The 1153433-nt window shown below is 44.2% G+C and overlaps 2 protein-coding genes across 8 annotated transcripts; both read right to left on the bottom strand.

Moving 5' to 3' along the window:
* Positions 1-438368: 438368 nt before the first annotated feature.
* itga9 (integrin, alpha 9) lies at positions 438369-932019 on the bottom strand. Of its 2 annotated transcripts, none has more exons than XM_078216646.1 (28): positions 931670-931973; positions 931088-931215; positions 919585-919691; positions 876603-876726; positions 872467-872534; positions 849627-849756; positions 848325-848410; positions 844060-844122; positions 832346-832483; positions 817337-817442; positions 811961-812055; positions 805392-805482; positions 783847-783892; positions 757691-757845; positions 747214-747371; positions 654055-654207; positions 624041-624117; positions 602513-602663; positions 583422-583508; positions 574533-574612; positions 549564-549653; positions 547369-547477; positions 537024-537131; positions 493211-493336; positions 489711-489830; positions 488848-488949; positions 461619-461738; positions 438369-438423 (listed from the first exon to the last, which is right to left on the bottom strand). In XM_078216646.1, the coding sequence occupies exons 1-28, from the start codon at positions 931843-931845 to the stop codon at positions 438382-438384; spliced, it is 3036 nt and encodes a 1011-aa protein (XP_078072772.1). In that variant the 5' UTR covers positions 931846-931973; the 3' UTR covers positions 438369-438381. The 2 variants fall into 2 exon arrangements, with proteins under 2 accessions (XP_078072772.1, XP_078072771.1); XM_078216645.1 differs by lacking the exon at positions 438369-438423 and adding an exon at positions 447641-449073 and having other exon boundaries at positions 931670-932019.
* Positions 932020-964359: 32340 nt separating this feature from the next.
* On the bottom strand, positions 964360-1152662 carry golga4 (golgin A4). 6 transcript variants are annotated; one of them, XM_078216641.1, is made up of 27 exons: positions 1152469-1152601; positions 1143443-1143544; positions 1133641-1133739; positions 1122085-1122168; positions 1119021-1119332; positions 1116772-1116819; positions 1104862-1104918; positions 1098861-1098959; positions 1092815-1092968; positions 1090862-1091046; positions 1087308-1087391; positions 1079222-1079369; positions 1062963-1063141; positions 1046816-1046944; positions 1044260-1044415; positions 1029353-1033623; positions 1024172-1024293; positions 1012837-1012967; positions 1006340-1006450; positions 993521-993550; positions 992142-992210; positions 991976-992051; positions 987409-987509; positions 981233-981319; positions 968048-968111; positions 965708-965887; positions 964360-964892 (listed from the first exon to the last, which is right to left on the bottom strand). In XM_078216641.1, exons 1-25 carry the CDS (start codon positions 1152532-1152534, stop codon positions 968082-968084), a joined length of 6930 nt encoding a protein of 2309 aa, XP_078072767.1. In that variant the 5' UTR covers positions 1152535-1152601; the 3' UTR covers positions 964360-964892; positions 965708-965887; positions 968048-968081. The 6 variants fall into 6 exon arrangements, with proteins under 6 accessions (XP_078072767.1, XP_078072766.1, XP_078072765.1 ...); XM_078216640.1 differs by lacking the exon at positions 965708-965887; XM_078216639.1 differs by lacking the exon at positions 968048-968111.
* Positions 1152663-1153433: the final 771 nt, after the last annotated feature.

Here is a 1153433-nt window from a genome sequence, read left to right as displayed (position 1 = left end):
ATGGAATTGGAGCTGTTTTGTCACATAAAATGGAGGACAGGTTAGAACAGCCCATTGGCTATGACTGAACCCCCCAACAAATGCAGAAGAGGCATAGTCACAGATTGAGAAACAAGGGTTGGCCATCATCTTTGAGATAAAGAAATTCTACTGATATGTTTATGGATGGAATTTCACCATAATTACTGATCATAAATGCCTGCTAGGCTTATTTAGAAAAGACAAAGCCATCCCTCCAATAACGTTTGTGAGGATACAACATCGGACTTTGTTGATGGCCAGCTACTAATGTACCTTCCAACATAGACCGGAGACACGTACAGATGCTTTGAGCCGACTCCCACTGCTGGAACTCCACCAGCCACCGCCAATGCCACAAGAAATTGTGCTTGCCTTGAATTTCCTCAACACATTATTTGTGTCGTTGCAACAGATCAAACACTGCCGAGTTGCGTAGCGTATTCAAACCAGGTTGGACCTGGTGTTTTCTCATTTGGTGGGGAGAGTGTGCAAAAGAAATATCATGATTCAACAAAGCCTGAGAGAACATTCAAAGTGGATGACCTAGTTTATGCTAAACATTTTGGGACAGATCAGAGTTGGACCCTAGGTGTTGTTGTGACCAGAATGGGCCCTGTATCATATGAAGTCGAAGTTCAATGTAAAAGATTGAAGAAGCATCCAGATCACTTGAGAAGAAGGAAATTGCATAGAAAACCAGTGGGCCAGTCTACTCCAAGTATGTCCACTAGTGATGTTGTTATAGTTAAAAGCAGTATGGAAACAAGTCAGCCTGAGGAAGGGTTGAGTAGTGCTCCAGTGGGTAGTGACTTTTAAGGGGCGTCTTGACAAGTACATGTCAAGTGTCAAGTACATGTCAAGTACATGACAGTCCAAAGATGTGCGGGTTAGGTTGATTGGCCATGCTAAAAAATTGCCCTTAGTGTCCTGGGATGCGTAGGTTAGAGGGATTAGTGGGTAAATATGTAAGGATATGGGGATAGGTGGGATTGTGGTCAGTGCAGACTCGATGGGCCGAATGGCCTCTTTCTGTGCTGTAGGGTTTCTAAGTTTCTAAGTTTCTAAGATGAATGAGATGAGAATAGAGGGATATGGTCCCCGGAAGCGTAGGGGATTTTAGTTAAGTCAGGCAGCATGGTCGGTGCAGGCTTGGAGGGCCGAAGGGCCTGTTCCTGTGCTGTAATTTTCTTTGTTCTTTGTTCTTTGGGAATTGGAGAAGTGATCTGCATTGATGCACCTTTACAAGCTGGAAATCCAATTTCTGGAAGTGAAACTGGATCTGTCCTACTGATGAGACTCCTCCTGTTGAGTTGTGTTTCTCCCAGAGGGAGAGGAAATCCCCTGACAAATTGACTTTATAATAGACTGTGCTGAAGAATTAATTTATGGTGTTATCTTGCAAATGTTTTAACTTTTAATGGTATGTTCATAAGGGATGTAGTAGTGGACGGTCATGTGACCCATTCAACCAATTGGGCCAAAGTGTGCAAATCCTGGGGCTGAGCGTGGACCCTCCTAGGCAATCTGGAAACTGAAGTGGAAGTAATCAATAGCATCATTCTCACTTTGTGTTCATGTTATTATTGTTAATAAATAGTTTTGTTTTTACTTCACTTGATGGTGGCTACTCCTTCCAAGATATTACAGTTTTGATAGATGGGATACACGGAGAGCATCTGTATAAGAAATCCAATAAGGAATTCAGAAGTAATTTCATTATCCAAAGAGTAGTGACAATGTGGAACTCATTACTGCAGGGAATGGTTGAAGTGAATAGTATATTTACTAATTACATTGCTGGACAAACCTATGGGGGAGATGGGAATAAAGACCTATACTGTAGGTTTAGATGAGGACATGGAAGGATGCACCAGTAGAATATAAACATCAGCATGGACTGGTTGAGCCCAATGGCCTGTTTCTGTGCCATCTATATGCACTGTTGTTCAACGTTGTAAAAGTGCTGCATGTAAAGAGTTTTAGTAATGCTTTGCAGAAAGCATTACTAAATTCTTTATCAGTGAAAGGGGTCTTCTTGCTTCCCACTGTAGAGTCTGTCTGTCCTTGGTGACACAATGACACCTGTCAATTAATGAATGATGGCTATTTTATTCAATCAAATCTCTCCAACAGTTGGTGTTGCAATCATTTTTGGTGTTTTAGAAAATGTATTAGTGATTTACTTATATGTGTAAGTTTTTATATTACAACATTTAGAAGTTAATCATAGATAGGTACACAACAAAGAGAGAGAAAGAGATAGAGACATGCTGTGGTTGCGTGGGTTTCCTCCCACACTCCAAAGATGTGTAGTTTAGATGGAGTAGCCATGGTAATTGTGCAGGCTTACGGTGATCTGCTTTGATTTGATTTATTATTGTCACATGTATTAGTGTATAGTGAAAAGTATTGTTTCTTATGCGCTATACAGACAAAGCATACTATTCACAGAGAAGGAAACGAGAGAGTGCAGAATGTAGTGTTACAGTCATAGCGAGGGTGTAGAGAAAGATCAACTTAGTGCGAGGTATGCCCATTTAAAAGTCTGATGGCAGCAGGGAAGAAGCTGTTCTTGAGTTAGTTGGTATGTGTCCTCTGACCTTTGTATCTTTTTCCTGACGGAAGAAGGTGGGAGAGAGTATGTCCGGGGTGCATGGGGCCCTTAATTATGCTGGCTGTTTTTTCAAGGCAGTGGGAAGTGTAGACAGTGTCAATGGTTGGGAGGCTGTTTTGAATGATGGACTGGGCTTTGGTCATGACCCTTTGTAGTTTCTTGCAGACTTGGACAGAGCAGGAGCCATACCAAACTGTGATGCAGCCAGAAAGAATGCTTTCTACAGTACATCTGTAAAAGTTGGTGAGAGTCATAACGGACATGCCAAATATCCTCAGTCTTCTTAGAAAGTAGAGGCATTGGTGAGCTTTCTTAACTATGGTGTCAGCATGGAGGGGCCAAAACAGGTTGTTGGTGATCTGGACGCCTAAAAACTTGAAGCACTCGACCATTTCTACTTTGTCCCCATTGATGTAGGCAGGGCCATGACCTCCACTAGACCTCCTGAAGTCGATGACTATCTTCTTCATTTTGTTGACATTGAGGGAGAGATTATTGTCGTTGCACCAGTTCACCAGATTCTCTATCTCATTCTTGTACTCAGTCTCGTCATTGTTTGCGATCTGACCCACTACCGTGATCTCATCAGCAAACTTGAAAATCAAGTTGGAGGGGAATTTGGCCACACAGTCATACGTGTGTGTATAAGGAACATAGTAAGGGGCTGAGGACATACCTTGTGGGGCACCGGTCTTGAGGGTGATTATGGAGGAGGTGTTGTTGCCTATCCTTACTGATTGCGGTCTGTGGGTTAGGAAGTTCAGGATCCAGTTGCAGAGGGGGGAGCCAAGCCCCAGGCCATGGAGTTTGAAGATGAGTTTCATAGGAATAATGGTGTTGAAGGCTGAGCTTGGTAGTTGAGAAATAGGAATCTGACATAGGTGTTTTTATTGTCTAGGTGTTCCAGAGTTGAGTGTAGGGCCATGGAGATGGTGTCTGCTGTGGACCTGTTGCGGCTGTAGGTGAACTGTAATGGATCCAGGCAATCTGGGAGGCTGGAATTGATTTGTGCTATGACTAATCTTTAAAGCACTTCATAATGATGGATGTCAGAGCCACCGGACAATAGTCATTAAGGCACACTGCCTGGCTTTTCTTTGGTATTGGGATGATAGTCGTCTTCTTGAAGCAGATAGGGACCTCAGATTATTGTAAAGGCATGTTGAAGGTATCTGCGAATACCCCCATCAGCTGGTCCATGCAGGATCTGTGTGCTCATCCCGTACCCCTTTCCGTGGGGTGACCTTCGAGAAGGTTGCTCTGACATCTGCAGGCTTCCAGGGTGAGGGGCATGCTCTCGCTGACCTCTTGCTCAAAATAGGCGTGGAATGCACTTAGTTCATCGGGGAGGTGTGCATTGGTGCCAGCAATTTTATATGATCATTTAGAACAAGAAAACATAGAATCCTCACAGTGCTAAAAGAGGCCACCCGGCCCATTGAGTCTGCACCAACTTTCCGAAAGAGAGAGGCCCTTCCCAGCACTCCACAATATTCCTACAGGACTGCTTAGAGTCAGTAGACGGGTCAGTATTTAAAAACTCTGCAATCAGCCTGAACAAGTAGCCGCTACTGTAACTGACTTCATTAGAAGTGTGTGGAAGACAGTGCCAAAGAAGCAAATCTGAGCGTTTCCCAACCAGAAACCATGAATGAACTGGGATCTCCACTGCTTGTTGAAGTCCAGGTCTGAGGCGTTCAAGTCAGGTGACCCTGACCTATACAAGAAAGTCAGATATGATCTAAGGAGAGCCATCAAAGATGCCAAAAGACAGTACTGGACCAAGCTAAAGTCCCAGACTAGCCACACGGACTCCCACCGACTATGGCAAGGTCTATGCAAAATGGCAAGCAATTTTGACCTTCGAGAAGGCTGCTCTGACATCTGCAGGCTTCCAGGATGAGGGGCATGCTCTCGCTGACCTCTTGCTCAAAATAGGCATGGAATGCACTTAGCTCATCGGGGAGGTGTGCATTGGTGCCAGCAATTTTATATGCCTTCATCTTGTAGCCTGTTATGTCTTGCAGACCTTGCCATAGTTGGTGGGAGTCCGTGTGGCTAGTCTGGGACTTTAGCTTGGTCCAGTACTGTCTTTTGGCATCTTTGATGGCTCTCCTTAGATCATATCTGACTTTCTTGTATAGGTCAGGGTCACCTGACTTGAACGCCTCAGACCTGGACTTCAACAAGCAGTGGAGATCCCAGTTCATTCATGGTTTCTGGTTGGGAAAGGCTCAGATTTGCTTCTTTGGCACAGTCTTCCACACACTTACTAATGAAGCCAGTTACAGTAGCGGCTACTTGTTCAGGCTGATTACAGAGTTTTTAAATACTGACCCGTCTACTGACTCTAAGCAGTCCTGTAGGAATATTGTGGAGTGCTGGGAAGGGCCTCTCTCTTTCGGAAAGTTGGTGCAGACTCAATGGGCCGGGTGGCCTCTTTTAGCACTGTGAGGATTCTATGTTTTCTTGTTCTAAATGATCATTGCCTGGCACATGAGCAATGAATGTTACTTGCCACTTAATAGCCAAAGCCTGAATGTTGTTGAATAAATGTTGAAAGTATCCTTGTTTGTTTTGACAAAGTGCAATCTGGTGGCAGCAGCAGATGAGCTGGATGGGTACAGAGAAAGTGACGAGGCAGTTCAAATATGAAGGCCTTGAGTGGCTGTAAGGTTAAGGGAAGTTGTTTGAACTTCCATTGCAGCACTCTGTCATTTAATCCAAGTGGTTTGACCATTCCTGGGAGCAACAATGCCTGTAGTGGAAACCTCAACCTCAGTCATCAGCTGCTGCATAACCTCTCCACTCAAACTCGAGTATCAAGACATAAGCCAAGCTGGAGGTGAACTCTTCCTTTCCCCATGTCATGAAGCTTAAGATTTTAGGCAGGCTTTATTTTGTTAGACACAATAGTCTTCTTCCCAATCTCAGCCCTGTAAGACATTCATCTGACTCCTCTGCAGCAGAGCCAGTATCTGACAGTGCCCCTACCCCACCTGGCAAGGTGGCACCTGTTGTGTTACTTCTATTTACACCCTACACTTGTGTTACTTCCATTCTACATTCTACACCCTAGCTATGACTGTAACACTACATTCTGTGCTCTCTTGTTTCCTTCTCTATGAACGGTATGTTTTGTCTGTATAGCACGCAAGAAACAATACTTCTCACTGTATGCTAATACATGTGACAATAAATCAAATCAAATCAAATTCTGCGCAGCCACTGCCCACCAGTGCCTAATGTGTGATACAGTGAGGGTTGATGTTTATACACCGGCCTCTATGTTACACATGGTCCTGGTCTCTGAGATGGTACCTAGGTTAATGATAGCTTTGGATCCTGGGAGCCTGCGATTTTAAATCTGGAAGGATTAGGCTTCAGAACGTGTGGCCATTATTGAAGATAAAAGATTAAATGGAACTTGTGAGCGAGGTTAGGTTTGGGTGATTACAGGTTGGGAATAGTTGTGAATTGGCAAATGAACTCAAGTGGCCACAAACCACTAGATGCTCCATCTGCTGCTCTGCCTGTTGCCTTGACATCTGTCACTTCCCTCCTGATCACCACCAGTACGGCCACCATGAGTGAAATTATGTTATGCTATCATGTTTCCCCTTCCTGGTCAATTTTTGTTGGGGCCTAATATACTCAAACTTGGAGAATGGGTATATAGTCAGGTTTGTGTGTGATGTTGCACATAGTTGAAGAGCTGTGGAATGTGGCTGAGTGCCTATCAAGAATGAAATGTTGTGCATTGTGTGAATCTCAGTGTATAATTAGCTGGTGGATGAAATGTGTTAAGTTTGTGACACTGGCGTTGGTGCAGTATTGAGAAGCGTGTTTGAAAGATGGGATCTTACCTTGAACTGACATACTAAATTTCTTGCAGCATTTGCACTGCAACCTTGGTGTTAGGTCTCCAGGCTATAAATTTCTGGACAATCTCCTCACTCACTGGCCCACTTAAGGCACAGGACATCTCTCACCCTCTGGATTTCCTCCATCAGGACCTCTAGTGTTGTGTGTTCAAAACCAGTGCACCCATTCCCTCAATCCCTGAGATATCCTCAAGCATTCTGTTGTGTTCCAGCTAGCACATTCCATACCTATATGAAAGTAAGAGCGTGGAGACTACATGTAATGTTTCACAAAATCAGAGCTTGTTTTAAAGCCTCCAGGGATGTTTGATCCAGGCAATCATGACCCAAAAACTATGGGCTAAAATCAAACTTTCAGACAGCATGTCTAATTAGCACAGCACCCACTTGGCAACTGTTTTCATTCTTTCATCACAATAACCCCATTTCTCTCTCTCCAATCAAACAAATCTTTTAACACTTCAATTTGATCATTATTGAAATGTGAACACCCTTTAAAGCTCAAGGAAAACCCATTTCTGCAACCCATCCTCATAATCCCAGTGTCATTCTAGTGAATCTACATTGCACCCTTTTGAAAGCCAATAATTTCTTTCCTGATATAGAGTGTCCAAAGCTGAACACTGGGTCTCACCAGAATTCTGACCAGCTGTAAACAACTTCAAACTCTCTTGAATCAAAGGCTGACTCTTCATTAACTTTTGTAAGCTGCCCAAAATATTTCAGTGATTTTTGTACTTATGCTCCTAAATCCCTCTGTTCAGCTCCTAGAGTCTCTACATTTGGAAACACTCAGATCTATTTGCCTTATCTAAAGCGATTGGTTTCACCCACATTGAACTCCACAGTTTTGCCCTTTCGTGTAATCTATACATTCCAGAGATCTTCATTTTCAATTAATCGCTTGCAAGTGTCATCACTGTTGTTTTTATAAGAGGGGCACATGTTAAGAATTTATTTGCAGATTGCAGCCCATCAAATGTGCAGCCCAATTTTCATTTTATTTACTTTAAGGTGGCACCCATGGATTCATGTTCACTCTTACTTCTGAGTCAGGACTTCAAATCCCAATCCAGAGACCTCAGCACAAAATCTAGGCTGACACTTCTTTGCAGTTGTGAGGGAGTGCAACATTGCTAGAGGTGCTATTTTCAATATTGAAATATCTAACTTCTCATTTGCATTCCCCATGACATTGTTTGCTGAAGAGCCGTTGAGTTGCCCTGGTGTCTTGGTTAATATTTATCCTCAAGTGACATCACGAAAACAGATCATCTGATCATTACTGTTTTTGGGATTTTACTGCAGACAAATTGGCTACTGTGTTCCCTACATCAAAACAATGACTGCACTTTGAAAGTATTTAACTGATTACTATTCACTTTGGAACATCCTGAGATTGTGAAAGGTGCTATATAAATGCAATGCAAATCTCTTTAATAGAGAAACAAAGATAAAGCTCAACATGAATGAACTCTACTAACCTCTGTATGACCTCTGCCTTGTGACACTCTGTATTTGGAAGTTTAAATTGTAAAATTTGCTCCACAAGCAAAAAGCGGATTCGTTATCTGATGGTATTTAATTTGTAAGTTCAGAGATGCTGGATGTCAATCACAATTCCTGTGTACACAGCACATATTTTGTTAATGTGTTCCAGATATTCAGTGAAGGATCAGGCAAGTGTGATGTGAATTCCATTCTGGTGTATTGGCAGAGTGAAATGTAATGTCTGATTCTTGTCTGGTGTTGAAATAAACTGGCTGATATATGTGAAACCACAGCTGAGCGATGCTGATGATATGAGGAGACCAATAATATGATGACAGGTACCCAGTGTGACACACAAACACTACAGTGTGACACATGCCTGCTTGCTTTAAATTTTGGTCCTTTTTCAATTTACATTTAAAAATGAACAGTGCAAATTTTATAATTTATATAGCAGTTGTCAATTAATTCCTGTTCCCCAAAATCAGAACCCCATTCCTTCTTAAATTGCTAATGCTAATTCCTCCAACATCATAAATTATTGTCTTGTCTTCTATCTGAAATTCTCTTAAAGATGCTTGGACTAGTTATTGCCACCCAATAACATGTTCACATCTCCCCACACTCACTGTACTAATCCCACCATCATAAATGCTTTAATCACAAATAATGGTTCGCCTTTAAGGATTAAGAACATTCGAGAAGAATTTGAGTTTTTTAAAAGAGACTGTTCTTCAAATAGTTAATGCAAGGACTCTGGTTGAGGTTGTTCCTGGTAAAGACAGCATTTTACAAGAAAATGTACTTAAGCAGTTTTAAAGGAACTGGAAACCTTTTAACCCTAGTGGACTGTTTACAAATGGCTTTGATAAAAACCATGCCTGGAAAACTATGTAAAAAGCTGGTTAGTTGATTTTGTTTTAGCATGAAATCAATAAGAATTAATTGCTAGGGTAAAGAAGACTAACAGCTTTTGAAGCTCCAGACCTTGAAAACAGTAAAAATATGAATGGAAGTTCCTCCAAAGTCACTCTATATTCTGAAATCGGCAGACTGCAAATTTTCTGTGAAGTCCACCTGAAAAGTAATGCAAGAGCCATTGATTGTTTTGTAGACTGGTGCTGAGAAAGGAACCATACAATCTATTTCAAGAACTTCTGTATCTACCCTTCTCCCTTGAACTGTTGACTATTAACTTTTTGGCAGAATTCCTCTATTTTATTATTCATCTTGGTTTTGGTTTTTGTGTATGCATGTATTTCAAAAGGGTCATTATATACTTCTATATTTCATACTGTATATTAATAAACTTTGTCTTCTACCTGACAAGGATGGTTTTATAATAAATGAATAATTTTATTGTTTATTGAAGACACCTTGGCATTGCTTGGTCATGGTGCAGAGGAGATTCATCAGGCTGTTGCCTGGGCTAGAGTGTTTCAGCTATGAAGAGAGGCTGGTTAGACTGGGGTTGCTTTCCTTAGATCAGGGAAGGCTGCGGGGGGACCTGATTGAGGTTTACAAAATTATGAGGGACATAGATGAGGTAGATAGGAAGGAAATTTTCCTCTTCGTAGAGGGGTCAATAACATTAGTAGAGGTAAGAATCCTCACAACATTTAAGAAGCATTTGGATGAACACTTGAAATGCCATAGCAAACAAGGCTACAGACCTAGTGCTGGAAAATGGGAATAGGATAGATAGCTGCTTGGTGATAGCACAGACATGATGGGCTGAAGGCTTCTTTCTGTGATGTAAAGCTCTGTAACACTATTTTAAGATTCATACATAAAGCGCATATTTGACCATATAGCTAGCTGAAGAAATCATTTAAATATATGTTGTGACCCAAGGAGCAGTGGAACTAAAGACAGACAGTTCATTCTTCCCCTCCTGGTTATAATATCACTATTCCAGTTCCTGACCAGCCCAGTGCTCACCCTAAATGCCCACAGATTTTGTAGAGATGTTCCAGGGGTGAAGGTGGCCTGGTGATGTCATTGGACTAGTAATACATAGGCCCATGCCAATCCTCTGGAAAACACAGATTCAAATACCACCATAGCAGCTAGTGGAATTTAAATTCACTTCACAAATGTGGAATTCAAATTTCGTAATAGTGACCAAGAAGCTATGTCTGATTGTTATAAAATGCCATCCAATGCCTTTGAGGGAAGCTAATTTCCTAGTGTAGCAGGGTGGGAGAATCCCATGGCTGGACATGCACGGGTTTCACACATGCGTTCCCACTGCGAGCGCATCTCCCAGTGCCAATTTCTGGCGTCATCAGACCTGCACTGGAAACCAGCGGGAAGAACCAGGTAAATTATATTAATCTGTTTTTAACATAATTTAAATGGAATTAGTGGGCCCGGGAATGAATTCTCTGGGCTCGCTCGCCTCTCCCACCCCACCAGAGTGTTTCACCTTAGCGGGGTTTACAGTAGGTCCCCACTTTCGTGAAGGGGGCAATTGAGGCCCCCAAAGGGTCGGGCAGTGAGGGGATGGTGCTCACTGGGCATGGGCACCCTGGAAGTGCCAGCCTGTGTCCCTTGGCACTGCCCAAGGAGCAAAGTCCCCATGTCCAGGGTGAACCTTGGCACTGCCCTCTGGACATGGGGCAATGTCAGGGGGGCAGGGCCTACTGGGGGCAGAGCCTCGGGGCCTAAGGGGCGATCGATGGGGGTGGGGTGTCCCGCTGCCACTCTGCATAGGGATCAGTCAGGAGGAGGGAGGCCAGCAATCGAGGCAGGCTGAGGGGGTGTCTGCCGGGGATGGGGGGGAGGTGAGCCAGCTGGGATGTCTGCACTATGTTGGGGGGGAGGGAGGGGCTGGGGGTTGGAGTTGGCTCAGGAATGGCTGGGGGGAGGGGGCCGGGGCGCGATTGGGTCATGGGGGGGATTGGAGGGAGAGCAGTGCAGGGGTCCCGGGCTGGCCAGCGATTGAGCTGGCCAGCAAATGGGAGGCTGACAGTGCAGGGCCACTGTGCATGTGTAGAGGCCCAATGATTTCAGTCTCTCCAGTGGGACTAGGCCGTGCCCCCCTGAAATTTAATGATATTCATGATCATGGCCTTTGCCAGAGTATGGGAGATTCTGGGGTGAACTCCCACTGAAAGAAAAACAGCACTAATTACTCTAGTTTTCCACAAGTTTAACACTTTTTTGGGAGAATTCTGACCCATATCTAGAGTACTGTGAGCAGTTTTGGTCCCCATATTTAAGGAAGAATGTTATTTCATTGGAGGCAGTTCAGAGAAGGTTCACTAGGATGATCTCCAGTATGGAGGGATTGTTTTATGAGGAAAGGTTAAACAGGTTAGGACTGTACTCATTGGAATTTAGGAGAATGAGAGGTAATCTCATTGAAACATACAGGATTCTTAAGGGGCTTGACAGGGTAAATGCTGAGAGGATGTTTCCCCTCATGGGAGAGCCTAGGACCAGAGAGCAGAGTCTCAGAATAAAGGGTGCCAATTTAAGACTGAGATGAGGAGGAATTTCTTCTCTCCATTGTGAGTCTTTGGAATTCCTTGCCAGAGAGAGCTGTGAGTCCTTGTGTATATTTAATGCTGAGATGGATAGATTTTTGATCAGTAAGGAAATCAATGGTTGTGAAAAGTGCTATAGAAATGCAAGTTCTTTAAATTTCTTTCTTTCATTCTGATATTAGAATTCACAAAAGTCCAAATTTGTGTGAAATGAATGTTGGCAAGCTAAGTAGTTTAATGTTAGATCCTTTCCTCAACCAACATTCCTAGCATCAAGGCACTGATCACCCAAAACCAGCTTCACTGGTTGGATCATCTTGTTTGCATGTCTAATGCTAGATTCCTGAAATCACTGTCCTACTTCCAACTTCATGATAAGAGACAATGGCGTCATGATAATGTCACTGGACTAGTAATCCAGAGCCCCAGGATGGGTTCAGGCACCATATCCTGGTTCAAATCCCACCATAACAGCTGATGGAATTTAAATTCAGTAAAGAAAGTTTCAAATTATAAAGCTGGTCTCAGTAATGGTGGTCACAAAACTATCATTGATTGTTGTTAAAAACCTATCTGGTTCACTAATGTCCCTTAGGGAAGGAACAGTAAGAAGTCTCACAACACCAGGTTAAAGTCCAACAGGTTTATTTGGTATCATGAGCTTTCAGAGTGCTGTTCCTTCATCAGGTGAGTGGGTCTGCCTATGTGACTCCAGACCCACAGTAATGTGGTTAACTCTTACCTGCCCTCTGAAATGGCCTAGCAGTTCATCCAACCAATTAGGAATGGGAAACAAATGGGATGTGGCCACCGGGGCGGCATGGTGGCACAGTGGTTAGCACTGCTGCCTCACAGCGCCTGGGACCTGGGTTCGATTCCCGGCTTGGATCACTGTCTGTGTGGAGTTTGCACGTTCTCCCCGTGTCTGCGTGGGTTTCCTCCGGGTGCTCCGGTTTCCTCCCACACTCTAAAGATATGTGGGTTAGGTGGATTGGCCATGCTAAATTGCCTCTTAACGTCAGGGAGACTAGCTAGGTAAATGCATGGAGTTATGGGGATAGGGCCTGGGTGGGATTGTGGTCGGTGCAGACTCTATGGGCTGAATGGCTTCCTTCTGCACTGTAGAATTCTATGATTCTATGAATAATAAAGAAGAAAATACTCCCAGGAATGCAAAGGAAATGCTTTAAGGATGTCCTCAAAGCATCCCTGAAGAGATCTAAGATCCCCATTTATTCATGGGAATCCCTTGCCCATGTTCACCCAATATGGAGGAGAAGCATTCAAGAAGGCACTGAGCATCCTGAGAGGTTTCAAAGGAAGCATGCGGAACCCACTTAAAGCAAGTAAGTTAATTACCTGCTCCTTCAAACATCACATACTCTATGTGTGGTAGAGTCTGTGGATCATGCATTGGATTAATTAACCATGTGCAAAAAAAACAGCTGGTTCAAGTGAAGGACTGTCTAAGAAATAAAAGAGACAATTGTGATACGAGTAGCTATATAAGACCCTCGTCAGACCCCACTTGGGGTACTGTGCTCAGTTCTGGTCGCCTCACTATAGGAAGGATGTGGAAAAGATTGAAAGGGTGCAGAGGAGATTTACAAGGATGTTGCCTGGATTGAGTGGCATGCCTTATGAGGATAGGCTGAGGGAACTTGGTCTTTTCTCCTTGGAGAGACGTAGGATGAGAGGAGACCTAATAGAGGTATATAAGATGTTGAGAGGCATAGATCGGGTGGACTCTCAGAGGCTTTTTCCCAGGGTGGAAATGGCTGCTACGAGAGGACACAGGTTTAAGGTGCTGGGGGGTAGGTACAGGGGGAATGTTAGGGGGAAGTTTTTCACACAGAGGGTGGTGGGCGAGTGGAATCGGCTGCTGTCAGTGGTGGTGGAGGCAAACTCAATAGGGTCTTTTAAGAGACTCCTGGATGAGTACATGGGACTTAATAGGATGTAGGGTTATAGGTAGGCCTAAAAGGTAGGGATATGTTCGGCACAACTTAAGGGCCTGTTTTTGTGCTGTAGTTTTCTATGTTTCTAAGTAGTAAAAACATTTTCTTAACTATGTTATAAGTCAGAGAACAATTTAAGACTGGAACAGGCCATTAAAAGACTTGCAGGGACAGGTTCAAATGGACTCCCAGGAAGTACAGTAAGAAGTCTCACAACACCAGGTTAAAGTCCAACAGGTTTATTTGGTAGCAAATACTATAAGCTTTCGGAGCAATGCTCCTTCATCAGATGGAGTGGTCTCTGTTCTCAAACAGGGCACAGACACAGAAATCAAATTACAGAATACTGATTAGAATGCAAATCTCTACAGCCAGCCAGGTCTTAAGTGTACAGACAATGTGGGTGGAGGGAGCATTCAACACAGGTTAAAGAGATGTGTATTGTCTCCAGACAGTACAGCTTGTGAAATTGTGCAAGTCCAGGCAAGCTGTGGGGGTTACTGATAATGTGACATAAATCCAACATCCCGGTTTAGACCGTCCTCATGTGTGCGGAACTTGGCTATCAGTTTCTGCTCAGTGACTCTGCGCTGTCGTGTGTCATGAAGGCCGCCTTGGAGAACGCTTACCTGAAGATCCAAGGCTGAATGCCCGTGACTGCTGAAGTGCTCCCCCACAGGAAGAGAACAGTCTTGCCTGGTGATTGTCGAGCGGTGTTCATTCATCCGTTGTCGTAGCGTCTGCATGGTTTCCCCAATGTACCATGCCTCGGGACATCCTTTCTTGCAGCGTATCAGGTAGACAACGTTGGCCGAGTTGCAAGAGTAGGTACCGTGTACCTGGTAGATGGTGTTCTCACGTGAGATGATGGCATCCGTGTTGATGATCCAGCACGTCTTTCAGAGGTTGCTGTGGCAGGGTTGTGTGGTGTCGTGGTCACTGTTCTCCTGAAGGCTGGGTAGTTTGCTGCGGACAATGGTCTGTTTGAGGTTGCGTGGTTGTTTGAAGGCAAGAAGTGGGGGTGTGGGGATGGCCTTGGCGAGATGTTCGTCTTCATCAATGACATGTTGAAGGCTCCGGAGGAGATGCCGTAGCTTCTCCGCTCCGGGGAAGTACTGGACGACGAAGGGTACTCTGTCCACCGTGTCCCGTGTTTGTCAATCGCTCGACAATCACCAGGCAAGACTGTTCTCTTCCTGTGGGGGAGCACTTCAGCAGTCACGGGCATTCAGCCTTGGATCTTCAGGGAAGCGTTCTCCAAGGCGGCCTTCACGACACACGACAGCGCAGAGTCACTGAGGAGAAACTGATAGCCAAGTTCTGCACACATGAGGACGGTCTAAACCGGGATGTTGGATTTATGTCACATTATCAGTAACCCCCACAGCTTGCCTGGACTTGCACAATTTCACAAGCTGTACTGTCTGGAGACAATACACATCTCTTTAACCTGTGTTGAATGCTCCCTCCACCCACATTGTCTGTACATTTAAGACCTGGCTGGCTGTAGAGATTTGCATTCTAATCAGTATTCTGTAATTTGATTTCTGTGTCTGTGCCCTGTTTGAGAACAGAGACCACTCCATCTGACGAAGGAGCATTGCTCCGAAAGCTTATGGTATTTGCTACCAAATAAACCTGTTGGACTTTAACCTGGTGTTGTGAGACTTCTTACTGTGCTTACCCCAGTCCAACGCCGGCATCTCCACACCATGACTCCCAGGAAGTTGCAGAGGTTTTAACTTTGCATAAATTTTTAATCCTGAAGTCAATGCCAGACTACCAACAGGAAGTAACACTGTTTAGCAGAAAAAAATGTTAAAGTAGATGAGGATAGAATTAGAAATCCTACTATAAACTGAGCTGCCAAACTTGATGACAACCACACAAAGACATGACAATTCTTAGTATATGGGCTATACAATCTCCTTGTCTGTAAAATCACTCAGGGATTCAGGGACCCTTCCTGTGGATTAGAAAGATGCTCGTGCAGTTCCAATTTTCCAAAAGGGGGCAAGGCCGGATCAAGAAACTGTTAATTTGACTTCAGTTATAGTTAAGAATCTCAAAAGGATAATCAGAAATGCTTTTTATGATTATCTGAATCGTGAGGAACAATTCAGGACACCAGGAATGACTTCTGGAGAAGAATATAATCTTCTACTAATTTGTTAGAATTTTGTGAAGTATGGGGGAAATCCCAATCGACATTGTCTACCTGGATTTTTCTGAAGATCTTTGCTAAGGTACCTCAAAAGGAACATTACAGAATATTTGTATAATCCTTGTTATGACCATTGGATGTTTTAAGTGATTTACAGCCAATGAAATTATTTTGAAGTATAGTCACAGTTATAATGTAGGAAACATAGCAGTCAATTTCCACAGACAACCTCTCACAAACAGCAATGTGATAATGTCCAGAGAAATTTATTTTATGATGTTGATTGAGGGATAAACATTGGTCAGGATCCTGGGGATAGCTCCCCTCATCTTCAAAATAGTGCCATTGGGATCTTTTACCCAAGAAGGCAGCTGGGGACTCGACTTATCATTTCATCTGAAAGACGGTGCCTCTGACAGCACAGCGCTCAGTACTGCACTGGAATGTGAACTTTGATTTTTATGCTAAAACCCTGAGTGGGGCTTGAAATTAGAGGTGAGAGTGCTACCCACTGAGCCATGGCTGACACTATTATGATATGGGAACAGTACACCATTTAGCACATTGAGCCTGAGTTCATGACTGATCCATGACTTATCTATATATGGGTTTTTGTCCCATATCTCTTCATAAACTTAGTTAGCTAAAAACTATCAATCTCTATTTAAATTTAGCAATTGACCTTGCATCAAGAGCCATTTGCAGAACAGGAGTCCAAACTTCTACCAGTTTTTGAGTGTAGGTGTATTTCTAACTTGGCTGCTGAAAAGCCTGGTTCTAACTTTCTGACTCTGTTCTCTATTCCTAGATTCACCAGCCAAGAGAAATAGTTTCTCTTCATCAACCCTATCAGCTTCCCTTAATATCATGAAAACTTCAATTACTCTTTAATCTCTTAAATTCCAAGATATACAACCTAGTTTGTATAATCTCTCCTTGGAGTCCAGGTATCATTCTCGTAAATTTGCACTTTGTTCCCTTCAAGACCAATATTTCCTTCCTAAGGTGTAATTCCCAGAACTGCTCACACTATTCCAGCTGTGGTCTAACAATAGCGATAGCAGAACTTCTTCCACCTTGTATTCTAATACTCTAGATATAAAGGCCAGCTTGCCAGTCAAGCCTTGATTATTTTCTGGACCTAACCATGACATTTTAACAACCTATGCACCTGGTCCCAAACATCTCTTTGGGCCTTCACTGTTTCTAACTTTTCACTGTTTTTAAAATATTCTAATCTATCCCGTTTAGGTCCAAAATGGATGATCTCAGATTTGTCTACAATAAAATCCATTTGCCACAACTTTGCCCACTTTTAAAATCTATCAACAGCACTTTTTGATGCTTCTGTCCATACTGCTTACAATGCCAACTATTTTTCTGACATGGGAAAATTTGGATATGTTATTAATAAATACTACTAATGGTTGAGACCCCAAACAGCTTCCAGGCGGATTACACTAGTCACATTCGAACCAGCTTTTGCAATGAGAGCTGATACACCTTATCCCTTGAAGGGGAAACAAGATAAGTTGCTGGTTGGAATGGAAATATTATTATACTAGAGTTAGGTGTTAAATAATATAAGTTATGGCCAAAGTGCTCTCCTGCATTAGCTCTGATGATTTGGAGAATTCAGGGAAGAATTTGACTTTTTTTTCCTAATTGTTATGATGGCCACAGGAAATCATCAATAGATCTCTCTGTGGGCTTCGTGGAGTATGAACTTCCATATTGAGCAAGCAGATGCTCACCCAATAGGAGGTGAGCAGTGGAGGGTTATAACCCATTGCTTCAACCCATTGCTTCTGTAGGGCCCCGGGTATTGACTTACAAGCTATAGGCCACAATTCTTTCTTGTGTTATCATTAAAGGGTTTATAGTGATGATAGATTGGCCTTATTGGATTTACTACATTGGTGACAAGGAATAAAAACAATTTTACTTTTAAAAACAATATATTTTTCCTCCATCGTCAAGAACAAACAATTCTTCTCCAGTAAGAAAAAGCAATTATGTCTCTTTTTGGAAAACTTGAACCCTATGATAACAGTGGGGAAGATACAGAATACATGCATTACTTTTTTCATGCTGAGAATATCGAAGGAGATGAAAAACAAGAAGTAATTTGGTTGACAGCATATGGGGCCCTGACATTCAGCGTGATAAAAATCTAACCTATCCAGATACCCTTGACGCGAAAACTTTGAATGCGGTAGTAGACTTGGTGAAAAACCACTGTGACTCGAATCCCTCTGTTATCTCCAGAGATACTACTTTAGCATAGCAGAGAGAACCCTGGAAAACTTGTCACCGAATTTCTGACCAGGTTACGATAATTAGCAGAGCATTGTGAATTCAGCCCGTCTCTAAATGAAATGTTTTGAGGCAGATTGGTATGTGGCATAAATAACCTGACTAGCCAAAAAAAGCTATTGGCAGAACCCAAGCTGCATTTATAAAAAGCCATTGAAATAGCCCAATCACTGGAAAATGCAGAAAAAAAGGGCTTAGGAACTATAGAGGGTATCAGGCAGCAATGTCCTCCAGTTACAGGCAGGGGCCTCATGTAATCAGTCTTTAATGGAGAGGGCTTGGTAAACACGATGTTACAACATTGGAGCTCTAGTAACACCACCATGTAGTCAAGGAAAGACAGTGAAGGCCCCAAGAGTATTAGGGAATATATTCCAAAGGAGTGTGGATGTAAGACAATGAAATATTGCAAGTACTGCCAAAGGGCACAGCATGGTGGCGCAGTGGTTAGCACTGCTGCCTCACAGTGCCAGGGAGCCGGGTTCGACTCCTGGCTTCGGTCACTATCTGTGTGCAGTCTGCACATTCTCCCCGTATTCTGTGTGGGTTTCCTCTGGATGCTCCAGTTTCCTCCTACAGTCTGAAAGACGTGCTGGTTAGATGCATTGGCCATGCTAAATTCTCCCTCGGTGTATCCGAGCAGGTGGCAGAGTGTGGCGACTAGGGGATTTTCACAATAACTTCATGGCAGTGTTAATGTAAGCCTATTTGTGACATTAATAAATAAACTTTAACTTTAAACTTTATTTTATGAATAGGCAAAACACATGCCATTCAGTGATGAAATCAAGGCTATACCATACAAGTATACCCACTTCCAGAAACAGGAACGTTACAACAGATTTGCATCATCATGACTAAAGATCTCCCCTATCGTGGTAGAACTAATGGTGAATGGTAATCACTTGAAAATGGAAGTGGACATGGGGCCTGCAGTCACTGTCATCTGGGAATGAATATACAAACACCTCTAAACTGGCATCAAACTCCTGAGCTTAGAAGACACAGACTAGCCACCTACAAGGGGGAACCTTTACAAATAAAAGGCACCACAATGGCCCCAGTGACTTACAGGCAGCATCAGTTCATCTCCCTTTCATTGTTGTATGGACCAAGTCTTATGGGGAGAGATTGGTCCCAGCAGGTCCGACTGGACTGGTTGGAGATCTTCAGGCTAGGCATGGGGGGGATTGTACAAAGTTATCAGTAGATACCCTGGAGTTTTCCAAGAAGGACTGGGAAAATAAAAGGGGCCAAAGTCAAGATCTACATCCACCCCAATGTTACACCGAGGTATTTCAGAGCAAGACCGTTCTATATTTCCTGTTGAAGAAGTTGGAAACTGAACTAGGGCACCTTGAAGCTTATACATAATAAGGCCTTTGCAATTTGCAACCTGCAGTTCCTGTTTCTAAGCCAGTCAAGTTGGTCTAAGGATACTATAAACTAACAGTCAATTGGGTTTCCAAACTTGATAGGTACCCCTGCCCCAAATTGAAGACCTGTACAATAAGTTAACAGGTGACCAGATGTTCTCCAAGTTGGACATGAACAATGCCTATCTGCAACTTGAATTGGGCGAGTCTTCCCGAAAAGATGTGACAATCAACATGCACAAGGAACGATATGAGTATACTCGTTTGCCCTTTGGGTCTTGTCAGTGTATGCCATTTTCCAACAAGTTATGGAGAACATACTTTAAGGGCTACCCAGAGTGACGGTGTACTTAGATGCTGTTCTGGTTACAGTGGCTTCAGAATAAGAGCAGCTGGCAAACTTAAAAGAGGTCTTGCAAAGATTCTCAAGAGCCAGAGTGCTCTTGAAGAGAGAAAAGGATGTCTTTCAAGTGACTGAAGTGACCTGTTTAGGCTTTTGGGTAGATGGTAAAGGTTACACCCTGTAGAGGATAAGGAAGATTCCATCCAAATGGTGATTCCATCAAGGGAGCACCAGCTCCAAGGAACACCATGAAGTTAAAAGTCATAGAATAGAAATCATAAATTCCCTACCATGCACAAGGAGGGCATTCAGCCCATTGTGTCTGCACCAGCTCTCCAACAGAGCATCTTGTCCAGGCCCTATCCCCATAACCCTACATAATTCACCTCGCTAATTCCCCTAACCTAAGCACTAAGGGGTAATTTAGCCATTCCATGGCAATTCCACCTATTCTGTACGTCTTTGGATGTCATTCATAGAATTAGTAAATTATTATGGAAAATGTATCCCAAATTTGGTTTCCATGCCCCTTTACATGCCTCGTATGAAAATGCCAAAGTTGGCCCTGGAAGGTGCCACAGTTGGAGGTTTTTGACAAAGTTAGACAACAGCTACTGCCATCTAACCTATTGGCCTATTTTGACCCCAAGAAAGAACTTGTTCTGACATGCGACGCTTCTCCATGCAGAGTTGGTGCGGTATTTTCACATCGCTGGAAAGGCGAGATGGAAAAGCCCATTGCATACACATGCAGGACCTTTTCAGATGCAGAGCAGAGGTACTCTCAGATTGAGAACGAGTATTTAGCAATCATATTTGGTGTGAAAAAGTTCCATCATTACATTTACAGCTGACGTTTCATAATAGTTACTGACCACAGACCCTTATCGGAACTTTTTAAAGAAGACGAGACAATCCCCCCATTGCCTCCACCCGGGTACAGTGTCGGGCCTTGTTATTTGAGGCCTATGAATACCTTCTAGAGCACTGTCCTGGTACCTGGATAGCAAACATTGACTCACTGAGACACCTCCCATTGCCCACAGCCCATGCCCCTTTACCAGCATTAGAAGAGGTTGTGATTATCTTAAATTTTTTGGAGACTCTGTAGGTGTCCGCAAGGCAAATTAAGGCCTGAACAAAAAGGATCCAATCTTGTCTAAAATAAGGCATATGATCCTACATGGCGGGTTCTGAGGACAACCCTCGGAAGAACTGAAGCCCTATCTGGCTAAGAAAGATGAGCTCAGTGTTGAGGATGGGATCATTCTGTGGGGGTTCCGAGTAGTTGCCCTCACTCAGAGTGGGGCCAGATATTAACTAAACTACATAATGTCCATTTGGGAATGTCAAAGATGAAATGCCAGGAGCTACATCTGGTGGCTTTGCCATGACTCAGACATCTCGGACTTGTTGAAGTGGTGTGACCTGTGCCAAGAAAATCAAAAACTCCCTCCTCAACCTCCCTACCTCCATGGGAGTGGCCTGGCGGGACATGGCTATGTGTGCACATGAACTTTGCTGGTCCCTTTATGGGTTCAATGTTTTTAAATAGATGCACACCCCAAGTGGTTGGAGGTGCATCACCTGGGTGCATGACCTCTCATGCTACGATTGAGAAATTACGACAGAGTTTCTGGAAGCACAGAACACCAAAAGTCCTGGTTTCCGCTAATGGCACAGCCTTTACTAGCAGTGATTTTCAGAACATCATGCTCTCTAAAGGCCATGGATATTGTCAATAGATCTCCACGTGGGCTTCATGGAGTAAAAGCTGCCTTAGACTCATGAGTCATAGAGGTTTATAACGTGGAAACAGGCCCTTCGGCCCAGCTTGTCCATGCTGCCCAGTTTTTACCATTAAGCCCCCAATTGCCCGCATTTGGCCCGTATCCCTGACTACCATGTAACTGTCTTTGGATGTCATTCATAGAATGACACTGCCTTTTGAGCATCATTTGAAACTGATGCTCAAATCAATTAGAGCTGTCTTAGCAAATAAAATGTAGAACGGATTAGAAAGGACCCTAACTGAAGCAGAAAAGGCATACTCACAGATCATGAAAGAAGGATTGGCCATCATCTTTGGAATAAAGAAATTGCACCAAGATGTTTACAGATGGCATTTCACCGTAATTGTTGATCATAAACCCCTGCTCGTCTTATTTTGAGAAGATAAAGCCATCCCTCCAATAATGTCTGCAAGAATACAGCGTTGGGTCTATGATGGCACTTATGAATATACCTTCCAACACAGACCAGGAACATATATATCAAATGAAGGTGCTTTGAGCCATCTCCCACTACCGGAAAATATGCTGCCCCCACCAATGCCACAAAAAATTGTCTTTGCCTTGAATTTCCCTGACACACTGTCTGTGTCATCACAACAGATCAAATACTAGGCTCAAAAGAATCCAATATTGTCCAGAGTTATGCGTATGCTTCTTCATGGCTGGTGTTACGATAGAATGTCAGAACAACTAAAACTACCCGGCACGGTAGCACAGTGGTTAGCACTGCTGCTTCCCAGCTCCAGGGACCTGGGTTCGATTCCCGGCTTGGGTCACTGTCTGTGTGGAGTTTGCACATTCTCCTCGTGTCTGCGTGGGTTTCCTCCAGGTGCTCCAGTTTCCTCCCACAGTCCAAAGATGTGTGGGTTAGGTTGATTGGCCATGCTAAAATTGCCCCTTAGTGTCCTGAGATGTGTAGGTTAGAGGAATTAGCGGGTGAATGTGTATGGATATGGGGGTAGGGCCTGGGTGGGATTGTGGTCGGTGCAGACTCGATGGGCCAGATGGCCTCTTTCTGCACTGTAGGGTTTCTATGATTCTATGATTCTATAAGGAAGGTTGAATTGAGGTGCGAAGACAGGGTACCCTTCTGTGGTGTGCAAGGATGGTCGTCCCCATGCAAGGCAGAAAGTTATTACTGGAGGAAGTATATAGTGCCCACATAGGTATGTCCAAGATGAAAATGCTGGCTCATAGCTATGTGTGGTGGCCCAGGTTAGGCACAAACATAGAAAGCATGGTTAAACAGTTGGATCAATGCTAGGTACAACAAAACTTGCCATCGGCATCCCCGATGCACCTTTGGCAATGGCCAGGTCAGCTGTGGTCGCGACTCCACATTGATTTAGTTGGCCCATGCATGGGCACCGTGTTCCTACTTATGCTGATACACATACAATGGCTAGCCATCTATGAAATGAAGTCCATGACTTATTTGACAGCAATGGAAAGTTAAGGCAAATCTTTGCCACCCATGGTTTGTCAGAGGTGTTGGTTTTGGACAATGGGACAGCATTTACCAGTGACCAGCATTTCATGTTGTCAAATAGCATTAAGCACATACATACCGCACCATACCACCCCTCTTCAAATGGTTTGGCTGAGAGTGCTGTGCAAACTTTAAAAGCAGTAATGAAAAGGTTGGATCCCAGGCGTTGTCATGGCCAGTACATGCTCAGTATTGTATGAAGTAGAAGTTCAATGTAAAAAATTGAAGAAGCATCTTGATCACTTGAGAAGAAGCATAGAGAGCCAGTAGAGCAGTCTATTCCGAGTATGCTCGACAGTGATGCCATTGTGGTTGAAAGCCACATGGAAAGAAATCAGCCTGAGGAAGGGTCAAGTTGTGATCCTCTGGGAACTGGAGACATGATCTGCACCGATTCATCTTTACAAAGAACAGTATAGCACAGGAAACAGGCCGTTCGGCCCTCCAAGCCTGTGCCGCTCCTTGGTCCAACTAGACCATTCGTTTGTATCCCTCCATTCCCAGATGTTCATGTGACTATCCAGGTAAGTCTTAAACGATGCCAGCGTGTCTACCTCCACCACCCTACTTGGCAGCGCATTCCAGGCCCCCACCACTCTCTGTGTAAAAAACGTCCCTCTGATATCTGAGTTATACCTCGCCCCTCTCACCTTGAGCCGTGACCCCTCGTGATCATCACCTCCGACCTGGGAAAAAGCTTCCCACTGTTCACCCTATCTATACCCTTCATAATTTTGTACACCTCTATTAGGTCTCCCCTCATTCTCCGTCTTTCCAGGGAGAACAAGCCCAGTTTACCCAATCTCTCCTCATAGCTAAGACCCTCCATACCAGGCAACATCCTGGTAAACCTTCTCTGCACTCTCTCTAAAGCCTCCACGTCCTTCTGGTAGTGCGGCGACCAGAACTTCAAATGTGGCCTAACCAGCGTTCTATACAGCTGCACATCATACTCCAGCTTTTATACTCTATACCCTGTCCTATAAAGGCAAGCATACCATATGCCTTCTTCACCACCTTCTCCACCTATGCTGCCACCTTCAATGATTTGTGGACTTGTACACCTAGGTCCCTCTGTGTTTCTATACTCTTGATGGCTCTGCCATTTATTGTATAACTCCCCCCTACATTAGTTCTTCCAAAATGCATCACTTCGCATTTATCCGGATTAAATTCCATCTGCCATTTCTCTGCCCAATTTTCCAGCCTGTCTATATCCTGCTGTATTGTCCGACAATGTTCATCACTATCCGCAAGTCCAGCCATCTTCGTGTCATCCGCAAACTTGCTGATAACACCAGTTACACCTTCTTCCAAATCATTTATATATATCACAAATAGCAGAGGTCCCAGTACAGAGCCCTGCGGAACACCACCGGACCTCCAGCCGGAAAAAGACCCTTCGACTTCTACCCTCTGTCTCCTGTGGCCAAGCCAGTTCTAGCCACCTCTCCTTGTATCCCATGAGCCTTAACCTTCTTAACCAACCTGCCATGTGGGACTTTGTCAAATGCCTTACTGAAATCCATATAGACGACATCCACGGCCCTTCTTTCATCAACTGTTTTTGTCACTTCCTCAAAAAACTCCACCAAATTTGTAAGGCACGACCTCCCAAATGGAAAGTTCGATTTATGGAAGTGAAACTGAATCTGCCCTGCTGATGAGGCACCTCCTGTTAAACTCCATCACTCCAAAAAGGAGAGGAAATCCACTGACAGAGACTTTCATATTACCACCATTCCATCTGTCATGTTGCTCACACTCCATCCAATGGCCCTTCTCGGGAGGATGCGTGCATCTTACCCAACCTCTGCTCGATCCCTTCTCATCACATGCCTTTCTTTAGTCTTCATACAGGACAAGCTGGCATACAACAGAAGGCGAGGATCACAGACCAAGGGAGAGACAGTCAACATCATTGCCCTCACTGAGTTTGAGGAGGCTGCTGCCAAGCAAGCAAGGTAGGGGGGAGAGGGATCGTTCCTCTGGGGCAGGGGATATCGACTTTTCCCAGCAATTTGTATGGATTACAGCTCCATCACTTCATCAAATGCTGACAATCACAGTGAGTCACATACGGTCTTACATTGCTCATATTCATCAACTGAAAGTCTATTCTCTATTGTCTAGGCACCAGCACTTTGAGCCCTACAATGCAGCTGTGTAGCAGTCCGAGTCCCCAGATCACGTCTGAAGATGTAACTCTTAAAGAACCATCACAGCACTCACTAGTGCCCTCCAAAGTGCTGAAACAGCTCATTAGGGGGCAGCTCTTGATTCAACTTGAGCCACTTTCTGGAGAACTTCTCACTGCAGTGGTTGAAGGTAGGGCAGCTGTTATTGAAACCAGTGGTGAGTCACGCTGGCATGACTTCAGCAAGGCGTTCAATAAGGTCCCCCATGCAAGACTTCTCGAGAAAGTGAGAGGGCATGGGATCCAAGGGGCTGTTGCCTTGTGGATCCAGAACTGGCTTGCCTGCAGAAGGCAGAGAGTGGTTGTAAACGGGTCTTTTTCTGAATGGAGGTTGGTCACCAGTGGAGTGCCCCAGGGATCTGTTCTGGGACCCTTGGTGTTTGTCATTTTCATAAATGACCTGGATGAGGAAGTGGAGGGATGGGTTGGTAAGTTTGCCAACGACATGAAGGTTGGTGGTGTTGTGGATAGTTTGGAGGGATGTCAGAAGCTGCAGCGTGACATAGATAGGATGCAAGACTGGGCGGAGAAGTGGCAGATAGACTTCAACCCGGATAAATGTGTAGTGGTACATTTTGGCAGGCCAAATGGCATGAAGGAGTATAATATCAAGGGTAAGACTCTTAGCAGTGTAGAGGATCAGAAGGGCCTTGAACTCCATAGGACTCTTAAATCGGCCTCGCAGGTAGAGGAGGTGGTTAAGAAAGCGTATGATGTGCTGGTCTTCATCAATCGAGGGATTGAGTTTAGGAGTCGGGAGATAATGATGCAGCTTTATAAGATCCTCGTCAGACCCCACTTAGAGTACTGTGTTCAGTTCTGGTCGTCTCATTACAGGAAGGATGTAGAAATTATTGAAAGGGTGCAGAGAAGATTTACAAGGATGTTGCTTGGATTGAGTGGCATGCCTTATGAGGATAGGTTGAGGGAGCTCGGTCTTTTCTCCTTGGAGAGACGAAGGATGAGAGGTGACCTGATGGAGTTGTACAAGATGTTGAGAGGTATAGATCAGGCGGATTCTCAGAAGTTTTTCCCAGGGCTGAAACAGCTGCTACGAGAGGACACAGGTTGAAGGTGCTGGGGAGTAGGTACAGAGGAGATGTCAGGGATAAGTTTTTCACTCAGAGGGTGGTGGGTGAGTGGAATCGGCTGCCGTCAATGGTGGCGGAGGAAAACTCGATAGGGTCTTTTAAGAGACTTCTGGATGAGTACATGGGACTTAATAGGATTGAGGGATATAGGTAAGCCTATATATAAGCCTAGGTAGGTAGGGACATGACCGGTGCAACTTGTGGGCCGAAGGTCCTACTTGTGCTGTAGTTTTTCTATGTTCTATGTTCTACGACATCACATTGGTTGGCTGGGATTATGCGAAGAGGATGGAAGTAGCAGTGATAAGCATTATAATTACATGCAAATTCATCATGAAATATGCTAATCAGGTTAACACCCTTCCTGAGCATGAAACTGATCATGTCATCGGAGGAGGGTGGGGAAGATTACAAACCAAAATCTTGCTGGTGCAGATCCTCTACATTGGGCTTCTCAGGTTTAGCAGTCATTATGGGATTTATGCCCCCGGCCAGCGTATTTCAGTCAGTACCCCTTATCCCCAAGCAGCCATCCCTGCAGACATAGTGGCCTCTTGAAAATCTCAGGCACCTGGAAGTGACTCAGGGGTGCATTTTTCCCAAAATTACAGTGTTGGATCAGGTGAGAAAAGCTGTGTGAAACTCCTCGGCTTCACAAAAGCCTTTTCTCGTCTGATTTAACATCACTCTGCAATTACAGAATGTTGACGAGGATCACAGAACCAGTTGGAGAGGCAGAGCCTGAACATGCCGGCAAAGCCAGGATTCTGAGATTGGTGCCCGATCGTAAAGTTAAATTTAAGGCCCCATCTTCCCCCCACAGAGATTGGAACCCCCAATGGAGATCGGGACCCCGCCCAATCATCAGGGCACCCTCTGCTGTGCACACCCCCCCCCACCTCCACCACACTGCCAACATCAGGGCATCCTCTTTCCCCCTCTCTAGCATCAGGGATCTCCCTTCTCCCCCCACCCGCCATGCAGCCATTGGGATCTCCCTGTGCTAAACCTTAAGCTGGTAACCAATTTATGATTGTCAGTCAGGCTCACACTGTGGCACAGTTGCGTGTACTGGAAGCTATGTATATTATTGCACAAGGCCCTGCTCTTTGCAGATAGAAAGAACATGTACAAACATTGTGCCTGTTTCAGCTAACCGAACTAAATGATAGCCATTCACTAGTTCATTCCTCAGGGCAATGTCTTGACCAGAGTCGAGCTCCTGGTTTAGATTTTCAAAGCTTGACAGCTAACTGTCAGCCACCATTAACTGGTGCATTCTCCATGGCAGTGTTTCTACCAATCAGAATCCACTTGCCAACCAATCCGTGCTCTTTTCTCAAATAGTATAAATTTATTGTTTCTTTTGGCATTGGTATCCTTGCTGATGAGTGCAAGATGAAACATTTTGACAAAATGTCTTTTTTTGAGCAGTATCTCTATTTATAGGCCTCAAGATTCCATATGCTTTCTTAATTACTCTCTCAATATCTCTTGCTGTCTTCAAAGATTTATTTACATAAACCCCCAGGATCCTTTGTCCCTGCATACACTTTAGAACTGTGCCAATTAAGTCTACTTTGCCTCTCCCAATACCTTCTGTCAAAATTCCTGACCTCAGACTTCTCTGCCTAACATTCCATCTGCTACTTTTCTGGCCACTCTGCCAGCCTATCTCTGCCCTTTTGCAGTTGATTAGTTTCAATTTCAGCAAATTTTGAAATTTTATTCTATATTCCAATTTCCATGTCATTTACACACGTGTGAAAAAAAAAACAGTGGTCCCGGCACTGATCCCTGGAGAATATCACTAACTACCATCTTCCAGTCTGAAAACAACCATTTATCATTAATTGCTGTGTTCTGTCCTTAAGCTAGTTTTTTTAAATCCAACTTCCGATTCCATGATACTCAATTTTCTTCAACAGTATGATTATGGTATACATAAATGATACAGCACAGATGGGAGGAAATCACCTTGCAGGCTGCAACCAGAACCCATGCTCCCAGGACATGGCTCTAGTGTTGCATGCAATTTAATAACTGGACAAAAGGGCTCAAGGTAAGGTCCCATCTCAGTAACACACCACCAGAATTCAAAACTCAACACACTGCATCTACTGCCTTACTACACATTGACACAGCCTTCGCAAACATGCCCATTGCAGCCTTCATGGGAACTACTCACACCTCAAACATGTCCCATAACTCTTCAGATATGTGAGGCATCACATATGCGCAAATACACCTGTCAAACACTCATTCACAATCACTGCTCATTCTCTTCTAGGCTATGCAATTAATCAGGGGCATAACAGCCATGTCTGCTTGACATCAGCCCCTAAAGGAGCCTGGCCAGTTGTGATTGAGAGAGGAGTAGGAGCCACTGTGGCCAGAGGCAAACACAATAAGAAGTCTAACAACACCAGGTTAAAGTCTAACAGGTTTATTTGGTAGCAAAAGCCACTATATATAGTGGCTTTTGCTACCAAATAAACCTGTTGGACTTTAACCTGGTGTTGTTAGACTTCTTACTGTGTTTACCCCAGTCCAACGCCGGCATCTCCACATCAGAGGCAAACAACAGTGATGGAAAGTGAGGCAGCTGCCATGGTGGCTTTGGGTGACTCAGGTGAAAGGGGCTTGTATAATATTTCCAATTCCCAGAGATCTGTGCTCCTCCCAGTCATCAGACAGGCTGAAGTGATACCTTTAGGTGATGGTGTAGAAATAATCACAATGTTCTAATTGCAAAAGACCAAATATTCCAAGGAGCTTTAAAGTGACAGTGAAACTCAGGACTGGATATTAGGTCAACGGTGTAGATTTTAAGGGACATCTTTGAAGCGCGTTATCACACACGAGGCTTGAGATGCTCAGGAAATAAAGGCTTTTATTTGCTGTAACAGCGAAGCTACTAATTATATACACGATCCCAGACTGAGGGGTCCCAGACAGAGCAGAGACCTTTATACCTCTCCCAGGAGGCGGAGCCCGACTGGGATGTACCACAATAACTATAATACAAGGTGTAACAGCCCAACCCTAACCCCAACAGCAACAAGTAGAACAACCCATCCCTAACCCCAACAGCAACATATATACATACTTGTAGTACTGGCCAGACCCTGGCTCAGTACTATCTAGTGGGAACCAACACTGGTTCACCACATTCACCCCTCCTTTGAAGACAAAGGCCGGCGGGGTACAAAAAAACAGAATAATTTGTCATCAGTCTATAAGTTCAGACGGTCAGGGGGACCGCACCGTCGTTGTGACCTCCTCAATATCGGCGATGACACCGGAGTAGGCACTCGCGATGGCGTTCTCCCCAAGGCGATGTCCAACTGCTCCTCCACAGTCTCACGGGCCGGCTGACCCTGAGGTGATGGTAATCCATGGAGTTCCGACTCGCCCTGAAGTGGCGACCATCCTCTGGACTCAGGCAAGCTGTACACGGGAGTAAAAGGGTTAAGTAATGGTCCCGATGCTCCCCGCGCCGTGTCCGGAGGGGAAACAAGAGTTATGGGGTTTGTAACAGGGGGTATGGGAGTGACAGGGGTTTCTACGTCCCCTGCTGGAGCCAGGTCTCGGATCGAGACCGTGTCCTCTCGCTCGTCAGGGGATGCCACATAGGCATACTGAGGGTTGGCGTGGAGGAGATGGGCCTGTTCGACCAACGGGTCGGACTTGCGGGCCCTTACATGTCGCCGCAGGAGGACGGGTCCTGAGTACGTCAACCAAGACGGTAATGAGGTCCCAGAGGAAGACTTCCGAAGGAATGAAAACATCCTCTCATGGGGAGTAGCGTTGGTTGCCGTACGCAGGAGTGAGCGTATGGAATGGAGCGCATCAGGGAGCACCTCTTGCCAACGGGAGACTGGAAGGCTTTTTGACTTCAACGCCAGTAAGACAGCCTTCCAGACTGTAGCATTCTCACGTTCCACCTGTCCGTTACCCCTAGAGTTGTAGCTCGTGGTTCTACTAGAGGCAATCCCGTATGAGAGCAGGTATTGCCTCAAGTCATCGCTCATGAACGACGAGCCCCTGTCGCTGTGAATGTAGCTGGGGTACCCGAACAGGGTAAAAAGATCACGGAATGCCTTGATAACCGTGGCAGCGGATGTATCAGAGCAAGGAATAACAAAAGGGAATCTCAAGTACTCATCAATGATGTTGAGGAAGTACACATTCCGATCTGTTGAGGGAAGGGGGCCCTTAAAGTCGACACTCAGTCTTTCGAAGGGACGAGTGGCCTTGACTAATTGTGCCCGGTCAGGTCGGTAAAAGTGCGGTTTGCATTCCGCGCATACCCGACAGCTTCTTGTTATGGACTTGACATCCTCCACCGAGTAGGGCAGATTGCGGGCTTTTATAAAGTGGTAGAGTCGAGTGACCCCAGGATGGCATAGGTCATTATGGAGAGCCTGCAAACGGTCCTCCTGTATACTGGCGCATGTTCCACGCGAGAGGGCATCCGAGGGCTCATTGAGTTTCCCTGGACGATACATGATGTCATAGTTATAGGTGGAGAGTTCAATTCTCCACCGCAAGATCTTGTCGTTCTTGATCTTGCCCCTCAGCGTGTTATTAAACATGAACGCCACGGACCGCTGGTCCGTGATCAGGGTGAACCGTTTTCCCACCAAGTAATGGCGCCAGTGCCTGACGGCCTCCACAATGGCCTGGGCCTCCTTTTCCACCGCTGAATGCCGAATTTCAGGGCCTTGGAGGGTGCGGGAAAAAAAGGTGATGGCCTGCCCGCCTGGTTAAGTGTGGCGGCCAGGGCGAAATCAGATGCATCGCTCTCCACCTGAAAGGGGATGGACTCATCAACAGCATGCATCGTAGCTTTCGCGATGTCGGCTTTTAATTTATCAAAGGCCAATCGGGCCTCTGATGTTAGGGGAAAAGAAGTGGCCTCGATGAGCGGATGGGCTTTGTCCGCGTAATTGGGAATCCACTGTGCATAATAAGAGAAGAAGCCTAAGCATCTCCTCAGTGCTTTTGCACTAGTGGGCAGGGAAAGTTCAAAGAGGGGACGCATACGGTCTGGATCAGGGCCAATGACCCCGTTTTCCACCACGTATCCGAGGATGGCTAAACGGCACGTACGAAACACACACTTCTCCCTGTTGTAGGTCAGGTTCAGGCGAGATGCAGTGCGTAGGAAATTCAGGAGATTTGTGTCGTGGTCCTGCTGGTCATGGCCGCAGATGGTGACGTTATCCAGGTATGGGAAGGTAGCCCGCAGCCCGTTCTGGTCCAACATTCGGTCCATAGCACGCTGGAAGACCGAGACCCCATTGGTGACACCAAAGGGAACCCTGAGAAAGTGATACAAGCGACCATCCACCTCAAAAGCCATGTATTGTCGGTCCTCTGGGCGAATGGGGAGTTGGTGGTAGGCAGACTTGAGGTCTATGGTGGAGAACACCCGGTACTGCGCAATCTGATTGACCATGTCAGATATGCGCGGGAGGGGATACGCATCCAGCTGCGTGTATCTATTAATGGTCTGACTATAGTCAATGACCATCCGGGGTTTGTTCCCACTCTTGACCACCATGACCTGCGCTCTCCACGGACTAGCGCTAGGTTGTATGATCCTTTCCTTGAGGAGCCGCTGAACTTCAGATCGAATGAAGATCCGATCCTCAGCGCTGTAACGCCTACTCTTAGTCGCAATGGGCTTGCAGCCTGGCACAAGATTCTGGAACAGGGAGGGTGTGGTAATCTTCAGCATCGAGAGGCTACAGGCGGGGTGCGTTGGGCAATTTGGAGGCTGCAGTTCTCCCACTGAAAGCGAAGGGAGTGGCCCACCGTACTGTAGGGTTACACTCCTCAAGTGGACCATGAAGTTTAGTCCGAGAAGTATTGGCGCGCAAAGGTGCGGCAACACCAGGAGCTTGAAACGCTCGTAAACTGTGCTTTGCACCGTTAAAGTTACCACGCAACTCCCTAGCACGGTGGCAGACCGGGACCGTGATGCCATAGAAATTGTCTGTTTGACAGGTTGAATCCGGAGTCCACACCGCTTCACAGCGTCTGGGTGGATAAAACTCTCAGTGCTCCCGCTGTCAAACAGACAATAAATCAAGTGGTCATTTACCTGAATGTCCATCATAGACTTGTCAAGTCTATGAGGCTTGGCCTGGTCCAGGATGATCGACGCCACCGTTGGTTCATGAGCGCCACTTCAGGTGGCTAAGATTGACGAGGATGACCCCTGCTGGTCGTTCGCGGTCGGTGCCGACCAACATGGCCGCTCCCATAGGGCGCACGTGGGTGATGGCGCCAAACTCAGCGACCCCTGGTGGTCACACATCTCCGACTCCGTCGACCGTAATGGCATCGTCCTGGCCTCGCACGTGGATGAAACCCTCGATGATGCCGACGACAAAGAACCGGGCTCCGAGGAATCGCAGGCCGCACTGTTGTTCCGAGAAGCAGATTTAGATCGGCACACTTTCAAATAGTGCCCCTTCTTACCGCAAGCGGAGCACAACACAGCTTTAGCGGGACACCGTTGCCGAGTATGCTTCGCTCCCCCACAGAAGTAACACCGCAGGCCGCCCGGAGCTGCTGCCGTCGTCTGGCCCGAGTGTGAGCACGCCATCACGCAGCTTTTCGAACCCGAGGGACGAGGAGGGATCAGCGACTGCTCCTGCCACGTTGTCTCCACGTGGTCTTCAGGATACAATTCTAGGCTTTTGGAGGCCGTCTCCAACATATCCGCTAGTTCTATTGCCTGGGTGAGGTCAAGATTACCTTTCTCCAGTAGCCTGAGTCGGATGTAAGATGATCCGACTCCCGCCACAAACGCATCTCGAGCAAGGTCGTTCATATTCTGGTCTGCCGACACTGCTTTGCAGTTACAGCCCCTGGCTAGCTGTAGGAGCTCGTTCGCGTATTCTTCCGTCGTTTCACCGGACTGCCGTCGTCGAGTGGCTAAGAGGTATCGAGCATGCATTTGTTGGGCGGTTTAATATAACGCTTCTTAAGAAGCTCGAGGGCCTTTGTGTAGTCGGTGGCTGCACGGATCGCGAGGTAGACGGTGTCGCTTACCCTCGCATGGAGGACCCGGAGTCTGTCATCATCTGTGGTGACCGCTGCGGAGGCTGCCAGGTAGTCCTCAAAACATTTCAACCAGTGGTCGAAGGTGTTCGAGGCGCCCGCCGCACGTGGATCCAGTGTAAGGCGTTCAGGCTTCAGTATCTGCTCCATACTCTCTATATCGTTTTTTTTTCTTCGACGAGAGTTTACTTACAGCAAATAAAATTGATGCGCGTTATCACACACGAGACTTGAGATGCTCAGGAAATAAAGGCTTTTATTTGCTGTAACAACGAAGCTACTAATTATATACACGATCCCAGACTGAGGGGTCCCAGACAGAGCAGAGACCTTTATACCTCTCCCAGGAGGCGGAGCCCGACTGGGATGTACCACAATAACTATAATACAAGGTGTAACAGCCCAACCCTAACCCCAACAGCAACAAGTAGAACAACCCATCCCTAACCCCAACAGCAACATATATACATACTTGTAGTACTGGCCAGACCCTGGCTCAGTACTATCTAGTGGGAACCAATGATGGTTCACCACAATCTTCAAAGAAAAAAGAGAAGTGAAGAGGCAAAGAGGGAATTTCAGAGCTTAGAGACTAAACAGCTGAAGGTGCATCTGATCAGGATAGAACAATTAAAATCAGGGGTGCTGAAAGGGTCAGAATTAGACGAGCATGGATATCTCGAGCATCGTAGGGCTGGAGGTCTCCAGTATGCCAAATCCTCACAGTAGTGACAATATATGGATTCAGTCAGACATCACACAGCCGATTGACCTCAGAAATCGATAGATGAACTGATTTAATTCAGCATGTCCACAAACACAAGGCAATTTGACCTCACTGGGATGAGCTAGACATCTCCCAAGGAGTCACTTTCAAAGGCAAGCAGATCATCATATCGGAACTTTTATGATGTTCTTTAACAACTTCATCACTCACACATGGACATAGATTGGACAAGAACACTCACAAGAGAGACAGTCTATTCACTGGGTATGAACAATGACATTGAAGTTGTCATGAAGAATGAAAGGCATGTCAAGATCATATGCCAAGTTGGCACAAAGAACCATTGATTCCACATGAAACTCCTACCCATCCTTCTTCTAAAATGGCATCCGACCTCTTTCATATCCATTGGCATCATCATCATCACCTTCTTTACCAAGTACCCCACTATTTGACAATTGCACATTATATCAGGGGTAAATGTTGCACACACGCTAAGTGCAATTTTCAGTTTTAATTTGACTTGATTTAGAGTCATAGTCATAATGGTTTACAGCATGGAAACAGGCCCTTCGGCCCAACTTGTCCATGCCGCCCTTTTTTTTTAAACCCTGAAGCTAGTCCCAATTGCCTGCATTTGGCCAATATCCCTCTATATCCATCTTACCCATGTAACTGTCTAAATGTTTTTTAAAAGACAAAATAGTACCCGCCTCTACTACTACCTCTGGCAACTTGTTCCAGACACTCACCACCCTTTGTGTGAAAAAATTGCCCCTCTGGACATTTTTGCATCTCTCCCCTCTCACCTTAAACCTATGCCGTCTAGTTTTAGACTCCCCTACTTTGGGAAAAGATATTGACTATCTAGCTGATCTATGATTTGATTTATATTGTTATATGTATTGGGATACAGTGAAAAGTATTGTTTCTTGTGCGCGACAAAGACAAAGCATACCGTTCACAGAGTACATAGGGGAGAAGGAAAAGAAAGGGTGCAGAATAAAGTGTTGCAGTTACAGATAGGGTGAAGCTTGATATATGATAGGTCTATTCAAAAGTCTAATGGCAGCACGGAAGAAACTGTTCTTGAATCGGTAGGTAAGTGTTCTCAGACTTTTGTATCTTATTCCCAATAGAAGAAGGTGGAAGAGGGGACATCCTGGGTGCGTGGGATCCTTGATTGTGCTGGCTGCTTTTTCAAGGCAGCTAGAAGTGTAGATGGAGTCATTAGATGGGAGGCTGGTTTGAGTAATGGACTGGGCTATGTTTACAACCCTTTGTAGTTTCTTGCGGTCTCGGTCAGAGCAGAAGCCATACCAAGCTGTGATACATCTGGAGAGGATGCTTTCTATGGTGTATCTGTAAAAATTGGTGAGAGTCGTAGCAGACATGCTAAATTTCCTTAGTCTCCTGAGATAGAGATATTGATGGGCTTTCTTTACTATAGCGTTGGTGTGGAGGGACCAGGACAGATTGTTGGTGATCCGAACAACTAGAAACCTGAAGCTCTTAACCATTTCCGCTTCATCATTGTTGATGTAGACAGGGGCATGTCCTCCACCATGCTTCCTGAAGTCGATGACTATCTCTTTCGTTTTACTGACATCGAGGGAGAGATTGTCATCACACCATTTCACCAGGTTTTCTGTCTCTTTCCTATACTCTATCTCATCATTGTTTGCGATCTGACCCACAAAGTAGTGTCAACAGCAAATTTGAATGGAATTATAAGTGTATACAGAGTATAGTAAAGGGCTAAGGACACAGCCTTGAGGGGCACCGATGTTGAGGATAATTGTGGAGGAGGTGTCGTTGCCTATCCTTACTGATTGCGGTCTGTGGGTTAGGAAGTCTAGGATCCAGTCACAAAAGGAGGAGCAGAGTCCCAGTCTGGAGATGAGTTTTGTTGGCATAATGGTGTTGAAGGCTGAGCTGTAGTCAATAACTAGGAGTCTGATATAAGTGTTCTTATTATCCAGGTGTTCCGGAGTTGAGTGCAGGGCCAGGGAGATGGCTTCTGCTGTGGACCTGTTGCTGTGATAGGCAAACTGTAATGGATCCAGGCAATCTGAGAGACGAGAGTTGATGCGTGCCATGACTAACCTTTCGAAGCACTTGATGGATGTCAGAGCCACCGGGCAATAGTCATTAAGGCACGCTGCCTGGCTTTTCTTTGGTATATGGATGCTGGTCATCGTCTTGAAGCAGGATTGAGACCTCAGATCGGAGTAAGGAGAGGTTTACTTGGTGCACCTTGAGAAATCTTTTTGGATAACAGTCTGCAATTTATTGATAAATCATTTCAGGATATGTATGGGAAGTAGAATATCAATCACACTATTTCTGCTGCCCATTACCTGAGATCTAACAACCTAGCTGAACAAATGAGTCACACAATGAAATCCCTAATTATAAAATTTAAGCAGATCAAACAAGACCTACACATTGCAATGTTACAGCTGAGAAGACACCTTTAAGTTGAATTATCCCATTATTGGCAGAACTCATGTTTAACATACCAGTGCATACCAATTTCAATATTCTTACCCATTCTACCCTCTTAGAAATCAGATAGCAGCTTTAAAACTGCAAGAGAAGTTGACTAACTTGCATGATAAAAATGCAGGTACAGATTTGCCAAGTTTACAGTTGGGACAGCAAGTTCACATCCAGGACCTCATAGAAGGAGTGTGGCAACTGCCTGAAGTGACACGGATTTGTTCAAAACCAAGATCTTATGAAGTTATTACACGCAAAGGCAGAATCGAGGACAAATCAGATCAATTCCAGCTAGCTCCTCAACCACTGGACAGTCCATTTCAAACAAGATCTCAAATGAAAACAGGAGCAACATCCAAGAATGACAACCTCACAGATCACTGTAAGCAACTAAATACGCAGCCAGACAAGGTTGCCATTACCAAATCTGGATGTACAAGTAGATTACCTCTACATTTCAGAGACTCATAGATTCACCACTCCTCTCCACTTTAACATGAACATGCATTGCAAATAGTTATACTTCTTTGGAAAGTGGGGGAGTGGTGCCAAGTATTTTTAAAAAGAAAGGAGGGTTGTAAAATGCCCTTAAGGCATAGCAATATCCCATCACTAGAAGAGAAGTGTGTCATGTAATCCAATCTCAGTTTCACTTTGTGAGCAAATAACAGTGCACCCAGTTCCACTGCTGATGTCTTCAAATGTTCCAGCTTTGTATAAATGTTCTTCTGCGCTTAGTCCAAATAAGTGAATCCGCAATGTGTTTACTCAATTCCTTATGAGTGATTAGTGCATTTACATCGTTATCAAAACCTGAGGCTCCTGCTTTTCAAGGCAGTAGCTATGGAAATCATAGAAACCCTACAGAGCAGAAGGAGGCCATTCGGCCCATCGAGTCTGCACCGACCACAATCCCACCCAGGCCCTACCCCCACATATTTACCCACTAATCCCTCTAACCTACGCATCCCAGGACTCTAAGGGGCAATTTTTTTTAACCTGGCCAATCAACCTAACCCGCACATCTTTGGACTATGGGAGGAAACCGGAGGAAACCCACGCAGACACGAGGAGAATGTGCAAACTCCACACAGACAGTGACCCGAGCCGGGAATCGAACTCGGGACCTTGGAGCTGTGAAGCAGCAGTGCTAACCACTGTGCTACCGTGCCGCCCTGCCGCCACTATCATGGAGTTGTAAAGCAATGGTGAAGGAACCTTTGGAAGTTGATTAACTGTACCTTGTAGATGATATACATTGATGTCAGTCTGCCACAGGTGGAGGGAACAAATGTTTAAAGGTGGTGGATGTGATAGCAATTTGTCCTGAATGGTTTTGAGCTTCTTGAGTGTTGTTGGAGTTGCACTCATCCAAGCAAGTGGCGAGTATTCTATCACTCGCCTGATTTGGGCCTTGTAGATGGTGGAAAGACTTTGGAGAGTCAGAAGCTGAGTTACTTGCCACAGAATTCTCAGCCTCTGACCTGCTCAGTTTTTAGATGGTAAGTCCAGTCAACTTCTGACCACTGGTAACCCCCATGATTTCATTGGAGTGGGTATTCAACACTGAAAATGCCCTTGAAAATGTAAGGGTTTTTTAAAATTCTTGCTTTTTGGAACTGGTCACTGCTTGGTACTTATGTGTCACAATGTTGCATGCCACTTGTTGATCCAAGCTTGAATGTTGTCCACATCTTATTGCATGCAGTACTGCTTCAGAATCAAAGATTTACAATCTTTAGTGAGCATCACTACTTCCAGTCTATGATAGAAGGAAGGTCATCGATGAAGCAACTGAAAGTGGTTGGCCATAGGAAACTATCCTGAGGAACTCTTGTAGAAATTCCCTGGGGCTAAGAGATTGACCTCAACCAACTACAACCTTGGGACAGAAATGACCCCATCCAGTAGAATTTTCCCCCTGGTTTCTATTGACTTCAATAATGCAAGTCTCCTGGATGTCACATTTGGTCAAATACTTTCACCTCATTTCTGCAATTGAGCTCTTTTCTCCATGTTTGGACCAAGGCTACAATGAAGTCTGGAATTGAGTAGCCCTGGGTGAACTCAAAGCATCGATGAGCATGTAAGTGTAATGAGTAAGTGTCATTTGATAACACTGTCGATGATATATTCATTACTTTGCTGAAGATTGAGAGTATACTTATGGGGCAATTATTGACCGGATTGAATTTGGTCCCTTTTTTTGTAGACGGGACTTACTGGGCAATTTTACGATGTTCTGTGTTGTAGCTGTATTGTAACAAACTAGCTGAGAGCATGGTTAGTTCTTGAGTACAAATTTTCAGTGGTACAGCTGGGACATTTTCTGTATCCAGTGCCATCAGCCATTTCTTTAAATCACATGGAATGAATAGAATTGTATGAAGACTGACATCTGTGATGGTGCAGATATAAGAAGGAAGCTCAAGGAGGCCTTTACATCTTTGCTAGCATGAGCCAAGAACTGGATGTAATACTCCAGTTGAGGCTGAATCAGTGTTCTAAATAAATTTAACATAATTTCCTTACTTTTATAATTTTTGCCTCTACTAATAAAGCTTAAAATGCTTTATTAACTGTTCACTCAACCAGTCCTGCCAAATTCAATGATTTATGCACTTGTACACCAAGGTCCCTCTGCTCCTACATCCTCTTTAGAATTAGATTTTGTATTGTCTCTCCACATTCTTTCGCACTGTTCAGCATTAAATTTCATCTGCCGCTTGTCCGCCCAACTCACAAATATGTCTCTGTCCTTTTGAAGTTCCACACTATCCTCCTCAGAGTTCACAATACTTCCAACTTTAATGTCATCTGCAAATTTTGAAATTGAACTCTTTACACCAAGATCAATATATTTCAGAAATAGCAAGGTTTCCAACACCAAGCCTTGAGGAACTCCACTGCAAACTTTTCTTCAGTCTGAAAAACATCCGTTCGCCACTCTCAGCCAATGTTGTATCCATGTTGCTGCTGTCCCTTTATCCATAAGCTATAACTTTGCCCACAGTCTGTTGTGTGGCACTGTATCAAATGCATAATGGAAGTCCATCGAGAGCATTGTCCTCTTCACCTTTTGTTACCTCATCAAAAACTCTAGCAAGTTAGTTGAACATGTTTTGCCCTTAGTAAATCTGTGCTGGCTGTCTTTAATTAACCTAAACTTGACCAAGTGACTATTAGCTGTTTCCAGAAGATTCCACACCACTGAGATTAAACTGACTGGCCTGTGATTGCTGGTCTTACCTTGAGACCTTTTTTTGAACAAGCTTGTAACATTTGCGAATCTCTAATTTAGAACATCAAGTTAGTTGTCTTTAATTTATGCAAATTATTTTGTTGAAACTATGCAAATTTGATTTTAAAACATGAAATCACTCAATACCATTGTTTGTGTACAAATATTTTACTAAGTTCCCTGGACACCCACCCACTCACTCTTTCCCCTCTCATAAGTAATCTTCAGTTTTGAAACTGAATTTGTCATTTATATTAATGATTTGGATGAGAATATAGGAGGCATGGTTAGTAAGTTTGCAGATGACACTAAGATTGGTGGCATAGTGGACAGTGAAGAAAGTTATCTCCAATTGCAATGGGATCTTGATCAATTGGGCCAGTGGGCTGACGAATGGCAGATGGAGTTTAATTTAGACAAATGCGAGGTGATGCATTTTGGTAGATTGAACCAGGGCAGGAATTACTCAGTTAATGGTAAGGCGTTGGGGAGAGTTACAGAACAAAGTGATCTTGGGGTAATTGTTCATAGCTCCTTGAAAGTGGAGTCACAGGTGGACAGACTGGTGAAGAAGGCATTCAGCATGCTTGGTTTCATCAGTCAGAACATTGAATACAGGAGTTGGAATGTCTTGTTAAAGTTGTACAAGACATTGGTAAGGCCACACTTGGAATACTGTGTACAATTCTGGTCACCCTATTATAGAAAGGATATTATTAAACTAGAAAGGGTGCAGAAAAGATTTACTAGGATGCTACCGGGACTTGATGGATTGAGTTATAAGGAGAGGCTGGATAGCGTAGGAGGCTGAGGGGTGATCTTATAGAGGTCTATAAAATAATGAGGGGCACAGATCAGCGAGATAGTCAATATCTTTTCCCAAAGGTAGAGGAGTCTAAAACTAGAGGGCATAGGTTTAAGGTGAGAGGGGAGAGCTACAAAAGTGTCCAGAGGGGCAATTTTTTTACACAGGATGGTGAGTGTCTGGAACAAGCTGCCAGAGGTAATAGTAGAGGCGGGTACAATTTTGTCTTTTAAAAAGCATTTAGATAGTTACAGGGGTACGATGGGTATAGAGGGATATGGGCCAAATGTGGGCAATTGGGATTAGTTTAGGGGTTTTAAAAAAAAACGGCGGCATAGACACGTTGGGCCGAAGGGCCTGTTTCCATGCTGTAAACCTCTATGACTCTATGAAACAGAAACATTCATGACTTGGCCGGTTTCTGCCTCACTCAGTTGTAAGGGCAAGCAAGATGGACATGGTCCTAGCTATGCCTTTCGAGATAATGCTAACAGGTTGCAGGTCTGGCAGAGGTAAGCTTAAGGTAGTGTATTTATAAAAAGAGCAAACTGTGAATCCTGAATCGGTTCTGTTTGATTTCCCACACTAACCACAAAACGCCCTGAGCAATTATACATGTCACAGTATCCTAACTGTGCCATAAAGAAGGTGTTCTTGTCAAAACTAGGATTTGTGCCAGACTGACACAAATCAGAAATGGTAATTGGGATATAGTTCTGATATGGTGTCACTCTTTAGAGTGGGATCACCTGCACCTAGCTCTCTGAGGAGGGAATTTCAAATAGTCTTAGCTCCTTAAATCTACTAATTAAAAAGAGAAGTCCCCAAGCTTCCATGAATCATCCTCAAAAAAGATTATTAGGAATTTAATGGGGAAAATCTCATCCCAGACCATCTGTGACCTGAGGCACTGTGAGCATTTCTGGAATGGGAAAGAAAGGGGTCTTCGAATCACATGTACATAGATGATATAGAAATAGAGTTTTGCAGTAATCCACAATGCCTGCCCCTGTAGCAGAAACATGAATGCTGTTTGACACAAACATGCTCTGCACAACAAAGGATATACTGGAAGTGGTTTTGTTTCTGACAGCTTGCAAAGACAATGGAAGGCTTCTTGACTAAGTTTACAAATCATATGATAAATTGCTAATTCAGTCAGTTGCCATGTTTTGCAATGGTACCTCAGAGTAATCCAGGTGATGATAAAATTGGACGTTTATTTTTTTTATAATGTACAATAAATTATTCAGATTGATGGTAAAACACAGGACTTAAAATACAAATTTTTCACGAAAGAAGAAAATACCACATTTTAATTTTGTAATTAGTGAATGAAATCTTTGTGATGTCAGTGTCATCCTGCATTTTATGTTCCTTGCAGATCTGAACAAACACATTTTTGACGATTGATTGATTTATATTCTGTTTGAGGGTAAGGGTCACATGAATCACGTACATCAATTGTATTCGTTTTTTGTCATTCATACATCACCCGCGGCAATGCTCATGACACATCAGATGGCTCCATTTTATACTGACTGGAGCATGTAATGCGCAATTTTGTGTCCCACCATATGGCAAAAACTGTTTCATCCGCCTCGTGACGTTTAAGCTGAAAAGGGAGAAAATTTTGCAAATTTGCAGGTGCTTATAGATTTTGGCTATCAGTAAGATGAAATCAGCATAAGTGAACTCTGGCCGTGATTCTCCTGAATGGGGACTTAGTGCCCATGCCAGCGATAACTCCACCAGTGTCTATCAGGTGAGATTGCCCCTCCAGATGTGAATTTATTCATAGCAGACAACTGCCGGCCAATCCCACTGTTCCGAGACCGGGCTGCCAGTTTTAAATGGTGAACCAATCTCCATGTTCAGAGATAGGCCCGCCTCCCACAAAAACACAAGAAATAGCAGCAGGAGTAGGAATCCCAGCCCTTCAAGCCTGCCCTGCCATTCAATACGATCATTGCTCATCAGTCTCAACTCCTTTTCTGTGCCATTTCCCCATAACCTTCTATTCCTTGATCGATCAAATATTTATCCACCTCCACTTTAAATACTTCTAATGATTCAGCCTCCACCAACTTTTGGGGAAGAGAATTCTAGAGATTCACTACCCTCTGCAAGAAGATACTTCTACGCACCTCAGTATTAAATGACAGCTGCTTTATCTTGTAGCTATGTTCCCTTGTTCGGGACTCTCCCACTAGTGGTGATCACTCATCATCTACCCAGTCAAGCCCTCTCAGGATCTTAGAAGTTTGAATAAGGTCACCCCTCACTCTTCTAAACTCCAAGGAATACAGATCCAGACTATTTAGTCTCCCTTGATAGCATTGATAGGACAACCCTATTATCCCAGGAGTTAGCCTGGTGAATCTCTTTTGGACTGCCTCCAATGTTACTTTATCCTTTTTTTAAGGTAAGGGGACCAAAACTGAACACAGTATTCCAGGTGAGAACTCACCAACATGCTGTACAATTGCAACAAACCTCTCTATATTTAAACTCCAACCCCTTTGCAATAAAAGCCGAAATGCCATTTGCCTCCTTAAATACTTGGGCCTGCCTGCTAGCTTTTTGTGCTTCAACAACCAGAATACTGACACCCCACAGTACCTCACTCACCTGCAGTCTCTTTCCATTTGGATAGTAATCTTCCTTTTGATTCCTCCTACCAAAGTGCATGACCTCACACTTCCCCTTATTAAACTTGATTTGTCAGGTTTTCACCCAGTCACCTAATATATCTATATCCCATTGCAGAATCACAATATCCTCCTCACAACATGTTCTTCCACCTATCTTCACAAAATTGGCAGGACTTGCAGATAGTGAGGAGCTTGTCAGAAGCTACAGAAGGATATAGATAGGCTGGAAATTTGGGCAAAGAAATGGCAGATGGAGTTCAATCCTGATAAATGCGAAGTGATGCATTATGGTAGAAATAATGTAGGGAGGAGCTATATGATAAATGGCAGAACCATAAAGGGTGTAGATACGCAGAGGGACCTGGGTGTGCAAGTCCACAGATCCTTGAAAGTGACGTCACAGGTGGAGAAGGTGGTGAAGAAGGCATATGGCATGCTTGCCTTTATAGGACGGGGCATAGAGTATAAAAGTTGGGGTCTGATGTTGCAGATGTATAGAACGTTGGTTCGGCCGCATCTGGAATACTGCGTCCAGTTCTGGTCGCCACATTACCAGAAGGACGTGGAGGCTTTGGAGAGAGTACAGAGGAGGTTTACCAGGATGTTACCTGGTATGGAGGGGCTTAGTTATGAGGAGAGATTGGGTAAACTGGGGTTGTTCTCCCTGGAAAGACGGAGGATGAGGGGAGACTTAATAGAGGTGTATAAAATTATGAAAGGCATAGATAGGGTGAACGGTGGGAAGCTTTTCCCCAGGTCGGTGGTGACGTTCACGAGGGGTCATAGGTTCAAGGTGAAGGGGGGGAGGTTTAACACAGATATCAGACGGACATATTTTACACAGAGGGTGGTGGGGGCCTGGAATGCGCTGCCAGGCAAGGTGGTGGAGGCAGACACACTGGGAACGTTTAAGACTTATCTAGACAGCCATATGAACGGAGTGGGAATGGAGGGATACAAAAGAATGGTCTAGTTTGGACCAGGGAGCGGCGCGGGCTTGGAGGGCCGAAGGGCCTGTTCCTGTGCTGTATTGTTCTTTGTTCTTTGTTCATATCACCTGCAAATTTGGAAAATTTACATTCTGTTCCTTTCTCCAGGTCATTAATGCAAATAGTGAACAATTGCAGGCCAAGAACTGATTCCTGTAGTACTCCACTAATTACATCTTTCCACTCTGAAAATGACCCATTTATTCCAACTCTTTGTTTTCTATGTGACCGCCAGTATTTAATCCATACCAATACACTTCCTCCAATTCCATGGGCTTTTACTCCATACACCAGCCTCTTCTGCGAAACTTTGTCAAATGTCTTTGGAAATCTAAATACACTACATCTATAGATCCCCCTCTATCTACTCTCCCTGTTACATCCTCAAAGAATTCGAGCAAATTTGTCAAACATGATTTACCTTTCATAAAACCATGTTTACTACGTTTGATTATTTTCAGCTTTCCTGAACGATTAGCTATTTCTTCTTTGATTATTGACTCTAGTGCATTGCCAATAATAGATGTTAAACTAACTGGGTCATAGTTCCCTTCCTTCTGCCTTTCTCCTTTTTTTTAATCTTTTGATGCCCTCGCCGAATTTAGCGATTTATGAAAAATTTCAACCAATGGGTCCACTATCTTTGAAGTGACATCCATTAAAACCCCAGAGTGCAGTTCTTTGTGTCCTGTCAATTGTCCATCTTTAGCCCCTTAGGTTTTTCTGATACTCTATCCCTTGTGACTGGGATTTTTGTAAGTTCTACCATGTTATTTTAAATCAGCCCGTCTGATGATTTAGGGATATTTCTACAGTGAAGACTGAGACAAAAAACATTATTGAGCATATCAGCCATTTCTTTGTTTGCTGTTATTAAATCACCACTTTGCAACTGTGCTGCCCCAACACTCTACCATCCGTGTCATTTATATATCCATAAAAAATCTTATTGTTTGCTTTAGTGCTAAATGCAAGTTTTCTCTCAAAACTTATTTTCGCCCTTCTTATGAGCTTCTTAGTCTTTTACTGCTGGATCCTAAAATCTTCCCAGTCCTCTGGTCTTTTGTCACTTTGTATATCCTGCTTTTCACTTTAACATTATCCTTGACCTCCTTTGTTAAAGATTTTGCGTCTTTCTCGTGGAATCTCTCTTTTTGATTGGGATAAACGCTTGCTGAGCATTTTGGACCAGCTGTTTGAATATCTGCCACTGCTCATCTACTAACTTGTACCTTAGCTTGTTTACCCAGTTCACCCTAGACAACTCCTCCCTCAAACCATTATAATTGCCCTCATCTAAGTTGAAGACACTTGTGATGGACCTATGGCATTCACCCTCAAACTGTATCTGGAATTCTATCATATTGTGGTCACGAATCCCCAGGGCATCTTTAACCACAGGATCCCTTATTAATTCATTTTCATTACACAAAACCAAATCTAAAATAGCCCATTCCCAGTTAGGTTCCATATCATACTGCTCTAAAAAGCAATTCCTGATGCACTCCAAAAACTCTTCTTCTACATTACCCTTGCTGGTTTGGTTTGTACGATCAATATGTAGATTAAAATCTCCCACAATAATTGCAGTTCCCCATTTATGCTCTGACCCCTTGAGAGGTCACATTTTGGGGTCCACATATTGACCCCACCCTGGTCCTCCTTCCCCTGCTATTCATGATTTTAACCCAAACTGATCCACCACCATCCACCACTGCCTTTATATCACAACTCAGCACAGCTCTGAAACCTTATTTGATTAACAACGCTACCCCACCTCCTTTCCCCTTTGGCCTGTTCTTTTGAAATATTGTGTACCCTGGAATGTTGAACACCCAGTCCTGGTCACCCTGCAACCATGTTTCTCCCATAGCTAATACATCATACTCATATGTTGCAATCTTTGCTATCAACACACCTATCTTGTTTCAAAAGCTTCATGCATTCAGATAAAGAACATTTGCTTTGATTTTTTACAGTTGTTTACAAGTCTGGATTTGCTCTGTGTTGTATATATTTGTTTATGTTTCCTGGGCCAACCAGTCACACTACGACAGTCAAGTTCCCCCTCACTATCCTGTGCCACTGCTCCCTCATGTACCCCTGATTTTTTTAAACCTTCCATTCTTGGAACCCTCCAGGAATGATTGGAGTTGCCCAATTGCTTATCATCAAGGACTCGATCACTCCACTTTAATTAATCTTTGAAGTTCCATTTTAACACTTGGTTTAATAATGTATGGCTTAGTTCTTGCTTTTAAGCATTTTGGGTTGTTATCAGGTTTTATCTTAAGTTGTGACTGGACTCTGATCATTTCCCCTAAGTAAGAAGTCTCACAACACCAGGTTAAAGTCCAACAGGTTTATTTGGTAGCAAAAGCCACAAGCTTTTGGAGCGCTGCTCCTTCGTCAGAGGAGTGGGAATTCAGTTCACAAACAGGGCATTGTGTCTTTATATGCTCTGTTTGTGAACAGAACTCCCACTCACCTGACGAAGGAGCAGTGCTCCGAAAGCTTGTGGCTTTTGCTACTAAATAAACCTGTTGGACTTTAACCTGGTGTTGTGAGACTTCTCACTGTGTTTACCCCAGTCCAACGCCGGCATCTCCACATCATTTCCCCTAAAGCATTTTCAAATACTTTCTTGTATTTTTCTAAGTATTTCTGTGATGTGTTCTTTCCATCCACTGCTTGCCAATTTAGTTTGCTTTTGTTTAACCACTCTTCTGAAAAGTGCAGGAAAATTTCCTTTCACAATATGTAATGGCAATTTTTCAGATTGATCATTTCCTTTAACTTGCACAATAAGAACATAAGAACTAGGAGCAGGAGCAGGCCCTAGCCCATCGAGCCTGCTCCGCCATTCAATAAGATCATAGCTGATCTTTTTGTGGACTCAGCTTCACTTACCCGCCCGCTCACCATAATCTTTAATCCCTTTACTGTTCAAAAATTTATCTATCCTTGCCTTAAAAACATTCAATGAGGTAGCCTCAGCTACTTCACTGGGCAGGGAATTCCACAGATTCCCTTTGTGTGAACAAGTTCGTCCTGAACTCAGTCCTAAATCTGCTTCCCCTTATTTTGAGGCTATGCCCCCTAGTTCTAGTTTCACCCGCCAGTGGAAGCAACTTTCCTGCTTCTGTCTTATCTATTCCCCTCATAATCTTATATGTTTCTATAAGATCTCCCCTCATTCTTCTGAATTCCAATGAGTATAGCCCCAGTGTACTCAGTCTCTCCTCATAAGCCAACCCTCTCAACTCCAGAATCAACCCAGTGAATCTCCTCTGCACCCCCTCCAGTGCCAGTATATCCTTTCTCAAGTAAGGAGACCAAAACTGTACACAGTACTCCAGGTGTGGCCTCACCAGCACCTTATACAGCTGCAACATAACCTCACTGTTTTTAAACTCCATCCTTCGAGCAATAAAAGACAAAATTCCATTTGCCTTCTTAATTACCTGCTGTACCTGCAAACCAACTCCTTAAGATTCCTGCACAAGGACACTCAAGTCCCTCTGCATAGCAGCATGCTGCAATTTTTTACCATTTAAATAATAGTCCATTTTGTTGTTATTCCTACCAAAATGGATGACCTCACATTTACCAACATTGTACTCCATCTGCTAGACCCTCGCCCACTCACTTAGACTATCTATATCCCTTTGCAGACTTTCAGCGTCCTCTGCACACTTTGCTCTGCCACCCATCTTAGTGTCATCTGTGAATCTTGACACACTACACTTGGTTCCCAACTCCAAATCATCTATGTAAATCGTAAACAATTGCGGTCCCAACACTGATCCCTGAGGCACACCACTAGTCACTGAATGGTATAACCCTTCACTGGGTTATACTATTCAATGGTATAACCCTTCACTGGAACCACCTCTTCTGTGTAAATTCTCAGGATTATTTTAATGTACATTCTTGAGCTTCTGTTGATATAAAGTTTCAGAGATAAGAGATACAGTGACTCCTGTATCTATTCCCAATTTAATTTCATTCCCATTCAGTTTAAGATAGACCCAAAATCTCTGTGTATCGTCATGCATCGATTTGGATGTGTTCTTGCTTTTCCCTTTCTTCGAGGTTTGAGGATTCTGTTTGACCTTGGTTATGTGACCTTCTTGCCACAACTGCAACATTTATTTTCTCGACACCAACATTCCTGTGGAGAATGCTCCACCTGGATACGCCTATGGCATTCTTGTGTGTTGAGAGATTTTCTGAATATTCATCTTGTATATTTGTTGCTGATTTGGGAAGCTTCTTTAGCGGCCAATTGCATGGACACTGCAATCTCAACAGCAAGTTTTAGTGTTAAAAAACTTGGTGAGCAATCTTCTTTGAATTGCTTCATTTTGAAGTCCACAAACTAACATTACAATATATAACAGAAATGCATATGCTACTGTTTTCCATTCACTATTAATATTATATTGTAATTTTATGCTTCCGTTTACATTACTTACATTACCACCTACCTTCATATCGCCAGTAAATGTGGATATGTGGCTTTCTATCCCATCATCTAAGTTATTCATTATTTTTGTGAATAATTGAGGCCTCAATGCAAATGCTTATGGGTTATTACCATTTACACCTTGCCAGGTCGAATATATGCCCATTATCCCTACTTGTTGTCTCCTGCCACATGGCCAATTTGTGAACCAATTCTTTATTTTTCCTTCAATCAATGAGCTTCATTTTAGCTATCAGTCTCTCATCAGGAGCTTTAACAAATATCTTTCACAGGCCCATATAAATAGCATTTAGAGTAATTCCCCTGTTCACTACTTTGGTCGTCTCTTCAAAAGAGTTCATCAAGCATGACTTCCCCTTTACAAACCCATGCTAGTTCTCTCTGATAAACTGAACATTTTCAAGGTGTTCTGTTGCCCTATCCTTGATTACATTTTTTCACAGCAGATGTTAGGCTAATTGTGTTATAATTCCCTCTCTCACCTTCTTTCTTATATAACAATAAAATACACTATTTCCAATCTGAATGATTGAAGAATTCCCATTTCTTTTTGAAGATTGCAGGACAGCTAGCAATAATGTTCTCAGTTACTTCTTTTAAAATCCTCGATGGGAAGCATCTTCTCCTGGCAATTGATTGCTCATAGAATTCCTACAGTGCAGAAATGGGCCATTCAGCCCATAAAGTCCGCACTGACTCTCTGGCAGAGTATTTTACCCAGATTCTCTCCCCCGCCCTATCCTCATAACCCCATTCATTTCCCATGGTTAATCCATCTAACCTACACATCTTGGGAAAGTCAGGGGAAATTTTACCATGGCCAATTCAAATAACCTACACACCTTTGGACTGGGTGAGGAAACCAGAGCTCCCAGAGGAAATCCATGCAGACATGGGGAAAATGTACAAATTCCACACAGACAGTCACCCAAGGCTGGAATTGAACTTGGGTCCTTGACATTGTGAGGCAGCAGGGCTAACTATTGTGGCACTGCGTACCCGAACAGGAGCCTGAGTATGGTGACTAGGGTATTTTCACAGTAACTTCATTGCACTGTTAATGTAAGCCTGTCGGTGACTAATAAGTAAACTTTTTACTTTAATCTTTAGTGCCATTATTTTCTTCATTAGCCTTGTTTTGCTTACAATAATTTTGTTGAGTATCCCTCCCTGATTCAATATTAACTTCCTTGGGATTTCCAGCAAGTTGACCTCTGCTCAACTGTAAATGCTGACTCACAATAATTATTTAACATGACTGCCATTTCCTTAGTTTCATTGACAATATAACTATCATCAGTTTCAAAGGATCCACATTGCTCCTCAATATCATTTTTGTCTTAATATGATTAAGTTTTTGATGTTGATTTCAAATCCCTTGAAAATTTCTTTTCATATTCACTTTTTGTAACTATTCTGTTTCATCAACCCTTACAAATCCAACATTATGTTGGATACAGAGCACAGAAACATATAGGGTGGAATTCTCCCAAAAAATTCTCAATGTTGAATTCACAGGAAAACTGGAGTAATTCATGTTTTTTTTCAGTGGGAGTTCTCACTGGAATCTTCCTCACTCTGTGCAATGCAGAGGCTACCAGTGTGAATATCATTAGATTTCAGACTATTCCCACCCAGGAGGCTGAAACCAGCAGGCCTCTGCACATGCACAGTGGCCCTGAATTGTCAGCCTCCCGTTTGCTGGTCAGCTTTATCGCTGTCCAGCCCAGGACCCCTGCTGTGCTGCTCCTCACAACTGCCCCAGGGCTTGATGGATGTCTGTGTGATTGCGGGTACAGGATGTCATTCCAGACCGCCCCGATTTCTAGCCTCTCCCACAGTGCCAATCACCCCCCCCCCCCCACCCCCCCCCCCCCCCCCCCCCCCCCACCCCACACGATTCTCCCAGCCTGCTGCACTACAAAATAGGGCCAGGCTGATCAACTGATTGACTTGCAAGGGAAGGAAGATGACATTACTGCATGACAGGGGATGAATGATGGGAGAAAGTTAACTCACGTGAGCCTTGCACCATGCTGCATGTGTTGCTGAGTCTCACTTTTGTCTGCTGCCCTACCTCAGCCTCTGCACGGGTGCGGTCCTGCTCCTTGCTGGCCAGCTCAAAGGCTCTCCCCTCAAAGGGTATTATGCTTCTCAGCTCAGGCATGATTCCAGCAGGCTGTACCCGCTTAAGACTGTCCTGCAAGGTTGTCCTGCAATGAGAAAGATGGGGAGATGGGAAGAGTGTAAACAGAAGTCCTGCCTGGTCAGATGGTGATGAAGTCTGGCATGCGTGGAACATGAGTGGGAGTGGGATTGTGAGAAGCAGGTTATGTACTGGGAGGACCAAGGGGAATGGGAGCATAAGAGGATGGCTCTATGACAAGTGTTGGGAATTAATGAGGTGGCCGGGTGAGAGATCACTGTGGAGGTGTGAGGGATGTGTGAGGAAGTGTAGTGGGAGACATTAGGAGACAGGTTTACCTGTCTGCTCAAAGAAGGTCATTCATCTTCCTCTAACACTATTGCCCTGTCCTCTTATGGAGTGAGCTGCCACTCACTATTGCAGCCACTGCCTTCAGGTGTGGATGGTGACATTGCTTGATGGATGTCTGTGTGATTGCGGGTACAGGATGCCATACCTTTGCTTCACATCCACCAGGGGTTTGGTGAGTGTTGTTTCCGTGAATCTTGATGTTGGGAGAGTCACTCGGGAGGGTTTAAACTAGTATGGCAAGGAGGTGGGAACCAGGACAGTAGGTCAGCAGGAGAAATAACTGAAGGAGAGCTACAGACTAAGGCAGTAAGATTAAGAGGAGGAGCAGGCAGGGAATAGTTGATGAACACAGCGGGACTGGTGGTCTGAAGTATATTTGTTTCAACGCGAGGAGTATAACAGGTAACTATGATGTGGAGATGCCAGCATTGGACTGGGTGGGCACAGGAAGAGTCTCACAACACCAGGTTAAAGTCCAATATGTTTATTTGGTATAACGAACTTTCGGAGTGCTGCCTCTTCATCTGGTGAAGGGGCAGTGCTCCGAAAGCTTGCGATTACAAATAAACCTGTTGGACTTTAACCTGGTGTTGTGAGACTTCTGATTATAACAGGTAAGACAGATGAACTTAGAGCTTGGATTAGCACTTGGAACTATGAATTTGTTGCTATTACAGAGACTTGGGTTGAAAGAGGGACAGGATTGGCAGCTAAACATTCCAGGATTTAGATGCTTCAGGCAGAATAGAGGGGAATGTAAAAGAAGTGGGGGAGTTGCAGGAGAATATCACAGCTGTACTGAGGGAAGACACCTCAGAGGATTCAGGCAGTGAGGCAATACGGGTACAGCTTAGGAATAGCAAGGGTGCAGTCACAATGTTGGGGCTATATTACAGGCCTCCTATCAGCCAACGGGAGATAGAGGAGTAGATGTGCAGACAGATTTTGGAAAGATGCAAAAACAACAGGGTTCCCTATATTGACTGGGTCTGACTTACTGCTAGAAGTTTGGATGGGGCAGAATTTGTAAGGAGCATCCAGGAGGGTTTCTTAAAACTGGATATAAATAGCCCAACTCAGGAAGGAGCCATAATAGATCTGGTATTGGTTAATGAGCCCGGCCAGGTGATCGAAGTTTCAGTAGGAGAGTATTTCAGGAACAGTGATCATAATTCCATTCGTTTTAAGGTGCTTGTGGAGAAGGGCAAGAGTGGTCCACGGGTGAAGGTGTTAAATTGGAGGAAGACTAACTACAACAACATTAGACAGGATCTGAAGAGTGTAGATTGGGGGTGGCTGTTTGAGAGTAAATCAACATCCGACATGTGGGAGTCTTTCAAATGTCAGTTGATTGGAATTCAGGACCAGCAGGTACCTATGAGGATGAAGGATATGTGTGGCAAGTATCGGGAACCCTGGAGAACAAGGGATATTATGAGCCTTGTCAAAAAGAAAAAGGAAACATTCGCAAGGTCTAAAAGGCTTAGGACAGATAAAGTCCTTGAAGAATATAAAGAAAGTAGGAAGGAACTTGAAGCAGTTAGAAGGGCTAAAAAAGGCCATGAAAAGTCCTTGGCAAACGGGACTAAGAAAAATCCTAAGGCATTTTATACGTATGTAAAGAGCAAGAGGAAGAAGGTGGAAGACAGAATGTCCGGCGTGCGTGGGGTCCTTAATTATGCTGGCTGCTTTGCTGAGGCAGCAGGAAGTGTAGACAGAATCAATGGATGGAAAGCTGGTTTGTGTGATGAATTGGGCTACATTCATGACCTTTTGTAGTTCCTTGTGGTCTTGGGCAGAACAGGAGCCATACCAAGCTGTGATACAACCAGAAAGAGTGCTTTCTATGGTGCATCGGCAAAAGTTGGTGAGAGTCATAGTTGACATGCCAAATTTCCTTAGTCTTCTGAGAAGGTAGAGGCATTGGTGGGCTTTCTTAACTATAGTATTGGCATGGGGGGACAAGGACAGGTTGTTGGTGATCCAGACACCAAAAAACTTGAATCTCTCGACCCTTTCTACTTCGTCCCCATTGATGTAGATGGGCATGTTCTCCTTTATGCTTCCAGAAGTCAATGACAATCTGCTTCATTTTGTTGACATTGAAGGAGAGATTATTGTTGCCGTACCAGTTCACCAGATTCTCTGTCTCATTCCTGTACTCTGTCTCATCATTGTTTGAGATCCACCCACTATAGTGGTGTTGTCGGCAAACTTGAAAATCGAATTGGAGGGGAATTTGGCCATGCAGTCATAGGTGTATAAGGAGTACAGTAGGGGGCTAGGAATACAGCCTTGTGGGGCACCGGTGTTGAAAATGATCGTGGAGGAGGTGTTGTTGCCTATCCTTACTGATTGTGGTCTGTGAGTTAGGAAGTTCAGGATCCAGGCACAGAGGGAGGTGCCAAGGCCCAGGCCATGGAGTTTGGAGATGAGTTTCATGGGAATAATGGTGTTGAAGGCTGAGTTGTAGTCAATAAATAGGAGTCTGACATAGGTGTCTTTGTTATCTAGGTGTTTCACGGTTGAGTGCAGGGCCAGGGAGATGGTGTCTGCCGTGGACCTGTTGTGGCAGTAGGCAAACTGTAGTGGATCCAGGTAGTCCGGGAGGCTAGAACTGATTCGTGCCATGACTAGTCTTTCGAAGCACTTCATAATGATGGATATCAGAGCCACCGTATCCTCATTATATCCTCATTGGCTACAGGTGAAGTTCCAGAGAACTGGAGAATACCCAATGTTGTTCCATTGTTCAAGAAGGGCAGCAGAGATAATCCAGGAAATTATAGGTCGGTGAGCCTTACGTCAGTGGTAGGGAAATTATTGGAAAAGATTCTTAGAGACATGATTTGCTCATATTTGGAAACAAATTGACTTATTAGTGATAGACAGCATGGTTTTGTGAAGGGGAGATCGTGCCTCACTAACTTGATCGAGTTTTTTGAGAAAGTGACAAAGATGATAGATGTGGGAAAGGCAGTGGATGTTGTATACATGGACTTCAGTAAAGCCTTTGACAAGGTACCTCATGGTAGACTGGTACAAAAGATGAAGTCACACGGGATCAGAGAAGAGCTGGCAAGATGAATACAGAACTAGCTTGACCAAAGAAGACAGAGGGTAGCAGTAGAGGGGTGCTTTTCTGAATGGAAGGCTGTGACTAGCGGTGTTCATGATGTGGAGATGCCGGCATTGGACTGGGGTAAACACAGTAAGAAGTTTAACAACACCAGGTTAAAGTCCAATGGGTTTGTTTGGTAGCAAAAGCCACACTAGCGCTAGCTAGCTAGCACACTAGCGCTGTGGAACACACTAGCGGTGTTCCACAGGGAGCAATTCTGGGACCTTTGTTGTTTGTAGTATATATAAATGGTTTGGAAGAAAATGTAGCTGGTCTGATTAGAAAGTTTGCAGACGACACAAAAATTGGTGAAGGTGCGGATAGTGAAGAGGATTTGTCAGAGGTTACAGCAAGATGTAGATCGGTTGGAGACTTGGGCAAAGAAATGGCAGATGGAGTTTAATCCAATGCATTTAGGGATTATATAGTAAATGGTAGAACTCTTAGAAGTATTGACAGGCAGTGAGATATGGACATACATGTCCACCGATCACTGAAAGTGGCAACGCAGGTGGATAAGGTAGTCAAGAAGGCATACGGCATGCTTGCATTCATTGGTCGGGGCATTGAGTATAAAAATTGGCAGGTCATGCTGCAGCTGTACAGAACCTTAGTTAGGTCTCATTTGGAATATTGTGTACAATTCTAGTCACCACTCTACCAGAAGGATCTGGATGCTTTGGAGAGGGTTCAGAAGAGGTTTACCAGGATGTTCTCTGGTCTGGAAGGTATTAGCTATGAGGAGAGGTTGGATAAACTCGGTTTGTTCTCGGGAATGACGGAGGTTGAGGGGCAACCTGATAGAGGTTTACAAGATTACGAGTGGCATGGACAGAGTGGATAGTCAGATGCTCTTTCCTAGGGTAGAAAAGTCAGGTACTCGGGGACATAGGTTTAAAGTGCATGGGGAAAAGTTTAGAGGAGATGTGCGAGGCAAGTTTTTTACACAGAGAGTGATGAATGTCTGGAACACGCTGCCCGTGGAGGTGGTGGAAGCAGATACAATAGCGGCATTTAAGGGACAACTAGATGAATATATGAATAGGATGGGAATGGAAGGATACGGACTCCATAAGTGCATATGGTTTTAGTTTAGGCAGCCATCACGATCAGCACAGGCTTGGAGGGCCAAAGTGCCACTTCCTGTGCTGTACTGTTCTTTGTTTTCTTATCTTCCTGGCAGCCATCCCCTCGACTGGGCTTGAAACAAGTGCTTGGGAAGCCCTACTGATTACAAAGATTAAGTTTTCCTGGGGCGAGTGAATCAAAGATAAACCACCACGAGCACAGCATGAATCATGTCTGGAAACAAATGTTGTTAAAGAAACGCACACGTGCGCTCACATACCACACACACACACAAAAAAATACAGTTCAAATGAAGAGTTCAATTTTACATTTCAGAAACCAAGTGATAGTTCAGGGTATTTAGGACAGAGATGAGGAGATATTTCTTCAACCAAAGAGTGGCGAGCCTGTGGAATTCATTACCACAGGAAGTAATTGATGCCAAAACATTGAATGTATTCAAGAAGCAGCCAGATATAGCACCTGGGGCGAATGGAATCAAAAGTTATGGGGAGAAATAGTATTAGGATACTGAGTTGGATGATCAGCCATGATCATGATGAATGGTGGAGCAGGCTCAAAGTGCCAAATTGCTTCCTCCTGCTCCTATCTTCTATGTTTCTATGTAACTCACCTGTTTGCCACATCATTAGAACATGCCTTGCATGTCCCATGAAGGATGATGAAGTCTTGAAGGCTTGTCTGGGTGGATTCAATAGCTGGACTCAGAAAATCAGTTGCAGGATTTCCTCAAACTGATGGATTTGCAACAGGTCGCAGAGTTAGTTACCTGTGGTCTTCTCATCAGGAGAATATTTTATTGTACTAATGGAGTTGAAAAGGAACAGGCTTAGATAATCTAAGACGTTGAAGTCCCTAGTTTTTAAAGGCGCAGATGCTGCTGACTGTACAGCTGTTCGTCACAGACTGACTGGTTCTTGGGGTCATAAAGTTTGTTATCTGTAGCCAGTATCAGTAGCATGATCAATACTTCTATTCTCGGATTATTTGAAGTTTGAATCCATTGCTACACAGTGGAGAATATATAGAGGATTATTAGGTTTATCAGGATGTTGCCTGGTCTGGAGGATTTTAGGTATGGGAAGAGGTTGAATAAACTCGGATAGCTTTCACTGGAAAGACGAGGCCGAGGGGCAACCTGATAGAGGTCTACAAGATTATGAGAGACATAGATAGGGTGGGGTCAGAGGCCTTTTCCCAGGGTAGAAGGGTCAACTACAAGAGGGCACAGGTTTAAGGTGAGAAGTGGTAAGTTTAGGGAGACCTGCGGGGAAAGTCTTTCACACAGAGGGTGGTGGGTGCCTAGAATGCACTGCCAGTGGAGGAGGTGGAAGCAGACACATTAGCAACATTCAAGGTATATCTTTATAGACACATGAGGGATAGAAACCATGTATCAGCGCAGGCTTGGTGGGCTGAAGGGCCTGTTCCTGTGCTGTATTGTTCTTTGTTCTCTTTGTTCTATTATAAATAACAAAGAACAACACAGTACAGGAACAGGCCCTTCGGCCCACCAAGCCTATCTATTATGAGGAACTGATTTCTCTACAGCTCCCTTTGCTAAACTTCGAGTTTGGAGAGATGGAGAGTCTGGAAATCCAGTTATTTTGAGTTTTGTATAGTCCACAATAGTAGAAGGCATGAATTATACACATGGTTTTCATCTTAGAATGTCCATTCAAGGGGGCACCATTCCCATGGCGATTCAATTAGAATTCGGACTGTTCCAGCTTTCTCACTGGATAGTTGCCCAGGAAATGTTAGTCAGAAAAATCCTAGTCTAACCCTCGGGTAACCAAACACCCGACTCCCCAAATCCCCCCCGATGATTCCCACTTAGCGCTTGACTCTGTCTTGAATCCCCAAATCTCCCTGAACCAACCTGCCTTTCTCATACGACCTGACTTTCCGCCACTCTCACCTCAACTCCCTGATTCCCCAGCATAATTTAAAAGCTCTACTATCCAACTTCCCCTCCCTTACTCCCCTGACTCCCTCCCCACCGACTCCCTCCAGCTCCCTCCGACAAGACCTGACAGCTCTGAAATTACTTCAATCAGGCTATTGATTGAATAGCCTGATTGAAGGGGTGGCACAGTAGCACAGTGGTTAGCACTGCTGCTTCACAGCTCCAGAGACCTGGGTTCGGTTCCCGGCTTGGGTCACTGTCTGTGTGGAGTTTGCACATTCTCCTTGTGTCTGCGTGGGTTTCCTCCAGTTGCTCCGGTTTCCTCCCACAGTCCAAAGATGTGCGGGTTAGGTTGATTGGCCTGTGCTAAGATTGCCCCTAGTGTCCTGAGATAGGTAGGAAATTAGGGATTAGCAGGTAAATGTGTAGGGATGTGAGGGTAGAGCCTGGGTGGGATTGTGGTTGGTTCAGACTTGATGGGCCAAATGGCCTCTTTTTGCACTGTAGGGTTTCTATGATGATTCTATGATATTGAGGTTGGCCTATTGGAATTTGAACTCCCTGATTAAGGAGTCAATTGATAGGCCAATCATGGAGTCCTTTCCTTGTATTTAACTGGGAGCGTGAGTTCCTCTGGCACTCCCAAAGGGAGACTCCGAACTGATAACACTCTGTGTACTGCTATTGGAATTGTAAATAAAGGGATTTTGGTGAAGGGACTTCTGCCTCCGAAGACTTATTACAAGCTCCTAATCCATCTACCAATTTACCCACCCTATGTTCCTCACCCATTTACTATCTTGCTACCTAGCTGCTATCCTACCCACCTGCCACACTAGCTAGCTTCTATGTTACTTAACTACCACTCCATCCAGCTGCCACCCTACCCATATACCCACTTCACACCTACACACTCAACCATTCGCTCACACTCAGTCACTCACGCATTGAGAATCTTTGAGCGCTTACTAGAATACAGCTGCTAGTGCCGTAGAAAGGGGTTGGCTTCTGCACAGATTTTCTTCTCTGTTCTCTGTGAGGATTCCTCCATTGGACGTCAGAGTCTTTTTTACTTGGGAGGGTAAGTAGCTCCTTTTCTGTAGCTCAGATTTGGATTCCGATTGAAAGTCTTAGGCCCTCATTCCACCACCCTCCCTCTAAGGAGAGAAAAAAATGTCCTACCCCATGAGCCACTCTACGTGAAATATATTGGAATTTCATATGCACCTAGCAGCAAAATGTGTGAAAGTTTGGAGTGAGTGATGAGTTGGCCAAAAGTTAGAACAGTGGGACTGGTACAGTGAGTGCAGTGAACATCTCACTGTGTGACAGTCAATCGTCTACACATCTGGAGAGAAATTGCAGATTGATGATTAGGTGGTAACTTGATGTTGGCAGAATCAGCATTCGCAATTTTAGAAAGGATGTTTAATTGATTGGCCGCTGCTATATAAATTATAAAATTTGCACTGTTTCATTTTTAAATGCAGATAGAAAAAGGACCAAAATTTCAAGCAAGCAGGCATGTGTCACACTGTAGTGTTTGTGTGTCACACTGGGTACCTGTCATCATATTATTGGTCTCCTCATGTCATCAGCATCGCTCAGCTGTGGTTTCACATATATCAGCCAGTTTATTTCAACACCAGACAAGAATCAGACATTACATTTCACTCTGCCAATACACCAGAATGGAATTCACATCACACTTGCCTGATCCTTCACTGAATAACTGGAACACATTTACAAAATATGTGCTGTGTACACAGGAATTGTGATTGACATCCAGCATCTCTGAACTTACAAATTAAATACCATCAAGTAACAAATCTCTTTAAAAGTGAAAGAAAAAAGTGCAAATCAGACCTTTTTTTTATTCATGAGCCAAATTTTACAATTTAAACATCATAGTAGAGAGGATATATACATAGGTCAGCAGACTTAGAACATATAGAACATAGAACATTACAGCGCAGTACAGGCCCTTCGGCCCTCGATGTTGCGCCGACCAGTGAAACCAATCTAAAGCCCATCTAACCTACACTATTCCAATATCATCCATATGTTTATCCAATGACCATTTAAATGCCCTTAATGTTGGCAAGTCCACTACGCCCTTACTACTCTCTGAGTAAAGAACCTACCTCTGACATCTGTCCTATATCTATCACCACTCAATTTAAAGCTATGTCCCCTCGTGCTCGCCATCACCATCCGAGGAAAAAGGCTCTCACTGTCCACCCTATCTAATCCTCTGATCATCTTGTAAGCCTCTATTAAGTTACCTCTTAACCTTCCCTCTAACGAAAACAGCCTCAAGCCCCTCAGCCTTTCCTCATAAGACATTCCCTCCATACCAGGCAACATCCTGCTAAATCTCCTCTGCACCCTTTCCAATGCTTCCACATCCTTCCTATAATGCGGCAACCAGCACTGTATGCAATACTCCAAGTGCGGCCGCACCAGAGTTTTGTATAGCTGCAACATGACCTCATGGCTCCGAAACTCAATCCCTCTACCAATAAAAGCTAACACACCGTACGCCTTCTTAACAACCCTATCAACCTGGGTGCCAACTTTCAGGGATCTATGCACATGGACACCAAGATCTCTCTGCTCATCCACACTACCAAGTATCTTGCCATTAGTCCAGTACTTTTGTATTCCTGTTACTCCTTCCAAAGTGAATCACCTCACACTTTTCCGCATTAAACTCCATTTGCCACCTCTCAGCCCAGCTCTGCAGCTTCTCTATGTCCCTTTGTAACCTGCAACATCCTTCCGCACTGTCCACAACTCCACCGACTTTAGTGTCATCTGCAAATTTACTAACCCATCCTTCTACACCCTCATCCAGGTCATTCATAAAAATGACAAACAGCAGTGGCCCCAAAACAGATCCTTGCGGTTCACCACTAGTAACTGAACTCCAGGATGAACATTTCCCATCAACCACAACCCTCTGTCTTCTTACAGCTAGCCAATTTCTGATCCAAACCGCTAAATCACCCTCAATCCCATGCCTCTGTATCTTCTGCAATAGCTTACCGTGGGGAACCTTATCAAACGCTTTACTGAAATCCATATACACCACATCAACTACTTTACTCTTATCCACCTCTTTGGTCACCTTCTCAAAGAACTCAATAAGGTTTGTGAGGCACGACCTACCTTTCACAAAACTTCATTCACATTCAACTTGAGTTTTGTTTCTCCATTAAAGAGAGACTTGCATTGCATTTATATAGCACCTTATACAATCTCAGGATGTCCCAACGTGATTTGTAACCAATTAATCCCTAACTATCATTATCTTGGGGGTTACCATTGACCAGTAGCTTAACTGGACTAGATACTATGGCTATGTAGTCCACGTAGGTATGTAGGGGGAGCATAACTCCAAAAATAATTCCACTTAAGGCAGCTTTGCTGTTGGTGATCAAGAGGGAAGTGACAGCAGTCATTGCTATAGGAAGAGCACAGACAAATCACTTAGATGTATGTGACCACTCCAGCTTCCTTACAGACCCACAACTATTCCTGATTGATAATTGCCCAAATTTAGCCTCACGCACAAGCTCCATATGATGTGTGATGATCTATGTACTTTGGGCAAAACGTGTGTTTTCTTTTGAGCAATGTCCCAAAACGAACAAAGTGGGCTGGTGAGTATCTGAAAGAGGATTAATGGATTTCCTGATTATGACATCATTATGGTCCAAGAAATTCCCATGTGACATAAGGCTGCCTTAGGATGAACAGCCAAGGAGAAAAGAGTAAATAGAAAGCCAACTGCAGCGGGCTTAGGTCAGCCGTGTTTCTGTTTAGCATTTCAGAGCACACTGACAATTTCTCTAAAGAGAAAACAAGCAAGGTTCCCTCTAAATGGAAGTTTTCCGTTTGTCCAGATTTGAACAGATCCTGGTGTTGAAGCAGTTCTCTGAGAATAGAGCAGAGTCTATATTATTGTGCTTTATAATGGCAAAGAGCTGAAGACTGGGAGGGAAACAAACAATGGGCCCATTGTTGTTGTTTCAGTGTTGCCAGAGCTCACTAGACCCTCACTAGATTAATGGGAATGGAGGTGGGATTACGTGCCATTGGAACTTTCATGACCTAAGTGAGAGAGGGTTCATAGATATGCACCTTGTCAGTGCTGACCATGTCTAGGGATGAAATACAGCTGCTGGCAAATGTGACTCAATTGAATGAGAAGTGAGAGACCCTACATCATGAAGGCTAAGTTAGAAAGACTGAGATTGCATGTGCTCCTACATCTGTGCAAGAACACAAGAAATGGAAACAGGAGTAGGCCACCAGGCCCTTCAAGCCTGCCCTGACATTCAATATGACCACAGCTGATCTATGCCAGCCTCAGCTCTATTCCTTGATCTATCAACTATCCATCTCCTCTTTAAATACTTCTAACGATCAAGCCTCCATTGCCATTTTGGGAAGAGAATTCCAGAGATTCAAAACCCCCTGTGAGAAGAAATTTCTACACACCTCAGTTTTAAATGACTGGCTTTTTTTCTTGTAGGTATCAAGACTACCTGGTTCAAGACTCCCACTGGTGAAAACACCTCACCATCTACCCTGTCAAGCCCTCTCAGGATCTTTTATGTTTGAATAAGGTCACCCCTCACTCTTCTGAACTCCAAGAAATACAGACCAAGATTATCTAGTTAGTTTTATTTGTTTATTTATTAATGTCACAAGTAGGCTTACATTAACATTGCAATGAAGTTACTGTGAAAATCCCCTAGTCGCCACACTCCGGTGCCTGTTCGGGTACATTGAGGGAGAATTTAGCATGGCCAATGCACATGACCAGCATGTCTTTTGAACTGTGGGAGGAAACCGGACCACCCAGAGGAAACCCATGCAGACATGGGAGAAAGTACAGTCTCTGCACAGAGAGTGACCCAAGCCAGGAATCAAACCCAGGTCCCCGGTGCTTTGAGGCAGCAGCACTAATCACTGCGCCACCATGCCGCTCCCAATCCTCAGGTCTATTGTTTTTTTCTGGCCAATTTCTATACCTCTGCCTTGGATCTAATATTATCTCAAGGGAAATATTATAAGGGAAATCCCTTGTAAGCCATGGTTTGGCCACCTTTCCCATTTTTGTGCCAGACAGGAATGAACTATTCTTGTGTGCAGTCTGAATATTTGCTATTGCCTATCCACCATCATCCCATTTACCAATCTATCACAGCCAAATCATGCCTCATACCATCGTAGTTTCCTTTATTTTGATACTGGACACTAGTCTCAGAATCAACTACACCACTCTCCATCTTGATGAAGAATTCTATCATATTATGGTCACTCATCCCCAAGAGGCCTCACACAATTAGATTACCTATTATTTATTTCTTATTACACAATACCCAGTTTAGGAATGCCTGTTCTCTAGTTGTTCCTCAACATATTGGTCCAGAAAACCATCCCTTACACGTTCCATGGATTCCTCCTCTATGGTATTGTTAATAATTTGATTTGCCCAATCTGTATGTAGATTAAAGTCACCCATAATTACAAATGTTCTTTTATCGCATGCGGTTCTAATTTCCTGTTTAATGTCATTGCCAACATCACCATTACAGTTTGGGGCTGTATATACAACCCCATGAATGTTTTTTGCCCTTTGGTGCTTCTCAGGTGGCCAAATCCAGATGGATTCCACATCATTTGAGCTAATATCCTTCCTCACTATTGTGTTAATTTCATCTTTAACTAGCTACCCCACATCTTTCCTTTTTGTTTGTCCTTCCTAAATACTGAATACTCCTGGATGTTCAGTTCCCATTCCTGGTCACCCTGCAGCCATGTCTCCATAATCCCAACTATACCATACCTGTTTACATCTATTTGCACAATGAATTCATCTACTTTATTGCAAATGCTCTGTGCATTAAGGCACAAAGTCTTAAGGCTTGGCTTTTAAATAGTACTTGTCCCATTCCCATTGTTTCTAACCATGGCCCTGTTTGATTCTGGCCCTTGATTCCTCTGCCTACCACTTTTCTTATTTCCCTTTCTATTTTTTGTGCTTGGCCATGTCTCCCTCTCTTTCTTCTGACTCTTTCCATAGGTCCCATACATCTTCCTATAGTAACTATAAGTACTGAAGCCTTACCTTTCTTATAATTGTAGGCTCCCAGAAGCAAGAGCTACCAATAACATAGGCACTATCTCAGGGACCAGTACTGCATGTATCTTAGAAGCTAGTGTATATCCAAGATCCATATACCAGCAAACACCTTTCACTAGTGAGCATGGCCATGCAGGATGGAAGTAACACCACAGCTGCCATTTTGCCAGGGTGGAGTAGAGGAATCAGATGAACACATCACAGAGCCAAGATTCAGGAGAAGGCCGTAACAAACCAAAGCCTGCCTGAAAGCTTAAGCATCATGTTTCAGGAGATGAAGGAATCTATGTCCAGCATGTCTCATGCCTTGATACAGAGTCTGGAATGCATCTGCTCCAATGTGGAGAGGTAATGCAGCATCTGATGACTGAGGTTGCATTTTCCACTACAATTTTTGTCAGTCTCATGGATATTATCATCATCGAGGAAGAAATAGCGAGACATCTGGATATAAATTGTCCCATTGGGAAGATGGAGCATGGGTTCATGAAGCGAAGGTCATGTTTGACTAATTTGGTGGAATTCTTTGACAACATTACGTGCGCAGTGGACAATGGGGAACCTGTGGATGTGGTATATCTGGATTTCCAGAACACATTTGACATGGTGCTGCACCAAAGGCTGCTGCATAAGATAAAGGTGCACGGTGTTGTGGATAATGTATTAGCATAGATAGAGGATTGGTTAACTAACAGAAAGCAAAGATTGGGGTTAAATGGGTGTTTGCTAGGTTGGCGATCAGTGACTAGTGATGTGTCTCAGGAATCAATGTTGGGATAGCAATTGTTTACAATTTACGTAGATGATTTGGAGTTGGGGACCAAGTGTAGTTCATCAAAATTTGCGGATGACACTAAGATGAGTGATAGAGCAAAGTGTGCAGAGGATATTGAAAGTCTGCAAAGAGATATAGATAGTCTAAGTGAGTGGGCAAAGGTCTGGCAGATGAAGTAAAATGTTGGTAAATGTGAGGTCATCCATTTTGGTAGGAATAACAGCAAAATGGACCATTATTTAAATGGTAAAAAAATTGAAGCATGTTGCTATGCAGAGGGACCTGGGTGTCCTTGTGCATGAATCGCAAAAAGTTGGTCTGCAGATGCAGCAGGTAATTAATAAGGCAAATGGAATTTTGTCCTTCATTGCGAGAGGGATGGAGTTTAAAAACAGCAAGGTTATGTTGCAGTTGTTTAAGGTGCTGGTGAGGCCACACCTGGCGTACTGTGTATAGTTCTGGTCTCCTTACTTGAGAAAGGATTTACTGGCACTGGAGGGGATGCAAAGAAGATTCACAAAGTTGATTCCAGAGTTGAAAGAGTTGGTTTATGAGGAGAGACTGAGTGCACTGGGACTATACTTATTGGAATTTAGAAGAATGAGGGGGTATCTTAGAGAAACATATAAGATTATGAAGGGAATAGATAATATAGAAGCAGGGAAGTTGTTTCCACTGGCGGGTGAAACTAGAATTAGGGGGCATAGCCTCAAAATAAGCGGGAGCAGATTTGGGACTGAATTCAGGAGGAACTTCTTCACACAAAGGGTTGTGAATCTGTGGAATTCCCTGCCCAGTGAAGCAGTTGACGCTACCTCATTGAATGTTTTTAAGGCAAAGATAGATTTTTGAACAGTAAAGGAATTAAAGATTAATTCCTTTACTGTGAACGGGCGTGTAAGTGGAGCTCAGTCCACGAAAAGATCAGTCATGATCTTATTGAATGGCGGAGCAGACTCGAGGGGCCAGATGGCCTACTCCTGCTCCTAGTTCTTATGTTCTTATGGTCAAGTTTTTTGGTTGATGACAGGGATTCAAGCAACTTCCCTTCCTGCATCTTCCATGTAATGGCAAAGTGCTGCAGCAGATGTACAGGCGGCTCTCATAATGGAGCTGACGTCTTCAGCTGAAAGATACTTGTATGTTGAGACGGTTCTGTCTGTGACAGATCCAGAGCACCACAAGGGCATTGCTCAAAGACATGTAAAACACCTCTTCAGATGCTCTGCCACCATCGTTTCACCAATACATCAGAGCAAGCAAGCTCATCAACATTCATTCAACAACAGTCAGGATGAGAGTCATAGACCGGTATTTTATGACCTCACCCACCTGAGGCCCGTAAGATCCTGCCCCAGGCCAACGGAGAATGCCGTTCTGCGAGCCTCGCCCACCCTGATTCTGGGGCAGGTGAGGCGGTAACATTCCCGCCTTAGAGTCAGAGAGGTTTACAGCATGGAAACAGGCCCTTCAGCCCAACTTGTCCATGCTGCCCAGTTTTTACCATTAAGCTAGTCCCAATTGCTCGCGTTTGGCCTATATCCCTCTGTACCAATCTTACCCATGTAACTGTATAAATGTTTTTTATAAATTGTACCTGCCTCTACTACTGCCTCTGCGTCTGCCTCTACTACTGCCTCTGGCAGTTTGTTCCAGACAGTCACCACCCTCTGCATGAAAAAATTGCCCCTCGGGACCCTTCTCTCCCCTCTCACCTTAAACCTATGCCCTCTAGTTTTTGACTTCCCTACCTTTGGGAAAAGATGTTGACTATCTATCTTATTTACGCCCCTCATTTGGGGCAGAATGGTGGCACAGTGGTTAGCACTGCTGCCTTAGGGATTCTGGCCTAGGTCACTGTCTGTGTGGAGTTTGTACGTTCTCCCTGTGTCTGCATGGGTTTCCTTCGGGTGTTCCGGTTTCCTCCCATACTCCAAAGATATGCGGGTTAGGTTGATTGGCCATGCTAAATTGAACCTGGTGTCAGGGGGATTAACAGGGTAAATGTATGAGGTTACGGGAATAGGGCTTGGATAGGATTGTAGTCGGTACAGACTCGATGGGCTGAATGGCCTCTTTCTATACTGTAGGAATTCTATCAATTCTATGAATTATTTTATAACCTCTTTAAGCCTCCTATGCTCCAAGGAGAAAAGTCCAAATCTATCCAGCCTCTCTCCAACCTGTACCCCTGGAACATAGAACATAGAACATTACAGCGCAGTACAGGCCCTTCGGCCCTCGATGTTGCGCCGTCCAGTGAAACCAATCTAAAGCCCCTCTAATCTACACTATTCCAATATCATCCATATGTTTATCCAATAACCATTTGAATGCTCTTAATGTTGACGAGTCCACTACTGCTGGAAAAACACCCTTCATCATGTAGTAAGGGCATTCCACGCCCTTACTACTCTCTGAGTAAAGAACCTACCTCTGGCATCTGTCCTATATCTCTCACCCCTCAATTTAAAGCTATGTCCCCTCGTGTTAGCCATCATGAAAAGAGAATATAGGGAGTTAGGTAGACAGCTGAGAAAGAGGAATGCAAAGGTAGTAATCTCGGGATTGCTGCCTGTGCCGCGGGAGAGTGAGAACAGGAATCGGTGGAGAATGAATGCGTGGCTGAGGGACTGGAGCAAGGGACAAGGATTTGGGTACTTGGATCATTGGGACGTCTTTTGGGGCAGGTGTGACCTGTTTAAAAAAGACGGGTGGCACTTGAATCCCAGGGGGACCAATATCCTGGCGGGAAGGTTGGCTAAGGCTACTGGAGAGACTTTAAACTAGAAAGGTTGGGGGGAGGGAATCGAAATGAGGGGACTGAGAGCGAGGAGGTTAGCTCGCAAATAGATAAGGAATGTAAACAGGGTAAGAGGGAGGTTAGACGAGTGATGGAGAAGGGAAGTGCTCAGGCTGAAGGTCTGAGATGTGTCTATTTTAATGCCAGGAGTGTAGTGAATAAAGTGGATGAGCTTAGAGCGTGGATTGCTGCTTCGAATTGTGATGTGGTGGCCATTACGGAGACTTGGATGTCTCAGGGACAGGACTGGGTGCTTCAGGTGCCGGGTTTTAGATGTTTCAGGAAGGACAGGGAGGGAGGCAAGAGAGGGGGGGGAGTGGCACTGTTGATCAGGGATAGTGTCACGGCTGTAGAGAAGGTGGACGCCGTGGAGGGATTGACGACGGAGTCTCTGTGGGTGGAGGTTAGGAACAGGAAGGGGTCGGTAACGTTGCTGGGTGTTTTCTATAGGCCGCCCAATAGTAACAGAGATGTTGAGGAGCAGATGGGGAAACAGATCCTGGAGAGATGTAGGAATAACAGAGTTGTCGTGATGGGAGATTTTAATTTCCCAAACATAGATTGGAATATCCACGGGCGGCACGGTAGCACAGTGGTTAGCACTGTTGCTTCACAGCTCCAGGGTCCCGGGTTCGATTCCCGGCTCGGGTCACTGTCTGTGTGGAGTTTGCACATTCTCCTCGTGTCTGCGTGGGTTTCCTCCGGGTGCTCCGGTTTCCTCCCACAGTCCAAAGATGTGCGGGTTAGGTTGATTGGCCAGGTTAGAAAATTGCCCCTTAGAGTCCTGGGATGTGTAGGTTAAAGGGATTAGCGGGTAAAATATGTGGGGGTAGGGCCTGGGTGGGATTGTGGTCGGTGCAGACTCGATGGGCCGAATGGCCTCCTTCTGCACTGTAGGGTTTCTATGATTTCTATGATTTCTATCCCTAGGGCTAGGGGTTTGGATGGAGAGGAGTTTGTTAGGTGTGTCCAGGAGAGTTTCCTGACACAGTATGTGGATAAGCCTACTGGAGGAGAGGCTGTACTTGATCTGGTGCTGGCTAATGAACCTGGACAGGTGGAGGATCTCTCGGTGGGTGAGCATCTTGGGGATAGCGATCATAATTCTATCTCCTTCATGATAGCATTGGAAAGAGATAGGATCAGGCAGGCTAGGAAAGTGTTTCTCTGGAGTAAAGGGAAATACAGTGTCATCAGGGAGGAAATTAGACGGGTAAATTGGAAGGAGGCATTCTTGGGGAAAAGTACCGAAGGAAAGTGGAGGATTTTCAAGGAATGTTTGTCTGAAGCTCTGCATGACAACGTTCCGATGAGACAGGGGGGTGTTGGTAGGGTACGGGAACCGTGGTGCACGAAGGTTGTGATGAACCTGGTGAATAAGAAAAGAGAGGCGTACAGAAGGTTCAGAGAGCTAGGAGGTGTTAAGGATTTAGAGGAGTATACGGGATGTAGGAAGGAGCTTAAGAAGGAAATTAGGAGAGCGAGAAGGGGTCATGAGAAGGCCTTGGCGGGTAAGATTAAGGAGAACCCCAAGGCTTTCTACAAATATGTCAAGAGTAAAAGGATGAGATGTGAAGGCATAGGACCCTTAAAAGGTGAAGGGGGAAAAGTTTGTGCGGAACCGTTAGAAATGGCGGAGCTGCTTAATGAATACTTTACCTCGGTATTCACGGTGGAAAGGGATCTGGGTGGTTGTACTGCTGGTTTGCGGTGGACAGAAAGGATCGAGCATGTGGACATAAAGAAAGAGGATGGGTTGGAACTATTGAATGGCATCAAGGTTGGTAAGTCGCCGGGACCGGATGGGATGTACCCCAGGTTACTGTGGGAGGCGAGGGAGGAGATTGCGGAGCCTTTGGCGATGATCTTTGCATCGTCGATGGAGACGGGAGAGGTTCCGGAGGATTGGAGGATTGCAGATGTGGTCCCTATATTCAAGAAAGGGAACAGGGACAGCCCGGGAAATTACCGACCGGTGAGTCTAACCTCAGTGGTTGGTAAGTTGATGGAGAGGATCCTGAGAGACAGGATTTATGATCATCTAGAGAAGTTTAGTATGATCAAAAGTAGTCAGCACGGCTTTGTCAAGGGCAGGTCGTGCCTTACGAGCCTGGTTGAGTTCTTTGAAAATGTGACCAAACACATTGACGAAGGAAGAGCGGTGGATGTGGTCTATATGGACTTCAGCAAGGCATTCGATAAGGTCCCCCATGCAAGACTTCTTGAGAAAGTGAGAGGGCATGGGATCCAAGGGGCTGTTGCCTTGTGGATCCAGAACTGGCTTGCCTGCAGAAGGCAGAGAGTGGCTGTGGAGGGGTCTTTCTCTGCATGGCGGTCAGTGACCAGTGGAGTGCCCCAGGGATCTGTTCTGGGACCCTTGCTGTTTGTCATTTTCATAAATGACCTGGATGAGGAAGTGGAGGGATGGGTTGGTAAGTTTGCTGACGACACCAAGGTAGGTGGTGTTGTGGATAGTTTGGAGGGATGTCAGAAGTTGCAGCGAGACATAGATAGAATGCAAGACTGGGCGGAGAAGTGGCAGATGGACTTCAACCCGGATAAGTGTGTGGTGATCCATTTTGGCAGATCCAATGGGATGAAGCAGCAATATAATATGAAGGGTACCATTCTTAGCAGTGTAGAGGATCAGAAGGACCTTGGGGTCCGGGTCCATAGGACTCTTAACTCGGCCTCGCAGGTGGAGGATGCGGTCAAGAAGGCGTACGGCGTACTGGCCTTCATTAATCGAGGGATTGAGTTTAGGAGTCGGGAGATAATGCTGCAGCTTTATAGGACCCTGGTTAGACCCCACTTGGAGTACTGCGCGCAGTTCTGGTCACCTCATTACAGGAAAGATGTTGAAGCCATTGAAAGGGTGCAGAGGAGATTTACAAGGATGTTGCCTGGATTGGGGGGCATGCCTTATGAGGATAGGTTGAGGGAGCTTGGTCTCTTCTCCCTGGAGAGACGAAGGATGAGAGGTGACCTGATAGAGGTTTACAAGATGTTGAGAGGTCTGGATAGGGTAGACTCTCAGAGGCTATTTCCAAGGGCTGAAATGGTTGCTACGAGAGGACACAGGTTTAAGGTGCTGGGGGGTAGGTACAGAGGAGATGTCAGGGGTAAGTTTTTCACTCAGAGGGTGGTGGGTGAGTGGAATCGGCTGACGTCGGTGGTGGTGGAGGCAAACTCGTTGGGGTCTTTTAAGAGACTTCTGGATGAGTACATGGGATTTAATGGGATTGAGGGCTATAGATAGGCCTAGAGGTGGGGATGTGATCGGCGCAACCTGTGGGCCGAAGGGCCTGTTTGTGCTGTGGCTTTCTATGTTCTATGTTCTATCACCATCTGAGGAAAAAGGCTCTCACTATCCATCCTATCTAATCCTCTGATCATCTTGTATGCCTCTATTAAGTCACCTCTTAACCTTCTTCTCTCTAACGAAAACAACCTCAAGTCCCTCAGCCTTTCCTCATACGATCTTCCCACCATACCAGGCAACATCCTGCTAAATCTCCTCTGCACCCTTTCCAACACTTCCACATCTTTCCTATAATGCGGTGACCAGAACTGTACGCAATACTCCAAGTGCAGCCGCACCAGAGTTTTGTACAATTGCAGCATGACCTCCTGGCTCCGAAACTCAATCCCTCTACCAATAAAAGCTAACACACCGTACGCCTTCTTAACAATCCTATCAACCTGGGTGCCAACTTTCAGGGATCCATGCACATGGACACCCAGATCTCTCTGTTCTCTTTGTTCTATAACTCTCCCCAACGCCCTACCATTAGCTGAGTAAGTCTGGCCCTGGTTCGATCTACCAAAATGCATCACCTTGCATTTATCTAAATTAAACTCCACCTGCCATTCGTCAGCCCACTGGCCCAACTGATCAAGATTCCGTTGTAATCCTAGATAAAATTCTTCACAGTCCACTGTGTCACCAATCTTGGTGTTATCTGCAAACTTACTAAGCATGTCTCCTAAATTCTCATCCAAATGTTTAAGATAAATGACAAATAACAGTGGACCCAGTACCAATCCCTGGGGCACACTGCTGGTCACAGTTCTCCAGTTTGAAAAACCACCCTCTACAACCACTCTCTGTCTTCTGTCATCAAGCTAGTTTTGTATCCAATTGGCTACCTCACCCTGGATTCTGCGAGATTTAACCTTATGCAACAACCTACCATGCAGTTCTCTGTCAAAGGCCTTGCTAAAATCCATGTAGACAACATCAATTGCACTGCACTCATCTACCTTCTTGGTTACCCCTTCAAAAAACTCAATCAAATTTGTGAGACATGATTTTCCACTCACAAAGCCATGCTGACTGTCCTTAATCAGTCCTTGCCTCTCTAAATGCCTGTAGATCCTGTCTCTCAGAATAACTTCCAACAACTTACCCACTACAGAGGTTAGGCTCACCATCCTGTAGTTCCCAGACTTTTCCCTGCAGCCTTTCGTAAACAAAGCCACAACATTTGCCACTCTCCAATCTTCAGGCATCTCACCTGTAGCTGTTGATGATTCAAATACTACTGCTAGGGGACCCGCAATTTCCTCCCTTGCCTCCCATAACGTCCTGGGATAAACTTCATAAGGTCCTGGGGATTTATTTACCTTGATGCACTTTAAAACTTCCAGCACTTCTTCTCTGTAATATGTACACTCCTCAAAACATGACTATTTATTTCCCCAAGTTCCCTAATGTCCATGCCTTTCTCAACAGTAAATACTGATGAGAAATATTAATTTAGGATCTCACCCATCTCTTGTGAATCTGCTTATAGATGACTTTGTTGATCCTTAAGAGGACCTATTCTCTCCTGAGTTACTCTTTTGCCCTTCATGATTTTGTAGAATCTTTTTGGATTTTCCTTTGCCTTATCTGTTAAAGCAATCTCAGTTTTGCCTTCCTGACTTCTCTCTTAACTCTACTCCGACACCCTCTATATTATTCAAGGGATCCACTTGATCCCAGCTGCCGATGCATGTCATGTGCTTCCTTCTTCTTTTTGACAAGGGCCTCAATATCCCGAGTCATCCAGGGTTCCCTACTTCTACCAGCCTTGCCCTTCAATCTAAAAGGAATGAGCTTACCCTGAACCCTGGTTAACACATTTTTGAAAGCCTCCCAATTACCAGATGCCCCTATGCCTGCCAAGAGGCTCCCCCAATCAACTTTTGGGTTGTTAAGTAGCAAGTAATATTTGCCAGGCAATGAATATCTCCAACAAGGGGAGGTGATGGCCTAGCGGTATTATCACTCGACTATTAATCCAGAAACTCAGCTAATGTTCTGGGGACCCAGGTTCAAATCACACGATGGCAGTGTGGTGAACCATCGTTGGTTACCACTGTGGGGTTATTCCAATGTTACTGTTGGGTTAGGGTGTTGCCACTGTGGGGTTGTTATAATGTTGTTGTTGGGTTAGGGTGTTTACACTGTGGGATTAATATACCTGTGGTGGATGCTGTTATGGCACATCCCGGTCGGGCCCCGCCTCCTGGGGAGAGGTATAAGACCCTCTGCTCAGGCGGGACCCCTCCAGTCTGGATTGGTGTACTCGTGTTAGATAGTTCCATTGTTTGTCAATAAAAGCCTTCAATCGCTGAAGCCTTGTACCTCGTGCTTGATTGTCGCGCATCAGGCAGCTAGTGGAATTTGAATTCAATAAAAAAAATCTGGAATTAAGAATCTACTGATGACCACGAAACCATTGTCGATTGCCAGAAAAACCCATCTGGTTCACTGATGTCCTTTAGGGAAGAAAATCTGCCGATCTTACCTGGTCTGGTGTACATGTGACTCCAGAGCCACAGCAATGTGGTTGACTCTCAACTGCCCTCCAAGGGAAACTAGGGATGGGTAATAAATGCCAGCCAGCGACGCCCATGTCCCACGCATGAATAAAAAAAAAACAAGAGAGACTCTAACCATCTCCGCTGCACCGTAGCGGCACGGTAGCACAGTGGTTAGCACTGCTGCTTCACAGCTCCAGGGTCCCGGGTTCGATTCCCGGCTCGGGTCACTGTCTGTGTGGAGTTTGCACATTCTCCTCGTGTCTGCGTGGGTTTCCTCCGGGTGCTCCGGTTTCCTCCCACAGTCCAAAGATGTGCGGGTTAGGTTGATTGGTCAGGTTAAAAATTGCCCCTTAGAGTCCTGAGATGCGTAGGTTAAGAGGGATTAGCAGGTAAATATGTGGGGGTAGGGCCTGGGTGGGATTATGGTCGGTGCAGACACGATGGGCCGAATGGCCTCCTTCTGCACTGTAGGGTTTCTATGATTCTATGATTCACCTGCATCATCATCCCATAATCAACAGCACTCGAGAAGCTCAAACCATTCAGGACCAAGCATCCCAAATGATCCCAATCCATTACTTTCAAATTTAAGTCCCTCCACCATTGATGTACAGTGGAAGCAGTGCATCCCATCAGTAGCAACCCACGGAACTCCTCAACATCACCTTTCAAACAGATGGGCCAGAATCCTCCAATGTTATACTCCTGCCACCATTACCAATGAGAATGGAGAATTTGGCACTCAACCAAATCTCCATTCACTCCAGCGGGACTGGAGAATCCCAGCCATTGGTGAGGTCAGAGAATTCTAGCTATGGGAAGAGATTCACCAGCCCTGTTAGCAGCTGGCAGGACTATCACTGAATGGGGCGTCAGGACTAAAACGGGATTCCTGACATGTGTCAATCCCGTCGCCATTCGCTGGCCCATCCTGCTGGCCCCAATCAGTTTCCAGACTGGGTGAGAACAGCTCATTTGACTGTGATTCGCGGGTTTGAAGCCCAATTAAAAGCCTTCCCACCATTCATCCAGTTCTTCAACTGGAATTGCACCGGTTGGGCTTTGGTGCTGGTCTTGACCAACATGGACCTTGCACATTAGAACCCTTGGGGGTCAAGGAAATATGTGCAGTGCTTGTGCCTCTCTGCTACTGCCAGGCTGCAGAGAGAGCGACCCCGAGGGTCTTGGGGTTCGATGGGCTCAGAAAAGGGACAAGAGGTTGACTTCGGCCCTGGCCCTTGGCATCGGCATCTTGTGGCTCACCTGCCCCTTCTAGCACTGGAAAACCTGCAGATCATTCCTGGCATGGTGGTTTCAGGCATCTCTCTGATCAAAATCTTCATTCTGATCTGTGGACTGTGAAAAACTAGAAGTGGTCAGGTCACTTTAACCTCTATGTACCCTGGACACCTGGCAGACTTCCAAATCACAAAATCACAGCAGCACTCCATTCTGCAGAAGAGATTTCCTTTTCTCTCTCTAAGAAGCTCCCAGCATAAGAAGACCTCTTTTAAGTCTTCTGATTGACAGGAGAAGTCACTTTCATGGAGGGAGGAGTGGTTTCTTCACAGCTGCTAATTCAGTCCCATTTGTTTAACACAGCATTTATTTCAATTCTCTGAGCCTTCATAAAAAGCTTTGCAATCCCTTCAAACCCTTCGAAAGGCCTGGTTTCCATTCAATTTCTGTCAGGTCCTTTTAACTCTCCTTTGATTAACAGCTTAATGGATTTTAGACAGCATGCAGTCAGCTTCGTTTGTTGATATTCCCATCACGGTTGAGTGCAGCTCAAGTACATCACCCCCCACCCTCTATTGTTCCTAACCGTAATGTTTATGCAAAGTCGGGTCTGAGAGTACTTAGCTGCTTTGAAGTTGCCTTCAACTGCCTGTGGTTACATCCTTCCAGCATCTACCCTGCCTAGTCCTGTTAGAATTTTGTAGGTTTCTGTGAGATCCCCGCCCCCCATGATTCTTCTGAACTCCAATGAATAAAATCCTAAATGACTCAATTTCCCCTCATATGTTAGTCCTGCCATCCCTGGAATCAGTCTGATAAACCTTTGCTGCACCCCCTCTATAGCAAGAAGTGATTAGCTCTTATATTAACTTGTTTATGTAGACTCAGTTGAAAGTCTTTAAGTATAAATAGCCAACTTCCTAATGGATCCTTCACTGTTGAAAATAAGACATATGGCAACAGCGCTCCAAAGTATGATGGTGCGGGATGAGGCTGAAAAGCGGTTTTCAATTAAATACCGATGAGCTTGTGGCACTCTCCCCACCCCTACTGATCCCTCCCCATGGACACACCCATCTACCAACTGACCTCCTGAATGGAAGGCTGTGACTAGTGATGTCCCACAGGGATCAGTTCTGGGCCCTTTGTTGTTTGTAGTATATAAATGTAACTTGTCTGATTGCGGATAGTGAAGAGGATTGTCAGAGGAAAGAGCAAGATATAGATTGGTTGGAGACTTGGGTGGAGAAATGGCAGAAGGAGTTTAATCCGGACAAATGTGAGGTAATGCATTTTGGAAAGTCCAAGGCATGTAGGAATTAAAAAGTAAATGGTAGAACCCTTAGGAGTATTGACAGGCAGAGAGATCTGGGCATACATGTCTGCCAATCACTGCAAATGCAACACAGGTAGTCAACATAAGGTAGTCAAGAAAGCATACTGCATGCTTGCTTTCATCAGTCGGGGCATTGAGTATAAAAATGGGAAGGTCATGCTGCAGATCATGCTACAGAATCTTAGTTAGGCCTCATTTGGAATATTGTGTACAATTCTGGTCACACTATCAGAAGGATGTGGATGCTTTGGAGAGGGTACAGAAAAGGTTTATCAGGATGATGCCTGGTCTGGTACTAGCTATGAGAAGAGGTTGGATAAACTCGGTTTGTTCTCACTGGAACGACAGAGGTTGAGGGGCAATCAGACAGAGGTTTACGAGATTATGAGTGGCAATGGACAGAGTAGATAGTCAGGTGCTCTTTCTAGGGTAGAAAAGTCAAGTACCTAGGGGACCTAGGTTTAAGGTGCGTGGGGAAAAGTTTACAGGAGAGGTGTGAGGCAAGACTTTTATACAGAGGATGGTAAATGCCTGGAACGTGCTGCCCAGGGAGGTGGTGGGAGCAGGTATGATAGCGGCATTTAAGGGACATCTAGACGAATAGATGAATAGGATGGGAATGGAAGGGTACAGACTCCGTAAGTGCATACGGTTTTAGTTTAGGCATGCATCATGATCAGCGCAGGCTTAGAGGGTCGAAGGGCATGTTCCTGTGCTGTACTGTTCTTTGTTCTATGTTAGTATGTGGAATTCACTTCCCCACAGATTAGTGGAGGTTGGGTCATTGAATTTATTCAAGGTTGAGTAAGATAGATTTTTGGTAGACTAGGAAGTCAAGGATTATGAGAGGGAGACAGGAAAGGTGAATTGAGATCACAATCAAGTTGAATGGCTCACTCCTGTTCCCAATTCCTATGTTACTATGTAATTCTTGGGCACATTAGATTAAAGATGAGGGTGTAAAATTGATTTCCATAGCGATTCCCAAACTTGTCTCTGTAATGTCATTGAAATTTTTATGGAGAGCCTGGATAAGCAGTGTAAATACTGGCAGTTTTTAATGGGCATTTTTCCACTTTCTAAAGCGTTTCCACCAAACTAACAGTCAACTGGTGGGACATCCCTGTGACAATTCACTCCTGAGGTGTAACTTGAATATACTGTATGAATAAAAGTGCCTTCACTCATGAGGATGTCCATAATCCTTTGTAGAGTTATCTATCCTATTTCATTGTTAGCTGTGTCATATTCTCTATTTACCTTCTACTGTTGGACTCTGCAGCAAAATTATTAATGAATGCACAATGCCAAGTTTTTGTTTTGATATCGATGACATATGTGCCTACATGTAATTTGATTCTGTGATTATACACATATCTCTATTTATAATGCTTGTAGGTTAAGGTTGACAGATGGCCCTGCTGCACTGCTCTGCTAAACAAACTAATGTATTTTCTTTCTTTAAATGATTCCATTACCATGTTAGGAAGACTGTGTGTGTTACACAACTGTGCCACACAATGCTGTCATGTAGATTCCCATTTGCAAATCAGAGGTTTTCTTCAGTTTAATATAAACCATTTTCATAAACTTCAATGTTGGAATGACATTATTTCTCCTCATTTTGCAAGCCAAAGTCAAATCAATGATTTGTTTCAGGGAAATAGCTTTCTAGCTGTGGCAGAAACAAGTATCCTTACAAATTTATCTGCATTCTAAACTGTAAAGGATAAATGTGACTTTTGCCTTTTATATAGCCATTTTCAGGACATAAAGATGTCTAAAAATGCTTTACCACGATTGAAATGTGTTTAAATTGTAGTCATTGCTATAATGTAGGAAACAGATTTTACAAATAGAAAGAAAAGAATAATAGAAAAATAGTAATGTTTACCAGTAGCTCTCTCTATTCTCAGGACATACAAAATCACATTGCAGATAATAATTTAAAGAGTACTGCTGTTTTTTTAGACAAATGTAGCTGCCAAATGGTGTACAGTAATGTTTCCAAAACAGCAATGAGGTGAGTGACAAGTTCATCTATTTTTGGTGGTGTTAATTGATGGTAAAAAAGATGCTGGATTGAGATTTTTGGGAATTTGACCAGAATTTTAGGGTCAATAGAAACTTTTTTAACTAGTGGGGGAGTCAAGGACAAAGGGAGTCTCGGACGAATACCTTAAAATCAGACCACAGCATTCAGGAGAATTTTGTCACGCATGGTAGAAGTATGAAACCCTCACACCGTCTTTCATATTTTGCAGCAGCAGTGCAGATGCTGGAATCATAGAATCATAGAATACCTACAGTGCGGAAGGAGACCATTTGGCCCATCGAGTCTGCACCAACTCTCTGACAGCGCATCTTACCCATGCCCAATCCCCGTAGCCCCACATCTTTTCAGAATGTTCAAGTGAGTCCAGAAGGGGTCATAGTTTAAGGATTTTTTAGGGCTGAGATGAGGAGAAATTTCTTCACCCAGAGAGTGGCGAACGTGTGGAATTCACGACCAAAGTAGTTGAGACCAAAACATTGTGTGATTTCAAGAAACAATTAAATATGGTTCTTGGGGCTAAAGGGATTAAGGAATATAGAGGAATGTGGGATCAGGATATTCAATTTGATGATCAGCCATGATCATAATGAATGGCAGAGCACACTCGAAGGACTGAATGGCCTACTCTATTTTTTATGTTTCTATATTCTCAGATCCTCAGATGAACATAAGTTAGAAGAACAGGAGTAGGTGGTACAGCTCCTCGAGCATGCTTCACCATTCAACCTGAACTAATCTTAGCCTCAACTCCCCTTTCCTGCATGTCCCTAAATACATTGGGGCTGAGTGTGGAACTGTACAGAAAGGAACCCCCTCCCATCAGAGATAAAGTTGGCATCTCCTGTCTGTCAGGCGATTTCAAAGGAGTCTGCTCACATCAGCAGCTTCTGACAGGGTGAAAGAGAAGTCCCTGCTGCAGAATGGACAGTGCACTTATATTAAAGGCTGACAGCTGTCCCGGAGGCATGGAAATTAAAGTAACCTTGCCACTTCAAAATTTTCACCGCTGGCAGGCACAATAAGCAGATCTTGATCGCAGGGCTGCCTGAAATCATCAGGGGTGATCTTCAGGTCTGCCAGGGCTAGAAGGGGCAGTCCAGCTACAAGACTCCCATCATGGCGGAGAGTGGCAAGGTCAACATCTTGCCCCCAACCTGAACTCACCCAACACACTGGACCCTTGAGGAACCCTTCCTTTGAAGCCTGCCAGCAGCAGAGGGGCAAATGGCCACTGGGCCTACTTCCTTGAGACCCACCCTTGGGACCAAAGGCACCAGGCCAGAGTGCTGGGGACAGTGCCATGTTGGCACTGCTAGGGTGCATGACCTGAATGGGGGGAGCCTGAGGGGGGGGTCTGAGTGGGGGGGCCTGAGGGGGTGAAGGCCTGAGTGGGGGGGTCCAAGGGGGAAGGGGGAGGGGGCCTGAGTGGGGGTCTGAGGGGGTGAGGGCCTGAGTGGAGGGTCTGTGGGAGAGGTCCTAGGTGAAGGGTCTGGGGGCAAGAGGGTCAGCGGATTGGGGTCGGGTCACCTTTATGCCTGCATGGTGAGGGTGGAAGGGGGCTGGAGTGCTCCATGATTTGAGTGGGGGAGGATGCCACTCTTTTCTGAAGGGTTGGTAATGCTCCCCTGGATCCTTGAGGTCCAGCATGCCATGTCCCTGCTTGTGATTAGCAACGCCAAAGCCTGTCCGGTGCCATTCCCATGGCGGGGGGGATTGAATGGCGGGGGCTGGTGAATGGGCTGTCAAACTCACTAATTACATTACAATTAGCGGGTTCGCGTAATTATCAGCTTGCCACTTGCTCTGGGTGGGAACCTAATCAGGATCGGTGGAGCCGGTTGTGTAAATCCTGATTGCTTTGACGCCCATCAAGAATTCTGATTTTTGGCTGATGCTCCATTCTGCCGTCTATCTCACAAGGGTGGAGAATCCAACCCATATGCAAGGACACTCAGATTGCTCCATAAGCCGATGATGGAGTTTGCTGGAGTTGACTGAGACCCAGGAGACTATGAGTCTTCAGGAAAGATGGCCACAAACATCTGTGGCCTCAAGGCCAAAAATCTTGCACCTTGCAGCACTGCACATCATGCTGTTCTAATGGCCATCAGAGGCATTATGGCTTTGATCTTCTTCACCTCTGGCTCCTGGTTCTGCTGAAGACTTTTGTGGCATCTAGCAGGTCATTGATGTCCTCTAGAGCTGGATAGTACATTCACTTTATGAGAGAGGTGACCTTGCAGAGGCAGCAAATGTTGGGTTTTGCCATCATTACTGGATTCCCCCAAGTGCAGGTCATCATCAATTGCATCCATGCAGCTGACAAGACAGCCAGTAAGCAATCGTGAGGTTAGTCAACAGGGAAGGTTTCCAATTAACATTTAATATCCTGGTAGCTGCCAGGACTCCTTCATCCTCCATCAGTACATGCTGCTTCAGATCTGCATTCCAAACCACAAGTTCCAAGGGGATTAGGGATATCCCTTGAAGACTTAGCTACTATCTCCTTCACGGGAGCCCCAGACAGAGGCACAGAGGCAATACAAACACCAGCTCAATTAGGCAACCAGTGAGCCCCTGTGGCATAATTGCAGGGGATGAATCTGTCATTTATCTATGCAGCATAGTCAGAGGAGCCAAGGGGGCTGATGTTCATAAGACCACCCAGTGAGAACATCCCTCACAGCCTCCAGCATGACATTGAGATCTATAACAGTGAAGAAAGATGCAACATGCTCTGGGCGCTAGTCCTCTGGTTCTCCTGCGTCATCTCACTTCTCCTTGGTTGAAAGGCTTTGGCATGATGCACAGTTCTCATCTTTAAGGCAGCCGGCAGCTTTAGTAATGGCTGCAGTGAGGAGTCTAAAGGATCTGGCTCATTTCTGTTCCCATCCATACCACCTCTCATTGGACAGGAAGTCTGTCTCCATGCCATTGAAAACTGGGACTTTGATTTGGTTTCCTTCTAGAAGGTAGGGATTCCTAACCCAAAAGCAGACACGGCTCCCGCTTTTCACTTCCATGGTGAAAACTCAACCCAATATCTTTGTTGAGAATTATGAAATGTTTTCTTGACTGTCTGCCACTGTTTATCTGTGTTCACTTTAGTTAGTTTCGGCACCGATGTTTGCCATGATGGACATGCTCTCCAACATGGCGAAAATCCTAAAAATGGCTGAAATTTCTAAATCCTGCCCTGAACCTTTGCAGGGACAGTACTGGCGTTAGACCAGGGTCTGCACATGAGTGATCTGCGGAGGCAGCTGACAATTTAAATCACCAGCTGCCTCCATTGAAGTGAGATTTTGGAAGAACAGGAGTGTGGAATCTGGAATGTGCAGATTAGAACAGATAAGGGGAGATCTGAACTTGGTGGATTTGTATGGATAGCTAGGGTACTCCTATGGAGAGGTAAGGTACCACTTTGTGTAGGATTTCGGGATACCTTTGGGAGAGATAGAAACATAGAAAAACTACAGCACAAACAGGCCCTTCAGCCCACAAGTTGTGCCGAACACATCCCTACCTTCTAGACCTACCTATAACCCTCCATCCTATTAAGCTCCATGTACTCATCCAGGAGTCTCTTAAAAGACCCTATTGAGTTTGCCTCCACCACCACTGACGGCAGCCGATTCCACTCGCCCACCACCCTCGATGTGAAAAACTTACCCCTAACATCTCCCCAGTACCTACCCCCCAGCACCTTAAACCTGTGTCCTCTCGTAGCAGACATTTCCACCCTGGGAAAAAACCTCTGAGAGTCCACCTGATCTATGCCTCTCAACATCTTATACACCTCTATTAGGTCTCCTCTCATCCTTCGTCTCTCCAAGGAGAAAAGACCGAGCTCCCTCAGCCTATCCTCATAAGGCATGCCACTCAATCCAGGCAACATCCTTGTAAATCTCCTCAGCACCCTTTCAATCTTTTCCACATCCTTCCTATAGTGAGGCGACCAGAACTGAGCACAGTATTCCAAGTGGGGTCTGACGAGGGTCTTATATAGCTGCATCATTATCCCCGGACTCCTAAACTCTATCCCTCGATTGATAAAGGCCAGCACACCATATGCCTTCTTAACCAACTCCTCCACCTGCGGGGTCGATTTCAGAGTCCTATGGACCCGGACCCCAAGGTCCTTCTGATCCTCTACAGTACTAAGAGTCTTTCCCTTTATATTGTACTTCTTCATCCCATTTGACCTACCAAAATGGACCACGACGCATTTATCTGTGTTGAAGTCCATCTGCCACTTGTCCGCCCAGTCTTGCATCCTATCTATGTCCCTCTGTAACTTCTGACATCCCTCCAGACTATCCACAACCCCACCAACCTTTGTGTCGTCGGCAAACTTACCAACCCATCCCTCCACTTCCTCATCCAGGTCATTTATGAAAATGACAAACAGCAAGGGTCCCAGAACAGATCCCTGGGGCACACCACTGGTGACCGACCTCCATTTAGAAAAATACCCATCTATACCCACTCTCTGCCTCCTTTGGGCAAGCCAGTTCTGGATCTACCGGGCAGCAGCCTCTTGGATCCCATGCCCTCTCACTTTTTCTGGAAGCCTTGCATGGGGGACCTTATCGAACACCTTGCTAAAATCCATATAAACCACATCTACCGCTTTCCCTTCGTCAATGTGTTTAGTCACATTTTCGAAGAACTCCACCAGGCTCGTAAGGCACGATCTGCCCTTGACAAAGCCATTGACAAAGATAGAGCAACCTTAAAAGTAACATCATTTTATGCTTTTAATGCAAAAACTTTTTGGAAATGTCAAGCTGTAAAGGTGGTGCCCAACTGTCCAGGCAATGTCCATCTGTTCAGTAAATGTTCAGCTGTCAAGGAAATGTTAAGGAGACATCCAGTTGTCAAATCTGTCAAAGCTATCCAGGAAGTGTCAAAGCTATAAAGGAACTGTCCAAGGGAACTTGGTCAGTTGGCATGGAGGGGATAGGAGCAAAGGGTGGTGGAGGGACATGGATTGGCATGAGTTGGCACAAGGTACAGTGGCAATGGTGTGCAAAGAGGTGCATTATGTTGCCATGGGGTTGATAAAGGGCAATTAAGTTAGCCTAGATTGACATGGGGCATAGGGAATAGTCATGGGGTGATGGGTAGGGGTGAGACCTGGAGGGATTTTTTTCAATTTATTTAAACAGTGTTGGGGCACAGAGGCAAATCTTGAGCCCAGCCCACCTCCACGAGCGGCAGCCTACGGATTTATTCCAGGGTTGCCCATCCCAATTCTTGTTCAAAATTGCCCCTCCCCACCACTTACCTGACCAAAAATCCCACCTACAGGAAACCCTTTTAAAAGTTGAGTTTGCCAAGCCAGGGAATCACCCAACTCTCCCCTCCCAACCCATGGACAAAGATTTGGCCCTTTGTCTCCATACCATTGGAATTGCCTTAATTTACATTTTAAGACATTGGTTTCAGACCTTCAAACTGATTCTGAAATTCATTGTGTTATGATCATACTTCCCCAAAATATTATTTACTATGAAATGATTAATTAATCTTGTCACATTACATTTTACCAGATGTGAAATAATCTATCCCAAGTTGCTTTCTAAACCTATTGTTCTAAGAAACTATCGGAAATAGACTTCATGCACACATCTTCAAGACTACCTTTTCCAATTTGATTTGTCTAATTTATATAAAGAATATAGTCCCCGCAATTATTGCAATACCTTTATTTCTTGATTTATCCTTTGTTGGGGCCCATTTGAGGGCCTATAAACTATTACTACTAGGGATATTTTACACTTGCTATATTTCATCTCCACCCAAACTGATTTTATATCTCAATCTTCTGAACCAAAGTAATTTCTTAATGCAATGAATAGAATATGGTAAAATTGAATGGGGAATTATATCAGCAATGATATAGATAATTAATGGGAAACATTTAAAACATTGTTCAACAGAACAAAGAACAAAGAAAATTACAGCACAGAAACAGGCCCTTCGACCCGCCAAGCCTGCACCGACCATGCTGCCTGACTGAACTAAAACCCCCCACCCTTCCAGGGACCATATCCCTCTATTCCCATCCTATTCATGTATTTGTCAAGACAGGTAGATGGAAAAATATATTCTGCTAGAAGGAAAGAACAAAAGCATCACCAATGGGACTCCATGAATGAATAAAGACAGAAGGGAGCAATTGAAGGTTAGAAAAGAGACTTAAGTCAAATACCTTGATAGCAGAGGACCACAGGATAGGAGAGAATATGAAGAGATTAAGACAGAGTTTCAAAAAATGACAAAGAGGAACTATTGAATTAAACTTCAGGAGACAGAAAGAAAATAGTAAAATATTTTACAGGCACAGCAGCAAAAAAAGAGAATCTATAGTGTAAAATAATAAAATAGGACCACAAGGGGATAGGCAGTATAATACCACAGATAATGATGGAGAGTTGACAAGAGTATTAAATTACTATTTTATTTGGTATTTACCAATGAGGTCAACAGAGCAGGTCAACATGATATTGAACAATGAGTTGAGTAATGAGTTCATTGCATTTAAAATAAAAGGATGGATTGAATAAACAAAACAAATTCAAAGAGAATAAAGTCCCTCATCCAGATGGATTACATTCATGTATTTTAAAATAATAAAGGGTGGCACGGTGGTACAGTGGTTAGCACTGCTGTCTCACGGGGCCAGGGACTCAGGTTTGATTCTGGCCTCGGTTGACTGTCTGTGGAGTTTGCACATTTTCCCCATGTCTGCATGGGTTTCCTCCCACAGTACAAAGATGTGCAGGTTAGGTGGATTGGCAATGCTAAATTCTCCCTTAGTGTCAGGGGTATTAGAAGGTTAATGTGTAGGGTTACAGGGATAGGGCCTGGGTGGAATTGCTCTTGGTGCAGGCTTGATGGGCCAAAAGACCTCATTCTGCACTGTAGGGATTCTATGATTCTGTGAATTTACGAAAGAGCTAGCAGAGGCATTACTAGTCATATTTAATAGTTCAATAGAAAAAGGTGCGGTATCAGAGGATTGGCAAATAGCTAATCTAATTCCTATACTTGAAAAACTGAACAGAATATACAAAGAACAAAAAACAATACAGCACAGGAACAGGCCCTTCGGCCCTCCAAGCCCGCGCCGCTCCCTGGTCCAAACTAGACCATTCTTTTGTATCCCTCCATTCCCACTCCGTTCATGTGGCTATCTAGATAAGTCTTAAACGTTCCCAGTGTGTCCGCCTCCACCACCTTGCCCAGCAGCGCATTCCAGGCCCCCAGCACCCTCTGTGTAAAATATGTCCTTCTGATATCCGTGCTAAACCTCCCCCCTCTCACTTTGAACCTATGACCCCTCGTGAACGTCACCACCGATCTGGGAAAAAGCTTCCCACCGTTTACCCTATCTATGCCTTTCATAATTTTATACACCTCTATTAGGTCACCCCTCATCCTCCGTCTTTCCAGTGAGAACAACCCCAGTTTACCCAATCTCTCCTCATAACTAAGCCCTTCCATACCAGGCAACATCCTGGTAAACCTCCTCTGCACTCTCTCTAAAGCCTCCACGTCCTTCCGGTAGTGTGGCGACCAGAACTGGGCGCGGTATTCCAAATGCGGCCGAACCAACGTTCGATACAACCGCATCATCAGACCCCAACTTTTATACTCTATGCCCCATCCTATAAAGGCAAGCATGCCATATGCCTTATTCACTACCTTCTCCACCTGTGACGTCACCTTCAAGGATCTGTGCACTTGCACACCCAGGTCCCTCTGCGTATCTACACCCTTTATGGTTCTGCCATTTATCGTATAGCTCCCTCCTACGTTAGTTCTACCAAAATGCATCACTTCACATTTATCAGGATTGAACTCCATCTGCCATTTCTTTGCCCAAATTTCCAGCCTATCTATATCCTTCTGTAGCCTCTGACAATGTTTCTCACTATCTGCAAGTCCAGCCATTTTCATGTCGTTCGCAAACTTACTGATCACCCCAGTTACACCTTCTTCCAGATCGTTTATATAAATCACGAACAGCAGAGGTCCCAATACAGAGCCCTGCGGAACACCACTAGTCACAGGCATCCAGCCGGAAAAAGACCCTTCCACTACCACCCTCTGTCTTCTGTGACCAAGCCAGTTCTCCACCCATCTAGCCACCTCCCCCTTTATCCCATGAGATCCAACCTTTTTCACCAGCCTACCATGAGGGACTTTGTCAAACGCTTTACTAAAGTCCATATAGACGACATCCACGGCCCTTCCCTCGTCAACCATTCTAGTCACTTCTTCAAAAACCTCCACCAGGTTAGTGATATGTCTTAACATCAATGGTAGGAAAAATAATGAAATTCTTACTAAAGGAGACAACTGAAGAACACCTAAAGATTAAGAATATTAAGGTGCAATTCAATGTCCTACTAATTCCAGCTGGTGGCCAAGATCCTCGTCACCTCTACAAGATTCCTCTTAACAATGAATAGTTAGCACGGATTTCAAATGGAAAAATCTGGCTTGTCCGACTATATAGAGTTTTTTGAGGAGGTAACAAAGAGAGTAGACATTGGTAATACAGTAGTTGGAAATTATCTTAATTTTCAAATGGTCTTTGGTAAAGTGCTCCACAGTGATGAATTAAGTCAGAAAATGTTGAAGTCAAGGGCAGGAGCCAGAATTGATTGTTAGCTGGCTTCCAGACAGAGAGCAGAGAAAGGGTAGTTATTCAGAGTGACAAAAGGTGGGAAGTGGTGTTCTACAAGGTTCAGTGCTGGGGACCCCTGCTTTGTTGTGCCATCACACTTTAATTTACCTCACACACTTGCTTTGAATGCTGTCTATTCATTCCTGTTGCTACCACCAACTAACTAATTGGGCAGGATCTGAGCTTACTCTCTCTGTGTGCGGGAATGGCAACACGGGGCTCAAAATGCGGAGAGTTTGAAAAAAACATGAATCTCTCTGGCAAGATCGCATTTTCCGATTTTGAACTAACTTCACGGGTGGAGTGATGTGGAATGTGATGGGGAAGGATGCAAACTTAATCTGAATGCATCAGCATATCATTAGCGAGCACTCACTCAGTACTGAGTGCACTAAGTTGAGCTGGCACTATATATTCAGCAGGCACTGGTATGACATCACAACGGTGCTATTTATAACAAGTCTACATAAGCGTGAAACTGGAGCCATCACCTAGAGGGGGATACTGGAGTAAGCACACAGGTAGCCATTACTTCTTGAGCACCAGGGAGAATGCTGTGGACACACACAAGTGCAGCTCGGGGCCGGGGATGAGGGTCATTGTCGCCATCTGGGTGGAGGGAGAGGGGTGTGTGCCACTCATAAGCCTTACCTTCCCTTCATATCGGGGCACCCCTTGCTCCAAGATGATGTGCTGGCTGCCAAGCAGGCATCACTTCCTGGTTCCTCCATGCTGGGTTTGTGCTCAAACAGTAGCTGAGTGGGTGCCCTTCCTTGTTGCGAACGGGTTGGGAGCTGGCCATGACAGAGGGGCAATACTGGGGGGAGTGGGGGGGGACGACAGGGTCCTGAGGTCCTACTTTTGGAGAGGCCAGGCTGCAAGGACAGTGTGGGGGTATCTAGATGAGCACTTGGCACGTCATAACATTCAGGGCTAAGGGCCAAGTGCAGGCAGATGGGATTAGGTGGGAGGTCAGGTGTTTCTAATGTGTCAGTGCAGACTCGATGGATTGAAGGGTCTCTTCTGCACTGTATAGTTCTATGAATGAAGCTGTCCTCCAGGGAATTGTTTCAAAAGCTAATTTCATACCTCTCATACGGAGGATGAGGGGTGACCTAATAGAGGTGTATAAAATTATGAAAGGCATAGATAGGGTGAACGGTGGGAAGCTTTTTCCCAGATCGGTGGTGACGTTCACGAGGGGTCATAGGTTCAAAGTGAGGGGGGGGAGGTTTAACACGGATATCAGAAGGACGTATTTTACACAGAGGGTGGTGGGGGCCTGGAATGCACTGGGGTATCAGTGTTGGGGAGCTACCTTGCCTCATGGGGTATAAAGACACTTGGGAGAGGGCGAATGCAGTGAAACCTACAATCCTCACTCTGTCAAAGGTATGAGATCAGGGGGGCTTACTGGACGGGAAATTCAAATCCACTTCTCCACGAATTCTGACTCTCAGGTCCAGCAGTGAGAGTGCATTGATTGCTCTCAAGGCCGCTTAACTGCACAGCATTGAAGACCCTGAAAAATTTGGGGGGGGGGGGGCGTATCCAGAGGAGATTAATCAGGATGCTACCTGGGATGAAACATTTAAATTATGAAGAGAGGTTGGATAGGCTTGGGTTGTTTACATTGGAGCAGAGAAGACTGAGGAGGCGGCCTGACCGAATCGAGATGTACAAGATGAGAGACATGGACAGAGCGGATAAAGGACAGCTGTTCCCCTTAGTTGAAGGGTCGGTCACAAGTGGATATAGGTTCAAGGTGAGGGCACGAGCTTTAGGGAGAATGTGAGGGAAAACGTTTTTACCCAGAGGGTGGTGACAGTCTGGAATGCGCTGCCTGGGAGGGTGGCGGAAGCGGGTTGTCTCACATCCTTTAAAAAGTATCTAGATGAGCACTTGGCACGTCATAACATTCAGGGCTATGGGCCAAGTGCAGGCAGATGGGATTAGGTGGGAGGTCAGGTGTTTCTAATGTGTCAGTGCAGACTCGATGGATTGAAGGGTCTCTTCTGCACTATATAGTTCTATGAATGAAGCTGTCCTCCAGGGAATTGTTTCAAAAGCTAATTTCATACCTCTCAGGATTCAGCTGTGTCTGTGTGGAAAGCTTCAACTTGGGGACTGGGGTAAGCGCAGTGCTTACCCCAGTCCAACGCCAGCAGCTCCACATCATGGTAAACTCCACACAGATAGTCTGGAGACTTGCACTGTGAGGCAGCAGTGCTAACCATCATGTCACCATGCTGCAGACACCACTCACCCTGTTCAATAGGCACCATCTTTGAGATGCCCAGTCAGGATGCAGACCTTGCATTCTCTCTGACGCACTTTAGCGCTATGCAAGGTCGGGGTTTATGTTAATTTGTGGTTGGGGGTGGGGTGGAGTGTGGGTCTGATGCCAAGAGACAATAGAGGTTCAACACTATTCATCCTGCTGGAGTACAGAGGAAGCTGTGTGGGGATGAGGCTGTATTGTCAAGGGGGATGGTGTGAGAGAGAGCAGAAATTCACACAGGTAATGGGAAGCACTGGGGTGAAAGTCACTGACGCAGGGAGCGATGAGGGTCAGGGCTCTGTAATGACTCCTCAGCGTTCACAGTGGTGTTCTCACTCTTTCAGTGCATGATTCAGGAGAATCATGGAGCCTGTTGAGTTGGCCTTTCTATTGATTGGGATTGACTAGCAGCAGAGACAACAATTGCCACTGTATATGGCCAGGACTAGCGTCCTGCAGCTGCTCCGGGAGCAAGACCACATAGGGAGGAAGAACATCGGAGACAGTACTGGCCAAGAATCCTCAATGTTCCTATCTTCAGATGTCCGAGCTGCAATGCTGGAGAAGACTGGGTCTGTGCCGTGGGACAGTGGACCACCCCTGCCATACACTGCACGAGCTGGGACCCGATGGGAGTCACCGAGTGCCTGTGGGCCTTCAAGTTATAGCTGCTCTAAACTTTTATGCTCGCGATTCATCCCAGAGCAGCACAGGGGACATCCGTGGCATCTCCCAGTCTGCCACTCACTAATGTATTATGGCGGTTACAAATGCCTTTTATGCCAGGGCTAATAGGACCCACGCAAGCCGGGATATCACAGCCATGGGCTTCACCCACCTAGCAGGGATGCCCCAGGTGCAAGTTCTAATAGACTGTGACCATGTGCCTCTTACTGCCTCGTGGCAGTATGTGGCACCATCCAGAGACCAGAAGGGATTCCACTCCCTCAATGTTCAACTTGTCTGCGACTACACAATGCATATCATGCAGGTATGTGCCCATTTCCCAGGGAGCACCCATGACAGTTATACCTTGGGGCACTCACAAATCTCAGCTGTCTTTGAGGGAGAGTAGCGGCTTGAGGGAACAAAGGGTACCCATTCTGAAGGTGGCTGATGATGTCAGCGTGGAGGCCACAAACACCTGGGAGACTCGATACAATAAGCCTCACTCTTCAACATGCGTGTTGGTGGAGCAGGCAATTGGGATGCCTGGACCAGTTGTGAGGTGCCTTAGAATACAGCCCCCAGAGGGTCTCCCTCATTATTGTGGTCTGCTGCGCTCTCCACAACCTAGTGCTGCAGACAGGACACAACCTTGACCTGGAAGAAATGGGCAAACACCAGGTTTCCTTGGATGAGGGGGATGTTGAGGAGGGCGATAGGCCTGACAAGGCCAAGGAGGAGGAGGAAGAATGCTGGCCAGTGGACAGGGCCAGAATTGGCTGTCGAGCAAGGGATGCCCTTTTCGCCTCTCGTTTTGGGGATGAGCGGCAGTAGCAGGTGGTGAGATCTTCCACAATGGGTGTAAGGTCAAACCAGTGATGTGCCAGCATTATCTAACTATTGGATCCAAAGATGTGCAGGTTAGGTGGATTGGCCTGCTAAATTGTCCCATAGTATCCGAGGATGTGTAGGTTAGGGGGATTAGTGGGATAAATGTGTGGGGTTACAGGGATAGGGAAGGGGGGGCATGGATAAGATGCTGTGCCGGAGAGTCAGTGCAGACTTGATGGGCCAAATGGCCCGCTTCTGCACTACGGGGAGTCTATGATACTATGATCATAGCTGCGGGGGTTCCGCACACATGAGGACGGCCTAAACCGGGATGTTGGGTTTATGTCACACGATCAGTAACCCCCACAGCTTGCCTCCTGGACTTGCAGAATCTCACTGGCTGTCCTGTCTGGAGACAATACACATCTCTTTAACCTGTGCTTAATGCTCCCTCTACTCACATTGTCTGTATCTTTAAGACCTGGTTGGCTGTAGGGATTCGCATTCTAATCAGTATTCTGTAACTTGATTTTGTGTCTCTGTGCACTGTTTGAGAGCAGATTTCCACTCCATCTGACGAAGGAGCAGCGCTCCAAAAGCTAATGGCATTTGCTACCAAATCAATGGACTTTAACCTGGTGTTGTTAAAACTCTTACTCTGCTTTCAGGTCGCATGGCCATTGCAGTGCCTCCTCCTGTCTCAGTTGACTCCCAGTTTCTTGGTCTGGGCCTCCTCCTCCTCACTCTTTATTTCCTGCTCCAGTTTCACTCAGCTCCCTCTCCTCCTGTTCTAAGCTGCTTCTTCACCTGCAGATACCCAGAATGGAGTGGACAACCAAACAATACTCAGGATTTCTGAACTCACTTACTTGGGGGAATTTTGAGCCCACACTCTCTGTGCATCGGATCGCCGGCACATGCGTAAATTCTGGAGAGACTCAACAAATGCAATACCTACCTTGAGTTTCCAATTTCCAATTTTCCAGATCCCTTGCTGACAGAGTAACGTGAAACGCACCGCGGGATTACAGGAACCTCATTTTAATGCATTACCATGTCATTTGTGAGCACCCTCTCCGGAACTTCTCGCCTCACTGGATATTACAACAGGATGTGGAGATGCCGGTGTTGGACTGGGGTGAACACAGTAAGAGTTTTACTGGCTGTGGCTCCAAGTGGAGAGGATCTCCAAGAAGATCGCGCATATCGACCACATTTCCACTCTATCTGACGAAGGAGCAGCGCTCCGAAAGCTAATGGTGTTTGCTACCAAATAAACCTGTTGGACTTTAACCTGGTGTTGTAAACTCTTACTGTATAACAACAGGTCCAGAGAATCATGAACCTGGTGACTTTACCTCCAAGGGGGATTTTGGAGGTGAACACTCAGGCAGCCAGCACCTTCCAGACTGTTTACTGCTCAGAGGGCACTGGAGAGGATACGGGAGACACAGATAAACTCAACTCAAGGTCAAAGGTCCTAGAATCGCCATATCGAGGAGAGGGGTGGTGAGGGGTCACCTGTAGGCCTTACCTTCCGTTCATGTTGCGGTGCCCCTTGCTTTAAAGGGCTGTGAAAGCTGTGCAGGCAACACTTCCTGTGTCCTCCTTCCTGGGTTCCTGTCCATATTGCAACTGAGGGAGTGCCCTTCCTTAGTGGGGGCTGGCCAGAGAGTGGGAGGGGTTGAAAACAAGAGGTTCATCACTGGGGGAAACTGTGAGTGACCCGGGTAGGGTCCCATGAGAGGCTGGGCTGTCAGGGCACAGTGGGGAAATCAGGAATGGATTGCGTCTCCCTGATGTGGCCCAAAGGGCCTCGCACTTGGGGGAGGATGACTGCAGTGAGATTGGAACCCACACTCAGGCAGCGGTGTGAGGACAAAGGGGAGAAGCTGCCAGGAAATCCAAACCCAATTGTCCGGAGTGCTTGTGTGTAACAGTGGATCTCAATGGGTTATTGAGGCTGCTCAGCTCTGCACCTCTTGTGACCTGGGAGAAACAGGGTGCATTCTGGGAATGCGCTGGACATGCTAATTGCTGGCCTCACAATTCAGCTGTGCCTCGTCTGCCACAAGAGGAAGACACTCGGCTGAACAGCCACCCCGGCCTCCCCTCACTAATGATTGCAGCATTAAATGGTGTGTAGCTAAAAAGCACTGCCATGTAGTGGAGGCCAACTGTTAACCCTTTGTAAGCCGATGTCCCAGGAATTGAGCTGACATTCCCAGTATGGCTGCAACATCATACAGATAACACTGATGTGCCCCCCATGCAAGGGGTGATTGTAATGTCTATCGTCACGCATCCCAATCGAGGTCATGACGAGGAGCATCGGCGAAGCCCCCTTCAGATGCCCACTAACGTGATGCCAGGTTTCTTTGGGGGGGGGGGGGAGCTTGGGGGCTGGGGGAATGCAGGCGTTTGGTGCTACTGAGACCCCGGGTGGGCCCACACGCTGCATCATGCTGGAGTTGATAGGGAGCAATCTGGAGATGTGGCTATAGTGTCCGAATGGAGGGTGTGAGGGATGGCATTGAGGCACTGGGTGTGCTGCCATTGGGTGGTAATCCCAGAGGAATAAGGAAGGAGAATCAGGACTCTCTTATGATCCTTTATAACTCACTGTGGTTTTGTCTTCTTTACCGTACATGGTCTGGGAGATCATGGAGCCTGTCGGGTTGGCTATCCTACTTATTCGCATACAGCAGTGGCAGAGACACTGACATACCATGGCACCTAGCCAGGACCAGCGCCCTGCAGAGGAGGGTAAGGCTGGGCCTCTCGCTGTTCTGGGTGCAGCACCACGGATGCGTAAGCCTCATAGGAACCAGCTGAGGGTATTCTGATGTCGGCCGTTGTACCTGCAAATGTCAGAGGTTCAGTGCAGTAGAAGGTAATGTCTGACCCGGGGTACAGTGGACCACCTCTGCCAGACCCTGCAAGAACTGGCACCACATGGAATGGGAGGACACCCACAGCCTGTGGCCCTTAAACTCACAGCCGCTCTGAATTTCTACACAAGTCGCTTATTTCAGGGCAGCGCGGGTGATCTGTGTAGCATCCCGTTGTCAGCCACACATGAATGCATCTGTAAGGTCACAAATGCCCTTTATGTGAGGGCTCACATTTATATCAACTTGGATCGGGCCAGGTGAGCCAAGATGCCAGGACCATGGGCATCGCCACCTTAGCGGGCTTGCCCCAGATGCACGGTTTGATTGACAGCACCCACATGGCCCTGCGCACTTCAGGGTGCCACATGGTACCAGTCATGACCCGCAAGGGATTCCACTCCCTCAATGTGCAGCTCATCTCTGACCACATGATGCACTTCATGCAGGTGTGCGCCTGTTTCTCGGGGAGTGTCCATGACAGCTGCATCTTGGGGTGCTCTCAGATCCCAGACGTCTTCAAGGAAGAGCGGTGGCTGCAGGGATAACTCCTCGGGGACAGGGTGTACCACAGTGGAGTTTGCTGTTGTCACCAGTGTGTAGGCCACAAACACCTGCTGTTATAACAAGACTCACGCTTCAATGCACATGTTGGCCAAGCTGGCGATTGGGCTGTATAATGCCCAATTCTTCCAATCTCTTTAATTCAGTATCCACCTTTCCTCATAGGCATTCAATACTAGTCTTGCCCTAAAAAATCGAAGAATCACCTTTGGATTCAAAGAGATCTTGCCCTGCAGTTCCCTGACACTGCCTCTTGGTAGAGGTTAACATGTTTCTCAGGCAATGACACCTGTGCCAGGGAGCTGTGCAGGGCTGGACCCTAGTGGGGCCCCCATGAGAGAGTGTGGTATGGGGGTGAGTAGTTACTGAGCAGGAGATGTGGGCAGCCGGGGGCGGGGCGGGGGGGGGGGGGGGGGGTGGTGATGAGAAAACTACTGGCAATAATTGTGGAATTCGGTGGGGAGAGGGGAACTGCCAGCGATAACTGTGGACATCGCATGGGGGGGTAGTAACTGCTGGCAATGATTGTTGGGGGTTCACGGAAAATGCTAGCAACAATTGTTGGAGCGGGTGGAGAGCCCCCACACCTGTTGTGGGGAATTGGGGGGGGAGTTTATTTTTATTTCTGATTGGGTTGTCCTTTAAAGATGGTGCCCTGAGCTCTGTGGAGTCTGTTGCTGGCTCTAAGAGACCCTGACCCACTAGAGTGATGACATAAATCATACCCAATCATTTGCTTTGTTTAAAGAGGCTCAAAATCTTGAGAGAAAACAAGTGTGTACAACTGGAGAGTTACACACCAGTTTTCTGACTGAGCCTGACATTTTGACAAATTCTGGTAGGTCACCCCCATTGTCATCAAATGACACAAGTTGTTTCACTGTTTTATTATTAACCTCTCCGCTTCTATCCGATTGTGGAATGATTTCACTCACTCAACACCTCAGTCCTCCTGACATACATTGGTTCCTGGTTTCACAACACCTTGAACTTGTTTTTGGGCTCCACACATTCCTCCAGCGGTCCGAGGAAACAGCCTGCCACCCCTTCCTCCCCCAAATCCCTAAATTATAGGGCATTTTTGGAGAAGCTTAGAGAGTCAGGGGAAAAAACCTGTAAAAATGTTCCATGGTGAGGATCGGGTCATTGCCCAAAATGGCAGGTGTGGGGTTTCAACAGCATTGAGCTGGCAACAGCTCCACATATACCCTCTGGCCCCCATTTGATCCCCATATCAATGAGAGTCCATTCCACTGATCCCTCGGAATCTGGCAGGAACAATGCTGGAAGATAGCTAGATAGAAGATATTGATGGAAGATATTGTGACCTGAGGAAGGTTGGGCTAGTTAATTCAATCTGTTCCCTTTTCCCTTAACCATGTTTTTCTTTTATTTTATCTTTCCATGAAGAAATTGAAATTAATAAGGTTAAATTACCTGATGGGGGCAATTTACATTTTGATGCAGTCAGCAGGAGGTCTGATCAATTTTTGTGGTCTCGCCTCATTTGAGTTAAATCGACAAGCTGCCAAAGCTAATCATACTGCCTTCTCATCAGCTTGCCAACTGGGAGTGTGAGAAATATAATAAGATAACTGTTACTTCGAGGCAGCTTGCAACCCTTAAATGAGAGGTGCGCCTCCCAGGATCAGTCAGCGAAGCAGCAAGCAGCACAATGTTGTCCAGTGTCACCTGATCCAGTTGTGGAGAGCAAGTGAGAATAGGGAAGAAATTCCCTTCCCTTTGGATGGGCAACAAATGCTTGGACAAATTAGCAACAATTTGAGAGTTTGATGATCAGGCCAGTGTCAGCAACTTCCCAAGGACATGGCTGCAACACCAGAACTATTTAGCAACCTCACCAGAACTAGCAACTAAATCCTCTTCGTATTTCACTTACTTTCCTGTGAACCACCTGACTTCAGCCCCAGCACGATCAGACTTTCCCTTCCACATCTTCACATGCCTCTCTTTCAATCACAATGACACACTGGCCTTTCTTGCATTCAAGTTTTTAACATCCTCACAACTACTTTGCATTCTTAGCTGCTTCTTCCTTACATCATGCACACTAAGGTAAACTGCCAAGATCTTCTCCTTCCCCCTGTTCTTGCTCTTCCTCCTTGTCCTGCAGAAAGAGTGACATTTCCAGAAGAACCTCAATGAATATATGTGTTTTTCAAGAAACCCTTTCAAATTTTAGAATTTCATGCAGTCACCAAGTTAGAATGACACAGAAAGCAACCAATCAGTTCATCAAGAAATTAAGGTCATGAATAGTAGGAAGGGACAGAGAGAGACAATCAGGACATTGGTCTTTATTCCAAGGTGGTTGGATTGTAAAAGAAGGGAAAGTCTTGCTACAGCTATGCTGGGCATTGGTGAGACCACATCTAGAGTAGCGTGAGCAGTTTTGGTCACCTTACTAAGGAGGAACATACCTGCATTAGAGGTATTTTAAAGAAGATTCACTGGGTGATCCCTGGAATGAAGTTCTACTTTCTCAGTTTTATTACTGGCATCTGTTAAGAGTTCTGAGCATGTGCCAGTATTGGAGGAATTTCCAGTCTGCAAGCAAAACCTGTTGTACTAGTTCTCCTGTTTTCATAGTTATTACTGTTATTACTTGTAAGCTGAGTTACTGTTAAAGTTAAACATTGTTATTTATTTATATAAAGAAGTTCCTTCATTTAAACACTGCATTCGACTCCCTTATTTGTAGTATCAAGTTACCGCATGGAGTAGTAAGGCCATGTTAGATGAGCCGTGATCTGGTAAAGTAGGCTCAAGGAGCCTAGTCTTCTCCTAGTCTAGGCTTCTGCTTCCAGTCTAGACTAGTCAACTCCTGCTTCTTTTTCTTATATTCTTATGAGACCACAGAATCCCTGCAGTGCAGAAGGAGGCCATTCGCCCATCAAGTCTATACTGACAACAAGGGGCAATCCCAACCAAACCTGTTCCCTGCAACCCCAAGTATTTACCCCACTAATCCCCCTAACCTACACATCTTGAGACACAAAAGGGCAATTTAGCATGGCCAATCACCTAACCTGTACATTTTTAAACTTGTGGGAGGAAATCGAGCACCTGGAGGAAACACATGGAGAATGTGCAAACTCCACACAGACAGTGACCCAAGGCCGGGTGCCGGGTGCCTGGTGCTGTGAAGCAGCAGTGCTAACCACTGTGCTGCCCAATTTGGCTCACTGTAAAGTAATCCAATCATAAGAACATAAGAACATAAGAAATAGGAGCAGGAGTAGGCCATCTAGCCCCTCGAGCCTGCCCCGCCATTCAATAAGATCATGGCTGATCTGACGTGGATCAGTACCACTTACCCGCCTGATCCCCATAACCCTTAATTCCCTTACCGATCAGGAATCCATCCATCCGCGCTTTAAACATATTCAGCGAGGTAGCCTCCACCACCTCAGTGGGCAGAGAATTCCAGAGATTCACCACCCTCTGGGAGAAGAAGTTCCTCCTCAACTCTGTCTTAAACCGACCCCCCTTTATTTTGAGGCTGTGTCCTCTAGTTTTAACTTCCTTACTAAGTGGAAAGAATCTCTCCGCTTCCACCCTATCCAGCCCCCGCATTATCTTATAAGTCTCCATAAGATCCCCCCTCATCCTTCTAAACTCCAACGAGTACAAACCCAATCTCCTCAGCCTCTCCTCATAATCCAAACCCCTCATCTCCGGTATCAACCTGGTGAACCTTCTCTGCACTCCCTCCAATGCCAATATAGCCTTCCTCATATAAGGGGACCAATACTGCACACAGTATTCCAGCTGCGGCCTCACCAATGCCCTGTACAGGTGCATCAAGACATCCCTGCTTTTATATTCTATCCCCTTCGCAATATAGGCCAACATCCCATTTGCCTTCTTGATCACCTGTTGTACCTGCAGACTGGGCTTTTGCGTCTCATGCACAAGGACCCCCAGGTCCCTTTGCACGGTAGCATGTTTTAATTTGTTTCCATTGAGATAGTAATCCCATTTGTTATTATTTCCTCCAAAGTGTATAACCTCGCATTTCTCAACGTTATACTCCATTTGCCATATCCTCGCCCACTCACTCAGCCTGTCCAAATCTCTCTGCAGATCTTCTCCGTCCTCCACACGATTCACTTTTCCACTTATCTTTGTGTCGTCTGCAAACTTCGTTACCCTACACTCCGTCCCCTCCTCCAGATCATCTATATAAATGGTAAACAGTTGCGGCCCGAGTACCGATCGGTGTCAAAAGAATCAATTTCATTCTTTTGACATTCTTTCTTTAAAACCAAATTATTAACATCTATTGCTTTCCCTTCATCTACTTTCTCTGTTATGTCATCAAAATATCATTTCGGTTGATCAACCATGATCTACCTTTAACAAATTGGTGCAGCCTCCCCTTAATTAACTCAAACTTCTTCAATTGCTTATTGACCTTTTCCCCTCATTATTGCATTATTATTGCACAACCTCTACAATCACTTCAACACAGTCAAAATCTGTGCAGTTTTGGCCTGACCCTACTGAAGTGAAGGGGACCATGGCGGCCCCCCCATTGACCCCCAAGTTGGTCAGAGGTAAGGAGGGTTGTCCCCTGGGCATGACAAGCTTGGCAATGCCAGCTTGGCCCCCGGCACTGTCCAAGAGGCAAAGGGGCAATGCCCACGGCATCAGGCACCGCCAAGGGGGCGGGGCTGTGAGACAGAGGGGCCCAGTGGGGGAAGGTGCGTCTGTGGGGAGATGGGTGGGGGTGTCCCATTGCCACTCTGCACTCGGGCTTAGTGACAGGGAGGGAGGCCAGCAATTGGGCTGGACATCGGGGTGGGGGGGTCGGGGGGGGAGGGGGGGGGGTTGTGGGGTTCGGCCTGCTAGGGGACTGGGGCTGCAGGGAAGGAGTTGGGATTGCAGAGGGGTTGGGGCTATCGGTGGGGGGAGGAATCAGGAGATCGGGACTCCTGGGTGGGAAGTGGTGGCGGTGTGGCGTGTGCAGACATTGAGGCTGACCCAGACATGTCCGGGGGGCCAGCGATTGGGCCATGGGGGGTTTGCACAGCTGGCAATGCAAGGTCATGGGGCTAGCAATCGAGCTGGCCAGCGATTATGAGGCTAGCAGTGTGGGGTTACCGTGCATGCACCGATCTCCGTTATGACAGATCAGCGAATGCGTAGGGCCTGTTCAGTACTATGCTGCCAACCTCTCCACCGGAAATAGGCCCTGCCCATAGCTTTTTAATGAGATTCATGCGATTCACGTGAATTTGGCACCTAGAATTTTTTTTGGAGAGTCCCACCCAAGGTATTTGGGAAGAGTCAGTGTGGTTTTGTGAAAGGGAAATTATGTTTAACAAATTTATTGGAGTTCTTTGATGGAGTAACATGCGCTGTGGATAAAGGAGAGCCTGTAGACATACTGTATTTAGGTTTCCAGAAGGCACCTGGTATGGTGCCACATGTATGATTCTTGTGGAAAATAAAGACTCATGGTGTTGGGGCTAATATATTAAAATGGATAGAAGATTGGTTGGTTGGCAGAAAACAGAGAGTATGCATAAATGGGTCTTTATCTAATTGGCAGGATATGACGAGTAGAGTCCCACAGGGTCTGTGCTAGGGCTTCAACCTTTTACAATTTATATCAATGACTTGATAAAGGGAGTGAAGGTATGGTAACTAAATTTACAGATGGCACAGAGATCGGGAGGAAAGTATGTTGTAAAGAGAGGTTGTAGATGGTTATAGATAAGTTGATTGAGTAGGCAACAATCTGGCAGATGGAGTATAATGTGGGAAAATATGAAGTTGTTCACTTTGGCAGAAAGAATAAACATGCAGGGTATCACTTATATGGAAAACAGCTGCAAAATTCTGAGTGCTGAGGGATCTAGGTGTTCTTGTGCATGAATCAAAAAAGTCAGTATGCAGGTACAATAAGAAATTAAGAAGATTCATGGAATGCTATTGTTCATTCAGAATGGAATACAAACATAAAAACAAGGATGTTCTGCCTCCGTTGTACAGGGTGTTTGTGAGACTATATCTTTAATACTATGTGCAGTTTTTGTCTCCTTGTTTATTTTATTTATTTTACATCACAAGTAGGCTTACATTAGCACTGTAATGCAGTTACTGTGAAAATCCCCTAGTCACCATGCTCCGGCGCCTGTTCGGGTACATTGAGGGAGAAGTTAGCATGGTCGATCCACCTAACCTGCACATCTTTGGACAGCGGGAGGAAACCGGAGCACACGGAGGAAACGCATGCAGACACGGGGAGAACATGCAGACTCTGCACAGACAGTGACCCAAGCCGGGAATCGAACCCGGGTCCCTGGCGCTGTGAGACAGCAGTGCTAACCATTTTGCTACCATGCTGCCCACATGCTGCCCACTTAACGAAGGATGTAAATGTATTGAAGATTGTTCAGAGGAGGTTTACTAGATTGATACCTTGAATTATTGGGTTGTCTTATGAGGAAAGGTTGAACAGATTGGTTTTTTTTCCACTGGAGTTCAGAAGAGTCAGGAGTGACTTGTTTGCAGTATGTAAGATCCTGAACCTTCTTGACAAGGTGGACATGGAAAGGATAATTCCTCTTTTTGGTGAGTCCACAACTAAGGGGCTGTGGTAATTGTCCCTCTAAGGATCACTCTGCAGAGTAAGGGTCACAAGACCCAAGGAACCAATCAGGGAGCAGGGTGGGGGATCACCATGATCAGCAGGGCTTACTGATCCAGAACCTTCTCGGGAGCTGGCTGTAGCCATTCGCTGCGTTGTTTTTTCCCTAAACTGGTGAACGAGCATCTTTACATTCGTGATGAGGATAAAAGTGAGCCTCAAACTGTGAGTATACAGTTTCTGTTGAAGTTCAGTGAAGACAAAGAAGTGAGACAAAGAAGAGTAATCACAAAAATGCCCCTATTTAGATGGATAGATCCTTTTGATGTCTCAGTGGAGAACTGGACACAATACATAGAGCGGCCAGTCATCATCGTGTCAGGCGAAGGACAAAGCCTTCTGGGCCACAATTGATTTAAGGAAATCAAGTTAAATTGGACTGAGATTTTCCAAGTGTGGGAAGGAGGACTGTTTGAATAATAAGAATATTATTAAACTAGAAAGAGTGCAGAAAAGATTTACTGGGATGCTACCGGGACTTGATGGATTGAGTTATAAGGAGAGGCTGGACAGACTGGGACTTTTTTCTCTGGAGCGTAGGAGGCTGAGGGGTGATCTTATAGAGATCTATAAAATAATGAGGGGCACAGATCAGCTAGATAGTCAATATATTTTCCCAAAGGTAGGGGAGTCTAAAACTAGAGGGCATAGGTTTAAGGTGAGAGGGGATACAAAAGTGTCCAGAGGGGCAATTTTTTCACACAGAGGGTGGTGAGTGTCTGGAACAAGCTGCCAGAGGTAGTAGTAGAGGCGGGTACAATTTTGTCTTTTAAAAAGCATTTAGATAGTTACATGGGTACGATGGGTATAGAGGGATATGGGCCAAATGTGGGCAATTGGGATTAGCTTAGGGGTTTTTTAAAAAAAAGGGCGGCATGGGCAAGTTGAGCCGAAGGGCCTGTTCCCATGTTGCAAACCTCAATGACTCTGTCTGATGAAGAAATATGAGAACATTTTCAATGATGGGTTAGACAAGATAAAAGGCCTGCAGGGGAAGATATATGTGAATCTAAAGGCAACCTCTCGATTTTTTTAGGGCTAGACCAGCACTGTATGCTTATGAGAAAAGGTGGACACTGAATGAAAGAGATTGGAAGAACTGGATCCAGCCAGTTCAGTTCGTGGAATGGGCAGCACCCATAGTCCCCACGTTGAAGCCAGACAAGACCATTCACATTTGTGGGAATTATAAATTAACAATTAATCAGGCTCCAAGTTGGATAAATATCCAATCCTGATGATTATAGACCTGTATGGAAACCTGGCAGAAGGTCAGTCTTATACAAAACCTGATGTTAGTCAAGGACATCAGCAACTTTAGTCATTAAGGTTAGTCATTGTACAGATCAATTCCGGCTTCCCAGATTGCCTGGGTCCACTACAATTCACCTATGACTGCAAAAGGTCCATAGCAGATGCCATCTCTCTGTCATACACTCAACCCTGGAATACCTGGATAACAAAGACACTTATGTCAGACTCCTATTTATTGACTACAGCTCAGCCTTCAACACCATTGTTCCTACAAAATGCATCTCCAAACTCAGTGGCCTAGGGATCAGCTCCTCCCTTTGTGACTGGATCCTAGACTTCTTAACCCACAGACCACAATCAATAAGGATATGTAACAACGCTAGTTTCTATGTTTCTATCAAAACGTTGCCTGATTTCAAGAACAGCTTGTGAACGAAGCCCAGTCCATCACACAAACTAGCCTCCCATCTGTCTACACTTCCCACTGCCTCGAAAAAGCAGCCAGCATAATTAAGGACTCCACGCACCCCAGACTTATTCTCTTTCACCTTCTTCCATCAGAGAAAAGATATAAAAGTCTGAGATCATGTACCAACCGACTCAAGTACAGCTTCTTTCCTGCTCCATCAGACATTTGACTGGACTTACCTCATATTAAATTGATCTTTCTTTACACCATAGCTATGTCTGTAACACCACATTCTGCACCCTCTCATTTCCATCTCTATGAACAGTATGCTTGGTCTGTCTGGCGCACAATAAACAATACTTTTCACTGTATACTAATACATGTAACAATAATGAATCAAATCAACTTGAATTGGACGGCACTTTCCGAGGTTATGTCATGATAAACACAGACAAAAGTTTGTTGCAGCATATGCGCCTGCCCTGTGGTGTGTCATCAGCATGTGCTTTTTTCCAGAGGATATTGGAAAGTCTGTTGCAAGGGGCGCAGTGAATTATAGTATATCGTGATGATGTTCTTATAACTGGATCGAAAGAAGCTGAGCACCTGGTGACTTAGAGGTTGTGCTAAAGAGATTTCAAGAGGCTGGAGTTCGTCTCAAGGAGAAGTCTACTTTTCACATCACTGAGGTAGCGTACATGGGGTGCCATGTAGATGCACAAGGATTACACCTCATTGAAGACAAAGAGCCATTAAGGAGGCACTGGCCCCCAAAAGCGCATCTGAGCTCAAGTCATTTTTAGGAATGGTGAATTACTATGGGCGTTTTCTACCAAATTTGTCAATGTTATTGGCCCCCTAGCACATGCTCCTAAAGAAGCACCAACATTGCTTTTGGAAGACGTGCCAAAGGAAGCTATTAACAGAGTAAAGCAATTGCTGCATTCTTCAAACTTCTCAATCCACCTAAGAAATTGGTGTTAACCTGCGTTGCCACTCCATATGGCGTTGGCATGGTGCTGTCCTAGAAGATCTGAACGGCCAAAAGACCATGTCACGGGAACCCTCGCAGAAGCCAAAAAAGGCTACTCACAAATTGGGAAAGATGGATTATCAATAGTTTTTGGTGCCAAGAAATTCTATCAGTATTTGTATAGTAGGCACTTTACCACTCTGATCACAAACTGTTTTTGGGTCTTTTTAAAGAAGACAAGTCTATTCCACAAATTGCATCGGCAAAATGGGCCTTATTCCTTTCCACCTATGAATATACACTTACACATTGGCCTGGAACACACATAGTGAATGCGGATGCACTTCGTCGCCAACCTTTGCAAGAGTGCTGCACCTTCCACAGGAAATTATCATGGCATTGAATTTTTTGGACATGTTTCCTGTCTCGGTGAAACAGATCAAGTACTGGACCAGTCGAGATCAACTGCTGTTCAAAGTGAGGCACAGGATACCAATGGGCTGGGCTAATGAGCCAGTTTCTGAAGAGATGAAACCATATTTTATATGAAAAGATTAATTGAATTGCCAAGATAGCATCATGCTTTGGAGATCAAGAGTAGTCGTCCCTTTACAAGGAAGGGAGTTGCTCCTGGTTAACAAAAAACAAAACAAAGAACAATACAGCACAGGAACAGGCCCTTCGGCCCTCCAAGCCTGCGCCGCTCATGTGCCCAACTAGACCATTCATTTGTATCCCTCTATTCCCAGTCTGTTCATGTGGTTATCTAGATGAGTCTTAAACGATCCCAGCGTGTCCGCCTCAATCACCATGCTTGGCAGTGCATTCCAGGCCCCCACCACCCTCTGTGTAAAATACGTCCCCCTGACATCTGTGTTGAACCTTGCCCCCCTCACCTTGAACCCATGACCCCTTGTGTTCGTCACCTCCGACCTGGGAAAAAGCTTCCCACTGTTCACTCTATCTATGCCCTTCATAATTTTATACACCTCTATTAGGTCACCCCTCATCCCCTGTCTTTCTGGGGAGTACAACCCCAGTTTACCCAATCTCTCCTCATAGCTAAGACCCTCCATACCAGGCAACATCCTGGTAAACCTTCTCTGTACTCTCTCCAAAGCCTCCATGTCCTTCTGGTAGTGTGGCGACCAGAACTGGATGCAATATTCCAAATGTGGCCTAACCATCGTTCTATACAGCTGCAACATCATATGCCAACTTTTATATTCTATGCCCCGTCCAATAAAGGCAAGCATGCCATATGCCTTCTTGACCACCCTCTCCACATGTGCTGCCACCTTTAAGGATCTGTGGACTTGTACACCCAGGTCCCTCTGTGTGTCAATACTCCTGATGGTTCTGCCATTTATTGTATAGCTCCCCCTTAGATTAGATCTACCAAAATGCATCACTTCGCATTTATCTGGATTAAATTCCATCTGCCATTTCTCCGCCCAATGTTCCAGCCTATCTATATTTTGCTGTATTCTCTGACAATGTTCATCACTATCCGCAACTCCAGCAATCTTCGTGTCGTCCCCAAACTTACTGATCCCTCCAAATCATTTATATATATCAGAAAGTACAGAGCCCTGCGGAACACCACTAGTCATGATATGGAGATGCCGGCGTTGGACTGGGGTAAACACAGTAAGAAGTTTAACAACACCAGGTTAAAGTCCAACAGGTTTATTTGGTAGCAAAAGCCACACAAGCTTTCGGAGCTCCAAGCCCCTTCACCTGAAGAAGGGGCTTGGAGCTCCGAAAGCTTGTGTGGCTTTTGCTACCAAATAAACCTGTTGGACTTTAACCTGGTGTTGTTAAACTTCTTACTGTGAACTCCACTAGTCACAGACCTCCAACTGGAAAAAGACCCCTCCACTGCTACCCTCTGTCTTCTATGGCTAAGCCAGTTCTCCACCCATCTAGCTTGCTCACCTTTTATCCCATGAGATTTAACCTTTTGCACCAGCCTGCCATGAGGGACCTTGTCAAACGCTTTACTAAAATCCATATAGACGACATCAACGGCCCTTCCCTCGTCAATCGTTTTTGTCACCTCCTCAAAAAACTCAACCAAATTTGTGAGGCATGACCTCCCTCGTACAAAACCATGCTGTCTATCGCTGATGAGATTATTCAGTTCTAAATGCGCATATATCCTATCTCTAAGATCTTCTCCAACAACTTCCCTACCACGGACTTCAAGCTCACCGACCTATAATTACCCCGGTTATCCTTGCTACCCTTCTTAAATAACGGGACCACATTTGCTATCCACCAATCCTCTGGGACCTCACCTGTGTCCAGTGAAGAGACAAAGATTTCTGTTAGAGGCCCAGCAATTTCATCTCTTGCCTCCCTGAGGAGTCTAGGATAGATGCCATCTGGCCCTGGGGATTTGTCTGTCTTAATGTTTCCTAAAAAACCTATTTAAATTACATAGTGCCTATTCGGGTGTATTTAAGATGAAGATGCCCGCCAGGTGTTATGTCTGGTGGCTTGACATTGAGTTGGAGAGAGGGGAGGCAAAGGCCTAGTGGCATTATCACTAGACTATTATTCCAGAAACTCAGTTAATGTTCTGGGGAACCGGCTTCGAATCCCGCCACAGCAGATGGTGGAATTTGAATTCAATAAAAAATATCTGAAATTAAGAATCTACTGATGACCATGAAACCATAGTGTATTGTTGGAAAAATCCATCTGGGGTTCACTCATGTCCTTTAGGGAAGGAAATCTGCCGTCCTTACTTGGCCTGGCCTACATGTGGCTCCAGAGCCATAGCAATGTGGTTTACTCTCAACTGTCCTCGGGCAACTAGGGATGAGCAGTAAATGCTGGCCAACCAGCAGCATCCATGTCCCACAAATGAATAAAAAAGAGTTGTGAGACTTTGGAACTTTCTGCCTCAGAAAATGGTGGATGAGGAGTCATTGAATATTTTTAAGGTGGAGGTAGATAGATTCTTGAGAAGCAAGGAAATCAATGGTTATCAGGGGTTTATGAGAATGTGGAATTCGAAACACAAACAGGTCAGTTATGATCTTATTGAATGGAGGAGCAGGCACAAAGGGCCGAATGGCCTAATTTTGCTCCTATTTCCTATATCCGTATAGCTAAACTGACTTTGGCTTGAACTTTTGAATGGGTAGAGCTCCAATCATCCCTATTCTGAGGAAAACAATCCCAGCTCTTTAGCCTCTCCAATTAAATGTAACCCCTTCTCGCTGGCACCATTTTATCAAATTTTCTCTGCTTTTTCACCAAGGCCTTAGAGTATTTCTAAAAATGCGGTGCCCAGAATTGGGCACAATACTGAGGTGTAACCAATGATTTATAAAGATTTAGCAGAACATACTTAGACTGAGGATTTTTTCGGGAGTGTTGTCACTGTTGTTGACAGAGGTACTTACTTGCCACAATTACTACTCTGTACAGAAAATTAGAAGCTAGAAAACCTGTTTATGGATATCTGCTTCTGTAATTGTTGATGTAATTAACATTTTATGAGAATTTGAATATTCTCTGTGGATGTCAATGCAATTAACAGTAAGTTTTAATCTGTAAAATGAGTAGACAGTAATATCTGTCTGTTTTTGTGACTGCTATTGTAGTCCTTGTTGCATCCGAGTGGAAAGGGTCATCACTGTTTATGGAACCTGTCTCAGTTTCGTTCCATTAATTTAAATGACAATTGTAATGTGTTCCATAGCAGCCCTGGTGTGAAGTTGAAAGCTACTTGGTTACGGACTGCTATACCAGTTTTGTACCCAATGCTGCAACTACCTTCAGTTCATGAGCATGGTAGAAAACCCAAGCTCACTACCCGGTCCCATTTTGCTAAGCCGACGCTGTTTCCCTATGAAAGTTGAACTGATTGTCGGATACTTGCAAGCAAAAAGAATGTCAAATGTTCATAGCAATATCAGAAGAGGAAGATTGACTCTTAAAAGCAGTGGAGGGTGGGAGGGAGCCAAGTTCACACCCTAAGAACTGATCTTTATCCCCTACATCTGCCAGAAATGGGATCGAATGGGAATAAGTATTTAAGCAGTGCACCTGCCAATCCATTGACAGCTCATTTTTGGAGGCAGGAAGCAGAGGCCCCCCCACTGTAGTGTTCAATTGTTCTGTGTTTTAGTATAGGAGTTTATTTACTAATCTATGCTCACTGTGCTTGATTGGTTAAGCCTGGATGTGAATGCAACAAAGGTAAACAGACTGCAGAAAGAGCTGGAAGCTAGACTTGAAGCATGGAATAGACGTCTTAAAGCATAATAATTAAAATCTGTGATACAAATAGAAACTAGCGGTATCTCTGCTTTGATCTGAGATATAAAATATTTAACAAACTGAAAGGAGGATGGTGGAGAAAATGTTAAAGTTACTGACTCCTGCATCTTTCCTTTCTTTGCCAGGATATAGAGTCATAGAGGTTTACAGCATGGAAACAGGCATGGAATAAAATAAAATTGTACCCGCCTCTATGACTACCTCTAGCAGCTTGTTCCAGACACTAACCACTCTCTGTGTGAAAAATTTGCCCCTCTGGACACTTTTGTATCTCTCCTCTCTCACTTAAACCTATGTCCTCTAGTTTTAGACTCCCCTACCTTTGGGAAAAGATATTGACTATCTACCTTGTCTATGCCCCTCATTATTTTATAGACCTCTATAAGGTCACCCCTCAGCCTCCTAAGCTCCAGAGAAAAAAGTCTCAGTCTATTCAGCTTCTCCTTATAACTCAATCCATCAAGTCCCAGTAGCATCCTAGTAAGTCTTTTCTGCACTCTTTCTAGTTTAATAATATCCTTTCTATAATAGGGTGACCAGAATTGCACACAGTATTCCAAGTGTGGCCTTACCAATGTCTTGTACAACTTCAACAAGACGTCCCAACTCCTGTATCCAATGTTCTGACCTATGAAACCAAGCATGCCGAATGCCTTCTTCACCATTCTGTCCACCTGTGACTCCACTTTCAAGGAGCTATGAACATGTACCCCTAGATCTCTTTGTTCTGTAACTCTCCCCAATGCCCTACCATTAACTGAGTAAGTCCTGCCCTGGTTCAATCTACCAAAATGCATCACCTCGCATTTCTCTAAATTAAACTCCATCTGTCATTCGTCAGCCCACTGGCCCAATTGATCAAGATCCCGCTGCAATTGGAGATAACCTTCCTCACGTTCCATCATGCCACCAATCTTGGTGTCATCTGCAAACTTACTAACCATGCCCCCTATATTCTCATCCAAATCATTAATATAAATGACAAATAACAGTGGGCCCAGCACTGATCCCTGAGGCACACCGCTGGTCACAGGCTTCCAGTTTGAAAAACAACTCTCTCCGACCACCCTCTGCCCATTCCATGCAATTAATGGATTTCGAGGTTCAAAACTTATTTGCTCACTATGGAGGTGTACAGTCCATTTCCAGCACTGGTCTGCAAGAAGATGATATTTCAACATTGTGCTCGAGCAGATGGCCAGATAATATTCAAGCAGCTCACAGAAGACACATCTACATTTGATATAGTGGTAAGAAATCTCAAAAAATACTTCAGGCCAAAGAAAAGTATGATGATCAAATTATATACATTCTGCCAGAGGTACTAGGGAAATAGTGTGCCCATTAAAGATTGTGTGACAGTGTTATGGCAATTGGATTCAACACATCAATTTGGCACACCAGGCAATGAATGAATTTGTCAGCAATTAATTGAAAAGACCTTAATTACATGAATTAGGAAACATTTTCTCATGGTGGATGATGATTTAGCCTTGGAAAGAACCACAACATTGCCCGTCCAAATTAAAAATGCCATGTATGATTCAAAGAGATTAAGCAGCAATGCACCCTCAGACTCAGGGTCACAGATACAGCTTGCCAAACCAGTTCAAGTGCAAGAGTTAAATACAAAGAGATCTGAACAGTCTCATCAACACATGCCCCACCTTCATCAGATACTTTCAAAACCTCATCTAAATTGCGGGAGTGCTCATCATTTCACACACCATGTCCAGCTTGAGGGAAAATTTATAACTCATGCTTAAAGTGGAATCAACTTGCAAGGATGTGCACTTCATTGAAGAAGAGGACTTCATAGAAATATAGAAAATGAGAGCAGAAGTAGGCTGTTCGGCCCTTCGAGCCTGCTCCAACATTCAACATGATCATGGCTGATCCCCTATCTCAATGCCACACTCCAGCGCTTTCTCCATACCCCTTGACACATTGAGAGTCTGGGGTCCAATTCTCCCAAAAAAATTATAAATGTGGTCTCTGGCAGGAAATGTGGTGTGATTCCCACCAGGAGGGTTGGCACGATCTCGATCACAATCCACCCGCACTTAAACTTGGGGGTGATTTGTGCCGTGAACGAGATGTACGGGATCGAAAGATACCAGCAAGGCTGGCTCCTATGAGAACTAGGCACCATTTTTAAAGAGTGCCCCGATCCAGAATGATACTGCAGACATTCCTCCACTTCTTGCTGGCAAAGACACTCTTCCCCTCACCCCAGCCCTGCAATTAGAGACCTCCCCGGTATGGGGTCGCCAAAGGCTCAGGCTCCCCTCTTCAGGACCCTTCATGCCCCACCCCTCGGCAGACCCCTGATCTGAACCCCAGCCCTCCCAATACTCAGCTGCCTTGAAGGACCTGCCTCTGCACCCTGGCACTGATGCTTTGTCCACAGGCACCCTGCAGTTGTCTGCTGAAGATACTTACCCTCCTGCTCCCCCTTGGAGTCCATGGAACCTGGTCCCCGCTTTTAGGGACCTCTCGTGATTGGTGCCCAGGTGAGGGGTGCAGGAGCATATTGAGAGGCTAATGCATTCAACTTTAACCTCACCAATGAGATTAAAATCACTGCAAATGAGTTTGGATCAGGTTCTTGCCCTTTCTAGCAAAGATCCTGACCACACCAGGTGGCAAGGTAAAGTCGCCATAGTCCCAGATGACCAGAGGCTGCTCTCCTGTTTAAGGGAGAGAGCTGACTGGTGGTGATTTAACCTGAGGATCGCCACACTTCAGGTGAGGGGCAAGGTTGAGAAAATGGGTCCCAGCACAAATCCCATTTCAGGCCTCTCACCAAATTCACCAGCCCAACAGGATTTCTGCCAGGGGCTAACAGGACAGGAGAATTGCCCCAACTGTACCCGCCCCCCCCCCAAATAAATCTATTTCCTTCTTAAATATATTCAATGCTTTGACCTCCATAGCCTTCTATGGTAGCTTTAAATTGAGGGGTGATAAATATAAGGACAGATGTCAGAGGTAGGTTCTTCACTCAGAGAGTAGTAAGGGCATGGAATGCCCTGCCTGCAGCAGTAGTGGACTCACCAACATTAAGGGCATTTAAATAGTCATTGGATAAACATATGGATGATATTGGAATCGTGTTGGTTAGATGGGCTTTAGATTGGTTTCACTGGTCGGCGCAACATCGGGGGCCGAAGGGCCTGTACTGCGCTGTAATGTTCTGTGTTCTATGTTCTAAAACTGCACACAATACTCCAGGTGTGATCTCACCAAGGCATCCTTGCTATACCCTTTGCCTGCTTAACTACTTGCTATAGCTGCATGCTCACTTTCAGTATTTAGGACACCCAGGTAAGTCCCTTTGTATGTCAACATTTCCTAATCTATCACCATTTAAATAACACTCTGCTATTCTGTTTCTCAATCCCAAGTAGACAACTTCATATTCATCCACGTTATGCTGCATCTGCCTCATATTTGCCTGCTCACTTAACTTGTTTAAATTACCTTTAAACCTCTTAACATCCTCCCACCACTCACATACCGACCAAATTTCATGTAATCAGCAAACTTGGAAGTATTATTTTGGTTCCCTCGTCCAAATCATTGATGTATATTGTGAATAACTGGGGCCCAAGAATTGATCTCTAAGGGGCCCCACTATATTGGGGGTATGGGGTGTCAGGGAGGGGTAGTACCTCTGGTGGGGGAACTTGTCGCGTCCTTTTCAGGGCGGTTTGTCCATCTTTGGTCCCCACCTGGCACTCAGCTCTCACCTGTGGCTTCCTGTAGCTGTTTGCATGCGACAGCGGCCACACCCTGGGCAATGGCTTCGACAAGCCGGCTAAACCAGGTGAGGGTAGCCGACGGGTCTCAACCCTCGGTGAGTCAGGGAGATGTCTATCCCAGCATGTGAAGACTGACTCCGGCGGATTGAGCGGACGAGACCAATGGAAGGTCCAACGGTCATGAAGGCGGTCTCTGCAAGCGTTGTGGAACGCGAAGAGCAGGACAAGACACAGAAGACGTCCTGGTCATCCACTGCGCCTAGTCCCATCTCCAGCTGTCTCGATTCTGTCTCGCCATTGGATCCAGATGGGAATTGGGAAGAGAGAGTGAGGCTGACGCTGCGCAACTCTCCCTCACTTTAATCCAAATCAACGCGGTAGTCTCGACACCATCATCACCTGTTCTGTTCAACCTTTGAAGTCCTGTGGCGATGGGCGAGCGACGAAGCAGCAGGTGTGGATACACTGGGAGCTGTAGTCATGGACCTGCACAGAGGCGGCTCAGGTCTAATGGTCGTTTTCCGCTGACCGAAGCAGCAGTGAAACTCGGCGTCTACCTGGGCGACTGAGCAGCCCTCTTCAGGCTAATAGTGTCGAGGTCCTCATCGACGACGATGGACAAACAACAACAAGGATTCTATGGATACAGTCACGCAGACACAAACATGTGAAAAGGTCTGAATATAATCATAGAATCCATACAGTGCAGAAGGAGGCAACTTGGCCCTTCCCATCTGCATTGACAACAATCCCATCCAGGCATTTGCCCTGATAGTGCCCCTGACACCAAGAGGCAATTTAGCATGGCCAATCTACCTAACCTGCACATCTTTGGAATGTGGGAGGAAACCGGAGCACCTGGAGGAAGCCCACACAGACATGGGGAGAACATGCAACTCCACACAGACAGTGACCCAAGGCCGGAATTGAACCCAGGTCCCTGGTGCTGTGAGGCAGCAGTGCTAACCACTGTGCCACCATGTCGCCAAAATTAGGAAAGAGATAGCATACATTTTGGCTTTAAAATTCCCAGCCACCCTTGCAGATCTCGAGATGAAGTCTTGGAAAGTTGCTGGCTTGTGATTCCCTTTTGGTCCACTGAAGAAATAGAGGTTGGAGATTTATGAAGATGCATTCACTGTGGCTTATTGCTTATAGTGGAAAGTTTCTCTGGCTTCATTCCAGTTGCTTTGCACTCGATCTCCTGGTCTGCTTCTTCAAATAGGTGTAAAATATTAGCCCAATTTCTCTGTTTCCTCTGTTTCTGATCCCGGATCCTGTTTCTTTGCTGGTCTGTTTCACTCCCCATTGCTCCCAAAAATATGCCTTATTCAATGTACCCTATTGGGAACTTGGTTTCTGTCATGTGACTATAGTATCTGTTTTTTCATCGTCCTCACAAATGGTCTCTAATGATTTGGGCATTGACACACAATGGTGTTCGTGTTTCATTCACTCACATCCACTTGTGATATAATGGATTCTTTTTCATACTCATTCTTTAGATTTTCATTCTAAAGTTGAGAAATCTGCAAGTTCATTGTGAACTACTTTATGCAATTTGAATAAGGGCAGCCAATAAACCAACAAAAATGTTGTTGCATTTTAATAACTTCTTAATGAAATGTCTTGAAAGGTCATTTGCACTTTAATATTTTGTCCAGCTATGCAGGCTAACTTATAGGGCCTTGTGTACTACAGTGTATATTGACAGGAAAAGAACAACGTCACCTGACCTCTCAACTCCATTTTGATTCAAAAGTAATGTGTCCATTCTCCATTTTTATTTCATGTAAAAGATTCATTTCAATAAATCTGCGAGTCTATATTGCGTGAGTGTGACAGGGGGTAAACTTTTCGATAGGATTAGATTATAACTTGAAGAACCCACTGGAGCACAAATTAACATCAGCAGTGATACAGGCTATAAATAATAGTGTCCTTCCTTAGTTACTGGATTTGCATAGATTTAAGAGTACTGTCATGCTCCTCGCAACAAAACACCAAAATTTATGCAAAATTTGAGATGGTTGCTGTTTGCAATCCGTGCCAAAGTGTCACATTAGCCAGAATGACTAGAAGCAGATGGTATCATTGAGCAAATCAACCCATCGCCATGGATATCGAATCTAGTCAAAGTGCTGAACTTAGACTATGCAATGACCTAAGAAGGTCAACAAAGCTATTGTCAGCCAGAAATGCTGGGTGGATGATCCACCTTGACCTCCTCCAGTGGTCCCCTGCATCACAGATGCCAGTCTCCAGACAAATCTATTCACTCCACATGATATCAAGAAACGGTTGGAGGCACTGGATACTGCAGAGGCAATGGGCCCTTATAACATTCCGGCAATAGTACTGAAGACTTGTGCTCCAGAACTTGCTGCTCCCCTAGCCAAGCTCTTCCAGTACACTTACAACACTGACATCTACCCGACAATGTAGAAAATTGCCCAGACAAAAAGCAGGACAAATTCAACCCGGACAATTACTGCCTGATCAGTCTACGCTCGATCATCAGTAAAGTGATGGACGGAGGCACTGACAGTGCTATCAAGCAGCACCTGCTCAGCCATTAGCCTGCTCAGTGATACCTAGTTTGGGTTTTGCCAGGGTCACTTAGCTCCTGACCTCATTACAACCTTCGTTCAAACATGGACAAAAGAGCTGAATCCCAGAGGTGAGGTGAGAGTGACAGCCCTTGACGCCAAGGTCACATTCAACTGAGAATGGCATCAAGGAATTCTAGCAAAATTGGGACCACTGGGTATCAGGGGGCAAACAGTCAAATGGTTGGAGTCATATCTGGTACATAGGAAGATAGTTGTGGTTGTGGGGCATCAGTCATCTCAGCTCTAGGACATCTCTGCAGGAGTCCCTCAGGGTAGTGTCCTAGGCCCAACAATCTTCAGCTGCTTCATCAATGACCTTCCTTCTGTCATAAAGTCAGAAGTGGGGATGTTCGCCGATGATTGCACAATGGTCAGCACTACTTGTGACTCCTCCGATACTGACGCAATCCATGTTCAACCGCAACAAGATCTGGACAATATCCAAGCTTAAGCTGACAAGTGGCAAGTAACACACGAATGCCAGGTAATGACCATCACCAATAAGAGACAATCTAACTAACGCCCTTGATATTCAATGGTGTTACCATCATTGAATTCTCCACTGTCAACATCCTCGGGGTTACCATTGAGCTGAAACTCAACTGGACTCGCCACATAAACACAAAGTAGGTCAGCGGCTTGGAATACTGTGACAAGTAACTCATCTCCTGACACCCAAAACCTGTCCACCATCTACAAGGCACAAATCAGGAATGTAATAGAGTACTCTCCATTTGCCTGGATGGGTGCAGCTCCAGCAAAACTGAAGAAGCTTGATACCATCCAGGAAAAAGCAGCCTGCCTGATTGGCATTGCATCCACTCCCTCCACCCAGAAGCTCAGTAACAGCAGTGTCTACTATCTACAAGATGTACTGCAGAAATTCACCAAAAATCCTTAGACAGCACCTTCCAAACCCACAACCACTTCCATCTAGAAGGACAAGGGCAGCAGATTCATTGGAAAACCACTAGAACTTAAAAGATTTTGAGAGCTACTTCACCTAACTGTTGCCGAAATGGTTAAAGTCTCAAATGAACATAATCGGAATTTAAATTCAAATAAAACATGTAGTTACACTGACTCGATGGACAAGAGCTGATGCAAAGAGGGATAGCAGCAAGCACACTCCAAGCCACTCACCTCCTAACTTGGAAATATGTCGCCATTCCTGTGCAGTTGTTGGGTCAAAATCCTGGAATTCCCTCCCTAACGGCAGTATGAATCAGCCCACAGCACATGGATTGCAGCATTTCAAGAAGGCAACTCATCGCCACCTTCTCAAGGGCAACTAGGGATGGGCAATAAATGCTGGCTAGTCAGTGACACCCATGTCCCACGAATGAATAAAATGAAATCTAGACAAGTATCTAATTCTTACATTCCAAGAACTATCAGGATCTACAGGCACTTCGAGAAGTAATGACAGTTAGCTTGCCTTGTGAGTGGAAAGTCATGTCTCACAAATTTGATTGAATTTTTTGCAGGGGTAACCAAGAAGGTAGATGAGGGCAGTGCAGTTGATGTTATCTACATGGACTTTAGCAAGTCTTTTGACAAGGTATCACATGGTAGTTCTTGCATAAGGTTAAATCTTGCAGGATCCAGGGTGAGGTAGCCAAATGGATACAAAATTGGCTGGATGATAGAAGACAGAGGATTGTTTTTAAAACTGGAGGCCTGTGACCGGCGGTGTGCCTCAGGGATTGGTGCTGGGTCCACTGTTATTTGTCAATTATATTAATAATTTGATGAGAAATTATGAGGCATGATTAGTACGTTTGCAGATGTCACCAAGATTGGTGACATAGTGGACAGCGAAGAAGGTTATCTAGGATTGCAATGGGATCTTAATCAATTGGGCCAGTGGGTTGATGAATGGTAGATGGAGTTTAATTTAGATAAATGTGAGGTGATGCATTTTGGTAGATTGAACAAGGGCAGGACTTGCCCAGTTAATGGTAGGGTGCTGGGGAGAGTTATAGAACAAAGAGATCTCGGAGTACAGGTTCATAGCTCCTTGAAAGTGGAGTCATAGGTGGACAGAGTGGTGAAGAAGGCATTTGACATGCTTGGTTTCATTGGTCAGAACATTGAATACAGGAGTTGGGATATTATTAAACTAGAAAGAGGGTGCAGAAAAGATTTACTAGGATGCCACCGGGACTTGAATTATAAGGAGAGGCTGGATAGACTGGGACTTTTTTCTCTGGAGCGTAGGACGCTTGGGGGTGATCCTATAGAGGTCTATAAAAGAATGAGGGGCATAGAAAAGGTCAACATCTTTTCCCGAAGGTTGGGGAGTCTAAAACTAGAGGGCATAGTTTAAGGTGAAAGGGAAGAGATGCAAAAGGGTCCAGAGGGGCATTTTTTTCAACAGAGGGTGGTGAGTGTCTGGAACGAGCTGCCAGAGGTGGTAGTAGAGGTGGGAACAATTTTGTCTTTTAAAAAGCATTTAGACAGTCACATGGGTAAGATTGGTATCGTGGGATATGGGCCAAACGCGAGCAATTGGGACTAACTTAATGGTCAAAGCTGGGAACATGGAAAAGTTGTGCCGAAGGGCCTGTTTCCATGCTGTAAACCTCTATGACTCTATCAGAATAATTTCATGAGTCCACAATCTTCATTAAACTCATGTTGGAGCTAACTTCAGATACCACGAGAAGAGCAAATCCGTTATGTTCCAGCTTTTGTTACTCATGAATGTGTGCTTCAGTACTGCAGAAAAGCTGATGGACTAGGTTCCACGCTTGATGCATTCCAGAAGTTTGTTTCTTCAGCCTCTTTAGACTATGAGGAGATGTTCAAACTACCCGGTGGGATCATCCATGGAAGGACAAAGCACAACACCATCAACAGTGATCATTTGAATCACACAACACAATTTGGTGCTTAACCAGGACATATGCAGATTCATGGCATATCCAAAACAAACTTTCTAGAGTGAAACCAGCTCGGGTAAAACCTACATATAACAATGTCAAAGCCATTCATGCACTTCTAACCCCATTTAGCAGGAAGGAGTTGGTATTGTTCCTCGGTACTACCAACTTTTGTTCCAAATTTGTTCATAAGTATGCAGAGACCATAGTGCCTCTCAGAAACTACCATGCAATGACAATTGTCGGTCTTCGCACATTTCAGTCCAAAACAATACACAAGACATGCATCAGGAAATGCAAATAGAGCTGTAATCTCACAGTATATTAATGGAAGTGAACAACCAATCACTTATGTGTCACAGTTGGTTGTTGGAAAGTGAACATGAATCTGGAGGCTGGGAAGCATGAGCCTGAATCTACTCTCGTGAACACTGACACATATATCTTGATGATAGAAAGTTCATTCTCTGCACTGATCACATTATTAGCCCTGACAGGATCTTGGTCATTGACCTCTACACAGGTTGTCAGATCATCATCATCAGTGTAACAAGGTTGAGCACCTTCCAGATTCATACAATCGAGTTGATCATGCAGGACCACAACTTCACAAATTCATAGGTCTCACCATAGTGATCAGAGATCTTTGTATCTCAAAGACATTTCTGTACTGACAAGCTGAATTCAAAGAAATGACTTGGTGTTTTATATATATTTGTTGTATAGGATGGTTTAATATAAAATAAGGTCTATAGTTTCTGTGGGGGAAAATATGTAATGTTCTGTGTTTATTTGAGTCTTTTACCATTGATGCTCACTGGGCTTGATTGGTTAAGCCTTGATATGGACTCAGGGAAAAGTAAACAAGCTGTAGAAAGAGCTGGAATTCAAAGCTGGAGCATGGATTGGAAATTTTAAAACACTAAACAAAACCTGTTACACAGAAACTAATTCCACCTCTGTGTAACTTTGAAACATAAAATATACAACACTCACCTGATGAAAACCTTGTGTATTTATGCAAATTAGATAGCACCTAAAGCCATATAACAGCTTATGGATCATCAGCCCAAAGCCAGCAAGCAATCATTCGATGCCTGTTCAGGAAGCTCACCTTACAATGACCAAAAAAGCTGTGAAGTGCTCCCCTTGAGTTTCAGGTTTTGGGTTCAGAGTTAAATGTACCAGAAACTGGAGGTTTAGAGAAGCAAAGGTTCTCTATACATCTTTGCAAAATAATATGAATCCCTTGGGAAATAAATAAAATTTTCTTCACCTCTTGATATTTTTAATTGAACAGATGTGATAGACTTATTCAATAAGACTGCAATGGAATTATATTTCAGAAATTGGTATGTGCGTGTGTTGGTTTATGGTATATTGATATTTGAATTGAACCATCTGGCATTCCTTTGTCAGTAAAGGAAAGGGAGGAGTATATCTACTTTTTTCTTCCTTTATGAATTCAATTGTGGACCTGATGTTATTAATGACTTTGTGGAAATGGCTTAAAACATCATAAGGTACGATCACAAACCTGCCAGTCTTTTGTTTAAAATATTTTGAGGATTGTTTTCCTGATGATACTTACAGATGGCTAAAGATGAACTGTTGTAAAGGCAGATGTTGTCAAGTCCACTGCTAAGAAATAAATTATTCATAAACTTTCTGTCCAATTAAAAATAATAAAAAGCAAGGCATATGCTAAAAGTCTGAAATGTTTCAGTTTATTCTGAAGCTGTTTTCTATTTCAGGAAGTTCTTCAATTCAGTTCTCTGGGTGAGTGTATTGGGGAATGTCACAGGCAAGCAGTCCATGATTTTGCAGTTGTTAGTACCACCAACAGTAATCAGTAAGCTGCTGTAAGAGCTGACAAAGACCTTTGGACTTTGTCTGCACAAGAAGCCTGGCAAACCGAGGCTGAACAAAATGAACATATCATTTTGTCGTGATACCTCTCACATACAAGGAGATAAAATTCCTGATGGTGATTGAAGGCTGGATTTTCTGTTTGAGTTAAATTAGTCTGCCACCAACCCTCCACTTGCCTCATCATTTCCAGTATTTTTGCACCGAAATGTGTGATCTATTTAAAACTACTTGAATTTGCATTAATAAATGTACTTCCTGTTATTTATGCCTTGGGTCGCTTGTTAGAAAATATGTTGCCGTGCTCCAGATATCAAGTGTATGTATAACATTGGAATAGGTTAAACACCAGAAAACCAAGGGCTACAGACTTGTTGTGCCTCACCACACCAAGGCCTCTGAATATAAGGTAATTCACGTGTTCCTCATAATCTAGACAACTTGAAGTTATGAAAAACAATGGATGAGATCTTATTGGCTCACTGTGCTGGTCGATCCGTGTGGTGAGCCAGGAAGATATTGTGCAAGGCCAAAAATCCAATTTGCGCCATCATTCCGCCCCCCCCCCCCCCCGCCACTGGCGAGATGTCACGCCGGCAAGAATCACTGCTGCTCTGCAGTAACGGGGTCGCATCCGGTCTCCAGGTTTGCTGTCAGATCGGGGCACCCTGCGCAATGGTGCCCAAGCACTCTGGAACCTGCTTCCCCGGCATACTTAGGCTCCACCCATCCCCCAACCTTTGCCAGTGCAAAGCGCCTTGCTGCCAGAAAAGCTGATAGTGTGGGAAGATTGCAGTGTGATGCACTATCAATCAAGCAAAGACTAGTTTGTATGTAAGAACAAATAGGCTTTTATTAGCAAAAGACTTGGAGCACACCCATGCCGATGAACTGGTCCAGAGACAGCAGGGGGTGGGGAGCAGTCACCTTTATACCTGGACCAGGGGGGGAGGAGTCCCAGGCAGGGCCGGCAGGGACATGTACAGGCATGTCACACACACACAGGCAATAAGCTAACAGTGGTTTACCACTCAGTGCCAAACTCACCAAAAAGACTGGCGTGGAGGACTCCCATATTCCGCCCAATAGATGACAAATGCTCAAATACTCTATTCCCTGTGACTGGACTCTTCCCTTCCTCCAACACCGCTGCCTCTTCACAACTTTATAGACTTGGCTCCACTTTCCAATGCTGACTAAAGGGCTTGCTCCTCAGCATCTGTCAGGATGAGAAGATTGGGCATCCCACCACCCATTCATCTGCATTCCTGTGCATTATGGTTTCTTTTCTTCTACAAAGAGGTAAGTGCATTCATTACTCCCTGCTCTACATGCCATTCTATACCAACCTCTCCAACCCATGAGACACAAGTTCAGGTGCCCATCAAATTTTCGTAACTCACCCTCACCCATCAAAGGTAACTGGGCATATTTTTCAGCCTTTCATGGCATAAGGATGCCATTTTGCACTCTGTATTGTACATCTGTGTGCACCAGGAAATCATGCCACCTACCCAGCCATCTATACACACTTCCATAGGAACTCAGTGCTCACCTTGGCAGAGCACAGAATGTCATTGAACCTATTGTAGCACTGGACCAAAGGGAGGTGATCCGCATCATGACCGCTAACCTGGACAACCACCTCAGTCCATGCCCTCTTTTTCTGATGACATGGTTTCCTCTTAATGTCCCACTAGGCAGTCACTCTCTCCAGAAGAACCGGTAGGCATCCATCCAAGAAAAATGAGGCAGATAGTCCTCGGGCATTGTCTTCCCACCTGACATGGGCAGTGGGTCCTGAGGCCATACCAGTTACAGGGATTCCTTCCACTCACTGTCAGACAGATCCCCAAGGCTCCTGGCCACCACTTTTCAGCCTTCAGAGAGATCACTGAACATTTTAATGCACTGCCCCCTCGAAAACCATTATAACCACCGCCTGACTGGCTCTCACCTCCACCAGCAACGCTGAGCGAGTCTCAGTGCATGTTTAGCCAGTAATTGGCCAAACAGGGTGGGGTCAAGAACTGTTAGCGGGTGGAGGAGAATATCATAAAGAACAAAGAACAAAGAAAATTACAGCACAGGAACAGGCCCTTCGGCCCTCCAAGCCTGCACCGACCATGCTGCCCGACTCAACTAAAACGGTACGGTAGCACAGTGGTTAGCACTGCTGCTTCACAGCTCCAGGGACCTGGGTTCGATTCCCGGCTTGGGTCACTCTCTGTGTGGAGTTTGCACATTCTCCTCGTGTCTGCGTGGGTTTCCTCCGGGTGCTCCGGTTTCCTCCCACAGTCCAAAGATGTGCGGGTTAGGTTGATTGGCTATGCTAAAATTGCCCCTTAGTGTCCTGAGATGCATAGGTTAGGGGGATTAGTGGGTAAAATATGTAGGGATATGGGGGGAGGGCCTGGGTGGGATTGTGGTCAGTGCAGACTCGATGGGCCGAATGGCCTCTTTCTGTACTGTAGGGTTTCTATGATTTCTATGAACTCCCTACCCTTCCGGGGACCATATCCCTCTATTCCCATCCTATTCATGTACTTGTCAAGACGCCCCTTAAAAGTCACTACCGTATCCGCTTCCACTATCTCCCCCGGCAACGAGTTCCAGGCACCCACTACTCTCTGTGTAAAAAATCTGCCTCGTACATCTCTTTTAAAACTTGCCCCTCACACCTTAAACCTATGCCCCCTAATAATTGACTCTTTCACTCTGGGAAAAAGCTTCTGACTATCCACTCTGTCTATGCCTCTCATAATCTTGTAGACTTCTATCAGGTCTCCCCTCAACCTCCGTCACTCCAGTGAGAACAAACCAAGTTTCTCCAACCTCTCCTCATAGCTAATGCCCTCCATACCAGGCAACATCCTGGTAAATCTTTTCTGTACCCTCTCCAAAGCCTCCACATCCTTCTGGTAGTGTGGCGACCAGAATTGAACACTATATTCCAAGTGCAGCCTAACTAAGGTTCTATAAAGCTGCAACATGACTTGCCAATTTTTAAACTCAATGCCCCAGCCGATGAAGGCAAGCATGCTGTATGCCTTCTTGACTACCTTCTCCACCTGCATTGCCACTTTCAGTGACCTGTGTACCTGTACACCAGATCCCTTTGCCTATCAATGCTCTTAAGGGTTCTGCCATTTACTGTATATTTCCTATCTCCATTAGACCTTCCTCACATTGGTCCGGATTAAACTCCATCTGCCATCTCTCCACCCAAGTCTCCAACTGATCTATATCCTGCTGTATCCTCTGATGTTCCTCATCACTATCCGCAAATCCACCAACCTTTGTGTCGTCCGCAAACTTACTAATCAATCCAGTTGCATCTTCCTCCAAATCATTTATATATATACACATATTACAAACAGCAAAGGTCCCAGCACTGATCCCTGAGGAATACCACTTGTCACAGCCCTCCATTCAGAAACGCACCCTTCCACTGCTACCCTCTGTCTTCTTTGACCGAGTTAGTTCTGTATCCACTTTGCCAGCTCACCTCTGATCCCATGCGACTTCACCTTCTGCACCACGCTCCCATGAGGGACCTTGTCAAAGGCCTTACTGAAGTCATCAACTGCCCTATCCTCATCAATCATCTTCGTCACTTCCTTGAAAAACTCGATCAAGTTCGTGAGACACGACCTCCCCTTCACAAAACCATGTTGCCTCTCACTAATATGTCCACTTTTTTCCAAGTGAGAATAAATCACATCTGCTTCTGGGCCCGAAAATCCTGCATGCATGCCGTTGGTAAAATTCAGGCCTTTGCAACTTTCTTTGACATATTCTACTGCTCTAACTGTGGAGTTCTGCAGTATAATCAATCACTGGTTAGACTTCAGCCAGCGTACTGTGCCCTATTCTGGGCACCACACTTTATAAAGGATGTCAAAGTCTTGGAGATATTGCAGAGGAGATTTGCAACAATAGTAACTGATACAAAGAAATTCAGGGGATGATTTTTTTTTAAAAAATTTAAGTTCCCAACGGGAGGGAAAACGGGAGATTTTCCTGCCCGTTGTTTGGAGGTATTTAGTGGGATGGATTTCCGGCACTCTGTGCATCACAGAGAGAGGCCGAGAGACGGGCATCAGTGCACTGAGCAGGCCACTGTGCATCTGTTGATCTGTCAGTGGGGAGATCGGCATACGCGCACTAGCCCGCCCATCACCAGCCTCCCAATCACCGGCTTCCCTGACCCCCCCACCTCCCCCCTCCCCCCTACTGCCAGCTTCAGTGGGTAGTGCCTGGGTGTCCAGCTGGCACTGCCAGTCTGGCACTGCCCAAGGGGCACTCGCCCTGCCCCGACTTCCCAGGGGGCCTCAATGGCCTCTGTCCCCAGCAGCAGGATGATCACGCCTGGTTCCCATTGATGAAGACCAGCTTTAATCCCTGCTGGTGGGAACCTCTCCCGGTGCAGTGGAAACATTAGCAAGCCCAGAGAACACCATTCTGGCTCGCTAATGATATGGAAATGTGAATTTCCTTTTTGTAGCCAGCCCCATGCTGATTTCAGGTGTGAGGCTCATTGGGTTGAAATATAGGGCCTGGGAAAGTTGCGATCGGCTGGCGCCGGTTGTGACTCCTGTTACAGGCCCCCGCTGGCATTTCCTGTCCCGCTGCGCTACTTGAGTAGTGTAGCGAGCCTGATAGTGGAGAGACTGAAGAAGTTGTGATTATTCTCCTTAACCTTGTTTACCATAAGGGGAGATTTAACAGAGGTATTCAAAGGATGAGGGATTTGGAAACCGTAGACAGGGAGAAATTGTTTCCACCAGCAGGAGGGTCAATAATGAGAGGATGCAGGTTTAAGATAATAGCAAAAAAGTCAGAAGAGAAGTTAAAGAAAATTTTTACTCAGCAAGTTGTTATGAGACAGAATGCATTGCCTGAAAGAGTGGTGGAAATGGGTTCAATGATAAGCTTTTGAAAGGGATTCAGATGCACACTTAAAAAAGAAAACATGTCAGGGCAATGAAAAACAAGTTAGGTTGGAAGGATGGTGTTAGAGGGTAGGACTAACTAATGGCTTTTTCACAGAGACTGGGCCAATCGAACAAATGACCTCCTTCTGTGCTCTATAATTCAATAAATTGGATCATCTTTGCAATAGGACATGGGAATCACTGTATATGATGAACAAGCTCCCATTCTTTAAAATGTTGCATTCTTGTCTCCTGCTGCTTTAAATGATTATTATGAGCCTCCAGCACTACTTGTGCTCTTCATTTGTTGCATGAATTAGCAGAAGTCATAAATCAAAAGTGTTAGTGCTACTTAAAGGCAGACTGCTAGTCTTAAAGGTGAGGTGCGCTGTAGCTACAAGAAATGGTGGGAGGTTTTCTAAAAGTCAACTTGGCTTAGGGTACCTGAGGCAATGGCTGACCACACAGGAGATCAAGCACTAAGGTTTTCAGGCAATCGATCTTGGTAGAAGAGTTTTTAAAGTTTATTTATTAGTCACAAGTAGGATTACATTAACACTGCAATGAAGTTACTGTGAAAATCTCCTAGTCGCCACACTCCGGCACCTATTCGGGTAGACTGAGGGAGAATTTAGCATTGTCAATGTACCTAACCAGCACGTCTTTCAGACTGTGGGAGGTAACTGGAGCACCCAGAGGAATCCCATGTAGACATGGGGAGAACATGCAAACTCCACACAGACAGTGACCCAAGCCGGGAATAGTACCTGGGTCTCTGGCCCTGTGAGGCAGCAGTGCTAACCACTGTGCCACCGTGAAGCCCGTGAGACATTCATAAGCCTAATAGGGCAAATGCTTAGGAAACAGTCAGAACAAGTAGAGGCCAAGGTCAATGCCAGATGTGTTGCTCCAAGAGCATGGATACGTACAGGAAGAAGTTTAATGATCTAACGTGATTGGTCAAAGTGAGTCATTTCATCTTCCTACAAACTGCACCACTCCTCTCTATTCATAGAATCTCATAGAATCCCTACAGTGCAGAAGGAGGCCATTTGGCCCATCAAGTCTGCACCGACTCTTTGAAAGAGCATCTTACCCAATCTCTATCCTCTAACCTCAAATATGTACCCCACTAATCCCCTTAACTTAAACATCTTGAGGCACTAAGGGGCAATTTAGCATGGCCAATTCACTTAACTGGCACACCTTTGGACTGTGGGAGTAAACCGGAGCACCCGAAGGAAACCCACGCAGACACAGAGCGAACGTGCAAACTCCACACAGTCACCTAAGGCCAGAATTGAACCCAGGTCCCTGGCGCTGTGAGGCAGCAGTACTACCCACTGTGTCACCATACCACTCTATTCAACTCTCATCTCCATCAGCCACCTACTAAATCTTTATTAATCATGGGAACACCACCACCTCTTGGAAGTTCCCTTCCAAGTCACTCACTATCCTGACTTGAACTCTATCTCCATTCCTTCACTGTCATTAGGTCAAAATCCTAACAACATCGTGGGTGTGCCTACTCCACATAGATTGCAGAGGTTCAAGATGGCAACTTACCACTACCTTCTCCATGGCAGTTAAGGATAGGCAAGAAATACTTACCTAACATGGAAGAATAAAAAAATGTACTCAACTATTCAATTCATAATCTTTATCTAACCTCATATACTTAGCATTGTTGGAAACCTTGGACCCACATCTTGTAACACTGGCATCTATTCAACCATGACCCAAACATATTATAGGACACTCATTGACACACTTCCCTCCTTCTTGCAGGAGGTGATGCCTTGTAACTGGAGGCAGCAGGAAAGTGCTGGAGGAAACTCAGCATCCCCATGGAGTGCTGGCCATCAGTGAAAAGTGACTGTGGCTGTGACCTGACTGGAGGGATTGTGAGTAAGGTTTCTGCATGACTACTCCTCCTCCTGTCTGTGCTTCCTGACATTCCAAGTATTATAGAACATAGAACATTACAGCGCAGTACAGGCCCTTCGGCCCTCGATGTTGCGCCGACCAGTGGTACCAATCTAAAGCCCCTCTAATCTACACTATTCCAATATCATCCATATGTTTATCCAATAACCACTTGAACGCTCTCAATGTTGACGAGTCCACCACTGCTGCAAATGGTCTTCCAAATGGTGTCTGACATGGTTTAACAGCTGAGGGAGAGTAATGGGTGCAATAATCAATCGGAGATTTCCTTTCTCATGTTTGACCTGATGCCATGAAACTTCATGTGGTTCAAGGTCATTGCTGAGGACTCCAAGGGTTACTTCCTCCCAACTGTATGCCATTGTGCTGCCACTGATGCTGAGTCTGCCATGCCTGTGAGACAGGACTATCCAGGGATGGTGATGGTGGAGTCTGGAACATTAGCTATTTGGCATAATTCTGCAAGCATGACTCTGTCAGGCTCTTACTTGACCAGTCTGTGGACAGCTCCCCAAGTTTTGGCACAAATCCTTAATGTTATTGAACAACTTTACAGTGTTGACTGATCAGGGTGTTCTTTTGTTGTTTCCAGTGCCCAGATCATTGTTAGGTGGTCTGTCCAGTTTTATCTTTATTCCACTTTTTAGCAGCAGTTTGATACAATTGAGTGGTTTGCTCAAGCCATTATCAGAGGACAGTTAAGAGTCAACCATTTTGCTGTAGATCTGGAGTCACATGTAGACCAGATTGGGTAAGGATGGCTTTGGTTTGTTGGGAAGGGTTTAACCAACTGTGATGGACCTCAGTTGTGCCTTTGTCCTATATGGACCACCGTTGTGTGTGCTTGTCATACCTGGACACATCCCCTTCCAGTTTGGTTCCTCCCCTCGGCACCTAGTATAAAGGTGGCTGTCTCCTCCCCCTTGTTCAGTCCAGGTCGGTTACTTGTTGGGATCTGCTCCTGATTCTGTTGTGAATAAAAACCGACACTTGTATTGGCACACTGGTAGTCTTTCGCCTTATTGATAGCGCATCAATTTTATTCACAACAGTTGACCAGCATGGAGCAGTTTCTAAAACCCGACAAGTTAGCATTAGACCCTCAAGAGGTTGGAGCCTCTGATAAATTCGATCATTGGCTGGATTGCTTCGAAGCATTCGTCGACACCGCTACGGCCATCGACACCGACGACGCTAAACTCCACGTGCTCTGCGCCCGGGTAAGCGAAGCTGTCTATGGAATCTTCCGGGACGCTGCTACATACGCGGACGCTATCGAACTCCTAAAAGGGCAGTTCCGAAAGAGCCCTAACGTGGTTTACGCCAAACATCTCCTAACTACCCGCAAGCAGCAGCCAGGGGAATCGTGCGCCCAATTTCTGCGCGCCCTGCGGGTCCTAGCTCGAGCTTGTGACTGTAAGGCTGTTACAGCAGCTCAGAACACAGAGGACCTGATCCGCGACGCCTACGTTGCGGGCATTGAGTCTACATACATCCGGCAGCGCCTGCTGGAACAAGATGACCTAGATCTCCGAAGAACACTTCTTCACGCAGAGAGTGGTGGGAGTGTGGAATAAGCTGCCGGATAAAGTGGTAAATGCGGGGTCACTTTTAACATTTAAGAAAAACTTGGACGGGTTCATGGATGAGAGGGGTGTGGAGGGATATGGTCCAAGTGCAGGTCAGTGGGACGAGGCATAAAATGGTTCGGCACAGACAAGAAGGGCCAAAAGGCCTGTTTCTGAGCTGTAATTTTCCATGGTTCTATAGTTCTATGGTTAACAGCCACGATGGCTGAAACGTTAGAAGCGGCCTCTCACAATCTCGGGTCTTACCTTGCATCCCGTTCTACCGATGGCTCCACCGCGACGGCTGTTCCGGCGGGGCCCACATGTTACTTTTGCGACCTACCCAAGCACCCTCGGCATCACTGCCCGGCGAAGGACGCGATTTGCCCCGGATGCGGTAAGCTAGAAATCATAGAATCATAGAAATCATAGAAACCCTACAGTGCAGAAGGAGGCCATTCGGCCCATCGAGTCTGCACTGACCACAATCCCACCCAGGCCCTACCCCCACATATTTTTACTCGCTAATCCCTCTAACCTACTAACCTACTAACCTAGGCCACTTTGCTAAAGTCTGCAGGGCAAAGCCGCTTCCGAAGCCTCGTGGCGCCACGTGTGTTCCGCGGGCGCAGCCATCTTTAATGCAGGCGACGGCTGCGCGTGAATCGCCATCTTTAATGTGGTCACCGGAAGTGCGGGAATCGCCATCTTTGATGCGGTCACCGGAAGCGTGGGAATCGCCATCTTTGATGCGGTCACCGGAAGCGCAGGAATCGCCAAGTTTGAGACTGGCATCAAGACGCGCTGAGCAGGAAGCTTTATCCGTGACGTCATCAGACGGCGACGAAGACGGATTCTTCTTTGATTCGACGGTGGCATCCATTTGCCTGGACCAGTCGCAGCCTCATCAACTCTCCAAGTCAATAATGGAGATCAAGGTAAATGGTCATGCAGAAAACTGCCTGTTTGACTGTGGGAGCACAGAAAGTTTTATACACCCTCGCACAGTGCGTCAATATGCCCTTCCCATGCGACCCTGGAGCCAGACCATCTCCATGGCCTCGAATTCCCACTCCGTGGAGGTCCTCGGGTGCTGCTTGGTGACGCTGACGGTACAGGGCGCAGTCTACGAGCGTTTTCGGCTCCTCGTGCTGCCGCGACTCTGCGCAGCTGTACTGCTGGGGTTAGATTTCCTCAGCCATCATAGGAGCGTCACCCTGCAGTATGATGGCCCTTATCCCCCGCTCTCCGTCTGCAAGGCGCCGTCACTGCAGCGCCCCTCGCGCACCACCTGCAGTCTCTCGACCCTCAAGATCACCCCCCCCCCCCCCCCCCCCGTTATTTGATAACTTCACCCCGGATTGTAGGCCTATAGCCACCAAGAGTAGGCGCTATAGTGCGGATGACCGGGCCTTCATTCAGTCCGAGGTACAACGTTTGCTCCGGGAAGGGATTATCCAGGCCAGCACCAGCCCCTGGCGCAAGTGATCGTAGTTAAATCGGGGGAGAAACACCGCATGGTGATTGACTACAGCCAGACCATAAACAGGTATACCCAACTAGATGCATATCCTCTTCCCCGTATCGCGGACATAGTCAACCACATCGTGCACTATAGGGTTTTCTCAACGATCGATTTGAAATCGGCTTACCACCAGCTCCCTATCCGCTCGGAGGATCGCCCATATACTGCCTTTGAGGCGGATGGCCGCCTCTACCAGTTCCTCCGAGTCCCCTTTGGTGTCACCAATGGGGTCTCAGTCTTCCAGCGGGCCATGGATCAAATGGTAGACCAGCACGGGCTACGGGCCACTTTCCCGTATCTGGATAACGTCACCATCTGCGGCCATGACCTGCAGGATTATGATGCCAACCTACAAAAATTCCTTCGTACGGCCACTCTCCTGAACCTCACATATAATGAGGCGAAGTGTGTTTTCCGGACACGCCGCCTCGCCATCCTTGGGTACGTGATAGAAAATGGTGTCCTTGGCCCCGACCCAGCCCGTATGCATCCCCTTATTCCCCTTCCTACTACCCTCAAAGCACTGAGGAGATGCCTGGGCTTCTTCTCCTACTATGCCCAGTGGGTTCCCCGTTATGCGGATAAAGCCCGTCCGCTCCTAAAATCGACCTCTTTTCCCCTGGCGGAGGAGGCCCGTCAGGCCTTCGACGACATCAAAGCGGACATCGCGAAGGCCGCGATGCATGCTGTGGACGAATCCATCCCATTCCAAGTGGAAAGTGATGCGTCTGACTTTGCCCTAGCCGCCACCCTTAACCAGAGGGGCCGTCCGGTGGCCTTCTTTTCCCGGACCTTACAAGGCCCTGAGATTTGACACTCCTCGGTCGAGAAGGAGGCCCAGGCCATCGTGGAAGCCATCCGGCACTGGCGCCATTATCTTGCGGGCCAACGATTCACCTTAATTACGGACCAGCGGTCAGTTGCCTTCCTGTTTAACACCAGGCAAAAGGGCAAGATTAAGAATGACAAGATCTTGCGGTGGAGGATTGAGCTCTCCACCTACAGATATGACATCATGTACCGGCCCGGGAAGCTCAATGAGCCCCCAGATGCCCTGTCCCATGGATCATGTGCCAGCGCCCAACTAGACCAGCTACAGTCCCTCCATAACGACCTCTGTCACCCGGGTGTCACCAGATTTTTCCACTTTGTCAAGTCCCGTAACCTGCCCTACTCCCTTGAGGAAGTTCGGACGATTACCAGGCAATGCATGGTCTGCGCTGAGTGCAAACCGCAGTTCTACCGGCCAGGTAGGGCGCACCTTGTAAAGGCCACTTGCGCGTTTGAGCACCTTAGCATCGACTTTAAAGGCCCCCTCCCCTCCTCTAACCGCAATGTTTATTTCCTGAATATCATTGACGAATACTCACGTTTCCCTTTTGCCTTCCCCTGCTCAGACATGACCACGGCTACGGTGATTCGGACCCTGAACACGCTCTTCACCCTGTTCGGCTTCCCAGCCTATGTCCATAGCGATCGTGGGACCTCTTTCATGAGTGACGAGCTGCGACAGTACCTACTCGCCAAAGGCGTTGCCTCCAGCCGCACCACTAGCTATAACCCCAGGGGAAATGGTCAAGTAGAGCGGGAGAACGCAACCGTCTGGAAGGCCGTTCTATTAGCGCTACGGTCTAGGGCCTTCCAGTCAGCCGTTGGCAAGACATCCTTCCGGACGCATTACATTCCATTAGGTCACTCTTGTGCACAGCGACCAATACGACCCCTCACGAGCAGATGTTTTCGTTTCCCAGGAAGTCCTCCTCGGGTACTTCGCTCCCGGATTGGCTGATGTCCCCGGGGCCCGTCCTGCTTCGGAAGCATGTCCGGACCCATAGGGCAGATCCCTTGGTCGAGGAGGTCCAATTGCTCCATGCTAATCCTCAATACGCTTATGTAGCGTACCCTGATGGGCGGGAGGACACGGTTTCTGTCCGTGACTTGGCACCCGCGGGTGCCCCTGAGGTCACCACGTCTTTCCGCCCCACGGTCCCTGGTGTTGTCCACTCGGAGATTGCTACGCCTCTTCCTCCCTCAGTCCCTGTCCCCAATGTAGTGCGCTCAGAGCCTGTTGCGGCCCCCCACCCCCGAGCTCTGGTTCCCACTGTTTCCCATACGCCACCAGGGCCACTGCTCACTCCTCTCGCCCCTGTGTACAGCTCGCTTGAGTCGCCGGAGCCGTCGCCACGCAGTACCCGACGACTGGACAAGATGACGGATCGGTCCGCTTCACACCATCTGGCGCCTTCTCTCGACGCTCACTGTACGGAGCCTGGGCCGACATCGCTCCCTGCTCGGACGACTCTGCGACCTCCACTACGACGATCGCGACGGCGGATCAAGCCACCGGTTCGTCTGGACTTGTAATATTGTTTCCGCTTCACCCCCGTGTTGTTTTTTTAAAGGAAGGGGTGAATGTGGTGGACCTCAGTTGTGCCTTTGTCCTATATGGACCACCGTTGTGTGTGCTTGTCATACCTGGACACATCCCCTTCCAGTTTGGTTCCTCCCCTCGGCACCGAGTATAAAGGTGGCTGTCTCCTCCCCCTTGTTCAGTCCAGGTCGGTTATTTGTTGGGATCTGCTCCTGATTCTGTTGTGAATAAAAGCCTACACTTGTATTGGCACACCGGTAGTCTTTCGCCTTATTGATAGCGCATCACCAACTTAACAGGAAATGTGAACCTGACTATAGGAAGAGTAGCAAAGACAAAAATAGAAGGCAGATAATTAGTAAGCAAGGACAGAAATGGCTTAGGTGCAGATAGTGACAGAGTGGGAATGCCACTGGATGTGTAATCCAGAGGCCCAAGCTAATGCTCTTGGGTCATGGTTCAAATCCCACCATGGCAACTGGTGAAATTTAAATTCAATTAATAAATCGGGAACATAAATCTAGTTTCAGTCATAGTGACCATGAAACAATCATCGATTGTTATTAAAAAAAGACATCTTCTTCTCCAATCTCCTTTAGGGAGAGAAATCTGCCATTCTCATCCAGTCCGGGCTACACGTCACTTCAGATCCATAGTAAAATACATAACTGCCCTCTGAAAGGGCCTCACAAGTCACTCAATTCGAGGGCAGTTAGGGATGGGTAACAAATGCTGGCCTTGCTAGCAATACTCACATCCTGTGAAAGATATTTAATCAATGGAAACCAAGGTTAGAAAATAGACAACAAAAGAGTTGTTCAGTGATTAGTGATATATATTAAAATATGGAGTCCAGTGAATAAAACAGGTGAGCTAAGAGCACAAATAAATACTTGGAAGTACGATACTGATGCGTGATATAACACACGAGAGGCTGGATGTACTCGGGAAATAAAGGCTTTTATTGCCAACAATAACGGAGCTACTATATACAAAGAACAAAGAACAAACAAAGAACAAAGAACAATACAGCACAGGAACAGGCCCTTCGGCCCTCCAAGCCCGCGCCGCTCCCTGGTCCAAACTAGACCATTCTTTTGTATCCCTCCATTCCCACTCCGTTCAGATGGCTGTCTAGATAAGTCTTAAACGTTCCCAGTGTGTCTGCCTCCACCACCTTGCCTGGCAGCGCATTCCAGGCCCCCACCACCCTCTATGTAAAATATGTCCGTCTGATATCTGTGTTAAACCTCCCCCCCTTCACCTTGAACCTATGACCCCTCGTGAACGTCACCACCGACCTGGGGAAAAGCTTCCCACCGTTCACCCTATCTATGCCTTTCACAATTTTATACACCTCTATTAAGTCTCCCCTCATCCTCCGTCTTTCCAGGGAGAACAACCCCAGTTTACCCAATCTCTCCTCATAACTAAGCCCCTCCATACCAGGCAACATCCTGGTAAACCTCCTCTGTACTCTCTCCAAAGCCTCCACGTCCTTCCGGTAGTGTGGCGACCAGAACTGGACGCAGTATTCCAGATGCGGCCGAACCAATGTTCTATACATCTGCAACATCAGACCCCAACTTTTATACTCTATGCCCCGTCCTATAAAGGCAAGCATGCCATATGCCTTCTTCACCACCTTCTCCACCTGTGACGTCACTTTCAAGGATCTGTGGACTTGCACACCCAGGTCCCTCTGCGTATCTACACCCTTTATGGTTCTGCCATTTATCATATAGCTCCTCCCTACATTATTTCTACCAAAATGCATCACTTCGCATTTATCAGGATTGAACTCCATCTGCCATTTCTTTGCCCAAATTTCCAGCCTATCTATATCCTTCTGTAGCTTCTGACAATGCTCCTCACTATCTGCAAGTCCTGCCAATTTTGTGTCATCCGCAAACTTACTGATCACCCCAGTTACACCTTCTTCCAGATCATTTATATAAATCACAAACAGCAGAGATCCCAATACAGAGCCCTGCGGAACACCACTAGTCACAGGCCTCCAGCCGGAAAAAGACCCTTCCACTACCACCCTCTGTCTTCTGTGACCAAGATGTGGAGATGCCGGCGTTGGACTGGGGTAAACACAGTAAGAACTTTAACAACACCAGGTTAAAGTCCAACAGGTTTATTTGGTAGCAAAAGCCACACAAGCTTTCGGAGCTCTTAGCCCCTTCTTCAGGTGAGTGGGAATTCTGTTCACAAACAGAGCTTATAAAGACACAGACTCAAATTACATGAATAATGGTTGGAATGCGAATACTTACAACTAATCAAGTCTTTAAGAAACGAAACAATGTGAGTGGAGAGAGCATCAAGACAGGCTAAAAAGATGTGTATTGTCTCCAATTTCTTTCTTGATTAGTTGTAAGTATTCGCATTCCAACCATTATTCATGTAATTTGAGTCTGTGTCTTTATAAGCTCTGTTTGTGAACAGAATTCCCACTCACCTGAAGAAGGGGCTAAGAGCTCCGAAGGCTTGTGTGGCTTTTGCTACCAAATAAACCTGTTGGACTTTAACCTGGTGTTGTTAAACTTCTTTCTGTGACCAAGCCAGTTCTCCACCCATCTAGCCACCTCCCCCTTTATCCCATGAGATCCAACCTTTTTCACCAGCCTACCATGAGGGACTTTGTCAAACGCTTTACTAAAGTCCATATAGACGACATCCACGGCCCTTCCCTCGTCAACCATTCTGGTCACTTCTTCAAAAAACTCCACCAGGTTAGTGAGGCATGACCTCCCTCTCACAAAACCATGCTGACTATCGTTAATTAGTTTATTCCTTTCTAAATGCGCATACATCCTATCTCTAAGAATCTTCTCCAACAACTTCCCCACCACGGACGTCAAGCTCACCAGCCTATAATTACCCGGGTTATCCTTCCTACCCTTCTTAAATAACGGGACCACATTAGCTATCCTCCAATCCTCTGGGACCTCACCTGCGTCCAGTGACGAGACAAAGATTTGCGTCAGAGGCCCAGCGATTTTATCTCTCGTCTCCTTGAGCAGCCTTGGATAGATTCCATCAGGCCCTGGGGATTTGTCAGTCTTTAAATTCTCCAACAAACCTAACACTTCCTCCTTTGTAATGGAGATTTTCTCCAACGGTTCAACACTCTCCTCCGAGACATTCCCAGTCAACACATCCCTCTCCTTTGTGAATACCGACGCAAAGTATTCATTTATGATCTCCCCTACTTCTTTGGGCTCCAAGCATAATTCCCCACTTTTGTCCCTGAGAGGTCCGATTTTTTCCCTGACAACCCTTTTGTTCCTAACGTATGAATAAAATGCCTTGGGATTCTCCTTAATCCTGTCTGCCAAGAACATTTCGTGACCCCTTTTTGCTCTTCTAATTCCCCGTTTAAGTTCTTTCCTACTTTCTTTGTACTCCCCCAGAGCTCCCTCCGTTTTTAGCTGCCTGGACCTACCATACGCCTCTCTTTTCTTTTTGGCCAGTCCCTCAATTTCCCTGGTTATCCACGGTCCTCGAATCCTACCCTTCCTATCCTTCTTTTTAACAGGCACATGCCTGTCCTGTAGCCCTAACAACTGTTCCTTAAAAGACTCCCACATGCCAGATGTGGATTTACCCTCAAACAGCCTCTCCCAATCAAGAGCTGCCAATTTCTGCCTAATCCCACTAAAGTTAGCCTTCCCCCAATCCAACACCTTACCCTTGGGACACCACTCATCCTTTTCCATCACTATCCTAAAGTTAACAGAATTGTGGTCACTATTTGCCACATGTTCCCCTACCGAAACTTTGAAGACCTGACCGGGCTCATTTTCCAGTACGAGGTCCAGTATAGCCCCCTCTCTAGTCGGGCTATCTACATATTGTTCCAAAGAACCCTCCTATACGCATTTTACAAATTGCTCCCCATTCAGAGTCCCTGCTCTCAGCGATTTCCAGTCTATACCAGGGAAATTGAAGTCTCCCACTACAACAACCCTATTTTTCCTGCACCTATCCAGTATTTCCTGACATATCCGTTCTTCCACTTCCCTTGGGCTGTTGGGGGGCCTGTAGTACACCCCCAACATAGTGACTGCGCCCTTCCTGTTTCTAAGCTCCACCCAGAGTGACTCGTTACACGACCCCTCTGAATTGTCCTCCCTCTGCACCGCTGTAATGTGCTCTCCAACTAATATTGCTACTCCCCCACCTCTTTTGGCCCCTCCTCTGTCTCGCCTAAAACACTTGTACCCCGGAATAGTCAGCTGCCAGTCCTGTCCCTCTTTCAACCAAGTCTCTGTCACCGCAACCACATCCAAATTCCTCGTGAGCATTAAGGCCCTAAGTTCATCTGTCTTACCTGCTACGCTCCTTGCATTGAAGTATAAGCACTCCAGACCTCCAGGCCCAGTGAGGTCATCCTCCCCCAGAGTGCTCTTCTTCTTTGCCAGCCTTGTCCCAGCCCCAAGCTCGTCCCCAGTCTCTACACTTGTAGACCTAATATTTTGATCCCCTCCCCCCCTGCCATACTAGTTTAAACCCCCCCGTATACAGTATACGATCCCAGACTAAAGGGTCACCAGGCAGAGCAGTGACCTTTATACCTCTCCCAGGAGGCGGAGTGCACTGGACTATACTAACAGGAAGAACAGCCCAACCCTAACCCCAACAGTAACATATCTACAGACTCATAGTACTGGCCAGACCATGGCTCAGCACTACCTGGTGGGAACCAACAATGGTTGACCACATTCACCCCTCCTTTGAAAACAAAGGCCGGTGGGGTTCAAAACACAGAACAATTGTTCATCTGTCTATAAGTTCAAACGGTCTGGGGGACCGCACCGTCGCTGTGACCTCCTCAACACCGGCGATGACACCGGTTCAGGCAATCGCGGTGACTTTCTCTCCAAGGCGGTGTCCAGCGACTCCTCCAGTGCCTCACGGGCCGGTAGACCCCGAGGTGGTGACAATCCGCTGAACTCGGGCACGCCTTGAAGTGGCGACCATCTCCTGGACTCAGGTAAACTGTACACGAGAGTAGGAGGGTTAAGTGGTGGTCCCGATATTGCCCGCGCCATGTCAGGAGGGGAAATAATGGTTGGGGGGTCCCTAACAGGAGGTGTGGGAGCGACAGGGGTTTCCAAGCCCCCTGCTGGCGCCAGATCTCGAATCGAGACCGTGTCCTCTCGCCCGTCAGGATATGCCACATAGGCATACTGAGGGTTGGCGTGGAGGAGATGGACCTGTTCAACCAAAGGGTCGGACTTGCGGGTCCTAACAAGCCGCCGCAAGAGGACAGGTCCTGAGTACGTCAACCAAGACGGTAATGAGGTCCCAGAGGAAGACTTCCAAGGGAATGAAAACATTCTCTCATGAGGAGTAGCGTTGGTTGCCGTACACAGGAGTGAGCGTATGGAGTGGAGCGCATCAGGGAGTACCTCTTGCCAACGGGAGACTGGAAGACCTTTAGACCTCAACGCCAGTAAGACAGCCTTCCAGACTGTAGCATTCTCTCGTTCGACCTGTCCGTTACCCCTTGGGTTGTAGCTCGTGGTTCTACTAGAGGCAATCCCATATGAGAGCAGGTATTGCCTCAAGTCATCGCTCATGAACGACGAGCCCCTATCGCTGTGGATATAACAGGGGTAACCGAACAGGGTGAAAAGATCACGAAATGCCTTGATAACCATGGCAGCGGTCATATCAGAACAGGGAATGACAAAAGGGAATCGTGAGTACTCATCAACCACATTGAGGAAGTCCACGTTCCGATCTGTCGAGGGGAGGGGGACCTTAAAGTCCACACTCAGTCTTTCGAAGGGATGAGTGGCCTTAACGAGGTGTGCCCTGTCAGGTCGGTAGAAGTGCGGTTTGCATTCCGCGCATACCCGGCAGCTTCTGGTTATGGACCTGACATCCTCCACCGAGTAGGGTAGATTCCAGGCCTTTATGAAGTGGAAGAGCCGAGTGACCCCCGGATGGCAGAGGTCATTGTGGAGAGTCTGCAATCCGTTCTCCTGCATATTAGCGCATGTTCCACGCGACAGGGCATCCGAGGGCTTGTTGAGCTTCCCTGGACGGTACATGATATCATAATTGTAGGTGGAGAGTTCGATTCTCCACCTCAAGATTTTATCATTCTTGATCTTACCCCGTAATGTGTTGTTGAACATGAACGCCACGGACCGCTGGTCCGTGAGTAGAGTGAACCGTTTTCCCGCCAAGTAATGGCGCCAATGCCGAACGGCCTCCACAATGGCCTGGGCCTCCTTTTCCACCGCCGAATGTCGAATTTCAGGGCCTTGGAGGGTGCGAGAGAAAAAGGCAACGGGCCTGCCCGCCTGGTTAAGTGTGGCGGCCAGGGCAAAATCAGATGCATCACTCTCCAACTGGAAGGGGATGGACTCATCGATAGCGTGCATCGTGGCTTTCGCGATCATAGAAATCATAGAAACCCTACAGTGCAGAAGGAGGCCATTCGGCCCATTGAGTCTGCACCGACCACAGATCCACCCAGGCCCTACCCCCACATATTTTACCCGCTAATCCCTCTAACCTACACATCCCAGGACTCTAAGGGGCAATTTTGTAACCTGGCCAATCAACCTAACCCGCACATCTTTGGCCGATGTCGGCTTTTATTCTTGCAAAGGCTAAGCGAGCCTCTGTTGCTAGGGGAAAAGAGGTAGACTTGATGAGCGGACAGGCTTTGTCCGCGTAATTGGGAACCCACTGTGCATAGTATGAGAAGAAGCCTAAACATCTTCTCAGTGCTTTGACGCTAGTGGGCAGGGGAAGTTCGAGGAGAGGACGCATACGGTCTGGATCAGGGCCAAGGACCCCGTTTTCCACCACGTATCGGAGGATAGCTAGGCGGCGCGTGCGAAATACACACTTCTCCCTGTTGTAGGTCAGATTCAGGCGAGATGCAGTGCGTAAGAATCTAAGAAAGTTGGCATCGTGGTCCTGCTGGTCATGGCCGCAGATGGTGACGTTTTCCAGGTACGGGAAGGTCGCCCGCAGCCCGTTCTGGTCCACCATTCGGTCCATAGCACGCTGGAAGACTGAGACCCCATTCGTGACACCAAAAGGAACCCTTAAAAAATGGTACAGGCGACCATCCGCCTCAAAGGCCGTGTATTGTCGGTCCTCTGGGCGAATGGGGAGCTGGTGATAAGCAGATTTTAAGTCGGAGAACACCCGGTACTGCGCAATCTGATTGACCATGTCAGATATGCGCGGGAGGGGATACGCATCCAGCTGCGTGTATCTATTAATGGTCTGACTATAGTCTATGATCATCCGGGGTTTGCTCCCATTCTTAACCACCACGACTTGCTCTCTCCAAGGACTAGCACTAGGTTGGATGATCCCTTCCTTGAGGAGCCGCTGAACTTCAGATCGAATGAAGATCTGATCCTCAGCGCTGTAACGCCTGCTCTTTGTTGCGATGGGCTTGCAGCCTGGCACGAGATTCTGGAATAGGGAGGGTGTGGTAATCCTAAGCATTGAGAGACTACATGTGGAGCGCGTTGGGCAATTTAGAGGCTGCGGGTCTCCCACTGAAAGCGGAGGGAGTGGCCCATCGTACTGCAGGGTTACACTCTTCAAGTGGACCATAAAATCTAGTCCTTGGAGTATTGGCGCGCAAAGGTGCGGTAACACAAGGAGCCTGAAGTTCTCGTAAACCGTGCTCTGCACCATCAGATTGACCACGCAGCTCCCTAGCACAGTGACAGACCGGGACCTTGACGCCATCGAAATTGTCTGCTTGACAGTCCGAATCTGGAGACCACACCGCTTCACGGTGTCCGGGTGAATGAAGCTCTCCGTGCTCCCGCTGTCAAACAAACAATAAATCGGGCGTCTGTTTACCTGTATGTCCATCATGGACTTGTCGAGTCTGTGAGGCTTGGCCTGGTCCAGGATGATCGACGCCACCGTTGGTTCATGGGTGCAACTGCAGGCAGCTGAGATGGTTGATGATGACCCCTGCTGGTCATTCGCGGTCGGTGCCGACCAAAATGGCTGCCCCCATAGGTCGCACGTGGACGATGGCGCCAAAAGCTGCTGCCCCTGCAGGTCGTACGTGTCTTGCGACTCCGTCGTTCAGAATGGCGACGTCCTGGAATCGCACGTGGTAGAAGACCTTGAAGACGCAGAAGACAAGGAGGCCGGCTCCGGGGAGTCACACGCCGCACTGCTGTTCTTGGATGGAAGTTTGGACCAGCATACTTTGGAATAATGCCCCTTCTTGCCGCAGGCGGAGCACAACATCGCTTTAGCTGGACATCGCTGCCGAGGGTGTTTCACCCCCCCAACAGAAGTAACACCGAGGGCCACCTGGAGCTGCTGCCGTCGTCAGGTCCGAGGCTGGGAACGCAATCGCGCAGTTTTTCGGTCCCGCTGAATGAAGTGGAGTCTGCGACTGCCCCTGCCACACTGTCTCCACGTGGTCGTCGGGGTACATCGCCAGACTTTTGGAGGCCGTTTCTAGAGCGTCAGCTAACTCTATGGTTTTAGTGAGATCGAGGTTACCTTGCTCCAACAGCTGAAGGCGGATGTACGACGAGCCGATTCCCGCCACGAACGCATCTCGAGCTAGGTCGCTCATGTACTGGTCTGCCGACACTGACTTGCAGTTGCAGGATCTGGCTAGCTGCTGAAGCTCGCACACGTACTGTTCCGTCGTTTCGCCGGGCTGCCGCCGTCGAGTGGCTAGAAGGTATCGAGCATGGATCTCATTCGGCGGTTTGTTGTATCGCTTCTTGAGAAGCTCGAGGGCCCCTTTGTAGTCGGTGGCCCCACGGATCGCTAGGTATACAGCGTCGCTTACCCTCGCGTGGAGGACCCGGAGTCTGTCGGCGTCGTCGGTGACCGCTGTGGAGGCGTCGAGGTAATCTTGGAAACACTTCAACCAGTGGTCAGGTCTTCAAAGTTTCGGTAGGGGAACATGTGGCAAATAGTGACCACAATTCTGTTAGCTTTAGGATAGTGATGGAAAAGGATGAGTGGTGTCCCAAGGGTAAGGTGTTGGATTGGGGGAAGGCTAACTTTAGTGGGATTAGGCAGAAATTGGCAGCTCTTGATTGGGAGAGGCTGTTTGAGGGTAAATCCACATCTGGCATGTGGGGGTCTTTTAAGGAACAGTTGTTAGGGCTACAGGACAGGCATGTGCCTGTTAAAAAGAAGGATAGGAAGGGTAGGATTCGAGAACCGTGGATAACCAGGGAAGTTGAGGGACTGGTCAAAAAGAAAAGAGAGGCGTATGGTAGGTCCAGGCAGCTAAAAACGGAGGGAGCTCTGGAGGAGTACAAAGAAAGTAGGAAAGAACTTAAACAGGGAATTAGAAGAGCAAAAAGGGGTCACGAAATGTTCTTGGCAGACAGGATTAAGGAGAATCCCAAGGCATTTTATTCATACGTTAGGAACAAAAGGGTTGTCAGGGAAAAAATCGGACCTCTCAGGGACAAAAGTGGGGAATTATGCTTGGAGCCCAAAGAAGTAGGGGAGATCATAAATGAATACTTTGCGTCGGTATTCACAAAGGAGAGGGATGTGTTGACTGGGAGTGTCTCGGAGGGGAGTGTTGAACCGTTGGAGAAAATCTCCATTACAAAGGAGAAGTGTTAGGTTTGTTAGAGAATTTAAAGACTGACAAATCCCCAGGGCCTGATGGAATCTATCCAAGGCTGCTCAGGGAGACGAGAGATGAAATCGCTGGGCCTCTGACGCAAATCTTTGTCTCGTCACTGGACGCAGGTGAGGTCCCAGAGGATTGGAGGATAGCTAATGTGGTCCCGTTATTTAAGAAGGGTAGGAAGGATAACCTGGGTAATTATAGGCTGGTGAGCTTGACGTCCGTGGTGGGGAAGTTGTTGGAGAAGATTCTTAGAGATAGGATGTATGCGCATTTAGAAAGGAATAAACTCATTAACGATAGGCAGCATGGTTTTGTGAGAGGGAGATCATGCCTCACTAACCTGGTGGAGTTTTTTGAAGAAGTGACCAGAATGGTTGACGAGGGAAGGGCCATGGATGTCGTCTATATGGACTTTAGTAAAGCGTTTGACAAAGTCCCTCATGGTAGGCTGGTGAAAAAGGTTGGATCTCATGGGATAAAGGGAGAGGTGGCTAGATGGGTGGAGAACTGGCTTGGTCACAGAAGACAGAGGGTGGTAGTGGAAGGGTCTTTTTCTGGCTGGAGGCCTGTGACTAGTGGTGTTCCGCAGGGCTCTGTATTGGGACCTCTGCTGTTTGTGATTTATATAAATGATCTGGAAGAAGGTGTAACTGGGGTGATCAGTAAGTTTGCGGATGACACAAAATTGGCAGGACTTGCAGACAGTGAGGAGCATTGTCAGAAGCTACAGAAGGATATAGATAGGCTGGAAATTTGGGCAAAGAAATGGCAGATGGAGTTCAATCCTGGGAGGGAAATTTGCTACGGCTCTTCAGGGGGATTTAAACTAATTTGTCAGGGGAGTGGGAAAAGGAGTTGTAGTCCAGAAGTCAGTGTTGAGGGTGGTGAGGTATTGGGGAAGGTATCAAGGTCAAGGGTGGGTACCGGAAGACAGGAAGATGGGTTGAAGTGTGTCTACTTCAATGCAAGGAGCATCCGGAACAAGGTGGATGAACTTGGGGCGTGGATTGCTACTTGGGACTACGATGTTGTGGCCATTACGGAGACGTGGGTAGAACAAGGACAGGAATGGTTGTTGGACGTTCCGGGGTATAGATGTTTCAGTAAGTGTAGGGAAGCTGGTAAAAGAGGTGGAGGAGTAGCATTGTTAATCAAGGATAGTTTAACGGCTGCGGAAAAGCACTTTGAGGGGGATATGCACACTGAGGTAATATGGGCTGCAGTTAGAAACAGGAAAGGAGCGGTCACGTTGCTAGGAGTTTACTATAGGCCCCCAAATAGTAATAGAGATGTGGAGGAAGAAATTGCAAAGCAGATTATGGATACGTGTGGGGGTCACAGGGTAGTTGTCATGGGGGTCTTTAACTTTCCAAATATTGATTGGAACCTTTGTAGGTCAAATAGTTTGGATGGGGCACTTTTTGTGCAGTGTGTGCAGGAGGGTTTCCTGACACAATATGTGGATAGGCCGACAAGGGGTGAGGCCACATTGGATTTGGTACTGGGAAATGAACCGGGCCAAGTGTTAGATTTGGTTGTGGGAGAGAACTTTGGAGATAGTGACCACAATTCGGTGTCTTTTGTTATTGCAATGGAGAGGGATAGGGCCGGACGGCAGGGCAAGGCTTACAATTGGGGGAGAGGTAATTATGATGCGATTAGGCAAGAATTAGGGGGCATAAGATGGGAACAGAAACTGTCAGGGAAAGGCACTGATGAAAAGTGGAACTTTTTCAAGGAACAAATACTGGGTGTCCTTGATAGGTATGTCCCTGTCAGGCAGGGAGGAAATGGCCGAGTGAGGGAACCGTGGTTCACAAAAGAGGTGGAATGTCTTGTGAAAAGGAAGAGGGAAGCTTATGTAGGGATGAGGAAACAAGGTTCAGATGGCTCGACAGAAGGTTACAAGTTAGCAAGGAACGAGCTGAAAAAGGGGCTGAGGAGAGCTAGGAGGGGACATGAGAAGTACTTGGCGGGTCGGATCAAGGAAAATCCCAAGGCTTTTTACTCTTATGTGAGGAATAAAAGAATGACCAGGGTGAGGTTAGGGCCGGTCAAGGACAGTGGTGGGAACTTGTGTATGGAATCAGTAGAGATAGGCGAGGTGATGAATGAATACTTTTCTTCAGTGTTCACCAAGGAGAGGGGCCATGTTTTTCAGGAAGAGAAGGTGTTACAGGCTAATAGGCTGGAGGAAATAGATGTTCGGAGGGAGGATGTATTGGCAGTTTTGAATAAACTGAAGGTCGATAAGTCCCCTGGGCCTGATGAAATGTATCCTAGGATTCTTTGGGAGGCGAGGGATGAGATTGCAGAGCCTTTGGCTTTGATCTTTGGGTCCTCGCTGTCCACGGGGATGGTGCCAGAGGACTGGAGAGTGGCAAATGTTGTTCCTCTGTTTAAGAAAGGGAATAGAAATGACCCTGGTAATTATAGACCGGTTAGTCTGACTTCGGTGGTTGGTAAATTGATGGAAAAGGTCCTTAGGGATGGGATTTACGACCATTTAGAAAGATGCGGATTAATCCGGGATAGTCAGCACGGATTTGTGAAGGGCAAATCGTGCCTCACAAATTTGATAGAATTTTTTGAGGAGGTAACTAGGTGTGTTGATGAAGGTAGGGCGGTTGATGTCATATACATGGATTTTAGTAAGGCGTTTGATAAGGTCCCCCATGGTCGGCTTATGATGAAAGTAAGGAGGTGTGGGATAGAGGGAAAGTTGGCCGATTGGATAGGTAACTGGCTGTCTGATCGAAGACAGAGGTGGTGGATGGAAAATTTTCGGACTGGAGGCAGGTTGCTAGCGGAGTGCCGCAGGGATCGGTGCTTGGTCCTCTGCTCTTTGTGATTTTTATTAATGACTTAGAGGAGGGGGCTGAAGGGTGGATCAGTAAATTTGCTGATGACACCAAGATTGGTGGAGTAGTGGATGAGGTGGAGGGGTGTTGTAGGCTGCAAAGAGACATAGATAGGATGCAAAGCTGGGCTGAAAAATGGCAAATGGAGTTTAACCCTGATAAATGTGAGGTGATTCATTTTGGTAGGACAAATTTAAATGTGGATTACAGGGTCAAAGGTAGGGTTCTGAAGACTGTGGAGGAACAGAGAGATCTTGGGGTCCATATCCACAGATCTCTAAAGGTTGCCACTCAAGTGGATAGAGCTGTGAAGAAGGCATATAGTGTGTTAGCTTTTATTAACAGGGGGTTGGAGTTTAAGAGCCGTGGGGTTATGCTGCAACTGTACAGGACCTTGGTGAGACCGCATTTGGAATATTGCGTGCAGTTCTGGTCACCTCACTATAAGAAGGATGTGGAAGCGCTGGAAAGAGTGCAGAGGAGATTTACCAGGATGCTGCCTGGTTTGGAGTGTCGGTCTTATGAGGAAAGGTTGAGGGAGCTGGGGCTGTTCTCTCTGGAGCGGAGGAGATTGAGGGGAGACTTAATAGAGGTTTATAAAATGATGAAGGGGATAGATCGAGTGAACGTTCAAAGACTATTTCCTCGGGTGGATGGAGCTATTACGAGGGGGCATAACTATAGGGTTCATGGGGGGAGATATAGGAAGGATATCAGAGGTAGGTTCTTCACGCAGAGAGTGGTTGGGGTGTGGAATGGACTGCCTGCAGTGATAGTGGAGTCAGACACTTTAGGAACATTTAAGCGGTTATTGGATAGGCACATGGAGCACACCAGGATGGTAGGGAGTGGGATAGCTTGATCTTGGTTTCAGATGAAGGTCGGCACAACATCGTGGGCCGAAGGGCCTGTTCTGTGCTGTACTGTTCTATGTTCTATGTTCTAATCCTGATAAATGCGAAGTGATGCAATTTGGTAGAAATAATGTAGGGAGGAGCTATATGATAAATGGCAGAACCATAAAGGGTGTAGATACGCAGAGGGACCTGGGTGTGCAAGTCCACAGACCCTTGAAAGTGACGTCACAGGTGGAGAAGGTGGTGAAGAAGGTATATGGCATGCTTGCCTTTATAGGACGGGGCATAGAGTATAAAAGTTGGGGTCTGATGTTGCAGATGTATAGAACATTGGTTCGGCCGCATCTGGAATACTGCGTCCAGTTCTGGTCGCCACACTACCGGAAGGACGTGGAGGCTTTGGAGAGAGTACAGAGGAGGTTTACCAGGATGTTACCTGGTATGGAGGGGCTTAGTTATGAGGAGAGATTGGGTAAACTGGGGTTGTTCTCCCTGGAAAGACAGAGGATGAGGGGAGACTTAATAGAGGTGTATAAAATTATGAAAGGCATAGATAGGGTGAACGGTGGGAAGCTTTTCCCCAGGTCGGTGGTGACGTTCACGAGGGGTCATAGGTTCAAGGTGAAGGGGGGGAGGTTTAACACAGATATCAGACGGACATATTTTACATAGAGGGTGGTGGGGGCCTGGAATGCGCTGCCAGGCAAGGTGGTGGAGGCGGACACACTGGGAACGTTTAAGACTTATCTAGACAGCCATATGAACGGAGTGGGAATGGAGGGATACAAAAGAATGGTCTAGTTTGGACCAGGGAGCGGCGGGGGCTTGGAGGGCCGAAGGGCCTGTTCCTGTGCTGTATTGTTCTTTGTTCTTTGTTGTTGTTCTTTGGTCGAAAGTGTTCGATGCTCCCGCCGCACGTGGGTCCAACGTACGCCGTTCGGGTTTAAGCATTTGCTCCATGTTTTCTTTTGTCGTTTTTTTCTTTTCAAAAAAAAAGAATTTACTTGTTGGCAATAAAATTGGTGCGCGATATAACACACGAGAGGCTGGATGTACTCGGGAAATAAAGGCTTTTATTGCCAACAATAACAGAGCTACTATATACAGTATACGACCCCAGACTAAAGGGTCACCAGGCAGAGCAGTGACCTTTATACCTCTCCCAGGAGGCGGAGCCAACTGGGGTGTACCATAGGACTATACTAACAGGTAGAACAGCCCAACCCTAACCCCAACAGTAACATATCTACAGACTCATAGTACTGGCCAGACCATGGCTCAGCACTACCTGGTGGGAACCAACAATGGTTCACCACAGATACCATAACTCTTACTGAAACATGGGAGAATGGCAGCTCATCATTCTAGGATACAGGGTTTATGGACAGGATAGGGCGGCACGGTAGCACAGTGGTTAGCACTGCTACTTCACAGCTCCAGGGTCCCGGGTTCGATTCCCGGCTCGGGTCACTGTCTGTGTGGAGTTTGCGCATTCTCCTCGTGTCTGCGTGGGTTTCCTCCGGGTGCTCCGGTTTCCTCCCACAGTCCAAAGATGTGCAGGTTAGGTTGATTGGCCAGGTTAAAAATTGCCCCTTAGAGTCCTGGGATGCGTAGGTTAGAGGGATTAGCGGGTAAATTAGCGGGTAAAAAAAAAAGTGATTAGCGGGTAGGGCCTGGGTGGGATTGTGGTCGGTGCAGACTCGATGGGCCGAATGGCCTATTTCTGCACTGTAGGGTTTCTATGATTCTATGATTGGCTCAGGGATTAAAAAAAGACTCAAAGCACTTGACAGCCAATAAAACACTACTGAAAATTAGATGCTATCATGAGAGGGATGTCTGAACATTGTACAGCATGAATATAGTACATTCTATACTGTCGGAGAGTTAGTGTAGCGGGAATATAGTACACTCTCTACTGGTACACTTTCTGAAAGTTAGTACAATGTGAATATATTACACTCTGTACTGGTACACTGAGAGTACAATGTGATTGTAGAACACTCTGTACTTGGTACACTGTTGGAGAGTTAGTACAGTGTGAATATAGTACACCCTGTACTGATATATTGAGTGTTAGTACAATTGTGATTGTAGTACACTCTGTACTTGGTACACTGTTGGAGGGTTAGTACAGTGTGAATATAGTACACCCTGTACTGGTACACAGTCTGAGGGGGGGCGATCTTACCGGCTCAGCACGGCGATTGACTGGAGCCCGTTTTCGCATCTGGTCTCTTGCCTCTTGCGATGTTACTGGCTCTGAATTGCCAGCAAAATCAGCTTCATGCCCATAAATGGTGCAAAGCTGATTTCAATATTTATGACCCTATTTAAATCTAATTAGTGACTCCCGGATACTCACTTGTCCTCACCAGTGAGGGTCATGTATGGTCCCACCAATGAGGACATGACATGGTGGCTTTGTTGGTGGGACCAGACAGTACTGGTACTGTTGGAGGGTTAATGCATTGTATTGTGAAGTTGCATATGTAAGGTTAAAAATGTGTTGTTGGACAAATGTAAATAGTGAAAAGAAATGCTAAGGGGAAAGAAGAAATCAGATAGCATTGTCTCTTTAAAATGCTGGTGTCTCTATGCGTGGATTTTAAATTGCAGAGTGCAGGCTTCAGAAGCTGATTTTTATAACATTTGTATCAAAGTCTAGTAGTCAGTGTTCTAACATAACAAAACAGGCTTTTGAATTGGACCAATGAGTTTGAAGCAAGCACGCAGAGACACAGAACCAATGGAATTCACATGTGAGAGTTGTTGACAGTCTCAAACCACTCAGATTGCAGGAATACTGAGAGGTAATTCCAGGATACAAACCCAGACAAGGGGGGTAACTGTCAGAGTATGCTTGCCACCTCTTGAGTCAGAAGGAGGGAAGGCGAGGCTCTCATGTAAATCCTGCAGTTTCATGTATATCGTCATAAGATCACCATCTAATTAGAGAGAGAGAGACCAACTCAAAATTGTTCCAAACGAGAGCATCACCAGAGAAAGTTCATACTTCCAAGAGACACCTGTTTGTATATAAGTTGAGAGTGACTGAATTCTGTAATGATTTATTTCATTATTCCTGAAGGAGTCTTGTAATATTTGAACAGCATTCTATTGGGATTTTATTCAGTTTGTTACTTGTTTTAATAAGGTTGTCACCAGTTTAAGAATAAAACCTGTTAATTGTTCATGTTAGAGAGTATCAGATCCTGCTTTAATTTACCAAAACCAGTAACTTCCTACTACCTCACACATACTCGTACAAGATTACGAGGCAAGGTATATCCCTTTCAGTGGTTCCAAAATCGAGCAAAGGGAAAAATCACCTCCATGGCTTGTTAAAAAATCAATTGACCTGAATAATATGCTGCCATAACACAGTTAGTGTAGGCAGTTGGGCAGGACTGGGCAGGCTGTTTTTTTAAAATGCCTACATGAGCAAAGGCAGGATGGAAGAGGTACCTCATTCAGTTGGAGGTCGGGGGGAGGCTACCCTTCGTGCATTGGGGTCATTCCCCAAGATGTCTCTTAAACTTCCTTCCCCATCACCTGCCCAACAAAACCCAGACCGCTCTTTCCTCCTCCCTGGGTCTGGGATTCCTCCCTGCCCTAAATTTCCAGGACCTACCTTCTCAGGGCAGCCATGTTCATCTTTGGCGTCCTTCCTGCAATTCTAGCAGTGCCTACTACTGAACTCAAGCTGCCGTGGGCACGGTACAGCTGCTGGCCAATCAGCAGCTCTCACAGATTACACCCCCTGATGAGTGATGGGCAGAAGTCCCCACTCTGCACCAATTTAGCGCTCCCGCAGAGTGCAAGGGCAGGCACAGAGAATTCAGCTTCCACACCACTTTACTTTTGGAAGCGTGAACACTCTGTCCCCCCATTCCTGTAAAATGCAGCCCTTTATAATTATTTAACAATATGGTGAAAACTGTTACTTTCCTTATTTTTTTGCAACATATTCATTTGCATCTACAATTCCTCATGATAACATGATCTGAATTTTTCTGTCTTATTTCTAGAGCGAATGGTTTATCTATTGTGATAGTGTGCCCTTTAAGGAGCAAGCTCTCCATGGGTCATGTGATTCTGTTGGCCAATCGTGCCAGAGCGTGTGGTTCCAAACACAGAGCACAGTGTTTCCCTGGTTGTTAGGAGTCTGGAGTCATGGAGTATGGTAGGCTTTTCGTCAATCTCTGTAAATAATCATTTATCACAAATCATTTATTTGTTAATCTATCTGGTGGTCATCCATCTTTGAAGATGCTACATTTGGCGACATGGTCAATCAGTATGACTTCATACTATCACAGAAATCAGGAGAGCAGACCAGCTGTGGAAGCCTTTTGAAGCAAATTTATTCAGCAGTCTGTGAGTGCCAAAATGCCCCTTTGTGGTAAACTGGAACCATTTGACTCCAACATGGAGCAGTGGGGGCTGTATGTAGAATACAGATGTTATTTCTTTAAGGCCAATGAAAGTGGAGGTAGAAAATCAGAAAGTTATCCTAATAACACCCTGTGGGGCTCCAACATATAACCTAATGAGGAGTCTGACTTTCCCAGACTCCAAAACTTGCTAGGAGCTCGTGGAATTAGTTAAGGGAGATTATCACCTGAAACCCACATTGATAATGCAGCGATACAAGGTTAATTCAATGACAAGAGACAATAGTGGCACTCATAGTGCACCTGAGACAAACAGCTGAACAATGCAAATTCAGGCCTGCACTTGGAGGCTCGGACCGAAAGGGAGTGCAGAGATATAGGAAATATGGTCCACAGAGCAGGAGCCAGGAAGACGGCTACAGTGTGGGGGAGATCACCCCCAGGAGAGCTGTAAACTCAGGGACTCCGTGTGCTTTACCTGCAATAGGAAGTGGCACATTAGGAGCAAATGAAAGCCTAAGCAAAGTCTACTGTGGTCAATAAAAAAAACTCTGACTCTGCAACACAATGTTGAGAATAGCCCCGAATATGGATCTGAAGTATACAGATTGAACCACATTAAGGTGGATGTGGAAGTTGGAGTCAGCGTTAGCACGTGAAAGGTGTGGGTCTGCTTGATCAGCATAAGTGAGTATTCAGACCCACTTTTGGGTGCGGTTTATGGTTACGGAAGATAAAGATGTTTACTGAACATTGTGTGCTAAAATCTCAAGGACTCTGTACATCTGCATGTATAGTGATAAATAGGATTGAAAAGATGCTGAATTGTTTTGGTTGAGTGTGCACACCAAACTGTAATGCCATTGGTGTTTTAACTGGCGTGTATTCGCTGCAAAATACGCTATGCCTTACATGAAAAGGTTGAGTCTAAACTCAAACAGTTGAAAGATTTAGGCATCATGAAGCCTGTGCAATTTTTGGAGTGGGCTGCTCCTATCGTGCCAGTGCTCAAGCCTGATAGAACCATTGATATGAGGAAATATTTTCACCTGGAGGGTGGTTAGTCTGAAACAAACATCCTGAGAGGGGAATGCTGGCAGGTTCAATCAAGGTGTTCAAAAGGATTGCTTTCTGCAAAAAAAAATGTGCAAAGTTACGAGGATAAGATACTAGGTGGAATGCCCATTAAGGGAACCAGTGCAGATTCACTGGGCTGAAAGGCCTCATTTTCCACTGTAAAGATTCTGAGATAGCACTATAAAAGGTCTCTTTGTCCGTCATACTGCACGGGATTAAAAGTTCACAATGTATATTTTTATAAAATATATATAGCTATGCTCATTGCTATTTTTAAAATAGTTGTTTGGTAGTACAAAATTTAAATATTGCTGAAAAAGGAGCTATTTTTTATCAAAGCTTTCATCTTGCACTCCTCAGGACAATGTGCAAGATTACCAATGTCAGAGGAAATAACAGATTTATACAGTGTGAGAAGCGATTGTAAATGGCTATCACTTATTTTGTTTAGCTGAAACTGTATTGAGTTTGCGAGGGGAAAATTGGATTGTACCAAATTTGAGGAGTTTCAAAATCGGGCAGATTCTCCCAAACAGCCTCCCCTGACCCCCCACCATTCAAATAACAGGTCACCACTGCACCCCCTACACCACACAAGCATAAGGGTGATCCAATTACCCCCCTGAGAGCCCCACTCAGGTCCCCCTTCAGGCCCCACACCTTGGCAATGCCTATGATGTGCTGGCACCCTGGCCTGGCACCTTGGACAGTGAGGGGGGTTGAAGAGGCAAGTCCAGTGCCCATGCGCCCCTTGCCACTGCCAGGCTGGTGATGGAGGATCCCCAATGGGCTTGGGGGTTGGGTGAACTCAGGCTGAGGGGCAAGGATTGGCCTCACCACTCTTCCCCAGGATGGGGGGGGGGGGGGTCTCGTGGTTGCATTGCCCCCTCTAGCCCTGGGAAGGGTGTTCAGTGTCAGGATGGTTTCAGTTTCAGACACCATCCTGGGGTTAGATATGTATTATTGTCTCTGTCCTCTAAAACCTTTGAAGCTCCCTTATCATTTTAATCTGCATGCCCTCTGGACAGTTGGAAGGCTTCCAAATAACCACAGCACTCTATTCAGCAGAGGGGATTCTCCTTTCTCTCACTAGGAAGCTGCAGATGTGAGAAGATCCTTTTGAAGTCCTCTGACTGACAGAAGTCATCCATTTTCATGAGGGGGTATTCCCATCTCCACAGCTGTTCACTCAGCCTCATTGTTTCAATACTGCATTTATTTCAAGTCTCTGAGCCTTCATAGAAAGCTCAGAGTCTTTGAAATGCCTTCCAACGCTTTGAAAACCTTTGTTTCCATTCAATTTCAATTCAGTCCTTTGAACTCTCATTTGATTGACAACTTAATGGTTTTTACTTAGCCTCCAATCAGATTTGTTTATTTACCTTTCCCTTCACACTTGAATGCAATTCAAACACCCCCTTTGTTCCCAACCACAATGCTTACACAAAAGAGGAAGTGAAAAGCATTTTGCTGGTTTGAAATGGCCTGCAGCTGCTTCAGTTGCAGGCAACTTCAAAAGACCTAAGTGCTTTTCAGTTCCTCTTTTGTGTAAACATTGCAGTTAGAAACAATTGGAGGTATTGAGATAGATTCAATCGTGAAAGAGCGGATAAATAAACAAAGCTCACTGGAGTAAAAACCATGAAGCTGCCAATCAAATGAGGGTTCAAAGGACTGGACTGAAATTGAATGGAAACAAAAGATTTTGAAGTGTTGGAAAGTATTTCAAGGACTCTGAACTTTCTAGGAAACCTCAGAGACTTCAAATAAAAGCTGTGTGAATCGAATGGGGCTGAGTGAACAGCTGTGGAGAAGAAACCACCCCTCCCCCCAGTGAAAATGATATCTCCTCTCTGTTAGAGAACTTCAGTGGAGTCTGTTCACACCTGTAGCTTTTGACAGAGAGAAAGCGAAATCTCTGCAGCAGAATGGGGTGTTGCTGTGATTTAAAAGCCTGCCAAGTGATCAAGTGCACGGAGGTTAAAATGACCTGACCACTTCAGAGTTCACACAGATGAGAGGCAGAAATTAAGATGTTGAGCAGAGAGCTGCCTAAAATCACCATGATGTGGAGATGCCGGCGTTGGACTGGGGTAAACACAGTAAGAAGTTTAACAACACCAGGTTAAAGTCCAACAGGTTTATTTGGTAGCAAAAGCCACACAAGCTTTCGGAGCTCTAAGCTCCGAAAGCTTGTGTGGCTTTTGCTACCAAATAAACCTGTTGGACTTTAACCTGGTGTTGTTAAACTTCTTACTAAAATCACCATGCCAGGAGTGATCTTCAGGTCTGTCACGGCAATAAGGGGGAGTCCAGCTATGGGACAATGCCGAGATCAACCTCTTGCCCCAGCTCAAGCCCACCCAACCCCAGGACGCTTGGGGTACCCTCCCTCTGCAGCTTGGCAGCAGAAGAGGGGCAAACCTCCTTTACACCCTCAGGATCCAACATGCCAGGTCCATTATCAGCACCAAAGTCCACCCGGTGCATTTCCCACTGGGGAGATGGGAGCATGGCCGGAGGCCACTGAATGGACCATCCAACCCACTAGTTGTATTACCCCGGTCCAGCCAGGAAGGTGATGGCCTGGTGGTATTATCACTGGACTACTAATCCAGAAACTCAGCTAATATTCTGGGGACCCAGGTACAAATCCCACCATGGCAGATGGTGAAATTTGAATTCAGTAAAAAATGTCTGAAATTAAAAGTCTAATGATGACCATAAAACAATTGTCGATTGTCAAAAAATCCCATCCGTTTCACTAACATCCTTCAGGGAACGAAATAAAGTCATAGAGCCATAGAGGTTTACAACATGGAAACAGGCCCTTCAGCCCAACTTGTCCATGCTGCCCTTTTTTTTAAAACCCCTAAGCTAGTCCCAATTGCCTGCATTTGGCCCATATCCCTCTATACCCATCTTACCCATGTAATTGTCTAAATGCTTTTTAAAAGACAAAATTGTACCCACCTCTACTACTACCTCTGGCAGCTTGTTCCAGGTAGTCGCCACCCTCTGTGTGAAAAAATTGCCCCTCTGGACCCTTTTGCATCTCTCCCCTCTCACCCTAAACCTATTCCCTCTAGTTTTAGACTCCCCTACCTATGAAAAAAGATGTTGATTATCTAGCTGATCTATGCCCCTCATTATTTTATAGACCCCTAGAAGATCACTCCTATGTCTCCTACGCTGCAGGGAAAAAGTCCCAGCCTATCCAGCCTCTCCTTATAACTCAAACAATCAAGTCCCGGTAGCATCCTAGTAAATCTTTTCTGCACTCTTTCTAGTTTAATAGTATCCTTTCTATAATAGGGTGACCAGAACTGTGCACAGTATTCCAAGTGTGGCCTTACCAATGTCTTCTATAACTTCAACAAGATGTCCTAACTCCTGTTTTCAATGTTCTGACCAATGAAACCAAGCATGCCGAAAGCTTTCTTCACCACTCTGTCCACCTGTGACTCCACTTTCAAGGAACTATGAAACTGTACCCCTAGATCTCTTTGTTCTGCAACTCTCCCCAATGCCCTACCATTAACTGAGTAAACCCTGCCCTGGTTCGATCTACCAAAATGCATCACCTCGCATTTATCTAAATTAAACTCCATCTGCCATTCATCAGCCCACTGGCCCAATTGATCAAGATCCTATTGCAATCCTAGATAACCTTCTTCACTGTCCACTATGCCATCAATCTTGGTGTCATCAGCGAACTCACTAATCATGCTCCTAAATTCTCATCCAAATCATTAATATAAATGACAAGTAATAGTGGACCCAGCACCGATCCTTGAGGCACACCGCTAGTCACAGGCCTCCAGTTTCAAAAACAACCCTCTACAACTACCTGTCTTCTGTCATCAAGACAATTTTATATCCATTTGGCTATCTCACCCTGGATCCCGTGAAATTTAGCCTTATGCAACAACCTACCATGCGGCACCTTGTCAAAGGCTTTGATAAAGTCCACGTAGACAACATCAACTGCACTGCCCTCATCTACCTTCTTGGTTACCCCTTCAAAAAACTCAATCAAATTTGTGAGACATGATTTTCCACTCACAAAGCCATGCTGACTGTCCCTAATCAGTCCATGCCTCTCTAGATGCCTGTAGATCCTGTCTCTCAGAATACCTTCTAACAACTTGCCTACTACAGATGTTAGGCTCACCATCCTGTAGTTCCCAGGCTTTTCCCTGCAGCCCTTCTTAAACAAAGGCACAACATTTGCCACCTTCCAATCTTCAGGCACCTCCCTGTGGCTGTCAATGATTGAAATCTGCCATCCTTACCCTGGTCTGGCCTGCATGTGATTCCAGAGCAACAGCAATGTGGTTGACTCTAAACTGCCATCGGGCAACTAGAGATGGCAATAAATGCTGGTCAGCCAGCGACGTCCATTTCCCACAAATGAATTTTTAAAAATCCAATCAGGGTAGTTGGGATGAGTTGGGTGAATCCCAATTTTCTTCATGCCCAGCAAGAATCCCAATGTTTTTTTTGCCGACGCCCATTCAGCGGGGCATCAGGATTCCCTTGGACCATCTGATGGGGCTGGAGAATTCTCCCCAATGCTTATACAGAGAGAAACAAATCAGGACACCTTTTTGTTTACATATGGCTGGTGAGAGGAGAAGTTCATGCTGTTTAAATTAACACCCCCGTGTCCATAACAGCAGTCAACTAATGTTTACTCTTCAACTGGAACTGTCAGAATTGGACATTTTCAAGCTGTCTGCTATAATAGTACACATTCTTCTGTGTCAGTGGTCAAAATTACAGTCAGAGTCAATGTTATTGGTTTCTGCCTCAGTTCTTCCACCTATTGAAATTTCTGTCCCATTTGTAGCTGAGTCCATAATAAACCTGGCTATAAATAAATTGGTGTTTTGCAACTGAGCAGTGATGGTTGTGTAATGGTAATGTGTCTGGACTGATAACCTTGAGGCCCAGGCTCTGGGGACACAAATTCAAATCCCATTATGGCAGCTGGTAGAATTTAAATTCAGTTAATAAACCTGGAATTGAAAAACTAGTCTCAGTAATGGTGAACATGAAACTATTATTGATTGTTATAAAAACCCATCTAGTTCGTTAATGTCCTTTAGGGAAGGAAATCTGTCATCCTTACCTGGTTTAGCTTACTTCAGATTCCAGACCCACAGCAATGTGCTTGATTCTTAAATGCCCTCTGAAATGGCCTAGTAACCTATTTAGTTCAATGGGAAATTAGGGATGGCCAACAAATGCTCACGAGGCCTACATCCCATGAAACAATAAACTAACTACAGAAATAACGAATAAAGAACATTTTGCCTTTGCAACATTGGGTACTGGGGTACCCATATGTCCCTGGAATCCACATCACTAGGAAACAGAGGCACTTATGTTTGTAAAGGCCAGATATTCCCGAATGCAACTGATCATGCAAATTGATCCAAAGAAAATGCCAGCTTTCTTCAATTTCTACTAAAGTTAGGCTTCATGTTAAAATTAAGCTTTTGCATGCATGCAAATTTTCTTTGCTTCAGAAAGCTAATGGTGATGGTATAATTATAAATGGGCAGATACTCCAAACACCACAGAACCACCCCTATTATTCATCCATAGGGAGGGTCACCTCCATGTCCTTCAGTCTTCATTTCCTTACCCTTTCCCCACATCCCTTTGCAGTCTTTTCAAAATGCCTACCAATTCAATTTTAAATCATTACCATTTATGTCGAAGCTTTGCATGTTCTGTGTGAAAACATTCTTTCTAAAACATTCACTGTTACTGGATTGACAGTGTATACAAAATTATACTATACCATATCAATACTGCTGGAGATTCCTAAGTGATCCCACGGAGCTGGAATAGTTTTTCTGATATATTAAGGTGCAATATAGAAGTTAGGTCATTGTCCAATGAGCGAGGGCACTGAGGACTTTTGGCAGATATTATTGATCATTGAATAATGACATACAATACATATATTGCATTAGCCAATAAAAATAGCATGGAACTTATATTATGCGCTCCATAGAATTTCTTCTCAATGTTGATTTAACACCTCTGCTATACTAGTGACTAAAGACATTATAGACCTGTATGTGCAGTATGCATCCATATATCGATGACTACACTGTAATGTTAAGGAAAATTTTGATGAATAATTAACCTGCCTTTCAATAACTCTCAGAATTCTTCAATGAACAACAGGAAAATGTGTGAAATTATATATTAATTATATAAATATATTGTGTATTATTTGTACACATATATCTAATAGAGCAAGCTGAAAGACATGACAGGTCCGATGTATTGGATTACACGCAGTGAGTTTTTCTTCCTTCGTGTCAATCATTGGATTGTTTGAGGCATTAATAGCGAGATTTTGTTCTGCCATTTGGGAAGCGAATAAAGCAAGGAGATGCTTGTAGTTTCAATGTGATTCTGTGTTCGAAATGGCTTGTTTCAAAGCTTGTTTATGTGGACTCTTTATGATGATGAAGAACATTTTCCATATGCTATATAATTGGTATGCATTCTGATATGAATCTTTACTAAGATTCTATGTAGACTGAGAATCCCTGCTGTTTTTTGCACAGCTGTGTGTAGTGACCTTTTTGACCTCCTGGGAATTCAATACCAAATTTGAACATTGGGTATCAGCCAAAAACTGTAATGTAGCACCCTTCCCCCACTACCCAACACAATGCCCCCCCCCTCCCCCGTCCCCCCCACCTTTGAGTTTCATTAAATATTTTGGCTACTACCAAAATTTGATAGCAAACAAAGTGATTACATTTGCAATTTTATTTTCAACCAGCATATATAGAATGGTGCTGGCTTCTTTCTCCTCTCTTTTGACCTCAAATAAAGGCTCAATGCGGGCACCAGCAATTATGTTTTAGAAAACATGCCACACTGCCAGTTTCTTATTGCTTGATGATTTGGACAATCCTGTTCAGGTGGACTGCTTACTGCCACTATATTAAATCAAATAGCAAGCTTCACTTTGTAACTAAAGGGCACAAGGACTGAATTATGCATGAAAACATTTACTTTCAGTCATGTTCCTAATGGTTTTATTAAACGTAAGATGTAGTGCTCGTTGAATTAAAAATAACAGGCTTGACAGGCTGAACGTGTACTCCATATAGTTCTTAAATCTTGGCAAAAGAAATATGGGAATAAATTCTTAAACATTTGTGACAGTTAATGACTCTAAATTCCAGTGCAGCAAACCAATTTTTATTCAGTTCTCTTGTATGAATCCATAAATGATGTTACTGTTAGGAAGAAAAGTTAAGAACATAGGAACAGGGATACAACATTCAGCCTTTTGAGCCCATTCTACCATTCAGTTAGATCATGGCTGATCTATATTCCAACTCCATTTACTTGCTTTAGGTTCATAATTTCTTAATACTCTTGCCTAACAAAGATATATCAATCTCAATTTTGAAATTTTCAATTGACCTCGTCTCAAATGCATTTTGAGGGAGAAAGTTCCAGATTTCCACTGCTCTTTGTGTGAAGAAGAAGGGGAGGTAGTGGTATAATGGTATTGTCGCTGGACTAATAATCCAGAGATCCAGGGAAATACTCTGGAGACCAGGGTACGAATCCCACAATGGCAGATGGTAAAATTTGAAGTTAAAAGTCTAATGATGACCATGAAACTATTTCCAATTGTGATGAAAACCTATCTGGTTCACTAATGTCCTTTAGGGAAAAAAATCTGCCATTCTTATCTGGTCTGGCCTACAATGTGATTTCAGATCTACAGCAATGCCTGCTAGGATAAGCTATAAATGCTGATCCAGCCAGTGACACCCATATCCCATAAATAAATAAAAAATGCTTTCTGACAACACCCAAAATAAGTTCGGTTAGACTGCTTTGGTATAGACTACTCCACCAGAGAAAATAGTTTCTCTTTATCTACCCAATCAAACTATCCAACCTTTCTTCATATGAAAACCCCTTCATTCCAGGAATCAGTCATGTGAACCTTCTCTGAACTGTTTCTAATGCACTTTTCAAATAAGGATATCAAAACTGTCTCAATACTCTAGATGTTATCTCATGAAGACCCTGAATGGCTGCAATAAAATTTCCATATTCCATTCCCCTTGCAGTTAACATTAACATTCAATTTGCCTTCCTAATCCCTTGCTGTACCTGCACACTACACACACATACCAGTACCACTATCTGTCCAGACAGATATCTAGTGGGACTTCAACATTTGATTATATTTCTAAATGATTTCGGATAGGGAAAGATAGGGATCTAGATGAGTATACGGCTTGTAGGAAGGGACTAAAGAAGGAAATTAGGAGAGCCAGAAGGGGTCACGAGAAGGCCTTGGCAGGTAGGATTAAGGAAAACCCTAAGGCGTTCTATAAATATGTGAAGAGTAAAAGGATGAGACGTGAAGGAATAGGGCCCATAAAAGGTGAAGGCGGGAAAATCTGTACGGAACCAGTAGAAATGGCAGAGGTGCTTAATGAGTATTTTGCCTCGGTTTTCACAGAGGAGAAGGACCTGGGTGGATGTACTGCGGGCTTGCAGTGGATGAAAAGATTGACTATGTGGAATTTAACAAAGAGGTTGTGCTGGAATCTTTGAATGGCATCAAGATAGATAAGTCGCCGGGTCCGGATGGGATGTACCCCAGGTTACTGTGGGAGGCGAGGGAAGAGATTGCAGAGCCTCTGGCAATGAGCTTTGTGTCGTCGATGGAGATGGGAGAGGTGCCGGAGGATTGGAGGATTGCTGATGTGGTTCCTACTTTCAAGAAGGGGAATAGGGATAGCCCAGGAAATTACCGACCGGTGAGTCTAACCTCAGTGGTTGGTAAGCTGATGGAGAAGATCCTGAGGGACAGGATTTATGAGCATTTAGAGAGGTTTAGTATGCTCAAGAATACTCAGCATGGCTTTGTCAAAGGCAGATCGTGCCTTACGAGCCTGGTGGAGTTCTTCAAAAATGTGACTAAACACATTGACGAAGGGAAAGCGGTAAATGTGGTTTATATGGATTTTAGCAAGGCGTTCGATAAGGTCCCTCATGCAAGGCTTCTAGAAAAAGTGAGAGGGCATGGGATCCAAGGGGCTGCTGCCCTGTGGATCCAGAACTGGCATGCCCAAAGGAGGCAGAGAGTGGGTATAGATGGGTCTTATTCTAAATGGAGGTCGGCCACCAGTGGTGTGCCCCAGGGATCTGTTCTGGGACCCTTGCTGTTCGTCATTTTCATAAATGACCTGGATAAGGAACTGGAGGGATGGATTGGTAAGTTTGCCGACGACACGAAGGTTGGTGGGGTTGTGGATAGTTTGGAGGGATGTCAGAAGTTACAGAGGGACATAGATAGGATGCAAGACTGGGCGGAGAAGTGGCAGATGGACCTCAACCCAGATAAATGCGTAGTGGTCCATTTTGCAGATCAAATGGGATGAAGGAGTACAATATAAAGGGAAAGACTCTTAGTACTGTAGAGGATCAGAAGGACCTTGGGGTCCGGGTCCATAGGACTCTAAAATCGGCCCCGCAGGTGGAGGAGGTGGTTAGGAAGGCATATGGTGTGCTGGCCTTTATCAATCGAGGGATTGAGTTTAGGAGTCCGGGGATAATGATGCAGCTATATAAGACCCTCGTCAGACCCCACTTGGAATACTGTGCTCAGTTCTGGTCGCCTCATTACAGGAAGGATGTGCAGAGGAGATTTACAAGGATGTTGCCTGGATTGAGTGGCATGCCTTATGGGGATAGGCTGAGGGAGCTCGGTCTTTTCTCCTTGGAGAGACGTAGGATGAGAGGAGACCTAATAGAGGTATACAAGATGTTGAGAGGCATAGATCAGGTGGACTCTCAGAGGCTTTTTCCCAGGGTGGAAATGGCTGCTACGAGAGGACACAGGTTTAAGGTGCTGGGGGGTAGGTACAGGGGAAATGTTAGGGGGAAGTTTTTCACAGAGGGTGGTGGGCGAGTGAAATCGGCTGCCGTCAGTGGTGGTGGAGGCAAACTCAATAGGGTCTTTTAAGAGACTCCTGGATGAGTACATGGGACTTAATAGGATGGAGGGTTATAGGTAGGTCTAGAAGGTAGGGATATGTTCGGCACAACTTGTGGGGCCGAAGGGCCTGTTTTGTCCTGTAGTTTTTCTATGTTTCTATGTTTCTGTATGGACTAGTAAAGAAAAAAATTGCCTTTGCATAGCACTGTTCACTACCACTGGACACCTCAAAGCGCTTCAAAAGTATTTAATTATTTGTGAACTGTTACCATTGTTGTAACGTCGGAAACGTAGCAGCCAATTTTCACATAGAAAGCTCCCACAAACAATGTGACAATGACCAGATATTTTATTGTAATTTTGATTGAAGGATAAATGTTGGCCAGGACATGAGAGATGTCTAAATAATGCCATGGAATTTTTTACATTCACCTGAGAGGACAGATGGGGGTCTCAGTTAAACATCTCATCCAGAATACAACAATCCTGATAGTGCAGCATTCTCCCAGTCCTGCACTGAATTGTCAGATTTAATCTTTGTGTTCAAGGCCTGGAATGAGACTGGGACCAGAGATTCAGAAGTGAGAGTACTACCAACTGAGCCACAGCTGACACTGAGCAAGCTGTATATTTATGTTTGCTGACAACATTAAGTGGCACAGTAAATATTGAAGATGTGAACCCAAGGTTGCAGAGGTACACTGAATGGGCTTAACTGTAGCAGGAAATGTGAGATCAACAGCTTAGAACCTAAGAAATATAGAAAAGAGTATTTCCTAAAATCGAGGAACTAAGATTTAGGGGTTCAGGTTCAGACATCGCCAGAAGTTACTGGTCAGGTACTAAAGATAATTTAAAAGGTTAATGGAATATTGACCTTTATTTCAAGAGTTCTGGAATACAAGGGGGAAGAACATATACTCTACTTGTACAGAACTCTGGTTAAACCCTAACTGGAGTACTGCATTCAGTTCTGAGCAATAATTCTTGATGCAGAGCATTGGAATTCTCTGCCACAAGCCATGATTGAAGCTCAGTTCATGAATTAGATACTGTTATAAATGAAGAATATTACAGGACTGTGGAGAGGAAAGTGGGGCTCAATTGGGTCATATATGGAGATCAAATGAGGACTTGATGGGCCAAATGGTCTTTCTTTACTGCCCTTAATTTCTGGGTTGGGAAGTAGCCGCCCAATTGTCCACTCTAGTTTCAGAAGATTACTCATGGAAACCCCTGATAATTGGTTTCTGCCAATCTTCCAATGTAGTTACAATTGGGAGAATCTCCACAGAAATTCCATTTTGTTGTTCCAAACACAAAATAGTTTTTGGATACCTATGGATGCACTGAATTCCACTTCAAATTCAGATCAGATTTTCAACTCCTGCCCTTTAAGCACTGCTGCTTATCTTTCTCCATGACTGAAAACTACAAGCAGCATCTTACAACCTGAGCAGATCTCCGCTTCACATACTTAAGCAGCTGCCTGAAACAGATGGTCATGCTGCTCATCCATTTGCAGACCCACCTGAAAATTGCTCCAGACATGCTCTGGGCGTCAGAAGGGTGGGAGAGATGCCCCCCACCCACCACCCACCCTTAAAACTATTTCACTGGTAAGGAATGTCAGTTGAAAAATTTTAATGTTTTCTGCCATGATTTTGAATAATCATTGGCATTGAAGCTTGTGAATTGTGGTGATTTTAATGTTACAGCAAACAAAATCCTGTCACAATTCTAAATCAGACAAATTGTTTATGCAGTCATCATGATTCAGCTGTAGCCTTGCCTTTTCAGGTGACCTTGCTTTTCAAGTTGAACTGCAGCACATCACTTGCAGCATGTTAATCCTAAGGGATGTTGTATGGTTATAAATACCATTTTTGTTTCTTCTGCACAATCTTGGGAATTCCTGATGACCCATATCCGATCAGGTGTTTATAATAGATTCCCAATTTCCTTATCAATTCCCTTGTGTATAATTTGATGGTTACATATTTATGGCACCTAGGAATGTAATAAACCCTTTTGAAGTGAATAAGGAAGGACAGGGTGAATGAACTCAGACTTACAGAAATGTGTGTTTTAAAACAAAGGGTCTAGCTTCAGTTGGATTGTAAATTTTAAAAACGAGGTCCAAACCCTCCAAGAACACAGTCAGGAATCAGATGCATTAATGCAATAGAGTGTTTCAGCTATCTGAAACAGAGCAAGAAAAAGGAGGTTTCAAAAATGTTGGTGGCACAGTGGTTAGCACTGCTGCCTCACCGCCCCAGAGACCTAAGTTCAATTCTGGCCTCGGGTGACTGCGTGTTTCCTCCTGGTGCTCCAGTTTCCTCCCACAGTCCAAAGATGTGTGGGTTATATTGATTGGCCATGCTAAATTGTCCCTAACTGTCAGGGGGATTAGTGGGGTAAATACATGGGGTTACGGAGATAGGACCTGGATGGGATTGTTGTCGGTGCAGGCTCGATGAGTTGAATGGACTCCTTCTGCACTGTAGAGGTTCTATGATTCTGTTCTATGATTCAGAAAAAAAACCAAAATGCTTAGGCACTGGAAATTTGAAATACAAATAGAATTTGCTGGACGATACTCAGCAGATCAGACAGCATCTTTTGAGAGACAAACAGTGTTAACTTTTAAGATCAATGACCTGAATGGGCCATCTGATGAAAGGTCATGTCATTGAACAGAAATGTTCATGTTGTTTTTCTCCATGGGTGCAGTTCTTGTTACTGCAGTATTCAATCATTATTTCATTCCTAACCAGTCAGTAACGACCCTTATCTGCTCAAAAGAATTTGATGAAAAGCTTGATAGTTAGTGACAGTCTCAAACACATGTTGTATATTTTATTGGCAGCTGTCAGCTAGAACTCAGGGGCAGAAAGGAAAAGTTTTTCTAAAGGTAGAGGTGGCATTTTTTCTGACAGTTCATATGGAAGTGAATCCCCAAATTTGGAGTTGTACCTTGTAAAGATTATTCATTATGTCCAAAGATGTGCGGGTTAGGTTGATTGGCCATGTTAAATTGCCCCTTAGTGTCCTGGGATGCGTAGGTTAGAGGGATTAGCGGGTAAAATATGTAGGGGTAGGGCCTGGGTGGGATTGTGGTCGGTGCAGACTCGATGGGCCGAATGGCCTCCTTCTGCACTGTAGGGCTTCTATGATTCTATGATTGGGGGTGCACTAATTATACTGTCTCCTAATATCTTGCATCATCTTGAATCATTGACAAGGAGGATCAAGAATTCCACCTCCAAGTTGGCGGAAGACATGGCAGAGGGACTTAAGACTCTAAACATCCTGGGTGAGGATCTCAGCATCATCTTGCCCTTTCCAGGGTTTTATCTTGTTGTGAGGCAAGTGGCGAACCCCCATCTCGCTGTTTTGAAACTAAATAAGATATGCAAACAGTGGGTTCCATGATGTGTTAGCATCTCACCAGGGTGCAGGCAGTGACTGTACAGCGGGAAGTGATTGTTGACAGAAATTCATGGGAGGCAACATTGTAATCAGCTAACATGTGGCTAGCCACAGCGAAAAGGCTTGTGTTGACAGGATTACTTCAGTCTGATGGAAATTATTCATTCCAGTGGCAACTTTGTGGGCTTACTTTCAGCTGAATCTTCGAGGACAAATAGTAATACCAATATAAATAAATGATAGCAATTACACATGATTTCAAAGTGACCAAGACTGGGACCTGAATGTTCAATGCTATTTGACATTTTGGGAGGACAAGAGGAAAGGAACAAGAGGTATAGTAGCTCTGTTAATAAAGGATAAGATCAGTGCAATGGTGAGAAATGATCTTGGTTCAGAAGATTAAGATGAGAATCAATTTGGGTGGAGATAGGAAATAGCAAAGGAAAGAAGTCACTTCCAGGAGATGTTTATAGCCCCCCCCCACTAACAGTATCTACACAGTAGGACAGTGTATACATTGTGATATCACCAGGGGCCAGGTGCTGAAGTATTTCTAATACTTGTTCTTCCATTTTCCAGATCACAACCATCCCTCATTCAATATGGCTGCTGAGTACAGCCAGGCCTCATATAAAGCGTTTGCTGGCAATCCCAGAAGGAACTGGTGACCATCAACCCAAAAGTGCTTCCACCTCAATCTTGGAGATGAGGTTCAACTGCAAAGCCTCAGCTAGACTATGTAAGTAGATCATCACTGTAGTAACGAGCTTCTTTTAGAGGCAAGGTTTTGAGGGAATCATATGGTCTGATCAGCCAATTGGGCCAAAGCACGTGAATCCTGGGGCTGAACGGAGGCTTCCCCAGTCAGTCTGAGACTAGAGTTTAAGTAGTCAGTCGCACATTACTTGCATTCTGTACATAGTTAATTCATTACAATAAATAGTTATTCATTACAAGAAACAATAGTTCTGATGAAGGGTCACCCTGACTCAAAACATTAGCTCTAGTCTCTCTCCATAGATGCTGTCTGTTGTTTCAGATTCCAGCATCCGCAATAATTTGCTTTTATTTTATATTACAATAAATAGTTTAGTTACTAAACTTGGTGGCTGCCAATCCTTTGAAGATATCACATTGGCAACAAGGATCAATAGGAGTGCCTTCGAATTGCCGTGAAGAAACACAGAGCAGCCCTCGGGTACAAGTCATTCAAGTCAGGTCTACTCAAGTGTCAGCAAGTTACCAACAATGCCTCTATTCAGGAAATTAGAGCCCTTTAACCATGCTTTGTAAGAGTGGGTTCAATACGTCGAATACTTGCAATATTTTTTCAAAACAAATTAAATGATGGCGAAGGAGAAGAAGAGGGTAATACTGCTAGCAGCCTGCTGTACCCAAACCTATAATTTACAAAGGAAGCTGACTTCCCCGGACGTCCCTGAGTCTCAAACCTTGAAAGAACTAGTCGAAATAGTAAAAGTGCATTACCATCCAAAGCCCTCTGTAATCATGCAGAGATATAAGTTCATCTCAAAAGCAAGAGCCCCTGGAGAAGAAATAGCAGCTTTGATGGCAAGATTGAGGCACAGTAAGAAGTTTAACAACACCAGGTTAAAGTCCAACAGGTTTATTTGGTAGCAAAAGCCACACAAGCTTGTGTGGCTTTTGCTACCAAATAAACCTGTTGGACTTTAACCTGGTGTTGTTAAACTTCTTACTGTGTTTACCCCAGTCCAACGCCGGCATCTCCACATCAAGATTGAGGCAAACAGTTGAACAGTATGAAATTGGTTCTGCTTTTAATGATATGCTGAGAGACAGAAATAACTCTAAAGTAGGTACTAAAAATTGCCCTTACCATGGTAAGTGCAGAAAAGAGCATGATGTTGCTCCAAGGCATACAAGATGGTGAGTTCACCAAGTTTAAGTGGGGAGGGCAGTTGGGGGTGCGGGGGAAGCTGTTAGTGGCAGCAGTGCCAAGGGTGAGGGTGCAGGATTTAATGAGCAAAGAAATCAGAGCCTGAGAAAGTACAGAGATATAAGAGATTCAGTCAACAAACCAAGATTTGTGAGGAGTGCTATCAGTGTAGGTGAAACCACCCCCAGGAGAAGTGTAGGTTCATGGAAGCTATGCATTATGTCAGTAGCAGAAAGGGGCATATAAGAAATAAATGCAGGGTTAATCAGGGCCAGCCCAATGTTCGCAGGGTCAAGATTTTGGCTCGAGTGCACAGTATGGAGAATACTTCTGAAAGAGCATTGGGACACTGATACCAACCACCCCCACCCCTCCCCCCTCCCGGTGCAGTTCCCACCGAGGAGTCCGGTGCATGGCGGGGAGCCAGTAGATGGACTGTCAAACCCACTAATGGTAGTATATTTAATGTGTTTGCATGATTCCCTCATCACCCTATCTCAATAATACTGATGGTCATGGTCATCCACTCAAAATGGAGGTTCACACAGGAGCCTCTGTCATAGTAGTGGGACAGCAAACTTATTGATACCTACAGAGAGGAGTCCAACCCCTAAGAAAAAAAAACTGCAGTCAAGCTGGCTACGTACATGGATGAGGCTAAATGGATCATGGGTACAAAAACAGCCCCTGTAAGTTCCAGATAACAATCTGCTGATTGTAATTGAGGGTCAAGGATGAAGTGTCAAAGTGGCAAATGGCCACTGGACCGACCTACTTGACCCGCTCTGGCTCCAACATATCAGTTCCATGCTGGTCATTACCAGCATCAAAGTCAACCCAATATATTTTCCACAAGGAGCCCAAGGTGCCAGGCCAGGGCATTAGTGCCAGGATGTGAGGCAGCAATGCACTATTGGCACTGACAAGGCATCTGTCCTGACGAAGGGCCTGAGCGGGGGTCTGAGGGAGAAAGGGGGCTGAGTGGGGGCTTTGGGGGAAGGGGGGCTGAGTAGGGATTCAGAGGGGAAAGGGGGAGCTGTGGGGTCTGAGGATAAGGGGGCCTGAGGCAGGGGTTGAGTGGGTCACACTCATGCCTGCATAGTGTGGAGGAGGGGTGATCCCTTATTTGAGTGTTGGGGAGGATGCCGCTCTTTTATGAATGGTAGGTGTGGTGCACTCCTAGACCCTTGGGGGTCCAACACACCAGGTCCATGTTGATGACCACCAATACCAACCACCCCCACCCCTCCCCACTCCCGGGGCAGTTCCCGCCGAGGAGTCCGGTGCATGGCGGGGAGCCAGTAGATGGACTGTCAAACCCACTAATGGTAGTATATTTAATGTGTTTGCATGTTCACATATTTATCAGGTTGCCGCCCATTCTGAACAAGAACCCAATTATTTGGGTTCACCAGACTGATCCCTGGGATGATGGAATTGCTCTATGAGGAGAGACTGAAGAGACTGAGTTTATGTTCTCCAGAGTTTAGAAGAATGAGTGTGATGTCATTGGAGCATATATAATTCTTACAGAGTTTGACAGGATAGGTAGAAGAAGGATGTTTGCCGCTGGCTGTGGGGTTTAGAATCAAGGGGCATAGTCACAGAATAAGTTGCAGGCCATTTAGGACTGAGATGAGGAGGGATTTCTTCATCAAGACGGGAGTGAACCTTTGGAAGTTTCTACCCAGAGGGCATATTCAAAACAGAAACGGATAGATTTCTGGATATTAAAGGATATGGTAATCATGCGGCAAAGTGGCATTGAGAGAGATCGATCATGATCTTATTGAATGGTGGAGCAGGCTTGAGAGGATGAGTGGCCTACTCCTGTTCTTATTTTCTATGCTTCTATATTCCTAACCAATCCAGGCTACCATGTTAACCCTACAACAGAAGCTTCTATTTTGTTTATTAACTTTTTATGTGCCACCTTATCAAATACCTTTTGAAAATCTGAGCACACCACATCTACAGATTCCCCTGTGTTCACATTGCTTTTTACTTCCTCAAAAAAACACTTCACAAATTAATTAAACTTAATTTCTCTTTCACAAAACCATGTTGACTCTGCCTGGGCACAGCATTGAGAACCCTGCTCACATCTTCTGAACCAACCCATCAGTTACCATGGGCATCATTGATACGCCCTACCTTTTATTCTCTTGCTCTTCGTGCGGCACAGTAGCACAGGGCGGCATGGTAGCACAGTGGTTAGCACTGCTGTTTCACAGCTCCAAGGTCCCGGGTTCGATTCCCGGCTCGGGTCACTGTCTGTGTGGAGTTTGCACATTCTCCTCGTGTCTGCGTGGGTTTGCTCCGGTTTCCTCCCACAGTCCAAAGATGTGCGCGTTAGGTTGATTGGCCAGGTTAAAAAAATTGCCCCTTAGAGTCCTGGGATGCGTAGGTTAGAGGGATTAGTGGGTAAAATATGTGGGGGTAGGGCCTGGGTGGTATTCTGGTCGGTGCAGACTCGATGGGCCGAATGGCCTCCTTCTGCACTGTAGGGTTTCTATGATTTCTATGATTCGTGTGTTGGTAAAACATATTTGGTTTTACCTGCTATTCATATTATTTTACACATCAATATCAAATCTCTACTCAACATTCTCTTCTCTGGAGAATAGTCTCAGGTTCACCAACCTATCAATATAACCAAAGTCTTTGATTCCCTGAACCATTCTCGACAATCTTTTCTGCACCTTTGAACCATAGAACCATAGAAAATTACAGCTCAGAAACAGCCTGCGGCACACCACTAGTCACAGGCCTCCACTCAGAGAAGCAATCCTCCACAACCACTCTCTGGCTTCTTCCATTGAGCCAGTGTCTTATCCAATTTACTACCTCCCCATGCATCCCTAGCGACTGAACCTTCCTAACTAACCTCCCATGAGGGACCTTGTCAAAGGCCTTGCTGAAATCCAGGTAGACAACATCCACCGCCTTCCCTTCATCCACTTTCCTGGTAACCTCCTCGAAAAACTCTAATAGATTGGTCAAACATGACCTACCACGCACAAAGCCATGTTGACTCTCCCTAATGAGTCCCTGTCTATCCAAATATTTGTAGATCCTATCCCGTATCACACCTTCCAATAACTTGCCCACCACCGACGTCAAACTTACTGGCCGATAATTTCCCGGATTTCTTTTGGCCCTTCTTGTCTGTGCCGAACCATTTTATGCCTAGTCCCACTGACCTGCACTTGGACCATATCCCTCCACACCCCTCTCATCCATGAACCCGTCCAAGTTTTTCTTAAATGTTAAAAGTGACCCCGCATTTACCACTTTATCCGGCAGCTCATTCCACACTCCCACCACTCTCTGCGTGAAGAAGCCCCCCCTAATATTCCCTTTAAACCTTTCTCCTTTCACCCTTAACCCATGCCCTCTGGTTTTTTTCTCCCCTAGCCTCAGCGGAAAAAGCCTGCTTGCATTCACTCTATCTATACCCATCAAAATCTTATACACCTCTATCAAATCTCCACTCAATCTTCTACGCTCCAGGGAATAAAGTCCCAACCTATTCAATCTCTCTCTGTAACTCAGCTTCTCAAGTCCCGGCAACATCCTTGTGAACCTTCTCTGCACTCTTTCAATCTTATTTACATCCTTCCTGTAACTAGGTGACCAAAACTGTACACAATACTCCAAAGTCGGCCTCACCAATGCCTTATATAACCTTGATGTGGAGATGCCGGCGTTGGACTGGGGTAAACACAGTAAGAAGTTTAACAACACCAGGTTAAAGTCCAACAGGTTTATTTGGTAGCAAAAGCCACAAAAGCTTTCGGAGCTCTAAGCCCCTTCTTCAGGTGAAGAAGGGGCTTAGAGCTCCGAAAGCTTATGTGGCTTTTGCTACCAAATAAACCTGTTGGACTTTAACCTGGTGTTGTTAACTTCTTATTATATAACCTTACCATAACACTCCAACTTTTATACTCGATACTCCGATTTATAAAGGCCAATGTACCAAAGGCACTCTTTACGACCCTATCCACCTGTGACATCACTTTTAGGGAATTCTGTACCTGTATTCCCAGATCTCTCTGTTCAACTGCACTCTTCAGAGTCCTACCATTTACCCTGTACGTTCTACTTTGATTTGTCCTTCCAAAGTGCAATATCTCACACTTGTCTGCGTTAAATTCCATTTGCCATTTTTCAGCCCATTTTTCTAGTTGGTCCAAGTCCCTCTGCAAGCTTTGAAAACCTTCCTCACTGTCCACTACACCTCCAATCTTTGTATCATCAGCAAACTTGCTGATCCAATTGACCACATTATCATCCAGATCATTGATATAGATGACAAACAACAATGGACCCAACACCGATCCCTGCGGCACACCACTAGTCACAGGCCTCCACTCAGAGAAACAATCCTCCACAACCACTCTCTGGCTACTTCCATTGAGCCAGTGTCTTATCCAATTTACTACCTCCCCATGTATACCTAGCGACTGAACCTTCCTAACTAACCTCCCATGAGGGACCTTGTCAAAGGCCTTGCTGAAATCCAGGTAGACAACATCCACCGCCTTCCCTTCATCCACTTTCCTGGTAACCTCCTCGAAAAACTCCAATAGATTGGTCAAACATGACCTACCACGCACAAAGCCATGTTGACTCTCCCTAATAAGTCCCTGTCTATCCAAATATTTGTAGATCCTATCCCTTATCACACCTTCCAATAACTTGCCCACCACTGACGTCAAACTTACTGGCCGATAATTTCCCGGATTTCTTTTGGAACCTTTTTTAAACAACGGAACAACATGAGCCACCCTCCAATCATCCGGCACCTCCCCCGTGAATACTGACATTTTAAATATGTCTGCCAGGGCCCCTGCAAGTTCAACACTAGCTTCCCTCAAGGTCCGTGGGAATACCCTGTCCGGTCCTGGGGATTTATCCACTCTGATTTGCCTCAAGACAGCGAGCACCTCCTCCCCTTTTATCTGTAAAGGATAATGCCTTCACATGCTAATGCCTTCACATGCTTCCTAAAGTGTGGTGTGCAGAATTGGGCAAAATCTCTTGTGCCTAAACGAGTGTTGATAAAGGTTCATTGCTTTTGTTCTCTATGTCTCTATTCACTAAACCCGGGACCTCTTCTGCTTTATGAACCACTTTCTCAATCTGCCTTGTCATCTTCAAGGCACATAAATCCCAGGTCCCTCTGCTCCTGAATTCCCTTTGGAATTGTACTTTTTATTTTATATTGTCTCTCCTCATTCTTCCAAAATGCATCACTTCACACTTCTCTGCATTTAAATTCACTTGCCACTTGTCCACCCATTCCATCAATCTGTCTATGTTCTCTTGAGATCTAACACTATCCTGTTAACAGTTCAGAATACTTCAGTTTTGTGCCACCTGCAAATGTTGAAATTGTGTGCTGCTTACCGAAGTCTAGGTTATTACCATGGATCAAGAAAAGCAGTAGTCCTAATACAGACTCGTGTGGAATATTTAATATCCTCCAGCCCGAAAGACAACTCTTCACCACACCACTAATCTCTGTTTCCTGTTGCTCACCCAACTTCTTATCCATGTGACACTGTCCCTTTCATTCCATGGGTTTCATATTTGTTGATGAGTCTGTTATACGGCATTTTATCAAACAGCTTTTGTTGTCCAGGTGATACCCATCGACATCATTACCCAAATCCCCCTCCATGTTACCACATCGAAAAGTTCAATCAATTTTGTTAAACAAGATTTGGCAGCAACAAATCCATGCTGACTTTCCTTAATTAATCAACATTTGCCCAAGTGATTGTTAATTTTGTTCTGGATTATCATTTCTAAAGGTGTTCCCATCACCGACTTTAAACTGAATGGCCTGTAATTGCTGGCTTGTCTACATCTTTGAACAAAGATTTTACATCATAATTCTCTTATGCTCTGGCACCAATCCTTTTTCTAAAGAGGATTAGAATCATACAATCCCTACAGTGCAGAAGGAGACCATTCGGCCTATCAAGCCTGCACCAACAACAATCTCACCCAGGCCCTATCCCTGTAACCCTACATATTTAATCCACAAATCCCCCTGACACTATGAAGCAATTTTGCATGGCCTTTCCACCTATCCTGAACATCTTTGGACTGTGGGAAAAAACCAGAGCACCTGGTGGAAACCCACGCAGAGACAGGGAGAATGTGCAACCTGCACACAGCCATTCACCCAAGGCTGGAATTGAACCTGAATCTCTGGCACTGTGAGGCAGCAGTGCTAACCACTGTGCTGCCAAATTGGAAGTTTATGATCAGTGATTTCACAAGTTTTAGCCTTACTCCCCTCAGACTTCCCTTGGATATGTCTGATTCAATCCTGATGATTAATCAACTATAAAGTACAGATTGCTTATCTAATAATTCCTCGTCATCAATTTTTAACCAGTGTCTCAATTATCTCTCCTTTCACTCTTTAATTTATTGAAAATTCTGGAATCTATTATCTGGGATATTGCAGCAGGGCCTCAGAAAATTGTAATACAATTAGGCAGAGTGAACATGGTTTTGTGAAAGGAAAATCACTTTTGACAAATCTATTTTATGAGGGTTTCACAGAGTGTCGTTAGGGGAAAGTGTGGATATTGTATATTTGGATTTTGAGGAGGTATTTTAAATGCCCCCTACAAGAAATGTCCTAGGAAGCTATTCAGTTTAAGGGCAATTAGGGATGGGCAATGAATACTAGTCCAGCCAGTGGTACCCACATCCCATGAATGAATAAGATGAAAAGAGGCTGTTATGCAACAGAAGGCTCATGCGGTTGGAGGGCAATATATTAGCATGGATTGATGATTGGTTAATAAACAGAAAGCTGAGAGTAGGAATAAAAGGAGCATTTTTCTTTTGGCAGTTCAGAGCTAGTGGTGGAGCAGAGGGGTTCTCAGTTACTTACAATCTATCTTAAGGACTTGGTAATGCTATTAAGACAGGGTTCCCCAAATATTTTCAACCATGGAACCTTTTGACCTCCCAAGTGTACTGAATGAACACCTAAGAAACATTCTTATTATGTTGAAGAGTTAAACCACAAAAACTACTGGGAATCATAGTGGGCAGGACACGGACCATGCAAAGGTCCATTGACCTCGGGTGGGATTTTCCAGCCTTGGGCCAAGTACAGCCAGAAAATCCCTCCACTTGCCTTTCACAAGGAACTGTTGTATCCCGATGTGACATACTGGTAGGTGCTGCCGGTGGCCTTAAATGTGACTGGCATTTTGAACTTCTTCACCTCCAGCTAATTCCACCCTTCCTGTGAAGATCTCAATGGGACCCAGCCCACACAGCACATCACTGTATAAAGCTCTTCATTCATAACATATATTGATATGCACATCAATATATTTAATGCACAACAGACAACGACGGTCAAATAGAAAAGATCAGAGGTTTTGCAGCAGTGACTAGTTTCCCATGGGTACAAGGAGACATTGTAGCCATTAAAGTACCTGCAGGGCAGTCAGGGGCTTTCATCAACTGCAATGGATACCACTCCATAAATATGGTTATGTGGGACCACAATCAAAGAATCATACAAGGTACCCAGGAAGCAGCCATGATGCATACATCTTACAGTCAGAAACAGGGGTATTTATAATGCGGAAGAAAGAAATGGCTGACCAACAAAGTACATACTTCGGTTCTGTCTTCACAAAAGAGGGCACAATTAACATACCAGAAATGTTGGGGAACACAGGGTTCAGCGAGAGGGAGGAAATGAAGAAAATCAGCAGAGAAATATTGTTCGGGAAATTGATGGGATTAAAGGCTGATAAATCCGCTGGGCCTGAACAAAGAACAAAAAAATTACAGCACAGGAACAGGCCCTTCGGCCCTCCAAGCCTGCACCAACCATGCTGCTCGACTAAACTAAAACCCCCTACCCTTCCGGGGACCATATCCCTCTATTCCCATCCTATTCATGCATTTGTCAAGACGTCCCTTAAAAGTCACTACCGTATCTGCTTCCACTACCTCCCCCGGCAACGAGTTCCAGGCACCCACTACTCTCTGTGTAAAAAATCTGCCTCGTATATCTCCTTTAAACCTTGCCCCTTGCATCTTAAACCTGTGCCCCCTAGTAATTGACTCTTCCACCCTGGGAAAAAGCTTCTGACTATCCACTCTGTCCATGCCTCCCATAATCTTGTAGACTTCTATCAGGTCGCCCCTCAACCTCTGTCGCTCCAGAGAGAACAAACCAAGTTTCTCCAACCTCTTCTCATAGCTAATGCCCTCCTTACCAGGTAACATCCTGGTAAATCTTTTCTGTACCCATGATAATCTACATGCCAGAGTACTTAAGGAAGTGGCCTAAAAAAAGTGGATGCATTGGTGGTCATATGGCAAGATTCTATAGACTCTGGAACAGTTCCTACAGATGTAACCCCACGATTTAGAAAGGGAGGTAGAGAGGAAACAGTCAGCCTGATGTCAGTCGTGGAAAAAATTCTAGAGTCCATTACCAAAGATTTTATAGCAGAGAACTGGTAGAACTGGTAGAATCGGATCTCGTCATCATGGATTTATGAAAGGGAAATCATCCTTAACAAATCTGCTGGAATTCTTCAAGGATGTATCTGGACAAGTTGATGAGGGGGAGCCAGTGGATGTGTTATATTTGGACTTGTAGAAAACTTTTGACAAAGTCCCACATAAAAGATTATGCGTAAAATTAAAGCGCATGGGATTGGGGGTAATGTATTGAGATGGAGAGAAAGCTTGTTGGTAGACAGGAAACAAATAAGAATAAACGGGCCTTTTTCTGAATGGCAGGCAGTGACTAATGGAGTACTGTAGGAATGAGTGCTAGGACCCCAACTATTCACAACATATATTAATGATTTAGATGAGAGAACTAAATAGCATTCATGTCGAGACGGCTAGAATACAAGAGCAGGGATGTACTTCTGAGGCTGTATAAGGCTCTGGTCAGACCCAATTTGGAGTATTGTGAGCAGTTTTGGGCCCCGTATCTAAGGAAGGATGTGCTGGCCTTGGAAAGGGTCCAGAGGAGGTTCACAAGAATGATCCCTGGAGTGAAGAACTTGTCGTATGAAGAACGGTTGAGGACTCTGGGTCTGTACTCATTGGAGTTTAGAAAGATGAGGAGCGGTCTTATTGAAACTTACAGGATACTGCGAGGCCTGGATAGAGTGGACGCGGAGAGGATGTTTCCACTAGTAGGAAAAACTAGAATCAGATGGCACAACCTCAGACTAAAGGGATGATCCTTTAAAACAGAGCTGAGAAGGAATTTCTTCAGCCAGAGAATGGTGAATCTGTGGAACTCTTTGCCACAGAAGGCTATGGAGGCCAGGTCATTGAGTGTCTTTAAGACAGAGATAGATAGGTTCTTGATTAATAAGGGGATCAGGGATCAAGGGGAAAAGGCGGGAGAATGGTGATGGGAAAAATATCAGCTATGATTGAATGGCAGAGCAGACTCGATTGGCCAAGTGCCCACATCTTATGGTCTTATGTAAAATCTCCAATTTTACAGATGACACAAAGCTGGCTGGGTTTCGTCCTACAGTCCAAAGATGAGCAAGTTAGTTAGATTGGCTATGATAAATTATCCCTTAGAATCCAAAGATGTATAAATTAGGTGGATTAGCCATGGTAAATGCATGCGATCATGGAGAGAGGGTGAAGGGAGGGACTGGATGGGTTCTTTTGGAGAGTTGATGCAGACTCTATGCGTTGAATGGCCTCTTTCTGCACTGTAGGGATTCTATAATTTTCTGAAGCAGTTTGATATAGATCTTGGAGTGAAGAAGATCAAATGATATGGGAAGATAGTCAGGATCAGGCTATTAAATTGGATGATCAGTCATGATCATAATGAATGGTGGAGCAGGTTTGAAGTGCTGATTAACCTACTGCTGCTCCTATTTTCTATGTTTCTATATTTCTATCCTCAGATACTCCCAGGTACTAGGCATATTTATTGGCAGGACACTTTGGATGGCTGATTGGAGACAAAGGATATCACAGGAAGAAATGATGACTCCAGAATGAAGTCCAAGGATGTAGTGTGGGTATTGTTGCAATAACAGTATGGCACGGTAGCAGAGTGATTAGCACTGTCACAATGTCAGGGACCCAATTTCGATTCCAGCCTTGGGTGACTCTCTGTGGAGTTTGCACATTCTCTCTGAGCTGCGTGGGTTTCCTCCCACAGTCTAAAGATGTTCAGGTTTGCCATGGTAAATTGCCCCTTATTGTCAGGGGGATTTGTGGGTTAAATACGTGGGGTTACGGGGATAGGGCCTGGGTGGATTGCAGTTGGTGCAGGCTCGAAAGGCCAAATGGCCTGCTTCTGCACTCTAGGGATTGTATGATTCTAATCCTCTTTAGAAAAAGGATTGGTGCCAGAGCATAAGAGAATTATGATGTAAAATTTTTGTTCAAAGATGTGCAAAAATGTAGACAGGCCATTCAGTTTAAAGTCGGTGATGGGAACACCTTTAGAAATGATAATCCAGAACAAAATTAACAATCACTTGTGCAAATGTTGATTAATTAAGGAAAGTCAGCATGGATTTGTTGCTGCCAAATCTTGTTTAACAAAATTGATTGAGCTTTTCGATGTGGTAACATGGAGGGGGATGTGAGTAATGCGGTCGATGGGTATCACCTGGACAACCAAAAGCTGTTTGATAAAGTGCCGTATAACAGACTCATCAACAAATATGAAACCCATGGAATGAAAGGGACAGTGTCACAATGTTAAGAAGTTGGGTGAGCAACAGGAAACAGAGATTAGTGGTGAAGAGTTGGCTTTCGGGCAGGAGGATGTTATATATTCTCTCTTTTTTTCAGCATTCTTTCTGGTTGTATCACAGCTTAGTATGGCTCCTGCTCTGCCCAAGACCGCAAGGAACTACTAAAGGTCGTGAATGCAGCCCAATCTGTCATGCAAACCAGCCTCCCATCCACTGACTCTGTCTACACTTCCTGCTGCCTCAGCAAAGTAGCCAGCATAATTAAGGACCCCACGCACCCCAGACATTCTCTCTTCCACCTTCTTCCACCGGGAAAAAGATACAAAGCCTAAGGACACAGTACCAACCAACTCTAGAACATCTTCTTCCCTGCTGCCATCAGACTTCTGAACGGACCTACCTCACACTAAGTTGATCTTTGTCTACACCCTCGCTATGACTGTAACACTACATTCTGCACTCTCTCATTTCCTTCTCTATGAATGGTATATTTTGTCTGTATAGCGCACAAGAAACAATACTTTTCACTGTATACTGATACATGTGACAAAAATCAAACAAATCAAATATTCCACATGAGTCTGTATTAGGACTACTGCTTTTCTTGATCCATGGTAATAACCTGGACTTCAGTAAGGGACACACAATTTCAACATTTGCAGGTGGCACAAACAGAAGTATTCTGAACTGTTAACAGGATAGTGTTAGATCTCAAGAGGGCATAGACAGATTGGTGGGATGCGTGGACAAGTGGCAAGTGAATTTAAATGCAGAGAAGTGTGAAGTGATGCATTTTGGAAGAATGAGGAGAGACAATATAAAATAAAAAGTACAATTCCAAAGGGAATTCAGGAGCAGAGGGACCTGGGATTTATGTGCCTTGAAGATGGCAAGGCAGATTGAGAAAGTGGTTCATAAAGCAGAAGAGATCCCGGGCTTAGTGAATAGAGGCATAGAGAACAAAAGCAATGAATCTTTATCAACATTGGTTCAGGCTCAACAAGAGATTTTGCCCATTTCTGCACACCACACTTTAGGAAGTAAGTGAAGGCATTAGCAAAGGTGGAGAAAAGATTGTCGAGAATGGTTCTGGGAATCAAAGACTTTGGTTACATTGATAGGTTGGTGAATCTGAGACTATTCTCCAGAGAAGAGAACGTTGAGTAGAGATTTTTTTATTTATGTGCAAAATTAATAGGAGTAGCAGGTAAAATGTTTTACCAATACATGAAGAGCAAGAGAATAACTAAGTAAAAAGTAGGACCTATCAATGATGCACTTGGTAACTGGTGGGTTGGTTCATAGGATGTGGGCAGGGTTCTCAATGCTGTGACCAGGCAGAGTCAACATGGTTTTGTGAAAGGGAAATTAAGTTTAATTAATTTCTTAAGAATTTAGTAAAAAAACAATGTGAATACAGGGGACTTTGTAGATGTGGTATCCTTAGGTTTTCAGGTGGCACATAAAAAGTTAATAAACAAAATAGAAGCTTCTGTTGTAGGGATTAATATGATAGCATGGAATGGTTAGGAATATAGGAGCATAGGAAATAGGAGCAGGAGTGGGCCACCCGGCCCCTCGAGCCTACTCCACCATTTAACTAGATCATAATCGATAAACCTCAATGCCATTTTCCCGCATGATTCCCATATCCCTAAATATCTGTAATGTCCAGAAAGCTATCCATCTCTGTCTTGCCCTCTGGGGTAGAAAATTCCAAAGGTTCACCCCCATCTTAGTGAAGAAATTCCTCCTCATCTCAGTCCTAAATGGCCTGCAACTTATTCTGTGACTATGCCCCTTGATTCTAAACCCCAGCCAGGGGAAACATCCTTCTTCTATCTATCCTGTCAAACCCTGTAAGAATTATGTATGCTCCAATGACATCATCACTCATTCCTCTAAACTCTGGAGAACATAAACTCAGTCTCTTCAGTCTCTCCTCATCGGGCAATCTCATCATCCCAGGGATCAATCTGGTGAACCTTTGTTCCACTCCCTCTATGGAAAGCATATCCTCCCTTAGGTAAGGAGTCCAAAGCCTGCACATAAATAATCCAGGTACAGTCTCATCATGGCTCTACATAATTGCAGCAAAGCATGTTTACTCCTGAACAAAAATCTCCTTGTAATGAAAGCCAATATATCATTTGGCTTTTTAATTGCTTGTTGCATCTATATGTTAGCAGTCAGTGACTTATGAACAAGGACACCCAGGTATCTTTGAACATCAACACTTCCCAATCTCTCACCATTTAAGAAATACTCTTCCTTCATGTTTTTCCTTCCAAAGTGGATAACTTCACATTTTTCCACATTATATGCTTCTGCCATGTTTTTGCCCACTCCACTTAGCCTCTCCAAATCCTCTTGAAGCCTCCTTACATCCTTCTCACAGCTCATGTTCCTGCATAGTTTTTTGTCATCAACAAACTTGCAAATATTGCATTTAGTCCCCATATCCAAATCATTTATACAGAATAGCTGGTATCCCAAGCATTGATCCTCGTGGTACCTCACTAGTCACAGTCTGCCAATCTGAGAATAATCAGTTTATTCCTACATTCTGGTTTCTGTCCATTAACCAATTCTCAATCCATGCCAGCATATTTTTTCCAATTCCCTGTGTTGTTATTTTGTTTACTATCATCCTGTGTGGGATCTTATCAGTGGCCGAGGAACACTGTAGGGGGCACCTTATTGAGTTGGACCTGGTTTAGGGCCTATGACTCAGGTTCCTCATTAGACTCTTCATCCAGTTTTTTTTTGCATGTTCTGTCCTGACTGCTTCATTCTGCACTATGCTTGTGTGTGACCCTTCCTTTTACAATGGAAACATATGTCATTTCTGTACCAGCAAGTTTCTTGGGAGTGCTGTCCCCAACATCGAAAACAAGCCTCCACCCCTCGTGCTGCACTCCCCTTCTCAGGCTCTGCTGTGCCCTCACTCAGGCTGTTCCTCACAACAGTTTCCCGCCACAAACGGTTCACCTCATTGGCCACACCTTGTACTTCACTTATGCCCCGCTCAGTGCATTCAGTCACCTGGGCTACCTCTACAGGTTTTTCTAAAGAGATTTTAGTCCCAGCCAGAAGTATAAACTTTAATTTTTCCTCTGCTATGATCTCATTAGCTACAAAGAAATAACGCAGTCTTTCAATTTGTTGCCTTCAGTTTTGCACATCTGGGTCATATGGCTCAATCTTTCCAATGTATTTTATGTGGCATATGTACCTTGCTTCTTCATAATTTCGACATTTACTCTCTTCCCCCTATAACTGCTCACTGCAATCTTCCGACGACCAACGAAAGATATTCCTCATCATCAGTGTAATAACTTTGAAGATCATTCATTGTGGCTTCAAGTTATCCCAGGATGCATATTCTTGCATCTGATTGTCGCGGCTTCCCACACTGCCTGTCCATAGGGTCCGGCTCGATCACGTGGCCCTCAGGGATCACCCACTTAAAGGGGCCACACTACCACAAGTACTTTCGGTGTGGCCTGACAAATACCCTATATAGTTGTAACAAGACTTGCCCACTTTTATACTCTATCCCTCTCACCTGATGAAGGAGCAGCGCTCTGAAAGCTCGTGCTACCAAATAACTTTACAAATGACTTTAACCTGTTGTTGTGAGACTTCTTACTGTGCCCACCCTGTCCAACGCCAGCATCTCCACATCATACTCTATCCCCTTTGCAATAAAAGCCAACATTCCATTTGCCTTCTTATTACTTGCTGCACTGGCATATTAACCTTTTTGTGATACATGGACACCCAGATTACTCTACACCGTGGCATTCTGCAGTCCCACTCCATTTAAATAACAGTCTACTTTCCTGTTCTTCCCAAAAATGTGAACAACTTCATATTTTTCCAAATTATACTCCATCTGCCAGTTTTTTTTGCCCACTCAATTTACTTTATCAAAACTTGTGTTCCTACCTTTCTTTGTATCATCAGCAAATTTGACTACAAGATTCGGTCCCTTCATCCAAGTTATTTCTATGCATTGTAAATAGTTGAGCTCTTAGCACTTATTCTTGCAGCACTCCACTAGCTACAATTTGTGAACCTAAAAATTATTATTTTATCCCAACACAAAGTCTTGGAAGTTATCTCCAAAGTAGTTAACGCATATCCTCACAGATCCTGGGAGAAAGCCTTTCATTTAGGCAAAGAAACAACTGTCTTTAACATTTCCAGCCTGTCATTTTCCCAGTTCTGTCAATCCCAGTCGTGTTCACACCTTGTAGTAAATTTCAAACAACTGGGCAAACTTGTGCATTGGAAATTCAAGTCCGAATGCAGGGTTAAATCTTCAAGCAATTGCCACTTTGCATCTTATAATTGACAGCCTGCCTATCCCAGGAAACAGCCTGAATATGTCACAATACACACAGCTTAAATTCGGCGGTAGTGGGTTTCCGGCAAGCTGGGAATTTTCCATTTTTGACTCCCCTGCACACACCAACACCCAACAACTCTTCCAGGTCAATTAAAATTATGACCCCCTCGTTTAAATCTACTTTATTGGCAATAAAGCCCTTTGGAATGTTCTGAGGTCATGCAAGGCACTATATAAATGCAATTTGTTTCTTTCTCTTATATTTTTACTATGATTTTTGTATCAAGTTGGGAATTCAATACTTGCCTTGGTTGGTTATTGCTTATTGTCTCTGTTAGTTTGAACTTAATTTGGGTCAGACTGACTAAAGCTCACAGATTCCCTGTTCACATTAATCCAGATCCACCCCTATTCACTAAATACCAGGTTAGCAACTCAGCCAACCTCCACTCTTGCTGTTGGCAAACAAGCTTCCTGACCGTCTGTGTTTGCTCTACTCACTGCATACCTTGACCCGTCCTTACCCCAGCTGCTCACTAGACCAAAAGTTTTGCTATCATTGTTGGTGAAAACTTCCCAAAATAATGAAATCCATGTAGCATGTGCAATTATCATTGTAGGGTGCGGGAGGGTGGGGTTGTGGTGAACCATCGTTGGTTACCACTGTGGGTTATTCCTATGTTACTGTTGGGTTAGGGGGTTGCCACTGTGGGGGTTGTATAATGTTGTTGGGTTAGGGTGTTTACCTGTGGTAGATGTTGTTATGGCACATCCCGGTCGGGCCCCGCCTCCTGGGGAGAGGTATAAGACCCTCTGCTCCGGTGGGACCCCTCCAGTCTGAACTGGTGTACTCGTGTTAGTTAGTTCCATTGTTTGCTAATAAAAGCCTTCAATAGCTGAAGCCTTGTTCCACGTGCTTGATTGTCGCGCATCAGGGGTGTACTTCAGTTTAATAACAGTGCCATGCACAAATGTTGCTTCAGATAAGAAGTACATTTTATTCATATAGAACCAAAGCACTGTGATTTTAATTATGTTTCCATTTCTCTGACAACTGTTGAGAGAATGAAACTAAAGGATATATGTATAGTTGAATGCCATGCTTACAAAGATAAAGTGAGGCCTCAAACCTCACAATTCCAATGTCCCTGCCCATCTGTTGTGTTGTATGTGTGCCATTAAGTCTGTAACTAAGACTGATAAGTCAGAATATCTCACCCAGGTATACAGAAATTGATGAATTGTTAGATCAATCTAAATGAGACAAAAATAGCTAATGATAGTCCAGTCACATAATATTATCTTTTGATATGTTATTCAACAAGGTTGGTATTGACCAGTGCTCAAGAGTGGCAAACTTTTAAAATGATCAAACACTGAAAGGTATTACAACATATCACAACTCTTAATATAAAGGACATGAATTTCTATGTTACAGGATAGATATTAATTCATCCTTGTATAAGCCAGCTGACAACAATTGGCTTTTCCGATTTTCTGTATTCCTGTTTCTATGCAACCACTTTATTCCTTTCAAAAGGATCTGTTGCATTGAAAATATAATGGCCCAGAATTTGTGTTCAATAGTGAAGGAATAATGCTCACCATGCATTACACTTACTGCTGCCCGCAAACATTTTGTGGGCATTTCAGGGGTTAGAATGTCATCTCGGTGCAGATCAGGCCATATCGGATCAACTTCATTATCTGATATTCGGCCACGATTGTTTTTGTACCACTGCCAGAAATAGATTTCTCACCCTTAGTTCTTGGAAATCATTTTCAGTATGGTGACTTCTCCAGGGAATATAAAGCATGGTTGAGCAGGGCAACCAATAGCATGGTTGAGATTTCCAATCCCAATAACAGCAATAATAAAAGCCAATTACTGTAGATGCTGGAATCGGAAACCAAAAGAGAAAATGCTAGAAAATCTTAGCAGGTCTGGCAGCATCTCTAAGGAGAGAAAAGAGCTGACGTTTCAAGTCCTGATGACCATCATCTGAACTCGAAACGTCAGCTCTTTTCTCTCCTTACAGATGCTGCCAGATCCGATAACAGCAGGTTTAGTGATGGGAAGAGGGCGGGTCTGCGGCGGGAGCTGAAAAATCAGTTTCCTATCGGTGTAAAATGACAGTGAAAAGATGTGCTCCCACCCATCATGGCAGGTCTCCATTCCAACTGAAGCCGGCGTGAAGCCATTTTGTATCCTGTTAATGTAATGCAGATGAAGGTCTGACTAGAATTGGGCCCCAGTGTCCAATCATCCATGCTTCCAGCGGGATATCACGCCAGCTTGGAACACTTCTGGACTAACATAGCATGGATTTGTCGGGATTCACTTGGAAGAAGGCCGAGGGCAGCTTGTGGAGATCAGAAGATGGAGGCCTCTAGCAACCTCAGTCCCTGGAACACCATATGCAGCAGTAGGTGGTGGGTGGAGCATCAACAGCTTAGACTATAGCACTGCAGGAGCTTCCAGGACATGCATCCTCTCGCTGCAGGTGGGCAGCTGCATGAGGTACTGTTGGGCAGTGATGTTCTATGCTGGGAGGAAAGAATTAAAGAGGTAGAGTTGGGTGTGGAGGCCCATAGTGGGATGGGGGTGGTTGGCGGTGCGAGGGGAAAGAGAGAAATGCTGCAGGAGTGATGGAATGGTTGAGGTGGTATGGAACAGGAGGGTGGGAAGGGTGGGGGTGCAAGTATATAGGTTTGAATAGGCATGGGGTCCAGAAGGAGGGGTTGGTGTTGCCAACTGATGAGTCCTGGAGGGCATATTTAGGGAATGGTTGATAGGAAGGAATGGTGAGGGGTAAAAGTAGCAGTGGGAGCTAGTAAGGTGGGAGGATAAGGGCCTACGATGGCAAATGAAGAGATGCTGAGAGTTGCTGGAGGAGACATGGAAGAAAAAGCGGATTCTGGGGGGAGGTAGGATGAAGGGCATGTCTATTGTCAAGCGGTAGGTGCTCCTTGAGAAGGTAGAGGATGTGGACATTTAACTGCATGGGACAGAGGGTGATGGGCAAGGTTATAGGATCACTGTGGGGTTGTCTTAAGTTCACACAGGATCAATGGGTAAACAGCTTAGGGGAAAGTGCTGTGGATGTACTGTGTGATTTATATTTTTACAGGATGCCCCCACTCAACTTTCAATGTGATTGACATGTTTGACTCCCTGTCAGGCCAGGAGATCTCCAGAGTGTTGCATCATGAAGGGAACAGGTAAGTGACCCACTGCTGCATTAGTGGGCGCACTAGGTTGGGACCCCAAGCCCTGATCCCATAAGGTGGAGTTGTGAGAAGGTGAAAAGGTGTTAAAGCTGAGTCCAGGAATTGGGGATTCCAGTCATTGACCCTAGTGAGGTCTGATCCAGATTTGATCTTGATCACTGATCAAATGTAATCAAAGAACAAAGAACAAATCCTGGGAGTTCTTTAGTTGGGCGGTGTCTATGAGAGGGAACAGGATAAGCTTGAGGTGGGGGGATAAAAAGAAGCACCCCTGCTCCTCCTGGTCCAAAAACAATGTTGTGAAATCATTTAACTTTTCTCAAGCTGACAGATAAGATTTGAATCCATTCAGTCACACCCAGTTGCAAAGATGCCACGTCTGTTTCCTGTGACCAACCAGAATCACAGCTGTGTTCGGTTAAACATAAGGTTGCCAGTCTCATTATAATATTTAAATAGCCAACGCACTTCCTGTGTTGGTTGTCTGCCTCCTGCCCCATGAAGTGGGTGGATTGGCAACAGGTTTGAGGTTCTTTCCAAAGTATTGTTTTCACCTTAGACTAACTACCTATTTTGGGGGGGTTATGGTTATCCCACAAAATCTAAACAAGCGAGCATATATTTGAATATCTAATTCAATGTAAAATCATGCACAGACACTGAAATAGAGTAAGGTGAAATAAAGGTAGGATTAGGAGAGGGATAAAAAAACAGAAAAAAATAAAGTTTTTTTCCATCTCCAACAATATTTAAAATCAAAATGAGTGACAATTCACAATTGTAAAGGTATATTTTCGGTGCCAGAGAGGTATTGACTGGGTAAATACAGGAACTTCTTAGCCTTCATATATTTAAATATTGTAACTCTTAGCAAGATACTGTTCTGTATATTGAACAAAGAACAAAGAACAATAAGCACAGGAACAGGCCCTTCGGCCCTCCAAGCCCGCGCCGCTCCCTGGTCCAAAATAGACCATTCTTTTGTATCCCTCCATTCCCACTCCGTTCATATGGCTGTCTAGATAAGTCTTAAACGTTCCCAGTGTGTCCGCCTCCACTTGCCCGGCAGCGCATTCCAGACTCCCACCACCCTCTATGTAAAATACGTCCCTCTGATATCCATGTTAAACCTCCCCTTGAACCTATGACCCCTCGTGAACGTCACCACCGATCTGGGAAAAAGCTTCCCACCGTTCACCCTATCTATGCCTTTCATAATTTTATACACCTCTATTAGGTCACCCCTCATCCTCCGTCTTTCCAGTGAGAACAACCCCAGTTTACCCACTCTCTCCCCATAACTAAGCCCTTCCATACCAGGCAACATCCTGGTAAACCTCCTCTGTACTCTCTCTAAAGCCTCCACCTCCTTCCGGTAGTGTGGCGACCAGAACTGGGCGCAGTATTCCAAATGCGGCCGAACCAACGTTCTATACAACTGCAACATCAGACCCCAACTTTTATACTCTATGCCCCGTCCTATAAAGGCAAGCATGCCATATGCCTTATTCGCTACCTTCTCCACCTGTGACGTCACCTTCAAGGATCTGTGGATTTACACACCCAGGTCCCTCTGCGTATCTACACCCTTTATGGTTCTGCCATTTATCGTATAGCCCCCCCCTACATTGAGGCATGCCCCTTTAAGAGAATGGGTCAGGTGACCCAGGACTCAAGCTCCACCCTGGCTGGAGCTTGACTACACAATCTTGTGCTGACTAATGTGTCAATAAACCATTCCAGTTAGTTTACTACCACTGACCTCGTGGTCTTCTTAGTCTCAATATCAGACCTCAAACATTATGATACCTATGTAATGAAGCTTGTGGAGAGGCAGAGTAAATTGGACAACATCTATTGCAACTCCAGGTTTAGCAGCACATTTGAGGATGCCAAAAGTAGGCTTCCAATTTACTTTATAATTATTTGTTACAAATAGTGCTGATAGCCTTGCCATTGTTCTGAATGCGAAATCTAGACCAAGAAGTGATGAAAAATTCTGATCAATAATCCGCATCAATTTTGATCTTTCACGCACCCAAATCTTTGGTGCTAAACAAAGGCCCAATCTTAAGATGGTAAACAGCACCAAGTTATTCTTTCACTCTTCATATTTTTGAAGGCAATAAATTAGTCCAAATGTGAATAATGGGAAAAGTCTTTCTGAAATCTTATTTCAGCAATGTTAACTAACACATTCTAACATTATTAGCTTTTCCAAACTTAAAAGTCTCAATGTAAATCTCTAGTAAGTTGTTTTAAAATGCCTCCTACAGTTTCCTCAACACCTTTGGTTGACTGTGAATGTATGCAGTACATTTGCTAAGGGATGACTCAGAATAAAATTTTAATTTGGAGAAACTTGTCTTCAATTTCCTTTTCTGAGTAAACAGGAAATCTGTTGCTAAAATGTCTCTGGACAAGTGACGGTAATCAAGTCAGTGGGTATTTAGATGTCACTCAACATGAATCTGTCATTGGTCTTTGTTTTTGCTGATGGTTGTACAGTCATACCTTTCACAATCCTGTTTATGGAAGATTTTTCAACGTATTCTGGCAATATTTGAGGACAATGGGTGACAAGTTTATGTCAGGTATGAGATGAAATACTTTGCCACATAAAACATTTCATAACAGAGAAGACTTGATGAAAACATTTCTGGAGGGCTCCTCCTCGGGGCTGCGCAGTGAGGTACCTTGTTACTCAAATTTTGTAAAGATGGCGGCAAGGCATAGAATAGTTACAGCATGGAAAGCCATTTGGCCCATCATATTCTTGCCGGCTCTCTGCAAGCTCACCTGGTCCCACTCTCCCAGCCTTTTACCCATGGCACTGCAAATGGTTTTTTCTTCAGATAGTTATCCACTTTTCTTCTGAAGACCTCGATTGAATCTGCCTCCACCACACTCTCAAGCAATGCATTCCACATTCTAAATCTGCATCAATGGCCTCCAGTTGCAAATATGCATGTTTATGCCTATAATAGTTGCTCTATGGGTCTAGGAAGGTGCCATGAAAAAGAGGGTTCTGCTTCATAGGGAAGAGGGGTTAATTGAAATAAACCGTATGAGGGGTTGCCTCAGAACAGATCACCTAGCTGACCTCTTTATTAGGAAATGGTGTATTGTTAAGAAGAAGCTAGGAAGACAAAATGATTCCAAAATGAAGGAAAGGGAGTAAATATGATGGTAAAAAAGTAATTGCTGGCTTTACCAACATCTTCAGTGAAGAAAACTCGACAAAATCAATTGTCTACAAAAGAAAATGAAAGTGGACTGGAAAACAAGAAGATATAACTGTGAATTGCAAGACAGTTTGGTATTGCAGGGGTTAATTTGAGGACTGTAATAAAACACTGATTAATGACCAGGGACTCCCAAAGCTATTTTATCTACATCAGCAATACATGGCTTGAGCAGCAGTGTAATATATAATAACTAATTACTGACACACGAATTAAGTCATTTTGCCATGAACAGATCATTATGGGCCATATTTAATTATAAGCAATGCAAATTCTATTGAGACATTCAGGGGACAATAAATTGATTCATTTTAACAATAACATTTTTGTATTTTATTAAATTGATGTAAATTCTGTGAAAAAGAAGGCAGTATATAAACAGGGCAGGTGTTGATGATGCAAATGAAATAGATGACAGATGGTTACCAGTGAGATCACTGGCTGTGTCTATAATGGATTGAGGTAATCAAAATCCTCTGTGAATATGTGACTTTGTTTAGATGTACAACTTTCAAAAACAATGCAGGAAGGCTCAAAATGCATTATTGAGAGCAAAACTATGCATTGATTTTAATATTTCTAACATCACAACCCAGGCACGATACATTTCCACATAATGGGGAAACCTCTTCATTCTAGGGCAAGGAAATATATGTCTTTATATCTCAATTATTCCATAATTCTGTACTTGTGTGTATTTTATTTTTTTAACTCTATACAACAAATCAATTGAGTTGACAACATAAATGTTCTTTTGTATCAAAAGCCTCACTAATCTGTTCAAATAGAGGCTTCCGCAAAGGGAATTATGCAGCATTTCTATGGAGGGGTCCAACTATTTTATGGAATGTGTGCAGAAAAATATATTTCAGAAGTTGGTTTAAATCTTTATTAATTGGGACACATGGTTGATAGTCAACAATGTTCAAGAAGACAAGTACTGGTTTCATATACTGCTACACATGTAGACCAAGCAAATGAGGATTCGATCACAGAACAAGCACCATGGCTTGATAATGAAAACGTGCTGGACTGCTGCCAGTCCAGATTATAAATGATGTCTGCGCATCTCACATGTGCCTTTTCTTTTTATCTTTTCATAGGCATCAGTGCTTATTCTCAATTCCTTTCAAAAACTATACAGTCTACCTTACACGTGGTTCACATGTATTAACATTTGGATTAACAGATAAAAGTGCATGAGCTCAGTTGCCATAAATAATACTTCATGAATCAGCAGCTGTGATTGTGACCACTGTAACCGTAGTACTACTTGACAGACAGTTCAAAATACATAGTGGCTGGCAAAATCAAAATCATACTTTTGGAGCTGTGAACCTCACTAAACCTTCAATGCCCCATGGCACCAAATGGTTTAGAGGTGAACATTGGAACGGGAGTAGACCATTCAGACCCACACGTCTGGCTATTCAATTAAACAATGGCTGATTAGTATTTTGGCTCTGCCTACCTATCTTGGTTTTGTAACTTTTAATATCCTTACTTGACAAAGATCTATCAATGTCAGTTTTGATATTTACAATTGATCTAGCCTCAACAGCTTTATGGAAGAGTGAGTTCTAGATTTCTACCATCTTTGTGCTGGAGGCATTTTCTGACATTGCCCCTGAACAACCAAGCTTTAATTTCACTGTTATTTTGGGAACTTCCCCATTAGGGGAAGTGGTTTTTCTCTGTTTCTTCTTCAGTCTCTGCCTGAAGATAGTTCCTTGGCAATTATTTGCTGAACCTTGGCTAAGTGTTGTGATTTTTTTACCATGAGTGAAGAAAGGAGGCACAGCCCCCTCAACCTGAACAGGATCGATCCCCCTGCTGTTGGCATTAATCTGATTTATGCACTAATCACCCTAACCACTAACTAACCCCAGATTCTCTCTACCTTCTTATCGCCTTTAATATCTAAAACAAGTTGATTAGGTCAACTCATTGGGGTGGTGATCTTGAGCCCGCATTTGCTGTTTGTGAGGTCGCTGGTGGGGCCTCAAGATCTGAAAGTCGCAGTTCTCGCTGGCAAGAGCACAATTTTGGACGTTCCCCACCCCCTTGCCGGGAAAATCATCAGGTTCACGTCCGTAATGGGCATGAACCTGGTTTGCATCCATTTGAATATATTTAAATGTTATTAACCCACCCCCTTGCCAAATATTGACCCCCCCGCCGTATATTGACACCGCACCGAGGTGATATCACGTCAGCACATTTTACAACAGTTTCACACACATGTGAACCTGTCGTGAGAGTCTCCCCAGAGGCATAAAGGTAAGTATAGCCCCCAGGGGAGAGGGGCATGGCCAGGCAGCGGACCGAAGAGCTGGGGATGCCGACGATGGCTGTTGGGGAGACGGAAGGGGGAACTTTGGTTCCAGATCAGACTTTGGAGGGTGAAGTGGCGGAATGGGTCTGATGATCAGCGGGGGGGCAGGGAAGAAGGGGCCGATGATTTATGTGAGGGGAGAAGGGGCAGACTCTAATTGGAGATGGGGAGGGGAGCTAGAAGGCTGAGGTTTATACAGATTTTGATCGGGGCACCCTTTAAAGATGGTGCCTGATCTGTGTGTTGCTGGGTTTTGCAGGGTATATAGGCCCCACCCCTCTGTATGACTTGATTTATTTGGCAGAGCGTTGTAAGATCTGGAGAGAAAACTGATCAATTTTTCTGGAGTGAAGCACGTCAGTTTTCTCACTGGAAACAGCACACTGCCATTTTTTGGTAAGATTTAGCCCATTGCCGTCTATGTTCAAAGAAATACAAGCTTAGCCTATGCAACCTATTCTCTAATTCAATTCTTTTAAAACAAAGAAAAAAGAATAAAGAAAAGTACAGCACAGGAACAGGCCCTTCGGCCCTCCAAGCCCATGTCGATCAGGATGCAGCAAAAAAAAACATAAAAAAGACGAAAAAAACCTTCTGCCCTTACTTGGGCCATATCCCTCTATTCCCTCCCCATTCATGTACCCATCCAGATGCCTCTTAAATGTTGCTAATGTGCCTGCTTCAACCACCTCCTCTGGCAGCGCATTCCTCGCTGCATGAAAAACTTCCCGGCACATCTCCCTTAAACTTTCCCCCTCTCACTTTGAACCTGTGCCCCCTTGTAATTGACACTCCAACCCTGGGAAAAAGCCTCTGACTGTCCACCCTGTCTATGTCTCTCATAATTTTGTAGGCTTCTATCAGGTCTCCCCTCAGCCTCCGTCTTTCCAGTGAAAACAATTCTAGTTTATTCAACCTCTCCTCATAGTCAATGCCCTCAAGACCAGGCAACATCCTGGTGAATCTTCTTTGCACTCTCTCCAAAACTTCCACATTCTTCTGGTAGTGTGGCAACCAGCGCTGCACGCAATACTCCAAATACTCCAGCCTTACTAAGGTTTTATATAGCTGCAACATGATTTCCCAACTATTGTATTCAATGCCTTGGTTGATGAAGGCAAACGTGCCATATGCCTTCTTAATCACCTTGGCCACCTGTGTTGCCACTTTTAGGGAACTGTGGACCTACATGCCGAGATCCCTCTGTTAATGTTCCTAAGGGTGATGCTTGAAGTTCCTAAGTCTGTGTCATTCTGTTTGTACCTATAAAATCCTCACATGTTGGGGGTGATTCTACCACCCCGCTGCGCTAATGTTTTAGCACAGCACGCTGGGAGATTCCAGCGCCCGATTCATGGGATCTGCGCTGGGCGTCCCAGCCCGCTAGCATCTCCCAGTGTTCGATTTACAGTGGTGTCAACTCCGTGCTGAAAATCAGAGGGGAGATGCATAAATAAGGTAATATTCATTACCATGTATTTTAAATCCTATTAGCAGGTCGGAGACTTCACTCCAGCGGGGTTTACAATAACTCCTCACTTTCAAGGAGCTAGCAGCTCAACCCCGCTGAGGTCAAGGGGGAGCAATCAGTGCGCCCCCCAGAAGGTTGGGCGTGCAGGTGTGGGGTGCCCCCTGGGCATTGGCACCCTGGCAGTGCCAACCTGGGCCCCTGGGGTCACCTTGGCACTGCCCATTGGGCATGGGGCAGTGCCAAGGGCATATGGGAAGCGGGGCATAGGGGCAGGGCCTCATGGGGCAGGGCCTAGGGGGTGATTGGTGGGGGTGGGATCCCACTGCCACTCTGCAAAGGGATTGGTTGGCGAAGGAGGAAGGCCAGCGATCAGGGCAGGTTGGGGGGGCAGGGGGGTCAGCCGGGAGTGGGGGTCAGGACTGCATGGAGGGTTGGGACTCCTTAGGGGGTCAGCATTGCAAGTGGGGGGGTCGGGACTGTGGGGGGTCAGGCTTGGAGATCGGTGCGGGCCAGCGGGGCATCAGAGGTGGGCTCAGGAATGGTGGGGACTAGCAATCGGGCCATGGGCGGGGGAGGGCTGGTGATGTGGGGGTCACGCGGCTGACCAGTGATTGAGCTGGCCAATGATTGAGCTGGCCAGCAATCAGGAGGCTGTCAGTGCGGGGCCACTGCGCATGCCCCGATATTGGCACTGACAGATCGGCGTATGCGCAGTGACCCGCTCAACCTCAGCCTCTCCAGCAGACTAGACCCCGCTCCCTAATTTTTAATGATATTCACGCTGATGGCCTCTGCAGTTCCCAGAGTGTGGGAGATTCTTCTCTGAACGCCCACTGAAAAAACCAACATTAATTACTTTGGTTTTCACGTGGATTCAACACAGAATTTTTTTGAGAGAATTTTGGCCGTTATATTTCTATTCTCAGTTACATCTTGAGGACATGCTGACAATCAAACAACTTAAAAAATGCAACATTCAGTTTGAGATTAATTATGCAATAACGTACTGGAAGACCCTGTAACTAGTCAATCCATTAGTTACCTGTGCTACCCCACCAATAATTAAATAAATTCACTAACATTTGCCAATATTCACTTTGATGTTTTGCTTTTTACAGAGATTGTATCATTTCCTATTTAACCTGAAGCTTCATGTGTGCCTGGAAATCGTGCTATTAATTACGGAATGAATTCCAAGGTGGAATTTAAATTTAAAATTCTATTCTATAAATCAGGAAACCTGATTTTGGCCGGGTAAAGTGGCATTTGAACCGTCAACGCCATTGGTGTTTTTTCTGCTGTATTGTGCGACAGTGTAAAAATGCAGAGCCGGGGGTTCTCGTTGTATCACTGGCAGGCAGTCTCTGATTCACCTGCCCCACAGCGAGCTCAGGGCTTCAATAACCCAGGCGCCCTATTTAAAGGTGACCCCTGTGAAGAGCTAGCACTCCTCAAGAAGTAGGAAGCTGCTGGAAACTGATGGCTGTCAAAGCCAAGAAACATGTTGCCACTAAATTTAGCAATGTCTCCCTCAGTCACATACTAGACACAGTGGAAGTCCGCTGTGATGTCCTCGACACCCTCTGTGGGCAAAGATTACCAAGCAAGGTGACAAATCCAGCATGGGAGGCAATGACAGTCTTGGTCAATGCCAACACTCTCCAAAGGTAACAGCCACTAAGTGTCGAAAGAGGATGAATGATCTCCTCTGTTCCACCAGAGTAAGTCATTCTTTTCATCACTTTCAACTCACACAATCACAGGACCATCACACATCCACAGGGATCTCACTCAATGCCAGCTCAAAGAGTACCAGCACCCACTCTTGCGCACACACCTTTCAATCCCTGCGGGTCATGTCTTCATCCCATCCATGGCCCCACTCAGCTCCCACACATTCCAGGAATCCTTAACATCTGGCCTGGCAGGCATTGTGCTTATACTCTCTCCATCTGACTTCAATCAAGACAAGCTGACATACAACAAAAGGAAGAGACCCCTGACTGATGGAGGAATAGCTGAGCTCAAGGTCCTCACAGACTTTGAAGGTAAAGCGATTCAGTTGGCCAGTGAGAATGTGGACTTGTGCTGATGGCGAGGTCAGTGACACTTAGCCAAGTAAGGATCCTGCACTGCAACATCCATCGAACAGCAAACTGGGACTGAAGTCTTGTTTCACAAGCCCCTGCCATGCATTAATGATCTTTTCTTGCTTTCAGAGGCACATCAGGGAAGCAGCCAAGGGGTCCACAAACCCCAGCCCCAAGAGCAGCACAAACAAGGAATCTATGGATCCCAGATGGAGAAAAATTGTGGAAATCAATGAACGTCAATACATCTATGTGTGGCAGCATGGGATATGACACACCACAAAAAGAACTGATGAGTGATTCAGCGCTTCAGTTACCTTGAGGAATTTGTAAAATGCGTACAGGAGGGTTCTTTGGAACAATATGTAGATAGCCCGACTAGAGAGGGGGCTATACTGGACCTGGTACTGGGGAATGAGCCCGGTCAGGTCTTCAAAGTTTCGGTAGGGGAACATGTGGCAAATAGTGACCACAATTCTGTTAGCTTTAGGATAGTGATGGAAAAGGATGAGTGGTGTCCCAAGGGTAAGGTGTTGGATTGGGGGAAGGCTAACTTTAGTGGAATTAGGCAGAAATTGGCAGCTCTTGATTGGGAGAGGCTGTTTGAGGGTAAATCCACATCTGGCATGTGGGAGTCTTTTAAGGAACAGTTGTTAGGGCTACAGGACAGGCATGTGCCTGTAAAAAAGAAAGATAGGAAGGGTAGGATTTGAGAACCGTGGATAACCAGGGAAATTGAGGGACTGGTCAAAAAGAAAAGAGAGGCGTATGGTAGGTCCAGGCAGCTAAAAACGGAGGGAGCTCTGGAGGAGTACAAAGAAAGTAGGAAAGAACTCAAACGGGGAATTAGAAGGGCAAAAAGGGGTCACGAAATGTTCTTGGCAGACAGGATTAAGGAGAATCCCAAGGCGTTTTATTCATACGTTAGGAACAAAAGGGTTGTCAGGGAAAAAATCGGACCTCTCAGGGACAAAAGTGGGGAATTATGCTTGGAGCCCAAAGAAGTAGGGGAGATCCTAAATGAATATTTTGCGTCGGTATTCACAAAGGAGAGGGATGTGTTGACTGGGAGTGTCTCGGAGGGGAGTGTTGAACTGTTGGAGAAAGTCTCCATTACAAGGGAGGAAGTGTTAGGTTTGTGAGAGAATATAAAGACTGACAAATCCCCAGGGCCTGATGGAATCTATCCAAGGCTGCTCAGGGAGATGAGAGATGAAATCGCTGGGCCTCTGACGCAAATCTTTGTCTCGCCACTGGACGCAGGTGAGGTCCCAGAGGATTGGAGGATAGCTAATGTGGTCCCGTTATTTAAGAAGGGTAGGAAGGATAACCTGGGTAATTATAGGCCGGTGAGCTTGACGTCCGTGGTGGGGAAGTTGTTGGAGAAGATTCTTAGAGATAGGATGTATGCGCATTTAGAAAGGAATAAACTCATTAACGATAGGCAGCATGGTTTTGTGAGAGGGAGGTCATGCCTCACTAACCTGGTGGAGTTTTTTGAAGAAGTGACCAGAATGGTTGACGAGGGAAGGGTCGTGGATGTCGTCTATATGGACTTTAGTAAAGCGTTTGACAAAGTCCCTCGTGGTAGGCTGGTGAAAAATGTTGGATCTCATGGGATAAAGGGGGAGGTGGCTAGATGGGTGGAGAACTGGCTTGGTCACAGAAGACAGAGGGTGGTAGTGGAAGGGTCTTTTTCCGGCTGGAGGCCTGTGACTAGTGGTGTTCCACAGAGCTCTGTATTGGGACCTCTGCTGTTTGTGATTTATATAAACGATCTGGAAGAAGGTGTAACTGGGATGATCAGTAAGTTTGCGGACGACACAAAATTGGCAGGACTTGCAGATAGTGAGGAGCATTGTCAGAGGCTACAGAAGGATATAGATAGGCTGGAAATTTGGGCAAAGAAATGGCAGATGGAGTTCAATCCTGATAAATGCGAAGTGATGCATTTTGGTAGAAATAATGTAAGGAGGAGCTATGCGATAAATGGCAGAACCATAAAGGGTGTAGATATGCAGAGGGACCTGGGTGTGTAAGTCCACAGATCCTTGAAGGTGACGTCACAGGTGGAGAAGGTGGTGAAGAAGGCATATGGCATGCTTGCCTTTATAGGACGGGGCATAGAGTATAAAAGTAGGGGTCTGATGTTGCAGATGTATAGAACGTTGGTTCGGCCGCATTTGGAATACTGCGTCCAGTTCTGGTCGCCACACTACCAGAAGGACGTGGAGGCTTTGGAGAGAGTACAGAGGAGCTTTACCAGGATGTTGCCTGGTATGGAGGGGCTTAGTTATGAGGAGAGATTGGGTAAACTGGGGTTGTTCTCCCTGGAAAGACGGAGGATGAGGGGAGACTTAATAGAGGTGTATAAAATTATGAAAGGCATAGATAGGGTGAACGGTGGGAAGCTTTTCCCCAGGTCGGTGGTGACGTTCACGAGGGATCATAGGTTCAAGGTGAAGGGGGGGAGGTTTAACACAAATATCAGAAGGACATATTTTACACAGAGGGTGGTGGGGGCCTGGAATGCGCTGCCAGGCAAGGTGGTGGAGGCAGACACACTGGGAACGTTTAAGACTTATCTAGACAGCCATATGAACGGAGTGGAAATGGAGGGATACAAAAGAATGGTCTAGTTTGGACCAGGGAGCGGCACGGGCTTGGAGGGCCGAAGGGCCTGTTCCTGTGCTGTATTGTTCTTTGTTCTTTGAGGGGAACTGACAGAGGGTATTCCCTCAAATCCATGTGGATGCAGGTCTTGTTAAAGAAAAAGACACAGATCAATGACAGCTTCCTAGGGTGGCCTCAGCTATTTCTGAAATTGCCTCTCGGAGAGTTGGAGGTAATTGGTACACATTCAGAGCATGTGCCAATGCTCATTGGTGACTAAGCCTGCCCTGGTTGCCTTCCCTCTAATTAGCCTCACCCTCTGATACTGCTTGTCGATGGCCTTGTGGCTTCTGCTGTTGTTTGGCCACAGTCTTCCTTTTGTCTTCCTCCTGAAGAAAAGGAATGTGACATATGACAAATCCACAAAATGGGCTGTGGGAGGAGGGCAGGTAAAGATACGAGCACTTCTGTCTACATGGCCTTCATCCTAGGGGCAGTTGCAGCTGACCAATGGGAATTTCTGAACCTCTCATGTACCACTATGCCCCCAATACCCCTCCCACCGCATAGTGGCATCCCCCCCCCTTCAATTTGAACTTGGACTTCTGCCAGTTGCACCTGTGTTTGCAACAATGTTGTCAGACAAGCTCAGAGTAACGATTCAGTTATCAGACACCACCTTCCAACTTCCGTAATCCTCAAGATTTTGCCCATTGCCCTTGACTTTCCCAACATCACACTGCATTTTCCCTCCATCACCCTCACACCTGTTACCACCACCTTTGACCTCATGACAGTAACACTCAAACTTACACTTCACACCCTTGACTGGAACTCCTCACCAACAAGCTGCCATCTGTGATCCTGGAGCTTCCCTCCACCAGACTTGATCTGCCCTCTGGAACCCTTAACTCGCCCTCAGACACCATTAATCTTCTCTCCTTCAAGCTGAACTTACCCTTCCATCAGTTTCAACTCCAGTCTCTGACTGTTGACTTTCCCTCTGTGGCACCACTGCCGCCCTTATACCCCCAGATCTAACATCTGACTGGACAAAACCTTCCTTATGAACCAAACAATTGCTCCATTGAATCTGTTTGCCCTCACAGCTTGACTCCCCAACACACCAGTGCCTTCCTGCTGTTCACTTTCACGCACCAATCCCACCCTCTGTCCTTGCAAACCCCACCATTGTACACTTTCATGCCCTGATCCCACCTGCGAGAACCACACTCCAATTCATCCTTGCCACAATAAACAGTCCAAATGTTCTATGTTCTATGTTCTATTCTCTGTCGGCCCGACCCTTTGCATCAGAGTTCACAAAGCCAGCTGCCTACCTCTGATCCAAATGGACCACCTTGCCTGATGCACGCCACCTTTAAGTCGTCGGAAAATCAGTGGCATGTGTTACCCATTCGCTGCTGATTTAATTTTGAAGATCAAACTTAATTTGGAAACATTGTAATTTAATGACTATTCAAGGATGCTAATCCCATGAGGATGAATACTATGAAAAAAGATGTCCCCGCCACCAGATGGCTCAAGTCCCGATCCACGACTGAAACATCTGAGTTAATCTGTTAAACTCAATCTGTTATTGGGAAGCCAAGATTTTGGTTCTCCGCTGATTGAATCAATCTGTCCGCCATGTTTCCTGCTCCTGGTAGCCCCATTAAATTCCTCTCCATGAGGAAATAGTGCTATACAAAGGAAGGTGATCAGACATTACAAAAAGGGTGGGTCTACAGTAGATATATGTGGATTTGTAGGGTTGAATTTAGTGTAGGTGAAACAGGTTCAGCTCACTGGTGGAAGTACCAATGAGAAACCTACCCTTTATAAATGCAATCAGGCATTTAACTGGACAGAGTTGGGCCGCACACAGAACAAATTTCACTCGAGAGCTTCTGGCCTTTATATTTACACAGTAAGAAGTCTCACAACACCAGGTTAAAGCCCAACAGGTTTATTTGGTAGCAAACACCATAAGCTTTCGGAGCGCTGCTCCTTCGTCAGATGGAATGGTCTCTGTTCTCCAACAGTGCACAGACACAGACACTGCAAAAGCTTGTGTGGCTTTTGCTACCAAATAAACCTGTTGGACTTTAACCTGGTGTTGTTAAACTTCTTACTTTATATTTACAGGCAGAGATACTGGGACTGGCAGAGATTTTGTAAATGCCTTCATGGGATGTGGGCATCACTGGCTAGGCCAGCATTTACTGCCCATTCTGAATTTCCCTTGAGAGATGCTGGTGAGATGCCTTCTTGAACTGTTGCAGTCCATGTGGTGTAGACACACCCAGAGTGTTAGGGAGGGAGTGCCATGATTTTGACCCAGCGACAATGAAGGAATGACAATATATTTCCAAGTTAGGATGGCTTGGAAAGGAAATTCCAGGTGATGGTGTTCTCATGTGTCTGCTACCCTTGTCTTACTAGATTATAGGAGTTGTGGGTTTGGGGGATGCTGTATAAGGAGCCTGGATGAGTTCCTGAAGTGCATCTTGTAGATAGTATGTACTGCTGTCACTGTTTGCGGGTGGTGGAGGGAGTGAATTATTGTGTGTGGGGTGCCAGTCAAACGGACTGTCTTGGATGGTGTTGAGCTTCGAAAGTTGTTGGAGCTACACTCATCCAGGCAAGTGGAGAGTATTCCATTATACACCTGACTTGTTTCTTGTGGATGGAGGACAGACTTTGGAGAGTTAGGAGTCATAGGGTCATAGAGGTTTACAGCATGGAAACAGGCTCTTTGGTCCAACTTGCCCATGCCGCCCTTTTTTTTAAAAACCCCTAAGCTAATTCCAATTGCCCGCATTTGGCCCATATCGCTCTATACTCATTGTACCCATGTAACTATCTAAATGCTTTTTAAAAGATAAAATTATACCCGCCTCTGGCAGCGTGTTCCAAACACTCACCACCCTCTGTGAAATAATTGCCCTTCTGGACACTTTTGTATCGCTCCCCTCTCACCTTAAACCTATGCCCTCTAGTTTTAGACTCCCCTACCTTTGGGAAAAGATATTGACTATCTAGCTGATCTATGCCCCTCATTATTTTATAGACCTCTATAAGGTCACCCCTCAGCCTCCTATGCTCCAGAGAAAAAAGTCCCAGTCTATTCAGCCTCTCCTTATAACTCAATCCATCAAGTCCCGGTAGCATCCTAGTAAATCTTTTCTGCACTCTTTCTAGTTTAATAATATTCTTTCTATAATAGGGTGACCAGAATTGCGCACAGTATTCCAATTGTGGCCTTACCAATGTCTTGTACAACTTCAACAAGACATCCCAACTCCTGTATTCAATGTTCTGACCGATGAAACCAAGCATGCCGCATGCCTTCTTCACCACTCTGTCCACCTGTGACTCCACTTTCAAGGAGCTATGAACATGTACCCCATGATCTATTTGTTCTGTAACTCTCCCCAATGCCCTACCATTAACTGAGTAATTCCTGCCCTGGTTCAATCTACCAAAATGCATCATCTCGCATATATCTAAATTAAACTCCATCTGCCATTCATCAGCCCACTGGCCCAATTGATTAAGATCCCGCTGCAATTGGAGATAACTTTCTTCACTGTCCACTATGCCACCAATCTTGGTGTCATCTGCAAACGTACTAACCATGCCTCCTATATTCTCATCCAAATCATTCATATAAATGACAAATAACAGTGGACCCAGCACTGATCCGCTGGTCACAGGCCTCCAGTTTGAAAAACAACTCTCTACAACCACCCTCTGGCTTCTGTCAAGAAGCCAATTTTGTATCCATTTAGATACCTCACCCTGGATCCCGTGAGATTTAACCTTATGCAACACCTACCATGCGGTACCTTGTCAAAGGCCTTGCTAAAGTCCATGGAGACAACATCAACTGCACTGCCCTCATCTACCTTCTTGGTTACCCCTTCAAAAAACTCAATTAAATTTGAGAGACATGATTTTCCACTCACAAAGCCTTGCTGACTGTCCCTAATAAGTCCTTGTATCTCTAAATGCCTGTAGATCCTGTCTCTCAAAATACCTTCCAACAATTTACCCACCACAGATGTGAGGCTCACTGGCCTGTAGTTCCCAGGCTATTCCCTGCAGCCCTTTTTAAACAAAGGCACAACATTTGCCACTCTCCAATCTTCAGGCACCTCACCCGTGACTATCGATGATTCAAATATCTCGGCTAGGGGACCCGCAAGTCCTCCCTAGCCTCCCACAACGTCCTGGGATATACTTCATCAGGTCCCGGGGATTTATCTACCTTGATGCCCTTTAAGACTTCCAGCACCTCCTTCTCTGTAATATGTACACTCCTCAAGACATCACTATTTATTTCCCCAAGTTCCCTAACATCCATGCTTTTCTCAACAGTAAATACTGATGAAAAATATTCATTTAGGATCTCACCCTAATTGAATGAGGTGAGTTATACACAACAGAATTCCAAGCCTCTGACCTGCTCTTGTAGCCACAGTATTTATATAGAGTCACAGAGGTTTACAGTATGGAAACAGGCCCTTCAGCCCAACTTGTCTATGCCACCCAGTTTTTACATTAAGCTAGTCCCAATTGTCCAGGTTTGGCCCATATCCCTCTATACCAATCTTACCCGTTTAACTGTCTAAATGCTTTATAAAAGACAAAATTGTACCCGCCTCTATTACTACCTCTGGCAGCTCGTTCCGTGGTAGTGAGAAAAAATTGCCCCTTGGACCCTTTTGTGTCTCTCCCCTCTCACCTTAAACATATGCCCTCTAGTTTTAGACTCCCCTATCTTTGGGAAAAGATGTTGATTGACTACGCCGCTCGTTATTTTATGGACCTCTATAAGATCACCCCTAAGTCTCCTACGCTCCAGGGAAAAAGGTCCCAGTCTATCCAGCCTCTACTTATAACTTAAACCATCAAATTCCAGTAGCATCCTAGTAAATCTTCTTTGCACTCTTTCTAGTTTAATAATATCCTTCCTATAATAGGGTGACCAGAACTGTACACAGTGTCCCAAGTGTGGCCTTACCAATGTCTTGTACAACTTCAACAAGACATCCCAATTCCTGTATTCAATGTTCTGACCAATGAAACCAAGCATGCTGAATACCTTCTTTATCACCCTGTCCACCTGTGACTCCACTTTCAAGGAGCTATGAACCTGTACCCCGAGATCTCTTTGTTCTATAACTCTCCCCAACACCCTACCATTAACTGAGTAAACCCTGACCTGGTTCGATCTACCAAAATGCCTCGCATTCATCTAAATTAAACTCCATCTGCCATTCATCAGTCCACTGGCCCAATTGATCAAGGTCCCATTGCAATCCTAGATAACCTTCTTCACTGTCCACTATGCCACCAATCTTGATGTCATCTGCAAACTTACTAACTATGCCTCATCAATTTTCATCCAAATCATTATTAATGACAAATAACAGTGGACCCAGCACTGATCCTTGAGGCACACCACTGGTGACAGGCCTCCAGTTTCAAAAACAACCCTTTCCAACCACCCTCTATCTTCTGTCGTCAAGCCAATTTTGTATCCAATTGGCTACCTCACCCTGGAAATCGTGAGATTTAACCTCATGCAACAGTGGTACCATGTGGTACCTTGTCAAAGGCCTTGCTAAAGTCCATGTCAACAATGTCGACTGCACTGCTCTCATCTACCTTCTTGGTTATCCCTTCAAAAAACTCAATCTATTTCATGAGCATGATTTTCCACTCACATAGCCATGCTGACTGTCCCTAATCAGTCCTTGCCTCTCTAAATGCCTGTAGATCCTGTCTCTCAGAATACCTTCTAACAACTTACCCACTACAGGCTGCACTGGTCTAATTCAGTTTCTGGTCAATGATAATTTCCAAGATGTTTCTAGTGGGAGATTCAGTGATGATAATGCCAGCGAATGTCAAAGGGTGATTGTTGGAGACAATCCAACAATCTTGTTGGAGATAGTCAATGTCTAGCACTGTGTGGTCTGAATGTTATTTTCCACTTCTCAGCCAAAACCTGGATATTATACAGATCCTGCTGAATGTGAGCATGGATTGCTTCAGTATCTAAGGAACCGTGAATGGTGATGAACATTGTGCAATCATCATGAATATGCCCACTTCTGAGCTTATGATGGAAGGAAGGTCATTGATGAAACAGCTGAAGATGGTTGGGCCTAGGACACACTACCCTGGGCAACTCTTGCTGTGATGTTCTGGAACTCAGATGATTGATTTCCAACAACCACAATCATCATCCTTTGTGCCAGATATGACTCCAACCAGTAGTAGTTTTGCCCTGATTCCCATTGACTCCAGCTTTGCTGGGGCTTCCTGATGCCACACTCAGTCAAATGCTGCCTTGATGTCAAAGCAGTCACTTTCACCTCTTCAGCTCTTTTATTCATGTTTGAACCAATGCTGTAATGAGGTCAGCAGGTGAATGATGCTGGTGGAACCCAAACTGAGCATCAGTGAGCAGGTTCTTGCTAAGCAAATGCTGTTGGATAGCATTATTGATGACCCCTTCCATCACTTTACTGATGATCAAGAGTTGTGTTACAATCCCAGTTGATGTTACTACTGGACAGAAATGTCTTAGAATAGAAACCTGGCTCAAAAGATTGTTACTTTTATTCTTTTTAGAAAATGTGGATGAACAGAGTCACAGGACGGCCAATTAGCTTTTAACAAGAAAAGAACATTTATTAAACATGAAAAGTTTAACTATGGTGCAATACCCCTTCACTTCCACTTATCTTTGCAAATGTACATAGATTTTAAGGATAATTCAGGTTACAAAATATATCTTGTGCTGTAATGTTCTTAGTAAATACACAGTTCCTTTAAACCAATAGGTTAACAATGGTCAGACACAACCCATTCTGAAACCATGTGGCAGATGCTACCCAATTGAACTTCTGTGGATTTCTCCTTAAAACCCCTCAGATGATTATCACACAAGATTTTGCAAACTCTACTCTTGAAAAGACACACCTGAGAATCTTGTTCCAAACAATACTTTTCCTCAGCTGTTTTCAGTAAGGATCCACTTCCAAGATTTCCAACTCTCCTTTTGGTATTTCTCTGCCCTGAATTGCCACATGCATTCAAGCTTCCACACAATCTCTCAGATACTCAGCCATGCCAATAAACAGTTTCACAGGCTGTCGTAGGATGTCACCAAATTTTTGATTTACCTCTGCTGTCTGGATCCTCACTTTAAATCTAGTTACTGCAGCTGTCTCTAAATCAGAACCCCTTCTCTGTCTTTTACTTGTATTCCAATGAACAGCACCTTGTTCAACTCTGCAGTTCTTTTTGCCCCTCTAACTTCCATCTTCCTGGGGTTTCTATTTTCATTCCCCTGTTTCTATGACTAGCCTCCTTTAATTTTTGTGACTTGCTTTAGTTCCATTATTCCATTGTCTTGTTTTTCTGCTTCTGGCAAAGCTGTGAGAGTTGCCTTCTCTCTCATTACCTAGCTCCAACTGTCTTGTGTCCAGTTGAAACTAAACACAAAAAGGTCTTTCCAACTTAAAGATGCCCCTTGGTTGCTAAGCAACAGCTTAGCAACCCTCTTCTTCTACACTTGTTTACTTTTCACTCCATACATTCTCAACTGATAATGCTGGCATTATTTGAAATGAAACCAAAAGCTCTCTTTTGTTTAACCTGAATCGAACTAGAGTTTTAACTCTTTCTTACACAGAAATGCTAAATTAAACTAAATCTATACCCCACTTCCAATACTCAATGATACAAACATAGATCAGTTAAACAGTAGACAGATGGGGTAGAAATTAGCCAGGTTGGGTTTGTCCTGCTTTTTGTGAATTGTTTAATTGTCCACCTGCATTCTGGGGCAGAGGGACCTGGGTGTATATATGCATAGATCATTGAAGGTGCCTGGACAGGTACAAAGAACAAAGAACAGTACAGCACAGGAAACAGGCCCTTCGGCCCTCCAAGCCTGTGCTGCTCCTTGGTCCAACTAGACCAATCGTTTGTATCCCTCCATTCCCGGACTGCTCATGTGACTATCCAGGTAAGTCTTAACATAGAACCATAGAACCATAGAAAATTACAGCTCAGAAACAGGCCTTTTGGCCCTTCTTGTCTGTGCCGAACCATTTTATGCCTAGTCCCACTGACCTGCACTTGGACCATATCCCTCCACACCCCTCTCATCCATGAACCCGTCCAAGTTTTTCTTAAATGTTAAAAGTGACCCCGCATTTACCACTTTATCCGGCAGCTCATTCCACACTCCCACCACTCTCTGCGTGAAGAAGCCCCCCCTAATATTCCCTTTAAACTTTTCTCCTTTCACCCTTAACCCATGCCCTCTGGTTTTTTTCTCCCCTAGCCTCAGCGGAAAAAGCCTGCTTGCATTCACTCTATCTATACCCATCAAAATCTTATACACCTCTATCAAATCTCCCCTCAATCTTCTACGCTCCAGGGAATAAAGTCCCAACCTATTCAATCTCTCTCTGTAACTCAGCTTCTCAAGTCCCGGCAACATCCTTGTGAACCTTCTCTGCACTCTTTCAATCTTATTTACATCCTTCCTGTAACTAGGTGACCAAAACTGTACACAATACTCCAAATTAGGCCTCACCAATGCTTTATATAACCTTACCATAACACTCCAACCTTTATACTCGATACTCCGATTTATAAAGGCCAATGTACCAAAGGCACTCTTTACGACCCTATCCACCTGTGACGTCACTTTTAGGGAATTCTGTACCTGTATTCCCAGATCCCTCTGTTCAACTGCACTCTTCAGAGTCCTACCATTTACTGAGTATGTTCTTCTTTGGTTTGTCCTTCCAAAGTGCAATATCTCACACTTGTCTGCGTTAAATTCCATTTGCCATTTTTCAGCCCATTTTTCTAGTTGGTCCAAATCCCTCTGCAAGCTTTGAAAACCTTCCTCACTGTCCACTACACCTCCAATCTTTGTATCATCAGCAAACTTGCTGATCCAATTGACCACATTAACATCCAGATCATTGATATAGATGACAAACAACAATGGACCCAACACCGATCCCTGCGGCACACCACTAGTCACAGGCCTCCACTCAGAGAAGCAATCCTCCACAACCACTCTCTGGCTTCTTCCATTGAGCCAGTGTCTTATCCCATTTACTACCTCCCCATGTATACCTAGCGACTGAACCTTCCTAACTAACCTCCCATGAGGGACCTTGTCAAAGGCCTTGCTGAAATCCAGGTAGACAATATCCACCGCCTTCCCTTCATCCACTTTCCTGGTAACCTCCTCGAAAAACTCTAATAGATTGGTCAAACATGACCTACCACGCACAAAGCCATTTTGAATCTCCCTAATAAGTCCCTGTCTATCCAAATATTTGTAGATCCTATCCCTTATCACACCTTCCAATAACTTGCCCACCACCGACGTCAAACTTACTGGCCGATAATTTCCCGGATTTCTTTTGGAACCTTTTTTAAACAACGGAACAACATGAGCCACCCTCCAATCATCCAGCACCTCCCCCGTGAATACTGGCATTTTAAATATGTCTGCCAGTGCCCCTGCAAGTTCAACACTAGCTTCCCTCAAGGTCCGTGGGAATACCCTGTCCGGTCCTGGGGATTTATCCACTCTGATTTGCCTCAAGACAGCGAGCACCTCCTCCCCGTTAATCTGTAAAGGTTCCATGGCCTCCCTACCAGTTTGCCCTATTTCCGTAGACTCCATGCCCGTTTCCTCAGTAAATACGGATGAAAAAAAACCATTTAGTATCTCCCCCATCTCTTTTGGTTCCATACACAGTCTACCACTCTGGTCTTCAAGAGGACCAATTTTATCCCTCACTATCCTTTTGCTCCTAACGTACCTATAGAAGCTCTTTGGATTTTCCTTCACTCTGTCTGCCAAAGCAACCTCATGTCTTCTTTTAGCCCTCCTGATTTCCCTCTTAAGTAGCTTCTTGCACTTTTTATACTCCTCGAGCATCTGATGTGTTCCTTGCTGCCTGACTATCTTAAACGATGTCAGCGTGTCTGCCTCCACCACCCTACTTGGCAGCGCATTCCAGGCCCCCACCACCCTCTGTGTAAAAAACATCCCTCTAATATCTGAGTTATACTTCGCCCCTCTCACCTTGAGTCCGTGACCCCTCGTGAACGTCACTTCTGATCTGGGAAAAAGCTTCCCACCGTTCACCCTATCTATCCCCTTCATAATCTTGTACACCTCTATTAGATCTCCCCTCATTCTCCGTCTGGTAGACAGTGTAGTTAATAAAGCATACAGTATTTTGGGCTTTATTAATAGGGACATATAGTACAAGAACAAGGATGTTATGATGAATTGATGTAATGAACTAATTAGACTTCAGCTGGAATATTGTGTACTATTCTGGGTGTCACACTATAGGAAGGATGTGTACACATTGCAAAATTACAGACTGCAAAGCACTTGGCTGTATTAAATTCCATCTGCCATGTGTCTGACCATCCTTCCAGCCTATCTACATCTTGTTGCAGTCAATTATTTGTATTCTTTCATGAGATGTGAACGTCACTGGCAAGGCTAATATTTGTTGCTCATTGGTATCATCCTCCACATCTGCCACACTTCAAAGTTTGGTAATATTGGCCAATTCTGAAATTTACTCTGTATTTCAGTATTCAAGGCCTATGCATATATCAAAAAAGCAGTGGTTCCAGCACTTACCATTCACGGCATCACTGTTTACCATGCTTCAGTCTGAAAAAACAATAATTTACTTTGATTTACTGTTTTCTGTTCTTTAGTCATTTTTAAAAATCTAATTTGGCATTTACCCTCCTATTCCACGAGACACAATTTTGTTAAACAGCCTTTTGTGCGGTACTTTGTCAAACTCTTTCTTAAAATCCATACTGACAGCATCCATTGCATTCCCTTCACATCAACCTTCTCTATAAACCATTCGATTAGATTTTTTCCTGATTATTGTTTGTAAAACTATACCATGACTGGGCTGTAATTGCTGGAATATCCTTAGACACTTTCTTGAACAAGGATGTCCTATTTTCTACTCTTCAATCACCTAGCTCCTCCACCAAATCTCGGGAAAATTGGAAGATTATGACAAAAACTACCATTATCTCCTTACCCATTTCCTTGAGCAGCCTGGGATGCAAGCCATCTAGACCAGGTGATTTATCCACACTCAACATCACAACCCTTTTCAGTACATCGTTCCTATCATTTTTAACCTTGTCCATTACCTCTCCCATCGCTGCCTCTGCCTATATTTTGTCAGTATCCTCTCTTTTGGCAAATACCCATACAAAGCAATCATGGAGTATTCTAGCCTTGCACAGCCTCGTTGTAATATGCCTTTATGGAATTGCAGCATGACATCACTAGGAGGCAAGTGTGTCATGCAATCCAATTTTAGGTTCACTTTTGCTTTCAGCAAAGCACAGCACTATCTGGAAGCTTTACATCTATAAGTAATATGTTCCATGTGATTAGTCTCAATAAATAAACTCACAACATGTTTATACAATCCATTATGAGTCGTTGGTGCCTTTATTTCATTATAATAAACACATTTCTTAGCATGTACCATAGAATTATAGAATCTACAGCACGGAGACAGGCCCTTCAGCCCAAACTGGTCCATGCCAACCAAAGTGCCCATCTAAGCTAACCCCATTTGCCAGCATTTGCCCATATCCTTCTAAACCTTTCCTATCCATGTAGCTGATAGAAACATAGAATGGATCACCTTCATTGTCTTTAATAAGCCCCACTACTTACTATTTAGATGCCAGGAGAAGATTTTTGGGCTGCATTTGATGTTAAATGCCATTCTATTCTCATATTCTCTCTTTGTCAGTCTAATATTCCTCTTCACATTTGCTCTCACTTTATTGTATTTAGCCTGATTGTTACTTGAAGAATTTACCTGACATACATCATATATCATTTTACTTTTATTATATTCTTCATCTCTCTCATTATTCAGAGTCCTGACTTTGTTTCCCCTACTTTTTGACTTTATTGTCCTGAAACATATTACCCTTAAAGATTACCTATTTTCCATTACAGTTTTTTCAGTCAGTCTTTGATTCTATTTTACCCTGACTAGATCCCTTCTCATCCCATTGAAATCAACCCTCTTCCAATTTAGAAGTTCTACTTTAGATTGTTTCTTGCTGTTCCCCCATTATGAATTTAAACCTTATGATACAACAATTACTCTTACCCAAATATTTTCCAACGGACAAGTGGCTCATTCAGACCACATCATTCCATAGAATGCCTCATTCCTAGTTGGATTAAAACATGTATATTATTTCTTACCCCCTTACCCTTTACTCTAAGATTACCCCAATTGATAGTTGGCTAATTAAAAAGTCTCCCAATAACATCTAGAATTCTTGCACCTCTTTGTGATTTCCCTACACATTTGCTCCTCTCACTCTCATGGGCTGGAGGGTCTGGAAAACCCCCAGTCATGTGATCATATTCTTTTTACTTCTCAACTTTAACCAAATGAATTTTGTCCTTGCACCCTCAAGGACATGTTCTCTTTCCAACACTGCAATGTCATTTCTAATTCATTCTGCTATCCCACCTCCCTTTCTTCCTTCCCCACCTTTTCAGAACACTTTATTACCTTGAATATTAAACATCCAGTCCTCACCAGTTGTAAGCCATGTTTCCATTATTGCCTGTAAATCATATTCTTACAAGGCTATTTGTGTATATCTCTTATTTTCTCTTATCTGAACTACATTTCAATTGGAGTAGTTATAACATTGATAGAAATAATAAATATAAGCATAAGCAGGAAGATTGGCAGTAATCAAAATTTAAAAAAATAATTAAGTAGTTAATTAAAACACAATAAGAATGAGAGGGCAAGTGATGCATTGCAGCTGTAGTATATAGGACATTATGGACATCTGTGTGACTCATGGCAACCAATTTGCAGTAAGTGTCTGCAGCTTGAGGAACTCTGATTCAAAGTCAATGAGCTCGAGGCCAAGCTTCAGACACTGCAATGCATCAGGGAAAGTTATCCGGACACTTTATTCCAGAAGGCAGTCACACCCCTTAGGCTAGGGTCTTCTGATTTGGTCCATACAGCTACAGGGAGGTGTAACTGCAAGTGAGATGGGTATGGGGATGGATAAGGCGGAAGTGGACAAGTCTCAGCTCTTGCAATTGTCCAACAGGCTGTGATGCCTGCAGCTTGTATGGATGATAGCAAGGGCTGCAAGTTGGATGAGGGAACTGGCCATACCACCATGGTAGAGGGAGCCATTCAAGTGGTGAGGTGTAATAGAAATGTAGTTGCAGGAAGGGACAGTATAATCGGGGTATCGATAGCATGAGTCCAGAAGACTGTTGCCTGCCCGGTGCCAAGGTTCAGGACATTTGCTCAGGGCTAGAGGGGAACTTGCAGTAGGAGAGATGGAATCCAGTTGTCATGGTCCATGTGAATATCAACAACATAGATAGGCCTTGGAGGGAGGCTCTGCTTAGGAAGTATGAACATCTAGGGGCTAAATCAAAAAGCAGAATGACAAAGATAATAATCTTTCAAGTACTATCTGAACCACACGTACATTGGAGTAGGCTACATAAGATTAGAAACACTGCAGATCTCTATTTAAATAATATACTGTCTTTCTCTTCTTCCTGACCATATTATATTCCATTACCTAATTTTTAGCAGCTTACTTAATGTATTTTTGTACACTCTTTATGCCCTCTTGACAACTCTGCAATCTGGATGTCCTAGTACATGAATCACAAAAAGTTGGTATACTAGTGCAGCAAGTGATTAGGAGCGCAAATGTTCGCATTTATTGCAAGTGGAATCAAGTATAAAAGTAAGGAAATGTTGCTGCAACTGTACAGAGTTAGTTAAAACTGCATCTGAAGTGTGTACAGTTTTGGTCTCCTTACTTTAAAAAATGATAACATTGCACCAGAGGCAGTTAAGAGAAAGTGCATTCAACTGATTCTGGGGACGAATGAACTATTTTATGAGGAAAGCATGAGGAGGTTGGGGTTAAATCCAGTGAAAGTTAGAAGAATGAGAAGATGAAACAAATAAGATCCCGAGGGGACTTGACAGAGTGCTCAGGTTTGGGATATCTCATCTGGGCTGAAGAGGAACTTGGAGTGGGAGGGTAAAGATCCAATTGTCGTGGTCCACGTAGGTACCAATGACATAGGTAGAACAGGGACAAAGGTTCTGCTAAGGGAATATGAACAGCTAGGAGTTAAATTAAAATGCAGAACCAAAAATGTAATAATCTCTGGATCACTACCTGAGCCACGACCTAATTGGCACAGGGTCAATAAGATTAAGGTGGTAAATGTGTGGCTCAAAGATTGGTGGGGGAGGAATGGGTTTGAATTCATGGGACATTGGCACCAGTATTGGGGAAGAGGGGACCTGTTCTGATGGGACGGTCTTCATCTGAATTATGCTGGGACCAAAGTCCTGGCAAATCATATAACTAGGACTGTCGATAAGGCTTTAAACTAAATAGTGGAGGGGAGGGTTCAGTTGATTGGAGCATTGTACGGGCGGCACGGTAGCACAGTGGTTAGCACTGCTGCTTCACAGCTCCAGGGACCTGGGTTCGATTCCCAGCTTGGGTCACTGTCTGTGTGGAGTTTGCATATTCTCCTTGTGTCTGCGTGGGTTTCCTCCGGGTGCTCCGGTTTCCTCCCACAGTCCAAAGATGTGCGGGTTAGGTTGATTGGCCATGCTAAAATTGCCCCTTAGTGTCTTGTGATGTGTAGATTAGAGGGATTAGCGGGTAAAATATGTCGGGGTATGGGGGTAGGGCCTGGGTGGGATTGTGGTCGGTGCAGACTCGATGGGCCGAATGGCCTCTTTCTGTACTGTCGGGTTTCTATGATTTCTATGATTAGAAAATCAAGGTTAAAGGAGAGGGTAGAAGTGTAGGTTAATGATGAGGACTTTGAACTAGTTAAAGGAACCGAGGGCTCAGGAGAGGTTAGTAAAGTTTCAAGACCACGTAATAGAACAGAGAGTATAGAAGGTGGCAGGAATCTAACCTCAGGCGGAGCAAAAATGGTGACAAATATGAGAAGGGAGGTGGTCAATGCAGGACTGAGGGTGTTGTACCTAAATGCGTGCAGTATACGGAACAAGGTAAATGAACTTGTTGCGCACATTGAAATTTGCCGGTACGATGTTGTGGGCATCACAGAGATGTGGCTGTAAAGGGATCAGGGCTGGGATCCAAATATCCAAGAATATGTGTCCTATCGAAAGGACAGGCAGAGGGGCAGAGGGGGCGGGGTTGCATTGTTAGTAAGGAATGAAGCTAAATCGAGAGCAAGAAGCGATATAGGATCAGAAGGCATAGAATCTGAGTGGGTAGAGTTGAGGAATCACAAAGGTAAAAAGAGTCTGCACCGACCACAATCCCACCCAGGCCCTACCCCCATATCCCTACATATTTTACCCACTAATCCCTCTAATCTACGCATCCCAGGACACTCAGGGGCAATTTTAGCATGGCCAATCAACCTAACCCACACATCTTTGGACTGTGGGAGGAAACCGGAGCACCCGGAGGAAACACACGCAGACACGTGGAGACACCCCTAGCAGTAGTCAGGATGTGGGGCAGAAAATACATCAGGAAATAGAAAAGGCATATAAAAAAGGCATATAAATAATCATGGGGGAGTTCAATATGCAGGTGGACTGGGAAAATCAGGGAGGTAGTGGATCCCAAGAAAAGGAATTTGTAGAATGTCTAAGAGATGGTTTTTTGGAGCAGCTTGTGACAGAGCCTACTAGGGAACAGGGAATTCTGGATTTGGTGATGTGTAATGAGGCAGACTTGATGAGGGAACTTAAGGTGAAGGAACCCTTCGAGAGCAGTGATAACAATATGATAGAATTTACCCTGCAGTTTGAGAGGGAGAAGCTGGAATCAGATGTAACGGTACATCTGGAGGAGCTGGCCAGATTTGATTGGAAAGGGAGCCTAGCAGGGAAGACAGTGGAACAACAGTGGCAGAGGTTTTTGGGGGTTATTTGGGAGACACAATAGAAATTCATCACAAGGAGGAGGAAACATGCTAAGGGGAGGACGAGACATCCATGGCTGACGAGGGAAGTCAAGGACAGCATAAAAGCAAAAGAAAAAGCAGAAAAATGGCGACGATTAGTGGGAAGCCTTTAAAAGCGAGCAGAGGACAACTAAAAAAGCAATAAGGGGGGAGAAGATGAAATATGATTGTAAGCTAGCTAGTAATATCAAAGAAGATAGGAAAAGTTTTTTTCAATATATAAAAGGTAAGAGAGAGGCAAAAATAGACATTGGACCACTGGAAAATGAGGCTGGAGAAGTAATACTAGGAAACAAAGAAATGGCAGAGGAACTGAATAGTCACTTTGCATCTGTCTTCACAGTGGAAGACACCAGTGGGATGCCAGAGCTCCAGGAGAATCAGAGGGCACAGGTGAGTGTAGTGGCCATCACTAAGGAGAAGGTTCTGGGGAAACTGAAAGGTCTGAAGGTGGATAAATCACCTGGACCGGATGGACTACACCCCAGGGTTCTAAAAGAGATAGCTGAGGTAATTGTGGAGGCATTGGTGGTGATCTTTCAGGAATAACTGGAGGCAGGGAGGGTTCCAGAGGGCTGGAAAGTAGCTAATGTAACCCTGCTGTTTAAGAAAGGAGGGAGGCAGCAGATGGGAAATTATAGGCCAGTTAGCCTGACTTCGGTCATTGGCAAGATTTTAGAGTCCATTATTAAAGATGAGATCACGGAATACTTGGAAGTGCATGCTAAAAAAGGACTGAGTCAGCACGGCTGAGTCAAGGGGAGTTCTTTGAGGAGGTAACAAGGGAGTTAGATAAAGGAGAATCAGTGGATGTGATTTATTTAGATTTCCAAAAGGCCTTTGACAAGGTGCCGCATAGGAGACTGTTAAATAAGTTAAGAGCCCATGATGTTAATGTAAGATCCTGGCATGGATAGAGGATTGGCTGACTGGCAGAAGGCAGAGAGTGGGGATAGAGGGGTCTTTTTCAGATGGCAGCTGGTGACTAGTGGTGTGCCTCAGGGGTTGGTGCTGGGACCACAGCTTTTCACAATATACATTAATGATTTGGAAGAAGAAATTGAAGGCACTGTTGCTTAGTTTGCAGATGATACAAAGATATGTAGAGGGACAGGTAGTATTGAGGAAACGAGGGGCTGCAGAAGGACTTGGGCAGGTTAGGAAACTGGGCAAAGAAGTGGCAGATGGAATACAATGTAGAAAAGTGTGAGGTTACGCACTTTGGAAGGAGGAATGGAGGCATAGACTATTTTCTAAATGGGGAAATGCTTAGGAAATCAGAAACACAAAGGGACTTGGGAGTCCTTGTTCAAGATTCTCTTAAGGTTAACGTGCAGGTTCAGTTGGTAGTTAGGAAGGCAAATGCAATGTTAGCATTCATGTCGAGAGGGCTAGAATACAAGAGCTGGAATATATTTCGTTCATGGACGAAAAGAAATTGGTTTAGGTTGGAGGGTCACAGTTTTTTTTTTTTTTTTAACTGGTCGGTGCAACATCGTGGGCCGAAGGGCCTGTTCTGCGCTGTAATGTTCTATGTTCTATGTTCTATACTTCTAAGGCTGTATAAGGCTCTGGTCAGACCCATTTGGAGTATTGTGAGCAGTTTTGGGCCATATATCTAAGGAAGGATGTGCTGGCCTTGGAAAGAGTCCAGAGGAGGTTCACAAGAGTGATCTCTGGAATGAAGAGATTGTCATTTGAGGAATGGTTGAGGACTCTGGGTCTGTACTTGTTGGAGTTTAGAAGGATGAGGGGGGATCTTATTGAAACTTACAGGATACTGCGAGGCCTGGATAGAGTGGATCTGGAGAGGATGTTTCCACGGGTAAGAAAAACTAGAACCAGAGGGCACAACCTCAGCCTAAAGGAACGAGCCTTTAAAAGAGAGATGATGAGGAATTTCTTCAGCCAGATAGTGGTGAATCAGTGGAACTCTTTGCCACAGAATGCCGAAGGCCAGGTCATTGAGTGTCTTGAAAACAGAGATAGATAGGTTCTTGATTAATAAGGGGATCAGGGGTTGAGGGGAAAAGGCAGGAGAATGGGGATGAGAAAAATATCAGCCATGATTGAATGGCAGAGCAGACTCGATGGGCCGAGTGGCCTAATTCTGCTCCTATGTCTTATGGTCTTATGGGTGGAGTAAAAGGGACAGTAGTAACATGGATACAAAATTGGCTGAATAATAGGAAGCAGAGAGTAAAGGTCAATGACTATTTTTCAGGCTGGAGGAAGGTTTGAAGTGGTGTTCTCCGGGGATTGGTATTGGGACCCTTGCTTTTCCTGATTATATATTAATAATCTAGATCGTGGTATGCAAGGGGCAGTTTCAAAGTTTGCAGATGAAGAAGACAGGATGGACCTTCAAAGGGGTATAGTTGGTGGAGTGGGCAGATAGGTGGCAGATGAAGTTTAATGCGGCGAAGTATGAGGTGATGCATTTTGGTAAGAAGAACATGGAGAGACAATATAAAATAAGGGGTAAAATTCTAAAAGGGGTGCAGGAGTGGAGGGTCCTGGTTGTATATGTGTATAAATCTTTGAAGGTGGCACGACAGGTGGAGAGAGCAGTTAATAAAGCATATAGTATTCTGGGCTTTATTAATAGGAGCATAGAGTAAAAGAGCAAGGAGGTTATGCTATACTTATACAAGACACTAGTAGACCTCAGTTGGAATATTATGCACATTTCTAGGTATCACACTATAGGAAGGATGTAAACATACTGGAGAGAGTGCAGGAGAGATTTATAAGAATGGTTCCAGGGATGAAACACTTGAGTTATGAGGATAGATTGGAGAGGTTGGGACTGTTCTGGTTGGAGTGAAGGGTTACAGGAGATTTAATGGAGATGTTCAAAATCATGACTGGGCTGGACAGAGTAGATAGAAACTGTCCCCCCTTGTAAAAGGATCAAAAGCGAAAGGCCACAATTTACAAAAGAAGCAAATGTGATATGAGAAAACACTTTTTCACACAATGAGTGGTTCAGTTCTGGAATGCTCTGCCTGGATGCATGTTGGAGGTAGGTTCTACTGAGGCATTCAAGAGGGCATTAGATAATTACTTGAATAAAAACAATGTGCAGGGGTACGGGAAAAAGGCAGGGGAATGGCACTAAGCCAACTGCTCTTTTGGACAGCCAGTGCAGATGCGATAGGCCAAGTAGCCCATCTGCACTGTTAAAATCCCGAGATTCTATGAATGCTGAGATGACCATTCCCCTCACTTTTTGAAAATTAGCCCCCACTTCCCCGCCCCCTCCGAAGACTGAGATTAGAATTTCTTTCTCTCAGAACATTATTAGTCTTTGGAATTCTCTTCCCCAGAGAACAGTAAAGGCTGGGCCATTGAACATATTCAAAGCTGTGTTACATAGAAACTAGAAGCAAGAGTAGGCCATTCGGCTTTTCAAGCCTGCTCAGCCATTCATTTTGATCATGGCTGATCATTGAATTCAATATCCTGATTCCTCCTTCTCCCCATATTCATTGATCCCTTTAGCCCAAGGGATCTTCTTGAAATCAGGCAACATTTTGGCCTCAACTGCATTCTGTGATAGTAAATTCCACACATTCACCACCCTCCGGGTGAAGAAATTTCTCCTCACCTCAGTTCTAAAAGGTTTACTCCTTATCCTCAAACAATGACCCCTAGTTCTGGACTCCCCCATCATTGGGAACAGTCATTCTGATTCTACCCTGTCTAACCCTGTTAGAATTTTATGAGTTTCTGTGAGATTCTCCTCTCTCTCTTCTAAACTCCAGTGAATATAATTCTATCTGATTTAGTCTCTCATGTGTCAAACCTGTCATCTCAGGAATCAGCCTGGTAACCTTTGTTGTACTCCCTCTATAGTAAGGACATCCTTCCTCAGATAAGGACACCAAATTTTACACAATACTCCAGATGTGGCCTCACCAACACCTGATACCATTGCAGCAAAACAGATTTTTGATCAGCAAGGGTTGCAGGATGGACAGGGAAGCCATGACTTTATCAAACGTCAGGGCAATCCCAAGGGGCTAAACGCCCTTCTCCTGCTCCTAATTCTTGTGGTCTTGTAATTCACAAGTCTTATTCACCACACTTCACAGATACATTCTAAACCTGTTCTGTAAACCCATCCTTCTTAATCTGCTCCTATCTAATGTGGTACTACTTCAGTCTCTAGTACTATCCAACTCTCACTCCTTAATGCATCTTATTCCTCATTTCTAATTCTATGTTCTTGTAATCTTCTCCCTTCTAATTTTCTTCAACCCCTCCTCAGCCATACTTGTGAACCTCCCATAGGATCATGTGTAGGCTGTTTGACCTCTCGAGCCTTTTCCACCATTTAACTAGATTATAGCTGATCTTCTGCCTCAATGCCATCTTCCCACACTATTCCCATATTCTTAAGTATCATTGTATCTAGAAATCTATCACCTCTGCTTTGAACATGTTCAGAGACTGAGTCTCCAGAGTTGTCTGGTGTAGACAATGCCAAAGGTTTACTACTCTCTGACTGAAGAAATTCCTCCTCATCTTGGTCCTAAATGGCCGGAGTGTGGCGACTAGGGGATTTTCACAGTAATTTCATTGCAGTGTTAATGTAAGCCTACTTGTCACACTAATAAATAAACTTAAACTTAAACTCTTTTTATGAGACTGTGTCCCCTGGTTCAAAACCCCCAAAAAGGGGAAACATTCCTCCTGCATCTACCCTGTTGAGCCCAGAAAGAACTTTGTACACTTTGATGAGATCACCAATTTGAATTTACTTTTTAAGCTGATAATTTAATTGATGCTTCTAGGCCTCTGTGCTAAACGCTTAATATTAAGCTCACCATTATACACACTTAAATTGAAATCTTTAATTTCCCAAATCTTATTTTTAAAAATGCCTGGTTTCAATAGAAAGGGGAAAAAGAGAAATACTCACTAACTAATCACCTATTTGCTTCCATTGAGGTGATCCTTTGACCTCCCAGGCCCTTTATCCCTCTATGGGTTTCACTTAGCTCTTACTCTCGCTGCTGGCCTCAGGCTGATAGCATATCAGCTGTCCCCAAAAATAAGAGGCCAGGAGAAAGTGAACAGAATTCTGAAGACTGAAGAAGTGAAGATTTTTGGCCAAAGAAGTAGACTTGAGGTGAAGGCAAAGAAAGATCTCAGCATCATGTCAAGCTTGAAATTCACCGAGTTCAGGCTCATGGGAATGAAGATGAGGTCTTTGCTGAAGACTGGTTGGTCAGAGAAGTGAAGAGCAGACAGCACCATGAAAGTGAAGTGAAGTGTAAGATTGGAATGAGAGATGGAAGCAGAGGAGATGTCTGGGAAGGAGGATACAGAGGGGCATTGGTATCTAGGAGTTCTTGATGAACTCTCTGCATGGTGACATTGTGAAGAAACTTGTGAAAAGATATACTGCGACTACCAAATTTGTAAACCTCATTGGGAGTTCCAAGTTCTCTTTGGTTCATTGATGATTTTCAAATTTCCATTGATTTGTTAAAGACTATCATCAGACTTGTCCTGTCGTCCAATCTGATACACTTTATATGCCATTCAACACTGGCATTATGGTTGTCCATATAAATGACTTTAAGTGTTTGGTCTGAATTGTAAATTTTGTCATGTCACACCAGTATAATGAGGAAAATAACACAAATCCTGTGAGTGCAATCTGCCTTTGATTTCTCCAGTGAGTATGAGGTGGATAACATGCAGCTGCAGGGCTTGTTATACAGGCTTCCTCACTTGTGAAATAACAGATTTTACTGCTAACTGTGAATTGTCCTTTCTGTTATATGCATGCGATGTTTTACGATCAGTAGTTTATGCCTCTCATGGGACTCTGCGAGAAGTATTTTAAAATGATTACCTGGCCAGCGTAAATTGTATTTGATGCAAAGTCTTAATGAACCAAAAGTAGTGATCACATTAGTGAACTACAATTTACCAGAAAAAGGATCAAAGTAGAGCCTTTACTCATTCAGTGCTTCACCTCTACCAGGCAGACATGGTCTAAAATTTCAGTAACACGCACATTAATTTTCTTAACGCCAAAAATGAATGAGAACTAGAAATACTGTATAAAGAGCAAACATAGCAGACAACGTATCCTGATATGATCTTAAGACTTGCATACAAAGGGGGCACTTCTGAATCTTGCAGCCTGATGTCCTCATTCATAAATATCTGAGGGAATAAATTCATTTGTGTAGTGCCAATTGAGACAATGTTGATTCCCAGGGGCAGACAGCAGCTTGACTGGTGCTTGTTTGGCCTGTGGTGCTATCCACATCCGGGAACCAACATAAGTCTATGTAAAGCCACGTGAAGCAGTGCCACACAAATAATTTCCCCCTTGATCTTTTCCCTTTATTTTCAAGCACCTGTGTGTTAGGACACTGTCTGGGAATGTAAACATCTAACAAAGTCCCAACTGAGTTAGAATGATCAGCTGCACAAGTTAAATTAAGACAGTTTCAATCTCTAGAGCAAAATGTGGTTCTGTTTATACAGGGCACTTTTGGTATTATTTAAGAACATGATTCCTATGCAAATTTGTAATGTCATATCTGTATTCATAGATCTGTCACTGTAATGGAGGGTTGAATAGTGTGTGGCAGATCACTATTACACTGACTAATTCATGGAACATGAGCTAAATGGCAGATCGTACAGTAAGAGAAGTAGTGATGGGAAGTGAGTGACAGGGATTTAGCAGTAAGAATCAAAGCACAGAATGGAAAATTCACTGGCCTAGAAACCAGGTCATGAAGTGTATAGTTTCAGGCATTATTCTGCTACTGAAGAGCCTAAATGATGGGATCAGTGAACTTTGTGGAATTAAAAGTGCTCCATCTACCATTTTAAAGTTTATTTTATTAGTGTCGCAAGTAGGCTTACATTAACACGGCAATGAAGTTACTGTGAAAATCCCCTAGTTGCCACACTCCAGCGCCCGTTCAGGTACACTGAGGGAGAATTTAGCAATGGCCAATCCACCTAACCAGCACGTCTTTTGGACTGTGGGAGGAAACCCATGAGACAGGGGGAGAACGCACAGACTCCGCACAGACAGTGACCCACACAGGAATTGAACCCTGGTCCCTGGCGTTGTGAGGCAGCAGTGCTAACCACTGTGCCACCATGCCGCCCCTGACACAGGGTACAGGAGGTAGCACCTGTGGCAAGGCTGTGCATCCATCCCATTTAAAGCGATAAATCATTTATTTAATTGAGGGTTTCTGCTGGATTACGCCAGCTGATTGAACTCTATAAGCATAGGGATACCAACAGGTATGAAGATCCATTTGTCAGTTTTATTTAGAATTATCACATAGTTGCTGGCTTACTATTTCTAAATAGTGTTTCACTTTGCCACCATTGTGGCTGTGTTGTGCTGCAGTTCTCCTCAAACTTTACTTTCTCTACCTAGAAAGAGGTTTGGCTACTTTTGCATTAATCGTGCATTTAGTCTCACAGATTTAGTCACCCAGATAATCTGCCTGCGAACATGGATGGTGTGGTCAGTTTGCCTCTGGGTGCAGAGTATGATTAGGAGCACCAAGGAAGATACCACAGAGCAGGAAAAGGTGCCAGAAATGATAACTTGGGGAACAACAGTGTGGATATAATATTGGGCCCGTACCCTCGGTCCGCAGGAACACGGCATGTGCTTAAAATCCGGAGAGGCTCCGAAAACGCAGCTCACGCTGGCGAGTTTCTGAGTTCCGTTCTTCCATGCCGTGGGACTCCAGGAAGTTCATTTTGATACATTAGCATGTTATTAGTGAGCAATCGCTCTGGCACTTCCCCCACTCTCACCGGATATTCAGCTGGCGTGATGTCATGCCAGCACCATTTACAATAGCTCTACATAATCGTGAACTTGGTAATTTCTCCTCCAAGATGAGTGCTCAGGCAGCTAACACCTTCCAGGGTGTTCACCGCATCAGGGGCACCAGAGAGGATGCAGGGGATATAGATACAAGTTCAACTCAGGGGTTTGGGTGGGGGTTCCAGAATCTCCATTTCATGGAGAGGGGTCATGAGAGGTTACTTGCAGGCCTTCGCTACCCTTCACGTTGAGCATGCTGGCAGTGCTTCTTGAATCCTCCTTCCTGAGTTCTTGTCCATATCACAAGTGCCCTTCCTTAATGGGAGCTGGCCAGAAAGTAGGTGGGCTCAGCATTGGGGGTGACTATGAGTGACCAGGTGGGATCCCATAAGAGGCCAGGCTGTCAGGGCAGAGTGGGGGAATCAGCAATGGGCTGCATCTTCCTCTTGCGGCCTGGATGAAGTGCCTCACATGCGGGGGAGGATGACTGCAGTGAGATTGGAACCCACACTCAGGCAGCGGTGTGAGGACAAAGGGGAGAAGCTGCCAGGAAATCCAAACCCAATTGTCCGGAGTGCTTGTGTGTAACAATGGATCTCAATGGGTTATTGAGGCTGCTCAGCTCTGCACCTCTTGTGACCTGGGAGAAACAGGATGCATTCTGGGAATGCGCTGGACATGCTAATTGCTGACCTCACGATTCAGCTGTGCCTCGTCTGCCACAAGAGGAAGACACTCGGCTGAACAGCCACCCCGGCCTCCCCTCACTAATGATTGCAGCATTAAATGGTGTGTAGCTAAAAAGCACTGCCATGTAGTGAAGGCCAACTGTTAACCCTTTGCAAGCCGATGTCCCAGGAATTGAGCTAACACTCCCAGTAAGGCTGCAACATCATACAGATAACACTGATGTCCCCCCCGATGCAAGGTGTGATGGTGATGGCTATCGTCACGCACCCCAATCGAGGACATGACGGGGAGCATCGGCGAGGCCCCCCTTTGGAATGTGACACTAGTCACATGCACCCACTCAACTGCCCGCTAACATGATGCCAGGTTTCTTTGGGGAGGGCTTGGGGGCTGGGGGAATGCAGGCATTTGGCAGGGGGAATGCAGGCCACTGAGACCCCGGTGGATCCACGCGTTGCATCCTGCTGGAGTTGACAGGGAGCAATGTGGAGATGTGGCTATAGTGTCCAACTGGAGGGTGTGAGGGATGGCATAGACCTTGACGGGTTGGTTATCCTACTTATTGGCATAGACACTTGATGTGCCTTGGCACCCAGCCAGGACCAGCACCCTGCAGAGGAGAGAGAGGCTGGGCCTGTCGCTGTTCCGGGCGCAGCACCGGCCAAGGGTATTCCAACGTCGGTCATTGTACCTGCTAATGTCAGAGATTCAGTGCTGTAGAAGGCTGCGTCTGTCCTGGGGGATGGTGGACCACCTCTGCCAGACCCTGCAAGAGCTGGCACCACATGGAATGGGAGGGCAGCCACTGTCTGTGGCCCTTAAACTCACAGCCACTCTGGTCTCTATTCGAGTGGCTCATTCCAGGGCAGCGCGGGTGACCTATGTTATCAGTCACAAAGGAACCTACTCTCACAGTGTACAAGTAGCTTACAAACACAGATAGCCCAGCATCCAATGTGAAAAGGAAAAGATTACTCAAAAAATATGGATCCATTACAAGCAGAGACAAGAGAATTGATAATGAAAATGGCAGAGATACTGAAAAATCTTTCTGTGTCTGTCTTCACGGAAGAAGACACAAATAATCACCCAGAAATACAAAGGAACCAAGAGACTTGTGAAATTGAGGAAATGAAAGAAATTAGTGTCAGTAAAAAGGTCATGCCTTAAGGTTTACTGGGATTGAGTGTTGCTATATAACCCTTGGACTAGATGAGCTACATCCCAGAGTGCTAAAGGAGGTGGTTATAGAAATAACGGATGCATTGTGGATTCAGAATTCTATAGATTCTGGAAAGATTCCTGCAAACTAGAAAGTAACAAGTACAACCCCCACTATTTACGAACGGAGGAAGAGAGAAAATAGAGAACTACGGACCACAGTTTGATTTTAATAGTTGGGATAACTGTTGAGAATCTATTATAAAGGATTGTGATAACTGGACATATAAAAAATAATGGTATGATTGGGTGGAGTCAACATGGATTATATCCAGATCTGCATCTTTGCCAAAGGCAAATCAGTTCCTTCTTGGGTCATACCCAATGTACTAGGTTTTGTTGAAATCAATCCAGTTTTTGATAAATTTGGTTTACAAACAGACTAATAGGGACAAAAACATTATCTCCAGCCTCAGTGATGGAGGTAAAATTGTTGAGGACTGGGTTAACATTCAAGGGTACAAAATGTTCAGACAAAATAGTAAAGGGAAAACAAGGGGGTGGAGTAGCAGTACTGATTAAGGAAGTGTGGAAAAGAGAGGATCTCCTCGAGGGGACAAAGATAGAATCCATTTGGTTGGAGTTGAGTAGCACAAAGGGTACTGTCACACTACTGGGGAATTCTATAGGCTTCTAAATAGTGAGAGATAGAAAAGAACATCACAGAGATCTGCAAGAACTAGAGTGCTGATATTAGGGGACTTTAATTGCCCGAATATAATGTTATTGTAAAGAATAAGGAGAGGGAGGAATTACTGAAGTGTGTGCAGGAGAACTTCCAGAAGTAGTAGGTTCACAGTTCAACTAGACATGAGGCCATTGCTGGATCTGGTGTTGGGAAATGAGATGGGCCAAGTGGACCAAATGTCTGTGGCAGAGGTGGACTTGCAATGAAGCACATCGTGCCTAGGCACAGGGCCCTGATCAATGAGAGGGCCGCATGCTGGAGGATGGTGTAGCCTGTCGGGTTGGCTTTGGGGCACCAGAGCCTGAGAGCTCTGAATTTGCTAATGCAGAGCAACATCGGGCTCTGATTGCTGGAGACCACTATGGGTCTAAGGAAGCCAGAGCAGCTTGAGCCAACAGCGAACTTGCCTCGGGTGCAAGGGCTGAGGAAGCAGCGCCAGTGGTCGTCAAGGGGAGTAGCAGGGTGACTCAACCACCCTAGTAGCAGGCTGAAGAGGGTTGTTGGGTAATCAACAAGTACCTTGTATCAGTGTTTATTCAGGAAGATGCTAACAAAATATTGGTTGAAATTGTAGATGTAATTAACAGGGTGAAAATTGATCAGAATGAAGTACTGAAAAGGCTGGATATGCAAAGAGCAGAAGGGGTGTTATTTTATGCCCTCCACGGTGGCATGTTGGACAGTGGGAAGAGCATTTAATCAGACAAGATGGTGGACGGTCCAACTTTCCATTTCATAGTTCATCATGTCCAAGGCAGGAAGGCTCATCGACAGCCTTCCCATTCTGCCATTAGTTATTAAACCAGCATCAGCTAGACTTGTCACCATGCGGAGAGCACAGCAAGTAAACTGGTGCAGGGGGGTCCCTCATTCAAAAATCTAGATTGTCTGATCAAGAGACCCAGCAGCAGGAAGGAGGGACAATTGAGAACCACCCCCTGCTCTTACTGCCAAGATCCCTTACAATGACCCTCCCCACCCTCCACCCCAACCCCATGAAACCTCTCTTGCCTTTACTGACCTCTAGCCTGGATTATTCTGTGATCCTGTGTCTTGCGTGATGTGGTGAACCATAGATGGTTACCACTATGGGTACTTGTACATATGTTACTGTTGTCACTGTTGGGGTTAGGGTTGGGGTGTTCTACCTGTTGGTATTGTTCTGTGGTACACTCCGGTTGGCTCCGCCTACCCGTAGGAGTATAAAGGTCACTGCACTGCCTGGTGACCCTTTAGTCTGGGATTGTATTGTTATATAGTATGCCCCATTCTTGTTACTAATAAAAGCCTTTATTTCCCAGGTACGATCCAGCCTCCCGAGTGATTTAATCGCGCATCAATTTTATTAGTAACAATTTTGGTTAAAAAAAAACCATGGAGCAAATGTTAAAACCCGATCGGCTTACCTTAGATCCACGTGCAGCTGGAACCTCGAACATTTTCGACCATTGGTTGAAGTGTTTTCAAGACTATATCGATGCCTCAACAGCCATTCAAAACGACGCCGATAGACTGCGGGTCCTCCACGCAAGGGTAAGCGACACTGTATATTCAACAATCCGCGATGCCCAAGACTACAAAGGGGCCATCGAACTACTTAAGAAACTGTACAACAAACCGCCAAACGAGATTCATGCTTGACACCTTCTAGCCACTCGACGGCGGCAGCCCGGCGAAACGACAGGACAGTACCTGCGCGAACTTCAGCAGCTAGCCAGAGCCTGCAATTGCAAGCCAGTGTCAGCGGCCCAGTATACTAACAATTTGATCCGAGATGCGTTCGTGGCGGGAATCGGCTCATTCTATATTCGCCTGCGGCTGCTAGAGCAAGGTAACTTAGACCTAGCTAAGACGGTGGAATTGGCTGACACGATGGAAACGGCCTCTAGAAGTCTAGAAACTTACCCCACCGACCACGTGGGAACATCGTGGCAAGTACAGCCACCGACTCAACTCTACCCAGCGGCTCCGAGAAACTGCGCGATTGTGCTTTCAACCTCGGACCTGACGACGGCGGCAGCTCCAGGAGGCCCGCGGTGCTATTTCTATGGATTGGCGAAACACCCTCGGCAGCGATGTCCGGCCAGAACGGTATTTTGCTCCGCGTGTGGGAAGAAAGGGCACTATGCCAAAGTGTGCAGAGCTAAACCACCCTCAAAGCCTAGCAGTGCGGCGTGTGATTCTCCAGAATCTGTCTCCTTATCTCCGGCTTCATCGAGGTCTTCCACTACGTGCGATTCACGAGCGCCGCCATTCCTGATGACGACGACGCAAGACACGTGCGACCTGCGGGTGCCGCCACTTTCAGCGCCACCGACCACGTGCGATCCATGGGCGCAGCCATTTTGGTCGGCACCGACCGCAGACGACCAGAAGGGGTCATCATCATCAATCATCTCAGCTGTCTGCAGTTGCACTCAAGACTCAACGGTGGCGTCAATCATCCTGGACCAGGCCAAGCCTCACAGACTCGACAAGTCCATGATGGGCATAGAGGTAAATGGACGCCTAATACATTGTCTGTTTGACAGTGGGAGCACGGAGAGTTTCATTCATCCAGACACCATGAAGCGGTGCGGTCTCCGAGTACAGACTGTCAGACAGGCAATTTCTATGGCGTCGAGGTCCCGATCTGTTACCATTCTTGGGAGCTGTGGGTCAACCTAACGGGGTGGGGCACAGTTTATGAGAACTTCAGGCTCCTCGTGTTACCGCACCTTTGTGCTCCGATACTCCTGGGACTAGACTTTATGGTCCACCTGAGGAGTGTGACCCTGGAGTATGATGGGCCACTCCCTCCACTTTCAGTGGGAGAATAACAGCCTCCAAATTGCCCAGCGCGTTCCACGTGCAGTCTCTCGACACTCAGAATCACCCCGCCATCTTTATTCGAGAATCTCGTGCCAGGCTGCAAGCCCATCGCAACAAAGAGCAGGCGTTACAGCGCTGAGGATCGGACCTTTATTCGATCTGAGGTTCAGCGGCTCCTCAGGGAAGGGATCATTCAACCTAGCACTAGCCCATGGAGAGCACAAGTCGTGGTGGTTAAAACTGGAGACAAACCCCGGATGGTCATAGACTATAGTCAGACCATTAATAGATACACGCAGCTGGACGCGTATCCTCTCCCGCGCATATCTGACATGGTCAACCAGATTGCGCAGTACCGGGTGTTCTCCACCATTGACTTGAAGTCAGCTTACAACCAGCTCCCCATTCGCCCAGAGGACCGAAAATATACGGCCTTTGAGGCGGATGGTCGTCTCTACCACTTCTTAAGGGTCCCCTTTGGCTTCACGAATGGGGTCTCAGTCTTCCAGCATGCAATGGACCGAATGGTGGACCAAAACGGGCTACGGGCTACCTTCCCGTACCTGGACAACGTCACTATCTGCGGCCATGACCAGCAGGACCACGATGCCAATCTCCTAAAGTTTTTACGCACTGCATCTCGCCTGAATCTGACCTATAACAGGGAGAAGTGTGTATTTAGCAAGCGCCGCCTAGCAATTCTCGGATACGTGGTGGGAAACGGGGTCCTTGGCCCTGATCCAGACCGTATGCGTCCCCTCCTTGAACTTCCCCTACCCACTAGCATCAAAGCACTGAGAAGATGCTTAGGCTTCTTCTCGTACTATACACAGTGGGTCCCCAATTACGCGGACAAAGCCCGTCCGCTCATAAAGTCTACCTCTTTTCCCCTGGCAGCAGAGGCTCACTTAGCCTTTGAAGGGATAAAAGCTGACATCGCGAAAGCCACGATGCACGCTGTTGATGAGTCCATCCCCTTTCAGGTGGAGAGTGATGCATCTGATTTCGCCCTGGCCGCCACACTTAACCAGGCGGGCAGGCCCGTCGCCTTTTTCTCTCGCACCCTCCAAGGCCCTGAAATTCGGCACTCCGCGGTGGAAAAAGGGGCCCAGGCCATTGTGGAGGCCGTCCGGCATTGTCGCCATTACTTGGCTGGAAAACGATTCACCCTGCTCACGGACCAGCGGTCCGTGGCGTTCATGTTCAACAACACGTTACGGGGTAAGATCAAAAATGATAAAATCTTGAGGTGGAGAATCAAACTCTCCACCTACAACTATGATATCATGTACCGTCCAGGGAAGCTCAATGAGCCCTCAGATGCCCTGTCGCGTGGAACATGTGCCAGTGTGCAGGAGGATCGGTTACAGGCCCTCCACAATGATCTCTGCCATCCGGGGATCACTCGGCTCTTCCATTTCGTAAAGGCCCGGAATCTACCCTACTCAGTAGAGGATGTCAGGTCCATAACCCGAAGCTGCCAGGTATGTGCTGAATGCAAACCGCACTTCTACCGACCTGACAGGGCACACCTCATTTAGACCACTCGCCCTTTTGAAAGACTGAGTGTGGATTTCAAGGGCCCCCTTCCTTCGACAGATCGGAATGTGTACTTCCTCAACGTGATTGACGAGTACTCCCGATTCCCTTTTGCCATTCCCTGTTCAGACATGACCGCTGCCACGGTTATCAAAGCATTGCGGGATCTTTTCACCCTGTTTGGTTACCCCAGCTATATCCACAGTGATAGGGGTTCGTCGTTTATGAGTGACGACTTGAGGCAATACCTACTCTCAAAAGGGATTGCCTCAAGTAGAACTACGAGTTACAGCCCCAGGGGTAACGGGCAGGTTGAAAGAGAAAATGCTACAGTCTGGAAGGCTGTCTTACTGGCGTTGAGATCTAAGGGTCTTCCAGTCTCCCGTTGGCAGGAGGTACTTTCTGATGCGCTCCATTCAATCCGGTCCCTCCTGTGTACGGCAACCAACGCTACCCCACATGAGCGGATGTTTACCTTCCCTAGGAAGTCTTCCTCTGGGACCTCACTGCCGTCTTGGTTGATGTACTCAGGACCTGTCCTTCTGCGGCGGCATGTTAGGACCTGCAAGTCCGACCCTTTGGTTGAACAGGTCCATCTCCTCCATGCCAACCCTCAATATGCCTATGTGGCATATCCTGACGGGCGAGAGGACACGGTCTCTATTAGAGATCTGGCGCCTGCAGGGGACTTGGAAACCCCTGTCGCTCCCGCACCCCTGGTTAGGGACCCCTTGCCCTTTATCTCCCCTCCTGACACGGCGCGGGCAGTATCGGGACCACCACTTAATCCTCTTACTCCCGTGTACAGCTTGCCTGAGTCCAGGAGATTGTCGCCACCTCGGGGCGTGCTCGAGTCCAGTAGATTGTCGCCACCTTGTGGTCCACCTGTCCGTGAGGAACTGGAGGAGTCACTGGACACCGCCTTGGAGAGAGGGTCATCACGGTCACCAGAACCAGCGTTACCGCCAGTGTTGAGGAGGTCGCAGAGACGGTGCGGCCCTCCGATACGACTGAACTTGTGAATATATGGACAGTTCGTACTGTTTTTTTTGCCCCACTGGCCTTTGTTTTAAAGGAGGGGTGAATGTGGTGAACCATAGATGGTTACCACTATGGGTACTGAACCATAGATGGTTAGCACTATGGGTACTTGTACATATGTTACTGTTGTCACTGTTGGGGTTAGGGTTGGGGTGTTCTACCTGTTGGTATTGTTCTGTGGTACACTCCGGTTGGCTCCGCCTACCCGTAGGAGTATAAAGGTCACTGCACTGCCTGGTGACCCTTTAGTCTGGGATTGGATTGTTATATAGCATGCTCCATTCTTGTTACTAATAAAAGCCTTTATTTCCCGGGTATGATCCAGCCTCCCGAGTGATTTAATCGCGCATCAGGTGAGTGTATTTTTCACAACACCCACTGACTCCCAATGGTTCTGCTGAGAAATAAATCTGCCAACCTCTGATTGGCCAGCTCTCGGCAGGTGAGCATTCCCACCCTCAAGGTTCTAACCCTGAGGAAGGCGCACTGCTGATCAGTTGGTTGCCTTCTAATTTTGCTGACATTTCCAAAGGAGGTAATGTTGGTTTCTTGACAGCTTTCTACCAGTAACTGAGTCCCCTGTCATCACCATAAAACTCCTCCCGAGATGTTGTCTGGCCCAGAGGGCTTGCATCCCAAGTTGCTAAAGGAAGTGTGACTGGAGATAGCAGAAGCATTTGGCATAATCTTTCAATTTTTCTCGAGTGCTGGGGAAGTGCCAGAGGATTGGAAAGTGGCAAATGTCTTTATGAGAAATGTGACAACAATTCTGTTGTTAAAGAAAGGATGCAAGGAGATTCCGAGTAACTGCAGGCTGATCAATTTAACATCAGATTTTAGAAAAAGGAATCAAGGACAAATTAACAGGCACAGATTAGAATTAACGAAGGAGAGCTGGAACAGATTTGTAAAAAACAGATCGTGCTTGACCAATCTTTCTGAATTTTTAAATGAAGTAACAGAGAAAGTTCTTAACAGGAAAACACTTGATGCTTTCTGTATGGGTTTTAAGAAAGCCTTTGACAAAAGGCTGGTTAACAATATTGGAGCTTATGGAATAGGAAGGTCAGTATTAACTTGGATTAAAAAATGGCTTAAGAACAGAAAACAGTGCGTCATCATAAGTCATTGTTTTTCAGACTGGAAAATAGTAGTCTTTTTTGACATACGTGAATGATTTGGACATTGGATCACAGAGTAAAATTTCAAAATTTGCCAATGATTTGCCTGGAAGTGTGGCAAACAGTGAGAATGATGCCAATCAACAGAACATAGATAGGCAAGCAGATTGGCAGACAAGTGGAATATAGAATTTAAAACAGAGAAGTGTGAGATGATGCATTTTGGCAGAAGGGATATGGAAAGCAGTATAGACAATGGTACAATTCTAAGGAGTGTAGGCAGAGAGGGACCTGGAGGTTCAAGTGTACGAATCCTTTGAAGGTCACAGGACATATTGAGTAGGGAATTCAAAAATCATATGAGATCTTGGACTTCATAAATAGAGGTATTGAGTACCAAAGCAGGGAAGAGAACTTTCCCTAAACCTTTATAAAGCTCTAGTTAAGTCACAACTGGAGTATGGTGTCCAATTCTGGTTGCTAGACTTTAGGAAGGATGTCAGGGTCCTTTAGAGGGTGCAGGGGAGATTTACCAGAATGGTTCCAGGGATGGGGGACTTTAGCTACAAGCTGGGCTTGTTCATCTCGGAGCAAAAGAGTTTAAAGTGAGATCTGATAGAAGTGTACATGATTAAGACAGTTTAGATAACCATAGAATCCCTACAGTGCAGAAGGAGACCATTTGGCCCATCAAATCTACACTGATTCTCCAAAAGAACATTTTATCCAGGTCTACCCCACTGCCCTAACCCTGTAATCCTGCGCATTTAGCATGGCCAATCCATCTTTGGAGTGTGGGAGGAAACCGGAGCACCTGAAGGAAACCCACGCAGACATGGAGAGAATGTGCAAACTCCACACAGTCACTCAAGGCCAGAATTGAACCTGGGTCCCTGGTGCTGTGTGGCAACAGTACTATCAATTGTGCCACCATGCCACCCACAGTAGGATAGACAAAGAAATACTGTTCCTTTTAGTTGATGACAGAATGGCTAGCAGACACATATTTAAGATTTTGTGAAAGTGATACAGGGGGATGTGAGGAAGAACATTTTTACACAGCAAGTGGTAATGATCTGGAATCTGTAACCCATGAGAGTTTGAGGGAAGTGGAAACAGAGACAATGCATGATTTCAAAAGGAAATTGGATAGGCCCTTGAGGGAATTAATTTATCTGACTGAGGGAATAGAGCAGGTGAATGGGACTAGTTACAGAGAACCAGCATACAATCACTGGGCTGAATTACCTCCTTTATAGCCATAATAACTCTGCACATTAACACTGGAAGGAGGAGCATGAAGAGAAGGAGGAGGAGGTGAAAATAGAAGCTGCAGGTAGACAGGGGAATCAGCCCAAGAGATTACCTATCTGGCCAAGTTATCAGAGACAAGCTCATCAAGAAGCACTTGAAGTGAACCATTCCTTATTCACCAGGGACGGCACGGTGGTTAGCACTGCTGCCTCACAGCTCTAGGGACCTGGGTTCGATTCCCAGCTTGGGTCACTGTCTGTGTGGAGTTTGTATATTCTCCCCATGTTTGCGTGGGTTTCCTCTGGGTGCTCCGGTTTCCTCCCACAGTCCAAAAGACATACTTGATAGGTGCATTGGACATGCTAAGTTCTTCCTCAGTGTACCCAAACAGATGCCGTTGTGTGGCCACTAGGGGATTTTCACAGTAACTTCATTGCAGTGTTAATGGAAGTCTACTTGTGATTAATAAATAAACTTTTACTTTAGCAGTCACACTAACATTACCTTATTTTACAAACTCCATCTCACTGCTTTCCTACACTGCACACTCACTGGCTGTCCCTCACTTTAGTTCAAACATGAAGTCTAATGTTGAAATCCTGAACCAAATAAAGAATGTCACCATCAATAGAAAATATGTCTATTCACTTGTCTTCTTTTCCCTACCTTAATATTAATGGAATATATTCACATAATGTTAATACAATAAGATATTTGAACATGCACAGCATACAATGGTACAATGAACTTAAGTCTTACGCATTAGCTGTACCTCTTATTCAACTTCTTCTTTTGTGCCATGCATTATGCCACAAAATTGAAAACGAAGATGGATGGGCTGAAGGCATTGTGTCCAGCGTCAACCCAACAATCTGGTAAGTTTGCACAGGCACAGCTAAGTGTTTGCACAGGTCCATGAAATGAGGTGCTCATCATGGTTGTAGTAAATGCAATAATTGGTGACCACCAGTTAGCTAACAAACATCAACAGGTTTATTGGGCATGATCTTCCCTGCCCGCAATGCTGGTCAAGTAGCGTAGCAGTTAGGCCTCAATCCATTTGAGTTTAGAAGAATGCAAGGTGCTCTCGTTAAAACCTGTAAGATCCTGGGGGAACCTGACAGGATGGATGTTTGAAGGCTATTTCCCTTTGTGGGAGAGACTAGAACGAGGGGACATTGTTTAACAATAAGGAGTCACTCACTTCAGATGGAGATGAGAAGAATTTCTTTCTCTCTGGAGAGTTTGTGGAGCTTACTTCCTCAGAGAGCAGTGGTGGCAGTGTCAGTCCAAATATGTGCGGGTTAGGTTGATTGGCCATGATAAATCACCCCTTAATGTCAGGGGGATTAGGAAGCTAAATTTGTGGGGTTATGGGGATAGGACAGGGCCTGGATGGAATTGTTGTCGGTGCAGGCTCGATGGGCCAAATGGCCTCCTTCTGCATCGTCGATTCTAAGGTGTAAGCAGGACATTGGTATTGAGGCCACATTCAAATGTGCCATTATTGAATGGCAGAGCAGGCTTGAGGGGCCAAATGACCCATTTTTAACTAGTATATTCATATGTTTCAATGAGTTGCACATGTGCTTACAGCAGCTAAAAGTATAATTCTCAGATCTGAAACTGTCTCCTCGGTAGAATGGTTAAAGGGTCATCTTCAACAATCAACTGGATGGTTTTGGACAGCTACAACAAAGTATTTACCGAATCACTGTTGAATTTGCAAATACAACAATATGGCTGCACCCACAGGATACATTGGAAGGCAAGAAACAAATGAACCATTCAGTTTGTATATTAAAATAATGGGTATGTTTTCCAGAGCTGGTAACATTTTGGAACTTGAAGCTGAAAGCAAAATGGTCAAGGTGGAAGCCATCGTTGAGCGCAAGAAAGCAAATTTACTCACAGAGATGTCCCAGAAAGTGTATGGCACAAGGTAAATGAGGTGCCATTCAAAACAAACAAAACTAAGTTCGAGGAATATTTCAACACCAGTGGAAAGTTACTGATGGGGCTGTGCTACGCCAGGAGTGCTGCTGATCTCGGGGGTAGAGCCTGACCTTCCCCTCTGCCGGCGCCCGATCCTCGATCATGAAGTCGGGGAAAATCTCCCCATGCAAAATGGCCGTTGCTTCCTCCCGATTTCAGCCCTGTGGCCCATGTAACGTGCTCCCAACCACCAATCAGGGACAACCTCAGCCCCAGTTCCAGTGAAGACCAATCAGGGACTGGCAGTGCAATTTAAATGTACCAATGAGATTAAGACCAGTGACACAACAGATATATGAACTAAGTGCACGAACCGCTCTCACTCTCTTGCCTTGGGAACAGCTAAACAAGTGTAACTGTGCCACACCTTTGGGTGCTGAGTAAAGCCATTGAAATTTAATAACCGGGCTCTGATCCTCTGTGGAAACGAAGAAATCTTACAATTACATATTTGGGACCTGAAATCAGAAAAGTACTTACCTGACAGGGCTGTTAAGACAGAGATAGATAGGTTCCTGATTGGCAAGGGGATCAAAGGTTACGGGGAAAAGGCAGGAGAATGCGATTGAGAAACTTATCAGCCATGATTGAATGGCAGAGCAGACTTGATGGGCTGAATGGCCTAATTCCGCTCCTATATCTTATGGATGAAACCACGATCAAGCAGATGATGAGGCTAGCCCTTTGCACTTGGCATGTGCTGATGCCTGTGATGGTGGTTCGGCCAGGCTAGGGTAGAGTAAAAGATCAGGGTAGCCAATGGGTTAAACTGAAGCTTTACCTGATGCAATTTTTCAAATCCATCTCGGCCTTTTGGCTAAGATGAAGCATTAGATCAAGCCCGGGAGGGGGTGCAATGTCTCATCCTGTCAGCTTGGAATTTATTTGTCCCACATGTGGGGACCATGGTGGGGACCATGGATTCAATTCGAATTTGGTTTTTTGGATGGAATAAACATTTTTAAAAAAAATCAGATATGTAATAGAACAGTTGGTGAGGATATTGGAACTAAAGAATTTGTCACTGTGTTGCAACTTTGCCATATTCTTCGACCATACATTACACAACAGAATTGAATGTGTACTGGTGAATGAAATAATCCAATCAGTTACTAAACACAAAAATCTTGCATTTGAGCGGGTGTATAAGGCTGCTCTTTACTTAGATATAGCATCAAAGAACGCTTGGAAATTTGGTCCTACGCAAACAACAAGTACAACTTCTATCCACTGTTCAGAAAGCTTCCACTAATGCTAAAGTAGGGAGAACTAGTCAGTTGAATGCTGGTGATAGAAGTTTAGAGATTTGTTATTCCTGTTATGGCAACCACAAGCAGTAAAGAAATGGCAAAAGCTTGAATTGCCAAAGGGACGACTGCACCGTAACTGCTTACTGCGTGAAGGCCAAGGCATGAAAGAGAACTTTTTCCAGTAGTAATGCAATGGGACATAGAACATAGAACAGTACAGCACAGAACAGGCCCTTCAGCCCACGTTGTTGTGCCGAGCTTTGTCTGAAACCAGATCAAGCTATTTCCTCCCTATCATCCCGAAGTACTCCATGTGCCTATCCAATAGCTTCTTAAATGTTCCTAAAGTTTCTGACTCCACTATCACTGCAGGCAGTCCATTCCACACCCCAACCACTCTCTGAGTTAAAAACCTACCTCGGACATCCTTCCTATATCTCCCACCATGAACCCTATAGCTATGCCCCCTAGTTACCACTCCATTCACCCAAGGAAATAGTCTTTGAACGTTCACTCTATCTATCCCCCTCATCATCTTATAAACCTCTATCAAGTCTCCTCACAACCTCCTCCGCTCCAAAGAGAAAAGCCCAATTTCCCTCAACATTTCCTCATAAGACCTACCCTCCAAACCAGGCAGCATCCTGGTAAATCTCCTTTGCACTCTTTCCAGTGTCTCCACATCCTTCTTATAGTGAGGTGACCAGAACTGCACACAATATTCCAAATGTGGTCTCACCAAGGTCCTGTACAGTTGCAGCAGAACCCCACGGTTCTTAAACTCAAACCCCCTGTTAATGAACGCCAACACACTATAGGCCTTCTTCACGGCTCTATCCACTTGAGTGGCAACCTTCAGAGATCTATGGATATGAACCCCAAGATCTCTCTGTTCCTCCACATTCTTCAGAACCCTACTTTGACCCTGTAATCCACATTTAAATTTGTCCTACCAAAATGAATCACCTCGCATTTGTCAGGGTTAAACTCCATTTGCCATTTTTCAGCCCAGCTCTGCATCCTATCAATGGAGTTCACAATCTTGAAGTGAATTCAGAATGGCTAAGCAAATAGGAGCTAGACCAGCATCTATGCCACTAGCTATCTCTCAAATGATAGAGATATTTGTACAAAGATATTGAGAAAGCAACAGGACATTAACATGTGCATTTAAACTGCTACAGTTTCCCCTTTATTACTCGAGAATCGTACAGAGCAAACTCAGCCATGGACCTCAAACAGAACACAGTTCCATTGAAAACTTACTCTGGCAAAGTGTTTAAAACTTATGGGAAAATGGAGTGTGATGTCCAAGTAAAAGGCAAGTCCCTCAAGTTGCCCATTGTCATGGCACAATATGTCAACAAATGAATGTTAATAATTAAAGACTGAAAGGTTGAAATTAGACTGGAAGTTTCTTCAGCTACTGAATAGTGATTGCAACATTTTCAAGTAGAGGTATAGTTGGTGTGGAAGGATACATCCAAACCAAGTCTGATGCAAAGGCTCGGCCTTATTCCTTATTCTCTTAAAACCCAGATTGAAGAGGAGGAATGAGCTACTGAAAATGGATCACAATTGGGCAACTCCAACTGTAATAGTTACCAAGTTAGAAAAAAGGTTACACAGGACTATAAAGTCTCAATCAACCAAGAAGTGGATGATGAGCAGGATCCATTACCAATCACCCAAGACTTGAATGCGGAGTTAGCAAAGTCAAAATGTTTCATCAGGGGCGGCATGGTGGTACAGTGCTGCCTCATAGTGCCAGGGACTCGGGTTCAATTCCCGACTTGGGTCACTGTCTGTGTGGAGTTTGCACATTCTACCCATGTCTGCGTGGATTTCCTCCGGGTGCTCCAGTTTTCTCCCACATTCCAAAAGACGTGCAGGCTAGGTTCATTAGCTGTGCTAAATTCCCCCTCAGTGTACCTGGACAGGCGCTGGAGTGTGACGGGTAAGGGATTTTCACAGTAACTTAATTGCGGTGTTAGTGTAAGCCTACTTGTGACACTACTAAATAAACTTTAAACTTTGGTTGGGTAGAAATGTCATGCCAGTAACAAATCACAAATCTCTGTTAGCTATTCCAGGACCAAAGTCTCCACCACCAATGATGGTAGCATCAAAGATGCAGCCATATTTACTTCTGTACTTTTCTCTACAGCACTAAATATTGCAGTTCAAAAGAGTGTTGTTGCTGACACACTGTCGCATTTGCCACATGAGGACTCAAAAGTAAGCTGTGAAGTGCAATCTTCACAACTGCAGCAGCAGATAATGATTTTCCAATCGTTGAAACTTAAACTGGAGTTGAAACTTAGAAGGCTCAAGAAAAGAGCATAAAAACAGACATTGATGGACAGAATTTGACCAGGAGGATCTGAAACCATTTCACAACTGTTGCAATGAGTTGTCTTGTGAGAAGAATTTCACCAAGTGGGGTCACAGAGTAGTTGTACCTAGTTCTTTGACAGTTAGAGTTTTGGCAATCCATACTGAACACACAGGAATAGTCAGTATTAAATTCACATCAAGGCTTTGCTTATGGCTCTGGTCTGGAGAGTGACATAGAAACATAGAGGCACAGAAAATAGTAGCAGGAGTAGGTCATTTGGTCCTTTAAGCCTGCTCTACAATTCAATATGATCACAACTGATCCTCTATCCCCAAAAAAAAGGTCACTGTGAGAGGTAAAAGTGAAGGTAAGTGTTTAATAAAGCTTCTTAAATAATTTAATTAGTGCTAGAAATGGTCAGTGGGGTTAAGTGCTGCGCTTGTGAGATGTGGGAGATCCGTGACACTTCCAGCATTTCGGACGACTACATCCGCAGGAAGTGCACCTAATTGCAGCTCCTTACAGACCGCATGGATAGGTTGGAACAGCAGTTGGATGCACTTAGGAGCATGAAGGTGGCAGAAAGCATTATAGAGACATGGCCACACCCAAGATACAGGAAAATAGATAGGTGATCGCTAGAAGGGGCAGGCAGTCGCTGCAGGAATCCCCTGTGGTCATCCCGCTCTCTAACAAATATACCATTTTGGATACTGGGGGGGATTGGCCTATCAGGGCATAACAGCAGCAGCCAGAGCAGTGGCACCACGGCTGGCTCTGTTGTTAAGCAGGGAGGGACAAAGAGCGCTAAAGCAATAGTTACTGGGGACTCTATAGTTAGGGGTGCAGATAGACGCTTCTGTGAACGTGAAAGAGACTCCAGGATGGCATGTTGCCTCCCTGGTGCCAGGGTCCAGGATGTGTCTGAATGGGCAGAAAGCATTCGGAAGTGGGAGGGTGAACAGCCAGTGGTTGTGGTACATATTGGTAATAACAACATAGGCAGGAAGAGTGATGAGGTCCTGCAGCAGCAGTTTAGGGAGTTAGGTAGAAAGTTAAAAAGTAGGACCTCTAGGGTTGTAATATCAGGATTGCTCCCTCTGCTACGTGCCAGTGAGGCTAGAAATAGGAAGATAGTACAGCTCAATGCATAGCTTAACAGCTGGTGTAGGAGGGAGGTTTCAGATATCTGGGCCATTGGGATCTCTTCTGGGACAGGTGGGACCTGTACAAGGACAGGCTGCATCTAAACTGGAAGGGCATAAATATCCTGGCTGGGAGGTTTGCTAGTGTCACACGGGAGGATTTAAATTAGTTTGGCAGGGGGGTGGGAACCAAAGCAAAGGTCAATTGATGGAAGGGGTACGAGAGAGTAGGGCCAGTAAGACTCAGAGAAAGAGCAGGCAGGGCGTGGTTGCTAATCAAAGAGGGTCTGGTGGACTGAAGTACATTTGTTTCAATGCGAGAAGTGTAACAGGTAAGGCAGATGAACTTAGAGCTTGGATTAGTATTTGGAACTATGATGTTGTCGCTATTACAGAGACTTGGTTAAGGGAAAGACAGCTTTGGCAGCTTAACGTTCCAGGATACAGATGTTTCAGGCGGGATAGAGGGGGATGTAAAAGGGGTGGGGGAGTTGCACTACTGGTTAAGAAGAATATCACAGCTGTACTGCCGGAGGACAACTCTGAGGGCTCATACATCGAGGCAATATGGGTAGAGCTCAGGAATAGGAAGGGTGTCGTCACAATGTTGGAGGTTTACTATAGGCCACCCAATAGCCAGTGGGAGATAGAGGAACAGATATGTCGGCATATTTTGGTAAGGTGTAAAAGTAACAGGGTTGTTGTGGTGGGAGATTTTAATTTCCCCTATATTGACTGGGACTCACTTAGTGCTAGGGGCATGAATGGGGCAGAGTTTGTAAGGAGCATCCAGGAGTGTTTCTTGAAAAAGAACATAGATAATCCAACTAGGGAAGGGGCCATACTGGACCTGGTATTGGGAAATGAGCCCGGCCAGGTGGTCAATGTTTCAGTAGGGCAGCAGTTCAGGAACAGTGACCACAATTCAGTAAGCTTTAAGGTACTGATGGATAAAGATAAGTGTAGTCCTCAAGTTAAGGTGCTAAATTGGGGGAAGGCTAATTACAACAATATTAGGCAGGAACTGAAGAATGTAGATTGGGGGCAGATGTTTGAGGGCAAATCAACATCTGGCATGTGGGAAGCTTTCAAGTGTAAGTTGATAGGAATTCAGGACCAGCACATTCCTGTAAGGATGAAGGATAAGTATGGCAACTTTTGGGAACCTTGAATAACGAGAAATATTGTGAGCCTAGTCATAGAAACCCTACAGTACAGAAAGAGGCCATTCGGCCCATCGGGTCTGCACCGACCACAATCCCACTCAGGCCCTACCCCCATATCCCTACATATTTTACCCACTAATCCCTCCAACCTACGCATCTCAGGAGACTAAGGGGCAATTTTAGCATGGCCAATCAACCTAACCCACACATCTTTGGAGAAGATGTCATAGAGAAAAAGGAAGCATTTGGCAAGGCTAGGTGGCTGGGAACACACGAAGCAAGTGTGGAATACAAGGAAAGTAAAAAGAAACTTAAGCAAGAAGTCAGGAAGGCTAAAAGGGGTCACGACAAATCATTGGCCAGCAGGATTAAGGAAAATCCCAAGGCTGTTATATACATATATGAAGAGAAAGAGGGTAGCCAGGGAGAGGGTTGGCCTACTCAAGGACAGGGGAGGAAATCTATGCGTGGAGCCAAAGGAAATGGGCGAGGTATTAAATGAGTATTTTGCGTCAGTATTCACCAAAGAGAAGGACTTGGTGGGTGATGAGTCTGGGGAAGGGTGTGTAGATAGTTTGAGTCATGTTGAGATCAAAAAGGAAATATTGAGGATCTTGAGAAACATTAAGGTAGACAAGTCCCCTGGGCCTGATAGGATATACCCCAGAGAGAAGCAATGGAGGAAATTGCTGAGGCCATGGGAGAAATCTTTGTATCCTCACTGGCTACAGGAGGTTCCAGAGGATTGGAGAATAGACAATGTTGTTTCTTTGTTTAAGATGGGTAGCAAGGGTAATCCAGGTAATTACAGGCCAGTGAACCTTACGTCACTGGTAGGAAAATTATTGGAGAGGATTCTTCGAGCCAGGATTTACTCCCACTTGGAAGTAAGTGAATGTATTAGCGAGAGGCAACATGGTTTTGTGAAGTGGAGTTCATGTCTCACTAACTTGATCGAGTTTTTCGAGGAAGTGACGAAGATGATTGATGAGGGTAGGGCAGTGGATGTTGTCTACATGGACTTCAATAAGGCCTTTGACAAGGTCCCTCATGGCAGACTGGTGCAGAAGGTGAAATCGCACAGAATCAGAGGTGAGCTGGCAAGGTGGATACAGAACTGGCTCGGTCATAGAAGACAGAGGGTAGCAGTGGAAGGGTGCGTTTCTGAATGGAGGGATGTGACAAGTGGCGTTCCTCAGGAGTCAGTGCTGGGACCTTTGCTGTTTGTAATCACATATAAATGATTTGGAGGAAAATGTAACTGGTTTGATTAGTAAGTTTGCAACGACACAAAGGTTGGTGGATTTGCGGATAGTGATGAGGATCGTCAGAGGATACAGCAGGAAATAGATCAGTTGGAGACTTGGGCAGAGAGATGGCAGATGGAGTTTGATCCGGACAAATGTGAGGTAATGCATTTTGGAAGGTCTATTACAGATAAGAAATATACAGTAAATGGCAGAACCCTTAAGAGTATTGATAGGCACTGAAAGTGGCAATGCAGGTGGAGAAGGTAGTCAGGAAGGCATGCGGCATGCTTGCCTTCATCAGCCAGGGCATTGAGTTTAAAAATTGGCAAGTCATGTTGCAGCTTTATAGAACCTCGGAATATAGTGTTCAATTCTGGTCACCACACTACCAAAAGGATGTGGAGGCTTTGGAGAGGGTACAGAAAAGATTTACCAGGATGTTGCCTAGTATGGAGGGCATTAGCTTTGAGGAGAGATTGGAGAAACTTGGTTTGTTCTCACTGGAACGACGGAAGTTGAGGGGTCCACCTGATAGAAGTCTACAAGATTATGAGGGGCATGGACAGAGTGGATAGTCAGAAGCTTTTTCCCCAGGGTGGAAGAGTCAATTACTAGGGGGCATAGGTTTTAAGATGTGAGGGGCAAGGTTTAAAGGAGATGTACGAAGCAAGTTATTTTACACAGAGGGTGGTGGGTGCCTGGAACTCGCTGCCAGGGGAGGTAATGGAAGCAGATACGTGATGCACTATCAATTAGGCAAAAGACTACTTGTGTGCCAATACAACTGTAGACTTTTATTCATAACAGAATCAGGAGCACATCCCAACAGGTAACCGACCCGGACTGAACAAGGGGGAGGAGACAGCCACCTTTATACTAGGTGACAAGGGGAGGAGCCGAGCCGGCAGGGGATGTGCCCAGGCATAACAAACACACAACGGTGGTCCAATAGGACAAAGGCACAACTGAAGTCCACCACATTCACCCCTCCTTTAAAAAAAACAACACGGGGGTGAAGCGGAAACAATATCACAAGTCCAGACGAACCGGTGGCTTGATCCGCCGTCGTGATCGTCGTAGTGCAGGTCGCAGAGTCGTCCGAGCAGGGAGCGGTGTCAGCCCAGGCTTCGTACAGTGAGCGTCGAGAGGAGGCGCCAGGTGGTGTGAGGCGGACCCATCCATCGTCCCATCCAGTAGTCGGGTACTGCGTGGCGATGGCACTGGCGACTCAAGCGAGCTGTACATAGGGGTGAGAGGAGTGGGCTGTGGCCCTGGTGGCATATGGAGAACAGTTGGAACTGGCGCTGGGGAGCGGAGGGCCGTAGCGGGCTCTTTCGAAACTGCCCTTTTAAGAGTTCTATAGCGTCCGCGTATGTAGTAGCGTCCCGGAAGATATTGTAGACTGCATCGCTTACCCGGGCGCGGAGCACGTGGAGCTTAGCGCCGTCGGAGTCGACAGCCGCAGCGGCGTCGATGAATGCTTCAAAGCAGTCCAGCCAATGGTCAAATTTATCAGAGACTCCGACCTCTTGAGGGTCTAATGTTAACTTGTCGGGTTTTAAAAGCTGCTCCCTGTCGGTCAAATGTTCTGAATAAAATTGATGCACTATCAATTAGGCAAAAGACTACTTGTATGCCAATACAACTGTAGGCTTTTATTCATAACAGAATCAGGAGCACATCCCAACAGGTAACCGACCCGGACTGAACAAGGGGGAGGAGACAGCCACCTTTATACTAGGTGACAAGGGGAGGAACCGGCAGGGGATGTGCCCAGGCATAACAAACACACAACGGTGGTCCAATAGGACAAAGGCACAACTGAAGTCCACCACAATACAATAGTGACTTTTAAGGGGCGTCTGGACAAATACATGAATAGGATGGGAATAGAAGGATATGGTCCCCAGGAGGGTAGGGGGTTTTAGTTCAGTCAGGCAGCATGGTTGGTGCAGGCTTGGAGGGCCGAAGGGCTTGTTCCTGTACTGTAATTTTCTTTGTTCTCATCATAATACTCCTGCATTCTCCAAATACCCCTTGATGCCTTTAAAGACTAGAAATCTATCTATTTCCTTCTTAAATATATTCAGTGACTTGGCCTCCATGGCCTTCCATGGTAATGAATTCACCACCCTCTGAGTGACAAACTTTTCCCTCAGCTCAATCCTAAATGACCTACCCTGAATCCTGAGACTGTGACCCTTTGTTCTAGATCACACTACCAGCGAACAATGTGTCGCCTCCCATCGCTGAGAAAAGTGCTGGGAGAAAGATAGAGAATCTCACCCAATTGTCTTAATCACCTTGAAGCCTCTTACCATCTTCTTCACCATTCACATCAAGTTTTGTGTTGTCCGCAAACTTGGAAATATTATATTTGGTCTCCTTATCCAAATCATTGCTGTATATTGTGAATAGCTGGGGTTCAACTACTGATCCCTGCAGGACTCCACTAGTCACTGCCTGCTATTCTGTAAAACATTAATTTTTCCTACCCTCTGTTTCTTGACTGCTAATCAATTCTCAATGCCAATATATTGCCCCCAATTCCACATGCTTTAATTTTGCACATTAACCTCTTATATGGGACTTTATCAAAAGCTTTCTGAAAATTCAAATACACCTTATACACTGGTTCTCCCTTATCTATTCTGCTAGCTACATCCTCAAAAACTCCAGTAGATTTGTGAAACAGGATTACCCTTTTATAGATCCATGTTGACTTTGTCAATTCGCATCAATATTTTCTAAGTATCCTGTTATCACATCCTTCACAATGGATTCCAACATTTTCTGTACTACTGATGTTAGGCTAACCAGTCTGTAGTTCCCTATTTTCTCCCTTACTCCATTTTTAAATAGCAGGATCACATTTGCCACCTTCCAATCTGCCAGGACTGTTCCAGAATCAACAGAGTTGGAAGATGACAACCGACTAGGGATACTGTCATCATGAGAAGGTTCCTCTCCCATGCAGAAAAAGCCACTCTCCTGGGGCACTCCACTCATCACTCCAGTGCACTGTTGGAGAAGAAACTGCTGGGGTGATTTGGCCTACTGGGAGTACCTTTTAACAATTTCACACAGAGCCAAGATGGCAATCATCTGAGCTTCCATGGTAACAATTTGTGGAATCTGTCAAGTTCATCTTCAGGTGCTTCAACATGGTGGGCATTAGATGCGCCAACATGGTGGGCATTAGGTGCGCCAACATGGTGGGACAGTGTTGTGGATTTGAAAGCCCACATTGGAAAGAATGGATTCCTTGGGCTGAATTGGTGCTGCCATTCTGTGAGTCAGCGGGGACCACACCCCTCTCAACTCTGAAAGGTCCTCTGCCACTTTATGCTCAATTGAACATTGATTGACAGCCGGCAGGATGACCAATACTGTGCACTGTATAGCTGAAGCTGGGATTGGCGACACCTCTTTAGCCCCTCCAGACACAGCACTGCAGTGGCCATAAGAGGTACTGCAGCATCTTGTCTGACACTGACGTCCTGGGACTGCACTTCAGGTAAGTACCATGAACTTCAGGTAAGTACCATGAGCTCCAGGAAGAAGGTGGTAGGGGATGAACCTGGAGTTTTGGGAGGGGGGCAATCTCAGAGTCAGCGGGTAGATCGGGAGGCCCAGAGCTCCCAGGTCCCTGAGAGGAGGGTGCCGCAGTCTGAAGGGGCCTTCAGGTTGAGACACCCCCTTCCACCTTTCTGCCTGAGATCAAGGGTGAAAATATTTTCAGTTTCCCACCCTCAGCCATCGGGCACTTTCCAGCCTGAAAATTGAGGCTGGATGGTTGAAGGCCCTTAAGTGGCCACTTAAGGGTTTAATAGGGGCATGGACATGCTTTCCATCCAAGGCCATGCCCACCTCATCATAAAATCGCATCTGAGTTGGGCTGGTGGGATACCATGGGGAATCCTGTGCATGAAATTTTACACTCCCCCGCCTCAGAATTCACCAAGGAGGGAGCAGAAAATTGTGGCCCATGTTCTGTACAAAGCTTTGCAGCATGTTTTAGGTGCACTTAACCATTCAAAGCAACATTGTGTGTAAACTCCATGGCAATCTGCCCACTACCACAAACATTTCCCAATGTGAACCTACTACCATCTTTTGCTAATCTGAGAGAGTACAGAAAAAATTACCAGGATGTTGCTTGGTATGGAGGGCATTAACTATGAGGAGAGGTTAGAGAAACTTGGTTTATTCTCACTGGAACGACAGAGGTTGAGGGGCGACTTGATAGAAGTCTACAAGATTATGAGAGGCATGAACAGAGTGGATAGTAAGAAACTTTTTCCCAGGGAGGAAGAGTCAATTACTAGGGGACATAGGTTTAAGGTGCGAGGGGCAACGTTTAAAGGAGATGTACGAGGCAGGTTTTTTTTACACAGAGGGTGGTGGGTGCCTGGAACTTGCTGCCGGGGGAGGTAGTGGAAGCAGATACGATAGTTACTTTTAAGGGGTGTCTTGACAAATACATGAATAGGATGGGAATGGAGAGATCTGGTCCCCGGAAGGGTCGGGGGTTTTAGTTAAGTTGGGCAGCATGGTCAGTGCAGGCTTGGAGGGCCGAAGGGCCTGTTCCTGTGCTGTAATTTTCTTTGTTCTTTGACCCATCAGCAACTGTATCTGACTCCTATGCACCATAACTAGTATGAAGCCAAACCTGCATCAGTTGTTTGTTGTGTATCACCATCCAGGCCCTGACTGTTGGGTGACATCCTACTACCCAGTAATATTTACTACTCCTGCTGCAAGAAAGAGGTGTGTTAATAAGAGTCTTTCAAGGTGATTTGGTGACTGCCTTGGTTCAATATCTGTCATTTTGTGTGTGTGTGTGAGAAGTAAGTTTCGGGAGTGAAGGTTGTAAATTGCTGAAAGATGAAGAGGAGATCAATGTGACGTGTTAATTGAAGCAAGTGAATGATGTTGGAGGAGGGATTGGTGTCATCGTTTTAATCAATGTGGCTATGAATGGCGAGGGAATTCCCTTCTTACCTTGATAGTCAAATCATTTCATTCCTACAGCACTGCATCCACAACTTGAGATCAATATTCCTGGGATCATCTGTGGTGACTTCCTCCTTTACTCTGGGGAATAAACGATCTACAAACTCCTCTACATTTCCTGCACCAGGTCCTTCAGTGCATACCCGAGAGGGTTTATTTCAGTTCTAACCCAGCTTCAGCCACTACTATCTTTCACAAAAGATTTATGTACAGTATTTTTGTAGCCTTAATCCATCACCTTTAGAAAGTACTGACTACCTTTAAATAGCATGGATTCTCCATAATACTACCTACCCCACACCCAACAGACTTGCAACCAAGCAATGGGGAGATGTTGATTGCAGACACAGATTAGAAAGCAGCATGGTTTTCACATGTGTGCTACACTGCTAGCCAGCTGAGTTATTAGCTAGCTTGCTATCAAAATGTGTATTTTAAATTCCTAGGCCATGGCTGCGATTCTCCCAAATGAAATCTAAGTGCTGCCATGGGAAAATTGGTGCATTTCCCACTGGAGCTGGGATTCAATTATTTTAAAACTTCCTGCATTTCCCTCTTTCAGAATAACTGAAGGAAGAATTACATTAATGCAGGAAGCATTTCATCTTCGATCCTTTATGAGACCAACCTTTTGGAGTTGTAACTGAGGATTTACCTCTGACAGTCTCTACTGCAGCAAGAACCCCCCAAAAAATCATTGAAGCCTGTAACTGAACTACTCCCCAAAAATGTATTTCACTACAAGACTAAGTAGATGTTATACACAATGTCCCTTTAAAATATGTGACATAACTGAATTCAACCTGTAGTTTTCCCCAAGACAACTGCATCTCAATTGTTTTATCTTTCAAATATACACATGATAGAATGAGGTTTATGTTTTGAAATCGTACCTGGTGCAGGAGCATCAGGGTCGCACAGTACACTGGGGTTTTGAGCTTGTGTATAATAAAGCAGAGAGATATAGATTAGCACATATAGAGCCTCATGAGTTTCCAACCTCATTTAATCATTGGAAGGCAAACGTTCCCCACACAGGGAGGGAGAGTTACCCCAATACCAGCCCTTGCAGACCTCCTAGTGACCAGCTGCCCACAATCTCACTTGTAGATGCTGAAAATGATGAGAAAACCTTCATTAAAAGACTTGTATTCTTGTATAGCATCTCATCATGTCCCAGAATGCCACTGAATTACATTGAAATATTATGAACAGTTCTTAAGAAGGTGAACATTGATGAGGAAAAAGTGAAATTATGTAGAAAGTCTGGCGCTTTAATTAACGGTCTTCACATGTAGGATCTGGTACGTTTGTTAAGTGTGGTACTGTCATAACTCTAAGGTCAATTTCAAATCCAAGGTAGCCACAACAAAAGTCTGACTTCATAGAAATCCTACAGTGCAGAAACAGGCCATTCGGCCCATCGAGTCTGCACCGACCACAATCCCACCCAGGCCCTGCCCCCATATCCCTACACATTTACCCGCTAATCCCTCTAACCTACACATCTCAGGACACTAAGGGGCAATTTTTTTAGCATGGCCAATCAACCTAACCCGCACATCTTTGGACTGTGGGAGGAAACCGGAGCACCCGGAGGAAACCCACGCAGACACGAGGAGAATGTGCAAACTCCACACAGACAGTGACCCAAGCCGGGAATCGAACCCAGGTCCCTGGAGCTGTGAAGCAGTAGTGCTAACCACTGTGCTACCGTGCCGCCCTAAACTTGTGAAACTTCTATGAGCCAATGAAACACCAAATGAGCCAATGTTCAAATGAACAAAGTTCTGCATCCTCATCTAATCTGTCACTGGCAAAATTATTTGAATGTCTTCTTTGACCAAAATGAGTGGTCCTTCTGAGTGTCTCATTGGATGAAATGAGGAGATTAACTATAGATTTATAGAAAATAATAGCAGAGGAGGCAGTCGTCCAGCCCATTAGATGTCTGCTGGCTGAAAGAGATTCCCTTTTACAGCCCTTGACAGTAGCCCTGTAGATCATGGTACCACTAAGGGATAACCACGTGCTGCATGTTTTAGAAGCTTTCTGCCTCTATGCATCTCCCCCACCCCCCACCCACTATCTGGATAAAATAATTTCCCCTCAGCTCCCCTTTAATCCTTCAGCATATCAATTTAAATCTATGTTCCCTGGTGTCTCTCCTGCTTTTAGAAATATGTCTTAATATGTCAAGGCCCCTCATTATTTTATGTAGTTCAATTAAATTTTCCCTCAGCCTCCTGTATCTCAAAGATAAAAACCCCAGCCTATCCAATATTGAAGCTTGGCAGAATTAAAGAAGAAACAGTAACAGAAAAAAGTGGTTAATATGAAGCGTATGGATTCAGTGAGAAGCTTTGCAAACAAAAAAAACAATGGTGAAATAAAAAGCAGTATTGGAAAGCATTCTGCTTTCTAGGAGGGTCAGAGATTTGGGAAAAAAAAGTGTTAAAAAATGGGGCCAGACAGAACAGGTGTGGCAAAAAGAGGAAGCACTTCAGGCTTCATGGAGCATGAACTGTTGGGGCTTATGAGAGAAAGCAAGGGGATCTTCCCAGAGAAATTGAATGTTCCATCAATGTATTTCAAAGAGGTCGCATAATCACTGGGTGATCCTGATTGTGGAAAGGAGTGTTGTTTTGATTTTGAAGGCTCCCAGTTGTTCATGGAGCATGGATTTTAATGAGACCAGGGCACTTTTACAGAACAGGGGCAATAATAAAGAATTTTATTAGAAAAGTGCCTGAAATCACCATCCTAATAGTGATTTTCACATTTTCCAGGGCAACAAGGAGAAGTCCAGCCATGAGAGCCCCATTCTGAGGGAGAGACACCTGACGCCAATCCTATTCCCCGAGCTCGAGCCACCCCCACCTCCAGGCCTTCAAGCCCATACATTTTTCAGACCATATATTAATTGAGTAAAGATAAAGGGCGGCACAGTGGTTAGCACTGCTGCCTCACGGTGCCAGGGACCCGGGTTCGATTCCCAGCTTGAGTCACTATCTGTGTGGAGTTTGCACAGTCTTTTTGTGTCTGTGTGGGTTTCCTTCGGGTGCCCCGGCTTCCTCCCACAATCCAAAGATGTGCAGGTTAGGTGGATAGGCCATGCTAAATTGTCTGTTAGGGTCAGGGGGACTAGCTAGGGTAGATGCATGGGGATAGGGCCTGGGTGGGATTGTGGTCGGTGCAGACTCGATGGGACGAATAGCCTTCTTCTGCACTGTAGGATTCTATGATTCTATAGAACCCACCTTACCCTTCAATATACCAAGGGAAAATTCTCCAAAATATGTACATGAATCCAAAAGCAATCAAAAACTAAGAACTGGAACAGTCAAAGGTTTCCAATATCCTGTTTTAGCCAGCTGCTTTCCATAAATGAGATTTCTGGCACAGAATTTATGTAATTGGATTAAATCTTTCTGTACTTTTCATATTGTGAGTGCCAGTATGGGGGATTGGAGCCGGGATATCTGGCAAGGGCTGTTGGAATGCAGGGGGTGAGAGGCCAGGTGTGGTAGCAGTGGGGATGGGGAAATGTTTTGACATTCCTGCTAATTTAAAGGGCTGATACAGAGTTCGAAGGGAAAATAAGTTGCAAGGAGGATGCAAAGAGAGGTTTAGACAGATTGAGTGAGTGTGTCAGACTGTGACAGCTGGTGTATAAAATGGTGAATTGTAAAATTATCCACTTTGGTTGGAAAAGTATCCTGAGCACCTGCTAGGAGCAACCCTTAATAAATCAGAGTATCCCTGTACACATCCAGGACTATCATCGCAGATTTGCATGCTGATAGATCCCTTCAAGCACCATCAGTGTGGGTTCTCCCAAAGTCCATTCAGATGCACCATAACTTCCAGTAAGTGGACTGACCAAACATTTTGGTGCCTTATCTGTGGCTCTCAGTAGCAGCAAACCTCTCGATATTCACCGCTATTGGGACTGCAAGATCTAAGCCTGTATGTTACAATGAGGTGGAGATGCCGGCGTTGGACTGGGGTAAACACAGTAAGAAGTTTAACAACACCAGGTTAAAGTCCAACAGGTTTATTTGGTAGCAAAAGCTTTTTGTAGCTTTTGTAGCTTTTGCTACCAAAGAAACCTGTTGGACTTTAACCTGGTGTTGTTAAACTTCTTACTGTGTTACAATGAGATCTTGTAAACTCTAGGGGCATGATCTTACCAGCCGTTCACGCCACGCTCCCACTGCAGTGAGGTCGATGAATTTGGTGTTCAGCCAAATCTCCGTTCACTGTAGCAGGATGGGAAAATCCCACCAGTGTGAGCAGTGGCAACATTCTGGCCTAGGAAATACAGACCTCGTCTATTCAATCTTTCCACTTAGGATAATCTTATCACAGAATCCAGTGCACCTTTGGCAAGCATATCCTTAGCTCTGAAATCTAAACTGTACATAGTGCGGTCTCAAAGCCCGACATAATTACAGTAAGATTACCTTATTGTTATACAACCAGTAATAAATCAAGGGCAATTCGACGAGGTTAAAGAACAAAGGGCTTTATTGCCGATGAACAAACAACTACATTTACAACAGGGTCAGAAGAATGACTATGCAACTGTACACTACTCCTTCTTGGCTCCGACTGCGGATCCTCCCCTGGTCTGGGATACATGCACCATGTGGACTGCAGTAGTTCTAGAAGGCAACTCACCATCACCTTCTCAAGCGTAATTAGGGATGGGCAATAAATGATGGCCTAACCAGTGTTACCCACATCCCATGAATGAATATAAAAATATTCATTCCCCCCGCCCCCCCAATTTCTGTAGTCATCTCTTTTACAACCATATATAGGTTATCAGGTCAACGGGATCCGTCAGCATTTTATATCAGCAAATGGTGCATGGAAATGAGCTAACAACCCAATTCTGATTTTACGATGCAGCAAAGGTCATTGATGAAGCAGCCAACCATCATGAGCTGCTCCATCAATGAAATTCCCTTTATCAGTTTCTTTGTCATCCTTTGCTGAACGTTAAAATCCTCCCAATCCTCAGGTTTACTAATCTTTTGGCAAAACTATAAGACTCTTGCTTCAATAGGCACAGTAAGAAGTCTCACAACACCAGGTTAAAGTCTAACAGCTTTATTTAGTAGCACAAGCTTTCGGAGCGCCGCTCCTTCATCAGGTGAGTGAAGAGTTGGGTTCACAAACAGGGCCTGTATAGACACAGACTCAATTACAAGATAATGGTTGGAATGCGAGTCTTAACAGGTAATCAGGTCTTTACAGGTGCAGACAAAACTAGTGAAGAGAGGGTTAAGGAGGTGTAAATTGTCTCAAGCCAGGACAGTTAGTGAGATTTTGCAAGCCCAGGCAAGTCGTGGGGGTTACAGATAGTGTGACATGGACCCAAGATCCCAGTTGAGGCCATCCTTATGTGTGCGGAACTTGGCTATCAGTGTTTGCTCAGCGATTCTGCGTTGTCGTGTGTCATGAAGGCCGCCTTGGAGAACGCTTACCCGAAGATCAGAGGTTGAATGCCCTTGACTGCTGAAGTGTTCCCCGACAGGAAGGGAACACTCCTGCCTGGTGATTGTTCAGCGGTGTTCATTTAATGCTATTTTCAAATCTTGTTAGCCATGGTGTGATCACTTTTCCTGTAGGGTTTTTAATTTCTTAAGGACATGCATAATTGTTACAAATTATGAATTAATCTTTTAAAAGTTTGCCATTTTCTGTCAGTGAATTAAACACAGACCGACAAATAATTTACAGAACAGACAGGAAATTATTCAACCTACACTGCCTTCAATCCAAAACCAAAATCTCTCCAACTTCAGCCATTGAGCTCCATTCGACAGATGATGCTTGTGTGCATACTCACTCAGGAACGGAGTGTCAGGTTCGGGAAGGCGGTGGCAGAGTCACTGGACTGTAACCAAAAGATCCAGGGTAATCCTCTGGGGACTTGGGTTTGAATCCCATCATGGCAGATGGTGGAATTTAAACTCAATAAAACATCTGGAATTAAAAGTCTAATGGTGACCGTGAAACCATTGTCAATTGTCGTAATCCTGACCATCTGGTTCACTAATGCTCTTTAGAGAAGGAAACTTGCCATCCTTACTTGGTCTGGCCCACATGTAACTTCAGACCCACAGAAATTAGTTGATCCTTAACTGCCCTCTGAAATGACCGAGCAAACCATTCAATTGTAATCAACCATTACAAAGAAAACAAAAAGGAATGAAACCAGACACATCAACCAGCATTGACCAAATCCAGCCTTGTCGACCCTGCAAAGTCCTGACTACCATTCCTCTGTATGTCCTGTCCCACCAGCAGATCCAGGAGAGGTGGTGGCACCAGTGCCGGATTTAGTCATAAGCTAAACAAGCTACAGCTTAGGGCCTCACAATCCACAGGGGCCTCACAAAATTTCAGAACGTTTACAATGAAGAGAACATTTAAGAGCGGATACCAGAAAAGAAAAAGAAAGCAACAGCTTGAAGAGCAACTCAAAAAATTACCAAAATTACCAAAATCTATGAGAGAGATCATGCCAGGCAAATGATAAATATGTAATCAGTAAATGCATTCATTTAAAAATAATTTGTATTTTTCACTTTAAATACCTTGCTATTAAATAATTAAAAGGCATAATTATGTTTCCAATTTTTTTGTGGCGACCCAAGGTCCTGTTTTGGTACCTTTTGGTGTAACTTTTGTGAGACCTTTTGGTGTAACTTTTTAACAAGGGGCCTCCAAGCTTTATATGGCTTAGGACCTCACCAAGTCTAAATCTGGCACTGAGTGGCGCAGTGTATAGTCAGGAGGGAGTTGCTGAGGGAGTCCTAAATTCAACTTGGGGGGGAGTGATGGCCAAGTGGTATTATCGCTCGACTATTAATCCAGAAACCCAGATAATATTCTGGGGACCTGTGTTTCAATCCTGCCATGGCAGATGGTGGAATTTGAATTCAATAGAAAATATGTGGAATTAAGAGTCTACTGATGATTGTCAGAAAAACCCATCTGGTTCACTAATGCCCTTTAGGGAAGGAAATCTGCCATCTTTACCTGACCTGGCCTACATGTGACTCCAGAACAACAGCAATGTGGTTGACTCTTAACTGCCCTCTGAAATGGCCTAGCAAGCCACTCAGTTGTAACAATCGCTACAATGGGCCTGACTTTACCAAACCTTGGGCGCGAAATCGCGGTAAAATTGGGCGTCGGGCCTTTAACGCGATCTGCACCCGAATCCGAGCAGATTGCGCCTTTACTGACACCCAATTCGGGCGCGGTTCCGGCGCGCACCCAAATCGGGCAGCCCGACAATTTAACTGCATTTGCATGCATTTAAATCGACTTAATGAACCGCGCGCCCAACTCTACCGCCAAATCCCACTTTACCGTCTTCTGGCCCGATCCGCGTCTGCGCTGTAATCAGCCTGCAAAATAAAAGTCTGAAGTTGCCGCTGCAGCCTCCAAAGAGCGGGGTCAGAGACTGCAACGGCTCTCTGACCCAGGTCATCCTCTGGTCGGGGCGGGAGGGGGGTGGGAGGAAGGGAGGGGGCGTGACGTCTCATCCCCTGGCCAGGGGGGGCGGGGGGGGAGGGGAGGGTGGGAGGGGGTGTGACGTCCCATCCTCTGGTTGGAGGGGGCTGTCGGCTGCAGGTCTGCGGCTGATGCCTCCTGCAGGAGTGGACGTGCAGCCATGCCATCCCACGAAACCTTCAGGATGAAGCAATTCCTCGCTAAGAAGATGAAGTAGAACCGGCCGATTCCACAGTGGCCGATTCCACAGTGTAAAGGGATACACTGGTACACTACCAGCCACAGCCATCTCTCCCGGGCAGGGTGGAAAACTGGCAGCCGACCCTCCCCCCTCCTAGGGGATGATACGTCACACCTCCCCCCCCTCCCCCCCCCCTCCCCCCCTCCCCAGGGATTATCGGTCACACCCCCTCCCCTCCCACATCCCCCCTGCCACCCTCCCCCCGACCGGAGGATGATCGTCAGAGAGCCGCTCTCTCCACTTTCTGCTTCTTTTTTCGTGCCCGGGCGCAGTGTCAGATTTTTTTCAAACTGCGCATGCGCAGTTCAGAGCTCCGATCGGTCCGCCAGCGCTAAGCCCCGTCCACAGCGCGGATCGGGCTGAAGCCAGCAAAATGCGTATGGGTGCGCTGCAAAGAGGATTCCAGGCGCGGATCTATTTGACGCCCAGATCCGGCACTTAGACTCAAAATGGTAAAATTCCCTCCAATGTCTCAACAAAGAGATGAAACCGGACAGACCACCTGGCATCGACCTAGGCACCAGAAAAGACAACGGCAAAACAAACAGCCCTGTCGACCCTGCAAAGTGCTCCTTACCAACCTCTGGAGGCTAGTGCCAAAATTGGGAGAGCTGTCTCACCGACTAGTCAAGCAACAGCCTGAAATTGTCATTCTCACGGAATCATACCTTACAGATAACATCCAGACACCACCATTACCATCCCTGGATATGTTCTGTCCCACCAGCAGGACAGACCCAGCAGAGGTGACGGCACAGTGGTATATAATTGGGAGGGAGTTGCCCTGGGAGTCCTTAACATTGGCTCGGGACCCCATGAAGTCTCATGGCTTCAGGTTAAACATGGGCGAGGAAACCACGTACCATCCTCCTTTGGCTGATGAATCAGTGTTCCTCCATGTTGAACAACACTTGGAAGAAGCACTGAGGGTGGCAAGGGTGCAAAATGTACTCTGGATGAGGGATTTCAATGTCCACCACCAAGAGTGGCTCGGCAGCAGCACTACTGGTCAAGCTGGTTGGATTCTAAAGGATATAACTGCTAGATTGGGACTGCAGCAGGTGGTGAAGGAACCAACAAGAGGAAATAACATACTAATCTGCCGGCTGCAGATACCAATACTGTCATGGATAGATGTAAGAGTGACCACCGCACAGTCCTTGTGGAGACGAAGTCCCGCCTTCACATTGAGAATAACCTCCATCGCGTTGTGTGGCATTATCATCGTGCCAAATGGTGCTGACGTCAAAGCGATCTAGCAACTCAAGACTGGGCATCCATGAGGCGCTGTGGGCCATCAACAGCAGCGGAATTGTACTCCAGCACAATCTGCAACCTCATGGCCCAACATATCCCCCACTCACCCATTACCATCAAACCAGGGGATCAACCCTGGTTCAATGGAGAGTGCAGAAGGGCGAGCCAGGAGCAGCACCAGGCATACCTAAAACTGAGGTGTCAACCTGGTGAAGCTACCAAACAGGACTACTTGCACACCAAATGGCAAAAACAGCAAGTGATAGACAGAGCTAAGCGATCCCACAACCAACGGATCAGATCTAAGCTCTGTAGTCCTTCCACATCCAGTCGAGAATGGTAGTGGACAATTAAACAACTCACTGGAGGAGGAGGCTCCACAAATATCCCCATCCTCAATGATGAAGGAGCCCAGCACATCAGTGCAAAAGATAAGGCTAAAGTATTCGCAGCAATCTTCAGCCTGAAGTGCCGAGTCAATGATCCATCTCGGCCTGCTCCAATGGCCCCCTCCATCTCAGATGCCAGTCTCCAGCCAATTCGATTCACTCCACATGATATCAAGAAACGGTTGGAGGCACTCGATACTGCAGAGGCAATGGGCCCTTATAACATTCTGGCAATAGTACTGAAGACTTGTGCTCCAGAACTTGCCGCTCCTCTAGCCAAGCTCTTCCAGTACAGTTAGAACACTGGCATCTGCCCAACAATTGCCCAGGAACGTCCTGTACACAAAAAGCAGGACAAATCCAACCTGGCCAATTACTGCCCAATCAGTCTACTCTCGATCATCAGTAAAAAGTGATGGAAGGGGTCATCAACAGTGCTATCAAGCAGCACCTGCTCAGCAATAACCTGCTCAGTGACGCCCAGTTTGTGCCAGGGTCACTCAGCTCCTGACCTCATTACAACCTTCGTTCAAACATGGACAAAAGAGCTGAAGTGAGAGTGACTGCCCTTGACATCAAGGCCGCATTTGACCGAGTGTGGCATCAAGGAGCCCGAGTGAAACTGGAATTAATGGGTATCAGAGGACAAACTCTCCGCTTGTTGAAGTCATACCTGGTACATAGGAAGATGGTTGTGGTTGTGAAGGATCAGTCATCTCAGCTCCAGGACATCTCTGCAGGAGTCCCTCAGAGTAGTGTCCTAGGCGCAACAGTCTTCAGTTGCTTCATTAATGACCTTCCCTCCATCATAAGGTCAGAAGTGGGGATGTTCGCCGATGATTGCACAATGGTCAGCACCATTTGCGACCCCTCAGATACTGACGCAGTCCATGTTCAAATACAATAAGATCAACAATATCCAAGCTGGGCTGACAAGTGGCAAGTAACATTCACACCACACAAATGCCAGGCAATGACCATCACCAATAAGAGACACTCTAACCACCGCCCCTTGACATTCAATGGTGTAACCATCATGGAATCCCCCACTGAATCCCTCATCCTTGGGGTTACCATTGATCAGAAACTCAACTGGACTCACCACATAAACATAAAGGCAACAAGAACAGGTCAGAAGCTAGGAATACTGCAGCATATAATTCACCTCTTGACTCCCCAGAGCCTATGCACCATCTACAAGGCACAAGTCAGGAGTGTGATGGAATACTCCCCACTTGTCTGAATGGGCGAGCTCCAACAACACTCAAGAAGCTTGACACCCTCCAGGACAAAGCACCCGCTTGATTGGCACCACATCTACAAACATTCAATCCCTCCACCACCAACGATCAGTAGCAGCAGTAAGTACTATCTACAAGATGCACTGCAGCAATTTACCAAAGATTCTTAGATAACACCTTCCAAACCCACGACCACTTCCATCTAAAAGGACAAAGACAGCAGATAAATGGGAACATCACCATCTGCAAGTTCCCCTCCAAACCACTCACCATCCTGACTTGGAAATATATCGCCGTTCCTTCGCAGTCGCTGGGTCAAAATCCTGGAATTCCCTCCCTAATGGCATTGTGGGTCAACCCACAGAACATGGACTGCAGCGATTCAAGAAGGCAGCTCACCACCACCTTCTCAAGGGCAACTAGGGATGGGTAATAAATGCTGGCAGGCCAGCGACGCCCATGTCCCACGAATACATTTTAAAAAAACTCTGGACCACAAAAATTCAAGCATGGGCAAGGAAACCGCCTGCTGATTACCGCATACTGTCCCCCTCAGCTGTTGAGTCAGTATTCCTCCATGTTGAACAGCACATGGAGGAAGCACTGAGATTGGCAAGGGTGCAGAATGTACTCTGGATGGGGGACCTCAATGTAAATGAAGTTATTAAAAATGTCATTGTTGACTCTTTCTCTGGGCCTTTCATGAAACACCTAGAAAACACCAGCTCCCATAGCAAAACACCTCCTCCCATCGATTAAAATGACAGCGAGATCCCAGAAAATGTGGACCATTTTCCATATCTTAGGCTTGTCCTCTCGACAAAGACACACATAGATGATAACATTCATAATTGTCTCCAATGTGGCAGTCAGATTTTGGCTGACCGAAGAAAAGAGCATTTGAGGACCAGGCTGTCAAACCAGACACTAAAGTCACAGTTTACTGACCAGCTGTGATTGTATAAGCTTTGAGGCTTGGACAACCCAAAGCGAGCATCTCAAAACACTGGAGAAGTACCACCAGCTGTGTTCACAAGATCCTCCAAATCCGGTGACATGGAAAGCAGTTCAATAGCAGCATCCTCTCCCAAGCCAATTATACCCAGCATTGAGGTGCTAATCACTCTAAACCAGCTCTTCTGTCAGGATATGTCATTCATATGCCTGACACGAGACTCCCGAAGCATCCTATCAACTAAACAGAAAATTACAAGGTTATTAATTAAAAGCAAATTACTGCGGATGCTGGAACCTGAAACAAAAACAGAAAACGCTGGAAAATCTCAAAAGGTCTGACAGCATCTGCGGAGAGGAAATGGAGCTAACGTTTCAAGTCTGGATGACCCTTCATCAGAGCTGAAGGTTATTCATTAACCCACTTTCCCTGCACAGTATCAATGTAAAATAGTCTGTTTCCTTTTTGCTTTCTTGAAACATTGATCTAGAAAACTAATTTAAATGCATTAAAGGAACTCATGCAGCACAGTAATAATGCAAATCTGGTTTGCCTAGTCTCTCTGAACATTAAAGTCCTCATGATTATGTTTTTACCCTAGTTACACGCAGCTCTAAATTCCTGATTTATACTTTGTCCCAATGCTGCAGCTACTATTAGGAGACCTATAAACTACTCCCACTGTTGACTTCTGTCCTTTACTGTGTCATAGCTCCACTGAAACCATGGCTGGGATTTTCTGTTCCCAATCGCAGTAGGCGTCATAGTGGGTGGGAGAGTTAAATCTTGCAAAAAGGCCCAAAACCAATTTTATGACCAAGTAAAACAAGGAAATGATTGTGCGTTTCAGCCATCAATGGTGGGCCACGTTTCTTGTCAGTGGACGTTGTGAATGTCACTAGCATAAATCAGCATCTCATTATGACAGCCGCTCACTGGAACCATCCCTCCACGCTGGATTAAGAGGTCAGTGTACAATTAGAACAATGTGGTTCACAACAGAATTGAAATGATGTGCAGCTGGCAACCTGCACTTCACTCACCCTGAGGTGAGTTCACATACCTTGCATCGGGGGTCAATGCCAGTTTCAGGGGGGGTCTCACAGGCAAATCTCTACCTTTTAGCTAAGATCAAGCATCAGATCAAGCCCAAGATGGGGTACAATACCTTATCTTGTCAGCTTGGATACTGTTTATCTCCATTGTGGGGAGCATCAATTGGATAAAATTGAAATGTGAATTTGGTTTTTGGAGCGAGCAAGAAATGGATTTGCGTTTGCTCAGTCCATATTTTGTTTTAAAATCTCTACAAGTATTACAGTGGGGTTAAGGTGAGAATGGCTCTTATTCTGCTACAGGGCAAGGCTCCACAGCAGAAGGGGATGGACAGGACTGAGGGAAGGGAAGGGACTGCAAGGCAAGAGCTCCACTGGGAATAACAAGTAGGGAAGGTTACACTGAGATACATGGCTGGGGAGGGACTCGTCAACTGAATTGATAGTTCCTAAATGAGGACAGAGGCACAACGGGGAAAGATTAGCAGCTGTTCAAGTGACATGCAGGGAATTCGTAAGATGAAGCAATAATGCCCATTCATGCAACACTGATCCCTCAAAATGGCAATGATCATTCCCTTAGTTTTAGCCCCTCATTAGTAGTCTTCAATTTCACCAGAGTATTATAGAACTGCAGGACTATTGCGTGACTGGACATGTTTGAAAACACTCTTAGAAATATGGCCATGCACGGCTCACAGAAGAGAAGTGTTCCGAACTCCCAAAATTAATCTCGAGCATTCACCCTCTTGTTTAATCCAAACAGCACAGTCTTGGAGTGCAGGTAATGACAATCCCAATGCCTGGGCTGAAAGGAGAACATCTAATCGCCTGGTCAAAGCTGTCGGCAGTCGGTCGCGTGAGTGAGGGGTGTGGGGTTGTGGTAAATTTTCATGCGTACCTCACACTGGGCATCAATTCAGGGCCAGCACTCTCTGGCATGCATAAAAATGCCTTGGAGCTCACAATATCAGACAGAAGTAGACCTTTGGCAACAAATGTTGACTCTTGTGTTTCTCATTGACACTGCTGAAGATGGAGCTGGTGTTACTGCTGCCTGCATTACTTCTTATAGGCAGGAGAGAAAAATCAGAGTGCGAAGGAGCAGTCTAGCTCCAAAGGGAGGTATAGAACCTCAAAAGACCAAGGGGCAGCAGGCCCTCCTCTGGATGCAGAGGATGGTCCTCAGAGAACTGTCATTTCTTTCTCCATTACTTTTCTCACTTATATTAAATCTAGTATGTTCTTCCCTTGACCAATTTTTGTTTCCTCTTCTCTGGTATTTATCCTCATCATCAATTATGAAGATCTACAAGGCAAGTTTGTCATTTCCTGATCTTCAATTACAAAATCTGGAGAAGCTGTGAATGAAACCATTGGTGTAGAATCTGTGACAGAGGGAATCCGTAATGGATAATCCCTGACAAGGGTTGAGAAATTGTGGAGGAGTTTATTTTTTATAATTCAGTTAAAGTATGTGGGTTTACTGGTTAAGCCAGCCCATTTATTGCCCACCCCGAATTGGCTTTGAGAAGGTGGTACCAAAAGAGAAAATGCTGGAAAATCTCAGCAGGTCTGGCAGCATCTGCTGAGATTTTCCAGCATTTTCTCTTTTGGTTTCAGATTCCAGCATCCTCAGTAATTTGCTTTTATTTTGAGAAGGTGGTGGTGAGCTGCCTTCTTGCACTGCTCTGTTGTAGGTACACCCACAGTGCTGTGAGGGAGGCCATTCCAGGATTTTGATTCAGTGACAGTGAAGGAACGGCAATATATTTCCAAGGCAGGATGGTGTGTGGTTTGGAGAGGAATACCTAGGTGGTGGTTTTTCAGTGTGTCTGCTGCCCTTGTCCTCCTAGGTGGTAGTGGTCTTGACTTGTGGTCAAGAGTCTGTGATGGAAAGTCTGCAATGTTTAATTTGTGAAGTTGAATCTATATATGAAATTTAATCATCGGTGGCTAAGCAGAAGTGGAGCATCGGAGATGCAGAATCCATCACAGGGAAAACCATTATTGAGAATCTGCGATCCGCAGACTATGATGGAGGATCCATCATAGTCTGGAAACTAGGAACAGGAAACAATAGGAGTAGATGACATGAAGTAGCTGCAATTTAAGCCTGCCAGGGGTTTAAAGTTGCTAGTATATTTATCGAGATGTTTCACAGAGGCTAGGGGTTAATACTTACAGCTGCTGTATGTTACCATTTTCCTTGAATTGGAATGAACGGTTTCAATTATCTGAGTTCAGACTGCAGATACTGGCTTTAGTAACTCGTCTGCAAATTATAATTTGCTGAAATGCTAGAACATTGACAACAGAAAATATTTTAACAGATTAGCCAATGCCTTGAAGTGGAGTTTCAGCATCTGAGAATGCTGTGAAGGCAAACAACTTATATCTGTGTCTAAAATCACAACCTTGTAGTGTAACCTGATCTGCGGTTGTGCATTTGACACATTGTGAAAAAATTTTAAAAATCTATAAGCCTGATATAAAATCTCCTCCAATGACTGCCCATCCAGGCAGCTTGCGTCTTCAGTTTCCTGAGTGCTGGTATCCGGAGGCTGTGCTGCCAAGCTGCCAGTCTGCAGCGTCACACCTTACTGCCTTTAAAGATTGCCCTGCAGAGACAGAGGAAAATGGCAATTTTTACATGATGCAGTCTGGCAGCCCATGAGATTTAAAGACAGAACTGGTGCCAAGGATTACCCTAGAGAATGAAAGATGGAAAGCAGAGACCTGCATATCAGAAGAAAATGTGCATTAGCCCCTAATCCACTTCTAGAATTATAGGTGGAGTGACAGAAACCTAAAGTATTTAATTTCGCTTTTAATCTTTATTTAATGTTTGTGCAAAAAAAAGTAGAGCAAAAATTTGTGTTTTTTTGTCAGAAATTGCAGTAGATTGTGAAATGTAAATGAGATGGTTATTACACCAATGTTCATCAAGCTGAGCTGGAAAGACTTCAATAGCCTGATGAATATGCATGTGAATTTGTTAATTAAGTTAATTATTCTGCTGAAAATTCATTTGTCTTCCAAGGACATTTTCCCAATGATTTTAACATGCTTGTGCCATTAGTCATGCCCTATGCTGTTTAAAATCACTTTTGTCCACCCATGTAACTGCAACTTCATAAACATGGTAACAAGTCAAATCCTTTTATTTTTCTAAGATTTTAGAATCCAGAAATATCTTTAAGTCCTTTTGTTCTCCCTTGAATCTACCGATTAATTTTGCCTTTGAATCTTTAACGATTGCAGGTTCTCGAGGGTTATTGGTTTTAACAATAAAAAAGGCCTTTGATGCATGAGAATAACTAAGCATTGGCTTCAAAATGCAGCATATAAACTTTTGAGAGTGCCAGAGGGAATCTGTGTATGCAATGACAAGCAATACAATGCCAACATTCTGCCCTGAGACATGAAAAATTCAACTATGAGCCAACGCTGCAAAACTTATTCAAATAGGGATCTGTTTTGTACATCAGATACTTCCTCCTGCAACATTTGTGTCTGAAATCTTTAGAATGAAGCAGTATACTGCAGATTCAAGTAATAAAACGGAAGCTTGCAAATTTCCTATCTAGCCTTACTTAAGTGATGACCTTGTGCAGCACAGCAGGTGATTTTTCAGTATATTTTAGGAACATTTTTGTAAAATTATCATAACTTTGGAAAGCAGTATTAAGGATCAGTAAAATATCTTGATTTTATATTGAGCATCTGTGTGACTGAATGAGGAGTCGAGGACTCAGATGGTATTCAGTCACAAATGAGTGACACCGTCGGCAAGGAAATATGATGTATGATTTTCTGTCAACTTCACAGTCAATGCAGGATTGCAGCACATTAGGTATCCAGCCCACCCTTTCTTCAATGGATGTTCCCTTTCTCCCCCTCCCCACCCCCTCCCAATCCTTTACTGGAATATCTCTCCTGTTCCAAATCATTTTCTCCTACATTTTCTCTTTCCTATTTTGGCGTATTTCAGTGTTGCTCACAAAGTAGGTGCTAGGCCAATTTATCCCTCAGTGGGCACTTTCCCAGTATATCTCATTTACCACATAAACTTCAAAACAGCCAAGATCTTACCAGTGACAGCCAGGGCATGGCAAGGGAATTCATTTTGGCTGCTTTTACTTATTTACAACTGGGATCTTGTTTGTTCCCCATCCCCCAAATAATTTGAATCCACATAAACATGTTTATATGGTTTGCCAAGAAACGTTATGCTTGGGTAAGGCTTACATTTGGATTAGAATTTCTGTGGAACGCATATGAAAAAAAACCAATTTATAATAATTTTACCCTATCCCATTTACTGCTTAATTCAGTAAATTGGTGTAAATTAAAACAACGAAAACTCTGCAGTGTTATAAATATGTTAAAGAAGCGACGTTCATTATTTCAAAAATGTGAATTCAAATAAATTATTTGCAGTCGCAACATTCTGCCAGCTGTTTCAAAAGAGTGCCACTGCAATCCAGATTTGTAAAATTCTTCTGTGTCACATTGGCATCAATTCTTGGAAGGTGTTCTCAGCAATGTTATTTCACGATGGGCTGCATGTGTTCTGTACATGCAGTGGTACTTTATTGCATTTTCAAGAATACAAATATATGTGTATATATTATGTATATGTACACATACTTTGTGAAGAGAAATCTGTGGCACTGTTCATGGCAAATCAGATGAAGAAGAAGAATCAGAAAGTCAGATTGATATTAAGTAAGAATGTCTTTAAGTTGCAGAGTTAAATATTTATATCCTTCAAGTAGCAATATGTGACGTCTGGTATTGGACAATATGGGATTAATGATGTGACTCGTGTGCAACCTCTGGGACGCACATTTTTCATGTTTTGGATGTGGTTGGTTGTAAGAGATTGACCGTGCTGGATAACCAATGTATAATACCATAGATCTTGGCTTTAAATTGACTCAACATATAAGACAACCCCATTATTTCAGTGTCAAAAATCAGGCTCTTGCATATACTTGGCATATAAATCAAACCCCCCTTTGTCAGCTACAAAATGCTATACTTGCAGTAGTAGTCAGCCTCGATTTTTCACCCCAGCAATGCATGTGTTGCTTACCTCTAAGTCGGCACAGGAAATCAAACAGGCAATACGGGCTGCGTTGTGAAGAAGATGCACTAGAGTTTAAGACACACAGATAGCAGATCATGCATGACGAATGAACAGGAATGGGTCTTCCAGAAAAAAGAAGCTGCTTTCAAGCTAAAAGTTGTACTATTTGCTAACTTGTCAAATAACTGAGTGGCAGCAAGGGGAATTTGGTGTCAGTGAGAAACGGTTGCATTCATGGAAGAAGAAGGAATCCATCTTGATGAAGAAGCCCATTACCAAATGCACCAGGAGAACAGGGACCAGCCACTGGCCTGATCTTGAGATGTGGAGATCTTGAGAAGCATGTATCAGAATGCGCCATCGAAAATTGTCAGAATAATTCACCAGAAATGCCATGCACATGTAGGCACTTAAATGGGCCAAATCAAACACTGAGGCCAGTAAGGATTTCAGACCGATGGCTAGTTGGTGTAGCTGCTTTACAGAATAAAGCAGTCTCCTGTTGCTACCAAAGACAAAGATTGCTCAGAGGCCACCAAGGGACTTTGATAACAAAATTACTAGTTTCCAGCATCACCAGATAGTAGTAAAAACTTGAGTGTCCATTTAGTCACATCAATAAGACTGATGAAATACCAAGAATTTCAAAATGCCCAGCAGCCAAACTGTAGAGTGGAAAGGTTCATAAATAATTCTGGTAAATGACAGGCCACGAGAATACAATATTCACAGTAGTTAGTACTAGCTTGCATGGCCGACAGCGTGAAATTAAAGCCTATGCTCATTTTCAAATGTAAGACCATGACAAATATAGGTTTTGTGGATGTCCTTGACAATAGATGACTGGATGAGGATGGAATGAAACTGTAGATTAATAAACTGTGGAGTAGGCATCTTTGTGGCCTACGTAAAAAGCGCAACTCTTTAGTGTTGGACATGTTCAGATTCCATACAATTGATGAGATTTAGAGGTGCCTGTGAATAAATAACTCCTATAACTATAATTACATTGTAGCTATACCAGGGAGTCTAACATCCTGAGTTCAACCTTTGGATGTGTGCCCCACTTAAGGACCATGTTCATGTGAATGGAGTATTTCAATGGTCGATAGGGGAAAAAACCTTCACAAGAAGTGGAAATATTTCCACTGATCTGCTTAATGTGGTTTCATTCTCAAATGGAGGGATGCTATTTTATTTCTAAATTTTACTCCATTCTTAAATTTACTAAGCCAATGCACTGGATGGACCTTAATCCAGCTCCTTGCTTGCTCCAAAACCCAATTCAAATTAAAATTGAATCCAAATCAAGGTTTCCACAAGAGAGACATACAAGATCCAAGCAGCATGGGGCGGCATGGTAGCACAGTGGTTAGCACTGCTGCTTCATAGCGCCAGGGTCCTGGGTTCAATTCCTGCTTGGGTCACGGTCTCTGTGGAGTTTGCACATTCTCCCCGTGTCTGCGTGGGTTTCCTCCAGGTGGTCCGGTTTCCTCCCACATTCTGAAAGACCTGCTGGTTAGGTTCATTGACCTGAACAGGCGCCGGACTGTGGCGACTAGAGGAATTTCACAGTAACTTCATTGCAGTCACAAGTAAGCCTTACTTGTGACTAATAAATAAACTTTACTTTCAAGCTGACAAGAAAAGGCTTTGCACCTGATCTTGGGATTTGATAGAATAGAATAGAATAGAATCCCTACAGTGCAGAAGGAGGCCATTCGGCCCATCGAGTCTGCACCGACCACAATCCCACCCAGGCCCTACCCCCACATATTTTACCCGCTAATCCCTCTAACCTACGCATCTCAGGACTCTAAAGGGCAATTTTTAACCTGGCCAATCAACCTAACCCGCACATCTTTGGACTGTGGGAGGAAACCGGAGCACCCGGAGGAAACCCACGCAGACACGAGGAGAATGTGCAAACTCCACACAGACAGTGACCCGAGCCGGGAATCGAACCCGGGACCCTGGAGCTGTGAAGCAGCAGTGCTAACCACTGTGCTATCTTACACTTGATCCTAGCCAAAAGGCCGAGTCCTGAGTGAACCACCTTCCTGATCATGATTTCACCCCTGTTAGGTAAGTTTAAGTGCACAAAGTGTCATCAGCTCATTTAAAAGACGCAGAATATCCAATTCAATGGATGGAGAGGAAGTTGATTCATTGAGTAGGGATGATTCTGCAAGTGAAAGTGCGAAAGCAGATCCTTCTGATGATGCCATAGCCAAAGAAACACTGAATAAATTCAATGAGCTCTTTGGGCAGGATTCTTTGTATCCTCCCTCCCCCTCCCCCCATGGCTTGTTTCTCGTGGAGGGAGACAGCACATCATTGGCCATCGGTGTGATCTCCTGGTTCCACCACTCTCAATGAGATTTTCCATTGAATCCATCCCACCACACCCGGGAAACAGGTGGCGGGATTGTGCCGTTGGCGGGACCTGAAGATCCCACCGGCATGAAAAGCCAGAAAATGTCTCTCTTTATTTTGGATGCTGAAGGCAATGAAATTGATCATTTTAAAATGATTTTGGTTGTTGTTTAAGATATCTTTGTACAATTCATTCATTCATTAAAATGTGCTACATTAATTTAGAGTGAATTATCAATGTTTTTTTTTCATATTTCAAAACGACAACCACATATACCCACACTGACAGTTCACATTTTATAGTTGATGTATAAATCGATTCCAGTTTTTGAAAGGATTTTTTGGAGGTTTTGAAAGTGTATTTATACACCACAATCTATGATAATAGTATTTAGCCTATTCTACACATTAAAAACAAATTTAAGAACATAATTTGTTAGAAAAGGACAGAAGTGTAATGCTATGTATTGCATAAATTGAATAGAATCCCTACAGTGCAGAAGGAGGCCATTCGGCCCATCGAGTCTGCACCGACCACAATCCCACCCAGGCCCTATACCTCCACTTAACTTCAAGTATTTACCCTGCTAGTCCCCCTGATGCTATGGGGCAATTTACCATGGCCAATCAACCTAACCCGCACATCTTTGGAGTGTGGGAGGAAACCGGAGCACCTGGAGGAAACCCACGCAGACACAGGGAGAACGTGCAAACTCCACACAGCCACTCACCCGAGACCAGGGTCCCTGGTGCTGTAAGGCAGCAGTACTAACCACTGTGCCACCTAATAAATTTTTCTGTGAAAATTTCTTACAATATGAAGTTATAATAAACAAGATGTTGTCTAGAAATAATATACCACATCCATGGTGCATAAGCCATTTACTGTGTTACAATACTCCTGTGCATTTACTGAATGCAGGTGAACAGACAGACCGACAGATAGTCCTGCTGGTAGGCAGGTAGGTAGATTGAATGATTGATTTACTAGTGATCTTTTGACATTCAACTATTGAAATAGAACAGATAGAATAAAGAAAAACACAGGAGTATTCAAAAATGTGCCAGCATAATAGGACAAAATTCAAGCTGGAACCTTTATACATAATATTGCTAAATAATTAAGACAGCTCCATCACATATATATCTTGATACAGGCAGGGCAGATGGTCGTCTACCTAGAGGATGGGTGTGAAAAGGATATGATTTTGTACATTGGAATTCCAACTTTGGCTCAGTCGCACATTTATCTCAAGTCAACTGCAGTAAAATTCTGAACTTCAGTGAAAACACTCCTTGGGAGCCAGATGCTCTTTTCTGTTCAGCGTGTACAATGCACAGCTCCTTGTCTCTCATTCTCTCATGAAGTAACTGAATGCTAGCTTCTCTTTGTGTTTTCCCTCACTTTAATAACCTATCTACATGTTTTAGCAAAGAATGTCATCAGTTTGAAAGGTCTAAACCCAGTGAGCACAATACTACTGATCCAGAAAAAAAATCAAGAACCATAAATTGTTACCTTCATACTCCAGAGCTTGGTTCTACAAGCATGCCTTGTTCACTAAGTAGTTTCAATTTCTCAGCTTTTTATTGAGTGTTAGGGCTTCAGAGTGGCTAAGGGGTAAAAAAAAATGTTTTATCCTCAAAGGATCCTTAATTTTAAGACTTTTTTTAAAAGTACATTATGTTGAATACTTTTCCCAACAGCTCATATGCTGGGATAGCTAAGGATTAATAAACTATTTCTCCATTGATGCAATAACAGCATTGCTCCAGTCTGCTTAAAGACTTTTGGTCCTGATTTTGGCCTAACCTGACCAACAACAACACATTGGGTTCAGGTCACACACTTGTTTACATCTCATATGATTTCACACGCCATTGACTTCACTGAAGCATGAACTAGGGCGGGGTATAAAATAGGCATCTGACCCAAACCTGCCCGTTCTTACTGAGCAGGTTAGTTCATCTCCAGAAAATGTCTTTGTCCTTGATCTAGGTAGATAGGAGATGCTTGCATCTTCAACATTTACATTACCTTTTCATAAAAGCTGAATACATTCTCATTGAAAACATTCTGATTTATTCAAGTTTCTATAAAATATATCAACATTTGCTTGGCCATACAAGCCAATATTTGCTCCCTAATGCTCATGGGTCAAATTCTACAGATTTGATCCTAAAGTATGGGTACAGCAAATGCAAAGTGAAAACTTTAAGATATCCTCAAGCTGATTAATATGGATGGAAAAGAATACAAAATACTTTCATCCAGAGCACATCCAGAGCACATGTTGACAGGTCTTTCCAAAACATCCCAAAGTGAAGCCACCGTTGCTTTGTAGACAAATGAGGCAATGATTTGCTGCACAATAAGGAAATTGGAGTTGAGGCCACAATCAGATCAGACATGACCCCATGATAGAACAAAGAAGAACAAAGAACAAAAAAAATTACAGCACAGGAACAGACCCTTCAGCCCTCCAAGCCTGCACCGACCATGCTGCCCGACTGAACTAAAACTCCGTACCCTTCCGGGGACCATATCCCTCTATTCCCATCCTATTCATGGATTTGTCAAGATGCCCCTTAAAAGTCAATATCGTATCTGCTTCCACTACCTCCCCTGGCAGCAAGTTCCAGGCACCCACCACCCTCTGTGTAAAAAACTTGCCTCGTACATCTCTTTTAACCTTGCTCCTCGCACCTTAAACCTATGCCCCTTAGTAATTGACTCTTCCACCCTGGGGAAAAGCTTCTGACTATCCACTCTGTCCATGCCCCTCGTAATCTTGGAGACTTCTATCAGGTCGCCCCTCAACCTCCGTCATTCCAATGAGAACAAACCAAGTTTCTACAACCTCTCCTCATGGCTAATGTCCTCCATACCAGGCAATATCCTGGTAAATCTTTTCTGTACCCTCTCCAAAGCCTCCACATCCTTCTGGTAGTGTGTTAACCAGAATTGAACGCTATATTCCAAGTGCGGCCTAACTAAGGTTCTATAAAGCTGCAACATGACTTGCCAACTTTTAAACTCGATGTCCCGGCTGATGAAGGCAACCATGCTGTATGCCTTTTTAACTACCTTCTCCAACTGCATTGCCACTTTCAGTGACCTGTGTACCTGTACACCCAGATCCCTTTGCCTATCAATACTCATAAGGGTTCTGCCATTTACTGTATATTTCCTATCTGTATTAGACCTTCCAAAATGCATTACCTCACATTTGTCTGGATTAAACCCCATCTGTCATCTCTCCACCCAAGTCTCCAACTGATCTATATCCTGCTGTATCCTCTGACGGTCCTCATTGCTATCCGCAAATCCACCAAATTTTGTGTCATCCGCAAACTTACTAATCTATATCTTGGTGAATAACCGAGCAGGCACAAGGGACTAAATGACCTACTCCTTAGGTAAATGTGTAATATTTGCTTTCTTGACTATTTTAATAGGCAGTTGCATTTTAGATAGTTTCTAGCTCTGTTAAATTAGGTTAAAGTTTAAATTTGATGTTTATTTATTAACGTCAGAAGTAGGCTTAACTTAACACTGCAGTGAAGTTACTGTGAAAATCCCCTAGTCACCACACTCCGGTGCCTGTTCGGGTACACTGGGGGAGAATTCAGCATGGCCAATACGCCTGACCAGCACATCTTTCGGACTGAGAGTGGAAACCGGAGTTCCCGGAAGAAACCCACGCAGACATGGGGAGAATGTGCAGACTCCACACAGGCAGTGACCCAAGCTGGGAATCGAACCCAAGTCCCTGGTGCTGTGAGGCAGCAGTGCTAACCACTGTGCCACCCCTGCAAAGTGGTTTCACATGAATGCATTCAATACTGCAGTCATTTTCACACCAGGTAATTTTAAAGGCCCTATATTTTTGTCGGTGTCTGGGGAAAAGAAAATTAAGGGTATCTTCAAGTGGAGGATGTTATTGAATTAACAATATCTACCTTAATCTCTGCTTCTTGGTTCCTGATCTTGCTTTGACACACTCGCATCATTCTCCTGCCAAATAGAGAAAGGTGCGAGCAAGTAGAAACAAACTCTTGCCTCTCCAGTGATTCAGAGGGAAAGATGAGGAAGAAGTGTGCTCCAGTTCGCAGTAAGAGAGAACATGCAGAGTGTTTAAAGGAGGAGCAGGCTGAGCTTCTGGGGAGATGTACAGACGGCATGTTTCAGATATGCAGAATTTGATTCTTGGCATTCATCAAAGCACACAGCAAGAGTACCAGATTGTGACTGTGTCTACCTCTCTATGTCTGTTACAGTTTCAAGTAATTGGGCAAAATAAAATTGTGTTGCACTTTGTTAATGGTCTAAATCTTCTATTACTGGTCCAGTAATTTCTAGTAAGTATTTTGCCAGCACTTCTCCACAATTGGTTAATCTTAGGTATTCAGATTTCCTCTGATGAAATTCAGTGGGGATTTGAGGCTTCGGGTTAGTACAAGGAAATAATTATGTGTATAGTAATTGTCAAAGTTGCAGTGTATTTCAAGGAACTATAGAATACTTAAAACCAGCCTCACCTACTTTGGCACTCCAATTACTCCAAAAGCATGATGAGTTTCTTTAACACATCCAGACAAAGTGCCATTGCCAGAAATGCAAGTATGTCAGTAGGATTCATTGTTGTTAATGAAACCTCCATTGACTCTAAATTTTATAAAAATTACAATGAGATTATTTCTTAATTAGTGACTACAACCTGTATACTTGGATTATTGTTAAGACAATATGACCAAATGACCAAAAAATGTCCTTAGCTCCTTTTCTGCTGCCTGAGCATTGTGTTTCTGGATTAACCACTTCAAATTATAGGGAGGAATTTTATGACCCTTCCCGCCAGCAGGATTTCTAATCCCGCAAAAGTCAATGGACCTTTGAACTGCTAGTTGCATTTTTCAATCCCACCCCTGCCACAATGGTGCTGGAAAATGCCACCCATATTTTCTAGACTGAATTAAACACAGCCATAATACATTACAACCAAAGTGCCAATTAAATATTAAACAAAATTGAATCTGACTAAAATAATCAAGCTACCATTCTGCATCTTTTCAGGTATAAGGATATACAATGTGAATTATTTTGAAACATGGTTCAGCATCACAAATCTCATATGCTGCACAATATAATCGGTGAATAATATTTGGATTTCAAGGTAATTTGTGAAATTTAAACAAGCATCTATAGTGTTTGCTCTGGAGGGACCATTTTGCAAGCCTTTGCTCTTGCTAGGTGAGAGTGGGTATTGGAGATAGGACTTTAACACTGCAGAGCCAATTCTCTGGCCCCTGTTCCCATCTGGCAAGGCTCCTTGCCAGAAGAACAGCCTCATAAAATTACCCCCAGCATTATAACAGGAAAAATGGCAATCTGCCCATTTTTGCTTTAATTTATTTTAATGAATTACCTGAAACAAAGCAAGACATCTTCTACATGCTTACAGTAAAGGAATGAGAACCCAGAGGCATTTAAGATATGTCAGAATACCTCGGAAACAGAAAATGGAGCACATATGGTTTTCCCACAGCTTACAATTCTCATTTTTAATTTTAATTCATGCTCATAACTAGATTTCCAGCACCACATTAAAAGGCACCGGATTAAGAAATACAGGATCAATTTTGCTTAAAAAGGCTTTGACATAAAAGCAATATGTTATATCGATGTTTTTACTTCGTGTGGATAAAATAAAGACAAGTTTTCGCCACTGATGGTTATAATTATTTTAAGGCTCTCAAACTAGCTGAAAGGAAGAATCATGACACAAACGATCCACAGGGACAGTCTCTGTGGGAAGCAACACATCAACCACAATAGCTCTCAAGTCTGCCCCAAGAATCCTGCCAGGCTGTCAGAGGACTCCAAGGAAAAGGCCTGACTGGCATCATCCTTGAGCTGCATGAAGGAAAGTGCCTGGCTTCAGACCAGTGTAGTTACTAGATTGACAACAGAGCCAACCTGCTCAACAAACAGTACCCAGCCAACTAGATTAGTGTGATTCACTGTAAAACAGACTGTACGCCATCCAAGAATTGTCAGAGCCCTGAGCCTTTTGAGTATTCACTATCAGGCTGTCGTTAAAGTGTGGAATGGGAGAGCATTAAAGGCATGGTTCTGGGAGCTTTCACTGCTTTATCTTTTCATGTGTTTTTAAAACACACACTCTCATGGAAAGAAGTGTTTGGGCCAATGCATTTCAGAAAGAAGAAGAAACCGAAAAGCTATGCATAATTTTTATCTCAAAACATAGCAGAAACATATTTCAGCATTTGTGGACAGATAACTTTTGCATACAATGATTCCTCTTTAAAAACTGCTACATTAGCTAATGGTGCACAATCAAACATTCTGAAAAGCAGCTTTACACTGCAGTCATATTACATTAGCTGTGATTGGTATTATCTACTAAATGATACAACTTAAGTCTCAAGAGTTCTTGTTTCCACAGGCAACATCGTATCATAGATCTATTCTTTCCTGCACTAAAACATCAACTGCACAGTTTTAATCAACGGGTGAGAATCAGAAAGCTTTGCAATTAATCTGGAGTCAGGCAGGGCTACCTCTCTCTCCTGTCTGGTTTGTGTGCTGTATACAACGCTTTTCTGAGTTCATCAGGAAGGATTCAGGCATAAAAGGAGTGATGATCCCTGGCAGTGGAGGCACTCAGGTCCAAGCCTTTCTGTACATGGACGACATCACCGTCTTTTGCTCGGATCCGCTGTCTGTGCACAGGCTGATCAACTTCTGCGACCAGTTCGAACTGGCTTCGAGTGCCAAGGTAAATCATGGCAAAAGAATGTTCTTTGGGAACTGGGCTGATCAATCCCTTGTCCCCTTCACCGTCAAGTCAAAACGTCCTGAAGGTGCTGGGGATATGGTTTGGAAGGACTTGGGCACACATTAGAAATGAGAAGGAGCAAGCAGGTATAACAAAATAACAACTGGGTGTGTGGGAGTGCCACATCTTTTCCATTGCAGGTAAGAACCTAGTCATCAGGTTTGACACACTCTCGGTGTTGCTGCACGCAGTGCAGGCCATAGAGTCATAGAGGTTTACAGCATGGAAACAGGCCCTTTGGCCCAATTTGTCCATGTCACCCTTCTTTTTAAAACCCCCTAAGCTAGTCCCAATTGCCGCATTTGGCCGATATCCCCCTACACCCATCTTACTTATGTAACTGTGGAAATGCTTTTTAAAAGGAAAATTGTACCCGCCTCTACTACCACCTCTGGCAGCTTGTTCCAGACACTCACCACCCTCTGTGAAAATATTGCCCCTCTGGGCCCTTTTGTATCTCTCCCCTCTCACCTTAAACCTATGCCCTTGAGTTTTAGACTCCCCTACCTTTGGGAAAAGTTATTGACTAACTAACTGATCTATGCCCCTCATTATTTTATAGACCTCTATAAGATCACCCCTCAGCCTTCTACGCTCCAGAGAAAAAAGTCCCAGTTTATCCAGCCTCTCCTTATAACTCAAACCATCAAGCCCCGGTTGCATCCTAGTAAATCGTTTCTGCACTCTTAGTTTAATAATGTCCTTTTATAATAGGGTGATCAGAACTGCACACAATATTCCAAGTGTGGCCTTAGCAATGTCTTGTACAACTTCAACAAGACGTCCCAACTCCTGTATTCAATGTTCTGACCAATGAAACCAAGCATGCCGAATGCCTTCTTCACCACTCCGTCCACCTGTGACTCCATTTTCAAGGAGCTATGAACCTGTACCCCTAGATCTTTGTTCTGCAACTCTCCCCAATGCCCTACCATTAACTGAGTAAGTCCTGCCCTGATTCAATATACCAAAATGCATCACCTCTTATTTATCTAAATTAAACTCCATCTGGTCATTCCCCACTCCTGCACTGTGGCAATCACCCAAGCCATTTTCCGCTTCATCAGAAGATCACGTTTGCAAAGACATGATGTACAAATATCCAGATAAAAGGGGGAAAAACATGCCCAACACCACCCTAATCCTGATGGCCATTTTTGTGTTTGGTTGCATCAATCTGTTCGTAGATCCACGGTATGCAAACGTCGAATGTCACTACCTGCTGAGGTTCTACCTGTCCCCAGTGTTGTGAAGGATGGGTCTGGCCACAATTGAGTGAAATGCTCCAAGTAGTTGGACTGTGTTGTAACACATGTCCCTCATGGCCAATTTTATGCCGAGAAACCCCTTTGACCACAAGTCCACCAGGCAGTGGTCTGCACATAATATCTTAGAGGCCTTACAGGAAAAGGAGATGGTATATCCTGTCGGAGGGTTGTCTGAGCAGACTGTCAATGAAAGTCATTTGGCAGAATGCCTCATCACTAGAACTTTCAAACACGCACCAAGATCTAGCTTGGCTGGTGGTGAGAAAGGTTCTCAATGTCAGAACCTTCTTGGAAGCCCAGACTCTTACTCCATCTGCATGTTGCCCTCAAGGTGACCGTGGTGGGGGAGAGACAGTTGTCCACCTTCTTGTGGAATGTGCCTTTGCAAAGATGGTCCATTGAGAAATGAAGGGTATTTTTCAAGGTTCATCCCGAGCAGCTCTGTGACACAGCGTTCTATGCACTTTGGGCTGTTTCCAGGGATGCACAACAAGTCAAACATCAGCTGTTGCTGGAGGATCATCAACTCAGTGAAAGGCGCTCTTTGGTCTGCATGAAACCTGTTGGTCTTCCAGTACAAGGTGTTGTCCCTGACCGAGTGTTGTAGACTGGCACATTCCAAAGGCCAGGACTACATGCTGAGGGATGCACTAAAACTTGGAGCATCCACCACAGAGGCGCGATGGGGTAAGATCGCTGTTTAAGACCTTTCAGTGAACTGAAGCAAGTGAAATTATATAGAACCTCCTAGGCAATATGACTCATGTTGAATGTATACAGTGAACATATTACCCCAGTCCCACGCCGGCATCTCCACATTAGATAGAATCATAGAATCCCTATAGTGCAGAACGAGGCTATTCAGCCCTTCGTGCCTACACTGACAATAATCCCACCCAGGCCCTATCCCCATAATCCCATGTATTTAACCCGCTAATCCCTCTGACACCAAGGGACAATTAATTTAGCATGGCCAATCCACCTAAACTAACATTTATCACAATTGTATGGAAACACTTCAGAGTGCAACTTGATCTATATAGACAACTTAAATAGCTTTGCAGTATTTGTAATGACCATTTTGAATTGTCTGAATGTTTCTTTGACTCTACTGACGACACCTCAGAATGCAACATGATGTGTGTGGAAAACCTGAATAATATTGCACTGTGTTTTTGAAATGTTTGTAATGGTCTTTTAGATATTTTACAACTAAAGCATATTTTTGAAAAAAAGTCTATTCCTTTTTGTAGCCAATAGTTATATTCAAAGATATATGTCCACACTTGTCTATTCTTCATATGTCTTTATTATGGCCTAACTACAAGCATTTCAATTGTTTAATATTATTGAGGTTTTTTTTAGAACATTTGGAATGATTGTTTATATTTTATTCTTAGTTTCTCAATCCTACTAAGGTTGAGAGCTCTGACCTTGTAAGCTATGCATTGCCCAGTCCAATTAATGCTACGTATATGGACCTGTTTTGAACTGATGAAAAAATCCTGTATTTTTGATGAAAATGAACATGGCAAAAGCTTCAAGGCTCTGCTCCCTCTGTTGGATGTAGATATAACTACATAATATGGTTTTAAATACAACCCCAAAATGGCTAACAAAGTGACTATATGGTTGAAACCATTGAAACTAGTCATTAATTTTTCACACAAAATGGCAAATGCCAGCAAGGCTACATTTTTGCCCATCCTTTGCTGCTGTATCATTTATTCATCTCCTGTTCTTCATTGGAAGCTTCACAATTGTGTTTTAATCCTCCTTGCTCTAGTTCTGTTCCTTTTGAAAAGCTATTTATCTATAATATCTTCCAGTTCTGATGGGGGAGAGCATTCGAAACTGCTCTCTTCAAGTGCTGAATGTTTCCATAATTTTCAATTTTTGTTTCAGATTTCCAGCATCAAAATATCAGAGTGTTTGTCTGAACATTTTAGTGCCTTCTAGACCAATATGGACAAAACATACATTTTCAGTGTTGGTTATTCAGTTGCCGCCGACACGTGTGGCAATGGAAATAAAATAGGGCCACTGTAATTTTAATTGAAGGCGAAGAAAGAAGAACTCTCACTGACATATATCGTTAGATAGAATGACAGAGATTTGCTCACTGCAAGAGATAAATGATCAAATTTATGATTTATGATTATAATGAGGGCGGCACGGTAGCACAGTGGTTAGCACTGCTGCTTCACAGCTCCAGGGTCCCGGGTTCGATTCCCGGCTCGGGTCACTGTCTGTGTGGAGTTTGCACATTCTCCTCGTGTCTGCGTGGGTTTCCTCCGGGTGCTCCGGTTTCCTCCCACAGTCCAAAGATGTGCGGGTTAGGTTGATTGGCCAGGTTAAAAAATTGCCCCTTAGAGTCCTGGGATGTGTAGGTTAGAGGGATTAGCGGGTAAATATGTGGGGGTAGGGCCTGGGTGGGATTGTGGTCGGTGCAGACTCGATGGGCCGAATGACCTCCTTCTGCACTGTAGGGTTTCTATGATTTCTATGATCCTTTTAAGACATTGATTATAGGATAAGTATTGGTCAGAGCATTGGGAAAGCTCCCCTGCTTTTTTTCAAATTTTGCAGAATCCTGATTTAATATTTCATCCAAATTACAGCGTCTCTGATAATGCAGAAGTCCCTCTATTACACTGAAGTGTATCAGCCTGGATTATGTATCCAAATAACTGGAGCGGGACATGACCCCATAACTTTCTGGTTTAGAATTTCAATTTGGATACGATAAATATCAAATATTTCAGTCTTTCAGCCTTTGAGTGTGAAAAATTTGACACAGGAGAGTGGACAATTGGTAAAATCTATTATACAGGCTGGGATTTGATCTCCTAACTGACAATATGCAATGCAATCATTGCACCCATGTAGCCATCAGGACATCGACAGAGGTGTCAGCCAAATTCTTCAACAGAAAAGGTTACCACTCATTGAATGCACAGTTGGTCTGTAACCACATGAAGCACCTCTTGCGGTTCAAGATTACTTTCATCCTGTGAGCGTCCCAGGTGCTACCCCTCTTCAGATCAATATCCAGACTCTGTGGGTGGCAGCTGGAGGATAAGAGTTATCCCTGAGGAGGCAGCCCATTTGGTACCCAGAATTGGAATCAGAGAAGCAGTACAACCAGAGCCACCTACTAACATGAGGCTGTATTGAGCAGATCATTAGTATGTTGATGATGCTCTTCCATTCCCTTGACCAGTAGGAGCCGATATGACTGTCCCATATTATGGTCATCTGCTGCAGGTTCCACAACATGTCTAGTCAAAGAAGCCTGGAGCTAGATAAGGAGGATAAAGTGAGACACTACTCTTCCTCAGAGAGTGTTGGAGAGAAAGAAAAAATGGAGAAAGAGGAGAACACAGTGACCACGACACCACACAACCCTGCCACAGCAACCTCTGCAATACATGCCGGATCATCGACACGGATGCCATCATCTCACGTGGGAACACCATCCACCAGGTACACAGTACATACTCTTGCAACTCGGCCACCATTGTCTACCTGATACGCTGCAGGAAAGGATGTCCCGAGGCATGGTACATTGGGGAAACCATGCAGACGCTGCGACAACGGATGAATGAACACCGCTCGACAATCACCAGGCAAGACTGTTCTCTTCCTGTTGGGGAGCACTTCAGCGGTCATGGGCATTCGGCCTCTGATATTCGGGTAAGCATTCTCCAAGGCGGCCTTCATGACACACGACGGCATAGAGTCGCTGAGCAGAAACTGATAGCCAAGTTCCGCACACATGAGGACGGCTTCAACCGGGATATTGGGTTCACATCACACTATCTGTAATCCCCACAGCTTGCCAGGACCTGCAGAGTCTCACTGGCTGTCCTGTCTGGAGACAATGCACATCTCTTTAGCCTGTCTTGATGCTCTCTCCACTCACATTGGTTGTATCTTAAAGACTTGATTAGCTGTAAGTATTCACATTCCAACCATTATTCTGTAAATTGAGTTTGTGTCTTTATATGCCCTGTTTGTGAACAGAATTCCCACTCACCTGAGGAAGGGGCTTAAGGCTCCGAAAGCTTGTGGTTTTTGCTACCAAATAAACCCGTTGGACTTTAACCTGGTGTTGTTAAACTTCTTACTGTGTTTACCCCAGTCCAACGCCGGCATCTCCACATCATGACTGCCAACATCTATCCAGACCTCAGTGATCAATAGATCTGTAAGGGCTATGCTAATTTATAATTATACCTACAGTGCAGAAGGAGGCCATTCAAACCTCCGACAACAATCTCACCCATGCACTATCCCTGTAACCCCACGTATTTACCCTGCTAGTTTCCCAGCAATTTAGCATGACCAATCAACCTAACTTGCACATCTTGTATCTCAATGACCCTTCATCAGAGCTGAGAGAAAAGAGAATAAGCAGAGATTTATACTGTGGTGGGGAGCGGGAAGGTGCGGGGGGGTGGGGGGGAGCGGGGGGGGGGGGGGGCGAGGGTGGTGGTGTGGGACGTATGGAATGTAAATGAGGATACGTTGTGGTTCGCATTGCAAAAGGCCAGGAGAACAAGTGGTGTAGAATCATAGAATAGAATCATAGATTCTACATTTCTACAGTGCAGAAAGAGGCCATTCGGCCCATCGAGTCTGCACCAACCACAATCCCACCCAGGCCCTACCCCCATTTCCCTACATATTTTACCCGCTAATCCCTCTAACCTCTAACCTGGTGTGTTGAAGTGATAGGGAAGTCCGAGTCCTGCTTGCAAGTGTACTGAAGATGTTCAGCAAAGCGGTTACCCAGTCTGCGTTTGGTCTCTCTGATGTAGAGTAGACTGCATTGGAAGCAGGAGACCAGATTGAAGGAGGTGCATGTGAAGTGCTGCTTCATCTGAAAGGAGTGTTTAGGACCTGTCCATATGTCCGTCCCGGCAACTCCCAGAATAGCACAGGGTTATAGTGTCAACTCTCCGTCCTGAGAGAGGGTAGGGGTTTTGTGAGTGTCCTTATGGGGATCCTTATGTGCTGGGTCACAGTGTAGCTGCCCTGCTCTTTGGAGTCTGGCTACTTGCCTGGAAGAAGGTAGCATGATGTTTACTCAGAGTTCCACCAGGCATCCTTCACTCACCTCAGAGAGCAACTGTGCCTCTCACGTTTGTGCTAATCCTCATCCTCCTATCACCTTTATATCATCCTCAATAATTCAGTGATCCCCCCAGGCACTAAATCTCATTAAGGCTCAGGGGAAGAGGCAGTCACTGGAATGGTGAGGCTGTAGGGCCTATGGGAAGATCATTGGCCTCAATGTGGAGATAGAATGCACACCCACCCCATCTCCCCACCCCAACTGCTGAGGGGAAGCAGAGAGAGTGAGAGACAACTCAGTCTGGATGTGAAATGTGGTTTAATTGTGATATTTTACATTTTGTGCCCCCCACCTTCCCTCTAACTAACGCAGTGCGACTGCACCCATGCCAAATAATCAGTCCTCCAGATTAACATCAGAAGTGGAGGCGGCCTGCTGCACTCCATGTCCTGTGATGCCCTTGGCAGGCATCCTCTGGAGGACCTCAGCCAACTTTCGGGTGTCACAGGTGATGCCGTGTCACTATATGATGCCCGCTTCCCCGGAGTTGCGCTGGTGTCAGGAGCAAGGAGGTGTCAGAAGGGCTTCAGACTTCAATCTTCCTGGTGGAAGGCCCTCGGATGGGCTCCAGTGCTTCCTCCTCCCTCGAATTGCTCGTTGGTCCCCAGGTCACTCATGGAACGGAGGGGAAGCTGGAATGAGCTTCAGAAACCTCAATGTCATCAGGTGATACCAGTCCAGGTGGCCCACCATTTTCTGAGCCGTATTGCCAATGCCCTGATCCATAGTCCTCAGTGACTGGGACATGTCCCTCATCGAGTCAGCCATGCTCTCAAAGCCATCAGCCATCCTCTGTGACTGGGCAAAGCTCTGGAGCATAACAGCAATGTCCACCTGTGTCTGCAACATGTCCGTGGTGACTGGGCCCTGGTGTCATGAGCCTTAGCCATAGACATCACAGAGTGTGACGTTAGCGTATCTTTAAGTTTTGTTTTATTGGGAGGAGAAGAAAAACTGTGGCACGTCAGGTAACAGCAATTGATTTTCAGTTTCAGTTCGGAGCTGCAGGTTTTTTTTAAGTTTTAGAAGGGGCAGCAAGCTAAAAAGAAGTGTTTTCCCTCTCTTCCTGGAAAATTCTGTTGGTTAGCTGAAAACCAGATCTTGTTTTCCTGAAGGGTAGAAATCTGCTGTTGTTGGGGGCTGGACCAGAGTCTCTCTGGTTTTTGGGAAGCTGTCTTGTCTTCAAATTGTTTTGAGTCTCAAGAGCATTTGACTGCAGAATTCAACTAACTGCCTTGATCCCAGTATCACAGAAGCATTAGTCTGTGCTGTGTTAATCCTGTGAAAAGGGTCTATTGTCTATGGGATTGGTTTGATAGGAACATTGTAGATTTATTTGCTAAGGGTTATACATTATCATGATTGTTTGTTTCTTGTTTGTAATTGATAAAAGTTCTTGCTAATTTTCTTACTATACATGTTAACTATATTCTTAAATAAACATTGTTTGGTGAAAGTTCCCTAGTGGGTCACTTGAATCATACCTGAAGTGAAACATTTCATACTTATCCTAGCCAAATTTAAAATGCAAAACCTATGATTCAAGCAGGTTTCATAAAACACTTTGGAGTTTCTCCAAACCATAACACAGAGTGAGCCAGGCCTGGAGGTGTTGTCAATCAAGGTTCGGACATCTTGCTCCATGCTTTCCACTGCGATGCCACCCTTGCAGTGTTGGCCTGGGTACCATGCATTGCCAGCACCATCTCCTTGGAAAGAAAGGTTCTGGACTCCAGAAGATGGCCTTGCAGTTGCTAGAATATAGCTGGCATCCCCTCCTATAAATTCTGGCTATGCTTTTGCATCTGCATCCATGCTGGATGACCTTTTCCAGAGGTCTGGAATCTGGCTTGAAGGCAGCTGTTTCCTGAAAGCCAGCAGACCTCCGAATGCTGGCTCGCTTGGAAGTTCATACCTCCACCTGATGTGTAACAGCAGCTGTGTGGTGCTCACCAGAGAGTGCCCCAGAAGTCTGACTGCTAACATGTCCCGCCGAGGTGAATGTCTCTGTACTGGTGGATGATGCTGGTGAAAGCAGTGCCGAGAATTTGGTGTCCTCCCCGCAGCTGCGGTCCAGTTCCCTCCAAGGACTTGGGCAGGGGTCTGCGGCCCTGGATAGCTGACATCATATGATGGAGATCCTGGAAGAGAGGGGACTTGGGTCAGCTTTTAGGAATATCAAGGGTGTGAGAAATGATAGTCATTTGAGATTGGCCACATGGATAAAGGTGCACTGGACTCTCAGTTCCTCACGGCATTCTGACCTCACATTCTGCCACAGCTCACTCCGAAGCAGCCCCCATGATTTTCAGTGACCTCTCCTCTAAGGGGGTGAAGACGCATAGCTCAATAATGCCCTTTCCTGTCTTCTGCCGCTCACTCCTATTGTGGGCTATCTTGTCCAAGGGAGACACAATGAGGGCATTGTGAGACAGTGGCATGGTGGGAATGAAGTGGTTGACAGCTGGTGACGTGTGAGCACTGCATCCAACCCATGAGGGTTTGTGATGGGAACCACAGGAGGGTAGTTCGGGTGTTTGCAAATTGTAAGAGTTTAAAGTGAGATGCCAAAAAATCAGATTCCCGTGCGGGGAATGAGCTAACCCATTAGAATAGACTGAACGGGGCCTGTTGAGTGCTGCTAAGCCAGTGGGAAACATTTTGGCTTTCATGAAGTGCATGGGCACTTCAGTCGATTCAAGAGAATCGGGGCCACCATAAAATCATGGAATAGTATAGAACCCAGGGGACTCCAGGTTTGGATGCCCTTCCCTTTCTCTCTTGTGGGAAATGCCTCCACACTGTCTCCAAGTCATCTCCCCTTTGGAAACCTCTCAATGTTAAATTATTGTTTTGCCATCCAATTTTTGATTCCAATCTAGGGCCAGGTCCCTTTCAACTCCTTGAAGTTATTCACTTTTAGCTAAGTATTTTAATGCTATATTTTTCTTTGTCTTTTCTATAACTATCTTAAACCTGATGATGTTATCATTCTTCCCCAAATGCTCTCCTCATAAAACATGCTCTATTTTTCTCAGTTCACTGCCCAGAACTAGATCCAGCATTGTTTCCTGCCACTTTGGGTAGAAAATGCACTGATCAAAAAAATGCAGTTGTATCAATTTCAGGAATTCCTTCCCCACCTTGTCCATTGCACTAAGTCTGTATTATAAAAACAAAGAACAAAGAAAATTACAGCACAGGCCCTTTGGCCCTCCAAGCCTGCATCGACCATGCTGCCCGACTGAACTAAAAACCCCTACCCTTCTGGGGACCATATCCCTCTATTCACATCCTATTCATGCATTTGTCAAGATGCCCCTTAAATGTCAATATCGTTTCTGCTTCCACTACCTCCCCCGGCAACGAGTTCCAGGCACCCACCATCCTCTGTGTAAAAAACCTGCCTTGTACATCTCCTTTAAACCTTGCCCCTCGCACCTTAAACCTATGCCTCCTAGTAATTGACTCTTCCACCCTGGGAAAAAGCTTCTGACTATCCACTCTGTCCATGCCTCTCATAATCTTGTAGACTTCCATCAGGTCACCCCTCAACCTCCGTTGTTCCAGTGAGAAGAAACCAAGTTTCTTCAACCTCTCCTCATAGCTAATGCCCTCCATACTAGGCAACATCCTGGTAAATCTTTTCTGCACCCTCTCCAAAGCCTCCATATCCTTCTGGTAGTGTGGCGATCAGAATTGAACACTATATTCCAAGTGTGGCCTAACTAAGGTTCTATAAACTCAATGCCCTGGCCGATGAAGGCAAGCATGCCGTATGCTTTCTTGACTACCTTCTCCACCTGGATGGTAAGGATGGTGCCAATCCTTAGTCACATCATTCGTTAACTTTCCCACAAATATATGGGACCTGTTTAAGGGACAACCCATCTTTCCTGCCCAAACTTACTGCTGCCTACATTCATGACTCTGAAGACTTCCTTCCATATATCTATGATGTGGAGATGCCAGCGTTGGACTGGGGTGGGCACAGTAAGAAGTCTCACAACACCAGGTTAAAGTCCAACAGGTTTATTTGTAATCATGAGCTTTCAGAGCGCTGCACCTTCAACACGCATGTGGAACTTGGCTATCAGTTTCTGCTCAGTTTCCCACAGTGAAAAACTGCACCGACCTCCTCAGAAGACAAAAACAGGACATGACCGACAGAGCACCCTTCGGTGTTCAGTACTTCCCTCAAGCAGAGAAACTACGACAACTTCTTCAGAGCCTTCAGCATGTCATTGATGAAGACATTCTGCATGCACGAGGACAGCCTCAACCAGGATCTTGGGTTCATGTCAAACAACGTGTAACCCCCGCATCTGGCCTGGACTTGCAAAATCTTTCTAACTGTTCTGGCTTGAGACAATTCATACCTCTTTAACCTGTGATTATCCCTCTCTCCACTCGCACTGTCCGTACCTGTAAAGACTCGCATTCCAACCATTATCTTGCAATTGTGCCTTTGTCCTATATATGCCGTGTTTGTGAAACTTACCTCTCCACTCACCTGATGAAGGAGCAGCGCTCCAAAAGCTCGTGATTCCAAATAAACCTGTTGGACTTTAACCTGGTGTTGTGAGGTCTCTTACTGTGCCCATTTATCTAGGTGCATGGAAACCTGTCACATTCACCTCTTCCTGTATTTACAAGCTCATGGCACTGGAACTAATCCAGGGAGTACTTCTTTACTTTCCTCCTGAGCTGCTGTAACTCTGCCATCATGACACCAATTCTTTTCCTTCCTGTGTCATTACCTGTTTCCTTCTTCCTTAAAATGGGCAGCACGGTGGCAGAGTGGCTAGCACTGCTGCCGCACAGTGCCAGGAACCTGGGTTCAATCCCAGCCTCAGGTCACTGTGGAGTTTGCACGTTCTCCCTTGTCTGTATGGGTTTCCTCCAGGTGCTCTGGTTTCCTCCCACAGTCCAAAGATGTGCGGATTAGATTGATTGGCCATGTTAAATTGCCACTTAGTGTCAAGGGATTAGAAGAGTAAATACATGGGGTTATGGGGATAGGGCCTTGGTGAGATTGTTGTTGGTGCAGGCTCAATGGGCCAAATGACCTCAAAGAACAAAGAACAAAGAACAATACAGCACAGGAACAGGCCCTTCGGCCCTCCAAGCCCGTGCCGCTCCCTGGTCCAAACTAGACCATTCTTTTGTATCCCTCCATTCCCACTCCGTTCATATGGCTTTCCAGATAAGTTTTAAACATTCCCAGTGTGTCCGCCTCCACCACCTTGCCTGGCAGCGCATTCCAGGCCCCCACCACCCTCTGTGTAAAATATGTCCTTCTGATGTCTGTGTTAAACCCCCCCCCCTTCACCTTGAACCTATGACCCCTCGTGAACGTCACCACCGACCTGGGGAAAAGCTTCCCACCGTTCACCCTATCTATGCCTTTCATAATTTTATACACCTCTATCAAGTCTCCCCTCATCCTCCGTCTTTCCAGGGAGAACAACCCCAGTTTACCCAATCTCTCCTCATAACTAAGCCCCTCCATACCAGGCAACATCCTGGTAAACCTCCTCTGTACTCTCTCCAAAGCCTCCACGTCCTTCTGGTAGTGTGGCGACCAGAACTGGACGCAGTATTCCAGATGCGGCCGAACCAACGTTCTATACATCTGCAACATCAGACCCCAACCTTTATACTCTATGCTCCGTCCTATAAAGGCAAGCATGCCATATGCCTTCTTCACCACCTTCTCCACCTGTGACGTCACCTTCAAGGATCTGTGGACTTGCACACCCAGGTCCCTCTGCGTATCTACACCCTTTATGGTTCTGCCATTTATCGTATGTTCCCTAGTATGCACTGTTCCCTACAGGCAACAGGTTTTAACTTTTCTGTCCTTTAGCATTAAAGTCTATTGTTTTGTATATATATGTTTTTAGTTTGGTCTCCCTTACCCCTATCCGTCATTATCTACGTACAACAGATTTTAATTGACTGCAAATTTGGACACATTTGTGTTGGTATTCTCTTCATTTTTAATTTTAATCCATTTGAATTGACCGTATTAAACACTCTGATTTATATTTACTTATTTACTGTTGCTTCTTCGTTTAAGCAGCATCTTCTCTCTGCTGAAGTAAGTTCCCAACCTCACAAATTTCCCGTGGCCATTGTGTTTAGCAAGTTAATCCATTCGACAGATTCTCCTAGTTCTGTGTGTACAGCACCCCCGTTGGGAGTTAAATAATTTCAAAATCATTGGGTTTACATTCCGGTAATTCACCACCCAAAATTCCAGGTCGAAGATGCCAACCCTCAATTTTGTTAAGTGACATCCCCGACTGTCATATAATGAAAGTGTGGCATTATTTCCCGACAGATTCAGCATTTATATAGATTTAACTACACAAGTAACAGAGAGCATTTTTAAAATGCACAATATAATTTAAATTGAAATTACTGAAAATCTCTCTAAAATAATAGATTGTTATTAAGAGGCCATTTCTGGGTCCATTTTCCAATTAAGAATGCTGGGAGAAACTGGTCCTCAGCTGGCCCAATACTCACTTAAGAATAGGAATTGAGGGCCGATATTGATGACCTGCCAGCAACCCAGCCGGGAGAGGTAGACAGTCAGGAGAGCTTGACTCAAGGTGGAACTGCCCTCAGAGGATGTGTGAAATGATTAAAATTTGTTTGAGGCCGCAGCTACCAGGTTGTCATTTAGAAAAGGGGGCACCATCCCACAGGATGGCCTGTGGAGGGCATAGCTATGGCCCTTTGGCGGATACAGCTTCAGGGGATGGATAATAAAGAAACTTTCATTGGCCATCTCCAGTGGGTTCATCAGTTGCCGTTACAATCTGAGTGGTGTCTCCAATCTGGACCCAAGTGAGTGGAGAATTGCCATTAATTGGACCCAACACTGCTGGGAGGGTGGCTGCTTCTTTTGCTCACCCACCTCCAGCAAGTTCACCTGGAATTGATAACATGTTGTCCTGCCGATCACTCAGTGACCTTTCGGATTTCCCCCCCAGTCCTGCCTCTAGTTTCATCCCTGTGGGTCCCATAAAATTCCACCCGATGTGAGTAAGAAACAGCCACTCAAAAAAATTGACTCTGACACAGGCAAATTGTGAAATATGGCCTCAATAATCTGTAGATGAAATCCTGGAACTAGTCAGCACATTTACTCTTCCATAACGGAATGATTTAGCAATGATAGGCCTATATCAGTGAGACCTCCTCCAGCACAATAAAGCATGCAACATTCATGAAATGATAAAGAATCTTTCTATATGACAGACAGTGGCTTACCTATAATATGCCTCTTGACCTATGAAAACATCTGAAGAATTTGTACAATTTTGCTGGTAGAACGTGTCTTATTGTCTTTTTTGTTGGGAACATGTTGATGCAATAAGTCATTTGCGATCGATGCAGTAGGTAGCGTTGATCTCCCAGGAACCATCTTTCTATTCTTTCTGACCTAGTGAATAAGGAGGACATAGTTGATTAGTGTAAAATAAAAGCAGCCTGGGTGCTTCTGGAGAGCGAGGTATTCACCTGCTGATTCAATGCTGGTGGTCACAAAGCCTCTGCAGATTGAGAGTGTAAAATCCTTTTTGATTGACATAGGCTATAGCATAATGGATAGGAGCCCAAATAGCCACATGGTCAGATCCAAAAGCCTGTTATATTCTTAGAAAGCTAGCAGGTTACTCGGACTGTATAGTCTTTGCACACAGCTGCTGCTGTCAGTTCTGAATATGATGAAGATGAAAATAATTTAAAAAATCTGCAGATGAGGGGAAACTCAAACAAAAAGTGAAAATGCTGCAAACATTCAGTAAGTCACATAGCATCCACGGAGTAAGCAGGAAACTTCTCAATATTCTCATCATTTACTCAGAGGAGGGAAGGGTGTGGGGGAAGATTTACAGATGAGAAGCCAGGTATCGGTTTTTCACATTTGCTGTCAACTCTATGGTCCATTGGCCAAGATTCTCAATCCTGTATCAACAAAAAGTGGCTGCACTCCATTAACACTGACTAGTGCTTAACCTCAGGCATAATGTTATTCCTATCATTGAGATATACAGGACAGAAACAGGCCCTCTGTCCCAACTTGTCCACGCCAATCAGGTTTCATAAACTGAAATAGTCTCATTTGCTTGTATTTGGTCCATATCCCTCTAAACCTTTCTTGTCTATGTACCTGTCCAAATATCTTCTAAATGTTGTAATTGTACCCACTCCACTGTGTCCTCTGGCAGCTCATTCCATATACGCAAGGCCATGTGTGAAAAAGTTGCAGGTCTCTCAGGTCCCTTTTAAATCATTACCCTCTCACCTTTAACCTATGCCCTCTAGTTTTGGACTCCTCTATCCTGGGGAAAAGACCTTGGCTGCTCATCTTATCCATGCCCCTCATGATTGCATAAACCTCTACGGGGTCACCCTTCATCCTCCTATGCTCCAGGGAAAAAAGTCCCAGCCTATCCAACCTCTCCTTGCAACTCAAACTTTCCAGTCCCAGTAACATCCTTGTATATCTTTTGTGCACCCATTTCCAATTTGACATCCTTCCTATATCAGTGCATTCAGAATTGTATGCAGTACTCCAAATGTAGCCTTACCAATGCTTTGTAGTTGTAACATAATGTCCCAACTCCTGTACTCAATCCTCTCACCAATAAAGGTAAGTGTGCCAAATGCCTTCTTTATCACCCTGTCTACCTGTGATGCCACTTTCAAGGAACTATGTACCTGCACTCCTAGGTCTCTTTGTTTGACAACACTCCTGCCCAATGGCTGCCATCCTAATAACCACCACAACTGTTTCATTTTATCACACACTGTGATACCATCAGTATTTGAGGGAATAAAAGACTGGATGAACCACTCCTCAGGGGTAGCATGGTGGCACAGTGGTTAGCACTGCTGCCTCACAGTGCCAGGGACCCGGGTTCAATTCCAGCCTTGGGTCACTGTCTGTGTGGAGTTTGCACGTTCTCCCCATATCTGCATGGGTTTCCTCCCACACTCCAAAGATTTGCGGGTTAAGTTAATTGGCCACGCTAAAATTGTCCCTTAGTGTCAGGGAGATTAGCAAGGTAAAATATGTGGGGTTACGGGATAGGGTCAGGGTGGAATTGTGGCCAGTGCAGACACATTGGGCCAAATGGCCTCCTTCTGCACTGTAGGGATTCTATGATTCTATGACTAAGAATATTCTCTTGAGTTAGCTATAAATGGATGCAGAAACATAAACCCAAGGTTTATCAGGTTGATGGCTGCCTGTTGGAAATGGAAGCAGCTTGGAAGTGGTCTCTGCCATCACAGATGAAGGTGGGAGGGTGAACATTGCAGAGGAAATGTGGACATCATCGGAGACTTAGACATAGGGAGTCCCTACAGTGCAGAAGGAGGCTATTCGACCCATCCAGCCTGCACCAACAACAATCATAGAATCAGACCCTATCCCCACAACCCCATGCATTTACCCAAGCTAGACCCCCTGACACTAAGGGTCAATTTAGCATGGCCAATCAACCTAAACCACACATCTTTTGGAATCACAGTGGATTTGAATATTGGATATTGAATATTGAATATTTGAATATTGGAGGGACTCCAAAGAGTCACGGGGAATTGAAAATTGCATAGGGTATGGATATTCCAAGGGCTTTGCATATTATGGGGTATTTGGATATTCAGGGAATTTGTCATCACAGGGGAGAGAGAGGGGGAATTCAGATATTGTAAGGGATTTGGATTTTTTAAATTCATTCATGAGATGGGGGTGTTAACTGCCCTTGAACTGAGTGGCTTGCTAGGCCATTTAAGAGTCAACCACATTGCTGTAGATCTCCTGTAAAACCAGGTGAGGATGGCAGATTTCCTTCTCTAAAGGACGTTTAGTGAACCGCATTGGTTTCTACAACAATGGTTTCATGGTCATCATTAGACTTTTAATTCCAGATTTTTCCTGAATTCAAATTTCATCATCTGCCATGGTGGGATTTGAACCCAGGTCCCAAGAGCATTACCCTGGGTCTCTGGATTAGTGACAATACCACTATGCCACCACCTCCCCCAAGAAATTTGGGATATTGTGTGGGATTTGGATATAGAATCAGAGGTTTAAAGCATAGAAACAGGTCCTTCGGCCCACTTGTCCATGCTGCTCTTTTTTTAAAACTCCTCAGCTAATCCCAATTGCCCGCATTTGGCCCATATCCCTCTATACCCATCTTACCCATGGAACTATCCAAATGCTTTTTAAAAGATAAAATTGTACCCGCCTCTACTACTACCTCTGGCAGCTTGTTCCAGACACTCACCACCCTCTGTGTGAAAATATTGCCCCATGGGCCCTTTTCTATCTCTCCCCTCTCAGCTTAAACCTATGCCCTCTAGTTTTAGACTCCTCTACCTTTGGGAAAAGATATTGACTATCTAGCTGATCTATGCCCCTCGTTATTTTATAGACCTCTATAAGATCACCCCACAGCCTTCTATGCTCCAGAGAAAAAAGTCCCAGTCTCTCCAGCCTCTCCTTATAACTCAAATCATCAAGTCCGGGTAACATCCGAGTAAATCTTTTCTGCACTCTTTCTAGTTTAATAATATCCTTTCTATAATAGGGTGACCAGAACTGTACACAGTATTCCAAGTGTGGCCTTACCAATGTCTTGTACAACAAAGGGCGGCACAGTAGCACAGTGGTTAGCACTGCTGCTTCACAGCTCCAGGGACCCGGGTTCGATTCCCGGCTTGGGTCACTGTCCGTGTGGAGTTTGCACATTCTCCTCGTGTCTGCGTGGGTTTCCTCCGGGTGCTCCGGTTTCCTCCCACAGTCCAAAGATGTGCGGGTTAGGTTGATTGGCCATGCTAAAAATTGCCCTTAGTGTCCTGAGATGTGTAGGTTAGAGGGATTAGTGGGTAAATATATAGGGATATGGGGGTAGGGCCTGGGTGGGATTGTGGTCGGTGCAGACCCAATGGGCCGAATGGCCTCTTTCTGTACTGTAGGGTTTCCATGATTTCTATGATTTCTATGAACTTCAACAAGACGTCCCAACTCCTGTATTCAATGTTCTGACTAATGAAACCAAGCATGCCGAATGCCCTATATGGCACAGAATTTAGAGATTGCCTGTGATTTGGATATCGTAGGGGATTTGGATATCCTGGGGGATTTTGGTCTGATATGGAGATTTATCTGTTGACGTTTCTGAGGTGCCTCAACATGGACTGCCTGTGCCAGATGCTGCTCCCCTTCATCCGAGGATGGTAGTGCTCATGCCTGTCACCAATCTCCAGTTCATCTCCTCACTGCATCACTTTGTTGTGCAAGGCACAGGACATGACTGATACATAAGAAACTTAATAGGTGCACACTGAAGGACTTCCCCAGAGTGATCAAGAAATACATAATGAGTAGTCTGTTTCGAATAGAGTCATGTTTGATACTTCCACTGATGGAGCAATGGTGTTGATTATACAGTAGATGGGTTCTGGACATGTGTCATAAGCCATGCCTTCAACAGATATCCCTTGTTAGCCGGAAGCCACCCTAAAGGCCACATGGTGGACTGAACAGCTGAGACACCTAAGATTACCTGAGAATAAGAGAGTCATCCCAGTTTCCCAGGAACCTTGAGTAAACTGCCTTGAATATATACTTAGAAACAATTCAATAGATGCTGGAGAGGTTTGAGTTAATTAAGGATAGCCAGCATATGGTAAAAATTAAAATGTTGTTAAACAGAGGCACACAGCCTTCTTAAAAGATTTTAGTGACCATTTGACCTCCAAATCACAAGTTGGTTGCCCACAACTAACTTACCCTCAGTCAAACCTGACGTGGGTTGGAGTCTCTTCTCACTTGTCTCCAATAAACCTGTCCTTGGGGATTAAAATTCCCCCTAATGTTTCAGCTGTAATCTCTTCATTAAAACTAAAGGTGTAATAGCCGAACATTTAAAGAGGAGCAAGACAAAGTGAATGGGGAGGAAGACAAACATGCAAAGTTTCTCCCCTGTGTGTACATTTTCCTCCCTATTTTCCCTTTGTTCTTTTCCTTTTTCAGTGCTGCTCATTTTTAGTATTTTCCAGTTCTGATGACAATCCATAAACAAAGGATCAATCTGTCTGCTTTTATTTTGATAGATGCTGTGTCTTCTATTGAGGGTTTTCAGCACTTTAGGTTTTGGAATATGTTGAAGGTCCAACTAATAATGCATCTGTCACCTCTTTCATACATCTGTGGACAGCAAAGTGGCCAATCACTGCCAGTCTGATGGATGCATACATAAACATTGACATTTGTGCTCATTTTAACAGCTACTAAAGTTAGAGAGTGTCTGGGAGGTTTTCCTTGAAGAAATTGCACAGCTAAGTCAAAGCCTCTGTGCTAAACACCAACTTTCTACTCTGGAACACTCGAGCTAAAGAGGGATACAGTAGCAGGATTGGCTGTACATCTTCCCTACCACCGAACCTTCCCGACAATATTTTCCAGTTTAACTGATCTCCCTCAGCCAAGTCAATTATGAGGGAGGCATTAAACACGTTACCCATTTCAGACAGATTTCAGTGACTTGGAGCCAAATGATGCAATATCTATTCTGTCACTGCAGATGTGCCGGATACTGCAATGCAATGCATAAAGCATCTACCTTGAAATGTGCAAAGTTAAGTAGGTGTAACACTTCCAGAAAAGGCAATATAAATCCAATCAACCAATTACCACCACACCAGTCTTCTCCCAAACATTAACAATGTGATAGAAGCTGTCATCAACACTTGTATCAAGCAATGATTTTCTCCAGTAACCTGCTCACCAATGCTTTTTTCGGGTCCGAGCAGAACCACTGGCTACAGATCTCATTAAATTATTGGTCCAAAAATAGATACAAGAGCTAAAATCTGGAGGTGCGTGTAACTGCCTTTGGCAAAGGAAACGTTTGACTTGGTATACCATTGAAGTTCCTTCATAGACAAGGATGCCCTGATACATACAGGGCATCCTCCGAAGGACATACCCTCCCTTTCCTTTCTGCCTTTTAACCAGTCTGGGTGAAAAAGCGGCCGAACCAATCCCATCCACACCAATCATTTTATTGCATGCGCAGTGTAATATTAGCAACCTCAATTGCCTGTTAATTATCTTTATTTAAAAAATGGGATGAGCTGCTAATTTTGGTGCCTGTCTGATTACCGCATTACCTGACCAGGGTGAGTAGGAAGCAATGGGCTAACCACATGGTATATTTTATGTGCTCCATGCTGCTGGTAACATGCCCAGTGGAGCTGTAAACTCCAGCCCAAAGAGAATCAGGGAGAACACACTCCACTGGTTGGAATCATTCCAGATACAAGAAAGATTGTGGTTGTATAGTTCATCTCAAATCGAGGACATCACTGTAAGAGTTACACAGGGTGGTGTCCTTAGCCCAACCATCTTCAGCTGCTTCACTAGTGACCTTCCCTCAGCATAAAGTCAGAAACTGGGGTGTTTGTGAATGATTACACAATGTTCAGGTCCATTGCAATTCTTCAGATAATGAAACAGTGCATTCTCTAGCAAGAGTCTCACCTTCTGGCTCACCAAATGCTTACCACCACCTACAAGGTACAAGACAGGAGTTTAATGAAATACTTTCGACATCTCTTGGCAGGTACGTTATACCATCACAAGAAATTTGATGCCATCCAAAAAAAAAGCATTATTGGCATTTCATCCACAACATTAAACATCCATTATGTCCACAATTGTTGAGAGAAATGTAACCTACTTATGGAGATCCAATAGAGCAACTCCTAAAGCCTTCTTCGGCTGCACTTCCCAAGATTACAACCTCCACCATTACCCCTAAGCCACACACCATCCTGACTTGATAATGTACCAACATTCTTTCATCATTGTTGAGTCAAATCTTTGAACTTAGAGTAATGTTGGAGTACCCTTGTCACATGGACTGCAGCAATTTAAGAAGGCATACGCCAACCCCACAAGGGTGGCTAAATGATAAGCAGAAGTGCCTTGACTTTCACGTACTGGTGTCTGCTAACATTAGGTGGAATTTAATGCCCATTCCTGGTGGCAAGCAGTGCCAGAGGGTATTTAAACAAGCCTCAGGGTGGAAGATGGGGACCCTGCCACCTATTCACTTGCATCCTGATTATTCATGGGCAATCTTCCTGCCCTGCTGTCAATCAAGACTCTTGAGGGGCAATTAATGCCCACTCAAGGGCCTCATCCCACTGCTGCTGGTGTTAACACAGTGGATGGTAGAGAGCTCATCAGCCAGGAAGCACAGCAACCAAACCTGTGTGAGGGATGGTGGGCGGCTACCTCATTCAAACGCAAACAGAGTCTTTTTGAAGGATTCAGTATCAGGAATAGGGAGGCTGGGGGCACTGAGAGCCAACACTTACCTTTGCTGCCGACTCCAGCCCACAAATCCCCCTCCCACCTTTGGTGTGGGATCCAGCGACCAAGCTGGGCCTCAGATGGATGTTGTACCAGCAGGAGAATATAAACTCCTCCAACCAGGTTGTCATCTACAGCTCATTTAGAAAAGCACCCAAACCCTCCTCACATCTTGATACTCTGAAAACATGTTTCTTTTAAAAAGCTCCACAAGAACTGGTCTCATTATCAGAGATGCAACACAGGTTGCCCAATTAAATAGTATATGCTGTCCAGTTAATTGCCCGAATGCCACCTAATATGGCAAGCCTTCCCTAAAAGAGGTAGCACAAAGCCCTCACTGGCTCACCAGCCAGTAGGTGACACCCCTGTCACCTCTATCAGCATGAGCACAGTGGTTAGCACCGCTGCCTTACAGCGTCAGGGACCCAGGTTTGATTCCAGCCTTAGGTAACTGTATGGAGTTTGCACATTCTCCCCTTGTCAGGTGCTCTGGTATCTTCTCACAATCCAATGATGTGTAAATTAGGTGGATTAGCCATGGTAGATGCATGGGGATAAGATAGGCCCGAGTAAGATGCTCTTTAGAAGAGTCAGTACAAGCTCGATGGGCTGAATGGCCTCCTTCTGCACTGTAGGGATTCTATGCCCATTGCTCTTTGCTTGAAACCCTACAAAAACAAGCTCAACTGTCAATTTTTCAGCAGTGAAGTGAATGAAAACTGAATCCCCTCTGCAGCAATTTCACAGCATATATTAAAGAGCCAGCAAAAATGAGTGGCTCTACATTCCTGACATTACTACTGCACAAGTAACAGATAAGTTAGAGCAAACACCAATCATCATTTTTAGGTTCCCATCAGTGCTTTCATATGGCTTTATGAATTTTTTAAAAACTTACTTTTGAATGCAGCCAAGAAAAAAGCTGCTGATGCTTGACTTGGTTTAGACTCCCAGTGGATAATTGGGTCATCGTGGTTAAAATGTAAGAAACCTTTGTGCCACTATAAACTAAACCTGTCAAGTTTCTCCCTGTACATCTTTTTATTCTCAGCTATGGAGCTGTGACCATCTCTGAAGCAATAATGAGTAAAATGTATTTGAAAATGCAAAAAATCTGGTCAGTGCCAAACCATAAATCCACACATTGGACTGGAGTGGAGGTAGGATGGTAAGCACCTCTGATGTTCAGAAAACAATGTGTGGATGCAAATGTTTTCACATGATTTGCCTGGAAATACTGGGCTGATTTTCAGAGAAGTAATAAGAATGGGGAAAAGCTTCAGGCAGACAGAACAGAAAGGCCACATTGCAAAGTATGCATTATTGAGGCCAGTTAAGTGATGAGGTTCTGCAATAGTTTCCACCCAATCTGTAAAGTGCTTTATCGGTTGTTGTGATCACATGGTTTTAAAGCCTATTTTCCTGGAACCTCTCCCAGCAGAAGTGAGGCTGAGCTTTAGTTTACTGGGAAGGGGGCTTTAGCCTTGGATGAGAAATCAGCTTCTGGCTTGGTTCCTTAGGAAAAGAAAGGCAACAATAAACAGGGGATTCTATTTTAACCCGTGTTCACAACAAGCAAGGCTAAAAAGAGCAGAGGACAGTTCAGACAGGCTGGAACTGGGTGTGAGACAGTGATTGCTTTTTCCTATTTGAAGCTGGGAGGATTCTGAAAGGTCTGCCTTTTGGTGGACATTGTACCATGGAACACAGAGGTAGTAAAGCTGCTATGGGAGGAGACTCAATTACTGAAATCTATGAGAATAAGGGAACCGGAACTCTACCTGGGAAGAAAGGCTTTGTGGTTGATATTAATATCATATATAGCAAAGGGATGACTGAGGAAATTAGTGAGATGTACCTTTATTATGTTGGCTATTTAAAGTGTAATTCTATAATTTCTACATAATACCATTTATCTGTTAATTCATGTTTAATTTATATTGATTTTAATTCAATCGGTACAATGAAGGTTTTAAGAAGAGAAATCTTGTCCATCTGATTTTTCCATCGAGATCGTTTGGAAAGTTCAGTCCTTTCACCTTAGATGTCTCCATGGGGATTGTAACACAGTTAATGAGAAAAGTGATTGCACTTTTTCTATATTACCCTCATTAAGACTGTTCAGTGTCAAAATATGCTGAAGCTGTTGACCACACATCAGCTACCTTGGATATTGTATTAGTCAGTGTCATCAAGAGCTGAGCAACTTGGTTTTCATGCAGTATTTGTTCATTCACTGTTTTGAATCATTTTACATTTGGTTTCATTTGTATTTTAGTTCAATCTTTTGTGGCTACTTTTAATCTGTGGCTTGCTAGCAACCTCAATATTTCACAATTATAATTCTTAAGAATGATGTTCCATTGGGTAAACCTCTGCATTTGTTTGTTTTGGAGAAGGAACAGGAGGATCCAGTGGGGCCTGAGACAAATGTGTGTGGATAAAACTTGCTCCTCTTACCTAACCACACATATCACAGAGCAAGGCAGAACTTCTCCAGGAAGCTCTCCCTTCAACGCTAAAGGCAATCCAGATTTCTCACATCTGACTGGTGAGAAGTCCAGATAATTTCAATTACAGCTCTGCCAGTATCTGTCAAAGTGGCCACAACCTTAAACTTCAATGCAACTGGATCCTTCCGAACAATAACTTGAATATTGACAAAGTTTCCCAAACATCGGAGCTCCAATTCATAAGCCTTAACCTTTACAATACATCCTACATGAAAAGCAACCAGTACCAAGAAGGAGCAGTTCTTCAGTCCAGGCCTTTAAATAATTGAAAAGGTTTGGAGTCTTAAAAAAATGATTGCTTGCTATTTCACTCCATCTGTTGACTTAACCTGGAGGGCTTTCATTATCATGGTACAGTATCTTCCATATAACAGTGTAGTTTATAGCTACCAGTGGCTATAGAAATTTTGATGTGGGATTGAATGTTATAACGGATTGTGCACTTGAATGAACTGTTTGGTGTTATAAGGCATTATGTAGTTGAAGGAATGTAAATATAGTAAATGGGTTTTTATGAGTGTGGTGAACCATCGTTGGTTCCCACTGGATAGTACTGAGCCAGGGCTGGCCAGTACTACAGGAATGTATATAGGTTACTGTGGGATTGTACTAATGTTGCTGTTGGGTTAGGGTGGGATTGTTACACCTGTGTTTGTTACTGTTGTGGCACATCCCAGTCGGGCTCCGCCTCCTGGGAGAGGTATAAGAGTCCCTGCTCGGACGGGACCCCCTTCAGTCTGGGATAGTGTGTTAAAGTCCTGATAGCTTCATTGTTAGTTAATAAAAGCCTTCTTTTACTGAAGCTTCGAGCCTCGTGTCCAATTGATGTGCATCAATTTTATTAACTAAAATTAAACTCTCAACGGAAGAAAAAAAGAAAGGAGAGTATGGAGCAAATCCTCAAGCCAGAACGTCTGACGCTAGATCCACGTGCGGTGGGCGCTTCTAACACCTTCGACCACTGGCTGAAGTGTTTCGAAGACTACCTAGCAGCCTCCGCAGCGGTCACCACAGATGATGACAGACTCCGGGTCCTCCATGCGAGGGTAAGCGACACAGTCTACCTCGCGATCCGTGCGGCCACCACTTACCCTAGGGCCCTCGAGCTTTTAAAGAAGCGCTATACAAAACCTCCTAACGAGATCCACGCTCGTTACCTCCTCGCTACACGACGTCGGCAGTCGGGCGAAACCATGGAGGACTACGCCAATGAGCTCTTACAGCTAGCCAGGGGCTGTGACTGCAAAGCTGTGTCGGCTGAGCAGAGCATGTACGACCTCGCCCGAGATGCGTTTGTGGCCGGGGTCGGGTCTTCATACATCCGTCTCAAACTGCTAGAAAAGGGGAATCTCAACCTTACCCAGGCCATCGAATTAGCTGAAATGCTCGAGTCGGCTTCGAAGAGCTTAGTCTTATATCCAGAGGACCACGTGGAGACAACGTGGCAGGAGCAGTCGCAAATCCCTCCTCGCCCCTCGGGCTCGAAGTGCTGTGTTATGGCGTGCTCCCATGTGGGCCAGACGGCGGCTGCAGCCCCATGCGGCCCGCGGTGCTATTTCTGCGGAGGAGCAAAACATACCCGACAAAAGTGTCCCGCTAAAGCGGTAATCTGCACCGCATGCGGTAAAAAAGGGCATTATGCGAAGGTGTGCAGATCGAAGCCCAGGAACGGCAGTGCGGCCTGCGACTCTTTGGAGCTGGGATCATCACCATCGTCGTCGAAGTCCTCGCGGGGTTCGTCCACGTGCGAGTCCAGGACGACGCCATTGCGGTCGACGGAGTCGGAGGAGTATGACCACCAGGGGTCGCTGAGTTTGGCGCCCTCACCCATGTGCGATTCATGGGGGCGGCCATGTTGGTCGACGATGACCACGAGCGACCAGCAGGGGTCCTCAGCATCGACTTCAGCTGCCTGCAGTGGCGTTCATGGACCAACGGTGGCGTCGATCATTCTGGACCAGGCTAAGCCTCACAGGCTTGATCGTTCAATGATGGATATCCAGGTAAACAATCATGTGCTTTATTGTCTGTTTGACAGCGGGAGCACTGAGAGCTTTATCCACCCTGACACTGTGAAGAGGTGAGGACTCCAGATTCAACCTGTCAAACAGACAATATCTATGGCATCAAGGTCCCGGTCTGTCGCCGTGCTAGGGAGTTGTGTGGTAACCTTTAAAGTACAAGGCACAATTTACGAGCGTTTCAAGCTCCTTGTGTTGCCGTATCTTTGCGCACCAATTCTTCTCGGACTAAACTTCATGGTCCACTTGAGGAGTGTGATCCTACAGTACGGTGGGCCACTCCCTTCGCTGGCAGTGGGAGAACAGCTGCAGTCTCCAAATTGCCCAACGCGCCCCGCCTGCAATCTTTCTACGTTAAAGATCACCACACCCTCCTTATTTCAGAACCTGGTACCAGGCTGCAAGCCCATCGTTACTAAAAGTAGGCATTACAGCACTGAGGATCGGATCTTCATCAGATCTGAGGTTCAGCGACTCCTCAAAGAAGGGATCATACAGCCCAGTGTTAGTCCGTGGAGAGCACAGGTTGTGGTGGTCAAGAGCGGGAACAAACCCCGGATGGTCATTGATTACAGTCAGACCATTAACCGATATACGCAGCTGGATGCGTATCCTCTCCCGCGCATATCTGATATGGTCAATCAGATTGCGCAGTACCGGGTATTCTCCACCATAGACCTCAAGTCTGCCTACCACCAACTCCCCATTCGCCCAGAGGACCGACAATACACGGCCTTTGAGGTGGATGGTCGCTTGTATCATTTTCTCAGGGTTCCATTTGGTGTCACCAATGGGGTCTCGGTCTTCCAGCGTGCTATGGACCGAATGGTGGACCAGAACAGGCTGCGGGCTACCTTCCCATACCTAGATAATGTCACCATCTGCGGCCATGATCAGCAGGACCATGACACAAACCTCCATAACTTCTTACGCACTGCATCTCGCCTGAACTTGACCTACAACAGGGAGAAGTGTGTATTCCGTACGCGCCGGTTAGCCATCCTGGGATACGTGGTGGAAAACGGGGTCATTGGCCCTGATCCAGACCGTATGCGGCCCCTTGCTGAACTTCCCTTGCCCGCTAGCGCAAAAGCACGGAGAAGAAGCCTAGCCTATTATGCGCAGTGGGTCCCCAACTACACGTACAAAGCCCATCCGCTTATTAAGTCCACGACTTTTCCACTCACGCCAGAGGCCCAATTGGCCTTCAAGAAATTGAAAGACGACATCGCGAAAGCCACGATGCACGCGGTAGACGAATCCATCCCTTTTCAGGTGGAAAGCGATGTATCTGATTTCGCCCTGGCCGCCACACTTAACCAGGCGGGCAGGCCCGTCGCGTTTTTTTCCCGCACCCTCCAAGGCCCCGAAATTCGGCATTCAGCGGTGGAGAAGGAGGCCCAGGCCATTGTGGAGGCCGTCAGACACTGGCGCTATTACCTGGCGGGAAAGCGGTTCACCCTGATCACGGACCAGCGGTCCATGGCGTTCATGTTCAACAACACGCAAAGGGGCAAGATCAAGAATGACAAGATCTTGCGGTGGAGAATTGAACTCTCCACCTATAACTACGATATCATGTATCGTCCAGGGAAACTCAATGAGCCCTCGGATGCCTTCTCGCGTGGAACATGCGCTAGTATTCAGGAGGATCGCTTGAACGCCCTCCATAATGATCTGTGCCATCCTGGGGTCACTCGGCTCTACCACTTTGTCAAAGCCCGCAACCTGCCTTACTCGGCGGAGGACGTCAGGTCGGTAACAAGGAGCTGTCGGATTTGCGCGGAATGCAAACCGCACTTTTACCGACCTGACCGGGCACATTTGGTCAAGGCCACTCGCCCCTTCAAGAGGCTGAGTGTTGATTTTAAGGGCCCCCTTCCCTCAACAGATCGGAACGTGTACTTTCTGAACATAATCGATGAGTACTCCCGGTTCCCATTTGTTGTCCCCTGCTCGGACACATCAGCTGCCACGGTGATCAAGGCATTCCGTGATCTTTTTACCCTGTTCGGGTACCCCAGCTATATCCATAGCGACAGGGGCTCGTCGTTCATGAGCGATGACTTGAGGCAATTCCTGCTCTCATACGGGATTGCCTCTAGTAGAACCACGAGTTACAACCCTAGGGGTAATGGACAGGTGGAACGAGAGAATGCTACAGTCTGGAAGGCTGTCCTATTGGCGTTGAAATCCAAAGGTCTTCCAGTCTCCCGTTGGCAGGAGGTCCTCCCTGATGCGCTTCACTCTATTTGCTCCCTCCTGTGTACGGCAACCAATGCTACTCCCCACGAGAGGATGTTCTCATTCCCTCGGAAGTCGTCCTCGGGGATATCTTTACCAGCCTGGTTGACATACCCAGGACCCGTTCTCCTGCGGCGACATGTAAGGGCCCGCAAGTCCGACCCCTTGGTCGAACAGATCCACCTCCTCCACGCCAACCCTCAGTATGCCTATGTGGCATATCCTGACGGGCGAGAGGACACAGTCTCGATCCGAGACCTGGCGTCTGCAGGGGACGTAGCAACTCCTGTCGCTCCCATACCCCCAGTGACGAATCCATTATCTCTCATTTCTTCCCCGGACATGGCGCGGGCAGCATCGGAACCATTGCTTAACAGTTTTACTCCAATGCACAGCTTACCTGAGCACCGAAGATGGTCGCCACCGCAGGACGTGTCAGGATCCCCTGCACTACCGTCTCATCAGGGTCAACCGGCCTGTGAGTCCGTGGAAGAACAGCTGGACGCCGTTTTGGGGAGAACGCCACCGCAAGTGCCTACTCCGGTGTCACCGCCGGTATTGAGGAGGTCACAACGATGGTGCGGTCCTCCAGACCGTCTGAACTTATAATCTGCTGACATTTTATTCTGTTTTCGTACCCCGCCGGCCTTTGTTCTCAAAGGAGGGGTGAATGTGGTGAACCATTGTTGGTTCCCACTGGATAGTACTGAGCCAGGGCTGGCCAGTACTACAGGAATGTATATAGGTTACTGTGGGATTGTACTAATGTTGCTGTTGGGTTAGGGTGGGATTGTTACACCTGTGTTTGTTACTGTTGTGGCACATCCCAGTTGGGCTCTGCCTCCTGGGAGAGGTATAAGAGTCCCTGCTCGGACGGGACCCCTTCAGTCTGGGATAGTGTGTTAAAGTTCTGATAGCTTCATTGTTAGTTAATAAAAGCCTTCTTTTACTGAAGCTTCGAGCCTCGTGTCCAATTGATGTGCATCAATGAGTAAGAATGTTATTTCCAATATTGTGAATCTTAGAATCCCTACAGCACAGAAAGAGGCCATTCGGCCCATCGAGTCTGCATCGACCACAATCCCAACCAGGCCCTACCCCCATATCCCTACATATTTACCCACTAATCCCTCTAACCTACGATTCCCAGGACACTAAGGGCAATTTTAGCACGGCCAATCAACCTAACCCACACATCTTTGGACTGTGGGAGGAAACCGGAGCACCCGGAGGAAACCCACGCAGACACGAGGAGAATGTGCAAACTCCACACAGACAGTGACCCAAGCCAGGAATCAAACCCAGGACCCTGGAGCTGAGAAGCAGCAGTGCTAACCACTGTGCTACCGTGCCGCCCTGAAGTTTGCAATAGACACTTAGATTGGAATTTTCTCATTTTTTTTGCAGAATGGTGCAGTGTGCAGGAAAAATAGAAGCGGTCGGCCCCAGGGTGACTTCCTTGTCTGTATTTTTAGAGTCGCAGAAAAAAAGAAATTTGGGGTGGGTCCCAAGTCATCACGCTGGAGGGGCAGGCTTAAGTAGAAACAGAACTACCCCCTACGGAACCCTCACCCACCTCAGTACTGCCCGAGTCGGGGACAGTGCCCAGGCAGTACCGGGGCTGTGCTGGGGAAGTGGCAGGGTATTGCCTCGGCTTAACCATCTCTCCCTTGGGAGATGTACTCACCTGTGCACCTCCTGCAGGTTCTGCTCGCCAGGTGCACATAATGATTGGCCTGCCGTAATTCATGTCAGCATGAATAGACAATCCAATGGGGGAGACCATCAGGCATAAAAGTCTGATAATTATATGTAAATGTATTCAAATGACGATCCTGAGGATTGAACGCCATGATTCCTATTACATCATTGGCAGGGGGCAGGAACAATCTGAACAGGAAATCCCATCAGCGTAATCCATGTTTAGGGATTCCTGCCAGACTTTCTTCTCCTGCCGCAGAGGTCTGCCCAGTCACATAACTTCTTTTGTCGATCAATCTAATCAAGTCCTACTCTGAAAAACCCGAGGAGAAAATACTAAAATATCAGAAACACATCAGCCCAGTTTAAAACAAACATTTTAGTGATTAAGATCAATTATGTTTTTGCAGTATCAACTGGGCCTGCCAGTTACAGATAAAGTGGCACTGGTTACTAGAACTGACTGCTAAAACAACTCCTGCACAAGAAGCATGATGCAAATACATTTCTTAAAGTCACAGTACCATCACAATGTATTGTATGATAAAGGACTTAAAGAGGGAGGGATGTAGCATCTGGCCCCTTTAAGAGCTCTACATCAGGAGGGCCATATGAGCCGATCACCCAATAGGGGACGAGCATGGGGATCTCAGTGTAGAGTGTGGGCTTTTTCAGGGCGGCACGGTAGCACAGTGGTTAGCACTGCTGCTTCACAGCTCCAGGGACCTGGGTTCGATTCCCGGCTTGGGTCACTGTCTGTGTGGAGTTTGCACATTCGCCTCATGTCTGCGTGGGTTTGCTCCGGTTTCCTCCCACAGTCCAAAGATGTGCAGGTTAGGTTGATTGGCCATGCTAAAATTGCCCTTAGTATCCTGGGATGCGTAGGTTAGAGGGATTAGTGGGTAAATATGTAGGGATATGGGGGTAGGGCCTGGGTGGGATTGTGGTCGGTGCAGACTCGATGGGCCGAATGGCCTCTTTCTGTACTGTAGCGTTTCTATGATTCTATGAATAGATCCTAGAACTTGAAGTGCTCTGTATATTTATTTGCTTGTAAATAAACAGTTATAATTTGTTATACCAATCCCTGCAATTACTACACCTTCAGATATAGAATTATTACAAACAAAACCACATCCTCTTGTCAATAGCACTTCATACCATAATATCAGAAAATAAAGGTTTTGTTCTGGTATAAATGTCCTGTCCTACAAACAGAGTTAATCAATTAAAACAATGCATACATTTTGTTTAAAGATAATGGGTGGAATGTTCCAGCCGTTCACGCCAGTGGGAGTTTCTAATTGACGAATTCTCCATTCTCACTTGCAGCAGCCGTAGGGCATGAATGGCCAGTAACATTGCGCCCAAGATGTCACTTTAAGGACAAACTACTTTTAGTCATTTCTTCAAACAGAGCTACTCCTAGGTCACTTAAGTTGTAAAATAATGAAGGCCGGAATCTTACCACCGTTCATGCCGGCGGGATTTTCCATCCCGCCTCAGTGAATGGAGATTTGGCTGGCCGCCAAATTCTCCAACTTCGCTGCAGCAGGAGCGTGGCGTGAACAGCTGGTAAGTTCGTGCCCAAAATGTGTCTCTCACAATTAACAGCCTTCCTGTAAAGAATTCCAACTGTTTTGATTATCCATTGTCTTAGTAACAGAAATTGGTTAAGAACATTTATGGATTTTATGAAGAAAATTAAGAACATTTATGAATTTTATTTCTTAACCATTTTGGCTAAGGAATAAAATCCATAAATGTTACAGACCCTAACAAATTATCAAAATGTTACAATGCCAAACTTTTGTGATTCATGAACAAATATCTGTATGTCAACATTCTGGAGTTTCTCTCCATTCAACCATTTATTTTGCTTCACAATTCTTCCCACCAAAGCAGATAAGGTGACATTTTCCCATATTAAACTCAATCTGCCAAATTTTGTCAAGTCACTGAACCTATCTACATCCCTATTTTTGTCCTTGTCATAACTTGCTTTCCCAAGGATATTTGCGATATTGGCAAATATGACTACAATATACTTGATTTCTTCAACCAAGTCATTAATATAGATTGTAAATAGTTGAGGCCCAGCACTGATCCCTGTAGCAACCCAATAATTACAGTTTGTCAACATAAATGAAATACCATTTATCCCAGCTCTCTGTTTGTTAGCCAATTCTCTATCCATATTACCCCCAATATAATGAGCTCTTATGTGGTGTAGCATCCATTTATTGAAAACCTTTTAGAAACTCACAAATACTTTATCAACTGGGTCCCCTTTATCCACTTCTTGTTACTCAAATAAACTCTGAAAAATTTGTCAAACAAAATTTCCCTTACCTAAAATCAGGTTGACTCTGTGCTTGATTATATTATGATGTGGAGATGCCAGCATTTGACTGGGGTGGGCACAGTAAGGAGTTTCACAACACCAGATTAAAGTCCAACAGGTTTAACTGTAATCACAAGCTTTCGGAGCGCTGCTCCTTCTTCAGATGAGTCAAGAGCAGCACTCCGAAAGCTCATGATCACAAATAAACCTGTTGGACTTTAACTGGTGTTGTGAGACTTCTTACTGATAATATTATGATTTTCTAAATGTCCAACTGAGGCTTGCTTAATAATGGATTCTAGCAGTTTCTCAATGACAGATGTTAGGCCTACAGACAAGTTTCTTACTTTCTGACTCCTTTCATTCTTGACATAAGAACATAAGAACTAGGAGCAGGAGCAGGCCATCTGGCCCCTTGAACCTGTTCCATCATTCAATAAGATCATGGCTAATCTTTTTGTAGACCCAGTTCCATTTACCTGCCCGCTCACCATAACCCTTAATTCCTTTACTGTTCAAAAATCTATCTTTGCCTTAAGAACATTCAACAAGGTAGCCTCAACTGCTTCACTGGGCAGGGAATTCCATAGATTCACAACCCTTTGGGTGAAGAAGTTCCTCCTCAACTCAGTCCTAAATCTGCTCCCTTTTAGTTTGAGGTTTTGCCCCCTAGTTCTAGTTTCACCTGCCAGTGGAAACAACCTCCCTACTTCTATCTTATCTATTCCCTTCATCATTTTATATGTTTCTACAAGGTCCCCTCTCATTCTTCTAAATTCCAATGAGTTTAGTCCCAGTCTACTCAGTGTCAGTTCATAAGCCAACACTCTCAACTCCGGAATCAACCGAGTGAACCTCCTGAGGTGTTACGTTTGCTGTTTCCAAAATCCAAGGAGTTTTGGAAGATTACAACCAATGCATCCAATATTTCAGCAGTCGGTTCTTTCCAAGGTTGCAGCTCATCAGGTCAGGAGATTTGTCAACCTTTAATCCCAATTTTTCACTAGTGATAATGATTGTTTGAAGTTCCTCCTGCCTTTTGTCCCATTTTGCTAGGTATGGAGATGCTTTTAGTGTCTTCTACCATCAATACAGATACATAATATTTGTTCAAAGTCTTTGCTATTTTCTTATTTTCCATTATCAATTCCCTAGTCTCATCCTCTAAGGAACCAACATTTACTTTAGTGACTCTCTTAATTTTTATATACCTGTAGAGATTCTAATTTTCTGTTTTTATATTTCTTGCAAGTTTACTCTTAACCTATTTTATCTGTCTTTACTTTTAGCCATCCTTTATTGGTTTCTAAAATTTTCCAACTCTTCTGGCCCACCACAAATATTAGCTTTATTGTCATCTTTTTTTTCCAATTTGATACCATCCTTCTCTGCCTAATTGGCTGAAAAGGACTTTGTCAAATCTTTGATTCGATTTATTCTTGTCACATGTATTGGTATGCAGTGAAAAATATTGTTTCTTGCGTGCCATACAGACATAGCATACTGTTCATAGAAAAGGAAAGGAGAGAGAGTGCAGAATGTAGTGTTACAATCATAGCTCAGGTGAAGAGAAAGATCAACTTAATGCGAGGTAGGTCCATTCAAAAGTCTGATTGCAGCAGGGAAGAAGCTGTTCTTGAGTCAGTTGACATGTATCTTCAGACTTTTGTATCTTTTTCCTGACAGAAGAAGGTGGATGAGTGCGTGGGGTCCTTAATTATGCTGGCTGCTTTTCCGAGGCAGCGGGAAGTGCAGACAGTGTCAATGGGTGGGAGGCTGGTTTGAGTGATGGACTGGGCTTCGTTCACAACTCTTTGTAGTTTCTTGCGGTCTTGGTCAGACCAGGAGCCATACCAAGCTGTGATATAACCACAAAGAATGCTTTCTATGGTGCATCTGTAAAATTTGGTGATCGTCGTATTGGACATGCCAAATTTCTTTAGTCTTCTGAGAAAGCAGAGGCGTTGGTGGGCTTTCTTTATATAGTGTCAGCATGGATGGACCAGAACAGGTTGTTGGTGATCTGGACACCTAAAAACTTGAAGCTCTCGACTACTTCATCCCCATTGATTTAGACAGGGGCATGCCCAAATCTACGCTTCCTGAAATTGATGACTATCTTCTTTGTTTTGTTGACAATGAGGGAGAGGTTATTATCATCATACCAGTTCACCAGATTCTCTATCCCTTTCCTGTACTCCATCTCATCATTGTTTGAGATCTGACCCACTATGGTGATGTCATCAGCAAACTTGAAAGTCAAGTTGAAGGGGAATTTGGCCACACAGTCATAGGTGTATAAGGATTATAGTAAGGAGCTGAGGACACAGCCTTATGGGGCACTGCTGTTGAGGATGATCTTGGAGGAAGTGTTGTTGCCTATCCTTGCTGATAGCAGTCTGTGGGTTAGGAAGTTCAGGATCCAGTCACAGGGGGAGGAGCCAAGCCCCAGGCCACAAAGTTTGGCAAACAAGGAGGTTGTTAGAATATTGGAAGAGATGATAATAAAGAGGAAGTAAAGAAAGGCTGGCAGTAATTAAAGTGGATAAGTTGCCAAGTCCAGGTAATATGCATCATAGATTGCTGAGCGTAATATAAGGGTAAGTGCAAGAGTAAAAATTGCAAATGTGATGGCCATCTCCTTAGATATAGAGCTGGTGACAAACCATTGGGGGATTGCAAATTGGGCGGAGAGGTGGCAGATGGAATTTAATCCGGATAAATGCGAAGTGATGCATTTTGGAAGAAATAATGTAGGGAGGAGTTATGCAATAAATGGCAGAGTCATCAGGGGTATAGAAACACAGAGGGACCTCGGTGTGCAAGTCCACAAATCCTTGAAGGTGGCAACACAGGTGGAGAAGGTGGTGAAGAAGGCATATGGTATGCTTGCCTTTATAGGACGGGGTATAGAGTATAAAAGCTGGAGTCTGATGATGCAGCTGTATAGAACGCTGGTTAGGCCGCATTTGGAGTACTGCATCCAGTTCTGGTCGCCGCACTACCAGAAGGACGTGGAGGCATTGGAGAGAGTACAGAGAAGGTTTACCAGGATGTTGCCTGGTATGGAGGGTCTTAGCTATGAGGAGAGATTGGGTAGACTGGGGTTGTTCTCCTTGGAAAGACGGAGAATGAGGGGAGATCTAATAGAGGTATACAAGATTATGAAGGGTATAGATAGGGTGAACAGTGGGAAGCTTTTTCCCAGGTCGGAGGTGACGATCACGAGGGGTCACGGGCTCAAGCTGAGAGGGGCGAAGTATAACTCAGACATCAGAGGGACGTTTTTTACACAGAGGGTGGTGGGGGCCTGGAATGCGCTGCCAAGTAGGGTGGTGGAGGCAGGCACGCTGACATCGTTTAAGACTTACCTGGATAGTCACATGAGCAGCCTGGGAATGGAGGGATACAAACGATTGGTCTAGTTGGACCAAGGAGCGGCACAGGCTTGGAGGGCCGAAGGGCCTGTTTCCTGTGCTGTACTGTTCTTTGTTCTTTGTTCTTTATATGTTACCTTCTGTTCACAAAAGAGAAGGATAAAGCTAGCATTTACAGGCCGGTCTGAATTGTGGTGGGGCAGCTTGAAAAACAAGGTCCCTCATGACAGACTGGTACAGAAGGTGAAGTCGCATGGGATCAGAGGTGACCTGGCAAGATGGATGCAGAACTGGCTTGGTCATCAAAGACAGAGGGTTGCAGTGGAAGGGTGCGTTTCTGAATGAGGTGACCAGAACTGAGCACAGTACTCCAAGTGGGGTCTGATGAGGGTCTTATAAACCACATCTACCGCTTTTCCTTCGTCAATGTGTTTAGTCACATTTTCAAAGAACTCCACCAGGCTTGTAAGGCACAATTTGCCTTTGACAAAGCCATGCTGACTACTTTTGAGCATACTGAACTTCTCTAAATGTTCATAACTCCTGTCCCTCAGGATCTTCTCCATCAACTTACCAACCACTGAGGTTAGACTCACCGGTCGGTAATTTCCTGGGCTATCCCTATTCCCTTTCTTGAATATAGGAACCACATCCACAATCCTCCAATCATCCAGAACCTCTCCCGTCTCCATCGACGACACAAAGATCATCGCCAGAGGCTCTGCAATCTCTTCCCTCGCCTCCCACAGTAACCTGGGGTACATCCCATCCGGTCCCGACGACTTATCTATCTTGATGCTATTCAACATTTCCAACACATCCTCTTTCTTAATGTCCACATACTCAATCTTTTCAGTCTGCCTCAATCCTGTAGTACAACCACCCAGGTCTTTTTCCACCATAAATAACAAGGTAAAATATTAATTATGCACCTCTGCTATTTCTTCCGGTTCTGTACAGACTTTCTCACCTTCACCTTTTGTAGGTCCTATTCCTTCACATCTCATCCTTTTTCTCTTCACATATTTATAGAGCGCCTTAGGGTTCTCCTTAATCTTACCTGCCAAGGCCTTCTTGTGACCCCTTCTGGCTCTCCTAATTTCTTTCTTAAGTCCCTTCCTACAAGCCGTATACTCATCTAGATCCCTATCATCGCCTAGCTCTCTCAACCTTTTGTACGCTTTCCTTTTCTTTCTCACTAGGTTCAGCGCAGCTTTCGTGCACCACGGTTCCTGTAACCTACCAACACCTCCCTGTCTCATCGAAACGTTGTCATGCAGAACTCCAGACAAACATTCCTTGTAAATCTGCCACCTTACTTCAGTACTTTTCCTCGAGAATGCCTCCTTCCAATTTATGCCTCTAATCTCCTGCCTGATGGCTTCATATTATCTTCTCCTTGGAAGGCAAACACATTGGTGGAGTGGGTTAGCTGATTGCTGATTCCTGAGCTGCAACTCTTACAGTTACTTGATTGTACAAGTAGTTTATCTCCAGATTGTAAACTAGAACAAAGAACATTACAGCACAGGAACAGGCCCTTCGGCCCTCCAAGCCTGCACCGACCATGCTGCCTGACTTAACTAAAACCCCCTACCCCCTACGTCCCTCTATTCCCATCCTATTCATGTATTTGTCAAGATGCCCCTTAAAAGTCACTTTCGTATCTGCTTCCACTACCTCCCCCAGCAGCGAGTTCCAGGAACCCACCACCCTCTGTGTAAAAACTTGCCGCTCACATCTCCTTTAACATTGCCCCTCGCACCTTAAACCTATGCCCCCTAGCAATTCACTCTTCCACCCTGGGAAAAAGCTTCTGACTATCCACTTTGTCCATGCCCCTCATAATCTTGTAAACTATCACGTTGCCCCTCAACCTCTGTTGTTCCAGTGAGAAGAAACCAAGTTTCTCCAACCTCTCCTCATAGCTAATGCCCTCCATACCAGGCAATGTCCTGGTAAATCTTTTCTGTACCCTCTCCAAAGCCTCCACATCTTTCTGGTAGTGTGGCAACCAGAATTGAACACTATATTCCAAGTGCGGCCTAAATAAGGATCTATAAAGCTGCAACATGACTTGCCAATTTTTAAACTCAATGCCCCGGCCAATGAAGGCAAGCATGCTGTATGCCTTCTTGACTACCTTCTCCACCTGCATTGCCACTTTCAGTGACCTGTGTACCTGTACACCCAGATCCCTTTGCCTATCAATACTCCTAAGGGTTCTGCCATTTACTGTATATTTCCTATCTGTATTAGACCTTCCAAAATGCATTACCTCACATTTGTCCGGATTAAACTCCCTCTGCCATCTCTCCGCCCAAGTCTCCAACTGATCTATATCCTGCTGTATCCTCTGACGGTCCTCATCGCTATCCTCAAATCCACCAGCCTTTGTGTTGTCTGCAAACTTACTAATCAAACCAGTTACATATTCCTCCAAATCATTTGTATATATATATCACAAACAGCAAAGGTCCCAGCACTGATCCCTGAGGAAAGCCACTTGGTCACAGCCCTCCATTCAGAAACATACCCTTCCACTCCTACAGTCTATTGGGTATTTTTTCCACAGCTTGATTGTGAGGCTAGAGGCAATGGGGTCATGGTGTCAGCATTGAAAAGGCAGGGCTGCACCATCTTCAACAATGGAATTAAACCTCCTGACCCGGATCCTGTGTAGCATTCTTCAGTTGTAGATACTCGATAGTTTGGGTCTCTACTTTTTCATTGAAAGGAGATTTGAGTGTATCCATGATTTGGAAGTGAGAGCTGTAACCTCCATTTGTACAAATTAATAAGCTCTGGACCTACTCTATTGGTATGATCCCACTTGGAATCAAGCATTTCTTTTTCCCTAATAGCAAACTGCTGTCAACCCTCAATTGTTGATGCACGTCATTGGTGGGTTCAGTGGAATAAGTAGACACATTCTCTTCTTTAGTACAAAAACAGAAAAATGCTGCAAAATCTCAGCAGGTCTGACAGCATCTGTGGAGAGAGAGAAGAGCCAATGTTTCGAGTCTCGATGACTCTTCCTCAGAGCTGAGAGGAAAGAGAGTCAGCAGAGATTTATGCAATGAGGGTAGGGAGGGGGTGGTGGAATTGGGCAAAGGGAATGTAAATGAGCATGCAGAAGGCTGAGAAGGTGTGAAGAGTGTCCATTAAGTGATCAGAATGTGTGAATGGCAAAACAAAGGTACAGCTTAGTTAAGGACTGTCTGAGGAATGCGGCAGTTGGCCTGAAGAAGGGGGAAGGGGGTGGGGACTCGAAACGTCAGCTCTTTTCTCTCCTTACAGATGCTGCCAGACCTGCTGAGATTTTCCAGTATTTTCTCTTTTGGAGGCAGAGTACAGGTTGAGTGATCTTATGGGAGATAGAAAGAGGCATTCTTAATGGCGATGCCGTTATGTAGTTGGGAGTTCATCTTGGAGCCAAATATAACACAAAGGTTGTGGACAGATTGGTTCAATCTCAGACAGTTGACAGGTAGAAAAATAAAGAAAGACTTGCATTTATAGGATGCTTTTTGCACTCTCAGAGTATCCCAAACTGCTTGCAGCCATTGAGGAAATACAGTAACCAATTTGCACACAGCAAACTCCCAGAAACAGCACTATGATAATGTCCAGATAATCTGTTTTTGTGTTGTTGATGGAGAGATAGATGTTGGCCAGGATACTGGAGATAATTCCCACGCTCGTCTTTAAAATTGTGCTTCAGGGTCTTTTACCTTCACCCAAGTAGATGAGGTCCTGGTTTAACAGCTCGCCCAAAAATGTAACACACCCTCAATATTGTATTGGACTGTTGGTCTCGATTTTGTGGTCAAGGCTCTAGTGGGACTTGCAGCTACAACTTTGTGTCTGAGAGGCAAAAGTACTACCAATTGAGCCACAGATGCTAACTAGGGAATGAGGTTTGGAGCAGGGACTGAAGACAATCAATTTGATTTCCCCAATAATTAATTGGAGGAATGTTTTAACTCATCCAGTACTGGATGTCAGCCAAGTTGTCTGATCATTTCCAAACAAAAGAAAAAATAGAGCTGGGTGTTGTAAGTGTACATGTGGAAAGTAACACTCTGTTTTTGGAGATGAGAAATAGGAGGGGGCCAAAGGATGTCAAAGATAACAGAAACAGGGAGAGAAACCATTGCAGGGGATTCTCTAGATACAATTACATGGGTAAAAATGGAACCAGGCAAGTGCAGTTCCAACGATGGAGAACCATTGGAGGAGCTCTAATCAACCATGTCAAAGGATACAGACAGGTTGAGAAGGATGAGGAGGAATAGTTTACCTTTCTCACAATTACATAGAATATCATTTGTGACATTGCCAACTGCTGTTTCAATACTGTGGCATGGGTATATAGGATTCAAAAATGGAGCTCCGGCCATGGGTTTGAGAGGCACGTTTAAGGACTTTGGGAAGGAAAAGGAGGTTGGAAATACAGTGTTATTTTGCAAAGACAATGAGGTCAAAGATTGGGGTTTTTGAAGAGGGTTAATAGCTACAGATTTGAATGAGAGGGGTACAAGTCTGAAGAAATTGAATTGTTAACAATATAACAAAGATGGGAACCAGGAAGGAAGCTAAACACTGGATAAAAGCAAATTAATGTGGTTGCTGGAATCTGAAACCAAAGAGAAAGAGCTGGAAAATTATCTGATTTATTATTATCAGCTTTGACAAAGCATCATCTGGACTCAAAACATCAGCTCTTTTCTCTCCTTACAGATACTGCCAGACCTGCTGAAATTTTCCAGCATTTTCTCTTTTCGAACCAGGAAGGAAGTCTGGAGATCAGTTTAATGGAAGTAGTGTTGAGCCAGCAGGAGTCTAACAGTTAATAATTAGAACACAAGAAATAAAGACTGTTTGCACTGAATATTCTGAATTATTAAGTCATTTTATGTGTTAAGTTACTTTGACAACTAAACGTGTCAAACGTATTCTCACAAACTTGAGATCTGGATTTGGAAATGTTAGAGTTGTTCGCCACCTATTGGAAATTTGAAGAAAGTGCAAATGAATTTTCAGTGAGGAATTAATAGCCAAACTATACTGAGAATGAAAAGGAAGGAAAACAACCTTGTTCTAATGTTTCTTCTTTGTTACTTTATCCCACTCTTCAAATTTTCTATTATGACAAGCCCTTGAAAAAGGCCCTCATGCTGTCGTCCTCGGTGTACACCAGAACCTGTGATGGAGTGCTATCATGATGGCACTCTGCCTAGCCAGCTGCTGCAATGCCAGATTACCTGACTTGAAACATGAAGGTTCAGGCAATGATTTTGCAAATCACTCTGTAAACAATAAGCGCTCAGCAGCAGGAAGGGCCCTGTTCTAGTATTATTTAAAGAGTCAGGTATCCAAATTGCAGGAGTGGGCATTTTTAAGAAATTTGAAATTGCAAAGTTGCTGCAAATATACTGAAGTGTTTTTGGAGGTTATGTGGTGAGTTGTTGGATTTGCCAAAGAGTGTTGCTGCATTCTTACAGGGAGGGAAGAGGAGAGATCAGGGGATCTGACCACACAAAGTCTACCACAGGTATGAGGGCAGAAGGGGCAGTTCCTCGTGGCACTGGAGGGAGATGGAACGGAAGGTGTGGAGGGAGCAATCTCTGCACGATATTCTCTGCTTTCTCTCAAATGGTCACTCATTTGTATCAAAGTCACTCATTTGTATCAAACACAAAAGGTCAAATAAGAATATAAACAGATAGATCACCCAGTACTGAAAGGAAAGGTCAAAAGCGTGTGCTACTCGTTGACCTTTCAAAGTCCTCTTTAATAGCATGTGGGTTGTCCCACAAACCAGTTAAACAACAGCCTGACATACTCACAGAATGATATCTTGCAGTCAATATTTCAGGTTCTACCATCACCACCAATGCCCCACCAACAGACAAACCCACCATAGGTGACAGAAGTGGGATACAGACAGGAGCAGCAGCACAGGAATATTCAACATTCATTCCAGACGCCTTGAAGTCTCATGCCATCAAACATGGGCAAGCATATCTTCTGCTGATAATCACCAAGGTGTTGTGCCGACAGGTATTAGATTTTATTTTTCGGTTCTCCTGATTTGCTCCAATACAAACCCAGCCTTCCCCCACTTGGCCACTTGTCCCTTGTTTTTTAGTTTTGTTTCCATTCAGCACTAACCTTTGTTCTTCCATTAACACATTCTGTTATCTTACCTTTAGGCCACTGTTAGCACTCTTCAGTTCTGATTGGCATCATTAACATTCCCTTTGCTTTGTGTCCATGACACCTTTGTCAAGTTCATCTTTGCTCTAACCTATTCTTGTCTTATTCTTCCCCATCTCCTCTACCCACCTCTCCAACTATAAAATTTATTACATTTCTATCTCTCTTCAGTTCTGTAGAATGTCATTTGGACTCAAAAGGTTAACTTTGCGTCTCTCTCCACAAATGTTGCCAGACCTGCTGAGTTCACCTAGAACTTGCTGTTTTTATTTCAGAGTTTTAGCATCTGCAGTTTTTATTTTAGTGTTTAACTCTCAGCCATTTCTCTTCCAGGAATGCCTTCCTTAAAGTAGTACTGCTCTTCTCTCCATTTTTCTCTTTTACCATGTTCACCTTTATTGCTTTCCATCTCGCTTTTGGTGTTTGACATGGTGCTACCAAATCTCGCTTCCATGACCACATCTCTTTCCACAGCGACTGTCTCCATCTCTGACTCACCCCATGTGGATTCCAACTGAAGTTCCACCCTTCACGTTTTGAATCCAGCCAGGATTACAGATATCTCCGAGACATAGTGTCCATCAGACTGCTGTTTACTCCTCAGATCCACACTTGGTCCTACGTGTTGCTGTATGTACACATTTGACCTCACACTCCAGCAACACCCTCTCTCAAAGCTGTCCTTTTCTGCATTACCATTTCATTCTTCGTGTCATCCGATGCCTTAACAAAATATTTGTTCTCTTCCTTTCAGGTGTTAAGGGACACAAGCTTCAGCAATTTATGGATACCAAAGGTCAGCTGGGAGCCTCCGCATCTTCCCATCGCTCTGATCCCATTCCTTCTTCTAATCCCAGCCCTGGCCGTGTATTCACCATGCTCTCAGATCTTTCCCTCTCGGATGCTATATATTCTGTACTCAGCAAAGAACTCAGTTTCATTCCCTTACATCCTCACCTCAATGAATTTCAGGCTTGGCACTATGCTGAACTCTTCTTCCGTCGCCTTCGTCTCCATGCTCACTTCTTTGAGCAGGAGTCTTTCTCCTGTACAATGGATCCTTTCACCCACTTTCAGTATTCTCTCTCTACCTGGATCCCTCTCTCTGGCCTCTTACCTGCTCTTGATCTTTTCATTGAGATCTGTGGGTGCACTATTGGCCATCTCAATTTCTCTGATCCTCTTAACACTCCTTTGTCTTATGTCCATGACCCCTTTCTCAATCTCTTCTTTGCTTTGACCCATCACTGACTTTCCATTCTGCCCGACCTTCCCCCAACCCCCTATCGAGCTATATAAATCATTACATTTCTATCCCTCTTCAGTTCTGCAGAAGGGTCATAAAGACTCAAAATATTAACTCTGTTTCTCTCTCCACAGATGCTGCCAGACCTGTTCAGTTTATCCAGAATTTTCTGTTTTTATTTAAGTAATGGATCAATCTACATGAAAAAGAACAAACTGCTAAAGGCAGTGCTGACCTTTGCACTTTGTATGTTGGTATGAAAAGAGCATTCGGTTCTACCCTGACCAAAGTTACACTTTTGAAATCCATGGATGGGGAAGTACTCATTGACAGAAACAAGTAAATGGTTTGCTGGATAGAGCAGAACTGTGAGTTATACTCATGAGAGAGAGATCTCTCACTGCCTATGCTTGATCTTCTGCAGTTACTTGTCACATATACGTTTGATGTTATTATTTGAGCTTGAAAAGACAACCTAGAAACAAGGAAAGCACCTGGAAAGGTGGAATACCAGCTTAAGAATGGTAAGCCCCACCTACTGCCATACCCCACAACCTCTTCCTCTGCTGCAGAGGTTTTGTTTCACATAATATCTGTGACACAAACGTCATCACATTATACAAGAGCAAAGATGAATAGAAGAATTGCAACAACTACTGGAGCATCTCACACTTCAGTGTCATTGGGAAAGCCTTTTCCAAAGTCTTCCAACCAACAGGACATACCTGTAGGCATAATGTGGCTTCAGAGCCAACAGGTATATTCTCCCTATGTCAACTTCAAGAGCAGTGCAGAAACACCACTCTACCTTGCTTTTCTGGGTCTCGCAAAAGAATTTGACTCCATGAGCAGGGCAGGCCTCTGCTGGACACTAGAGAATATCAGCTGTACTCCCAAGCTTCACAGTCTCATGTGGTTCTTCTATCATAACATGCACGGCACCATTCAGTTCAACATCTCCACCTCTGACAATTCAGAGATCAAGAATAGGATGAAACAGGGCTGTGCCTTCGCCACTACTTTGTTTGCTATCTTTATCTCTGTCCTCCTGACCAATGTTTTCCCTGCTGACAAGAAAAAGTATACCTCTACACATAGTCAGATGGGGAACTCCTCAATCTATCAAGAGAGAAAGCCCAGATAAAAGACTCATGGGACGTCTGTCCCACACAAGTATCATGTTTGCCTTCACCATCAGGGTGTAGAAAACTGTAGTTATGGGACAGGCTGTTGTGCCTCCATCAGTAATCAGACTCAACAACACAACAATGGCAGAGTGCAAACTTCGCCACCTTGGATCTACAATGACAAATAACTGTCTCTTGATGAAGGGCTCAGCAACACATTGGAAAGGCAGTCGCCAACTTTGGTCAAGTACAAAAACAAGCATGGGAAAACAACAAACTGGTGCGCAGGACCAAGATGCTTTTCTGTAATGCCTATCCTCTCAGGATTTCTGTGTGGCAGTGAAGCCTAGACAACCTACAAAGAACAAAAGCTCAATAACTTCCATTTCCAGTGTATATGATGCATTCTTGGCATCACATGGAAAAACAAATTCACCAGTGGAGCAGTTCTTTCTAGGACAAATATCCCAAGCATGCACGCGCTCATCAAGCAAAGGAAGCTTCGCTGGCCTGGGTGTGTGCACAGGGTTGAAGCTGGTCCCTTCCCTAAGGATATGCTATACAGGAAGGTAGCCTATTCCAAGAGATCAGCAGGATGCCCAAAGCTCCCATTCAAGGATGCTTTAAGAAACATGAGAGCCTTCAACATTCATTAGGATAAGTAGGAAACTTTAGAATCAAAGAATCATAGAATCCTACAGTGCAGAAGGAGGCCATTTGGCCCATTGAGTCTGCACCGACCACAATCCCACCCAGGCCCTATTCCCATAACCCCACGCATTTACCCTAGCTAGTCCCCCTGACACTAGGGGACAATTTAGCATGGCCAATCCACCTAACCAGCACATCTTTGGACTGTGGGAGGAAACCGGAGCACCTGGATGAAACCCACGCAGACACGGGGAGAATGTGCAAACTCCACACAGACAGTGACCCAAGCTGGGAATTGAACCCGGGTCCCTGGCACTGTGAGGCAGCGGTGCTAACCACTGTGCCACCGTGCTGCCCTGAGGGTTGTTGCAAATACTGGCACCAGCTGTGGGTAGGAGTTTGCCACCACAATGACATGTGGTTTCAGAAGCTCCAACGGTGCGACAACGTCAACGGTGCGACAACGGATGAATGAACACCACTCGACAATCACCAGGCAAGACTGTTCTCTTCCTGTTGGGGAGCACTTCAGCGGTCACGGGCATTCGGCCTCTGATATTCGGGTAAGCGTTCTCCAAGGCGGCCTTCATGACACATGACGGCGCAGAGTCGCTGAGCAGAAACTGATAGCCAAGTTCCGCACACATGAGGACGGCTTCAACCGGGATATTGGGTTCATGTCACACTATCTGTAACCCCCACAACCTGCCTGGACTTGCAGAGTCTCACTGGCTGTCCTGTCTGGAGACAATACACATCTCTTTATCCTGTCTTAATGCTCTCCCCACTCACATTGTTTGTACCTTTAAGACTTGATTAGCTATAAGTATTCGCATTCCAACCATTATTCTGTAAATTGAGTTTGTGTCTTTATATGCCCTGTTTGTGAACAGAATTCCCACTCACCTGAAGAAGGAGCTTAAGGCTCCGAAAGCTTTTGTCTTTTGCTACCAAATAAACCTGTTGGACTTTAACCTGGTGTTGTTAAACTTCTTACCACAAAAAGTAGGACAAACTCAATCCAGGAAAATACCGCTATGTCAATCCACCCTCAAATCATCAGCAAAATGATGGAAGATTTCACTAATGCTATTATCAAGCGGCATATACCTACTAATAACTGTCCAAGATAGCAATTGATGTCAGTGGTGTGGGCCTGGAAACTGTGTTGTTCCAAGATGGTGATACAAATATCGAGCTTCCAGGTAGTTATTTTTTGTGAAAATGTAATCCTTGTCAATGAAAGTACTCCACAGTTGAAAAGAAAGCATTAAATCTTGTTTTGGCTCTGTAATAGTTTGAAATGTACATTTCCGGAAATACCAGAGACTGTGATCTACACGGACCATAATCCATCTGTGTTTATGAAGAAATTCTCAACTAACCATTTAGGTTTAAATTTGTTCATGTTGCAGAAAGGAACAGTGTAATTGCAGACACTTAGTACAGAGTTTGACTATTAATTTAAATAACTCATAACTACATAAATGAATCTTATAAATGTTATTTATATGTCAAATGGGTTGGACATAATAGGCTCGATTTTCATCTTTTGAGGTGAGTAGCAGCCGTAGGCATGTTTCCTGGCTCAGCTGGACCAGCCAAGGGAAAAAGGTGCCTGCAAAGGTAACATTTTCATCTTGGGGAGTGGGAGTAATTGGAATCGGGCCCGCCACCCCCACAGGGGCTGCAGGGAGCCAAGGCAGGCTGGCTAAAATACATGTTAAGAAGTCTCACAACACCAGGTTAAAGTCCAACAGGTTTATTTGGTAGCAAATACCATAAGCTTTCGGAGCGCTGCCCCTTCGTCAGATGGAGTGAAAATCTGTTCTCCAACAGTGCACAGAGACACAACATCAAGTTACAGAATACTAATTAGAATGCAAATCTCTACAGCCAGCCAGGTCTTAAAGCTAAAGTGGGTGGAGGGAACATTAAACACAGGTTAAAGAGATGTGTATTGTCTCCAGACAGAACGGCTAGTAAGATTCTGCAAGATCAGGAGGCAAGCTGTGGGGGTTACTGATAATGTGACATAAATCCAACATCCCGGTTTAGGCCGTCCTCATGTGTGCGGAACTTGGCTATCAGTTTCTGAGTCGCTGAGCAGAAACTGATAGCCAAGTTCCGCACACATGAGGACGGCCTAAACCGGGATGTTGGATTTATGTCACATTATCAGTAACCCCCACAGCTTGCCTCCTGATCTTGCAGAATCTTACTAGCCGTTCTGTCTGGAGACAATACACATCTCTTTAACCTGTGTTTAATGTTCCCTCCACCCACTTTATCTTTAAGACCTGGCTGGCTGTAGAGATTTGCATTCTAATTAGTATTCTGTAACTTGATGTTGTGTCTCTGTGCACTGTTGGAGAACAGATTTTCACTCCATCTGACGAAGGGGCAGCGCTCCGAAAGCTTATGGTATTTGCTACCAAATAAACCTGTTGGACTTTAACCTGGTGTTGTGAGACTTCTTACTGTGCTTACCCCAGTCCAACTCCGGAATCTCCACATCATAAAATACATGCCTCAGTGCTCCAAGATTTTGTTTCAGTTAAAATAAAATCAATAAAATAAAAAAATTCGCATTCACCCCTCACCATCACAAACCCTGCTCCATCCATACCAACTCATGTCACCTTATGCCCTCAACCCACCCACCCCATGGCTGCTCATAAGCCCCGTGCCAATCTATTGCACTTCCATGCCCATTCACCCTGTATGCTCGCCATACAGAACTATTGAGTTCTATAGTAAGAACAATATGTTTGAAAAACTGTTAAAACACAGCCATTTATTTATAAAACTTTCTCTTACTACAACCCTATAAAAATGTCAATCATTCAGCCCATTAAAGTATAAGTTGCAGAAACCATAAGCACTTAACCAATTTATCATATCTAAATAAACATTATACAATTGATAGCTTGTTCTCTTTGATCTATACTATCAATCAAGCAATGATTTCCCTTGGCCACAAGCTGTTCCAAGAGAGTAAGACATGCCTGGGTCCTCAGCCACTTGATGCTGACCAATTTTCAAGGAAGCAGGTTTTTTTTTAAGATTGTCGAGGGGCTTCTTAACTAATTCCCTGGGAACCCCATAATGAGCAGGCAGGAAATATCTTTAACAATGTTTGGGTACCTCTGACAGTGACATGTATCTGCCAAACTTTGGAACTGATCCAAATTAATACCAAAGAGTTTCCACAGTGGTTCTGCTGACCTTCTCTTACTACAACCTTCTGCAAACTTTTCACAGAAATTCGACTTCACATTTTTTTCCTCTTTACGCTCAATGGCTAATTTATGATGTATGATTAATTACCGTCTGATTGATTATATTGATTGATGCAGTCCTTTAACACTGGCATTATGGATGTCCAGCATTTCAAATACCCACTGTTCCTCAGGCACAATTGGTGGGAAAGACATCAAAGTCTTTTTTCCATTATTGCACCCCTTTGCCAGATATGCATCCATATCTGGACAACTAATCTGGTATATCACCGATTGTTTCCACCAGGAGATTCTAAAAGACATCAATGAGCTGATAGAGTGACTCCTGTGGAGTTCATACCACATTCTTCTGGAGTAACATGAAACACAAAATCCTCCCCTTTCCTCCTCAATGGCTGGATCAGATTCAAATGAAATTCTTACATCTGTGTATCACGTTGGAAAACTGTTCTTTTCTGATGTGGCTTTGTCATTAGCTAAGAGAACAACCAGTTGGTTATAAATTATTTTTATCGGCATCTTTTAACTTCAGATATCTTGACACACTGATCTCTGGACAAAAATGAAACTTCAGTGAGATAGGAGAACTGATAGGAAATCAAAAACATTTAAAAAGCTGACCAATTGGGATCTTTGTAACCGTCATTTTGTAGTGATTGCAGCTACACTGTAGCTGGTGTGAAATCAGTGGTGTAAGTTTATTTTATGTTAACCTTAATGCAGAATATGATTACATCCAAAATGGGGTCAGACCCTTTGTGCATTTCCAAACTTTTCATTTTTTGTTCCCAATTTCCCGCAATTCTTTTATCTTGGCTATTTTGTACTTTGTTTAAAATTGAATATGTTGCCACCTTAGTAACTGATCTGGATACATATTTTGCATGGATACAAAACTAAAAAAATAAAATTTGCATTGACTTAAAGGTGTGATAACTTATCATCTGAAGACCTGTTTTTGCAGCTGCTGTGAGTAATATAACGTTTTAGCTGTCTCCTCTAGGGGGAGTTAAATAACTAGAAACTTTCTCTGTAACATAAGCTGTGCGCATTGTTTAACATTTCATTTTCATAGAATATTTAGACATTTGGGAAAGTAACCATGTCTCTGTTTCTCCTCAGGTGTCTAACCAGAGGAGAAGCATTTATTCTGGATTTGTGTGCCTAAACCTTCTTGAGATTCTCATTCATCATATACAACAATTTGTATACAATGATTCCACAAGTGCAGCTGCCTGAGTAATGCTTTAAATAGATCCTTAACACAAAATCAACATCTGAATGACTGACCAATATACTTCAGAACACAGCTTCAAGTTTGGTTACTTGGATGTTCTGCTGGGATTCAAGCGTGCTGTAGCATTAGGATGTTATCACTGAAATTGGCCATGTGATCACAACGCAGAGTGGGTGGAGACAGAGCATTTGCTGACAGGAAGGTGGAGAAATGGGAAGAGAGTCACCATACTACACCACTTGCACCCTCTGGTGTCTAAACACAGTAAGAGGTTTAACAACACCAGGTTAAAGTCCAACAGGTTTATTTGGTAGTAAAAGACACAAGCTTTTGGAGCCTTAAGTCCCTTCTTCAGCTGAGTGGGAATTCTGTTCACAAACAGGGCATATAAAGACACAAACTCGATTTACAGAATAATGGTTGGAATGCGAATACTTACAGCTAATCAAGTCTTTAAGATACAAACAATGTGAGTGGAGAGAGCATTAAGACAGGTTAAAGAGGTCTCTTTAAATAAGAGATGTCCTTTGGCACGGGGAACCCCTTTCTAATTCCGAGCTGGCAATAGACAGTTGGATAGTCACTTTGGAAGTGAGTCCCAGGCTTTTTCAACTCTGAGACCTCATTGCAACCTGTGATAGTGTGGCCCCTTTAAGTGGCGATGGCTTTTGGATTACATGGCCCTCCTGGGACTTATTGGAACAGAGTGCACAAACCCCAGCCTATCGAGTGTTAGAGCGCGGGTCGGGGCAGGTGGAACCTGCAGTAAGAGCCCGGGATTGGTGGGAATAGACCTGTATCTGTTCTGAGTTTGTCTGTATATATATATATATATATAATTGATGTTTAATAAATCTAGGTTGTGATTTGAAGATTCCTCATCTTACTACCTCACATTACAAAATTGGCTACAAGAATAAATGGTCCTACAATCACAAAAAAGTCAACATTTGGAGGGGAAAGGTTGAATCCCTGCAGAGAGGGTAAGAAGTCATTTGTACCGACCATAGGCAAATAGCTATGCCATTATATGAGGGAAAATAATCGGTCCGTTTGATGTGGAGGTTGAAAATTGGGGCCAGTACATTGAAAGGCTTCGATTTTTTTTTGCCGACAACTAAATAACTTCCAACGAAAAGCAGTTTGCAGCCCAAAACATATAACCTCATAAGAAGCCTCACATCTCCAGCAGCACCAGGTCTGAAATACTTTAACCTGTCAGCTGCATTAGTGAGGGGCCACTACAATCCCCAATCTTCCATTATTATGCAGTGATGTAAATTCCACTCAGCCGTTAGGGGTCCAGGGGAGGTGGTTTCTGCTTTTGTCACCAGGTCAAACACTGTGATGGCACCCTGGCAGTGCCCACAGGGCACCCTGGCACTGCCCACCAGGCACCACCAAGAGGTAGAACCTAAGGGGAGTGGGTAGAGCCTGAAGGGGAGGCAGCACATGGAGGCTGTGCACTCTGCATCGGGGATCGCTGGGCTGCTGATCAAACAGGGGTGGCAATTGACCAGGTGGGGCCGTGATCAGGAGGTGGGGGGGGAATGATAATCTCCCTGTGCACTGTATACTCTTGAAATAGAGCATTGGGAGATCAGGGCACATGTGCAATAATGCCCTCTAGCAGTTTGCAGCCAGTTTCCTGGTGTGGATAGACTCCATCCATTCCCAATCACACTTTGCCTCATTTTCTTTTCTGAAGTGTCATGAAATTTGATTTTTTTCTCTCGCCAAAAAACAAGTCCAAAATTCCCCTGTTTTTATGCTCATTTGGCACTTAGAACCTTTTTTGGTAAGGTCGCCTCTTGTGTGTTTGGTCCATCTCTAAGTGATACGTCGCATGATTGTTTAAATTATTAATACCACAGTATATATACAGACAAGCTCAGAACAGATACAGGTCTATTCCCACCAATCTAGAAGTGGGCAGCAAAGGAGTCTGGGAAGGGTTTTTATTTTAACTTTAAAAGTCAGTTACCTGGGAGGTTCCCCCTCATTGATCCACTGGAGCAAGCTGAGAGGGGTGATTGAAAAGCAGCAGTGCTGGTAAGAGATTAATTGGATTAATTGAATTGTTTATTTATTTAATTAGTCAGCTAGTGTGTGTATTTTTTTGGCCTTTACTTTAACAGCAGTTTTTCAAGTTTAAAGTGAAAACTAGAAGTGGGCAGCAAAGGAGTCTGGGAAGGGTTTTTATTTTAACTTTAAAAGTCAGTTACCTGGGAGGTTCCCCCTCAGTAGTAGTTTTTTTTTTTCTCTCGGGCCCCTAGCCCTATAAATTGGTGCAGAGGAGATACCCGATCCTCTACACTGGTAGAGGATCCCACCCTTCCATCCTCCTCTAACCTAATTATAAGTGTGGGGAAGTTTTTTGTTTTCTTTTTTTCTTGCTGGTAATGGCTTCAGGGATGGCAGTTCAGGCAGTATGCTGCATCTCCTGTGGGATGTATGTGGTGAGGAAATCCAGTAGTGTTTCAGGAGATTTTAGTTGTAAGAAGTGCATTAGATTGCAGCTTCTGGAGGAGCGTGTAAAGGAGCTGGAGGGGGAGGTAGAGGAACTCCGCATAATTCGGGAGGCGGAGGTGGAAGTTGATAGGAGTTATAGAGAAATAGTAACTCCTAGAAATGAGGCTTGGGTCAATGCCAGGAGGAGGGGTAAGAAGCAATCGGGAAGACAATCCCCTGGGGCGGTTCCCCTCCATAATAGGTTTTCGGTGCTGGAGGCTACAGTTGAGGAGGAATCAACTGAGCATAGAGAGCAGATCTCTGGGGGTGAGCCGAGTGAGAAAGCTCAGGTGGTTAGGGGCTGTAAAAGACTGGGCCTTGTGATTGGGGACTCCACAATTAAGGGGACAGATAGGAGGGTCGGAACTAAAGGTAGGGACTCAGGGTTGGTGTGTTGCCTACCAGGGGCTGGGGTCCGGGATGTGTCTGACAGGGTATTCAGGACTCTTAGGGGGGAGGGAGATAAACCACAAGTTATTGTACATGTGGGGACACACGACATAGGGAGGATAGGGGAAGGGGATATTAGGCAGGGATTTATGGAGTTGGGGTGGAAACTAAAGGCCAAGACTGACAGAGTGGTTATCTCTGGACTCTTGCCTGTACCACGGGATAGTTTAGAGAGGAATAGGGAGAGGGAAGGTTTGAATTCATGGCTGAGGGGATGGTGCAGGAGGGAGGGGTTCAGGTACTTAAGCAATTGGGGCTCGTACTGGGGAAGGTGTGACCTCTATGAGAAGGATGGTCTACACCTTAATCAGAAGGGGACCAATATCCTGGGGGGTAAATTTGCTAAGGCCATGCAGGGAGGTTTAAACTGATTCGGGGGGGGGAGGGATCCTGAGTAGTGGGGCTGAAAGTGAGGGATGCATGGATGGGGACTGCAATGCACGGCATTGCAGAGGTGGGGTGGAGCAGGGTTTGAAATGTGTATACTTCAATGCCAGGAGTATTCGCAATAAAGTGGGTGAACTTGCAGCGTGGATCAGTACCTGGGACTTCGATGTTGTGGCTATTTCAGAGACATGGATAGAGCAGGGGCAGGAATGGATGCTGCAGGTCCCGGGGTTCAAATGTTTTAGTCGAAGTAGGGAAGGAGGTAGAAGAGGGGGAGGGGTAGCATTATTGGTCAGAGATTGTATCACAGTGTCAGAGAGGAGGTTTGATGAGGACTTATCTGTTGAGGTAGTATGGGCGGAGATTAGAAATAGGAGAGGAGAGGTCACCCTGTTGGGAGTCTTTTATAGACCTCCTAAAAGTTCTAGAGAGGTTGAGGAAAGGATTGCGGAGTCAATCCTGCTTAGGAGTGAAAGTAATAGGGCAATTGTTATGGGGGATTTTAACTTGACTAATATTGACTGGAATTGTTATAGCTCTAGCTCGTTAGAGGGGTCAGTTTTTGTTCAAAGCGTGCAGGAAGGTTTTTTGACTCAGTATGTAGACAGGCCAACTAGAGGTGAGGCTATATTGGATCTGGTGCTGGGAAATGAGCCAGACCAGGTGCTAGACTTGGAAGTTGGTGTGCATTTTGGTGATAGTGACCACAATTCGGTTACGTTCACCTTAGTGATGGAAAGGGATAGGCATGAACCTCGGGCCAGTGGTTTTAGCTGGGGGAAGGGTAATTATGAGGCTATTAGGAGAGAATTAGGAAACATAGGTTGGACTAGGAGATTACAGGGACTGGGAACGTCCGACATGTGGAGTTTTTTCAAGGAGCAGCTACTGCGAGTCTGTGATAGGTATGTCCCTGTCAGGCAAGGAGGAATTGGTAGGGCTAGGGAACCGTGGTGCACCAAAAAAGTTTCTTTGTTGGTTAAAAAGAAAAAGGAGGCTTATGTTCGGATGAGACGTGAGCACTCGGGTAGTGCACTAGAAAGCTTTAGATTGGCTAAGAGGGAGTTGAAGAGCGAGCTTAGAAGGGCTAAAAGGGGACATGAGAAGACTTTGGCGGATAGGGTTAAAGAGAATCCTAAGGCGTTCTATAGGTATGTCAAGAACAGAAGGTTGGTTAGGGCAAGTTTAGGGCCAGTTATAGATGGCAGAGGGAAGTTATGTGTGGAACCGGAGGAGATTGGTGAAGCATTGAACCAATATTTCTCCTCGGTGTTCACGCAAGGGGACATGAATATAGCTGAGGAGGACACTGGGTTGCAAGGGAGTAGAATAGACAGTATTACAGTTGATAAGGAGGATGTGCAGGATATTCTGGAGGGTCTGAAAATAGATAAATCCCCTGGTCCGGATGGGATTTATCCAAGGATTCTCTGGGAGGCAAGAGAAGTGATTGCAGAGCCTCTGGCTCTGATCTTCAGGTCGTCGTTGGCCTCTGGTATAGTACCAGAAGATTGGAGGTTAGCGAATGTTGTCCCATTGTTTAAGAAGGGGAACAGAGACTTCCCTGGGAATTATAGACCGGTGAGTCTCACTTCTGTTGTCGGCAAGATGTTGGAAAAAATTATAAGGGATAGGATTTATAGTTATTTGGAGAGTAATGAATTGATAGGTGATAGTCAGCATGGTTTTGTGGCAGGTAGGTCGTGCCTTACTAACCTTATTGAGTTTTTTGAGAAAGTGACCAAGGAGGTGGATGGGGGCAAGGCAGTGGACGTGGTATATATGGATTTTAGTAAGGCGTTTGATAAGGTTCACCATGGTAGGCTTCTGCAGAAAATGCAGATGTATGGGATTGGGGGTGATCTAGGAAATTGGATCAGGAATTGGCTAGCGGATAGGAAACAGAGGGTGGTGGTTGATAGTAAATATTCATCATGGAGTGCGGTTACAAGTGGTGTACCTCAGGGATCTGTTTTGGGGCCACTGCTGTTTGTAATATTTATTAATGATCTGGATGAGGGTATAGTTGGGTGGATTAGCAAATTTGCTGATGACACCAAAGTCGGTGGTGTGGTAGACAGTGAGGAAGGGTGTCGTAGTTTGCAGGAAGACTTAGACAGGTTGCAAAGTTGGGCCGAGAGGTGGCGGATGGAGTTTAATGCGGAGAAGTGTGAGGTAATTCACTTTGGTAGGAATAACAGATGTGTTGAGTATAGGGCTAACGGGAGGACTTTGAATAGTGTGGAGGGGCAGAGGGATCTAGGTGTATGTGTGCATAGATCCCTGAAAGTTGGGAATCAAGTAGATAAGGTTGTTAAGAAGGCATATGGTGTCTTGGCGTTTATTGGTAGGGGGATTGAATTTAGGAGTCGTAGCGTTATGTTGCAACTGTACACAACTCTGGTGCGGCCGCACTTGGAGTACTGTGTGCAGTTCTGGTCCCCACATAACAGGAAGGATGTGGAGGCTTTGGAGAGGGTGCAGAGGAGGTTTACCAGGATGTTGCCTGGTATGGAGGGGAGATCCTATGAGGAGAGGCTGAGGGATTTGGGATTGTTTTCGCTGGAAAGGCGGCGGCTAAGAGGGGATCTTATTGAAACATATAAGATGATTAGAGGTTTAGATAGGGTGGATAGTGATAGCCTTTTTCCTCTGATGGAGAAATCCAGCACGAGGGGGCATGGCTTTAAATTGAGGGGGGGTAGTTATAGAACCGATGTCAGGGGTAGGTTCTTTACCCAGAGGGTGGTGAGGGATTGGAATGCCCTGCCAGCATCAGTAGTAAATGCGCCTAGTTTGGGGGCGTTTAAGAGATCCGTAGATAGGTTCATGGACGAAAAGAAATTGGTTTAGGTTGGAGGGTCACAGTTTTTTTTTAACTGGTCGGTGCAACATCGTGGGCCGAAGGGCCTGTTCTGCGCTGTAATGTTCTATGTTCTATGTTCTAATCCCGGGCTCTTACTGCAGGTTCCGCCTACCCCGACCCGCGCTCTAACACTCGATAGGCTGGGGTTTGTGCACTCTGTTCAGAAGAAGTTGTTGGCAGAAACTAAAATATCCCTGGACAAGGGCGGCATGGTAGCACAGTGGTTAGCAGTGCTGCTTCACAGCTCCAGAGACCTGGGTTCGATTCCCGGCTCGGGTCACTGTCTGTGTGGAGTTTGCACATTCTCCTCGTGTCTGCGTGGGTTTCCTCCGGGTGCTCCGGTTTCCTCCCACAGTCCAAAGATGTGCGGGTTAGGTTGATTGGCCATGCTAAAATTGCCCCTTAGTGTCCTGGGATGCATAGACTAGAGGGATTAGCGGGTAAAATATGTAGGGATATGCGGGTAGGGCCTGGGTGGGATTGTGGTCGGTGCAGACTCGATGGGCCGAATGGCCTCTTTCTGTACTGTAGGGTTTCTATGATGATTTCTATGAAGGCAGTGAATTGGCTCAAGCAACCGAAGGCACTGAACAAAGCACTTTTGAATGACAAGGTACTCTAAATACCAGTAGTGAGGGCCCAGCGGAACCCGAGTAAAGAAAGAGAAGTTGTCAACCACATGGGTTTGAGTCATGTTATCACAGTGAAGGAGCCCATCCCCAAGATAGATGCAAATATATAAAGCTCATTTGTTTCAGGAGCAATAGGAATGGCCACATACAAGTCAGACGCAGAGCTCAACAGACTGCATCTAGCTTCTAAAACAAATGTCTCCATCAAACAAGATTGAGGAAGGTTTGGAAGTCCGAAGTTTATAAGCTCAACATTGTAAAGTTAAATATTACCCCCCAAATCGAAATCATCCTTATCATTAACGGGCATCCATTAACTGCGGAGGTCGATTCAGGTGCTTCAGTCATGGTAATAGGAGAGCAAACATACAAATATTTACAGGGAGGTTTAGTAGTACAATGGCCAAGTTGGCAACTTATATGGGGGGGGAGGCACTTTAGATAATGGACATGACGTCAACACTGGGATCATATTAGCATCAGTCTGCCCAGCTACTCCTGATGATAGTAAAAAGGACAAAGCCTAGCCTTATGGGACGAGATTGGCTGAAGCAAATGAAGTTGAATTTTCGGAAACCGGAGCACCTGGAGGAAACCCACGCAGACACGGGGAGAATGTACAGACTCCCCACAGACAGTGACTCAAGCTGGGAATTGAATCTGGGTCCCTGGCACTGTGAGGTAGCAGTGCTAACCACTGTGCCATCCCGAAGAGGGCATTGGCCCTGGTTCAACACCGGAGTCTGTCAATCCACCTACCACTGTCATAGATTCTGATACTTCCAGCTTGGAGAACCCAGTCACAGAGTTACGATGCTCCTCGAGTTCAAAAGTCCCAGATCGATTAACTTTGCCACATTGCTCCCTTTCTGGAAATTCTGTTTTGACTGTACATAGTTTTATATAAGAGATTTATTTGTATGATTGTAAGGGAACTCAAGGAGGGAGCAATGTGACAGAATGGCCCCTTTAAGGGGTGATGGCTTGTGGGTCTCATGGCCCTCCCAGGACCTATCGGAATAAAACACATGAACCACAGCCTATCGAGTGTTAGGGCATGGGTCCGCGTAGGTGGAACCTGCAGTGTGAGCCCGGGAGTTGGTGGAACTTGATCTGTATCTGTTCTGATCTAGTTTGTATAAATGTATAACTTGTTCATTTGTTCAATAAATCACCAATGTGATTTAAGGCTTATTACCTCACACATATTTCAATTATGAAACTAGGGAGAAGCTTGGTGACACCAGGCAGATGGCAGGATGAGCTACCAGTGTCTTCTATAGGGGTCAGTGTGATCATGATGAGGGAATGGGTCCACAGCAGAAGAAGTCTGAGCCTTCACCGCCTGGCAGGGAGAATCATTCTTGTCTTTCTTGCTCCACGAGCAAGGTAAAAAATCTTTTGCATCTCTTCTGGCCTGATCCTCTTCTCCATGATCTTCGACTGGCAGGAAAGCCACTGCAGTACAAGCAGTGGGCAGCATGGTGGCAGAGTGGTTAGCACTGCTGCCTCACAGCGCCAGGGACCCGAGTTTGATTCCTGGCTTGAGTCACGTCTGAGTGGAGTCTCCATGTTCTCCCCGTGTCTGCGTGGGTTTCCTCCCACATTCTGAAAGACGTGCTGGTTAGGTGCATTGGCCATACTAAATTTTCCCTCAGTGGAACCGAACAGGCACCAGAGTGTGGCAACTAGTGGATTTTCACAGTAACTTCATTGCAGTGTTAATGTAAGCCTACTTGTGACTAATAAATAAATAAACTATAATAAAACTAAATAAACCTGGGTGATTTTATTTGTGATCTCACCTGGTTTCTGTCAAACAAAAGAAATAAAATAATTTCCAGGGAGGTCAAGCTGGAGAAGGGATTGAAATTAGAAGCGTAGTGGAGGATATGTCCCTGTCTGCATCAATGGTGATGATTTGCTTTATTATTGTCACATGTATTAGTATACAGTGAAAAGTATTGTTTCTTATGTACTATACAGTCAAAGCATACCATTCATAGAGAAGGAAAGGAGTGAGTGCAGAGTGTAGTGTTACAGCTAGGGTGTAGAGAAAAATACAAGGTAGGTCTATTCAAAGGTGCGATGGCAACAGGGAAGAAGCTGTTCTTGAGTGGATTGGTATGTGTCCTCAGACCTTTGTATCTTTTCCCCTCACTGAAGAAGATGGAAAAGTCTATGTCCGAGGTGCGTGGGGTCCTTAATTATGCTGGTTGTTTTTCTGAGACAGCGGGAAGTGCAGATAGCGGCAATCAGTAATTTGAGTGATGGACTGGGCTACATTCACGATCCTCTGTAGTTTCTTGCGGTCTCAGGCAGAGCAGGAACCATACCAAGCAGTGATATAACCAGAAGGAATGCTTACAATGGTGCATCTGTAAAAGTTGGTGAGAGGCATAGCGGGCATGCCAAATTTCCTTAATCTTCTGAGAAAGTGGAGGCATTGGTGGGCTTTCTTAATGATAGCGTCAGCATGGAGGGACCAGGACAGGTTGTTGGTGATCTGGACACCTAAAAACTTGAAGCTCTCGACCATTTCTACTGACAGAGTGAAAGTGGTCAAGAGCTACAAGTTTCTAGGTGTCCAGATCATCAACAACTGTCCTGGTCCCACAACACTGACGCTATACTTAAGAAAGCCCCCAACGCCTATACTTTCTCAGGAGGCCAAGGAAATTTGGCATGTCCGCTACGACTCTCACCAACTTTTACAGATGCACCATAGAAAGCATCTTTTCTGGATGTATCACAGCTTGGTGTGGCTCCTGCTCTGACCAAGACCGCAAGAAACTACAAAGGGTTGTGAACGTAGCCTCGTCCATCACGCAAAACAGCCTTCCATCCATTGACACTGTCTACACTTCCCGTGCCTCGGAAAAGCAGCCAGCATAATCAAGAACCCCATGCACCCCGGACATACTCCCTTCTGCCTTCTTCCATCAGGAAAAATATACAAAAGTCTGAGGGTGGTTGTAGAAGGTTGTTTTTCAAACTGGAGACTTGTGACCAGCGGTATGCCTCAGGGATCGGTGCTGGGTCCACTGTTATTTGTCATTTATATTAATGATTTGGATGAGAATATAGGAGGCATGGTTAGTAAGTTTGCAGATGACACAACGATTGGTGGCATAGTGGACAGTGAAGAAAGTTATCTCGGATTGCAACGGGATCTTGATCAATTGGGCCAGTGGGCTGACAAATGGCAGATGGAGTTTAATTTAGATAAATGTGAGGTGATGCATTTTGGTAGGTAGAACCAGGGCAGGACTTACTCAGTTAATGGTAGGGCGTTGGGGAGAGTTACAGAATAAAGAGATCTAGGGGTACATGTTCATAGCTCCTTGAAAGTGGAGTCACAGGTGAACAGTGTGGTGAAAAAGGCATTCGGCATGCTTGGTTTCATTTGGTCAGAACATTGAATACAGGAGTTGGGACATCCTGTTGAAGTTGTACAAGACATTGGTAAGGCCACACTTGGAATACTGTGTACCATTCTGGTCACCCTATTATAGAAAGATTATTGTTAAACTAGAAAGAATGCAGAAAAGATTTACTAGGATGCTACCGGGACTTGATGGTTTGAGTTATAAGGAGAGACTTGAGAGACTGGGATTTTTTTCTCTGGAGCATAGAAGGCCGAGGGATGATCTTATAGAGGTCTATAAAATAATGAGGGTCATAGATCAGCTAGAAAGTCAATATCTTTTCCCAAAGGTAGGGGAGTCTAAAACTAGAGGGCATAGGTTTAAGGTGTGAGGGGAGAGAAACAAAAGTGTCCAGAGGGGCAATTGTTTCACACAGAGGGTGGTGAATATCTGGTACAAGCTGCCAGAGGTAGTAGTAGAGGTGGGTACAATTTTGTCTTTTAAAAAGCACTTAGACAGTTACATGGGTAAGATGGGTATAGAGGGATATGGGCCAAATGCGGGCAATTGGGACTAGCTTAGGGGTTAAAAAAAAAGAGTGGCAGGGACAAGTTGGGCCAAAGGGCCTGTTTCCATGCTGTAAACCTCTATGACCCTGAGGTCACATACCAACCTATTCAAGAACAGCTTCTTCCCTGCTGTCATCAGACTTGAATGGAACTGTCTTATATTAAGTTGATCTTTCTCTACACCCTAAGCTATGACTAACACTATATTCTGCACCCGCTCTTTTCTTTCTCCCTTATGTACTGTATGAATGATATGTTTCGTCTGCATAGCGGGCAAGAAACAATACTTTTCACTGTATCCCAATCCTCCGACCTGGCAGTGACCCAGCTGACCCCAACAACGGACCCGAACACCGGCTCATCAGCAACTCCCGATGCCATCCATTTACCAGCCTTCGACCCATTCACGCCAGAGTGTGGTCCAACGCCGGCATCTCCACATCCCAATACATGCCCAGAGACCAGGAAAATGCTGCTGAAGCCGGGACCTTCGCTCTGCAATGACCAGTCCTGCATCCCTGGAGCTGGAACCCTCTCTCCCCTAATCCCCGACCCCTCTGACCCGGAGGGCTGCGACCTCCTGCAGGCCCCAAGGACTCGCTCCACTCCCCTTCCTACAATCACCCCATACTCCTAAAAATCAACTCCGTGCCTAACAATCACTGACACTGCTCTTTTAAATTTACTTGCAGGCCAAGAGAACCTCCGACCTCCGAAGGAAGATCCCGACCTGGCAGTGACCCAGCTGACCCCAACAACGGACCCGAACACCGGCTCATCAGCAACTCCCGATGCCATCCATTTACCAGCCTTCGACCCATTCACGCCAGAATGTGGTCTAGACATCCACCGACTAGCGAAGCCAAACCACAGCCCGACAGCAACCCGGAACACCCAACTGCGCAGACCCATCAACCGATGCAGGAACCGCAAGCAAGGCAACAAATCCTCCATCCACACACCGACCAGAGCGAAGAACCTCATTGGACACAACAATATCCCGAATACCGCCAACTATTCTCACCGTCTCTCGGACTCATAGAACATAGAACAGTACAGCACAGAACAGGCCCTTCGGCCCACGATGTTGTGCCGAGCTTTATCTGAAACCAAGATCAAGCTATCCCACTCCCTATCATCCTGGTGTGCTCCATGTGCCTATCCAATAACCGCTTAAATGTTCCTAAAGTGTCTGACTCCACTATCACTGCAGGCAGTCCATTCCACACCCCAACCACTCTCTGCGTAAAGAACCTACCTCTGATATCCTTCCTGTATCTCCCACCACGAACCCTATAGTTATGCCCCCTTGTAATAGCTCCATCCACCCGAGGAAATAGTCTTTGAACGTTCACTCTATCTATCCCCTTCATCATTTTATAAACCTCTATTAAGTCTCCTCTCAGCCTCCTCCGCTCCAGAGAGAACAGCCCTAGCTCCCTCAACCTTTCCTCATAAGACCTACCCTCCAAACCAGGCAGCATCCTGGTAAATCTCCTCTGCACTCTTTCCAGCACTTCCACATCCTTCTTATAGTGAAGTGACCAGAACTGCACACAATATTCCAAATGTGGTCTCACCAAAGTCCTGTACAGTTGCAGCATAACCCCACGGCTCTTAAACTCCAACCCCCTGTTAATAAAAGCTAACACACTATAGGCCTTCTTCACAGCTCTATCCACTTGAGTGGCAACCTTTAGAGATCTGTGGATATGAACCCCAAGATCTCTCTGTTCATCCACAGTCTTCAGAACCCTACCTTTGACCCTGTAATCCACATTTAAATTAGTCCTACCAAAATGAATCACCTCACATTTATCAGGGTTAAACTCCATTTGCCATTTTTCAGCCCAGCTTTGCATCCTATCTATGTCTCTTTGCAGCCTACAACAGCCCTCCACCTCATCCACTACTCCACCAATCTTGGTGTCATCAGCAAATTTACTGATCCACCCTTCAGCCCCCTCCTCTAAGTCATTAATAAAAATCACAAAAATCACAAAATCACAAAAATCACAAAGACTCGAAAAGAAGCAGTCACTCCAAGAAGCGTGGAAAACGTGCAGGCCTGCAGGTGCGAGTGAAACAACGCGGTCCCAAGGCCTCCCTCCCCAACTTACTCCTATCAAATGTCCAATCTCTGGAAAACAAGCTCGACGAAACATCCCGAGGCCTTGTTCATTGTGGCCGGGGACTTCAATCAGGCCAAGCTCGAGTGTACTGCCAAGTTACCACCAACACGTCTCCTGTTCCATCAGAGGCCCAAACATCCTAGACCACTGCTACACAAATATCAAACATGCCTACCGCTCTATCGCCCGCCCACACTTTGACAAATCAGACCACAAGGCTGTGCTCCTGCTCCCAGTTTACAAGCAAAAACTGAAGCGGGAGAATCCATCAAAGAAAGTTGTGCAATGTTGGTCTGAGGAATCGGATGAATTCTTACAAAACTGCTTGGAGTCAGTGGACTGGTCGATGGGGCAAATGGCCTCTTTCTGCACTGTAGGGATTTTATGAAGATGAAGGCATGTAAAATCATCGGCTCCAACATACCCCTCCCTGATGAACTCAATGCATTCTACGCCTGTTTTGAGCAAGAGGTTAGTGAGAGATGCCCACCAACTCTGCGATCAGCCTGAACAGGTACGCCACTACAGTAACTGACTCTATTTGTAAGTGTGCAGAAGATTGTGTGCCAAAAAAGCAAATCTGCGTGTTTCCCAACCAGGAAACATGGATGAACAGGGATATCCACTGCTTGCAGAAGTCAAGCGACCGTGACCTGTAACAGTAAGCCAGATACAATCTAAGGAGATCCAAAGATGCTGAAAGAAAGTATGTGTGCAAGCTTGATTCCCAGGCTAACCACAAGAACCCCGCAGACTATGGCAAGGTCTGGAAGACTTAACAGGCTACAAGATTGGGTGGCACGGTAGCACAGTGGTTAGCATTGCTGCTTCACAGCTCCAGGGACCTGGGTTCGATTCCCGGCTCGGGTCACTGTCTGTGTGGAGTTTGCACATTCTCCTCGTGTCTGCGTGGGTTTCCTCCGGGTGCTCCGGTTTCCTCCCACAGTCCAAAGATGTGCGGGTTAGGTTGATTGGCCATGCTAAAATTGCCCCTTAGTGTCCTGAGATGCATAGGTTAGAGGGATTAGCAGATAAATCTGTAGGGATATGGGAGTAGGGCCTGGGTGGGATTGTGGTCGGTGCAGACTCGATGGGGCAAATGTGATCCGCTATTCAGACACGAGGCTTGAAGCTCAGTAAATGAAAGGCTTTTATTTACTGTTAATGAAGCTACCAGAACTTATATACACTATCCCAGACTGAAGGGGTCCCGGCCAGAGCAGGGACTCTTATACCTCTCCCAGGAGGCGGAGCCCGACTGGGATGTGCCACAACACTACAGTACAAAGGTGTAACAACCCCACCCTAACCCAACAGCAACAATAGCACAACCCAACAGTAACATATGTACATCCTTGTAGTCCTGGCCAGCCCCTGGCTCAGCACTATCCAGTGGGAACCAACGATGGTTCACCACATTCACCCCTCCTTTGAAAACAAATGCCGGCGGGGTACAAAAAACAGAATAAAGTGTCAGCAGTCTATAAGTTCAGACGGTCAGGGGGACCGCACCATCGTTGTGACCTCCTCAATACTGGCGGTGACACCGGAGTAGGCACTTGCGGTGGCGTTCTCCCCAAAGCGGCGTCCAGCTGTTCTTCCACGGACTTACAGGCCAGTTGACCCTGAGGTGACGGTAGTCCAGGGGATCCTGATACGCCCTGCGGTGGCGACCATCTTCTGGGCTCAGGCAAGCTGTACATGGGAGTAAAATGGTTAAGCAATGGTCCCGATGCTGCCCGCGCCGTGTCCGGGGAAGAAACAAGAGATAAAGGGTTTGTTACAGGGGGTATGGGAGCGACAGGGGTTGCTACGTCCCCTGCTGGCGCCAGGTCTCGGATCGAGACCGTGTCCTCTCGCCCGTCAGGGTATGCCACATAGGCATACTGAGGGTTGGCGTGGAGGAGATGGACCTGTTCGACCAACGGGTCGGACTTGCGGGCCCTTACATGTCGCCGCAGGAGGACGGGTCCTGAGTACGTCAACCAAGACGGTAATGAGGTCCCCGAGGAAGACTTCCGAGGGAATGAGAACATCCTCTCGTGGGGAGTAGCATTGGTTGCCGTACACAGGAGGGAGCGAATAGAATGGAGCGCATCAGGGAGCACCTCTTGCCAACGGGAGACTGGAAGACCTTTTGACTTCAACGCCAGTAAGACAGCCTTCCAGACTGTAGCATTCTCGCGTTCCATCTGTCCATTACCCCTAGGGTTGTAGCTCGTGGTCCTACTAGAGGCAATCCCGTATGAGAGCAGGAATTGCCTCAAGTCATCGCTCATGAACGACGAGCCCCTGTCACTATGGATGTAGCTGGGGTATCCGAACAGGGTAAAGAGATCACGGAATGCCTTGATAACCGTGGCAGCGGATGTATCAGAGCAGGGAACAACAAAAGGGAACCGAGAGTACTCATCAATGATATTGAGGAAGTACACATTCCGATCCGTTGAGGGAAGGGGGCCCTTAAAATCAACACTCAGTCTCTCGAAGGGACGAGTGGCCTTGACTAAACGTGCCCGGTCAGGTCGGTAAAAGTGCGGTTTACATTCCGCGCAAACCCGACAGCTCCTTGTTACCGACCTGACGTCCTCCACCGAGTAAGGCAGGTTGCGGGCTTTTACAAAGTGGTAGAGCCGAGTGACCCCAGGATGGCACAGGTCATTATGGAGGGCGTGCAAACGGTCCTCCTGTATACTAGCGCATGTTCCACGCGAGATGGCATCTGAGGGCTCATTGAGTTTCCCTGGACGATACATGATATCGTAGTTATCGGTGGAGAGTTCAATTCTCCACCGCAAGATCTTGTCATTCTTGATCTTGCCCCTCTGCGTGTTGTTAAACATGAACGCCACGGACCGCTGGTCCGTGATCAGGGTGAACCGTTTTCCCGCCAAGTAATGGCGCCAGTGCCTGACGGCCTCCACAATGGCCTGGGCCTCCTTTTCCACTGCTGAATGCCGAATTTCGGGGCCTTGGAGGGTGCGGGAAAAAAATGCGACGGGCCTGCCCGCCTGGTTAAGTGTGGCGGCAGGGCGAAATCAGATGCATCGCTCTCCACCTGAAAGGGGATGGACTCGTCTACAGCGTGCATCGTAGCTTTCGCGATGTCGGCTTTCAATTTATCGAAGGCCAATCGGGCCTCTGGCGTTAAGGGAAAAGTCGTGGACTTATTGAGCGGACGGGCTTTGTCCGCGTAGTTGGGAACGCACTGCGCATAATAAGAGAAGAAGCCTAAGCATCTTCTCAGTGCTTTTGCACTAGCAGGTAAGGGAAGTTCAGCAAGGGGGCGCATACGGTCTGGATCAGGGCCAATGACCCCGTTTTCCACCACGTATCCTAGGATGGCTAAACGGCGCGTACGAAACACACACTTCTCCCTGTTGTAGGTCAAGTTCAGGCGAGATGCAGTGCGTCAGAAGTTCAGGAGGTTTGTGTCGTGGTCCTGCTGGTCATGGCCGCAGATGGTGACATTATCCAGGTACGGGAAGGTAGCCCGCAGTCCGTTCTGGTCCACCATTCGGTCCATTGCACGCTGGAAGACCGAGACCCCATTGGTGACACCAAAGGGAACCCTGAGAAAGTGATACAAGCGACCATCCGCCTCAAAAGCCGTGTATTGTCGGTCCTCTGGGCGAATAGGGAGTTGGTGGTAGGCAGACTTGAGGTCTATGGTGGAGAACACCCGGTACTGCGCAATCTGATTGACCATATCAGATATGCGTGGGAGGGGATACGCATCCAGCTGCGTATATCGGTTAATGGTCTGACTGTAGTCAATGACCATCCGGGGTTTGTTCCCGCTCTTGACCACCACGACCTGCGCTCTCCACGGGTTGTATGATCCTTTCTTTGAGGAGCCGCTGAACCTCAGATCTAATGAAGATCCGATCCTCAGTGCTGTAATGCCTACTTTTAGTCGCGATGGGCTTGCAGCCTGGCACAAGATTCTGGAACAAGGAGGGTGTGGTGATCTTCAGCGTCGAGAGGCTACAGGTGGGGCGCGTTGGGCAATTTGGAGGCTGCTGCTGCTTTCCCACTGCCAGTGAAGGGAGTGGCCCACCGTACTGTAGGATTACACTCCTCAAGTGGACCATGAAGTTTAGCCCGAAAAGTATTGGCGCGCATAGATACAGCAACACAAGGAGCTTGAAACGCTCGTAAACTGTGCCTTGCACCTTCAAGGTTACCACTCAACTCCCTAGCACGGCAACAGACCGGGACCTTGATGCCATAGAGATTGTCTGTTTGGCAGGTTGAATCTGGAGTCCACACCGCTTCACAGTGTCTGGGTGGATAAAGCTCTCAGTGCTCCCGCTGTCAAACAGACAATAAAGCACATGATTGTTTACCTGGATATCCATCATTGAACGATCAAGCCTGTGAGGCTTAGCCTGGTCCAGAATGATCGACGCCACCGTTGGTTCATGAGCGCCACTGCTGGCAGCTGAAGTCGATGAGGAGGACCCCTGCTGGTCATTCATGGTCAGTGTCGACCAACATGGCTGCCCCCATGAATCGCACGTGGGTGAGGGCGCCAAACTCAGCGACTCCTGGTGGTCATACTCCTCCGACTCCGTCGACCATAATGGCGTCGTCCTGGTCTCGCACGTGGACAAACCCCGCGACGACTTCGACAATGAAGACCCGAGCTCTGAAGAATCGCAGGCCGCACTGCCGTTCCTGGGTTTAGATCGGCACACTTTTGAATAATGCCCTTTTTAACCGCATGCGGTGCACAACACAGCTTTAGCAGGACACTTTTGCCGAGTATGCTTCGCTCCTCCACAGAAATAGCAACGCGGGCCGCTCGGGGCTGCAGCCGTCGTCTGGCCCGAATGGGAGCATGCCATTACACAGCATTTCGAACCCGAGGGACGAGGAGGGATTTGCGATTGCTCCTGCCACGTTGTCTCCACATGGTCCTCCGGATATAAAACTAAGCTCTTGGAGGCCGACTCAAGCATCTCTGCTAACTCGATGGCCTGGGTAAGATTAAGGTTACCCTTCTCCAACAGTTTAAGTCGAATGTACGACGATCCGACCCTGGCCACAAACGCATCTCGGGCGAGGTCGTACATGCTCTGCTCAGCCGACACAGCTTTGCAGTCACAGCCCCTGGCTAGCTGTAGGTGCTCATTGGCATAGTCCTCCATCGTTTCGCCAGACTGCCGTCGTCGAGTGGCTAGGAGGTAACGAGCGTGTATCTCGTTAGGTGGTTTGGTATAGGGCTTCTTTAGAAGCTTGAGGGCCTTAGGATAATTAGTGGCCGCACGGATCGCGAGGTAGACTGTGTCGCTTACCCTCGCATGGAGGACCCGGAGTCTGTCATCATCTGTGGTGACCGCTGCGGAGGCTGCCAGGTAGTCTTCGAAACATTTCAGCCAGTGGTCGAAGGTGTTAGAAGCGCCCACCGCATGTGGATCTAGCGTAAGGCGTTCCGGCTTCAGAATTTGCTCCATACTCTCTCTCTCTTTTTTTTCCGACGAGAGTTTAACGACAGTAAATAAAATTGATGCGCTATTCAGACACGAGGCTTGAAGCTCAGTAAATGAAAGGCTCTTATTTACTGTAATGAAGCTACCAGAACTTATATACACTATCCCAGACTGAAGGGGTCCCGACTGTGATGTGCCACAACACTACAGTACAAAGGTGTAACAACCCCACCCTAACCCAACAGCACCAATAGCACAACCCAACAGTAACATATGTACATCCTTGTAGTCCTGGCCAGCCCCTGGCTCAGCACTATCCAGTGGGAACCAACGATGGTTCACCACAAAATGGCCTCGTTCTGCACTGTAGGGATTCTATGAAGATGAAGGCATGTAAAATTGTCGGCTCCAACGTACCCCTCCCTGATGAACTCAATGCATTCTACGCCTGTTTTGAGCAAGAGGTTAGTGAGAGATGCCCACCATTCTGGAAGCCTCAGATGAACGTGTATCTGAAGTCACCATTGCAGATGTCAGAGGAGCTTTCTCGTAGGCCAACCCACAGAAAGTGACTGGCCCGGACGGGGTAACTGGATGTGCACTCAGATACTGCGTGGATCAGCTGGCGGGGATATTCACAGACATCTTCAACCTCTCTTTACAACAATCTGAGGTCCCTATCTGCTTCAAGAAGATGACCATCATCCCGGTACCAAAGAAAAGCCAAGCAGCGTGCCTTAATGACTATTGTGCAGTGGCTCTGACATCCATCATTATGAAATCCTTCGAAAGGCTAATCATGACACAAATCAAATCCAGCCTCCCTTTCTGCCTGGATCCACTACAGTACATCTACAGGTCCACAGCTGACGCCATCTCCCTGGCCCTGCACTCAACCCTGGAAAACCTAGATAACAAAGACACCTATGTCAGAGTCCCACAGCTACACCTCAGCCTTCAACACCATAATCCCTACGAAACTAATCTCCAAACTCCATGGCCTGGGCCTCAGCTCCTCCATCTGCGACTGGATCCTGAACTTCCTAACCCACAGACCACAAAAGTAAGGATAGGCAACAACACCACCTCCACGATCATCCTCAACACCGGTGCCCCAAAAGGCTGTGTTCTCAGCCCCGCCCTATACTCTTTATACACCTATGACTGTGTGGCCAAATTCCCCTCCAACTCGATTTTCAAGTTTGCTGACAACTCCACCCTAGTGGCTCGGATCTCAAACAATGATGAGACAGGGTACAGGAATGAGATAGAGAATCTGGTGAACTGGTGCAGGGACAATAATCTCTCCCTCAATGTCAACAAAATGAAGGCGATACTTATCAACTTCAAGTAACATAGTGGAGGTCATACCCCTGTCTATATCAGTGGGGATGAAGTAGAAATGGTCAGGAACTTCAGGCTTTTAGGTATCCAGATCACCAACAACCTGTCCTGGTCCCCCCATGCCAACACTATAGTTAAGAGAGCCCACCAACGTCTCTACTTTCTCAGAAGACTAAAGAAATTTGGCATGTCAGCTGCGACTCTCACCAGCTTTTACAGATGTGCCATAGAAAGCATTCTTTCTGGTACTGTCACAGCTTGGTTTGGCTCCTGCTCTGCCCAAGACCGCAAGAAACTCCAAAAGGTCATGAACGTAGCCCAATCCATCATGCAAACCAGCCTCCCATCCATTGACTGTCGACACTCCCCGCAGCCTCGGCAAAACAGCCAGCATAGTTAAGGACCTCATACAAAGAACAAAGAAAATTACAGCACAGGAACAGGCCCTTCGGTCCTCCAAACCTGCACCAACCATGCTGCCCGACTGAACTAAAACTCCCTAACCTTCCAGAGACCATATCCCTCCATTCCCATCCTATTCATGTCTTTGTCAAGCCACCCCTTAAAAGTTACTATCGTATCTGCTTCCACTACCTCCCCTAGCAGCGAGTTCCAGGCACCCACCACCCTCTGTGATAAAAACCCTGCCTTGTTCTTCTCCTTTAAACCTTGCCCCTTAAACCTGTGACCCCTAGTAATTGACTCTTAAACCCTGGGAAAAAGCTTCTGACTATCCACTCTGTCCATGCCCCTCAATCTTGTAGACTTCTATCAGGTCGTCCCTCAACCTCCGTCGTAACAGTGAGAACAAACCAGATTTCTCCAACCTCTCCTCATAGCTAATGCCCTCCATACCAGGCAACATCCCGGTAAATCTTTTCTGTACACCCTCCAAAGCCTCCACATCCTTCTGGTAGTGTGACCAGAATTGAACACTATATTCCAAGTGCAGCCTAACAAAGGTTCTATAAAGCTGCAACATGACTTGCCAATTTTTAAACTCAATGCCCCGGCCGATGAAGGCAAGCACACCGTATGCCTTCTTGACTACCTTCACCACCTGTGTTGCCACTTTGAGTGACCTGTGTACCTGTACACCCAGATCCCTCTGCCTATCAATACTCTTAAGGGTTCTGCCATTTACTGAATATTTCCTATCTGTATTAAACCTTCCAAAATGCATTACCTCACATTTCTCGGATTAAACTCCATCTGCCATCTCTCCACCCAAGACTCCAACCGATCTATTTCCTGCTGTATCCTCTGATGGTCCTCATCGCTATCCACAAATCCAACTTTTGTGTCATCCGCAAACTTACTAATCAAACCAGTTACATTTTCCTCCAAATAATTTATATTTATTACAAAGAGCAAAGGTCCCAGCACTGATCCCTGAGGAACACCACTTGTCACAGCCCTCCATTCAGAAACGCACCCTTCCACTGCAATCCTGTTTTCTTTGACCGAGCCAGTTCTGTATCCACCTTGCCAGCTCACCTCTGACACCACGCAACTTCACCTTCTGCACCAGTCTGCCATGCGGGGCCTTGTCAAAGGCCTTGCTGAAGTCCATGTGGACAACATCCACTGCCCTACCCTCAATCATTTTCGTCACTTCCTCGAAAAACTCGATCAAGTTAGTGAGACATGACCTCCCCTTCACAAAATCATGTTGCCTCTCTCTAATACACCCACATATTTCCAAGTGGGAGTAAATCCTGTCTCAAAGAATCCTCTCCAATAACTTCTCTACCACGGACGTAAGGCTCACCAGCCTGTAATTACTTGGATTATTCTTGCTACCCCTCTTAAACAAAGGAACAACATTGGCTATTCTCCAATCCTCTGGTACCTCCCCTGAAGCCAGTGAGGATACAAAGATTTCTCGCAAGGTCCCAGCAATTTCCTCCCTTGCCTCTCTCAGTATTCTAGGGTATATCCCATCAGGCCCTGGGGACTGATCTACCTTAATGTTTCTCAAGCACCCCAATACCTCCTCCTTTTTGATCTCAACATGACTCAAACTATCCACACATCCTTTCCCAGACTCATCATCCACCAGTCCTTCGGTGAATATGACGCAAAGTACTTATTTATACTTCGCCCATAGATTCCCTCCCCTGTCCTTGAGTGGGCCAACCCTCTCCCTGGGTACCCTCTTGCTCTTCATATATGTATAAAAAGCCTTGGGATTTTCTTTAATCCTGCTGGCCAATGACTTTTCGTGACCCCTTTTAGCCCTCCTTACTCCTTGCTTAAGTTTCTTTCTACTGTCCGCACCCTGGACATTCTCTCTTCCACCGGGAAAAAGAACAAAAGTCTGAAGTCACATACCAACCGACTCAAGAACAGCTTCTTCCCTGCTGCCATCAGACTTTTGAATGGACCAACCTCGCATTAAGTTGATCTTTCTCTACACCCTAGCTATGACTGTAACATTACATTTTGCACTCTCGTTTCCTTCTCTATGAACAGTATGCTTTGTCTGTAAAGGCCGCAAGAAACTATATTTTTCACTGTATATTAATACATGTGACAATAATAAATTCAAATCAAATCCATGTGACAATAATAAATCAAATTTATTCTAATCAGATGGTTAACATGAAAGATTAACGGATAAGAACGCAGACTTTATTTGGAAGTCTTGAATATATATTGCTGTAACAGCCAGAGGGATGTTTATAGCAGTGGGGGTGGGGGGGGAAATGACACTCACGGTGTCGTTTACATGTCAATGCCCTGCATTCTGTAAGCAATTTGTTTCTTGTTGTGACAGCAAAGTGCTGGTGACTCATCAGTATGCAAATGAGGTTTTAATTAAGTGGAATGTTGACGCTTTGCCCTGCACAAATCGGACTTTTGAATATACCACGGTGGGTTGAAAGGTCAGAATTCATCACCATGGATATAGATTTCTCATGACCTGGACAATCTCTCAAAGTAAGAATTTCTCTTTGCTAGCAGTTGTAGTGCAACCACAGCTCAGATCAGAGGTTGAAGATGATTTGATGACTATGTAAGGGTTTCTGGAGCCTCAGTGGATTTGGAAGGAGGAGGAAATGCTCTGTATTTGCCACTGGAATAACATCACTGATAACCACCACACAGCTTGATTGTTGGGTGACCACATCAAACCACAACCCAAAACACTGCAATTTAGAAATGAACTGATGCTTTTTCTGCACAGAATAACACAGAACAAATGTTGCAAATCAGCTGCAGCAGTTTCCCTTTCCTTCCAACTGAACTGCACGACAATAATGAAGCACTCCCCCTGAGAACTCCCTGTCTGTGGAAGGAAGTTTTGCTGACATTGAATCCTGGCTTTTAAACCTATCTCCAGCTGCTCGGGAATAAATTCCCACAACAATCCTATGTGGAAGAAACTGTAGTATCATGTTAATTTAGAATGTCTTCATGTTCATCTCTTTACTTAGGATATCTAAAGGTTATTGAAAAGAGAATTCAATGCCAAAATCCTTCCAAAATCAAATGGGAATGAAGTGTTATAATAAATTTTACCTTCGGTTTCCTTCTTATTTTGAATATTTTTGTTTTATATCAAGGTGTAATTGGGGGAGCTGTTGAGTAGGAATTGCATGCACATGCACACACATGTATATGCATGTGTGCAAAAATACCAACGTACACAAAAACACTCCTGTGTGCACACACTGTACCACATACTCTAGTGTACACGTACATATTTAGACACACATTAAATTATTCACAAATACATATATTCAAAAACACTCAAGTACTTGTGGGTATACACATATGCATGCACAAAATGCTTAAGCTAGTGCACATACACATAAAAACACAGGCACACATACATTATATCATCACCATCTCCTATTCTTTTGGTTAATGTACCAACAAAATTGTCGAACATAGTCGTATTAAAAGTTTATTCTGGTTCTTAAACAGGTGACAATTATGTCAATAATCCATTGTGATATACATTTTGCTTTGAATAAAATTGACAATCCAGGCACAAAATGTGCAAGTTTTCCACACTGAACTTTTTCTCAGGCTTCTGCCCAAACTCTCTCATTTATCAGCGAAAATATAAACTCTCCCACGGACCAGTGTTGTGGATAGCATTTTAGAGCATAGTTCATTTCTGAGAAGATATTCCTTGATTTATTTAAGAGTGAGAACCCAGTGCAGTTTCATTCATACAACAGAAAGTGGGTTTTATCACCAAAAAACGTTTTTCATCAGAGTATCGGAACCACCCACTGAGTAACGAGGTTAAAATAACTAAAAATGACAAAAGTAACTATGCAGAAACACTTTGTAGTTTTGTTGGTTTACATGAACCAGTTTCTTAGTAAATTAAATTATTTTTACTATGTCAAATTTTAAAAGGTGCCCTCACACATAAAAAAGTTTAATTTAAGCACCTAAAATTGCCACAAGACGCAGAAACTCACCATGATGATTAAATCAATCTGGGATGTGACCAGTTTTAGGGGTGGGATCAGTGTGTTTTTAAATCAGCACCGTGCATCACAAACTCAATTTGCACTGGACGTGATTTACACTTGAAATTCCACAATCTTTTGTGCTGACCTTGCCAATTCTGAGTGAATTGTACCGGAAACGCAAGTAAAGGGTAACTCTACCGCCGGGTAAATTATGTTGTCTGTATAAATTCTGAGCTAATGAAAGTAATACTTTCAACATTACTGGTTAGTCAATCTTCCAACCCAATTTCTAGAGTTCAGAATTCCAGTTGACAGAAAATAAATGATTGTTCGTCCCAAACATTAACAACTGAGTCAGTGGTGCTGCAGGAGCCAGGAACCCCAATGTTAAATAGGTAGATGCCTTGTTGGTTGTTACTCGCATTAGGCTGCCTAGGGCTGGGTTGTCATGGAGCCTGCAAGAATGGGAAATGCAGCATGGTTGAATTAGGCAGGAGCCGAAATTTCGAATTCCCGACTGCGGGTTGAGATTCAGAAGCATGTTCCTACATTTGCATGCCATGAATACTCAACGTAAACGTAAAGCATCTACCTTCAAAATAAAGTCAGCAAAGCAAGTAAATCTTGTGGTAGCCGGTTCCCAGTTGTTTAAAGATGGCGTGCAACAGTGTGTCTCTGGTCTTGTTGAATTCTGCAGCAAAGGGGAGAGGAGCAGGAGAATGGCAGCTTGTATGGAATCTCAGGATAGGCAAGGGTGAGTCAGTGGTGAGGGGATTGGGGCTTGGAGGAGCAGAAGAGGGATCAAGGGAGGACAGAAATTTAGGTCAGGGGCATGAAGAAGTGGAAGAGAGAAGGCCCTGGTGTGGTGAGACTAGTGAGAATATTCAATCAAGGTAAGAAAATGAGTATCAGAACTGCGTTCATCTCAGGCTGAGAGAGTCCTTAAAGGGCTTTGAGATTATAAACAACATTTCAATTATTCCCACTGAGAGTGACCTCGGAAATATATTTTACAAAGCGTAGAAGGAGGGCCAGCTGAGCCTGGGAGTTCAGCCATGTCCCACAGAGTGGAACAACACTGGACACTAACATGAACATTCCATATACAATCTCTACAGTGCAGGTCATTTAGCCCATTGGGTCTACACCGATTCTCCAACACAGCATTTTACCCAGGCCCGATTCCTGTAACCCCATGTATTTACCCTGCTAATCCCCCCCAGCCTACACATTTCTGTACACTATGGGAGAATTTTCCTGTCCCATCCACCACGGGAATCTAGTGGGCAGGGGGAGCAGTCCATGCAAAGGTCCATTGACCTCGGGTGGGATTTTCTGGTTTTGGGGTGAGCATAGCCTGAAACACCCACCCGAAGGCAAAATTTAATATGGCCAATGTACCTAACTTGAACACCTTTGGAGTGTGGGCGGAAACTGGAGCACCCAGAGGAAACCCATACAGACACGGGGAGAATGTGCAAACTTCACACAAGGCCGGAACTGAACACGGGTCCCTGGTGCTCTGAGGCAGCTGTGCTAACCGCTGTGCTATGAACAAAAAGTACATCATTGTTTCTTCCACAATAAAGAAATGTCCTGTAACCATCAATGTGTGCCAACCATGAGGTGTGCTGGTATATTTAGCTTTCTGACTAAACTAGACTCAACCAATAACAATAATGCACACATCAATAAAGTGAAACCAATATGAAACATTTACAAGTGAAATTTAAATTTGAGAGATTGAAAGCGACCCTCACTTCAGAATCTACCATCAGGAGTCGAGTGCAAGGGTTAAAATTCCACCTAATTTGTTTTCAGACGAAGTTGCTGAGAGACAAAATGTAAATGAGAAATAGAAGGGAGTCGAGGAGTGATCTTTTGAGTTTCCAGAGGTTGCGCAACATGATTGGAGAGAGAAGCCATTACGGGTGATTCTCTGAATATGATTCAAACATTACAAATCGAACCAGGTCAGGGCAGCTCCTCCCAGCTGGATGATGGAGCAGAGATATTGGAGGAGGAATGGTAATGGCTGCAGACAGGGAGAACTGGAGGAAGAGCAATAGTTGACCACAATTACAATAATGTTGCATTGGGAACACAAACCTGAGGTTTTCAAGCATGCAAATGTGGAGAAGATGAGCAAGGATTTGGGGTGGTAAAAACACATTCAAGATCCTTGGGATGGAAAGGGAACTTGGAGATGGGGTGGCAAATAGCAAGGAAAGAGGAGTCAAGGATGACTTTTTGAGTAATGTAGTGATGTTGGCACAGAGTGGAGAATATTACTAACTGAGTCAAATCATACGGTGGAATAAGTTGGGAAATAAAAGTATGGCAGCGAACTGGTGGAAGGCATCATAGCCAATCTAGTTCAAGAGCATTCAAGTATTTTAAGCAATTGAAAGAACTATTTTATAATAAACATACAAATATATAAAAAGAAGGGTTGGGATAGATCACCTACTCATCAGGGTCTCCCCATCCAGATACAACGTAAACTCAGCAACCCTGTCCTCTTAGGAAAAGCAAATATACTGCTGCCAATTTAGAAAAAACTCACCTCTAGCCCCAAAAACAAGCAGCCTGGTGATCACAACTGACCACTGCTAATTATCATCCAAGTTAGTTAACAATAGGTTGTAGCAATCTCATCCTAGGAGTCGTAAAAATTAGGACTTAGTCCGGGAGTTGTGCATATAGTACAGACTACAACATCAGTGCTGCACCCCTGCATTGCCTGCCTGTTTCCACTTGACTGACCGGTGGTCAGTCACCCATTCCCTCCCTCCCCATATACACTTAAACTGTGGGTGACCACATCTATAAGTGTGCTATCCATGAAGCACTCTACCGCATGGCTGTGTTGCTGTGACGCCTCATGGATATGCTGCTGTGACGCCAGGGGTGACATGATGGCACAGTGGTTAGCAGTGCTGCCTCACAGTGCCAGGGACCCGGGTTCGATTCCCGGATCAGGTCACTGTCTGTGTAGAGTTTTCTCGTTCTCCCTGTGTCTGCGTGGGTTTCCTCCGGGTGCTCCGGTTTCCTCCCACAGCCTGAAAGACGTGGTTAGGTGCATTGACCCGAACAGGCACCAGAGTGAGGCGACTAGGGGAATTTCACAGTAACTTCATTGTAGTGTTAATGTAAACCTTACTTGTGACTAATAAATAAACTTTAAGAAAGATTCTGCTCAAGTTCTGAAACCCAGAGTTCAAGATGTTGAAACTGACAACATTTCCTGCAGAAATTATCCAAGACACATGGAGCAAGGATGCTAAGTCAAGACTTTATCTACATGTTTGGCTGGAGGTAAAATAAACCATTGAACTATTCAAAGAGCAGGAAACACTCCTGAGGTCCTGGACTATATCCTCCAACTAACATCACCAGAGAAACACATTAACATATTAGTAATCTTGTTGCTTTGTTTGCCTACATGACATCATGAATTGGGATGAGCTCAGCCAGCAAGGAGATATACAAATGCAGGTTCTTTCCCTGTTCTCCAATTGGAAATGTCTTCTTCCCTCAGAAACCAGGCTAACACGGCACGGCACGGCTCGGTAGCACAGTGGTTAGCACTGCTGCTTCACAGCTCCAGGGACCTGGGTTCGATTCCCGACTTGGGTCACTGTCTGTGTGGAGTTTGCACATTCTCCTCGTGTCTGCGTGGGTTTCCTCCGGGTGTTCCGGTTTCCTCCCACAGTCCAAAGATGTGCGGGTTAGGTTGATTGGCCATGCTAAAAATTGCCCTTAGTGTCCTGAGATGTGTAGGTTAGAGGGATTAGTGGGTAAATATGTAGGGATATGGGGGTAGGGCCTAGGTGGGATTGTGGTCGGTGCAGACTCGATGGGCCGAATGGCCTCTTTCTGTACTGTAGGGTTTCTATGATTTCTATGAACACTGCAATGAACACATTCCTGTTGGCTAATTTAGTAATCTATTCCAGAATGTGACAACTATTACAAACAGTATCATTTCCTGGCACCGGGCCCCTTTGCCTAATGATTTTTCATTTGCTTCAAGAGGAACATTTTTCTTTTTGGTTTCGAGGAGCTGCACAAATTTTGCCTTAACAAATAGCCGAGTTAAACATAATTTCCTTTGCAGTAAAATGACAGAAGGCAACTCCTACATTATAGGTGTAACTTATTGAGTGTATATTCCCAGAATGGAGCTTCACCCATCAGGACCATCTATCATCAATTCAAATGTGGAAGTTCGCAGACTCCGCTTTTCCAACAGTGGGCTAGAAAATCCCATGGGACTCTCACTGCCCCCGAGCTCAATTTACCAATAAGCTCCCCTGGCAAGTAACACTCCTGTCACTAGAGCAAAATAAAATCTTCCATTTGCATCTCTTCAATTACTGAAACAGCACACCTTCAGGCCAAAAGAGAAACTTGCTGACAGCACAGTGTGTCTCTCCAAGAATCGCCATGGGCAGTTGTATTGCGCAATTTAATTCTTCTGATAATATACTTTAAAAAACTACAGTGAGTTGTCCTTTCCCTCTGAAAAATAACCAAAAAACAATAATGTCCAACACAGCCATAATCCTGTATCAAATTTAATTTGCTGCAGACCCAGTCACTCAGAGGATGAGAGAAAAGCTTTCTCCTTCACCTCCCACTCACCATCCATTGAAAGTTTAAAGTCTATTTATTAGTGTTACAAGTAGGCTTACATTAACATTAGCAATGAAGTTCCTGTGAAAATCCCCTAGTCGCCACACTCCGGCACCCGTTCAGGTACACTGAGGGAGAATTTAGCACGACCAATACACCTAACCAGCACGTCTTTCGGACTGTGGGAGGAAACTGGAACACTCAGAGGAAACCCACGCAGACATGGGGAGAACGTGCAGACTCCGCACAGATAGTGACCCAAGCCGGGAATCAAACTCAGGTCTCTGGCGCTGTGAGGCAACAACACTAACCACTGTGCCACCTGGATACCCAACAAAGGGAAAATATGAGACGGGGGGGACCCATTCTTACTGAAAGATGCAGTACTGGCAGTATTTTTATAGTGATTCAAACAGAACGCTTGTCTTCAGAGTTTGACTGCGTTTGTTATGAAATTATTTAATGCACAGCACTATGTTGGGCACTCAGACACATTCCGAGAGTACTACTCACTGGTTGCTATTGCCAACACGTTTTTTCCTTATTTGCTGAGAAATGTGGTTCAGCCACTCCGATGAAGATCAGTATTATCATAGAATCATAGAAACCCTACAGTGCAGAAGGAGGCCATTCGGCCCATCGAGTCTGCACCGACCACAATCCCACCCAGGCCCTACCCCCACATATTTTACCCACTAATCCCTCTAACCTACGCATCCCAGGACTCTAAGGGGCAATTTTTTTTATTTTTTTTAACCTGGCCAATCAACCTAACCCGCACATCTTTGGACTGTAATCAGGAGTAATTCTTTCAGCAACACTAGGACAGCGAAACTGGATTGAAGAATAAAGAGTAATCAGGAGTAATTCTTTCAGCAACACTAGGACAGCAAAACTGGATTGAAGAATAAAGAGTATGACTCAGATATTGCAGTAAAAATAGTGTTGAGGCCAACACACAGTGTTAGCGACTTCCAGCGATCACATGTGCAGAAATATTCAGGTAGCCCTACTCTTCCAGAACCCTGACAATTGAAATACATGGAAGGATATGAAGTTACTGTACTTATGTGATTTGTACCCATTGAATTCTCCCCGAGTGGTTGGAGACAGGGTTGGCAATGCCCCTTGGGCAGTGCCTGTGTGCCGCTGCCAACTTGGCACCCTGGCACTGCCCATGGAGCACAGGGCAGTGCCAAAGGGACAGGGTCTGCGGGGAAGGGTGGGGCCATGATGGGGAGCAGGGCCATGGTGGAGAGGCAGGGAGCAGGGAGCTCCGTAGGGGTGGGTAGGAAGGGGAGGTACTCTGCATGAGGGTGGAGATTGGCCTGGGCAATGTATGAGGCAGTGATCATCTGGGGCAACAATTGTGGGGGGGTGGGGGCTGGAGAAAGGCAATTGGCCAGGGCAGCGATCAGGTGGGGGTAGCGATGTCCTCGGGAGGGGGGGGGGAGATCGGGGGTGGGGATGATGTTCGGAGATGGCAATTGGTGGGGGGGGGGTGCAGGTGGAATGTCTGAGGATGTGTTGGGTTGCAATCACCTACTTCTAATAGTATGATGACCAGAATTGCACACAATATTCCATCTGTGGCCTCACCAATGTTTCATAAAGACCTCCATGTTCCTATATATTTATCATTATTCATTCGTCGGGCATGGGCATCGCTGGCTGGCCAGCATTTATTGCCTATCCCTAGTTGCCTTTGTAGGACAGTTAAGAATAAACCACTCTGGAGTGATCCTGGAGTCAGATGTAGGTAGGCCAGACTAGGTAAGGATGGCAGATTTCCTTCCCTAAAGGATATTAGTGAACTAGATTGTTTTTTCCGACAATCGACAATGGTTTCATGGTCATCAGTAGATTCTTAATTTCAGATATTTTTCATTGAAATCAAATTTCACCACCAGACTGTGGTGTGATTTGAACCTGGGTCCCCAGAACATTAGCTGAGTTTTTGGATTTATAGTCCAGCGATAATACCATAAGGCCATCCCTTCCTCTCTATATTCTAATGAAGGCAAGCATTCCATATGCATTCTTCATCACCCTGTATACCTATGTTACCACCTTCAGGGATTTATGGACTTGTACACCAAGGTCCTTTTGTTTCTCAACACTCCCAAGGTACCTACCATCATTGTAGGGGCATGGCCACACAGAACCCAGTGGACAGTTCCCTGCCCACAGGACACCCTGACAGTAGCCACCAGGCACCCCAGCAGTGCCAGTTGGACACTATCAGTGTGCCAGGGCAGTGCCAAGAGGGTGGCACCGGAGTGAGGGCTATCCAGAGGGGGGGATGGTTGTGTAGGGGTGGATCATGAAGGGGGTCATGATAAAGGCATGTCAGGAGTCATGATTGCCGGGGGGGGGGGGGAGAGCATGTCGGGAGTCAGGCATGAGGACCCATCAGGAGAGCCCTGATGGCAGCGACCCGTGTCGGCGAATGGGTGGGGGAACATGTTGATGTCCATGGTGTGAGGGAGGGGGTCTCCCAGTGCACTGCGAGATCAGGATGCCCTTGCGGACCCACGCCCAAGTGCTCTGAAGCCAGGTTCACCAATGTGTTTAGGCCCCACCCTCCCCAGTGCAGCGGGGAACTCACCACTCTCCAAAAAAGTGACTGAGTGAGGGGCGATTGTAGTGTGGAGCATGCCTGAGAGGCCGATGTGGATCACTCTGTTATTCTCCGCATTCTGACACCTGGACCGCGATTTTACGACCACACCCGTTGATCGGCGTGGCAAGGTGGTAAGATTGTGTGCAGAGCGTAAATTTGGGTTCACGCCATTTTTGTGCTGCACACAGTGCAATCGGTACTGTTTTGCCGGCAGGATCAGCATTGCGCCCTATTTGGTCATGCATGGCATTAACACATTCAGCACAGCCGTTTACAACCTCAGCAACATTTACCGCCTCGCCAGATGGATCGCACAGTGGCAATAATCACTCATGGTCCCCATATTTGGGCCCCATATCTAAGGAAGGATGTGCTGGCCATGGAAAGGGTCCAGAGGAGGTTCACAAGAATGATTCCTGGAATGAAGAGCTTGTCGTACGAGGAACGGTTGAGGACTCTGGGTCTGTACTCGTTGGAGTTCAGAAGGATGAGGGCGGATATTATTGAAACTTACAGGATACTGCGAGGCCTGAATGGAGTGGATGTGGAGAGGATGTTTCCACTAGTAGGAAAAACTAGAACCAGAGGGCACAACCTCAGGCTAAAGGGACGATCCTTTAAAACAGAGATGAGAAGGGATTTCTTCAGCCAGAGAGTGGTGAATCTGTGGAACTCTTTACCGCAGAAGCCTGTGGAGGCCGGTCATTGAGTGTCTTTAAGACAGAGATAGATAGGTTCTTGATTAATAAGAGGATCAGGGGTTATGGAGAAAAGGCAGGAGAATGGGGATGAGAAAAATATCAACCATGATTGAATGGCAGAGCAGACTTGATGGGCCCAGTGGCTTAACTCTGCTCCTATGTCTTATGGTCCCCAGCAACAGGGGTCAGATGATGGCCACACCGGGGCGATTGGATGCCATTGAAGTCCCCGGGTGGTATGGCTAGGCAGTGCCCATTGGGCAGTGTTAGCCTGATAGTGCCCACCTGGCATCCTGGCACTGCCCACTGGGCACCATAACTGTGCCAGGGGCAGTGTCAAGAGAGTGGGGCCTGAGTAGGGGGGTGGGGCTATGACAGGGAGAGGCAAAGGGAGTGCTCTGCAGGGGGGGAACTCTACAGGGCGGGGGGGCAGGGGGGAGTCCTGCAGACAGGGGTAATTGGCAGAGGGAATGATCAGTGGGGGGGTGGGGGGGTGATCAACAGGCAGGGGGTGCATGTGTGGGAGGGTTATCAGCACACTGGCGGTGCATGCGGGGGAGGGGTGATCGGCAGATGGAAGTGTGTGCAGGGGGGGCTCATCGGTAAGATGGTGGGGCTGCTGCGGCGTTGGTGGGCTGCAGAGGGGGTCATGATGGGGGACTCATGGGGAGGGTCCCCATGCCCTGATGCTGGTGTTGCCGATGGGGAAGTTACACTGCCACCGATGATAGTGGGCGGGGCAAGAGGGAAGTGATGTTCATGAGTGGGGTGGGCGTGGTAGGAGGTCTTCACTGGGAGATCAGGGCACTGCACAATAGTGCCCCGAGCAGTCTGCCGCTGCTTCATCAACAAGCTTAGGCTCCAACGCCTGCTGTCCAAAAAAGTGACAAGTGTATCATAAGATTCCATTGTCAAACTCTGCCAAAACAGATCTGAAACATACCCGTTTTCTCATCCATTCGACACTTTGGTAAGATTGCATCCTTAATTTGTTTTGGGGAAAATTCTGGCCAAGAGTTTGTAAGGGGAATAGGCTGGATAACTCATTCTACAGCCAGCATAGGAAAGATGGGCCAAATGGTCTCCTCCTGTGCTGCAAATATTCATCTTTCCATGTTAGGATTATATTCACTGGCGTTTAGAAGAGTGAGAGGGGATCTCATAGAAACTTCTAAAATTCTAACAGGGTTAGACAGAGTAGATTCAGAAAGAATGTTCCCAATCGTGGGGGAGTTCAAAACTAGGGGTCATAGTTTGAGGATAAGGGGTAAACCTTCTTGAACTGAAGTGAGGAGAAATTTCTTCACCCAGAGAGTGGTGAATGTGTGGAATTCACTGCCACAGAATGTAGTTGAGGCCAAAATGTTGTCTGATTTCAAGAAGAAATTAAATATAGCCCTTGGGGTTAAAGGGATCAAGGGGTATGGGAGGAAAGGGGGAATCAGGATATTGAATTTGATGATCAGCCATGATCAAAACGAATGGCAGAGCAGGCGTGAAGGGCCGAATGGCCTCCTCCTGTTTCTAGTTTCTATGTTTTCATTTCCAGAATTCAAGTGAAAAGAAGCAAAATATCATTGGGCAATTTAAAGCAGCCCTGACATCAGGAAAATATGCAGTGAAAGTGTAAAGCTGTTTTGGAAGATTAATTTGAACTTTAATTTTTCACATAAAATCATGTGTTTGTAATTAACTCTGTTCCCAGGCTGTTGCTAAGTAAAGACATGTTTTTATATTTGGTAAGGTGATCTCACTCGCATGTTATTAATGCAGCAATTTGGAGGTTTAACATTGCTCTTAGGCAACACTTCCACAGACAGGATGTGCCTTATTTTCATTCAACTCAACAGCTGTTCTCCATCAAACTCTCCCCCTCTCTCCCAATTCCAAAAGATGTTAAAGACTCTATAAATGGCTAAAAAGGCTACGATTGTCATCACAAATGGACAGTCAGCTTGTCCATTTCAAGGGGTCCTCTCAGTAGTGGTGGGAAATATGACCTCCCTCAGGTCTCACAGAGTGTGCAATGTCAATTCAAGATCATGACCATGGGGAAGGTCACTCACTCAAACCAGTATAATGTGTTTTTTTCCTCAACAGTCATTCATCAATGTCTGTTTCTTCAATCTTCACCCCGTTTTGGATGTTTTGAAAGCTTTCTAAGAAAGTGAGGATGCGGTAGGGGGATGCAATCTCCAAAGATGAGGCTGAGGTGGGTTTTATACAATTACTTGGGGCCTTAGCTCAATGTTAATGAACCCATTTTCTGTCAGAGAATATCATGCTTTCCTTTTGAAATTTTTTGCTGTCGATCCTGATTTCATACATAATCACAGTTATTCCTCACTCACTAATGTAATAAAAGCTATTACGAAGTGCTGGAGAGAGTATAAGAACATAAGAAATAGGAGCAGGAGTAGGCCATCTGGCCCTTCGAGCCTGCCCCGCCATTCAACAAGATCATGGCTGATCTGAAGCGAATCAGTTCCACTTACCCGCCTGCTCCCCATATCCCCTAATTCCCTTATCGATCAGAAAACTATCTACCCGTGATTTAAACATATTCAACGAGGAAGCCTCCACCACTTCAATGGGCAGAGAATTCCAGAGATTCACTACCTTCTGAGAGAAGAAGTTCCCCCTCAACTCTGTTCTGAACCGGCCCCCCCTTATTTTGAGGCTGTGCCCTCTAGTTCTGGTTTCCCTTCTAAGTGGAAAGAATCTCTCCACCTCTACCCTATCCAGCCCCTTCATTATCTTATATGTCTCTATAAGATCACCCCTCATCCTTCTAAACTCCAACGAGTACAGACCCAATCTGTTTAATCTCTCCTCATAAGCTACACCCCTCATCTCCGGTATCAACCTGGTGAACCTTCTCTGCACTCCCTCCAAGGCCAATATATCCTTTCGCAAATAAGGGGACCAAAACTGCACACAGTACTCCAGTTGCGGCCTCACCAGTGCCTTGTACAGTTGCAGCAAGACCTCCCTGCTTTTATATTCTATCCCCCTCGCGATAAAGGCCAACATTCCATTCGCCTTCTTGATCACCTGCTGCACCTGCAGACTGAGTTTTTGCGATTCGTGCACAAGGACCCCCAGGTCCCTCTGCACAGTCGCACAATGTAATTTTTCTCCATTTAAATAATATTCCAATTTACTATTATTTCTTCCAAAGTGGATAACCTCACATTTGCTGACGTTATATTCCATCTGCCAGATCCTCGCCCACTCGCTCAGCCTATCCAAATCTCTCTGCAGACTTTCCGCGTCCTCCACGCAATTCGCTTTCCCACTCACCTTCGTGTCATCAGCAAACTTGAATTCCCTACATTCAGTCCCCTCCTCCAGATCATCTATGTAAATGGTAAACAATTGTGGCCCCAGCACCGATCCCTGCGGCACCCCACTGGTCACCAACTGCCAACCAGAAAAGCACCCATTTATCCCAACTCTCTGCTTCCTGTTAGATAGCCAATCCCCAATCCATGCCAACACCTTACCCCTAACTCCGTGTACGCCAATCTTCTGCAGCAACCTTTTGTGAGGCACCTTATCGAACGCCTTCTGGAAATCTAAAAACACCACATCCACCGGTTCCCCTCTGTCAACCGCACTAGTGGCATCTTCATAAAAGTCCAGTAGATTTGTCAAACACGACTTTCCCTTCATGAATCCATGCTGCGTCTGCTTGATCGAACCATTCTTATTTCCTCTTTAATAATGGACTCTAGCATCTTCCCAACTACGGACGTTAAGCTAACCGGCCTGTAGTTACCCGCCTTTTGTCTACTTCCTTTTTTAAACAGCGGCGTAACAGTATCATCAGATGCAACTCGTGACAGAGCTGTGGTTTAAAGCGAGCAAATGGGTTCAATGTCACTTGGTTGGTATAAAGGAATGAGAACATTCCCTGACATTCCTGGTCCCACTAAAAATACCAAAACCTCAAATATCCCACTTGGCTGTGGGGGAACATCAGAAAAAATATTGCATTTATTTTGATATAAAGTGATGGTGTTTAGCCATTAGTAAGGCACCAGGAATTTCTTTAGGGTCCAGATGGCAGGTGGGAATTTTATGCCCATGACCTCCTCAGGAGTGGCCTAGCAGACAGCTGGGTCATAAAGTCACGTGGCATGCGTGTTGGGAGTGGGTGCTGTGCCACTGCCATTTATGGAGTCTTTAACATCTTTTGGAATTGGGAGAGAGGGAGAGAATTTGATGGAGAACAGCTGTTGAGTTGAATGAAAATCCTCCACGGTTTACTTCTACCAGCTATGGTGTGGGTGTTGGGTGGCACCTGCTTTGGGCCAATTGAGATCCGCAAGTGGCCAATTGACCTATCCCCCAGTGAAAAGGGCCACCTCTACTTGAAGTCCTTGCCCCACTAGCACCCTGACTGCAGCATACCCCATCCCATCTTTGCCAGGGCCTGGTGAGGCCACCCCACTTACCTTCCAGTCTGCCTTCCTCCATGGCTCCCCTCATTAGGAACTTGCCTTTGGTGGTACTGCTGGGATGGACAATTGCTGGCCATCAGATTGGTTGGTAGCTCTTGAAGGCTGGGCATCCTCATGGGGGTGGAAGCCACAACCTCTGGCAATTAACTGCCTGGTAACCATAATATCTAGTCATGGGCTCCTGACTGACAGAGAGGGACTTGTCCCTAATTTTTTGGCTGGTGGGAAGGGCCACAACCTGCACATAAAATCCAGCCTGTGGTGTGTGAATCCGACTCGGTGGTCTACAGAACACAGCTAAACTTCCAATTCAACTACAACATTCTCCTTTTCTTCAATTTATTTTTGGGATGTGAGTGCCACTGGCAAGGCCGACTTGTACATATAAAGTTGTACAATAATTACAACTCAAGAAAATGGTGGTGAGCCTTGAACCATAACAATCCACCTGTGTCAGTACATATAAGCAAACTCCAGACTTTTAATCCAGTGAAACTGAAGGAACACTGAAGCTCAAAATCAGGATGGTATATGGAGGAAGCTTGCAGGTGGTGGTGTTCCCATGTGCCTATTTCAAAGAATGAGGTGTACCAACAGACAGGAAGGTGGGTTGAAGTGTGTCTACTTCAATGCAAGGAGCATCCGGAATAAGGGAGGTGAACTTGGAGCGTGGATTGGTACTTTGGGACTACAATGTTGTGGCCATTACAGAGACATGGTTAGAACAGGGACAGGAATGGTTGTTGGAAGTTCCTCACAAATTTGGTTGAGTTTTTTGAGGAGGTGACAAAAACGATTGACGAGGGAAGGGCCGTGGATGTCGTCTATATGGATTTTAGTAAAGCGTTTGACAAGGTCCCTCATGGCAGGCTGGTGCAAAAGGTTAAATCTCATGGGATAAAAGGTGAGCAAGCTAGATGGGTGGAGAACTGGCTTAGCCATAGAAGACAGAGGGTAGCAGTGGAGGGGTCTTTTTCCAGTTGGAGGTCTATGACTAGTGGAGTTCCGCAGGGCTCTGTATGGGACCTCTGCTGTTTGTGATATATATAAATGATTTGGAGGAAGATGTAGCTGGTGTGATCAGTAAGTTTGCAGACGACACGAAGATTGCTGGAGTTGCGGATAGTGATGAACATTGTCAGAGAATACAGCAGGATATAGATAGGCTGGAACATTGGGTGGAGAAATGGCAAATGGAATTTAATCCAGATAAATGCGAAGTGATGCATTTTGGTAGATCTAATGTAAGGGGGAGCTATACACTAAATGGCTGAACCATCAGGAGTATAGACACACAGAGGGACCTGGGTGTACAAGTCCACAGATCCTTAAAGGTGGCAGCACAGGTGGAGAGGGTGGTGAAGAAGGCATATGGCATGCTTGCCTTTATTGGACGGGGCATAGAATATAAAAGTTGGCATATGATGTTGCAGCTGTATAGAACGATGGTTAGGCCACATTTGGAATATTGCGTCCAGTTCTGGTCGCCACACTACCAGAAGGACGTGGAGGCTTTGGAGGGAGTACAGAGAAGGTTTACCAGGATGTTGCCTGGTATGGAGGGTCTTAGCTATGAGGAGAGATTGGGTAAACTGGGGTTGTTCTCCCTGGAAAGACGGAGGTTGAAGGGCGACCTAATAGAGTTGTATAAAATTATGAAGGGCATAGATAGAGTGAACAGTGGGAAGCTTTTTCCCAGGTCAGAGGTGACGAACACAAGGGGTCACGGGTTCAAGGTGAGGGGGGCAAGGTTCAACACAGATGTCAGGGGGAAGTATTTTACACAGAGGGTGGTGGGGGCCTGGAATGCACTGCCAAGCAAGGTGATTGAGGCAGACACGCTGGGATCGTTTAAGACTTATCGAGATAGCCACACGAACAGACTGGGAATAGAGGGATACAAAAGAATGGTCTAGTGGGCACATGAGCGGCGCAGGCTTGGAGGGCCAAAGGGCCTGTTCCTGTGCTGTATTGTTCTTTGTTCTTTTGTTCCGGGGCATAGATGTTTCAGTAAGAGTAGGGAAGGTGGTAAAAGAGGTGGAGGAGTAGCATTGTTAATCAAGGATAGTTTAAGGGCTGCAGAAAGGCAGTTCGAGGGGGATCTGCCTCCTGAGGTAATATGGGCTGAAGTTAGAAATAGGAAAGGAGCGGTCACGTTGTTAGGAGTTTTCTATACGCCCCCAAATAGTAATAGAGATGTGGAGGAAGAAATTGCAAAGCAGATTATGGATAGGTGTGGAGGTCACAGGGTAGTTGTCATGGGCGACTTTAATTTTCCAAATATTGATTGGAACCTTTATAGGTCGAATAGTTCGGATGGGGCAGTTTTTGTACAGTGTGTGCAGGAGGGTTTCCTGACACACTATGTGGATAGGCCGACAAGAGGTGGGGCCACATTGGATTTGGTACTGGGAAATGAACCGGGCCAAGTGTTAGATTTGGTTGTGGGAGAGCACTTTGGAGATAGTGATGACAATTCGGTGTCTTTCATTATTGCAATGGAGAGGGATAGGGCCATACGGTAGGGCAAGGTTTATAATTGGGGAGGGGTAATTATAATGCAATTAGGCAAGAATTAGGGAGCATAAGATGGGAACAGAAACTGTCAGGGAAAGGCACCAATGAAAAGTGGAGCTTGTTCAAGGAACAAATACTGCGTGTCCTTGATAGGTATGTCCCTGTCAGGCAGGGAAGAATTGGCCGAGTGAGGGAACCATGGTTCACAAAAGAGGTTGAATGTCTTCTCAAGAGGAAAAAGGAAGCGTATGTAAGGATGAGAAAACAAAGTTCGGTTGGGTCGATTGAGGGTTACAAGGTAGCAAGGGATGAGCTAAAAAAAGGGCTTAGGAGAGCAAGGAGGGGACATGAGAAGTCCTTGGCGTGTCAGATCAAGGAAAACCCCAAGGCTTTTTACTCTTATGTGAGAAATAAAAGAATGACCAGGGTGAGGTTAGGGCCGGTCAAGGACAGTAGTGGGAACTTGTGAATGGAATCAGAAGAGATAGGAGAGGCGATGAATGAATACTTTTCTTCAGTGTTCACCAAGGAGAGGGGCCATGTTTTTGAGGATGATAGGCTGGAGGAAGTAGATGTTCTGAGGGAGGATGTATTAGCAATTTTGAAAAACCTGAGGGTCAATAAGTCCCTGGGCCAGATGAGATTTATCTTAGGATTCTTCGGGAGGCAAGGGAGGAGATTGGCTTTGATCTTTGGGTCCTCACTGTCCACGGGGATTGTACCAGAGGACTGGAGAGTGGTGAATGTTGTTCCTCTGTTCAAGAAAGGAAATAGGAATGACCCTGGTAATTATAGGCCTGTTAGTCTTACTTTAGTGGTCAGTAAGTTAATGGAAAAGGTCCTGAGTGATAGGATTTATGACCATTTAGAAAGATGCAGCTTAATCCAGGATAGTCAACACCGCTTCGTGAAGGGTAAGTCTTGCCTCACAAATTTGATTGAATTCTTTGAGGAGGTAACTAAGTGTGTCGATGAAGGTAAAGCAGTTGATGTCATATACATGGATTTTAGTAAGGCGTTTGATAAGGCCCCCCATGGTCAGCTCATGAAGAAAGTAAGGAAGTGTGGGATAGAGGGAAATTTGACCAATTGGATAAGTAACTGGCTATCTCATAGAAAGAGTAAGAAGTCTCACAACACCAGGTTAAAGTCCAACAGGTTTATTTGGTAGCAAATACCATAAGCTTTTGGAGCGCTGCTCCTTCGTCAGATGGAGTGGAAATGTGCTCTCAAACAGTGCACAGAGACACAGAAATCAAGTTACAGAATATTAATTAGAATGCGAATCCCTACAACCAGCCAGGTCTTAAAGGTACAGACAATGTGGGTGGAGGGAGCATTAAACACAGGTTAAAGAGATGTGTATTGTCTCCAGACAGAACAGCTGTCTGGAGACAATACACATCTCTTTAACCTGTGTTTAATGCTCCCTCCACCCACATTGTCTGTACCTTTAAGACCTGGCTGGTTGTAGGGATTCGCATTCTAATTAGTATTCTGTAACTTGATTTCTGTGTCTCTGTGCACTGTTTGAGAGCACATTTCCACTCCATCTGACAAAGGAGCAGCGCTCCGAAAGCTTATGGTATTTGCTACCAAATAAACCTGTTGGACTTTAAGCTGGTGTTGTGACACTTCTTACTGTGTTCACCCCAGTCCAACGCCGGCATCTCCACATCATATCTCATAGAAGACAGAGGGTGTTGGTGGATGGAACATTTTCAGACTGGAGACCAGTTACCAGCGGTGTACCACAGGGATCAGTGCTGGGTCCTCTGCTATTTGTGATTTTTATTAATGACTTGGAGGAGGGGGGTGAAGGGTGGGTCAGTAAATTTGCTGATGACACCAAGATTGGTGGATTAGTGGATGAGGTGGAGGGTTGTTGTAGGCTGCAAAGGGACATTGAGAGGATGCAGAGCTGGGCTGAAAAATGGCAGATGGAGTTTAACCCTGATAAGTGCGAGGTGATTCATTTCGGTAGGACAAATTTGAATGCGGATTACAGGGTCAACGGTAGGGTTCTGAGGAATGTGGAGGAACAGAGCGATCTTGGGGTTCATATCCACAGATCTCTGAAGGTTGCCACTCAAGGGGATGGAGCCGTGAAGAAGGCCTATAGTGTGTTAGCGTTTATTAACAGGGGGTTTGAGTTTAAGAGCCGTGGGGTTATGCTGCAACTGTACAGGACCTTGGTGAGACCACATTTGGAATATTGTGTGCAGTTCTGGTCACCTCACTATCAGAAGGATGTGGAAGCACTGGAGAGAGTGCAAAGGAGATTTACCAGGATGCTGCCTGGTTTGGAGGGTAGGTCTTATGAGGAAAGGTTGAGGGAGCTAGGGCTGTTCTCTTTAGAGCAGAGGAGGATGAGAGGCGACTTAATAGAGGTTTATAAGATGATGAGGGGGATAGATAGAGTGATGTTCAGAGACTATTTCCTCGGGTGGATGTAGCTGTTACTAGGGAGTATAACTATAAGGTTCATGGTGGGAGATATAGGAGGGATGTTCGAGGTAGGTTCTTTATTCAGAGAGTGGTTGGGGTGTAGAATGGACTGCCTGCTGTGATCATGGAGTCGGACACTTTAGGAACTTTCAAGCGGTTATTGGATAGGCACATGGAGCACACTAGAATGATAGGGAGTGGGATAGCTTGATCTTGGTTTCGGTCAAAGCTCGACACAACATCAAGGGCCAAAGGGCCTGTACTGTGCTGTACTGTTCTATGTTCTATGTTCTATGTTTAATGAGATGTTGGCCGGCATTCTCTGGCCATTCGCGTCCTGTCACCGCTGCCAGCGAGGCAGAGCATTTGGTGCTCAGTCAAATATCTGTTCGCCACAGTGTCATAAAAACAGAAAATACTGGAAATGCTCGGCAAGCCTGCCAGCATGTTTGCTGATAGAAATCGAGTTATCAGGCTGAATTTTCCAGTGGGTGTCAGGACCTCCACATCAGGCACACATGGGGCTCCTAACCCAACAGTGGAATCTGCTGGGGTGCAGCCTCCTCAGTGTTGTTGTACCTGCTAATTCTCAGATACTTTCAACCAGTTTACTTACTCCAAGGTTTTACCCCGGTGTCCTTATTTGCAAAATGGACAAAGGACAAACACAAGTAAAGTTTCAACAAGTTTATTAATAACAGCACTATTAACCTTTAAATTACCCAGTGGGTTTCTTGATGTCTGCCTGACAGGACACCAGGGTCCGCCCCCAGGTGTCCATCTCCATGTTGTTGAACTTGTTATCAGATAAAGTATCTACAGGAACTCTTGGTGACAGAAAGTCTGGCCTGATCTAGGTAATTTAAAGGTTAATAGTGCTGTTATTAATAAAACAAGAGGATACCCCAGATTCAAGTATACTACCCTTAAAGATGGTTTGGTTGAACTGCAGGTCTGATTCTCTGAGTCCCTCTGGTCCGTCGTCACGAAGGTGAGTCTCGATGGCAGCTTCTTCCTTCCTTCCTTCTTCGGTCAGTCTTCTGAATGGGCAAGGCCGCCTCCTTCATCGAGTCTTCGCTGCTGGTCTCTCAAAGTGTGTCCCTTTATCCCCCAGCCTGCTTGCCTTTCCAGAAACTTCTCTGGCTTCCGGCCAATGAGGTCTCAGGAGGGAGTTCCAATACCCAGTGGGTTTCTTGATGTCTGCCTGACAGGACACCAGGGTCCGCCCCCCCCCAGGTGTCCATCTCCATGTTGTTGAACTTGTTATCAGATAAGGTATCTACAGGAACTCTTGGTGACAGAAAGTCTGGCCTGATCTAGGCTTCTAACAATAGGCCAATGCATTTCAATGAGGTTCCATGATTTCCTGCTAAGTCTCAGTAGAGTGCAAACGACCTTTGATGGGTGGTTGATAGGTCAGGCACAGACACGTCTGTGTATTTGTATAATTGGCCTGCCTGAGGTTTGACTGTGTTTGATTTCAATATGCCCAATTCTTTAATTTAGGATATCCAATTTTATCAGCCTTAAAACTAGGCCCTGTTTATATCACCACATTCCCTCCTCTTGATCCAATGAGCGTCAGCGAACCGGATCACACAATTCTCACCAAACAATCTCAACAAGCAAGTACCCCAAATCTGGGGTTGACAGTATCATCCCTAACCCACAACAGTACCAACAAATTTAAATGAAGTAAAATAATAAAAAAAAAAGAAACAATAAATCAATCGGGTATATACAAAACAAAGCAATAAACAGAACAAAATGACAAGTGATTATACCTATTAATTATAGATGGGAGAGTATCAAGGCTCTTGATCGTAGAGCCTCTCCCAATGTCGGATGGCCCTTGCCGAGTCCAAGTTATTGCAGAAATTCCTTAGGACGATCTGGAAGCCAGAGCAGTCTGATTGTTGTTGGAAGAAAATGTGGTTGGAAAACTTCCAAGTTGCTTCTGTAAATCAACCATATACTGGTAACACTGAGCATAGTAGGTCAACTGGGCATCAACATAGTCATGCAGGCAACGAAGGTGATGAGCATGTGTACTGCTAATTCTTTCAAACAAAAGTCTTGTGATCTCTGCCTGGCGATCAAATTCACTTTGTGTAATTCGCATTTCCTGTTCTGCTGCTGAATGGGCCTCTGAGACCTTCGCCTTCTCCAGTCTTGCTTTTGCTGCATCTAAATCAAGTCTTCTTTCTGCAAGAGTTTACGTTCTTTAGATATTGTTCTGTAGTCCCCTTCCAGAAAGTTTCTAAGGGGTGCCAAAAGGTTGACCTCTGACGAGTGTACTTCCATCGGGCGTGGGGTGAACCACATAAGTCCGGGGTATCGTAGGCTGATCTTCTGGTCTTTGGTTGATGTGGTGTCTGTGGTTCGGTCTGAGATGAGGAGTCCCAGGTAACAGGGAAGTATGTAGTTCATTCTGGGGAAGATCAAGGTAGCACCTGTTAATTCTTATTAATATCTGATTCTCTTTTTCTTACTAGAATGTCGTATAACTCCTCTCTTTTAAAAAAAACAAAGAAATAAGTAAAGGAATAATAAAGGCCCAATAGTGTCATACGAAGGGTTGGTCGGCAATCAGTGTTGATGGGGTTGAGTTTGCAGAGCGTGAAAATAAAATGTTGGGTATGTGGCATGTGTCGTTGTTGTTGGAGGACGATGGCACAGTATAACAATAGATTCTTCATCCCACAACCAAACTGTGGTGTATCGGAAAATTATGACACAGCATAACGTGGGCAGATAAGAAACCCTTTTCAATTGGGTGATGCATGGAGTGGACGGATAAAGCTATTTACAATCTGGACTGTGATGTCCTGATTCTTTCTTAGTGGAGGGAACCTATGTGGGCGGGCTTTGGCTGCCAGGTACCCACTGCATTACCACCTCTGGTAGTGAGCGCCGGGTCAAATGGTTCTGGGAGTCCCGGTACCAGGGGCGCCACAGGGGGTAAGGTTTGCGGGTTCCCCATCCTTTCCGTCGGGGTCCCCTGGGCCGGGGTTTTATTCCTGAAGCCCTGTAAATTGGGGCGGGGACCGAGGTTGCGTGTGCTGTTCCTGGGGATACTGGGTGAGGGTCGATAACCTGGGGTACAGGTTGTGGACCGTGGTTTAGGTCCGGTGCTGTGGGGTGAGGGTTGGGGCTTCCTTGTGACTCAAAGACTCCTTCCAGGGTGACATGGTATTGGTGAAAATTTTGCTGGGAGCCGAATGCCTTCATTTGGTTCACATGATACACCCGGCTTTCTTGTGGTCTACCATGACCTTGTATACCGAAGGGCTGGCCTTGTCTACCACTGGATAGGGGCCGGCATATTTGGGGGACAAGAATGTTCTAGGCTGGAAGACTCTGAGCATTATCTGTTGCCCAACCTCATATTTGATGGGTTTTACCTTCCCATCAAAATAGGCCTTACTTTGCTGCTTCCGTTTGCCTATCTTAACGGCTGCAGCCTGTTGCGCGGCCTGTATGTTTTCTAGGATGGCTCTCACGGCATTTTCGTGGGTGAGGGCCGTGACTTCGAGCCCGGACAGATCCAGCCCGAGTAAAGGTTCAATTCCTCACATAGGTCACCCAGTCATGAGGACGTGGGGGGTGAATCCGGTGGAACTAGATACGGAAGATACTAGATGCATTTTGGAAGAAATAATGTAGGGAGGAGTTATACAATAAATGGCAGAGTCATCAGGAGTATAGAAACACGGAGGGACCGAGGTGTGCAAGTCCACAAATCCTTGAAGGTGGCAACACAGGTGGAGAAGGTGGTGAAGAAGGCATATGGTATGCTTGCCTTTATAGGACGGGGTATAGAGTATAAAAGCTGGAGTCTGATGATGCAGCTGTATAGAACGCTGGTTAGGCCACATTTGGAGTACTGCGTCCAGTTCTGGTCGCCGCACTACCAGAAGGACGTGGAGGCGTTACAGAGTGCAGAGAAGGTTTACCAGGATGTTGCCTGGTATGGAGGGTCTTAGCTATGAGGAGAGATTGGGTAAACTGGGGTTGTTCTCCCTGGAAAGATGGAGAATGAGGGGAGATCTAATAGAGGTGTACAAGATTATGAAGGGTATAGATAGGGTGAACGGTGGGAAGCTTTTTCCCAGATCAGAAGTGACGTTCACGAGGGGTCACGGGCTCAAGGTGAGAGGGGCGAAGTATAACTCAGATATTAGAGGGATGTTTTTTACACAGAGGGTGGTGGGGGCCTGGAATGCGCTGCCAAGTAGGGTGGTGGAGGCAGGCACGCTGACATCGTTTAAGACTTACCTGGATAGTCACATGAGCAGCCTGGGAATGGAGGGATACAAACGATTGGTCTCATTGGACCAAGGAGCGGCACAGGCTTGGAGGGCCGAAGGGCCTGTTTCCTGTGCTGTACTGTTTTTTGTTGTTCTTTGGAATTGCGCACTATCATTAATATGAAGGGGAGGACTTTGTTCCAGGAGTGATTGTTCTGCTGAAAGGTCTTACGAATCGTATCTTTGAGGGTACGGTTCATCCTCTCTACTACACCGCTAGATTGGGGGTGGTAAGCAATGTGGAATTGTTGCTTTATCCCGAACAATTCCATTACGCGTTGCATTACCTGAGCAGTGAAGTGAGTGCCCTGGTCCGAGTCGATGCTGCGGGGAAGGCCCCCCCTAGTGAATATACGCTGCACTAGGATGTCGGCCGTGACCTTGGCCGTGTTAGTGCGGGTTGGAAAAGCTTCCACCCATTTACTAAAAGTGTCTACCATGACCAGGATGTATTTGTAACCTCCCACTCCGGGCGGTAGGGGACCAATATAGTCAATCTGGAGATTTGTCCAGGGACCTTCCACAGGGCGAGTATGCCTCAGGTCCCCTTTGTGGGCATATTTATCAGGATTGTTCTGTGCACAGATGATACAATTATCGACATAATGCCGCACATCCTGTTCTAGGTTTGGCCACCAACACAATCCTTTGATTCACTCACTAGTGGTTCCTGCTCCTTGATGGCCCTGGACATTGTGGGTTTGGAAAATGATTTGGTTACGGTCCCTGGTTGGGACCACATATCGGCCGTCCTTAAGGACAAGCCCATCCTGTACCGATATTGTGTCTCGCCATTTTTCAAAGGAGACGGGGTTTGCCCCTTCCTGAATTTGTTTCAGGTCCTGGTCACTGCTCTGGGCTTGTTTTAGGTCTTCACCCTCGGTCTGGCAACAGTCACAGCTTCAATTTGCTCTGTAACTATTGGTTGCCAAAATTTCCCCTCTCTAGCACCCTGTCTGGCTAATTCATCTGCCCTTATGTTCCCAAGTGGGGAGGTGCGGTGGTGGGCCTTTACTTTAATTATGCCATACTCCCGGTCTTGGTCAGCCTGGAAAATAAATCTTAACAGTGGGTCTGATGGTAGAGGTTTCCCATCTGCAGATATGAATCCCCTTGCTTCCCATAGGGGCATGAAGTCTGTTAAACTGTTGGAGAGATACATACTATCGGAGTGTATGTCCGCGGGTGTGGGGAACAGGTCAGGATGGCTGACTATGTATGCTATCGCTACCAGTTCTGCAGCTTGTGCACTCGTGTGCTGGAAGTTTTAAGGCTATCTCCCTCAGGGGCTTGCCTTCTTGTTTCCACGTATATCCTACATCCTGTCCTCCTGTTTCCCTCTTCCACCATGGATGACCCATCTACAAAAATTTTTTAACTGACCTGAGCCTGGGTTTGGCTCCTCCTCCCTTTTGTTCTGGCAAAAATGGCCCCTTGGGGTCTTTTATTGCCGGAACCTGGCATTCATGGGGTTCCCCACCGTAGGTTAGGTTGTCTGCCAGGAATGTGTGGACCCAGGTGTGTTTGACCGCAATGTCTTGACCCTGTAACATGAGTGTCCACCGTGCAGTATGGTTTTGACTAACCGTCCCATCTTTAATTCGGCCGTTCAGCAGTAGTTGTATAGGGGTGTGTTCTGTAAGTATAGTGTGAGGGTTCAAGCCAACTATGTAGTTAAAGCGGTGCACTGGGGTACAGGGTGTGGGTTATAGTGGGGTGGTCCTTTGAGGGGCATGGATCGGGGTCCATCATCAGGGATCCGCTGAGATGGTCATGCGGGGTAGTTGCGTGGTGCCCTACAGTCCTGGGCGAAATGGTTGAGATGCCCGCAGGTATAATACTGCGCTTGTGGGCGTGGGCCTCTGGGCTCAGCTCTATATCGTTCTTGGTGTCGGGGGTTGGGCCGATGTCCTGTGCGGCCTTGTGGTTCCCTGTGTCGGCGATCAGCAATAGTGTATGGGTGTGTGGGGTTTGCTGGTCCCCTGAAATTTGGTGGTGCCCTACAGTCCCGGGCAAAATGGCCGATCTGGCCACAGTTGTAACACTGCTCTTGTGGGGGTGGATATCTGGAAGTGGCTTTGTCTTGTTCCCTGTATCTGGGGTTGGGGATATATCAGGGTTCTGCGCGGGGCTGCGGTTTTCTGTATCGATGATTGGCAGCGGTATATGGGGGTGGGTGCTCTGAGTTTCCCTGTCCCCTTTTTCCACCTTCCCCTTCGTTACGCCAAACTGGGGCTGGGGCTGTGTGGATTGGGTTCATCTTTCCGTGTTTTGTGGGCTTGGGGGTGTCTGTTTGTCTGACTTCCCGTTCCCACACACGAGTCATTTTGCGGATGGCCCAGGCTTCTGTGTGTGTATTATCATCGGGATCAAAATTCTCACAGGCTTTCCAACTCCCCTCGGTGGCATGTGCTATCAGGGTCCGGATCCATGTGGGCCGGTGGTGTGCATTTAGTTGGACTCGATTTAATTGGCCGAAAACCGCAATAAATTGGTTCAATAGTCGGCCAGCATAGACTGTCGGGTGCTCCCCTCTCTTTTGTTGGCAGTTGTACCGGGTCATCCCTATTGTAGCCTATGGCAGCCAGAACGGCTGCCTTCATTTCTGGTAGGGTTCCCCCAGCCACGTTCTGGGGTTCGGGTAGGGCGGAACGGATGGCAGGACTTAAACATAACAGAATAAGTTTAACCTCTTCTGCCTCGTCTAGACCGTTTAAAACACGATATTGAGTGACCTGGTCAAAGAGAGCATGTGGATCCCCGGAGGGTTCAAATACTCCAATCACTTTAGCTATGTCAGTGAGCTGTGTCATGGTGTATGGTGTTACATAAGTCACATTGTGGTTCTGTCCGTCCTGTCGTTGGGTGGTGACCGGATTCATCGGTACAGGAACCAGATTAGTGACTGAGCTTATTGGGATGGTTAAAGGACTCGGAGCTGAGACTGAGTTTCCCCAGATGGGGGCCGGATTAGGTGGTGCCGTTGGTTCCACTACCGGGGAGGTGGGGGTCCCCAGTCGGCAGTGACGCTCGCTGTTGCATAATGGCAGGCATCCTCTTCTAAATCCCCCCACTCTACCCCTGGGTCACTATCCCCTGTTTCAGTCGTGTATGCACACATTACACCCCTTTTTATGGCTAGTTGTGCTTTTAAATCTTCAATCTCGCGCAGGCATTTGAAGTGGTCTGTTGCGCGGGCTGTTTTTACTTTTCCTGCTTGGTGCAAAACTTTTACTGCAGCCTGTAGGTCGCTGCATTTATGTTTAATTTCCTCTACCTGTCGGGTGAACTTAAATGTGAGGATGGTTAGGTACACTGCCATAAGTTGGATTCCTATTACGGCCAGTTGTGACAGAATGCGGACCATGGGTGGATTTGGACATCTGAACCCCAATCCCCGAAGTCCTTCCATTCAGCATGACTGGCCATAATTACTTCCTTTTAGGATTCGTCACTTGAGTATAGGTAAGGGATCGGGGTAGGGGTCCGGTTTTCATTAAATTCCCTCCCGTACATTTTTCCCAAATTCCCTAGACTGTTCTAGTTCTAACTACACAGTTTGTCCACCTTGTGTTACAGACACCGGGTTTATGGCCCAATTTACTGGTTGAATCTGTATTAGTCCTTCACTCACTTAAGACTGGCCGTCACGTGGGGCAGCTGCCCTCTTAATTCAGGCTCAGACGGAGTGTCGGAGAATACCGGGTTGAAGGTTCGACTTTGGAGCAACGCATCACTTCTTATCGAAGTCCCATCTGGGTCGCCACTGTTGTACCTGTTAATTCTCAGATACTTTCAACCAGTTTACTTACTCCAAGGTTTTACCCCGGTGTCCTTATTTGCAAGATGGACAAAGGACAAACACAAGTAAAGGTTCAACAAGTTTATTAATTACCCACATAAAACAAGAGGATACCCCAGCAGATTCAAGTATACTACCCGTAAAGATGGTTTAGTTGAACTGCAGGTCCGATTCTCTGAGTCCCTCTGGTCCGTTGTCACGAAGGTGAGTCTCGATGGCAGCTTCTTCCTTCCTTCCTTCTTCGGTCAGTCTTCTGAATGGGCAAGGCCGCCTCCTTCGTCGAGTCTTCGCTGCTGGTCTCTCAAAGTGTGTCCCTTTATCCCCCAGCCTGCTTGCCTTTCCAGAAATTTCTCTGGCTTCCGGCCAATGAGGTCCCAGGAGGGCGTTACAATACCCAGTGGGTTTCTTGATGTCTGCCTGACAGGACACCAGGGTCCGCCCCCCCCCAGGTGTCCATCTCCATGTTGTTGAACTTGTTATCAGATAAGGTATCTACAGGAACTCTTGGTGACAGAAAGTCTGGCACGATCTGGGCTTCTAACAATAAGCCGATGCATTTTAATGAGGTGCCATGATCTCCTGCTAAGTCTCAGTAGAGTGCAAACGACCTTTGATGGGTGGTTGATGGGTCAGGCACAGACACGTCTGTGTATTTGTATAATTGGCCTGCCTGAGGTTTGACTGTGTTTGATTTTAATATGCCCAATTCTTTAATTTAGGATATCCAATTTTATCAGCCTTAAAACTAGGCCCTGTTTATATCACCACAGTGTTCACTATCATATTCAAGATGGTGGATGAGTTGATAGGGATTCAGGACTGGCACATTCGGATAAGGATGAAGGATAAGTATGTCAGGTTTTGGGAACCTTGGATAATGAGAGATATTGTGAGCCTAGTCAAAGAGAAAAAGGAAGCGTTTGTCATAGCTAGGACGCTGGGATCACACGAAGCAAGTGTGGAATACAAGAAGAAAGAAATTTAAGCAAGGAGCGAGGAGGGCTATAAGGGGTCATGAAAAGTCATTGGCCAGCATGATTAAGGAAATCCCAAGGCTTTTTATCCATATATAAAGAGCAAGAGGGTAGCCAGGGAGAGGGTTGGCCCACTCAAGGACAGGGGAGGGAATCTATGCGTAGAGCCAGAGGAAATGGGCGAGGTATTAAATGAGTACTTTGGGTCAGTATTCACCATAGAGAAGGACTTGGTGGATGATGAGTCTTGGGAGGGGTGTGTAGATAGTTTGAGTCATACTGAGATCAAAAAGGAGGAGGTATTGGGGTTCTTAAGAAACGTTAAGGTAGACCAGTCCCCAGGGCCTGATGGGGTGTACCCCAGAATACTGAGAGAGGCAAGGGAGGAAATTGCTGGGGCCTTGAGAAATCTTTGTATCCTCACTGACTTCAGGGGAGGTCCCAGAGGATTGGAAAATAGCCAATGTTGTTTCTTTATTTAAGAAGAGTAGTAAGAATAATCCAGGTAATCACAGGCCAGTGAGCCTTACGTCAGTGGTAGGGAAATTATTGGAGAGGATTCTTCGAGACAGGATTTAAACCCATTTGGAAATAAGTGGATGTATTAGCGAAAGGCAACATGGTTTTGTGAAGGGGAGGTCGTGCCTCACTAACTTGATTGAGTTTTGCGAGGAAGTGACGAAGATGAGTGAGTGCGAGGTGATTCATTTTGGTAGGACAAATTTGAATGCGGATTACAGGGTCAACGGCAAGGTTCTGAGGAATGTGGAGGAACAGAGAGATCTTGGGGTTCATATCCACAGATCTCTGAAGGTTGCCACTCAAGTGGATGGAGCCGTGAAGAAGGCCTATAGTGTGTTGGCGTTTATTAACAGGGGGCTTGAGTTTAAGAGCCGTGGGGTTATGCTGCAACTGTACAGGACCTTGGTGAGACCACATTTGGAATATTGTGTGCAGTTCTGGTCACCTCACTATAAGAAGGATGTGGAAGCATTGGAGAGAGTGCAGAGGAGATTTACCAGGATGCTGCCTGGTTTGGAGGGTAGGTCTTATGAGGAAAGGTTGAGGGAGCTAGGGCTGTTCTCTTTAGAGCAGAGGAGGATGAGAGGCGACTTAATAGAGATTTATAAGATGATGAGGGGGATAGATAGAGTGGACGTTCAGAGACTATTTCCTCGGGTGGATGTAGCTGTTACTAGGGGGCATAACTATAAGGTTCATGGTGGGAGATATAGGAGGGATGTCCGAGGTAGGTTCTTTACTTAGAGAGTGGTTGGGGTGTGGAATGGGTTGCCTGCTGCGATAGTGGAGTCGGACACTTTAGGAACTTTCAAGCGGTTATTGGATAGGCACATGGAGCACACCAGAATGATAGGGAGTGGGATAGCTTGATCTTGGTTTTGGACAAAGCTCGGCACAACATTGAGGGCCGAAGGGCCTGTACTATGCTGTAATGTTCTATATGTTCTATGATTGATGAGGGTAGGGCAGTGGATGTTATCTACATGGACTTCATTAAGGCCTTTGACAAGGTCCCGCATGGCAGACTGGTGCAGAAGGTGAAGTCACATGGGATCAGAGGTGATCTGGCAAGGTGGATACAGAACTGGCTCCGTCATAGAAGTGGAGATGCCGGCGTTGGAACGGCTACGACATCTCCTCTGGAGCCTTCAACATGTCATTGATGAAGACAAACATCTCGCCAAGGCCATCCCCACACCCCTTCAAACAACCGCACAACCTCAAACAGACCATTGCCCGCAGCAAACTACCCAGCCTTCAGGAGAACAGTGACCACGGCACCACACAACCCTGCCACAGCAACCTCTGCAAGACGTGCCGGATCATCGACACGGATGCCATCATCTCACGTGAGAACACCATCTACCAGGTACACGGTACCTAGTATTGCAACTCGGCCAATGTTGTCTACCTGATACACTGCAGGAAAGGATGTCCCGAGGCATGGTACATTGGGGAAACCATGCAGACGCTACAACAATGGATGAATGAACACCGCTCGACAATCACCAGGCAAGACTGTTCTCTTCCAGTTGGGGAGCACTTCAGCGGTCACGGGCATTCAGCCTCTGATCTCCAGGTAAGCGTTCTCCAAGGTGGCCTTCACGACACACGACAGCGCAGAGTCGCTGAGCAGAAACCGATAGCCAGGTTCTGCACACATGAGGATGGCCTCAACCGGGATATTGGGTTCATGTCACACTATCTGTAACCCCCACAACCTTCCTGGATGTGCAAATTCTCACTAGCTGTCCTGTCTGGAGACAATCCACATCTCTTTAACCTGTGCTTAATGCTCCCTCCACTCACATTGTCTGTACCTTTAAGACTTGATTAACTGTAAAGACTCACATTCCAATCATTATTCATATAAATTGAGTTTGTGTCTTTGTGCCCTGTTTGTGATCAGAACTCCCACCCACCTGACGAAGGAACAGCCTGTTCTGAAAGCTAGTGGCTTTTGCTACCAAATAAACCTGTTGGACTTTAACCTGGTGTTGTTCGACTTCTTACTCAGTCATAGAAGACAGACTGTGGCAGTGGAAAAGTGCATTTTTGAATGGAGTGCTGTGACAACTGGCGTTCTTCAGGGATCAGTGCTGGGATCTTTGCTGTTTGTAATATATATAAATAATTTGGAGGAAAATGTAACTGGTTTGATGAGTAAGTTTGCGGACAACACAAAGGTTGGTGGATTTGCGGATAGCGATGCGGACCATCAGAGGATACCGCAGGATATAGATCAGTTGGAGACTTGGGCGGAGAGATGGCAGATGAAGTTTAATCTGGACAAATGTGAGGTAATTCATTTTGGAAGGTCAAATACGAATAGGAAATATACAGTAAATGGAAGAACCCTGAAGTGTATTAATAGGCAGAGGGATCTGGTGACTGAAAGTGGCAACATAGGTGGAGAAGGTAGTCAAGAAGGTATACGGCGTGCTTGCCATCATCGGCCGGGGCATTGAGGTTAAAAATTGGTAAGTCATGTTGCAGTTTTATAGAACCTTAGTTAGGCCGCACTTGGAATATAGTGTTCAATTCTGGTCGCCACACTACCAGAAGGATGTGGAGGCTTTGGAGAGGGTACAGAAAAGATTTACCAGGATGTTGCCTGGTATAGAGGTGTTGGAGTAAAATCAAAATTAAAGGATACAAGATGGTTACCTGGCACAAAATGGTGCTGACTTGGGCACAGACATTGCACAGCAAGTTAAAACTTGTTAGTGTCTAAATTGCTGCAGGAAACAGATCAGACCTTGAGGCACCTTAGCTTGAGATAAAGCAGAACCAAAACAATGAGTTTTTGTCACGAGATCAGTTTTTGATGGGGGAAATAAATGCATAAATGTATCTACTCTATGTATAACGATGTGCTAACTGCCGAAGTCCGTTCTTGTCTACTCTATGTATAACGATTAACAGTGGGAGACATTGTAATCACTGTAATAAAAATGGACACACGGAAGCAATATGTTGGGACAAACATGGGAGACCCTCGCCCCGATCCATGTCCACAGCAGAACCAGAGGAACTAAGGAACCTCTGAGGTCAGCAAGACTGGCGGCCTGCAGCCCCCATTCATAAGGGTAAGAAGGATGGAAGGATTTATGTGTCTGCACTGGTAGGGGGCAGGCAATGTGAGATGCTGGTGGACACAGGAGCATCCATATCTGTCACCGACCTACCCTTACCCACTACAAGTAGGATGATTTATCTAACAGGGATAGGAGGGAACAAAACACCCGCTTACCTGAGCGAGACCATGTTAGTAGAAATAAATGATCTGTATATACCTATGAGATTCTATGTATGTAAAAATAACGAGAGTACAATAATGGGAAATGATTTAATGAAGGAGTATGAGATTTTGATTGACTGTGGGAAGGGAGAATTAATCTGGACTAGAAACAGAAGGGTTTGGAGCCATCTGTGCCTCCATCCCCGGAGTATGGGCCGAAATGAAATTAGACACTGGCCTAATCAAAACTGACCTGATAAAGGTGCCCGGACCGGAGCACAAGCCCCACCAACAATACCTGATAAAACCGGAAGCAAAGGCAGCTGTAGTAGAAATAGTTAAAGGGTTAGTGGAGAAAGGAATCCTGAGGGAAACTACGAGTCCCACTAACTCCCCAACCTGGCCAGTGAGCAAACCCAACGGAAGTTACAGGCTCACCATAGACTACACCGGCCTCAATAAAGTCACGCCCAAATTGCACCCCATTGTAGCAAGCCCCTCGACAATCCTGAGTGGATTGTCACCGGAGCATAAAATCTTTACCGTATTGGATATAGCCAATGGATTCTGGTCCCTACCCTTGGATCCCGAATCCCAAGACAAATTCGCCTTTACAGCGGGAGACAAACAGTACACTTGGACTCGCCTACCGCAGGGATTCCGCAATAGCCCCGCTATCTTCCATCGAGTAATGAGTGACATCCTGAACAGGGTAGAACTACCAGGGGGTAGCACGATTCTACAATATGTGGATGATATATTAATAGCCTCAGAATCTAAGTCAGGACACCAGGGAGCACTATACCTAGTGTTGAATGAACTGAACTGTGCTGTAATTTTCTTTGTTCTTTGAGTTCCCAAGTCCAAACAGAGGGCCACAGCGATGCCAATCAAGCAGCCCCACTGGGAAAAATGACCCTTTTAGGGCAAAGAAAAGAATGTATGGGGACACCCTCAGTCATCTGCATGATTTAATTAAATAAAGAGATCCAAAGCTGGCATGGACATCGTGTGGTGGGGAAATTTCTCCATTAGATCTGTCATGGATAAGCTTGTGGTTTGTCATTCATGAGGCCCCATCATTGGAGCTCTGGCTCTGATGGTCACCTGCCTGATGCCAGGAGGTATCTTCCATTGTGCTGGCCTCAGGGTTTGCACTGATGACAGTAAACACACTGGTGCCTTATTATCCAAATTAGTTGCCTACTTTCATTCCCAGCCCATTGCTGGGAAAGCCACCCTGAGGCTGGAATGCATCAGGGAACCATCCTGATGCAAATCCCTGCTATTTTCTCTTCCCAACCCCATCTCCCTTGGACCTGAAAAATATAGCCCAACCTTTTAGATTGATTACCTTTACGCAGAAATCTAGGCTTCTGAATACATTTTGTTCCAATAGTCAAAACAGCATAATTTGCAAATCGTTGTAACTCCCTCACCCATACCTGTGGACACAGAGCCATAAGACAAAGGACAAAGAACAAAGAACAAAGAACAGTACAGCACAGGAAACAGGTCCTTCGGCCCTCCAAGCCTGTGCCGCTCCTTGGTCCAATGAGACCAATCGTTTGTATCCCTCCATTCCCAGGCTGCTCATGTGACTATCCAGGTAAGTCTTAAACGATGTCAGCTTGCCTGCCTCCACCACCTTACTTGGCAGCGCATTCCAGGCCCCCACCACCCTCTGTGTAAAAAACATCCCTCTAATATCTGAGTTATACTTCGCCCCTCTCACCTTGAGCCCGTGACCCCTCGTGAACGTCACTTCTGATCTGGGAAAAAGCTTCCCACCGTTCACTCTATCTATCCCCTTCATAATCTTGTACACCTCTATTAGATCTCCCCTCATTCTCCGTCTTTCCAGGGAGAACAACCCCAGTTTACCCAATCTCTCCTCATAGCTAAGACCCTCCATACCAGGCAACATCCTGGTAAACCTTCTCTGCACTCTCTCTAACGCCTCCATGTCCTTCTGGTAGTGCGGCGACCAGAACTGGACGCAGTACTCCAAATGTGGCCTAACCAGCGTTCTATACAGCTGCATCATCAGACTCCAGCTTTTATACTCTATACCCCGTCCTTTAAAGGCAAGCATACCATATGCCTTCTTCACCACCTTCTCCACCTGTGTTGCCACCTTCAAGGATTTGTGAACTTGCACACCTAAAGAACAAAGAACAAAGAACAGTACAGCACAGGAAACAGGCCCTTCGGCCCTCCAAGCCTGTGCCGCTCCTTGGTCCAACTAGACCAATCGTTTGTATCCCTCCATTCCCAGGCTGCTCATGTGACTATCCAGGTAAGTCTTAAACGATGTCAGCGTGCCTGCCTCCACCACCCTACTTGGCAGCGCATTCCAGGCCCCCACCACCCTCTGTGTAAAAAACGTCCCTCTGATGTCTGAGTTATACTTCGCCCCTCTCAGCTTGAGCCCGTGACCCCTCGTGATCGTCACCTCCGACCTGGGAAAAAGCTTCCCACTGTTCACCCTATCTATACCCTTCATAATCTTGTATACCTCTATTAGATCTCCCCTCATTCTCCGTCTTTCCAAGGAGAACAACCCCAGTCTACCCAATCTCTCCTCATAGCTAAGACCCTCCATACCAGGCAACATCCTGGTAAACCTTCTCTGCACTCTCTCCAATGCCTCCACGTCCTTCTGGTAGTGCGGCGACCAGAACTGGACGCAGTACTCCAAATGCGGCTAACCTGCGTTCTATACAGCTGCATCATCAGACTCCAGCTTTTATACTCTATACCCCGTCCTATAAAGGCAAGCATACCATATGCCTTCTTCACCACCTTCTCCACCTGTGTTGCCACCTTCAAGGATTTGTGGACTTGCACACCTAGGTCCCTCTGTGTTTCTATACTCCTGATGACTCTGCCATTTATTGCATAACTCCTCCCTACATTATTTCTTCCAAAATGCATCACTTCGCATTTATCCGGATTAAATTCCATCTGCCACCTCTCCGCCCAATTTTCCAGCCTATCTATATCCTGCTGTATTGCCCGACAATGCTCTTCGCTATCCGCAATTCCAGCCATCTTTGTGTCATCCGCAAACTTGCTGATTACACCAGTTACACCTTCTTCCAAATCATTTATATATATCACAAATAGCAGAGGTCCCAGTACAGAGCCCTGCGGAACACCACTGGTCACAGACCTCCAGCCGGAAAAAGACCCTTCGACCACTACCCTCTGTCTCCTATGGCCAAGCCAGTTCTCCACCCATCTAGCCACTTCTCCTTGTATCCCATGAGCCTTAACCTTCTTAACCAACCTGCCATGTGGGACTTTGTCAAATGCCTTACTGAAATCCATATAGACGACATCCACGGCCCTTCCTTCATCAACCGTTTTTGTCACTTCCTCAAAAAACTCCACCAAATTTGTAAGGCACGACCTCCCTCTTACAAAACCATGCTGTCTGTCACTAATGAGATTGTTCCGTTCTAAATGCACATACATCCTGTCTCTAAGAATCCTCTCCAACAACTTCCCTACCACGGACGTCAAGCTCACCGGCCTATAATTTCCTGGGTTATCCCTGCTACCCTTCTTAAACAACGGGACCACATTCGCTATCCTCCAATCCTCAGGGACCTCACCCGTGTCCAAAGAAGCGACAAAGATTTCCGTCAGAGGCCCAGCAATTTCCTCTCTCGTCTCCCTGAGCAGTCGAGGATAGATGCCATCAGGCCCTGGGGCTTTGTCAGTTTTAATGTTCCCTAAAAAACCTAACACTTCCTCTCTCGTAATGGAGATTTTCTCTAACGGGTCAACACCTCCCTCCGAGACACTCCCGGTTAACACGCCCCTCTCCTTCGTGAATACCGATGCAAAGTATTCATTTAGGATCTCCCCTATTCCCTTGGGTTCTAAGCATAATTCCCCTCCTTTGTCCCTGAGAGGTCCGATTTTCTCCCTGACAACTCTTTTGTTCCTAACGTATGAATAGAATGCCTTAGGATTCTCCTTAATCCTGCCTGCCAAGAACATCTCGTGCCCTCTTTTTGCCCTTCTAACTCCCCGTTTGAGATCTTTCCTACTCTCTCTGTATTCCTCCAGAGCTCCATCTGTTTTCAGTTGCCTGGACTTAACGTACGCCTCCCTTTTCATTTTAATCAGATCCTCAATTTCCCTGGTTATCCACGGCTCTCGAATCCTACCTTTCCTATCTTTCCTTTTTACAGGCACATGCCTATCCTGCAGCCTTATCAATAGTTCCTTAAAAGACTCCCACATGCCAGACGCGGACTTACCCTCGAACATCCTCTCCCAATCAACATCCACCAATTCCTGCCTAATCCGGCTATAGTCAGCCTTCCCCCAATTTAGCACCCTGCCCGTAGGACAGCACTCATCCTTGTCCATTACTATCCTAAAGTTAACAGAGTTGTGGTCACTATTTGCCACATGTTCCCCTACCGAAACTTTGACGACCTGACCGGGCTCATTTCCCAGAACTAGGTCCAGTATAGCCCCCTCTCTAGTCGGGCTATCTACATACTGTTCCAAAGAACCTTCCAGTACGCATTTTACAAATTCCTCCCCGTCCGGTCCCCCAGCTCTAAGCACTTTCCAGTCTGTGCCAGGGAAATTAAAGTCCCCCACTACAACAACCCTATTTTTTCTGCACCTATCCAGAATCTCCTGACATATCCTATCCAGAATCTCCTGACATATCCACAGAGGGACCTAGGTCCCTCTGTGTTTCTATACTCCTGATGACTCTGCCATTTATTGTATAACTCCTCCCTACATTATTTCTCCCAAAATGCATCACTTCGCATTTATCCGGATTAAACTCCATCTGCCACCTCTCCGCCCAAGGACCCAGACTTTCGTCCCCAGGTTGGGTTTGCAAAGCTGGGAGATTTCCTGGTTCCACAAATCTGATCTTTAAAAACGTCCACCCATAGGTCAGATTTTCAGTCAGGGAATGGGGACTGAAATGGAGTGTTGGCAGATGACCCCGGAACAAGTGCTGCCAGGTATGAAAGATACAAGGCCTGCTCCTGTACTCTGGCACTGCTTGAAAATAATTTATTTAAAATAATCAAACACATTCCTTCAGTCCTCAACCTTCCACATTTACCTTATGCCCTACCCACACCAACCTATACCAACCCACCTCTGCATGGCCTCCATACCCCCTGTCAATTCAGTGCCCCTCTACCACCCCCATGCCAATTTAGTGCCAACTAATGCAAAACCATATCCCTCATATCCCTTTGCCCTGACCCACTCAGACAACTCACCTTGTATCCTTGGACAGTTCCTTGATCTTTTTGATGCTTCCTGGAAGCTTTAACAAATTTGATATCGGACAATTCCTTGATAGCTTGACAGTTTTTTGACTGCTGGACAGCTCTTTTATAACTTAACAGCTCCAACAAGCTTCTGGAAAAGATGCATAATGATATTCATTTTAACAATCCCAAAGGATGCATTACCCCTTTAAAAATGAAGTCTTACCTCTCCTAGAGGGTGTTTCACCCCTCCTAGTGGGGTGAACTTATTCAGAGGAGTACTTTACCCCTTCAAAGGAGTATCCTGGCTATCCACAAAAATCCATCAAGCTCAGATCTCCTCTCACCTGTTCTAATCTGCACATTCCAGATTCTACAATTCTGTTTATTCAAAATCCCACTTCAATGGAAGCAGCTGATGGTTTAAGTGACCATCTGCCTCTGCGAATCATGTAAGCACAAAGCCTGGCCTGACTCCACTCCCACCCTGTGAAGATGGGAATTACTGGGCTCAGGGAAAGAAGTTAGAATTTTAAGCCATTTCTGGGATTTTCACCATGGAACATGCTTCTTCATTTTGGTAAAGATCAGGACTGAAGTCTTCCCAGATCCAAAGTCACAGTCATTTGTACTGCCTTCTTGTGTCACTAGTTGCCCCTCTCCAGCCTTTCAAACATCATCCTCTTCTGTTGAAAAGTTACCACTTACCTTTCACTCTGGCATTATCTTTTCTCCCAACTCTCTTTCTTCACCCACCTTGATGTCAGCTCCTCTGTTGACCAACTCAACAACTTCTTTGCATTCATAGAATCATAGAAACACTACAGTGCAGAAGAGGCCATTCAGCCCATCAAGCCTGCACCGATACAATCCCACTCAGGCCCTATCCCTGTAACCCCATGTATTTACCCTGCTAATCCCCCTGGTATTAAGGGGCAATTTATCCCCAATGATCAATCAACTAACCTGGACTGTGGGAGGAAACCGGAGCACCAGGAAGAAACCCACACAGACACAGGGAGAACGTGCAAACTCCACACAGTCACCCGAGGCCAAAATTAAACCCGGGTCCCTGGCGCTGAGAGGCACCATTGCTAACCACAGTGCTGCTTTCATGCTTATTAGATTACGAGACATCTCCCAACTTCACAGTTCAGTGTTGCACAACAAAACCATTACGATGACAAATTCAATTGTAGCTGGTCTGTGTGTTCATGGCTGATGATAAATGCCTGTTTGTCCTTTGTCTACATGCTATGTCTATGTCAGCTATGTCTACATAGCTGAACTACCTCAACAACAACAACTTGCATTTGTGTAGCATCTTTAACATAGTAAAAATATCCTACTGTGCTTGACAACATTTGAAATCAAGCCAAATAACGATTTGGGCTAAATACAACTTTAAACATAGAAAACTGAACTAAGTTTTTTTCACAAGAGTCCTGTAAATCAAAATTTGACACCAAGTCACATCAGGACAGATGGTAAAAATGTACAAGGATAGGTGATCAAAGCTTGATAAGAAAAGTATTTTTTAAGAAGTGATTTTAGGGAGGGGAGGGAGAGAGGTAAAGATGGATGACTGGTTTTTCAACACAGAGAGGGCTAACATGAGCTGGGTTTGTTTTCAGGTCAGAAACCACCTTTAATGAGAATTGATTTAAATTTGGATTTCCACAACTCTTAATTATGGAGATAGTTTCCTCTCCACTTACAGCCAGTGGGGGTGGAAATAAAGGTGGATTAGATAAATTGTGGAATTGATTTGCACTCTTCAGCACAGTCATAATTGAGGCTTGTAGTTGCCCTAAGGGAAAAATCTGCTAATTATGCAAAATCTTCCAAAGCACCAACGAGAATCGAGATATCACAGGGGAGCTGGAGACCTAACACCATATTAGGGCAATCCCTCACTTCATCAAAGTTTACCTGGATCTAATGTTGGAAACACAGTAAGAAGTCTAACAACACCAGGTTAAAGTCCAACAGGTTTATTTAGCAAAAGCCACTGGCTTTCGGAACAGGCTGTTCCTTCGTCAGGTGGGTGGGAGTTCTGATCACAAACAGGGCACAAAGACACAAACTCAATTTACATGAGTAATGATTGGAATGTGAGTCTTCACAGCTAATCAAGTCTTAAAGGTACAGACAATGTGAGTGGAGGGAGCATTAAGCACAGGTGAAAGAGATGTGTATTGTCTCCAGGCAGGACGGCTAGTGAGATTTTGCACATCCAGGCAAGTTGCGGGGGTTACAGATAGTGTGACATGAACCCAATATCCCGGTTGAGGCCATCCTCATGTGTGCGGAACCTGGCTATCAGTCTCTGCTCAGCGACTCTGCGGTGTCGTGTGTCGTGAAGGCCACCTTGGCGAACGCTTACCCGGAAATCAGAGACTGAATGCCCATGACTGCTGAAGTGCTCCCCAACAGGAAAAGAACAGTCTAATGCTGGAGACAGTGAGGAAGAGTAGGAAATTCCTCTTCCTGAAGATTGACAGAGAGGGTCACCCACACGTGTAGCATTCAGCATCTTCCCTCTCTGTCTCCAAATCCTCCTCCTTGCTAATTTCTTGCTCCCTCTCTGATGATCAGACTCCTTCAAGGGCCTCTGTGTCCTCAAGTTCAGGCAGACAGCACGGCAGACCAGCACAATGACCAAAACCCTAGCAGAAGGGTATTGGAGGGTACCACCTGACCGGACCAGGCACTGAAATCACATCTTCAGAAGCCCAATACTTTCCTCAATAGTTGTCCTGCTGGGCAGGTGACATTCGTGTATCACCTCGGTGCCTTTGTCTGGGCTCCTGTAGAGGCTTGAGTAGCCATCTCTTTGAAAGATTTCTTTTGTCCCCTGTTTTCCATCCACACCTTGGGGGTTGGAGTGAAGATCTGAGGCAGCCTGGACTTCTGGTGGATGAACAAGTGCCATCAGCAACACAGAAAGTAAGCGCACAAATGGAGGAAAGCCTCGTCATGGCTGCAGGTAGGTTAGATGTTGAAGGCATGGAAGACGCTCCTGTATACAAATCTGAGTGAGCAGTCATTGGGTGCATTGTTGGTCACAACAGTAGGTGCAATCAATGATGCCCAGCCAGCAATAGCAGTGAAAACCCAATGCCCTCTCCCCCTGCAAGGTTGCATTGTGAAATGTATTGTCCAACTCTGGTAAAGAGATCATCAGTGACCTGTGAGATGCTGCTGTTTTAGACTTGCTGCTTGAGTCCATTGCTAATCCTTGACGGCCATTGATAGGGGATAGTGATAAGTGAAGTGGAGTTTGAGCTCCTCTGTGATGAGGACAAATATCTGTGACCATCTGCCCACAGTCGCAATTTCCTATGGCACTGATACTTGGTCATTTCCAGCTAGCTCAATTTTCAGTGGTAGATCCTGTGCTGAGGAAATGGAGTTGCCTTTCTGCTCCTCTTTCATAGAGTCATAGAGGTTTACAGCATGGAAACAGGCCCTTCGGCCCAACTTGTCCATGCCGCCTTTTTTTTTAAAAACCCCTAAGCTAATCCCAATTGCCTGCATTTGGCCCATATCCCTCTATACCCATCATACCTATGTAACTATCTAAATGCTTTTTAAAAGATAAAATTGTACCCGCCTCTACTACTACCTCTGGCAGCTTGTTCCAGACACTCACCACCCTCTGTGTGAAAAAATTGCCCCTCTGGACACTTTTGTATCTCTCCCCTCTCACCTTAAACCTATGCCCTCTAGTTTTAGACTCCCCTACCTTTGGGAAAAGATATTGACGATCTACCTTGTCTATGCCCCTCATTATGTTATAGACCTCTATAAGGTCACCCCTCAGCTTCCTACGCTCCAGAGAAAAAAGTCCCAGTCTACTCAGCCTCTCCTTATAACTCAATCCATCAAGTCCCGGTAGCATCCTAGTAAATTTTTTCTGCACTCTTTCTAGTTTAATAATATCCTTTCTAAAATAGGGTGACCAGAATTGCACACAGTATTCCAAGTGTGGCCTTACCAAGGTCTTGTACAACTTCAACAAGACGTCCCAACTCATGTTTTCAATGTTTTGACCGATGAAACCAAGCATGCCGAATGCCTTGTTCACCACTCTGTCCACCTGTGACTCCACTTTCAAGGAGCTATGAACATGTACCCCGAGATCTCTTTGTTCTGTAACTCTCCCCAATGCCCTACCATTAACTGAGTAAGTCCTGCCCTGGTTCAATCTACCAAAATGCATCACCTCGCATTTGTCTAAATTAAACTCCATCTGTCATTCATCAGCCCACTGGCCCAATTGATTAAGATCCCGTTGCAATTGGAGATAACTTCCTTCACTGTCCACTATGCTGCCAATCTTGGTGTCATCTGCAAACTTACTAACCATGCCTCCTATATTCTCATCCAAATCATTAATATAATTTCACCACTGGCCTGGGGTTCCCAGGCTTTTCCCTGCAGCCCTTTTTAAACAAAGGCTTTTTCAACTTAAACTTCATCTCCTGTGTCCTCCTATTTCTCAGGATTCTGTCCACCCCACAGAGGCTGTTTTCCCTCATCACTACCAGGCCAAAATCTGACAGTCAGGCATCCATTGCCAGCTGGAGCATCCCTTTTTGACAGTTGGTCACCCATCTGTTCTTGGCAGCCTTGATCCTCTGGTCTTCTGCCCCCATTATGCCAGGGGAGGTGACCACCCTATTCAATAGCTGAATTCTGAGTGCCTTCTCTCCCCATCATCTGTTCAATGCCAAGGACACCTCCTTACAAAATTCTGATTCCCCCATCCCGTTGACCTTCTTTCGGGGCTAGGGTGATTTGTTGTGGCAGCCATGATTGGGTCCCCACTCTGAATCCACTTTCCTTCAAACAATGATAGTTCCTGGGCTATGAATTTTAAAATTGATTTGGTGTCAGACTGAGGGCCAATATAGGTCAATATGTGTAAGTATGATGGTGAACAGGACCTGGTGGAAGTTAGGGTACAGTGGGTTGAGCTCAGGCTTACAATGGGTGGAACGTGAGAGGCTGACCAGTTTAGTCTACAGATACTTAAATCTGGAAGTAACAAAAACATGGCTGAGTGTTTCAGCAGCAGATGAGCTGAGCCAGGGTTGAGATAGATGATGTAAAAAGGTGTGGACTTGTTAGAAAAAATAAAGGGTCAGAAGCTCAGAAAAGGCAAAATAAGATACAATAGTTGCCATCGGTCTGGTTCGGCCTAAGGTAGTGACTAAGGGAATACAGTTGGTGGGTAGGGATCAAAGACAACAGCTTTATTCTGCTCATCCACTAATGAATGTCAGGCAAACGACATGACTAATCAGTGGCAAGGGTTGAGAGAAGTTGTGCTAAGGTGGAGCAGTATCACCCCAATAACCTGAAGCCAAAGTATCTCTATCTCTTTTCAATAATATTGAAACCCGAAAAATTTCTTCTCTACCTCGTGATTTAACTCTAAACCGAGGGTCGGGTTGAACTGTCATTCGACATGAAGAGTTCATGAGCTTCTTCATTTTCCTTTCAAGATTTTTAATCCCAGTGATGTCCATTGAATGTCAGTAAAAAATTTTTAAGTAGTTTTCTTTGAGGGATAAATGTTGGCCAGGATTGTGAGAACTCTGTGCATTTCTTCAAATAGTGCCATGAGATCTTTTACATCCGAGATGTGGATGCGTTTAGTATTTCATAAAACATACATCACTTTCAACACCACACAGCACCTCTGTGCTAAAAAAATGAAGTGTCAGTCTAAATTATGAGTCTAAATTTGTAGGGGGCTCAAAGTTGACCTTTTAACTCAGACAAGGGTGCAATCAACTGAGCTTTGTGAGGTTTGGTTCCCCATCCCCCAGCATATTGATTTCAAAACTCTTACGAACCTATTAATCCCTTTTATGGCATTTTTCCAGCCCAGTTGTGCCTCTTCAAATCATATATTTCAATTCACACCATCTATGTTTCTGGTTTTCTGTCATTCGCCTCCATCCCCTGCATTATCATCAGTATTAGATCCCCCAGCCAGCACATCCCAGCAATTTGGGATTCTCCTGTTATTGTTCTTCACCCTCAAACGTCCCCATTAAAACTGGCATCTTTAAATGTATCACGTAAAACATAGAACAGTACAGCACAGAACAGGCCCTTCGGTCCACGATGTTGTGCCAAACCTTTTCCGAAACCAAGATCAAGCTATCCCACTCCCTATCATTCTAGTGTGCTCCATGTGCCTATCCAATAACCACTTGAAAGTTCCTAAAGTGTCCGACTCCACTATGACAGCAGGCAGTCCATTCCACACCCCAACCACTCTCTGAGTAAAGAACCTACCTCGTACATCCCTCCTATATCTCCCACCACGAACCTTATAGTTATGCCCCCTAGTAACAGCTACATCCACCCGAGGAAATAGTCTCTGAACGTCCACTCTATCTATCCCCCTCATCATCTTATAAACCTCTATTAAGTCGCCTCTCAACCTCCTCCTCTCTAAAGAGAAAAGCCCTAGCTCCCTCAACCTTTCCTCATAAGACCAACCCTCCAAACCAGGCAGCATCCTGGTAGATCTCCTTTGCACTCTTTCCAGTGCTTCCACATCCTTCTTATAGTGAGGTGACCAGAACTGCGCACAATATTCCAAATGTGGTCTCACCAAGGTCCTGTACAGTTGCAGCATAACCCCACAGCTCTTAAACTCAAACCCCCTGTTAATAAAAGCTAACACACTATAGGCCTTCTTCACGGCTCTATCCACTTGAGTGGCAACCTTCAGAGATCTGTGGATATGAACCCCAAGATCTCTCTGTTCCTCCACATTCCTCAGAACCCTACCTTTGACTCTGTAATCCGCATTCAAATGTATCCTACCAAAATGAATCACCTCACACTTATCAGGGTTAAACTCCATCTGCCATTTTTCGGCCCAGCTCTGCATCCTATCAATGTCTCTTTGCAGCCTACAACAGCCCTCCACCTCATCTACTACTCCATCAATCTTGGTGTCATCCGCAAATTTACTGATCCACCCTTCAACCCCCTCCTCCAAGTCATTAATAAAAATCACAAATAGCAGAGGACCCAGCACTGATCCTTGTGGTACACCGCTGGTAACTGGTCTCCAGTCTGAAAATTTTCCATCCACCACCACCCTTTGTCTTCTATGAGATAGCCAGTTACTTAGCCAATTGGCCAAGTTTCCCTCTATCCCACACCTCCTTACTTTCTTCATGAGCCGAGCATGGGGGACCTTATCAAACGCCTTACTAAAATCCATGTATATGACATCAACTGCTCTACCTTCATCAACACACTTAGTTACCTCCTCAAAGAATTCAATCAAATTTGTGAGGCAAGACTTACCCTTCACGAATCCATGTTGACTATCCCGGATTAAGCTGCATCTTTCTAAATGGTCGTAAACCCTATCCCTCAGGACCTTTTCCATTAACTTACCGACCACCGAAGTAAGACTAACCGGCCTATAATTATCAGGGTCATTCCTATTTCCTTTCTTGAACAGAGGAACAACATTCGCCACTCTCCAGTCCTCTGGCACTATCCCCGTGGACAGTGAGGACCCAAAGATCAAAGCCAAAGGCTCTGCAATCTCCTCCTTTGCCTCCCAAAGAATCCTAGGATATATCTCATCTGGCCCAGGGGACATATCGACCTTCAGGTTTTTCAAAATTGCTAATACATCTTCCCTCAGAACATCTGCCTCCTCCAGCCTATCAGCCTGTATCACACTCTCATCCTCAAAAACATGGCCCCTCTCCTTGGTGAACACTGAAGAAAAGTATTCATTCATCGCCTCTCCTATCTTCTGACTCCATGCACAAGTTCCCACTACTATCCTTGACCGGCCCTAACCTCACCCTGGTCATTCTTTTATTCCTCACGTGAGAGTAAAAAGCCTTGGGGTTTTCCTTGATCCGACCCGCCAAGGACTTCTCATGCCCCCTCCTAGCTCTCCTAAGCCCTTTTTTCAGCTCATTCCTTGCTAACTTGTAACCCTCAATGGACGCAACTGAACCTTGTTTTCTCATCTTTACATACACTTCCTTCTTCCTCTTGACAAGACATTCAACCTCTTTTGTGAACCATGGTTCCCTCACTCGGCCATTTCCTCCCTGCCTGACAGGGACATACCTATCAAGGACACGCAGTATTTGTTCCTTGAACAAGCTCCACTTTTCATTTGTGCCTTTCCCTGACAGTTTCTGTTCCCATCTTATGCTCCCTAATTCTTGCCTAATCGCATCATAATTACCCCTCACCCAATTATAAACCGTGCCCTGCCGTATGGCCCTATCCCTCTCCATTGCAATAATGAAAGACACTGAATTGTGGTCACTATCTCCAAAGTGCTCTCCCACAACCAAATCTAACACTTGGCCTGGTTCATTTCCCAGTACCAAATCCAATTTGGCCCACCTCTTGTCAGCCTATCCACATATTGTGTCAGGAAACCCTCCTGCACACACTGTACAAAAACTGCCCCATCCGAACTATTCGACCTATAAAGGTTCCAATCAATATTTGGAAAGTTAAAGTCACCCATGACAACTACCCTGTGACCTCCACACCTATCCATAATCTGCTTTGCAATTTCTTCCTCCACATCTCTATTACTATTTGGGGGCCTATAGACAACTACGAGCCTTGGGGTGACCACTCCTTTCCTATTTCTAACTTCAGCCCATATTACCTCAGGAGGCAGATCCCCCTCGAACTGCCTTTCTGCAGCCATTAAACTATCCTTGATTAACAATGCTACTCCACCACTTCTTTTACCATCTTCCCTACTCTTACTGAAACATCTATACTCTGGAACTTCCAACAACCATTCCTGTCCCTGTTCTAACCATGTCTCCGTAACATCCTCAGCTTCTCTTTAAGTTCCTGATCAGTGCCCACCCACCTTCCAAGAAATGCTTCAGATCATTTAATTAATAAAAAGGTAATGTATAAATGTCAAGTGTCATTTTGGTATTTTATATAAATAGCATAAAATAGAATTAAACAATATGGTAAAGACGGTTATAGGTTAATTATAAAACTGTTCAGATGCAACTGAAGCTATAATCTAAAAGGTATTTCACATACAGCTTAAGATTCTAATATATAGTAAAGGCCCATCATTGCAGAACAGAAGAATCTATAGCCAAAGCAGCAGATCAGTTAGAAACAATCCAATGATAAGAAAGAGCCCAGGTTGCCAGTACACAGATGATGAAAGCATGAGACTTATTACTGTTGGCTCATGGCCAAGCTGGAACTTAAATATTGTTCTGGTGGTTACCTAATTGGGGCTCCCTCTGTCTGACATTAGGATGACATATCCTGACTAACTTGTACCAATATACGTATATATAAAATGAGGTAACTCCTGACATGTCTGACATTTACTTGAACATAACTGTTCTCCATTCCACTTGTTGCTAGCAGTTATGTGTGGTAGAAATGTACCTTCCACTCAGGGACAGAGCTGATATAATAGATATATGAGTGCTCAGGGCTGGTGATGATCAAAATTAAATGAATGGGAGTTACAACTAAGTAGATTTCTCTCTGGTATTGATAGTATGGGAATTGTGAAGAAAAGGACTCCAGTCAAGATGGAAAAGGGATAAATTTGTTTTAACAACCTGATACAGTAAATAAAACAGGGTGGTATTTTGGGTTACCGCACACTTCCACCACCTCTCTCAGACCTCCATTGAAATCCAACCCAGACTGCGAGGTTGAAGGTTGTTTCTAACTGGTGACTATAAGAGTCCAATGGCAAACAAATCTGGACAGTCTCAAGCCAGTTTTACGTAAGAATAAAATAAAAGACAAACACAAGCAGGCCTTTATAGCATCCATCCTAATTTACAAGTATGGTTACCCAGTGGTCATGGTATTTAAATATTAGCCTGGGGATTAGGAGTTCAAATATCAGCATACACTGCTGTGAAATTGAACTCAATGAATCAGGTAATTTGGGCTGACAGCTGAAAAATAACTATGAAAGTTGTTAGTATTGGCTAATTGTATGTAAATTTCTTATCGCAGATTAGTTAAATCTCGTAATTCTGATTAGAGATAAATTAAATGGGAGAGTGTAGGACCAGAAAGCATACTCACAGAATGAGGGGGTGCTCGTTTAAGATGGAGTTGAGAAAGAACCTCTTCTCACAAAGAGTAGTTAAACTTTGGAATTCTTTATCCCAGGAAGCTGTGGAGACTGAGCCCTTGAACATTTTCAAGCTGAGATCGGTCGGTTTTTAATCAGTGGGGGAATTAAGGGTTATGGAGATAAGGCAGGAAAGTGGATGCAGTGTGTGTTAGATCAACCATGATCTTATTGAATGATGGAGCAGACTCGGAGGGCTGGATGACTGACTCCTGTTCCTATGGCCTTATGGCTTTGTGACAATTTGGACAATTCTTTTTTCAATTACCCTCCAAACCTTCAATATTAAGTCTGATTCTCAATTGTATTATCCATCTGATATTCGTCAGAAGCACCCTTTTTCTATTTCATCTTGTTCTCTATCTCTTTTTCCGGGAGCTCTGGATTTGTTTGCCCTATTTTTACCTCTTGTGAGTATGTACCTTAAATATACCAAACCACCTTTTCTTTAAAGATACCCCATCATTCAGTTATAGTTTAGTTTGCCAATCTTTGATTCCATTTCATCTGCACCAGATCTGATCTCCTCCCATTGAAGTTGCAACCCTCGCCCATGCCAACCCTGTCCTGCCACCCCACCACCCTCACCTCACTTCCAACCAATTAATTATTACTCTGGATTGCTCCTTGTCCTTACTTCAGAATAATAGAAGTTAAATATCTGTAAAATAATTCTGTCTTTGATTACCTTTATTGTTTACAGAACTCAGAAAAATCACAGCGGTTGGCATTGATATTCATCATAGAACTATGACCCTGCCAACTAAAGAAGATCAGTAACTGTCAGATGACAGGCCCAGAGCTTCTTCTTGGGCACAACCAAAAAATATACCCATTTAGTCAATGTCAAGTTACACCCAAGTATCTGCCCTACATCCTCAGAATACATCTAAACTTAAAATGGATGTAATTGGGTATAAATAAGAGTAAATGGCCAAGATCCAACAAAAAGTCCAACCTGCAATAGAGTATTCTTCTTTGAGTCTTAAATTTTAAGGGTCCGCTCATTTAACCATCATTGAAGCACATCCTGTACAGATTTTAAAGCATTTGCTTATTGGTTTGTGTTTATGCCACAAACATTCATTATAAGAAACAAAAAAATACAAAGCAGGTCTTAGTGAGAATTTCTTTTCAAGTGCTTAAAATTGCAATTCCTACACACCAGTATAGTTGCAATGTTAAAAGACAATTGGAGTGCAATTGGAGGAACCTTGAATTTGGAAGATGAGGTGTAACCTGTTGTTTGGTTGGAGATTTGTTTGGATGAAGGGCATAATAGAGAGACCTTAAAGATCCAAAAAATCTGTGCATATTGCAGTTACACTGCCTCAACCCATTCACGCCAATAATTCTGTGTTCTTTTAAATATAATGATTTGCCCCAGATGATAGGTGTATCTGAGTGAAATGTGAAGGAAACTCAAGGCCAAGCAGTCTAAGCAGTCTAAGCAAGGCCAAGCAGTGTGTGGTCTAACAGGTTACTCCTCATGTATCAGTACTACTCATTATCATAACAGTCTATAGCAATGATTACCGGCTTAATCTTAACCCCTAAAATCACATGAGTTAGAGTTGGTTAAAAAATTCCAAAAATCTGGAACAGGAACCCACATCTGGTTTTAATGGATGAGGGACAAGGCACAGGTGACCAATCCATTCACAGGAGGTGAGTTGGGCATTTAAGTATTATAATGAGGTAACATGACTTCATTTTAACAGTCATTCTATTTTTAGCGTAATTCAACTGGGGTTTCCAGACCTCAGGAAATCCATTATGTGCAAAGAGATGAGAGTAACTGAATCCATGAGCTATGTGCCTTCACAGCACTGCCTTTGGACCAAGAGTCTTTCGCCTGACACAACAAACTACTCAGAAAATTCCATTCTCTCCCCGAATATCAATGCACCCCCCCCCACCCTCCCCTCCCCCACCCCCCATCCTCTGTCAGACCATCACCTCTCACTCTTTGATCAGACCCCCACCACGAGCAGAACCACCATCATCCACCGCTCCCTGCAATCAAGGTCGCTCCAACACTCAATAGCTCCCAGCGCAGCTTTAGTTGCGACTTACGTGTAAGCTTCCTTGCCAAAAGGCCTCCAGCCTATCAATCAGGATGGCTGTGAGTGGGAAACTAATAGGAAGAAAATTAAAACCATCAACTTTCAGAACCAATTCTTCCAGGTTTCACAAACTCAAAACAGCTCACCTCATGAGTTTTGTTTATTTTCCAGAAACCTTGGAAACAAGTCATGGACTTTAGAACTTGTTTTGATATCAAGGTTTTCCAGAGAATCCAGCTATTATCACCTGTCAACACATTTAACACCCTTTTCTTTCTGTAATTTATATCTACAACTTCCTCCGTGAAATTCAATAATTGAGAATCCTTTCAAATACTCAAGAATTTGCCTATTTTCTTTCCAAACCCTCTTAGAGTTTGAGAGCAGAGCAGTTGAGTGGAAACCCAGCTGGCCATGGACATACCCACAGTTTAAGTTTAGATGAAGACCAAGAGGATTCAGAATACATTCCACTAAAATGAACTCAGGGTTCAGGCCTTGGGGCTGATTAAAACAAGATGTAGTTAATTATTGCACTCCTCTGAGGCAATCTGTTTCTGATTGGGTTTAAATGCAATACGGAGAGCCTTCATGAGTTTCCATTGTACTCATGCCCCAATTGTCTTCCACGCCACACACACAGCATTCCTAGGAAAATCAGCAGCCACACAAGTCATCAGGCAAACGGAGCTCAACAGGTGGAATGTAAAAGTCAAAAAATGGTTAATTTATTTCAGACTTTATGCAGCTCTAATCTCAAATATGGAAATGATTTATTTTTCCTTAATTAAAAACACAAATAAAGGAGAACCTGAAGAAAACAAACCAACGCTCACTGGTCCGAGCATCTTGAACTTTACTGTGGCCCAGATTGTCGCTCCCAAGTCAAGTATTCAGAAATGGGAGAATTTCTGGCTCCGAGAACCCAGCCTAATTTTGGATTTTTAGTCTGGAGGTGGCAGGCTAGAATAGGAGTCGGAGTAGACAGCCCCAGAAGTAGTGAAGGGTCAGAGGTGGGCCAGTGTGTTTCAGCAACTCGGGCAAAGATAAAAAGCAAAAAGGCCAATGTGAGTGGTAGGTTGTCAATGGTGAGTGTCAAAGTTATAAATGTTGTCCAATTGTTGGCTAACTCTGAAACAGATGGCCCATCATACACTTTCCTTATGTAAAAATTGTTACCTAGAATTCATAGAATCACAGAGTCCCTATAGTGCAAAAGGAGGTCGTTTTGCCTATCGACTCTGCATTGACCCTCCAAAAGAGTACTCCCCCGCCCCGCCCTCTCCCCATAACCCCACACATTGATCATGGCTAATCCATCGAACTCACACATTTTTGGACACTAAGGGGCAATTCTAAACTACACATTTTTGGACTGTGGAAGGAAACCACTCGGAGCACTCGGAGGAAACCCACACAGACATGGGGAGAACATAGGTCATTGACTACAAGAGTCAGGATGTCATGTTGCAGCTTTATAAAACTTTGGTTAGGCCGCACTTAGAGTATCACATTCAATTCTGGAAGGATGTGGAGGCTTTGGAGAGGGTGCAGAAGAGATTTACCAGGATGCTGCCTGGATTAGAGGATATGAGCTATAAGGAGAGGTTGGACAAGCTAGGGTTGTTTTCTCAGGAGCAGCTGGAAACTGAGGGGAGGCATGGTAGAAGTCTATAAAATCATAAGAGGCATAGATAGGGTTGACAGTCAGAATCTTTTTCCCTGAGTTGAATGTCTATGATGTGGAGTTGCCGGCGTTGGACTGGGGTAGGCACAGTAAGTAGTCTCACAACACCAGGTTAAAGTCCAACAGATTTATTTGGTAGCACGAGCTTTCGGAGCATTGCCCTTTAATCAGGTGAGTGAAGAGCTTGGTTCACAAACTCAATTACAAGATAATGGTTGGAATGCGAGTCTTAACAGATAATCAAGTCTTTACAGGTGCAGACAATGTGAGTGGAGAAAGGATTAAGCACAGGTTAAAGAAGTGCGAATTGTCTCAGGACAGTTAGTGAGATTTTGCAAGGCCAGGCAAGTCATAAGAACATAAGAACATAAGAAATAGGAGCAGGAGTAGGCCATCTAGCCCCTTGAGCCTGCCCCTCCATTCAATAAGATCATGGCTGATCTGATAGTGGTTTAGTTCCACTTACCCGCCCGCTCCCCATAACCCTTAATTCCCTTATTGATCAGAAATCTATCTACCTGTGACTTAAACATATTTAACGAGGTAGCCTCCACTGCTTCAATGGGCAGAGAATTCCAGAGATTCACTACCCTCTGAGAGAAGAAGTTCCTCCTCAACTCTGTCCTAAACTGACTCCCCCTTATTTTGAGGCTGTGTCCTCTAGTTCTTGTTTCCTTTCTAAGTGGAAAGAATCTCTCTGCCTCTACCCTGTCTAGCCCCTTCATTATCTTATATGTCTCTATAAGATCCCACATCAGCCTTCTAAACACCAATGAGTACAGGCCCAATCTACTCAATCTCTCCTCATAAGCTAACCCCCTCATCTCCGGTATCAACCTGGTGAACCTTCTCTGCACTCCCTCGAAAGCCAATACATCCTTCCGCAAATAAAGGGACCAAAATTTCACACAGTACTCCAGTTGCAGCCTCACCAGTACCTTGTACAATTGCAGCAAGACCTCCCTGCTTTTATACTCCATCCCCTTCGCGATAAAGGCTAACATTCCATTTGCCTTCTTGATTACCTGCTGCACCTGCAAACTGAGTTTTTGCAATTCATGCACAAGGACCCCCAGGTCCCTCTGCACAGTAGCATGTTGTAATTTTTCACCATTTAAATAATAGTCCATTTTACTATTATTCCTTCCAAAGTGGATAACCTCACACTTGTCAACGTTATACTCCATCTGCCAGATCCTCGCCCACTCACTTAGCCTATCCAAATCTCTCTGCAGACTTTCCGCATCCTCCACGCAATTCGCTTTCCCACTCATCTTTGTATCATCCGCAAACTTTGTTACCCTACACTCGGTCCCCTCCTCCAGATCGTCTATGTATATGGTAAACAGTTGAGGCCCCAGCACCGATCCCTGCGGCATGCCACTAGTCACCAACTGCCAACTAGAAAAGCACCCATTTATTCCAACTCTCTGCTTCCTGTTAGATAGCCAATCCCCAATCCACGCTAACACTTTACCCCCAACAGCAACCTTTTGTGAGGCACCGTATCGAATGCCTTCTAGAAATCCAAAAACACCACATCCACCGGTTCCCCTCTGTCAACTGCACTCGTTACATCTTCATAAAAATCCAGTAAATTTGTCAAACACGACTTTCCCTTCATGAATCCATGCTGCGTCTGCTTGATCGAACCATTTTTTTCCAGGTGTCCTGCTATTTCTTCTTTAATGATGGATTCCAGCAATTTCCCAACTACGGACGTTAAGCTAACCGGCCTGTAGTTACCTGCCTTTTGTCTGCCTCCTTTTTTAAACAGTGGCGTCACATGAGCTGTTTTCCAATCAACCGGCACTTCCCCAGAGTCCAGTGAATTTTGATAAATTACAACCAACGCATCCGCTATTACTTCTGCCATTTCTTTCAGCACCCGGGGATGCATTCCATCCGGGCCCGGGGACTTGTCTACCTTTAGTCCCATTAGCCTACCAAGCACTACCTCTTTAGTAATAGTAATCATTTTAAGGACCTCACCCCCTACAGTCCCACGACCATCAATTTTCGGTAAGCTATTTGTGTCCTCTACCGTGAAGACCGACACAAAACACTTGTTTAAGGCCTCAGCCATTTCCTCATTTCCCATTATTAAATCCCCCTTCTCGTCTTCTAAGGGTCCAACATTTACTTTAGCTACTCTTTTCCTTTTTATATATTTGTAAAAACCTTTACTATCAGTTTTTATATTTTGTGCTAGTTTAGTTTCATAATCTATCTCTCCTTTCTTTACCGCTTTCTTAGTAGTTCTTTGTTGCTTTTTAAAGCTTTCCCAATCTTCTAGTTCCCCACTAGTTTTGGCCACTCTGGACGCATCGGTTTTTAATTTAATACTCTCCTTTATTTCCTTAGTTATCCACGGCTGGTTATCCCTTTTCTTACATTCCTTCTTTATCCCAGGAATATATTTTTGCTGAGTACTGAGAAAAATCTCCTTAAAAATTCGCCACTGTTGCTCAGCTGTCCTACCAACTAGTCTGCGCTCCCAGTCTACATTAGCCAATTCTGCCCTCATCCTATTGTACTCCCCTCTGTTCAAGCAGAGGACACTGGTTTGGGACCCTACTTTCTCTCCCTCCATTTGTATTAGAAATTCAACCATATTGTGATCACTCATTCCAAGAGGATCCCTCACAAGAAGATCATTAATTTTACCTGTCTCATTACACAGGACCAGATCCAAGATAGCTCGCTCCCTCGTAGGTTCTGTAACATACTGTTCGAGGAAACTATCCCGACAGCATTCTGAGAACTCTTCCTCAAGTCCACCGCGTCCGACTTGAGTCAACCAATCAATATGCAGGTTAAAATCCCCCATGATTATTGCTGTTCCGTTTTTGCACGCATCCATTATTTGCTTGTTTATAGCCCGACCCACCTCAAAGTTATTATTTGGGGGCCTATAGACCACGCCCACCAGTGACTTTCTCCCCTTACTATTCCTTATCTCCACCCACAACGATTCCACATTCTGCTCTTTAGAGCCTATATCGTCTCTCACTACCGCCCTGATGTTATCTTTAATTAACAGAGCTACCTGTGGGGGTAGCAGATAGTGTGGGGGTTACAGAAGTCGTGGGGGTTACAAATAGTGTGACATGAACCCAAGATCCTGGTTGAGGCCGTCCTCATGTGTGCGGAACTTGGCTATCAGTTTCTGCTCAGCGATTCTGCGTTGTCGTGTGTTGTGAAGGCCACCTTGGAGAATGCTTACCCGAAGATCAGAGGCTGAATGCCCTTGACTGCTGACAGGAAAGGAACAGCCCTGCTTGGTGATTGTCGAGCGGTGTCCACTCATCTATTGTCGTACTGTCTGCATGGTTCTGCAGCGTATTAGGTAAACAATGTTGGCCGAGTCACAAGAGTATGTACCGTGTACCTGGTGGATGGTGTTCTCATGTGAGATGATGACATCTGTGTCGATGATCCAGCACGTCTTGCAGAGGTTGCTGTGACAGGGTTGTGTAGTGTTGTGGTGAAGGCTGGGTACTTTGCTGCGTACAAAGATCTATTTGAGGTTGCGCGGTTGTTTGAAGGCAAGAAGTGGAGGTGTGGGGGATGGCCTTGGCGAGATGTTCATTTTCATTGACGACATGTTGAAGGCTCCGGAGAAGATGTCATCGTTTCTTCGCTCCAGGGAAGTACTGGAAAACGAAGGGTACTCTGTCCGCCGTGTCCCGTGTTTGTCTTCTGAGGAGGTCTATGCGGTTTTTCACTGTGGTACATCGGAACTGTTGATCGATGAATTGAGCGCCAAATCCTGTTCTTACAAGGGCGTATTTCAAAGTCTGTAGATGTCTGTTGCGATCCTCCTCATCTGAGCAGATCCCGTGTATACGGAGGGCTTGTCCATAGGGATTGGCTTCTTTAACGTGTTTAGGGTGGAAACTGGAGAAGTGGAGCAACGTGAGGTTATCCATGGGCTTGCGGTACAGTGAGCCAGATCATCGACACGGATGCCATCATCTCACGTGAGAACATCATCCACCAGGTACACCAGGTATGTACTCTTGTGACTCGGCCAACATTGTCTACCTGATACGCTGCAGGAAAGGATGTCCCGAGGCATGGTACATTGGCGAGACCATGCAGACACTACGACAACGGATGAATGAACACCATGTGGTGAACCATTGTTGGTTCCCACCAGGTAGTGCTGAGCCAGGGTCTGGCCAGTACTATGAGTCTGTATATATGTTACTGTTGGGGTTAGGGTTGGGCTGTTCTACATGTTACTGTTGGGGTTCGGGTTGGGCTGTTCTACCTGTAATATAGTTCTTATGGTACATCCCAGTCGGGCTCCGCCTCCTGGGAGAGGTATAAAGGTCACTGCTCTGTCTGGGACCCTTTAGTCTGGGATCGTGTATTATATATGGTAGCTCTATTGTTGTAGTCAATAAAAGCCTTTATTTCCCCGAGTACCTCTAGCCTCGTGAGTTATATCGCGCATCAATTTTATTGACTACAATTGAACTCTCTTCGTTGAAAAAAAAACGACACAGAGAACATGGAGCAAATGCTTAAACCCGAACGGCTTACGTTGGACCCATGTGCGGCGGGCGCCTCCAACACCTTCGACCACTGGTTGAAATGCTTTAAGGATTACCTCGAAGCCTCCGCAGCGGTCACCACCGACGCCGACAGACTCCGGGTCCTCCACGCGAGGGTAAGCGACGCTGTATATTTAGCGATCCATGGGGCCACCGACTACAAAGGGGCCCTCGAGCTTCTTAAGAAGCGCTACATTAAACCGCCGAACGAGATGCATGCTCGATATCTCTTAGCCACTCGACGGCGGCAGCCCGGCGAAACGACGGAACAGTACGCGTGCGAGCTCCTATAGCTAGCCAGGGGCTGTAACTGCAAAGCAGTGTCGGCAGACCAGAACATGAACGACCTCGCTCGAGATGTGTTTGTGGCGGGAATCGGCTCGTCTGACATCCGCCTTCGGCTGTTGGAGCAAGGTAATCTCGATCTCACTAAGTCCATAGAGCTAGCGGATGCGCTAGAAACGGCCTCCAAAAGTCTGGCGATGTACCCTGACACCACGTGGGGACATTGTGGCAGGGGCAGTCACAGACCCCACTTCATTCAGCGGGACCGAAAAACTGCGTGATTGCGTTCCCACCCTCGGGCCTGACGACGGCAGCAGCTCCAGGCAGCCCGCGGTGTTAATTCTGTGGGGGAGTGAAGCACCCTCGGCAGCGATGTCCTGCTAAAGCGGTGTTGTGCTCCGCCTGCGGCAAGAAGGGGCATTATTCAAAGGTATGCCGATCCAAACTTCCATCCAGGAACAGCAGTGCGGCGTGTGACTCCCCGGAGCCGGTTTCCTCGTCGTCGGCATCGTCAAGGGCTTCTTCCACGTGCGAGGCCAGAACGTCGCCATTCCAGACGACGGAGGCGCAAGAGACACGCGACCACCAGGGGCCGCTGGTTTTGGCGCCATCGCCCACGTGCGACCTATGGGGGCAGCCATTTTGGTCGGCACCGACCGCGAATGACCAGCAGGGGTCATCATCATCCATCTCAGCTGCCTGCAGTGGTGCCCACGAACCAACGGTGGCGTCAATCATCCTGGACCAGGCAAAGCCTCACAGACTCGACAAGTCCATGATGGACATACAGGTAAACAAACGCACGATTTATTGTCTGTTTGACAGCGGGAGCACGGAGAGCTTCATTCACCCAGACGCCGTGAAGCGGTGTGGCCTCCGGATTCAGCCTGTCAAGCAGACAATTTCGATGGCGTCAAGGTCCTGGTCTGTCACCGTGCTAGGGAGTTGCGTGGTAGATCTGACGGTGCAGGGCACGGTTTACGAGAGCTTCAAGCTCCTGGTGTTACCGCACCTTTGCGCGCCAATACTCCTAGGACTAAATTTCATGGTCCACTTGAAGAGTGTAACCCTACAGTACGGTGGGCCACTCCCTCCGCTTTCAGTGGGAGACTCGCAGCCTCTAAATTGCCCAACATGCTCCATCTGTAGCCTCTCGACGCTTAAGATTACCACACCCTCTTTATTCCAGAATCTCGTGCCAGGCTGCAAGCCCATCGCGACTAAGAGCTGGCGTTACAGTGCTGAGGATCGGATCTTCATTCGATCTGAGGTTCAGCGGCTCCTCAAGGAAGGGATCATACAACCTAGCGCTAGTCCTTGGAGAGCGCAGGTCGTGGTGGTCAAGAGTGGGAACAAACCCCGGATGGTCATAGACTATAGTCAGACCATTAACAGATACACGCAGCTGGATGCGTATCCCCTCCCGCGCATATCTGACATGGTCAACCAGATTGCGCAGTACCGGGTGTTCTCCACCATCGACCTAAAGTCTGCCTACCACCAGCTCCCCATTCGCCCAGAGGACCGACAATACACGGCTGTTGAGGCGGATGGTCGCTTGTACCATTTTCTAAAGGTTCCTTTTGGTGTCACGAATGGGGTCTCGGTCTTCCAACGTGCTATGGACCGAATGGTGGACCATAACGGACTGCGGGCTACCTTCCCGTACCTGGATAACGTCACCATCTGCGACCATGACCAGCAGGACCACGGTGCCAACCTTCTTAGATTCCTACGCACTGCATCTCGCCTGAATCTGACCTACAACAGGGAGAAGCGTGTATTTCGCACGTGCCGCCTAGCTATCCTCGGATACGTGGTGGAAAACGGGGTCATTGGCCCTGATCCAGACCGTATGCGTCCCCTCCTCGAACTTCCCCTGCCCACTAGCGTAAAAGCACTGAGAAGATGCTTAGGCTTCTTCTCTTACTACGCACAGTGGGTTCCCAATTACGCGGACAAAGCCCGTCCGCTCATCAAGTCTACCTCTTTTCCCCTAGCACCAGAGGCTCGTTTGGCCTTTGAAAAACTAAAAGCCGACATCGCGAAAGCCACGATGCACGCTATCGATGAGTCCATCCCCTTCCAGGCGGAGAGCGATGCATCGGATTTCGCCCTGGCCGCCACACTTAACCAGGCGGGCAGGCCCGTCGCCTTTTTCTCTCGCACCCTCCAAGGCCCGAAATTCGGCATTCGGCGGTGGAAAAGGAGGACCAGGCCATTGTGGAAGCCGTCCGGCATTGGCGCCATTACTTAGCAGGAAAACGGTTCACCCTGCTCACCGACCAGCGGTCCGTGGCGTTCATGTTCAATAACACGTTACGGGGCAAGATCAAGAACGATAAGATCTTGAGATGGAGAATCGAACTCTCCACCTATAATTACGACATCATGTATCGTCCAGGGAAACTCAACAAGCCCTCGGATGCCCTGTCGCGTGGAACATGCGCTAGTATGCAGGAGAATCGGTTGCAGACTCTCCACAATGACCTCTGCCATCCGGGGGTCACTCGGCTCTTCCACTTCATAAAAGCCCGGAATCTACCCTACTCGGTGGAGGATGTCAGGTCTATAACCAGAAGCTGCCGGGTATGCGCGGAATGCAAACCGCACTTCTACCGACCTGACAGGGCACAGCTCGTTAAGGCCACTCGTCCATTCGAAAGACTGAGTGTAGATTTTAAGGGCCCCCTTCCCTCGACAGATCGGAACGTGTACTTCCTCTATGTGGTTGATGAGTACTCACGATTCCCCTTTGTCATTCCTTGTTCCGATATGACCGCTGCCACGGTTATCAAGGCATTTCGTGATCTTTTCACCCTGTTCGGGTACCCCTGTTACATCCATAGCGATAGGGGCTCGTCGTTCATGAGCGATGACTTGAGGCAATACCTGCTTTCATACGGGATTGCCTCTAGTAGAACCACGAGCTACAACCCTAGGGGTAACGGACAGGTTGAACGTGAGAATGCTACAGTCTGGAAGGCTGTCTTACTGGCGTTGAAGTCTAAAGGCCTTCCAGTCTCCCGTTGGCAAGAGGTGCTCCCTGATGCGCTCCACTCCATACGCTCACTCCTGTGTACGGCAACCAACGCTACTCCCCATGAGAGACTGTTTTCATTCCCTCGGAAGTCTTCCTCTGGGACCTCATTACCGTCTTGGTTGACGTACTCAGGACCTGTCCTCCTGCGGCGACATGTTAGGACCCGCAAGTTCCACCCTTTGGTTGAACAGGTCCATCTCCTCCACGCCAACCCTCAGTATGCCTATGTGGCATACCCTGACGGGTGAGAGGACACGGTCTCGATTCGAGACCTGGCTCCAGCAGGGGGCTTGGAAACCCCTGTCGCTCCCATACCTCCTGTTAGAGACCCCCCAACTATTGTTTCCCCTCCTGACACGGCGCGGGCAGCATCGGGACCATCACTTAACCCTTTTACTCCCGTGTACAGCTTGCCTGAGTCCAGGAGATGGTCGCCACTTCAAGGCGTGCCCGAGTTCAGCGGATTGTCACCACCTCGGGGTCTACCGGCCCGTGAGACATTGGAGGAGCCATTGGACACCGCCTTGGGGAGAACGCCACCGGGAGTGCCTACACCGGTGTCATCGCCAGTGTTGAGGAGGTCACAATGACAGTGCGGTCCCCCAGACCGTCTGAACTTATAGACTGATGAACAATTGTTCTGTGTTTTGTACCCCGCAGGCCTTTGTTTTCAAAGGAGGGTGTGCAAGTCCACAGATCTTTGAAGGTGACGTCACAGGTGGAGAAGGTGGTGAAGAAGGCATATGGCATGCTTGCCTTTATAGGACGGGGCATAGAGTATAAGAGTTGGGGTCTGATGTTGCAGATGTATAGAACGTTGGTTCGGCCGCATTTGGAATACTGCATCCAGTTCTGGTCGCCACACTACCAGAAGGACGTGGAGGCTTTGGAGAGAGTACAGAGGAGGTTTACCAGGATGTTGCCTGGTATGGAGGGGCTTGGTTATGAGGAGAGATTGGGGAAACTGAGGTTGTTCTCCTTGGAAAGACGGAGGATGAGGGGAGACTTAATAGAGGTGTATAAAATTATGAAAGGCATAGATAGGGTGAACGGTGGGAAGCTTTTCCCCGGGTCGGTGGTGACGTTCACGAGGGGTCATAGGTTCAAGGTGAAGGGGGGGAGGTTTAACACAGATATCAGAAGGACATATTTTACACAGAGGGTCGTGGGGGCCTGGAATGTGTTGCCGGGCAAGGTGGTGGAGGCGGACACACTGGGAACGTTTAAGACTTATCTGGACAGCTATATGAACGGAGTGGGAATGAAGGGATACAAAAGAGTGGTCTAGTTTGGACCAGGGAGCGGCGCGGGCTAATTGTTCCTTGTTTCTCGTTTCAAGGCTTCATTCTATGATCATCTTGCTGGTGCCAGTACAGAGCGAGACTGCGGATAGTTGGGAACCTGTCTCGGGGGCAGGGAATTCATATGGTGTTCGTGGAAGTGGAAATGACTAGGGTTGGGAAGCATTTTCCGATCAGGGCCAGTGTGATCTCCTGGACTCGTTTCGATCGCCTCAGGGGGTCGGAGAGGAATTTCTCAGATTTTTTTTTTCCCCATATTGGCCCTGGGGTTTTCACTCTGGGTTTTCGCCTCTCCCTGGAGATCACATGGTCTGGAATGGGGGGGTGGGGGTGAGTTAATAGGTTGTGATGAACAAAGCATCGTAGCTGTGAGGGACAGCTCGGTGGATAGGATATTGGTATGTAGATAGGCTGGAAAATTGGGCGGGGATCCTGGATTCAGGATTCAATCCTGGACCGGGGAGCGGCGCGGGCTTGGAGGGCCGAAGGGCCTGTTCCTGTGCTGTATTGTTCTTTGTTCTTTGTTCTTGTTTGAGGGGTGAATGTGGTGAACCATTGTTGGTTCCCACCAGGTAGTGCTGAGCCAGGGTCTGGCCAGTACTATGAGTCTGTATATATGTTACTGTTGGGGTTAGGGTTGGAAACCCCTGTCGCTCCCACACCTCCTGTTAGAGACCCCTCAACTATTGTTTCCCCTCCTGACACGGCGCGGGCATGTTCTACATGTTACTGTTGGGGTTAGGGTTGGGCTGTTCTACCTGTAATATAGTTCTTATGGTACATCCCAGTCGGGCTCCGCCTCCTGGGAGAGGTATAAAGGTCACTGCTCTGTCTGGGACCCTTTAGTCTGGGATCGTGTATTATATATGGTAGCTCTATTGTTGTAGTCAATAAAAGCCTTTATTTCCCCGAGTACCTCCTAGCCTCGTGAGTTATATCGCGCATCACATCGCTCGACAATCACCAGGCAGGAGTGTTCCCTTCCTGTCGGGGAACATTTCAGCAGTCAACAGCATTCAGCCTCTGATCTTCGGGTAAGCGTTCTCCAAGACGGCCTTCACGACCCACGACAATGCAGAATCGCTGAGCAGAAACTGATAGCCAAGTTCCGCACACATGAGGACGGCCTCAACCAGGATCTTGGGTTCATGTCACACTATCTGTAACCCCCACAACTTGCCTGGCCTTGCAAAATCTCACTAACTGTCCTGGCTGGAGACAATTCACACCTCTTTAACCTGTGCTTAACCCTCTCTCCACTCACATTGTCTGCACCTGTAAAGACTTGATTACCTCTTAAGACTCGCATTCCAACTATTATCTTGTAATTGAGTTTGTGTCTACATATGCCCTGTTTGTGAACCGAACTCTTCACTCACCTGATGAAGGGGTAACGCTCCAAAAGCTCGTGCTACCAAATAAACCTGTTGGACTTTAACCTGCTGTTGTGAGACTACTTGAAATGTCTAATACTAGCGGGCCTGCACTTCACGTGAGAGGGGGAAAATGCAAAGAAGATATGAGGGGCAAGTCTTTTTGCACAGACTGTGGTAGGTGTCTGGAACGCACCGCCAGGAGTGGTGGTGCAGGCAGATAGAATAGGGGCGTGTAAGGGGCTTTTAGATAAGCACATGAATATGCAAGGAATAGGGGAATATGGACCAAGGGTAGGCAGAAGGGATTAGTTTAATGTGGTGCCATTTTCGGCACAACATCGTGGGCTGAAGGGCCTGTTCCTGTGCTGCACTGTTCTATGTTCTATGTTCAAACAGACAAACTCCACACAGACAGCCAGCCAAGGCTGGAATTGAACCTGGGTCCCTGGAGCTGAGAGGCAGCAGTGTGAACCACTGTGTCACCATAGTGCCCTAATCAAAATGTAGTCTACTGAATCACTGGACACATGGAGTGGATTCTCAAGACACAATTAAGGAGATGGCATCACCTTGCCACCACTACCTGGTACAAATATTTGTTCAGTTGTGTAGTTGGCTGCCAAGACTCAGTGGGTGGATGAATAAAGAACAGTGCCATGCTCATTAACCCATCCACTTGCCCTCTTGTCACCCATTAGCAGGATGCACCCACACTGTTTGACCAGATCCCTCACAGCAGCACACTGTCACAGCAGAGCAGTGCGACTAAGGTGGAGGAAACCAGCAGGGCTGTCAGTGGTCGAGGAGTACACCATGCTGTCAGTTCACTAAGCACAGTGGGATGTTAGCATGAGTGGGAGTGCAAGGATGAAGTTGCATCATAAGGACAGCTCAAACATGGTTAAACAATGCCATGATCACAAAGTGTTTTCACAATGATAAGGGCTATACCTAAATACGTAAATAACACCTTTTGTGTCTGATACAGATCCCAGCTCAGCTCCCTCAACCCCGCCCCCCCCCCCCCACCCCGCCCCACCACCTCGCTTAGCCTCCCCAAACTCCCACAGGGCCAGATCACCGCTCAAGCATTGAGAGGAGGAAGACATATCTGAGTTGGTAGAGTCGCATTTGACTAACACACACTCTGCCAGCTCAGATACAAGCACTTCAAAGGGATGTAGTGCGAGTAATAGAGTCAATGCCAAAGGATGAAAGTCACCACACCTGAGAGCAGGAAGAGGAGTTAGAGAGATAGCTGTGCACAGTCCCCCCCCCCGGAGATGTGGCACAGGGTGACACGTGGCTAGCACTGCTGCCTCACAGCACTAGAGACCCGGGTTCGATTCCCGGCTTGGGTCACTGCCTGTGTGGAGTTTGCATATTCTCCCCGTGGGTGGGTTGCGTGGGTTACCTCCGAGTGCTCCAGTTTCCTGCCACAGTCCAAAGGTGTTTGGGTTAAGTGGATTGGCCATGCTAAATTGCCCCTTAGTGTCAGGGGGACTAGCAGGGTAAATGCATGGGGTTATGGGGATAGGGCCTGGGTGGGACTGTGGTGAGTGCAGGCTCAATAGGTCGAATGGCCTTCTTCTGCACTGTAGGATTGTATGATTCTATGAGGAGGAGAGATGAACATCACTATGATGCTCCAGTGGGCAGGAATGTGGTGCCTCAGGAGTCATATCTGGTAGAATTCCCTGAGGCGTGGGAGCTGTAGCACTGTGAATGGAGACGTCCACCACTGTAATGAGCCTCACATTATGCTTATCCTAATTGATGTTGGGAAAGTTGAAATCAACTGGAGTGGATTTCATTAAATGTGCACAAGAGAACTTTTTAGGTCAACAAGTAAAGGTCTTACATTTAAGATGGAGATTAGAAGTTTTTTTTTCTCTCAAGAGGGTCATGAACCTTTGTCACTCTTTCCCAGATAGTGGTGGAGACATGCTGAATGAATATTTTTAAGGCAAAAGTAGATAAATTCTTAACTAACAAGGGAGTCAAAAGTTATCAGGGGGAAGTGGAATGTGGAGTTGAGGCCCTAATCGGATCTGCCATCATCTCGTTGAATGGCAAAACATGCTCAAGGGACCGAATGGCCTACAGCTGCTCCTAATTTGCCAATCCTGCCCTTCCTTCAACCATGTCTCTGTGATGGCTACTATATTACAATTCCACATGTCAATCCTCACCATGAACTCATCCATTTTATCTATAATACTCCTGACATTACAGTAGAGGCCCATTGCCTCACTCCCTTGAAACTTAATACAACTTACTTGCTCTGACTTGATTGTTTTACTGTATTATGCTGTGTCCCTATTCTACTAACAGCCTGTGTGCAAACCCGAGTCTTGGGGTGGCACGATGGCACAGTGGTTAGCACTGCTGCCTCACAGTGCCAAGGGCCTGGGTTCCATTCCTGGCTTGGGTCACTGTCTGTGTGGAGCCTGCACGTTCTCCCCATGTCTGCATGGGTTTCCTCCGGGTGCTCCAGTTTCCTCCCACTGTCCAAAAGATGTACTGGCGAAGTGCATTGGCCATGCTAAATTCTCCATCAGTGCACCCGAACAGGTGCCGGAGTGTGGCAACTCGGGAATTTTCACAGTAACTCCAATGCAGTATTAATGTAAGCCTACTTGTGACTAATAAAATGAACTTTAACTTTAAACTTCTTTTTCTGATAAAACCCACAACCCCAAACATTATTAGGGAATTACAGAAAGAAAAGTGGCAATAAGTCAAGATTTTGTTTCATCGAAAACATCAAAGAAACATCCTAAGAAAAAATTGTGGGTCCTCACACTTCAAATATTATAAGACTGGCGAAAAGCAACAATGGATTAAAGCGCAAGTGCAGGAAGACCAAGTAAGAATAAGCTCTCTGCATTGTTTCAAAAGAGAAGGATTTTCCAATCAGGGATGGGTGAAATTCCAGGCAGTATCTGGCATATTTGAAAAGATTGAATGCTTTGCTGTACGGATAAGGCCATTTAAAAAAATACATCAAGTCAACGGTCTCCAGATTAAAAAGGGGAATACTGGGAAGATAGTATATTAAAAAATATATATTGAGCAATCTCGAGTCGCCAGTGTATGCAAGGGAAATGGTGGGGCAATTAGGATCCATGGACACTTTCAATTAAGAAAATGAATCATGGAGTTCCTATACAGAGCGTCTTCAGTACTTTGTAGAAACAAACAAAACTGCAAATGTGTTGCTAGTACAAGCTTTTCTTGGTAAAACTACTGATTTACTCCGGAACTTGGTTCATCCAGCAAAGGAGGAACCAAAACTTACAATGACTTGACAAAAGTCCTTGAAGAGCAATACCCTCCAAAGCCATTGATCATCACGGAATGCTTCAGGTTCCACCGAAGGAATCAAGTGGAAGGCAAAAGTATTGCTTAGTTTGTGGCAACTTTAAAAGGCTGGGCCAACATTGCAAGTTTGGCAGATCATTAGAAGATTCTCTTCACAATTGTCTAGTTTGTGGTCTCCAAAATGAAGCTAGTGAATGGTGAAGCAAGGGTAGTCAATGCAAGAATTGTGGCAAAATGAGTCACATTGCAAACATTTGTTGGGCTAGACCAGCTTCTGCTGAGAAGAATATTCAGAAGAAGAATCTGGGTACCATCAAGAAGAAATTGCATTCTACAAAACAAACTTACAACATGGTGGCACAATAGATAGCACGGCTGCCTCACAATGCCAGGGACCCAGGTTCGATTCATGCCTCGAGTCACTGTCTGTGTGGAGTTTGCACATTCTCCCCATGGGTTTCCTCTGGGTGCTCCGGTTTCCTCCCAAACTCCAGAGATGTGCGGATTAGGTTGATTGGCCATCCTAAATTGTCCCTTACTTTTAGGGGGACAATCAGGGTAAATATGTGGGGTAACGGGGATATGGCCTGGGTGGGATTGTTGTCAGCGCAGGCTCGATGGGCGGCACGGTAGCACAGTGGTTAGCACTGCTGCTTCACAGCTCCAGGGTCCTGGGTTCGATTCCCGGCTCGGGTCACTGTCTGTGTGGAGTTTGCACATTCTCCTCGTGTCTGCGTGGGTTTCCTCCGGGTGCTCCGGTTTCCTCCCACAGTCCAAAGATGTGCGGGTTAGGTTGATTGGCCAGGTTAAAAATTGCCCCTTAGAGTCCTGAGATGCGTAGGTTAGTGGGATTAGCGGGTAAATATGTGGGGGTAGGGCCTGGGTGGGATTGTGGTCGGTGCAGACTCGATGGGCCGAATGGCCTCCTTCTGCACTGTAGGGTTTCTATGATTTCTATGATTCTATGAAATGGCCGCCTTCTGCATTGTAGGGATTCTATGAAAAGAATTACAATTGTGAAGAAAAGAATGTCCACAAATATGATGAGGAGCTCCAACTAACAGCTTTTCCGCACTTGAATCACATAAATTCTGGGTGATTCCAAAGTTAAATGCACAACATGTTAGGATGGAGGATGATAGTGGTGCTGCTGTATCGTTAATTCTTAAGGCTACATACCACAGAGTCATAGAGGTTTACAGCATGGAAACAGGGCCTTTGGGCCAACTTGTCCACGCTCTCCAGTTTTTACCATTAAGCTAGTCCCAATTGCTCGCATTGGACCCATATCCCTCTGTACCAATCTTACCCATGTAACTGTCTAAATGCTTTTTAAAAGACAAAATTGTACTCGCCTCTACTAGTACCTCTGGCAGCTCGTTCCAGACACTCACCACCCTCTATGTGAAAAAATTGCCCCTTTGGACCCTTTTGTATCTCTCCCCTCTTACCTTAAACCTACTCCCTCTAGTTTTAAACTTCCCTACCTTTGGGCAATGATGTTGACTCTCCACCTTATCTAAGCCCCTCATTAGAAACATAGAAACATAGAAAACTACAGCACAAAACAGGCCCTTTGGCCCCACAAGTTGTGCCGAACATATCCCTACCTTTTAGGCCTACCTATAACCCTCCATCCTATTAAGTCCCATGTACTCATCCAGGAGTCTCTTAAAAGACCCTATTGAGTTTGCCTCCACCACCACTGACGGCAGCCGATTCCACTCGCCCACCACCTTCTGTGTGAAAAGCTTCCCCCTAACATTTCCCCTGTACCTACACCCCAGCACCTTAAACCTGTGTCCTCTCGTAGCAGCCATTTCCACCCTGGGAAAAAGCCTCTGAGAGTCCACCCGATCTATGCCTCTCAACATCTTATATACCTCTATTAGGTCTCCTCTCATCCTTCGTCTCTCCAAGGAGAAAAGACCGAGCTCCCTCAGCCTATCCTCATAAGGCATGCCACTCAATCCAGGCAACATCCTTGTAAATCTCCTCTGCACCCTTTCAATCTTTTCCACATCCTTCCTGTAATGAGGCGACCAGAACTGAGCACAGTACTCCAAGTGGGGTCTGACGAGGGTCTTATATAGCTGCATCATTATCCCCGGACTCCTAAACTCAATCCCTCGATTGATAAAGGCCAGCACACCATACGCCTTCTTAACCACCTCCTCCACCTGCGGGGCCGATTTTAGAGTCCTATGGACCCGGACCCCAAGGTCCTTCTGATCCTCTACCGTACTAAGAGTCTTTCCCTTTATATTGTACTCCTTCATCCCATTTGACCTGCCAAAATGGACCACTACGCATTTATCTGGGTTGAGGTCCATCTGCCACTTCTCCGCCCAGTCTTGCATCCTATCTATGTCCCTCTGTAACTTCTGACATCCCTCCATACTATCCACAACCCCACCAACCTTCGTGTCGTCGGCAAACTTACCAACCCATCCCTCCACTTCCTCATCCAGGTCATTTATGAAAATGACAAACAGCAAGGGTCCCAGAACAGATCCCTGGGGCACACCACTGGTGACCGACCTCCATTTAGAAAAAGACCCATCTATACCCACTCTCTGCCTCCTTTGGGCAAACACAGTAAGAGTTTTAACAACACCAGGTTAAAGTCCAACAGGTTTATTTGGTAGCAAATACCATAAGCTTTCGGAGCGCTGCTCCTTCATCAGATGGAGTGGAAATGTGCTCTCAAACAGTGCACAGAGACACAAAATCAAGTTACAGAATACTGATTAGAATGCAAATCCCTACAGCCAGCCAGGTCTTAAAGATACAGACAATGTGGGTGGAGGGAGCATTAAACACAGGTTAAAGAGATGTGTATTGTCTCCAGACAGGACAGCCTGCAAGTCCAGGAGGCAAGCTGTGGGGGTTACTGATAATGTGACATAAATCCAACATCCCGGTTTAGGCCGTCCTCATGTGTGCGGAACTTGGCTATCAGTTTCTGCTCAGCGACTCTGCGCTGTCGTGTGTCGTGAAGGCCGCCTTGGAGAACGCTTACCTGAAGATCCGAGGCTGAATGCCCGTGACTGCTGAAGTGCTCCCCCACAGGAAGAGAACAGTCTTGCCTGGTGATTGTCGAGCGCTGTTCATTCATCCGTTGTCGTAGCGTCTGCATGGTTTCCCCAATGTACCATGCCTCGGGACATCCTTTGGGCAAGCCATAGACATCTATAAGATCACCCCAAAGCCTCCTACACTCCAGGGAGAAATGTCCCAGTCTATCCAGCCTCTCATTGTAACTCAGGCCATCAAGTCCCGGTAGCATCCTAGTAAATCTTTTCTGCACTCTTTCTATAATAGGGTGACCAGAACAGTACACAGTATTCCAAGTGTGGCCCTACAACTTCAACAAGACATCCCAACTCCCGTATTCAATGTTCTGACTGATGAAACCAAGCACGCTGAATGCCTTCTTCATCACCTTGTCCACCTGTGACTCCACTTTCAAGGAGCTATGAACCTGTACCCCTAGATCTCTTTGTTCTGTAACTCTTCCCAATGCCCTACCATTAACTGAGTAAGTCCTGCCCTGGTTCAATCTACCAAAATGCATCACCTCTCATTTATCTAAATTAAACTCCATCTGCCATTCATTAGCCCACTGGCCCAATTGATCAAGATCCTATTGCAATCCTAGATGGCCTTCTTCACTGTCCACTAAGCCACCAATCTTGGTGTCATCTGCAAACTTACTAACCTTGCCTCCTATATTCTCACCCAAATCATTAATATAAACGACAAATAACAGTGGACCCAGCACCGATCCCTGAGGAACACCACTGGTCACAGGTCTCCAGAAAAAACTGTTCTTAAACTTGTCCCCTAGAAGCCAATCATGGATCTGCATTGATGACTAAAATAACTGAGGGAGATGGGATTTCCTCAATATGAAGGAGTCATGGCAGCTGGCAGGAAACCTTGCACACACATGAAGGAACACGCTGTGGTGATCACAAACCACCTGGACATTGACTGAATGGAAGGACTTCAGTATCCTCATGCTGAGTTAGGGCCTTTCTGGCAACGTGGGTACAAATACCTGAGGTAAGCCTCTGAATTGGGCAAAGGGCATGACTCTGTGTTTGTGTCGAATCAGTTGGGGCATTGTGATCCCTCATAGAAACAAGCAGGACATTAGTTTACAGCCTAAATGTAGCTGTGAGCTGCTGGCTGGTCTTCTGATGATCCCTGAAAAGATCCTGAGGCTTAGAAGTTGAGAATGACAGTTGCCTCCACAGCCATTGGCTGTGCATGGGGGTTGATGGAGTGTGGCTCAAATTGCTGCAAGACTATGTGACATATGCTTATCGCCACTGCATCGCTTAGCCTCAGTCACCTTCAACACTGGCTGTCCATCACAGTGAAGTATGATATCTGAGGTCTGTACATACTTCCCACAGGATAGTACCTGATTGTCCTGCCTCTTCTACTCCTCCTTCCTGGTACGCATGCAGCAGCCTCTCCTTCCTGGTCTTCTGTTCTCCCTCAAGCTCTGGTTGCTCATGGTGATTGACTTCTGTAGCCTTTATGTATGAGGATGCCTTACCCATCTTCTATGTTCCTTCACATGGAGCGCTATACACCCTTCTCCAGCACAAAATTCTTCCTGGCATCTGGATGCCTGAGTCTGTAGGGGCAAAAATAGTTGCTCTGCAACATTGAGAGCCGTACCTCCATTATCCTGAAGTTAAAGGAAGACAGTTGGAATTTGATTTGAGAATTTGTGGGATTGTGAATAAATTTCTCAAATAAATTCATCAGAGGTACCCTACTCTCCAAAGGAGTTGCCTGGCTATCCAAAGAAATTGGCTAAGTTCGGATCTCCTTTACACACTTCAGGATCCACATTTATCGGCAACAAAGCTCCAACTAGAGTAGAGGAAACTGATAATCGCAATGGCCAGTTGCCATGGTAAAATGCGTATGTGTTAAACAGCCCTGTGGAAATGGGAAGTGCAGTGTCTGTGGGGAGGACTGAGGTTTCTCAGACAGTTCTGCTATTTTCGCCATGAAGAAGACGCTCTCCGTTGTAGCGAAAATCTGAGCAACCGAGTTTTTGCCAGAACTTTGAAATTTAGCAGGAGTTTCTTGTCTTTTGTTCATCCCTTTGATTTTTTTAGGTGAAGTGACAACAACCACTGTGTTAATAATTAAATATAAATATACAAAAAGGATGGAAATTCTATCTGCTAATCAAGCCCTCCCAATGCAATATGGTGCAGCCACAGCACTATCAACTCATGACTTAATCTCCTGAAGGAAACAAAAAGTCAGGAATATACTTGAGGCTGAATTGGGAAAACTGAGAAATTCCTCTCTCGCTCCTTAAACCAAGAATGCCAGCTCCCACAAACCACAATAAGTTACGAATCTCAGTTATTCCCACACCTTCCCTATTTTTAGTTAACATACAGTCTTCTCAGTCAATTCAAATAGCTTGTGTTCATAAATGTCAGCCTTGGCTCAGTGGAAGGCTCTTGTCTCAAAGTCAGAATGTCATGGGTAAAATCACACTTCAACTTTATTTATTAGTGTCACAAGTAGGCTTACATTAACACTGCAATGAAGTTACTGTGAAAATACCCTAGTCGCCACACTCCGGCACCTGTTCAGGTACACTGAGGGAGAATTTAGCATGACCAATGCACCTAACCAGCACGGTGCCACCGTGCCACTTCAGATATTCGAGCACCTATTTCAAGTGGCACTTCAGCGCAGAGCTAAGAGAGTGATGTTTTATTGGAGAAGTAACTCTTTGAAGAACAGTGCAGTTTTATCCTGCAGTGAACAATATCAGATTATCTGGTCAATTATGCCATTTTTCTTTGTGTGGAGCTGTATGTGAATTAACTGATGTGTTTTCCTACATTGCAACAGTGATTTCAATGGTGCTTCATTGCAGTTCCACGGGAAGAATTTCCATGTCCAATTGGCACATCGGTCACCACGTTAAGAGGTTATTTGATCTTTCTCCTCACCCTTAGTCTGACAACCTGCAATTTGTTCTCAATATTCGTCTTGTTTTATATTGAAGAAATGTATCAATGTGACACAGGGAACCCACTCTCCATACCTTTGGATCATGATCACCTTCAAATGCTTAATTTTGCTTGAAACTTTGTTCCATCTCCTGAAGGAACTTGGCTCTAGCTGGAGACTGAGGTCTGCACCCAAAAAGGAGCAGGCAATTTTTTAAAAATACTTAAAAGTGCCTCCCATAAAACCAGGTCCAGATATATATGTGTACACATGAAGATCCCTCCTGGTCCCGCAGCCTACTTTACATTAACCCCTTTTGACATGGGCAGTGGTAGCGACTGCTGATAGGCACATGTAAGAACTATGCTGGGAAGTAATTCTTGCTCCCTGCAGATTGTCCCCACCTCTATCTACATCGTCTTAATCTACCATTCAAAAGACATGGATCATGACCTTCGTAAACTCTTTCCTTTCAAGTTCAAAACTGGTATCTTTCCCTTCTTAACTTCGAACCACAGTCTCAACGTTTTCAGCTTTTCTCTGAAATGTCTCCAAGTACATGTTGCCATTTTGATGCATTGTTTTTCAACTGAGCCAAGGAGTTCCACACTGCTGTTGTGGCACTGATATGTAGAGGAGGGGAACTGCCAATTTCTGGACCGACATCAATCCAGATCTGGGACTGGAAGGAATTTGCACTAGCCGATCTGTAAACATGCAGTGCATTTCCCCACTGACCTTCTCCCTTGCTGCTATGTATTATTAATCCCTGTCCAGCTTGCTGAGGTACATCTTTATCTTTATTGCAGGGAGTGGATGGTCTAATGGTTATATAACCTATAAACTGTTATAGTGGGCAGCACGGTGGCACAGTGCTGAGCACTGCTGCCTCACAGCACCGGGGACCTGGCCTCGGGTCACTGTCTGTGTAGTTTGCACTTTCTCCCCATGTCTGTGTGAGTTTCCTCCAGGTGTTCCTCCCACACTCCAAAAATGTGCAGGTTAGGTTGATTGGCCATGCTAAATTGCCCCTTAGTGTCAGGGGAATAAGCAAGGTAAATACGTGAGTTACAGGGAGAGGGCCTGAGTGGGATTGATGTTGGTGCAGGCTCAACGAGCTGAATGGACTCCTTCTGCACTTTTGGGATTCTATGAACCTGTACAGTTTTCAGCTTGGGTAGATAGACACTAAATCACAGTGATGTCAGGCTCTGGTCATTTAACTGAAGAGAAACATTAAGTTTCCTCCTACCCTCACTCCTTCTGCCCTCACTCCATGTCAGTCCTGCTCCTCCTCCTCTTGCCCTCATTACTCCCTCCGCCCTCACTCCTCACCATCTGTGAACACAGGCCTTGCCACCAGGTAAACAGAGGGCAGCTGGAGAGGAGGAATATGCAAGGTTATTGACACAGTCCTGTTTTGCCAGGATATTCATGATCAATTCAGCTGCCTGTAGTATCAGTAAAAACAATCCAAATCCCCAATTCACCAACAACCCCACACCTTACTATCCTAGAATGGAAAACAGTTCTGACTAGTCTTCTTATTTCCCTGTTTTACTGTTTTTTCCTCCTCGGTGGCCATCACTGTGTCCTCTTGGCCACATGTAAAAGCCACCACAAAACTGGCATTCTAAACCAAATTTATCAATCCAACCATTCAATATTTCACACAAAAGTCAATTAACCACCTCTGCTCATTTCCCAATGCTGATCTTCCAATGCTTTTGCCTGACCTAGTGCTATATCTGTGGTTGCAGCATAACTGTTAGTAGACTGCTGCATTTCACTAGAGGAACTGACCAATAGAAACATGGAAAATAGAAGCAGGAGTAGGCCATTCAGCCCTTCAAGATAATCATCAAATTAATATCCTGATCCTCCCTCTCCCCCCCCCCCCCCCCAATCTTCCCCAATATCCCGTGATCTCTTTAGCCTCAAGAACTCTATCCAAAGATGGCCTCAATTATTTTTTGTGGCAGTGAATTCCACAGATTCACCACTCTCTGGGTGAAGGAATTTCTCCTCACCTCAGCTCTAAAAGATTTACCCCATATCCTCAAACTACGAGCCCTATTTCTGGACTCCCCCACCATCGAGAACATTCTTTCAGAATCTACCCTGTCTAATCCTATTAGAATTTTATAAGTTTCTACGAGATCCCCTCTTCTAAACTCCAATGGATATAATCCTAACCGACTTAGTCTTTCCTCTTATGACAGACCTACCTACCATCCCAGGAATCAGACTGGTAAACCTTCGCTGCACTCCCTCTATGGCAAGGACATCTTTCCTTGGATAAGGACACCAAAACTGCACACAATAATCCAGGTGTAGCCTCACCAATGTCCAATGTAATTGCAATAATACATTCCTATACTCCAATCCTCTCACTGTGAAGGTCAACATACCATTTGCCTTCATTATTGCTTGCTCTAACTATGCACTTACTTTCAGTGAATGATACATGAGGATAACAAAGTCTCGCTGAGTATCCACGTCACTAAATTTTTTTAAATTCATTTGTGGGACATGGGCGTCGCTGGCTGGCCAGCATTTATTGCCCATCCCTAGTTGCCCTTGAGAAGGTGCTGGTGAGCTGCCTTCTTGAATCGCTGCAGTCCACGTTCTGTGGGTTGACACATTCAAATAATAATCTGCCTTCCTATTATTGCTACTGAAGTGGATAACCTCACATTTATTCACATTATACTGCATCTGTCATGCATATGTTCACTCACTCAGCCTGTCCAAATCACACTGAAGCATCTCTGCATCCCCCTCACAGCTCACTCGCCCACCCAACTTTGTATCATCTGCAAATTTGGAAATAATACATTTAGTTCTTTCTTCCAAATCTATTATATTCACTATAATGTGAATAGTTGGGGTCCTAGCACAGAACCCTGCAGTACCGCACAAGTCATTGCCTGCCAATCAGAAAAAGATCCATTTATTCCAGCTCTTTGCTTCCTATCTGCTATAAGCTTTCTATCCATCTCAAGACACTATCTGCAATCCCATGCGTTTTAACTTCATATAGTAGTCTGCTATGAGAGAACTTGTTGAAAGTCTTCTGAAAGTCTAAATAAACCACTAGTACTATCTCTAATTTCCTTTGCAAGTCATGATTTGGCAACAGTTCCCTTTCCACTCTTATGCCAAATAGGAATAAACAATTCTTGGAGTTCACCTACTTGTCCCTTGAATGCCCTCCATTGCCTGTCCACTGTCCTTCCTTTCAGTAATGTTTCCCAGTCCATCATAGCCAACTCATGCTTCATACCATTATAGCTACCTTTATTGAGATTCAGGATCCTGGTCTCAGAATCAACTATGTCACTATCCACCTTGACAAAGAACTCTATCATATAATGGTCATTCATCCCCAAGGGTTCTCTCACAACTAGATTGCCAACTAATCCTTTCCCATTGCACAATATCCAGTCCAAGATGGCCTGTTCCCTTGTTGGTTCGTCAACGCATTGGTTCAGAAAACCATCCCTTATACACCCCAGAAACACCTCCTCTATTGTACTGTGACTAGTCTAACTCTCCCAGTCTGTACAAATTAAAGTCACCCATAGTCACAGATGTTCGTTTAACACATGCATCTCTGATTTCCTGTCTAATGCTATTCCCAACATTACCATTCCAGTTTGGTGGTCTGTATACCACCCCATGGTGTTTATTAACTCGACCCATATAGATTCCACGTCGTCTGACCTAATATCTTTCCTCAATATTGTATCATTACCTTCTTTAATCAACAATGCAACTCCATCACCTTTTCCTTTCTGTCTGTTCTTCCTAAACACTGAATGGTCCTCAATGCTTAGTTCCCATCCTTGGTCAACTTGGAACCATCTCTCCCTAACTATATCATACCTCTTTACATCTATCTGCGCAACTAATTCATAGAATCCCACAGTGCAGGAGGAGGCACGAATACATTAATTAAATACATGAATAGGATGGGAATAGAGGGATATGGTCCCTGGAAGGGTAGGAGGCTTTAGTTCAGTCGGGCAGCATGGTTGGTGTAGGCTTCGAGGGCCAAAGGGCCTGTAATTTTCTTTGTTCTTTGTTGCCATTTGGCCCATCAAGTCCGCATTGACCACAACCCCACCCAGGCCGTATCCCCATAACCCAATGCACTTACCCTAGCTAGTCCCCTGACACTAAGGGGCAATTTAGATGGCCAATCCACCTAACTCACACATCTTTTGAACTGCGGGAGGAAATCGGAACACTCGGAGGAAATCCACGCAGACATGGGAAGAATGTGCAAACTCCACACAGTCAGTGACCCAAGCTGGGTATTGAACCCAGGTCCCTGACACCGTGAGGCAGCAGTGCTAACCACTGTGCAACCCTGCTGCCCCAATTCATCCATTTTATTCCAAATACTCCCAGCGTTCAGGTGTGACATCTTAAGGCTAGTCCTTTTAACATTCCTTGTCCCATTCCTACTATTTTTTACTGTGTCGCTATCTGATCCTGGCCTTTGATTTCCCTGCCTATCACTTTTCATATTCTCATTGCTGTCCTTTCCCCTTGTTCTTGATTCCCCCCTGCTCTAAATTCTTGCATTGATTCCCATTCACCTGCTTTATTAATTTAAACCCTCCCAACCACTCTAGCAAGTATTCCCTAAGGACAGCAGTCCCTGTCCTGTCCAGGTGTAATCCGTCCAGTTTATACAGGTTCCATATCCCCCATAACTGGTCCCAATGTCCCAGGAATCTGAAACCCTCCCCCTCACACCATCTTTTCAGCTATGTATTCATCCTATATATCCTGCTGTTTCTATTGTGACTAGCACATGGCACTGATAGTAATCCTCAATTAACAACCCTTGAGGTCCTACTTTTCAACCTGCTTCCTAGCTCCCTATATTCTGCTTATAGGACCTCATCCCTTTTGCTACGTTGTTTGCACCAATGTGTAACACGACTATTGGCTGTTCATCCTCACCCTTCAGTGTATCCTGCAACCACTCTGAGACTCTCTTGAACGTAGCACCAGGGATACAACATACCATCCTGGAGTCTTGTTTGTGGCCACAGAAATGCCTATCTATCCACCTTACAATTGAATTCCCTATAACTATTGCATTTCTATGCCTACTGCTCCTACCCTGTGCAGCAGAGGCAACCGTGGTGCTACGAATTTGGCTGCTCTTGTAATTCCCCGAGAGGACATTACCTTCAACAGTATCCAAAACGGTATATCTGTTTGCAGGATGACCCTGAGCAGTCCTAGAAGGCCCAGGTTCAAACTACACCGTCTCAACATGAGCAGCACCAGTCTGGGATAACTCGTTGACAGGCAACACAGGGCACTGGCAGAGTGGTAGTGATGGGATGACAAATGTTATCATTCTGAGGGAGAACTGCAGGCTTGCACTCAACAGAACCTTTGTCAGGTGTCTCTGTTACGTCACCTCAGCAATCTTAGCAATGTGCTGAAGGATAGATCAGAGTATGAGATTAATGGCTCACTTTGTAAAATATGGCTTTTATATTTGCATTCAACTAGAATGCACCTCTTTATTAAGGGGTGTAGGCTGGTTTTTAGTATAGACTAGCTTTAAGTAGTGCCAGGCTCACATGAACTTGGGTCCCTCGCTGAGGCATGTAGCTACTCAGTAGCTCCTTGAGCACTAGGCTGCATGCTACATAGAAATTAGCAAGCAGCACAAAGTATGGGGTGCTGCCTGCATCAGAAGCAACAGGGGCAGATCAATTGCCCATGGTGATCCCCACACTCATTTTCTGGGGCTAATGAGTTTTCCCTCATAGTATTAACCAGAACCTGAGACATCACAACACCCAGTCCTGCCAACATGGTGGAATGAAGCAAGCAGCAGGTTCATGGACCACACGATCGAGTTTAACTGCAAGATTGCTCTGACCTCACCAGTCCTCCTTGCTGGCCGTCCCCAATATCCAAATTGTCTTTTGGGAATACCAGGAGTTTGGTGATAGGTCCTTTTCAAATCCACCAATCTTGCAAAGCTCCTGAGACACTTTTTCCCAGGACTCTTACCGTGTGGGCTTCAGTCAGGTGGAAACTCAACAAACCACTTGGGAGATATACTGAACATCAGGCTAATCGTAGCCAGTTCAGCCTTTACCATCATGACCGACCCACAGCAGCAGAATCAGAGCAAGCTCTTAAAGCAGGTTGGTATTACCAGCGCCAAATTAGAAGTGAAGAATAAACCTATTTTAACAGCTGAAGTTCAACACTGGCCAAAATCCAGAAAAGAAATTCCAAGCATCATGACCAGAGCAAATTAAAACGAAAAAAAGCTTATTTGGTCACAAATGTCACTTTCAGTTGTCTACTGATGTAAGCAACCTGCCCATCCTAACTTACTCTGAGATACAGTACTGGGTCTGTTGTTGAACAAGAGAGAATTGTTACTTTGATCACTGAACCACAATTTAAAAGTTAAGTTTTGTTCAAAAATGAATATAATGCTATGTTCCAATGCCATATAGAGGATGTTTTTAGCCATGTGTTTTCAGAAATAAACTCTCCTGAACTTACTGATAGGCTAACAGTGGATACAGGGGATTGGTCACCCTCTAGTTAAACTTGGCCAAGAGCAGTGAAGTTATGAACTTTAATGTTCTTACTAATTTCCATTAGCAATACATGTTGACAATATTATGTTAATGTCCTTTGGGTTTTTAACTTATTTCCTGATACAGAGGGGAGTTAATACATTTAACAGTGTTCACCATTCAGCAGATACTTTGTGACCTGATAGATTTACTGTAACATTAATTTCACCTCTAGAGGGCAGGATTTGCTGAGTGTTGACTATTCCATTACGACCTTTAGGGATAAAAAATAGCAGCTCAGGTTTGCCATTGGTGCAGTTCTGATTCTCTCCAGATGGCCAAGGATACCTAAATTTTAAATCACATAATTTTTTGCATGTCAATAATTCAAGTACAGAAATAGGAAACAAAATGCTGCATCAAAATTTAGTAATAAAATTTAAAATCATAAGGGGTCCAGACAAAGTAGAAACTGTTCCCACTCGTGAAAAAATAGTTTAAAAAAAGCAAAAGCAATATGAGAAAAAACTTTTTTCACACAGTGAATAGTTAGGGTCTGGAGCGCACTGCCTGAGGGTGTGGTAGAGACAGGTTTGATCAAGGTATTCAGAGAGGAATTAGACTGTTATCTGAAAAGGAAGAATACACAGAGTTATGAGGGTTAGTCAGGGAAGTAGCTATTTGGAGAGCTGGTGCAGACATGATGGGCTGAATGGCCTCTATGTTGTAACATTTCTCCTAAGGTACTGTAAAATATTAATGATGCTACATATTGAAAAGATTTGCATTTACTGAGTGAACCAGGACAACTAATGGTGTTGGAGGATAATATAGGACAGGATGTTAGGAGATTTCCCCTGTTTTTCTTCAAATATTGCCCTGGGATATTTTATGTGCACTTGAATAAACAGATGAAGTTTAATACCTCCTCTACAAAACAGCATCTCAGACAGTGAAGTGCTCCCTGAAGTGTCAACCTAAATTATGTGCTCAAGTCCCTGGAGTAGGGCTTGAATCCATTGCATTTTTGGCACTGGGGAGAACAATATTGTGTCTGTCTACATTAAAAATGATGCATATTGTTAAATTCTTATAAAAGCCATTAATGTTGATGAGGTTAAGTATCAAAATCATATTGTCAGCAATCGAGGCTTGATGCTGGGAACCAGAGTCAGTATTGCAACAGTTTTCCAGCCTGCATGATATGTTCTGCCATAATGTACTTGTGCGGGTGAGAATTGGGCTGGAAATTCTTTCGGTTCGATCCCACTGGACTAACACAGTATTCAATCTTCCACCAGCCTTTCAAGACACCTGAACGTTTTCTGACATAAAAATGCAATGTAATGTAGAGAACTGTGATGTGATGCATTTTGCTCGGAAGAATGAGCAGAGGCAATATAAATCAAATAGTCCTATTTTAAAAGGAACGTAGGAACAGAGTGACCTGCACATCCACAAATCATGAAGGTGGCAGGATATGTTGAAAAGGTTGTTGAACAAGCATACAGGAGCTTTGTTTGTATACACAGAGGCTTACAGTACAAAAGCAGGGAAGTTATATTAAAGCTTTATAAATCACTGCTTTGGTCTCAGCTGGCATATTGTGTTCAGTTCTGTGCACCAAGTTTAGGAAAGATGTCAAGGCCTCAGGGAGGTTGCAGAAGAGTGCTACCATCACACTAATGTGACTACTGGCCGGGAAGGTCCAGAATGGAACCCCGGCTCAAAAGACCATAACTTTTGCTGTTCTTTTTAGAAAATATGGATGAATAGAGTCAAAGGACTGCCAATTAGCTTTTAACAACAAAAATATATTAATTAAACATGAAAAGTTTGATTGTAACACCATATACCTTCACTACCACTTCGCAAATGTACACAGATTTTAAGGGTAACACAGATTACAAAATATATCTTACGCAATAAGATTTTGAATGCACAGTTCCTGTAAACCAACAGGCTAACTGTGGTCAGATACACCCCACTCTGAAACCAAGTGATAGATGCCACCCAATTGAACTTCTGTGGATTTCTCAACAGATCCCCGCAGCTAGTTATTATACTGTGAGCCAACTGGCCTCACTGGAATTTGACTTCCACACGAGTGTTTCCAAACTCCACTCTCAAAAAACATGCCTTAGAATCTCCTTTCAATTTCTCTCAGTTGTTTCCAGCAAGGATCCACCTCTAGGATTTCCAACTCTCCTTTCAGTATTCTTTTGTCTTGAATTGTTATATGTATCTACGCTTCCGCACAAACTCTCAGGCACTCAGTCCCCAGCAGAATACTATTGTTTCAAAGACTGGAAATAAGGGCACCAAACCTTATGATGGCTTTAGATATCTGGCTTCTCCACAGGCAACTTCATTAGCTCTGCTCTTCCCATTTCTCTCTTCAATTTCAATGAACAGTACCTTGTCAAATTCCAGTTGCTGTGTTCCTTTTTACTTCAATCTTTCTAGGAACTTCTCTTCATTCCCTAGTTTCTAGAACTAACTGTCCCTTAGTTCCTCTTGACTTGCTTTCTTGCTCATTATTCCATTGTATGGCTTTACTACTTCGAACAGGGCTGTGAGAGCTACCTTCTCTCTCACTGCTAAGCTCCAACTGCTATGAATTCAGTTGGAGCTTAGCAGTGAGAGATATGTTCAAAATTTCAAAATATTGTGACAAATAAATGGGGAGAAACTGATTTCAGTGGCAGAAGGCTCTGTTACTAATGGACACAGGTTTAAGAGCCTGCTCAATTTTCACCCTAACTTCCCTTAGTGAATTAAGGGGCAGAATTTTCTTCGAAGAATTCAAAGTGTAATACGGGCTAGAAAATGGGAAGTTTCATAGAACATAGAACATAGAACAGTACAGCACAGAACAGGCCCTTCGGCCCACGATGTTGTGCCGAGCTTTATCTGAAACCAAGATCAAGCTATCCCACTCCCTATCATCCTGGTGTGCTCCATGTGCCTATACAATAACCGCTTAAGTTTTCCTAAAGTGTCTGACTCCACTATCACTGCAGGCAGTCCATTCCACACCCCAACCACTCTCTGCGTAAAGAACCTACCTCTGATATCCTTCCTGTATCTCCCACCATTAACCCTATAGTTATCCCCCCTTGTAATAGCTCCATCCACCCGAGGAAATAGTCTTTGAACATTCACTCTATCTATCCCCTTCATCATTTTATAAACCTCTATTAAGTCTCCCCTCAGCCTACTCCGCTCCAGAGAGAACAGCCCTAGCTCCCTCAACCTTTACTCATAAGGCCTACCCTCCAAACCAGGCAGCATGCTGGTAAATCTCCTCTGCACTCTTTCCAGCGCTTCCACATCCTTCTGATAATGAAGTGACCAGAACTGCACACAATATTCCAAATGTGGTCTCACCAAGGTCCTGTACAGTTGCAGCATAACCCCACGGCTCTTAAACTCAAACCCCCTGTTAATAAAAGGTAATACACTATAGGCCTTCTTCTCAGCTCTATCCACTTGAGTGGCAACCTTTAGAGATCTGTGGATATGGACCCCAAGATCTCTGTGTTCCTCCACAGTCTTCAGAACCCTACCTTTGACCCTGTAATCCACATTTAAATTTGTCCTACCAAAATGAATCACCTCACATTTATCAGGGTTAAACTCCATTTGCCATTTTTCAGCCCAGCTTTGCATCCTATCTATGTCTCTTTGCAGCCTACAACACCCCTCCACCTCATCCACTACTCCACCAATCTTGGTGTCATCAGCAAATTTACTGATCCACCCTTCAGCCCCCTCCTCTAAGTCATTAATAAAAATCACAAAGGGCAGATGACCAAGCACTGATCCCTGTGGCACTTCGCTAGCAACCTGCCTCCAGTCCGAAAATTTTCCATCCACCACCACCCTCTGTCTTCGATCAGATAGTAAGAAGTCTCACAACACCAGGTTAAAGTCCAACAGGTTTATTTGGTAGCAAATACCATAAGCTTTCGATCAGATAGCCAGTTACCTATCCAATCGGCCAACTTTCCCTCTATCCCACACCTCCTTACTTTCATCATAAGCCGACCATGGGGGGCCTTATGAAACGCCTTACTAAAATCCATGTATATGACATCAACTGCCCTACCTTCATCAACACACTTAGTTACCTCCTCAAAAAATTCTATCAAATTTGTGAGGCACGACTTGCCCTTCACGAATCCGTGCTGACTATCCCGGATTAATCCGCATCCTAAATGGTCGTAAATCCCATCCCTAAGGACCTTTTCCATCAATTTACCAACCACCGAAGTAAGACTAACCGGTCTATAATTACCAGGGTCATTCCTATTCCCTTTCTTAAACAGAGGAACAACATTCGCCACTCTCCAGTCCTCTGGCACCATCCCCGGGGACAGTGAGGACCAAAAGATCAAAGCCAAAGGCTCTGCAATCTCATCCCTTGCCTCCCAAAGAATCCTAGGATATATTTCATCAGGCCCACGGGACTTATCATAGAAATCATAGAAACCCTACAGTGCAGAAGGAGGCCATTCGGCCCATCGAGTCTGCACCAACCACAATCCCACCCAGGCCCCACCCCCACATACCTTACCCGCTAATCCCTCTAACCTACACATCCCAGGACTCTAAGGGGCAATTTTCTTTTTAACATGGCCAATCAACCTAACCCGCACATCTTTGGACTGTGGGAGGAAACCGGAGCACCCGGAGGAAACCCACGCAGACACGAGGGGAATGTGCAAACTCCACACAGACAGTGACCCGAGCCGGGAATCGAACCCGGGACCCTGGAGCTGTGAAGCAGCAGTGCTAACCACTGTGCTACCGTGCCGCCCCGACCTTCAGTTTATTCAAAACTGCCAGTACATCCTCCCTCCGAACATCTATTTCCTCTAGCCTAATAGCCTGTAACACCTTCTCTTCCTCAAAAACATGGCCCCTCTCCTTGGTGAACACTGAAGAAAAGTATTCATTCATCACCTCGCCTATCTCTACTGACTCCATACACAAGTTCCCACTATTGTCCTTGACCGGCCCTAACCTCACCCTGGTCATTCTTTTATTCCTCACATAAGAGTAAAAAGCCTTGTGGTTTTCCTTGATCCGACCTGCCAAGGACTTCTCATGTCCCCTTCTAGCTCCCCTAAGCTCCTTTTTCAGCTCATTCCTTGCTAACTTGTAACCCTCAATCGAGCCACCTGAACCTTGTTTCCTCATCCCTATATAAGCTTCCCTATTCCTTTTCACAAGACATTCCACCTCTTTGGTGAATCATGGTTCCCTCACTTGGCCATTTCCTCCCTGCCTGACAGGGACATACCTATCAAAGAACAAAGAACAAAGAACAGTACAGCACAGGAAACAGGCCCTTCGGCCCTCCAAGCCTGTGCCGCTCCTTGGTCCAACTAGACCAATCGTTTGTATCCCTCCATTCCCAGGCTGCTCATGTGACTATCCAGGTAAGTCTTAAACGATGTCAGCGTGCCTGCCTCCACCACCCTACTTGGCAGCGCATTCCAGGCCCCCACCACCCTCTGTGTAAAAAACGTCCCTCTGATATCCGAGTTATACTTCGCCCCTCTCAGCTTGAGCCCGTGACCCCTCGTGATCGTCACCTCCGACCTGGGAAAAAGCTTCCCACTGTTCACCCTATCTATACCCTTCATAATCTTGTACACCTCTATTAGATCTCCCCTCATTCTCCGTCTTTCCAAGGAGAACAACCCCAGTTTACCCAATCTCTCCTCATAGCTAAGACCCTCCATACCAGGCAACATCCTGGTAAACCTTCTCTGCACTCTCTCTAACGCCTCCACGTCCTTCTGGTAGTGCGGCGACCAGAACTGGACGCAGTACTCCAAATGTGGCCTAACCAGCGTTCTATACAGCTGCATCATCAGACTCCAGCTTTTATACTCTATACCCCGTCCTATAAAGGCAAACATACCATATGCCTTCTTCACCACCTTCTCCACCTGTGTTGCCATCTTCAAGGATTTGTGGACTTGCACACCTAGGTCCCTCTGTGTTTCTATACTCCTGATGACTCTGCCATTTATTGTATAACTCCTCCCTACATTATTTCTTCCAAAATGCATCACTTCGCATTTATCCGGATTAAACTCCATCTGCCACCTCTCCGCCCAATTTTCCAGCCTATCTATATCCTGCTGTATTGCCCGACAATGCTCTTCGCTATCCGCAAGTCCAGCCATCTTCGTGTCATCCGCAAACTTGCTGATTACACCAGTTACACCTTCTTCCAAATCATTTATATATATCACAAATAGCAGAGGCCCCAGTACAGAGCCCTGCGGAACACCACTGGTCACAGACCTCCAGCCGGAAAAAGACCCTTCGACCACTATCCTCTGTCTCCTATGGCCAAGCCAGTTCTCCACCCATCTAGCCACTTCTCCTTGTATCCCATGAGCCTTAACCTTCTTAACCAACCTGCCATGTGGGACTTTGTCAAATGCCTTACTGAAATCCATATAGACGACATCCACGGCCCTTCCTTCATCAACCGTTTGTGTCACTTCCTCAAAAAACTCCACCAAATTTGTAAGGCACGACCTCCCTCTTACAAAACCATGCTGTCTGTCACTAATGAGATTGTTCCGTTCTAAATGCACATACATCCTGTCTCTAAGAATCCTCTCCAACAACTTCCCTACCACGGACGTCAAGCTCACCGGCCTATAATTTCCTGGGTTATCCCTGCTACCCTTCTTAAACAACGGGACCACATTCGCTATCCTCCAATCCTCAGGGACACCCAGTATTTGCTCCTTGAAAAAGTTCCACTTTTCAAGAGCGCCTCACCTGTTTTTCCAATGAGGAAAGTGATGGTAATTTATGGCAATACAGAGGCCATATTGTGGGTGGCGGAGGAGTAGCGTGGAGTCTCAGCTTGCTGGGAAGCCATTTGCAGAGCACTCGGGGCACCAGTGCGCAGGTGCTCTGATCTGCCAGTATACTGTGTATACTGTGTACACAGTATGCTGGAAGATCTGTCACCCCTGCCCCCCCCCCCCCCACCCCGCCGCCCATGGATATCGCTTCCCACCCCCAAACGGACATCCCCGATCACCGCCCATCCCCCCTGATCGCTGGTTTATCACCATCATGATAGATCAGCCCCCACCCACCAATGGCTGCCCACCTCCCCCCCAAATTGTCACAACTGATCAGCCCCCACTCCCCGATGCAGAGTTCCCTCTTCCCTCCTCTCCTACAGGCCTCCTCCGGCCTTGCCCCATCAGACTTCACCTCATCAGAACCCACCCCCCATCAAGCCCTGCTCCATCAGGCCCCACCCACTTGGCACTGCCTGGGTGCCCAATGGCAGTGCCAGGGTCCCAGGCCCCCAACCACCCAGGGTCTTCAACGGCCTCCGGTCCCACCAGCGAGGCCATCACAATTGGTCCTCATTGGTGGGCACAGTCTGCGATCTTCACTGGTGGGGACATCTACCGGTAAGATGGGAAAGGTAATTGAGCTGGGAAAGGTGAGTGTGTCCCGGGACTATTTCATCCTGGGCTTGTTAATGACATGCTAAGCAACTTATCTTTGTGATTTTATTTGAGGAGTAAACACACTAAATCAAAAATAAAATCACAAAGATAAGTTGTCTGGTCATATCCAATTCCTGGAAGAGCTACTCATAAGTGCAGCAGGGCAGAAAAATCCCATCCAATGTGTATGCCATTTGAATTGATTGACTTTTCTACTTTGAGGACATCAAATCCTTTAGTACTTTGCTGACATCAGCTGTGGCTCAGTTAGAAGAACACTCACCACTGAGTCAGGAGGTTGTGGGTTCAAGTCTCATTCCAGAACTTGAGCACAAAACCAAAACTGAGACAAAGGGGAGAACTTACCAAAAAATGGCAGTATGTTGTTTCTGGCAAGAAAACTGGCGTGTTTTTCTCCCGAGAAACAGGTTGGTTTTCTCTCCAATCTTGAGACACTCTGCCTAAAAAAAGCACACCAAAAATTACACACTGTCTTGCAGGGGAGTGAGGCCTCAACACGCTGACAAGGCCCAGCTGTACTAGGTTCGGAGCACCATCTTTAAAGGGCGTGCTGAGCATAACAGGAATAAACTTCATCCCCACCATGGACATTTCAGGGGCTTCCCTCCCTACCTCTGATCAGAGTCTGTAGTTCTCATTCCTCACCAACCCTTCTCCCCAATCATCGGCCACTTACCCTGATCATCAGCCTCTTTGCCTCTCCCCTCCCCCAATAACTGTCCCCTTTCCCCCTGATCATCGGCCCCTTTCCCCTTCTCCCAATCATTGGCCCGTTAACAATGAATTCCCCCCTCTTCCCCCTGGGGTCTGTCCCTGGGCACAGCTTGGCACTGCCAAGTTGGCACTTCCAGGTTGGCATGAGCATGATGCCATTTGGCTGTGCTAACCTGTGCCAAGGAGCAGTGCCGGGGGCATTGTCTGGCCACGACTCTCTCCCTCCAAGGTTATACTTTATGCCTCCGTGCAGACCTCATGGACAGATTCACATCCAGGTGAACGTGTGGTAAACTGTGCCAACATGATGTCACATCAATATATGGCAGGGGTCAATATCTGGTGAGTGAGTGGGTTAATGACATAAAAATTTATTGAAATGCATGTAAAGCAGGTATGAACGTGATGACGGTGTCGGCGAAGATGGTCCAAAATCGTGTAGTTGCCAGCAAGATCTGTGACATCTGGATCTTGAGCCCTTGTCGGCATTCTCACAACGGCGAGCATGGGCTCAAGGTCACCCCCCCAAGAGTCCTTCACTGTTGGAACTGCGATCATTTAGACAAGACGTTGAACAAAGACCCCATCTACCAACTTAGGTGGCTGTATAAGACTCCACAACATTATAGTGAAGACAAGCTTGGGAGTTATCCTTTGTGTCTTGACAATTTTTACTCCTCAAATAAAATCACAAAGATAAGTTGTCTGGTCATATCCAATTCCTGTTTGGAAGAGCTATCAATGCACAAATTAGCTGCCTAATTTCAGGCATCACAACAGTTCAAAAGTCTTTCATTCGCTGGAAAGTGCTTTGGGACATTCGATGATCATGGCAGACACAATATAAATGCAAGTCTTCCTTTTTTCGTATTTTTTTTATTTACTTTATCCAGTCCAATATATCCACTGCTGCTTCCTATATTAATATATTTGCAGCAGTTCCTCTTCCCCTGATGGCAGAGGCAAAGTGTTCATTTATGACCTCAGCCATTCTTTGTGCCTTTCCAAGAAGATTTCTGATTTCATCCCTAATCAGTTGCACTCTTCATCTGAGTATCCTTTTTACTTTTTCCATGTTTATAAAATACCTTTTCTATTAGCTTTTCTGTTAGCCGCAGTCATAGTTTTAAAGTTTCGCTTTGCCCTTCCTTTCTCTTTCATGGAACTCCAACCATTCCTCTCTGACAACCTCTCATTGTTCAATTACTATTTTGCCTACAAATTTTTGATTTTAATCCACTTGAGCCAAATCTTTTTTTCAACTCACTGTAGTTGTTTTGCTTCTTTTAAGTATTTTTCTTGCTTGAGTGTTCCTTGTCCCTTTCCATATTTTAAACACAATGGTATTATAACAGCATGGTAGCACAGTGGTTAGCACTGCTGCTTCACAGCTCCAGGGACCTGGGTTCGATTCCCGGCTTGGGTCACTGTCTGTGTGGAGTTTGCACATTCTCCTCGTGTCTGCGTGGGTTTCCTCCAGGTGCTCTGGTTTCCTCCCACAGTCCAAAGATGTGCAGGTTAGGTTGATTGGCCATGCTAAAAATTGCCCCTTAGTGTCCTGAGATGTGTAGGTTAGAGAATTAGCGGGTAAATATGTGGGGATAAGGGGGTAGGGCCTGGATGGGATTGTGGTCGGTGCAGACTCGATGGGCCAAATGGCCTCTTTCTGCACTGTAGGGATTCTATGATTCTATGATTAACACACTGCTTCCTCGCTGAAACATGAAACCCGTCTAGATCCAGGACTGTTTCGGTAATGCATTGGACTGGAAGAACATTATCAAGTTATCTTGTTCACGTCACATTTGTAGGGTTTCTATGATTCTATGATTTCAGGAATGTCTCCCACTTACATTGTTACTATCCTAAATTATAGGGTCATGTTGGCTGGAGGATCAGGCGTTGGCAAAACAGGCTTTGCACACCACCCCCACCCCCCGGGCCTATCCCCTGGGGCAGGAGTGGCCTGGCTGAACATCCTCATACTGTGAGAAGAGTTCAGAGTAATCACTAAGATGCCAGTCTCAAGCAACTGAGCTGTCATTTTGTAACTTAGTTCAGCTGCATGTCTCACATGTGATATCTTCTTCTCCAATGATAATGTCATGCGCCCTACTTATCTGGAAGTCTGCATTACTGTCTAAGGAATTCACCGGTACACTGGGCTTGCCTGTGGTTCAGTTGGCACCCTTCCAGGAACTTCTACTCACTGGGGTCATCAGGCGCAGTGGGATTTTGCCCTTTTAAGACTGACTATGGCCCATACACAAATCTTCTCAATGCTTCTCAGTCACAACTGCAGACCTGGTTAAGGAGGAGAGTTAAGTGAACGATCACATCAACCAGTATCAGCTAAATTAGTGTTCTGCCAGTCAGTCCATGTGACATAGAGGAATGCCTTGCTGAGTCTATCACTCATGGCTCCATTAAGAGTCTCATTCATTTATCTCAACTCTGCAGTTGCTTAATCTGGCCACATCTGCATGCCAGTGGATAGGATTTCTAAACCCCCATCTGCCCACCCCCTTTGAGATCTGAAGCGCTGTATAACTCCACAGCAATGGCTTCACTTCCCCAGGACACATTCCTGACACTGCTCGGATCCCTCCATGAATCACCCTCCACTGCACTCCCTGGGCAATGCAGGGAGTGGAGCATCACCTGTGGAGCCCATCGTGGGGATCTGGCTGTTGTGGGCATGGGTTCTCCACATGGATGGGAGTGTTAGTGATGTCTGAGGGTTCAAGCCCCAAGGGATAGCTGCCAGGTCACTTGAGGGAATGGGGTTGTGAAGTGAGGTGAAAGCTTTGGAAGGATCTGTGTTTGGTGGGTGGGTTAGGGGGTGGGGGGGGGGGGAGCACATATGGGTCAAGCATGAGTGGGAAAGCTGGCCACACTGATAACACCCCATCAAAAAGGTGGCCTTGTCCTCATGCCTGCTCCTATCGATCATAAATCATTGCCTGCGTGAGCCACAGACCCCTTTCAGCTATCTGCGAGACCAAAGCCTCCCACCAACTGACCATCGTGCAAGAGAACTCAGAAAGCCCCCTAGCTTAGCATCCAACTCAGGCTTGGGGGATGAAGCAGTTATAATAAGCCTCACAGCGCCAGGGACCTGGGTTCAATTCTGGCGTACAGTGACTATGTGTGTGTGGAGGTTGCTCATTCTCCCCGTGTCTGCGTGGGCTTCCTCCAGGTGCTCTGGTTTCCTCCCACAGTAAAAAGATGTGCAGGTTAGGTTGATTGGCTATGCTAAATTGACCATTAGTTTCAGGGGGATTAGCAGGGTAAACACGTGGGATTACGGGAATAGGCTCTGGTTGTTGGTGCAGGCTTGATGGGCCGAATGGCCTCCTTCTGCACTGTAGGGGTTCTATGATTCTATGAATCCTGGAGTCATAGGTCACCTGACCATAGTGAGAAGGCTCAAAGGTGAGATCTTGGGGTAATGGACTGGTGATGCTGTCAAAGGCGGGTGTCTAACACTGTTGCTCTCAAAGGCCCCCAATTAGGAATGATTGTGGAGGCTCTGTGAGAAGATCAGAGATCCAGGCAGTTGACAAAGCCCCCCTCCCCAATTTCCTTCCCCTTAGGGACAGACATAATATTAATAGGTCACTTGGTATGGAGGCGACAGGTATGGAGGTGACATGTGTTTATTAGAGACAATGTACAATTGGTGTCCCCTTCCTCGTAACCACAACTGTGTGAGCGTAGGAGGCTGAGGGGTGACCTTATAGAGGTCTGTAAAATAATGAGGGGCATAGACAAGGTAGATAGTCAATATCTTTTCCCAAAGGTAGGGGAGTCTAAAACTAGAGGGCATAGGTTTAAGGTGAGAGGGGAGAGATACAAAAGTGTCCAGAGGGGCAATTTTTTCACACAGAGGGTGGTGAGTGTCTGGAACAAGCTGCCAGAGGTAGTAGTAGAGGCGGGTACAATTTTATCTTTTAAAAAGCATTTAGATAGCTACATGGGTACGATGGGTATAGACGGATATGGGCCAAATGCGGGCAATTGGAATTAGTTTAGGGGTTTAAAAAAAAAGGGCGGCATGGACAAGTTGGGCCAAAGGGCCTATTTCCATGCTGTAAACCTCTATGACTCTATGAATGCCTACTTCGTGGTCCTCTATCTTCCTCTCCTTTGGTTCCCTCCCATTCCTTCTATCTGTATCCCCAGATTGCACATGGGAGATGGAGGCAGGCTTCTAATGACCGCACTTTCCAAAGATGTGCAGGTTAGGGTGGGATTGGCCATGGTAAATTGCCCGTTAGTGTCAGGATGACTAGCTAGGATAAATGCATGGAGTTATGGGAATAGGGCCTGTGTGGGATTGTGGTCAGTGCAGACTCGATGGGCCGAATGGCCTCCTTCTCCACTGTAAGATTCTATGATTCTTCTGGCCTCTGATGCTCTTGGCGGGCATCCTCTGGAGGGTCTGGATCTGATGGGACCCGGCCCACTTTTGGGTGTCACAGGTGAAATTGTGCCACCCTGTTCTGCCCACTCCCATTACCAGGAGTAATGCCAGTGTCAGGAAGTGGGTATTCAGAAGGACTGATGATGACCTAAGTCTCCGTGGTTGAAGGCCCTGGGCTGGGCTCCTGCGTGTCCTCCACCCTCTGGGTGCTCATTGACCCTCGGGTCACTTCTTGGATGGATGGGTAGCTGGAAAGAATTCCAGAAGCCTCACTGTAATCCAGCATTGCCAGTCCTGGAGGCCCACCATGGTTCCGATGCCCTCAGCCATGGCCATCAGCGAGTGGCACATGTACCTCTGTGATCTGACAATGCTATTGAAGTCCTCAGCCATGGTCCTGTGTGACTTGGCCAAGCTCTGATGCGCATCAGCAAGATCCCTCAATGCCAGTGGCATGTCCATGTGTCACTGGGCCCTGGTGCCTGTGGCCGCAATCATGGACGTCACTGAGTGGGGAACACCTTGGACATCATCAGACATGGCTTGGATGTCTTAGTCCAGGCTTTCCACTGCGGATGCCACCCTTGTAGTGTTGGCCTGGGTACCACACAATGCCAGCACCATCTCCTGTGAGACAAGGCTGCCGTTCTCCTCTAGTTGTGCCTGCATTTGCTGGAAGGTCGCTGACACCCCCGCCTATAAAACCTGCCTCTGCTTTTGCATATTGACCATTGCTGGAATGAACGTTTCTCAGAGGCCCGACACCTGCCTTGGGGAGCTATCAGGCCTCTGACTGGCCGTTCCCCTGGATGTTCCAGTCTCCACACAATGTGCAATACCGCAGCGTGGTGCCCACCAGAGAGTGCCCCAGAAGCCTGTCCACTAACGTTTCCCAGCGAGGTGAGTGTCACTGTGCAGGGTTTGTGCTGGTGAGTGCAGTGATGAGAGTTCAGTGTCATAGAGTCAGAGAGCAATACAGCACGGAAACAGGCCCTTTGGCCCAACTAGTCCATGCCGACCATGTCATGCCAGAGTCAGTGAACACCAGGAGCTTCACAAAGAGTGCGGGCATGCTATGCCACAAGAAGATGAACAACGACCTCTGATGTACAAGGGTGAATGTCCACTTCCCTGCCCCTCACATCACTCAAGTCCCTAACCTCTGCCATCTCACCTCAAACCCCCTCTATCCCACCGCGCCATCTTCTAACATGGTCACACAGAATCCCCATCAGAACCGTCTCTTGGCAGTCCACATCACACCTCCTAATTGGCCGGGCTTCTTGCCCACAAATGCCACCAAATATCAACCCCCCAACCTAGTCAGGCCACCTTTTCACTCTGTCATCTTTGTGTCCCCATAGGCGAAGATTGCCATCAACAAGAGAGAGTGGGAGAAGACGGGTGGGGAGACTCTGAAATACGAGTCCTCCCGTGAGGAGAGGGCCCTGAAAAGAGCAGGTGAGACTCAGGGACGAGCTGTTGTTGACTGCGAGGACAGCAGATCCAAACAAGTAAAATCCCAAAGCACAATGATCCAGTTGACCGTTCTCGAGTGAGTCTATCATCCCCCGAATATGCACCCTTGACATCTCCATCAGCTGAGACCATGTCCTTTGTCTTGCAGAATCTCCATCAGCTGAGGTTGGGCCATCCAGAGTTGCACCCTGAATATGCACCCTTGACATCTCCATCAGCTGAGACCATGTCCTTTGTCATGGAGCTTTGACTCCAGCTAGTCCCAACTGCCCATGTTTGGCCCATATCCCTCTAATCCCTTCCCATGCATGTACTCATCCAAATGCTTTTTAAATGTTGCTATTGAACCTGCCTCAACTACTTTCTCTGGCGGTTCATTCCATTTACGCACCACCCTCTGCATGAAGAAGTTGCTCCTCAGGTTCCTTTTAAATCTTCCCCTCTCACCTTAAGCCAATGCTCTCTAGTTTTCAATTCCCCTACTCTGGGAAAAGACCGTGTTCATCCTATCTATGCCCCTCATGATTTTATGCACTTCAATAAGATCACCCCTCACACTCCTACATTCCAAGGAATAAAGCCCTTGCCTGGCCAACCACTCCCTATAACTCAGGCCCACTAGTCCTTGCAACATCCTCGTAAATCTTCTTTGCACTCTTCCCAATTTATAAATGTCTTTCCTGTAACAGGGTGACGAAAGCCGTACACAATACTCCAAGTGCGGCCTCGCCAACGACTTATACAACTGGAACATAATGTCCCAACTCCTATACTCAGTGCCCTGACAGATGAAGATCAGTTTGCTGAACGCCTTTTTCAACACCTTGTTTACCAGTGACGTCGCTTTCAACGAACTATGTACTTGTACTCCAAGGTCCCTCTGTTCCTCAACACTCCCCAGGGCCCTACCATTTACTGTATAAATCTTTCCCTGGTTTGACTTTCCAAAATGCAATGCCTCACACGTATCTGTATTGAAATTCATTTGCCAATCCTCAGCTCATTTCTCTAACTGATCAAGATCCCCTTGTAATTTTTGATAACCTTCTTCACTATCAACAATACCTCCTAATTTAGTATCATCCGCAAACTTAGTAACCATGCCTTGTCCTCCCTGGAGCTGTGGCCCGGGGTGTTCAGAGGGGTGGCATGGTGAGATGCAACTCTGGATGGCCCAACCTCAGCTGATGGAGATTCTGCAAGACAAAGGACATGGTCTCAGCTGATGGAGATGTCAAGGGTGCATATTCGGGGGATGATAGACTCACTCGAGAACGGTCAACTGGATCATTGTGCTTTGGGATTTTACTTGTTTGGATCTGCTGTCCTCGCAGTCAACAACAGCTCGTCCCTGAGTCTCACCTGCTCTTTTCAGGGCCCTCTCCTCACGGGAGGACTCGTATTTCAGAGTCTCCCCACCCGTCTTCTCCCACTCTCTCTTGTTGATGGCAATCTTCGCCTATGGGGACACAAAGATGACAGAGTGAAAAGGTGGCCTGACTAGGTTGGGGGGTTGATATTTGGTGGCATTTGTGGGCAAGAAGCCCGGCCAATTAGGAGGTGTGATGTGGACTGCCAAGAGACGGTTCTGATGGGGATTCTGTGTGACCATGTTAGAAGATCGAGCGGTGGGATAGAGGGGGTTTGAGGTGAGATGGCAGAGGTTAGGGACTTGAGTGATGTGAGGGGCAGGGAAGTGGACATTCACCCTTGTACATCAGAGGACGTTGTTCATCTTCTTGTGGCATAGCATGACCGCACTCTTTGTGAAGCTCCTGGCGTTCACTGACTCTGGCATGAAAAATGGAATGTTCCATAACAACTGCAGAGGCTGGCAGGCAAGAGGTCTGCACCTCACTAAGATGCTGGATGAAGTGGAGCAAGAAGTGGGGCACATTCTACCCCTGCTCCAGGAGATGGTCTTCCAGCAGGGTCACCACCCCCATCTGGGACACAGTGGCAGCCATGGGGAGTACTAGCTCACTCCAGAAGAGGACAGGCAGCAGTGTCAGAATAAGATGAATGATCTTTGCTCAACTAGGGTAAGAGAACCACACCCAGTCTCCCATTGGACCCACTCGCACACCCCCTCGTACCACCAACCCTTTCTCTCATTCAGCACCTTGTTCTTTGCCAACACCGGGCACCAGGTACCCCACCTCCCTCCCACAATCACCATGTTCCCCCAGTAGCGGTATGGTGAGGCGGTAAGATTGCGCATTGTCTCTGAAATGAACAAAGGTTAACATTTTGATTGTAAATGATTTGTGAGTTTGGTTTCTGGTTTGTAGAGTTTTGTTTTCATCTTTGTTTCAATAAAATACTTTTTAATAATCCAAACGCTTTCTGAATATTACTACAGGATCACTCACACAAAGGAGAATCTGTAGATTCTGGAGATTGAGGTGGCTTCATTTGTTTTCACTTGAGCACCAGCTGACTCAGGCAGCTACTTGATGAAAAAAAAGTAACATAAAAGTACAATTGTACGCTCTACATGAGCAAGAATCCAACGATTGTTAAAAGAGCAACTGTGTCAGAACGTTTCAAGCTACACTCTGTAGTTACACAGGGAGGTTCAAGGCTGTTCACCACTGATGTAGTTTAAATGTTCCTTTCAAAAGGTGAAGATAATTTAGGATTTCTTTGTTTTACATCTGCTAAATGTAATTCAACATATGTTCAGAGTCTATTTAATCAAAATTTGCAATCAAAGAATAGGATTAATGAGCAATTATCAGCATGAGAATCACATACACAGGGCAAAAAAGTAAGAAATAGACGATATGACAAATTTGGGTTAAGATTGTTTTTCATTTGACCATCCAACTTCAAACCTCCAGTGAAGTGAAGCAAATAGGCACACATTGCCAGTGAGAGTAAAAGTTATCACCCCTCTTAATTCCTTTGTTCCTCACTCCTTCCATGGTTCTCCAGGTTTTTAGTGAATTTCCCAATTTGCTGCATCTGATAGCTGACTGATACCATGTTTGTTTGAACCAGAAATTATATGCAGCCCATGAGCCCAGTCGAAATGAATGAGCAGGCGGCACGGTAGCACAGTGGTTAGCACAGCTGCTTCACAGCTCCAGGGACCTGGGTTCGATTCCCGGCTTGGGTCACTGTCTGTGTGGAGTTTGCACATTCTCCTCGTGTCTGCGTGGGTTTCCTCCGGGCGCTCCGGTTTCCTCCCACAGTCCAAAGATGTGCGGGTTAGGTTGATTGGCCATACTAAAAACTGCCCCTTAGAGTCCTGAGATGCGTAGGTTAGAGGGATTAGTGAGTAAATATGTAGGGATAAGGGGGTAGGGCCTGGGTGGGATTGTGGTCGGTGCAGACTCGATGGGCCAAATGGCCTCTTCCTGCACTGTAGGGTTTCTATGATTCTATGAATGCAGCTCCGGCATGGTTTCCCACAGATCCAGGGCATTATCAACTGCACACATGGCAATCAGGATGCTCCTAGATCATCCAAGGGTCTTTATTAATTGAAAAGGCTTCCAATCCATTAACACATAACTCACCTGTCACAAAGAAGTCGTATGCTTAGTAAGATTCTCAGGAAAATGTTGTGCTACTCTCACGCTGCACCAGTCAAACCTCCCAGAACTCTTTGCACCTTGAAGTAGAGTTAGTAGTTGGCTCCTTGGAGACATGGCCTCCTCACTGGAGATCTGAATAATAACATCCATTATGTAAGAAATCGCTGTTGAATAGCATTGTAAAATCTTAAGAAATTGAACATTCTCAAAATGTTCTGAGGAAAGCTTTCATTCAGCTTGCTGACTGAAAAACAGAGGAAAGACCTGTTAACTCTGCCAAGGCATTGTCTATAGTGCGGACATTCCTATTGAGGTTGGATCTCATGACCTATACATAAAACCAATATCTCAGTAAAAGTTAAAACATGTTCTTGAGAGAAAAAAATCATTTGGACAGAAAATAGTTTCCAAAGTGATCCTGACTAGCTTTGAAGCTGTCATCAGATAATGGAAGGCAAGGGAAGAGCTTCCTGACACATCAGTTAGAAAATAGAAAGTGCTGCAACCATCAATTAAGAAGATCACCACTCACTTTGTATTATCAGTCAGTTTGTCCTGTGCATCGGTAACTATTTTCGGTTGTCAAGGGTTAACTGATTTTTCTGTCTTTTTAGCCTACATGCACATATTTAAATTGCTGCTTCTTAATAAAAAATTTTAAAATTGCCAGAACATTTAAGATTTTTGCCTCAATGACAATCAAAGGACATTTAATTCTTTTATCATTTTACTGGATTCTAACTCCCCTTATTTCTGATACATGTGCATGCTTGTGCCTGTACGTTGGCCTGAATGACTGCATGAGAGCCGAATGCTTAACATCACATCTTTATTATTTTCTCAAGTTTAGTGGTTAATAAATTTGCTCTTTCTTTGACTCCAGCAAACCTTGTTTGATTGGCTCCTTATTGCTCACAGTTTAAATAGTTAAATATATTCTGGAAAAGGCATATTTACATGAAAAATGAACTTAAATCTTTTGTGACCAACCATGGAGGGGAGTCAGTTCATCCCTTCTCTCCTGGTCATAACAATTCAACCCCTGTGGCTTCAGCAGAAGTAGAGATCAGATGTCCATTTACCCCCTCCAACTGCTGAGACACTCTTGGCTGACTTCTTAGATGACTGTTTGGAGTTTCAACATTCATCCCTTGTCTGCGTGGGTTTCCTCCAGATACTCTGATTTCCTCCCACAGTGCAAAAATGTGCAGGTTAGATGAGTTAGCCATGGTAAATGCGCAGGGTTACAGGGATAGTGTGGGCTCTAGCCTTGATAAAGTGCATTACACAGGAAAGATGACCCTTACAAAACTGGGTATCAGAAGCCAGAAACATTGGTTCCAGCATGGAGTCCCATTCATTGGGCTGTGGACCAGGTGTGGTCAGTTCTCCAAATATGCAATGCACTCCCATTTTCTGGCTAGTTCTAGTCCGGCTGGTTTTTCGCTCCATGCACCCAAAAACAGTGAGCCATTCATTGGAGTGAAGAGTCTCAGAATTTCAGGGGGCTCAAGTAACAAAAGTATCACAAAATATACATTTCAGTCATAATGCAACAAATTCTAAAAGGTATACCCACCATGTCTTTATGGAACACATCGCAAGTGCATTTACCAGCATGCCCTCTCTATGAAGCCACTGTTATCTTTCACCAACACCTTTCCTCAAGGTAAGAAGTAGAATCTAATAACATTCCCAAACATTGTTAAAGTTAATAGCCATTGCAATCTACAGCAGGCCAAGAGTATTAACAATACAGAAAACCCAACACAATATTAGAGTAAATCCATTTTTATTATAAAACTGATGGAAATAATTATAAGTATACTTTGGAATGAGCTTGCTCTTACACATGTAACAACACAGAAAATCAAATCCCAAGTATAATACAAACAGTAGTCGCATTTTCTAATCAGAAATTAAATGTGAAATACTTGATGGGTAATTTGTATGTGGTGCTGTGTGCCTATATAGTATCTCAACATGGTCAGCAATATGTAAACATTCTAAAAGCTCCTTGATGGGCTAGTGGTGAAGCCAATATCTAGTGTCATTCAGGCTAGGAAGTTCCAGATTCAATTCCCGATCTATGCTGAGTAAGTCAATCTTACGTGGGTGGGAATTCAAGGATGACAACTAACCATGCACATCCTAAACCAGCGAGAGAAAATAAATCAGCCAAGGTTTCTGAACCTAAATGTTATTCAGTGACGTCTGTTTGACATTGCATGTCATAGTCATGGTTGAAAATTCTCCCCAGTGCAAAAATTAAAAGCATTCTGACATCCAGGAGGAGTGTTAGAAGCCAATTAGCACCCGGGGAACTGCTCTACATGACTTAGCATCTTCCAGAGAGAGAAAGGAAAATTCTGAAAATTATTCCCTTAACTTAACCAAGTAGGCAGATGAGTAGATATTTAATATACCCAACTATACAATATTATCTATCCCAAATACAATGAGAACCAACTGAAAATAATATGTTCAAGCTATGCTACAAGCATCAGATGATCCTAGACTATTACCTACGATTAGAATCATTTAAGCTCTAGAGTTTCAAACCTCTTTATTAATTTGGATGCCTTTTTATAAGTTCAACCTGATCTCTTGAAGTAACCTGTGCAGAGATGTTTTGGGCGATATTGTGAAATATAACTCACTAACCACTGCCATATGATAAAAGTTGCACTATTTCCCTGAGCTAATGTCCACAGGGCAGTAGTTTGCCACATACGTTGATACATTCTTTCTAATCACACTCATAAATAACAATTACTATACAAACGTCTCTGCTGATTTTAGTTAACATTTCCCTTGTTCAATATGGCACAGTCCACTCAGAAAAAACATACTATAATCTATTAGAGACGAGGCAGCTGTATGCTATTAAAATGTGATTAATAACTGCAACTAAGAAATGTTTCTTTATTGATTGTAAAATGTTTTCATGGTTTTCTGTGACGGGACAACAGTTTTACTTCTCTCCAGAACACATTGGGAATTATATTGTTTTATATCAGTCCTTTTGTTGAGTATTGTTTTATACCACACCCAATTTTCATCGATGTCGATGGAAAAGGAAGTCAGGTGCAATAGAGTGAGTGCCCATTTACCATGAACATATTTTACACTACCAGCAATAATAAAATACATCCCCAATCTGCTTGAGATTTCCTTGCCCATGCAACCCCCTCCCGCCGCCCCCCCCCCCCCCCCCCCCACCCCAACCCCACCCCCACCTCCAGATAGGCAATGCAATTTCCCAGTCAAAAGTGCCTTGACTTTCAGCCGGACTGGATAATCCCAGTGGCAGATAGGGCTGGAAAATCCTGCCCTCTGTCTCATCAAAGGGTAAATTCCCTAATCACACTTCTCCAGAGAGAAGCCACATGTGAAGGCAGCACAGTTCAATTAAGGTTACAAAGCTGTAAATTCTTTTTCCAATATATACTGCCATCAATATAGTTGCTGTTGCTGGTTTTACTTGTGTTCTGAGTTCACAAAGACCATGACAACAATCACCTTTGCATAACTTTCGTGATCTGAAACATATTAACCTTCTGTTTTCCTTTCTAAGGCTTAAGGGGGCAGAGATTGTCATTATTTTATACATTATATGTCATCTCAGCACTGGCAGAATGTTATGTGCACAACATTAATTTTTAAAACTGCAAGTAACTTCACTAGGTCTTCCTAGAGCCCTAGGTTTTAGAACCTATCGTTAATCAAACATTACCTGAACACTAGCTGGGGAAGAGACAGTTACTTTAAGTTAAGGTCTTTCTGAGAATTTGTGAAAACATTGCTGAAACCATGTTTAGTCTCTTCAATGGAAGAAAACCTTTCATAGTATAGATAACAAAATCAAAGCACGAGTACAAAGGCAGGCTGGGAATTTGGTGGTGAGTAACCCATCTCTCAAAGCTTATCTACACGGCACAAGGAATACTCTCCACTTGCCTGAACGAGTGCAGCTCCAAGAACATTCAAAAGGAGGTCATCCAGGACAAAGCAGCCCACGTGATTGGCACGCCATCCACATACATTTACTTCTTTCTTCATTGACACACAGTGATAGCAGTGTATACCATCTACAAGATGTACTGCAGCAACTCACCATGGCTCATTCGATAGCACCTTCCAAACCTGCAACCTCTACCACCTAGACTGACAAGGACAGCAGATGCATGGGAACACTGTGCCCTACAAGGTCCCCTCCAAGTCACACACCTTCCTGATTTGGAACTACATTGCCATTCCTTCACTGTTGCTGGGTTAAAATTATAGAACTCACTCCCTAACAGCACTGAGAGTGTACCAACACTTCACAGAATGCAGCTATTCAAGAATTTCTTCTTGAGGGCAATTAGGCATGGCAAACAAATGCAAGACTTGCCAACAACCTTTACATCAGTGGTTCCCAAACTTTTTTCACTGGGCCGCACTTTCGGAATAAAAATTTGCTCGCGCCACACCGCATTTTGTATTGATAAGAAATACATTCAAAAACAAAAAAAACTCCTAGCAGTACTTGATTCATAACATAGAACACAACTACTTTATAATATGATCATGGGACATCCAGAAAGTATAAAACAATGCTTGTTTAAACCATGTTTAAATGTTTCTTCGATTGTCCTTGAATCTTCCCACCACACTTGCCATCCTCTCTCACCGCACCAGTGTGGCGCGCCGCACCCTTTGGGAACCACTGCTTTACATACAATGAAATAATAAAGTTGGCTAGCTATGAAAGTAAGAAATAGACATTGTTGGCCACCTGTGTTAACTCTGCTGAATATTAGATACATTCATTGTTACATATTAGCCAAGAAGGGACCGATAATCACTTCTTCGACTGAAAAGGTTACGTTTTATAAATATATACTCTAAGTTTTATTACCTCAAGTAATATACAACAATATTTCATCTTCATAAACTGGACTGCTGGTTAATACATTATAACTGAATATTATATAGAACTTTCCTTGTCGCTTGTGGCGGTATATTTTTCAAAACAACAAACCAATTCCATATACATGAAGAATCGATAATTACGGAATGAGCTGCCAAGCTGATGCAGTAGCTGAGTGAGATGTCTCCTCTCATTAACAAGAAATTGTCACACGATTTACATTCAGTGGGTGTCCAACCAGTGACCCCTGAGCCGTGACAATCAGCCATTAAAGCTCAGGCATCTAAATCATATTTGTATATATATTTATTTGGTGTTTTAAAATTTTGCAGTTTGACTCTGGTGGATTAGTTCTTTAAAGTTTATTTATTAGCGTCACCAATAGGCTTACATTAACACTGAAGCTACTAGTCGCTACACTCTGGCACTTGTTCGGATATACTGAGGGAGAATTTAGCATGGCCAATGCACCTAACCAGCACATGTTTTGGACTGAGAGGAAACCAGAGCACCCGGAGGAAACCCACACAGACACGCGGAGAATGTGCAGACCCCGCAGACAGTGACCCAAGCCGGGATTGAACCCAGGTTCCTGAGCTATAAGACAGCAGTGCTAACCACTGTGACAACGTGCCACCCTAAATCAGAACACTGAGACCTGTTAGTATCAACAACATGAGATTTATACAAATCTATAGCAATGTGGATTTAAACAATACCCCCAAGACTTCATGGTGCATAACAACAAACAGTAAAACCTGAACACCCTGACACAAAAACTGTATTACGTTCAACTTGCTCCCGCACCCGACCCTGGACTTATCAGCAGATCAGTCATTGTTCAAGGGAATTTTACACTGAGGGTCAGTGTTGCAGAAACTACATGTACTGATCCTTGCACAATACAGTAAGAAATGTGATATAATAGGGACTCAATCTAACCTTGCCAGTCATAACACCGCAAATGTAACGTAAACTTATATCCATGCAGGTCGGGATCTCACTAAATAAAATTATGATCAGGTTTCATGACCTATGTTAAGTGCAGCATGCTTGAGAGGAACAGGTGACTTTGGACCTATGATTCTCAAAGCTTTTCACCACTGGCTGTTTTCCTCATCTCGTGTCTGTGTTTGTTTAAGATTAAGGCCTGAATTTTCACTCCAGAATCGGGAGCGCAGAGTCGGGAGGAAGTGATTCAGATTGTCAGATATTCATTCTGGGAGGATGGGTGTTAACTGGAGTCAGGTCCAACACCCAGGAAGAATTTGACAGCAGCCGCCGAGGCTACGAGGTGTGGAGGTCAGCTGTGTGAAAGGCTGCCTCACTGATCTTGAACTTTGCTGCAGCTGTAAAAAGAACACACATCCCTCCAGATTCCCATGCCACCTCATATACACCTACCTCCCCGTGGCCCCTAATATCCTCCATGTCAGCCTTTGCCCCTCCACTGACCCCCCTCTCTGATGGCCTACCACTCTTTGCCAACTCACTCAATATCCACCATGGGCAGGCCTCAGGACCCATGCTCAGATGAAATAAGGTAGTTCTTAAGTAAAGTTCTTGAGACTTCAATTGACGAAGTCACTTTTAAAAAAACAAAAACACATTCACCACATTTAACTTCTTTCAAATACTTAATTCCTTATAAAAACAAACATTTATCAAAGAACCTGTGAGCACTTGGGAGTGCCAGTGAAACTGTGAACTGACAGGTGGTGATGATAGGTTGTGGAATCTGTCATACAGCACAAATCTATAAGGGTGGCCCGCAAGATTATGTCAATAGACAGAATGAAACAGCAAATATTGTTTTATTTAAACAATTCAGACAGTTTTTCAAAAATATTATAGGCAGAGCTAAGTGCCTTAACAGCTTGATAGTTCTAATGAGTTTGAAAGTTCCAATGAATTTATCCACTTTTTATGCACATTCACATCTCCTTCCAACAGTCCCAAAGACTACCAGACCTCTCCTATTGGTATGCCTGGACCTACACAGAATGGTACACCACCTCTCCCTCTCGTAGTTATGGATCTCTTTCTGAAAGGGTTAAAGCCCACAAGTTGTGTTTTGGACATTCCATGAGCTAAAATTGGACCTGACTGAAGGCAACTTGTGCAGCTGCCTCCATGGTCCACCCATCCCACGCTGCAAAAATGGTGGGTGCGGGATTGGGGGTGGGACTTTTGGAATCTGGCTTCTGGCGCTATTTTGGCTGAGCTGGAGACCCGTTCTGTCTTTGTGAAAATTCAGGCCGAAGTGTTTAGTTGTCTGTTATCATTGTATCATTAAACTAGCAGGATGGTCGAAGACATGGACTTCTACCATTTAGCAATTCTCATGGTCCTATCCATTCTTACAAAGGAGAATGAAAGGCGTTTTATATAACAAAAATGAGGAAAGATAGATCCTTCATTGATTCCAAGAAGAATCTTCAGCTCACAATGATTGCTGTTGCAATTGGATTTTATTTCCTATACAGCACAGTAGGTTACTGACTTCACAAACTGCAACATTCTTAATCAAGCTGGCACTGCATTTAATCCTCTTTCTCAATATTCCTTATTGTAGGACATGATTTGGTGTTGACTAGAGGATGTTTAATGTTACTGGAGTCAGGTTATGCCAGATCTGTGCCAAACTGCTAGGTTTATCTATCACATTCTCATGCAGGGTATTGTCTACAGAAATACATCTCAATTGACATTCGGTTATTTTATTGCCTTTCAACCTGGACTGGTGGGAGCTAAAGAAGAAAGAACGTCTCCACATGGCCTCAGGTCAGGGAAAAGCACTTTATAGTCAGTGATGTACTTTTGAAATGCAGAGACTGTTGCAATGTGGGAAAACGTGGCAACACTTTTCACCAGCAAGGACCCACAAACAGCAATGAGATAAATGGCCAAGCAATGCATTTCTCTTTGTGCTGTTGGCAGAATCTGGGAGAACTTTGTGCTCTTGTTTGATACATGTCATGGAATTTTTTGCTGCCACCTGAGGAGGCAAAAGGTGTCTCAATTCAATGTCTCATCTCAAAAACAGGACCTCCAACTGTCCTGCACCCCCTCAGTATTGCACTAAAATGTCAGCCTCGATTACATGCTCATGTAATTGGACTGGGACTTGACCTCACAACCATCTGATCCATGGGGGGGAAGGGGGGATTTTCTGTTCCCCTGTGGTGTTTTGCAGTGGCAGAGGTAGCCTACCATTGGCCGACAGTGAGATTTTCGGGTCCTGCTGCAGTCAACAGGTTTTCCCATTGTTCGCACCTTCCGCTGTTGGGAAAACCACGGTGAGGGGTCGCCATCCACAGGACCAGAAGATCACTCTGGCAGGAATGGCCAGAAAATGTCTCACCAATTTCTACTGACGCACCATAGAAAGCATCCTATCCGGATGTATTACAACTTGGTATGGCTCCTGCTCTGACCAAGACTGCAAGAAACTACAAAGGGTTGTGAACGTAGCCTAGTCCATCTCGCAAACCTGCCTCCCATCCATTGACTCTGTCTACACGTACTGCTGCCTTGGAAAAGCAGCCAGCATAATCAAAGACTCCACACACCCCGGGCATACTCTTTTCCACCTTCTTCCGCATGAAAAAGATACAGAAGCCTGAAAACATTTACCAACCGAATCAACAACAGCTTCTTCCCTGCTGCCATCAGACTTTTGAATGGTCCTATCACACATTAAGCTGATCTTTCACTTCACCCTATCGGTAACTTCAACATTATCTTCTGAACCCTCTCCATTCCTTCTCCCCCTTTGTATTCCATGAATGGTATGTTTTGTTTGTTAAAACACGCAGGAAACAATACTTTTCACTGTATCCCGATATATGTGACAATAATAAATCAATTCAATTCAATTTTGGCCAAAGGTGCAAGTGTCATCATTGAGCCAAGACTGACACCTAAAGTACACTATAATCAAAATAACAGGCACACGATTTTTAAAAACTAACCACTGGGTTGCAGTCAAAATCTGGGATACATCCTGTGAGAAATTTAAGGGGAAACTTTTTATTTAAGTACTTCCAGTATATAACCATGTACATGTATTAAGAGAGTGGACATCATAGAATCCCAACAAGTGCAGAAAGTGGCTATTCGGCCCATCTGACAGAGTATCTTACTCAGGTCCTCTCCGTAACCCCATACATTTACCATGGTTAATCCACCTAATCTACACACCTTGGGACACCAAGGGGCAATTTAGCATGGTCAATCCACCTTACCTGCACATCTTTTGACTGTGGGAGGAAACTGGAGCACCCAGAGGAAACCCATAAAGGCGCAGGGAGAATGTGCAAACACCACACACTCACCCATTTGAACCTGGGTCCCTGGCGCTGTAAGGGAGCAATGCTAACCACTGTGCCACCATGCCGCCCTGTGTACAAATTGTTCTTCGCCATTTTGAAACATCCTCTATCAAAACTACTTTGCCTTCTTCTTTAGCACCACATGATGGCATGGTGGCACAGTGGTTAGGACTAATGTCTCACAGTGCCAGCGACCTGGGTTCAATTCTGGCCTTGGGTGACTGTCGGATGCAGCTCTAGTCTCAGGATAGTGAGGCAACCGAGCAAGTCTCCTACATTGAACTGTGTAGGTGGTCTTTCTGAAGCCTCCAGTGTTGTATATATGCTGATCCACAGTGCCTTTTTGCCTAATGTATGGTGTGGTGACATCATGATGTTATGTTCAGACAGTTATGTTATTGAGTAGTAAATTGGCAGTTAATTCTGACTCCACTGAAGAAAAATCACATTACACCTCTTGCTGCACCTCAACTGCTGTCTTCCACTTTTAATTTCCCATTTTATCTTCAGTGCTTCACTGTCATTAAAGATGTCAGCACTAAACAGAGATGAGGGAGCAGTGCTATTTGAGTTAGCATTCATGGATCCTTTTTCAGTGGCATCACAAGCAAATGGTGATACAGCATCTGTCCCCCCACATTGCTGATGTAACTGCTTCTCTTTGTTTGGCTTGGTGTAATATTAACAGTGGCATATGAACAGGCGAAAAAGTTACCTCTGCAGTTATAAATTCACTCAGCTTATCGTCATTGATTTTGCTTCAGAATTAACCTGATGTATCCAATGACCAGAGATTCTCACAATGTAAGTATTTTGAAACGTACAACATGATCAATTTAATTATTTTAAATATTCATGGGAAATTAACTCCCCTAAGTATCCAGCATTCAATAAGTTTAGATAGAATATTTGGTCTCAATACTTTCCTGAGTAAATTCGGGGATGCTATGCTCCTAGCACACCGCCTCATTCAACAGGAGTGTGGATTGCAGGTTTAATGTTTTATGACCACTTTTGTGGCCTAAGCTCTCTATAACTGTGAATCTGGAAACATCATTGAAATTACAGTCCTGCATACTGCAATGTAGCAAAAATATAATTAATAGCCCACTGAAATTACTGAACCTTATGTTGTCTGCAGTTGGGGTTCTTCGGTCCTACTGCAGTGAATGGAGATTTGCCGAGTACCAAATTCTCCATTTTTGCTGGCAGTGGTGGCAGGGTGTGATCGGCCTGACAATTCCAGCCTATGTAACATGACAACATTGGAAACTTCCAAACACTGAAGTCACAATATTTGAGTTTGGTTCTCAATGCTGTCACCCTTTCTGTAGAAGACAGACCCAAGGCAAAATATTCTGAATGTTGGAAATTTGAAATCAAAACAGAAAATATTGGAAAAAACTCAGCAGGTCTGGCAGCATCTTTGGAGAAAGAAACACAGTTAACATTTTGAGTCAGAGTTAAAGAGCGAGAGAAATGTAATGGATTATATAATGTATAAGAAGGGGTGGAACAGAGTAAAAGGTCAGTGATTGGTGGGAACTAGGAGAGTTTGCAACAAAAATGTGTAGGGCACAAGACAGAAGAATCGTGAATGGCAGTGTGGAGGACTGTAGAAGGTGCTGACAATGGCATAAAGGTAAGAAAACAGAATGATAGTTTTTTTTTAATACTGTTAGATCATCAGAAATGTCAAGATTCAATAAATCAAATTGAAGACCATCTTGAACTACGATATATGGAAGGATTAATGGACAATAAAAATCCTGTAGTCAGGTAACATGCACGAACATAGAAGTGCCCCTCTTGATTATCTATCACTTTCCCTGTTGCTTTCTAAATCCTTCAACTCTGCCTGTGGCAGGCACTCCATTTCTTTCCTAAATTCTCCTATCATGCTTTCTCTTCCCTCCTCCTCTGCTCCCAAAAGCATTTTGAAAGTCATCCTCTTTGGCTGTGCTTTCAGCTTTCAGTCCCTAACTCCTTTGTGTTTTCCAGACTTTCTCTCCTCACTCTGTAAAGAATTCTACAATGCCTTTTTATGTGCAAGTAGTATTTTACATTTCCATGGACACTACTTGTCCTCCGGCACCCTCAGACAAGTTATTCTTATCTGAGCCTTGACAGTTGAGTGTCAATAAGTTACTCAACTTCTGGAGAAAATTACTGCCAAGCTTAATCTTATCTCCATCCAACGTGAGCAAACAGTAAACTTTCATCAGGGGTTCACTAGATGGTGACCTGGTACAGAAACCCTGGCCTATATTCTCTGACCTATCCCAGGAGCACTAAGTTAAACACTCCCCACCAGTTTGAATATTTTGCTTGTATAGTATAGGACATTGCATTATCATTATTTCAGACAGTAGATGATGGAAAATAGCTTGCTGCAAAGTGCAAAGGATATACAGTACTGAAAGGGTTAGACAACTCTGCATGTGGTCGTGAATTTTCATAATCAAGATTGACCTTACTGCAAAGACCTTTGGATAAAATAGCTTCTTCATCGACTTGTCATCACTCAGGATCTGAGCAAGACATCAGTGCAGTGAGTTATTATAGAAATGGATAAGAGTAATTTACATTTGGATAAAAATATAAAGGAATAAACATTTTGGACAAACATGTTCTCTTATAAAAAATATCTGTTTCTCTTTACTGAACGCACAAAGAGAATTCAATCCCCTGAGGGTCGTATTGTTGTAAATCCCATTCTCCTCCATCTTCAATCTGTGTTCTTCACAGCACTTTGCTTTCTGAAGTTCATTGATGCATGTTAAAGGAAGTCTAAACACCACAGAACAGATCTTCTATCTGCAACGCCTGCCTCAGGAATGCTTCCAGCTGTTTAATTACGTGAATACACAATCATCATATCTTCGAAAAATCTGGAGAAGGATTCCCTCTTCCACATATGGAAGACTCTGGAGCAGGGTCAATAAGCAGTCTGATGCGTGTCACGTGACTGAATTATCTGGCAGCTCATTGGTCTTTCTGCACCCAGTCCCAACTCTCTTCACTGTCCTTCCTGTTTTTCTCGGCTTCAATGATTTCCTTGTACCTCCGACGAAAGAAGCCCATCTAGGCAAAAAAGAAAAGTGGAATGGATAAAGGCTTGAGATGATTACACACAGTATTGGAATGATTTGTGACGAATCTCAATAAATAAATAAATAGTCCATCAATAAATCTTGAAATCTGTTGTTTTTTTTGTGGTTACTCATTCTTGGAGGTATATTGTAACTCATCAGCATAAGCCCAATCGTGTTGATGTTGGCACATGACCCTCCAACATCATGTGACCATTTGAGATGGCACTAGAAGGAAGTTATTTCTTATACAAGGCAAATTGAGAAGATAACTCTGAAATTAAGAAAGTGAATGTGTTTGAAAGGCCTATAAAGAGAACTGCGTTTTTGCATTCTCTTCTGCCGAACAAATTAAAATTTAGATCGGATTAGTAAGATCTGGCAGTTGGAATGGTTTCACATGTCATGAGTTACAACTCTGGACCTGAACATAATGGTAACCAAAGTATAAAACTGCTAACAATTTAGTAGAAGTTCTCAATAATACTCAGAGGGGTAAAAACAAAGGCTGATATAACAAGTGGAAACATTAACTTGATAGCAATGGGTATCTGAGGCTCAAACCTGACTTGGGGAGAATACACAAATTACTCAAATTGGAAAATTCTTCAATGCTGACATCAATCATTTTGATCAGCATCGTAAAGTATAAATGAAGAAAAAAAATTAATGATTGTCACTGAACTCAATTAAACCCTGTAGGGTCCTCACAACAGTCCTTGAACAGCCACCTTCCTTTTATGGTTTTGTGGTAAATTAGTTAAATTTAATCTACAGGCTGAACTGAATGATCCCACGTTCCCAACAGGGAGTTTTCTTGACAGAAACATGCGTCAGGGAAACTGTTCCCTGATCTACTCTCTTTTCAAAGCAGTCCACCGTTGCAAGTGTACAATTTTCCCTATTTTTCTTTGTCTGTCCTTGCGCACTGAAGATCATTTATAGTTCAATAGCATTGATTAACAGTGATCCTTCAGTGTTGAAAAGTAAGGGGCATGAGGAACTTCCCGCACGCATGAAGTGTCTCCATTTCCATCATTTTTGCTTTATGGGTCTGATGTTACACTACTTTGATCTTTTTAGCAAACCTTCGAGGCTTTGGAGTCATTCATGGGAACAGAGGACAGGAGACAACCTCTGCAGTCCCTTTGCCCAGAAGCTGAAATTGGACCCCAGTAGTTAAGCCTCTCCAACATCTGGCCTTAGTCTCAACGTATATATGGAGAAATGTGATCTTAGCTTAAAGAGAAGTCTCGAAATCCAACAATTTTCATGGTCTAAACAATTTTTGTCATTTCCACCAATACCTGTTTGATCATAAATAATTTCTCCCATAAATATTATTACAACCATAAAAATTAATCAAAGTGCAGCTCTACAGATATCGTTGGCAGGAGCTGCCATTAACTGTTTATTGATTAGACAATGTGTGTGACAGGGTTCTCTTCATTTGTGGAGAACTGAAGCTTTCTTCTTGATTTTGAAAGACTTTAAGCTTCCATGTTATTTTCTGATAACTTTTCCTTGCTTTGAGTTATTTATAGGGGTAAATCTCTGCTTTGTTCTTAAGTTATAAAATTAAACTTTATGGCAAAAGGAAATGCTGGAAAATGCACAGCACGGGAGTCAATGTTTAAAACGGAAAGAATAAAGCTGCACATCCTCAGGATATCCCGAAGTATTTTACAGCCAATGAACTACATTGGAAAATGCTGCAGGAAATTTGTGCATAGTAAGATCTCATGAATAGCAATTTGCTAGGACACTGAATATCTTGCTTTTGGTCCTGTTGGCTGAGAAATAAACATTGGTCTGGACAGAAGTTTACTAAAGACAGATTACTGTCCAGTTAATGTAAGTTTACAATTCAAATCCTGAACTGTCCTTCATTTCGGATGTTGACTAACTTTCTGTGCATATCCAGCAGTTCCAGTTTTTTTAAGGACACTTTCACAGATAAAGAGACAGGCTGTGCAATCAAATCAACATCCGGTATAAATTTCTTGTACAAACAAGTATTTATTCTGGGTTGACTCAGTGTCCCTTAGGAAGGTGCAGTGCAGTTTCCATGACAAGAGAATGTGAATTTTGCAATGTGTTACCAAATGATTAACACATAATGAATTTGATTTTCAATTAAAGTGTAGCAGTCGTAACTTTTAGATTAAAAAAGGATAAATTTGGAGAGTGGCACTCAAACTATGAACGTATAGTACCCGATGAGGAGGAAAGACAGAAAATCTTGTTTTAATATTCTGTCCTTCATGACCACAAGAAAAAAGCTAAGCTCTGTAGCCGTTAAAGTACTTTTGAAATGGAGTCACTGTTGTGAGGTAGGAAATGCGGCAGCCAATTTTCACACAGGTCCCCACAAACAGCAATGTGATAGTGACCAGATATTCTCATTTTGTGATGCTGAATGAGGGATAAATATTGGCCAAGACACAAGAGATAACTTCCCTGCTCTTCTTCAATATGGTGCCATGGGAACATTCTACATCCACCTACAAAGGTAGACAGGACCTCAGTCTAACAGCTCATTTGAAAGATGGCAGCCCAAATTTTCTGGCCATTCATGCCAGCGGGATTTCTCTGGTCCCACTGCAGTGAACGGAGATTTGGCTGAGTGCCAAATTCTCCATCCACGCTTGCAGCATCAGCAGGGCGTAAATGCCCTGTGTGGCCAAATTCCCCTCCAATGCGATTTTCAAGTTTGCTGACGACACCACCGTAGTGGGTCAGATCTCAAACAACGATGAGACAGAGTACAGGAATGAGGTAGAGAATCTGGTGAACTGGTGTGGCAACAATAATCTCTCACTCAATGTCAACAAAATGAAGGAGATTGTCATCGACTTCAGGAAGCGTAAAGGAGAACATGACCCTGTCTACAGGGGATGAAGTAGAAAGGGTCGAGAGCTTCAAGTTTTTAGGTGTCCAGATCACCAACAACCTGTCCTGGTTCCCCATGCCGGTATTATAGTTAAGAAAGCTCACCAACGCCTCTACTTTCTCAGAAGACTAAGGCAATTTGGCATGTCAGCTACGACTCTCACCAACTTTTACAGATACACCATAGAAAGCATTCTTTCTGGTTGTATCACAGCTTGGTATGGCTCCTGCTCTGCCCAACACCGCAAGGAACTACAAAAGGTTGTGAATGTAGCCGAATCCATCACACAAACCAGCCTCCCATCCATTGACTCTGTCTACACTTCCCGCTGCCTCGGCAAAGCAGCCAGCATAATTAAGGACCCCATGCACCCCGGACGTTCTCTCTTCCACCTTCTTTCTTCGGGAAAAAGATACAAAAGTCTAAAGTCATGTACCAACCGACTCAAGAATAGCTTTTTCCCTGCTGCTATCAGACTTTTGAACGGACTTACCTTGCATTAAGTTGATCTTTCTCTACACCCTAGCTATGACAGTAACACTACATTCTGCACTGTCTTCTTTCCTTCTCTATGAATGGTATCCTTTGTCTGTATAGTGCGCAAGAAACAATATTTTTCACTGTATGTTAATACATGTGACAGTAATAATCAAATCAAATCAAAACGGCCGGAAATTTCTGGCCAACATCTCTGAAGCACAACATTCACTCAGCACCAGGGTGCCAACCTTCGATTTTGTGCTCATGTCTTAGAACGGAACGCATAACTTCCCAACTCAGAGGTGAAAGTATTTACCAAGTGAGCCATGGCTGACACCGAATGAATTGAGGCCAGTCCCATTGAACTGGGTAATGAAGGAGAGATGGTGAACCATTCAAACACTGTGTGGAGGAAAAGAAAGGACACGGCCCATGATTACAGTCACAGATGATGCAACCTATGGTTAGTATAGGGCCATTTTGGTGCTTTAGCAACGATGGAAACCTGACTGGAGAATTTCAAGAGAAAGCAGTGGGAAACACAGGGATAAATGTGGGGAGGGGAGGGGGGGGTGGTGACAATAGCTTTAAGTACTTTGTAGAGGAAAGGGGAAGTGTGTTGGAGATGGGCTGGCAATTTATAAGGATGGTGGAGTGGAAAGTTTTTTGAGGGGGATATGATTATGCCAATTCTTAAAGGAAAGAGGGTAGTACATAAACAGAGGAAAGTTGGAATGGTCAGCTGTTTAGTGGGAATATGATCAAGGCAACAGAAGGTGGGTAGCACAGAAACATTGACATGATGGAAGATTGAAGAAAACTTAGAGAAAGGTGATACTTCAGGACTACGGCAGAGGAAGAACTGGAAGCAGCTCTGGATTCTTGGGAATGAAAGTGGGCAGCAGCAGAGATGATCTCAATCTTACTGACAAAGCCCTTGCACTTGATGTCAAGAAGTTTGGTCAAAGAGGTAGTTTTTAATAAGCATCTTAAAGGCGAAAAGAGGCACAGAGGTGTAGGGAAGGCAGTCCAGAGCTTAGGGCCTTGGCAGCTGAAGGCACGGCCTCCATGGTGGAGTGACTACAATCAGGGATGCTTTAGAGGCCAGCAATAGATAAGTGAAGAGGATTGTTTAGCTGAAGGAGATTACAGAGATAGGGAGTGGTGAGGCCATGGAGGAATTTGAAAACAAGGACAAAAATTGAGACATTGTTTAACACAGAGCCAGTGGAGATCAGCAAGCACAGAGCAGAGTAGGCCATGTTAGATGGCAAAGTCAAGGGTGGAGCCAATGATCTCTTCCATTCATTTTAAAAACAAAATGCTGGAAGCATAAAGGCAAAATGCTGTGGATGTTAGAATCAGAAACAAAAACAGAAAAAGAGAAAAATGCTGGAAAATCTCAGCAGGTCCGACAGCATCAGTGGAGAGAGAATAGAGCCAACGGTTCGAGTCTGGATGACCCTTTGTCAGAGCTGCTTCATCAGAACTGGAAGAATTCCCACCTATACAACTAGCCACGCTCCCTGTAAAAACCCCCCACACTGACACCCAGCACTCCGCACTGCACCACACCCCCTCACCCCACCATGCACCTCCCTCCCCACAGCACCACGCCTCTCACTCTACCGCATCCCCCCCCTTTTGATGGTTTACTATCAAACTGATTCATATACTCCAATTTAAGTAGTTTAATATATTTTTTAAAAATGAAGTTCAGTCATTTGAAATTGGATTACTCAGAGTTGATGGATTAAAATTGCTTTAAAAAAGGGAAGTTTACATTATAAAATATAGCCAGATTGTATTGGGTCAGGGGTGATTCTGCATTCAACATTCTGTAAATGAGCTTGAGTGGAAACTCGAGGAAAACAAGCTTTTTAAAATGTGTGTAAGTTTGTGTTTGCACTGGAATTGGCAACTGCATCCAAATGCAGAAATCTGCCCCTTCATCTTAACATGGAGAAACCTTTGAAAGGCTGAGTGGCTATCATTGTTATATTTTCCAGTTGGTAATTTCGAGAGACATTAATTCATGAGATCCATGTCCACAGAATCTCACTGAATCATTATTTTTAAAGCTTTTGTGCTGGAGAGGAGAAATCAGCAGGAATATTTCTTTGTATCTTTATAGGGTCACTCACCACCCATAAGAGCAGTCACTCAAATAGCAGCAAGAACAGATTGTCGTGGTTGCCACTCTATGTACACAATACTGTTGGATCCATTACATGCCATTCACCTCCTATACTAGATGGGAGCATTAACTATTCTGTGAATTGAGGAATTATAGGATTTCCTATGTTTGCAACATACACCTTCACCAGAGTTGCTGTTGAGTTTTCCTCTACAATTCTCAGCATTTCTTCATAGATGAAGATTTTAGGAAGGTTTATGCTCAACAATTACAGATCCACTGGTGGCTAGTCAGGTGTAACCACGACCAGCAGACTGCCCCATAGCAGGGGCAAGTGAAGGTGCAGTCACCGCTGGGGGAAATTTAATCTTTCCTTCACCACCTTTTGCATGCTGGTTTCTCACTTGGTCTCAAAGGTGTCTGTAGCACACCCCATGTAATATCTCCAGGCATCATGATCCAGGACCTGTGCTTCCCACTCGATGTGGCACACAGAGAGCGACTCCTTGAAACCTTTGCATGGATCCCCTCTGTTTCATTAGCCAGTGAGAAGTTTAACAACACCAGGTTAAAGTCCAACAGGTTTATTTGGTAGCAAAAGCCACACAAGCTTTCGAGGCTCTGAGCCCCTTCTTCAGGTGAGTGGGAATTCTGTTCACAAACAGAACTTATAAGACACAGACTCAATTTACATGAATAATGGTTGGAATGCGAATACTTACAACTAATCCAGTCTTTAAGAAACAAAACAATGGGAGTGGAGAGAGCATCAAGACAGGCTAAAAAGATGTGTATTGTCTCCAGACAAGACAGCCAGTGAAACTCTGCAGGTCCACGCAACTGTGGGAGTTACAAATAGTGTGACATAAATTCTGATTCTAGGATCGCATGATAAAGACTCAGGAGGAAAAAAGCAGAAATATTTATGTGAAATAGTGTGACATAAACCCAATATCCCGGTTGAGGCCGTCCTTGTGTGTGCGGAACCTGGCTATCAGTTTCTGCTCCGCGACTCTGCGCTGTCGTGTGTCGCGAAGGCCGCCTTGGAGAACGCTTACCCGAATATCAGAGGCCGAATGCCCGTGACCGCTGAAGTGCTCCCCAACAGGAAGAGAACAGTCTTGCCTGGTGATTGTCGAGCGGTGTTCATTCATCCGTTGTCGCAGCGTCTGCATAGTTTCCCCAATGTACCATGCCTCGGGACATCCTTTCTTGCAGCGTATCAGGTAGACAACGTTGGCCGAGTTGCAAGAGTATGTACCGTGTACCTGGTGGATGGTGTTCTCACGTGAGATGATGGCATCTGTGTCGATGATCCGGCACGTCTTGCAGAGGTTGCTGTGGCAGGGTTGTGTGGTGTCTTGGTCACTGTTCTCCTGAAGGCTGGGTAGTTTGCTGCGGACAATGGTCTGTTTGAGGTTGTGCGGTTGTTTGAAGGCAAGAAGTGGGGGTGTGGGGATGGCCTTGGCGAGATGTTCGTCTTCATCAATGACATGTTGAAGGCTCCGGAGGAGATGCCGTAGCTTCTCCGCTCCGGGGAAGTACTGGACAACGAAGGGTACTCTGTCCACTGTGTCCCGTGTTTGTCTTCTGAGGAGGTCGGTGCGGTTTTTCGCTGTGGCGCGTTGGAACTGTTGATCAATGAGTCTAGCGCCATATCCTGTTCTTATGAGGGCATCTTTCAGCGTCTGGAGGTGTCTGTTGCGATCCTCCTCATCCGAGCAGATCCTGTGTATACGGAGGGCTTGTCCGTAGGGGATGGCTTCTTTAACGTGTTTAGGGTGGAAGCTGGAGAAGTGGAGCATCGTGAGGTTATCCGTGGGCTTGCGGTACAGTGAGGTGCTGAGGTGACCGTCCTTAATGGAGATGCGCGTGTCCAAGAATGCAACCGATTCCGGAGAGTAGTCTATGGTGAGCCTGATGGTGGGATGGAACTTGTTGATGTCATCATAGAGTTGTTTCAGTGATTGTTCACCATGAGTCCAAAGGAAGAAAATGTCATCGATGTATCTAGTGTATAGCACCGGTTGAAGGTCCCGTGCGGTGAAGAAGTCTTGTTCGAACCTGTGCATGAAGATGTTGGCATATTGAGGTGCAAATTTGGTCCCCATGGCTGTTCCGTGTGTCTGGATGAAGAACTGGTTGTTGAAGGTGAAGATATTGTGGTCCAGGATGAAGCGGATGAGATGTAAAATTGCATCTGGAAACTGGCAGTTGTTGGCGCTGAGCACTGAGGCCGTTGCAGCAATGCCATCGTCATGGGGGATGCTGGTGTAGAGTGCTGAGACATCCATTGTGACGAGGAGCGCTCCTGGTTCAACTGCTCCATGTGTGCCGAGTTTCTGTAGGAAGTCCGTCGTGTCGCGACAAAAGCTGGGGGTTCTTTGTACAATGGGTTTCAGGATGCCCTCGACATAGCCGGAGAGGTTCTCGCACAGGGTCCCATTGCCCGATACGATGGGACGGCCGGGTGTGTTTGCCTTGTGTATCTTCGGGAGGCAGTAGAGATCTCCAACGCGGGGAGTACGTGGGATGAGAGCACGGAGGGTGTTCTGAAGGTCCGGATCAAAGGTCTTGATCAGAGTGTTGAGTTGACGGGTGTGTTCTTTGGTCGGATCTGCAGGTAACTGTCTGTAGTGTTCCTCGTTGTTGAGTTGTCGGTACACTTCTTTGCAGTAATCCGTTCTGTTCAGTATGACGATGGCCCCTCCTTTGTCTGCTGGACCTGCAGAGTTTCACTGGCTGTCTTGTCTGGAGACAATACACATCTTTTTAGCCTGTCTTGATGCTCTCTCCACTCCCATTGTTTTGTTTCTTAAAGACTGGATTAGTTGTAAGTATTCGCATTCCAACCATTATTCATGTAAATTGAGTCTGTGTCTTATAAGTTCTGTTTGTGAACAGAATTCCCACTCACCTGAAGAAGGGGCTCAGAGCCTCGAAAGCTTGTGTGGCTTTTGCTACCAAATAAACCTGTTGGACTTTAACCTGGTGTTGTTAAACTTCTTACTGTGTTTACCCCAGTCCAACGCCGGCATCTCCACATCATTAGCCAGTGGCCAGCTCTCCATACAACACGATCTTGGGCTGTTGTCCATCAAGTCAATGTGGCCTGCCCAATAAATTTGACTTCACAGAAGGATGGCCTCGATGCTGGAGATATTAGCAGTTTCCAGTACTTCAGTGTTCTTTAAACTGACTTTTAGTCCAAAGTGTTGTGCTGCCTTGGAGAAACACGTTGCTATATGTTACAGGACATATTGACTGTGGACCAAGATAGAGCAGTCATCAGTGAAAGGAAGTTCACGGATGAGTTTTCTTGTGTCTTTGTGTGAGCCTGGAATTTCAAAAGACCTCCCTGAGCCTGGAAGTGTATGTAAACTCCCTCCTCAAGGGCTTCCCTTGCCTGCTGCAGCATTATGCTGAAGAAGATGGGGAATAAGCTCAGGACCTGCACACTTCCCTGCTACACACCACTGGAGATACCAAAGGGACTCAAGAGCCTCTCTGTTGTGCTTGGCAGATCTCCAGTTCCAGGGCTATAAAAATGAATGATTCAGTGAGGTTCTTGTCCCCATCATGTGAACATGGATCTTATGAATCTAAGCTTCTCAGAATTACCAGTACATATGAAGATCTCTCATACTGATGAACAGTCTTTGATGTTTTCACTTTGTGTAAAACACCAGATGCAATAATCAATGTCAAATGCTAGATCACCGCATTGTTATCAGATATCACACTACTCTATTATTTAGCTGAAAGTCTAATTATATAGTTTCTGTTGAGGACAGTCATCTTTATATCAGCTGAGGGGATCTATCTGGGATTAGAGGCTTTGTTTTCTGAACCTATACGCAGTGAGTTGACTGACTGAGTTATCTGATGTTATATAGTGGGGTGGCACAGTGGCACTGTTGTTAGCACTGCTATCTCACAGTGCCTGGGCCCCGGGTTCGATTCCCGGCTTGGGTCATTGTCTGTGCGGAGTTTGCACGCTCTCCCTGGGTCTCTGGGTGCTCCGGTTTCCACCCACAGTCCGAAAAATGTGCTGGTTAGGTGCATTGACGCGAACAGGCGCCAGAGTGTAGTGACTAGCGGAATTTCACAGTAACTTCACTGCAGCATTAAATAAGCCTACTTGTGACTAATAAATACATTTTAAACTTCAATCATTTATCATCACAGTCCTATCGTGGAAGCATGTGTCGGTTTCAAGCTGCTAAATCACTTTTTAAAGCAACATCACTTTAAGTAATAACCTACTAGAATACATTTTGAAACAAAGCTTCCAAATGGCATTATCAGAGCTCACTGCCAACAGTGCAGCTTTTTAAAATACCTCCCTTTGGCTGCCCATCAGTTTGCATTCCCTAATGGACAGGCGCTGTACCCTGCAATTTCCCGATTCTGGCAATCATCACACAAGTTTCCACATTTGTTAAGTTAACCTAAATAAATTAGGTTTAAACAGTTCACAGTGATAAACAAGCAGCTATTGCTTATCCGGTCTACCTCAAGCAATCCCTTCAAACCTCAGTGACAATCTGTCACTAGTTGGTTAAAAGTTCAGATGATGTTCTGGGTGGCACAGTGGTTAGCACTGCTGCCTCATAGTGACAGGGATCCGGGTTCGATTCCCGGCTTGGGTCACTGTCTGTGTGGAGTTTGCACACTCTCCCCGTGTCTGCGTGGGTTTCCTCTGGGTGGTCCGGTTTCCTCCCACAGTCCAAAGGTGTGCGGGTTAGGTGGATTTGCCATGCTAAATTATCCCTTAGTGTCAGTGGAACTAGCTAGGGTAAATGCATGAGGTTATGGGGATAGGGCCTGGGTGGGATTGTGGTCGCTGCAGACTCGATGGGCCAAACGGCCTCCTTCTGCACTGTAAGAATTCTATGATTCTGTGTTTTAAACAAGATGAGTCAGAACAAGTCCAGGTGGACGGCTGGTAAACTGAACGGAGTTTACAGCAACTGGATTATTCCTGAAGGAGCCATCATTGTGTAAACACTTACTAAAATGGCAAGAAATTTCAATGTGAACTAAACATTTATTCCAGTTCAAAGATGTTGTTCTTAGCCATTGTAATGTGAACAAACCTTTTTATGTTAGTTGTTATATGATGGCCATGATTGTGCCAAACCCCCTCCTTAGCCTGCACATTTTTACTGTTCAATCAATTATGATAAACAAAACTCTGATTGAAGATTACTGTACAATGTATATAGGGAGAACAGGAAAATAAATCAATGGTGAGCGTTTTAAACATATATATATATAAAATGTTTACATTACGTATGTGTATGTAGGTATAAGGTATTTTTCAGCACTACTGAGAGCCATCAGGCATTGCACAAAGACTCTTTTTCCAGACACGTTTTAATTTCCCTTTGTTTTTTATACTTTTCCAATTCAATCAAATCAAATCCAATTCAGAGTCTCAACAAGTTGAGACATTTCCGATCCAGGCTGACAAGACAGGGCAAGCGACCAAACCACCCTGTCCTGGGCCCGATCTACATGAGTCAAGTTGATTGGAGAAGGGGGAGGATCCTCCTCCAAGACTTGAGCTCATTTGCATCTTAGCCAAAAGGCCGAGATGCCGCTTTAAAAAATTGCTTCATATGAAACATATGAAGCCTCAGCGTAACCTCATGACCTCAACCAAGTGCAGATCCGATACTACACTTGATCTTAGCCAAAAGGCCGCAGCACAAACATTCCAGCCGCTTTCTTTGGAATTGTAATCGATGAGCAATTATACATTTATTTTCCCATCAGCTGTTGATCAGCAGTATCGAAAGTAAACTTTTGACGATTACTGAATGATTACAGCTGAAAACTTCCCTTTGATACAATCCAGGATTGTACCAATGCCACAGTCATCAGAACTGAGGAAATGCAGCACAGGGTGGTAATCATGATTTACATTGATACTCATCACCTGAGGACACTGGTTTCAGCTCTGCATCGCTGAGCATTCCTTAAGCAGGCACAAACCATTAGAGATTAAAAGCATAATCAATAAATCAAAGATGGGATACTGATGAGTTTGCAACTGTTGACTCCAGTTCCCCTTCCCCTGAAAAGTGCAGGCAATTTCTGCACAAGAATGATCAAGGAAAACTCCTGCATTAATCTTTACGTTCATCTCCTGACTGAGGAAAAGTAACTAACTGACAAATAGGCAGCAAGTCATTCGAGCTCATCAGTCCAGTTAACACATTCTCTGGTGTTGCAAAGTTTCGATGTTGGCATGAGCTGAGCTGTTTAACATTATATGGATATGTCTTAAGAGCAGCATGACAACAATGGCAAATATTTCAGAATAGGTAACATGTTCACCCCTCCAGGCTTCTACCAGGGTATAATTCAAATTGGTCAAAGCAGCACAACAATTGAGGAATTCCGCACAATGCTTTTTAAACCGGTTCAAAAGAAACTCATTCAGTCCTAATGTAATCACACGCAAACCATGGACCTGGAATCATCTTACTGTGATCATATTTAGGCAACTGGTCAGTTGATAAGAGAGGATTATGTGATGAGTTAACTAATTCATTTTGTTTAAGAAACTATTTTTCTCCAAGCCAGAGAACAAAAGAAGCAGGTTTCTGAGTCGGCACTACCTCTCTCTCTCCATCCAGCATGCTCAAGCCCTGCCTATTGTTTGACCATCCACAACATCACAGGTAATGTTTATTTATGTTAGCTCAGTTGGCTGGATGCTTGGTTAGTGATGCAGACCGGTGCCAACAGTGCGGGTTCAATTCCCGTACTGGCTGAGGTTATTCATGAAAGGCCGACTTCTCAACTTTGCTCCTTGCCTGAGGTGTGGTGATCCTCAGATTAAATCACCACCAATCAGCTCTCCCCCTCAAAGGAGAGAGCAGCCCATGGTCATCTGGGACTATGCTGATTTTATCTTTTAAATATGGTTTATCCACATTGGAAGGAAAAGCAAAGGAAAATTTCTGCTTCCATGGAAAAATCTAAGACTGCTCTGAAAGATCACAAGCCAATTTACCTTCCAAAGCAAGACAGCGAGTAACAGGAAAATGAGGATTCCCACAAAAAGGCTGATGGCGATGATCCATCCCACAACGTAACCACGAGGCTCCATATTGTGCAAGGCTTCAAACACCATCTAGACAAAAAGGAAAGCTGTATTACACAATGGGATTCAGAGACACCAACTGGCAAAACATTAAGATAACATCACACATTGTGCCAACAAATTCTCAAAATACTTCAATTTGACAGTGCTGCTGACAGAAGTACTTCTTGCGTGACAATCAGATGTAAAGTTTCCAAAACTGTCAATCATAAAACCAATGTGTGATCTCCTCAGATTTTCTAAGCAGCTCAAATCATTTCTCCTGTGTGTGTCAACCATGTCACATGATGGAGCTTATTGCTGAGTCAAATGGTTGCGGCTGCAAGTCCTACTTGAGTACACAAATCAAGGCAAGAGTGCGTGCTGCACTGTTAGAGGTGTTGATTTTTGCATGAGATCTAAAACCGAGGGTGGATGTAAAAGATTCCGTGGTACTATGTGGAAGAAGAGCAGTGGAGTTATCCCATGTGCTGGCCAATATTTATCCCTCAACCAATATTACATAAATAAATCAGATTATTATCACGTTTACATTACCAGCAGTTGATTATGCATCAAAAAGGTTGTGGACAAAGCCCAGTCCAGCAAGCAAAGCAAACCAGCCTCCCATTCATTGACTCTATCTACACTTCCCGCTGCCTCAGAAAAGCTGCCAACATAATCAAGGACCAGACACACCCTGGACATACTCTCTTCCACCTTCTTCCATCAGGAAAAAGATACAAAAGTCTGAGGTCACATACCAACCGACTCAAGAACAGCTTCTTCCCTGCTGCCATCAGACTTTTGGATGGACCTACCATATATTAAGCTGATCTTTCTCTATACCGTTGCTATGACTGTAACACTGGGGGAGGCAATGACCTAGTGGTATTATTAGTTTATTAATCCAGAAACTGAGCTAATGTTCTGGGGACCCGGGTTCGAATCCTTCCACATCAGATGGTAGAATTTAAATTCAACAAAAAATATCTGGAATTAAGAATCTACTGATGACCATGAAACCATTGGCGATTGTCGAGAAAACCCATCTAGTTCACTAATATCTTTTAGGGAAGGAAATCTGCCGTCCTCACCTGGTCTGGCCTACATGTGACTCCAAAGCCACAGCAATGTGGTTAATTCTCAACTGACCTCTGAAATGTCCCAGCAAGCCACTCAGTTCAAGGCAACTAGGGATGGGCAATAAATGGTGGCCAGCCAGCGACACCCATGTCCCACGAATGAATTAAAAAAAATACTCTGCACCCTCACTTTTCCTTCTTCTTTATATGCTCAATGAATGGTATACTTTGTACAGCGCGCATGAAATATTACTTTTCACTGTATGTCAATACATGTGACAATAATAAATCCAATCAAATCAAATCAAGTAGATCACTGGCTGTAAAGCTGATTTGGGTCACAAGTGGTCATGAAAGGCACTTTATCAATGCAAGTCCTAATTTTTCCATTTTAGTAATAAAAATTATAAATTCTCTAGTAAAGCAAATAATTGGGTTAATAAAAGGTTCAGCTACATTACTGGCATAACTTCGATTACTATTTCTACCCTGGCTAGACCCCCTTTCATCCGACTGAAGTTGGCCCTTTCCCAATTTTCTATTTCAGATGTGGGCTGCAATCAGGCCAGCTGACAAAGAGAATGTCTGGAGGCAGCAATGGGGATCACTCAATGCCGTGGAGGGCTGTTTAAGAGGCCCGCCTCAGTGTTGTGGAACTAATAATAAAAACACACAGGCCCTCCAGCCCTCACTCCTCACATCCTATCAGCCCAACACACTCTTCATGCCTCCTCCATGCCAGACCATGCACCTCTCACCATAACCCATGGCCCCTCATGTTCCCCATGCCAAGGTATGACCACAAACAATCTCTATGGCCCTTCATGCCGTGTTATGCCCTGAATCCCTCTACGGCCCCTTATGTACTCCATGCCAAGGTATATCCCAACTAACAACGCCTATGGTTCTACATATCCTCATGCCTAGCTATGGCACTTCTGTATCCATTCATCCACTATGTATTATATTCTACCAATGATCCTTATAGTGACAGCAGAATCTTTTCACTGGGCTCAGTTTTTTTTAACAGACTAATGGATTTCTGATTTCTGAGACTCCTCAGTCAAGAAATCCATTAGTCTGTTGAAATTCCTGAGCCCCAGGGGAAACATTGCTTGATTAACAGCTCTAGCTCTCTGATCTATGTAACTGTCAGAATGGTGGCACAGTGGTTAGCACTGCTGCCTCACAGCGCCAGGCCCAGGGTTCACTTTCAGCCTTGGGTGAAGCCCTGTGTGAAGTTTGCACATTCTCTCCGTGTCTGTGTGGGTTTCCTCCAGGTGCTCCAGTTTCCTTCAAAGATATGCAGGTTAGGTATGTTGATTGGCCCGGATAAACTATCCTTCACTGTCCTGCAGACCTGATGGGTCAAATGCCTCCTTCTGTACTGCAGAGATTCTATGATCTATGCGGACAATTTCACAATGTTTATTTACACAAGACAAAAAGGTTTCAGGTGTTTCCAGTTTCTACCACTGATATTACAAATTGTCTGAATGTTTGACACTTTTATTGGGCTGTAGTAAAAAGGAATTTTTTTTTAGAAAAGTGGAAAGCTATCAATGAATAAATGTTTTTAAAGTGTTTGTTTACACATCTTAATGACACTGTAGGATTTACTAGTTCTATACAGTGTCCAATGGGTAAATGAGCATGGAAGTGCCATAACCTAGCATAGGGACATGAAGGACAAAGAGCTTGTTTGGTGTGGAGGGCAGAGTGGGAGGAGGGATACCTTGGCATAGTGGGGCAAGAGGCCAAGAGGTATGGTAGGGGAGCCTAAGTTGGCATGGGGGCATAAGGAGGACATTTTGAACCTACCTTTCAAAAGTTATCTTCATGCAGCCTATGGTTCATGAAGCTCAATTCTTTGAAAAGCTGATCCAGCTCCATGAAGATTGCTGATGACTAGGAGATGTATCTACCCACAATGAAAATGGCCAGGTCAGGGCGAAGCATGTGGGCTTGCGACTCGAACCTGCCTGTAGCCTTAAAAGGCACTCCTGAAAATTGGAAATCTAGTGAATGGGATCAGGAATGCTGGAATCGGGACCGGCCTGCCATTTTTAAAGTCATCATAGAAACCCTACAGTGCAGAAGGAGGCCATTCGGCCCATCGAGTCTGCACCGACCACAATCCCACCCAGGCCCTACCCCCACATATTTTACCTGCTAATTCCTCTAACCTACGCATCCCAGGACTCTAAGGGGCAATTTTTTTAACCTGGCCAATCAACCTAACCCGCACATCTTTGGACTGTGGGAGGAAACCGGAGCACCCGGAGGAAACCCACGCAGACACGAGAAGAATGTGCAAACTCCACACAGACAGTGGCCCGAGCCGGGAATCGAACCCGGGACCCTGGAGCTGTGAAGCAGCAGTGCTAACCACTGTGCTACCGTGCCGCCCCCCACTGTGCTACCGTGCCGCCCCGTGTTCCAGCAAAAATCCAGCCCTTTGTATCCCTGAATAGTAAGCACCCAGTCCTCACCATTTTGCAGCCACGTTCCTGTCATTCTCCAACATGGCTATTTGTGCTCGTCACTCACCAGCCTAACTTACCACACATTCTGTGTTTACATACATGCAATCCTCATTGTTCTTCTTAGTCTGCTTGACTCAATATGATACTACTTCCTTGTCTCGCGCTATTCAACATTTCATCCTAAATGCATCTTATTCCTATTTTCTTCTTCTATATGCTGATATTATGGATTCTGCTTCTCATGATTCCAGTTGCACAACTACTAAAAACATCATTCCAGAGATAAGGTTGAAAGAGTGCAGAGAAGGTTTACAAGGATGTTGCCGGGACTTGAGAAACTGAGTTACAGAGAAAGGTTGAATAGGTTAGGACTTTATTCCCTGGAGCGTAGAAGAATGAGGGGAGATTTGATAGAGGTGCATAAAATTATGATGGGTGTAGATAGAGTGAATGCAAGCAGGCTTTTTCCACTGAGGCTAGGGGAGAAAAAAACTAGAGGACATGGGTTAAGGGTGAAGGGGGAAAAGTTTAAAGGGAATATTAGGGGGGGGCTTCTTCACACAGAGAGTGGTGAGAGTGTGGAATGAGCTGCCAGATGAGGTGGTGAATGCGGGCTCACTTTTAACATTTAAGAAAAACTTGGACAGGTACATGGATGAGAGGGGTGTGGAGGGATATGGTCCAGGTGCAGGTCAGTGGGACTCGGCAGAAAAATGGTTCGGTACAGCCAAGATGGGCCAAAAGGCCTGTTTCTGTGCTGTAATGTTCTATGGTTCTATGTGGGTGCCACAGGCATTTATTACTGGATTTCCCTAATTGCTCTGGTTGAAAAGCTTGTTTGGCCATTTTAAAGGGCAGTTAAGAGTCAATCATCAATGAAGGACTGGACTTACAAAAAGGATGGAAAATGTTGTTCCCTAAAGGAATTTCATGAACCAATTGGGCCCCTATATCAATGCCCTATATAAATACAATTCTCTGAGCATCACCTTTCATTCTTTGGTGATGATCTTAAATGTAAGATCTCTCATTACCTTTCAGAATTTCAAATTCTGAACATCTCTATTTCTTCTCCTCTCATACTTTGCTGTAATAAAGGAGTCCCAATTTCTCCACTCTCCTCAGAACTAAATCTGGCATCACCTTGGTGACTCAACCTCTGGATAATCAACTTTCTAAATCGAGATGTAAATAGCCAGAGGAACATACAAATAACCACCACTATCTCAGAAGAAAAATCTATACAATTATCTTTCTTTATTTAATGTTGTTTAACAACATACTTCAATATTCCATTCTGCATGCTCTGTCTCCAGTGAATGGATATGTGCTGGTAACAGTTAACCTTTGACTTCTAATTTCTACAGAGGATTTAGGAGCTTCTTGCACAAACAAAGGTCACTGCTTACTTATTTCAGAGCTCTCAACATTGGGGATCTGTTAGGAGTCAACAGTTATCACCATCAAGCATGACACAGATTGTAATCTCATTTGAACATAAATACTTAAACTCGCATGACTCAACACATTTGTATTTGTGAAGAGAGTGAGCAAACCATGTTCACTCTCACACTTTCCCATTCCCACCCTGAGAATGCTGAACTTAACAACAGCAACTTTTATTATACACCACCTCGAATATAGTAAAAACATCCCAAGGCATTTCACAGGCACATTATCATACAAACCCTGATACTGTGCCACATATCGATATAAGGGCAGGTGACCTAAAGCTTGGTCAAAGTGGTAGCTTATAAGCAGCAACTTAAAGGAAGAGAATGACGCAGAGAGTCAGAAAGGTTTAGGGAGGGAATTTTAGAGATGAAAAAAGCACAACCGCCAATGGTGGAGCAATAAATATCAGGGACATACAAGAAGTCAGAGTTGCAGGAATGCAGAGATCTTCCAAGGTTGTGGGGCTAGAGGGGACAACAACAGAGGAAATTAAGCACAGAATAAGAATTTTAAAAATGGAGTGCTGCTATAAGAAGCATGGTTTAAGTCCCTCAGATGCATTATTCAATGTCATAAAGAGACACATTGGTCTTCTGGTCTGTATCTGATTGTTAATTATTAAATTGACTTTCACTTTTGCTCAATTATAGTACACATACCTCTGAATAAAATGGTTGTGGGTTTATGCTCCACTCCAAAGCTATAAGCAAATAATCTAGGCTGACAGAGATTTGTTATCTTTTATACAAGAAATTAAACGGGTGTCTTGCATTTTCTCTTAGTTAAATGTAAAAGACCCCCTGGACACTATTCAAAGAAGGTCAGAGGAGTTCTCCTGGTGTCGTGGGCAACAACTAACCCTCAACCCATTTAACTAAAATGGATTATCAAGGCAATCATCTCATGCTGGTATTGTGAGCTATTTCTATGTGCAGAGTCCGACACTTTTTTCTACATGAACAGACACTCCAAAAAACAGTTTTTCAAATGTGTTCCCAGGAGGTGGGTGGCATTGGCTAGGCTGCATTTATTGCCCATCACTAGTTGCCTTGAAAGGTTGGTGGTAAGCTCCCACCTTAACCGTGATTGCTTTCATCATGAGTACCTTGTTGTGCAACTCCAAATGTTATTTAGAATCGAGCTATTAAGTGTGGGAATAGAGTTACGTGTGGGTCAGACCTGAATGAGATTGGTTAACCAGTGGGTTTTCACAATGACCTGATAATTGTTTCTGGTGTTAACCTAAAATTTACTATATTTATTGAAATCAATTTCACAACTTGCCAGAGTGCGGTGTTACATGCGACACCTCTGGGTTGCTAGTACAGTATAACCACTCTGTTACTGTAACCCTACTTCATACTTCTGCAACACACTTGAAGATTTACAGTATGGCACAAATTAAGGACAATATCTGATGGAGCTCCGATGGGAAATTCTAGAATTCCCCAAGTAATATTTGTGGTAATACCATCACCACAAGATCTGTACTAGCTCAAATAGAAAGGGCAGCCACCGCCATTGCAGGGCAAAAGGGGATGGGTAACAAATGCCAGCTTTGCCAGTGCCATTGAAAATAATACAATAAACTCTACTAAGGGATGCACAGCTAGGAATACCAGCAGGAAATTAAAACCACTTGGCTACCAATTTCCATGATGCACTCCCTGGAAGTGCAGCTCTCCACTGGAAGTATCAGACTGTGTCACTGTCCCATCTCTCAAAAGTGATGTATGCGCAGCACAAAGACACAGACTTGATTCCTAGTCTGGTGTGTTGGGCAACTTGGAGGGTGGGGGAGAGATACAATTAGCCACAATAAACCTAAATGTCGGAGGAGGAGGAAAGAATGTACTGTGGTGTCAAGAATGTATGCAGAGGACAGCTGGAACTGAGGGTGCTCTCTCTGGTGTGACACTTGAAAAATGGCAAATTAGACAAGGGACAGCAAGGGTGATTGTACCTGCGGAACCTTAGGCCACTATGAGTCAATGACAAGGAAGCAGAGGGGGGAAAAAAAGGAAATAAAAGCTATTGCCTTTACTAGTTAATTTGTGTTTCCCCTAAAGAGTCATCAGTGTTGCATGGACTATGCTCTAGGCCAAAATGTTTCCAAGATGGCTGAAGTCTCACTGCTAGTCTCGAAAAAGAGGTGACCCCACTTCAGCCAGTAGCAGAACACAGAGAGGCATCTTCCCAGCAATAGGCAATTAAGTAGCCAAGGTTGGGGCAGCCCTCCCTCAGAGTTGCCATCTCAATCACCAGACTCAGTGTCATGGGGAGCTGTGACCATTGCTGATGCTACAGGTTCAAGAAGGGGTTACAGATGAAATGGGCATGTGAGTTTGGGGATTTCGGGTCTAGGCAAGTAGGTCCTCATTATTGGGGTGTGGGTTGTCATGAGACACTTGTTGCTGTGGGGGCAGCCACTGCCACCAGGGGAATTCTTCCCTGGGCTATGCAGTTCTCAAAAAGGAGGGCCACCACCTGGAGGTTTCACCCAGTGATCTCCCCACAAGATGGCAGGAGCATGATGGAATACTCTCCATTTGCGTGGATGAGTGCAGTTCCAACAACACTAAAGAAGCTCGACACCATCCAGGACAAAGCAGCCCGTTAGATTGCCACCCTCCACTACCAATGTACAGTGGCAGCTGGCTGTACCACCTATAAAGAAACACTGCAGGAACTTTCGGAGCGCTGCCCCTTCGTCAGGTGAAACACTGCAGGAACTTTCGGAGCGCTGCCCCTTCGTCAGGTGAGTGGCTCACCTGACGAAGGGGCAGCGCTCCGAAAGCTAGTGGATTTTGCTACCAAATAAACCTGTTGGACTTTAACCTGGTGTTGTGAGACTTCTTACGGTGCAGAAAGTGATTGGCCTCTGAAGTGTTCGATTTGGTTGCTAAACTGCCAAGCTTCCTGCCACTTGCAAAATGGCATGGTGACAAGAGAACACCAGGCATGCCCCCTGCTCCATTTTGGCAGCCCGTCCATCTCCCAAGCATTGCTGATGACTTGGTAAAATTCCAGTCATGGAATGTAATAGATGTGCCTTCACATCAATCATTCCAAACACAGCAGAATCCACCTGAATAATCAGATTTCCAAATTGAGATGGAGTGAAAACGGGATGATGGATTAACCTGGCCAACTGCAATATTAAGATATGAAAAGAAAGATTTGGATTTCTACAATGCCTTTCACAACCACCAACATTACAAAGTATTTTGCAGTCAATGAGGTACATTTAAAGTGTAGTCACCATTGTAATTAAGGAAATATGGCAGCCAGTTTGCACACAGCAAGCTCCCACAAACAGCAATGTGTGTTAATACCTGGAACAGCAAGTGTTAATACCTGGAACAGCAAGTGTGTTAATACCTGGAACAAAAGCAGCTAAGTCCTTTAGCCTGGAACACTGATCCAGCTCATATGCTGATTCAGATACATATAAAACATCAAAGGGATCAGTGTTTGCCAGCTTGGCTGCTGACAAACTTTGTTAGCTCAGCAAAAGCCACTAGAAAGAGATTATATAACCAATAGCTCTGAAACAAACCAAACTTTTACATCAGATCCACCTCAACTAAATTAGCGTAGTAGCAGTGTTGAGAAAATAATAAAAATGCTAAATCAAGAAAAGCACATTTACATGCATCCATTGAGAGGGCCCCAATGTTAACGATCTGTGTTGGAGGGAGGGGAGGGGGGGTGAACTCATTCATTCAAAACATTGCTTCCCATTACCTATTCTATACCAAGCCCCATTTAAATAATATTGGCTCTGAAGCCTGCTCGGAGAGATTCAAACATTGAGCTGGGATAAAGATAGGAAAGTAGGACGTGACAGGAAAGGGTTGTAAGAGTAGGGACAGCGGTTTCGTTTCCAAGGATAGGAGAATGTAAATGTTTTGTGGAGGGGCTGATGATGATTTGGAAAGAGAAAAGGACATTACTTGAGGTTACAATATCAGCTAGCATGGGAGCCAAGAAATAAAGTTAGGTCGTCAGCTAGAAATACTGAGAATGGGACCAAGTAGAATGAAGATATGTCTGTTAGACAAGTTGAGCTCAGAGAGGGCAGGAGGGACAGAAATGAGACAAAGACCCAGGTCTAGGGTGAGGGTTAGGGGAGAAATTTGGGATTCCTGACCAAGGGGAAATGGGGTTACAACAGATGCAGCTGCTCAAACTTAGTAGCCCATTTGTCATCTGTCGTCTTTGTCATTTGTCATCTTTCCCATCTGTCCCTGTTGCTCAGAAGGGAAAGGGGGGAGAGGAGTAGAGCATTAGTTATTGGGGACTCCATAGTTAGGGGGATAGATAGGAGATTCTGCGGGAACGAGAGGGACTCGCGGTTGGTGTGTTGCCTCCCAGGTGCCAGGGTCCGTGATGTCTCGGATCACGTTTTCGGGACCCTAAAGGGGGAGGGGGGACCAGCCCCAAGTCGTGGTTCACATAGGCACCCAAGACATAGATAGGAAAAGGGATGGGGATGTAAGGCAGAAATTCAGGGAGTTAGGGTGGAAGCTTAGGGCTAGAACAAACAGAGTTGTTATCTCTGGTTTGTTACCCGTGCCACGTGCTAGCGAGGAGAGGAATAGGGAGAGAGAACAGTTGAACACGTGGCTACAGGAATGGTGCAGGAGGGAAGGATTCAGATACCTGGACAATTGGGGCTCATTCTGGGGTAGGTGGGACCTCTACAAACAGGATGGTCTTCACCTGGACCAGAGGGGTACCAATATTCTGGGGCGGAAATTTGCGAATGCTCTTCGGGAGCGTTTAAACTAATTCGGCAGGGGGATGGGAACCTGAATTGTTGCTCCAGTGTACACGAGGTTGAGAGTAGTGAGGTCATGAAGAAGGTTTCAAGGTTGCAGCAGTGTACTGGCAGGCAGGAAGGTGTTTTGAAGTGTGTCTACTTCAACGCCAGAAGCATCCGGAATAAGGTGGGTGAACTTGCAGCATGGGTTGGTACCTGGGACTTCGATGTTGTGGCCATTTCGGAGACATGGATAGAGCAGGGACAGGAATGGTTGTTGCAGGTTCCGGGGTTTAGATGTTTCAGTAAAATCAGGGAAGGTGGTAAAAGAGGGGGAGGTGTGGCATTGTTAGTCAAGGACAGTATTACGGTGGCAGAAAGGACGTTTGATGAGGACTCGTCGACTGAGGTAGTATGGGCTGAGGTTAGAAACAGGAAAGGAGAGGTCACCCTGTTGGGAGTTTTCTATAGAAACATAGAGAAACATAGAAAATCTACAGCACAAACAGGCCCTTCGGCCCACAAGTTGTGCCGAACACATCCCTACCTTCTAGACCTACCTATAACCCTCCATCCTATTAAGCTCCATGTACTCATCCAGGAGTCTCTTAAAAGACCCTATTGAGTTTGTCTCCACCACCACTGACGGCAGCCGATTCCACTCGGAGACTATAGGTCTCTGAAAAGTTCCAGAGATGTAGAGGAAAGGATTGCAAAGATGATTCTGGATAGGAGTGAAAGTAACAGGGTAGTTGTTATGGAGGACTTTAACTTTACAAATATTGACTGGAAACGCTATAGTTCGAGTACTTTAGATGGGTCAGTTTTTGTCCAATGTGTGCAGGAGGGTTTCCTGACACAGTATGTAGATAGGCCAACAAGAGGCGAGGCCACATCGGATTTGGCACTGGGTAATGAACCAGGCCAGGTGTTAGATTTGGTGGTAGGGGAGCACTTTGGTGATAGTGACCACAATTCGGTTACGTTTACTTTAGCGATGGAAAGGGATAGCTATATACCGCAGGGCAAGTGTTATAGCTGGGGGAAAGGAAATTATGATGCGATTAGGCGAGATTTAGGATGCATAGGATGGGGAAGAAATCTGCAGGGGATGGGCACAATTGAAATGTGGAGCTTGTTCAGGGAACAGCTACTGCGTGTCCTTGATAAGTATGTACCTGTCAGGCAGGGAGGAAGTGGTCAAGCGAGGGAACTGTGGTTTACTAAAGAAGTTGAATCTCTTGTGAAGAGGAAGAAGGAGACTTATGTAAAGATGAGACATGAAGCCTCAGTTAGGGCGTTTGAGACTTATAAGTTAGCCAGGAAGGACCTGAAGAGAGAGTTAAGATGAGCCAGGAGGGGACATGAGAAGTCTTTGGCGAGGTATTCTTGGGAAAATGTACTGAAGAGAGGTGGCAGGTTTTCAAGGAATGTCTGTCTAGAGTTCTACAGGACAATGTTCCGAGCAGACAGGGAGGTGTTGGTCGGTTAAAGGAACCGTGGTGCACGAAAGCTGTGCGGGACCTAGTCAAGAAGAAAAGGAAAACGTACAAAAGGCTCAGAGAGCTTGGCGAAGATAGGGATTTAGAAGAGTATACGGCTTGTAGGAAGGGACTAAAGAAGGAAATTAGGAGAGCCAGAAGGGGTCACGAGAAGGCCCTGGCAGGTAGGACTAAGGCGTTCTATAAATATGTGAAGAGTAAAAGGATCAGACGTGACGAAATAGGGCCTATAAAAGGTGAAGGCGGGAAAGTCTGTACGGAACCAGGAGAAATGGCAGAGGTGCTCAACGAGTATTTTGCCTCGGTTTTCACAGAGGAGAAGGACATGGGTGGATGTACTGCGGGCATGCGGTGGACTGAAAGGATTGAGTATGTGGACTTTAAGAAAGAGGTTGTGCTGGAATCTTTGAATGGCATCAAGATAGATAAGTCGCCGGGTCCGGATGGGATGTACCCCAGGTTACTGTGGGAGGCGAGGGAAGAGATTGCAGAGCCTCTGGCCATGATCTTTGCGTCGTCGATGGAGACGGGAGAGCTGCCGGAGGATTGGAGGATTGCGGATGTGGTTCCTATTTTCAAGAAGGGGAATAGGGATAGCTCAGGTAATTACCGACCGGTGAGTCTAACCTCAGTGGTTGGTAAACTGATGGAGAAGATCCTGAGGGACAGGATATATGAGCATTTAGAGAGGTTTAGTATGCTCAAGAACACTCAGCATGGCTTTGTCAAGGGCAGATCATGCCTTACGAGCCTGGTGGAGTTCTTCGAAAATGTGACTAAACACATTGACGAAGGGAAGGCGGTAGATGTGGTTTATATGGATTTTAGCAAGGCGTTCGATAAGGTCCCCCATGCAAGGCTTCTAGAAAATGTGAGAGGGCATGGGATCCAAGGGGCTGCTGCCCGGTGGATCCAGAACTGGCTTGCCCAAAGGAGGCAGAGAGTGGGAATAGATGGGTCTTTTTCTAAATGGAGGTCGGTCACCAGTGGTGTGCCCCAGGGATCTGTTCTGGGACCTTTGCTTTTTGTCACTTTCATAAATGACCTGGATGAGGAAGTGGAGGGATGGGTTGGTAAGTTTGCTGACGACACGAAGGTTGGTGGGGTTGTGGATAGTCTGGAGGGATGTCAGAAGTTACAGAGGGACATAGATCGGATGCAAGACTGGGCGGAGAAGTGGCAGATGGACCTCAACCCAGATAAATGCGTAGTGGTCCATTTTGGTAGGTCAAATGGGATGAAGGAGTACAATATAAAGGGAAAGACTCTTAGTACGGTAGAGGATCAGAAGGACCTTGGGGTCCGGGTCCATAGGACTCTAAAATCGGCCCCGCAGGTGGAGGAGGTGGTTAAGAAGGCGTATGGTGTGCTGGCCTTTATCAATCGAGGGATTGAGTTTAGGAGTCCGGGGATAATGATGCAGCTATATACGACCCTCGTCAGACCCCACTTGGAGTACTGTGCTCAGTTCTGGTCGCCTCACTATAGAAAGGATGTGGAAAAGATTGAAAGGGTGCAGAGGAGATTTACAAGGATGTTGCCTGGATTGAGTGGCATGCCTTATGAGGATAGGCTGAGGGAGCTCAGTCTTTTCTCCTTGGAGAGACGTAGGATGAGAGGAGACCTAATAGAGGTATATAAGATGTTGAGAGGCATAGATCGGGTGGACTCTCAGAGGCTTTTTCCCAGGGTGGAAATGTCTGCTACGAGAGGACACAGGTTTAAGGTGCTGGGGGGTAGGTACAGGGGAAATGTTAGGGGTAAGTTTTTCACACAGAGGGTGATGGGCGAGTGGAATCGGCTGCCGTCAGTGGTGGTGGAGGCGAACTCAATAGGGTCTTTTAAGAGACTCCTGGATGAGTACATGGAGTTTAATAGGATGGAGGGTTATAGGTAGGTCCAGAAGGTAGTGATGTGTTCGGCACAACTTGTGGGCCGAAGGGCCTGTTTGTGCTGTAGTTCTTCTATGTTTCTAGGATCAAGGAAAACCCTAAAGCTTTCGATAGGTATGTCAGGATTGAAAGAATGACGAGGGTAAGATTAGGGCCAGTCAAGGACAGTAGTGGGAAGTTGTGCGTGGAGTCCAAAGAGATAGGAGAGGCGCTAAATGAATATTTTTCATCAGTATTCACACAGGAAAAAGACAATGTTGTCGAAGAGAATACTGAGATACAGGCTATTAGACTAGACGGGATTGAGGCTCATAAGGAGGAGGCGTTAGCAATTCTGGAAAGTGTGAAAATAGATAAGTCCCCTGGGCCGGATGGGATTTATCCTAGGATTCTCTGGGAAATGAGGGAGGAGATTGCAGAGCCTTTGGCTTTGATCTTTATGTCGTCATTGTCTACAGGGATAGTGCCAGAAGACTGGAGGATAGCAAATGTCGTCAACTTGTTCAAGAAGGGGAGTAGAGACAACCCTGGTAATTATAGACCAGTGAGCCTTACTTCTGTTGTGGGCAAAGTTTTGGAAAGGATTATAAGAGATAGGATTTATAATCATCTAGAAAGGAACAATTTAATTAGGGATAGTCAATACGGTTTTGTGAAAGGTAGGTCGTGCCTCACAAACCTTATTGAGTTCTTTGAGAAGATGACCAAAGAGGTGGATGAGGGTAAAGCAGTTGATGTGGTGTATATGGATGTCAGTAAAGCGTTTGATAAGGTTCCCCATGGTAGGCTATTGCAGAAAATACGGAGGCATGGGATTGACGGTGATTTTGCGGTTTGGATCAGAAATTGGCTCGCTGTAAGAAGACAGAGGGTGGTGGTTGATGGGAAATGTTCATTCTGGAGTTCAGTTACTAGTGGTGTACCGCAAGGATCTGTTTTGGGGCCACTGCTGTTTGTCATTTTTATAAATGACCTGTAGAAGGCTGGGTTAGTAAATTTGCGGATGACACTAAAGTCGGTGGAGTTATGGACAGTGCGGAAGAATGTTGCAGGTTACAGAGGGACATAGATAAGCTGCAGAGCTGGGCTGATAGGTGGCAAATGGAGTTTAATGCGGAAAAGTGTGAGGTGATTCACTTTGGAAGGAGTAACAAGAATACAGAGTACTGGGCTAATGGTAGGATACTTGGTAGTGTGGATGAGCAGAGAGATCTCGGTGTCTGTGTGCATAGATCCCTGAAAGTTGGCACCCAGGTTGATAGGGTTGTTAAGAAGGGGTACAGTGTGTTAGCTTTTATTGGTAGAGGGATTGAGTTTCGGAGCCATGATGTCATGTTGCAGCTGTACAAAACTCTGGTGCGGCCGCACTTGGAGTATTGCGTACAGTTCTGGTCGCCGCATTATAAGAAGGATGTGGAAGCATTGGAAAGGGTGCAGAGGAGATTTACCATGATGTTGCCTGGTATGGTGGAAAGGTCTTATGAGGAAAGGCTGAGTGACGTGAGGCTGTTTTCGTTAGAGAGAAGAAGGCTAAGAGGTGACTTAATAGAGGCATACAAGATGATCAGAGGATTAGATAGGGTGGACAGTGAGAGCCTTTTTCCTCGGATGGTGATGGCTAGCACGAGGAGACATAGCTTTAAATTGAGGGTTGATAGATATAGGACAGATGTCAGAGGTAGGTTCTTTACTCAGAGTAGTAAGGGCGTGAAATGACCTGCCTACAACAGTAGTGGACTCGTCAACATTAAGGGCATTTTAAGGGTCATTGGATAAACATATGGATGATATTGGAATAGTGTAGGTTAGATGGGCTTTAGATTGGTTTCACAGGTCAGTGCAACATTGAGGGCCGAAGAGCCTGAACTGCGCTGTAATGTTCTATGTTCTATTTCCCTATTTGTTAAACACGCTGACTGAAATGTTTATGTGACCTCAGAGCAACAAAGATAACATAAATATTTTCACTCTTGGCGACACAGACTGCTTCTGAAATGTTAGCTTAGTTTAGTGGTACCACCCCTCCCTGTGACATAGAGGATTGGTGAAAGAACAGGCTCCCTGAACTCCACTCTTAGAATAGCTTCCTTTCCACTACTATGACCCAAGATCAGCACACTATTAATCTCTACTCGAATAACTGTGACCAACAGCAAGCAGACCACTTGCTTTTACTCCATCACCGTACTGTGGTAAATGTCAGACATACAAGCAAGCATAACTAGAATCATAAATGATACTACACAGGAAGAGTCCATTCAGCCCATTGCATTTGTGCTAGTTCTTTGGTCGAGGTTTCAGATTAATCCTATTCCTCTGCTCTTTCTCCACAGTCCTATCACGTTTTTTCCCCCTTGTAAGTATCTGTCCTAGATTACTGAGAGAGACAAGAGATGAAATTGCTGGGCCTCTAACAGAAATCTTTGTTTCTTCATTGGACACAGGTGAGGTCCCAGAGGATTGGAGGATAGCAAATGTGGTCCCGTTATTTAAGAAGGGTAGCAAGGATAACCCGGGTAATTATAGGCCAGAAGGCTTGACGTCCGTGGTAGGGAAATTGTTGGAGAAGATTCTTAGAGATAGGACCTATACACATTTAGAACTGAATAGTCTCTTTAGCGATAGACAACATGGTTTTGTACGAGGGAGGTCATGCCTCACAAATTTGGTTGAGTTTTTTGAGGAGGTGCCAAAAATGATTGATGAGAGAAGGGCCGTGGATGTCGTCTACATGGATTTCAGTAAAGCATTTGACAAGGTCCCTCATGGCAGGCTGGTGCAAAAGGTTAAATCTCACGGGATCAAAGGTGAACTAGCTAGATGGGTACAGAATTGGCTTGGCCATAGAAGACAGAGGGTAGCAGTGGAGGGGTCTTTTTCTGATTGGAGGTCTGTGACTAGTGGTGTTCCGCAGGGCTCTGTACTGGGACCTCTGCTGTTTGTGATATATATAAATGATTTGGAAGAAGATGTAGCTGGTCTGATTAGTAAGTTTGCGGACAACACAAAGATTGCTGGAGTTGCGGATAGTGATGAACATTGTCAGAGAATACAGCAGGATATAGGTAGGCTGGAAAATTGGGTGGAGAAATGGCAGATGGAATTTAATCCAGATAAATGCGAAGTGATGCATTTTGGTAGATCTAATGCAGGGGGGAGCTATTCAATAAATGGCAGAACCATCAGGAGTATAGACACACAGAGGGATCTGGGTGTGCAAGTCCACAGATTCTTAAAGGTGGCAGCACAGCTGGAAAAGGTGGTGAAGAAGGCATATGGCATGCTTGCCTTTATTGGACGGGGCATAGCGTATAAAAGTTGACATATGATGTTGCAGTTATATAGACAGTTATATACCAAAAAAAAAAAGGATTAGCGGGTAGGGCCTGGGTGGGATTGTGGTCGGTGCAGACTCGATGGGCCGAATGGCCTCCTTCTGCACTGTAGGGTTTCTATGATTTCTATGATTTCTATGAGAACGTTGGTTAGGCCACATTTGGAGTACTGCGTCCAGTTCTGGTCACCACACTACCAGAAGGACGTGGAGGCTTTGGAAAGAGTGCAGAAAAGGTTTACCAGGATGTTGCCTGGTATGGAGAGCATTAGCTATGAGGTGAGATTGAGTAAACTAGGGTTGTTCTCCTTGGAAAGACGGAGGTTGAGGGGCGACCTAATAGAAGTTTATAAAATTATGAAGGGCATAGATAGGGTGAACAGTTGGAAGCTTTTTCCCAGGTCAGAAATGACAAACACAAGGGGTCACAAGTTCAAGGTAAGGGGGGCAAGGTTCAATACGGATATGCGGGGGACGTTTTTTACACAGAGGGTGGTGGGGGCCTGGAATGCACTACCAAGCAAGGTGGTTGAGGCAGACACGCTAGGATCATTTAAGATTTATCTAGATAGCCACATGAACAGGGAATAGAGGGATACAAACGGATGGTCTAGTTAGGAACACATGATCGGTGCAGGCTTGGAGGGCCGAAGGGCCTGTTCCTGTGCTGTTTTGTTCTTTATATGTGCATAGATCATTGAAGATGGCAGGACAGGTGGAGTGAGCAGTTAATAAGGCATCCTGTGTTTTAGTAATAATGCCATAGAGTACAAGGGAGGTCTTATGACATAGTGGGTAGCGTCCTTACCTCTGAATCAGAAGCTCCGGGTTTGAGTCCAACCCCAGGACTTGGTGGCCAAGACAGGTGTGTTTATATCGTGGCACTTAAAGAATGTTTCCAGGAATGAGAAAGTTCAGTTATGAGGATAGATTGGGACTTTTTACCTTGGAGAGAAGGCGGCTAAGAGGAGATTTAATAGAGATGTTGAAAATCATGAGGGGGCTGGACAGAGTACATCGGGAGAGACTGTTCCTGCTCGTAAAAGGATCAAGAACAAGAGGGCAGAGATTTAAAATTGTTTGCAAAAGAAGCAAATGTAATGTGAGAACAAACTTTTTTACACATCGAGTGGTTCAGATTTGGAATGCGCTGCCTGGAAGTGTAGTGGAGGCAGGTTCAATCGAGGCATTCAAGAAGGCATTAGATGATTAGCTCAATAGAAACAACGTGCAGGGTACTGGGAAAAGGAGGGGAATAACACTAAGTCACGATGCTCATTTTCAGAGCCAGTGCAGACATGATGGGTCAAATGGCCTCCTTTTCCATTGTAACAATTCTGTGAAGTATTTATCCAATTCCCATTAGAAATGTAATATTGAATCAGATTTCACTGGTTAGACATTCCTGAACTTAACTTGCTGCATAAAATAATGGGTGGAATTTAATGCCCTGCCCCAACAGTGGGTGGGCATTAATTGGGTGGGAAGGTGATGAGGAAGTCCCTGTTGATTAATGTCTCTTAACAGCCCTGCTAGGGTGAGGCAGGTACCAGCGGGAAGCCTACAGAGTAAGCGCTGTTTGTTTGCGTGTGAGCTTCCCAGGGTCGCTCAATGGCTGATTAAGGGATCTGACATTGGGAAGGGGTTGGGGAGGGAGGCAGTAGCCCACCTGCCTTTTCTTCCAATACCGCCCCCCCGCCCCACACACACACACACACACACACACACACACACACACACACACACACACACACACACACACACACACACACCACCTTGTCTGTGACTTCCTCCCGTTCTCACTCTTGCTGATCCGGTGCATCTGGTGGTTGCACTGTCGGCAGCTACCACTGCTCCTCTGGGATATGATTGTAATGACGAGCTGCTGACCTCTGATTGACTGGCAGCTATTATGTGGAGAGGGTGGGGTGAAGGATTTCTTCCCCTAGGACCCAGCACTGGCCACTTAAGTGGCTGGCTGGCAGTGAATACAATGGACCCATCCCAAAGGAGGCAATGCAGGACTCTTGCTGGCTCTCCAACCGGATGGTGAAACCCCCATCACCTGGAATAAATTTTGCCCATTGTTCCTTTAAGTGGCATGTGATTCTTTTGCCACTCACCCCTCTGTGAAACCTCCCCCAAACGTCCTCTGCTCTAAGCCAAACAATCCTAGCATCGCGAGTCTCTCCACACAACTGAGGTCCTTCATCTCTGGCATCATTCTAGTAAAACTCTTCTGCACCCTCTACAAAGCCTTAACATCCTTCCTAAAACCTGGTGCAGAGAGTTAAATGTAATACCCCAGCTGAGATTTGTCAAGTCTTTTATAAAGGGTTAGCATGATTTGTTTAGTTTTGAATTTGATGCCTCTGTTAATGAAGTCATTTCATTAGGGATACTTCTGCAATGTTTCATTCCCACGATTTGACAGCACTTCCTGTAGTTCGGCTTCTGACCTGTGCTCCCTCTTAGTGTGGCGCCAAGTTATGGGTTTGCTGTATCATTCCTGTGAAATAATTCTCAAAGGTCTTTAGTTGTGTTGAGCAATTGTAGTAAGGGTTTGCTTTAAAGTCTGCAACTAGCAGCTAAGGGCCATTGAAGCATCTGGAGTCAGTTCTGAGCTAGTTTTCATACTATATATGCGGTTTGGAAATCCTGCAAATATTTTTCATAGTTGCACATATCTGTGGTTGAAGTTATTTTGCGGTGGGGATCTGGCTCCTTTTCTACTATTCCCTCAGTCCCCACAACACGAGCACATTCCCACCCTCTCTTTTCTTGCTCCTATCATCTCCAGATTGCTGCCAGTTACAACAGGTTTGACTCTCAGCATATCTGATTGTTTTAAAAGTCAAATATTTATTAACTCTCCCTGAGCAAAAGGGGCCAGACATAATTTTAATCATGATAATCATTTGTGCAAGTGGTGACGTAACATGATGTCAAGTTTGATGCCAATTCACTGCTATGGATAAACAAATGCAACAAAACTACCTCCAAAAATACTGTTTTCTACAGGGTTCCTTTTAATCCAGTGGCTCAACATTAACAGGTAACAGAATACTTAGAGAAAGGCTCCGAGAGCGCCTATATAAAAATACAATCTGTATTACTTGCCATAAATGCATGCATTGGGTCATGACGTTATTGCGGCTGTTGTGAAGTGTAGACATGATGTGGAGATGCCGGCGTTGGACTGGGGTAAGCACAGTAAGAAGTCTCACAACACCAGGTTAAAGTCCAACAGGTTTATTTGGTAGCAAATACCATAAGCTTTCGGAGCAATGCTCCTTCGTCAGATGGAGTGGATATCTGTTCTCAAACAGGGCACAGACACAGAAATCAAATTACAGAATACTGTAATTAACCCCCACAGCTTGCCTCCTGGACTTGCACAATTTCACAAGCTGTACTGTCTGGAGACAATACACATCTCTTTAACCTGTGTTGAATGCTCCCTCCACCCACATTGTCTGTACATTTAAGACCTGGCTGGCTGTAGAGATTTGCATTCTAATCAGTATTCTGTAATTTGATTTCTGTGTCTGTGCCCTGTTTGAGAACAGATATCCACTCCATCTGACGAAGGAGCATTGCTCCGAAAGCTTATGGTATTTGCTACCAAATAAACCTGTTGGACTTTAACCTGGTGTTGTGAGACTTCCTACTGTGAAGTGTAGAAACAACCATTGCTGATATTAATATGTGAATTCTTAATGCTTTACATACCATAATGCAAACATTTATTCACTAGTAAGCTTGAATTCACATAGAGCTTTTGATGTAGTACCAAAGGAGACATTAGGGCAGGTGATCAAATGCTTGGTCAAAAGGATAGGTTTCAAGCATTGGCTTAAAGGAGAGGTAATGGGGAGAGAATTTCAGTCTTAGATAGCTGAGGTCACAGCCACCAAAGGTGCGGCAAAGGAATGGAGGATGTGCAAACCCAAAGTTAGAGGAGTGCAGAGGTCTCAGCAGTTTGTCAGGCTGGAAACGTTCACAGAGATATGGAGGGGCCAAGTCATGGAGGGATTTAAACATGAGGATGTCAATTTTAAAATTGAGGCATTGGTGACTGGGAGCCAAATTAGGTTAACGAACACATGGATGAGAGAAAAATGGGGCATGATGCAAAATAGGATCCACTGTATCTCTTAGCACTGGAACAGCAAGTCAGTGCTGTTGATTTTATCATTGCGTGTCGAGAATAGGAAGTCAGCATCCACTCCATCAATAGGCACATACACAGTCATCATTGTGCACCAGCTGTCCATTGAACTCTCGCCAACCACTTGCTTTCCTGCTCACTATCTCCCTCATCACTTCACTTGCCACCCTGCTCCAACAGTCAATATGAAAGGGCGGCACGGTAGCACAGTGGTTAGCACTGCTGCTTCACAGCTCCAGGGTCCCGGGTTCGATTCCCGGCTCAGGTCACTGTCTGTGTGGAGTTTGCACATTCTCCTCGTGTCTGCGTGGGTTTCCTCCGGGTGCTCCGGTTTCCTCCCACAGTCCAAAGATGTGCGGGTTAGGTTGATTGGCCAGGTTAAAAAATTGCCCCTTAGAGTCCTGGGATGTGTAGGTTAGAGGGATTAGCGGGTAAAATATGTGGGGGTAGGGCCTGGGTGGGATTGTGGTCGGTGCAGACTCGATGGGCCGAATGGCCTCCTTCTGCACTGTAGGGTTTCTATGATTCTATGAGTGGTTAGCACTGCTGCCTCACAGCGCCAGGGACCCAGGTTTGATTCCAGCCTTGGGTCACTGTCTGTGCGGAGTTTGCACGTTCTCTCCGTATCTGCGTGGGTTTCCTCCAGGTGCTCCAGTTTCCTCTCACAGTCCAAAGATGTGCAGGTTAGGTGAACTAGCCGTGCTAATTTGCTCCCTAGTATCTCGAGATGTGTAGGTTAGGTGGATTAGCAGGGTAAATATATAGGGTTAAGGGATAGAGCAGAGGGGTGGGCCTGGGTAAGATGCTCTGTCAGAGAGTCGGTGCAGACTCAATGAGCTGAATGGCCTCCTTCTGCACTGTAGGAATTCTGAGATCTTCTATGAGCTGAAGGCGTGGAGAGACACATGGAAATATGACATTATAGCCATTAGTGAAACTTGGCTACAGGAGGGGCAGGACTGGCAGCTCAATGTTCCAGGGTTCCAATGTTTCAGGCGGGATAGAGGCAGAGGGATAAAAGGTGGGGGGGTGGCATTGTTGGTCAGGGAAAATGTTACAGCGGTACTCAGGCAGGATAGATTAGGGAGCTTGTCTACAGAGGCCCGCCCTTTGGGTGGAGCTGAGAAACAGGAAAGGTATGACCACATTAATGGACTTGTATTATAGACCACCCAATAGTCAGCGAGAATTGGAGGAGCAAATCAGCGGAGAGATAGCTGACAACTGCAAGAAACACAAAGTTGTGAGGGTAGGGGATTTTAACTTTCCACATATAGATTGGGACTCGCATACTGTTAAAGGTTTAGACGGGGTCGAGTTTGTAAAATGTGTTCAGGAGAATTTTCTACATCAGTATATAGAGGTGCCAACTAGAGAGGATGCGATATTGGATCTCCTATTGGGAAATGAGTTAGGGCAGGTGATGGATGTGAGTGTGAGGGAACACTTTGGATCCAGTGATCATAATGCCATTAGTTTCAACCTGATCATGGATAAGGATAGATCTGGTCCTCGGGTTGAAGTTCTGAACTGGAAAAAGGCCAAATTTGATGAAATGAGGAGGGATCTGGGAAGTGTGGATTGGCACAGGCTGTTCTCTGGTAAGGATGTAAATGGAAAGTGGGAGGCCTTCAAAGGAGAAATTTTGAGAGTGCAGAGTTTGTATGTTCCTGTCAGGATTAAAGGCAAAGTAAATAGGAATAAGGAACTTTGGTTCTCGAGGGAGATTGTAACACTGATTAAGAGGAAGAGAGAGTTGTATGAAATGTACAGGCAGCAAGGAACACATCAGATGCTCGAGGAGTATAAAAAGTGCAAGAAGCTACTTAAGAGGGAAATCAGGAGGGCTAAAAGAAGACATGAGGTTGCTTTGGCAGACAGAGTGAAGGAAAATCCAAAGAGCTTCTATAGGTATGTTAGGAGCAAAAGGATAGTGAGGGATAAAATTGGTCCTCTTGAAGACCAGAGTGGTAGACTGTGTATGGAACCAAAAGAGATGGGGGAGATACTAAATGGTTTTTTTGCATCCGCATTTACTGAGGAAACGGGCATGGAGTCTACGGAAATAGGGCAAACTGGTAGGGAGGCCATGGAACTGTTACAGATTAAAGGGGAGGAGGTGCTCGCTGTCTTGAGGCAAATCAGAGTGGATAAATCCCCAGGACCGGACAGGGTATTCCCACGGACCTTGAGGGAAACTAGTGTTGAACTTGCAGGGGCCCTGGCAGACATATTTAAAATGTCAGTATTCACGGGGGAGGTGCCGGATGATTGGAGGGTGGCTCATGTTGTTCCGTTGTTTAAAAAAGGTTCCAAAAGAAATCCGGGAAATTATCGGCCAGTAAGTTTGACGTCAGTGGTGGGCAAGTTATTGGAAGGTGTGATAAGGGATAGGATCTACAAATATTTGGATAGACAGGGACTTATTAGGGAGAGTCAACATGGCTTTGTGCGTGGTAGGTCATGTTTGACCAATCTATTGGAGTTTTTCGAGGAGGTTACCAGGAAAGTGGATGAAGGGAAGGCGGTGGATGTTGTCTACCTGGATTTCAGCAAGGCCTTTGACAAGGTCCCTCATGGGAGGTTAGTTAGGAAGGTTCAGTCGCTAGGTATACATGGGGAGGTAGTAAATTGGATAAGACACTGGCTCAATGGAAGAAGCCAGAGAGTGGTTGTGGAGGATTGCTTCTCTGAGTGGAGGCCTGTGACTAGTGGTGTGCCGCAGGGATCGGTGTTGGGTCCATTGTTGTTTGTCATCTATATCAATGATCTGGATGATAATGTGGTAAATTGGATCAGCAAGTTTGCTGATGATACAAAGATTGGAGGTGTAGTGGACAGTGAGGAAGGTTTTCAAAGCTTGCAGAGGGATTTGGACCAACTAGAAAAATGGGCTGAAAAATGGCAAATGGAATTTAACGCAGACAAGTGTGAGATATTGCACTTTGGAAGGACAAACCAAAGAAGAACGTACAGGGTAAATGGTAGGACTCTGAAGAGTGCAGTTGAACAGAGGGATCTGGGAATACAGGTACAGAATTCCCTAAAAGTGACGTCACAGGTGGATAGGGTCGTAAAGAGTGCCTTTGGTACATTGGCCTTTATAAATCGGAGTATCGAGTATAAAAGTTGGAGTGTTATGGTAAGGTTATATAAGGCATTGGTGAGGCCGAATTTGGAGTATTGTGTACAGTTTTGGTCACCTAGTTACAGGAAGGATGCAAATAAGATTGAAAGAGTGCAGAGAAGGTTCACAAGGATGTTGCCGGGACTTGAGAAGCTGAGTTACAGAGAGAGATTGAATAGGTTGGGACTTTATTCCCTGAAGCGTAGAAGATTGAGGGGAGATTTGATAGAGGTGTATAAGATTTTGATGGGTATAGATAGAGTGAATGCGAGCAGGCTTTTTCCGCTGAGGCTAGGGGAGAAAAAAACCAGAGGGCATGGGTTAAGGGTGAAAGGAGAAAAGTTTAAAGGGAATATTAGGGGGGGCTTCTTCACGCAGAGAGTGGTGGGAGTGTGGAATGAGCTGCCGGATAAAGTGGTAAATGCGGGGTCACTTTTAACATTTAAGAAAAACTTGGACGGGTTCATGGATGAGAGGGGTGTGGAGGGATATGGTCCAAGTGCAGGTCAGTGGGACTAGGCATAAAATGGTTCAGCACAGACAAGAAGGGCCAAAAGGCCTGTTTCTGAGCTGTAATTTTCTATGGTTCTATGAAAACCACCCCTTTGACCATAATCTTTTGTTTACTGCCACTGAGACAATTTTGGATCCAACTTGCCAATTTTCCTGGGATCCCATGAGCTTTTATTTTTCTGACCAGTCGGCTCTGTAAGACCTCAGCAAAAGTCTTGCAAAATCAATGCAGACTATATCAATTGCACTACCTGCACTATCAAAAGATTCAATCAAGTTAGTCAAACATGATTTCCCCTTAACAAACCCATTCTGACTATACTTGATTAATCATTGCCTCTCTGAATGTTTCTCAGAATTTTTTTAATGATTTGCTCACTGTCCAAGATCAGGCTGAGTAGCCAGTATTAACTCTGGCTAGTTCTTCCTCCTTTTTTAGCAATGCTGCAAGGTTAGCAGTCATACAGTTCTCCGACACTACGCAGAGGATTAGAAAATGACGGCCAGACCATTGTAGCCTGGGATGCACTTCTTCCAGGCCTGGCGATTTATTCATAGAAATCCATAGAATCCCTACAGTGAAGAAGGAGGCCATTCGGCCCTATCACGAGTCTGTACCAGTCACAAGCCCACCCAGGCCCTATTCCCGTAACCCCACACATTTACCCTGCTAATCCCACTGACACTAGATCAATTTAGCATGCCCAATCAACCTAACCCGCACATCTTAGGACTATGGAAGGAAACCGGAGCACCCGGAGGAAACCCACACAGACACGGGGAGAATGTGCAAACTCCACACAGACAGTGACCCGAAGCCGGAATTGAAACCGGGTCCCTGGCGCTGTGAGGCAGCAGTGCTAACCACTGCGCCACCCCAAATCTACTTTCAAGGATGCGAAGCACCTTAATATATCCTTCCTCACTATGCTTAACCTGTTGTTAGGAAGATGAGCTATGTAGAATATTAATTTGTTAATGTCTTCAGCTGGATATGTTGAACCTTTTGAAAAAAACACTTTTGTGCTAAACAAAAGACACTGATTTACAGCAGAAACATATGTTGCATTTGTGAAGGTCACAAACCACTTTATAGAGACACAAGGCGGCATTTTCCAGCCACGTTCACCCTGAAACTGGAAAATCCCGCTCTAGGTCAACGGAACTTTCCATGGTCTGCCCCTCGTCCGCTACAATTCCCGTGGCAGGAGGCACGGGAAAATTCAGCCCAAAGAGTCTATGGAGCTCTCAAAGACAATGGGTAGGATCTTACTGCCTCACTTGACCCGAAACCATAAAACCCGCCCGAAGTCAACGGAATTTCCCATTGTCCACCCCATGCCCGCTCCGATTCCCATGGCGGGCGGGGCGGTAAAATTTCAACCACTGGCTCAGATAACCCTAGATTGAAACTATAGAGTGATCATGTGACCCAGCTCCTGAGTGTAACATATGGATTTTTCAACTAACAGTCAGAGACTGCCACAGGACAATAGGGACCTTACCCACCCTTTCTCCAACACAACACCACAGTCTTCAAGGGAAAGAGAATCAACCAGCCACAACTGCAGAGTGACTGCTTCAATGTGAAACCAAAATACCAGAGGAAAATGACTCTCTCGCTATGAACAAGATTTTGGACAATCCGTGAGTGATTGTCTAACTTTAGCTTTTTAAATTTGGCCAAGCTGTAACATCTGATACTCTGTGAAGTTTTATTTCTTTTGTGCATGCCTGGGGAAGTTGTTTCGGTGTCTTTTTTTGCATCAGTGGCAAGTTGAACATATTTATACATTTTAAACCTTTTAATAATTTCTGTATATTTACCCGAGTGAGTTTTAGTAATAAAACAAACTCCTCACTTGTTAACTCAAGGAATATGGCTGGCTTAACTCTTACACTGACGTACAGTTAAGTAGAACAGTGTAAGAGTGAATTGGAAATATCACATTTAAAAAAAATTCAAATTCACACTAACCCAGGAGTGGGACAAAGAGAGGAGTCAGCTCACCCCTCCTAAACTGGTTGTAACACCATTCAATATTTTATACTCTTCCTAAATACAATATCTGTCTCGTCCCCCTCTTTTGTGAAAACAGATACAAACTATTCCTTAAGAACATAATTCACCTCCACACATAGTTTATTTCATTGACCTCTAATTATTCAACACTTTCTTTAGTTATCCTCTTGCCCTGTTCAGAAAATATCTGTGTGCTTTTAATTGTCAATAATATTGCATATCCTCTTTTTGTTCTCCTAATTTTCTTTTAATTTCACCCCTGCACTTTCTATTTTCCTCTCGGCTTTCTATAGTATTGAGCCCTTGGCATGTGACATAAGCTTCACTTTCTTTGCTTTATCCTACTCTGTATCGTCTTGAGATGGAGTTGGGGGCAGCAAGATTTGGGACATATTCATTCTAAACTCCCTTTAGCTCCTCCTTGTGTCTCCCATTTCTCTGACATTAATTTACCTTCAAGTAGCTTTTTCCAATCCACTTTTGCCAAATCACAAGTCAGCTTACTATAATTGACCTTTCCCCAATTGAAAACTTTTACTCTTGCTTTATCTCTTTTCCATATAACCACTCTAAATCTAATTGAATTATGATCTACCACTAAAATGATCTCCCACTCAAGCACTTCCACCTGTCTAGATTCATTCCTTTACTTCCAATCCAGAAATAAGTCTAGATTTCGGCCTTAGAAATGCCAATCATTTTCAGCCTCAGTGCTACTTCAAAGCACACTTATAGCTTCTTTTCTATTTCTATCTTGCTGACTTAAGTTTAGCCCAAATAACATCGGTAATGTGAAACAATACTCACTGTTGCATCTTCAGGAAGTCCACCTGGCACCTCCACAATCCTCATCTCTGATGTTACTGTGCCTTTTGCCCTTGTAACAAACTGGATAACTGAAGCGCTGTCCTGCAGAGCACAAAGAGAAGCGGTGAATGGTGACAAGTTGCTACCCTCACCGTTGGTGCACATGTTAGCACCAGACTGTTCCAGATAATTTAGCAGCCCATGCAAGAGGCAAATTATGTGAGTCTGTTCCAATAATGCTAATTACAGATGGATAAAGTCAATGATCCAGCTGACGTGTGTTGGTCCCTTATTAATCAGAAAGATGCTGTGTGTTTTCCAGGCGGGAACAGGATTGCACTATGCATTACTGCTCTATCCTTGGGCTTCAAGGCTGAAGTTTGAATCCAGTCCAGTTCAATTAGATGAAAATCTTCAAAAAAAAGCCCAAAGTGATATGGATTTTGACATGTTTTACCTTAAATTGTTCCATAATTTAGAACAATGTGACACGAGATCAGTCTGACTCCAAATAGACAGCAACGACAATGTGGGGTGGGAAGTGGAAATGTTAAAGTGATATATTGGGATGCATGTCTGAGGAGCTGGGGGGGAGGGGGGGGGGGATGATGTTAAGCCATATTATTGGGGCAGAACAGGGGGCACCTTCCTCAGCACAAAGCTCATGTTGTAATTAAATAAGGTGACACTCAATGGTGGTGTTTAGTGTTGAAATGGAAATGTGTTGTATTCAGGGCAGGACTATTCACTTTTAACAGATGTAAGATAAAGTACAGTAGATTAAAAGTCCTGGTTCCAAAAAGGATTTTGTGATTTCCTATTCCACATATGTGGAAAGATCAGCAGGTTTGGCTTGCTCTCACCTTTTTCAATATTTCAGTATTGAGCAGCAAGCGTACATCGATGTTCCTGGTTTCTTCCTTCGCAATGGAGTTTAGTTTACAGTTGATGATCGAACAGGGTCGTCCAGGCCTATCACAATCCTAAATGAATCAGCAAACCAAACAAAAGTAAACTTAACATTATTCAGTTAAATTATTGTTTTAACTAATTACCTGACACATCATTGTCCAGAAACTGTGTAAAAGCCTTGTTCACATGCTTGTAAAATTACGACTAGAAAACTGAAAGAACTGCAAATCACGGACGTCATCACCCTTCACATCTAATTCTCCATCCATGCTATAGGACACACTGTGGAATCCGGCAACTTCCAGGCCGAGATATAATAAAATCAACAACTGCAAGTGGGCAATAGCATTCCAGCCTTATATTTTACACATGTTACACATGGGATGGCATAGCGGCTGTGGTTAGCATTGCTGCCTCACAGCGCCAGGGCCCCGGGTTCGATTCCCGGCTTGGATCACTGGCTGTGCGGAGTTCGCACGTTCTCTCTGTGTCTGCGTGGGGTTTCCTCCGGGTGCTCCGGTTTCTTCCCACAGTCTGAAAGATGTGCTGGTTAGGTGCATTGACCCAAATGGGTGCTGGAATGTGGCGACCTAGGGGAATTTCACAGTAACTCTATTGCAGTGTTAATGTAAGTCTTACTTGTGACTAATAAATAAAATAAACTTTACACATAAGCACTTGGCTTGAACCTTTTGAAAATTAAACTTAAGAAATCATACCCATAATTTAAGTAACAATGTAGCTATAAAATTCAATTCTAGCATAATACATACAAGATGCAAGATTTTGCAATAAAATGGAAAGTCAGATAATAAGCTGCAAACCTACATTTTTTGGGATGTGCTCTGCTGGGAGCATCAGCCCTTGAAACCACCTCTGTAATGTTATAAAAACTCTCTATCATGGAGATTAAAATCATTATAAATCATTGGTTATAGTAATGCATACAATTCTGAGCACCACATTTTAGAATGGATGTCAAGGCCTTGTGGAAACTGCACAGAAAATTTATTACAGTGATACCAGGGATGAGGGATTTCAGTTCCCTGAAAGGCCTAGAGGATCTGGGATTTTTCTCTTTAGAGCAAGGATGATTCAGGGACAATTTGATACAGACATTTAAAGTTGTGAGGAATTTTGCTAAGAGTCGACGGGGACAAACATTTCATGAGAGGGGAGGTCAAGAACTTATACTTGCACTTGGAGGCAGACAGCGAATGTTCACCAAATTGGTTCCTAGGATGAGGGGGTTGTCATATGGTGAGATGCAAAGTAAATTAGACCTACATTCTCTGGCGTTTAAAAGAGGTGATCTAATTGAAAGATACAGGATTCTGAAAGGGCTTGACAGGCTAGACACTGAGATGTTGTTTCCCCTGGCTGGGGAATCCAGAACACAGAGACACTGACTTAGGGCAAGAGGGTGGTCATTTTGGACTGTCAGGAGAAATTTCTTCACTCAGTGTTGTGAATCTTTTGAATTCTCTCTCAGAGGGTTGTGGATGTTACGTTATTGAATGCGACAGTTTTTTGATCTCTCAGGGAATCAAAGGGTATGGGGAGTGGGTGGAAGGTGGAGTTGAAGCTGAAGATCAGCAATGAACATTTTGAATGGTGGAGCAGGATCAGACAGCCGTATGTTCCTATTTCTTATGCAACAGAGAATGTAAATTTTAAATAACTGCCAAAATAGTCATGAGGGAGATGATACCATACATCTTTTATTCAGCAAGATGTCATAACCTGAAATGTATTGTCTGATAGGGTGGTTGAAGCAGATGCAACAGGAAGGAAATTGAATCACAACTTAAAAAGGACAATGGGACGAAGCAGGTGACTAGATTTAATTACTGGCTCTTTCTAAGAACTGGCATAGGCATAATAGGCTGAGTGATCTACTTCTGTGCTGTGTATATCAAGGATATCAATGCACAAACCCTTTCTTTCAGGAATGCATTTGTTAATACCCGTTTCTTCTTCAGAAGCAGTGCATTCACCTTTCTGTATTATGTAGAATACTATGCATGACACAATACTATCTTAGATACAAATGTTGATGGGCTTTTTGTTTTCAGTCCTAAGATATGCAGGTTTGGTAGATCAGCCATGTGAAGGGTTATGAGGATAGGGCAGGGGTGGGCCTGGCTCAATGGGCCGAATGGCATCCTTCTGCACTTAGAGATTCTGTGATTCTAACATGGTCACTTCTCAGTTGGTCACAACAAATGCTGAGGGGCAGCACAAAGGTAGTTTGCAGTTCAGTACTCATTAGCTGCTTGCTAAAGTTGCTAACAGAGGTAATGTTCATAGTCAGCGTGGAGTTTTTCCCTTCTCCCTCTCCTGCAGTTTCTCATGCTGAGGTGCAGTTCTGTGGAATTGGGAGCCCTGTGTTACCACATGTAGGTGGGTATTCTTCACATGAAAGACAAAATAACGATGGGTGGAATTTTCCCTTTTGGAGACTTCTCCAAGGACACTGTTGTATACAAGATATTTCGCATTGCACCTTGTGCTTTTTTATCCCTTAAACAATGCAAATAATACCTGAAAAGTTAAGTTACACCTTTTACTTCCACTCTTTCCATGTATCTTTTAGCCTTGTGACCATAAGGCGTTCAGCCTTGTTTTCTACAGTAAGAAGTTTCACATCACCAGGTTAAAATCCAACAGGTTTAAGAACAAAGAACAAAGGTTTATTTGGAATCATGAGCTTTCAGGGCGCTGCTCCTTCATCGGGTGAGTGATTCCAAATAAACCTGTTGGACTTTAACCTGGTGTTGTGAGAGTTCTTACTGTGCCCACCCCAGTTCAATGCTGGCATCTCCACCTCTTGTTTTCTACATATAGGGCTCTAACAAGGAGCAGGCTGCAACTTGGCTTGCAACTGGACTTTCAACATTATATTATGTATCAACTTAAGGTATGATCAGTGGTGTAGTCAGAGGGGAAGAGGAAAAGGAAAATAAAGTACAGAATTCTCCAGCCCTTCCCACTGGTGGGATCTTCTGGTCCCACCGAAGTTGACCCCCGCCGTGGGTTCCCCGACAGTGGCACAGGTAAGGAATGTAAATTCCCATCGACTTTGGCAGGATCAGAACACCCCACCAGGGGCCGATGGCAAACCATCTCTGCCACAGGAAAACCCACTACGGGGGTGGCTGGTGAATTCTGCCTCAAGCTACTAATTCCTCTGACAGCTCATGTATCTTCCATCACAGTTCATGTCACATTGCACATGCCCTTCTTTGAGCCCCAACACCTCATGTTCAACTCTCAGTTCATCCATTTGAATAATTCATGCAGAAACTTTCCTTCTTAATTTATTACTCACCATGTGGTCCAAATTCCTATAATGTCACTTTGATTGACAAATTGATGCATTCTACCTCATTCCCTTAACCAGCAAAACTATGTTGCACATTAGTAATTAACGCTGAAAGATCAAACTCACCAAAACTTTCCTTCCAGACTTGGTGAAGAAAGCGAAGATTGTGTGGAAAATGTTCTCCTTATCCTGAGGTATGAAGCAGGGTTCCAGGTTCCTGTGGTAGGTACAGTTACCTCCCTCATGTCCAACCTAACAAAGAACAGTGACAGGATTAGTGGAACAGTGACAGGATTAGTGGAACAGAGACAGGATTAGTGAGCATTAGAATACATTCAAGCACAAATTGACTCAAGGAAGAGTTATTAAATGGCTGCATGACACAGCATGTTTCTACATTGTACTCTGATGACACCCAGCTTTATCTCACCATTGCCTCCCTTGATGCTTCCACTGTCTATAAATTGTTTCACTGCTTGTCCAACATCCAGAACTGGGTGAGCAGAACTTTTTTCCAAATAAATATTGGAAATACCAATATTTTTGGTTCTCGCCGTTCCATTGTCAGAAAATCCATAGGGCTGTCTAACAATTAATGAGGCTGACCCAAGACCAATCACTTCCTTGGTGTCACACATGACCAAAAGATCAGTCTCTGCTGCCATATGTTTGACAGGAGCAGCATCGGCATACCTAATAATGAGGTGTTAAATTGGTGAAGCTAGAGCAAAGGACAACAAACATGCTAAACTGCAAAAGAAGATTGCAACAGACAAAACAAAGCAATCATAGAATCCTTACAGTGCAGAAGGAGGCCATTCAGCCCATCAAGCCTGCGCTGACAACAATCCCACCCACTTCCTATCCCCATATCACCACATATTTACCCTGATAATCCCCCTGACACTAGGGTTAATTTAGCATGGCTAATCAACCTAACCTGCACATCTTTGAACTGTGGGAAGGAACCGGAGCACCTGAAGGAAACCCATGCAGACACTGGGAGAATGTGCAAACTCCACACAGACAGTGACCAGAGGCCGGAATTTAACCTGATCCCTGGCACTGTGAGGCAGCAGTGCTAACCACTGTGAGGCAGCAGTGCTAACCACTGTGCCACCGTGCCGCCCACAACTAATGGTTAAAAGCTGGGCAGCATGGACAAGTTGGGCCAAAGGGCTTGTTTCCATGCTATAAACCTCTATGACTCGAATGGATCAAATTAAAACCGTTGTCCTGCTACATCCATTTGTGAATGGGAAAGTTAAATTTTATTTATTAGTCACAAGTAATGCTTACATTAGCACTGCAATGAAGTTACTGTGAAATTCACCCAGTTGCCACACTCTGGCGCCTGTTCGGGTCAATCACCTAACCAGCATGTCTTTCAGACTGTGGGAGGAAACTGCAATACCCGGAGGAAACCCACGCAGACATGGGGACAAAGTGCAAACTCCACACAGACGATGACCCAAGCCGGGGTTTGAACCCAGGTCCCTGGCGCTGTGAGGCAGCAGTGCTAACCACTGTGCCACCGTGCCGCTGTGGTCATTGATAATTCAACAACTAACAGGTGGAGGATGCCAGTCTTCAGCTAATTCAATTCACACTGTATGATATCGAGAAATGGTTTAAGGCACTGGATACTACAAAGGCTATGGGCCCTGACACATCCTAACATTATACTGAAGACTTGTGCTTCAGAATTTAAGCTAAGGTTTTCCAGTACAGTTACAACACTGGCATCTACCCAGCAATGTGGAAAATTGCTCGAGAATGTCTTGTACACAAAAAGCAAGACAAATCCAACCTGGCTAATTACCGCCCGATCAGTTAACTCAAAGAAGGTGTTGTGACAGTGCTATCAAGCAGCACTTACTCAGCAATAACCTGCTCACTGATGCTCAGTCTGTGTTCTGCCAGGGCCCCTCAGCTCATTACAGTCTTAGTGCAAATATGGACAAAAAAATTGAACACAAGAGGTGAGGTGAGAGTGACTGCCCTTGATATCAAGGCAGCATTTGATTGAGAGCGGCATCGGGAGCCCGAACAAAACTGGAATCAATGGGAATCAGGGGGAAAACTCTCCGCTGGTTGGAGTCATGCCTGGCACTAAGGAATATAGTTATGGTTGTTGGAGATTAATCAGCTCCGTTCCAGGACATTACTGCAGGATTTCCTTAGGGTAGTGACCATCTTCAGATACTTCATCAATAACCTCCTCTCCGTCATAAGATCAGAAATGGGGATTTTCACTGATGTCTGCACAATGTTCAGCACCATTTGTGACTCCTCAGATACTGAAGCAGTGCATGTCCAAATGAAGCAAGACTTGGACAATATCCAAGCTTGGGCAAGTAACATTCACACGACATAAGCGCCAGGCAATGACCATCTCCAACAAGAGAGGATCTAACTGCTGCCTCTTGACATTCAAAAGCATTACCATCGTTGAATCCCCCATATCAAGACCCTCAGCTACAATTGTCCAGACCTAACTAGACTAGTGATATTAATACTGTGGCTATAGGTAACTCACCTCCTGGCTTCCAAAGTTTTCCACCATCTACAAGGCTCAAGTCAAGATTGTGGTGGAATACTTGTCTGAATGAGTGCAGTCCCTAACACACAAGAATATTGGCACCATCTAGGACAAGACAATTAACAAATTTTATGTATCCTATCCACCACCTTGAACATTCATTCACCCCATTCCTAACACTCAGTAGCAGCTGCATGTACCATCTATAAGATGGACTGCAGCAACTCACCAAGGTTCCTTCGATAGCACCTCTTAAATCTCCAATTTCTACCACCTAGGACAAGGAAAGCAGATGCGTGTGAACGCCATCATCTGCAAGCACTTCTCCAAGCCCTACACTATCCTAACTTGGAAATATATCAGTATTCCTTCACCGTCGCTGCGTCAAAATCCTGGAACTCTCTTCCTAACAGCATCGTGGATGTGCCTACTCCACATGGACTACAGCAGTTCAGGAAGGCAGCTCAGAATCACCTTTTCCAGTTCAATCAGTGGGGATAAGTAACAAATGCTGTCCTTCCTTTGCGATGTTCAAATCCTACCAGAGAATATTTTTTAAAAATCCATGCTGTAACTAAGACCACCTATTATTATGTCTGTAACATCACCAGCTTCATGCCTTCCTCAGCTCATCACTGTGGATACCCTCATCCCCAACTACTCCATCACAGTCCTGGCCCGCCTCCCACCTTCTACTCACCGTAAACTTGAGGTAATCCGCACAATGGTTAGCAGTGCTGTCTCACAACACCAGGGAACTGGGTTCGATTCCCGGCTTGGGTCATTGTCTGTGTGGAGTTTGCATGTTTTCCCTGTGTTTGTGTGGGTTTTCTCCGGGTGCTCCGGTTTCCTCCCACAGTCTGAAAGACATGCTGGTTAGGTGCATTGACCCAAACAGTCGCCAGAGTGTGGCGACTAGGGGAACTTTACAGTAACTTCATTGCAGTGTCAATGTAAGCCTTACATATGACTAATAAATAAACTTTAAAGTTTAAATAAACTTTAAATGATACCAAGTTCTGTTCACCCATTAACCCTATGCTTGCTGACCTATGTAAAATTCCTCCATGGTCTCCCTCTATAATCTCTTCCAGCGATCGCCCCACAAGATATCTGATTTGAATTACTCATTATTTGGTAGCGGCGCCTTCAGTTGCCAAGACCCTAAAAAATGCTCTGGAATTCCATCTCTAAACTTCCCCATCTCTCAATCCCTGCTTCCTCCTTTAAGAGTCTCCTTAAAACCTACGTCTTTGTCCAAGCTTTTGGTCATTTGCCCTAATATCACCTTACATCACTCAGTATCAAATCTTTGCTTAATAACACTCTTGTGAAACACCTTGGAACATTTAATTGTGTTGAAGGTGCTATATAAATATAAGTTGTTGCTTTTGCTGTTAGATACTGCATTTTCAGATTTCATAGAACACCAGCTCGATAGAACCTAATAATAATATTAGCTTAGCGGTAAAAACTGGGTGGCATGGACAAGTTGGGCCAAAAGGCCTGTTTCCATGCTGTAAACCTATATGACTCTATTACCAAACATCTTCAAAAGGTGCTCCAAATGTGTCCAAATATTAGTTATGAAACCTTGGCTTGCGCATTATGTAGTTTTCTGGTTTCCACAGTCCTTGTGGTAGAAAGTCAAACCTTGGCCTTCAATGCTTACAGATTGTGGTTAAACCATCAGCCAATTCTCAGAAGTATTTATTTTATTACTATAAAAAAGCAGACTAATATCGACAACAGAGTTCAACATAGCTCAGCCACTTTTAAGCCAAAATTCCACCTTGAACATATTTCAATAGGCCTGATTTTAATTTGGAGCGCGAATCAGATTGGAGGTGGGTTTAGGGCTGAACAGAAAAGCCCCCACAAAGTGAGGCCCATGCAATTTTAACTTTCGGGCCTCACTTCAATACGATTCAAAGAACAAAGAACAATACAGTACAGGAACAGGCCCTTCGGCCCTCCAAGCCCGTGCTGCTCCTTGGTCCAAACTAGACCATTCTTTTGTATCCCTCCATTCCCACTCCGTTCATGTGGCTATCCAGATAAGTCTTAAACGTTCCCAGTGTGTCTGCCTCCACCACCTTGCCCGGCAGTGCATTCCAGGCCCCCACCACCCTCTGTGTAAAATACGTCCTTCTGATATCCGTGTTGAACCTCCGCCCCCCCCTCACCCTGAACCTATGACCCCTCGTGAACGTCACCACCGACCTGGGAAAAAGTGTTCACCCTATCTATGCCTTTCATAATTTTATACGCCTCTATTAGGTCACCCCTCATCCTCCGTCTTTCCAGTGAGAACAACCCCAGTTTACCCAATCTCTCCTCATAACTAAGCCCTTCTATACCAGGCAACATCCTGGTAAACCTCCTCTGCACTCTCTCTAAATCCTCCACATCCTTCTGGTAGTGTGGCGACCAGAACTGGGCGCAGTATTCCAAATGCAGCCGAACCAACGTTCTATGCAACTGCAATATCAGACCCCAACTTTTATACTCTATGCCCCGTCCTATAAAGGCAAGCACGCCATATGCCTTATTCACTACCTTCTCCACCTGTGACGTCACCTTCAAAGATCTGTGGACTTGCACACCCAGGTCCCTCTGCATATCTACACCCTTTATGGTTCTGCCATTTATTGTATAGCTCCCCCCTACGTTAGTTCTACCAAAATGCATCACTTCGCATTTATCTGGATTGAACTCCATCTGCCATTTCTTTGCCCAAATTTCCAGCCTATCTATATCCTTCTGTAGCCTCTGACAATGTCCCTCACTATCTGCAAGTCCAGCCATTTTCGTGTGGTCCGCAAACTTACTGATCACCCCAGTTACACCTTCTTCCAGATCGTTTATATAAATCACAAACAGCAGAGGTCCCAATACAGAGCCCTGCGGAACACCACTAGTCACAGGCATCCAGCTGGAAAAAGACCCTTCCACTACCACCCTTTGTCTTCTGTGACCAAGCCAGTTCTCCACCCATCTAGCCACCTCTCCCTTTATCCCATGAGATCCAATCTTTTGCACCAACCTACCATGAGGGACTTTGTCAAACGCTTTACTAAAGTCCATATAGACGACATCCACGGCCCTTCCCCCGTCAACCATTCTAGTCACTTCTTCAAAAAACTCTACCAGGTTAGTGAGGCATGACCTCCCTCTCACAAAACCATGCTGACTATCGTTAATGAGTTTATTCCTTTCTAAATGTGCATACATCCTATCTCTAAGAATCCTCTTCAACAACTTCCCTACCACGGACGTCAAGCTCACTGGCCTATAATTTCCCGGGTTATCCTTCCGACCCTTCTTAAATAACGGGACCACATTAGCTATCCTCCAATCCTCTGGGACCTCACCTGCATCCAGTGACGAGACAAAGATTTGCGTCAGCGGCCCTGCGATTTCATCTCTCGTCTCCCTGAGCAGCCGTGGATAGATTCCATCAGGCCCTGGGGATTTGTCAGTCTTTATATTCCCTAAAAAACCTAACACTTCCTCCCTTGTAATGGAGATTTTCTCTAACGGGTCAACACTCCCCTCCGAGACACTCCCAGTCAACACATCCCTCTCCTTTGTGAATACCGACGCAAAGTATTCATTTAGGATCTCCCCTCCTTCTTTGGGCTCTAAGCATAATTCCCCACTTTTGTCCCTGAGAGGTCCAATTTTTTCCCTGACAACCCTTTTGTTCCTAACGTATGAATAAAATGCCTTGGGATTCTCCTTAATCCTGTCTGGCAAGGACATTTCGTGACCCCTTTTTGCCCTTCTAATTCCTCGTTTGAGTTCTTTCCTACTTTCTTTGTATTCCTCCAGAGCTCCCTCCGTTTTTAGCTGCCTGGACCTACCATACGCCTCTCTTTTCTTTTTCACCAATCCCTCAATTTCCCTGGTTATCCACAGTTCTCAAATCCTACCCTTCCTGTCCTCCTTTTTTACAGGCACATGCCTATCCTGCAGCCCTAACAACTGTTCCTTAAAAGACTCCCACATGCCAGATGTGGATTTACCCTCAAACAGCCTCTCCCAATCAAGAGCTGCCAATTTCTGCCTAATCCCACTAAAATTAGCCTTCCCCCAATCCAACACCTTACCCTTGGGACACCACTCATCCTTTTCCATCACTATCCTAAAGCTAACAGAATTGTGGTCACTATTTGCCACATGTTCCCCTACCGAAAAGGGCGGCATGGTAGCACAGTGGTTAGCACTGCTGCTTCACAGCTCCAGGGACCTGGGTTCGATTCCCGGCTTGGGTCACTGTCTGTGTGGAGTTTGCACATTCTCCTCGTGTCTGCGTGGGTTTCCTCCGGGTGCTCCGGTTTCCTCCCACAGTCCAAAGATGTGCGGGTTAGGTTGATTGGCCATGCTAAAATTGCCCCTTAGTGTCCTGTGATGTGTAGGTTAGAGGGATTAGCGTGTAAATATGTAGGGATATGGGGGTAGGGCCTGGGTGGGATTGTGGTCGATGCAGACTCGATGGGCTAAATGGCCTCTTTCTGCACTGTTGGGTTTCTTTCTTTCTTTCTATGAAACTTTGAAGACCTGACCGGGCTCATTCCCCAGTACTAGGTCCAGTATAGCCCCCTCTCTAGTCGGGCTATCTACATACTGTTCCAAAGAACCTTCCTGTACGCATTTTACAAATGCCTCCCCATTCAGACTCTCAGCCCTACGCGATTTTCAGTCTATACCAGGGAAATTGAAGTCTCCCACTACAACAACCCTATTTTTCCTGCACCTATCCATTATCTCCTGACATATCCGTTCTTCCACTTCCTTTGGGCTGTTGGGGGGCCTGTAGTACACCCCCAACATAGTGACTGCGCCCTTCCTGTTTCTGAGCTCCACCCACAGTGACTTGCTACATGACCTCTCTGAAATGTCCTCCCTCTGCACCGCTGTAATATGCTCTCTAACTAATACTGCTACTCCCCCACCTCTTTTAGCCCCTCCGTTAGCATCGCCCGCCCACCCCACAATTGAGTGGAAGCCCACTTTACAATTAGTGACAAACGCACCTCTTGTAACCTATTTAAATTAGATGCCCTACACAGCATGAACAAGGTTACCTTTCCTGAAGATAGATTGCCATCCCTGAATGTCCACAGAATTGAGTGGACATTCGAACAAATGAGAGGCTGTCTCAGACTCACTATTGCCTTCCTAGAGGTTGTAGTGCAGGAGGTCAGGGCAAAGGGAAAAGGATTGACCTCTACTACCTACAGAAGTATCCCCAGGGACAAAATTCAGCTGCCCTGTATTGATGAAGGCTAAGTCATGCTTGACAAACTTGTTTAGAAACATAGAAAAACTACAGCACAAACAGGCACATCGGGCCACAAGTTGTGGGAAACACATCCCTACCTTCTGGACCTACCTATAACCCTCCATCCTATTAAGTCCCATGTACTCATCCAGGAGTCTCTTAAAAGACCCTATTGAGTTTTCCTCCACCACCACTGACGGCAGCCGATTCCACTCGCCCACCACCCTCTGTGTGAAAAACTTACCCCTAACATCTCCCCTGTACCTACCCCCCAGCACCTTAAACCTGTGTCCTCTCGTAGCAGACATTTCCACCCTGGGAAAAAGCCTCTGAGAGTCCACCCGATCTATGCCTCTCAACATCTTATACACCTCTATTAGGTCTCCTCTCATCCTTCGTCTCGCCAAGGAGAAAAGACCGAGCTCCCTCAGCCTATCCTCATAAGGCATGCCACTCAATCCAGGCAACATCCTTGTAAATCTCCTCTGCACCCTTTCAACTTTTCCACATCCTTCCTATCGTGAGGCGACCAGAACTGAGCACAGTATTCCAAGTGGGGTCTGACGAGGGTCTTATATAGCTGCATCATTATCCCTGGACTCCTAAACTCAATCCCTCGATTGACAAAGGCCAGCACACCATGCGAGTTCTTTGAAGACATGACCAGCAAGGTGGATAGTGATGGACCTATGGATGTGGTATATCTAGACTTCCAGATGGTGTTTGACAAGGTGCCGCATAAAAGACTGATCCAGAAGATGAGATCGCAGGGCATTCAGGTAGATTGAGAATTGGCTGACTGACATAGAGCAAAGGGTTGGGATAAATGGATGTATGGCGGGGAAGCCCTTTAAATCCATTTAAACTCATCCCTTCATCTTTCCACCTCTCTCCAACATCTCCTAAAAATTCCAGCACTCTTTCACCTCTTCCCAAATGTTCTCAGAAATACTCTCCCCACCAGCACATCTTTCAAATTATAATCACAAGAATACATCTTTCTTTCTCATTCCAAACATGGTCAACATTTCCTTTGTTTTCTTTACATCCCACACCCTAGTTTCCACTGGGAGGGCAAGCTATAAAGTCATCCTACTCTCTCTGCAAATAAACTCAAATTACTCACCTCAGGCTTCCTGACGCAGATAGAAACATTAATTTTAGCTTGTGAACCAGGTCCAGAAGCATGGGCAGGAGCAGAGGTAAACAGGAGATGCCCATGATAGCACAACATGAGGCACATGTTATTTTAACTCCTAATTCTCCTGACCATCTTGGAGGATGGTCTCATGCTGGAAGTCAGAGAGATTTACAGCATGGAAACAGGCCCTTCGGCCCAACTTGTCCATGCCACCCCTTTTTTTAACCCCTAAGCTAGTCCCAATTGCCCACGTTTGGCCCATATCCCTCTATACCCATCTTACCGATTAACTGTCTAAACACTTTTTAAAAGACAGAATTGTACCCACCTCTACTACTACCTCTGGCAGCTTGTTCCAGACACTCACCATCCTGTGTGTGAAAAAATTGCCCCTATGAACCCTTTTGTATCTCTCCCCTCTCACCTTAAACCTATGCCCTCTAGTTTTAGACTCCCCTACCTTTGGGAAAAGATATTGACCATCTAGCTGATCTATGCTTCTCATTATTTTATAGACCTCTATAAGATCACCCCTCAGCCTTCTACACTCCAGAGAAAAAAGTCCCAGTCTGTCCAGCCTCTCCTTATAACTCAAACCATCAAGTCCCGGTAGCATCCTGGTAAATTTTTTCTGCACTCTCCACCTCATAGAATCCTACAGTGCAGAAGGAGGCTGTCCGGCCCAGTCAGCACTGACCACAATCCCACCCAGGCCCTATCCCCATGAATTTACCCTAGCCAGTCCCTCCTGACACTAAGGGGCAATTTATCATGGCCAATCCATCTAACCTGCACATCTTTGAACTGTGGGATGAAACCGGAGCACCCGGAAGAAACCCACTCAGACAGGGGGAATCGTGCAAACTCCACACAGACACTGACCCAAGCCGAGAATCGAACCCGGGTCCCTGGCGCTGTGAGGCAGCAATGATAACCACTGCGTCACCGTGCTGCCCCAGTCAGTGGATATCATTAAGTAACTGGTGGGCCAGAGTGGGATTTAGCATACCTGGAGGCCACCACTGAGACCCAAAGAAATGCACAATCCATGATAAATGGTGGGCTGGGAGGCAGAAGATGGAAGCCAGGGCATTTCTGCTTCTTCTGACTCAGAAGGAATCAATTAAAAAATTAAAAACTGCAACTTCTTCTGGACACAATCTTGTTTGCCTCCAGGTTTCACTAGTGGTTCTCGCACTATACATGACCTGTGTGACAAAGGGTTAAAATAATGTCACAGTCTAAATGATGTAGTGGATTACCTTTTTTTAAAACTATTTATAAGATTCGCAGCTGCCTGTGACAATAATTTCTGAAGCTTCCCAAACCCACAGTTTGAGGTAGAGGCAGGCAGGTGCACAATGTGAATGTCCTTGAGCAGATGTTGTCCCCAGTCTTAAATATCTATCCAGTCTGTCCTCATAAGAGTATAGGGGTTCACATTGGAGCTTCGATATTGTTCTTTCAACTGTTTGTGCTTCGCTGATACTAAACAACAACAAGAAATGCCTCTATGTCATTCTGGGAACTGATCATGCCATTCTCACCTTTAAAGACAACTCTCATACACTACTAGTATAGTTGACTAGGGTCTTATTTATTACCTAATTATCATACAGCTGCAATTAAATGTTACAGTTACTGGACCCAGCAGGACACTCAATGTCATTGAAATTAGAAAATTAATTTTTAAAACAGTGAGTGAACCCCAGGGGCATATTTTTCTATTAAATTCTATCTGACCAATGGCCACAGCCGAACATCTTGTTACTTCCACTCTATGATATCACTTTAAGATTCACAATAAGTTTAAGATACGCAAACTTAAAAGTTCTACACACCATGATCACTTTTCTGTTGGCCAGTGTCTATGCTGCCATACTGATACTTAAAGATCAATGAATTGCAAATAGACACTAGCTGACGTATCTGCTTGAATATTAATAAGCATGGAGCAGTTGAATTATAAAGTAACTACATTTGCGGAAAAGTTATTTTTGTACACGCATAAATAGTTCGTCACACTCAGATGAGACGGCTACGTGAGTAAGTACACTATATGATATTTTACCAAGCTAGAGACTGTGAAAATGTCAAAAAGAACATTCTGAAATTGTGCTTCAGGCAATACAGGTAAAATAAATACTCAAAGATGTAAACTGATTAAACCAGTAGTAAGAAGTAAGTGAGTAAAACAATAGAGGAGATGGCTGGGTTAGAGTGCATGGCACAAATAAATGTTCTTTGTACAAATGCATGGCCTATAAGGAACAAACTTAATGAATTGCAGCCACAAATTCAACTTGGAGGGTGTGACATGGTAGCCATTACTGAGACATGACTGTTCATATTCCAGGCTATAAGATCTACGGTGAAAATGGGAGAAGAAAAGGAGGCTTTATTGATTAAGGATGAAATCATTTCACTAATAAGAAAAGGTACAATGAGGTAAGCAAGCAGTGGAGAGTATATAGGTAAAATTTAGAAATAGGAAACTAATTAAAGCTGTGCAGCAACTGTGATGTGGTAAATTATATAAATGCTATGATTAGACCAGCAAGTAGCAACGGTGGAATGGTTTAATAGGGGATTGAAACTCTCATATTGATTGGGAGAAGCAGACTAGCGTATGTCAGAAAGGTAAATTTCTTACCTGTCTCTATTTTCTGCAAAAATATGTCCCAAGACCAACAAGGGGGCAGACCATATTGGATTTAGCAATGAACCAAAGTTAGATAACAGTGTCACAGCATGGGAATATTTATCTCATAGCGATGAAAAAACAATTGCATTCAAAGCAGTGTTTGAAAGGAAGAAATACTGAAACAGCTCCTGAGATTCCACGGGTGGCAACTCTCCGACCCTGTTAGCTCCAGGTGCAAATCCCGCTGGGCCGGTGAATTTTGCGAGAAGCCTAAAACGGGATTTGCACCATGAGTAAATCAGTTTCCGATGCTCCCAGTCTGCTACAGCTGGCGAGATCCAGATCTTGTCCAAAAAGGGCGAGAACCTGATCTGACTTCATCTGCATACACTGTAATCTCATAAATGAGATTAAAGTTAAATGCAGAGGGCTCCCAGTATTATCCCATATCCAACATCCCCCCCCCCCACACCAACCCTCCAGTGGGAGATAATGTGGGTGCCAAACACGAGAGGTCCAGAAAAATGGGGACAAGGCAGCATGGACTCAGACGAGGAGCAGGGAGGTGAGTACCACTCAGCACTTACCTCCAGAGTGCCCAAGGGCAGAGCATCCACTGCCAAGGTGCAGAGAGAGGGTCCTTGAAGGGAATTGGGATTTGGGGCCTTGCTGCTGATATTTTCAAGCTTTCTATCGATGTATATATGTTCCAATATGCCTCGTCTAAATCAATGTGTTTACACAGTCACTTATTGGTGCCTCTATATCATTATAAAAGCATGACAAATAGTAGATCAAGTGCAAAGTTTGAATTTGAAATTGAACATTATTCAAAGAAAGGTGGGAAAAAGAAATCCTTTTTCATGCAGCAAGTAGATAGGATTTGGGATCTTTCCAGTGTATAGTGGAGGCAAATCGATTTGTGGCTTTAAAAGGATACTGGATTTAAATCTGAAGAGAAAACAATTGCCGAGATACAGGGAAAAGGTGGGCGGGTTGGACTAGCTCAGCTGTTCTTACAGGGAGAGGGGGCACCCGCTTCATTTGCAGAGAGTCCAGCCACTAAGCACCAGCCAGAGGCTCCGACTAGATACTAGACAAGTCAAAACCAATTAACAGGCAGAAGAGTTATGAAGATAAGCTTATTTCTTTAGATCAGAGGGGAGTTTATGGTGAAGATTTTGAGATAGAAACTAACAAATTTAATCCGAGCTGAATGTTGACTACAAGAGAAGGGTTTGAATCTCAAAAGGTCATAAGTTTAGAAAAAAGGAAATTAAAAGTAAGAAGCGAACTCAATCAGGACTTTTCCATCCAAAGAACATTAAAACTACAAAATAAATTATTCGGGAAGAACTGAAACACACAATAAAAATGGGGACAAGGGACAGTTGCATGCCTTTCTGAAGAGAGGAACAATTGACAGAGAAGTTGATTCAGTGACACTGATCTATGAAAAAGGGAAAATTTTATTTGGGCTACTTGCCTTTTCCTGAGCCTACTTGTATTTTTATGGTGTTAAATACGGGTATGACAGGCTTCAGCTTAGGCAAGATAATCCCAGAGCCCATACCAACTAGATTTGCTAACTGAAACAAAACATATTCCTGGAGCCTTCCTCACATGACTTTCCCCCACACACCCCCCCCCCCCCCCACACACACCTCTTCTCGTTTTTGTGGCGGCAGAGGTGGCCCGCCACTGGCTGGCAGCAGGATCTTCCTGTCACTGCAATGTCAATGCCTTTTTGCACCACATGCCGTGGGGGTTTGCTACTGGTGGGACCAGGAGATCCTGTTGGCAGGAAAGGCCTAAACATTTCAACTTACATTTTTCACTGTTGCAATGCTTCTTCTCTGGGATTGATTGATCTTCAACTCGTGGAGACTCCGAGCCAATCATGGAGAGTTGGCAAGCCTAATAGAAACTCACTGTTAAGCCTCAGCCCCAAATAAAGGCATTTCGATTAAAGCCGCTCATTGCATCTTGCCACTAGTATGCGCGAGGGTGTGCAAAATAAAATTTAGCAGAAAAAGAGAGAAGTTTGCCAGCTTAATGTTATGCCACAAATTGCTGTGTAAGATGTTGGCGCAATGTGTTCAATGCTGTGTCAATGTGCACCCACATTCTGAAATGTATTAAATGTATCAGTGATTCCTGGCAATGTCTAAGAACACCAAAAAGCCAAATGAATTTTTCTGAGAATTGAAGGAACTGAATAAGAGAAGTTGCGAACAGTAAGAGCAATAAGAGCCAATTTTACAATATCACCACGTTGGCTGGGGAACCCCATCCCCTGGAGAAGTAGACTAGAAAATCACAAGTGCATTCTCTAGAAATTCCTAGCTGTTCACAACATCAGGAAATTCTAATACAGTGCAGCACACATGATTATTCAGTGAATCAGGTCTATGCCATCTCTTTCACAGAGAGCTCCATCTAGACACACTACCCTGTTCTTTTCCCAAATCCCTGCAATTTTTTGTTCTGACTACCATGCCCTTTTGAAGGCTATAATTGAATATTCTATCAGACAGTGCATTCTAAATTCTAACTACTAGAGGAGTATAAAAAGTTCTCATGTTGTCGCTGCTTCTTTTTAATGAATGGAAAATGGGGGTAGTTCACTTATGTTTTGTTAATAACAGTTCCCAATGAGATGGGCTCTGTGCCAGCATTCGGAAGACTGACCACACCAAGTGAGACAAGAATGGTCTGAGAGAAATTAAATGGATTTAAGAAGAGAGTACAGCTTGAAGGATTTCCTGCAATGTTCCACACTTTGCTGGCTTCAGATTTACTATTTATGAAGAAGTAAACCTTAAGCGATAACTCATGTCTATTCTCTGGGCAAATTGCCATATGTAAAGTACGAAGTTATCAAATTTTGGAGGAAGAGCAGAAAATTTACTCTGATGACTAGCTTTGCTCAAATTTCCATACAAGACGAGAGAAGTCAGCACAATGCTTATGGTTGATTTTTACTGCGCCATTTAAATTAAGCATTCACCCTGTGTTTGTAAAACAGGAGCAGTTGGGGTTGTTCAACACGCACAGCACCAAGTTAAGTGGGTTCATGGCTCAGTGAATTGGTAGCCCTTTCCTTGTTGATTGACACTCCAGGTAAATTTCCTCTGCTGTGCTTTAATGAATGTTAGCACTGATGTTTTGACAGGGAATGTGACAAGAAGGACGATTTTGGGCATCATAGCATCAGCAGGGAACTACAGCCAATTGAAGCACATGGGCCAACATGATTTTCTGTTTGCTTGAATTAATGGTCAGAAAATCACAAACAATAGGGGCGGCACGGTAGCACAGTGGTTAGCACTGCTGCTTCACAGCTCCAGGGACCTGGGTTCGATTCCCGGCTTGGGTCACTGTCTGTGTGGAGTTTGCACATTCTCCTCGTGTCTGCGTGGGTTTCCTCCCACAGTCCAAAGATGTGCGGGTTAGGTTGATTGGCCATGCTAAAAAAATTGCCCCTTAGTGTCCTGGGATGTGTAGATTAGAGGGATTAGCGGGTAAAATATGTAGGGATATGGGGGTAGGGCCTGGGTGGGATTGTGGTCGGTGCAGACTCGATGGGCCGAATGGCCTCTTTCTGTACTGTAGGGTTTCTATGATTCTATGATATGTGGCTGAGGTGGTGGTACACATTTGCTGTGGTGAATGAGATTACCTGACAGCGAAGTAAGGTCAGAAAATGATTCCTGTGCCTGGGACTATTTAATCTTGTTCTGGGCACTCGGCTGCCTCATGTCTATTGGAGGAGAGTCATGGGCTGCATACGCACAATTTACCAAGATACATTTCCAAAAGATGCAATAGCTCACATCATCATCCCTTCAATTTACTTTAAAGTCACGGGGATGAGATTACTTCAGTTTAAAACTCAGGAGGGGTTACTTTGTGGAAAGGGTGAAAGCAGGCATTAAGTGAGTGCTGTGATAGGATCTGCATGTTTAAAAAATTCTGGTTTTAGCCTGGGGTTTTAGGGCTAATTGATGCTCATGGAGCTACCAACATGGAGAAGTGCATACTCAATACTCATGCAGCAATCAAGCATGTGTAATGAACGCCATGTGCAAGCACTAACTGATGGACTGACATCATTTCAAAGGAAAACATCAAGATGTGCCAACCCAGGACATGAAGGTCCAGAAGTGTCTCAGTATATCAAGGCTCAAATAGATATTCATGACGGAATCTCTGTCAGAGAAGCTTGAGAGTTGCCTGTGTACAGCGATAATGGACACTCGCTGTACTGAGGACGAGCAGGTGACCTTCAAGGTCCACTGCTCCAGAGACCTTTGGCTATAGCCCCCATCTGTTGTCGGCAAGATGTTGGAAAAAATTATAAGGGATAGGATTTATAGTTATTTGGAGAGTAATGAATGGATAGGTGATAGTCAGCATGGTTTTGTGGCAGGTAGGTCGTGCCTTACTAACCTTATTGAGTTTTTTGAGAAAGTGACCAAGGAGGTGGATGGGGGCAAGGCAGTGGACGTGGTATATATGGATTTTAGTAAGGCGTTTGATAAGGTTCACCATGGTAGGCTTCTGCAGAAAATGCAGATGTATGGGATTTGGGGTGATCTAGGAAATTGGATCAGGAATTGGCTAGCGGATAGGAAACAGAGGGTGGTGGTTGATAGTAAATATTCATCATGGAGTGCGGTTACAAGTGGTGTACCTCAGGGATCTGTTTTGGGGCCACTGCTGTTTGTAATATTTATTAATGATCTGGATGAGGGTATAGTTGGGTGGATTAGCAAATTTGCTGATGACACCAAAGTCGGTGGTGTGGTAGACAGTGAGGAAGGGTGTCGTAGTTTGCAGGAAGACTTAGACAGGTTGCAAAGTTGGGCCGAGAGGTGGCGGATGGAGTTTAATGCGGAGAAGTGTGAGGTAATTCACTTTGGTAGGAATAACAGATGTGTTGAGTATAGGGCTAACGGGAGGACTTTGAATAGTGTGGAGGAGCAGAGGGATCTAGGTGTATGTGTGCATAGATCCCTGAAAGTTGGGAATCATGTAGATAAGGTTGTTAAGAAGGCATATGGTGTCTTGGCGTTTATTGGTAGGGGGATTGAATTTAGGAGTCGTAGCGTTATGTTGCAACTGTACACAACTCTGGTGCGGCCGCACTTGGAGTACTGTGTGCAGTTCTGGTCCCCACATTACAGGAAGGATGTGGAGGCTTTGGAGAGGGTGCAGAGGAGGTTTACCAGGATGTTGCCTGGTATGGAGGGGAGATCCTATGAGGAGAGGCTGAGGGATTTGGGATTGTTTTCGCTGGAAAGGCGGCGGCTAAGAGGGGATCTTATTGAAACATATAAGATGATTAGAGGTTTAGATAGGGTGGATAGTGATAGCCTTTTTCCTCTGATGGAGAAATCCAGCACGAGGGGGCATGGCTTTAAATTGAGGGGGGGTAGTTATAGAACCGATGTCAGGGGTAGGTTCTTTACCCAGAGGGTGGTGAGGGATTGGAATGCCCTGCCAGCATCAGTAGTAAATGCGCCTAGTTTGGGGGCGTTTAAGAGATCCGTAGATAGGTTCATGGACGAAAAGAAATTGGTTTAGGTTGGAGGGTCACAGTTTTTTTTTAACTGGTCGGTGCAACATCGTGGGCCGAAGGGCCTGTTCTGCGCTGTAATGTTCTATGTTCTATGTTCTATAAGCATCAGGATTGGGTCAATGAAAACAAAGCGGCAATCCACAAATTACTGGAGGAGAAGCATCCCCTCCAAGTTTTACATCAATAACAAATCACTATCCAAGCACAATGTCGACTGAAACATCCAAAGGACTGTCTAGTGCAAGCTCAGAGAGATGCAAGACACTTAGCTGGGTCAGAAAGCAGACGAACCTCAGTCACATGACACAAAGATTCGCCGATACTCTGAAATCCATCTACTGGCTCATCACCAATCCTGATGGATCAACATTACTCACAGAAAAAAGTTTAAGTTCTAGAAACTTAGAAATTGCCCTTCATCTATCAATGAAGGAACAATCAAAAGGCTTCCACAGGTCACAATCTACTACTCCCCTGATGACCTTCCCACATTGTTTGAAACAACAAATGCCATCAAATATCTGTCTTGCGACAAAGCTGCAGGAGCTCAGAGCTGAGGTCTACAAGGCTGGAGGTTAATGCCTGATCAAGAAGTTCACTCAACTATTTCAATCTATGTGGGAATTAGGAGGCAGCCTGTAAGAATATAAAGATGCCTCTACCTGTATAAGCAGGAAGGGAGAAAGTGCCTCAGACGTAAGGATTTTCATTGAGGAACAGCAGAGTTCTCTGGGGGTCAGACTGGGCTGTTCTGGATCAAGTGAGGAAGCTCTGGGAGGCTGGGAGCTTAAGGCCTGCATCAGTGCTGTGTTGGAGTTAAAAACCCAATAAAACATGACACAGCCCTCGCTCCTCCTAACAACCCCACACATTCCCCATCCCTGCAACCTCATGTCCCTCACCAATCCCTCATTCTACCATGTCAACCCATGTCTTTCTGTCCACCCCCATTGTTCTTCATATATTCCATGCAAAACTATGCCCCCATTCCCACCTCCATGGCCCTTTCTAGCCCCTATGCCAACTGAGTGCCAACTTGGGCCAACCCATGTCCCCACCCACCACCCTTTGTGAAGACACCTAGAATTGGGTTTTTGACAAGTTGCTAGCTCAGGAGTTTCTTTCCTTGTGTTTTCTCTCTGCCTCTAGTGGGTGCTATTTTTGGCGGTCACACCATTTTTTATTTGATGCGTCAGGGAGGCAGCAATCCTGGGTGAGCTTCTTCCATGCCAACGTATCTAGTATCCACCACGGGTGTCGCAGAATGCCTGACACTCACTTCCCAAAGCAAATCTTCAATGGAGAGCTTGATTCTGGGTGTGTTTTCAAGGTGGTCAAAGACAGCACCAGACTGAAATGTTTTGTTGTTGACTTTAAGTCCTGGAAGGGCACTCTGATCTCAGTGGAGCCGGTTCCCAACTCTAAGAGTCTTTGTCGCGCCAGAGTGACGGCACAAATCATGCCCACTCTATTTTTGGCAGTTAAAAGGACAAGGTCTGGAGAGAAAACTGGCCAGTGAAGCTAGAGAGTCCACACCAGTTTTCTCACCAGAATTGACACTTTGCCGAATTCTTATCGGATTTAACCCTATATCTTGTACTGTAATGTTCTTAGTAAGTACGCAGTCCCTATAAACCAACAGGCAAACTGTGGTCAGACACACCCTATCCTGAAACAAAGTGGCAGATACCACCCAATCCAACTTCTGTGTATTTCTCATCAAATCCCCCAGATCATTATTATACTGTGAGTCAACAGGTCTCACTGGATTCTGGCTTCCATATGAGTGTCTCCAAACTCTACTCTCAAAAAGACATGTCTTAGAATCTTCTCTTAAACAATGCTTTCTCACAAATGCTTTCAGCAAGGATCTACCTCCAGGATTTTAACACGGGCGGCACAGTAGCACAGTGGTTAACATTGCTGCTTCACAGCTCCAGGGACCTGGGTTCGATTCCCGGCTTGGGTCACTGTCTGTGTGGAGTTTGCACATTCTCCTCGTGTCTGCGTGGGTTTCCTCCGGGTGCTCCGGTTTCCTCCCACAGTCCAAAGATGTGTAGGTTAGGTTGATTGGCCATGCTAAAATTGCCCCTTAGTGTCCTGAGATGCGTAGGTTAGAGGGATTAGTGGGTAAATATGTAGGGATACGGGGGTAGGGCCTGGGTGGGATTGTGGTCGGTGCAGACTCGATGGGCCGAATGGCCTCTTTCTGTACTGTAGGGTTTCTATGATTTCTATAATTTTAACACTCATTTCAGTTTCCCCTGCCATGGCTTGCCAGGTGCTTTCAAGCTTCCACACAATCTCTCAGGTACCCAACCACGTCAATAGAGCACCACTGCTTCAGTTGTTGTACTCGGGTCACCAACCTTAGGTTTGCTTCAGAGCTCCACTTTAAAATTGATTAACGCCGTTGTTTCTTTAACTCGGAGCTCTTTCTCTGCCTTTTACTTGAATTCTTCTAAACAGGAACTTGTCCACTTTTTACTTGTTTCTTTGACTTAAGTCTTCCTGCAACATTCTTTTTTTAATTCTCTCATTTCTAGAACTATCTGTTCTTTAACTTCTGGGACTTGCTTTTTGCTCTTTCTCTCTCTCTCTGCTTCTATCTCTCCAGCTATTTAGCTCCAACTACCTTGGGTTCAGCTTACAATTAAACTCCAAAAGTCTTTCGAACCTAAAGGTGGTGGTCCCTCGTTGCTAAGCAACGGTCTAATCTTTTCTCAAGCTCTGTTTGGTTTTCACATCATAATCTTACTAAGCACACTGCAGTCACAGGCTGAAATTAAACCAAAACCTCCATTCGTGCAAACACCTGCGTTTAACATTAATCTAACGTTTTAACCCTTTCTTACACGGAAACACACAAATAAACTCACCTCAATCTGTAGAGGGGTATATGGACTCAAAATGTTAACCCTATTTCTTGCTCCACAGATTCTGCCAGACCTGCTGAGTTTATCCAGCTTTTTCTTTTTTTGTTTCAGATTTCCAGCACCCAGGGTATTTTGCTTTCACCTAAATCTATACCTTGCTTCTAATATTCAAAGTACAAATATAGATTATTTGACATCACCTCTGTTTCCTGGCATCTTTCTTCAATCAAATCAGTAGCTGAATAGACATCGAGGTAGTGGCAAGAGACTCTGATTATGAACCTCCTGGTCTCTCTGGATGGCAGCATTCCTATGCCCTCCCCTACCACTCCACCAGTGCCTGTGCAGTTGCCCATCAGTGCGGTGGCCAAGATTGATCAAGTCCATGGTGAGATGGTTGAGTCTGAGGTATACAGCGGTCACTGTGAATCTGAATATCTGCTCCCACATCTCTCCTTCGTCTCCATCTCTCCAGCACTGGTGCCACTCTTCCTGGTCTTATCTCCTTCAGATCAAGGAGGGCTTCTTGTAAAAGCAACAGGGCCAAGCACTCCCTTTCTCCCGGTAACTCCCATAAGATCACCAATCAGATCCAGTAGCACAACACTGACTTTCTGCTCATGAAGTCCTCAGAATATTTCTGGAATAAATGTTGAGAGAGTGTGGGTGAAGTCTGAACCAGTGTCCCAGGAAGCCTCCCAATATGTATCAAAAATCTCCTTCAAATACAGTGGAGTCAGTCAAACCCAATCAACAATTGAGCAGTGAAAGTTGAACATGGCTTTAAATAGTGCTGGCAATCCTCACCAAAAACCTCTTTATTCCTGTCGCAATTAGTATAGGTTGGTAATTATAGAGCCAACCACCAAAATGTCATGCAGCCTCATGAACTGCAGGAGCCAATTGAATTGGCAATCCAAGGCTTCATCACCTTCAGGGTGGCCATTCCTAGCATGATGTGGAGATGCCGGCGTTGGACTGGGGTAAACACAGTAAGAAGTTTAACAACACCAGGTTAAAGTCCAACAGGTTTATTTGGTAGCAAAAGCCACACAAACTTTCGGAGCTCCAAGCTCCTTCTTCAGGTGAGTGGGAATTCTGTTCACAAACAGGGCATATAAAGACACAAACTCAATTTACATGAATAATGGTTGGAATGCGAATACTTACAACTAATCAAGTCTTTAAGAAACAAAACAATGTGAGTGGAGAGAGCATCAAGACAGGCTAAAAAGATGTGTATTGTCTCCAGACAAGACAGCCAGTGAAACTCTGCAGGTCCAGGCAACTGTGGGGGTTACAAATAGTGTGACATGAACCCAATATCCCAGTTTTTAGCCTGTCTTGATGCTCTCTCCACTCACGTTGTTTTGTTTCTTAAAGACTTGATTAGTTGTAAGTATTCGCATTCCAATCATTATTCATGTAAATTGAGTTTGTGTCTTTATATGCCCTGTTTGTGAACAGAATTCCCATTCACCTGAAGAAGGGGCTTGGAGCTCCGAAAGCTTGTGTGGCTTTTGCTACCAAATAAACCTGTTGGACTTTAACCTGGTGTTGTTAAACTTCTTACTGCATTCCTAGCATGCCAGCAAACCCTTTCACTCAGATGGCGTTTTGTATAAAACCTATGCCAATTCGGCATTGCAGCTCAAAACCACATCTTGGCCACCTGAGAGACTCTTTAGTGTCTAAACCACCAATTCTACAGCAGCGAAAATAACCTCCAGGATGTCTTGGGTAAAATTAACAAGATGATTTTCATCATTCATGATTACAACAATGATACAATCTTGGCATTAATTATCTTCTGATGGAAATATGTTAGAACAATTATGGATGAACATTATGATGGATTTGATGGATTCAGTATAATTCCATTCCATTAAAGGGAAAAAGTGTTTGGCAGATGGCAAATGCACAAGGTAATCACACTAATCACTTTGAAAGATACTGCTGATACTTATTTATGATGTCATCACAAAAATGGCAGTAAAGTGTTCAGATCCTCTCCCTTAAAAGATTTTCAACACCAAGATAATGTAGCCAAGCTAAATTGATTGTTTTCATTCCTTAAATATCAAATTGGTCTGCTTGTGAGGAGTCAACCTTGGAAAACCTTGTACACACAGTCCGTAATTTTCTTCTAACAGATACGTGGCAGTGTAACTCCCAGAGCCAGATATAAATCATCAATGTGCTATGCAGGAATAATTTTCCAGCTTTGTGCTTCTGGATGGTAACCAGAATCAACTACAAACATGTATAAGAATGTTTACCACGGGCATGATTTTCTGATCATTAATTCAAATGCATGGAAATCTGGCACAGAAATGCTTACGTTGTGACAAATACTTCCAGTGGTTTTCCGGTTGTCAGCTGTCAATCCGTGTCAAGGAGAGTGAAAAATGTTTGAAAACTATATTTGGATGTTAGAGTGGAATTTGGAGGTTAAAAGCTGGAGCTTGTAGCAAGATGAGAGTTCAACCAAAATTCTAATGCTCAAGACAAATACAGGAGTTTTTTCCAACCTGAGTGGTATGTTAAGATGCATAAATGCAAATACAGAAGACGAGAAATTCAGTTATGCAGAGAAATGAGAGAAACCAGATTGTTTTTAATTCTGCAACTGCCAAATTCAACTGCTGGATGGCAGTGGTCCTGCTTCCCAGACCCAGGTAAGTCCCAGGGTGAGGAGGCAATTGGAATCTTGGGGGAGAGGGGAGCTCCAGAGGCCACTGGACTTTAATTGGGAGCTGACCAAATTCAGAAGAGGGCTTTTGCACTCATTCACTTACCTGGATGAGTGCAGCACCAAAAATACTCAAGAAACTCACCACCATCCAGGACAAAGCAGCCCGCTAGTTTGGCACCCCTTCCACAAACATTCACTATCTCCTGCACCAACTAACAATGGCAGCAGTGTGCCCTATCTATAAGATGCACTGCATGAGCTCACCAAGGGTCCTTAGACAGCACTTTCTAAACCCACAACCACAACCATCTAGAAGGACATGGGTAGCAGACACATGTGAACACCACATCCCAGATGTTCCCATCCAGGTCACTCACCATCCTGACTTGTAAATATATCATTGTTTCTTCTTGGTCACTGGGTCAAAATTCTTCCTCTCTACTCCCTAACAGCACTGTGGATGTACCTATGTCACAGAGCCTGGTAGCTCAGCACCACCTTCTCAAGGGCAATTAGGGACGGGCAATGAATGTTGGTCTAGCCAGCAACACCCACATTCTGTAAATGAATCAAGGAAGGTCCAACCCAGCCTGAGTTGGAAGATCAGAAGATGTTGGAAAAACAGAGGAAAAGGAGGCAGCAGAGTGAACAACTTTATCTGTAATATATTTTATGCATTTTCATATCTCAAGATTTCAAATGTCACTGGTACATTCAGCCTTAGCCACCGCCAGAACATGTTACACTATAAATATAGTCTTTTACCCTTCTGAGAGTTCTTTGGAAAGGCTTCCTTCAGGCGCAGCTTCCGAATTGCAGACCCTCATGGGGGTCAGTGTTACTGGCCTTCACAGCCAACATCTGGCACACTTACCATTTTTCGCTGTGGCTTACTCAACAGATTTACAAGACATCCTCGATGTGCCAAATGATTTATAATGAGTAGGTTATCATGCTGCACACTCCTCTGACAGGCAGATGTGTGTGCCTGTATTGTGTTTCACCTTCTATTGCTGTACTGTGAAATGGGCCTCTTGGGAGATGGCCCAGAATGTTGGGCTCAGCCAATTCCTGTCTAGGTTCCATGTTTAATTTATTTATTCAGATACATTTTATTTATCAGCTTTTTCCATCACCTTTAACTTCAGATTCCAATTGCCTCCTCACCCTGGGACTTACCTGGGTCTGGGAAGCAGGACCACTGCCATCCAGCAGTTGAATTTGGCAGTTGCAAAATTATGTAGATTGATTGGAACCAACTGCAAATAATATGTTTGCATTCATTTCACTTCCACACAAACCTCTTGGCTGATTAATCAGTAAACAGAATTTTGCATGAAACAGACTGGATGAACTCACCGACTCCATAGCACCCAAAGGATATGCTCTACTTTTAGCCAGCCAAACAGAACAACACAAAACAAAGTCACTGTGCTATAAGAATTATTTTTTTGTTTGCTATTCTACGTTAAATTTTCTCCTTGGGTCCTCGACTGCTCCACTGTCATTCTGCTGACTGAGGTTCCAGTTCTTTTTTAATGTTGTTTAACAGCCAGGCAGCAGGAGGTCTTCAACAGTGGGCCAGTGGACCAACCACAATGACTCACCTCCCTCCCTCGAAGCTGGAAAGCATTTGGCCTCCAAATGACATCAGAACTTGATGTCCTGGCTATAGCATTGTGTGTTTGATTATGTGAGTCTGTTTACTATTGATGTTGACTATATTTGATTGATTTTAAAGCCATACTTAACCAGAGAAAAGTAAATAAATGGTAGAAAGAGCTGGAAGTCAGAGATGAAGCATGGAGTGCACAATTTAAAGCATCATATATAAAAATATAAACCAGTGTCATCTCGGCCAAGATTTAGAGTGGCACGGTAGCACAGTGGTTAGCATTGCTGCTTCACAGCGTCAGGGACCCGGGTTCGATTCCCGGCTTGGGTCACTGTGTGGAGTCTGCTCATTCTCCCCGTGTCTGCGTGGGTTTCCTCCGGGTGCTCCGGTTTTCTCCCACATTCTGAAAGATGTGCTGGTTAGGTGCATTGACCCGAACAGGCGCTGGACTGTGACGACTAGGGGAATTTCACAGAAACTTCATTGCAGTGTTAATGTAACCCTTACTTGTGACTAATAAATAAACTTTCATTTGCGATATAAAATTTACAACACTGGCTCTGACTGGAAACTTGTGGGGAATGGTGGGAGTGTATCAATGGCCCATCACCCTGTGCGGCAGAATATGTTGATATGTCAACTGCATCTCTTCAACTTAAATAAAACATTAGGAACCACATTTGTTACAGGTTTTACTCTGATAATTGCAGAGGACTTCGGTTTGTTCAACTAAGTGTAAGTTAACTGGCTAATGAAGTCGAGAGCTCAAGTCAACCGGAAGCTCGGAGTTTTATCCTTTCGTAAGTGCTAAGAAACAAACCGGAATAAAGGGTCTCGGATAATTAGAGTTGATTTCATTAAGGAACAAAGCCGAATCACAGCTAATTCTCTGAGATGGGAATGGCCAATATGTGGGTCGTTAAAAATACTTTTTTTCTTTTTTAGCTTAAAGTGAGGTTTGTTCATCAAAATTACTTTCCACAATGGATGGCACAGTGGCAAAGTGGTTAACACGGCTGCCTCACAACACCAGGGACCCTGGGTTCAATTCTGGCCTCGGGTCACCGTCTGTGTGGAGTTTGCACATTCTCACCATATCTGCATGGGTTTCCTCCGGGTGCTCCAGTTTCCTCCCACAGTCCAAAGATGTGCAGGTTAGGTTGATTGGTCATGCTAAATTGCCCAGTAGTGTCAGGGGGATTAGCTGGATAAATACATGGGGTTACGGGGATTGGGCCTGGGTAGGATTGTTGTCCTGCAGGCTCAATGGTATATGGTGGCTTTAATCCATGGTGAGCTTGATTTTTCCCTGTTATACAATACTACATAATACTGCTGTTACAGCCACCATACACAGTTGTGGATTGAGGTACTCCTTGCAGCATTTCTTGTCCATCAATAATTGACTTCATGGAAGGAGCAATGATTAGACTCAAAGATCAGATGGAGTTTATCAGGTGCACTTCAAACAGTGCTGTGTCAAAAGCAGTCATTCACATATTACAGTCGCCCAAGTGAAAGCTCCACATGTCAAGATGCTATGCACGCTCCAAGAAAGCAGGCTTGTGTGGTGCAAGGGAAATCTTGGTCTCCCAGATGATAGAGATTGTAGTTTCTAATGGAGCTGAGGTTTCTGATAGCCTTACATGTTGCAGTTGTCCTGCAGTCAGAATGCAGATACTGGCGGAGGATGGATAATGTGGAAGGTAATTAAAGGAGTTGTTCTAACAAAACTGTGGCCTCACCCTGCACAATTTGCATTAGCTGCAGTGTTGTTAGTACATACAATCATATATATAAGGGTTTGAATAGGCACAGGGTGGAATCTTTGCTGGCTCATTGGCAGCTGCTAACAGATATGTGAAGGAAAACGGTTGTGAGGAACTTCTCAATGTGTCAGTGTGGGTGACCATGAGATTCCCCAGAGATCTCCTGCTAGGTCCTGTAAAGAGTCGGCTGTATAAAAGTTCAGAGCTACCGTGACATTGAGAGTCACTGGCAGACCATGAAAATTGGCAGACTGTGGTTTGAGATGCTTTGGATCTTGGCACACATGTTGATGATCAATTCCCAGTTTAGCCCAATCCACCTTCATTGGTTCCCAGACACATCAAGATACAACCTCTGCAGTCAGTAGATCCTCACCTCAGGGTAAAATCTGATTTTCCACCTCTTTCTCCCTTGTGCGTGCTGCATTGCACGAATGTCTTCTCTCTGGCCTCATGTCAGTCATGCTCACGTGCCTCTACGGCACAAATGTGATTAAGGTGCCATCTCCATTTTGAGGCTTCTTTGTCATGATGCACACAATTCCCTTCTTTGGCAGACTCCTTTCTGCTACCTCAATCATGAGGGGCAAATATATCTGCACTTCCAAGGCCACAGGCCCTACCTTCCAATCATACACTTGTGATTGAATCCGTTGAAGTTCTGTGACACTTGGAACTTTTTAAAGCTCTCCAAAAGGGTACCAGACCTTTCAAAAGAACTCGGGTAAGTTTAGGCCTTCTCCTGAAAAGTATAAAACCCCAGAAGTCATATCCCAGAAACCTGGGTGACAAAAATTCTATCCATCTGAAGGTAGCTGCACCTTTAAATGTGAACTGCCCATGTCTGAAGTATGACCTGCCCTCGTTCCAACCCCGCCTCAGTAGAAAATGCTTGGGTACTGGGATTGGGATTGCTGAAATTGTGACTCCAGCGTCATTTTGCTAAGGCATGGAGCCCTTGCAGCATTACAAAAATTCAGAGCTAAAGGTCAAGAAACTGTTAAATGAACTGAAATACTCTTAACTCTGCTGGATTATTTGGAATGACATAAAACATTTCTGCAACATGTACACCAAACAGTTCCATTTAATATTCTCAAGACAGCATAAATGTTTAATTTTTTTCCACAAAAGCAAGTTGGGAATCTTAACACCCATCTGCTATTGCTGAACACAAAGTATCCTTCCTAGTGGTAAACCACATCACTGGTGCTAGCCACCTGGAACATCTGTGCCTTATCTTACTGCAGATTTGCTGCAGAGGAAGAGGAGGAAAGACAGAATAAATAAACATGATAGATATCAGAGGAAAGTAGATATCTTTGGGGCGTAATGGTCAGTCCTGCTGCCCATAGAATGTAAACTGATTTCTTCATTCATCAATGCCTTTCTGATGTCCTGCTAAAGAAATAATTCTTCAAAGCAATAATGTTGGAGACAAGAGCTTAAACTGTTTTTGCACAGTAATAATTTTGCTTAGAGAATTAAGAAGCATGTCTGCAAATATCTTTTATAACTCAAGCAATTGTCCATTAATTATTGCACTCTTAATGTTCATTTCTGTATATATATATTCAGATACTCCTCCAATCATGATCAGATTGTATGTACCATCTTCTAAAAGGGTTTCACACGCGTCGTTCACACAACTAATTTGATACAAATTTGCACGAATGGTTAAGAGAAGGTTTGTTAATTCAAAGTAATAGGGATTACAGAGTAACAGGGATATCCACTGCTTGCTGAAGTCCAGGTCTGAGATGTTCAAGTCAGGCAACCTTGACCTATACAAGAAATCCAGATATGATCTAAGGAGATCCATCAGAGATGCCAAAAGACAGTACTGGACCAAGCTAGAGTCCCAGGCTAGCCATACGGACTCTCACTGACTATGGCAAGGTCTGCAAGAGATACAAGACGAAAGTATGTAAAATCGCCGGCACCAATTCACTCCTCCCCAATGAGCCCAATGCATTCCATGCCCATTTTGAGCCAAAGGTCAGCGAGAGCATGCCCACCACCCCAGAAGCCTCAGAAGATCCTGCATCCTCAGTCACTATTGCAGACATCAGAGCAGCCTTCTCGAAAGTCAACCCATGGAAAGCGACTGGCCTGGATGGGCTACTTGGACAAGCACTTAGATCCTGTGCAGACCGGCTGGTGGGGGTATTTGCAGGCATCTTTAACCTCTCTTTACAGCAACCTGAGGTCCCTATCTGCTTCAAGAAGATGACCATCATCCCGGTACCAAGGAAAAGCCAGGCAGCATGCCTTAATGACTAGCTCTATCATCCATCATTATGAAGTGCCTCAAAAGGTTAGTCATGGCACGAATCTGTTCCGACCTCCCAGATTGCCTGGATCCACTACAGTTCACCTGCCCCGCAACAGATCCAAGCAGACACCTCCCTAGCCCTACACTCAACCCTGGAACACCTAGACAACAAAGACACCTATGTCAGACTCCTACTTATTGACTACAGCTCAGCATCAACACCATTACTCCTACAAAACTCATCTCCAAACTCCATGGCCTAGGGCTTGGCTCCTCCCCCAGCGACTGGATCCTAGACCTTGTAACCCACGGACTGCAATCAGTCAGGATGGGCAACAACACCTCCTCCACGATCACTCTCAGCACCAGTGCCCCACAAGGCTGTGTCCTCAGCCCCTTACTATACTGCTTATACACCTATGACTATGTGACCAAATTCCCCTATAACTCGATTTTCAAGTTTGCTGCTGACACCACCGTAGTGGGTCAGATCTCAAACAATGATGAGACAGAGTACAGGAAAGGGATAGAGAATCTGGTGAACTGGTGCGGCGACAATAATCTCTCTCTCAATGTCAACAAAACGAAAGAGATAGTCATCAACTTCAAGAAGCATAGTGGAGGACATGCCCCTGTCTACATCAAGGGGGACGAAGTGGAAATGTTCGAGAGATTCAAGTTTCTAGCTGCCCAGATCACCAACAAACTATCCTGGTCCCTCGATGCCAACGCTATAGTTAAGAAAGCCCACCAATGCCTCTACTTTCTTAGGAGGCAAAGGAAATTTGGCATGTCCAATACAACTCTCACCAACATTTCCAGATGTACCATTGAAAGCATTCTTTCTGGTTATATCGCAGCATGGTATGGCTCCTGCTCTGACCAGGACAACAAAAAATTACAAAGGGTCGTGAATGAAGCCCAGTCCATCATGCAGACCAGCCTCCCATCCATTGACACTCTCTATCTCCTCCACAATCATCCTCAACACTGGTGCCCCACAAGGCTGTGTTCTCAGCCCCCTACTATACTCCTTATACACCTATGACTGTGTAGCCAAATTCCCCTCCAATTCGATTTTCAAGTTTGCTGACGACACCACCGTAGTGGGACAGATCTCGAACAATGATGAGACAGAGTACAGGAATGAGATAGAGAATCTGGTGAACTGGTGCGGTGACAATAATCTCTCCCTCAATATCAACAAAACAAAGGAGATTGTCATCGACTTCAGGAAGCATAAAGGAGAACATGCCCCTGTCTACATCAATGGGGACGAAGTAGAAAGGGTCGAGTGCTTCAGATTTATAGTTGTCCAGATCACCAACAAACTGTCCTGGTCCCCCCAGGCCAACACTATAGTCAAGAAAGCTCACCAACACCTCTACTTTCTCAGAAGACTAAGGAAATTTGGCATGTCAGCTACGACTCTCATCACCTTTTGCAGATGCACCATAGAAAGCATAGTTGTATCACAGTTTGATATAGCTCGTACTGTGCCCAAGACCACAAGAAGCTACAAAAGGTCGTGAATGTAGCCCAATCCATCACGCAAACTAGTCTCCCATCCATTGACTCTGTCTACACTTCCCACTGCCTCAGCAAAGCCGCCAGCATAATTAAGGACCCCACCACCTCGGACATTCTCTCTTCCACCTTCTTCCATCAGGAAAAGGATACAAAAATCTGAGGTCACGTACCAACCGACTCAAGAACAGCTTCTTCCCTGCTGCCGTCAAGACTTTTGAATGGACCTACCTTGCATTAAGTTAATCTTTCTCTACATCCGAGCTATGACTGTAACACTATATTCTGCACTCTCTCATTTCCTTCTCTATGAATGGTATGCTTTTCTATATAACACAAGAAACAATACTTTTCACTGTATGCTAATACATGTGACAATAATAAATCAAATCACATCAAATTAAATCCTGCTGCCTCGGAAAAGCAGCCAGCAAAATCAAGGACGCCACGCACCCCGGACATACTCTCTTCCACCTCCTTCTCTTGGGAAAAAGATACAAAAGTCTTAGGACACGTACCAACCGACCCAAGAACAGCTTCTTCCCTGCTGCCATCAGACTTTTGAATGGACCGAGCTCATATTAAGTTGATCTTTCTCTATACCCTAGCTATGACTGTAACACTACATTCTGCCCTCTCTTTGTTCCTTCCCTATCTATGGTATGCTTTGTCTGTAGAGCACGAAAGAAACAACACTTTTCACTGTATACTAATACATGTGACAATAATAAATCAAATCAAAGATAGGAGAGGAGTTGATTTTCACCTCGGTTCTCCCACTCACCATCACGACTTTGGCAGATGAGCCCCACAAAACCCCAGTTAAGCACCGCTTTTGATGTTTACAGTGCTTTTTCTGGGGATTCAGTGGTAAGGAAATTCAGATGAAATTCACCACTGAGTACTTTACAATCATAGACTTTTCACTAAATCACTTTGGTGTGCATCAGATAGAGTTGATATCAGAGGACACAAAGCAATGAAGCATAAACAATGGCTAGCCTACATTCAATGTTAACTTTCAGCATTGCGGAAAGTACGGAAAACAGCACCAAGCATTGATCTTGAACTTAAGTTCTAAGTTATGAGAAGTCCAACAGAAACCTGCTTAATTTTTAATTAATTGTCATACTTTCCTCCATAACATCAGCTCAAAAGTGATTAATCAGCTACAAAATGAGAGAGACACTACATAAATGAGAGTTATTTTCTTGTATACATTGGGCAAAAGACTGAGGTAAGCTTTGATTTTGTTTTCCAAATTGTTGGAGGGCATGGGTAACACTAATACTGATGTGGAGATGCCGGCGTTGGACTGGGGTAAACACAGTAAGAAGTTTAACAACACCAGGTTAAAGTCCAACAGGTTTATTTGGTAGCAAAAGCCACACAAGCTTTCGGAGCTGCAAGCCCCTTCTTCAGGTGAGTGGGAATTCTGTTCACAAACAGAGCATATAAAGACACAAACTCAATTTACATGAATAATGATTGGAATGCGAATACTTACAACTAATCAAGTCTTTAAGAAACAAAACAACGTGAGTGGAGAGAGCATCAAGACAGGCTAAAAAGATGTGTATTGTCTCCAGACAAGACAGCCAGTGAAACTCTATGGGGGTTACAAATAGTGGGACATGAACCCAATATCCCGGTTGAGGCCATCCTCGTGTGTGCGGAACTTGGCTATCAGTTTCTGCTCAGCGACTCTGCGCCGTCGTGTGTCGCGAAGGCCGCCTTGGAGAACGCTTACCCGAATGTCAGAGGCCGAATGCCCGTGACCGCTGAAGTGCTCCCCAACAGGAAGAGAACAGTCCTGCCTGGTGATTGTCGAGCGGTGTTCATTCATCCGTTGTCGCAGCGTCTGCATAGTTTCCCCAATGTACCATGCCACGGGACATCCTTTCTTGCAGCGTATCAGGTAGACAACGTTGGCCGAGTTGCAAGAGTAGGTACCGTGTACCTGGTGGATGGTGTTCTCACGTGAGATGATGGCATCTGTGTCGATGATCCGGCACGTCTTGCAGAGGTTGCTGTGGCAGGGTTGTGTGGTGTCATGGTCAGTGTTCTCCTGAAGGCTGGGTAGTTTGCTGCGGACAATGGTCTGTTTGAGGTTGTGCGGTTGTTTGAAGGCAAGAAGTGGGGGTGTGGGGATGGCCTTGGCGAGATGTTCGTCTTCATCAATGACATGTTGAAGGCTCCGGAGGAGATGCCGTAGCTTCTCCGCTCCGGGGAAGTACTGGACAACGAAGGGTACTCTGTCCACTGTGTCCCGTGTTTGTCTTCTGAGGAGGTCGGTGCGGTTTTTCGCTGTGGCGCGTTGAAACTGTTGATCAATGAGTCGAGCGCCATATCCTGTTCTTATGAGGGCATCTTTCAGCGTCTGGAGGTGTCTGTTGCAATCCTCCTCATCCGAGCAGATCCTGTGTATACGGAGGACTTGTCCGTATGGGATGGCTTCTTTAACGTGTTTAGGGTGGAAGCTGGAGAAGTGGAGCATCGTGAGGTTATCCGTGGGCTTGCGGTACAGTGAGGTGCTGACGTGACCGTCCTTAATGGAGATGCGTGTGTCCAAGAATGCAACCGATTCCGGAGAGTAGTCTATGGTGAGTCTGATGGTGGGATGGAACTTGTTGATGTCATCATAGAGTTGTTTCAGTGATTGTTCACCATGAGTCCAAAGGAAGAAAATGTCATCGATGTATCTAGTGTATAGCATCGGTTGAAGGTCCCGTGCTGTGAAGAAGTCTTGTTTGAACCTGTGCATGAAGATGTTGGCATATTGAGGTGCGAATTTGGTCCCCATGGCTGTTCCGTGTGTCTGGATGAAGAACTGGTTGTTGAAGGTGAAGATATTGTGGTCCAGGATGAAGCGGATGAGATGTAAAATTGCATCTGGAAACTGGCAGTTGTTGGCGCTGAGCACTGAGGCCGTTGCAGCAATGCCATCGTCATGGGGGATGCTGGTGTAGAGTGCCGAGACATCCATTGTGACGAGGAGCGCTCCTGGTTCAACTGCTCCATGTGTGCCGAGTTTCTGTAGGAAGTCCGTCGTGTCGCGACAAAAGCCGGGGGTTCTTTGTACAATGGGTTTTAGCATGCCCTCGACATAGCCGGAGAGGTTCTCGCACAGGGTCCCATTGCCCGATACATAGAACATAGAACATAGAACAGTACAGCACAGAACAGGCCCTTCGGCCCACGATGTTGTGCCGACCTTCATCTGAAACCAAGATCAAGCTATCCCACTCCCTACCATCCTGGTGTGCTCCATGTGCCTATCCAATAACCGCTTAAATGTTCCTAAAGTGTCTGACTCCACTATCACTGCAGGCAGTCCATTCCACACCCCAACCACTCTCTGCGTGAAGAACCTACCTCTGATATCCTTCCTATATCTCCCACCATGAACCCTATAGTTATGCCCCCTCGTAATAGCTCCATCCACCCGAGGAAATAGTCTTTGAACGTTCACTCGATCTATCCCCTTCATCATTTTATAAACCTCTATTAAGTCTCCCCTCAATCTCCTCCGCTCCAGAGAGAACAGCCCCAGCTCCCTCAACCTTTCCTCATAAGACCGACACTCCAAACCAGGCAGCATCCTGGTAAATCTCCTCTGCACTCTTTCCAGCGCTTCCACATCCTTCTTATAGTGAGGTGACCAGAACTGCACGCAATATTCCAAATACGGTCTCACCAAGGTCCTGTACAGTTGCAGCATAACCCCACGGCTCTTAAACTCCAACCCCCTGTTAATAAAAGCTAACACACTATATGCCTTCTTCACAGCTCTATCCACTTGAGTGGCAACCTTTAGAGATCTGTGGATATGGACCCCAAGATCTCTCTGTTCCTCCACAGTCTTCAGAACCCTACCTTTGACCCTGTAATCCACATTTAAATTAGTCCTACCAAAATGAATCACCTCACATTTATCAGGGTTAAACTCCATTTGCCATTTTTCAGCCCAGCTTTGCATCCTATCTATGTCTCTTTGCAGCCTACAACACCCCTCCACCTCATCCACTACTCCACCAATCTTGGTGTCATCAGCAAATTTACTGATCCACCCTTCAGCCCCCTCCTCTAAGTCATTAATAAAAATCACAAAGAGCAGAGGACCAAGCACCGATCCCTGCGGCACTCCGCTAGCAACCTGCCTCCAGTCCGAAAATTTTCCATCCACCACCACCCTCTGTCTTCGATCAGACAGCCAGTTACCTATCCAATCGGCCAACTTTCCCTCTATCCCACACCTCCTTACTTTCATCATAAGCCGACCATGGGGGACCTTATCAAACGCCTTACTAAAATCCATGTATATGACATCAACCGCCCTACCTTCATCAACACACCTAGTTACCTCCTCAAAAAATTCTATCAAATTTGTGAGGCACGATTTGCCCTTCACAAATCCGTGCTGACTATCCCGGATTAATCCGCATCTTTCTAAATGGTCGTAAATCCCATCCCTAAGGACCTTTTCCATCAATTTACCAACCACCAAAGTCAGACTAACCGGTCTATAATTACCAGGGTCATTTCTATTCCCTTTCTTAAACAGAGGAACAACATTTGCCACTCTCCAGTCCTCTGGCACCATCCCCGTGGACAGCGAGGACCCAAAGATCAAAGCCAAAGGCTCTGCAATCTCATCCCTCGCCTCCCAAAGAATCCTAGGATACATTTCATCAGGCCCAGGGGACTTATCGACCTTCAGTTTATTCAAAACTGCCAAGACATCCTCCCTCCGAACATCTATTTCCTCCAGCCTATTAGCCTGTAACACCTTCTCTTCCTGAAAAACATGGCCCCTCTCCTTGGTGAACACTGAAGAAAAGTATTCATTCATCACCTCGCCTATCTCTACTGATTCCATACACAAGTTCCCACCACTGTCCTTGACCGGCCCTAACCTCACCCTGGTCATTCTTTTATTCCTCACATAAGAGTAAAAAGCCTTGGGGTTTTCCTTGATCCGACCCGCCAAGGACTTCTCATGTCCCCTCCTAGCTCTCCTCAGCCCCTTTTTCAGCTCGTTCCTTGCTAACTTGTAACCCTCAGTCGAGCCATCTGAACCTTGTTTCCTCATCCCTACATAAGCTTCCCTCTTCCTTTTCACAAGACATTCCACCTCTTTTGTGAACCACGGTTCCCTCACTCGGCCATTTCCTCCCTGCCTGACAGGGACATACCTACCAAGGACACCCAGTATTTGTTCCTTGAAAAAGTTCCACTTTTCATCAGTGCCTTTCCCTGACAGTTTCTGTTCCCATCTTATGCCCCCTAATTCTTGCCTAATCGCATCATAATTACCTCTCCCCCAATTGTAAGCCTTGCCCTGCCGTCCGGCCCTATCCCTCTCCATTGCAATAACAAAAGACACCGAATTGTGGTCACTATCTCCAAAGTTCTCTCCCACAACCAAATCTAACACTTGGCCCGGTTCATTTCCCAGTACCAAATCCAATGTGGCCTCACCCCTTGTCGGCCTATCCACATATTGCGTCAGGAAACCCTCCTGCACACACTGCACAAAAAGTGCCCCATCCAAACTATTTGACCTACAAAGGTTCCAATCAATATTTGGAAAGTTAAAGTCCCCCATGACAACTACCCTGTGACCCCCACACGTATCCATAATCTGCTTAGCAATTTCTTCCTCCACATCTCTATTACTATTTGGGGGCCTATAGTAAACTCCTAGCAACGTGACCGCTCCTTTCCTGTTTCTAACTGCAGCCCATATTACCTCAGTGTGCATATCCCCCTCAAAGTGCTTTTCCGCAGCCGTTAAACTATCCTTGATTAACAATGCTACTCCTCCACCTCTTTTACCAGCTTCCCTACACTTACTGAAACATCTATACCCCGGAACGTCCAACAACCATTCCTGTCCTTGTTCTACCCACGTCTCCGTAATGGCCACAACATCGTAGTCCCAAGTAGCAGTCCACGCCCCAAGTTCATCCACCTTGTTCCGGATGCTCCTTGCATTGAAGTAGACACACTTCAACCCATCTTCCTGTCTACCGGTACCCACCCTTGACCTTGATACCTTCCCCAATACCTCACCACCCTCAACACTGACTTCTGGACTACAACTCCTTTTCCCACTCCCCTGACAAATTAGTTTAAATCCCCCTGAAGAGCCGTAGCAAATTTCCCTCCCAGGATATTGGTGCCCCTCTGGTTCAGGTGCACCCCGTCCTGTTTGTAGAGGTCCCACCTTCCCCAGAACGTGTTCCAATTATCCACGTATCTGAAACCCTCCCTCCTGCACCATCCCTGCAACCACATGTTTAAGTGCACTCTCTCCCTGTTCCTCAACTCGCTATCACGTGGCACCGGTAGCGTACCAGAGATGACCACATGTTTTGTCTTTGCTCTCAGCTTCCAGCCCAGCTCCCGAAATTCCTGTTTTAAATCCCCGTCCCTTCTCTTACCTATGTCGTTGGTACCAATGTGTACCACGACTTGTGACTGTTTCCCCTCCCCCTTAAGAATCCGGAAAACACGGTCCGAGACGTCACGGACCCTGGCATCCGGTAGGCAACAAACCATCCTCGAGTCTCTTTTGCTGCCACAGAACCTCCTATCTATCCCTCTAACTAATGAGTCCCCAATAACTATTGCCCTCCCGCTCTCCTCCTTACCCTCCTGAGCCACAGGGACGGACTCAGTGCCGGAGATCCTCTCACTGCGGCTCACCACTGGTATGTCGTCCCCCTCAACCGTATCCAAAGCGGAATACTTATTGCTACGGATACGATGGGATGGCCGGGTGTGTTTGCCTTGTGTATCTTCGGGAGGCAGTAGAGATCTCCAACGCGGGGAGTACGTGGGATGAGAGCATGGAGGGTGTTCTGAAGGTCCGGATCAAAGGTCTTGATCAGAGTGTTGAGTTGACGGGTGTGTTCTTTGGTCAGATCTGCAGGTAACTATCTGTAGTGTTCCTCGTTGTTTAGTTGTCGGTACACTTCTTTGCAGTAATCCGTTCTGTTCAGTATGACGATGGCCCCTCCTTTGTCTGCTGGTTTGATGACAATGTTGCGGTTGGTCTTGAGAGCGTGGATGGCATTACGTTGTGCTTGGGTGATGTTCGGCGCTGTCTTGTGAGTGCGGCTGATGAATTTGGTGTTGACGCACCTTCGCAACACACGACGGTGCAGAGTCGCTGAGCAGAAACTGATAGCCAAGTTCCGCACACACGAGGACGGCCTCAACCGGGATATTGGGTTCATGTCCCACTATTTGTAACCCCCACAGAGTTTCACTGGCTGTCTTGTCTGGAGACAATACACATCTTTTTAGCCTGTCTTGATGCTCTCTCCACTCATGTTGTTTTGTTTCTTAAAGACTTGATTAGTTGTAAGTATTCGCATTCCAACCATTATTCATGTAAATTGAGTTTGTGTCTTTATATGCTCTGTTTGTGAACAGAATTCCCACTCACCTGAAGAAGGGGCTTGCAGCTCCGAAAGCTTGTGTGGCTTTTGCTACCAAATAAACCTGTTGGACTTTAACCTGGTGTTGTTAAACTTCTTACTAACATTAATACTAACAGAGAACTTCACCAGGTCCATTTGCTGAGGATCAGAGGACACAAGTAAGGAAGGAGAAGGTGAAAGTGAGTCGCCTGATGCCTCCTCTGGGTAAAACTGTAATGAGTAGGCACCTCAAATGTAGCTGCTGGCATGTCAGCAGTTTCATGACACCCCCACCTGCTCTCCCGCTCCCAGCGGGAAGGCTATGTAAAGAACATGCCCAGGAAATTCTGACATATATCTGATTTGTGAACCCCATGAACTAATACAATATTGTACAATACAATACCACACAATATTGTATCCAATTAGCTAGTTCTCCCTGGATCTCGTGATATAACCTTATGACCAGTCTACCATGTGGCGCCATGTACAGTCTACCACGTGGTCCCTGTACTAAGCATTATTCTGAGTTATTTTCAGAAAACTGGTTACAGAGAACAAATGTAACTCACTGTGCTAGTGCTATATGAAACAATTCCTCAAAAGGAAACAGATGCCTGGTGGTTTTAAAGATAACCACAGATTGAGATGAATAAATCTTTATTGTTCAATTAGAGCCCAGATGGGAGCATCGTCTGTGGAATGCAATCTGTCAGCTTAGAGTCATAGAGATATATAGCATGGAAACAGGCCTTTCGGCCCAACACATCCATGCTCACTAGGTTTCCTAAACTGAATTAGTCCCATTTGCCTGCATTTGGATCATATCCCTCTAAACCTTTGTTATCCATGTACTTGTCCAAATGTATTTTAAAGTTGTAATTGTACCCGCCTCTACCACCTCCTCTGGCAGCTCATTCCATATACACACCATGCACTGTATGAAATCTTTTCCCCCCTTAAACCTATGCCCTCTAGTTTTGGACTCTCTATCCTGGGGAAAAGATCTTGGCTATTCACCTATGTCCCTCATGATTTTATAAACCTCTATACGCTCCAGGGAAAAAAGTCCCAGCTTATCCAGCCTCTCTTTATAATTAAAATCTTCCTGTTCCGGTAACATCCTTTTTGCACCCTTTCCAGTTTAATAATATCCTTCATATAGCAGGGCGACCAGAATTGTATGCAGTACTCCAAATGTGGCTTTACCGATGTCTTGTACAGTTGTAACATAATGTCCCAACCCCTGTACTCAACTCTCTGACTGATGAAGGCAAATGTGCCAAACGCCTTCTTCACCACCCTGTCTACCTGTGATGCCACTTTCAAGGAACTATGTACCTGCACCCCTAGGTCTCCGGTCGACAACACTCCCCAGGGCCCGACCATTAATTGTTTAAACCCTGCGCTGGTCTGTCTTCCGAAATGCAATGGCGTGCACTTATTTGAATGAAATTACATCTGTCATTCCTCGGTTCACTGGCCCAGTTGATCACGATCACATTGTAGTCTTAGATAACCCTCTTCACTTTCCACTGCATCACCAATTTTGGTGTCATCTGCAACCTTACTAACCATGCCTCCTATATTCTCATCCAAATCGCTTATGTAAATGACAAACAACAGTGGACCCAGCACTGATCCCTACACACACCGCTGGTCACAGGCCTCCAGTCTGAAAAACAAGCCTCTACCCACTACCCTCTGTCTCCTACTGGCAAGCCAATATTGTATCCAATTAGCTAGTTCTCCCTGGATCTCGTGATATAACCTTATGACCAGTCTACCATGTGGTGCCATGTCGAAGGGCTTGCTAAAGTCCACGTACATAACATCTACCACACAGTCCTCATCTATATTATTAGTCACCCCTTCAAAAAAACTCTATCAAATTTCTAAGACACAATTTCCCACACATAAAGCCATGCTGACTATCCCTAATCAGTCCTTGCCTTTCCATCTGCATGTGGATCCTTTTATTTGATTTATTGTCACATATATTAGTATACAGTGAAAAGCATTGTTTCTTGTGCTATACAGACAAAGCATACTGCACATAGAGAAGGAAAGAAGGAGGTACAGGATGTAGTGTTAAGAGTCATAGATATGGTGTAGAGAAAGATCAACATAATATGAGGTTGGTCCATTCAAACGTCTGATGGCAGCAGGGAGGAAGCTGTTCTTGAGTCGGTTGGTGTGTGACCTCAGACTTTTGTATCTTTTTCCGACAGAAGATGATGGAAAAAAGTATGCCTGGGGTGTGTAGGGTCCTTAATTATGCTTGCTGCTTTTCCAGGGCAGCAGGAAGTGCAGACAGAGTCAATGGATGGGAGGCTGGTTCGTATGATGGACTGGGCTTCGTTCACGACCCTTTGTAGTTTTTTGTGGTCGTGGACAGAGCAGGAGCCATACCAAGCTGTGGTACAACCAGAAAGAATGTTTTCTATGGTGCATCTGTAAAAGTTGGTGAGAGTTGTAACGGACATGTCAAATTTCCTTAGCCTCCTGAGAAAGTAGAGGCATTTGTGGGCTTTCTTATCTATAGCATCAGCATGGAGGGACCAGGACAGGTTGTTGGTGATCTGGGCACCTAGAAACTTGAAGCTCTTGACCATTTCCACTTCATCTCCATTGATGTAGACAGGGGCATGTCCTCCACTGCACTTCTTGAAGTCAATGACTATCTCCTTCATTTTTATAACATTGAGGGAAAGATTATTGTTGGACACCAGTTCACCAGATTCTCTATCTCTTTTCTGAACTTTGTCTCAATGTTGTTTGAGATCCGACCCACTACGGTGGTGTCATCAGCAAACTTGAAAATCGAGTTGGAGGGGAATTTGGCCACACAGTCACAGCTGTATAAGCAGTTTGGTAAGGAGCTGAGGACACAACCTTGTGGGGCACCGATGTTGAGGAGGATCGTGGAGGAGGTGTTGTTGCCTATCCTGACTGATTGCGGTCTGTGGATTAGGATGTCTAGGATCCAGTCACAGAGGGAGGAGCCAAGCCTTAAGCCACGGAGTTTGGAGGTGAGTTTTGTAGGAATAATGGTGCTGATGGCTGAGCTGTAGTCCATAAATAAGAGTCTGACATAAAAGTCTTTGTTATCCAGGTGTTGAGTGTAAAGTCAGGGAGATGGTGTCTGCTGTGGACCTGTTGTAACGAAAGGCAAACTAGTGGATCCAGGCAATCTGGGAGGTCAGAATTGATTCGTGCTGTGACTAACCTTTCGAAGCACTTCATAATGATGGATGTCAGAGTCACCGGATGATGGTCATTAACGCACGCTGCCTAGCTTTTCTTTGGTACAGGGATGATGGTCATCTTCTTGAAGCAGATAAGAGCCTCAGATTGGTGTAAAGAGAGGTTGAACGTCTCTGCGAATACCCTCACCAGCTGGTCTGTGCAGGATCTGAGTGTTCGTCCACGTACCCCATCCAGGCCAGACGCTTTCCGTGCGTTGACTTTTGAGAAGTCTGCAATGGTGACCTTGAATACCAGTTCGGCTGAGGCTTCTGGGGTGGAAGGCGTGCTCCCACTGACCTCTTGCTCAAGACAAGGACAGAATGTGTTAAGCTTATCGGGAAGGGGTGCATTGGTGCCAGTGATTTCACCTGCCTTCATCCTATAGCCTGTTATGTCTGGTAGACCTTGCCATAGTCAGCAGGGGTTTGTGTGGATAACCTGGGACTCTAGCTTGGTCCGGTACTGTCTTTTGGCATCTTTGACGAGTCTCCGTAGATCATATCTGGCTTTTTTGTATAGGTCAGGATCGCCTGACTTGAACACCTCAGACCAGGACTTCAGCAAGCAGTGGATATCCCTGTTCATCCATGGTTTCGGGTTGGGAAACACTCGGATTTGCTGCTTGGGCACACAGTCTTCTACACACTTACTAATGACTAGTTAGTTACTGTTGTAGCATACTTATTCAGGTTGGTCACTGAGTTTTTAAATATTGACCAGTCCACTGACTCGAAGCAGTCCCATAGGAGATCATCCGACCAAAATCAGACCAAAATTGCACGATTTTCTTAATCAAAATCTCCCGTTTCAGTTTTTGTTTCTAAGCCGGGAGCAGGAGCACAGCCTTGGGATCTGATTTGCCAAAGTTTGGGCGGGCGATAGAGCGGTGGGTATGTTTGATATTTGTGTAGCAGTGGTCTAGAATGTTTGGGCCTCTGGTGGAACAAGAGACATGCTGGTAGTATCTTAGTAGAATGCTCTTGAGCTTGGCCTGATTGAAGTCCCCGGCCATGATGAACAAGGCCTCAGGATGTTTCGTCTCAAGGCTATTTGTGGTGGTATACATTTCACCCAGCGCAGTCTTCACGTCTGCATGGGGTGGGATGTGAAATGTTGTCAGGATAACTGAGGTGAACTCTCACTGAAGGTAGTAGGAATGGCATTTTAGCGTCCTGTATTCAAAGCCAGGAGCAGAAAATTGCCAATGTTGCTACGTCAAGACACCAAGAGGTGTTAATTAGAAGGCAGACCCCATCTCCCTAGCCTTGCCTGAGGCTGTTGTATGGTCCATTTGGTGGATTGAGAAGCCCTTTGGTTGTAGGGCAGTCTTTCAGAATCTCCTCCAACAACTTACCCACCACTGACATTAAGCTCACTGGTCTGTAGTTCCCTGGCTTTTCCTGCCTCCTTAAATAATGGCACAATATTTACCTCCCTCCAGTCTTTCGGCACTTCACTGTGACTGTTGATGATACAAATATCACCGCTCGGGTCCCCACAATTTCTTTCCCAGCTTCCCACAATGTCTGGGGGTACACTTGATCAGGTCCCGGGAATTTATCTACCATTATGCGTTTTAAGACCTCCAGCACCTCCTCTTCCATAATGTGGACGCTTTTCAAGACATCACTATTTACTTCCCCAAGTTCTCTAGCTTCCATGTCTTTCTCCACAGTAAATACTGACGTGAAATATTCATTTAGGATCTCACTCACCTTCAGTGGCTCTGCATGTAGACAACCTCGTTGATCTTTAAGTGGCTCTCTTCTCTCCCTAGTTACTCTTTTTCCCTTAACATACTTATAGAATCTCTTTGGATTCTCCTTTATCTTATCTGCCAAAGCTATCCCAAGTCCCCTTTTTGCCCTCCTGATTTTCCTTTTAAGTGTACTCCTTCACCCCCACATACACCTCCAGGGATCCATTTGACCCTAGCTCACCCCAAATGCTTACCTGACTGCCTTCGGTGGGAGGCAGAACCGTCATAGATCACCTCCCTCAATCTCTTAGACCTGGTTATTTACCAGTGTCATCTGATCAGAAAACATGTGGTAAATTGTTGCCTTTATTTCTTTTGCCACAGGACTTCACACACCAGGGGCTGAATTGTATGCTGTGGGCAAAAACTCCATCTGAGCCTGCCTCAACATGGTGGACCCGCCCTGCAGCAATTTATTTGATGACTGTTGAGCTGTTGATTGGATTAAGATGGGCAGGCCTCGCATCACCATCGAGGAGGACACCCCACCTCCAAAGCTGCTAGCCACTCAAAAGACTGGCAGTTCTCTGTTCCAGCATTGCCACTGGGAGTGCACTGTGATAGAGCTCGGGCTAGGGGAGGTAAGTCTCTCTGGGGCCAGGCCAGCGCAGGGGGACTGGGGATGGAGGGAGTCGATGTAGGGTGTACATTGTATGTTGTAGGGGCCCTCCAATTTTCACAGGCAGCCCGAAGAGAATGTACACAACTCCTGCCATACCTGCCCACCTCATGGGTTGGACACTTGGCACCATCTTCCCCTGCCATGTGTAAAATCCCATTGGCAGTGGGGTTAATTGGCCACTTAAGGGCCTGAATTGGACAAGTCACCCAACATTTCCTTTGCCACTAGTAAAATTGCAACAAGGGTGGGTGGGCACCTGAAATGGTGCTGCTGGCATGTCACCTGATTTGTGTTACCCAGTGCCAGCCATCCTGTCTTTGAGGGAGCCATAAAGTTCTGGTCCAAGAATATGTTATATCTGACTCGCAACCCCATCAGTTGTGGTTCCCTGTACTGTGCATGTTTCTGAACTCTCAGAGTGTGTTCCCGGGTACTAGAAGTATTGAAGACAAATTGAATCCCATTAATAGTATGAATAATGCAGGGCTTGTTGAAAGTTGCAGATTTTAACAGGCAAATCAGCGTCTTCATACTTGAATATGTTGTTAAAGGGACGCTGTACACTTTTCAGGAAACTTGGACAGAATCAAACAGCATACTAAAATAATCTGAGAAATAGTTCTTTGGCAAAAAAAAAGAGTCCTCGGTGTCGACATAATGTCTCACTACATTCAATGCCAATCATTTGCAAATGCACGTGGACAGAAAAGAAAATTTAACACAATCTAAGTCTGGAAAGTGAACATATAAAGGAAAAGTTATCTTCATCCCAGCAATTTACAAAGTGTTAGAGTAACTCTGCGATTGCTTTATATTTATTAAATGGTGCTATCTACACCTGACAACCAAGTTGTGAAACTGATATGAACAATTTATTCAAAGGCAGAGGAGACGACAGTAGAATTGACAGCACTGTGTACTCACCACAGCTTCCTGGATAAGAAATATGTCAGCTCCATTCGTATGAAGTCTGCTAGGAATCATAATTTGCACAGCGAGTTCTGGAGCACTGCTTGGGCCCATGTTTATAACCTTTAATTCAATAATAAAGGGGAAAAAAGGCTGTTATTAGCCCTGTTTGATTCAAACTGTTCTGTTAAAAGCCTCAGCAAATGCCCCACTCATACCATAACATTCTCTGTTCTAATAACACAATGGCTCTCTTTTTAATACAAAACTCTATAAAAGAACGTAGGATGATCCTGCAATTCAGAGGTCCTTCTTGATGAATGAAAGGCTCATGCTCTGCAGCCCTAATTTTCAGAGCTATAGCCATGAACATTGCTCATTGCTGGAAACACCAGCCCGATTGTATGTCCCTATTTGTTTCATTGTGGCATTCTTCTACAAGGCTCACAGTGGGAACCTTTACAGAGATGGTTTAAATGTTACGCATTTCCTTGTTTACCCTTCATATAATCATCACAAGTTGAAAACTCTATATGAGGAATAAAGGCGGTGCAAAGAAGTGGTGAAGTCGGACTTGATGGCAACTTCCCTTCAATTCTAATTATGGAAAAGCTAAGTAAATATTTAAACATGATTTGATTTATTTATTGCTGTGTAATGTCACTGGCTGTCGCACAAGTCCATTTTAATCTCACTTCAGAAAGAGTCCTGAAGGAGTTCATTCTGACCAGTATTAGCTCAATTATTTTAGCATAATATCAATTGCTGGAAAATGACACATATTGTCAAGGCTTTTCATCTTGCACTCATCGGGATAATTCGCAAACATATTAAATGTAAACATTTTGCAGACAAAAGGAACATGAACACATATTGTAACTGTTTCAACTAAACAAAATAGGCAATGGTCAGGAGAGGCATAATGATTTCTCTGGGTTTCCCCAGAGCAATGCATTGACCAATCAGAGTCAACCTGCTTAGTTTGAATTTAAACAAAGTTAACTGTCACTCATTAGTTAAATAGTTGCATTCTCCGCAGCAATGCCGCTACCAATCAGAGTTCACCTGCCAACCAATCAGCATTCTCTTCTCACGAAGTATAAATTGTTGTTTCCTTTTACATTTGCTATTCTAGCAAATTGTCCTGTTGAGTGCAAGACAAAAAGCTTCAGCAATATATATAATGCAAACTGGAAAATCCCGACTGTAAGTTGATCGAAATACCTTTAAACTGCTGGTTATTGCAGCAGGGTTCTTTATGGTCACTTTAGGACAAACACATTGGAAATGATTTGTTAGGTTCTTTTCCCTCCTATATTGTTCACACCACATCAATCTAATAGGATGGAACTCTGAACACCATTGCAAAATCAAAAATGGGTGCAGAGGAAAAGAGGTGAAATCCATTAACATTTTGTTACCTCAATATAAGTTCAGAATATGCTTCAGTTCAGAAGGGAAAACCTGCCAACTTTATAATGTTACCATTAAACAACAAAGTGCACAAGTGTACAGCCTGTTCAAGTGTTTTATAAGTGCCAAATTTCAAAAATAGCATCAGTGTAAAATAAAACCACAGTAAAATGTTCTCTTGCCATTTCTAGGGATATAACTATTTGTACAAGTTCCAGGTCCAGGAAGATACTAGACTATAACTCCTCCCCTGTTGTCATACCTTCCCCATTATGGGAAGGAGCATGATCAAAATGAGATGAATAAAAGCTGCCAATGGGGCCAAACAGGCAGAAAGTTGGGTTGGAATGTGTTTTTGAGCACTAGCTGCATTTTCCCAAAGGGGTTGTTTATGCTGAAAGGAATGCTTGAAGAAAAAAGCTGTATGTCCCCAGCCAAGAATTTACACTATTCCAGAGGTACAAAGAGGGACTGAGTCTAATTAAAATAATGCTGAATACTCTGAATGTTCAGGGCTTGGCAGGGGAGAGAGAAAATTATAGAGTCCTATTTAGTCAGTCAATCAGGACAAACGGCAGTGAATGTACCTACAAGGCAGGTCCACAAAAGCACGTGTTTTTTTAAGGATCAAAGATACTCTTTTACGCATGCATGCGGTAATTGAAATAAACATATATTCCTTCAAAGCAGGATCCCTTTAGCCTTCAGAGGACTGAACATCTTGATTTCAGGATTGGAAACTGTTCTATAAATAGGTGCACCAGATTACTACAGAGCAGACCTCGGTGCACATCACATAGATCCTTGCTTTAGAACTACCATTTTCTGAACCTTGTAAGTTTGAACTGAAAAGGTTTATAGCAGAGAAGGCTACCATTTGGTCTGTCATGCCAGTGCCAGTTCTTGTCATTCAAGTGATTCCACTGCTCAACTCTCTCTGCTTCCACTGGGAATCTAAAAGAAGCAAATAATCTTCACATCGACCACTCCCTGTGACAAAACTTTCTGTGCTCATAACAATTCTCCACATAAAGAAATTTATCCAATCTTCGTGCAGGTAGGAAAAAACTTATCTTGATTCCATCTGTTCACTGACATTCTAACCAGAAAAAATAGTGCTCCCTATTTTAAAGGAGGAGTGGGAGGGGAAGAGTGGATATGGTGATTTTCAACTCAAGCATGTGGAAAACCCAGGAAAATCAAAGGAGTGGAGCATTTCATAGAATCATAGAAACCCTACAGTGCGGAAGGAGGCCATTCGGCCCATCGAGTCTGCACCGACCACAATCCCACCCAGGCCCTACCCCCACATATTTTACCCACTAATCCCTCTAACCTACGCATCCCAGGACTCTAAGGGGCAATTTTTTTAACATGGCCAATCAACCTAACCCGCACATCTTTGGACTGTGGGAGGAAACCGAAGCACCCGGAGGAAACCCACGCAGACACGAGGAGAATGTGCAAACTCCACACAGACAGTGACCCGAGCCGGGAATCAAACCCGGGACCCTGGAGCTGTGAAGCAGCAGTGCTAGCCACTGTGCTACCGTGCCGCCCCTTTGCACAACTTTTCTTGGAGACTTGCCCAAATTCAGGCAGGTCCAGTACCTCAATGGGAGGCAGAAGCAAGACATCAGTGGTGGGACATCACTGCCAACTGTGGGGTCAAGCCTGGCAGTCATTATGAGGTGAGGAAGGACAGACGGAAGACTATGGCAATGGAGGCACAAGATTTCCTCGAAAAGCCTAGAGAAATCCTGCTGACCCACGAGGCAAGCTAATACAAAATTTTAAAGGTTGCTGTGCCACTTCTGATTTACGATCCACCTCTCGGCAGGCTTGGCCTATTGGGAAAGATACCATTATCTCTCCACTTAGATGTCTGACTAAAATATCACATCAGGTCCCCAGTGACATAGATGGATCTGATTTGTGTAGATGAAGGAGGATCCCACATCTTCCTTTGAGGGATATGCTTGCCATCTCAAAAGAGTAGGTCAACCTTGGGGCACAACTAGAAGGCGAATGGATCGAAAGGGTACATTTACTTGAGGTTCCCTCAACTCCTTCCCTCACTGGCTTAGTTTCCACTGAGGGGAAAGGGGGTGGGGAGAGTAAATTCATGATCAGTATTCCCCTATTCAAAACTCCTGAAAATTTTAACTTTTCTAACAAATTTCCTCTTAGTCTTCTCTGCTCTAATGGACACACTCCTGGCATCTCTAGTCTTGCGTCATTCTAATGGGTTTGCAATGTTCATACGTCTCCTCTGTAAACCTATGTGAAGTTGTACGAACTAAGTAAGGGCATGATGGGAAAATTGGTCAACTATTTGTTACAATATAAAGAACGGCTGACCAAAGCTATTTCAAAATGCCAGACCCCTGTAAGAGTTAATAAGGCTGTATGAGTAAATAAAACAAGATAAGGTCAGGGAGGAAGGAGTCACCGACCTTCTTCTGTTTCATCAAAGGACAAGATAAGGGTATGAATAACGAGACAAAGAGTTCTAGGAGGTCAGCAAGTTAAAACATAATTAATGATATTGCTTATGATTCTATTACTAATCGAATTCCTGAATATGCTCTGGTCACGAAAACTGATAATGATTATGTATAAATACTGAACTGTTTCTCTGTGTAATTGCGGACTTGTGGAAGAATCAGCTGCTCTCTGACCCCAAGTTTCAGCCATATACTGCATGCAGTTATTCGTAAATAAATGCTTGTTATATTGTTGGAACGAATTTTGTTTGAGTCTTTATATCACAGTCAAGAAGCAGGAAAGTTTCCACTTCAACACCTAGAGTACAATTTACGATTGAAGGCTGCTAAGCACAGCCCTTTGTTGCCCAGCTTCATAGAAAGGTACTCATCCAATCAGAGTCCAACACAATCCAATGAATCAGGAGCACTCTAAATTGGATGCAGTGAGCTCTACACTTGATTCTGCGCTCCAGTCTCCTGGAGTAAAAACTCAAATATTAACAATTGCCCAAAATAGATGATATTCTGAGAGTTGCAAATTGAAACACAAAATAAAACAGCATGCACTTGACCACCCTCAGTACATTAGAACACACAAATCAGGAACAGGAGTTGGCCTTTCAGCCCCTTGAGCCTTCACTAACATTCAATAAGATCACGGCTGATGGATTGTGGCCTCAATTCCACATTCCACCTACCACAGTAACCTTTGACTCTCGTTAGCCACGAATCTGTCTACCACTACTTTGAAAATATTTATTGGCCCCGCTTCCACCACTCTCTGAGGAAGACAATTTAAAAGGTTCATGACCCATGAGGGGTATTCGCAGACATCTTCAACCTCTCTTTACAACAATCTGAGGTCCTGATCTGCTTCAAGAAGACGATCATCATCCCGGTACCTAAGGAAAACCAAGCAGCGTGCCTTAATGATTATCGGCCGGTAGCTCTAACATCCATCATTATGAAGTGCTTCGAAAGGCTAGTCATGGCACGAATCCATTTCAGCCTCCTGGACTACCTGGATCCAGTACAGTGTGCCTCCCACCACAACAGGTCCACAGCAGACGCCATTTCTCATTCAGTATATGGATGGCCCGACTAGAGAGGGGGCAAAGCTTGACGACCTCTTGGGAAATAAGGAAGGACAGGTGACAGAAGTGTTCGTTCGGGATCACTTTGGGACCAGTGACCCAAAGTGATCAAGTGAATCCCTTGAAGAGTACAGGGGGTGTAGGAGTAGAGTTAAGAGAGAAATCAAGAGGGGAAAAAGGGGACCACGAGATTGTTTTGGCAGATAAGGCAAAGGAGAATCCAAAGAGCTTCTACAAATACATAAAGGCCAAAAGGATAACTAGGGAGAGAGTAGGGCCTCTTAAGGATCAACAAGGTCATCTATGTGCGAATCCACAAGAGATGGGTGAGATCCGAAATGAATATTTCTCATCAGTATTTACTGTTGAGAAAAGCATGGATGTTAGGGAACTTGAGGAAATAAATAGTGATGTCTTGAGGAGTGTACATATTACAGAGAAGGAGGTTCTGGAAGTTCTAAAGCGCATCAAGGTAGATAAATCCCTGGGACCTGATGAAGTGTATCCCAGGACATTGTGGGAGATTAGGGAGGAAATTGCGGGTCCCCTAGCAGAGATATTCTAATCATCGATAGTCACAGGTGAGGTGCCTGAAGATTGGAGGGTGGCAAATGTTGTGCCTTTGTTTAAAAAGGGCTGCAAGTAAAAGCCTGGGAACTACAGGCTGGTGAGCCTCCCATCTGCGGTGGGTAAGTTATTGGAAGGTATTTTGAGAGACAGGATCTACAGGCATTTAGAGACGCAAGGACTGATTAGAACAGTCAGCATGGCTTTGTGAGTGAAAAATCATGTCTCACAAATTTGATTGAGTTTTTTGAAGGGGTAACCAAGAAGGTAGATGAGGGCAGTGCAGTTGATGTTGTCTACCTGGGCTTTAGCAAGGCCTTTGACAAGGTACCACATGGTAGATTGTTGCATTAGGTTAAATCTCACAAGATCCAGGGTGAGGTAGCTAAATGGATACAAAATTGGCTTGATGACAGAAGCCAGAGGGTGGTTGTAGAGGGTTGTTTTTCAGACTGGAGACCTGTGACCAGCGGTGTGTCTCAGGGATCGGTGCTGGGTCCACTGTTATTTGTCATTTATATTAATGATTTGGATGAGAATATAGGAGGCATGGTTAGTAAGTTTGCAGATGACACCAAGATTGGTGGCATAGTGGACAGTGAAGAAGGTTATCTTGGATTGCAATGAGACCTTGATCAATTGGGCCAGTGGGCTGACGAATGGCAGATGGAGTTTAATTTCGATAAATGCGAGGTGATGCATTTTGGTAGATTATTCCAGGGCAGCACTTACTCAGTTAATGGTAAGGCGTTGGGGAGAGTTACAGAACAAAGAGATCTAGGGGTACAGGTTCATTGCTCCTTGAAAGTGGAGTCACAGGTGGACAGAGTGGTGAAGAAGGCATTCAGCATGCTTGGTTTCATTGGTCAGAATACTGAATACAGGAGTCGGGACGTCTTGTTGAAGTTGTACAAGACATTGGTAAAGCCACATTTGGAATACTGTGTACAGTTCTGGTCACTATTATGGAAAGGATATTATTAAACTAGAAATAGTGCAGAAAAGATTTACTAGGATGCTACCGGGACTTGATGGTTTGACTTATAAGGAGAGGCTGGATAAATTGGAACCTTTTTCTCTCGAGCGTAGAAATCTGAGGGGTGACCTTCTACATGTCTATAAAACAATGAGGGGCACAGATCAGCCTGATAGTCAATATCTTTTCCCAAAGGTAGGGGAGTCTAAAACTAGAGGGCATAGGTTTAAGGTGAGAGGGGAGAGATACAAAAGGGTCCAAGGGGCAATTTCGTCACACAAAGGGTGGTGAGTGTCTGGAACAAGCTGCCAGAGGTAGTAGTAGAGGCGGGTACAATTTTGTCTTTTAAAAAGCGTTTAGACAGTTACATGGGTAAGATGGGTATAGAGGGATATGGGCAAAATGTGGGCAATTGGGACAAGCTTAGGGATTTTAAAAAAAGGGCGGCAGGGACAAGTTGGGCCTAAGGGCCTGTTTCCATGCTGTAAACCTTTATGACTATCTCCCTGGCCCTGCAGTCAACCCTGGAACACCTAGATAACAAAGAAACCTATGTCAGACTCCTATTTATTGACTACAGCTCAGCCTTCAAGCGCATTATTCGCACAAAACGCATCTCCAAACGCCGTGGCCTGGCCCTCAGCACCTCCCTCCGCGACTAGACCCTGAACTTCCTATCTCACAGACCACAATTAGTAAGAATAGACAACAATACGTCCCCCACGATCGTCCTCAACACCGGTGCCCCACAAGGCTGTGTTCTCAGCACCCGACTATACTCCTAATACACCTATGACTGTGTGGCCAAATTCCCCTCGAACTCGATTTTTAAGTTTGCTGATGACACAACTTTAGTGGGTCGGATTTCAAAAACTTACGAGACGGAGTACAGGAATGAGACAGAGAATCTGGTGAACTGGTGCAGAAACAATAATCTCTCCCTCAATGTCAACAAAATGAAGCAGATTGTCATCGGCTTCAGGAAGCGTAAAGGAGAACATGCCCCTGTCTACATCAACGGAACAAAGTAGAAAGAGTCAAGAGCTTCAAGGTTTTATGTGTCCAGATCACCAACAACTTGTCCTGGTTCCCCCCATGCTGACACTATAGTTAAGAAAGCCCACCAACGCCTCTATTTTCTCAGAAAACTAAGGAAATTTGGCATGTCAGCTACGACTCTCACCAACCTTTACAGATGCACCATAGAAAGCATTCTTTCTGGTTGTATCACAGCTTGGTATGGCTCCTACTCTGCCCAAGACCGCAAGGAACTACAAAAGGTCGTGAATGTAGCCCAATCCATAACGCAAACCAGCCTCCCATCCATTGACTCTGTCTACACTTCCCGCTGCCTCAACAAAGCAGCCAACATAATTAAGGACCCCATCACCCCGCACATTCTCTCTTCCACCTTCTTCCATCGGGAAAAAGATACAGAAGTCTGAGGTCACGTACCAACCATAGAAGAGAAATCATAGAAACCCTACAGTGCAGAAGGAGGCCATTCGGCCCATCGAGTCTGCACCGACCACAATCCCACCCAGGCCCTACCCCCACATATTTACCTGCTAATCCCTCTAACCTACACATCCCAGGACTCTAAGGGGCAATTTTTAACCTGGCCAATCAACCTAACCCGCACATCTTTGGACTGTGGGAGGAAACCGGAGCACCTGGAGGAAACCCACACAGACACGAGGAGAATGTGCAAACTCCACACAGACAGTGACCCTGGAGTTTGCACATTCATTGAGTCAACCGACTCAAGAACAGCTTCTTCTCTGCTGCCATCAGACTTCTGGATGGACCTACCTCACATTAAATTGATCTTTTTCTATACCCTAGCTATGACTGTAACACTACATTCTGCACTCTCTCGCTTCCTTCTCTATGAATGGTATGCTTTGTATACGCGCAAGAAACAATACTTTTCACTGTATGCTAATACATGTGACAATAATAAATCAAATCCGATGAAGTCAAATCAACCCTCTGAGAGAAATATTTTTTTCCTGTCTTAATTGGGAGACCCCTTATTTTTAAACTGTGTCCCCTAGTCTCTCCCACAATGAGAAACATTCTTTCAGCATCCACTCTGCCAAAACCCCTCAGGATTTTGCATGGTTCAATACGATCACCTCTCAATCTTCTAAATTCTAATACATACAAGTCCAACCTGCCCAACCTTTCCTCATAAGATAACACCTCCACCCCATCTCAGGTATCTGTCGAGTAACAAAAACAGTGAAGTGTACATAGAACATAGAACATTACAGCGCAGTACAGGCCCTTCGGCCCTCGATGTTGCGCCAAACAGTGAAACCAATCTAAAGCCCATCTAACCTACACTGTTCCAATATCATCCATATGTTTATCCAATGGCCTTTTAAATGCCCTTAATGTTGGCGAGTCCACTACTGCTGCAGGCAGGGCATTCCACGCCCTTACTACTCTCTGAGTAAAGAACCTACCTCTGACATCTGTCCTATTATCTATCACCCCTCAATTTAAAGCTATGTCCCCTTGTGCTAGCTATCACCACCCGAGGAAAAAGGCTCTCACTATCCACCCTATCTAATCCTTTGACCATCTTGTATGCCTCTATTAAGTCACCTCTTAACCTTCTTCTCTCTAACGAAAACAACCTCAAGTCCCTCAGCCTTTCCTCATAAGACCTTCCCACCATACCAGGCAACATCCTAGTAAATCTCCTCTGCACCCTTTCCAATGCTTCCACATCCTTCCTATAATGCAGCGACCAGAACTGTACGCAATACTCCAAGTGCGGCCGCACCAGAGTTTTGTACAGCTGCAACATGACCTCCTGGCTCCAAAACTCAATCCCTCTACCAATAAAAGCTAACACTCTGTACACCTTCTTAACAACTCTATCAACCTGGGTGCCAACATTCAGGGATCTATGCACATGGACACCGAGATCTCTCTGTTCATCCACACTACCAAGTATCTTAGCCCAGTACTCTGTAATCCTGTTACTCCTTCCAAAGTGAATCACTTTCTCTGTCTCGATGCTGGAAGGCTTCCTGTGCATGTTGACTTCCACAATCAACTGGCCTGGCAGCAATTATCTAACTTAGCATAGGCCAGAGGACAAACCTGTGACTTTTGATATAAGTATTTCAGAACTGCTCATTCATGTAACCATCTGACCCTCTCCAGCAGCTGTTACAAGGTACCAAAGGCTGGGGAATAAATTGCAATGAATTTGTCAAGTAATGCACTGTTTGGGAGTATGCATCTCAGGAAGGACTCCAATCCATGCTCACTGAAAATCTCCATCAGAAACTCAAGATCATAGAACTGTCCCAGATGGGGTAGATTTTACTATTTCACACTCCTTTTGGAATGGTACCAAAGACTTGGAATTCAAGTGTATGTGTCAGTGTGCCCCACACAATTTTAATACTTGGTTTTATAGTTGATAACATCGACTTAAAGGGTATTTTGATGGAACAGGTGCACAGCTGAGGGACAGATAAAAGCAAAGTACTGCGGATGCTGGAATCTGAAACCAAAAGAGAAAATGCTGGAAAATCTCAGCAGGTCTGGCAGCATCTGTAAGGAGAGAAAAGAGCTGACGTTCTGAGTCCAGATGACCCTTTGTCAAAGCTAAAAGGCATAGAAAGTGGGAGATATTTATCAAAGGGGTCATCTGGACTCAAAACGTCAGCTCTTTTCTCTCCTTACAGATGCTGCCAGACCTGCTGAGATTTTCCAGCATTTTCACTTTCAGCTGAGAGACAGACTTGTTTTAACAAATTGCTATGCATAAGGAATGAATGCTGGCTTGGCAGGCTCACCTGAAATGTCAAGTTGAAAGGTTGAAAGAGGCAGGACATGTCTTCCAGTTGAATAAACTTTGATGCGTCCACTGAATCACCGTAAATAAAGGAAGCTGGGGAAATAGACCTATTTTAAAAATAGAAATGAAGAATTATCAGCTTGCACAAGGAAAAAACACAGCAACATCAATAATAAACGTATCGGCATCTAACCTGTTTTATTAGCAGGCAGGATTAGTCATAAATACCTTTATGTAGAGCTAAACAGATACTAGTTTTCAGTCTCAAAACAATGGGAACTAAATTGCAACCTCTCCGGTGCAATATTTGGGATTGCCCAACAAAAGAGCACCTGTAATTTTTAACTGAGTTTATCAATAACAAACTATAAATCATCAGATTTTCATTTTTATGTTTATCCAATACATTGATAATAGAAAAACTGCAAAAGTGTGCATACTTGACATACAAATGTTATATATGACAAATTACTGTGTAACAACAATTTACATTTTATGTATTAAGTTTATGTACAAAATGTTTCAAAGAACTTTGTATAGTAGTTAGCTGTATGTGGACCAAAACACTGAGCTAGGGGGAAAAGCCTTCAAAGATGCAATTAAATGCTGAGGAGGGAGTTCCAGAGAATGGGGCTAGGTTTAACCACTCAGAGTGAAACAGCGAGAAGGTGGGTGGACAGGAGCTGGAGACAAAGGGGGTCAATTCTGTTTTCACATCTGAGTCACTAACAGGTAAGGTTAATCGTCAGCTTGTCATAGAAACCACCTTGTTTTAATTTCCAAGAGAACATTTTCTGTATCATTCATGAAAAACAAATCACCACCACCCAGGAAAACAGGTTAGGGTTATGGTGGGGTCAAAGGGACAAGTGGATGTCCTGCCCTGTTATCAGTCCATTAAGTGTGGTAAGCCATACACAAACAACCATCTTTGTCACATATCTTCAAAGCAGCACAGCGCTTGCAGTGTCCAAAGGGTTAATTACTCAACTGCATGTTCCTTTTCCAGAGGGCTACAAAAAGATCAAAGCTGCAAATTTCTAAACTGGCACTTGAAGAATGACTCAGGAGTCAGTGAACCCATTACTATTAAATCACTAACTTTGACACTGCAGTGGATGTTTCTCTGCACAAGCAATAAGAGGAAGTCATCTGACAATACTGAAGGCCTGCAACGTCTTTGGAAACTGCATACTGAGATAAAGTTTAATGCCTCCTTCTAGTCCTTCCTGTATCGAGTATTATCATGAGATCTGCATTTCTCATTACTCTGTAAATCAAGCACCTTTCTACTTCTCCTATCTCTCTGTGCCCTAAATGATCAGATCTCCCTCCACTCTGATTAATCTATTAGTCAATGCTTAATTTTCCCACCTCTCGGAATATTCTATAACCCGGTTGTATCAGATCTCCTTCAACTCTTTTTCCTGTGTAACTTATTTCAATTAGATTCCCCTCTATTCTTTCCCTAATTGTATAACTGCAAGTTTCTTGTTGTCAGTGCAGACTTGATGGGCCAAATGGACTCCTTATGCGCTGTAGGGTTTCTATGATTTTTGAACTCAACTAACTGTCAGCCTCACTTTCTTTCCTCTGTTCCTCTTTTGCATGGCAAACAGGGAATACATGCACACTGGAAGTGCCGTGTTAGGAGAGGAAAACAAATTGCTGTGCAATGCCTTATCCATCACCTCTGACCTCCTGACTGTGACCTCCATTCCACTCAAACCACCTTTCCCCTACTTCCTGTTTCTGCTTCCACCACTCCCCCCCGCCGCCGCCCAACATCCTACTCCCATGCCTCATAATCCCCCACTCTCAGTAGTGGCCTAATATTGATTTATTCTGCTGGCTGGCTGCTTGCACTGCTCCAGTTTGATGTTAAACGGACTCAAGGCCCATATCAGGCCCCTTAGGCCTCACTATTCAGGTGCAAGGATTCAGCCTCACACTTCCACACCATTCCCACACCCCTCACATCAGAATATACATGCACCTGAATTTCTACCCCTTAAGCAACGATCTTCCAGCTCCAATACCAGTGGACACCATTTGGTTCTACAAATTTTTCCCTCCCACCTGCGACAGTGCCTGCGGGTGTCGAGGTCAGAAAACCTCGCCCATAATCTTGTTTGTGGCAAATTATATTCCAGCAATATTCTGAAATCTTGCCAATATTTTGATCAAACTTACCCTGTGATAGTTGTGTCCACTTCATGTTTCAGAGGCATGGTGAGGATGAGTGTGTTGTCAAACAGAGACTCATTACGCTCCACATTACCACTGCGGAAAAGAAACAAAATCCATTTCAGAGACTGCATCAACAACATAAAAATACAAGTAAATCAGACATTTCAAACTACCACATCGGAAACAATGTAAAGTAAAATAATTAAAACACTGTGGTTCAATGACAAATAATGGTGCTCTAGGGGATATTTTCTGAGCTAGCACTGTCGGCACAATATCTGAAAGATATAAACTATCTTTTCAGACTGCTCATGTTTGAGTGGTAGAAGTCACAATCATATAACAGCTGCAGCATTCAACATTTCTGTAAAGTGCCTTTAAACATTGCGATGATTTGATAGTTTTATAGACAGGTAACGATGTCCCCTAGGATTTGGAAGGACATTTAAGGCAATGGGAGAATACCAGATTTAAATACAATGTTAACAGAATTTTATCATGAACAGATTGGAAACCCTCTGTTGGTTCAAAGCCCTCAAGGTCATGTTGAATAGACCAAAAGTCAAAGTGCTGCTTAGCCCAAGAGACTTGCATCCAAGTGGATAGGAAGCAAAATTAATCTCTGCTTCATATATCACAGCTAATGTTCAAGATAAGAGGGACAAAACCAACTAAATTTTAGCTTAGGGACTAGTACGTGTCAGGACATTTTAATAAAAAATACCGTAAATTTGAAATAAAAGTAAAAATGTTACAACAGTTCAGTTAGCATGTCTAAATAAAACGCAGGTTACTGTCTTAGATACAGAAGAACTGTAAACTGGGAGATGAGCAAGATATTTAGTCGAGCTGAAGAAAACTAATTGGAGGGGAAGAAAGAGAAGTACTGGGTTTTATTAAAAATCTGAAAAGAATGAAACTGATGGAGAATAAATAAATCAACAGTAGTGAAGAGCTTATCATTCAAGCTGGAACGTTGAGAGCCATATTTTGATGCACAAGTTCAGGAAGGGGTCAGAATGCCCTCTGATTTGTGTTTGCCTCTCTAGCCCTCTCCAAAGAAGTCAGTTTAGCAACATCTGAGCCTAAGGTCGGAAAGGGTTCATTTTCCACAGTCAGACAGAGACCGTATGTTCAAACTATATCTAAAATGGAGCTGTTTGTTAATGCTCATTGAGATCCAGTACATTATCAAAGTCCATTCAAATGAGGCATAACCGTGAAATGGTCCGATATTTGGGGTAATTGGGCAAGTGTAGCAAATGGGTTAGGTCCAGGTTGGGTTTTAAAAATGGAGGCAGGACCCAAATGCAGAAATCCCACCCCTATTTCTGACAGATCTCATTTTTGTTAGAGGAGGAAGGGATGTGACTTACACAGAATGGAAACCTGCACTCAGGGGGGCTGTTTAAACTTAGTACTGAGTTCAAACATAACCTTTTTGGCTATGTCAGCGGCCTTTGCCCACAGTGTGGGAGTCAAGTAAATGCTCTTCAAGGACAGATAAGATTTGTTTACGTGTCATTATCTGGGTTTTGTTTAAATCTCCTGATCTTTAAACTTGGGAAATAACAGACTTAAGCTGTCAGTGAGAGTTAAAAATATACTCACCATTGGACTGCTTTAATTGACAGGCCATATGGTGTAGATTAGAAAAAAAAATCTGGTCATGCAGTTTCAATAGGATCCAAAGATGTACAGGTTAGGTGGATTGACCATGCTAAATTACCTCTGAGTGTCCAAAGATGTGAAGGTTAGCTCGATTAGCAATGGTAAATAGGTGGGGTTACATGGATAGGGTGGAGGTTTGGGCCTGGCTAAGAAGCTCTTTCAGAGAGTTGATGCAGACTCAATGGACCAAATGGTCTCCTTGTGCACCGTAGGGATTTTATGATTTGTTGACACTTCCCCAAGAACTATTATTACATTATTATGAATGATTGGCTGAGGTTCAAAAGCTGCAATTAAATCACCTGGGGATTCTGAGTTCATAGTTTGAATGGTAGTTTTAAGAGGCTTTTATAGGATCAGGTGTCTTTGATGTTGGGTCTGAATAGAAGTGTCTTTTGAAAGAAATTAATGACTTGAGATTTAAAAGCTTTAAATCAGATTCTTGTGTCAGAGGTTTCTTCACTATCAAGTGCTTATGAGTGTAAGTTATATTAGATTGTTAGAACTGCAACCCTTTCATTTCCACTTGGCTCTTGAGCTCTGTGCATGCTGGATATTGGGTAAATGGGTATGGAGGTGCATGGAGGAATGACTATGGCAAGAGGTATGAGTGGCCATTAGGGATGGACACAAGAGTATGTGAAGAGTGTGGTCTACCGGGTTGGCCTCCTAAACAGCCTGCCTCAGCACTTCCCTGTGTCTCCCGGCAATCTTCATTCAGGGTCAACAGGCCTGACTCAAACCCATCCTTTCTCCCTGGAGTATAAATTGGGTCAAATAGGATCCTGTAAGCCAATGCAGGTCTGTCAAGTCAGGAAATTTCCTGGCTAAAGCCATCCACCTTGGTAGTGAAAGTCTGGCCACCATAGGCAACAATTGCCCCTAGGCTGGCCTCTTGTCCGAGCCAACAACACATTTTGGTCACACAGATGATGACAACACTTCCTGGACATATACATGTTGTCAACGTGTTTTGAGCACACACAAGATGACAATGTGTTCTAGGCACGTGTTGATGTGTTCTGACCACACACAAGATAACATATTTTGACATGTTCTGGGCACACAGAGTGACAGTGTTTTCTGGGCACTCCTGAAACACCAATGCATTTGGGACATGGAGAAGATGGAAATATGCTTTGAATGCAGAGGCTGCAATGTCTTCACAATACACAGAGAATAGCAATATGTTTTTAATACACAGAAGTTGGCAAGTTACTCGGAACATACACAGGTTAGCAATGTTCTGGGCATACAGAGGCTGACAACATGTTATGGGCACAGAAGATACCAATGTTTATTGGGTAGGTGATAAGAACATTTTTTTTGAGTAAACATGGGAAAAAGCATGTTCTGCATTTATAAATTATGCAAATGTATTTTGGGTAGAAAAAGCCTGCCAATAATTTTTGGGTACGTCAAAACTGATAATATTCCACTCAAAATGCTAGCATTGTCAGGATAAATACATTGTAATGTCTTAATTTCCAGAAGGCTTTTGACAAGGTGCCGCACCAAAGACTGCTACATAAGATAAAGGTGCACAGTGTTACAGGTAATGTATTAGCATGGATAGAGGGTTGGTTAACTAACAGAAAGCAAAGAGCGGGGGTAAATGGATGTTTTTCTGGTTGGTGATCAGTGACTAGTGGTGTGTCTCAAGGATCAGTGTTGGGACCGCAATTGTTTACGATTTACATAGATGATTTGGAGTTGGGGATCAAGTGTAGTGTGTCAAAATTCACAGATGACACTAAGGTGGGTGGCAGAGTGAAGTGTGCAGAGGACGCTGAAAGTCTGCAAAGGGACATAGATAGTTTAAGTGAGTGGGCAAGGGTCTGGCAGATGGAGTACAATGTTGGTAAATGCGAGGTCATCCATTTTGGTAGGAGTAACAGCAAAATGGACTATTATTTAAATGGTAAAAAATTGCAGCATGCTGCTGTGCAGAGGGACCTGGGTGTCCTTGTGCAGGAATCTCGAGTTGATTTGCAGGCGCAGCAGGTAATTAAGAAGGCAAATGGAATTTTGTCCTTCATTGCTAGAGAGATGGAGTTTAAAAACAGCGAGGTTATGTTGCAGCTGTATAAGGTGCTGGTGAGGCCATACCTGGAGCACTGTGTACAGTTTTGGTCTCCTTACTTGAGAAAGGATATACTGGCACTGGAGGGGATGCAGAAGAGATTCACTAGGTTGATTCCGGAGTTGAGAGGGTTGGCTTATGAGGAGAGACTGAGTACACTGGGGCTGTACTCATTGGAATTCAGAAGAATGAAGGGAGATCTTATAGAAACATATAAGATTATGAAGAGAATAGATAAGATAGAAGCAGGGAAGTTGTTTCCACTGGTGGGTGAAACTAGAACTAGGGGGCATAGCCTCAAAATAAGGGGAAGCAGATTTAGGACTGAGTTGAGGAGGAACTTCTTCACACAAAGGGTTGTGAATCTGTGGAATTCCCTGCCCAGTGAAGCAGTTGAGGCTACCTCATTGAATGTTTTTAAGGCAAGGATAAATAAATTTTTCAACAGTAAAGGAATTAAGAGTTACGGTGAGCGGGCGGGTAAGTGGAGCTGAGTCCATGAAAAGATCAGCCATGATCTTATTGAATGGCGGAGCAGGCTCGAGGGGCCAGATAGCCTACTCCTGCTCCTAGTTCTTATGTTCTTATTAAAATTAATTCCCATTGGGGATACCAGCAAAACGGTCTAAGGAACAGCACCACAGCTTACTGGCTTAAACAGACCTTTCACTCACCCCAGCTTCCCATATACAATAAAAGAGCCTACACTCACAATATGCAGACCAACTCCTGACCTTTTTTGAATTCAAATCAAACAGTGCAAGATAATGGAAAAGAGAATCACTGTGGTTGGATTTATTTTGACCAAGTGCCAAAAGCAGCTGACATGCATCTTTGACTTGCAATTCATTGCCTCAGTAAGTTCTCATAATCCCAAAAACAAACTCTTCAAAGAACTAGAGTTCCAATGCAACGAGGTGCCTAATGAGTATCAGTGAGGAGAAAAGCTCCAGGGAATGTTTGGGCAATGATAGCTCATGTAGCTGAAATGGCTGTTGAATTAAGGAATGTTTTTATGTCAGTTTAAATTGGAAAATCTGGTAAACACTATAAACTGGCCCTGTTCCAATAAAAGTCCAGCATTGTATTTATATAGTGTTTTTCATGACCTCAGGATACTCAAAACGTTTTACAACCAATGAGGTACATTTGAAGTTTAGTCATTGTTGTAATGTAGGAATAGCCATGAAAGGTATATTGGCTGAAAATAGTTCTTTAAATGTTGGCAAGGGAGCCCAGATATTAGAGCATATAAAATTATTAGAAACAAAATTGCAGGGAAAACACTTGGGGGATGAATATTATCTCACTGCTCAGGTTCTTCTCAAAATTGAATCTCTTTTACCTACACATCGAGTAGTGTTAATTTGACTATTGTATTTTATTTATTTGGAAAAGCTGAATATAGCTAATTAACATGTGATTGAATCAGGAGAGAGCCAATTTTAGAATTGTTCCATGAGATTGTTTCTTTTCCCAATGATCCAGACAGGACCCACTCCAGTAAAATAACATTTGGCCTCTTTTGGCAGTGCCCAGTTCATTGTGGGAAGGCTTTCTTGTATCACTAGCAGACATGGGCCTGATTCCACAAAAAGCATGGAGCTTGGCTATTAAGTTCATCAGGAAATAGCTTTGGATTATTTACAGTGTAAATATTCTGAACGTACCTGGTTTGTGTTAGACCCAGAAATGTCAGTGGGTTTAAATGTTTGCTGAGAGTTTGTATGTGTTAAAATGTAATTACATCTTAAACTATTAACTGTCAGTGCAAGTTGATGGTTTGCTAATAACTGTTTGCATTTCTGCCATATATGGAATCAATCTCAGAATTCTTATGAACCTCCAGCCAGACTCCTAAAACCGCTCATTTTCTGACTGTTGTTTTTCATCCAAGAAACTCAACTCATACTTGAACTCTTGTACTTTGTGCAATTACTATCAAATCCACAGGACTATCATTGAGCATTCTTTGCTATTTTTAGAAGGACAACACTTGTATCGTTCTACTAGCTACAGAGTAGCTAGACTAACCACTACATTGTAACAATGATGAATTGTGCAATGGATAGCTAATCCCAATAGACCAAGGAATGGATTACAAAGTGAACAAATTAAAGAGTGCAAGCTGCATCTTGCCTTGAAGCGCCAAGCCAAAGGGGTTATTGTGGCTTATGCTATGGGTTTCTATATTTCTAACATGCACATCCCATGGAACCAGGGGCTTAAACTAGATTTAACACAAAGACCAGCTTTCCTTTAATAGAACTAATGCTAATAATTCTGACCAGAAGGCATTAATCTTGAGAATTTGCATTGCTTCTCTTTCCAAGAACCCAGTTCTCAACTCATCCAGATCATTTAAAACTGTGCAGATGAAAAAATGTCCTTTCATTTAGACTAATATTTCCTAATGTCCAAAATATTCATAGTTCCTACTAACAAAATGTCAGACTAAATCTGAAGCTGATTTTGCAATGCAGCCCAACTCTCAGGAGAGTGAGCGAGCAAGCAAGTCTCCTGCATTGTACTGTGCAGATGGACTTTCTGAAGCCTCCAGGGTTGTATATGCTGATTCGTCATGCCATTTTGCCCTGTGTGTGGTAGAGTGACATCATAATGTTATGTTAAGGCAACATTATTGAGCGGTAAATTGGGAGTGATGTCGTGACGTCAATACCAAAGGGGAGGCACAGTGGTGAGCTCTGCTGGCTCACAGCGCCAGGGACCCAGGTTCGATTCTGGCCTTGGGTGACTGTGCGGAGTTTGCACACTCCCCGTGTCTACATGGGTTTCCTCCAGGTGTTCCAGTTTCCTCCCACAGCCCATAGATGTGCAGGTTAGGTGGATTGGGCTTGCTAAATTGTCCCTCAAGTGTCCCGAGATGCATAGGTTAGGGGGATTAGTGGGGTTAATACATAGGGTTCCGGGGATAGGGTCTGGGTAAAATGCTCTGCTGGAGAGTCAGTGCAGATTTGATGGGCTGAATGGCCTCCTTCTGCACTTTAGGGATTCTATGATTTCTGACACCACTGGACCAGAGGATTTAACAGTCAGTCCCAAGAAGACCAGCAGTGGTGAGTAAGAACAAGTTCCTTAACTCAAGGTTGCTTTACTTTGATGTGACCACTGCTACACAAAAAAGGCCACACAGAAAAACCAATAGAACAACAGCTTGAATGTAAGCATTTGAGGGGGGATTAGTATTTTCCATTTGCACAGAGTATTGACTGAGGTGGGAAAACTGGGCATTCAGCTCACAGGCTACAGAGCCAGCTATTCTCACCAGATAATCCAGCATTCTGTGCAGAACAAATCTGCAGGCATAGCTCACATTGTTACGCTGGCATGTCGGTGCCAGAGAAAGCCGGCAGCCAGGAATCCCAAGATCAGAAAGGGTGCCCCAATCTCCAGTAGAAAACACTGGAATACCCCCACATCACACACACATGGAAACCACCTCCCCTTCCCCATGGACATGATGGACACACCCCCCATGAATCAAGGAGCCCGCTCCTCACACCCACAAGGGAACCCTCCCCCCCCCCCCCCCCCCCAACTGATAAAGGCCTCCACTGACATTGCTCCCCACCCCCCCCGTGCTAGACTGCTGGGGACAGTACCAGGGTGCATTGCCTAGGGTCAGTGCCAGGGTACTGCCCAGTTATGTCCGTCTCAGCCCGGGGGGGGGGGGGGTTATACATATCCAATGTTTCAAAACCAGTTGTAAAGCCCACCAAATTCTGGATTGGGGGGGGGGGGGGGTGGGGGGGGCAGTGGAATCGATACGGCGGGGAAGCCTGCTAATTATATGTAAATGTATCGAAATGAGGTTCCTGACCTTCCTGGAACATCATTATGTCACCAGTGAGAGGGGTGCAGGGAGGAGGTTGGAAGGAGAATCAGTAAATGAGATCTCACCAGCGAGAATCTTGTTTTATGAGTCTTGCGGTATTTTACGCCCACATCACCATTTACGCTTGTGGCATTGGGTTTAGAAAGGATGCTTTTATAGAAAACTGCTGCCTTTCATGTTCTCAGAACACCCTAAAGCACATCACAGCCAATAAAGTGTGGGCCCTGTTGTAATGTAGGAATATATGGTTATCAATTAAGGTAAGGATGAGATTATATCTGAAGTCACATTGCACAAATTAATTCGCAATTGTCACCACTGTTGGTGTGCAGGAAAACATAGTAGTTGATTTATGCATAGCAGGATCTCAGAAAACAGCACTGAGATGACTGATTTGATGTTGGTTAAGAGGAATGTTGGTCAGGCTCTTGCTCATATTTGAATGCTGCCATGAGGTTACTGATAGGTGTCCCTATAACTGAGAATGTCATACCTAATGTTGCTGGAGAAAAAAAAGTAAAATTCTGGAGCAAAATTATTCTTTTCAATCTTTCTCTCCATTTTCTGCTTCTTTCTTGCTCCCCCCATTGCCTGTTTAGCTCCATGGAGGATGGGCATCTGTAGAAAAAAATCTGCTGGAGGAAATCAGAGAACTGATGGAGACAGACAAGGGCTGCAATCAAAGTGTTGCTGAAACAGCCCAAAAGCAAGCAGGAGATCATGAGACAGACAAAGCCACTGCCACAACTCTGAAATAATGAAATGGTTTAGTTAACAGTTTACACTTACATTAGGAAGATAGTTTTAGAAAAGTGCCCAGATCTTAATCTAACTTTTGCATGTTGATTGCAATTCATTCAGTTAGTTTGCCACAATAAAGAAAAAAGTTGAACAAAAACCCTACATTGACCCCAATCAGCAAAGTTGTGCACTCTTTATTGGATAGGAACAGACAAGTATTTAGTAAGTACCTTACGTCTTTCAGGATACTGACTCAAAACAATCAAATCCTTCCCCTTCCCTCCACCCCCACCATTCCACTCCAACAGCAGCTGCTTCCAATTAAGATTATCACAGGAACTACAAGAATGCGGCTGCATCTGAGTGTATTATGCAATTTATTTGTTAACCAGACTCCATCTGAGCTAGAATGTCGAATAATGTCCATGCCAAAATTGAGTTATAATTCACCCTGTTCAATCTACGTATCTTGTAAACTATTCTGAGTAAACACTTTGTTCTAAAGTTTCACTGCAGCTTATCTCTTTTTGCAAATATCTTTGCAATATGAAATTCCAACAAACTGTGTGTCTCTTATTGCAGTGACTGCATTGCTTGTTACACAGCATGATGTGCCCTGAGAGGTGATGATATGCTTCTAGCTGTAAAGGTCTATTTAATTGGAGCAGGCAACTTCCAGTGTGAACAAGGCAATGATTAGGGATGTACTTTCAAGCTGGTAAACATTTATCAAGATCTGAAACCCCGTGCAGAATGTCTCTGGACAATGTATCCCATAAAACTGTGGGACTGTTCCTCAAATGCAAGTGGCATAAAATCAAACAATGAAATGAGTTACTGAAAAGTTTGATTGTGTGTTTGTGTTGTCATTTACAATTGCCTGTTGGTACTTCAGCACAGGGGTGGGTTTACAATGAACCACACCATGCCCAAGCACAGGGCCCCGAATGTAGGCAACACCAAAATGTAATTATTTTGATTCATGCTGCTCACAGACATATATTCCAAACCCACCCACAACTGAAAAGTTAATCACCATTCTCAACCAAACACTTATGAGGGGTTATTTGATCCATTGCAGTTATGGAGGCAGTCACACATTCAGTAATACATTACCCATGCACAATGAGGAGCTTCAGCATGGAATCAGGGGACACAGTCCACAGTGCCTGATGGGAGCACAGCAGCGTTTGCAGTCCAGCATTTAGCAGTTCGAATCAGAGTGCATGTGAGCAAGACAGCTGTCATGTGGATGGGGCTGGAATTTGAGGTGCGCACCTGTAAATCCCAGCCATGGCAGTGGAAGCCAGGATCACAGGCATTTAATCCCCTGTACCTCATCCTCCCCTCCTTCACTACCCCATTTTCCCCCTCCTTTACTCCATTCGCCCTTCATCTATTTCCCTGCCTTCACCCACCCATGCCTCACCTTCACCCACCCATGCCCCTCTTTCACACCTCCACCCCCTCCTTTACCCACCCATTCCCTCTCCTTCCCCCTCCTTCATCACCCTCTCCCCATTTCCTGGCAGGAAAACACTAATTGTGTGGGAATGAGAGAGTGAGTGTTTGTATATGTGTGGGTGACCCGTTTGTATCCAGGCTCTTCTAACAGTCAATTGAACCTGATAGCAGCCTCCACTTAGGAAGCTGCCCCCTGGCATTGTGATGTAGTTGGCTACTGTAGGTTTTCAAGGGATGACCACTATCACAGCAGGATGTGGCATATAGGAGTACACCCACAGTTCACTGGGAGGGAGAAGCACATTCTGCAGGTAAATCCCTCACTCAGCACTGAGGCGAGGCCAAGTCAGTCCATTTTAGGCCTGCATTCCCTTAGAAAGAACAACATATTCTGCTGTTTGATTAATGTCCTTTCTTCCTTTGTGTTATCACAAGCAGGAGTGAATCAGGGCAATGGCCCCTATTACAGAATCTCAGCACTAGGACTGCAACCTCTTTAAGTTTTCCAAACTAATAATCATTTTATAAGGATCAAGATGTAGCTCCTGTTCTCTAAAAAATCTCTAAGAATAGAGAGGTTTCTGTAGACTCCAGATGTTTTGTCAATCATTTAATTTATCTTATTTGAAGCATAACCACAATATCTAAATTTAGCTATATTTATTATGAAATGCTGATAATTGGTCAAAAATTAAGGTGAGTTATCTTATTCAATAGCTAGTATGGCAATGGAAAAGATAGTTGAGGATGCAGGCAAGAATTCCTTCCTTACAATGTAAGGAAGAAATGGATGTAATCAGTAGCAGTACTCCAGAGATGATATCCGATTCCCCTGTAGAAATTCACAGCATAGAAGGAAACTACTTGCCCTATCATTGTAACCGCATAGCTCAGAAAGAACTGGCCATGTCATTATATTTCCCATACTTCTCAATTTAAAAAAAATCAGATCTATAGATTATTTGCATGAATAGTCAGAAAGCAAACTCAAAAGTAAATATTTCACTAAGTATAAAACATTGGCAAGATGGCATGTATAGGTATCAGATACAATTGAAGATGACTAAAGCCATAACTGAATGCCAAAAATGCATGATAAACAAAGAACTGACTAGGTAGCATTGCCATGGTACCACTTTATAAGTTATGTGAGTGGACAGAAAAGCTACACATATCCTTTGAAAGATATAGCATGATGGTGAGGATTGAGGAATAGGATATGGCTGAAATGTAAATATATGTATAGTGGTAGATACGAATGCTTTAGATAGTGATTTCTACAATGATTCTACAAATAGACATAATGGCTGTTATGTCTATTTATGTCTATTGATATGTCTATACCCAATTTTTGTTCCACACCTCTAAGTAAAGCTCTGTAATTCATGTTTTTAATGGGCTTGAATTAGATAATTAAATTGTTGAATAGATTTCTAGCTATGCTAAAGGCTAATGATTTATGATTTAAAATAAAATGTCTATCGGCACGAATATTTTTAACTTACAAAGTATAGTTTTACCGACCTTAGGGGACTCAAATGATTAATACATAGAAAAACAATAGAAGATTGAGAAATTATATGGTCAACTCATTTTATTAGCGCTACTGTGCTACAAAGCTTCCAACTATGCTGTGGTGGTGGAAAGGATAGAGAGCAAGTGTGAGGGTTATGGGGGGGAAGAGAGGGTGGGTGCATGAGGGGTTGGGGAAATAAAGAGTGTGTGTGAGGGGTGGTCTATAGCCTTCAAATCCCGGGGTGGAGCGAAAATGAAACTGATCACAAAAGCACAAAATGCAAATCCGCATCTGCCTTAGCAACATTTGAGCTGTGGAACAGCTCATTGGAGGCTGGTTCCCTGATATGTTCTGAACCTCAACCACAATGTTGATCAACCCATGTGCCGCCCAATGGCTGATTAAGGCTAATGTTCATACAGGAGAATTGGCACAAAGGTTACAGGGGTGAACGTGGAGGAAACTGGCAGCACTGTGGATTGCAAGAAAAAAACTGATGGCATTGCTATAATTTTGTAATCTTTTGTAATTTGTAATTCATTGGCTAAGATCTCTACCTGCAAGGGTGGTATCGTGCAATATGTGATGATACTGTGCCTTTAAGAAATGTATTTGTATCATGTTTCTTGTGAAGGAGATGTTAAGATTCAACTCGGTTTAAACGGAGACAATTTGTCTGCAACAGGCAGCCCACATGCTGAGCATGCGAAGAATAATTGTTCCTAATTATTGAGGTGTTTGTTCTAAACAGAGTTAATGCAGCTTTGTTTTTTTTTGGATTGTCCTCTGGGGTTTCAGAGTAGGGTTTAATTAGGTTGATTGACATGTTCGTGCCATGTGCTAATGGGAGGAGCTAGGCTTAGAGAAACACCAAGCCTGCACCGACAATAATCCCACTCAGGCACTATCCCAGTAACCCCATTTATTTACCCTGTTAATCCCCTGACACTAAGGAGCAATTTAGCATGACCAACCAATCTAACCCACACATCCTTGAAGTGTGGGAGGAAACTGGAGCACCCGGAGGAAGCTCATGCAGATATGAGAAGAACATGCAAACTCCACACAGTCACCTGAGGCCAGAACTGAACCCAGGTCCCCGGCGCTGTGAGGCAGCAGTGCTAACCACTGTGCCACCCACAAAGTAGTGAGTTGTAGTTAGTTATAGGAGGGATCAAAGATCCTCCATCCTCTAGTTCCTCTCTGAAAACTGCACCCCCTCCTTTAGTTCCCTTCTTTCCCGCCTTCAGGTTTCCTTCTTCCCTTGTACCTGTGGCCACCTGGTTAACGAGCTGCTTACTAAATAGCAGTTAGCACAAAAGCCTGAGTAAAAGTGTTGAACATCACATGCCCAACCTTTGTAAGTGCAGGTGTCATATGACCAGATGCCACATGACCAGATGTCATGCGGTCAAAGTGTCACATGCTCCAACCAGCAATACAAGCCCTAACATAAGTTTAAGATTCAAATTTTATTGCTGGACTGGATTAATCGTAGGATGCTAACACAGAACGACAGAAGTGAAAGAAACCAGTTTCCGATCATAGGGGCGCAACCTACTTATAGAAACATTTAGTCCAAACGGTGTTTGAATAAGAACATAAGAACTAGGAGCAGGAGTAGGCCATCTAGCCCGCTCCGCCATTCAATAAGATCATGGCTGATCTTTTCGTGGACTCAGCTCCACTTACCCGCCCGCTCACCATAACCCTTAATTCCTTTACTGTTGAAAAATTTATCTATCCTTGCCTTAAAAACATTCAATGAGGTAGCCTCAACTGCTTCACTGGGCAGGGAATTCCACAGATTCACAACCCTTTGTGTGAAGAAGTTCCTCCTCAACTCAATCCTAAATCTGCTTCCCCTTATTTTGAGGCTATGCCCCCTAGTTCTAGTTTCACCCACCAGTGGAAACAACTTCCCTGCTTCTATCTTATCTATTCTCTTCATAATCTTATATGTTTCTATAAGATCTCCCCTCATTCTTCTGAGTTCCAATGAGTATAGCCCCAGTCTACTCAGTCTCTCCTAAGCCAACCCTCTCAACTCCGGAATCAACCTAGTGAATCTCCTCTGCACCCCCTCCAGTGCCAGTATATCCTTTCTTAAGTAAGGATACCAAAACTGTACACAGTGCTCCAAAAAACCCCAAAACAAAACACAAATTATTAACACAACGTCAGTTTTAACTATATCTAATTCCTGACCTAGATTCCTAGATGACACCAGCTTGAACTTCCCCTCAACACAGTCACATGCTCTATGAAGATGATGTAGTGCTACTGAATCTTCTTTCTTTTTAGGTTAGTTCTCCACATTATGAAAACTTGCTTCACATAATATATTTAAAGAGGACTAACAGAAATGTCACTAATTAGTTGGTGAGTTGGGGTATTTTTCTTACTGTGCCTATGTTTACATGTTTATTCAGTATCTATGGAATCCGTCTTCCTGAACTGAAACTGCAAATTGTTCCCAATTCTGCTTTTAATCAGCAGGGAGTAACCTCTTGACTCTACTTGTACTGAAAAGGTCAACCAAACCCAACTGAAATGCCTGTGATGACCCAAAATGACCTGAACAGAGCAATTTTTGGTTGAAATACAAATACCCCAATTTAGTCCATCCTGATCCCTTTAATAAAACATGGCAGCATACATACTTATGGAGAGAAGAATGTGCAAAGCCATTAATGAGAATAGACTATTTAGTCCACTGAACCTAATTTTTGCACTAAATCATTTTGGTCATCACATTTGGTACAATCCCAATGTAACAGCTTCTATTATTTTGCTTGATAAATTATTATAAACACTTATCATTCTAAATTAGAGTTGTCAACTCTCCAGGATTGATCTGGAGTCTCCAGGAATTGAAAGATTCATCTTCAGGACACAACTGCAAATCAGCCCTACAAAAATCAAAGGAGCATCAAAAAGTAAACTGCATTTTGTTCATTTTCTTTGAACAAATCTTCTCCTTAGCTATAAAAGTGTCGAGATGGGACAAAAAGGCTGTTTGACTCGGGCAAGAATCATTCAATTGAGCAATGTGAGTTGTTTTTTTTTCTGATTGCTGTAGAAAGCTAGAGGATATTTTGGGGAAGCAATGGCAGGAGTGTGGGGGCAGGACAGTTGGAGGCAGGAGGCCACGTGATGAAACCTTCAGGAATATGTTCAACCAGAGTTGGCAAACTGACACTGACCCGAGATTTTAAATCCACCACGGCCAAGGCGTCTTGCTTTGTTAGCAATGGTACTATTAGGGCAGCGGCACAGGGCTACCACCCAGCCAAGTGATCTGTGATTAATACTAATTGGTACCTCTAGGGTAAATATTACTGCCATTTCTACAGTAGGATTTCCACATGCATGGAGGAAATGGCCACTTATGTGACATCACCAATACATGGAAGTCATAAAGCGCATCAAGGTAGATAAATCCCCGGGACCTGATGAAGTGTATCCCAGGACATTGTGGGAGGTTAGGGAGGAAATTGCAGGTCCCTAGCAGAGATATTTGAATCATCGATAGTCACAGGTGAGGTGCCTGAAGATTGGAGGGTGGCAAATGTTGTGCCTTTGTTTAAAAAGGGCTGCAGGGAAAAGCCTGGGAACTACAGGCCAGTGAGCCTCACATCTGTGGTGGGTAAGTTGTTGGAAGATATTTTGAGAGACAGGATCTACAGGCATTTAGAGATGCAAGGACTGATTAGGGACAGTCAACATGGCTTTGTGAGTGGAAAATCATGTCTCACAAATTTGACTGAGTTCTTTTGAAGGTGTAACCAAGAAGATAGATGAGGGCAGTGCAGTTGATGTTGTCTACATGGACTTTAGCAAGGCCTTTGACAAGGTACCGCATGGTAGATTGTGCATAAGGTTAAATCTCACAGGATCCAGGGCAAGGTAGCCAAATGGATATAAAATTGGCTTGATGACAGAAGCCAGAGGGTGGTTGTAGAGGGTTGTTTTGCAGACTGGAGACCTGTGACCAGCGGTGTGCCTCCCAGATCAGTGCTGGGTCCACTGTTATTTGTCATTTATATTAATGATTTGGATGAGAATATAGGAGGCATGGTTAATAAGTTTGCAGATGACACCAGGATTGGTGGCAGAGTGGAAGTGAAGAAGGTTATCTCGGATTGCAATGGGTTCTTGATCAATTGGGCCAGTGGGCTGACGAAAGGCAGATGGAGTTTAATTTAGATAAATGCGAGGTGAAGCATTTTGGTAGATTGAACGAGGGCAGGACTTATTCAGTTAATGGTAGAGCATTGGGGAAAGTTACAGAACAAAGAGATCTGGCGGTACATGTTCATAGCTCCTTGAAAGTGGAGTCACAGGTGGACAGAGTGGTGAAGAAGGCATTCAGCATGCTTGGTTTCATTGGTCAGAACATTGAATACAGGAGTTGGGACGTCTTGTTGAAGTTGTACAAGACATTGGTAAGGCCATTCTTGGAATACTGTGTACAGTTCTGGTCACCCTATTATAGAAAGGATATTATTAAACTAGAAAGAGTGCAGAAGAGATTTACTAGGATGCTACCGGGACTTGATGGTTTGAGTTATAAGGAGATAGACTGGGACTTTTTTCTCTGGAGCGTAGAAGGCTGAGGGGTGATCTTATAGAGGTCTATAAAATAATGAGGGGCACAGATCAGCTAGATAGTCAATATCTTTTCCCAAAGGTAGGGGAGTCAAAAACTAGAGGGCATAGATTTAAGGTGAGAGGGGAGAGATACAAAAGGATCCACTTGGGCAATTTTTTCACACAGAGGGTGGTGTGTCTGGAACAAGCTGCCAAAGGTAGTAGTGGAGGCAGGTACAATTTTGTCTTTTAAAAAGCGTTTAGACAGTTACATGGGTACGATGGGTATAAAGGGCCAAATGCGGGCAATTTGGAACTAGGTTAGGGGTTTAAAAAAAAAGGGCGGCATGGACAAGTTGGGCCAAAGGGCCTGTTTCCATGCTGTAAACCTCTATGACTCTATCTGACATCTGCAACAACTTAAAGGGATAGACAACTAAGATGATACCAAAAAAATGTTTTTTTTATTCATTCATGGGATATGGACATCACTGGCTGTCCAGCATTTATTGCCCGTCCATAGTTGCCTTTGGAAGGCAGTTGAGAGTTAACCACGTTGTGGCTCTGGAGTCACATGTAGGCCAGACTGGGTAAGAGCAGCAGATTTCCTTCCCTAAAGGACATTAGTGAACCAGATGGATTTTTCTGACAATTGACAATGGTTTCATGGTAATCAGTAGATTCTTAATTCCAGAAATTTTTTATTGAATTCAAATTCCACCATCTGCTGTGATGGGATTCGAACCTGGGTCCCTAAAACGTTGGGTGAGCTTCTGAATAGACCAGCACTAGGCCATCGCCTCCTCTATATTGCAAATAAAATGCTAAAATTGGCACATTTCTATTGTTCCCACTCCAAGTTAAAAGATTGTGCATTCAAGTTGCACTCCAGTTCATGAACAGATAATCTGGACATGCCACCTAAGTGTAGTACTGAGTGACACTACACTATTGCACCAACTCTCTTCTCCATTCTCCTCAAAGTAATACTGCACCTACCCTCCAGCAAATTATCCATGGGTGTGGTAGAGATAATCTACAGAACAGACAGGAAACTGTTCAAGCTTCACCACACCAAAATCACTCCAAAACCTCAGTAATATAGGTCCTATATTCAGATGACACTTGTGTGTGTGCTCACTCAGGAACTCATCCCGATTTCTTCTTTGAAGCAAATCAGAAAATGGATCTTTCACGAAACACCCAGTAAACTAAGGTCCTCTTCCAACCATTTCCCATAACAAATCACCTTCCCCATTGATTAAGATCAACGCTTGATTCCTGGAAAATGTGGACTATGTTCTGTATCTTGGCAGGCTCTCAGCAAAAGCAGGCCCAGACAACTAAATTCATCATCGCCTCCAATGTGCCAGCTCAGTCTTCAGCTCAAGGAGCAGGATTTCAAATCTCACATTAAGGTTACAGTTACCGAGCAGCTGTGATCCCCACACTCCTAGCTGCATCAGAGACTTGGACAACCTTAAGCAGGAGAAGATAGTAATGTAGTGGTAATGTCACTGGAATATTAATGCAGACTAATAGTAATTAGCCTTGGTGGTTGTTGCTCTGAAGATATGGGTTTAAATCTCACCACGACAGCTGGTGGAATTTAAATTCAAAATAATAAATCTGAAATGTAAAGATGGTGACCATGAAAGTATCATTGATTGTGGTAAAAATCCGTCTGATTTACTAATGCCATTTATAGTAGGAAATCTACGATCCTGAGCTGGTCTGGCCTACATGTGACTCCAGATCCACAACAATGTGGTTGAGACTTTACTCACTTAACAAGCCACTTAGTTCAAGAGCAATTAGGGATAGACAACAAATGGTAGTCCTACTAGTGATGTCCACATATCATTAAAGAATAAAGCCAATAAAAAGGAGACATTTCAAGGCACTGCAGAGGTACCACCGATGATGTCTTTGCAAGATTTTCCAAATCCCTTGGCAAGAAAGGCAATCGAACAGCCGCAAACTCTTCCAAGTCAACCTGCCCATCATTGAGGTGCTAATCATTTAAAAACAACTATTGCTGACTCGTATGCCTGACACAAAATTCCTGAAGCATTTGCTCTACTTGGAATCTGGTCATGGCAGCGGAGGACAGTGGAAATGCTTTAGGGATGTGTTCAAAAATCCCTGAAGAAGTCAAACAGGCTGACGGGAGACACTGGTTTGTGACCGACGAAATTCGTGAAGGCAAGAAACACATCGAGAAACTTCATCAGGAATGTGCAGAGGTGAAGTTAAGGTATTCCAAGGGAGTGCCCAAACTTCTGAACAACCCATCTATCCAGCCCTTCAAGCACCATCTGCCCCACATATGGTAGTCCGCAGATCGCATGTTGAACTTATCAGCCATTTCATAACCCATCAGACTGGTCATATACTCAATCCCAAGGGGTTGCCTAGAAGGAAACTTGTGGTGAGATGATGGTGCAATGGTATTGTCATTGGGCTAGTAATCCAGAGACCCAGGGTAATAGAACATAGAACATTACAGCGCAGTACAGGCCCTTCGGCCCTCGATGTTGCACCGACCAGTGAAACCAATCTAAAGCCCATCTAACCTACACTATTCCAATATCATCCATATGTTTATCCAATAACCATTTGAATGCTCTTAATGTTGACGAGTTCACTACTGCTGCAGGCAGGGCATTCCATGCCCGTACTACTCTCTGAGTAAAGAACCTACCTCTAACATCTGTCCTATATCTCTTACCCCTCAATTTAAAGCTATGTCCCCTCGTGTTAGCCATCACCATCCGAGGAAAAAGGCTCTCACTATCCACCCAATCTAATCGTCTGATCATCTTGTATGCCTCTATTAAGTCACCTCTTAACCTTCTTCTAACGAAAACAACCTCAAGCCCCTCAGCCTTTCCTCATACGATTTTCCCACCATACCAGGCAACATCCTGGTAAATCTCCTCTGCATCCTTTCCAACACTTCCACATCCTTCCTATAATGCGGCGACCAGAACTGTACGCAATACTCCAAGTGCGGCCGCACCAGAGTTTTGTACAGTTGCAACATGACCTCCTGGCTCCGAAACCCAATCCCTCTACCAATAAAAGCTATCACACCGTACGCCTTCTTAACAACCCTATCAACCTGGGTGCCAACTTTCAGGGATCTATGCATATGGACACCCAGATCCCTCTGTTCATCCACACTACCAAGTATCTTACCATTAGCCCAGTACTCTGTATTCCTGTTACTCCTTCCAAAGTGAATCACTTCGCACTTTTCCGCATTAAACTCCATTTGTCACCTCTCAGCACAGCTCTGCAGCTTATCTATGTCCCTCTGTAACCTGCAACATCCTTCCACACTGTCCACAACTCCACCGACTTTAGTGTCATCCACAAATTTACTAACCCATCCTTCTATGCTCTCATCCAGGTCATTAATAAAAATGACAAACAGCAGTGGCCCTAAAACAGATCCTTGCGGTACACCACTAGTAACTGAACTCCAGGATGAATATTTCCCATCAACCGCCACCCTCTGTTTTCTTCCAGCTAGCCAATTCCTGATCCAAACCACTAAATCACCCTCAATCCCATGTGTCCTCAATCCCATGTAATGATCTTGGAACTCACGTTCGAATCCCACCACGACAGATGGTGAAATTTAAATTAAAGATCTAATGATGACCATGAAACCACTATCGATTATCATAAAACCCATCTGGTTCACTAATGTCCATTAGTGAAGGAAATCTGCTGTCCTTACCTAGTCGGGCCTACATGTGACTCCAGATCCACAGCAATATGGTTGAATCTTAAATGCCCTCTGAAATGGCCTAGCAAGTCACTCAGTTCAAGGGCCATTAGGGATGTGCCATAAATGTTGACCCAGCCAGTGACGCCCACATTCTATGAATGAATAAAACAAAACTGAGGGAGTGCTGTATTTTAGATGAACTGTAAAACCAAGGCCATCTGCCCTGTTGGAAGAAATAAATAATTCCATGGCACTATTCAGGGTGGAACACAGGAGATTGTATGAGATGCTGGCCAATATTTATTTCTCAGCAAAACAGCAAAAAAAGGATTGAAGGCAGATAGACTGAAAGCCATTCATCATTTAAGTCATTGGTAAATCACACAGATGATAGCACAGAGCAATTTAAAAAAAAAAAGTTTTAAAAAGTTACTGTGAAATTCCCCTAGTCGCCACACTCCGGCGCCTGTTCAGGTCAATGTATCTAACCAACACGTCTTTCAGACTGTGGGAAGAAACCAGAGCACCCGGAGGAAACCCACGCAGACACAGGGAAAACGTGCAAACTCCACTCAGTCATCCAAGCAGGGAATCGAATCCGGGTCCCTGGCGCTGTGAAGCAGCAGTGCTAACTACTGTGACAAATTTCCACATATTCATGGAATCACACAACACAGAAGCGGTCATTTGTCCCATCATGCATATCTCATCATGGAAGAGCTATCTAATTAGTCCCACTCCCCTGCTCTTTCCCCAATTAAAAACAGAAAGTGCTGAAGATCCTCAGCAGGACTGACAGCATCGGTGGAAAGAAAGAGAGTTATCAGGTGGAATTCTCTGTTTTTGAGACCAGGTGTGGTGGCAGGAGGCTCCACCACTGTCTTTCCTGCTGGCCACAATGGCAGAATCCTGTGCTTGGAACATCATTAATTATGCACAGGCGAGTTCCCCTCCAAATCTCCTGGTGAGCCAGAAGCTGATTCGTCTGCCCACCCTCAGCTGGTGGATTCCTGACACCAGTCCAGCATACTCATATCACCCTTTCTAGCCTAGACTGTGCATGATGTCAGCAGCCCAGAGGAAAAAGGCTAGCAGCCCCAAGAGGCAGCTTATTTCTCAATTCAGCCATTCCCCGAGCCCATCACCTGTGAGGTGCCCATGCCCCATCTACCCACTGCATCTGGAGTCTTCATGTATATCCTCCTAATGTGGTATCCCTTTAACCCCCTTCTTTGTGAGTTTTTCATGCAGCGTTGTTGGGGGTCCAGCTTCACTTCCCTCTGTCTTCCATTGCTTATCTTCTTCACCCACCTCCTTGCCCCTCTGCCTGCCATCATCAGCCCTCTCCCTTGCCCCCTCTCCTTGTGCAGCCCTCCTTCCACATTGCCCTGATTGTCTTCATCAGGCCACCACTAGTAGAATTGCATAAATGTAAACAGATGAAATACAGTAAATAAGTTGTTGAAATTAAGGCACAAATAGCCAAGACATTTTGGAAATATGATCTTATGGTGTTAATGAGGAACTGGCTCAAAAAACGGCCCAACTGGTTACTAAATTCTACTGGATAAAAGTCGTTAAGGGAAGATAGGGAAGGAATAAAAGGAGAAAAGGTGGAGGTGTTGAATAAGAAGAATATTACAGTGCTGGAGAAAGAGGGTGTCTACTTGGTTAGAGCTAAAAGAAATAGAGATAACAATTGGGTTAATTATATTGAGGAGGAAAGTTGAAGGGATATTAGAGAGAGGTACAAAACTATAAATTATTACAAAGGGATGGCTTTAATTACCCTAATATTTGGGTGGCACGGTGGCTAGCACTGCTGCCTCACAGTGCCAGGGACCCGGGTTCAATTCTGGCCTTGGGTGACTGTCTTTGTGGAGTTTGCACATTCTTCTCATGTCTGGATGGGTTTCCCCCAGGTGCTCCAGTTTCCTCCCACTGACCAAAGATGTGCAGATTAGATTGATTAGCCATGCTAAATTGCCCCTTAGTGTCAGGGGGGTTAGCAGGATAAATATGTGGGGTTACAGGAATAGGGCCTGGTTGGGATTGTTGTCAATGCAGGCTTGATGAATCGAATGGCCCCCTTCTACACAGTAGAGGTACTATGATTCTAATAATTGTGTAAATAAAGGGCAAAGATCAGTGAGAGCCTCTGAAGTGTTTCTAGGCAAATTTTCTTCATCGGTGTATTTTTGGCTCAATGAAGGTGGAAGCAATTCTGGATCGGATCTGGCTCTGGGGAACGAAGGGAGCCAAGTACAGGTTTAAGGTGCTGGGGGGTAGGTACAGGGGAAATGTTAGGGGCAAGTTTTTCACACAGAGGGTGGTGGGCGAGTAGAATCGGCTGCCGTCAGTGGTGGTGGGGGCAACTCAATAGGGTCTTTTAAGAGACTCCTGGATGAGTACATGGGACTTAATAGGATGGAGGGTTATAGGTAGGCCTAAAAGGTAGGGATATGTTTGGCACAACTTGTGGGGCCGAAGGGCCTGTTTTGTGCTGTAGTTTTTCTATGTTTCTAAGTGCATCAGGTGTCTTTGGGGGAACATTTAGGAAACAGTGAGCATTGTATCATTACGTTTAGGTTAGCCAGGGAAAGAAACAGGTAGAAATCAGAGTAAATTCTTCATTGGAGGTGAGCCAATTTCACTGGGGTAAGAATGGATCAGGCCCAGGTAAACTGCAAACAGCTTGTCAGGCAAAACTTTAACAGAACAACAGGCTGCTTTTAAAGAGGAGATGGTTCAGATACAATCGACGTACATTCACATGAGGAGGATAACCAAAGCCAAAGCTGTCTGGATGATGAAAGAGGTAGAGATTACAATGAAGCATAAGAAGAGTGCTTATAACAGAATGTCAGATTGATAAAGGGCTGGATTTTCATAACTTAGGTTGGTAGCTCAAATTGGAAATTTCCCGACTTGGAAGACTCACCTGGGTATAAAGTGCTCCTTTATGTGCTATGTTTGCTCCAGAGAGTGGGTGCAGGATAGGGTTGGGCCCACTACCTCCAAAAGTGATTGGAAGCGGCCACAGGGGTAGCTCAGTGCTGAGGCGGGCTAGTTAAAAGGTCCACCTCTGCTCTTTGGGACTTCATTCCAGTTGTTTGTTTACATCTTAGGCCCTCTATCCCTCACCCCCATTTCCATGCCACATCAATGCTCCCATGCCAACTCAATGCTCCTCCCCACATACATGGTCTCTTATAACGCTAAAGCCAACTCATGCCCCCCATCCCCAATACTCCACATACTCTGCATGCCACTTCATGACCCTTCCATGCCTATTAGCCTTGTATACACTAGGTGCAGAAACAACCAATCCTGCAGTAGCAACAGCATATGTAAAACTGCAGAGAAAAAAACCCATTCATACTTTATTGAAAATAAAACTGGTATTCCCACAACCCTATAAAAGTGTCAGACAAACCATTAAAGTATCAATAACAGAATTTTCAAGCATTTGATACCTCTTAAACCCATGCAAATAAACATTGAGACATTGACAGAAGAGATCATGGCAAAAATAAGTTAGGAAATAATTAATAGAGATAGGAATCAAGCAAAATCTGCACTTTAGAAATAAAATTATTCCCATAGTCCTTTTATAAGCATCTGGGCTTTCAGTCAAGTCTCATTATGTATGTTTGGTAGTATAATCTATGTGTAGAACAAACAAGTCCTATCATAACAATGGCATTGGAGGAACTGCTTAAAAAAAACACCCACTCATAATTTTCTTAAAAAACTGTTTTTTTACAAGTGTTAATTAAACAGACCTCTAAAGTATCAATAACTGGAGCTATAAGCACGCAACACCTCAATTTTGTGCAAATAACTTTGTCCTAAGATGTGTGGGTTAGGTTGATTGCCCATGGTAAATTGCCCCATAGTGTCAGGGGAACAGCAGGGTAAATAGGTGGGGTTAAGAGGATAGGGCCTGGGTGGGATTGTGATTGATGCAGACATGATGCGCCGAATTACCTCCTTCTGCACTGTCGGGATTCTATGAAATAAACATTGAGCCATTGACACAATAGATCACGGACAAAATAGCATATCACAATATCATTGCTCACCTGATTGCCCTTTTAATTAAACCTGAGTAAATTCTAACTTGTCCAAATCTTAATTGCCTTCTTCCTATGCTCGAATAAATTTTCGCTTCCATATCACTGGTGATCGGGAAGCTTCCAGAATCGATAATTCTTGATAAAATGCACAGTCATGTGGGGTAAATGCAGCTTAAATAAGGAAAGTCAGCAGGGATTTGTGAAGTACAAATCAAGTTTAACTAACTTGTTTGAGTTTTTGATGAAGTAACAGAGAGAGCTGATGAGGGTAATACTGTTGATGTGATATATATGGACTTCCAAAAACCACCACACAACAGACTTTTGAACAAAGTTAAAACCCATGGAATAAAAAGGACACAAACAACATGGATATGAAATTGACCAGGTGACAGCAAATAGAAAGTTGTGGCTATGGATCTTTGATAGTCTGGAGGAAGGTTTATATTGGCGTTTCCAGGGGTCAGTGTTGGGACTCTTGCTCCAGCTAATATTTATTGATGACCTAGTGGATGATATGAAACTTGGAAGCATTATGAACAGTAAGGAGGATAGTGTAAAACTTCCAAAGGACATAAACAAGTTTGTGGAATGGGGCAGAACAGTGGCAGAGGAAATTTATTAGGTAGAAATGTGAAGTGATTCACTTTGTAGGGAGAACCTGGAGAGACAACACAAAATAAAGGTTACAACTCTAAAGTTGGTTCACGAGCAGAGCGTTCGGGTGTATGTGTATATAAGGCAGTGCGAGTGGAAGGACAGGTGCTCGACATGTAATTTCATCTGTCTGCCCAATCTTCCTATTTCCTCCTGCAGTCCCTTACTTTCCATATCATTGTTCACTATAACTCTAAATTTCACATAACTGAAATGTAGAAATTAAACCAAGGTCATTTTAACATACTTCAAATCACACCATGCTGTTAATGCAGAGACAACACTATACAATTTCCTCCAATCTGAAAAACAATTGTTCACCAATATAAAGAATGTAGCAGTTACTAACTGCTAAAGGTAAAACATGGTAACTTTATAACAGAGACATTGTAATATTGGAGTTTGGTCATGGAGAATACATTTTTATCCTATAATTAAAACCAACTTTACATTTAACAGTATTTCAGATGAAACTTCTATTTTGCGTTGCTCAGTAACCAATTTTAAATGCGGAGTGTACAGACAAATAAAGCCCAGGTCACAGTGATTTTTACATTCTGCATTGTACCTTACCTTTGTGTTGTGACTGTGAACTCCAAACTTTCCTGCTCTCCAGACAGGTGGCTTGTATCAAAAATCACACTGAATTCATACTACAGGGATAAAAAGAAAGTATTTGGAGGTGAACAAATGAACCAATGAAATCTTATCTATCTTCCAGTGTATTATGATGAAGAAAGGTGCTGAGCACTACACTCACTCATCTCTGCTGATGTTTTGCAATACAAGATAGGCACTGAGTTACATCCACTATCCTGTTACCCCAGGAATTTTAATGAGCTATTACTGTTAACCTTTATCCTAGGAGCAAGGCAGCTCTGTCAAACAATCTAGAGCTTTATCTAATCCAATATAATCTAATTGATTCCAGGGCCCCAAATTCAACAGAAAGCATAAACAACACGTGAAAATGCCTTCAGTGGGACACATCCCATAATAGTGGCTCATACGATGGAGACCTGTGCATTCAAAGCATAATGGTAAACAGAAAGCTTTTTAAAAAAAAATCAGTGGTATACAAAGAAAATAAATCTGGATAAAAGAAAAAGAGGAAAAATATCAATGCCCTCAATTATTCAAAAATCTCTGATAAACACACATTGAACTTCACATATATGCTATGTACATTCCTCCAACTCACCAATGAATCTAATCTGATCAAAGAACAGTCATGCTGTTTGAGTGCAGAGCCTGTCATTTGGAAAGTTGGATGGCAAAAGATTTGAAAATATCATACAGTTAAGTGTATTGATAAGGAAGAATAGTCGTGATAGAAGTGAGGTTGTAGGATAACCCTCAATGTAATTGTTTTCTAGTTCCTGTTGCTGCATTTGAACTTCCAGGTCGCCACAGCTGGAGAGGAAAGGAGATGTACAACAGGGTTGAGGAAAGTTAATAGGCAGCAGAGGGGGAGAGGAAAGGGGTAGAAAAACAGATTCTTAAAAAAACTATCTGAGGTAATGGAGAGCATTGGAGAAAACGAGAATCATGATATGACATGCTGACCCCTGCAGCTGATCCTCTGATATGGAGGGACAGTCCACATTGGGAGCCAACTTTCTCAACTTCAGAAATATTGGGGGTGATTTTCTGGCCATCGCAGGCGCAAATCCTGTTATGACCAGAAACTTTCATAAGAGGGCCAGAACGGGACTTGCACTGGGGAGATCTCAGAATGACAACTTCCCCGCCCCCTGCTAGCAATGTCACATGTGAGGGTGTGAACCTGATTACCATTAATTTAAACATATTTAAATATTCAAAAACGCCTCATCTTCTGGGAACGCCATCTGTTGCCACCCATCAGCATGATGCAACACCGGTGGGAATCACTACTGTTCCCAAAAACAGAGACCAGACATGATGACCACATTAGGGACTCAGGGTCAGGGGCTACATTGGCCTCTATGGCAGAGGTTCACTTCATTTGTGGGAGGGGTGTAATATCAGAAAATGGAGGGCTGGGTAGTGACACACAATGCCAGCAAATGGGGGGGTGCCCAAAGACAACAATGGAGGGCGGGGGGGTCTCTCTAATGTTGATATGTTGATTTGAGATCAGGGCACCCTTTTCGATCTCTGTGGGACTGGGCTTGCCAGCATCATAATAACAGTGCGTAACTTGCCCCTCTGCCGTGAACTGGCAAAGTTTGGGAAGATCTGGATGGGAAACCTGCCTGTTTCTCTGGTTTTCAGTTTGAACCTGACACGTGACTATTTTTTGGGAGCCATTATCTAAAATGTTGCTGGTTTTCTGATTCCATTCTCTGCTTGTTCATTTGTGTGGGAAGCTGTAAATTGACCATGACAAGAGCTTTAAGTCATAAAGTCTCAGCCAATTCACACCGCATGTAAACAATGCAAAGCTCTAAGCCAAATTTCTAATCGAACCTGGCCCTTCTTCCTTACCAAATCTGATATAAAAATAGTTCAATGCTTTCTTTATTTAAAACTGTAAACAAAAATTGCACTTGCGTTCCCCTCATCACTTTGCAGCAACAGTTTCCAAAGGGGAAATGTAATCATAACACCATTAATCATCGGAGCAGCTGCACAAACCTTGACCCTTCATGAATGTGATTTACATGAAATTTAATTACCAACATAAATGTGATTCAGGATATATGCTTAATATAGAAATTGCTATATGTGGAATACTCAAGTCCTGAAGAATATATCTGCAAGACTAAGCAGTCAGCAGGTCGTGGAGGAAACAATGAAACTTGACCTCATCCTCATAGAATCATAGAATCCCTACAGTGCAGAAGGAGGCCATTTGGACCATTGAGTCTGCACCAACCACAATCCCATCCAGACCCTATTGCCGTAACCCCACATATTTACCCTGCTAATCCCCTGACACTAGAGTCAATTTAGCATATCCAATCTACCTAATCCGCACATCCTTGGACTGTGGGAGGAAACCAGAGCACCCAGAGGAAACCCACGCAGACACGGGGAGAATGTGCAAACTCCATACAGACACAAATTCCGCACAAACTCCCCATCAATCTACCTGTCACTGATGCATCTGTCCATGACAGTATTGGCAGGAAATACTACCAACACAATCCTTGTGGAGCCTAAGTTCCATCTATATAAAACATTGGTGAGGCCCCAGGTGGAGTATTGTGTGCAGTTCTGGTCACTACACCATAGGAAGGAAGTGATTGCACTAGAAAAGGTACAGAGGAGATTCACCAGGATGTTGCATGGGCTGCAGCATTTCAGCTATCAAGAGATACTAAATAGGCTGTGGTTTTGGCACGTCATGCTGCAGCTGTACAGAAGCTTAGTTAGGCCTTATTTGGAATACTGTGTACAATTCTGGTCGCCACCCTACCAGGACGTGGATGCTTTGGAAAGGGTACAGAAGAGGTTTACCAGGATGTTGCCTAGTCTGGAGGGTATTAGCTATGAGGAGAGGTTGGATCAACTCAGTTTGTTCTCACTGGAACGACAGAGGTTGTGGGGCGACCTGATAGAGGTTTACGGAATTATGAGTGGCATGGAGAGAGTGGATAGTCAGATGCTCTGTCCTAGGGTAGAAAGGTCACGTACTAGGGAACATAGGTTTAAGATGCGTGGGGAAAAGTTTGGAGGAAATGAGCAAGGCCAGTTTTTTTACACAGAGGGTGGTGAATGTCTGGAACGCGCTGCCCGGGGAGGTGGTGGGAGCAGGTACGATAGCGGCATTTAAGGGGCATCTAACGCATGAATAGGATGGGAATGGAAGGATACGGACTCCGTAAGTGCATACGGTTTTACTTCAGGCAGGCATCATGATCGACGCAGGCTTGGAGGGCTGAAGGGCCTGTTTCTGTGCTGTATTGTTCTTTGTTTTTTGTTTTCCTTAGAGCAGAGAAGGCTGAAGGGGGATCAGATTGAGATGCATAAAATTATGAGGGGAATAATTCATGTGGATAGGAAGGAACATTCCCCTTAGCAGCGGGGTCTATAACAGGACGCATAGATTTAAGTTAAGGGGCAGGAGGTTTTTGAGTGATGTGAGGAAAATCTTTTTCACCCAGAGGGTGTTGGGAATCTGGAACCCACTGCTTGAAATGTCATAGATACAAGGCTATGGGCCAAATGCTGGAAAATGGGATTAAAATAATGGGATTAAAATAGATACCAGCTTGATGGCTGGTATGGACACGTTGGGCCAAAAGGCCTCTGTTCATGCTGTAAAATTCTATAACTCTATGACACTGTGCACACTCTCCATCATTTTGTGTAACACTATCACTGTGGTAAATGAGATGGCAGCTCAAAGCTGGACATCCAAGAGGTGCTGTGGGCCATCTGATGCACAATTGATTCTATCAAATCTGTAATTTTGTGTCCCAGAATATCCCTCACTCTACCATTGCTGTCTAGCCAGAGGACCAACCTTAGTTCTATGAGGATGGATAAAAACTGGCAAGTATAAAAATGAGTTGCCAACTTGGTGAAGCTACAATGCAGGATTATATGCATGCTAAACACTGGAAGAAGCATGACATACACAAGCACTTGGTAAGTTTTGGAAAGTCATCTATTGTACCTAATTGCAATGTGTGAAATTATCCAACCATTAATTCAGCTTGTGGTCACAGCTGCAGGCAACTTCAAAAAAGCTACGTGTTTTTCAGTTCGTCTTTTGTGTAAACATTGCAGTTAGGCACAATGGTTGTACTTGAGATGCATGCAAGTGTGAAGGGAAAGGTAAATAAACACAGCTAACTACATGCTGAGTAAAAACCATTAAGCTGTCAATCAAATGAGAGTTAAAAGCACTGGCCTGAAATTGATTGGAAACAAAGGTTTTCAAAGGGTTGGAAAGTATTTCAAAGACTCTGAGCTTTCAATGAAGGCTCAGAGGCTTGAAGTAAATGCTGCATTAAATCAACGCGGCTAAGTGAACAGCTGTGGAGATGGGAACGACCTCCCCCTCCCCCTCGCCCCCCCCTCCCCCCCCACCACAGTGTCCAACACACCAGGTCCATGATTGTCAGGACCAATAGCAAAGCCCTGCCCAGTGGGGAGGTGGGTGAATAGCAGGAGGGAATTGAATTGGGCTTCCAGCCTGCTGATCACACTTAAAAGAGACAATTTGAATAATTATCGCGTTGCCGGCCACTCCACTCTGGCCAGAAACTTGATTGGGTCCAATGTGTCGGGCCGGGAGCATTGAGATGGGTTTGGCGCCTGGCACAAAACCCAGATTGACGTGAATCACATCTGATTCTCCGGGCCGGTAGGAGCTAGCGGGCACAGAGAATCCCCCCCCCCACCTTCCCCAAACACATAAATCAGAGAAATAATCAAACAGCACATGGAACTGATCAAAGTTGTAACTGAGTACTGTAATCTTGTATAGATATCCTGAAGTTTAATAGGATTCAGATGGAAATGTGCTCAATAGTTCACATATGATGACTTTTGGGGGCATTGTTTGTCTCCTTTGAGAGGTTGAATGGGTAGAATGGAGTCCATGCTATCCATGTGGAGAAATAGGAATTGATGTGCTAATCTGCCTTCTTTCATTCTACACTTTATGTTTCTTTATACTTATTTATTCATAAGTGTGCATCTACAAACACTTCCTGTCAACATTTCCATTCTAAATTCCTGTGTTCACACTTACACTGGAAACTGCCTATGTAAACATGTCATGCTCTCAGTAGACCCTTCTACCAGCATTGGTATGGCAGTGCCTCATTTCTGGCCCCTGCATCAATCAAATATACTTTTCTGCTTCCCAAATTTATGCAAATTGTACTATTTCATGCAAAATAAGAATAAAGCATTGTATATGAAAATAAGAGGACAGAATCTTTACAGCATCTCCTGCTGTTAGGATCCTTCTCTTCCTGCCAAAGTCAATGGCGTTTTGGACAGCTTTGATTTGATTTGATTTATTATTGTCACATGTATTAGTACATAGGGTAAAGTATTGTTTCTTGCGTGCTATACAGACAGCACACTGTATTTTACAGACTCACCCCAGCCACAATGAAACCATAAAATTCCACCAGGATGTTTGATTTTAAAATGGCAACTGAATCATGTCTCCATGCTCTGATCAAATTCTATTCTGTTCTCTAACCTTATTTCACCTCAGTGCCATTCTTGGGATTCACTCTGTTTGTCCCACATCAAAGAAGATCAGGGATATCTAGGAGTCTTATGCATAGTATGTGTTTCTTGAGAATCACTCTTACTTCCTGAGACACATTCTTCTCTGACCATCACATTCAGGTCCATTATCGCTGCTACCCTAAGTTGTATGATATCTTCCATCTGATGGTCTCAAAGAGTGGCAGTCAAGAGGGGAGGTAAATGTTGTCGGAGCAGAGATGCAACAGATAATCTTACTGCTGGATTTTGCCTAATTTTTCAGCATATCCTAACAAATTTTGGGAGGGAGCGCTGAGAAAAGTTCAACAAAAAGGTTTGTATTTTCCCTGTTTTCTCTCCAGTAGACTGCCACAAGGAAAGTCACATAACTATATTATGTTGGCGTTGCTCCTTGATGAACCTTGATTGCTCAATATGAGGGATATTGGTGCTAGGAAAAATTAACACTTTCTACTTCAGTCACCCATTATTATAGTGAAGCAGTCCCAGGTCAGGCACAGCAGGGTCAGGTGAAGAGTAAAACTCCCTCTATTCACATCTTAGATTGATAAGGTAACATGAATGAGGAGGAAGGGTTCATGTGGCGCACACATAGACCTATTGGGCTAAATGGCCTGCTCCTGTGTAGTGAAGGAAGTACTGAGGACATGATAAGCTGCTATATAAATGCAAGATCTTTGTTTCTTAATTCACGCCAAAGTGAGAGTTTGTGCTGTAGGTCCAAATCCACTAAGAACTGAGTTGAAACTGCCCAAACCAGTTTCATAAAGACTTTCATCCCATCAGTGTAGCTAGAGTTCAAGCAGGGTCCTCAGAGGAAAATCCAATTCGCACTATCTCCCAATTTCCATTCCAACATCATTATAAATAAAATATACTAATCAGTAGAACAAAGGGGTAGTTTTATCATCCAAAAATGAGTGGGTTTGGGTTAGGTGGAGTTTAAAATGTTAATTATCTGAAACTGGAAAGCAACCTGCCTCAAAATCCAAACATTCTACTTTTAATGGTGACAGGACAAGAAGGATGCAATTGATTCACTCTCAAGAGGCAGGTCAGTTGATGAAATCTTTTGAGGAGGCTGCAGACTTCTATTTTTACAGGCCTTAATTTGAACCTCTAAAGGCCATGTTTCCCCAAGTTCAGGAAACCCAGTAGGTGAAAGAAGGCAACAAGGGCTGGATCCATCAGCTGAGTGCCTTTGCAGTATTGCTGAGGGGCCAGGAGAACAAAGAACATAGAAAATTACAGCACAGGAACAGGCCCTTCGGCCCTCCAAGCCTGCACCGACCATGCTGCCTAACTTAACTAAAACCCCCTACCCTTCTGGCGACCATATCCCTCTATTCCCATCCTATTCATGTATTTGTCAAGATCCTTAAAAGTCACTACCGTATCCGCCTCCCGCGGCAAGAAGTTCCAGGCACCCACTACTGTGTAAAAAATCTGCCTCGTACATCTCCTTTAAACCTTGCCCCTCGCACCTTAAACCTGTGCCCCCTAGTAATTGACTCTTCCACCCTGGGAAAAAGCTTTTGACTATCCACTCTGTCCATGCCTCTCATAATCTTGTAGACTTGTATCAGGAAGCAGGAGTATTTCTCTCTGACCCAACACGATAACCCTGCACTCACACCATACTCCCATGACCTCACTGCCCTCAACATAGCCCTCACCAACCCCCATCTCTTCCCCTGATCTTTGATTCCCCTCCAACCATACCATAAACTTCCCCAACACCTCTCTTTCAACCACACTCTACCCATATCCACCACACCCCAATCTATATCGTCAAAGACATTGTAACTAATGTGCTACTGCCCTCTTCCAGAGTGTTACCCACCAGACAGCCAGCCAGACCAGTCAATCAGGCAGGCTTCCAGCAGGGATCTGTTCAAAAAACATGCATGCAGTGAAGTTAAAATTTCATAGCATTTGTTGATTTCTGGTTTTCTGGCCTTAGCTCTTCCCGACCACTCAGAAACCCTATTCCAGGGCCAAGTGTTTTGGAATACAGTAAAAGATTTCTTGCTGAGTTTTTTTTAAAAAAACGTTCACTTTTGACCCAGATTTTCACCCAGAAATGCTTCCATCATTTAATTCATTTCTGTAGATTTCATCTGAATTTAACTTCTTTCAAAGAAATTTAATGCATGCAAAAATAAGTAATAACAGATGGCAGCCTTATGGCTCAAATATAATGTTTACCTACTTAATAAGTAATAATCAACAAACAGCCTAATGAATCAAACAACACATTTTGATGTTTCACTAAATTGCTGCATTTTGATGAAAGCTGGGCTGACTTGTATTATAAGTACCACTGTTATTAAATGCAGGCTCCTGATAAAGCATTGAATTCTAATATATTAATTAAAAGGACCCAATATCACATTTAGATTTAAAAATTAAGTCAAAGCATCATGATCATGCCTAGAAAGTACTGGATTTTTATGTCCGAGACAGGAATTCAAATCCTTGTCTTGATTGGCACCCAGAGTTACCTACCCTAATAGAAGGCAAAAGCCACCGAGTCCAGGAAAATATTATTCGTGGAAAGCAAGAATGAGGGAAAAGTGTAGACAAATAATGTGGAATTTTGAAAGAATTAAGGAAATGTTTTGCAGAGCATTCCCACAGAGTATTAATAAATCTGTAGTTTTCATGGATCAAATGAGCTATACACTCATTCCATGCTCACGTATGTTTTTAATGAATATGGTTCTGTCATATCTCAGGGAAGCCAATGCTTAAGGAACATCAGGTGGGGATGGAGAAATGGGCCAGCAGGAAATTCACAACAAGCACTGGACCTCTTCTACCCAACAAAGCAAAAGCAAATATTTGATGTATCAAGGAATAGAGAGAGGACTATGTGGAAATGGCACAGCAAAGGGGCTGAGGCAATGATCGTATTGAATGGCGGGGGAGGCTGGATGGGCCCTGTGGCCAATTCCTGGACCTGTTTCTTGTGTTCTTGTGTGTTCATGCAGAAGGACACACCATGATATTGGTGTCTTCTGTTATGATGTTCAAGAGGATCCTAGAGGGCAAATGAAACTGAGTCAGAGATGCTAATGTGATTGAAAAGAAAGGACACAAAAAAAAGTCCAGCACAGGGTTAACCTATTTAAAGTGGAGCTGGGCTGTCAGCATTGTGAAGGCAGAGGAAATCCACACACAAGGACAATGACTAACCAGTCAAAGCTTCAGAGAAATTAATCAAAACAGGCTGTTACTGTACCATCTGGTGTAAATATAATAGAGTCAGCACTCTACCTTGGACTGCGACCTCATGAAAGGAAATCCCACGCTGCATTTCAGGAAGTCCGACTCCATCAGTTCGCAGTAAGTGCCCTTTTCTTCCTGAAATGATGGGCAGGGTAAGAAATTACCAATCATAACTGGAAAATCAGTTTGGAACAATACTCAGTAAAAGCGATGGGACATTAAATCTCTCCTCAGCAGTTATTTTATTCCAGGATAAATTCAATGGTAATTAAAGGACTAAAAGGAAATATATGAACTCATTACAGTCCAATTTTAAAAACAAATCTCTGCAATTAAGGCCTGTAAAAACATGCTTCAGTCCAGTTCTCAGGAAATCTGTTAATCCTGCAGTCTCATCAGTGAATGTTTTAATATATACATTCCCATAGAAGCGAGATCACTGAGAAAGTGAACTCTTTTCTGCTTTACACCTAATCAGATAGCTCTGTTTATTTCAGCAATGATTGCAATTTCTGGTAAATGGAATTGGTACTAATGCTGACAGCAAGGTCACTGGCATCACCAAGACAGCCAGCCAAAAAGTAAACTGAAATACAAAACTAATCACACAGGAGAGTAGCAATTCAATCGCGTGGAGCAGAGCTAGGCGTTGATGTGTGAAATTAAAATAACAGTAAATGCTGGAAATGTCAGCAGCTGAGACTGAAACAGTTAATATTTCAGGCCAATGCCTTTATTTCCTCACATGGGGAGAAGAATCGGTAGCGCCAGTACCATTGTATCTCTCAGTCAGAGGTTTGTGGGCTCAAAACACACTCCAGGATTTGAGCATCTAGACCGACAATCCAGTGAAATAGTACAGGTGTACTGCATTGTCAAGTTGCTAAGCCAAGCTCCTATGTCCCTGCTCAGGCAATTGTAAAAGATCCCATGATACCATTAAAGGAAGAACAACAGTTTTCTGCTCTGACTGTGCCCTGATGAAGGGTCATCCAGACTCGAAACGTTGGCACTATTCTCTCTCAGTAAGAAGTTTAACAACACCCAGGTTAAAGAATATAACCAAGATAGAGTCCATATTCTCAACTTGCGCTCAGGATGCAGACCAGCTGCGAAACTCTGCCAAGCAGACGAGACAAAGGAACTACACCATCTACATGCACACCAAGAACAGGAAACTTGAGAAACTCGGCATCACCACCAGCAGCAACCAAGCTTTAACCTGGTGTTGTTAAACTTCTTACTGTGTTTACCCCAGTCCAACGCCGGCATCTCCACATCATGACTATTCTCTCTCCACAGGTGCTGTCAGACCTGCTGAGACCTGCAGACCTGCTGAAATGCTGGAAAGCATTTTCAGTTTTTGTTTCAGATTCCAACATCTGCAGTATTTTGCTTTTAGCACAGTTTTCTTGGTGTCCTGACCAACGTTCATGCCTCAACTCACAACGGGGGGGGATTAACTGGTTGTTCACCTTGTTTGTGGTTGTGAAATTTTGCCATGCTCAAATTTTTTGCTGCATTTGCCTACCTAATAACAATGTCAACTTTTCAAAAAGGAATTCGGTGACTGTAAACCATCTTGTGGCATTCATTTTAATGTCAGATGTGCTATCTTATTTCAAGTTAATACTTTCTTTGGTAGTTTACGATGTTAACGAGTGGTGATACCATCCTTGCAAACTCAACCAAATGTTTTATGCCTTAGATATGGCTGAGAGAGGATTTAGTTGGTCTGAAATGTAAACAGCTTACAAACAGATTGATGACAGTGACCAGCTGCTGCCTGCCAGTATGACCCCTTCTGCCTGGGAAATTTTAAACAGCATCAAAAGTGGAACTAACCCTTAGACGCACAAGCTTCTACGCTCAAAGCAAGACATTTTTGCAGATACTTTGCAATGCTATTTTGGAGCAAAAGGAAAGGCAGTTTTCCTGTAGCTGGTTTGGGTAAATGTTGGCTTGATAAAATAGCTAGCCAGCTGGTTTGTGCCGTAACATTGATCTCAGGAGAGTAACGTGCTGACACTGCCGTGGGAGCCGAGAATATCCAGGCAATTTGATGGCTGAGTTTAACTTTCAGCTGCTGTGGCCAATGGGTGATTGTGGATCAGCTGATCATTTTACAGCCTCCTGATTTCATTTCCATTTCCAAACAAGTGGAAAATCAGGCAGGGTAATTAATGGAGGGTGGATTCGCATTCGCCTGCTTTCTGCTCCCGTAGTCTCACTGAGCCACTCCATATGGTTCGGAGAAGATTACATTTATCAGAGTTTATTAAAGGGCAGTGACATTTTCTGGAAGGAAAGCAGGGGCACGTGGTCCATGTCAAGAAAACTTGAGGCTTGCTTTGAACCGAATGTAGTACTCCCATCCCTCCTGGCTCACAAAGAAACTGAAAATAAAGCAACAAGACTTAAAGTTCCTATGATTCACGTCCAAACAAGTCTGGCCTGTGAAGCAAGCTATCATTACTCCTCTGTTCAGACATCCAACTACAATTGCCTGATGACATTAACCAGATCAACATGTTTAAAGAAGGACCCTACTTTCATCATACAGGATCCAGCAGTCTGCTCAAAAGATTCACCAAGTTTCCAAACTTAGTTGCCCACCTGTTTTCTTTCTACAGGGCATATGAAATTCAGATAGGAAAGCATTTGCCAATTTGTTGTTGGGATGCAATTTTAACCATACAATTGCCTTGAATGGCGTCAAAAGTCAACAGCAGAGTGTGGGAGTGGCGTTCTGTCTAAGCCAGAGCAGAGAATGGTGGCAAATGCCATTGGCTAGAGGGCATTAGCCAACCAGCCAGCTCTTTACAGTGATGCAGCAGTCTTTAGAGACATTTTCCCCCAGCAGTAACCCATAAAGTGAACTCTCAGTTTCTGGACAGCTATGTCTAGTGTCACAACCATCAAGCCACCATGGTCATGTTTCCAATCTCTGGAGGAAGGCAGGAGAAAGTTTGGGAAAAAACAAACCAGGATAATATTTGACAGGATGGCCCCAGTCCACACCCAAATGGGGAAGATATTTATTTACTGGACCAGGCAAAAATGCTGCACTCACTCTCCAAAAACCCAGGAAAAGCTAACTACCCCATTTCTATGTCCAATATGACTCATGTCACTCTGAAAGGGGCCTACTGCTCAGAGGCCAGAGCAGCTGCCTGCTTAATATGCAAATTAGGCTCTGATAATAAGAACATAAGAAATAGGAGCAGGAGTAGGCCATCTAGCCCCTCGAGCCTGCCCCGCCATTCAATAAGATCATGGCTGATCTGACGTGGATCAGTACCACTTACCCGCCTGATCCCCATAACCCTTAATTCCCTTACCGATCAGGAATCCATCCATCCGCGCTTTAAACATATTCAGCGAGGTAGCCTCCACCACCTCAGTGGGCAGAGAATTCCAGAGATTCACCACCCTCTGGGAGAAGAAGTTCCTCCTCAACTCTGTCTTAAACCGACCCCCCTTTATTTTGAGGCTGTGTCCTCTAGTTTTAACTTCCTTACTAAGTGGAAAGAATCTCTCCGCCTCCACCCTATCCAGCCCCCGCATTATCTTATAAGTCTCCATAAGATCCCCTCTCATCCTTCTAAACTCCAAAGAGTACAAACCCAATCTCCTCAGCCTCTCCTCATAATCCAAACCCCTCATCTCCGGTATCAACCTGGTGAACCTTCTCTGCACTCCCTCCAATGCCAATATATCCTTCCTCATATAAGGGGACCAATACTGCACACAGTATTCCAGCTGCGGCCTCACCAATGCCCTGTACAGGTGCATCAAGACATCCCTGCTTTTATATTCTATCCCCCTCGCAATATAGGCCAACATCCCATTTGCCTTCTTGATCACCTGTTGTACCTGCAGACTGGGCTTTTGCGTCTCATGCACAAGGACCCCCAGGTCCCTTTGCACGGTAGCATGTTTTAATTTGGTTCCATTGAGATAGTTATCCCATTTGTTATTATTTCCTCCAAAGTGTATAACCTCGCATTTATCAACGTTATACTCCATTTGCCATATCCTCGCCCACTCACTCAGCCTGTCCAAATCTCTCTGCAGATCTTCTCCGTCCTCCACACGATTCACTTTTCCACTTATCTTTGTGTCGTCTGCAAACTTCGTTACCCTACACTCCGTCCTCTCCTCCAGATCATCTATATAAATGGTAAATAGTTGCGGCCCGAGTACCGATCCCTGCGGCACGCCACTAGTTACCTTTCTCCAACCGGAAAAACACCCATTTATTCCGACTCTCTGCTTCCTGTCGGATAGCCAGTCCCCAATCCACTTTAACACACTACCCCCAACTCCGTGTGCCCTAATCTTCTTCAGCAGCCTTTTATGGGGCACCTTATCAAACGCCTTTTGGAAATCCAAAAACACCGCATCCACCGGTTCTCCTCCATCAACCACCCTAGTCACATCTTCATAAAAATCCAACATGTTCGTCAAGCACGACTTTCCCCTCATGAATCCATGCTGCGTCTGATTGATCGAACCATTTCTATCCAGATGCCCTGCTATCTCCTCTTTAATAATGGATTCCTGCATTTTCCCTACTACAGACGTTAAACTGACCGGCCTATAATTACCCGCCTTTTGTCTCCTTCCTTTTTTAATGTATGACTCAGAAGTAAAACTTGGCGAAATATGTATGATGGACAGTTTTACTAAGCTGGTAAACAAAAACAGTAAATTTAAAGTTATTTGATCGAGAAAACCAATCATTAAAATTTATCTTTAAGACTGCCTGTCATTTGCAGCAGAGTTTTCTTGTTGGTAATTCAAAGCAGAAATCTGTACTTTTCTCATTTTATCCAAAGGCAGCTGAGGCCAAATGTAGTCCCTTCCCTCCCCCAATATGGGACCAGCTGAGATCTATTTATTCCCACACCCATTGGGGTTTGAACTTTGAACTTTTCTTATCTGTAGATATTCATATCTCACTTCACAGTTTGTTTATTAAGATCTCTTGGGAGATAATCCCTCTTCCCCTCCCCCTCCCTTTCCATTTTTATGGCTGAAAAACACAAACAGACCCAACGAAATGTCACTGAGCCCAGTGGCCAGATTTTCACTACTCGTGCAAATGGCCCACATTGGGAAATTTTGACTCGACAGACTCCTCTCAGTTTATAGGGCCCATTATGCTCAATGTTTGCTCTGGGCAAGCTGGGGCAGGATTGAGTCAGGCTTATCATCCTCAGAGACAGATTATAGGTGGCCATGAGGGCAGGCAAGTACCAAGGTGGGGTTGGCGAGAAGATCTGCCTCAATTCTCCAGGACTTTGTTCTAGTTGTTTGAAATGTTATTAAACCCTCTAGCCCTCACACGCTCACTTGTCCCCATGGCCTTTTCTAGCCCCAAGCCAGTGCCCCTTCATATACCCATACCACCTCTAGCCCAACTCATGCCACCTCCACAGTGAGTCACCCAGTATCCACCATATGCAGTCATCAGGAGCCTTCTACCAATCTAATACAGCTCTCACTCAAACACACTTGACAGTAAAAAAAACATACCATACAAGAAACCCATTCAAAGTTTCTAAACCTCAAGTGGTTAATCTCTCATTAAAAACAAACTTCTATTCAGGCAACATATCAATAACCACTAATCCTTTCATCGCCCCTTTATAATGTCAATTAAACAGGGAATTCAGAACCCCCTGCTGAAATAACTGTCGCTTTTGAAGCACTGTCAAGCATTCATAATGACATAATAATAGCCCTTGGGAAAATATCAACAAGACCTCTATTGAAACTGCTTGGCCAGTAATGTTTTTTTCCAACCTACACCAGATGGCTTATCAATCAAAGGAGTCCAGCAGAAGGTAATTTCTTAACATTCACTGACAGCTTCAGCCTCTTTTTTCAAGTTTAAAGAGCAGGTGATTTAAAGAAAACTTAATATCATAATAGTTAAACAGGCCTATCCACCCTTCAAGAGCATTTACATCTACTCCATCAATTCATGACTCCCACATTGCAGTTTAAGGCTCCTGAAGCAGTTGAAATAGAGTCTGTTTGAACTCAACATGATGTTCAAATGGCCCTGCTGAGTTTGCCACCCCCTTCCCCTGGCAGCAAAAATGGGCCAGAGTCTTCCTGACTTGTTAAAATCTGGCTCCTGATGTTTTATTGATGCCTGTTATTAACTCACAGAAAATGTTGATCAGTGAGCACCAGTAATGTGGCAGTGGCTGCTTCATCATGGAATTCTTGACTTAGCACCCGCATGTGGAAAACATGCCACAAATAAAAGAGGCTTCATAAAATTCAATGCGTCAACTTGGTTAGCTGAAACAACAGCAATAAGGCTCAATAAGAACACATCTCGAAGAGTAAAACTTCCAAAATGTTCTCCCCTCTTCACTGTTTTCACCACAATCCATTTAAATTCAGCTTGCAACAGCCTTTAAGACATGACCTCTGCCTTTGGCAGCGGCTGTGCATTTTCTTGCATATTCCATGATCTCAGTAGTAAATGCTGTTTGACTCCCCTCTCTTCTCATTATGCAAAAAGCACTTTCATCAAAGGTTTATGAATGGTCAGTCCTAAAGATTGCCTTTTTTATTTTATCTATTTTCAATGTAACAAGTAAAGATTAAACTCAAAACATTATATAGAACTGCTGTGTGTGTGGTTTTTTTCACCAGTTAAAAATATGTTTTACTGGCTGTTCCTGCACAGGAAATGTCAGAGCTCCAATCCCTTTCCTTTACTCGGAACAAAAGCTTTGGGTGTTCGGGGAAGAAACGTCATTGCTCGTACAGTAGAGAGTTAACCACATTGAGGTTGTTTTAACAATATGAATTACAGATCCATAAGGAATCTGGTATGTTGTATAATATTAGTATAACTAAATATAAGGCAACATTAAAAGACATTTCTCCTTGGCTCCTTCCAAATGTTTTTCTAAAATGAGGATACTGTTACTGGAAGTTCTTCCAAACAGGCGTTACCCAATGATTTGAAAAGACAAAGCTGTGCCCATTGCTTGCTTTGGAACTACACTGATCAGCAATGTGGTCAGAAAGCCATTGAAATGTTCCTCTCACCTTTCTTACCCTCATTTTCTGCGCAGATGAAAGATCCCAGATAAAAGTGTTCACATCTAATGCTGAATGGTGAACATAACCATAATGAACAGATTTATGCACTGATAGAGCATCAGTCTTTATCATTCATGCTAGATAGTATGTATCTATTCCAGTCTTTTCTATCAGAAAGTAATTTAGTATCAGAAAGGGGTATTGTGCAGACTATCTTCATATTCTGCATAGTCTCATTCTCTGTTGTGAGAGTAGATATTCCTTTGTGGTAGCCGCTGGAAGAAGCATTGCCTTTGTTTTCCCGACAGGACTGATTGGCAGGTAAGGCTCACTATCAGCAGTAACTGCACCAAAGCAGTTTTTGATTCTCCAGGAGGAAGCTTCAAAAGTTTTTTTTTTAAGTGTCAGCATCGGCTTAGTAGTAGCACTCTTCTTTTTGAGTCAGAAGATTGCGTGGTCAAGCCACATTCAAGAGGTTTCACTGCATAATTTAAACTGATACAATGCAGTACTGAGAGAGTGTTGCCATGTCAGAGGTGCAGTGTGCTGGATGAAACATTAAACTGAGATTCATACTAGTAGATCTTAAAGATTCCACGGGATTATTTGATAAAGAACAATGGAGCTCTTCTAGTGGTCTGTAACTTATTGGCCCATTAACCAATATCATTGAAACAAATTATCTGGTCATTTATCTCATTGTTTTGTGCACAAAATGGCTTCCATGCTTCCTATGTAACAAAAGTGGATAGAGATTTTTAAAAATTAACCCTTGGATAGGGTTGTGAATCTGTGGAATTCTCTGCCCAGTAAAGCAGTTGAGGCTACCTCATTGAATGTTTTTAAGGCAAGGATAGATTAATTTTTGAACAGTAAAGGAATTAAGGGTTATGGTGAATGGGCGGGTAAGTGGAGCTGAGTCCACAAAAAGATCAGCCATGATCTGATTGAATGGCAGAGCAGGCTCGAGGGGTCAGATGGCCTACTGCTGCTCCTAGTTCTTATGTGCTGGTATTGCAAAGGTATAAATGCAAATTCTTTCTTTTTTTATTTTACTTTTGCTTTCTTATAAATCTGTTAAACCTGTCAGACAGGTGCGTGGGATTTCTGTGGGTGTTCCAATCTCCTGCTGTAACTTCAGTGAAGATCATTGAAAACTCTGGAAGAATAAGCCTTTTTGCTCCATTTGCTTGGGGTTTGCATCCAGATGCAACAGAAAAATTCTCCAGCAATTCCACCTGAGAACGTACTGACAGTAGGTTCAATGATTTGCAATGATCAGGCTGAACAGCATTTCACAATGTTTCAGTCAGAATCTTCACAAGGGGAAATTCAGCTCGCATTCTGACAGTGTCTGACCTTATTTTGTGTACTCCAAGGATACTGTTGGATAACATCCACAGGGTTTTCTCGATCCCCCGCCACAACCAGTGGCTGCTTTTAGCCCTTCATGCTGTTTCTGGGAGATTCCACCAAAGTTGCAGCAATAGTGTTGATGAAACTCCAGGGAAGTGATTATCAGGTGAACACTAATGTTACTTTGATAAGCCAATTATAAAGCATTATTAAATTGCCATAGCACTGTTTGATTCCCAATGTAGGAGATCATGCATAACCTACCACAGGCAGCGTCATTAAGATCAGTATCCCAAAAGAGCTTCTCACAAATGCCCTGGAAGCCAATCATTCAAAGGCCTTGGCCTTTGGCTAGCTGTGCATGGCCCATCCTTTTAGGACCTGGCCCCACCAGAATCTAACTGCCTGCATGAGATTCTTCTCAAGCTTCATTGAGGCATCGGCGACAGTGCCACACAAGAATCACGGTTTGGGAGTTCTGTTGAGCACTATTTGAGCTTCTTCCAGGTTGAAACACCGTAACTGATGAAAAATCAAGATTCATCAAGTTCCATTAAATGGTATTGGGACTTATTCATATTGGTTTAATGTCATCCACTTCTCACTGCCTCCCTCTAAAAAGCTTACACAACTCCATATGTTTAAATAGCTTGGGATCAGACCTTTTCTCATCATAAATCATATTCCTAACATTTCTCTGACAGTGACAGCTTGAGGGAAGAGCAAACTGAAGTTTGCAAAAACCCAGGTGGTTTGCTGGATCATCCTTGGTGTTAGGAATTTGCTGATTATTCCTGTGACTCACTCATAGAAATCCTACAGGACAGAAAGAGGCCATTCGGCCCATCGAGTCTGCACCGACCACAATCCCACCCAGGCCCTACCCCCATATCCCTACATATTTACCCACTAATCCCTCCAACCTACGCATCTCAGGCCACTAAGGGCAATTTTTAGCATGGCCAATCAACCTAACCCGCACATCTTTGGACTGTGGGAGGAAACCGGAGTACCCGGAGGAAACCCACGCAGACACGAGGAGAATGTGCAAACTCCACACAGACAGTGACCCAAGCCGGGAATCGAACCCAGGTCCCTGGAGCTGTGAAGCAGCTGTGCTAACCACTGTGCTACCGGCTCGTCAGATGAGCGGTGCCTCCAGTCACTGAGCAGAGCTCTGCCCTTCCCTGATTGCAAGTGAGGCAGTGCGAAAGTTTCTGCACTTCTCTGAAAACACCTGTAGTAGGAATGGAGTACAATACCATACTTATACAGAATAAAGGCAGCAGTTTAAACTCGTGTTCATGAACAGTTTCTTCGATATCAGTCTTGCATTGTGACTCATTTGTCAAAAACAAAAATAAGATGATGGATTTAGTTAGGTGGAGCTTCCTTGTCATTACCATCGCGGATTCTCCCATTATCAATATCCTCATGGTTACCGCTGACTAGCAACTGAACTGGACTAGCCAGATAAATACAGTGGCCACAAGAGTTGGTCAGAGACTGGGAATTCTGAAGTAAATAACACATTTTCCATCCACCATTTACAAGGCACAAGTCAGGACCGTGATGGAATACTCTTCACCTGCCTGAATGAGTGTGGATCCAACAACACTCAAGAGGCTCGACATCATCCAGGACAAAGCAGCCCACTTGATCAGCACTCCATCAACAACTTCAACATTCACTCCCTCCACTACAGATGCAAAGTGACAGCAGTGTGCATCATATACAAGATGCACTGCAGCAACTCGTTGCAAAGAAAAGCCTTCAAAAAGTTCAGGGAGCTAGGTAATGTTAGAAATCTAGAAGAGTATACGACTAGTAGGAAGGAACCTAAGAGGGAAATTAGAAGAGCAAGAAGGGGTCATGAGAAGGCCTTGGCAGACAGGATAAAGGAAAACCCCAAGGCATTCTACAAGTATGTTAAGAGCAAGAAGATAAGATCTCAAGGAGTAGGACCTATCAAATGTGACGGTGGGAAAGTCTGTATAGAACCGGTAGAAATAGCAGAGGTACTCAATGAATACTTTGCTTCAGTATTCACAGTGGAAAAGAATCTTGGTAGTTGCAGTACAGACTTGCAGTGGACTGAGAAGATTGAGCATGTGGACATTAGGGCAGAGGATGTATTAGAGCTTTTGAAAAGCATCAAGTTAGATAAATCGCCGGGACCGGATGGGATGTACCCCAGGTTACTGTGGGAGGCGAGGGAAGAGATTGCTGAGCCTCTGGCGATGATCTTTGCGTCATCAATGGAGACGGGAGAGGTTCCGGAGGATTGGAGGATTGCGGATGTGGTTCCGTTATTCAAGAAAAGGAGAAGAGATAGCCCGGGAAATTGTAGACCAGTGAGTCTAACCTCAGTGGTTGGTAAGTTGATGGAGAAGATCCTGAGAGGCAGGATTTATGAACATCTGGAGAGGAATAAGTATGATCAGAAATAGCCAGCACGGCTTTGTCCAAGGCAGATCATGCCTTACGAGCCTAGTTGAATTTTTTGAAGATGTAACTAGGCACATAGACGAGGGAAGAGCGGTAGATGTAGTTTATATGGATTTCAGCAAGGCGTTTGATAAGGTGCCCCATGCAAGGATTATTGAGAAAGTGAAGGGGCATGGGATACAAGGGGATATTGCTTTGTGGATTCAGAACTGGCTTGCCCACAGAAGGCAAAGAGTGTTGTAGATGGGTCTTTTTCAGCATGCAGGTCGGTCACCAGTGGAGTGCCCCAGGGATCTGTTCTGGGACCCTTGCTCTTTGTGATTTTTATAAATGACCTGGATGAGGAAGTGGAAGGATGGGTTGGCAGGTTTGCTGATGACACAAAGGTTGGTGGTGTTGTGGATAGTGTAGAGGGATGTCAGCAGTTGCAACGAGACATAGATAAGATGCAAGACTGGGCGGAGAAGTGGCAGATGGACTTCAACCCAGATAAGTGTGTGGTGGTTCATTTTGGCAGGTCGAATAGGATGAAAGAATATAATATTAAGGGTAAGATGCTTGGCAGTGTGGAGGATCAGAAGGATCTTGGGGTCCGGGTTCATAGGACACTCAAAGCAACATCGCAGGTAGAGGCTGTCATTAAGAGGGCGTATGGAATACTGGCCTTCATCAATAGAGGAATTGAGTTTAGAAATTGGGAGATAATGCTGCAGCTGTATAGGACCCTGGTCAGACCCCACATGGAGTACTGTGCCCAGTTCTGGTCGCCTCATTACAGAAAGGATGTGGAAGCCATAGAAAGGGTGCAGAGGAGATTTACAAGGATGTTGCCTGGATTAGATGGCATGCCTTATGAGGATAGGTTGAGAGAGCTAGGTCTTTTCTCCTTGGAGAGGCGAAGGGTGAGAGGTGACCTGGTAGAGGTGTATAAGATGTTGAGGGGTATTGATAGAGTGGATTCTCAGAGGCTTTTACCCAGGGCTGGAATGGTTGCCACAAGAGGTCACAGGTTTAGGGTGCTGGGGAGTAGGTACAGAGGAGATGTTAGGGGTAAGTTTTTCACTCAGAGGGTGGTGGGTGTGTGGAATCGGCTGCCAGTAGAGGTGGTGGAGGCAGATTCGATAGGGTCTTTTAAGAGACTTTTGGATAAGTTCATGGAAGTTAGTAAGATAGAGGGTTATAGGTAAGCCTAGTAGGTAGGGACATGTTCGGCGCAACTTGTGGGCCGAAGGGCCTGTTTGTGCTGTAGCTTTTCTATGTTCTATGTTCTAACTCACCAAAGCACTTTCCAAATCTGTGACCTCTGCCACCTAGAAGGACAGCAGATGTACGGAAACACCACCACCTGCAAGTTCCCCTCAAAGCCGTACACTTCTGAATTAGAACTATGTCATCTTCATTTTACAATTTAACATTCAGTTGCAGAGTGAGAAACTTGGGTCGGAAACAACTTAAATAAAGGAAATTATAATGAAATGAGGATACAGTTAGCTAATGTGGACTGGACAGATAGATTAACAGGAAAGACAGTAAGCAAAACAGTGGCAGACATTTAAGGAAGCAATGCATGACACTCAGCTAAAATATACCCCAGTAAGGAGGAAAGATTCTAAATGAGGGATAAACCAACCATGGCTAATCAAGGAAGTTAAGAGTGTTAAGTTGAAAGCATATACGGAGACAAAAGTCAATGATGGCCCCAAAGTCTGGGATAAATTCAGAAGCCAACAAAGGAGGACTAAAAAGATACTAAGAGAGAGAAAATAAACTACAGGGGCAAACTAGCAAGGAATATAAAAACTGAAAATAAGAACTTCTTTAAATATATAAAAAGGAAGAGAGAGGTCAAAGAGAACATAGGCCTCTTAGAAAATGAATCTGGAGAGATAGTTATGGGGAACAAGGAAATAGCAGTTAAACGGGTATCTTACAGTGGAAGATACTTCGAACATCCCAAATTACAACGAATACGGGAAGGAATTAAGTACCATTACCATCATTGGTGAGGTAGTATTAGACAAACTAATGGGGCTAAACGCAGATATGGCCCCTGGCTCTGAAGGCTTGCATCGTAGGATCATAAAGGAAGTAGCTACAAAGTTAGTGGATGCCTTGGTTGTAATTTTCCAAAAATCCTTGGATTCTGGAGAAGTACTGGAGGATTGGAAAACTGTCAATGTGACACCCTATTTAAAAGGGAGGGAGGCAAAAAAGTAGCTAATTATAGCCTAACATCTATTGTTGGAAAAATGTTGAAATCAATTATTAAGGAAGTAATAGCAGCAAATTTGGAAAATCATAATCTAATCAAGCAGAGTCAGCATGGCTTCATGAAAGAGAAATCGTGTCTGACTAATTTATTAGAGTTTTTTGAGGAAGTCTCACCCAGAGTGGATGGAGCGGAACCAGTAGATGTGTTGTATTTCAATTTCAGAAGGCATTTGAAAAGGTTAAGCCATAAGATAAGAGCCCATGGAGTTGGAGGTAGTCTATTGGCATGGATAGAGAATTGGCTGAGGGATGGAAAACAGCAAGTGGAGATAAGGGGTTCTTTTTCAGTTTGGCAGCTGGTCGCCTCATTACAGGAAGGATGTGGAAATGATTGAAAGGGTGCAGAGGAGATTTACAAGGATGTTGCCTGGATTGAGTGGCATGCCTTATGAGGATAGGCTGAGGGAGCTCGGTCTTTTCTCCTTGGAGAGACGTAGGATGAGAGGAGATCTAATAGAGGTATATAAGATGTTGAGAGGCATAGATCGGGTGGACTCTCAGAGGCTTTTTCCCAGGGTGGAAATGGCTGCTATGAGAGGACACAGGTTTAAGGTGCTGGGGGGTAGGTACAGGGGAAATGTTCGGGGGAAGATTTTCACACAGAGGGTGGTGGGCGAGTGGAATCGGCTGCTGTCAGTGGTGGTGGAGGCAAACTCAATAGGGACTTTTAAGAGACTCCTGGATGTGTACATGGGACTTAATAGGATGGAGGGTTATAGGTAGGACTAGAAGGTAGGGATATGTTCGGCACAACTTGTGGGGCCGAACGGCCTGTTTGTGCTGTAGTTTTTCTATGTTTCTATGTAACCAGTGGGGTTCCACGGGGATCAGTGCTGGGACCACAACGGTTTACATTATATACTGCTTGGAGGAAGGAAGCAAATATACTGCATTTGTGAATGACACAAAAATGGGTGGATAGGCAAATTGTGAGAGGGATACAAACAGGTTAAAAAGAGATATTGAAAGGTTAAGTAAGTGTGCAAAAATTCGGTAAATGGAGTATAATGTGGGAAAATGTGAAGTTGTTCATTTTGTAAGGGAAAACAAGAGAACGGAGTATTATTTAAGTGGAGAAAAACTGCAGAAAACTGCAATACAAAGGGACTTGGGCGTACTTATGCATGAAACACAGAAAGCTAACACACGGCTGCAGCAGGTAATCAAGAAGGCTAATGGAATGTTGGTCCTTATTTCAAGGAGGTTGGAGCATAAGAATAGGGAAAACTCAGCATGTTCGGCAGCATCTGTGGAGAGAAACAGAGTTAACATTCCAGATCTAAATGATCCATTTACAGATGGGCCATCTATTTCCAGATCAACAACCAGTTGGACAACATTTCACGATTTTTCAGCTGACGGCTAAGTGATGTCTGCTCCAAGGCACAAAAACAGCACCATCAACTTCTGTACTCTCAAATCGACCTGCCATATACCTGCCCGAGCTGCCCAGCCCACACTGGGCTCATCTCTGCCTCCACACTGGGATCAGCAGCCAAGATTCCCATTACATCTCCCCTCCTCTCCCACCCCCCGACCCAAAATCTGAATATCTGGGCAGTTTTGCCAGAGTCAGGTTTGCAGAGCCGGGGATTCTCCCGATTCTGTGTGCCTGACTGGAGGGCAAAAATTCAGGCCACAGTTCGGCTAATTCTCAAGTCTTCAAGTGGGGCTTGAATTTGCAACCTCCAGAGATGAGACTGCCAACAACTGAGCAAAGCCGACAAAATGACAAACTCACCCTTTCCACTACAGCTGCAATCAACATTGTTCCTGGTTGTTCTGTTACTGCTGAGTACTAAGTTACTGCTCTTTCACCCAGTGCTATTCATTTTGTAAATTATATGCTTCTGTTTTCAATGCCAACAGACAACAGGAAATGATCGGTGACAACCAAATCTCAGCAGTCTCCTCTTTCAGGCAATCACATAATTCCTCTACAAAGGCCCAGTAAATTAAATTAAGATTGAAGATTAAGATTTAAGACCCACTCTCAGTGACTAACACAAACCCTATTGTGCGCTTTAAGAATAATTCAAATCAATTATGCTTTGGCATTAATTGGGCAGCCCAAGTAATTATCATTTACTCTCTACAAAGATTAGCTGATGTCCAGGGATCATGCTTGGTTCATAAAACAGGATAAACACTGGATTAGCAGCTCTTAAAGGGATGGTGTTTAGAATTAAAGCATTTTTTGTGGAAAAATGCAATGTTTTCTAATGAGCAGTTGAGATGAGAGGCAAGGATAAACCAGGGCAGAGTGTCCCTTTGTGGATTTAAACTGACGGCTCCTACTTCAAGTGTTGCAAAGCAGAGTTGATACATTTGAAGCAAGACTCATTGAGTGTGAAGAATATATTTCTAACTGCTATGAACAATGGATAGAAGATTGTGTTCACTTGCCCAGCCAGTTCAAGTATGATTACCAATGCAATCTCATGTTTATTGGTCATTTGAGTGACTATAATAGAATCTGCTGGATTCAGGAAGATTACCAAGGACGAGTAGCCACACTTTGCTGACTTTTCATATATGGACTCCTTCTGAATGCTAAAAATGCAGTCTGACCTCGCTGTAGGAAGCATACCAAGCACTCTGGCAATTCAGGATGTACACATCAATGCCTCTGTTGCAGGGCAGAATATGTTGCTGGCTCAGAAAGTAGTATAACATCACTTACAAATCTGACAAAATTCCCATCACTAAACATGCTGCCAACATGTTGGCATGCATATTGGGGACTTGGACACCACTAACTCTGCTCTTCAAAATTCTAACATATTCATGTTTTGCATTTAATGACAGAAGATGATTGTATTCAGAAACAGCCGGCAGAACAGGGTCCTTTCAGTAATGGACTAACTGTAGTAAAGAAAATAACCACACTAAAGAATGGCAGATCCTCAAGAATGAGATGGTTTTGACCCCAAGAAGTTAAAGGAAGTGGTTGAGAACATTGTAAATACCATAACTATCACTTTCTGAAGTTCTTTTGATTCTGGAACCATTCTTTAGATTGGAAAATTACACATGTAACTATCTAAGGTGAGAGAGTTAAACCAGAGGATTGTAGATCAGTTAGAATGACATGTATTTCAGAAAATTGCTGGAGTCTGTAATTAATGATAGGATGACTGAATACCTTGAAATTTTCCAACTGATCAGAGGGAAACAGCTTGTGTTTTTAAAAAGGGGGATCATACCTGAGGAACTTGATTGACATTTACGAAGAGGTGACTATACAGTGGACAGCGCAATAACCTGACGAAGGGGCAGCGCTCCGAAAGCTAGTAGCTTTTGCTACCAAATAAACCTGTTGGACTTTAAGCTGGTGTTGTGAGACTTCTTACATTGTAGCACAACGCATGGAAGCTTAAAATTACAAAGAGATATTAACAGATTAAGTGAATTTGCAAAACTGTGGCAATTGGGTTGCATTATTGACAAATGTGAGGTCATCTACTTGAACCTCAAAATGATAAAACAGGGTACCTTTTAAAGTTGAAAAGCTCAAAATAGTGGAGGTCCAAAGAGACTTAAGGCTCCAGGTACCTAGATCATTAAAATGTCATGAACAGGTAGAGAAAATAATCAAAACTGGCATGTTGGCCTTTCTAACTAAAGGAATAGAACGAAAAGGGGGTAGAAATCATGCATCAGATATGCAAAATCCTTGTTAGGCACAACTGAATACTGTGAATAGTTCTAGACACCACGCTTTACAACAAATACATTAATCTGGACAGAGACCTCAAGAAATTACAAAGGGCTGTGAACGTAGCCCAGTACATCATGTAAACCAACCTCCCATCTATTAACTCTGCCTACACTTCCTGCTGCCTCGGAAAAGCAGCCAGAATAATCAAAGACCCCACGCACCCCGGACATACTCTCTTCCCCCCTTCTTCCGTCGAGAAAAAGATACAAAAGTCTGAGATCATGTACCAACCGACTCAAGGGCAGCTTCTTCTCTGCTGCGATCAGATTTTTAAATGGACCTACCATATTAAGCTGATTTTTCTCCACACCCCAGCTATGGATGTAACACAATATTCTGCACTCTCCCTGGGCAGCACTGTGGCACAGTGGTTAGCAATGCTGCCTCACAGCGCCAGGGACCCAGGTTTGATTGCCGGCTTGGGTCACTGTCTGTGCGGAGTCTGCACATTCTCCCCGTGTCTGCGTGGGGTTCCTCTGGGTGCTCCGGTTTCCTCCCACAGTTTGAAAGACCTGCTGGTTAGGTGCATTAACCATGCTAAATCCTCCCTCAGTGTACCCAAACAGGCACCAGAGTGTGGCGTATGGGGCATCTTCGCAGTAACTTCATTGCAGTGTTAATATAAGCCTACTTGTGACTAGGGGAGAAAAAAACCAGAGGGCATGGGTTAAGGGTGAAAGGAGAAAAGTTTAAAGGGAATATTAGGGGGGGCTTCTTCACGCAGAGAGTGGTGGGAGTGTGGAATGAGCTGCCGGATAAAGTGGTAAATGCGGGGTCACTTTTAACATTTAAGAAAAACTTGGACGGGTTCATGGATGAGAGGGGTGTGGAGGGATATGGTCCAAGTGCAGGTCAGTGGGACTAGGCATAAAATGGTTCGGTACAGACAAGAAGGGCCAAAAGGCCTGTTTCTGAGCTGTAATTTTCTATGGTTCTATGGTTCTAATAAATAAACTTTAACTTGAACGGTATGTTTTGTCTGTTTAGCACGCAAGAAACAATGTTTTTTACTGTATCCCAATACATGTGACAATAATAAATCATATCAAAGTATTGCACAGATTTGCCAGTGTTCGTGGGGAACCATTTATTCAGACTAAGGTGAAGAAGGTCATTCGGTCCATCTCAGCTCATCCACCAAGAATGCCCCCAATGATCCATCACCGGAGCATCCAATCGGTTGTCAAAGATTCCAAACATTTTGCCTTCATTACTCTATCTGACAGTCCACTTTCTGTACAGAGAAACATTCCGACATCCATACTAAATTTATCTTTTACTAGTTTGTACCTGTGTTCTACAGTTGCAATTTACTGCAGTGTAACCTTTTCAGATGTACTTTTTTCATACTATTTACAATCTGATAATTTCTGTAAGGTAATCTTTCAGATGCCTTCTTTCAGAGATGAAAAAGCTGAGACACTGTAGTCTTTCCTGTTCCCAAAGAAACTAGCAAGTAACCATGCACAACTCACTAATACCAGAACAAGAATATTGTGGGTACGTGCCTCTTAGAGAGGAAATGGAATACAACCTGGATGATAGCAATCATTAAGATTCTAATTTATGAAAAGAAGCTTCGGGTCCTGAACTTGCTCTTATTAAAGACATGTAATTTGCTTTTACTTTAAATGAGAGATATTCGTATAACTGATGTGAGCAAACCATTTAACCAAAACCATAACAACAAGAAGAAAATACATCTAAAATTAACTTGCTACAAAGTAAAGCCAAAGATTGGAAATGGAAATATTCAAGAAGAACATGGGATCATGGTATCAGCTTCAGGAGATCTGACAAAATATTTGACTCAGCCATACTACTGAAACATAGTTCACACCAGTAAGCTCGCAGTTAATTCAATTAAATACTTTTTCTTTATCACTATATCCCAGTCAGAGATACAGACTTCCTCATTAGATAAGGCTTCAACTCAACAGACAGAAGGCTTTGTTGCTGTCGTTAGTGCAATTTCCCTTCTGATTTGTTGAAATGGAGGGAGACACCAAGGAAAATCAATCTCAAACTGCTGTTATGGATCCTTTTTTTTCCCCCACAGACTTTAAGCTTTAGGTTACAACCAAAATAAAACCCAGAGCCACAGGAGTTCCCATTAGATCCTTCCATGAATGCTAAGCTTCAAAAACCTGCTACAACAGCCTGAGTTTTAATGACTCACAAGTCAGGCCTAGTCTGGATTTCAGTTCCAAAAAGACAGATCAAAGATTTCTAGCCTTATGAGTTCAAGATGCATCCACTGTTTACCAACCTTCTGCCACATTTTGATGAAGAAGAGCTCTTGAGTAAAGTTAAAGTAAACATTGGTGTCGTATGCATCGTCTCCTGCATTTCGAACCGTCACATTCACGGAGATGTTCTTCACTGCCCCTAATGCTAAGAAAAGCTTGCTCTCATCAATACTGAAAAAAAAAATCAGAAAACAGAAAGAAATTAGCATTCTGTGCCACTCAGGATTAACGGGGAGTCCTGCTGCAGTTGGGATAAAGTGTGGCTATCAGATATATCAATCATTTATATTTGAGCAGCAAGTGTTGAATGCACAGACATATCTTGTTGGCAACCTCTGAGCCTTTGTTAAAGTTTACAGTTTTATAGTCTATGACTCATGCCCATTGAATATTAACATAATTCATTATGAATTAGAAATAGCTTTTTAAAACCCCTTTTTAAGAAGAATAACGTGGGAAAGACCAATCTAGTTGGTCAGCGCTAAACACAGAGCACAATTAAGCAAGACATGAGAAAGCACTGATCATAGTCTGAGAACTGGATGGAGAAGGGAGGGTATTATTGGCAGGAAATGTGAAATAGTTTAGAGGCAGCATTAATTCCCTAAAGATCAAGGTAAGAGCTTTTCATGCATTTGGACAAAGAGCAGAGACAGAATGTAAAGGCACACTTTCAAAAATATTTTCCTGTCCTAACCTGAAGATGTAGTTTACACTGTTTAAAACCAGGTTGTGTCGCTCAGTATAATAATCAGAGAAACACATCTTATATCTAATACAATGTTTCTCAAACTAGGGTCCGCACATAACTGATGGAAAATGTATGTGGTCACTCCAAGGGGCACAGTGGTCCCCCACTCTCCCCCCGCTGCTCCCCTTGGTGCTCCTGCACTAAACCCCTCCCCCGCCAACCCCGGTGCTTCTGCTATCCACCCTGCAGTGCTCCTGCTCTCCCCGCCCCCCCTCTTCCCCAGTGCTCCTGCTCTCCCTGCCCCCTGTCCCTCAGTGCCCAGGTGTTCCTGCTCTCCCCGCCCCCTAGTGCCCCTGCTCTCCCCCCCCCGCTCCCCCCCTGCTCCACCCCCCCCCCCCCCCCCCCCACCCCCAGTGTCCCTGCTCTCTCCCCACCCCCCGGTGCTCCTGCTCGTCTCACCCCCGGTGCTCTTGCTCTCCTCCCTCTCCCAGTGCTCCTGCTCTTCCCATCAAGCTCCTCCTCTCCTCATCAAGCTTCTCCTCTCCTCCTGCTCCCGTGTTGTGCTTCCCCATTGCTTCTGCTCTCCCTGCTTCTCTAATGTTTCCACCATATCTGCTCTGCTTCCCCCTTCTCTCTCTCTGTGTTACACAATAAGAATCAGGCACACCAATTTCACTGGTATCAGGGGAAAATACCTGATCTACTGTGAATTATTAAAACACTCTTTACATGTAATACTATCACACTATTAGTATTACTTGCATTATAATTTGGATGGGGCTGTGTGATTAAAAAATTTGAAAGGAGGTCCTGAGAACCACTGACCTAATACATTTATCTCTCAATCTTTCTGTGATGTCGTATACATGGAACACAGAATTTATTGCAGATTATTTCTGAATATACATTGTGAATGAATTGAGTTAGTTATCATTTCTGGTGCAGAGTGCTGCTGTACAATCAGAGCTGCAGCTCCCATTTTCCATTGACTGCCATCCAGCCTTCCCTCTTGCACACACATCCTTTCCCTTATTCACAGTACCTAGCTGAAGAGGGAAGTGAGACGATGATCTGAATTTTTGTCCAGGCAGAGGGGGGTCCCATCTTAAGCAACATGATGCTGGAAGTCCGAGTCCACAAGTCTTACCTTCCCCCCCAACCCCCAATCACGTCCGTCACAATTTCTGCAGGAGTAGGTTGCACTTAGTATATGTTAAAATGCAGTTGTCTTCAATCAGATCCAACTGTCGTTAGTGAGGTGTCTGAAATATGATTTTTATATTTTGGACCTACCAGAAGAAGGTCTAAAGTTAACAGAATTCTTTGGATAAGTATGGTGCCCTTTGGGGGAGATAAGGTGACCTTTAGGAAAAGTCAAATGCCCTTTCAAAATGAAGGGTACTCTGCTGTGTCCCGTGTTGAAAATACTCATGAACGTGTGCAAATGGAACTGTCAACAGGGTTCTCCAGGTGTCAAGGAATGCAAATCCCCTGCCTTTTAAATATTTGGAGAAAAAAAATGGGTAATGATGTATGTTAATTAGAAAATTAGAAAGGGTAAGAATCAAATGCACTGGACAACAAGGGGGGCAACATACTGGGAGATTTCACTTGGAAAATTATTGCCATGTTTGTTCATGTATGAATGAACATTATGTGGGTAATGAGCAAAACATCTATTGTGTCCAACCAATGAACTATTCATTTCAAGGCTGTCTAAACACGGAATAAACATCAGATAAAGTAAAAACAGCACAAACTGTGACATGAAGGTATTTAAAATCTGTTGTCCAATAGTCCAATGGTCAAAGTCAGCCAATCCGAAACCGTTCAGAATTTACTCTTACAATTTTTGATATAATTTAAATGCAGACAATTTGATGTTAGGATGCTACCAGGACTTGATGGTTTGAGTTTAAGGAGAGGCTGGATAGACTGGGACTTTTTTTCTCTGGAGCGTAGAAGGCTGAGGGGTGAACTTATAGAGGGCTATAAAATAATGAGGGGCATAGATCAGCGAGATAGTCAATGCCTTTTCCCAAAGGTCTAAAACTAGAGGGCATAGGTTTAAGGTGAGAGATATAAATGTGTCCAGAGGGGCAATTTTTTCACACAGAGGGTGGTGAGTGTCTGGAACAAGCTGCCAGAGTAGTAGTAGAGGCGGGTACAATTTTGTCTTTTAAAAAGCATTTAGACAGTTACATGGGTAAGATGGGTATAGAGGGATATGGGCCAAATGCGAGCAATTGGGATTAGTTTAGGGATTTCTTTTTTAAAAAGGGCGGCATGGATAAGTTGGGCCAAAGGGCCTATTTCCATGCTGTAAACCTCTATAACTCGATAACCACATCATAATAAATATCCTCTGCCAAGTCATAGTCATAGAGTCATAGAGTTGTACATCACAGAAAAGGCCCTTTGGCCCATTGAGTCTGTCCCAACAATAACTACCACTAAAGTCGCGCTAATCCCATTTTCCAGCAGCTGTTCCCATATCCTTGCATGTTATGATGTTTCAAGTGCTCATCCAAATACTTTTTAAAGGTTGTTAAGGTGTCCGGCCTCCACTACCTTCCCAGGCAGTGCATTCCAGATTCTCACCATCCTCTGTGGGAAAATTATTTCTCTCAAATCCCCACCGAATTTCCTGCCCCTTACCCTAAAGTGATGTCCCTTCATGATTGACCACTCAACCAAGGGAAACAGTTGCTTCCTAATTGCTCTGTCCATACTCCTCATAATCATATACACCTCAGTCATGTCCCCCCTCAGCCTTCTCTGCTCTAAAGAAAACAATCCAAGCCTATTAAACATTCTATCCTAGGCAATATCTTGGTGAATTTCCTCTATACCCCTCTAGTGCTATCACATCCTCCCTATAGTGAGGTGAACAGGACTGGACACAGTACTCCAGCTGTGGCCGAACCAACATTCTGTACAGCTCCAAAATTATTTCCTTGCTCTTATACTCTAGATAATGGTTGGAATGCGAGTCTTTACAGGTAATCAAGTCTTAAAGGTACATGTTAAACACGTTAAAGAAGCCATCCCCTATGGACAAGCCCTCCGTATACACAGGATCTGCTCAGATGAGGAGAATCGCAACAGACACCTACAGACACTGCCCTCATAAGAACAGGATATGGCGCTCGACTCATTGATCGACAGTTCTGACGTGCCACAGCGAAAAACCGCATCGACCTCCTCAGAAGACAAACACGGGACACAGCAGAGTACCCTTCATCGTCCAGTACTTCCCCGGGGCGGAGAAGCTATGACATCTTCTCCGGAGGCTTCAACATGTCATCGATGAAGACAAACATCTTGCCAAGGCCATCCCCACTTCTTGCTTTCAAACAACCGCACAACCTCAAACAGACCATTGTCCGCAGCAAACTACCCAGCCTTCAGGAGAACAGTGACCACGACACCACACAACCCTGCCACAGCAACCTCTGCAAGATGTGCCGGATCATCGACATGGATGCCATCATCTCACGTGAGAACACCATCCACCAGGTACACGGTACATACTCTTGCGACTCGGCCAACGTTGTCTACCTGATACGCAGCAGGAAAGGATGTCCCAAGGCACGGTACATTGGGGAGACCATGCAGATGCTACGACAATGAATGAAGGAACACCGCTCGACAATCACCAGCAGGAGTGTTCCCGTCCAGTCGGGGAACACTTCAGCAGTCACGGGCATTCAGGTAAGCGTTCTCCAAGGCAGCCTTCACGACACATGACAACACAGAATCGCTGAGCAGAAACTGATAGCCAAGTTCCGCACACATGAGGACGGCCTCAACCGGGACCTTGGGTTCGTGTCACACTATCTGTAACCCCCACGACTTGCCTGGGCTTGCAAAATTTCACTGTCGTGGCTGGAGACAATACACATCTCTTTAACCTGTGCTTGGCCCTCTCTCCACTCACATTGTCTGTACCTTTAAGACTTGATTACCTGTAAAGACTCGCATTCCAACCATTATCTTGTAAATTGAGTTTGTGTCTTTATATGCCCTGTTTGTGAACACAACTCCCACTCACCTGATGAAGGAGCTTGAGACTCCGAAAGCTAGTGCTGCCAAATGAACCTATTGGACTTTTAACCTGGTGCTGGGTGACTTCTTACTGTGCTTTCCCCAGTCCAACGCCGTCATCTCCACATCATATACTCTATGCCATGACTGCTAAAAGCAAGTGTCCCATATGCCTTCTTAACAATCCAATTTACCTGCTTTACCACTTTCAGGGATCTGTGAATAAGTACCCCAAAATCCCTCTGTTGCTCCGAGCTACTCAATATCCTGCCATTCATTAAATACTCCCTTGTCTTGTTACTTCTTCCAAAGTGCATCACCGTCCATTTATCAGGGTTAAATACCATCTGCCATTCCTCTACCCATCTGACCAACCCATCTATATCTTCCTATAACCTATGATCTTCTTCATCACTATTAACCACCCTACCAATCTTGATGTCATCTGCAAACTTACTTTTCATTCCCCCCACATTATCATCTATATTATTTATGAATATAACAAACAATAAGGAACCCAACACTAAACCTTGTGGTATGGCACAGGACACCGGCCTCCAAACAGCCTTCTATCACCACCTTTTGTGTCCTATTACTAAATCAGTTTTGGATCCATCTCACCAGGTTTCCCTGAATTCCATGAGCTTCACCTTCTCAATTGGTCTCCCATGTGGGACCTTGTCAAAAGCCTCATTAAAATCCACATAAACTACACCAACTGCACTTTCCTCATCCACAGAGTCAATTCATTTTTGGAAAAATTTGATAGGCATGACTGCCCTCTGACAAAGCTATGCTGATTATCCCTAATTAGTCCATGGCTTTCCAAGTGGATATTAATGCTCTCCTTCAGACTTTTCTCCAATAATTTCCCTAACACTGACGTGAGGTTTGTAATTTCCTCGTCATCTCTATCACCCTTCTTGAAAAGTGGAACCACATTAGCCGTCCTCTAGCACTTCCTCCGTACTAAGAGAGGAACTAAAAATTTGTGTCGGAGCCCCTGCAATTTCCTACCTCACCCCCACAGCAGCCTTGGATGCAATTCTCTCAGACCTGGGGTTTTGTCCATTTTTAAGCCCATCAAAGCCTCCAATACAATATAAGTAAATATAATTCTCCAGGTTATTCATAAATTGTTTGGTAAGTTTTACCATTTGAGATTCCTGCCAATAGAAACCTCATGTAAATAGACAAAGTGGTGAAAAGTGCTGAACAGAGCAAAATAAGAGAGATTCAGTTAGCTTTCTTTATCCTGGAGCTTTTACAGAGGCACAAGAGAGTTTGGTGTTCAGAACAGGCAAAGTGGCAGAAAAACAGCAACTGCTTCTCACCCTCGATTCAAGAAACAGTGGGTCAGATTTTAGCCCTATGCATCACCCTCACAACAGCACACTTATCACATGCAAGAACAGTATGACATCCTGCAACAGCTCGATGACTCATACAGTAGCCTGCAGCAGGATGTTCAAGGTATGAGGACTGATCTCCACGGAGTACCCAAGGGGCTGAGTATCCACAACAGGATGTCCACACTGGTGACACAGCAGTGTTGGGAAGAAATTCCCACTGCGTCCAATAGATCAAAGTCATCTAATCCACCTTTATGCCAACCCAGGGCTGTGAAGATGGGTAAGGAGGTTGATGGTTCAATCAACATTTCAGCATCCCCATCTTCCACTGTTTCCCCAACCTCTCTGCAACCAGGACCCACCTAGCATTTTTAAGGGTCTCCAGAGTCAACTTAACTCCAAGAAAATCGAGTTCGGTATCACACTGGTTTAATTGTTCATACCTCACTACAGTCAGAGAGTCATTCTGGAGAAAAAGTTGAAGGAAGCATTGTATTTATATTTTACACCATAAAAATACACAAGTACAAAATTGTGTTACTCTGAGGAATGGCGTGTGTTAGAGGCAATAAAGATGGTCTGGTACTAAAAGACTAATAAATCAGGGTAGACTAATTTAAAAATGAATATAGTACAGAAAAAGTATGACGTACCTGGAATTACAAAGGTGCAGTTGTATATAAACACATATAACCACTGTTAGAGATTTTAAATATGCAATTTTTAAAATGTTCTGTACACCTAGGCCAAATACAGACTGCCCCAAGGCATAATGGGATGAAAGCTAAGTGAGATGAACCACATTCTTTAAGAACAATATAGTCACAGAGCACAGTTTTTAATCAGTATGGATCCCAGTCACAAACATGAATGGGGCAATTCAATTTCTGCTGATAAAAAATACTGAGCAGACAGTGGGAACGGGAACTTTTGAACTCTACAACCTACGTAATTGAGAAACAGTGGGAAAGGTACCTTTGAACTCTATTACGTACATAATTGAAGTTGCTAAGAGACAAGTGAGTGGAAGCTTCCGGATTCTACAGACCAATGAATTCTCATGCTGCCAGAAAGAAGGATGTAATTGGCCAAGGTAAATAATCCATATTAACATGATTGGTCCATCCTAATAAGATGGACAGATTTTTGAAAAAATGTAATTGCAAATCTTGATAATATAATTAGAGTAATTTGAGCTGTCTCAAAGTGCTCTCCCTCCATGGTGGAACCAGGCCTGGGCAATAAAGTATATCTTCAAACCAGAATTACTATCTCTGGAGAGTTCTTTGTATTTGCTGAGCTGTATTAATAAAGAGAAATCTCCTGCATGAAGCCAGCAAAATACATAGGTCTCTGAAAAACTCTTACAGCGTGCAATATTCCTAACTTTTAAGATTTGAATAGTAAAATTCCTACAGTGCAGAGGAGGCTATTTGGCCCATTGAGACTGCACTGATTCTCTAACAGTGTCTTACCCACCCTAACCCATAACCCTACACATTCACCATGGCTAATCCATCTAACCTACATATCTTGGGACACTAAGGGGCAATTTGCCATGGCCAATCCTCCTACCTTGCACATCTTTGGAATGTCGGAGGAAACCGGAGCACCCAGAGGCAACCCACGCAGACACAGAGAGAATGTTCAGACTCCACACAGTCACTCAAGGCCGGAATCAAACTGAGTTCCCTGCCCCAGTGAGGCAGCAGTGCTAACCACTGTTTTATTCAATATCAACTCTTTGAAATTGGCTTTTCTTTTAACAGGTAGACTATGTCATACAAATATGGCCACCAAAGCTCAGATGTCCTGCAATGTGTATTCAAAAACTGCCTCACTGACAAACTGAGACAACAGGGTATATTCAAGATGAAAAAGTATTAATGATACATATCCTGAGACCATCAAATGCCATTCCCAAATTGAATGGTTCATTTTTGAAACAAAGAAGGTGCTTGTCTTAATCCTTCAGAATGAATGTCTTAAAACAATAATGCAAGAAATGTCCAGGCAACTCATGATCACCACTATATTTGGAAAAGGTACTGCCATTATGAGGAGTCAAATAGTAAGAGATCTACATTTGTCCCTTTGTGATCTTTAAAATGCTGACTGTATAAGTTAAAATAGTAGAAGCATTAAAGTCAGTAATACCCATGCCTTGAAAGAACCAGAGGCTGTACCATCCCATGGTCTCCAGGCCTGTTCCTTTTCAAGTCCACCAATACAGCAAACTGACTTCCTGGCAACAAGACTACGAGCAACTAACTTTGTCCATCCCTTTGAGGGAATCCTGAAATGACTTTCTCTATTGAATTCACCTAAACTCCTCTAAGGACTGAGAATGTGTTCTTTATCTAGCTGGCAATGCGTGTTTTCCAGAACAAGAGAAAATGTGAATTATGAACTGCCCTTTTGTGTGTTACCTGTATGTGATAACCCCCAGGATTTGCAGGGGAATCACTGATTGACGTCCCTGTACAGCTCGTTGAATACGAGCTCCACCTGGTGAGGTAATTACCAATCACAAGGGAGCTTGTATGCTGAATAAAAGCACCACGGCATGATGGGCAGCATGGTGGTACAGTGGCTAGCACTGCTGCTTCACAGCGCCAGGGACCCAGATTCAATTCCAGTCTTGGGTGACTATGTGGAGTTTGCACGTTCTCCCGGTGTCTGCGTGGGTTTCCTCCGGGTGTCCCGTTTCCTCCCACAGTCCAAAGATGTGTGGGTTAGGTTGATTGGCTATGGTCAATTGCCCCTTGTCAGGGGACTAGCAGGGTAAATAAATGAGGTTATGGGGTTAAGGCCTGGGTGGGATTGTGGTCGGTGCAGACTCGATGGGCCGAATGGCCTCCTTCTGGACTGGAGGAATTCGATAATTTTAAGAAAAACCAACCAGTTTTGGGGTTCGATTTTAGACTCCCCCAGGGTTGTGATTGTGGCTCCTAGGCCATTTTCACAGGTTTGGGCAGTGGTTGTGAGCGACAGGAATTTCCCAATTGCCATTCAGGTTCCTGTAAGCAAAATATTGCAGAGGAGGCATCAGCATTTTGAACTGCCAGCTCCCTTTTCAAATCTGCCAATGCAGTCTACTGCTCCATTCAAGCTGCAAGGCCTCTGTTAGGCTTTCCAGTTTCAAGAGTCTGCTCACTATCTGTGATTGGATGGCAAGTTCGCCCTCTGGCCATTAATTGGTCGCTCTGGGAAAATCACATTGAGTGACTGTTTCCCACCCAGTGCAGTTTTTGACCTCTTTGTCACCCTGACATCAGGAGTCAGAAGCCCACGGGAAAAGGCTTGCCCTTTGTGTCAGTTTACAAAAGAATATTTGAATCATACTTTCCATGGGGTAGCAATTTGTGACTGCAAACACATGGATATTTGAGAAAAAACAATTCACATTAAAGCCAAAACCACAATGGCAACAAAATGAAAAGACAAACAGTTAGTGTTCAAGCAAACCCTGAGACTGAATGGGTTTTATTGAAGGAAATTGGCTGCACAGCTGACTGGAAAATATGAAAATTCAATAATTTAATGGCTGAACAGTTGAGATGGGCAACATTTAATAACTTTTGTCACTGTTTTATGCCACTGGATCTGATTTAAGCGCAGATATGTGGAGGGACAGATTGTATTGAGGAAGCAGGGGGGCTGCAGAAGAACTTGGGCAGGTTAGGAGAGTGGGCCAAGAAGTGGCAAATGGAATACAATGTGGAAAAGTGTGAGGTTATGCACTTTGGAAAGAGGAATGGAGGCACAGACTATTTTCTAAATGGGGAAATGCTTAGGAAATCAGAAACACAAAGGGACTTGGGAGTCATTCTTCAAGATTCTCTTAAGGTTAACGAGCAGGTTCAGTCGGCAGTTAGGAAGGCAAATGCAATGTTAGCATTCATGTCGAGAGGGCTAGAATACAAGAGCAGGGATGTAGTTCTGAGACTGTATAAGGCTCTGATCAGATCCCATTTGGAGTATTGTGAGCAATTCTGGGCCCCATATCCAAGGAAAGATGTACCGGCTTTGGAAAGGATCCAGGGAGTTCACAAGAATGATCCCTGGAATGAAGAGCTTGTCGTATGAGGAACGGTTGAGGACTCTGGGTCTGTATTCGTTGGAGTTTAGAAGGATGAGGGGGAGGGAATCTTATTGAAACTTACAGGATACTGCGAGGCCTGGATAGAGTGGACATGGAGAGGATGTTTCCACTAGTAGGAAAAACTAGAACCAGAGGGCACAACTTCAGGCTGAAGGGACAATCCTTTAAAACAGAGATGAGGAGGAATTTCTTCAGCCAGAGAGTGGTGAATCTGTGGAACTCTTTACCGCAGAAGCCTGTGGAGGCCGGTCATTGAGTGTCTTTAAGACAGAGATAGATAGGTTCTTGATTAATAAGAGGATCAGGGGTTATGGAGAAAAGGCAGGAGAATGGGGATGAGAAAAATATCAACCATGTTTGAATGGCGGAGCAGACTCGATGGGTCGAGTGGTCTAATTCTGCTCTTATGGTCTTAGAGAAAATTAAAACAGCACTTCCTCCCTCTGTTTAAAGTGGAACTGCTATCTACACCAAATGTCCAGAGTGGAACCATGGTGTCCCAGTCTCTTAAAGAAGGCTTTCCAGCTGGCAGGCAAGATGTCCATCCTCCATTAAATACCACCCTACACAAACAGCACCGGCAATGACAAAGAGGTTTCAAAGGAAATCAGAGCACACATTGTGTTCAGGCTAACTTGGTCTCTCACAGTTTATACAAACGTATTAGTCGTTGCCCACATCCAAGGTTTATGTTAGCCTATAGGTGTATGCAGGGAGGAGTTGGTGGCTAATGCTCAGGGGACATGGGTTCAAATTCCACCATAGTTGCTGGTGGAATTTAAATTTAGTCAATTAAAAATCTTGACTTCAAACTTATTCTCAGTGATGGTGACCATAAAACTGTCCTTGATTGTTGTAAAAACCCATCTGGTTCACTGATGCCCTTCGGGAAGGAAATCTGCCATTCTTACATGTGGTGCTCTAAATGGCTAATTTACTAAAATCCATATCAACTACATCAACTACACTATCCTCATCTATACACATGGTCATCTCCTCAAAAAAATTCAAAAAATTCATTGGGCATGACATTCTGATAAAGCCATGCTGATTATCCTCATCAATCCTTGTCTCTCCAAGTGGAGATAGATTCTCTCCTTCAGAATTTTCGCCAATAGTTTTCCTACCACCGACATGAGACTCAGTGGTCTGCAGCTCCCTGACTTATCTCTACAACCATTCTTAAATAGCAGAACCACATGTTCTCCAGTCCTCTGGCACCTCTCCCATGGTAAGTAGTCTCACAACACCAGGTTAAAGTCCAACAGGTTTATTTGGTAGTACAAGCTTTCGGAGTATCGCTTCCTCTTCAGGTGAAGGAGCGATACTCCGAAAGCTTGTGCTACCAAATAAACCTGTTGGACTTTAACCTGGTGTTGTGAGACTTCTTACTGTGTGTACCCCAGTCCAACGCCAGCATCTCCACATCACCTCTCCCATGGCCAGAGAGGAATTAAAATTTCGGGTTAACGTCTCTGTCACACCTGTATATATATATTGAGGAGTGTCAGGGCTACTGACACTCCAGATTCTGACTTTGTACCTGAAGCACTCTTAGGAATGGAGATAAGTTTGTAAATAAAAGGAATCTGGTGAAGGGACACCGGCCTCTGAGGAGTTATTTTAACTATCTTGGTCAGTAGTGGTGCTACCAAATAACACAACATCCTGCCTTGGAAATATATCACTGTTTGTTGTTGCTGGGTCAAAGTCCTGGAACTCCCTGTTCAACAGGAAGTTCTATGTTCTATGAACAGCACTGTACGAGTAATGCCCTTGCCAGCAACAATCAGATCCCGTGAAAGAAAAAAAAAATTAAAAAGCATTTTGTGTACATACTGTGAAATTGACATTTAAACTAATCTAATTAAAGTGGGTTGTATTATAGTTCCTAATTGTTAAAGAATTTGGACAAATCACAATATAGATTCATACTGGGTTCCCACCTGCTTCCAACGCAAGCCTTTGCTGTCTGCAAATTTGGAAAGATAAAATGCTGCCAACTGGGAATGGCACAACCGCAGGACAATTTTACCACTTCCTATATTTCATTCTCACACAGCGGGGGGTGAGGGGAGGGGTTCAAATCAACCAAAATGTTGCAGTTTTACTGGCCCTTTGGGCTGAAGCAGAAATAAAGAATCCAGTTTATCGTCACCCTAACTTCTCAATCACATTATGTCATCTGTCTCCAAGACATTCATGCATCTGTTCTGTATTATTCAAATAGTTGCACAGCAGGTTTATTTAGCCTATCTGTTCTCTTAGTAGCCAGAAGGACTCAACCTTTGAGATTAAAATATATATACACATTTAATTATTTTTTAACCAAACCAGGCCACAATCCTCTTGGTTTTATCCTGTGTAGTCCCCCTTTGACATGACAGCCCCAAATCAATTTCTCATCCTTTAATAAAACAGATAATGTAAAATGATAAAACCTTCAGCATATTTTCTCCTCCCAGCCCAGGTTTATGGTTTACAGGCAGCAGGGCGAGAAATTCAGTCTGTGCTGAATTAGAGGGACCAATTGTTAAACATGTGTCTCCATATTCCCCATTCTCGCAATTAATACAAAGATTGCATATTCAAACGAACAAGGAAAGGAGAGATGCAAGATGATCAGCATGTTAAATTGGATTAAATCTCAACAGGTCTGACATCGTTTTCTACAATGAGAAGTACCTAGATTCAGTGTAATTATGTTTAAAATATGTACCTGAAGCAAAAAGATCATGTTCCCAAGTCTGAAAACTGAATGTAACCAAGAAATTGCCACGGACAATGAAAAGATAAAAATTGTATGGACTTTCTTTCTGCTAGCAAAGATGACATATCACCACTACTGTTAAACTTTGAACATGGGGAGTGTAAGGAATGGGCAAAAGGCATTACTGAGGACATCTGCGATGTGAAATTATCTAATGGCACACTTACACATAAATCTAAGCTAGTTCTCATGCCCATTGCAAAGGAAGAAATCTACCATGGCAACCATTTATTCCTCGCAAGATTATTTAAACTTCAGAAGTACACTTGCAATTATTTATTATCCATTATGCCCACTTAAATACAAATAGTCTTTAGGTCACAAAGGAAGGGAGGTAGAGATTGGTGGCTGAGATGGGGATGGGTACCTTTTCCCTTTTCTCATTTCATTGTTACTTATTTAGCATAACATCTGCAAATCACTGAATCATCACCATCCAAATCAAGAGTATCAACTTCCTGAGCCCTCAAAGTCTCAGGCAAAAGATGTAGCATTCTCACAATCTATACACGAGCAGATGTTGGTATAAGGTAGTTCGATGCAAAGACAAGAACAAAATAAAAATAGAAACAAAAACATCATTTTCTAGTTTGCACCCATGGACTTTTGGAGATGGGATCTCCGGCACGTTTTAAGACATTGCTTGTATATTGCAGATTGGTAATCGACACGCTGTACATGCTTGTACAAAGAATCTTTGTTTGGTGACACGCACTTCTCTGCATAACTTTCAGTCCTGAACATTTGAACTCTGATTTGGATCCAAACTCTACATCCAACCTACACGCAGAGTTCACAATTGCATCCTTTTAGATCTTCATATAGAGACTGCGAAACAACAAATGATGTCCCTAAATTTTCAATGATGCACAGTGCTCTTTTCTGGCATTCATGGCTTTCACCTTCCCCATTGCATACATAGCACTCACTAAATCACATCCTGAAAAACAACGAAAACCAATAGGAGCAGCACACATATCGCTACCAGAGCGATCAAAGAGGTGATGAACATCATTTGTACACATGCTGTTTCCTCTTCCTATGCAAAAATAGAACTTAGCATCAGTTTCCTTGGAGAATGCCAAGCACAATCCAAAGACAGCAGTGTCAGGACTATTTATGACAACATGCTTAGTGGAACGGGCTGAAAATGTACTATGAAGCAGTAGTCATGTATCAGCTGCTGCTTGTTCGTAGAATGCTGCTGGGTTTGGTACCATCTCTAGATCTGTTATGCTGACATTCTGATGAAGAACATGACACTCACTTCCATGTCCAGCAAAGAGTGGTATGTCATTAATGATCTTTCTTGAAGACTTTCACCACCTTTCATGGAGAAACTGGTGTAGATTTTCCTAGTTGCAAAACATAAATTCTATCACAGCTTTGGATTTTCTAGCCAGGAGGGGAAATTTTGTGACTGTGTTCCTCCAACTGGCCTCTGTCTCCTTTCACCATTCTTAATGCCGTTGGTCTTGTACCTGAATGGAATCCTTGATTATTCAACTTTGCTTGGCTCACAAGAACTCACAAATGGGGTGACGTGGTGGCACATTGGGTAGCACTGCTGCCTCACAGTGTTAGAGACCCCAGTTCAATTCCCGGCTTGGGTCACTGTCTGTGTGGAGTCTGCATGTTCTCCCTATGTCTGCGTGGGTTTCCTCCGGGTGCTCTGGTTTCCTCCCACAGTCTGAAAGATGTGCTGGTTAGGTGCATTGTCCATGATAAATTCTCCCTCAGTGTACCCGAACAGGTGCTAGAATGTGACGACTAGGGGATTTTCACAGTAACTTCATTACAGTGTTAATTTAATTGTGACACTAATAAATAAATTTTACTAATTGATCAATGAACTGCCCAGATGTTGATTGTGATGTCATGACTTGAATCAATCCTGTAACATCCCATACCCATGTTGTACTATTTGGGATTACATCTGATAGCTCAAAAAAGTATAAGAGCTTTGCTTTCATTGTGTTGATAAGAAACAATGTTAACATTCCCAATGTATGACTTAGCATCTCATTGCTGTCCACTTTTTTCACTGCTCCAACAATTAATAGTTTAGCAAATAAGTTTCTATCTACTTTCTGAGCAATCTCCCTACCTTTTACTGTGGTTACTGCACATTTTTGTGTGTCCTTAAAAGTCTTCAATGTCATCTTCTTGACAGGATCATGAAAGCTAGCATCTTGGTGCTGTAGTCACTTCTGACAAGGAGTCATGAATGCTTCCTCTCCCTTTTCCTTGGCCTCTGTAATATTCTTCACTGTAAGCCCTGATGTAACTTAGCCTGATGCGATGTGATATAACTGATCTGTCTCCAAGGAGGGATCAAAGGATCAACTGGGCATTAAACATCAATAAAGACCTTCAGGGATAGCCAACTATCTGCAGTATCAGTATACATAAGTGGAAATATGGTTTTTTTTGTGAAGACTTTGTCGACAGCAATTTGCGCAGAATTTCACAGGGAAGAGAAGGAATAAACTAAAAGTGAGTCCTGAACTCACTTTTAGTTTATTCCTTCCTGAGTCCTGAGCTCAGAACTGACGATTCTATCATACTTTCTAAGACAGGTTGATTTTTATTTGTGGAGAAAGGACTCTTTTCAATGACATTATGTTAATTGCTGTTCTGAAAGAGGTCCAGCAGTAAAGAGTTGCCATATCTGTGAAAGAGTGGAACCCTCTTTGTGTGTGCAAACGTGGAGCAGGCACTACAGGAGATGGTGAATAGAGTTAATACTGTCTTCCAAGTCCATAGTTCATGGAATAGAAAAATAATACACACTCTACCTCTACAGCCTCTCTACCACCCTCTCCTCCTTTACAACTATCCTTAAAGCCATATGTTGGTCATTCTTTTGGCCCAGCATTCATTTTTAACTACAATTCCTCAGCATGATGGGATGTTTTTCCATGTAAAATGTGGGATATAAACGTGGGTTGTTAGAGATGTTTGCCAAATCCAATTAAATAAAGAATTAAATTAAACATTTGCTGTTATTATGCATGTCACAAGCATTATGTTCCAAACATGGCAAGCACTTCCATAAACATGGATGTTAGGGAACTTGGGGAATTAAATATTGATGTCTTGAGGAGTGTACATATTACAGAGAAGGAGGTGCTGGAAGTCTTAAAGCGCATCAAGGTAGATAAATCTGTGGGACCTGATGAGGTATATCCCAGGACGTTGTGGGAGGCTAGGGAGGAAATTGCGGGTCCCCTAGCCGAGATATGTGAATCATCGATAGTCACGGGTGAGGTGCCTGAAGATTGGAGAGTGGCAGATGTTGTGCCTTTGCTTAAAAAGGGTTGCAGGGAAAAGCCTGGGAACTACAGGCCAGTTAGCCTCACATCTGTGGTAGGTAAATTGTTGGAAGGTATTTTGAGAGACAGGATCTACAGGCATTTAGTCTGATTAGGGACAGTCGGCTTTGTGAGTGGAAAGTCATATCTCACAAATTTAACTGAGTTTTTTAAAGGGGTAACCAAGAAGGTAGATGAGGGCAGTGCAGTTGATGTTGACAACATGGACTTTAGCAAGGCCTTTGACAAGGTACCGCATGGTAGATGTTGCATAAAGTTAAATCTCACGGGATCCGGGTGAGGAATCTGAATGGATACAAAATTGGCTTCCTGACAGAAGCCAGAGGGTGGTTGTAGAGAGTTGTTTTTCAAACTGGAGACCTGTGACCAGCAGTGTGCCTCAGGGATCAGTGCTGGGCCCAATGTTATTTGTCATTTATATTAATGATTTGGATGAGAATATAGGGGGCATGGTTAGTAAGTTTGCAGATGACACCAAGATTGGTGGCATGGTGGACAGTGAGGAAGGTTATCTCCAATTGCAGCGGGATCTTGATCAATTGGGCCAGTGGGCTGACGAATGGCAGATGGAGTTTAATTTAGACAAATGCGAGGTAATGCATTTTGGTAGGTTGAACCAGGGCAGGACTTACTCAGTTAATGGTAGGGCGTTGGGGAGAGTTACAGAACAAAGAGATCTAGGGGTACATGTTCATAGCTCCTTGAAAGTGGAGTCACAGGTGGACAGAGTGGTGAAGAAGGCATTCGGCATGCTTGGTTTCATCGGGCAGAACATTGAATACAGGAGTTGGGACGTCTTGTTGAAGTTGTACAAGACATTGGTAAGGCCACACTTGGAATACTGTGTGCAATTCTGGTCACCCTATCATAGAAAGGATATTATTAAACAAGAAAGAGTGCAGAAAAGATTTACGAGGATGCTACCGGGACTTGATGGATTGAGTTATAAGGAGAGGCTGAATAGACTAGGACCTTTTTTCTCTGGAGCGTAGGAGGCTGAGGGGTGACCTTATAGAGGTCTATAAAATAATGAGGGGCATAGACAAGGTAGATAGTCAATATCTTTTCCCAAAGGTAGGGGAGTCTAAAACTAGAGGGCATAGGTTTAAGGTGAGAGGGGAGAGATACAAAAGTGTCCAGAGGGGCAATTTTTTCACACAGAGGGTGGTGAGTGTCTGGAACAAGCTGCCAGAGGTAGTAGTAGAGGCGGGTGCAATTTTATCTTTTAAAAAGCATTTAGATAGTTACATGGGTACGATGAGTATAGAGGGATATGGGCCAAATGCGGGCAATTGGGATTAGCTTAGGGGTTTAAAAAAAAAGAAATAAAGGCGGCATGGACAAGTTGGGCCAAAGGGGGTGTTTCCATGCTGTAAACCTCTGTGACTCTAATCACTTTTCATACCAAAACCTCCCATTGCCCGAAATAGTGCAGCTTGAATCTGTATCTACTTAACGTTTGTTTTAGCAATAATCTAAACAGGTTACAGAGTAGGTATGTTGCTCCTGGGCATGGTGTTCCAACTTCTATCTCACTCTCAAGAGAGAGTCTAACACATGACTGACTGATGTCAGTGGGTAAATCATCATCCACGTCATGTATCAGCTTATCCATCCATATCTTAACACTTTATACATTTTCTATTCATTCATATCTTGAAGTTGTTACCAGATGGTCTAAAAATTGATGTACACCAGTGTGAACTGGGTGAAGGTATCAATTCCTGATTTGTAGGTCTCATTTATACTGGATTTCTGCTGCAATAAATACTCCAAAAAAACTAAACAAATAAATGCTAAACAAAAAGGAGGAATCTTTTTTGTTTCAATAAGTTTTAAGTTGTAGTGTCTTGTGTAAGGAGGAGCTCTAAAAATATGTGTTTAAAACAGCAGCAGCCTAGGTTTCTTAACCAAGGCTGAGGAGGCCAGATAACCAGGCAGGCAGCCTGAGCCAACAGCGAGGTTCTGACCTTATCTTGGGGGGGGGGGAAGACTCTCAACCATTATACCAGGGCGAGCAACCAAAATATATAAAAAAGGACGAGCCAATTTCTGACCAGGGCCAGAGCAGCCTAGGCCAATAGCGAGCTTGCCTCAGGTGCAAGGGCTGAGGAGGAGGGGCCAGCAGTCATCAAGGGGAGCAGTGGGGCGACTCAACCAGTATAGTAGCAAGGCTGAGGGGGCTGGTGGACAACAAAGCGAGGGTAAAAGTGCAGTGAGGCCATACAGCAGGTGAAGCAGCCAGTGAGTGAGCCAGCACATTTCCTAAGGTTGCCGTTGAGCAGAGGTGAGGTGTGATGACTGGGAGGCGCTGGTGGTTGCCGAGGGCAACAGCAAGGTGATTCAACCACTTTAGCAGCAGGAAGGAGGGTTGCTGGGCAACAAACCAAAGGTGAAGGCTCGGCAGCCATTGAGTGAGCTAGCACATTTCCTGAGGAAACTAAGCAGAGGTAGCTAAGCAGAGGTGTGGTCTGAGGACCGAGGAGGCACTGGCAGTCATCGAGGGGAGCAGCAGGGTGATTCGACCAGGCCAGTAAGGCTGGGCAATGAGCCGAGGGTCATTGTCTGTGTGGAGGTCAGATTGTCTATCTGGAGGCCAGATAGCCAGGCAGGTAGCCAGTGAACCAGCAGAACAGCAAGTTCTGTTGAGTGAGCAGGGGCAAATTGAACCTTACCTAGGACTGAGGAGGACAGGGCAAGTGAGGGTGAGGCCACGGCCATACTGTAGCCAGGCAGCCAGTGAGCCAACACAACAACAATGTCATCGAGTGATCAGGGGCAACTTGAACCCCAGGGCTGAGGAGAGCAAATAAAGTCTGCTCCTTCAGAAAATTCATTCATTAAAATCAAGAAATATCAGTCAATATGAAGCAACACTATCAATCTGGTAGTAAAAAGTACAGAAAACTGAAGGTGAGGCAAGAGGGGGAAGCTCAGCAAAAAGACAGTTTGTCATTTTACTTTAGAAAGTTTGAAGTGTTGAGCAGTGAACAAACTGTACATTCACCCTCACCCACCAAAGGTATGGGTGAATTATCTGATGACTTCAATTTACGAATTTCCAGATACCACATCACCTGAAAAAGTTGAACAAGAAGTTCAAGAGCAAGAAGAAGTGGCCTCTGAAATGAGGATGGAACTACAAGATACTGCTCAAGCTCATTCTTCTGCAGCTGAAGTGAGGGAAGAAACCTACCCGGACAACATTGCCTTATAGCCAAAAATCTGTTCCATTGGGTATAATTGAATATTATAGACCAGAGAATATTGATAATATGGAAACTTTGCGAAAAGAGTTTGATGTTAGAGGCTGAAAGCAGTTTAGAAGTCTTGATGAGTCCCATTTTCTGAGGGTAAAAAGAAATGGGATGACCGAAAGGAGAAATTGGTTGATTTTTTTCAGGAATCTCTAAGGCAGTCAGTCTACTGTTGTGTTTACAAATTATTCCCTGACCCTAGTAAAGGGAAACACGCATTTGACATCGGGTACTCTAACTGGAGAAATGTTGGAAGAGATCTTGCTAATCATGAAACTTCTAAAGCTCATACTAAAACCATGTGTGCATTCGTTCTAATATGTAAATCATCTAGAAGAATTAATTCTGCGTTATTGGCTCAGTTTGATAAGGAATGTTCTTACTGGAGGAAAGTGCTGAGACGTATTGCTGCCACAGTCAAACTGCTTGCTTCCTTGGGACTTCCTTTAAGAGGACAAGATGAGTCATCAGTGTCAGCTCAAAGAGGTAATTTTTTTAACCTGCCTTGAATATCTCAGTGAATTTGGTGAACTTTTCAAAGAGGATTTGAAAAGCTATCAATATACAGCAGAGTGGCTCAGAAACCCAATTCACTAATGAAGTTAAAGATGCCAAATTCTATTCCATAATAGTTGATTCAACTCCAGGTGTGAGTCACGTGGACCAATTAACACTAATTGTAAGATAAGTGACCAGCGATGGTGAAGTTGTAGAGTGAGTTCTCGGTTTGTCTAGGTACAATCCCACACTTCTGAGTGTCTGGAGATAATAGTTTTGGAATTCACTGCAAATTTAGGTTTGGATATCAAAAACTGTTGCGAGCAGAGCTTCAATGATACTGCAAATATGGCAGGAAAATATTCAGGTCCACAAGCAAAACTGAACAATGCAAGCCCCTGTGTATTATTCATCCCATGTTCCAGTCACTCCTTGAATTTAATCTGCAATGCAGCAGCTGAATCATGTGAGGCAGCCATACATTTTTTGACTTTGTTCAAAACTTGTGTGCCTTTTTTCAGTTTCCACGCATTGGGGAATATAGTCCAATCACGCTTGGAGCAGACACATGGAAATTCTTTACCACCTGACCCCCAAACTTTGTCTGTCATCTACAAAGCACAAGTCACAATGTATGATGGAATATTCTCTACTTGGCTGGACGAGTGCAGCTCTAACAACACTTATCTAGGCAAGTTTAGAGTATTCCATCATACACCATCCAGGACAAAGCAGCCTACTTTACTGACACCTTATCCACTACCGACACACAATGGCAACAGTGTTCACCATCTACAAGATGCTGCTGCAACTCACTAAGGCTCCTTCGCCAGCACCTTCCAAACCCATGGCCACTACCACCTAGAAAGACAGGGGCAGCAGACACATAGGAACACCGTCACCTGCAGGTTCCCCTCCAAACTACTCACCATCCTGATTTGGAAATATATTCCTTCACTGTCACTGGATCAAAATCCTGGAATTATCTCCCCAACAGCACTGTGGGTGTATCTACACTGCATACAGTGGCTCAAGATGTTGGCTCACCACCACCTTTTCAGGGCAATTAGGGATGGGCAATAAAATCCTGGCCTTGCCAGTGACGCCCACATTCCGTGAAATAATTTTTAAAAATACCTACAGGAAGGGCAGTGTAGGTTTCACCCTGGAGCCTTTGAAGAATAATTGTTTATCCATGAATAAATAAGATTGGCCCAAATGACCCTCTTCATCCCGACTTATGTCATGAAGACCATTCTAAATGAAATAAAATCTTGTAGGATTTAGCTCTGATTCACCAAATCACTTTATATTTCATTGTTTAATTCCAAAACTGTAGCCATAGTAAAAATAAACAGCATTATAATTTAGTAACGCTGGAGCAATAAACAGCATACAACTCAATTGAATAAAAAGCTATTTTGGGCAGTTATAGTTCATTTGACATCGTGGGATATGGGAGCTGTGGACAGGATTTTTACCCTACCATATACCTGGAGAGCAGCAGCTTGCCACCAAGTTGTAGATCAGCAGCGCAGTCATCTGATAAGCAGTTTCTTTCAAAAACAGTCTGTAAAATGAAGAAAAACCGAAAGGTCAGTCAGGTTATATATCGAGAGCACTGTTCTGCAATCTCATAGGAGTTGTGCTGAAATGTGAAATGCATCAATAAACCATACTTCCTGATTATATTTTGTGCTTTTGAGGCAGTCACCTCTTTGCCCCACTTTCCTCTCCCTCTCACAACTCAGCTTCTAATGCTGTAGAAGTGTAAAACGTTCCATTTAAATAAAGGCTTTGCCATCTGCAATCAACAATTTCAAACGCATTGACCTGCTAATTAATCATCCTCTTTCAACCAATCCAATATTTTCAATGCTCATCCTTTTCTTTATATCCTCACTGGAATCCTGCCCTGACTATTATTCATTCTAATTATGCATGACCTCATCTAGAATTCCATTTAGAAGAGGCTAAAGAAATATCTAATTTAACAGATTAGAATAGTGGAATTCACAATTATGCATGTACGTGGCATTGCAGCCAGACATTCACTTGATTCCTTTAAAATGAATGTACAAACAGCAGAGCCTGTAGCAAAATAAACTTTCTGGACTGAATATAATCTTGTAAGGTGTTTGATGAGAAGAGTAATCCACTTAACTAGAATGTTCTAGAAATTTTGCAAGCCTCAGTCATCTTACTGAGCAAAATAAGCAATCTTAAAACCAGTACTTTCTTCAGTTCTGGGTTTACAGCAGTCTCATAATTAAAATGAGATGGCCCTTGAAACTTAAACATATAAAAGCTCACTCTTTGCAAAATGTTAACAATGGCTTTTCATGCTTGTTGCAACTAACACAAAACATGTAACAACTCTGATATATCTGAACAAGGTGAGGCTTTCATTTTAGATATTCTGAAATTATGGGTGGAATTTTAACCCGTCAGGGTAGATAGATTTCTGTGCAAAAGATAGGTTAAAACATCTGAAACTGTCAGTGCGTTGGGAAATTGGCAGGACCTGTCAGGAAGTTGGCAGGACCCATCAACTTCCACCTTAAACTCACATACGCTCATCAGTGTGCAGGATACCACCGCGGGACTGGCAGCTCTGCCATTTAAATGTATCAGTTAATCAGCTGCTGTTTTAACACAGGATTCTGACTTTAACTCTGTGCATGTGGGTTTCCTGGGCTTCATGGAACTTGCCAGGGAAAACAAGGTGAAAGAACAGTTGGAATGAATGGGGTTGAGAAAGCAAATAGGCATGAAATCTTTAAATATTGAGATGTGCCACCTACTTCCTTGCTGAGGAATTGCTGTGAAAGGCTTTTGCTCACAGAATTTGTTCTGAGTGTGTTTTCACTGCATTGAATGTCATTTCCAATGCTTTGAGGTCATTTCACTACCTTGAACCAAGTGGGCACGCGTTGCCAGTGGAGACTAGGACACTATTGCGCTTACTTTCTTTGCCTCCTTCAGCTCCTCTATTTGTTGAATCTGACGACCTGTTGCACAGAAGTGCATTTCATAGGTGATGATGCCATATTTACCAAGGTGGACTTCTCTATGGATTACTATGGACAGGAGAGAGATGATAAATAGATCTCCTTTTCCCTCACCTCTCAACTAACCGCAACAAGATATGTTTTAAAGAAGAAATGTAACTTTTAAAGTTACATTTTCTCAACACCCGAAATGTAAATGCAATTGCATCCACTCATTCATAAGAAAAGGTGGTTTAAAAAGATGCAACATGCACTTAGATCTCTGAAACTGTCCACAAAGTCAATGTTACTGTCAGTTGTTGAGCTGGTAGTTGGAAACGTTGCAGGCTGAGGATTGTCTCTTGGCTCACTGAAAACAATCGAGTGTTTCGAGTCCAGATGACCTGTTTTGACAAAGGGGCATCTGGACTCAAAACGTCAGCTCTTTTCTCTCCTTACAGATGCTGCCAGACCTGCTGAGATTTTCCAGCATTTTCTCTTTTGGTCCCCTGACCCTTGGAGTCCATCCTGTCAAGGGAAGTTGTCCATTTTCATTCTGCTTTTAAAAGTAAAGTAAAAGTAAAGTTCCGTCTTCTACATAAATCCATGGGCATATTATGTGGGCGTAACATGATATGCAGGCACTCAAACTGCCCTGCTGGTTCCAACAGATCCAGGGAATCGTGAATTTAACACATGTGGTAATCAAGGACCCCACTCCTCAGATCAACCAGGAATCTCCATTGACTGAAAAGGATTCAACTGGTCCATAACCATGGAAAGATTATCAGTCATTTCTGTGCAAGATTCCGAGGGAATTGTGTGTTGCATTCAACCTCACTAATCACATCTCCTTCAAAGCAGAGTTAGCGGATGGCTCCTTGGAGACAAAGGCTATCCTCTAAGGATGTGGCTGATGACACTTGAACAGTGCCCAATTACCGATGCCAGGAATGGTAGAACAGAAGCTATATGAGAACCAGAGTTGTTTTGAGCAAACAATGAGGATGCGAAAGAGATTCTGAAGAATGTTTTGAAAAAGAGACAGACAGACCTGAAACATGAACACTGTTTCTCTCTCCACAGATGCTGCCAGACTTGCTGAGGTTTTCCAGCATTTTCTGTTTCTATTTCAGATTTCCAGCATCCGCGCTATTTTGCTTTTATATTATTATGCTCAAGATATAGTTCAGCTCTGCCTCTGCCAAAATACATGTTTGAATTCTCATCCTCACAGGGTCCCTTTAAATAGCAAAGTTGAAGGAGACTGATGTGGGTTGTCATCACCCACCCACTCTAATTGGTCAGCAAATCTGGAAGTCAGATACAAATGTGATGGCTATGTCAACAAACCACTGACAAGTGCGCTGCTGAAAGCTCTGGGTTTGTGACACATTGCCAGGTTCTACTTCTGTTGCCCTGTAAATGTTAAAATTCAGCCATATACATTTAAACCTCCATCTGGATCATTTCAAGACCTCACATTGTCAGATATTGGGTGTTCCCTGTTACAGTGGCTTTTCACAGTAAGAAGTCTCACAACACCAGGTTAAAGTCCAACAGGTTTATTTGGTAGCAAAAGCCACTAGCTTTCGGAGCGCTGCTCCTTCATCAAGTGAGTGGGAGTCTGTTCACAAACAGGGCATATAAAGACACAAACTCAATTTACAAAATAATGGTTGGAATGCGAGTCTTTACAGGTAATCAAATCTTAAAAGGTACAGACAATGTGAGTGGAGAGAGGGTTAAGCACAGGTTAAAGAGATGTGTATTGTCTCCAGCCAGGACAGTTAGTGAGATTTTGCAAGCCCAGGCAAGTCGTGGGGGTTACAAATAGTGTGACATGAACCCAAGATCCCAGTTGAGGCCGTCCTCATGTGTGAGGAACTTGGCTATCAGTCTCTGCTCAGTGACTCTGCGTTGTCATGTGTCGTGAAGGCCGCCTTGGAGAACGCTTACCCAAAGATCAGAGGCCGAATGCCCAAGACCGCTGAAGTGTTCCCCAACAGGAAGAGAACACTCTTGCCCGGTGATTGTCGAGTGGTGTTCATTCATCCGTTGGCATAGCGTCTGCATGGTCTCCCCAATGTACCATGCCTCGGGACATCCTTTCCTGAAGCGTATCCGGTAGACAACGTTGGCCGAGTTACAATTGTGTGTACCGTGTACCTGGTGGATGGTGTTCTCATGTGAGATGATGGCATCCGTGTCGATGATCCGGCACATTTTGCAGAGGTTGCTGTGGCAGGGTTGTGTGATGTCGTGGTCACTGTTCTCCTGAAGGCTGGGTAGTTTGCTGCGGACAATTGTCTGTTTGAGGTTGTGCGGTTGTTTGAAGGCAAGAAGTGGGGGTATGGGGATGGCCTTGGCGAGATGTTTGTCTTCATCAATGACATATTGAAGGCTCCGGAGAAGATGTCGTAGCTTCTCCGCTCTGGGGAAGTACTGGACGACAAAGGGTACTCTGTCCGCCGCGTCCCGTGTTTGTCTTCTGAGGAGTTCGGTGCAGTTTTTCACTGTGGCGCATCAGAACTGTCCATCGATGAGTCGAGCGCCATATCCTGTTCTTATGAGGGCATCTTTCAGCGTCTGGAGATGTCTGTTGCGATCCTCCTCATCTGAGCAGATCCTGTGTATTCAGAGGGCTTGTCCATAGGGGATGGCTTCTTTAAACGTGTTTAGGGTGGAAGCTGGAGAAGTGGAGCATCGTGAGGTTATCCGTGGGCTTGCAGTACAGTGAAGTGCTGAGGTGACCGTCCTTGATGGAGATGCATGTGTCCAAGAATGCAATCGATTCCGGAGAGTAGTCCATGGTGAGTCTGATGGTGGGATGGAACTTGTTGATGTCATCATATAGTTGTTTCAGTGATTGTTCACCATGAGTCCAAAGGAAGAAAATGTCATCGATGTATCTAGTGTATAGCATCGGTTGAAGGTCCTGTGCGGTGAAGAAGTCTTGTTCGAACCTGTGCATGAAGATGTTGGCATATTGAGGTGCAAATTTGGTCCCCATGGCTGTTCCATGAGTCTGGGTGAAGAATTGGTTGTTGAAGGTGAAGACATTGTGGTCCAGGTTGAAGCGGATGAGTTGTAAAATTGCATCTGGAGATTGGCAGTTGTCGGCGTTGAGTATTGAGTACTGAGGCAGTTGCAGCAATGCCATCATCGTGGGGGACGCTGGTGTAGAGTGTCAAGACATCCATTGTGACGAGGAGTGCTCCTGGTTCAACTGCTCCATGTGTGCCGAGTTTCTGTAGGAAGTCCGTAGTGTCGCGACAAAAGCTGTGGATTCTTTGTACAATGGGTTTCAGGATGCCCTCGAAGTAGCCGGAGAGGTTCTCGCACAGGGTCCCATTGCCCGATACAATGTGACGGCCGGGTGTGTTTGCCTTGTGTATCTTCGGGAGGCAGTAGAGATCTCCAATGCGGGGAGTACGTGGGATGAGAGCACGGAGGGTGCTCTGAAGGTCCGGATCAAAGGTCTTGATCAGAGTGTTGAGTTGACGGGTGTGTTCTTTGGTCAGATCTGTGGGTAACTGTCTGTAGTGTTCCTTGTTGTTCAGTTGTCGGTACACTTCTTTGCAGTAATCCGTTCTGTTCAGTATGACGATGGCCCCTCTTTTGGCTGCTGGTTTGATGACAATGTTGTGGTTGGTCTTGAGAGCGTGGATGGCGTTGCGTTGTGCTTGGGTGATGTTCGGGGCTGTCTTGTGAGTGCGGCAGATGAATCTGGCATTGACGCACCTCCTGATGGCTTGGGCATACATGTCAAGTCGAGGGTAGCAGCCTTCCGGAGGAGTCCAATTCGACTCTTTCCTCTTCGGTTGCTGCACCGCGGATCTCTCTGTCGGCTGTTCCAGTTCATTGGCTGTCTCATTGTGTTCACTGTTGGCCTCTTGGGGTTTGTGGAAGAACTCCCGCAGCCTCATTCGCTTGATGAATCCCTCTGCGAGACTGATGGGGGCTATTTTGGTGGTGGGGCAGAAATTGAGCCCTCGGCTGAGAACTTCGATTTCATCTGGTTGAAGTGTGTAGTCCAATAAGTTGACAATGGACTTCCCTGCAGTGGTACTGTTTTCTACTGTGGTACCGGGGGAGGCTTGGTTGCTGCTGGTGGTGATGCCCAGTTTCTCAAGTTTTCTGTTCTTGGTGTGCATGTAGATGGCGTAGTTCCTTTGTCTCATCTGCTTGGCAGAGTTTCGCAGCTGGTCTGCGTCCTGAGCCCAAGTTGAGAATATGGGCTCTATCTTGGTTTCCAGGATGCGGCGTTTGCTGTAGAACTGGTGTATGAGGTGACTGAGGAGTGTGAGAGAGGTGCGACGGCAAAGTCTCTCAGCGTAGTCTGTGTTATAGGTTGACCTGAGTGGGTTCGTGATCTGTAGTCCTTTCGGTATCTTGTCTGCTTTCTTGCATCTTTGTAGAAACTTGATGTCTGTGTTGATATGCGCGATCTTCTTGGAGATGCTCCCCACTTGGAGCCGGCAGTTTGCAGTGTCGATGGTAGCCATGATGTGCTTTTCAGTGGCTTTTCCCAGTTCTTGCTAGGGCCATTAGGTGGAGCAACACACCCTGGCATCTGCTGTGAAAACAAAACTGGCTGAATGAAGCAGCAGGAAGGTGATTGGAAGAGCCAGCCTTGAAGAAAGCTGTTGAAAATCTGCACAGTTTAGCAAGGACTGAAGGAAGCATTGGAACAGCTGATGTCTGGGCCAATCTGAAAGGAAACACTGGAAAAGTCCACCATCTGCCCAAGCCTAAAGAAAGCTGTGGAAAAGCTAAGAGCCATCTGTGGAAATGCTCACAAATGATGAGATCATACAGTACTTCAGGCAAAAAATGTTGTTTCCAAACTGCTTCAAAAACATTCTCAGTGTAAAAGTACGACTTCTCACATTCTGGCTAAATATACCACATAAAAAAAAGTCATTAATAACATCATGTTTGAAATAATATGACCAGTCGGCAAGACTGGATAAAAATGTTACAGCAGAAACTTCATCTGGGACATATTTCATATAAATTTTATTTGTTTATGTTTGACTGAGCCAAATCTTGTTGGCCTTTTTCACATAGATTATTTTTTTCTTTCAAAACATTTTTACCATAACAAACCAACGTGACAGCATATTTACAATTGGTCATCAAAAATCCAGAGGAATTAACATGGGAAGAATTCTTGTCAGGAACTCAGCAGGATACTGGAGTTATCACTGCCCACTGTTTGAGCTCATTATCCTTATCAGGGGCAAGAGCTGGCAAACAGAATGTTGATTTAACTTACTAAAGGCTAGAAAGATCTTTTCAGTTTTCAAACAAAATAGATTATCATTACATCACAGAAGGAGGCCATTTGGTCCAATGAGTCAAATCACTGTGGAGCAATCCAATCATCCCCAATCCAATCATCCCCTCGTTCGATAAGGTCCCCCATGCAAGACTTCTTGAGAAAGTGAGAGGGCATGGGATCCAAGGGGCTGTTGCCTTGTGGATCCAGAACTGGCTTGCCTGCAGAAGGCAGAGAGTGGCTGTGGAGGGGTCTTTCTCTGCATGGAGGTCAGTGACCAGTGGAGTGCCCCAGGGATCTGTTCTGGGACCCTTGCTGTTTGTCATTTTCATAAATGACCTGGATGAGGAAGTGGAGGGATGGGTTGGTAAGTTTGCTGACGACACCAAGGTAGGTGGTGTTGTGGATAGTTTGGAGGGATGTCAGAAGTTGCAGCGAGACATAGATAGAATGCAAGACTGGGCGGAGAAGTGGCAGATGGACTTCAACCCGGATAAGTGTGTGGTGATCCATTTTGGCAGATCCAATGGGATGAAGCAGCAGTATAATATGAAGGGTACCATTCTTAGCAGTGTAGAGGATCAGAAGGACCTTGGGGTCCGGGTCCATAGGACTCTTAAATCGGCCTCGCAGGTGGAGGATGCGGTCAAGAAGGCGTACGGCGTACTGGCCTTCATTAATCGAGGGATTGAGTTTAGGAGTCGGGAGATAATGCTGCAGCTTTATAGGACCCTGGTTAGACCCCACTTGGAGTACTGCGCGCAGTTCTGGTCACCTCATTACAGGAAAGATGTTGAAGCCATTGAAAGGGTGCAGAGGAGATTTACAAGGATGTTGCCTGGATTGGGGGGGCATGCCTTGTGAGGATAGGTTGAGGGAGCTTGGTCTCTTCTCCCTGGAGAGACGAAGGATGAGAGGTGACCTGATAGAGGTTTACAAGATGTTGAGAGGTCTGGATAGGGTAGACTCTCAGAGGCTATTTCCAAGGGCTGAAATGGTTGCTACGAGAGGACACAGGTTTAAGGTGCTGGGGGGTAGGTACAGAGGAGATGTCAGGGGTAAGTTTTTCACTCAGAGGGTGGTGGGTGAGTGGAATCGGCTGACGTCGGTGGTGGTGGAGGCAAACTCGTTGGGGTCTTTTAAGAGACTTCTGGATGAGTACATGGGATTTAATGGGATTGAGGGCTATAGATAGGCCTAGAGGTGGGGATGTGATCGGCGCAACTTGTGGGCCGAAGGGCCTGTTTGTGCTGTGGCTTTCTATGTTCTATGTTCTATTTCTCTGCTCTAACCCCAAGAGTAAGTTTACTCTTCTCAAGTGCCCATCTAATTTCCTTTGAAATCATTCATCATCTCTGCTTCCTTAATAAGTAGAGAGTTCCAAGCCATCACCACTTGAGGCATTAAAAAAGGTTCTTCCTCACATCCCCCTGCAGCTCTTGCTCAAAACCTTCAATCTGTGCCACCTAGCACACTACCTACCTCCACCATATCACCTTATCCACTTACCACACTACCCACCTGCTACCTTGCGCACTTATCCTACTATCCTACCAGCAGCTAGTGCCGTGAAAAGGGAACATGACTTCTGTGCTGATTCTCTTCACTGCTGGTTGGCACAGTGGTTAGCACTGCTGCCTCACAGTGCCAGAGACCTGGGTTCAAATCCGGCCTTGGGTGACGGTGGAGATTTTATGTTCTCCCTGTGTCTGCATGGGTTTCCCCAGGTGCTCTGGTTTCATCCCACATTCCAAAGATATGAAGGTTACGTGGATTGGCCATGGCAAATGCTTGGGTTCTGAGGACAGGGTGGAAAGAAGAGTCTAGGTGGGATTCTCTTTCAGAGACCTGGTGCAAAATGGCTTCTTTCTGCACTGTAGAGATTCTCTGCTCTCAGTGTGGATTCTTGTACTGGGAGAGTTCTTCTGCATCACGAATCTAGAGTCTGGCCTTTTTAAACATAGTAAGAGTTTTAACAACACCAGGTTAAAGTCCAACAGGTTTATTTGGTAGCAAACACCATTAGCTTTCGGAGCGCTGCTCCTTCGTCAGATGGAGTGGAAATGTGCTCTCAAACAGGGCACAGAGACACAAAAATCAAGTTACAGAATACTGATTAGAATGCGAATCCCTACAGCCAGCCAGATCTTAAAGATGCAGACAATGTGGGTGGAGGGAGCATTAAGCACAGGTTAAAGAGATGTGTATTGTCTCCAGACAGGGCAGCCTGCAAGTCCAGGAGACAAGCTGTGGGGGTTACTGATAATGTGACATAAATCCAACATCCCGGTTTAGGCCGTCCTCATGTGTGCGGAACTTGGCTATCAGTTTCTGCTCAGTGACTCTGCGCTGTTGTGTGTCGTGAAGGCCGCCTTGGAGAACCTGGAGAACCTTGGAGAACTTTTTAAACATACCCAGATAGGCAGGTAATTTTCGGTCTGATCAGTATTTGATGCAGCAGTTTCAACGCTGACTGGAAGATTTGATGTGGAGATGCCAGCGTTGGACTGGGGTAAAAGATTTGGAAGACTGGAAGATTTGAGCCATTGTTTCTAAAGTGTTACCCACCATAGATGTTTATATGACTGGCCTATAGTTGCTGGGAGTGTCTTTATAATCTATTTTGAATGAGGGTGTTACATTTGTCACTCTCCAATCCACTGATACCTCTCCCATATCTCAGGAAGATGGTCATGGAAAGCCCTTCCGCTATCTCCACTATTACTACCTTTTAGCAACCTGGTATGCAAGTCATTCAAACCCGGTGATGTATCCTACTCTTAGCATAACAGTCTTTCCAGGACATCCATCCAATCAATTTTCACATCATTCATTAATCTAAAGTTTATTTATTAGTCACAAGTAGGCTTACATGAACACTGCAATGAAGTTAGTGTGAAAATCCCATAGTCGCCACACTCTGGTGCCTGTTTGGGTACACTGAGGGAGAATTTAGCATGGCCAACGCACCTAACCAGCACGTCTTTCGGACTGTGGGGGGAAACCGGAGCACCCGAAGAAAACCCACGCAGACACAGAGAGAACATGCAGACTCCGCACAGTGACCCAAGCCAGGAATCCGCTGTGAGGCAGCAGTGCCACTGTGCCACCATGCCTGCCTTAACTAAAACAGAATGCCCTGGAATGGAGGATGGTGTGAAGTTGTACTGAACTCACCAGCGACAGGCCCATGTGACTCCGTTGACATGGGATCAGAGAAAACAGGTTTAGCTCTATTGAAAATCAGGTGCAAGTTTTACCACCTGGACACAAAGGGAGATGCAATTGGCCTTGCTACTTGCTGACACACATTCCCAGAGACAGGCAGATTCAAAGCAGCAGCTGTCATGAAAAACAAAAGAGCTACTTTTGAGTTAATCGCCAAGCGAAATATTCAAAGGAACAAAGCTTGTTGTGGGGAGCTGAGGATGAAAGATTCACTAACATGTGCCTGCTGCTCAAAGTCCTTTCAAATGCGCTCCAAAGACTGAGTGAAGGGAGCTTTGCTTAAAAGGGCATTGGAAGATTCACCCTGGCAGGCAGGAAGGAGGGAAGTTGCTGAATCACCTGGGGCAATTGGGACTTTAAATACAAGACTTTGGGCGGCACAGTGGTTAGCACTGCTGCCTCACAGCGCCAGGGACTCGGGTTCAATTCTGGCCTCAGGTCACTGTCTGTGTGAAGTTTGCACATTCTCCCCGTGTCTGCGTGGGTTTCCTCCGGGTGCTCCGGTTTCCTCCCCACACTCCAAAGATGTGCAGGTTAGGTTGATTGCTAAATTGACCCTAATGTCAGGGGGATTAGCAGGGTAAATATGTGGGGTTATGGGAATAGGGCCTGGGTGGGATTGTGTTCGGTGCGGACTCAATGGATCGAATGGCCTCCTTCTGCACTGTAGGGATTCTATGATTCTATGACCACATATCTGTTGAGAATATGTCATAACATAAAACATGGAGTTTTTAGTTGGGTTAAGAAATTACTGCAGAACAACTTTTTTCAGGTTTAGTGTATTGCAAACTAAGTAATATTTACTTAATACTGATTTTAGTTTGTTACAGTCTTAAAATGAGAAATCTTGTTATATGATATCTTTGCATTGATCACTGGGATATTTCTATCTCTTTTTTGAAAGTTATCCGTTTCTATGGGCATCGTAGAACCTGCTTGAATGATTCCTGGAATACCGTCTCTAAGATCTGCAAGATCCCTCAGGGTAATCACATGCAATTCCTTCCATGGGTTACAACATAATGTGTAGTTCTCACTGTGATATTTGAATTATCTCACATGGTGGACTGAATGCAACCATTTTGAAGTCCAAAGGTCATTCAAAGAAGAATGCTTTAGTGCTCTTCCATCTTTGATGGCAGACGTGTTGTCCTATTGATAAAGTCCTATCTTTGCCCTGAAGGTTAACTCATTAATATCTTTATACATTTTCTTATGCACGAGTATTGCTGATATGTATGAGCCTCAGCAAGTCTGTCCAATTTATTGTACTCAACTCTAGAAGTCAGTGATTATAACGAAACTCTCAAAGGCATCATGAAATTTCATCAAATGATTCCCCCCTCTGGCAACATCTACAGCTCTCTCCCCAGGGTAACTCTAACTATTCCATCTACTAACTTTGGCCTGCCATGTCACAATCAGTAGCATTGCATTCAAGCATTGTGGGTTCAAACCCCATTCCAGGACTTGAGATCATCTAAGGAGTGCTGCACTGACAGATTAATACAGCAACCTATGATCAGGAATAAGTAATTCAGCCCCTCGAGCCTGTTTCACCATTCAAGTAAATCATAGTTGAACTGTATCTCATTTCTGTCTACCCACCTTGGTTTTGTATTCCTAAATATTTTTTCCAACAAAAATCTATCAAATTTAGTTTTGAAATTTTCAACTGACCAAACTTCAAGAGCTCTTTGAAGGACAGAATTCCAGATTGCACTACCTTTTGTGATTCCTACCATCACCCCTAACCTACTAGCTCTATTTTAGTTAAACATCAAGCCGAGGCTCTAGTCGGTTGTGCAAGAGCAGACAGGTTTCCCAGTATCCTAGTGAGGGCTGCCAATCCTCATGGTTTGTTGGGGGAGTCTCCTTCAATTGAAGATTGCTCTGCCTGGGTACTGCTGCCAACAACCCAGGAGAAAAATGGTTCATGGAACGTCATGTGTCTCTGCGAACTTAATTTGTAATTTCCATGTGTGCTATCATACCTGATGGTGCTCGAAGAGCCTGTCCAATTATCTCAGCAGATCAGAATTGATCCAGAATGGTTACGTAGCTTTTCCTGCTCTGCAACTTGGTTATGCTGTGGAGTAGGGCTGGATACATGTGTCCAGACTGCAGGAAAGTCAAGTAGGCATACTGGAAATTTAATCAGCCAGCATCATCGCTGGTGTATTTCTTGTTTAATGTTCAATTGTTTTGTGTCCAATTATGTAAGTCTGCCACTATTGATGCTCACTGTGCTTATCTGGTTAAGCCTGAATGTGGACTCAGAAACAAGTAAACAAACTGTACAAAGTACTAGAAGCCAGAGCTGAAGTATGAATTGGACATGTTACAGCAGAGTGTTATACACATAGAAACTAGTGTCATCACTGCATAGATCTGAGAAATAAAATGTACAACAAAGTGATGACGAGGAAGATGAAAAAAGTTCCAATTCACCGACTCCTGCACTTTTCAATTCTTCACAACAGAAAATAACCTTTAACTCATCCACAACTGGCACTCAATAATCCAATTGATGTCACCCTTTCAAAATTACTGTGTCATTAATAATGCTAGCTAACATTTAACTGGTCAAACAACTTCCTGGAGCCAAATATAATCCTCAACTGAAAAATTAATTTAGCTTAGGAGAGGAAATATATAATGGATACTGTAATTATTATCTAAATATATTGTAAATAAGATAAATGAAATATCCTATAAATATAAAACAACCTGATGAAGGCCATTATCCAGCTTGTACACAATAACTTAACCACATTGTTATCTTTTCTCTGTTGTAAAAGGAACTCAGAAGTTCTCAATTCAATTGAAGACAGACACTTTATGGGAGTGTTGTGTGCTTTATAACCCATAGCAGAATGCCAAAGGCTTTGTGTCAGATAAATAGATTTTAAATGGCTCTGATATTTGCTTGGAGGTGGGGAGAGTGGCGTTAGGGAAGTTGTTTTACAGTCAGAAACCCTATACAGATCCTCCATTCCCGACAAATTTATTGGTGGGACTTAATTAACATATTTTGTCTCCACCCCCAACAGTGGAGATTAAAGGCCTCAGAGGGGGTGGAATAGACTGGAGGCTCGAGAGGAGATTGGAGGTGTGATGGTGTGTGCGGCCTGAGGGAGATCAAATGCTTGTGAGGTGAATAAAGAGCAGATAAGTGGAAAGATCCCTGTGAGATCTTGGCGTCCTTGTCTCCTTTTAGCTGCTGGGTTAAATTTAAAATGGATATTAAATCTGAGGCACACAACCTTATTATAATCAAACAACCAACTCTCCTTCTGGAATGGGTTGAGTTGCTTTTGTTAAAACCAGAAGTGGATGGGTTCAATGTGAATTAGAGTCATGTTTGAGATTTTTAACATTTTGGAGTATTTAGGTTTAGATAATTCTCTGAAGTCAGGCCCCTGAATATAAGAAAAAGGGGCCAAATTGGAGAGCTCCAAAAATCTCAATGTGCGATTAACCCGCTCTTGCTGATTTCAATTCAAGCAGCCTGCCAACTTCACACTGCCTGGTCATTTAGATGATCCCTGCAACCAGAGAGCGCTAATCATGCTGGGCACATCAGCAAGGGACAAAGGGGGGGCCACTAAATGCTATCCTGCACCTTGTGAAAGGGAAGGCACATTACTGCTGCAGCAGGTACATAAAATCACAATGGAAGAGAGCTTGACCTGGGAAAGAATGAAGATTGGCACAACAGAGGAGTGATTTGGACACTGCCCTGGAGGTCTTGGTAGAGGAGGTGGAAACAGGAAAGGCGTCCTGTATCCATGGGGTTTTGGTGGGGTAGGAAGCTTTCCAGACAAACTTCAAAAAGCAGTGGGAGCAGATACTTTGAAGGCCAATGTCAGAGTCAAGCCCTGAGGAACTGGATGCAGAGCCACTAGAGGTTTAGTAGGCCAATGAATGAATCTTTACTTGCGATAACTGACCAACTACACCACTAACCTCAGCTACGGCTCGGTGCACTACATCACAACACGCGCTTTCCCTTCCACAGTCACACGCCCATCAACAATCTCTATCAATCAGAACTCATACCCAGGCCGCGATCTAACGATTCCATTCACCGCAGGTGCAAATCCTGTAATGGCTGTGAAATCTCAAGAAAGGCCAGAAATAGGATTTGTGCTGGTGAGATCTTAGAATGAGAACTATCCCACCCCCTCACCGGTGATATAATCAGATTTACACCCAGGAAGGGGGTGAGTGATTTATATGAATTAACATTGCAGTAGTAGGCTCATCGTAAATTCCCAGCTAGCCAATGTGACATCTCACTGGTGCGATCACTACTGGTTTTCAAAAACAAAAACCGGTCATGATGAGCACATTGGGGGAGGGAGTGGAGCCCCGGCGTGGTGAGAGTTTTGCCCAGGCATTGCCCATGGTAGTGCCTCTGGGCAATGCCTCCTGAGCCTCAGGGGAAGTGCACGGGGGCTTCTGGGGAGCTTCACTGAAGGGGTTCCCCTTATCCATGGATTGCCCTTTTTCGTGGAGGTCTCAATGTCCATGGGAGGGTGGGGTGGAGCGGTTTGAGTGTCCATGGGGGAGGGAGCTTTTATTTAAATTGGGGATCAGGGCACCATTTAAAAATGGGGCCCCAATGTCAGGATTCCCAGCATTGCCAGCTTTCTTAGGTCCCACCCCTCCAGATGATTGTGCAATGTATTGTTCAATGCGGTGAGAAAAGCCAGCTGTGCAGCCTGCTTGCTTTCCCGCCTGAGCCAACACTTTGTACATTTTTGGGAAAATTCTGGCCTTAATGTTTATAATTCCATTACAAAGGAAAAATATTACAGATCCTGGAAATCTCAAACAAAACCAGAAAAAGCCCAAACACGCGCCACTCTGCTAAAGAGTCAGAAGATTTTCGCTGCTTGCAATCGGACTGGCCCCGTTTTACTGGTGAGATCGGCTTCGTGCCCAGAACCCCCACAACCCTGATGGTGAGAAACGCAATTCTGTCCAAAAAACTGACAGTGTCCTGAGATTGCATTTTCAAACGCACCCAAAAAATGTCTTAAACGCTCCCATTTTCTCACTCATTTGGCATTTCGAATTTTTTTCAGAAGATCGTGCCCATTATCTTTGTTTCCCTCCACAGATGCTGCTTGATCAACTGAGTGTTTCCAACAGTGTTTCCAACATATTCTGTTTCTGATTCATAACTCATATGTTTAGCACTCCTGCAAGCGTCACAGCCAGATCTCTCAGCTTGTGCACACTGCCAGATATCCAAACATGATAATCACATCACAAAAATAGATTGCAGAACACTCACTTCTCTACTGCTCACTCTCTTGCAGGATTATGTGGTGCATAACTGGAAGTACAGGGGGCTAAAGGGAAGGAGGAAGAACACTGCTGGGAATCTGGCATCAAATATGAGTAAGAAGTCTCACCACACCAGGTTAAAATCCAACAGGTTTATTTGGAATCACGAGCTTTTGAAGCACTGCTCCTTCATCAGGGTGAGTGGAGTTAGGTTCACAAACGCAGCATATATAGGCAATTACCTTGCAATTATGTCTTTGTATATACATACCGTGTTTGCGAACCTACCTGCACTCACCTGATGAAGGAGCAGCACTCCAAAAGCTCGTGATTCCAAGTAAACACTTTGGACTTTAACCTGGTGTTGTGAGACTTCTTACTGTGCCCACCCCAGTCCAACGCTGGCATCTCCACATCAAATATGAGATATCTTCAGACTTAATCCTTCTTTTCTTTTAATTTTATGGGATGTGGACGTCGCTGGCTAGACCAGCATCTTTATCACCCATCCTTAGTTGCCCTTCAGAAGGTGGAGGTGAGCTGCCTTCTTCAACTGAGGCATTTGCTGAGGTGTAGGTACACACACAGTGCTGTTAGGGAAGGAATTCCAGAATTTTGGCCCAGTGACAGTGAAGAAACGGCGATATCATAGAATCATAGAATCCCTACAGTGCAGAAAGAGGCCATTTGGCCCATCGAGTCTGCACCGACCACAATCCCACCCAGGCCCTACCCCCATATCCTTACATATTTACCCACTAATCCCTCTAACCTATGCATCTCAGGACACTAAGGGGCAATTTTAGCTTGGCCAATCAACCTAACCTGCACATCTTTGGACTGTGGGAGGAAACCGGAGCACCCGGAGGAAACCCACGCAGACACGAGGAGAATGTGCAAACTCCACACAGACAGTGACCCAAGCCGGGAATCGAACCCAGGTCCCTGGAGCTGTGAAGCAGCAGTGCTAACCACTGTGCTACCGTGCCGCCCCGTGATATATTTTACCAAGTCAAGATAATGAGTGACCTGGAGGGGAACCTCCAAGTGGTGTTTCCAGGTGTCTTCTGCTCTTCTCCTTCTAGATGGTACTGGTTGTGGGTTTGGAAAGTGCTCTCTAAGGAACCTTGGTGAGTTCCTGCAGTGCATCTTGTAGATGGTGCACACTGCTGTTTGTCGATGATAGAGGGATTGAATGTTTGTGCAAGGGGTGCCAATCAAGTGGACTGTTTTGTCCTGGATGGTGACAAGCTTCTTGAGTGCTGATGGAGCTGCACTCATCCAGGCAAGTGGAGAGTACTCCACTGCACTCCTGATTTGTGCCTTGGACAGGCTTTGGGGACTCAGGAGGCAAGTTACATGCTGCAGGATTCCTAGCCTTTGACCTGCTCTGGTAACGACAGTATTAAGTTTGACAACACCAGGTTAAAGTCCAACAGGTTTATTTGGTAGCAAAAGCCACACAAGCTTTCGAAGCTCTAAGCCCCTTCTTCGGGTGAGTGGGAATTCTGTTCACAAACAGAGTTTATAAAGACACAGACGGGACACAGTGGACAGAGTACCCTTCGTTGTCCAGTACTTCCCCGGAGCGGAGAAGCTACGGCATCTCCTCTGGAGCCTTCAATATGTCATTGATGAAGACGAACATCTCGCCAAGGCCATCCCCACACCCCCACTTCTTGCCTTCAAACAACCGCACAACCTCAAACAGACCATTGTCCGCAGCAAACTACCCAGCCTTCAGGAGAACAGTGACCAAGACACCACACAACCCTGCCACAGCAACCTCTGCAAGACGTGCCGGATCATCGACACAGATGCCATCATCTCACGTGAGAACACCATCCACCAGGTACACGGTACATACTCTTGCAACTCGGCCAACGTTGTCTACCTGATACGCTGCAAGAAAGGATGTCCCGAGGCATGGTCCATTGGGGAAACTATGCAGACGCTGCGACAACGGATGAATGAACACCGCTCGACAATCACCAGGCAAGACTGTTCTCTTCCTGTTGGGGAGCACTTCAGCGGTCACGGGCATTCGGCCTCTGATATTCGGGTAAGCGTTCTCCAAGGCGACCTTCGCGACACACGACAGCGCAGAGTCGCTGAGCAGAAACTGATAGCCAAGTTCCGCACACACGCGGACAGCCTCAACCGGGATATTGGGTTTATGTCACACTATTTGTAACGCCCACAGTTGCGTGGACCTGCAGAGTTTCACTGGCTGTCTTGTCTGGAGACAATACACATCTTTTTAGCCTGTCTTGATGCTCTCTCCACTCCCATTGTTTTGTTTCTTAAAGACTGGATTAGTTGTAAGTATTCGCATTCCAACCATTATTCATGTAAATTGAGTCTGTGTCTTTATAAACTCTGTTTGTGAACAGAATTCCCACTCACCTGAAGAAGGGGCTTAGAGCTTCGAAAGCTTGTGTGGCTTTTGCTACCAAATAAACCTGTTGGACTTTAACCTGGTGTTGTCAAACTTCTTACTGTGTTTACCCCAGTCCAACGCCGGCATCTCCACATCACACACACATAACGACAGTATTTACATGGCTAGTCCAGTTCAGTTTCTGGTCAATGGTAATACCCAGAATGTTGATAGTGGGGGATTCAGCAATGGTAATGCCACTGAATGTCATGGATTGATGGATAGATTGTCTCTTATTGGAGATGGTCATTGCCTGGCAGTTATGTGGCGTGACTGTTACTTGCCACTTGTCAGCCCTAGCCTGGATATTGTCCAGGTCTTGCTGCATTTGGACATGGACTGTTTCAGTATCTGAGGAGTCGCGAATGGTACTGAACATTGTGCAATCATTAGCATCCCCACTTTTGACCTAATGATGGAAGGAAGGCATTGATGAAGCAGCTGAAGATGATTGGGCCTAAGACACTACCCTGAGGAACTCCCGCAGTGATGTCCTGGAGCTGAGATGATTGATCTCCAACCAGCACAACCATTTTCCTTTGTGCCAGTTATGACTCCAAACAGCAAAAAATTTTCCTCCTGATTTTTATTGACTCCAGTTTTGCAACAGCTCCTTGATGCCACACTCGAGCAAATGCGGCCTTGATGCCAAGGGCAGTTACTCTCACCTCACATTCCTTTTCCTCCTCAACCAAGCTACAGATGGAATAAGTAAGTAGCTTACACTTTCCCTGCCTCCCTACATCACAACCTTACCCTTCTCTCCTTTCAGATATCGAAACGTTGCAATCTGACAAGGCAGTGGAGAAACACCAATCAGAGAGTGATGATGGAAACATAGCACTATCATTTGATTTCACACTCACAGCCACCAGCTTAGATATTGCACATATCTTATCCATATATAATCTATCCTGTCTGTATGTGGTGAGGTACTGGGTGCATGTGTATTACAATCAAGACAAGGGGCTAGGGTAATTTACTAGGATGCTACCGAGACTTGATGGATTGAGTTATAAGGAGAGGCTGGATAGACTGAGACTTTTTTCTCTGGAGCGTAGGAGGCTGAGGAGTGATCTTATAGAGGTCTATAAAATAATGAGGGGCACAGATCAGCTAGGTAGTCAATATCTTTTCCCAAAGGTAGGGGAGTCTAAAACTAGAGGGCATTGGTTTAAGGTGAGAGGGGAGAGATACAAAAGTGTCCAGAGGGGTAATTTTTTCACACAAAGGGTGGTGAGTGTCTGGAACAAGCTGCCAGTGGTAGTAGTAGAGGCGGGTACAATTTTGTCTTTTAAAAAGCATTTAGATAGTTACATGGGTAAGATGGGTATCGAGGGATATGGGCCAAATGCGAGCAATTGGGATTAGCTTATGGGTTTTTAAAAAAAGGGCAGCATGGACAAGTTGGGCTGAAGGGCCTGTTTCCATGCTGTAAACCTCTATGACTAAACCTCTATAATACAAATGTGTAGAAGATGAAGTAGCACAAAGGTTTTGCTGCAGAGAACTCAGATGAACTGGAATGAGGCATGCTACAGATGAAAGCTGATGGGTACGCATAAAAAAAGCTTGGAGCATTGGGAAGTCTGCCAGATAGCCTGTGTTCATTGACAAGAAGAATGGAGGAGTCCAGCACCAACTTAGCACAGAGCTTGTAACCTATTCTTTCCAGCATGAGAGCAGTTGCCAACTCCATACACCTATTGGACTTAACCCCGATGCAGCATCTGATGGCCAATGCTGCAGATTCCACTGGAGCACAAGTAGCAGACACCCAACATTAAGAGCCGCAGTGGAAACTCAGACTGCTAACATCATAGCAGTCGATTATCATAAAATTCTGGAATAGTTACAGTATAGAAGATGGCCAGTTGGCCTGTTGTGTCCATGACAGCTCTTTGCAAGAGCAACTCAATTAGTCCCATTTGCCTGTCTTTTCCCATGCAGCCCCGCAAATATTTTTTCTTCAACTGCTCATTCAAGTCTCTTTTGAAATCACAACCGAATCTTCCTCCACTATTCTCTCAGGCAGTGCATTCCAGATCATAAAAACATGGTGCATAAAAATATCTCCCATTAATGGCATTGTAAACATGATCAAATTCCTGGTTGGTATCAAAAGTGCCATTAATTAGTTATCTCTAGCATAAGAAGTGTTTTGAACTATTTTGAACTTTTTCTTCAATAAAAAGTTCTAAATTATTAATAGGAACCAATTCCCCTCCACACTAATTACATTTGTCATTTGTAAAGTTTGGCACCTCACTTAAATCGTGTAATGGACACAATACTAAACAAGTCATGCTAGATTTCTAATGCAAATATCCTAAGGGTATAAGAGCATCTGGCGAGCATATTGAACACTAATTGCCATTTAAAAACTGTACGTTCTTTGACTTGTATTTTTAAACAAAAGGACAGAGATCAATGCTGACAATACTTCAGCTACAGCTAAGTACATTCTAGAATAGCAAGGAAATCAACTAACATCTTGAATTTTCTCAGTTGTGGTTACTCAGAATAAGTTCTCAAATTGTAATGGGCAGCTTTCACAGTTAGTTATGTTCTGCTCACTTTCAGAGATTGGAAATTACATCTTATGTTGTTACAAGCTCTATCTAAGCAACACTGTTCTAACACAAGAGTTTTTGTTCAAGAGTCTGTCACAGCTGAGCCAAAAGAATTTAAACGAGAATGTTCAAAGTGTTTTTCTTGGCCTGTATGTAAACTTGTTAACAATTGGCTCTGTACCGCATTGTGTTCCAACAGAGAGCAGACTTTGACAAGTGTAAGGTGTCGCTATGCAATACTGTCACTTTGGCATGAATTTGAAGAGATGCCAACCTGACACCTTCATCTACGAAAGTCAGTGGTATATCCTCCCAATATAATTTCTCAATAGACCTAAGTTATACTATCGTATAATGTAACTCAATTCAGAAATAATGCTATTTAAAAATACTCAAGATTGCAAGGCTTTCAGAGACATTTTAAGGCAGTCTTAATGTTCGAAAAGTTTAGACATTGCCATTCATGCCCTTGTCACTTTAATTTCAAGGAGTTTTTGCATGGTAATTTATTGTAACCTGTACAAATTGGATACGGGACCATGTTTCTCCTTAACCAATCACTCTGAAGTATTATTAGTGAATGGCACAGTGTCGAAAACTGGAACTGTAAGAATCATGAATTCAATTTCAAACCCGGGGCAGAAGCAAAATAAAGAGATGGTAAATAGGTTAGATTATGGAAGAGAGAAAAAAATGACAGAAGTTTTCTTTTAAAGTTTATTTATTAGTGTCACTAGTAGGCTTACAATAACACTGCAATGAACTCACTGCGAAAATCCCTGGCTACTGTTCAGGTATACCATAGCCAATCAACCTAACCCACACATCTTTGAACTGTGGAAGGAAACGGGACACATGAAGGAAACGCACGCAGACACGGGGAGAACGTGCAAACTCCACACAGTCACCCAAGACTGGAATTGAACCCGGGTCCCTGGCACTGTGAGGCAGCAGTGCTAACCGCTGTGAGGCAGCAGTGCTAACCACTGTGCCACCGTGACAGACCCAGAGTCCTCAGCCATTCCTCATACGACAAGCTCTTCATTCCAGGAATCATTCTTGTGAACCTCCTCTGGACCCTTTCCAAGGCCAGCACATCTTTCCTTAGACATGGGACCCAAAACTGCTCACAATACTCCAAATGGGGTCTGACCAGAGCCTTATACAGCCTCAGAACTACATCCCTGCTCTTGTATTCTAGCCCTCTCGACATGAATGCTAACATTGCATTTGCCTTCCTAACTGCCGACTGAACCTGCACGTTAACCTTAACAGAATCTTGAACAATGACTCCCAAGTCCCTTTGTGTTTCTGTTTCCTTAAGCATTTTCCCATTTAGAAAATAGTCTATGCCTCCATTCTTCCTTCCAAAGTGCATAACCTTTTTACTCTAGCTGAGGTCGAGCCAATGTTTTATAAAGGTTTAGCAAACTTCCTTGTCTGTGCACTCAATGGGCACAAAATTCAATCAGCTTAATTTCTGGGAATGGGGTCCACAGATTGTTACATGCCCACACCCATCGACACTGAGATGGGTAAGATATAAACTTCATCTACCCCCATCTGAATCATTTCAGAGCAGGAATCTGGTCTTCTCTCCAGAATGTTGGCAGTATCACCGTCTACACACAGTAGGTGGCTCCGGCAATATTATTTTCCAATCACACAGAACAGGCTTTTTTGTAAAGGCAGGCTGCCTTTTAAAAGCAATTTAAAGTTTACTTATTAATGTCACAAGTTGGCTTACATTAACACAGCAATGAAGTTACTGTGAAAATCCCCTAGTCGCCACACTCTGGTACCTGTTCGAGTGCACTGAGGGAGAATTTAGCATGGCCAATGCACCTAACCAGCATGCCTTTCAGACTCTGGGAGGAAATCGGAGCACCCGGAGGAAACCCATGCAGCCACAGGGAGAATGTGCAGACTCCGCACAGACAGTGACCCAAGCCAGGAATCAAACCTGGGTCCCTTGCGCTATAAGGTAGCAGTGTTAACCACTGTACCGCTTCTTTGGCTAAAAGAAATAGCCACAGTGGAAAATGCTGCAGGGCATGCAGAAAAATCAACATCAATGGACATGGTGCTGAAAACATTAAGTGTAGCAGGTGAGAAGAGAGATATTGTCTGTAGTGGACTCGGAGAACCTTAAAATCATAGAGTCATAGAGATTTGGAAACGGGCCCTTCTGCCCATGCCGTCCTATTTCTAACCACTAAGCTAGTCCTAATTGCCTGCATTTGGCCCATATTCCTCTGTACCCATCTTATCCATGTAACTGTCTAAATGCTTTTTAAAAGACAAAATTGTACCTGTCTCTACTATAAACTCTAGCAGCACATTCCAGATACTCAGCACCCTCTGTGGACCCTTTTGTATCTCTCCCCTCTCACCTTCTCACCTTAAATCTATGTCCTCTAGTTTTAGACTCTCCTACCTTTGGGAAAAGATGTTGACTATCTAGCTGATCTGTGCCCCTCATTATTTTATAGACCTCTATAAGATCACCCCTAAGTCTCCTATGCTCCAGAGAAAAAAGCATTCCAAGTGTGGCCTTATCAATGTCTTGTACAACTTCAACAAGACGTCTCGACTCCTATATTCAATGTTCCGACCAATGAAACCAAGCATGCCGAATGCCTTCTTACCACGCTGTCCACCTGTGACTCCACTTTCAAGGAGCTATGAACCTGTACTTGTAACCTAGAAATCTTTGTTCTATAACTCTCCCCAATACCCTACCATTAGTGAGGAAGTCCTGCCCTGGTTCAATCTATGCATCACCTCGCATTCATCTAAATTAAATGCCATCTGCCATTCATCAGCCCACTGGTCCAATGAGATCAAGATCTCATTGCAAACCTAGATAATCTTCTTCACTGTCCACTATGCCACCAATCTTGGTGTCATCTGCAAACTTACTAACCATGCCTCCTAAATTTTCATCCAAATCATTAATATAAATGACAAATAACAATGGACCCGGCACCAATCCCTGAGGCACACCGCTGTTTGAAAAACAACCCTCTACAACCACCCTCTGTCTTCTGTCGTCAAGCCAATTTTGTATCCATTTGGCTACCTCACCCTGGATCCCGTGAGATTTAACCACATGCAAGAGGAAGAGTTCTTGGAATGCTGTCGGGATTGTTTCATTGAACAGTATGTTACAGAACCTACGAGAGAGCGAGCTATCTTGGATCTGGTTCTGTGCAATGAGACAGGTAGGATTAAGGATCTTCTTGTGAAGGATCCTCTTGGGACGAGTGATCATAATATGGTGGAATTTCTGATACAGATGGAGGGTGAGAAAGTAGGGTCCCAAACCAGTGTCCTCTGCTTGAACAGAGGGGAGTACGATAGGATGAGGGTGGAATTGGCTAATGTAGACTGGGTGAGCAGACTGGTAGGTAGGACAGCTGAGGAACAGTGGAGGATTTTTAAGGAGATTTTTTTAAGTACTCAGCAAAAATATATTCCGGTGATAAAGAAGGACTGTAAGAAAAAGGATAACCGGACGTGGATAACGAAGGAAATAAAGGAGAGTATTAAAATAAAATCAGGTGCGTACAGAGTAGCCAAAAATAGTGGAGAATTAGTGGATTGGGAAAGCTTTAAAGAAAAACAAAGAACGACTAAGAAAGCGATTAAGAAAGGAAAGATAGATTATGAAACTAAACTAGCTCAAAATATAAAAAATGATAGTAAAAGTTTTTACAAGTATATAAAAAGGAATGGAGTGGCTAGAGTGAATGTTGGACCCTTGGAAGATGAGAGGGGGGATTTAATAGTGGAAAACGAGGAAATGGCTGAGACTTTAAATAAGTTCTTTGTGTCGGTCTCCACGGTGGAAGACACAAATAGTTTGCCGAATATTAGAGATCGAGAGTTGGTGGGAGGGGAGGTCCTTAATACAATTACTGTTACTAAGGAGGTGGTGCTTGGTAGACTAATATGACTGAAGGTAGACAAGTCCCCGGGCCCGGATGGAATGCATCCCAGGGTACTGAAAGAAATGGCTGAGGTAATAGCAGATGCGTTAGTAGTAATTTATCAAAATTCGCTGGACTCTGGGGTAGTGCCGGCTGACTGGAAAACAGCTACTGTTACACCGCTGTTTAAAAAAGGAAGTAGACAAAAGGTGGGTAACTACAGGCCGGTTAGCTTAACGTCCGTAGTTGGGAAGATGCTAGAGTCCATTATTAAAGAGGAAATAACAGAGCACCTGAATAAGAATGGTTCGATCAAGCAGACGCAGCATGGATTCATGAAGGGAAAGTCGTGTTTGACTAATCTACTGGACTTTTATGAAGATGTCACTAGTGCGGTTGACAGAGGGGAACCGGTGGATGTGGTGTTTTTAGATTTCCAGAAGGCGTTCGATAAGGTGCCTCACAAAAGGTTGCTGCAGAAGATTGGGGTACATGGAGTTAGGGGTAAGGTGTTGGCGTGGATTGGAGATTGGCTATCTAACAGGAAGCAGAGAGTTGGGATAAATGGGTGCTTTTCTGGTTGGCAGTTGGTGACCAGTGGCGTGCCGCAGGGATCGGTGCTGGGGCCTCAATTGTTTCCCATTTACATAGATGATCTGGAGGAGGGGACTGAATGTAGGGTATTCAAGTTTGCTGATGACACGAAGGTGAGTGGGAAAGTGAATTGCGTGGAGGACGCGGAAAGTCTTCAGAGAGATTTGGATAGGCTGAGCGAGTGGGCGAGGATCTGGCAGATGGAATATAACGTTAGCAAATGTGAGGTTATCCACTTTGGAAGAAATAATAGTAAATTGGAATATTATTTAAATGGAGAAAAATTACATCGTGCGACTGTGCAGAGGGACCTGGGGGTCCTTGTGCACGAATCGCAAAAACTCAGTCTGCAGGTGCAGCAGGTGATCAAGAAGGCGAATGGAATGTTGGCCTTTATCGCGAGGGGGATAGAATATAAAAGCAGGGAGGTCTTGCTGCAACTGTACAAGGCACTGGTGAGGCCGCAACTGGAGTAGTGTGTGCAGTTTTGGTCCCCTTATTTGCGAAAGGATATACTGGCCTTGGAGGGAGTGCAGAGAAGGTTCACCAGGTTGATACCGGAGATGAAGGGTGTGGCTTATGAGGAGAGATTGAACAGATTGGGTCTGTACTTGTTGGAGTTTAGAAGGATGAGGGGTGATCTTATAGAGACAGAAAAGATAATGAAGGGGCTGGATAGGGTAGAGGTGGAGAGATTCTTTCCACTTAGAAGGGAAACCAGAACTAGAGGGCACAGCCTCAAAATAAGGGGGGGCCGGTTCAGAACAGAGTTGAGGGGGAACTTCTTCTCTCAGAGGGTAGTGAATCTCTGGAATTCTCTGCCCATTGAAGTGGTGGAGGCTTCCTCGTTGAATATGTTTAAATCACGGGTAGATAGTTTTCTGATCGATAAGGGAATTAGGGGTTATGGGGAGCAGGCGGGTAAGTGGAACTGATTCGCTTCAGATCAGCCATGATCCTGTTGAATGGCGGGGCAGGCTCGAAGGGCCAGATGGCCTACTCCTGCTCCTATTTCTTATGTTCTTATGCAACAACCTACCATCCGGTACCTTGTCAAAGGTCTTGCTAAAGTCCAAGTAAACAACATTAATTGCACTGCCCTCATCTACCTTCTTGGTTACCCCTTCAAAAAACTCAATCAAATTTGTGAGACATGATTTTCTACTCACAAAGCCATGCTGACTGTCCCTAATCAGTCCTTGCTTCTCCAAATGCCTGTAGATCCTGTCTCTCAGAATACTTTCTAATAGCCTACCCACTACAGCTGTTAGGCTCGCCGGCCTGTAGTTCCCAGGCTTTTCTCTGCAGACCTTCTTAAACAAAGGCACAACATTTACCACCCTCCAATCTTCAGGCACCTCACCTATGGCTGTCGATGATTCAAATATCTCTGCTAGGGGACCTGCAATTTCCTCCCTAGCCTCCCACAATGTCCTGGGATACACTTCATCAGGTCCCGGGGATTTATCTACCTAGATGCGCTTTAAGACTTCCAGCACCTCCTTCTCTGTAATATGTACACTTCTCAAGACGCTCCTCAGTATAATTTGTACACTCTTCAAGAACTTGACAGCAGGGCCATAAGAAGTCGAATAATCTTATGCAGGTGGTCAAGGTCAGTGAACATATTTCCAAGTGACATTTCCTACCCATAACTTCACCAGTCCCTCATGCTGCTCAATGCAGTACATCATCACCACTCAACCTGCACCAGTGCATGATACTCTCTACCTCAGCCTTACACACTTACCAATGCTTCTAGACTCAAACTCACCCCTAATTGTTGATACATATTATTCAGGCACATCACCCAAACACTGCACTACACAACCACTGACATTCTGCCCTCTCTCTTGCAGGACAAGGTGACACACAATGGAAAGGAGCAGAACAGAGCTGATGGGAGACAAAAATGCCTGCATTGTCTGAGCCTTCTGGAGGAGATGTTTCTCCGTGGGACCTGTTGCATCTGACCGACATCACTGAGAGCATTGAGGCATGTTCCTACTTTATGCCCTTTTCAACTCCCAGCACACATCCATCCTGATATCTGGCATGATAAGCAAGTGATGATGTGACAATGGACCCCTTGTTTTCTACCCCCATCTCTTTATCTCACTCAAACTTTGCCCTTCTACATTCCAGTTTGCAGATACCCAGCCACAATAGTCCAAGGAGGAAGAGGGAGAACAACAGCATTGATCACTTGATCTGACACTAGCAATGGCAGCACGGATATTGGCACTGTCCTTAATACAGAGTTGGGGTCAGCACACATTGTGTCATCCAGGCATGTGTGGACTGCAGCGATGCAAAAGGTAAATAATGAATCACAGGCCAGCTCTTTGGAGGGCAAGGATGCAAGCGAGTCCTCGTAGTACTTAATTCAGACAAGGACTACTAAGATTCTGGGTGCATTAGCTGGCCTGCCAGGCAACCTCTCGTCAGTGCCAAGGAGCATGAAGGAGCCCAACTCCAAGTTGGCAGAGGGAATGGAGCAGTGTTTGCCCGCTCCACAGCTTCTGCTCCATTACCCTGTGGTGCTGCAGACCCAGAGCTGCTTTCATCCCCGTCTTCTTTTGTTGCAGCCTATTTTCTTTTTCCTCTGCTATCTCAGTGATGATGTGGCAACACTCTCTGGCAAATAGAGTAATTCACCTTCAAAAACACTCCTGAGTACTTACTGACTCTCTGCAAACAGGATGCAAGGCCTTTTAAGCAAAGTTACTCCAAGGCTCTTCCTCATCGGAGCGGACATCACAGGTATTGCCAGATCCTGCGTTGTTCAATTTTGGCATCCTGATCTCACATCAGCCAACTAGATTGCGTGTGGTCAGGATATCACTATTTTCACATGTCTGAGGCATGTAGAGGATGCAGTTATGTGTTCATATCAAATATAGATATTGTGCTGGCTGTACACCTAATTACCAGAAGCACTGCTTGCTGCCAAAGAATGGGGGTGAGGCTGTGTAGCATCACACCACTGAATTTCTGATCGATTGCCTATATCAATAAATCTGAAGATTTCATGACATTTCTCTAACCTAATTTGCAACATGTCCTTGCTGCCTTCAAAAAACTGTGCAAGTACAGCTCCATTTCTCTCTGTTCCTCCATCCCATTTAAGGTTGTACCATTCAGTTTATATTGTCTCTCTCCATCCTCCTGATCATTCACCCTTCTCTGTTTAATTTCACTGTTATGTGTCTACCCACTTCACCAGTCTATATATGCCCCCAATGTCTGTGGGCAGAATTCTCACAACTAGCCAGGATGGGTTTGTTGGTGGGCACAGTGAACCTGGCAGCACTCAAAAAGTCAGAAACCCATCAGCATAAAATCCAATTGCAATTCTCCCAATGGTGGTTTAATGGCTGGTTGGCACAAATGCCATTTGCATCATGCTTGTGCCCAATAAAACAGCTGCCAGCTGGAATCCTATGGCCTTTCAATCTTGCCTCACGCCAGTGGGAATTTACATTGGCATCAAACCTGGCTACTAATGAGTGACATGCACAAGGAAGTCTTCAGTTTGCCAGTCTTTGGGCTGAGTGCAAAAACCTGTCACAGTGCTGCGCTGCTCCTGATGTGCAGTACACCACACTGTGGGGGCAGACTGGTTCCTGTCTCTATCTCCATGCCAAGCTGGTCTTCATGGACAGCACCATGCTGCTGGACCAATGGCGCCTCCTGTGTCACCAAGTCACTTCATTGCAGTTTAAATTTATTTATTAATGTCACAAGTAGGCTTACATTAACACTGCAATGAAGTCACTGTGAAAATCCCCTAGTCGCCACACTCCGGCACCTGTTTGGGTATACTGAGGGAGAATTTAGCATGGCCAGTGCACCTAACCAGCACGTCTTTCGGACTCTGGGAGGAAATTGGAGCACCTGGAGGAAACCCATGCAGACATGGGGAGAATGTGAAAACTCCACACAGACAGTGACCCAAGCCAAGAATTGAACCCAGGTCCCTGGCACTGTGAGGCAGCAGTGCTAACCACTGTGCCACTGTAAGCCTACTTGTGACAGTAATAAACTTTAAACATTTTAAAACCTGGAAGGGAACTGATTCAGGGCTTCAAAGATGTAAAGGATTCAATAATACACAAGTAGTCGCTTGAGGTAAGGGAGCCATGTAGAACTAGGGAATTAGTGATTTAAACTGCAAAAGTGAAGAGTGAATTTGGATGTGCCGTTCTTATCTTTCTTAGAATATTGGGGCCATTACCAGGTTTACCTGATCACTTATGGGAAGTTGGAGAGAAATGTTTAACCGGTTCCTGAATTTTTATTTTTTCACAATTTTAGAGTGCTTTTTGCCTCTTCCAAGAAACAGGGTGAGGTGGGGGGAGAAGTTGAGGGATATTGGGACTGATCTAGCAAAGGAAGGGGGCAAATCTATGCAAGCCTGAATGCTTATTCTCATCTGTAATACATAGCATTCATATATGTACTCTGTGCCAATGGCAAGTTAAATCAACAAATATTCTAGTATAAACATAAGCTAACTATTTTTCTGAAACAATATAGGGTGAGAAAATCACATGAACCATTATGAAGTAAAATAATACACTTCCTCTTCACAGTCAGATCAAAGGATAATTACTCAACAAGATTCTGCACTTCATAATCATAATCTACCCATCCATCACAACCAAAATTAGTCCATTATCCAAATAGTCTGGATTATTTTCAGCACTTTAATAGTTTTGCACATTTTCCAATCAATTCCATAGCAATTTTAAACTAAATGCACTGTAAATGATTGCTTGTGACTAGCTACTAAAATAAGATCTTGATTAACCCTTTGATCTCTCAATGACTTTGCCACATTTCAATTCTTACAAAACATCTGCTGAAATTATATCAGTGAATTATTGTCAGGATGTCACCCTGTCAGAAGATGAAGCTTCAGATAAAGAATGATCAAAATCCAGGGTCTGTGGAATGGAGTTAAACGCTAAGCTTATGATGCTTGGTTTGGGCATAGAAGAGCTATTACTGCCCTCATGGGGTTTTTGTGAATGGATTTACCTGTTGCTGACCATGGTATGAGTCTGCTTCGAACTCACATTTAATTTGAAAAGCTACAGTAACATATGTACACACAGAACATGAAATGTGGCATCTGGTGCACTACAATATCGTACGGTTACCTGGTTTTGCTGAGCCAGCTTATGTCCTTTCCTCCAACGCAGGATTGGTTTTAAAGCTGGAAGCTCCCTCTCAGATTTGCCAGAAATTCTGTGCTTGCCCAAGTTGTATGTCACTTCAAAGACAATTGGTGTTATCACGTCCTTCACTTCCCGCTGTAGAAAAAAGTAAATGGTTGTCTCAACAAATTTCGCAACAAGGCATAACAGAAGAATAGAAACTGCTGGTAATATTCAGCAGTTCTGGCAGCATCTGTGGAGAGAGAAAGTTTTCCAGTATTTATTGCATTTTACTTTTGGAAGGCACAAGGGGAAACCCCTAACAAAAATCTGAGAACACTGGGGAATTCTTGCACATCAACAAACACGAAGATATTCATATTCATAGAAATCATAGAAACCCTACAGTGCAGAAGGAGGCCATTCGGCCCATCGAGTCTGCACCGACCACAATCCCACCCAGGCCCTACTCCCACATATTTTACCCACTAATCCCTCTAACCTACGCATCCCAGGACTCTAAGGGGCAATTTTTTTTTTTTAACCTGGCCAATCAACCTAACCCGCACATCTTTGGACTGTTGTTTAACAAAACAGCTCTTACTCACCAGAAAATATTGGAACTGATGACCGACACAAGGCAGAAATTAAAGGGAATAAAGACATGTTTTCACAGAATTGTTATAGTGCAGAAGGAGGCCATTTGGCCCATCATGTCTGCAATGGCTCTCCAAACTCACATTTTAGTTTAGTGCCATTCTCCTGCCTTTTCTCTTTACTCCTGCATATTGCTTCTGTATGAGTAATCATTCAATGCCCCTGAATACCTGCCTCCAGCATACTTCCGGGCAGTGCATTCCAGACCCCAACCACTTGCTGTGCGAAAAAGTTTATTTCTCAATGCAGTAAGCCTAAGGCTCAACCCGCTTCCAGAATGTTTCATACAACTTGCCTGTATATTTTTCAGCTGGATGATCTTTAACAATGCAAAATGCTTTGATTGTACCAGCTGATTTTATCCACAGTTCTAATGGGCTGAACTGCTGAAAGGAGCTTTGTACATTACTGAATTCAAGAATACAAACCTCCACCCCTTCTTTTAGTTCTGTATCCTATCCTGGATCTAAATATGATGCTAAGTCACCAGCAAAGTGCCCCCACAAGGGAAGGTTAATAAACAACAATGAAGGGAAAAGAGAGACATTTGGCTGAAACGTTTCATCTTGTCCTATTTTTAGCATGTGCAGTAATCACTAAGCCAGGCAATAGTTTCAACGGTGGCTAAATGGAGCTCTCTGAGCCTTATGCTGAATTCTGTCAGGGAGACAGACTTCAATGATGCGAGTCATTAATTGGAGCACACCACAGCTGCAGGCTGGGGTTCCACCAATTTTTACAGATGCACCACAGAAAACATCCTTTCCAGATGCATCACAGCTTGATATGGCACCTGCTCTGACCAAGACTGCAAGTAACTAAAAAGGGTTGTGAACAAAGACCAGTCCATCACACAAACCCATCCAATGACTCTGTCTGCCTCGGAAAAGAAGCCAGCATAATCAAGGACCCCACACACCTTGGACGTACTCTCTTCCACCTTCTTCCGTCAGGAAAAAGATACAAAAGTACCACCGACTCAAGAACAGTTTCTTACCTGCTGCCATCAGATTTTCGAATGGATCTATTATATATTAAGTTGATCTTTCTCTACACTCTAGCTATTACTACATTCTGCACTCTCTCCTTTCCTTCTCCCCTATGTACTCTACGAACGGTATGCTTCGTCTGTATAGTGTGCAAGAAACAACACTTTTCACTGTATCCCAATACATGTGACAATAATAAATCAAATCAAAATCAAACAACTTGTGCTGATTTGCTGCACAAAGGCCTTGGCCAGTGCAGAAACGGTGAAGGAAAACCCAATGTTGGTGTGGCAGGTTGAAACCAGGTGGGCAGACTGTGGAATCTATGATGAGGAAGTGGTTTTTAGTGGTGGCATGTTGGTTCTGTTCCTGCAGCCATAGCGCCTCTGTTGTTATTTCTTGGTACCCTTCAGGTCAAATGCAAGAAAGTCAAATTTCAAATGTTCACAATAATTCATACTAAAGAAAAAAAAATGCTGATTGATTGGCCGACATGTTGCCATGGAGAAAGCAACAGGCTCCCGGGTAATTCCTAGAGTGGGGAACGGAATCAGGAAGATGATGGGATTTCCACCCCACACCTACCCAGCTGATCAAATGTGTCCCCCACCTCCAAGTCCGGTCTTGGGGATTTGGAAGAATAAAATTCCACCCATCATGTCATCAAAACATAGAAAGAGGCTTTTTAGACCATCAAGTTCATGCCATGTCTCTTTAGAGCAATCCAGTTAGTTCCATTGCCCCACTCCATCCCGCAGCCATCTAGGTTTATTACCCCTATAGGCCTATCCAATTTACTCTATAAATCAATGATTAGATTTGCTTCCACCATCCTCATAGGCAGTGAGTTTCAGGTCACTGCCTGTTATAACTCTAATGGTTCCACCTCATTTAGCTGATTGCTAAAGAACATGACTAAAAGGTTTTAAGCTAAAATTTCTCCTTAACCTGCAAAAGGCAAAGTTTAAGAGTGTAAATCTCATATTACAGCAGTCATTTTACACCAGTCATGATCCACAGGGTACTTTTGTGTCCCATGCAGCAATTGGTAAGTAGAGTAATGAATAAACAAATGCATCCTTTTGGTATGTTTCATTAATTCTAAATTTTCCAAATCGAAAAGAGATCCCATCAATAAGGACATTAGTGAGTTCCATACTCAAAATCCTAGTGGGCAATTAACATGGTCGCCAAGCTATTATCTTCTCATTTGGGAGCAAGTTAAAATCTGCCCCACTCCAGCTGCACCCACTCCACATCCCACCCAACCTCCACCCCCACCCAACCTCCACCCCCACCCACACCAAACAAAATGTTGACCTTGCTCTTCATCCAGGCAGAGCTTGCTCCTGTAAATGGATTTCCATTTAACCACAGGTAGTCTGCTACACTTCAGAGTAAAGGAATGTCTTTAATCAGAAACATATATCATATTCAACATGGAATGGAACATAATGTCATGGTTTTTCTCCTCTAATGTGCTAAAAACCTTTTTTTGGTAATTCTGGCACAGGGAACAAAATTTACTTTGCATGATAGTTATTGACAAAATAAATCACATGAAAAGTGCACTAAACATCTTGTACAAATGGACCATGAAAATGTTGTGGTTTTATAGAGCTTTGAACCAGGGGTGCTCTGATAAAAATAAAAATATTTTGTATTTACCTAGTGCCATCTATGATCACCTGAGTTAACCTCAAGTGCTTTATAGCAATGCAGCTCTTTGAAAATATAATTATTGTTATGATGTGGAGAAGACAACAGCCGAATAATGGGCGGCACGGTGGTTAGCACGAGGGACCTGGGTTCAATTCCAGCCTCGGGTCACTGTCTGGGTGGAGTTTGCACGTTCTCCCCATGTCTGCCTGGGTTTCCTCTGGGTGTTCTGATTTCCTCCCACAGTCCAAAGATGTGCGGGTTGAGCATGCTAAATTGCCCCTTAGTGTCAGGGGACTAGCAGGATAAATGAGTGAGGTTACGGGGATAGCGCCTGGGTAGGATTGTTGTCGATGCAGGCTCGATGGGCTGAACGGCCTCCTTCAGCTTTGTAGGGATCCTATGATTCCAATATGTTTTACTGATGTTGGTTTAAATACTGCCACCTGTTTAAATTTCATTACTAAAAAATTGCAGCTAAACCAACAGGGCAGTATTTTACAGGGGTTTCATCCATTGACTGGAGAACTAACGAGAGCTTGCGTTACCTTTTAAGGAAGGCGAGCTGAATGTACCATTCAAGCAATTGGCAGGACAGTGGCGGGTCTTCCCTGGAACCAAGGACCCCAGGGCGGAAGGTCGGCCCACTCAGAGCTGTCAGCTAGAGGCTGGCAACCCTACTGAACGGTGACCACGACAACCCTGCCACAGCAACATCTGCAAGACGTGCCGGATCATCGACACGGATGCCATCATCTCAAGTGAGAACACCATCCACCAGGTACACGGTACATATTCTTGCAACTCGGCCAACGTTGTCTACCTGATACGGTGCAGGAAAGGATGTCCCGAGGCATAGTACATTGGGGAGACCATGCAGACGCTACGACAATGGATGAATGTCCACCACTCGGCAATCATCAGGCAGGAGTGTTCTCTTCCTGTTGGGGAACACTTCAGCGGTCACGGGCATTCGGCCTCTGATCTTCGGGTAAGCGTTCTCCAAGGCGGCCTTCAGGACACACGTCAACACTGAGTCGCTGAGCAGAGACTGATAGCCAAGTTCCGCACACATGAGGACGGCCTCAACCGGGATGTTGGGTTCATGTCACACTATCTGTAACCCCCACAACTTGCCTGGACTTGCAAAATCTCACTAACTGTCCTGTCTGGAGACAATACACATCTCTTTAACCTGTGCTTAACCTTCTCTCCACTCACATTGTCTGTACCTTTAAGACTTGATTACCCGTAAAGACTCGCATTCCAACCCTTATTTTGTAAATTGAGTTTGTGTCTACATATGCCCTGTTTGTGAATAGCACTCCCACTCACCTGATGAAGGGGCAGTGCTCTGAAAGCTTGTGGTCTGTGCTACCAAATAAACCTGTTGGACTTTAACCTGGTGTTGTGAGACTTCTTCCTGTGCTTACCCCAGTCCAACGCCAGCATATCCACATCACCCTACTGAACTGCAGTGCTACCAAGGATCTGATGGCTGTAGCCAACAATGCACCCACCTCAAGGCCCAGAATCAGCCCACATAAAGGCCTCAATTGAGAAAGGAGCAGGAAAGTCATCCACGGGCATTGCTGCCACAGATTTAATCAGGGTGGAGAGGGAAAGGTATCAGAGACCTCCAGCCTGATTAAATGCTCCCCACCACCAAACCCACCACAGGGAAGGCATTAAATACCACCCTCAGACTGGAAGGAAAAGACATGCTTCATTTCCAATTGAAGCCAACATGTACCTTCATACAATTTTGGGATAAATAATCTTATTGTTTAATATGACAGGAAAACTATTAAATTGCATTAACAACTAAATGACAAAGTTAAAGCTATCTTGTCCTTGATCCTTACACATCTCACTCTAGTCATCTGTCTGTCTTTGGGCGGCATGGTAGCACAGTGGTCAGCACTGCTGCCTCACAGCGTTAGGGACACGGGTTCGATTCCTGGCTTGGGTCATTGTCTGTGTGGAGTTTGCATGTTCTCCCCGTGTCTGTGTGGGTTTCCTCCCACATTCTGGAAGACGTGCTGGTTAGATGCATTGACCCAAACAGGCACCGCCGGACTGTGGCAACTAGGGGAATTTCACAGTAACTTCATTGCAGTGTTAATGTAAGCCTTGCTTGTAACTAATAAATAAACTTTAAACTTTATCTCTCCAATATTTCCAAAGCCCTGTATCTCTGCTCCAGATCCTATCAGTGAAACCCAATAGCATAAACAGGCTGTGTTCAGAATCACTGTGAAAATCCAGTGTTTTACCAGATTGCTGTTCCATGGGAGTCTCCCCCCAGAGCTTCGTGAGCAGATCGATGCCTTTCATAGCTCCTGTCACCTTCACTCATTCAATAGCTAGTTCGCCATAATTATTTTCAATTAAATTATATCAAAAGTTATTAGCTCATTAGATCTGACACTAATTAAATTAGGAAAGTAAAGTTCAAAATCCTAACTCAGTGTCTGATTAAATGCAGTTTTCTCTGTCAGACTGATTTATCTTGTAGTGTACGCAGCAATCACACATTTTTAGAAAACAATAAAGCATTGTACTACATTGTTTTAACAACCAGGAGACATCAGGTTTAAATCTGAATCTCCCATCTAGGTATTCCAATATCCTGCATCCTATCTCTCCGTTTCCCAATCTTTGTCTGTCCCCATATTCCTAATATGTCTGCATTCACTTGACATCTAATCTAATTCTGGCTAAACAAAGCTTCTATTAAGTGAAGATTATCTAATGCCCACGTTCTGATGTATACTTTATCATTGAGCTACGCAGGGTTGACCTTTAAAGCCTGGAATAGCCAGAGATAGGGTAACGTTTACAAGGTGAGTCGGTGTTGACCCGATGGTCAGAGGCCGAATGGCCTCCTTCTGCACTGCAAGGATTCTATGGATTCTACAGAGGGCTGCAAATTAAATATATTTATTTACCCCTCACTTGTTCCATCAGACCACCCATCAAGGAAGACTCTGTGCCAAGCACTAACATACTTTTACCCACATCTGTTACAGGTGTCAGCCTGACAGCACAAGTCCCATTTGGAGATTGAGCAGAAAAATCAAAGTCGACCATTGGTATGCTTTATTTGCCTCTTCAGAGAAGGATATTTATCATTGCTGTCCTGGGCAATATTTATCTGCCAATCAACGTCACAAAATAAGTCTTATACTATGGCTGTTTACGGGAGCTTGTTTTGCACAAATTGGCAGGCACCTTTTCCTACATTACAATGGTGTCTACATTTCAAAAGTACATTATTGTCAGTTTACCACTTCAGGACATCCTGTGATCATGAAAGGTGCTATACAAATGCATGTCTATTTTAACAGTGCATTAGACAGGATGTAGTGGTATCAATCACAGTTAGTGTTATTACGAAACTGTGACTCAGCCGGACACCTACTATGTGAAAATCTGCAATGGTTGTTGCACTGCGGCTGTCAAAACACAACATCAATTGCTGTGGAAAATGCTGCTTTCCTGGAGTTCAATGGCAAAAGGTCCTGATGGAACAGGCATACTGGGAAACACAGTCACTTTGTTAGACAACTGTCACTTTTGTTTCTACGATGTGGAGATGCCGGCGTTGGACTGGGGTAAACACAATAAGAGTTTTAACAACACCAGGTTAAAGTCCAACAGGTTTATTTGGTAGCAAATGCCATTAGCTTTCGGAGCGCTGCTCCTTCATCAGATGGAGTGGATAACTGCTCTGTAATGTGTGCCCTGTTTGAGAGCAGATATCCACTCCATCTCACGAAGGAGCAGTGCTCTGAAAGCTAATGGCATTTGCTATCAAATAAACCTGTTGGACCTTAACCTGGTGTTGTTAAAACTCTTCGTGTACTTTTGTTTCTACACAGAGAAAGAAACACAGCCTGCAAAATATGACAGAAGTGGATACATTTTCTTTTGTGTTTCAGTGTGTTTGGAGTATGTGTTAATGCACTTTTCCCCTCATGGATATGCCCTGCTGCACACTAGTCATTTATGTGCTTCACTGCCATGCCATTCTATGTGGATAAAACAGCCAAAATGGGTGACAGTCGGTGAGTTGGACGGACTATAGAAAGTCAGCTCCCTCCACTTTGATTTAATCCTGATGTATCTGGATGAGTGGTAAGGACATCCTATCCAGGTGCCATTGACATTATTAGGATTTTCCTACACTTTTTATACTATTCGAGTATGGGAAAATTAAATGAGTTATGGTCTGAAAGTGTGTAATGCTGAATCAGAAGTGTCCATTCCCCGACATTAACATCCATCAACTTGATGTCTATAAAAAAGAGCATTTAACTTCCTTTCCAAATAGAACTTATGAGAACCCTCTCAAACACATTTGCTTTTGAATGATATACACAGGATAATTGGCACAGTGGCATACAGCATTAGCTGTTGCACTGGCTATTGTATACTTAGCATGCAGGAAATCAGCATTAGAGGAATGCCCATCTTTAAAACTATTTATCTCTAATGAGAAACATCGGTCCATCAAAAGTTGACTGCCCCAAGCCCATAAAGACAAAAATACTTCTAGAGAACTCTAGTTTCCTTACTAAGTTTAATATATACCTTATTCTTCATAATGATATGATTTCCTGAGCTATCATTTTGTTGTACATGTTTTCTCAGTAAAAGTCAAAATCACGTCTACATCAAGCGTTTAACTTTAATCAAGGGCTATTTTATCCTTCACTGATTTATTTGAAATCAATAAAAAATATTTCAAATTAATAATCTACTGATGACCGTGAAACTATTGTCGATTGTCAGAAAAACCCAGTTGGTTCACTGGTGTCCTTTAGGGAAGGAAATCTGGTGTCCTTTAGGGAAGGAAATCTGCTGTCCTTACCTGGTCTGGCCTACATGTGATTCCAGCCATAGTAACTTGGTTGACTCTCAACTGCCCTCCAAAGGTAACTAAGGATGGGCAATAAATGCTGGCCAGCCAGCAACACCCATGTACCACAACTGAATTTTTTAAAAATTACGAAGGACAGCATTGGTAAACCTCACAAAACAAATTTCAAATATCAGAAAGTAAGTGTAATCAAGGCTGAAACCTCCATCCTGGTTCACGGCTGGGATTCTCCAGTGCTGCTGAAAGTGAATGGAGTTTTGGCTTGAACGCCAAATTCTCCATTCTCACTTGCTGCGGGGCGGTCAAGGCCAGGATCAGAGAATGTTGTCCCAAGTCTCCCATTGCCAACTGGAGTACAAATAAATACAAACCCAGTCAACAAGACTTTCTGCCCCTTAGCCTATAGAAAATCATAGGCAGTGCACTGTGAATTGATTACACCCATTTCCAGTGGTAAATGCTCCTATCTGGCAGTGTACATTTTTTAATATTTACCCTCATGGGTAGATGAAAAGATCTGGTACTGCCCCAAATAAAAATGCAATATTTTGGTTAAACTGAAAGTGAACTCTAGGTCCAGCAACATGTTGATGAAAGGGGTGGCACAGTGGTGAGCACTGCTGCCTCACAGCGCCAGGGACCCAGGTTCAATTCCGGCCTCAGATCAGTGTGTGTGTGGAGTTTGCACGTTCTCCCCGTGTCTGGGTTGGCTTCCTCCAGGTGCTCAGGTTTCCCCCCATAGTCCAAAGATGTGCGGGTTAGGGTGATTGGCCATGCTAAATTGCCTTGTGTCGGGGGTACTAGGAGGGTAATTACTTGGGGATATGGTATGGGTGAGATTGTTGTCAGTGCAGGCTCAGTGGGCCAGATGGCCTCCTTCTGCATTGTAGTGATTCTATGTTTCTATGACTAAGTGTTAAAGACAGTAAGAGTTTTAACAACACCAGGTTAAAGTCCAACAGGTTTATTTGGTAGCAAATACCATTAGCTTTCGGAGCGCTGCTCCTTCGTCAGATGGAGTGGAAATCGAAAGGACGAAGGAGCAGCACTCTGAAAGCTAATGGCATTTGCTACCAAATAAACCTGTTGGACTTTAACCTGGTGTTGTTAAAACTCTTACTGTGTTTACCCCAGTCCAACGCTGGCATCTCCGCATCATAAATGTTAAAGATACAGCTGTACTGAACTCTAAGGCAATTTAACAGCTGAACTGTAAATATCATTAGACTGACAAGCCGCAGTAGAACCCCCAAGAAAAAAAGAGACAAGGTTCCACCAGTTCACCACAAATTCCAACAGTCTCAATAATGCTTTGTCAAAGGTTGAAATGTTGTTCATTTCTTACATAGCAAATGATGGACATGTGGTTCATTCCCTAAGCTGGGAATCTGAGCCTTTGAGCTTCAGTCAGAACCCCCCATTGTAGTAGCAGCAGTTGGTATAGTCCTTGTTACTATAGTGGTTGGTGCCTGTCACACGAGAGGCCAGGGTTCAATTTCCCAACGGGGAGCTTAAAAGTTGGGTCAGTCAGTTTAGCTCAGGACATCTGGTTGGTGATGCAGAGCATTGCCAATGGTGCGGGTTCAATTGCCATACCAGCTGAGGTTATTCATGAAGGTCCAGCCTTCTCAACCTTGCCTCTCGCCTGAGGTGTGGCGATCCTCAGGTTAAATCACCGCCATTCAGCTCTCCCCCTCAAAGGGGAGAGCAGCCTCTGGTCATCTATGGTGACTTTACCTTTTTACCTCATAGCAGGTATTCAGGGTGGGTGAAATTATACTCATCAAGGGTAAATGTGAGCCTGAATGATCAATGAGGTAAAATTACTCACATTGATGCCTGAGTTAAAGAGACTGACAGGATCATTGTTGGGTCAAGGAATTTAGACTGCTCTTTCACCATGTGTGAGTACTGAATTATCCAACAGGCATGGGAAATCAGGTACTGGAATTGCATCCAGACAGGCCCTTGCACCCACCCAACTAATGCTAATGTGGTGCCCACCCACTGCCTCTACCATGGGGTCAGCATTGTTGAGCACCATGAGACAGAATCATAATGTAAGCTCAGGGGTCAGCACCCCGTTAGGGAATGGTGTCCCAATTCTATTCCACTGAGTGTGCTGCACAATGTGTTCTACTTAACAAACCTAGTAATAGGTCCCAGACTTTCTACATTTTATAGCTTTCAAGTAATGAATTACATCTCTGCCTGAATTTTATATTCTTATTAAATGACAGTGACCCCAGCAGTTAGAGTCACAATGTCCTATCAACTGCAAAGTTAAAACCTCATTTGAATTTGTTAGTACATAAAAAGCAGATGATACTGATTATGTCTGAATCAAGATAAGTATTTAACTGTTTTGCAAGGTAATTTGGGATTGGATGAGAAGTCCTTAAATATGCAGATATAAATAGGCAGCCTAATAACACAGACTATTGCATTATTTTTCAACAATGAATGCTGAAGACGAAAAAGAAAATATTCACCAAAAACATTTAACCTATTTTTTTTTACCTTTGGCGTCTCGATCTAAGTCAGTTAGTTAGTTCTACCACTTGCTATATTTGGTGCACTGGGTTTAAAGGGGAAATATCTGTCAGAATTTTCAGCTGTTTGGATCAGCGCTACACAATGAAGAATCAGAAATTTCATGCAGCGGCTATCACAGTCAGATTGCTCCTTTTCACTTACACAGGTCAGGGAGTTCAGTCCTTTTTTTACCCACGAATTGCGAGTGGCTTTATTCTTTCTAACTTTGCCTGGGTAACTATTCTGTGTCGGATAACTGTCCATCGGAAGTTTAAACTTACCGGGCAATTTCCATGCAGTTCTCACAAGGGCCCACCATTCTGCATGAAAATGCAAAGTACCATGGGAAGTTATTCACCACAGAATTCCCAGCCTCTGACCTGCACTTGTAGCCACCGTATTTATATGGCTAGTCCAATTCAGTCAATGGTAACCCCCAGTGTGTTAATAATGGGGAATTCAGCAATGGGAATGCCATTGAATGCTACGTGATGATTGGATTCTCTCTTGTTGGATGCAGATGGTCATTGCCTGACAATTTATGACACAAATGTTACTTGTCATTTATCAGCCCAAGCTTGAATGTTGTCGGGTCTTCCTGTAGAATCATAGAATCCTATAGTGCAGAAGGTGGCCATTCAGCCCATCAAGCCTGCACCAACCACAATCCCACCCAGACCCTATCCCCATAACCCCATGCATTTACCCTAGCTAGTCCCCAACACTAAGGGGCAATTTAACATGGCCAATCCACCTAATCCGCACATCTTTGGACTGTGGGAGGAAACCGGAGCACCCAGAGGAAACCCACACACTCACGGGGAGAATGTGCAGACTCCACACAGTCAGTGACCCAAGACGGGAATTGAACCCGGGTCCCTGGTGCTGTGAGGCAGCAGAGCTAACCACTGTGCCACCGTGTCGCCCCATATATAGACACTGACTGTTTCAGTAACTGAGTTGTGAATGGTGCTGCGAACATCCCCACTTATGATCTTATGATGGAGAGAGGGTAATTGATGAAGCCCAGAATGTGGTTGTGGCTGGGACACTACCTTGAGGAACTTCTACAGCAATGTCCTAGATTGGAGGTGATTGGTCTCCAACAGCCACAAACATCTTCCTTTGTGCTAGGTATGACCTTAACTGTGGAGAGTTTCCCCCTATAATTCTCATCAACACAGTGTTGCTAGGGCTCACACACATATTCCACACTCAGTCAAATGCTGCCTTAATATCAAGGACTGTCTCTCTCAGTCCAGCTCTTGTATTGAATACAGGAGTTGGGACGTCTTGTTGAAGTTGTACAAGACATTGGTACGGCCACACTTGGAATACTGAGTACAGTTCTGGTCACCCTATTATAGAAAGGATATTATTAAACTAGAAAGAGTGCGGAAAAGATTTACTAGGATGCTACCAGGACTTGATAGAACATAGAACATAGAACATTACAGCGCAGAACAGGCCCTTCGGCCCACGATGTTGCACCGACCAGTTAAAAAAAAAAACTGTGACCCTCCAACCTAAACCAATTTCTTTTCGTCCATGAACCTATCTACGGATCTCTTAAACGCCCCCAAACTAGGCGCATTTACAACTGATGCTGGCAGGGCATTCCAATCCCTCACCACCCTCTGGGTAAAGAACCTACCCCTGACATCGGTTCTATAACTACCCCCCCTCAATTTAAAGCCATGCCCCCTCGTGCTGGATTTCTCCATCAGAGGAAAAAGGCTATCACTATCCACCCTATCTAAACCTCTAATCATCTTATATGTTTCAATAAGATCCCCTCTTAGCCGCCGCCTTTCCAGCGAAAACAATCCCAAATCCCTCAGCCTCTCCTCATAGGATCTCCCCTCCATACCAGGCAACATCCTGGTAAACCTCCTCTGCACCCTCTCCAAAGCCTCCACATCCTTCCTGTAATGTGGGGACCAGAACTGCACACAGTACTCCAAGTGCGGCCGCACCAGAGTTGTGTACAGTTGCAACATAACGCTACGACTCCTAAATTCAATCCCCCTACCAATAAACGCCAAGACACCATATGCCTTCTTAACAACCTTATCTACTTGATTCCCAACTTTCAGGGATCTATGCACACATACACCTAGATCCCTCTGCTCCTCCACACTATTCAAAGTCATGGTGGTTTGAATTATAAGGAGAGGCTGGATAGACTGGGACTTTTTTCCTTGGAGCGTAGGAGGCTTAGGAGTGATCTTATAGAGGTCTATAAAACAAGGAGTGGCATAGATCAGCTAGATTGTCAATATCTTTTCCCAAAGGTAGGGGAGTCTAAAACTAGAGGGCATAGGTTTAAGGTGAGAGGGGAGAGATACAAAAGGATCCAGAAAGACAAGGGTGGTGAGTGTCTGGAACGAGCTGCCAGAGGTAGCAGAAGAGACAGGTACGATTTTGTCTTTTAAAAAGCATTTAGACAGTTACATGGGTAAGATGGGTATAGAGGGATATGGGCCAAACGCGGACAAGTAGGACTAGCTTAATGGCAAAAACTGGGCAGCATGGACAAGTTGGGCCGAAGGGCCTGTTTCCATGCTATAAATCTCTATGACTCTATAACTCTTGAGTCCAGCCCTTTTGTCCAGGTTTGAACCAAGTGAAAATGAATACAACAATGACAGTGATAATGTTAAAATTACACCCTATACATTCAATGAAGATGTTTCACCAGACCCATGGATGTCTCAATAACACCCACTTCATTGCAAACCCATCTTTTCTCATATTTTCTATAAAAAGTCAAATGTCATGTGCCAGTAGACGACAAAGCGAAAGTGAATTTGAGCAGAGAATAAAAGACCACAGGACAAATCCTCCAATCTGAAGGCCAAGGCCAGAGCAGTACTCAGAGGAGGCACATATCAGAGAAAGGGTTACAACATTCTCGCTCGCATTCTCAAAAAAATGTAAGCTCTGTCAGATCCACATTGCCAACATCTGCTCTCAATGTTCCATTCCATTCTCCAATCAAGCAACAATTTTACCAGAAAATGTATAATTTATCCAATAATCCAAATAAATGGGAGTGAGGTGCATTGATACTGAGATACTTTAACATGAAATGTGGGGGTGACATATACACAAAGTTTTATGGTAAACATTAAATCCAGATTTTCACTGTGCTGATGAGCTGTGGAAGAGAGTAGGACATTTGTGGAGCTGGTCAGGCTGCAAATCAATGGTCTTATCGAATTGGGTGGAGTTGCTGCTCTGCTTGTTGATCCGGCCGTCTAGACTTAAGTAAACTAATGGCCATGGTAACTAATTTTCTTTGCCAATGTCCAGGTAATTGGGTGACAGATCATTGTTCTCACAGCTCCAACATTCCATATACTTGCACTTTCAGATGGTGAAATACAGCAGATGGTGAAATAAAAACAGGTCAAATATATTACACTGTGATTTCTTTTCAATTTCCAACTACAAACTGAATAAGTAATTGATTTTTTATAAGCAGGGGGCTAACGTTTTAATGGAACTATGCCCTGCTGATCTACAAACTATAAGGAAGGAAATCATTGAGACTTCAGGAAACTCCCAGTGATGATTTATGGGTAATGATCATTCTATGACAACAATCTGTATTTTCACAGAAACAGCTGGGCAGATCAACTAAATGACATCTTTGGCAACGTCAATTACACACAGGAGGCATGAGCTAAGTGTTATTGGAGGAAGTGTTACACCCTCCACGTCATTGGAAGGCCTGCGTTTCTTCCTTCTTCGAGGGTGAACTCACAGGATAACCTGTGCAATAGATTTTGTAAATGATGTAGTTCTGATAGAGTGAAAAAGGAAATACATCTTCTGTAGTTCGGGAGGCAATAACAAGAAGCTATCAGTTTAAAATCGTCACTAATTGAGTGAGGAAAAGTGAAATTTCTTTAGACAAAGAGTTATTTGGATCTGTAACACTTTATCACAGGGACTGATTTAAACAGAGACCGTTGCAACTTTTAAGGGAAGAGTGGGTAAATATTTGACACTACAGGACATTGGAGAGAGAGAGCTGCAGCATACAATATATTTTTCACTCTTCCAGCAAAGATATGATGAGCTAAACTACTTCTACCTCCACTATAAACATCCATTACAGTTTCATGTGGCTACTAACTTTGTACACAACAAAGCAGCCATCTCATTCATCATATCAGCCAGTCATTTATTTTCATACTTGCCAGCTGAAATATTTGAAAGCTAATTTAATGCTTTGAAACGCATTTCACACCAACAGCGGAAGTAGTACGTCTTCCTCAGGACCAATATAGTAATTTGGACATGGGCCTTTAAACCAGGCTTTTCCTCGATGTTTCTGCAGAGGCTCTGCCCTAAGACATCATACCGGAATTTGTAATCTTGCCCTGATGCAGATCAGCCACACATTATAGAAACCACATGATTTTCATTCCCAATTATTGTTGACAGCCAGTTTAACGCCCAGGTGCCGGGTTCAAAATCTGTTACCCGTTAACTGTGATGATACCCTATTTCCTCTCATTAACTCCATTTACAGAAATAACTGGTGAATAGAGCTTAAAAATTCAGAACTGTATCTTTCCCCTCTTAATGCCTACTGGAACAGGACTGAACATTTGCTACACTAAGGATGCACCCCTTTGCTTCCAAAACAACACCTGACTCCTGTAGAAACCTTGCACTGCAAAGGAAGCACTGCTTGTCTTGTTCCTCTTCACTGCTGGAGGTAGCGGAGGCTGAGCACACAGCCTTCCTCGCATAGACCAGCAAAAAAGCTGCACTTTGCTGCCTTATACAAGCCTTCCAAGCCAGCAGGGAAGTTCCAGCAGCCAGAATCAAGAGTCAGAATATTGGCTTTGAAACCTCTGTGCAAGTTGTATTTGAGCTGCTGGTGAAATGAAATTGTCCTACAGTACAAACTCCAGCAATGGGAAGTAAGATAGGTAGAAAAACTTCAATTTGAAGCAGCTCCATAGAATAGAAGATTCCCATAAAATATAAATTCTGATCCACACCTCTAGAATATTCACTGTTGATAACGAAATAGCTTTAGCTGTGAATTATCAGAGCTGTTACATTTATGCAGAAACAGATAAGAAATGATTTGCTGAATTTGGATCTCTGAGATAGACAATTCACAGCAGGAATCCAATAGCCAGTAGTCTTCAAAATATCTCAACCATCAGATTTTGCTGGATTGCAGAAATTAACAGACCTTTAACTGAACTGATGTAGTCTATTATAACCCAGGAGGTATACATTGGCTACTAGGTAGCTCTATAATGGAACATTGGACTCCAAATTCAGAAGGTTCAGAATATGTGCCCTCATTGTGAGATGATTACCATGCAGGATGTAGTTGGAAATCCATTGCATACCTGTCCTGGGTCCCCCATGCTGACACAATAGTTAAGAAAGCCCACCAATGCTTCCACTTAGAAGACTAAGGAAATTTGGCATGTCAGCTACAACTCTCACCAACTTTTACAGATGCACCATAGAAAGCATTCTTTCTGGTTGTATCACAGCTTGGTATGGCTCCTGCTCTGCCCAAGACTGCAAGGAACTACAAAAGGTCCATCACGCAAACCAGCCTCCCATCCATTGACTCTGTCTACACTTTCCGCTGCCTCGGCAAAGCAGCCAGCATAATTAAGGACCCCACACACCCCGGAATTCTCTTTTCCACCTTCTTCCTTCAGAAAAAAGATACAAAGTCTGAGGTCAGGTCCCAACGGACTCAAGAACAGCATCTTCCTTGCCCCTGTCAGACTTTTGAATGGAGTTACCTTGCATTAAGTTGATCTTTCTCTACACCCTAGATACGATTGTAACATTACATTCTGCACTCTCTCGTTTCCTTCTCTATGAAGGTATGTTTTGTCTGTATAGTGCGCAAGAAACAATACTTTTCACTGTATGTTAATACATGTGACAATAATAACTCAAATCAAATCAAACCAAACATAGGGCATCTAAGGATCAGCCATGCAACAAATCAGCACACTGCCTGGACATTTAACTGAGCTATTATACTCATGACTGGTTTGGAGATTGATGGGTGAGAGTTCATGTCGCGATCGTGGGTGGGGAAGATGGCATGGATACTTGCAGGGCAATAATAATTATACTTATTTTCATTTGCTAGATGCATAACAATGCTTAAAACCAAATCATGATCCTCCCACAGGCTTCAGGTTCTCATGTTGTTGTCAGAATTAAACATTATTCCTAACCTCTAAACCTTTCAATGTTTTACCTGAGTCTCCATGGTATTTCAGCCCTTCCTCCAGTTGTTCAATACTGAACTAAAAATCCTTAGGATGTGAAATTTGTGCCAACAGTCCAAAGATAAACACAAGGATCAGCGATGTAATGGTGCTGACTAGCCTGTGTTGCAGCCAAATATTCCTCCATGGTGCTATAAATTGTGAGCCAATGGTGCAATTATTAGAGGCCTCCCCTAGTACAACATTACATTTGACTAAAGTCTACTGACCTCTTTGTTCTCTCAATAATTCTAAGACGGAAGTTGAGGCCATCAACATTTTCCTTTGGAAACATAGTAGCAGGAGCAGCCCTGACCAGTATACAATTCTCTGCAGCCTCCAATCAGCCTGTATTTGGTTTGTGTGTGGGCTTAATTGTCAGCATGCAGCAACTAAGTTTCTCAATTCAGAAGTTCCATTGTCGGGGGAGGCTGCCAACAAATTTTGAATCTACTTTATCAAATTACCCTGTATCTCATGGGCATTTGCCTTCTTTATAAGTCTCCCATGTAGGGCCTTGTCAAAGGCTTTGCTGAAATCCATATGGACTACATTAACTACACTATCCTCATCTGCACACCTGGTCACCTCCTCAAAAAATTCAGTCAAATTTGTTAGGCATGGGCTCCCTCTGACAAAGCTATGCTGACTATTCCTCGTCAAGCTCTGCCTCTCCAAGTAGAGATAGATTTTCTACTTCAGAATTTTCTCCAATAGTATTCCTACCACTGACTTGAAACTGACTGGCCTGTAGTTCCCTGGCTTATCTCTACAACTCTTCTTAAATAGCGGAATCACATTAGCTGTTCTCCAGTCCACTGGCACCTCCCTCATCAGGTTAAAGTCCAACAGGTTTATTTGGTAGCAAAAGCCACTAGCTTTCGGAGCGCTGCCCCTTCGTCAGGTGAGTGGGAATTCTATTCACAAACAGGGCATATAAAGACACAAACTCAATTTACAAAATAATGGTTGGATTGCGAGTCTTTACAGATAATCAAGTCTTAAAGGTACAGACAATGTGAGTGGAGAGAGGGTTAAGTACAGGTTAAAGAGATGTGTATTGTCTCCAGCCAGGACAGTTAGTGAGATTTTGCAAGCCCAGGCAAGTCGTGGGGGTTACTGATCGTGTGAAATGAACCCAAGATCCCGGTTGAGGCCGTCCTCGTGTGTGCGGAACTTGGCTATCAGTTTCTGCTCAGCGACTCTGCATTGTCGTGTGCAGTGAAGGCCGCCTTGGAGAACTTTTACCCGAAGATCAGAGGCACATGACCACTGAACACTCTTGCCTGGTGATTCATAGAATCATAGAAACCCTACAGTACAGAAAGAGGCCATTCGGCCCATCGAGTCTGCACTGACCACAATCCCACCCAGGCCCAATCCCCATATCCCTACATATTTACCCACTAATCCCTCTAACCTATGCATCTCAGGACACTAAGGGCAATTTTTTTTTTAGCATGGCCAATCAACCTAACCCGCACACCTTTGGACTGTGGGAGGAAACCGGAGCACCCGGAGGAAACCCACGCAGACAGGAGAAGAATGTGCAAACTCCACACAGACAGTGACCCAAGCCGGGAATCAAACACAGGTCCCTGGAGCTGTGAAGCAGCAGTGCTAACCACTGTGCTACCGTGCCGCCCATTGTCGAGCGGTGTTCATTCATCCGTTGTCGTTAGCGTCTGCATGGTCTCCCCAATGTACCATCCTTTCCTGCAGCGTATCAGGTAGACAATGTTGGCCGAGTTGCAAGTGTATGTACTGTGTACCTGGTGGATGGTGTTCTCACGTGAGATGATGACACGGGTCGATGATCCGGCACGTCTTGCAGAGGTTGCTGTGGCAGGGTTGTGTGGCGTTGTGGTCACTGTTCTCCTGAAGGCTGGGTAGTTTGCTGCGGACAATGGTCTGTTTAAGGTTGTGCGGTTGTTTGAAGGCAAGAAGTGGGGGTGTGGGGATGGCCTTGGCGTGATGTTCATCTTCATCGATGACATGTTGAAGGCTCCGGAGAAGGTGTCGTAGCTTCTACGCTCCAGGGAAGTACTGGACGACGAAGGGTACTCTGTCCGCCGTGTCCCGTGTTTGTCTTCTGAGGAGGTCGGTGCGGTTTTTCGCTGTGGCGCGTCAGAACTGTCCATCGATGAGTCGAGCGCCATATCCTGATCTTATGAGGGCATCTTTCAGCGTATGGAGGTGTCTGTTGCGATCCTCCTCATCTGAGCAGATCCTGTGTATACGGAGGGCTTGTCCGTAGGGGATGGCTTCTTTAACGTGTTTAGGGTGGAAGCTGGAGAAGTGGAGCATCGTAAGGTTATCCGTGGGCTTGCAGTACAGTGAAGTGCTGAGGTAACCGTCCTTAATGGAGATGCGTGTGTCCAAGATTGCAACCGATTCCGGAGAGTAGTCCATGGTGAGTCTGATGGTGGGATGGAACTTGTTGATGTCATCATACAGTTGTTTCAGTGATTGTTCACCATGAGTCCAAAGGAAGAAAATGTCATCGATGTATCTAGTGTATAGCATCGGTTGAAGGTCCTGTGCGGTGAAGAGGTCTTGTTACACATCATGACCTCACTCATGGCCAGAGAGGAATTAAAAATTTGAGTCAGAGCCCCAGCAATCTCTTCCCTTGCCTCCCACACCACCCTGGGACACAATTCATGCAGAGCTGGAGATTTGTCCATTTTTAAGTTTGGCACACCTCCAATACTTTGTCCTTCCCTATGCCAATTTGCTCAAGAAGTTTGCAGATTCTCTCCCTGAGTTCCATACCGTCATCTTCATTCTCTTGGATGAAGATCTTAGAATCTTAGAATCCCTACAGCACAGAAAGAGGCCATTTGGCCCATCAAGTCTGCACCGACCACAATCCCACCCAGGCCCTACCCCCATATCCCTACATATTTACCCACTAATCCCTCTAACCTATGCATCCCAGGACACTAAGGGCAATTTTAGCATGGCCAATCAACCTAACCCGCACATCTTTGGACTGTGGGAGGAAACCGGAGCACCCGGAGGAAACCCACGCAGACACGAGGAGCATGTGCAAACTCCACACAGACAGTAACCCAAGCCGGGAATCGAACCCAGGTCCCTGGAGCTGTGAAGCAGCAGTGCTAACCACTGTGCGACCGTGCCGCCCACGCCAATGGATGTAAAGTATTCATTCAACACTCTACTGATGTCCTCTCCTCTGGCTCCACCCATAGATTTCCCCCTTGGTCCGACTCTTCCCCTGGTTATTCTATTCCCATTGATATACTATATAGAATCATAGTGTATAGGGAGGCCATTTGGCCCATCAAGCCTGCACTGACAACAATCCCACCCATGCCTTATCCCCATAGTCATTGGTTTGAAATAATGAAATTCCACAGGTTAATATACAGGCAGCTCAACCAGTACAAGAGAAGAGCACAAAGGTTATAAGTGCACAAAATGTTGTGCTAGCATTAAAACGCACAGTGGAAGTGTCCTCTCCACAGCACAGGCCTGGACCAATACCATGAGTTGCCCAAGCATCAGGAACCGCCTGTCGAGCATTGCTAGTATTCCCCAAGGAAAGGATAAAACCAGAACTGTTTGGTATCAGCTTTGCTGCAGGAGTTGCCAGAAAGCTACCTCACATGTGATAAGTGTGTGGGACTACACTCTGGACTTTCTGTCCGGTTTACTCTCTTTACTCTCCCAAGATACCCACAAGGCAGTGGGACCATTCTCCATATCCAGGGCTCTTGCTCGTGGACACCAGGGCTTAACCACATGCTGGTGGACCAGCATGCCATTTGTCTGGGAGGAGGGGGGCAGGCAGGCCTCCTCAGAGTCCTCTGTAGTTTAGCCTGGGACCTTGATGTATCCAGTTTCTGTACGTCGCCAAGGGAGCTTTGCATACCTCTTGCTGATGGAGAGGTTATGTACTGGCAAAGAAAGGTTTACACACACAACTATCTCTTTTACAATACTTGTACTGCTAACCAGCAGTGAGAGCTGAAAGTCGTAGAGTCATAGAGGTTTACAGCATGGAAACAGGCCCTTCGACCCAACTTGTCCACGCCACCCTTTTTTTTAAACCCCTAAGATGGTCCCAACTGCCCGCATTTGACCCATATCCCTCTATACCCATCTCAACCATGTAACCGTCTAAACACTTTGTAAGACAAAATTGTATCCGCCTCTACTACTACCTCTGGCAGCTTGTTCCAGACACTCACCACCCTCTGTGTGAAATAATTGCCCCTCTGGACACTTTTGTATCTCCCCCCTCTCACCTTAAACCTATGCCCTCTAGTTTTAGACTCCCCTACCTTTGGGAAAAGATATTGACAACTAGCTGATCTATGCCCCTCATTATTTTATAGACCTCTATAAGATCACCCCTCAGCCTTCTACGCTCCAGAGAAAAAAGTCCCAGTCTATCCAGCCTCTCCTTATAACTCAAACCATCAAGTCCCGGTAGCATCCTAGTAAATCTCTTCTGCACTCTTTCTAGTTTAATAAAATCCTTTCTATAATAGGGTGACCGGAACTGCACACAATATTCCAAGTGTGGCCTTACCAATGTCTTGAACAACTTCAACAAGACGTCCCAACTCCTGTATTCAATGTTCTGATCAATGAAACCAAACATGCTGAATACCTTCTTCACCTCTCTGTCCACCTATGACTCCACTTTCAAGGAGCTATGAACCTGTACCCCTAGCTCTCTTTGTTCTGTAACTCTCCCCAACGCCCTACCATTAACGAGTAAGTCCTGCCCTGGTTCAATCTACCAAAATGCATTATCTAAATTAAACTCCATCTGCCATTCGTCAGCCCACTGGCCCAATTGATCAAGAAAGTGAGAGATGAAAAGCAGGCTATACTACACTAATACACGTGGCGCATCACATCAACCAGAGACACATGATGTACAACCATACATACAAAGTAATTAATTAATATTTCAAAAGTGGAATGAGATTCCAATTAGCTGCACCATTGAGTTCTAATTACCCTCAAGAGGATTTTTATTCTTCATGTCTTGCACTGCCACTTAGAAGTATGCCAAATAAACTACCAATAATGCAATGTTTGAATGATCAAGAAAGATGGGATAAAATAGTGCAACAGAAGTGTGACTTTTACATTGTGCTGGAAACATTTTAGAAAATAATCTTCTGAAGATCTGATTTTCTATGCAGATTTTTGAATCTAATAGGACATGGTATATTTCTACAAAGTGTTTTTTATGCTATTGTTGTGGCAGTATTTTAGAAACACTGTGAAGAAGCTGAACAGGATGGAACTGAGACGGGGAATAAATCTGCCCCGGATACTTTTCAAAAATTCATTTTGAAATTCGGAAATCTGAGATGATAACAATCACCACATGAAAAGAATCAGTGTTAAATACTTTGTCAATGTGCTTTTTAAACAGTAATCAAATAATTAGAGTCACATATTAGACGGTGGCCAAATTCCTTAATCTCAAATAAAATATTTTTATTGTCCTGCAGCCAAAATTTAAGTTATTCAAATAGTAAATCCAGGAAAGAGATTGAAATCTCTGTTCAAACTGTATAAAAATAATTGATTCAAAAATTTGTATTCTTAAGCTTTAAGAACAAAATCAGTTTTACCAAACACCAACTGGTAATTGATCTAATCACCAACGAATTAGGAAATAAATTCAGAAAACCCTGAATAAATCTAAAGAATGCCTCAGTTATATCTCAGTGTGAAGTGAACACTCTGTGCTTTGTACTATCTAGTACATCGGTTAGCCCAGTTGGCTGGATGGCTGGTTCATGATGCAAAGCCTACAGCGTGGATTCAATTCCCGTACCAAGTGAGATTATTCATGGAGGCCTGCCTTCTCAACCTTGTCCTTGCCTTGAGGTGTGGTGGTCCTCAGGTTAAATCACCACCAAAGAACATAGAACATTACAGCGCAGTACAGGCCCTTCGGCCCTCGATGTTGCGCCGGCCAGTGGAACCAATCTCAAGCCCCTCTAATCTACACTATTCCAATATCATCCATATGTTAATCCAATAACCATTTCAATGCTCTTAATGTTGACGAATCCACTACTGCTGCAGGCAGGGCATTCCACGCCCTTACTATTCTCTGAGTAAAGAACCTACCTCTAACATCTGTCCTATATCTCTCACCCCTCAATTTAAAGCTATGTCCCCTCGTGCTAGCCATCACCATCCGAGGAAAAAGGCTCTCACTATCCACCCTATCTAATCCTCTGATCATCTTGTATGCCTCTATTAAGTCACCTCTTAACCTTCTTCTCTCTAACGAAAACAACCTCAAGCCCCTCAGCCTTTCCTCATACGATTTTCCCACCATACCAGGCAACATCCTGGTAAATCTCCTCCCCTTTCCAACACTTCCACACCAGTCAGGGGAGAGCAGCCTATGGTCAGCTGGGACTATTGCAACTTTACCTTTACAGCTTGTTAAGAGATTTTACCATTGATGGAATTGATTAAAACAAACTAAGAACTAACAAATCTTTTCTTTTCAAGTATCGACTGTGCCACAAGATGAATGCAACAAATCTTGACTGTTCTCAGCGGAACACACAGCTGTGTGTGTCCGACCTGTGTGAACCCCACCACGAGTCTCCACCAACTAAACACTAAACAAATTAGTGCGCTTTTGTTTCAGGCCTAAAGATTCAGGTTCTGCTTCCAAGACCTCAGTCACAAGTACCTACAATTGGTCTCATCATTAGCTTCCACGATGGTCAAGTTTACTCACTAATTCCCATATAGACCTATATCAGTGTCAAGACTCTTCCTCGCAACTAGTTTCAATTTCAGACAAGGCATACACGGGCATCGGACAATTCTTTCACTTCCTCCACCAATCAATGAGCACACATGGCTGACTACCCTGTACCTAATGTTCAACAACAGCAAGTGATGAAACATATGGAGCAGGCCATGTTTCTCATGTGGATGCCATTAGGTTAAGCAAGCTGGAGCAAAGTTTGTTTTGTGATTCCACTGCAAATGATTTTTCTGTTCTTATTTAGTAACAAGTGTTGCAAATTGTTTACTTGCAGAAATATTTTTACTTGTAAACTAGGAGTTTACAAGAATAGACCTTCCATATTATATATTATACAAAAAATTGCTCCCATTTTATTGCTGCACACTTCATATAGGCGTTTCTCTTGCATTAAGAGTAAACATTGAGTGGGGAGGGTTTCTCACACCTCCATTTATGAAAGTAAAACAGAATAGTTGATGCGCTATTCAAACACGAGGCTTGAAGCTCAGTAAATGAAAGGCTTTTATTTACTGTAACGAAGCTACCAGAACTTATATACACTATCCCAGACTGAAGGGGTCCCGGCCAGAGCAGGGACTCTTATACCTCTCCCAGGAGGCGGAGCCCGACTGGGATGTGCCACAACACTACAGTACAAAGGTGTAACAACCCCACCCTAACCCCAACAGCAACAATAGCACAACCCAACAGTAACATATGTACACCCTTGTAGTCCTGGCCAGCCCCTGGCTCAGCACTATCCAGTGGGAACCAACGATGGTTCACCACAATAGTAAAAAAATCAGAACCTGTGCATAAATGTGTAACGAGAGAAATAGAGAAGAAAGAATGACATTGTATTTACATCAAGCATTTCACATCCGCAGGACCTCTCAAAGTACCTCACAGCCAATTAATGACTTCTGAAATCAATATTGTTACATTAGCAAAAGCAGCAATTTGTGCATTACCCACAGGTAGCAAATGATATAAACGACAGCAAATCTCTCCTGGTTGTTTTTGGTTCATAAATGAGTGGAAGGAAGTAAACCAAAAGAATTTCCTGCTCTTTAAATGGCATCATGTGGTGCCTTACTTCCATCTCAGCAGGGAGATGTGGCTTTGATGTCAGACCTCATCTAAAAAATGGCACCACCACAAAGTGCAGAAATTCCCTCTGCATCTCACTGTGGGATCAACTTAGATGACCTGCCGAATTCTGGAGTGGGATTTGAAGCTAGATGTCTCTGTGACAACCCAGCTAAACCTATATTCAAATTATTGTTTACTTAAACCTTGTTATAAACAAACTGTATCGATTATCCTCTCGATACAATTACTGTTCATTTCAGCCTCATTGGAAGTATACTGTAGGGGTTATCCTGCAGTTACTGCTCCAGTTAGACTACTTTCCATAAAATTTTAATTTGCATTTACACAGACTTCAGGCATGGATTAAGTCATGTCTGTTTTTTGCTTCCATACAGAGAGCTTGCATGTAGAATGGAGCTTTCATCAAACTACTCTCAACCTGAGAAGAAGGAATGCCTTTGAATAGCAGGCAGTACTTGCTCCCTAGGCCAATAGGATAAGGTTTTACATTTACAGTTGCCCCTACAGTGAATTTAAAATCTGAACTGCATACCAGTGGAATTGTCAAGAAGGGAAATTGCATTTCCCAACATGGTTGGGAAAGACTGTGTAGAAAATGATGAGAAAAGGGAACATGTGAGTATGGATTTGGCAGAGATTAGGAGCTGAATTTTCACCATAAAGCTGAGGAGCTAAAGTCAGATCTTCTGACCCGGCAAATCCATCCCCATGAAAATTATCCTGATTTTCTTCCGAGGAAGCAGGGCCATGATTGAGTTAGGCCTGTTGCCTCAGGAGATGGATCAGAGGTGGCTAGGGAGATAGGTGTGTGCCAAGTTAGGCTGGTTAGAGGGCCCAGAATTTAGACCGGAATGTGTAAAATGAGGAACGTCGGTCATAATTGCAAACTTACCCCTCCTTTCCCAACCCACCATCCTTCCCTAATCAGGAAATGTGTCAGGTCACAACTAAAGAACCATAGAATCCCTGCAGTGCAGAAAGAGGCCATCCTGCCCATTGAATCTGGACTGACTCTCCAAAAAAGCATCCCACCAGACCCTCCCCTCTGCGCTATCCCTATAGCCCTGCAGTTACCATGGTTAACCCATCTATCCGCACATCTTTGGACTGTGGGAGGAAACTGGAGCACGCGGAGGAAACCCATGTAGACATGGGGAGAACATGCAAACACCTCACAGACAGTCACCCAAGGTGGAATCAAACCCTGGCCCCTGGTGCTGTGGCAGCAGTGCTAACCACTGTGCCACTGTTCTGCCCTAACTCTGCACACGTCTTGTGGCATCAGGGTTGGCCATATAAAGACCCAGGAAAAGTTTGAATTTCATCCCCCACACTTTTCTTTTGCTACGACAGGAGGGGTTAGGAAACCTTTGAGGACCCAGCAAGTTAACTCAGTTTGTGAACATTGTGGGAAGCCTACAGAAGAGTCAGGAATCTTTCAATCGGCAAGTTTAAAAGATCTTGCCAAAGCCCCAACATATCCTCATACCCCCTCTACCCCCATGTTCTTCACATACCCCTTTCATTAATTCCAGCTCCTTCCATTTCCCATGTAGGAATATGAGGGGGTATGGGGCTATGAGGGAGCATGGGAAATTCGAGGGGGCAAAGGGAAGAAATGGGAATATGAGGGGACATGGGATGGATTGGTGGCAAGGGGTGAGGACTAGAGAGCCTAACAACCATGTACAGGACTGGCCAGCGAACTAAGTCAGGCCTTCTAACCAGCCCACATCATCACCCAGTCTCTGCTGCCATCTGTAATCTGCTTTGAAAGGTGGCATTCCTGACTTCCCTGACTTCCGGAGACTAAAATCTCAATGGTGTTGCCCGACTTGCAGAAGTTAGGAACGTAATGTTGGAAAACAGCCTGATTCCTGGCTCCTGACTCTAAAGAGGAAAAATCCAACCCAATGTGTAGATGGAAGAGTAAAACAATGTATGGCATGACAGGGTGATGAGTGAGGGGGAAGTAATAAAGAGGAGAATACAGGCAGCACAAACCATTTATGCAGGCTCTGAAATGGATAATACCTTTGGTGCAAGGTACCAAAGGCCCCCAAGTGTATGGGGAACAGCTTGCCAGCATAAGTCTTCACTTTCAGAAGAAAACTAATCTAAAGACATTTGGAGGAGAAATCCACTAATGTTGCACAAATGTGACCCATAATCATACGTTATATAGGTTTAGCAATCAGTCTAAAATTCCACTGAAGTAATGGGAAACTTTGATATGGCTGGGTGAGCTCGTTTAGAATTGGATATTGTAAAGAGGAACAAGGAAGTTCCAAAATGTTTAAATGGCCAATGTCTTGTTGGTTTAATGTAACTGCTTGTAACCAACAGGACTGTAAGGGAGCAAGGCACTGAGTTCCTGCTAACATTTTATAATGACAATTTCATAGCATTTGTTTTGTGCTTTTGCTTTATAAATTTTCTGAGCCTGCTTCCAATCGAAGCCACCAGCTGGTGACTCTCTGCAGCTATTTGACTATAACAGCTAATCGTCATGGAGCAGAGAATTATAGAACTGAACTGCAATTCCTTGAAATGTACTGAAGGTACATTTTCACAAACTAAAATCCACCAAATCTAAATTGTAAAATCAGCCTTAAAAATAACCACATAGATTGGAGGGTAAATAGTGGGATCAAGTTGCAACTATTCACCTCATTCATTTCTCCATGTATTTCAAGTGAGTATTTTAAGGGAAAGTTACAAAGGGGAGATTCTGAATTGTGAATTTATATCCTTGGCATTTGATGAAACTGAACTCAATAAATCTGGTAATTTGTGGTCAATTGTGGAAAAGGCCCATGAAAGCTGCTGCATTGTTGTAAAATTCCATTGCTTCACGAGTGTCCTTCAGTGTAGAAAGTCTCCAACCTATACTGTGTTTTACTCCACCTCCATACTATGTAGCCAACTCTTAAAGGCTTGGAGTTCCGAAAGCTTGTGTGGCTTTTGCTACCAAATAAACCTGTTGGACTTTAACCTGGTGTTGTTAAACTTCTTACTGTGTTTACCCCAGTCCAACGCCGGCATCTCCACATCATGAAAGGAGGACAGCAGGGTAGAGAGAGAGATGTTTAGACAAGGACTTGCAGAGATTAGAGTCTGGGCAGCTGAAATCAAAGCCAACACTAGTGAAGTGATTAAAATTGAGGATGGCTAAGAGACCAGAATTGAATGGGTGCAGCTATAGTCAGAGTTCCCCAAGGGAGTGGATCAGATAAAGAGAGGAAAACAAGGATCAGAATTTTAAGTTCAAGATGTCGCTTATCTGGGAGGCAGTGTAGATCAGAGAGCACAGGGATTGATAGGTAAATGGAATTTAGATTAAGCTAGGGATGACCTCAAGTTTATTCATGGGAGATCTGCCAGAAGTGCACTGGAAAATAGTCAATTGAGAACTAACAAAGGCATGAGTGAGGGTTTCAGCAGCAGGCTACACCCATGCCAAGAAATACTGAGCAGAACAGGCCCGGGACATCAAGAGTTCCCCAAGGGTCATTGCTAGGGCCACTGCTATTTTTAAACAATGTAAATGACTTAGATATTGCAATACAGGTCGAGTATCCTTCATCCGAAAATCACTGGGGCCAGTTGCATTTTGGATTTCAGATAATTTTGGTTTGCAGATACCATATTAGAATAGCCTAAGCAAGCTATAGTCTAAAGTAAATAAAATGGCTAGAGCAGTAAGCCATAATCACTGAATAGTAAATACAGGTTACCTGTAATTAATTTTGTTTTGACATGTTCACCACAAACACCGTAAGGTAAACAGTACAAACAATTAGACTTCCCGTAATAAAAGTTGAAGAAGTTGAAAGAAAGTAGTTTTTAGATTTGTTTTCAGATTTTCGGATAAAAAGTATTTCGACCTGGAGAGCAAAATTTCAAAATTTGCCAATGATATTAAACTTGGAGGTGTTGTAAACAGTGAGGATGATACTCATCAACTGCAACAGGACACAGATAGACTAGCAGAATGGACAGACAAGGGGCAGATGAAATTTAAGAGAGAGAAATAGGAGGTGATGCATTTTTACAGAAAGGATAAGTAGAGACAAAATAGACTTAATGGACAGTTCTAAAGAGTATGCAGGGACAGGGACTTGAAGTTCATGTATGTAGACCTTTGAAAGTCAGGGAACATAGTGAGAGTATTAGTAAAGCATTTGGGACTTCAAGCTTCAAAACACAAGTGCAACAAATGCTAAATCTTGAAAAGATCTGGTTAGGCCACAACTAGAATATTGCTTCCAGTTCTGGAAATCCTACTTTAGGAAGATGGTGAGGTTCCTTGAGAGGGTGCAGAGGAGATTTATCAGAATGTTTCCAGGGATGAAGACATTTAGCTACAATGTTAGGTTGGGAAAGGTGGGGATCTTCTCCTTGGAGCAAAGGAGGCTAAGGGGAGATTTGACAAAGCTGTATAAGATTGTGATAGGGTCACCTTAGGTAAACAAAGAAAAGCTGCTCCCATTTGCCGATGGTACAAGGACCAGGAACACAGATTTAAGGTTTAGGGTAGCAGATAAAGAGGCGTTTTGAGGAAGAATGTTTTAAAGAAAAAATGGCGATAACCTGAAAAGCTCTGCCCCTGATGGTGTTGTAAGTGGATACAATCAAAGATTTCAAAAGGAAATTGATTAGGCACCTGAAGGAAATAAGCTTGTAGGGCGGCAGCAATAGCGAGTGAGGGAATGACACTGATTGTATTGCTTTGCAGAGAGCAGGTAAAAACACAATATCCTGAATGGCCGATTTCTATTCCACAATGGCTCAATGACTGAATGATATGTCAATCAATTAGCAATTCAAATATCTTTCTTACACTGCTCTTTGCTCATACTAACTGTTCACCTTATGTCCCTAGTACATTAGAAATTCACAGTGGGCTTTTTAGTCGAGATATGATATTCTCCAGGTTCATGCTCCAGATGCAGAGTCTCAGCCAACAGAAACATAAGGCAGGACCTTTCAGATGGTGGGGTTTCCCGACTTGCCACCCAAAATGTCAGCGGGAATGCACCCCTGCCAATACCAGCTACTGTGCAGCCATTTAACTTGCAGCAGGACGTTAAGTGGCTCAGGTGAGACTTTTGCCTCCAATCTGGGGAAGACATTCTGCCTTCAAGAGCTGCCAGCCAATTCAAAGGCTGGTAATTCTATAGTGCCAGCAATGCCACGATTGAGTGATGGCCACTGCTGGAACTACAGCCCATCCCCTAAGAAGACGGTTGATGAAGGAAGGGCCGTGGATGTCGTCTATATGGATTTCAGTAAGGCATTTGACAAAGTCCCACATGGCAGGTTGGTTAAGAAGGTTAAGGCTCATGAGCTACAAGGAGAAGTGGCTAGATGGGTGGAGAACTGGCTTGGCCATAGGAGACAGAGGGTAGTGGTCGAAGGGTCTTTTTCCGGCATGAGGTCTGTGACCAGTGGTGTTCCGCAGGGCTCTGTACTGGGACCTCTGCTATTTGTGATATATATAAATGATTTGGAAGAAGGTGTAACTGGTGTAATCAGCAAGTTTGCAGATGACACGAAAATGGCTGGACTTGCGGATAGCGAAGAGCATTGTCGGGCAATACAGCAGGATATAGAAAGGCTGGAAAATTGGGTGGAGAGGTGGCAGATGGAGTTTAATCCGGATAAATGCGAAGTGATGCATTTTGGAAGAAATAATGTAGGGAGGAGTTATACAATAAATGGCAGAGTCATCAGGAGTATAGAAACACAGAGGGACCTAGGTGTGCAAGTCCACAAATCCTTGAAGGTGGCAACACAGGTGGAGAAGGTGGTGAAGAAGGCATATGGTATGCTTGCCTTTATAGGACGGGGTATAGAATATAAAAGCTGGAGTCTGATGATGCAGCTGTATAGAACGCTGGTTAGGCCACATTTGGAGTACTGCGTCCAGTTCTGGTCGCCGCACTACCAGAAGGACGTGGAGGCGTTAGAGAGAGTGCAGAGAAGGTTTACCAGGATGTTGCCTGGTATGGAGGGTCTTAGCTATGAGGAGAGATTGGGTAAACTGGGGTTGTTCTCCCTGGAAAGACGGAGAATGAGGGGAGATCTAATAGAGGTGTACAAGATTATGAAGGGGATAGATAGGGTGAACGATGGGAAGCTTTTTCCCAGATCAGAAGTGACGTTCACGAGGGGTCACGGGCTCAAGGTGAGAGGGGCGAAGTATAACTCAGATATTAGAGGGATGTTTTTTACACAGAGGGAGGTGGGGGCCTGGAATGCGCTGCCAAGTAGGGTGGTGGAGGCAGGCACGCTGACATCGTTTAAGACTTACCTGGATAGTCACATGAGCAGCCTGGGAATGGAGGGATACAAACGATTGGTCTAATTGGACCAAGGAGCGGCACAGGCTTGGAGGGCCGAAGGGCCTGTTTCCTGTGCTGTACTGTTCTTTGTTCTTTAAGAGGAACTAATGGAGGCTGGACAGAAGATATGACCAGGGTATACATGGCAGGCCCCAGCAAACGGAGTGAGGGGGTTTGGGAGGCTGGGTGGGGATGGTTAAAGGGGGTTATGACCAATTGGGAGGGGGGGTGAACCCAATGGGCATAGGGGATCCCAAACGAGGTATGTTTCACCCTTGCTTGACACCAATCCAAGCAGCTAAACAGTGTGGGCTGTCCCCCTTTGTAAAATAGTGATGGGTTGAAACGCTAATGTGGCCAATGACCTCAATAGTTCAATCTGTTTCCCCCTCCTCCAATAAAAGGGGAGAAAGATAAGGGGGCAGAGGGGTAGGTGGCTGGCAGGTTATAAACTGTATTTTACAAGCCTCCTCACCCGCCTCCAAACCTGCCAGTAGGAGAATATGAAATTCTACCCATAATCTCAAGAGTCCAAAAGCTCCAAATGCATCACAACTCCAACACTGCAACTGTAGTCAAACCAATGGTGGTTGACAACAGACAAGGGAATGAACAATATTGAACTGCATAAAGTGCTAATTGCTGCACACCTTTGATTTCCCAAAATGTCTGCCAGGTGGGCAATGCTCTGGACTGGGACTGCATGATTGGATAGCACGTTGGCATGCTCTACAGTGACACACCACAAACGCTCTCAATACTTTTGTTTCTGAGGTTCCTCTCCAGTGTTATAAAAACTCCATGAACACCCTATAGGACATGTTTTGTTCTGTATAAAAAATAATTATACAGTTACAAAATCTAAATGTTGCTTGTCCTTTTCTATTTCAAAGAACCAAGAACAAAGAAAATTACAGCACAGGAACAGGCCCTTCGGCCCTCTGAGCCTGCATCGAACATGCTGCCCGCTGAACTAAAACCCCCTACCCTTCTAGGGACCATGTCCCTCTATTCCCATCCTTTTCATGTATTTGTCCAGACGCCCCTTAAACTCACTATCGTATCTGCTTCCACTATCTCCCCCAGCAGCGTGTTCCAGGCACTCACCACCCTGTGTGTAAAACACTTGCCTCGTACATCTCCTTTAAATCTTGCCCCTCGCACCTTAAACCTATGCCCCCTAGTAATTGACTCTTCCATCCTGGGAAAAAGCTTCTGACTATCCATTCTGTTCATGCCCCTCATAATCTTGTAGACTTCTATCAGGCCGCCCCTCAAACTCCGTCGTAACAGTGAGAACAAACCAAGTTTCTCCAACCTCTCCTCATAGCTAATGCCCTCCATACCAGGCAACATCCTGGTAAATCTTTTCTGTACCCTCTTCAAAGCCTCCACATCCTTCTAATGTGGCCACCAGAATTAAACACTATATTCCAAGTGCGGCCTAACTAAGGTTCTATAAAGCCGCAACATGGCTTGAAAATTTTTAAACTCAATGCCCCAGCCAATGAAGGCAAGCATGCCGTAGGCCTTCTTGATTACCTTCTCCACCTGCATTGCCACTTTCAGTGACCGGTGTACCTGTACACCCAGGTCCCTCTGCCTATCAATACTCTTAAGGGTTCTGCCATTTATTGTATATTTCCTATCTGTATTAGATCTTCCAAAATGCATTACCTCACATTTGTCCCGATTAAACTCCATCTGCCATCTCTCTGCCCAAGCCTCCAACTGATCTATATCCTGTTGTATCCTCTGATGGTCCTCATCGCTATCTGCAAATTCACCAACCTTTGTGTCGTCCGCAAACTTACTAATCAAACCAGTTACATTTTTCTCCAAATTATTTATATATATTACAAACAGCAAAGGTCCCTGCACTGATCCCTGAGGAACGCCACTTGTCACAGCCCTCCATTCAGAAATGTACCCATCCACTGCTACCCTCTGTCTTCTATGACAGAGCCAGTTCTGTATCCACTTTGCCAGCTCACCTCTGATCCCATGCGACTTCACCTTCTGCACCAGTCTCCCATGAGGGACCTTGTCAAAGGCCTTACTGAAGTCCTTTCATACTTGCTAATCAAATATCTCTGTTATTTGGAGGTTTTCAGAGATTCAATGGTCAGCACCCATTCACAAAATACACACTGGGGGTTAAATTTTCCAGTCCCATCTGCCGCAGGAATCATTGCGGGCAGGATGGAACATTAAAATGTCCGTTGACCTTGGGCTGGAATTTCCGGTCTTGTGGCAGCCAGGACTGGAAACTCCTGCCCTGAGTACTACAACAAAACCTAAATTCAAGTAACTGTCCTTGTATTTCTTTAACTTTGCAAAATTAATGACAGGCTTATGTTACTTTAACCTCAGTATTCTTCAGCCCTCATGGTCAAATTGATGAAATCTGCATGATCTGCGGGATTTGCTGTTTTGAACCTAATGGTTGAATTTTTAAAAATCTATATCTGGTATTTATTGTGCGAGTTTAAAGTAATTTTTACTCTCCTTTGACAGTTATTATGCTCTCGAAGAAATGACTCCATTACATCTTACAGAAAGAGAGGATGTATTGAGTAACCTGAGAGTGTGCGATATTCAACACTTTTCAGTATGTAATTACTATGTACTAACTAAGGATAGGCAGAAATGACCACATCCCAAGAATCAATATATAGGGTGGGATTCTCTCAAAAAATTCTAAGTTTCAAATTCACGTAAAAACTGGAGTAAATACCACTGTTTTTTTTCAGCAGGATTTTCAAAATGAATCTCCCACACTCTGTGCACTGCAGAGTGCACTAGCATGAATCTCATTAAATATCAGTGGGCAGGGCCTATGCCCACTGGAGAAGCTGGCAGCATAGCGCTCAGCAGACCAAGCACCAATCTGTCATAGCGGAGAACGGCATATGCGCAGTAGCCTGCACTGCCGGTCTCCCAATCGCTGGCCCCCATCTTACACTCTTGGCCAGGGGGAGACGTTAGCAGGCCCAGAGACTTCAGTACCGGGCCCACCAATTATATTTAATTCTTCATTTGCATAATGTATTCAGCTCTACACTGTTTTCTGGTGTGGAGATGACGGCACCGGAAATCCACGTCACCAGCGCAGAGGCCATGGCACCCAGCAAGCAGCCCATTACACGGCCTCCGCTCGAGTCCCCCTGCCCACTGCAGTGCCTATCGCTCCTATAATTTTCAATGACCTCACTACATTAATATGCACTGTGGGGCTTAGTGGTACCCATTAGAGAATGGGTACCACTAAATTGCTTGAAGGCAAAAACAAGTCTTATATTTGCCTTGGCATTGATCAACCCCTGGAACCTCCTCATGGACCCCTAAGAGATTTCTGGCCTTACTCCTGAAGACGAATAAACCACACTGGAGCACAAAATCATTTCTGTGCAGCCCTTAGTATAGACTCCTTGGCAACAGTGTTCAGGTCATCCTGACCCAAACAAAATACCATTGAGAATATAAACAGGGCAAAAAGGACATGGAGTATTTGTTTACTTAACTAACAGACTTCAGCAATGACAGCAACATGTGTGGTCACTTTCACATGTAAAAGGAATGAAGTGCTCAAATGAATTTAATGCTAATACTGCATAAACCAGCTGCAGAAGATCTTCGATCCAAGCAACCTATCTATCAGTAGGTAGTTCCTTTCTGCATTTCATTGGTTCACAAAATGCTGTCAAGTTCTTTCTTCTTGTTACATCATCCATCTATTCCGCGTTCCAAAAAGACTTTCACCAAAATATTTTGCCTGTCTTTCCTATTTTCCTTTTTTGGCCTGAGGGCTGAATTGAGGGCTCACAGTGCGGCATATGTGTGTGTACCTAAAGTTACATGTATTAATACACAGGGTCCTGTTCTCTGCAGACAGAAAGAACAGGTATATACACTGCACCTGTTTCAGCTAAATAAGTGCGAGCCATTTGCTGGTTCATTGAACAGGGCAATGCCTAAACCAGAGTCAAGCTGTCTGGTTTAAATTTCAAACAATGCTTGACAGTTAACAGTCACTCACCAACAAGTGGAATGCCTCTACCAATTGCTCCTTTTTTGTACATCTTTTTCCTCTTTTCAGTTTTCCATATGATGCACTCAGTTCTTGCTTGGAACTTGTTGTTTCTTTCTCTAGCGAGCACATTCAGTGCACCCCTTTCTGCCACAATTTCTGCACTTTACGTCTTTGCTGCAGCAACCTGCAGCTGCATGCCAAATGGTTACACAATCGGTGGCAACTTTGAACCCGTTTGTGTGTTCAGGTCTCAGTCAATGTTTTATGGATTCTAAAGCTCGAATTAAACTGTTGCGCTTCCTTGACTATCAGTTCTATGGAGATGGCAACTTCTACAGCCTTCTTTCGGATTAGGTTGCTTTACATTAACAATTGCTTTTGGATAGCTCCACTTCTTAATGCACACACTAGTCTGTCTCTAATGGTGTCATTCAAGACATTCACAAATTCTCAGTATTCAGCTAATTTCTCAAAGTAGCCATGAACTGTGGGATTAATTTCCCTTCTTGTTGGTTACACTCATGGAACCTGAACCTCTCAGTGATGACCCAAAGGTTTGGGTGAAAAGTGCTCCTGCAATATTCCCACCGTTTTATTATAGGTTTTTGTCCATGGCTTTTCTGGCTGTACCAGACTTCTCAGGAGATTGAATGTTCTCCCCCGCCTCCCCATTTTACTCAGCAAAGTTGGGAGTGCAATATCTGCCGCAATGTTATTCGTTTGGACAAAATAATCAAATCTTTCAGTGTATGATCTCCACTGCTCAGTTCTCTCATCATACAGTCCCATGGTACAAAGATTCCTGCCAGCTTTACTCTGGAAAGGACTGGCGTAAGCATGGTGTGCCAGAAAATTCTTTTTCACTACCTTGCTTCTCTTTTCAAACAAGGTACTCCTGAGCTCAGCCTGATTTCTTTCAAGTTTTGCACCACCCCCAGCTCTAAACTATTGCTGCAGGGTATTGCTACTCTCAAAGCTCCCTGTAATGTTCCAGATCTTTCCAGGCAGAGTATGTCACAAGCTTATTTTGTACGCTGTTTCTCCGAAATCTTAAAGGCTGCTTCCATTATTCAGCACCCCTCCATCATGAACTTTGGTGCAGTAATGTGTTTTTTTAATTCTTAAGTCTTTTGCGATATCTGCAGTGTGGACCAATGATTTTTCTCTTGTTCCACCGGATGACTGCAGTTCTTTTTTGGGTGCTTGCAACCACCTCATCACCAGTTTTCTTTGTGGTATTTTTCAAGGATAGGCTTGCAGGCCACGAAGATATAAACAAACAAGAGCTTTTTTGAAAAGGTGTTTACTCTGCAGACTGTTCGGATAGACTGCCCATTTGCCCATGCAAATGGCTGATGACATCATCAGGACGTCACGTGATTGGTCCCTTAATGATTTGATTTATTATTGTCACATATATTAGTATACAGTGAGAAGTATTGTTTCTTGCGTGCTATACAGCCAAAACATACCGTTCATAGAGAAGGAAAGGAGAGGGTACAGAATGTAATGTTATAATCATAGCTAGAGTGCAGGGAAAGGTCCACTTAATATAAGGTAAGTCTATGCAAAGGACTGGTGGCAGCAGGGGTCTGATGGCAGCAGGGAAGAAGTTGTCCTTGAGTCGGTTGATATGTGGCCTCAGTGTTTTGTATCTTTTTTCTGACGGAAGAAGGTGGAAGAGAGTATGTCCAGAGTGTATGGGATCCTTGATTATGCTGGCTGCTTTTCCGAGGCTGCGAGAAGTGAAGTGTAGACAGAGACAATGGGTAGGAGGCTGGTTTGAGTGATGGACTGGGCTTTGTTCAAGACCCTTAGTAGTTTCTTGTGGTCTTGGACAGAGCAGGAGCCACACCAAGCTGTGATACGTCTGGAAAGGATGCTTTCTATGATGCATCTGTAAAGGTTGATGAGAGTCGTAGTCGACATGCTGAATTGCCGAACGTGCCCTTGTTCCAACAAGGAACAATGTGAATACACAACAGAAACTAATTATCTGTTACTACCTTTGTGAGTCTTAGCTTAGGTTGTCCTTGGTTTGGATCAATAGAGATTGCTGGAGACCAGGCTATTGCTAAGCTGCTGACTTTTAATGGCTCTTCAAATTTTTCCATCTTGCCCATTGGTGTCAAGGCTGGCATAAATAAACATTCTTCTAATTATGTACAGGACAAGCCTTCACACAGAACCATCCCTCAGTAGCCTCTGTTGTCATGTGAGCTTACATCACTGATAATGTAAACTGTTTATTTACATATTTACAAAAGGGTAACATTGAATCAGTGGTGGAAAATATAAGCAATTGTCCCAAAGGCTCAGGAAGACGTGCTAAGTGCCAAGCGAAAAAAACAAAAATGGTTTAAAAATATTGCAGATACAAAGTATTAAGTGCTCTGTGGTTATTTCCAACCACAATCTTAAACAGAAACATAACAGCAAGAATGTGATTCACAACCTCCGATAAAACTAAACTGGCAGCCAAATTTCACATTGGTTATGACAGGCGAGTGTTCGCTTGGTGCTCTCTCTCTCTCCACAGGCAAACATGACAGCACTGGAAACAGAGGTCAAGGACGGAGGTCAGGTCCTCAAGAAGGTATTGTCATCAAGAGTAAATCATCTCCTTAATGTCCTGACCAAATTGCTTCCTTAATCAAAACAAACAAAAACAATTAACTCAGCACTCAGCTCATTTGCTGTTCATGGGCCCTTACTCCCTTGCTCTTTTCAGGTTTGTTGCAGCATTTTCCTGCATACTTAAAGCTACTGCTTGGCATTCAAACAAATATATAAAGAACAATACTAGAACTCTTCATTGTATTCATCAAACTCAACAAAAAAATTGGCTTTGTAAATTGTGATGCTCTGCAGATTGTGCTCCAAAGATTTGGATGTCCCAGAAACTTAATCACAATCCTGCAACTACTTCATGATGATAAAACTGCGTCTGTTCTGAAATAGTCACTTCAAAATCCAAACTTGAGTCAAGTAAGGGTATATGATAGCCCATACTATTTACAATCTACATGACAGTGCCTATTCATCTCAAAGATCAACTGACCTCTGGTGTGAGTATTAAGCACTGCCTCAATGGAAAACTCTTTAACCTCAGTGCCAAAACTAAACTAACCACCATGGATAAATATGACTTACAGTTTTTGCATGACTGTAGTGTTGTTGTCCACTCAGTACCAAATGTACAAGCCACTCTCGGTCTCTTCAATTCTGCATACAAGAAACTAAGCCTTTCCTTGAGTGTTGCCAAAACAAAGCTCCTATATCAACCTACACCTGGTCAGACAAATATTCCACTTCCCATCCATATATGTTGAAGGAGAGGATCTGGAATATGTTGAGCACTTCCCATACCAGGACAGTCACTTCTCTCAAAAGGCCACTATTGTCAAGAAGATCCACACCGGATCTGCTGCTCCTGCTCAGCCTTCAGATAAAAGTTATAGTCAGGTAGTGACACCAGGGTCTCGGAAGGAAGACACGTGGGGCACGGTTAGGAGGGGTAATAGTCAGAAGGGTGATGTGCCAGAAAGTACCCCAGTGGCAGTCTCCCATAAAAGAAAGGAATGGGCAACAGATGGGAGAAGGGAAGGGAGTGAGCAGTCTGTGGAGGGATCCCCTGTGGTTGTCCCCCTCCAAAATAGGTATCTTGTTTTGGATTCTGTGGAGGGGGATGACCCTCCAGGGGTAAGCCACGAGGACCAGATCGCCTCCACGGAGACAGGCTCAGGGGTCTGGAAGGGAAAGAAGGGGTTTAGGAGAGCGATAGTTGTGGGGTTAGAGGCACGGACAGGCGCTTCTGTGGGACTGAACGAGAATCCAGGATGGTAGTCTGCCTCCCTGGTGCCGGGGTACTGGATGTCTCCGAGAGGGTAGGAAGCATATTTAAAAAGGAAGGTAGGAAGAGCAGGGGGGTCATACGAGAGAAATTCAGGGAGTTGGGTGCTAGGCTAAAAAGTAAGACCTCCAGGGTAGCAATATCTGGACTGCTCCCGGTGCCTAGTGCAAGTGAGGCTCGGAACAGGGAGATTCTACAGTTGAACGCGTGGCTAAAGGACTGGTGCAAGAGGGAGGGTTTTAAATTCATAGATAACTGGGAAATCTTCAAGTCAGGATGGCAACTGTACAGAAAGGATGGGTTACACCTTAACTGGAAGGGAGCAAATATCCTGGCTGGGAGTTTTGCAAGAGTGTTTCGGCAGGATTTAAACTAGTGTGGCAGGGGGGTGGGGAACAAAACAGGTGGTCAGTAAATACTGAGGCTGGGGTCGAGCTGGGGGCCAGGGCAAGGCTAGCTAAGAAGAGGAGCACTCTGGAGGAGGAGGACCTGACTGGGCCTGGAGGTCTGGAGTGCATCTGCTTCAATGCGAGGAGTGTGACGGGTAAAACAGACGAACTTAGGGCCTTAATGCTTGTGCGGAATTTGGATGTGGTTGCGGTGACGGAAACTTGGTTAAAAGAAGGACAGGACTGGCAGCTGAATATTCCGGGGTATAAGTGTTTTAGGCGAGACAGAGGAGGGGCTAAAAAAGGTGGGGGAGTAACGATATTAGTTAAGGAGCATATTACCGCGGTGCAGAGGGTAGACAACTTAGAGGGGTCATGTACTGAGTCGCTGTGGGTGGAACTCAGAAACAGGAAGGGTGCAGTCACTATGCTGGGGGTGTACTACAGACCACCCAACAGCCCACGGGAAGTGGAGGAAAGGATATGTCAGGAGATTCTGGATAGGTGCAGAAAACATAGGGTTGTTGTAGTGGGGGACTTTAATTTCCCTGGCACAGACTGGAAAGTGCTTAGAGCTGGGGGACCAGACGGGGAGGAATTTGTAAAATGCGTACTGGAAGGTTCTTTGGAACAGTATGTAGATAGCCCGACTAGAGAGGGGGCTATACTGGACCTAGTTCTGGGAAATGAGCCCGGTCAGGTCGTCAAAGTTTCGGTTGGGGAACATGTGGCAAATAGTGACCACAACTCTGTTAACTTTAGGATAGTAATGGACAAGGATGAGTGCTGTCCTACGGGCAGGGTGCTAAATTGGGGGAAGGCTGACTATAGCCGGATTAGGCAGGAATTGGTGGATGTTGATTGGGAGAGGATGTTCGAGGGTAAGTCCGCGTCTGGCATGTGGGAGTCTTTTAAGGAACTATTGATAAGGCTGCAGGATAGGCATGTGCCTGTAAAAAGGAAAGATAGGAAAGGTAGGATTCGAGAGCCGTGGATAACCAGGGAAATTGAGGATCTGATTAAAATGAAAAGGGAGGCGTACGTTAAGTCCAGGCAACTGAAAACAGATGGAGCTCTGGAGGAATACAGAGAGAGTAGGAAAGATCTCAAACGGGGAGTTAGAAGGGCAAAAAGAGGTCACGAGATGTTCTTGGCAGGCAGGATTAAGGAGAATCCTAAGGTATTCTATTCATACGTTAGGAACAAAAGAGTTGTCAGGGAGAAAATCGGACCTCTCAGGGACAAAGGAGGGGAATTATGCTTAGAACCCAAGGGAATAGGGGAGATCCTAAATGAATACTTTGCATCGGTATTCACGAAGGAGAGGGGCGTGTTAACCGGGAGTGTCTCGGAGGGAGGTGTTGACCCGTTTGAGAAAATCTCCATTACAAGAGAGGAAGTGTTAGGTTTTTTAGGGAACATTAAAACTGACAAAGCCCCAGGGCCTGATGGCATCTATCCTCGACTGCTCAGGGAGACGAGAGGTGAAATTGCTGGGCCTCTGACGGAAATCTTTGTCGCTTCTTTGGACACGGGTGAGGTCCCTGAGGATTGGAGGATAGCGAATGTGGTCCCGTTGTTTAAGAAGGGTAGCAGGGATAACCCAGGAAATTATAGGCCGGTGAGCTTGACGTCCGTGGTAGGGAAGTTGTTGGAGAGGATTCTTAGAGACAGGATGTATGTGCATTTAGAACGGAACAATCTCATTAGTGACAGACAGCATGGTTTTGTAAGAGGGAGGTCGTGCCTTACAAATTTGGTGGAGTTTTTTGAGGAAGTGACAAAAACGGTTGATGAAGGAAGGGCCATGGATGTCGTCTATATGGATTTCAGTAAGGCATTTGACAAAGTCCCACATGGCAGGTTGGTTAAGAAGGTTAAGGCTCATGGGATACAAGGAGAAGTGGCTAGATGGGTGGAGAACTGGCTTGGCCATAGGAGACAGAGGGTAGTGGTCGAAGGGTCTTTTTCCGGCTGGAGGTCTGTGACCAGTGGTGTTCCGCAGGGCTCTGTACTGGGACCTCTGCTATTTGTGATATATATAAATGATTTGGAAGAAGGTGTAACTGGTGTAATCAGCAAGTTTGCGGATGACACGAAGATGGCTGGAATTGCGGATAGCGAAGAGCATTGTCGGGCAATACAGCAGGATATAGATAGGCTGGAAAATTGGGCGGAGAGGTGGCAGATGGAATTTAATCCGGATAAATGCGAAGTGATGCATTTTGGAAGAAATAATGTAGGGAGGAGTTATACAATAAATGGCAGAGTCATCAGGAGTATAGAAACACAGAGGGATCTAGGTGTGCAAGTCCACAAATCCTTGAAGGTGGCAACACAGGTGGAGAAGGTGGTGAAGAAGGCATATGGTATGCTTGCCTTTATAGGACGGGGTATAGAGTATAAAAGCTGGAGTCTGATGATGCAGCTGTATAGAACGCTGGTTAGGCCACATTTGGAGTACTGCGTCCAGTTCTGGTCGCCGCACTACCAGAAGGACGTGGAGGCATTGGAGAGAGTGCAGAGAAGGTTTACCAGGATGTTGCCTGGTATGGAGGGTCTTAGCTATGAGGAGAGATTGGGTAGACTGGGGTTGTTCTCCCTGGAAAGACGGAGGATGAGGGGTGACCTAATAGAGGTGTATAAAATTATGAAAGGCATAGATAGGGTGAACGGTGGGAAGCTTTTCCCCAGGTCGGTGGTGACGTTCACGAGGGGTCATAGGTTCAAGGTGAGGGGGGGATTTAACACGGATATCAGAAGGACGTATTTTACACAGAGGGTGGTGGGGGCCTGGAATGTGCTGCCGCGCAAGGTGTTGGAGGCAGACACACTGGGAACATTTAAGACTTATCTAGATAGCCATATGAATGGAGTGGGAATGGAGGGATACAAAAGAATGGTCTAGTTTGGACCAGGAAGCGGCACAGGCTCGGAGGGCCGAAGGGCCTGTTCCTGTGCTGTATTGTTCTTTGTTCTTTGTAAATATTAATCCACCTCCCTTTATAGAAATGAAATTTACTTCCTGACCTCCCCCTGCCCCACCCGATCACCAGCCTGTCCAACCCCCGTTCCCCCCCGCCCCACCCAATCGCTGGCCTGTCCAACCAACCTCCCCCCCCCCGCCCCCAACAATGGCCAGCCCCCCCAACCAATTTCTGGCTGATTATGTCAGAAAAAAGGGTCTGGGAGACTTGCGATCGGCTGGACATTGATCGGAAGTCCCGCTACAGGTCCCCCGCTGATGTCTCCCGGCCCAGTGTGCTACTCGAGCAGCACAGCGAGCTGAGAGTGTCCTGGCCCTAACGTAAGGTGGCTCCCTCCACCCACATTGTCTGTATCTTTAAGATCTGGCTGGCTGTAGGGATTCACATTCTAATCAGTATTCTGTAACTTGATTTTTGTGTCTCTGTGCCCTGTTTGAGAACACATTTCCACTCCATCTGACGAAGGAGCAGCGCTCCGAAAGCTAACGGTGTTTGCTACCAAATAAACCTGTTGGACTTTAACCTGGTGTTGTTAAAACTCCTAACGAACAGAGCATTTGTCGTCATCACACTCCTGTACCACAGCTCAACCTGGCCTGTGTATCAGTGAAACAGAAAAGCACGAGGGAAATTCCATCAGCAATGCTTTTGCCACATCCTCTGGATTCAATGGGAAGACTATTGAACAAATGCTAGTGTCCTTCTTGAAAACAGCTGCACAAGAATTCAGTGAAAACTCTTGCAAAATCAACTTTGATGGATTGAACGTTGTATCCAGATGAGTGAAAAGCATCTCCTGTGCCAGGTTCTGTTATCTCAATGCTTGAATGTTCAACACTCTGAAGAGGATAGAGAAAATGCTTCAAAGATTTGTCAATTCTCTCTTTGAAGTGTAGCAGCATTGACATTGATAATTGGGGGGAGCTTGCTACCAAACCGTAAAAATGGCAACAACTTGTCCATCATGCTCTGATTCACTATGTCTGAATGATGAGTCAGAGCACCTACAGAGAAGGAAAGGAAACAAATTCTCTCCGTCAAATCCCACTACATCATGGAACAACCTGCCCCTGGTGCCCAAAGGTCAGTGAGTTGAGAAGAATCAGCCTGCTCAGTCACATGATGATCCATGGCAGAAATGCACAATTGACAACCCGAGGGATAACCAACAGCGACTGCACTTCAAAATCAAACCAGTGATATTCTGCCATGGGATGCCAGCATCCAGACATTTAACACAGACATTGAAAAACCTCTCCATTATTTGGCAGAGATTTAATACTTCCACTGTTATAGTGAACATGGAGCAATTTCAGATGAATTATTTATGGGTTATTACATCAGTTCAAATATATTAGCTGTTTTTTTCATAGTTAAAAAAGTTAAGCTTAAATTAAGGAATGTGACAGAAACTTTCCAATCCCCGATTTCCACACATTTTTCCAAGACTAGGACTCTGGAAGTCAAACTTTCTTTCCTGCTCTCTTCTGCATTTTCCTTAAGGTTTTCTGGCTTGACTAAAAAATTGGAGCATAATTTCAGTATACTTTTAGTTGCTGGTGTGAGGTAAGCCTGGAGATTGGGCCATATGACTGTTTTGCCGGTATAAGCAAGGACATATTTGCACAAATGTATCTGGGAGTGTCGGGATTAGTCTGTGGGCTCGCATTGACTGTAGAGAAAATGAATAAGACTGAGAAAGGGGGAGTGAAGTTTCAGAATTGTCTGCGCCATGGTAACATGCCTCATTATGGAACTAGTGACGATGAACTATTTTAACAGTGGCCTGTTCAATGATTCAATTGAAATGAGATACACAATCAAAGTTTTCAGTGATTTCATTCCTGAAGTTATGAGCAATTCATTTCCAAATGTGCCCCAACAATGAAATCATTCTGGCCCAAAATTCCAGTGTAATTCACCTGAAATTGGCCAAACCAGCACAACAGATCACGGAACTAGAAGCCAACCCTGCCCACAAAACTAGCTTTGATTATTTGAAATAATGAGCATTGTGAGTTTCTACTGACACTACCCATTCAAATAGGCTCTAAGATTTTTTTTCCTTGGATTCAAAGAACTTGTTAACTTTTTTAAACGATTTAATTTTTAATTCATTAAGAAATTGACTTGTGCATACCAATAAAACAAGTAAAATGTACAGTGTAATTATTTTAGGTCATTCTCGGTCATTTTAAATTAGGTTACTCATTGGTGGTAGATTAGATGCTGCTTTTAAAAATGCTTTTCTTTTGAAAGCGAGTCATTTTTAGTTGTATTAATAAAACTGCACCAGGTAACCACTATTAATTAAATCTAATCATATTTTTTTCAATGCAAGGAAGGAAAATAGACAAATAAGCTGACTGGTTCAAGAAACATTTGATATGTTATTGTGCAAATAGCTTTGAGCCAAAACTTGAAGCATAACTTCACTCTTGGAAAACCAACACTATTTGCATCCATGTTGCCAACCGTGGAATTTTCAAAGTGGAAACTCTACCCTGAAATGACAGTAAGCCAAGGCTGGTGCAGCCCCTACTCTGCATGTCCAGTTGTGTTACACCAGCCAGTAAAACAACTTTGAAAAACATCACTGACTGCAGTAAATATTGGGAATATTCATCTCAATGAAGATGAGTCAACCTTTTGCTGGTATCTTTCCAAACAAAGCTAACCAATTCATTAATAGCTCTCCCATATTGTGGTTTCAATTCCCTTACTGGCAGTCAATTTGATTAGTTTCCCTCCACATTATGATCGATTCTTTTCCAAAAATAGCATAATTCCAAGGTCAACAATAAGTAATGATTCAGTCCTAGTGTTGCTTAGCATTTCTATTCATACATGCTTGATGAAGGAGGATGAACCTGCCAATCTAACCCATTCAATTTACAAATGCATTAATCTAAATCAAATTGATTAGACAAAAATGCCCTTGACAATTATTCTTGGAGATTGACAAGCAGCAGCACTGCCAAATTCTACAGGATTTCCGAATATTTTATGTGGTTCTCCTCAATCATACATCTGGATTTTTGCAATTAACTGCCATTATGAAAATGGTGGAAGAGGCTAAAAATTGGAAGTCCCACCCCCAAACACAACACCTGCCATTTTTATAGGAGCAAGTTGTATTTTGTGAGGGTGTTCTGCGGAAACAGCTGTCCATATAAATCAGCAGCTGCCTCTACTCACGTCTCGTTTTGGTAATCCAGGTGTGTGAAACATGACAAGTTAGACCTCTTAGGAGCAGGCCTGAACTTTGTGGAATCCTTTCCAGAGATTAGGTACCCTTTTGGATAGCAATGGTACTATTGGGATATGGTATAGGCACACCTTTAGGGGAGGTCAGGTGCCCCTTGGGAGAGGTAAGCTGCCCTTGGAAATTATAAAATTAGTCATGAATGTACGTGGAAAGTGCAAAAATCCATTAACTGTCATTAACCGCTCATTTGAACTGTCAGACAACTGTCAAAGGCAACTGTCAACAGTGTCAAATGAACTGTCAAAGACAACTGTAAAGCTGTCAAAGCACTTGACACTCCTCCCTTTAAATTTTTGAAAAAACTGTGTGGGTTATTAAAAAAATGTAATTGCTTGCTTTTTCACTCTGTCAGTTGACATAAGCCTGAGGGTTATCATTACTGGATTAGTCCTGCATGATTGATTTCACAAACTTCCATTATCACATAAGATGCCAGCCACTTTACAGTTTGATGACACCTCATGACACCAAAAGAGTCTATGGACTCTTAAGTAAGACTATAAATCCCAATCTTTATTTTATAATGGATTATGCATATGAATGAAATGTTTGTTCTTACAAGAAGTTGTGTAGTTGAAGGAATGCAAATGTAGTAAATGGGTTTTTATGAATGAGAGCTTTTTAAAATAATGAATGCAATAGACATTTAGTTCATGATAATACTTCATCTCCAAAGGTATGTGCAAAGTGGATACTGAGTGAATTGGCATGGTATACAAGGACAATGATGGTGGGTGGGGGCATGGGTTGGCATGAGTTAGTGCTAAGTTGGCATAGGAACTACTAAGGGCAGAAGGTCATTTTTTATTCATTCATCGGACATGGGCATCACTAGTTGACCAGCATTTATTGCCCATCCCTAGTTGCCCGAGGGCAGTTGAAAATCAATCACATTACTGTGGCTCTGGAGTCACATGTATACCAGACCAGGTAAAGGTGGCAGATTTCCTTCCCTAAAGGACATTCGAGAACCAGATGGGTTTTTCCAACAATCAACAATGGTTTCATGGTCATCAGCAGATTCTTAATTCCGGATTTTTTCAATTGAATTCATATTCCACCAACTGCCATGACGGGATTCAAACCCAGGTCCCCAGAACATTAGCTGAGCTTTTGGGTTAATAGTTTAGCGAATAGTACCACTAGTTCATCGCCTTCCCTTGGCATGGAGGGTATGAGGGGCCATTGGGGTTGCCAAAGGTAGGCCAAAGGAGGTAGAATGAGGGGAATGAGGAACCATAGGCAGTAGACAGAGGGGCATAGGTTGGCATTGAGGTCATGACAAGTTGTGAGGGGGCGTAAGGGCTGGATGCGCGGATATGAGGGCTGGATGAGAGGGTATGGGGGCTGGATGAGAGGGTATGAGGGCTGGATGAGAGGGTATGGGGGCTGGATGAGAGGGTATGGGGGCTGGATGAGAGGGTATGGGGGCTGGATGAGAGGGTATGAGGGCTGGATGAGAGGGTATGAGGACTGGATGAGAGGGTATGAGGACTGGACGAGAGGGTATGAGGGCTGGATGAGAGGGTATGAGGGCTGGTTGAGAGGGTATGAGGGCTGGATGAGAGGGTATGAGGGCTGGATGAGAGGGTATGAGGGCTGGATGAGAGGGTATGAGGGCTGGATGAGAGGATATGAGGGCTGGATGAGAGGGTATGAGGGCTGGATGAGAGGGTATGAGGGCTAGATGAGAGGGTATGAGGGCTGGATGAGAGGGTATGAGGGCTGGATGAGAGGGTATGAGGGCTGGATGAGAGGGTATGAGGGCTGGATGAGAGGGTATGAGGGCTGGATGAGAGGGTATGGGGGCTGGATGAGAGGGTATGAGGGCTGGATGAGAGGGTATGAAGGCTGGATGAGAGTGTATGGGGGCTGGATGAGAGGGTATGGGGGATGGATGAGAGGGTATGGGGGCTGGATGAGAGGGTATGGGGGCTGGATGAGATGGTATGAGGGCTGGATGAGAGGGTATGGGGGCTGGATGAGAGGGTATGGGGGCTGGATGAGAGGGTATGAAGGCTGGATGAGAGGGTATGAGGGCTGGATGAGAGGGTATGAGGGCTGGATGAGAGGGTATGAGGGCTGGATGAGAGGGTATGAGGGCTGGTTGAGAGGGTATGAGGGCTGGATGAGAGGGTATGAGGGCTGGATGAGAGGGTATGAGGGCTGGATGAGAGGGTATGAGGGCTGGATGAGAGGGTATGAGGGCTGGATGAGAGGGTATGAGGGCTGGATGAGAGGGTATGAGGGCTGGATGAGAGGGTATGAGGGCTGGATGAGAGGGTATGAGGGCTGGATGAGAGGGTATGAGGGCTGGATGAGAGGGTATGGGGGCTGGATGAGAGGGTATGAGGGCTGGATGAGAGGGTATGAGGGCTGGATGAGAGGGTATGGGGGCTGGATGAGAGGGTATGGGGGCTGGATGAGAGGGTATGAGGGCTGGATGAGAGGGTATGGGGGCTGGATGAGAGGGTATGGGGGCTGGATGAGAGGGTATGAGGGCTGGATGAGAGGGTATGAGGGCTGGATGAGAGGGTATGGGGGCTGGATGAGAGGGTATGGGGGCTGGATGAGAGGGTATGAGGGCTGGATGAGAGGGTATGAGGGCTGGATGAGAGGGTATGGGGGCTGGATGAGAGGGTATGGGGGCTGGATGAGAGGGTATGAGGGCTGGATGAGAGGGTATGAGGGCTGGATGGCTGTTTTTTTTTCTGTTTCAATACCTTTTAAAAAATCATTGACAAAATGCCAGTGCCAAGGCAGGTCATCCACGCAGCCCACCTTCACTCCTATTCTCTGGTTGGCCAGCCCGACTCAGAAAACTCTGCCGTTCCGGAACAAAAATTCCAATTATTGGGATAAGTCCTCCTGGATTAGATTTGCAGAGCCTGGAAATGTCCCGACTCTGCACTCCCAACCAAGGAACTAAAATTTAGGGCATAGTCTTTCTGATGTTCTGCTATTTGACAATTGTGGTGTATCCATTACAAATGTACTAATCCTTCACCTAGCATCCCTTAAATAACGAATAATGTCACCTGAATAGTAAAGCAGGAGTATTTCACTGTATCTGCCAAGTTCTGCAATTTCAACCAACAAGAAGGACAAGATCTGCAAAATGAGAGGGAAGATTGTTGGATTAGGGTCAAACATTTGAGGAAGCCAAGGATCTGGGACCTGACTCCGAAGAGCACGGAGGGCCTGTAAATAAGGTATCCCATTCTCTTTGACTGGCCATCAGTGAAAAGTGGTCAGTTGGACACATGGCACCTGCTGCAGGTAAAATCCCAGCAGCAGGGAAAAGGACTTTAACTGGCCATTAATTGGCCGCTTCAGAACCTCAATTGGCCCAAGCATTGGTTGGCTTCCTGAGACCTTCCCCGCCACAGGTAAAATTGTCATAATGACTGGAGGTGTGTGGGTAGGTGCTGGGAACTGCACAAATTGCATGGTGTCCAATTTTACTGCTCACCCTCGCCTGTCAACCTGTAACCCGGGAGGGGAGCCTTAAAATTCAGCTTCATTATTGCAATGGCATCAGTACAAGCCCTGTGAAAGCTCACTACCACCTTGCCGGGACAACTGGACATCGGAAAGAAATGTGGCTTTGTCAGTGCTGCTCCCATCCTGAGAATTGAAAAAGTATGACGTTGAGGACTGATTTAGTGTTTATTATATACTATTACAGACTGGGGTTATCTGCTCATACATGTTCATGTTTCCATTTTCAATTGACAGGAACATTCTAGGTGGACAAGTACAAACAAAAGCTTACAAGAATTTCTTGGTTCTTATCTTGCATGGAAATGATAATAAAAGAGCTATGGCTTCACAGGAAATTATACAAAGCCCATTGAAGTGGGAGTCATATTTTCTGAATACCCCTGCTCCAATTACTATTAATTACTTTTGACTGCATTATTTCTAAATGGTAAAGATCCATGGCAAATGGTGTTCACATCCAGATGTATATGGATTATAAGGGCTGTAGTTCATTCCATCCTCAGATGTATACCATTGTGTTCAAGAAACTTGTCAGCTTTTAGTTAATTTTTTCATTCTCATTGGTCCCTTGGTTCTCCACTAAGTGTGAGAAGCCCTGCAATCAATAGAAGCCAAAGGGACGGGATATAATCACCTGCTGGCTGAATAGCTGGTGAGAGCTCTGTGTCGCCTCCTCTAGGGAAGATCTGTTATGAGTGCCAGCCACACTCAGCTGCCTGGGAGCTGCTGGATTAATGCCAGCCACACACTTAAATTGCCAGTGATGGGCCTTCCGGAGGACAGAAATCCTGTCCATCAGCGGCAGCACAGTGCAAGTGGAGACAGCTACCGGCAACACACCCATCGATCAGTGAGGGACCCCTGCCACAGGTGAATGAGGCCAGAATGGGGGGTCATGGAGTGGGGTCACAGGAGCGAGGTGAAGATGGCGGTCTGGAGACAGGGGCAGGTCTCCCCCAGCTGCTCCTCCAACAAGCAGATGCAGGAGACTTCCATCTGTCAGTCTGGGGATGGACCTAAAGTTTTAGAGGTGAAAGGCACACAATTATCAGAGAACAATTGTTCTTTTTTTAAAAAGCAGCTCAAATGAATGCCTGATTTTGGGGGGACTAACATCACTTGGTTCCTCTGGGATGCAGCTATAAACAGAGATAGAGGACCATTGGAACTTGTTGTATGCATGGTTACAGAAACATTAACAACCTGTGTTATTAACAGTGCAAATCGACTGGAGGTTCGGGACTAAAAACCACTGGCAAAAATACTTAGCCATGCAAAAGCAGAAGTAATTATTTATAATTCAAATGTAATTTATTAAAACAAGCATGAAGAAACCAGTTGCCTTAGTGTAAAATTGAAGAGGAACTGCATACATTCTTAGAAGGGTTAGAACAAAAGGTCATCTGAGATTATGGGTAAGGGTAAGCAAAGATTCCGACTGATGGAAGTTTGTGTAAACTCCCCTTTATCCATTAATGATACTGTAGGCATAAATACAATGAATTAACACTAACAATTAGAACAGTACAGCACAGAACAGGCCCTTCGGCCCACGATGTTGTGCCGAGCTTTGTCTGAAACCCAGATCAAGCTATTTCCTCCCTATCATCCCGAAGTACTCCATGTGCCTATCCAATAGCTTCTTAAATGTTCCTAAAGTTTCTGACTCCACTATCCCTGCAGGCAGTCCATTCCACACCAATTGCATATTATAAAATGACATTCAATAATTGGACTAAACAATAATAAGATAATCAATCATCAATAATAATCTGATGGCATGAATAAATATCCTCATCTAAAATTTTCATCAAAGTGCACACTAAAATTGTCTTTTTATCAGAAACCGTTATGTTGCAGCAGTCTAGCATTGCCAAGAGATTTCAGACTTTGCTAGAAACAAGAGGTATTTATTGATAAGAGAAACTCTAGGCTTCCCTGAAGTTAACTACATAGCTGCTAGATCATTCTCCTGGAGAGAGGACCCCACCCTCTAGGGTGATGACTCACTCTCAGTTCGCCATTGCCGCCTCAAGTCACATGACACTCTTCTGCCGTATTGTCTTAAAGAGACAGATGCCACATACACAACATAAATCAATGTTGATTTAATTCCTTCTCAGTCAGTATCATCTCATTTGATCTCCCTTATTTGGCAAATTACATTTCCCATTTTACATTACATATTCTTTCAAGTTTTCTACTAAAAAAAAATCTGGAACTCTCTCCAGTAGACTGAAACCTCTTGCATGATTGCACAGTATGACTGTACCAGTGGTTAACATAATTCGAGATGTTATTCCAATGAAACTCTGAGGATTAGAGAGCCAGGGGCCTTGCAGCTTCCATATCCAAGTGAAGCTTCAAAAGCTCTTTCTTAATCACAGAATATGTTTCTTTGTGTCTTGGTTTCATATCAATTAATCACTGTACATAGCCAAACAAATTCACTTACTGTGACTGTATGCTTATAAATCAACACGACGCAATTTTTGTTCTTAGTTCAATTTCTAGAGAGGTCAAAAGGAGGAAGGGTGTTTCTCCTGGGGTGGGGTGGAGAGGATCAGACCCATGTTGTTCTTCAAACATCCTAACACACAGTTGTAAAGCGACAATGTGACCAAAGGCCCAGCAACTAGCCCTTTATGTTAGAGATTAGTTTGACATAAGTTAGCTCTTACAGGAGCAAGGAGAAAATAACACTGCTGAAAAAAATCTGAGTGGGGGAATATTATTTCAAAAACAATGCAGGCTGAATAAGATAATCTTAGGCACTTTTTTGAATGGATTCAAAAACATGTAGTTAAAAACATCACAGAATTGAGATCTTTGCACAGCATGCATACTGAAGACACATTAAACTTCCTTTCAAATGTAGTGTTTGGAATTTTTGTGCTCTGTTCATGACAATATCACCAAACTCTCAACACACAGTTTGAACTATAATCTGTTAAAGATGATTTGCAACCTGGCAGAAACATACAATATCCTTTTAAGGACAACATATTAGTGACTTGCTTCCTGGGAAGGGTCAGCAGACTATTTTTTCAGGAAATGCTTATTACTTTAGTACAGTATTGTTCAACAACCACAAAACCTGGGAGGTTGGGAGGAGATCTCACTGAGTGTTATGAAGAAACAGATAATGTGTTTCCATATGCGTCAGTATTTCATCTTTACAGGGCGGGGACTGCAACAGTTTATGTGAAACATGTGTGACGGCTTTTAGTCTTTGAGGAAAAGTATAAAACAAGACCATCATAACTTTGTCAACGAGATAGAGGTACAAGCACAGCATTTGCACGATAACTTTGAAGGAGCAATGTTACAAATTTACATTTCTAACAGGGAGAAGACCAGCCGCAGTGGGAAACTATGATTTTCTATTTGTGGCATTCACTAAATCCCAGGCCTCAATATGTTATTTATTTTCTAACACACAAATCTCAGTTCCTGGATTATTATTCTGTCATATAAAATTATCTTCAACTGATGTCTTGAGGAGTGTAAATATAACAGAGGAGGTGGCGCTGGAAGTCTTAAAGTGCATCAAGGTAGATAAATCCCTGGGACCTGATGAAGTGTATCCCAGGACACTGTGGGAGGCGAGGGAGGAAATTGCGGGTCCCCCAGCAGAGATATTTGAATCATCGATAGTCACAGGTGAGGTGCCTGAAAATTGGAGGGTGGCGAATGTTGTGCCTTTGTTTAAGAAGGGCTGCAGGGAAAAGCCTGAGAACTACAGGCCACTGAGCCTCACATCTGCAGTGGGTAAGTTGTTAGAAGGTATTTTGAGAGACAGGATCTACAGGCATTTAAAGGCGCAGGGACTGATTAGGGACAATCAGCATGGCTTTGTGAGTGGAAAATCATGTCTCACAAATTTGACTGAGTTTTTTGAAGGGGTAACCAAGAAGGTCGATGAGGGCAGGGCAGTTCATGTTGTCTACATGGACTTTAGCAAGGCCTTTGACAAGGTACCGTAGGTAGGTTGTTGCATAAGGTTAAATCTCACAGGATCCAGGGTGAGGTAGCTAAATGGATACAAAATTGGCTTGATAACAGAAGCCAGAGGGTGATTGTAAAGGATTGTTTTTCAAACTGGAGGCCTGTGACCAGTGGTGTACCTCAGGGATCAGTGCTGGGTCCACTGTTATTTGTCATTTACATTAATGATTTGGATGAGAATATAGGAGGCACGGTTAGTAAGTTTGCAGATGACACCAAGATTGGAGGCATAGTGAACAGTGAAGGTTATCTAGTGAAGGATTGCAACGAGATCTTGATCAATTGGGCCAGTGGGCTGACGAATGGCAGATGGAGTTTAATTTAGATAAATGTGAGGTGATGCATTTTGGTCGATTAAACCAGGGCAAGACTTACTCAGTTAATGGTATGGTGTTGGGGAGAGTTACAGAACAAAGAGATCTAGGGGTACAGGTTCATAGCCCCTTGAAATTGGAGTCACAGATGGACAGAGTGGTGAAGAAGGCATTCGGCATGCTTGGTTTCATCGGTCAGAACACTGAATACAGGAGTTGGGACATCTTGTTGAAGTTGTACAAAACATTGGTAAGGCCACACTTGGAATACTATATACAGTTCTGGTCACCCTAATATAGAAAGTAGAAAGAGTGCAGAAAAGATTTACTAGGATGCTACCGGGACTTGATGGTTTGAGTTATAAGGAGAGGGCTGGATAGACTGGTACTTTTTTCCCTGGAGTATAGGAGGCTGAGGGGTGATCTTGTAGAGGTCTATAAAGTAATGAGGTGCATAGATCAGCTAGATAGTCAAGATCTTTTCCCAAAGATAGAGGAGTCTAGAACTAGAGGGCATAAATTTAAGGTGAGAGGGGAGAGACACAAAAGGGTCCAGAGGGGCAATTGTTTCACAAAGAGAGTGGTGAGCATCTGGAACAAGCTGCCAGGGGTAATAGTAAAGGCGGGTACAATTTTGTTTTTTAAAAAGCATTTAGACCGTTACATAGGTAAGATGGGTATAGAGGGATATGGGCCAAACACAGGTAATTGGGACTAGCTTAGGAGCTTAAAAAAAGGGCGGCATGGACAAGTTGGGTTGAAGGGCCTGTTTCCATGATGTAAACCTGTATGACCCTATGACTCACAGTCTTGATACTCCAATGAAACAAATTTAAATTTGTGTGTAACTTTAACCTAACCTGGCTACGAGAAAATTGATGGGATCTGATCACCCACCACACCAACCTTACTTTGCATTTCAGATGAAATGTCATACAGACAGTTGATTCAATCCTGTCAGTTTCTCCCCAGGTGGGTGAGGTTAAAATAGCCACCATAGTCTTTGCATTCCAGTTTCACAAAGGAATTTCTGTCGGCCGCTTCATGGTACAACTGTAACAACACTCATTAGTGCCCCACAAGGCTGTGTTCTCAGCCCTCTACTATACTCCTTCTACACCTATGAAGTGCTTCGAAAGGTTAGTCATAGCACGAATCAATTCCAGCCTCCAGGACTATTTGGATACTGTTTGCCTACTGCCACATCAGGTCCACAGCAGATGCCATCTCCTTGGCCCTGCACTCAACCCTGGACCACCTAGATAACAAAGACACCTATGTCCGACTCCCATTTATTGACTACAGCCCAACCTTCAACACCATTATTCCCACGAAACTCACCTCCAAACTCCGTGTCCTTGGCCTTGGCTCCTCCCTCTGCGACTGGATCCTGAACTTCCTAACTCACAGATCACAATCAGTAAGGATAGGCAACAACCCTCCTCCACGATCATCCTCAACAACGGTGCCCCACAAGGCTGTGTTCTCAGCCCCTACTATACTCCTTATACACCTATGACTGTGTGGCCAAATTCCCCTCTAATTCAATTTTCAAGTTTGCTGACGACACCACTCTAGTGGAACAGATCTCGAACAATGACGAGACAGAGTACAGGAATGAGATAGGGAATCTGGTGAACTGGTGCGGCAACAATAATCTCTCCCTCAATGTCAACAAAACAAAGGAGATTGTCATCGACTTCAGGAAGAGTAAAGGAGAACATACCCCTGTCTACATCAACGGGGACAAAGTAGAAAGGGTCGAGAGCTTCAAGTTTTTAGGTGTCCAGATCACCAACAATCTGTCCTGGTCCCCCCATGCCGACATAATAGTTAAGAAAGCCCACCAACACCTCTACTTTCTCAGAAGACTAAGGAAATTTGGCACGTCAGCTATAACTCTCACCAACTTTTGCAGATGCACCATAGAAAGCATTCTTTCTGGTTGTATCACAGCTTGGTATGGCTCCGCTCTGCCCAAGACCACAAGGAACTACAAAAGGTCCTGAATGTAGCCCAATCCATCACGCAAACCAGCCTCCCATCCATTGACTCTGTCTACACTTCCCCTGCCTCGGCAAAGCAGCCAGCATAATTAAGGACTCCACGCACCCCGGACATTCTCTCTTCCACCTTCTTCCATCGGGAAAAATATACAAAAGTCTGAGGTCACGTACTAACCGACTCAAGAATAGCTTCTTCCCTGTTGCTGTCAGACTTTTGAATGGACCTGCTGATCTTTCTCTACACCCTAGCTATGACTAACACTACATTCTGCATTCTCTCATTTCTTTCTCTATGAACGGTATGCTCTGTCTGTACAGCACGCAAGAAACAATACTTTTCACATGTGACAATAATAAATCAAATCAAATCAAATGTGCTAATCATCGTCCATGACATAGCAGTCCACCTGACCTGCAGCCATCCATGCACTATCTTAAACATTCATTCCATGTGCCAGTGTGTATTCTGGCTGCTGTGCACATTATCTATCAGGTGTAATGCACTGTAGCATATTGCCAAGGTTTATTTGTTTGCACTTCCCAAACTCCTAACACCTTGAAGGTCACAGATAGCAGATACTTGGGAGCACCAGCCCCTCCACGTTTCTCGCAACAGCCTACACCATTTTGTCATGGCCAAATTAATTTCTTCATTATTGCTGGGTTAAAATCTTGTAAATCCTCACATCATAACATTTCGGGACTACCCCCAACTTGTAAATGTAGCAGTTCAGGAAGGCTGCTTACCACCACTCTTATGGGCATAAATAAATTCAATCAATTCTGGCCTCACCAACAGCATCTAAACTGTTCATCTGAAGTCCTTCTCCCTATTATGTCAGCAGAGGGCTTACTCCATTCCATAGAATCTTACGGCAAAGGAGTCCATTTGGCCCATTGTGCCTGTGTCAGCTCTTTCAAAGAGCTATTCAATTAGCCCCATACCCCATTCATTCCCCAAAGCCTTTCCAAGTATATATCCAATTCCCTTTTGAACATTATAATTGGATTCACCTCCACCAGATTTACAGGTTGCACATTCCAGATTATAACTTCTCCAGCACAAAACAATTCTTCTCATCTCCCCCTTATTACTTTTGCCAATTATATTAATTCTGGGTTGACTGTTTACCAACCCTGTTGCCAGTAAAAATGTTTTTCCTTAATTATTCAAACAAAACCCATCATTGTTTCTGAAAACATCTTAACCTTTTCTGCTCCAAAGAAAGCAATCACAGCATCTCTACTCTCTTCAGATAAATGACATTTTTCATCCCTGCTATCATTCTGCTAAATCTTCTCTGCACCCTTTCCAAGGCCTCATTAATTTGAATGTATCTCGAAGATTAAATAACTTGCAATTATCCAGCAGTTTATGAAGTTTTGAAAATATCTCAAAATGTCAGAGATAAAATGTATTACTTTGAAGTGTAGTTAAGTTGCTGTTTAGTTGGCAAATGCAGCAAGATCACATAGGCAGAATTGAGATAAATATCCGGTGAGTAATAGTTATTCAGAAAGAACGTATGGAGCAGAGAAGGAGGCCATTCAAACCACAATCTCTATACCAGAGCAATTCAAAACCAACAATGGAATCATATAGCACAGAAGACAACCTATTCACCCATAATGCCTGTGTCAACTGTTTGGAAGTGTTTCATAGAATTCAAAGAATCCCTCCAGTGCAGAAGGAGGCCATTCAGCCCATTGAGTCTGCACCGACCACAATCCCACCCAGGCCCCATTCCCGTAACCCCACATATTTACCCTGCTAATCCCCCTGACACTAGGGTCAATTTAGCATGGCCAATCCACCTAACCCGCACATCTTGAGACTGTGGGAGGAAACTGGAGCACCCGGAGGAAACCCACGCAGACACAGGGAGAATGTGCAAACTCCACACAGTTATCTAATTAAAGAACAGTACAGCACAGGAACAGGCCCTTCAGCCCACCAAGCCTGCGCCGATCACGTTGTCCTATCTAGACCAACTATATCCCTCTATACCCCGCCTGTTCATGTGTCTATGCAGATAAGTTTCAAATGTCACTCACGTGTCTGCCTTAACCACCTGGAATACACTTGGCAGTGTATTCCAGGCCCCCACCACCTTCTGTGTAAAAAAACTTCCCTGCACATCTCTACTGAACCTTTCCCACCTTATCTTGAACTTGTGCCCACCTGTAATTGTCATTTCTGCCCTGGGAAAAAGCTTCCAACTTTATCTATGCACCTCATAATTTTATAAACTTCTATTAAGTTGTCCCTCAGCCTCCGTCTTTCCAGGGAGAACAATACCAGTTTATTCAATCTCTTCATAGCTAATACCCTCCATACCAGGCAACACCCTGATAAAGCTATTCTGTACTCTCTCCAAAGCCTCCACGTCCTTCTGGAAGTATGTTAGTTTCATTTTCCTGCACTTACATAAGAACATAAGAATATAAGAAATAGGAGCAGGAGTAGGCCATCTAGCCCCTCGAGCCTGCCCCGCCATTCAATAAGATCTTGGCTGATCTGAAGTGGATCAGTTCCACTTACCCGCCTGATCCCTATAACCCCTAATTCCCTTACCGATCAGGAATCCATCTATCCGTGATTTAAACATATTCAACGAGGTAGCCTCCACCACTTCAGTGGGCAGAGAATTCCAGAGATTCACCACCCTCTGAGAGAAGAAGTTCCTCCTCAACTCTGTCCTAAACTGACCCCCCTTTATTTTGAGGCTGTGCCCTCTAGTTCTAGTTTCCTTTCTAAGTGGAAAGAATCTCTCCATCTCTACCCTATCCAGCCCCTTCATTATCTTATAGGTCTCTATAAGATCCCCCCTCAGCTTTCTAAATTCCAACGAATACAAACCCAATCTGCTCAGTCTCTCCTCATAATCAACACTCTCTCCTCATAATCAACGCTTACCCCATAGCCCGGCATATTTTTCCTTTTCAAGTATATATCCATTTTCCTTTTTAAAGTTACTAATGAATTTGTTTCTACCATTCAGTCAGGCATTGCATTGCAGATCAAAGCAACTTCTTGGAGGAATCACCTCTGGTTCGTTTCTTATCTTAAATCTATGTCCTTGGGTTACTGACTCTCCTGCCAGTGAAAACAGCGTCTCGTTACTTGCCATTCGCCTGAATGAGTGCAGCTCTAACACCACTCAAGAAGCTCAACATCATCTAGGACAAAGCAGACTGCTTGATCAGCATCCCTTCCACAAACATTCATTCCAGCACCAACGAATAATGGTAGCCGTGCGTACCATATACAAGATGCACTGCAGGAACTTACCAAGGCTCCTCAGAAACTACTTGCCAAACCCACGAACACTACCACCTGGAAGAACAAAAGCAGCAGATACATGGGAACATCTGGAAATTCCCCTCCAAGTCACTCACCATCCTGACTTGGAAATATATCATCATTTCTTCACTGTCGCTAGGTCAAAATGCTGGAACTCCCTTCCTAACAGCACTGGGGGTGTACCTACACCACATGGACTGCAGCAATTCAAGAAGGAAGCTCACCTCCACCTTTTCAAGAGCAATTAGTGATGGACACTAATTGCTGGCCTAACCAATGATGTCCACATCCCATAAATGAATAAAAAATCAACAACAAAGCCCTTCACAACTTTGAATATCTCTGTTTAATCTCCCCTTGATGAGCTCCAAAGAGAACTAACCTAGCTTCTCTCCAGAACTGAAGACCCTCAGCACTGGCCAGTTTTCCCTTCCACCTCTCCATCCACCCAAGTTCTTGAATGTTTCTGCTTCAAATTTGATCCAATTTTCCCACTGAAGGTGACCACTCCCTGCGCCCTTCAAGGTGTCATGACTGTGTTCACTCAGACATAAAACCATTGTGTTCACTCAGATATAACACCACTGTGCATGCTCCGCTGTCAAGCCACTGTGCACACTCACACAACGCCACTGTGCACACTCACACAACGCCACTGTGCACACTCACACAACGCCACTGTGCACACTCACACAACGCCACTGTGCACACTCACACAACGCCACTGTGCACACTCACACAACGCCACTGTGCACACTCACACATAATGCCACTGTGCACACTCTCACATAATGCCACTGTGCACACTCTCACATAATGCCACTGTGCACACTCACACATAATACCACTGTGCACACTCACACATAATGCCACTGTGCACACTCTCACATAATGCCACTGTGCACACTCTCACATAATGCCACTGTGCACACTCACACAACGCCACTGTGCACACTCACACAACGCCACTGTGCACACTCTCACATAATGCCACTGTGCACACTCACACAACGCCACTGTGCACACTCACACATAATGCCACTGTGCACACACACATAATGCCACTGTGCACACTCTCACATAATGCCACTGTGCACACTCTCACATAATGCCACTGTGCACACTCACACATAATGCCACTGTGCACACTCACACAACGCCACTGTGCACACTCACACATATAGCCACTGTGCACACTCACACATAATGCCACTGTGCACACTCTCACATAATGCCACTGTGCACACTCACACAACGCCACTGTGCACACTCACACATAATGCCACTGTGCACACTCTCACATAATGCCACTGTGCACACTCTCACACAACGCCACTGTGCACACTCTCACATAATGCCACTATGCACACTCTCACATAATGCCACTGTGCACACTCACACAACGCCACTGTGCACACTCACACATAATGCCACTGTGCACACTCTCACATAATGCCACTGTGCACACTCACACAACGCCACTGTGCACACTCACACATAATGCCACTGTGCACACTCTCACATAATGCCACTGTGCACACTCTCACATAATGCCACTGTGCACACTCTCACATAATGCCACTGTGCACACTCTCACATAATGCCACTGTGCACACTCTCACATAATGCCACTGTGCACACTCACACATAATGCCACTGTGCACACTCACACATAATGCCACTGTGCACACTCACACATAATGCCACTGTGCACACTCACACATAATGCCACTGTGCACACTCACACATAATGCCACTGTGCACACTCTCACATAATGCCACTGTGCACACTCTCACATAATGCCACTGTGCACACTCACACATAATGCCACTGTGCACACTCACACATATAGCCACTGTGCACACTCACACATAATGCCACTGTGCACACTCACACAACGCCACTGTGCACACTCACACATAATGCCACTGTGCACACTCACACATAATGCCACTGTGCACACTCACACATAATGCCACTGTGCACACTCACACATATAGCCACTGTGCACACTCACACATATAGCCACTGTGCACACTCTCACATAATGCCACTGTGCACACTCACACATAATGCCACTGTGCACACTCACACATAATGCCACTGTGCACACTCACACATATAGCCACTGTGCACACTCACACATATAGCCACTGTGCACACTCTCACATAATGCCACTGTGCACACTCTCACATAATGCCACTGTGCACACTCTCACATAATGCCACTGTGCACACTCACACATAATGCCACTGTGCACACTCACACATAATGCCACTGTGCACACTCACACAACGCCACTGTGCACAGTCTCACATAATGCCACTGTGCACACTCTCACATAATGCCACTGTGCACACTCACACATAATGCCACTGTGCACACTCACACAACGCCACTGTGCACACTCACACATATAGCCACTGTGCACACTCTCACATAATGCCACTGTGCACACTCACACATAATGCCACTGTGCACACTCTCACATAATGCCACTGTGCACACTCACACATAATGCCACTGTGCACACTCTCACATATAGCCACTGTGCACACTCTCACATAATGCCACTGTGCACACTCTCACATAATGCCACTGTGCACACTCACACATAATGCCACTGTGCACACTCTCACATAATGCCACTGTGCACACTCTCACATAATGCCACTGTGCACACTCACACATAATGCCACTGTGCACACTCACACATATAGCCACTGTGCACACTCTCACATAATGCCACTGTGCACACTCACACATAATGCCACTGTGCACACTCACACATAATGCCACTGTGCACACTCACACATATAGCCACTGTGCACACTCTCACATAATGCCACTGTGCACACTCTCACATAATGCCACTGTGCACACTCACACATAATGCCACTGTGCACACTCACACAACGCCACTGTGCACACTCACACATAATGCCACTGTGCACACTCTCACATAATGCCACTGTGCACACTCACACATAATACCACTTTGCACACTCAGACATAATACCACTTTGCACACTCACACATAGTGCCACTGTGCACACTCAGATATAATGCCACTGTGCACACTCACACATAATGCCACTTTGCACACTCAGATATAGCACCACTTTGCACACTCAGATAAAACACCACTTCATTCACTCAGATATAACACCATTGTGCACACTCAGAAAAAGCACCACTGTGCACACTCAGATATAACTCCAATGTGCACACTCAGATATAACACCCACAGACCACAATTAGTAAGGACAGGCAACAACGCCTCCTCCACGATCATCCTCAACACTGGTGCCCCACAAGGCTGTGTTCTCAGCTCCCCACTATACTCCTCATACACCTATGATTGTGTGGTTCTCCATCATAGAACATAGAACATAGAAAGCCACAGCACAAACAGGCCCTTCGGCCCACAAGTTGCGCCGATCATATCCCTACCTCTAGTCCTATCTATAGCCCTCAATCCCATTAAATCCCATGTACTCATCCAGAAGTCTCTTAAAAGACCCCAACGAGTTTGCCTCCACCACCACCGACGTCAGCCGATTCCACTCACCCACCACCCTCTGAGTGAAAAACTTACCCCTGACATCTCCTCTGTACCTACCCCCCAGCACCTTAAACCTGTGTCCTCTCGTAGCAACCATTTCAGCCCTTGGAAATAGCCTCTGAGAGTCTACCCTATCCAGACCTCTCAACATCTTGTAAACCTCTATCAGGTCACCTCTCATCCTTCGTCTCTCCAGGGAGAAGAGACCAAGCTCCCTCAACCTATCCTCATAAGGCATGCCCCCCAATCCAGGCAACATCCTTGTAAATCTCCTCTGCACCCTTTCAATGGCTTCAACATCTTTCCTGTAATGAGGTGACCAGAACTGCGCGCAGTACTCCAAGTGGGGTCTAACCAGGGTCCTATAAAGCTGCAGCATTATCTCCCGACTCCTAAACTCAATCCCTCGATTAATGAAGGCTAGTACGCCGTACGCCTTCTTGACCGCATCCTCCACCTGCGAGGCCGATTTAAGAGTCCTATGGACCCGGACCCCAAGGTCCTTCTGATCCTCTACACTGCTAAGAATGGTACCCTTCATATTATACTGCTGCTTCATCCCATTGGATCTGCCAAAATGGATCACTACACACTTATCCGGGTTGAAGTCCATCTGCCACTTCTCCGCCCAGTCTTGCATTCTATCTATGTCTCGCTGCAACTTCTGACATCCCTCCAAACTATCCACAACACCACCTACCTTGGTGTCGTCAGCAAACTTACCAACCCATCCCTCCACTTCCTCATCCAGGTCATTTATGAAAATGACAAACAGCAAGGGTCCCAGAACAGATCGCTGGGGCACTCCACTGGTCACTGACCGCCATGCAGAGAAAGACCCCTCCACAGCCACTCTCTGCCTTCTGCAGGCAAGCCAGTTCTGGATCCACAAGGCAACAGCCCCTTGGATCCCATGCCCTCTCACTTTCTCAAGAAGTCTTGCATGGGGGACCTTATCGAACGCCTTGCTGAAGTCCATATAGACCACATCCACCGCTCTTCCTTCGTCAATGTGTTTGGTCACATTTTCAAAGAACTCAACCAGGCTCGTAAGGCACGACCTGCCCTTGACAAAGCCGTGCTGACTACTTTTGATCATACTAAACTTCTCTAGATGATCATAAATCCTGTCTCTCAGGATCCTCTCCATCAACTTAACCAACCACTGAGGTTAGACTCACCGGTCGGTAATTTCCCGGGCTGTCCCTGTTCCCTTTCTTGAATATAGGGACCACATCTGCAAAATCAGTTTGATTTAAGTTTGCTGACGATTCCACCGTAGTGGGACAGATCTCAAACAATGATGAGACAGAGTACAGGAATGAGATAAAGAATCTGATGAACTGGTGTGGCAACAAGAATCTCACCCTTAATGTCAACAAAACGAAGGAGATTGCCATCGACTTCAGGAAGCATGAAGGAGAACATGCTCTTGTCTACCTCAACGGGGGCGAAGTAGAAATGGTCGAGAGCTTCAAGCTTTTAGGTGTCCAGATCACCAACAACCTGTCCTGGTCCCCCCATGCTGACACTGTAGTTAAGAAAGCCCACCAACACCTCTACTTTCTCAGAAGACTAAGGAAATTTGGCATGTCAGGTATGACTCTCACCAACTTTTACAGATGCACCATAGAAAGCATTCTTTCTGGTTGTATCACAGCTTGGTATGGCTCCTGCTGTGCCCAAGACTGTAAGGAACTACAATAGGTCGTGAATGTAGCCCAATCCATCACGCAAACCAGCCTCCCATCCATTGACTCTGTCTATACTTCCCGCTGCCTCGGCAAAGCAGCCAGCATAATTAAGAACCCCACACACCCTGGACATTCTCTCTTCCACCTTCTTCCTTCGGGAAAAAGATACAAAAGTCTGAGGTCACGTACCAACCGACTCAAGAACAGCTTCTTCCCTGCTGCTGTCAGACTTTTGAATGGACTTACCTTGCATTAAGTTGATTGTTCTCTGCACCCTAGCTATGACTGTAACACTACCTTCGGCACTCTCTCGTTTTCTTCTCTCTGAACGGTATGTTTCGTCTGTATAGCGCACAAGAAACAATACTTTTCACTCTAATATACCTGACAATAATAAATCAAATCAAATCTATGACCCATTCAGCAAATTGGCCATTCAGAGTTTTATGGGCTAACGTTTATCGAAAGCAGCAACTTTAAAGGAGCAAAGACAACTGCCATCTGGAACTGACTGGGTGAAAGCACAAAATATGATGTTACTGAAGGTCTCTTTAAAAGCAGCTTCTTTTATCAGTATCTGCTGATTTGAAGCTTTTAACTTTTATTTCCAATATCAAAGTCATTAATCTTGGAGAAACAATCTGACAGAGGTTTCTAAACATGCAAAGTCTTCAAAACCTAAACATTGGTCAGGTGTGTATTTTAAATTTCATTTACTCAGGTTTGATCTTGCCGTCCCTTCCCTGGAAAGAAAGGCGGAATTACACTTTTTTGGGGCAAAGTCTCATCTCGGGTGAGAAAAGTGGAGGGTAGCCTGCCGGTGGCACTGCTGGGTTTTCCTGCCATATTTTTAAACATTTTTTTTAAATGAATGATGCGGGTCCCACAACGTCATGCTGGAGGGCATTCATGCCAGCAACTTTGGGAGCCATTTTAAAGGGCGTCATGATGTAAATGGATAAAAATGGATACACCAGCCCCCTCACGCAACACCCCCCAACACCGGCACTTCCCTCATACAACTCCACCCCCAAGTCCTCCTAATAACTATATTTAAATTGATGCAAATAGGAACCCCTACTTTTAAAATTGGGATTCCTGTAACGTAAGTGATGGGGGACAGTTGATCAGGGAAATCCCACCGGTGTAAAAGCCATTTTGGGATTCCTGTTTGATTTTCTGTCCCTCCACAGTTCCCACACCCAAAAGCAGGAGTGGAAAAATCCCCCCCACAAGTTATGATTTGTTCCCTTTCACTGCCAGTAATCTAGTGGGAGCACTCTAAAATGGCAGAGTATTTCAGCAAATTTACAGGATGCTTTGAGACAGAGATAATCCAGTGGTTAGCACTGCTGCCTCACAGCACCAGGGACCCAGGTTCAATTCCAGCCTTGGGTCACTGTCTGTGTGGAGTTTGCACATTGTCCCCATGTCTGCGTGGATTTCCTCCGGGTGCTCTGGTTTCCTCCCACAGTCCAAAGATGTGCGGGTTAGGTTGATTGGCCATGCTAAATTGCCCCTAGCGTCAGGGGGATTTGTAGGGTAAATGAGGGTTATGGGAATAGGGCTTGCCTTCAAATTATACATCCTACAGTTCAAAGAAGCAAAGCAACTGAAGATCCGCCTGCTGACCCAGCCACTCAGGTTGGATTTCCAAGGCTCAACAAATGTAATAGGACACAGCAACTGGCACTGGAAGCCGATGGTGGCCAATTTTCTTTGCCCCATTCAATTCTTTGCACTGCTAGTTATAATGGGATAAGAAGTTTAACAACACCAGGTTAAAGTCCAACAGGTTTATTTGGTAGGAAAAAAAAGCAGTTATAATGGAAACAGCCTAAAGCTGGAAAATATAAATTGCAAATGTGAGAAAGAACTGTGGATAAGCATCTTTTTTTCCACAGCCATTAGTGATCAATACAAATGGGCTGGATGCAAGAGGCCTGGCACCTTCTTTGCAGGTTCAGTTAAAGTAATTCCACATAAAGAACTAGGCACTATTTAACACAGATACTTAGGGGAGGGCAACACCTTAATAAAACATTTCATTTTGAAGTTGTCCATTGCAAAACTCTTTGGCTTTGACTCTGAAAATACTTTGCTCACAGGTATTTCAAGTAAATATTAACATTCTAAACGCAATCACTCCAACATTTACTTTATAGGGTTACTACAATATTATATGAATACTTTTAACCACAACTTAATTTTGCAGTACCATGAGGCATAAGCCTCTCAAAACCAACTACAAGGTCGATATAAAAAAAGGATTAGCAGTGCATCAGATTAATTCACATAGCAGGCATTTTCTGTAATGTCTTTGAGACTCACACATGAAGAACATAGATGTAAGATAGGATTATGTTATAAAAAGAGAGCCAAGCAAATGTACAGTAGAATCCAATGCACGACTGAAAAGTAATAAACAGTACTTTGGGAGGTAGCTAATGTATACATACCTATTTTATTTACTTGTATCGCAAGTAGACTTACATTAACACTGCAATAAAGTTACTGTGAAAATCTCCTAGTCGTCACACTCCGGCGCCTACTTGGGTACATTGAGGGAGAATTTAGCATGGCCAATGCACCTAACCAGCACGTCTTTCGGACTGTAGGAGGAAACTGGAGCGCCCGGAGGAAACCCACGCAAACACGGGAAGAACGTGCAGACTCCGCACAGACAGTGACCCAAACCGGGAGCCTGTGAGGCAGCAGTGCAAACCTCACCTGTTAGAAAAGCTAGGAATTTTCTCTCTAATTATACAAATCACAGATTGAGTGATTTCATCAAGGTGTAGCATGCCTATTACCTTCATCATTTAGTAGATTTCCAATTGGAGCAATAACCACATTGTATTTATTCAAAGCAATGTCCCTGTTTGAAGCTCAAAGAATTTAGTAAAATCTCTCATTCTGACAAGATAACGGAGATCCTTGGGGGGGAATCTCTCATTCTGACAAGATAACGGAGATCCTTGGGGGGGGGGGGGGGGGGGGTGGTGGTGGTGGTGGCGGCGCGCTTTCCTATTATTACAACAGTGAATGAACTTAAAAAGATATACTTATTTTAGTTATGAAGCACTTTGGGATGCCCTCGTCATAAAAGTTAGCTCAAATCGTGCCATTGAAGTGAAGCAATATAACAAGGTTTAGCTGTACCAGTCATTAAATCTCTAGTAAAGAGATAACTAAAAGAAAATTCCCAACTCTGCAAACCCAGCTCAGGAGAAAATAGCCTGAATCTTTAGATTTCATTGCAGGAGGAGTGCTGGGTGTTACCAGGAGTCAGGCCTGCCATCCCCAGAGAGAAATCGGCCACAAGGCCTGTAGTGTGCCATGGTGGGCTATTGAATAGGTCTGCCTTGATATTCTGGGACTTTGTCCTAGTTACAATAAAAACAGCGAAACAAGAAACACTCACTCCTCACACCCCCTCAGCCCTCACAGAAACTGCATGCTCCATTCATGCCAATTCATCGTCACCAGTCTTATGGCTCCTTATACCTTCTGTGCTAACCTTTGCCTCTCTACTCACCCCCATAACACTTTATACTCTCCATGTCAAACCAGGATTCTTAACTCGTTCCCATAGTCCTTTATAGCCTGATGTCAACTTAGTGTCAACTCATAACCTGACCCACCACCCTTTTCCCTTGCACTTTCCTTGCCAATTCACCCAGTATCCACCTTGGACAGACCTCAAGCGTCATGGTGAGGTGAAATCAAATAAAGTTCTAGAAAAAATAGAATCCTTCCAGTGCAGAAGGTCATCATTCGGCCCATCGAGCCTGCACCACCAACAATCCCACCCAGTCCCTATCCCCGTAACCCCATGAATTTACCCCACTAACCCACATCTTGGGACACTAAGAGGCAATTTAACATGACAAATCAACCTAACCTGCACAACTTTGGACTGTGGGAGGAAACCGGAGCACCTGGTGGAAACCCACGGAGACACAGGGAGAATGTGCAAATTCCACACAGGCAGTCACCCAAGGCTGGAATCGAACCTGGGTCCCTAGCGCTGTGAGGCAGCAGTGTTAACCACTGTGCCACAGTGTCCATGGCAGATTTAACCATATTTAAAGAAAATATTCTCATTGATAATATTGAACTTCCTTCAAGTACTTAATCCCTTGTAAAAATAAACATTTCCTTCAAGTACTTAATCTCTAATGGAAGTACAAGTTTATATTCGCAGGCCCAAAGAGGCACCTGATTTCTCCCAAAGAGGCACCTTACCTCTCAAAATAATTCCAGCAGCTTTGGACTTTTTTCTCAAATGTTTAAATCTCAATAACAAAAGTTGATCTGCTTGATGGCTGCTGCAGTTGTACATGTGCAGCTGTCTCTGTGAACTACAGATGTGAAAAATATGTACTTCTGTTCCTATGTCCACATGAATCATGCAGGTCAATAGCATGCATCCTGGCAGGAAACATGATGCCTACATTCTATGGCAGTTCTGCTGTGCCATCTGTATTTGAGCCACCACAGCAAACCAAGGGGTGGTTAAGTGACAAGGGCTTTCTACTGGCTTATGACTCCAGTACACAACCCACAGTCACATGTGCAGCATACATACATTGCAAGACATGCAGTCACACAACAGGTGAGAGAAGTCCACTGGAGTGCTGAAACAACAGTTCTGCTGCCCAGCTCGGTCTAGAGGTGATTTGAAGTGCTTGACAGAGCAGCTATTGAGACTTGTGTTGATTTATGACATGCCAGATAACCTCATCAACATGAGAGGCAGTTCTTGGCACCAGTTTTATAGAAACAATCGGAAAGCAGTAGCTTGAGGAGGAAAAACAACTGCATGTGAGGAGGAGGGAGAAATGGAGGCAACCCAGTTATCCACTTTCTGCCTGGACTGTCCCTGAATAGCAATTCACATCCATATCCCGATTCTCCAGTCACCCAATAGTCCTACACTTTTCCTTTCTCACTGATGATCACAGTGCCCATTCAGCCAAACACAAAAATAAAAGCCTCCACAAATTAACATTACTCTTTAACAATGAAATCATAAGAAATCACTTATTTCCTCGGTGACCGCCTTCCATGTGCCTGTCTGTCCTGGTGCTCCTCTGCAGCGCTAGCCCAGTGGCTGCAGCATGGTTGCTAGACTGAGGAATGTTGCTGATGGGCTTGGAGGATGATCTCAAGCAACTCTTATCTGAAAGGCCTGGTTGCAGCCCTGTGCACACTCTCAGCGTGGGCAGCAGCAACGTGGGATGGCTGCCAGGCAATAGTAACATTACGAGACTGACAGGGATGAGGGACAAATTCTCAAGATGACAACTGGTTCATGGCGAATGGTAACACTGCAAGCCCCATTGCACACTGTAACCCATAGCCATGATGGCAGCATGAATGACCTTAGCTTCCAGTACTCTATTTCACCAATGGGCTGCTCTTTGTGATGCAGCTTCAATATCATGGTTAGGTCCACAAGTACGTGAATGGTGATGGCTACCAGTTCTATTCTGAAAAGCATGGGCTCCAGGTCCTGTGCACATTTGGTACAAGAATCCTCTGTGTTAATTGATATTGAATGCAAGTTTTCTAACAGGCTTCTCAATGCACTAAGCATTTTGTTGTGCATATCCATCAGTATTCTTCCGTACACAGCCCCATTGAAATCTTCATCTGAGTTCTCTGTAGCAGAACCATGTGGAACTTTGTCCTCCTACAAGTTGGTGTGCGTGAGCATGTGTGGGTGTGTGTGGTTGGAATGAGAGGTGCAATTTAATTACTCAGTGTAGGCAGGGACCCGGGTTCAATTCCGGCCTCGGGTAACTGTCTGTGTGGAGTTTGCACGTTCTCCTCATGTCAGTGTTGTTTTCCCCCAGGTGCTCCGGTTTCTTCCCATACTCCAAAGATGTTCAGGTTAGTTAATTGGCCATGCTAAATTGCCCTTAGCGTCAGGGGGACAAGCAGGGTGGGATTAAAAGGGTAGGGCCTTGGTGGGATTATTGTCGGTGCAGACTCGATGGGCTGAATAGCCTCCTTCTGCAATGTAGGGAGTCTATGGGAGTATAGTCATTGGAGTGGTGGTTGAAGTTATTAGTTGCAGGTGGTAGGATATAGCATTTGAAGGTACACTCATTGACTTTGTCCACTTAAGTCATTAAATTTCTTGCGACACTACATTGAGGTGCCTAGGCTCAACTCCTGGCATTAACCTCCATGGTTATCTGTTCCAACTGTCTTTTGATCGCATGTCAAGAAGGCCTCTTTCTTTCCTGAAAATACAGGACATCTCTCTTCCTTGTTCACTTTCTCTATCCAGACCTCCCATGCAATGTCTAAAAATCTTGGAGCCTGAGCTTTCCCCTGTTGTGCCATTCCTCACTCAGGTCAGATTCTCATCCACCATGACTCCCAGCGCCTTCCCTTTAAAAGATGCAAATTAGCTTTAAGTGATGCCAGCCACTCATGGGATTAGCTCTCACAGATGCGTACAGCTAATGAACAGTTTTGCTAGTGATTGCTGGGCACAGAGATCAGGCTGCACAATGTTGACAAGCTACCTGCATTGTGAATACTGGCTGTGGGTTCATCACACATCATTATCCCCATGCCCTTGCTGGCATGGAATTGGTCTTTGCCAGATGTACAAAATTGGTTCAGAATGGATTGACAGCTTGTCACATACCAAGTTTCCTTATCCATTGTTTTTTTTTTAAGGTCATTTGCAGCTGCTTTAGAAAGGAGGTCTAGGTATAGATATGTCCTTCCTGATACTAAAAACCTACTCTGCGTAGGCAAATGACCCTTTCTGAGAATCAGTACGAGGCATCTGGCCTTGGGCATGGATTCTGCTCTTAATTCAACAGAGCAGTGTCCAGGGATCTCCAGGCCGTAAAATGCACACCACAAATAAAATGAATCTGCTTATGACAAAATCATGAATTTGGAATGATATGAACGTCAGGCCAATACCTTTCCTGGATACACAACCTGTCCTATTAAAGCAAGGACAAACTTTCAACCACTGCCTCGGAACTAAAAGTTTAATGGCATCAACATGTATTTATTATTGAGTAAACTGAAGCCTTAATTAACTTTCCTTTGAAAACTGCTTATTTCAAAACCTTGCTTCAGGTCAATTGTAGTTCATTCCATTAGAATGAATGGAAAGTAGTATGGTACATTTGTCATGAAAATGTTGCAAGTAGATCAAGTCTCTTAAAAAAACTATAAATTACTTCACACTTTGTGCAAGAGTCACTGAAGAGCAGCTGATGCAGAATAACATGATACATTTCTTGCCACATTTTGAAATTCTGATTGCAAAGCTGGCTTAGATTTTCCTCCACTATGCCAACCTAAATTGGGCAGGACAATGGCAGAAATATTATAAAAAACAGAACAGTAAAGTCTTCCTTCACCTGTGTTCAGACATTAATTTCATTACCCCTACACCCTGGGAGGAAGTCTGCTCGCCTCTCCTTTTGTTCCAGCCACTGTTAAATGCTGGCAGAGTCAGCCCAAGTCTCCACTTGGTTTGCCTTGTTGTTAGCACTGTCTCTATATCAATAGCAGCAGCCATTAGGAGAAGGATGCCAGTAGTCCCTGTGTAGCTGCAATAAGCCTCAGTAAGTTATAGGATGGAGGCAGGAAGCTTAGTAGTTGCCTCTTCTTATTCCTTTATGATCCCAAAAATATAGCCAATTCTTCATTTCAACATGCCTACAGGTACCCGCCCTATATAACTGACCCAGCAAACTTAGCCAAGATCACAGCAAAGTTGGGGTGGTCCATTAGGAAAATTAGGAAAAGATTAGGAAAAGCCATGACCCCTTTATTCATTTTTATATGGATGCCAATTATTTGTTGTTATCTATGACATCAACATGGTGAGTTCCATGTGTCTGTCCTATATTCACTTTGGGGAAAAAACTGACGTGGCTTTGCTCTGAGAATAATCTCATTCAACAGGAAGAGGGTGAAAAGAACTGAGCCCAGTTTAGACAGCCCAACTGGTGGTGCTCCCAGATCAATAGTTTTTAATAACTAGAAAATCTGGAACATCGTGAATCAGGGCCCACTGACCTGCATGCCCATCGCTCTGTGCTACACTTACATAGTCATGCTGAATTTAGCACAACATGGCGCCGTGGTTTAAAACTACTTCCAACTCTGATGGAGTTGGCAATGAGGCAACAATATAAAATTTTCCTAACTAGATTTTCTAAGACCGCGAAAGATTCCAAAACTAACATGTGCCAAATTAGAATGTATTCTGTCACCAGTCTTTCAGAATCTAAAGAGGGATTCTCCTGCCAAAGTTTCAGAATCACAAAACTAGTGATCCAACATTAAGTAGAAAACCAGATGTTGGGTGAAGGCATCACTGCCTAAACACAATACTACTCACACAGGAGCAGACTGTTTGCTTATGTGAAGGCTAAACACCAACATGAGCTTGTTTGGCTGAAAGGTCTGTTTCTGTGTTACAACCACTATTTCTATGCATATCAGAAATTAAAAATAGAATCCCACTGATTGATTTAAGCTAGCCAAGATGAAAGTTGAAAAAGATGGAGAGATGTTAGTTGACTCAGTGCTCACAGTGTCTGTACAGAGATAGGTGCCTGTAAACAAAGGAATTGGATGTTGGGCTATTGTGTCATCTTAGTTGAGTTCAAATCCCTAGAGGATATGTTGTACAAGGTCATGGTCAGTCAGGCTGCAACCAGAGATTTACAACATGTTGTGGTCATTGTGTCACCTGGTCCTTAAGCAGTGCAAAGCAATGAGACTCATCGCTAATGTCTGAGGATCAATGAGATTTGATAAGCTAAGGCTCATCGTCCTTCAACAGTGATCTGTCATCAGGAAGTTTGCAAAGATATATGACGGGAGAGGGAGTTAATTCCAAACAGCACTTTCAGACATGAGAGGCACAGGCTCAAAAGGCTATTCAGGACAGATGTCAAGAAGTGTTCCATTAAACAGATGTTGACTGACAGCTGAGGCAGGTTACCAAGGCAGAAGGTTGACGCTGAAGTCATTTAGGAAACAGTTAAACACGCAGGGATGGTACCCTGGAGAGATAAGCTTATCTATCCGATGATTAAAGCTGTATTGTAGTAATTGTATTCTCTGCTAGCCAATTTCATACACTCATTATTTTAAAAAATTGTTTTCTGATCATTCGGATTGAATTTTGAAGTGCCAGAGAAGGTGAGAGTGGGTCTGGGTGTGCATTGGAAATTGTGTTTTAAAACAACAAATTGCATTTACGTAACATCTTTAATATAATATTAAGGAATACTTCAATCATAGAGGTCAACAGCATGGAAACAGGCCCTTCGGCCCAACTTGTCCATGCTGCCCTTTTTAAAAAAAAATCTCTAAACTAATCCCAATTGCCCGCATTTGGCCTATATCCCTCTATACCCATCATACCCATGTAACTATCTAAATGCTTTTTAAAAGATAAAATTGTACCCGCCTCTACTACTACCTCTGACAGCTTGTTCCAGACACTCACCACCCACTGTGTGAAAAATTTGCCCCTCTGAACACTTTTGTATCTCTCCCCTCTCACCTCAAACCTATGCCCTCTAGTTTCAGACTCCCCTACCTTTGGGAAAAGATATTGACTATCTAGCTGATCTATGCCCCTCATTATTTTATAGACATCTATAAAATCACCCCTCAGCCTCCTACCCTCCAGAGAAAAAAGTCCCAGGCTATCCAGCCTCTCCTTATAACTCAATCCATCAGGTCCTGGCAGCTTCCTAGTAAATCTTTTCTACACTCTTACTAGTTTAATAATATCATTTCTATAATAGGGTGACCAGAATTGCACATAGTATTCCAAGGGCGGCACGGTAGCACAGTGGTTAGCACTGCTGCTTCACAGCTCCAGGGTCCCGGGTTCGATGCTCGGGTCACTGTCTGTGTGGAGTTTGCACATTCTCCTCGTGTCTGCGTGGGTTTCCTCCGGGTGCTCCGGTTTCCTCCCACAGTCCAAAGATGTGCGGGTTAGGTTGATTGGCCAGGTTAAAAATTGTCCCTTAGAGTCCTGGGATGCGTAGGTTAGAGGAATTAGCGGGTAAAATATGTGGGGGGAGGGCCTGGGTGGGATTGTGGTCGGTGCAGACTCGATGGGCCGAATGGCCTCCTTCTGCACTGTAGGGTTTCTATGTTTCTATGTTCTAAGTGTGGCCTTACCAATGTCTTGTACAACTTCAACAAGATGTCCCAACTCCTATATTCAATGTTCTGATCGATGAAACCAAGCATACCGAATGCCTTCTTCACCACTCTGTCCACCCGTGACTCCACTTTCAAGGAGCTATGAATATGTACCCCTAGATCGCTTTGTTCTGTAACTCTCCCCAATGCCCTACCATTAACAGGGCGGCACGGTAGCACAGTGGTTAGCACTGCTGCTTCACAGCTCCAGGGACCTGGGTTCGATTCCCGGCTCGGGTCACTGTCTGTGCGGAATTTGCACATTCTCCCCGTGTCGGCGTGGGTTTCCTCCGGGTGCTCCGGTTTCCTCCCACAGTCCAAAGATGTGCGGGTTAGGTTGATTGGCCATGCTAAATTGCCCCTTAGTGTCCCGGGATGCGCAGATTAGAGGGATTAGCGGGTACATATGAGGGTTAGAGGGATTAGCAGGTAAATATGTAGACATTACAGGGATAGGGCCTGGGTGGGATTGTTGTCGGTGCAGACTCGATGGGCCGAATGGCCTCTTTCTGTACTGTAGGGGTTCTTCTATGATTAACTGAGTAAGTCCTGCCCTGGTTCAATCTACCAAAATGCATCACCTCGCATTTGCCTAAATTGCCCACTGGCCCAATTGATCAAGATCCCATTGCAATTGGAGATAACTTTCTTCACTGTCCACTACGCCACCAATCTCAGTGTCATCTGCAAACTTACTAACCATGCCTCCTATATTCTCATCCAAATCATTAATATAAATGACAAATTAAAGTGGACCCAGCACTGATCCCTGAGGCACACCGCTGGTCACAGGCCTCCAGTTTGAAAACCCTCTGGCTTCTGTCAAGAAGTCAATTTTGTATCCATTTAGATACCTCACCCTGGATCCCGTGAGATTTGACATTATGCAACAACCTACCATGCGGTACCTTGTCAAAGGCCTTGCTAAAGTCCATGTAGACGACATCAACTGGACTGCCCTCATCTACCTTCTTGGTTACCCCTCCAAAAAACTCAATTAAATTTGTGAGACATGATTTTCCACAATTACCCGCAATTTCCTCCCTAGCCTCCCACAATGTCCTGGGATACACTTCATCAGGTCCCGGGGATTTATCTACCTTGATGCGCTTTAAGACTTCCAGCATCTCCTTCTCTGTAATATGTACACTCTTGAAGACATCACTATTTATTTCCCCAAGTTCCCTAACATCCATGCTTTTCTCAACAGTAAATACTGAGGAGAAATAATCATTTAGGATCTCACCCATCTCTTGTGGATCCGCACATAGATGACCTTGTTGATCCTTAAGAGGCCCTACTCTCTCCCTAGTTACTCTTTTGCCCTTTATGTATTTGTAGAAACTCTTTGGATTCTCCTTTGTCTTATCTGATTGACTTTGACCTGATCACTGTCTGTGGCTGAAACAGACTGCTTGAAACACATGCTATTAGTTGTTTTTAACAAATATAAAACAAATTGCCAGTTTGCCCATTCACTGAATGAAGCCAGTTCGCATGGCACTGTTACCAACAGGCTTAATATTCATAATGGGATATATTTTTAGGGTCGACTATTATAAATTGAAACAGCTCAATCTAGTCACTGGAAGTCAATATTTAGAGTTTGTTTCTTTGTTGCCACTTTGTGATTAGTGTCACTCTTAATTTTGACTATCAATACTTTTAGGTATTAAATCCTCCAATTCTGCTCCTCACTTTTCACACAAGTGGTTTGGGTCTGGAATGCACTGCCTGGTTGTGTGATGGAGGTAGAGTCAACCAAGTCCTTCAAGAGGGCATTAGTTGATTACTGAATAGAAACAATGTGCAGGGTACGGGGAAAAGGCAGGGGAATGATATTAAGTCATATTGCTCATTTGGAGAGCAGGTACAGACACCAAGGACCAAAAGGTTTCCTTCTAAGAACATAAGAAATAGGAGCAGGAGTAGGCCATCTAGCCCCTCGAGTCTGCCCCGCCATTCAATAAGATCATGGCTGATCTGACGTGGATCAGTACCACTTACCCGCCTGATCCCCATAACCCTTAATTCCCTTACCGATCAGGAATCCATCCATCCGCGCTTTAAACATATTCAGCGAGGTAGCCTCCACCACCTCAGTGGGCAGAGAATTCCAGAGATTCACCACCCTCTGGGAGAAGAAGTTCCTCCTCAACTCTGTCTTAAACCGACCCCCCTTTATTTTGAGGCTGTGTCCTCTAGTTTTAACTTCCTTACTAAGTGGAAAGAATCTCTCCGCCTCCACCCTATCCAGCCCCCGCATTATCTTATAAGTCTCCATAAGATCCCCCCTCATCCTTCTAAACTCCAACGAGTACAAACCCAATCTCCTCAGCCTCTCCTCATAATCCAAAGCCCTCATCTCCGGTATCAACCTGGTGAACCTTCTCTGCACTCCCTCCAATGCCAATATATCCTTCCTCATATAAGGGGACCAATACTGCACACAGTATTCCAGCTGCGGCCTCACCAATGCCCTGTACAGGTGCATCAAGACATCCCTGCTTTTATATTCTATCCCCCTCGCAATATAGGCCAACATCCCATTTGCCTTCTGTGCCATAACAATTCGGTGATTCTGTGAAATATTGCTGGAATCAAGGCCTGGCTTTTCCAATCCCGCCAGGCAGTGAGTGGCCCAATTTTCCCATTCCAACTGCAACGATGCTTGCTGCTGATGTGGCCGAAAAATTCCATTCAAGGTGTTCAGGAAAAATAGGAAACAAAGAAAAGGAGACGGAGTGGTGGTATTGATTGAGGGAAACATTGCAGTGCTGGAGAAAGAGAATATCTTCGAGGGGTTAGAAATAGAATCTGTTTGGCTTAAGCTAAAGAACAAATAAAGGTGCAATTTAATTACTCAGTGTAGCCAGGCATCCGGGTTTAATTCCAGCCTTGGGTGACTGTCTGTGTGGAGTTTGCACATTCGCCCTGTGTCTGTGTAGGTTTCCTCTGGGTGCTCCGGTTTCCTCCCACAGTCCAAAGAGGTGCGGGTTAGGTGGATTGGCCATGATAAATTGCCCCATAAGTGTCAGGGGATCAGCATGGTAAATATGTGGGGTTATGGGGATGGGGCCTGGGTGGGATTCTTGTTGGTGCAGACTCGAAGGGCCAAATGGCCTCCTTCTGCACTGTAGGGATAATGTGATAAACCTATTGACCATCAACTAGTGGGAAGGATGTATAAGAACAAACTTGCAAGGAAATTACAGAGAAGTGCAAGAATTATAGAGTAGTTATAATGGGGAGCTTTAATTATCTGGATATAGACTGGGATAATAGTAGTATAAAGGGCAGAAAGGGGTAAAGATTCCTATGGTGTGATCACAAATATTTCTACAGCAGTATGTATATAGTGCAATGAGAAAGCAGGCACTGCTGGACCCAGTTCTTGGGAATGAGGTGGGCCAAGTGGATCTTTTCAGTGGGAGAATATTTAGGGAACAGTGATCAGTGTATCATAAAGGTTAGGTTGACAATGGAAAAGGATAAAGAACAATCCAGGGTAAGAATAATTAACTGGGGTAAGAAAGTTTTAGGGTTCAGTAAACTGTTGTCAAGTGTTGGCAAGATAAATGTTACCCGAACAATGGGCTAACGTCAAAGAGATAGAATACTTTGTATCTGTCTTTACTCAAGGAAGATGCTACCCAAGCCATGTCAAAAATGAGGTAGTTAATACCTTAGAAGGATTTAAAATTGGTTAACAGGATGTATTGGACAAGCTGTCTATACTTAAGTTGATAAGGCACCAGGACCTGACGAGATGCATCCGAGGATACTAAGGGAGCAATAGTAAAAATTACTATGGCACTGGCCATCATTTTTCCTTCTTTCTTAGACGCAGGGATGATGCCAAAGGAATGGAGGATGGCAACTGATGCACCCTTGTTAAAAAAAGGCTAAAAAGAGAAGTCCAGTACTGCAAGCCACTCAGTTTAATTTTTGTGGTAGAGAATCTGCTGGGAACAATAATTCATCACAAAATGAATAGTCACATGGCCAAATGCATGCTAATTAAGGAAAACCAGCATGGGTTTCTACAGGGAAATCATGCTCAACTAACTTGGGAGTTTTTTGAAGAGGTAACAGAAAGGGTTGATGAGGGTAATGCTGTTAACGTGGTGTACATTTTGAAGATGATGTGGAGATGCCGGCATTGGACTGGAGTGGGCACAGTCAGAAGCCTCACAACACCAGGTTAAAGTCCAACAGGTTTATTTGGTATCACGAGCTTTCGGAGCGCTGTTCCTTCATCAGGTGAGTAGAGAGGTGGGTTCCCAACTCTCCACTCATCTGATGAAGGAGCAGCACTCTGAAAGCTCGTGATTCCAAATAAACCTGTTGGACTTTAACCTGGTGTTGTGAGGCTTCTTACTGTACATTCTGAAGAGTGACAGCCAATCTTTCCTGCAGTTCAGCCAGATCAAACAATATATGGCTAAACTAATATTCTGCCAAGTAAGTTGAAGACTGCATCTCTTGGTATTAAATTTTAAACATTCACTTTGTTCATCACTGATGCATCATGGCTGCAGTGTGTACCACTACAAGATGCACTGCAGAAGCTCAACAAGGTTTCTTCAACATTACTCTCCAAACCAATGATCTCTACAGCCTAGAGAAACAAGGGCTGCAAATGCATGGAACCATCATTACTTGCAAGTTCTCTCCATTGCTTCACCATTGCTGGGTCAAAATCCTGGAACTCGCTTCCTAACAGCAATGTGTGTGCCTACGCCACAAGTACCTCACCAGTTTAAAAAGTAGATCATAACCATTTTCGCAAGGATAATTAGGGATGTGCAATAAATGTTGACCTTGACCTACCTTGATCAATTGGGCCAATGGGCTAACAAATGGCAGATGGAGTTTAATTTAGATAAATGCGAGGTGATGCATTTTGGTAGATTGAACCAGGGCAGGACTTACTCAGTTAATGGTAGGGTGTTGGGGGGAGTTACAGAACAAAGAGATCTAGGGGTACATGTTCATAGCTCCTTGAAAGTGGAGTCACAGGTGGACAGAGTGGTGAAGAAGGCATTCAGCATGCTTGGTTTCATTGGTCAGAACATTGAAAGGAGTCTAACAAGACCAGGTTAAAGTCCAACAGGTTTATTTGGTAGCAGGACTTTAACTGGTGTTGTTAGACTCCTTACTGTGTTTACCCCAGTCCAATGCCGGCATCTCCACATCAGAACATTGAATACAGGAGTTGGGACATCTTGTTGAACTTATACAAGACATTGGTAAGGCTGCACTTGGAATACTGTGTACAGTTCTGGTCACCCTATTATCCAAAGAATATTATTAAACTAGAAAGTGCAGAAAAGATTTACTCGGATGCTACCGGGCTTGATGGTTTGCGTTATAAGGAGAGGCTGGATAGACTGGGACTTTTTTCTCTGCAGCGTAGAAGGCTGAGGGGTGACCTTATAGAGGTTTATGAAATAATGAGGGGCACAGATCAGCTAGATAGTCAACATCTTTTCCCAAAGGTTGGGGAGTCTAAAACTAAAGGGCATAGGTTTAAGGTGAGAGAGGAGAGATACAAAAGTATCCAGAGGGGCAATTTTTTCACACAGAGGGTGGTAAGTGTCTGGATCAAGCTGCCAGAGGTAGTAGTAGAGGCGGGTACAATTTTGTCTTTTAAAAAGCATTTAGACAGTTACATGGGAAAGATGAGTATAGAGAGATATGGGCCAAATGCGGGCAATTGGGACTAGCTTAAGGGTTTAAAAAGACAAAGGGCGGCATGGACAAGTTGGGCCGAAGGGCCTGTTTCCATTCTGTAAACCTCTATGATCCTATGGCACCAATGTTTACATCCCATGGACCAATGAAAAAAGGTTGAAGCCGTAACTAGGGAAGTGACTAGGTCAGAGAGAGCAATGGGGATTCAGGCAACACAGATGGAGGTGACAGAAATGACTGAATTGAGTTAGCTACAGGAGTATCTTGGTAAATGGGCCAGACAGTTGGGAATTTGAAAATGCTGCTGTATATGGCTTGGGAGAGTAATCACAGGGGCAATCACAGAAGAAAGTGGGGTTGGAAGGGGAAAAGGGATGTTTGGGGAAAAGGATGCAAGGAAGTGTTCAGAAATAGATTTTTCTGTGGTTCAGATTATGAGAGTAGAGAGGCCATATGAAAGAGCAATGTCATAATGGTAGCCATGAAAATGGGGGGGAGCGTTTATATGGAGGCAGAAATTAAGGAAGATCAGGAGGGAGTGAATTAAGAGGAGAGGGCAATGTGAGTCGAGACGGAGATTGGAATCATTAAGGATGATGATGGGCTGAGGGAGAAAATCCGTGGATGAATTGCCATCCATTATGTGAGTCAAATTTCACATTTGTTACTTCAGTGCATATTACCTTATATTCATTCCAATACATTTACAGCCCGTGAAGGGGTAAATTCCCAGTTTAATGTAGGGAACTCAGCCCTCCAGGAGCATGAAGTTAGAAAAATGAACCCTTTAATGTATCCCTTATTCAAATAATTTGGACACAAAGCTTGATGTGATTGCAACATTACTACTTGTATCTTCTTCATCCTTGTTAACAGCTGGGGCCAACCAGTTCCATGCTTAATTCCATTAATCTGTGCCTCATAGATAGAGGATTTTCCAATTACCATCCTTTGCTTTCCGTTGGTAAATTTTTTTTGAATTCAGTTAGCAATTTGTTAAACTTTCATTTTAATTTCTAAGAGCCATAATTTTGGGTAAACCTTAGAACTTGGTTAAATGGAAATCAAAGTTATGTCAAATGAATTGTCTTTGCCCTCTCATTAATTGAATTCTCAAAGAAATCTTGTCCATCAAATAATTTACAATGTTCTCAAATTTTCCATTCGCTTCTTTGTCTTTTAGCTGTTCTGTTCCCTTTTATCTGTGTCCTTCTTCGCCTGCAACTGCCTATTATAAATATCCATGCAGGATATCTCTCTTTGTGCTACCTTTGCCTGCTGATTGCACAAGTACTCCCCATTAGGGCAGAGACTATTTAGTGCAAGATGATCTAATTAGAACCAGAGCTTTGAACAACAAAAGTCTAGAGGGCAAATATATCCTCAAGACTGTCAGAGCCACCAGAGAAATCCCACAATGTAGGCGTGTAATGGTGATGTACAAATATGTTGAGTTTTCCACTGTAGCTTCTGTTTATACAGAATTTGTTCCACTTAATTTATGTAGTGCAGATCACAGAAGACTCATTGAACATATACTGAAAGGCTTTAATTTAGCCTGCAGCTGAGGACCAGGCCATACACAGGTGACCTACAGGTGTGCCCACAAATGCCAAGTTCAGTGATTTCAAGCCTTTAGGCTATGTTACATAAATTGCAGGCAAATAAAGCAGCAGGGTTCCTTAAATCAATTCAAAAGGTTATTATTGGCAGCACTTGTGTTTCCATTTCACACGCACAAAGTGCTGTATGAGAAACATTTAGGCTGGAATGTCGGCTGCATTTCACCAACTAGAGTTATTCATTCAGTGAGTAAGGAAATCAATACATCAGCATCACACTCCATCACATTAATGGTGGATTTTGGTGATAATGCCACTATTATACTTCGCTTTTTACTTTACTATTTACCACACAAGTAGACTTCCTGTGGTACTGCTCAAAAGCAGTCGTGAACTGAAACACAGCTCACCCAGCGTGGTCCCAATGCCTGCCAATCACCGTCCATCTAATTCACCTCATACTAGCAGTTGTCAGCAGCTCTGTAACATCATTTTAACTTGCATGCTTGAGAGCACTACATGGGTCCAACTCTGCCAGCTGAGTCATAGCATGAGTTGCGGAGAATAGGCTAAGGCAAGCCTAAAAATGTGACTTCATGCAGAATTATTATAGGCCAAGAAAGACCTTTCTGGGCCCACAGAGTTGTTTCTCTGCCCTAGCTCTGGACAGCATCAGCTGCCAGATTCCATCCCTCCCAATTTGGTCAGATTGAACTTTGCTCAATGATTTCTACCTTGACTGGTGAGTTGGTGCAGGAATCAACTTCAAAATAATTAACTTCAGGGTGACTTTGGCCGGAATTCTCAAGTCGTTCACGCCAGCAGGATTCTCTGGTCCCACCGGTAGCGTACCCCCACCCATAGGTTTCTCGGTAGCATTGGGTGGCTTCAATAGGAAATCAGCAGCGGGACCAGAGAGTCACACTGCGAGTAAATGGCACCACCGAGAAACACGCGGCTAGAAGGCCAGAGAATCCCACCCTTTATCTGTGCTAATACCGATTGATCAGTCCTTCTGGATGTTTACAGCATCTCCTCGGTGTTTTATTGCCCTGTCTGCATCCTCGAAATATCAGACCTCAGATTTCTAGTATACCAATACCAAACACCAGAAAACAAATCTGGGAGTTAATAAAGCTACTCAGTCAAATATTAAGCTTTGAATTATCTTCTAAATGTTCAAGGGACATAGGTTAAAATCCCACCACGGTAGCTGGTGGAATTTAAGTTCAATTACCCACATCCCATCAAAGAATAAAGAAAGAAAACATACCTACTGATGACTGTTTGGACACTTGTATATCACTATACAATGCTGCTGTCCTTTTGGTCTCCTGCCTGCTCCATTTTACAACCTTGTCATGACTACCAACTGTCCTTAAGCATTGCAATGTAGAACCAGCTCCACTCCGTGCAGCACCCAGCTCCACTAATTGGGCACTAAGATCCCCTCTGGCTGAATGAATGACTTTCCCATTTCAACGTATCAGCAGTGCAACACAGCACCACTTGGGACTTGAAAATGATCCAGGCACCGGGTTCTTATGTTGGTGTATGGGTCAAATGTAAAGCCATTGTGCACAGAGGTAAAACCTGAGGACTGTTGGATGACGAATTCTATAGGAGAGAGGAAGTATTTAGGTCTGTTGAGTGCAGGCACCAAACAGCAGTAGAGTTATTTATATGTTTCTTAGAAAGTTTGCTACATCATGTTGGTGATTTTCATAATCTGTCAACATTGCAAGATATATTTTCAATTTGTCTCGAATGTCTTTTGCTTGAACTCTCCCAAACAAAATATACAAAGCCTGGATTCTCCTCTCTAAACCTCCAGTAAACACTCTAATTATGTGTGACTCCTTTGGAACCAATCAATATTTCCAGTAGAGCTGATTTACAATTACTGTACAGTCCCATCAAACCTAGTTGGAGGCCATTTTGAGGAACACAATGTTCACTGAATATAAATTGGCAAAAAATATATTTCCAGAAGTATTTTTAGAAGAATGTTTAAAGATTATTTATATTTGTGCTCTTCATAACAGGAATTCTCAAACAATAAAACCTCCAAATTCACAATGCCAGAGGGATGTCAAAACAGCAGCACTTGCAGTGCAAAAATGAACAGCTCACAACGGTCTGATAAATACCGCTCATTAGTGACTTCCACCAAAGTGTTCAACCTATATCTCATATGGCAGATACCTGTCATGGTCACTCTGCTGCCATCATATATGTTGAGTGTCTTGATGTAGAACTCTCTACGCTATCTATGTTAAGCAAGATATTGAGGATGACAAGGGTTGAACACAATTATATCAAGTGTATAACTACCAACAACTATATACTGCTCTCCACAGACCATGATTAAGCCTGGGTCCTAACAGTTAGATAGGTTGATTACTTGACTATATGCCTGACTCATCGGCTGTGATCTTACTTCTCACCCCACCAGCTAATTATTGGCCCATTATTGCCGTCTGCGGGAATGGCAGCAGGGACTCAAGATTTGGCGAAACCTCAGAAGTTGTGGATCTCACGATCCAACGGCAAAATGGCAACTTCCAATTTCCACACCCCTCATGGGCATGAACCTGATTTAAATACATTTCAATAGATTCTAATATTAACCCGCTCCCTCACCGTATATTGACTCCGCACTGAATATACAAACTGCGCCAACATGACGTCACGTCAGTGCAGATTACAACAGGTTCACCCAGATGTGGTGGGGATTCCTCCCAGGGGCACAAAGATTATAGAGTCATAGAGGTTTACAGCATGGAAACAGGCCTTTTGGCCCAACTTGTCCACGCCACCCCGTTTGTTAACCCCTAAGCTAGTCCCAATTGCCCACGTTTGGCCCATATCCCTCTATACCCATCTTACCCATGTAACTGTCTAAATGCTTTTTAAAAGACAACATTGTACCCACCTCTACTACTACCTCTGGCAGCTTGTTCCAGACACTCACCACCCTCTGTGTGAAAAAATTGCCCCTCTGGACCTTTTGGTGTCTCTCCCCTCTCACCTTAAACCTATGCCTCTAGTTTTAGACTCCCCTATCTTTGGGAAAAGATATTGATTATCGAGCTGATCTATGTCCCTCATTATTTTACAGATCTCTATAAGATCATCCCTCAGCCTCCTACGCTCCAGAGAAAAAAGTTCCAGTCTATCCAGCCTCTTTTTATAACTCAAACCATCAAGTCCCGGTAGCATCCTAATAAATCTTTTCTGCACTCTTTCTAGTTTAATAATATCATTTCTATAATAGGGTGACCAGAACTGTACACGGTTTTCCAAGTATGCCCTTCCCAATATCTTGTACCTGTTCAACAAAACGTCCCAACTCCTGTATTCAATGTTCTGACCAATGTAACAAAGCACGCCGAATGCCTTCTTCACCGCTCTGTCCATCTGTGACTCCACTTTCAAGGAGTTATGAACCTGTACCCCTAGATCCCTTTGTTCTATAATTCTCCCCAACGCCCTACCATTAACTGAGTAAGCTCTGCCCTGGTTCGATCGACCAAAATGCATCACCTCGCATTTATCTAAATTAAACTCCATCTGCCATTCGTCAGCCCACTGGCCCAATTGATCAAGATCCCGTTGCAATCCTAGATAACCTTCTTCACAGTCTACTATGCCATCAATCTTGGTGTCATCTGCAATCATTAATATAAATGGCATAATGGTAAGTAAAGTATAGCCCACCAGGGATGGGGAAATGGCCAAGCAGTGACCTGGCAATGTCCCCTAGCACAAGTTGGCGCTGCCAGGTTTGTACCATGCATATGCCAATCTGGCAGTTCCAGCCCGTGTCAGGGGAAAATGCCAAGGCAGCAGACCCCAGTGGAGAGAAGGGGGGGGGGGGCTCCAATCAGGGAGGCCGGGTCGGTAGGGCCCTCTGAGCCCTCCGTGGTGCGGCACGGTAACTTTTTGCTTTGATCAGGGTGCCCTGTTTCTCAGTGTAGCCAGGCTTTGTTGACGTGTTTAGCCCTCTCATGCCCTCTCCCCCCTTACATGACGGTGTGAATCTCGCCCACCTGTATTTTTGTGGCAAAATGTGGTAAGATCTGGAGAGAAATGTGCCATTTTTCTCACTGGAACTAACATACTGTCATTCTTTTAGTAATATTCCCCAGTAAGGAATAGAAAACAAAGTTGTGGTGCATGGGTGTTTTTCAGCGGGAGGGAGGGAGGGAGGGAGGGAGGGAGGTAGACAGTGGTGTTCCCCTGGATTCAGGTCTTAAGGGTACAGTGAAAAATTCTGAAACTTGCAGATGACACAAAACTTGGGAGTTTAGTAAAACTAGTGAGGAAGAAGGTAACGTACTTCAAGAGGACATTGAGAAGTTGATAAAATAGACAAACATAAAGCAATGCAAGTTGATGCAAAAAAGTATGATATAATACATTTAGGAGAGTGACAGTACAAGCGAAACGGAACAATGTTAAACAAAAGAGACAGGTGCTATTTGTGAGTAATCTGTAAAAACTTGCATTTATGTAGCACTTGTCATGATCACCAGACATCTCAAAGCACTTTACAAAACATATAATCCATAAAAAGATCAAGAACAAGAGGGCACAGCTTCAAAGTGATTTGCAAAAGAAGCAAATGCGACGTGAGAAAAAACTTTTTCACACAGCGAGTGGTTCAGATGTGGAATGCACTGCCTGCAAGTGTGGTGGAGGCAGGTTCAATCAACACATTCAAGAGGGCATTAGATGATTACTTGAACACAAACAATATTCAGGGGTATGGGGAAAAGGCAGGGGAATGGGACTAAGCCATGATGCACGGTTGGGCAATCAGTGCAGATCCAGTGGGCCAAATGACCTCCTTCTGCACTGTAACAATTCTGTGAAATGTATTCACTGTTGTCATGTTAGAAACGTGGGAGCTCATTTTTTTTACACAGCCAACTCCCAGAAGCAGCAATGTGATAATGACCAGATAATTTGTTTTTGTGTCTAAATTGAGTGACAAAGAATGGCCAGGTACCAAGAATAACTTGCCTTCTCATCTTTGAAATATGCCACAGGGTCTTTTACATTCATTTGAGCAGGTAGATGGGGCCTGGTTTTTAACATCTTACCCAAAACATAGCACTTCCAACAATGTAGCACTCCCTCAGTGCTGCACCTGAGTGTTAGCCTTGTTCTTTGCACTTAAGTCCTGAACTGAGTCTTGAACCCAGAGGCAAAAGTACTACCAACTGAGCCACTGTCACCACTCAAGCCTTTGGATCCTGGTTTTTCGAAATATACGAGGCAGGAAGTTATGCTAAGCCAAGATAAAACAGCAGTTTGCCCAAGCTGGAGTACTGTGTCCAATTCTGGGCACCACACTTTAGAAAGGATGTGGAGTCTCTGGCGAGGGATCAGCAAAGAATTACTAGAATGTTCCAGGCAAGAGAGATTCGAGTTCCATGGACAGACTGGAGAAACTGGGGTTTATTTTCCTTAGAGCAGAGGAGATTTTCCAGGGATGCTTAAGAGTCTGAAGGGTTTACAGAAGAGTGAATAAAGCAAAACTATTTCCAATGGATGGAGGGTCAAAAGCCATTGGGCTTTTCTTAAGGTAAAAGAACTTGAGGTGACATTCGGAAAAATGTCTTTTGTGCAGCAAGTGGTTAAGATTTGGGCTGCACTGCCAAACAGCGCGGTGGAAACAGATTCGATAGAAGCTTCCAGAAAGTAACTGGGCAAGTGGGACTAATTGAATTATTTGTCATAAAAGCCGGTGCAAACCTATTGGGCCGCATGACTTCCTTCTGTGTCAAGCTATTGTAGGATTCTATGATTTATCCCTTTTGAAAGTTATTATTCAATCTGCTCCCACCTTCCTTTCAGGCAATATATTCCACATCACAACAACATAAAATAAATCTCATCTCCCATTTGGTTCTATTTTCAATTAATTTAAATCTGTGTCCTCTGGTTACTAATGCTTCTGCCTGTGGAAACAATTTCTCATTTACTCTTTCAAAACCCTTCATCCAAAACTCTGCTGCTGACACTCTGTTGCTGATTTAAATCCTGCTCACTTATCAAACCTAACCTTGGTATGTTTAGCAAGCTCCGGCACTCCCTCTACATTTTCCCATCCAGTTGCAAGTGCATTGGTGGGCTTTCAAAATAGTGGGCAGGACCAGATCCGGGATTCTCTGATGCATCGCCAACACTACCAGTCTTCCTTAACACCGGAAGGAGGGTGTAGCAGCAGTCCACAAGATGCTGCCTTAACTTTGCCAAAGTGGGCATTTCAGAACTTCTGCAATTTTGGTGGAGGCGGGTGGGTTTTGGTAGACAATATGAATCACAATAGCACACGGATCCCATATATCATGGGTGAAGCATGGTTTGGAGCATGAACCATATAAAAGGTCCTGCACATGTCATTATATAATGCTGTAGCATATATCTGGTTTTACTACCCAATAATTGATCATGGTGTTTTGCTTTGAAAAGGTAAGTGACCATTAAATAATGTGGTTACCAGAGTGTTACTACTGACAACTGGCAAGTGGTCAAGAGAAAGAAGAGCACTGTAAGAGTAGGGTGCATTAGCTATCCACTGGGGAACTGCATTCTATATTATAAAATTTTGAAAGTCTAGTCCAGTTTGGAATCCTGATCTGATTCTGGGAAATGTCCACTGCTTTCATTTTATCCTTAAAGTTCAGCCCAGCCAACTGTTTGGCTGATTCAAAGCTTTGAGAAATGGTTGAGCTTGTGGCTATCTTTAAAGGCTCAGGTGGATTCTGCGCAGAAGTGTTTACTTACAAGCTTGTTCAGGAAAACTTAATTACAAATGCATGGCTTTTCAAAGCACTCATGGATTCTGCTTAGTCGGTTTTTTTTAAAACACAGCTGTCGCAAGGAATGCGAGATTATTAATTCTGACAGAATTATGAGCTTCTAAATAAAATAATGGTTCTTTAAGTGGCTGTCCAAGAAACCTTTGTTCATTTTGACAAACATATGAGCTTTTCATAAACTCCCATGTTATTATAGGGCTCATGAGTTCCATAAGTATGTTGGAAGTAGTTCCAGGCTAAAACCTGAAATGGATGGATTGTCTTGTGAGGGAATATTATGACAGGCTAGGCTTGTATCCGCTGGAGTTTAGAAGAGTAAGAGGTGACTTGACTGAAATATACAAGTTTCTGACAGGGTAGATGTGGAGAGGATATTTCCTCTTGTGGGAGAAAGAACTAAGTGTCACTGTTTAAAAATATGGGGTCGCCCATTTAAAACAGATGAGGCAAAATGATTTTACTCAGAAGGTCATGAGTCTTTGGAACTCTATTCCTGAAAAGGTGGTGGAAGCAGAGGTTTTATACATTTTTAAAGCGGAAGTGGATGGATTCTTGATAAGCAAGGGGATGATAGATACGGGTGCAAATTTGAGGTTACTAACAGATCAGTCATGTTCTTATTAAATGACAGAGTAAGCTCAAGGGGACTAAATAGCCTACTCCCGCTCCTTGTTCATTTGTTCGTATATTGGTACTTGGTGAGTAGGTATGTGGGAGTTGTGGGAGGGGATGGGCCATGAGGTGGGTAAGAAAATAAAGGGGAATTAAATGGAGGGAATGAAGAGATATGGGACAAGGGGTAGGGGAACCTCACATTAATCTGCAGAACTAATGTTTCTATGAACAAAGGTAAGTCTTGTAACCTGGCCCCCTTAGCATTGACTTGCTTCCATTCCTACCTCTGCCAGATGAAAATCCTGGCGGCTTGCACACCCTAGTAGAAGGCAGGATTGGGACACTGGGAAATTTCTTGGCTCCTGATTCCCACATCATCATGAAAATCCATTCCATTGACTTCAAATGTTTTGCCTTCAAATACAAATCTCTTCATAGTCTTGGCAATATCTTTTCTGCATTAACATCCTTACACTTGTCTTGAGCAACACACAATTATACAGAATTCAGAGCAATGTTTAGCCCTCAGTACTACATTCAAGATAATGATCTGCTACAGAGGAGTCCAAATTTTAAATAAGGGCTTCCCAATCCTGCTTCATTCAAACCAGAGGCCATCCTCACCAGACAGCTCTACATATCTAAACTTTAAGTTGCATCAGTTTGCACGAACAACGTTCAAAAGAAAGGACTTGCATAAATATACACAACCTTGGGACATTCCCACGCTCTCACAGTCAGTGAAGTGCTTTTTGAACTATAGCCACTGTTGTGATGTGGGAAGTTAGCAGCTTATTTGCACGTAGCAAGGTCACATAAAAAGCAATGAGATTACTGACCATGTAATCTGTTTAAGTGATGTTAGCTGAAGACAAAATATTAGGCCAGACACCTTGGTTTAATATCCTATCCCAAAACAGGTAAACAAGAATAGTACAGCATTCCCCTAAAGTGCCACTAAAGTGGCAGACCAGTTACATGCTCACGTTTTTGGTATAGACACTGGAACATACAACCTTCTGATTTGGACACAGGCACTCAGATATTTCCTAGACTTTCTTGAGATGGATTTGGACTCATTACTGTATGATCTGATGTTAGTAGAAAGAATAAGGGGAGGTAAAATCACAATCACAGAACTGTTACACCACAGGAGGAGGTCATTTGGCCCATTGTGTCTGCACTGACTCTCCAAATGAGTATTATGACTTAGTGCCATTCCCCTTCTCAAAGAACTCAATAAGGTTTGTGAGGCACGACCTACCCTTCACAAAACCTCGTTGCAGGGGAATATGATTAGATTCCTCAACAATGACTGGCACAGACACAATGGGCTGAAGGACTTCCTTCTCCACTGTATTATTCAATTAAAAAACTACAACCAGCTTTTATATAGTTCCTTTAACATAGGAGAATATTCCAAGTTGCTCAGGAAAAAAATTGATGTTGAGCCAAGAAGGAACAGCCAGAAATAAAAACTGAAAATGCTAGAAACATTCAGCAGGTCATGCAGCATCTCTGGAGAGAAAAAGTGTTAACTGTGCTACCGTGCCGCCCCACGTAGCGGGGCGGCACGGTAGCACAGTGGTTAGCACTGCTGCTTCACAGCTCCAGGGTCCCGGGTTCGATTCTCGGCTTGGGTCACTGTCTGTGTGGAGTTTGCACATTCTCCTCGTGTCTGCGTGGGTTTTCTCCGGGTGCTCCGGTTTCCTCCCACAGTCCAAAGATGTGCGGGTTAGGTTGATTGGCCATGCTAAAATTGCCCCTTTGTGTCCTGAGATGCGTAGGTTAGAGGGATTAGTGAGTAAATATGTAGGAATATGAGTGCAGGGCCTGGGTGGGATTGTGGTCAGTGCAGACTCGATGGGCCGAATGGCCTCTTTCTGTACTGTAGGGTTTCTATGATTTCTATGATTTCTAACTTATAGGTCAATGATCTTCCATAAGAACTGTTGGGATAGGTGACCAAAAGCTTAGTCGAAGAGGTAGGTCTTAAGAAATAAAGTGAACGGTAGAGCAGTGAGGAGTTTTAGGAAGGGAATTCCAGAGCTTTGGGTCTAAGCAGCTGAAGCCACAGCCACTTTAAACCCACCGTAAGGGCTTCGGCAGCGGATGAACTAAGTTGATGCAGAAATGGGTGTTAACATGGACATGGCAGCAGTCAGTCTTGGTGATGGAGAGGACATGAAGTCAGCAGCTCTGCTTATGGTCAACAGGAATGCCAAAGTTGTGAAGAGCCTTATTCAACCTGACAACGTCCAGGAAGAGGAATTGTATCAATGGCTGGGCATCAGAGTTTATGGTAGGGTTCAAAATGAATGGCTTTGCAGATTCGTTTTCCAGAGAAAACTTTGTGGAAATGGGCTGAGAAGCCTTTGAAGGAGTCTGACTGGCTGGAACTAAGAGTGGACAGGACAACAAAGGTGAGGTGCTGCTAAATGATGGTTTGGTTAACAGCATAAAAGGTGGCACAGAGTTTGAAAAGGATAAAAAGGGTCGCAACCAATAAGGTTATAATTTATGACAGTGATTTAAGTTGTTTCACTTCCGCGGAGGTGGAGGAAATCTGACTTGAGAGGTTCAAACACGGAGATTCATGAAAGAGGGGCACAGATTTTGGGGCACAGACTAAATCACCCTCAATCCCATGTGTCCGTATTTTCTGCAAAAGCTTACCATACTTGAACCTAGGAGCAGAAATGAGTTTGGAGATGATTGCAAGGACAGAAGGTCTATGAGGTGATGACAGCAGATCCAAAAGAACTAGAAATAAGAAATATGGGTCATGTCTTCAAGATAAAGGAATGAAGCACCTGTAGGGTGGAATTTTCCAGCCGTGCACATCCCAAGACCCGAGGTCAACAGACCTTTACATTTGCCGAATTTTCTGTCCCACCTGCTGCGATTCCCGTGATGGGATGAGAAAGTTCTGCCCATGGTGTTTTGTGGAAATCCTGTACCTATGTGCACCTATAGCCTAATACACATCTTGTCCACAGTAATACCGATTCAGCAACAGCAACCAATGTTTTATCAACAACTGAGAAATAATGGGCAATAGGACAAAAGTAACTCAAGATGCCTGCCTGCGACTTCTCCCTTCAATGGTACTGACATGAGGTGGAAAAATATTCACGTGGGCCAAAAATGTCTTCTTGAGTTTCCGGCTACAATTCAATTATTATTTATAAATTCACATTAAAGATATACAAAAATAAAATGGGACAATGGAGGAAATTGGTAATAGTTCTTACAGGATGCCATGTTGTAGAAACACATCCATGAAAGTTAGATGTCTAACCAAGATATGGTTAGATTTAATAGAGATGCAATGGAAAAAAATCAAAACAGTAGCCATTGAGAGAGACTCGGGCTTAATCGGTTATCAAAGGACAACAGACTAACATGATTCACGGCTTTATGACAATAAAAATAATTTTAAAAGATTGCTATGTAGATAGAAGAGCAGGTGCCCTCTGAAGGCCTTTTGAACAAGTAGAATTAAAATTGGCCACAGCTGCAAGACAGCTACTGTAGAAGAAGAATCTGTCCTCAGACAGGCTCACGGCTATAACTGTGGCAGTCTCACATTCATGGCCATGGGTGTGCTAGAGACATTAAGAATGTTATATCACTGTAAGGAGCTGGCACCCCAGTCTGCACCAAGAAACCACCTCTATTCATCAGCCAAGTTTGACCTCAGCAGAGGGGGCAATTGACATCTTTAATCTGTTCTTAATAGAACATTTCAGGGCCTTAATTGGTTACCCACAGTTAATGGGTAGGTAGCCATGCCCCGATGGCACACACCCCCCACTACCCAGTGACGTCTCGTGCCTTCCAACCATTCATTTCTACAATAGTAGGATCATGACAGAAAACTGGCATTTCGGTCAGTGCTGAGAAATAGTGGAGTCATCCAGCTCCAGCCCAGCCTCGATGCCATTTAAAAATTCAGCCTCCTGTTTCACAAAACCCAATCCTTGTTTGCATCAGTAAAGAAAAACTAAGATGCGATTTGCAAAATGATCCTTAAAGACAGAATTCATCTGATGAAATAAGTTGGTAGACTGACCTTGACGATGACAAAGTAGTTCTTGCAGCTCTCCTTGCTGGAGGACAGCTCAATTTTCTCCATGATTTGGCTCACTGGTTCATTGGCATAAATGTAAACCCTGGCCTGCAGACCTTTCCTTTTCTTCACCACATCTGCTGTCAGATTGTAAATCAATTCTGCAACCAAGCATTGAATTCAGTATTAGTCAGTAAAGTGACTGCAGCATATGTGCCTCAACAGCAGTCCAGCATTCAGGGGGAAACTAAACAAGGACAATCTAGTTACGCAGGAACATCAAAGATAATGAGATTCTGCTGACAATTAACCTCAGTGGAATTAGCACCTGTTTGCAATAATATAGAATAAAAAAGTCACACAGAGAATTCAATGTTTGCAATGTGTTTAGACAGATTTCTGATAACACGCAGATGCAGCTCGTATTTTATTCACATCTTTTTCTTCTAGTATTCACCACACAGTGAAAAATACCATTCATTGGCTTTTATTCCTGCAGTCAATTCATAGTCAGGGGTTTGAATCAAGCTTGGAGGATGGGTAAGGGTATGTTGGATACAGAGTACTTAGACAGCACATGGGTTTCAGAACAATCATCATCAAAATATTGTGCAGATTAAAAGTTCCCACAGACTTAATATAAGTGATAGCTGCAGGAAGAAAAAAAGAACTGAGTGGGAAACACGAGAGAAACACACTCAAAGATAGACTGAAAGAAAAGGATCAACAAGAGAGATTGGGGGTTGAATTTTATTGGCCCTGTAAAATAAACAGGGGATGGGGCTGGAAAATGCAGCGAGCTACTCAAAAGTGCATTGACTTTGGCAGGAGTGGAAAATCCCGCAAGCTGAAAATTCCACCCTACAAGACAAATAGGTGACAACTAAGGTGATGGAACAGAGAGAGTAACAGAAAAGGAGACAAGAGGAAGAGGAGACAGAGAGAAACAAGAGAAAGGAAAACAAAACTGGCTGAGAGACTGAGAGGGAAGGGGAGTGAGGGGTGGGGGGGAAGGGGAGTGAGGGGCGGGGGGGAAGGGGAGTGAGGGGTGGGGGGGAAGGGGAGTGAGGGGTGGGGGGGGAAGGGGAGTGAGGGGTGGGGGGGAAGGGGAGTGAGGGGTGGGGGGGAAGGGGAGTGAGGGGTGGGGGGGGAAGGGGAGTGAGGGGTGGGGGGGGAAGGGGAGTGAGGGGTGGGGGGGGGAGGGGAGGGGAAGAGAGAGAGAGAGAGATGTTGAGAAGCTGGAATCTTGTCTGGAAGACAGGGAAAGATAGTGAGAGATTGTCACTAAGTCAGCCACCAAACTAAATGCAGATAGAATGGCCAATCCAAGTGGGCTTCAATATCACAATCTCATGAATTACGTAGGGGGAAGGATACCAGTCCATAATAATTCATTTTAATTTCTTTACAGTAAGAGAACATTTTTAAAATGCAAAGGAAATTAAATGCATCAAATTGCGACTGTCTTAGGAGTAGATTGCTACGCAGTGACTTTGATATTGGGACAGATTTTCTCTTTGTGCTAATTCAATGTTCTAAGATTTTGACCAGTATATTAGTTGTGCTTTTATGTTACCTTTCTGAAGTGTTGCATATTTTGTAAGATACATGTTAGTCAATCAGGAGTAAATGAAAAGTCAAGGAGAGCTTGTTCTAACTATTGTAAGAAATATAATGCTGGTAATATGGATAAGTGGGACTGAGTGTATAGGTTTCTCTTTTATTCATGTGACTGGGGAAGCAGGTACAGTTAAATGTTGAGTTTAACAGTTCATTCAACAGCTTCAGTTGATGCAGTATGGGCAGAATGTTACATAGGCAAGGTGGGTCTGTAAAATTCTTCAGATGGCCTTCCCTTCAGGGTCCTGGCCGCTCTGACTCCGCAGTTTTCCATCAGATGGGCTGGGTCTAGGCTGGCCTGCCCTTCCCCCTATTTAGGACCTTAAGTGGCCAATTAATGACCAGCAGCCTCAATTTCCAGGCTGGTGAGAGAAGCAAACAAGCAGTGGGAAACCCAACAGGTGACGTGCTGAGGCCTCAGTCAGGGAATGGGGGAAGGGGGGTTAGGGGCACCTACATCAACAGCCTCCTTATAACCTCCAGTGCCCCCCCACCCCACGCCTCCAGAAGGTCTTGCCCACATGGATGCTCCCTCCCCTGCCCTGAGACCCCCACACTCACTTAGTCCTGGACCTCCGGAACTTAGAACTGGGCACTGCTTCCTGTTCACTGCAGCTTCTGGCACGGCTGGGCTGAGAAAACTGCCAGCCAATCAGATTGACTGGCAGGTCTCCAAAGCAAGACTTCCTCCCGACTGAGGGGCAAAGTCTCATCTCCAGCCAACTAACGCTTGTCAGAGGGTAAGATGGCTGCGGGACAGATAGCATCGGCGGTGAAGCATTCTCCTCAGATAGGAAGAAGGGAAACCCGTCACCTTCAAAATCTAGGCCGATGAGTGAAAACAAACTAGAAATATAAAAACAGATGGCAAGGCTGGAGCCAGACCTTTCAAGAGCGAAATTAGGAAACACCTCTGAAAGGGTGGAAGTAGTATATTTGGAACTTTCTTCTGCAAAAGGCAGCTGGTGTTTGGTCAATGATTTCCATCAGCCAAAGGTTTTGTTGGAAGATGGGTCAAAAGTGGGTGTATGGAGTTAGATCACAGATCAACCATGATTTCACTAAATTGAAGAACAGGCTCAATGGGTTGAATGGCCTACTTGTGTTCCTCTGTTCCATTTTGCAAAAGGGTGAGCACTGCCCTTGTGGAGCTAACTGATAGGGCCAAGTGACCATCTCCATGCTGTCCTTGTTCAGCCATTTCCTCAGATTGATGGTTTTGATGTGAACAAAGGGGAGGATAGTAAAATAACAGTTTTCATTAAATCAAAAGTCTAATTTTTCCATTATTTTGTCTTAATCATAATTCCTCTAATTTAACAGGGTTGTGTTTTGATTTTCTATCAACCACCTTTATACATTCCAGCTGTTTCCTGCTACATGTTTCTGATGAAGATGAAGGGGCATTCATGCGCTAGCAGAGCTGCACAGGTACTACATTAAGATAAAGGTCATTCCTCCAGACAGGAGCACAATTACAAATGTTCCTAATTTGTGACCAAGTGTAATTTATTTAATAGCCATTAAAGGATAGGTAATTATGATGAATTGGGATGAGTTGGATGGGGGTTGGGAGTGGTGGTGAAGAGGAGGCCTTTTTATACCGTTCTTCAACTGCTACATGGAGTATTGGCTGCATATCGCCCCTCCCCCACATCCCTGCCAGCATAAAGCTCTATTCTTCCTCTCACAGAGGATTCTTCATTCTTGCTAGCAATTTCAAGTGGCCAGACTCTCTGCTTGAATTCCTGTGGCAGAGAGTAGGGGATTACTTCTGATTTCTTGCATTTAATTTTTTTGAATCAGTCATGGCACACATATTCTGGAGGCTGTTTATAGACAGCAGTTAAACGGCCAGTTTTGCTACACGTCTGAGTGTCAGTGATTGATGATCAACCTCTTTGTACATCAAAGAAATCAGATAGATAGAAATTGTGCAGAACAAGGCTATTCAACACATCGTGTCTTTGATGGTACTGGTTTTTCAGCTGTAGCTGCCCTATACATGAGATCAGCTCAGGAAAAAATAAAAATAAAAGTGAAAATAGCCAAAAGATGAAAAGCTAGGATATTTCAAACTGGATAGTCATTGTTTAGCTCTGGACACTTCAGCAGGAAGGGGATGATCAATGACAGGAGGAGAAGTTGAGTCTTGCTTCTGTATATGATTAAAAAGTAGGTGTCAAAGTCAGAGAATGTTGCAGTTTCAAAATCAAGAGAACACCAAATCAAGAGAATTAGGCACCTAGATAAGGATGCAGCTGCTGAGATACCTACAAACCAAAGTAACTGATAACACTGAAAGATCGCTGAGGCAACTAGCACCCGAGACCATGAGGAACAGTTAGAGGAGTGCCTACGCAATCCAAAGAATGTGTACCTGCAGCCCAAGGCCGTAAGACCATAAGACATAGGAGCAGAAGTAGGCCATTTGACCCACTGGGTCTGCTCCGCCATTCAAAGAGATAATGACTGATCTGAGGCAACCAGATAGTATCAGGATAAAGCATCTTCCATCCAGAATTTAGAATTCTCAGAACTGTCACAGCTAAGCAGATAGCCTAACGAACCAGGGCAACAGGAGCTAGGTGTATTATTTGCTTGTAATTTAATGCAATCTGAAGACAGTTGTAATATGCAACCATTGAATCAATTTATACTAAAATGAGATTAGATTGATTAAACTACTCAGCCAGAATCACACAGGAGTTACTGACTTCTTCCTCCTCTGTTCACAAACTGAAGACAGGTTAGAGCCACAGTGCCATGACTTCTGTCAGAGGTAGGGCAAGGAGGGAGGTCTTGAATCCACCCCAGCCAGAACAGGGTTTGAACTTTGTGCTGTTGCACTAATCTGATTCACACCGACCATTGAGTCAACTGAGGAAACCAAGCCCTGAGGAGTCTGAGTTGCTGTGGCAACATGCACTTTTACCTGCAGATGGTAGTGGTTCCAATGTTCTTTCCATCACATGATGACCAGGAATCTCTCCCACTTTTACCACCTGTCATTTGTGTATGTTGGAACGATTTACAAGTTGACACTGAGTCAGTTGATATGTACCCTCCTTGGCCATCAAGACCTGGAAGTGGGACAGTGGTTAGCACTGCTGCCTCACAGCGCCAGGGACCTGGGTTTGATTCCCGGCTTGGGTCACTGTCTGTGTGGCGTTTGCACATTCTCTCTGTGTCTGCGTGGGTTTCCTCCAGGTGCTCCAGTTTCCTCCCACATTCCAAAGATGTGCAGGTTAGGTGCATTGGCCATGTTAAATTCTCCCTCAGTGTATCCGAACAGGTGTCAGAGTGAGGCAACAAGGGGACTTTTACAGTAACTTCATTACAGTGTGAATGTAAGCCTACTTGTGACTAATAAATAAACTTTAAAAACTTTAAGCTTCTGGTTCAGAGGCAGGAACTTACCCATTTTAGCAACAGAACCATAGTAAGAATTAGATGAAATTGAAAGAATGACATTAAAAAGTGCTGAAGGTAAGATAAATGTTTCATAAAATTTTACAGCATGGAAATAGGCCATTCAACACAATAAGTCCATATGCCGGTGGTTATGCTCCACACAAGATTGCTTTCACCTTACTTCATCCCACCCTATCAACATATCTTCAGTTCCTTTCTCCTTGTGTATCTATTCAGCTTACCCTTAAATGGATAAATACTATTTGCTGCTCACTTCAACCATTTCATATGGTAGTTCCACATTTCCACAACTCACTTAGTAAAGAAGTTTCTCTTGAATTCCTTGCTGCAATTCTTGTTGTCTATCTAATATTATGCACTGCTGCATGAGTGGAAATCTCCTTATGTCTACCCCATCAAACTTCTTCAAAATTGTGAAGAACTCTATCGGCCTATCTCTCAATCTTCTCTTTTCCATAGAACAGTCTTTCACTGTTCAGTTTTTACTGACAGTTATATCCTCTCTTTTCTGGAATCATCCTTGTAAATCATTTTTGCACTTCCTTCAGTGTTTCGATATCTTTCTGTAATATGGGGACCAGATCTGTGCACAGTGCAGTGTGGTTTAACTAAGGTTTCACAAGTCTAGCACAACTTCTTTGCTTTTGAATTCTACTCCCGTAGAAACATTCAAATAGGAATTGAATCGCTACTTAAAAAGGAAAACTTTACAGGGTTATGGTGAAAGAAAAGAGGTGTGGGACCAATGGTAGTTATTTCAGAGACCCAACAAAGATACAATGGGCCAAATGTCATCCTTCTCTGTTGTGTTATTCAATTATATAAACTAACTGCTATTTTCTACTTTTGCTGGCTTTGTTAAACTCATTGCTGCTTTTAATGATTTGTGAATTTGTATTGCTCGGCCTCTTTGCACCTTTACCACATTTAGGCTCTTATTTTCCAAGGAGTAGATGATCTACTTATTTCACCTACCAAAATGCACCATCTTACATTTATCTACATTGAAATATTTGCCATTGATTCATCCATGCTTCAAGTTTGTCAATGTCTTTTTGTAATTTGTCACAGTTTTCCTCAGTACTAACCAAACCCCTCAACTTGATGTTGTCGACAAGTGTTGATATTGTACTTGCAATTCCAGAGTCTAAATCATTTATGCAAATGGTGAGTAACAGTAATCCCAGCATTGATCCCTATGGAACACTGTTTCCCACCTTCTATGAAAGTGAGTAACTGCCTTTAACCAATACCTTATTTTAGTTTTTGCAGCCAGTTTCCCATGCATTCTGCTGCCTGTTCCCCGAGTCCACATGAAATGAACTTATTTATGAGGCTGCAATATGGTAAGATTATCAAAGGCCTTCAGAAAGTCCATGTATACTTGCAGGTCAGAGAAGGAAATTACAGCAAAAAAACTGATAAAAGTAGAATATGAGGACACAAGGAATGAAATGTAAGTGATGCAATAAGTTCAAAAGTAAGAAAAACAGCAGCAAGGACAGCAGGGTATGGTCTCTTACCCAATAATGAATGTACATGTATGCACATCAAACAAGGAATACGATAAGTGGAGTATCACAAGTCCAGTTTAAAGGATATCACATAACATCCATCACTAAGACCTGGCTACAAGCTGGGCATGACTAAGAGATAAATGCTCCAGGCTGCACAGGGTCTGTAAAAAGAACAAGGAGATTGGAAAAGGAAGAAGCAATGCCACACTGACAAAAAAAATGCTAAGGTTGCATGAATAAACGGGGCTATCAGTGAGGGTGAGACACAAGAGAGACTCTCCGAGGGGAACTGAGAAATAAAAAACTGATGCAAGATTTTTCTGAGTTATTTACAGACCTCCTGATAGCAGTGTTGAAATGGTGGGATATACACACACAAAGATCAGTGAAGCAATTGTGGCAAAAGCAGTATGATTATAATGGAATACTTTAACCATCAAGTAGACTGAAAGAGACAGAATATCTCAGGTCTCAAATGCAGTGAGTCTCTTGTGTGTTTGAGACAGTTTAACTGGAAAGTCAGGCCCAATATTAACTCAGATGTACTGGGAATGTGATACTGCAAAGGAAACCTGGATATATGTTCAGTGTGTCTCTCTTTCACATTTTAACACAGCCATCTCATCATCATTTGACTTCCAGCTTTGGCATTGATTGTTCACAGCGTATGTGCTGAGGGTTAGCATGGTGCAATCTCAACTCCAGTATTTAAAACGTAAATGGAAGAAGGAATTTGGAGTTGGAAACAGAGAGCAGGCATGGTGTGATGATGGATTCAGTATATGCAAAGGCCGTGTCCCATTTAATAATGCTCTTTTAGTGTACTGCTGAGGGTCACGAGACCAAATAAACCTGTTGGACTTTAACCTGGTGTTGTTAAAACTCTTACTGTGTTTACCCCAGTCCAACGCCGGCATCTCCACATCAGGGTTGTGAGGAACCAGAGAGGGACATTTTATCCAATAATGGGTAGAAGAAAATGGTTGCTGCCACAATGAAAGTGTGAGGAAGCCCAAGAGGTCAGCAACAGAGACATTTTGCCTTTTTCCTGAAATCAGCACAGGAAGCAATTTACCAGTCTAACCAAGTCCGAAAAGGTGAGTACACTGACCTACATCATGCTGTGTGCATCAGCCCAGCCCCTCACTCTGCCTTGTCAAGCCCAATCCATCATATCACACCTCATACCCACTTACATTAGCAACACTCCCACCATCCTGCTTCTGCTTCATGTTTCTATCTGTCTATCTATCCACAACAACCACTCACCCATATCCTACAGGTGATGTCTTGCCACTCTGTCATACTTGCAATAAACAAATGCACTACAACCATTATGTGAACACATGCCATTACAGTACTACATAGGTCTGTTATTTTCCACGTTGCATAGAATTGCATAGGATATGTGGCACAGAAACAGGCTATTCAGCCCAACCAGGCTATAATGGTGTTTATGCTCCACTTGAGTCTCCTCCCGTCTTTCCTCTTCGAAATCTACCAATGTGACCATTTATCTTCTTCTTCCTCAATTGTTTGTAGAGAACAGGAGAAACAGAAGAAGAGAACGGCATATTTAATGATTAACAATTGCAGAGGGTGCAGCATTGGAAATTAGTGGCATTTTGCCATCCCTGGACATCAGGGATTTCCCAGCTACTTAGGTGGCAATTAAAGTTGACTTGGGTTGTGTCATTATCTTCATAATGATAACTTGCAATATCTTCTGACCTTGCCAGCACTAATTAATACTTTTTCTCTCCACCAGGGCCTTGCAGATGATAAATACTCAGAGAAGGTGATTACTTGGGAGGATGCACTGTGGAAGTCCTTATGCTTACCATGCACCAGCTCAAATGCTCACGTGTCAGAAGGATCAGTAAGACAGGTGGTTGGGTTTTCACCTCCACGTGAGCAAGGTCAGATGGTGGTGGCAGGGATGGCAGTGAAGGGTCTGCAGTCCTCTCAAAGCCCAGCTTAGCTGGACAGAATGCTGTTAATGAAGACAAAAGAATCATTGAGAAGAGGAGAATGTGCAATATGCTGACAGGGCTTCCACTGAACATCATTGCAGAGAAACTGGAGAAGTAAATGAGGAAATTGACGCATTCATGCATGAATAAAGTGGTCAACACTGTGACACACCAGATGTAGAAATCAGATCAATCTATGCACCTTTTCAGTGGTGAGACCTGGACCGCATATGCTGGGCAGGAGAAAAGACTGAACAGTTTCCACCTTTGTTGTCTCAGACATATTCTTGGCAGGAAAACATCCTAGAGCATGCTAATTCCATTCGCAAACATTCAATGCTAAGCCAACAAAGGGTAGAGTTTTCCACTATGGAGACGAAGTCCAAAGGCGGGTGGGATGGTTGGCGTCATTACCACTAGGTGATGGGGCTGGTGAGTGGCACCCAGACAGGCATTCACTCACTACAGGGCACCTCCACCATTGCCAACTGCACACCCCTAGTTGGGCCAACATTCATCCTTGCATTGCTCCATGTTCGCCAGTCTCTTGCTGCTCAGGCTGTTCCTCCTCATAGCCCTGTGCTAATGGCTGACAGGCCCTCCATCTCCTGATCTGGTCGAGAGCCGCTACCATGGCAGGGTTGCCTGCAGTCGGCATTATCGACACCTCAATGGACGTGTGAATAAATTGAAGTGGTACACTGAGTGAGCATGTCCTTTACCGGTTTCCCTCCATCTCAAAGCTGGACTGCAAATGCTGAATCCTTCATCTGGCATTCCCACCCTACCCCTTCCAGGTAAAGGACATCCTGGAGGACCAGAGGTGGACTTTCCTGCAGTTCATCCATGAATCCATATAGAGACAGTGCTCTTTGACTCGGGTGATGAAAACCTTGTGCAAGAAGCCTCACATGGACACTTTTCTGCTTGTTTTCACTATCACTGAAATTCTACATCACAGTTTTGGCAACATAGAAAGATGTCAGCCATGACCATTCACTGTGAGGATGGAGGTTTGGGGTTGTGAGCCGGCTGTGCTCCAACAGCCGTGCCCATTGGAGACATTCCACCACTCTCCCTGCCTCTGACTGCAGCCACTGACAAATAACACAGAATTAGCAGCAGCTACACATCTTGCTGGGATCTCGATGACACGAGAGCCAGGATGAGGGAACAAACCAGCTGCAATGCAGTCTTCACCATAAGAGAGGAGAACACAACTGAGCATCTTTGACATCTAGTTGCCTCATAATGATTAGGGAGTCCCTTTGGTTGGCCACTTGTGCTGACCTTGGACTCCACCCACCCGAAAAGACCTTCCTCCCACTTCAAGGAACATCACTGACTGATGAACGGTGTTGGTCAAAGTCAAATTTGAACCTGACATTGGAAGAATTGCAATATGAAGATGGCGGGTTTCTGATTTTTTGACTCCCACCAGATTCTCTGTACCATCCTACCTGACACCAAACTACTGTGGCTGGGTTGAGAGAATTCTCCCCCAATTAAACTTCCCCAAGTAGTACAATTTAACCCAACAATTTGCTTTGGATGTTTATTCCTGTCAGGATAGGTTATTAAGAGCACTTGAGTATTTTATTCCCACAGTGCTGTAAGTGGATTGGAAATGAGTTGGAAAAGAAAAAGAGCAAAGGAGATAAGTGGTTCAATCTGAATTCAGTCAAGTACATGTCCAATCAAAAACCATGGGTGGATTTTTCGACTTCGCCCACAGGTGGAATTCTCTGGTCCCGCCTCAGTGAATGACTGAGTGCCAAATTCTCCATTCTCGGCAGCAGAGTGTGTGCGGCCAGAGAATTCCAGCCAATGTGTCCCTCGACTAGTTGCTTAGCCAACATGGAATGCTGAGAACCAAAAGGTGGGGGGATCAAAAAACCCAAGTAATATACAGAAAGTAAATCATCAGAATATTACCTATTTCACCAGGGACCTGCTTGCCATGAAAGCGGAAACAAGTTGTAACGTTGAGACAGTTGACTGGCTGAATACCATCATGGCATTGTGGAGCTGTGATGTTGATGGAGCTGGGAAGTATGATGGAGATCTCCATGGTTATGACTGGCCGAGCTCTGGAAAAGAGGAAAAATATAAAAGAAACATTCTTAACACGATAAATCATAATATGAGAGATTTCCTCCTTTCCTTCATGACTAATTAACATTTCATTGTGCGTGGAAGAGTTAAATAGTTGCAAAGGTCAAACATGGAAACTCATCCCCACTGTCCTACACTTTCTTTACTGTCACTGGGGCAAAATCCTGGAATCCCCTCCGAATACCATTATGGTGTTCTTACAACCTGTGGACTACAACGGTTCAAAAAGGCAGCACACCACCATCTTAAGGTCAATTAAGGATGGGTAATAAATGCTGGCCTAGCCAATGATGCCCACATCCCATGAATGAATATTAAAGTAGAACTCTCACTCCCTCTTGGATGGCCTGTGCCTTTCAGGTATTCAGTGATTGCCCATTAATTAAAACTTCTCTCCTTTTCTTCCCCTCAGAGTGAGTGGAGACTAAGTTGATAATACTCCTGCCAGTGAGCCACAAAATTTTGGGTTCAGGTTCCATTCCAGGCATTGAGTACAAAAAAATCAAAGCTGACAGTCCACTGCCATACTGAGGGAGTGTTACACTGTTAGAATCATAGAATCCCCACAGTACAAAAGGAGGCCATTGGGCCCATTGAACCTGCACCGACAACAATCCCACCTAGGTCCTATCCCTGTAGCCTCATGTATTTACCCTGCTTACCCCCATGACACTAAGGGGCAATTTAGCATGGCCAATCAACCTAACCTGCACATCTTTGGACTTTGGGAGGAAACCGGAGCACCCAGAGGAAACCCAAGCAGACATGGGGAGAATGTACAAACTCAACACAGACAGTCACGCAAGGCCAGAATTGAAGTTTAAAGTTTATCTATTACTGTCACAAGTAGGCTTACATTAACACTGCAATGAAGTTACTGTGGAAATTCCCTAGTCGCCACACTCTAGCACCTGTTCAGGTACACTGAGGGAGAACTTAGCATGGCCAATGCACCTAACCAGCACGGAGGAGTATGGGAAGAAACTGGAGCACCCCAGAGGAAACCCATGCAGACATGGGGAGAACATGCAAACTCTACACAGAACAGTGACCCAAGGCCAGAATTGAACCCGGGCCTCCGGCACTGAGAGGCAGCAGTACTAACCACAGTGCAACCATGCGGCCCACAAGTGCTGTCTTTTTTGCTAAGATGTTAAACCGAGGCTTTATCTCCTCGGATGGATGTAAAAGATCTCATGGCACTTTTCTGAAGAAGAGTAATGGAGTTATTTATCCTTCCATCAAAATCATAATAACAGATTATCTGGTCATTATCACTTTGCTGTTTGTGAGAGTTTGCTGTGTGCAACTTGGCTGCCTTGTTTCCTACATTGCAACACTGATTACACTTCAAAAGAACATTCATTGACTGTAACACACTTGGAGACATCCGGTGGTCATAAAAAGTGCTCTATGAATGCAAGTCTTCCTTTCTTTTTAAAGGAAAATAATCCCTCTTTGAGATTTTCATGGTCAGCAATTCCCTTTCCCATCACAATGGTCTATTATAAGGGAGGGAATCAAAGCCAGGAAGTGTAACATGGTTCTCTTTTGCTGGCTTACATCAACTAGATTTCAGAGATGAAGAAAAAGCAGCCTAAACAAAATTCTAAGGTTTCAATATTTTTATAATGTTTGAAGTATGTTAGAGAATTTCAAAGTCCACGACAATAATACTCTCACATTTCCATTCCTTACCATTTTTTTCTATTATTTTTAACATCTCCTCTTTAGGTTTCAGCCTCAGCCAAGAGAGCGGACATTCATCAGAACAGCTGGGACTGATTTTCTTCAATGTTTCACTCCATTGCTTTGGTATCCATTAAGCATCTTTCCCAGACTATCTAATCATGATCAATAGGTTTTGAATTTGGAGATGTGCCATTTAGTGCTTCACTGTATCAATGCATTTTCCATTTCAGCCACCTGTAGGTCTTCAATTTCTAATTATCTTAGTGAATGTTGTAAAAACACTGATGCCAAACAATCTCATTCTCCAGCATCAATGACAAAGGAGGATATGCATTTATATAGCATCTTATCAGCTTTTCAGGAAATTACAAAGCATTTTGTTTCCAAGCAAATATATTTAAATTCAGTCAATGAAAATATATCTAAAATAAGTAACTAGTCAGTGACAATGACTATGACAATAACAGAGTATCACAAAAAATAACCTAAATTACTCATGTCCTTCAAGGAAGGAAATCTGTTGTCCTTGGTCAGTCTGATGTGTGTGTGATTCCAGTCCTGTAATAACGTGGTTGCCTTCCGAAATTATCTCACAAGCCCCTGAGTTGTGTCAAACCGCTGCAAAAGGTCCAATAAGAATTACCAGATGAACTTTGTAACATTAACCTAGGCACCTGACACAACCAATGCTCAACCTGCACAATCAACCCTATAATTGAATGATAATCTCAGGACATGAGACAACATTGAGAAAGCTATCTCGCAGACTAGCCAAGCCAACATGCCAAACATCTTCAATAACATCCCTGGGAAGACCCTGCCGAGTGATACATAGTCAGAAGGAAATGGTCCTGGGAATCCTTAAAATTGATACCAGTCCCGATTACATTTCATGTCATTGGGTCAAATAGAGGCAAGGGAAACTAGTGTTGATTACCAACTCCTGCCCACCCTCAGTTGACGCATCAGTATAGCTCCACATTGAACACATTTGGAAGACGCACGAAGGATAGCAAGGGCCCAGATTGTATTCTTGATGGGGGACTTGAAAGTCCATCACCAAGACTGGCTCAGCGGCAGCACTATTGAATGACCTGGCAGAGTCCAGGGCATTCTGTCACACTGGCTCAAAAACAGGTGGTGAGAGAACCAACATGAGAGAAAAAGCTAAGGCTGACATTCCAGTGGTGAGGGAGTGCTGCACTGTCTGAGCTGCTGCCTTTCAGATGAGATGCAAAACTGAGGCCCCCCCAGCTGCCCACTGAGGTGGAGGTAAAAACAATATTCTGGCCAATATTTATCCCTCAATCAACAACACAAAAACAGATTAACAGGTCATTATCACATTATTGTTTGTGGGACTTTGCAATACTAAATTGGACACTATATTTCCTGCATTACAACGATGACTACACTTCAAAAATACTTCATTACCTATAAAATGCTTTCGGACATCTGGTGATCATGAAAGGAGCAATTTTCTCTTTTTTACTTGACTTCACCCTCATCAATCTACCTGTCATAGATATATTTATTCATGACATTATTGATATAAGAGGGGAGGGGGAGGGGAGGGGGCGAGGGGAGGGGGAGGGGAGGGGGAGGGGGCGGAGGGGGGGGGGAGGGGAGGGGGAGGGGGCGGAGGGGGAGCGGGAGGGAGGGGGAGGGAGGGGGGATGGAGGGGGAGGGGAAGGGGGAGGGAGGGGGAGGGGCGGGGAGGTGGAGGGAGGCAGGGGTAGGGGACAGGAGGAGGGGGAGGTGGAGGGGGGAGGTGGAGGGGGGAGGTGGAGGGGGGAGGTGGAGGGGGAGGTGGAGGGGGGAGGTGGAGGGGGGAGGTGGAGGGGGGAGGTGGAGGGGGGGTGGAGGGGGGAGGTGGAGGGGGAGGGTGGAGGGGGGAGGTGGAGGGGGGAGGTGGAGGGGGGAGGTGGAGGGGGGAGGTGGAGGGGGGAGGTGGAGGGGGGAGGTGGAGGGGGGAGGTGGAGGGGGGAGGTGGAGGGGGGAGGGGGGAGGGGGATGGGGGAGGGGGAGGGGGGAGGGGAGGGGGGAAGGAGGGGGAGTGGGAGGGAGGGGGAGGGGAGGAGGGGAGGGGAGGGGGGGAGGGGAGGGGGGGAGGGGAGGGGGGAGGGGAGGGGGAGAAGGGGGTGTGGTGAGCCACTGTAGTAGTCTATTTATGTGATAGTTATGTGATATGCCTGGACACCCCCCCTGCTGCCTCAATCTGGGGCTCCGCCCTCCTCGGGGTATAAAGGTGGCTGCTCTCCGCCCCTTTTGCCTCAGTTCGGATTAGCTATCGGTTTGGGAGTGCTTCTGTTCTTTGTTAATAAAAGCATGTTGTTTCACGACATCTAGTCTTTGTGTAATCAATGGTGCATTAATTTTATTAACAAAAATTTTGAGATGGAGCAACTCCTGAAACCTGACAAATTGGATTTGGATCCGCAGGCAGTTGGGGTCTCAAACTCTTTTGATCACTGGCTGCGCTGTTTTGAGACTTCATCGCCTCCTCCTCCTCCATCGTCGTAACCGACATCGACAAACTGCATGTGCTCCACGCCCGCGTCAGCGCTCACGTCTTCACGCTGATCCGAGACGCGGAAACCTACCAGGCGGCAATCGATCTCCTCAAGAGCCAGTACAACTGGCAGCCGAACGAGGTCTACGCCAGACATCTGCTGGCCACTCGCAGACAGCAGCCCAGGGAATCGACTGAGCAATTCCTGCGTGAACTGCGTGCACTCGGCAGAGCCTGCAACTGCAAGACCGTTTCAGCCGCCCAAAACGCCGACGACCTGATCAGAGATGCCTTTGTCGCGGGCATCAGGTCGACCTATATCCGGCAGCGCCTGCTGGAACAAGGTGGGCTGGACCTGAAGAAAACTGTGGAGCTTGCCGGCTCGCTGGAGGTGGCTTTCCGGAACCTCGAGGCCTACACCCCCGACCACGAGGGCGCACCGTGGACACCGCAACCGCAGCCATCTCTGTACCCGGGAGGGCCGCAAACCTATGCCACGCCCCGTTCCGACGCCGAACTGACCACTGCGGCAGTCCCCGGAGACCCGAGGTGCTACTTCTGCGGCCTGGAGAAGCACCCACGACGACACTGCCCGGCGAAAGACGCGATCTGCTCTGGCTGCAGTAAGAAGGGTCATTACCTGAAAGTTTGCAGGGCAAAATCGGCCCCCAGGCCCGGCAGCGCCACGTGTGATCCACGGGAGGCACTGCCTTTGACGCCATCGGCCGTGTGCGATCCGCGGGTGCCGCCATTTTGGACGCCAGCGGCCACGTGCGACCCACGGAGGCCGCCATCTTGCACGCCATCAGCCACATGCGACCATCTTGGGTGACATCAGCCGAGTCACGGGGGCCGCCATTTTGGGAACCGTCCACCGCATCGCCTAATCCGACAGTGGCCTCGGTCGCGTTGGACCAGTCCAGGCCTCACCAACTCGCCTGGTCGATGATGGACATCAAGGTAAACGGCCACACTACTAATTGCTTATTTGACAGTGGGAGTATGGAGAGTTTCATCCACCCTAACACGGTGAGGCGCTACGCACTGCCAGTACTGCCAATGCAGCAATCAATCTTCATGGCTTCGACGTCCCGGTCGGTGAATGTCATCGGGTACTGTGTAGCAACTCTGACTCTACGGGGCACAGTGTACAACAAGTGCAGGCTCCTCGTGCTACCACAGCTCTGCGGCTGCCGTACTACTGGGGCTAGATTTCATGTGTCACTTTGTGACCGTCACCATGGTGTATAATGGGCCTTTTCCCCCAATCTCCGTCCAAAATCCACAGCTAACAGACCAGCCACCGCGCACCACCTGTGGTCTCTCGACCCTTAAAGTCGCCCCTCCCTCGCTCTTTGAGCACCTTACCCCCGACTGCAAGCCCATTGCCACCAAAGCAGATGGTACAGCGCTGGAGATAGAGCGTTTATCAAGTCCGAGGTGCGACGCCTCCTGGGGGAGGGGATCATTGAGGCCAGTGCCAGCCCCTGGAGAGCCCAAGTGGTGGTTGTTAAGACTGGGGAGAAACTTCGCATGGTTATTGACTACAGTCAGACCATCAACCAATACACGCAGCTGGACGCGTATCCCCTTCCCCGCATATCTGACATGGTCAATCAGATTGCACAATATCGGGTGTTCTCCACCATTGATTTGAAGCCTGCATACCACCAGCTCCCTATCCGCCCGGAAGACCGCCAATACACTGCCTTCGAGGCGGATGGCCGTCTCTATCACTTCCTTCGGGTCCCCTTCGGCGTCACCAACGGGGTCTCGGTTTTCCAGCGCGGGATGGACCGAATGGTGGACCAGAATGGGTTGCGGGCCACCTTCCCGTACCTGGATAACGTCACCATCTGCGGCCACGATCAGCAGGACCACGACGCCAACCTCCAAAAATTCCTCCATACCGCGGCACTCCTCAACCTGACCTATAATAAAGAGAAGTGCGTATTCCGCACGCGCCGCCTCGCCATCCTTGGCTGTGTTGTGGAGAACGGGGTCTTTGGCCCCGATCCCGACCGCATGCGTCCCCTCCTGGAACTTCCCCTCCCCACCACCCTCAAAGCGCTGAGGAAATGCCTAGGCTTCTTCTCATACTACGCCCAGTGGGTCCCCAATTATGCAGACAAAGCCCGTCCGCTCATCAAATCCGCATCTTTTCCCCTAGCGGCGGAGGCTCGGCTGGCCTTTGACCGCATCAAAGCGGATATCGCGAAGGCCACAATGCACGCTGTAGACGAATCCACCCCATTCCAGGTGGAGAGCGATGCATCTGATTTTGCCCTCGCCGCCACTCTTAACCAGGCGGCCGTGGCCTTCTTCTCGCGCACCCTCCAGGGCCCTGAAATTCCACACTCCTCTGTTGAAAAAGAGGAAGAAGCCATCGTGGAGGCGGTGCAGCACTGGCGCCACTACTTAGCTGGCAAACGGTTCACCCTGTTCACGGACCAACGGTCCGTTGCCTTTATGTTCAGTAACGCGCAGCAGGGCAAAATCAAGAACGATAAGATTTTGAGGTGGAGGATCGAGCTCTCCACCTACAATTACGACATTTTATACCGGCCTGGGAAGCTCAATGAGCCCCCAGACGCCCTGTCCCGGGGGACCTGTGCCAGCGCAAACCTAGATTGGTTACAGACTCTCCACGATGACCTCTGCCACCCGGGGGTTCCAGGTTCTTCCATTTCATCAAGGCCCGGAACCTGCCCTATTCCATCGAGGAAGTCAGGTCTGTAACCAGGCACTGCCACGTCTGCGCGGAGTGCAAGCCACGCTTCTATCGGCCAGACAGAGCGCACCTCATCAAAGCCACCCGCCCTTTCGAACGCCTGAGCGTTGACTTCAAAGGCCCCCTCCCCTCCTCTGATCGCAACGTATACTTCCTCAACGTCGTTGATGAGTATTCGCGGTTCCCCTTTGCTATTCCCTGGTCGGATATGACCTCGGCCACGGTCGTCAGGGCCCTGCACAGCCTCTGCACCCTGTTTGGTTTCCCCAGCTATATTCATAGCAACCGGGGTTCCTCTTTTATGAGTGATGAGCTGTGCCAGTACCTACTCTCCAAAGGCATAGCCTCAAGTAGGACCACCAGATACAACCCCAGGGGGAACGGACAGGTAGAGAGGGAGAATGCGACAGTCTGGAAGGCCGTTTTATTAGCTCTCCGGTCTAAGGGTCTTCCAGTCTCCTGCTGGCAAGAGGTCCTCCCTGATACGCTACACTCAATTAGGTTACTACTGTGCACGGCTACCAACGCCACCCCTCATGAACAAATGTTTGTTTTCCCCAGGAAGTCCTCCTCGGGGACCCCACTACCGTCGTGGCTGACGTCCCCTGGCCCTGTCCTGCTCCGGAAGCACGTGCGGACTCATAAATTGGACCCCCTGGTCGAAACGGTCCGGCTCCTCCACGCCAACCCCCAATACGCCCATGTGGCGTATCACGTCAGGCGGGAGGACACGGTCTCCATTCGCGATCTGACACCCGCAGGTACTAGGTCCCACGACCCCTCACCCCCAGCTCCCAATGTCGTCCATGATGCACCAGAGTCGCAGCACGCTCATTTAGCCCCCGTGTACGGCACGCCTGAGCCCCAGGAGCAGCCTCCACACACCCGGCAGTCTGAAGGCACTACGGACGGCTTCACCGATTATGGACTGGCGTCTGACTCATCACCGCGGCCTCCTGAACCGGCACCACGGCTGACACTGCGACGGTCACAGCGGCAGATCAAGCCCCCGGAGAGACTGAACTTGTAACTTGAATCAATAACTTGTGACTGTCGTTCCACCACCTCGCCCCCGCCGAACTCTTTTTTAAACAGGGGCTGAATGTGGTGAACCACTGTAGGAGTCTGTTTATGTGATAGTTATGTGATATGCCTGGACACGCCCCTGCTGCCTCAATCCGGGGCTCTGCCCTCCTCGGGGTATAAAGGTGGCTGCTCTCCGCCCCTTTTGCCTTAGTTCGGATTAGCTATCAGTTTGGGAGTGCTTCTGTTCTTGTTAATAAAAGCCTGTTGTTTCACAACATCTAGTCTTTGTGTAATCAATGGTGCATCAGGGGGGAGAGGAGGAAGGGGGAGGGGGGAGGGGGAGGGGTGGGGAGGGGTGGGGAGGGGGAGGGGTGGGGAGGGGTGGGGAGGGGGAGGGGGGAGGGAGGGGGTGCGGGAGGGGGTGCGGGAGGGGGACAGGGGGAGGGGGACAGGGGGAGGGGGACAGGGGGAGGGGGACAGGGGGAGGGGGACAGGGGGAGGGGGACAGGGGGACAGGGACAGGGGGACAGGGACAGGGGGACAGGGGGAGGGGGAGGGAGGGGGACGAAGGAGGGGATGGGGGGAGGGGGACAGGGGGAGGGAGGGGGACGAGGGAGGGGATAGGGGGAGGGGGAGGGGGATAGGGGGAGGGGGTCAGGGGGAGTGGGGCAGGGGAGAGAGACAGGAGGAGGGGGACAGGAAGAGGGGGACAGGAGGAGGGGGACAGGAGGAGGGGGAGGGGAAGGGGGACAGGGGGAGGGGGACAGGGGGGAGGGGAGGAGGGGGAGGGGAGGAGGGGGAGGGGAGGAGGAGGGGAGGAGGGGGAGGGGGAGGGGAGGAGGGCGAGGGGGAGGGGGGGAGGGAAGAGGGGGAGGGGGAGGGGGAGGAGGAGGGGGAGGAGGAGGGGGAGGAGGAGGAGGAGGGGGAGGGCGGAGGGGGAGAGGGGGGAGGGGAGAGGGGGAGGGGCGAGGGGGGAGCAGGATGGGGAGGAGGGATGGGGAGGGGTAGGTGGGGCGGGGGAGGGGGAGGGGAGGAGGGAAGGGGGAGGAGGGAGGGGGAGGAGGGAGGGGGGAGGAGGGAGGGGGAGGAGGGAGGGGGAGGAGGGAGAGGGAGGAGGGAGGGGGAGGAGTAGGAGGGAGGGGTAGGAGGGAGGGGGAGGGGGAGGGGGAGGAGGGAGGGGGAGGGGGAGGGGGAGGAGGGAGGGGGAGGGGGGAAGGGGAGAGGGGAGGGAGAGGGAGAGGGGGAGCGGGAAGGGGGAGCGAGGAGGGGGGAGCGGGGAGGGGGGAGCGGGGAGTGGGGAGCGGGGAGGGGGGAGCGGGGAGGGGGGAGCGCGGAGGGGGAGCGCGGAGGGGGGAGCGGGGAGGGGGGAGCGGGGAGGGTGGAGCGGGGAGCGGGGAGGGGGGAGCGGGGAGGGGGGAGGGGGGAGCGGGGAGGGGGAGCGGGGAGGGGGAGCGGGGAGGTGGGAGCGGGGAGGGGGGAGCAGGGAGGGGGAGCGGGATGGGGAGGGGGAGGGTTGGAGGGGGAGGGGGGAGGGTTGGAGGGGGAGGGGGGAGGGTTGGAGGGGGGGGCAGGGTGGTGGGTGCCTTTGACATCAAGGAAACATTTGATCAAGTGAGGCATCAAGGACCCCTTGCAGATTTGAAGTCAATGAGAAGTCAGGGGGAAACTGCCCACTGACTGGAGTTATATCTAACAAAAAGGAAGACTGTTTTCATTGCTGCAAGCCAATCTTCTCAGCACCAGGACATAACTGCAGTAGTTTCTGTCCTCGACCCAATCATCTTCAGTTGCTTCACCAATGATCTTCCCTGCATCATAATGAGAGAAGCGAGTGGGGGGAGATTGATCACTAATGATTGTACAATGTTTATACGTGATTCTTCAGATACTGAAGCAGTCTGTGCTCACATGCAGCAAGACCTGAACAATGTTCAGGCTTGGGCTGATAAGAGGCAAATAACAGTTGTGTTGCGCAAGTGCCAAAAAATGACCTTCTCCCCATTATATTTTATGGTGTTACCATCCTGGAGGTTAACATTGACCAGAAACTTAACTTGATAGTGTGGCAACAAGAGCAGGTTAAAGGCTGGATTTGCTGTGGCCAGAAACTCGCTTTGTGACTCTCAAAACCTCTCCACTGCACAAGTGTGGTGTATAAGAGAATACTCTCCAATGCCTGGATAGGAGCAGCTCCAACAACACTCAAGACGTTCAAAACCATCCAGGTCAAAGCAACCCACTTGATCAGCACCCCATCTGCCATCTTACACATTCACCTACCACCACAATGGCTGCAGTGTTTACCATTTGTAAGATCCACTGCAGAAGCTCACCAAGGCTTGATGAAAGCACCTTCCAAACATGGCCTGTACCACCTAAAAGCTAAGGCAGTAGCTGCATGAAAATGCCACCACCGGCAAGGTAATGTAAAGTTTATTTATGAGTCACAAGTAAGGCTCACATTAACTCCGCAATGAAATTACTTCCCCTAGTCGCCACAGTCCAACGCCTGTACGGGCCTAGCCAGCACGTCTTTCAGAATGTGAGAGGAAACCCACGCAGACGTGGGGAGAACGTGCAAACTCCACACAGTGACCCAAGCCGGGAATCGAACCTGGGTCCCTGGCACTGTGAAGCAGCAGTGCTAACAACTGTGCTACCGTGCCGGCCTCCAAGTTCCCTCCAAGTCGCAAATTAACTTGACATGGAAATAGATTACTTCCTTCATTGTCACTGGGTCAAAATCATGGAATACGCTAACTAAATAAACTACCTTTACTCCAGCAGTTCAGGTATTAGCTCATTGCACCACTTCAAGACTTGGGCAATAAATGTCGGCTTTTTTCAGCAATGCTCACATCCCGTGAACAAATCAAGAAACAAATGTTCTTGACAAGTCCCATACATTGAGATCATTGACTCGCTAGTTTATCTTTAATGGTGATATTTAAGGAATGAATGCTGTCCAAGACCCTTAGAAAACTCACTTCTTTAAACAGTGTCAGAAATCTGCTATATCCACTTCACTCAGTCTCAATTTATATTCATCCATACTATAGCACTGCTCTCTATCACACTGAAATGTCAACCTCAATTATATGGTTAAGTGCAGGAGTGGGGCTTTTAGAGATGTTTGAGTTGATAACCAACGGGGTAAAGACAGCTGAAGCAGTGGATGTATATATTTGGATTTTCAAAAGCACTCAATAAGGTACTATACAATATAAGTCACATTTAATAGAACATAGAACATAGAACATTACAGCGCAGAACAGGCCCTTCGGCCCACGATGTTGCATCGACCAGTTAAAAAAAAAAACTGTGACCCTCCAACCTAAACCAATTTCTTTTCGTCCATGAACCTATCTACGGATCTCTTAAACGCCCCCAAACTAGGCGCATTTACTACTGATGCTGGCAGGGCATTCCAATCCCTCACCACCCTCTGGGTAAAGAACCTACCCCTGACATCGGTTCTATAACTACCCCCCCTCAATTTAAAGCCATGCCCCCTCGTGCTGGATTTCTCCATCAGAGGAAAAAGGCTATCACTATCCACCCTATCTAAACCTCTAATCATCTTATATGTTTCAATAAGATCCCCTCTTAGCCGCCGCCTTTCCAGCGAAAACAATCCCAAATCCCTCAGCCTCTCCTCATAGGATCTCCCCTCCATACCAGGCAACATCCTGGTAAACCTCCTCTGCACCCTCTCCAAAGCCTCCACATCCTTCCTGTAATGTGGGGACCAGAACTGCACACAGTACTCCAAGTGCGGCCGCACCAGAGTTGTGTACAGTTGCAACATAACGCTACGACTCCTAAATTCAATCCCCCTACGGATATGGGACACAATTGGAACACCAGGGATTTGGGATAGTATATCAACATGGATTGAGGATTGGTTAACAGATAAAAAATAGAGTAAGAACTAACAGATCATTTTCAGGTTGTCAGGCTATAAATAGTAAGGTAGAAGGATCAGTGCTTGGGTCTCAGTTATTTGTAATCCATTTCTATGGCTGAGATGAGGGCCCAATTTTTTACCATGATGGAGAGCCTCTCCGTTATTGCAAAAATCCCAGAAATGGATGAAAATTCCAAGTCCCTGAATAGGCATTTCTCATTTTCACGACAGCAGGACTGGAGTCAAGCTGGGATTCACACATGAATGACTCATGGAGGCAGCTGGCCATTCAAATGGGATTTGGTAAACCAGGAGTGTGAAACCTGGAATGCGCAGAATAGGACAGGCAAGAGGAGGTCTGAATTTGGTGGATTAATTTGGATAGCCAACCTGCCCCTGTGAATAGGACATCTGCAAGGGCACCCTTTGGGACAGGTAAGAGACCCTTTGGAATTGTTAAAATTAAACATTATTGTGCACTTTTTAAACACAAACTCATTGGAATTACCAAGCTGTCAAAGAACTTTCAAAGAAGTGTACAATGCAGGAGCATTGCTTGGCATTGGTTAGCATGAATGAGGCATAGGGAATGTCTGGGGTCAGGGATGAGTAGTGAGGACTGCCTTTCTTTTTAACTTTCTTTCTTTATTTAGACAGTGCTAGATCACAGAGGCAAGACTTCCGCTCAACCCACCTCTGCATCTGGCAGCCTCCGCACTCATTCCCAGGGCAATGGGCCCAATTCCTAACCTGGCCAACCCTTTCCTGCCACCCCTCCCGAGAACAAGAACCTGAGCAGCGGGCAACTAGTTTTAAAGATCGGTTCACAGAGCCAGGAAATCTCCCAACTCTGCACACCTGAACTAGGAGCAAAAGTCTGGGCAGCGAGTACTCAGTGTAAAGTATCCAAGTTTGCTGATGATACAAAGTTAGGTTGGAAAGTGAACTGTGAGTAGGGCACAGAGAAGCTAAAGGGCTGAATGGCCTACTCCTATTTCTTATGTTATGAACCCACAACTTTCTAACTCAGAAGCAAAGGTGTGGCCAACTGAACGAAGCTAACAGGTAAGGTTATAAGCTTTTCCTATCACTTTCAAGTATTAAGAAATTGATTTTAACACAAGTCTGTCCTGTAAAAGTTTAGTTGTGTCAATTAATTATAACAAGGGAATTAGCCGTTATTGCAAAGGGAATGGATTACAAGATTAAAGTATCTTGCCACACTTGTACACTGCTTAAGTGAGACCACACCTGGAATACTGTGCGCAGTTTTGGTCTCATACTTAAGGAAGGATATACTTGCATTAGAGGCAGTACTGCAAAGGTTCATTAGATTGATCCCTGGTATGAGAAGGTTGTCCTTTGATGAAAGGCTAAGTAAATTGGGCTTATATTCTCTGGACTTTAGAAGAATGAGAGGCGATTTCACTGAAACATACAAGATTATAAAGGGGTTTGATAGGGGAGATGTTGAGAGATCATTTCGCTGGCTGGGGAATCTAAAACGAGGGACCACAATCTCAAGATAAAGGACTGATCATTTAGGACTGAGATGAGGAGAAATTCATTCACTCAAAGAGTGATGAATCTTTGGAACTCTTTATGCCAAAGTATTGTGGGTGATTAGTTGCTGAATGCATTTAAGGTGGGGATAGACAGGTCTTTATTTTCTCAAGGAATCAAGAGATATGAGGTGGGGAAGGAGAGCAGAGTTGAAAACCAAGATCAGCCACGATCATTTTGAATGGTGGAGCAGGTTTGATGGGTAATATGGTCTATTCCTGTTTTAATCTCTTGTGCTCGTGTAATTAAATGGACTTTCAATCTGTCCTGTTAGAATAAAACTTCTTGGCAGCTTATCACACAGCTTCGAAGGCTGTGGTCACCTAAATCATTGTCAAATACTCACCACAAACTGGTGAGTGGGAATGAGCAACTTGCAAAAGGAGAAAAATTGGTTTGCCAATGCTGACATACTGAGTAGGTTTCAGTGAATTTATGCAGTTACAAAGAGGAAGTAACAATAGCAACAATCATCCGTTGGTAAGCCATTAACAGTCAGTCTTTTTTGGAAGAAAATTATATGCTTACACTTTTAAGTGGAATTTTATTTCAGTTAGCAGCAATAGACACTCCTGATCTGAACTGGACTGTTTATGTTTCTTTCATTGTGTTTACTGCACGAGCACAAGCTTCTCAGTTTCAGGATAGTTGGCACCCTCAGAGCTCTCTTGCAGCAAACCCACAGCTGTCATGCCATGTCTGTGTATCTTGGCAGAGCAGCTCAAGAACAAAGAGAGTAGCTCTGACAGAAGTCAGCTAAGTGTTCAGAGAATCTCAGCAATGTATCAATAATACATGGCAATCTGTCTATTATTCTTGGCAGCCCATATTGTTCAACTACTATCCAGGACTTATGGGTTTTGTTTATATAAAGTGTTGGTTCATACTGAGTGTTTCTTATGATAATACTTTTTTTTCCAATACTTAATTTTTAAAATGTTTGTGACTTATTCAAAAAGAGACAGGGATGGAGGAAGGATCGTGTGTCAATCACATCTGGCTGGGGGAGAGAGTGTGTGCGCGCATGTGCGTGGAATATTGGAGTATATTCCGGAGGGTTACATATTTAGTCTCTTTGCTTTGAAAAATTACCTGCATGTTAATTGTCATAAACTCAAAATTAATCAGATAATATTACTAGTTTTACAACTTTTAGTCCTGGTTATTTACGTGGTTCCACACGTGGCATCAGTCTTACTTCTGGGTCGAGGGTTCAAGTCCCATTTTAAAGGTTTGATTACACATTGTACCCTGAGACGGAGGGAGGGCTGCATTGTTGGTGGGGCTGCCTTTTGGACGAGGAGGTAAATGCTGCTTGCTTATTCAAGTGGATCCACAGCATTATTTCACAGGGCTCTTAGATATCCTCGATAACAACATTCTCTCATCTGGTGTCACCAAAAAATAAATTATCCAGGGTCCAGAGGAGCAATTTTTTCACATAGAGGAAGGTGAGTGTCTGGAACAAGCTGCCAGAGGTAGTAGTAGAGGCGGGTAAAATTTTGTCTTTAAAAAGCATTTCGACAGTTACATGGGTAAGATGGATATAGAGGAATATGGGCCGAACATGGGCAATTGGGATTAGCTTAATGGTAAAAACTGGGCGGCATGGACAAGTTGGGGCCGAAGGGCCTGTTTCCACACAGTAAACATCTATGACTCTATCTGGTGATCCATTCATTTGTTATTTGTGTGAGCTGCTGCACTTGATCTGCTGCTGTGCTTGCTTGTACAACAACAGAATCTGCATTTCAAAACTCTTGCATCAGTATTACACGGTGTGGTGATTTCTAAGGATGTATAACTGCAAGTTCTTTCTCTCTTAATAAAATAATTTGGAATCAATTGGAAGACAGCAAATGGAACAAATCCAACATGGGCCTTTTTACAGTCAAGATGTGCACTAAAATAATCAAGGGATCAAGTGCCACAGAACTCAATTACAGAGGAACAGCAGGCACCTGCTGACACCCAGGAAAGTCTTGCTTCTAACATCACTGATGCTCTCCGGGCACGTTAGACCGACAGAAAGCAGCACATCTGCACCCCAAATCACCTAATTTGCAGAAGAGAAACATTTCCGAACTCTGAAGAGGCCCCAAACTCTGCTTGCTAATGTTTGACTTCACAGATATCCTTTCAACCCAGACTCAGGTTTGCACATAGGCACTTGCCCTCCATCAGCATCAACAGTAGTAGTCTCAGCATGTCACTCCCAGCACCAGCACCCTCCCCTCCCCCCCCACCTACATACTGAGAATAACTCTGGGAAAAGTACAGCACCTTCCATGGGCACCCTCATGCAGTTGTCGTAGGAATATTGGGGCAAACGGAAACTAGTCCTTCACACTGTGTCACTGGGTAAACAGAGATCTCTTCTGTCTTCAAAGTGTGTGATTGTCCACCACTACCACTACCACTGCCTCTTGTACACTTCATAGCAGAAATTTTAGCCTTTTTCCAGTCCAGAAAAGATCTGTGATTCTGCCCTGATTTTCTTTTTTTAAATACTTGATCCTTTCAAGAATGTAACAAGCGAGAGGGGAGTAGTCAGGTGGTAATCATGGGCAAAGGAGAATGGCACAGAGTGCTTTGGACTTATCTTGCTACATTGGTTGAAGCATTAAACTTCTCCCAGCGTTTCTGTGCTGTCCTTACAGAGAGGATGTATGCAATGGGTACCAGGGCCACATCCCTCGAGCAGCAAGGCTGGCACTGCTGGATAGCATTCTACCTGATTCTCCATGCAATTCCTCTCGGAGAGTATGCAGGTCTCCCTGTGTGTAGTGTACAGCCTTTTGGTGAGATGATGCATTCCCAACAGAACATGGGAAACTTACCAAACTTCATATCCAAGAAACTTGTATACCACTCCATCTGCTGATGAATAGTGCAATTTTCTCTACAATAGCACAATGACCAGCAGGGATTTGATTATTCATCAAGCCTCCATCCATTAAAATTTCGTCCATTTCAGTGGTCAAGCAATCACACACAATATTTGCTAATGGTGGATAAATCCCGTGAGCAACCCGAAACAGATGTCAGTTTGAGAACTTCCTCACACCCGCCCCTCCCCACACCCTATCCATGGGCATGAACCTGATATACAGATTTTAACATACATTATGTCATTAAAGAGCTTGATGCTGTAGTGTCCACTCACAATGTTGGCAGGGGGCACATGCAGGCAGCACATGTGAAGGGGATTATCCTCCACCATTGTGAGGAGGTTCCCCTTCTGTGTTTGGGGTGGGGGGGTCTTGAGGAGAGTGTCCCTTTCTTTAAAAAGGGAGCCCCATTCTCAGATTCCCAGAGTTGTTGGCGTGTTTAAGTCCCATCCTTCCAGCTGGCTGTGAGATCCCCGTCAGCACCCTGAAATTGAAGTGCTGTTAAATCAGGCGGGAAAGGGCAGCTAAAAAGCTGGTGAGTTTCGCACAGCTTTTCTCATCTGATCCAACACTGCGCAATTTTGGGAAGATTGCACCCATATTATTTCTGAAACGATGAGAGGATGGGAAGTGTTGAACTTCAAAGAGACTCGGGTGTTCTTGTTCACCAGCCACTGAAAGCTAATATGCAGCTACAGCAATAAATTAAAAAGGCAAATTATATATTGACTTTTGTTACAAAAATATCTGAATATAAATTTTAAAATGCTTTACATGAAGAGCTGAGTGGACTACTCCTGCTCTTATTTCTTATGTTATTTTGTGTATCAATTTAACCCTGATCTAGGTAAGACTTATTTCTCTTGATTATGATCATTAGATAGACGCATCTCCATTAAATTATATGCAACAACAGACTCTCCAAAAATCATTTGTCAATCATGGTCAGCTGCCAAATCAAACTGGACATTTCCAACATCACAAAATATTAAAATTATTTCTTTGGGGATTAGAATATTCCCTGAACAGGTTACATTATTGCGGAACCCACTGGGAAGGATGTGGAGAAGGCTGTGGCTGACCCACTCAATTAAAATGAATCACTTAGTTTATTAGTTGAGGGTCTTTTTGAAATGGTTGCACCTTAACCACTGAAGTGGTGCGTCAGAGCATTGCAGGCAACTGAAATGGTTGAATATAACCTCCAAGGACAATAATGGGAGGAGAGCCGTTTCTTTAGCACGAGATGATACACAGAACTGCAAGGGCAAACATAAAAGTTGGAAATATGGCAACAGAACACAAACACTCATTTGAGATGCAAAGCCTTCATTAGAATTGAAAACTAAAATAACAATTCTGATGAAGGTGCCACATCTCAAATGCCAGTGATCATTTTTTTTAAATTCATAGATCTATTTTCAGTTTTTCTATCAGATTTCTATTTTTTATTCTTTTTAATTTGACTCGTACAAAACTGCTGATACTTCAAGCACCTTGTTTAAGCTCACTGAATACTTCTGGAACTAAGTTAAAGTCAACAGAAATAAGTAATATACAGGGAGCTTTTATTAAATATCATCTTGTCCTTGAACACCTGAAAAAAATTGTGTAGTCTGAAATGTTGTTGATTACTAAAATTAGAATAAAAAGGCTTTGGGGGGGATTCAGAGTTATGTGCAGAAGCTAGAGAATGATGCAGGAAGGATGCCCAGGCAATAACAGTAAATAAGCAAGGCAAGAGGTGACCTGAAATTTAGGGGAATAGGGATGGCAGGGCAAGAGGTGGATTTCATGACCAAGCTGAGCCCAAAGAGTCATGTGAGGAGATAGGCGATAAACTATAGAAAGATGCAGGTTCAGGGCTGGGATAGGGGGGAACCTTACAAGACTTTTGACCCGGTGGGCAATGGGAAGGCAAGGAAAAGATAGTGACAGCTGATCAAATTGTCTCAAAATTAGTGACAAAAAGCCCTCTTGCACTTACTGTTGGAAGTGAGGGTGGATGAGACAGAGCAAAGTGGTTTAAGAAGATGGTAGCTTTGGATAAAGGAAGCTGGGGTTTTCTTTGTATTCCAGGGCAATCATGGAAGAGTGAGCACTTTGGCAGACAAGAAAAATCTCTGTTGTGGTCAAGCCAGATGTGGTGGTGAACAGCTAAGCCAGATGTCTGCCTTCTCCATTCAAGTCTGCATCCTTTGGATATAAGGGAATGAAGATAAGGGTCATACCAGGGGAAATGGTCATGGATAGAGAGAGAATTGATGACAAAGGTGACTAGGGTATCAAAAGTGGTGGTGAGAGTGTAATTCAACAGATCAGTGCTGTACAAGTGTTGTGGTAAACGGAGGGCCAATGGCTGGGTGGTTGGAATTTTGAGAGTGCAATTGTAAGAATATTTGGGGTTTAGGAAAGGGGGCATAGTTTCAAAGTTTGCAGATGACAACAAACGAGAACATGTAGTAAACATCACAGTAGACTTCAGAAAATCATAGACTAGTGAAGACAGCTCAAATTCAATGCAGAGAAGTGTGAAGTATGACCTTTTGGAAAGAAGATTTTTTAATTAATTGTATGAACAGTGAGACCTGGAGGTTTGGAGTACAGTAATTTTTGAAGGTAGCAGGGGAAGTTGATAAGGCGATTAAATTTGCCTGACTTTATAGAGGTGTTGGGCTGCGTTCCTTTTTCTTTACAGGCCCGCCGACTGCGCACCCTCACTGCAGGTTTCCCGGTGGTGAGGCGTGTATTCAATGGGAAATCCCATTGACAATGGCGAAATCATAAGATCCCGCTGTCAGTGAGCAAAGCGCCGCCTCAGCCACTGCGAAACATACTGTGGAGGGGGAGAATATTCCACCCACTGTCTTCTTTCACTCTTTCACTACCGTCCTCTGATCTCACAGCAGAACCTCCAGATAAGAGTGAGAAGCCCAGGGTCAGCTTTGCTAGGTCTTCTCTCCATCTGTGGCTGCTGCAGCCTCAAAAATTCATGACCTGGTGAGCCATGCTAACCCAAGTCTGGGTCATTCTCATTAGCAATGCTTCCTTTGATCTTATCCTCCCTGATGGTCAAAGAACTCAGAAATGGGATGTTAATACCATGGCTCAATTAAAGAACCATGCTGCAAAGCCTACTATAGCGGCCAATGGCTTTCTGACCCACTAACAGTCTCAATACTTTGGCAGGGTCTAGGTTTGGAGTACCAAAGCAAGGAAGCTTTGTTAAACATTTATAATTCACAATTGGCCTCTCAGCTGGAGTATTTTGCCCAATTCCATGCATCACAGAATAGAAAAGATGCCAAGACCTTGGCTGCAGAGGAAGATTATTGAAAGGCTTACAGGAATGAGGCAGTTCAACAACGTAGAGAGACTGGAGAAGTTGAGATTATTCTCCTCGCAGTAAAGGAGATTGAAGGAGATTTCATAGAAAATGAAATATGATGAAGGGTTTTGACAGCATTAGTAAAGAAACTGGCAAAGGGTCAGTTTTCAGACCAAAGGACACATTTTAATTTACTAGTTCTAACATAAGAGTGGGGAGGTTATGTTCTATGCCTTGGCTAATAAAGGAAAAGTATTCCTTATGCCTGCATAATCACCTTATCTATCTGGTCAGCAATCTTCAGGAATCTGCATTCATGAACTCAAGGTCCTCTATTCCAGCATTCTACCATTTATTGGGGAGGATTCTTCAGGCCCCCGAGCTCCCCTGAGTATGACGGTGGCCTGGAGAATTGGTTATTGGGCAAAAAATTGGTTTCGCGACAGGCACCAAACCCGTCACGATGCTCCTGGCCCAGCTCGCCCCATTCAGGTTCCCGACAAAATGAACTACTTGAAATATAATTAGCGGGCTTGCAGCCCGAGTCGTATGGCTCTCACTATTCACCCGCTTCCGCAGCGGGATCTGCAGTGCGTTGGCTTTCATACAAGTCCTCACAAGCGAGGACCTGGCATGTTGGTTGAGGAATCACCACCAACTCCTCAGCAATGAGAGACACCTCCCCACCACACCATGCGGGCATGAGGTTTATCCGACCCAACTCCCCACGCAGGCCCCCTTCCCCCTCAGACCTCCACTCAGCCTCTCTTCAGGTCACCCGCCTTGGCAGTGCCAACAGTGCACTGTCCCCTGGCACTGACACTCTGGTGCCTTGGGCCCTGAGGGGGCTCGTGGAGGTAGGCCCAGTAGCCATTTACCATTCTGCCACTGCCAGGCTGTAGAGGATGGATCCGTCAAGAGTCCTGGGAGTTGGGCGGGCTCAGGCTGGGGGCAAGGCATTAACTTCGCCACTCTTCGATGGGACGTGAGCATTGCTGGCAAAGCCAGCATTTGTTGCCCCTCTAATTGCTCTCAAGAATGTGGTGGTAAGTCACCTTCTTGCCGCTGCAGTCTATCTGGTGCAGGTACACCCACAGTCTTGCTGGAAAAGCAGTTCCAACATCTTGGTCCAATGATAGTGAAGGAACTGCATCATAGTTTCAAGTTAGGATGATAGGTGACTTGGAGGGGAAATTGGAGGGTGTGGTGTTCCCATACAACTGCTGACCTTGTCCTTCTAGGTGATAGAGGTTGTGGCTTTGGAAGATGCTGTCAAAGGAGCCTTGGCAAGTTTTGATTTGATTTATTATTGTTGCTGCAGTGCATGCATGCAGTGATGGTACACATTGCAGCCATGGCAATAGAGGGAGTGAATGTGGAAGATGGTGGATGGGTTGCCAATCAAGCGAGCTGCTTTGTCCTGGATGGTGCCAATTTGCTTAAATGTTGCTGGAACTGCACCCATCCAAGAAATGGAGAGTATTCCATCAGGCACCTCACTTGCACCTGGTAAGATAGATTGTGGGGAGACAGGAGATAAGTTATTCGCCACAGAATATCTACCACCTGACCTGATGTTTTAGTCACAGTATTTTATATGGTTGGTTCAGTTCAATTTCAGGTCAATGGTAACCCCCCCCAAGATGCTGATAGTGGGGGATTCAGTGATGGTAATGCCATTGAACATCTTGGGGAGATGGTTAGGTTTGCTTTTGTTGGAGATGGTCAATGCTCAGCAATTGTGTAGCATGATTTAGGCAGTTGATGTCATATACATGGATTTTAGTAAGGCGTTTGATAAAGTCCCCTATGGTCGGCTTATGATGAAAGTAAGGAGGTGTGGGATAGAGGGAAAGTTGGCCGATTGGATAGGTAACTGGCTATCTGACCGAAGACTGAGGGTGGTGGTGGATGGAAAAATTTTGGACTGGAGGCAGGTTGCTAGCGGAGTGCCACAGGGATCAGTGCTTGGTCCTCTGCTCTTTGTGATTTTTATTAATGACTTAGAGGAGGGGGCTGAAGGGTGGATCAGTAAATTTGCTGATGACACCAAGATTGGTGGAGTAGTGGATGAGGTGGAGGGCTGTTGTAGACTGCAAAGAAACATAGATAGGATGCAAAGCTGGGCTGAAAAATGGCACATGGAGTTTAACCCTGATAAATGTGAGGTGATTCATTTTGGTAGGACAAATTTAAATGTGGATTACAGGGTCAAAGGTAGGGTTCTGAAGACTGTGGAGGAACAGAGAGATCTTGGGGTCCATATCCACCGATCTCTGAAGGTTGCCACTCAAGTGGATAGAGCTCTAAAGAAGGCCTATAGTGTGTTAGCTTTTATAACAGGGGGTTGGAGTTTAAGAGTCGTGGGGTTATGCTGCAACTGTACAGGATCTTGGTGAGACCACATTTGGAATATTGTGTACAGTTCTGGTCACCTCACTATAAGAAGGATGTGGAAGCGCTGGAAAGAGTGCAAAGGAGATTTACCAGGATGCTGTCTGGTTTGGAGGGTAGGTCTTATGAGGAAAGGTTGAGGAAGCTAGGGCTGTTCTCTCTGGAGCGGAGGAGGTTGAGGGGAGACTTAATAGAGGTTTATAAAATGATGAAGGAGATAGGTAGAGTGAACGTTCAAAGACTATTTCCTCGGGTGGATGGAGCTATTACAAAGGGGCATAACTATAGGGTTCATGGTGGGAGATATAGGAAGGATGTCCGAGGTAGGTTCTTTACTCAGAGAGTGGTTGGGGTGTGGAATGGACTGCCTGCAGTGATAGTGGAGTCAGACGCTTTAGGAACATTGAAGCGGTTATTGGATAGGCACATGGAGCACACCAGGATGATAGGGAGTGGGATAGCTTGATCTTGGTTTCAGATAAAGCTCGGCACAACATCATGGGCCGAAGGGCCTGTTCTGTGCTGTACTGTTCTATGTTCTATGAATATTATTTACCACTTATCAGCCTGAGCCTGAAAACTCTCCAGATCTTGCTGCACACTGGCGCAGACTGCTTCAGTACCTGAGGAGTAACAAATGGTGCTGAACATTATGCAAATATCAGTGAGGTGAAAACCCCTACTTCTGACATGATGATGCAGGGAGGGTCATTGATGAAGTCGCTGAAGATGGTTGACGTGGGCATGACCCTGAGAAATGACTGTAGTGATATCCTGGGACTGAGATGATTGGTCTCCATCAACCACAACTTTTGTGCATGGTATAACTCCTGCGCATTCATTCCCCAACGTTCGGATATTAACATCTCATCAGCCAGTTGAGCTGTGTGACGTTAGGCTGGCATCCATTTATAGTGTTCTAGCACACGCTACTGCTACTAATAGAATGTCATGAACAAAGAACAGCACAGGAACAGGCCCTTCAGCCCTCCAAGCCTGTGCCGATTATGGTGCCCTTACGAAGTAAAAATAAAACCTTCTGCCCTTACTCGGTCCGTATCCCTTTATTCCCTCTCTTTTCATGTACCCATCCAGATGCCTCTTAAATGTTGCTAACGTGCCTCCTCTGGCAACACGTTCCAGGCACCCACCACTCTGCGTGAAAAACCTCCCCCACACATCTCCCGTAAACTGTCCCTCTCTCACTTTGAACCTGTGCCCCCATGTAATTGGCACTTTCACCCTGGGAAAAAGCCTCTGACTATCCACCCTGTCTCTACCTCTCAATTTTGTAGACCTCTATCAGGTCTCCCCTCACCTCCATCTTTCCATGAAAACAATTCTGGTTTATTCAACTTCTCCTCATAATCAACACGTTCGAGACCAGGCAACATCCTGGTGAACCTTCTTTGCACTCTCTCCAAAGCTTCCACATCCTTCTGATAATGTAGTGACCAGAACTGCACGCAATACTCCAAATGCGGCCTAACCAAGGTTTTATATAGCTGCAACATGATTTCCCAGCTCTTGTACTCAATGCCCCAGCTAATGAAGGCAAGCATGTCACATGCCTTCTTAATCACCTTGGCCACCTATGTTGCCACTTTTAGGGAACTGTGGACATGCATGCCCAGATCCCTCTGTATGTTAATGTTAACATGTTAACACTGAAATTTGATCTTCCAAAATGCATCACCTCGCATTTGTTGGGATTAAATTCCATCTGCCATTTCTGTGCCCAAGTCTCCAATCTAACTATATCCTGTTGTATCCTCTGACAATCCCTGGCACTACCAAAAACTCCACCAATCTTTGTGTCATCTGCAAATTTACTAATCAGACCACCCACATTTTCCTCCAGATCATTTATATACTACAAACAACAGAGATCCTAGCACTGATCCCTGCGGAACACCATTAGCTACAGATCTCCATTCTGAAAAAAACCCTTCCACTGCTCCTCTCAGTCTTCTCTGACCAAGCCCGTTCTATATCCATCTAGCCAGCCCACCCCAAATCCCATGCGATTTTCACTTTTGTACCAGTCTGCTATGTGGGACCATGTCAAATGCCTTACTAAAGGCCATATAAACTACATCCATAGTCCTTCCCTCAGCGATTATCTTTCTCACCTCTTCAAAAAACTCAATCAGGTTGGTGAGACATCACCTTCCCCGTACAAAACCATGCTGCCTGTCACTAACTAGTCCATTTTCTTCCAAATGTGCATATAGCCTGTCCCTCAGTATCTTCCCCATAAGCTCCCCCACCACTGATGTCAGGCTCACTGGCCCATAACTTTCTGGAATGTCCCTGCTTCCTTTCTTAAACAAGGGGAACAACATTGGCTATTCTCCAGTCCTCTGGAACCTCGCCTGTGGTCAAAAATGATATGAAAGTATCTGTTAAGGCCCCAGCTATTTCTCCCCTTGCCTCCCGCATTAACCTGAGATAGATCCGATCCGGCCTCAGGGACTTATCTACCTTAAAGCAATTTAGGATACCCAACACTTCCTTCTTCAATATATAGACATTCTCCAGAGCGTTCACACACCCATCCCTGACCTGAACATCCATCATGTCCTTTGCATTGGTGAATACTGATACAAAGTACTCATTAAGGATCTCACCCATTTTCTGTGCTCCACACATAACTTCCCTCCATTGTCCTTAAGTGAGCCTACCCTTTCTCTTGCTACACTCTTGCTCCTAATATAGGCATGTTATGGCAATGTCGGGGAACACAGAGAGCAGTTCAATCCTCTGTAGTGTTACTACAAGTGATGCTATGTGAAGCAATTTGGCACCCAAATAAAAGAAGATGCATCAGTCAGAATTTTACATATAAAGTTCGACTGCGTGCCCGACCTGGAAGCACGTAAAAGGAGAATATATCAGGCATGTGTTCTAACGTCATCGTGTCCTCGTGCGATACTTCAGTCGACAGGTGTGCACGTGAATCAGAAGTGTGCCTGCCAACAATCAAGATTCCAATTTAAATTTAACAGCAGTTGACTGGGATTTTACATTGCCAGTCTTGCTTTTACGGTTGCCGGGCGGGCCGATTGGCCTTTGCAATTTACTTTCAACCTCAATCCAAAGTGAAATTAAATTAAATTAATCAAATAAAATTAACATATGTGCCAGGAGACTGAGGTCTGCGTATGTTGAGCTTCCGTACACACTCGTGGCACAGATTTTCCACTGATAGTTATTTTTCACAGACCCACAGCTTCCTGGGACAACTCCTTAGAGGTTGTCCTCCGAGGGTGTCCTTTGAGGGAGCACATTGGAACCACCAGCCTGCACATTCCCATTTTCCCAGTGCCCCCCTCGCGAGCAATGCTTGGCCTTCCACAGAGCGCCTTTCACGCTGGATGACCGTTAATTGGCTATTCGGTGTAATATCACTTTAACAATGTGATCCCAGGTAAGCACAGTAAAGAAGTTTAACAACACCAGGTTAAAGTCCAACAGGTTTATTTGGGTGTGGCTTTTGCTACCAAATAAACCTGTTGGTCTTTAACCTGGTGTTGTTAAACTTCTTACTGTGTTTACCCCAGTCCAACGCCGGCATCTCCACATCATCCCAGGTAAGAGCAGGTTCCATATCCACTCCCATCCGTGCAGGCACGCCCCAAATGTAAAAACCAGACCGACTGTAAATCTATGAATATCTGCAAGGTTTTGCTGTAATCTCTCATGGGGACTATTCTAACAAAGTTGATATTTCAAACATTAAACAGTCTTTTCTCCTTAAAGAGGCTGGTAGCCCTCCTGCACATTCCTAACATTATCCTCTTTCTGAGACTTTTAAACATTTTACTTTCTTGTTTGAAACTAATCCAATCTAACAGAGTTTGCACAAACATGTTCATGAAATATCAATCTGAGGAGAAATCAGACTGCAGCAAGAAACAAACCATCCTTACCTCAGTAGGACCACACTGTCTGACATGAAGGCGCCAATGGTTACATCTGGAGGGAAAGAAGACATGCTGATTAATTTATCAACCCAGCACTGCTTCTCCTCAGGAGATTTTCTTTTTCTATTTTGCAGTAAGACAATATTTTTCACCACTCAACCACTCAAACTACAATGGCTTGAGAATATTTAATCTCTTCTCTTAAAGGATACCTTAACCAGACCCCAGGAGGGATCTTCTGGCCACACCAGCTATCAGGATCATCCGGACCTACCGAAGGTCAACGGACCTTTGGCTAGCCCACTGCATCCACCGTGGCAGGTTCCGCCACAGCAGGGCTGTGCTCATTTGGAGAGCTGGTGCAAACACAATAGGCTGAATGGCCTCCTTCTGTGCCGTAACAATACCGTGATACTGTGAAATCCCAGCCTCCATCTGGAGTTGTACAGTTTAGGGCACCAGGATTCAAGAAAGAATTCACCCGAATAAAGCAGGCATAAAAGGTTAAATTATAAAAATTGATTGCATGAACTTGGCTTGTACTTGGGAATAATAAAGGGATATAATTGAGGCCTTTAAAGTGTCAAAAGGATTTGACAGTCTTGATATTTTATCTGCTGGAGGAATCCAGATTAAGCAGCATTATCTCAAAATTAGGAGTGAAATCATTAAGTAATGCTTCCACACAAAGTTTAATAGACATCTGGAATTATCTTCTTCAAACGTCTGGGGAGGCTGAGACATTTGAAATTTTCAAGACAGAGAGATTGATACATTTTTGATAGCTAAGGGTATCAGGGATCGGGAACAAGGATGAATTTGAGGTCCAAATCAGCCATGACCTAGTTGAGTGGCAGAAAAGGTTACAGATGCTGAAAGATCCAGTTTCAAAAGACAATGTTATGTACTAACACATAACATTGTGGAAAGATAAAATGCAGACTCTACAGAGAAAGGACCTGGTTTGATCCAGGCATAAGGGGGTGGTGAGGACCGTGGCAGCGTTATATGAAAATCAAGGGCCCAAGTCAGCGCATATTGTTTTACTATTCATATTGCTGGCTTGTTAAAAGTAATGATTATCTTTCTGATCAGAAAATATAGGGATGATTGAAGGAGAAATGGAGTATAATTCGTAAAAAGACAGGAACTCAAATATGGAAGACATACTGCTAATATCAGAAACATTGTTGCAGTGCAAAAAGTATTTCAGACAGACTTGGTCTGTAAAACAGATAAATGTCTTGCCAAAACATCACTGAAATGCAATGTACAATGAAGTACACATTCCCAGACAGAGCTCCATAACTCAATATGTATCAGGGCAATCGACATTGAATGTCCAATTTCATCATAGTTCCTCTGTACATTAACAAATGACTCAAATATTAAGTGTGTTCTTAGTCTTTAGCCTAATCAAGGGGGTCCAATGATTTAGGGGCTTAAGGTTTGTTTCACCTATTTCCTGGCCCACCATGGCACTCTGCCCACCAACTCATAATTTTTCATCCATTAAATTTGATGCAAATCAAAGACTGGAAAAGAAAGACATAGTATCTTTCACAACCATCAGATGTCCCAAAGCACAACACAGCCAATGAAGTGATAATTAGTCCACAAGGAACCAAAGGCAACTCTCTCCATTCGGGAGAAATAATTAACTACACAGCTTGAAGAGCACCACTCCATATCAATGGCGGGGCACAGTAAAGGGGCAGGCTTTCCTGGACTACCACAGCTGGTATAGGAATTGAACCCCAAGCCATTGGTGTTACTTTGCACTATATTCTATCCAGCTAGCCAAAGGAGCTACCAACCTCAATACAATGAACCACAACCATAATGATCCCACAAACAAGAATAATGAGTAGTTAATCTGTTCTTGGTATACTGATTAGAAGACCAGGCATTAGGCAACGGCCAAAATAAATCACATCATGCAGTGTGGTGAACCATCGTTGGTTCCCACTGTGGGGTTGTTCTAATGTTGTTGTTGGGCTAGGGTGTTCACACTGTGGGATTGTTCTAATGTTGTTGTTGGGCTAGGGTGTTTACACTGTGGGATTAATACACCTGTGGTTGTCGCTGTTGTGGCACATCCCAGTCGGGCCCCGCCTCCTGGGAGAGGTATAAGACCCCCTGCTCGGGCGGGACCTCGTCAGTCTGGAGTGGTGTACTTATGTTCTAATAGTTCCATTGTTAGGCAATAAAAGCCTTCAGTTACCAAAGCCTTGTGTCTTGTGCTCGATTGACGTGCATCAATTTTATTGCCTAACACTAAGCTCGACGGAAAGGAGAGTATGGAACAAATACTAAAGCCAGAGCGTCTGACGCTGGATCCACGTGCGGTCGGCGCCTCTAACACCTTCGACCACTGGCTGAAGTGTTTCGAGGACTACCTGGCAGCCTCTGCAGCGGTCATCACAGATGACGACAGACTCCGGGTCCTCCATGCGAGGGTAAGCGACACTGTCTACCTCGCGATCCGTGCGGCCACCACTTACCCGAGGGCCCTCGAGCTTTTAAAAAAGCGCTACACGAGACCTCCCAACGAGATCCACGCTCGTTACCTCCTCGCTACACGACGTCGGCAGTCGGGCGAAACCATGGAGGATTACGCCAATGAGCTCTTGCAGCTTGCCAGGGGCTGCGACTGCAAAGCTGTGTCGGCTGAGCAGTACATGTACGACCTCGCCCGAGATGCGTTTGTGGCAGGGGTAGGGTCTTCGTACATCCGTCTCAAGCTGCTGGAAAAGGGGAATCTCAACCTGACCCAAGCTATGGAGACGGCTGAAATGCTTGAGGCGGCTTCGAAGAGCTTGGTCCTGTATCCGGAGGACCACATGGAGACAACGTGGCAGGTGCAGTCACAAATCCCTCCTCGCCCCACGGGCTCGAAGTGCAGTATTATGGCGTGCTCCCATGTAGACCCGATGACGGCGGCCGCCCCAGGCGGCCCGCGGTGCTACTTCTGCGGAGGAGCCAAGCATCCACGACAAAAGTGTCCTGCTAAAGCAGTGGTCTGTAATCAATGCGGTAAAAAGGGGCACTACGCGAAGGTCTGCAGATCGAAGCCCAAGAACGGCAGTGCAGCCTGTGACCCTCCAGAAAGGGGATCATCACCATCGACGTCGAAGTACCCACGGGGTCCGTCCACGTGCGAGTCCAGGACGACGCCATTGTGGTCGGCGGAGTTGGGGGAGGATGACCACCAGGAGTCGCTACGCTTGGCGCCCTCAACCATGTGCGATTCATGGGGGCGGCCATTTTGGTTGACGACGACCAGGAGCGACCAGCAGGGGTCCTCAGCATCGACCTCAGCTGCCTGCAGTGACGTCCAAGGGCCAACGGTGGCATCAATCACCCTGGACCAGGCTAAGCACCACAGGCTTGACTGTTCAATGATGAACATTAAGGTAAATGGTCGTACAGTTTATTGTCTGTTTGACAGCGGGAGCACTGAGAGCTTTATTCACCCTGACACTGTAAAGAGGTGTGGACTCCAGGTTCTACCTGCCAAACAGACAATTTCTATGGCATCACGGTCCCGATCTGTACCGGTTCAAGGACGTTGTGTGGTAACTCTGAAAGTGCAGGGCACAATTTACGAGCGATACAGGCTCCTTGTGTTGCCACATCTTTGCGCACCAATTCTCCTCGGACTAAACTTTATGGTCCACATGAAGAGTGTGATCCTACAGTACGGTGGGCCACTCCCTTCGCTGACAGTAGGGGACCAGCTGCAGCCTCCAAATTGTCCAAAGCGCCCCGCATGCAATCTTTCCACATTAAAGATCACCACACCCTCTTTATTTAAGAATCTGGTACCAGGCTGCAAGCCCATCGCTACTAAAAGTAGGCGTTACAGCGCTGAAGATCAGATCTTCATCAGATCTGAGGTTCAGCGGCTCCTCAAAGAAGGGATCATACAGCCCAGTGTTAGTCCGTGGAGAGCACAGGTCGTGGTGGTTAAGAGCGGGAACAAACCCCGGATGGTCATTGATTACAGTCAGACCATTAACCGATATACGTAGCTGGATGCGTATCCTCTCCCGCGCATATCTGATATGGTCAATCAGATTGCGCAGTACCGGGTGTTCTCCACCATAGACCTTAAGTCCGCCTACCACCAACTCCCCATCCGCCCAGAGGACCGACATTACACGGCTTTTGAGGCGGATGGTCGTCTGTATCAGTTTCTTAGGGTTCCATTTGGTGTCACCAATGGGGTCTCGGTCTTCCAGCGTGCTATGGACCGAATGGTGGACCAGAACGGGCTGCGGGCTACCTTCCCGTACCTGGATAATGTCACCATCTGCGGCCGTGATCAGCAGGACCATGACACAAATCTCCAGAACTTTTTGCGCACTGCATCTCGCCTGAATCTGACCTACAACAGGGAGAAGTGTGTATTCCGTACGCGCCGGTTAGCCATCCTGGGATACGTAGTGGAAAACGGGGTCATTGGCCCTGATCCCGACCGTATGCGCCCCCTTGCTGAACTTCCTTTGCCCGCTAGCGCAAAAGCACTGAGAAGATGCCTAGGCTTCTTCTCCTATTATGCGCAGTGGGTCCCCAACTACGCGGACAAAGCCCGTCCGCTTATTAAGTCCACAACTTTTCCACTCACGCCAGAGGCCCAATTGGCCTTCAAGGCATTGAAACACGACATTGCGAAAGCCACGATGCACGCGGTGGACGAATCCATCCCTTTTCAGGTGGAAAGTGATGCATCTGATTTCGCCCTGGCCGCCACACTAAACCAGGCAGGCAGGCCCGTCGCGTTTTTTTCCCGCACCCTCCAAGGTCCCGAAATTCGGCATTCAGCGGTGGAAAAGGAGGCCCAGGCCATTGTGGAGGCCGTCAGACACTGGCGCCATTACCTGGCGGGGAAGCGGTTCACCCTGATCACGGACCAGCGGTCCGTGGCGTTTATGTTCAATAACACGCAGAGGGGCAAGATCAAGAACGACAAGATCTTGCGGTGGAGAATTGAGCTCTCCACCTATAATTACGATATCATGTATCGTCCAGGGAAACTCAATGAGCCCTCGGATGCCCTCTCGCGCGGAACATGCGCTACTATGCAGGAGGACCGCTTAAATGCCCTCCATAATGACCTGTGCCATCCTGGGGTCACTCGGCTCTACCACTTCATCAAAGCCCGCAACCTGCCTTACTCGGTGGAGGACGTCAGGTCAGTGACAAGGAGCTGTCGGATTTGCGCGGAATGCAAACCGCACTTTTACCGACCTGACCGGGCACATTTGGTCAAGGCCACTCGCCCCTTCGAGAGGCTGAGTGTGGATTTTAAGGGCCCCCTTCCCTCAACAGATCGGAACGTGTACTTTCTTAACATCATAGACGAGTACTCCCGGTTCCCGTTTGTTGTCCCCTGTGCGGACACGTTGACTGCCACGGTGATCAAGGCATTCCGTGATCTTTTTACCCTGTTCGGGTACCCCAGCTATATACATAGCGACAGGGGCTCGTCGTTCATGAGTAATGACTTGAGGCAATTCCTGCTCTCATACGGGATTGCCTCTAGTAGGACCACGAGTTACAACCCTAGGGGCAATGGACAGGTGGAAAGAGAGAATGCTACAGTCTGGAAGGCTGTCCTATTGGCGCTGAAGTCCAAAGGCCTTCCAGTCTCCCATTGGCAGGAGGTCCTCCCAAATGCGCTTCACTCCATTCGCTCCCTCTTGTGTACGGCAACCAAAGCTACTCCCCACAAGAGGATGTTCTCATTCCCTCGGAAGTCGTCCTCGGGGATATCTTTACCAGCCTGGTGGACGTACCCAGGACCCGTCCTTCTGCGGCGACATGTAAGGGCCCGCAAGTCCGACCCCTTGGTCGAACCGGTCCACCTCCTCCACGCCAACCCTCAGTATGCCTATGTGGCATATCCTGACGGGCGAGAGGACACAGTCTCGATCCGAGACCTGGCGCCCGCAGGGAACGTAGCAACTCCTGTCGCTCCCATACCCCCAGTCACGAATCCCTTATCTCTTATTTCTCCCCCGGACGTGGCGCGGTCAGCACCGGGACCAGTGCATAACAGTTATACTCCACTGTACAGCTTGCCTGAGACTCGGAGATCGGCGCCATCGCAGAATGTACCGGGATCCCCTGCACTACCGCTTCATCAGGGTCAACCGGCCCGTGAGTCCGCGAGAGGACAGCCGGACGCTGTTTTGGAGAGAACGCCACCGCAAGCACTTGCTCCGGTGTCACCGCCGGTATTGAGGAGGTCACAACGACGGTGCGGTCCTCCAGACCGTCTGGACTTGTAGATTGTTGACTTTTTTTTTCATATAGTCTGTTTTCACACCCCGCCGGCCTTTGTTCTCAAAGGAGGGGTGAATGTGGTGAACCATCGTTGGTTCCCACTGTGGGGTTATTCTAATGTTGTTGTTGGGCTAGGGTGTTCACACTGTGGGATTGTTCTAATGTTGTTGTTGGGCTAGGGTGTTCACACTGTGGGATTGTTCTAATGTTGTTGTTGGGCTAGGGTGTTCACACTGTGGGATTGTTCTAATGTTGTTGTTGGGCTAGGGTGGGATTAATACACCTGTGGTTGTCGCTGTTGTGGCACATCCCAGTCGGGCCCCGCCTCCTGGGAGAGGTATAAGACCCCCTGCTCGGGCGGGACCTCGTCAGTCTGGAGTGGTGTACTTATGTTCTAATAGTTCCATTGTTAGGCAATAAAAGCCTTCAGTTACCGAAGCCTTGTGTCTTGTGCTCGATTGACGTGCATCATGCAGCAAGAGCGTGTCCTTTATATGTTATAAACTCTGCGATTCTGAGACTTTCAGATATCATTTTGTCTTCAACAGAGAGGGTGTGGGTTTTTTGTTTCAAAAATATCCAGCAGTTCGTTACAACAAGTTAATTAGGAACTTGAAGTGTTACTATCCCCGTAAAGACAAATAAATGATAGAAGTTGAACTTCTAGTTACTGTTCGAAAGGGTTACATAGCAAGATTTCAAGTTTTAAGGCTTTTACTGTTAAAAAAAACAAACTAAAAGCAACATTTTCTACACACTATTCAGTAGGCAACTTCTACTCTAAACTATAGAAAAGATTCTCCATTTAATTTATAATACAACCAAAACTCCTTCAGTACTTTATTCTGTCCCTTAAGTGGACACTTTCAGGGTGATTCTCCCCAAAAGATTCTAAGTGTCGAATTCGCAAAAAAACTGGAGTAAGTCCTGCTGGTTGAGTTTCAAAATGAATCTCCCACACTCTTAATAGTTGGATAATAGTGGGAAATGAGGATATGGCTGAGTCTTTAAATACGTTTTTTGTGTCGGTCTTCACAGTGGAGGACACAAATAGTTTGCCAAATATTAACGATAGAGGGTTGGCAGCAGGAGAAATACTTAATACGATTAATGTTACCAGAGAGGCAGTGCTGGGTAGACTAATGGGACTGAAGGTGGACAAGTCCCCGGGTCCGGATGGAATGCATCCCAGGGTATTGAAAGAAATGTCAGAGGTAATAGTGGATGCGTTAGTGATTATTTATCAAAACTCGTTGCATTCTGGGGTAGTGCCGGTTGATTGGAAAACGGCTAATGTTACGCCGCTGTTTAAAAAAGGAAGGAGACAAAAGGCGGGTAACTATAGGCCGGTCAGCTTAACGTCTGTAGTAGGGAAAATGCTGGAATCCATTATTAAAGAGGAGATAGCAGGGCATCTGGATAGAAATGGTTCGATCAATCAGACGCAGCATGGATTCATGAGGGGAAAGTCGTGCTTGACGAACATGTTGGATTTTTATGAAGATGTGACGAGGGCGGTTGATAGAGGAGAACCGGTGGATGCGGTGTTTTTGGATTTCCAAAAGGCGTTTGATAAGGTGCCCCATAAAAGGCTGCTGAAGAAGATTAGGGCACACGGAGTTGGGGGTAGTGTGTTAAAGTGGATTGGGGACTGGCTATCCGACAGGAAGCAAAGAGTCGGAATAAATGGGTGTTTTTCCGGTTGGAGGAAGGTAACTAGTGGCGTGCCGCAGGGATCGGTACTCGGGCCGCAACTGTTTACCATTTATATAGATGATCTGGAGGAGGGGACGGAGTGTAGGGTAACGAAGTTTGCAGACGACACAAAGATAAGTGGAAAAGTGAATCGTGTGGAGGACGGAGAAGATCTGCAGAGAGATTTGGACAGGCTGAGCGAGTGGGCGAGGATATGGCAAATGGAGTATAACGTTGATAAATGCGAGGTTATACACTTTGGAGGAAATAATAACAAATGGGATTACTATCTCAATGGAAACAAATTAAAACATGCTACCGTGCAAAGGGACCTGGGGGTCCTTGTGCATGAGACGCAAAAGCCCAGTCTGCAGGTACAACAGGTGATCAAGAAGGCAAATGGGATGTTGGCCTATATTGCGAAGGGGATAGAATATAAAAGCAGGGATGTCTTGATGCACCTGTACAGGGCATTGGTGAGGCCGCAGCTGGAATACTGTGTGCAGTATTGGTCCCCTTATATGAGGAAGGATATATTGGCATTGGAGGGAGTGCAGAGAAGGTTCACCAGGTTGATACCGGAGATGAGGGGTTTGGATTATGAGGAGAGGCTGAGGAGATTGGGTTTGTACTCGTTGGAGTTTAGAAGGATGAGGGGGGATCTTATGGAGACTTATAAGATAATGCGGGGGCTGGATAGGGTGGAGGCGGAGAGATTCTTTCCACTTAGTAAGGAAGTTAAAACTAGAGGACACAGCCTCAAAATAAAGGGGGGTCGGTTTAAGACAGAGTTGAGGAGGAACTTCTTCTCCCAGAGGGTGGTGAATCTCTGGAATTCTCTGCCCACTGAGGTGGTGGAGGCTACCTCGCTGAATATGTTTAAAGCGCGGATGGACGGATTCCTGAGCGGTAAGGGAATTAAGGGTTATGGGGATCAGGCGGGTAAGTGGTACTGATCCACGTCAGATCAGCCATGATCTTATTGAATGGCGGGGCAGGCTCGAGGGGCTAGATGGCCTACTCCTGCTCCTATTTCTTATGTTCTTATGTTCTCTGTACACTGCAGAGTGCCTCAGCTTGAATCAGTCTAAAATTAGTGGGCGGGGCCTATTCCCATTGGAAACAACCCCCCCACCCCCTCACCAACCACCACCATCATCCCGATGGCCAGCCCCGAATGCTGGCCTCCCTCCCTCTGTCACTCAACCCAAAGTGCAGAGTGGCAGTGGGACCCCCCCACCTACACCGATCACCCCCAGAAGTCCTGACCCGCCATCAGACTCAACCGCCCCCCCCCAACCTCCAATCAGGCCCCACCCAATTCGGCCCCATCCTCTTGGCACTGCCCTAAGCCCGGTGGGCAGTCAAGATGCCCCCTGGGCATTGGCATTTTGCCATTTGGGGAGTGCCAGGGGGCCCAGGTTGGCAAGGTCAAGGTGGCAATGGGCAGGGGGAGCCCCCTCTGCATCCAACCCTCTGGGGGGCTCGATTACCCTCCCTTCACTCCAATGGGGTCGGTCATCCAGGTCCCCGCAAGTGGGGACCTATACTAAACTTTGCTGGAGTGAACCACTCCTGGTGGGAGGGGGTGGTAGGGTATTCAGTCCCAAGCCCCCGAATGCTATTCAAATACATTAAAATCCCCATTTTAATAATTTATTCAGCTCTGCACCGATTTCTGGCACGGAGCTGACGACGCCTGAAATCCAGCCAGAGACATGTGGAGGCCATGGTTGCTAGCAGGGAACTCGCAAAACGGCCTTCATTAGAGTCTCCCGGCCTGCTGCACTACAAAACTATTCTAAGCTCTGCATGACCTGCTTTCTTTTTCCTTTTCCAGGCGGGTAATTTTAATCTCTAAACTAAATTTCACACTGTGGGTTACCCTCGAGATTCCTCTCTCTAGCCAAAGCTAGGTAAAGCTTCCAGACTCATTTAAATTCTCACCACCTTGGTGTCTTCAATCCAAGTATAAGCTTCCACCTGCTTCCTCAGTATGGGACAACAGAGACTGGTTACCTCTACCTCTCTGCTGCCTCTCTCTCAGATTCTTGCAGACTTACCATGTTTGAGAAGTTCAGGGAGATCTTAGGAAAAACTTGTAAATCCATCCTACAATGGTTTCCCTATGGACTCTTAATCTCTCAAAGCTCATCTCCATGGCAACATGAATCACATGGGTCTTGTGTACAGGTAGAAATGAAAATTAGTAATTCTCTAGGCCCACAACTCCATTCTACCTTGAAATTAAATACAAAGTTTAAAATATAACAATTTATAAAACCTGGCATTCCGAACACCAACCACCCGCCGACATCCCACCGCCCCCCCCCCCCCCCCCCCAATACCCCCACCTCCGTGAGACCTGGACACTAATGGTCTACAGACGCTCCTGCTGTTGTCTACAGATGACAACATCATGCACCTTCTGCCCAGAAAATCAACCTGGATTTCACTGTCCCCTTAGCAACCAAGCCACCCAGGCTTATTGTCAAGAAAGTAAATAGTCACATGACTCCCTTAACTATGCCATTTTACCTTAAACAGACAATCCCAAAACAAACTTATAAACTTTGTATTCGTAGCAGCATAAAACTGCCTTTTAACAAACTGAATAATATATAGCAGATGGGTCATTTTAAAAGGGAAAAACAGGCTTTAAGTACTGCAATTTTTAAAAAGCAAAGTTAAAAAGCAAAGAAATAAAATGAAGTGAGAAATACAATCCTCGTCATCATTATCAATTTCTCAACTATAAGGAGTATCCCTTCTCTAATGCCAATTGTGCCAAGTTGTCAAGTGTTCGCTATAGTTTGCTTCACATAATCACTCATTTACATTTCCAAGTTTCTCCAGACTCTCCTCCCCCAGACATCCCTCTCAGTTATAGTGCAGATATTAATATTCCCAATCTTCATGATTGAGCCCTATCCCCAATTCCAAATGGACCAAAGTTGGGAGTTTTCTATAGGCTTCCGAAAAGTTCCAGAGATGTAGAGGAAAGGATTGCAAAGATGATTCTGGATAGGAGCGAAAGTAACAGGGTGGTGGTTATGGGGGACTTTAACTTTACAAATATTGACTGGAAACACTATAGTTCGAATACTTCAGAGGGGTCAGTTTTTGTCCAATGTGTGCAGGACACAGTATGTAGATGGGCCAACAAGAGGCGAGGCCACATTAGATTTGGTACTGAGTAATGAACCAGGCCTGGTGTTAGATTTGGAGGTAGGTGAGCACTTTGGTGATAGTGACCACAATTCGGTTACGTTTACTTTAGCGATGGAAAAGGATAGGTATATACCGCAGGACAAGAGTTATAGCTGGGGGAAAGGAAATTATGATGCGATTAGGCGAGATTTAGGATGCATAGGTTGGGGAAGGAAACTGCAGGGGATGGGCACAATTGAAATGAGGAGCTTGTTCAAGGAACAGCTACTGCGTGTCCTTGACAAGTATGTACCTGTCAGGCAGGGAGGAAGTGGTCGAGTGAGGGAACTGTGGTTTACTAAAGAAGTTGAATCTCTTGTGAAGAGGAAGAAGGAGACTTATGTAAAGATGAGACATGAAGGCTCAGTTAGGGCGCTTGAGAATTACAAGTTAGCCAGGAAGGACCTAAAGAGAGAGTTAAGAAGAGCCAGGAGGGGACATGAGAAGTCTTTGGCAGGTAGGATCAAGGAAAACCCTAAAGCTTTCTATAGGTATGTCAGGAATAAAAGAATGACGAGGGTAAGATTAGGGCCAGTCAAAGACAGTAGTGGGAAGTTGTCCGTGGAGCCTGAAGAGATAGGAGAGGCGCTAAATGAATATTTTTCGTCAGTATTCACACAGGAAAAAGGCAATGTTGTCGAGGAGAATACTGAGATACAGGCGACTGGACTAGACGGGATTGAGGTTCATAAGGAGAAGGTGTTAGCAATTCTGGAAAGTGTGAAAATAGATAAGTCCCCTGGGCCGGATGGGATTTATCCTAGGATTCTCTGGGAGGCTAGGGAGGAGATTGCAGAGCCTTTGGCTCTGATCTTTATGTCGTCATTGTCTACAGGAATAGTGCCAGAAGACTGGAGGATAGCAAATGTTGTCCCCTTGTTCAAGAAGGGGAGTAGAGACAACCCTGGTAATTATAGACCAGTGAGCCTTACTTCTGTTGTGGGCAAAGTTTTGGAAAAGATAATAAGAGATAGGATTTATAATCATCTAGAAAGGAATAATTTGATTAGGGATAGTCAACACGGTTTTGTGAAGGGTAGGTCGTGCCTCACAAACCTTATTGAGTTCTTTGAGAAGGTGAACAAAGAGGTGGATGAGGGTAAAGCAGTTGATGTGGTATATATAGATTTCAGTAAAGTGTTTGATAAGGTTCCCCACGGTAAGCTATTGCAGAAGATACGGAGGCATGGGATTGAGGGTGATTTAGCGGTTTGGATCAGGAATTGGCTAGCTGTAAGAAGACAGAGGGTGGTGGTTGATGGGAAATGTTCATCCTGGAGTTCAGTTACTAGTGGTGTACCGCAAGGATCTGTTTTGGGGCCACTGCTGTTTGTCATTTTTATAAATGATCTGGATGAGGGCGTAGAAGAATGGGTTAGTAAATTTGCGGATGACACTAAAGTCGGTGGAGTTGTGGACAGTGAGGAAGGTTGTTGCAGGTTACAGAGGGACATAGATAAGCTGCAGAGCTGGGCTGAGGGGTGGCAAATGGAGTTTAATGCGGAAAAGTGTGAGGTGATTCACTTTGGAAGGAGTAACAGGAATACAGAGTACTGGGCTAATGGTAAGATACTTGGTAGTGTGGATGAGCAGAGAGATCTCGGTGTCCACGTGCATAGATCCCTGAAAGTTGGCACCCAGGTTGATAGGGTTGTTAAGAAGGCGTACGGTGTGTTAGCTTTTATTGGTAGAGGGATTGAGTTTTGGAACCAGGAGGTCATGTTACAGCTGTACAAAACTCTGGTGCGGCCGCATTTGGAGTATTGCGTACAGTTCTGGTCACCGCATTATAGGAAGGAGGTGGAAGCATTGGAAAGGGTGCAGAGGAGATTTACCAGGATGTTGCCTGGTATGGTGGGAAGGTCTTATGAGAAAAGGCTGAGGGACTTGAGGCTGTTTTCATTAGAGAGAAGAAGGTTAAGAGGTGACTTAATAGAGGCATACAAGATGATCAGAGGATTAGATAGGGTGGACAGTGTGAGCCTTTTTCCTCGGATGGTGATGGCTAGCATGAGGGGACATTGCTTTAAATTGAGGGGTGATAGATATAGGACAGATGTCAGAGGTAGGTTCTTTACTCAGAGAGTACTGCCTGCAGCAGTAGTGGACTCACCAACATTAAGGGCATTTAAATGGTCATTGGATAAACATATGGATGATATTGGAATAGTGTAGGTTAGATGGCCTTTAGATTGGTTTCACAGGTCGGCGCAACATCGAGGGCCGAAGGGCCTGTACTGCGCTGTAATGTTCTATGTTAAAGTTCGCAACTTCTAAACCCAACATCTTCAGAGACAGCAGGAAAAGGATAAAGACGATTTGATAAGAATTTAGTAGTAATTCTGTTTGTAATGGCTCACTCACATGAAATGAATTAGCACGCTCATAAAAGTATCCATCTAATGCTCTAACTGTCATAGAGCTGTACATTCTTGTTTAACATCAATGCCCATGTGTCCTACTGCCCTGGTCACGGTTTCACAATGCTACTTTTAATCATCCGATATGAATTTGTTTCTTTCAACAAAGTAATAAACTAACTTCAGAGTTGTCCTTTGCTAAAGTCTCACATTTTATGACTTTCTTTTTGATCCATATGGAACATTAAAACAACAACAACGTGCATATATATATATAGGGCTGAATTCTCCAGGGTCGCCAGTCGTATCTGGGAATCCCAATGGCTCAAATAGCCCGTTGGGCAAACCTTCATGATGTTCCCAATCCACCCCACCAGCCCTGATCTTAAATGTGATTCGCGGGCTTGAAGCCCAATTCAAAGCTCTCCCGCCATTCACTCGCCTCCCCAGCGGGAACTGCATTGAGCAGGCTTTGGTGCTGGTCATGACCAGCATGGTCCTGGTGTGTTGGACCACATGGGCTTCAAGGAGGTAAGACTAGTAACTATGTGCCACTCTGCCATGCCAGGCCACAAAGGACTTGCTTGCAGTCAAGCTGCAGGCAACTTCAAAAGCAACTCGATAAATGCAAAATACTGCAGATGCTGGAATCTGAAACAAAAATAGAAAAATGCTCGAAAATCTCAGTAGGTCCGACAGCATCTATGGAGAGAGAGTAGAGCCAACATTTCGAGTCTAGATGACTCTTTGTCAGAGTTTTTTCAAAAGCAGCTAAGTACTTTCAGTTCCTCTCAGGGTGTTGGGGACGATGCACCATTGGTACTGCCTGACAGACAAGCCTGAGGAGCAGGCCCGAGGAGGGGATGGGTCAGGTCACCCTCATGCCAGCCTGGTGTGTGAGGGTTGGGGGGGCGGGGGGGGGGGGGGGTTTGACCCATTATTTTAGTGGTGGCACCTCAATCCCAGTCAAGGAGGGCTGGCCGGTGTGCCTCTTGTTATGCATATTTTTGCATGATAAAGGTAGGTGAATCCCACCTGGGAGGCACTGCTCGCAGGAAACACTCCGGTTTTCCCGCTGGCGGCAGCACTTAGTTTTCAATCAGAAGAATCAGGCCCCTCGTGCCCTAACGTAGTAAAATGTCCCAGGTTGCTTTGCACTAGCATTTTCCATCAACATTTACCACCAAGCCACATAAGGACATATTAAAATAGAATTTAAGGAGCATCTTAAAGGGGGAGATGGAAGTAGAGAGATGATACAGGTTAGGAGGTGAATTCCACAGCTCAGACAATTGAAACCATGGTCACCAGCAGTGGGGTGAAACAAATGGGATGCACAGAGCGCAAATTGAATTCCAGATTTCTTGGAAGTTACAGAAATAGGGAGGGGCAAGGTCATGGAAAGGACACGTGGACAAGAAGTTTAAAACTCAAGTGTTGGTGAACCACTGTAAACTTCAAGCACAAGGATGATGGATGAATGTGACCCAGGTTTTAATATAACTGTGGCTGTAGAAGTTAAATAAGATTCAAATGTGTTAACCAAATATGGCAACAGTACGAAGAAGTGAGAAGAAAATACAGAACGTTTAAAGATCATTCCACCTTTGCACAGATTTTCATGTTTAAAGATGAAACTATGGTCCTGGCAGTTCAAGGTAAGTGCACAATTGAAGCAAATTCAACAAAAGTAACTTCAGAGATGGCTTAGCTTAAAGATGATCCTGCTGATGGGCCAGATCCTATTTGCTTCAAAGTACATGAGAGAATGAAGGATGTTGTACATGAGTCAGTGGCTCACATATTTAACAAGTGGACCTGTTCCAATGGATGAAGAAAGGCCTCTGTCACTATTATTTAAGATGATGAAGAAATAAGACCCTGTGACTAATAAACCTGACAGTTTGACATTGGTTATGGATGTTATTTATGATCACTTTAAGAGGTTAGTGGGTTTTTCTGAGGATTTCCAGCATAGTTCAGGAAATCCACTGCATATTGAAACTTACCAAAAAGCCATATAAAAAAATACTATGTAGAACATTAGAACCAGAGAAATGATGCAGTGCCAGATGCCATTCAGCCCACCGTATGTGCACCAGCCAAAATATAAATAAACTAGCTGTTCATTTTAATCCCACTTTCCAGCACCTTGTCTGTAGCCTTGCAGGTTACAGCACTTCAGCTGCAGATCCAGGTATCTTTCAAATGAGCGAATATTTCAGCCTCAACCACCAGCTAAGGCAGTGACTTCCAGATACCCCGCCCCCCACCTTCTGGGTGAAAAAGTTTTTCCTCATGTCCCCTTGGATCCTCTATCAATCATCTTAAATCTATGTTACCTGGTAACTGACCCTCAGCTAGGGGAAACAAGTCTTTCCTATCTACCCTATTTAGGTTCCTCATCATTTTGTACATCTCAGTTAGGTCACCTGTTAGTTTCCTCTGTTCCAAGAAAAACAAATCTATCCAATCTCTCCTCGTAGCTGCAATTTTCAAGCCCTGGCAACATTCTTATAAATCTCCTCTGTACTCTCTCCTGAGCAATTATGTCCTTCCTGTAATGTGCTGACCAGAACTATACACAAAATACAATCTGTGGCCTAACCAACATTTGGAAAAGATTAGACCATAAGGGGTTGTGGACAGATAACATACACCTGTCCCATTTCCTCCAACAACCTTTCACCATGCTTAATCCCTGCAATGATTTTTCTGCCCCAATACAGAACTGAAATGGTACATATTAAAGTGACAGATAACGTCCTATGTGAATGTGGTCACGGTAACTGATCCCTCCTCATCCTTCTCTATCAAACTGCAGCCTTTGGCATGGTTAATCACACCATCCTCCTCCAACACTTCCATTGTCATGCAGCTGACTGAGATTGCTTACTCTTATCCCACGCCCCTCACCAAGAGGAACTCCCAATTCACAGAACTGTTGGGCAATAAGAGGGTTAACAGCTCTCAACCCAGCAGCACCACCAGAAGCAGTGGCCAATGTTGGGACTGCAGTAAGATCAAGAAAAAAGCATTTAGTGTTGGTGTTGAGATGGAAGGTGAGTCTAGGGTCTTGCCAGGGCCAGATTAGCAGGCCCTGGTGGGTGAGAGGCTGAGTGGGTGGAAGCATGGTTGGAGGGGCAAGGGAGGGTGAAAAACAAGGGGGTAGAATTTTACTTAGGAGAGGGCCTCTATTGGGTGTCGATCAATAGCACCAAGGCTTTAAGTCTCACCCTCTCTCGTGCTCTTTTAAGCCTCCAGGTCGGATCTCCATTGCTTAATATCTAATCCACTGTTCTAACAGGTAGCGCATGCTAAATCCGACAAGCTTGTTATGACAAACTTTGTCATCGTTTCACCCTTTGGTTCTTTTGGCAATCACTTTAAACTTGTGCCTCTGTTTGTCAAAAAGGTTTCTCTTTGTTAATTCTATCTAAACCCTTCATAATCACCTATCAAATATCCTAAGGAATAGAACATTACCTATTAAGCGATAGCTTATGTGTCCTCGGTCTTTTGAGATTTGAGGAGAGGAATTTCTGAAAGATTTCCCTAAATTGGCATCAGGTTGTTTTCTCACTTTTCCAGAAAATGCTACAGGAGTTAAGGATTATGTTTTTGCACCAAATCTCAATGTGCTCAAAGGTCTTTTCCAATTCTAACATGCTCTCTTCTCCCACATGTATGCTCCACTAGATCCCTACATTTAATTACCTAAAGGAAGGTTATGGATAAGTACAAGGCCCACAAAGCAAAGCTTCTCATGCCTATTCCTGTTTTCAAGTCAACTGATGTAATTTGGCCAGTTCCCTTCACTAAATTATAACTTCATGATTCTATCTGAACTATCATATACCTTGAACTATTTGATCATTTCTGTCTATATCTGCCTCTGAAATCTGGAGGGCCAAATTTGCTTGGCTTCTCTTGTGAACTCCCATCATAATTCTAGCAGGATTTTGTAAAAAGTCTTCACAAGCTCTTGGCAAGGCCTGTGATGTGGACTGAACAGGGCCAAGGACATCAGTGCAACTCTCCTTAATGCACATCAACTCATACAAAATCACATGAACCACTTAAACATGGGACCCAGAACAGACTTCTGGAGATCTCACCTACTGACCTAACCTGACACAATCAGTTTATTTCTGCCTCTTGTTTGCAAAGTCAGTTTTTAGTATAGCTATCTAATTTACCTCTAAAGAATGTATTAAAAATGCCACAATGAATACTGAATCTTGGTTTCAAATAGAAAACCTGATTCTCATTATAACTGGAGGTTATATCACTATAACACTCACCATAAATACAATGAGGCCCCATTATAACGCGATGGTTGGGGTCCATAAAATGTTATCGCAAAAAAAGTGGGGTCGCGCTAAATCGGGGTTCAAGAAAATCAGCATTCAAACTTACCCAATGTTGACCTAACATCCTAACTATTTCAGTGTCTTTGTGTCAGTGTTTCCATTCTAGGTCTGCCTGTCAGTTGTGAAGGAAAATGATCTTGAAATGTTTTCCTGAAAATCTTTAATCGCTGCATCCCTATTCAGTGTGACATTAAATTAGGTCCCCGAGGAGCAGGGCGAGAAGCAAAGCGGCCCCGCTACCGTTTAGAGATAAATTTTCACTTCCCTAGTTACCAGCCAGTGCTGACATGCAGGGCAATACTAATGCCCCTTCCACCACTGACATATTAGCATTCCGCCTAAAGATCGCCACATCTTTCCGCCCCGGGAAGGGCTGGAAACTACCTGACTATCCAATTCAGCCGGTTGCAGCAGGGCGGCCGGTTCGACAGCGATGGTGGATACCGAATCCAAACTAGAATTGGGATTCCACTATATTAGTCCAGGCAGTATGATAGACCGCGGACCATGAAAGTCCTGACTTGTGCCGATTCAATCAATTATGCGCCTATCGACATTACTGCCTGATGCAGTCGAATGATGCTTCCAACTTTCAACAGATTCGCGGACTGTTCCCACTGTCTATTAATATTCACGCTTCCACTTGCAATCTATAGCCTTCCGCACTCCAACGATGCTGGCGTGATTTGCTCAGGTTAAAAAAAAAAATCCGTCTATCATCTGCAGCCTGCTTTCCGGGAAAGAGCGGATAATGTATTCTGAGACTGTACACAGACGTAAAGAGAGTTGTGAATAATTTCAATATTCTGAAAATAGAAGTGTTGTCACATTAAAACCGGGACTTAAGTTTATAAGAAAGTAACAGCAACAAAAGTGATTGACAATTACATGAAAGGGAAAAAAAAGGGTCCAATGATTCATCGCGTTATATCCGAATTCACGCTAAATCGGGGCACGTAAAATTGGGGTTCCACTGTACTATTAGATAAATTCTGTATATTAACCCTCCTGATGCAGCTAGAAGTGTGTATTGGAAATAGGGCCATGGAAGTCAGAACAACACCTGTCAAATTGCTGAGACATGCTGTCCCTTCTGCACCAGAGCAGTGAACCATAATATCTACAGAAGGGGGTTGAAAATACGCTCTGCAGTGAAATCCAGAATGATTGACATGCTTGATATGACATCCTAAGCTTGATCAATAGGGGTACAGAGTACAAAAGCAAAGAAGTTATGTTAAACTTCTATAAACACTGATTCAACCTCAACTGGAGTACTGTGTCCAATTCTAGGCACGACACTTTAGGTAGGATGTGAAGATATTAGGGAGAGTGCAGAAAAGATTCACGAATATGCATCCAGGGAGGATGCATCAGTTACATAGACATATGGAGAATTTGAGACGGTCTTCCTTGGAGAAGGACGACAGGAGAATTGCTGAGGGCTACAAAATCATGAGGGTCTGAACACAGTAGATAAAGATAAAATGTTCCCAGTGCTGGAAAAATCAAGAATGAGAGGGCAGAGATTTACTGCATTGGCTCACAGCCAAGCTTCATTGTGCATGCTTGGCCGAGTCCAGACCAATAAAAATATTAGCTCAGCGGGGGATTCTGTTTTGACAACTGAAATGAATTTGCTTGATTGACATTTTTAAATGGTAATAATAATTTGTTCCTTCTGTTTTGAGAGCAGCACAGTGGTTAACACTGCTGCCTCACAGTGCCAGGGACCAGGTTTCCATTCAGGCCTTGGGTGATTGTGTGGAGTTTGCACGTTTTCCCCGTGTCTGTGTGGGTTTTCTCCGGTTTCCTCACACAGTCAAAAGATGTGCAGGTAAGGTGGCTTGACCATGCTAAATTGCCCCTCAGTTTCCCAAGATGTGCAGGTTAGGGGGATTAATGGAGTAAATGTGTAGGGTTACAGGGATAGGGCGGGGGGTGAGCCTGGGTAAGATGCCATGTCGGAGAGTCGGTGCAGATGTGATGGGCTGATTGTCATCCTTCTGCACTGTAGGGATTCTATGATTTCTTCTGTTAACGTCTCAATGTTTATTTGAGGTGCAAAGTATTTGAAGCCCTTGTCATTGATACTTTTATGGTCTGACAGGGTTGTTGGGCAGTTTTAGCTCAAAGACATTTGTGAATGGACTTTTTATTCTCTCAGCAATTTTACTGTGAGACTCATGGTTATACGCATTGTGTATACAGAGTGAATGGGCGTGAATGGGCATGAAGGGACATGTGTTGGCATGGATAAATAGCTTGAGGGTCCATGGGAGTGGCTGGCTTGCATAAATTGGCATTGAGTTGGAATGAAGCAGTCATGACGGGTATGGAAGGAGAATCGGGGGGGGAGAATCGGGGGGGGGGGGGGGGGGGGGGCATGAAAAAGATTTTTGACCTTACATTTCACAAGGTTCCCAAATCTAAACTACGGTTCACAACCCCTCCACGGGGCTATGAACCAGTAGTTATGGGGAAGCTGGCCTGATACCACAAACACTGTGGGAGCAGCTAGGGGATGCCTATTCCTGCACATGAAGCCAGCCAGGTCAGGAGTGCAGGATGCTGGTTCACTATCTCATGCCACCAAAAATTAGGGACACTGGGAATTGGGACACAATTCCCCAAATCAGGTTCTGCCTGCCATTTTTAAATAGTTCCAGAATCATTCTGACTTCATAATCCAGATCTAGGTTTTTGATTTGATTTATTGTCACATGTATTGGGATACAGTAAAAAGTTGTTTCATGTGCGCCATACAAACAAAGCATACCGTTCATAGAGTGCAATGGGGAGAAGGAAAGGAGAGGGTGCAGAATGTAGTGCTACAGTCATAGCTAGGGTGCAGAGAAAAATCAACTTAATATAAGGTAGGTCCACTCAAAAGTCTGATGACAGCAGGGAAGATGCTGTTCTCGAGTCGATTGGTGTGTGATCTCAGACTTTTGTATCTTTTTCCCGATGGAAGAAGGTGGAAGAGAGAATGTCCGGGGTACGTGGGGTCCTTGATTATGTTAACTGTTAATGTGAAATCTAAGATTGATAGATTTATTGTTAGGTAAGGGTATTGAGGGTAACAGTACCAAATTGAATTAAGGTACAGATCAACCATAATCTAATTGATTGCCTGAACAGGGCACAGGGCTGATTGACCTACTTTGTTTCTCTGTACCAACCCAATTCACAGTGAATATATATATAAAAGGCAACTCAGCATAGCAAGTATTCCCAGGAGGGTATGACCAAGTTGAGAAAGGTTTGAATGTGAAGGGATGTGTTAGGCGGCACTGTACGATAATCAGATCCAGGCTAGAAGATAAACCATAATTCTCTTCCATGCCAATATTTAGCGTTGGCTATGTAGTATTAAGTACCTATTGTACTCAAAATGGACTTAATTTGCTGAAAAATGCATCAGAAGTAAAGAATGCACATGAAACATGTTCTATAATGAAAACAAGCTCCAGCCAAGTTTCAATCCACTACAGAAGATGTAGCCAAGAATATAAGCAGGTTGACATACTGAAACCAAACAGCTCAAGCTAACCTTCAAAGCTTTTGGCCAAGAGACAAGGTACAGCAAAACATTTGCAAACATAGCTTTCAATTCACATACCTGGATAAGCATTTCCATCCATATCCACTCCTCCTGATATAGATTGGCCAAACATGCGTAATCCTGGATTAACCAGCTGCCCCGAAATCCGCTAAAGGAGGGAAGAGGCAGCAGGCATTAGAAAACAAGGTCATTCCTTAGTCTAAACTGGCAACTGCATCCGAGGGGCAAGAAACACCTTGCTTTAGAGGAGACAGTAAGCTAGCGTCATTTAACACATCTGATGTTTGAGTCAGTACAAGACTCCAAGGCAAGGATTCTAGATATCAGGACTCTGTGCAAGATAGTAAACAGCTCTGTTATTAGCTCACCTCCTGACATCAATGGTCCCAGTTATGTATGGGCACTGGGTCTCAATATGAGCTCAAAATAGGACAAGGTGACAATTTCAGATGCAGTGGAATAAATACAAATGTTGTCAGTTTGAAAGCTGTGAGATTTTGGGCTACACCAGTATAAATGTTTTGATAGGCATAAAGCAGTAATGCTCTGGACTCGTCCTCGCCCTCATGTCCTAAACAGCAGTCACAATTTGTTTTCAATATCATTGACGAAATGAAAGAACCAAGGTTTGAGTAATTTGGGGAAAGAGCTGGGGTAATTATCACTTTTATTGCTGGGCAAGAAACAGGTGATAGCAGCTCAGTGACTCACTTTACACCAATTTTCGTGCCCATTGACTTCAAGTGGCAAGATGTAAAAGAGGCTGGTAAGATTCTATCACCAGATTATCGCCGGGTGATAAGTGAAACTTAACTCAGCAATGTGCTGTTGCTGTGCTTGTTGAAACAGTAAAATTCTCTTCTTAGAATTTCATCATCTTCAATCAGAGTTCACACTTTAGACCAAAATGTGATTGGAATCATGGAATAATACAGCACAGAAGGAGACCATTAAGTCCATCAGGTTTAAGTCGGCTCTTTCAAAAGCAGTCAAGTTAATTATGAATCCCATTGGCTTTATTAATTGCTTTGTTAACCTTTCCTGTTACCTTCAAATATATGTGCACAATCATTCTTTCTCACCCTGTTTAAAACTACATTTAGCTCGTGTTGTCTCTCCTCATCTGACAAAAACTATCATGTCACACTTTCTGACTTTGAACATCATCTGCCATGTTCCTACCCATTCCATCAACTTGTCTATGTTCTCTTGAAGTCTATTAATATCTTCCTCAATGTTTACTACATTACTAATTTTCATGTCAACTGCAAATATTGAAATTGTGTCCAGTACCCCCTAGGTCGAACCATTAATGATGACCATGAAACCATCATCAAAAACCAATATAGTTCACTAATACCTTTTAGGGAAGGAAACCTGCCGGTCTACAGCTGATTTCAGACCTACAGAAATGTGATTGACTCTGAAATGCCCTCTGAAATGACCTAGCAAACTATCTCTTTAATCTGTGCTTAACCCTCTCTCCACTCACATTGTCTGTACCTTTAAGACTTGATTACCTGTAAAGACTCGCATTCCAACTATTATTTTGTAAATTGAGTTTGTGTCTTTATATGCCCTGTTTGTGAACTGAAATCCCACTCACCTGATGAAGGAGCAGCGCTCCGAAAGCTAGTGGCTTGTGCTACCAAATAAACCTGTTGGACTTTAACCTGGTGTTGTGAGACCTCTTACTGGATTCTAAAGGACATGGCTGTTAGATTGGGTCTAAGAGGGACAAAACAAGCTTATGGTGTCCTCATCAATTGACTTGTCACAGATGCACTTGTCCATGACAGTGTTGGTAGGAGTGACCACCGCAAAGTCCTTGTAGAGACAAAGTCCTGTCTTTAAATTAAGGATATTTCCATCATGTTTTGTGCTACTACCACCATGCTAAAAGGGATAGATTTTGAACAGATCTAGTAAATAAAAATTACGCTTCAGTGAGACATTATGGACCATCAGCAGCAGCAGAATTGTATACAGTCATAAACTGTATCCTTATGGCCCAGGAATCCCCACTCTACCCTTGCCACCAAGCTAAGTGTCAACCCTGGTTTAATGAAGAGTGCAGGAGGGCACGCCAGGAGCAACACCAAGCATACATAAAAATGAAGTGTCAACCTGGTGAAGCAATAACACAAGACTACTTGCATGTCAGAGAGCGAATGCAGCATGCGATAGGCAGAACTAAGCTATCCAACAACTAACAGATCAGATCAAAGCTCTGCAGTGCTGCCACATCCAGTTGTGAATGATGATGGGACAATTAAGCAACTGACTGGAGGAAGAAGCTGCACAGATATTCCCAACCTCAATGAAGAAGGAGCCCAGCACATCAGTGCAAAAGGCAAGACTACAGTATTTGCAACCACCTTCATCACAAAGTGTCAAGTGGATGATCCATCTCAGGCCCCATTCTGAAGTCCCCCGGATCACAGATGCCGATGTTCAGCCAATTTAATTCACTCCAAGTGATACCAAAGAGTGGCAAAAGGCGCTGGATACTGCAAAAGCTATGGGCCTCTACTGTGGGGTTATGTCCCGTTCTGGGCACAACACTTTAGAAAGTGTGAAAGCTTTAGAGATGGTGCATAAAAGATTTACAAAAATACTTTCAGTAATGAAGGACTTACATGGATAGAGTGGCAAAGTGGGGAGGACATTTTCCTTCAAGAAGTTTAAGAGGAGATTTGATAGATGTATTCAAAATTGTGAGGTGTTTAGATAGAACAGGTAGAGAAACTTCCCATTGATGCACGGAGAGCCAGAAGACACAAAGTTAAAGTGAATAGCGAAAGAACCAACATGAAGAAAAGCTTTATTATTCAGTGAATGGTTTTGATATGAAATGCACTGCCTGAGTGGAGACAGATTCAATCATTACTTTTAAAAGGAATGGGATAAGTACCTGCAGAAAGAAATTGCACAGTTATGGGGTAAGGGCAGGGAGGAAAAAACAGAGTTGCTCTTGCAGAGAGCCAGCAAAGACTCAAGGGCTCAAAAATGTGTGAGAATTATTCAATGATCCTGTAATATCAGGGTATGCCCATGTAATTCACATTTCCTTTGAGATCGGCTTTGAGACAAGAAGAGTTTTGAAGGTATTGCTGTACATTACAAGCATAGGCAGTCTGCCATGATCCTGGAGAGGGAGAGAAGCTAGAGGCCTAAAATTTTTGAGATCTTCATGTCAGTGTCATATCTGTGCATTGATCAGGATGCAACTGTATTTGATTTGTTTTGTGATGAACTACTTGAAAGCTACAGCAGCGAATTCCTGAAAATCTCTGTGGTGTGAAATTCACACTTGGGACTTGAACAGTGGCTAATGATTCACAATTGGCCCTTTGTACGCTTCTCGGCCTTTTGGCTAAGATCAAGTGTAGTATGGTCGGCAGCCCATGGTCGGCCGCACTTGGTCGAGGTCATTAGGTTACACTGAAGCTTCATATGTTTCATATGAAGCAATTTTTTAAAGCGGCATCTCGGCCTTTTGGCTAAGATGCAAATGAGCTCAAGACTTGGAGGAGGAACCTCCCCCTTCTCCAATCAGCTTGGCTCATGTAGATCAGGCCTAGGACAGGGTGGTTTGGTCGCTCGCCCTGTCTTGTCAGCCTGGATCGGAAATGTCTCAACTTGTTGAGACTCTGAATTGGATTTGATTTGATTGAATTGGAAAAGTATGAAATGTCCCTTAGAGTCAAGAAAACCACACCACAAAGTTTACAGTTTACATTATATATGAAGAAGGTTTATCATGGTCAATAGTTTAGTGGTGTTCAATGGTCACATTTTTATCCACAAATTCATATGTTATATCAGATACTGTTTGATCTTCCTTCAAAAGGAAAATGAATCAGACATTCGCAATCCTTCCAGAAACAAACATCAAGGGATGTTTCCCTCCACTAGAAGTGTAAGACTGACAGACCTGACACTGTCCTTGAGACCAAAGGGAAGAGGGACCAGAAACATAAATGGCCACCGGAGTAGCACGCCTGGAGAACCCAAATTCATTTCCACCATCTGCCATTTTCACAGGGTCAGGGGTGAAACAGGCCCTGTAACAAGGTTTTCACAGTAACTTCATTGCAGTGTTAATGGAAGACTACTTGTGACACTAATAAAAATAATAAAATAAACTTTAAAATGGGTGTGCAGCTCAGAGGCTGCACAGCCAGATTTTCTCTCCAGACAATCCAGCACAATGTGCAGAAAACATGTGGAGACATCGTTTACACCATCACCCTGGAGGCGCCAGAAAAAGCCGGCAACTGGGAAATCCTTTTTAATGGGTACCCGATCTCCGATATAAAACACAGGAACCTCCCTCACCACCCCCACCCCAACACACACACAGACAAGAGGACCCCAACCAGGGCGAGATAGTTTTTTCTGAGTCTCGCAAGATTTTGCTGTTTGCACCTGTGGCAAATGTGGGTGCAAAATCGGGATTGTTGGATTGTTGCTTCCATCAGTTGGCAAGTTGTCAGAAAAAGACCAACATTGTTAATGTGGAAAAGTCTTCAGATGAATTAACAAAGGTTCATGAAATGGATAAAATTATATATTTTACAGTATTGAAAGCGTAGCCTTGTATGACAACAATGTCTAATTGTTTAAGTTTTTCCAATTGCTTTTATGTATTCAGTCCAGACATCAGCTGAGCCAGCAGTTTGTGTAGTTGGAGAGATTTATGGCTCTTGGCTGCCATCCAACTAGCTGGTCATTGCACAAGTGCTTGTCTTCGTTTACACAGCTAGTTCGAAGAGTCATTTTGTGTACTTGGGGAGAGTTTTGGGCTATTCAATGGCTTCCAACAGTTATAATAGGGCTTGTGAATTTTGTTCATAAAGTGGATAATGGGTGATGAGCTGGAGGGGAGGGGGGAATTCTTTGAAGTGGTCAGAGGTTTAACTGCATGTAGATGAGACACTGATTGTATTGTGTTGTGAAAATGTTTAATTTCATGATTCATATGTTATGGGAATAAAACTAGTAGTTTCGGGGAAGTTAAATTAGTAAATGTCAAATAAATGAATTTGTGGAATTTAGAAGTTTCCAGCTCACCCAAGGTATTTACATATCATGTCCTCCATGTGTACTCACAATGTCAAAGACAGAAGGGTGGAAACCATAACATGACAGGTGGTCCTGTTTATCTGGGGAAATGAAGATAGTGACCGGAACACTACCACCTCGCCCACCATAGAATCAAAGCGGGCGACGTTCGTAGAACGGAAATGTCCGTTGGCCTCGGGTGGGATTTTATGATCTCATCCGAGCGAGGTCATAAAATCCCATCCATTAAGTCAGAGGAGAATTGCTCTGCCTTTTTTTTGAAAGAGATATGAATTATTCATGTAATTTCCCAGCTCAAAGAAAGGTCTGAAAGCATGGGTAAACAAAGGAAGGTCTTAAAGTACTCATATAAGTTTCCAATCAAAGAAACATTTTGGGAATTGAAGTTAATTAGTTGAAATCTCTATCTGGGACATCCTAAGTGTGCCACATTGCCATGAGGATGGATTGCAGGGTTTTTGTTTTGGGTTTATCTGTGTGTGTTTTTTCACAGGCAGAAGGAATTTTACATCTGGAGCTGGAACAGCTTGCAAATAAGCAGAGACAGAAAGCTGTCAGGAGTTGGAGGCTACTAAGCAAGAAGGCAATGAAGCACATGCTTCAGCTGGGCTGTCCATAATCGTGAGATGCTAAAAGATTAGAGGACCTCAAGAAATCTCATATCTCAGCAAATAGCAGGAACACTAAGGAAAATCAAAGTGATTTCCTGCAACTCGGTTTGATCCCAGAAGTGAAGGGATTGTAACGTACTGTATAGGGGAATACTTGGGTGGAATTAATAACAGCTTTTCCCAATATATATTAATGACCTGAATCTTGGTGTACAAGGCACAATTTCAACAATTGTGGGTGATACAAAACTTGGAAGAATTGTGAACTGTGAGGAGAATAGTGTAGAACTTCAGATGAACTTAAGCATGTTGGTGAAATGGATGGACCAGTGGCAATTGAAATTCAATGCAGAGAGATGTGAAATGATTAATTTTGGTAGGAAGAACATGCAGAGACACCACAAAATAAAGGGTACAATTCTAAAGGGGATGCAGAAGTAATCATGTTTCCCAATTCCCACCATCCACATGAAAATTCCAACCCCTCAAATCTGCCAAAATTAGACAAAATGAAAGAGGAAAACAGAAACATAGGAGTAGGCCATTCCACCATTCAATATAATCATGGCTGATCATTCACTTCAATACCTTTTTCCCCCACACTATCCCCAAATCCCTTTATGTATTGGTATTTAGAAATCTGTCAATCTCTACTTAAAATACACTCAATGACTGAGCTTCCAAAGCCCTATAGGATACAGGATTCCTAAGATTCACAACCTTCTGAGTAAAAAGGTTTCTCCTCATCTTGGTCCAACGTGGTATCCCTTTATTTAAATGGTGTCCCCTGTTCTAGGTTCCCCAACCATGTCACCTGCATCTACCCTGTTTATCCCTTTAACCCTCCAATATAGTTCCAACTCAGTCCAAAGGGCAATGCCATAAACTGTAGTCCTGACACAATGAGTGAAATCAATGAACAGTTACCATTGAGTATTTTGGGACTATTCCATTGGCATCTCCGTGGTAAATGTAAACCGCTCCATGATAATCATTTTCATTGGGCGCTCCAATCGCAACATCTGAAAAGAAAAATACTTTCAGCAATCATTGTAAATGGTTCTGGGGATTAATAGTTTTCTTGGTGCTGAATTCATGCATGGTGATTTTGTAGCTGGACTTGGATAAGCAGGAAAGAGTAGGGCCCAGTGCAGACCAAGGGAGCAATCTATGGATAGAGCCAGAGAACATTGGTAAAGTGTTGAACGAATATTTCACGTCTGTCTTCAGCCAAGAGAATGAGGATGAAGGTATGGAGAGAGACTGCAAAGTTATTCAGCAAGTTGACATATGGAGTGACAAGGTATTGGAAGTGCTAGCAGGCTTAAAAAGACAAATCTCCAGGTCCAGATGAATTGTGTCCCAGGCTGCAGTGGGAGGCAAGGTAGGAGATTGCAGGGGCTCTGACCCAAATTTTCAATTCCTTACTGACCACGGGAGGTCATGATGTGGAGATGCCAGCGTTGGACTGGGGTAAACACAGTAAGATGTTTAACAACACCAGGTTGAAGTCCAACAGGTTTATTTGGTAGCAAAAGCCACAAGCTTCGAAGCCTTAAGCTCCTTCTTCAGGTGAGTGGGAATTCTGTCCACAATTCGGTGTCTTTTGTTATTGCAATGGAGAGGGATAGGGCCGGACGGCAGGGCAAGGCTTACAATTGGGGGAGAGGTAATTATGATGCGATTAGGCAAGAATTAGGGGGCATAAGATGGGAACAGAAACTGTCAGGGAAAGGCACTGATGAAAAGTGGAACTTTTTCAAGGAACAAATACTGGGTGTCCTTGATAGGTATGTCCCTGTCAGGCAGGGAGGAAATGGCCGAGTGAGGGAACCGTGGTTCACAAAAGAGGTGGAATGTCTTGTGAAAAGGAAGAGGGAAGCTTATGTAGGGATGAGGAGACAAGATTCAGATGGCTCGATTGAGGGTTACAAGTTAGCAAGGAATGAGCTGAAAAAGGGGCTGAGGAGAGCTAGGAGGGGACATGAGAAGTCCTTGGCAGGTCGGATCAAGGAAAACCCCAAGGCTTTTTACTCTTATGTGAGGAATAAAAGAATGACCAGGGTGAGGTTAGGGCCGGTCAAGGACAGTGGTGGGAACTTGTGTATGGAATCAGTAGAGATAGGCGAGGTGATGAATGAATACTTTTCTTCAGTGTTCACCAAGGAGAGGGGCCATGTTTTTCAGGAAGAGAAGGTGTTACAGGCTAATAGGCTGGAGGAAATAGATGTTCGGAGGGAGGATGTATTGGCAGTTTTGAATAAACTGAAGGTCGATAAGTCCCCTGGGCCTGATGAAATGTATCCTAGGATTCTTTGGGAGGCGAGGGATGAGATTGCAGAGCCTTTGGCTTTGATCTTTGGGTCCTCGCTGTCCACGGGGTTGGTGCCAGAGGACTGGAGAGTGGCGAATGTTGTTCCTCTGTTTAAGAAAGGGAATAGAAATGACCCTGGTAATTATAGACCGGTTAGTCTGACTTCGGTGGTTGGTAAATTGATGGAAAAGGTCCTTAGGGATGGGATTTACGACCATTTAGAAAGATGCGGATTAATCCGGGATAGTCAGCACGGATTTGTGAAGGGCAAATCGTGCCTCACAAATTTGATAGAATTTTTTGAGGAGGTAACTAGGTGTGTTGATGAAGGTAGGGCGGTTGATGTCATATACATGGATTTTAGTAAGGCGTTTGATAAGGTCCCCCATGGTCGGCTTATGATGAAAGTAAGGAGGTGTGGGATAGAGGGAAAGTTGGCCGATTGGATAGGTAACTGGCTATCTGATCGAAGACAGAGGGTGGTGGTGGATGGAAAATTTTCGGACTGGAGGCAGGTTGCTAGCGGAGTGCCACAGGGATCGGTGCTTGGTCCTCTGCTCTTTGTGATTTTTATTAATGACTTAGAGGAGGGGGCTGAAGGGTGGATCAGTAAATTTGCTGATGACACCAAGATTGGTGGAGTAGTGGATGAGGTGGAGGGCTGTTGTAGACTGCAAAGAGACATAGATAGGATGCAAAGCTGGGCTGAAAAATGGCAAATGGAGTTTAACCCTGATAAATGTGAGGTGATTCATTTTGGTAGGACTAATTTAAATGTGGATTACAGGGTCAAAGGTAGGGTTCTGAAGACTGTGGAGGAACAGAGAGATCTTGGGGTCCATATCCACAGATCTCTAAAGGTTGCCACTCAAGTGGATAGAGCTGTGAAGAAGGCATATAGTGTGTTAGCTTTTATTAACAGGGGGTTGGAGTTTAAGAGCCGTGGGGTTATGCTACAACTGTACAGGACCTTGGTGAGACCGCATTTGGAATATTGCGTGCAGTTCTGGTCACCTCACTATAAGAAGGATGTGGAAGCGCTGGAAAGAGTGCAGAGGAGATTTACCAGAATGCTGCCTGGTTTGGAGTGTCGGTCTTATGAGGAAAGGTTGAGGGAGCTGGGGCTGTTCTCTCTGGAGCGGAGGAGATTGAGGGGAGACTTAATAGAGGTTTATAAAATGATGAAGGGGATAGATCGAGTGAACGTTCAAAGACTATTTCCTCGGGTGGATGGAGCTATTACAAGGGGGCATAACTATAGGGTTCATGGTGGGAGATATAGGAAGGATATCAGAGGTAGGTTCTTCACGCAGAGAGTGGTTGGGGTGTGGAATGGACTGCCTGCAGTGATAGTGGAGTCAGACACTTTAGGAACATTTAAGCGGTTATTGGATAGGCACATGGAGCACACCAGGATGGTAGGGAGTGGGATAGCTTGATCTTGATTTCAGATGAAGGTCGGCACAACATCGTGGGCCGAAGGGCCTGTTCTGTGCTGTAATGTTCTATGTTCTATGTTCTAAACAGGGCATATAAAGACACAAACTCAATTTACAGAATAATGGCTGGAATGCGAATCCTTACAGCTAATCAAGTCTTAAAGGTACAAACAATGTGAGTGGAGAGAGCATTAAGACAGGTTAAAGAGATGTGTATTGCTCCAGACAGGACAGCCAGTGAGATTCTGCAAGTCCAGGCAAGCTGTGGTGATTACAGATAGTGTGACATGAACCCAATATCCTGGTTGAGGCCGTCCTCAGATGTGCGGAACTTGGCTATCAGTTTCTGCTCAGCGACTCTGCGCCGTCGTGCACCATGCATGAATTCAACACCAAGAAAACTATTAATCCCCAGAACCATTTACAGTGATTGCTGAAAGTATTTTTCTTTTCAGATGTTGCGATTGGAGCGCCCAATGAAAATGATTATCATGGACACATGATGGCGCAGAGTCGCTGAGCAGAAACTGATAGCCAAGTTCCACACACACGAGGACGGCCTCAACCGGGATATTGGGTTCATGTCACACTATCTGTAACCCCCACAACTTGCCTGGACTTGCAGAATCTCACTGGCTGTCCAGTCTGGAGACAATACACATCTCTTTAACCTGTCTTAATGCTCTCTCCACTCACATTGTTTGTACCTTTAAGACTTGATTAGTTGTAAGGATTCGCATTCCAACCATTATTCTGTAAATTGAGTTTGTGTCTTTATATGCCCTGTTTGTGAACAGAATTCCCACTCACCTGAAGAAGGAGCTTAAGGCTCCGAAAGCTTGTGACTTTTGCTACCAAATAAATCTGTTGGACTTTAACCTGGTGTTGTTAAACGTCTTACACAGGGGAGGTGCCAGAGGACCGCAAATTAAGAAGGATTGTAGAGATAAGCCAGGGAATTACAGACCAGTGAGTCTCACATCAGTGGTATGCCCCTAGACATTGGCTTCCAGTCACTAAAGCAGCCTTCTGTCACCCCCCCTCTGTCTCCTACAACTGAACCAATTTTGAATCCACTTTATCAAATTACCCTGTATCCCATGTGCATTTACCTTCTTTACAAGTCTCCCATCTGGGACCTTGTCAAAGGCTTTGGTGAAATCCATATAAATACATCAACTGCACCATTTTCATCTACACACCTGGTCACCTCCTCAAAAATTTCAATGAAATTTGTTAGGCATAACGTCCTCCTGATGAAGCCATGCTGACTATCCCTGATCAAGCTCTGCCTCTCCAAGTGGAGATAGATTTTCTGCTTCAGAATTTTCTCCAATACTTTCCCTACCTGAAAAAATTTTCAAAATTATCTGAAAGAATGAATAAGGAAGAACTCCATTGCCAAAGTGGTTGGTAACCAAATGACTCATATTTAAAATACTGGCTCAAGAACCAGAAGATGAGGATTTTTTAAAAAAATCATTGAATGGTTGAAATTTCAAATCCATTGCCTGAAAGAGTAGTAGCAGCAGATTCCATAGAATCTCAACATGCATAGGAGGTCATTCAGCCCATCAAGTCTGCACCGACCATCCGAAAGAGCATTCTACCTAGACCAACTCACCCGCCCTTACCTCCACCCCTGTAACCCTGCACATCTTTGGACTGAGAGCGCAAACCGGAGCACCCAGAGGAAACCCACGCAGACACAGGGAGAGCATGCAAACTCCACACAGACAGTGACCCAAGGCTGGAATCGAACCCAGGTCCCTGCCACTGTGAGGCAGAAGTGCTAACCACTGTGCCACTCAGATTCAAGAGTAACTTTCAAAAATGAATTGGATACATACTTGCAAAGGAAAGAGCGACAATATGGGACAAGAATTGGGCATGGATCTAACTGGATAGCTCTTTCTTCACTTGTGGACCTCTGTTGGTCCAAATGTTGGGCAAAAATGCTCTTCTTGTGTTGCATGATACTTTGACCTTAGGTACTGTGTCTCCCTTTTGGTAATCGAGGGTAACTTTTGGTACCAATTTGTATTTTGACTCAGGAGGTTCTAAAAGACAAGTTCTCCAACCTGCTCACTGGTTATTAAACATGAAAAAACAAAGTAAAATACTGCAGATGTTGGAAATCTGTAATAAGAACAGAAAATTTTGGAAAGAGTCAGCACAATCATGATCTGTTTTGATGGAAAGAAATGTTAACACTATTTTTCTCTGCACAGATGCTGTCTGACTTACTGAGTATTTCCAGCATTTTTTGCTTTATCCTTGGTAATAAGGTTTACATAATCAAACATTGATGCAATAATCACACCTAAGAAAGATATTAGTGGCACTAAACAAACTCCATAGTAAATCCTGCAGCACCCAGGTCAGAAAGCAGTGGTTTAATACTATTTTAAAATTAGAACATGATAAGATGGTGAATAAAGGGAACAGGCAAAGAGCTGGTGAAATAATTTTACAAAATAGGAAGGGCAATTAATATATTTTGATAAGCCTTATAAAAGTTGATTTCTGAATGTATCAGGAAGCACTGACCTGGAAATCCATCATCATCAATGTCACCCAGAGATCCAATGCTACCTCCAAAGTGCGCATTGTACACACCATCACCCTTTAAAAGCTGCTGTTCCTCCAGTGCTGCCTACAAACAGGAAACAAGGAGCATTGTGAAAATTTTGCACTCTGACCCGATCATCTAGGACCTTGTGAGTCTCTGCTCCCTTCAGCAAACATCACCTCTGTGCTCTGGAAGACTCAAGACTGATTTTTACCAAAAGATTAAGGACATTTTATTCTTGCACTCAAAAATACTTCACTTGTCGAACTTTCCATGGTCCTGATTTAACTCCATCTTGTTGAAACTTTAATTTTCATGTTGGGTGTGTGAAATACGAGTCGGGCCCTTTCCCAGCTTCCAAAATGTGCATCCTACTCATGACTGACTGTGCCCGGGAATTCTGTGTTTCACATAGGGTGAGCCGTGATGGAGTGCGTGAGCCGGGCTGTTGCAGAGGCAGGCTGGTTAGAAGTTATACCTGAGTTCTCGAGGACAGCAACCTCGCTTCCTTCATTGTTCAAAGGCCCAGACCCTCACTCCCCTCAACACCCCACTCACCCGTTGCCACCCATGTCCCCTCAGATCCCTGTACCTTGTCAGATCCCCATGCCACTTCATGCCTTTCAGATCTCTACACCACACCAGACCCCTCTGTGCCCCTCATATATCCTTCATATACCACTCAGCCAATACCCACAATGTATAATCTTCATGAGCCATGCAATAGTGATGGGAATTCTTCTGAATGCAGGAGCAAAAAAATGAAACTGTGACAATCGAATACTCTGATTCAGAAGCCTGTCATTGATACTAGAAAGAATGAAACAGTACTACAGCAAAAAAAACATTAATACGCCATATATTTTGTAAACAAGCAACCATGAACTGTCACTCGTTTACCTGAGCAGCTATGTCATAGACCATCTGCTGAGCTCAGACCATTCACCGCTTTTGAAACTCAGAGAAGCATTCATAATAGCCACAGTGTTCAAAACATTCCATTACAACTCCAAGAGTCTCAAATTGAAAGAACAAATGGTGCTACATTCAACACAGTGAGGAGTCTCACAACACCAGGTTCAAGTCCAACAGGTTTATTTGGCAGCAAACGCCACTAGCTTTCGGAGCGCTGCTCCTTTGTCAGGTGAGTGGGAGATCTGCTCATAAACAGCAAACAGGGCATATAAAGACACAAACTCAATTTACAGAATAATGATAAGATACCGAAAAAGCAGACAAGATACCGAAAATCATTATTCTGTAAATTGAGTTTGTGTCTTTATATGCCCGGTTTGTTGTTTATGAGCAGATCTCCCACTCACCTGACGAAGGAGCAGTGCTCCGAAAGCTAGTGGCTTTTGCTACCAAATAAACCTGTTGGACTTTAACCTGGTGTTGTAAGACTTCATACTGTGTTTACCCCAGTCCAACCCCGGCATCTCCACATCATGGCTACATTCAACAGCAGGGCATTGTCTTTCAAAGTCGAAACTTTCTATAGATTTAAATCACAGAACCAAACATATTTTTCTATATTTTTGAATGGTAGTAGTATTGCAATGCATGTCACAACTTACACAATTCTGGCCAGTGTAATATTTTTTGCTGGATAGAACTCTATGATCAATCACTGCATTAAAGGTACCTGCAGTACAATACAGCACCGAATAGTAATATTTGAAGATGTCAAAACATTTTATACTTACCTGTCAGAGTGTTTCCGATTCATTAGCAGGCCTCACCAAATGGTCACGAACATTCCAAGGAAGTGTTTTTTTTGCAGGTTCCAAAACCCACACCAACATAAAATTATTTGGGAAAGGAAACACACTTTTGCTGTGGTGCTCACAATGAGGGCCCTGACCTTAGGTGTGCATGTGTTTTTGCATCCAAAGCCTTTTTTACCCACAAAATGGCTACATGTAAATGGTGTGGGGTCAACAATGCACAGGAAAATTCATTTCCTGCCAAATAAAAGTATTTTTGGCATTTGTGAACCAATTTTCATCGCCATGAAACAACAAAAAGACAGCCCCTTAACCTTCCTGCGAGAAGAACAAACTAAATTCTGCTTCAGCTGTGGCTCAGTTGGTCGCACTCTCACTTCTGATTCAGAAGATTTTGGGTTCAAGTTCCATTCTGGAGAGTTGAGAATGAAAACCTAAACTGGAAATGGAGTGCGATAGTCCAGAGGAATGGGCATCCTCTGTTTTGGATCATACCTTAAATGATTAGAGACTAAAAGAGACTAATTGAGAGACTAAAGTGGATGCAAAAGTTCCCATGGCACTACTTCACAGAAGAACAGCAGAGTTATTCTTGGTGACCTAGCCAACATTTATTCAACAATCAACATCATGAAAACAGATTATCTGATCATTATCATGGGCTAACATCACGGAGTCTGCCAGTGAGCACAGAAATAGTTAGGAATTTAGCACAGGAAGGATGAGCCTTCATAGAAATCATCATAGGAACCCTACAGTACAGAAAGAGGCCATTCGGCCCATTGAGTCTGCACCGACCACAATCCCACCCAGGCCCTACCCCCATATCCCTACATATTTACCCACTAATCCCTCTAATCTACACATCTCAGGACACTAAGGGCAATTTTTAGCATGGCCAATCAACCTAACCCTCACATCTTTGGACTGTGGGAGGAAACCGGAGCACCCGGAGGAAACCCACGCAGACACGAGGAGAATGTGCAAACTCCACACAGACAGTGACCCAAGCCAGGAATCGAACCCAGGTCCCTGGAGCTGTGAAGCAGCAGTGCTAACCACTGTGCTACCGTGCCGCCTTCCTGAACTTGATCACATGGTGGCAAGCTCATGGATAGTGGGGATGTGGACTTGCAGCTGGATGACAGGCCAGGGTGGCTCTGACGTTGGGAAGTCGGCAACACCTGATCTCCATATAGGAGAAGGCACCATAATTAAACAGCAGAAAGCTCTGTGTTATAACTGTGATTTCAATGCAGGCTTTCGGAGGTGGACTGCAATTGAATTGGTCAACTTTGTGAAATCTGAGCATATTGAGCCAAAATATTTTTGTAGGCCCAGGTGGTAGAAGAAATCTCCATCTTTGTAGTTGAGTCGGTGGCACCAACGGATTCAGCTGTGTTCAGATATGTGACAATCCACCAAGCGCATCACCCCAGGGTTCAACAACAGCCCACTGCATGACCTCCTCCAGGCCATTCAGGAACACAGAGTTAGTATTTCCAGCTGATGGCCACAAAAGGCCATCATGAATGACCACGGCAACCTGGACAAAGGTTACCATGTAGGAAAGTGGCTGAGGGCTTCATCCAAGGGACTGAGTTCTGTGCCAAAAAGAGTGAATCCATGCTCTGCAAGAGTGAGTTTGAATGTCAGGCTACGAATCAGTGGATAAAAGGTTGGCAGGAAAATAAGGGACACTGCATGGTTAAGGGCTCGGACTGGCATTGAAGTGTAAAGTGTTCCCCCTCACCTGCTTCCATAGTTACATGTGTGTCTGTCTGTCTGTCACTGACATTGCGTTCTGCACCTTACCCAAATTTCCTGAGGATGTGAGAAACAGAAAGACAGTTGGACAGCCTGACACCTCATGGGACCAGGGGACAATCCGCAGCAAGAGATTCTCCTCAGCACCACTGGAAACCTCACTTTTTCGCCCCTTATGATTGCAGGACAAAAGGGCCAGGGAGAAATCAAGAGCAGGGAGGGCATTCAACCACTGAGCGAGGCAGAGCTGGAAGCACTGGATTGTCAGGGGAGCTGGGTGGACAGACAATGTCTGATGCTGAGTTTAGACTGATGGGTGTGGAACGTGAGGAGGAATGACAACAGCTCTGGTTACCGTGGTAACCTGTTGCACCCATAAATGATAGAGGACCTTTGCATCATCACTCCAGTCATTGTTTTCATGCTTCATTTGTATGACCACCTGCAGCAGAGACTGGAGAGCAGCCTGCCTGTGTTCCACCTCACACCTCCCCCAAGGGCGATAGTCTGAGTGTCTCTTCAGGTTAACAAGGTCGCGTACCAGCCCTGGATCACAATTAATTGAGCACCACACAGTACAACAGATATAGATGAGGGACTCAACCCTGCACTCAACCTTGGAATGTCTAGATAACAAGGACACCTATGTCAGACTCCTATTTATTGATTATAGCTCAGCCTTCAACACAATTATTCCCACGAAACTCATCTCCAAACTCTGTGGCCTGGGCCTCAGCACCTCCCTCTGCAACTGGATCCTGAACTTCCTAACTCACAGACTGCAATCAGTAAGGATAGGCAACAACACCTTCTCCATGATCATCCTCAACACCGGTGCCCCACAAGGCTGTGTTCTCAGCCCCCTATTTTACTCCTTATACACCTATGACTGTGTGGCCAAATTCCCCTCCAATTCAATTTTCAAGTTTGCTGATGACACTATCGTAATGGGTCAGATCTCAAACAATGACGAGACAGAGTACAGGAATGAGATAGAGAATCTGGTGAACTGGTGCAGCGACAACAATCTCTCCCTCAATGTAAACAAAACAAAGGAGATTGTCATCGACTTCAGGAAGTGTAAAGGAGAACACGCCCCTGTCTACATCAACGGGAAGTAGAAAGGGTCGAGAGGTTCAAGTTTTTAGGTGTCCAGATCACCAACAACCTGTCCGGTCCCCCCATGCCGACACCATAGTTAAGAAAGCCTACCAATGCCTCTACTTTCTCAGAAGACTAAGGAAATTTGGCATGTCAGCTACGACTCTCACCAACTTTGACAAATGCACCATAGAAAGCATTCTTTCTGGTTGTATCACAGCTTGCTATGGCTCCTGCTCTGCCCAAGACTGCAAGGAACTACAAAAGGTTGTGAATGTAGCCCAATCCATCACACAAACCAGCTTCCCATCCATTGACTCTGTCTACACTTCCCGCTGCCTCGGCAAAGCAGCCAGCATAATTAAGGACCTCATGAACCCCAGACATTCTCTCTTCCACCTTCTCCCTTCGGGTAAAAGATACAAAAGTCTGAGGTCATGTACCAACCGACTCAAGAACAGCTTCTTCCCTGCTGCTGTCAGACTTTTGAATGGACTTACCTTTCATTAAGTTGATCTTTCTCTACACCCTAGCTATGACTGTAACACTACATTCTGCACTCTCTCGTTTCCTTCTCTATGAACGGTACGTTTTGTCTGTATAGCGCGCAAGAAACAACACTTTTCACTGTATGTTAATACATGTGACAATAATAAATCAAATCAAATAGGGAGACAGTGTCAGACGAGGCCATTGGCACTCAGAGCACTGTTGGAGGACAGCCTCCTGCTGCACTGCGCCCCTCCGCACCCCTCCCCACCCCACCCCCCTGACCCACCCCACCCCCCCTACCCACCACACCCCCCCTGCCCACCACACCACCCACCCCACCCTACCCACCACACCCCCCCTACCCACCACACCACCCACCCCACCCACCACACCCCCCCTCCCCACCCCACCCCCCTACCCACCCCACCCCCCCCCTCGACCCCCCCCCTACCCACCACACCACCCACCCCACCCCACCCTCCTCCCCCCCCCCTCCCAGCCGCCCCCCGAACCCCAGGGTCTCAGACGAGGGCCTCACTCAAACTGTTGAAGTTTCAGAGGAAAACAGGTAGGTATCTCGCAGAGCTGCATGAGGCTTTGAACAGGCAGGAGACCACACAGTGGATGTTTCATGTCAGTGCAACCATGAGCAGTGTGACAGCAAGAGTCTTTTGATGCCGTGGACACTCCTACAGGAAGCAGAGAGATGCCATCTTGCACCGAGGGGCCAGGGGAGCTGCAGCCTGACACAATTTAGTGTTCTTAAACATTCAGATTACAGTCAGAAGCTGTCCAGCTTCACTGCCAGTGAACCAAACCCCCCCAGCGGCCCTAGCACACGCACAGGAGAGCCTGATACACCCAGGACCATCCAGAATTAGGGCTACCTGAGGTCATCAAAAGCAACAAGGCAGTGAGAGCAGCAGCCTGCTCTCACCACATCAGCAAATGCTGGAGATGCACCTCGCCGCAGCATTCGGAAATTCACATTCACACAGTAAGTTTACACTGCTGTTTACAGAATTGTGTTAAGGAAGGAATGTCAGTGTCACATTAAGGTGCTGTTGTGCTTTATTCAGCATGTGCTATTTTATATGAGGGTTTCATTAAGCAGGTAGATTGCACATTAGCATGTGGACAAAAGGCACTGGCTCTTGCGATTCAGGCTTCTGTATGATGACAGAGGAAGATCAATATGAATGCTTCATTACAAGAATAGGTGCCATCTATGGAAATAGGGTAAGACTGGTGAATGTATGGCACTTAGTAGTGACCAGGTATTTGAAAGTGGGTCAGTTGGGTTTATTTTTCTTTATTCTTTGATGGGATGTGGGCACTGCTGCTTAGGCCAGCATTTATTTCCCATTCCTAATATTCCTTGAGAAGGGGGTTGTGAGCCACCTTCCTGAACTGTTGCAATCCATGTGTTGCAGATATACCCACAGAGTTGTTAGGGAGGGAGTATCAGGATTTTGACCCAGCAGCAATGCAGCGACAGAGATATATTTCCAACTCAGGATGATGTGTGCCATGGATGGAAGTTCACAGGTGCTGGTAATCCCACGGGTCTGCTTCCCTCGTCTTTCTAGGTCCTCAGGTCACAGGTCATTGGCAAAGGAGTCTTGGTGAGTTGCTGCAGTGCATCTTATAGGTGGTGCAGACTGCTACCACTGTTCACTCAAAGTGTAGGGAGTGAATGTTTAAGATAAAGAGTAATTAAGTAAACCGCCGAATAGATTAGAAAAAAATTAACCCGGTGAAAAGTTGTATGAGAAATGGTCCAATCAAGATTTCTTTCATTCCATGGCCATACACAAGAAATGATGTGGAGTTGCCGGCGTTGGACTGGGGTAAACACAGTAAGAAGTCTCACAACACCAGGTTAAAGCCCAACAGGTTTATTTGGTAGCAAAAGCCACAAGCTTTCAGAGCGCTGCTCCTTCGTCAGGTGAGTGGGAGTTCTGTTCACAAACAGGGCATATAAAGACACAAACTCAATTTACAAAATAATGGTTGGAAGGCGAGTCCTTACAGGTAATCCAATCTTAAAGGTACAGACAATGTGAGTGGAGAGAGCGTTAAGCACAGGTTAAAGAGATGTGTATTGTCTCCAGACAGGACAGTTCGTGAGATTTTGCACGCCCAGGCAAGTTGTGGGGGTTACAGATAGTGTGACATGAACCCAAGATCCCGGTTGAGGCCGTCCTCGTGTGTGCGGAACTTGGCTATCAGTCTCTGCTCAGTGACTCTGCGTTGTCGTGTGTCGTGAAGGCCGCCTTGGAGAATGCTTACCCGAAGATCAGAGGCCGAATGCCCGTGACCGCTGAAGTGTTCCCCAACAGGAAGAGAACACTCTTGCCTGGTGATTGTCGAGCGGTGTTCATTCATCTGTTATCGTAGCGTCTGCATGGTCTCCCCAATGTACCATGCCTCAGGACATCCTTTCCTGCAGCGTATCAGGTAGACAACGTTGGCCGAGTTGCAAGAGTATGTACCGTGTACCTGGTGGATGGTGTTCTCACGTGAGATGATGGCATCTGTGTCGATGATCTGGAACGTCTTGCAGAGGTTGCTGTGGCAGGGTTGTGTGGTGTCGCGATCACTGTTCCCTGGAAGGCTGGGTAGTTTGCTGCGGACAATGGTCTGTTTGAGGTTGTGCGGTTGTTTGAAGGCAAGAAGTGGGTGTGTGGGGCTGAGCTTGGCGAGATGTTCGTCTTCATCAATGACATGTTGAAGGCTCCGGAGAAGATATCGTAACTTCTCCGCTCCGGAGAAGTACTGGACGACGAAGGGTACTCTGTCCACCATGTCCCGTGTTTGTCTTCTGAGGAGGTTGGTGCGGTCTTTCGCTATGGCGTGTCGGAACTGTTGATTGATGAGTCGAGCGCCATATCCTGTTCTTATGAGGGCATCTTTCAGCGTCGGGAGGTGTCTGTTGTGATCCTCCTCATCTGAGCAGATCCTGTGTATACGGAGGGCTTGTCCATAGGGGATGGCTTCTTTAACGTGTTTAGGGTGGAAGCTGGAGAAGTGGAGCATCGTGAGGTTATCCGTGGGCTTGCGGTACAGTGAAGTGCTGAGGTGACCGTCCTTGATGGAGATGCGTGTGTCCAAGAATGCAACCGATTCCGGAGAGTAGTCCATGGTGAGTCTGATGGTGAGATAGAATTTGTTGATGTCATCATATAGTTGTTTCAGTGATTGTTCACCATGAGTCCAAAGGAAGAAAATGTCATCGATGTATCTAGTGGAAAGCATCGGTTGAAGTCCTGTGCGGTGAAGAGGTCTTGTTCGAACCAGTGCCTGAAGATGTTGGCATATTGAGGTGCGAATTTGGTCCCCATGGCTGTTCTGTGACTCTGGATGAAGAACTGGTGTTGAAGGTGAAGACATTGTGCTCCAGGATGAAGCGGATGAGTTGTAAAATTGCATCCGGAGACTGGCAGTTGTCGGCGTTGAGTACTGAGGCAGTTGCAGCAATGCCATCATCGAGGGGGATGCTGGTGTAGAGTGCCGAGACATCCATTGTGACGAGTGCTCCTGGTTCAACTGCTCCATGTGTGCTGAGTTTCTGTAGGAACTCCGTAGTGTTGCGACAAAAGCGATGCTATACACTAAATACATCGATGACATTTTCTTCCTTTGGACTCATGGTGAACAATCACTGGAACAACTGTAGGATGACATCAACAAGTTCCATCCCACCATCAGACTCACCATGGACTACTCTCCGAAATTGGTTGCATTCTTGGACAAATGCATCTCCATCAAGGATGGTCACCTCAGCACTTCACTGTACCGCAAGCCCACGAATAACCTCACGATGCTCCACTTCTCCAGCTTCCACCCTAAACACGTTAAAGAAGCCATCCCCTACGGACAAGCCCTCCGTATACACAGGATCTACTCAGATGGGGAGGATCGCAACAGACACCTCCAGATGCTGAAAGATGCCCTCATAAGAACAGGATATGGCACTCGACTCATCGATCGACAGTTCCGACAGGCCATAGCGAAAAACCGCTCGGACCTCCTCAGAAGACAAACACAGGACATGGCGGACAGAGTACCCTTCGTCGTCCAGTACTTCCCCAGAGCAGAGAAGCTACGACATCTTCTCCGGAGCCTTCAATATGTCATTGATGAAGCCGAACATCTCGCCAAGCCCAGCCCCACACACCCACTTCTTGCCTTCAAACAACCGCACAACCTCAAACGGACCATTGTCCGCAGCAAACTACCCAGCCTCCAGGAGAACAGTGACCACGACACCACACAACCCTGCCACAGCAACCTCTGCAAGACATGCCGGATCATCGACACGGATGGCATCGTCACACATGAGAACACCATCCACCAGGTACACGGTACATACTCTTGCAACTCGGCCAACGTTGTCTACCTGATACGCTGCAGGAAAGGATGTCCTGAGGCATGGTACATTGGGGAGACCATGCAGACGCTACGACAATGGATGAATGAACACCACTCGACAATCACCAGGCAAGAGTGTTCTCTTCCTGTTGGGGAACACTTCAGCGGTCACGGGCATTCGGCCTCTGATCTTCGGGTAAGCATTCTCCAAGGCGGCCTTCACGACACACGACAATGCAGAGTCGCTGAGCAGAGACTGATAGCCAAGTTCCGCACACATGAGGACGGCCTCAACCGGGATCTTGGGTCCATGTCACACTATCTTGCCTGGGCTTGCAAAATCTCACTAACTGTCCTGTCTGGAGACAATACACATCTCTTTAACCTGTGCTTAACGCTCTCTCCACTCACATTGTCTGTACCTTTAAGACTTGATTACTAGTAAAGACTCGCATTCCAACCATTATTTTGTAAATTGAGTTTGTGTCTTTATATGCCTTGTTTGCGAACAGAACTCCCACTTACCTGACGGAGGAGAAGCGCTCCGAAAGCTAGTGGCTTTTGCTATCAAATAAACCTGTTGGACTTTAACCTGGTGTTGTGAGACTTCTTACTGTGCATACACAAGAAAACCATGACAACAAAGAAATGTCAATTTCTTTCAAGTGGAAGGGAAAGAGTACTTTGTTTTGTTCGATAGCTATAGCAAGTGGCTAATGTGGAGTCTATGCCCAACACGACAAGTGTTAAAACTACTGAGGTTTTGAGAAGTTGGTTTGCAATTTAAGTTGCTAGAAGGGTTGGTGTCAAGATGATGGTCCACAGTATACATCAGAAGAGTCTGAAATATTTCTGAGTAAGAAAACTACAATATCAAATATCAAATGGTGTTGCGGAAAGAAGTGTACAGATTGTGAAGCAGCCTTCACAGAAGGATTTGCTTGGTGGCAATCTCGGCAGTAATTTCCATGTTTCTCTTTGAAACAGGATAGAAAATTTTCTGTTCAGAATAACCCACAGTCTACAACAGTGGTTTTGCTATACTAATATTGAAACATGCCCCTAAGATTTAGCTTGATTAAACCTGGTGTCAATAGCAAGGTAAATGAAAAGCAAGACAAAGATGAATCACGATACACCAGGTATGAAACTTCAAAAGTTCAGTGCTGGTCAGAAGGTGACAAACCACCAAATGAGAAGTATGTGACTGCAACTGTTGTAAAGAAACTTGGTGCATCCACATATTGAGTGAAGATTAGAGCGAATCTCAATCAGTGTCATGTAGATAGTTTGCCTGAAAGAAGAAATTCTACAAATTCTTAGAAACTACACACCTCCCACAGCCCAAAGTCAAAGTCAGGAAGAAAGTGAAAGTCAAAAAGAAAGTGAAAGTTTGCTGGTATTACAGAATCCACTGGTGGAGCAAAGTAAGTCAAGGCTTTTGATTAAGACAAGCCAATCAATTTCATAGTCCCAACATGAAGTGCTGTTGGGAGTTCAAGTCCGAGTTTAGATTCGACACAGATGTTGAGAAAGCAGAGTCAATCAAGCTAATGGAAATGGAAGAACATACACAGGCAGAAAGAGAAAGAAGCCAGATAGGTTAACTGAAAATATGTCAAATATGTTATTTTTGTGAAGGAAAACCCATTTTTAGATGTAAATTACTCTGGAAATATCAGTCATATATATTCTAGTTGCGATCATAATAAAAATATGTAACCCAAACTGTTCAACTTCCAAGTATTGATAACACTGGTTTAGTCATGTTTATTCTGGAAACTTATGTACATGTATCATTTTACATTTTAATGTGCAAGTTATTTTTCAACTGGGGAGGAAGTGTATTGCAAGATCTCAACATTTTGTTATATTGCCCTCTGTGTTGGGGGTGTAAATAAAGTTAGACCATTAATGACTACTTGCTGCATACCCGCATGTTAACCTTTTATCAGCGCACAATAGTGCCCACCCTAACTCAGGTTGTCCTGCATTGGGCACAAAGGTCTCCCTGGAGAAGTGTAGTACATTCAGGCACAGCCTCTCCAGTATTTACAGGTACATCAGCCTGGTCCTAGAAATACTCAAGTGATTTAAGAATGGAGGAGTACAGTGTGAATGATTCACAAAATGCTACAACCTCTCCCATTCTTTTTTAAGGGCAGACTCCCAAAGCAGCTCCCCTTTGGAACTCAGATACATAAGGCCACTTCAATAATTACCTCCTCTATCCTTCGGCCTCACGTTGTCCTTTTACTATTTTGGACATCATGCATTTGTGCCTCAGACACGGCCCCTCAGTGTATCCAATAATCAAGTTTGAACACAAAGAAAAGCATAAATGATTTTTCGACAGCTGACAGGCAAGTTTCCCAATTCCAAACCTTCCCCATGGCCTCCTGCGTGATTCTTTCAGCCTGCCATCATCCTTCCCGCTCCATTGGGCTCCACAAAATCCAGCCCCACATTGCTGCTTTTTGTGGAATCTTGCTGGAAATTGTATTTCCCAGGCTGTAACTTTGACAGTACATTCTATCCTGAGATCATGAAAGGCACTTTTTAATGCAAGTGTTTCTTTCTTTTAGTTCCAACAATAAGAAGCCATTAGTTTGAAGTAAAGCCAGACAATGGCACGATGTAATAAAAACAGAAAATGCTGGAAAAACTCAGCAGGTCTGGCAGCATCTGTGGAGGGAGAAACAGAATTAATGTTGAGTCTGTCTGACTCTTCTTCAATGGCACAATGCACTTGGAAAGAGGGTGAGAAAGGAGCATTTCTACTTCAGTTTTAAATGTGCTTTTTCATACTTTCTGAAAAGACTCTCTTGAGATGTGGGAAATGGGATATTGAAAATCAACAGCAAAATCTCTGCAGGAAGGATGGGAGGAGCAAAAGTATAATTTAGAATGAATTTACAGGATAAAGTTCAACTGTTCTCAACATTAATTCGGAAAAAACATTTTCAATTAAATGGAAGATGAGATAAAGCAGTGAAACACCTGCGTCACGGCCCCATGTGAGGTAACAAATCACTTGTTACTTTTTCCAATCTAGCACCCCCTGCTCAAGGTGTGATCGTCGATGTATTAGAAAAACCAAACATCCATTCATTGACAGATTCACCCGACCTTACTATCTATTCCTGATCATGACAATAGGATAAACTGCAGTTTTTGTTTGGTGAAAATTCAAACTCAGTTTTGTGTAATGTAGGATTTAAACACATGACTGTGGCTAAGTTCTAGAACAGGGATCCTTTATTCCACTGGCATAAAATCTTAAACCAGTGAGGAAGGATCAAATGGTTCCTCTTGTTGCCCTCTCCTCACTTGACAGCAATAGTTTCGTTGTTTGAAAAGGATATATTTGTTAATTCAGTGATTACTTAACTTTACAAGCACACACGTGCACACACTATTTAAAGACACAGATGACTGAGTTGGTTGTTCTGACAGTGCTGTGTCGATCTCTTTAAGAAATCTGTTTGCAACAGATAATCACAGTCAGAAAACAGGGATCAGAGAATCCCCTGAAGTCAATGTTCTTGTTGGGTTTTGCAAACAGACTCTAAAGTTAAAAGTTAAAGTTTATTTATTAGTCACAAGTAAGGCTTAAATTAATACTGCAATGAAGTTACTGTGAAATTCCCCTAGTCGCCACACTCCCCGCCTGTTCAAGTTAATGCACCTAACCAGCATGCCTTTCAGACTGTGGGAGGAAATTGGAGCACCCAGAGGAAACTCACGCAGACACACAGACAGTGACCCAAGTCGGGTTTCGAACCCGGGTCCCTGGCGCTGTGAGGCTAACCATAGTGCCACCATGCCGCCTCATTCTAATGAATTAGAATGTGGAGTGTATTGTAATGCAAATTGGGGTTAGCCATCTTAAAACGTGAGTTGTTTGGTCTCTGTATTTTTAAAAAGTCTGTCTTTAAAAGTTCAACTCAGGTTTCCAGCCACTGGGTTAAAAATCATTATCTGGGATGAAACACAACTTCCTGACAATGTACAATCATGGAAAAGCTGGACTCACAGAAACAAACTATTTACACTGGCCGACCGTGGCCCAAAACTCCACAAGATACACAAGAAAACCATTGAAAACTCAATGCAGAGTTGGTTGCAATGCAGTGGGAGCAGGGATGCGCCACAGAAGTGATAGTTGGTGAACTTCTATCACAAATTCCCTAAACAATTTAAGCTAGATTACCTTGCCATCCAGGCCACAAAGGGAACTTCATCGCTTCTCAGAATCAGTGGGGTTCTGCACCATACAGATAGTCTTCCTTAGTCTCCAGCAACTGTTTGCCTACTCGAATTCCCTTCATCAGTCCTCCAGACACTGAAAGAGGCTCCAGGCTGCATTATTCAGTGGCTCTTACTGCCAGCACGCTGCAGCTCACCATTCAATGGTTCCTGCTTCTTCTTTAGCCTGCTCACCATGGCCTCTGGCTCTGTCCCTCGTCTACCAAAGATGCTGCTTTCTGCACAAATGGCCCACAGGGATCAACCAGCTCCCCCGCCATCAGGGGAAGTATGGCTACATTTAAGTTAATGATCTCATGGCAAAATGTCACAAGAATCCTACATTTTAACTCAAGGGGTTAACAATTTATTTATTTTGCCATCAGAACTTGTAACCCCAAGAAAGAAATGTGTTGGTTACCTTACAAAATGATCCTGCCATATCAAAAAATCCTTAAGAACTATACATGTCAGGGGGTTCTGATCCCAGTATGGAGTGCTGCTTGAAATGGAGTGTTCGATTTGTTGGGCAATTTCCCAATGATTAATTCTCCATGCCAGATTCTTCACTCCACAGTCTGTCAAGCAAATCTTTCACTGGGATGGAGCCATGGAAACTTCATTCTAAACTGTATGCACATAACATGTACATTTCCCGAGGTCACTGAAACCAAAATCCCATTCCCATTAATAGAAAAGCAAAATACTGTGGATGTTGGAAATCTGAAATAAAAGCAGAAAGTGCTGAAGAGACTCAGCAGTCAGGCAGCATCAGTGGAGGTGATGCTGCCAGTTGCCAGACCCGTATATGGCTTTTGTTCCAAGAAATCCCACCCTCTAACCTATCACAGGCCTCCCCTTTAGTTCTTTGCGGGATAAATACATGAGGTTGTGGGAATAGGGTGGGATACTCCACTGGAGGGAGTCGGTGCAGACCTGATGAGCCAAATGGCCTGCTTCTGCACTGCAAAGTTTCTATGATTCTATGCTTGTGTGATTGATTCCTTCAATTCTGGAGAGTCATACTTGACTTGCAACATTAACTCTGATTCTGTCTCCATTGATGCTACCAGACCTGCTGAGCAGTTACAGCACTTCTTTTTTATCCCATTCCCAATATTCTGTGGCCCAAACTGGTGAAATTGGGCCCTCTTAATATTGCGAACATTTCTCTGGTTAACCCTGCACAGACCAAGATAAAAAGTGATTTCTGCCACTTAGTCTATCATTTATTATCTAAATAAGCAACAAAAGACTTGTTTAAAAGAGTAAACTTACATTGCCCCTGTTGATGAACACAGTTACTTGGCCTTCATCTCTTATTTCCGTGAACATGGGGGCTCCAACCAGAAGATCTGAGTAGCCATCCGAGTTCAAATCAACTGTGCACAGTGACGAGCCAAAGTAGGAGCCCAACTAGAATGAAGAGATTCAAAATAGATCAACATATATATTAGGTAAATGATCCCTTTACTCAAAAAAAATCTTTGGCATTCGTGCACCAATTTCACATTTCAACATAATACTGCATTTCTGTACTAAATGTTTAAATGTAAGAAAATTCGGAACTCAGTTGTCTGAAAATCAATTGCTGAATGAAGCAGATACTATCCTTTTTCGGGCTTTCAATTTTAAAGTATTCAGAGTAAGCAAGTTTGCCCACCAGAAACATATATTGGACATGCATTGAGCCTGATGTTCCAACAATCTAAAACGAATAGTCAGAAAATTGTACAGGCTGGTGCCCATATTTCTAAACTGCCCTAGTGTTGGTTAAAGGGCTCCAGCAGTGGTAGGAGATCAGACATTAATGTTTTTAATGCAGCTGCATTATCATCGTGACGAAGGCGTCTGTCAATGGGTAGAATATTTGCTCAACTAATGTATACACAACTCTTGATAAAGTATTTAGAATTCTCCCAACAGTCAGGTATTTTCCACTCTGTGGGAACTCACACTGCTTAGTGACGGCTAACCATTAGGCTTTTAACACATCCAGCAAGGCAGACTAATGATGTTCTTCAGCACTCTTTAAGGAGCAAATATACAGTGAAAAAAGCCTGAGATGCTCAAACCCAGATAAGCGAAAAACAATTAACATAACAATAGTACTGCGAGATTAGCTGGGGCACAATGCCTTATCTTGTCAGCTTGGGTCTTGTTTGTCTCTCTTGTGGGGACCCTGATGAATTGGATTCAATTGGAATGTGAATTTGGTTTTTGGAGCAAGCAAGGAGATGGATTTGGGTCCACCCAGTCCACTGAGCATTGGCTTCGGAGCTTTAACAATGGAGTAAAAATAATTTTTAACTGCCAGACTTTCTAGCAGCTTCCTTTCTGGCAAGATAAAACAACATATAAGGTATGTTTGGAGATACACAAGAAATCCCATCCAATAATAAGGAAAAGGACCTGGGAGGAGATGGCTTCACCAGTCACCTGCTAAGTCAAAGAGCAGGGATTGATTGCAAGGTGCAGTTCACTGATAATTAAGAACATGTATCTATTGCCAGACACAATCTGGCTCTTTCAACATTCCTCCCAACCCTATCTTACATCATTGTTTCCATAGTTCTAGCTCCATTACCAGTGTGAACACTGGGCCAGCAGGAAGTGATTTTTGGCAGCACTGCACAAATGGTCAGGAAGATCAGCGACCAACACAGTTAATGGCTTTCACTTGTTATGTATATGTACAATTAATTGTTGTGCAATGTATTCATCCGGACTCTAGAGGGGGCACTAAGAACAAAGATAATCTAGTACAAAAAGAGAAAATGCTAGAAATACTCAGCAGGTCAGACAGCATCAATGGAAAGAGAAACAGAACTACCCATGCTGAACATTTCCAGATTTTCTGTTGTTATTTCAGATTTCAGCATCTGAGGTATTTTTCTTAAACATTACGTGGTGTTTCTATCAATTATAATAACCAAGGACTTCCTGTAAATAGATATATATCTGTTTAATGCATGTATTTTATGACAACAATGCCTCAAAAACATTGAGGTTTTCTTTACAGATAAATTCAGGAGGTATAAATATGATTGAGTTCTGCATGGCATAAAGGTTTCATTCGACTATAGACTCATCGAATCATACAATCCCTACAGTACAAAAGACGCCATTCGGCCCATCGAGCTGGCACCAACAACAATCACACCCAGGCACTATCTCCATAACCCAATGTACTTACCCTGCTGGTTCCCCTGACACTAAGGGACCAATTCATCTAACCTGCATATCTTTGGACTCATATTTCTTTAAAGCAAATAACTATAAATCCAGTGTGTTTCCTATCAATCCAAGTAATTGGGCACTACTTTTGGTAATATGGGGTTACATTTTGCTTCATTACCAACCTATTTTCGGCTTCAATTAGAATAGCAGTCGAAACAAATTCTCAAAAGGAAGTGAAGCACCCACTGTAGCTAGAGTTCTACCCATTCCTATTTTCAGACAGACCTCAACCTGGGGGGCCAGAGCACCTGCAGGAATAAACACGAGCCTCTTCAAGAAATCAAGGTCAAATGAGGTACAATGCGATCTTCTCTATTTGCTTTACCACTGGCTACCCATCCACCCATTAACCACGCATGGTACATGTTGGGACACTACCCCTGTTGTGGCACTGCAGTTCAACACTCTCATGACCTGCACATGAACAGACTGCAGGACATCCAGAATGCAGCTAAAGCCTTTATCCATTCAATTTCTTTACTTGTCCAAAGCAGAGGAAACGGTAACTACCCACAGCTGGCGTAGCCTCAGTACGAGAAGACCCGAAAAATGCTGCAAGTGGGATCTAGATTTTTTTTCATTTACGGAACGTTAGAGTTGCTGGCTAGGCCTGCATTTATTGTCAACACCTAGTTGCCCTTCAGAAGGTGGTAGTGTGCTGCCTTCTTGAAACACTGCAGTCCATTAAGTGTAGGTATACATAGGGACTGCTGTTGGGAGTTGCAGGATTTTGTCCCAGCAATAGTGGTTCCAAGTCAGGATAATAAGTGAGTTGGAGGGGAACTCCAGGTGGTGGTGTGCCTAGGTATCTGCTACTCTTGTCCTTCTAAATGGTAGTGGTCGTGGGTTTGGAAGATACTGCCTAAGGAACCTTGGTAATTTCCTGCAATGCATCTTGTAGATGGTACATTCAGCTGCCATTGTTCATTGGTGGTGGAGGGATTTAATGTTTGTGGGAAGGGTAGTAATCAAGTGGGGCTGCTTTGTCCTGGATGGTGTCAAGCTTCTTGAGTGTTGTTGGAGCTGCACTCATCCAGGCAAGTGGAGAGCATTCCACTACACTCCTGATTTGTGCCTTGCAGATGGTGGACAGACTTTAGGGAGGCAGGAGCTGAGTTACTCACTGCAGGATTCCTAGCCACTGGTCTGCTGTTATAGCCACAGTATTTATATGGTTAATCCAGTGCAGCTTTTGTTCAAAAGATAGAATCCCTACAGTGCACCAACTTTCTCAGAGTATCTTACCCAGGCCCTCTTCCCTCCCTAGCCTCATAACCCTACACATTTATCATGGCTAACCCATCTAACCTATACAGCTTTGGACAGTTGGAGGAAACCAGAGCACTCGGAGGAAAGCCACGCAGACATGGGGAGAACGTGCAAACTCCACACAGACGGTCATCCAAGGCTGGAATTGAACCCAGGTTCCTGACGCAGTGAGGTAGCAGTGCTCACCACTGTGCCACCATACCACCTGGTCAATAGTAATGCCCAGGATAGTGGGGGATTTAGCAATGCTAATGCTATTGAATGTCAAGAGGCGATGGTTAGATCCCCTCTTATTGGAGGTGATCATAGCCTGGCACTTGTGTGGCACAAATGTTATTTGCCACTTGTCAGCCCAAGCACGGTGGCACAGGGTGGCACAATAGTTAGCGCTGCTGCCTCACAGCGCCGGGGACCTGGGTTTGATTCCCGGCTTGAGTCACTGTCTGTGCTGAGTCGGCACGTTCTCCCTATGTCTGCGTGGGTTTCCTCCAGGTGTTCCGGTTTCCTCCCACAGTCTGAAAGACATGCTGGGTCGGTGCATTGGCCATGCTAAATTTCCCTCAGTGTGCCCAAATAGTCGCCAGAGTGTGGTAACTAGGGGATTTTCATAGTAACTTCATTGCAGTGTTAATGTAAACCTACTTGTGACTAATAAATAAACTTTAACTTTAAAGCCTGGATATTGTCCAGGTCTTGCTGCATTTGGACATGAGGAGTCTCGAATGGTGCTGAACATTTTGCAATCAGTGAACATCCCCACTTCTGACTTTATGATGGAAGGAAAGTCATTGATGAAGCAGCTGAAGATGGTTGGGCCTAGGGCACCGCCCCGAGAAACTCCTACAGTGACGTCCTGGAGCTGAGATAATTGACCTCCAACACTACAATCATCTTCCTTTGTGCCAGGTATGAATCCAATCAGCGGTGAGTTTTCCCCTTGAATCCCAGTTTTGCTAGGACTCCTTGAAGCCAAACTCGGTCAAATTGGCCATGTTTGAACCAAATATGCAGTGAGGTCAGGAGCTGAGCGAGTCTGACCCCAAACTGAGCGTCACTAAGTAGGTTATTGATGAGTGGATGCTGCTTAGATAGCGCTGTTTATGACCCCTTCCATCGCTTCACTAATGATGCAAGGGTAGACTGATGGGGCGGTAATTGACCAGGTTGGATTTGTTGTGTACAGGACATACCTGTTTCTTGTATACAGGACATGCCTGGGAAACTTTCCACATTGCCAGGCAAATGCCAGTGCTGTAGCTCTACTGGAACAGCTTGGCTAGGGGCCAAGTTAATGACTTTTAAACTTGAGTGTACAGGTCACAATTTCAAAACTTGCAGATGACACAAAACTTTAAAGTATTGGGAACTGTGAGGAAAATAGTAAATAACTTCAAGAGGACATGGCCAGGCTGATAGAATGGACAGATTAAATTTACAGCAGCAAAGTGTGAAGTGATATAATCTGGTAGGAGGATCAAGGATACACAATTTAAATTCAAGGGTATAGTTCTAAAAAGGATGCAGAAGCAGAGGACTTGAGGGTGTACTCATCATTGAAGGTGAAAGGGCAAGTTGAGAAAGTGGTTAAAACGCATACGGGATTTTGGATTTTATAAATAAAGGGAGCAAGTAAGTTATGATGAATATTTATAAAACATTGGTTTGGCATCAACTACAGTATTATGTCCAATTCTGAGTTGTTAAGGCATTATGGGGAGAATACAGAAAAGGTTTACAAGAATGGTTCCAGGGATGAGGAACTTCAGTGGAGAAGCTGGGATTATTCTCTTCAGGGAGAAGGCAGAAAGGAAGTTTGATAGAAGAATTCAATATCATGAGGGTCTAGGCATAAAGAGAGAGAGAAACTGGGCTGAAATTTTGGCCCTCAATGCGAGTGAGCATGGAGATGGGCAGGCATCGCAAGCTAGCACACTTGCGAGCTCCATCCCACTCCGGGGCCATTTTACTCAATGGGGGATAGAGCAGCACTATCTAGCCACAAGCGGCAGGCAGTCAACCTGCCTTTTATCAGGGAAGACTGGAATTTTCCAATCAGCTTCCAGGTGCAGTGAGAGACTGACTGGCTTCCATGTCCTCCCCGCCTGCTTAACTTTAGCCCTGTGGAGGCATTCTCACACACAATGGTGGTCCAGCTGCTCAGCCTACTTTTCTTATTTAAAACATTTAAAAGCTGGAGAGAGAGCTCAAAATTGCTGCACCTTCTCTCTCACTTACCTGAAAAGGCAGCCTATCAAGTGGCCAATTCAGGTAAAATCACAGCCACCTATTAGGGACAGGTATCTGACTCTCCATTTCCCGGGACATCAGGCTACTGAAGCTTATGGAGAAAATCCTGCCCACTGGTCTCATTGACACAATGCTTGAGAACCAGAGGACACAGATTTAAGATAAGTGACAATATAACCAAAGGCAACATGAGGAAAAGTATCTTTTAAACAGTTAGTGGTTACAATTTAGAATGCACCGCTTGAGATGGGAAATCAGAGCAGCACCTAAACGGAAAATATTAGCAGGGCTATGGGAAAGAATGAGCAGTGGGACTAACCAAAATGCTCTTGCAGAAATCTGGCACAAATTCGACAGGCCCGATGGCATCCTTCCGTGCTTTAACAATTCAATGATTTAAGGCTCCTCGGACTGGATGTTTATCCCTGAGGTGGATAGCAGGAGTCAGGACATTTTCTGGCTCAGCTCACCCGCCTAGGGCCAAAGTGCCCACAAAAAAATAATTTGCGTTCCGGGTAGGGGGAGGTGGGAGCCAACGAGAGTTGGGCCACCCTTGGAAAGAGTTTGAAGGCAGCCACAGCGGCTGCTGTTTGAAAGGCCAGTTTCAGTGCTTTGGGACTTTTTCCCAGTTAATAAGAAAATAGTGAAGCCCTCTAGTCCTCACCCTTCACAACCTACACACTCCCCATATCTCATCCATGCCACATCATGCCCTTGACCCACCTCCCATGTCTTCTCATACATTTCATGCCCAGCCATGTCGCTCCATCCACCCCCATGGCCCCTCATACCAACCATGAAAGCTATGGCACTTCCATGCCCATTACCCATCATACATACTGTATAAAACTAACAAACAACATAGTGACAACAAGATGTGTTAGAAAACAGCCATTCATTCATAAAAATTGCTTTTACTACAGCCCAATAAAAGTGTCACTCATCAGACTCTTTTAAGTATCAGTAGCAGGAACTTCAAGTACTTGAAACCTCTTCATCTTGTGTAAATAAATACAGTGAAATTGATGGAATAGATCGGATAGCCAGAACTGTCAATTAAACAATGTTTTCCCTGGGGCCCATCTGTTTCAGTACTCTGTTTTTCCGGCGACCACTTTTACCAATGGCCTTTCTTCGCGACCCATGTCACGTGGGATGAGTAATAAAATACTTTCCACTTTGACCCCCGCAACGTTTAATATATTGTATAATGTTAGTACAGTTTCATATCCAATTTCTAATTTATTCGAGCCACATTCTGACACAAAGGAAATTGGTGTCAGTATTTTTCTAATTCCTCTTGTCAACACATACATTCAAAATAAATGTTGGAAATCAGACAATACACTCATTTACTGTACATCAGCCATCCACAGAAAATTGACTGCTGTTTATTTGTGACCAATTTCTCATTTAAGATGCACCTTTGGAATGCACAGCTGACCAGATTAACGCGCTGCTTTTAGATGGAAACTTAATAGGGCAATTAATGTGTCAATGATCCTTTCTCACATACAGCCGTAATATTTTTTAAACTATGAAACGTGTTAATGGTTTTCCCGTTTTTCAGACGTTAACTCATTTTGAAATTGATTCAGCAAAATCTTTTTATGCATACCGTGGAAAAATAATGAGATGGATTGAAAGATAAGACTATACTTGCCAATTTCTAAAATTATAGCCTTCCTTCACGGCAGGAAATTCGAGATTCTGGTAGAGTCCACTGACCAGGCTAGCTTCAGCACAGCTGCTAAAGTCGCAACCTAAATGGGATTTACTGTACATTTACTGTACATGGATTTTAGTAAAGCATTTGACAAGGTCCCTCATGGCAGGCTGGTGCAAAAGGTTAAATCTCACGGGATCAAAAGTGAACTAGCTAGATGGGTACAGAACTGGCTTGGCCATAGAAGACAGAGAGTAGCAGTGAAGGGGTCTTTTTCTGATTGGAGGTCTGTGACTAGTGGTGTTCCGCAGGGCTCTGTACTGGGACCTCTGCTGTTTGTGATGTATATAAATGATTTGGAAGAAGATGTAGCTGGTCTGATTAGTAAGTTTGCGGACAACACAAAGATTGCTGGAGTTGCGGATAGTGAGGAACATTGTCAGAGAATACAGCAGGATATAGATAGGCTGGAAAATTGGGTGGAGAAATGGCAGATGGAATTTAATCCAGATTAATGCGAAGTGATGCATTTTGGTAGATCTAATGCAGGGAGGAGTTATACAATAAACGGCAGAACCATCAGGAGTATAGACACACAGAGGGATCTGGGTGTGCAAGTCCACAGATCCTTAAAGGTGGCAGCACAGGTGGAAAAGATGGTGAAGAAGGCATATGGCATGCTTGCCTTTATTGGATGGGGCATAGAGCATAAAAGTTGGCATATGATGTTGCAGTTATATAGAACATTGGTTAGGCCACATTTGGAATACTGTGTCCAATTCTGGTCGCCACACTACTAGAAGGACATGGAGGCTTTGGAGAGAGTGCAGAAAAGGTTTACCAGGATTTTGCCTGGTATGGAGGGTATTAGCTATGAGGTGAGATTGAGTAAACTAGGGCTGTTCTCCCTGGAAAGACGGAGGTTGAGGGGCGACCTAATAGAAGTTTATAAAATTATGAAGGGTATAGATAGGGTGAACAGTTGGAAGCTTTTTCCCAGGTCAGAAATGACAAACACAAGGGTCACTAGTTCAAGGTAAGGGGGGCAGGGTTCAACACAGATATGCGGGGAACGTATTTTACACAGAGGGTGGTGGGGGCCTGGAATGCACTACCAAGCAAGGTGGTTGAGGCAGACACGCTAGGATCATTTAAGATTTATCTAGATAGCCACATGAACTGACTGGGAATAGAGGGATACAAAGGGATGGTCTAGTTATGAACACATGATCAGTGCAGGCTTGGAGGGCCGAAGGGCCTGTTCCTGTGCTGTATTGTTCTTTGTTCTTTGAAAAATACCCCTCTCTTCTTACTGTTTCCTTTCATAAGTGTATGTAACTTGAATTGTATCAGGCAATACTAAGCTTTTCCTCCACATCAAAAATCCTCATGCTGGCTATGAGAGATCCTCATTGTCATACCGCCTTCTACAAAATGTGTGCTACAAACAAAACATCCCGCCGTTTTTTTTTAAACACAGAACATTCCGCGTTTCTTTAACAGGATCATTGAACATTGTGTGTTTTTTGGAACAGGATTAGTTTATAGGGCAGCGAGAATTTGCCCGGCAACCCATTTTCAACATCCTACCAACATGACCCCCACTTTGAAAAACCCTGCTCCAATGGATGTCTGGACTCTCAGCCAAGGTTCCTGATGTAAAACTAATGGAATACCTTGTCTTTATAATTCATACACAAACATCGATCGGACAAGTCCCTGATGCAATCCAAAAATTGGCAGCTACATTTGCCTATAGAAGTGACTATGCCAGCTATAAAATGCATTGAAATGTTCCAAAGACATGAAAGGCTCTCTATTTATATGTCTATAGACAATGCATATGCAAATCTTGTTTTGTTGTAAACTGAATTGTTGTAAACTGGGTTAGTACTCGGAACTACGATGTTGTTGCCATTACAGAGACTTGGTTAAGGGAAGGGCAGGATTGGCAGCTTCACATTCCAGGATACAGATGTTTCAGGCGGGCTAGAGGGGGATGTAAAAGGGGTGGGGGAGTTGCACTACTGGTTAAGGAGAATATCACAGCTGTACTCTGGGAGGACACCTCGGAGGGCTCATACAGCAAGGCAATATGGGTAGAGCTCAGGAATAGGAAAGGTGTAGTCACAATATTGGGGGTTTACTATAGGCCACCCAACTGCCAGAAGGAGATAGAGGAAGAGATATGTCGGCATATTTTGGCAAGGTGTAAAAGTAACAGGGTTGTTGTGGTGGGAGATTTTAACTTCTCCTATATTGACTGGGACTCACTTAGTGCTAGGGGCGTGGATGGGGCAGAGTTTGTAAGGAGCATCCAGGAGGGATGAAACAGTATGTAGATAGTCCAACTAGGGAAGGGGCCATACTGGACCTGGTATTGGGGAATGAGCCCAGCCAGGTGGGCGATGTTTCAGTAGGGGAGCAGTTCGGGAACAGTGACAACAATTCAGTAAGCTTTAAGGTACTGATGGAAAAAGACAAGTGCAGTCCTCAAGTTAAGATGCTAAATTGGAGGAAGGCTAATTACAACAATATTAGGCAGGAACTGAAGAATGTAGATTGGGGGCAGATGTTTGAGGGCAAATCAACATCTGGCATGTGGGAAGCTTTCAAGTGCAAGTTGATAGGGATTCAGGACCGGCACATTCCTGTAAGGATGAAGGATAAGTATGGCAAGTTTTGGGAACCTTGGATAACGAGAGATATTGTGAGCCTAGTCAAAAAGAAAAAGGAAGCACATGTCACAGCTAGGAGGCTGGGAACACACGAAGCAAGTGTGGAATACAAGTAGAAAGAAACCTAAGCAATGAGTAAGGAGGGCTAAATGGGGTCACGAAAAAGCATTGGCCAGCAGGATTAAGGAAAACCCCAACGCCTTAAATACATATATAAAGAGCAAGAGGGTAGCCAGGGAGAGGGTGGAGCCAGAGGAAATGGAATTGTATCCTCGCTGGATACAGGGGAGGTCCCAGAGGATTGGAGAAGGTCCCAGAGGATTGGAGAATAGCCAATGTTTGTTTAAGAAGGATAGCAAGAATAATCCATGTAATTACAGGCCGGTGAGCCTTACATCAGTGGTAGGGAAATTATTGGAGAGGATTCTTCGAGACAGGATTTATTCCCACGTGGAAATAAATGGACGTATTAGTGAGATGGTTTTGTGAAGGGGAGGTCGTGTCTCACGAACTTGATCGAGTTTTTCGAGGAAGTGACGAAGATGATTGATGAGGGTAGGGCAGTGGATGTTGTCTACATGGACTTGAGTAAGGCCTTTGACAAGGTCCCTCATGGCAGACTGATGCAGAAGGTGAAGTCGCATGGGATCAGAGGTGAGCTGGCAAGGTGGATACAAAACTGGCTCAGTCAAAGAAAACAGAGGATAGCAGTGGGAGGGTGTGTTTCTGAATGGAGGGCTGTGACAAGTGGCATTCCTCAGGGATCAGTGCAGGGACCTTTGCTGTTTGTAATATATATAAATGATTTGGAGAAAAATGTAACTGGTTTGATTAGTAAGTTTGCCGACGACACAAAGGTTGGTGGATTTGCAGATAGCGATGGGGACCATCAGAGAATACAACAGGATATAGATCAGTTGGAGACTTGGGCGGAGAGATGGCAGATGGAGTTTAATCCGGACAAATGTGAGGTAATGCATTTTTGAAGGTCTAATACAGATAGGAAATATACAGTAAATGGCAGAACCCTTAAGAGTATTGATAGGCAAAGGGATCTGGGTGTACAGGTACACAGGTCACTGAAAGTGGCAATGCAGGTGGAGAAGGTAGCCAAGAAGGCATACGGCATGCTTGCCTTCATCGGCCGGGGGATTGGGTTTAAAAATTGGCAAGTCATGTTGCAGCTTTATAGAACCTTAGTTAGGCCGCACTTGGAATATAGTGTTCAATTCTGGTCGCCACACTACCAGAAGGATGTGGAGACTTTGGAGAGGGTACAGAAAAGATTTACCAAGATGTTGTCTAGTATGGAGGCCATTAGCTATGAGGGGACGTTGGAGAAACGTGGTTTGTTCTCACTGGAACGACGGAGGTTGAGGGGCGACCTGATAGAAGTCTACAAGATTATGAGAGGCATGGGCAGAGTGGATAGTCAGAACCTTTTTCCCAGGGTGGAAGAGTCAATTACTAGGGGGCACAGTTTAAGGTGCGAGGGGCAAGGTTTAAAGGAGATATACGAGGCAGATTCTTTTACACAGAGAGTAGTGGGTGCCTGGAACCCGTTGACGGGGGAGGTAGTGGAAGCGGGTACGTTAGTGACTTTTAAGGAGGGTCTTGACAAATACATGAATAGGATGGGAATAGAGGGATATGGTCCCCGGAAGGGTAGGGGGTTTTAGTTCAGTCGGGCAGCATGGTCGGTGCAGGCTTGGAGGGCCGAAGGGCCTGTTCCTGTGCTGTAATTTTTTTTATTCTTTGAAGTTAGCCTCGCTTCATCGGAAAGACACCATTTGCTTGACTGAAATAATCAGATCTTCTGTTGCCTTCTAAATATACCTAACCTATAAACTCATGTCCAGCAAGAGGCAAAAATGTACCAAAAAAAAACTGACCTCTTTTCCTGGAATGGTGAAAATCGCTGTGAGTTTGCCATTGTCAATCTTAAATATGTAAACCTAAAAAAGAAAATTAAATGGCATTATATCAACCTTAATTCAACAGATCATTTTATAAACATTACTTGTGTGTTGAAATGCCATCTCATAATAATTCCTCAAAAAAGTATATTGCATCTTAGCAGAATAAAACAAAAAATAGCCCTCTAGCTTCTCACCCGCCCCCCCCCCCTGCCGCCACCCCCCATAGCCCATCAAACCACACCATACCCTCTATATCAACCTATGTCCCTCCACACATCACCCATGACCCTTTGTAGCTACTGTGCCAACATATGCCCCTGCACATACCCTTCCATGAGCTTTATAACCTCCGTGCTGACTTATGCCCATCCAGCCATCCCCACTTGTTCTGTAAAGAAAACCCTCATAGCATTTTTTTTACAGATATCTATAGATTTTTCTAGTATTTAAATGAGAGGACATTTAAATGTCTTGACAGCTTGACAGTCTTCTTGATGGCTCTCTTGACAGTTTACCCAGATATTCAAGTTGTGTGCCTCCTTCCTGTTCCTTCATCTCTCCTGAAAGTGTGAGGGTTTGTGTCAGGAAAAGGAAATGGAAAGTCCAGAACTGGACATGAGAGAGGAGAGGGAACATGACAATATTAGAGGAGAGATTGGAATGTGTGAGAAGAAAAGGAGAACAGGATATGCATGTGAGGGGAGGGAGAATGTGAGATATGTGAGAGGAGAGGGGGAACAGGATCACTGGGAGGACAACAATGTTCCCTCCATGGTGTACATACATGGCTATGCTGCAAGCTGGAACTGAAGGGCTGTCACAATTTCATGAAAGTTCAGTGATTTTTAAAATGTGAGCTGCCCATTGATCAAGTTCAATGCAGCGTTTGAAAGCGAAAAGTATGAATCAGCTCATTTTATTTTAGTGCCATCTTTAATGAGATGAGATGGAGACTGTCCACAGTAAACTGGGAAAATCTGCTGATGGGTAAAACAAGTGAAGAACAGTGGAGAATATTTAAAGAAGCATTTAACGCAATATAGAACCACTTTATACTTTGAGAAGGAAAACCACCATTTCACAGAAAAAACATTAATTAAGACCTGGCTGGCTGTAGAGATTTGCATTCTAATCAGTATTCTGTAATTTGATTTCTGTGTCTGTGCCCTGTTTGAGAACAGATATCCACTCCATCTAACGAAGGAGCTCTGCTCCGAAAGCTTATGGTATTTGCTACCAAATAAACCTGTTGGACTTTAACCTGGTGTTGTGAGACTTCTTACAATAGATAGGGGACAGCGTTAAACTAAAAGGAACAGCTTACAAAAATGCAAAAAAACAGCACAGACCGTACCAAATGGGAAAGATACAAAACCAGCCAAGGGCCACAAAGCAACTTATAAAAGCTACTAAAAGGATTATGGAAGGAGACTTGCAAGCGACATTGTGATGATACTGTGCTATGATATATTTTATTTTTAGGGGGACTGCTTTAAGATTCAGTGTTTTTCTGCAAGGCGGTTGGTTCGTCTGGAGGGAATGCAGCAGATGCTTGAGAAAGCAAGATAATAATTCATTTTAGCTGGGAACATGTTACTTTGTCACATTAATGCACCTTTGTTTAATAAAGTTTCCCTGGGGTTTCAGACTAGGTTGACTGAGTCATGTGATATTAGGTTAATGGGAGGAGCTAGCCTTGTAGCAGAAAAAAGTTTCATTTTCATTTTTAACAAGAGTGCAGTTTCTGGAGAGGGCTGTTTAAAGATCGCAGCCTACAACAGCTCTGAGTCTCTCCCTCCGGGTGGGAATTTCCAGCTGCACTCACCCAAAAACTGGAAAATCCTGCCCGAGGTCAACGGACCTTTACATGGTCCGCTCCCTGCCCGCTATGATTCCGTGGCAGGCGGGACAGGAAAATTCCCCCCTCTACCTACAAAATCTCTCTGTTAACAGCTTTGGAGCTTTCAAAAGTAAAAGCAAGTTTGCCTGGATTTGCTAACAAGTTTAAAAATGCGGTTTAAGTCTATAAGAGAAATATTGCTCAACTGGAACTGTAATAAGTTAGAAGCTTCTTTTCATGATTAAAGATTGCTCAACGGTTAAGAGTTAAACTGTGTCATTTTGTTAGAGTTGCACTTAAACTGTGTTATGAATAAAGCTTGTTTTAATCCTTAATTTGTCAGCGGGATTACTCCTGAAAAGAAGCACCATTTCCCACATTTGTGCCAAAATAGAAAAATTGCTAGGGTCTGGTCTGGCTTCATAACATACCCTGGGGTTTCTGATCTGGCACCCTAACAGCATCAAGATCAATAAGAAGAAATTTAATAGTTACATGAAGGGAACTTGGCCCACTGAAGACCAAAAGTGGGGATATTGTCAATGATAATGGGGAAATGGCAGACATGTTAAATATTACTTTGCCTCAGTATTTACTGCAGAAAAGGAGAATAGCTTGCCAGAAGTTCTGAGGAAATTAATACTGGATGGGGACAGGAATTACATACAATTCATGTAAGTAAAGCATTGATAATAAGGAAATTATTGGAACTAAAGAGTGACGAATACATATGACCTGACAGTTTCCATCCCAGGGTGTTAAAGAAAGCAGGGGAGTACATTGTTGATGCCCGAACTATAATCTTCCAGAGTTCCCTAGATTCAGGAGTCATTCTCCTGAATTTGAAAATTGCTCATGCCACTCTGCTTTTTAAGAAGAGAGAATGAGGATATCCAGGGAATTACACACCAGTTAGGCTAACATCTGTGGTGAGTAATTGTAGGGAGTCTATAAATCAAGGATAGGGATACTGAACGCCTCAAAATTTTTCAGCTAATCAGAGAGGGCCGGATGGATTTATGACAGGTAGATCATGCCTAACAAACCTCAATGAATTTTTTGAAGAGATGACTAAGGTAGTGGAGAAAGGAATGTCTATCAATGTTATTTACATGGATTTACAGAAGGTCTTTGATAAAGCCCCACATAAGAGACTGTTAACTAGAGGTTTGGAATTCTCTTCCACAAACAGCAGTTGATGCTCGATCAGTTGCTATATTTAAATCTGAGATAGATAATTTTTTGTTAAGCAAAGATATTAAAGGATATGGGCAAAAGGCAGGTAAGTGGAGGTAGGCCACACATCAGCCATGGTTTCATTAAGTGGCGGAACAGGCTCGATGGGCTGAATGGTCTACTCCTGTTCCTCGAAGAATAGTGCCCAGTGAGTTTATGGCCCATCCAGTACAAAGAAACATTAAAGGGAATATTGATCAGCAACAATACAGTCTGGTGAATCCCTAAATTTCTGCACTACAAGATAAGTTAATTTAGAACCTGGCAGAATTAATCATTTAATTTTAGGTCTAGGTAGTGCAGGAGGCAGTCAGTGAAAATGGTAGATTCCGTCCTGTATGTCATGAGAGGAAGCAAAACCAAAACATATTCCTATTTGTTCTGTACATTTAGCTTGCAAAAGGAATGTTAACACTTGAGACTGAATGGTAAGGTTTAGAAGTGCACAATCCAGGCACAGAACCTTGCCCACTAAGAATGTACTTGAGGAAATTAAGAAACCACAAGCCATCCAAATATTTGATCCATTAATGTTAATTGATGGAAAATCATGGGAAGCACACAAGCATATTTTGCCAGCATGCACTCCTTGTGGGCAAAGCCTTTCACCTGAATCAGGCATTCCAACATTGACCCTCAAACACTGATCTGATTCCTTCAACTTTCATGCACTTGAGATATGCCATTGGAGATGGCAGGCTCATTTCAGACACTTTCGCAAAAGGGGAGACAGAGTGAGATTGGTCTTCTAAATCAAGAGAGAGGAAGTCTATTGTTGTAACTCTCCTGAAATGGGGTAGGTTCCACCTTATTTCTGATTTTGAATTGTGGCGAGACTAAGCAAGGCTGTGGTAGAAACAAAGGCTTGGTACAGTAAGAAGGCCCCACTGACCTGAACCACACACCAGAACAATATATATTACCTGAACACAACTAGAAAACGTTATAATTGAGGCTGCTTTTCAAGAATTGGATCCAGATGTCCCAAGCCCATGAATTCAAAAAGAATTCTTAGCACCACAAACAAAATTGTATAAATAAACACAGTGACAAAATACTCCCTTTTGAAAAATGGAATGAATCTAGAAATGCAGCTCTATATGACATGAGATGTAGACCTTTGTGGCCATCTATGAATTTGTCACACTCCTTAGACCTGTACCTTTCCAATGCCTTCATCCTGTGGGGCTCCTCCTACAATCTCCAAAGAACTGGGTTGTGTGAAATGACCAGTAGCCACTGCATATCCTATATAGAAAAATAAGGAACAAGCGGTTCAGCTGGATCAAATTAACAGTAAGACATGTTGCCTCCATTCATCCATCCCACCCCCTGCAATCTCAACATAAACAAATAGGTTCTGCAACTGCCTTACTATTACATTTGTCAGTGTGAACAGCAACTTTCAGGAAATCCAATGCAAATACTTCATTGCGAAAGGGAAATTGGATTAATGCAGTCTGTGGTCATATTTTGGTTGTTCTCTCATTTCAAAAAAAACCTAAAGTTCGGTGCTTTAATTGGATACAAGTGTTCCAGTAAAGTCAATTTCCTGTGAGATATGGTGAGGCTAATGTTGAAACAGATATTTTATTTCGGACTACGAAAGAATGCTGAAGGCAAATATAAAATGGATGCACAAATTTAATCTGTGGTTTGATGTCTGTGCCCTCCCCCCACCCCCCCCTCCCCACCCCACCCACCCCCTAATAAGTGCATGTAAAATTGATCTTCACTTCAAAGATCGTTTGATGTTTCTCAAGGTCGGGCTGCACAAGATGTGATCCCAGAATAAACAAACACACTCATAGAAACACAAAATATTTCATAAACTCCAAGGGCTGTAGACAGAATCGCCAGAACAGATTTGGCAGCCCAAACTCATACCACAAACCATATCTCAGGTATGACATGCCACCAAATTTGATGATCCAATCCATCATTCTTGTACATTTCTGTGTATAATTTATACTAACAAATTGTGAGATTCTGGCAGGACCCGTTTGGCATTTTTAAATACCAATACAGGACAGCCCCATAAAACTCAATGCTCCTTCCATTGGCTTGTGAAGAAAAGTAACAAATGGGGCACATCTCTCTCCAAAATTTGTCCTGGGACCTTTTTTTTTCAAACAAGTGAGTGTGTAAATGTTGCAGACCTAGCAGAGAAATGGAGATGGGTGACAAAAGCCGTCTCCAAATGTCCCTAGCCCATTAATATCACCCAGATGGCAAAGTGGAAAATCTTCCCTAGTGACACTGGAACAAAGTGTAGTGAGCCTCCCCCAGGGAATTTCACTCTGCTTCTCTTTGGATTCAATTCAGCCTGATTTTAACTGTACCAGTGCACCAGAAGAAAACAGAGAAAAAATTATTTTTTGCCAAATGTTGCTGGATTATCAAGAAGAGGTCAAGTATTTTATACGTGTGCACTACAAGATGCTAAAAGATTTCCATTGCTTACCAAGGTAACGGTAATGGCTGGGCCCAATAGTTGAGTCCTCGAAATGATAATACTTGCCATCCTTCAAACTGTAAACTTTGACTGTACCAGTCCAGTAGTATGATCCAGGTGCTCCCATTACAACCAGATCCTGCAAATTGAAGCAGATGTTAAGTCCACTAAACTGATGGAAACAGTGCAATATCATTCACTCACTGGTCAAAGAAACTACATTGCTGATTTCATAACCCCTGTGCATGCTCAGTTGTTGCCAGCATTCGATTAGTGACCTTTGGCAAGATAGCAGTTCCTATTGTAACCAAAGTCTGAACCCAAGGTTTCCACAATCCAGCTAAAATTGCCCAAATCAGCACAAAAGATTGTGTCATTTTAAACTCAAGTTATATCAAGAACAAATTGATTTTCCACAATCTTTAATGCTGGTTTAAATAACATTTCACCCAAGCTAGCCTCGACTACGAGACCACACTGTGCAAATTTGCATGGGAAACAAAAGTGATTGCAAGATCAAAAGTTATTCAATGAAGAGCTTTGCTGTCCGAGAGATACTGTATCAATACAAACCCTTTGCTTTAAGGATCAAGTGCTTCTTTGAGGGGCAATTTGAATTACTTTACCCAACCCTTTAAGTTAGATTCTGTTCTTTCCCAAAACAAACAAACAGTACAGTCACAATTTTTGAATCCTTTTGAGGTGTTTTATCTTGAGTTTCCCTTCTATGGACACGCATGTAATACACCAATACCTTTCAATACAAGAAGTAATTAGTCATCATCCACAAGGAACCTGTTAGAGAGAGAGAAGTGGTTTTGTAGCTTAAGAAAACCTGTGGTGCCACTGATGCTATCTTATGTCTATTTTTTATTTGTGTGTGGGATGTGAGAATCTCTGGCAACACCAGAAATTTTTGCCCATCCTTAATTGCACTTGAAAAGGTGGTGGTGGTGCTGTCTCCCTGAACTGCTGCAGTCCCTGTGGTGTAGATACAGCAGCGGTGCTGTTCAATGTGGGGGGAATTCCAGGATTTTGATCTAGTGACGGTGAAGGAATTGGGATAGTTCCAGGTAAGGATGGTGTATAGCTGGAAGTAAACTTGCAGTTGATGATGCTCACTTGAATCTGCTGCCCTTGTCCTTCTAGATGGTAGGGATCTCAGCTTTGGAAGATGCTGTCGAAGGAGCCCCAACCAGTTGCTGCAGTGCATCTTGTAGATGGTACACACTGCTGTACTGCCACTGGGGTGGAAGAAGTGAATGTTTAAGTTGGTAGATGGGGTACCAATCAAGCAGGCTATTTGTCCTGAATGCTGTTGAGCTTCGAGTGTTATTGGAGCTGCACTCATCCAGGCAAGTATTCCATCACACTCCTGACTTGTGCCTTGTAAATGGTGAACAAGCTTTGATGAGTCAGGAGGTGAGATATTTATCACTGAATTCACAGGTTCTGACTCTTGTAGCTACAATATTTTTATATCTGGTCCAATTAAGTTTCCGGTCAATGGTGAAGATGTTGATAGTGGGGGATTCAGTGATGTTAATACCATTGAATGTCAAGGCGAGATGATTAGATTCTCTCTTGTTGGAGATCGTCATTGCCTGCATCACTCATGAATATTACTTGTCAGGTCTGAATTTTGTTCCGGTTTTGCTGCATATGGGGCCAGACTGCTTCAGTATCTGAGCAGTTGTGAACGGTACTGAACACTGCAATCATCAGCAAGCATCTCCACTTTGCACCTTATGATAGAGGGAAGATCACTAATGAAGTAGCTGAAGATGGTTGGACCTAGGACACTACCCTCAGGAACTCCTGCAATGATGTCCTGTGACTGAGACATTAGACACCAACAATCACATCATTTTCCTTTGCGTTGGATATATCAACTGATGGAGAGTTTTCCCCACAAATCCCATTGAGTCTCGTTTTGCTAAGACTGCTTGATGCCACACTCTATCAAATGCTGCCCTGATATCCAGGGCATTTAATCTCAACTCAACTCTGGAATTCACTCTTCTGTCTTTGGGCTCCAATTGTAATGAGGCCTGGATCTGAGTTCCTTGGTGGAGACCAAACAAAGCATCATTGAACAAGTGTCACTTGACAGCACTGTCAGCAACACTTTCCACTTTGATTACTGAAAGCTGACTAATGCAGCAGTAATTGGTCGGATTGGACCTGGCTTGCTTTTGGTGAACAGGACATAACCCGGCCAGTTTTCCACATTGGTGAGTAGGTACCAGTGTTGGAGCTATACTGGAACAGTTTAACTCGAGGTGCACTTAGTTCTGGAGCACAAGTTTTCAGTACTACTGCTAGGATGTTTTCAAGGCCTTTGCTATATTGAGTGCATTCACCCATTTCTTGACATCAAGTAGAATGAATAAAATTGGCTGTAGACTGGCATTTTTGATGCTGGAACCTCAAGAAGAGGTCACAATAGATCAACCACTCTGGTTTAAGATGGCTATAAATGTTTCAGTCTTGTATTTTGCACTCACTTTCTGGGATCCCCCATCATTGGCGATGGCGCATTTGTGAAGCCTCTCTTCTGATTAGTTGTTTAACTGTCCACCAGCGTTCACAACCAGCTGTGGCAGGATGACAAAACTTTGATCTCATGTGATGGATATGGGATCATTATGCTCAGTCAATCATATGCTGCTTCCACTGATTAGCACGCATGCAACCCTGTGCTGAAGGTTCACCAGATTGGCACCTCATTTTTAGGTATGCCATGTGCTGCTCCTGGCATGCTTTCCTACACTCTTCGTTAACCAGTATTGATCCCGTGGCCTGATAGTAATGGTAGAGTGTGGGGTATAATGGGCTGAGGTTACAGACTGTGTTTGAAAACAATTCTGCTGCTGTTGATGGCCCACAGCACCTCATGGATGCCCAGCTTTGAGCTGCTAGACCTGTTCTGAATCTATCCCATTTAGCACAGCGGTAGTGCCACACAAAATGATAGATGGTGGCTTCAGTTTGAAGACAGGACTTCATCTCCACAAAAACTGCATGGTTTCCCTATCAATACTGTCATGGACAGACATCTGTGACAGGTAGATTGGTGAAGATGAGGTCAAGTTGGGTTTTCCCTCCGTTGTTCTCTCACCACCTGCAGCAGGCCCAGTCACACAAAACGTCAGGACTCAGCCAGCTCGGTCTGTAATGGTTCTGCAAAGACACTCTTATTGATGGGCATTGAAGTCTCCTATCCAGAGTACATTCAGTGTCCTTGTTGTACTCAGTGCTTATTCCAAGTGGTGTTCAACATGAAAGAACATTTGTTCATCTGCTGAGGAAGGGAGGTAGGTGGTAATCAGCAGGAGATTTACTTGTCTATGTTTAACCCGATGCTGTGAGACTTCATGGGATCACAGTCAATGTTGAGAACTCCCAGGCCAGACCCTCCTGACTGTATACCACAGTGCTGCCACCTCTGGTGGGATAGGGTATGTGTTTGTAATTTCTCGTGCCAAGATCGATACTGGCTGGGCCATCTGGTTTTATTCTGAGGTTGTAGGGATGTAAAGTGAATTAAAATACTTCAGTGCATCCTGTACCTCTTTCTTACTTTACATTACACCAGTGATGGAGGAGATTGGTATTAATTTTAATAACAGAAGTATCACAGCTCCAGGGTCCCGGGTTCGATTCCCGGCTCGGGTCACTGTCTGTGTGGAGTTTGCACATTCTCCTCGTGTCTGCGTGGGTTTCCTCCGGGTGCTCCGGTTTCCTCCCACAGTCCAAAGATGTGCAGGTTAGGTTGATTGGCCAGGTTAAAAATTGCCCCTTAGAATCCTGAGATGCGTAGGTTAGAGGGATTAGTGGGTAAATATGTGGGGGTAGGGCCTGGGTGGGATTGTGGTCGGTGCAGACTCGATGGGCCGAATGGCCTCCTTCTGCACTGTAGGGTTTCTATGATTTCTATGATTCTATTCATCAAGCAAACTAACCTGTGCTGGAGGCTGAGTTTCTTTTGTGTTGGTGTGGTCACAACATACAGGAAAGTGATGAGTATTTGAACCTATCCCAGACTTGACTCTTGTAATGCGGGGATCTTTGAGGGATGAGATACTTGTTACAGGGGACCTAGCCTGAAGGAGCAGCGCTCCGAAAGCTAATGGTATTTGCTACCAAATAAACCTGTTGGACTTTAACCTGGTGTTGCTAAAACTCTTACTGTGCTCCTACAGCAACAGTGGTGATGTGTTTGTCTAGTTACAGCTCTGGTTAGTGCTAACCCCCAAAATATCGATAGTGGAGACTCGATGATTTAGTGCCATTGAACATCGGGAGATATTTTGGAGTTTCAAAGTGATAAATAATTGACACTTTGTGATCGGAGTGTATACCTGCAACTTGTCAGACCAGGCCTGGATGTTATCCAGGACGTACTGTTAGGTGACACGGATTGCTTTGTTATTGGAGGATACGGGAGGCTGTCAATGGAGTTGAAAATCATTCTCACACCTGGAGTTGTGATGGAAGGAAGGTCACTAACTAAGCAGGAAAATCACAAACAAAGCAGATGAACATGGCTGGACCCAGGAAATTGACCTGAAGAATGCCTGCAATGACAACAGCTATATCTGTGTTCATTTGTGTCAGGTAAATTCAAGCCATTGAGTCATAGAGTCATACAGTGCAGAAAAAGCCCTGTGGCCCATTGAATTGCACCGATAATTACCACTAAAGTTGCAATAATCCCACTTTGCAGCACTTGTCCCATATCCTTCGATGTTATGAAGTTTCAAGTGCTCATCCAAATAAATTTTAAGGTTGTAAGATTCCCAGCCTCCACTATCTTCCCAAGGAGCGTATTCCAGATTCCCACCACCCCGAGTGAAATTTGTTTTTCTCAAATCCCCTCTGAATCTCCTGCCCTCTCCTGATTGACCCCTCAACCAATGGGAACAGTTGCTCCCTACTCTCACCCTGTCCATACCCGGCATAATCATGTACACCTCAATCATGTCCCCTTCAGCCTCCTCTGCTCTAGAGAAAACAATCCATGCCTATCCAGTCCCTCCTTATAGCTCAAATGGTCCATCCCAGGCAACATCCTGGTGAATCCCCTCTAGTGCTATCACATCCTTCCTAGAGTGAGGTGACCAGAACTGCATGCAGTACTCCAGCTATGGCCTAACCAACATTCTGTACAGCGCTAACATAACTTCTTTACTCTTATACTCTATGCCACGACTGATAAAAGCAAGTGCCCGATATGCCATCTTAACTATCCTATTCTCCTGCTCTGCTGCATTCAAGGATCTGTGAATAAGTATCCCAAGATCAGTTCCTCTGAGCTTCCTAGTGTCCTGCCATTCATTAAATACTCCCTTGTCTTGTTACTTCTTGCAAAGTGCATCACCTCAAACTTACCACTAAATACCATCTGCTACTGCTCTGCCCATTTGACATGTCCCCATTTCTCTTGCTCTGCCTCTTTTTGTTTGGATCAAGTCCAACCTTGTTGCCTCTTGTGATGCTTTGCCCTTATTTTGTGGCTTTTTGTCTTCTAGTCTCCTGGTCCTTTTCCTTTTTTTAAATTATTTCATAGTTTTTTCTTGATCAGGGTGGTGGATGGGGGGTATGTTTGTGTAGGGGGAAAGGAAGAAGGGAGGTAGAGGGGTGGGGGTGGTTGTTGTTGGTCAGGACCCCTGGAGGAAGAGGGTACTGGGTGCATGGGTTCTGCCATATTTTAGGTGGTTGGGGAGAGGTGGTTTGTGTTAGGGGGAAGGGGCTGTTAGGTTGGGGACTTTTGTTGTGTTTCTGGAGGTTGGGGTGGATGTCAAAGTGGCATATGTGTTGGGAGAGTTTTTTTGCTGAGTAAGTCTCTGGATTGGGGGGGCTTTTTCTGGGGGTGGGGGGAGGTCAGGCGGTGGGGGGAAGATTTCTGGGAGTTTCCTGATAAGGATGTTGATGGGTGGTTTGTTGTCTTCCCGTGTCTTGACTCTTTTGCCTCCCATGTGTCTGTTGGGGTGGGCGGAGGGAGGGGGCTACCGGAGCTAGTTAGATGGAGTGACTTTTTGTTTGTGGGTGTTTTATGTTGTGGTGGGCAGGATGGAGAGGTGTGGATCGGGGTTGTATGTATCGGGCTGGTGTGGGGGCATTAGTTGGCGGACCAAGGGGGTGCAGGAATATCCTTGTTTATAGGAAGGTTTATAGGTTTGGCATGAGGCAAGAACATGTTGATAGTACAAAATTACTTCTTTGACAATTTATTTATTTATTAGTGTCCCAAGTAGGCTTATATTAACACTGTAATGAAGTTACTATGGGAGGGTACACCAAGGGAGAATTTAGCATGGCCAATCCACCTAACTAGCACACCTCTGGAGTGTGGGAGGAAACCGGAGCACCTGGAGGAAACTCATGCACACATAGGGAGAACATGCAGCCTCTACACAGGTAGGGAATCAAGTTGGCCTGAAAAGGTAGGACCCTTAAAAGGTGAAGGGGGAAAAGTTTGTGCGGAACCGTTAGAAATGGCGGAGCTGCTTAATGAATACTTTACCTCGGTATTCACGGTGGAAAGGGATCTGGGTGGTTGTACTGCTGGTTTGCGGTGGACAGAAAGGATCGAGCATGTGGACATAAAGAAAGAGGATGTGTTGGAACTATTGAATGGCATCAAGGTTGGTAAGTCGCCGGGACCGGATGGGATGTACCCCAGGTTACTGTGGGAGGCGAGGGAGGAGATTGCGGAGCCTTTGGCGATGATCTTTGCATCGTCGATGGAGACGGGAGAGGTTCCGGAGGATTGGAGGATTGCAGATGTGGTCCCTATATTCAAGAAAGGGAACAGGGACAGCCCGGGAAATTACCGACTGGTGAGTCTAACCTCAGTGGTTGGTAAGTTGATGGAGAGGATCCTGAGAGACAGGATTTATGATCATCTAGAGAAGTTTAGTATGATCAAAAGTAGTCAGCACGGCTTTGTCAAGGGCAGGTCGTGCCTTACGAGCCTGGTTGAGTTCTTTGAAAATGTGACCAAACACATTGATGAAGGAAGAGCGGTGGATGTGGTCTATATGGACTTCAGCAAGGCGTTCGATAAGGTCCCCCATGCAAGACTTCTTGAGAAAGTGAGAGGGCATGGGATCCAAGGGGCTGTTGCCTTGTGGATCCAGAACTGGCTTGCCTGCAGAAGGCAGAGAGTGGCTGTGGAGGGGTCTTTCTCTGCATGGCGGTCAGTGACCAGTGGAGTGCCCCAGGGATCTGTTCTGGGACCCTTGCTGTTTGTCATTTTCATAAATGACCTGGATGAGGAAGTGGAGGGATGGGTTGGTAAGTTTGCTGACGACACCAAGGTAGGTGGTGTTGTGGATAGTTTGGAGGGATGTCAGAAGTTGCAGCGAGACATAGATAGAATGCAAGACTGGGCGGAGAAGTGGCAGATGGACTTCAACCCGGATAAGTGTGTGGTGATCTATTTTGGCAGATCCAATGGGATGAAGCAGCAGTATAATATGAAGGGTACCATTCTTAGCAGTGTAGAGGATCAGAAGGACCTTGGGGTCCGGGTCCATAGGACTCTTAAATCGGCCTCGCAGGTGGAGGATGCGGTCAAGAAGGCGTACGGCGTACTGGCCTTCATTAATCGAGGGATTGAGTTTAGGAGTCGGGAGATAATGCTGCAGCTTTATAGGACCCTGGTTAGACCCCACTTGGAGTACTGCGCGCAGTTCTGGTCACCTCATTACAGGAAAGATGTTGAAGCCATTGAAAGGGTGCAGAGGAGATTTACAAGGATGTTGCCTGGATTGGGGGGCATGCCTTATGAGGATAGGTTGAGGGAGCTTGGTCTCTTCTCCCTGGAGAGACGAAGGATGAGAGGTGACCTGATAGAGGTTTACAAGATGTTGAGAGGTCTGGATAGGGTAGACTCTCAGAGGCTATTTCCAAGGGCTGAAATGGTTGCTACGAGAGGACACAGGTTTAAGGTGCTGGGGGGTAGGTACAGAGGAGATGTCAGGGGTAAGTTTTTCACTCAGAGGGTGGTGGGTGAGTGGAATCGGCTGACGTCGGTGGTGGTGGAGGCAAACTCGTTGGGGTCTTTTAAGAGACTTCTGGATGAGTACATGGGATTTAATGGGATTGAGGGCTATAGATAGGCCTAGAGGTGGGGATGTGATCGGCGCAACCTGTGGGCCGAAGGGCCTGTTTGTGCTGTGGCTTTCTATGTTCTATGTTCTATGTTCTATGAGTCAGAAACTTTCCTAACATTTAAGAAATATTTACATATTCACTCGCACTACCATAACCTCCGGGACTATGGGCCAAATACTGGAAAATGAGATTATTGTTATCAAATCTTTGTTGACCAGCACCACATTGGACTGAATGGCCTCCTTCTGTGCTGTCAGTGTGAATGAATCTGGCTGAATCACAAGCGTCTGATCCTGATCTCCACTGTCAAAGCTCCCTGCTATTTCAAAATGCACAGTTACTGCTTTCTCCTCTCCACTGCCAGCTATCTTCCTAAAGCCCTCCTCCTGCCTCCTGCCCTACTCTCTCCAACAACAAGTACAAAGATCTCATGGCTTTCTTTGTCACCATGCATCTGAGTTTTCATTTATTTTTGAACTTTAGAACAACTTGTTTACTGAGTTGCTTGATAAATTGTGCCTTTGTTGCAGATCTCCATTAACCTATAACAGGAATGGCAAATGCATTTCCTCCCAGCTGCTTTTCTTGTGAAACTCGTACAAATCTTCTGACAAAATTTGCTTCCCAAGGGTCTATTACAGAAACTGTAGGCAGAGGTTACTGGTAAGCTGGCTTTGAATTCAGAACGTTTATTTGTTTTACCTCTGTGATTCTTTAAGTCATTAAGTAAAAGTCATGCTTTATTTCCAAGAAACATCATCACCTCCATAAACTCGCTGAGTCACACTCTGGGTTTTTAACTCTTATATTGTAGGAAGCTTCATCCCAAAACCTGCTCTTCCAACCATCCCGCTCCCACCACGGGTCCCCATTCTCACAGCTCAGCATCTTTCAATGTTACTGCAAAACCAACAAACCTTTTCTACTCAATTGTTTAATTCTTCACTGTCAGTCATATAGCCTTTTCTTCTAACTGTCAATGTTTATGTGACAAGTGAAAAGTAGTTCAAAGATAAACAAAAAATGTTTTTTAATTACCGCAAAGGGTATAAGTCCCAAATTGCTTACAGCAGTGTCTGTAAGATCAATCTTCAATTGCTGAAAACTCCAGGATGGTTCAGCGGATTGGGAAACTCTCCAACAATTATTGTGACTATTAACTATGAACAGGTGTCCAGACCATTGCTCAGCTTGTGCTCTAGATGGCTCTGCATTTGGTGTCAAAATTCTTGTTTCGTCAGCTGGGTAACTACCTCCTTAATCAAATTTCACAGATTGTTATGGTGCAGGAGGCGGCAATTTGGCCCATCGCTTCTGCACTGGCCCTCTGAATGAGCAACTCACCTAGTGTCATTCTCATACCTTCTTCCCATAACACTGCATACTCGTCCTTTTGAGAGACATGTCTAATTCCCTTCAGTGCTTGAACTCAACCTGTCTCCACCACACTCTCAGGCAGTCTAGTCCAAAACCTAAACACTTGCTGTGCCAATAAATTTCTCCTCATATCACTTTTGCTTCTTTTACTAATAATTTTAAATCTCTGCCCTGTCGTTCTCGATCCTTTCATCAGTGGCAATAGTTTCCTCCTATCGACTCTGTCCAAACCTCTCATGATTTTGAACATCTCAATCAAATCCTCCCAGCACTTTTTTCTCTAAGGAAAACCATCTTAACTTCTCAATGTAATTGCTGGGCAAAAGATATCTTGTGGTTTTCTAGACAACTCACAACTGTTGGCCAAGTCGTTGACACTATTATATTGTATGATTCAGAAAGAGATAGAAACTATTACTGCACTACAGTCAGGTACTGAGTAACTCTATCAGTCCACAGAATTTTTTTACTAGCTAGGAAATGAGTGAGAATGCTGACTGAATTTGAAATGCTGACAAAATTTGAGAGATTCAGCATACGTCTGCAGCCAGAGTAAAATCATTGGATCTACCAATAAGAACATCAATGCCTGAGGTTGGCACCAGGTGAGCCTGTTAACAATTCTTTAATGAGACTGAAAAATGTAGCCATCTAGTGTAAATTTAAGGGAATGGATAAAAGACTGATAATTAAGCTCATTTGGGGCTCTACACACCCTGAATACAAAATGATTTGATTGGAAAAGACAAGCTCACATTATCACAGGTTGTAGACATGTCAGAGGCCATGAAGCCACAAAAGAACAGATGGAGATGCTGGCGAGCTCAGTCACCTAAATCCAGAGAAAGGTGGCAGAGTTAAGGCGGTGAAATAGCAACAAAGGAATGCAGACTGGTGCAAGAAACATGGATAGCTACTTGGATTCACAGACAGAAAGAAATGTCTGTGAATCAAACTGCAGAGCTTGTGGAAAGTCCAATCACTGGGAAAAGATGCACAGAACAAAGAAAGAAGATAGTAAATGTTTATCCTGAGGCAGAACAACAGAATGAATGAGAAGGAAAATAAACCAAAACATCTGTACCCTGTACGATGATGAGGAGCCTGAGGACACAATACACATAGGAACCGTACAAGTGCATGAAATGTCAGGTTGATAATTCCCAGAGAAAAGAAATTCACACTGCCATTCAGATCATAAAGCAAGTGAGAAATATACCCGAAACATAAATCTACAGCTGAAAGCTTCATACCGGAGCACATCATCCCACTCAGGCTACGCTACAAGATGTCTCTTGAAACTTTGAAAGGAAGTTGCTGCCCAGGGAAGGATGCTGTGAAACTGAGCAACATCATCCTAATGGCATTTGTTGGAACTGAGATTCAACAGTTAGGAATGACCCAAATCAGAGAAACACACCAAGGAAAAGGCATTAACTGAATATTCTACATCACAGCAGCAGATGGTCTAGTCAGTTCCCAGTCATTGTGCGAACAATGGGACGGCATGGTGGCACAGTGGTTAGCACTGCTGCCTCTCAGCGCCAGGGACCCGGGTTCAATTCCGGCTTTGGGTCACTATCTGTGTGGGGTTTGCACATTCTCCCTGTGTCTGTGTGGGTTTTCTCCCAGTGCTCCGGTTTCCTCCTGCAGTCCAAAGATGTGGATTGGCTATGCTAAATTGACCCTAGTGTCAGGGGATTAACAAGGTAAATATACGGGGTTACGGGAATAGGGCCTGTATGGGAGTGTGGTCGGTGCAGACTCTACGGCCAAATGGCCTCCTTCTGCACTGTAGGGATTCTATGATTCTATGAATGTAACTAACTCAACATAGATGGAAAATCAAGAGATAAAATTTAAAGGCGGCATTTTGAAAAGAATCGTCCAGTTATATTCCACCCCAGGAACTCGCAAGGCGCACTGGGTCAGCAGCAGGTGGTGACAAAATAAACAAAAGTGAAGACCAGACTTCACTCAGCTAATTGTGACGGATGCATACGTCAATACTGGTATGAGTGAGCACTGTGCAAAGTTCTGTCTTCACACTGAGGAGATTCTCCATCATATTACCTATCACATGGAAGATCAAGTGCAGAGGCACTAGAGAACACCACCACCTGTAAACTTCCCTCCAAATCACACACCATCCTGAATTTGGAATTCTAGTACTGCTCCTTTAAGATCATTGGATCTAAATTTTGGAACTCTTTCTAATAGCACTGATTTATCTACACCACAAGGACTGCAACAGTTCTAGAAAGTGGCTCACTACAATCTTCTCACCATTACGGATGGGCAACACATGCCGGCCTTGCCAGCAATACTCACATCCCAAGAATGGATTTTTCAAAACTACCACCATGCTAATGAGATAGATTTCGAACAGATCTAGCAGTTCAAGTCTGGGCATCTATTAAGCGGTGTGAGCCATCAGCAGCAGCAGAATTGTGTCACAATCGGTAACATTGTGGCCCAGCCAATCCCTTACTCCACCATGACTACTAAAGCCAGGGGACCAATCATACTTCACTGATTGCAGAGGAGCCTGCCATGAGCAGCAGCAGGCCTATCTGGTGAAGTCACAACACAGGACAACGTGCATGCTAAAGAGCTGAAATAGCATGCTACAGACAGAGCTAAGCCTTCCCACAACCAACAGATCAGATCAAGGTTAGGCAGTCTTGTCTGATCCAGTAGGAAATGGAGGAGGACAATTAAACACAGGAGGAAGGAGATTCCACAACCCTCACCATTTTCAATAACAGAGCCCTGCCCATGAGTGCAATAGACAAGGCTGAAGTCTTTGCTACCATTTTAAGCCAGAATTGTCATGTAGATGATCCACCTTGGCCTGCTCCTGAAGTCTCCAGCAGCAAAGAAGGCAATCATCAGCCAATTCAATTTACTCAAATACAGCAGGCTATGGGTTGTGACAAAATCCAAGCTGCAGTGCCGAAAACATCTGCTCCAGAGCTAGCCATGCCCTTGGCTAAGCTGTTCCGGTACCCCTACAACATGGGCATCGAAACAACAAACTGAAAAACTGTCCAGATTTGTCCTCTCCATAACAAACAGGATAAATCCAATTCGGCCATTTATCAACCCTTCAGACTACTTTCAAACACCAACAGCGTGTGTATGAGCGGGGCGCGTGAGGGAGGGTGGCGCGTGAGGGAGGGTGGCGCGTGAGGGAGGGTGGCGCGTGAGGGAGCGTGGCGCGTGAGGGAGCGTGGCGCGTGAGGGAGAGTGGCGAGTGAGGGAGAGTGGCGAGTGAGGGAGAGTGGCGAGTGAGAGAGAGTGGCGAGTGAGAGAGAGTGGAGAGTGAGAGAGAGTGGAGAGTATAAGTGAGAAAGTGGCGAGTGAGAGAGAGGGGCGAGTGAGAGAGAGTGGCGAGTATAAGTGAGAGAGGGGTGAGTATCAGAGAGTGATGAGTATGAGAGAGTGTGGTGAGTGTATGAGAGTAGTGTGTGTGAGCGAGAGGACATTAGTGAGTGAGCGAGGCGAGTGTTTGTGAAGTGTGTGCGCGAGGGAGAGTTACATGAGTCCAATATGAGAATCAGCTTCCCAACATCACTCCTTCCAATAAAAATGACAGAAGTTAAGCGTCAAGTATTTTTTAAATATGAGAACTTTTTAATCATTACAAGATTACCCATTTTATTTGGGCACTACTTCCAGGGGTTAATGTTAAGGTGCCAAGGGATGGTGGCTTGGCCAGGGGTTCATCTGAGGGAGCCATGAGGCTGATAAATGTTTTTGTGACTGTGTCTCCAAATTCCTAATATATACAGAGATACAGCTAGAAAGGACTTCTTCATATTTGATCTCTGTGTTCTCACCTATTTCGTGGGAAAAAAGTGGTGCCAATACTATGAGAATGTTTGGGGATTCCTGATGCTCTTGGGAGGTCACAAGGGGTTCCGTGACTGGAAAAGGTTGGGAACCCTGTATTAGAGCATGTTCAGTAAGAAGTCTCACAACACCAGGTTAAAGTCCAACAGGTTTACTTGGTAGCACAAGCCACAAAATAATGGTCTTATAAGACCAATATAAGACTTGCCAATATAAGGCTCGCATTCCAACCATTATTTTGTAAATTGAGTTTGTGCCTTTATATGCCCTGTTTATGAACAGAACTCCCACTCACCTGATGAAGGGGCAGCGCTCTGAAAGCTTGTGGCTTGTGCTACCAAATAAACCTGTTGGACTTTAACCTGGTGTTGTGAGACTTCTTACTGTGCTTACCCCAGTCCAACGCCGACATCTCCACATTAGAGCATGTTAACAGTTGTGGTGTGGGGAGTTTCTCAGTTGGACTGATCCTGTTTATTTTAATTACTGCGACAGGTGACCAGTTTCCGACCTAAACTCAAACAGGAAACAGATGTTTAATTGTCCAGGGTGTGTAGTATTTTCAGTTAGAAAAGGGCACTACCCTGGCAGCTGGTTCTGAACTGACACCCATGTACTAACAGATTGATGCTTCGACATTTTATTAAAATCAGGCAAATGGCAGCAGTGTTTATGAGATGACTTAAATGAAGAAAAACATCCCAGGATGTTTCCCTGAGGCACAATCCTGAATTGAGGCACAATGGATGCCAAGTCACATTACAATAGGTTGAGGGTGGGATGGGGAAACAATAGCTTTGTGGGTTTTAAGAAGGGTTGTCAAGGCAGAGGAGGAGGCGGAGAAGCAGAAAGGTTTAGGAACAGAATCCCAAAGTGTGAGGCCTGGGGACATGGCTAAAGGCACAGCTGCCAATATAAGACATAAGGAAAGGAGATGCACAAAAAGCAAGAATCAAAGTAATGGATAATTCTGGAAGTGTTGCAGAGCTAGAGGCGGGGTTTCAATGAAAGAGAACTCAATACAAACAAAAGGTTTAAATCTGAAGTAAGAATTTTCCGTTTGAGTCAAGTGACATTACAAAAGGTAGAAGTAGTAATTTGTAATGGACAAAATATCAATCAGAAAGGCTTACATTTACGTAGCACTTTTCACAACCATCATATGTCCCAAAGCACTTTACAGCCAATGAAGTACCTTTTGAAGTACCATGGTAATACTCACTGTTGTAATGTAAGAAACTTGGTAGTTAAATTGTGCTAATCTGTTTACTGTGAGGGACAAATATTGGCCAGTGCGCCAGAGATAATTCCACTGCTCTTCTTCATAATAGTGCCATGGTTTCTTTCACATTCACCTACATAAGCAGATGGAGCCTCAGTTTAACATCTCATCCAAAAGACAGCAACTCTGGCAGTGCAGCTTCCCTTCTGTACTGCACTGGAGCGTCAATCTTGATTTTGATGCTCAAGACCTGGAGTGGGAATTGAGCCCAAAACATTATGATTCAGAGGTAAGTGTAACAGGACTATGCCCCCACACCCTATATTTTTGTAAGATATATCCTCATGGCTAACTTCTAGAAATTTAAAAACTGGACAATAACGTTTTAAAACAGCTGAAACTATATCTGTCTGTGACTTTTGAACAATAGAAGCTAATCTGGCAGTATCAGGGAAACGTGCACCTTGTTATCTCTAAAGAGACCCTACCAACCCGTGTGGGCTGCAGACACCAAATTAAAAGGGAACCATGCAAAGGTAATCTGCATTTCAAAACCTAGGCTGGCCAATCCGAGAATACTAGTCCGCTAGGACAAAGAGCCCTGCAACCTTCTGAAAGTATGAATGGTTGGAACATTAACAATATCAGCAGCCCAGAGATATGCACCCTTTATCAAAGCCAATGTGGAGAGATGGGAGTCATGTACCTGGACTGGTCTACATATGACTCCAGAGCCATAGCAATGTGGTTGACTCTCAACTGCTCTCTGAAATGGCCTAGCAAGCCACTCTGTTCAAGAGCAACCAGGGAAGGGCAATAAATACTAGCCAGCCTGTGATGCCCATGTCCAATGAATGAATTGTGGAACAGCAAAGCAGTTTGCCATCTCTCCACTTACCAAGCAGCAGCACAGAATTGGGGCTATGTCCAGGTATAAATGCCAAATGGAACTCGACCTTTTGTACCAGTGCCTTCAAGACTTATTCATCTCTGCACCTCTCTCATTATGGAAGTCATCTCTACTGGAAAAGTGAATTATCCAGCATGAGTTCATCCTGCCAACCTCTATGAAGGAACACACCACTGGAATTTGATTCTGGACTCACGTGAAACAATAATTCTTTAGTCTGTTATCTTCGCCCTGTAAATCCTTCTTTCTCTTCCCCCTCTTTTAGTGTATGAGGGAAAAGGAGGCAACTTTGCTAACCTCCTTTTGGATTTCAGTGTGTACAAAATAACTAATCCAGAGTTCATCCCATCTCGAGTCTGCTGTGTGGTTAGTCATAGAAATAAATCACACCAAAACCGAGGGATTGGGAAATACGCTATCACTTATAAAGGGGGAGAAATCAAAATCTAAACACCTTTCTGGTCATGGGTGTGTGATGAGAGGAGAAAGCAAGGCTGTTTAAATTAACCTCCTTCCTATCCGTAAGGAAGGATGCAACTACCAAAGCCACAGCTAACACCTATAGGATCGAAAACCTAATTCAGGGTGGACTGGAACCCTGAGGTTCAAACAATCTAGTTCAACCCTAGAGGCCAGAGATGAAATCAATGACAAAGCTATAGTACTCTGAGAGGTTAACTGAAGGCAATTGTGGTTTGATCAGTCAGTCTGACAAAACTGAGATGGTTGAATGGTGATGAGTGCCACATATGCAATGTGACCATATCCCTGGTGTCAAGGGATAGCATGTAGATGAGGAAGAAGAAACCATAGAAAATTCCTCAAGAGACTTCAGTTGCAGCAGAAGGAATGGAAACAATTTCTGGAGTGACTCTGTCTACAATTGTATAGGTAATTGTGGAACCAAGAAAAGGATTTCCCCGAATCAAAATAATGAGTAAGTGTTGGAAAAAGATGGTGTGGTTGACTGTGCTAATGGCTTCATTGAGTTGCAGCTTTGCCAGGTTTATTTTTAGAAATGCCTGATGATGCTTTTAGTATGTTCTCCTACACTTTCCACTGAACCAGGGTTGACCTCCTAGCTTGGTGGTAATGACAGAATAAGGGATATGCTAGCCATGAGCTGCACGTTGTGCTGAAACACTGTTTTCCTTGCACCTAGTGGTCCACACGGTACCTCAAGGATGCCCAGTATTGAGTCTATTCATAATCTAGCACGGTGATAGTGCCACAGAACACAATGGAGGCTGTGCTACATGTGATGATGGGACTTGGTCTCCACAAGGCCTGTACACTGGTCACTCCTTCTAATATTATCATGCATAGATGCATCTACAACACATAGATTGGTGAGGAGTTCAAGTTGATTCTTCCATCATTTCATTAACTCACCATCTTTCACAAGTACAGTCTGGCAGGTATACATATCAGGACCTGGCTAGCTCAGTCAGTGATGGTGCTACCTGTAGTGTATTGAAAATTGTATTGTGCATTTTGTGCACCTGAGGCTATCATACACAAGTGCACCAGCACAGGGAGCCTGCTAGAAGAGGTAATAAAAAAATCTATGTTTCACAGCTCATGTCATTCTAATTCTATACATCTCTGAAGTTATAACCGCTTCTGTCCAAGAACTTCACAATGGTGGCAGAATGGTGAGAAATGAAAGTTTTGAGGCACCTGTCTAGTTTCTGCAGACTGCATGTAAGTTGGAGATTTAGACTATATTAGGTACATACAAACAACATTCCAGCTTCAGATTAACAAAAGAAAAGCCTGCACAACCGTCCAATTAAAAAAAAATGTCGGATCATTATGAAGAAGTTTTATCTTAACGTTGTTGATGAATATGGTGTTGTACAAGTTTGAATATGCATCCAGCACTATCAGCTGTATTCCCACATTAGCAAAAGTGGCTGTGACATTTCAAGGTTCGATGGAAGGTTAACAATCACAGATGACAACAGCAAAAAGGTTTCTCCACTATGGCAGTGAAGAATTGAGGATATTTTTTGAGCAAAATGACTACAATTCAGCAAAAATGCAATAACAACCGTTTTCATACCCAAGGAAAATTACATTTATGAAACAGTTGTCTTCTGATGCACCAAGCAAGAAGCAGACGAGACAACCGGCTAATACTGGACACAATTGAGGCAACTAGTAACCAACTGTGACTTTGATGAGGTTGGATGCAAAAACAAAACACAAATAGTCAAAAGTCATATCTCTAGTCAACTAAGTCAAAGAGCTGTTGAGAAAGGCAGAAAGCTGTCAGAGGTTTTTGGAGTTTGCAAGATCATTTATCACTTTCAGAGTCCAGAGCTACTGAAGTTAAAGCTGTCAACAGTAATCACCACATGCAAGTTCAATTCCTGTGAACACTTGTCATTGCTCATGTGCCAGGAAACTAGCTGCAAAGCAAAGTAGCAGTTGTGACTTTCCCAAAGAATGGTTCCTCTGTGCTGGTGCTTATCCACATCAGAATGTTCTGCGCTGGTAAACAGTGTAAAGCTGTGGAAAAGCCAACCACTTTTCTCATGTTTGTTACTCATCAACAAAATAAACCACTCAGACCAGTATCTGTATCGCAGGAAAAGGGCAAGGGGATGTTACCAATGTAGAGGCGGATGGCCCTAAATTTACTTTTGTGCTCTCTTTCAGACACAAAAACCAACCACATGTGACAGTGACAGTTGCCTGCTCAGATGTAGATGTTATCCTCGATACTAGACCTTCGGTAAACGACGTGGGAGACAAAACATTCAACAAACTTCAGAAATAACTCATTTTCTGCAAACCAGGGAATACAAAAACTTTTCCCTACAACAGTGATAAACCACTGAAACTTCTCCAGATTTTTGAAACACCTGCCCCATTCAAAGACATTGAAAGCAATGCTAATTTCTTTGTATATCTGGAGAATGTGATACACAGCAAACTGCAACAGATCTACACATGATTGCTATCACTTACATGATTCCTACACATACGAACAACATTTTCAAACTGTTTGCTGACCATTTCACTGATATTGACAAACTGAAAGGTGTTACATGCAAGTTGCATGTAGGCTCTAATGTGCCCCCAGTCACACATCAATGACGATGAATACCTGTTCATGCCAGGATGTAGACGGAGAAGGAACATCAGCGCCGACCTGACTATGGGTCTTGCCCATACAAGTCATCAAGAAACCCAAGAATAAGAACCCGATTAGAATCTGCATTCATCAAGCAAAGCCATACAACAGGAAAGACACTTGACACCAGCAATCAATGATATCATAGTCAAGGTAAAAGATGCTAAACACTCGGGGATTTTCACAGTGACTTCATTGCAGTGTTAATGTAAGCCTAATTTTGACAATAATAAATGAACTAAAAAACTTTAGTAAACTTGACCTCAATGTAACTCAACAACAAATCAAACTTGCAGAAGCAGAGGCATATTCTCCATTCACATTAGACTGTTTTGAGGTTAATTCAGCAGCTGCAGTATTTCTGCACAGGTTACAGTCTGCAATTCAGGAACTTGAAGACACCCTGAACATCATGACGATATTCTCATCTAGGTTACACTGAAAATGACAGACCTACAATGTCTCTCAGAATGTAACCTCACCATGTGCTTGTTCAATGAAAGCAGAATCAAATTCTTCAGTCATGGGTTCAGCAATGAAGGAATGTCACCTGACCTACAAAAATTTGAAGTTATTGCAAACATTGCAGATCCTACAAAAATGCAAGAAGTCTGGAATCTGCTAGAATTCATTAACGTCACATCATTCCTAACCTCGCGATGACATCTTCCCCCCCTTATGCAATCAGACAAAGGCCACCAAGTGGGAGTGGACACAGACAGGTTGTACACCAGGTCAAACAACAACTGTCAGCAAGTTGCACAAGTGCCTATTTTGACCCTGAGAAAACCGCCCAGCTAGTCGTGGATGCAAGCCCCATTGGCTTAGGTGTAGTTCTCATGCGGAAAGACAATGCAGGCAATAAATACTTCAATCATTGCAATGGTAAGCAGATTGCTAACGTCTGTCAAGCAAGGTTATTCGCAAACAGAGAAGCGCTCTTACTCACATGGGGTATCTTGCATTTTATCTCTGCTTGTATGGAAACGAATTCAAAGTAATACCGATCATTGACCACCAGTCAGCTTGTTCAACAATCCACTGAGCTAGCCACCCATTTGAATGGAGTATTCAATACCAAACGACAAGAGTATAAGGCTCCATGTTGAGTGCCAGCCAGGGAAGCTCAACCCAGTGGACTGGCTTTCACAACATCCATTATCAACAGTCAGTTCTATTAGTCTTGAGGAAAGGTTGCTGAGCAACATCTTAATGCAGTGTCAAGGTCACTCATTAAGGTCCTCACAATGTTCAAAATGAGCTCACAGTTACAACCAAATCAAAATTTGCGAATGGCAAGTCATCAAAAGGAATAGGCAGCTGCTGAGCTCTCTGGAAATATAGGCCATGTGGAGTTTGGAGTGTGATCCTTGAGCCTATGCACAGTAATAGTAAGAGCAGGTGTCTCTTTTTCAAAGACTTCCATTCCCACCCAGGGGTCTCTCCGAGTCTTTAGGGATACCAGATTCTGGGGCTCAATGGGTATCACCAGCATCCAAACAGCACAAGTAGTCAGAAATATAGCAGAAGTTGCATGCCTGTTTTAATTTAATTTGCATGCACGTGAATTCCATTGGGTTTATGCGCCAGGAAAAGGGATGGAGTGAAGATTCAACTGAGTCTACATGCTAGAATTCAGTCGATCTTTTCACAAAAAATGTCAGAATTCTTTATGTAACATGAGAGAATACCTTGAGCAAAAAAGGACTCCCAGTAAAACAAAGAACAAAGAAAATTACATCACAGGAACAGGCCCTTCGGCCCTCCAAGCCTGCACCAACCATGCTGCCCAACTGAACTAAAACCCTCTACCCTTCCGGGGACCGTATCCCTCTATTCCCATCCTATTCATGTATTTGTCAAGACGCCTCTTAAAAGTCACTATCGTGTCTGCTTCCACTACCTCCCCCTGCAGCGGGTTCCAGGCAACCACCACCTTCTGTGTAAAACATTTTCACATTTATACAATAACCCTTCTTCAGAACACCCAATTTGAATACAGCACTAAAGCAGGTCAGAATGCCCAATATCTCATAGGATGTGGTTTTCTTTTTAAAAATAGCATTTATTAATCAACAGTATGTAGAAAATGCACATGAGGGAAAAGCTTGTAGTGGAGCTGCTCAGGGATGGTTCTGGCATACAGATGTTTTTTGTAAGGTTATGTGGCAATGATGTCCCAGATAGAAAGTGAGAATGTGGTCGATAGCTCACAGACAAGAACAAAAAGAGAATGCCCCCTCCCAGCAGCTCAGCAAGCACCACTCAGAGAGCTACTGTAAGAACTCAGAGAAAAATGTAAAATACATTTCTCGTTGCACAGTTTAGTCGAAGAAATCAAGAATTAAGAATTTCTTAAGTCAGACTATTTTAAAGCCACAAAGTGTCACTCTCTGCAGCTGATATTTGATGTGAAGCATGTGTGCATTTTAAAAGCAGCAAATGATTTTCAGTGTTCAAAATGGTTAACCCAACTAAAATCCTGCGAGGAGGTGGTCTTTTAGGTGGAAGGAAGAGCCAAAAGAACCACATTTTGCTCAAGACTTTCACCTTTTGATTCTGTTTCAGGCATTTAGTTGTAAATGTAGTGTAAAGATTCTGACCAAGCTACCAATATAGCAACATGTAGTACCAATTTTAAAATTCTCACCATCAATTAGGATTTTACACTAATTTATTTTTAAACAATTAACCATGAGAACTTACTGGAAAACAAGAAAAAGTTTCTAAGTGGAAGATTTAAATAATAAAAACAGATCAATTTGGCATCCTTTCTTTGCCATTTCATACTTCAATCAAACACTGGCCACACCAGATGATCGAGAGTTATTCAGTATTGAATGAAATCCTACTTCACAGCAGATCAGGTTAGCAGAGATATTGCAGGTTTAAAGACTGGTGAATTTTCCACCAATCTTGATATTCTAATACATATATATTGGGGAACTGCCCCAAAAAACACATTTATAAAATTACTGTTAGAAAGGAAGCCACATAGTGTGTGTAAGATCAGAGTCTGTATTACTCTAGAGAATGTACATTACAGCAATTGCTTAGAAAGTATATCTTAAGCAATTAGGGTGCATGCTGTTGTTGATAAAATGTTGCTTTGTATTGTATCTTTCCATTTAACAAGATAGGGGTTAATCACTTTTTCCACTTCAGTCACTTTGAATTAACTTTCCAATTCCAGGCTAGATTTTCACTACAAGGGAAAGGCTCTCCATTGTGGCGAAAATCCTAGATATGGCCAGAAATTCTAAGTCCTGCCCCCAAGTATGGCATTTCCTCTTTTAGAGAGGCATGACAGGAGATAGGCCTGGGTTCGTGCATGCTCGGTTTACAGAAACAACTAAAGGCAACTGGTAAAAAAGCAACTGATAGGCTAGGATTGTGAAACTCTAAAGCTGGAATTTTCCAAAGGGTGGGGGCATGGGTTGACATCGGGCCTATAAAGGGACATGAGGATATGGAAATAGAATGTCTGAGGGGCCAGGAGTGGTGGACATGATATAGTATAGGTTGGCATGGAGGATCATGGGGAGTGTGCGAGGGGTGGATGAATGCTGGAGGGTTCCCCCACCCCACCCTACACCCACACAAATGAAAATTCCAACTTCAGGCAGCCCTTTTTAAAGCGCAGAGAGCCAGGGAATTCTCCTGTCTCTGCATACCTGACCAAGGAGCAGAAACCTGGGTCCCAGTGTTAGCAATGAGCCAGATAAAAGCAGAAAAATCACCACGCTCTTTCCTGATGCAGTGTCTCGTGCCCTCAACTATTTTTTGGTCCCAATTTTCCAGTTTGCAAGGATGCAACATGATGAGCTCAATGCCTTACTCTCCATCTGTTCTAACCAAACTTGTAGCATCTCACTCAATTAAGGTTTGAAAGTTTCCCTACTCTGCTCTGATCCTTAAAGCAAGTCTCTAATGGAGGTCTGACTACTGCACCAACATTGCTTCCATTTGTCACAATAGCCAATAGCAGTCCATCAGTTTTGTGCAATGACCCCAAACCACTTTTCAAATCTGGGCTAAGTGTCTGAGCTCAGTGTCTCTCACTGATTAATTGGAAATTAATCCAATTTTCATGCTATTAATCCGAATGGGAGTGAACACCCAAGTCCTACAGTATGAAGAAGGTGTCCAGATTGCAATAGTTTAGACACTGTACAATATTCCACAAGATCTCAGCAAAGCAAAAAGATTGATTATTTACCTCAACAAAATGGCCTGCTATTCCAGCCTGGCAGGAGCCATGTTCCTCACCATACTTCTTCTTGTACTCTGCACAAAAAGCATTCACAATTTATTAGTGAAAATTTTTACCAGAAACTTGGGAGTCAACGCTATTGATAATTCTGCATTTGAAATTGTTCAATTGCTGATAGTGTACATCACGTGGCCCTTAAAGAAAAAGCCTGCATTAAGGGCAGTAAGAATGGGGGTCTGAATTTTACCAGCCTTTTGGGGAGCAGCTGGGAGGTGGAAAGGGTGGCACAATGGCACAAAAAGGCCAAGAGCAGAATGCCCATCATCCTCCCATTGTCATACCATTCTGCCAGCGGTGAGAAAGTGGCAGACAGCCCACCCACCCAGAGCCCAGTTCAGCCTTTATGTGGCCGGTTAAGGGCCTCTTCCTGTTCCCCCCAGTGACATTTTACCAGCATTTGAGAATCTTCCATCCAGTGGTGTGACTGTTCAGTGAAACCTGGCAATCTCCTAACAGACTGCAGAGTGGGAAGGAAATTTCCTCCTTTTCAAATTCCCCTTGGTCACAGAGGGGCAATTCAACAGCAATGGCCACCCAAATGCAACAGCAGCAACTACTCGGAGTGTCCCACTCACTCCGATAGCTGCCTGCCTGACTGTCCCCACTTTCCACAGACCACACTAACTTGACTTGGCGCACATCCTGCAGCCCCAGTAGTCACCACTGCTCCTTGTGGAACTGCTATGTTTACTGAGCTGCTGGATGTTTTGATTTGATTTATTATTGTCACATGTATTAACATACAGTGAAAAGTATTGTTTCTTGCACGCTATACAGACAGAGCATACTGTTCATAGAGAAGGAAACGAGAGAGTGCAGAATGTAGTGTTACAAACATAGCTAGGATGTAGAGAAAGATCAACTTAATGCAAGGTAAGTCCATTCAAAAGTCTGACAGCAGCAGGGAAGAAGCTGTTCTTGACTTGGTTGGTACGTGAGCCCAGACTTTTGTATCTTTTTCCTGACGGAAGAAGCTGGAAGAGAGAATGTCCGGGCTGCATGGGGTCCTTAATTATGTTGGCTGTTTTGCCGAGGCAGCGGGCAGTGTAGACAGAGTCAATGGGTGGGAGGCTGGTCTGCATGATGGATTGGGCTAAATTCACAACCTTTTGTAGTTTCTTGCAGTCTTGGGCAGAGCAGGAGCCATACCAAGCTGTGATACAACCAGAAAGAATGCTTTCTATGGTGCAGCTGTAAAAGTTGGTGAGAGTCGTAGCTGACATGCCAAATTTCCTTAGTCGTCTGAGAAAGTAGAGGCGTTGGTGGGCTTTCTTAACTATAGTGTCGGCATGGGGGACCAGGACAGGTTGTTGGTGATCTGGATACCTAAAACCTTGAAGCTCTCGACCCTTTCTACTTCGTACCCGTTGGTGTAGACAGGGGCATGTTCTCCTTTACGCTTCCTGAAGTTGATGACAATCTCCTTCGTTTTGTTGACATTGAGGGAGAGATTATTGTCGGATGTTTGATTGACTGGCAGTCCTTGGGGTGGCTGCTGTCCTTAATTAGCCACTGGCCTTATTTGGTTGCCACTGCCAAAACGTGGCCCTGGGTCCCACTGCCTGTCAAAGTGGAATCAACCTTCCCAACCCCACATTCATCCCTGGCAGCGGAACCTATGCTCTCGACGTAAAGTTGTGCCCATGGTGCCTCAGCTTTGAACCTCTCAGACTTCCCAAAACCACTGAAGTCTCACACTGAGATAGAAATTGAAATACTGGTGATTCAGCAAATGTCAGCATCATTTTAGCCTCTGATCTGCAAGTTTTTGTGAAGGGAAATAGTACAATTAGCAGCTGGGTGAAAGTGCATTGGCTGTGAAACTCTCTAGAAGAAAATATCAACTTGTGGAAATACACTGGGAAAACCACTTAGCTCCACAGAAACAGGAAACATTCTAAAATATTGCACTTAACACAGGGGTGTAAAAATATTTTCTTCAAGTGCCACACAATACGTAGCATAGAGTGTCACTCAGTGAAGCCTCCTTACATTCAAAGTTACTGATACAAACAAGGTTTGGGAGGCTTGGGGGGTGGTGGAATTTCCACTCCTGTTTTGTCGGGCAAGATCAGCGATAAGAGCGAAAAATTCCATGAGAGACCCACATCGCGTTTCAAACCAACATAAAGGCAGAAGACAATTGTCCCCACTCCCTGCCACTGATGTAACAAGAATCCCGATGTTAAATGGGGTGGCTAAGTGGAGGGGATAATCTGTAAAAACCAGAGAGCCCTCCCTGTCAGTGTTGTGTCGTGGGACCCTTCCCTTCACTTTTTCTTCCGACTATCAGCCAAACAAGAAGGCAGAGAATCAATGCCATCTTTCCCACCCACTGTGCCACTCTGCTGAAAATGGGAAAATTCCGCCCTTGGTGTTCCAACTCCAGGTATATCCACCAATGATGTAACAGTATGAAGAGGAGTCTTTCTAAACTCCAAGTCCACGAATCATAGAATCATAGAAACCCTACAGTACAGAAAGAGGCCATTCGGCCCATCGAGTCTGCACTGACCACAATCCCACCCAGGCCCTACCCCCATATCCCTACATATTTTACCCGCTAATCCACGCATCCCAGGACACTAAGGGGCAATTTTTAGCATGGCCAATCAACCTAACCCGCACATCTTTGGACTGTAAGTTCAAAGAGGAAATGTTCATGAACAGGAAATATAAGTGCTATCAGATTGGGTTGCCAGGGCTTCAAGGATTGGCTGCCAGAAATTGCAGAAGGGGTCCATATGCGACACACAGGTATAGGTTGGGAACTCTGGCTTAACTTTGTTATTATTCTGGAGTGTTCTCTGATTGACAACCATGCTGGCAAAGCATTAAGGCATTGTAGCTGACCTCTTCAAAGCAATTTAAATTTTCCCCATTGGAAAGTTTACTGCAGACTAATTTTATTTATAATAATGGTAGGGTTTCCTGTCTGATTTTCAGTCAGTATGTCTACTAGTCCATCTGGTTCAAAAACCAGAATGTCTGGTTCAAAACCATCCCAACACTCAGCCCTACATCATCAATTTAGTTGTTATGAAGTACCCTTTTAATTCAGTTGTTTGAAGGTTAAGCAGGTCCCTCATGTCATCAAGCTTAGCAACTTCCCTTCATCAACCCTTCAATGTCACTGAGAGTTTAACCAATATGAACTAATTTTAGTGGGTGAATTCATTAAATAAACCAGGTGGACCACCTCTTTAAAGCATAATATATTCTGTTAAATAGTTTTAGAAATGGTTTTGATTTGAAAAGTAATGTGCCATGTGTTGAAGTGTCCTACAATCATGATCACAGTTATCAAGCAGGAATGGTCAAGCTTTCGTTCTCATTGGCCATTCATGGAGTGTGAGGTCCACTTTTAGAAGTTTATATCTCTGCTCCCATCAATTTACATAAATTTCAGGTTGCCAATAAATAACAATCTCGAGTATTCTAATTCACCAACATACAGCAGCATGATAAATGCCATTTTTCAATGAATCAAAATATACCTGCACTTAAGATTATGTTGTCCAGGTCCAAGGATGTGGTGCCACAGGTTGGAGACAGAGGGGAGATGGGGGTACCTGTACGTTTACTGGTACTAGTTTAATGTAGCTCAGAGCAGACATTTTGTCCTGTGATATTATCATTGCAGATGTTTACTATCAAGTCATGATGTCACAAAGAGCGTGTATATCTGTTTTGTATAAGTACATAAATAGCTCTTTTATATAGCATCTATTATTATGAGAGATTTTCAGAGCATGCAGTTCACTTTTAGATTGAAATACTATTTGAATGGATAGCAAATGGTTTTGATCCCATCATATATGAAACGGGTCCATTCAGACAGGCACCAATCCCCAAACAATGGAACTTAACTCTCCATCTTTTGAAACCGGGATTAGACGGTTTTTAAAAAAAATCAGTAATCACTATTCCTTCCCCACAGCTCACGCCCAGCTGAAACGCCAAAGAAGCAACTGGTGACTAAAGAACATGTGTGTGGAGAATTACTGCAAAATATGCCAATTTTTCTAATCCCAATGTCTAGATTAGCCTCTCATTTAGTGATAATATAGCAAGTACTTTACCTTGGTAGCAGGGGAGAAGTTCTTTAGTCCTTCTGGATAAATTAGGTGGAATGATGTAGCAGGCTCCATGAGGCAGGATGTGTTCTGACTGATAGTGTATATTCTTCCAACGATGTGCACATGCCTAAAATCAAGTGACATGCAGAAGTAACTGTGTGATCTACATATTGTGAAAAACAATGCAGATGATGTGCACTTCCTGTACAGAAACCTTCCTTCTGCTCTCAATTACTGGTCACTCTTTTTGACCAACAATTGCATCAACAATTGGATACTTTGGTCTCTATCGTGCCATGAATTCACCACATACCTTTGCCGTCCTGTATAGATACATGGAAACGGTCCCTGAGCAAAGACACAAGCAAGTGAAACGATCTCAGCACAAAGAATAGGTTTGATGTTACAAATCAGAACTCCCAGCACTAAGCTTCATTCATTTGCAAAGTACTAACTTCCAGCCCCAGATTCCCAGTACATGCTCTCAGCAGGTACTGGTGCACCTGGAATTTCCTTGCATGTTCTCCTGATCAGCCACTGTAATTTCAGCAGTGATTCCATTCACGAGTCTATCTAGAATTTCCACTCATCTCCTTGTGAAGTTGCTGTAATCGATCAGGAGTGCTTCTTGTGGAAATTCCCTGCAAAGCCCTCTGTCAGGAGTTGTAAAATACAAACAGTGTGGGGAGACCAACATCCATGTTGTGTGCGTATGAACTGTTTCTGTTCTAATATTTGTGATTTGTGTCAGAAAATCTGCAACACGTGCACCTACACGTATCTGGAGATCCACACAAACCACATCATGTCAGCAGTCAAGTCCATATCTGTTTGAACTAGCAACTTCCTGTTTAACCTTCTTATTCAAGGCCTCAGAAAATATAAATCAATATTAATGGAAACAGAAAGATGAAATGATTATTAGTAATTAAAAACAAAATATCTTCTAAAAAAATTGTACGTATTCCACACGAAATTTCCTGTTCCAGTAAAACCAGATGTAAGCTTAAGGGACAACACCTCACCTTCTGATCAGGCACTTTACAGCTTTCAGGATTCACTGAGTTCAGCAACTTTAAACCATGAAATCTATCCGTTATTTTGTATTTTTTTCCCCTATTGTCAGTCCGTTTCTTGTTCTCATGTTTTACTTTCAGATAGCGCTATCCTTTACTCTGCTATTAACACTTCATCTGCGTATTAGAGTTCAATGACCAAGGTTGGGGTGGTCTCAGCTCCAGGGAATCGCCAATGTATTTGGCTCCCTGAGGAAGCATGTGTTTGAAGTTTGTGACATCAAAACTGAAACCAAGCTCATGGTTTACCAAACAATCCCTTCTTTACTCTGCCAGGTTGAAAATTGATGTACCTCAAAGCACTGGAGTCACACCATCAATGCTGCCTGCAGATAATCTTATATATTAAGTAGGAGGACAGACATACAACATCAGTGTCCTCTCACAAGCATCGAGGCTATGATTATCTTCCATCAGCTTCGTTAGGTTGAAAATTTCGAATGACTTTCAAAGCAGGTTTTTTTCTCCCAGCAGAGTCAGGGCAGATGCACCAGAGGACAGAAGAGGCACTTCAAGGATGTGCTGAAAGCCAACATGAAGAAATGCAACATTGACATCAACTCCTGGGAGACCATCCTCTTGGGCCAAACCAGATGACAGCAGAGTCTGTGCGAAGGTTCCCAGCATTTTGACACCCAGCAATAAGAAAATGAAGAGAAGAAGAGAGCAACGCAAAGAAGATGTCATGATCCGAACATAATGACCTAACATCCCATGTGACAACAAATGCTCTACAGGCCATAACATCCCATGGATCCTGAATCAGTCATTTTCTGACTCATGGAGTCAGAAAATCACCCTCATTAGCGAGGGATAGCCAATAATAATATTTGACACCTGCTTGGACCAATCTCTTCCACCTTCTAACCTATCTCTGACCTTTCTTGTTGCTCGACCTGACCCTTCCCCACTTTTCAACAGCACAAACCCATCATGTTTCTCTTCAGTTCCGAAGAAAGCATATTGAACCCAAACATTAACCCTGTTTCTCTCTCCACAAATGCTGCCAATCCTGCTGAGTTTTTCCAGCATTTTCTATTTTTAATTTCATGGTGTCACAAGCTTTGGTCACAAATTTGATGTCAACATTTACCATTGGAAATGAATTACAATGGGAATGCTCTATGTATGCCGAGATTTTCATCTTTGAGTCAGGAATTGTGAGTCAGGCATTTCATGGCATCATGATCCCACCTCCTGTCCTGCAGTGTCTGAGTTTGTTAACTCTGTAACATTACAGGAAGTGCTCATGAAAGTGATAAAATAAACAGCCATTCAAAAACCTCTTACAAAACATGAAACTTGCACAAAAGTCCATCAACCACTCATAAATCTATCAATTGAAACAATGCTCACAGTCAATGTGACAATAAGCCTGCTGATGGATTGTGGATGTGAAAGATCCTGTAGCACTATTTGAAGATGAGCAAGGTCATTCTTGGTGTCCAACCTAACACTTCAATCAACAACACGAAAGAAAAATATAGATTTTTGGACATTTACCTTATTGTTTTTTGCCACATGTTGCTGGTAAAGAATAACCAGCATATGTGCCTCTGCAAGAACAGTTATTGCACTTCAGTTGTTTGTTATGAGACATTTTGCCCCAATCAGGAAGTTTATAAATAATGAGCGGGATCTTGCTAGCTCGCCACGTCGATCGACCAGCATGGCGGGCCAGTAAGATAGGATAGGAGGCGAAAAATCGTATTCACACCCGATTTTTCGCCTCTCATGATCTTGTTGACCCTGCTCTGCCACCAAAATTAGCCTCACACCTGGGAAGGGCACCAGGTTCACACTTCTGTAGAGCTGTTGCAAATGGCGCTGATGTGATGTCACGTCAGCTCAATATCCAAACAGAGTGCTCACTAATGACATGCTAATGTATGAAAATGAGCATTCTGCGGTTCCGCAGTGTGTTTCAGGTGAGGGGCTGGGAAGATTGGAACTCAGAAACTCACCGGCGTGCATTGCACTCTCCAAATTTTGAGCACACGCTGTCATTCCCATAGATGGAGCTCAAAATCACCCCTCTACTTCTATAAAATGAGTGAAAGTTTGTGAATAATTAATAGTTCAGTGGCATTGTTTGAATGGCCAACGTCATACTTCTGTCACAATAAACAATTTTTTACAGTTGAATACCTGGGTTGAGTTAGAACCATAGAACCATAGAAAATTACAGCTCAGAAACAGGCCTTTTGGCCCTTCTTGTCTGTGCCGAACCATTTTTTGCCTAGTCCCACTGACCTGCACTTGGACCATATCCCTCCACACCCCTCTCATCCATGAACCCGTCAAAGTTTTTCTTAAATGTTAAAAGTGACCCCGCATTTACCACTTTATCCGGCAGCTCATTCCACACTCCCACCACTCTCTGCGTGAAGAAGCCCCCCCTAATATTCCCTTTAAACTTTTCTCCTTTCACCCTTAACCCATGCCCTCTGGTTTTTTTCTCCCCTATCCTCAGTGGAAAAAGCCTGCTTGCGTTCACTCTATCTATACCCATCAAAATCTTGTACACCTCTATCAAATCTCCCCTCATTCTTCTACGCTCCAGGGAATAAAGTCCCAACCTATTCAATCTCTTTCTGTAACTCAGCTTCTCAAGTCCCGGCAACATCCTTGTGAACCTTCTCTGCACTCTTTCAACCTTATTTACATCCTTCCTGTAACTAGGTGACCAAAACTGTACACAATAGTCTAAATTCGGCCTCACCAGTGCCTTATACAACCTTACCATAACACTCCAACTTTTATACTCGATACTCCGATTTATAAAGGCCAATGTACCAAAGGCACTCTTTACGACCCCATCCACCTGTGACGTCACTTTTATGGAATTCTGTACCTGTATTCCCAGATCCCTCTGTTCAACCGCACTCTTCAGAGTCCTACCATTTACCCTGTACGTTCTACTTTGGTTCGTCCTTCCAATGTGCAATATCTCACACTTGTCTGCGTTAAATTCCATTTGCCATTTTTCAGCCCATTTTTCTAGTTGGTCCAAATCCCTCTGCAAGCTTTGAAAACCTTCCTCACTGTCCACTACACCTCCAATCTTTGTATCATCAGCAAATTTGCTGATCCAATTTACCACATTATCATCTAGATCATTGATATAGATGACAAACAACAATACACCCAACACCACTAGTCACAGGCCTCCACTCAGAGAAGCAATCCTCCACAACCACTCTCTGGCTTCTTCCACTGAGCCAGTGTCTGATCCAATTTACTACCTCCCCATGTATACCCAGCGACTGAACCTTCCTAACTAACCTCCCATGAGGGACCTTGTCAAAGGCCTTGCTGAAATCCAGGTAGACAACATCCACCGCCTTCCCTTCATCCACTTTCCTGGTAACCTCCTCAAAAAACTCGAATAGATTGGTCAAACATGACCTACCACGCACAAAGCCACGATGACTCTCCCTAATAAGTCCCTGTCTATCCAAATATTCGGAAATCCTATCCCTTATCACACCTTCCAATAACTTGCCCACCACCGACGTCAAACTTACTGGCCTATAATTTCCCGGATTTCTTTTGGAACTTTTTTTAAACAACGGAACAACATGAGTCACCTTCCAATCATCCGGCACCTCCCCCGTGGATACTGACATTTTAAATATGTCTGCCAGGGCCCCTGCAAGTTCAACACTAGCTTCCCTCAAGGTCCATGGGAATACCCTGTCCGGTCCTGGGGATTTATCCACTCTGATTTGCCTCAAGACAGCAAGCACCCTTTAATCTGTAAAGGTTCCATGACCTCCCTACCCGTTTGCCCTATTTCCGTAGACTCCATGCCCGTTTCCTCAGTAAATACGGATGCAAAAAAACCATTTAGTATCTCCCCCATCTCTTTTGGTTCCATACACAGTCTACCACTCTGGTCTTCAAGAGGACCAATTTCATCCCTCACTATCCTTTTGCTCCTAACATACCTATAGAAGCTCTTTGGATTTTCCTTCACTCTGTCTGCCAAAGCAACCTCATGTCTTCTTTTAGCCCTCCTGATTTCCCTCTTAAGTAGCTTCTTGCACTTTTTATACTCCTCGAGCATCTGATCTGTTCCTTGCTGCCTGTACATTTCATGCAACTCTCTCTTCCTCTTAATCAGTGTTAAAATCTCCCTCGAGAACCAAGGTTCCTTATTCCTATTTACTTTGCCTTTAATCCTGACAGGAACATACAAACTCTGCACTCTCAGAATTTCTCCTTTGAAGGCCTCCCACTTTCCATTTACATCCTTACCAGAGAACAGCCTGTGCCAATCCACACTTCCCAGATCCCTTCTCATTTCATCAAATTTGGCCTTTTTCCAGTTCAGAACTTCAGCCTGAGGACCAGGCTTATCCATGATCAGGTTGAAACTAATGGCATTATGATCACTGGGCATTTAGAAAGGAATCAATGCGCATCAATGCGCATTTAGAAAGGAATAAACTCATTAACGATAGTCAGCATGGTTTTGTGTGAGGGAGGTCATGCCTCACTAACCTGGTGGAGTTTTTTGAAGAAGTGACCAGAATGGTTGATGAGGGAAGGGTCGTGGATGTCGTCTATATGGACTTTAGTAAAGCGTTTGACAAAGTCCATCATGGTAGGCTGGTGAAAAAGGTTGGATCTCATGGAATAAAGGGGGAGGTGGCTAGATGGGTGGAGAACTGTCTTGGTCACAGAAGACAGAGGGTGGTAGTGGAAGGGTCTTTTTCCGGCTGGAGGCCTGTGACTAGTGGTGTTCCGTAGGGCTCTGTATTGGGACCTCTGCTGTTTGTGATTTATATAAATGATCTGGAAGAAGGTGTAACTGGGGTGATCAGTAAGTTTGCGGACGACACAAAATTGGCAGGACTTGCAGATAGTGAGGAGCATTGTCAGAAGCTACAGAAGGATATAGATAGGCTGGAAATTTGGGCAAAGAAATGGCAGATGGAGTTCAATCCAGATAAATGCGAAGTGATGCATTTTGGTAGAAATAATGTAGGGAGGAGCTATACGATAAATGGCAGAACCAGATAGGGGTGTAGATATGCAGAGGGACCTGGGTGTGCAAGTCCACAGATCCTTGAAGGTGACGTCACTGGTGGAGAAGGTGGTGAAGAAGGCATATGGCATGCTTGCCTTTATAGGACGGGGAATAGAGTATAAAAGTTGGGGTCTGATGTTGCAGTTGTATAGAACATTGGTTCGGCCGCATTTGGAATACTGCGTCCAGTTCTGGTCGCCACACTACCAGAAGGACGTGGAGGCTTTGGAGAGAGTACGGAGGAGGTTTACCAGGATGTTGCCTGGTATGGAGGAGCTTAGTTATGAGGAGAGATTGGGTAAACTGGGGTTGTTCTCCCTGGAAAGACGGAGGATGAGGGGAGACTTAATAGAGATGTATAAAATTATGAAAGGCATAGATAGGGTGAACGGTGGGAAGCTTTTCCCCAGGTCGGTGGTGACGTTCACGAGGGATCATAGGTTCAAGGTGAAGGGGGGGAGGTTTAACACAGATATCAGAAGGACATATTTTACACAGAGGGTGGTGGGGGCCTGGAATGCGCTGCCAGGCAAGGTGGTGGAGGCAGACACACTGGGAACGTTTAAGACTTATCTAGATAGCCATATGAACGGAGTGGGAATGGAGGGATACAAAAGAATGGTCTAGTTTGGACCAGGGAGCGGCACGGGCTTGGAGGGCCGAAGGGCCTGTTCCTGTGCTGTATTGTTCTTTGTTCTTTGGATCCAAAGTGTTCCCTCACACTCACATCCATCACCTGCCCTAACTCATTTCCCAATAGGAGGTCCAATATCGCATCCTCTCTAGTTGGCACCTCTATATCCTGATGTCGAAAATTCTCCTGAACACATTTTGCAAACTCTACCCCGTCTAAACCTTTAACAGTATGCGAGTCCCAATCTATATGTGGAAAATTAAAATCCCCTACCGTCACAACTTTGTGTTTCTTGCAGTTGTCAGCTATCTCTCTGCTGATTTGCTCCTCCAATTCTCGCTGACTATTGGGTGGTCTATAATACAACCCCATTAATGTGGTCATACCTTTCCTGTTTCTCAGCTCCACCCATAGGGCCTCTGTAGACAAGCTCCCTAATCTATCCTGCCTGAGTACTGCTGTAACATTTTCCCTGACCAACAGTGCCACCCCCCCACCTTTTATCCCTCTGCCTCTATCCTGCCTGAAACATTGGAACCCTGGAACATTGAGCTGCCAGTCCTGCCCCTCCTGTAGCCAAGTTTCACTAATGGCTATAATGTCATATTTCCATGTGTCTATCCACGCCTTCAGCTCATCTGCCTTCCCCACAATACTCCTGGCATTGAAATAGACACACCTCAAAAGGTTATTTCCACTACACTCAACCCTTCCATTTGTGATTTTACTTGAACTAACCTGTCTTTTTACCCCTGCTCCACTATCTGCTCTGGCACTCTGGTTCCCATCATCTTGTGAGGAAAGTTTGGATAGGCTAAGCTTGTATTTCCTGGAGTTCAGAAGAATAGCAGGCAATTTGGTTAAAATATATCAGATCCTGAGGGGTCTTGGCAGGGTGGATGTGGAGAGGATGTGGGAGAATCAGAACTGGTATGCAGACACAGACAGCGCTTCCCGTGTCCTCTTCCTGGGTTTGTGTCCAAATCACAGCTAAGGGAGTGCCCTTCCTTAGTGAGGGCTCGCAGGAGGGTGGGAGGGACATAGCACTGCCATTCTCACACTCCACAGGGATGAGGCACCGGGTGAGCACAGTGGTTCCTCAAGCTTGGTGACATGAACAGATGGGGTGGAAGTGCTGTGGTTGAACAAAGTGAAATTTAGACTTTATAAAAAAAAGGGGATTTCGCATTTAAGACAGAGAGGAGGAGAATCCTGTCAGGTCATGAGTCTTTGGAACTCTCTTCCTGAAAACATGGTAGAGGCAGAGTATTAGAATATTTTTAAAGCAGAGCTAGATAGATTCTTAGAACATAGAACATAAAAAAATTACAGCACAAACAGGCCCTTCGGCCCACAAGTTGCGCCGGTCATGTCCCTACCTACCTTGGCCTATATATAGGCTTACCTATAACCCTCAATCCTATTAAGTCCCATGTACTCATCCAGAAGTCTCTTAAAAGACCCTATCGAGTTTGCCTCCACCACCATTGACGGCAGCCGATTCCACTCACCCACCACCCTCTGAGTGAAAAACTTACCCCTGACATCTCCTCTGTACCTACTCCCCAGCACCTTAAACCTGTGTCCTCTCGTAGCAGCCATTTCAGCCCTGGGAAAAAGCCTCTGAGAATCCACCCGATCTATACCTCTCAACATCTTGTACACCTCTATCAGGTCACCTCTCATCCTTCGTCTCTCCAAGGAGAAAAGACCGAGCTCCCTCAACCTATCCTCATAAGGCATGCCACCCAATCCAGGCAACATCCTTGTAAATCTTCTCTGCACCCTTTCAATCATTTCTACATCCTTCCTGTAATGAGGCGACCAGAACTGAGCACAGTACTCCAAGTGGGGTCTGACGAGGGTCTTATAAAGCTGCATCATTATCTCCCGACTCCTAAACTCAATCCCTCGATTGATGAAGGCCAGCACACCATACGCCTTGTTAACCACCTCCTCTACCTGCGAGGCTGATTTAAGAGTCCTGTGGACCCGGACCCCAAAGTCCTTCTGATCCTCTACACTGCTAAGAGTCTTACCCTTGACATTGTACTCCTTCATCCCATTTGACCTGCCAAAATGGACCACTACACATTTATCCGGGTTGAAGTCCATCTGCCACTTCTCCGCCCAGTCTTGCATCCTATCTATGTCACGCTGCAGCTTCTGACATCCCTCCAAACTATCCACAACCCCACCAACCTTCGTGTCATCGGCAAACTTACCAACCCATCCCTCCACTTCCTCATCCAGATCATTTATGAAAATGACAAACAGCAAGGGTCCCAGAACAGATCCCTGGGGCACTCCACTGGTGACCGACCTCCATTTAGAAAAAGACCCATCTACAACCACTCTCTGCCTTCTGCAGGCAAGCCAGTTCTGAATCCACAAGGCAACAGCCCCTTGGATCCCATGCCCTCTCACTTTCTCGAGAAGTCTTGCATGGGGGACCTTATCGAATGCCTTGCTGAAGTCCATGTAAACCACATCTACCGCTTTTCCTTCGTCAACGTGTTTAGTCACGTTTCTTGTTTAACAAGGGAGTGAAAGGTTCTGTGGGGTGGGTAGGAATGTGGAGTTGAGGTTACAATCAGATCAGCCATGATTTTATCGAATGGCAGAGCAAGCTTGAGGGGCCAAATGGCCTACTGCTGCTCCTAATTCATGGCCAGGATTTTATGCCCTTCCCACCCAGCAGGATAGTACGATCCTGCCGAATTAAACGGCGACCCTGCTGGAAGGCCGTCTCCTAGAGCGGGGGTAGAGTGTGTCCTGCCTCTGCTCCACTCCATCCAGCATCTTAGTGAGGGTCCCCTCTGAAATGTGAGGTGCTGCCTTCTTGGCTACCATCCCCTTCAGTCTGTGTGGAACAAGTGCTGGGGAGCTGTTTATATGGAGCTTCCCAGTGAATGCAGCAATTAAGTTGTTGCAGGGTGGGTGAATCAGAGAGAACATGCCACAAGTGCAGCGTGATTCTCATGGGCATAAAAATTATCAATAAGGCATAAGACTCGGTTCAAAATCACGCTGGCACCATCAGTGGGAAATACTCCGCATTTCCAACACTCTGTCATTTGTTGGTTAGATTTCGCTCTTTGAGTGAATATTCCCAGCCCCAGTCTCCTACAGAGGGACAAAAGGGACACATTTTCAGGAAGCTGGTATCAGGTCTGAGGAATGTGGGTGTGAGGCTGACAATCCAGTCTGAAAAGGCCTTCTGTTGCTGCCCCTCTCCAGGGATGGAATCTTATCAGCTCTCTGGAGACCGTGGAAATTCGGAGGATTTCACATCGGCTCAGCTCTCCAACATGTTCTCATCTCCATATGCTTTTGCCAGAGCCAGACTAACAGCAGCAGCAGCTACATAAACAGCAGTGGCAGGCAATCAATTAGACCAATTACAGTCCAACTTAGAGGCAAACACTGATGATGCCATACCGAGGTCACACTGTCCCCTGCTGAGTCTTAAAGTCATGATGTGGAGATGCCGGCGTTGGACTGGGGTAAACACAGTAAGAAGTTTAACAACACCAGGTTAAAGTCCAACAGGTTTATTTGGTAGCAAAAGCCCCACAAGCTTTCGGAGCTCTAAGCCCCTTCTTCAGTTGAGTGGGAATTCTGTTCACAAACAGAGCTTATAAAGACACAGACTCAATTTACATGAATAATGGTTGGAATGCGAATACTTACAACTTGATTCCCACTCACCTGAAGAAGGAGCTTAGAGCTCCGAAAGCTTGTGGGGCTTTTGCTACCAAATAAACCTGTTGGACTTTAACCTGGTGTTGTTAAACTTCTTACTGAGTCTTAAAGTAGCAGCTTGGAGGTGACCTGCCAACAGGAGGCTGAAGGGCTGTCAGTGCTTCGCCTCAGTATTCCAATGAATGAGTCATTGGAATGAAAAGGCTGCAGTCTCGGCCATAACACTTCCTTTGGAGAGGTTTCTCCTCCGCATGATGGCCCCAAAAGGTGTGGCCCTTCCTTATTTTAAATATTTAAGCAGGTAACAGAGAGCACCTCCATTCTGAGGAGCATTCACACTTCTCCAACTGTCTTATCAAAGCTCACCTCTCTAGTGGGCCTTCAATCCATCTAGTACTGTGGACCCTCCTACTGGGCTTCTGGTCTCTGGAATCCACCCACCATTCTTAATTTGATGGTTGACATGGATGCAGCCACTTAATTAGCCACCCTATAAAATTCCCAGTCAGTGCACCTTTGGCCCATACAGAACTGGGACCTGGAAATGGTCCGAGCCCACAATTTCAGACAATGTTGGTGCTGTTGTGTGTCACACTGAGTAAAATGAACATGCTCAACTGCAAGCAGTCACTATTGAACTAGTTTTATTTATACCTCCCCAACAGAGAGGGAAACAAAACAAAATGTTTGAATGTTGCCATATGCTACACTCCCTTCCCACTTAAAAAAATATACTCAAATGGTACATGAAGCTCTCAGGATAGAATATAACTAAATGAGCGATATCTAAAATTTTAAGAATTTGGGTTACATACTTTTTACTGTAATCACAACCAAAATATATATGACCAATACTTCCAGAGTAATCTCCACGAAAAAAATATTTTCCTTAACATGGTTCCTTAATATGTTTAATCAAAATATCATTTGGCAAGAAATAATGAACAATTCTTTTCTTATTTCCTTTGTATTTTCAATTAACTGGCTTTTTTCTCAAGTATCTCCTTCCATTTCCATTAGCTTGATTCTGCTCTCTCAACCTCTCTGACTGCGTCAAATCTGAACTTTGACTTTATTAGCAACTCTACTTAATATTTAGGACTGCAACAGTGATAGATTTATCTTAATCAAAGACCCTGACTCATTTTGCTGTATTGGTAGGTTCTGTAAAGTCAACAAACTTGCAGTTTGACTTTCACTTTCTTCCTGACTTTCAGTTCTGGCTGTCAGAGAAATTCTGTCAGATGTTTTCTTTCATGCAAATGATCTACACAACACTGACAGAGTTGCTCTCCAACCTTCACCAGATATGTAGATGAACTTGATCTCTTTATAACAACTCCAATCATATACTTCTCCTTGATAGTTTTTCACCATGACCTTTGAACCAGCATTGTGCTCTCCAAGTTCCATGTCTGACATATTAATGGTTATTGTCACTTCATTGCTTTTCTCTTTCTTTGCTGTATATATCGACTAAATCAAGTACTCTTTCTTTTCCAGTTCAATGACATTAACGTGTACTCATCCCCATGGGTGACATTAACATGTACTCATCCCCATGGGTGACATTAACGTGTACTCATCCCCATGTTTTTCTCATATTTGACATGGTATGAAAGGAATCTTGGTTGGACAATTTCTAATTCTGAGAGACATCACAACTTTTCACCAACACTTCTATCTACATTTGGATACAAATTATACTGCTTTCATACAGAATATTCCTCTGTGCTCGTGATGTAGTTCTTCTAACGATTTGTCTCTAAACCTTGGCAGAATAATATGAATCCCTATAGGACAGAGTTCAACTCCAAACAGTTTATTTCTGTATGTGAAGTATTCCTGTAATTTCTCATCATCACACACTAAGTCAGCCATTCATAAATGAGCACTTTACACAGCACCACATCCTTCTGAGTTTCTATACTAATTTCTCTGGCAGACACTGGCATGTCACTTGAGTATGTAAAGTAATTAACAGGTCGCTCAATGGATTGAAAGGAACCAATCTTCACGTATAATCTCCAAAGAACATGTACATTTGCATATTCTGCTGCCTCACGGTATTTAATCTCATACTGATGGGCCACAAGGTCATGCAGCTATGGGATAGTACTCCCTTCTTTGAAACAAAGGGTTCCCAAAGGGTTTGGTGGTCAGTTAACAAAGTGAATTTCCTACCATACAACTACTCGTGGAACTTATTTATGATTGCTAATGCCTCTTTCTCAACTGGAGTTACTTTGTTCTGACTTTGTTAAAGTATGTGACACACAGATTCTACAGGCTTCTCCACATCTTTCACTATGAGATAACACCACATCTAACCCCGGCGGTGAAGCATCACATGCTAAAACCAATTTTTCTTGGGATTATCATGGATCAAAAGAGTATCACTATTGAATACTTTCTTCAAAGATTTTCTGACATTCTGCAGACCACTGCCAATCTATTCCATCTTCAAGCAGTTATTATAGTGGAGTGAAGGTATTAGCTAAGTCAGGGATGAACTGAAAATAATACACAACTATCCCTTTGAATGTTCTAAGTTCTACTTTGTTCTAGTTGCTTTCAAAATCCCCTCAGCCTTCTCCCACATTGGGTATTTTCACTTTCTATTTGGTGACCAGCCTATGTTACACTTGAAGCCATGAAATATAACCTGTTCTTTTTAGCTTTGATCCCATATTCCTGAAATTGATCTAGGATTTTGTTCATTTGTGGGACATGGTCATCGCTGGCTGGCCTTACAATGTGCTCTTTCTCTGTCTTACTGCTAATTATAGTGTCATCTAGGCAGCAGCACAGACCTTTCATCCCACTTAATATCTGATCCATGACACTCTGGAACACTGCGTGAGCAGCAGACTATGGTAACTCTTTTTACATGAATGGTAAATAGTTCCTTGCTCTTATCAGTTAATCCCATTGCAAATTTGCATCTGACAAATCTGCTTTACCAAACACCTCTCCATTGCCTAAATTAGAAATCAAATCTTCACATACATTGGCCTTTATCTTGACTTTGGCCTGGAGATGCCTAATTTTAACATTTTCCTTGTTCAAAACCCTTTTGTACTCTCTAAGCATTTTCTCAATATCGGATGTATTCATACTGATCCCCACTGTAAATAACTCCATTCTGTTTAACCATGACTACTTAAGCCAATTGCTTCCCATCAGGGAGACTGTTCCATTCTAGAACTACCAATAGCAAGTAATAGGATGCATCATCATATTCCATCCTAATAAAAACTTGGCCTAGCACTGGAATACTGTTATTGGAATCACTAGCCTGTTTCACATCAGTTTTGAATGTGATTGAGAGTCTTCTTGTATTCTCTATCCAAGATAACAGACACAATTGTAGTTTATCAACAACAAAAGCAAGTCATCAATCTCCAAATTTCATTTTTATGTGGGCACTGCAATTATATTCTCAGCCCTATTCTTCTCATCTTCCATGTGCTGTTTTGCTTGTTCTCCAACTGAGTACAAGTCTTGCTCTTACTGTTAGATAACATCTCAACTTCTGTTTCCACATCTACTACATCCACAATCAAGGATTTCCAGACACCTGAGCTAGCTTTAAATCTACCATGACTTGGACCTGGTGCAGTACTGTGACTGGGAGCTTTGTCACACAACTTGAAGCATCACCGTTTCCTTTACTCCTGCTGCTGTTTCGATGTGACCAACTTTCCCACAGGCATAGTACGTTGACTGGAAATGGGGTATTTAGATGATTGGTGGGTACCATGGTAATGGTAGTATCTAAATTTCTGACTCTGAGACTGTGAACTTGGCTGCCATTGTTTGGCTTCTGTTAAAATGTGGGGGACCCCCTGCCCATTCAGGAAAAGAACTTCCATGCAATTTGCAGCTGTCTCCTTCTGCATTTCCATGGGAGCAATCTCATTGCAGGCTTCCTTCCACATCAGTTTATTGCCTTTGCTCAAAAGCCTGGCCTTGATTTCATTCTTCTTTAGACCTCCTATGAACTAGTTTGGAGGTCGAGTTTTAAGCCTGTACCATACCCACAATTAGAAGAGAGTTTCTATAGTTCGCGATTGTAATGTGCAACAGTCTCACTTCACAACTGCTTCCTTAACGGAATGCAATGACCAGTGCAATCTCATACTTAGTTACACCATAATACAAGTCCTGAATCTTATTAATTTGCGAACAGGCCAAAGTACTGGGATCTCTCAGGCAACATCGGATAAACAGCACCTCAAAAATATCTGGGCCCATCATGGTAAGGAAAACATTTTCTTATCCTCATCTTCTATTTCATTCACTTCCTGCTGAATGTTGGAACCTTTGTTTGTAATTACACGAGGGTTCAATTATGTCATTTTTCAGTTATATACTGTGCTGACTCACTGATCTGTATCTGAATATGATGTTCAAACACAAAGCAATTTTCAGATTGCTCAAGCTTCTTCAAAATCAACTTCAGAATTCCAAAAATGTTGCAATATTCCTCATTGCATAATTTCTCAAGCGAAATGTAAAAAATAATCCCAACCCAGTCTCATTATTATTTTTCTCTTGTATATTGCAATGCGTAAAACTAACACATGTTTAACTGCAGTCATTATTGAACTAACTTTATTTACACCTCCCCAACAGAGAGGGCAGCAGAGGCATAACCAAATGTTCCAATCTTGCAACATACTACTGTCGACACGATTCTGCCTTTGGTTTCTATCAAAATGCAGGAATTCTCAAAGATAACATCCAGTCCAACCTCAAGGATCTGTAGTGGCCCCTTTATTCCTCTTTCTGTTTTCCACACTAAGGCGGTACAGCTGTGCCAAGGATATAGTTAGATCATACAAATGACCCAGCCCAACAATTTGGACATTGTAAATTCTGATAGTGTTATGATGGCCAGGGTGGGTCTTCAACAAATCTCCCCCTGGGCCTTGTGAAATATGAATTCTCTTGTGGAGCAAGCAAAACTTTGCCCAATTGGAAAGGAGCAACGGGAGTTTAAAACCAGCTGTCTCTACACGAACCAGGAGCCAAAGGTCTCCAGGGCTTTGATTTGTGTATTGTAGCTGCAGAAGTGATGCATTATTCACTGTGTAAATAAAGGATGTTGGTGACGGAAGACTGGCCCCAGTGAGATTATTACAGATAGACAGCAAAATCAGACTGGTAAAGGACTAAGCTTCAAATCCAAACCTCAAATGTGCCCAACAACATTTTTAACCTGTATTTCCTAGCCTTGTGCTCAGAATTTCATTTTAAGTAATACTCCAGATTTACCTTCATCACATAATGTTCAATTTCAAATTTCTGTAAATCATCTCTCAGTTACAACATCTTGAGGCTAAATAGCTCAAACTCCTTCAGTATATCTCATGCCCCAGGGTGAGGATCAGTCCATCTTGGTTCTCTTTCTGAACTGCCTCCAGCACTGGAAATGGCTACAACTCCCAGCTGAAAAGCTGCAGCCATTGCACTATCCCTGCTTACTTTGATCATCTGCTTTTCATTCCACTGGGCTTGCTGCCAGTAATCTCACCTGTCATCAGATATATGATCACTCAATAGATCTCCTTATCATAAATGTGAGGTGCTGAGAGAGTGAAGGCAGGCCTATCATGAAGATGGAGAGACAGTGACGGAGAGACAAATAGAGACAGAGCGAGCTCACACATGGCTTTTCAAGATGCTCATGAGACACTAACACATTAGTCATAAACCGCAAGTGCAACTCTAGTAACTTAGAACACCAATGTTTACCCCTGAATTACCACATTCAACCAACTTCCTGTCCCCTCGTTCTTTATTTAAATTCCTGAATAACTCGCAAACTGTCAGGAAATAGGAGTGTACAAGGAAGTAGATGGAAGGAACTCCATAGAGAATTCAAAAGGACAGGAATCTCACAGCTGCCAATAGTGAGACTGATATGGAATTGAAAATTTACATTTCATAGCATTCAAAGATCAAAAGTTTGTCATTTTTAAACTGGAAAGTGCAGAAAGACCCTGAACTAAGCTTTAATCTGAATGGTGTTACTTTCTTCTTGTTGCAACTTTGCTGAAATTTCACATTCAAGAATTGTTTACACCAAACGAAGGGAAGACAGCTGAATGGCATCCCGTCTACTTCAAAAGCATTTGTGTGTTTAGCCTTTAATCAGGAGGCAATCTCTTCCTGTTGGCCTCACTGAAATTGGGAAGGGCAATGCAGGCAGGTTAATTGTAGAAAATTAGTCCATATTACAAATGTGGGGGAATTTTGCAAGCTTCCCCACCCGGTGTTGAATTGCACAAGGCTGGAGCATGGGTTGAAGATAGGACAATAACAAAAAGGCTGATTTTACAACCAACATGGTGAGGATACACACCTGGAATCCTGTCTTATAAAACTGCCCATATTATCTAAGCTAAGTATCATAAATCAAAATGACTCTTCATACTTTAGGCAATGCATTTGAAATTTTTGAGGCGCTAAGTTTGGATATCTTTTTATGCACCAACTGAGTGTATTCATTGATGAGTGTTAAGTTTACAGCACACATAGATTGTACACCAGAGGACACAACATCACTATTATTATAGATACAGTTATTACTAATACCACAACTACAATATTAGCACTATCAGTATTACACCTAGTTACTGTGCTGTCACTAATTTTACTATAACAAACACCATTTATACAGATATTTCAACATTAAAAAAATCTCAAAACCAAAGTATTAAATATGCCTGGTTTTAATATGCATGAGGACATAGGGAGGAAAAGAAAAGGTATGTGATGTGCACAAGAGTGAGTATGGGACAGTGTCAGCCAAGCAGTTCTGAAAGTTGATCAAACAGCCTAGGTTAGGTTCCTATTATAGAAATTGTTTTAAATTGATTAGTATTGCTCTCACTGCTTAAAAGTTCAGTGTAGGTTGGACCAGGGTGAGTTGTGGCAAAGCAAATTAGAACAGGCCTTCTGCCAAGCCTTTCAAACCAGTCAACAATCAAAAGATGAACAATCCCCGATCACGATGACCTATTAATCCAAGCTGTGCACTTAACAGTGATTTCCCTCAGGTTTTTAAGAGATTGCTGCACTCAGAATGGCTGCATTAATGTGAATATCCCAAGCCCCTTTCTCCTAACAGCAGAAAGCTTCTTTCACTCTCCCCAGACTACTCTCTTGTCTTTCTCCCATCCTCTGTCATATTGCTAGATTCTGTTGTTCTAGCTCTTCCTCTTCCCCTGCTGTTACTGCCCGTTATGGAGCCATCCATTGTTAACAATGAACCAGTTGAAACAAGTAATTTGCCAACAGCTAACATTCATTGGGTAAGCTTCACCGCCAAGAGTGAAGTGTACATGGAAGGGCATTGGCCGGAACTTTTCCATTAACGTTCTTTTCAGGTGGATTTGGTGACGGGAGCAGCACATATCACATTTTACATCAGTGGGCAGACTCGTCATGATTGTCCCTGCTCCTTGACAGTGACATAGTGTCAGGAACCCCATTATAATAAAGTTGCATGTCATTATCAGGTCTCTATGCCTTGTCATTCCCCTACCCGTTAGATAATCCATTCATGTCAATGTGACGGAACGCCGCGGTGAATTACAACTGTTTTCCTTGTCATGCACCTGGCAGGCAGATCTGCCGGAGGAGAGTGCATCATTCAGGGGAAGAGGGTAATGACCAGGCAGTACCCACCCCCGGCACTGTGGCACTATCTCATGGCACCTGGGACAGTTGTGCAGTAGGGTGTGGGGCAGTTTCCATTTTAATTTTTGTGCATCAGGTGGCCTTTTAAAATGGCGCCCTGATCTTTAAAAAACAAAGTTGCTGGAGGGGTAGGCTATCCGGGATGACATTGTGGGATCCACCCCTTCAACATTTATGCACTAGGTTCCTAGCAGTATGACAGAGAAAAGCATCGCTGGTGCTGGTGGCTTCAACACCCCTTTTCCTGCTCACTGCCGCACTCTGCAAAAAGGTAAAATTCCATCCATTGCCTCCATCAAAAAATTGTTTGACGAACTTGGTCTTGTTTAATTGTCAGCATGTGGTGCATTGCAAATAAACACTCTGCCATGACCTGTGGTTTTATTGTTGAAATTTTCCAACTTACCCTGCCCCTTTCCAAACTAGAGACAATAAATATTCTTTATAGAAACATCACCACTTTAACTGTGCTCCTCTGGTTTCCATAAATAGCCCAAATGTATGCATTTAGCATTTTCCAATGCCATCTCAAAGTAAAAGCATTCAACAGTCTACAACAACAACAATTTTCTTGTCAAGCATTTTTAAACAGTCGAAGACAAAGTCAGAACTTTCTCAGAATAAAGGTAATAGGCACATTTAAGATCCTGGTCATTTTTGAGATCTCCTTCCTGTAAAGACTTGCAGCTATCAAGAGTTTTCATGAATTCAGGATGCCTTAAAGCACTTGACAGCGAACAAAGTGATTTTGGAATTTAGTCACTGTTATAATTTGGGAAATGTGGCAGCTGACTATGCAACATTCCCTCAGAACTGCACCAGCACATCCACTTAGATTTTTGTGCTGGAGTGGGGAATGAACAAACCTCCTCATAAAGGGGCAAGACTGCGAATAACTTAGCCATTGCTGACACTAAAGCGCCAGAAGGGAAAATAATTTTATTGAAAAGCAGGTCAGCAGGCAGTTTACAGCAGAAACCTCAAAACCAACTATAATCTTCTGGCAGCTTGCTGACAAATTGAATCAAGATCATTGTAACCACAGATAACCAGGTTTAACAAAGAAAACTCAAAGAAAACATGTTAAAATTGTCTATGATTTTCTAAATTAAAATCAGCAAATGCACTCACCACAAAACAACACAAACATTTCTACCTCCACGTTCACAGAGATTATAATTGTTCTCTTCATATGACACACATGCTGCAATGCTGAGAATACATTTATTGAATCTTAGACATTTATATTATATTTATATTTGACAAACACCAGTATCTCCATTTGGCTTGGTATTGTAAAGGTTAATACACTCCTTTACACTGCTGTGGAGAACAGCTCCAGGCTTCAGCTCTGCAACTTAGATCTGCAACTGATTTTAAAGATGTTTCAAAGATTATATCATCTAAAAAAATCAACAGACATTGGAACACAAGAAATGGGAGCAGAGATAGGCGATACAACCCCTCAATTCTGCTCCTCAATTCACCAAGATTATGGCTGATCTGATCTTGGCCTCAGCTCCAATTTCTACCCATTTCCTATAATCCTATAGCCTAATTCAATTCATAAGTTTGTTTATATCGTCTCAGTATATTCAATTGGAGCCTCGACAGCTCTGTGAGATAGGGAATTCCTAAGATTAACAATCTTTTGGAGAAGAAATTCCTCCTCATCTCTCTCTCTTCAATAGGCAACATTTATTCCAAAACATCTATCCTTTCAAGATCCTCATAATCTTAGATGTTTCAATATGATCACCTGTCAATCTTAGCCGTTCCACATAAAACAAACACTCCATTCCAGGAGTCAGCCTAATAAAACTTCTTTGAATGGCCCCCAACACAAATACGTACTTTCTTAAGATAGAGGAGACCAAAGCCAGATATTATTAAAATAAAAAATTAAATTAAAATTAAATTAAAATTACGGTTCCCTCCCACAGTCCAAAGATGTGCGGGTTAGACTGATTGGCCATGCTAAAATTGCCCCTTAGTGTCCTGAGATGCGTAGGTTAGAGGGATTAGCGGGTAAATATGTAGGGATAAGGGGGTAGGCCAAGGTAGGATTGTGGTCGGTGCAGACTCAATGGGCCAAATGGCCTCTTTCTGCACTGTAGGGTTTCTATGATTATACTCCAGGTGTGGTCTCACCAACGTTCTGTACAGTTGTAGCAAGACTCCGCTACTTCTGTACTCCATTCCCCTAAAAATAAGAGCCAGCTTTCCATTTGCTTTCCTAATTAACTGTCGCACCTATATGTGAACATTTAATGTATGAAGGCAACCAGATCCCTCTGTACTGCAATATTCTGCAGTATTCCTCCATTTAAGTAATAATTTGCTTTTCTATTCTGCATACCCAACTGGATAATTTAACATTTTACTCCATATGCCAATATTTGTAGTTTCACAGAACCAATCTATATGCTTTTGCATTCTTTGTTTCCTCCTCAAAACTTGCTTTCCTACCGAGCATTGTTCTTTGCATCATTAACAAATTTGCGACAATACACTGGGTCCCTTCATCTAAGTCATTAACATAAATTGGAAATAATTGTGGCCCTAGTACTGAACTCTGTGACACCTAATGGACACTTTGCCAACCTAAATATGAATAATTTATTCTGATTCTCCATTTCATGTTAGTTAGCCTCTATCCACGCAAACATATTAAACCAATACCTCAGCTCTTATCTTGTGAAGTCACCTTTTATGTCACACTTTTTGGAAATCCAAACACACTATATCTAATAGTTTCCCTTTATCCACCCTACTCATAACATACTCAAAGAACCCTAACTAATTTCTCAAACGTGAGTTTCCTTTCATAAAGCTTGATTGTGTTCTGAGTTTCCAAATATGTTGCTATTACTTCCCTAATAAAGGATTCCAGCATTTCCCAATGTCTTCAATATAGAGGATGCAAAATTACAGTCACGAGGGAAGCAGTACTGACAAATTGTTGGAGCTGCAAGCTGACAATTCTCCAGGTCCTGATGGACTGCATCTTTGAGTCTTAAAGAGGTGGCTAATGAGGTAGTTAATTTTCCAACTTTGCTAGATTCTGGAAAGCTTCCATCAGACTGGAAAGCAGAAAATATAACCCCGAGGGAGGGAGGCAGCAAACCTATGGGCCAGTTAGCTTGGCATCTGGTGTGGGTAAGTTGTTAGAATTGATCATTAAGGCGATTATGGCTGGGGACATAGAGACATTCAAGGTCATTGGTAATTAGCATGAAATGATTTTTGACCAATCTATTAAAATTCTTTAAAGGAGTAACACGTGCTATAGATAGAGAAGCCTGTAGATGTTCTGTACTTGGATTTTCAGGAAGCATTTGATAAGGTGCCGTATCAAAGGTTATTGCAGAAAATAAAAGCTCATTAATGTATTAGCATGGAAAGAAGACTGACTAGCTGGGGTAAACTGAGAGTATGCATAAATTGGTATTTTTCTGATTGGCAAGATGTGATGAGTGGAGTCCCACAGGGGGCTACGACCTTGAATGTCTCCATGTCCCCAGCTATAACCGCCTTAATGATCAATTCTAACAACTTACCCACACCAGATGCCAAGCTAACTGGCCCATAGGTTTGCTGCCTCCCTCCCTAGGGCTACGCTGAGGCCTCAACTTCTCACAATTTATATCAATAACTTAGATGAGGGAGTGAAGGTAAGATAGCCAAATATAGCAGATGAAACAAAGATAGGTAAGCAAGTATGTTGCTGAGCTATGAAATCCTTGATAATGGACTCTAGCAACTTGCCCAGTACTGACATTAGGCTCACTAGTCCATAGTTTCCTGTTTTCTATCGACCTCCTTTTTCGAATAGCGGGCTTACATTAGTTATCCTCCAATCTGTAGAAACTAGTCCAGAGTTCAACGAATTTTAGAAAATGACCAAAAGATCTACTATTTCCATGGGCCACTTCGTTAAGTACTCTTGGATAAAGATTATCAGGTCTTGGAGATTTATCCATCTTGAATCCCATTAATTTCCCCAAAACCATTTCTCTACTAATACTGATTTCCTTCAGCTCCTCATTAAAATTTGTTTCTCTCAGAATTACTGGTACATTATTCATGTCTTCTTTTGTGAAGTCCAAAGCAAAGTACAAATTTAGTTAGTTCCTCAGCCATTTTTGTTCTCCGTTATGAATACTGTTTCTGACAGTAATGGGTCTACATTCATTTTTTGTCATTCTTTTTCTCTTTACATACCTATAAAAACTCAATTGCTTCCAATAGCTTCCTCACCACTGAGGTTAGACTGACCTGTAGTATTCCTGGTTTATCCCTTCCTCCCTTGAATAATGGTACCACATTGGTAATCCTCCAGTCCTCCTCTGGCACATCTCCCGTGATGTGGAGATGCCGGCGTTGGACTGGGGTAAGCACAGTAAGAAGTCTCACAACACCAGGTTAAAGCCCAACAGGTTTATTTGGTAGCACAAGCCACAAGCTTTCGGAGCGCTGCTCCTTCATCAGGTGAGTGGGAGCTCTGTTCACAAACAGGGCATATAAAGACACAAACTCAATTTACCAAAATAATGGTTGGAATGCGAGTCTTTACAGGTAATCAAGTCTCAAAGGTACAGACAATGTGAGTGGAGAGAGGGTTAAGCACAGGTTAAAGAGATGTGTATTGTCTCCAGACAGGACAGTTAGTGAGATTTTGCGCCCAGGCAAGTCGTGGGTCGTCCCTGCAAGGACACTGATCCTATTTCAGTTCAGATGCAACCTGTCCATCCTGTACAGTTCCCATCCCAAAGAACAGTCCCAAAGTCCCAGGAACCTCCCTCCTGTAACCTCTCTCCAGCCATGCATTCATCTAGACACACCTACTATTTCTAAACTGACTAGCACGTGGCACTGAAAGTAATCCAGAGATTACTACCATCTGGATCCTGTTTTTAATCTACTTCTGAGCTCCCTAAATTCTGCTTGCAGGACCTCATCCCTTTCTCTACCTATATCGTTGGTTGAATATATACCAAGATCTCTGTATGTTTGCCCTCCCCCTTCAGTGACATCCCTGACCATGGCACCAGGGAGGCAACATACATCCTGCAGTCTCTTTTGTGGCCGCAGAAACGCCATCTGTTTAACTTACAATTGAATCCCCTACCACTATAGGCCTGCAATTCTTCCTCCTCCCCTGTTGTGTGTAGCAGACCCACTCATGGTGGCATGAACTTGGCTGCCACTGCTTTCTTCTGCACAGTCTCCCCCAACAGGATCCAAAATGGTGTAGCTGTTAAAAAGGAGGATGGCCATGGGGGACTCCTGCACCACCTGCCTTCCTCTACTCTGCCTGGTGGTCACCCATGCATTTTCTGCCTGTTCAATCTTCAGCTGCGTCGTGACCTCATTGAAAGTGCTTTCCACAACTTGTTCAGCATCGCAGATGCTCCACACTGAATCAATCCTCAGCTCCCACTTTGAAATGTATTTAGCCAGTACAAAGAACATAGCAGCACAGGAACAGGCCCTTTGGCCCTCTAAGCTTGTGCCAATCATGATGCCCTAACTAAAAAAAAACCTTCTGCCCTTACTCAGTCCGTATCCGTCTATTTTCATGTACCCATCCAGATGCTTCTTATATGTTGCTAATGTGCCTGCTTCCATCACCTCCTCTGGCAATGCATTCCAGGCACCCACCACTCTCTGCTTCAGGTGGGCACACTTCATGCACACGTGCTCAACAGGGACAACTGAAGCTTCCATGATTTGCCACCTAACTCAGGAGTAGATCACGGATGTGAGTTCTCCTGCCATGACTACCCTTAAGCCCCTTATTTACTCCCTTCTGTTTGACAAAAAAATGCTTATTTAAGAATGCTATCAAAGTTACCTCCCTCATGCTAACTTTACTTCCCTTGCCCATTTCTTTCAATCTGATACCATCTTAAACATCATTTGTTGCACATGGACTGTTCATCTTTCTTGTAGTCTTTCTTTCTCAATAAAGTACATCATTGTTCAGAATTCTGAAATGTTTCTTTAAATGTTGCCGCTGCTTAGCTACTAGCTTATTTTTTAATCTACTGTCTCATCCCACTTTAGCCAAAGTCTGCCTTCATAACTTTATAATCATCTTCATTTGAGATACTAATTTCAGACACATCTTGGTCACTGAAAATGTATGTGACAGTCTACATGTGATGATCATTCTTCCTTTAAGGATCCTTTGCTGAGAGATCATTAATTAATCCTGCCTCATAACACATTAGTAGACCTAAAATAACTTGTTCCTTGGTTAGTTCCACAATGTTCTTGTTAGTTCCACAATGTTCTAGGAAACTGCCCTGGATACACTCCATGAGCTCACCCACAAGGTTACCATTTCGAATTTGATGTGTCCAACCATTAAAGTTGGCCACCACTCTTACAAATCCCTATAATTTATTGATTTATAGGACCTGTTGTTATATGGCCTGTTGTTAATTGCACAGTGAAGTCCTGGATCTAGATTTTTATGTGGGCCTGGGAAAATCTGACCTGTTTGTTTCTGCATTTTGCAAAATAAACACACAACCCATGTGTGACTTTACCAGAGATTTTTGTCTTTTCACACTGTTATGCGAGCATGATCGAGTCTGTGAGAAATAAGAGTGTGGAAACAGGCCAGGCTGCAAGGCCTGCCCTGGTTTCCAACATAATGCCCAGCTCCTAACATCTTAAAGGCCGCCTAAACCTCATGCCTCACTCTTACACACCTTCCATGCCACCCATTCCCCCCTCACATCCCTCCTGCCACCTCCACAGTCTTCAGGAGCTATAGCAGTGAGAATTATTTGAAGATCATTGGGGGAAAATTTAAACCTCTAACAATCTAATAAAACTCTGGATTCAAACATATTTTTATGGATCTGGTTTTGCACTCCATGTCACTTCAATTGGTCACAACATTTATACCTTAAGTGAAAAAAGGTGCTGATTGGTTGGCAAGTCAACTCTGATTGGCCGAAGCATTGCCATGGAGTAAACAACAGGGAACTATTCTTCTGGCTAATACATAAATGGTGCAGGGCTTGAATACAATTCCTTTATCACAGAGAATGGCCCGTGTATGAATGTAAGTCACTTCCAGAAAATGTAAAGGAGCCACATTATGAGCTTGACTAATTACTTTAAATTGGTTGTTAGTGTAGCTATTAGCACACTCTGGACTGTTCAGCAAGTGCTGCCCAATCATGGAATCAGATCTGTAATAGTAGACATTTTGTTTTGGGTTTTGCAAGTGTAGGTTGGTGTAGTATAGTGTCAGTCAGGCACTGTTTGGATGTAGGGCACATGCACTTGGCATCACACCACGACTGTAATTCACAATGGAAGTTGCTTAGTTATGTAGTAGGCAGATTCAAAGGTCACAAGTGTATGATTTACATTTATGAACAGACCAGGGTGCATTCAATAAAAACTAATTTCTCATGAAAACTGAGAAAGATGTTAGCAAGTGCTGGACCTGGAGGGGGATCCCATGGCAAAAGGGACTTTCTGTTCTCCCTAATCACAATTGAGTAATGTCATGTATAAATTTCAGCGCCAGCCCAAAGCCAGGTACATAGGCCGTACATCCCCACAACTGGCTGATCAAATCAAGTAACATTTTCTTCCAGCTGTTCTTAATAGGCAGAATACAGACCGTGCTTGAAAATCCAAAAAGAAACATCATGTTAGATGTGACTCCATGATTGGGTAGCACTTACTAAACAACTGAGTGCACTAATAGCTACACTTTCAGTTTGGGATAATCCATCGAGCTAAACTTGGCTCATTTATCATTGCTAGAAGCATGATACATTCATAAGCAGGTACCCATTTACTGAAATTTGAAAGAATATATTCAAGCCTTGCACCTGGATGATATTATGGTTCACCATTACCATCTCCATGGCAATGCCTCACCCAATCAGAATCGACTTGCCAATGAATCAGCACCCTTATCTCCTGGAGTACATAAGAAATAGGAGCAGGAGTAGGCCATCTGGCCCTTCGAGCCTGCCCCGCCATTCAACAAGATCATGGCTGATCTGAAGCGAATCAGTTCCGCTTACCCGCCTGCTCCCCATATCCCCTAATTCCCTTATCGATCAGAAAACTATCGACCTGTGATTTAAACATATTCAACGAGGAAGCCTCCACCACTTCAATGGGCAGAGAATTCCAGAGATTCACTACCCTCTGAGATAAGAAGTTCCCCCTCAACTCTGTTCTGAACCGGCCCCCCCTTATTTTGAGGCTGTGCCCTCTAGTTCTGGTTTCCCTTCGAAGTGGAAAGAATCTCTCCACCTCTACCCTATCCAGCCCCTTCATTATCTTACACGTCTCTATAAGATCACCCCTCATCCTTCTAAACTCCAACAAGTACAGACCCAATCTGTTTAATCTCTCCTCATAAGCTACACCCCTCATCTCCGGTATCAACCTGGTGAACCTTCTCTGCACTCCCTCCAAGGCCAATATATCCTTTCGCAAATAAGGGGACCAAAACTGCACACAGTACTCCAGTTGCGGCCTCACCAGTGCCTTGTACAGTTGCAGCAAGACCTCCCTGCTTTTATATTCTATCCCCCTCGCGATAAAGGCCAACATTCCATTCACCTTCTTGATCACCTGCTGCACCTGCAGACTGAGTTTTTGCGATTCGTGCACAAGGACCCCCAGGTCCCTCTGCACAGTCGCACGATGGAATTTTTCTCTATTTAAATAATATTCCAATTTACTATTATTTCTTCCAAAGTGGATAACCTCACATTTGCTAACGTTATATTCCATCTGGCAGATCCTCGCCCACTCGCTCAGCCTATCCAAATCTCTCTGCAGACTTTCCGCGTCCTCCACGCAATTCGCTTTCCCACTCACCTTCGTGTCATCAGCAAACTTGAATACCCTAGGTTCAGTCCCCTCCTCCAGATCATCTATGTAAATGGTAAACAATTGAGGCCCCAGCACCGATCCCTGCGGCACCCCACTGGTCACCAACTGCCAACCAGAAAAGCACCCATTTATCCCAACTCTCTGCTTCCTGTTAGATAGCCAATCCCCAATCCACACCAACACCTTACCCCTAACTCCGTGTACCCCAATCTTCTGCAGCAACCTTTTGTGAGGCACCTTATCGAACGCCTTCTGGAAATCTAAAAACACCACATCCACCGGTTCCCCTCTGTCGACCGCACTAGTGACATCTTCATAAAAGTCCAGTAGATTCATCAAACACGACTTTCCCTTCATGAATCCATGCTGCGTCTGCTTGATCGAACCATTCTTATTCAGGTGCTCTGTTATTTCCTCTTTAATAATGGACTCTAGCATCTTCCCAACTACGGACGTTAAGCTAACCGGCCTGTAGTTACCCGCCTTTTGTCTACTTCCTTTTTTAAACAGCGGCGTAACAGTAGCTGTTTTCCAGTCAGCCGGCACTACCCCAGAGTCCAGCGAATTTTGATAAATTACTACTAACACATCTGCTATTACCTCAGCCATTTCTTTCAGTACCCTGGGATGCATTCCATCCGGGCCCGGGGACTTGTCTACCTTCAGTCCTATTAGTCTACCAAGCACCACCTCCTTAGTAACAGTAATTGTATTAAGGACCTCCCCTCCCATCAACTCTCGATCTCTAATATTCGGCAAACTATTTGTGTCTTCCACCGTGAAGACCGACACAAAGAACTTATTTAAAGTCTCAGCCATTTCCTCGTTTTCCACTATTAAATCCCCCCTCTCATCTTCCAAGGGTCCAACATTCACTCTAGCCACTCTATTCCTTTTTATATACTTGTAAAAGCTTTTACTATCATTTTTTATATTTTGAGCTAGTTTAGTTTCATAATCTATCTTTCCTTTCTTAATCGCTTTCTTAGTCGTTCTTTGTTTTTCTTTAAAGCTTTCCCAATCCACTAATTCTCCACTATTTTTGGCCACTCTGTACGCATCTGATTTTATTTTAATACTCTCCTTTATTTCCTTCGTTATCCACGTCCGGTTATCCTTTTTCTTACAGTCCTTCTTCATCACTGGAATATATTTTTGCTGAGTACTTAAAAATATCTCCTTAAAAATCCTCCACTGTTCTCAGCTGTCCTACCTACCAGTCTGCTCGCCCAGTCGACATTAGCCAATTCCACCCTCATCCTATCGTACTCCCCTCTGTTCAAGCAGAGGACACTGGTTTGGGACCCTACTTTCTCACCCTCCATCCGTATCAGAAATTCCACCATATTATGATCACTCATCCCAAGAGGATCCTTCACAAGAAGATCCTTAATCCTACCTGTCTCATTGCACAGAACCAGATCCAAGATAGCTCGCTCTCTCGTAGGTTCTGTAACATACTGTTCAATGAAACAATCCCGACAGCATTCCAAGAACTCTTCCTCAAGCCCTCCACGTCCAATTTGAGTCGACCAATCAATATGTAGGTTAAAATCCCCCATGATTATTGCCGTTCCACTTTTGCACGCATCCATTATTTGCTTGTTTATAGCCCTCCCCACCTCTAAGTTATTATTTGGGGGCCTATAGACCACGCCTACCAGTGTCTTTCTCCCCCTACTATTCCTCATCTCCACCCACAACGATTCCATGTTTTGCTCCTTAGAGCCTATGTCGTCTCTCACTACCGTCCTGATATTATCCTTTATTAACAAAGCTACCCCACCTCCTTTTTCTACCTGTCTATCCTTCCTAAATGCCTGATAACCCTGTATATTCAGTTCCCAGTCCCGGTCACCCTGCAACCACGTTTCTGTGATGGACACTAGATCATATTCATTTGTATGGATTTGTGCCATCAACTCATTTACTTTGTTTCGAATGCTTCGTGCATTCAGGCAAAGTGTCTTTATGCCAGCCTTTATCTGGACCCGGTTTGTTGAAGCGCTACTAACATCTCCCATGCCCTCTCCTCCTTTAGCTAGTTGTTTATTCACTATACTCCTGGCATTAGAGTATAACTGTGATCGTTTGAAATTTGGCCTTCTTGCTTTTGTCCTGATGAGCGCAAGAATGAAAAGTTCAATATCATGAGTCACTTTTCAGCAACACTCTAGTCTGTACCACCAAACAACTGTAAGAATAAATATAGGGGAATATTATATAGGGGAATTTCACAGTAACTTCATTGCAGTGTTAATGTAAGCCTTACTTGTGACTAATAAAGATAAACTTTAAAAATATTAGCTTATGCTCCTATCCATAAGTGATCTGAGCTTCTGTGGTATCACACAAATCACTTCTGGATGAAATATAATCCCTGACAAATAATGCTGTGTACTTGTGAGCGGCATGCAGCATTAAAGCAATCAAACTTCTTTCGACACAAATACATTTCCACCTGTTCACAGTCTGGCAAGTCAATGAGCTATTGCAGAAGCTTTCACCAACTCTGAGCCTCCTCCCATTGATATCCCATTCTATTTGTAAACACTCTGTACAAATGTTATCCCTGCACTAAATTAATGGGTGGCCTTAGCAAAATAACATTGAACATTAAAGGATCAATTCGCTGGCGGAAGCTGTGCACAAGAGACCCACTCTCAAAACCTGACTCAGATCTCAGGTCTTCAGATCCCCATGTGTCCACTTACAAGGCTGCACATGGAAGGTCAGAGAGAAACGTGAGCTTAATCTTTCCTCTTTCTTCCCTAGCTGACTGCCATTTCTTTTGAAGTGCAGGTACTAGTAACCTTCACTGTAGATTACTGGGCTGTCATCAATCAAGAGCTACAATTTTACGGTAATAATTTAAATAAACCAAACCATGTATTTGGCAGGTAACTGAGATATATAATACCTCCAGTCATCATTTCTTTTTTCTTTGGAACATCAAAAGGGTAATGGGGCCACATTTCTGACTGGTATGTTTTTTATTGTTGGATTTCCATTCGTCTATCACATAACTATTTTAAGTTGCCATCAGTTCAATTGAGTTACTCTCATTTGTAATCAAGTCACAAATTCATTGAATGAAAATATATATTTTAGAGAATTTGGGCTAAATTATTGATGGAGGGAGCCAGTGAGTTTCCAGTCAAAACATACCCTAACTATATATTTAATCATTTAAACACTCCTCTTGGCTGAAAGTCAAACTCCATGTCAAAGGAGCACCATCAACGTCATAGCACGGTATTGATCTGAAAGCAGACATTTCACGTCTCATGTCTCTCCCCCCCGCCCCCCCCCCCCAACCTTCCACACCTTCCCCTTTAGGGTTGTCAACTTGAGGTGTCACCACATGACCTCTTCATGTTGGACAGCCTTTCTACCCTCCCCTCATCTTCAATATTTTTATAACTATTAAACAATGACAAAAACATTATTACTGATATCCCTTAGATTCTTCTCCTGGGTTTTTCACAGTGGTAGCCAGGAAATTAATCCTTCATTCCAGGGATTGTTAGGGCAATATTGGAATGTTGGCAACCCTGCTGACTCCTTCTACCAGCCCTTCCCAAGACCATTCGATTCATCAAAATATAAAGATGAATTATAGATCTGTTCATAGGAGGAGGCCATTTGGCCCATCGAGCCTGCACCGACAACAATCCCACCCAGGTCCTATCTCCGTAACCCCATGTATTTACCCTACTAATCCCCCTGACACTAAGGGGCAATTTAGCATGGCCAATCAACCTAGCCCGTACATCTTTGGAATGTGGGAGGAAAATGGAGCACCCATGCAGGAAGCCCACGCAGACACGGGGAGAATGTGCAAACTCCACACAGACAGTGACCCAAGGCCGGAATTGAACCTGGTCTCTGGTGCTGTGAGACAGCAGTGCTAACCACTATGCCACCCAGATCTGCCGTAACATATTTGTTACTATATAAATTCCACCGCATGCATTATAAATGGCATGTGTTAGTATTTACATAGTAGCAAATCTGGCAGCTCTGTCTCTTCCCTTTCTGACAGTAGTTTAAATTGTTGGGTTACTTTGATCCAACAGTTGGATGCACCATTACTGTATTAGTGGCTTCTGGATCGAAGGTTCATAGGGCTATCTGAAAAATCTGCAGCTGCCTGTTCAAAAGGATATTTTCAGCAGACATTTTTCCATAGCAGTTGCTCAGCTTCCACCTGCTTCCAGGTCCAGTGAGCTAATTGGTCACACTATCATCCAAAATGTCATTTGAAGAATTTAAGATATGTCGATGGGATTTCAGCATTGTACAGAATCCAAACGCTATATCTTACAGTCTCAAGGTAGAAGGGACCAGGCTAAAGTCGGTGATAGAGAACTTTGAAAGCTTGTGTTGCCTTGAGCACAAGCAACTGCTTAAAAGTGGCACGGTAGATATTTAGGGAAGGAAAGAGCCAGAGTAATTTTCAACACTGAAAACTCCATTTGCAGGCAGCACACTGATGTTTTGTGGTGCAGTTGTACTACAAAACAGAAGTATTTGCAATGAAAGTTGTATCATTTAAGTCCATGTTTATGGAAAGGCCAAGAAATGGGATTCCAAACCACATGACAGGATTGTTACTGTCCTGGATTCAATGAAAGACTTGTGAAAGAATCTAAATTGAAAACATGTAGACTTTATACTAAATAAAGAGAGACACATTGCACTCAATAAACACAAATCATTTATACCAAAGAGAGTTAGTATGAAATAAACAGAGTTCCAATTTTAACAGAGGTGGGGATGCAATGCATGTGTACCACAAAGCTGTCCATAACCAGGGGACGGGGAGATCCTATTATTGTAAATATTTTTGCTGGCATACCTGAACCTTCAATGGGTAGAAGCAGGATTTCAGAAGCTTGAGTTAAGACTCAGGTAAATGGTGAGGTGGGTTCTAGATGTGATATGGAGAAAGAAGCTCAAGGCCTCAGTCTAAGGCCCAGTGCAGAATTCCAGACCCACAAGGAAATTTAAACTTACCATGTTGGGCTTCTTCTGACCCATACTCCCCCTCTAGATAGATCTGGCCTGATAAGGAAACTGGCACTCCTTGCCACTCAGACTTTGGATCAATATTGCAATTGTGTCCTGATGACATAGTCAGGACTCGATTGGAATACTTAGAGATGGTCTCAGCTGACTTCCTGTGGGGGTCCTGTTTGTCTGTTCAGGTGAACCTCAGGATACAGCAGGAAGGCAGCAAGATCAGAGCGGCTAAGTGACAGGCCTCATTTCAATGGAGCATTCCCTCATCTCCTTCAAACCCCCACCCCCATTGTTTTTTTTAACTGGAAGCAATTAAAATCAAACCTGAGTCTTTGTAGGAAATAGACAAACAAGAGATTGTATTAAAGAAACACATCCGGTGAGGGGTGGCCTGCCATTGGTTGGTGACAGGATCTTCCAGTCTCACCACTGATCAACATGGTTCCCTGTTCGCACCCTCCGGGCAGCTCACGATCAGCGGGACTGGACCATCCCACCGGAGGGAAGTGAGTGTTATCTTGCTGGTTTAAAAGCAGAGTTATATTCAGAAAATGTCCTTTCTACCCTCAGCATTCCTGTTCACTGTGTCAAAAAAGAGAGGTTTATAAAATAAGTGAACTCAAAGGTGCCTGGGTTCTGCCAGCGTGTGTGTAACAGTTTTTTTTTAATCTCCCAGTTATGATATTTCTCCTCATTTGAGAATCTCACTGGAGTTGAAACTGGTCACACGATAATGTTTATTGGGCAATATCTTCAAGTGTCAGATTTTTTTCTGTCACTTGTTTACTGATATGCCAGATGTTGAAACTCAAGATACTGTAAATTTGGAACCGAGAAATAAGAAATCATTTGCCTAAAAACATTTCATAGAAAAGGAATTATATTGACAACAGCTACTATCACGTTTGTTTGCTTTGGGATTTGCAAGTGATTGAAACAAATGCATATCTTTCAATAATACATCAAACGTCTTAAATCTGCAAGTTCTTGTTGTCGACTTTCACCATTATAAATGACTATGTTGACATTGATACAGAAAGTGCCCATGTTAATTTGTCATGTTGTAAATACAGTCCATTAGCAGGGGAGACAATGCAGTTACTGCCACTGAAAAGAGGCTGCAGGAACACACAAAGAAACTATTCCAGCCTGTTCTACCTTTCAGCTTGGTCGTGGCTGAGTTGTATCTTAACTCCACTGGCCGACTTTGATAGCCTTGCCTCACACAAAATGATCAATCTCAGTTTTGAAATTTTCAGTTGAGTTTGGAGCTAATTCGAGATACCCATTAGCTGTTGTGTAAAGGAGTGTTTCCTGACAGCATTCCTGAATGGCCTAGCTCTAATTATAAAGTTATGCTCCCTTATCCTGGACTCCCCAGAGGCATTAGTTTCTTTCTATCTACCTTCACAACTTTGTTAAATCATCCCACAATTTTCTATACTTAAGGGGATAAAGCCCAGTCAATGCAACCTATCCTCATAATTTAACCCTTTTAGCCCAAGTATTGTGCTGCTGAATATGCACTGGGAGAGACAATTATGGGTCTGGTGCTTCGCCTGTTTCCAAGCTCCATATGCGCCACCCCCTCACCTTTTACCTTCCCCCTTACATTCTTCAGGTACCCATAGTAACAGTGGGGGTTGGTTGTTTTATACAGAATCATAGAATCCTATAGTGCAGAAGGAGGCCATTCGGCCCATCAAGTCTGCACTGACTCTGATAGAGCATCTTACTCCGTAACCCCATGTATTTACCCTGCTAATCCCCTTACACATTTCTGGACATGAAGGGTCAATTTAGCAAAGCCAATCAACCTAGCCTGCACATATTTGGGGTGTGGGAGGAAATCGGAGCACCCGGAAAGAATCCACGCAGACACAGCAAGAACATGCAAATTGCATACAGTCATAAGTTTAAAAAAAACCTCTTGGCTTTTGTACTTATGCTTCTATTTATAAAGCCCATCGAAATCTCATGTTTCATAATGACACACTTTACAACCATGACGTGGAGTTTTCACGTTCTCCCCGTGTCTGTGTGGGTTTCCTCCGGGTGCTCCAGTCCCCCCCCCCCCCCCCCCCCACACACACAGTCTGAAAGACGTGCTGGTTAGGTGCATTGACCCAAACAGGCGCCGGAGTGTGGCAACTAGGGGAATTTCACAGCAACTTCATTGCAGTGTTAATGTAAGCCTTACTTGTGACTAATAAATAAACTTTAACTTTACTTGGCTTTATCAGATAATTAGACACAACCTGGTCATTCATATTCTGCAACCAACTCTCCTTCTTTGAACCTGGCCCTGTGCAATATCCAGGCAGCAAGATCCAAAAGGTTTGAACCTCACAAGCACCACAAACAGCAATCCCAAGTACAAATGCCAATTTCTTGAAATAATGGTGACATATTCTATTATGCATGATTCCTGGTTTCACTTCCAAATTTAAAAACTGCAAAATCTTCCTGTGAATTAGCACCAAACTATTCACCTGCAATAATCTGCTATTTCTGTCCACACATGTAGGCTTTGTTAGCAGAAAAATTACACCTTGAATTGAGTGATAAATGTTTGCTCATTTTAAATTGAAACCAACCACACTTACAAATGCCCAGCAAGCAGCATATAATAGGAGAGCAGAGTATTACAGCTGCTGAAATATAAACAGAAAACATTGGAAATACTCAGCAGACCAGGCAGCATCAGCGGAGAAACAGAATCAACGCTTGAGGTTTATGGTCTACACTCGTCCTAACGAAGGGTTACTAACCTCACTGCACAGATGCCATCACACACACCGAGCATTTGTAACACTTCCTGTTTCTATTGGAACATAAATAACCCGCCTTGCAAGAAGCAACGAGATTTCTTGTGAGCCTCTCATTCCCCTTCAGAAAGAGACTCAGCAGCAGCTGCCTGAGATCTGGTTTGGCACAACGTTAAGCATGAATTAAAAAAAACACAGTTCAGGTATGAAGAAAACGTAAACAACTTGTTGAGCAAAAAGAATCAATAAATTGATCATTTAATAATTAATAAAAGTGACAATTAAATAAGCCCGGCAGCAGAGTTAACTAATAAAACCATTCTTGCCTCTTCACCTAGGAAGCAGAGACAGAACGGACCCCAAGTGCTGGTCAGCAGGGAAAGGATCGAGGCTGAGCTCGGGTGTTGGGGTTTTACTAACACCGACCTTGCATTTTCCCTCTGGTGGTACACATTCCAAGCTGGCCTCAGTGGAATGCATAGCAAAGTGGGGGTTGGAAATGTGTTGCTTTTCAGCCTGGGCGTTCCTCCTCTGCTAAAACTTCATGCTGGAGCAGAGCGGCCATTGTGCACTTGCTTGCAAGCACATTGAGGCGTGAGACAGCCACTTGAGAAAGTGCCAGTGCTGCCAATGCCTAGTCTCCCAAAGGAGATTAGCACTGTGGGCAGTCCCTCTCCTGGACCCTGCTGAACGGGCGGCACGGTAGCACAGTGGTTAGCACTGCTGCTCCACAGCTCCAGGGACCTGGGTTCGATCCCCGGCTTGGGTCACTGTCGCTGTGGAGTTTGCACATTCTCCTCGTGTCTGCGTGGGTTTCCTCCGGGTGCTCCGGTTTCCTCCCACAGTCCAAAGATGTGCGGGTTAGGTTGATTGGCCAGGTTAAAATTGACCCTTAGTGTCCTGGGATGCATAGATTAGAGGGATTAGTGGGTAAAATATGTAGGGATATGGGGGTAGGGCCTGGGTGGGATTGTGGTCGGTGCAGACTCGATGGGCCAAATGGCCTCTATCTGTACTGTAGCGTTTCTATGATTTCTATCTCCTAGTCTAATATACTCCCTGAGGCATGGGGCCCAAAAGTGAACAAAATGCTCTAAAAACATTGAACCAGAGCTTTATAGAATTATATCACAAATTTTCACTCCCTTTGAAATAAAGATCAGCATTCTGTTAGCCGTGAATATTATTTCTTGTAGTTGTCCACTACCTTTGAATAATCAGTGTTAAAGGTTAAGATATGCAACTTCCATTGTAAATGCGGAAAATGATTATGGATAAATGAGATGGATATACAAGTCCAAAGGTGTGCAGGTTAGGTGAATTGGTCTTGAGACATTGACTCTTGGGGCCCTATTTTACCATTGCCTCCCGCCCGTTTTCGGGCACGAAAACGTGGTAAAGTCGGTGAGAGGCCATTATCGCGATCCGCACCCGCATCTGCGCAGATTGCCACTTTACCGAATCCCGTGAATGGCGGCGATTCGATTCGGGCATTTGCCAATCCAGAACTGCGCCGTAATGGACCTGCTAAATAAAAGTCTGAAACGGACGCTCCCGCTTCTGAAGGGCGGGTTCAGTGTTTCCAACGGCTCTCTGACTCAGATCAGTGATGGGGGGGGGGGGGTCAGATCATTCTCTGGTTGGGGGTGAGGAGGGGAGTGAGGCCAGATCGTTGTCTGGTTGAGGGGGGGGAGGCGGGTCAGATGTATCTCCGGGGGGGGGGGGGGGGGGGGGGGGGCGGCAAGAGGGGGGGGGGGCGCTGATCGTTGTCTGGTGATGGGGGGAAGGGCTGATCATTGTCTGGTGGGGAGGGAGGAGGAGGCGGGTCAGATGTTCCTCTGGAGGGGAGGGGGAGTGAGGCCAGACCATTCTCTGGAAGGGGGGGGGAAGTGAGGCCAAATCATTGTCTGGGGGGTGGGGGGGGGGGGGGGGGGGGCGGGGGAGGAGGGAGGTGGGTAAGATGTATCTCGGGGGGGAGGCCCAATCGCTCACTGGTGGGGGGAGGAGGCAGATGGATCTCTGGTGGGGGGGGGGGGACAGATGGATCTTTGGTGAGGGGGGGACAGATGGATCTCTGGTGGTGGGGGGGACAGATGGATCTCTGGTTGGGGGGGGGCAGATGGATCTCTGGTGGGGGGGCAGGGGGGTCCGCTGCCACTCTGCGGGCGATCGGTGGGGAGGGGAGGGGGACAGGGGTGGCAATCGGTCTGGGTAGTGGGGGGGGTGGATAAGGGGGACAGTGATGTGTGTGAGTAGTGGGGGGGTGGATAAGGGGGACAGTGATGTGTGTGGGTAGTGGGGGTGGTGGATAAGGGGGACAGTGATGTGTGTGGGTTGTGGGGGGGTGGATAAGGGGGACAGTGATGTGTGTGTGCACCCTCGCTCCCGATTTTTCGCTCCCGGGCCGCTTTCTCCGCTTTCTGCGGCCCGGGAGCGATCTGACACGGGCGCGCTTTTTCAAATTTTTTCCAACTGCGCATGCGCAGTTCAGAGCTCTGATCGTTTCGGCTGCGCTAAGCCCCGCCCACAGCACGAATGGGACTGGAGATGACTGAGAGCATATGGGGGCGCCTGAAAGCAGATTTCTAAGTCGGATCTGCATTACGCCCAGATTCGGCACTTAGAATGAAAATGGTAAAATCAGGCCCTTGGCGTCCCAAGACGAGTAGGATAGGGGGATTAGTGGGGTACGGGGATAGGGTGGGGGGCCTAAGTAAAATGCTCTGTTAGAGTTGGTGCAGACGAGGTGGACCAAATGGCCTCCTTCTACACTGTAGGAATTCTCTGATTCTATGCTATAAAATAACATAATGTATGACTTTAAAATTAAGATTGTGCACTCTAGTCCAATTGTCTCCTGCTCTCTGACCTCCCTTCCCCTGTGTGTCATGTCATGGAAGGTGAATCAGAAATAGTATTAATTCATTTGTTGTGGAAAACATCCAACAATGCATACTTTTCAATTTGTACAATGGAACAAACATCTAATGTTCTGGATGCCACATGTATTAGTTTATGAGATCACCTTCTCGCCCACACTCATGGAAATCATTTGTAGGGTGTACTAAATCATACAGCCTTAACATATTCACATTTCTCTTAAGGTGTTCACCACACTGTGCATTGTAAACGCACTCATTATCCAATTATATATTCACACACGTGCCGCACGCGCACATCAGTGGCAATGTCAAAGGAAGAGGTCCTGAAAGTCTCGGTCAGCGGGGTAAACGTCCCCAAATGAGCGTTAAATGGCTTCAGGGATCTTCCACCTTTCACTCAGGAGGAAGTCTTCAGAAGGGACTGCTGACGGAGGGACCCCCCCACCTCTCCCTCTCCTCCCCTCCCCCACTCCCTTTCCACCGTGATGTAACTCGTTTGATTTTCAGCTTTCCCACACAAGTCTAAATATTGAGGCTGGGCAGGAAACAGTGTTTAAGTAGCCAATAATTGACCATTTAAGGGCCGCAACTGGGGCAAGAGCAGGCTTCCTGTCTGAGGCCTAGCCCAACCCAGTGTAAAATCATTGCATGGTCAGGGCGGGCAGGAACCCAGAGGGAATCTTGTCCCTTCAATTACACATTCCCCCAGTCACCTAAAACACACCGCCTGTGATGGAGCGGAAAATTCTGGCCTAGATATACATGACAGTTACTGAACTGTATTTAAATCATCCAACCTGTGTGACAAGAAAATTGTGTTAACACTGGCCATAAACTGTAAGGATTACAGTAAAATAACAAGATTGCTCAGAATAATTTCATCATTGAAGAAGTTCTATGGTAGCACAGTGACAAGTGATTAGCACTGCTGCCTCACAGCGCCAAAGACCTGTGTTCGATTCCAGCGTTGGGTGACTGTGTGGAGTTTGCAAGTTCTCCCTATGTCTGCATGGGTTTCCTCCGAGTGCTCTGGTTTCCTCCCACACCTTAAATTTGTACAGGCCAGGTGGATTGACCATGCTAAATTGCCCCTTAGTGTCCCAAGATGTCAAGGTTAGATAGATCAGCCATGGTAAATGTGTGGGGTTACAGGGAAAGGATGGAGGAAGAGGGCCTGGTTAAGATACTGGGTGAGAGTAGGTGCAGATGCAATGGGTCGAATGGCCTCTTCAGCAATAAAGGGATTCTATGATTCTAGTCTAAGAATCAAAAGAATGGGAGAATTCATTTCTGGAGGAGAGTCTTGCTTGATGGCGGTACAGAGGGCAATGTAGTTTGCAGAGTTAGTGCAAAAACATTGAGGATTGAATTTCCTCATCAGGCACTGCTGGTGATGAGTAGCACTTTGAGGAATTGCTACCCAGAGTCCAAGATTTTCATCCCTTTGTGGAGGTGGGAATGAGGTTGAGAATAGCAGAAACTTGGTATTTCTTTTGCAAGCGTTTTGAATTTGCTGTGCATTTACAGATTCTGTACAATATTGTTTTACTGCAATAACTGACTACAGGACTTTCACCTGCAAAGGAAAGTTGACCATAACATTGATCAATATAGTTTAAGTGCTGAAATACATTAGAGTACTTTACCCATTAGGGAATGTGATATTATACATTCATAACTAAAGGCCACACTGTTTCAGAACGCTACTGTCAGGATCTGAAGTGCTTCATATGTCCACAGCTTTTAAATTTAAAAAAATGTGTCAAAGAAAAATTAAGACACCAGGATATTCTAGCCCCAGCATTGCAGGGCCCATCACGGGGGATGCGGCAGGCCGGCCAGAAGTCCATTGACTTTAGTCAGGACTGGAAGATCCAGGTGGTGGGCAAGGTGAGCAATTCAGTTCCAGGCTTCAATTATTTTTTGGAAGTTCTTGCTGCAGTAGAGACTGTCAGAGGTAAATCCACAGTTGTAAGTCCAAACGATGGGTCTCATAAAGGATCTAAGATGAAATGCTTCCTGCATTAATGAGAGACTGGGTCATTCTTCAAGAAGAAAAACCAGGAAGTGTTCTTGAATGTCAGCTAATCCGTGATTCAGGAGCCTCACGCCTGACGCATTGGGTCCAGCGTGATTCACATGGTGGCATTTTTTTCAGTTTTAAACTTATTAAATCCTGCCTCAGTAGCGCTGCCAGCACTAGTGGGAAATGCACTGATTTTCCCGCAGCACTTACATTTTATTTGGGAGAATCACAGCCTTCATACTACCAAAAGTTATTCACAACGTAGTCAATCAGGCATTAAGAAGCAGTGGTATAAATATAATACATTTGAATCAGTTCAGAAATGGGTTAAATGAATAAACCACATTAACCCAGTGGGCAGTGACAGGCTGACACTGCCCCATAGGCACTGCCCGGCAATGTCCCCGACCACCTGGGGGCTTCAATGGCCTCCGAACCTCCCGGCATGGCTATCACATCTGGGTCCCATTGGTGGGAACCAGCAGAGATTTTCATACTAAACATGTCATTAATATTTAAACCAGCTTCACACCCAAAAACAGGTCTGGGAAGATGGCTTTCGGTGCGTGACCGGTTCACGCCCAGCGCGAAAGCCTCGCGCACTATTTTCCTGGCTTGCCAGTCGATCGATGCAGTAAGTTGGAAAGATCACACCTGTGGTTCTTCATTGAGAAGGTACATCTTGTAATGTAGAAAGGTGGGTAAAGATTGGCTCCAGTTCCATCCTTCACCTGCCTGACTTTCTGGAATATAACAAGCCACACCCAGTCTATTCCCTTTGAGCACCTTTGTTTGCTGACAAACTGTTGCCAGAGTGGGAATAGCTACCTGATCATTGCTAATTACTGCTTTTCTCTGAATGAGATGGGTGTCCTAACTAGGGAACTGTATATTGCCATCTGCAACAAGGTTAAAATATAACCAGCCATTACATTGGAACTGTCTGCTTCTTAAAGCCATAAAACCCCTTCAGAATGCAGTACACCTTAAGAAGTCAGACCATGAGCCAGAGGCACGCTCCTCAGACAGTGATCACTGACATTAATAATAAATACAGGAAACAACGCTGATAGGCATGGGTGGTGCTTTACAAATCTAGATTAGATGATGTCCATGATAGCCCAACATTGCTTGTTGAACAGTTTTTCATGGCTGGATGTACTGAGCAGCTTTACACAGAGTGATAATACTTCATAATTTAGGCTGACAATTTCATGCAGGACGTGCAGTACTGAGGGAGTGCTGCAATGTTGGAGGTGGTGTCTTCTGAATCAGAAACTAATCCAAAGCTCTGTTTAACCTTTCAAGTAGATAGATCCCATTACTTTATTCTAATAAGAGCAATTCTATGGTATCCTTCCGGAATTTATTCCATGAACCAACATCATACCTAGTAATTGTTTGTGGAAGCATGTGGTGTGGCAAATAGCTGCAACAATACCTACACTGTAATAGTGATTACATTTTAAATGCATTTCTTTGACTGTAAGGTGCTTTGGGGCATCCTGGGGGGGGGGGGGGGGGGGGGGGGGATGGGAATTTTCCCTCCCGCCTGCCATGGGAATCATAGTGGGCAGGGGCGGGGAGGGGGGTGGACCATGCAAAGGTCCATTGATATTGGATGGGATTTTCCGGTTTTGGGGCAAGCCCGGCCGGAAATTCCCACCCCGAGAATGTGAAAGGTGTTTACATATAAAATGTAAGCCTTTTCCTTTCTTGTTGGGTCACAGACAATTTTACACATTGCTCCTGGGCAGACTCTGCTCAGTGCAATCAATCTTAAAATGACTACAATTAAGGCATGAAATCCCATAAATATTAAAACTTGGGATCATTTCTGACTTGTAATACCATTGATCGTAGTATAGTGCTAGAAGCATAACACAAAGCAAGGTACATTACAACATTCACAATTAAAGAATTCAATGCAAATCACTTTGAAGGAAGGTTCAACATGGTTTTTACCAAACCATTGAAAATAAAGGCTCCGTGCCTGCAGCAAGGGTTTATCTCATTGAACAGAGAAGCCATGTAACGAAATGAATGACTAATTAATCTGTTTTAATGATGTGGTTTGTGGGATGGATGCTGAGCATTATATTGGGCAAGAAGTGTCAAACTGCAACTTAGGCCCATATGCAGCAATCAGCTCTCAGAACCCAGACAACACAATCTTTTTTGCACTTGTATTTTCCAGTTGCTAAATTGTTCTGTTTGAATTTTATGGGTCTGGAGCTTTGGAGATATTTTTAACATTGTTATCTTATTTCTGAATAAAGCCTAAATCAGGAATCCTGGGGGACTGCCCTTTTACACAGGCCCACCGTCTTTCATAGAAATCATAGAATCATAGAAACCCTACAGTGCAGAAGGAGGCCATTCAGCCCATCGAGTCTGCACTGACCACAGTCCCACCCAGGTCCTACCCCCACATATTTACCCGCTAATCCCTCTAACCTACGCATCTCAGGGGCAATTTTTTTTTAACCTAACCCGCACATCTTTGGACTGTGGGAGGAAACCGGAGCACCCGGAGGAAACCCACGCAGACACGAGGAGAATGTGCAAACTCCACACAGACAGTGACCCGAGCCAGGAATCGAACCCGGAACCCTGGAGCTGTGAAGCAGCAGTGCTAACGACTGTGCTACCGTGCCGCTGTGCTTTCAGCCTTCTTTCTTTCACAGACAGTAATCCTTTATTAATACAGTTCCAAACACATTTGAATGCCAATAACAAAAGGTTAGATCACACAATAGAACAATTAACTCTTCAACTCCCACCTAGACTCTCAAGCCTAATGACCCCTAACTCTAGATGCATATCTTTAAAAGGGAAGATCTCAGGGCCCAGATGCTTTATCAGCATGTAGCAGGTCGACCAGTCCTCAGTCACCCTGCTACAGTTCGTATCTTTTCTGTCTAAATTTGCCCTACTGCTTTCCAGTCCACAAGGTTCATCTATGCATTCCAAGTGTAGGAATCATATACTTAGAAATTTGACCACTGGCCTCTTTAATAAATTGCTAGGAAGTTCAGTTGACAACTACACAGGTCCTCACCATCTGATAACACTTTCTTCCTGGAAGAGGTTATGCTATCTGCTTTGCCACTTATCATTTCACACAATCTGAACAGATTGGGGCACTGTTTTAATGAGAGACCACAGTACATCAGACAGATATAAACAGGGAGGATGTTTGAATTTGCCCAAATGCGAAGAAAGTTAATCGTCTTACCAGAACACTGCCGTTACCTCCAGCCTGTCGGGACAGACTCACTCCCATCCACTCATGGTCCCTGTTCTCTTTGCAAGTTTTGCCACAAGTCTTTCCCCGTTGATTACCTGAGAATTTCAAGAGCAATTATCACACTCCATGTTAATCCTAATGATGATGAGTTTCTGTCAATAAAAATATTGTGAAACAAATTAATGACACCTAGATAAAAATACCAGGCGTACCAAAAATGTCTTAAGCTCAAAATGCCCCATTGATTCTGAGCAAATTAATTATTTTGATTTTATTCTTTGATGGGATGCGCGGGTTACTGTCAAGGCCAGCATTTGTTATCGATCTCTCTTGAACTCTCATGACTTGTGTGGCTTGCTAGGTCATTTCAGAGGGCAGTTAAGAGACAACTACATTACTGTGAATCTAGAATCAAATGTAGGCCTGACCAGTAAGGATGGCACATTTCCTTCCCTATGGGACATTAGCGAACCAGATAACTTTTTATGACAAACAGCAATGGTTCCATGGTCACCATTACTGAAACTAGCTTTATATTCTAGACTTTATTCATTGAATCCAGCTGCCATGGTGGGATTTGAACGCATATCTACAGAGAATTAGCCTGAGCTTCTGGATTACAAGCTCAGCGACATTACCACTACCTTCCCAAATCTAAAAATGTTTGACAATGATATGAACATTTCTAGTCTTACACATGAAGGTATGGTGGCAATGGATGGAATTGCAATTTAGTCCCACTAATTGAAAGTGGTGTTTCATAGACTTCCTACAGTGCAGAAGGTCGTCATTCTGTCCATCGAATCTGCACCAACCACAACCCCACACAGGCCCTATTCCCGTAATCCCACATATGTACCCAACTAATCCCCTAACACTAGGGTCAATTTAGCATTGCCAATCAACCTAACCCGCATATCTTTGGACTGTGGGAGGAACACAGTAAGAAGCCTCACAACACCAGGTTAAAGTCCAACAGTTTTATTTGGTAGCACAAGCCACAAGCTTTCGGAGCGCTGCCCCTTCATCAGGTGAGTGGGATTTCAGTTCACAAACAGGGCATATAGACACAAACTCAATTACAAGATAATGGTTGGAATGTGAGTCTTTACAGGTAATCAAGTCTCAAAGGTACAGACAATGTGAGTGGAGAGAGGGTTAAGCACAGATTAAAAAGATGTTTATTGTCTCCAGCCAGGACAGTAGTGAGATTTTGCAAGCCCAGGCAAGTCGTGGGGGTTACAGATAGTGTGACATGAACCCAAGATCCCGGTTGAGGCCGTCCTCATGTGTGCGGAACTTGGCTATCAGTTTCTGCACAGCGATTGTGCGTTGTCATGTGTCATGAGGGCCGCCTTGCAGAACGCTTACGCGAAGATCAGAGGCTGAATGCCCGTGACTGCTGAAGAGTTTCCCAATAGGAGGAGAACACTCCTGCCTGGTGATTATCGAGCGGTGTTCATTCACCCGTTGTCGTAGTGTCTGCATGGTCTCCCCAGTGTACCATGCCTCAGCACACACTTTCCTGCAGTGTATCAGGTAGTCATGATGTGGAGATGCCAGCGTTGGACTGAGGTAAGCACAGTAAGAAGTCTCACAACACCAGGTTAAAGTCCAACAGGTTTACTTGGTAGCAAGTACCATAAGCCTTCGGAGCAATGCTCCTTCGTCAGATGGAGTGGTCTCTGTTCTCAAACAGGGCACAGACACAGAAATCAAATTACAGAATACTGATTAGAATGCAAATCTCTACAGCCAGCCAGGTCTTAAATGCACAGACAATGTGGGTGGGTGTACTCTTGCAACTCGGCCAACGTTGTCTACCTGATACGCTGCAAGAAAGGATGTCCCGAGGCATGGTACATTGGGGAAACCATGCAGACGCTACGACAACGGATGAATGAACACCGCTCGACAATCACCAGGCAAGACTGTTCTCTTCCTGTGGGAGAGCACTTCAGTAGTCACGGGCATTCAGCCTTGGATCTTCAGGTAAGCGTTCTCCAAGGCGGCCTTCACGACACACGACAGCGCAGAGTCACTGAGCAGAAACTGATAGCCAAGTTCCGCACACATGAGGACGGCCTAAACCGGGATGTTGGATTTATGTCACATTATCAGTAACCCCCACAGCTTGACTCCTGGACTTGCACAATTTCACTGGCTGTTCTGTCTGGAGACAATACACATCTCTTTAACCTGTGTTGAATGCTCCCTCCACCCACATTGTCTGTGAATTTAAGACCTGGCTGGCTGTAGAGATTTGCATTCTAATCAGTATTCTGTAATTTGATTTCTGTGTCTGTGCCTTGTTTGAGAACAGAGACCACTCCATCTGACGAAGGAGCATTGCTCCGAAAGCTTATGGTATTTGCTACCAAATAAACCTGTTGGACTTTAACCTGCTGTTGAGAGACTTCTTACTGTGTATCAGGTAGACAACGTTGCAAGAGTATGTACCATGTACCTGGTGGATGGTGTTCTCACCTGAGATGATGGCATCCGTGTCGATGATCCGGCACGTCTTGCAGAGGTTGCTGTGGCAGGGTTGTGTGGTATCGTGGTCACTGTTCTCCTGAAGGCTGGGTAGTTTGCTGCGGACAATGGTCTGTTTGAGATTGTGCGGTTGTTTGAAGGCAAGAAGTGGGCGTGTGGGGATGGCCTTGGCGAGATGTTAGTCTTCATCGATGACATGTTGAAGGCTCCGGAGAAGATGTTGTAGCTTCTCCGCTCCGAGGAAGTACTGGACTACGAAGGGTACTCTGTCCGTCGTGTCCCGTGTTTGTCTTCTGAGGAGGTCGGTGCGGTTTTTCGCTGTGGCGCGCCGGAACTGTCGATCAATGAGTCGAGCGCCATATCCTGTTCTTATGAGGGCATCTTTCAGCATCCGAAGGTGTCTGTAGCGATCCTCCTCACCTGAGCAGATCCTGTGTATACGGAGGGCTTGTCCATAGGGGATGGCTTCTTTAACGTGTTTAGGGTGGAAGCTGGAGAAGTGGAGCATCGTGAGGTTATCCGTGGGCTTGCGGTACAGTGAAGTGCTGAGGTGACCGTCCTTGATGGAGATGCGTGTGTCCAAGAATGCAACCGACTCCGGAGAGTAGTCCATGGTGAGTCTGATGGTGGGATGGAACTTGTTGATGTCATCATATAGTTGTTTTAGTGATTGTCTGCCATGAGTCCAAGGGAAGAAAATGTCATCGATGTATCTAGTGTATAGCATCAGTTGAAGATCCTGTGCAGTGAAGAGGTCTTCTTCGACCTGTGCATGAAAATGTTGGCATATTGAGGTGCGGATTTGGTCCCCATGGCTGTTCCATGTGTCTGGATGAAGAACTGGTTGTTGAAGGTGAAGATATTGTGGTCCAGGATGAAGTGGATGAGTTGTAAAATTGCATCTGGAGATGGGCAGTTGTCAGCGTTGAGTACTGAGGCAGTTGCAGCAATGCCATCGTCATGGGGGATGCTGGTGTAGAGTGCCAAGATATCCATTGTGACGAGGAGCGCTCCTGGTTCAACTGCTCCATATGTGCTGAGTTTCTGTAGGAAGTCCGTAGTGTCGCAACATAAGCTGGGGGTTCCTTGTACGATGGGTTTCAGGATGCCCTCGAAGTAGCCGGAGAGGTTCTCGCACAAGGTCCCATTGCCTGTTACGATGGGACGGCCGGGTGTGTTCGCCTTGTGTATCTTCGGGAGGCAGTAGAGATCTCCAACGTGGGGAGTACGTAGGATGAGAGCACGGAGGGTGCTCTGAAGGTCCGGATCAAAAGGTCTTGATCAGTCTGTTGAGTTGACGGGTGTGTTCTTTGGTCGGATCTGCGGGTAACCGTCTGTAGTTCAGTTGTCGGTACACTGACTGCTTTGCAGTAATCCGTTCTGTTCAGTATGACGGTGGCCCCTCCTTTGTCTGCTGATTTGATGATAATGTTGCGGTTGGTCTTGAGAGCGTGGATGGCGTTGCGTCAACTCAACAGACTGATCAAGACCTTTGATCCAGACCTTCAGAGCACCCTCCGTGCTCTCATCCCACGTACTCCCCGCGTTGGAGATCTCTACTGCCTCCCGAAGATACACAAGGCCAACACACCCGGCCGTCCCATCGCATCAGGCAATGGGACCCTGTGCGAGAACCTCTCCGGCTACTTCGAGGGCATCCTGAAACCCATTGTACAAGGAACCCCCAGCTTATGTCGCGACACTACGGACTTCCTGCAGAAACTCAGCACATATGGAGCAGTTGAACCAGGAGCATCCTTGTCACAATGGATGTCCGGCACTCTACACCAGCATCCCCCATGACGATGGCATTGCTGCAACTGCCTCAATACTCAACGCCGACAACTGCCCATCTCCAGATGCAATTTTACAACTCATCCGCTTCATCCTGGACCACAATGTCTTCACCTTCAACAACCAGTTCGTTATCCAGACTCATGGAACAGACATGGAGACCAAATTCGCACCTCAATATGCCAACATCTTCATGCACAGATTCGAACAAGACCACTTCACCACACAGGACCTTCAACTGATGCTATACACTAGATACATCGATGACATTTTCTTCCTTTGGACTCATGGTGAACAATCACTGAAACAACTATTTGATGACATCAACAAGTTCCATCCCACCATCAGACTCACCATGGACTACTCTCCAGAATCGGTTGCATTCTTGGACACACGCATCTCCATCAAGGACAGTCACCTCAGCACTTCACTGTACCGCAAGCCCACGGATAACCTCATGATGCTCCACTTCTCCAGCTTCCACCCTAAACACGTTAAAGAAGCCATCCCCTACGGACATGCCCTCCGTATACACAGGATCTGCTCAGATGAGGAGGATCGCAACAGACATCTCCAGACGCTGAAAGATGCCCTCATAAGAACAGGATATCGCGCTCGACTCATCGATCGACAGTTCCAACGCGCCACAGCGAAAAACCGCACCAACCTCCTCAGAAGACAAACACGGGACACAGCAGACAGAGTACCCTTCGTTGGCTAGTACTTCCCCGGAGCGGAGAAGCTACGATATCTTCTCCGGAGCCTTCAACATGTCATCGATGAAGATGAACATCTCACCAAGGCCATCCCCACACCCCCACTACTTGGCTTTAAACAACTGCACAATCTCAAACAGACCATTGTCCACAAACTACCCAGCCTTCAGGAGAACAGTGACCACGACACCACACAACACTGCCACAGCAACCTCTGCAAGACGTGCTGGATCATCGACATGGATGCCATCATCCCACGTGAGAACACCAGCCACCAGGTACACGGTACATATTCTTGCAACATTGTCTATGTTGTCTACCTGATACACTGCAGGAAAGGATGTCCCGAGGCATGTTACATTGGGGAGACCATGCAGATGCTACGACAACGGATGAATGAACACCGCTCGACAATCACCAGGCAGAAGTGTTCTCTTCCTGTTGGGGAACACTTCAGGAGTCACGGGCATTCAGCCTCTGATCTTCAGGTAAGCGTTCTCCAAGGTGGCCTTCACAACACACGACAACGCAGAATTGCTGAGCAGAAACTGATAGCCACGTTCCGCACTCATGTGGACGGCCTCAACCGGGATCTTGGGTTCATGTCACACTATCTGTAACCCCCACGACTTGTCTGGGCTTGCAAAATCTCAATAACTGTCCTGGCTGGAGACAATGCACCTCTCTTTAACCTGTGCTTAACCCTCTCTCCACTCACATTGTCTGTACCTTTGAGACTTGATTACCTGTAAAGACTCGCATTCCAACCATTATCTTCTAAATTGAGTTTGTGTCTTTATATCCCCTGTTTGTTAACTGAAATCCCACTCACCTGATGAAGGGGCAGCGCTCTGAAAGCTTGTGGCTTGTGCTACCAAATAAACCTGTTGGACTTTAACCTGGTGTTGTGAGACTTCTCACTGTGCTTAGCCCAGTCCAACGCCGGCATCTTCACGTGTGGGAGGAAACCCACGCAGACACGGGGAGAATGTGCAAACTCCAGCCAGACAGTGACCTGAGGTCAGAATTGAACCCAGGTCCCTGGCACTGTGAGGCAGCCGTGCTCTAACCACTGTGCCACCTTGCTGCCCTTAGTTTGTGCTAAAGAAAATTCAATCATTTGAATTAAGCAATTTTAACAACACAAGTTGGAAACTTAACGATAAGAAAATAAATGTTCAAATATTTCATATAAATTAACTTTGAACTCAGTGGGCTGTATCAGAAGATCTATCACATTCATGATAAGACGACTTTGCATTTGTCACTTTTCAGTAAATTCTTAATCTCAGTTATGCTGTTAAAGCACAAATGCACACGAGCCCATATATCCAGCAGGAGTGATGATCAGGGGTTAACTCAGCAGAAGCGCTTTCCTAACCTTTGGCTTACAGAAGCATGGCAGGAACTCTGAAATAATTTGGGGTAATGAAAGGAGCAGACAATTTGAGTGAGGCAAAGATTTAAAAAAATAAATAGAATCAAAACAAATTCACAAAGCTCACTTGAATGATTACGGCAAAAAGGAATCAATATTTAAAGTAGCTGCTCGCTTTTATTTCAAACATTGCAGAGCCATATCGCTGTGTAAAAGAATAGATTCATATAAAGTCAAACTCTCGCTGCACAAAAAGGAGGCTATCTGGCCTAGTTGTCCAATTCATCCCACATGCCTGTTTTCCCCCCCATTTTTCTGCAAATGTTTCCATTACAGTATCAATCCAATTATTATTGAATCTTCTTTCAGACAATGCATTCCATGTCTTAACAAGTCACAGCAAAAAATAATTTCTCCTCAACCCCTGATACTTTTGCCAATTATGTTAAATCTGGAATCATTAGAAACTGCTTCTTCCCATCTACTCGAACACCACAATCAATTTTCTCCTCAACCTTCCCGGTTCGAATGAGAAACCTTGCTTTCGTCTTTCCATATATCTAAAATCTCATCCTTACCACCATTGTAATAAATCTGCTCTGCATCTGCTCCAAAGCTTCGACATCCTTTCTGAAATACAATGCCCAGGATTGGACACAATGATCCAGCTGAGATCTAACATGGTTTATTAAGGTTTGCCATGCTTCCCTTGTTTTTGCATCCATTGCATATATTTCTAAAGCCAAGTATCCAATATGCCTCTGTTCACAGACTAATCAACCTGCCCTGCTACATCGAAGGTTTGTGTATGATATAGTATCTTGTGTTTTATATAGTATCCTCCATATCCTTGGAATGTCCTTAAGCACTTCAGAGCTAATGAATTACCTTAATTGCTACTGTTATGTAGACACAACAGTCATATGTGCACAAAATAATACTGCCAAACTTCCAAGATCAACCTGAAGTCACCAGGAGTCAAAGATTAATCGCCTGAACATAGTTCTAAGCAAACCGGGAGAAAAATCATAGCAAAATTAAAAATAGTCTCTATTTCACTTTCAACAAAGACTTTTGTTTATTAGTTATAAATATTTAGATGTGGGGGACAAAATCTGTTCAACTTAAGAATATAGGCACAGCAGGAAGTTATTTAACCCCTTAAACCTACCCCACCATTCCATGAGATCATGGTTGTTCTAACTCCAAATGCCACCCAACTTTTCCTCATATCCCCAATGTCTTTGATTAACAAAAATCTATAAATCTCACATTTATAGTTAACAATTGATCTAGTATTAATTGTCATGTGAGGAAGAGAGCTTAAAACTTCAATTACCCTTTAGTCAGGAGAACATTTTCCTAATTTAACGACTGGAAGGTATGCTCCACTTTAAGACTGTGCCTCCGAATTCTAAATTCCCCAACCAGCAGAAATCATTTCTCTTTATCTGCCCTACCTGTTCCCCTATATACCTTCAATCAAATCACCCCTCGACTCTCTACCAGGGAACATAACACTGGTTTGTGCCATCTATATACATTCCACTGCCCATTACATTCATCATCACTTCAAGGTGTAAGTACTGTCCTAAGAGTAGTTGAGTTAATTATTAAGTTTCAACAATGGCTCCATTGGTAGCACTCTTGCCTCTGAATCAGCAGATTGTGAGTCCCAGTTTCACTCCAGGATTGTTTGTAATATTTAACCTTCACCAACTGGCTTTCTGGATGAGAATAGTCAGTACTTATTGTCTCATGTTCCAGTGATTGAGCCTATTCCTGCCTATGTGAAGGTGCAGCAATCTTTGGCAGGACCATCAGATGCTCCAAAACTCAGTGAAAACCATCCCAGCAGTCAGAGAAGGGATGTGATCAGCCGGCCTCTACCTCTGCTGAAGCCACAGGGGTTGTTGCGTCATACACGAGTGTGTTAAGAAAAGGGTGACTTGTACTTGCACCGTAATATGCATTCAAGATGCAGACAAACTCTGTAATATTAAGTCTAGTTTGTTTTTTTGATGCAGATACAAATAATTATTTTGTCCCTCTCCCTTGACCTGTCCATTATTGATTGATGGTTGGCAAGTAACTCTTTTAATTATGGGATGACAAATGGGAAGACCCGAATCAATGGTGACCAGTGTGGGGATCTGAAAAAAATTGGTTACTTACAAGACTTCAGTGTCAGTGCCATTAGGATGGGAAAAAAGTACTTTTTGCTTGAGATTGTTAGATGAGTGGGCTGTTGTAACCCAAGCGGATCCAGCAATAAGGAATCTCTGTATGCTACTGGTCATGCATTGCCTACATCATCACCCACCTCCTCTTCTGCATTATGATTCCACTGCAGTCCCTACCTCACTGCTGCACAATATTGAGTTGAGTGCAGCGCACCATGATCATTCTGGGGATCCTGGCAGGTACATATTGAAAATGTCTCCAGATCTGTCCAAGTACCTGAAGTCCACCTCAGCACTCTGATCACTTATTCAGTGACACTTTGGGTGATGCTCATGTGGTATTCATTGTAGCACTCCAGGTCCTCATTCTTTGTATTTCTGAGATGTGTCATCAACTGTGTTTTAAGTGGATATCTTGAACCTCCAAGCAACGAGCCTGGAATATTGCTTCAAGAAAGGTAGACTGCCACAGAATGAAAGCAGCACGGCAGCTATCGGGAATCTTGCATGAACCTGCGTGAAGTTTGCTCTGTGGTCACACCAGCTGTACACTGATGTACAAACCCTTGCATTTGCTGATTCCTCCTGGATGATCTATGACAAACTGAATTCCACAAGTGGCATTTTTTGATATCTTGCACTCTTAGGAAGCCAGCCAGAACTGCAAATGCAAATGCTCACTCATTCATTGGTCCTTCAAGCATGCTCCGTCATTCAATAATATCATAGTCGATCTGGTGTGGTCTCAACTGCATTTTCCTCTCTGACTGACAAAGTTGATATGATTGCAGTCCTGGCAGACAAAAAATTAGTCACCTGTCTTGTGTGCCACTGAGTGCAAGATCCTGAAAATGACTCGGGCAGATCCCTGGATGGATTCAAAGGCTAATGGTTGAGGGTTGTGATAACTTTGAGAGCCATTGGTAAAGCATGGCCACAGGACCCAACTGGCAACTTATCTTGCTCCAACAGGTTGCAAGTGTCTGTTACCACCTGTCCAGACACTCTGAACCTCCTAAGACACTGTTGTTTGGATATGTTGAGGAAGCTTATCCTCTGCCTGTAGACTCTGTATGCTGGGTCCTTTGAACTGCACCCCTCTGCTGCTTCCATTTTCTGTCGAGCTACAGGTATTCGATCAAGTGTTGCTGTTGTTGTCATCTTGTTCCGCAACTGAAGCCCAATCTAATCAGCAGGGTGGGGGATGGTTATGTCAGGGACCGGCTGTTAGTTGGAGGGGGGTGGGCCACAGGAACTGCGACTCCCCAGCATTTGCACAGACGGTGAACATGAGCTCAATATCATAGAATCCCTACAGTGCAGAAGGAGACCATTTGCCACATCAATTCACTGACTCTCGGGCAGAGTATCTTACCCAGGACCACCCCTGCACTTACCCACTAATCCCCCTAATTTACACATCTTGAGACACTCGGGGGCAATTTAGCATGGCCAATCCACCTCACCTGCAAATCTTTGGAATGTGGGAGGAAACCAGTGCACCCGGAGGAAACTCACGGAGACGCAGGGAGAATGTGCATACTCCACACAGACAATCTCCTGAGTCCCTGACGCTGTGAAGCAGCAATGCTAATCACTGTGCTGCCAGTTAACTCTGTTTCTCTGTCAGATTGTTCAGTTTATCCAGTACTTTCTGTTTTTATTAACTTCCACAGCGATGTTTCTTTGCAGGAAGCACAAATGACGTATGTGGTTTCAAATGCAATATACGTTTAATGTCAGAACATCTAGTAATGAGCAATAAATGTTGCCTTGTTCTGCAGGAACCATCACAGCTCTAGAAGGTTTATATTTACCCAGCTCCAAGGAAAGGTTCTTACGAAACACTAACCTGGCTGCCCTAGGAGCTCTATCGGCTCATAAACACTCTGAAAGGCAATGACGCCTCTTTCTCAGGAGGTTAAGCCAAATGCACACAACTGAGTATAAATCAGGGCCTCATATGTAAAAGGTGTTGATTCAGGCTTTACACTCTATGCCCTGAAGATGTTATGATCCATCACCAAATCTTTTCATTAAAGGTTGAATTAAGAAGCTTCAGGTATTCATTTCACAAAATATTTTGATAAATGTCTGATTAACAAACATATTTACTTTTCTTATATTACTGCCTGAATGGAGTAACCTTTGATGGTAGAAGTTTTAGGGCCGATGAGGGGCCATTGGGCCTTCTGAGTGAGTGGTTGGGTCTTAAATTCACCCGCCCATGGTGTCATTTGACACTTCATTTAAATGCACTCAATCCTGCAACATTTTGCTTTGTTGACCAAAGCTGTACCTGTCGTTTATAAACGATATGAAGATTCCCTCCAAAATCATCTCAGGATAATTTGTTGAATGTCTCATCCTTTTGAAAGAATGCTGTATGATTGTCAAATGTGCTCTGTATGGTAAAGGGATGATTGTGTGTTAGTGTGTGTGAGAGTGAGGGTGAGCATTTATCAGCACAGAACAGTTTATGTAGGTGCTAAATGCTGGGAGATACAGAATCCTCCACAATGACTGATACAAGCAGATTTACTCAGAGCACTGGTCTAACCATGTCATTAATCCCGTTATATACAGACCATAACTCAGGAGACGAGAACCTGCCCTTACTTGAAATCATTTTACATTAAATTTATCACCACCAATTCTTCTTCCACCTCCCATACACAGGATGGGGCACTTGGCTATGGGTCTACAAGTAAATAGTACGATGGGTTTCTTTAAAAAAAAGTACTTGGAGCTTTCTCCAGAGTTACAGCAGTAGAATTGTTTCATTACAGCGCCAGTGTGTACTCTTAACTGTCAGATTGATGGGAAATTGCATCTTGCGGAGTAAGCTTTCATCCAAACTGCACCGTCATAATTCAGGAAGGAAACCAAATTCCAAAAAAAGAGTGAGAGTAAACAAGACTAACCTCGACCCAGATCCAACTCTGTGCATCTCTTCTCGGGATTACTGTGAATTCGACATTTATACACGGCTCCCGGGGACAGCACAGACGAGCTATAAGTAGAATTAGCCTGGGGGGCCCCAACCAGAATCCTGCAGAAAATACATCAAAGGGAGAGAAAATCTGTCTAAAATAAGCATTTTCACATCCCAAATATGGTAAAACGCAGGTAGAAGAGTTCAGCAGTCCCTGCTAGTCATTCTCGACAAAGTCAATGCATATTTCTTTAAAAATGTTAGAGATTGGGTGACTCTGGCCTTTTCTGGCTGAAATCAGTGAAATTACTCAGTACATGGGGCCGTGAGTTTCCTTATCAAACTGGTCCCGAGCCAGCAGTCATTTTACCTTCGGAATGACATTATCAGACAAATAAATCAGCTACAGAGGAATCTGTTCATTAAACAGCAAGGAAATTATATTTACACGGACTGGGATTTCCCCCAATTAATACGGTTACATGCGAGAGAGAGAGAAAGGAGCTGGAGTTTCAGACGCAGTAAATGCAATGCTGCTTTCTATCTCGCTGACATTTCTTGTCCTACTCACCACCGGGTGTTGTCGTGGAAATGTTCCAGCACGGAATATCCAAAGAAAGTGCCACTGGTTCCCCGAAATACGACTGGGTGATCCAGGTCAATGTTGTACGAATGCACCAACCCAAAGCAAATTAAAGCCACGCAGAGTTTCAACAACTTCATATCCTCTCCATGCAGCCCATCCATTCCCCTCTTGATCAGAAGCAAGAGGGGGATTAAAGCAGTTTCTTCAGGCGTCCGGGTGAAAATCAGTAAACTCTCTGGGGCAATACAAATAAATCTTGAAGGTGAAGCAAAGAATCTACAAAGTTGGCAGTGTGGCTGGTCTCCGATCAGAAGTTCTGATCAAACTCTCTCATACTGCAGAGAGGGACAGAGTTTCTACCCTCTGATCATCTGATGAACTGGGAGTGGACTGAGCACAATCTAAACAGAGAGCAAGAGCGCCACACACCGGCTCCTGTCAAAATACATCTCTGTCTCTCCAGCCTGTCTTACTTTGGAGAATTAACCATTCGCTTTCACAAACTGCAACATCGGTCTTTTCTTTTTAAAAAAGCTTTCGGAGATGTCGCTGTGAGATTCCCACTCAAACCTCATCCCAAACTAGATGTCATTTGTTTGAAACAAATCGAAATGAAAAAAATGTGCATTTTTTTCCATCGGAAAGCAGTTCATGGATAATGAATCTTTCTTTCTGAATGTGGCTGAACTCCACAAGCAATATCCCACACAAACCAAATGATAGCCAGTTGGCCAGTTGTCTGTTTTCAGTGCTGTTGAGGGAGGAATGTTGATCACAGCACCAGGAGAATCTTCCTGCTCTTCTCCTCTTTACTATCCGTCTGAACAGAGATGTGACTTCAGTTTAATGCCACAACTGAAGACAGCATTTCCAAAAATACAGCACTCCTTCAGCAGCGGCTGCAGACAGTGTGGTGCATCGACAGCAGAATGTGCCCAGTCCAACAAGCAAGGGCTCACTTTTGGACCTGGCTCTTGGAAATGAGGTGGACCAAGTATCGTAGAATCATAGATACCCTACAGTGCAGAAAGAGGCCATTGGGCCCATCGGGTCTGCACCTACTACAATCCCACCCAGGCCCTACCCCCATATCCCTGCATATTTACCCGCTAACCCCACTAACCTACGCATCTCAGGACACTAAGGGGCAATTTTAGCCTGGCCAATCAACCTAACCCGCCCATCTTTGGACTGTGAGAGGAAACCGGAACCCCCAGAGGAAACCCACGCAGACACGAGGAGAATGTGCAAACTCCACACAGACAGTGACCCAAGCCGGGAATCGAAGCCAGGTTCCTGGAGCTGTGAAGCAGCAGTGCTAACCACTGTGCTACTGTGCCGCCAAGTGTCAGTAAGCCAGTAAGTCAGTAACCACTGTGCAACCGTGCCGTCAAGTGTCAGTAGAGGAACATTCAAGAAACAGTGATCATTGTATCATAAGGTTTGGGATGTTGACTTTTTTAAAAAAGTATATAACAGGCAGTCCAGGATAAGAATAATTAACGGGGGGGAGAGTGACTTCAATGGGGCAAGAACAGAGCTAGGCTGGCTGGACTGGAATGAAAAGTTGGTGGGAAAAACTGTAACTGAACAATGGGCTACCTTCAAAACAGAAATAGTCCAGACACAGTCATGGTGTATTCCCTTAAAAGGGAAAGGCAAGGCAAACAGATCCAGAGATCCCTGGATGAAAAAGGAGATAGATTAAGAAACAAAATGTGCTTATGACAGGTAGAAAATATAATTGAAAACCAAGAGGAATATAGAAGGTTCAGAAAGGGGGTAAAAAAGCACACTGGAGAAGCGACAAGGGATTATGGGAAAAGACTGGGAGCCATAAAGGGGAATGCCAGAGTCTTCAATAAGCATATAAATAATAAGAATGGTAAAAATAATATGGCTAATTAGGGACCTAAAAGGGAATTTACACATGGTGGCTAGGGGCATGGCTAAGGCACAAAATGAATACTTTGCATCTGTCCTTACCAATGAGGTGGATGCTACCTAGGACACGGTGACAGATGAGGAAATTCTGTCCCTAGAAGGGTTCAAAATTTATAAGGAGGCAGTGTTGAATAGGTTATCAGGCAGCAGGACATAATAAGATGCATCCAAGGTTACTGAAAGAAGTGAAACAGAAATTGCAGAGGCGCTGGCCATAATCTTCCAGTCTTCTCTCAACTCAGGGGAGGTGTCAGAGTACTGGAGAATTGCAAATATTCTGCCCTTGTTCAAAAAAGGTTGTAAGGATAGCCCCAGCAATTACAGATCAGGAGTTTCACATCAGTGGTGGGCAAACTTCTAGAAACAATTATTCGGGATAGAATTAGTAATCACATGGAAATATGAGAGTTGATTGGGACGAGCCAACATGGGTTTCTAACCAATTTTCTGGAGTTTTTTGAGGAGGTAACAGAAAGGCTTGATGAGGGTAATGCTGTTGCTATGGTTTACATAGACTTTCAGAAGATATTCAATACAGTTTCACACAATAAACAGACTTGAGAAATGTTATAACTCGTGGTGTAAAAGGAACAGTAGCAATGTGGATACAAAATTGGCTGAATAACAGGAAACAGAGAGTAACGGTCAATGGATATTTTTCAGGCTGGAGGAAAGTTTGTAATGGGGGTCAGTATTGGGACCCTTGCTTTTCTTTATATTAATGTACAGGGGGCAATTTCAAAGTTTGCAGATGATACAAAATTTGGAAGTATTTTAAACTGTGAAGAGGATAGTGTAGAGCTTCAAACGACAGACAAATTGGTGAAACAGGCAGAGAAGTGGCAGATGAAGTTTAATGTGAAGAAGTGCAAGACAATGCAGTTTGGTAGGAGCAACATGGGAGAGACAATACAAAATAAGGGGCAAAATTTTTAAGGGGGTGCAGGAGCAGAGGGACCTGGGTGTACATATAAATGGATCATTGAAGGTGGCCGGACAGGTGGAGAAAGCAGTTAATAAACTATATGGACTTATTAATAGAGGCATAGAGTAGAACAGAAGGAGGTTAGGCTGAACATATACCAGACACTAGTTAGACCTTGGCTGGAATATTATGTGCAGTTCTGGGTGCCACACTATAGGGAGGATGTAAACACATTGGAGACCGTGCAGAAGAGGTTTACAAGAATGGTTTCAGGGATGAGAAACTTCAGTTACGAGGATAGATTGGGGAAGTTGGGACTGTTCTCCTTGAAGAGAAAAAGGCTAAGAGGAGATTTGAAGGAGATGTTCAAAATCATGAGGGAGCTGGACAGAGTGGATAAGGTGAAATTGTTCCTACCCATAAAAGGATTAAGAATGAGAGGGAACATTTGTCAAGTTATTTGCAAAATATGCAAAGGTGATGTGAAAAAACATTTTTTTTACGCAAGTGGTTCAAATCTGGAATGCAGTGCCAAGATGTGTGGTGGAGGAAGGTTCAATTGAAGCATTCAAGAGGGCATTAAATTATTAGAATCGAAACAATGTACAGGGAAAAGGCAGGGAAATTGCACTAATCCGCTGAGGCTAGGGGAGAAAAAAACCAGAGGGCATGGGTTCAGGGTGAAAGGAGAAAAGTTTAAAGGGAATATTAGGGGGGGCTTCTTCACGCAGAGAGTGGTGGGAGTGTGGAATGCGCTGCCGGATAAAGTGGTAAATGCGGGGTCACTTTTAACATTTAAGAAAAACTTGGACGGGTTCATGGATGAGAGGGGTGTGGAGGGATCTGGTCCAAGTGCAGGTCAGTGGGACTAGGCAAAAAATGGTTCGGCACAGACAAGAAGGGCCAAAAGGCCTGTTTCTGAGCTGTAATTTTCTATGGTTCTAATTCATGATGCTCTTTTGGAGAGCTAGTGCAGACAGAATGAGCCAAATGGCCTCCTTCTGCGCAGTAACAATTCTGACTCTCACTGAACGGGGTTGAAACAATCCTATCTGACCCTTGCTTTAAGCTGATTATTAAAATCTTCTATTACTACTAATTGGTACTACTAATTTTATTCCCATTAACCTATTTATCAGTAATTAGAACAGAATATTCAAAATGTTGAACAGTCAATCTTACAAAGATCAAGAGAGTGGTTGTTTGCTGAATCAAATTTATTTATTGTGCAGCAGAGAAGTTGTTTATTTTCTCCTTACCTTTGAGCTACTGTTTTCCCATCTCTGAATAAGTAACATATTAGAGCACTGAATGTAAAAACAAAACTCCCACGTGACGTATCACTGGCTTTTAGGAGTATTCCTGGACAGTGAATTTAATGCCACTGGGACATGCTTACAAATCCATCCCTGACTAAGCTTATTCTTTTCTGTCTGTTGAGTAGTGCTGTAAGTTTGAACAGTCACAACTGTGTTTCTAGAAGACTAGAACAAAGTGCCAGGGATTGTTTGAATTCCTGTATCTGAGTGATGCTGCTAGTATTCAGTTAAGATTACTAAGGTACAGCTTGCTTACTATTATCTGGTTAAGAGGAGCCAATTTTGAATTGTATTCATTTTCAACTGGTTTATGATTTGCAAGATGACTTTTAAATCAAAATTGGTTTTCCACTTTCTGGAACTGTCAGCTTGGTTCAGAGATAGCATTCTCATCTTAAAGCTGAAGGTTGCAAGTTCAACTCCTACTCAACGCAAGAGCACATAATTTAGGCTGAGGCTTCAGTGCAGTAATCAAATGGGTGCTGTCTTCCAGGTGAGATGTTAAACCAAGCCTCTGGCTCACTGGTAGAAGAGTGTTCTTGGCTGATATTCATTCTTCACACAACACCTGCTGTGTTCATCTGTATAACAATAGCACTGGTAGATATACTCCACTATATTAATGTAAGTTCTTTCTCAAAGTGCAAAAGTCACCTTTAACAGCACATACATTTTGTGCAGCACCATGGTTTATGATTGTTCTGGTTTCAGGAACGGGTGGAACAGAATAATTACCATGGAAATGGTTTGACCAGCTTGCTAGTTTAGGCATGTTCTTTGTTGGTGCATGTGTAAAGGAGCAAATTGTGCGGTGGGGCATTATTGAAGGAAACTGACTTCTGGAACAGTAAGTTGCCTGAATTTCCTGTTAGCTGGGTAGTATCTATCTGCCTTCCTGTCAGATATATGCATTTTCCTTCCTGATGGTAAGGGAGCGGTGTACTTAACTCTTCCTGCTTTAGTCAAGGGAAACTCCTTCTCAGCCGGCAGCGTAAATATATATTTTAATCAGTTTTGGAAAATGTTAATTTTGTGAGAAAGCTAACTGCCCAAACGTGAACTCAATATTAACGTTAACCTTTACTGTCCATGGGTCACACTGGATAATGAAGCATTGTGAAGATGTTCAAATACTTGTTGGAGAAACTGAACTCTTTTGCAAAATTGGTCTTTTGTATGTGAGAAAAATGTCCACTGTTTGTGCTCTCTTACATTGATTGTTTATTGGTTCACTCCTGGCAGTCCTTAACCGCATAGATCTATCATGGATGTTACACCAGAATTGTTTTTATATTTTGTACCATTAGACTCAGTCTTTTTGTTGGTGTTCACCTATCACGATCCCAGTCCATTTTTGTAGAGCAATTTAATTTTTTAATTTAACATTTAAATCAAATTTGAACTTTTCTTTCAAAATCGTCATTGTATTCCAATCAGGCGAGGAGGGGTAGACTAGTTTCTTCTTTTCCCTCTCCTTGTTTGACAATAATAGGGTTGTTTCAAAGGATATGCTTACAAATTCAGTGGCTGTTTAACTTTGTGCTGTGACACAGACAGGTTTCCTCGCAAGTTTTTTGAAAGAAAAGATCATAGTATTTATTGCATATAAATTATTGGTATAAATGAAAGCATTCAAACACACACATTCAAGGGTTCACTGGCGCACAAACACATGTGAATTAGAGTGGGAGGATAGATTAAGCAGGTTTTATTTAAAAATTGATGATTTCAGGTTGAGTTCAATGGTTCCTCAGGATTTGGGGTCAAGATGGTTAAAATATCCTGACAGAAATTTATCTTTTCTTATGGAGTCAGCAGCTGCTGAGTTGATTCTTAGAACATTGCCTGTGTATGGTCAACAAGAAAACAGGGCTCCAGTTTATAAGATTGATGGAGAAAAGGAGAGCGTCCCATTCAGGGTCTTACTTCCTCAGTGTCTCTCCCACTTCTGTTCAGTGGCCCAGCAAAAAGCAGTTTCTTAAACACAAAAGAGGGTTAGTTGACCCATCACATGATCCCGTCTCATCACCTGACCAGTTACCAAAACACAGTCATAGTCATTCGATTCCTGGTCCATGGTTTACATGTTAGACAATAGCTGATTTAAATGATTAGACTTTAGCTGGCTATGTTCCTTTCTCAGCCAGAGTTCATTGAGTTTAATGAATTGGAGTTCGAGAGGTGGGGTCATGAATGAAAATGTCCAACCATTTTAGAAGCTGCTGTTTTAAGTCCCTGCGCTGCTATTTCAGTATTTTAAAAATTCTCATCCCAATAAACAAAGTCATTTTCACTATAAAGCGTAGTATTATAACAATGAAAACAAATATGGAAATGAAAATCAGATAGGTTCATACCACCATAGTAACAAGAAAGGAAAAATGGAAAACATGCATTGACATAGCTCCATTCACCATGTCAGGTCACCCAATATTTCACACAGCCAATGAAGTTGTTTCAAGCCATAATCATTATTCTAGTGTAGGAAATGCAGCATCTTATGCGCACATAGTAAGGTTTCACAAGTAGCAATGAAATAATGATTGGATAATTCATTTTTGTGATTTTTACTGAGGTTAAATATTGACTAGGACATCAGTTGGAAGGTCCCTGCTCACCTTTGAAATTGTGGGATCTCTTATATCCACCAGAGGGGGCCACCCCTCTAGTTTAACATTAGAGAGCCTCCGACAATGTAATGCACCTTCAGTGGAGTGCCCGCCTATACTTGTGCTCAAAAGAGATCTAGCGGGTACATGTTCATAGCTCATTGAAAGTGGAGTCACAGGTGGACAGGGTGGTGAAGAAGGCATTCACATGCTTGGTTTCATTGGTCAGAACATTGAACACAGGAGTTGGGACGTCTTGTTGAAGATGTACAAGACATTGGTAAGGCCACACTTGGAATACTGTGTACAGTTCTGGTCACCCTATTATAGAAAGGATATTATTAAACTAGAAATAGTGCAGGGAAGATTTACTAGGATGCTACCTGGACTTGATGGTTTCAGTTTTAAGGAGAGGTTGGATAGACTGGGAGGTTTTTCTCTGGAGCGTAGGAGGCTTAGGGGTGATCTTATAGAGGTCTATAAAATAATGAGGGGCATAGGTCAGCTGGATAGTCAATATCTTTTCCCAAAGGTAGGGGAGTCGAAAACTAGAGGGCATAGGTTTAAGGTGAGAGGGGAGAGATACAAAAGGGTCCAGAGGGGCAGTTTTTTCACACAGAGGGTGGTGAGTGTCTGGAACAAACTGCCAGGAGGTAGTAGATTGGGTGGGTACAATTTTGTCTTTTAAAAAGCTTTTAGACAGTTACATGAGTAAGATGGCTATCGAGGGATATGGGCAAAATGTGGGCAATTGGGACTAGCTTAGTCATTAAAAAAAAGGGCAGCATGGACAAGTTGGGCCGAAGGGCCTGTTTCCATGCTGTGAACCTCTATGACTATGCATCTAAGTCTCTAGAGTGGGACCTGAGCAAATAAGCTTCTGACAGAGACGAGAGTGCTCTCAACTGAGTCACAGCTAACAGTGCCATTTCCACTAGGAAAAAGAGAGAGGTATCAATTTAGGCAGCTGAAGAACTGATATTAGCAGAGGCATGATGAGCTGAACGATCAAATGATAATTAAAATATAGCTAAAAAAAGGAAGCAGCCAGTGATGAGGGTTTGAAATGTCAGATATAAAGGGGTTCCTGAATCTATAGCTTGTCAGTTATGATGAAAGGTTCCATCCAAAATATTAACTGGCCCTCCCACTTTCAGATGCTATGCATGTCCACCACTTTATTCAATGAAATAACCATCTGTTAACTTAAAATGCCTTTCCTCATTTGTTAGACAATATTTTCTGTAAGTTTACAAAATTATTTTCAGTTTTCCACATTTTCCCGATAATACCTGTGGTGCAACCTTGTGCACAAATTATGCCTTCAGTCAGGTTTACATGATGTGTGAATTTTGACAGTCATCTTTGTTTTTGTCAGGTGTTAAGATAGTAAAACCGATTCTAACTGTATTTTGAGTGCTAAACATTAATTCCTAGCTTTGCGGTATTTTCAATGAAATGCTGGTCTAGCCAGCATCATCCACATTCCATAAATGAAAAAAAACTATGTTGTCACTAAATTTTTTATACTGCAGGGTATATTTTATAAGTGCAGGTTTCTAGTAAACCACCTTACTTGACAGCAGAGAGTGGGGAGCTGAGACTAGGGCATGTACACATATATAAAACAGGAGTAGACTATTCAGCCCCCCATGCACAGTTAGATCATAGCTGATATTTATCTTAACTCTTAACTGCCTGCCTTGGTTCTGTAACTCTTAATATCCTTGCTGACTAAAATATATCACTCTCAGTTTTGAAATTTTCAACTGACCTAGCCTTGATAGCTTTTTGAAGGTTAGTATGTCTGATGTGTCTTAAATTTACTTACAGGAAAATTGGGAGTAGCCAGTCCTCCAATCCATTGTCCAGTGACAGAAGGTTCACACCAGGCACTTCACGAATGTTTAGAAACAACTGCTTTGTTAAAAGTCCTTAAAACAACAGCAATATGTGTCTTCCCAATGGACAAATTATATTTCTGCACTTGGCTCCATTTATTTAAATTAGGTAATTTATTTTGGATTTAAAACAAAGTATTTACTTGATAGGGGTAAGAGCTCAAGCATTACTTTATGTAAATAGAATTTTGAAGCTTTCTGTTTAGCTAATATGCTATTCAGCCAATTCCTTCAGTTTGGTTCTCCAGGTCAAAATTTAATCAAGGTGCAGAGTGTTAACCTTGGCTCCTCTCCCTCCGAAAACAGCTCCCCCTAAGTACAACTCAAACACAGACAGGTGGGGAGGCACAACCTTTTCTGTGTTAACACTGAAAATACACCCAGGGTCTTTAAGGCACAGCACCCAGTACCATGTTTCACTGCACTGTGGATTGGAAGACTGGCTTCTCCCAATTTTCCTGTGAGTAAATTTAAGATACGTTATTTAATATTTAATTTAAGGTGCTTCACTAAGAATTTACCTTTATAAAATAAACCCTGCAGTATACAAAATTAAATTTAGCAACAACACAAGTTTTTTACATTTACGGGATGTGGGCATCGCTGGCTAAACTAGCATTCATTACCCATCCCTGGTTGCCCTTCAGAAGGTGGTGGTGACCTGCCTTCTTGAAGCGTTGTGGCGTAGGTACATCCACAGTGCTGTGAGTGAGGGAGTTCCAGGATTTTGACCCAGTGCCAATGAAGAGTAAGAAACCTTGGTTAGGCCGCATTTGGAGAATGTGTGCAGTTCTGGTCGAACACTATCAGAAGGACGTTGAAGCTTTGGAGAGAGTGCAAAGGAGGTTCACCAGGATCTTGCCTGGTCACGAGGGTGTTGACTATGAGGAGAGGTTGAATAAACTAGGATTGTTTTCACTGGAAAGACGGAGGCTGAGGGGAGGCCTGATAGAGGTCTACAAAATTATGAGGTGCATTCACAGGGTGGATAGTCAGAGGCTATTTCCCAGAGTTGAAGTGTCAATTACAAGGGGGCACATGTTCAAGATGAGAGTGGGAAAGTTTAAGGGAGGTGTGCAGGGCAAGCTTTTCACACAGACAGTGGTGGGTGCCTGGAATGTGTTGCCAGAGAAGGTGGTGGAAGCAGGCACAATAGCAACATTTAAGAGGCATCTGGATGGGTACATGAATAGAGGGATACGGACCGAGTAAGGGCAGAAGGTTTTTTTTGTAGTTTAGTTAGGGCATCATGATTGGCACAGGCTTGGAGGGCTGAAGGGCCTGTTCCTGTGCTGTACTTTTTCTTTGTTCTTTGAGGTGACTCACCTGATGAAGGAGCAGCGCTCCGAAAGCTCATGCTACCAAATAAACCTGTTGGACATTAACCTGGTGTTGTGAGACTACTTACTGTGCCTACCCCAGTCCAACGCCGGCAACTCCTCATCCTTCTAGGTGATAGTGGTTGTGGGTTTGGAAGGTGCTAAGTGACTGGTGAGTTCCTGCAATGCATCTTTTAGATGGAACCCACTGCTGTAACTGTTAGTCAGTGGTGGAGGGAGTGGATATTTGAGGAAGGGGTGCCGTCCTGGATGGTGTCAAGCTTCTTGAGTGTTTTTGGAGCTGCACTCATCCAGGCAAATGATGAGTACTTCATCACACTCCTGACTTGTGCTTTGTAGGTGGTGGACAGATGGTGAGTTACTTGCTGCAGGATTCCTAGACTCTAACCTGCTCTTGTAGCCACAGTATTTATATGATTAGTCCATTTCAATTTCTGATCAATGGTAATCACCAGGGTATTGATAGTAAAAATTCAGTGATTTTAATGCCATTGAATGTCAAGGGGGCGATGATTAGATTCTCTTGTTGGAGATGGTCATTGCCTGGTACTTGTGTGGCGTGAAAGTTGCTTGCCACTTACCAGTCCAAGCCACGATATTGTCCAGGTCTTGCTGCTTTTGGACAGGAACTGCCTCAGTATCTGAGAAGTTCTGAATATTACTGAACAATGGTACAGTGAACATCCCCACTTCTGACCTTATGATGGAAGGAAGGTCATTGATGAAGCAGCTGAAGATGGTTGGGCCTAGGCCACTCCCCTGGGGATCTCCTGCAGTGATGTCCTGGAGCTGAAATGAGTGACCCCAGCAACCACAACCATATTCTTTGGGTCAGGTATAACTCCAATCTGCAGTTTTGCTGGGGCTGTTTGATGCCATACTTGGTCAAGTGCTGCCTTAATGTCAAGGACAGTCACTCTTCCCTCACCTCTGGCATTCAGCTCTTTTGTCCATGTTTGAACCAAGGCTGTAATGAGGCCAGGAGCTGAATGACCCTGGTGGAATCCAAGCTAAACAAGTGCCATTTAATAGCACTATTGATGAAACCTTCCATCAATTTACTGATGATCGAGAGTAGATGGGGTGGCCAAGTTCAATTTGTCCTCTTTCTTGTGTACAGAACAAACCTGGGCAATTTTCCACATTGCTGGGTAGATGCCAGTGTTGTAGCTGTACTGGAACAGTTTGGCTAGGAGCATGGCAAGTCTTCAGTACTATTGCCATAATGTTATCAAGGCCCATTGACTTTGCAGTGTCCAGTGCCTTCAGAATTTTCTTGATATCACATGGAATGAATCAGATTGACTGAAGATGGACATCTGAAATGCTGGGGACCTTTGGAGGAGGTCAAGACGGATCATCCACTCGGAACTTCTGGCTGAAGATTGTTGCAAATGCTTTATCTTTTGTAAAGATGTGCTAGGCTCCTCCATCATTGAGGATGGGGATATTTATGAGCCTCCTCTCCAGTGAGTTGTTTAACTGTCCCCCACCATTCACGATTCAGTATGACAGGACTGCAGAGCTTAGATCTGGTCTCTTGGTTGTGGAATTGCTTAGCTCTTGTCTATTGCTTGCTGCTTATTCTGTTTGGCATACAAGTAGTCCTGTGTTGTTGCTTCACCAGATTGACACCTCATTTTTAGGTATGCCCAATGTTACTCCTGGCATGCTCTCCTGCACCCTTCATTGAACCAGGGTTGATGCTGAGGACTCCCAGGCAAGTCTCTTCCGCCTATATTCTACTGTGCTGGGTCACTCCTGCTCGTGGGAGAGAACAATACCCAGGAATGGTGAGGGTGGTGTCTGTGACATTATTTGTGATTCTGTCAGTCTGACTAGTCTGTGAGATAGCTCTCCCACTTTTGGGACAAGTGCCCAAACATTAATAAGGACTTGTCTTTAACAGGGCTGGGTTTGCCGTTGTTGTTTCTGGTGTTAGTGCCTTTTTGTTTTCTTTGGTTGGATACAACTGGGTGGCTTGCTAGGCCACTTCAGAGGGCCTTTAAGAATCAACATGTAGGCCAGATCAGGTAAAGTCGCCATGTTTCCTTCCCTAAAGGGCATTAGTGAACCAGATGGGTTTTTATGACAATTTCAGATTTTTATTGAATTCAAATTCCTCCATCTACTGTGGTGGAATTCGAACTCCAGTCCTCAGATTATTACCCTGGATTAATTGTCTCTGACAATATCACTATGCCACAGCTCCATAAAGAATTTCCTCATTGATTACCGTGCAAACAATTAGTAAATACCATGTGACATAAGAAAGAATTGGCTTTTTCGTAGCACCTGTCATGGCCTCAGGACACCCGAAAACATTTCATGGCAAAATAATTACTTTTGAAGTGCAGAAAGTGCAGTTATGTAAAAAAAATACCACTGACAGTGCACAGCAAGAGCCGACAAACATCAAATGAGATGGGTGACCAATTATGTGTTTTCGAGTGCTTTTAGCTAAGGGATTGTTGTTAGGATAAAAGAAGAATATCCTGATCTACTTCAATAAAAAGGGCATGGGATCTTTCACTGTTAACTGAACAGACATGTTCTCATGTTGTCATCCCTCCATACAACATTGAAGGATCAGCCTTGATCATTCTGTAATTCAGTGTTGGCAATGGAAAGCAAGACATACAGGGAGGTTCGAGCTAAGAAAACTTGATATTCCATCCAAGTTGGCAAGTTCCCGATTTTTCATTTCTGCAAGGCCTGAATCCTGGAATAACCCATGTGCAGAGCAGCCATTGGTGGGAGACTTGATCAAATTCCCCAGTAAGGCCAACATAGCACAGAAAATGATGCAATCACTTTGCCTGATATGTTGCTCATAATACTCATCAGCACATCCAGATGTTAATATAAATGTTGCTTAAATCTCTGTCTTGCTTTTGTAGTTAAATGTGTCATATATCAGCTGTGAAACAACATTTTCAGTGATGTCATCATATTAAAATCCAGACAAATTATCAACACGAGGTCTCAAAATAGCAGACAATCGCACAAATCATATAGTTGGAAATGGCATCGCCTGCAAAGGATCCCATAACAATTTCAGAAATTCCTTTCTACAGAGCCAAGATACATAGACCCTATTGCAGTACGAAAATAGCTGGAAGGGGGAAAAGGGCAGCCAATTTCAAATATAGTATCAACATAGAGAAATCTCAAACAGGAGATGGGGAATGAAATGGATGTTGATATCCCTCAAATCAAGATAGTGAATGGAAAAAGTAAATCTCCAATCTTGCTTAAATTGGGAGTCCATAATTTTTCCCAGGATTAATTGCAATTCTACTCACTGGAATTTCACCCCCTGACACTCAGTGGATTACAATCGCTGGATCCCCCAAAATCAGCATCCTGAAGGGTTATCATCGACCAGAAACTGAACTGGACCAGCCATATAAATACTGTGGCTGGCAGAGCAGGTCAAAGCCTTGGAATCCTGTAGTGAGTAACTCATCACCTGACTCCCCAAAGCCTGTCAACCACCTACAGGGCACAAGTCAGAAGTGTAATGGAATACTTTCCAATTGCCTGATGAGTGTAGTTCCAACAAACTCAAAGCTCAACACCATCCAGGGCAAAGCAGCCCACTTGATTGCTACCCCTTCCACAAACATTCAATCTCTCCACCACTGATGAACAGCGGCAGTCATGTGAACCATATACAAGATGCGCTGCAGGAACTCATCAAAGTTCCTTAGATAGCACCTTCCAAACCCACAATCACTACCATTTAGAAGGACAGGAGCAGCAGATACCTGAGAACACCACCACCTGCAAGTTCCCTCCAAGTCACTCACCATGCTGACTTGGAAATATATCACCGTTTCTTCACTGTCGTTGGGTAAAACTCCTGGCACACCCTCCCAAACAGCACTGTGGGTATAACTACACCTCAGAGACCTCAGCAGTTCAAGAAGGCAGTTCACTACCATTTTCTGAAGGGCAACTCAGAATGGGCAATAAATGCTGGCCTAGCCAGCGACGCCCAAATCCCATAAATTAATTTTTTTAAATTGGGACAGCCACTAATTGAACACGTGCCCTCTGCTCCCAATTCTCCAGTCTGTCTTCCTGTTGATGGCGGCTACAAATCTTGGAACAGAGCCTCACAAAATTTACCAACAGATGGCTCAAAATCCTCAGCCACATTCCATATATTGAAGTTTTTAAAACAAATAAATGTTAAAATAGAGAGGACTGAGACACATCCCAAAATTCGCGATCCCAATTCAATGGTTCAAGTTTATCTCAATACCACTTCACTTTTATGGGTGGATTTGTCCATCTTTTCTGACTTTGAAGCAAATGATCTCAAAAATGACCACATAGTTTGCTAGTTCCATTTTAACCCAGGAAAGTCCCAAGAGTGCACATTGGACTTGCTGCTCTCTGTGCTTAATTCTGTGTTCCTCATGAGTGAGGCACCGTACTCTACAACCTTCCATTTCTCAATCTGCCACTGTTTAGTGACTTAATAAAGTGGGTGAGATTTTGAACCTCCCTTCACATATTCCATTGCAATCTACTTGTGTGCAGCAAAGTGGAATGGTTTTGCCCATCATTGAATTCTGCCACACAATCCAGCATTGCTGCCATTGTATACAGGCAGGTTGGACTTGGTCTCATTTCCACAGCGTCCATCAAGTCACCAGTGTGGGAAAATCCTGCCTACTTAATTTAAACAAGTTAATAGAAAAAAAGAGAAGAAACTTTTTTTATACAATGAGTGGTCATAATTGGGAATACATTGCTTGAAAGGCTTCTGGAGACAGATTCAATAATAACTTTTAAAAGGGCATGTAATTGCCTTAAGAAAAAATATTACTTTCTCTCTGGAGAAAGTGCTATCCAATCAGTCCCACTTGTTGCTCTATCAAAGAGCAAGCATGAGTACATTGGGCAGAATGGCCTCATTGTGCACTGCATTATTCCAAGTATTCAGCGACTTACGAGTCATTGCTCAACCAACATATCATATAGCCCCTTGTGTTGTAACATTCAAACAACTGTTGGATTGAATCACACAACATATGCATGGACTGTGTTAGGTGGTTAGCTCCACTCACTGTTTCAATGTGGGAATACAGGAGTGACCTGGTATCCTTTACTAAAAGTTCTTGTTTTGTATTTGCTATCACTGCTGTTACTCCAAACAGATTCATGAACATTCTTTTAGAAATAAACAGCATTATTCACAGCGTTAGTACTGCTTTCAAAAGAGCTTTCTTTCTGTATTTTCAATCACTTTGGAATAATTTAATCAGAGGCTCCTTGCTACCAGGGTGTGTTTTTTGTGCAGAATAATGTTTTTATTGAATACAATTATAGCTTGGAAAAAAAATTTCAATAGAAGCCTTGATAGAAAATTTACAGAAGTAGTGGTCTTTAACCATTAATGATAATACTGGTTTTGAAATCTGATAACTGAACGATTTCTGCAGCAGCAGGGAAACATTGAGCTTCTAACAAGTTCCTACTAATCTCGTGGAGCATACTTCAATCATTTCTGCTCCAATTACCAGTTTGTTATTACCATTTTTTGATACCACTTGACAGCACTATGGGTGCACCTAAAGCAGAGGGTTTACAGCTGTTCAAGAAGGCAGCTCACCACCACGTTATCAAGGGCAATTAGGATGGCAACACATGCTGGTCTTGCCAATGACACCCACATCCAATGAACAAATATTAAAAATTCAAATTGAGTGTTGCTCAGAACAGCCAGAGATCACAGACTACATCAATGTCAATAGAAGTTTTTTCAATAACATTACTTTGCCTGAAATGCCCGAGGACTCCACAGCACTGGTCATATTTGTATTCCTAGTTCTTTTTCAGAATGTAAGCTTCATTAACATGAAGTAAACTCATTATCTGGTTCATTTGCATTAGGCAAGAATTCCTAACTAAAATCTATTCTCATATCATCATTCATACCTTCTCCTGTATTTTTGGTAAAAACCTGTATGAATCAGAGCAGTAACTGTTTACAAATGAGACCCTGACGTATAAGATAGAAATTGTTTCCAGACTTCAATTTGCTCAAGATGGTTCCACGCTGCATTAGTTTAGTTTGTACTGTGGCTGGTGTTTGTGGGTCAGTTCCAGGAGTCGACACTGGGTTGGTTTTAGTATGTATTGTGGATTGTGTTCTTGTCTCTCTTATACAACCATTAGGTCCAACCCACAATAAACATCTACAGTTCTGACACTGGGATAAATGAAACTGGTTTGTGAAGGGTAAGTGGCAAGGTGCTTCATTGATGGTGGGTTGAATTTTATGGGACCAGTTGGAACAGGGGGCCAAATATCCAAACAGAATTAGAAGCCTGAAATCTTTAACATTTCAGGATTTTATCAACAGCAGCTGACATGGAGGATGGGCTTCGCACATTGACACAACGGAAAAGCAATTAAGGTTCCAAAAAGCCAATTAACTGGAATTCTATGACATCCTTCTGATTTTACTATTAGTGCACAGGAACCATGGGGCTTTAAAGACTTGCCTAGTTAAAGGAAGTGGGGGTCCGACACTAGACCTTTCAGTCAGCCATCAAAGAGTCAGTGGGCCATGCCAGGGAGAATCATAGAATCATACAGTGCAGAAGGAGGCCATTCAGCTCATCGAGTCTGCACTGCATCGAGGAGCAGGTCCAGAGACTTATTGCCAAACAACGACGGAAGGGCAAAATGTTGCCAGCACGGTGAGGCACGTGTTGCCAGCGTGAGAAAGGAAAGGTGGCACAAGGAACAACTCGGGGATTGTGGGGGCCATCCGGATGAAAGGCCTAGAACAAAGAGAGGACTCCTAACATAGGCCTCATCCACCCTAGCTCTGCCACCTTTGAGGAGGAGGGGCAGGTTAGAGGGAGGGAGGTTCAGGCATTGGTGGGTGTATATTAGCAAAAGGGCCATCCTTGGGGTGGGTATGCCAGAGAAGAGCACTTCAGAATGTCCCAGTGGGAGTCTCCTGTATTGTAGTGGTCTGCTGCGCGCTGTATAACCTGACACAGCAGAGCAGCTGGTGTTGAACAATAAGGATGAAATTGATCATCATGCCTCAGATGACGATAAGAAGGTAGTGATTAGATGATGCAAGATAAAGGGTCCCACAGACCAGGGGCAAGGCACAAGAAGATACATAGAAAATAGGAGTAGGCCATTTGCCCCTTCAAGCCAGTTCCACCATTCAGTATGATCATGACTGATCCTCTATCTCAGTGCCATACGTCCATTCTCATGCCTTTGGAGTCTAGAAATCTATTTCCTTCTTAAATATGTTCAGTGACTTAGCTTTCACAGCCTTCTGTGGTAGAAAATTCTATAGGTTCACCACCCTCTGAGTGAAAGAATTTCTCCTTATTTCAGTACTACATAGCCTACCGCATATTCTGAGACTGGTACTTAGATCCCCTCTCATCTTTCTACATTCCAGTAGATGCAGACCCAGTCACTCCTCGTATGACAATCCTGCCATCCCAGGAATCAGTCTGATGAATATTCACTGCACTCCCTCATGACATGTATATCCTTTCTTGATAAGGAGACCAAAACTGCACGTAGTACTCCAGATGCAGTCTCACCAAGACCCTGTGCAGCTACAGTAAGACATCCTTGCTTCTGTGTTCAAGTCCTCTTGTAAAGAAGGCCAACATAATATTTGCCTTTTTAACTGCTTGCTGCAACTGCATGCTCACTTTCAGTGACTGGTGTACTAGGACATAATTATTTCCCAACATCTGTCACTATTTAAATAATCCCATTCAGTTTCTCCATCTGAAGTTGATAACTTCACAGTTATCCACATTATACTGCATCGGCCAAGTATTTGCCCAATCATTCAATTTGTCTAAACTGCCTGGAACAAAGAAAAGTACAGGAACAGGCCCTTCGGCCCTCCAAACCTGTGCTGATCATGATGCCCTAACTAAACTAAAACAAACCCTTCTGCTCTTACTCAGTCCGTATCCCTCTATTCCCTCCCTATCATGTACTCATCCAGATGCCTCTTAAATGTTGCTAATGTGCCTGCTTCCACCACCTCCTCTGGCAGCGCGTTCCAGGCACCCACCACTTTCTGCATGAAAAACTTGCCCCACATTAAACTTATATGGTTAGCTGGATACAGAACTAGCTTGGTTATAGAGGACAGAGAGTAGAGAGTAGCATTTTTCAGAATGGAGATCTGTAGCTAGTGGTGTTCTGCAGGGATCAGTGCTGGGACCTCTATTGTTTGTATATGTATATGGATGATCTGGAGTCCAACACTAGCTCTTTCAGTCAGTCAGCCATCAAAGAGTCAGTGGGCCATGCCAGGGAGAATCATAGGATCATACAGTGCAGAAGGAGGCCATTCGGCTCATCAAGTCTGCACTGCATCGAGGAGTAGGTCCAGAGACTTATTGCCAAACAATGGTGGAAGGGCAAAATGTTGCCCTTGAACCTCACCTTGAACCTGTGCCCTCTTGTAATTGACACTTCCACCCTTGGAAAAAGCCTTTGACTATCCACCCTGTCTATGCCTCTCATAATTTTGTAGACCTCCATCAGGTCTCCTCTCAGCCTCTGTCTTTCCAGTGAAAACAATCCTAGTTTATCCAACCTCTCCTCATAGCCAACACCCTTGAGACCAAGCAACATCCTGGTGAATCTTCTTTGCACTCTCTCCAAAGCTTCCACGTCCTTTGGTAGTGTGATGACCAGAATTGCACATAATACTCCAAATGCAGCCTAACCCAGGTTTTGTGTAGCTGGTCAACTCTTGTACTCAATGCCCTGGCTAATGAAGTGGAGATGCCGGCGTTGGACTGGGGTAAGCACAGTAAGAAGTCTCACAACACCAGGTTAAAGTCCAACAGGTTTATTTGGTAGCAAATACCATAAGCTTTCGGAGCTTGCTGCTCCTTCGTCAGATGGAGTGGTCTCTGTTCTCCAACAGTGCACAGACACAGAAATCAAGTTACAGAATACTAATTAGAATGCAAATCTCTACAGCCAGCCAGGTCTTAAAAGGTACAGATAATGTGGTTGGAGGGAACATTAAACACAGGTTAAAGAGATGTGTATTGTCTCCAGACAGAACAGCTGGTGAGATTATGCAAGACCAGGGGCAAGCTGTGGGGGTTACTGATAATGTGACATAAATCCAACATCCCGGTTTAGGCCGTCCTCATGTGTGCGGAACTTGGCTATCAGTTTCTGCTCAGTGACTCTGCGCTGTCGTGTGTCGTGAATGCCGCCTTGGAGAACGCTTACCTGAAGATCCAAGGCTGAATGCCCGTGACTGCTGAGGGGGGAGCACTTCAGCAGTCACTTCAGCATTATCAGTAACCCCCACAGCTCGCCCCTGGTCTTGCATAATCTCACCAGCTGTTCTGTCTGGAGACAATACACATCTCTTTAAGCTGTGTTTAATGTTCCCTCCAACCACATTGTCTGTACCTTTTAAGACCTGGCTGGCTGTAGAGATTTGCATTCTAATTAGTATTCTGTAACTTGATTTCTGTGTCTGTGCACTGTTGGAGAACAGAGACCACTCCATCTGACGAAGGAGCAGCAAGCTCCGAAAGCTTATGGTATTTGCTACCAAATAAACCTGTTGGACTTTAACCTGGTGTTGTGAGACTTCTTACTGGCTAATGAAGTCAAGCATGCTATATGCTTTCTTAATCATTTTAGCCACCTGTGTTGCCACCTTTAGGGAACTGTGGACCTGCACACCCAGATCCCTCTGTATATTAATGTTCCTAAGGGTTCTGCCATTTACAGTATAATTCACACCTAAATTTGATCCTCCAAAATGCATCACCTCGCACTTGTCTGGATTAAACTCCATCTGCCATTTCTGTGCCCAAGTTTTCAATCTATCTATGTCCTGTTCTATCATCTGACAATCCTTGACACCATCAGCAACTCCACCAATCTTTGTGTCATCCACAAACTTACTAATCAGTGTTCCTCCAGAGCATTTACATATACAAACAATAGAGGTCCCAGCACTGATCCTGCAGAACACCACTAGCTACAGATCTCCATTCTAAAAAACACCCTTCCACCACTACTCTCTGTCTTCTATAACCAAGCTAGTTCTGTATCCATCTAGCCAGCCCACCCTGAATCCCATGTGATTTTAGTTTTTGTACCAGTCTGCCATGTGGGACCTTGTCAAATGCCTTACTAAAGTCCATATAAACTACATCCACAGCCCTTCCCTTATCAGTTATCTTTGTCACCTCTTCAAAAAAATCAATCAAGTTGGTGAGACATGATCTTCCCCGTACAAAACCATGCTGCCTGTCACCAGCCTATAATTTGCCAGATTATCCTTGCTTCCTTTCTTAAACAAGAGAACAACACTAGCTATGCTCCAGTCCTCCGAAACCTCGCATATGGTCAAAGAAGATGTGAAGATATCTGTTACAGTCCCACTCTCTAGAAACCTGAGCCACAAAACCTAGGCTCATCCTGCAGTGTGACTGCAGTACTGTCAAAATTATTGCCCTATTGGGGCGGCACGGTAGCACAGTGGTTAGCACTGCTGCTTCACAGCTCCAGGGACCTGGGTTCAATTCCCGGCTTGGGTCACTGTCTGTGTGCAGTTTGCACATTCTCCTCGTGTCTGCTTGGGTTTCCTCCGGGTGCTCTGGTTTCCTCCCACAGTCCAAAGATGTGCGGGTTAGGTTGATTGGCTATGCTAAAATTGCCCCTTAGTGTCCTGGGACGCGTGGACTAGCGGGTAAAATATGTAGGGATATGGGGGTGGGATTGTGGTCGGTGCAGACTCGATGGGCCGAATGGCCTCTTTCAGTACTGTAGGGTTTCTATGATTTCAGATGAATTATTAAACTGAGACTCTGCCCATTCAGGTGGACTCAACAAAATCCTTCCCACTATTTTGAAGGAGGACGACATTTTCCCCAATATTCTGAACAATATTCAATAACATTGCTGAAATGCATTATCTGGTCATTATCACCTGAGATGTTTCTGTCTGAGAACTAATGGCCTGCAGTTTGTGTCCTTGAATAATTTTGTTTGATTTTCAGCCAAACTGAATTTTTTAACCCTTTCAGTAAGCCTTTCACTCTGTTTGGATGAGTGCAACTCCAACAACACTTGAGAAGCTCGACACCATCTGGGCCAAAGCAGCCCATTTGATTGCAATCCCTTCTACAAACATTCACTCTCTCCACCACTGACTAACAGTGGCAGCAATGTGCATTATCTATAAGATGCACTTGTGGGAGAGGAGACTGAGCTCAGCAGGGGGTCGGCCAGGGGACAAGAAATTTGCACATCAGCAGCACCGTCACTGTAGACTGGCTGTCTCTGCAGATACATGAAACAGATAGCGCAGACAAAGGTGGATGTTTCACTATATCTATCAACACGACATAGCTGAATATCCTTGTTAATAGCACCAAAACTGTAATCACGACATCACAGAATCACAGAAACCCTACAGTGCAGGAGGCGGCCATTCGGCCCATCGAGTCTGCACCGACCACAATCCCACCCAGGCCCTACCCCCACCCCCATGATTAAGTGACCATTGTCTGAACAGACATTCCATCATCTACCGCTAAAGGTTATGACATTACTGACTATTGTCTTGGGCCTACCATTTTGTATCATACGTAAATAATTTACAGGTGTGCGTGACCAGAACAATTATCTTTACTAGAAGTTGTAAATGCCCTATAAAAAGGCTAACTGTACACAATTGAGCAGAGAAGACTGAAGAAGCCTTTGTAATTCTTATCGATAAGAAGGCAAGAAATGATCCAAATATCTTTCGAGCTTTGACACTCTGCTGGATCTCGCCAAGGTTTATTGGACAAAACTTGTTAGCACTGCTGCCTCACAACGCCAGGGACCTGGGTTCAACTCCGGCCTTGGGTGACTGCGTGGAGTTTGCACATTCTCCCCCTGTCCATGTGAGTTTCCTCTGGATGCTCCAGTTTCCTCCCACGCTCCAAAGATGTGTGGGTTAGGTTGATTGGATATGCTAAATTGCTGCTTAGTATCAGGGAATTAGTGGGGTAAATATGTGGAGTTAAGGGGATGAGGCCTGGGTGGGATTGTTGTCAGTGCAGACTTGATGGGCCTTCTGCAGAGTAGGGATTCTATGATTCTAACATTTTCCAAACCTTCTATCACTTAAAGACAAGAGCAGCGACATCTGAGAACCGCCTGGAGGTTCTCCGTCAAGCCACTCACCATCTTCACTTGGAAATATATCGCCATTCCTTCAATGTCATTGGGACCAAATTCTGGAACTCCCTCCCTAACAGCACAGGGACTGCAGTGATTCAAGAAGACAGATCACCACCATCTTCTCAAAGGGCAATTAGGGATGGGCAATAAATGCTGGACTAGCCAGTAATATCCACCATCTGGGTGAATTTAAAAAGTAATTTCTCAAAATGTATCAAAATATTTTCCATACATGATAAACTTCATGAGCGGAGTTTTACAGCCCCAGCCAATGGGCTTGGATGTCTTGTAAAATGCAGCAGGTGGCCTGCCCAACACCTGTCCCAACCTGCCTCCTTTCTTAAAGGGGGCAGTGATGGTGTCAGGTGGCCTGCCCATACTTAGCTCTTTAAGTGGCAAAATAGTGGTCACAAAAGTACCTCATCCTGCCCCACCACTATTTTGTCTAAGACAGGGGGAGACCCAGACATCTAAGCTGCATGAATTGGTGTCAGGCAAGGCGGAAGAGGGGGGCCTGCTTTGCCCATCAAAGGCATCATGCATCTCCCAAGGCCATATCACCCCCTCCCCATGCCGTTCAGACCCGATCACCCCCAACTCCCTCACTACCCTTGTAGTGGGCCTGCCAGCCAGCCCCAGCTGACACCTGAGACTTGCACTCAATTTGTGCTACATTAGTTCCTCTTCTTCAGGGACTGGATGTAGTCCTAACGATGGCCACTTGAACCTGCTGTAGTTGGGACTACACACCTGTCAGTCAATCAGCTCTGTAAGTCAGGACTTACTCACCAGATAGTGGTGGAAGTGTCACCATGCTGAACATCAAGTAGCTCTGGGGCAGTCAGTATCACAGTATGACTCTTCAGGCAGTGAGCAAGAAATCTCGCAATCTGGAAAATGCTGCCCAATGTTTTAATGTTAGAATTCTATGTAATAAGAGTACACTTAAGAAATTCTCAGACTTTCACATTTTTCCATCCATTAATTTTAATAAACTTTAAATCATATGGAGCATAGACATCACCATGTCCAAATTCCCAATAATGTTTTGGCCCAAAATTTATTTGAACTTCCTGCTATCGGACTGTCGTAACGTCATTTGAAATGCTTTTGAAATCCTGGAGTGTCTATTCCACAGCAGCAAAAGTCTATGGAAATTCAGTGTCAAATGGACTTGGAATTAAGTTTATAAAACTTACCCAGTGGTGGATTATTTTTCAGTGCAGTGGGGGCGATTGTAAAAACATACAATAGAACAATTCACCTACAGCAAGATGCCACAAACAGCAACTCAATAATAAAACACTTAATTATTTGAAGTTTGTGTTATTACTGTTGGTTGAGAGGAGAAGCTCCTGTTTTTCAACTAATGATCTTAAAATGCCCACTTGAATGAGAGACAGGCCCTTGTTTTAACTTTTCATCCAAAGGATGACATCTTCAACAATATAGCAATGGCTGTGTTGAATACTTGAGCCTACAGGCAGTCCTGGGTCTCCAGTTTTCAACTGATGAGTGTCAGGTAGTAGATCAGAGGATAGTTCACTGCTATTGGAATCTCATTTGTGCGTGCAATCCAAATATGGACAGAGGTCTCAGTGGGAAGAGGCGGCCAAGTTGGGGTTGTGACCATCCCATATACAATGAAAAATCAACAGGAAGGTGCCATAAAATGTACCTCAGTTGAAATCCACATTTCCATTAATTTTCAAGTTTTTCAAGCTGCAGCTACCAACATATCTAAGTTTATTTTTTCAGGATTCATCCATTATGAATAAATAACCCATCTGCTTGTCACAGATATTGTTTACAGAATTCCAGATGAACCTATTAACAAAAAAAGAGCTTGATGATTAATGAACAGCTTAAACTGAAAATCTACCAAGGGCATGTTAAATTTACTTCTTAATCAACCTGAATATTAATCTTTATCAGGTAATCCAATAATTTTGGTATTCAAATGCAAGAAAATAGCATTGAATCATTCTATGCGTCTAATGGCAAAGGTTCAGTAAAGACAGATTGATGTTGTGGGTTAAGGCTCAAATTTAAGAGGTAAAATGAAACCTTTTTGTATTCACTTTGGCAGCAATCTTAAAGTCTTCAATTATGTAGCCATTGTTTGGATTTAACCATATATTTCACGGGTGACCAATAATGTTAATTTACTCATTATATTGGCAGCATTAAATGAGTTCAACATTAAATAAGTGTTAGATCAAACTACAGTCAGATTCAGGATTAAATTGTAAATACAGCAAGGCTCCATTTTAAGCTGTGCTGCTTTAATGTCGGTCTCTATGGGACTATTATTCATGTTTAGTGTTGGGAATTTTGTTTTAAAGTTGCTTTGAGCTGGGTCTGGCATAGGGCAGTGTGAGCCAATTAGTACCATTTTGGAGTGGCCGCAGTTGCACCCAAAACCACCTCTTATTGTGGACACACTGGTCCATGGGTTCTGACATTCTCTGACTCTCCTTCAAGCTGCCAACCATCCATTTTGTGGCTTACCTCCTGAAAATTGAAATCTTCCTACTTCAGCTGCTCATCTTGAGAGCACTTGCTCTCAGCAAGGATTTTGGCTGGGAAAGTGGCGAGTAGGAGGGTTGGTAAGAGGAAGGATTCACAGTAACTGGGAGTGCCAGGGAGGACAGGCCACAACTGCAAGGTCAGTGAGAGGGAGGGTTAGAGTGCGAGATAAATGATGAAGAGGAGATTTGTCGAGCAGGATGAGCTGAGATCAGGAAAGGCAACAAGTGGAAGGATCAGTATGTAGGAGAGGCAGTGAGTGGGAGATAAGTTGAAAGTTAGCATAGTTGTTCTATACGAACATACAAAATAGGAGTAATAAGCCATTTAGCCTTTCGAGCCTGCTCTGCCATTCAGTAAAATCATGGCTGATCTGATTTTTTTTTGAGTTCCACGTTCTCATCTAACCCTGATCTACGTTTGATTTCCTTGCCTAACAGGAATCTACCTTCCAGCAAGGGCAGCAGAGCAGCGATGCTGATTGGCTGTTGCAGGGAAAATTTGCATAGGCGCAGTCACTGTTTCCAGAAAGTGGACCTTTGGAATACACCCTACATGTTCGCGTGAAGGCAAGCATCCAACAAGGGCAGCAGAGTGGCAATGCTTATTGGCTATTGCAGGGAAAATTTGCATGGGTGCAGTCACTGCTTCTGGAAAGTTCTTTGTGGAGGAGCTGTTGTAAAGGGATAGTTAAACCCAAACACTACTTCAGTGTTTCCCTATCTCCTCCTCTAACCAAAAAAAAGTCACGATGAGGACCACAAGCAAAGGAAAATCGCCAGGGACCAGTTGGAGGTTGGATCTCAGCAGCACTGAGTGTATATATCTAACTTACCAGAGGGATCCATGGCATAGCCTCCAGGAAGCAGGCAGAGCCGCAGCAGTACTGAGAGTATCTAATTCCCGGAAAATAAAAACCTGAAAAAGGATGCTGTAACCTGATTGGTTGTGAGGAAATCTGTGCTATATTTGAAAAAGAACACTGCAAAACTAAAAGAAACAAAACTAATTAAGTTAATTAACTAAGTAGAGATAGCTGGGCAGGTGATGTGCTGTAGTTGCATGATGTGCGAGTTGGCAGATCCCATTGCGAGCTGCAACAAGTGTTGGTTGTTCAAAGAACTTCGGCTCAGAATTGATTAGCTAGAATCCGAGTTTCAGACACTGCGGCACGTCTGGGAGGGGGAAGAGTTTCCTGGACACTTTGTTTCAGGAGGCCGTCACAGCCAGTAGATTCGGTCTAATTCGGTCAGTGGTCAGGGACAGCAGGGTGTGACTACAAGTGAGGCAGGTAGAGGATCCTGAATTCAGGAACTGAAGAGCCTCAGCTCTTGACCTTGTCTAACAGGTACGAGGTGCTTGCACCCTGTGTGAATGAGGAAAAGGGCTGTAGGGAAGATGAGCTAGCCGACCTCTGCACCGTGGTACAGGAGGCCATTCAAGAGGGGGAGCAAAAAGACAAGTGGTAGTCGTAGCAGATTCTATAATTGGGGGAATTGATAGCATCCTTTGTAAGCGAGATTGTGAATCCCGCATGGTATGTTGCCTGCCCGGTCATTGTGAGGGACATCTCTGACCAGCTTGAAAGAATATTAGAGGGGGAGGATTCAGTTGTGGTCCGCATTGGGACAAATAACATAGGCAAGACTAGGAAACAGGACCTGTTTGGGGATTAGGAACTAGCACTAGGAACTAAATTAAAGAACAAATCCTCAAGGGTTATAATCTCAGGATTACAACCTGAGCCACATGCAAATTGGCATTGGGTTGAGAGAATTTGGGAAGTTAACACATGGCTAAAGAAATGGTGTTGGAAAGAGGGGTTCCATTTCATGGGACATTGGCATCAGTATTGGAACAGGAGGGATCTGTACCATTGGGATGGTCTTCACCTGAACCGATCTGGGACCAGTGTTCTGACGAAAAGAATAAACTAGCAAGTTGCGGGGGAAGGTAAAAGTAAAACCACGGGAAATAAAACGGTTAACAGAAAGCAAAGCAGCAGGTTAGCATGTGGGGAGAAGGTTCCAACTACATCAAAATTCAGGAAAAAAGTTAAAAGGAAGAAAAACTCAGGAGATGTTATTAAAGGTGTTAGAATTCAAAAAGCAGGTACAAAAACTAGCATAAGGGCATTTTACCTGAATACCCGTAGCATTTGAAACAAGGTAAATGAGTTGACGGCACAAATTATGGCAAATGAGTATGATTTGGTAGCCATTACAGAGACATGGATGTAGATGGTCACAACTGGGAGTTAAATATCCAGAGTATCAGACTATTCGAAGGGACAAAGGTAAGGGAGGTGGTGTAGCTCTGATATTTAAGGATGACATCAAGGCGGTAGTGAGAGATGATATAGGTTCTATGGAAAAAGGTTGAATCCATTTGGGTGGAAGTTAGATGGAAATAGTAAAGGGAAAAAGTCACTGATAAGTGTAGTCTATAAACCATCAAATAATATCACGGTGGGGCGAGAAATAAACAAATAAATAACTGATGCATGTAAAACTGGTACAGCAATTATTATGGGAGATTTTAATCTACACGTCAATTGGTCAAACCAGGTCAGTCAAGGCAGCCTTGAGGAGGAGTTCATAGAATGTATCCATGATAGCTTCCTTGAACAGTATGTAATGGAACGTATGAGGGAGCAAGCTAAACTAGATCTGGTCCTGTGTAATGAGATAGGTATAATTAATGATTTAGGGATCCTCTTGGAAGAAGCGATCACAGTATGATTGAATTTAAAATACAGATGGAACGTGGAGGTAAAATCCACTACCAGTGTCTTGTGCTTAAACAAAGGAGACTACAATGGGACGAGGGAGGAGTTGGCTAGGTAGACTCTGAGCAAACACTTTATGGTGGGACAATTGAGGAACAGTGAAGGACTTTCAAAGCGATTTTTCACAGTGCTCAGCAAAAGTATATGCCAGTGATAAGGAAAAGAGATAATCAGCCATGGATATCTAAGGAAATAAAGGAGGGTATCAAATTGAAAGAAAATGCATACAAAAAGTGGTAAAGATTAGTGGGAAACTAGAGGATTGGGAAATCTTTAAAGGTCAACAGAAAGCCACGAAAAAAGCTACAAAGAAAAGCAAGATGGATTATAAGTGTAAACTAGCTCAGAATATAAAAACAGACAGCAAAAATTTCTACAAATATATAAAATGAAAAAGAGTGGCTAAAGTAAACATTAGTCCTTTAGAGGATGAGAAGGGGAAAGCAATGACTGGAAATGAGGAAATGGCTGAGGCATTGTACAGGTATTTTGTGTCGGTCTTCACAGTGGAAGATACAAATAACATGCCAAAAATTGATGACAAGAAGGCTACGGCAGGTGAAGACCTAGAAACTATCATTATCACAAAAGAGGTAGTGTTGGGCAAGTTAATGGGGTTAAAGGTAGACAAGTCTCCTGGCCCTGATGGAATGCATCCCAGGGCACTAAAAAAGATGGTGGGGGAAATAGCAAATGCACTAGTGGTAATTTACCAAAATTCACTGGACTCTGGGGGTGGTTCCCGCAGATTGGAAAACAGCAAATATGATGCCACTGTTTAAAAAGGGAGGTAGACAAAAGGTGGGTAACTAGAGGCCGGTTAGCTTAACTTCTATAGTAGGGAAAATGCTTGAATCTATCATCAAGGAAGAAATAGTGAGACATCTGGATATAAATTGTTCCATTGGGAAGACACAGCATGGGTTCATGAAGGGCAGATCATGTTTGACCAATTTGGTGGAATTCTTTGACAACATTACGTGCGCAGTGGACAATGGGGAACCTGTGGATGTGGTGTATCTGGATTTCCAGAAGGCATTTGACAAGGTGCTGCACCAAAGGCTGATGCATAAGATAAAGGTGCACAGTGTTACAGGTAATGTATTAGCATGGATAGAGGATTGGTTAACTAACAGAAAGCAAAGAGTGAGGGTAAATGGGTGTTTTTCTGGTTGATGATCAGTGACCAGTGGTGTGCCTCAGGGATCAGTGTTGGGACCGCAATTGTTTACGATTTACATAGATTATTTGGAGTTGGGGACCAAGTGTAGGTGTGTCAAAATTCGCAGATGACACAAAGATGAGTGGCAGAGCAAAGTGTGCAGAGGACACTGAAAGTCTGCAAAGGGATATAGATAGTCGAAGTGAGTGGGCAAGAATCTGGTAGATGGAGTACAATGTTAGTAAATGTGAGGTCATCCATTTTGGTAAGAATAACAGCAAAATGGACTATTATTTAAACAGTAAAAATTGCAGCATGCTGTTGTGCAGAGGGACCTGGGTGTCCTTGTGCATGAATCACAAAGTTGGTTTACAGGTGCAGCCAGTAATGAAGAAGGCAAATTGAATTTTGTCCTTCATTGCTAGAGGGATGGAGTTTAAAAACAGCGAGGTTATGTTGCAGCTGTATCAGGTGCTAGTGAGGCCACACCGAGAGTACTGTGTACAGTTTTGGTCTCCTTTCTTGAGAAAGGATATATTGGCACTGGAGGGGTACAGTGGATATTCACTGGGTTGATTCCAGAGTTGAGAGGATTAGCTTATGAGGGGAGACTGAGGCTATACTCATTGGAATGAGGGGAGATCTTCTAGTAACATATAAGATAGAACCAGGGAAGTTGTTTCCGCTGGCAGATGAAACTAGAGCTAGGGGGCATGGCCTCAAAATAAGGGGGGGGGGGAGCAGATTTAGGACTGAGTTGAGGAACTTCTTCACAAAAAGGGTTGTGAATCTGCCCAGTGAAGCAGTTGAGGCTACCTCAATGTTTTTAAGGCAAGGATAGATTAATTTGTGAACAGTAAAGGAATTAAGGGCTGTGGTGAGTGGGTGGGTAAGTGAAGCTGAGTCCACGAAAAGATCAGTCATGATCTTATTGAATGGTAGAGCAGACTCGAGGGGCCAGATGGCCAACTCCTGTCCCTAGTTGTTTTTGTGTCCTTAATATTCAGTGACCCCACTTCCACTGCCTTCTGAGGCCTTCAAGTCACATACCTTCTGAGAAAAGATTTCCTCATCTCTGTCTTATAAAGGCGACTCCCAATTTTATGCAGTGCCCCCTAGTTCTAGACTCACCCACAAGAAGAAACATCCTTTGCACATCCACATTGTGAATACTGTCCTGGATCCTATATACTTCAATTAAGTCACTCCTCACTTTTCTAAACTCCAGCCCAGCCTGTCCAACCTTTCTTCATAAGACAACCTGTTCATTCCAGGTATCAATCTAGTAAACCTCTTCTAAACATCTTCCAATGCATTAACATCCTTCCTTAAATGAGACCTAAAGTGCACACAGAATAAGAGGTGTGGTCTCACCAAAGCTCTGCATAACTGAAACATAACATCTTTACTTTTATGTTCATATATTTTAAAATTTATTTTAAAAACTTACTAGATAGGAATTTAGCAATGTAAAATATTTAAACTTACAGATTAAAATGTTTTCATGCTGCTTTTCTGATGATAAAGATCCGACAGAACCTAACTGGAGCTTTTCCATTGGTTATAATGGGAGAGTCTGATTTATTAAATGTTGTTTCACTTAGAAATTGGGCTTTGCAGGAATGCAACTACAAATTTAAGTGAGGATTTACAGTAACTCATAACATAATAGCAGAAGACAAGGTCCCTCGGGTCTACTCCAGCAAGATCAGGGTTGATGATGGAGCTTTCAACTCCAATTCCCCACTCAATGGCCATATCCCTTGATTTCCTTGAGTATAAAAATCTGTCCCTATCATCGAGTAGACTCAATGACTAAGCATCCACAACCCTTTGGAATAGAGAATTCTAAAAATTTGCAAATCTGTGAACAAAGACATTTCTCAATCCTAACTTCCCGACCCATTCACCTAAGATTATGCCTGAGCTCTGGACTCTACAGTCAAGGATAACAGCAGACTCGGGCTCTGGCATGCCACAACACAAGCATGCTGTGGCATGTCAAATATGATTATATGGCAGCTGGCATGTTAACTAAATAGCAATGCAGCACCTGTCCAATTAACCAAGTTAGGGAGGGCAGAGGTGTCGACAGTTATGTGACCTGACTCAGACAGGGGTTGGCATCATATTTGAACACCCTGAGATGAACCTGCAGATGCATCTGGCTGCTACACCTCTCCACATCATACCTCTACCCTATCAGGGCATATTTGTCCCTCATTATGCACCCGAGGACTTGACAGTGACTCAAAGTGCCCCCTCTTGCCCAGCAACTGCTTCACAAAACTCATGGAGGATATGTTTGCATGCAGAGCATCCACTGAGTGATCTTCGAGGGTCAGCAAAGTCTTGGAGGAAGCCAAGTGTGCATGTGACAGAGGCATGGTGACACTCGCAGCCTGGAGGGCCTCCTCTTCCATCTGAGCTAGGATGCGCATAGCACTTCTGATCTTACCAAGGAGGGAAGGTCACTGATGAAACAGCTGAAGATAGTTGGGGCAAGCGCACTGCCCTGAGCAACTCCTGAAGCTGGGGTTGCGATGGTTGACCTCAAACAACAACAATTATATTTTACAATAGGCAATCTCGAATTTTAAACGGATTTCATATAAACTTATGCTGTAATAACAGTCCGATGGCCAACCCCCACACTTGTATAAATCTAAAATTATAGTTTTAAAATTCACTGAATTACATCTATACATTCTAGTCCAAATATTCTCCAGTCTCTAACCCAACTTCATTTGGCTACACTTATCCTTGACTCCCGTGTGCTATGTTACAGTATATCACATTATAAGTGGGGTGGCACGGTGGCTAGCACTGCTGCCTAACAGCGCTAGGGACCTGGGTTCAATTCCGATCTCGGGTGACTGTCTACGTGGAGTTTGCACATTCTCCCTGTGTCTGCGTAGGTTTCCGCCGGGTGCTCTAGTTTTTTCCCCACAGTCCAAAGATATGTGGGTTAGGTTGATTGGCCATGATAAATTGCCCCTTAATGTCAGGAGGATCAGGAGGGTAAACGTGTGGGGTTGCTGGGATAGGACGGTACCTGGGTGGGATTGTTGTCAGTGCGGACTGGATGGCCTCCTTCTGCACTGTGGATTCTGTTATTCTATGATTCTAAGTACAATATTCAAATAGCTGTATCTCATCTTTTTTAGTTGCAATTGTCCATGATGCCTCTAGGTGGCAGTGCAATAGAGATTTCCCATTTAAGCACATTTGCTAAAGTTACAGCCAGCGTAACTTTAGCAAATGCGCAGCGGGAAATTTGATAATCTCTCCACTATTAGTGGCCATGTCTTCTGCTGCCTGACAACAGGCTTTGAAATCCACTTTCAACCTTCTCATGTGAAGCAGCCAGGGTTGTATTTAAATTGCACCTTTAGCACAGCAGTTATTGTGATTATTCACATAACTGGACTTTCCACCACACTTTCAACATAGTGACAGTGGCAAAAATGAAATCATCTCAAATAAAATTTCAGGCCTAAATTTATTAATGGATTATTTGGCCTTTTCAGTTCCTATCAGAAATACCATTGACTAATAACTTGAAATATTACCCTAGATTAAATAAATTAAATTTATTGCACAATTTATCCTAGCACCATTTAACAAGAACCTGATAGAGTTAATATCAAAATCATGTTTTGTGTCTTTTTAAAATTTTAGGTTTTGGACAAATTGTGTTGACTTCAAATAGATCAGTGGAGATCACTGGTGGTCCATAAAGGCCTTCAGGTCTCACTGCAAGTCTAAGGACACTACTGTGATTGAATGGATGTAATTTTTTTATAGTATAGCTGTGGTAGTGGAAGGGCACACAAATAATTAGTAAACATCATGTAAATACATCTTGGAAAAGCATTTCTCCCAATATTTACAAGCAAGTGGTCAGGCTAGCAAAACACAAAAATCTGTTGTACAGTAAATAAAACTTTATTTCACTTCAAGTGATTGTTACAAGTTACCCTTCTGCTTAGCATAGATATGAATCACATATTTACAATTTACAGTCATGTATCTTTTGAAAATACAAGTACAAAAGCTATAGTAAACAAACGAGGTACTGCAATTTCAGTATCTTTATAGTCTGAAGCTCCAAAGATATGATCTAGCAAAAGAAAATCAAGCTGTACATAAAGAAGCATTCCAGTCAAACATTAACAGTATCCATTAACGGCTTATATCCCATTAGAAATTTATTGCACAATTTATCCTAGTGCCATTTAACAAGAACCTGCTAGAGTTAACTTCAGAATAGTGTTTTGTCTTTTTTTAAATTTTAGGTTTTGTACAAATCACAGTAAAAGGCCATAGAAATATCATCTTTATAACAGTACCACATTTCCCTTCTCTCCAGACGCAAACAGATAAATAACATCCCAGCAGCATGATCATGGAACAGCTCCGTGTCACCGTTGTAGATTTCCCAGTTAGCGTAACCAAGTCTGGAAAAGGAAACAGAATCATTCATGGCAAATACTTTCCTGTTACATTTTCAATTATAATCAGATCATAATATGCATTTTCTCAGCAATGCAACTAAATGATTTTGTTCCTAAGGTCCATGTCTTGAATGATTAAAGTTTTGATGACCCTCAAAAGACATTTTGATTCCCTGATAGGCCACAAATGTCTATCACAGCTTTAATATTAGTATAGTGGTTCGTATCCCCTGCCCGTTATGCCCTAACGTGGATTTTAGGAGTTGCATAAAAGCTGCGCTGCCATGGGGAGCGTGTTTCGGGTGGCACAGTGGTTAACACTGCTGCCTCAGAGCACCAGGAACCCAAGTTTGATTCATGTCTGTGTGGGTTTCCTTCGGGTGCTCCGGTTTCCTCCCACAGCTCAAAAGTTGTGTAGGTTAGGTGGATTGGCCATGCTAAATTGTCCCATGGTGTTCAAAGATGTGTGGGTTAATGGATTAGCCATGGTAAATGCATGGGATCTCAGGGATATAGTGTGAGGGAAAGGGCCTGGGTCAGAGAGTCAGTGCAGACCTCTTCTGCACTGTAGGGATTCTGTTTTACAAATCGACGAATTTTTGCAACACAGTATCATCTTAAGTAACAATTACATTTTGAAATCTACAAATAAAAACAATTTTCTGATCAGTCAAATGACCTACGCTGTGAGGAAGCAGTGTTAACCACTGTGTCACTTGAAACACACTTCTCCTGGCAGCACAGCTTTTATATGGCTTCTCAGCTCCCTGTCGGGGAATTGAACCCCGGTGTCCTGCCTGACAAGCAGGGATACTAACCACCATACTAATGTCAAAGCTGAGACAGACGTTTTTGGCCCGTCAAGGATATGGGAAGTAGGCAGCAATGTCGAGGTTGAAGCTCAAGATCAGCCATAGTCATTTTGAATGATGTATAATGCTTGATGGGCCATCAGGTCTTCTCCTGCGCCTAATTCTGATGTTCTTATATTCGATCATCTACAAGACATAAGTCAAGATTGTGATAGGATACTCTGCACTTGCCTGGATTGGTGCAGTTCCAAAAACACACCAGAGACTTGATACCATCCAGGACAAGGAAGCCCTCTTAATTAGCACCCCATCATTCACCTTAATCATGCACTCCCTCCACTACTAACTGACCATGGCTGCAGTTTGTACCAACGACAAGATACACTGCAGCAACTTGCCAAGGTTTCTTTGACAGATTCTCCCAAATATCTGAACCACTACACAAAGAAGAATAAGAGCAGAATGTCCAAGAAAACACCACTATCTGCAAGTTTGCCTCCAAGTCACACACTATCCTGACTTGTAAATATATCACCATTCCTTTGTTCTCTCTAGGTCAAATTGTGGAACTCCCTAACTACCTTCACTGAGTGCACATATCCCACAAAAATTGCAGCTGTTCAAGAAGGCAGCTCACCACCAGGTTGTTGATGGCAATTTGGGATCAGCAATAATTCTGGCCTTGCCATTGACATTTTCATCCCATGAAAGAATAGAATAATTTATAGCTATGTTTTCTTAATGAGGTGGAAAAGTAGGGAGGGGATTACTATAATGTTGATAACTTTCCTCCTTGTTCAAGTGGAATAGATTTGAACATTGCAGTTGCTCTGCAATAAGATTAGAATTGCTGTTCATTAACTATATTATTCATGTTCAGGTTGAAATACAAACAACTTACCCATTTATCACAAAGGTAAACATAAGTATCCAACTAGTCCCAACATAACATTGTCTCTATTTGGAGACTGAACCTTTCATGTATGATATAGTCTACCTCTATCATACCTCACTGTCACAAGACAGTGAACTTCCGAGAGCCTACTGAAGGACAATTTCCAATCCACAAGAACGTAGTGATGAGAAGGCTCTCTGGTTCTACTACGTGAATTTCTGGTAGTGAAACATATAACTGAGCAGGAGACAAGGACTTGTTTTAGCCCTTTCACAGGGAAACCAGAATCCTTAGAATGGTGATGTTGACACATAACCATGAAAAAACATACATCTTAATGTTGTAGATAATTTTCTCAGCACACCTTCAATCTGTTCATCATAGAGGGCCTGAACAATGATAAAAGCATTTGTATAATGGTGCATCTTGAAATCTAGAAGTACTTCATAGAACATTTTTGTTGCACTGGTATAGTCTGCATGAAGTTCTTGACTCATGAAGCAGCACACAGGCAAAAGGACTATAAACTGAAACTAAATAAATCTGTGTTAAGAATTATGCACCATATGATGGAATTCATTCTCCAATTTGCACAAGGCAACAAAAAGTAACTCATTTGAACAAGATTTTAATATGTGCGTATGTAAACTGAATAATTTAAATAAACCAGATAACTTATTAAAACGTGAACTTGATCATTTTAAAATAACAGGATATATTTTTACAATGAAAAACATTTCAATGTGTTTTGTTATTTTTATTTTGTTTTTTATTTTTTGTTATTTTAATTTTATTTTTTTTATTTGGTCTTCCCATTAGAAAATAGGATTGCTGAAAAAAGAGATTTGCTTTTAAAGTTTTTCATTTTTCACTCATCAAAAAATGCCCATTGTAATGGTGGGCGGGGGGGGGGGGGGGGGGGGTGGAGAGAAACAACTATGTATACTGCATGAGAAGAGGGCGCTGATGTGTTGGAAAGTGGACTCTGGTGGAGACATTCTCCATGGCAACTCCTTCACCAGAGTCCACTTGGCTACCAATCAGCACTTTCTTCTTATGCAGTATGAATTGTTAAAGTTGGTAAATTCTTTCAAACTATCCTGATGAGTACAAGATGAAAAGTTTTGATAGCATGTCTCTTCTTTCAGCAATACTCAAGAAAATACGAATTGAAATACACATTTCTTAGATATTTCACTTTTTGGTAATTTCCTTCTGAAAGCTGAACTAAAAAAATGTAATCCATTGTACATTAAACTATATGAGGGCTGTGGAAGGAAAAACTGAACAATGCTTGTTCCAGATTTTCCTGCATGAATGTTGTTCAGCACTCAATCAATTACAGTGCCCAAGTAGGTGAACAATAAAACACTTGCATTGTTTTGTTAGTACGATAGCTTTGTGTTATGTGACAAAAAGCTGACAAAAAACAAACAGAAAGTATGACTCACCCATGGGTTAAATGACTGTACCACCAACCAACTCTCAGAAAATACCAGTGCGAGATGAGGAATACTACAGAGCCAGGGGTAAATGAGCACAATGGCCTTTGTTAGATAAACAAGTAACATACCCACTACCATGACGACAACTGAACATGCAATAGAGATAACTGTTAGATGAATTGTTTGAACAGTAGTAAGGATTGTTAAATAGCATCTGATTGAAAGAAATCAACAATGAATAATGGGGGGGAAAGAGCAAGAGAATGTTCCGACATTGAACTAGCAACTAGTACTTTGGAAAAGCCTGACAGACTTTTAAAAATGGATCCATTAGCATTAAGCAAGCATAATACAATACAGTTTTGTTAAATTCGAACAATCATGTGAATTTGTGGTACTTAGCTATTCTAGATACTGAACATACTGGAATGTTGTGTTGAGTCTTAATTATTGCCAAAGAACTTTTCTTGTACTCATCACTGTCTCATTCCTTCACCTTTTAATTATTGTTGGGGATTTTCAAAAAGTTTAAAAATTCAAGTACTTTTAAAAAAAAACTCAACCCCATCTCTCTTTGCCTTTCTCCATTTCACTTTCTGTATGTAATTTTACAGCAAATTAAATATTCTAAATTACACTAGTTTAGACACTGTGGGCGGGCACCCCAAAACCGAACAATCCCGCCTGAGGTCAATGGACATTTGCATGGTCCATCCCCCTACCTGCTACAAATCCCATGGCGGGTGAGGCAGCAAAATTCCCCCCTGCATGTCTCAGTGAACATTCTTCAATCTGATTGGTTGAATAGAAATGATATTGCTCCATTCACACAAGCTGCAGGTCATCTGTAAAGTGTGTAGCTCTGTTTCTGATGCTGCTCAAGAGCTCATGAGAAATCTGATGACAGCTGAACATGAAATGAGCACCGTTTGCTGACTGATGACTGCAGAATGCAGGCCACTATAATCACCTAAATGCTAACGCATCTCTATTGTGTTCATGCATCGAAGAGAAAAATATTTCTCTTAAAAGGCTACTCACAGGACAATCCCTGACTGATTTAGGTGTCAATTTATGAACCTGTCACAATCTACCAAGATCATCCACTTGAGCATGAAGCTAATTTACAGTGGGCATCTAATATATACTGAAGGTGAGGACACTAAACGCTGTCATTGCTACTGAAAATAAAAGTACTGCAATAAACATATTAATGTTGAAAAACTGAGAAATTGTTCAAATGGAACAAGTTTCAATAATGTTTGGACCTGTTGGAATACTCATAGTTTGCCCAGATGTGTAAAGTTGAAGCACAGAGCAGGAAGATGTTTAATTGCAGTAAATCACATCAGCCCAACAGTGGCTTGATGAAAGTACTATCCTATAAAATAATTGTGGCCCCAGAAGCACCAAGATTTCACTTTATCTTCTGATTATTTTCACTAAACAAGAGCTAGTACCATATTATAGCTGTCTTCAATCTCCTTTCAAATTTACTGATGTGGAAATGGGGGAGGGGTGGGGATTCAGTGGATAAATTAATTGAATTGAAAGTAAAACCAAACGGTTTTGGATTTATAAGTTTAAAGTTTTTAAAGTTATTTATTAGTGTCACAAGTACGCTTACATTAACACTGCAGTGAAGTTACTGTGAAATCCCCTTTGTAGGGTTAGATTGTGTCAGGCATCCATGGTGAAGGGAGTTACTCACGGTCAATCACACGAGGCATTGAAGGATCATCATTTGTACCATTGAGTCTATGCTGGCTCTTTGCACAGCAATCTAATCAATATTTAATCCCAATGGTCCTGTAATTTTATTGCCTTCAAGTGCTTGCTTTCATTTCATGGTCAGGTGCCAGGTCCTACCATTCACAAAATTGGTTACATCACTGCAGGAGGTCATTCTGCCTATCATGTCCTTAGTAAGAAGTATAACAACACCAGGTTAAAGTCCAACAGGTTTCTTTGGTAGCAAAAGCCACACAAGCGGCACGGTAGCACAGTGGTTAGCACTGCTGCTTCACAGCTCCAGGGTCCCGGGTTCGATTCCCAGCTCGGGTCACTGTCTGTGTGGAGTTTGCACATTCTCCTCGTGTCTGCGTGGGTTTCCTCCGGGTGCTCCGGTTTCCTCCCACAGTTCAAAGATGTGCGGGTTAGGTAGATTGGCCATGCTAAAATTGCCCTTAGTGTCCTGAGATGTGTAGGTTAGAGGGTTTAGCGGGTAAATGTGTAGGGATATGGGGGTAGGGCCTGGGTGGGATTGTGGTTGGTGCAGACTCGATGGGCCAAATGGCCTCCTTCTGCACTGTAGGTTTTCTATGATTTTCTATGATTTCATGGTTTCATTGCCATCCACCTGAAATCAGTATCTGCTGGTTCTCCACGCTGCTGCCAATTGGAACAGCTTCTCCCCTCTGAGCAGACCGCAAATAATTTTGAGAATAAGTATCAAATCTCCTCTCTGTAATGAGAACAATCTCACATCTCCAATCTATCCATGTTTCTGATCCTTGGAAGTCTTCTCAATCTTTTTTGCAACATCTTTAATGGCTTCATCTCTTTCCTAAAGTACAGTGACCAGAACTGGACACAAGTTGAGGCTGAACCAGTGTTTTCTAAAGGTTCCATAAGAACTTTATCGCTTTCGTGTTTACTTAGAAAGTCCAGGATCCAGTAAGTCTGAACTGCTTTCTCAACCTGCCCTGACATCATCAACAATCTGTGCCCATAAACTGTTGGTGCATCTGCTTCTACACCCTTCTTTAGAATTATACGCTTTATTTTATATAGTCCCTCCTTATTCTTGCAAAAAAACGTCATTCTTCTCCATTAAATTTTATCTGCCAGCTGCTTATCCATTCCACCAGCCGATGTCCCTAAAGTCTGTCACTATCCTCACAATCCATAATACTGCCTAATTTTGTGCTACCTGCAAATTTTGAAATTGTGCCCTGTACACCCGTGGTCATTAATGCAGATCAAGAAATGTTGTGATCCTAGTAGATTCCCTGGGGAGCCTCATTCTCTCCCTCCACCAAACGACAAGTGTTCAGCACTGCTTACTTTCTTGTCACTCAGCCAACTTCATTTGCATACTACCACTGTCCCTTTTAATACATGGGCTTCAAATTTGTTGACAAATCAAACATCTTTTAGAAGTCCATGTACGCCACATCAACCGCATTACCCTCATTAACCGTTACCTCAAAAACCTTAACCAAGTTAGTTAAATACAATTTTTCCTTCACAAATCCATTCCAGCTTCCCTTAGTTAATCTACATTTGCCCAAGTGATTGTTCAAGCTTTTCCGCCACCAAAGTTAAACTTATTGAAATGTTGTTGCCAGGTTTATACTTCCTTTTTTGAACAAGGTTGTAATATTTGCAATTCCCCAGTCATCTGGTACACCTTGTATCCAAGGAGGATTGGGAAATTATGGTCAGTGCTTCCGCAATTTCCATCCTTACTTTCCTTAGTCCCGTAGATGCATCTGATCCAGTTCTGGCAGTTTGCTATAGCCAGTTTTTCCAATATCTTTCAATCTACCTTCTCTGTCACTGGGAGTTTGAAAGTATCATTATCTTTTTGTAAAGACAGATGTACTCATGTAGTACCCCAGCTAACCACACACCCCCCCCACCCGCCCGCCACTTCAATGCACAAATCCTGTTTGTGGTCCCAAATCAGCATCTCTTTTTTTAAACCACCTTTTATTTTCTATATGCCTGTAGAGTTTTGGATTCCCTTTTATATGAGCTGCCAGTCTCTTTTCATACTCTCCCTTTGCTTCTTATTTTTTGTTAATTTATTTTTAGATATGCCTGTGTTGCTCCCAACATGCACATCTACACTTTTCATTTAACTAAGATTAATCTTCGGGCTTGATAGTAATGCTAGATTCGCGGGATATGCCTGGCTATAACATTGCAGATTGTAGTGGAATATAATTCTGTTATATGTTGATGGCCTGTGGCACATCATGGATGCCCCATTTTAAGCTGCTAAACTTGATCTTAATCTATCCCATTTATCACAGTGGCAGTTTCACACAACATATGCAGGGTGTTCTCAGTGTGAGGATAAGATGAGACTTCAAGACTATGCAGTGGTTAGTCTTTAACACTGGCAGGTGCAATTGTGACAGATAAACTTGATGAGTAGATGTCAATAAGGATTTTCCCTGGTACTTTCTCTCACCAACTGCTGCAAGCCCACTATGTCAATCCTGTAATTAAAGCACCTCGGTCATCTCGGTGCCAAAAATAAAACTAATTTTCAGAGACTTATACGATCTACATTTTGTGGAACAATGTAGTGCCCACTGTGCACCAGACTTACAAGCCACTCTCAATCTCTTAAATTCTGCATACAAGAAATTTAGCCTATTCTAAGGGGGGAATTTTACAATTTTGAGTCTAAGTGCTGAATCTGGGCGTCAAATATCCTCTTTCCTGCGCGCCCATACGCATTTTGCCGGCTCCAGCCCAATCCGCGCTGTGGGCGGAGCTTAGCGCTGGCGGACTGATTGGAGCTCTGAACTGCACATGCGCAGTTTTGAAAAAAATCTGACAGAGCGCGCCCGGGCGCGAAAGAATGGAAAAAGCACCCCCCCACCCAGGGGATGAGACGTCCTCCCCCCCCCCCCCCCCCCCCCCCACCAGAGGATGACCTGGGTCAGAGAGCCGTTGCAGTCTCTGACCCCACTCTTCGGAGGCTGCAGCAGCGACTTTGGACTTTTATTCGGCAGGTCGATTACAGCGCAGACGCGGATCGGGCCAGAAGACGGTAAAGTGGGATTTGGTGGTAGAGTTGGGCGCGCAGTTCATTAAGTCGATTTAAATGCATGCTAATGCATTTAAATCGTCGGGCCGCCCGATTCGGATCGGGGCCGGACCTGTGCCCGAATCGGGTGTCGGTAAAGCCGCGATCTGCTCGGATTCGGGTGCAGATCGCGTTAAAGGCCTGACGCCCAACTTTACCGCAATTTCGCACCCGTTTAGTAAAATCAGGCCCTAAATGTTGTCAAAATAAATTTGTCAACCCACAATCGTGCAGCCTAATATTCCACTTCCCATATATGTCCAAGGAAAACAGCCTCAGCTACTCCAACCTAACCTTGTAACTAAAACCCCCCATTCTTGGAACCATTCTGGTAAATGTCCTCTGTACTGTCTAAGGACCCTCACATTGTTCCTAAAATGCAATGACCAGAACTAGACACAATAAGACATAGGCACAGAAGTAGGCCATTTGGCCCAATGACTCTGCTCCTCCATTCAATGACATCATGACTGATCTGATATAATCCTGAACTCCACTTTCCTGCCTTATCCCCATAATCCTTGATTCCCTAATTGATTAAAAATCTGTGAGACTTGAGCATACTTAAAGACCAAGCTTCTACAGGTCTCTGCGGTAAAGAATTCCACAGATTCACTACCCTCAGAGAAGAAAGTCCTCCTCATCTCTGTCTTAAATGGGTGATCCTTACTCAGATATGCCCTCCAGTCCTAGATCTTTCACAAGGGAAAACAACCTCTCAGCATCTACTCTGCCAAGTCCCTCGAGAGTCCCACGTGTCTTAATAAAGTCACCTTTAATTATTCTGGACTCCAATGAGTACAGGCCAAATGTACTCTCCTCATAAGAAAATCACTCCATACCCGGGATCAACCGAGTGAACCTTCTCTGGACTGCCTCCACTGCCAGTGTATCTTTCCTTTGGTAAGGGGAACAAAACTGCACAATATTCTAGGTATGATCGAACTAGTGCTTTGCACAGTTTTAGCAAAACTTCCCTACCTTATACTCCATTCCCTTTGAAATATAGACATTCCATTCCATTTATTTCCAAATACTTGCTGAACTTGTGTGCTCACTTTTTGTGAATAATGCAGAAGGAACCCAAATCCTTCTGTGCTCCAGTTTTCTGCAGTCTTTCTCCATTTAAATAATATTTATTCTTCCTACTAAAGTGCATAACTTCATATATTCCTACATTATATTCCATCTGCCAAGTTTTTGTCCATTCACCTAACCTGTCTACAACCCTCTGGAGACTCTGTGTCATCCTCACCACTTGCCTTTTCACCTATTTTTGTTTCATCCGCAAACTTAGCAATAGTACATTCACTTCCCTCATCCAAGTCATTAATATATATTGTTAATAATTATGGCACCAGCACTGATCCCTGTGGCATTCCACGAATTACAAGTTGCCCTCCTGAAAATGTCCCTCTTACTCCAACTCTCTGTCTTCTAACAGTTAGAAGTTTAACAACACCAGGTTAAAGTCCAACAGGTTTATTTGGTAGCAAAAGCCACACAAGCTTTCGGAGCTTGTGTGGCTTTTGCTACCAAATAAACCTGTTGGACTTTAACCTGGTGTTGTTAAACTTCTTACTGTGTTTACCCCAGTCCAACGCCGGCATCTCCACATCAGTTCTATCAGTTAACCAATCCTCTTTCCATGCTAATATACTACTCTCAAAACCATGGGCTCTTATCTTATTAAGTTGTATTTTGTGTGGTATCTTATTGAATGCTTTTTGGAAATCCAAGAGTATTAACTATAGAAATGATACAGCATGGAAGAGGTCCATTTGGTCCATCTTGTCCATGCCAACCTAAAAACACCCAGATGCCCTTTCTAATCCCATCTTCCTGCACACGGCCCATAGCCCTGCAGTTTACAGCACTTAAGGTGCAGATCCAGGTACTTTATATAAAAGAGGGTCTCTGCCTCCACCACCAACTCCGGCAGTGAATTCCAGACACCCACCACCCTCTGCATAAAAGTTTTTCTTCATCTGCCCTCTAATCTTTCAGCCACTTAGCTTGAATCTATGAATTCTGGTCTTTGAACTCTCTGCCAAGGGAAGCAGGTTCCTCCTGTCTAATCTCGCTCTACCCCTCAATTTGATATATATCAATTATGTCACTCCTCAGCCTTCTCTGTTCCAAGGAAAACAACCAGACCCTCTCCAATCTCTCCTCGTAGCTACAATTCTCCAGACCTGGCAACATTCCAATAACTCTTCTCTGCACTCTCTCCCGAGCAATTACATCCTTCCTGTAATATAGTGATCAGATACTCTAGTTGTGGCCTCACCAGTGTCTTATACAGTTCCATGATTATATTCCTACTTTTGTACTCCGTACCTCTGCCAATGAAGCAGACTGGTTCTGGTTCCCCTTTATCTATCCTACTCGTTACCACCTCAAAGAATTCTAATAAATTTGTCAGGCGTGATTTCCCCTTCATGAAGCCATGCTGACTTGGTTTGATTATATTATTATATTTGCTACCATGCCACGCATCTAAGCATACTTCCCCCTTATCATCCCCAATAGGACACACTTCACGTCTTACCAAACCCTTACTATTTACATACTTCCAGATTTTTGGGTTCCCTTTTACATTGGCTGTCTAATTTCTCGTCTTATATTCTTTCTTTGCCAGTGTTATTTCCTCCTTACCTTTCCTCTCAAACTATTATGTCTGACCAGGTTTTCTCGTGAACAACTCACCTAACACAAGCCATTCACTCTCTTTTGTTTCATAATAATCTGCTTTTCTCATCATCCAAGGAGCCCTGTTTTTGGTTTTCCCGTCTTTTGCCTTTGTTGAAATGTACCGAGTCTGTACCTGAAACATCTCTCCCTCAAAGACACCCATTATTCTAAAACAGATTTTCGCCCCATCAGCTTTTTCTTCCATTTTACTCTGGCTAGATCACTTTTCATCACATTGAAATTAACCTACTTCCAACTTAAATGTTCTATTTTAGATTGTTTCTTTCTCTTCTGCATTAATTGGCTAAACCTTATGATACGATGAATGTTCTTATTCAGGTGTCCCCCCCCACTAACACTTGGTCCACCTCATTTCCCAGCACTAGATCCAGCAATACCTCTTTTGTAGCTGGGCCAAGAACATACTGATCAAGGAAGTTCTCCTGTACAGACTTCAGAAATTTCTCCCCCTTCTTACCATTTACTCTAATATTATCCCAATTAATATTTTGATAATTAAAGTTCCCCAATATCACTATTCTATAGTTCTTCACATCTGATTTCCCTGCTGCTTTGGTCTCTTTCACTATTTGGATGCCTATAGAATACACCAATTAGTGTGATCGTACCCTTTTTGTTTCTGAACTCGAACAAATGGATCCCATCCTTGCCCCTTCAAGGGCATCCCCTTTTTCCATCACTATCATGTCTTCCCTAATCAATACTGCCACACCACCTGTTCTTTTTGCTACTCTATTTTTTCTGAATACACAATCCACTAAGCAAGCAGTTCTGATCATTTTTAAGCCATGTTTCCGTTATTGTCATTTCTACCTAATATCTACTCCCTTCTCTTGTACCACCAAACCACGGTGGCACAGTGGTTATAGAGTCAGAGTCATAGAGGTTTACAGCATGGAAACAGGCCCTTCGGCCCAACTTGTCCATGCCGCCTTTTTTTTTAAACCCCTAAGATAATCCCAATTGCCTGCATTTGGCCCATATCCCTCTATACTCATCTTACCCATGTAACTGTCTAAATGCTTTTTAAAAGACTTCTACTACCACCTCTGGCAACTTATTCCAGACACTCACCACCCTGTGTGTGAAAATTTCCCCTCTGGACACTTTTGTATCTATGCCCCCTAGTTTTAGACTCCCCTACCTTTGGAAAAAGATATTGACTATCTAGCTGATCTCTGTCCCTCATTATTTTATAGACCTCTATAAGATCACCCCTCAGCCTCCTGCGCTCCAGAGAAAAATGTCCCAGTCTATCCAGCCTCTCCTTATAACTCAAACCATCAAGTCCCAGTAGCATCCTAGTAAATCTTTTCTGCAGTCTTTCTAGTTTAATAATATCCTTTCTATAATAGGATGACCAGAATTGCACACAGTATTCCAAGTGTGGCCTCACCAATGTCTTGTACAACTTCAACAAGACATCACAACTCCTTTATTCAATGTTCTGACTGATGAAACCAAGCATGCCGAATGCCTTCTTCACCACTCTGTCCACCTGTGATTCCACTTTCAAGGAGCTATGAACATGTACCCCTAGATCTCTTTGTCCTGTAACTCTTCCCAATGCTCTACCATTAACTGAGTAAGTCCTGCCCTGGTTCAATCTACCAAAAGCATCACCTCGCATTTGTCTAAATTAAACTCCATCTGCCATTCGTCAGCCCACTGGCCCAATTGATCAAGATGCAATCGAAGATAACTTTCTTCACTGTCCACTATGCCACCAATCTTGGTGTCATCTGCAAACTTACTAACCATGCCTCCTGTATTCTCATCCAAATCGTTAAAATAAATGACAAATAACAGTGGACCCAGCACTGATCCCTGAGGCACACCGCTGGTTACAGGCTTCCAGTTTGAAAAACAACCCTCTACAACCGCCCTCTGGCTTCTGTCAAGAAGCCAATTTTGTATCCATTTCGATACCTCATCCTGGATCCCGTGAGATTTAACCTTATGCAACAACTACCATGCGGTACCTTGTCAAAGGCCTTGCTAAAATTAGCACTGCTGCTTCACAGCTCCAGAGACCTGGGTTCGATTCTCGGCTTGGGTCGCTGTCTGTGTGGAGTTTGCGCATTCTTCCCATGTCTGCATGGGTTTCCTCCCACAATCCAAAGATGTGTGGGTTAGGTGTATTGGCCATGCTAAATTGCCCCTTAATGTCCCAGGATGAGTAGGTTAGAGGGATTAGCGGGGTAAATATGTGGGATTACGGAGATGGGACCTGGGTGGGAATTTTGTCGGTGCAGACTTGATGGGCCGAATGGCCACCTTCTACACTGTAGGGTTTCTATGATACTGCCTACCTTTTGCATTGGATTCCTCTTTTCTGCTTCCAAATGCTGGTGCCCAACTCTCTGCCAGTTTAGTTTAAACTCTATCCAACCACACAACTGAAGCTTCCAATAAGGACATTCATCCTAGTCCTGTTGATGTGCAACACGTCCTTTTTGAATATGTACCTTCTTCCCGAGAACAGGTTCCAACGCTCCAAGATGATTAAGCCCTCCCTCCTATACTATGCTTCAAGCCAAGCACTGATCCTCCCTATTCCTATTCTTGCTAGCACATGGCATTGGCATATGGCATTTTGAGATCTTACTTCTTAACTTCCTCTGTTCCCCAAAGAGCATTAGTGATCTAGGTGGCTTTCACTGCATGGAGACCATTACTAATACTAGCTTTTTATTCAATTTATGACTTCATTAATTAACTGGTTCTAAATTCCTCATCTGTCAAGGTGGGATGTGAACTCATATCTCCTGATCATTAGATCAGGCCTCGGAATTATTAGTCCAGTAACATTACTAAGCTATCATACGTATATATGAACCAATTTCCTTCATCACTGCTCCTAGGTGTTAGTGTATTTGTAACATAATTGTCATGTTTACTTGCGAACATGAGTTGGGCCTTTGAGGCAACTATTAAAGTTCCCTTTGCAGGGAAACTGCTTAAACGAGTCCTAGGGGACAGATTGATTTACATTAGATTGGCAGCTGCTCGGTCCTCCCCTTTGTTATTTCAAGGTCAGAGAAGCAGCAAGGGTTGCACAGTGGTTAGCACTGCTGCCTCACAGTGCCTGGGACCCGGCTTGGGTCACTGCCTGTGCAGAGTCTGCACGTTCTCACTGTGTCTGCGTGGGTTTCCCCCAGGTACTCTGGTTTCCTCCCACAGTCCGAAAGACATGTTGGTCAGGTGCATTGGCCATGCTAAATTCTCCTTCCGTGTACCCGAACAGGTGCTGGAGTGTGACAACTAGGGGATTTTCGCAGTAACTTCATTGCAGTGTTAATGTAAAGCTACTTGTAACACTAAATAAATAATTGGCTTCTGTACTCTTTCCTCTCCCCCACCCCCAAAAGATGGATCAGTTATGATTTGTTCATATTTTTGTGTGAACAAAGAATAGTACCGCAAAGGAACAGGGCCTTTGGCCCTCCAAGCTGGTGCTGATCATGTTTACCTATCTAAACCAACCGCTTATATCTCTCTATTCCCCGTTTGTTCATATGCCTACCAAGATAAGTCTTAAATGTGGCTAATGTAACTGCCGAAACCACCTCACTTGGCAGTGCATTCCAGGCCCCCACCACCCTCTGTGTAAAACAACTTCCCCCAGTGTTTACCCCAGTCCAACGCCGGCATCTCCACATCATAAAAAAACTTCCCCCACACATCTCCACTGAACCTTATCTTGAACTTGTGTCCCCTTGTAATTGTTATTTCTACCCTGGGAAAAAGCTTCCAACTGTTTACCCAAACATCCTCACAATTTTATAAACTTCTATTAGGTCGCCCCTCAGCCTCCATCTTTCTAGGGAGATCAATCCCAGTTTGTTCAATCTCTCCTCATAGCTAATACCAGGCAATATCCTGGCAAACCTTTTCTGCACTCTCTCCAAAGCCTCCACATCCTTCTGGAAGGGTGATCAGAATTGGACACAGTATTCGAAATGTGGCCGAACCAACGTTTTATACAACTGTAACATAACTTACCAGCTTTAATACTTGATGCCCTGTCCGATGAAGGCAAGCATGCCATATGCTTTCTTCACCACCTTTTCCACCTGTGGACCGATATTCCCAGATCTCTGTGCGTCTATGCTCCTGATTGTTCTGCCATGTATTTTATAGCTCCCACCTGAATTGGATCTACCAAAATGCATCACCTCGCATTTGTCCATCTCACTAGCCTATAATTATCCGGATTATCCTTGCTACCCTTCTTAAATAACAGGACAACATTGGCTAGCCTCCAATCCTCTGGTACCTCACCAATGGCCAACGAAGAAACAAAGATTTCTGTTAGAGGCCCAGCAATTTCATCTCGTCTCCCTCAGTAATCTGGGATAGATGCTATCTGGCCCTGGGGATTTGTCTACCTTAATGCTTTTTAATTCACCTAACACTTCCTTCCTCACATTGATGACTTGTTCTAAAGTCACCACCAATCGACGCGACCCTCCTTTGTGAATACGAATGCAAAGTACTCATTAAGGATCTCACCCACTTTCTTTGGTTCTACACATAATTTCCCTCCTTGGCCCTTAAGTGGACCAACTCTTTCTCTAGCTACTCTCTTGTTCCTAATATGCCTTGGGATTCTCCTTAATCCTGTCTGCCAAGGACATTTTGTGACCTCTTCTTGTTCTCCTAGCTGTTTGAGCTCTTTTCTACTTGCCCTGTATTCTTCAAATGCTTCATCTGTTTTTAATTGCCGAGACCTCATGTACGCATCCTTTTTCTTTTTGACAAGACTCTCAGTTTCCCTGGTCATCCACGGTTCCTGAATCCTGCCTTTCCTATCCTTCTTTTTCATAGGCACATGCCTGTCCTGCACTCCTTCAACTGCTCCTTAAAAGACTCACACATGCCAAATGTGGATTTACCCTCAAACAGCCTCTCCCAAACAACAGCCTCCAAATCCTGCCTAATCTGGTTGTTCAACCTTTCGTCATAGTCCACATCCTCCAAACCAGACAACATCTCTTCTGCACCCTTTTCAATGCATTAACATCCTTCTGGTAGTGTGGCAACCAGAATTGTACGGAATACTCCAAATGCGGCCTAACCAAAGTCTTATACTGCTGCAACATGATTTTCCAATTCCTATACTCAATGCCCTGACTGATGAAGGCCAACATGCTGTAAGCCTTCTTGAGCACCTTGTCCACCTGAGTTGCCACCTTCAGGGAACTGTGGATCTGCACGCCTAGATCCCTCTGTATGCAATATTTCTAAGGGTTCCACCATTTACTGTATATTTTCCTCCTGCAGTAGACCTTCCAAATCGCATCACCTCACATTTGTCCAGGTTAAATTCCATCTGCCATATTTTGGCCCAGCCAATTTGTATCCTACTGTACCCTCTGACAATCCTCCTCATTATCCGCTACTCCCTCAATTTTTGAATCATCTGTCATAATTATGGCTTTAGCTGTACATGGTATCTATTCACACTCAAGTAAAAGCAACTTGAGGGCAACTCATTTGTAAGACAGAGCACGACCCAATATCTAATTGATAAAAGTCTTGACAGTTTTATTCCAAAAATTAAGATTGGTGCCTTACTCTGGAAAGTCAGTCGATTGTACTATGAAATTAGCTGAAAAGATTCAGATTAGTAATGAAGGTAGACTCACTGTAGATCGAGATTCTTCTCGTTCTAATATCTTTTGTGTTTGGTCTGCTGGGAACTTCAGCACAGTGGTTATAACTTTCGCCAAAGTCTGAAATATAAAAAAGCAATATAATTGCAAAGGCCCACATTTTCTCCCCTAAAGGATAATTTGGAAAAGAACTGTGATATTATGACATTTTGATGAGTTGTGAACTACAAATAAGTTAACAATTTCTAACACCAAAAGCTCAATAGAATAGTTAATAATTGGCAGAAATACTTTGGCTGAGATGAAATAATTCTCTAGACTGCCATTATTTCAATTATGATTGTTTCCATTGGCACTGAATTACAACACCGATTGTATTAATCACTTCAAAGGGATGATTGCTATCATGGGAATTCGATGTATGCAATTTCAAACACTAAAATTTCAGAATTACAGAATTGTTGCAACCAGGCAACATCTCTTCTGCACCCTTTTCAATGCATCAACATCCTTCTAGTAGTGTAGCAACCAGAATTGTACAGAATACTCCAAATGCGGCCCATGTGTCTGTACTGGCTCTCCAAAAGAGCATGATGTCTTAATGCCATTCCCACTACACCTACACACTATTTCTATTCAAATAATCATCTAATGTCTCTCAAGTTTCTCCACTGAACTTGTGTTTATAATTACTCAGGTAATACAGCAGTCTTTGTCACAGCAGCAAGCTTTGGGCAATGTCCATGTGTGGGGGCTTAAACAGCAGGCTACATTTGTGCCATACAACTGCTAGGCAGTAACCATCTCCAGCAAGAGAGTCGAATGACCACCCCTTAATGTTTAATAGCATTCCCATCACCAAGTGCCCCTAAATCAACATGCCAAGTGTTATCATGAACCAGAAACTCTACTGGACTAGTTACATAAATGCCATAGCTACATGTCTGCAGTTCGGTATTCTGTGGAGACTGACTCACTTCCCAATTCCTCAAAGCCTTACTAGACAAACAAGACACAATTCAGAAACATGACTGTGATAATGTTCAACAACCTCAACTCCATTCAAACAAGATGAAAGGTCACACGACACCAGGTCATAGTCGACAGGTTTATTTGAAATCACAAGCTTTCTCTTCACTTCACCTCCTTTGTCAGGTGAAGTGAAGAGAGGCATGCAGGCACAGAATATATAGGTGGAGTGATGATAGCCTGACAATCACAGGTGAACAAGAGTGTCAATGGTCAAGTACAGACAGTGTAGTGTACTGTAGGCCTGCTAAATAACAAGCTTGTGATTTCAAATAAACCTGTCGGACTATAACCTGGTGTCATGTGACCTTTCATCTTGTTTGAATGGAGTTGAGGTTGTTGAACGTTATCACAGTCATGTTTCTGAATTGTGTCTTGTTTGTCTAGTAAGGCTTTGAGGAATTGGGAAGTGAGTCAGTCTCCACAGAATACCAAACTGCAGACATGTCTTCACAGGTCCTTACGAGTGCTAATAGACAAGTGCAAGCAGTTAAGTATAATCAGTATGTGTAAAGTATCAAAAGGTCGTATAACAAGTGAAGGGATGACCTAAGAACTGATAATTTAAGGCAGGGAGATAATTACAAATAATCAAAGAGTAAGATGGTGCTAAACGCTATGCAAACTAATCCAGGCAGAGAGATCATCACTCGTAATCAAGGTATGCATGGTGTCAAAACAGGACAGTTAGTGTTGTGAAGTTGGGTAGAATAATTGTAGATTGGTATTTGTAAAATGGTCTGTTTAACGGTGGTGCTTTTTCTGGGCTTAGAGGGAAAAAAACTGCAAGTACATAGAGAACCCAGAAATGAAACATTTGTATCAGAAGACCAAGCAGTAGGGTTACCAAGGCAACAGGCTTTCAGGCATTTGAATTTTTGAATTCAGGCATTTGAATTTTTGAATTCAGCCAATCAAATTTGGATCAGGCACTTCGATACCAAGGACCTATTAAATTTAAATCCGATTATTTTGGCAACTTCGGACCAATCCTGTTGTGAGGAATTGTGATATGTCATCACAGATACAAAAATAGAAAAACTACAGCACAATACAGGCCCTTCAGCCCACAAAGTTGTGCCGAATATGTCCCTACCTTAGCGATTACTAGACTTACCTATAACCCTCTATCTTACTAAGTTCCATGTACTTATCTAAAAGTCTCTTAAAAGATCCTATCGAATCCGCCTCCACCACCATTGCTGGCAGCCCATTCCATGCACCCGCCACCCTCTGAGTGAAAAACGTACCCCTGACATCTCCTCTGTACCTACTCCCCAGCACCTTAAACCTGTGTCCTCTTGTGGCAACCATTTCAGCCCTGGGAAAAAGCCTCTGACTATCCACTTGATCAATACCTCTCAACATCTTATACACCTCTGTTAGGTCACCCCTCATCCTTCGTCTCTCCAAGGAGAAAAGGCCAAGCTCACTCAACCTATCCTCATAAGCATGCTCCCCAACCCAGGCAACATCCTTGTAAATCTCCTCTGCACCCTTTCTATGGCTTCCACATCCTTCCTGTAATGAGGCGACCAGACCTGAGCACAGTACTCCCAGTGGGGTCTGACCAGGGTCCTATATAGCTGCAACATTATTTCACGACTCCTAAACTCAATTCCTCAATTGATGAAGGTCAATACACCATACGCCTTCTTAACCACAGCCTCAACCTGCACAGTCCTATGAACTCGGACCCCAAGATCCTTCTGATCTTCCACTCTGCCAAGAGTCCTACCATTAATATTATATTCCGCCATCCTATTTGACCTGCCAAAATGAACCACCTCACACTTATCTGGGTTAAACTCCATCTGCCACTTCTCCGCCCAGTCTTGCATCCTATCAATGTCTCGCTGCAACTTCTGACATCCCTCCACACCTCCAACCTTTGTGTCATCAGCAAACTTACCAACCCATCCCTCTACTTCCTCATCCAGGTCATTTATAAAAATCACAAAGAGTAAGGATCCCAGAACAGATCCCTGGGGCACTCCACTGGTGACCGACCTCCATTCAGAATACGACCCATCTATAACCACTCTTTGCCTTCTGTGGGCAAGCCAGTTCTGGATCCACAAAGCAATGTCCCCTTGGATCCCATGCCCCCTCACTTTCTCAATAAGCCTTGCATGGGGCACCTTAACAAATGGCTTGCTGAAGTCCATATATACTACATCTACTGCTCTTCCTTCATCAATGTGTTTAGTCACATCCTCAAAAAATTCAACCAGGCTCGTAAGGCATGATCTGTCTTTGACAAAGCCATGCTGACTCTTAATCATATTATACCTCTCCAAATGTTCATAAATCCTGCCTCTCAGGATCTTCTCCATCAACTTACCAACCACTGAGGTTAGACTCACTGGTCTATAATTTCCAGGGCTATCTCTACTCCCTTCCTTGAATAAAGGAACAACATCCGCAATCCTCCAATCCTCCGGAACTTCTCCCGTCTCCATTGATGATGCAAAGATCATCGCCAGAGGCTCAGCAATCTCCTCCCTTGCCTCCCACAGTAGCCTGGGGTACATCTCATCCGGTCCCAGCGACTTATCTAACTTGATGCTTTTCAAAAGCTCCAACACATCCTCTTTCTTAATATTTACATGCTCAAGCTTTTCAGTCCGCTGCAAGTCTGCACTACAACCACCAAGATCCTTTTCCATAGTGAATACTGAAGTAAAGTATTCATTAAGTACCTCTGCTATTTCTTCCGGTTCCATACAAACTTTCCCACCGTCGCACTTGATAGGTCCTATTCTTTCACGTCTTATCCTCTTGCTCTTCACATACTTGTAGCATGCCTTGGGGTTTTCCTTAGTCCTGCCTGCCAAGGCCTTCTCATGGCCTCTTCTGGCTCTCCTAATTTCCTTCTCAAGATCCTTCCTATTAGCCGTATACTCTTCAAGATCTCTAACATTACCTTGCTCCCTGAACCTTTTGTAAGCTTTTCTTTTCTTCTTGACTAGATTCATTACAGCCTTTGTATACCACTGTTCCTGTAACCTACCATGACTTCCCTGTCTCATTGGAACGTTACTATGCAGAACTCCAGACAAATATTCCCTGAAAATTTGCCACATTTCTTCCGTACATTTCCCTGAGGAAACCTCTTTCCAATTTAAGCCTCCAATTTCCTGCCTGATAGCCTCATAATTCCCCTTACTCCAATTAAACACTTTTCTAACTTGTCTGATCCTATTTCTCTCCAATGTAAAGGAGATAGAATTATGATCACTATCTCCAAAATGCCCTGACACCTGACCAGGTTCATTTCCCAATACCAAATCAAGTACAGTCTCTCCTCTTGTAGGCTTCTCTACATACTGTGTCAAGAAACCCTCCTGAACACACCTAACAAACTCCTCCCCATCTACAACCCTGACTCGAGGGAGATTCCAATCAATATTTGGGAAATTAAAATCTCCCATTCACGACAATTGTGTTATTATTACACCTTTCCAGGATCTGTTTCCCTATCTGCTCCTCAACATCCCTGTTACTATTGGGTGGCCTATAGAAAACACCCAGATGTAAAGAGAAAGGGGCAGTACGACAGAGGGAGAGAGCAACTGCCATCTGCCACAGCTCACAGCTATTAGCTCAAAGCCTCATCCCAATAGAAAACGTACCAGAATATTCCGGAAGACGCAAAACCTGATTGTAATTTAGAGAGAGACTAAAATTATCTTTTTGTTTGTTAATAAGTGGGAATTGTATTTATCTTAACAGCATTCCATTAGAATCTTGTTTTATTCGGTTTGTTAATAGTTAACTTGTTCACTGTTAGTTAGGTAAATAGTTACTTGTTGACTTTAGAGTGTGTCAAGGAGTTACTCTGATTTAACCACTAAAAGTTGGACAGAGATCGTATCACTTCACACTCTCATTTACAGATTATGAGGCGAGGTACTCCTCTTTGAGCAGTTAGGTGTTAATTCTCAGGGGGGATCCACCTTTGCTTCATAAGTTAGGATTTTTCCTCCACAGAACAGTATTACCTGTGAATGTCAGGCTATCATCACTCCGCCTATATATTCTGTGCCTGCGCGCCTCTCGCCAGTTCACCTGACGAAGGAACAGCGCTCCAAAAGCTTGTGATTTCAAATAAACTGGTTGGAATATAACCTGATGTAGTGTGACCTCTCATCTTGTCCACCACAGTCCAACACCCGCATTTCTATATAATTCAAACAAAATATTCCAAATGATTGTCACCCCATTACTAGCCTAAACATTTTCCACTTTACCACCTGCATACCTTGGCTACAGTGTTTTAACATCTTCAAAATGCACTGCTAAAATCGCCAAAGCTCATTTAGCAGCACCTCCCAAACCTGTCATCTCCAGGAATTAGGTCATAGGTGCATGTGAATATTTTCACCTCCAATTTACATGTCATCATAATTTAGACGTATATCAATCCTCCTTCACTGCAAGCAAATCTAACTCGTTCATTAATGTCCTTGATGGAAAGGAACCAGCTCCCCCACAATCTGACCTGCATCTAATTTTATCCTACACCCATATGGTCAACTCTTCCTGCCCTCAAAAGCGAGCAGGCCTTTCAGTTGTCCATACACTTACTATTAAAAGAAAGCGTTTTCAGGAAAAATTTGGATCAGCAATAAAGATAACCATGCTAGTGCCCATGACATCCTGGGACATTTTTAAAATCTGCTTACACGTTTTACATTTTAGTAAGTTTCTCTTCACTTCCATTAAAAAAATTGAAAAAATGCAAGAAAATATTTAGCAAATCAGTTTTTCACTTCCAACTCTAAGTCTTCTGCAGGTCATATAGACAATATTTTTACTATGTGGGATATAGCTTTAACAGTTCCACCCCACACTGATTGACATCAATAACCTAACAGTAAAATGATAAAAGGGAGCATAACGCCTCAATATTTCCTCTCTTGTTTTATAACTTCAATGTTGCATCTGAAAATAAAAAATGTAAATGAATAATGAAAAGAATGGTGAAATTAGCACAAAAACATTTTGGCAACAGGAAAACTCAGCAAGAAAATCATCTGAAGGCACGGGAAAAAGTGTTTCTAGAAGCAAAATATCTTAATACTTGTCAAATACTTTACCTTTTTCTGTAAAAAAAAATTGCATTGAAATTTCACGTTTTTGGGTTATTGAATAACACAACTATCATAATGCCATACCTTAGTTTCCTTTCCCATCATGTATTCAAAAAGGACCTTCTTAAGGTATTCTAATTCTGTGGGCTCTGTTATTACAGAACCATCAACAGCATAATTTCCATCTGTTCAAACAGGAAAACGCAAGAGGAAAATGCAGATTAAATCTGAGCAATTCCAAAATCTCAAAATGACATACAGTTAGCGCATTTAAATTTTTAATTTTTACATTGGATGAATAGCTACTTTACTCAGAAGTAGTTGAAAAGAATGGTTCTCAAAGAAACTTAAAATGCATCCTGGCCCAACAAAGACACTGCATCAGTGAACCTCTAACCTGCCATTTCCTCCAATAGCTTTTTTCAAATTCATTTACAGTATGTGGGCATCGCTGGCCATGTCAGCATTTATTGCCAATTCTGAGTTACCCGCCTTTGTGATTTCTAGGAACTCCAGGGTATTGACCCAGTGACAGTGAAGGAACGGTAATATATTTCCAAGTCAGGATGGGGAGTGACTTGGGGGAGCAACCAGGTGGTGGTGTTCCCAGGTATCTGCTATTCTTGTCCTTCTAGATGGTGGTGGTCATGAGGTTAGATGGGTCTGCCTAAGGAATCTTGTTGAGTTTCTGTAGTGCATCTTATAGATAGTGCACATGGTTCCCACTGTTTGTGGTGGAGGGAGCAAATGTTTCTGAAAGGTGTAGCAATCAAGCAGGCTGCTTTGTCCTGGATGGTGTTGAGCTTCTTGAGTGTTATTGGAACTGTACTCATCCAGGCAAGTGGACAGTATTCCATTACACTCCTGACTTGTGCCTTGCAGATGGTGGACTGGCTTTGGGGAGTCACAGGGTGAGTTACTCAAGCCAGGGTTCCAAGCTTTGACCTGCTTTGGTAGCCACAGTATTCATATGGCTAGTCCAGTTCAGTTTCTGGTCAATGGTAACCCCCAGGATCTAGATAGTGGGGGATTCAGCAGTGATAATGCCATTCAATGTCAAGGGGTGATGGCCTTTGTGTGGTGCAAATGTTACTTGTCACTTCAAGCCTGGATATTGTCCAGATCTTGGTGCATTTGAACATGGACTGCCATCTGAGGTGCTGAACATTGTACAGTCATCAGCAGACATTTCCATTTCTGACCTTATGATAGAAGAAGGATAGTTGATGAAACAGCTGAAGATCAGTGGGCTGAAGCCACTCCCCGAACGAACTCCTGCAGTGATGTCCTGAAGCTGAGACGATTACCCTCCAACCACCAGAACCTTCTTCCTTTGTGTCAGCAATGTCTCCAACCAGCAAAGGGCTTTCCCCAAATTCCTATTGACTCCAGTTTTGTAGGCCTCCTTGATGCCATACTTGGTCAAATGCAGCCCTGATATCAAGGCAGTCACTTTCACCTGACCTCTGGACTTCATTTTTTTTGTCTATGTTTCAACCAAGGTTGTAATGAGTTCAGGAGCTGAGTGACCCCAGCAGAATCCAAACTGAGCGTCCATGAGCAAGTTATTGCTGAGTAAGTGCCGCTTGATCCCATTGTTGATGACTCCATTCATCACTATACTGATGATCGAGAGCAGACTGATGGGGTGGTCAGTGGCTGGGTTGCATTTCTCTAGTTTCTTGTGCACAGAATATACCTAGGCAATTTTCCACATTGCCAGGTAGATGCCAGTGTTGTAGCTGTACTGAAACAGCTTGGCTAAGGGTGTGGCAAATTCTGGAGCACAAGTCTTCAGTACTATTACTGGAATATTGTCAAGGCTCGTAGCCTTTGCAGTATCCACTGTCTTCAGCCGTTTCTTAATTATCATGTGGAGTGAATCAAATTGGTTGAAGACTGACATCTGTGATGCTGTGGACCTTCAGAAAAGGCCAAGGTGGATCATCCACTTGGTACTTCTGGCTGCAGATTGTTGCAAATGCATCTGTCTTGTTTTTGCATCGATGTGTTGGGCTCTTCCATCATTGAGGAAAGCGATATTTGTGGAGCCTCATTTTCCAGTGAGTTGTTTAATTGTCCACCACCACTCACAGCTGGATGTGACAGGACTGCAGAGCTTGGATCCGATCCATTGGTTGTGGAATTGCTTAGCGCTGCCTATTACTTGCAGCTTATGCTGTTTAGCATGCAAGTGGACCCCTGTGTTATAGTTTCACCAGGTTCACACCTTATTTTTAGGTATGCCTGCTGTTACTCCTGGAATGTCCTCCTGCTCTTCACTGAACCAGGGTCGATCTCCTGGCTTGGTGGCAATGGTAGAGTGGGGATATGTCAGGTCATGAGGTTACAGATTGCGATTGAGTACAATTTTGCTGCTGATGGCCCATCGCGCTAGGTCTGTTCAAGGTCAATCCATTTAGCATGGAAATAGCGCCACACAACACGATGGACAGTATCCTCAATGTGAAGATGGAATTTTGTCTCCACAAGGACTGTGTGGTGGTCACTCTTATTGATACTGTCGTGGACAGATGCAACTGTGGCAGGTCAATTATGTTTTTCCCTCTTGTTGGTTCCCTCACCACCTGCTGCAGTCCCAGTCTAACCTTTGTCTTTTCAGACCAAGGCAGCTCAGTCTGTAGTGATACTATATGTGGTGATGGACAGTGAAGTGTATTCTGCGCCCATGCCACCCTCTCTGCTTCCTCCAAGTGGTGTTCAACATGGAGGAGTACTGATTCATTAGCTGTGTGGGGACTGTATGTGGTAATCAGCAGGAAGTTTCCTTGCCCACTTCTGACCTGGTTTTTGAGACTTCATGAGGTCCAGAGTCGATGTTGAGGGCTGGCAGGGCAACTCCCTACCAACTGTGTAGCAGTGTGTCATCACCTCTGCTGCATATGTCCTGTTCCACCGGCAGGACAGAAATGGAGATGGTGGATATTAGTAAAGAGGATGTTACAGGGTCGACAGGGCTGTGTTTGTCTTTGTTGTTTCCGGTGGCTAGGCTGATGCCAGGTACTCCGTTCAGTTTCATTCCATTTTGTTTCTTTTGTGGCGGCACATAAGACCTGGCTTGGAATCACATGTAGCTCGACAAGAACACGAGTGAACCAACTGGGTTTTTACGACACTCGACAATGCATGCCTGGTGAGCCAGATGTTTTATCGAGTTTAAATCCAGCCATTTGACATGGTAGGATTCAAACCCGGGTCCCCAGAGCATTACATTGAATCTCTGGATTATCAGTCCAGGAACAATACCACATTGCCACTGCCTCCCCCTGTTACTGTTCAAGAATTATTCCTAGCCTTGCTGCTAAATTAAGGATAAAAAGCATCAGCAAATTTTACTCAATCCAGGGTCATCTTTTAAGGACTACTGGTTAACCATGCATTACTGCAGATGCTGGAATATGAAGCAAAAATATTTTCTGACATTGTTGAAGATGTTCAACTGTCAAATCTCTGGACAAAATCACATCACAGTCTGGATCATCAACAGAAAAGCTCATGTTCAAGCAAGATTTGACTAGGCCATTGGTGATCAGACAGCAGAAACAATATGCTTTGCAGCATAGTTTTAAAACTTGGCTGGCTGCTTATTCAGGAAATCAAAGCATCTTTAATCTCAGTATATACCAAACCATGAATTGTCTCAAATATCATGCTTACTAAAACACACATGCGTTTCCAGTGAACAAAGCATCAGTCACTATTGTTACCACATCATCTTAAAAGCTAAGGGTTTTTTCATTCTTATATGTGCTCATCCCAAAAGTTCAGTCAAATCTAATACCTTCTGATATATGACTCTCAGTTGAATGCTCTGAGAAATCCAACAAACATCAAAAACTTGGAGGATAGAGAAGAGGAGAATTTTTTATGTCTGGACAAGTGTAATATATATATATATTTTTTTAAAAAGAGTTTGGATACAATTTCCCAAAATGAAATCCAAACAAAGAATCAAGATCCTTGAAGATCCAGAAAAGGCTGCAAAAGATTTTGAGTTTCTGCAGCACAATATGCGGGTGGCACAGTGGTTAGCACTGCTGCCTCACAGTGCCAGGGGCCCAGATTCAATTCCAGCCTTGGGTGACTGTCTGTGTGGAGCTTGCACGCTCTCCCCATGTCTGCATGAGTTTCCTCCCAAAGTCCAAAGATGCACAGGTTAGGTGGATTGGCCATGCTAAATTGCCCCTTAGTGTCTCAAGATATGGAGGTTAGGGGATTAGCAGGGTAAATACATGGGGTTACAGGAAAGGGCCTGGGTGGGATCCTCTAACACAGAGTTGGTGCAGACTCGATGGGCTGAATGGCCATCATAGGGATTCTATGATGAGCAAACCACATGCATCACTATCTACCAGAAATGGCACAGCAATAATTTGTAGTGTGTACTAGGTAGATGGTTTCCGAAGAAAGTAGGCTGTACTCCCACAGCATAGGCAGGGCTCTGAAAGAGCCAGCTTTCTAGTCAATTAACAACTCTCAAACTTGGTTACATATATCAAAAGGAAGAACCACAAGCTAAGCTCATTTTCAGCATTTCAAGAGTGAACAATTATAGGAAGCATCTTGAATGTCAAGTTGGCATTTCCCTTTGTCTGTATTTTCAAACTAAATAAGATTGCCAATTTCTCACCTTTGTATGGTGTCCCAAATGGTGACAGACAGGAATTTTTCTCATGGACCCTAAGCTGATCCTCAAGTGAATGAACCTGGAAAAAAAGAACAATCCATTGAAAAGGAGTTTGGCTGCAGAAGCAAAGCAAAGATTGTATCATAGAAAATGTAAAATCTGCTTTTACCTGCTCTTTTAGCTCCTGTTCCTGGAGTCTAGCATCATTAATGAGAGTAGTTTTCTGTGCTAGTTGCGTCTGTTAAATTAAATAAAAGTACCTTAGCATCAAAGGAACTCCTAAAATTGCAAATAAATTTGAGATTTGGGATGCACTTATACAAGATATCTGACAATGAGAAGCAGAGTTACACATTGTACTGACAATCTGATTTAGAATGCACAATTTTAAGGGCCAAAATGTCTTTGACATAAAGCAGAGCTTGCATAATTCCTCTAGGCAGTCTCACTTGATTTCACTGTGTCAGATCTGTCACTGATTCTGGAATCAAGGTAAACTTGCCTACATCTGAGGCATTATTGTGAAGCAGGGCCTCTTCAATCAATGTTAAAGATAAAAATGTACCCTGGGTTTAATAAGCCTGAAGGATTTAAAATCTCGCACGTGCTAAACAGCAACAAAATTAAAAGGTGGCATGGTGGAAGTAACTCAAGCGACCAAGCATTTTACTCTTAACTCTCAAGACAGAGATTTTAAATTTGAAAATATTGAACTGTGCTTTGAAAAATTTGAACTTTTTAAATTTTAAGAAAAAAGAAATATTTTATTCAACTAGATTTTAATATCTGCAATATGGGAAATAAAGGTTTTTGTGACATTTGTTTCTTAAACCCTGCCAATTTTGCATATCATTCGATAATTCAACCAATCAAAATTAATTGAATGATCACGAGCATGCCTTGCTTGGTTTAGAAATGTTCTCAAAAAATTAAGAGCAAAACTGTGTTTAGATAGCTTAGCTTTAGGGCCATACAGAAAAAAATGTCACAGTGCTTTTTGGATCCTTCTTGAGAACATTGAATAAGTGCGGACAAGCCATATAATTTTAAGTATTAATATCAAAACATATTGCACACAAACGAAAATGTTACTAACAACGCAACCTTTATAATGAACGCATTAACAATGACTATCTACACATTGCAACAAGTCTAAAACAATAAAAAAAATGTTTTGGGCAAGATTCGCTGGTCTCCAAGCTGCATGTTTCCCGGCAGTGAAAGGCGACGTGCTGTTTGCATTCTCTGGTCCCGCCGCTGTCAATGGGATTTCCCATTGATGTCACCACTCATCGCTGCAAAACCCGCAGACAGGCATGTTGCTGGTGGGACCGGAAAATCCCGTCGGCGTGAACGGCTAGAGAATTCCAGCATTTCTGAAAACATCCTTAGAACTTCTGAACACACGGCAGAAAATATTATTCAGGAATGATCGAATGTTTTCCATTGTTTTTTTAGTGTACTGTATATTATTTAAAAATGTATTTCCTTTGGATCAGAATATCAGCCAACAATTGACATAAAAAAGTGATTTTTATATTGTCTCACCTGCAATTCTGTCACTGTTAATGGACGTTGCTGCATAAAATCAACCAAAAAGAGACATAAAAACACCAATAAGTAACTTCATGGCATAACTGTGCTTGAACTTTTCATTAATAGTATCTGTGGTTATTTTATGATACCTGTGGAAATTATTTTGGCTTTTCCCTCTTATAAATTCTCACACAATTAAAATATACAGGTAATCCTGAAAAATTAATCGAATGGTGCATATTCAAGGCAACAAGTATGAGAGAAATAGTTGATAGAATATTTTAAACCATGCCATCTCAGTGGGCAGTGGTCAAACGCGCTAAAGTGAACCCTCCACAAACAAATTTATTCTGTTTCAACTGAGGCAGGTTTGGATGAATCCGAAAATCCTGCACTGCAGGGACTGCAATTAAAGAAAATAAATGAGGCTCCAGTCATCACATTTTGGCAATGATTTGAATTCAACACTGATGAGTCAGGTATCTAAGGTCTCAACAATGGGCAGATAAATGAAGGTGGGAGCAGTTGGATCAGCATGCACTGCTTGTGGATCAGAAGCTGCAGCGCTTCCTTCTGGTCATTCAAACAAATCTTCTACAGTGATTGGCCATCCCCTTCACACATCATTACCTGTGATCTCTCCCAATCCACCCTCCTTCACAAATGCTACTCCAACAGCCCTCACCCTCGCCCCACAATTTCTTCCAGACCCCATCTCATCAACGAAACTGCCCTCACCATTATGGGTCAACTCACTCCCCACTACATACGCAATTTTAGAATGTTTTCTGCTTGCTGGGAACTATTCCCAAAGGTCAGAGTTTCAGTCTTCTGAAGTTCAGCCAGCCAGCAAATCAACAATGCTAGCAACTGGGTGCGAAAGAGAATAAAAAAGTAACAGTATCCTCCATTACATTTGGTACAGTCTCTGGATCCCCCGGATTTTCATCACCAACCACCTCTTGCTCCACAAAAATGTCCCCAAAACTTCCTCTGCCATATCAGGGCTCTAGTGCGTTTAATAGATCAGACATTTAACTCTATCATCATCACGATATATAATTAAAAACTTATACTTGGGTATACATAGAACCTTTATGTCCCTCTCACTTTCATTCTAGTTAAATCTAAATGGGAAAGGTGCAGTATTATCCAGCTGGATGACATTGAGAGCCATTCGAGGAGGATGGTATGGTCAACCATATCAAAGGTTGATGAGGATGAGGTGGTTATTTACCTTTGTGACTTTGATAATGAAGAAATAAGTTACTAACAAATCTTGGACAAAGCAGAGGCTTTCAAACTGGAATGTCCAACTCTAGTTAGCCCACAAGAGGATTCCTGGTTATGAGATTTCCAATTTCCTTTTCACATTTGTTGGCTACCAAGTGCATATTTCTGCTTTGGCACATGAACTGAGAAAAGCACTGCCTTTTTTCAAGTAGTTTACAAAACCATTCTCAAGTTAGGCGATTGAGTAAGAGGGTATCAGTTTTTAAAGGGAATCAACCACACAAAGTCTGAAAACCATTGGTACAGGAATTAAGATATGTAGAGAACTCAAATTAAAATGTGAAACATGGGATAGAATTTTAAGGATGGTGACTGGTGCTTAACATGCTCAGAGCCAAGGTGCAACATGCTAACGCTGGCTCTTGAAGTCCACTACCACTTAATGCTCACTTGAGCATTGATTGGCAGTGGGCGGGAATTCTGTCCACCCTTGGAAGGAAGTCCCATCCACGAGAGCTGTCAGCCACTGCTGCAGTGGCCAAAAGCAGTACTGCAGTGTTCTGCCTGGAACTAACATCCTGGGACAGCTGGGAAGGTAACTCTTGGGGGACACCCTGGGTAGCTGGGAGGGACAACCATGGCATCAAGGTGGGGTGGCGGGTTGAGGAGGGAGGCCTGGAGCTCCTACGCGGAACAGGTGGGGGTACTCGCAGACATCTTCAACCTCTCTTTACAACAATCGGAGGTCCCTATCTGCTTCAAGAAGACAACCATCATCCTGGTACCAAAGAAAAGCCAGGCAGCGAGCCTTAATGACCATCGTCCAGTGGACCTGACATCCATCATTATAAAGTGCTTCGAAAGGTTAGTCATTGCACTAATCAATTGCGGCCTCCCAGATTGCCTGCATCCAGTACAGTTCACCTAGCGCCGCAACAGGTCAACAACCATCTCCCTGGCCCTGCACTCAACCCTGGAACACCTAGATAACAAAGATACCTATGTCAGAATCCAGTTGTCGACTTCAGCTCAGCCTTCAACACCATTATTCTTACGAAACTCATCTTCAAACTCCTAGCTTGGGGTTGGCTCCTCCCACTGCAGCGGGGTTGGCGGGGTGGGGGGGGGGGTCACTGGATCCTGAACTTCCTAACCCACAGACTGCAATCAGTAAGGATAGATAACAATACCTCCTCCATGGTCATCCTCAACACCGGTGCCCCACAAGACTGTGTCCTCAGTCCCTTACTATACTCTTTATACACTGTATGGTCAAATTCCCCTCCAACTCGATTTTCAAGTTTGCTGATGACATCACCGTAGTGAGTCAGATCGCAAACAATGACGAGATGGAGTACAGGAAAGAGATAAAGAACCTGGTGAATGACGACAATAATCTCTCCCTCAATGTCAACAAAACGAAGGAGATAGTCATTGACTTCAGGAAGCGTAGTGGAGGACATGCTCCTGTCTACATCAATGGGGATGAAGTAGAAATGGTCGAGAGCTTCAATTTGTTAGGTGACCAGATCACCAACAACCTGTCCTGATCCCCCCCCATGCTGACACTATAGCTAAGAAAGCCCACCAACGCCTCTACTTTCTCAGAAGACTAAGGAAATTTGGCATGTCCGCTACGGCTCTCACCAACTTTTACAGATGCACCATAGAAAGCATTCTTTCTGGTTGCATCACAGCTTGGTATGGCTTCTGCTCTGTCCAAGACCGCAAGAAATTACAAAGGGCCGTGAACGAAGCCCAGTCCATCACTCAAACCAGCCTCCCACCCACTGATGCTGTCTACACTTCCTGCTGCCTCAGAAAAGCAGCCAGCATAATTAAGGACCCCCGCACCCCAGACATACTCTCTTCCATCTTTTATCATCGGGAAAAAGATACAAAAGCCTGAGGACATATATCAAATGACTCAAGAACAGCCTCTTCCCTGCTGCCATCAGACTTCTGATGGATCTACCTCGCATAAAGTTGATCTTTCTCTTCACTCTAGCTATGACTGTAACACTACATTTTGCACTCTCTCATTTCCTTTCTCTGAACGGTATGCTTTGTCTGTATAGCGCGCAAGAAACAATTCACAGTATACTAATACATGAAACAATAATAAATCAAATCAAAGTTCCCAGAGAATGGCCCAACTCTGAAGGGGCCTACAGATTGAGGCGACTGAGTGGCCACTTAAGGGCCTTAATACGTGAAAGGGTGGGTTTCCTGCCTGAGGCCCTGCCTGTCTCAGTGTGAAATTGTGTCTTAATTTGGGCAGGCGGGTTCCCAGGGCAAAATCCATCCAATCAATTTTATGTGCCCCCCTGCCTCAGAACCCTCCTTGGGGAAGTGCAAACTTCTGCCCATTGATACAGAAGACTGTTGGCCATTATTGCTTATTCTAAGTGCAGAACGTAAAAAATGCTCTTGTTTCATTTGTCAATGATTTATTATGTATTTTATAGTGTTATAAAATATAAACTTCCTTGAAATTTAATGTAAATCCTATCAGAATAAAGTATAAAACCATTAAAGTGGTTAAGAAAGTAGTCTTAAAATAGGCATTCCACTGAGGGCACTTTCACAAAACAGAAGCTTCTTTTTATAGAAAATAATGTACATTTTAAAGTAAAAAACAATCCCAACAGTAGAAACAGACATGATAAAGAACATGTGGTAGGAAATTTACTTGATGCACAAGGGCATACAGTTTGATCCCAAAATGGAAATTTTAAGACTAACCTTTTCATGAAAGACAAATTAAATTAATGCAGTCAGCATGTTTTAGCACAAGATCTTACCAATTACTATTATACACGAGTTATAAAAATAGATCCTATTGGTGAAATATAATCAGATTTTAACAGATGAGGCACATTTGGGAAGGATAAATCTGAAGTAGAGGATTTAGACAAGCCGCACATGGATGGAGTTGCATGGGCATGATGTGGCATGAGTGACCATGACAACCTCATAACTACAAGATTTCAAGAGGAATAAGATAAAGCAAGTATCATAATCAAAATTCTCTTCAGGCTTTAATACAGGGGACACAACAAAACTTTCATTCTCAGTATCAACTTATCAGGAAAGGAATTAATCTCACAATGATCACAGAAGCAGCATAAACCACTTTCATCCCTAATGACTGGGTCACCCTTGGTAGGCACAATAGCCTTGCGAACAGGTGGCCACCATGGAAATGCGAGAGTGCACAATGGAATCAGTATTCCACCAGTGCACCTCCATGGTGCAGTCCATCCAACCATGGTGTCAGCAGGCAAGCTGAAACACCATTGCACACATGGGTGCGCTCATGCTAGTATGGCAGCAGCTTAGCAAGGTGCGCCAACAGGAAAAACAATCAATAGTTACTGTTTGACCACCTCAAGAGAAAGCAACATCCAGAAGTGCCATCTCTTATGAATGATTAACATAGATGTCTCATCTTGCTGCTCAGCCCCACTCGGCCATCAGGACACAGTGGCCTGTTACGCGACAGCATGCACCCAAAGCTCAAGGTTATATTTGCATTGTCTTCCGAATGGCTCAGCAGAACTATTGCTTGATTATATACAAAAACTCATGACTCTGCATTCGCAGAACCCTACAAGTCTATGTCCTGCATTGCCTTGGGATTTGGAAGAAATGTGGCCCAGGCTATACTGACACATTAATGACAACTTCTTCCCTTCATAGATCTTGCTGAGCATTCGGAAGATGTACAAAGCATCGCTTTTGTAGCATTACTTTCTTCAACAATGTCCACCTCACAAAGGCCAATCCATTTTATCTACCCTAAGTCAATGAGTGCACTATCATGCAATTAATTCCATAACGAGTTGCACATTGTGCCTTTGCAGAAGGATGACACGCTCAGCTGCTGTTCAGGAGCAAAATAAAATCCTCACAGGTAAGTCGATGGCTTCATCAGGATGAGCACAACTCTGATATGATGCACTCATTTCCCACTAACAGATATTTCTAATATCACCAAACGGAAAATACTTCCATCATTCAGTGTCATCCATGGAAGAGTGAGAAATGAATAACATTAAATGTGAAGAAAAAACATGCCTCAGGGCAACATGAAAGTCTTTGGTGCTCAACAACGAACACTACTTTTCCCAAAAACTCCTGTCATAAAGTAAACACCATTGCAAAGCACACTTGATTCGAACATTGGTCATGACAAATACTGGTCATCAGGATAGTCACCAATTTTGATGAGAAATCCTTACGCCAAATAATGTCTGTATTGTTCCAGTCATCATTCTCACATGTGAAATGCCTATGTTAGAGTCACAGATGTGGAACAATGGCTAACCACTGTGATGAGACTGAGTGAGAATTAATAGTAGTGAGTATTAATAGTAGTTTCAGAGGGGAGCTAATCATGGGGGAGGAAAGGGGGGATGAATACGGGACTTCGCATCACATTGATTAGCCACTGAATACCTGAGACTTGGAGGGGGATAAATGTGAACTATTTTTATAATTGTCAAGAGGATATATGATGAATGAACAACCATTTTACCATTGTGCATTCAAAACTTCTTAATTTTTCATTTCCTACCACTATTTCCAAGTGCAGACCAGCCACCCAGCAGAGGCGGAGGCAGCCTGTCGACTGCTATGCCTTGTTGCTTGAAATGGCTACAGTGGATGTCCTCTGGTGGCCTGAGAACTGGAGGGCCCCAGCCTGCTAAGAGTCTCCTGCTCTGGACCAGGTGCACCCTTCTTGACCTAACCTGTTGGAGTTAAGAGGTCACTGGCAGAGGGGATTTGGAACAGCAGGATACTCTCAGACTCCCTCCCTGTGATAGATTGAAGCTCAGACAAGATAGGAAGGTAGGGGGTTTGGGCTGGGTCCATGGAGGAGGTTGGGGTGGAGGAGCAAACCGTAATGGGAGAGGTAATTCGAGGTGTGGGAGGAGACTCCTGGAGAGGGCAGGGGGGTGTTGGGGAAGTCCCTTGGGGGATTGGTCTGGGTGTTTACAATAGTCACTCAAGTTAAAAGAGGTTTTGATTCCTCCAACGTTTACGATGTAACCCTGGCAGAACCAAAGTTGTGATGTGGAGATGCCGGCGTTGGACTGGGGTAAACACAGTAAGAAGTCTCACAACACCAGGTTCAAGTCCAAAAGCCACTAGCTTTCGGAGCGCTGCTCCTTCATCAGGTAAGTGGGAGTTCTGTTCACAAACGGCATATAAAGACACAAACTCAATTTACAAAATAATGGTTGGAATGTGAGTCTTTACAGGTAATCAAGTCTTAAAGGTACAGACAATGTGAGTGGAGAGAGGGTTAAGTGCATGTTAAAGAGATGTGTATTGTCTCCAGACAGGACAGTTAGTGAGATTTTGCACGCCCAGGCAAGTCGTGGGGGTTACAGATAGTGTGACATGAACCCAAGATCCCGGTTGAGGCAGTCCTCATGTGTGCGGAACTTGGCTATCAGTCTCTGCTCAGCGACTCTGCGTTGTCGTGAAGGCCGCCTTGGAGAACGCTTACCCGAAGATCAGAGGCCAAATGCCCATGACCGCTGAAATGTTCCCCAACAGGATGAGAACACTCTTGCCTGGTGATTGTTGAGCAGTGTTCATTCATCCATTGTCATAGCGTCTGTATGGTCTCCCCAATGTATCATGCCTCGGGACACCCTTTCCTGCAGCATATCAAGTGGGCAACGTTGGCCGTGTTGCAAGAGTATGTACCGTGTACCTGGTGGATGGTGTTCTCACGTGAGATGATGGCATCTGTGTCGATGATCCGGCACGTCTTGCAGAGGTTGCTGTGGCAGGCTTGTGTGGTGTCGTGGTCACTGTTCTCCTGAAGGCTGGGTAGTTTGCTGCGGACAATGGTCTGTTTGAGGTTGCGCAGTTGTTTGAAGGCAAGAAGTGGGCGTGTGGGGATGGCCTTGGCGAAATGTTCGTCTTCATCAATGACATGTTGAAGGCTCCGGAGGAGATTCCGTAGCTTCTCCGCTCCGGGGAAGTACTGGACGACGAAGGGTACTCTGTCCACCGTGTCCCGTGTTTGTCTTCTGAGGAGGTCGGTGCGGTTTTTCGCTGTGGCGCGTCGGAACTGTTGATCGACAACTGTGACCAACAGTTCCGACGCGCCACAGCGAAAAACCGCACCGACCTCCTCAGAAGACAAACACGGGACACGGTGGACAGAGTACCCTTCGTCGTCCAGTACTTCCCCGGAGCGGAGAAGCTACGGCATCTCCTCCGGAGCCTTCAACATGTCATTGATGAAGACGAACATCTCGCCAAGGCCATCCCCACACCTCCACTTCTTGCCTTCAAACAACTGCGCAACCTCAAACAGACCATTGTCCGCAGCAAACTACCCAGCCTTCAGGAGAACAGTGACCACGACACCACACAACCCTGCCACAGCAACCTCTGCAAGACGCGCCGGATCATCGACACGGATGCCATCATCTCACGTGAGAACACCATCTACCAGGTACACGGTACCTACTCTTGCAACTCGGCCAACGTTGTCTACCTGATACGCTGCAGGAAAGGATGTCTTGAGGCATGGTACATTGGGGAAACCATGCAGAGGCTACGACAACGGATGAATGAACACCGCTCGACAATCACCAGGCAAGACTGTTCTCTTCCTGTGGGGGAGCACTTCAGCAGTCCCGGGCATTCAGCCTCTGATCTTCAGGTAAGCGTTCTCCAAGGCGGCCTTCACGACACACGACAGCGCAGAGTCGCTGAGCAGAAACTGATAGCCAAGTTCCGCACACATGAGCACGGCCTAAACCGGGATGTTGGATTTATGTCACATTATCAGTAACCCTCACAGCTTGCCTCCTGAACTTGCAGGCTGTCCTGTCTGGAGACAATACACATCTCTTTAACCTGTGCTTAATGCTCCCTCCACCCACATTGTCTGTATCTTTAAGATCTGGTTGGCTGTAGGGATTCGCATTCTAATCAGTATTCTGTAACTTGATTTTGTGTCTCTGTGCCTTGTTTGAGAGCACATTTCCACTCCATCTGACGAAGGAGCAGCGCTCCGAAAGCTAATGGTATTTGCTACCAAATAAACCTGTTGGACTTTAACCTGGTGTTGTTGAAGCTCTTGCTGTGTTCACCCCAGTCCAACGCCGGCATCTCCACTTCATCAGTCAGAACATTGAATACAGAAGTTGTGGCGTCTTGTTGAAGTTGTACAAGACATTTGTAAGGCCACACTTGGAATACTGTGTGCAATTCCGGTCACCCTATTATAGAAAGGATATTATTAAACTCGAAAGACTGCAGAAAAGATTTACTAGGATGCTACCGGGACTTGATGGATTGAGTCATAAGGAGAGGCTGGACAGACTGGGACTTTTTTCTCTGGAGCGTAGGAGGCTGAGGGGTGATCTTATCGAGGTTTATAAAATAATGACGGGCACAGATCAGCTAGATAGTCAATATCTTTTCCCAAAGGTAGGGGAGTCTAAAACTAGAGGGCATAGGTTTAAGGTGAGAGGGGAGAGATACAAAAGTGTCCAGAGGGGCAATTGTCTCACACAGAGGGTGGTGAGTGTCTGGAACAAGCTGCCAGAGGTAGTAGTAGAGGCGGGTACAATTTTGTCTTTTAAGAAGCATTTAGATAGTTACATGGGTACGATGGGTATAGAGGGATATAGGCCAAGTGCGGGCAATTGGGATCAGCTTAGGGGTTTAAAAAAAAAGGCGGCAGGGACAAGTTGGGCCGAAGGGCCTGTTTCCATGCTGTAAACCTCTATGACTCTAAGCTAATGCAGCAATACTCACCTATCCCAGTTGGTAGCTGAGGCTATATAGCTATCGTCTCTGATTGGGCTGGTATCTGCCAACTGTGCTTAATTGGATGGCTGCCTCTTGGAGCCACAGTAGCTATACGGTTAATCCAGCTAAGTTTCTCGTCAATAGTAACCCCCAGAAATATTGATAGTGGAGGATTCACCGATAGTAACACCATTAAATGTCAAGGGGCGTTGATTAGATTCTCTCTTCTTGGAGATGGTCATTGCCTGGCACTTGTGTGGCACAAATGTTACTTGCCAGCCCAAGCCTGGATATGGTCCAGGTCTTGCTGCATTTGGACATGCACTGCTTCAGTATCCGAGTGAACATCCCCACTTCTGACCTTATGATGCAAAGAAGGTCATTGATGAAACAGCTGAAGATAGTTGGGGTGAGGACAGTCCCCTGAGGAACTTCTCCAGTGATGTCCTGGAGCTTAGATGACTGACCTCCAACAACCAGAACCATCTTCCTTTGTACTATGACTCCATCCAGCAGTGATTTTTCCCTTCAACTCTAGTTTTGCCAGGCTCCTTGATGCCACTCGGTCAAATGTGACCTTGGTATCAAGGGCAGTCACTCTCACCTCACCTCTAGGATCGGTGCTGGGTCCACTGTTATTTGTCATTTATATTAATGATTTGGATGAAAATTTAGGAGACATAGTTACTAAGTTTGCAGATGACACCAAGATTGGTGGCATAGTGAACATTGAAGAAGGTTATCTAGGATTGCAACAGGATTTTGATCAATTGGACCAGTGGGCTGATGAATGGCAGATGGAGTTTAACTTAGATAAATGCGAAGTGATGCATTTTGGTAGATGAAACCAGGGCAGGACTCATTCAGTTAATGGTAGGGTGTTGGGGATCGAGGGGTACAGATTCATAGCTCATTGAAAGTGGAGTCACAGGTGGACAGAGTGGTGAAGAAGGCATTCACATGCTTGGTTTCATTGGTCAGAACATTGAATACAGGAGTTGGGACATCTTGTTGAAGTTGTGCAAGACTTTGGTAAGGCCACACTTGGAATACCGTGCACTGTTCTGGTCACCCTATTATAGAAAGGATATTATTAAACTAGAAATAGTGCAGGGAAGATTTGATAGGATGCTACTGGGACTTGATGGATTGAGTTATAAGGAGAGGCTGGATAGACTGGGACTTTTTTTTCCCTGGAGCGCAGGAGGTTGAGGGGTGATCTTATCGAGGTCTATCAAATAATGAGGCGCATAGATCAGCTAGATAGTCAACACCTTTTCCCAAAGGTAGGGGAGTCTAAAACTAGAGGGCATAGATTTAAGGTGAGAGGGGAGAGGTACAAAAGGGTCCAAAGGGGGAATTCTTTCACACAGAGGATGGTGAGTGTCTGGAACAAACTGCCAGAGGTAGTAGTAGTGGCGGGTTCAATTTTGTCTTTTAAAAAGCATTTAGACAGTTACATGGGTAAGATGGGTATAGAGGGATATGGGCCAAACGTGGACAATTGGGACTAGCTTAGCGGTTTAAAAAAAAAAGGGCGGCATGGGCAAGTTGGGCCGGAGGGCCTGTTTCCATGCTGTAAACCTCTATGACTTCAGTTCTTTTGTCCATGTTTGAATCAAGGCTGTAATTAGGTCAAGAGCTAAGTGGCCCTGGTGAACCCAAACTGAACATCAGTGAGCAAGTTAGCACTAAGCAAGTGCCACTTGATTGTGCTCTTGATGACCTATTCCATCACTTTACTGGAGATTGAGAGTAAACTGCAGGGGCTGCTATTGGCTGTGTTGGATTTGTCCTGCTTTTTGTGCACAGGGCATATATAGACAATTTTCCACAATGCTGGGTAGATGCCAGTCTTGTAGCCTTACTGGAACAGCTTGGCTAAGGGTGCAACAAGTTTAGGAGCTCAAGTCTTCAGTACTATTGCCGGAAAATTGTCAGAGCCCATAGCCTTTGCAGTATCCAGCGCTTCAGCCATTTCTTGATATCATGTGGATTGAATCAAATTGGCCGACTGACATCTGTGATGTTCGGGACCTCCTGTGGGGGGCCCTCAAAAGTCTATGGAAAATTTCAGCCCCATGGATTAGCCTTTGAGGCCTCTAGATTACTAGACCAATAACACAATCGCTATGCTAATACCCTGATACTAATAATCTTGTTAAGCTTTTTATGGAAGCCACATTATTTTTTTAAAAACTTACAACAAATAAAAGTAGAAGGCTGCTGAAACATTTTGATTCTGCACATGATAAAGGACAGAATTTCCTCAATTTTTGTCACAACTGCATAAGGCTTTCCCAGGGAAATTGTGCCTAAGTGGCTCATTTTACATCAGAACTACCATATTTATTTTACACCAGAACATTACCACACACAAATATACTGAATCATTTAATATACTATCCAAAATACTATCTGTTGAAAAGCACTTGGCTCATTTACATAGCATTGCCTCCTTGAGAGAAAAGATCCGTAATTGTGATTTCCTTGCATTTATTCCAGTTCTAAATGGCATACATCTATAACCAATTTTATACACAGCAAGGCACATAATGATTATAAATATTTTACAGCGAGTTTTTCTTCTTCCAAAGACTTGCTTTATATTTTTTTTGTTGATCATTTATGGGATGTGGGCACCGTTGGCTGGGCCAGCATTTATCACCCATCCCTGAGGACAGTCAAGAGTCAACCACATTGTTGTGGGTCTGGAGTCACATGTAGGCCAGACCAGGTAAGGATAGCAGATTTCATTCCCAAAGAATATTAATGAACCAGACGTTTTTATTAAAATGACTATCGACAATCATTAGACTTTTAATTCCAGATTTTTTTATTGAATTCAAATTTCACCATTTGCCATGGTAGGATTCGAATCCAGGTCCCAAGAGCATTCCCCACGGTCTCTGGATTACTAGCCCAGTGACAATCCCACTACGCCACTGCCTATATCTTTGTATGCTTCTTTTAAGGCATCAATATCGTTCCATTTAAAAAAAAGGTTTCTGTTGCTGCATTTTCTATAATGTGCTGTGTTGAATGTTTGAAGGCTTCAGACCTTAACTGATGTGATTTAAAAAATGCCCTGATTGTTAACACTCATTGCTGTTTGCTTTACACCCAGTGCGTGTTTCTCAGATTCTCAGAAGTTTCAGTGCAAGTTTCCATCAGCAACATCAGCCTAAATTTCAACAAATCTCAACATACACTGAAAATTAAGTATCTTACTAGCATGCACTAGAAATATGAACACTTAAAAGAAATTGGTGGAAGCAGAGACAATCAATGATTTCAAAAGGAAATTAGATACGCACTTGAAAGGAAATAAACTTGCAGTGCTACAAGAATAGAACCAAGTAATAGCAGGTACTGGATTGCTCTAGAAAGAGCTGACATGGACCTGATGAGCTGAACATCCTGCTTCTATCCTGCAATTTCTACAAATCTAATTAGAAGTCAGTGGAACAGGCAGGGTTTGAGAACAGTGTGGAGCATATGGTTCAAGTTAAGGCCCTATGTATGTTTTTGAATACAGTTTGATGAATTCCAAAAAATGCCCACAAAGTAGTGCACTTATGAAACAGAAAGCCAGCCAGCTTTAACAAATCCATTATGGTGACATTTTTCCTTCAAGAAAACTTCAGCTCAAAGTATTGTCATTTTATGCTTAGTTAGTTATTTACCTTCCCTATGTTGCATAAATATGCCTTGTAATGCAGACAGCAAAACTTACAGATATTTTACATCACAGCACTAATTTCAATGAATTTTGTACTGTTCATTCGTTCATAATAATTGTCACATTACCTGTTCCATATTCTGACTTTCCTCATTCAGTAACAGCTGATGTTGGGCTCGTAACTCCTCTAGTTGTATCTGTATCTCAGTCACCTTAGCGGTCATCTCTTCTTCTCGAGACTTAAAAATGCCATAATTATTAAGTTACAATCATATTTATTCATGCACATTTTACCATCTCTTGGAGAATAAAGGTAGAGAAAGAAAGACAGAGAACTAAGTACAAGAATCAAGGCAGACCATGCATTATTCTTCAACAAAGCACTAACTATGTTCATTTGCAGAAAAACGGACATTCTATGTCTTGGCTGTTATCCTGCAAAGAAATAGGCCTGTTTGGAATCTCTGGGCAATGCTGATACTGGCCAAATCAACTAATTTTGTGTCAGTAATCACCAAAGAGAAGGACTTGGTGGATGATGAGTCTGGGAAAGGGTGTGTAGATAGTTTGAGTTATGTTGAAATCGAAAAGTGGTGGTATTGGGGTTCTTGAGAAACATTAAGGTAGACAAGTCCCCAGGGCCTGATGGTATATACCCCAGAATACAGAGGGAGGCAAGGGAGGAAATTGCTGGGGCCTTGTATCCTTGTAACCTCACTGGCTACAGGGGAGGGCCCAGAGGATTGGAGAATAGCCAATGTTGTTCCTTTGTTTAAGAAGGGTAGCAGAATAATCCAGGTAATTACAGGCCAGTGAGCCTTACGACAGTGGTAGAGAAATTATTGCAGAGGATTCTTCGAGACAGGATTTATTCCCACTTGGAAATAAGTGGACATATTAGTGAGAGGCAACATGGTTTTGTGAAGGGGAAGTCGTGAGTCACTAACTTGATTGAGCTTTTTGAGGAAGTGACGAAGATGATTGATGAGGGTAGGGCAGTGGATGTTGTCTACATGGACTTCAGTAAGGCCTTTGACAAGGTCCCTCATGGCAGACTGGTGCAGAAGGTGAAGTCGCATGGGATCAGAGGTGAACTGGCAAGGTGGATACAGAACTGGCTCGGTCATAGAACACAGTAAGAAGTCTCACAACACCAGGTTAACACTTGGTCATGGGAGACAGAGGATAGCAGTAGAAGGGTATGTTTCTGAATGGAAATGGTTGTGACAAGTGGCGTTCCTCAGGGATCAGTGCTGGGAACTTTGCTGTTTGTAATATAGTATATATTATATATTATAATAAACACAGGTATATTAATCAAATTATTTGGAAAAAAATGTAACTGGTTTGATTAGTAAGTTTGCGGATGACACAAAGATTGGTGGATTTGCGGATAGCGATGAGGACCATCAGAGGGTACAGCAGGATATAGATTGGTTGGAAACTTGGGCGGAGAGATGGCAGATGGAGTTTAATCTGGACAAATGAGAGGTAATGCATTTTGGAAGGTCTAATACGGATAGGAAATATACAGTAAATAGCAGAACCTTTAAGAGTATTGATAGGCAGAGGGATCTGGGTGTACAGGTACACAGGTCATTCAAAGTGGCAACGCAGGTGGAGAAGGTAGTCAAGAAGGCATACGGCATGCTTGCCTTCATCGGCCGGGGCACTGAGTTTAAAAATTGGCAAGTCACGTTGCAGCTTTATAGAACCTTAGTTAGGCTGCACTTAGAATATAGTATTCAATTCTGGTCGCCACACTACCAGAAGGATGTGGAGGCTTTGGAGAGGGTACAGAGAAGATTTACCAGGATGTTGTCTGGTATGGGGGGCATTAGCTATGAGGACAGGTTGGAGAATCTTGGTTTGTTCTCACTGGAACGACAGAGGTTGAGGAGTGACCTGATAAAAGTCTGCAAGATTATGAGGGGCATGGACAGAGTGGATAGTTAGAAGCTTTTTCCCAGGGTGGAAGAGTCAATTACGAGGGGGCACAGGTTTAAGGTGCGAGGGGCAAGGTTTAAAGGGGATGTACGAGACAAGTTGTTTTTTTACACAGAGGGTGGTGAGTGCCTGGAACTCGCTGCTGGGGGAGATAGTGGAAGCAGATACGATAGCGACTTTTAAGGGACGTCTTGACAAATACATGAATAGGATTGGAATAGAGGGATATGGTCCCTGGAAGGGTAGGGGGTTTTAGTTCAGTCGGGCAGCATGGTCAGTTCAGGCTTGGACGGCTGAAGGGCCTGTTCCAGTGCTGTAATTTTCTTTGAAAAGAAACTCGCGAGAGACTCAGGGCAATGACTTCCGCAGAGTGCCAATCAACATTGGATTGCCAATCTGTACCCACGCCAAATTTTGTCCGTGACTGTCTCGCTCGATCTTCCTGACTCAGACTGGCTGAGATGCAGTGGGTCGGCAAGTCCAGTGCAATGTCCAAAAGAAACATAGCGAAGGAGGACATGCACTGTTTATTAAGGTACTTGCTGCCATAAAGCAGGTGAGTTTAAAGGTCCCACTGAAAATAACAGGCCAGGAAGAAGATAAATCGATGGGATTGGAGAAAGGGGTGGTGTCACACATCACAGGATGGGGGGACGAACATGTCGGACATCGGGTGGGGGGGGTGCATGGGAGGAATTTAAATAGCTTTGTCAGATGGTTCCCAGCGCAATTGTCCAGGGGAGGTTAGCATTTTTGGACAATTGCCATGTAACCCTTACCTAGGAACTTCCGAGAGAGATTCCCCAACGCATCATTGGGGTACCCCCCAAATTCGACATCAAGGAACCAGGAAGTTACGAACTTGAGGGCGGCATGGTAGCACAGTGGTTAGCACTGCTGCTTCACAGCTCCAGGGACCTGGGTTCGATTCCCGGCTTGGGTCACTGTCTGTGTGGAGTTTGCACATTCTCCTCGTGTCTGCGTGGGTTTCCTCTGGGTGCTCCGGTTTCCTCCCACAGTCCAAAGATGTGCGGGTTAGGTTGATTGGCCATGCAAAAATTTCACCTTAGTGTCCTGAGATGCGTAGATTAGAGGGATTAGCGGGTAAATATATAGGGATATGGGGGTAGGGACTGGGTGGGATTGTGGTCGGTGCAGACTCGATGGGCCGAATGGCCTCTTCCTGCACTGTAGGGTTTCTATGATTCTATGAACCTTGGAATTTTTTGGAACTTTTTTTCTTACCTTTCATTCTGTACAGAAAATACTTGGCTAGCTGCTATGTCTGGTTCTGTCATGTGAATGCAAAATCTCAATTTAAATATGATGCTACTCTCAAATCCTATCTCAGGTTTTACAGATTTCCATGAAGAATATTTACAATACAATGAAACTTCAAAACAACAGATCTCTCACTGTTGTCTTCTCCTGCCGCTAATGGAAGGACAGCCTAAATAAAACTTGGAGATGCATAAGACATTGGCTGCAGAAATAAAGATGCAGGTAAGAGTGCTGGAGTGGGGTGGATCTTTATTAAGTCAAGAATCCTAGCAATGAGTTGTCCTCTCTTGCTTCCTAGTTACGTAAATGAACTAAGGTCAGAAGCACAAAGCAATTTGGTCAAATTTACAAATTAAAGTAAACTGGACAGGACACAGCAGTAAAGTCTTCCTCAAGGCTTCCTTAAGTCTGTTGAGATACTTCAGGAACCAAGGAGGTCTGGACAAAATTGAAAAAGAATGACGGTGGAAGAAAGACAATATATGAAGGGCAAATTTTAGAAACAGATGCAGGGTACATAATTAATAGCATCAAACAAGCAAGGTGGGGAGGCTGAGAGATAGTCGACAGCACTGGCCAGTCACTGCTGAGCAGCAACTAACAATGCAAAAGAATACTGAGCTACATAGTCCAATTTACTAAAGCGCAAGTCTGCAGTCATCATGTTGAAACCTAACTGCACTGCTCAAGTTCCACCTAAAATATTTCTAATCACTGCAGCATATTCAGTTCTGTAAGAGATGCATATAAATGCCACAAGACTGATGATTGTCAGAGAACCAAATTATGAGGTAAAGTTAAAAAACTTAATCTGTTTAGCTTTAAAATGAATTGAAGTGCAGACATTATAAACTATACAGGACAGAAAAGATTAATCCTGAGCATTATTTCATATTGAATTATGGCTGCAGGACAATAAGGTGGTGATAGAAACTGGAGAATGACCAGTTCAAAGCTGATGCAAGTAGAAACATTTCACATAAATAGTAGTTCGCATCTGGTATAAACTGTAATCTCATGCACTTGTTTGTGACCTCCATATAAAATATAGTTGACTGCACTTTTCTTTCACAACCATTTCCATTAATATTTCCACAGTTTTATTCACCGTCTTACTTACTAGCTTCTCTCTCAACCTCCAAAATGCATTTCTGTACATTAGTTAACAATTAGTACATATTAATTAGCAATGAGATGCATTTTATGTCTTTTCCATTCCTGAATTATTAACATTAGTATTATTTGGCAAACTCTGTCCAGGCAGATGACATTTCTGAACAATCAAAAATGTAGAATCACAGAATCCCCACACAACAGATCAACAAGGTCATCTATGTGCGGATCCACAAGCGATGGGTGAGATCCTAAATGAATATTTCTCATCAGCGCATCAAGGTAGATAAATCTGCGGGACCTGATGAAGTGTATCCCAGGACGTTGTGGGAGGCTAGGGAGGAAATTGCGGGTCCCCTAGCAGAGATATTTGAATCATCGAAAGTCACGGGTGAAGTGCCTGAAGATTGGAGAGTGGCAAATGTTGTGCCTTTGTTTAAAAAGGGCTGCAGGGAAAAGCCTGGGAACTACAGGCCAGTGAGTCTCACATCTGTGGTGGGTAAATTGTTGGAAGGTATTTTGAGAGACAGGATCTACAGGCATTTAGAGATGCAAGGACTGATTAGGGACAGTCAGCATGGCTTTGTGAGTGGAAAATCATGTCTCACAAATTTAATTGAGTTTTTTGAAGGGGTAACCAAGAAGGTAGATGAGGGCAGTGCAGTTGATGTCGTCTACATGGACTTTAGCAAGGCCTTTGACAAGGTACCGCATGGTAGGTTGTTGCATAAAGTTAAATCTCACGGGATCCAGGGTGAGGTATCTAAATGGATACAAAATTGGCTTCTTGACAAAATGATGTGGAGATGCCGGTGTTGGACTGGGGTAAACACAGTAAGAGTTTTAACAACACCAGGTTAAAGTCCAACAGGTTTATTTGGTAGCAAATGCCATTAGCTTTCGGAGCCCTGCTCCTTCATCAGATGGAGTGGATATCTGCCAGAGGGTAGTTGTAGAGTGCTGTTTTTCAAACTGGAGGCCTGTGACCAGCGGTGTGCCTCAGGGATCAGTGCTGGGCCCATTGTTATTTGTCATTTTTATTAATTATTTGGATGAGAATATAGGGGCATGGTTAGTAAGTTTGCAGATGACACCAAGATTGGTGGCATAGTGGACAGTGAAGAAAGTTATCTCCAATTGCTACGGGATCTTGATCAATTGGGCCAGTGGGCTGACGAATGGCAGATGGAGTTTAATTTAGACAAATGCGATGTGATGCATTTTGGTAGATTGAACCAGGGCAGGACTTACTCAGTTAATGGTAGGGCGTTGGGGAGAGTTACAGAACAGAGAGATCTAGGGGTACATGTCCTTGAAAGTGGACTCTCAGATGGACAGAGTGGTGAAGAAGGCATTCGGCATGTTTGGTTCATCAGTCAGAACATTGAATACAGGAGTTGGGACATCTTGTTGAAGTTTTAAGGCCACACTTGGAATACTGTATGCAATTCTGGTCACCCTATTATAGAAAGGATATTATTAAACTAGAAAGAGTGCAGAAAAGATTTACTAGGATGCTATCGGGACTTGATGGATTGAGTTATAAAGAGGCTGAATAGACTGGGACTTTTTTCTCTGGAGCGTAGGAGGCTGAGGGGTGATCTTATAGAGGTCTATAAAATAATGAGGGGCATAGACAAGGTAGATAGTCAATATCTTTTCCCAAAGGTAGGGGAGTCTAAAACTAGAGGGCATAGGTTTAAGGTGAGAGGGGAGAGATGCAAAAGTGTCCAGAGGGGCAATTTTTTCACACAGAGGGTGGTGAGTGTCTGGAACAAGCTGCCAGAGGTAGTAGTAGAGGCGGGTACAATTTTATCTTTTAAAAAGCATTGAGATAGTTACATGGGTACAATGGGTATAGAGGGATATGGGCCAAATGCGGGCAATTGGGATTAGCTTAGGGGTTTTTTAAAAAAAAGGGCGGCATGGACAAGTTGGGCTGAAGGGCCTGTTTTCATGCTGTAAACCTCTATGCCTCTATAACAGGAGGCGGCCATTCGACCCATCGAGCCTACACCGACAACAATCCCACACAGGCCCTCTCCCCGTAATCCCATGTATTCACCCTGCTTATTCCGCTGACACTAAGGGGCAATTTAGCATGGCCAATCAACCTAACCCGCACATCTCTGGAGTGTGAGAAGAAACTGGAGCACCCAGAGGAAACCCACACAGACATAGGGAAAATGTGCAAACTCCACACAGACAATCTCCTGAGGCTGGAATTGAACCCGGTTCCCTGGCACTGTGAGGCGACAGTGCGAGCCACACTAGCAACAAGTACCTGCAAAATCTCTTCATATTTTTTAGTTGTCCTCTGTAGACAATCATCCTTTTCAGCTATCTTGCGATACAGCTGGTTAACATCCTCTTTGTGTGTTTCGAGTAGTTCTGCTTCCACTTCCTGGGCTTTGCCTGGGCAAGTAAACAAATCCACTATGTTTCAGTTGATTTCTCAAAAATTATTTGATTACACAACTTAAGATACAAAGCCAATAAATTTGCAGCCTGAGCATGACATGTAAATACACCAATTAATGTAGCATTGATTCACAAAAGCAAAGTAGGTCAGAGAATGGATGCATGGTGTGTGCAAAGCTATCAGATCTCAACTGCCCCCAGTCTTGCATGGATCAGGAAAGAATGAGTCGAGAGTATTTATGTGGCTGGAGGCTGGATCTCCAGAGTTAAATGAATTCTATGTACGCTTTTTAGGCTCACGTATGAAGAATAGTTACTTAGCTGAGCTGTAAGCGGGTTGAGGTAGCCAATGACCCACCACCAGTCAGAAAAGATGGGGCAAAAGATTATTTCACGAAAGATATACTTTGCAGCTCAATTTCAACCTATAAATAACTAGATCGTTCCACTCATGGGGTGGAAATCAATTAAGAATAATATTGAATTAAGATTACATCTCTTTGAAAGCAGATTACCTCCAGGAACTCCCTAGGCTGTCACATTTTTAAAAATTAGATTTCTAGATACAATAGAACATAGAACAGTACAGCACAGTACAGGCCCTTCGGCCCTCAATGTTGTGCCGAGCTTTGTCCGAAACCAAGATCAAGCTATCCCACTCCCTATCATTCTGGTGTGCTCCATGTGCAATGTAAAACATTGGAACATGGCTCCTTGCATCAGTGCTCAAAACTTGCAGCTTTCAAAGTAGAAACTTTCCTGGATATCTGCAGTAACTTCTCAAGCAATAACAGAATATCAATAACATTGTGAAAGGAGATTTAGCTGCAGGGCAATGCCATACCGCTAACATGTAGCACTGGAATGATGGTTGAAGTTAATTGGACAAAAGACCAATAGAAGCACCTCCACTATGCTTACTATGTGTTGAAATCTAGCCCCAGTTTCACACTGTTGAGACATATGCCACGTAGTTATGAGCTCACTTCCTATAAACAAACTTGCTTTTCACGAAAGGCACTCAAACCAACTGGCCACCCAGGTTATGGCAAATATGAAACCACTTTATCTCAGAAGGAAAAATGTTACTACCCAGATATGTGGCCAAATTCTGAAGAAGAAATTCACATTGGTCAAGGTTTGACAACCTGCTGCAGGACAGTCCTTTTTAACACTCCCTTCAAAATGGAAACAGGAGCAGAACAAATATTCCTAGCCACACAAAACAGTCCTAAAAAGAGATCCTTTATTAATAAATAAAAGCAAAGTAGTGCAGATGCTAGAAATCCAAAATAAAAATAAGAAATGCTGGAAAACCCAGCAGGTCTGGCAACATGTGTGAAGAGAGAAACAGAGTTAATATTTCGAGTCAGGTTTGGGGTGACACGGTGACAGAGTGATTAGCACTGCTGCCTCACAGGGACCCAGGTTCGATTCCAGCCTTGGGTGTCTGTCTGTGTAGTATTTGCTCTGTGTGGGTTTTCTCCAGGTGCTCCAGTTTACTCCCACTGTCCAAAGATGTGCAGGTTAGGTGGATTGGCCATGCTAAATTTCCCCTTAGGGTCTCAAGATGTGCAGGTTAGATGGATTAGACATTTCAAATATGTGGGGATACGGGGATATGGCAGGGAAGTGGGTCTGGATAAGATACTCTATCAGAGAGTTGGTGTAGACTCGATAGGTCGAATGGCCTCCTTCTGCACTGTAGCAATTCTATGATCAGTTCGTTAATCAGTCTTCGTTAATCTGACCTGGGTTAATTTTCGGATTGCCTGGAGTAAAACCAAGTGCTTGAACTTGCTTAGAAAGAGAGACCATAATCCTATCTAACCGTTGACAATGGCAAGAAATCAGTCGATGGCAAAGGAGGATGTTAAGGGAAATTTTAATTCCAGACATGGAACGGACAGCTATTGGATGGGAAACATACCTGAACTTTTCAGTGGAAGGGCTGAGGCATTTCAAGGTAAGAAGTCTCACAACACCAGGTTAAAGTCCAACAGGTTTATTTGGTAACAAAAGCCACTAGCTTTCGAAGCGCTGCTCCTTCATCAGGTGAGTGGGATTTCAGTTCACAAGCAGGGCATATAAAGAGACAAACTCAATTTACAAAATAATGGTTGGAATGCAAGTCTTTACAGGTAATCAAGACTTAGAAGTGTTTTAGGACTGTTTTGTGTGGCTAGGAATATTTGTTCTGCTCCTGTTTCCATTTTGAAGGGAGTGTTAAAAAGGACTGTCCTGCAATGTGAGTGGAGAGAGGGTTAAGCACAGGTTAAAGAGATGTGAATTGTCTCCAGCCGGGACAGTTAGTGAGATTTTGCAAGCCCAGGCAAGTCGTGGGGGTTACAGATAGTGTGACATGAACCCAAGATCCCGGTGGAGGCCGTCCTCATGTGTGCGGAACTTGGCTGTCAGTCTCTGCTCAGTGACTCTGTGCTGTCGTGAAGGTCACCTTGGAGAACGCTTACCCGAAGATCAGAGGCCGAATGCCTGTGACCGCTGAAGTGTTCCCCTACAGGAAGAGAACACTCTTGCCTGGTGATTGTTGAGCGGTGTTCATTCATCCGTTGTCGTAGCGTCTGCCCTACGTACCACGCCTTGGGACATCCTTTCCTGCAGTGTATCAGGTAGACAACGTTGGCCGTGTTGCAAGAGTATGTACCATGTACCTGGTGGAAGGTGTTCTCACGTGAGACGATGGCATCCGTGTCGATGATCCGGCATGTCTTGCAGAGGTTACTGTGGCAGGGTTGTGTGGTGTTGTGGTCACTATTCTCCTGAAGGCTGGGTAGTTTGCTGCGGACAATGGTCTGCTTGAGGTTGTGCGGTTGTTTCATTTCAAGGCCCAGACTTCATTACGAAACACTTGGGAAGCTGTCCGCTCCAAATGGCATCCTGCTGCAGTTCAGTGACTGTGCTTCACATAGCATCAGGTAGCCTGTAGGTTGAACCAGTCAGCAAAGATTTTGGCCCAGAGGAGCTATTAATCGAGTGGAGAGAAACTGCGGTGGCAGGGGCACATAATATACTTGTGAAGCTGAGAAGGTTGAGCAATTCTACTCCAACTGGTCCCACAAAAACAATTCTCTATTTATCTTCTAGGCCTTCCCTGCTTTATCACCTGGGGGTGCAACTGGATGGAGCATACAGTGAATATATTTGCTAACATGAAGTCAAAAATTAGGCAGAAATTGTGCACTGTGATTTTAGGACCGTAGCCATCCCAAATCAACTGGAAATTTCAAGATAAAATAGGCTTAAAATTTCTACTTCCCCAGATGTCCTCGAGAAAAATTTTGCTTTTCAGTCCAGCGCGTTGGTTCATTTAGATTGAAATATCTTTCGCTATCTTTCTTGGAAGCTCTTTAGATATTTTGTTGGTGCAAATCAAAACTTAGTAGCATCGGAATTACTTGATAGCTGTTTAATTTTTGCGTGAAGTAACTAATCATGGAGAAATTATAACACATGTATCAATACCAGCATGCAGACAACTGCATGATTATAATATGGAAAAGTGATTTCCTCTGGTAACTGGCAATGAGCCGTTATCAATTTAAAATTGTCACAAAAACCATCAGGTGAGAGAATGAGAGACATGTGTTCACAAACAACTATAGGAACTTGGAAAGCTTTATCACAGGTAATAGTTAAAGTCAAAGCTATTGTATTGTTTGCAGAATAAACTATTTGCCGTAGATTGTTGAGGAAATGTCCAACTCCAGGCAATGTTATTAATTTCTATGAAGAGAACTATATTGTAGGTGGCCAACTTGGTTGGACCACATGAACCCAGTTTTCATGATAATAAATTCTCCACATTTCTTGATAGAAATCTCAGTTTCTGTTACCACTTGGGACAAAATAACACTTGCACAGAAGTTATGCCAACAGACCTGTAGTACCTGGAAAAAAACATGAGAGGTGCTTGGAGTTAACTAAAGAGGTTTCTGATAGAGACCCATGAGAAGTGGTACAAACCCTGCATACGAGGTGTGACAATGATTTGTATAAATTTGCTAGAACAAAATGTCTTGCCATATGTTTACTGGCTATTTTTTGGGATAATTGAGAATCAAATCCACTACTCTGTACTCCTGCCTGAGCCCAATATATTTCTATGCGTCAAATATTATATACCTTTCGGTGACTACACTTTTATGTAAACAATACAATGGCCTTTACTTCAACTCTTCCTAGCGATCACAGAATCACTGTGCAGAAAAGGACCTTTGGCCCATTGAATCTGGACAGACATGAGGAGCCCCCGACCTACCTATCTGATCCCATTTACCAGCACTTGGCCCATAGCCTTGAATGTTATGACGTGCCAAGGGCATATCCAGGTACTTTTTAAAGGATGTGAGGCAACCCGACTCCACCCCCCTCCCAGGCAGCGCATTCCAGACCATCACCATCCTCTGGGTAAAACGCTTTTCCTCACTTCCCCCTAAACCTCCTATCCCTCAGCGTGAACTTGTGTCCGCTTGTCACTGACCTCTCCCTTGAAGCCAAATACAGCTGTACTCCCTTGAAGCCAAATACAGCTGTACTTGCTCTGACTTGATTGCTTTACTGTACTATGTTTTGCCACTCTTCTGCTAACATTCTATGTGCCCTCCACATGCCGAATTAGTTTAAACTTTTCCCAACAGCACTAGCAAACCTGCCCACAGGGATGTTAGTCCCACTTTGGTTCAGATGTCGACCGTCCTGCTTGCACAGATCCCACCTTCCCCAGAAACAGTCCCAGCGATAGGAATCTAATACCCTCCCTCCTGTACCAAATGTAAAGCCATGCATTCATCTGCACTATTTTCCTATTTCTGTGCTCGCTAGCACATGGCACTGGGAGTAATCCAGAGATTACAATCCGAGAGGTCCTCCTTTTAGTCTACTGCCTAACTCCCTGAATTTTTGATGCAACACCTCAAATCCTTTTTCTACTTATGTTATTGTTACCAACATGTACCATGACCAATGCCTTGTCACCATTCCCCCTCAGGATGCAGCCATTCAGTGACATCCTGGATAGCGGCACCAGGGAGGCAACGTACCATCCTGGAGTCATGTTAACGGCCACAGTAGTGCCTATCAGTTCCCCTGACTTTTGAGTTCCTTATCACTATTGCTCTTCCTCCCCTCCTGTACAGACAGGTTGCTTGTGGTGCCAGAAGCTTGGCTCTGTTTGCACTCCCTGGAGGAACCAGCCTCCAAAATGGAATGCTAATTTGTTTCCATCTGTAAAATAAAATCAGGATTTTTCACCTTATTTATGGTGATGAGTTATCTATAACCATTTGTACTCCTCACACGGCAAACATTTATTACCACCCAGGAAGATTTCCCCAAATATATAAACTAAATACAATCATAATTTCTCCACTCTAATTTCGGGTCACTGTCTGTGTGGAGTTTGCACATTCTCCTCGTGTCTGCGTGGGTTTACTCCGGGTGCTCCGGTTTCCTCCCACAGTCCAAAGATGTGCGGGTTAGGTTGATTGGCCAGGTTAAAAAGTGCCCCTTAGAGTCCTGGGATGCGTAGGTTAGAGGGATTAGCGGGTAAATATGTGGGGGTAGGGCCTGGGTGGGATTGTGGTCGGTGCAGACTCGATGGGCCGAATGGCCTCCTTCTGCACTGTAGGGTTTCTATGATTCTATGATTCATATATTCTCCCTCAGCCTTTGAACTATCGCAGCATCATGCATCAATGGTTCAGGGGTTGGGTAGGTAAAAGAATGACTTGAATTTATGGCCTTCAGAGCTACTAAACATCCCAAAATACTTTACAACCAATGAGGGACTTTTGCAGTGTTGCAACCACATTAAAACTTGGCAAAGCAAGGGCCCACAAACAACACTGGGATAATGTTCAGAACACTGTTTTTTGTGATGCAGAGTAAGGGATAAATATTGACCAGGACACCGGAATTACTCATTTATTCTTCTCCAAATACTTAGTCATGTGATCTTTTACACATGACTCCCTTGGCAGCAGACAGGACCTCAGTTTAATCTCATCCAAAAGACAGCACCTTCAACACTGCAGGACTCCCTCAGTAAGTTGACTAGAATGTCAGCTTTGATTTTTGTGCTACGAACTGAGCCAGAGCTTGCATATAAAAGATTTTCTCTGAAGCTTAGGAGAGGGGGCTTAGGAGAGCTAGGAGGGGGCATGAGAAGTCCTTGGCGGGTCGGATCAAGGAAAACCCGAAGGTTTTTTCTCTTATGTGAGAAATAAAAGAAATGACCTGGGTGAGGTTAGGGCCGGTCAAGGATAGTAGTGAGAACTTGTGCATGGAGTCAGAAGAGAAAGGAGAGGCGATGAATGAATACTTTTCTTCGGTGTTCACCAAGGAGAGGGACCATGTTTTTGAGGATGAGAGTGGGATACAGGCTGATAGGCTGGAGGAGGTAGATGTTCTGAGGGAAGGTGTATTAGCAATTTTGAAAAACCTGAGGGTCGATAAGTCCCCTGGGCCAGATGGGATATATCCTGGGATTCTTTGGGAGGCAAGGGATGAGATTGCAGAGCCTTTGACTTTGATCTTTGGGTCCTCACTGTCCACGGGGATAGTGCCAGAGGACTGGAGAGTGGCAAATGTTGTTCCGCTGTTTAAGAAAGGAAATAAGAATGACCCTGGTAATTATAGGCCAGTTAGTCTTACTTGGGTGGTCGGTAAGTTAATGGAAAAGGTCCTGAGGGATAGGATTTATGACCATTTGGAAAGATGCAGCTTAATCCGTGATAGTCAGCATGGATTCGTGAAGGGTAAGTCTTGCCTCACAAATTTGATTGAAGTCTTTGAGCAGGTAACTAAGTGTGTCGATGAAGCTGGAGCAGTTGATGTCGTATACATGGATTTTAGTAAGGCGTTTGATAAGGTTCCCCACGGTCGGCTCATGAAGAAAGTAAGGAGGTGTGGGATAGAGGGAAATTTGGCCGATTGGATAAATAACTGGCTATCTCATAGAATGTGGAGATGCCGGCGTTGGACTGGGGTAAACACAGTAAGAAGTTTAACAATACCAGGTTAAAGTCCAACAGGTTTATTTGGTAGCAAAAGCCACACAAGCTTTCGGAGCTCTTAGCCCCTTCTTCAGGTGAGTGGGAATTCTGTTCACAAACAGAGCTTATAAAGACACAGACTCAATTTACATGAATAATGGTTGGAATGCGAATACATTGGGGAAACTATGCAGACGCTGCGACAACGGATGAATGAACACCGCTCGACAATCACCAGGCAAGACTGTTCTCTTCCTGTTGGGGAGCACTTCAGCGGTCACGAGCATTCAGCCTCTGATATTCGGGTAAGCGTTCTCCAAGGCGGCCTTCGCGACACACGACAGCGCAGAGTCGCTGAGCAGAAACTGATAGCCAAGTTCCGCACACACGAGGACGGCCTCAACCGGGATATTGGGTTCATGTCACACTATTTGTAACTCCCACAGTTGCGTGGACCTGCAGAGTTTCACTGGCTGTCTTGTCTGGAGACAATACACATCTTTTTAGCCTGTCTTGATGCTCTCTCCACTCACATTGTTTCATTTCTTAAAGGCTTGATTAGTTGTAAGTATTCGCATTCCAACCATTATTCATGTAAATTGAGTCTGTGTCTTTATAAGCTCTGTTTGTGAACAGAATTCCCACTCACCTGAAGAAGGGGCTAAGAGCTCCGAAAGCTTGTGTGGCTTTTGCTACCAAATAAACCTGTTGGACTTTAACCTGGTGTTGTTAAACTTCTTACTATCTCATAGAAGACAGAGGGTGGTGGTGGATGGAAAATTTTCAGACTGGAGACCAGTTACCAACTGTGTACCACAGGGATCAGTGCTGGGTCCTCTGCTATTTGTGATTTTTATCAATGACTTGGAGGAGAGGGCTGAAGGGTGGGTCAGTAAATTTGCTGATGACACCAAGATTGGTGGAGTAGTGGATGAGGTGAAGGGCTGTTGTAGGCTGCAAAGAGACATTGATAGGATGCAGAGCTGGGCCTAAAAATGGAAGATGGAGTTTAACCCTGATAAGTGTGAGGTGATTCATTTTGGTAGGACAAATTTGAATGTGGATTACAGGGTCAATGGCAGGGTTCTGAGGAATGAGGAGGAACAGAGAGATCTTGGGGTTCATATCCATAGATCTCTGAAGGTTGCCACTCAAGTGGATAGAGCCCTGAAGCAGCATTTATTAACAGGGGGTTTGAGTTTAAGAGCCGTGGGGTTATACTGCAACTGTATAGGACCTTGGTGAGACCACATTTGGAATATTGTGTGCAGTTCTGGTCACCTTGCTATAGGAAGGATGTGGAAGCATTGGAGAGAATGCAGAGGAGATTTATCGGGATGCTGCCTGGTTTGGAGGGTAGGTCTTATGAGGAAAGGTTGAGAGAGCTGGGGCTTTTCTCTTTGGACCGGAGGAGGATGAGGGGCGACTTAATAGAGGTTTATAAGATGATAAAGGGATAGATAGAGTTCAGAGACTATTTCCTCGGGTGAATGTAGCTGTTACTAGGGGGCATAACTATAAGGTTCATGGTAGGAGATATAGGAGGGATGTCCGAGGTAGGTTCTTTACTACCTCGGAGTAGTAAAGAAGTGGTTGGGGTGTGGAATGGACTGCCTGCTGTGATAGTGGAGTCGGACACTTTAGGAACTTTCAAGCGGTTATTGGACAGGCACATGGAGCACACCAGAATGATAGGGAGTGGGATAGCTTGATCTTGGTTTCGGACAAAGCTCCGCACAACATCGTGGGCCGAAGAGCCTGTACTGTGCTGTACTGTTTTATGTTCTATGTTCTTTTAAGCTATTGTCAATTCCCACTTCGTAAAAAATACCCTGTAATGTTTGGCTTAGACTTTTACATTTTTCACAATAGCACTATAGAGCAGTTTATTGCCAAATGAACCCCGCTTACTTCACCATCTGGTCTCCTTTTACTCTTATGTTACTATAGTGAGAGATGACCTTAGTTGAGAAGATCCAAACACAGAATCAGTTTGGATAGAAATAAGAACTAGCAAAGGTAAGAAGTCCCATATGTCTGTAATTTATAGGCCCTCTAACAATGGCTGCATTGCAGGACAGAGTATACAGGAAGAAATAGTGGGGGCTTGTAGAAGGGTACTCTAATAATAACGACTGATTTTAATATTTATTTAGGTTGGATGATCAGGTTGGCAATGGTGGCCTGGAAGAAGAGTTCATAGAATGTGGTATGGGTAATTTATTTGAACAGTATGTTTTACTGCCAACCAGGCTGTTTTACACCTGGTAATGTGCAAAGAGACATGATTAATTAATGACTTCATTTTAAAGAAGCCTTTCGGCAACAGTGATCATAACACACTAGAATTTTACATTCAGTTTGAGGGTGACAAATGTGAGTCTAAAAACCAGTGTCTATAACTTAAATAAGGATAACTAGAAAAATTGGCTGAAGTAAACGGAGAAAATATGTTAAAGTAGAGAAACAGTGGCAGACATTTAAGGAAATATTTCCTAACTCTCTGCAATGTTCCACTGAAAAAGACAGACTCTATAAGGAGGATGCACCATCCTTAGTTAACTCAGGAAATTAAGGATATCAAATTGAAAGGAAAAGCTTACAATGCTACGACGTTTAATGACAGGTCAGAAGATTAGAAGGATTTGAGAGACCAATAAAGAATGACAAACAAAAAGGAGGGATAAATTAAGACTATGAGAGAAAACTAGCTAGAAATATAAAAACTGAAGGTAAGAGTTTCTCCAAGTATTTAAAAAGGAAAAGTGAGCATTGGTCCCTTAGAGAGTGAAAATGGACAATTAATGAGAAACAAGGAAATAGCAGAAGCATCGAACGGTATTTTGTGTCTATCTTCTTGCAGAAAAAAAAACAAGAATACTTAAAAATTGAGGGGTAAAGGGGTAGGAGGAATGAAAATGATCGATCACTTGGAAAAAGATATTGAGACAACTATTGGAAATAAAGATTGACAAGACCCAAGGACCTGATGGCTTTCATCCTAATCTTAAAATAAATTGCTGCAGAGATAATAGATGCATTGGTTGTGATGTTCCAAAGTTGCCTAGATTCTGGAAAGATCCCAGTGGACTGAAAAATTGTCAATTTAACACCTCTGTTCAAGAAAGGAGAGATTGAAAACAGGTGATTACAGGCCAATTAGCCTATTGTCTGTCATAAAGAAAATGCTAGAATTCATTATTAATGAAGTAGTAGACATTTAGAAAATCATAATACAATCAGACAGACTCAACGCGGTTTTGTGAAAGGGTAATGATGTTTGACTAATTTATTAAACTTCTTTGAAGTAACAAAGTGAATGAAGGAAACCTAGGGATGTGATGTATTTGGATTTGCAAAAGCCATTCACCAAGTTTCAGTGAGAACTCATGGTATAGGGGCAACATATTAGCATGAATAAAGGATTGATTATTTAACAGGAAGCAAAGAGATAAATGAGTATTTTTTTTAAGGTTGGCAAGCTGTTATTAATGGAGTACCACAGGGATCAGGGCTGGATCCTTAACTATTTACAATCCATATCAATGACCAATAAAGCAATCAAATATATGGTTGCTAAATTTGCTGACAATGCAGAGAAAGGTAGGAAAGCAAGTTATGAAGAGGACAAAAGGAGTTTGCAAAGGAACACAGATATGGTTAAGTGAGTGGGCAAAAAATTGGCAAATGGAGCTTAACATGGGATAATGTGAACTTGTCCATTTTGTCAGGAAGAATAGTAAAATAGTATATTATCTGAATGGAGACTGCAGAAATTGATGGTTTGATTTTCTCCTCAATAGCTCCAATTTGGACTAAAACAAACATAACTTTAATTGGTTTTTACATGTATAACACTTACATGTCACGAACTTCAATCTGCTTTCCTTTTAAAAGTGGGTACAGTGAATGGCCAACACATCTCCCAATGATTCGTGTAGCATATGTTGCATAAGAAACTGTATGTAAGCTTTGTGAGGTTTAACATTTTTTACAGAGTTGATTTCATAGCACAATAGCCACAGTAAATCTGTAATCATTGCAAAGAGATTCAATTCTCTGGAAAAGCTTCGACAAAAAACATAAGGACAAAAAGAGTATAATGAATAGATACATCCACCGAAAAATAATATGTAATCCTTTCGGTAAATAAATATATGCAAAATCACTTGTTGTTGTACTTACTAATAGCCTCTTTGACGGATATATCCAGCTCTTGTTCTTTCCGAGCTAGCTGTGTATTGAATTCTCGCATTAATTGCTTGAGAGTGGAATTGTGTTTCAGCTGCAGATCCTCCAGTTCCAGCCTGAAACAATGGTTATCAGCAAAATTAGCTAAACTTAAGTTAAAATCCCACCATGCAGTTGGTAGAATTCAATTATTTAATAAATCTGCTGTTGAAAGCTGGTGGCATTAATCTGTAACTATCATCAATTATTGTAAAACCATTCTAGTTCACTAATGTCCTTTAGGGAAGAAAATCTGCCAGTGTTACCTGGTCTCCATGTGACCCCAGACCCATAGCAGTGTTGTTGATTCTTGACTGCCATCTGAAATGGCCTAGCAAACCACTGAGTTGTACCAAACTGTTACAGATACAAAATGGACACCAAAGGTTCAAGGAGGTGGCTCACTACTTCCTTCTCAAGGGCAATTAGGGATGGGCAACAAATGCTGGCCTTGCCGGAAATGCCCAGATCCCCTGAAAGAATAAAAAAGAATACTTCCAGTTTGCCTTGGAAAAAAATTGTATCCTCAGTGATGACTTTTTAACCTCTTCGAATAGAACTATGTAAACAAATATTACTGTTTTAAGGTTGAATTCAGCAAGCGAGAATGTTTAATTCACAGTGATAGGACTTGGGCATGATTCGGTGAACCCGAGACTGTCATCCCAAATCCCTCTTTGGAGCAAAGGGACAAAGGAATAAGCCGGGCAGTCAGCGTGCTGGCAGCAGACAGACAGGAGTTGGACATAAGCAGTGGATGAGGAGCATCTCAGATCATTGCTCACTACAAGTCATCATCACCCTTCTGCACTGAAGGGGCAGCAGACACTCAAGGACTCCCCAGACCCAGTACTGATGATGATTGCTATCTCGGTCACCTTCATCCCTTGGTCACAGAGAGGTCATAATGTCCTGGGAGTGGGGTTACACGATAGGACAGTGAGCTAGTCTTCCTCCATGAAATGGGAGACAATGAGGATGTCTCTAGCCTTCTTGCCTATGTGCTCCCTCTCCCCACCTGGCCTCGGTCCTCAGGATTCTCAGTGTGCTCTTCCTCAACACCCTTCTGCACGTCATACTAGTTTGAGGACATGTGTAACTCTTCAAGGTCATCCTTGCCCCGCTGCAGAGTCTGGTTGTAGAGGGCAAAGCTGATCATAAGGCAGGAGACTTTCTGGGGGCTATACTGGAGGCCCTTACCAGACCTGTCAAGGCGGCGGAACCACACCTTCAACAGGCCATTGCACTGCTGTCCACCACAATGTACCTGGTCTCCGCAGTGGTCTGTGGCGTCTGCACTGGTGTCATCAGCCGCGACCTGAGGGGATATCCATTGTCGCCAAGAAGCCATCCCTGTAGTCTGGAGTATTCCTCGAAGATTCCAAGACACAGTGGTTAGCACAGCAGCCTCAAAGCTCCAGGGAACCAGGTTTAAATCTGGCCTTAAGAGACTGTGTGGAGTTTGCACAATCTCCCCGTGTCTGCACCCTTCCTCCGGGTGCTCCGGTTTGCTCCCACAGTCCAAAGATGTGCAGGTTAGGTGGATTGGCCATGTTAAATGTGTGGGGGCTAAGGGATAGGATGTGGGTGGGTGCCTGGGTAAAATAATCATAGAATCCCTACAGTGCAGAATGAGGCCATTCAGCCCATCAAGTCTGCACCAACCACAATCCCACCCAGGCCCTATTCCTGTAACCCCACATATTTACCCTGCTAATCTCCCTGACACTAGAATCAATTTAGCATGGCCAATCAATCAACCTAACCCACACATCTTTGGACTGTGGGAGGAAACGCATGCAGACACGGGGAGAATATGCAAACTCCACACAGGCAGTGACTGGAATTGAATCTGGGTCCCTGGCACTGTGAGGCAGCAGTGCTAATCACTGTGCCGTGTCAGATAGTTGGTGCAGACTCAATGGGCTGAATGTCCTGCTTGTGTACTGTCGGGATTCCACAATTCTATGAATCAAAATCCCATCAAAAAAGCCCAATTGCATGTAGCAAAATGCCACAAAAAAGTAATGAGATAAATGACGAGATAATCTGTTTTTCATGACGTTGGGCTTGGCTAAGGGATAAGGACACCAGCAGAACAACCTTGTTCTTATTCAATTAGTGCCATGGGAGTATTTTTGTCCACTTGACCAGACAAACTCTGGTGCCAGATTTTCATGCCTCTGTCCATGCCAGAGTGGAGATGGTTGGGATTGAAAAATGACAGGCTGGAGCCGATTCTGGAATTCCTGCCCATTCCTGTCATATGGTATTTATATGGCACTTGCATTTTAAGAACAAACCTGATAATTAAACACTACTAAAAATATATTTTACTTTGCATACATGATTACGTTATGCCGTGAAGTTGTCTGCACCCTTTAAATTTCTGTCTAAAGGTTTTTGACTCCAAACTAAACTTCCTCCACAGTCAGTGACTCCTCTGAGGTGCTCTGAGTCATGTTGCCTATGGAAACAGGCTTGAGTGGAACTTTATCAAAAGCTTTCTGAAAATCCAAATACATCACATCACTGGTTCACCTCTATCTCTCTACTCACGCTGTCCTCAAAGAACCTCAGTAGATTTGTCAAACATGATTTCCTTTTCATTATTCCATGTTGACTTATACCTTTGCAGTTTTCTTTGTTTCCATTTAGGACTCGAAATAGGGCTCACTCACTGTTCCTGCACACCTTTAGGATTGTATCCTTTATTTCATATTGTCCGCTCCTCATTCTTCCCCCAAAAATGTATCATTGCACACCTCGCTGCGTTAAATTTTATCTGCCAGGTGTTTTGCCATTCCAGTTAAGTTAGCTGGGTCCTTTAAATCCAGAAAGTTAATTACTCTAACTTAAATTCTGAGTGATCCAAGGGTGCGTTAACAGTTGTTTGATCATGGAACTTTGCAGGGTGGAATTCACAGGTTGGAGCTGAAAAGCATCCAGCATTTAACATTGTTGTGCATCCACAATAAGACACGTCAGTATGTTTATGCTCTTTTCTTTTTCAAAAATACATTTAAACAGAGACACCAACCTGCTAATAGGTGTCAGCTAGTTGCTTCAGTCTTTCATATTCAGCATAGCAATTGCAATGAACCTCCTGCTCTATTTGATGGGTCTCAGTGAGTACAAGGATACCACCAAGTATTCCTGGAATTGTTTTGTTTTTGCTGTCCCTGCTCAAGTAAGGGTCCGAGGTTTTAGCCAAGATGATGCCCTTTGCTTTATTTGAGTCAGTGGTTACGGGTTTTGTCAAAATACTAATCTGTAAAAGCAGCAACTAAGCATGTTTTTTAAAAATATAACCCCTCACCCATTGACTTTATCTGTACTTCAAATATTTCTTTCTGAATGCCTTGATAAATTAATGGCTGCTCAAGTATCAAATACTTGTCAATTTTTAAAAATAAATTGGCTGCCTTGTGCACCAAAGAAGCAATCTTTCGCAGTAGAAAAGTTACCCTTTGTTTCATGATTGGAAACGACCAATCAGCCAGAGGGATGTTCCATGTGAAAAATCTGATTATAGGAAATAAAACAAAAAGGATTTAAACTCATAAAATATGTAAGACTATGTACTTTTCATACTATGCAAAAGGTTGCATAGTTTGTCCAACAGGTCAGGAAAATAGAATGTTTGCAGTAAACAATCTATTGAAAGCTATATACAATGAACTGAATTATGAGAGCAGAGCTCCAAGTTGCTTTAACATAGCCCGTTAAAAGTGAATTCAATTAGCTGTGACTGTGACATAGTTTCCACCTTGCAAATGTGTTAACATCCTAAGATTCTGAAACCTTCATTGAAAGAAGGCAGACTTACATCGATAGCGCCTTTCATCAGAACATCACAAAGCGCTTTGTAGCCAATGAAGTACTTTTCAGTGGAGTCACTATTATAACATTGGAAACTTTTTCGAAATAGCTTGTAAAATAATTGAAGTTTATTGGTTTCTTGCCATATGTTTCCGCTTCTAATTATTGTTCTTGCAAACAAATTCAAACATAGTATTAACACAAACATGACTGTGATATTTTCTGCTTTTTGAAGTAGGCAGAAAATTGATGTGGTATTCTTAATCTCCAGCGGGTCACATCATGCAAGGGTCCCTTGGTCTGAAATCCTATTCATGTCATACATAAGGCTGCAAGCTTCAACTCAAAAGTGCACATCTGCTTATGGACAGCTTCTTAGCACTGAACACATATTAAAGCTCTAATAATGCCAATTTTGTGTGTTATTTTGCAGGGAATTACATAAAAATATCAATAAACTGGCCACATGAATGTTTATCCTATCACTTGGTTGTCATATTCCTTTAACCACACAGCTAATCCGTTCTTAAATGTTAGCAAGGATTTGATTCGACAAAGTAATTTAGAAGCATGTTCTCTGGCTTCACAGTCCTCTGCAAATAACCAAGCTTCTTCTGCTCTATCTCTATCCTTATTAGCCATCCATTAGCCTTACTATCCATGTCTTTCATTCCAGACTTTCCAATCACTGGAAATGGTCTGTGTATCACTACTCTGTAAACCTATCTATGAAAGCTGTTTAAACAAAGGGAGTGTTACAGCCATTTTAGCACATTGCCCCAGTCAAGCCAGATTAATTTGGTATCAGGTGAGCTTTGTTGATAGAACTCTCACCTCTGGTTCTGGATCCAGAGATTTTTAACACAATGTAGTTCAGAGGGAGTGTTGCGTTGTCAAATGTCATTCAGGCGAGAGATAAAATATCTGACTGCCCAGTATCCTAGCCAATAATTATCCTTCAATGAACATCTTCAGAATAATATTTTGGTCATTGTGACATTGCTTGTGTTCTACATCACAATAGTGATGATAATTCAAAAGTACCTAACTGGCTCCAAAGCTCTTTGTGATGACCTGGTTTTGAAAGCTAAATTCCTATTATTGGCAACGTAATGTATATGTTCTTAATCAAGACATGGGTTTCACTATTGCTAATCACAAATTTTTCTAGAAATTCCTGTGTTTTCAAAATTTGGTAACATTAATATTTTAAGCCCAACTGTTAGTAGACAAAACTTGATATTTGATATAGCAATGCCAAGACAAAAGAATCTCAAAATAATTGTTCAAAGTGACATACTATCACCCACTTACTTGGATTTATTTTCTGCTTCTTCACTAATTTCCTTTCGAGTGATTTCTATTTCAGCCTCATGTTCTTTGCGCAAAACGCGCAAGTCTTTTTGTAGTTTGGCATGTTCTTTATGTACTTTCTGTTTCTCACTTTCTGCCTCTTTCAGTTGATGCCCCAACTCTTTTTGTTGCTCTCGCATACCATCTAACAACTTTTGTAGTTCTGTGTCAGATTTTGTCTTCTGTTTGGAACTTTCCTCAAAGATCTTAAGGAGAGATATTTTCTCTTTTAACTGTTCCTGGAGGACTTGTATCTGTTTTGTGTAGCCTCCAATCAAAGAACCACTCTCCGATCTTAACTCTTCCTCAGTTTCTTTCGTTTTTGAAGTTAAAGTACTTCCTAGTTCCACCACTGTTTGTTTCTCGGTCATTTCTTTTCCTTGCATTCTATTTTGTAACTCTGCAATTATTTTTTCCATCTCATTTATCTGTTTATCTTTTACACACAACTGCGCCTTAAAATGTTCTAATTTATTGGTTTCTTCCTTTTGTTGTTCTAATGAATATATATGCTTCTGTTGTTCAGGCTCAGATTGAAGCTGGCCTCTCTTTCTCATCTGGATTTGTTTCTCATCTTCAACTTTTTCTAGATGCTTCTGAAGATCTGAATGAGACGTATTGATTTCCTGTTCAGCATTTGTTTCGACCTGACTTTCTTTGCATTTTTGCAACATGTCATCTCTTGCTGATACCTCCATCTGTAGAACCCTAATTTTGTCTTCATAGCTTTCTCGCAACATTTTCAGAGAGTTCTCCTTTTCACGTTCCATTTCGTTTCTCACTTTCTCAACCCATTTCTGGTTTTCTTCCTTTTCTGATCCAATTGGAGTTTCTAGACTTTTCAGTTTTTCTTTTAAGGCCTCAATAATTTCTTCTTGCTCTCTTGCTTTTTGTTTTAATTCTCTTCTCTGTTCATTCACACATTTTTCTTTCTCTTCTAATTGGGTTGTTAGTTGTTTTTTTATTCGTGCAATTTTCTGTTCTGCCTTTTTCTTGAGTTCAGCTATTTTAGTGGTGCTCTCAGTTTTCATTCTAGTTTCTAAATCTGTCAATTCTTTCTCCTTGTTATTTACAAGGTCTAATTTAATTTGTTCCCATTCATTCTGCTTCTGCGAAAATTCAACCTGGAGGACTTCCATCTCTTTTTCAAATGCTTCTATTTTTGCTTCAGCATTTTTGTATCTGTTGTCCTGATCACAAGCTCCAGCCTGAGCCTGTTCAAGCAACAGTCCCAACTCCTGCAAATCAATTTCCTTCTGATGCAATTGTTTGTTAAGTTCTTCTACAACTTTACATTCCTCAGACTTTGTAGCAATATCTTGGTCCAGTTCTGCTATTCTAGATTTGGTTGCTTCCAGCTGGGCATTCAGATCATTTATTGTTTTCTCCTTCTCCTTTGTCATATATTCAATTTCAATTCCAGCACTTCGTAAATTGGTAGTTAGTTTTTCTACCTCTGCTGTCAATTTTGATAACTTGTCATCCTTCTCTTTATTCTCTTTAACAGAAGTATCAAATTTTGATTCAAGCTCTTTCATTTTGTTGTTATGCTGCACTAATTTTGATTCCATCTTTTTCTTCCATTCTGTTAACTTGTTTTTATACTGGTCTGCTTGTTCAAGGGCTGCAACTTTTTCTTCAGAAACAGTTTCAATACTTGCAGACAACTGATCTATTTGATGCAGCAACTTTTGCTGTTCCACTTGTTGTTGTTTGTTGAGCGATAAAATAGCTTCTTCCTTATCTGAAAGACAAACACTGTTTTCAAGCTGCAATTTCAATTCACTTATTTGTTCCTCCAAGCTCAAGATCAGTAATTCTTTTTCCTTCAGCTGTTCTGTGATAGATTCATGTGCATATACACTTTCTGACAATTCTTTTCTATACTGTTCGATGCATGTTTCCTTCTCATCTAATACTTGACTGTGATGTTTCCTTTCTTGCTGGAGTGTGTTCTGCTGTGCAGTAAGGCTTTGTAGTTCAGATTGCAATGCTTTCAAGTTTTGTTGTTCATTTTGCTGTTGTTGTGTCATATGCTGTACCAAATTGTTCAATGAGACATTTTGATTTACTATGTCTTCGAGTTTAACTTCTAGCTCACCAACTCTATTGATCTTTTCCACAAGTGCCTTCTGTACCTTCTCAATTTGACTTTGATAACCTTTAATACGTTCATGAAGGATGTTTATTTTGTCGGTACACTTCATATTAAAGTCATTAGTTTGTAGCTTGAATTTTGCATTTGCCTCATTAAAATAATTAATTAATTGCTCTACTTGGCTCCTGATTTTGTTTTCATTCTGAAGTTCAACAGACTTTTCTCGAAGTTGTTTTTTATATTCCTCAGTTTCTTTGTGGCACATGTTTTCCAATGCCTGTAGATTATCCTCAGTTTCCTTCAACAAATTGCTCAGTTCATTAATCCTACCCTGGCTCTGCTCATCTGATTTTTTCAGTTCAGCTAAGTGGTTTTCTAATTCTGTTCTTTCCAGCAAAGTTTGACTATTAGTCTCTTCAAAGGTCTGCAATTTAGCTTTAAGGGCTGTTTCCCTTTCGATTAAAGTATCTATCTGAACCGATGCTTCCTTTAGCTCCCCTTGAAGCTGCTGTATCTTACTGGCTCCTAAAGCAACCTCCTCTGTAAATTCTGTTACTTTCCTGGATATCTGTTGCTTTTCATTCTTGGAGGCTTCCAAGTTCTGTTTTAGCTCTCTCAATTCTTGTTGCTTTTCTTGAAACACAATCTCATGTTTTTCTTGTAGTTCTTCAATCTGCTGATCCAACTTTTTCTCCCAGCCAAGCTTAAGCTCTACCAACTCTTGTGTGTGAGCTTCAATAAGGCTTTCCAATTGTTGTTTGTGATTGGATTCCAGCTGGGTCACTGTTTCATTAATTCCTATCGAACTTGCATGCGCCATTTCCACCAGCTTTTCATTGAACATTTGTTCCTTTTGTACAAATTCCTTCTGCTGCTTTTCCAGATCCGCCTTTAATTTAATCTCCTGTTCAGAAAGTTTCATCTTTAATTTATCCTGCATTTCAGTTCCCTTTTTCTTAACTTTTTCCAGTTCTGTCTCAAGTGCTTCAATTTTCTTTCCATGTTCCTCATGAATTGAAGCAATTTGCTGGCCGTGTAATTTTTGATTTTCTATTTGTTTTTGAGTGAAGACTTCTGCCTGCTGTTTCTGAAGATCTTGTGTCTCATTCAGTGCCTTTTGCTTTTCTTCTGAACTTTTCTGTAATTGTGCAATGTCTGATCCCATTTGCGTAATCTGGGTTTCATATTTTTCTGTTAGGGTAGCTACTTTTTTAAGCAGCTCACTGTTTTTTTCTTCCAGGCCTCGCAATTCCTGTGCCTGAGATTTATAGTCATCTAAAGTGGCAGTAAGCTCATTTAGTCTAGTCTGATCAGACAACTCTTTCTTTTCTTTCTCAGTCTCCAAGTTTCTCAGCAGGTTCTGTAACTCTGTTAATTGTATGTCATACAGTTTACGCTGGTCATCTAGTTTACAATTCATCTTTTCTTCAGCATTTTCTTGCTCTTTCTGACGAGCTTGGCTCACTATTTCAAGTTTTGCAGAAACCTCTGCAGTTTCTTTTTGAACTTTTTCAAGTTCATTTATCAGTGTCTGTTTCTCTACTTGCAGGTCTCCGACAATTTTGTCCTTTCCCTCAAGATGACGACGAAGGTTGTTTAGCTCATTTGTCAATGATTTCTCAACTCCACCAAAGGATTGTTCAATGTCTTTTTTAGCAGCTGCAATTTTTTCTTCATAATGTAGTGTCTTATTTTCTAGATCCTTCTCATAGTCTTTCTCCATTGCAGCTAACTTACTTTCCAATTCTTGCCGTAATTTGAGCATTTCTGTCATCTCAGTTGAAAGTGCCTCCAACTCAGTTTGTTTCAGATCAAGTTTCTCAAGTGTTTTTTGGTTCATTTCCTCAATGTGTGCATGGAATTGAGTTTCCTTCTCCTTCAACTGTGCTTCTAGTTCTTTAGATTTCTTCTCAAGCTCCTCCACTTTCACCTTGTGCTGATGGTTAATTGCCTGCATTTTTTCAGTCCATAATTGCTCTTCTTCTTGACGTATGTTTTCCAGGGCCTCTTCGTGGTTTTTAATTAAGGCTGCAATTTCTAACTTGTACTTGGCCTTCTCTGTCCCTAGCTCTTCTGAGTGGGCTTCACCATCTTGTGACTTCTTTAAAAGCAGACTTTCCAATTCCAATACTCTCTGTGGGGAAAAAAAAACACTAATAATAATAATCATATACAGGACTTTGAATTTCATATAAATATGTATGCATGTCTGAGTGTGTGCATGTGTTTAATTAATCCTAACACCCTAGCACTGCAGAATGACCTAGATTGCCTAAATCAATCATGTCAAATTCCTTAACCAATGCTTCCATTGCTTTCTGGCAAAGATCCATGAGCTGGACCAGTTGAGATGAAGCTATAGACTGGTATGTACATAAAAACAAAAACATTTTTATAAAGTGCTTCAGAAAACAGATTGTTATATGTACATAGTATATTATATCCATAATATGCAAATTTTAATTATATACTGAATGTTATTCCTAGTGCCATTATTAGTGCAGTGAAATCCATACATATATACCTAATCCTGGTTAAATGCTGTATTGCTAATCCATCAAGACCTTGGCTGTATTTTTTAAAATCAAGGAAATCAAAATCATACCATTTAAATCAAATATTGAGGATGAATTGCGTCCTTTTCTTATGCAAGAGATTAAGTACATGTAAAGCTGCATCCAAATGAAGTATTTGTATCATTAGTGCATGGTTTTGTTGAGCCTTCACAAGTAAAATGGATACTAAATTCCACTGGTAACTTAGAACTTACAATTTTACAAGAACTAGATGACAGCTTGAACTTGAATGCAACTGGTATACAAATACACGTGTTCTCATAAGTTATGTATTGCCATAGTACAGTTAGGTGATTTTCTCAAGTACTGCTCAACTCACTGGGTGAGTATCTCATGCAGTCTCATAACAAGGATGATTAAATCCCACATCTGGATCACCCTACAAGAGCTATAAAGGCGTGTGAAACTGAAAAATACAGAACAGATATCTAACATAGGAATAGGAATAGGCCATTCAACCTGTCCATCCTGCTCCGCCATCTAATATGATTGTGCCTGATCAGACACTTCAATGCCTTTTACGCCCAATATCCCCATAACCCTTTTCATTCTTGATAATAAGAAAACCATCAGTCTCTGCTTTAAACATACACAATGACTGAGCTTCAACAGCCCTCAATGGTAGAGAATTCCAAAGATCCACAACATGGCTCACACATGGTCAACAGATTACTGAAGTTTCCCTTCTCGGAAAACAAGGAACATGAACAATTGCCTTGCCAACAGTTGATCAACACTGCTACCTCACAATGCCTGGGATTCGAGTTTGATTCCAGCCTTGGGTGACTGTGTGGAGTTTGCAAGTTCTCCCTGTGTCTGTGTGGGTTTCCTCCGGGTGCTCCAGTTTCCTCCCACAGTCCAAAAATGTGCAGGTTATATGAATGGACCTAGCTTATATTAAGTTGATCTTTCTCTGCATCCTAGCTATAACTGTAACATTACATTCTGCACCCTCTCCTTCTCTATGAATGGTATGCTTTGTCTAAATTGTGCGCAAGAAACCATACTTTTCGCTGTATACTAATACAGTGGCAATAATAAATCAATTGCCCCTTAGTGTCCAAAGATGTGCACGTCAGATAGATTAGCCTTGGTGAATGTGCAGGGTTATGGGGTTTGGGCCTTGGGTCTTTCGGAGAGTCGGTGCAGACTCAATGGGCCGAATCGCCTCCTTCTACACTGTCGGGATTCTATGGAGTTATATTCTCGTACTAGCAGCAGCTGGGCCATTCAGCTGTTATCGACCTAGAGGGAGCACTGAAAAAGGTTGTTAGTGTCCTAAGTAATGGACTCAGGACTCAACTATCTCAAGCCAAAACAGAATACAACTTCTCTCCTACTTTTCACCAAGATGTTTTTAAAACTTTGGCACAACGATCAGCACATCCAATCCCAAACTTTCTTGTTGCATTTTAAGTTTGAGGGGTTCATCTTTGAAGCTATCTTATTTTGTGAATATTATTTACCAGTATCTTAAGCAGACATGGACAGCCCTGTCAAACAATTTAGATGTGGAGATGCCGGCGTTGGACTGGGGTAAACACAGTAAGAAGTCTCACAACACCAGGTTAAAGTCCAACAGGTTTATTTGATAGCAAAAGCCACTAGCTTTCGGAGTGCTCGCTGCTCCTTCGTCAGGTAAGTGGGAGTTCTGTTCACAAACAGGACATATAAAGACAAACTCAATTTACAAAATAATGGTTGGAATGTGAGCCTTTACAGCTAATCAAGTCTTAAAGGTACAGACAATGTGAGTGGAGAGAGCGTTAAGCACAGGTCAAAGAGATGTGTATTGTCTCCAGACTGGGCAGTTCGTGAGATTTTGCAAACCCAGGCAAGTCGTGGGGGTTACAGATAGTGTGACATGAATCCAAGATCCCGGTTGAGGCCGTCCTCATGTGTGCGGAACTTGGCTATCAGTTTCTGCTCAGCGACTTCTCATTGTTGCCTTGGAGAACGCTTACCCGAAACGGTCATGGGCATTCAGCCTCTGATCTTCAGGTAAGCGTTCTCCAAGGTGGCCTTCACGACACACGACAACGCAGAGTCGCTGAGCAAAAACTGATAGCCAAGTTCCTCACACATGAGGACGGCCTCAACCGGGATCTTGGATTCATGTCACACTATCTGTAGCCCCCACGACTTGCCTGGGCTTGCAAAATCTCACTAACTACCCAGTCTGGAGACAATACACATCTCTTTAACCTGAGCTTAACGCTCTCTCCACTCACATTGTCTGTACCTTTAAGACATGATTACCTGTAAAGACACACATTCCAACCATTATTTTGTAAATTGAGTTTGTGTCTTTATATGCCCTGTTTGTGAACAGAACTACCACTTACCTGACGAAGGAGCAGCGCTCCAAAAGCTAGTGGCTTTTGCTACCAAATAAACCTGTTGGACTTTAACCTGGTGTTCTGAGACTTTAGTTCTGCATTCTGAAATTTATGTAGTGAGGTAGAGAATGCAAGTTCTGATCATGCATTTCTGTCACTAGAAAGAACCTAAGCAACATATAAAAATCTTAAAACCAAGCGTAACGTTCAACCAAGCAGATGGTAAGACAACTTTGAAGAGTGAAAATGACACAGCAACATCGGTCAACAGAACTTATCAACTGCAGCATTTAACTCAAATATTGTGCAGTCCTTTGCACAAACATCAATAGACACTGATAATTTTTGCAGAATAGTGAAAGTGTGCAGAATGGCAAAATAAGCAGGAATTCAAAAAACTACATAATACGCTGGTTTAAAGGTGAATCGGTTAAGGATGTAAATTAATCACAACAGCCAATATGTCAGCACTGAAAATGGTGCTTCGCGACATACAGGAAAACAACAAACTGCTGCTGACAGTGCAAAAGAAAGAAATGATGTATATAATCAAAAGCCTGATTGGGGTTGAAAGAAGCACGTGCAGCAGAGCACGAGAACAAGCAGGCACAGGTTAAAACATTTTTAAATAAATTTTCTAAGAATTCCTTCACGCCAAGGATACAGACACTTTGAATGACTCTTTGGACAATAGTGCAAATGTACACATCAAATCCCTTCAAAGGATGTGACCGGTGAATGTATGCACTTAATTCTGAATAGGTGAGCAGAGGTGGGCCAAACAGCAATAACAACTTGTAGTTTTATAGTGTCTTGAATGTTGAAAATGACTCAAGGTGTTTCACAGCTGGCCTAGACTCGATAGGCTGAATGGCCTTTTTTGGTGGCTTGAATCATCTCATGTGTAATTTTAAATTATCATTTCCAGCTGTACCCCACTGGGATTCCAAAAAGCACAAAAATAATTTGTGCAACAATGTGGTAAAATTATACATGGATACACAATTCAATTTGTCACAGCTTGAATTAATTTGAAAAGCTTTTAATAATATTTATTTGAGTGAACTTTTGGCTAGCAAACACACCCACAGTTGTAAATAGCATTGAAAATTAAGCACCTAGCTATAAATTTGTGTTCAGAATTATTATATACTGATGGAAGATAAATATGATGGAAGATAATTATATACTGACGGAAGATAAACCTGGTATGACCGAATATATGCGCATGTTTATCAGCAGAGATATGCCGAAGAGTGATGGATGAAAATTTGAAGATAAATATTTAAACTCAATTAGACAACTGCCAGTTTAATGCAGTAGATTCATGGCTCCATATACTGGATAGTTTCCTGAAACTAAATTTACAACAGTTGTTGTTCAGAACACTTTAAAATTAGAATGAGCAGGATTAAATCAGCAGCATGCATAAACGATTTTGAATTGAAAACAGATTTCCTTCATTGGGAATGCAGTTAGGGTTTCAGAAAATTATCCTGATTTCCCTTTCAGAATAAACAGTTTCCACAATCTAGCCAGGTATTTGCAGGCTTCATGTAAATGCATCAATGTCCAATTTCTCAATAAATCAGTGAATAGTAGGATATTATTCAATCAGCAGTTTCTATGCCAGTTCAACTTAAGAGCAACTCAGTTAGTCGCACTCGCCCAGCCTTCCCTTCCTTTTATCTTCCGATAATTATCGCATATTTTTATAAAGTCAAGATTGAATCTGCCTTCATCATACTTTCATCATATTCCTTAACCTAACCACCTTATTGCAGAAAAATATTTTTCCTCATGCCTTGTTAATGGTGGCTTTGGGCAGTCATGAGGTGAGTCATCTGCAACAGAATACACAACTTCTGACCTGTTCTTATAATTAATATATTTAAGCACCTTGTCCAGTCAAGTTTCTGATCAATGCTGAGAGCCCCAGGATACTGATCACCAGGCAGTCATAGAGGTTTGCAGCATCGTAACAGGCCCTTCAGCTCAACTTGTCCACACTGCCCAGTTTTTACCACTAAGCTAGTCCCAATTGCCCACGCTTGACCCATTTCCCTCTGTACCCATCTTACACATGTAACTGTCTTAATGCTTTTTAAAAGACAAAATTGTACCCACTTCAGGATTAAGGAGAATCCCAAGGCATTTTATTCATACGTCAGGAACAAAAGGGTTGTTAGGGAAAAAATCGGACCTCTCAGGGACAAAAGTGGGGACTTATGCTTGGAGCCCAAAGAGGTAGGGGAGATCCTAAATGAATACTTTGCGTCGGTATTCACTAAGGAGAGGGATGTGTTGACTGGGAGTGTCTCGGAGGGGAGTGTTGAACCGTTGGAGAAAATCTCCATTACAAAGGAGGAAGTGTTAGGTTTGTTAGAGAATATAAAGACTGACAAATCCCCAGGGCCTGATGGAATCTATCCAAGGCTGCTCAGGGAGACGAGAGGTGAAATCGTTGGGCCTCTGACGCAAATCTTTGTCTCGTCACTGGACACAGGTGAGGTGGTAGTCATGATGTGGAGATGCCGGCGTTGGACTGGGGTAAACACAGTAAGAAGTTTAACAACACCAGGTTAAAGTCCAACAGGTTTATTTGGTAGCAAAAGCCACACAAGCTTTCGAGGCTCTGAGCCCCTTCTTCAGGTGAGTGGGAATTCTGTTCACAAACAGAACTTATAAGACACAGACTCAATTTACATGAATAATGGTTGGAATGCGAATACTTACAACTAATCCAGTCTTTAAGAAACAAAACAATGGGAGTGGAGAGAGCATCAAGACAGGCTAAAAAGATGTGTATTGTCTCCAGACAAGACAGCCAGTGAAACTCTGCAGGTCCACGCAACTGTGGGAGTTACAAATAGTGTGACATAAATTCTGATTCTAGGATCGCATGATAAAGACTCAGATGTCTGAGTCTTTATCATGCGATCCTAGAATCAGAATTTATGTCACACTATTTGTAACTCCCACAGTTGCGTGGACCTGCAGAGTTTCACTGGCTGTCTTGTCTGGAGACAATACACATCTTTTTAGCCTGTCTTGATGCTCTCTCCACTCCCATTGTTTTGTTTCTTAAAGACTGGATTAGTTGTAAGTATTCGCATTCCAACCATTATTCATGTAAATTGAGTCTGTGTCTTATAAGTTCTGTTTGTGAACAGAATTCCCACTCACCTGAAGAAGGGGCTCAGAGCCTCGAAAGCTTGTGTGGCTTTTGCTACCAAATAAACCTGTTGGACTTTAACCTGGTGTTGTTAAACTTCTCACAGGTGAGGTCCCAGAGGATTGGAGGATAGCCAATGTGGTCCCGTTAGTTAAGAAGGGTAGGAAGGATAACCCGGGTAATTATAGGCCGGTGAGCTTGACGTCCGTGGTGGGGAAGTTGTTGGAGAAGATTCTTAAAGATAGGATGTATGCGCATTTAGAAAGGAATAAACTCATTAACGATAGTCAACATGGTTTTGTGAGAGGGAGGTCATGCCTCACAAACCTGGTGGTGTTTTTTGAAGAAGTGACCAAAATGGTTGACGAAGGAAGGGCTGTGGATGTTGTCTATATGGACTTTAGTAAAGCATTTGACAAAGTCCCTCATGGTAGGCTAGTGAAAAAGGTTGGATCCCATGGGATAAAGGGGGAGGTGGCTAGATGGGTGGAGAACTGGCTTGGTCATAGAAGACAGAGGGTGGTAGTGGAAGGGTCTTTTTCCGGCTGGAGGCCTGTGACTAGTGGTGTACCGCAGGGCTCTGTATTGGGACCTCTGCTGTTTGTGATTTATATAAATGATCTGGAAGAAGGAGTAACTGGGGTGATCAGTAAGTTTGCGGACGACACAAAACTGGCAGGACTTGCAGATAGTGAGGAACATTGTCAGAGGCTACAGAAGGATATAGATAGGCTGGAAATTTGGGCAAGGAAATGGCAGATGGAGTTCAATCCTGATAAATGCGAAGTGATGCATTTTGGTGGGAATAATGTAGGGAGGAGCTACACGATAAATGGAAGAACCATAAAGGGTGTAGATACGCAGAGGGACCTGGGTGTGCAAGTCCACAGATCTTTGAAGGTGACGTCACAGGTGGAGAAGGTGGTGAAGAAGGCATATGGCATGCTTGCCTTTATAGGACGGGGCATAGAGTATAAAAGTTGGGGTCTGATGTTGCAGATGTATAGAACGTTGGTTCGGCCGCATTTGGAATACTGCGTCCAGTTCTGGTCGCCACACTACCAGAAGGATGTGGAGGCTTTGGAGAGAGTACAGAGGAGGTTTACCAGGATGTTGCCTGGTATGGAGAGGCTTGGTTATGAGGAGAGATTGGGGAAACTGGGGTTGTTCTCCTTGGAAAGACGGAGGATGAGGGGAGACTTAATAGAGGTGTATAAAATTATGAAAGGCATAGATAGGGTGAACGTTGGGAAGCTTTTCCCCGGGTCGGTGGTGACGTTCACGAGGGGTCATAGGTTCAAGGTGAAGGGGGGGAGGTTTAACACAGATATCAGAAGGACATATTTCACACAGAGGGTCGTGGGGGCCTGGAATGGGTTGCCGGGCAAGGTGGTGGAGGCGGACACACTGGGAACGTTTAAGACTTATCTAGACAGCTATATGAACGGAGTGGGAATGGAGGGATACAAAAGAGTGGTCTAGTTTGGACCAGGGAGCGGCGCGGGCTAATTGTTCCTGGTTTCTCGTTTCAAGGCTTCATTCTATGATCATCTTGCTGGTGCCAGTACAGAGTGAGACTGCGGATAGTTGGGAACCTGTCTCGGGGGCAGGGAATTCATATGGTGTTCGTGGAAGTGGAAATGACTAGGGTTGGGAAGCATTTTGTGATCAGGGCCATTGTGATCTCCTGGACTCGTTTCGATCGCCTCAGGGGGTCGGAGAGGAATTTCCCAGATTTTTTTTCCCCATATTGGCCCTGGGGTTTTTCACTCTGGGTTTTCGCCTCTCCCTGGAGATCACATGGTCTGGAATGGGGGGGTGGGGGTAAGTTAATAGGTTGTAATGAACAAAGCATCGTAGCTGTGAGGGACAGCTCGGTGGATAGGATATTGGTATGTAGATAGGCTGGAAAATTGGGCGGGGATCCTGGATTCAGGATTCAATCCTGGACCGGGGAGCGGCGCGGGCTTGGAGGGCCGAAGGGCCTGTTCCTGTGCTGTATTGTTCTTTGTTCTTTGTTCTACTACTGCCTCTGGCAGCTCGTTCCAGACAGTCATCACCCTCTGTGAAAAAATTTCCTCTCTGGACTCTTTTGCATCTCTCCCCTCGCATCTTCAACCTATGGCCTCTAGTTTTAGACTTCCCGAGCTTTGGGAAAAGATGTTGATGATCTACCTTATCTATGCCGCTCATTATTTTATCGACCTCAATAAGATCAACCCTAAGGCTCCTACGCTCCAGGGAAAAAAGTCTCAGTCTATCCAGCCTCTCCTTATAACTCAAACCATCAAGTCCCTATGGCATCCTATTAAATCTTTTCTGCACTCTTTCTAGTTTAATAATATCCTTTAGATAATAGGTTAACCAGAACTATACACAGTATTCCAAGCATGGCCTTACCAATGTCTTCAATAAGAAATTCCAACTCCTGTATTCAATGTTCTGACCAATGAAACCAAACATAGCGCATGCCTTTTTCATCACCCTGTCCACCTGTGACTCCACTTTCAAGGATCTATGAACCTATACTGCTAGATCTCTTTGTTCTACAACTCTCCCCAACATCCTACCATGATCGGAGTAGGTCTTGCCCCGATTCGATCTACCAAAATGCATCACCTCACATTTGTCTAAATTAAACTTCATCTGCCATTCATTGGCCCACTGGATCAAGATCCCGTTGCAATCCTAGATAACCTTCTTCACTGTCCACTATGCCACCAATCTTGGTGTCATCTGCAAACTTACTAACCATGTCCCCTATATTCTCATCCAAATCATTAATATAAATGACAAACAACAGTGGACCCAACACTGATCTCTGAGGCACATCGCTGGTCACAGGCCCCCAGTTTGAAAAACAAACCTCTACAACCACACTGTCTTCTGTCGTCAAGCCAATTTTGTATCCATTTAGCTACCTCACCCTGGATCCCATGAGATTTAACCTCATGCAACAACCTACCATGCGGTACCTTGTCAAAGGCCTTGCTAAAGTCATGTAGATAATGTTGACTGCACCACCCTCATCTACCTTCTTGGTTACCCCTTCAAAATACTCAAATTTGAGAGACGTGATTTCCCACTCACAAAGCCATACTGACTGCTCCTAATCAATCCTTTCCTCTCTAAATGCCTGTAGATCCTGTCTCTCAGGATACCTTCTAAGAACTTAGCTACTACAGACATTAGGCTCACCGTTCTGTAGTTCCCAGGCTTTTCCCTGCAGCCTTTCTTAAACAAAGGCATAACATTTGCTACCTTCCAATCTTCCGGCATCTCACCATTGATTTAATTGCTTATCATCATTCACAACTGGATGTGGCAGGCTGCAGAGCTTTGATTTGATCCTTGGGTTGTAAAATCTCTTAGCTCTATAGAATTCTGCTTTGGCTCTTTCATATGCACACAGCCCTGGACTATACCTTCGCCAGATTGGCACCCTTTTTGGGTTTGCTTGGTGCTGCTCCTGGTATGCTCTGCTACATTCTTCCTGGAACCAGGGTTGGTCACCTGGCTTATGGCAATACATTCATACGAAGCTTTTCCGTTTAAGGCATTCCCAACCAGATGGATGAACATTTCCCAATGGATTTGAGGATAGGTTAGCAGTCCACCATCAGAATGGATAAGTCTTTTGCTAGTAGGGAGAACTGGGTAAATGAAGGAACAAGTTCACATTGCATAACCACTATCCTATGCATACAAGGTTAATGAGTTGGAACTCTTTCCCTCCTGCCACGTATAGCTGTGATGTGATTTATTTGAAAACAAAGACTCATGAAATACAGAAAATAAAATTTGGAATAAACATATTTTTTCACACTTATGACTGCTGAGATAGACAACTCATTTAATGTTTCTCAATTAATTTATTTCTGTCCCAACATTGTCCTGCATGTGTTTTCTTCCTTTAAATGTCCCACACTCATTTGAATAATCAAAGGCAATTCTTCATTTTTTTCCACTAATCCTTTCCAAATTGTCAATCATATTGTGAGGGTGAGCCAATGATAGCTACTGCAGAATTAACTGAGTTTGGAAGGTAGGTTGTTCTTTGAGATGCAATTATTTCTAATATATCTGTACAAGTGCATGGATCTTCTACAAATGACAATCTAGAAATTAAACTTTACAAAGTCTACTAACAGCCAGGCTTTTTCCACAATATTTGTGGAAAATCCCACATACATATTCTATCAATACAAACTTAATACAAATTGGTGAGGATGATGTTATATAGCTTTTCCCTCATGTCGGTTCTCTCACCATCTGCTGCAGTCTCAGACCATCAGGACTCAGCCAGTTGTGGTGGTGGCAGTGCCACTGAGCCAATCATGCTGATCAACATTAAAGTTCCCCACAAAGAGTATATTCTGTAAACTTGCTATCCTCGGCACTTTTCAAAGTGATGTTCAACATGGAATACTGATTCATCAGCTGAGGGAGAGCAGTAAGTGCTAGTCAGCAGGAGAGTTCCTCTCATAAGTGTTTCTACATCGTATTTACTAATCACTTTACAAACTTGCTCGAGATACAAGTAACTGTTTCTACCAACGTAAAACCTCAAAAAGCTATAAATTATAAAACCTTTCATATATAAAGGAAGATTTGGAAGTGCATTCACTGATTGTGATGCAGTTTTTAAGAATTACAGTTAAACCTTGAAACTAGACTTACTGTTTTGAAGGTTTCCAATTCTGCTTGCAATTCCTGGATTTGCTTTGCTGCTTGTGCTTGAACCGCCTGTCTTTGCAATTCCTGTTCTTCTAAAGCCAACACAGCTTGCTGTTCTCTCTCTTGTTGCTGTTCTTGGTGCTCAGCATGACATTTATCCTGTCAAAAATAGTTTACATCATATGAGCAAGGCACCTCATATCAGCATATACCTTTCCCCCATGAAAAATTGAAAGTTGTGCTTCTGTACATATTTTTGATTTTTACAACCGTTTACCTAATTCACACAATTATGGTAAATCAAATGAACCTTTCAAAAATGTCCATCACATATCAGTAATCATGCTTAAGAATTGCTTTCTATCCATGAGTGTTCCCAAGAGTGAGTGATTGTTGCTTCGTTGAAGCAAAGACAAAAAGCTGACAAAACCTTTCCAAAATTGCCTTCATTGATTTCCATTTGTCTTCAGGTTCCGGGACATTCAAATAGCAATGTGTTGAAAAGGGTGTGTGAAGAACTTTAGTAGATAGAGAATTGAACAGATTTAAGATTGTACAAAATATTCAATTCTCTTTGAAAATATGCTGCTAATTAATACTAGGTAATCCTGCTGGGAATTGCAAGCAGTGATCAGCACCAGTGACAGTATTAACATTGTGCACTGGCAACTTGATGACAGGTTATCTAAAGATACCTGATTAGCCTGATTTTGTGGTGAGTCAATTGCCACTGAAACCAAAAAGATTTGGTTATGAGCATTCTATGCAATACCTTGTATCTTGTAATCATGCTAACATTGAGTTTGGATGACGTCACCCTGAGTCGAAATGTTGGCTCTATTCTTTCTCCACACATGCTTTCAGATGTGCTGAGATTTTTCAGCATTTTCTGTTTTTGGTTCAGATTCCAGCATCTGCGATTATTTGCTTTTATCTTATCATCTCAGATAGTTAGTAATTCTGATTCAGAGGCTTAAGAACAGTCTAAGACCTTGCAAAATCACACCTTTGTTTTGGTTGCTGGGCAGCCAAACTCAGTGCTTTAAACAAAACATGCACAACTTAAATACAAGTCTGCATCATTAAAGTCAGCAAGAAGGTTTCATCCAAAAAGGTCCAGCCGATGCAAAAAGATACTGTGTAAGGGAGGGAACTGTAAATCTTGATTGACTGAAAAAGGTTTTTGGTTGAGCGTCTTGTTTTTGCCAATGGTGTATTATTTTCTATAGAAGCATGGTAAATAAAGTTGGGGAGCTGCATGGCAATATGAGAGCGGGTGAAAAGAGGAGGCAATCAGCTGCAGCTATCCAATCCAGTCCAGTTCAATCTGTGGCTCCAGAGTGGAGCAGCCATGTTCTGAGAGAAATCAGCAGTAACTCTCCATCAGTTTGGGGTTGTCATGAAGTGTATCCCATTGGATCTCTTAACTTGCGTGTTCCAAGTTATATTGGATATATTCGGATAAGCATGGGGCCCCAATCTCAAATATTTGGGCTCCTCTTTACTTGAATCACTCCTACAAGGTTTTCCACAAGTTATGTGACTCTGTCTGCTATCCTTTTAACAAAGGTTTGCATCGTTATGACATGTGTGATTGTGGCCTTATTCTGATTTCCCTTCTCCCTGAGATATCTTTTTATTATCTGGATGTTGGGAGCATTGATTCAGGCTCCTTTTTGTTGGACTCACTCCTACAAAGTTTTGCAGCTCTTTAAAGTAAAAGTAAATTACTGCGGATGCTGGAATCTGAAACCAAAAGAGAAAATGCAGGAAAATCTTTGACAAAGGGTCATCTGGACGTGAAACATCAGTTCTTTTCTCTCCTTACAGATGCTGCCAGACCTGCTGAGATTTCCCAGCATTTTTTCATTTTGCAGCTCTCTCTCTCTCTGTTATCCGATAAGCAAGGGTGTGCACCACTATGCCATATATTTATGACTTTATTCTTTTGAAATATCTTTTCATTGACTGGAGAGTGAGAGGTGCTGATTACAATGTATAATTTGAACTAATTGTACTGATGTTTTACCTGTCTCTTTCTGTATACAGATGTGGAAAAATTGCTGTACCAAATTTTGAGGGTTTGTTGCGTTACTTGTTCAAATGAAAAATCTTCAATAAAAATACATTTTTAAAAATTGTAAGCAAAGATGGGCATTTAAAACTGTAACAGAGCAATGAGCTGCCTTTAAAGAGGATTTGATTTGGTTTGGGTAGAGTCAAGGTTCATTTCCATGACAGAAAAAGATAGGGCAATCTCTCCATGCTGAAAGAGATAGCGAGTAAGATGAAGCAGAAAATAGGCATGCATGACAAATATAAGATATACAAAGCAGGTAAAGAATCAGAGCAATAAGGGGACAGACCAAAGTTTCATTTGATTTTAAGAGCCACACCATTACCATGACAATCTGAGTGAGGCCAGGTGGGGAGACTTCAGTAAGGGTACTAATGAGACATGGTACGTGCAGCATTGTTCCCCAATATGCATTTAGCAATGACAAAAAATGATTGATCTATTTAGCATGCAATAAAAATCTCAGATTACATGATACATACCAGAGCCTTTTTTAACTGTTCCTGAAACTCCTGCTGAGAAGCCTGTAATTGCTGCTCAAACTCTCTTTCTTTGCAGGTCAGTGCTTTCATGTGATTTTTTCCCAATTCTTCAATGCGATCTTCAGAAGACTTGTAAAGCAAGAAGCAAATTTATATTTGTTTTCCTCGAAATACATGAAAGCATAAAGGACATTAGTGATCAAATTAATTGGAGTGCCGTGTTGTTTTGAAATCCAAACAGTAAGCAAGAAAACGTTCATCAGCAACAGTTCTCCTTCACAGGATGGCACAGTGGTTAGCACTACTGCCTCATAGCACCAGGGACCCAGGTTTGATTCTCAGCTTGGGTCACTGTCTGTGTGGAGTCTGCACATTCTCCCTGTGTCTGCGTGGGTTTCCTCCGGGTGCTCCAGTTTCCTCCCACAGTCCAAAGATGTGCAGGTTAGGTGGATTGGCCATGCTCAATTGCCCCTTAGTGTCCAGGGGGACTAGCTAGAGTAAAATGCATGGGGTTATGGGGATAGGGCCTGGGTGGGATTGTGGTCGGTGCAGACTTGATGGGCCGAATGGCGGTCTCCTGCACAGTAGGATTCTACTCCTGCCATATTATAACATACTCCAGCTGCTTGTGATCCACAGTTTTAAAACAATTTCTAGCATTATACATCAACACAGCATGGAATCAGATCCCTTTGAATTCTAATCAATTTGCACGTCACAACATAAGAAATAGGGCCAGGAGAAGGCAACATAGCCCATTGAGCCTGCTCCATTAACTTTCTGGGATACCCAAAATCTGTCTATTTCAGCATTAAATATATTCAATGTTGGAGTTTGCACAACCCTCTCGCATAGAAAATTCCAAACTGTCCCAATCCTTTGGGTGAAAAAATGTTTCCACATCTCAGTCCTAAATGATCACCCCACCCATCCTGAAATTGTGACCCCTTCTTCTAGATTTCCCAGCTGGGGAAGCAAAATCTCGGTATTTGCCCCGTCTGTCCCTTTCGTAGCCTTGAATGTTTCCTTGTGATCATCTTTTATTTTTCTAAACGCCAGAGAATACAGGCCCAATTTATCATCGTAGCACCACCCACTCATCCCAGGGATTATTCTAGTGAAGCTTCTCTGTACTACCTCCAATGCAAGTATATTCTTCCTTCAAATGGGGGCCAAAATTGCAGCACTTCGGGTGTCGTCTCACCAAATCCCCGTACAAATGTAGCAAAACCTTTTTATTCTTCTCCTCGAAACTCCTTGCAAAAGCTAACATGCCATTTGTTATTGTAATTGCTACTGTACCTGTATAGTAACTTTGTGTCCCTTGTATGTTTACATCCAAGTGTCTTTGAACATCAACATTCACAAGTTCCATGCCTTTTTAAAATATTCTGCTTTTCTGTTGTTACACTCAAAGTGAACAATCTCACACAGAATGCAGTCATTTTTTAAAGCAAAAATCAATTAAATCTTCTAATTCAAATACATTTAGAACGACAGAACCACATTTTGTGCCATTTGGAGATTTTGATATTGTGCTTTCCATGCCCATGTCCAAATAATTTCTTGATACAGACCACAAAAGTAGACACTCAGGGTACTCCAGGGCACATCACTACCAATCGTTCTCCAGTTCAGCAACTAATCATGCATAAAGTTGAAACAAAAACAGGAAACGCTGGAAAAACCCAACAGGTCTGGCAGTACCTATGGAGAGAAGAACAGAGTTGATATTTTGAGTCTGTATGACTTTTCTTCAAAGCTCTGAAGAGTCATACAGATGTCAACTCTATTTCTCTCTCCAGATGCGGAGTTTTTTTCCAGCATTTGTTTGTTTCAGATTTCCGGTATCCACGGTATTTTACTTTTATTATGAAGAGAGGTTATCAACCTGAAATTTTACCTGCTCTCTCCACAGATGCTGCCTGACCAGCTGAGTATTCCCAGTATTTTCAATTTTTATTTCAGATTAACAGCATCTGCTGTATCTTGCTTTTTGTATCCTTCCTCTTTATTTCCTTTCCGATCAGGTTTTAAGCCACGTTGTAACATTTCCTCTTATACACTTTTTAAAAAAATACTTTTGTTGAACGCTTAATTAAAATCCACATAGCTACTACATTCTCATTATCTACTCAGTCTTTGCTTTCAAAAATATTCAATTTGTAAAGAACTTCCTTGAACCGATTATCTTGATTGTGCAATAAGTATCATTTCATTGCAACTCATGGCTTTTTCAAAGTTTCCTACTGACATCAGAATAAGTAGCCTGTATTTAGAAAATTTAATTTTCTCTATGTCTTCAAACAGAAGCATTAAACTAGATACTTCCAAGTTGTCCTTCACAACTGAAAGCAAGTTTGAAAAATTAAACTCAGATGCGCTATCTCCACCTTAAACTTCAACAGCTATGGGCACATGGCACCAAGACAATCAGGTTGCACAACTTGTTCAAAACCAATTTATTTCCCAGTTACATGTAACAGTGTTCCATATCCTCCTCTAATGGACCTACATTATTACAACCATAGTTGTCGGGAACAAAACAAAGCAAAAATTTAATTTTTTCCCATTAATTCATTCTCCATTACTTTTTGAGACATTGATAGGATGCAGAGCTGGGCCGAAAAATGGAAGATGGAGTTTAAGCCTGGTAAGTGCGAGGTGATTCATTTTGGTAGGACAAATTTGAATGCGGAGTGCAGGGTTCTGAGGAATGTGGAGGAACAGAGAGATCTTGGGGTTCAAATCCACAGATCTCTGATGGTTGCCACTCAAGTGGATAGAGCCATGAAGGAGGCCTATAGTATGTCGGCGTCTATTAACAGGGCGTTTGAGTTTAAGAGCCATGGGGTTATGCTGCAACTGTACAGGACCTTGGTGAGACCACATTTGGAATATTGTGTGCAGTTCTGGTCACCTCACTATAAGGAGGATGTGGAAGCATTGGAGAGAGTGCAGAGGAGATTTACCAGAATGCTGCCTGGTTTGGAGGGTAGGTCTTATGAGGAAAGGTTGAGGGAGCTAGCGGTTTTCTCTTTAGAGCGGAGGGGGATGAGAGGCGACTTAATAGAGGTTTATAAGATGATGAGGGGGATAGATAGAGTGGACGTTCAGAGACTATTTTCTCGGGTGGATGTAGCTGTTACTGGGGGCATAACTATAAGGTTCGTGGTGGAAGATGTAGGAGGGATGTACGAGGTAGGTTCTTTACTCAGAGTGGTTGGGGTGTGGAATGGACTGCCTGCTGTGATAGTGGAGTCGGACACTTTAGGAACTTTCAAGCGGTTATTGGATAGGCACATGGAACACACTAGAATGATATGGAGTGAGATAGCTTGATCTTGGTTTCGGACAAATCTCGGCACAACATCGAGGGCCGAAGGGCCTGTACTGTGCTATGTTCTTTTTATGACTGTGCAGTCCTATACTTTGAATGTAGTCTTCTGCACTTGGTATAATATAAATAATTTCCTTTTATATTAACTACTAACATTATTAGCCCTAATTTTAATGATTGTCTTTTTAATCAACAGAACTGTATCCTTAGATGCACACTTTTTGTATAAACTGGTACACTAAAAAAGAAAAACATGTACATTTATGTAACAGTCATCATGGCCCAAATGAATAATTTTTGAAGTGTTCTCACTGTTATGTTTGATATTTTTGGCTTCACATCTATTGCATAGTTCATCGCTCCATTTGTTAACTTCTAAACCCAATTAATTTGGAGCAGATCCCATTAATCACCAAATTTCATCAATTTCCAGTCAGTACAGTACCTTTATCATCATCTTCTGATTCTATTTTAAACTTCAGTTGAGACATTTTTTCCTAACTGCTCTCCCATTCACACTCCATTTCCCCGAGTTATAACAAAATGTTTCTTTCCTGGTCAATCAATAAACATGCTGATCTGGGAAGCAAGTCTTCGATCACGAATAAATCACTTTGTGGTAAACCTTCAGATATACCTTAGGATAAATAAAATCACCCAATATTCTTGTCCTGTTCTTCCTAACTTTCTGAACTGCTTAAAGATGTCTCCTTCTAACTTACATCTGGTGGCCAATGATGAATATCAAGAATGGTACGATTTCAAAACCCCTGGAACATACAACACTTATGCACTGTCACCCATTTTCTCCTTGTACTTCTGGAAGTGTTACCACCAGGAATTTTATGCCCCCAATTGCAAACTTAAGCTATTTTCATAAATGTTAACTGCTCGTCTCGGCACAGAGGATGCATAACCTGAGTGTTTCAAGCATTTTCTGTTCTATGACATTTTATATGACAGTGATAAAGGTAAACTTTCCCTCCTCGTCCTGTCTGCAACCTTTGACACAGCAGACCACACCATTCTCCACAAAGCCTCTCCACTGTCGTCCAGCTGGGTAGGAGACTGCTCTCTCATAGTTCCATTCTTAGTTATCTAAATATTACAAGAGAATAATCTGCAATTGTTTCACTGCCTGTTCTCCCATCATTATCTTCGGTATTCCACTCACCTCCCTGCCCTGCCACAAGGAGCAATATTTGACCCTCTCCCATACCTATTTGCTGTCCTTTGGTGACATCCTGCAAAGGCATAGCATTAGTTTTCACACGTATACTGGCGACACCTAACTCTGCCTTACCGTCACCTCTCTCAACGTCTCCAGTATGCTAATTGACTGCTTATGAAACTTTTAGGAGATGAGCTGAAATTTCCTTCAATGAAATATTGGGAAATCTGAAGCCCGCACTCCAAACTCTGTTCCTTAACTACCAACTCCCTGACAGCAGTCTGAGATTAAGCTCACAGCCTTAGTGTCACATTTGATCCCAAGATGAGCTTCCAAAATCAAATTCATGCCATCTTGAAGACCTATTTCCAGCTCCTAAACATCACAACTTTGCCTAGCCTCAGCTCATCTGCTGCTGAAACCACCATCCATGTCTTCTTTACCGCTAGATTCAATACCTCCATGACCTTGCTCCTGCCTATATCTGTAATCTCCTGCAATACCACAAACCTCCAAGATATCTGCAATCCTCGAATGCAAGCCTCTTGTGCATTCCCAATTATAATTGCTCTACCATTGGTGGTCATGCTTTGGTTGCCGAGGCCTCAGGCTCTGGAATTCCCATCCTTCAACCCTCTGCCTCTCTATCACACTTTCCTCCTTTAAGACACACTCTAAAACTACTTCCTTGATCAAGCTGTTGGTTACCTAACTAATTCTTTACGTGGCCCAGTGTCATATTTTGTTTTATAATACGAGTGTAAAGCACCTTGAACCTTACGTTAAAGGTACAATATAAGTATAAGCTGTTGCCGTTTTATTTAAAGATTATAGCTCATTCCATTTAGTGGAGTTAACATATTGAATGCCAAATGGATTTTATTTCAAAAACTTAGGAAAGATGAACACTGTAGGTAATGGCAAAGGATTATTGTAGGACAATGAAAAAGCATCAAAAGCAAAGGCATGCAGTAACTTCCATGTGTGAGATAATGTGAAGATTTGAAAAAGATTCATGAAGAACAAAGGGAAAAACTGGTTTTAAAAATCTGAAATGAAAACAGAAAATACCAGACAGATCTTTCCATACCTGAAAAGAAATTAGAAAAACCTACACAGGTGTAATGGCCTAAAAATAAGCATTCCAATAAGAGATTAAAAGGAAAAATTGGTCAATAGAAAGTGAAATTGAAGAGGAAGAGAAATTGGGAGGCCATGTATTCCCCATTCAAGAAGAGGGAGACAGAAGCAGGAAACTTCAGGCCAGTTACAGGAAAACGCTGGAATCCATTATTAAGGAAATAGGAGCAGAGCATTTAGAAAATTATAAAATCAGGCAGAGTCAACATGGTTTTATGAAAAAGAGAGATAGAGTTTGAAAAATGTGTATTTTGACAAATGTGAGGATTGGTTCCCTAACAGGAAACAGAGTCAGGATAAATGGGTCAGTTTCTGCAACTGGTGGAGTGCTACAGGGATCAGTGCTGAGATCTTAACTATCTCTGCTCTACATTAAGAACTTAGAAAAAGGAAAACCATAGAAACCTGACAGTGCAAAAGGAGGCCATTTGGCCTATTGAGTCTGCACCGACAACAATCCTATCCCTGTAACTCCACATCATAGAAAAATGATGTGGAACAAGTGTACTGTAGCCAAATTGCTCATAATACAAAGCGAAGTAGAAAAACAAGTTATACAAAGTGTTTGCAAATGACTACACGATTACCTCATTTTTAGTAGACACTTTCCTGAAAACCATTGCTTAAAATGAAACTACTTGCATCAAAGCAGCTTTTCCCATTTAAGTGCATGTAATATCAGAAAATGCATCCCTGATTCAAGATGTATGGCACCAATATGTGAAATGCACCTTATTTACAGGCTGGTAGTAGGTAAAACAAAAATCACATGATGTGCAATTCACAAGAGTCCCATCATCACTGAGGTGGGAAGGACTTACTGGGAATCCGAAGATTGAGGATTCTCTCCTGTGGCATTTTTTTTTTCTTTGAATAACACTTGAATAGATTGTTAAACCTTGAGAGACTCAACGGTAGCTGGACAGGTTATAGGAGACTGGGGAAGATTTAGAGCTAATGGAGATTGGGTTAGGTAAGTGAATTTGAGGGAGACTGGGTCCAATGAGTGTGTTGGAGTTTCAAGGATGGAGTGTGGGGGATTGGGGAAACTCACGACCACTGCTCCATTTTCTGCCACAGCTGATCAGTGGGACACATTCAAAACGAGCCCCAAGTAACAGCCACTTCCTCCCTCCCTCACTTTAGGGTAGAGTTAGAGGTTTTGGGCTTGGACAGGACATGTTTAAACTCTCTTTTCCACTCCCACTCAGCTCCAAGCTTAAACTGTGCACCCAGGCAGGCCAGGACACACAACCATCCGTGCAATATAGTGAATCAATGTAGCCTCAAAATGTTTCATCTTTATTATATTTTGAACTAGTTAGTGTCTGCTTAGTCTGCATATCTTTCAACTAACATTGTGCTTTTTTCCCTCTATTGAGAAATAATTTTTTTAAACTCAAACTTTCAGAAATGTATTTTTCATTTGATTTTTTACTCTAAAATAGTTGGCATTTCGGGATTCTGTTTCGGTTTCATATTTCAAGCTTATGGGGTTTTGATATTTTCATTTTTCTTCTTTTCTATTTCTTTCCTTCATCTTGACTGGTCCAATGATTGGGTTATTTGATTGGCTATTTGGACTGATTGACAGACTGGGAAACGTTGGCAAATTATGTTATAATGAGGTTAGTAATACATAAAATGATTAAACAGGTCGTAATTTTTTAATTTGATTTATTAGAAAACCACATTGTTCTTGTACTTAAAATAAGGTATAGTTGGAAAGATAGGTTTGGAGGCTAAGTGAGTGGACAGAAATTTGGCAAATTAGTATAATATGGGGGTGTGAGCTTGTCTATTTTGGCAGGAAAATAGAAAAGCAAAGTATTATTTAAATGGGGGAGAATGCAGCAGAGGGATCTTGATGTCTATGTACATGAATGACAAAAGCTAGCATACAAGTTCAGCAAGTAATTAGGAACCAAAATATGGAATGTTGGCCTTTTTTGCAAGGGAGAGGGAGTATAAAACTAGAGAGGTCTTGCTACAACTGTGGAGCGTATTGGTGAGACCACACCTGGAGAACTGTGTACAGTTTTGGTCTACTTGAAGAATACACTTGCATTGGAGCCAGTTCGGAAAAGGTTCATCAGGTTGATTCGTCAGAAGGATCATTTTTATAAAGAAAGATTGAGCCTAAGCTCATTGGAGTTTTGAAGGATGAGGGGTCTGATCTTCTTGAAATATACTCAATTTTGAGGGGTTTGACAGGGTAGATGCCGCGAGGATGTTTCCCCTCTAGACGTGGAGATGCCGGCGTTGGACTGGGGTAAACATAGTAAGAAGTCTCACAACACCAGGTTAAAGTCCAGCAGGTTTATTTGGTACCAAAATCCACTAGCTTTCGGAGCGCTGCTCCTTCGTCAGGTGAGTGGGAGTTTTGTTCACAAACAGGGCATATAAAGACACAAACTCAATTTACAAAATAATGATTGGAATGCGAATCTTTATAGGTAATCAAGTCTTAAAGGCTTTCAAAAGTCTTTAAGACTTGATTACCTATAAAGATTCACATTCCAACCATTATTTCATAAATTGAGTTTGTGTCTTTATATGCCCTGTTTGTGAACAGAACTCCCACTTACCTGACGAAGGAGCAGCGCTCCGAAAGCTAGTGGATTTTGCTACCAAATAAACCTGTTGGACTTAAACCTGGTGTTGTGAGACTTCTTACAGTGTTTCCCCTCTTGACACCAGGGGCGACATTTCAAAATTAGAGATCTTCCATTTGAAACGGAGACAAGGAGGAATTTCTTATATCAAAGGTTTGTTAACCTTTGGAACTCTCTCAAGTGAGCATTGGAGGTTGGGTCATTGTATATATTCAAGGATGAGTCAAAACAATTTTTGATCTATAAGGGAGTCAGAGGTTTTGATGTGGTGCCAATCCAGCAGGCTGCTTTGTCCTGGATGGTGTCAATCTTCTTGAGTGTTGTTGGAGCTGCACCCACCCAGACAAGTGGAGATTATTCCAACACACTCCTGACTTGTGTCTTGTAGATGGTGGACAGGCTTTGGGGACTCAGGAGGTGAGTTCCTCGCCACAGTATGCCTAGCCTCTGACCTGCTCTTGTAGCCACAGTGTTTATGGGGCAGCACAGTGTCACAGTGGTTAGCACTGCTGCCTCACAGCGCCAGGAACCCGGGTTAGATTCCCAGCTTGGGTCACTATCTGTGTGGAGTTTACACTTTCTGCCTGTGTCTGCTTGGGTTTCCTCCGTGTGCTCTGGTTTCTTCCCACAGTCTGAAAGACGTGCTGGTTAGGGGCATTGACCCGAACAGGCACGGAATGTGGCGACTAGGGGAATTTCACAGTAACTTCATTGCAGTGTTAATGCAAGCCTTACTTGTGACTAATAAATAAATTTTAACTATGTGGCGAATGCAGTTGAGTTTCTGGCAATGGTAACCCCAAGGATGTTGACAGTGGTGGATTCAGTGATGGTAACGCCGTTGCATGTCAAGGGGCAGTGGTTAAGATCGTCTCTTAATGGTGATGGTCATTGCCTGGCATTTGTGTGGAGTGAATATTACTTGCCACTTGTCAGCCCACGTGTGGATATTGTCCAGATCTTGTTGCATTTGAACACGACTGCTTCAGTATCCGAGGAGTCATAAGTGGTGCTGAACATTGTGCAATCACCAGCAAACATCCCCTTTTCTGACCTTATGATGGAGGGAAGGTCATTAATGAAGCAGCTGAAAATGGTTGGCCCTAGGACACTACCCTGAGGGACTCCTGAAGAGGTGCCCTGGACCTGAGATGACTGCCCCCTCACAACTGTCTTCCTCGGTGCCAGGTACGACTCTAACCAGCAGAGAGCTTGCTCCGATGCCCAATGATTCCAGTTTTGCGAGGGCTCCTTGATGCCACATTGGGTCGAATGAGACCTTGATGTCAAGGACTGTCATTCTCATCTCACCTGTGGAATTCAGCTCTTTTGTTCATGTTTGAACCAAGGCCATAATGAGGTCAAGAGCTGAATGATCCTGGTGAAAGCCAAATTTCCTTCGTCTTCTGAGAAAGTAGAGGCGTTGGTGGGCTTTCTTAATTGGGACCTGCAGTCTGCTGGTCCCCAAATACACTCAACACAAGTCCAGCTCTTTTGTCCATGTTTGGACAAAAACTGGAATGAGATCAGGACCTGTTTGTATATTTATATCAGTTTGTTCCCAGTCTGAAGAGAAAGGAAAAGTTACTGGAACAAAATGGAGGCCATGAGGACCCAGTTCTTGGGAATGAGGCAGGCGAAATGGGCCTAGATGTCAGTAGGGCGTCACTGAGCAGGTTACTACTGAGCAGATGTTGCTTGACAGCAATGTTGGTCAATGGCATTCCCAGTATGTTGATAGTGGGGGATTCAACGATGGTAATGCATGGGGATATGTGCACACGTAAAATTACTGCTTCAGTATCTGAGAAGACACGAATAGCAATTAACGCTGTGCATTAACGACACTTTTGATTTTATGATGAAAATAAGGTCATTGATGAAGCAACTGAAGATGGCTAAACCTAGGACACCATGCCAAGGAATACCTACAGTGATATACTGGGCTGAGGCAACTGGCCTCCATCAACCACTACCATTTTCCTTTGTGCGAGGTACAACTCCAGCCAGGGTGGAGGTTTCCCCTTATTCCCATTGACTCCAGTTTCCTCGTGCTCCTTGATGCCAGACCTAATCAAATGCTGTCTTGATGTTAAAGGCAGTCACTCTCACCTCAACACAAGTCCAGCTCTTTTGTTCATGTTTGAACCAAAACTGGAATGAGATCAGGAGCTGAGTGATCCACCTGACATCTGTTGTATGCACCTTTTTTTCTGTTTTATCACACAGTTAGCCCTGGGTTTCTTTACCTTTCCTCACACACCCATCGTGGGAATGTACTTAACCTGTACCCAAAATATCTCCTTAAAGACAACCCATTACAATTGTAGTTGTTCCTGCAAATCTTTAATTCCAACTTATATGGGCCACAACCCTACTCACCTGAAGCTTGCTCTTCCCTAATCAATTATGGTGACTCTAAATTGCTCTTTGTTCTTTTCCATAGTCAACCCAAAATCACTGTCCTCTAAATGTTTCCCTACTGACATCTAGGCCCATTTCGCCTGCCTTATTCCCAAGAACTGGGTCCTCATGGCCTCCATTTTGCTCCAGTAACTTTTCCTTTCTCTTCAGACTGGGAACAAACTGATGTAAATGTACAAACAGGTCCTGATCTCATTCCAGTTTTGATCCAAACATGGACAAAAGAGCTGGGCTTGTGTTGAGTGTATTTGGGGATCAGCAGAGTGCAGGTCCCAATTAAGAAAGCCCACCAACCCCTCTACTTTCTCAGAAGATTAAGGAAATTTGGCATGTCAGCTACAACTCTCACCAACTTTTACAGATGCACCATAGAAAGCATTCTTTCTGGTTGTATCACAGCTTGGCATGGCTCTTGCTCTGCCCAAGACAGCAAGGAACTATAAAAGGTGGTGAATGTAGCCCAACCCATCACGCAAGCCAGCCTCCCATTCTTTGACTCTGTCTACACTTCCCGCTGCCTTGGCAAAGCAGCCAGCATAATTAAGGACCCCACGCACCCCGGGCGTTTTCTCTTCCACCTTCTTTCTTCAGGAAAAAGATACAAAAGTCTGAGGTCACGTACCAACCGACTCAAGAACAGCTTTTTCCCTGCTGCTGTCAGACTTTTGAATGGACTTACCTTGCATTAAGTCTTTCTCCACACCCGAGCTATGACTGTAACACTACATTCTGCACTCTCTCGTTTCCTTCTCTATGAACGGTATGCTTTGTCTGTATAGCTTGCAAGAAACAATACTTTTCACTGTATATTAATACATATGACAATAATAAACCAAATGAAACATAGTCTAGTAACTCTTGCCTCTCTCTGCCCTTTACTTTATCACTAGGTGAGCCTATATTATGATAACTCAAGTTCCACATTACAACTGTTACAGAATCCTTACCCTTTCCTCAAGTTCCTTACTAATTTATTCCTCTACAACTTCCCACTAGTTGGTGGATTCTAAAATGCAATGTAATGATGCCTCTATGGTTTCCTCTGTCTCCAGCACTGTAACATTTTCTTGAAATAATACTGTTACCCCCTCCTCCTTTCTTTCCCTCCCTAGCTTTCCTGAAGACCTTGTCTCCAAGAATACTCAGTATCCAGTCCTCCCCTTCTTTGATCCACGTCTCTGCTACAACCAGATTATCATATCTCCATGTGGCTATCTGCAGCCGTAGCTCACCAATTTGATTTACCACACCCAGTGTATTAATTTGTAATTGCAGATTTATTAATCAGTTGAATTTAAATTCCACCAGCTGCCATGAGCAAAGCTTTAGCCTAGACCTTTGGATTATTAGTCTAGTAACATAGCCACTACTCCACGATTCCTAAGTTCCAATCCTATTGAAGACCTCCCTCTGCTGCTTCTTCAATTATACTCAAGACTGCACTTAAAAATGCTATTGCCTACGTTACAACTTGCAATCATGGCTTTCCTTTTTGTAGCCTCACTTTGCTTCACTCTCTTTCCACTTCTCATCATGAATGTTCCAGATATAATACAGTAAGAAGTCTCACAACACCAGGTTAAAGTCCAACAGGTTTATTTGGTAGCAAATACCATAAGCTTTCGGAGCACTGCTCCTATAATATACAGGGCTCGGGTCTTTCACCACTATGCAAAGTGTATTCCTTCCCACCCCACATTTTGAAAAGACTCCAACTCTGACAATGACCAACCAAGTCAGTCCTCCAACTTGGTCAAGTTCCTCATGGATTTGGCACCTGACCAGGTCAGCTCCATTTCCCACACCTCTGCCTTCATTCCCTCATTGTAGAGTTCTCCTTGTCCTTGCTTTGCATTCTCTTGCCTCCCCACCCCCCCCCATGTCACGTTATTTTGCATCACCCAAATGCACAATAATAATGCGCACTCCCCAATCTCAAAGAACCATACTTTTATCCACCTTGCACCACTCTCATTTCCAGCTGCCCTTCCCCTCTAAAAAATGCAATATTTTCGCACACTGTTATCCAGAGCCCTTGAGATTGCTTTCTGTGTGACACAGTGATTTATGCATACTTCCACTAATCCAGCACATTGCATTCATGGTCCATGCTACAGTTTCCTCCACACATGGAATACAAAGTGTGGATTTGGTGATCAATCTGCTGAGCTTCTCAATTGGAGCATCTTACCCAGGCCCACCACCCGCCCTTGCCCTGCAACCCCACACATTTACTTAACATACACAGCATTTGGACATTAAAGGACAATTTAGCATGGCCAATCCACCTAATCTGCACACCTTTTGAACGTGGGAGGAAACCGGAGCACCCAGAGGAAACCCACGGAGACACAGGGAGAATGTGCAAATTCTACATGTAGTCACCCAAGGCTGGAATCGAAAGCTGCTCCAGTTTGGACTGCCTCAATGACTGTTCACCTCTTGATAGTTTAATCTCTCCTCCTGAAACTCAGTTCCACTAGTTTCATAAGGCTGCACGCTCACTTGTCATTCCGGCATCTTGCAACTGTTGCACAGAATGCCAGGTTCACTGTCCCTGGTTTTTCTCATAGAATCATAGAAATCATAGAAACCCTACAGTGCAGAAGGAGGCCATTCGGCCCATCGAGTCTGCACCGCCACAATCCCACCCAGGCCCCACCCCCACACCCACACCCACATATTTACCCGCTAATCCCTCTAACCTGTGCATCCCAGGACTCTAAGGGGCAATTTTTAACCTGGCCAATCAACCTAACCCGCACATCTTTGGACTGTGGGAGGAAACCGGAGCACCCGGAGGAAACCCACGCAGACACAAGGAGAATGTGCAAACTCCACACAGACAGTGACCCGAGCCGGGAATCGAACCTGGGACCCTGGAGCTGTGAAGCAGCAGTGCTAACCACTGTGCTACCGTGCCGCCCCAACTTCTCAACTCCAGTCTCCAGATTGCACTGAGCTATAAATGGGTGCCATGATGATCCCACTCACCTGATGAAGGAGCAGCGCTCCGAAAGCTAGTGGCTTTTGCTACCAAATAAAACTGTTGTACTTTAACCTGGTGTTATGAGACTTCTTACCATAAATGGGTCCCAGGGCTTCTTCTGCACACTAACCCTCTTGAGCACAGAACCTTTGAGTTCCTCAGGACTACTTCTCCTCAGCCCCAATTGCATTGAATGGCTTCTAGGGCTTCTCTGCAAACAATACAAGGTCCAATCTGCAATTCTCCTCTCTCCCAGCAAATACACAGATAAATGGAAACTAGAGAACCTTCTTAAGCTCCAGTCCTCCATGACAACACAGCTTTTCAGGGTTCACTACAAACCCCCAAAACAAAACATTGATCTTGACTACACACCTTTGCAAAGTGTAGACATCATGTCACCACCTCTCCAGCTAACTAAGCCCAACTGCTGCTTCATGATTCCATTTTTTTGATCTATTAAACGAAAAAAGGGTAACCTTCTAAACTGCCTTTTTTTTTTAGGTGTTCTGGCAATCTTAAAAGCTCAGCGGTTGAAAGATGAATTAGATATTTGTCACAGGTGTTAGTTTTTTTATCTTACAAGCTTTACAAATAATTGCTTCTGGTCAGTTAACCCACTGATTTTCTGACAGGAGTGCATATCTCATCCTTTACCCATTGTCCTTTCCTCCTACCCAAACAGCCCATCTTGATTTGTTTATTCTGACTGAAAGGTTCTTTTGATATCCATTTTACAATTATCCTCTTCACAATTCTAACAAAGAATGCTTTAAAGATTTTTCTCTTAACAGATAAAGTGGAGTTTCAGCATTTTCTCCTTCAATTTTAGATAGCATTGTCTGTTTCAAAATAAGGAAGTTTAAAAGACACCAATGCATGATCAATGAAATTAAGATGGTTTAAACAAAACACTTATTCCTCATGTATATTAGATTAGTTTTCATATTTCTACACTGCAGTGACTTGAACATATGATAAGATTAATGAAAAGCACATGTGAATTTCAGTGTTGAACATTTGCTGCCCAAGTCCGAGCTTTAGTGTAGTCAGCTTGTTTAAACATTCCATTGTAGTTTTACAATCATAAAACATTCCACATGTCAAGCGAGATCCAATCAAATGAGATTTATTGCAGATTTGTGGCTCAACCTGAAACAACACTGGACTAAAAATTCCACAACACTGTGGAATTCAATTCAGAAGTTAATAATATATAATTAACTAGATCAGTGGTTCCCAACCTTTTGTGTTTCATGGCACACCTTTACACTATTAAAAAAAAATTGATGCACACTTCCCATTTTCTCTGTCTTCTTCCCTTACTGGGAACCTCATTTTTAACTTCTATCAGTCCTCTCGTCTGTGTTTTTAACCTCTCGTCACTTGCGTTTCTCCTAGGCGCCCTTTTTGAGTTTTCGCTTTTTGTGTGGGCTCATGGGGCCTTTGCCTTCAGATCCAAATCCTGTTGGTCATGCACACGGGCCCCACCAACATAAAAATTCTAAACCAAGCATGTGCGGTTCTTTCCCAGTTGGCGCATGCACAGGGGGACCGAGATTAGTTGGGTCATGGAGATGCCAAACACAAGGCTGAAGACGAAGAATAGTTTTAATTAAATTACATGAATTTTTAATCACTTGGAATCTTTTTCGTGGCATACTTGGGGGGGAAGGGGGAGGTTTTCACGGTACACCACTGTGCCAACACTGGCTCAGAACCACTGAATACTGCACACATGTAATATATTAGATAAATTAAAAACATATATCTTGACTTTTCCCTCCAGCTCTTCATATTTTGAAATCATCAATAATGACAGTCGACTGGATGACGTTATTTCATTATCTAAAGATTTAAATTAAAAGTAAAGGGCTTTTCATTTCTTACTTTGCTGTGTGTGAATACTGTAATTAGCTCCTTACCTGATTGCTGACATCGTCACAGCTGTACGTGAAGATGTCCCTTGACTTGGTATGATATTTAAACTTCCTTTGGTGAATTAGGAAAACTACACATAGAGATCGTTAGGTCAACAGTGGGTGCCCTCGTTTCACGTCAACATCTTGGTCATTATGCATGTAGTAGTTCAAACGAAATCAGTCTAGCAATTTTCAACTTTAATTTCAGGATTCTGAGATGATTTATTTTTTACTTTAAAAAGGCCTTGCAAGTAAAGTCCTTGATTGCCACCTGGAAGTCTTCGTTTTTTAACATGATGCAGGAGCAAATTTCAAAAATGACATTTTTTTTTAAAGGCATGCAATTTTGTGAGAAATAAGCAAAGAACACTTTTTTTTATTTTTGTGGGAAGATTAAAATTTAGCAGAAACTCCTTGCCTATAATTACTGTGTATAAAACAATACAGGAACATTCATCTCGCACCAAAAGAACTATCAACTCCACTTGCTACAGAAATAAATCTACCTAAGTTTAAAAGATCCTCATTACATTTTAGTTTTCTTACCTTCAATACATTAACCATTTCCAGCTTGACCTGTGATAGCTCGTGTTGCAAACTCTTTTTTTGTTCTTCACTTGATTGCTCTATAACTGTGATCTGCTTTTCCATTTCTTGCTTCAGCTTCTTACGCTTATCTTCAGATTTCTGAGCTGTGACCAGTGCTTTCTCAAGCTCCTCGAACGCTGAAGAAACGAAAGAAAACTCAACACTAAGATCAAATCTGTTAACATGTGCATTTCTTGTAGTTCTGTCAACCAGACTCACATTCAAATGTGTACAGAAGTTGAACAAATCAAAAGTTAAGAGTAATTCAGCAAAATCTTTTGACAGCCCCAAGGTACCCTGCTCTTTAAACATAATATATTAGCTTTTCAGCATCAGGATGAGGTCGCAAACATTATAATTAAATCACGGTATTCCAATATGCAGTACCAGATTTAAGTCCACCATTGAAAATTGATGAAGCGCAAATTCACACATTCATTGAAAATGCTTAAGATGTACTTGGCTAAATTATGTTTTATGTGATATGGCTGAGAAAATGGACCAATGCAAGTACAGGACTGAAATATTCCAACAAAATACGTAAACCAATTTATTAGAGCTTCAAACTCCTATCAACTAAAATCTCCATCAGCAATTATGTTCCCCACCTTTGAAATACATTGCATTATAAATTTAGTAAACTTCTCCATAAAACAATAAGAATATCAATGGAGGTTTCTTGTTACTTTACATGATTGTTGAAGACTGATTCTCAACTCCATATCGTTCAATAAATCCAAAAACCACTGAAAAAAACAACTATTTTAAAGTTAAAGGAGCAAATAGCGATATAACAATTTGAATCTGCTTTTAACCTCATTATTTAAATAAATATAACATTTTGAATCAACCAACTGTTATTACAATACATGCTTAAGATATATGGTACCTAATCAATGAAAATCTCAGTTTTTGCCCACAGAATTTCCTGAGGTGTTTTACTCAGCAATCTTGCTTTTCCCTAAAAATTGCTGAGTAAAACACCTCAGGAAATTCTGTGGGCAAAAACTGAGATTTTCATTGATTAGGTTTTATAGATTTTATACTGACAAATAATTCCCATTCAAGTTTTAAAAAAGGGATGAAGAACACTTATTTATGAAATTGTCCTATGAATTATTTTGGACATTAATTCCACAATACTGCAATAAATTGATATTTATACGCCCCAGAAATGACATTGAGATAAATGATTAGGTTTGGTCATGTTCTTTGATGAGGTAACATCTGCTAAATGTTGAAGAACCCATGGCCCTTCGTCGAATAATGGCAAGGAATTTGCATTGACCTGAACCTTCAGGACAGATGGTCTGCACCGGAGTTTAATCTTAAAGACAGCACCTCTGACAATGCAGTGGAGCATTCAAGTATCAGTTTGAGTCATGTGCTTAGGTAATGGAGTGGATTTTAAATACACAACCTTCTGAAACATAAGGGACCTGATTGCCAACTGACCCAAACAGACTTAGTTTAATGACACCTCAGGAACGGAGGCTTGACAATTTGGTGGTACTTCATGTTTTGTAATATTGAAAATTAACTTCAGCTTTAGTGATGGAAGTTGTGTATGTCAAATTCAGCAATTATGAGTAATCCAGTAGTTTGAACTAACAGCTTGAGAATTTGAGTTCTTTTTTTTCAACTGGAAATAAAATCTGCAATCAAGTGATAATTGAATTCTTGAATTATGTTAAATACTTAACTGCTTCAGTAATGTCATTTAAAGAAGAAATCCTGCTGACCTTATCCAGTCTAGCCTATGTGTTACTTTAGTCCCACATTAATGTGGATGTCACTTAGCCCCTCTTGTTAACCAGTAGAGCAAGTCACTCAATTGCATCAAAACACTCAGCAGTTCAAGAAAATAGTTGGTTAATGCAAGAATAAAACTTTTATTAAGTATAATTAAAACAAGTTGAGATTGTTTTACTAAAATTTATCAGATATTTTTGAGAACATAGCTAGAGGGTAGACAAAGGGGAACCAGGAACATACTTGGATGTCCAAAAGGCATTTGGTAAGGTGCCACACTAAAGATTAATGGGAAGGTAAGGCCTCATGGAGTTGGGGGTAATTTATTAGCATGGATAGGGGTTGGTTAGCAGAAAATGGGCACAAAGAGACAATTTCTAAATTGGTAGACAGTGAATAATGGAGTGCCACAAGAATCAGTGTTGGTGCCTCAGATACTTAGAAACTGTATTGACTGAGATAAAGAAATGGATAGCAGGGTATCGAAGTTTGTTGATGATAAAAAACTAGATGGAAAGGCAAGCTGTGGGGAGAACACAAGTCTGCAAAGAGACATAGGCAGATTAAGTGAGTAAGCAACAACATAGCAAATGGAGTATGTTTTGGCAAAATCTGCAGTTACGCATTTTAGTCATAAAAATAGAAAAGCAGAGTACTTTTTAAAAGGTGAGAAACTTGTAATGTTAATGTTCGTGGAGACGAGGGTGCGCTTGTACAAGAAACACAGTTAGCATACAAGTACAACAAGCAATTAGGAAGGCAAATAACACAATGACCTTTATTGCAAGGAGATTAGAGTACAGGAATAAAGGAGCGTTTCTACAGGGTTTTCGTGAGACCCCATCTGGAGAAGTGGAGGCAATTTTGGTCTGCATATTTAAGAAAGGACATATTGGCATTGGAGGTGATACAGCAAGGGCTAACTAAATTGGCCCCTCAGATGACGGGGTTGTTCTATGGTGATAGGCTCAATTTACTGAGCCTATCTTCTCTGGAGTTTAGAAGATTGAGAAGTAATCCTCTTCAAACAGACAAGATTCTGGAGGGACTTGATACGATAGGCTCAAAGATTGGTTGGAGAATCAAAAGCATGGGGGCACAGCGTCATGATAAGGGGCCGATAAGCGTCATTTAGGACCGAGAGGAGAAGTTACTTTACACAAAGGGTTGTGCGCCTTTAGAATTCTCTACCCCAGAGGATGCTCCATCGTTGAACACATTTAAGGGTGGACAGACAGACTTTTTGTCTCTCAGGGAATCAAGGGATATGGGGAGAATGCAGGAAAGTGGATTTGAAATCCAAGATCAGGCATGATCGTATTAAATGGTGGAGCAGGCTCAACCAATCATGGGGTCCATTCCTGCTCCTATTTCTTGTGTTCGTGACCTGGGTTCTATTCCTGGCTCGGGTCACTGTCTGTGTGGAGTTTGCACATTCTCCTTGTGTCTGCGTGGGTTTCCTCCGGATGCTCCGGTTTCCTCCCACAGTCCAAGGATGTGCGGGTTAGGTTGATTGGCCATGCTAAAAATTGCCCTTAGTGTCCTGGGATGTGTAGGTTAGAGGGATTAGTGGGTAAATATGTAAGGATGTGGGGATAGGGCCTGGGTGGGATTGTGATCGATGCAGACTCGATGGGCCGAATGGCCTCTTTCTGCGCTGTAGGGTTTCTAAGATTCTAAGTTTCTAAGTTGTTCCATTATACTCCGATTATGTGCTTTGTAGGAGGGAGTCAGAAAGTGAGAGACTCACCAGAACCCCCAGTCCCGGGCATGCCCTTATAGCCACGCTATTTAAAGAGCAGGTCCAGTTAAGTAACTATTCAGTGCTAGTCCCCAGACTGATGGTGGGGGATTCAGCAATGCATTGGCTGTCACTTGTGTGTGTACTCATCACTCATCTGGAAAGACAGGCAAACTGAACTTCTTTCATCCCTCCAAATATGTGCGGGTCAGGTGCATTGGCCATGCTAAATTGCCCCTTAGTGTTCTGGGATGTGTCAGTTAGAGGGATTTGGAGGGTAAATACGTGGGGGTTACGGGGAGAATGCCGAGGTGGGATTGTTGTTGGTGCAGACCCGATGGGCCGATTTACCTGCTTCTGCACTGTAGGGATTCTACGATTTCATCAACTGTCCTTAAAGCAGAAGATATTTTGAATAATTTTTAAGTATGCTGTGGCAAACCCTCAGTGATCCAATTTACTACTAAACTGCAGAAAACCCCACTCACTACACACACAAACACAAAGTGGGGGGAATAGAAAAAAAGTTTTAGAACTATGGATAGTAGTAGTAAAAGTATCACAGAAATGAATACTGGTTCGCATGATTTAACAGGTCAAGTCAAGTGAGGAATTCTTTCCTATCATCCTAGAATCCCTAAAGTGCAGAAGGAGGCCATTCGGCCCATCAGGTCTGCACCGACCACAATCCCACCCAGGCCCTATTCCCGTAACCCCACATATTTACCCTGCTAATCCCCCTGACACTAGAGTCAATTTAGCATGGCCAATCCACCTAACCCGCACATCTTTGGAACATGAGCACCCAGAGGAAACCCACGCAGACGCGGGGAGAATGTGCAAACTCCACACAGACAGCGACCCAAGCCGGGAATTGAACCCAGGCCCCTGGTGCTGTGAGGTAGCAGTGACAACCACTGTGCCACCCAATGCAGGATCTCAAGTTCAGCCAGATGAAGAGTTGCAGAGTTGTTTTATAGTTGGTGCAGATACCAGAAGATGAAGTTGGTATATAAAGACTGGGTTAGTTCTGGCGGTGATGGTTGGAAATCTTCCAGCAGAGACAAGCTTTAAAGAGAAGGCTGTTGTTCAAAATGGTCACTCCGAATAATGTGATCTTCTTTTTCCACAATGTCACAAGGGATGTTTTTCTGGATTTCAGAATTGATAATATCCCAGCCATTAGGTTTTGAAAGAGTTACCATCAATATTAAAGATCTTGTGGAGAAGTCATCGTCGAGGCAGACCTTCTGATTCCGCTGGAGGGGTGAGCTTATCAAGATGCAAATTACATCCATTGTCCTCTCAATGATGCCCTTTTGAAATGGACCTGGACAACCCTGGATATGAGATGAGTCTGTTAGCAGCTCTGCAGGCATTGCGAGTTTCTACCTACAAGTCGTCTGGTTTCCCAATTATAAATGTTCTTATAATTGGGTGCAAGATTCCACGATGAGGAGAACAGAATGCTTTTTTTCTTGTAGCTCAAGTTGGCAGCTTTCAAAACAAAGGCCAATCCTGTGGTCATCTGACTTGCAGCCATTTTTTTCCATTCAGCAAAAGTTCATTTGAAAGTAGCAAAATAAGGTTTAAATACATAGTTTTGTCGTTCATTTCATGTCATGTCATATTGATCTAATATGTAATGAGTAAAACTCTTACTGTATTGATCTACCTCAGCCCAACCCTGAACATTATCCATGTCTTGCTGCACATGAACACAAACAACTTCAGTATGTGAGGAATCATGAATGGTACTGAACACTGTGCAATCACTATTCCCACTTCTAACCTGATGATTGAGGGAAGGTCATTCATATAGCAGATGGAGTGAGCTGAGCACACTACCCTGAAGAACTCCTACAATAATGGCCTGAGGCAGAGATGACAGACCTTCAACAACCACATCAATCTTCCTTTCTATGAGTTATGACTCCCACTGAGCGAAGTGTTTTTCCAGATTCCTATTCACTTCAATTTAACTAGGGCTCCTCAATGTCACATTGCTTTCACCTCACTTCAGAAATTCAGCTCTTTTGTTCATGTTTGGACAAAGACTGTAAATGAGGTTCATAACCCAGCATCATTGGCCAAACCCAACTGAGTATCAAAAGCAAGCTATCTCCAAGTCCTACTTAAAAGCAATATCAATTACCCCTGCCATTACTCTGCTGATGAATGAGAGTAGACTGATGGGATGACAATTAGTCAAATTTAACTTGCCCTGCTTTTTGTAGACAGAATAGAGTGAAACAGTTTTCACATTGTTGGGTAAATGCCCGTGCTGTAGCTACATTAGAACAGCTTGACAAGGGGCATGGCAAGTTCTGTGACAAGTCTCCAGTACAACAGCCAGGATGTTGTCAAATCCTGTAACCTTTGTTGCATGCAGTGTCATCAGCTAATTCTTACTATCAGGTGGAGTGAATCAAATTGGCCCAAAACTGACCCCTGTGGCACTCGGAACCTCAGGAGGCAATAAAGAATCATTTGCTTGACACTTCTGGCCGAAGGTAACTGCATATGCTACTGCCTTGTTTTTTTGCAATGCTTTGATGTGGCAAGACTACAGAGCTTCCTTCTGATCAGTTATTTGTTGAATTTCTTTGCTTGGTCGACAGCGTACGGTTCCCTGTTTAGCATGTACGTAGCATGTGATGTAGTTTCATAAGGTTGGTACCCCATTCTTCATGACATGCTCTCCTGCACTCGTCTTTGAAGCAGAGATGATCCCTTGATTTGATGGCAATGGTAAAGTGAAGGATCTGCTAAATCATAAGGTTATGGTTATAATCAGGTATGGGGGGTGTTGAGGTTTTTTTTTTAAAATGGGTGTCTCTGGCTGGGCCAGCATTTATTGCCCATTCTGAATTGCTCTTGGGATGAGTGGCTTGCTTGGTCATTTCAGAGAGCATTTAAGAATCAACCACATTGCTGTGGGTTTGGAGACACTTGCAGGCCAGACCAGGTAAAGATGGCAGATTCCCTTCCCCAAAGGACATTAGTGAACCAGATGGGTTTTTGTGACAATTGACAATGGTACTATGGTATTAGAATATTTTAATTACAGATTTTTTAGTTCAATTCAAATCTTACCATCTGTCAATGTGGGATTTGAATCCAGGTGCCCAGGGCATTACCCTTGATCTCTGGATTACTCACCCAATGACAATACGACACAACCAACTCCACTCTTCTTGTTTGACCACAACAAGCTTTTTTAAAAATAGGTCTAGTCACAATTCCATGAGTTTTTAACTGTTTAGGTCTTGTTACCTAATCGACATGATGAGACAGGCTTTCTTGAATTTTTATAAGAGAAAGAGGATAGTTTAATTGCACTTAACCTGGCCTAAATAAGACAACAAAAAAGAACTGACTTCTGGAGACAACACCGCATTAAATTCTTTTAAAAATCTCTATGATACCTGGATAGTCAAAATCAGCAGACAGAGTTAAACGAGCAAGTTTGCCTGGGGATAGTCTTGTTCCTTCAATGACTTGCCCCATTCTGCAGAGAAAGCAGATGCTTAAAATATGACCTGCACTTGGTTTACCACATGAGCCTTGTTCGCCAAATGTCGCATGATGCAAATATGCTCTTGTGTAGTATATTACATTTACTTTACTTTGACCATGGTTAGGAATTCTTCTCTTAGCCAGGGTCCCATTGTCCACATCATTATGTTCAATGTTTTGTCTCCACTTAGTTGAATATCCAGGTGCTTGTCTAGATGTTGTGCTAATGGGATTGAAGATGGACCCCACTCATTCTCTTTCAAGGTCATTGGTCCCAGTGCAGCTTTGCATACAGGTTGTATCCATTTTAACAGTCTTGGAATGCAGAAGGTAAAGTGATGCAAATGACTGTGCTCCAAAGTCACTGGAATGAGGCTTTCATCTTTCGAAAAATCAGTTAGGGTTTCCAGCCAGTACGTTCAAAATTCAATTTTTGATATAAAGCATGATTTTACATGACACGTCTTAGTTGAACATAATTCTGCTGCGATAACCCACGCTGCCTCACGGATGCTCATGATCAGATATGAACTGCGAGATTTGTTCTGAATTTATCCCATTTAGCATAGAATCATAGAATCTCTACAATGCAGAAAGCAGCCATTTGGCACATCAAGTTTGCCCCAAATCTCACCCCCAGCTTTTCCCTGTAACTCCATTTACCCTGCTAAGTCCCCTAATGTACACATCTTGAGGCACTAAGGGACAATTTAGCATGACCAATCTCCTAACCTGTGCATCTTTGGACTGATGGTGTGGCACTGTGGTTCGCCTCACAGTGCCAGGGACCAGGGTTCAATTCCCAGCTTGGGTCGATGTGGAGTCTGCATATTCTCCCTGTGTCTGCGCGAGTTTCCTCCAGAATTCCAAAGATGTGTGGGTTTGATTGATTGGGCATGCTAAAATAATCTCCCTTAGTTTATCAGGGGGATTATCAGGGCTACGGGGATAGGGCCTGGGTGGGATTGTTGTCAGTGCAGACTCAATGGGCCAAATGGCCTCCTTCTGCACTGTAGGGATTCTATGATTTTAGTGGAGGGTATCCTCAGTATAAATGTGGGACTTTGCCTGCACAAGGACTGTGCAATTGTCACCCTTTCTGCAATGGACAGATAGATGCATCTATCAACAGGGAGACTATTGAGAGCCAAGTCAAATAGGTTTTCCCCTCTTTTTTGGTCTTCCCACCACCTGTCGCAGGCCCGGTCTGGCAGATATTTTCTTAGGACTCTCAGTTCGGTTGCAGCAGTCAGTGGTCAGTCTCAATGGACTCAAAGCTTCAAAGTCCAGGTGTGGTTTCTTTTTAAGGGCAGCATGTTGGAAGTGGTTAGCACGACTGCCTCCCAGCGCCAGGGACCCAGGTTCAATTCCAGCCTTGTGTGACAGTGTGTGGAATTTGTACATTCTCCTTGTGTCTGTTTGGGTTTCCTCCACAGTCCAAAGATGTGCAAGATAGGAATATTGGCTATGCTAAATTGCCCCTTGGTTAATTCCAAAGAAGCAGTAAACACAATCGCCCCATACTGTTGCCAAATCAAACTACCATTCACCACTCGGTTCTACTAATGTTACATTAGTTGCTTTATGTAAATATATGTATTTTTATGGTATTATACACTTGGCTAGAAATATACGTATTTTTATGGTATTATTCACTTGGCTAGAAAATAATTTGCTTAAACTATAACCAAAGCAACTGCTTTGAAGAGTGATGAAATTCAGAAAACATTTCCAAAATCCATCAAACACTCCTGGTGAAAGCAAAATTTATACACATCTGGGGAAAATTAATGCAGGAAATGTTAAAAATTAGAGCATCAAAGGACAGAGCTGTAACAAAAACCACACAAGAACATCTTTTTTTTAAAACCCACTATACGGTTAATATGCTCAACGGTATTTACACAGTTGATTTCAATTGCAAGAACATTAATGATATTCAGACTTTTAAAAAAAAGATTCATACAATTAATCAGTAATTTTTTTTGAGTCGTAATAGAAATAGCAGTTTTTTGTGCAAGCCCATAAAACTCAACTTCTAGTTCCTACATCCAGAACTGCCATGCCATTAATGCCAAAATGGATTTGTAACTATTTCCTTAACCTGTTCAAAATAATAATAGCAGCACCTGTACAAATGTAAAAATCTTATCGAATCACCAGAGCCATTCCAATTGCTCTACATACTATAAAACTCAAAATAAGTATGTAGCTATGAACATCATCAAGAGTTAATATAAAATTATTGGTGTGGAGTTACAATATAGAAGCGTTAGCTGTAAGATGCATTCTCAGTTGCTTTCAAAGGCTAGGCAAGAAACAGTACATTTTAGTTTTTTGATGATTATTATTTCATATAAATCTTTTGAATTATCTGCCACACAAAATAAGTGACTGGTCCTTGTACCTGTCAAGGTCCATTTTGCTCATCTTACATAATCTGCAATGGTGAACTACAGCACAACATGCATAAGTACTGCTTTATTATGTCACTGTCACAGCACACATCAGCAGACATTTTCTTTGCAGTGAACAATGACACATCAATGAAAGAAGCAAGCAACAATGACAAACTTCCACAAAACCACAATTAAGGCTACTTAAAGTTAAAACTATGGATCTCAGGCAATTAAATTACTTTACATTAAGGATGAATTTTGCCCTGCCCCTGCTATTACCCTCTACCCCGGCACCCACACAATATCAGACTTCAAAAAATAATACTACAAAAGGAATCCAAAAACCTGTGTGAAACTTGATGTGTCACTCTTTGTGGGACAACACAGTGGTTTTTGAAAGGAATTACTTTTGTTGTATTGATTAATAAGTTCAAGTATGAAGTTTATCTGTAACTGTATGAAAATAATTTCAATATTCAATTGCATAGCAAAGTTTATTTAAGCACTCTCCCAAATTACCCAATTTTATCAAGGTCTGCACTCAGCTAACTCATGCTATTATTTTGACCTGGGCAACTTGGGACATGGAAAGATGTTGCCTTGCTTATGTACGTGCACAACACACAGCACTGTTAGAATTCAGCAAAGCCAGAATGGCCGATGTATGTTATGATTACAGTCTACCTGTACACATCACATTTATCCAATACTGCAAGTGAGGAATCAGACAGATGTCAGTTGGTTGGTATTCAGCTGCTTCAACGTTTGCACATAATACACTGAAGTATTTGATTCTGAGGTGCTATGTTTTCGCAGCCTGTTAGACTGCACCAGACAGAATATTACTCCAATGAGGCATCAATACATAAACTGCACCGGCTCAACTAAGATACTTAACAACAGAGAATTGGTGGTTTATTTGAATCAAAGAAGCATCTGCCAAATTTTAAAGCCAAGATTTGAAGCAGAATAAAATACCCAAGTTACTGACATCACCCATAGTTCAGCTCGTTCAGGCTCTGGAGTGGCTGAGCCATAGTGACCAAGCCAATTCAAGGTTGACCCCTAATCTGAACCAAAATAGGTGATCTCAGCTGGCTTGTAGTACAGGTGTAACAACTTACTTCAACAGAGGCTTGGTTTTAGAAAGGAAAAGTCTTAAGTTAAATAAAAAGCAGGCAATATTCCCACTTCATGTCAACATGTATCCTCACAGGCTTGGTCATCAGCTGAAATAGAATTGGGCTGGGCTGTGATATAGCCTGCCAACACTCATACATCAAAAAGGTCACTTAAGCAAGAACTCAATAGCAGAATAATACGAATGGTGAGAAAATTGGCAGACAAAAGCGAATCAGAAAAAACCCAGAAACTAATCAAGTCCAATACATTCTGTGGGTGTCTTGCCACAGCCACCAATGCTGGCATTAATGACATCTGCAGCTTAAATATACAAATTTATATCGACTTGGAATTCTGCTCTGTATGAGTGCACGTGCCTTTCTAGTACATTAAGCAGTAATGCTTCTTACCTTGGAGTTTAATTTACATAGAACATTAACTTCTGTGTAAGCAACAAACCTAAAGCACTTGAATACCCACTGCATACAATCAATGAGAGGGCACCATTATGTTATAAAACAATTATTGGTCTAGCATCTGACTGTCAAACTATTCGCATATAGTACATCTTTTCACTGTGAAAAAGCTAAGTGCTGCAATACTCAGTGGTTTTCACGAGAGGCTGTTGGAGAATGGGAGATGAATGAATTCTAACTTATTGAACAGGGCAACAGCTTTAGTGTTGATTGTCTAAAGGATCTAACTGCAAATGGCATGCTCAGATATGTGCAATTCTTCAACTTGCAACTGGAAAAAATAAAAATATGTCCCTGTTATTTAATTTCTTCTTAAAAAAATGCCAAACTAATTTTAGTACACGGACCAATGCAACAAATTTTTGAAAGAGATGCTGAAACTAGGCACACAAATTGGAAAAATATAAAACTTTATGAATAATTCCATCGTTATTTTAACTATGTGTTTTGCATGAAAGGAACAATTGATTTTTGTCATTAAAGGAGTAAAACTATTGCCTGAGAAGCATAGGGTTTACTTGTTGAGCAAGTGCAAGCACTATGGAGTGTAAGAAAGAAGAGCCCTTACCCCAGTCCTGTTCATACAAGGCTTGGGAAAGGCACCATGATTCACTTATTGGCATGCGTGGATGTACAGAAATAAAATGCTGTGTAAGATTTCTGCACAGTGAACCTTAAAACTAAAAATAGTGAAAATCTGACAGTGCCTTCCATTTAACAGTAACCTATTAAAATGTGTTCCATCAAGCAATACTTAATACTTCACCATCTTTGTTAAGAACTTATTAACAATGCTATCATTACTCATATACCAAAGCAAAACAGAATTGCTACCATGTAAAATGTACACACGATGCACGGAAACATGAATGACAATCAGATGGCAATTTAGTTGGACATATCAACTACCAAGGGGCCAGAACGCTATTATCAAATACATTTAAAAAAATTTTATTACACAATTTATAATTTAAAATTCTAACAATGGAGTCAGGTGTCAGCACCAAGAGGTTATTCTTTCAGTAAGATTGAGTGTTAGCAGGCTATTCAATCACTTGGGAAAGGAGCTTTGGCAAGCCGGTTTCTGGTCTCACCCGATACCCACGCATGCATCTTTTTCAACAGCTTCATTGCATGGGAATCAGTAGTGAGTAGTCTTAGGCGTTTACCCCCTCCATAATCTGCACATAATGAAGTCAATTGTAGTGTTCCAACTGCTCATTTGCAAAGAAAAATATTCTCATTTTAATTACCTATGCTTCAATAATTTGAAAACAAAGAAATTGTACGGAACAGAGTTGTTCATGGTGCCAAACAAAAATTGATAAAAATGGAAGATCTAATATTAAGTTTTAAAGTTGAAGTTTAAAATTTATGAAACATAGTGAATCATTGCTGCTGGATACTTTTGCATGGATCTTGCAGTCAACAGCACTCACCATTCATTCCACTTACAGCTGTCCAAAGATTTTTCATGGGCTTTTAAAAACTTATTTCACAGGGTGGAAGGGTCGCCGACAAGGCAAGCATTTATTGCCCATCCTTAATTGCCCTTGAGAAGGTGGAGGTGAGCCACCTTCCAGAATCAATGAGAAAAAAATGTTAGCTTTGTCAGCGACATTCCCTCTCCAAGAAAGAATTTTCTAAAAGCCCATGAAATGGCTACGAATGCTGTTACGAAGTGCTGTGAAGAAGTGAGTTCCTGGCATTTGACTCAGCAACAGTGAAAGGTAAGTAGCACAGTTCCAACTAAGGATGGTGCATGGATTGAAGGAGAAATTGTAGGTGGTTGTCTTCCCATGTGTCTGCTGCCCTTGTCTTTCTCAGTGTTAGAAATCATAGTTTAGAAGGCGGCAATCAAAGGAGTTTCGACAAGTTGCTGCACTGCATCATGTAGATGCTGTACACTGCTGCTACGATGCTTCTGTGAATGTTTAAGGTGTTGATTGGATTTCCGGTCCAGTGGGCCACTTAGTTCTGGATACTGTTAAATTTGTGTTCTCGGAGCTCATCCAGGCAAGTGCACAGCATTTCATCATATTCCTGACATGGCATTTCTACATGGTGGACAGGATTTTGAGGGGTCAGGCAAATTAATCATTGCAGATTTGCAACCACTGATCTACTCTTTTAGCCACAGGATTTATATTACTGGCCCAATTAAGATTCTAGTCAATGGTAACCCTTAGAACGTTGATAGTGAGAAAATTAGTGGTGATAAATGCCATTCAATATCAAAGGAAGATGGTTAGATTCTCTTTGGTACAAGATGGTCATGCCTGGCACTTATTTGGCATGAATGCTACTTACCACTCATCAACCCAAAACTGAATGCTGTCCAGGTCGTTTGGCATATGGACACACATTGCTTCAGTACCTGAGTAGCCGTAAATGAAACTGAACACTGCAATCATCAGCGAACACCCCACTTCTAACCTTAGTTTGGAGGAAAGGTCATTGATTACGCAGGTGAAGATCGTTGGGATTAAGACACTACCTTGAGGAATTCCTGCCATGTCCTGGGGCTGAGGTGATTGGCCTCCAACAACCAAAGCCATCTTCCTTTGCACTAGATAAGAATCCAACCAGTGGAAAGCTTTCAACCTTAATTCCCATTGACCTCAATTTATTTAGGGTTCCTTGATGCCGTATTCGGTCAAAGGCTGCCTCAATGTCAATGGCAATCCCTCAACTCTTGAATTCAGCTCTTTTGTCGAAGTTTGGACCAAGGCCAGGTCAGGAGCTAGAAGGCCCAAGTGGAACTGAAACTGAGAGCAGGGAATTGTTGTGCAAGTGTCGCTTGATAAGGTTGTTAATAACATGTTCCAAAGTCAACATGGTCAAGGATACTCAGCATGGTCAAGGATACTCATTTACCATACTCAGGGAGGATGGTAAATGGTAATCAGCAGGAGGTACTTGGCATGTGTTTGATCTGATGCTGAGAGACATAATTGGGTTCAGAGTCAATGTTGAGGACTCCCTCACCACTCCTTTCTGATTGTATGCCACTGTGCCATCATCTCTGATGAGTCTGTCCTGCAGCTGGATCAGGACATACCCAGATTCAGATGCCTGGGACATTGTCCGTAAAGTATGAATTGGTCAGTACGACTAAGCCAAGGTGTTGTTTCAAAAGTCAGTGGGACAGATCTTCCAATTTTGGCACAGTCCCCAGATGTCAGAAAGGAGGAACTTTCAAGGTTGACTGGGCCTTTGCCAATTCCAGTTACTAGATCGATGCTGGGTAGTTTATACTGTTTCATTCCTTTTCAACTTTTCTGCATTGGCTTTCTAAAACTGAGGAGCTTGCCAGGCCATTTCAGAGGGCAGTTAAAAGTCAATCACATTGCTGTGGATCTAGAGTCACATATAGGACTGACCTGTAAGGAGACAGATGTCCTTCCCTAAAGGATATAGGTGAAGCATATGGTTTTATGATAATCCAATAATTTCATGGCTTTAATTCAAAATTTATTAGTTAATCTCAACTCAGAGCATTAGCTTGGGGGGTTACCAATCCAGTAACATTATCACTCCACATCAACATCCCAATTTGTGCAACAATTTACCATCCTCCATGTTTGAAACCCGGATGTGTGTGAACAAAGCAAGCAATGGCATCGCCTCTTCAATCAACGAAACTGAAACCTCTAAGTCGGAACTAGGAATTTTAAGTTGGAAAATTTAATATAATGTAAATTCATGCCCAAAAGACGGAATCAGGAAAGGGAAAGATTGGATTAAGCAAAAAGTAAGAGATAAAGAAAAAGGTTCAGAAAAATATTTTTTCATTTCCCTTATGAATTTCAAACAATAATTTCAACGTGAAAGAATGAGACATGAAATTTGTAAAAGCAAATTTTTAGTTCCAGAGAGTTCATTTGGCAATAATTAAGGCTCAGCATGTCATTAAAAATTCACCGACTCTTGAATGGATAAGGCCTAACTTCATGTCTGTCATGTGCTTCAATGCTAAATCGCTCAGTGAGATAGCAGTGCAATGAAGATTCTGAAAGATCAAGGCAAATTAGATAGGAAGTTTCTGATTTCCGCATTTAACTGCGCATATGCAAACATTGCAAGTTGCTTTCCAATTAATTACTCTACCTCGAACGCTGATAGCCTTGCCATTATTCTGTGCACAAAATGAAGGATGTTGTATCATTGGCATGGAAAATTAAACTGAAGTCATACAAACTCAAAATGAAGCCAAAAGGTTTAATTTTATACCATTTATAATAAATGAAATGTAGAAAGAAATAATAGATGGGCAAAAACTTACTTTTGTTACTTTAGTAAGTTCAGCACGGTCTCATCACTTATTGTCGAACAGCTTCAATGAGCTGATTGTAAATTATCCTCCCATTAAATATATGATCAAACTGGACAAATTAGGTCATCAAATAAGTACACCATAGCATCAAATTCTCACCTAACCCACAACAATAATGCTTTACTAATAAAACACTGGTTTATTATCTCATTCAAACAAGATCAATGTTTGATCCAAGGAAGGATTATAATGGTATAAAGCAAGTGACTATTTATCTCACTATCACTACTTTGACACGTAAAAAGTTAAAAGCTTCTGATGAAGCTTGAATTGTTCTAAAATTAGTCAACTTAAATATTCAGTCCACATCCTGTGTAGTTATCACTAACAAACTGCAACCATCAGAAAAATGCCAAAGGGATGAGCAGCATCAAAGCAAAGCTAGTGAATGTTGACAGACAGCACCTGCAAGCACGGAAAGTTTTGATCGTATTAATACTGAAATGCCTGTGCGAGCAGACTTTCCAAAGTAGTATGAAGAAACAACACATGGTAAAAATGTTCCTTTGACCTACTATTGGACATTAGTGTATCTTTCAAAGTTAAGAATCACAGAGATGATAAACGTGCAATAAAAACTGGTGCACAAAGTAGAAACTAAGAGAAGTTTGTGGAAATAAGTTAACAATCGAAGCTGAGACAGATTTCACAAATGCTCAATTACTAGTTAATGTCTGAAGTATGTCTTGTTAATTTGTTGGTAAAATATCTGGCTGAACCAGACTCACTATTTTTTCTTCTACAATTAAATCTGGATGTACTCACTAATTATTTATTGAATTTGACTGAGCTTAGATAGCCACTTAAGGAATTTCTTTTGAAAAGAAACAAAGAAAACATGTAAAAATTATTACATAGCAGGAATTGCTTACCAGCTTTGTCAGACTTCTCTTTCTGTTCAAGCAGTTCTTCACGTTGTCCACTGAACTGCTGAATTCTTGCACGAAGTTGAGAGATTTCCTCTTCTTTAATTTCCAATGTTTCATGCATTTGCCGTTTTGTCTCTGCGATCACCATACCCTGTAATTTATCAAAGCTTTATTTTTCCTTACAAAAAGTAAACAGCGCAGAAACAGACCACAGAGTCAAATTGATGTGTGCTGATGTTTATGCAGCTCACAAACCTCCCACTGCTCCAATTACTTTCTCTTCCATCTTGTTCACACCAAACAGTTCATGAGATCTCAGAACTGTCTCCTACAACGGGAGTATCATTTTATCCCTAGAAGCTATTGCTTTCTTTTGAAAGTTTATTTCAAATTAAGGGAATGGAGAAATGAGGTTGGAAGAATTTTCATTCCATCGGTATCTCATTGAATAATATTTCACTCTTTAATAATAACTTTTAAAACTCAGACTCCCTTCATAATCAATAGCAATTCAAAAACTCAGCCAAGAAAATTCCCATTACATGCAGTCAAAATCACGAAGAACTCGTGAAAAAGTTACCCCTTGTTGGTGAGTTACAACTTTTAATGGTGCTGTAATTTCATAACTATTGCTAAACATGCTCATTGGCCTTGGAAAACTAATTTTAAATTTGTGGAATATCAAGTTTCTCGACAATACAATATCTAATTATTTTTAAGAAAATACAAATTTAACGTCATATTATTTCAGTTTCTATCAAAATCCAATAAGCATTTATTTTGCTACCTGAAATGTTAAATTAGAAGTGAAGGACATAATGCCAGATAGGATAAGAGCAGAGTTTTACATTTGCCAAGGGTTAAGGGGAGTGATGGAAGACTGGTTAAGAAAGCACTATTAATAGTTGAGCCTGCAGGTAACAAGCTGAGTGTGCTGACAGCAGATTGTCCAAGGTTAAGGATGGAGAAGGGCAATGTTACAAAAATGGAAGTAAGGAACCGAAGTGATAGAGAAGATATGGAGGCCAGAAGCCTAGGACAGGGTCCAATAGGATGGGGAAATGGTTCAGGCTGAGTCAGGGAAGGGAATGGAATCAGTGACAAAGACATTGACCTTGTTGGATGGGCAAAAGTATTCCTCCCCCCCCCCCCCCCCGACACACTGGTTAGCGCTGCTGCCTCACAGCGCCAGGGAACCGGCTTGGGTCACTGTCTTTGCGGAGTCTACATGTTCTCTCAATGTCTGCGTGGGTTTCCTCCAGGTGCTCCAGGTTTCCTCCCATAGTCCAAAAGATGTATTGATTAGGTGAATTGTTCAGGTTAAATTGTCCCTCAGTGTAACCGAACAGGCGTTGGAGTGTGGTGACTAGGGGATTTTCACAGTAGCTTCATTAGTGATCAGCCTACTTGTGACTAATAAATAAACTTTACTTGATATCAGATTTTGGACAAGTAGAGTGAGAATAGAGAAGTCTTGGAGGAGTTCAAAGAGGCTACGAAGTGATATCAGTGGGTGTTGCCCATGCTCCTACTGGAGCTAATCCCATATGGTTTCTCTTTATTTATCCTATGTTTCTCTTAACTCAAAAACTGTGATCAAATCATTCCTATCCTTCTAAATTTCAGGGAATACAACCCCAGTTTTAGTAAAGTCTCTTTGTACTTTAACCCTTGGCAGGCCATATATTACACTCCATTCCTTCCAAGATCCACTTATCCTTCCTAAGGCTTGGTTTCCAGAATTGTGCGTTTTAGGTGTGGTCTAACAGCATTTTGCATAACTGAAGCATCATGACTTTACCTCCTTATATGTAGTCTTTGAGGTCTAAAGGTCAGCATTCCATTCACCTTTTTGATTATTTTCTGTACATGTTCATGACATTTTCACGATTTTATAGACTTGGGCTTCCAAAATCTCTTTGGACTCCACTGTTTTGGGAATATCACCATTTAGAAAGTACTATCTTCTAGCATTTTTAGGTCAAAGTGGATAAGCTAACATTACCCTACACAGAAGTCCATTTGCCACTGTTTCACCCATTTACTTAACCTATCAATATTGCTCTGTAATTTTGTACTTCCATCTAGAATGCTGACTATTTGTGTGTCATTTTGACATGTAGCTACATGTTTTATCATTAAAGGCATTAATGAATATGGTTTTAATGAATAAAGTAACCAGTTGAAACCAACACAGATCTTTGCAGGATACAAATTCAGACTATCAGTCTCAGGGACACACCTGCAGGAAGTGCACCCAATTCCAGCTCCTTAAAGACCGTGTTAGGGATCCGAAGCTGGAACTGGATGAACTCAGGATCATTTGGGAGGCAGAGGCAGCTATAGATAGAAGCTACAGGGAGGTAGCTACTCCTAGAAATTATGATACGTAGGTGACGGCTAAAAGGGGTAAGAAACAGTTAGAGCAGCGATTCCCTGGATCCCCTGTTCCTCTAATAACAAGTATTCCGTTTTGGATACTGTTGGGGGGGGAAGACTTAACAGGAGTAAGCCGTGGGGTACAGGTCTCTGGCACAGAGTCTGTCCCTGTTGCTCAGAAAGGAAGGAGGGGGAGGAGTAGATCATTAGTTATTGGGGACTCCATAGTTAGGGGGATAGATAGGAGATTCTGTGGGAACGAGAGGGACTCGCGTTTGGTTTGTTGCCTCCCAGGTACCAGGGTCCGTGATGTCTCGGATCGTGTTTTCGGGATCCTTAAGGGGGAGGGGGGACCAGCCCCAAGTCGTGGTTCACACAGGTACCCAAGACATAGGTAGGAAAAGGGATGGGGATGGAAGGCAGAAATTCAGGGAGTTAGGGTGGAAGCTTAGGGCGAGAACAGAGTTGTTATCTCTGGTTTGTTACCCGTGCCACGTGATAGTGAGGAGGGGAATAGGGAGAGAGAGCAGTTGAAGACGTGGCTACAGGGATGGTGCAGGAGGGAGGGATTCAGATACCTGGACAATTGGGGCTCATTCTGGGGTAGGTGGGACCTCTACAAACGGGATGGTCTACACGTGAACCAGAGGGGTACCAATATCCTGGGGGCGAAATTTGCTAATGCTCTTTGGGAGGGTTTAAACTAATTCAGCAGGGGGATGGGAACCTGAATTGTAGATCCAGTGTACACGAGGTTGAGAGTAGTGAGGTCATGGATTTCATGGGATAAAGGGGGAGGTGGCAAGATGGGTGGAGAACTGGCTTGGTCACAGAAGACAGAGGGTGGTAGTGGAAGGGTCTTTTTCCTGCAGAAGGTAGATAAATGGCAGAACCATAAAGGGTGTAGATACGCAGAGGGACCTGGGTGTGCAAGTCCACAGATCCTTGAAGGTGACGTCACAGGTGGAGGTGGTGGTGAAGAAGGCATATGGCATGCTTGCCTTTATAGGACGGGGCATAGAGTATAAAAGTTGGGGTCTGATGTTGCAGATGTATAGAACGTTGGTTCAGCTGCATTTGGAATACTGCGTCCAGTTCTGATCGCCACACTACCAGAAGGACGTGGAGGCTTTGGAGAGAGTACAGAGGAGGTTTACCAGGATGTTGCCTGGCATAGAGGGGCTCAGTTATGAGGAGAGATTGGGTAAACTGGGGTTGTTCTCCCTGGAAAGACGGAGGATGAGGGGAGACTTAATAGAGGTGTATAAAATTATGAAAGGCATAGATAGGGTGAACGGTGGGAAGCTTTTCCCCAGGTCCGTGGTGACGTTCACGAGGAGTCATAGGTTCAAGATGAAGGGGGGGAGGTTTAACACAGATATCAGAAGGACATATTTTACACAGAGGGTGGTGGGGGCCTGGAATGCGCTGCCAGGCAAGGTGGTGGAGGTGGACACACTGGGAACGTTTAAGACTTATCTAGATAGCCACATGAACGGAGTGGGAATGGAGGGATACAAAAGAATGGTCTAGTTTGGACCAGGGAGCGGCGCTGGCTTGGAGGGCCGAAGGGCCTGTTTCTGTGCTGTATTGTTCTTTGTTAATAAGGTTTCAGCGTCGCAGGAGTGTACTGACAGGCAGAAAGGTGGTTTGAAGTGTGTATACGTCAATGCCAGGTGCATCCGGAATAAGGTGGGTGAACTTGCAGCATGGGTTGGTACCTGGGACTTCGATGTTGTGGCCATCTCGGAGACATGGATAGAGCAGGGACAGGAATGGTTGTTGCAGGTTCCGGGGTTTAGATGTTTCAGTAAGAGCAGGGAAGGTGGTAAAAGAGGTGGAGGTGTGGCATTGTTAGTCAAGGACAGTATTATGGTGGCAGAAAGGACGTTTGATGAGAACTCATACTGAGGTAGTATGGGCTGAGGTTAGAAACAGGAAAGGAGAGGTCACCCTGTTGGGAGTTTTCTATAGGTCTCCGAAAAGTTCCAGAGATGTAGAGGAAAGGATTGGAAAGATGATTCTGGATAGGAGCGAAAGTAACAGGATAGTTGTTATGGGGGACTTTAACTCTGCAAATATTGACTGGAAAAACTATAGTTCGAGTACTTTAGATGGGTCAGTTTTTGTCCAATGTGTGCAGGAGGGTTTCCTGACACAGTATGTAGATAGGCCAACAAGAGGTGAGGCCACATTGGATTTGGTACTGGGTAATGAACCAGACCAGGTGTTAGATTTGGAGGTAGGTGAGCACTTGGGTGATAGTGACCACAATTCGGTTACGTTTACTTTAGCGATGGAAAGGAATAGGTATAGAACATAGAAAAGCTGCAGCACAAACAGGCCCTTCGGCCTACAAGTTGCGCCGAACATGTCCCTACCTACTAGGCTTACCTATAACCCTCTATCTTACTAACTTCCATGAACTTATCCAAAAGTCTCTTAAAAGACCCTATCGACTCCGCCTCCACCACCACTACTGGCAGCCGATTCCACGCACCCACCACCCTCTGAGTGAAAAACTTACCCCTAACATCTCCTCTGTACCTACTCCCGGGCACCCAAAACCGGTGACCTCTTGTGGCAACCATTTCAGCCCGGGGTAAAAGTCTCTGAGAATTCACTCTTTCAATACCTCTCAACATCTTATACACATCTCTCAGGTCACCTCTCATCCTTCGCTTCTCCAAGGAGAAACAACCTAGCTCTCTCAACCTATCCTGATAAGGCATGCCACCTAATCCAGGCAACATCCTTGTAAATCTCCTCTGCACCCTTTCTATGGCTTCCACATCCTTTCTGTAATGAGGCGACCAGAGCTGGGCACAGTACTCCAGGTGGGGTCTGACCAGGGTCCTATACAGCTGCAGCATTATCGCCCGATTTCCAAACTCAATTCCTCTATTGATGAAGGCTAGCATTCCATACGCCTTCTTAACCACAGCCTCTAACTGCGACGCTGCTTTGAGCGTCCTATGAACCCTGACTCCAAGATCCTTCTGATCTTCCACACTGCCAAGCATCTTACCCTTAATATTATCTTCTTTCATCCTATTCGACCTGCCAAAATGATCCACCACACACTTATCTGGGTTGAAGTCCATCTGTCACCTTTCCGCCCAGTCTTGCATCTTATCTATGTCTCGTTGCAACTGCTGACATCCCTCTACACTATCCACAACACCACCAACCTTTGTGTCATCAGCAAACCTGCCAACCCATCCTTCCACTTCCTCATCCAGGTCATTTATAAAAATCACAAAGATATATACCGAAGGGCAAGAGTTATAGCTGGGGGAAAGGAAATTATGATGCGATTAGGCGAGATTTAGGATGCATAGGTTGCAGAAGGAAACTGCAGGGGATGGGCACAATTGAAATGTGGACCTTTTTCAAGGGACAGCTACTGGGTGTCCTTGATAAGTATGTACCTGGTCGAGTGAGGGAACCGTGGTTTACTAAAGAAGTTGAATCTTTTGTAAAGAGGAAGAAGAAGACTTATGTAAAGATGAGACGTGAAGGCTCAGTTAGGGTGCTTGAGAGTTACAAGTTTGCCAGGAAGGACCTAAAGGGAGACCGAAGAGGAGCCAGGAGGGGACATGAGAAGTCTTTGGCAGGTAGGATCAAGGAAAACCATAAAGCCTTCTATAGGTATGTCAGGAATAAAAGAATGACGAGGGTAAGATTACGGCCAGTCAAGGACAGTAGTGGGAAGTTGTGCATGGAGCCTGAAGAGATAGGAGAGGCACTAAATGAATATTTTTCGTCAGTATTCACGCAGGAAAAAGACAATGTTGTCGAGGAGAATACTGAGATACAGACTATTGGACTAGACGGGATTGAGGTTAATAAGGAGGAGGTGTTATCTATTTTCACACTTTCCAGAATTGCTAAGTCCCCTGGGCCAGATGGGATTTATCCCAGAATTCTCTGGGAGGCTAGGGAGGAGATTGCAGAGCCTTTGGCTTTGATCTTTATATCGTCATTGTCTACAGGAATAGTGCCTGAAGACTGGAGGATAGCAAATGTTGTCCCCTTGTTCAAGAAGGGGAGTAGGGACAACCCTGGTAATTATAGACCAGTGAGCCTTACTTCTGTTGTGGGCAAAGTTTTGGAAAGGATTATAAGAGATAGGATTTATAATCATCTAGAAAGGAATAATTTGATTAGGGATAGTCAACACGGTTTTGTGAAGGGTAGGTCGTGCCTCACAAACCTTACTGAGTTCTTTGAGAAGGTGACCAAAGAGGTGGATGAGGGTAAAGCAGTTGATGTGGTGTGTATGGATTTCAGTAAAGCGTTTGATAAGGTTCCCCACGGTAAGCTATTGCAGAAGTTACGGAGGCATGGGATTGAGGGTGATTTAGCGGTTTGGATCAGGAATTGGCTAGCTGTAAGAAGACAGAGGGTGGTGGTTGATGGGAAGTGTTCATCCTGGAGTTCAGTTACTAGTGGTGTACCACAAGGATCTGTTTTGGGGCCACTGCTGTTTGTCATTTTTATAAATCACCTGGATGAGGACGTAGAAGGATGGGTTAGTAAATTTGCGGATGACACTGAAGTCGGTGGAGTTGTGGACAGTGCGGAAGATTGTTGCAGGTTACAGAGGGACATAGATAAGCTGCAGAGCTGGGCTGAGAGGTGGCAAATGGAGTTCAATGCGGAAAAGTGTGAGGTGATTCACTTTGGAAGGAGTAACAGGAATACAGAGTACTGGGCTAATGGTAAAATACTTGGTAGTGTGGATGAACAGAGGGATCTGGGTGTTCATGTGCATAGATCCCTGAAAGTTGGCACCCAGGTTGATAGGGTTGTTAAGAAGGCGTACGGAGTGTTAGCTTTCATTGGTGGAGGGATTGAGTTTTGGAGCCAGGAGGCCATGTTGCAGCTGTACAAAACTCTGGTGCGGCCGCACTTGGAGTATTGCGTACAGTTATGGTCACAGCATCATAGGAAAGATGTGGAAGCATTGGAAAGGGTGCAGAGGAGATTTACTAGGATGTTGCCTGGAATGGTGGGAAGGTCTTATGAAGAAAAGCTGAGGGACTTGAGGCTGTTTTCGTTAGAGAGAAGAAAGTCAAGAGGTGACTTAATAGAGGCATACAAAATGATCAGAGGCTTAGATAGGGTGGATAGTCAGAGGCTTAGATAGGGTGGATAGTGAGAGGCTTAGATAGGGTGGATAGTGAGAGCCTTTTTCCTTGGATGGTGATAGCTAGCACGAGGGGACATAGCTTTAAATTGAGGGGTGATAGATATAGGACAGATGTCAGAGATAGGTTCTTCACTCAGAGAGTAGTAAGGGCGTGGAATGCCCTGCCTGCAGCAGCAGTGGACTCGCCAACATTAAGGGCATTTAAATGGTCATTGGATAAACATATGGATGATATTGGAATAGTGTAGGTTAGATGGGCTTTAGATTGGTTTCACTGGTTGGCGCAACATCGAGGGTTGAAGGGCCTGTACTGCGCTGTAATGTTCTATGTTCTACCACCAATAAAACTATGTTAGCAATAATTTGTGCTAACAAAGATCAATGCACTTTACAGAAATACATCAATTACTTCAGTGCAAAACCTACTGCATGGCTGAATTAGAGCCTGGGTCACCTCTGCGGCAACTCATGCAATGCAGAATGTAACTGCTCCAGCTATTTCCAACAGCTGTTAATGAGACATTATCCCACTCACCTGACTGAAGTACTGCTCACCTTATCTTGTTCCAATTGTTCAATTAAATTCTTTGCATCGCGAAGTTGAGTGATTAGTTTAGTCTTTTCAGCAGAGTGCAGATCCTGAAGAAAATAAACAACGTGAAAAGACATTTTCCATCAGATATCCTGATTATATTGGACAATACTTACAACATAGTAAAAGGCATTTACAAACCGGGTTTATCTCCCTTACGCTTCTTCAAGAAAGTGCTCTACTATGTTTCACAGCCACCTGAAGGGGCTGGTGGGGCCTCGATTTAACATCTGATCCAAATATCCGACGATGCAGCATTCCCTCAGAACTGCACTGCAAAGTCAGCCAAAACTTTGTGCCCAAGGCCTGGAGTGTGACCTGAACCCCAGAGTCTTGTGATTCAGATGCAAAGTGCGACCAACCGAGCCATGACTAAAAACAAATCCTCCTGCACCATTATCCAAAAATTGGTACAACACACAGCATGATCACAAGCTTATGACAATGTCAATCTCTTAAATTAGCTTCACATTCCTATTTTATCTCTTTTTCTGTGAATTCACTTGGTTTCTGTTCAAAAGTTCCATCGTTGTAAATATGAGAAAATTGGCAACTTGTTGCAAAGATAAGTAAATAGATGCGTTGGTTGTAATTTATCAAAATTCGCTGGACTCTGGGGAAGTACCGGCTGATTGGAAAACAGCGAATGTGACGCCACTGTTTAAAAAAGGAGGTAGACAAAAGGCGGGTAACTACAGGCCGGTTAGCTTAACGTCCGTAGTTGGGAAATTGCTGGAATCCATCATTAAAGAATAGCAGGACACCTGGAAAAAAATGGTTCGATCAAGCAGACGCAGCATGCATTCATGAAGGGAAAGTCGTGTTTGACGAATTTACTGTATTTTTATGAAGATGTAACGAGTGCGGTTGACAGAGGGGAACCGGTGGATGTGGTGTTTTTGGATTTCCAGAAGGCGTTCAATAAGGTGCCTCACAAAAGGTTGCTGCAGAAGATTAAGGTACATGGAGTTGGTGGTAAAGTGTTAGCGTGGATTGAGGATTGGCTATCTAACAGGAAGCAGAGAGTTGGAATAAATGGGTGCTTTTCTGGTTGGCAGTTGGTGACTAGTGGTGTGCCGCAGGGATCGGTGCTGGGGCCTCAACTGTTTACCATATACATGGATGATCTGGAGGAAGGGACCGAGTGTAGGGTAACAAAGTTTGCGGATGATACAAAGATGAGTGGGAAAGCGAATTGCGTGGAGGATGCGGAAAGATTTGGATAGGCTAAGTGAGTGGGCGAGGATCTGGCAGATGGAGTATAATGTTGACAAGTGTGAGGTTATTCACTTTGGAAGGAATAATAGTAAAATGGACTATTATTTAAATGGTGAAAAATTACAACATGCTACTGTGCAGAGGGACCTGGGAGTCCTTGTGCATGAATCGCAAAAACTCAGTTTGCAGGTGCAGCAGGTGATCAAGAAGGCAAATGGAATGTTGGGCTAGACAGGGTAGAGGCAGAGAGATTCTTTCCACTTAGAAAGGAAACAAGAACTGGAGGACACAGCCTCAAAATAAGGGGGAGTCAGTTTAGAACAGAGGTGAGGAGGAATTTCTTCTCTCAGAGGGTAGTGAATCTCTGGAATTCTCTGCCCATTGAAGCAGTGGAGGCTACCTCGTTAAATATGTTTAAGTCACAGGTAGATAGATTTCTGATCAATAAGGGAATTAAGGGTTATGGGGAGCGGGCTGGTAAGTGGAACTAAACCACTATCAGATCAGCCATGATCTTATTGAATGGCGGGGCAGGCTCGAGGGGCCCATTGAGCCTGCACCAACAACAATCCCACCCAGGCCCTATCCCCATAACCCCACATATTTACCCTGCTAATCTCCCCTAACACGAAGGGGCAACTTAGCATGGCCAAGCAACCTAACCTGCACAGCTTTGAACTGTGTGAGGAAGCCAGAGCCCCCAGAGAAACCCCACGCAGACACAGGGAGAATGTGCAAACTCCACACACACACACAGTCACCTGAGGCCGGAATTGAACCCAGGTCCCTGGCGCTGTGATGCAGCAGTACTATTAAAGGGAGCAGGTGAGGAAGTTGGAGATGCTTCAATCATAATCTTACAAAATGCAATTTGTCCATGGATTGGATAATTGCCAATATCACTATTATTTAAGAATGATTAAGAGAAAAATTAGAACATTTGAAACTGATTTTTCTAGTGTCTGTTTTGGGGACTTATTAGAATTTGTCACCTAGAATAGAGTAACTGAGCATTTGGTCAAATATGATTTTATCAGCAAGAAGCAGGATGGATTTGTATATGGTTACATAATATCCAACAAACCTAGCTCAACGTTTTGCAATAACAAAAATATTTCAGTGTCAATTAATGTTATTTATGTGAACTTGCAGACAGCATTCAATAAGTTTCCACATAAAAAATTTAACTAAAATTTGCATGCATTGAATTGGAGGCAATCCGTTGGCACGGTGGGGAATTGGTTAGGAGGCAAGAGACAGAGAGAGGCACTCTAGTTGTCAAGATGCATCTAGTGGTCTCAACCAAGGATTTGCACTGGGGCTTCAGCTTTTCACAATATTTCTAAATGACTTAGTGGAAGGGCTACAGAGTCATAAAAGCAAATTACTACGGATGCTGGAATCTGGAACCAAAAGAGAAAATGCTGGAAAATCTCAGCAGGTCTGGTAGCATCTGTAAGGAGAGAAAAGAGCTGACGTTTCGAGTCCAGACGACCCTTTGTCAAAGCTTTGACCAAGGGTCGTCTGGACTCGAAACATCAGCTCTTTTCATCAGCCCGGGGCGACCGGCAGGGCGGACGCGCCGGGGCGACCGGCAGGGCGGTGTTCATTCATCCGTTGTCGCAGTGCCTGCATGGTTTCCCCAATGTACCATGCCTCGGGTCATCCTTTCCTGCAGCGCAGCAAATGAACACCGCTTGACAATCACCAGGCAAGACTGTTCTCTTCCTGTTGGGGAGCACTTCAGCAGTCATGGACATTCGGCCTCTGATATTCGAGTAAGCGTTCTCCAAGGTGGCCTTCACGACACACGACGGCGCAGAGTCGCTGAGCAGAAACTGATAGCCAAGTTCCGCACACACGAGGACGGCCTCAACCGGGATATTGGGCTCATGTCACACTATCTGTAATCCCCACAGCTTGCCTGGACTTGCAGAATCTCACTGGCTGTCCTACCTGGAGACAATACACATCTCTTTAATCTGTCTTAATGCTCTCTCCACTCACATTGTTTGTACCTTTAAGACTTGATTAGCTGTAAGTATTCGCATTCCAACCATTATTCTGTAAATTGAGTCTGTGTCTTTATATACCCTGTTTGTGAACAGAATTCCCACTCACCTGAAGAAGGAGCTTAAGGCTCCGAAAGCTTGTGGCTTTTGCTACCAAATAAACCTGTTGGACTTTAACCTGGTGTTTGTAAACTTCTTACTGTGTTTACCCCAGTCCAACGCTGGCATCTCCACAGTATAAAAGGGAACCCAGAGCAAAGAAAAGCTCCACCCATTTTGAAATTCACCTTTATTTTTTCCAGCTCCTGATAACGCTCATCCAGTTGTTCTTGTAGGGCTTCCTTTTCACTGGTCATCTGAGTGCAGCGTTCTTTATGTGTGTGAATCATCTCCTTGCAGCGCTGTAGCAGATTTTCTTGCCTCTTCACGCGTTTCTGAAGAACTGTTAAGGAAGTAGCATCTCCAGCTCCCTCTGTATGACACAATGGTAACTCATTTGTTAGCAACAGAACTGTAAAAGAATGTCTGCAAACTACGCCACAATATTTTCCCCGTGTTAACACAGACACTAAAACTATTAGAATTGTTTACTGATATTGTAAAATCAATTACTAATGTAACATAAACTTGAAATGTCAAATTGTCACTCATCATACTTGACTAAATCTATGTTCTATTAAATCTCATTTCAATGTCTGACAAGGCCAGAAATTTGATTCTCAAATTAACTGACCATTAATAAAAAAAACTTGAAATATTAATTGCAAAACTTTAAAGCCAGTCTTGTACAAACTCAAAAAACATATCAAGTAAAAATAATTTTAGCGTATTTGTGAAAAATGAATCTTCAACATTTTTCTCAATTCACTTCAAGAATTCCCTCAAGTACCCACTTTAAACACTGATCACTAACAGAACAACGATCTAAAATTTTGACTGTTAACAATTTCAGAGTGAGAGCTACAAATCTATCAAGTCAATCAGCCCAAGCAGACAAGGATTTCTCGCGTGCTTAAAAGTTAAAGTTTCTCATTTTGTTTCTAATACAATCCAATTGAGGAAATTTTTTTTGTAATTCAAAATGATTTGTTGATGCACAGCATAAAAATTGTTTAATCACGAACAAGGAATTAAATTACCAACAGGGACTTCAGGCTTTTGTACTTGTATCATAACCAAGGCCATAAAACTGCACAGAGCAAAATTATGAATGAAAGCAAATTACTGCGGATGCTGGAATCTGAAACCAAAAGAGAAAACTCTGGAAAATCTCAGCAGGTTTGGCAGCATCTGCAAGGAGAAAAAAGAGCTGACGTTTCGAGCCCAGATGACTCCTTTGTCAAAATTATGAATGCTGGAATTCACCTGTTAGTGTTAAAAATAAATTCTAAGTGCTTTGGAAAACGATGAAAAATACATAGTGGCTTAACATATACAATGAGCCAGAATTCACTGTAGCCAACAAACAAATGGCACCCAATATGTGTCAGATGATTTGTCATCTGTTGAAGTTCCAGGAGCCTTTACAAATTGTAAGTTGCCACAAGAGGAAGACCAAAATGGCATGGCAGCCTCTACAGAGAATTTAGGGTCTACATGAACACAGCAAGCAAATGTGCATCTTTTTAACCAAACTGAACAGTGTTAATGAACAATGCAGAGTCTGAACCTGTTAAATAGAGAATTCAATGTCAAATCAGATACAGGGGAAAGATTGGATTGCAAGAGAAACAAGGAAAGCAAAAGTGAAACAAACTACAATCTATTAAAATCTCCAACAAAAGCTAAAAGCTGAAGCAATAAGATTCCACATTTGAGCACCAGAGAGATTGTCAGGCAGTATTTGAGACTTGTCACACAGTTCAAAGAGCACTTGCGCAATGGATGAGCCCAAACTTTCCAGGCGAGTTTCGTCCCCATCTACAGTACAGGAATTTCTTCCAGCTCAATACATTTGAATGGGAAGCTGGACAGCAGGATGCTGTTTGAAGCAACATTTCAAAAAGCAAATTCTGGATTTTTACATTTAATGGCTATTTGCCCTCGTCTGACGTTGCTGTCTGATTCAAGCACAGATAACAATCCGTGCCCCAAGTTTCACTGTTTTTACAGTAAATTCCAGCCCCATAACATTTAGGGAAACCCCCCCCCCTCCCCTCAGAGTGTCTGCACATCTGTAACTAGGAAAGCTTTTTTTAAATTTTGTTAATTTAACTTTCAGATTAGATGAAAGGCATCACCTCCAAATCCATCAGGACTGTCAGTGTTATTTTCTTCATTGTTGGAACTCAGTTGAGCTGCTTCTGTAGTTTCCGTCATGGATGCTTGGGTTGTGGATTCCTGCAAATCTGCATTTGTCCCCCCGAGTCCCATCCTGTGTTTTAGTAGTGATACCTAAAGGTGTAAAATTCCCAATGTTAACAGAATGAAGAATATTTCTGACGAGTATAATAACACCAGAAACAGAAATAGAAGTAGGCCATTGGTCTCCTTCAAACTATTCTGCCATTCAATAGAAAGGCGAAATATTGGAGAAATATTGAAACAACATCAAAATGTTGAAAATACTCAGCAGATCTGGGGGCATCTGTGGAGAAAGAAACAGAGCTAACGTTTCAGATCCATATGCAGTACTCCAGTGTGGTCTCACCAAAGTCCTGCACAAATACAGCAAGTCTTCATTACACTTGCATTAAAATATCCCACAATAATGATCACGATACTACTATGTTCACAAGTTCATAAGATACAAGAGCAGAATTAGGCCATTCGGCCCATTGAGTCTACCCCGCCATTCAATTGTGACTGAAATGTTCCTCAACCCCATTTTCCTGCCTCCTTCCCATAATCCTTCAACCCATTACCAATTAAATATCTGTCTAACTCCTACTTAAATTTACTCACTGTCCCAGCATCCACCGCACTTTGGGGTAGTGAATTCCAGATTCACAACCCTTTGGGAGAAGTAATTTCTCCTCATCTCTGTTTTAAATTTGCTACCTCTTATCCTAAGACCTCTCGTCCTAGAATGCCCCACAAGACGAAGCATCCGCTTCTCGTCTACTGAATGTGTGTTCCTTATAGTTTGTTATATCTGCATGTAACTTTGCGATTCATGTATAAGACACCCAAATCCTTCTGAAAATTAATGGTTAATAGTTTCTCACCCTTTAAAAATAAGAGGGCACGATTTTCCCAAAAAATTCGAAGTGCCCAACGGGACAGGAGGAAAATTGACACCAGATCGCCGGCATCACTGGACCTGCCATGCCTCACCCATTGTCCACCCTGGCTGCTCCAATCACAGTCCCACCCCATCCCGCCCACCCCACAAATCACAGGTATCCCGAACACCGGACCTGCCTTGCACCGTCCCCATGATCACAGCTGCCAGCCCACCTGCCCCACCCCTGACTGCCGGCCCTGCGCCATCCCCCCCAACTCCACTGGCCAGTAACTGGCCCACCCTCCCTATCGTAGGTAGCAGCCCCGTCCCCGGATCGCCAACTCACCCTACTGTCCCCGCCTATTTCCCCACAAACCCCACCCGCTCACCAGCCTGGCCCCACTGCTTTCCTGGCATGTCCTCGCCCTCCCCCTCCAATCACCGGCCCCGTCTGCCTGCCCTCCCCGTCTCCTCCCCACCCACACCACCAATTGCAGGCCTCACCCTCACCCTGCCTGGCTGGCCTCGAACCCCACCAATCGCTGGTACCTGCCCTGCCCACGCCCCCCCCGCCCCCCCCCCCCCCCCCCCCAATCACAGGTACCAGCGCCATTCCCGGATCATCAGCCTCACCCATCCGACAGTTGACCTCCGACCCCACCCTGCCTGCCACTCCCTCCCTGGCGTCAGTACCCACCCGAACGCCTGCCCTTCTGAGTCCCCAGATCACCAACCCGCCCTGCTGACCCCCACCCACCCAATCGCCGGCCCTGCCTATTCCCTCACCTCCCCGCTTGCCAGCCCATCCACGCCGATTGCCGGACCGACACCGCCCCTCCCAATTGTCAACCCGTGTCCTTTGCCTCGGCCACCCCTTATGGCCGGCCGTGCCGTCCACCCTCAATCGCCTGTCGTGGTCATCCCCGTCAAGTCGCAGGCCCCAACCTGTTCCGCCGATCACTGGCCCTGCCTCTCCCCGCAAGCTGATACATGCGCCATCGCCCTGAATGCCTGCCGATCCATCCCCCAAGTGCAGATATCAGCCCCAACCCATACCACTGTTGACCCCTCAATGAACCCCAGCCCCACAATGCCCCAGCTCTGCCGCCTGGTACCCGCCTGCCCCCGAAACACAGACAATAGCCCCACCAGCCCTGCCGTGTCACCCCCACCCCACCTCCCCTGACTGCTGGCCCGCCCTACCACGATTGCCAGCACAGACCCAACCCGCCCCCAGCCTCCGCGTCTCTGTCCCCTCCGCGCACGCCCCCCCCTCCGGCCACCACCCCGTCTCGTCCCCCTCCACCCACTGCCTCTCCAGTCCCCCCCTCACATCCCCCTCCACCCACTGCCTCTCCAGTCCCCCCCTCCGCCCACTTGTTCCCGTTTCCCCACTGACCCATTCCCCCTCCCTCCGCCTCCTCTCTCTCCCGTTCCCCCCTCTCTACTCCCACCTGCCCCTCTGCCACCTCCCCCCTCCGCCCCTACCCATCCCCCCGCCCCCAACCCGTCCCCCCTCCCTCTCCCATCCCCCATCGCCCCCCCGTCCCATCCCCCCTCCCCCTCTATCATCCCCCCGATCTCATGTCCCCCTCCCCCTCTACCCCTCTCCCCGTCCCCCCTCCCATTCCCCCTGCACACCCCCACCTCCCTCTCCATCTCACGCCTAGTCTCCAAATCTTGTCCCCCCCGCCGCGCCCTCTCCTGTCCCCCTCCCCTCTACCTTCCACCCCCGCCCCGCACCACTACGTCGCCTCCCTCACTCTCCCGCGACCCCTGTTCAACCGTCCCCCCTCCCTCACCCTTCCCCTCACTCTCCCGCCCCCCCTCCCACCGCGCTCCCTCTCCCGTCCCCCATCATCCCTGCCTCCCACCACCCTTGCTCCCTCTCCCGTCTCCCATCGTCCCCCCGTGCCTCTCCCATCCACCATCGTCTCCCCCCCCGTCCCCCATTGTCCCTCCTCCCGATCCTGTCCCCCATTGTCCCTCCTCCCGATCCCATCGCCATCACAACCCCCCACCCCCCATTGCACCCCCTTCCCGCTCCCTCTATCACCCCCCTTGCCCCCCCGCTCCCCCTCCCGTCCCCTATCGCCCCCCTCCCGCTCCCTCTCCTGCCCCCATTGCCTGCTCCCGTTCCCCCATCGCCCCCTCCTACCCCCCCCACTCCCATCCCCCATCTCCCCCCCCACACCCCACCTGTCCCGTCCCCCATCGCCCCCCCTCCTCTCCCCCCATCCCTCACTCCCACACCTCCTCCCATCCCGCCCACTCCTTCTCTCGTCCCCCCCCACTCCTTCTCTTGTCCCCCCCCTCCCACTCCTTCTCTCGTCCCCCCCCCTCCCACTCCTTCTCTCGTCCCCCCCCTCCCACTCCTTCTCTCGTCCCCCCCCTCCCACTCCTTCTCTCGTCCCCCCCTCCCACTCCTTCTCTCGTCCCCCCCCCCCCCACTCCTTCTCTCGTCCCCCCCTCTCCCACTCCTTCTCTCGTCCCCCCCCCACTCCTTCTCTCGTCCCCCCTCTCACTCCTTCTCTCGTCCCCCCTCTCCCACTCCTTCTCTCGTCCCCCCTCTCCCACTCCTTCTCTCGTCCCCCCCCAACTCCTCCTCCCGTTCCCCCTTCCCACTCCTCCTCCCGTTCCCACTCCTCCGCCCCCCGTTTCCCCCCCTCACACTCCTCCCCCCGTTACCCCCCGTTTCCCCCACTCCCACTCCTCCTACCCCCGTTTCCGCCCCTCCCACTCCTCCTACCCCCGTTTCCGCCCCTCCCACTCCTCCTCCCCCCGTTTCCCCCCCTCCCACTCCTCCTCCCCCCGTTTCCCCCCCTCACACTCCTCCCCCCGTTACCCCCCGTTTCCCCCCCTCCCACTCCTCCTACCCCCGTTTCCCCCCTTCCCACTCCTCCTACCCCCGTTTCCCCCCTCCCACTCCTCCTCCCCCCGTTTCCCCCCTCACACTCCTCCCCCCGTTACCCCCCGTTTCCCCCCCTCACCCCGTTCCCCCCCTCCCGCTCCTCCTCCCGCTCCCGTCCCCCCCTCCCGCTCCTTCCCCCCCCCTCTCCCGCTCCCCCCTCCCTCTCCCGCTCCCCCCTCCCTCTCCCCTCCTGCCCCCCTCCCGCTCCCGCCACCCTCTCCCCCTCCCCCGCCCCCCTCTCCCCCTCCCCCGCCCCCCTCCCTCTCCCCCTCGGCCCCCTCCCCCGCCCCCCTCCCCTCTCCCGCCCCCCCCTCCCTCTCCCCCTCGGCCCCCTCCCCCGCCCCCCTCCCTTTCCCGCCCCCCCTCCCTCTCCCCCGCCCCCCTCCCTTTCCCGCCCCCCCTCCCTCTCCCCCTCCCGCTCCCCCTCGCCCCCCTCCTCGCCCCCCTCCCGCTCCCCCTCGCCCCCCTCCCGCTCCCCCCGCTCCCCCTCCTGCTCCCCCTCCCGCTCCCCCTCGCCCCCTTCCGGCTCCGGCTCCCCCTCGCCCCCCTCCCGCTCCCCCTCGCCCCCCCTCCCGCTCCCCCCTCCCGCTCCCCCTCCCGCTCCCCCCTCCCGCTCCCCCTCGCGCTCCCACTCCCTCGCCCCCCTCCCGTTCCCCCTCGCCCCCCTCCCGCTCCCCCTCGCCCCCCACCCGCTCCCCCTCGCCCCCCTCCCCGCTCCCCCTCGCCCCCACCCCCCCTCTCCCGCTCCCCCTCCCCCCTCCCCCTCCCGCTCCCCCTCCCCCCCCTCACCCCCTCCCGCTCCCCCTCGCCCTCCCGCTCCCCCTCGCCCTCCCCCTCGCCCCCTCCCCCTCGCCCTCCCCCTGCTCCCCCTCCCACACCCCCTCCCACCCTCCCGCACCCCCTCCCACCCTCCCGCACCCCCTCCCACTCCCCCCTCCCTCACTCCCTCTCCCCCCCTCCCTCTCCCCCCCCACCCACTCCCTCTCCCCCCTCCCTCTCCCCCCTCCCTCTCCCCCCACCCACTCCCTCTCCCGCTCCCCCCTCCCTCTCCCCCCCACCCACTCCCTCTCCCGCTCCCCCCCCCTCTCCCCCCCACCCACTCCCTCTCCCGCTCCCCCCCTCCCTCTCCCCCCCACCCACTCCCTCTCCCGTCTCCCTCTCCCCCCCCACCCACTCCCTCCCCCGCTCCCCCCCTCCCTCTCCTGCTCTCCCCCTCCTGCTCCCCCCCACCCGTCTCCCTCTCCAGCTCCCCTCCTCCCGTCTCCCTCTCCCGCTCCCCCCCTCCCACTCCCGTCCCCCCTACCCCCTCCCGCTCCCCCACGTGTCCACCCCTCCCTACCCCCTCCCGTCCCCCACGTGTCCTCCCCCTCCCCCTCCCGTCCCCCACGTGTCCTCCCCCTCCCGTCCCCCACGTGTCCTCCCCCTCCCGTCCCCCACGTGTCCTCCCCCTCCCTCCCATGTCCCCCACGTGTCCTCCCCCTCCCTCTCCCGGCCCCCCCCCTCCCTCTCCCGGCCCCCCCCCTCCCTCTCCCGGCCCCCCCCTCCCTCTCCCGTCCCCCGTGGGCCCCCTCCCACCCTCTCCCGTCCCCCGTGGGCCCCCTCCCTCCGTCCCCCGTGGGCCCCCTCCCTCCGTCCCCCGTGGGCCCCCTCCCTCCGTCCCCCGTGGGCCCCCTCCCTCCCTCTCCCGTCCCCCGTGGGCCCCCTCCCTCCCTCTCCCGTCCCCCGTGGGCCCCCTCCCTCCCTCTCCCGTCCCCCGTGGGCCCCCTCCCTCCCTCTCCCGTCCCCCGTGGGCCCCCTCCCTCCCTCTCCCGTCCCCCGTGGGCCCCCTCCCTCCCTCCCTCTCCCGTCCCCCGTGGGCCCCCTCCCTCCCTCCCTCTCCCGTCCCCCGTGGGCCCCCTCCCTCCCTCTCCCGTCCCCCGTGGGCCCCCTCCCTCCCTCTCCCGTCCCCCGTGGGCCCCCTCCCTCCCTCTCCCGTCCCCCGTGGGCCCCCTCTCTCCCTCTCCCGTCCCCCATGTGACCCCCCCCTCTCCCACCCCCCATCTGTCCCTGCCTCCCTCTCCCGTCCCCCCATGGGTCCCCCCCGCCTCCCTCTCCATCCCCATTCCCCCCCCCCACCACCCCCTGTCGGGATTCTATGACAAGAACGCTTTAACCAACTTAGTTGGCATTTGATATTTAGCCAAAACACACCAATGCTGTGTAGTTCTACCTGTGTCTGTAGAACACCAATAAGTTGGTCTTTTTCCTCCAGGGCTGCTTCAAACTCATCCTGAAGATGTTTCTTAGCTTGTTGATCCATTTGCAGCTCCTAAGAATTTAACAAAGAAAACTTCATGAAGACATAGAATTGGCTTTTTTTGACATTTAAATACTTTGTTGCTTTTCCAACTCTCAGAATGGGTTATAAAGAAGATGGAAAGCAGAGCACAGGTGACACTAACAAACCATGTAGTTGAAGCACAAACTCATCTTGCAATTGATCGAAGGGTCAAATGTTCAAACCCCTTCACCTTGCAATTAAACTGAAGATAGCAGTGAAAGACAAAAAAAGATGAAACCTGAACAACCACATTTGTTTCCAAGACTTGGAAAAGGTGACTGGCCTATTGACCTCAGTCACAGGTCAGGAAGTTAGCAAAGGCTGTGCAGTAACAAAACAAACATAAGACAGGCAATCCATCAGGGTTCATCCATCCAGAATGGTTTTATCACCACTGACACAATCCTCTCAATCCTACGCCGGCATCTCCACATCACAATCCTATCAAGCAACTGTTACTTAATTGCCTCACTTTCTTAATCCCTGAAGTCTATTCCAGTGTTTATTCTTCTGTATATAAAAAGAAGTTCCTGCACCAACCCAAAATTTGCCTTGTGTTCCTACAGGTCATAATCCATTAAGGTTCCTGGAAAAGTTTAAAGACAGCAACACTAGACTATTTTGTTGGAGTCTATCGTTGCAGCTATTTAATTTTTTTTAATTTTGTGTTTTTCGAAAAGAAAATATGATAGCAGACCCTCCATCAAGACTTTAAAAGACTGTTGAGAAGGTATATAAGTTTACTGGAGCTGAAGATGAATAATACGGACTCGAAATGTTAACTCTTATTTCTTTCCCTATAGATATCACCAGACCTGAGTTTTTCCAGCATTTTCTGTTTTTTTGTTTTAAAAAGCTATTCCTGCCAGATCTGATTCATCCCATTTTGACAACTGGAATGCATACTTATTATTCTTACTCTTCTAACTCCTAAACAATTCCCTATCTTTTTTAATAGCTTTCCTCATTCCAGTGCGTTCTCAGCTCAGTTAACCGTCTCTTAGTGCAGCTTTATAGAACGCCTACTGGAAGACCACATAAATGACACTCCCTTAGCTACTACATCCATTATCATCCCAAAATATTCAACTTGGTTCTTAAGACATGACTTAATTTATACAATTTTATACCAGAACCATCTGGTCAGCTCATATTTTACCCGAGAGCTGATCCACTCTGTCCCGAATAACAGGAGGAATAAGACACTCTGAACCATATCCTATGCCTAAATAATGCCTGTGAACAGATTCAAGAATGGGTTAGACAGATTTATGAGAGTCAAGGGTTTTGGATGGCAAGCAGGGAGATGGAGTTCAAACCACATTGAGTTCAGCCAGTGCATCACAGCAGTGCACCATAAATTTGAACATGACCTTCTGAGACTTATGCTTGACTCTTTGGCCATGGAGCTCAGCATGTTTTGTTGATTGGTACTTCAGAAATTGACGAATCAATTTAGTAAAATCCTAGATTCCTTGCAAATTTCTCTTACGCTCAGAACATAAAACTGGAGCAACTTATCCATTCTTTATTTCCTATATCCAGTAATTTATGGCACTCAGCAGTTTGATTTGCCGTTGTTCCACTCGATATTTTGTACTCCGTGAGCTGCCTTCTCAGATTCCAAGAACACTCAAGAAGCCTAACACCATCCAGGACAAAGCAACCCACTTGATGGCACCCCATTCACATACTCAGCCATCAATGCACATTGGCAGCAGTGTGCACCATCTACAAGATGCACTGCAGGGACTCACCAAGAGTCCTCACTCAGCACCCTTCAAATCCATGACCACTACCATCATCCAGAAAGACAAGGGCAATCAACACCTGGAACACCACCCCCTGGAAGTTTCCCTCCAAGCCACTCACCATCCTGACTGGAAATATATCGCCATTCCTTCGCTGTCGCGAGGTCAAAATCCTGGGAAAGCACTGCATTCCGGGTGCACCTACACCACATGGGCTGCAGTAGCCAGGTAGCTCACTGTCACCTTCTCAAAGACAATTAGAAATGGGCAATAAATGCTGGCCTTGTCGGCGACCCCCACATTCCATGGCTAAACTTGTAAAAATTCATCACTGAACTTGCCAAGCTTGTACTCAGTATTGAATGCAAGGCATTCAATATTATAAACAGAGATCCAAATATTGCACACCAAGACTAAATTAACAATCTCCCTCCTCACCTTTACATAACACAGCCAACAAATACTGCATGTTCACTGTGCTTCATCTAATTTTTAATTCATCCAAAAAATCTAACTATACTGAATGTCGAATATATCCCCTTTATCTCTGTCACACAGTAAGAGGTCTCAGTTTTACCTCTCATACTCCATCACATGGTGATCTCATCAGTCAGAGCAAAACTGAAGACAAATTAAATCCTTCCTTAGGGTAAGGAACAGTGAGATCCACATCTTCTTGTAGCAAGTTTCAAAGCAGCACTGGCTCAGTGTAGGAGCTCTTCTCACCATTCTCTGAGTTTAGAATGGTGTGCAATATTGAAAACTCTCAGCTGAAAACAACCCTCAGAGAACGGATTTTGGAGTGCCTTGCTACTTTAAGAGTTGATCAGTATAATGCTGTGACAAGCACCCAGGTCCCAAGATTGATCCCTGATGGTTGATCATATTTGGATGACTATGTTTGGAACAGGAAAAGGGACAGGGTAAAAACAAAAGGTTTGCCAGTGCTCCAGCTCCAAATCTCTATCTGCTAGAAATGATTTGTGCATGTAAAAAATTAGATTGGCATCAGCTGCGCTGGACTATCAAAAGAATGGACCCTTGGGAGAGGTACTGAAGAGCTGTCAATCCCTTTACCCTAAGGTGTATTGATACGGCATCTCTAATATTTATTTTTAATAGATAAAAGCCCCAAGACATTTCGAGGACAGAGGTAATGCAAGAACAATTCCAGCCTATTCCCGTATATCACAGGCGATTGAGTCACTGGTGTAACTTGGGGCTGTCATTTCAGCATAGCTACAGCCACAAATAGCACCAACATAAATGATTTGGTAATCTGTTCCTCTGTTGAGGAATAAATATTGGCAGGAAAATTCTCCTACTCTCTCTTGAATAGTGACATCGAACAGAATCCCTACAGTGCCGAACGAGATCATTAGGTCCATCAAGTCTGCACAGATTCTCCAACAGACTCTCCCACAGAACATCTTAGCCAGGCCCTATCCACATACTCTCAGCCTCTAACCTACACATCTTGGAACATAAGGGGCAATTTAACATGGCCAATCCACCTAGCCTGCACATCTTTGGACTGTGGAGGAAACCAAAGCACCCAGAGGAAACCCATACAGACATGGGGAAAACATGCAAATGCCACACAGTCACCCAAGGATGGAATCAAACCTGGGTCCCTGGTGCTTAGAGGCAGCAGTGCTAACCACTGTGCTGCCCACATCGGTGTTTTGTTTTTAACATCTGCCTGAGGCAAGGACTGAGTTTAATTTTCATTCCAAAGACGAAGAAAAAAACTAGATAAGAGAATGAACTCCAAGCATTGAAGGAAAAGATCTGATGGCGTGATCAGAAAGATGATCTGACACAAGCTTTTGAAAATATAAGGTGGACTGGACAGTTACAGAGAGTAAAGCCAATGCAATTGAAGGGTATTCCACAATGGTAGGGGAAAAGGAGAAAAGATGTAAAGAGGACTAGAATCTGAAGAAGAAAAGACAGAGGATGGAATACTGCGAATGTTGGAAGGTTTCAAAAAGGCTTCGTGGATGCAGGGCAGAATTTTAAAATCATGCAATGCAGACAGAAACCAGCAAGGGAGAAAATGATGAATGGACAGAATTTGGCACAGAACAGAATTGTTGGCTAAACTTTTAACAAATAGTGAAGGAGTTACAAATTGTTAACTGCAGAAAAGTTCCTGGGAAATGATTACAGCTGCAAGGTACAATGAAGGTACAGCTGCAAGGCACTTTGATAGACCACAAGAGGGCTGTCACCACATACATCATTGCTTTCCAGATAACAACGCAAGACTCCACTGTGCTTTGATAGCAGTCATAAGTCGCTGCTCAGGGTGCATAGACATGTATTTATTGATGGTGTAGCTATGTGTATGTGCCCAGTTGACGATTGGACATGACAATTAGGCAAGCGTAGACTTATTGTAATTGGTTAAATACTACTGTGGGAAACAAATTAAGTGACCAGAACTATTAGTTGGGATTTGATTTTATATTCAAATGCATGTACAATTTTGATTGATCTATGTTAATTATTTCAAGTTGAGCCTAAAGGTATAATTGTCATTAAATTCCTTTGTTTTGGGAGACTGTATGCCACATGAGTGGAAAGAGGTTGTCCCTGCTTCAGCTTGAATAAAGGCCAACTTTAAACTCACAAAATTTTGTCTAGTCTCTCAAAGGAAGTAAATACAAGGCGGCTGGATATTTCCCCTAACAAATAGGATCTCATCAAGTGTGCAGGGTAAGATGGCGAAGGGTTTCAGCAGTGGCAAGACTCAGTATGGGCTGGAACAAAGCCAATTATCCTTTAATGAGATAATTCCTTTGTATTCATTTTCACCTGGTGAATTCGAATCCACTGCCTTAAGTTTCAAAATGGAGTCCAGCTTTCCTCCTATCTGTTGGTTATGTAGCTTTAACATTTGTTTCATTTTTCCTACAATTTGGGTCCATTCCAGTTTTATCAAAACAATGCACTTGCACATTTATTCAGAACGATATTGATAAAGCAGATCAAAATTTGCACTTCCAGATTTAATCCATGTGGTATCCAGTCCAAGTGTATACTTCGATACTGAACTCAAAGTTTTTCTCACCTTTTACTTATGACTTTTATTAATGATAAGGAGCAAAGGTATGCATCAGCAGTTTGATGAACTATCCTAGTGTTGTCCCTGGCTGCATCCTGAACTGCATGCGTGGAGTCAGGCAAAATAAGGTTAAAAACAGTCCTGAAGAAGAGTCATCCAGACTCAAAACATTGGCTCTCTGCTCTCTCCACAGATGCTGTCAGACCTGCTGAGATTCCGTAGCATTTTCTGTTTTTGTTTCAGGTTCCAGCATCAGCAGTATTTTGCTTCCATTAAAAAAAAGTTTTCCAATCAATGAAATAGCAACTATCATGCTCTCACGTGAAATTTTTGGAACTTCCAGATGCATACAATATTTCTATTAGCTCAGAAGCAGTCTGGCCAATATGCAAAAGTGTATTTCTGAAGGACTTGTATCAGCCAACATTGTGGTTTTGAGCATGGTTATTTAATGGGTTGGGGGTTAGCACCACTTTCAATGCAGTAAAGAACCATCAACTCTTCCATCTGCATGTCTCGTGCATTCTCACTGAATAGTCAATATGCTACAAACAAAAGTGGAGAACTGCTGAACTGAAATTGTACATAAATATATGCATTCACAGCTCAGCCCCACATCATTCTTAAATGACATTTTGCTCCACTGAAATTATACCACACATTGCTTCAAATCTCATTAAAACAAAGAAAATATCATCTAAGTAATTTAGTTTTAGATTATTGTGGAAATCTAATTTCCTTGTTCATCTTTTTCATAGATCAAACATACTAAGCATTGTTTTCACGTACTTGTTATTTTGACAAGGATTTGGACTCATATTTTACTAACATTTACAACCAGCAGCAGATGCCGTTATAAATACTACTGGCACTTTGCAGCAACACGTATCTATCACACAAAGCAACTTTTACACGTTTCCAAATAAGTCTCAGCTATTACAAATGAAATACATACTAAAAGACAAAAAATTCCAAAGGAGGATGACTTCAGAAGTTTTGGAGGATTCCATTACCCTCGAATTTCATGCAGTTTAACAGAAAGTTTAACTCAAAATGTGTAGGGTCTTACCTCACGTAATTCTCCAATCCTGCGCAGGGCTTTATCTTGACCTTGACTCAAAACTACCTGAAACCAAAGATAGAAATTACTTTAAAATCAATGTATAGGATTGCACATACAAACAGGCTCATGAATTAACTAATGTCCATTTTACATTCCTCAATGCTGAAATAAGTTGCATTTTTGACCATCCTTTTAATATTCCTGCAGACAAATAATGAAATGAAGTTATGCCTTTAAACATTTCATTACATCCCAGAGGTTAACTGTGATATACAAAGTATGTTCTGCACAAAATTTATATCATTCTTATCATTGATATTTCAAAAGCAAGCCTCTCATAAAACTATGTCTGTGTTATGACAAACAAATTAACCAAGCTTAAGTCAGTAATGTCACACATGACTGACTCAGAACAGGCTTACCAAAGCAGAAATTAAACAGATGCAAATATTTTGAAAACTATGCTCAATAACTTGAACTGTTTTACAGGGCGGCACGGTAGCACAGTGAGGGCGGCACGGTAGCACAGTTAGGGCGGCACGGTAGCACAGTGGTTTGCACTGCTGCTTCACAGCTCCAGGGACCTGGGTTCGATTCCCGGCTTGGGTCACTGTCTGTGTGGAGTTTGCACATTCTCCTCGTGTCTGCGTGGGTTTCCTCCGGGTGCTCCGGTTTCCTCCCACAGTCCAAAGATGTGCGGGTTAGGTTGATTGGCCATGCTAAAATTGCCCTTAGTGTCCGTAGGTTAGAGGGAGTAGTGGGTAAATATGTAGGGATATGGTGATATGGCCTGGGTGGGATTGTGGTCGGTGCAGACTCGATGGGCCGAATGGCCTCTTTCTGTGCTGTAGGGTTTCTAAGATTTCTAAGATTCTAAGACATGATGGCACAGAGGAAGGTTGATTGATATGACTGCATATTGGAATCAATAATCACGCTAAGTCAGATTTCTCACCACTGAACAATACAGAGTCGAGTGCATTGCTTGCGAGAGCTGCCTCTGTATTTTCCAACACATGCAATACTTCAAAATTCCAATCAGTGCATGTAATATTAAAACTTAAGCTGCTGACCAAAGATGGCCTTATCAAAAGTTGGTCGTTTTTCCATTATTCAGTTCGGAATGCTGCGATGAAAGCAGAGGTTCCCTAAATTGCGTCGCCAGAGCCAAGTCCACGGCGCCATGGAGGCCTCGGCTGTACAGAGGAGGTGGGGAGATCATCAGAAAAGCAATCAATTTAAAGGGGAATCAATTTAAGGAAAAACACCGCCATGTTGTGTAGCTGCAGAAGCAACTCTGGGAAGTTAAGTTGTCCCTCTGGCGACAGGGTCAAAGTTGTTGCTGAGCGATTGCAGAGTATTTTGAGGTGAGGGGGGACCGGCCAAAGGTCATGGTCCATTATTGGTGCCAGTCCCATAGGCAGGGAGACGAACAAGGTCCTGCAGCCAGATTTTAGGGAGCTAGGAAAAAATTAAAAAGTAGAACTTCAAAAGGTAGTAATCTCTGGATTACAGTCCCTGCACCACGCACTCATGAGTACAGAATTAGAATGACAGAACAGGTGACTGTCTTCCTTTTTCCTGAACCAAGGCTTCCCCTCCACTGTGGTTTACAGAGCCCTCAACCGTGTCCCATCTCCTCTGCCTTCATCCCTCCCCATCTCCTTTAGAAGTATGATAACCTACCCCCTGTCCTCACTGGTCACCCCACTCGCCTCTGCCACTTCCACAAACTCCAGCATGCATCTTGCTCTCACCTCCCCTGTCAGTATTCTGTAAGGAATGTTCCCTCCATGACACCATGATCCACGACTCCATCACCCACCAATACGGTGTTCCCTTCCCACAACATGGGCAAACACTTTGCATAACACCTTTGTTCAGTCTCCAAACATTACCTCGACCTTCCTGTCACTTCAACTCACCATCTTGCTTCCATGGCCACATTTCTATCTTTGGCCTACAGCAATGTTCCAGTGAAGCTCAATGCAAATTGGAGACATTGGAATTCTGATTTGACACTTAGTCTTTTTGACATAACATTAAGTTATCCTAACTTCAGACCATGAACTCCGCTCTTCCATTTTGCTGGGGGGTTTTTTCCAATTCCCGCCCCCACAGGGCCACTGATAACCTATTTTGCTTTCAGAGTGCTGACCCTTGTTCCTTCGTTAACACATTCTGCTACCTCACCTATGCTATGCACTTTCTTTGGTCTTTAACACTACCATGAACATTCCCTTTGTTTTATGTCCATGACATCTTCATCAATCTCTACTGAACTCCCATATTCTCTTCTACTCTACCTTCTCCATCCACTTCTCCAACCATATAATCCATCACATTTCTGCCCCTCCAGCTCTGGAGAGTCATAAAGACTTGAAACGTTAAGGCTGTTTCTCTCTCAAGAGATGGTGCAGGAGTTGCTGAATCTTTTGAGTATTTTCTCTTTTAATTTCAGATTTCCAGCAACTGCAGTAGTTTGATTTTAATACACATGAATGCATGGCTGGAGAGATGGTGCAAGAGGAAGGGTTTTATATTCCTTGGGGAGTTGGGACTTGGGTTGCACATCAAAAGGGACATGGAGGTGCGGGGGGGGGGGGGGGGAGGGGAGGGTGCACAGAATGAAGCAATGCTGCAAATTAAAGACAGAAATTTAGTACGCAAGTATGGACAGCAGACAATAGACATGAATGAGTTGTTCAGTGATTAGTGGTGCTTACAAAGAACAAAGAAAAGTACAGGACAAGAACAGGCCTTTTGACCCTCCAAGCCTGTGCCGATCATGATGCTCTGACTAAACTAAAAAAACTTCTGCTCTTACTCGGTCCATATCCCTCCATTCCCTCCCTATTCATGTATCCATCCATATGTCTCCTAAGTGCTCGCTTCCATCACTTCCTCTGGCAATGCATTCCAAGCACCTACCATTCTCTGCGTGAAAGATTTCCCCTGCACATCTCCCTTAAATTTTCCTCCTCTCACCTTGAACCCGTGCCCCTTTGTAATTGACACGTCAATGCAGGATGTAATTGTTACGTCAATACACAAGTGAATAAGGCAGATGAGCTAAGGGCACAGACAAACATTTGGAAGTATGATATCACAGTTACGACTCAAACGTACAAAAGGGCAGGAATTTCAGCTCAACATTAAAAGATTTGCAAATGAGATAACAGACAGGAATTTTTTAAAAAGTAAATGCTGGTTAAAGAAACTGAAGGAGGAAATTTTCCAGAAAACCATATTTGCATCATCAAACATATTTTTATTGGACTAATTGGCACCACTCATAACGGGCCAACAATGCAGAGGGGCACCCCCGGATGGATATTCGATCGGGTCTCCCCCTGCACAGCTGAGAGACTCACGAATTTCAGAAACTACGGAAGATCCCTAATCTGCCTAGCAACAGCACGTAGCTGCATTTTTAAACTGGCCAAGGCAGACATAAAAATCTGATAAACTAAGAGATAAGGATAAAAGGTTAAGAATGAAATACCCCAGACACCCAACAGGACAGGATGACATTAACACTCAATCTCACAAGCAGGAAACACAGACACGGAACAATAGGATCAATTTAAATAAGAGGACACATAGAGATGGTAATGGGAAACGCATTTAGACACCGGGGCAGGACCAAGTAATCCCATTAACACGAACACACACCATACAAATGCTAATCCATGAAACTTCCTAGGGACTTTTGAAACTGACAGACCACTTTATACATTGTGTAAAAAAAGGCATAATCAAATGTTCCCGCGCGAATTTTGGATCCCTATAAAGATCCAGAGCTGATGTGATTTAATTGAGATCAACGTGGCCAAGCCACTGTTTCTGAGCTGGCTACGGGGGTCTCCCTGGGATCACAGTAATTGTACAATAAAGACACGCTTTGAACCTTGATTTGCGACTCGACTTCTATTCTGCACTGGTAAAGGGATATTTCCCTACAACAAAATGGCGTAGTCACGGCAGGATTTGATATCTGACTTCTGACTGATGGCCACAGTTTGAAAGTCGGGATCAAATTTAAACGAATCTGATACAAATCCAGAGCAGTCAAAGGCGAGTGCAGGTCTCCGTTCAAAGTGAGGTACCTTTAAGGGTTAGGGTTTGTCTGTTTTAAGTATTGTTGTCTTGTAGAACTGTATAATCTTGCCTAAGTTTTTAAATTGAAACAGAAGTCCGCACTAAAGAGGTACAGGTCAGAACGACCGCGTGGAAAAAGGTAAGTAACTTTTAACTTTAATAGGAGTAAAGGACCAGAGGTAAAGATAACAGGTTTTGGGCTATTTGATAACAGGAATTAAGACTAATATAAAGATAAGTACCGCATGCAGAACTAATTGGTGTAACTAACCCAGGATTGTAAATGAAACCGCTGTCTGTGCCAAGGCAATAGGACAAGGGAGTGCTTGACTCAAGGTGCCCTACCCTAAACTGGACGTTAAGAGGAGAAATCTCCCACGCTAAGGTTGGGTTTTGAAGCGGGCGCTAAGAGGCACAGGCACTCAGGGTGCAAGGCACGGACAGTGTAAATCGGGTAACAACACTGACTCTGAAGGGACGAACAACCTCAGAGTCGATACAGTTACTAACTATAACAGGGGCTTTGATAACAGAATACATGTGTGTAAGTGTTGAGGAAAAGGGGACCCGATCCATCCTGACCAAGAGACACGACGACGGAGGATCCATTAGGGACCCGGGCGGAGTTTGATAACCTTGTTCGTCTGTAGGGAACACCACAGCCCATAGCAGGATACCCGGTTTTGGGGTAACGGATCAACCCTGCTAGTGGGGGTGGTGGCCGAGCGGGAGGCGTTGTACTTAGAGGGGCTGGGAACAGGGGCGGACAAACCCACTAAACAACCAGCACACATCCCAATAAGACAACACAAAATAGTCCAAGCGTGAGGTGTCAGGAATAGTTGGGGGAGCCCAGGGGAAAGAGACCCACTGGAACCTCACTACGAGGCCCTACAGCAATACAGACGGTGCTGGGGCAGTATCAGTGACAGGAGATAAGGGAGAGAGTTGAGGCACTTTTACTGTAGCAGCCAGCATACGGGGGTTGCAGGACTGCTAGACAGAAAAATGGCAGACCACGTTGTTAAGGGAGAAACTGCAGTAGCTCTCATTTTGAAGTATCTGTTAGCCAGAGAAGCGATTGTTGCAAAGATGAAACGGAACGGGTGGAACGCATCACAAACTTTAGAAGATCAAAGAAAGTGGGTAGACGGAGTTAAACGGGACAAAACAAAAGTAATGGGAGTAATATTAGTGACCCAGTTAGCTGGACTAATTGAGGAAGTAAATGCCTCAATGGAGGAGAGACACAAAGAGACAGAACAAATTAAAGTATTACAGGAGAGAGTGAGGGAATTAGAATACAGAAACCACACTGCGGAGATAACGCAGAGATCAGAGGAAACGGACCCTCGGCGCCCATACGAGTCAGTGCAGAAACATACAGCCACTCCAGCATCAAAAGAAAACATAGACAATTATAATCTAGCGCCAGTCACGAGAGGAGGGACGTTAGCACAACCAAAGGCAACCTATAAGCCTTTTACGCCAGGGGAAAGGCAGCAGATTATGGCATCCCTGGGGAAGTTAAAACCCAGAAGCGCAAACATGGAATTTTGGGGCGAATTAGATTCGCTCTGGGTAGGACACCAGTTACATTTAAGGGACATACACCAGCTGGTCAGGGCAGCCTGTCCAGCGGATAAATGGAGGTTGGTGGCAGGAGGGCCAGCGACCCAAGCAGCACAGGACTATAATGGAGGAAGGTGGACACATGCCGTTCCTACAACGGCTGAGATAGATGACCAGCAGGCACCCTTTACATTATTCAAGACCGAAGTCCAACGGGTCTTAGGGAACTCCCCCACTAATTGGAGCAGGATCACAAACACTAAACAAGGTCGGGGGGAAAATGCATCGGAATTTGGAGAGAGATTATTCCGGGTATATAGGGAATGTTCAGGACGAGACGACGCGGATAGGAGAGACAGGGCTTTTGTTCAGGCATTTAAGGACGGGCTCTCAGAGGCACACCAAGAGATCCTTAAGATGGGGGTGATAGCATCCCAAGACTATGACGAGCTAGTCGAGTGGGCTAGCGGGATAAGAGAAGAGAAGGCTGCCCAAACCAAGCCCAGACGAGAGAGAGTTGGAACCCCCCATAACGGAGATAGGGGAAGAACCGGGTTCAGCTGCTACACATGTGGCCAGCCAGGGCATACGGCTAGATTCTGCAGAGGGGCACCAGTCAAAGGGAAACCTGAGAATGGCGGGCCTCGCTGTGACCACTGCCACAAGGCAGGGCACACTGAAGCAACATGTTGGGGGAAGCATGGGAGACCCCAAGACAACTATGGAACAACCCCGGGGGCACCACATTCCCGGAATCCACCAGGGTGACTAGGAGAAACCTTAAGCCAGGGAGATGGGAGACGAGAGAGGATTAGTGTAGCCACGCCCACAGAAGACTGTGAATCCCGACAAAAGCCGGTGTCCGTCCACTCCACTTATCGGCCAACATTGGTCGAAATCTCACAACCCGTAGCTCCCATCCAAAACAGGAAAGAGGGGGAGAGAATATATGTAGATGCCTTGAAGGGGGCTGGGAGAGTGTTAAAACTGTTAAAGATTAAAGTGATAGGATTTCTTGAATTTACTTCTGTTTTGAGTTAATTACAGTTTGGAAGAAAGAAGAATAAAAGCGATTGTCTTAATCAATGTTCTGTATTCTCTTTGAATGTTTTACACTCATCCCAGTCTGAAATGATAAGTTTGAATGAAAAAGGATGTACTGTGGAATGACTTTTGGAAGCTTCCATGTGTGTGTGTGTGTGTTTAAACAAAGTGGTTGCGTGGATGCTTTGTTGTTGTTTGTTTTAACGTTAAGAAAGGATTTAAACCTTGGAAGGAAGCATGTGCTCTTTCCTTTGTCTTGAAGTAGAAATTATAAGAGTTAGTTGAGGGGTTAAGAGAAGAAAATAAGTTATTTTGTGGAAAGGTAGAAAAGCAGGAACAAAAGACTGAGGTCTATGAATTAGTTTAAAGTGTATCAAGTCAGTGAAATACAGTATTAATCGCAGAATATCGCGATTTGCGAACGTCAGATAGTTTAGTATTCTGAACTAGTTTAAAATTATGTACTGCCGTCGGAATTTCATGAGCCATCAAGGTTCAAGGTTTGCCAAATATAAAAGCACTGCAAAGCTTAAAACCTAGCCAGTTAAGAAACCAAAATGTTCCTAATCAAATAACTGGTATGTATTGTACCTGCTTTGATTTTGATTCGGCGCCTGTTACTTTTCCTAGAGTGCGGGGGTTTCGATCTGGAGCTCAGTTTAAAAATAGAAACGGCTTGAATTAAAAGGGTTTGGATATCACGGGTACGATGTGTAAAGTGGTATGATACAACTGCCGCTTGATTATTTTTATTATACAGTATAGCACTGCCATATAGACACAAGAATAACATCAAATCCTGAAAAGCCTTAACCAACTTTGTATGATATATTCATATACTATATTGGGCATTGATAAAGACATAATTATTTTGTGAAGTACTGTGGTGTAGCGCTTGCACGCAAACAAATGATCAAATTAGAGATAGTGTAAGAGTACTCATATAAAGATCGGAACTGTATGGCATGTGATTTTAATGGGGAAAGCGATGTCTTTTGATAAGACTACATACAAATGAATGGATGTATCCGACAATACATCCGAGACCTTAGCACCCAATTGAAGGGGATGCGCCGGTCCGTAATTTCTAATCAGGCACAGGTCGACGCAGAGGGGGACTCAGAAATATTACCAGAAGTCCCAAAAGCCGGGAGCCGGGTATTAACAAAAGTGCTTCCTGCAAAACCAGGATTTGCCCCAAGATGGCACGGACCTTACGAGGTCATTATTAGCGGAGATACCTGTGCCTGTATAGATATAAGGGGACAGGGGGTCTGGAAACACTGGACCCAATTAAAACTATATGAGGACAAATGAACTAAAAAAATACCGTTTTGCTCATTCAACTTCCACAGGAACCAGGACCAGATCTACTATCAAGACGTCGGAACCAACTACTTTTAATTTAATTGCCTGTTTATTTTCTGTATATACTGTAATTGTAAAATACTGTTGAAAAAAAAAAAAAAGAGCAATATGGGAACAGGGACATATCTGATAATAACCCTGACCATTGTAAATACACTCCAACATATGGGGGTTAGGGGAGCAGAACCACCAATCATGGAAGGAAACCTATTCCTGAAAACACACATCCAGATCTATGGGAATAGGACCGCTTGTTACCCCTCAGCGCGATCAGTAAACTCCCTATTCATCGCAACACCAGGGTGGCTCCCACAAGAGTTATTCACTATTGACACATCGGGGGCACCCTGCAAAGAACATATTGGGTACTTTAAGCAAGGGATACAAGGAAGGTGTGTAGAGCTCACTGAGCCGGGAATTCTAAGGGGGACGGGACCCCAACCGGAGGAGACACTTGGGAACTACCCACAATGTTTTAAGGGAGAGGGATGGGGGTGCGTGCATGCCTTTGTCCCTAAAAATGATTCGTGCGCTGAGGCACATTGTGCTCTCCAGGAGTGCCGGGTCCGGGAAGGACACTTCACTTGTGACTGCAAGCAACAAAAATGCATTGCAGTCACCGCGGGTAGGCAGCTTATGTGTGGCAAGTGCAACAGCACCCACGTAAGCTCAGCCTCAGGGACATATCCATTTGATTCTCACCAAGAGGTACAATCAAGTGGACAGTCCAGGGGGAGGGAAGGTTCCACAAGATGGGGCCATGCGGTCAAACGACCCCGGGGTAATGCATGTTATCGGGTTAAAGACGGGTACGTGTTTTTATTTAAAAATGTATATATGACGGCCACAGACAGGCCTCCAAGGTTCTTTTCCGTAGGGACAATCAGACCTCTCACGGTTCCATGCCCAAGTGAAGGGCATGTCCAGAAACGCATAGTGACCAGGGCCATCAGCGCAGAATTTTGCTCCGACTGGCAGGCCCCTGTCACACTAGGGTCTTCTTTAGGATATGGATTTCTGGGGACACTATCCCTGGGAGGCGCCGCAGGGGTGATCAGTGCCAGTAATAGGAACTTCTTCATATGTGGACTGACCATTTTAGGAAACAACACCCTACAAGCATTAGGCGCAATTGACCAAGAACTCGCAGAACTCAGACTATACACACAACAAACGAGATATGCGGTGGACTATCAGCTAGCCAGACAAGGGGGGGTATGCACCATCATCAAGGAAAAATGCATCACATACGTACACGACGAGACACTAAACATAACAGCAGCCATGTCCGGGATACAAAAGCAATTGGATAACTTTAAACAGGGGTTAACAGGGACTGATGGGTGGTTAGGATGGCTGTTTAACACAGTTTGGGGAGCATATATTATGAAGGGATTAATCCTAGTAGTAGCCATCCTGTTCACACTCTGCCTTGGCCTAACCTGTATTAAAGTGATATGTGCAAATATTACATCAAGAATGCTACCCACTGCCAGTATCCAGATGCAAGAACTTAACAACGACCCAGAAGAGGAGGAACAACGGCAAGGACAACAGCTGTACAAATCACTGTTCCTCTGAAGGTCGTCCATGGGGGGTCAGCCATGAATGGCACCCCCTGGACGAGAGGAGGGACTGAAGGAGGAAATTTTCCAGAAAACCATATTTGCATCATCAAACATATTTTTATTGGACTAATTGGCACCACTCATAACGGGCCAACAATGCAGAGGGGCACCCCCGGATGGATATTCGATCGGGTCTCCCCCTGCACAGCTGAGAGACTCACGAATTTCAGAAACTACGGAAGATCCCTAATCTGCCTAGCAACAGCACGTAGCTGCATTTTTAAACTGGCCAAGGCAGACATAAAAATCTGATAAACTAAGAGATAAGGATAAAAGGTTAAGAATGAAATACCCCAGACACCCAACAGGACAGGATGACATTAACACTCAATCTCACAAGCAGGAAACACAGACACGGAACAATAGGATCAATTTAAATAAGAGGACACATAGAGATGGTAATGGGAAACGCATTTAGACACCGGGGCAGGACCAAGTAATCCCATTAACACGAACACACACCATACAAATGCTAATCCATGAAACTTCCTAGGGACTTTTGAAACTGACAGACCACTTTATACATTGTGTAAAAAAAGGCATAATCAAATGTTCCCGCGCGAATTTTGGATCCCTATAAAGATCCAGAGCTGATGTGATTTAATTGAGATCAACGTGGCCAAGCCACTGTTTCTGAGCTGGCTACGGGGGTCTCCCTGGGATCACAGTAATTGTACAATAAAGACACGCTTTGAACCTTGATTTGCGACTCGACTTCTATTCTGCACTGGTAAAGGGATATTTCCCTACAACAAAACAATCTCAGTTGTGAGGAAGGATGGGATGCTCTAAGGATCTCCAACAAAAGCTTATGAGTTTAACAAAAAAGGAACAATCATACTCCTGGAAACATAGGAACAAGAGTTGGCCATTTAGCCTCTCGGGTATGTCTCATATTCAATGAAATCATGGCTGATATACAACCTAAGAGACACCCTCAGAGAAAGTGCCAGGGAACAACAGATAGAAGAGGCAGTGGGGAGTCAGAGTGAGGGAGCACTGGGAAGGAAAATCAACAAAAAAAATAAGGACTAATGTCACAGGACATCAGATAGGTGATTGGTTGCTTAGAGAGTCCAGAGGTAAGGAACAAAGCAGCAAAGTGAATAAAGCATGAGCGCCAGCAAGCAAGGTAAAAAAAAATCAAAACATATTGCCAACACAAGAAAGGGGACAACTAGTGAATTATTCTTTTTTATACATGTTTGCACAAGTCTTTGGCTTACTTCTTTAAACATTAGTCTAATAAATAGAGGCACGGTAGAGTTCTCATGCAATGCAGATCCTGTAACATGTGAGGACTTCATGTCCTCGACAGCCATATTTGCAGGAACTCTCATCAGCTGGAGGAGCTGGATTTTGGAGCTTAAGCAGTGGCTGGCATCACTGCAGTGCATCTGCGAGGCCAGGAACTACACAGACAGCAAATTTCTGGATATGGTCACCACACCGCTGAATGATATGCAGGTGGAGAAGAAATAGATGATTGCTAAGCAGTTGAGGACGACGAATTGGTAGTGTAGGAGTTCACTGAGTGAATATCACTCGCCTATTGGTACTCACTTTTGAAAACTGGTGAGAGTGGTGGTTCCTCTGGGGAGCAGAACCTGAATCAATCAACATAACTAGACTTGGCTCAGTGGTAATGGAGACAGAAGGATGACTGGGAAAGCAGTCGTGATAGGGGGTTCTATCATTAGGGAATAGACAAGTGAATCCAGGATGGCATGTTCCCGCCCTGGGCTTTGAAGAAACCAAGGGTAGAAATTGCAAACACACTGGCCACAATCTTCCTTTGTTCTTTAGAAATGGTGGTGGTGCCAGAAGACGAGAGAATTGTCAATGTTGCAGCCTTGCTCAAAGAAGAGTGTGAGGAAATGCCCGGGAACTACCGGCTGGTCAGTTTAATCTGAGATATGGTAAGCAGAAGCAAAATGAACTGTAACTTGGCACATGTGAATTTTTTTTTTATGGATGGATTTTTTTTTAAACGGGCAAATCATGTTACACATACTTCTTTTAATTATCCCAATAATGCTCAGAGCAATTAACTCCTTGTTGATTCCAACTCCCAATCGTTGAAACCAGAATAAAGAACTTGTGCAGCTCATTTACACTCAGAACTAGTTACCATAGTTACCAGTTTGCTGCATGATCACAGGGTGGTCTATAATGGGTTATCACGGCTGGAATCTTCATTTACCTGCATTTTTTCCTTGTCTCGCTGCAAAGTCCGATAGGCAGTGACTAACTGAAGGAACAAAAATATGTCATGCAAATACTCCGCAAAACTCCATTTTAAATGCATACATTTCCAAATACATGGAATAATCAACAGTGCTACAAATAACTAATTTGTTTTCCTCTATCAACCAAAACCTTTACAAACTTTGACAATTCTGCAACAAACTGGCCAATTTTGTGGCCTGTTGTGAAGAGACTGCACTCATCATTGACCTCAAAGGAAACAGCTCACAAAGATTTAACGGACTTCTGGTATCAATGTCCACTATCACAATGCCAATTTCATTCTGGTGACATCTTCCCATGATCTCTGACATCAAGGAATAGTGAAGTCAATGAACAAACAATCAGGTTAGAGAAGTTTTAATTGAAATGTTGAAGATCATAAGGGTGCAGAGGGTGTTTCCTCCTTTGGGAGAATCTAGGACTTGGGGTCAAATTTAAGGGGTCGCTCATTTAAGAGAGAGGTGCAAAGAACATTTTTCTCTTAGGGTCATGAGTTGGGGTTGGTGTTGCAATCAGATCAGCCACGATCTTATTGAATGGCTGAGGGCCAAGTAACCACTCCAGTTCCTAATTCATATGTATGTATGTATGTATTCTTGGACAGTACACCAGCAAGTAAAAAGGACTGATTATTCTCAACTTGTTAACCATTTTACAGTGAAATTACAAAAAAAGGGACATACTTATGGGATTATGGAACGAAACAAAATATTAAAAATTATCTTCTTCATCAGTTTTCAAATCTATTGAATTTTAATTATGGAATGGAGAGAATGACAGTCCAAACTCTTAGTTAGTTTTCCAAAGCCAGACATATTTTACAGCAGCAATTCTCATAGAATCGCTACAGTGCAGGAGGCCTGTACATACTCTTGCAACTTGGCCAACGTTGTCTACCTGATATGCTGCAGGAAAGGATGTCCCGAGGCATGGTCCATTGGGGAGACCATGCAGACGCTACTACAATGAACACTGCTCGACAATCACCAGGCAAAAGTGCACTCTTCCTGTAGGGGAACACTTCAGCGGTCACGGGCATTCGGCCTATGATCTTTGGGTAAGCGTTCTCCAAGGCGGCCTTCACGACACACGACAACACAGTGTCGCTGAGCAGAGACTGATAGCCAAGTTCCGCACACGAGGACAGCCTCAACCGGGATCTTGGGTTCATGTCACATTATCTGTAACCCCCACGACTTGCCTGGGCTTGCAAAATCTCACTAACTGTCCTGTCTGGAGACAATACACATCTCTTTAACCTGTGCTTAACGCTCTCTCCACTCACCTTGTCTGTACCTTTGAGACTTGAATACCTGTAAAGACTCGCATTTCAATCATTAATTTGTAAATTGAGTTTGTGTCTTTATATGCCCTGTTTGTGAACAGAACTCCCACTCCCCTGACGAAGGAGCAGCGAGCGCTCCGAAAGCTAGTGGCTTTTGCTACCAAATAAACCTGTTGGACTTTAACCTGGTGTTGTGAGACTTCTTACTGTAGTTTCTTGTACAGGTCAGGGTCACCTGACTTGAATGCCTCAGACTCTTTCACACGCAGCTGCAGACGTAACAAAGGTAACACAACTGTACTTAGCAATTCATTGTGTCAAGGCACAAAAACATGTGCTGTATTCGTAGACTGGTGACACTGTCAGAAAAAGTATAGGACCAAGCTCCATTTTAAGTCTTGGGCAGATACCACAGTTTACCTCAATGCTATAACAAAGGCACACTGCAATGCCAAAATGCTAATCTTCAGCGGGAGTTTTAAACAAAAACCTTGCTTGTCCATTCAGATAAAAGAAGAGCTGTACAGTTGGGTGTTCTGGCCAATATTACTCCATCAAGCAGCACCATCATTCACTCCTCTTGAATGTTAACTTGCTGTGTGCGAAGTGGCTGTTGCATGTATTTATATATCACATCAAAACAACTTCTTGTATGGGAAGTTATTTGAGGTACTTGAGAGATGGTAAGGTATTTTGCTTGTGAACTGCAAGGGTTGCTGTTGCCACAGGAAAATATTAATCTGACATCTATATTATTTTAGTAACAGCACTATTGTCTATCTATATCATATAAATTGCAACAGTTCAAGGTGTTGCCTCACCACCACCTTCTCCAGGACAATTAAGGATGGACAATAAATGCTGGCCTTGCCATTAATGCCCACATCCCATAAATGAGTCAGATAAAAAGTTCTTACCTCTGAATACTTCAATCTATAGTTACTCAAGCTCCGCTCCATTCTGCGGTTCTGGTTGGAAGATGGGTCCTTGCTAATGCTCTCAAAGTTACTTGCAGAATCCTCTGCCTCACTTTCAATGTCTGATGACGGATCAAAGATCAAAGACGGATCTGCATCAATTCGATTGAGGGATTCCCTTGAAGCAGTTCGTACCAGTGATTCTTTTGAAGGAGATGGGAAAAGAGTCTCTTTTGAAGAAGCTCGAAATAAAGATTCAATAGATGGAACACGGAGTTGAAGTTTTTGGGCAAAGGACTGCATCTCAGGCTTCTACAACAGAACAGATAATGTTGATTTCTCCAAATGCCACAAACTTTATAAAGTCTCAGGAGACGACCATTCAGTCCATCGAGTCTCCACCAACTATCCAACAAAACCTCTGACCCAGGCCCATTTCCCGCCCTATCCCTGTAACCCCAAGAAATTGCAGGATTACCCTACTAATCTCCTAACACTATGGGGCAATTTACTATGGCCAATCCACCTAACCTGCACATTTTTGAACTGTGGGAGGAAACTGGAGCATCTGGAGGAAACCCACGCAGACACGGAGAGAACATGCAAATTCCACACAGAGACCGAAGGCTGGAATTGAACCCAGGTGTCTGACGCTGTGAAGCAGTGATACTACCACTGTGCCACCACACCGCTCCAAATCAAAAAGATAAAAGGCTTCCCTGACTAATAAAAAAGTTACATTTTTCAGATACCGTACTTCCTTTGATTGGTCATACATTTGCTTATTTGAAATCAAAATGACCATGTTTCGGCTAAATATCAGTTTTGTGTCAATATTATTTACCTTAAGTAACAGCCTCAGATTCAGATCCAACTTAAGAACATAAGAAATAGGAGCAGGAGTAGGCCATCTAGCCCCTCGAGCCTGCCCCGCCATTCAATAAGATCATGGCTGATCTGACGTGGATCAGTACCACTTACCCGCCTGATCCCCATAACCCTTAATTCCCTTACCGATCAGGAATCCATCCATCAGCTGCATAACTCAAATTGACAGAATATCGGTTTCATAGTTTTAATAAAATTGGATGTGCTCAAGGCAGATTTTATTAGTTTTTAGTCCATGATCAAAAAATCTTGCTCTACAATGAAATCCCAAACTTTAGTTAACCTCCAAATGACTTGAAATTGGGTTCTTCAGTTCTTGCCTTGCATATTGTTAATACATCACTCATATTACTTCATGATTCACAGAAGCACATTGAGTGGACAATTCAGCACAGTAGGAAGTTCAATTTCCATTTCTCTTTTTGACATTTTAAATCACATTGTTTTACATAGAATATACAAATGGTCCCTCCTAGTGTTTATGCCCCACACAAGCCTTATCATACCTTACTTCATCTCACCACAAAAATATATCCTTTTATTCTTTTCCCCCTGAATCGATATATCCTCTTCCTCTTAAGAAGAATCTAGGCTACCTGAACCATCCAGATGGTAGCCAATTCTACATTCTAACCACTTCTGAGTGAGGAAGTTCCTCTTGAATTGCCAATGAACTTCAGTTAGACCACACCTGGAATACTGTGAACAGTTTTGGTCCCCTCATTTAAGGAAAAATATTCTGGCATTGGAGGGAGTCCAGAGAATGTTCAGTGGGTTCATCCCGGGTAAGGAAGAATTTTCTTATCAAAGGTTGAGCAGGTTTGACCTGTACTCATTGGAGCTAAAAGTGAGAGGGCAACCTTATTAACTGCTCAGGGGGTTTGATAGGACGGACGCTGAGGGGCTGTTTCCCCTTGTGGGAGAGTCGAGGACCAGAGGGCATAATCTCAGAGTAAGGGTCACCCATTTAAAACAGATGAGGAATTTCTTCTCCCAGAGGGTAGTGAATCTGTGGAATTCTTTACCACAGAGGGAAAGGGAGGCTGGGTCGTTTAGTAGGTTCAAGGCTGAGACAGACAGATTTTTAAACAAGGGTTATGGAGTGCAAGCTGGGAAAGTGGAGTTGAGATATATCATATCAGAACAGTCGTGATCTCATGGAATGGCAGAGCAGACTCGATGGGCTGAATACTCACTTATACTCCAATGTCTTATGGTCTTACAATAACAATCTTATATTTATGGTTCCTAGTTTGAACACCCTCACAATTGGAAACATCTTCTGTACATCTACCCTTGCAAAATCCTTTGTGAATTTCTAAACCTCGATAAGGCCTCCTGTCTGCCTTCTCTTTTCCTGTTAATTCTAGTATTATTCTTGTAAATCCTTTTTCACGTTTTCCAGTGCTTCATGTCACTGTTGCAATCTGGGAGACTAACCTTGTGCAATACTCTAACCAAGAGGTTCAAGATAAAACTTTATATAACTTCTCTACTTTTGAATTCGATTGCATTCGAATTGAACTTAAGTACATTATTTGCAGCTATCTTAGCCTCCATTGGCACTTCTATAATTTGTGAATATGTACCCAGAGGTTCCTTTGCTCCTCTATCCTACTTAGAACTTTAATTTCATAGAATCCCTACAGTGCAGAGGCCATTTGGCCCATTGAGTCTGCACTGACCATAACTGCATCCGGGCCCTATCCCCGTAACCCCGCATATTCACCCTGTTAATCCCCCTGACACTATAGGGCAATTTAGCATGGCCAATCAACCGAACCCGCACATCTTTAGAGTGAGAGAGGAAACCAGAGCGCCCGGAGGAAACCCGAGCACCCAGAGGAAACCCACTCAGACATGGGGAGAATGTGCAAAGTCCGCACAGACAGTGACCCGAGGCTGGAATTGAATTCGGGTCCCTGGCGCTGAGAGGCAGCAGTGCTAACCACTGTGCCACCATGCCACCCACATTTTGTCCCACATTGGTTGACAAAGTGAAGAATAATCTCATAATAAGATCATGGAAGAAGGGAAACTCTGCCCTTGTGAAAGTCCATCGAGTATTTTAGCTTGAATAGTACAATGCAGAGTTAACATGCCTGTGCACAATTCAGGAAATTGTCATTACAAACTAATCAGTCTGATAAACTAATTGCTAAAAGAAAAGTCTTACCTGAGCAGTAACGGAACTATCATCATTGAAGCTCTCTGTTAACTTTGGAGAAGACAAATTTTCTATTGATGTCTTAAGTACATTCTGGAAACAAAATTAAATCAGACCAAGAAAACAATCAATAATAGTTGACTTTGACACTAATTCCATGTTACTTTGAGAAAAATACTGTTGTAATCATTATCTCAGTCTTTCAGTTGGGCATAATGCAGTTCAGTCATATTTATCATTGTAACAATCTTAAGTGTTCCTAAAATCTATTCGGTTATGATCATTTTATAGAGGAATACATTTTTTCTTGATGTGCAGGATCCTCTTGGTGTGCAAATGCAGACCAATGAGAAGTTCTGAGGTTAACTGAAATCATTCATCTTTTAAGTTTTTGCAAATATTCTCAGCCAATTCAAACTCTGAGCCTATTTAATGTCCAGCAATACTCAGTACAATGCATAATGCTCCACTGCACAAAATACATTTCATACAAAATAAGTTGAAGTGAGTATCAGTTTTAGATAGGGGTAGGGTAGAAGATTAGTTCAATAGTTCTTTTTTGGTTAGGTGTGACAGTTAATTAAAGGACACAAGTAAAGCAAAGGAATAGGGCTACCAATACTAGCAAATATATATTTATAATCAATGGTTTTGGAACATTCATGTGAATAAGAATATTACAAAATTTTAAAAAATTCTACAGCTGCCAGATTGTTAGCTTGTCCAGTATAGTTAAGACGCATGAAAGTGATCCGGCACTTTATGGTACAATTGCAGTTGCAGACTCATGCACAGTACCATCGTGCAACTTCTTCTGAAACCGAAGGACAATTTTAGAGAATACCTTATCATAAAGCACCAAATTAAATATATCACACAAGCCTTGTACTTCAATGATGAAAGCAGTTTATTTGGAGCTGCACAGTCTGTGTATTTAAGTACATTAGAAATTTGAAAGTGTCAAAAGATAACTCTTACTCTGATCACTCTTCAGTTGTAAAAAAGGTGCACAATGCGAAAACATATTGATGAATAATAATTCAATCATAAAACTACTCCAGTTCACAAGTAGTACAGATGGTATGGGGACTGTATTATAGTGGTTATGTTACTGAACTCGTCATCCAGAGACATGAATTCAAATTTAATTAAAATCTATCAGAAATTTAAACTCAGTTAAATGTGGAATAAAATAGCTCGTACAACAGTCTTGAAGGGCAATAAGGGCCCTCTTAATATTATACCCAATATTTCACTCAGCCAACATCAACAACTGATTCGTTGGTGGTTCAGCTCACTTGCTTTCAGTGAACAAATCAAAACAGTTCACTTCAAAAGTGATTCATTGGTTGAGAAGTGGTTTAGGTGTCCTGAGTTTATATAATAAGGCTGGCTCTATATCAATGAAGGTTCATTTCTTTTTAAAGTTGGAACATATTAGTTTGTCGAGCAGCAATTGGGACAGCAGCTTTCATGGAATACTTGTTTGGGTTTTTTGAATCATAATTGTACTTTTAAAAAAAAATATGGATAATAAGATAGCCTCCTGAAACATGAAAGCAACGTCCCTGGCAATTTCAATATATTTTTTCATTCATTATTCAGAGTAAGATACTGTGGCCACCAGAGGGCATATCACCTATCATAATACAGTACATTGAGTACAATAGTGGTTTAAACATTTTTATATTTAGTCCCCTTAAATACAATTACTTTAAAATACATTACACATTTTCACACCGATCACCCATTTGGTTTCACAAAGCCGGGGTGATGATCAACTAGCTCAGTAGCTAATTGGTGGTACAGTGCAAATGTGTGAAAGAAAGGCTGTTCTGAAAAACTCAATTATTAACACCAAGCTTCCCACCTTTTCTGGAAAAATACTGTAGAAATCAACCATGAAATCTTGAGCAGTTTATCACCCTCCCCCCTCATTTTAATAAAATCTGTCTTCCCCCCCACCCCCCCAATCCAAAGCCAACTTTTGCAGGCTATCTTTCTTCTGCCCATAACAAGCTTACCATACTGCGTTGTGATTACGATTGCTAAAATTCTTAAGACTGTTTCTAGCCCTATCAGTCTCTGCTCAGCGACTCAGCCAAGTTCCGCACACATGAGGACAGCCTCAACCGGGATATTGGGTTCATGTCACACTATCTGTAACCCCCACAACCTGCCTGGATGTGCAAAATCTCACTACCTGTCCTGTCTGGAGACAATACACATCTCTTTAACCTGTGCTTAATGCTCTCTCCACTCACATTGTACCTTTAAGACTTGATTAGCTGTAAAGACTCACATTCCAATAATTATTCACGTAAATTGAGTTTATGTCTTTGTGCCTTGTTTGTGATCAGAACTCCCACCCACCTAACGAAGGGACAGCCTGTTACGAAAGCTCGTGGCTTTTACTACCAAATTAACCTGTTCAACTTTAACCTGGTGTTGTTAGACTTCTTACATGGGGGAAGTGCCAGAAGGCTGGAGGATGGTTAATGTGGTTCCACTTTTCAAGAAGGGTGGCAGAGATGAACCAGGAAATTAAATAGCGCTGAGTCTTACATCAATGATAGGGAAACTATTGGAGAAAATTCTGAAGGAGAATATTAATCTCCACTTGGAAAGGCATGGGTTCAATCGGGATAGTCAGCATGGCTTTGTCAGAGGGAGGCCATACCTAACAAATTTGATAGAATTTTTCAAAAATGTGATCAAGTGCATGGAAATGCAGCTGATGTAGATTTTATATGGATTTTAGCAAAGCCTTTAACAAGGTCCCACATGAGAGACTGATTGAGAAGGTTGAAACACATGGAACTCAGGACAACTTGGCGAGATGGATCCAAAACGGACTTAGTAATAGGACATAAAAGGTGGGGATGGTCAAAGGCTGGTGGAGTGATTGGAAGCTGGTATCCAGTGCCGTACCACAGATTCAGTGCTGGATCCCTTATTGTTTGTTGTATACATCAATGATATAGATGGAAATGTGGACAGAAAGATAAGCAAGTTTGCAGATGACACCAAGACTGGGTGGGTGATGAATAGTAAAGAAGGTTGTAGGCTACAGGAAGATATAGATAGGTTGGTCAGATGGGCAGAGCAGTGGCAGATGGTGTTTAACACTGATAAATGCGAGGTGTTGCACTTTCTAAGAAGTAACAGGACAAGGGATTATTTAATGAATGGCCATGAGGAAGCTTAGAGGAACAGATGGATCTTGGGATGCTTATTCACAGATCCCTGAAGGCAACAGAGCAGGTGAATAGGGTAGTTAAGGCGGCATATGGAACACTTGCTTTTATCAGTTGTAATATCGAGTAGATAAGGAGATAATTTTGGAGCTGTACAGAACGTTGGTTCGGCCGCAGCTGGAGTACTCTGTGCCGTTCTGGTCACCTCACCATAGGAAGGATGTGATACACCCGAGGTGGTACAGAGGAGATTCACCAAAATGTTGCCTGGGATGCACCATTTGAGCTATAAGGAGAGACCGGATAGGCTTGGATTGTTTTCGCGAGAGCAGACAAGACTGAGGGGGGGGACATGATTGAGGTGTGTAAGATTAGGAAGGATATGTACAGTGCAAGTAGGGAGCAGCTGTTCCCCTTGGTTGAGGGGTCAATAGGAGGGGCATGGTTTGAGGGCAAGGGGCATGAGATCCAGAGGGGATTTCAGAAAAGAAATCACTCAGAAGGAGGTGGGAATCTGGAATGCAACATCTGGAAGGCCAGAAACCTTACAACCTTTAAAAGTATTTGGATGAGCACTTGAAACATCATAACATGCAAGGGTATGGGAACAAGTACTGGAAAATGGAATTAGCGCGACTTGAATCGTATTTATTGTCGGTGCAGACTTGATGGGCCGAAGGGCCTTTTCTGCGCTGTATGACTCTATGACTCTATCAAGCCACATAAGGAGATACAAGAGCGGCATGGTAGCACAGTGGTTAGCACTGCTGCCTCACAGCACCAGGGACCCAAGTTTGATTCCCGGCTTGGGTCACTGTGTGTGGAGCTTGCATGTTCTCCCCATGTCTGCGTGGGTTTCCTCCGGGTGCTCCGGTTTCCTCCCACATTCTGAAAGATGTGCATTGACCCGGACTGTGGCAACTAGGGAAATTTCACTGTAACTTCATTGCAGTGTTAATGTAAGCCTTACCTGTAACTAATTAAAAAACTTTAAGTCAGGTGATCAAAGGTTTGGTCAAAGAGGTGGATTTGAAGGTTTTTTATAAAGAAGGAAAGCAAGGTATAGAGGCAGATACTTAAATGGAGGAAATTCTAGATCTTGGGGCCTGAGGAACTGATGGCATGGCCACCAGTGATGGAGCAATTATGGCTGGGAATATATAAGTCATAAAAACTAGAGGAGCACATAAATCTCAGAAGGTTGTGGGGTTGGGGGGAGTTCGTGAAGATGGAGAGGAGCAAGGCCATAAAACAATTTAAAAACCAAGATGTGAATCTTTAAATCAAAACATTTCTTAGCTGGGAGGTAATGTAGGTCAGCGAGCACATTGGTGATGAGGGAATGAGGCTTGCTGCAAGTTAAGACATGGACAGACTTATCGATGACTTCAAGTTTACGGAGGGTAGCATGTGGGAGATCAGCCAGAAGTGTATAGGAATAGCCAAGTCTAGAGGTGACAAATGCATGGGAGAGAGTGTCAGTCGTAGATCAGCTGAAGCGGGTACAAAATCTAGTGATGTCACTGGAGGTGGAAGTAGACAATCTGAGAGATGGCACATGTAAGGTTGGAAATTCATCTCAGGATCAAGTGCAGCACCAAGATGGTCAATAAAAACCAATACAAAATAAACATTCTATGCCAAATTTATAAATTAAATCATGCCATAATTGCATACAGAAGTCAATTAATCACCACTGAGCTTGCCCATCTTCCATGTCTTTGCCTGTCTTAGTGTTCCTATGAAGTGCAACCCAAGTGACATCAACATGGCTGTTGAAAGGTTGCTGACTTTCATAGAATCCCTACAGTACAGAAGGTGGTCATTTGGCCCATCAAGTCTGCACCGACTACACTATCATTCAGGCCCTATCCCCGTAACCCCACATATTTACCCTGACAATATGGGGCAATTTACAATGGCCAATCAACCTAACACGCACATCTTTGGAGTGAGAGAAAATCGGAGCACCCGGAGGAAACCCACATGGGGAGAATGTGCAAACTCCACACAGACAGTGACCCGAAGCCAGAACTGAACCTGGGTCCCTCGCACTGTGAGGCAGCAGTGCTAACCACTGTGCCATCTTTTTTTTCCCCAATCAGTGGAGGTTAGTGCAGATGCCTCTTGGCCGAAGAAACATTATTTCAGACTGCACCATCTTGCCACAGGGTAGGGGTGGCAACAGTCTGACTACTTGCTTGAAAGATAATAGCAAGCGAACTGACAGAATTGCAATGGATGGAATAAGAACAGGCAACGTGTGAGAGGGGCCAGCAGATTCATACTCCATGAAACCAATGTCAATTACTCAGGGCAGTGTGTCACCAATCTAACTTATCTGTTCAAAGAGAGATTGCTTGACTGCTAAGACACCCTGGAAGCATCTTTTAACAGTGGTGTCCAGAGCCAAGGTGCCAGCATTTTGTACTTAATCTGCAGCACTCAACCAACATTGGGTAGCTGCTGCCTGTGCTGCGTTATTAGCCATCAGGCATGGCATCAAGGTTAGTTCTAGCAAGAGTGTTGATGGAGTTGGCCACCAATTCCATGCTGAAAAGGATGGGTTCTAAGCTCTGGACAAAGCCAAGTGCCAAGTTGATGCCAATTCTTTCTGTGCTCCTTGACATTTAACGGAGGCTTTCCAACATTTCAAGTATTTGTGTGTGCACATCAGCCTTTTTCTGTAGCCGAGCCCAAAGTCCTCGAGTCCTCTTCAGCAAAAATCGTGTGCAACCTCACCCTACAGCAGCTGACTCCTACGCTATCTTTTTCCTCCGTCATGGCCGCAGTACACTTGTGCTTGGTATCTCGCCACGTGCAGATCCTGCCTACATCCTCTAGGTTATTTTTCAGTGACTGAAACTGAGTGACAATGTGCCTTAATCATGACTGCCTTCTTGCTCTTCCTCCATTGCCTGGACAGGATGTAAATTTTGGACAGCTGAAAGAAAAAAGGGACAAGGCTGAGGGTGTGGAGAGGAGTGAGAAAAAAGCAAGAAGTGCTTGCTTACACCATATCCAACTACTAAGTCAGAAAAGGGAGAAGTAGAATGTGAAAATGAGGATTAGCTATCTAACATGTAAACCTCTTTCTCTATTATAAATTATTTTAGAACATGCAGGTGAGCTTAACCTCTTCTCAGTTTTGTTAACGCTGCCTCTGATTGTGTGTAATTGTCTCCTGCAAGGGAGACAAACTGTCATGCAATATGTTTGGGTGATGTGGCTGTCATGGTTGAATAGCTAGTTTTGAGCAAGCTGAGAGATATGGGTTTAAACCTTTCAACAGTACAAGGATGAGGTGAAGCACATCAACGTTGGCTATGGGTCCTGGTTGACAAGAGATTGCTCAGGGATGAGTGTTGGGTGTGGTGCAGGTGAATGTAACAGTTATTTGAAGATGCATTCAGTGACGTCAACGACTCAAGAAAGGTTATTAAACTCTTGATGACGCTGCATCCAGGTCTTTGGGGCTAGACTTTTGACACCGACATTTACAGTCATCTGCTCCCTCTGCCTCTTACCATATTTCTGGAGGGCCTCTTGACTTTACCTACCTAGCCCTGACAAATACAGGACATCTCCCCTCCTTTACCAGGATTTCCAGTGTAGAAACAGAAAACCTTGGTGCACACTCTCTCCTGTGGTCATTTGGAATAATGTGCGATGTATGCAGCAATGATCTCAACACCCACAATGTACATTCCTCTTAAGAGATGCAGAGTAGTACTGCTCGTAAGTAACTATATCAGACCCCTTGCTGATGCGTGCAGCCAATGCATAGTGCTGTTTGCACTGACTACCAGCAAAATCATTAAGTGAGTAGATGGCATAAAGTTAGTGTGCTGCCTGCATTATACTGAACAGGTGTGGGTTAACTATGCATCGCAATCCACACACCTATTTTCAACACGATGCAAATTAACACCCTACATACTTCAAAAATTTCCCACAGCAATTAAAAGAAAAAATCAATCTGGTAACTTTCTTTGCAAAGATTCATCAGTACCACAGTGCAAATACATTGTTTTCAAGCCTCTATTACTCTGCTAATCACTTTTAATACAAGTATAAAGAGGCAATGCAACTATTTAAAATAGTTTAATTTATGAAAAGATTTGCATTTATGACATGCTTCATGACCAGCCGTCTCAAAGCGCTTTTAGCCAGTGTAATCACTGGCACAGGAAAATGCCCATTTTGCACACAGCAAGCTTCCACAGTGATGTAATAATGGGCAGATAACTTTTTGTGCTGTTGATTGAGGGACAAATACCAGTCAGAACAAAGGTGAAAACCCTGTTCTTCTTTGAAATAATGTCATGGATTCTATGATTGCCTCAAAAGAGTTTTTGAAAATTCTTACGTCGGATATGCACATTGCTGGCGAGGGCATTTGTTGCACATCCATCGTGTTATGAAGCAAGTTCCAGGATTTTGACCCAGTGACAGTGAAGGAATGCTGATATAATTGGAACTAAATTTCACGGAATCAGAGATTGGTTACAGCATAGGATGCCATTTAGCCTGTCTGTCTGCACCAGCTTACTGAAGGTGCAATTCATCTTGTGCCATTCCTTTGCCTTCTCCCTGTAGCCCTGCACATTCATTCTTTTCAGCTAACAATTCAATTTCCTCTTGAATGTCTCAATTGAACTTGCCTCCACCACGCTCTCAGGAAGGGCATTCCGAATCCTAACTACTTGCTGCATGATAAAGTTTCTCTTGTCTCCGTTGCCAATTACCTTATATCTGTGCCTACTTCTTCTTCATCCTTCCACCAATGGGAAAAGAAAATTGTTCAGACCCTTTGTGGTTTTGAATACCTCTATCAAATCTCCTCTCAACCTTTTCTTCTCCAAGGAAAAAGTCTCAACTTCTCCAAACTATCCACAAGGATAGAACTATCCAATGAACCCTTGCAGGTACTGATGTTCCCATGTGTCTGCTGCCCTTGTCTTTCTAGTTGGTACAAGTTGCGGTATTGGAGGCGAAATCAAATGAGTCTTGGCAAATTGCTACAGTGCATCTTGTATATAGTGCACACTGCTGCCATTATGCATCAGCGAAGGAGGAAGTGAATGATCAAGTTGGTGGATGGGGTGCCAATCAAGCAGGCTGCTTTGTCCGGGATGGTGCCAAGCTTCCAGATTGTTGTTGGAAATGCACTCACCCAGCCAAGTGCAGCATTCCCCCACACTCCTGACTTGTGCCTTCTCAGTTGATGACAGGTTTTGTGAAATCAGGAGGTGAGTTACTCACCAGAGTTCACATCCTCTGATTTGTTCTTGTAGCCACAGTATTTATATTTAAGTTTTAAGTTTATTTATTAGTGTCACATGTAGGCTTACATGAACACTGCAATGAAGTTTCTATGAAAATCCCTGAGTCGCCACACTCCAGCACCTGTTCAGATATACTGAGGGAGAATTTAGCATGGCCAATGCACCGAAACAGGCTATATGGCTGGTCCAGTTACATTTCTAGTTAATGGTAACTGCCAGGATGTTGATGATGAGGGATTCAACAATGATAATGTAAAAAGCTTATTTATTAGTCACAAGTAGGGCTTAATTAACACTGCAATTAAGTTACCGTGAAATTCCCCTAGTTGCCACAGTCCGGTGGCTGTTCGGGTCAATGCTTCTAACCAGCACGTCTTTCAGAACGTGGGAGGAAACCGGAGCACCCGGAGGAAACCCATGCAGACACAGGAAGAACGTGCAAACTCCACATAGTCAGTGACTCAAGCCGGAAATCAAACCTGGCTCCCTGGCGCTGTGAAGCAGCAGTGCTACCGTGCCACCGACTGGCAAGTGAGGGCTCGTCCGGGATTTGAACCTGGGACCTCTCACACACTCATTGAGTTAAAGTCCCGAAGCGAGAATCATGCCACTTGACCAACGAGCCACTAGCAAGGGGAATGGTTAAGTTCTCTTTTAGTTTGAGGTGGTCATTGCCTGGCACTTGTGTGGCGTTAATGTTCCTTGTCACTTATCAGCCCAACTTTAACATTATCCTGTTCTTGCTGGACATGAACACCCGACTGCTTCAGTACCTGAAGAGTCACGAATGGTGCAATTATGAGCTAACATCTCAATTCTGACTGCATGATGGAGGGAAGGTATTTAACGTTGCTGTCAAAGATGGTTGGATTTTGGACACTTTCCTGAGGAACTTGAGCAACCATGTCCTGGGGCTGTGATAAATGGTCACCAATAACCACAACCATCTTCCTCTGTGCGAGCCATGACTTCAATCAGTGGAGGACTTTTCCTCTGATCCTCATTAACTTCAGTTTTGCCGGAGTTCCTGGTCTCCCACTTGACCAAATACTGACCTGGTGTCAAAGACAGTCAATGTTCACCCCATCTCTGGAAATCAGCTCTTTTGTCCACGTTTGCATCAAGGCTGTAATGAGGTCATGAGCAGACTGGCCCTGGTAGAACTCAAACTGAATGCCGGTGAGCAGGTTATTGATGAATAAGTGCAGCTTGACAACACTATCAACACCACCTCCCACTTTTGCTGTTGATCGGGGATGAACTTGACAGGGTGGGTAATTGGTTTTAGTTTAATGTCTTGTCCTAAAGACAGCCACTCTGATAGTGGTGCACTCAATTAGTGCTGGATTAGAGTCCACTTTGATTTTGTGTTCAAGTCCTGGACTGGGACTTGAACCCATAACCTTTTGATTCAGTGGTCAGACTGCTAGCAACTGAAATATAGCTGACACACAAACCTTAAAAAACTGTTTTCAACATAATCGCAAGGAGCTAACACAGTCTTCTCAAGTCCACCTATCTTTAGCATCAGACATGCAGCACATACTAGTGTGGTTGCCAAAGAAATCCTGTACACAGGACAAAATATTAATTTTGTGCCACATCTAAGTATTTGCACTGCAGTTAAAAACTGCCAAGTTGGGAAAAAAAATTGAATTTTGGAAGAAATATAATGAAATCTGGCCCATTTTATCAGTCCAAGGGACGAAATATAGAACATTTAAAATCTGATGTGCTGCATTGAGAGGGGTAGTTGGAACATTCAGGTTTTGATTGTCTGTTATGGACAGTCTACTGGTTCCACAGTCACCATTTGATAATCAATCAGGAAACGAAACCAAACCTTGAAGTATACTTCATTCAGTTTCAAGAAATGCATAATCTTGTTGGATTTGGCCATTCTGAACTACACCTCAGTTGGGTAGGACAAGAGTAGTTGGAATATATTAATAGGAGGAGGTCACTCAGCCCCTCATCCCCGTCCTGTTATTCAAATACGTCATAACTGATCTGCATCTTAATTCCATTTAGCCACCTTGGTTCTGTAACCTTTAAGCCTCACTTCATAAAACTATATCAACTTGTTTTCTTTAAGTTTCAGTTGACCTTGCAACAACAGCTTTTTTTTGTTGGGAAAGTCCTAGATTTCTATTATACTTCTGTGAAGTGTTTCCTGACAATAAATTTTTAAAATAAAAAAAAATTCTTGGGATGTCAGCCTTGCTGGCACTGTCAGTATTTCTTGCTCGTTCTAAATTGTCCTTGAGAAGGTGGTGCTGTGCTGTCTTGAACCATTGCAGGCCACATGGTATCGGTACAACCAGTGCTGTTCAGGAGAGTGTTACAGAATTTTGACCCAACCACAGTGAAGGTACAGCGATTTTGTTCCAGTTCATCTTGTCCCAGTTTACAATCCAGTTCATCTTGTCCCAATTTACAATCAGGTGTGAAACTTGCAGGAGGTGGTGCTCCCATATGTCTTGTGTTACTTGAGTGGTAAATTTTGGTGAAGCTATTCCACGTCAACAGATATGGTTGCACATTTTCAATTTTGTACATTTGCTACTTTGGATGGGCTGCACTAACATGGGCAAAAACAAACACCTATTTAGATGCTTTATATTCCACCTCTATCTACTCCAGTTTAAGAAAAAATGCACAACAGATGTGAGCTGTAACAAAATAAACTTTTGCCTTTTAAAATTAATTTACAAGACACACATTTGCAGATATTAGTCACGGCAGCTAACTGTTAAGAGTAACATTTGGAGAAAATTTTAGAGCAAAGCATACTTTGGATATCTAAGGGTTTCATTATTTTCTGGGAAGCTTGCATCTTTGGAACACTTATAAAATGGCATATTTTAAATCATAGCACTGTATCAGCAAATTAAATAAATATTGCTAATGCCAGGTTCTCTATCTTTGCTTTTGTCACCTTCTAATGAAACCCCTAGATAAACTCAGGGTTAAATGGTAAATTACTTTGAGAGAATGCAAGCATCAAGCAGCACAAACGTATCTTGCTAAACACTTCTCCAACCCTGCCATGACATTGTTGGAAGGGTGGGAGGACTCACCACATTGATATTCTGCACTTTGGGCTGTTTGGTGCTTTCCAGAGCAAAGATAGTATACTCAGAGAGAAAAGCAGGTTCTGCTATCATCTCGGCCAATAGCTGTCTCATTCCCAAGCAGAAAAGAAAACAAAGAAAATAAAAATATACTGAGAAGAAATTAGTACAATTTGTTGCTAAAATAGGCAGATGGCTAAAAGTATAATCTCCACCAAGGAAATTTCAGACCAAAGCTGGTTTCACTGCACATTGATTTGAAGATACATGTCTGGGAGGAAAACCATGCTTGGGCAAATAAAAAACCAAAAGTGCTGGAAAAGCTCAGCAGGTCGAGCAGCATCTGTGGAGAGATAAACAGAGTTTATGCTTCGTTTCCGATTTGACTCTGCTTCTAAACTCTTGTCCTTGGGCAAAAATATTACCTTTTCATCTTTGCAGCAAGTCACAGTAGTCTTTATCAGTTATAGAGCTAGTTACTTATAGCTTATAACTTATAGCTTCCTCCACAAAACCAAAATCTGCCTGAACTTGATCTGAACTTTAGTACTTTTTAAAAATCAGCTAAATGAATCTACAGGCAGGAAGATTAATCCCCAAGATGAACAGCATTTACCAAGTTTGTAACGTGGTTTTGAAAAAACCTTTGGAAAAAAACCTGTGGACATCTATGTGTAAAAAAAATAGTATTCTGGCTCAACCAGGCTAGTGTGCAAATTCATGCTAATATGTCAAATGTCACAGCAACCATTTGTTCCATAATTAGCTTCAACTGCAGTTAATATTTCCTTCCTAAAAAAATGTTCTTTCATGGGACGTGGACATGTCGGTCAGCATTTTGTTGGCCATCCTCAATGTCCTTGAGAAGGTGGGGGTAAGTCCCCTTCCTGAACCACTAAATCTCACATGGTTTAGATACACAGGTTGCTCCAACATTAACCAACACAGACCATTTTCTATCCATTAGCGCATGCTGTTCCATGCAGTATGATGAGATGCAAGGGACTGGAAGAATCAGGAAGAGCAGGGTGACCAATCCAAAACACTCAAAAGCTTCGACAAAGCAAAATATTGGGTATAGAAAAAAAGGTTTTAAGTATAATGACGAATAACAAATTAGCTTAAGTATTATAAAAAGTGCATTTGTCTTTAAATTTCCAGATAAACAGATCCAGGATGTCACAAGGAGATAACATGGGAGTAAGGGAGTGGTTGGGTGAGTAATGTACAACATGGCAGTTTGGCAAGATCCCCTGGCTGATTACATAAATCACAATGCACCATGTAGTAGGTCATATAGACCAGGTCCCCAATTCAATCCTTGGCCTGTGCTTCCTTCTTTAAGGTGGCAAAAAGGTGCATTATAACTGCCTTTTATTGTTTCAGGTCTAAAATCAAACAAAACAAATGGTTCAGGTTCCCACTCTTGGTTAGTATCTGACCCTGTCTTTATTGCATGCGAGTGTGTCTGACGGACGCAGACTGCGTGCGCTTTAATCATCTTCTTGGTAGAAAAGAAGGCTAATAATTAATTATTCTGAAGCTTTATTTTGCACCAGCGGATATTTAAGAAGTGTACCATAAAACAGGACTATTGGGGCTGTATACAAGATGTTTTAAATTACACGACACATTATAAAAACTAGAAAATATGCTACCATACAGTTGGTCTTGCTTTAATGTGCTTAAAATTAATGCAATGAGAAAAAAAATTTGCATTTTTTATTCAACTTTAAGACTTTACAGAAGTTATTGAACCCATCTTAATAATAGGCTACAATAGGTTGAATAGAAAGTCCCAACACACTGCAAATAATTTCCCATTCAGTGATGTGATGTTTTTGTGTTCATATTAAAATTTAACTTAATATACATTACTTGCATAAAAATACTGTTCACGCAATGTGATACTCCAGCCAGTTGCACCTAATTCCACAAAACCATTGATAGTTTATTTCATTAAAATGTAACTAATCAAGTTAATTATACTTCCCTCTTCTTTTGCGACCCAATTGTCTTTTTCTCTTCTTAACTTGTACTTCTTTTCCCTTTAGCATCATCAATCAACATCTGTATCTATATTTGTAGTATTGATTGAACTGACTTGCCACCCTTCAAAATCATTGATTCCTCACTCATGTATTTATCTTAAACTTCTTTTCCCAGAAATAATTCACCCCTTAACACTGACTTAATCAGAGTTAATGAAAGCAAAACATGTTAAACTTTAATGAGGTGAAGGTTCAATCACTCTCAGATTTTGAGGAAAAGGCGATGAACATTGACATCGGCAAGGAAAATAATAGTAACATTTCTTGTGAAAGCTCCAAGTAGCACAGGTAGCTTGAAAAAAATAGATTGTTTACAACTCTGAGTTCCTAAAGTTTAAGGGTATATAGATCAAGGTTTTAAAGTATTTCAAACTTAATTACTTTGATACGCAAGTGAAAGGAAAATAAGTGAGTTTAAACTTCAGCAATGTATCCAATGAAGATAAAAAATTAGTAAAATTGATAGACGAAATTTAAAATCTTATTTTGTACAATTCAGAATGAGCCTGAAAAGATGTGTGACAAAGTCCACTCCAAGCATCCAACCAACTTGCAGGGCTATTAATTTGAATAGTTTGCCATGCCCCAGAGGGCTCTGCTTTGATAGGTTACATAGAAAATACTTAATATTTCTCCCATAAATATAAACCTCACAATAACAAAAGCTCTACAAAGCAATATATAAGTACACCAAATTTTGGCAAATGTTTAAAATGCATGCATGTACTTTACCCATTATATTATTTCAGTAGAGCATTGAGTAGAATATCAGAGAATATCAGGGTTTTGGTGCTGCAGTGGCTTAATGCAAACTTGTGTCATTTCAACAGAAAGTTCCCAATACCAAACCTTAGGCCAGTGGTTCCCAAACCTTTTTCACTGGGCCGCATTTTCAGAATAAAAATTTGCTCGCGCCACACCGCATTTTTTATTGATAAGAAATACATTCAAAAACAAAAAAAAACTCCGAGCAGTGCTTGATTCATAACATAGAACACAACTACTTTATAATATGATCATGGGACATCGTCCTCAACATCACGATGCTCTTGCTCTCACTTTGGAAAAATATCTATCCATGTTTAAATGTTTCTTTGATTGTCCTTGAATCTTCCCGCCACACTTGCCATCCTCCCTCGCCGCACCAGTGTGGCGCGCCCCGCCCTTTGGGAACCACTGCCTGAGTCAGATCTCACAATACACACTTAACCATCATTCATAACAAGAGTTGCAACTAATATTTAGGTAAATATAAAATTCACAACTCACAAACAGATCATCAAACCAGTCACCAGTGCAACTTGATAATGCACACAAATCTAGTTTATTCATTTAGCAATAAAAAGGTGCCAAAATATGCCATCTTAAATAATGTGATGCATTTAGACAAAACCAAACATTCATGTACTGTGAAAAAGGTATATTCAGTATAGTTCACAATCTAAATATACATATCACTCTGCTGGTATTTAATCAAGCTTTTAACATATTTGATACATCAAAATATATGTTCAATCAATCCAGCAAACCGAAAATGATTCATGAACAAGCTAAACGAACATTCAAAATATTCATGGCTTCTCAAAGAGTAGATTGGGAGATATCCTGAAGAATGAAAAAAAAGCCAACTTCACAAGTGAATTTGAGATTGTTCATTTGGATGGATGAATCAATCTGGATAGATTAACTGCGAGCACTGCATTTCAACAACTCTTCTGACTTGACAGCAGTTGCCTAGGATTCAAGAACAATCCCTGAAGCTACAATGCCAGCAAATTGGGTGGTTCATTTGACCGGATAAACTTCTGAATATATACAATTACATCATCCTCTTTCTCTTCTGCAAAACCTCCATCATAAATATGCAACACACACGTGATCTTGTCACATTGTTGTCAAAGAAAATGGTCAATGTCATAAAACAGATAAGGGTTTAGACTGCAATAATTCCAGTATGGAAATGGTCAAGTCAAAATGGAACCAGCCAGACATCTATCAGAGTGGAATCATATTATTTTCGAGCAAATGGATAATTTAGCACAAGACTTCCACCGATATAAAAACAGCAATGCAAACAGGATTTAGGTTTTACTCGATGTACTGATATCTCGGACCTGTGGCAGTCTTCTTAAATCATAAGCAAAATAGTTGCAGTGCCCATTGTTGTGGCCTCATTCGCTGCTTATTCTGCACTCATACTCAGATTGGGGACATCGCCGAACATAAAAAGATGTGTTTAAGAAAATGTACTTGCTAAGGGTGTTACATCCCATGTTGGACTAGTCAGATGGCATAAAACTGAAGCAACATAAGAATAATCCATCTTTCCAGATAAGAATGCTAAGCTTTACAATCATGAAGAAAGCCATACTGAGAGCAATTTAACTTTCTTCCTTTCTCCTCATCTTACACATATACTTAGCTTGCCTTCCACAAAAGTCACAAGTGGCTGTTGTGCTGGTTGTCCCTTTAGGGATCCAACTGCAGAGTAAGGGTTACAAGACCCAGGGAACCAATTGGGGAGCAGGGTGGGGGATCACCTGGTCAGCTCAGGTTTCTGTTCCAGAACCTTCTCAGAAGCTCTGAGTTGCCAGTCAGCTCTCTATTATAGTTATATGCATATAAACGTTGTACTTGGATTGACAGTAGCTGACACTAGTTAATTTAGGGGAGATGCTAAAGAGACTTCACGGGCTGGAGGTGGTCTCAATAAGTCAAATGTACTTTTCAAACCACTGAGGTAGTCTATCTGGGCTATCACATAGATGCACAACGATTACACCCCATTGAAGACATGGTCAAAGCAATAAAGGTGGCACCGGTTCCAAAAGCACATCTGAACTCGTCATTCTTAAAAATGGTGAATTGGTACAAGCTTTTTCTACCAAATTTGTCAACACGACTAACCCCCTTGAACATGCTGCTTAAGAAGCACTAGCATCGGTTTTGGAAGACACCCCGGAGAAAAGTTTTTAACACAGGAAAGCAATTGTTATACTCATTGAGTTTATTGGTACATTTCGACCCATCTAAGGAACTGGTGTAAACCTGTGACACTTCACCATATGCCGTCGATGCAATATTGTCCCATAAGATCATAGAAATCACAGAAACCCTACAGTACAGAAAGAGGCCATTTGGCCCATCGAGTCTGCACCGACCACAATCCCACCCAGGCCCTACCCCCATATCCCTACATATTTTACCCACTAATCCCTCTAACCTACGCATCTCAGGACACTAAGGGGCAATTTTAGCATGGCCAATCAACCTAACCCGCACATCTTTGGACTGATGGGAGATGGGTGACGGATCTGAAAGACCTAGAGGGTGCGTCTTGAAAACCCTCTCAGAGGTCGAAAAAGCCTACTCTCAGGTTGAAAAAGAAGGCTCGTCAGTAGTATATTGTGTAAACAAGTTCCATCAGTACACCACTGGGAGGCACTATTATGGACCACAAGCCACTCTTGGGTCTTTTTGAAGAAGACACGGCAATTCCACCAATCATATCAACAAGAATTCAGTGAAGGCCGTTAATTCTGTCCGTCTCCGAATATATCTTCAAGCACTGACCTGGAAAACGTATCATGAATGCGGATGCGCTCCGTTGCCTGCCTAAACCAGCGAGTGTGGCACCTCCCCCTGGACAGCAGGTAATTGTTATGGCACTCACTTTCTTGGACACGTTGCCAGTTTCAGCGCAGCAAATCAAGTATCGGAATAGCAGGTATCCGATGTTGTCCAAAGTAAGGTACAGGATACTAAAAAGTTGGAATCAGTGAGCATGTTTCTGAAGAGATAAACCATATTACACTGGAAAGAGAACTAAGTTACGAAGATGGCATCAAACTTTGGGCATCCAGACTAGTTGTTCCTTTACCAAAAAGGGAGTTACTCCTATCAGAATTGCACAGTGCCCATTTAGGTATATCTGAGATGATGATGCTCGGTAGGAGTAATGTCTGGTGGCCTGGCACTGATGCTGACATCAAGAACTTAGTCAAGCACTGTGAAACAATGTCGATTGCAACAAAGGTTGTCTGCTGCCGCCCTAGTGCACCCTTGGGAGTGGCTTGGCTGACCATTGGTACGAATCTACATTGATTATATTGGTCCATTCATGGGCGAAGTGTTTTTGCTCCTTTGATTTGATTTATTATTGTCACATGTATTAACATCGTGAAAAGTATGGTTTCTTGCGTGCTCTACAGACAAAATATACCGTTCATAGAGAAGGAAACGAGAGAGTGCAGAATGTAGTGTTACAGTCATAGCTAGGGTGTAGAGAAAGATCAACTTAATGCAAGGTAAGTCCATTCAAAAGTCTGACAGCAGCAGGAAAGAAGCTGCTCTTGAGTCGGTTGGTACATGACCTCAAGACTTTTGAATCTTTTCCCCGAAGGAAGATGGTGGAAGAGAGAAAGTCCAGGGTGCGTTGAGTCCTTAATGATGCTGGCTGCTTTGCCGAGGCAGCAGGAAGTGTAGACGGAGTCAATGGATGGGAGGCTGGTTTGCGTGATGGATTGGGCTATATTCACGACCATTTGTAGTTCCTTGCGGTCTTGGGCAGAGCAGGTGCCATACCAAGCTGTGATACAACCAGAAAGAATGCTTTCTATGGTGCATCTGTAAAAGTTGGTGAGAGTTGTAGCTGACATGCCAAATTTTCTTAGTCTTCTGAGAAAGTAGAGGCATTGGTGAGCTTTCTTAACCATAGTGTCGGCATGAAGGGACCAGGACAGGTTGTTGGTGATGTGGACACCTAAAAACTTGAAACTCTTGACCCTTTCTACTTCGTCCCCATTTATGTAGACAGGGGCATGTTCTCCTCTACGCTTCCTGAAGTCGATGACAATCTCCTTCGTTTTATTGACATTGAGGGAGAGATTATTGTTGCCTCACCAGTTCACCAGATTCTCTATCTCATTCCTGTACCCTGTCTCGTCATCGTTTGAGATCTGACCCATTACGATAGTGTCGTCAGCAAACTTGAAAATCGAATTGGAGGGGAATTTGGCCACACAGTCATAGGTGTATAAGGAGTAAAATAGGGGGCTGAGAACACAGCCTTGTGGGGCACCGGTGTTGAGGATGATCATGGAGGTGTTGTTGCCTATCCTTAGTGATTGTGGTCTGTGAGTTAGGAAGTTCAGGGTCCAGTTGCAGAGGGAGGTGCCGAGGCCCAGGCCACGGAGTTTGGAGAGGAGTTTTGTGGGAGTAATAGTGTTGAAGGCTGAGCTATAGTCAATAAATAGGAGTCTGACATAGGTATGCTTGTTATCTAGGTGTTCCAGGGTTGAGTGCAGGGCCAGGGAAATGGTGTCTGCTGTAGACCTGTTGCGGCAGTAGACAAACTGTAGTGGATCCAGTTAGTCCAGGAGGCTGGAATTGATTCGTGCCGTGACTAACCTTTCGAAGCACTTCATGATGATGGATGTCAGAGCCACCGGCCAACAGTCATTAAGGCACACTGCTTGGTTTTCCTTAGGTACTGGGATGATAGTCGATGCACATTCAAAGTGGCGGGAAGCGTTTGAGGTGAAGTCTCCGACATTGTTGGGAAATTACTCGAATGTTTTCACAGCCACAGAATACCTGAAGTCACAGTGCCTGATAACAGAACAGCCTTCACGAGTGCTGGGTTTCAGAACTTCACTGCCCTCACTGGTATCAAACACATTAGGACTGCGCCTTATCACCCAGCATTCAATGGACTAGCTGAACGAGCCATCCAAACTTTTAAGTCTGGCCTAAAGAAGCAGTCAGGAGTGACTCTGGAGAACAGAATCTCACGATTCCTTCTGGACAATAGGACCACTCCATATGCAATGAGCTTTCTGCCAGCATATCTGTAATTTAACTCGTTTCAGAACGAGACTGGGCCTCGTGGTTCCAAATTTGCCGGTGAGGGTAGGGTCAGCCAAAGCAGTCAGAAGACAAATCATGATTCATTTAAGTTAATATGGTCATTTTAGTGGGTGAAGACCCACAGGTGAAGAAGTGGGTCAATTTGGGTCCCTGGAGTCGTTGTATCCAAATCGGGACCCCTGTTTTATCAATTGAATATTGAAGGAAGGATCGTCCGGAAATATGTAGACCATTTCAGAGAGGAAGGATTGCCACATCAGCCAGTTATGAAATCAGGAGTTATCTGGGAAGGTTCCCAACTATCCAAGCACTGAAGTACCTGGTCAGCCTGTGGCAGGCACAACCAACATCTCCACTGAAATTGGTAGAACTGAATTGCCCGTGTCTGAAGAGGCATCTACCATTTTAGGTTCGGCTGACAGCAATCCTGTGAAAGCTCCCAGACCAAGGAATTATGCCACTTCACAAGGATTCCAAACCACCCAGAAAAATTTAATTTACAATTGACTAAACTAATGCACTGAATGTTTAATTATATTGGACAGTATAAACTGAGCATTGACATGTGTATGAAAGGACTTGGAGGGGGAAGGATATGGCGATTATCCCTTTCAGGATCCATCTGCATAGTAAGGTTCACATGAACCAGGGACCCCACTGGGGAGCAAGGTGGGGAATAACCCTGGCGCAGGTTTCTGTTCCAGGACCTCCTCGCAAGCTGACTGGCAGCTATGGGGCCATGTTGCACTTGTTATTTACCTAACTGGTGAACAGGAATGTTTACAACTGGTTAATTTAATATTCAGATTCATTTTAAAGGCAGATACGCCAATGGTTATGTTTTCTGAAGGGCAATTTTAAATATTTAGCAACAGAAGGGGGAACCAATCCCATGTCTGATTTTGGTCTACGAGAGCAGAGAAAAATTGAATCAGGTTTTTCCAACCAGTATTTCCATGGTTGAGATTTTAATTGGTCTTTGTCCCTGTGTTTCTAGTTTTGGGTGGTCAGTGGCTACTTTAGTGCAACAACTCCCTGAAGATGGAGCTGAGAACATGTTGATTTATAGTAACGTTGCTGTATCACCACAGCTGGTTTTGACGTGGCAAGTTCCAGACACAGCTAAATCCTTAGTTTGAATTGAGAAAACTACCTACAATGAAACAATTAACTTGGGGTCTAATATCAAAGCATAATTCTGCGAATTCTGAACATCCAAAATAAACTCTGAAAATGTTGGAAATACTCAGCGGATCGGGCAACATCTGTGAAGAGAAAATGCATTTCAGTTCTGATGGAAAGGTCACAGACCTGAAATATTCACTGTTTTTCTCTCCACAGATATTACCTAACCTCCTGAGCATTTCCAGCGTTTTCTGTTTTAATAAACTTGACATTGACGTTCAAACTAATAGAATCCTACAGTGTAGAAGGCGGCCATTTGGCCCATCGAGTCTGCATTGACAACAATCCCATCTAGGCCCTATCTGCGTAACCCCACATATTTACTCCACTTTAACCTATGCATCCCAGGACACTAAGGGGCAATTTATCAAGGCCAATGCACTTAACCCGCACATGTTTGGATTGTCCCTGGCCGCCCCCTCACAATATTCATATAAACTAAATACTATTCCATCTTCCATTATAATCAGCTCTAATTATGAAAAGCAAAAGAGGAAATAGTGGAAGAAACAAACAGTTAAATGTTAAAGTTAAAACAGCTTACTTAGAAATCCTTGTTATGATGTTTGCATAAAAGGAAAAAAAGCATTGGTGCAGCATATCAAATTATTGTTTTTATCCTGCAAGACTTCACCAATTAATCAATAAGAAAACCTCCATGATGTGCAGGACTGTAGAACTCAGATATTTGGACTTGAATTTACCTCTCTGTCGCTTGGCGTGAAAGTGCCTTCATTGTGTTGACCCGACAAGGAAGACGTGTGGCTTCTACTTCCCGTTGAAGGTGGAGTGGATTTTGGAGAGGCCTGGGGGAAAAACAGAGACTGTTTTTAGAATCTAACAAATAAGTAAAGACTTCACCTCGAAATGCCATGCATTCAATACTTTGGAATTCTTGTTTCTATCATCTCAAAAGTCTGTCTTTGGGATTCTTTGAAAAAAAAGTAGAGATGTATTAATTCACCAATTTTGAGAGCTACGTCAAAAAGTGCTTTATATCAGTGCTATGCTATGCTGCAAACCGATGTGAAGTATACGCATGGAACTTATTTATCTCAGAATGGTTTCACTGATTCCAAGTTAATTTATAACTGTGTGTGGTTGCTGGTGTATTCCTGCTTCACTAATCTTAGAACGATCTACATTGTTTGCTTGATACAATGTGAGCCACATTTTAATGTCATCACAAACTAAAATATCCAAAAGCAAAATATTGTGGATGCTGGAAATCTGAAATAAACACAGAAAATGCTGCAAATACAAAGTAGTATCTGTAGGGAGAGAGTTATTGGGCAGAATTTTACAGCCTCGTTTGTCCCGAAACCATAAACTTCCAACCCAGGTCAATGGACCTTCCCATTGTCCGCCCCCCACCCGCTCCTCCAGTTCCCGTGGCGGGCGGGGTGGTAAAACCACAACCACTTTTCAGGGCATGACCAACCTGCCTCTTACCTCCTCAAATCACGACTCCCCACCCAGCTGGTGTTGTAAAAAGGGGGGGCATGTCCTCTTACGATTTTGCAAAAGAGAAATTGCGCTTGACAAATTTATTAGTTTTTTTAGGAGGCAACTCATAGGGTAGATAAAGGAGAACCAGTAGATGTAGTATACCAGGATTTCCAAAAGCTTTCAACAAAGTGTGTGTGTGGAGTTAGTTTAATAGTTCTAACAAATTTAACTTTTGTCTGTGTGGAGTTTGCACATTCTCTTCGTGTCTGCGTGGGTTTCCTCCGGGTGCTCCGGTTTCCTCCCACAGTCCAAAGATGTGCGGGTTAGGTTGATTGGCCATGCTAAAATTGCCCCTTAGTGTCCTGGGATGCATAGATTAGAGGGAGTAGCGGGTAAAATATGTAGGGATATGGGGGTAGGGCCTGGGTGGGATTGTGGTCGGTGCAGACTCGATGGGCCAAATGGCCTCTTTCTGTACTGTAGGGTTTCTATGATTCTATTTCTAAAGTGCCACACAAAAAGTTAATATTCAAGAGCTCATGAAGTTGGGGGCGATATGTTCGCATGAATACAGGGTTGGTTAATGGACAGGAAGCAGAAAAGTATAAATCGGGCATATTCAAGTTGGCAGGCTGTGACTGGGGCCTCAGCCATTTACACTCATGACTTAGACAAAGACACAGGGTAATGTATCTAAATTTGGTGACAACACAAACTCAGGTGGGAATGCAAGCTGTGAGGGCACAAAGGCTGCAAGGAGTTATCAAGAGGTTAAGTGAGTGGGCAACAGGTGGCATATAGAGCATATGTGGGGAAATATGGCGTTATTCATTTTGGTTTTAAGACGAGCAAAACAATATATTTTTTAAAGATGCGAAATATGTAAATGTTGAAGTTCAGGAGAACTTGGGTGCACTCGTACAAGGAACACAAAGTTAGCATGAAGGTACAGCAAGCAATCAGGCAAGTAAATGGCATGTTACATTTATCGCAAGGGATTGGAATACAAGAATAAAGAAAGTTTGCTACAATTGTACAGGGCTTTGGAGAGACAACACATGGAACACTGCACAGTTTTGGTCTCCATAATTAAGGAAGAAGACACTTGTACTGCAGGCAGTACAGTGAAGGATCAAAAATAGAAATTGCTCGAAAATCTCAGTAGGTCTGACAGAATCTGTGGAGAGGGAGTAGAGCCAACGTTTCAAGTCAGCTGTTTGTCAGAGCTCAAACGGTTCACAGTGAAGGTTCACTGGATAGGTCGCTGGATGTGAGAGTTGTCCTATGACGAGCAGCTGAGTAAATTGGATCTAAATTCTCTGGAGTTTATAAAATTGAGAGGTGATCTCATTGAAACAAGATTCTCAAGGGAGTTGACATGGTAGATACAGATCTTTCCGCTGTCCAGGGAACCTAAATCATGGGCACATGGTCTCAAGATAAAGGGTCAATCATTTAGGACTAAGATAAGGAAAAAAATTCTTCACTCAAAGGGTTGTATTTCTTTGGAATTGCCTATGCCAGACATGTGGATACTATTTTTTAATCCATACATGGACTATGGACATTGCTGGTTCGGCCAGCATTTATTGCCCATCCCTAATTGTTCAAGATCATCATGGAGAGCAACCTTCTTGAACCACCACAGTCCATGTGGTATAGGCACACCCACAGTTCTGTTAGGCTGCAGACTGTAGTTAAAGATGGAATACACAGATTTTTGGTGTCGCAGGATATCAAGGGAACAGGGTCAGCCATTATCTTACTGAATGACGGCACAGGCTTGCATGGTCAAAGTTCTGCTCCTATTTCATGTTCTTGTGGAAAATTCTTCACTGGTTGCAATCATACCGAGCGTAAAGAATGGCTGTGGCCAATTATTTCAGCCCCAAGACACTGTTGAAGGAGTTCTTTAGGGGAAGGTGTGCTAGGCCGAACTAACTTCAGCTGCTTCAACTGTGACGTTAACTGTAACCATAAGATAAGTAGGGATGTTTCCTGACAACTATATTGTGTTCAGTGCCATTCACAACTCCTTAGCTACTGAAGCAGTCCATGTCAGCACATAGCATGACCTGGACAATATACAGGCTTGGGCTGATATGTGGCAATTAATCACACTAAACAAGTGCCAAGTAATGATAATCTCCAAAAAAGAGTCTATCAATCTCCCCAATGGCACCCAATGGCATTACCAATGCTGAATCCTGCATCAACAACATCCTGGAGGTTACCATTGAATTTAAAATTCAAAGCATTTGGGATAGGTGCCAATGACCATTGATGAAACACAGAGCACCATTTACCAAATTATTCCATCACTACTATTCAGCCAAATGCAGAATTAACTCAGTGGTTCATTGCACCAGGTGATTACTATGCGAGAGTTCCAAGTCATCCTCTCTTTTGAAATGCACTGTCCCACTATTTGCTCTAATAGACAAGCTAGAACAGTAAACCTTTATAATAAACATCAATGTGATTTAGTGATCATAAAAGCTAAATGAATAAATGCAAATTAAGCTGATTTCTGACAACCCTCACCGTCCCACCTTTGTTCTTCAAAGCTTTGCATAATATGCCTCTCTTTAAAATAATGTTTCCAAAAAATACTAAATTTTATTACATATTGTTACAGCATCACAAATTGAATAATTAATTTAACAAATATTTGGACTGGGTAGGCGGCCTGACATCGTGCAACAGAGTAGTTCAGTAGAATAGTTAACTACAAGGGCTTTACAGAAAGTAAAACAATCTCTTGCAAGACTGAACACAAGGCTTTGAAAATATTGTACCAATTTTCCCCCAGCTGTCCAACTTTCCCTATCACACACTCCCCATAACCTTTTTTTTCTCTAAGAATCAAAAGTGTTAGTTGTCGCCCATTAGCATTTTACTTGGTGGTCATCTTCCACTTGTGATCTTAAGACTGTATTTATCATTAGGCTACTCAAACTGATGTTTTGACTAAAAATATGAAATTTCATCGGGTTTAATAGGATAAATGAAAAGAATATATTTCCACTTGTGGACAAGATCAGAACTAGGTGCCATAAACATAAAATTGTCACAAATAAATCCCACAGAGGAGTCAGGAAAAACTTCTTTACTCAGAATGGTTAGAATATGGAACTCGGTACCACAAAAAACAGATGATGTAAATGGCACGGATACATTCAAGGTAAAGCTGGATGAGCATGTGGGAGAGAAAAAGGATATATTGATGAGGTTCAAAGCAGCTTGCGAGGAGGCTCTTGTGGTGTATAAACATTGGCATAGACTTGCTGGGCCAAATGGCCTGTTTCAATTTTGTAAATACTTTCTAATTATACATAATCAATTAAATTGCTTTGAGTACATAGAATTACACAGAATGACCTGTTTCCATGCTGTACAATCACACCAACAAGGCTATGACAGACCACTGGCAGCTCTCATCTAAGGTGTCAATCTGGATATATGTTATACCACGTGGTTGGAGGCGAGGCAAAGGGCATCATGATGGGGAAGTTAGCAAATTTGGCACTTATCTTCACTTTCTCATTGTGAAGGAATCACAAAATAGCCATTAGTATCTGACTTTTTGCCACTCCTAGCCCAGACAATAATGCCAACAGTGACACCCCAGCTACAACCTCAGGACAACAGCTGTTGAACTCTGGGAGTCAATCCTGGAATATTATAGGCTGCATTGTTTTGGATCGAAACTGGGCAGATCATTCAAGGTCACTTCAATTTTTGATTTACTTGCCTTACGAGTCAACCACAAAGTTTGGCAGTTCCCATTGAATGCACAGAAATAATGAAATCAAAATTTGGAGTTAAGTATTCTGGGGATGGCACGGTAACACAGTGGTTAGCACTGCTGCTTCACAGCGCCAGGTTCAACTCCGGCCTCGGATGACTGTCTGTGTGGAGTTTGCACATTCTCCCCGTGTCTGCGTGGGTTTCCTCCAGGTGCTCCAGTTTCCTCACACACTCCAAAGATGTGCAGGTTTGGTGGATTGGCCATGCTAAATTGCCCTTTAGTGTCCCAAGATGTGTAGGCTCGGGGGATTAGCAGGGTAAATACTTGGGGTTACGAGGAACAGGTCTGGTGGGATTGCCCCTTCGTGTCAGGGGGATTATGTGGGGTTACAAGGATAGGGCCTGGGTGGGATTGTTGTTGGTGCAGACTCGATGGGCCAAATGGCCACCTTCTGCACTGTAGGGATTTTATGATTTTATTCTATCGGCATGCTATTTTTTGTTTTACTCTCCACAACTCAAATAATCCTTTTCAAAAACCATTTATAAAATTCTGTATTTTAAGATGATTATTCAAATATTTAACACTTTTTAAAGTCAAATATCGACAATAATGAAACACAAAACTTACGGCAAGAATTATAAAGTCAAATGTTCTGCTGCAAATCGCACCATATTGTGCACAGCTTCCTGTTTGTCTAATTCCAAATAGCTTGAGGGGAATTTTCCAAACTGTAAAGGTTATTTTAACCTTCCAACTTTACTTAAATAGCTTTTTTTTGCAAGTCTGATATTCTCTTCTGGAATGCTACCAGTGGTCTTTTGGCTTGGATATCTGCAGGTAAACCATTATGTGAGATGGGGTAACTCTGGGCTTTATTGAATACAAGTCTTTCCAAGTACACTTATCTGGAGTTTAAGTAGTAATATACTTGACTAACTACTAATAACTCGATAAATGGATTTGATCCCACAATAGAACTTCATCTCGTATCCAGACCAGCTGATTGTTTTCCAGATTGTAGTTCAGAATTCCTTGCTTTATGTCATCTTAGCCCAGAAAGATCTATAGGTTTCAGGATGCTTGAGTTGTAATATTTTATGTTATCAATATCAACGGTTTTTGCACTCATCTCAGGGTAGTCACAGCTGAAATTGCCATTGGGAAATTATTTTCCATGTTCCAATGTGCTTGGTTGCAACTTCATTTTATTATTGAGAATCATACATAAAAGTCAAGTATAATGCTTACATATGTTTTTCTGATATCTATTTTAAAATAACAAATAAAATGAGCACAGTGCTGTACATTAAATTTAGGGATCGAAGACCCTGCAATGTCTATGTGCGCGCTTGGATAAACAAGAAATTTAAAATGCAAACAAAATGAAAACAGCCATGTCATTGTCTGAATAAGCCTAAATGTAGGCCAATAAAATATGATTCAGTTGCACATCTCTCCAAGATATATTCTGATATGACTGAAAACCAGTTGAGTGAGCATGCTAAATCTGGCACTATTTATTTTTCCATACATCTTCCCAGGGTTCCACTTTCCTTCAGTCAGCTTTTGAAAGTGAAACATACTGCTGCTAATTCTCCCTGGAATTCACCACGTTTAGGGCTGACAGTAAGGACTCACCTATTTAAACAATCTTTCAAATTTAGAGATGTTCAAACATCATACTCAAGAGGATAAGCTTCAGAAACCATAATTCACTCCTAGGCAAAATCTATTCATCTCAGAGGGGGATGGCAGTGGCTGTGTTATAATTAGCCTGGCTAGGTTTCTGACATTCGTCCAAGTGACTTCTGATGATGAGTTAATGCTTGCACTGGAAGAACAGCATTGGATCCATCAGTAATGCCCCACAAATCTACTGATCTACAATATCCAGGTTCTCAATATCTTCAAAACAGGCTAGGTTTTAAGTGTTACATCAACAACTGTGTAAAAGCAGACAACTTTATTAAATCAGCACCTAATTTCTCGTCAAACATGAAAATGCAACATCACAGCACACTTCGTTGGATGACTTCAAAAACAGAAAATGCTGGAAAATCTCAACAGGTCTGACAGCATCTGTGGAGAGGGAATAGAGTCAACATTTGGATGACCCTTCAGAGCTAAGGGCAAAGAGAATCAGAAAAGATTTATACGATGAGGGGGAGTGGGGGGAGGGCGCTCCCCACAATGCTGACAAACCTGCTGGGATTTTCCAGCATTTTCTGTTTTTGTTTCAGATTCTAGCATCCGCAGTATTTTGCTTTTATTGTGGTGTTTAACCCACTGCCACTTCTCTTCTAGGAATGCTTTCCCTGAAGAGGTACTGCTGTTCTCTCCAACAGAATTTCTGTTTGTCTCTTTCACCCTGTCCACTGTCACTGCTTTTCATTTCCCTCTTGGTGTACGTCAAGGTGTTTACCAGAACTCGCTTTCATAGCCATATTTCCTTCCTCAGCGACTGTCTCCGTTTCTGACTCACCCAATGTAGATTCCAAATGAAGTTCCACCCCTCATCTTTCAAATCCACCCAGGATTACAGATATCGCCAGGACATACAATGCTCCTCTGACTGCTGTTCTCGCCACATCCTGAGATCCACACTCAGTGCCATGCGCCGCCATATGCACACCCTCGATATCTCTCTCCAGCAGCACCGACTCACTCATTCTCAAAGCTGTCCTGGTCCCCAGTTTCACTTCATTCTTCCTCTCATCTGACGCATTAACGAGAAACTTTTTCTCCATTTTTATCATCCTTCTTTCTTTTTTCCATTTCTCCATTCCTGCTCTCCTTCTTGCCCCCCGCCTTCTTTCTGGCCAACTGCCTTGACCATCTATACCTCTGTTCTGCCATTCACACATTCTGATCTCTCTCAATGGACACTTTTAGCACTTCTCTCAGCCGTCTTTATCCTCATTTACGTTCCCTTTGTCCTTTTACAGCACCCCCCCAATAGTATAAATCTTTTCTTATTCCCTTTGCCCTTAGCTCTGACGAAGAGTCATCCAGACTAGAAACGTTGGCTCTATTCTCTCTCCACAGATACTGTCAGACATGCTGAGATTTTCCAGCATTTACTGCTTTTGTTCCAGATTCCAGCATCTGCAGTATTTTGCTTTTATTGTAAGGTGACTTGTCGCACAAGTCTGCGAGCCACAGGCTGACCAAATTACTAGCTGAAGTGCACAGTAGCATTTGGTAACTTCATTCAGATACAAAGAACCCAAATGGTAGTTAATCTTAAAAAGCTGCCTAAATGACTAATGAAGTTCTATCAACTTCAAAATTATAAATTATCATTCTCGTTGTTTGGTGAGATAAATGCGCAATTTCACTAAAACTGAAAGCAATTTGTCATTAACTCCATCGCTGTTATTAAAATAATATGAATAAAGCAATAAGCCAATGAGAGAAATGCTTAGAAATTTTCAATGTATACTCTTCCTCAGTGATGAGTGAATTAATTCCACAAGACTCAAGCACCCCATCCATCAATATAAGCAGGAGAAACTCATATCGTCCCTTCAGCCTTCTCCCCTATTTAATATTAGGACTTATCTTCTACCTCACTGCACTTTCCTGTCTTATCTCCATATTGTGATTCCCCCATGTTCAAAATCCAACCACATCAGTCTTAAATAAACTGTTTATCTACCATCCTCAGGAGAAAATCCAATTAGAAACCCAGCTGAAGGATAGGGAAGACTGATCAAATGCTCTTCTCAACTGCTCCAGAGTAGAGGGTAATCCTGACATAACAGTGACATTTCCACTCCATCTGACGAAGGAGCAGTGCTCCGAAAGCTTATGGTATTTGCTACCAAATAAACCTGTTGGACTTTAACCTGGTGTTGTGAGACTTCTTATAATATTACATAGCCATCTTTTATATTGTAGAATGAGTACCTCAATATCACCAATCATCTCATAATATAATCATGATGACTAATCTCACGCATCCATATTTTAAGTTGCTCTTCCAAACCTCTTTTAAATAAATTACAACAAAACGTTCAGTTATCTGTGAAGTTAGAGAATCATCGAGCTGAAAAATTCCCCAGAAACCACACAATGATGTGAAATGCAGGAAGACAATGTTAAAGACCAGTCATTCCAACTGTGCTGGGGGCCCAACCACCAAAACAACGCCTAAGTGTCAGAAGTGAATCACTGCTGTGAGAATTTACTGTAAGACCACCAGGGGGTGAGGGTCAGGAGGATTCTCAACTTCTTCCTCGTTACTCGACCCCCCACCTCCAATTTAAAAAACATTTCAGACAGGCAGGCCCCACATTTCCAGCGGGTATTGCGGCTCCCACACCTGTTAGTGATCGGGCTCCAGGTCACCCCAACTGCTCCAGCGCTGTGACCGAGCCGGATGGTGAGGGGGCGGGGGCTGGGGCACACCAAGGATCGGGAGGAGCCAGGGCCAAGGCCTGGGCACGGGAGGAGCCGGAGCCAGGGCCAGTCCGCCCAGACCTCCGGGAGCGCCGCAGCCAGGGCCTGCCCTCCAACCTCACTCACCTGAGCATGACTGCTCCTGACCGGAGACTGCTCCTCGTTAATCTTCTGCCTGAGTTTCTTGAACATGGCTCCTGCTACCCAGGATGGCCTCGAGAGCCGACTGAAGCCGGGAAGGTTGTTCCGGTCACCCGGTCGTCTCCAATCCGCTGGCTCCAGGCCACAGCTCCCGGACTGCCGAGCCGGCCAACTACTGGGCGCATGCGCCGCCGACGTGGCCACTGCAGCGCGAGCCGGATCTGCATTCCCTGAGAGGCCAGCAGGGGGGCGCTGTGTACACCCAGCGCAGTGAAGGTGAGAATCCAGCAGGGGGGCGCTGTGTACACCCAGCGCAGTAAAGGTGAGAATCCAGCAGGGGGCGCTGTGTACACCCAGCGCAGTAAAGGTGAGAATCCAGCAGGGGGGCGCTGTGTACACCCAGCGCAGTAAAGGTGAGAATCCAGCAGGGGCGCCGTCTGCACCCAGTCCAATGAAAGTGAGAATCCAGCAGGGGCGCTGCCTACATCCAGAGCAGTGAAGGGAGAATCCAGCGGCCAGGGCACTGTCTGCACCCAAGGCACTGAAGGTGAGAATCCAGTAGAGGCACTGTCTGCATCCAGAGTAGGGGAATTTAAGAGTTTTAGAATCACCAGGGCTTCCCAACTCTCCAGGATTGTCCTGAAAAGTTTAGGAATTAAAGGATTAACCTTCAGTAGTTTTGCTGAGAGCATCCTGGGATAAAAGTCTTTTTTCAGCGTTATTTTCATTTATGAGTTACAAAATTATTGAAGATTGGAAGAAAAATGTCTGGTATTTATCTAATCCTGATAAAGGAGGGATTAGTGGGTAAAATATGTGGGGGTAGGGCCTGGGTGGGATTGTGGTCGGTGCAGACTCGATGGGCCGAATGGCCTCCTTCTGCATTGTAGGGTTTCTATGATTTCTATGAGGAGCCTGTTTATTGTTGAATTGGCGTGGGAGTGAAATAT

The sequence above is a fragment of the Mustelus asterias genome, chromosome 7 (genome assembly GCF_964213995.1).
Source record: "Mustelus asterias chromosome 7, sMusAst1.hap1.1, whole genome shotgun sequence".
NCBI classification, from domain to species: Eukaryota; Metazoa; Chordata; class Chondrichthyes; order Carcharhiniformes; family Triakidae; genus Mustelus; species Mustelus asterias.
The sequence above is the reverse complement of the archived record's forward strand: the minus strand, read 5'-3'. Positions and strand labels throughout refer to the sequence as shown.

What these genes read in the sequence shown, in the direction of transcription:
- itga9 (XM_078216645.1), bottom strand. Translation starts at nt 931,845, where the DNA reads ATGGATGGGCTGCATGGAGAGGATATGAAGTTGTTGAAACTCTGCGTG. An exon ending in TTCCACGACAACACCCGGTG is followed by an intron (nt 931,216 to 931,669) that starts GTGAGTAGGACA and finishes TATTTTCTGCAG; the next exon opens with GATTCTGGTTGGGGCCCCCC. An exon ending in CTTTCAACTTGACATTTCAG is followed by an intron (nt 537,132 to 547,368) that starts GTGAGCCTGCCA and finishes ATTGAATTAAAG; the next exon opens with GTTATAAACATGGGCCCAAG.
- golga4 (XM_078216639.1), bottom strand. Translation starts at nt 1,152,534, where the DNA reads ATGTTCAAGAAACTCAGGCAGAAGATTAACGAGGAGCAGTCTCCGGTC. An exon ending in AAGTGCAGAATATCAATGTG is followed by an intron (nt 1,122,169 to 1,133,640) that starts GTGAGTCCTCCC and finishes TTTTGTTTCCAG; the next exon opens with AATGTACTTAAGACATCAAT. An exon ending in ATAGATTGAAGTATTCAGAG is followed by an intron (nt 1,116,820 to 1,119,020) that starts GTAAGAACTTTT and finishes TTGTTCCTTCAG; the next exon opens with TTAGTCACTGCCTATCGGAC.